The sequence below is a fragment of the Felis catus genome, chromosome B1 (assembly GCF_018350175.1).
Source record: "Felis catus isolate Fca126 chromosome B1, F.catus_Fca126_mat1.0, whole genome shotgun sequence".
Classification (NCBI taxonomy): Eukaryota; Metazoa; Chordata; class Mammalia; order Carnivora; family Felidae; genus Felis; species Felis catus.
Window position 1 is genome coordinate 122,984,608 of NC_058371.1, and position 1,153,433 is coordinate 124,138,040.

A 1,153,433-nucleotide genomic window follows, 5' to 3' on the forward strand; every position below is an offset into this window, starting at 1 on the left:
GTCTTAGGGTGGGGGTGGGGGGTTAGCAAGATCCCAAGGAGGTAATGGGCTTCCTTCCCAGGAGGGAGAGAAGACATTTTAGCGCATTTCACTCAGACATCATCTTCCTTCTAATTCCTGGCCTTTTTGCTTTTCAGCTATGCTCTAATCCTGACACAGCTATAATTAATGCTATGCCAGGCAGTTCCTCCCATTGTCTCCCTCAGAATGCATGTTTAATGGGTAGCAAACATTTAAATGTGGCCTCTAGAACTAAGATGAAGTAGCAAGATATATGGTATAGTATTGTCTGTAGACTCCCACCTCCTGCCCTGGCAGAGCAGCACGTCACCCAGTTTGGTGGACCTCTGTTATCATAAGGGCACAACCTTCTGGTCTCGCTGTAGAAAGACTGGTGATTAGAAACGTACTTTGTTTTGCTGCAGATGGGAATTCCTAGTGTATCAATTGATTGCTGGTAGGTGGCCCAGATGATAGCTTCTCTTAAATCTGTAACTTTTGGATGCCTCTGACTTGAGGTTTTCTATATGATGCTTTTCAATAGGGATAGATCCTATAAAAGATATTCTTGGAAGCCAGACAAAAACACCTAAATCTCAATTTCTCTATGTAAATGGGAATTCATCAACAAATACTTAGCACCAACAATGAGCAATTACTGTTCTAGGAGCTGAAAATAGAAGTAAAATATACAAACAAACCAAATGATGCCATAATAGTTTGATATACTATTTATTTATTTAGTTATTAATATGGATAGCCTATTCAACATTACAGATGTTTTTCAAAACCTATAATAAAATATAGTCCACTATCCAGCCCAGAAGAAGACAATAAACAAGATCATTCTTACAGTAAGTGTAGCAGAAGCACTCACAATAATCGTTCCTTTTCTGGACATCAAAGGGAACAAAGTTTCTTTACCTCCACTGAGGCTTTAATTTTCTTGAATTATAGCTGTTTCTGAGTCAAAAGTCCAACTTCAATCACTCCATAGATATGTGCAGCATCTCCCATTGGACAGGAAAGAGCTTCTGTCACCCCGGGCAGCCCATTCTACTGTCCTGCAGTCCTTCCATATTGGAGCCCATCATCGTACCTTTCAGCCAGTATTTGTCAAACTTGTGCATGGGGACAAGACAGGTATGTCACAAGGATCTTTTGATTTACAAAGATTGTGTTTCAAAGTTCTAAAAACCCATTTGGTGGTAGTAGTGGCAGTGAAGAATACACTATATTTCGCCAAGAGGGTCTTCTCATCTCTTGGGTCTTGGCGTTGTCACCTTTTCTGATAGCTTTAAGATCTATTGCAGTTCTCTGTGGCAAATGGAGGTGGGACACTCTAACAGCTACTTGGTATGAGGCCATCTGCAGAATGAACTGGACTGGCTACTATGGCTTTTATAACCTGCTTCCTTTCTTTAGTATAGACAAACTTCTTTCTTAATCTTTAATTCTATGTACTGCTACTTCTATTTTCTTAATCATGTTTTCTATGTCCTGCTAGTTCTACTAGAAGGTTTAAAAGGATTATAACAGGGGAAATGTCTTGCTTTCAAGCTGAATGATGAAAAACAGCCAAGAAAAACCAAAAAACCCCCCAAAAGAACTACCCTCCGATGAACTATACTCAATTTCCTTAGGTGAAAACAAATGCCAAGTGACTTTTAAAGACAAGTGTTGGACGACGCTGATTAATTGATAGAAGTGCTGAGGTCAAACTATATCAGATTCTAAAATATAGAGAAAAAAAAAGATGTACTTAGTGTAAAATAGATTCTTCAGCCCCTTAGTTTCATGCTGAAAACCACAAATGTTTTCAATATCAGGCTACTGATGATAGCCAATTAAATATGAAATTTAAAAACCTCAGGGAAGTCTTGCCAAGTTTGTGGCAATTTCAAGAGTCTACATAGTTAAGAAGAAGGAGAAACCATAGGGTAAAGAGTGAGAGCATTGGATTTTATTTAACTCTAGGTACCATGGTTTGACATTAGTAAGTAAGACTAATGAATGAGCAGCCATACAGTTTTTTGGTCACTGTGCTTCCCAAGCACCAAAAAATGGAGCTATTTTTACTATTCAATTCCATCTTTAATAAGCTAGACAGATCCTGCTGCATTCTTGTTTGTTTCTAATTTACCAGTACATTATTATGTAGTTTACCAAGTGTGAGGAGCAAGTCATTATGTAGTACCAAATTTACATCATCATAGGACTACAACATGCACATTCTACTTAATGTAGCTCAAGCAACAGGAATACAAGAGAACAGTTATGGGGTGGAGACTTGTTTTTGACAAATTCATGTTCACACTAACTATGGGTTTAGAAATCTTATTGGGCAGGTACCTACAGCAGTTCTTCAATTGGTACGGGAACATTACACGCATGCACAAGTGATATGGAAGAAAATGAAGCAGAAGAGGCAGCTGGATGGGAGGACAAGGGAAATCAGAGGTGGGATGATGCTGTGTGTCAGGGAAGGGCGGTTCTCAGCTTTCCACAGTAAGTCTCTGCTCTGTGAGAGAGGCCTGTTGGGCAACACTTTTGTTCTCATGACTGCGAAGTTTGGATACAACATCTAGAAAGGCCAAATCCTGTACTTCCTTGTGTAGAGATTCTGGAAGACAAAAAAACAAGATAACAGAGATGCTTCTGTTAAACTGTTCTAATCTTACTATACAGTCTATCCAATACATATACCCAAAATGTTTATTTAGATATGTTTATTTTTGAAAAAACTGTAGTGGCCTAGAAATGCTAAGACACTTTTAAAGACAAGGTTGGGCACAGCAGTAGCCTAGAAATGTCTTCTTTATAGATGTGTTATAAAAAAATCAAAGGAACTTTACTTGCCATATTTATACATAGATAAATCAAATGTCAAGTTCTATAGTCTAAGTTTGATTAGGGTAATGAGTTATAATGAAACACAGCTCATTGTATGATCTCAAGTTTCAGTTATATACCCCTTGACTCTATCATCAGTTCAAATATGAAGTCGATGACTTAAAAAAAAAATCTCAGATCTGTTTCAAATTAATTTTGTGGCAAATGAATAGGTTGTACTTCACATCCCTTCAACAAATTTCTGTGTCAACAGGCTTCCCTTTTTTATTCCTGATCATCCTCTTTCTGGCTTTCTTGCTCTATTTAACCTCAATTACAGGAAAATACAAGGCTCTTCTTAAGACTTTGAGACTGCAAATGAGAAGACTGAGGTCTAGTAAGTTTAATGTAATCAGCATTCCTTAAATTGATATATTTACATTAAGAAGACTTGAGGTCTTATTGTAAATAATGTTTTTAATAGAAATAGAAAAACACATCCTAAAATACAGATGGAATTTCAAAGGACTCTCAATATCTAAAACAATCTCAAAAAAGAACAAAGTTGGAGGTCTCACACTTTCTAATTTAAAACCTGTTATAAATCTATAATAAATCAGTGTGGTGCTGTCTTTATATCATATAGATAGGTTGCCATATACACTCCCACACCCCAACAGAATAAAGCAGAGATCCCAGAAATAAACCCTCATATATGTAGTCAAAATATTTTTGACAAAGGTGTCAAGACCATTCAGTGATGAAAGGACAGTTTTTTCAACAAATGGTGCTGGTAAAATTGGAGAGCCACAAGCCCTTATATACAAAAGTTAAATTTAAGAACTAAAACTGTTAAGACTTAAGATAGAAAGGGGGATGACCTTGGATATGCATCAGAAAACACAGGCAACAAAAGGAAAAACAGATATACTGGACTTCATCAAAATTAGGAACTTCTGTGTACCAAAGTATACTACCAATAGAGTGAAAAGGCAACCCACAGAATGGAAGAAAACATTTGCAAATGATATATCCAATAAAAGATTAATATCCTAAACATACAAAGAACCTTTTAAACTCAACACAAAATGACCCTATTAAAAAATGGGCAAAGGACTTGAATAGACATGCCCCAAAGAAGAAAAACAAATGGGTAATGAACACATGAAAAGATCCCCAATGTCACTAATTGTTAGGGAAATGCAAATCAAAAGCACAATTTGATACCACCTCAGACTCCTCAGGATGGCTATTATAGAAAAGACAAAACAATAAATGGTAGAATGTAGGGAAATTGAAACCCATGTGCATTGCTTGTAGGAATGTAATATGTTGCAGCCCCTGTGGGTGATAGTTTCCCCCAAAATTAAACTTGGCATTACTGTATGATTTAGCAATTCCATTTCTGTGTATATACCCAAAATAACTAAAAGCAGGGCCTGAAAAAGATATTAGCGCACCAGCGTTTTCAGTGGCATTATTTACAATAGCCCAAAGGTGTAAATAACCCAAATGTCCATTGATGGATGAATGAATAAACAAAATGTAATACATGTATACAATGGAAAATTATTCAGCCTTAAGAAGAATGAAATTCTGACACAGGTTACAACATGGGTGAGCTTGGAGACATTATGCTAAGTGAAATAAGCCAGACCAAAACAAAACAAAACAAAACACTGCATGATTCCACTTATGTAAGGTACCTAGAGTAATAAAATTATCAGAGACAGAAGACAGAATGGTAGGTGCCAAAAGCTGGGGGATGGGTGATTGGTGACATGTTTTAACGAGTACTGGGTTTTAGTTTGGGAAAAACAATGGTGGTGATGATTGTATAACAGTGTGAATGTACTACTCTGCCAATACACTGTACATTTAAAAATGGTTATAATGGTAAACTTTATGTACATAATAATCTCAATAACAGAGTCTCTGCAAGGGAACAAGACATAAAGAACTAGCAAATGGGAATTATAGGACCCAAAACTATAGTACTTGAAATAAAAACTTACTGGATAATTTCTGATCAGAGTGGAGTAGAATGGAGGGGATAAAAGAAATCAGTGAACAACAACAGAAATTACCCAATTTGAACAAGAGAGAGAAAAATCTGGGAAAAATTTAATGAAATATTCAGGGGCCTGTGGGATATAACTAAAGATCTCACGTTCTTGCCACTAGAGACCTGGAAGGAAAGGAGAAATAGGGTAGGAATGAAAAAGTACCTGAAGAAATATGGTTAAAAAAACTTTCCAAGTTTAGCAAAAGACATAAGCCTACCATGAAGGTGAGAAAACTTGAAACAGAATAAACCCCCAAAACAATCCATGCCAAAACACATCATGGTCAAACTTGAATATTAAAGACACCTCCCCCCCCCCCCAAAAAAAAAAACCCAACCCTTGAAATGACACCTTACCAACAAGGGAAAAAAATAACAGGAAGACTGAATTTTTCTTAAACTATGGAGGCCAGAAGAAAGTGGCACATTTTTCAAGTGTTGAGAGAAAAGAACTGTCAACCCAGAATTCTATACCCAGAGAAAATATTTTTCACAAAAAGGGGAAATGAAGACATTCTAAAATAACAGAAAACAAAGAAAATTTGTCACTATTAGACCTAACCCAAAAGAATGGCTAAAGTAGGTTCTCTAAATAGAAGGAAAATGTTTTTTAAAAAAAGAAAAGGAACCTTGGAACATAAAGAAGGAAAACAACACATATAGCAAAGATGTAAATAAATACAACAGACTTTCTTTCTCTTGAGTTTTCTGAATTATATTTGAAGGTTGAAAACAAAAGTTGTAACAATGTCTAAATGCTGTTGTAAATATATAAGAGGAATATCTTAGATAATTATAAATGAGAGAGGGTAATGAAACTAAATGTTCAAGCAATCAACAAGAAGCCATGAATGAGAAACAAACAGAAAATAAAAAAAATTAAACTGCAGACATAAGCCATAACATCAGTCATTACATAAATGTAAATGGACTAAATACACAATTAAAAGAGACTGACAGAGTAGATTAAAGCACATAACCTAACAATACACTGTACTTCAAATATAATGATAAAGCAGATGGAAACTAAAAGGGTGGGAAAAGATCCCATGAATGTTATTCAAAAGAAAGTAGAAGTAGCTATATTAATATCAGATAAAGTAGACTTCAAAGCCAAAAAATTGCCAGAGATGGAGAGGAACATTACATAACGATAGAAATGTCAATCCACCAGGAAGACACAGTAATCCTAAAGGTGTGTGTATCTACCAAAAGAGCTAAAAAATATGGGAAGCAAAAATTGACAGAATTAAAAGGAGAAATAGATAAATCCACCATTATTTTTGGAGATTTCAACACCCCTATCTCAACAACAGACAGAACAATTAGAATATCAAAATAATATAGCAAACTCAATTCCACTACCATCAACCAAAAGGATCTGACATTTTAAAGAACACTCCACCCAATAAACAGGATATACATTCTTTTCAGTGTCCATGGAACATATACCAAGATATGCCAATGATTTCTTGACCAAATCCCTTAGCTAATATCATGATACACAAAATCAGAACTTGTTCTTTATATGAAATATTTGAGTTGATCAGACAGGTATTATTTTTTTAACACTGATTTTTGACTATTTGCTATATGATACTTTCATTATAATCTTTTTGAAATATTTTCAAGTAATCCTATATCCTCCATAAACTAATTTCTAATGTTCTTAAAATCCAAAGCCACCATTTACAACTATTCTATATTTAATGCCAACCATATGTTGATAGATGTAAAATGATAGAAGAAATATTTACCAGATCCCATGAGAGCACAAATCAGGACCATGGAATTATATTTGATTTCAGGAGCACTTCTCTCATCTGCTAGCAGTCTGTGTAAAATCTGTACAAGTTTAGCACTTTCTAGATCTTTCTCAGCAGTGCCTAGAATATGAAACAAAGTATCAGTTATGACCACTGTTTACGAGCCTGGTGCAATGTGGCTAAACATCGATCCCCTTTCTAGAAACTGACCACATAAAACCCTCCAAAAGGGACTGATTAAATAAAATAACAATGACTGAGAGATAGAATATTAAATTTAGACCTTATTTAAAAAATAGAGTTAAGAATTCAGATATTTCAGGAGTTTAAGCTTAAAATTTAGCTTTACAATATTCCTTTTAATATGAGGCAATTAAAAATCTTTATTTTGGAAAATGTTAAACACATACAAAAGTAGAAAAGAATACATAGTGATACGTTACTTACTATTATGTCCAAACATGTTCATCTAGCTCTAGATTCATTCACCTACTTTCACCCATCCCAAATTATTTTGGAGAAAATCCTAAAAATGACATGGCTTCTTTCATATGTATTTAGGTATGTATCTTTAAGAAATGAAGTCTCTTAGTGCAACTCCTATCAAAATACCAGGAGATTTTCTGTAGAAAATCGCTAAGTTTATACTAAAATTTATATGGAAAGCCACAGGCCCTAGAATCTTGATAAAGAAGTAATAAAGTGGGGGGAATTTTCTACCTGATATTAAGGCTCACTATATAGCACAGTTATCAAAGCAATGTGGTCTTGGTGGAGAGACAGAGAATTTAACAGAGAACCCCAGAAACAGACCCAGAGTGATTTTTGACAAAGGTACGAAATCAATTCAGGGAAGGCAAGATAGCCTCTGCAAGAAACATTGACCTAAACCACACACCCTGTACAGATATTAACTCAAAATGGATTACAGACGTAAGTAGAAAATGTAAAACTATAAAACTTTTGGAATATATAAAAAATTTTCAACTCAATAGTTAAAAATTAGAAAATGAGCAAAAAGGGAGTTGTCATAATGGCAGAGGAGCATGGAAATTCTCTGCTTCTTTCATCCCTGAAATGCAGCTCAATCAGCACCAAACCATTTTGCACACCTGGAAAATTGAGCTGAGGACTAACACAACAATCTGCATAACTAGAGCCACAGAACTCAGCAGGTAAGCAGTGCAGAGAGGTGAACTGGGGGAGAGAGAAGTCATGGAGGGTAGGGAGCTGTTTTGTTTGCAGAGACAGGGTGAAGACAGGGGGGAGAGTACAGGAAAAGCACTCCCCCCAAAAGCCTCTAGAAAGAAAGAGAGAGTGGAAATACCCACAAAGAACTGAACAATAAAGGGAAAAAGGAGAGGGTTTCAATACCATTAAGACTCTATAAATAGGGGAGCACAGAGTTGGGAACTCCACAGCTTGATACCTGGTGGGGCTCTGGTGGGAAGGATGAATCCCTAGGAGCAGACAGTGAGGTCTGAAGGGTCCTTGGGCCACACGGGAAAAGCAGTTCCCCTGCCAGGAGGACATTTTGTAGAGGCCGTGAAACCTCCCCACAGGCAAAAGTCCCAGTGGACCCCAGATTATAGACAAGTTTGCTGGTGTTGGAAAAAGGATGCTAGGGTGCAGTGAAGCCTGGAGCCAGATATGTGTTATGATTTCCCTTAGTCCCTGGATCGCTGCTGTTACACCATCATGCAAAATTTTTCTGGGGTGGGCTGGCACCCGGACACAGTCTCTGAAGTGGTGTGCTTGTGGGAGCATTTCTGGAGGCAGGACGGCACCCAGCCATTGCTTGGTGACACCCTCCCCTAGAGGGTCAGAGTGGATTCAAGCCGCAGGGCCATTAGAAGTGAGGGGTTTAGAAACACAGAAACATCTGAGATAAAATTTGGGAGGGAGGTGCTGCTTGTCAGGCTAATGGCTTGGTGGTGGACAGTGAAGAAGCGGAAGTGGATGGAAGCTGGAGACAAAGGAGGGATGCTTGATAGCCAGTTGGAAAGAGCACAGCTCTGATGCTAGAACCTGGGAAACTGGGTGATTCCCCTGCACAAGTGTATACACGCATATGCACACCACACCAATCCACCCCAGTAAGCTAAGCAGCGCCACCTAGTGGAGAATGGAGCCGTTACACCAAGCCCTGTCCAATTGTGCCAACCAAGCCCTAGAGGATGACCACAAATTTCTCCCCCTACTTAGTGTATGGACTATAAAATGCTTCACAGTTTGACTTCTAGGGGAAACTAGATGTAATTTCATTCTGTTGACTGGTCCATCTATTCATATTTTGTCTTTTCTTATTCATGGATAGAGAAAGAAAAAGATTATTTTTATTTTGTTTTATAAAAAAGATTTTTAAAAATTTTTTGACGATATTTTTATTATTTTTTGTAGTCTACTTCATTTCATTTTGTCCTATGTTATTGTATACATTTTTAAATGTTTGCTTTTTTTCCTTTTCTTTATTTTCCCTTCTCTATTTTACCAAGCTACTTTAACAAACCACACCAAAATACATCTAGGATCTAGCTTCCTTTACTTGATTTGTGTGTATGTTGTTTTTATTCCTTTTCTTCCTCCAAAATGATGAAACAAAGGAATTCACCCCAAAAGAAAGAACACGAAGAAATGACAGCCAGGGACTTAACACAGATACAAGAAAGATGTCTGAACCAGAATTTAGAATCATGAATACTAGCTGGGGTTGAAAAAAGCACAGAATTGTTTCCTGCGGAGATAAAAGAAGTAAAATCTAGTCAGGACGAGATTAAAAATGCAGTAACTGAGATGCAATCTCGAATGGATGTCACAGTGGCAAGAATGGATGAAGCAGAGCAGCAAACCAGCAATATAGAAGACAAACTTATGGAGAATAATGAAGCAGAAAAAAGAGGGAAATAAGGCAAAAAAGCACACTATAAGAATGAGAACTCAGTGATGGATTAAAAAGGAATAACATCCGAATCATAGGGGCCCTAGAAACTGAAGAGAGATAAAAATGCATAGAAGGTTTATGTGAGCAAATCATAGCAGAAAACGTTCCTAACCTGGGGGAAAAAAAGACATCAAAATCTAGGAAGCACAGAGAACTCCCATTAGATTCAACAAAAACCAACCATCAACAAGGCAATCAGAGTCAAATTCATAAAATACACAGACAAGAAAAGAATGATGAAAGCAGCAAGGGGAAAAAACTCCTTAACCCTATATGGGCAGACAGCTCAGGCTTGCAACAGACCTATCAACAGAAACTTGGCAGGTCATAAAGTAATGGCAGGATATATTCAACATGCTGAATCAGAAAATTATGCACCCAAGAATTCTTTATCCAGCAAGACTGTCATTCAAAATAGGAGAGAGAGTTTCCCAGACAAACAAAAACTAAAGGAGTTTGTGACCACTAAACCAGCCCTGCAAGAAATTTTAAGAGGGACTCTCTGAGGGGAGAAAAGATAAAATAAAACAAAAACGACCAAAAGCAACAAAGACTAGAAAGGACCAGAGAATACCACCAGAAACTCCAACTCTAGAGGCAATACAATGGTAATACGTTCATATCTTTCAGTACTCACCCTAAATGTAAAGGGACTAAACACTCCAATAAAAAGAGATAGGGTAATAGAATGGATAAGAAAATAAGATCCATCTATATGCTGTTCATGAGAGACCCATTTTAGACATAAGAACACCTTCAGATTGAAAGTAAGGGGATGGAGAACCATCTATCATGCTAACAGTCATCAAAAGAAAGCTGGAGTACCCATACTTATATCAGACAAATTAGGTTTTAAAATAAAGAGTGTAACTAGAGATGAAGAAGGGCATTATATCATAATTAAGGGATCTACTCACCACGAAGATCTAACAATTGCAAACATTTATGCCCCAACATAAATGGCACCAAAATATATAAATCAACTAATCACAAACATAAAGAAACTCACTGAAATAATACCATAATAGTAGAGGACTACAATACTTCACTTACAACAACGGACAGATCATCTAAGCAGAAAATCAATAAGGAAACAATGACACACTGGACCGGACTTATCCTGAAGCAGCAGAATACACATTCTTCTCTAGAGCACATGGAACATTCTCCAGAATAGATCACATACAGGGACACAAATCAGCCCTCAACAAGTACAAAAAGATCCAGATGATACCATGCATATTTTCAGACCAGAACACTGTGAAACTAGAAATCAATCACAAGAAAAATTTTGGAAAGACCATGAATACTTGGAAACTGAAGAACATCCTACTAAAGAATGAATGAGTTAGCCAAAAAGCTAAAGAGGAAACTAAAAAGTACATAGAAGCCAATGAAAATGATAACACCACAGCCCCAAACTGCAAAGGCAGTCATAAGAGGGAAGTATATGGTAATCCAGGCCTTCCTAAAGAAGGAAGAAAGGTCTCAGATACACAACTTAACCTTGCACCTTGAAGAGCTGGAGAAAGAACAGCAAATAAAACCCCAAGCCAGCAGAAGATGGGAAATAATAAAGATTAGAGCACAAATCAGTGGTATCAAAAAAAAAAAAAAAATAGTAGGACAGATCAATGAAACCAAGAGCTGGTTCTTTGAAAGAATTAACAAAATTGATAACCCCCTAGCCAGTATGATCAAAAAGAAAAAGGAAAGAACCCAAATAAATAAAATCAAGAATGAAAGAGGGAAGATCACAACCAGCACTGCAGAAATACAAATAATAGTAAGAGAGTATTATGAGAAATTATATGCCAATAAATTGGGCAATCTGGAAGAAATGGACAAATTCCTAGAAACATACAAACTACCAAAACTGAAAAAAGAAGAAATAGAAAATTTGAACAGACCCATATCCACTACAGAAATTGAATTAGTAATCATAAACCTCCCAAAAAAAAAGAGTCCAGGGCCAGATGGCTATCCAGGGGAATTTTACTGAACACTTAAAGAGGTGTTAACACCTATTCTTTTGAAGCTGTTCCAAAAAAACAGAAATGGCAGGAAAACTTCCAAACTCATTCTATGAGGCCAGCATTACTTTGATTCTAAAACCAGGTAAAGACCACTCTAGAAAAGAACTACAGATCAATTTCTTTGATGAACATGAATGCAACAATTCTCAACAAGATACTAGCCAATCAGATCCAACAATACATTAAAGGAATCACTCACCATGATCAAGTGGGATTTATACCTGGGATGCAGGGCTGGTTCAATATCCACAAATCACTCAACATCACACATCACATTAATAAAATAAAGGACAAGAACCACCTGATCCTCTCAATAGATTCAGAGAAAGCATTTGACAAAATACAGCATTCTTTCTTGAGAAAAGCCCTCAAGAAAGTAGGGATAGAAGGATCATACCTCAAGACTACATAAGCCATATATAAAAGACCACTGCTAGTATCATCCTCAATGGCAAAAAATTGAGCATTTCCCCCTAAGATTAGGAACAAGGCAGGGATGTCCACTCTCACCACTATTATTTAACATAGCAATCAGACAACACAAAGGAATAAAAGGCATCCAAATGAACAAGGAGGAAGTCAAACTTTCACTCTTTGTAGATGAAATGATACTCTATATGGAAAACCCAAAAGATTCCACCAAAAACTGCTAGAACTGATCTACAAATCCAGCAAAGTCACAAGATATAAAATCAATGTACAGAAATTGGTTGCTTTACTATACACCAATAATGAAGCAACAGAAAGAGAAATCAAGGAAACGATCCCATTTACAATTGCACCAAAACCCATAAAATACCTAGGAATGAACCTAAGAGGGGAACAATCTATACACTGAAAACTAGAGAAAGCTTATGAAGGAAATTGAAGATGACACAAAAAAATGGAAAAACAAATATTGCTTTTGTTCATGCTCATGGATTGGAAGAACAAATATTGTTTACATGTCGATACTACCCAAAAGCAATCTACATATTCAAGGCAATCCCTATCAAAATAACACCAGCATTCTTTACAGAGCTAGAACAAACAATCCTAAAACTTGTATGGAACCAGAAAAGACCCCAAATTGCCAAAGCAATCCTGAAAAAGCAAACCAGAGCTGGAGGCATCACAATCCTGGACATCAAGATATATTACAAAGCTGTAATCATCAAGACAGTATGGTATTGGCACAAAAACAGACATTTAGATCAATGGAAGAGAACAGAGAACCCAGAAATGGACCCACAAACATATGGCCAACTAATCTTTGACAAAGCAGGAAAGAATATCCAATGGAATAAAGACAGTCTCTTCAGCAAGTGGTGCTGGGAAAACTGGACAGCAACATGCAGAAGTATGAACCTGGACCACTTTCTTACACCATACACAAAAATAAACTCAAAATGGATGAAAGACCTAAATGTAAGACAGGAAGCCATCAAAATCCTAGAGGAGAAAGGAGACAGAAACCTCTTTGACCTCAGCCAAACTTCTTACTCAACATGTCTCCAGAGGCAAGGGAAACAAAAGCAAAAATCAACTATTAGGACCTCATCAAGACAAAAAGCATCAGCACAGTGAAGGAAACAATCAGCAAAACTAAAAACCAACTACAAATGGGAGAAGGTATTTGTAAATGACTTATCAGATAAAGGGTTAGTATCCAAAATCTATAAAGAACTTATCAAACCCCATACCAAAAAACAAATGATTCAGTGAAGAAATGGGCAAAAGACATGAATAGACACTTTTCCAAAGAAGACATCCAGATGGCCAACCTACACATGAAAAAATGCTCAACATCACTCATCACCAGGGAAAATACAAATCAAAATCACAATGAGATACCACCTTACACCTGTCAGAATGGCTAACATTAACAACTTAGGCAACAACAGATGTTGGTGAGGATGCAGAGAAAGAGGATCTCTTTTGCATGTGGGAATACAAACTGGTGCAGCTGCTCTGGAAAACAATATGGAGGTTCCTCAAAAAATTAAAAATAGAACTACCCTACGACCCAGCAATTGTACTAGTAGGTATTTATCCAAAGGATACAAGTGTGCTGTTTTGAAAGAACACATGCACCCCAATGTTTATAGCAGCACTATTGACAATAGCCAAAGTATGGAAAGAGCCCAAATGACCACCGAAAGATGAATGGATAAACAAGATGTGGTATATGTATACACAATGGAGTATTACACGGCAATCAAAAAGAATGAAATCTTGCCATTTGCAACAATGTGGATGGAACTAGAGGGTATTATGCTAAGCGAAATAAGTCAGAGTAAGACAAATATCATATAACTTCACTCATATGAGGAATTTAAGATACAAAACAGAAGAACATGGGGAAGGGAAGCAAAAATAATATAAAACCAGGGAGGGGGACAAAACATAAGAGACTCTTAAATATAGAGAACAAAATGAGGGATTGTGGGTGGGGTGATGGCTAAATGGGCAAGGGTCATTGAGGAAGACACTTGTTGGCATGAACACTAGGTGTTACACACAGGGGATGAATCACTGGATTCTATTCCTGAAATCATTATTGCACTATATGCTAATTAAATTGGATGTAAATTTAAAAATAAACTTAAAAAAATGAGCAAAAAATATCCATAGGTATTTCACCAAAGAATGTATACAGATGGCAAATAATGATGAACATCTTTTCATATGCTTTACCATCAGAAAAATGGAAATTAAAACCATAATGAGATACTTTTTTTTTATATGAAATTTATTGACAAATTGGTTTCCATACAACACCCAGTGCTCATCCCAAAAGGTGCCCTCCTCAATACCCATCACTCACCCTCTCCTCCCTCCCACCCCCCATCAACCCTCATAATGAGATACTTTAACTACAGCTATCAGAGTGGTTAAAATAAAAAAGTGTCAACACCAAATATCTGGTGAGGATGTGGAGAGGACTAGATCACCTATATAGTGCTGGTGGGAATGTAGATAGTACAGTCATTCTGGAAAATAGTTTGACAGTTTCATAAAAAATTAAACCTGTAGTTACCATATAACCTAGCAATTGCACACCTAGACATATATACAAAGAAATGGATACAATGCTCACAAAAAAATTTACACATGAATATTTATAGTAGTTATTTATTTTTAAAAGCCCCAAACTGGAATCAGCCCAGATGTTTTTTGACAGGAATGGTTAAACAAATACTGGTATGTACCTACCATCGAACACTATTCAGCAATAAAAAAAATTATTGAGACTCAAACAAATTGGATGATTCTTTAGGAAATTATGGGAGACAATCCCAAATGGTCACATACTACATGATTCTACATATATAACATTTTAGAAATGAAGGGAAGATTAGTGGTTTCTAGGGATTAGAAGCAAGGTGAGGGGTAAGAGTAGGAGGTAGGTGAGTGTGGTTATAAGTGGAGGGATCCTTGTGGCATTAAGCCATTCAGTAGCTTGACTATGGTGGTCGATACACAACCCTATACATCATAAAACTATATAGAACTTAACAAGCGCACACAAACGACTGGGGAAATCTGTGTAGGACTGGTAAATTACATGAATAGTTAAAATATTGTTTATAGTTTTGCAAAATGTTACCATTGGGAGAAACTGGGCAAAGTATACAAGGGATCTCTGTAGTATTTTTTTTTTAGTTTGACAAAACTGCATGTGAATTTATAATTAAATAAAAAGAAAAAAAAGACTCTTAAAGGTTGCTTTAATACTATTATCATACAAAAGATGTGTAATTCCTTAATCATATCAAACACCTGTAAGGAAACAAGGCTAGAAAAATATGGTTTTCAAAGTGGGTTGTGTATTAAAAAGTATTATCTTAAGCCCAAGGAGCCTAGAAAACATTAGGTAACAATAAAAAAAGTATGTACCGCCTTTTATATAATTCTACGGTAAGGGGACCAGATTCAGGCAAATGCTCTGCTATCAGGAAGTGATGGAATTACAGCTTGTTTGGAAGATACTGGCACAAAACCAGATTCATCCCAGGCTGGGTGGTCAAGCTTATTCTGAAATTGCCCCATCACTTTAAACCATTTAAAATCATGCCATGAACCCAGTTTGGTATTCAATGTCCTCAATGATTCCCACCTTCATTCATCATAGCTCCTCCAACCTAACCCTCCAAGATGGTTGGACTTCTAGGCTGATTCCACCCAAACCCTGTGTTAAGTCATGACTAATCCAGGACTCGAAATGACCTCCAAAGCATCTCTAATTATAGGCCAAGTCACTGAGAATAAGCATATGTTTTCTTGAAGTGTTTTATCTTTAAAATTAAGAAAAATTTTACATCCTATTTATACCTGTGATTTTTTAAAGACTTTTAAAATTCAAAACCCTTTTAGATGAAAAAATCCAAATCTCTCACATCTAAAATCTGAGTAAATGTGACACTAGAGGAAGATATATGATGTTTATGTTTTGGCCTCTCCCTTAGGATAGGGGTTGGTGGGTCCACTTGCTCTTGTGTAGAATTATGGATATAAGTCATCACTGGAAATTAAGAGGTGATCAGTTAACAGTGTTTATCTAAATGGCTTTGACAGGACAAACCTACTAAGTCTATAGTCCTCCTTTGTGGAAGGCAGCCTCAGGCCTTAACCACAGGCATGTGACTGATTGTCCCCAGCTAACTATATCAGAGATTGGTTCCTGGGACAAAGGTTACTATCCATAAGCTAGATGCCTATGAACTAGCTTCTCAAGAAGAATTCTGACCAAGAGGGATGTTATATACTAGACAGAAATTAACTGATTTAAACTCTGCTTTTGCAGAATTCTGAATGTAAAACACACAGAAGACTGACCCAGAAGGTGAAAATTTAGAATGAGGGCAATACTGTAAAGCAACAGAAACCATGGTGATAGAAGAAGATAAGAGAATCAGTAGTAGAGATGGAAAAGAAGGTCTGGGTCACTGGAAGAGTAGCAGACTCTAAACCCACTGTTGTATTCTAAATAATGTTTCATTTCTCTGGGAGGCCTTCTGAAAATGTTTTCTGTATTCACTAAGTACCTATAACTTGAAGTAACATTTAAGAGTCAAACTCTAAAAGAGTCAATGATTGGCCTAAAAATGTTACCGAAAGCAAAAGCTGTCGTCGCAATCTACAAAACATGATCTCCTATATTCTTAGCTCTAGGTTGCAGACACACACTAGCAAAAGGCTTCTAGTCATGGTTTTGTCTGACTTCTATTCCACTCCTGTGCTTCATTTCATCCAAGATAAAAATAGGAGAAAATACGTTTGACACTGGGGTACTTACCCAATTCTAAAGCTGCTATTAGTGCCAAAGCAACAAGGGCTTCATTCTGCATTATTACATGTTCACTAGTTGCCATGGTAACTAGATGCTTGATGCCACCACTCTGTACAATGGTTTTAATTACATCCTACAATAAATAAATATCAAAGAATTATAAACTTTACTTTTAAACAGAAAGAAACTGCACTATAGTCAGTCAATTCATTGTTAAATTGAGTGGTTTCCTGACAGTGTCCTGTATGAATCATTACATTTAACCATATTTTTTTTTCTTCACAGAAGAAAAGGAAAAAGCTTTTAGCTTTAAATAAATTCATCAAAAGATGACAACTTAAATTACCCAGGTGGAAAAGACCATTGCAGTTCATAGCAAGGAATAGGGAGTCCCAGAAGCTACCAAAGAAATAAAAGTGTGATTGCCCCAAATGTTGCCTTACCACAGGATTAACAAAAGAGAGTAAGACTTGGAATAACAACAACAAAAAAAGTCCTTCCTTTTAAATATTTATTACAGCACCAGGCAGTTGTTCCCCAGGTAATCCAGGTAAAGTCTCTTGTTTTTTTAAGCTTTTATGTCTTTGTTGGATCTGACAAAACTGGATTACATGCAAAGGGACTTGAGGAGAACTTACATCAAAATTCTGTCTCCCTTGGGTACCTGGGTGGCTCAGTCGGTTGAACGTCCAACGTTGGCTCAGGTCATGATCTCAAGGTTCGTGGATTCAGTCCCTGCATCAGGTTCTATGCTGACAGCTCAGGGCCTGGAGCCTGCTTTGGATTCTGTGTCTCCCTCCCTCTGCTCCTCCCCCCTTCGTGCTCATGTGCATGCACTCTCTCAAAAATAAACATTAAAAAAAAAAATTGTTTCCCTCATTTCTCATGGTACCTATAGCTCTGTCCTCTCCAATGGCAAAGGAGACAGTGTGCTCCAGATTGAAAAAAGCCCAGTGCCAACATTGACCAAGGAAATTACAGAACCTCTCTGCATCTTGGTGACTTTTTCTATAACGCTGGAATAATGTGTTATCATATGTTTGTGTGATAATTACACGGTTATTGCATAAAAAGAACATATAAGAATATATGGCAAAAATTAGATTTTTAAAAATGGTCACATTTATTTATTTTTTTGTTTTCATCTCAAAGTTTTGTTGCCTGAAAACTCTTGGCTTAAATATGATTTAGTGCAAAGTCTCAATTAGAGAATTTTTAAAAGTAATTTTCTTGGTTCTTACTACTTTCAGTCATTTGAAGTGCCAGATATTAAATACCCCATCTGCATTAGCTTCAAGAGTATAAAACTACTGTAATTAGAAATATTTTTAAAATTAATCTGCTAAAATATTTGAAAAAGGGTTATTTTTATTTTTTTAATGTTTATTTTTGAGAGAGAGTGTGTGAGCAGGCAAGGGGCAGAGAGAGAGGGAGACACAGAATCTGAAACAGGCTCCAGGCTCTGAGCTGTCAGCACAGAGCCTGATGTGGGGCTCGAACTCACAAACCGTGAGATCATGGCCTGAGCCAAAGTCAGACGCTTAACTGATTGAGCCACCCAGGCACCCTGAAAAAGGTTTTTTTTTTTTTTAATGGTTCCACCTTATATAAATTCTTAAGAAAACTATCTGTAATGTCTTTGCTTTGAGCCCAAACAACATTTAGAGATCAAACAATCTAAACTGATGGGGTCCTAGTACTGAGATTTTATGGTAGTTGTGTTCTAGCATCCAACAAAGCTTTTTCTCATCAACCTCTTTTAGTAAGTGAAAAACGATCTTTTAAAGTCTCTTCTAATGAAAAGAAAGCCTCTCAACACACTGCTTACTGGGTGGGCACTTTATTGAAACAGATATAAAATTCTTAAAATTAGTGAAGAATTTTATAAAAATCACAAAGGAATTTATTGAGCAAAGAAGACCACAAGAGATTCATAGACACACATGCAGTCACCTAATGAAGGTTCCTGGCCTATTATTTCATCCTTTATTTTGTGATTCACCCTGGAAAGTCTACTGTAGTAGAAGGGGCAGGTCATGAATGAAGAAGGAAACTGTATATCAGAAGCAAATAGCTCCCCCGTAAGTTCAAGCATAGGTCCTTTTCCATCTCACTTTTTTGAACAGATATTGAAGTATTTTTTTTTTTTTAAATGCCTTGCCCTCTCTCCTCCTACTTCAGTAAGTTTTACTGAGTAGGTCCGCTATGGAGTTACTGTGCCTGACAGAATGGGGGAAAAAAGACAAATGAAGCATTGTACTTGCGTTATATGACAAAAGAGAATGATATGGATAGCTGCCCTCTATAGAGCAACCACTACACGCTGGACATTATACAGGGTAGCTTACAGATATTAGCATATTTTTATCCTCAAAGAAAATCCCATTAGCTAGATATTTTCTCCAGTTAATAGACGAAGAAACTGAAGCTCAGATTAAGTTATGAAAATTGTCAGCGATTAAGAGGTAAAAAGCCATGATTCAAATCCAGGCAGTTAGACCGTTTGTGGTCTAACCAAAAGTAAGTGTACTGAATTCATCATAGTGCCATGCACAGGCAGTCACTTAATGTGTTCTAAAGAGGCTCTATGGATGTATTTTAAAGTTACATTTTTAAACTTCAAGATATTAAAAAAAAAAAAGGGATATCAGCACCATTCCACAGAGCAAAGAGGTTCGTCTGGAGAATTACAGATAATTTCAATATCCACATCTAAAAATAATTTTAACTTTTCTAAAATCATTTCACTTATAATAAGTAAACTGTAGAAATAGTAAGATATTTTTCTGGGTAATCCTTCTAAACCCTAGATGTATCTGCAAAATCTCCAAAAATTTTGGACATACTTTAATGCTTTACAAAGTTTTAAATGATGTGTTATTTTGCAATCCTGTTTCTCAAGTTTTCTTATGGAAAGCTAAATTTTGGTACATACATAACCAAGGCAAATTATCTATGTAACAGTCTTGCATATTTAACTTTTACGGTCAATATGCCCTTAAAAACTGAGATAAATTCCTGCTAAAAACTTTGTTGAAAACTGTATAATAACACTGATTATTACAATGTAATGTTCTGAAATAGGCCTGAGTTCAAGGTAATTTATAAGATTGCAGATTGGTGTAGGCACTGAATCACCTAACAAAAAATTTTCTTTCTCAACTTTGTAGCATCAAAAACTACTTCTCAGTGTAGGATTTAAATGTTTGTCAGATGAATGAGCGAATGACTAAAAACATTTGTTTAGACAAGTTTTTAGCTTGATAATTGACGAAGAATGTTTCACTCTCAAAGGAAAGAAAAAAGTGTCTTTGACAGGAGGTAATTTTTATGTTCCTAATGTAGAGGCAAAATATATTTTCTGTTTTTGATATCTAAATCAGAAGGTCCAGCTAGTTGCTCAAGAGTTCTAGTCCAGGGCACTCTTTTGAAGGAAGATGTGAATTTACCTATTGGCACAAGTGCAGAAATATACTGTATATGGCTGAGATGACTAAGCTAGTGTGAAACCCTGTGAGTCAGTGCAAACTTTCAGAGGGTTGGACTCTAAGACAGAATTCAGGGTGACTTTAAAAGGAGTAGGATCTTCAAAGTTTAAAAATAACACAAGGACAGAGCTATAATTCACAACAGTTGGTTAAGGATCTACAGGAATGTAAAAAAAAAAAAACAAACAAAAAAACAGAAAAAAACCCTTGAACCTAGTGTTTAAAAGCTTATTCCAGAGCAGCATTTTCCAAAGTATGTTCAGTGGAATGTATTTAATAGATGCAACTTGCAAAAAAGACCCACTGTGCGATAGTAAAGGATGTTTTTTTTTGTTTTGTTTTGTTTTTAGAGTAGTGCTAATGTGTGCTGTGAATTTCAAAGGCAGGGAAAAGAAATGAACTATTTCTCTAACTAATCTGATCGTACAACCGTTTCTCTTTGTGGAATATTCTTTAGGGTTATTATTCAATAGAACATGTTCTGAAAACTGCTCAAAAGGAATCGCAGATTCCACTTCAATGCTTGTGAAATTTGAAAATAATTCTAATCTGGAGCTCCAGAAGGAACACACCTGTGTTCTGATCATTAAAGTATGTCAATCAAGGTTCCTATTGCTGCTTAGCAGCAATATACACTCAACTGTAGGAAAGATATGAAAAAAAAAAAAAAACCCAAACAAACAAAACCCAGTCTATTTGGTACTGAATTATAAAGTTATAATGTGCCCATAAAGTTATAATCTTGTATCATGGCTATTGTATGTAAGTGATGAATCACTAAATTTTACACCTAAAACCAATTTTACCATATAGGTTAACTAACTAGAATTTGAAAAAAAAATTGAAAAGAAAAAAAAATAAAGGAATATTCAAGGGGGGAACTGTTTTCTTTAAAAAAATTTTGTTTTACATTTATTTAATTTTGAGAGAAAGAGTGCACAAGTGAGGGAGAGGCAGAAAGAGGGAGAGAGAGAATCCCAAGCAAGCTGTGCACTGTCAGTGCAGAACCCGATGTGGGGCTTGAACCCATGAACCCTGAGATTATGACCTGAGCTGAAATCAAGAGTTAGATGCTTAACCGACTGAGCCACCCAGGCGTCCCTTTTGTTACACTAACTAGAATTTAAATAAAAACTTGAAATAAAAAAAAAGATTCTATGGGGGAAATTGTTTTTGTTACACACACCCACACACCCACACCCACCCACCCACCCACACACACACACACACACTCCTAGAAAGGTACCATGTAATGTTGCTCTTGTCTTTTTAAAGCACATGCTTAATGGGTACCGGAAAGCTTTTTTGTTGGGGGAGGGGAGAGTAGGGGTTTAGATGAGGGAAAGGGAACCCTGTGATAAATATTAGCAGAAAAGCCTCAACTCTCAATTTAGTCTAACAGTTTAATGAATTTAGTTCCAAGATTAGGTTAAGAAGTTGTGATGCATTTTCCCATGGACATAAGTGAAATGGTCAAAAGGCTCACTCTGGATAACAGGCTTAAAAAAAATAAAAGGTATATAATACAGATACTAAATCAGCTGGCTTAGCTTCCCACCATTATGATCTTTAAAATAATTCATTTAGTCATTCACTGAACAAAAACAGGTTATCAACCACATGTCAGACACATACTAGATTGGACACTGCTATGAGAATGGATTTCATCCAACTCTGTGAGTTCAGGGCACCATATACTATCTAGATATCATTTAATTTTTAATATCATTAGCTAGCTTGGTCAGTGCTTGGTACACAGAAGATATTTTACACTGAGGATAGTGGTAAAAATAATAACATCAACATTTATGGTGGTTCCATTTACTGAGTGCTTACTTTGTCCTACATTCTAGTTGAGTACTTCATATAGGTGATCTCACTGAATCATTCTCACAACACTTTCGGGTGGGTATCACCCCAGGTTTAATACACTGAGATGTGAAAGGCACTTGACCAAGTAAATAGTGGGGATACTACCTGAACTCCTCTGTCTGATTCCAAAGCCTTACTCTTAACTATGATGGACTAGAACTAATTAAAAGCCTCAATTTTCAGTTCTTTTTTCAGAATTCTGGATCACAGGCATCCCTCATTTCACTGCACTTCATTTTATTATTGTGTTTCACAGATACTGTGTTTTTTACAAACTGAAGGTTTGTAGCAGCCCCGTGTTAAGCAAGTCCGTCAGCCATTTTTCCAACAGCATTTGCTCACTTTATGCCTGCATCACCTTTTGGTAATTCTCACAAAATTTCAAACTTTTTCATTATTATTATGTTTGTTATGGTGATGTACGATCAGTGATTGACAACTCACTGAAAGCTCAGATGACGGTTAGCATTTTTAGGCATAAAGTGTTTTTTTAATGAAGGCATAAAAATGATTTTTTAAAACATGTTATTGCACACTTAAGAGACTACAATAGGGGCGCCTGGGTAGCGCAGTCGGTTAAGCGTCCGACTTCAGCCAGGTCACGATCTCGCGGTCCGTGAGTTCGAGCCCCGCCTCAGGCTCTGGGCTGATGGCTCAGAGCCTGGAGCCTGTTTCCGATTCTGTGTCTCCCTCTCTCTCTGCCCCTCCCCCGTTCATGCTCTGTCTCTCTCTGTCCCCCAAAAAATAAATAAACGTTGAAAAAAAAATTTAAAAAGAGACTACAATATAGTGTAAACACAACTTTATATACATTAGGAAACCAAAATGTTCATTTGACTTGCTTTACTGCATTTTCACTTTACTGCAGTGTTCTGGAACTGAACCTATATATTTCTGAGGTACACCTGTAATGTATTTATATATAAATAGTGAAATGCAAGCTTATTTATAGGGTCTATGATATTGAGTTTCCAAAGGGGCCACTTGCAGGTTTTCCAGCAAATGGTTTCCTCTGGAACTTACTTTTGATTTACTGTGTCGTATGAGGGCAGACAGCAGTCTGTTTGACTCCCCCATCACACCAGCATGATCTTTGGCTTCACACCATTCCACCAAACGCTCCACTAATTTAACATTCTTTCCCAGTTGTTCAGCAGCTTCTGCTATAGGAAAGAAGGCAAACCACAAAAGAAGCAATCACTGATAGGCAACCAACTGAAGTACCTGGCACGGACTGTAAGAGTGCAAAAGGAAACTATACATCTAAAACCACAGCACAATGATTTTATTAAGAACCGCGAATACTCCGTATCTGATGGACTGTTTAGCTTTTTCTATAAAGTGGTGGACTTTCATACAAAATACAAAAATACAATTTTATACTCTTGTGGTTCAGCCTGGTAGTCTGTTAGTACTCTGGCAAAATACAACAAAGAGTATCAGAAGGACTCTGAGGAATCAATACAGACAAAGGTTTAGAATTTAGAAATAAGTAAATAAACGTGTCATTCCAAGCAGTGGTTTTCATGATTGTTTCTGTAAACAGAAAAATGATCTCCCTGTCTGCCAAACAAATTAAAAAAAATTTTGACTGTCAGTATATTGAAACATGATTCTTAAGACAAAGTAAAAATGGGTATGAAATAAACATAAAAACCTTTCAGAACTGCTAATGAATCAGTGATAAACCAGGATTATATGTACAATAAAGAGATGCAATATAATTTCCATTTAAAGTCAATTATAACCAAGCATGGGGATTAATGAATGGAGCTCTAAAACCAATCTCTTTTTGCCTTTTATTTGCCATTTATCTTTATGATTACATAATTCTCAAAGCTAAAAACAAGTCCTTTTCAACTAAGGCACACTGACTATCATACCAAAAATGTACCTTGGGAAAGCATTTCTTTTACCTTGTGCATCTATTAACATTCTCAACGTTCCCAGAAGTTTGAACTGAACTGGGGGCATTTCGGACTTAAGGAATTTCAAAACTGCCTCGGTGACTCCAGCTGATAACATCTTTGCTTTATTTACAACTAGAGAGAGAGAGAGAGAGAGAGAGGAAAAAGAATATAGTTAAAATGGTGCTAGCATTCTTGATGATAGTCATTCAGTTCAATATACATTTATTGTCTTACTATTTTTAAGGCCCCATGTTACATTTTTCTATTTAAAGGTCATGTTGCTTTTCTGTGTTTTAAGAATGGGACTGGGGGTGAGGGTAATTATCTTGTTTGTCTATAGGAGCATAACATACAAAATCATACATACTGGCTTTTTAAACCTAATCTCAAAACACTTAAACAATTTGAAAAGGAACTCTGACAATGTTGTCTTCTTATTTACAAAAAGCACAATTCCTCAGGCTTAATAAATGTTTCTTTTTACCTGTGTTCTTGATCCAATTGTGTTACTATAGATGTTATAGACATTAATAAGCAATATTAATCTGTTATATGAACCAAATTGATATCTTATAGATTGTATCATCATACAGTTATACTATTTTACCTAATCAGAAATTTATTTTTAGAAAGTAGAATAATAGCTTTAACTATCTCCTGTACTATTTACCATGATAATGTGATTTCATGGCTCAAAGTGTCTTTAATCCAAAGACACATTAAGGCTATTTTTAAAAATTATGTCTGCTTATATAGAAGGGGAAACCCCCCTTAAAAGTCATTCTTATAGGGACTCTCTTAAATGATGCTATTATCCTACCTCAACTGAAGATGCTTAAAAAAGCTTAACCATACAATATGATGAAAATCTAGGAGTTTACAAAAGGTAACAGAATATTTGCATGATCTGAACAAATACAACAATTATACCTGTATAGTCTTAGAAAACTTATTTGATATATCTCCATTTATTAGTGAGAAAAATATAAATAATTTGAAGATTTTTTTTCTTGGTCAGGGCAGGTCCACAAATCACATAAAATAAACACCTTCCCAAAACAATAGATCTTATTTCTTACATAGTTGTTCACCATTTTTAAGTCTTACCTGGAATGGCCAGATTTCTGAGGGCACTTAATGCTGCATGCTGCACAGTTACATTTCCATCTTCTACATGTCTGTCCAGTAAATCCATAAGTTTTTCTACAATTCCATTGTCTACCATATGGATACAATTTCCATCTGAACAAAACAAAAGCATTTTTTCCTTTCCTCTTTACAAATACCTATAAATATTTTATAATAGTGATGCCTATCAATTGTCCATTATACATTAGGGAAAATGGAACTACATGAAAATAAGATGAATTCCAATACTTCTCCCATCAGATTTATAGATTTTTTTCTTTATTGAGTGAGAAGTCATGACCAGAAAAATCTCTAGCATAGAGCCTGACAATATATTAGATGAGTAAATAGAAACCACATGCTTAAAATGTCTACCAATAATTTTCATTTATAGTCAAGTAGGCCTAAGTCCTGCCAATGTTACAGTGACAGTACTCTATATTTTGTTATCATGGCTGATGTTTATTTTTCAATGACAAAACTTTTGAAATATGTATGTATAAAGCAGAGAGAATATTATAATGAACCACTCACTACTCCACATTTACCTTCAACAATTACCAATATTTTACTATTCCTAATTACATCACTAAGGAGTGAATGATCATCCTCAGAAGTAAGGAAGTAAAAACGAAATAAGCCATCCATTATGATATACAATTCACATTAGAATAAATTCGAGCTAAAAACAAGAACCGATTTTCCTAGACACAGTATAAGTTTCTAGACTGAACAGAAGTTCCAGACTTCAGAAAGGAACATGAAGGTCTGGTGCCTCGGAAATGTTATTAAACCAAATTAAATATTCTACTCTAAATGAGAGGACTGATTACTCGTACTTAAGTTCAGTAGGCATAAAAGGATAAATAAGGCACAATAACCCTACAAATAATACTCACATTATTAAATTAAAAAATCACCAGGCAGGGCACCTAGGTGGTTCAGTTGGTTAAGCAACTGACTTCAGTCTGGGTCATGATCTCATGGTTCATGGGTTTGGGCCCCACATCAGGCACTCTGCTGTCAGCACAAAGCCCGCTTTGGATCCTCTGTTCCCCCCTCTCTTTCTTCCCCTCCCCTGTTCGTTCTCTATCTCTCAAAATAAGTAAATAAAAACTTAAAAAAACAATCACCAGGCAAGAGAGCATATCCTCCCAGGTAAGAGGATATTAGAATGGGACTCAAATTTACTGATCTCTAAAGTACAGAGTACTCAAAGAAGGACTTTACAATCACTATTCATGATCTTTAAAATACCAGGACTTAGTTAAATTGCACAAAATATGTAATTTGCTAGAAAGAGCACTAAGTAGGGGTGCCTGGCTGGCTCAGCTGGTATAGCATGTGAATTTTGATCTTGGGGTAGTGAGCTCAACCCCATGTTGGTAAGCAGAGCTTACTTTAAAAAAACAAAAACAAAAACAAAAAAACACTAAGTATTTCGTATCTCAAAAAAATTAAGGTAGCAGTACACTTCATACTAACTTCTGAAATATTCGTTTTAGTACATGTAACGGTGAACAAAAACAAAAACAAAATAGAACATCTGATTTAAAAAGGATAATATGAGATGCTTACCATTTCTGGCAAAATTTGCAATGGCCAGTGCTCCAGCAAGCTGTAGCTGGTGGTTATTTGATGGAATCCAGGACAGCACCCTTTGAAACACATTACCTTTTCCTCCTTCAAATAATTTCTGCATGGATTCATCTGGAAGTAAATGAAACAAATAGATAAAAGGAAAAGCATATAGAGCAACAAATCCATATTCCTAAATGAATATCCAACTGGATAACTATATACTTCAGAAATGATATTTCATAAAAGGACAAGTAATGACTCTTTTTATAAAAGAGTTTAGGATTTTTCTAGTCTAAGTCCCAAGTAGCCCTCTAGCTTTTAGTGCCACAGTTGTCCTATGACAGCTCTTTGAATATTGTAAGATAGTGAAAACTCCTTTTCCAGGTTCACTATCTCTAGTTCTCTTCATGATGTGTTTAAGGTTTCAAATCATCACACCAGGATTAAATGAGGCAGGAAAATGAGAAAATGCCTAATATATATAGTGTTCACAAAAGAGACAATACGTTAAAAAAAAATCTAATAATCATGTTCTTAGGTTGACTTAAATTATAACTCACCTCCAAGAAGTAATAAAACCATTAGATCTGAAGCAGTTTTGAGCTCAGCAATATCATCCTCTTTTTCACTATCCACTTTCTCCTGAACAATCTCTAGTAGACATTCTACCAGGCCTGCTTCCACCAGCTGTAGTTTAATAGCATCTAAAAAATAATGTGAACAAAATAACCAAAACTTGAGATGAAACAGAAGTTCTGGTATAAGCAACCTATTATGAAGACTTATAAGAAATCAAGAAAATGCATGATTACATAATACATGTTTGAAGATTTGAGTTTCAAAAGGAACTATCTGACAGTGCAGCTTATATACACAAAAGTTTTATTTCAATTTTCTTTTTTACTTGACATTAGGGCACTTTTTGCAATGTCTGCAGCCCCTAAACAAATTGATTCTCAGCTTTGAAGGAAAGTAATAGCACTCCACTGTTATTGTAGATATTATGCTCATGTTTTAAAAAGGTAATACTATTAAGTACACTGTTTAAAATAAAACACATATGCTGTTATATAAAGTAAAAATATACTCACTAATGGCATGTGAATAGAAAGTTATTGAAAAGTAAAGAGCTATTAGTAAATTTCAAACTATACCATACATATATATTTGGATTCATACTTGTATAGATGTTATTTTTCTAATTTTTAAAATGTTTATTTATTTTTTTTGAGAGAGACAGAGTGTGAGTGGGGGAGGGGAAGAGAGAGAGGGAGACATAGAACCTGAAGCAGGCTCCAGGCTCTGAGCTGTCAGCACAGAGCCCTACATGGAGCTCAAACCCACGAACCATGAGATCATGACCTGAGCTGAAGTCGGACGCTCTACAGACTGAGACACCTAGGTGCCCCTAGATGTTACTTTTCTAAGGCAGTTAATAAATCTGTAACTTTCGGAACTTTAAAAGCCATGTTTTGAAAAAGGACTTCAGGTTTTCATTAATTTCAAGTTTGCTTGGGTGATGGATCTTTGGTGGTTCATTAGACTATATTCTCACTACATCTGAATAGGTTTTAAAATTTCCGTAATAAAAGTTGAAAGAAAAAAATAACTTTTGAGCTTTCTGATAACCAACAGTGTGAAGGTATTTTAACAGAAAAATTTACATCCCAATTATATTGTTAAAAATTCTCTTCATAGTAAGTTCTACTCTTATCAAATTGTTTGCACCCCTAATAACTTTTTTTTTATTATAGAACTTTGTTATTTGCAGGTTTTATATTCATATCCATATCTATCTCCCTCATTAGAGTAGACATACCTCTTTCATCTTTGTATTTTAACCTAAACTGGTCTACCTAAATGCTCTGGGTATATTTATACAGCTTACAATAAATGTAGATGAACTGACCTTAGAAACTTGCTACATAGAAATTTTTAAACTTAAATTTTATTTTTCAGTTGGATTTTATTTTAGCCATTGGTTTCCCTAAGCTGTATATGTGCACATATACAGCAATGGCAGCTTCAGGTTATTATTATTTGGGAGAAACAAAGACCTTTTTTATACTTGACATTTTCTTTCGGGCAATTTTAAGATATAAAATTTAGGTTTCATTTCCCCCTAACACCAGGATCACTGATAATCTTTAGAATATTATCTCCAGAATACACAGAATATTCAAACTGGAATATTTTTTTAAAAGGTACACTTGTACTGTGCTATGCTGAAAGTAGGGCGTTTCCTTGGTTACAGAATGCTAGGGCTAGAAATGTGTGGTGACTAGAATCAAAGCCATGTTAAAAAAAAAAAAACCTTAAAATTCCTAAAAACCTTGAATTATACAAATCCCAATTTAAATGTCTCCTTTGCACATAAGGAAAACCAAGGGTGATATACTAAGGATAGTCCAGAAACAAGTTTTCAAAGGTATCATTCAATTTGCTGCACGATTATAAGATAGAAGTGAAGATAGTAAAGGAGAAAACATATAAGAAAAACTTTGTTATTTTGACATATTACAAGAAAGGTTACAGGTAATTCTATGGCATAAAATTGACTGAAGGTCACCATAAAAATTTCATTTGGCCAAACCACCAAATGAGATGAAAAACAACTTTCTGCCTAAAGAATAAGATCGAAGGCATTTAGAAAATTTTAAATCCGTCAAGATTAAAATTTATAGATCTCTCCTCTCACAGTTTGACTTTAATCATATACATATATATGTGGGAGGCTTCAATAGCCTTATTAAGGAAGATCAGCAAGGCAGTCTGCCAAAGCAGACAGCCCAGCACCATTTATTAACACCATTCTGCCTAAGGACCATCTTTCTTTATAACTACTATTTGCGTATGTATGTAGGTATATAATATGTATCTATGTAGGTATATATATATTTTAAAATCTTTTCTAAATGGTGAAAAAAGCCACAAATGCAGAAAAGTGCATAATATGCATATTAGCTTAATTATTATTAAGCAAATTACCATGCAGCTACTACCTAGATAAAGAAATTCATTGCCAACATCCCAGGAAGCCCCTCTGTGCATTCCCTTTTCCTATCACATATTCTTCCCTCCAGCCCTCTAAATACTTGATTTTTATGGTAATCATAGTCATACTTTTCCTTATTGTTTTATCAAATGGGCATTCCTAAAAACCAATTTAATTTTACCTTTTTTTGAACTTTATATAAGTGGAATCTTACAATACATAGTTTTCAGTGTTGGCTTTTCCCTTTCAATGTTTATAAGATTCATCTATACTACTGGTTATAGTTGTCTTCATTCCTTTTTGTAAGTATATATTTTTCCATTATATGAATATACCATTATTTATTCTACTGTTAATGGATAGGAGTTGTTTCTAATTTTTCATTATTATAAATAGTGCTAAGAACATTCCTGTAATGGCTTCTGGTGCACATGTGCATATTTCTGGGTACACTTTAAGAGCAAAATTGTTAGATCACACAGAATACAATCTCCAACTCAACAGATAATGGTTTTCCAAATTGTACCAATGTACACACCCACCAGCATGTAATGAGTTTCCACTACTCCACAACCTCATCAACATTTGATATTATTATACTTGCCAGTAGATACATGGTAGTATTTTATTGTGATTTTATTTTGTATCTCAGTTATTAATGAGTTAAGCATATTTTCATGTTTATTAGCCATTTGATCTTTTGTCTAGTGCCTATTTAAATTTTTTATGCATTTTCCCACTGGAATTTCTACATTTTTTTTAATGATTTGTGGGAGTTTTTATATATTTACACACTCTTTTATGTGTGTTATAAATATCTTCTCTCACACACTGTCTTGCTTTTTACTCTTAATGGTGTTTTTTTGGTGTCTTTCATTTTCATTATTAGAAAGTTTTAGCCAAATTTATCAATCTTTTCCTTTATGCTTGAGATTGTTGTGACCTAATAAAACTATACTCCAAGGCCATGATGATATTCTTCTATCTTCTATTTTTTAAGGTATGCTTTCTGGTTTTAACTTTTCCATTTCGCTTAATAATCTATCTGAATACCTTTTTTTATTAAAAAAATTTTTTTTTAATGTTTATTTATTTTTGAGACAGAGAGAGACAGAGCATAAACGGGGGAGGGGCAGAGAGAGAGGGAGACACAGAATCGGAAGCAGGCTCCAGGCTCTGAGCCATCAGCCCAGAGCCCGACGCCGGGCTTGAACTCACGGACCCCGAGATCATGACCTGAGCTGAAGTCGGACGCTTAACCGACTGAGCCACCCAGGCGCCCCTGAATACCTTTTTTTAGTACAGTATGAAATGGGAGTTTATATACGTGTCTTCAATTGATTTTTCCCCCCATATTCCCAGCATTGTTTATTGAAAAGACTGTTCTTTCCACGCTGTTTTGCAGTGACAACTTTTCTTCCTCCTAATAAAATAAGCACCTATTAATGCATCCATTTGTTTCTGGGGTATCCTGTTCTACTGGTCTTCTCATTCAGCCTAGCACCAATACCACACTGCCTTTTAATTATTATAGTTTTATCAGAATAAAGTTTTATTATTGTTATGCAGTAAAACCAGTTTGCTACTTTGTTCTCTTTCAGTGTCTTGGCTATACCTGGTCTTCTGAGATTTGGTTAGAATTCCATTGAGTCTACAGATCAATATGGGGAGATATAATACTTTTACAACATATAATCTCTTGATGCTTTTCTACAGTTTTCTACAAGAGACCCTGCACATCTTTTATTAGTCCATTCTTAAAGTATTTTGTTTTTTATGCTTTATAAATAATATATTTCTTAAAAATGCATTTTGTAACTATTTTTTGGCTTATTTATAGGAATAAAATGTTTTTGATTTTTTGTTTGCTTATCTTTTGCTTTGGCTAGCAACATAACTCATTCTAAATTTTTTTTTTTTTTAATGTTTGTTTATTTTTGACAGAGAGACAGAGCTTGAGTTGGGGAGGGTCAGAGAGAGAGGGAGACACAGAATCTGAAGCAGGCTCCAGGCTCTGAACTGTCAGCACAGAGCCCCATCCAGGGCTCGAACTCGTGGACCACGAGATCATGACCTGAGCCGAAGTTGGCCGCTCAACCAACTGAGCCACCCAGGCACCCCAACATAACTCATCCTAATTAAAAAACTCACCTATAGATTCTTTTGAATTTTTGACATATATAACCATATCATCTATGAATAAGAAGGTATATGTTATTTATTTGTTTGATGTCTTTCCTGTATCTTTTCTCTACTGCACTGGTTAGTTCCCATAAGACAATAATAAACAGAAGTAGGAATGATTTTTCTTATTCATGAACTCAAGGGAAATGCTTTTTGTTTCACCATTGAGTATGATACTTTCTGTAGGCTTCTGATATATATCCTTCTCACTCTCTTTTAGTGTTGGCTTGCAAAGAGTTTTTAAAAATCATGAATGGATAGTTAATCTTATCAGATGCTTTCTTTTCTGAAGATCATTTGATATCTCTTTTAACAAGTTTTAATACAAATTATATTCATTGCATTTTGAATATTAAACTGCTTTGTATTTTCAGAATAAATCCATTTTGCTATAATGATTAATTTTGAATATATTATTAGATTTGGCTTGCTAAAATTTGAAGGGGAATTTTAGATCTATGTTCATGGTGAGACTGGCCTTTATTCTTATAAATGGTGTCTGTTGGTATTTGGTATAAGATCTGTATAGTGAGATCTCCTTTTTCATTCTTGATTTTGGTTATCTATGCCTTTTCTCGCTCTCTCTCCTTTTTCTTTTTTTTTTCCCTTGATTAATCCTAGCAGGGATTTACCAGTTTTATTCAGTCTTTCAGACTGAATTTTAGTGATTATACACCAATATTGCATTATGAATTTTCTATTTTATTAATTTCAGCTCTTCAGATTTCTTTCCAAGTATGACTTTACCTACATAAGATTTAAAATATAGCATTGCTTTCATTATTAGAAAATTTTCTAATTTCCAACACGATTCTTCTTTGACCTCTGAGGTATTCTAAGTATATTGTTAAATATGTAAGTATAAATGGATTTCCTAGTTATCTTTTTATTATTAGACAATTCACTTAAGTCAGAGAATGTACTCCATAAGGTTGCAATCCTTCAAAATTTGTTAAAACTTTTTCATAACTATGCATGCTTTATATATTTCATGTGTATTTGAAAAGAAAGGGCCCTGCAGCTGGGTGTAGTACTCTATAATACATCCATTAAATCAATTTTCTTAATCATGTTGTTCACATTTTCTATATCCTTGTTGTTTTTCTTAATCTGCTTGTAGTATAAATTATTCAGAGGCATTAAAAGCTCCCATGATATTTATGAATTTTTTTATTTCTCTTCATAGTTCTGAGTATTTTGCCTTCATATGTTTTGGGGTAATGTATATTTATTATAGCTCACAGTTGAATTAAACTTGCATCACCATAAGTCACCTTATCTCTACTGAGTCTTTTAATCTTAAATTCTATTTAAGATTAAATATTACTATTTCAGCCTTCTTTAAGTTTGAATGATTTTTTAAATCCTTTTATTCTAAATCTTTTAAATCTCCTTATATTTAACAAGTGGGTTGTTTGTTTTAAAAAGTATAGTTGATTTTTAAAAGAAAATTTTTTTAATTAAAAAAAAGTTTTATTTATTTATTTGAGAGAGAGAAAGAGCAAGTAGGGGAGAGGCAGAGAGAGAAGGAAATAAAGAGAATCCCAAACATGCTTCGTGCTGCCAGTGCAGAACCGGACACAAGCTTGAACCCGCAAACCGTTAGATCATAACTTGAGCTGAAATCAAGAGTTGGATGCTCCACTGACTGAACCACCCAAAAGTATAGTTGATTGTTAAAATTCAGCTGACAACTGGTCTTTTAATTAAAGCATTTAGGTCAAGTACATTTAATGTAATTACTGTAATACTGTGCCTTAAATCTAATATATTTTTTATGCTGTATTTGTAACTCCTGTTCTATGTTCCTTTTTCTCTCCTCTTTTCTGTTATTGAAGGTGTATTGATTGAAGGTGCATTTATTTATTTATTTATTTATTTATTTATTTATTTATTTATTTTTATTTATTTTTTTTATATGAAATTTATTGACAAATTAGTTTCCATACAACACCCAGTGCTCATCCCAAAAGGTGCCCTCCTCAGTACCCATCACCCACCCTCTCCTCCCTCCCACCCCCCATCAACCCTCAGTTTGTTCTCAGTTTTTAAGAGTCTCTTATGCTTTGGCTCTCTCCCACTCTAACCTGTTTTGTTTTTTTTTCCTTCCCCTCCCCCATGGGTTCCTGTTAATTTCTCAGGGTCCACATAAGAGTGAAAACATATGGTATCTGTCTTTCTCTGTATGGCTTATTTCACTTAGCATCACACTCTCCAGTTCCATCCACGTTGCTACAAAAGGCCATATTTCATTTTTTCTCATTGCCACGTAATATTCCATTGTGTATATAAACCACAATTTCTTTATCCATTCATCAGTTGATGGACATTTAGGCTCTTTCCATAATTTGGCTATTGTTGAGAGTGCTGCTATGAACATTGGGGTACAAGTGGCCCTATGCATCAGTACTCCTGTATCCCTTGGATAAATTCCTAGCAGTGCTATTGCTGGGTCATAGGGTAGGTCTATTTTTAATTTTCTGAGGAACCTCCACACTGCTTTCCAGAGCGGCTGCACCAACTTGCATTCCCACCAACAGTGCAAGAGGGTTCCCGTTTCTCCACATCCTCTCCAGCATCTATAGTCTCCTGATTTGTTCATTTTGGCCACTCTGACTGGCATGAGGTGATACCTGAGTGTGGTTTTGATTTGTATTTCCCTGATAAGGAGCGACGCTGAACATCTTTTCATGTGCCTGTTGGCCATCCGGATGTCTTCTTTAGAGAAGTGTCTCTTCATGTTTTCTGCCCATTTCTTCACTGGGTTATTTGTTTTTCGGGTGTGGAGTTTGGTGAGCTCTTTATAGATTTTGGATACTAGCCCTTTGTCCGATATGTCATTTGCGAATATCTTTTCCCATTCCGTTGGTTGCCTTTTAGTTTTGTTGGTTGTTTCCTTTGCTGTGCAGAAGCTTTTTATCTTCATAAGGTCCCAGTAATTCACTTTTGCTTTTAATTCCCTTGCCTTTGGGGATGTGTCGAGTAAGAGATTGCTACGGCTGAGGTCAGAGAGGTCTTTTCCTGCTTTCTCCTCTAAGGTTTTGATGGTTTCCTGTCTCACATTCAGGTCCTTTATCCATTTTGAGTTTATTTTTGTGAATGGTGTGAGAAAGTGGTCTAGTTTCAACCTTCTGCATGTTGCTGTCCAGTTCTCCCAGCACCATTTGTTAAAGAGGCTGTCTTTTTTCCATTGGATGTTCTTTCCTGCTTTGTCAAAGATGAGTTGGCCATACGTTTGTGGGTCTAGTTCTGGGGTTTCTATTCTATTCCATTGGTCTATGTGTCTGTTTCTGTGCCAATACCATGCTGTCTTGATGATGACAGCTTTGTAGTAGAGGCTAAAGTCTGGGATTGTGATGCCTCCTGCTTTGGTCTTCTTCTTCAAAATTCCTTTGGCTATTCGGGGCCTTTTGTGGTTCCATATGAATTTTAGGATTGCTTGTTCTAGTTTTGAGAAGAATGCTGGTGCAATTTTGATTGGGATTGCATTGAATGTGTAGATAGCTTTGGGTAGTATTGACATTTTGACAATATTTATTTTTCCAATCCATGAGCAGGGAATGTCTTTCCATTTCTTTAAATCTTCTTCAATTTCCTTCATAAGCTTTCTATAGTTTTTAGCATACAGATCCTTTACATCTTTGGTTAGATTTATTCCTAGGTATTTTATGCTTCTTGGTGCAATTGTGAATGGGATCAGTTTCTTTATTTGTCTTTCTGTTGCTTCATTGTTAGTGTATAAGAATGCAACTGATTTCTGTACATTGATTTTGTATCCTGCAACTTTGCTGAATTCATGTACCAGTTCTAGTAGACTTTTGGTGGAGTCTATCGGATTTTCCATGTATAATATCATGTCATCTGCAAAAAGCGAAAGCTTGACTTCGTCTTTGCCAATTTTGATGCCTTTGATTTCCTTTTGTTGTCTGATTGCTGATGCTAGAACTTCCAGCACTATGTTAAACAGCAGCGGTGAGAGTGGGCATCCTTGTCGTGTTCCTGATCTCAGGGAAAAAGCTCTCAGTTTTTCCCCGTTGAGGATGATGTTAGCTGTGGGCTTTTCATAAATGGCTTTTATGATCTTTAAGTATGTTCCTTCTATCCCGACTTTCTCAAGGGTTTTTATTAAGAAAGGGTGCTGGATTTTGTCAAAGGCCTTTTCTGCATCGATTGACAGGATCATATGGTTCTTCTCTTTTTTTTTGTTAATGTGATGTATCACATTGATTGATTTGCGAATGTTGAACCAGCCCTGCATCCCAGGAATGAATCCCACTTGATCATGGTGAATAATTGTTTTTATATGCCGTTGAATTCGATTTGCTAGTATCTTATTGAGAATTTCTGCATCCATATTCATCAGGGATATTGGCCTGTAGTTCTCTTTTTTGACTGGGTCTCTGTCTGGTTTAGGAATCAAAGTAATACTGGCTTCATAGAATGAGTCTGGAAGTTTTCCTTCCCTTTCTATTTCTTGGAATAGCTTGAGAAGGATAGGTATTATCTCTGCTTTAAACGTCTGGTAGAACTCCCCTGGGAAGCCATCTGGTCCTGGACTCTTATTTGTTGGGAGATTTTTGATAACCGATTCAATTTCTTCGCGGGTTATGGGTCTGTTCAAGCTTTCTGTTTCCTCCTGATTGAGTTTTGGAAGAGTGTGGGTGTTCAGGAATTTGTCCATTTCTTCCAGGTTGTCCAATTTGTTGGCATATAATTTTTCATAGTATTCCCTGATAATTGTTTGTATCTCTGAGGGATTGGTTGTAATAATTCCATTTTCATTCATGATTTTATCTATTTGGGTCATTTCCCTTTTCTTTTTGAGAAGCCTGGCTAGAAGTTTGTCAATTTTGTTTATTTTTTCAAAAAACCAACTCTTGGTTTCGTTGATCTGCTCTACAGTTTTTTTAGATTCTATATTGTTTATTTCTGCTCTGATCTTTATTATTTCTCTTCTTCTGCTGGGTTTAGGCTGCCTTTGCTGTTCTGCTTCTAGTTCCTTCAGGTGTGCTGTTAGATTTTGTATTTGGGATTTTTCTTGTTTCTTGAGATAGGCCTGGATTGCAATGTATTTTCCTCTCAGGACTGCCTTCGCTGCGTCCCAAAGCGTTTGGATTGTTGTATTTTCATTTTCGTTTGTTTCCATATATTTTTTAATTTCTTCTCTAATTGCCTGGTTGACCCACTCATTCGTTAGTAGGGTGTTCTTTAACCTCCATGCCTTTGGAGGTTTTCCAGACTTTTTCCTGTGGTTGATTTCAAGCTTCATAGCATTGTGGTCTGAAAGTATGCATGGTATAATTTCAATTTTTGTAAACTTATGAAGGGCTGTTTTGTGACTCAGTATATGATCTATCTTGGAGAATGTTCCATGTGCACTCGAGAAGAAAGTATATTCTGTTGCTTTGGGATGCAGCGTTCTAAATATATCTGTCAAGTCCATCTGATCCAATGTCTCATTCAGGGCCCTTGTTTCTTTATTGATCGTGTGTCTAGATGATCTGTCCATTTCTGTAAGTGGGGTGTTAAAGTCCCCTGCAATTACCACATTCTTATCAATAAGGTTGCTTATGTTTATGAGTAATTGTTTTATATATTTGGGGGCTCCGGTATTCGGCGCATAGACATTTATCATTGTTAGCTCTTCCTGATGGATAGACCCTGTAACTATTATATAATGTCCTTCTTCATCTCTTGTTACAGCCTTTAAAGTCTAGTTTGTCTGATATAAGTATGGCTACTCCAGCTTTCTTTTGGCTTCCAGTCGCATGATAAATAGTTCTCCATCCCCTCACTCTCAATCTAAAGGTGTCCTCAGGTCTAAAATGAGTCTCTTGTAGACAGCAAATAGATGGGTCTTGTTTTTTTATCCATTCTGATACCCTATGTCTTTTGGTTGGTGCATTTAATCCATTTACATTCAGTGTTATTATAGAAAGATACGGGTTGAGAGTCATTGTGATGTCTGTATGTTTTATGCTTGTAGTGATGTCTCTGGGACTTTGTCTCACAGGGTCCCCCTTAGGATCTCTTGTAGGGCTGGTTTAGTGGTGACAAATTCCTTCAGTTTTTGTTTGTTTGGGAAAACCTTTATCTCTCCTTCTATTCTAAATGACAGACTTGCTGGGTAAAGGATTCTCGGCTGCATATTTTTTCTGTCTAGCACCCTGAAAATCTCGTGCCAATTCTTTCTGGCCTGCCAAGTTTCAAAAGAGAGATCAGTCACGAGTCTTATAGGTCTCCCTTTATATGTGAGGGCACGTTTACCCCTTGCTGCTTTCAGAATTTTCTCTTTATCCTTGTATTTTGCCAGTTTCACTATGATATGTCGTGCAGAAGATCGATTCAAGTTACGTCTGAAGGGAGTTCTCTGTGCCTCTTGGATTTCAATGCCTTTTTCCTTCCCCAGTTCAGGGAAGTTCTCAGCTATTATTTCTTCAAGTACCCCTTCAGCACCTTTCCCTCTCTCTTCCTCCTCTGGGATACCAATTATGCGTATATTATTTCTTTTTAGTGTATCACTTAGTTCTCTAATTTTCCCCTCATACTCCTGGATTTTTTTCTCTCTCTTTTTCTCAGCTTCCTCTTTTTCCATAACTTTATCCTCTAGTTCACCTATTCTCTCCTCTGCCTCTTCAAGCCGAGCTGTGGTGGTTTCCATTTTGTTATGCATTTCGTTTAAAGCGTTTTTCAGCTCCTCGTGACTGTTCCTTAGTCCCTTGATCTCTGTAGCAAGAGATTCTCTGCTGTCCTGTATACTGTTTTCAAGCCCAGTGATTAATTTTATGACTATTATTCTAAATTCACTTTCTGTTATATTATTTAAATCCTTTTTGATCAGCTCATTAGCTGTTGTTATTTCCTGGAGATTCTTCTGAGGGGAATTCTTCCGCTTGGTCATTTTGGATAGTCCCTGGCGTGGTGAGGACCTGCAGGGCCCTTCCCCTGTGTTGTGGTGTATAACTGGAGTTGGTGGGCGGGGCCGCAGTCCGACCTGATGTCTGCCCCCAGCCCACCTATGGGGCCACAGTCAGACTGGTGTGTGCCTTCTCTTCCCCTCTCCTAGGGGCGGGATTCACTGTGAGGTGGTGTGGCCCGTCTGGGCTACTTGCACACTGCCAGGTTTGTGATGCTGGGGATCTGGCGTATTAGCTGGGGTGGGTAGGCAAGGTGCACGGGGGCAGGAGGGGCAGGCTTAGATCGCTTCTCCTTAGGTGATCCTCTTCAGGAGGGGCCCTGTGGCAGCGGGAGGGAGTCAGATCCGCTGCCGGAGGTTTGGCTCCGCAGAAGCACAGAGTTGGGTGTTTGCGCGGAGCGAGCAAGTTCCCTGGCAGGAACTGGTTCCCTTTGGGATTTTGGCTGGGGGATGGGCGGGGGAGATGGCGCTGGCGAGCGCCTTTGTTCCCCACCAAGCTGAGCTCTGTCGGCAGGGGGCTCAGCAGCTCTCCCTCCCTTTGTCCTCCAGCCTTCCCGCTTTCCGAGCAGAGCTGTTAACTTATGACCTCCCAGAGGCTAAGTCGCGCTTGTTGTGGGAACACAGTCCGTCAGGCCCCTCCGCTTTTGCCAGCCAGACTCGGGGGCTCTGCTTGGCCGGCGAGCCGCCCCTCGGCCCCGGCTCCCTCCCGCCAGTCCGTGGAGCGCGCACCGCCTCGCAGCCCTTCCTACCCTTTTCCGTGGGCCTCTCGTCTGCGTTTGGCTCCGGCGACTCCGTTCTGCTAATCCTCTGGCGGTTTTCTGGGTTATTTAGGCAGGTGTAGGTGGAATCTAAGTGATCAGCAGGACGCGCGGTGAGCCCAGCGTCCTCCTAAGCCGCCATCTTGCCGCTTCCGATTGAAGGTGTATTTAAAGAAACAATCTTTCCAGGGTGCCTGGGTGATTCAGTCAATTACGCATCTGGCTTCGGCTCAGGTCATGATCTTACGGTTCGGGAGTTCAAGCCCCGTGTAGGGCTCTGTGCTGACAGCTCAGAGCCTGGAGCCTGCTTCAGATTCTGTGTCTCCCTCCCCTCAGCTCCTCCCCTGCTCATACTCTGTCTCTCTCTCAAAAAATAAATAAAGATTAAAAAAAATTTTTTTTAATAAAGATTAAAAAAATCTTCCCATAAATCCGTCCATTAGTTTGGCAGTTACATGTTGTTTTTAAAAATTATTTTAGTAATCACCTTAAAAGTCAGTGGTGAACTTTCTCAGTTTTTACTCTGAAAATATCTTTATTTTGCCTTTAGTTTTGAAGGATGCCTTCATTGGGTTTAGAATTCTAGGTTGGCATTTATTTATTTATTTTTTCATCACATAGAAGATGTTTCATTGTCATCTGACTTTCATTGTTGTGCTGGAAGATTAACAATCAGTCAAACTATCACCTCTTTTAGGATAATCTATTATTTTCCTGGCTACTTTTAAGATTTTTGTCATTAGTTTCCTGTAGTTTCAGTATAAAAAAAAATGTAGATTTCTTTTTATCAGGTTTTAGATTCATTTGAGTTTTTGAATCTTTGTTATCTTTCACAATTTCTGGTAAATTCTATGCCAAAATTAAAAAAAAAATATTGCCTCTGCTTCCCCCCCATGCACTTTCTAGAACTCCACACAATGTATATGAGACCTTCTCACTGTATCCTCTGTACTTCTTATTCTCTTTTTTTATGTATGCTGATTATTTTCTCTTTATACTTCATTGTGGATTTCCTTCCAGTCTATCTTCCAGTTCACTGGTTCTCTAAAACAACTATATTTAATCTGCTGTTAAATGCATCCATTAGGTTCTTATTTGGGGCTGTATTGTTCCAATTCAGGAATTTCTAATTGTTTCTTTTTCAAGTCTGCTATGTTACCTTTTAGAGTTTTTAGTTTCCTTCTAAATGTTTCAAGCTTGCCTTTAACTCTCTGAACATAATAAGCATACCTGTGAATCACTGTCTAATAATTTCAGTATCTGGAGATTTGTTGTGGTTGCCTGTTCTTTGGGCTGGTTCTTGCTTACAATATCTTGTCTCCTCATGTATCTGGTCCTCTCTGATTATGTGCTAGACACTGTATCTGAAAAATTATATGGGATGTTTTGTTTACTCTGGTTCACTCTTATTCCAATGGTGTATCCCTTAAGATTTTTTAATGCAGGGGCGCCTGAGTGGCGCAGTCGGTTAAGCGTCCGACTTCAGCCAGGTCACGATCTCGCGGTCCGTGAGGTCCGTGAGTTCAAGCCCCGCGTCGGGCTCTGGGCTGATGGCTCAGAGCCTGGAGCCTGTTTCCGATTCTGTGTCTCCCCCTCTCTCTGCCCCTCCCCCGTTCATGCTCTGTCTTTCTCTGTCCCCAAAATAAATAAATGTTGAAAAAAAAAATATTTAAAAAAAAAAATTAAAAAAAAAAAAAAAGATTTTTTAATGCAAAGATGGGAATAGTTTACCAGTGTCTACACTGTCCCTTTGCCCTGCAAGGTTACATAAGTGGAGTTCAGCCTCTCTGGTGCCTTTTCCAGATGGGCACAAAAATGTGTAAGCTACAGAACGATGTTTGGCAAGACTTTAAAATCAAAGGAACTTGGTAAGTAGCTTTGGCCAATGTAGATATAGTAATCGAGTAGATAATGTAGCTAAAGTTATGGACACCCAAAATAAAACTTAACACATCATTAATAAAGCAAAGAAGGGCTTTGAGTTAAATATCTGGCAATTCAATAATATCAGGAAGAATGGAAAGCATACATGATAAATAATCAAGAGGTGCATTTAATTTCTCACCATTTTCTGCCAATGGAGCAAGGACTTCAAAAATCATTTCCCTTTTATCATGTTCTATTTGTTTCTTGAAGAGTTTTACCAGTTCTTCAGCAATGTTTGTACTGGCAAACTGTTCTTTACTTGACTCTGCAAAAAAGGAGAGGGATATATAGAGTAAGCAAATAAAATTTACACACAGTAACTGTATTCTATTACTTTCAATACATGCTCATTTTGTACCATTACTGATAAATACAAATACTTTTCAAATACAGGAACTATTAGATACAGTTTAAATGCTCTTGAAAAGGAAAAATGGCATTAAAGAAAACGTTCTAACCCAGTTTTAGTCAAGGCTGTAAAAAAATGTTCACCAGCATAACATATAGGTGTAACCATAGCAACAATTAAATTACTAAGTTATAAATTCATAGTTTCAAGGCTTTTAGCCAAAGAAGAAAAATTACTCTTAATAGACTGCATTTTTACATGGCTGAAGTAAAGGTGACTTATTATTACCCTCAGATCATTAAAGTGGTATGCTCTTGCACTGGAATGATATGCCTACTATTAAAGGTCAATGCTTCACATGTGCTTGGGGTCTCAGTCCCGCTTGCCTCTTTAGCATCTTCAATCTCTCTTCACTCTATAGCCTCATCATCTGCAATTAAATATGCTCTAATATTTCTTATACAAAAAAAGCAATATTAAAAACAACTTTCTTCTACTTCACTGTTCTTCAACTACCATCCAATCTCTGTTCACTTTCACAAACAAGTTCCTTGATAGCACTGTCTACATACACGGTCTCTACTTTCTCAACTCAGATGCATTCTTAAACCCACTTCAAACTAGTTTTGGCCTACATCCACCCTCTGTAGTTTCAAACTTGCTCCTCCTTTTCCACCAGACTCTATAAATTCCATTTTCTTGGGACTTGATCCTTTTCTTTCTTACCTTATTTTGGTTGTTACTCTCATCTCAGAAAATCTAATTCCCTTCCATAGCATCAAAACTGCTCCTCTATGTTGATAGTTATACAGTCACATCTCTAGCCCTCTTCTGTGCCTCAAGCTATTTATTTAACTGGTCACTTGACATCTCCATTTGAATACTCCCCCCTGTAGCATCCAAACTCCACGTCTAAAAAGGACTTCTGGTATTACCTGAAATCTGTCTTCTTCTAGACTTCCTTTACTTGGTAAATGAACAGTTTATCTATCCATCTATGCAGGCAGAAATCTAGGAGTCATTGCTCACTTGTTCTCATTTAATTCTACATCCAATGAATTACCAAAATCTACCAATCTACCCCCAAAATACAACAGTAATCCATTCCATTTCTTTCCAATTATCTTCTTAATTTGCTTTGCTGCTTCAGAGTTCCCAATAATTTATCCAGCATTTTCAGAGAATTCTGACCAAATCCAATATAGATTTGCTTCTGTTTTGGGGGCACAGCTGACATCCTAGAATTTATTTTTTATCATTATCTTGATACTTTCTTCTCCTCTGTTACCTACATCCTTTTGCTTTCACTTGTTTTGATTTGATAGAAGCACCCTCTAGCAGCTTCCTAAGAGAACTACTATAATAATATATATAGGAGGTAAATATTTTGAAATCTTGACTGTCTGAAAATGCTTTATACCACCCAGAGTTTATGCCTCTAATTTAAATTAGTCCCTCACCTTATTCCATTACTTTCTGATACAAGAAATTATGACAATTTATAATTATATGCTTGTTTGTAAATTTGTTTAAAAAACAAATTTCCATGGCTCCTGGGTGACTCAGTTGGTTACACTTCCGACTTGATTTTGGCTGTCATGATCTCATGGTTCATGACATGCTGATAGCATGGAGTCTGCTTGGAATTTTCTCTCTCCCCCTCTCTCTTTGCCACCCCCCGCCAAATAAATAAACTTTAAAAAATAAAAATAAATAAAAAATAAATTTCCATCTCACCCTTGAGTATAAGCTAAAGTATAATAATAAGCTCCTTGAGGGCAGGGACAGTGCAGATTAACAACCACAAACACCGTATACAGTATAATGCCCAGTACCTAAGAACACTTGATTGAATGAATGTGAGACTGAATGAACAGTTAAATAAATACAGGAGTGAGGTTCTACTCTCTAGTTTCAGGTAAATATCCATTGATACCAAATAAAAAAGTTTGCAAATTCAAACTTTAAAAGAAAGGAGAAAAACAAATCTTAATATGGCTTAACAGTTTTGATTTGTTCTCTTGTTACACTGCTTTTGACACCAGATCGATGCCAAAATGATGAAAATCCACTCCAAAACTTGAATGATTCCTTAATGCCATAAAAAAGAAGTAGGAGTGGAGTATGGATTGTCTTTTCCAATAAGCTACCTAAGCCCTCAGAGATCATATTCTATAAATGTGAGCAGCCTTAGTCTAAAAAGTTACTTTGATATAAATAGGGATGACTTAAGTCCTGAACACTGTTGGTTGCTCCTTTGCTTCAGACAATACTTCAAATGAGAAGAATTTCAGAAACATAAAGTCAGGGGTGAATCAGAAAGACATTAATATTTATCTAGTTATGTGCTCTCACTCTTTTTAAAAATGATAGTGTTAGTGTTCTTTTTTGCTATCCATATTCTATTCCTCCAAGTATTTCTCATAGTATTTTATTTTCCCTAGAATTACTTTTACTTCCCCTGGGATTATTTTTTTCATTTGCTTAGTTTTCTATGTAGTTATCATTAATTCAACTCCAAACTTTCCATCAGTTGTCTAGTACTTATCATTAATTAAACTCCAAATTCCCCATCAGTTATCTGATCTTCTCTTACTAAGCTTATTTAAGTATTTAATCAATTTCATCTCCTCCAAGAATTACCCCAATCTTGAGTCTAGCCTTTTGACTTGTTCCAATCTGGACTGGTTGCTCTTTGAAAACAGGCCATTTAGGGCTCTCGTGTCACCACACTACTAGGAATTTTTGTTTTCTTGTTGGATCCCTTGTTTTCTGATTCCTATGTAGTCTTCTTTGTTAATTTAAATCCCTTCTTTTGGTGGAAGACATTTTCAGTGGCTTCCAGAGGAAAAGTATGTAGGATACTGATTTTCTGAGATGTTCATGTTTGATAATGTCTTTATTATAACTTCACACTTGATTGACAGTTTGATTGGGTATAGAATTCTATATTGGAACTAATTTCCCCTCAAAATTTGAAGGCAGTACTCTATTTTCTTCTGATGGCCAGTGTTTTGAGATATCTGATGTCAACTGATTTACAGTCTTTTGTATGTAACTTTTTTCTAAGCTTGTAAGATGTTCTTTGTCCCATTTTAAAGTTTATTTATCTTTGAGAGAAAGAGAGGGAGAGGGGGAGAGAGAGAGAGAGAGAGAGGGTGAGAGAGAGAGAGAGAGAGAGAATGAGAATCAATAGGGGAGAGACAGAGATGGATAGGATCCTAAGCGGGCTCTGTGTTGTCAGCATGAAGCCCAGCGTGAAGCTTGATCACGAATTGTGAAATCGTGACCTGAATCGAAATCAAGAGTTGGCTGCTTAACCGACTGAGTCACCCAGGTGCCCCTGTCCCATTTTAAAATTTCACATTGATGGGCCATGATATGGGTCTATTTTTATCCATTAGGCTAGGCATTTGACAGACCCTTCTAATCATAGAAAATTATGTACATTAGTTCTGTGATATGGGAGTTATTTGGCGATTTCCTCCTGTTTATCTCTTTCTAAAACTCTTGGCCCAATTCTCTCTATATTTTTTTGTATTTTCCATCTTCTTGTTTTTTGCTTTACTTCTGCAACTATTTCTCCAAACATTTGTCTTTCATTTTAGCTATTGTGCTTTTAACATTCAGCCTTTTTCGTTCTGTTCCTCTTTCTTAAAAATAGCATCCCATTATAGTTTCATGCTCACAGTATGTTTTTCTAACTTATCTGAAGATACTGGTTTTTTCCTTACCCTGTACAGTTTCTATTTTCTCTACAATGCTTTTTTTTCTATTTATTTCATTATCTTTCATGTTAGAAGCTATCCTCACCTCTCTCATTGTCTGCATATTCATTAAAGATTAGGATTTAAGTTGGCTGGGAAGATGGTAGAGTAGCAGGGCTCTAAGTTTGCCTTGTCCCATGGATACAACTAGATAACACCCATATCAGCATAAATAACCCAGGAAAATGACCTGACGACTGGGAGAACAAACTCTACAACTAAAGACAGGGAAGAGGCCACATCAAAGAAGGTAGGAAGGGTGAAGATGCAAAGATGTGGTCTTGGAGGGAAACAAACCTGGGAGGGAAACAAATTGTGGCCATATATGGTGGGGAGGAAGCTGGTAGTACAGAGAAGGGCAGAAAACAAATCTTCCACAACAAACAGGGAGGATGGGTCTCTAATATTTACCTTTGAAAGTGAAAGCGGCCAAATTTCATGAGTTCTTGAAACCAGCATGACTTAAAGCCTAGAACTTTAAAAATAAGGAGGCTCCACTCTGGGAGAACCCAGAAGGTATCAGGAAGCAGAGTTCCTGCCCTTAAAGAGATAGCATGACAGCTTGTGCAGATACAGTGTAGAACGAGCAGTTTGGAAAACCCCGGGGGCGAATAGGTGGTGGGAGGATGGGGGCAGGTGAGGAGAGAGTAATTTGCTCATCTCAGAGCACAGCTAGGAGAGACAAGGATTATGGAGAGACCCCTTCCAGGAATAAAGAAGCTGGCAGGTACCATTTCCTCTACAGCAAAAACAATAGCCACCTGTGGGAACCAGTGAGGCTTCCACACTCCTTACCTAACTTGCTTGCATCAAATCTCCCTCCCCAACACGTTGGTCAAGATCCACCTTTCCCAGTCATGCTCACCTCAGTCCCAGCGCTATCCACTCCCTACCCAGAAAACCAGTACAAACCCTCGCAATAACATATCTCCTGACCTGCTCATTTTGCAGGACCTCAGTCCCAGCAGGGGCAGGTGTTTTGTAAGCTGACCACCACACACCTTACTGCATACAACAGAGAGACTCTGTAGATAATTAGAATGAAGGAAAAAGAGGCCAAGACTCAACAGCAGAGCACATGCAACACACATAAGAGATGGTCCCTGAAGTGCAGGCCCTGGGGAACAGGGGACACTGAACTGCAGGGCACTACAGGACCACTTCTTCATAAGACTAATATCATTAAGAGAAAGAGAAGTAGCCGACTTTCCTAACACACAGAAACAGACACACAAAGTCAGACAAAATGAGGAGACAGAGAAACATCTCCCAAATGAAAGAACAGGATCAAGCCACAGCAAGAGACCAAAATGAAACAGATATCAAGTAATATGCCTGATAGAGAATTTAATGATCATAAAGATACTCACTGGACTGGAGAAAAGAGTGGAGAACATCAGTGAGACCATTAACACAGAGATTAAAAAGAACCAATCAGAGATCAAGAACACAGTAAACGAAATAAAAATAGACTTGATGGAATAAATACCAGGTTAGATGAAGCAGAGAAATGAATTAATGACCCAGAAGAGAGTAATGGAAAGTAACCAAGCTGAGCAAAGGAAAGGAAATTCTACAAATTGAGAAGAGTCTTAGGGAACTCTGACTACATTAAGTGTGATAACAACCACATTATAGGGATCTCAAAAGAAAAAGAGATAAGGTGGCAGGAAATTTATCTGAAGAAATAATAGCTGTAAAATTCCCTAATCTGAGGAAGGAAACAGGTATCAGATTAAGAAGGCACAGGGATTCCCTCGAAAAATTCAACCTGAGGAGGTCTATACAAAGACACACAGTAATTAAATGCCAAAAAGTAGTGATCAATAGAAAAAATTTTTAAACAGCAAGAGAAAAGACAGTTACATGCAAGGAAAACCCCATAGAGCCATCGGTGGGTTTTTCAGCAGAAAATTTGCAGGCCAGAGGGAGTGGCATGATACATTCAAAGTACTGAAAGGGAAAAATCTGCAGCCAAGAATACTCTATTCAGCAAGGGTATAATTCAGAATAGAATGAGATGAAAAGTTTCTCAAGGAGTTCATGAACACTAAACCAGCTCTACAAGAACTATTAAATGAGACTCTTCAAGTGAAAAAGGAAAAACTGTAAATTAGAGTATGATAAATAAAAAAACACAAAAACAGTAGAAATAAACATTTCTGTAAAAAACAGTCAAGGGCCTCACAAAATAAAAGGATGTAAAGTATGACACCATACATTAAAATTGTGGTGGGGAGAGAAGTGAGGACTCAAATGTAAGTAACCACCAACATAATATAGACCGCTATACACAGAAGAGATTATATACAAACCTAATGGCAATCTCAACTCAAAGAGCAGTTAATAGATATGCAAAAAATAAAGACAAAGAAATCCAAGTATATCACTAAAGAAAGATAACAATGAAAGAGAGAACGAGACGAAAGGATAAGAGGGAATCTACAGAAACCACAAAACAAGTAACAAAATAGCAATAATCAATAATTACTTTGAATGTAAATGCACTAAGAGCTCCAATCAAAAGACACAGGGTGACAGAGTGAATTAAAAAACAAGACTCAACTACATGCTGCTTATCATCTCAAACCAAAACACACCTGCAGATTGAAAGTGAGGGGATAGAGAAACATTTACCATACAAATGGCTGTCAAAAGAAAGCCGGCAAAGCAATATTTATATTGGACAAAATAGATTTTAAAACAAAGACTGTAACAAGAGACAAAGGATGACACTATATAATAGTAAAGGGGACAATCCAACAAGAGGATATAACAATTGTAAATATTTATGCACCCAACATGGAAACACCCAAATATATAAAACAGTTAATAACAAACTTAAAAGAACTGATAGTAATACAGTAATAGTAGAGGACTTTAACACCCCACTTAGATTGATGGACAGATCACCCACACAGAAAATCAACAAGGAATGAGTGACTTTGAATGACACACTGGACCAGATGGATGTAAAGGACATATTTAGAACATTTCATCCTAAAACAGCAAAACACACATTCTTTTCAAGTGCATATATAACATTTTCCAGAATAGATCACATATTAGTCTACAAAATAAATCTCAACATTTAAAAAAAATCAAAGTCATACCATACATCTTTTCTGACCACAATGTTCTGAAATTAGAAATCAACCACAAGAAAAAATCTGGAAAGAACACAAATACATGGCAGTTAAATAACATGCTTCTAAACAATGAATGGGTCTACCAAGAAATCAAAGAAGAAATAAAAAATTACATGAAAACAAATGAAAACAAAAACACAATAGTCCCAAATCTTTGGAATACAGCAAAAGTGGCTCTAAGAGGGAGGTTTATAGCAACACAGGCCTACCTCAAGAAGAGAGAAAAATCTCAAATAAACAACCTAACCTTACACCTTAAGGATCTAGAAAAAGAACAAACAAAAGCCTAACCCAACAAAAGGAAGAAAATAATTGAGATTAGAGCAGAAATAAATGATGTAGGAACCAACTAACCAACCAAACAAACAACAACAAAAAACAATAGAACAGATCAATGAAACCAGGAGGTGGTTCTTTCAAAGATCAACAAAATTGATAAAAACCTCTAGCAAGACTCATTTAAAAAAAAAAAAAAAAAAAAAAAGAGAGAGGCGTCCAAATAAAATTACCAATGAAAGAGGGGAAACAACTACCAACACCACAGAAATACAAATAATTCTAACAGAATATTATGAAAATCTGTATGCTAACAAATTGAAATGGATAAATTCCTAGAAATATATAACCTACCAAAACTAAAGCAGGAAGAAATAGAAAATTTGAACAGACCAATTAACAGCAACGAAACTGAAGCAGTCATCAAAACACTCCAAACAAAAAAAGGTCCAGGACCAGATGGCTTTACAGGTGAACCCTACCAAACATTTAAACAAGAGTTAATACCTACTCTTCTCAAACTATTTCAAAAAACAAAAGAGGAAATAATCTTCCAAATTCATTCTAGGAGGCCTGTATCTCCTTGATACCAAAGCAAGATAAAGACACTACAACGAAAGAGAACTCTAGGTCAATATCTCTCAAGAATATAGATGCAAAAATCCTCAACAATACATTAGGCAAACTGAATCCAAAAATACATTTAAAAAAATCATACACCATGATCAAGTGGGATTTATTCTTGGGATGCAAGCATGGTTCAATATTTGCAAAACAATCAGTATGGTATGTCACATCAATAAGAGAGCAGATAAAAAAACATATGATCATTTCAATAGATGCAGAAAAAGCATTTGATAAAGTAGAAAATCCACTCATTATAAAAACCTTCCACAAAGTAAGTCTAGAGCTCAACATAATAATGGCCTTATATGAAACACCACAGTGAACCTAATACTCGATGGTGAAAAATTGAGTTTTTCCCCTAAGGTCAGGAATAAGGCAAGGATTCTACTCTACCACTTTTATTCAACATAGTACTAAAGTCCTAGCCACAGCAATTAGACAACATAAAGAAGTAAAAGGTATCCAAATAGGTAAGGAAGAAGTAAAACTCTCCCTATTTGCAGATGACATGATACTATATATAGAAAGCCCTAAAGACTCCACCAAAAAAACTACTAGAATTGATAAATGAATTCAGTAAAGTAGCAAGATACAAATCAGTGTACAGGAATCTGTTGCATTACTATACACTAATAGTGAAACAAGAGAAAGTGAAATTAAGAAAATAATCCCATGTAGATTACATTAAAAACAATGATATATCTAGGAGAAAACTTAACCAAGAAGGTGAAAGACCTGTATTCTGAAAATTGTAAAACACTGATGAAAGATATTCAAGACCATTCAAAGAAATGGAAAGTCATTCCATGTTCATGGGTTAGAAGAACAAATATGGTTAAAATGTCTATACTACTCAAAGCAATCTATACATTTAATGCAATCCCTATCAAAATACCAATACTATTTTTCACAGAAATAGAATAAACAATCTTTAAATTTGTATGGAACCACAAAAGACCTCAAATAGCTAAAGCTTGAAAAAGAAAAACAAAACTGGAAGTATCTAAATCTCAGACTTCAAGTTATATTACAAAGTAATTACAAAATTAAAACAGTATGGTACTGGCATAAAAATAGACACATAGATCAATGGAAAAGAAGAGAAAACCCCAAAATAAACCCATGATTATATGGTCAATTAATCTTCGACAATGGAGGAAAGAATAACCAATAGGAAAAAGTCTCTTCAACAAATGATGTTGAGAAAACTGGATAACCACATGGAAAAGAGTGAAACTGGACCACTTTCTTTCACCATACACAAAAATAAACATAAAATGTATTACAGACCTAAATGTGAGACCTGAAACCATAAAAATCCTAAGAGAGCATGGGCAGTAATCTCTCTAATACTGGCTGTAATAACATTTTTCTAGATAAAGTCTCTTGAGGCAAGGGAAATAAAAGCAAAAGTAAACTACTGGGACTATATCAAAATAAAAAGCTTCTGCACAGTGAAAGAAACAATCAACAAAACTAAAAGGCAACCTACAGAATGGGAGAAGATATTTGCAAAGGACATATCCATTAAAGGGTTAGTATCCAAAACATATAAAACATATAAAGGGTTAGTATCCAAAACATATAAAACATATAAAGAACTGATACAACTTTATACCCAAAAAATAATCCAATTAAAAAATAGGCAGAAGATATGAACAGACATTCCTCAAAAAAAAAAAAAAAAAAAGACATACAGATCGCCAACAGACACATGAGAAGAGGCTCAACATCATGCATCATCAGAGAAAGGTGAATCAAAATTACAATGAGTTATCATCTCACACCTATCCAAATGACTAAAGTCAAAAACACAAGAAACAAGTGAAAAACAGTATGGAGATTCTTCAAAGAATTAAACACAGAACTACCTTATGATCCAGGAATCACACTACTGAGTATTTACCCAAAAAATACAAAAACAGTAACTCAAAAGGATACAGTCACCCCTATGTTTATTGCAGCATTATTTACAATAGCCAAACTATGGAAGCAGCCCAAGTGTCCACTGAAAGATGAATGGTTAGGGGTGCCTGGGTGGCTCAATCAGTTAAGCATCTGACTTCAGCTCAGGTCATGATCTCACAGTTTGTGGGTTCGAGCCCTGCACAGGGCTCTGTGCTGACAGCTCAGAGCCTGGAACCTGCTTTAGATTCTGTGTCTCCCTCTCTGTTCCTCCCCCACTCATGCTCTGTCTCTGTCTCTCACAAATAAATAAATATTTAAAAAATTTTTAAAAAGAAAGATGAATGCTTAAAGAATATTATTAGAATATTATTCAGCCATATAAGAAGAATGAAATCTTGCCATTTGCAACATGGATAGATCTAGAGAGTATAATGCTAAGTGAAGTGAGCCAGTCAGAGAAAGACAGATACCATGTGAATTTAAGAAACAAAATAAATGAGCAAAGGAAAAAAGAGAGAGAGGCAAACCAAGAAACAAACTCTTAACTATAGAGAACAAACTGATGATTACCAGATAGGAGGTGGGTTGGGGACTGAAGGAAATAAGGGATGGGGACTAAAGAGTACACTTACCATGATGAAAAAAATACAAAATAAAATACAAAATAAAATAATAAAATAAAATAAAATAAAATAAAATAAAATAAAATAAAAACTGGGATTTAAAAGTTGATTAGGAGCTATGAGTATATGTTGTCTTTTTGACTGCAAGATTATCTGTAAGGGTGGTCAGATAGTGCTTTTGTATAAGTACCTTTAAGTCTATGTTCTAGAGGACAAAGGGATATAACATTGGGATTTTCACCATCAGTGTACCTCTTTTCACTTAATCTATATTTGGAATGGTACTCTGGTACCTGTTCCTTTAACTTAAGTCTTGTCCCCAGACAACAAACTTTCCATTTTTTGTCTCTCCAGAGAATAGTCTTTTGCTTACATGGGAAGGGGCAGTTACCATAAAGTGTGGAAAGGGGCTTTCCAGCAGTCACGACCTCCTCACAAGAACATGCCCCCTCAGGAAGGCCCTCTTCCACCCGCCCTGGAAGAGGGGAAGAAGCAGCACAAAAAGAAGTGCCTGGTGCAGAGTTCCAGCTCCTGATAGATGTGTGTGAAGTGCCCAGGATGTTATAAAATCACCACTGTTTTTAGCCATGCCCAAAAGGAATTTGTGTTGGCTGCTCTACTGTCCTTTGCCAGTCTATGGGAGGAAAAGCAAGGCTTACAGAAGGGTGTTCCTTCAGATGGAAGCAGCACTAAAAGCACCCTGAATCAAGAGGAGTAGGAAACTATCCCCATAAACACGTTTTGATTAAATGAATGAATGAATGAATGAATGAGAAAGAGAAAGAGAAAGAGAAAGAGAAAGAGGAAGGAAGGAAGGAAGGAAGGAAGGAAGGAAGGAAGGAAGGAAGGAAGGAAGGAAGGAAGGAGAGACAAAGAAAAAGAAAAGAGGGAAAGAGAAAGAGAGAGAGAGAGAAAGAAAGAGGAAAGAGAATAAGATTTTCATACCACCAAATTCTGATCCTTTTGAAGATTCCAAAGAGCAAATTGGTTACTTCTTGGCTTTCCAATTCAGGATTAAGATATCAAAGTATTGCTAAAAACACAAGTTATTGCTGGTATTTCTTCCCAGGTCCTAAAATGTTTTTGTTATCCCTCCCCTCCCTTTTTTCCTCCTTTCCTTGAAAATTTAAGCCTTTTAAAAAGTATCCCTTTACTGAAGTTTTAGTTTCCAGAAGGAAGTGAAATTAAACTCAAGTTTTTATCCTAACATCTCTACCCTCAAAATCCTAGTATTTTAAGCAGAAAATTTTCTTTATAGAAGATTTTGGAACCAAATAAAAAGGGAAAAAAATCCCATACTTAATCTATAATATTAGATAAGAATGCAAACTTTAAAATTGTATTCATGCTATAATTGTGAATATAAAAAAATTATGTGTGTACGTAAACTAGGGTTCAAAGAGAACAAAAAGGCAGAGCTGCATTTTCCTTTTTTTGTCCCCAATTCCACAATAGATTGTACTTATTGAATTCTTTTATATTTTGTCTTTAAGCTATATGTTTTGTGAGCAAAAACCACAAAAATTTCTGCTGTTTAAGATTTTTATTTAAAAATTTTGACAAAAAGTAACTCTAGCATATAGTGATATGCCATATTCAGAAGTCTGTAATACAAATATGATAGGAACTTGATATTTACCCTATGCCAATAAAAATAATACTATGTCGATTTTTTAACTCATGGGGAATAAAGCACACACTGAAAAGAAAAGTATTCTGGGGCATAAGGTTCTACTTCAGTATTGACATATAACCTAGATAGTACATGAACATAACAGACATGATATAAACTCTAGAAGTCTTAGTATATAAAGGAATATTTCTCTTTTATCCTTTTGTTCTCCAAATGGGGTAAAGGCAGTAACAACTGGAAATAGACTGTGAAATCGGACTGAACTAATTGAGTGTATATCCATCTTTTAATAAAGGCCAGGGAGAGGAGGCTGAATTGAGGTGGTCTATGCAATCTCCCAAATAAATCCTGATACCTTAACACAGGCAACACACAATAAATGATGCTTATGCTTCTGTTACAAAGATTATGACATTATCAGGGATTATAACATGACTTCTGTTTTATTTCTATACAGTATACCAAACACAAACTGACAACCCATTCTAATATCTTGTAAAACAATGAATAAATGTTCTTTCATTCTTGGTCTTACGTGAATGATAGAAATAATGAGACAGTACGAAAAAGAAGAAAAGCAGAAGAAAATAGAAGACAAGAACATTCATAAATACCAGGAGATGACCCACCGAATAAGAATGACTTTTAACACTGTGTGTCATCAATGCTAAAAAAAATCTAGCTGTCTCATGAAAAGAAATTAAATCTAATTTTTTTTAAGAAAAAAAAAAGATTTTTAAAATTTAGCTCTGATAAATAATCTCTGTTCCTTTAACTTGGAAGTCAATGCAAAAGTAAAGTACTGAGATCAAGACTTTAATATGCAGTATATAAGAACGTGAACTTTCAGTTAGAAAATCCAAGGTTAGAGTCCTGGTGCTTCTGTTTATTTATGTATAAAATGGGTATGATTAATAGAATTTGCTTTAGCTGTTATATTTAGTTATGACAAAACATCATTTGGCTTCATTGTTCCCAGAATATGAAATTTATTATGAATATGGTTGTGGGGGTAGATTCAGACCAGGAATTGTAACTTTATATCAAGAATCATGGGAAGGGAGGCCAGAAAGAAGAGTATCATTAATGATACAGAGACAAATAAAACAGAGAAAAGAGATAGGGGTGCTGGAGTCATCAGTCCCCTTCTCTGTTATGACTGGGCTGGTCTGCTTCCATCTGCCTTCTGATTTTCAAGGATTTCTCAGAATATTTTCTAACGCTGTTATAAACATATTTTTATGAAAAAGTCCTCTCTCATTTTGAGGGATTTTGTAAAAACAGGGGGGAAAGCCTTAGTCTGCTAGATTCCTTTTTACCTGATGAGCAAATAGTTTACATAAAATGTAATAAATTACCGACTTTATTTTTGTCCTGGAAATACAATACTTGATTTCAAGACTGTCTCTCATATAAGAATACTAAAGTCAAGTGGAAATCATTTTAAATATTCGACTCTAATGAATAATATACAAGTGTAAATTTTAAATTTTGATAAATCAAACAATGAGGGAAGCAAAGCAGCTCCAATTACAAACAATTCAATCATAAAATATAATTGGATCTACTTTTTTAAACATTGAAGCAAGCCAAATGCTGCCAAAAAATAATACAATCTACGTGGATCTTCAGGTTGTTAACATCTAAAGGAAAATTTATTGTAAGTACACAGATAAGTGAATTACATTTGTGGTTCATGGCTAGGACTTACCAAGTTCTGCTAAGTTGCCAAATGCAACAAGACACATTTCTGTAAGAGCTGCATTTTGGCAATGGATGCCCAGTAATTTCACTAAGGTAGGTATAACACCCATATTGATAAGCTGAGCTTGAAGGGAATCTGTAAGAAACAAACAAACAAACAGAAGTGTTTATGTATCAAATGGACATTAGTAAGAAGAAAACACCTTATTCTCCCTATTGCAAACTCAATACTATTTCAAGTACAGTAAAACAAGATTAAGTTCGTCCATATAATTATCTGAAACATTTTAAAACATTAGTTCACAAGAGTTGAGTTTTGAATCTTTTCAATGATTAAAGGAAATTTAGAAATGAAATAATGTGTCAAAGCATATTTTTAAAACAGGGTCTTATACTTTTGTAGAGCAGGCTTTAAAAGTGCATAAATAATTAAACATTATCGCTGGTTGTTAAGTGAAAATGTTAGTCAAAGTAATATTTGTATTATAGGAAATCAGACTATATGAAAAGCATAGAGAAACCAATTTAATAAAGACCAAAAGAAGACAGAATCTTAGAATCTTTTAAAAATAGTTGCTTCATAATAATGAAAAGTATATATAATACACAAAATTTTGATCATTTGCACCAGAGCGTTCTTCGATGACTGCTAGGAAGGAAAGTAGTTTTAACAAGGAAAAAATGTATTACTTAAAATATTTTTCTTTTCAACGTTTTCTTTAATAATAGTGACAAGCATCTTAGTAAAGAAAGGAAAATTTGGCTTGAGAGGTGAAGAGAATGAGATCAATAAGCTTCGTCATCATTGTTTGCCTTCATTTTCTAAGAAACTAATTGGTTTTAAAGTATTTAATATGCCTTGGATTTCCACAATGGTTTTCAATGAACAATTATGATAGAATACCTGTACCAAAGCTGAAGGTAAATAAACCAAACGAAAATCAAAAGTACTGCCTCTCAGAATAAGCTAAGAAAAACATCAACACATGCTTATGCAAAACACTTACTATTAATAACTGTTTCACCCAAAGATACAAGAATGCTTTCAAATTTTTTAAAAATTACATGCCATTTTTAAGATTATAATTTTCTCCAAATTCTTTTAAGTTCCCTATTGGGAATCTAAAGATAAAAATCCTGTTTATTACAAACACATTTTCCTTTTAGCATGCATCCCTTGACAGTTTGCCTAATAACCCCTCATCACTCTTTATAGTTCTTAACCAATAGATAAGGAGGCAGTTGGGTGATTGTCAGATAAGAACATGAAGGCCCTTGAGCTGCCTCACATTCCAGTTGATTGTATGCCTGGCAGTCTCGGTGGTTAATTTTTCCTATTTTCAGCGTAAAGTATGAAGAGACAGCCAACAGAGGCTTATCACCCTGAAAACTGATGAGTGTATGCATAGTAGCTGGTTCAGTTGTTGGGGGCCCATCTATCTTAGAAAGGGGCCTATCACCAAAACAAGAAAACAGCCCTGAGAAAAAGGGAAGTTTACATTTAGAGTTCAAAAAATCTGAAACAATTTCAAATTTTGCAATGGAGTTATGAAATCTGTTATAAAAGGAGACAGAAATAAAAGAATATATTCAACTAAATGATGTTTTTATGCTTTTGATGCTAAATATTTTCTTCTTATACAACTCAGCAACTGATGAATGATTCGCACTATTAAATTATCTTATAAGGTATAAGGTATTATTAAATTACTTATAAGGTATAGTATTAAGTGTTATACTGGCAGAAAATTTGTATCGTGGCCACAGTATTTGTAATGATCATGCACCAATAAGCCTTCCAAGTTAAAAATTATTTTGATTACTTACCAGTAAGTTCCTTATTATTGGATCACCTTTGCAGATCTTTGTTCTTTAGCAGTATTTTTAACTTTCATTTATTTATTTACTCATTTTGACTACCTCTTCAAATACTGCAGAGCTGTTGAATCATTAAATTTCAGGTATGTAAGCGTGAGCACTAGCGCATGCATTGAGTGTGAGTCAAACTCCACTGTATGTCTGCATATATGTAAGCATCACACACCCCCTCAGTACTGTTGGTACAAACTATACAAATCCAACAGTCCAGGGACATCAGAGGAATAACAAATGCTATGAAGGAGATAACTCAATAGGAGAATGCCACTTAGAAGATGATGTTCTTCATATTCTCCTAACTTGGCATCTCTACCACTTTCTTGGACTGCTCTTAAGGTATGAATTTTGGTTCCAGGGAAATGAGGGGCAAAGAGTTAAGAAATGTTGCATAGTTTCATAAAATCTTTGGCATACAAATTGAAGCAATAATATTTGAAATTATAGTAGATCAGGAGAAAAAGTATAGCCCAATGGCATTTGGTGTAAATCGCCACAAATCATGAAAATCACTTTGTTTTGGGAAAACGTGTTTCAAAGCTACCCAGGAGCCAAATTAATTGTATACTCACATACAACACACATACCACACACAAGTAAAGAGAAAAATTATATAGTCATCCAATGGACATACCCATTTTTGATCACTTGGGTGTTTTCTTTTATATCCACTTCTATGAGGCTAACTAAAACAAAAATTATACTCAAATAACTCTAACGTCTGTTTATACCAACTGCAGGCAAGTCATTCTCCCTGGATAATGAAGGCCCAAATGAGGGAAAAAAAAACTTTACTCAAACAGATTGATACAAATTTTCATTTCAAGATAAGCAGGCATCCTAGAACACGGTTCTCAAAATGGAGTCCCTAAGACCCTTTCAGAGGATCACAGAATCAAAACTACTTTCATAAAAATACCAAGATTTTATGTGCCTTTTTCACTGTATTGATATTTACCCAATGGTACAAAAACAATGGTGGGTAAAACCGCTGGGCTTTATTATGACCCAGTCGGTGGCACCAAATTGTGTTGGTAGTCATCATATTCTTCTGCAGCACACATTCACAGTAAAATAAATGCTATTCTTCTCAGCAATATATTTAATTTTGCATTTAATTTTTAAGTAGGTTGCATGCCCAAGGTGGGGCTTGAACTCATGACCCTCAGATCAAGAGTCATATGCTCTACTGACTGAGCCAGTCAGGTGCCCCAGCAATATTTTTAAAATTGAAGTTATTTTGCATAAAAAGATGCGGTAACATGAGCTATTATTTTAATATGCAATATTAAATAATTTTTTAAATTGTTTCCATTTTAATTTCTAATATGGTAGATATTGATAGATGTAGCTCATTTTTTTAATAGTCCATATTTATAAACAAAAGTTCTATAGGGTCTTCAGTAATTGTTAAGTGTCTAAAAGAGTTCAGAGACCAAAAGTTTAAGAACCACTGCCAAAGGATTACCTACCTTTTAGAGAAGATTGAAAATAAAACAAAACATGGAATAGAGATTCTGAAATTCAATGATGTGCTTGGCAGATGAGATAACAGGAGAAGAAATAAAAATTAAAAGCATGGTAGGAATACTAGATTTTGGTGTTCAGATATTTTAACCAAAATTACATTAAGCACCTGAACATACTATTTTGCTTATTTGGGTAGAAATTCTACTTAAGCTTAGGGGACTATTCCATGATTGGGTCTATTTGCCTATTTTAGTTACAACTTAGTATGTTAGCTAGCAACAGTTTTTTGGAGGGTGGGGTGGGGGTTAAGTAGAATAAATTGTGTGGAATAAATTGGTATTAATTCTTATTGCTGGAAGCAAATGATGAAGTTTAATCACTTTTTCTTATTGCCCAAAGAAAGCTTATGAATGGTCTTCAAAGGATAGTAGGTGACACGCTCATGTTATTATGAATGGTTATCAGGAGTATGACTTTTAAATCAAAGACTAACTGGAAAAAATTCTTAGAACCAGAAATGGTTCACATTCTATAGAATTGAAAAAGTGAAACAGTCCAAGACTGAGAAGTTTTGTATCCTTCAATGAATACCAGCAACTCCAGGGGAATGTTTATCAGAGCTCAACAAACACAATTCACAAAATGCAACCCAGGCTCGTACATAGCAAACACTTATGTGTGAAAGACAGTCTTTAGACAGCACGATGTCATAAACGTCTGAAGACTTTTAAAAACTGCTCCTGACACACATCACAGACAAATACTGACCAAAATACAGAATTACAAAATATCAAGATGACACAGGCCCTACATGATCTATGGGGAGGAAGAGGAAGAAAGGCACTGAGGGGGTGCAATACAGATGCATATACAAAGAGATATAAGGCAATCAACGCATGCGCTGGTGTGAACACTTACCTACCTACATTTGAATTTCAATGGTTCCAAGTTCTTCAGGTCACACTCATGGAAACTCCAAAGAATGGAGATCTGGAGAGAAGATCTTAAGTTGAAGAACCTTTTTCCCCCTGAGTTTTAAGTTTAATGTTTAAAACATTGGTATAGATAGATTATAGGTCCAGAAAAGAATCCCAGTAACTCAACTGAAGTTACGTTGATCAATTACTATAAAGAATTAGTTTCTTAAGAAGACTGTAACACATGTTTACCTTATTTACAAGAAAAGGCCCTTATAGACAATGTTACAAGATTAAACTTATTGGTAAACAGGATTTAATGATGAAACTGTGTCAAATAAGATATACACAACTCAAAATACATAGTCTCTACATTAGTATGTATAAATAGTATGTATACTATTCATAGTATAAAGAGTACAATATTCCTATTTACAGGCTTGCATAAAAACCCCATCTACAATCAAGTGAATTATATACAGCTGAAACAACAAAAACAAGCAAATATAAATCTTGATGAAGAGTTGTAATACAAATTGGATAAAAGCCATTTAAGAATAAAGACTGAAGAAAGTGCACCTAACTATTGGCATATATATACTTCCAAAAAAGGCTACAAAAATTAAAAATCATGTAAAACAGTGAATAGAAATGATAAGTTTAAACAAGTTGTAGTGAATATAATAGTGAAAAGGAAACTGACTTTACAGCTACCAAGAGGATGATTCATGGTTAAAAACTTTACACATACACATGTGCAGGAATAAGTAGACTTCCTTTTCAGTTACTTATTACTTAGTATTTTTTTGCTGACTGGTCAGGAAAGTGGAGAACTTTTATTCTAAACCTAGTGTTGAGCATATAAAAAAATAAAAATACATGTGTTTAAAATTAACTTCAATTTTAAAAGCTCTTTTTAAACAAAAACATGCATTATGTGTTCTACACCTGGATTATCCCTATAATTTAAGCCCTAGGTTATATATTTCAAGGACAAACAGTAATTTCAATGAAAAAAAAAAAAAAGAGAATCAAGATTCATTAGTACTGAGAATCATGGAGGTTTAAAGCAATACCTTTACACAATTCTTGCTTTTTAACAGTTAATAAAAACCAGAAAAGAATTCAAAAGTTTTTTCTGGGTTCTGAAAATCAAGAGTCTCTACAAGAGTAAAATTTCCCTTTTTTTGGTAAAAGTTTTAGAGATAATGACAAAATTACGAGTGAGTATAATGTAAAACAATAGCAACAGCAAAATCCCCAAAGCAGAATCACAAAAAGGAAAAATGGTTTATTATTCTTAAGACACCTACCCATTTACTTTTCTCAATCCAATGACATCTAGAATGAATATGTCTCAATGTAGTATAGTAGACTAATTTTTTTCTCCTAGGCTCACTCCTGTTATAATGGATACTACTAAAAAGGAAATTCTACAAAGTATGTCTACTCTGACTGAAGAAAACTATGTCTTTCAAAGGTTAAAATTTTTTGTTGTTTTGTTTGTTTTAAGAGGACTACTACCAGCTGCTGCTTAAGCAGCTCTTAGTGGAAGAAAAGTATCCTGTCTCTGTTCTCATTGCTGAGAGAAAGGCCATATCCATAGTAGGCGAAAATTTAAGCCTACATTTTTGTATAGCAAATCAAACTAAATGCCAGGTTAATGTACATCACAACATGTATATCTTAGGAACATGTATCTTTAAAAACAAAAAGTCTTTTGTTTTACAAAAGGATTTACTAGCGTAAAAAAAAAACCCAAACAAATATTGCTAGTTACCCTGGAGCATTATACTAAGTTTTCACACTTTAAAATTATACTGAAGTTCACAAACTGTGTTAACAAGATATATCTAGGTAACAAAAGATTTCTGATTTCTGGCCAATATCCATCTTTCAAACAGTATTTACTTAAAAATGTTTCAGTTAACAAAATATAGGCAGTTTGATGTTGACTGGATTTTACTGGTAGTTAGAAAGCAGGATTACTACTTTTTATACAAAAGAAGTTACATATGATACCTCTCTGCCTTGAGTTTCTCTCTAGGCAGACATTGTAAGTAGCCCCACATTAAAGATGGCTATGTGGCCAAATTCCATCATTTATCCCTGGCTTTAGCCTTAGCTCTCAGAAGGCCAAACACCTGAAAACTTACTCCAATGTCACTTCTGGCACCTACAAACCTGTATGTGGCCAATAATCATGTGCTTGACACCATCATATTTCAACTGGTATAGTAACGTCAAGAATAAAAACAAGGCCTGGTCTTTCAGCTTTACTGTTACTCTAAATACTCATTTTTAAATTTGGGAAGCATTTCACGTGTAGGGAAAATCTCCCTCTGTGCTTCATATGCTGAAATTCTGTCAGTCAGCTGAAATGTAAATGTATATTTACATTGCGCTATTTAAAATGTGGCAATAACTAATGATGGTGAGAAATATACAAATATAAAAATTAAATTAAGGCAGAATAATAGAGATTAGAGTATCCTCTTTAGAATTTACAATAATAAATGTTAGGAACTGCTTTTAATTTTTAGTTACTTAATTTCATTCAGGCCATGAATCTTTCAGAAAGCCCAAATTGGAAATTCTTTATATCTTGAGGATGAATTAAAATCAGAAAGCCACCTCTGTCACCTCAAACTTTTACTATGAGGAAAATCTTGAAAATGATATTCAATAATATCTACAATTAATCATCTTCAATCCAGACATGAAGCAAATAAAGAAAAACATGCTAGAGAATGAGGAATCACAAACATATTTTGTTACTCTACTGCCCTCAGTTAAAACTGTGTTATCTATTTAGTATCACAATTCTAAATGTACTATTATGATATAGGAAAAATCTAGAAGCTGAAAATACTAAGAAAGTATTATTTCTGTACCATAATGCCAAAATTTAAATCATTAACAAAAAAAGTAAGAATCATTTCATGTTTTTTCTGATAAAATTTCAGATTCTTACATTCAGAAGTTCATTCTATAATGGTCAAAGCTAAATAATGCCACTACTTGACCATGTGGAATTAAACCAAATGTGCATTTGGTACACTTCTACTAAAAACCAAGTTCTTACCCTATCTTAAGTAATAGCATTTTAGTAATTTTTCAGAAGGAGTATGATGAAAAGCTAAGCTAGTGTAATAGGTCCAAGTTAATACACAAATTAACAGGAGGCAAAAGAAAAACTAACTGCTCTGCCCTTCAGTAAAATAATTTGTTTAAAATGACATTCGTAGCAGAACTTCATGAGTGCAAACCGGGTGAGTAAATTTGAATGCTCTGTTGGACAAACAGTGGAAATTCAGAAATCTTCTACAAAAGTTTTTAAAGCCTAAAAACTTTTTAGGTGCGTAATAAAAGTCTTTAACACAATTTGTTTAACATTAATAGAATACTTTAATTTGACAAACAGGACTTTAAAGAATGTGAGCTTAAAAGCACATCTTCCAGGTCTTTATAAACAGAAAAAAAAATGAACACAAAATACACTGAAAATGGTATACTGAAAAATCAATATAATTAAGGGAATAAAAGACAATAAATTGCAAAGATAAAATTTTACATTTTGATTTTTTTTTTTACCTTAAAGTTAGGGAAAAATTTGTTAGTATTTAGAAAATATATGTAATCATTAATTAGCTTGTACCCATGGTAAATAAATCGCAGAAATAGTTCCTCACTCATGCAAAGCAAATCATTTTCTAAACATCTAACATCTAGGAAGTGGTATTCTTTTTTACCTGTAATGAAGTTAATACCAAAATGTAAATATAAATAAGTCGCTCACACCAAAGTGCTTTTTAGTTTTTAATCAGGATTATTCCTTATTAATTTCTTTTCTTCTTATTTTAAATATGAAGAAAAATCAAGTAAGGCAAGTTACTGGACTGATTTCACTAGGAAAATGATTAAAATTGTGAAATTGTTGCTAATGGTTAAAATGAAGGTAGCAGCTAAAATTAATTATGTGTAAAGTAATCTTTACTTAGAGGAGAGAAAATGCTTTACAGGCCTATTTTAAACAACTGAATTTATGCACTAGGCTGAATACTTAAATTCAATTGTTAGCTCCAACAACATACCCTTGCATTTGAGTTGCATTTCCTAAACTGCACAGCCTCCCTTCAATCATTGTTCAGTTATCGTGAGTCTGTGCTGTAAATCAATGTGAGAATTATCCTAAGAGTAGCCCAGAGAGATTTTAGAAACCACAAAAAAGAGAAATTACTCTTTCGGTAACAGGGAGTTATTAAGATTTTAGAGAAAAATCAACTCTATTTGTAAAAATCATATATATATTCACATATATGTCACATATATACGATATATATGCATACATATCATATCCTCAAACTGATAGCCTATATATCCAATATACATCATATTCCTTAATTGATTATATATGTGTATGTGTGTGTATATACACACATACACATATATAATATAGGTCACATGAAGAAGCCAGTCATAAATTGTGTATATTATGTTAATCATTTTAGAAAGAAACTAATTTTTCCTTTCTTGCTGGCAAGTTTATTTCCTTTACTCTTCTCTCTTATGGCACAGATTATGTGAAACAAGTAACTTCAGTCCTTGTTTTATTGCTTACCACCAATAATTTTCCTAAGAATTATAACAGAGTTTTCACTGTATTTTATGTCTCTAGCATAGGTGTATTAAGAAAAAAAAATTACTTTCTCAATTACAGAGTTTTCTAAGAGATATTTACTGATTAATCATGGTTATTACATAGTACATGTAAGATAATAAAAATGGTAACCACGAAAAGATTCGTCAACAAAGTATTAAATTATACCGGTGCTTTGATTACTGGTTTGTTTGTATTCAAATTGCAATTAACTTTCAGATTTATTAAATTTGTGGATCACCTAGAGTAAATTTTTGATGACAGATGTGGCATTATTATCAGGATGTTTTCAATGCCACTTTCTGCTGCTGCCATGTATGTGAACAGAGAATATCAACTAATACAGTAGACAAGAGCTTATCATCTTCTGATAGAATAAAGAAAATACATTCCAAAAACCCATTTTTCTTCCAAGTATTGATTTTGCTAATAAAAAAATTTTAGACAATACTAAATTTCCAGAAAAGTCAATAAATATTTTCCAACTGTATATTATATGCTAAAATGGTGTCATATTTGAAAATAGATCTGAACAAAATTTTTAGTCTTCACTGCAATGTTTTGGTATTGGGTAAACAATGCTAGGAAAAAAAAAGATATCCAAGAAACTAGTGAGATACAAAAATATCTATAATAATAGGCTTAGGTTTCTTATTTATAGAATAATAACTAGATGAAGAAAATATAGGAAGCTCAGCACATTTCCTCAAATTGATTATCAAATTGTCAACATGCTTTACTATAACCACAACTGTTGAACACTCAGACTATTTTGGAGGGCAACAGAATTGAAGAGTGCTTTTCTGCCATGTGAAAAACAGGTATGATTTTTCCCAAAAGGATAAATTGTAAATGATTTTTCCTAAACAAAAATTTTGTCTTATTTTATGTAAACATGATTTGATTTATATAATATTATGGATACAACTTTTCTGGCTAAGCAATTATAATTTTTTCTATTCAGATACTCCATACTTATCAGTCTGGGTATAAAAATTTTAATTGCTTCACCAATGGGGAAACAAAAGAATATATCCAGCTCATAGTTTAAAAGTGTATATAGTCTTGAGCTGGTTCAAAAAGTTTAAAATTTCATGAACCTTGAATTTTATACAGCTTTATCAAAGGGTACCAGAATGCCTTTTCCACATAGGTATTTTCACACTATATCTGTCTGGCATGTGGTTAGGAAATTTTTTTTATTCCCTATTTAATGTATTTAAAAATTGGATGTGCTCACAGTTGTCCACCAGATGGACAGGAATCAAGATTATCTTAGGTATGGTCTTGTGTCAATTCACTTTTAGGCCTAATAAACAATTTGAAAATATTCTCATCAAAGAAACTATATTGGTAGGTCTTTGCGACCATTTTCAGTACTTTCTTGTCTTTGTATTTAAAAATTTTTATCTGTGAAGCTAAAGTAACAACTCCCTAACTATGAATAAGGCTTAAGTTACTGGGTCTAAAGACACAGTTAATTTTTCTGGTAGAGTAACAAGGGGGTATTATCAGTCAACTATTCTACTCAAAAACTAGAAGAGGCTTATGTACTGAAATTCAATAGTAAATACTCATAAAAAGAACTCATTTTCGAGGGCTAATAAAAACTGTCTCCTGAATTTCAAAAAGCTCTATTTTTTTCTCAGTGACTCATCTAGGGGTACACATTATCAAAAGACCTGAAGTTAGCCAAAAAGACCTAATATTTAAGTAGGAAAGTCTTTAAACAGGCATTTTGAAGAAAAAGTAATCAACAGAACAAAGACGCAATAATTACGCAAAATGAAAAGGAATATAAGTTAAAGAGTATTATGGAGAAAAAGAATCACTTCACAAACTATGATCCCATGAGAGACAAATGTAAATACAAGCAAAGAAGATAGTTCTACATTTGGCATCTGTTTGTTTAAAATACTAAAGATAACTGTACTTTTATCTAGTAAGTTTTGAGGCTGCATTCAAGTTGCAGCTTTTAGAATAGTGGAACAAAAACACTTCTGCTTCAATAATTTCCTGAGAAAAGTTAATCAAGTTTTCCAAAGTATCTACTTTTGGGGAATACTTGCACACCAGAAAAAAAAGCCTATCCTTACAAAACAAATATATTATGCATTTCATCTGTGGACTCTGCATGTTGTTAATCATTTCCTTCTCAGTACATATGTCTACATGCTGTAATATCCTACTGTAGAGACTCAAAGGAAATTGCAGTCTCCTTTGGATTAGAATTAGTGATATTTTTAAAGACCATTTAGTCATTTGATATGTTTCTGTATAGATTTTGAACAACAGCTTCCTCAAAGGACAAACAATGAGTTCAAATTCATAACAAGACTAATTCTTTTATATCCAAAGCAGCTATAATAGCTTCATGACTAGTTTCTTTCATTTACCTTTCTAAACAATTCTCCTATTTAGCACTTGTCCCACTTTCTCAAGGTGGGACCTTCACCCAGTGAAGATGGGTGTACAAGATGTCCCAAATGAAGTTGAAGAGAAAGGAACATGAACAACTGGCCAATGAGTTCGTAATGCAATTCAGATACATATCTATTATGGTCAAATTTCAATTATTTAGGAACTAGCTCCTCAATTTGTAGATTACCTAGACTCTATCATTTCTGTTTCCCCTGTTCACTTTCTTTTCAAAAATGATTCCACCACAGGGTTTAAAAAAAAAAAAAAAGTGGTAGTTAACCCTATAAACACTACCATTTGTTACTAGCTTGAGTTTAATAGGCCAGCCATTTGACAAACAAAAACTATTTTATTATTGTTGTTGGAAAATTTAATTCAAAGGTTTAAAACCAGTATCCCCTGCTTAGGATGTGACCTGAGGACACATTCTAAGTTTAGTTTGTACAGTGCTAAAAAAGCATATATAGGGGCGCCTGGGTGGCTCAGTCGGTTAAGCAGCCGACTTCGGCTCAGGTCATGATCTCGCGGTCCATCAGTTCGAGCCCCGCGTCAGGCTCTGTGCTGACAGCTCAGAGCCTGGAGCCTGTTTCAGATTCTGTGTCTCCCTCTCTCTCTGACCCTCCCCCGTTCATGCTCTGTCTCTCTCTGTCTCAAAAATAAATAAATATTTAAAAAAAAAAAAGCATATATAATCCAACATTTAAAACTCAGATATCACATGAAAAGACAGATTTTCAGTCCACCCCATCTCCAAATGAAAAGATTTGGCAGTATTTGGCCAAATTGCTATATAGAAACCACCAGCAAGAGGAGAGTAGTGACTCTCTCCACACAATGGGACAAGGGTTACAGTCTCCACCATTTGTGGTTGTCACCAACACCAAGGCCAAATGTCAGAAGCCATTTGTCATCAATGTTTATCTTTTTTTTTTTTTTTAAATTATTAAGAGTATTTCTTTGGACTTGTAACTAATAAAACTGAAAACTGAAAAATATGCCTGAAGGTCCACATGTTTCTAGAACACATGAAAGTAAAGAATAATGTGTTCAATATGCAAATAAAATCGGTCTCTGCCAAAGACTACAGCTTAAGATGCCATTATAAAACAAACCATAAAAAGACCTTATGTATATATTACAGTCTAGAAAATGATCAGAATTTGAGTGTTTGATCCATGCCGTAACTCATAGAAGATGAATCATTTTTTGTGACATTCAAAAGTATAGTGAAGCTTTCATATCACTGATTTTAGGTTCATTTAATTAATAACTATATAGATTATCTGAAAATTTTGACATGTCACTTGTTGCTAGGTTCTAAGAACGTTTTTACAGAGAAAAGAAACTTCTATAGACAAATATTTATTAAATTTCTAAAATCAGATACTGCAATCGCCCTGAATTTTATTTTTCTAAGCCCAGATTTTTTTATTTTTCTAAGTCTAGTCAGTTGGTTAAGCATCTGATTTTGGCACACACCACGATCTCACACTTCATGAGTTCAAGCCCCACGTTGGGCCCTGTGCTAATGGCACAGAGCCTGCCTAGGATTCTGTCTCCCTCTTTCTCTGTCCCTCCCCACTCGCGTGCTCTCTCTCTCAAAAATAAATAAACATAAAAAAACAATTAAAAAATTTTTTTTCTATTGTTACAAGTAAATCTAGTATCTAGATAAAGTAATTTTACTTCTATAGACAGTATTTGTGTTTTAAAGCTACTCCTGGCATTAATATAAAGTAATAAATGTGAAGCTATTTTAATATTGTTATTTTTAAAGTGTGCACAGTGAGAAATCTTAAACCATTTATGTTGTTTTGTTTTTGGTATTAATTAACATGGGTAACTCTTCAAAAACTCATCCCATTTAATAAATTAGACCATTCTGTATTTTTGAAACACTGTGATCTAATGTTGGCTAGTTATTAATTTTATATGCCACTTATGAATTCTTTGTTCATCATTTTTCTAAATATTTTTGGTTTGTACTGTAGTTTGATTTTTAATTTTCCCCCAGAGATAAAGCAAGTTTTCAATTTTGTTTACCATTCTCATTGCTATAGTTCATCAGCATGCCACAAAAGACAGTCAAGAGCTTCTCATTGGCGGGATCTGTTATACTGCACAGTGACCTTAAATGGTCAATTACAATCTGTGCACCACCTGCTTGGTCAACTGCACTTCTGCCCTCATCTGTAAAACAAAGAGTTAAATTAAAAATAAAAGAAAAAAGAAACGTACCTTACAATTTCAAATATAAAACATAACAGTGTTGTTAATCCTTATTTAGTGAGTAAGTAGAAAATAAACTAAGCAGGGCATTAAATATGTCTTTTTGGAAAAACAAAACAAAATAAAACAAGTAAACATGGAAATGGGGGTGGGATGGGGAAAAGAGACAATCACTTTTTCAGAGAAAAAAGATTATTCTCACTGGCATCATATAGGAGCTTAAAGAACTTCTGTGTCCTAGGAATGTATGGCTATCACATGTGAAAATTTTCACCTCCTCTTTCACAACTGATAATTCTGAATTAGAGGAAAAAACAGGAACTAATATTTTGTAGACATTTTTTTTTCTCAGCTTGGAAACTACTAAATATATCTTCCTATCAGTGTGTTTCAAAGTTAGTTATTATCAAAGAAAACCTTCTGACCTACAGAATAATTCGAGATCACAAAATATAATTCTTAAATATTAGTACTGGGGTCTCAGTAATGGCATTTCTATAGTCTATAAGCATGTTCCCATTCTCACTTCTTGCTACTTTGTGTTTCATCTTATTCCCTCCATTCTAGAACACACCAATACACTTCATCATTACAACCAGTGGTCAAAATGATGGTTAAACATACCGTCTCCTATGTATACACATATATTACATAGAATAGATGTCTTTTAACTATTGGAACATATAAAGAGCTTTCGAATACTTTCTGACCCCCGAACGCAGGAATGGAAAGAGATGAAAGAAAGAGTATCTGCATTTCTAAATCTGACTTCCACATATAAACGATGAGAGACTCTAGAATAGTGCTGTCCAATAGAAATATGAGAGCCTAAGTATGATCCACATTACTATATATTTAAATTTAGCAGGAGCCACATTAAAAATGTGAAAAGAAATACGTAAAAAATCAATTGGAATAACCTATTTCAATAGAATCCAATAAAACAGCATCTCAACATGCTATCAATATACAAATTATTAGTGAAATGTTTTACATTTTTATGCAACAAATCTCTGAAATCTGAGTATACTTTACACTTACAGTTACATGTTAATTTAGACAAGCCACATTTCACAATTGTTTAATAGCCAAATCTGGCTGGTGGCCACCGTACGGGAGAGTACAGCTACAGAAGCCTAATATAAAGGATCAGTAAAAGAAATGGCTCACAAAGGAGTTACAGTTATGAAGTTAGTAAGTGAAAGATTTTTTTTTTCTAATAAGAGAACTGAAACTAAGGTCATATCTTCATAATCGCTGCTGAATCATATTAGACAATGAAACAATATATATCATTTTTTATGATAAACACACACACACACACACACACACACACACCTTACAAAGCAGGGCCTCATAAATTCTAGTTTCATAATTTTGAAAAATTTTCAGGAAATCCATAACTCAAATGAAAAAAAAAATTTTGTTCACTTAGTTTTGTGCCATGTCCACTTAGCTTTACTATATTGTTATATACGTGCAGAACAGGAAACTATGCTAATCAGCTAATAAGACCACAGAAAATTCTTAGTTATCAGGGTAACTAGTCATAAACCAGCCGAGAACAATGGTAATGTCTCATTTAGAAATCTAATATCCAAGGTTTTACTATCCAATAACATAAATGTAAATTATCTCAATTGCTGGGCAATTTGTATGGGGATGATGTCTGAGAAAACTGAACAGTATGATTACAAATCTAAATGGTTAGACCTTCAATATTATGAATATACAGTATAGCCCATGCCTAAAATGCAAAGCTTTAATAGTTTTTGATTCAAACTGCTGAGTGAGTATGTGCTTTCAAAATATAAATCACATATGCTTAGGACTTAGAAATCTTAGAGAATTGCTAAAGTAAGCCTTAATTTCATGTTCTAGGAAACTAAGAATCTTTGTAGAAGATTCTTTGTAGAGCCTATTTGCTGTGAATTTTAAAAGCTAAGCTGGCTTTCAAAAGTTAGCTATTCAATATTCAAAATATTCAATAATGTAACAAACTTTAATACAAATTTATTCAACAAATTTGTTCATCAAATTTAATAATGCAGTAAATAAGAATGTAACTACAATTAGAAAGCAAACTACCTATTTGTGTTTCAGAGACACAGTGTTTTTCCTCCTGCCTTTCCTTCCTTCTTCAGTTTCCTTCCTCCCTTCCTGCCCGGTTTGGATTATTTACAACAAAGATCTTCAGTCATGTATTATCAGGAGTTGGTTACAGAATGTAAACTCAATCTCTATAGTAGAAATTACATTATACCAAATTTGAGAAAAAAAAGCAAAGCAGATATACTAATAGAAATCTAAGCTAAAAAAATATTAACCATCACTACAGCAACATTTATACAGTTCCTTCCTTCTTTCTTTCCTTCCTTCATTCCTCCCTCTCTCCCTCCCTCCCCCTCACCACCCCCTATTTTGGTAAGTTAGCCAGGGATGAATCTGAGGAATGTAAAATGCTGAATTCTATTACTTCACCAAAACCAGTGAAAGAGTATGTCTTTAAAGATATCTTACAAATCATTTAAATACATATTAGATCATCTCTCATTGCACAAATCCATATAAATTATTCTCCTACAATAAAGGTAGCTCTATAGCTTTATGTTACAGTATTAAAATGAGTTATTATTGTTCACTTAAAAATAATTTACAAAGTTACCTTATCCTAAACTTTCATATCCCCAGAAGGTAGGCTGACTTTTAACTCTTTTCATAGTAAGTATCTTCTAACTTGTGACGCATCCTGCAATGTTACTTCTAGAAATAGAATTTATCTTAATTTTCGATAGTTATAAGGTATCCAACCACTGATGAAAGTGCAGCCCACCAACTCTTTAGGGGCCCTGCTACATTCTTTAATTATGACTTGTCACAGGAAGTAGTTTCCAGCACAAGTATGATCTTTCTTCACACTAGGTAAGAGGAGAGCTATGAATCTAAAGAGATACTGCACTTCCATTACTTTTCAGTAGCCAAAAGCAGGAAACAATAAAACTTATATGTCATGGTTATTATGTTTCACAAATGAGAAAAAAAAATGTTACCAAAAAAAGTTACCAAGTTGGTATTCCATCATCAGGTACAAGTTATACCCTAAGGCTGAGGAAAGAACCTAAACACAACCACTGAATACAATCATTGTGATGTGCTAGAGTGTATTCTACACTTGTATATTTCTCTCCCTGTGGACAACAATACTCAGTACATAGTAGACACTCGGTATTTACTGAGTAAGTGGGGCCTTTGCCTACGTTTTGGTAATTATCATTCACCTTGAGGATGAACGTGAATGAGTGAATGTGTGTATGTGTGGTGTATGGGCACATGTGTCAGAAAGAAAGAGAATGAAAATGAAAATAATATAATTGCTTTTGTTTTAAGCAGCACAATATGGTTATAGAATAGTTTAGCTCTGGTTGTTTTTTGAACTTTATTTGAATGGAATCATGTTGTATTTCTTTTTTTTTTTTTTAATGTTTATTTATTTTTGAGAGAGAGAGAGACAGCATGAATGGGGAAGGGATAGAGAGAGAGGGAGACAGAATCCGAAGCAAGCTGCAGGCCCGAGCTATCAGCACGGAGCCTGATGCAGGGCTTGAACTCATGAACTGCGAGATCATGACCTGAGACGAAGTCAGATGCTTGACTGAGCCACCCCAGGCGCCCCTCATTTATCCTTTTGTGCCTGTCTTCTTACACTCAACATTAGGTTTGTGAAACTCATGTTTTGTCATTTGCAATTATTTGCCTCTTCTTTTGATGACTGTTACTTGGGTTGTTCCTAGGTTTGGGCTATCATTAATAATTCACAGATGGTACTGTTGGTTCACACAATTTGCACATCTTCCAGGTTCTCCATAATGACAACATAATGGAAACATAATTTCCAAGGCCAGTGTTCACTCCTCCCAGCAGTGTGTGAGTTCCTATGGCTTCATCACTCTACTACTACTTGGGTATTGTTTGATTTGGGGTTGTGGGGTCGCTTGACTTTTGAAGATTAGGCAATCTGATAGGTGAGGCTGAACCTATTCCAGAATATACAAAAGCAGGTCTTTGTTGACAGTCCACTTTTCTGTACATTCAATAAGACAATTTAGTATGAAGTGTATACAGCATGTACATGAAAAAATAAAACCCCACAACAATTCAAGTTAGGGAGGAAATGAGGGAAACAGATAAATGCAGAGATACATAGATGTTACAACTTGAAAGAAAAAATGGAAAGGCAGCCAAGTAGCTAGTAGAAAGTGCATTTCATGTAAAATATGATGAGATAGGCATAATTCTGGAACTTTTTTATATTCATGCTTTATAGAAAAGCCTTATAATAACATCAGCAAATACATAGTTATCATTTCTATCATCACCAGATTTCCAAAAGAAAAGACTCAACTCTCTGAAAAGACTAAAGAGAAAAAAATTGGGGAGGTGGCATGTTGCTGGATATAAAAAAAAAAACCAAAAAACAAAAAACTAGACTCTGCAATAGCAAATATTATCTGAAATAAATTTTTTACAGTATTAATTTATTTTTACAATTTAAAAGTCTATGATTTCCATGCTCCTTCCACTTTTGTGATTTAAACATCACCTTTTTCATTTCTTCTCAGAAATTCTCAGTATGAAATACAAATTTAAAATCTATTTTAAAAATTATGCTTACATACATAATTAAAATTAGTTTCCTCCCACCCTCTAATTATTTGTATAACAATAGGATCTTGCTTCCTTATGCATTCATCTGCTCAAATTTACTTCCTACAGAAGTCATAATTCTTTGTGACATCAGGAATGGTTATTGTGGTGACAACTATCATGTACAGCTCAGAAGATGACATGAGAGAAACAAACAGTGGCTGATCATACTAATAAGGTGTCATCTAAATTTTGTTAGAAATTCATACTGAGGAACATGAGAAAGTATATGTGTATAGAGATACTGTTAAATAAATTATCTCTTATCCTTTCAAAGAACTCTTAGCAAATAAAAAGTTTACCTTTAACATTCGAAAGTGCCATGGATTTGGGCACTGTCTCCCTTTTTCTGTTTTCTATAAAAGCATCCTGCACATAATACTCTGCAAGTGTTAATGAATGATGCTGGCTGTTCACAGGCTGCACACGCACTGCTGTAAGTGCTAGAGTGTTTGGTGTAGCTTAAAATGGCATAGAGCATAAAGCTATAAAGGCTTTTTAAGATTACTGATGGCAAAAACAGAAGCTAAGGCACTGAGCTGATAAATACAAATGACTTATATTGTAAATTTACTTCGGAGATAATACTCTGATAAGTGAATTAAAAAGATAAATTACAAACCGTTTTTCTTTTTCCCTTTTTTCTACTTGGATTTTGCTTAAAGAGATTATGATTAAACATCAGTATTCTGAACTACAACTTGGGAAATCTGAATTCTAATTCAATGTTTCCTCATTTAACACACAAAAAAGGCACACTGAAATACTTCTGCCATTCATTTCATTAAGACAATAGCACCGTCTACTATCAATTGAGAATCTATGTTTGGAGACACATTTTTGAAAAGTTCTTGGTATCTTTCCTGCCAAAAACTTTTTAGACTATCCATGAACTTAACAAATATTAAGACTAATTTATACACTACAACAGACATCCAAAATGCACACTAAACAGAGAGCAGCTGATAGACAAACTCTATTTCACATATAATTGGTTAAAGATTAAAGAGGCAAAGTACAATAACACAATTTTCACAGCCATGTCAAAACTCATAGCCACTAATCCATTCAATGAGATCCATTTTGAGAGTGAAAAATTTCTAACACTCCTAGAGAATGTGCTTTTAATAACAATATTTAGAAACACTGCAAAGAATGGACAAGTTATATAATCTTTTCTTAAACTTCAAAAATTGTAAGCCTCATAAGCATGGACAAGATCTCAAACTGTGCTGCAATATTTCCTCACATGTCCCTGTCACATCACCCACGATGACCCACCCAGTCACAACTTTCTAAAGCCCCTCCCTTTCTCAACGCCTGCATTCTTAACAGAAACCACACCTGCTGCTCCACAACAGGAGCAGCACAACAGATGTTAGAAAACATCTAACACCAACTTTCCTCACTTTTTCACCCTCTCCACTATTAGCTGTAGGAGTATGTGCATCCTTTCCCCAACACTTTTAGACTTTCCTATTGTAATTTAAGAAAGTAAATTATAATAGGAGGTAAAACTTTTACTCTTCCAGTAAACAAAGTTGTACGCATGTCATAAGCTAGGGTCTCTGAGGAGCTGAATGCAAAGAACATTTCATAATGAAAACCTAGGACTAGTCCTGATTGTTGGGAGAGGGAGTCAGAATTTCTTTGTTACCTAAAAGTTGAAACGTTAAGAAGTTCAATTCGGCAAGATATCAGTTTTTAATATTAGAAAAACTGTATTATCAATGACGTAATAATGACTTATAAAGTAGCCATAATAAGGTTTCCAGATTATAAACTTTGTTAAATTTGACCATAAGAAAGCCTCTTAACCTCTGTTGATGTGTTTCCTGCTCTGGAAGAGGGGATGAAGGAACAGAAGACTCTGAGCTTCTATTTAGCTCTGACACTCTTATTCATTTCTATTTCAACCTCTATTTCTACTCTGCCTGTGTCGTGCACACAGGAAGTACTTAGTATATGCTGTGTTTAGTTTTGGTTTTTAACGCATTAAAAACCTTCAAATCTTGTTCTTTTAACTTTCCAATCATTAATCATTCTATCAGGTACTTATTTTTGTTTTCCCCAAGTAACTATTACTAGAAACTATAAAAGACGTATGGTAAATAAATCAAACATTCTTTTTACAAGCTAAGCTGGAAAGCTGAGACCTGGTTTTTTTCCTGCTGAGTTCTGAAAAATTATACTGTCTAAAAATAATAATTTTTCAAGTGCTCTTTCTTAGTGAACACAGACGTGATTCAGAGTAGATGCTTTAAGTCAAACAATTATAACTCAAGTCCTTACTAGTGTTAGTTTGCAAAAAGCAATCATTACAAAGGTGCCACGATAAAATTTATTTTAATGAAGTCCATCACTGCTTTTCTTCAAACTCCATTGCTAAGCTACTTTTTAACCTCTAAGAACAAATATTTTATTATGATAGAACCTGAACACATGTAAATATATTCTGCGCAGGGATTCAAAACAACAGGCAACGTAAATTAGACTCTTAAATGTAGGGACACAAATACTACTGAGTCTGTTTAGTCGAGCCCAAACTGTAGCTAGAGACTAGATTTTAAACTTCAAAGAGCCCATTACTTCTCAGGGAATGCCAGCCACATGTGTGAGGCAATTCAGATGTTTTAGAAAGCTAAGTGAACAATATTACTGAAAATACCCAAACTATCCCATTACTGAGTTAAGGAAAGGATTGAATTGCCTAATGTCACCAGAGTTCTATGCAAACAGTGCTCCAAATAAACAGCAAATGGGACAGAGTTTATAAATATTTTCATTAAATGTGATTTTTAAAATGTCAGTTGCTATTTGCAAATTTACTTGAATTGATAAGGAATCAGCTACCAAAATCCTTCCTAAAAAGTTACAATAAATCCATGACACAGATCTACTCATGAATGTATTCTTAGCTTGTCTTTCAAATTCAGTAGTTTGATGTCTTTACTTGCTTGAGATAATGTTATTGATATAGAAGTATGCTTTTGAGATACAGACTTTATGCCCGCTTATATGGGGTCAAACTATGTTCTCCCAAGATATATGTGCAAGTCCTAACACCCAGTGCCCCAGAATCTGACTTTATTTGGAATCATGGGCACTGCAGATGTGAGTAGAGAAGATGAGGTCATACTAGAGTAGGGTGGGTCCTTAATGCGATATGTCTGGTATCCTCTTGAAAGGAGACAGATGCAGAGAGGAGAATGCCAATGTGAAATTATAAAAGCACAAAGGGAGAAGACAACCATGTAAAGACAGGAAGAGACTGGAGTTTACTCCCACAAGCCAAGGAACTCTGGAGGACACCAGAAATCAGGAGAGGCAAAAAAGTCCTTTTCACCTACAGATTTCAGAGGGAACACAACCCTGCTGACACTCTGATTTTGGACTTGTAGCCTCTGCAACTATAAAACAATAAATTTTTGTTCTCTTAAGCCACCCAGTTTGTGGTATTTCGTAATAGCATTCCTAGGAAACTATTATACTCCTCCACATAAACAATGTATAATATTCAAGCTTCATACTAAAAACAGAAAAAAAGGATTTGACATTTAAGATTTAAGTAAGCCTTTACTATATATTCAGATTTTATACAGCTCACAGAAATTATGGTTTTCAGATCACTAACAATAATGTATAATTAATATACAATTTTAATTAATCAATAGCGTACATGTAGTAAACTGTGATATGGGCACAACCTATGGAAAATTATTATTTCCTCATTACTTAATTGACTGTCCTTGAATGTTTTTTTTCCCACTTAGCATCCACATGTTTAGAAATGGGTTTTACTCTGGGCACTAGTAGTAATAGTGATAGAGGTTCTGCCTTGTGCTTGTCAACCATAGTCTACTGTTGGAAGAGGAATAGGAATATGCAGGGAATCCCTTTGTGGCACATGCATACCACATGTGGTACACACATACCACCTTTAGGTATGCACAGGTGAATAAAGGCTGAAGAGAAAGCAAGAACAGTAAGCACCCCTCCTCTAAGCACAAGGTAAGAAGAGCCCACTACTAAGAGAGTTTGAAGACTCCTGCACTGAAGTAAAGTTATCAACAGTAAAATGTGAACCCAGCCAACTTCTGACTAGATTGGCTGGACCTCCACCCTATACTGACTGCCTGAAATAAAAAAGGAAGTGTGCTTTTTCCAGGGGATTAAATACTGCTCATTTCAGTCTCTGCTGTTTTTCTATACATAATGCCCAGCACTCAATAAAAAATTAAGAGATGTATTAAAAAAGAGAGAAAAGAAATAATCCACTATTAAATGATAAACGAATCATCAGAATGAGGCTCATTGTGGGGTGCCTGGGTGGCTCAGTTGGTTAAGCATCCAACTTTGGCTCAAGTCACGATCTCATGGTTTGTGAGTTTGAGCCCCACGTGGGGCTCTGTGCTGACAGCTCGGAGCTCGGAGCCTGGAGCCTGCTTCGGATTCTGTGTCTCCTTCTCTCTCTGTCCCTCCCCAACTTGTGCTCTGTCTCTCTCTGTCTCTCAAAAAATAATTAAATGTAAAAAAAAAAATTATATTAAAAAGAATAAGAATGAGACTCATTGTGACCTACATGTTAGAAATACCTGACAGGCTTTAAAATAACTATGATTAACTAGTGGAAAAGGTAAATAATATCCATGAACACATGTGGAATTCTGCAGAGAAATGAAAACTATGAACAGTTAAATGGAGATGCTAGAAAAGAAACACACAATATTAAAGATGAAGAATTATTTCAAGAGGCTTAACAGTAGACTCAACAAAACCAAAGAAAGACTCAGTAATTGTAGATCAAGATAAATTATAAAAACTAAAATATAAGGAGACAAAAAGAGTGAGAAAACCCAGAGCACCTAAGAGCTGAAAGAAAATAGCAAGCAGTCTAACACATACTATAATTAGAATCCCAGAAGAAGAGATAAAGAATAGGGTAGAAAAAATATTTAAAGAGTTAATGGCTGAGAATTTTCCAAAAATAATGAAATATACCTTGCCACAAATCTATGAGGCTTAGGGAACCCCAAAAAAGCACACAATAAAAATACATATCAAAGAGCCAAGCTGATAAAAAAAGAGAGAGAGAGAGAGACAGAGAGAGAGAATCTTTGAAGGCAGTTGGGGAGAGGGGGGAAGAAAAGAATTAATTTTGGAATAGAAAAAATAAGAAAAACAATAGACTTCTCATCTAAACTATTCAAGTTAGGAGACAAAGGAATAACATCTATAAAATACTGAAATGGTATTTCAAAGTTTTTTACAAAACCTGCAACCCAGAATTCCATAGCCATTGAAAATATCTTTCAATAGTTAAGGTGAAGTAACAAACTTTTCAAACAAATAAAAGTGGAGAGAACTCACTGACAGCAAATCTCTTATGCATAAAAATATTCACAAAAGCTTTTTAGGCAAAAGGTGTACAATACTAAACAAAATTTTGGATCTACCCAAGGAAATGAAGAAGACTGAAAATGACAAAAATGAAACTAAATATTAAATTTTCCTACTTTTAAAGATAATTAACTGCCTAGAGTAAAAAGAACAATATATTGTGGGGTTTCTAACCTATATAAAAACAAAATATATGACAATAATAGCACAAAGAATGGGAAGAATTACAAGTACACAGATGTAAGGTTATTAAACTATATATGATGTAATATATTTTAAGGTAAACTGTGATAAGTTACAGATCTATATTGCAAACCAAGGGGAACCACTAAAAAATTTAAAAGGTGTAAGTAATAAGCCAATAATGGGACTACACGGGAAGAATAAAGATTACCCAATTTTTCCAAAAGAAATCAGAAAAAGATGGAAACAGGAATAAAGAAAAGTTCAAAAAACCAGAAAACAACTAGCAAAATGTCAAGTAAAGCGAACTACAGGAAGTCACTTTAAATACATATGTTCTAAATCTGCTACTTAAAAAGTAGAGAGAGGCTGGAATAAAAAAGCAAGACCAACTGTGTTATCTATAAACAACCCACTTTATAAGGGCATTCAAATTAAAAATGAAGGAATGGTGAAAGATATATTATGCAAACACCAATCAAAGGAAATCTGTGTCGATACGGTCAGAGATAGTAGACACAGAACAAGCAGTATCACCAGGGATAAAGTGGGACATAATACAATGTTAAGAAGACATACAATCCTAAACAGACGTTCAATATTTACAAAATAAAAAACTATTAACTGATTGGCCCATTTCATTATAGAATAGGTGCTTATCAAACGTTAACTTAGCCTTTGTGTCAGGCACAAACAGAAATATAAGATGTTGCTTTCATGGAGTTTCTATTCCCATGAGGAAGATAAAAATAGAAAAACAATAAACGCTTCAATAAAGTTTTTTACAGGGTGTTATAGAAGCACAGAGAATATACACATCTTCTGGAGGAACCGATGGAGAAAAAAAGGAGAAAGGTGGTTTATATAAAATTTCACAGAAATTAACTGTCTATATTTATGACAAACATAAGTATATTCACCTAAGATCTATAAATTATAAATTCATAATGAGTAGATTTACACAGTAAAATTAAAGTGTCTTCTCTAGCTCACCTGTAATCTAAGTTAGCCACTATTGAATAGGAGTAACAGTTTCTTAAAATACTGATTAATGACATATATTGCATAATCATTTTGGTCAAGAGATTTCAAAACCTGTGACCAAATTAGCATTCATTTTCCTGCCTTTATTTATCAAACTTCTGGGGGTGGGTACCTATGATTCTTCATAAACTTGAGCTAGGTTTTAGGAATACAAAAATAACTAATTCACAGTTAAGGAGAGAAAAGTTTGAAGGAAAATATTTAAGCAGTAAACACAATAAAGTTTTCAGAATATAATGGAAGGACAAATAAGGAAATTAGTTTACATGGAAGGATCAGACAAAGACTTATGGTCATGTTTTCCAGAATGTCTTTTAAGACCAGTGGCATTTATTATATGTATAAAAAAAAAAAAATGTGGACTTTTTTGTTTAGATTCTGATTCCCTGATTAATTCTATTGAAGGAAACTTATGTAAAATAAACTAAATAGATATAAAATGTATACCTGATGAGTTCTGATGGTTCTGTTTACCCTGGACACCACCAATACAATCAACATAGCAAGTACTTCATCACAATCAAAAGATTCCTCATATCTCTTTGCAAACCATCTCTCCCGCTACCTCTGGCTCCAGACAATGAATGTTTTCTGTCACTATAGATTATTTTGCATTGTGTGTGTATGTATATGCATATATATATATATATATATATGCATTAGATATAAATATATTATATGTATGTTCATACAGTATGTATTCTTTTATGTCTGACACTCTTTTAGCTCAGCTTAATGATTTGGAGGTTCATCCATGGTGTCAGGTATGTATGTGGTTTAGTCTTTACTGCTAAAGAATATTCCACCATATGGATACATGACTGTATTTTTAATCCATTTACCTATATTGATAGATATTTGGGTTGTTTCTAGTTTGAGGATATTGTGAATACAACTGCATCGAATGCTGATATACAAATACTTGAGTAAATAATTGGGAATGGAATAGCTGAATCATATGGTGGGTATTTATGAGTGTATCATTACTGAGTGCTATTATATTTAAAAGAAGAATGTGAAACACCACTGAAAAATTTTACTTAAGTATTCAAAATACTGGGGCACATGGGGTGGCTCACTCTTGATTTCAGCTCAGGTCTTATGGTTTATGGGATCGAGCCTCGTGTTGGGCTCTATGCTGACAGTGCAGATCCTGCTTGGGATTCTCTCTCTCTCTCTCTCTCTCTCTCTCTCTTTCTCTCTCTCTGCTCCTCCCCCTGCTTGTACGTGTGTGTACTCTCACTCTCTCAAAATAAATAAACAAGAAAAAAAGGTTCAAATACTATAAAAATTGAAAATCTTAAAAAAAAGTAAGTATTCTTGAGCATTTAAGAGGTGCTTTAAATATACATCAAATTGAGGTCAAACTTTAGCTGCTTCATAACTATGTAAGGACAGGGTTTCTCCTCCAAAATCACTTTTGGCCACCACAGAAAAGCATCAGCCCCATTCTACAAGATTGCTTTTAATGTACAACTTTCCTAATTAACTTTATAATATTCATCCAAATCAAAAAATGAGGGAAAAATCAGGGTTAAAAGAAATAAGGGTAGCTAAGAAAAAAATTCTAGAAATGACAGAAATTATGTCATAACAACTCAGAAATGTGAAGAGGAAAAAGGCAACCAGGTCTTTGTGCAAGAATAATAGCATTGATCCTACACTCAGAAATCATTAAATATTTTCACCTGGAGGCTTGGTTCTAAGTCAATCAATTTTAACATTAAATTATTATTTAAAAAATTGCCTATGATTTTCATTCAGTTATGGCTTCCTGAAATATATACCATTCTGTAAAAAATGACTTGGCATTTCTTCATTTCCATCATTTCTTTATCATAAAGCACTATATATACTGACATGATTTAGTAAAGTTTAGGTGATACAAATGACATATATTAAATAGTTATGAACTGGCCTATATTATGTGGAACAAAGGAAAAACAACAACAATCACCTGGTATTCACGCAAGTGACAAGCTGTCCAGTTGAAACAACCAGTTTCTGTTCTTTCATCTTCCTATCACTGCTTATTTTAAGAAGGTTTTTCAGGTCACTGAAGAACTTTTTTTGCTGTTTATTTGACACATTACTATGTTTTTGCAGCTTAAAACCTCAATTTAGGTTGGAGGAAAAAAGATGGTGGAGCAGCATGGAGACCCTCAGCTGGTCTCATCCCTGAAACGCACCAAGATCATCAGGAAACCATTTTGCACACTTGTGAAAATGATCTCAGGATTAACAAACAATCTGCATAACTCGAGCCACAGAACTCAGCAGCTATGCAGTGCGGAGAGGTAAACTGGGGGACAGAAGAGGTTGTTTTTGCAGAGAGAGGACAGAGAAAGGGGGAGAATGCAGAGCATCAGGAGAGCACAGGAAAAACACTCATCTGAAAGTAGCTAGAGAGAAAGAAAGAAAGAATAAAAACACTTGCAGGGGAATGAACAAGAAATCTGTTCCCTAAAACCATTGATGGAAAGGAAGGAGAGGGTTTCACTACCAACAGGATTCTATAAACAGTGCAGCACAGAGTCTGAAGTATCAGTGCTCTGTATCTGGTGGTGCTCTGGTAAGGAAGCAGGGCATCGGGTCTCAGGGGTCCTTGTGCAACATGGGGAGAAGTGGTTCTCCTGCTTGGAGAGCATTTGGTAGAGACCATCTGGTCTCCCCACAGGTAAAGGTCCCTTTGGACCCTGGAGAACAGCCACATTTGCTGGTATTGGGACAAAGATGCCAGAGTGTGGTGAAACCTGGTGCCAGCTGTGTGTTGTGATTTGCTACAATCTCTGAACCTCTGCACTGCGTGATCACATGAACATTTTCTGGGGCAAGCTGGCACCTGGCCATTGCTCAGTGAGACCAGGTCCCAGAGAGTTGGCGTGGGTCCAAGCCACAGGGGTTTCTGAAGTGTGTGGTTTTGAAACACATTCCTTCTGAGATAAAACTGTGGAGGGAGGTGCTGCCTGGCAGGCAGAAAACTTGGGACATGGACAAGATACAGGTAGGAGTGGACAGAGGCCTGAGACAAAGGAGGGGTACTTGATTGCAGGTAGGTGAGAATGCAAAGTTCCTTATCAGACTAGGGAGCTGGGTGAAGCCATTTCAACCTCTCTCATGCATTGGTGCCTCAATGAACCATGCCAGTAAGCTAAGAAGCACCACCTAGTGGAGAATGGAGCCATACACCAAATCCTGCCCTACTGTGCCCTCCAAGCACATCCCCTATAAAACCAGCACAAGTCTCTCCACCTGCTTAGTGAACAGAAAATAGAACCTTCGGGGCGCCTGGGTGGCGCAGTTGGTTAAGCGTCCGACTTCAGCCAGGTCACGATCTCGCTGTCCTCGCTGTCCGTGAGTTTGAGCCCCGCGTCGGGCTCTGGGCTGATGGCTCAGAGCCTGGAGCCTGTTTCAGATTCTGTGTCTCCCTCTCTCTCTGCCCCTCCCCCGTTCATGCTCTGTCTCTCTCTGTCCCAAAAATAAATAAAAAACTTTGAAAAAAAAAATTTTAAATAAAAAAAAAAAAAGAAAAAGAAAATAGAACCTTCATAGTTTCAGTTCTAGGAGAAACTGGATATAACTTTACTCAGGTTTCATTGTGTTTGCTGGTTCATTCATTTTTTTTTTTTTGCTTCTGTTTTTATTTAAATTGTTTTTGTAGTTGTTTTCTTTTTCTTGGATGCAGAAAGAGAAAAATATATTTTTCTTTGAATCTAAAAAATTTTTTTAATTTATTTTTAATTAAAAAATTATTTCATTTTTATTCTTTTTTTAGTATATAATTTTTATTCTTATATTTTTTCTTATCTTTTTTTTTCTTTCTTTTCTTTCCTTTCTCTATTCTATCAAGCTACTTTCAACAAGCAGACCAAAACACACCTAGGATCTAGCTTCCTTTATTTAATTTTTTGTTTTGTTTTTAATTTTGTTATTTTACTAATTCATTTTCTTCCTCCAAAATGACAAAATGAAGGAATTCACCCCAAAGAAAGAACAGGAAGAAATGACAGCCAGGGGTTTAACAACATAGAGATAAGCAAGATGTCTGAACTAGAATTTAGAACCACAATAAAAAGAATACTGGCTGGGGTTGAAAAAAGAAGTAAAATCTAGTCAGAATGAAATTGAAAATGCTATAACCACGAGGCAATCTCAAATGAATGATATGATGGCAAGGATGGATGAAGCAGTGAATCAGTGATACAGAAGGTAAGATTAAGGAGAATAAGGAAGCAGAAAAAAGAGAGAAACAAAGGCAAAAGAGGATGATACAAGACTTAGAGAACTCAGCAACTTATTAAAAAGGAATAACATCTGAACCATAGGAGTCCCAGAAGATGAAGAGAGAGAAAAAGGGGCAGAAGTTTTTATGTGAGCAAATGAGAGCGGAAAACTTTCCTAATTTGAGGAAGGATGCAGACATCAAAATCCAAGCAAAAACCAACCATCACCAAGGCATATCATAGTCAAATTAACAAAATACATAACAAGGAAAGAATGATGAAAGCAGCAAAGGAAAAAAGTACTTAATCTATGTGGGAAGACAAATCAGGTTTGCTGCAGACATATCCACAGAAACTTGGCAGGCCAGAAAGGAGTGGCAGGATATATTCAACAGGCTGAATCAGAAAAATATGCAGACAGAATTCTTTATCCAGCAAGGCTGTCATTCAAAATAGGAGAGAGAGTTTCCCAGACAAATAAAAACTAAAGGAGTTCATGACCACTAAACCAGCCCTGCAAGAAATTTTAAGGGGGACCCTTTGAGTGGAGAAAAGACAAAACAAAAAAGACCAAAAGCAGCAAGACTAGAAAGGACCAGGGAACACCACCAGAAACACCAACTCTAGAGGCAACACAATGACACTAACTTCATATCTTTCAGTAATTACTCTAAATGTCAAAGGACTAAACACTCCAATCAAAAGACATAGGGCATCAGAATTGATAAGAAACAAGACCTGTCTATATGCTGCTTACAACAGACTCATTTTAAACCTAAAGACATCTGCACCCTGAAAGTAGGGGATGGAAAACCATCTATCATGCTAATGGTCATCAAAAGAAAGATGGAGTAGCCATACTTATATCAGACAAACTAGATTTTAAAATAAAGACTGTAACTAGAGATGAAGTAGGAGATTATATCATAATCAAGGGGTCTATCCACAAAAAAGATCTAACAATTATAAATATTTATGTCCTCAACATGAAAACACCCAAATATATAAATCAATTAATTACAAAGAATCTCACTGATAATAATACTATATAGTAGGGGACTTCAACACCCCACTTACAGCAATGGACAGATCATCTAAGCAGAAAATCAACAAGGAATCAATGGCTTTGAATGACACACTGGACAGGACGGACTTAACAGATATATTCAGAACATTTCATCCTAAAGCAGCAGAATACACATTCTTCTCAAGTGCACATGGAACATTCTCCACAGTGGATCACATACTGGGACACAAATCAGCCCTCAACAAGTACAAAAAGATCAAGAAGATATACCTTGCATATCTTCAGACCAGAGCGCTATGAAACTCAAAATCAACCACACACAAAATAATTTGGAAAGTCATGACTACTTGGGAGATTAAAGAACGTCCTACAAAAGAATGAATGGCTTAACCAATAAATTAAAGAGGAAATTAAAAATTACATGGAAGCCAATGAAAATGAAAATATGACAGCCCAAATCTTCTTGTGTGCAGCAAAGGCAGTTGTAAGAGGGAAGTATATGGCAATCCAGGCCTTCATAAAGGAGGAATAAAGGTCTCAAATACACAATCTAACCTTACACCTAAAAGAGCTGGGAAAAGAACAGCGAATAAAGCCCCAAACCAGCAGAAATGGGAAATTATAAAGATTAGAGTAGAAACCAATGGCATCGAAATCAAAACAACAGTAGAGCTCATCAATGACATCAGGAGGTTCTTTGAAAGAATTAACAAAACTGATAAACCCCTAACCAGCTTGATCAAAAAGGAAAAGGAAAGGAGCCAAATACATAAAATCATAAAAAAAAGAGACACAACTAACACTGCAGAAATACAAGCGATAATAACAGAATATTGTATGTCAACAAAGTGGGCCACCTGGAAGAAATGGGCAAATTCCTAGAAACATATAAACTACCAAAACTGAAACAGGAAGAAATAGAAAATTTGAACAGACCCATAACCAGTAAAGAAATTGACTCAGTAATCAAAAATCTCCCAAACATAAGAGTCTAAGCCAGATGGATTTCCAGGGAAACTCTATCAAACATTTAAAGAAGAGTTAATTTAAGGCCTATTCCTTGGAAGCTATTCCAAAAATAGAGATGGAAGGAAAACTTCCAAACTCATTTTACGAGGCCTGCATTACCTTGATTCCAAAACCAGACAAAGACCCCACTAAAAAGGAGAACTACAGACCAATTTCCCTGATGAACATGATGCAAAAATTCTCAACAAGAAACCAGCAAACTGGATCCAATAATATAATACTTATCTACCATGATCAACTGGAATTTATTCCTTGGATGCAGGGCTGGTTCAATATCCACAAATCAATCAATGTGATACATCACATTGATAAAAGAAAGAGTAAGAACCACATTATCTTCTCAGCAGATGCAGAGAAAGCATTTGACAAAATGTTTTTTCTTGATAAAAACCCTCAAGAAAGAAAGCAGTGGTAGAAGAATCATATCTCAAGATCATAAAAGCCATATACGAAAGACCCAAAGCTAAAATCATCCTCAATGGGGAAAAACTGAGAGCTTTCCCCCTAAGATCAGGAACACGACAAATATGTCCACTCTCACCATGAATAAAAGGCATCCTAATCAGCCAGGAGGGAGTCAAACTTTCACTCTTCACGGACTACATGATACTCTATGTGGAAAACCAGAAGATTCCACCAAAAATCTGGTAGAACTGATCCATGAATTCAGCAAAGTCGCAGGATATAACATTGCTGCACAGAAAACGGTTGCATTCCTATACATCAATAATGATGCAGCAGAAAGAGAAACAAAGGAATCGATCCCATTTACAATTACACCAAAACCCATAAAATACCTAGGAATAAACCTAATCAAAGAGGTGAAAAATCTATACACTGAAAACTATAGAAAGCTTATGAAAGAAATGAAGAAGACAGAAAGAAATGAAAAACATTCCATGCTCATGGATTAGAAGAATATTGTTAAAATGTCAATACTACCTAAAGCAATCTACATATTCAATGCAATCCCTATCAAAATAACACCAGCATTCTTCACAGAGCTAGAACAATCTTAAAATTTGTATGGAACCAGCAAAGACCCCAAATAGGAAAAGCAATCCTGAAAAAGAAAACCAAAGCTGCAGGCAACACAATTCTGGAGTTCAAGCTAAATTACAAAGCTGTAATCATCAAGACAATATGGTACTGGCACAAAACCAGACACACAAATTAATGGAAGAGAATAGAGAACCCAAAAATGGATCCACAAATGTATGGCCAACTAATCTTTGACAAAGCAGGAAAGAATATCCAATGGAATAAAGACAGTCTCTTCAGCAAGTGGTGCTGGGAAAACTGCACAGCGACATGCAGAAGAATGAACCTCGACCACTTTCTTACACCATACACAAAAATAAATTCAAAATGGATGAAAGACCTAAATGTAAGATAGGAAGCTAACAAGATTCTAGAGGAGGAAACAGGCAACAACATCTTTGACTTCGGCCACAGCAACTTCCTACTTGACATGTCTCCTGAGGCAAGGGAAACAAAAACAAAAATGAACTACTGGGACCCCATCAAGATAAAAAATCTTCTGCACAGTGAAGCAATCCGCTAAACTGAGGCAACCGACGGAATGCAAATGTAAATGATATATCAGATAAAGGGTTAGTATCCAAAATCTATAAAGAACTTATCAAACTCAACACCCAAAAAACAAATAATCCAGTGAGGAAATGGGCAAAAAACATGAATAGACACCTTTCCAAAGAAGACGTCCAGATAGCCAAAAGACACATGAAAATATGCTCAACATCACTCATCATCAAGGAAATACAAATCAAAACCACAATGAGATACCACCTTACACCTGTCAGAATGGCTAAAATTAACAACTCAGGCAACAACAGAGGTTGGCAAGGATGCAGAGAAAGAGGAACACTTTTGCACTCCTGGTGGTAATGCAAACTAGTGCAGCCACTGTGGAAAACAGTATAGAGGTTCTTCAAAAAATTAAAAATAGAGGGGCACCTGGGTGGCTCAGTCAGTCGAGCGTCCGACTTCAGCTCAGGTCATGATCTCACGGTTCGTGAGTTCGGGCCCTGCATCGGCTCTGTGCTGACAACTCAGAGCCTGGAGCCTGCTTCAGATTGTGGGTTCCCCTCTCTCTCTGCCCCTCCCCCACTCATGCTCTCTCTCTGCCTCTCAAAACTAAAGAAAACTAATTAAAAAAAATTTTTTTAATTTAAAATAGAACTACCCTATTATTCAGCAATTGCACTGCTAGGTATTTATCCAAAGGATACAGGAGTGCTGTTTTGAAGGGGTACATGCATCCTAATGTTTAGGGCAGCACTATCAACAATAGCCAAAGTGTGGAAAGAGCCCCAAATCCATCGACTGATGAATGGATAAAGAAGATGTGGTGTGTGTGTGTGTGTGTATGTGTGTGCGCGCGCATATACAATGGAATATATACAATAGAATATTACTCAGCAATCAAATAGAATGAAATCTTGCCATTTGCAACAACATAGATGGAACCAGACTGTATTTATGCTAAGGGAATTAAGTCAGTCGGAGAAAGACAAGTATCATATGACTTCAACTCATATGAGGAATTTAAGATACAAAACAGATGAAGATAAGGGAAGGGAAGCGAAAATCATATAAAAGCAGAAAGGGAGACAAACCACAAGAGACTTAAATACAGAGAACAAACTGAGGGTTGCTGGTGGGGGTGCTGGGTGGGGGACTGGGCTATATGGATGACACTTGTTGGGATGAGTGCTGGGTGTTATACATAAGTGATGAATCACTAAATTCTATTGCTGAAATCATTATCACACTATATGTTAACTTAGACTTATATTAAAAATAAATAAATCCTCAATTTATTTCATCAAAGTACAGTATCCAAAAAAAATTTTTCTGTTAGTGAGCTACTAAAAACATCACTTTACAATGCCAATAAATTAGACAAATTTAAAAGCGTATCAATCAGTAAAAGTTGATCAAAACTTAATTTTAAAATATTTGTTGGGGGCGCCTGGGTGGCTCAGTTGGTTAAGACTACGACTTCAGCTCAGGTCATGATCTCATAGCCTGTGAGTTCGAGCTCCGTGTCAGGCTCTAGGCTGACAGCTCAGAGCCTGGAGCCTCCTTCCAGTTGTGTCTCCCTCTCTCTCTGCCCCCCACCCTGCTCATACTCTGTCTCTGTCTCCCAAAAACAAATAAACATTAGAAAAAATATTTGTTAAAAATATGTATGATGTGTATAAATTCCTATCATTCTTCATGCCAGGAATGGAAGAATTTTTTCAGACAATTATTAAAGACAGTATAATTTTAATTTTTATCATCTATCACTTTGTATACAGAAGAAATAAGACAAAGCAACAGATATTTGTCTGAAAACCTATGTTTGTCTAACTGGTTTGAGAACAATAAAACTCTCAGATTGTTATATGGCTTTCCTTAGTTTTACTAAGAATCCTAATGAAATCACAGTGTCTTTTATTTCCCAGTGAATAAACGGGGAAGTATTTCATAGACTCCTCTACATTTATAGAAAATGACAAAAGTAAAGGATCAAATATGATAATAAAGCATATTTATGCACATATATATGTTTTACATAACATTTTCAAATTTGGAAAAATGTAAGGAGCTTTTCCCTCCTCACTTGGTTCTGCTCCATCTCTTTCAATTAGGTAAAGTTTATTTTTGTGATTTTTAACAGATTAAACAAAATGTTGGTTTAGGATTAGCTTTTAGCAAAATTCTTACAGCATATTCCTATAGCTGCAATTTTCCCCCTATATCTGCAATTCTAAGAGCTGAACCATTAATGTTGAAGCATAAATTGGGGCGCCTGGATGGCTCAGTCGGTTGAGCGTCCGACTTCAGCTCAGGTCATGATCTCACGGTCCATGGGTTCAAGCCCCGCATCAGGCTCTGTGTTGACAGCTCAGAGACTGGAGCCTGCTTCAGATTCTGTGTCTCCCTCTCTCTCTGCCCCTCCCCCATTCATGCTCTGTCTCTGTCTCAAAAATAAATAAACATTTAAAAAAATTTAAAAAAATTGAAGCATAAATGTACTTAATGAAGTATGTATTTATGAAAGTGATAACTTCTTCAAATATAGTACTTACAGAGACAATGAACCAGAGAAATGGATTTTAGTTTAACACTAACCTGAAAAATCACTTGAACTCTCAGGACTCAGTTTCCTTTCCTGTAAAATTTGGAAGGGGTGGAATAGATGACTTATTCTATAAGTTTCTTGTACTTAAAGAAATTATGTTAAAAATGATGAATTCTAGCTTTACTCCCTTAAGTTTTCTATTTTTTTTTCCGAATCTACACCACCTATCCAAGTATAATGTGAATATTATGCTAAATGCAAAATATTACCTAAACTTTTTGGGTGTTTATCCCCAAAATGTACATGAATATAAAGATATAGAAATTGCCCACCTATCATTTCCTCTTGCGTATCTCTATTAAAAACTCAGACTTATTACTGCCCCCAGAAAAACAAGCAGCAGTAAGAGCAAAAGTCAGAAAAATATAAGAAAACAATCTTTGTTCTCTCCTGTATCAGTAAACTGCCCTAACCTCTGACTAGCTGCTGAAGCTCCAAATCTAGACATTACTCTTAATTTCTCTCTTATTCTCACATTCCTGATCCATCCACCACTGCAAATACTTCTCAAATTCTTCTGATGCCTTCCATCATCCTCACTACCATAATCGTAAACCAGGTCACCCTTCCCTCTTGCCTGAACGACGACAACAACAACGACAACTACAAGTCTCACAATTGGGTCTCCATGCTTCCATCTTACTACTCAACTTCCATTCTTTTCAACCCACTTTCCATGCAGCTCCAAGAGTGAGGTTTTTCAAACCCGAATCAGATCCCCTTTGATAAATTCTTATTACTCTAGAATAATCCACAAGGTTCTCTATGATCTAGGTCTTATTTCTTCCATGTTTTTGTACAATACTCTTCCTGTAGACCGCAGCTCCTTTATCTTGATCTCTTTTCTGTTCTATAAACACAGTAAGTTCTTTCCTCACTCAGGGCTTTGCAGTTGCTATACTTCTAAAGAAATATTCTTCCCCTTCTCTTTGAATAGTTTATTCTCATTTCTCAGACCTCAGTTCGAATAACATCCTCAGAGACAACTTTCTTCACCTTCAGATTCTCTCCGTTACATCATCTTGCTTATTCCTTTGATATCAATGACCACAGTCTGTAAATATTTTCTTCTTGTACTATTTACTTCTTTATTGCCTCCTGAGTAAGCCCCACAAGAATGTGAATTTCTTGCTCTTATTTTCTCCTATGATGCCCATCACTGGCATAGTGCCCTGAACACAGTGGGCTCAATCAATATTTGTTGATTAAAGTACTTGGTGCATCCATATACACAAAAGAATACAAAGACACAAAGTGAGAATTTCCAGGGATTTACTCATCATCACTACTGGAATAAAAACACTCAAACCATATGACCCATGGTGTAGATGCTGAGACTTTCTAGAGGCAGGAACATAAATACATGTCTTCAATGACATAAAGGCATGTTTCTAAATCTAATCTTCCTAGTAATGATAAATTTTTTCCTATGTCATATAAAAGACTGACTGAAAGGATGGTTCAACAGGTTAAATCTTTGTTAGTTTATTCAAATATGTCTTAAGCATTTAAATGAAAAATGTGAATCCATCAGTATCTTTTCTGGAACTCAAAAAGCAACTTATTCATGAACCAGGTGCAGGTAAAATGTATGAAAGACTAGATATGAAAGTAAAAGCTATAAATATTACATCAGTGAAATTACAAAAAGGAGTCATGAAGAAAAAACCATGATCATTAAATAAATACTCACATATCAAAAAAGCATCAAACTTGCAATTTTGTGGCACAGTATAATATTCAGGTTTAAATTTTATCTTTATGCAGGAAAATTTCAAATACATTTACATATTTACATTTATAATGCAGAATCAGGAAGAAAGCACTAGATCCACAGATGCAGTTTAAAATTAGGTCACAACATGGCATCTGATAGACATAGCTCTGGGGCACCTGATGATACTTGTGCTAATTTCTGCAGTCAATAGACTTCTTACATTAGCCAAAACTGTTTGATAATCCTTTTTTTTCAAAAAGCCTTTAAATAATAGAGCATCCACGAATCACCAAGAAATCACTGAAATTACTCCGTTTATTTTTATATTTCTATACTATCATTTTATTAGCAAAAGACTGAGTAACTGCAGATTATAAGAAAATTATACAATAATTAAACTCAATTATTCCCATAAAATTACCTTAAATGATTTCTGAATAGCTTTTGGGTTACAAAGTAAATAATTTATTATTCTACTTTATAAGTCTAAACTGCTCAAGATCAAAACTAAATTTTATTCCAATTATTTTACATATGAGAGAGGCTTTTGTATGAAACCATTTCATACTTAAAAGAAATGCTAGGTTATGTATATGTATGTGTGTATGTGTGCCCACATGTATATACAGTTACGACTTAAAATTTAACTTGAACTGACAACAGCACGGTTTTGGGAAAGATACAAACATTTATTCCAGCCAGCAAGAAGAATGTGAATTATTCACTTTCAAATAGCATTTATCTTTTATATTCCCTCCCAGCCAAGGGAAATATCTGTAACATGCAGCAGAGACTACTGATTAAGAACAGAGAGAGTTCTCAGTACTTCAGCTTGGTTACAAAGAACAAAAATTGAAAAATTAAAACAGAACACAAGGGCAGAGGATAACATGTATTAACAAGGTTCTCATAAGCAGACTGAAAATTTTATGTTTAATATATCTAAACGTTGACTTCATCTTTAATGGTGAAATTAAGGTAATAAAGGGGGGAAAGTTTTAAGCAAAAACAAATCTTATTTTTGAAGAACTTTATAAGTTAGACTTTCCCCACCCTAAGACTTGTTATTCAGGAAAGAAAAATTCCAAAGGCCATTCAGGCTTTGACTCAGAGACTAGGAAGGAGCCTGGTATCCAGGGGACAAAAAAAAAAAAAAAAATTAATTTGGCAACTATGTATGACTTCTTATTGAACTCAAGAAAAATCATCTAATATTTCTGTCACATGCAACACTTTCTCAAATGCTGTCTCCACCTTCATATCTATAAAATTGGTAACAACTGCTTGAAAATGATTATTCCATCTCTTTTTAACAAGACAGTCACATCTTTATAGCACTTGGAAACTAATGAAGTATTGGAAAAAAGCAGCTCTGTAATGTGTCCTTTGCCCTACAATTATCAAGGTAAAAATTTAAAGAATCTTTGAGTTTTAAATGCCACTTTAATAAACAAGAGGCATCTGAATGTGCTAGCAAGTATAAAAACGGAAAAGATCACAATTCCTCAACATGTAAACAAACTATCTGAAGGGTTACTTAAATCCTTCAGGTTTAACCCTTCATGCACTGTTTAAATCCAGTGCATGTTTTACTTTGCAAAAATAAACCACACTGATAATAAACAATCTAATCTCAATTCATATTATAATTTCATTCCTTCTGTTGTAGTCAGTTTTTACCACATCACACCTGGCCTACTGCAATGGCTTCCTCCTCTTTTTGCCTCACTTTTCTTCCCATTCTGATCCAAGTATATGCTTCTATGAAGCTGAAGTATCAATTTCAAGTTATTTTCAGTGTTTTTTCCCTCCTGTCCAGACATCAAAGTACAAAATAACTCCTTATAGTCTACATACATTTTAAGTGCACAACACACATTGACACATGGATGCAAAAATCAAGATGTGTAACCACAGTAAACCCCACTACTATTTAGTTATTTAAAAAATTCTATCTTCATGACAGTTGATATCATGCCCCACAGCCCCAATTCTGAACTTTCCCCCCACACCACAAGTTTCCTACTATTGCCTTGCTGCTGACTTTTACTGACAGATGGACTTAACTTCTATTTTATTGGGAAGATAGGAGGCCATGCCAGAAACACTATTCTGATTGTCCTCTTTACTGCCTTAACATTTTTTTTTTATACTTTCACCTATCTTCTGACAGTTTTCTATAATACCAGATTTACTTGGGTTCATGATTTCATTTCTCTTTTCATCCATGATCTTTCTCCATCAGTTATTCCCTATAAGAGATTTACTCTGTCCTTGTCCACAGGTTCTAGCCTAACAAATATGTTCCTCTCGCCAGTGCTCTATATCACTCTCATAGTGCGGACCTTCCCTCAAACTACTCATCTCTTTTTTTCTCGTTAAACTTCCAGAAAGTTAATATTCCCCCTTCATTTCCTCATTACCTACCATAGCCCTTGAAATTTGACTTCTCTCTAAACAAGACTCAACTTAAAGATGTCTTTTAAAATATGAATGTCTCTTTCTCCAGTCATCAAAATTCAGTATTTTTTTTCTTGGCAGTACTTGACACTGTTTAGCACCAACTCTATGAAATCCATGACAAGAAATAAATTTATTTCCCTTGAATCTTTCAGTGCTTCTTCACAAGCTCCTTCATGTCTTCTACATCCTAAATATGGCTGTTTTCCTTTAAGCATTTCTTCTATTCTCATGGGTCAACGATCACTCATAAATGCATGAATCCTAAAGCACATTCACCAGAATGTGACAACAGCACTTCAGGTTCAACACACCTCCAAACATATTCACCTAGATGGGATCTCACTATTGATGTCTCTTGTTGGTATTATCTTGATTCAAATTCTGGACCCATGGACTCCTTCCTCTTAAATGATACCTTTTTTGATTCTACACACACACACACACACACACACACACACACACACACACACACACTCTTCCTTCCTGTTCTCTCTTTCATTTGTTCCTCAAGTTGAAAAAGGGGGAAAAAAGCTTTTTAAGTGGTTATTCTTCATCTAGTCCACTGCCCAATGATTTTTAAGTAGGAATGTGCATCAGAATCATTTAGGGAGCTTTTGCAAAATATGTATACAATATAGGCTGTATTCTAGCCTCAGAGATGCTGATGATTTACTTGTTCTAGCGTATGACTACAAAAACGTATTTTGAAAATGTTCCCTAAGTGTTTTCAGATGCACACTTCTTAAGAATGGCTGCCTATCTTATAATGTACATCTCTTTCAAATTAACTTTGTCTACTGTATCAATTTGAACATTTCATTCTTTTGCTGAAATACCTTCAACGGCTCCCCATTACAGAAGCTCTTCCCTAACCTGGGTTCCTGAGACATCACTCCATTATATTATCTATCTTTTAAAAGGCTTTTCTGTGCTCCTGAAAAAATCCTTTAACATTCTCTCCACAGGTTGAAATCCTATGCAGATTAAATGCCTTCTTTTTCATGGATACTATTGAAAGAGCTCAATCACAAATGAGCTCCTTCCTAGACCTATATTATGTAACCTCTTTTAGCATTTGTTACATAGTACCTTGTTTTTTAACATTGATATACATGCTTCAATACAATGAATACACTACAACTTCATTAAATATAAGAGACACACTTGGACAGAAACAGAAGTGATTATCAGCAAAATCATTTTCCCCCTCACATTATTTGCATTGGTTTTCTAGAACAAGGGTAAATTATAAACTACTTAAAGGCTGATACTTACCAGAAATCTCACCTGAAGTAGAGGCTTGTGGCCAAACACAGAAATTCTCCTGAGACTAGGAATACTAATGTGTAACCTATCACCATAGGTTGCATAGAAGGCAGAAGCTAATAAGTTGTAACTTGTTCATTACCTGTTCTAAGACTTGAGAGTATAAATTCCCTCTCCCTAAGAAAGGGGAACCTTCTGGCATTGTTAGTGGGAATGCAAACTGGTGCAGCCACTCTGGAAAAGTGTGGAGGTTCCTCAAAAAATTAAAGATTGAATTACCCTAAGACAGAGCAATAACACTACTAGGAATTTATCCAAAGGATATAGGAGTGGCTGACACAGAGGCACGTGCACCCCCAATATTTATAGCAGTGCTATCAACAATAGCCAAATTATGGAAAGAGCCCAAAGGTCCATCAACTGATGAATGGATAAAGAAGATGTAGTTTATATATACAATGGAATACTACTCAGCAATGAGAAAGAATGAAATCTTGTCATTTGCAACAACGTGGATGGAACCGGAGCATATTATCCTAAGTGAAATAAGTCAGAGAAAGACAGATACCACTATGTTTTCACTCATATGTGGAAGTTGAGAAACTTCACAGACGACTACGGGGGAAGGGAAAGATAAAGGGTGGAAGGGAGTGGGGAGGGGTGGGGGGAGAATGGATGATGGGCACTGAGGAGGGCACTTGTTGGGATGTTTTATGTTAAGTGATGAATCACCGCAATCTACTACTGAAGCCAAGAGCACACCGTATACACTGTATGCTAGCTAACTTGACAAAAAATAGAGTAAAATAATAAATAAAATAAAATAAAATAAAATAAAATAAAATAAAATAAAATAAAATAAAATAAAATAAATTCCCTAAATCTTATTTTGGAACTAGCAATTTTTTGTTGATTTTTTCCTGAAAGTCAAATTTGAAAATTTGAAGGGAGAAAAAAATAGAGGCAACTGTATCCTCCATTTGAATTGTGCAAACCCAGTAAACCAAAACAAACAAAACCTTAAAAACCCCAACAGTTATTGCTGTAGATCATACTTTAAAATTTTATATGCATGTGTATACATGCATAAGTGTGTATAATTTCCTCCACACTACAAGTAGAGTTGAAAGAAACAAGGTCATTTCACATACAAGAGAGAACATGTATGCCTCTCAGATATAAGGAGCTTTTTAAACTTTTAATTTTGAAATAATTAGATGCTCAAGGAAACTGAAAAGAAAAAAAAAAGCAGTACAGAAAGGTCCCATGTACCCTCCATCCAGCTCACTCGAAGGGTCACATTTACACAACTTTAATACAATATACCCCAACCAGGAAACTGCCGCTGATACAACCCACAGACCTTGTTCAGATTTCATCAGGTTTCATAGGCACTTGTGTATGTGTATGGACATGTATAGTTCCAAGCAATTTTATCACATATATAGATCCATACAGCCACCCTCAATATGTGGTATTTTTAAATATTCACTTTCATGCAAATCAGATTTTTATCAAGTTGATAACAGGCTTAAAAATAAAAGATAAACATTTGTTTTTGGTCTCAGAAAACAGAAATGTGGATACGTTATACAACATAGAAATTGAGCATGTACAATGAGTACAAACAAAATAGAACTGTATTTTGGCTGAAAATAAACTAGAAAATACATTCAAGTCAAAATTTCAAATTTTTAAGTTGTATGCTTTCAGTTCACTAACAAACAATATATCTGGGCTATGATGTCCAATTAAAACAAAGTATTCAGTATTGTTTCTTGGATTCTGTTGAAGATTTGGTATAAGAAACAATCATATGAAGACTATCTGGGCAATTTTTATACAGCCATTATTGAAGATGCTGTCTCCAATGACAGCCAATATCCTCTGCATATTTTAAGAGGGATGTGCACAGATTCATCTAGGGAGCTGATATCCCAGTGATAAATCTCTTCTAGCATTTGTCTCAACAGTTTTTTTTTTTTTTGACCAAAGAACTAGACTATTTCTCCTTAGCATAAAATAAAAATTACTTAGCATAACAACTTTTTTTTTTTCACCCTGGCTGCCAAGAAGCTCAAATTAAATTAGTGCTTATTATGGTAAGTATATTATCCCTGATTCTTACATGATTTATCTTTGCCTCTCTTTATATGGCTTCTGGTCCTTGTTATCTTTATTTTAGGTATCTTATGTATATTAGTATATGTATTACATTATGTCACAGCACACTTTTAGAAATAATAATGTATGGACTGAATGTTTGTGTCCCTCCAAAATTCACATCCCTGATGTGATGGTAGTAGGAAATAATTAGGTTATAGAGGCAGAACTCTCATAATGGGATTTGTGCCTTTATAACAGACAGGAGAGCTTGCTTCCTCTCTTGCTTCTCTCTCTGCCATGTATGCATACAGTTTGCTATGGGCAAAAACTACTGGCTTCTTGATCTCGGATTCCTCAGCTTCCAGAACTGTGAGAAACAAATGTTTGTTGGTTAAGCCACCCAGTCTATGATATTTTGTTATAGTGGCCCACACTAAGACAAAGGATCATGCATATATGCTACATATTTCCTTTGCACAGCAGCTCAAAATTTATATTATACATCTAAATATAAACCTAACTTAATTCACACAAGTCCACTTTACCAATGAGGATATTAAAATTCAGGAAGATTAAATGACAACTTAGTAAATGGCAGAATTGGAAATCTTAACATCTGCAATATTTGCCTTCCAGGGGCATAGTAAAATCTCACTTATTTATAATTACTTTTATTTTAAAATGAACTATATTTTATATAAGCAATGCACTATTTGCTTAATTTCTAAAAATGGCTCCAATTACAACTCCTATCATCTATTTCTTTTTATTCTGACCAAAACCCACATAAATTTAGTGTGTACTTTTAACTGTCAACAAGTTGTGTTCCTTTGTGCATTTTATTTTCTCTATCATATTAGAGACAGACATCTTTAATGGCGTGAAAATTTTCAGTTTATAATCGTGTTACAAAACAACATTTTTTTCCAATATATTCAGCATATCTGTGTAATAAAGTATTTTCATGTGATAATAGCCATAATTACTATCTCTAAAAATTGCAGTTGCATGTAGTTTTTTATTCTCCTATACATAATACACTTTGGTGATAAACCCATTCTTATACAACAGATTAACTGATAAAAGAATCTGGTTTTTACTTATTGGATAATAATTCTATTTTATTCTAAAACTGACTACTGACACAAAGTAGGGTAAATATATGAACCTGCAAAACTCTCTAATACATGATTAAATACTTAACTTAATTTATACCACTGAAATAAGCATTTATTTTAAATGCCAGACATAAATTTGCAAATACACTTTGCTTACTTAGGCAATTTCAAAGCGTGTCTGTACTATAACACATACTTATCTAACCAACTTACATTACAAAATACTATAGAATTAATGCAAATTATATTTTAGCATTTGCAATCAGAATGATGAATTCTTTTTTTACATAAAAATAGTGTAGCAAAGTTATAATCATTAATATATAAATAGGTCCAGGCATATATTTGGTATCCTTTCCATTTATACTTGAAGTCAATGAAATAAACAATATTTATTTCACTTCATAAATACTGGCTATGGCAAGCCTGATCATCATCTCATTTTGAATATTTATTTATTCTTCAGTGAGCACAAATCCAGTTTTCTTCATATCATGTAAGATGGCATATTATATGTTTCTTAAGTGTGTGCCTTTCCAATAATAGTATCAATTATATAATAATCATTAATTTTCTATAAAGATGCACATTTATTTTAATATGTATTAACTTGAATTGTACATTATTCTTTCTCTGGTATATAGAAAGGCACAAATATTTGTCTAATCATTTTCTTCCAGCTTCTACTAAATAACCTTGGACAAATACATCTAATATCAATTATTTCCTGACCTCAGGCAGTAACATCTTCAAACAGAGAAAACTCAGTCTCCAATCACCAATTTATCCTTACAAATTATAAATACAGTGTGGAAATTTAAAAAGCAGCTCTTCACTACCATAAGGCTATTTAACTATATCAACAATTTAAAATGTGTACAGCTATATAAACAAAACTAGTCATTGAAAGAAGGGAATACTACAGAGATAGACAAATGAGAAAAAAAAGAACTCATTCTTTTTAATATCTCCTTTGAGAGAAATGTAAATGAAATAGGCTGAAGGCATGCAATTCTGAAATGTAATGCTACTTCTCTTTATTTAAAATCACATTACCCAACATATCCCATCACAATTTTGCTAATTCCTTTCTAAATTGAAATACAAATTTTCCCTAATCTTTTTTTTTAAATTTTTTTTAATGTTTATTTATTTTTGAGACAGAGAGAGACAGAGCATGAACGGGGGAGGGTCAGAGAGAGGGAGACACAGAATCTGAAACAGGCTCCAGGCTCTGAGCTGTCAGCACAGAGCCTGACGTGGGGCTCAGACTCATGGACCGCGAGATCGTGACCCGAGCCGAAGTCGGCCGCTTAACCGACTGAGCCACCCAGGCGCCCCCCTAATCTTTGATTTAAAGCATCTCAAATGTCTCATAAAAAGGGTTTTTTGGCAAAGTTCAAGGCAAGACAGCTTTAAAATTTTGCTTATATCAGAAGTCTGTTTGGATACTTGGAAAGAAAAATCCATAACTGAAGTATCTTTGGAGGCTCTTTGGAAGATCAGAAAAAAGACCAGGCATCTTAAATGAAAAATGTTCTTATTCAGTGATTCTTTCATCTCTATATGCAAGAGAAAGACTGGGATTCAAAAAGTTGATCAGCAACAAAGCCTCACTCCGTCCTATTTAGCAGTTCTGTCAGCCTGCTACCTATGTTATGTAAGAGTTTCCTTCCATTCGGAAGAGTTCCTAAAATGTCAAAGCCAGTAAAACTGAAATCTGACCTACTTTTTTCAAAAGATTTCCATGGATTTTATGGCAAGTGTAATTCCTTTTACAGTTGGAGTTCTCCTCCTTTCAAATAAACTGTGTTAACTGAAATATCCTAGCAACTGCATTACCTTTTAAGGGTTAAAATAAAAATCCACAAAATATACACAAATTTTCTCAAATTTTTATCTCTTATAGTGAATTCCTTCTGGTGCTTTTTGCATATATTGGCTTTATTATCTGTTGTAAGCCTAGTAACATTCTGAATGAGCCTGCATTAAAATATTATCCACTTAGGAGTGCCTGGGTGGCTCAGTCATCTCATGTTTTGTGGGTTTGAGCCCCATGTCAGGCTCTGTGCTGACAGCTCACAGCCTGAATCAGAGCCTGGAACCTGCTTCAGATTCTGTGTCTCCCTCTCTCTCTCTGCCCCTCTCCCACTTGAGCTCCCACCCACTCTGTCTCTCTCAAAAATAAACATTAAAAAAAATTTTTAATAAAAAAATTAGCCACTTGGAGTGCATTTATAAAATGTAAGTAAACTGCTTAGTCTGACAGGTAAGTTTGATAAAACACCAATGTGAATTTTAAAACATGTATTATTTATAAGAAAAAGATTCCCTGTATTTATAAAGCTGTCATGTGTAGTTTTCTATTTTCTTTTTAAGAATGAAGCATTATATTCTTTTTTTTTTTTTTTAATTTATTTTTGAGAAAGACAGTGTGAGCAGGGGAGGGGCAAAGAGAAAGGGAGACACAAAATCCAAAGCAGGCTCCAGGCTCTGAGTGGTCAGCACAGAGCCTGACGTGGGGATCAAACCCATGAGCCATGAGATCGTGACCTGAGCTGAGGACAGATGCTTAGACGACTGAGCCACCCAGGTACCTCAATAATGAAGCATTACATTCTTGAGAGGGAAGAAGGTTAATTAATTAAAAGAGAAGTTACTACTTTTTAAAAAAGAAATCTAATTCCTGGGTTCTTTCAAACTCCTAATTGTCAAAATATATAATGAGAAATGCATTTCAAATAAATTCACAAATCAAGCACACAGCATATTTATAGACTAAAATATCATTTTTGTAATTCAAATAAAAGTGCTGTACTTTTCTTACAATTATTCTGACAAAATCACTGAGATGTTCACAGAGATTTAATTTCAAATAAAAGGATAAGAAAGCATACAGGCTTATAGAAATTATATGCATAAGATAGCATGGCACAATGAATACATTTTATCAGACAATTTACAGTAATAAATCACTCTTTATATTTATACATTTTTAAGACTATTAACTTCACTTTCCTTAAACAAGGTTTACAAGTATAAAAAACAGCCTATATTTGCTATGCTTAATTTTCCATTTAACTATCATTTACATTGAATTAAATGAAAATGAAGTGGTTATAAATATTTATAAGTAAATGAAACAAAAAAAATTAACTTCATAGCCTAAAGCACACCCACAGACTTTATACCTCATAAGAACAGAGCAAATGGACTTTACTTTCATCAGAATGATAATCTTATTAACTACACATTTACTACCCTAACTTCATGGTTCTTTAGAGTACACAGGAAATAAAATTACTGTGTGCCCATAAAAATAATAGCAGTATGAGATAAGAGATCACTATGAGTGTTTCTTCTATTGTGCCAAAACTAAGGGAAACTCCAGGACAAAAGTATTTAAAATAGAGAATTCCTATATTTAAATAATGCATAATTTAAGAATAACTAAACAGAGCAAGGGTTAAAGAATACTTGTGGCAGCCCTAAATTCTAGTAATATAACACAGAAGGATAAGAATAAACATAGTAATGATCAATGGTCACCAAATACATGCCATCAATCTTTGACTATTACTCTGTAGAGATCTTTTTAACTTTTATTCTTAACATTAATGATATAAAATATATCTAAATGGTTCACTCAATACTCAAAGCTAATACTGTAAGCTATGATGTTTAATAAAAATCCTAAATATAAAAAGGCAAAGTTACAAACATAAAGCACTAGAATTTTATAAATAAAGCTAATACCCTAGGATAAAAGACACTAGAAGGAAGGAACAGATAGATAAATTTATAATCAGTATTGGGGACTGGAAATTTTAAGTTAAAATTCATATTAAGACATCCACATCCTCACACATAATATATTATGTTCCAGAAAAAGTAAGGAAAGGAGAATAAGTTAGGCTAGCCTTACCACCAATGCTACAAAGAAATTAAAACTGAAAGTTACAGTTTCAGTCTTTTTTCTACTTTCTTTTATCATAAATAAATATGTTTATGACCTTATTTTCTATCTGGCTTACATGTCCAAGTCACTTTGTGAGGCATCGCCTATGATGAAAGGGTTATGTCTTTTGTGCATGAAATCACTGGGGAAAATAAACAGTAAAAGTTATCTTAGTTATATAAATAGAACTAAATTCCTAGGAGACTTTAAAGGTAAATGTTAAAATATGTGTTTCTGGCTCAGAAAATATAAATCTAAGGAAAATCCAGGATAAGGCAAATTTAACTGAATATACTCAAGATTTTTCTGTATTCTGTTTACATATTTGTGGAGAGGAGAAGTAGAAAATGTAAAATTTTTGCAACATATCCAAACCCAAGTTCTTGCTTTGTCTTTACCTGGCACAGTAGTGTATTACAGAAAGCGGTGAGGATGATAATGACATTATGACAAATAGGAATGGAGTCAATGCAGATGCAGTAGGCCAGTCTAGCTTTTGAGAAGACAATGGTTTTTATTAATGGTTTTATTGAATTACAAGTAATTAAAAATTTATTTGGACAGACTTAAATACTTTAAAAAACTGTGTTCATAAGCATTCTCATTCAGAGATATAACTGCAATAAAACCTAACTGAAAAGACAATATACATTTGTTCTAAAACGCTTCAAAAACCCCAATTTCTCAGAAATTGACTTACTTTCCTCTGAAAGTATTATTTGTGATAGCAGAGAAAAAGAATTCACTTCCTTAACTTCTTAGTTAAGAATCCTATGGCTCAAATTTCCACTGGTTCTGCTAAGCAAGCAGAGCTAAATCATCTGGCTCATGTTAGTGTCTTAGCCTAGAAAAGACAGTGCTAACACTAAAAGTGGAATTAGTCTGAAAACCATAATTCTTAAACAAAGGTTTTTAAGTGTATCATTGATATTTCAACACTTACGGCTATCGTAACATATGTTTCCTAGAGCCCTGCCCGTTTGAAGTAGCACTTCCTGGTCTTTGCTATTTAGCAGCTGCACCAGTGGTGAAATCAATCCAGCATCCACACATGGAATACGCATAAATTCTGAAAATAAGAGACATATGTAATTAAAAATCTAAAAATTCACAATTTACATATATCACGTCCCTTAATAAATACCTATGATTAAAATGTCTCAGATGGCTTACCATTTGAAGAGTACATTGTGTTCAAAAGCACCATTATAACCCTACTAAATACTTCATAGAATAAGTACACAAAATGAGTGGGCTCTTATTTTTATTGACAGTCTCTGCCACAACCAAAAAGACTTTTAATTAACTTTCATTATACCTAATTGATCACTATCTTCTTATAATTACAAATGTGCTTGGGATGCAATGTGTGATGATGGAAACATTGGCAATGCTCCTTCCATGAACCTGATAATTAACGTTCTACAGTTATAAACTAAGTTATCAAACTGTGCGAATTTTCACTATATGGTCTCTAAAAAAGACAAAATATGATTTTTTTTCAAAGGTTCAAGTGTCTCATTAAAAATAATAGGTCCTCTTCAATTGCTAAGATCTAGTGGAATCATCTATTCCTTATCTTCATTCCTACTCTTTATTTGTATGGATCATTAATATCTGCTGTTATACCCACACATTCATAGGTCTTAAGTACCAAATGCTAAGTTTTCTTATGCTTCCAACTCATTTTTCATTAGCTCTATAGTAAACCATTCTCAAATTTATTGTCTCCCAATAACAGCATCACAGTCATGATGATTAGACATAAGTTTTACGGTGTCTCATAATAGACTACTACATAATTAAAGGATAATAATGACATCTAATTAATAAAAGTTCTCCAAATAATCAGTATTTAGAACCATTATTTTGGACATCATGATTTGCTGTAAGGATGTACTGGTCAATGAAGTTAGTCAACATACATCTAATTCCTCTACCTATAACCCATCCTACTACATAAATAAATCACTATCTTTTCAGTATTACTTTCAAGGGGGCCCACTCCTTAGCTTGCTCCACAAACACCATCATAAGCAACCCTCCTTCTCTTTCTCTTCATTTTCAAATTCCTAGAGCACATCATATAGGGCTGTTATGTGAGCTGTTACCTCTGACACAACTTTTCCTGCTAAGATAGCTATGAGTCACAGAGGTATTCCTCTCTACTTAAACAAAGGATTGCATTTCTATTATATCTCTTACTTACTACTGTATTATTGAAAGATCTCTGTAATTTAAACTTCCAAGATTAAGAATACTTGTTACTTCTAAAGCTAACTTTTAAGTTTACTGTTAATTTTTTTTTTTTTAACTCCCTAACAGGAGTTTTCCCTATTGGGAAAACAAATCATGCTATATGTACTTCCAAGAATTCAATGACCATCTTCTATGGAAGATGACACATCAGTCTACTTGTCTACCTCTTAAGTTAATGGTCACACTTCAGGATCTTTATATATTTCAAATCTTAAAATAGCACGTCACCAACTCAAATTAATCAAATTAAATACACATATTCATGATCTCTTCTACCTTTTCCTATAACTAGTTTCCAACAGTGAGATCATTTTAATAACTACTAAAATAAGAAATTTAGGAACAGTCTGATTTGCACTCTTATGTCATAAATGGAATCTGTTGTTAGATTGTACTGGTTTGTTTGTTGCTATGCTTCACACAATGGCAACATTTATGAGCTACTATTTTTGCTTTGATACCCTAATTGTCTATATGATACCAACATATCTTTCAAAATTCTGATGGTACAATCAACAGCTTCAGTTATTCTTGAAATGATAGAGAATATGTAATTACAGGAAAATTGCAGATTCAAATAAAACTAAAGCTGTTCTGAACATTTTTTTTTAAATAGAAAAGCATATAAAGAACACCTTAAACACTCACCATGTTATAGGTCAATTAGGTTTCAATTTTTTTAAAAAGCACATTAAAGGGGCGCCTGGGTGGCTCAGTCGGTTGGGTGTCCGACTTTGGCTCAGGTCACGATCTCACAGTTTGTGAGTTCGAGCCCCGCATCAGGCTCTGTGCTGACACCTTGGAGCCTGGAGCCTGCTTCAGATTCTGTGTCTCCTTCTCTCTCTCTGCCCCTCCCCAACTTGTGCTCTGTCTCTCTATGTCTCTCAAAAAATAAATAAATGTAAAAAAAATTTTTTTTAAAGCACATTAAAAATAAAATAAAACTAGTACATTCCTTAGCTTTCAATATAAAGGCAATACTGCCAGTCCCTGAAAAGAGTAAACTCCCTTCTAAAACCTGCTTTTCAGCCAATTTGTTTTTTAACTGAGGAGTGCAGCCCTCCTTAGCTAGTTTTAAAGACATGAAGTTACATACTTTAGAAGGATATATGTAAAAATACCAGGAATCAATAAGGAATATGTTTAAGATCTTATATAATTAATACATATAATTATGTTATATATAATATATAATATAGTAGTATAATACATAATATAGTGTTATATATGAAATATATAATATTTATATATATAGTTATATATAATATGCATATATATGTGCATTATATATATTATATATATAATATATTATATATATATAATGTAGTTACATACTTTAGATGGATATATGTAAAAATACCAGGAATTAATAAGGAATATGTTTAAGATCTTATATAATTTATATAATTATGTTATTATATAATATATAATATAGTATTATAATATATAATATAGTGTTATATATGAAATATAGTATATAATAGTTATATATATATTGCATTATATAATGTAGTTACATACTTTAGATGGATATATATAAAAATATACCAGGACTTAATAAGGAATGTGTTTAAGATATTATATATATAACATAATTAAGATATTATATATGTAACATAATTATATGTTATGTATAATATTATATATATAATTGAATGAATGGCTGTGACAGTCATCCCTGTTCAAAGGGGTTCCCACTAGACACATCCCTAGTTCACACTGCTTGTGCCTGTTCCCTGATCATAGCTGGATGGACTCTGACTCCAGTCCAGACTATATACAAGCTGGCCTATCAGATATTCTAGTTCAAAAAATCTTCTAAATGGGGCACCTGGGTGGCTCAGGTGGTATAGCACCCGACTCTTGATCTCAGGGTTGTGAGTTCAAGTCCCATATTGGATATGGAGCCCACTTAAGAAAAAAACATCTACTAAACAGGATAATAGTGATGAATTAAAAAAAAAAAAAAAAAAAAAAGAAGAAGAAAGAAAAAAAAATCAGATCCTCTCTTGACAATTTTTACTCCAGGGGAGTGAAGGAAGGACTATCAGGGGAAAGCTGAAACTAAGATACATTCAGAATGACAGTGAGTGGAAAAACCAAAGTCTGTGGAAGCCATTATGTAATAGAAGGCAGAAACCATTGGGGTGCCTGGGTGGCTCAGTCAGTTAAGTGTCTGACTTCAGCTCAGGTCATGATCTCAGGATTTGTGGGTTCAAGTCCCACATCTGGGTCTGTGCTGACAGCTCAGAGCCTGGAGCCACTTCAGATTCTGCGTCTCCCTCTCTCTCTGCTCCTCCCTTGGTTGCACTCTCTCTCTCTCTCTCTCTCTCTCTCTCTCTCTCTCGAAAATTATAAACATTTAAAAAATTAAAAAAAAAAAGAAACCATTAAGTATTTGTATGCATATATGTGTGTCTATGCAAGATAAAATTCATTTTGCTTTTTGCATAATGTGTGGACTTCAATGCAGAAATTCAATATAGAGCTTTAAGGAATAGGCATTGTTCTATCTCAATACCAACCCAAATTTATTAACATAAAGTTGATTTCTTAAGAGTAGTTTTTTCCTTTGTAGCAAAACACTCAAATGCTTGATAGAATATCTCTATTTCTTTCTAAATCCAGTCTTCCTTTCTTTTTTGCCTTTACTTTCCCAAACCTACTTGAATTACATATCATTTAGCATCATCACAAAGTACAGTACTGTGACAAAACTATAAAATAAAAAATTTCTTTTTATAAAACCTGCTTTTTACATATCTATTTATCAAATATTAAAAGTCACTTTCAGCTGCCAGACAGAACCAAATCTATTTTATTAAAACTAAACTCTTTAAGCCAAATAAAAACAGAGTGCTAGAGTCTGCCTTAATGTTTGTTACACTAAACAATAAGTATATTCAGTTTGAATTTTCTCTAATAACCTCATAGCAATTATTAACTCTTAGCTTTTTACAGTTTTCTTCAGAAGAACAAGGAAAACTATGAGGAATAAATATATAAAAAGCTGTGACTTTTATATGCAGGTTGTCACATTTTTCATTTATACTTTGTATTGCCTTTTGTTAAAAAATCGCTACTAATTCTTACAAAATGACAGAGGTCAAACTTCCAAAACTACAATATCAAGGAATACTTAAAGCTACCTGACAACCTGGTGCGTTATTTTTGGTGGTGGGTATTAATTTTATCCAACAATTTTTCTAGAGCATACATATATTTAATACTAAAATAGACATATACTTGTTATAGAGTAGAGGGCAAAATTAAAACAAATTTACAAGGGAAAACACTAGACTTCCATGTTTCTGGCAGTGCCCTCTCTAGTCCATCCTAGGCGTACACTTTTATTCTTTTGTGGTTGGGAGCATTCAAGTGGAAAAGTTTGATAATGACTTTTATAATCTGATAAAGTACAGATGGGGGAAAAAAGCATAATGTTGATCCAAACTACTGATTCCATATTACGTTAGACTGTGATTTAGTTCTCAAGCTATAGAGGTATGAGAATCACTGGGGGACTTGTTAAACCAAATGGCTGGATCCCAGTCCTAGAGTCCCTGTTTCAATAGGTCTGAAGGAGAGGATCAAAGAATCTGCATCCTAATAAGTTCCTTGTGATTCTGATGCTGATGGTCCAAGACAGGGAAGGAGTGTTTTAGAGGACTAAAGGAACAGAAGCCAAGTGGTTGATCTTTTGTCTGCTTTTTTATACCCTTTAACTTCAGTTATCAGCTTAATCTTTCAGGTCATACACTGCTATCCCTGCATTAAAATCACTAGTAACTCTTCCACTGCTATCATAATATCTCATTTACTGAAGAGAAGTAAAGAAGAATAAAACAAGGTGAAGCATAAATTCCAAAGACTATCACATATATTTTTAAAAATTTTTTATTTTAAAGAGAGAGCACAGGGGCGCCTGGGTGGCGCAGTGGTTAAGCGTCCGACTTCAGCCAGGTCACGATCTCGCGGTCTGTGAGTTTGAGCCCCGCGTCAGGCTCTGGGCTGATGGCTCAGAGCCTGGAGCCTGTTTCCGATTCTGTGTCTCCCTCTCTCTCTGCCCCTCCCCTGTTCATGCTCTGTCTCTCTGTCCCAAAAATAAATAAACGTTGAAAAAAAAAAAATTTAAAAGAGAGAGCACATACATGTGGGGGAGAGGGGCAGAGGGAGAGAGAAAATCTTAAGCAGGCTCCATGCTCAGCACAGAGCCCAATGTGAAGCTTAGTCCTATGACCCTGGGATCATAACCTGAGCTGAAATCAAGAGTTGGATGTTTAATCGACTGAGCTACCAAGGTGCCCCACATAAGTGTCTGAATCTCAGCTTTACTACCTACTAGCTGTGTAAAGATAGGCAAGATATTTAGCCTGTTATCTCATGTGCAAAGTCCTATCTCATATGGGGTTGTTTTTAGAATTTGAAATAATGTACATAACTCCTGGCACAATGTAGGCATATTAATGGCACCTAGTCTTATGAAATTATTATTATATCTTGACAATACAACTCTGAAAAGGAGGAAACATTCATAGACACCTCCTATCTTGCTTATTATTTTTTTTTTTTTTGTCTCAAATCAGTCTTAAGTGTATTGCATAGGGGAATATTTTATTTAAAGGTATCAAAATCCTTTACTGTAATTTATGATCATGGCTATGCTCCCACATTAAACTTGCACATGAAACTTCTTGCTAATCCTCTCAAATTTCAACATTAGTATGCTAATTTTTGGGAGATTTTGTATGCACAAATTTAAACATAATTATATTTTAAGGTTAATCTGAATCTATGAAGTATATGCTAATATTTCTCCTCTGTAGTTACATAAAATGCACAGCAGAGTGGAGATGAAAAAAATCACCTTCCAATCTCTTTTTAACTCTGGTTCACAAAATCTTGTTTTCACCACCAAGTTTCTAAAAAGAAGAAATATAAGCCCAATTAATGTACTCTGTGGGTCATGTTGCATTTCTGAAGATATTATTTATTTTTTAAAAAGATTCTAATTTACTTTCTCAGCCAGTCACTTACAAAAACAATGTGGTGATTAAGCAAAAAATAACTATTTAACTGTATCCCACTTATTTTAACCAGTAGAGGTAAGTGATATGCCCTTAACAAGCCTCTGATTAAAAGTATAAATGTTATAAATTCTATTATGTCTTTAGAACATAGCTGTCATCTACTAAAGTATTACTAGAAGCAACCTGTAGCAGCAGAGTTATCATGAAACTGCGACAAAATATTATAATGACTGATATTAAGTAAGATCACAGAGGAATGGCAATCCACAAAAATTTACTATCCAAAATTTCTGAATCTATGCTAAAATTAGTATGGAAACTCATTCTTAAGAAAAAGGCTTTTGTGGATGGAGCTGGAGTGTATTATGCTAAGTGAAGTAAGTCAGAAAAAGGTAAGTACCATGTGATTTCACACATGTGTGAAATTTAAGAAACAGAAGAGATGAACACATAAAGGGGCAGGGGGAGGGAACGAGAGCGGGAAACAAACCAAGAGACTCTTAAAGATAGAAAACAAACTGAGGATTGATGGAGGGAGGTGGGTGTGGGATGGGCTAGATGGGTGATGGGTATTAAGGAGGGGACTTGTTATGATGAGCACTGGATGTTGTAAGTGATGAATCACTGAATTCTACTCTGGAAACCAATATGCACTATACGTCAACTAACTAGAATTTAAATAAAGATTTGAGAAGAAAAAAAGAGAAGAGACTTTGAGAAAATAACTGATTTCTGGAAATCTATACTGTAATTCTCATTAAGTTAAAAATAAACCATGTGATCTTAAGAATCAAGCTGTATTGGGGTGGCTAGGTGGCTCAGCTGATCAAGCATCTGACTTCAGCTCAGGTCATGATCTCACAGCTCGTGAGTTTGAGCCCCACGTCAGGGTCTGTGCTGAAAGCTCAGACCCTGGAGCCTGCTTCAGATTCTGTGTCTCCATCTCTCTCTGTCCCTCCCCCTCTCACACTGTCTCAAAAGTAAACATAAAAAAAATTTTTTTTCAGTTAAAAAAGAAATCAAGCTGTATTCCATCTAAGAAGATTCACATAGTGGTTGGTCTAGGTTAACAAACAACATCTGGAAGGGTTCCATTCTCAAACTAGATCTGCTTCTGGAGTTCTTTGTTGCCCCAAGGCAATCTATTCAGAGCAGTTCAAATCTGTTTGAAGTACACTGGATACTCCCAAACCACTAGGAATCTGAACATTTATGACCAGCTCAACTACAAAGCACAGCATAGTGATTATATATGTACAGGAGCTGAGACATGACATAAAACAATAGGTGGCCAGTTTTCAGCTAACGGCCAAAAAAAGATTTACCAATACAGAACCTCATTGGAATTTGAAAGACATTTTGAGAACTCCTAAACAAATGAAAAAATTTCATGGCAATTTTTTTGGTAACACACATGAACAAGTTGTTTCACTGGGCCCCACACAACACATACCACTACTTCACATGCCACCTGTTCTACTGATTATGTAAATGAAGCCAGAATTTTTAAAACTTCTTAAAAGTATAATATATGCAAATTACTAAAATAAAAGGCCTAAAAATAATACCAAATTTTGAAAATCCAGGCACACTAAAGACATGACATTAACTAAAGCCCTTATACTTAAAAATGGCTTTAAGAAGTCAGTGTTCTGGGGTGTCTGGGTGGCTCAGTCAGTTAAGCATCTGACTTTGGCTCAGGTCATGATCTCATGGTTCGTGGGTTCAAGCCCTGCGTCAGGCTCTGTGCTGACTTCTAGGAGCCTGGAGCCTGCTTCGGATTCTGTGTCTCCCCCTCTCTCTGCCCCTCCCCTGCTTGCACTCTGTCTCCCTCGTTCTCTCTCAGAAGTAAATAAACATTAAAAAAAATACATATTTATTTCTTTATTTTTAATTTTTTTTTAACGTTTATTTATTTTTGAGACAGAGAGAGACAGAGCATGAACAGGGGAGGGTCAGAGAGAGAGGGAGACACAGAATCTGAAACAGGCTCCAGGCTCTGAGCAGTCAGCACAGAGCCCGACGCGGGGCTCGAACTGATGGACAGTGAGATCGTGACCTGAGCCGGAGTTGGACGCTTAACCGACTGAGCCACCCAGGGGCCTCTAAAAAAAAATTTAAAAAGAAGTCATGTTTTTCTCAAACTGAATTAAAATCACATGCAAATATTTCTGCTAAAATACAATTCTTCCAAAGAATCTCTCACTGGACATAAACCACATCTAATAGGATGGATTAGATATCATATAATCTAAGTCTTGCTGTCATTGTTGTTTTTCCATAGTATTCTTATGTGGAAACTTAAGAAATAGATGTGTCCTGGGGTGCCTGAGTGGCTCAATTGGTTGAGTGACCAGCTTCTGTTCAAGTCATGATCTCATGGTTCATGAGTTCCAGCCCTGCACTGGGCTCCCTGTTGTCAGCACAGAGCCCACTTCAGATCCTCTGTTCCTCTTTCTCTCATCCCCTTCCCTGCCTGCACTATAAAAAATAAACAAATACTAAAAAAGAAAGAAAGATGTCCTACATAGGTGAGTGCAGAAAAGAGAACATATATTCCAACTGCACTGTTGCAGTTAAGAGCCAAGTGCCAATATTGGTAGGATAGGCTTAGACTAATAAAAAATAAAAAAATAAAAAATAAAAAAAAAAAGGAAGTTTATCTGGGTATAATACACACCAACATATAATACACTGAAAAAGGTAAGCTCTCCTGTGACAATTAAGATCAATGACTCAGGGGTGCCTGCGTGGCTCAGTCGGTTAAGCATCCGACTTCGGCTCAGGTCATGATCTCACAGTCCATGAGTTCGAGTCCTGCGTCCGGCTCTGTGCTGACAGCTTGGAGCCTAGAGCCTGCTTCAGATTCTGTGTCTCCCTCTCTCTGACCCTCCCTGTTCATGCTCTGTCTCTGTCTCAAAAATAAATAAACATTAAAAAAAATTAAAAAAAAAAAAAAAAAGAGATGAATGACTCAGTGGCAAGCTCAAGAATCCTATTACCAAAGTAATAAATGACACGGTACAGCAGGGACTAGCAGTACTTCCCTTTAATTCTACCCTGAAGGAACAGAATAGTAAATGGGAAATGTATGAATAGAATGACTATAACTATAGTCATTTTAAACAATTATATGGGAAAAAAAAGTCAAAGAAAAGAGAAATAGAAAGAAATGGACAATGTCTAATCTACAAAATTAAAACATAAATTAATAAAACATACTGACAAGTGAGGTGTAAAACTGAAGATGTTCCCAGCAGAAAAGTTCTTGAGGAAAACCTCACCATTTTTGGCTACTTCTGCTATGATGTTAGCTACTTTGGCTGTGCAGGAAGACTGTGGAATCAAAAGACTTGCAAACAGCTGAAGTATTCCACTTCCTTGGATTTTTTCACTTGTTTCCATATCTGAAAGAGATACAAAGGGCTTTAAGGAAAATCTTCAACACTAATACCGACATTATCTACAATGAAGTCTTCCAAGAATTTTCACCGTCCATAACAAAAATTACTTCAGTATATGTTCAAGTGTATATATATTTATACAAAAGAAATATAATTTTCAGTTCAAAAAGCTGCTTTTATTTTGTTTTTGTTTGCACAAAATACTTTATAATACAATGTTTTGTCTACCTAAAGTCATATTATAAAGGAATCCTTTCTGAATATACACCACTGGCATACCAAATCTGCTTTTCAATGTTAGTTCCAACCTGGTCTATTTGGACTAGCAAGGCCTTTTTTCTACTTCCCTTCTGAAGTCTTAAGAGCATATCTTTATCTATATAATTTCTATGGTTTCCTACAATGCTATAGCAATTTTTTAATGACAATTAAATGAGCCAATCATTCACCTTATGTCATTTTGTATGGAATCCTATAGAGGAGACCATATAGTTCCAATACTATGTTTTTCATATAACTCATTCAAATAACTGCTCATGAAGAAGAGAATGAGCAGCAATAAGGCCATGGTATTCAGAACTCTATTTGTTGATATAGAAATTCAAGAATTCCCTTTCTCCCTTCTCTTCTTTGTTAAAATACAAGTAGCCTTTCTATGAAACCACACTACTTCACTTTTTCTTAACATGTCACTGAAAGCATGACCTATTAAAAGACAGAACCTGGAATGAAGGAACTAAAGAAAAACTCAAGGAAACAAAACTTAAAATCATTATTTGGTTCTGATCAAGGAAGCGGAATGGCATGTGTTTAAAGACAGAGAATTAAAAAGCTCTTTAAAACGTTCAATTTAAATTTAGTCCTCTGTATCCTTTATATCCTTAAAAAAAAAAAAAAGGTAGACTTCTCATTATCTTTAGCCAGACTACTATTGACATTGTAACTACACTCCTTTTAAATGTTTGTACAAATAAGAGAGAACTCTAAAGATTTCTTGTTAAGTAAATGGCAGCTGATATGATCAGTAGGAAATAGGAAAATCATTTCTTCAAGTTTATTTATTTTGAGAGAGTCTGTATGCAAATGCTCACAAGTAAGCAAGGGGCAGAGAGGAAGAGAGAGAGAGGGGGGGAGAGAGAGAGAGAGAGAGAGAGAGAGAGAGAGAGAGAGAGAGAGAGAGAGAGGGAGGGAGGGAGGGAGGGGGAAAGAAAGAATCCCAAGCAGGTTCTGTGCCATCACCACACAGCCCGATGTGGGGCTCAATCTCAAGAACCATAAGATCGTGACCTGAGCCTAAAGCAAGAGCTGGACACTTAACTGAGCCATCCAAATGCCCCAGAAAATCATTTTTAATAGAATAATCTGAGAGTCTACAAAAAAAATAATGTATTTCTTTATGGTAAGTGCTGACTGTTTAGTATAGTGTTTTTCAAATTGTGGATCCCAATGCCCATTAGGAACTCTGGCTTGGTGAACAAGAACCAGTATTTTCTTAAAAAGAGAAACAAAAGGGGAGCCTGGTTGGCTCAGTAGGTTAAGCATCCGACCAGCTAAGGTCATGATCTCATGGTTTGTGGGTTTGAGCCCTGCATCAGGTTCTGTGCTGACAGCTTGGAGCCTGAAGCTTGCTTTAGATTCTGTGTCTCCCTCTCTCTCTGCCCTTTCCCAGCTCATTCTCTCTCTCTCTCTCAAAGATAAATACTTGGGGCACCTGGGTGGCTCAGTCAGTTGAGCGTCCAACTTCGGCTCAGGTCATGATCTCCCAGTTTGTGGGTTCGAGCCCCGCATCAGGCTCTGTGCTGACTGCTTGCTCAGAGCCTGGAGCCTGCCTCAGATTCTGTGTCTCCTTCTCTCCTTCCCCTCCCCCGCTCACGCTTTGTCTCACTCTGTTTCTCAAAAACAAATGTAAAAAAAAAAATTTTTTTTAAACCATACTTTAAAAAAAGAGAGAAACAAAAATAATACCTGCAACAACAACAAAAGAACAGAAAAAAATTTTGCCCATAGTGAGGTAAAAAAGTGAAACTTTGGTTTGAACCATGTGTATGCATGCAGACACACGTGTAATTGTACGTGTATGCCTGCTCTCTGCAAAATGCATTTCTAATTATAGGTTCTGGTCAAAAAAGTTAAAAACCACTATTCTGTGCACTCTTTGACTACAGCGGATTCTGAGCTAAAGAACCTTAACATTCTCCTAACATCATCAGGAGAACTGTGAAATGGTTGAAGAAAAGGAGAACTATATGGAAAATTGTACTTCCATGGATTTATTATCTTAAAAAAAGTTATGCACAATTGGTTACATGTGTGTGTGTATTCACCTATGATATCAGTACTACAGATCAAGTAACCAAGGTTATTCAATGTTGAAACTCCACCCATGCATTTCCTGTTGCTACCATAAACCCAGTACATTTTCACACATCTGATACTATTTTAGCTTCTTATATTTTATATACTACAATAAAAAGGATATTGTGGGGATACCTTAAAACAACCTCAGTTCTTAAGTGAAGAAACAGAGCCCTGAAAGATGAAGTAAAACTTGTCTAAAGCCACTAATCATAAAGCATAAACAGCAACTTCAGATGCTGACACTAACAAATCAACATGTGTCTTATCTGGCATCCACTGATATGTTTTTCTTAAAGAACACTTACTTGAGCATGAATAGAGGAAACCTGTTCTTTTGTGTGCAGTTTCTTACTAAGTTTCTTATAATTCAGATTATTACAAACATAAACTACCCATGATGGGACTTAAACACAGAAGCTGCCCTTTGAGCAAGAATATTTATAAAATACAATGTGATGTTTTGCTTTTATTTTGTTTCTTGGACTAAAAAATAAGTTTTTAAGGTACTACCTGAAAATTGGACACCAAATTTCCACTAACTGATTTTTTTCCCCAAGAAGCCAAAAAGAACTGAACTCAATTTGCCATATTAAAATCCTCCCTTTTCTGACCATTGTTACCAGAAGATGTACATCCCCAGAATGCTGGGACACGATGCCCCAGGGGTCTTGTCCCACCATCTGCTGGTGCTGGGATGACAGCAAGAGTCTGGCATAAGGCGTGAATCACAATTAGATGTGACGCTGAGGCATTTGTGTGTGTGGAGGCGAGCAGTTAAGTGCAAATCACTCATACGTGTCTCATTTTAACCTTAACTGAAAGAATGGCTTAACATCAGAGCTGAACTATCAGGGGCAAAAATGAAAACAAAACAATACAAAACTCTTACACTCTGATGAGACTTGCCACAGATTACAATCCAAGGAATTGGGAAAATAGTTTGCACTAAAACGAATGAGGATTTGGGAATAGTATTTTTTTAATGCTATTGTCAGAGAAATAAAAGGGAAAATGTAATCTGGTTTTTTTCACATAAATCTGATTTACAGTTTAGAAAAATCTTACAGGAATTCTATTAACCTGCTAGCATAGGATTTCTATGTAAGTTTCGATTTTAAATTAAACAGCTGGGAATTATCTTCTTTCCTTAGGCATAAAAACATAAAGAACCAAATACTGCTTACCACTAAAATGCCACTGTAGAGTAAATAATTACAAAGTTTGAGCCTCATTCCATATATACTTTCTGCACTGGCCATCTACTGTATCTCAAAATGTATATTTATCTGTGAATGAAAAGATGTTCTCAGATATCTGTGAGTACTCTTGAAATAATTTTAAAAGAACATTAAGAAATAGTCGGCAGTTAGTGTTTGCAATCCAAATGATTGGCTACCTGTAAAGAAATCATGCACTGTGATCATGAGTCTGAAAAAAAAAAAAGAAAAAAAAAAGAAAAAAAAAAAGAAAGGTAGACTTTGCATTATCTTTAGCCAGACTACTACTGACATTTTAACTACACTCCTGGTAAATGTTTGTGGGAATCAATTCAACATCTTCCCCCCACCTCCCGCCCCCTTCACATTTAGGTGTGGTCATAAAAATGCTTGACTATGCCGACAAATTATAGGCAGCTGGCAGTCCTTGAAGTTTGAAGGACCCATATATGAAGGACAATTGCTACTTTAAGTAATATCTGGGGGGAGCTACTGCAAGAATCACATCCATCACAGTAGCCTTTGCAGTTAGGCAAGCACTCATTCTGTTCCTGCAGTCCTATGTCCACACTCCACATGACCTCCTGATGGCAAGGAGGCAACTTAGTTATGAAACTGCCAGTGATAGAAAGAACAAGAAAAGCAGGCAACTGGATTAGAGAAACTTGAAAGAAGAATAAATCAAGGAGCCAGACTACATTGCGAATAACACACAATGCCTTAGAGGAGAAGTTAAAGAACTACCTGTAGAACTTCTCAAGGCCAATAACCTGGTAGAAGAGTAGGTGGAATGAGAAGGAACTCATAATTCCTTCTACAAAGTCCAAAATTCCCAACAAAGGTACAAAGTAAATACGTTAAAGTAACTGGGTTTACAGTTAAACACCAAGAGGGGGTGTTCAGGTATGTTACTGAGATAAGCTGAATTTATGGTGTTATGTCAGCAGATAGACTACATGAGAATAAATTAATGGCATGCATCTGATAACCAATTTATAGTAAACTCCAAGTTAGAAAAACAAAAATAATGACTGTTATTAGTATGACTCTATAGGATTAAAAATGTACCTAGATTAGATTAAAAGTATTGATTTAGAGTAATAAAAAAAAATGTGTGAAATTTTACTTAGAATTATGGGAAGAATAAAGAACTGGTATCTTTATATTACATGTCCAAGGGACCTTTATGACTATGAAGAAAAGATTCAGATTTGGGATTGACTGCAAGGACCAAGAATAGGACTCATGACCCAAAGGGCCAGGGAACTCAAAGTTCCCTGAGGAACTATGTATTTCTCAAGGGGTAGATTTTTAGAATAAGGTGTAACAAGAGACCTGGCCGTGTGCCTAGGCCATCTGACCCAAATGCAAGGCGTCACTGATTATTACCACATAGACAAGTCCCAAATCTTCTCTTCTTTTATCCAACTGAAAACAAAGCATTTGCACTTGGATATGCCATAAATACCTCAAATTTAACATTTCCAAAATTAAATTTACCCTTTTCCCCTTAGATTCATACTAGTCTCTATCTCAGTGAATGGCAGGAAACCCATCTAAGCCAGAAGCTCTTAAATGATTGTAAGTTTGTCTCTTTTACTAAATGCCTTCCTATCACCTACATTTAATCAAAAACACAGGCTCCACAGATTCCATCTCACCAGCATCTTTTGCATCTATCCTTTGTACATCCATGTTACTTCAGGTTCTCAGTTCTGACCTTTATTAAATCCAACAGCCTCCTCAAGAGTCTCCTTAACTCCAGCTCCCATCCTCCCCCATCTGTCATCTACAATGACACCAAAATAAACTTCAGGAAATGTAAATTTCATGTCACTCCTCTACTGAAATCTTTAAATGATCCACCATAACATTTAATGAAATAGTCAAGCACATCTGTCATATTTCCCAACCGGTCTCCCAACTCTTGCATTGACATCCTACACGCTAGTCACACTAAATTACTTGTAGTAAAACAAATTAACCTTATTTTATACCTCCCTACTGCACATGTTTCCTCTCTGAAATGCCACCCCACCATTTTAGGTTATTCCTACTCAGACTCAGTGTTTTCATTTAAAGATGCCTGACTGAAAGTCCATCAATCTTTCTAGTCATATCTGACCAGCATAACAGCTACTTTAAATTTGTATTGAGAGCATTTTTTAAATTTCAAAGCAATTTCAAAGATATTCTCTCATCATTTTTAAAACAGTCATGTAGAACTGCATTATAGGTTATGTTTTTCTAATATTACAAGTAAGGCCACATAAGATTATATTGGAAAAGAAAAAAGAAACCAGTTTCTCTGATTCCCAGTCCCCTACTCTTCCTACCACAACTCATTCAGATATGTGGTGATAACAATACTTTGACTAGATTTACCAGTTATTATGTGAGAAATATTTTAAAAATTTGTTAATGTTTATTTTTGAGAGACAGAGACAGAGAGGGGGAGGGGCAGAGAGAGAGGGAGAGAGTGAGAGTGAATGAGTACATGAACGGGGGAGGGGCAGAGAGGGAGGCACAGAATCCAAAGCAGGCTCCAGGCTTCACCCTGTCAGCACAGAGCCCGACACGAGGCTCGAACTCATGAACCATGAGATCATGACCTGAGTTGAAGTTGGACGCTTAACTGACTGAGCCACCTGGGCACCCCAAGAAATATTTTTTATTTGACATATTTTGCAGTAGTAAGAACTGAAGTAATAAAAGGATATACAATATTTTGAGATAAACTGAGGCAGTAATTGAAGGAAAGAATGGGAACTAAGTATAGAGAAAGCAAAGCAGGTTTAAAACCAATTTAAAACATGTAAGAGGAATGTATGCTGGCTTCAGAAGATTAAAGTAAGAGCCTGACAAGTAAGAAATTAATGTTCCTAAAAGAAAATGGAAATATATGAAGTGGGGAGTGGGGAATGAATAAAACAGTTTCTTTCACTGGTGAGAATCTTTTTTCTCCAGTAAGGATTTTAAGCAAATAAAAGGACCATGAGATGCGAGAAAATGTATGCAGTCATGAAAAGAAAGAGGGCAGAACAAAGACCCATTTACACAATGACTCACCATCAGAAACAGGTCTTACTAAAAGAGTAAGTTGTGACAGTCATTTTATAAAATTACAACAAATGATTCCGAAAGTCTTGCAGTCATTTCAACTCCAGGGATAATGTAAGCTGTGGGAGTGGGAGAAGTCATGTGTTTGGAAATCTCTGCAAGAAAAAGCCAGGATATCTACTAGTTGGATTACTTTAACATTACCACTAACTAGGTCATAAAACAGTTGCTAAGAAATTAAGAGTTCTGTGGCTAAAAAATAAAAGAAAGATATTTACTGAGAAAGTAAACACCAGGAGGAAGTGTTTTCATGATTGCAATAAAAGCAGAGTATATAACTAGAATTGTTCACTTAAAAGCTGAAAGTACTGAAAATATGGTTCCTATAGTAAATATGGATTTCTTCATTGCAAATTAAGAGTATGAGGTTATAGTAAAACACAGTGCAGCAATATTTTCAGTAAATAACACATCTCCACTCTAAGTCAAATACTTTAGGTGAAAACATAAAGAAAGCTAGAGATTTGACATCTGTAGGATTCAGGATTCTTTAAAGTCCTTAATTTGTTAATGTTTACTGTAAGCATATAACAGGAGTATACATTCTTTCTCAAATAAACAAGTCATTTCTTTCTTTTTTTTCTTTTTTTTTAAATTACCTGCTTTTGGACGAATGTCTTCCATTTTATTTTTCAACGTTTATTTATTTTTGGGACAGAGAGAGACAGAGCATGAACGGGGGAGGGGCAGAGAGAGAGGGAGACACAGAGTCGGAAACAGGCTCCAGGCTCTGAGCCATCAGCCTAGAGCCTGACGCGGGGCTCGAACTCATGGACCGCAAGATCGTGACCTGGCTGAAGTCGGACGCTTAACCGACTGCGCCACCCAGGCGCCCCAAACAAGTCATTTCTTAATGGAGCATCATTAAAAAAAAAAAAAAAAAAGTGACCCAAGAAATGCACTTAAGGAAATAATACTTAATGCAAACAAGTCAACTTGAAGCAAACAAGTCAACATGATGTAAAATTTACTCCACTTTTTCAGGAAAACAAACAGCAAAAAAGTATATAGAAAAGGAAAAAAAGGAGTCACTTAAAATTGACATTACTGTAACCTTGGACGAAGGAGATAGAGCTGAATGGCTCACATTATCATCTTTAATTAAGATTTAATTAAGAAATATCCAACAATAGATACTACCATTGTGGTCTAGCCATCCAAAAGAACATTATGTAATCATTAAAAACATCATTTAAAAATATCTGACATCATAAGCAGATGCTCAAAAATAAGTTTTTAGGGACGCCTTGGTGGCTCAGTCAGTTAAGCATTTGACTTCAGCTCAGGTCTTGATCTCGCGTCTCGTGAGTTTGATTGAGCCCCACGTCAGGCTCTGTGCTGACAGCTCAGAGCCTGGAGCCTGCTTCGGATTCTGTGCCTCCCTCTCTCTCTGCCCCTCCCCTGCTCACACTCTGTCTCCCTCTCTCTCTCAAAAATAAATAAACAACAACAACAACAAAAAATTTTTTTTAAAGTAAGCTATGTTTATGTGGAATGATTTCAAATTTTATAAAATAAAAAAATTACAATAAAAACATTTTCTGTATTTTCAAGTTCTATACCATATGCTGGCATTATTTTATAAACAGAAAATCTATTTTAAATCTGTACATATCAGGACATACTGTAAGTAACAGAAACTACTACATACTCCAATTTATGCTCCAACAGAGGAATGTACTACCCTACAATTTGCACCATTGTAAAATGTGAAAGTATAGTGAGCTTCACGAATGGTTTCCTGCTCCTGCTGCATTCCTCTGAGCTCTCCTCAACTCTCTTCTTCTGTGTGTTGACATTATCAGACTAGCCCATATCATGGAGGAAAAATGGTTGTACCAGTTCCAGGTCTTATTGAAGAGCAACACAGAAGTCTTCTCTCCCCATACCGCTCCTCCTTGCCTCAAAAAACAAAACAAAACAAACCCCAAAAGTACCATGGTTCACCCAAACTGAACCGATCTGAATTAGTTATTTTGGCCAGATCCATGCCATGCCATGCCATGCCATGTATTGATTAGTTTAGGCCTGAACCAATTTCAGCAAATAGCCCCTATAATCTTGGGAGTTAAATTTCATGGCTTCCCCAAGGAGGAGAGCTGTGTAATGAGAAAAAGAGGGGGAGATGGGGAGAAGATTTTATGTCACAGTAAAGAAAAAGGGGAAATGAAGAGACACAGGGCATAAATGAAACAAAGAACTGACCAAGATTTGTAGTGATTTACTACTGCTCTATTAGAAAGAAGAAACAAACCCAAATAAAATTATGTTAGTTTAGGTAAAGTTGAAAAGTTTTTAAAGTTTTGTGGAAGGAAATTATCATTTTCTTTCAAGTATAGTCCTAGAGAATAGGAACTAAGTTATCAAGCAAAGCTCAAGATACAGGGTTCCAGTTATGGAATGAGTAAGTCACTGGAATAAGATACAGCATAAGGAATACAGTCAATGATATTATAATAGCCATGTAACAGGACAGATGGTAGCTACACTTTTGGTGAGCACAACATAACGTATAAACCTGTCAAATCACTAGGCTGTATACCTGAAACTAATGTAACATTGTGTCAGCTATACTCAAAATAAAAGTGAGGGCGCCTGGGTGGCTCAGTCAGTTAAGCATCTGACTTCAGCTCAGGTCAAGATCTCTCGCTTTGTGAGTTTGAGGCTGGCATCATGTTAGCTTGAGCCCTGCTGCAGGTGAGCTGGTGCATGCTTTGGGTGAGTCCCTCTTCTCTCTCTCTCTCACTCCCTCTTTCTGCCCCTTGCTCACTTGTGCCCTCTTTCTCTCAAAACAAAACAAAACAAAACAAAACAAAATTGAGTGAATGAAAAGTTGAGAATAAGAAAGCAAAAGAGAGGGGCGCCTGGGTGGCTCAGTCGGTTGGGCGGCCAACTTCGGCTCAGGTCATGATCTCGCGGTCCGTGAGTTCGAGCCCCGCGTCGGGCTCTGTGCTGACAGCTCAGAGCCTGGAGCCTGTTTCGGATTCTGTGTCTCCTTCTCTCTGACCCTACCCCATTCATGCTCTGTCTCTCTCTATCTTAAAAATAAATAAACGTTAAAAAAAAATTTTAAGAAAGCAAAAGAGAAGATATTACTAATCAAGAAAAAAATTTGATGTTAATTTCACAAAGATTAAAACCACTTCGGAACAGATGACCTAATGTTGAAATGATAAATAATCAATTTTATGTAAACTTTTGGTAGAAGTTTTTAGTTATTAGGGGGAATGAGTGACTAGGCTATATGCTGTGACACAGGAATAGTTGACTACAATATATTTTAAGTAAATTCTTTATTTTAAAAAGTGTGTGTTAGGGAGACTGGAGAATGAAGTTCTATGAATGGAAGAAATACCAAGCCAAAGCACTTCAAGAAAAATAACAAAAAAGACTGTCAGTTGAAACAATAATTGCTGGGGCACCTGGGTGGCTCAGTCAGTTAAGCATCCGACTTTGGCTTAGGTCACGATCTCGCGGTTCATGGGTTCAAGCCCCATGTCGGGCTCTGTGCTGACAGCTCAGAGCCTGGAGCCTGCTTCAGATTCTGTGTCTCCCTCCCTCTCTGTCCCTCCCCTGCTCATACTCTGTCTTTGTCTCTCTCAAAGATAAATAGACGTTAAAAAACAAACAAACAGTAATTGTTACAGAATAAGTCATGAGAGACTTTCAGAGACCATAAATGATTTTATATTTGTTGAGAGACATCAAGAACAAGGGTAAAGAACAATTGGCAAAATACTGATAATCCTATTCAAAATATGTGTAGCACTACAAGTACACTGAATCATTTTGAAAAGAGGTGAATCAAGTAAACTTTTCCAAGTAAATGTTTCCAATATACTCTGGCTACAGTAGGAACAAAAAACCCCAACACTAAACTCCGAAAAGAGAAACAGACTTCAGACTACCATAACCTACCAAAATTGGGGGTAAGTTATGCGTTGAAATTACTGCTGATAAAATAGTAACTAAATAGCTCTTAAAATACACACGAGACTGAAAAGCTATCAGTAAACCAACAGACATTACACATCATTAAATGAAAGCTGTGAGGAAACATGTGCCATGTTACTTGAGAAACTTCTTTCCTTTCCTTAAAGAAACCTATAAGCTTAATGAAGGAGCAGGATATCACCATTACAAATGTGTAAGTTACATTATTAACATTTGTAAGTCTTCCTCACCACTCTAAAGAAAATTACTAGATTCATGCACTGGCTTAGCTTTAAATACTTAGTAAATACTTACCCTGTGCTAGGCAAATGGCTAACAAGACATATAGTCTATACCTTGCCCTCAAAGAGTATAAAAGCAGTTATATGATTTTGATAAAAATCCCACAGCAGACTTAATGTACAGAGGGACCAAACTCAGTGTAGACTTCCATTTGCCTACTCTTCATAATATTTGATGATTATCCATCATTTTAGAACCTCATTTCCTGCAGAGAATTACCATTTTCTGTACCCTACTCCTTTATTAAGTCCATACTGAAATGGAAGGTATTACAGACCAAGCTAGACTAGGCAGAATATTTACTCAAGGTGGTTAGAATCAGGGTTCAAGAATACAGTAGATTTCACAGTGGAAGTAACAGAACATATCAGGAGGTCAGTTATCATCACTAGGATCTTCACCATCCATTTCCCTCTCCTTACCCACATACAACTTTTGTAGCCACTTAAGTTTCCATGATAGCTTAGAGCATAAAGACACTAGTTTGGTTTACAGAACCTTGCAGATGTCAGAACACTCTTCCAAGTACAATATTTCAAAATGGTCTTCTACCTCAGCCCTATGCTCAAAAACAGCTCCAACTCTTCATTATCTACCACACTTACTCTCCCAGTCCTATCACCATAGCAACCAATTGCCCTATGACAGTAAAAGCAAGACTGGCAAAGTAACCTTGGCCCCAATTTGGAGATGTTTGTGCTCTAAAAACTTACAATGCACTTTGCAAACTGTGGGAAATGGTAATATGTAGCACCCTAAAATGAGTGCTGGAAGTTTTCCAACTTGGTCCTGGATTTACCAGGTATCATGGCACCGGAATAACTGACTAGGTCTCTGTAACACTGAAGACAAATATCAAACTGTAAAAATCCTACAAACCAACAGGGAAAGGTCCAGGCAAAATGTTCTAAGAGAGAAAGCAGGGCATCACAGGGTAGCCTACCTAAATGATAAGAGAAAAAAGTGTGATGGGGGTTTGTTAACAGTGCCTAACCCAGAACAAAAGGGGAAACATTAGTCAAAGAAGAATTCACTCTGCTAAGCAGAGACTGACAAAAGATCATAAATGAGAAAATGGATCGCAATATCCCAAGCTATATAGACAGAACACGGTAACAGGGAAAAGAATAATTGTGAGATGGCCAGTTAAAGAACTTTCCCATCCCTAAACTTCTTCAGACCTCATCTGAACCTTTCCTCACTGTGTCCTTTGGATCCCTTGACTATTGTGTACAAACACCAGTCCCTCTCAGAACTCTACCTCCCCACCTTCACTGCAGCTGGAATCCCTCTCTAGGGATTTCCTGTGAAGTGCTCTCAAGCAGATCTCAACTCTCTTCTCTTCCCCTTCTACCACAAGACTCAGAGCTTGGAGCTTGAGCTGGCATTTTCTGAGCTCAAAAATATCATTTCTAAACCATTAGTCCTCTGGCTTCACTCAAAAACAATTTCTCTTTTCAACCCCTACCATCCAGTAAGATTGTGCAATTCTCATCACTAATATCCTAACCCTCAAGTACACTGGATCCTTCTCTTAGGTTCTCTCTCCCCTCCAATTCCTGCCATCATTCTGAACAACTGTGAATCTACACAGGGAGGTTAATAACTTGGCCTCACATTCCCTGTCTTTAATAAATGGCCTAATTCTCCACTGCTCTGTAACAATCCATCACACAGTAACACCCAGAGCCCTCGCCCCTTCATCCTGGAGAGTTGTTCCACAGTTGAAAGCTAGTTGAAAGCTTAAGTTGGAAATTACTTTGTATTACAGTCTGCTATTTTATCATGTATTTTATTTCCTTATTAGGAAGCATATATTTTTTAATCTCCCTGAAACCTCTATTCATTCAACTCCTCCTTTCTTTTCCCAATCTATCAGTCCTTTCCATGACTGACTTCATCCCTACCTACTCTGAATAAAATGATCAATGATTTCAGCAATTCTAGTATTACCTCAGTTCCCTAAAACCCTACCTAGCTATTTAACCTTGCCATCCAGTCCCTGACACTGGATGAATCCAGCCATATGCTTCTTCCCGCTCTCCAATTTTAAAATATGTTATTAAATATGATAACTAGTACCACAACAAATTCACATTTTACAATCTTAACTGGACCCTCAACATTGTTCAGCAATCCTTTTATTTATCCCTAGTTATTTCCCTTCCACATTTCCTAAGCCAATAATTCTAAACATCTACTATTCTATACATATGCCATATTCTCCATCATCGTCAGCAAATAACTTTTCCTAATAATTCAGAGTGTAAATATTTTGTTCCTTCACAGTTAAACTTACCTATCATATTACCTATCCTTAATTCCTGCCTCTGAGAAAAAATGTCCTCCTCCTCTTTCTTCTCCTTGCCTATCCCCCAACCCTTTTTTCAAACTGTTACCACAATCTTTTCAAAACACAAATCTGGGGGCGCCTGGGTGGCGCAGTCGGTTAAGCGTCCGACTTCAACCAGGTCACGATCTCGCGGTCCGTGAGTTCGAGCCCCGCGTCGGGCTCTGGGCTGATGGCTCAGAGCCTGGAGCCTGTTTCCGATTCTGTGTCTCCCTCTCTCTCTGCCCCTCCCCCGTTCATGCTCTGTCTCTCTCTGTCCCAAAAATAAAATAAACGTTGAAAAAAAAAATTAAAAAAAAAAAAACAAAAACACAAATCTGATGTTTATTTGCTTGTGCTGGTTCCCTTAGGATGGTGCTATAGATTGAATGTTTGTGTCCCCCTCCTCCACCCCACCATTCAGATGTTGAAACCTAACCCCAGGGATGCCATTAGGAGGTGGGGCCTTTTGGGACATGACTATATCATAAGGGGAGTTCTCATGAATGAAATTTGTGACCTTACAAAAGAGACCCCAGAGAGATGCCTGGCTGCTTCTACTATGTGAGGTTCCAGCAAAAAGCTGTCTGAATCAAGAAGCAGGTCTCACCAGACACTGAGTCCACCAGTGTCTTGATTTGGACTTCCCAACCTCCAGAAATGTGAGAAATGCAACCTGGTCTTGGGTATTTTGTTATAGCAACCCAAGCAGACAAAGACACATGTCATAAAAGTCCTTTCATAATTTGAACCCTTTACTCCCTTTTCCATTTATCATCTCTTGCCCCTTCCCTGAATGTACTTTTTTTTTTTTTTCTGGCCATACCAAACTTTTCAGTGTCTAATTGAACTATATTTTTTCTTATCATTACTACAACTTTGTGTATATTGTTTCCTCTGCTTGGGATGTTCTTCTCATAATCCTTAAGCCCTCACCAGTACCTGGGTAAGTGTGCTGTATTTTCAAAATCCAGCACTATGATCCTTCTTATCAAACTCACACCTCTCCTCCAATACTCACACACAATGTTGTAATTGTTCCCAAGTAGTTAGCATCTATTTGATAGTTGAAGACTTGGGAGTAGATCTGAGATCATTTAAAAAAAAATTAATTTTTATAGAGTTCCTACTATGTTGGGAATAGGAGACAAACAGGAAATGGCATATCCTCACATAAAGCTGTCTAATAAGAGAAAGAGAGGGGCTAATAAATTATCATGATTCAATGTGACTAATACCACAATGAGGTTATGTAAAACAGATATAGTGGGAAGCAATCACAGTTCCATAAAGATCATGGAAATTTTCCATAAGAAGGTAACATTTGAGCTGAGTTTTGAAGGATAATAAAGTATTGTAAGCAGAAAAGGAGAAAAATATATTCTACAAAAAAGGAATATGTACAAGCATTACCAGCTGAGGCTAGGGACCCTAAATTTGAAACAGCAACATTCCATACTATTGGGTGATTTTATTTTATTTTTATTTGGCCAACAGCTGAAGGGTACTAGAATTGGAAAGTGAAAAAGGTAGACAGTTGGTATTATCCAAGGTATGAAGAAGAGGGAGGTAGAAGTGTATACCTATAAAATACTCATTTATCCATCAAACCCAGGTGAGATGTCAATCCCCATGTGATACTCTGAAAGACTCTTAAAATATGACTTGAATCCAGCTGTTTCCCCAGTACTTTGTAATCAGCTCTATTACATAATGTATTATATTGTATTAAAATTTATCTACCACTTGTCTGTCTAAACTCTCCAGGGCAAAGTACCAATTAATGTGTGGTGGTACCCAACTAATGCTAGTTGAATAGAATTGCCCTGCCCTGAATAAATGAAAAAGGCATACACAATTAATACACACTAAGTTCAAACAGAGGTATGTATAAACTGTTATAGAATATTAAAGATGGAGCAACCAAGTTACATTTATTGATGTTGTCATAGGCACAGTTACTTCTAACAGAAAAGAGAATAGAGCTTGTAAGATTGCCTTATATTTTAAGAACTCTCCCATCAAAAATGAAGTTTTCTTGTAGAATTACCTATCACTAGCTCATGCAGAGACTAAACTTTTCACTTTGCATTAGGCTAATCAGGCCTTAGATTACATGTTTTCAAAAGCAAACATATGCAAAAATGTTCTTTAAACCTTCAGAAATCAGTGCAGAAAATTACCTTGCCTTTATATTATCCCTCCCACATATACACATCAGAAAGAAAAGATGATCAATCCATAACTAAGTTATTATGAGCCAAACGAAAACATTCTGTTTGCTCCTTTAGTACAATGAATAGAAAAGATGTGTAATACTTAACTATGGGAAGAGAAAATTACATGCATCTAAAATGAACTCACCTCACAGAACATTGTGTGCTAAAACCTAGACTTTGAATTTATGTCTTTTTAAAAAGCCCATTACTCTGCCTTTTTGAGCCTCATTTTTGGGTTTATCCCAATGAATATTAAAAAACAGAGGTCATGGAAAACCTCAGTAAAATCAGTTATAGATTCCTCTCTGGAAAGTTCTAATACTAATGGCATCATTCTTCACTAGCAGCTATCCCAAAACATAAGTATTATGCCACACAATCCATTTTGATATTTCAGTAGAATACATATTCCACTTGTGATGGGTACTTTAAAAAAATATATTTATCTTGAGAGAAAGAGAGCATGTGTGTAGGAGTCAGGGAGGGGCAGAGAGGAAGGAGAAAGAGAGAATCCCAAGCAGGCTCCACACTGAGTGTGGAGCCCAAAGTTGGGGCTCAATTCCAGGAACTATGAGACCAGGACCTGGGCCGAAACCAAGAGCTCTGCTGCTCAACTGACAAGCCATCCAGGTACCCCTGTAACGGTTACTTTTATGTGTCAACTTGGCTGGGCCACAGTGCCCAAATATTTGTTGGAACATTATTATGGATGTTTCTGTGAGGGTATTTTTGGATGAGATTAACGTTTAAATGCATAGAGTATGAGTAAAGCTAATTGCCCTCTAAACGTGGCTAGACCTTATCCAATCAGATAAAGGCCTACATAAAACAAAAGACTAACCTCCCTAACCTTTTCTCCCCACTCCTCCACCTACCCTATTCCCCTCATCCTGAGCAAGAGGAAATTTTGCCAGTAGACAACCTTCAGATTTGAACAGCAACATTAGCTCTTCCCTGGGTTTCCATCCTGCCAACCAACCCTGCAGATTTTGGATTTACCAGGCTCCATAATCAAGTAAGCCAATTTCTTAATATAAATCTCTCTCTCACCTACACACACACACACACGCACACATATGTATAGATACACACACATATATTCTATTGTTTCTATTTCTCTTGAGAACCCTAATATACCTCTGCCCCTAGAAAAGAGGATCATCTTATCCTCCTAAACATTTCTAAGGAAGAACACACACATGCCATGCAGATAGTAGGAAAAAATATTCTCAACCTTGGTTCTATCACCTTATATCAATATACTACTGTCTCTTTGTCATACAAAGACCAACTGAGGAAATGAGAAATGTGATAGTTATCTCCAAATAAAGAAGGTCTGTTAGGGAGGAAATATTGTTTGTTTATCTAGGAGCTACAAATAGGACCAAAGAGTGGCAACTGCAAGGATGAACAATCAATATTAAAAAGTATTTTCTAGTCTTAGGTCTATAAGAAAAGAAAAGAAAAGAAAAGAAAAGAAAAGAAAAGAAAAGAAAAGAAAAGAAAAGAGAAAAGGAGAAAGAAAAAAAAGGAAAAAGAGAAAGAGAAAGAAAAAAAAAGAAAAAGAAAAACAAAGGGATTTTCTTAAAAATAATGGAGCTCTTCATAAAGCCTGAGTAACTATTTGAACAACACCTTCCATGAACAAACACCTTCCTTGGCCCCGAAAATACTTAGCCAAACAGGTCTGCAAGTATAACAGAAGACACTACAAGAATTGTTCCCAACCTTAAATATAATCATCTATGTCCTCACTGCTTTCTATTATTATTTACTATTCTCTTCCATCCTCTACTATTGTCCCCTTCCTTCTCTGACTTTTCTCTACCTTATCTTTCTCCCCATTCTAATTTCATCATCCACTGCTTAACTGTTTTTAAGAATACAGAAATGAGAGAAAATATCTAAGAAAAAAGCAAATACTTTAGATAAAAGATCTCTCTGTGCCACACACAATTGTATCCTTATAACTGTATGGATTTTTTTTATGACAATTTTCCTTTTCTCCTTTCTTTAGATATGTAAGTAAATTCTGTTGTCTTAGAGATGATAGGTTGAATCTTACTTTCCCATAGGACAAACAGTTGCTTTTATTTTTCTCTTCATTTTCTTAATAACACAATGACAAATATATACTCACTTTTTTTTTTTTAAGTTAGAGTCTTTGACAAAATTCCACAAATCTTTCTTCAAAGGTCTAGCACAAAGTTCATAATTAAATTCCTCTAAACAGTATGACAGTGTTTTATTTATAGATTAAACCAACTAACAGATTGTGTCAACACTGATGTGGCCTTTGATTCATCCTAGACATTCTTTTCAACCCCACTAAAAAGATATTGTCTACATTAGAACCTTGTTACTTAAAGTTTGATCTACAGATTAGCACATCAGTATCCCCTGGGAGCTTATTAAACATGCAAATTGTTGGGCCCCACATAAAGCTACTGAATCAGAACCTGAGGATAGAGCCCAAGCATTTGTGTTTTAATAATCCTTCCAAAGTGGGGCACCTGGGTGGCTCAGTTGGCTAAGTGCCTGACTCCTGATTTAGGCTCAGGCCATGATCTCCCAACTCATTAGATCAAGCCCTGCATCAGGCTCTGCGCTGACAAAATGGAGCCTGCTTGGGATTCATTCTCTCTCTCTCTCTCTCTCAAAATAAATAAATAAACTTAAAAAAAAATCCTTCCAAATAATCTTTATGTACCCTATAGTTTGAGAACCATTTGTACAGAGCAGTGCTATCCGATGAAATATAATGTGAGCCACATAAACAAACATTCTCTAAGCAGTCATGTTAAAAAAGGTAAAAAGAAACAGACAAAATTAAGTTTAATATGCATTTTATTTGTATAGAATATTATCATTTTAACATGTAATCAACACAAAAATTGAGTCATTTGACTTTTTTTTTTTTAATGACTATCTCTGAAGTTATAAATCATCTCAATTTCAGTTAGTTCCCTTTCAAGTGCTCAATAGCCACCTGGGTATCAAAGTTACTATATGGTCAGCCCAGGTCTAGAATTGGTTGAGAAGAAGCTGGGTCCTTAATACAGCATTTTCTGAGTTCTATTTTAACATTTGTGTTAAGGTAGACAGACATAGCTTGAACTCATATGAAATCCTGGAGTTTTGCTATCAGCAGCTTTGTAGTTTGAGAAACAAAGAAACCAAAGCTGAATATGTAAAAGAATCTATATCTAAATCTAAAAAAAAGACATTTTTTTTTGTTCTCAAAAAAAGATATTTATCAAAGGTGTAGTTTTTCTTAGTGTTCTAAGTTTTTAAACATTTGATCTTCATATTTGCATCAAATGTGTCTTTATGTACAAAAGGTATGTTTTCCCTACTTAAAATGCCTAAAAATTAATAGCTACATTTAATCTGTACATGATAATTAAGTGCCTTTAATAGTATAATTTAATGAAATGTATTCCTTGCCCAATGGATGCATACATTTTTGAAAGAATAAGCAGAATTATATAATATGAAATGCTAGATAAAGCTTTCAATGTGAAAAATGTTATGTATAATACTGTTAAAAATCCCATGCTTTAGGGGCGCCTGGGTGGCGCAGTCGGTTAAGCGTCCGACTTCAGCCAGGTCACGATCTCGCGGTCTATGAGTTCGAGCGCCGCGTCAGGCTCTGGGCTGATGGCTCAGAGCCTGGAGCCTGTTTCCGATTCTGTGTCTCCCTCTCTCTCTGCCCCTCTCCCGTTCATGCTCTGTCTCTCTCTGTCCCAAAAATAAATAAACGTTGAAAAAAAAAATTAAAAAAAAAAAAAAATCCCATGCTTTAATCAGGTGGTAAATCAATAAGGTTTTAAAAAGTTAAAAAAAAAAAAAAGTGGTTAATGAGGTTAATGAACCAAAAGCATCAGCATGCATACTATTAGTCAATCACGGCACAACACAGTATAAAGTAGTTCATTCTGTTTCATATAAAGTAACTACTTCTAGTGTCTTCTAAAACAAACAAAAACCAATTCAATCAACAAATGACAAACTGATATTTTTTAAACAGTTTGTTTAAAGTAAGTAAACAAGTTTGAAGTAAGTACGAGAGTCAGATCATGCCTTTAGTTCATTTTATGATTATTTCCTTTTGATTTGACAGAACTACTTTTACTTTCTTAAGGTCAGCAAATATATGTACTCCCACCAGACACTGAACATACCTCTATTACAGCACTTATGAAAAATTATAATTTTACATTTACTTATCAGTCTCTATCACAGAATAATAAGCTTCTGAGGGCAAGGACTAAATTTCTGCCATTATCAGGAGACATCACAGTATTTGCAACTTACTAAATAAAACTCAGTGCTGAATATACGAATGAATGAGACCTGAAGATGAGATGTGCAGTCAAAGTATGATATGACTGCACATGATGTTCCACATCTAACTTTAAACTAAATAGTTAATGTTTAACCAAAGCAGTATGACATATCATGGCAGTATGAACTTAACTATATTTGAAAACTCTACAAATATTCTAATAGGTCCATCTACATTCAATACATGGACTTTTTTTTTTTTTTTTTACTCTAGCCACGAATAACTGATATGCCAGATCACAAATGTCACACAGTGTTCTCTACCACTGCTCCAACAGCCCTGTATAACTACAGAGGAAAAAAAAATTACTTCTGTTTTACCTAAATGTGCTAGCTTTCTTAAATCTCAAAGAGTTATACAATGCATTGGGTTTTTTTTTTGTTTAAGTGGTAGTGAAACAGCTGAAATTACCAAGTGAATTATCTGTCAACAGTAGGCACTGAATACGATTAGCTTCTATTAAGAAATTTAGAGAATAAAGATTTGTTGTATATAGCCCATTACATGAATATTATGCTAGAAAATCATACCTAAACTCTACCTTACTAAAAACACAAAATATTCATATTTCCTTAGTTGTTAGTGATTTTCAAATATGGTATATAATACCTTGGCCTTCATCAAGATCTTATTGTACAGCAAACAAAAAATAATGTAGTGTCTTATATTCATATAAAAAGATACATTATTGATTTACCATGCATTTCTTCAACTAGAATCACTCCATTTTAATGTGCTTCTAAAAAGTATTTCTTAATTTAGGATCTTTTCCATTTCCTGGCTCTTCTTCCCTTACTTTGACTATCTCAGGCAGAGTTATTAATCTTTTACTCTATTTTGTCTTTAATGTTACGACTATTTTTCCAATTTAACAATTTTGCTGTTGGTCATTAATATTCACATATATTCCTAACTCAAAAAAAATGAAAGTTGCAGTTAAAAATAAATGAGTCACAATGAAAAATAAAACTACTTTGCTTTTATTTATTAACTTGGTATAAAACATATTCCCATGGTGTGATATCTCTTTCAGTTTTAACATAATGGAAAAACTATAATTTTATGTGAAGATTTACATGAAATCAAACTTCAAAAAAGGGGAAGAATTTACTTTAATTACCTACTTTTCTGGCTAGTGTTAGAAACTTTTAAAATAGTCTCTAGTGGGGCTCCTGGGTGACTAAGTCGGTTAAGCATCCAACTTCAGCTCAGGTCATGATCTCACGGTTCATGAGTTTGAGCCCTGCATAGGTCTCTGTGCTGACAGTTTGGAGCCTGGAGCCTGCTTCAGCTTCTGTCTCTCTCTCTCTCTCTGCCTCTCCCTTGCTAGCGTGCTCTCTCTCTTAAAAATGAAAATAAAACATTAAAAAAAATAGTCTTTAAGGCTAAGTATTTAAAACACTTTTAATTTATAAAATAACTTATATGTATACTTCATTATTTCAGTAAATCTTAAACTACCAAATTCACATGATATTAAAAACTCACTAAGAGGTATCTATATAAAAGTACATTAAAGAAGAAAAATCAGAAGCAATCAAGTTCACACTTTCAGTGTTGAATAATATAAACATAAACTGGCAAAAAAATGAGTATCTAAATTTATAGCTATAGCACAATTCAAAAGCTTATATGATGTAACTTTGTGAACAGTTTTCTTGTACTAAAAGTAATGCTTTACCTGATATTATCAATCAACAAGAGAAAGAATAAAAACTGTATGATCATTTCAATAGATGTAGAAAAAAGCATTTGACAAAGTACAATATCCATTCGTGATAAAAATACTCAACAGGATAGGTCTAGAAGGAACACACCTCAACATAATAAGGGCCATATATGAAAAACCGACAGCAAACATCATATTCAACGGGGAAAAATTGAGGGCTTTTCCCCTAATGTCAGGAACAAGACCAGGATTCCACTCTTACCACTTTTATTCAACATAGTACTGGAACTCCTAGCCACAGCAATCAGACAACATAAATAAATTGGTAAGGAAGAAGTAAAACTTTCACTATTTCCAGATGACATGATACTATATACAGAAAACCCTAAAGTCACCACCAAAAAACTACGAGAACTAATAAATGAATTCAGTAAAGTTTCAGGATACAAAAATCACTGTACAGATATCTGTGGCATCCTATACACTAATAATAAATCAGGAGAAGATGAAATTTAGAAAATCCCATTTAGGGATGCCTGGGTGGCTCAGCTGGTTAAGTATCCAGCTCTTAATTTCAGCTTAGGTCATGATCTCACAGTTCATGAGTTCGAGTCCCATATCAGGCTCTGCACTGGCGTTGCTGAGCCTGCTTGGGATTGTCTCTCTTTCTCTCCCTCTCCTTCTCTCTCTGCCCATCCCCTACTCATTCTCTTTCTCTCTCTCTCAAAAAATAAAAATCAATCCATTTACAATTACACCAAAAACAGTAAAATACCTAGGAATAAACTTAACCAAAAGAGATGAAAGACTTTTACTCTGAAAACTGTAAAACACTGATGAAAGACATTCAAGTAATGCAAAAAAAAATGGGAACACATTCCATGCTCATGGACTGGAATAACAAATATTGTTAAAACAAATATTGTTAAAAACAAAAATTGTTAAAATTTACTGCAATCCCGATCAAAACACCTACAGTCTTTTTCATGAAAAAAGAACAATCTTTAAATTTGTATGGAACCACAAAAGACCTTGATTACCAAAGCAATCTTAAAAAAAAAGCAAAAACAAAAACAAAAAACTGGAGGTAGGACAACTCCAGACTTCAAGTTATATTACAAAGCTGTAGTAATTGGGGTGCCTAGGTGGCTCAGTCGGTTAAGCCTCTGACTTTGCCTCAGGTCATGACCTCATGATTTGTGGATGTGAGCTCTGTGCTAACAGCTCAATGCCTGGACACTGCTTCGGATTCTGTGTCTCCCTCTCTCTTTCTGCCCCTCCCCCACTCATGCGTGCGTGCTCTCTCTCTCTCAAAAATAAACATTGAAAAGAACTTTTTTAAAAAGCTGTAGTAATCAAACCAGTATGGTACTGGCACAAAAACAAGCACACAGCTCAACAGAACTGAATAAAAAACCCAGAAATAAACCCACGATCATATGGTCAATTAATCTTTGACAAAGGAAGAAAGAATATCAAAGTGAAAAAGAAGTCTCTTCAACAAATGGTGTTGGGAAAACTGGACAGCTACATGCAAAAGAATTAAACTGGACTATTTTCTTTCACCACACACAAAAACCCTCAAAAGACCTAAATGTGAGACCTCAAACCATAAAAATCTTAGAAGACAGCATAGGCAGTATTTTCTCTGACCCTGGTTGTAGATACATTTTTCTAGATATGCTTCCTGTGGCAAGGGATGTAAAAGCAAAAATAAACTAATGGAACTACATTAAATAAAAAGCTTCTGCACAATAAAAGAAACAACATTCTAAAAGACAATGTATAGAATGGGAGAAGACACTAACAAATGACATATGTGATAAAGGGTTAGTATCCAAAATATATAAAGAACTTATACAACTTAATATACCCGAAACAAATAATCCAATTAAAAATGGGGAGAACACACCAACAGACATTTCTCCAAAAAAGACATACAAAAGGCCAACAGACACATGAAAAGATGCTCAACATCACTCATCAGCAAGGAAATGCAAATCAAAAGTGCAATGAGATATTACCTCATCTGTCAGAATGGCTAAAATAAAAAACACAAGAAACAGCAAGTGTTGGCAAAGAAGTGGAGAAAAAGAAACCTTTGTGAGCTGTTGGTGCGAAAGCAAACTGGTGCAGGCACTGTGGAAAACAATATGGAGGATCCTCAAAAAGTTAAAAATAGAACTTCTCTATAATCCAATAATTGCACTACTGGACATTTATACAAAAAATACAAAAACACTAATTCAAAGGGATACATGCACCCTGATGTTTATAGTAGCATTATTTATAATAGCCAAATTATGGAAGCAGCCCAAGTGTCCATTGAAAGATGAATGGATAAAGAAGATGTGATATATATATATATATATATATATATATATATATATATATGTCATGTGATTTATATATATATATATATATCATGTGATTTATATATATATATATACCATCAAAAGAATGAAATCTTACTTTTCAGTGACATGGATGGAACTAGAGAATATTATGCTAAGTGAAATAAGTCAGAGAAAAACAAATACCATATTATTTCATTCATATGTGGAATTTAAGAAACAAAACAAGTGGACAAAGGAAAGAGAGAGAGACAGAGACTGAGATTAAGAAATAGACTATAGAGAACAAACTATATAGAGAACAAACTGATGGTTACCAGAGAGGAGGTGGTTGGGGAAATGGGTGGAATAGGTGATGGGGATTAAAGAATACACTTATCATGATGAGCACTGAGTAATAAATAGAAATGCTGAATCACTATACTGTATACCTGAAACTAATATCACACTGTATGTTGATTATATGGAAATTAAAATTTTTAAACTTAATTAAAAAATTGTATGACACCCCTACAAAAAGAAAAAAAAAAGTAATGCTTTACTGACTGTACTTCTGAAAACTTTGAGGGCTATATAGTACTGAATTGAGAAATTTCCTAGAATGTTTATCAGACCATTTAATAATCACTCATTCTACAATACACAATTCATACTGTTAATTTTAATTATTCTTCAGGTACTAATTCTTATTAGGTAAGTATTTGTCCCTGAATAAGCAAAGGAAAATATAAATCATACTGAACCTTACTGGTATACTAAATGGCCTTCAATCTGAAATTGTAAAGCTATGTTGTCCTTCCCATTCTTTTTTTTTTTTAATTTTTTTTCAACGTTTATTTATTTTTGGGACAGAGAGAGACAGAGCATGAACGGGGGAGGGGCAGAGAGAAAGGGAGACACAGAATCGGAAACAGGCTCCAGGCTCTGAGCCATCAACCCAGAGCCTGACGCGGGGCTCGAACTCACAGACCGTGAGATCGTGACCTGGCTGAAGTCGGACGCTTAACCGACTGCGCCACCCAGGCGCCCCTGTCCTTCCCATTCTTAAGAAAAACTTCCTCTAGTAATAATTCTCCCAACAAATAATTTTATCATAAACTTTATAATATTAAAAATAATATTTTTAGTATTAATTGATTAGGCTAAAGGTTTATGCTTTAAAGGTAAACTCCTCTTGATTTAAAAAATTCAGGGGCGCCTGGGTGGCGCAGTCGGTTAAGCATCCGACTTCAGCCAGGTCACAATCTCGCAGTCCGTGAGTTCGAGCCCCGCATCAGGCTCTGGGCTGATGGCTCAGAGCCTGGAGCCTGTTTCCGATTCTGTGTCTCCCTCTCTCTCTGCCCCTCCCCCGTTCATGCTCTGTCTCTGTGTCCCAAAAATAAATAAACGTTGAAAAAAAAAAAATTAAAAAAAAAATTCATTAAGACTATTTTTTTAATATGAAAGAAAACTTTTATATTAAATCAAGAGGTATTATACTGAATGATGAGGCATTAAAAGGGCTGCCATTAACAGCAGAAATTAAAGTAAGATACTATCCATATAATTGTTATTTACTGTTTTGCTGGTATTTCAAGCTAACACAGTAAGTCATCTAGAATTACAAGGGAAAGAGGAAGCAAAAATGTGACTGTGCAGATGTTCTGATTGCAAAATCAAAAAGAACTAGTTGAAGTTTTATTTTAACTACTAGGTGGGTTTAGAAGGTAGCTGAATACAAATAAAAATATAAAAATCAATACAGATTTAAAATTTTTCTCCAATAACCACTTAGAAGTTATAATGGCAAAAATTCCATTTGCTATAACAACCAAAAAATGTAAAATAATACGAATACTTAAAATGAGGTATGTATGGAAAGCATATGTACCAAACTACATCTCACTGAGACACAAAAAAACTTAAACAAAAGAAGATATAATCTGTGTTCTTAGATTGTTACAGGAATATGACAATGCAAATTTCCAAAATTTCTGTTATATACTAAACCCATGAAAATAAAAATTTTTGACAGATTTATAGAGAAATTTCCTCCATAAAGCTAATATAATTAAAATAGCATGGCTACAACACAATAATAGACAAACAGATCAATGGTGTAGAATAAAACTCCAAAATTGGCCCAATTACATTAAATTAAGTAGTTATTATATGATAAAAGGAGCATCATCAACCAATAGGGAGACTAAACAACACAGAGTATTGGGGAAAAGTGACTGTCTAGAAAAAAATAAAATTAGATCATCACCTTATACCGTATATCAAAATAAGTCATAAACACAATTCTATCAATTAATTATAATATGTATATTTTATTAAAAAGTTTCCATTAGGAAAATGATTAAATGTTTATTATTTCACAAACTCTCTCATTTATAGAATTGAAGGAGTACATAATGGTGAAACTTTAATCTTTGTTTCAAATGGGTACTCAGGAAATCTGAATTACCAGAGGTAAAAGTGAAAATATTTAAACCATGTAAGGAAGGTTGCTAGAGGAAACACAACCACCATGGACTGTGGTACTATGGAGGTAAAAGGTATGATACTGCCCATACATTTAATATCAGCTTCAAACATTTATAATCACAGTAAAGACACTGAATACAGATTAATCAATCTATTACTTTGTGCTATTTTCCTTTAAATATCAACTATACCCTTCTGTTGAGAATTTCCATTAAATATCAACTATACCTTTCTGTTAGGAATGTATTAATTCATTTCTAATTCACTGTATCAGTCAAAAGTCCAATCTATATACCTCATATTCTTTAACACATTCAGAACATACTGGGATAGTGCTTAATTGATGAGAGAAGCCAGTTACACAAAACAATGAGCAAAGTTGGCAAAAAGAGAGAGAGGCAAACCAAGACAAACTCTTAAGTCTAGAGAACGAACTGATGGTTCCCAAAGGGGAGGTAAGTGGGGGATGGGTTAAACAAGCGATAGGGATTAAGCAGGGCACTGGTGATGAGCACCGGGTGTTTTATGGAAGTGTTGAATCAGTATATTGTATACCTGAAACTACTATTACACTATGTTAACTAACTGGAATTTAAATAAAAACTTAAAAAAAAAAAAAAAAAAAAAGAAGAAGCCAAGTGTGCCTGGGTGGCTCAGTTGGTTAAGCATCTGACTTGGCTCAGGTCATTCATAATCTCGTGGTCTGTGAGTTTGAGCCCCACATCTGGCTCTGTGCTGATAGCTCGGCGCCTGGAGCCTGCTTCAAATTCTGTGTCTCCTCTCTCTGTGCCCCTCTCCCAACCTGCACTCCATCTCTCTCTTTTTCTTTCTCTCTCTGTCTCAAAAATAAACATTAAAAAACTTTTTAAATAAAAAATAAAAAATAAAATAAAAAATAATAAAATAATAAAAAAAATAAATAAAAGAAGCCAGTTACATCAATCAAGCATATAACCACAGAAAACCCACAGTAGCTGTCCAGGCAGAGTTACATGCAACCCTGTTCTGTTGAAAAAGAATGTCAAAAAAACAGAGCAGCACAAACCCCATCACTTTTCCCTCAACAATAACTTAAAAGTGTACTCCTTAGTGATAGTAAGTCAGCATTGGTACTATGAATATTGAGGACAGATCCTTTTAAGTATATATTTGGCATATAGCATCATTTCTCTTACATATTTTACTCTCTGTTAGGAACAGAAGAAGTTTTTCAAATTTAGCAAACTTAAGAAGCAAAATGGTAACATTTATAGCTAATGTTAGAAAACCAGGTCTTCTGCCAATGTTTTAATCACAAAGTACAAATACCAATGGAAGCTTATCTCCTTCTGGAGAATGCACAAAACAAGTGCTTTTATTGCTCCTTATGAAGTACAGCTTAAAAGCACCTCAAAAGGCAAACAGCGTCCAGTATCATAGTTATACTTTTCTTCTGTTGCTAATCTCATGGCCTGCGACAGATTTCAAGACGGTCTTTCTCATTCCTCCAATCAGATTCAAGCCTTTCTGCAAACTCCTGGATACAAATATATTTGGATATACACCGTCCTCTTCTTTCTGCTTTTGACTAAGTGCACAGAACATACCTTGGAACCAATATGCTGCCTCTTCCTTAGAATGTGACCCTTGACTAATGAACTTAAGTTCATTATTTTAAATGTCTTCTTATATATGTCCTCTCCTACACTGAATAACCCAATTGTATTTTATGATGTTGCATTTTCCATCATATCACACTGGGCAGCCCAACTCTTAAACCCACTTTAATCAGCCACCAGCCACCATTCAAGAAACAATGGCTTATAGAAATCAAGTATTTGTAAATACCTTAAAATTTAAAAAAAATTTTTTTTTTTAACGTTTATTTATTTTTGGGACAGAGAGAGATAGAGCATGAACGGGGGAGGGGCAGAGAGAGGGGGAGACACAGAATTGGAAACAGGCTCCAGGCTCTGAGCCATCAGCCCAGAGCCTGACGCAGGGCTCAAACCCACGGACCGCGAGATCGTGACCTGGCTGAAGTCGGACGCTTAACCGACTGCACCACCCAGGCGCCCCAAAAATTTTTTTTAAATGAGACTCAAGTAGATGGAACTAGAGAGTATTATGCTACATAAGTCAGAGAAAGACAAATATATGATTTCACTCATATGGAATTTAAGAAACAAGACAGATGAACATATGGGAAGGGAAGGAAAAATAAGATAAAAACAGAGAGGGAGGCAAACTATAAGAGACTCTTAAATACAGAGAACAAATTGAGGGTTGCTGCTGGAGGGAATGTGGGGGGCCCTAAATGGATGAATGGCATTAAAGAGGGCACTTGTTTGAATGAGCCCTGCGTGTTTTATGTAAATGATGAATCACTAGGATCTATTCCTGAAACCAATACTACATTGTACGTTAACTAACCTGAATTTAAATAAACTTTTAAAAAATGAGATTCAATATATAATCAATATTTTAAAAACTGTTAATAAGGTTTATTTTATTTTATTTTATTATTTTATTTTATTTATTTATTTTGGTACTAAGTCTTTGAAATCTACAGTGTGCCTAAATTCAGACTAGCCTCATTTCAAATATTCAATAGCCATGTCAGTGAAGGAATACTGGACAGTATGAGTTTAGAGGATTCCTGTGGAAGACTAAAGAGTATAGTGCTCCCTGGGTTTTTCCACATTTAACTGTTTTGTTGTTGTTGTTTTTAATAGCCTTGATACTGAGCAGCTTACCTCAATATAAAATACTTATTCCTTGAATTTTTTTTAAAATACTGTTTCATTATTGAATTGCTTTTATATTGCAATATATTGCTAAGAAGTCTGATGCCAATCTGATTTTCTTTCCTTTTTAAATAACTTGACCTTTTTGAATGTAGGTCCTAAGGATTTTTTCTTTGTACTTATTTTTACTTTTAAAGTAAAAGTTTTTGGGGAGCCTGGCTGGTTCAGTCTATAGAGCATGCAACTCTTCATCTTTGGATTTTAAGTTTGTGCGCACATTGGGTGTAGAGATGACATTTTTAAAAAAATCTTTAAAAAATAAAGTAAAAATTTTACTAGACTAACTCTCTGAGTTGACCATTACAGGTCAGTTTTTGCAAGTACATGGCTGGCTCTTCCACATCATGTAGATTGTGGTCTTTATTTCAGAAAAGTTCATAGTTTTAAATATTAGCTCTGTTTCAGTGGTTTTTTTTTTTTTTTTCCTTTAGGGCTTCAATTGTGTGTATGTTGGATCTTTTTGCCTATCTTACATATCTATCATTTTCCCTCTGATCCTTTGTTTTGTCTTCATTCTTTTGCCTATTTTCTTCAAAGCCCCTTAATTTTCAGTCACCTCTATTCTTTCCTGGTATCTTATAATCTAGTTTTAATTACTAACATGATTCTTTTTCAGGGTGCCTGGGTGGCTCAGTCAGTTAAGCTTCTGACCTCGGCTCAGTCATGATCTCAGTTTGTGGGTTTGAGCCCTATGTTGGGCTCTGTGCTGACAGCTCAGAGCCTGGAGCCTGCAATGGATTCTGTCTCCTTCTCTCTCTGCCCCTCCCCTGCTCACTCTCAAAAATAAATAAACATTACAAAAAAGTTTTTAAATGATTCTTTTTCTTCAATCAGTCTTCTAGTTAACTCTTATTTCACATCATCCTGGTATTTATCCAATTTTATTCCAAGTATCTGAAATTCTTACTTGAGGATTTGTTTTCATATATGCAAAGACTTAAAGATATTTAATATAGATCATGGTGTTCTGTTACTGATAACTGCTTTATGGTTTGCTTAGGAAGAAAACTTTTAATAGCTAAAATGTTGGTTCTTATTTTCTGCTTTATTCATTATAGCAATTTGTATGTTTATCGCCTACAATTTCAAATTCTGTATATACAAGCAATAAAAATATATGGAATAAGGGTAAGATCTGGGATCAACATCTAGGTTTCTAGTTCAAAAGCTCCCTCTTCTGAACTTAAACCAAAGGGGATTATTAGTGTGTCTTCTAATTTTATGGTTTTCTTACTTGTACAGAACACTTAATTTCCCTATTTTGCTTCCTTCTTTCCATCCACCACCAAGTCTGCAAGGCAGAATAAGCTCATCCTCAAAAGTGGCACTCACTTGATCCGTTACCTAGGGTCCTGTTTTTAAGTCTCTTCCTTTTGATATCTCAATAGCAAATATTCTAATCAAATCTAAGACCAGATCTTAGTATTTTCTCAGGCTAGGACTTTTTCTTCCTAAAGGCAATTTTAAAATGTACTATCACCCTTGGGGTCCTGGTTCAACCAATTTTCCTTTCCTCTTTTCCATGCAGTTTCTGCAGTCTCAATGAACTCTATCATGGCTCTGATGCTGAGTAGGCTAGATTTTGATATTTATTTCTCTCCCTAATAATTTGAAGGTTTTAGTCTAACTTCTAGTTATGCTTAAGACATAAGTTATGTTAATTGGTTTTACTTGATCTCTTTGTTGGACTGCTTCCTGGAGTGTCCGGCCCTGGACAGTGTATGACTCCTTTTTAATATAGTAGTCCTCTCAAGTGCAGGACACATAACAAGCTTTTAAAACACACACAAGACAGAAACTTAGCCAAAATGACAAGATGGAGGAATTCTTCCCAAAAGAAAGATCAAGGAGAAATCACAGCCAGAAAATTGCTCAGAACAGATATAAACAATATATCTGAACAAGAATTTAGAACAACAGCCATAAGACTAATAGCTGGGCTTGAGAAAAGCATAGAAGACACAAGAGAAACCCTTGCTGCAGAGACCAAAGACCTAAAAACTATTCAGTTTTTGCTATAACTGAGATGCAAAATAAACTAGGTACAGTGACAGTGAGGAATGAAGAAGCAGAGGAGAGAATAGGTGAAATAGAAGATAAAATTATGGAAAATAATGAAGCTAAAAAAAAAAAGAGGGAAAGGAAATTACTAGATCACAAGAGGAGAATTAGAGAGCTAAGAGATTTGAAAAAATGAAACAATATCCACATCATAGGGGTCCCAGAAGAAGAGTGAGAAAAAGGGGCAGGAGGTTTATTTGAACAAATTATAGCTGAGAACTTCCCTAGACCGGGGAAGGAAACAGGCATCCAAGTCTAAGAGGCACAGAGAACTCCCTTCAAAATCAACAGAAACAGGTCAACACCACAACATATCATAGTGAAACTGGCAAAATACACAGATAAAGAGAATTCTGATAGCAGCTAGGGACAAACGGGCCTTAACCTACAAGGGTAGCCACATAAGGGTAGCAGCAGACCTGTCCACTGAAACCTGGCAGGCCAGAAGGGAGTAGCAGGAAATATACAACGTGCTGAATAGGAAAAACATGCAGCCAAAAATCCTTTATCCAGTGAGGCTGTCATCCAAGACTAGAAGAAGAGACAAAGACTTTCCCAGACAAACAAAAACTAAAGGAGTTTGTGGCCACTAAACCAGCCACGCAAAAAATTCTAAGGGGGACTCTCTGAGTGGAAAGCAGTAAAGACTACAAAGGACCAGAGAACATCACCAGGAACAGGAAATCTTCAGATAACAGTATGGCACTAAATTCATGTATTTACCTGATATCTTTGTTGATCTGTATGAGTTTTTAGAGAATGTGTGGAAACTTCTGACTTAGGTCACTTGCTCCCACTATTCTATGGCAATCCAGGAGTCTCAATTCATCCAGTACTGTCAATGTCTTTTTGGTGGACCATTTTCTCTACTTTAGTCTCCTCTATTCCACAATGCTATCTTTATTTAGTAAAAACTGAACTTTGATAATCTATGATTAGCACCACTAATAAGCCCTTATGGACTATGGACACAATAACTACAAGAATCACATAAAAGAAAACTATGTAAATGAGGTAAACAACGTAACAAATTTGGCTCGCAAAAGAAATATATTGCCTCTGTGGTACATCGTACGCTTCTGTGGTACATTAAAAAAATTGAAATCCAGATATTACTATGAAAGAAGTAAAATAATTTTTTGTTTCTACTAAATTTGCAGTAATCTTTCATGGTCAGTGATTTCAGATTTAACATGGCTATTGAAAACCATTTGATAACAAGTTTCAAAGTCCCTTAGGAAATAATTTTGTTACCCAAAAGTAAGCCAATTCAGAAATATTAAAGGGTGCCTGGATGGCTCAGTCGGTTGGTTAAGCGTCTGCCTTTGGCTTAAGTCATGATCTCACAATTCCTGAATTCAAGCCCCACATCAGGCTCCCTACTGTCTGCACAGAGGCCGCTTCAGAGCCTCTGTCCCGCTCTCTCTGCTCCTCCCCAACTTGCGCTCCCTCTCAAAAATAAATTTAAAAAAGGAAACATTAAAGGTATGAAACAGACTAAAAGCAAATGACAACAGCAAGTTCTGTTAGAAAAGATTCAGAGTAATCTACATTAGCAGTTTGTATACATAATCTGGTATGCTTAGGATTATAGCCTAGAAGGGAGCCAAAAATCAAAATAAAGAATAAAAAAAAGAACAAGGGCTAAGAAATATCCTAAGACAAGTAGAGGAATACAATATAAAGTTAGGAATGGGGAGCTATATACTAAATACATTTTTCTTTAAAGACAAGAAAACTGGTGTTCTCTCACAGGGTTGTTCTACAGAAAATCAACGTTTATGTGACTCTTGTATGAAGTCAGGCAACTAACTAAACAAAGTTAGAGTACAAAGATACATGATTCAATGAAACAGAGGAAAACAGCCTAATCCTTTAGAACAAGAATTTAAGGCTGTGTTGGTGATCATGCTGGCATTGTTTTGTGGTTCCCTCAGCAACAGAACATGGTCCCCATGCTCTTACAATGGAATAGAATTTTTTACCATGAATGGACTGTTAATTTTTTTTTGTCTTTGGACCTTTGATTTATGCTAGTAGTTTGTCTGACAAGGTGATTTAGATATCATACTCTCTAAGGACAATTCCTGTCCTAATGTTTAGGGATGAAAATGTGGCCTATTGTTTTAAATTTTCAAATAAGCATGAAATAGAGTAAGCATACTACAATAAGCATTTACAGAGAATCTTCTATTCTCTGAATCAAAAGAGACAAGAGTAAACAGAATCTGATATCTTAGTGGGTGGCCTTCAAGTATTTACTAAAAACATTTTATGTTTTTATTTTTTTCTAAGTTTATTTATTTATTTATTCTGAGAGAAAGAGTGCACGCACATGCAAGCAGGGGAGGAGCACAAAGAGAGAGGGAGAGAGAGAGAAGTAGGCTCCACACTGTCAGTGCAGAGGCAGACACTGGGCTCGAACTCATGAAAACGTGACTTGAGCTGAAATCAAGATTTGTAAACTTAACTGACTGAGCCACCCAGGCGCCCCTAAAAACATTTTAAAATTGAGATCTGAAGTATTTATGAGTAAATAATTGCTTCTATTATTAATTTAGATCAGAGATTTACACAAAATACTTAAAATGTTTTCCATAAAACCTGGTCAGTATTAAAATGTTCTAACTCATGCCTCTTAAGATTCTGGTGTGTGCGTGTATGTGTATATATATACACATATACATATATGTATATGTGTATATATATACACATATATATGTATATATATACACATATACATATATATAAAACATTACTCCAAAAATTTAAGAAAGAAATCACTCTGAAGTCATACATCAAAGCAAATATTCTAATTTCAGATTATGATTTTTGATGGGCAATTCAAATATACTAAATTCCCAGTGTAAAAATTTTAAAAAGCATAACTTCTTTCCTTTCAGATTTGTCCTTTCCAATGACAGGTTAGTAGATTGTAAAATAAAAATTTAAGTTCAGATTTTATTAACACACATTACCATCTTGTACAGAATGGAGAAATCATTGTTTCTTTATCAGGTGCAATTCTGGTACAAAGAGGGATATTTTTAGCTAAAACACCTGACACTAAGGAAGAATTATGACACCAGAAGGTCTCTCTAAAAAAAAAAAAAAAAAAAAAAAAAAAAAAGCCAGTACAGATTCACTTAAGTTAAATGTTTTATAATTTTACCTTGAAGAGGATGAAAGTAACAATGGATCAATCACTTCAAGGAAGAACAACTGTAGAAAATAAAGATCTTACCAATTTTTTTTTTTTTACTTTTTCTTGTTTAAAAGCTACATGCTAATTTTAAAAAAATAATCAATACCTATAAAATAATCCATTTGTCTGTAATTCAAGGGAAAAAAAGTTTATATATCATTCCCCTCTTTAGTAATATAATTTGAACCTATTTTAAAGAAAAAGCAAAAATTCAAGACACAATATTAAAACCTAGCTTTTGGAAACAAGTTTGTACTCTATACACTCAGCAAAAAGCCACACTTTACTCAGAATATAATTTTTTTATTTGGGAGTTCAAAATAAATCCAAACTAAGAGTTCAAATCCAAATGCTAAATTCTGTCAGAGCAAGGGAAGTAACCTTATAGTGTCTATTCCTTTTCCTTTACATGGTGATGATAATCTCTCTTCATGGGACTATAGGAAAGATTAAATAACAGATATAGTCCCAAGTCCAGTGTTGAATACACAGGAGGCACTCAATCAATGACAGATATCACTCTTAAGTCATAGACTGAACATTTCCACGAACTGTGTCTTCCTGTGTCAAATTCTTTAGTGTCAATAGTCTTAGAGGTAAGGACACATGAATTTTGTTACAGAGTCTTAAAAAGACATATTCCTTTGCTCCCTTCTTGGGGAGTCAAGAGTTAAACTGGTAGCATTTGTTGGTTTATTAACACCTTGTGGCTATTTGGCCTTAACACTATAATATACAATTTCAAGGCTATTTTCAATCAGTGGGTTCAACGAGTAAGTCTGCAATGGATCTGAAATTTAATCCAACAATTATATACTTGTATTCCTTAAATCTATTCTTCAAAAAGTTATAAACTTTTGCTTCCTTTTTTCATTTCTCTAATTCAACTTCACTTCTCTGTCATTAGTCTTTCCAGGACAGGACTTAACAACCCTCTACATATAACCAAGAACACTGCCTCCATATCCTTCAGTTCCTAAACAAACGATCCATCTAGAAAATTCTTTCATCAAACAGGGAAAAAAAAAAAAAAAAAAAAGGCCACCGAAAACAAGAGTATAATAAAACAACTCTTCCCAAAAAAAAATGAGCTTGAGATATTCAATTTATTTAGGCTTAATCACATGATTATGTAAATCTGCCTATACAGGCATGTTTAAAAATCAGGTTCTTTCTAGTCCTCTAGACCTATGCTATCCAAAAGAATTTTCTGTAATCGTGGAGATGGCTTATATGTGTGATCTTCAATAAAGTAATCACTAGCCAAATATGGCTATTGAAAAGTAAGACTAGGGGCGCCTGGGTGGCGCAGTCGGTTAAGCGTCCGACTTCAGCCAGGTCACGATCTCGCGGTCCGGGAGTTCGAGCCCCGCGACAGGCTCTGGGCTGATGGCTCAGAGCCTGGAGCCTGTTTCCGATTCTGTGTCTCCCTCTCTCTCTGCCCCTCCCCCGTTCATGCTCTGTCTCTCTCTGTCCCAAAAATAAAATAAAACGTTGAAGAAAAAAAAAAAAAAAAAAAGAAAAGTAAGACTAAGGAAATTACTTTTAAATTATTAAATTTAAATAGCCACATATATCTACTACAATGGACGGCACAGCCTTAGACATTCTGCTTTTCTGTTGTTTCTCTTTACCATGGTGAACCTTGCTCTTATTGAACTCCTTGTTTCAAACCCTTTCTCTGTTATCTCTAAGATTACATAGCTGGACAGAGTTACAATCTCAAAAGCAAAGAGAACTACTAAAAAAGAATTTTCCAAGCTAGCTTTAAAATGTGCTTTTCGAGGAGCACCTGGTTGGCTCAGTCGGTTGAGTGTTTGACTTCAGCTCAGGTTCGTGAGTTCAGGACCCACATCTCGCTCTGTGCAGACAGCGTGGTGCCTGCTTCAGATTCTCTCTTCCCCCCCTCTCTCTCTGCCCCTCCCCCTTTCAAAATAAACAAACATTTAAAAAATGTGCTTTTTGATGGAGAGTACTGCAATCATCTTAGATTTTCTAAGCATAGTACACTAAAAAATAAAGTAAAAAAGAAATAATACAAATATCTGAGTGTTTGAAATTAAAACTCTAACACTACATACTTTCTCCTGAATTCTTTGACAGCTACATAATTAGTCCTAGAATAAGATAATGGTGTAATTAAAAACTAGTACAGGGGCGCCTGGGTGGCGCAGTCAGTTAAGCATCCGACTTCAGCCAGGTCACGATCTCGCGGTCCGCGAGTTCGAGCCCCGTGTCAGGCTCTGGGCTGATGGCTCAGAGCCTGGAGCCTGTTTCCGATTCTGTGTCTCCCTCTCTCTGCCCCTCCCCCGTTCATGCTCTGTGTCTCTCTGTCCCAAAAATAAAAATAAACGTTGAAAAAATTAAAAAAAAAAAAAAAACTAGTACAGCACAAGCCATAGCAGGACAAAGAATTAAGGGAGCAGATAAAAATCATTCTGTACCTGTTTTCTGTGATACTACAAAAATTAATGAATGGAAATATGATGGATCAAGTGCAACAATACGTTAGCCAATGAAGAGCTGTATAATTTTTATCCCTGTTATTATTTACCACAGCATCAAAGATCAAGTCTTACTTCAGGTTTAAGGGATTTTTGGATGACTTACGGCTCTTTCCAATTAAATCTAAGCATAAACATTATTTTACATTATTTTAAAATAAAATTATTAAAATAAGTTGACTTTTATTAAAAAGGAACCACCTGAGTGGCTCAGTTATCAAGCATCCTACTCTTGATTTCGGCTCAGGTCATAATCTCAAGGTTTCGTGAGTTCGAGCCCTGTATCAGCCTTGGCACTGACAGTGTAGAGCCTGCTTGGGATTCTCTCTCCCTCTCTCTCTGCCCCTTCCCTGCTCATACTCTCTCTCTCTCTCAAAATAATAAATAATAATAACAATAAAATAAAAATAAAAAGGTGACCATAGGATCTCAGAAAAAATTTTTAGGTGTTTTAAGCTCCCCTCTGCTTCTCCTCCCCAGTCTCCCCACAAATGCACAGAAGTCTTGTTCAAAGAACAAAGGTAGGTGTTAAGAAGAAAAAACAACTATGTTGCTTATCTGTTAGGAATGAAATAATGGTCTCTCTCTGGGGCTGATATTAATGTCATCACCACCAATCAATTCCTCCTTTCTTCTGCCTATCAAGTTGGCTTTCAGAACTTTGAGAGTGGCGGTGGGGTGGGGGGGGGGGGTAGGTGGGGGGAATATGTGAAACAACCCCAGTATTCTGGGATAGGATTCAAAAGAACTCAAGTTATGTGAATGCAAGTTATGTGCTAAACTACATACCAATTGCTAAATGACTGCTGATTTGACTTTTTTGTTTGGCATTCGAAACATAATGAAACTTACTATTCTGGGCCAGGGCTTGAAGCAGACAATCCAAGCATCCTTCTAAACTATCCTCAGTTCTGTCAACAGCTGTTATCTTCAACTTCTTCAAGGTATCACTGAGATTATCTGCGTGTAGAAAAAAAGAGAAATCAGAAATCTCACTAACATATGATCATCATGTTTCATGACAGTTATCACTAACAGGCAACAGGCCCTCATTATTGTGAATTAACTCCCACATACATTACAAAATGGCAATCGACTATACTATTACAAATTTTTTAAATCAAATGTACCCATTTAACTTGGATATGAAATATTCAATCTGTATCCATTAAGATACCAGGAATATTCAGGAATAATACAGGTTATCACAGAACATTTTTCTCGGGATTCTTATTCCATAGTTAGCTTGTTCAGGAAACCAGCCATGATTAATTGAAAAAAAAAACTGAACATCCACAAAAAAATTATATAGCTTTGCAAATAATATCTTGTTTCATTTTTGGCTTCCTCTGCTATATTTTAAAGACATAAAATGAAAACGAAGGTTTAGAAAAGTTTCAAATAACGTGACTTAGGAGTGCCTGGGTGGCTCAGTCGGTTAAGCATCCAACTTCAGCTCAGGCCATGATCTCCCAGTATGTGGGTTTGAGCACTGCATTGGGTTCTTTGCTGACAGCTCAGAGCTTGGATCCTGCTTCAGATTCTGTGTCTCCCTTACTCTGTACCCCTCTCCCACTCACGTTCTCTTTCTCTCTCAAAAATAAACAAACATTTAAAAAAATGTGACTTAAAATAATACAAAGCTGATGACTATAAAGCCTACTTTAACACTGCCATTTGAAAAACACTTCAAACCAAAGTACTGCTTGAAGCCAAAACATGTACATTTTGGATTATAAAGCTGTGCTCTCATGCTAAATTATATGTGGATTCTGCTACACCATAGATTGTCAAAATCTCTTTACACTATTAAAAATTCAGATTCTTAAAGGGCTTTTATTTACATCAGTTATTTCTATTGACATTTAACATACTAATAATTAAAACTGGGACTTTTTAGGATTTATTTTAGTAATTTACTTAAACCTAATATTATAAAACTATTACTTGTTAAAATTATTATTGTAATACAAAATATATTACAAAAACAAAAAACTCACTGAAAAAGAATGGTATATTATTCTACATTTTTACAAATCTCTATAAATCTGCCTTAATAGAAGATAACTGGATTCTCATATCTGCTTCTGTACTCAATTTCTATAATTTGTCACTTGGGTTGAGTAGATGAAAAAAATTCAGCCTTACATATATACATAGTTGGAAGATCAGAACAGTATTTTAATAGCCTTTTCAGATAATCTTGGATAGTCTTTGATACCATACCAAACCTTGAAAAGTGGTAGTTTTTTAAAGGTTGGTTGCCATGAGAAATCTGAAACGATTTTAATAAATGCTTCCAATTCTCACATTCAAATCCACTGATCTCTTGCTATTTGAATCCTTCATGCAGGTGAGATATTTATCATCAGTGCATTGGTCATTTAAAAAATTAGGTCATGGAGTTATCTTCCAAATATTGACACATTTCATTGTACTATTTCAAAATATCACATTTATTAGTATCATCACTAATCTTACTAAAAGACACTTTGTAAATACTGGTGAAATGTCAAGCTGAAGGTATACAAGTTTTTCAAAATCCTTTTTTTTTATGTTTATTTTTGAGAGAGACAGAGCATGAGTGGGGGAGGGACACAGAGAGAGGGAGACACAGAATCCAAAGCAGGCTTCAGGCTCTGAGCTGTCAGCACAGAGCCCGACAGGGGGCTTGAACCCAGGAACCACGAGATCATGACCTGAGCAGAAGTCAGATGCTTAACTGACTGAGCCACCCAGGTGCCCCCAAGTTTTCCAAAATTCTAATCTCTTACAAACTTCAATTTTACTACCAGCAACAAATACTGTCAGTTGTTTTTCTTAAGTGAAAAATTAACTTCATTCATTTGTGAGAAAACGTCTTCTAAATATGAAAAACCAGTTTGTCTTTCAGTTCTTTCAAATAAAAAATGTTTTTCCATGGAAAAAGGTACCTTGGTCAGCTCATAACTCAAACAACTGCACAAGTGCTTCTCTTCAAAACAGCCATCAGACTTTGCAATGCAATGAAAGTGTTTTATGAGCACCTTCCATTACACAGAATATTTTTTAAGTGTGTTAAGGAGACTGAGATTTTTTTAAACATTTTTTCCTGCTTCATCATGGGTATTCTTACATGAAACTGGTGTGTGTGTGTGTGTGTGTGTGTGTGTGTGTGTGTGTGTATGTACATGTACATATATTTTACTCTAAGTATGTCATGGTGAAGAATACTACTAGTATTAATACTAGTTTGGTGCTGCTACTACCCTGATTCACATATACTAGAAAGCACCCACAATTTTGTACCCATAATTGCTTTTGTACTATTAAGGGAAATGTCAACAGAGTGAAAAAGACAAATGTCTTGATGGCATTATGCAAATGGTATTGACTTCATAGACACCCTAATGGGATACCAAGGACCTCCAGCATTGCTGCTACAGTACTAGAATTTCAGACATTTTCTTACTTCAAAGTAAGGTATACGTTTTAATAGACTTTTGTACATTGCCAGCTGATGACAATTCTAAAAATATGATGAAACACCCTATTATGAAATGAAAGATAATTTACTTTCCCTGTCAACCCAAGAAAAAGTAAACTTAAATTTTATATCTAATAATACTAATACGGTCTAGTGACACCTCGTACAAACTTGACAACCTTGGACTTCACATCCAAGATTAATATTTACTTTCTTAAGAGGGACTAAGCAGTTTTGAGAAATTGATTTTTAGTCTAAAGAAAACCGTATATTTGTATATATCTCTTCTCTTCTATAAGCTAAAAAGAAAGTTGTAGTGAATCATATCTTAGATATTCTTGTTCAAACTTATTAAGCGCATATTAAGGTGATTTTCCTGAAATAAAGTATGAATAACATATAATATCTAAGTTAATATTATTAAAAGCAATAAAAAGCAATTATCCCAACACTGAGGAAAAAAGTTAGACTTATGTTAGTCAAATTATAGCAATCTATCAAAACTATCAGTAAACAAGTAATAAAAAGCAGTTAAGAGTTATTCATACTCTATATTGGCATCTGGGTCTTTTTTAATTCTTTCCTTCCCTTTATCCCATCCCCAAAGCTCCTTACCTGACATGCCCTCCTCATCGAGTCTCAATCTGGATGTTACCACCCTAGAGACCTTCTTGCCCATTCCACCTAAGTGTCCTCTTCCTTAACCCTACAGGTTCATTCTCAATCACTATATCCATCCTTCACAGGATTTTTGTTTTAATTTTTTTTAATGTTCATTTACTTTTTTGAGAGAGAGAGAGCAAGTGGGGAAGGGTCAGAGATAGAAGGAGACACAGAATCTGAAGCAGGCTCCAGGCTCTGAGCTGTCAGCACAGAGCCTGGCGCGCAGGGCAAAAACTCACAGACTGCGAGATCATGACCAGAGCCAAAGTCAGACACTTAACCGACTGAGCCACCATGGCGCCCCAGGTTAATTTTTTTTTTAAATTTTTTTTACATTTATTTATTTATTTTTGAGAGACAGAGAGAGGCAGAGCACAGGTGGAAGAGGGGCAGAGAGAGAGAGGGAGACACAGAATCTGAAGCAGGCTCCAGGCTGAGCTGTCAGCACAGAGCCCGACACAGGGCTTGAACTCACAAACCGTGAGATCATGACCAGAGCTGAAGTCGGACACTCAACCAAGAGGGCCACCCAGGCGCCCCTGATAATTTTTAATTATATTTTTTAATTGTTAACATATGCTCCCCACTATATTGTATGGGGCATCATGTTAATTATAGTCATTGCACTATACCTATCACTTGATACATAGGAGGTATCCAGTAAATATTTGTTAAATTAATTGAGTAAACAAAGGAATGAATTACTTACTTGTACAAAGCTGTCTAGTTACCATCCTTTGTATGACATGAAGAACCAAAGTGTACCAATAGCAAAGGGAAGGTAAATGTGTCCTGTTAAGCACCTACTATGTACTCCATATGATTTGAAGTATATAGTGTCTTATATTTTAAGATCAATGAAGTCAATTGAAGCATTAAAGAATATAAAATATATAACTAAAACCTACATAGATCATCCCACTTTTAAAAGATTTCTTATTGACAAAAAATCATTCAGTCTCTCCATGGGAATAATTACATGCCTATTAATGATGTGAGATCTTTTTAGGAAAGTTCATTAAATTCTTCATCCAGAGACAACTAAAGCTGTCAAAGAGAATTACTACACATTATTATGATTTTAAGCATTTTATTTTTTTAACGTTTATTTATTTTTGAGAGAGACAGAGAGACAGAGCACGAGTTGGGGAGAGGAGAGAGAGAGAATCCGAAGCAGGCTCCCCACTGTCAGCACAGAACTGGATGAGGGGCTCCAACTCAGAAACCATGAGATCATGACCTGAGCTGAAACCAAGAGTCAGACACTTAACCAACTGAGGCACCCATGCACCCCAAATATATATCAATTTTAAAAGAGCATGTTGGAGGGGAGCCTGGGTGGCTCAGTCGGTTAAGCGTCTGACGTCAGTTCAGGTCATGATCTCAGGGTTTGCAGGCTCTAGCCCTGCGACAAGCTCTGTACTGACAGCTCAGAGCCTGAAACCAGCTTCTTCAGATTCTGTCTCCCTCTCTCTCTGCCCCTTCCCTGCTCGCACTCTGTCCCCCTCTCTCTAAAAAATAAATAAAACATTACAAAAATAAAATAAAAAAGCATACTGGAGAATAAAATGATTGGGGTTGCAACCCCTTTCCCAGTGGCCTCAAGCTTCCTTATGGAAAAATTTCTACTACACTGACACTTCTGGTCCTTTCTGCATACTCCCTTGGCAACTGCCCACCACTACCTCTGTTCTCTAGGAAAGAAGTAATATATATGATTAATAAGTTGAGAAAGAAGAAATGGATATGTATAACTCAGCCCCTTCTGGGTTCCTGATTTTTTAGAATGGCAAGAACTCTCTGTTCGTCCACACCTTTGGGTGTCCAGCTACACCAGTGACAACATTAGCAAATACATCTAATTCAGCCCTGGAGTATTAGCAGTTCCTTTGTAACTATACAAATAAGCCTTCACCAATCTTAAAGCAGTTATTTTGAATTCCATCAGAGAACTCATTTGCTTACGTCTCCAGTGATTCTGAACTTGGGTAAGGAACAGAGGGTGTTATTTTTGGACTCCCTCAAACCATGACAGTAAATCTCAGCAATGAATCCTTACCATTAAGACACTGAAACTCTTCTAATGAAAAATTTGTCAGCTTTTGGATGGTGGAAGTGCGGGGGGACAGTGAGTCAAGAATGATAATTTTCATGGGAGGTTCTACTACTAAGAAGTATTAATAATTTTTCTTAAAAGTAATTTATTTCCTATATGACAGTAGATGGTCTAGCCTGCCTTGTGAAAAGAAACATAACATCTTCAAAGAGGTAAGCAAAGTTGACTTTGGTCATTAATTCTGCATCTCCTACTTCTAACTATTTCATCACTCTTAAAACCACAATCTAACCAAGTCCTCTTAAGTTCTATCAGAACTACTCAGGCAAAGGTCTTAAATGATATCATGACAAATCCAGTGGATTTTTCTCAGTCCTCTTATTTGATATCTTTGAAGCAACAGACTTTTTCTTTTTTTTGAATAGTTTCTACTGACTTCAAAACACCAGTCTCTGAACATTTGTTCTTGGCCTTCTCCTCTCTCTGCCCCTTCAATGTTAGAACCAAGATCACCCTATCTCTTCTGCTATTTTCATTTTGCTAGTTTTATAGTCCTGGGTTAATAAAACTCTTTTAGCTTATTTACTATACTAGAGGGAAATTTATTTAGCTTATTTATTATAGTAGAGGGAAATTTATTTAGCTTATTTATTATACTAGAGGGAAATTCTTATAGCACAGGAAATTCTTCTAAGATACTCTAAGACACTAAGATACTAATTCTTCTAAGATACTCTAAGATACTAAGATGCTAATTCTTCTGAGATACCCTAAGATACTAAGACACTAAGATATTATACTAGAGGGAAATTTATTTAGCTTATTTATTATACTAAAGGAAAATTCTTGTAGCACAGGAAATTCTTCTAAGATACTCACACTGTTCTCTATAGTAGAAACTTCACAAATCCTGAAAATCTACCTTACTTTCTGAGTTACTTGTGCTTGCATCTTTTATTATAAATTATGGTACAAACCACCATAATTAATATTTTTATTAAGATGAACAATCCTAAAAATAATGACATTTCTAAGTGTTCTTCTCATTCTAATTATTTCAGAAATCAGATAAAAACTTTATGAGCAATCACTTTTCATTCATTCTTAAATGATGTTAAAGTCTATTTTAGTTTAAACGAGAAACAATGTAGTCTAACTTGTCACATTTGATTAGAGGGTCAAGAGTCTGACAGATGATCTTCACAACTATAATATTAAGCCATCATGGATAAAAGCAAGAAATAGTTTGTAAAATTTTATTTCACACAATGCCTAAAACCTTTTCACTTAGAGTTCAAGAATTATTTTCATGTTTTATAACTATCAATTATAGCTTTAGCATAAAACATAATTGATAAAAAGTTAATACATTGGCTTTTTAAAATTAGATAGGGATTTACACTGAGATCCAGGCTTAATGCCTTGTCGCAGAAATGACCCAGAAAAATATGAGGGCAATTTCTTTTTCTCAACAATTCCCTAACAGAATGACTTAAAATACCATACCCAATAGTAGTCAACACCCAAAATATTATAAGCCAAGTTAGAAAATCAATGTAGATAAATCAACAAAGTCTGATGGCATTTGTCAAAGAATTTAAAGAAACCCAAGAATTATACCAGAATGATGTTGGTAAAAATGTGCAATCTGTCATTACCAACAGCTTCTGTGTGAAGAACTACCGGGATGCTCTCTGGACACATGAGTTCCAGAAGATGCTGGAAAGTGGAAACTATATACTTTCAAACTTCACTCCTGTACAGGTAAGCTCATTGAGTCCTTAACAGAAGAGAAACTCTGTAAACATATAAATAACCACATGAAATATATGTGCTCTGCTCTAACTTCTTATACCTAGCATGTGCCCGCAAACCAGAGTTCTCACAGTATCAATATTCTACCACCAGGATTCTTACAGAACAATGTTCTATCCTGTATTTCTCAATTTTGTTCAGGCCCCATCTAATTTATCCCTTACACGCCACTTAGCCCCTTAGATTAACACATTGATCTTGGACTTAACTATTTTAGCTGTAACCTTCTGCTCCTCCAGGATGATACTTAAGTATCTGCCTACAATGCTTTGGTTCCTGGCACTTAACATTCAAGAGTAAATGATATCATGCCTCCAAGCTCTGCCCTAGACTCTAAGATATGCCTGACAGGGAAGGAAGGTCAGACAAGGGGCAGATAATATAAGAGGAAATTCTGCCTAAGTGTATGGGAATTTCCGAAGGCTATCTACATAACATAGATAAAGAGAAGTGTTTGGGGCTAAACACGGACTTACAAGCAGTCTTGAGCAAGATTCTCCATCAGAATATACTTAAAGCTGTCACTAATCAAACAAAGAGAAAGAAGGAAAGTCCCTGTTTACAACGCTTTGTAATAATAGAGAATTGGATGGAAGACTGACATAAAAGACCTACAGAAAAGGAACTTTCTTTAGCTGGAGAAACATATAAAGAAGTATATTTCATTAAGATCGGTGCAAAGCAAATAGTTTCACTTAGTAATCTAATAAATAACAAGGAAGAGATAATGTACACTGAAATTTATAAATTTTTAGGCAACACTAGCTTTTCTGAATAAAATGCCAAAAAGAAAAAATGATATCTACACAAGTAATCATAAATGTGACAGGTGAGTTAAACATAGGTATATATTAAAAATCTTTTCTAAAAAAATCTTTAGAAAATGATACTGTCTAAACTATTATTTATGAACCCACAAAAGAAATATTTTCCCAGGATACTGCTACAGAAAGCATAATGAAAATTTAGAGTCAAGATAAAACAAAAGACGATTTAGATAAGAACTAAACAAATCAGAAAGTATGACAATGCCCTTACTTAAGTGGTGTTAAAGCTATGATGCACCATAAATTTGAAAGAAAATTTAAGCAACAGGATGAAGAGACATTAGGTCAGTTATCAACTTACGTCTCTCAGCTCCAAATTCACCCTCACTGCCTGATCTGTAAAAATGAATCCTGGCCCTTTAAATATTCTCCCTTTGCCAGATGGCAAGATACAAGGTATGTCTGTAGAGGACAATGGATAGTACTGAAGAGGAAGTGCTCTCCTTCATGCTCAGTCTTCATAATTTTCTCCAGTGCCACACATCTACACAAGTCATAGCTTTCACCATACTTTTTCTCCAGCTCTCAACTGAGGCAGGAGAACTCTGTACTAGAGCCCCAGACAACTCGTTTGCATCCCAGCCCAAGTCATTGCTTCCCACGCCATCTCTTCAGCCCTGGAAAAGTACATGCTGGAAACCCTGCGGGGCTGGATGACCAGAGCCGCTCTGGTCCAAACTGGCAAAGAAGTGTGCTGGGTTCCTGTAGAAAGGGGCCTCTCTAGCCCAGTTCTAGCAGTACCTGCTGCGGCACCCCAACTTCCTCTGCATGCCCTACTGTCTGGGGCCCACTCATCAACCTCAGCTTGCATGCTCTCCAAAGAGTTGTTCCTGCAGGCCTAGTGACTGTGGGCTACCTCTGGCCTGGGCAACCCAGTGATCTTAATTATATCTTAATGAGAACTCACCTTCTGAGGAAGTTTGTCCTTCCTTGGATGTACTCTCGTAGCTCAAGGTTACCCATCAGATTTGTTATATACCTTTAAAGTTACTCTCCTATTATTGCTTAATATTTTTTACATTAAATGTCTCCTGTTTACATTTCTGTGTAATGGAAGACCATTCTCCCTGGATTTTTTGACATTCCTTACTACTAGGGCCTTCTGAACAAGGGAAATTGATAAGCTATAATAAGTCTCCTTCTCTGGAGACATTCTAGGAACATAAAAAAAAAAAAAAAATCCCCCTCTTCTTTCCAGAGGTTTGCTTTTAGCTTATATTTAGGGTAATAACACTAGAGATACTTTTCCCCTTCAGTAGGAATGATTTGTTTAATTCCAGATTATAGACTGTGTGTGTGTGTGCGTGTGTGTGTATATCTTGGATGACAGATGTGCCAGCAACCCTACATAAGCTTTTAGTGTTGTAATTTCAGAGTTCCTCTCCTGTGGTACAACTCTGCTGTATGTACTAAAATGCTCTGTAAATAACAAGCTATGCTGTATGATGTATATACTTCATGTTTCTTGTCAGGATATTTATATATACATATAAATTTAACATTATGTGGTTTGTCTTCTGATTAGACCTAGACTAGTACAGATACACAAATAGCCTTCTTAGAAAAATGAGAAATTATGTGAGAAAAGACAAAGAATATTAGCTCTTTCAGTGAAAAATATCATAATGTATCAGGTCATGAATGCTGTGGATCAAGTGAATAATACATTAACAAGATAACCTCAAGCTTCTTTTTGTTCAATGATATGACCTAAAGGCTGACCTAGCAACAGACGCTGCACTAAGTGCCAAAGATACAAACATGAATATAGATAGCACAGTTATCACAGTTAGAAAAACTTTTTTTTCCCCCTTACTTTCGATTTTATTTTGGGTGGGAATTACCTTCACATATTCCAGTTCACTCCCAGAAGCAATCAATGTTAACATTTTCTTGTGCATTCTTCTAGAACCACCTTGTGTGTGTGTGTATGTGTATATAGATGTACACATATGTATATACATGTGTATATATATGCAGTTATTTATATTTACAAACACACACACAAACTTTAAAGCACAGTCCATCCAAATGTTACTACAATACTGATTATCTTCTGCATGGTAATAGCCTTAATAAAAAGTACCATTATTATGACAATTATATTTTAGAAAATCATAAGAATGGCCCTATAACTGAAATCCCTTGGTAAATGTACAACAAAGTATTATTTTATTATTTGGTGGTAATAAATGTAGAAATCCACAGTCCCCCAAAAAGTGATAGGAAAGACACAAATTCAAAATAATTTTGCCAAATATAATATGAGGTTATTATTATAAGATTAACATTAAAATTGGTATTAAGGATAACTACTAAATTTTAATTTGGAAAGATGAATATAGATATTCCTTTGTTCCCATCAGGTTTTATTACGCTACTGTGCTTTGAGAAAAAAAAAAATACACAAATTTTGGTGTGGCTGGGTGGCTTAGTTGGTTAAGCATCCGACTTTGGCTCAGGTCATGATCTCACAGTCTGTGGGTTCAAGCCCCATGTCAGGCTCTGTGCTGATAGCTCAGAGCCTGGAGCCTGCTTCGGATTCTGTGTCTCCCTCTCTCTCTGCCCCTCCCCTGCTCATGTTCTGCCTCTGTCTCTCTCTCTCTCTGTCTCTGTCTCTCTCAAAAATAAATAAACAAAAAAAAAATTTTTTAAATACACAAATGTTAGTGGTAACTATCTTACTAAGAGTACTGACAGTTTTTATTAGCCAAACAGGTAAAGTTTACCATAAAGCAATAATGAAACTGTTTAAACTGTTTAAACATGCATATTTCTTTTCTGGCAGCAAATATTTCTTCAAGGGAATCAATGTCAAGTAAAAGACAATTAAATAAACCACAGGGAAATGCTATTTACTAGACAAAATTCTCTGTTAGGCCATCTTTGTTTAAAATGAAAAGAAAAACCTCGTAAACCTTTATTCATCAGGTAGTTCCCACTTTGGAAAGTTTTAATAGCAATCCGTTTCTTACTGAAACAATGTATCTTTCAGGTTTTATAACTGTTCCAATTATTATTGTTACATTAACAACCCCCCCCACCACCTCAAACTTCATGGCATAAAACAAAAGCCATTTTATTGAACTCACAGATTCTGTGAACCAGGAATTCATAAAGGGCACACTGAGGATGGTTTGTCTCTGTTCCACAAGGTCTGGGGCCTCAATGGAGAGTCTCAAAAGATAGGGGTGTGTCTCCGAGAGTGACTAAATAGCAGGGGCTGGCATCATCTGAATCATTTGATGGTTCTGGTGACTGGACTGAAAGGACTTGGAAGGTTATGAATGCCAACCTGAGACCCGAGGCTTCCAGATGGCCTGGCTTCCCCACAGAATGGTAGCTACAGGGTCAGACTTTCAGGGCTCCAAGCAGGTCAGTATTTCCACAAACAGTATGGAAGCAACATTTTTTACTATCAGGCCTAGGAAATGATAGAACACTTATGGTGCATTCAATTGGTTACAAGTGAGTCACAAGCATGCTCATTTTAAACAGGAAGAGAACTCCCCAGCTCTCAATGGGGAATGGCAAGTTCTTGAAAAATATGTGTGGGGAAAGAGATATTGTTGTGGCCATCTTTGGAAAGCACAATCTGCTATAATAATTTGATATTCGGTATACTGATTTGGTTAAAATAACACAACCAACAGCATTAGATCCTTTGATTGCTTTTTCATCTGAACACAAGATACAGTTTCCCAAAAAATGTATGTTCACCTTTGGGAATAGAAATTAAAATTTATATAGTTATTATTTCACCAATATTTTGTAACTACCTTGTGAAATAGGTGTTATTGTTATTGTCCATATTTTAATGGAGAAAGTTGTATCTGAAAGCTGAATAACTTGCCCAGAAAGATAAGTGCCAAAGGTGGGATAAATCCAGACACATGTGTCTTCAATGTCTAGGCTCTTTCCAGTGAACAGGCAATCTTCACAGTACCAGGTTAAATGAAACTCATTCATATTTCATGAATATCAGAACTGTGCAAAGCAAGGAGTACCTATATTTTGCTTTATGTAGACGTAAATTCTTCAAAAATTAATTTATAACCCAACCGTGTTAGGTAGTTTTACGAGCTAACAACTGTCTATATATGTGAATGTGTGCAAGACAGAAAAGAATAGAGAGGAAGAGAGGAAGGAAGGAAGGAAGGAAGAGGGAAGGGAAGAAAAGAGGGAAGGAAGGAAGGAAGGAAGGAAGGAAGGAAGGAAGGAAGGAAGGAAGGAAGGAAATCACAATGAGATGTACCAGGAGCAGTCTCTGCCATAGTAACTCAAGGGCAGTACCAATGCTGGATACATACTCCAGCTTTCATTAAGTGTTAAATAGAAAAATAAATTCTAAGAAAAATTTTCTAGATCACTGTAAGTAATGAGCGCTTGTATATTCTTGAGAAGTTTTATTAGGTGCTTAAAAGGTAAATATGATCTATTCTCTTATTTAAATTCTTTGGTCTCTGCGTTTTCTCTTTCAAGAATCCAAACTATATCCTTATCTGTTTCTGTTATTCATTTCTTTTATGTTATTATCTTACAGTTAGAGGTTAAGCTTTTCAAAAACAAAACTGTCACTGCTTGCATTATTTGTCACTTTCTGTATTGCCTAATAGGATAGTCCTGTGTTTCTGATCTGACTGATGATGTTTTATACAAACCACATAAAAGCCAGAAATGTGACACAATACAGTTATTCTTTCTTGGAGCTTCACACTACCCTTCCCAAAAACGCATTCTTGCAACTAAAAGGAAATTAAGTTAATCAGCTCATATAAAAGTCCTGTCATTATTATAATTTTGTTGTTAAAGATAAACTAACATCTGTATTTCTGTAAAATAAATATTTCAGCGTAAGCTTTGCTTCTTTATAAGGGTCAGTGTCATCTTTTATAATGGAGCTACTGGAGGAATCCTCAAAATGGAGTATTTTTTATAAGAACTAAAGGAAACAGTTTTTCATTCCTGACAAATTTCTTGTTAAAAATAATCTTGGTGTAAGCTTCTCACAGCTTTGAAAGCAATTTTTTGTTAAAGTACAATAATTTCTGTTTTTTTCTTTTCTTGACTATAAAAACAAAATCCGCACACATAAAAAAAGGGGAACTTACTAGTTACTTGAAATTATTTTTATAATTTTGTGTAATTCTTTTTTACATAATTTTAAATTTAAACTGTTGCTTTAAATACTTTAAAATTATGTAATTCTATGTAATTCATTTGATATAATTATTTTAAATAATTTTATATAATCCTTATATGTTAGAAAATGCTTTCTAATATGTACAAGAAAATAATTTTTTTAGAAACAATGTAGCAGCCTATTGCACTTTGATGACTTTTTAAAAAATACCATACCATCATTTTCCCTAGTAAGTGTATTTAATGCTCAAGGGCATTCCCCCCACACACACAAAAAAGGGAAAAAAATACAATAGATCTGGGTCTGGGGGTTAGTCAGCCTTTATTAAGTAACTGAGTGTGAAGGATTCCTTATTACGAGTTGTATTAGTTCTTTATGAAATAAGCTTTATCCCCCTTCCATTTTTATTTGAAATCTATTATCTGGTTCTTATTCAATAATAATGATAATATTTTAAGGATACAGATAAAATGAGGGCTTAAAGAGCTTAAGTAACTTACTAAAGGCTATACTACAGAATTAATTTATGAAAGAGGAGAGATTCTATCCTCTCTTTCTCTAATTCCTTGTATCATTCTGATCAACTGCAGATTAAACCATGATTGATGGCCAAATGAATACAATTAACTCTTTGGTAATTCAAAAGTTATAACAGAAATCTCAGAGATCACAAATTCAAATACCTGTAAGGGCCATATGCCACAACAACAAAACGAAGATAAAAAATCATGAAAATCTCAGCAGATGCAGAAAAACATGACAAAATTTAACATCTGCTCATGATAAAAACTCTAAACAAAGTGGGGTTAGAGAGAACATACTTCAACATAATAAAGGCCATATGAAAAACCTACAGTTAACATCTAATGGTGAAAAATTGAGAGCTTTCCCTCTAAGGTTAAGAACAAGACAAGGATGTACACTCTCATCATTTTTATTCAACATAGTACTGTAAGTCTTGGCCATAGTAATCAGACAAGAAAAATAGAAGAAGCATCCATTTTGGTAAGGGAGAACGTGAACAAAGGTATACTGGTGTTATCACTGACAAAGAATATTTCAGGGTCAGTGATTATCAAAGGAAGATGTATTTCAGAGAGAGAAATATAAGAAAGGTAACAGATTTCTACTTTTGAAAGATCAGCCGAGTTTAGACAAGATAGGATAGTCAGTTCAAGTAGTAGTAGATCTTGAGAAGAATGATATAATCAATGCAGTGTCTTTTTACTAATCTAAAAGGATTAATCTGGTTGTAGCATGTAGAAAAGACTGGAGAGCACAGAGTCTAGTAGTAGGGAGGCTAACTAAGAAATGGTCTCAGTAGTACAGGAATGAAGAGATGAGGACCTAGACTTTAGTAATAAAAATGTTACAAAGGGAAGAGTTTTTGACTAACCTATTTACGTGAGTGAATCCTTGAAGTTAGCTCATTTCTGTGTGCATGTGTGTATAGGTATGTGTGTTTGTGTATGTGTACAGATGTGTTTTTCTTCATTAACAAATTGGAGCTGGCCTGGTATAATGAAGAGAACACTAGCAGAGGAGTTAGGAAATCAAGATTCTAGATCTGACACTACCCCTAACTCAATGTATGAACTTGGGCATGTCTCTTAGCCTCCCTAACCCTCAGTTATCTGCCCTGGACAGAAAGATACAGAGCCATGATGTCATTGTTGGAGGCCCTGGATCTTACGATTCCAAAAACCATTAACAATCTTAAGTCCAGATGACCCTTGCACAACAGAGGTTTGAATCACACACAGGTCCACTTACACATGAATGCTTTTTCAATTAATACAGTACAGCACTGTAAGTGTATTTTCTCTCACGGTTTTCTTTTTTAAAATTTATTTGAGAGAGAGAGAGAGAGAGAGAGAGAGCGAGCATGTGTGCGCGAGCGAGGGAGATGGGGTGAGAGAGAGAGAATCTTAAGTAGGCAACCATGCTCAGTGTGGAGCCCAAGGCAGGGCTCTATCCCACAACCCTGGGATCATGAACTGAGCCAAAATCAAGAATCAGACGCTGAACCAACTGAGTCACCCAGGCACCCCCACCTTTTGATTTTCTTAATAACATTTTATTTTCTTTAGCTTACATCATAAGAGTACAGTATATAATACATACAACATAAAAAAATATGCATGGGGCACCTGGGTGGCTCAGCTGGTTGAGTGCCTGACTCTTGATTTCAGCTCAGGCCAAAATCCCAGGGTTGTGGGATCGAGCCCCACATGGGACTCTTGCTGAGGATGGAGCCTGCTTAAGATTCTCTTTCTCCCCCCCACTTGTGCTCTCTAAAGCAAAAACAAAAACAAAAAAAATAGGGGCACCTGGGTGGCTCAGTGGGGTTAAGCGTGTGACTCTTGGTTTCGGCTCAGGTCATGATCTTACAGTTCATGGGCTCAAGCCCCATGTTGGGCTCTATGCTGATAGCTGCGGAGCCTGCTTAGGATTCTCTGTCTCCCTCTCTCTCTACTTCTCCCCACTCACTCATGCGCTCTCTCTCTCAAAATAAAATTTAAAAAATATGTTAATTAACTGCTCTTGGTCAGGATTCCAGTCAACAGGTTATTAGTAGTTAAGCTTTACAGAGAATCAAAAGTGATATGTGGATTTTCAATTGTGTGGGAGGTCCATGCCACCATTTTCCATGTTGTTCAAGGGCCAGCTATCTGTAGATAAAAATCTAATTGCTGGATTCTTTTAAAAGTCCCCAAATCTGGCTTCCCTGGGTCCACATTCCTACACGGCAAAAACGGTTGGAGTGCAGTAGGGAACTCCTGTTGTAGGTTAGGCACATACCCTCTAGTTTGCCATAGTCTCCTCATTTCCTGTTGTATCTTCACCTTGAGGCCCAGTGTTAGTTGCCATTCATCATGCTTTCATTGCTATTCTTATTATAGTAGAGGGATATTTTTCTAACCTTTGTCTTTTATCAAAAGAGAGAAAATGAAAAACAGACAATTTTTAAGAAAAGTGAGAGGAAACATACATCTTTATGAAAATAAAAAATATTCCTTGGGTGCCTAGGTGGCTCAGTCAGTTAAGCATCTGACTCTTTATCTTGGTTCAGGTCAACTTCTCATGGTTCATGAGTTCAAGCCCCACATCGAGCTGTGCACTGACAGTGCAGAGTCTGTTTGTGTTTCTCTCTCTCTCTGCCCCTCCTCCGTTTGCTCTCCATCTCTTTCTCAAAATAAATTAATTTTAAAAAATATTCCTTTCAATTTAGTATGTGAGGAAAAAATTGCACCTGTGTCAAAAGCCTACCACTTTAACCCTCTTTAATCATATAGTTTCTTCATTTGAGTTTGGGAACCCTGCTAGATGTGTTGGAGAGCTACTGAAAAAAATATATCTAAGAAGTGAAATGATCAGATTCACCTTTTAAACAGAGTACTCTAGCAGCATGTAAAAACTGGTTAAGAGGGGAAATGCTGGGGGAAAGAACATCTGTTACAGAAGAGTAAGAAGATTTCAAGGGGTAATAAAACCTTGAACTGGCATGTTTGCAGTGGAGAAAAGAGGAGAGGGCTGATTCAAAGAGGCAGAACTGTTAGAACTTAGGGAATCCAATGGATGTTATAATGACTAGATTTTAGGAATGGTTGACTGGATAGATAGTGATACCATTTACTGAGCTAGGGAATTCACAGGGAGAAAAAGTCACCGGTAAAGATGAGGTAGTTTAGCATGACTCTATAGTAGAAGCAAGCAAACTACTCCTGTTTTTGAATAGCCTATAGGTAAAACAGTTTTACATTTGTAAATGGTTGAATAAAATCAAAAGAGAAATATATTTCATGATGTGCAAATTATATGAAATTGAAACACAGTGTCCATAAACAAAGTTTTAGTGTAACACAACTTACTCCTGTATTTATTGTCTATATCTGTGTTCACATTATGATGACAGAGTTGAGTAGGTGAGACAGAAACCGTGCGTAGCACTTTCATCAGTTTGCCCTGTTGTCTGATGTGCTCCAAATTATGGACAGCACTGTGGATAGCACAGTTATGGCTGCCCACTGTTTCAAGTACCATGTCTACTGACATAACACAACATTTCACTTTGATCAAGTCAAAACAGGAAAAGCATACTTCAAATGTCATACTTTTAAGGTATTTAAAGTGGTATATGGATTAGTTTGTTATTGAATAAGATAGCAAACCACTGTATCGTGCAGTGACACTACAGCTATGCTAGAAAAATACAGCACTATATTATCAGACTAAGCCTTCATCATATTCACAATTCATAGGAAAGGGTCAGAGAAATTAGAAAACATAAAACATAATGGCTCATCACAGCCGAATTTCTTTTCAAAAATAAAAAATGAAAATGAAGTTGCAAATGAAGTAAGTTTCTGAGTGGCTCACTCATTAACCAAGCACAGAAAGCTTGGTGAGCTCATGGTGAGCTAACGAAATATTTCGGGGGGTGGGGGGGGGGGGGATGCGATGATTTGTTTGAGGCAGCCTTTCTGTGATGATAGCTACTTGAAGAGGTGAGGACACTAGGAACAATATAAATATTCAACTAAAAAATAAGGCAAATGATTTTGAAAGGTTTTCCTTGGTTCTTGATGAGCTGACCTGTATTAGTGACACTGCATGTTATCTGTGGAACGACTGATGCTGAGTGTGAAGTAACTAAAGAAGTAGCTTCTATGAAGAGTCTGCATAGAATAGGCAAGAATATTTTCAAAGTTGAGAAAATATTAATTCAGTACAACCTGAAGTGGAATCTGCTAAGATGTGTTACAAATGATAATGGTAAAAATGTGAAGAACAGTAAAAGGCATAGCTGAACAAACTTACAATGTTTGTGGAAATGTAAGGTGGTTAAAGTCTATGCTTATTCATTACATTATTTATTGGCAGGCATTTTATAAGGAAGATATTTTAAATTATCATGCCAGGAGTATCAACTTCATTCACTCTCATTGATTTAACCACTGTCAGTTCTGTGTACTTCGATAAGAATTAAAAGCCAAATATCCTGACTTACCTTGTCACAGAGCAGTTTAATGGCTTACCAATGGTAGAGTTTTATCGTGATTTTTTAGCAGAAAGGTGAGAATGCAGGGTGCATGGGTGGCTCAGTAAGTTAAGCATCTGACTCTTGATTTCTGCTCAGATCGAGTCCCACGTTGGACTCTGCACTGATGGTACAGAGCCTGCTTTGGATTCTCTCCCCCCCGCACCCTTCCCGCCCCCCCCCCCCCAAATAAGTAAAACATTAAAAAAAAAAAGTGAGAATGAAATTTCTGGGGGAAATATGCCACTATTATCAGACAATGAATGCCTCTGGAAATTAGATTTTGCTGCAGATTTGGTGTTTCCTAGAATTTGACCTGAAAATCAAGGCAAAATAGTGCTTATATGAGAAACATAACTATGTTAAGTCATTTTGACAACGTTGTTGGAAACACAAGTAACCATCAATCTGCTATATACCCTTCTCGTGCTGTCAAATGTTATACAATAAGATCTCCACACATATACAAATCTACAACAGATATATTTTGCAAGCTCAAACGACTGTTGCAGCACTGTTTTTCAGACCTTATTTCAGACGCAAATGAAACTTCCAAACATCAAAATCCATTTAAGTAACAGAGGCGTTTCTACTTCACTATTGTAAGTGGTTAATTTGCAATGTAGTAGCATGCTAAATGTTAAATGTCAAGAGAAGAATCTAAAAGATTCTATAATTCCTTCCATAGAAATGAATAGTCTCATTAATAAAATCATATGCCCATGGACGGATACACGGACACAAGCATTTGAGAGTACCTATCTGTGTGAAAACATGTTCCAAAGACAAAATCCATAAAATCACATTAAAGATCTGCATTAACAAATGAACATCTGAATCAATTTTGATGGCAGGGTAACTCTGAATCCCAATTAAGTGAAATGCTATCTCAAAAACAGAATTACAATATTTTCATTGGTAGACCTATATTGCAATAACTTTTGTTCAGTTAATGTTGTATTTTGAACATAGTCAACAAAATATTTGTGGATATTTGTTTTCTCTCATCATATATATTTTCTCTCTTATTTTTGATTTTGCCTCTTGGCCTAAATACTGACCATCTGACCCTTTATGTAAAAAGTCTGCAGACCTATGCTCTATGGTGAGGCTATTAAAAATGCAGCATCATCTGCCAATGTCTTGACAATGCAAATTCTCAGCCTACCCAACACCTACTTACCAAAATTTCTGAGGGCGGGCCTAGTAATTTTTTTTTAACAAATGCTACAGGATTCTTAAGCAAGCCAGAATTTGAGAATCACTGCTCTAAAACAAAATTTTAGAGACTGAGCTCTCTCCCCCTGGATAAATTACTTAATTCTCTGAATCGGCAGAATGGGGATAGTATCACCCACTTCATAGAATTGTTGAAAAGATTAAAATTAAATTTTAAAAATATGAGAAAGTGTAAAGTTGAACATAACTCATCAATAATTCTTATTAAACAGTAATAAATGATAATTATTAATCCAGTGGTATACCAGAACCCACCTGTACCAGCCCATGAGAAATGATTATTAAATTTTTAAGAATTTTCGAGGCAATTATTAAAACACACATTATTGAAAATTAAATCTTATAAACTTAAGTAAGTTATATTAAAACAAAGATATTACTACTCAAAACTCATTACTACTTAATTATTTTACTACCCTTTACTATTATCTGTGCTCACAAGTTCTTATATCTATATAGCAGATCCACCATATACTAGTGTGCTGTATCTCATCTCTTCCCAACCATGAATTCATAGGATATCAACAACCACCACAAATCAGGGCTTTTGTGGAGAAGGGTTTTTGGTTAAACATTAACCATCACACCTCTAGTTATCATTATTAATTATTACACAATAGTTTGCTTTTGAACTAAATGAGTTTGAATTAACTATGCATGTAGAGATGTCTAATAATCTCTTAGATGAAAAGACAGCCCAGACACACACACACACACACACACACACACACACACAGGCACTAACAACATACACATAGTAATTAAAATCATAAATATGGACAAAATTAAGCAAAAACAGCTTTTAGAGAAGAGGCCAGATACATAGCTCATAAAGACAAAATTAATTTTCTGTACAAAAAGTTAGAAGGACTTTGGAGTTTGTAAGCATAGCCAATCATAACTAGCAGCTCAATTTACTTCCATTTATCACTATCCTAATTCTCACTTTTAATGCCTGGAATGCTTCTAGCAACAAAAGTTGTATAAATGGATGTACTGAGAGAATGACATTACTCTGCAATTTGAATCCATATCTTAGCCAGTATGAGTAATGGTATTTAAGGCTGTCTGGTTAGACAAAGCTAACAGGTTGGTTCAAACCCTGAAGTGCTACCTCAAGTCGACATTACTCCAAAGAAAAATGAATTATATAAGTATGTTTATGGCATATTTAAGACATCAATGATACTGAGTACATTTTAAAGTTCAGTTTCACAGAATCATAGGATTTTATAACCAAAATAGACTTTATAACCTATTCTGGTATCTTCATTTATTATACCTCCTCTCTCCACAAGAAAGAACTATTTGCCAAGTTAAATGCCTAGGAAAATATTTTAAATTAAGTGTTATCTGAACATGATTATCTAAAATTAACATGAAGTTCCCAAAGGAGTGGATCTTCCTTCTCCACTCTTCCTGATGTTTATGAGCAAGGATTAAAAAATTTAAGTCATTCTTATAGCTGTTGTTGGTGCCACCAATAACACCAGAATTGCCAAGTTCAAATTCAGGTGACTTGGAATCTCTGAAGAGGAAAACCATACTCTTCCCCAAAGGCAGCTAGAAGCTCCAACATTCCACTGTGAAAGTTAAAATCTACAGTTCACAAAATGAATTAGGGTTATTAAAACCTCCCAAATCACAGTACTAGATAGACTATGACTCTACCAAAGTTAATGATTTCAATTCTCCTATAAGTAAAAAAAAAAAAAAAAAAAAGACATATACAACATAGATATAACGGCAACATAAGAAAAATTATTGAACTAGTCAATCTCTTTTAAAATAATAAATTTTAGTGATTATCAGTTTACAAAGATTTTTATCACTCTACTTTGCAAAGAACAAGTAAAAGTACTATTTTTTACTATTTATCTATGAAACCATTCCTGGACTTAGAAATACAAGAGAAAAAAAAAAAAAGACTTACATCTAAAGCTAACACAAATTTATAGAGAAAAACAAAACTCCAGGAATTAAGAGTATAATTAGAGGCATACATACAACTAGAGAAATCCAAAATTCACAAAGACTAATAGTAAATAAAAAGTGATAAAACCATTCATCAGTGAAGAGTACACTTTATGTAAAATGTCATGTGAAATTATAAAACCATTTCTAAGCTCACTCTGTATGACAGATATTGCAAACATAAAAAGCATACTGTACTAAGACACAATGACATAAAAAATGGAATGTCAAAGAAATTTTGAAGCACTATGGTGAGATAACAAATTATTCTCAGGCAAGAAAATAGCATGTGTCATTCCATGTAAAGTGCAACATTTTAAAAATGTTTTTAAAAACCTATGCTTACTTACAGATCTTTAAATAGGTCAAGGGATATAGCATGAATACATTGGAATTCTTAGTTCCACTTCCTCATTATCCAGTTAGCCTCTACAACTGACCTCCATTTCTAGCATACCTCTTAAAGCTGCTTTTTAGAAAATATACTGAGTAATATCCTAAGCAAACTACATCAACAAAGATCCTTTTCTCAGTCCTTATCACTGGTCTGAAGCAAAAGACATTATTGACCATTCTTTCATGAAACCAACCACATGCAGATTCTAGTCTTTCACTCCTACGTCCCTTCCAGTGTCAAATCATTCCATTCCACTTCCCTAACAATGGGTCATTCTTCAAGATTCTTACTTTGGACAAATTTTTTCTTTCTCTCTGTTGTCTCTCAGCCTCCTACCTAACTTGAAATATCATCTCAGGAGATTTATGGGTAACTTCCAGATCTCTAGTTCAAAATCCTCTCTTAAGAGTTAAAATAACTGTTTGTTAAATATTTTTTTTTTACCTAGTTTCAGTCAGTCAACAAATGGTTACTGCATGGCTACTATGTGTCAGACACTAGTGTTAGAAATGTATTCAAAACCTATTATAAGAATCCCTGTCATCAATGAACAGAGAATCTAAATGGCAAACTAAACGGTCCAATTCACCAGGTCCAAAACTAACGATTCACATTTCCTCTTCCAGTGGATTAAATATATATTAATAATTTTACATCTCTCTATTGCCCAGGTGACAATGTATGACTCCTTTCTCAATTCCATATTCAATAGGTTAGCAAGGAAATTCTGTTCTTTATTTGCAGTATTCTCTTCCCATTGCCACAGCCAAGTTCAGACCAGTAAATATTTTCACCCACACTGCAACAACCACCCTCTGAAGTGTTCTCTATTTTTTGATCTAATTCATCCTTGACTCAATTGACAGATTAATTTTCCTAAACCACAGACTTGATCCGTCACTTAACTACAGAAAAACATTTCACAGTCCCTCAATAGACAAGTCAAAGTCCAAAAACTTTTTCAACTTGTCATTTAAGGTCCTCCATTATCTGGTCTTTACCTATTAGTACTGAGGAAGGTGACACACACTCTTACCTTACCTTTTGCTCCAACCAAACATGGTTATTTAACCATATCCTGAAACTCCTTGAGTGTTCCCTCTCTAACTTCACTTATGCCATTTCTCTCCTCCCAACCCCCAGCCTGATTAACCGTCTCCATTCATTTTTACCTTTCAGAAGCTTAACCAACTTTTTTTGTTTCAAATAACATCATTTTTCTAAAACCTTTTCTCCATGCCCTGAATCTACAATACATGTAAATGTAAAGTTATTTTATATCACTTATACTTTATTTCTGTTATAGCTGTGTATGTACCATCTCATTCTTGTTAATATTATATGCAGCTTGAAATATGAATGTCTTATTCCTCTCTTTCCTCCCACAGTACAGTGTACGTGGTTGATATTCAATAAATATTAAGTACATGTTGAATTTATAATAAAATATATACATTAAATAATTTAGCCATCACCCATGACATTATATAGGAAGTTTCTTTCACTTTCTTACAGGGAAAAATCACTGCCATGAAATTATTAAAAATCACCTTATTTATGGAGCGCCTTGGATGGCTCAGTCGGTTAAGCATCCAACTTCAGCTAAGGTCATGATCTCGCAGTTTGTGAGTTCAAACCCCACATCGGGCTCTGTGCTGACAGCTCAGAGCCCGGAGCCTGCTTCAGATTCTGTGTCTCCCTTGCCCTCTGCCCCTCCCCCACTTGCACTCTGTTTCTTTCTCAAAAACAAACATTAAAATTTTTTTTTTAAATCACCTTATTTATTTCTTGAGACGGCCTTAAAAAGTGATTTTTTTCCTACCATTAATCAAGATACCTTTTATGTATACACGAATTGTTATGACTTCCTTGGTTCAGAATATGAAATTGCTTTCCACGGTTTCAATTTTACATTATTATATGTATCTAGTGATCATCCGATAAACCACCTTACCATTGAAAACAGCAGTGCAGAAGGAAATGGCTAGCCTGGAGGCTATTCCAAAACCTTTAGCTCTGAGAAGACCCAACTTTCTTTTTCTTTTCTTTGTTTTTTTTTAGTGAGAGAAGAGTAGTCATAGTAAAATTATACTTCTCTGTTCCCATTTCCTCCAAGCCTCCATGACAGTCTACCAACTTGAATGTTTGTTCACAGCCCATACTTTCAGGTTCACAAACTGAAAATAATAGGTAGGTTTTAAGTTCAACAATGAATTCACCAAAGATTTATTGAATATCTACTATGTGGCAAGCACGGAGGGGTGGGGGGATACACAAAAATCAATAAGACATAATTTTCATCTTTTGGAACTCATGACTAAATGGTAACCACACACACACACACAAACAACTCCATTATAAGGCAGATTATGTAAGTACTAAAAAGCCTCCAACAAGGTACAGAGTGCTATGGGAGACTGATTTAATCAAAGAGTATCTGAGAGGTTCCAAATAAGAGGTTTCTATCTGGCCATTCTTTGAAATCAAGCAATAACATTCAAGATTTTGAAGATTAATTATTTTTAAGTAAATAATTTTGTTTTAAGTATTTTTATTCGTAAGTATTGCAACATAACTGAATTTTTTCTACTGAAAAGATTCTTACTCAACATGGAAGTTAAAATTTTATTTAAATGGATTTTGTAGCTCACCTTGAAACATGGGCAAATGTATTTTACAGGAGAAACTTGTGACCTACAATTAGGAGTAAATTTTTGAATGTTCAAGGAAAATTCACAATGTGTCTGATAATCTGAATTAATATTTATGTAAATTTGTACTCCTAGAGAAAAGCTAAGTACATATGAGCCACCCATTTCTACATAAATTTGTTCACCATGTCAATAGCACATCAAAAGGGGGAGAAAAACTGAACTGAAAATAAAATTCAGGGCCCGATTCATTTTTCATTCATATCACCTCCTGCAACACTAGCCTCAAAAGTCTGAAACAGAGCTTGGAGCATTTGCTTTCCCAGTAAGCTCCATCGACACCATTTCTAGATTTAGATACTTCCTTGAAGATTCTGAGTTGCCACGACCTAACTCTAGTTGTGTTGAGCACTGTATTGACAGATCAAAGAACCACACTCATTTTAGGCTTAAAATAACCTGCACGGAAGGGGTAGGAGAATCCGAGTTGACAGATGCCAATGGAGCAAATTTTAAAAAGAGGAAACTGTGATAACAGTGGAAGCAAACTGGGAACATGCAGCAGTATGCTATTCCGAAATGCTACTATTAAAAAAAATAATTGCAGAATTAATCAGACGTTTTTGTAATTACGGAACTTAGTATTTAAGCAATATGTTATGAAAAAATTTTAAGATAAATTACATGCAGTTTTAGAAAATATATTTGCTTTTAAATATCTCATCCAAAACAATCTCTTGAGATTAACCAGACATACAAAGGAACTAAAATCAGATTATGTAGATGTAGGCAGGCTAAGCTGGGAACGAATAACTAACACGTAAGTTCGGTAACATGTTACAGGGTGCGTTTCCTCCTACAGTAGACAGGCGAAGGAACCAAGAAAATGGGCTGAGCACAGGAATATTGCACACTGTAGTCACCCAACACTAATTCAACAGCTAGCGGCTCTATGCATCCTTCCTCACGGTCCTCGTGGCCTCTGACAAGTCATCCTTTCAACCCATGAGGCTGTCCGCTCTCCCCCATCAAAAATAATTTCCGTGCACGTTGTACAATCGCCCTGACAAACTACTTGCTCGCACTTCCCCGCCTCGGGATGAACAGTCCCCAAGATGGGGAAAGGTCGCCCTGACAGGGAAGTTAGGCGAAGTGGTCTCTCTGGCGGTCCGACCGAGCCTCCAGCCCAGCAGACGCCGAGGAAAGGAAGCGGGCGGCCTCCGGAGAAACGGGGATGGGGCAGGCAGAGGAGGCTAGCCCGCGAGGCAGGCTCCGCGGTGCCCGGGCACCCGCTCGGGCAGGAAGAATGGAGGAGGGGAGGCGAGGCAGCGAGGTGCCCGAGAGCCGCGGCCCGACCCCACCCCGCGCTCGGGACCCTCCCAGCCCGGGGACCGGCGTGCGTTCCGCGTGCGCCGACTCTCCCCGGAGGGAGAGCCACTGTATTACACCCGTGGATTTGAGAAATCTGGCAACTTTGCGCGAGGAAGGCTTCCCACCCTGCAACACGCCGAGAAAGAGAAAAATGTCAGGCGATGACGGGGGAGGAAGGATGACTTACCCATGTTCCTCCCAGAGGGTGAGGAGCCAGCAGGGCGAGGCGAAGGTCTCCGGTGCGGGCGGCGCGGCGCTGTGTCCTCCCTCTACCTCTGTCTCTCCCGCAGCCAGGGAGGGACCCGCGGGGGGCGGCCGCCGGGGAGGAGCAGCTGCTGCTGCTGCTGCTGCTGCAGGCGGCGCGGCCGCGGCGGGGACGAGCGGCGGGGGGCGGGGCGGGGCGGGGCGGGGCGGGCGGGCGCAGCCTGCGGCGGGCGCGGCTCCGAGCGGGCGGGCGGCGGAGACGCCGAGCCGACTTGAGGAGCGCCTGCCCTGACTCGCGGCCCGGGAGCGCCCCGCCCTCCCCGCCGAGCATGCTCAATACCTCCCTCTTTTTTTTTTTTTTTCCTCCACTCCAGAGGCAAGTGATTCTGAGCGTGCGGGTGGGCGTGTTTGCGGACCAGCTGCAGCCGCCGCGGAGGAGCTTGATGGCGACCGCCTGCGGTGCGGTGGGTGGGCCGGGAGAAGGCAAGGCAAGGGGATACGGAGTCCCGAGCGCTACCATCTGGCCTGCCCCGCCCGGCTTGCTCTCCGACCCCGCCAATCCACACCCGGAAAACCGACCCATGTTCTTTACGGGACAACCCGGTTGCACAGGCGGGAATTTCCCGGAGACGCTGGACCGCCTCAGACCCGGGAGGGTGGTCGAGAAGCAGAGCGGGCACATTGAAATGAAGCTGTAATGGTCGCATAGGCGATAAGGCCAGCACCTCTGAGAGACAGATACCTGAGGACGCCCGTTTTCCGAGCAGCCTGTGGGCCCGCTGAGCACAGAGCAGGGAGGTGGTCGCTGGGAGGGCGCTTAATGTTGGCAGGCGTAACGGTGGGACAGTTAGGGCTGTCTTGGCTGTGGCTAGTTTAAAAACAGAGAGGTCTGGGCAGTCGAGAACAGTGACCGCCCCAGGATTTCCTTCAGGGAGTCAGCTGTTCTTCCGACATTAGCGCGGCCTTCCATTCCCCCGAGACGCCTCGACAGCCTTTTAACGGGTGCCCTCAGGCTCCACCCTACCGCGAGGGCACACCCCTCTCCCTGGGACGGTGGCGGGAACATGGTTACCAGGCAGGAAAATAAAAGTCTAGCTGAGTTAGCGGCGGCCCCGCCCAGTCGGCCGGCCAGAGTTTCCCCCGGCCGCCGGGCCGCTGCGGGTTCCCGGCACCGCCCCCCCCCCCCCCCCCCAGCCCCCAACAGCTGCGGGAAAAGCCTGAGCAGGGGCGCGCTCTTTGGACGGCGCCCTCCCGACTGGGCATGCGCGCAAGGCGCCAGGTTTTTGGTTCTTCTGCCGGGAGGGAGGAGGCTGCAGGAAAGGTTCTTTTTCTCCCCACTCTGGTCCTGCCCAGACCCCTCGTAATCGTGGTAAGGAATCAGCTTGCTCTCCCCAGACAGCAGCACCCGCACTCCTGCAGGGGAGAGGGCCACAGCAGTACAACCTGTGGAAGTGAGATGCTGCATAGCTGAATCGGGCTTGCTTTTCCCTTTCAACTTTTATTCTCTCAATTCAATGTTGAGAAAAAGGCGCTTTCTCTCTCTTAATCCGGGCCGCCCCCCCGCCCCGCTCCCCCGCCCACAGCCAGATCAGTTTCCGTTTATTCCATACAAGCACACAAGTCAGAAGCGCCTTGTAATTCGTTAAGTAGAGAGCAGATTTTATGTGAGTTTTCTAAAACAAAAATGAAACACGATAATTAAAAAGAGAGAGGTTTGGTAAAACAAGAAAATACAACTGAACTACAGATATCCAAGCTATTGGGCTTTTCTGATGCATAAAGACAATCAGGCACATCACTCTTCTGCACCCTTTCCCTTTCTGTGATAAAAGAGTGCTCTTGGTGTTTGCCTTAAAATAATCTTACACGCCGAATTAGTTTCTTACCGCTGCTGTAACTAAGTGTCACAAACTGTGTGGCTTAGAATAGAAATTGAAGGTCCCACAGTTCTAGAGGCCAGAAGTCTGAAATTAAAGTGTTGGTGGGGCCATGCTCCCTCTGAAGGCACTTAATGAAGGATCTCTTCCAGGCCTCTCTTAGCTTCTATAGGTCGTTGGCTTGGGGTGGCATAGCTCCACAATCTTCATGGCAGGTCTGTTCAAATGTTCCTTTTTTATAGGACGCCAGTCATGGCAGATTGGAGGCCCAACCACTCTGGTGTGACCTCATCTTTAATTAAATCTGCAATGACCCTATTTCCAAATAAGGTTAAACTTTGAGTTACTAGGTGTCAGGTCTCAAACATACAAATTTGCAGGGGACAGGACTCAATCCATAACACACCAATGCAAGCTACACACATACACACACCCCTGCCATATTCCCTATTCATTTTGGAGACACACACCATGTTTCACATTCATTTTGAACCTCTCCAGATCACCGTGGGGTCTTTGTATTGCTGCTCTTCATTTTTTGTCTTTCTCTTTTCTTATTCATTAATCTCTCCCAGATTCTCAAATTTACTTGCTTCAGTTTTCCTGCTACTTCCTTTTCTTATACATTACAGTAATTTCTAAGAGCATTTTCTATCTTTCATTAGGATATACAAATTGAAACTAGCAAACGCTGCTTCAGCAGCTTTGTGACCTCCTACCTGACACTACTTTAAGTGCTTTTTTTGGTTCTGCTTGAATCCATAAACCATCCCCTCAGCACTCCTACCAATTAAAATTACAGGGCTGTCTAGGCAGACTGCATACAGTGAGGCCCAAAGCACTGCTATATCGGTAGTGAGACCCAATACTTAATGCTACATGCAGAAGTGGACCAATGTAACACCTACCTTTTCACACTGAACACTAGTTCTCCTCACCTCACCTTTCTTCTCCTATTATAGGAATATGACCTTTTTCTCTTCATCTTTTTATTCAAAAGTTACCTGCATGCGGGATTCCTAGCCATTTTATCTAAAATTTCAACATTCCCACTTTATATCCTGAATTCCATACTAATTTTTTCCTTAGCACTTACCTCTAAAATAATATATATTTTGCTTATTGGTATGCACCCCCATTTAAATTTAAGCTCCCTAAAGGCAGGGATTTTTGTCTGCCTTATTTGCCCTTGTATCCCCAGGGCCAGTACAATGCTAGTACACAGCAAGTGCTCAATAAAAATTTTTTGTATGAATCAGTCTTCATTCTCTCAGAGTTTTTATCCTGAAAGAGAGAAAGAATAGTGTTAATATTCATTTGATATATTCTAGCGCTTTACCAAGTAAAATTAGTTATTCAATAAATATTTATAATTGATGATGATGACAATGCCTGCTATCTGTGTTGTTTCTATCCTGAACTATGAGTCTTCTGCTAGGTGGTTACTGGTCTTTGTATTAGTTTCTTCTCTATTGACTAATAGAAATTTACTGAGTGCCTACTATGATACTCGGCACTAGGGATAAAAAATAAACAATGGCCCCTGCCCTCAAAAAGCTTACACATTAGGGGTGCCTGGGTGCCTCAGTCAGGTAAGCGGCCAACTCTTGGTTTTGGCTCGGGTCATGATCTCACAGTTTTGTGAGTTTCAGCCCTATGTTGGGCTCTGCCCTGACAGTACAGAACTTGCTTGGGATTCTCCCCCTCTCTCTGTCTCTCCTCCACTCACAATGTCTCTTGTTCAAAATCAATAAACTTTTTAAAAAACCTTACGTATTAGAAGAATTGCTTTGAGGATACCTCTAGTCACTGATTACATAAACAGCTAGAAAATAGTCACCTGATGTCAAGAGTTTTCCAGAAATAAAGCTACTAGTGTCCATGCTCCGGGTTAGAAAATAGTCAAGATTTCATTAGGCCTGCTGCAAAATAAAGGAGGAAATTCTGGCACAAAGCAAAGGTTTTCAAATTCTATCTAAAAAATATATTAAGTATCACAGACTTATTTGTCTATCAAGTTATTTTTGAAAATTGGTTTATGATTAGCCAGATAGCTATTGGGAGTGGGTGGAGAAAGATCAAAGAAAATGCTTATTAGAAAGGCTCAGAAGCAGTACATTTTGGCAAGGTTTATAACATGACTTACCTCATTGATGTGTATATCCTTAAAGAGGTTAAAAGTGATTTAAATTCTTTAAAGGAACTGTACTGGGAAGGGCAGAGCAAGAGGAAGTCAAGAGAAAAGAGAATGTTCTTTAAAAGAATAATAGGGAAATGATTGCCTCTTCTTTACCATGACATTCTGAATATCATTTAAGGGAATCTCACTGGAGTAGTTAACTGAACTTTACAGTGATAAAAAATGAGTTGGCAGTGAACAGTCTTCTACCTAAACTCTTTATTTTTTTATAATGTTTATTTTGTAGAGAGAGGGTGAGGGACGGGCAGAGAGAGAGGGAGACACAGAATCTGAAGCAGGCCCCAGGCTCTGAGCTGTCAGCACAGAGCCAGATGTGGGCTCAAACCCATGAACCAAACCGTGAGATCGTGACCTGAGCTGAAGTCTGATGCTTAACCCACTGAGCCACCCAGGCACCTCTAAACTATTTTCGAAATATCTCTATGAGTTTAGGCTGGTCTAGGTTGAACAACAGAAATGTCTCAGCCCCTGGCTCATTATAACCCTACCCCCCCTCCCCACCCGCAGCCCACACACATCTTTCATTTACTTAATAGGTTAACTGTTTTCTAAATATTATGAAATTAAAATTTTCTTTTTTCATAGTCTATCACCTCAAACTGACTAATATCTACATATTGCAACTATAGCCTCAGATTGAATACATTTCTTTTATTTCTTTTTTTTTATTTTTTAGAGAGAGACAGAGCACAAGTGGGGGAGGGGTAGAGACAGAGAGGGAGACACAGAATCCAAAACAGGCTCCAGGCTCAGAGCTGTCAGCACAGAGCCCCATGCAAGGCTTGAACTCACGGGCTGTGAGATCGTGACCTGAGCCTAAGTCAGATGCTTAACCGACTGAGCCACCCAGGTGCCCATTTTTTTTAAATGGGACAAAGCACTCCAAAATCATCTGTTCTGAGTTCAGCACTGTGTTCAGTACTATTAAGAGATAACTATAGGTGCTTATCATGTGGAACAAAAGTAGGGAGTAGCCTGTTAAAGTCTCTCCTATTTAGAAAATCCTCTAAGTCTGTGAGTGGTAACATTTAAAAAAAAATTAGTCAAAGATGGCTTCATAAGAAGAGGATATGGGTGGATAGAATTTTTTTGTGGAGAGATGTTGGGAAGAAAGGTATCTATTCCAAGAGAGAGAAACAGCATGAGGTAAGATATGTCATATATAAAAGGGTACATATTAGGGCATAGTTAGAAATAAGATTGGAAATTTAGTATGAGGGGCACGTTGTGGGGGGTTAAAAATGCCAAGCAAGGAATTTAAACTTGATAAGGTAGGAAATAGAGAGTCACTGAAAGTTTCTTAGAAATAGAATGACATGATGAAAACAGTATAGGGGCAGGAAAAGAAGTAATAGATTAAAGAAAGCAGTATTTGTTGAGGGCAAGTGCCAGTCTACCTAGGAACTGGTATACAAGTATGACTAGGACACAGTTTTGGCCCTCAAAGAGCACAGAGACAGACAAGGAAATAGTTAAAATACAGTGCTATACCTACCAAGATGGGTAGTGTGGAAGAATATAGGTAGGACATTTAACCCTATCATGGAAAGCCTCCTCGAAAAGATGTCATCTCAGCAGAGACCTGAAAGATGAATAAAAGTCAACGAAACAGAAAGCTATATATGTATGGGCCTGGAGACAAGAGCCTGAATCTTTTTAAATAATCTGTAAGCCATTAATGGTTAGGGTGAGGTGTACACAGATTTGGGGAAAGGGAGAAGTCATGGAACAAAAGTGGACAAGTAAGAGGGATCAAATCTTGTAAGGCTGTGATGGCTGAGGTAAGGTATTAGATATTATCCTGAGGGTAGCAGGGAGTTATTGAAGGGTTTGGAGGTTTGAAGTTTGAAAATGTCATAGTTAAATTTATATTTTAGTAGTTGCAAAGTGAAAAGTGGCTAAGAATGAGGTCTACACTGGAGGCTGGAGACCATTATCATATTCTAGGTGTGAGCTGAACTAAAATAGAAGCAGTGGGGATAGAGAGTAATGGATAGTCCTGAGAAATTTACTAAGGAAATGGTATTGGCTTCGTGACTGATAAGGTATTGTGTAGTATTGCTTATTTTAAATAATATAGCAGCACTATGAGTGAGGTATTATTATCTCAGCTTTACAGATAGTGAAACATGTTCAGAGAGGTTAAATGATTTAACTTAGGATCTATAACTAGTAAATAAAGCAGAAATAAGATCTAAGCCTCTCTGGTTCGAATCCACACTGCAATAATATGGAAATAAATGTATTGAGGGAAAATACCTTATATTTTTTGTGACCTCATCAGATTAAAAAATAATACTATATTGTAAAATATCTTTATTTGTCTTTTTATTCATTGTCTTTAAAGTATTTAAAGTATTTTTGTCCCTGTTTCTCTGAAATTTACAAATATAAAAGACAAAATCCCTGCATTACTATAATATTTTATTTGTGAATTTAACACAACTACTTTTGATTAGGATATAGGCTCAGTTATTTGAAATGATATTTAGTATTTTAATCTCAATTGGCTTTGCCATTCTATTGCATTAAAAAGAGAGTTAGGAACTTGCTATGCATCTAGGATTCGAAATCATAATATGCAATGATTTATTATAATTCTATGTTTTTAGACCATTGGATAAGTATGGGTAAATTTTCATTCCTTTTCATCTCTAAACTTTGAATTTAAGTCAGTCCTTAAAGAGTTCATTAGCAAGATGTCAGCTTAGAGAAAGATGAGTTCTCAGTTTACAGGTTCTTTACCAAGTCTACTCACTTCATTGTATGTTCCACATTGCATAATAATGAGAAAATTGTGCCAAAGTAAAAAAAAAAAATAGGTGACTTCAGAACACCAAGAGAACTTATGGTTGAGTACAATGCCATAGAAAGAAAGAAAGTTCAGGACACAAGAATGTTGAGGCCCATTCTACCTTTAAAGACTTCTGTCTGTGGCAGTTAATTTTGTCTTGGGTGGGGGCAATTCACTTTGTCTCTGACTCTCAATTCATCTTTGTAAAAACTGTGAATTATGTTTGTCGAGGGAAAAAAGCATGAACTGCCTTTCAAATTTAAGGAATATATTTTTCATGATGCTTGGTTCTGATAGAGGCACTTAGCTCTACTACCTAAAATTATCTGACTCTCTACCCCACCTGCCCACATATACACATCTTCACCGACTTGGTAGAGAAATCCTCTAAGCCTTACAACAGTCCTTTCCTCTGACCCTGAACTGGCCTAAGGCAAAAGTGGGAAGTAATTGAAATTAGTTTTGATGCTCTTGGGATTATTTATGTGTCAAGAACTCTCATGTAATACTAACTTCCAGTACTAGCCACATGAGTTAGGTGTTTTACAAATAAGGAAATGGAGAAACAAAATAGTTTGATTAATTTACCTAATGTCACATGACCAAAAAAAAGATAGAGCCAGAATCTGAACCTGGTCTGTTTGATTTCAAAGTCCACATCCCTTTCATTTCATCACACTGCCGAATGTCAACCTGTTTCATTACCCCTAACTTCACTTCCACTATGACACTGCACAAGAAAGAAACACCTATATCTTATCTTACCTACCTCTCTATACTGGCAAAGTTACCTGTCTGATTTAGTTTCTACCTAGGAATAGTTTTCTTTTCAGAGTTAACTGAAGCTAATCTAATAATCTATACCCAAGGCTTGTAATCATCCTTTCCTCTTGTGAAACATCTATAAGCGTTTTGAGAGTGGCCTTTCTCCCCCCCCGCCCAAGTTTATTTATTTATTTTGAGAGAGAGAGAGTGTGAGCTAGGAAGGGGCATAGAGGGGGGGAAATCTCAAGTAGGCTCCTCACTGTCAACACAGAGCCTGATGTGGGGCTCGAACTCATGAAACTGTAAGATCGTGACCTGAGCTGAAATCAAGAGTCTGACACTCAACTGAGTGAGCTACCCAGGCCCCCTTTGAGAGTGGCCTTTTAAATAAAAATAAAGTAATTCAAAAGAGGAGTTTTCATTACATTATCCTTCCTCCATATACTTCTATGTAGCTCAAGTCACCAGTGACTGCCTATTTCCTCTGGATTTTTCCAGATCTCTCATAATCTCCATCATTTCCTTTTCAGGGGTCCTCTTCTAACACTTTAAAAATCACTTAAAGACTTCCTTAAGGAGACATATCCTAATTTAATCTCATCCAACCCTGATTAAGCAGTTCTTAGTACTTATAAAGCTTCTATAATAAAAACTGGCTCATTCAGACTTTCTAATAGAAAAGCCTCATTAATCAGCATGTCTATTTACCTACAGTTCACTAATAATTGATTCTTATAGTGATGACCCTGAGGGGCTGCAAGATTCTGAAGTATTAAAGACTGAATATAGTTTTTGCTTAATGTATTTGTTTCCTATGGCTGCTATAACAAATTACCACAAACTTATTGACTGAAAACAACACAGATTTACCATGTTATAGTTCTGGAGATCAGAAGTCTAAAATGGAGCTCACTGGGCTAAAATCTGGATATCAAGGGGGCTGCATTCCTTTCTGAAGGCTTTAGAGAAAGATCTGTTTCTTCGCCTTTTGTAGCTTCTAGAGTCTGCCCACATTCCTTGGCTTGTGTGCTCCTTCCAGCCAGCAATCACATCTTCTCCTCCTCTTCTGACTCTTTCTTTCCCTTGCCAGGACTCTTGTGATTATATTGGGCCCCACTAGGACAATCCAGGGTAATCTTCTTATCTCCTAATCCTTAATTCAGTCACACCTACAAAGTCCCATTTGCCATGTAAAATAACGTATCCACAGGCTCTAGGGACTTAGATATGCACATTTTGGAGGTGGGGGTGGGGCATTATTCCACTTACCTGACTAGTTAATATTAAACTTACTTTGCTATACCAAATGTATGAAAATTAGTTAAAACCTATGTGTACAGGTGACACATATGTGATATTACATATACGAGTATCCTTGATAATTTATTAATAGTTCTCTAATCTGACTTTTTCTATACTTTTTTTCTGACTTTTTACTATATATGTATGCTTTCATCATTTCATGGGTTTTTGTCTTTCCCAATCCACTATCCAGATCCACTTTTTAATGTTTTTCTTTCCTTCCTAGAACCTAGTAATTGTTCAATATGTGTAAGCTCTCAGTAAACATCATTGATTGACTCCTGTATTCTTGACATAATCATCTCTCTAAGGCATTTGCACTTTTGAAATCCAATTTTTATGATAAACATACCTATTCCCAGTTTTCTGGGAATGAAACAATTATAGGAATATGAAAAATTCACATGGAAATCTACTGGAATTAACACTTTGTAATTATCAGTTCAACAAGTCAGATATTAATTCTAAGTTACTGTTTTCACGTAGTCATTCATTTATTCAACAAACAGTGATTACTAGCCTACTGTGAGCTGAGACTTGGGTATATAGCGGTTCACAATGAAGACTTGTTTCCTCGTTGAATCCATTTGAGTGAGAAGGACAAAAAGCAACTAAATAAACAAACAAAACATAAACATATGATAAGTACTGTGAGAGGAGCAGATAAGGAGCTAAAACGGACAAAAATGACAGTGAGGAAGGAACATTCTGTAACTAACATTGTGTGAGAAGGCCACTCTTTGAACAAGATAATTAATCTGAGACCTGCAGATAAGAAGCAGATCATGCAAAAAACCAGAGGAGGAGCTGGGGGAGCCACAAGTGCAAAGATCCTGAGGCAGGACAATTGTGACTATGTTTTAGGAAATGAAAAAAGACCAGAATAATTGAAGCATAACAGTACGAGAGAGGCAAAAAATGAAGTCACAGAGACAGTGAAAACTCAAATATTGTAGAATCTGATGTGTTAATAGGTACCAATAAATAAAAGCCCTCTGTGTTATCCCAGAATTTAAAACCAAGTGAGATACAGGACTCAGGAGTCAGATTAGCTGGAGGTCAAATTAGCAGCTATATTACAGATAGTGCTAATGAGCAAGGAGAGCCAAATGGGCAAACTAGCATTCCTCCCCCTGCCATGGCCCTGAACAAACCAACTCTCCTGTCATCCCAAAGAGAGCTGAACTGTGGGTTTTCCCTCCAGTGGCTGGCTATTTACTAAAGGGCAGAGGAGAAAGAACCCAAGAAATCTCTGGCCACACATTCTCAGTTCCCTTTCCCCAACTCATCAGTGAGATAATTTAGCTCTATCTTTCAGGGGATGGAAGGCTTAGGAAGGAAGAGAGTGGAGGGGGCAGTTGCTGAGAGAAAACAGGAGTATTTTCTTAATTTTCTTCCTTCAGAGGGAAGTTTCTCTCCTTTGTATGGAATGTGTAGAGTGGAGGGGAAGCATAAATATTACCATTATAATCCCATCAGATGGGTCTTACAGGTCATGTTTCAGAGTTGAGATTTCATTTTTTTTTTTAATTTTTTTTTCCAACGTTTTTTATTTATTTTTGGGACAGAGAGAGACAGAGCATGAACGGGGGAGGGGCAGAGAGAGAGGGAGACACAGAATCGGAAACAGGCTCCAGGCTCCGAGCCATCAGCCCAGAGCCGGACGCGGGGCTCGAACTCACGGACCGCAAGATCATGACCTGGCTGAAGTCGGACGCTTAACCGACTGCGCCACCCAGGCGCCCCAAGAGATTTCATTTTAAGTACAGTTTATAATTCGGAAAGATCACCTTGGCTCCGGTGAAAAAATAAGAGCTGATGGTGAGAGATGATGTGGTTTGCACCAGGCTGGTTGTAGTGAAGAAGAAGAGTAAAAAGATTACAAGTATAGAGGCAAAAAGGCTGCACTTATTGATGAATTAGATTTAGGTGAGAGTCAAGGAGGAATTAAGTGTAAGTAATTAAGGCTAATTAAGGCTGAGATTTCTGGTTTCAGTGACTGGATGGATGGTGATGCCTTGTATTCAAATGGAGAAAACTGAAAAAGAAACAAGAGGGCAAGAAAATCATATTTATTGGATTTAGCAATGAGAAGATTATGGGTAATTCTGTAAGCATAATTTTTGGGAATACTGGGAAGTGAAGCCAGAGATAATTTTTTTTAATGTTTATTTATTTTTGAAAGAGAGAGTACGAATGGGGGAGGGACAGAGAGAGAGGGAGACACAGAATCCAAAACAGGCTCCAGGCTCTAAGCTGCCAGCACAGAGCTGGAGGTGGGGCTCAAACCCCTGAACCATGAAATCACAAGCTGAAGTTGGACTGAGCCACCCAGGTGCCCCAAAGTGAAGCCAGATTTAGAGTTTGAAGAAGGGCTAGCAGGTGATTGCTTGTGTGCGTTTTTAAAAGAATTTCTGCGGAGGTGAGCGGAAAAATAGCATAATAAGGGAGATATGGGACTTGGGGTGCCTGGGTGGCTCAGTTTTAAGCATCTGACTTTGGCTGGGGTCATGGTATTGCAGTTCATGAGTTCAAGCCCCACAGAGGACTCTCTGTTGTCAGTGTGGAGCCTCTTCAAACCTGTCTCCCTTTCTCTGCCCCTCCCCAACTCGCATGCAAATACATGTGTGCACTCTATCAAAAATAAATAAACATTTAAAAAATGTTTTAAAGGGAGATATGGTATTTAAAAATATTTTTAATTGGGGTGTCTGGGTGACTCAGTTGGTTAAGTCTCTGACTTCAGCTCAAGTTCATGATCTCACGATTCATGAGTTCGAGCCCTGCATTCGGCTCTGTGCTGACAGCTCAGAACCTAGAGCCTGCTTCAGAGTCTGTGTCTCTCTCTCTCTCTCTGTCCCTACCCCACTTGTGCTCTCTCTCTCTCTCTCAAATAAATAAGCATTAATTTTTTTTGAAAAAATAAAATAAAAATATCTTTTGTTTCTACACTGAAGTGGATGGTCTCTCAGTGATGCAAAGTAGACAGAATAATTGGAGGTACAAAACCTTTGGAAAAGCAAGAGGGGATGGGACCCAGGGCTCTTAGTGGGCTGATGAGCCTGAGAGACAGACACCTGAAGTGAATCTCTGTAACAGGAGTGAAGATACTAACCCACTTACAGGTGGGTTGGTAGATTTGATGTCAGGAAGATGTGGAGTCTCCATTGAATGATTTCTATTTTATTTATGAAGTATGAGGAGACATCATTAATGGAGGGTAAGGGGTGGGGCAGGGGAAATAGGAGATTTGAGGTGAGAAGAGATGGCGTAAAATAGTCGTGTCCAAAATTATGAATGCAAACCTAATGCAGAAATTAATTAGTATTGTGGGCAGTGATGAAGGTCCGTATGAAGTTTGTAATTATCAATGAAAAAATATGTTAGTCTGATTGTGTTATTTCCTTCAACATGTCATTGCCTATTAGAGACTCTGATGTGGCCAAATAAGTGTTTCAGTGCGGTTAATAGCACATGTGAGGTAAAAGAATGAGATACTTGAAATTTATATTTCAGAGGTGGTTCCGTTTATAAATTCTAGGGTATGACCGTGGGATCAGGTGGCCAAAGAGGAGAGGAAAACTTAAGAAGTCAAGGAACTAAGAGGAAGGTTATAGGCTGAGTCATTCACATGGATGTTGAAATTATAGAGCACAATGACAAAAGCAGGAATCGGAGTGTGAGCCAGGGGCTAGCTTGTCTTTGAGTAAAAGGAATGGCCAAGAGATCAGCAGATGGCAGCAGCATGATTTAGGAAGGCTATAGCCAGATGGCATGAGCTTCAAGAGAGCAGAGGTCTCTGCAGGAGGACAGTGGGGAGCAAGGACAATATCTGCTCAGTTTATTGGCCCTGGCATAGGTGGGGTGTGAGGGGAAAAGCAGCTGTCACTTGAGAGGACTGTAGGGTAAAATGTCCTCAACTGGAAAGTCAGTTTTCAGTCAAAAGACGGAAGGGAAAGTTTCTAGACGATTAAGAATATAACAGAGGATTTTGTTATCAATGCTGCTTGATAAACCATACCACAATTCAGTGACTTAAAGTAATAATTTTACTATTTCTTGAGATACTGTAGGTTGACTGGGCCCAGCTGAGTGATTCTTCCAATTCGCATGATGTCAGATGGGGCTGAGGTCACCTGGGATTTGATTTGGCTTGAAAATCCAAGTTGCTTCATTCACATATCTGGTGCCTTAGTGGAGATGACTGGAAAGCTGGGCTCAGCTAGGACAATTCCCTGTCTCTCTCCCTATAGTCTCAGGGTCTCTCCCTCTCCACATGAACTTTCCAGCAGTGTTGCTACACTTCTAACATGGCAGCTCAGAGCTCCCAAATGCACAAAAGTGGAAGCTCACAGAAATTCTTGAGGCTTAGACCCAGAACTGGAATAGTACCACTTCTGCCACATTCTATTTATTAAAATGAGTCACAAGGACAATCCAGATTCCAGGGAGAAACTCACAATATTGTCAATACCAGGAGATGTGATCATTGTGAGCCATCTAAGGAGATTAGCTACCACAAGAAGTTGGTGATCCAGACTCAGGCTTTTTAGAGGGCAGAGTGGAAAGGTTGAGATGGGAGTGGGATTCAGTCAGACTAGAAGATTGAAAAGCAGTATAGAAATGGAACAGCAGGTTGTAATTGATAATAAAGGCACTTGTACCTCCAAAGATGGGTGAAGTAAACGGGAATTTGAGGCATCATGGGACTGGTTCTACTAAAGCAGTGATCTCCAAATTTCTTTTTAGATTTTGCACTCCTGACTAAAAATGTTTAAACACTGCTCATTCATTATAATTATATAATTATTAATTATATATATTTAATAATGTTCTGTAATATGTACTTAGTTTTTTTAATGTTTATTTTTGAGAGAGAGAGAGAAAGAGACAGAGTATGAGTGGGGGAAGGGCAGAGAGAGAGAGGGAAACAGGCTCCAGGCTCTGAGCTGTCATCACAGAGCCTGATACAGGGCTCAAACTCATGAACTGCGAGATCATGACCTGAGCGCAAGTTGGACACTTAACCTACTGAGCCACACAGGCACCCCAGACTATAATACATACTTCATGAAACAAACAAAATAGAAATTAAGAATGATGAGATAAAAAAAAGATTAAATAATAGTTTTCACACTGTTTCATTCTATTTATCAATGGTTCAACAACCTTTTGCCTTTTTTGGTGATGTCAATTTGGTTGACATACATCATTAATTTAGAACATCTTGGTTTAGGGGTGCCTGGGTTGCTCAGTCAGTTTAACGTTTGACTCTTGATTTCAGGTCATGATCTCACTGTTTATGGGCTCAAGCCCTGCATCAGGCTCTGTACTGACATTTCAAAGCCTGCTTGGGATTTTTTCTCTCTGCCCCTCCCCAACTCGCACTTGCTCTCTCTCTCTCAAAAAACAAAAACAAAAACAAAAACAAAAAAAACAAACAAAACAAAACATTAGCAAAAAAAATCTTGGTTTAATATCTAATGATATAGTGGCTCAGAGGTCTGGTTCTAAGTTCAGTTTATTCCATATTGGTTTTAATGTCTATTTTAGCTGAAAGAGCTATCTCACAAAAATAAGTACAGCCAGATAGAAGAAGTGTACCATTATCTGTGTTTGATAACTCATACTTATTTTTAAATCCCGTCCCCAATTATGCAAAGGGTTTTGTTGAAATGTAGCTAGCAAACATTATCAATTGATCAGCCAATATCAGTCAATTGTTCTCAGAAACTAATCAGAACTTATTGCATTTTTCTAATTTTAAGAAAGGGGCTTAAAACCCATTGAAACTACTCACCTGGAAAATTTTTAACAACAGTTTTAAACACTCTATTTCCATGTTTTTAAGTGTGCAGATATTAGAAGTTTTACATTTAAATTGTTTTCAGCAACAAAACAGTGGGACATTTCCAAGTAACTATTTTAAAAATGATCTCGCTGTAGCACAAATGTCTTTTGAATAGCAGTTTTTCCTTCATTATTGAAAATATCACCTTTACCTTGAAGAAACTGATTAAGAATATTATTTTGGTTTCAAAAATGTCTTACAGTCACTTGTATTCATAGCAAAGCTCAGCAAAGTGGACACACTTATCAAAATTTTTTTAAAGATAAATATTACTCACCTTTTAGTTAGATAATCCTTTTTAGGAGATAACCAGTGAACTGCCTACCGTGTGGTAAAAATATTTTCATGGTCACACCTTGTCTTAGACAAAGTATATAAAATCTCCATTGTTATTTTAAAGATCTAATCTTATAAAAATTAACCACATTGACAACATTCTGTGTAGCATGTAAATTCCGGTATAACACCTAGAAAAACAATCAACTTATGAGCACCTCAATGCCAACCCTTCCTGGGCCTCCTGTACATGCTACTGTGTTTGACTTGTGGAACATTGAGGTCAACCGTGTTAGTGCATTAAGTATTAGAAAAGTATAAATCCCTTCATATTTTTTAGACACAAAATAAATGTGTCAAGTCTAATATTTTATTCTTACACCGCACTTTGGAAACCATGTCCTTTGAGTAGAACAAAGAGGATGGACACTGGGTTTTTTAGCAATATAGGCCTAAGTAAAACATTGAAACTGTCTTTGGGGTTAGGTTACTGTTCCTTCTGGCAACTCTTGGTATACTGGAGACTTCATGTCAAAAAGTCTCACTGCAATACAATTCTTAAGCCCCAACTACATGCAGACAATAGTTGTAACAATGACTTTCACATTCAAAGATGAGAATTGGCATAAGAGAGAGGATGAAGAGACTGGTATTACTAGTTTATTTTTTCTTACACAAAATTCTTAACCACCAAATCATAGAGAATAAAAACTGTTAGTGTTTGTCAAGACCTCTAGATGACAAAGAGATCTGATCTAACTCCTGGTCTTTAGGTACCTATTATATACATTTATTAATTTACTCATTCACTTAATGTTTTTTCCATAACTTTTAGTATATATTTTAGAAGTGAGGTAAATTAGTTTCAAGGATTTACCAAAGATTATACTTCTAGTCAGTGGTGACGATTAAGCTAAATTGGCCAGGCTCTCTGCCTCAAGTACTTCTCTTAAACTCTTCAGTTACTAAGATGAGGTATGAAATGCTTCAACACAGAACACAAAGGTACCTCTGAAACAAAAAGCACAACAGGACTTGTGCCATCAGGGAAAGCATGAACATCTAGATGCCAAAGTCAAAGAACAGAGTATGCTGAGTTTGGAAGTGACGGGGGGGGGGGGGGGGGGGGGGGGGGGGGGGGGAGGAAGGGGGCGGCGGCGGGGGGGTGGTTGTGATTTGCATCGGGAAAAGAATCTGGCAAAAGGAGGAAGTCATTGGAAACATTTGTATTCTTAGAACAAATATGAATATTGGACAAGCAGCTCACAGAAAAATCCTAGAATTTCTTCAAGCAGTAACAGAGGAAAAGGATATCTTGTTGGTTGTTTGGGGATGATTATAAAATAGACATTGGATGTAGGAATCTGGAGCTCAGAAAGAAAGAAGAGCTCACGCTCTGCTTGTCCTCCGAACTCAGAGGCCCTTCTCCTCTGCTGTCACAAAATATTGGTAGAAATACCCTCTAAACATCTCCTCTTCTCTCTTCCCTTCTTTGCTCTACATGCACTCCCTGATAGTCTCTATTTAGTTCCTGGTCTGTACGTCATCTCTGATCTTGATGCTGAATTTCTGATTTGTGTGTCTAGCTACCTATAATGGCATTTCCTCTTGCATGTCTTATAAGCATTTCAAATCTGAAATGGCCAGAAAAGAAAGTTCAGTAGTCCTGCCATCTCCAGTCTGTTTCTTTGTTAATATTTACCATCTCATTTTGTTTAAGCCAAAAACATGGAAGTCTTGGCTGATTCTTCTTTTTCTCTCTCTGTTCCTCTCCCATCTCCACACCCAATCCATCTGATTCTTCATTCTTTCAAAACATATTTGACATCTGACCACTTCTGTCTTGTTACACCACCCTGGTCCAAGCCACTGTCTTCTCATGGCTAGACTTCTTTATGAGCCTCCTACTTTTCCTCTTGCCCCCTCACAATCTCATCTCTGCACAGCAGATAGAGTCTTCATTTTTAAATGTAAATCAGATCCATCACTCTCTTGCTTAAAACCTTTCAAAAACTCCCTATCTCACTTAGAAGAAAATCCATACTCCTTACCATGGCTTACAAGTCCTCATGTGATGTATCCCCATGCATGCATCTTTGTCATCATTTTGAACTCTCCATCCCCTTACACTGCCTTTTCTTTCTTTTCCTGAACATGCCAAGTTCATTCCTCCTCAGTGCCATTGAACTAGCTATTCCCTCAGTCAGGAATGTTCCTTTCTCAGATATTTCTATAATTGCTTTCTTTTGTCATTCTGGTCACAGCTCAAATATCGCAGAGTAACTCAGTTGCCTCACATCTCTAATGTACTGAAGCTAACAAATCTAAAGTAATCAGTCAGTCACTCTATCACATTGCTCTGTTTTATTTTTTCCATAGCCTTATTGTTGTCTGATATAATCTTGTCTTATTTGTTTGTTTTTGCCCTGTACCAGAATGTAGCAGCAATGAGAGTTAGGATTTTGTTAATTAGCACTGTTAAAATAATGTCTGGCATGATTTTCTTTTAAACACCAATTGCATGCTCTAATTTAGTGCACTGGAAGAGAGCTTTAAAGATAGACTATCATAAGCCTCATTAAAAGTATCTCACATCTAATGCTATTTAATGGGAGAAGGGGTCATATCCAACAACTGTTGTTTGGTAGTGGTAAAGAAGTCAAACGCAACAGCTGTTTTCTAAAGAATTTTAATGGCTTTTGGTTTCTGATTCAAGGAAGGAATAAGTAGCCTCAAGGAGCTTTTCTAAGCATGTGCTATGTTGGTGATAGTGAGAGGATTATGCCCCCACCCCCCACCCCATGAGTCTCCCTGTGATTCGAAAGTAGAGCATTTCTATGAAATCATTTGTGAGCCAAAATGATGTAAAGTGAAGAAGTAATTACCATTTATTTCTATGTAAAATTTTGTGAGCATTTCCAGACCCCTCAAAATAATCTCTCTTGGGCTTTTCTCAAACCTTAGGACATATCTTGCTAACAGATGCAGAAAAGGAATTGAGATAAAGCACAGGTACAGACACAGCTCAAAGTTATGCCCTTTCACGCTGAGATGTTGAGTGTAGTTCCAGGGGAAAAAGCTCGGGGGCGCTGCTGGAGGTGCTGCTGCCTCTGTAAGGTCTCACTGCAAAACAAATGCCACCTTCCACCTTTTTTGTAAAAGCTAAAATCCTCTTCACATTTCTTTTGGTTACTGAAGACAGGTACTAATGTAAGTCTTTCATAAAACCCAAGTGGAGTAACACAGCAGGGGATACCAATATAGAGGAGATAAGATTGTGGAAATGAGCCAATTCATTTGTCCAGCTGATTATACTAGAAGGATTAGGAGAATAGTACACAGAGATAGTATTAAAATAGAAATTAAAGGAAAAATACAGGTTAGAGACTAATAGAATTCAAATCAATCACATAAGCAGAGATCAGTCCCTATAAACCTGATTCATGCCTTCAAAAACATTTATAAAATAAAGGTGGAAGCAAACAAATATGCAGTTAAATGGAATCCAAGGTCAGCTTGGACTTACCTCATGTACTCCTTCAGGCCAGGCCACTCAGTTTTAGCCCTTCAATAAATCCAACTGTGTAGAGTATTATTTAGAAAAATAGACTTAGAGAAGATTTAATGAGAAAACAGAGGAAGGAGTCATACAGCAAAACAGCTCAAAACCCTGCTCTTTCTGCAAAGTTTCTCTTTCTTATAATTGCCTTATTATTTCCTCAGAATCTCCTTGGTCCTCTTTGTACCCTTCCCTCTTCTTCAGCCAGCTTGCATTAGGTTCTTAGTAAACCAAAATGGAATTGTCAGCCAAACTACGACCACCTATTTTTTTCTCAAGTGCTTAGGAAAGTCTGTGAAGGAGTGTGGGTGGGAAGAATGGCTCAACTCTTATGCCACATATATTTGGAAAATGGAAAATAATCAAATGTTATTATACTTAAATTTAAGAGGGTATTTAAATGGAAATAAATCTGACAAGACAAGACACTCAGGGCATAATCAACCTTGAATGCCACTCTAAAACTTTTGCTTTGGGAGTTATGGGGGGGTGGATCTTGAAGGTTTTTGAACAGAGATGTTTCATGATCAGATTCATATTATAGTAAGTCTGAGAATAATATGAGTGATCAATTAGAGAAATAGTCAATTGAAACCAGGAACATAGGTTGCTACTATTTTAAAGTTATTTGATGATGAGAATATAAAATAGGGTAATAAAAATGATATGGGGACACCTGGGTGGCTTAGTTGGTTGTGCATCTAACTCTTGATTTCAGCTGAGGTCATGACCTGGGGGTTGTGGGATTGAGCCCCGTGTTGGGTTCCGTGCAGACTGTGGAGGCTGCTTAAGATTCTCTCTCTCCCTTTGCCCCTCTCCCAGCTTGCACTCTCTCTCTCTCTTTAAAAAATAAAATGTAAAGAATACAATTCCCGAATACATTTTAATTTCAAGACTCTTCAGAATTTTAGGTTTGGTTCGATGTAGATGGTTGAGAAGGTTTCCTTGTTTCTAGCTTTGGCAACCAGTAAGAGAGTGGTGCATTTAATTGCGTTTGGGAATGTAAACAATGAATAGCTGTGCTATTTCTGTGTGTATTTTATGATTTGTTTTTTTGTGCGTAGAGACAATGATTTAGATGTCAAACCAGACAAGTGTGAGTAGGAAAGCAACACGCCCACATGAAGATGTACATTTGGAAATGCAGGTGTGAGGTTTAAAGGAAAGGTCAAAGCAAGAGGGAATTAAGCCATACAGAATGATGATGAAGTCTATGGAGACAGATAAATGATTCATGAACAAGTGTGGAGCTGGGAGAAAATGTTACTAAGAACATGTACATTAGGAAGTATTACATTTAAGATATTTGTGAAAAAATAAGAGCAGAGAAATAGATTGATGAAGGATTGTTAGAAGAAGGAGTATTAGCAAAAAGGAGACCATTATTTTTTTGCAAGTAAGAACAATGTGAGAAGCTAGGAAAAAGAATTAGGTGAATTAACAAGTGGACATGGAATTCTGATACACCATATGTTTTTAATCACAAATTTTAATTATGACAAACTGTTGATAGTTGTAAGCCCTAACTATAAGGAAAAGGTGAGATGGAGAGGGGAGGAGATGAGGGAGAAACTTTAGTTCTGACAATAGGATAGAAAGAATTCCCATTTTCAAGGCTCCTCGTACAAGTTCAAAAATCTAAATTAGACCTCTCTGCTTTCTTCATATATTCATATATTCTTGATCAGGGATCAACAAACTTCTTCTGTAAAGATCCAGATAGTAAATATTTTAGGCTATTTGTGGGCCACATTATATCTATCTCAACTCAACTTTGCTGTTATAGAGCAAATACAGCCTTGGACAATACATTTACAAATGGGTACAACTGTGTTACAATAAAATTTTACTTCCAAAACAGATGAGAGGCTGGACTTGGTCCACAGACTAAAGTCTTCTGACCCCTATTCCTGGTCGATGAATGTCCATGAGATTGATATCTGATAGGTTGAGGCAAGTTTGATCTTAGTATAAATATTATTTAACTATAAACCTCCAATGGAGCTGGGTTTGCTTTTGTATAGGTGAAAATTGCTTTCATCTTCAGATTTGATCTAGATGTGGTAATCAGTCTGTGATCTCTGAAGTTCCAAAAAATGAGATGGTATTGTTAAACCAGCAAGGTACTTTTGGTTTTGTTGAGGTAAAGACCTGTATGATTAACTGAATATCCACTGGACTTTTGATGTTCTTTGGGATCTTTACAACTGCATACAGTTTTTATAGTTCCTTCATTATCTTTTTACTCCCTAATTTAATTGATAAATCAACATATGTTAACAAATAGACCAACCCCATTGATACGTTTGCATTACTGTACAATTTGCTGACATGCCATTATTAATCACTATAATTACAATGGACTCAAAACAGTCAAAATGAATTACTGTTCTTTTTTCCCTATCAACCAAAATTTCCTGTGTGCTTTATTCGATTAGGTGCTCTCCTTTAGTTGTAGTTAAAAATAAAATATGTATTTATTCATTCATTGAAATCTCATTGAATGCCATTCTGCTTGCAGAATGCAATGTACTGGCAATACAAAGATCATCTGCTCAATCTCTGCCCTCAAAATTCTCTCTGTCAAGAGACTATAGAGCTTCAAGAAGGATGGAATGGTCAACAATGTCAGATATAGCCAAAATATCAAACTTGAGAAGAAAATGCATTGGATATAACAGTAACAAAATCATAGGTGACCTCAGACAGAAGTTTCAGTAGAGTTTTAGTGGAATTTGGCATACTCTTAGATTCTTCAAACTTTGACCTAATGTCATGAGGCCCAGATTCCCAACAATACAGCCCAAGGGCACAGTCTTTGTTTCTCAACAGAGTTTATATGATGAACTCTTCCCTTACTTTCCAGGTAGATTGGACCTCAGAGCTGTATCAGTTTAGGTTTTCAGCTATAAGCAATAAAAACAGTTCCGCTAGGCATCAACAGAAAAGGATTATGGTAAAGATTACTGGATATTTCTCAGAATCTCTGGGAAGAAAGGGGAATCAATCTTGGAAGCTACACATATAGGAACTAAGTTGGAAGTCTGAAGCCAAGCTAGTCCTATAAAGACACCACTGCCCAAATAGTGCATCTTTTTTATTTTTAAAGACTTAATTTTTTAAGAGATGTTTCAGGTTTACAACAAAATTGAGAGGAAGGCATAGATATTTCTCATATTCCCTTTTCCCTTCATGTACATAGCCTCCCCCATCATCAGATCACTCACCAGAATATTTTTTTTTAACCAAAGATGAAACTTTGCATCACATCAAAATCACCCAAAGTCCCTAGTTTAACTTAAATGTCACTCTTGGTGTTGTAAATTCTGTGGGTTTGGACAAATGTATAATATATAATGTATAATAGACATATATTCATCATTATTAAATCATAGAGTATTTTCATTACCCTAAAATTTTTCTGTGCTCTGCTTCTTCACCTCTGCCTCCTCCGACTTCTGGCACTCACTGACCTTTTTATTGTCTCTATGTTTTTGCCTTTTTGAGAAAGTCATAAAACACTAACCATATAGTATGTAACGTTATTAGATTATTTTCTTTCACTTAGTAACATGAATTTAAGATTCCTCCATGTTTTTTCATAGCTCGATAGCTCATTTCTTTTTAGTGCTGAGTAATATTCCATTGTCTGGACATATCACAGTTTATCCATTTACCTACTGGGGAACATCTTTGTTCCAAAATTTGGCAATTATAAATAAATCTGCTATAAGTATCTGTGTGTCAATTTTTGTGCGGTCATAAGTGTTTAACTTCTTTGGATAGATGCCGAAAAGCACAATGGCTGGGGCGTTAGGCAAGAATATGTATAGCCTCCTAAGAAATTGCCAAACTTCCAAAAGTCTTCCAGAGAGCTATACCATTTTGCATTCCCACTAGGGATGTATGCGAATGCCTGTTGCTTCACATCCCCTCCAGCATTTGGTGTTGTCACCGTTTTAGATTTTGGCCATTCTAATAGATATGTAATAGTATCTCATTATTGTTTTAATTTGTATTTCCTTAATAACATATGATATGGTACATCTTTATATATGCATATTTGTTATCTGTATATCTTCTTTGGTGAGATGTCTGTTGAAGTCTTTTGCCCATTGTTTTAATCAGGCTGTTTTCTTATTGTTGAGATTTATTTAAAACATTTTCTAAATGTTTATTCATTTTTGAGAGAGAGAGAGAGAGAGAGAGAAAGAGAGAATGAGAATGAGTGGGGGAGGGGTAGAGAGAGAAGGAGACACAATCTGAAGCAGGCTCCAGGCTCCAAGCTGTCAGCACAGAGCCCAACTTGGAACTTAAACTCATGAACCATGAGATCATGACCTGAGCCAAAGTTGGAGGCTTAACTCACTGAGTCACCCAGGTGCCCCTTATTGTTGAGTTTTAAGAGTTATTTGTAAATTTGGGATAACAAACCTTGATCAGATGTGTCTTTTGCAAACATTTTCTCCTTGTCTATGATTTGTCATCTCATTCTTTTGAGTTAGTCTTTTTTATTGATCCCATGAACCCTAAGATCATGGCCTAGGCTGAAACCAAGAGTTGGGATGCTCAACCGACTGAGCCACTCGGGAACCCCTTTTTTAATTTGATTTTTTTCAAATGTTATATTGCTAAAATAACTTTCTTTGGCTAGTATTTGCATAAGATATATTTTGTTTTTTATTTTCAGCTGTTGTGTGTGGTCTTTAGGTTTAGTGTATTATTAGCAGCATACAGCAATTTTTTTGTTTTATCCAACATAATAATCTCAATTATTAATATTTCTGATATGGCTGCACTTATTTTTACTAAGTTATTTTATATTTTATGCCTACAATTCTTTTTTTGGTTACTTAAAATTTTTTTTCTGACTTATTACAAAAATTTTCTATTCTCCACTTTATATCTGCTGAGTCATTTATTGTTGATTTTATATTTTGTCTTTTAGTTGTAATCTTTATTTTTTTGGCATAATATTTAACTATAGATTTTTCTCACAGACTTTAAATTATTTGGTGTTTCCATTCTTCTTCAAACATAAAAATGATCTTAGCATGTTTTAATGATCCATTATTATCCTCTTTAGTCTTAGAATTGCTTGACTTTTTAAAATGTGAAAGCAGTGAATTGTCTTACCCTCAGTACTAATTAAATTTATTTTCGTTGAGTTTTATACACCATTAAAATAAAATTTTCATATGTCCCTACTGGTTTTATTTTAGTTACTGCTGAAAGACGTTTTTTATTAGTTCTTTTCGTCAGAATCCATAAGCAGTAATTTCTTTTAGCTTTTATATATCTGAAAATATAATTGCCTCATTCTTTTTTTTTTTAAGTTTATTGATTTATTTTGAGAGAGAAAGAGAGCATGAGTGAGGTAGGGGCAGAGAGAGAATCCCAAGCACACTCTGCACTAAGCTGGACACAGGGCTCCAGATCGTGAGATCGTGACCTGAGCTGAAATCAAGAGTCAGACGCTTAACCAACTGGGCTACCCTGGTGCTCCTGCCTCATTCTTGAATGACAGTTTGACTGGATATAAAAGATCAGGTTTATATATATTTTTTCCTCGTTGCTTTAAATCTAATAATTTATTGCCTTCTGTTGCCTTTTATTTTTCAAGGAGAAGTCTTAAAATGTGTTCCTTTTCTCTCTCTGATAGCTTTTAATATTTTTCTTCATTCTTTTTTAAAAATTCAGGTTCATTGAGGTGTATTTTACATAAGTGAAATCCACTTTTTTCATGTGTATACCTCAATATATAGAACATTGCCATCAACCCCCAAATTCTTTCATGTCCCTTGTTATTCAACCCTTCACCTATCTCCAGTCTCTGACAATGATCTTATTACTATTTCTATGGATTTGCCATTTTCAGAATGCTACATAAATGGGATTATATAAGATTTTGTGTTTAATTTCTATCTTAGCTTTGGAGATTTATTAATATTTTTATATGCATTATACTTTGTGTCTTTTTATTGCTAAGTTGCATTACACTGTATAGATGTTCCACAATTTTTTTTATCTACTAACTTTTCACCAGTTGATGAATTTTTGAGTTCCAGTTTGGAGGCTATTATAAATAGATCTTCTATAAACCTTCTCCTACAGATATTTTTATAGACATATGCTTTTCTTTCTCTTAGGTCAATATTAGGGATGTGATTTCTGGTTCATACATAAGTTTATTTGTTTGTTTGTTTTTATAAGAAATAACAAAGATATTTTTGAAAGTGGTTGTCAGATTTTATAATCCTACCAACAATGTAGGAAAGTTCTAGTTGCTCCTTGTGCTTTAGCTGTTCTAGGAGTGTGTAGACGTATCTCATCGTATTTTTAATCTTTATTCTTAATGTTATATACATTCAGTAGGATACACCTCATATGAATTTAGTTTCATTTTTTTACATGATGTTTAGAGTGTTCTTGATCTGAAGATTTATGTCTGTCTTGAGTTTTGAAATTTCTCAGGTACTATTTTTTCAATAATTGTTTCTCTACTATTCCTCCATTATCTCCTGTTAGAATACTTATTGGACACATAGTAAAGCTTTGCAGTCTGTCATCTGCTCTTTTTCAATAAATATCAACCCTTAAATCCTCTATTTATCTTCTTTATAATAGATCTCTTTGTTTCTAAGTTCTACTTTTGGGGTAAATTTCTTGATATTATCTTTAAGTGTACTAATTCTCTTTTTTGTATCTATTATGTCTTATTGTGAATTTTATTCAATTTATTGTGTTTTTAAAAATAACTTCATTTTTAATTTCTGTAAGTTCTGTGATTCTAATATTTACATTTTTTTTTCTTTTATTTCTGTCTCCTTTTGTTCAGATTTCTTTTTCTTTTCCTTTTTTATCTTTATCTTTTATTTGGCTACAGTGTTTACATATCAGAAGACATTAAAGGAACAGCAATTGTCAGCTTTATGACACAAAATTTAAGTACTGTATTACTGGGACAAATTTTTCTTTCTCTTTTTATGTTTACTACAAGCCCATAGAAAGTACAAACACCCAAAGATGGCAAAACCAGGTAGGTTTGCATAAGTTAATTTATGTATCAGTTAAGATATTTTCAAACAAGTACTTATTCTAGTATTAATGAAACTATACTGCTGAGGATATATGTACTTTAAGAAACTAAAAATGAAATTGATAATGACCATTGAAAATGGTCACTCCTATCCACTAGTCTAAATCAATATTTGAAAATTTTCAGCTCTTCTCTTTTTCTTCTTTAAAGAAAACTACGTCTTCATTTATATCAATGAACTTGCTAAACACCTATCTAAATATCTTTGTTAGACTGTTCTCTAAGTTAATTTCATCTGGGATGGATTCGTTTAATTGTTAACTTTATTGTTGTTGTTCTTGGATACACACAGGCGCACACACACACACACACAAGTGTATGTATTTTGAAATTTTACTTTGCATTTCTATCTCACTCTACTTCTGTGCTCACCTCTGCTTAGCTGGTGGTCGTATGGTTGCCTCTTCCAAATCTCTAGGCTAAAATAGAGTTTTATAATAGAACTTGGAGTCATCAGTACATGTTGATTTGACAGTACTGCAGATCTGTTCCTCAAGCCACCTAATAACTTGCTTTTTTTCCACAGTCAAGGAGCTGTGCCTCTCTGCTTAGGCCTGAAGCTCCATATGCACTGTGACTAAAGCAGCAGATACAACAGGTTTTTTCATTTTCCTTTTAGGAGGTGAGTTCCACCCCAGGCCCTAGCCTTGATCAGTGGATGTCATTTCAGTTCTCCATCTTGCGTGCCATATTGTTGTCTCTGTTAGCCTTCAGAAACAAAATCCTAGCTACTAGTGCTTACTTTTGGATTTAGAGTCTAGCAGAACTTCTGGCATTTCTCTTCTGTTTCTCATCCATGGAGACCTATCTCATGTTTGAGTTTGACTAGATCTTTTTGGTTTTCTCTTCTAATGTTTTTACGTATATTGATTCATTTTTGGTGCTACAGGGGTACACAAAAGCCTAAATTTACAGTGTTACCTTGACTGTAAATCTCTGAACATTCTTTCAAAGCCTAGTGCTTCAGGCTTGCTCTACACCAGAAAAATGCATGAGAAAGCACACTTGGAAAGATTGTCTCTGCTTACATGACACTTTCAACTGATAGGAAAAGTTTTTCTGTCCAACCTTTATGTGGAAAGGAGATCATACATTGAGTAGAAAGGTAAGGTTGCATAATATTTCAAAGTTTTCCTTGTTCTCAGTAGAAGTTTTATTTTATGGCATCATTATTGTGGCCATTCATTTGTATAGCTCTGGAAATTCTAAAAATGTCAGGTATGTTCATAGAAAATTATACTCTAAAGTTAAAGGAACTGATTATCCAATCCTCAGGGTAATCTACTATAGGTCTCCATAGTAATGTTGAACTGCGCAGTAGTTACCTCCTATTTTTTTTTTTCAGTTTACTTATAGTTCAACCCTTCAATTATTTGTGCTATATTTTTAAGTTCTATTTTTTTCTCTTTCTTTTACTAATTTTTTATTATTTGTAAATATAGGAAGTTTAGCTTGTGGGCCTAAAAATAAAGATCCCTTTATATTAACTAAAATGTGCCATTAATTAGGAAATTAATGTCACTTTAATTCTCATTTTCTCATGCGTAAAATAAGACATACTGGTTTTCTATTACTGCTGTAACAAACTATCACAAACATACTGCCTTAAAACAACACAAATTTATTATTTTTACAGTTCTGGAGGTCTAAGTCCAAAATGGGTCTGACCAGGCTAAGGTGTTAGCATGACCATATTCCTTCTGGAGGCTCTAGAGGACATTTTCTTGCCTTTTCCATCTTCTAGAAGCTGCCTGCATTATTTGGAGTCCCTTCCTCCATTTTCAAAGCCAGCAGCATAATATTTTCAAATCTCTCTGTGATTCCGTCTTTTCTATCTCCCTCTTCCACTTACAAGCATTCTCATGATTACATTGGGCCCACCTAGATCATGCAGGATAATCTCCACACCACAAGTTCATCTGAATAGCAACCTTAATTCCATCTGCAACCTTAATTCCTCTTAGCCACATAACCTAATTTATTCACAGGTTCTGGGGATTAGGATATGGAGTTCTTTGGGGAAGCATTATTTTGTTAATCACAGAAAGTATTATTTCAAGTCAGAGGGAAAATAAATTATAGATGATATTGAAATAAGTGGGCGAGCTACTTGAAAAATCAGAAATAGGGCTATTCATTTTACTCTTAAAATCAAAATAGCTAAATCAAAGGCTTAAGTTTTATTAAACAAAATCATAAATGTATAAGAAGAAAACATGAGTGAGTGAGGTAGATATTTTAAAGAATATCATGAAAATTAGAAGTCACTAAATGAGCAAATCTAAAGTTACTGTATAAGCATGTATATAGAAAAATTGTCTTAGATACACTAAATAGTAGTAGGCAATATCTGGAAAAAATTTTGTGACACATTCTCTAACTGAAGGGCCAGTCTCTGATATAAAAAGAGCCCTTAAGTCAATGGGAAAAGGGCAAACAACCCACGAGAAAAACAGAAGTGGAAAAATACATAGAAGAATCAATAGAAATATGAATAGATACCAAACATATAATTTTTTCTTTTACTTTGAATATGTTTGATTTTAAAATTCAGAAACAAATTTTTAATGTAGGTTTTATACTAATCCTGTTCTATCAAAGATTCTAAATTTTGTAAGTGCTTTGTGAGATTGCTATTCATATCAGTATAAAACAATAGTATGTAAGTACTGAATAATGCATAAGAAGTTTAACTACAAAAATTATTAGAAGTTTTTGTATCTTGCCAAAGTTACAGAACTATTTTTTTTTCCATTGGATACATTAAAATATAAAAACAACTATCCCAGTGATTACTTTCCGCTAGTAATTCAGAAGGTAGCCTCATTATCATATATTAACATTTTAAACTGTAACCCAGGTTTAGAATGAGGATTTTTTTTATACTTTTAGAAAACTACTTAAAATTAAAAATTAAATTTTTTTTCCTTGTTAGCTAGTCAATGAGAATATTATCACAATGGTTTTGTAGGTACTCAATTGTTAACATTTGGTGAAATACTTTTGATTAAGTTCTCTGTACCTTATTTGCAATTTGCTTTGTTTTTTTATGCAGTGAAAAAAACGCAAATGTTTCTCATGGGAACTTTCATATTCAAGGTCATAAAAATATTCTCAGATCCTATGGGATTTATTGTGAACATTAAACTTCTCTTAATTTTATCATGTTTGTGTGGTCAAAGTGGGATCTATTTAAATAATTCCATGCTTTTGACAAGGGAGTTTATAGTTTTATTACTTTTACCAAGTCAAATGCTATCATAAAAGTAATAGCTTTTTTTTTTTTTAAACCAAGACAGATAAAACAATAATAGCTTTCAGGTTTCATATAAGGAATATATTCTTGAAAGTAATTACTTCAGTTCCAAAACAGAGAGAATGATCTAAAATGATAATGCAAAATAATTTTATTTTCATGATCCTATATTGCTCTTTTAGCATTACCATTTTGGTTTAAATTCTTGAACACAATTCATTTGATATGCTTGTTTTGTAGATGTTTTTCCCTCTGGAGGATTTTTCAGAATATTGCATCAGCTTGTGTTTTGCAGTTCTCACATCTGAATTTGAAAAGAGGTTCCCAAAGAGATTATAGCTAAGGGACACCTCATTATTTATGCATACTTGGTTTGAATATATGCCCTAGGATTGAATGTATTTATCATCATCCCTTTTCTGACCCCTAGTTATTAAGATAGGTTGGTATTTTCCACAGTCATCATTTTTAGTTACTGAAAGAGAAATCATACATATATTTTTTAAAGGTACACCTATCATATCAGAAATGCAATTGATTCTATCTTCATTGAAACTGTAATTAAAAGAGAATAGTAGTGTGACTTGTGCTTACATATTTATACAATCACACACACACTATATTATTTCTTTTTTTTTAATGTTTATCTTTATTTTTTGAGACAGAGAGAGACAGAACATGAGCAGGGGAGAAGCAGAGAGAGAGGGAGACACAGAATCTGAAGCAGGCTCCAGGCTCTGAGCTGTCAGCACAGAGCCTGATGTGGGGCTCGAACTCCTCAACTGCGAGATCATGACCCGAACTGAAGTCAGACGCTCAACTGACTGAGCCACCCAGGCGCCCCTATATTATTTCTATTTCTTAAAAATAGCTGGAGTATTTTAGTACATAGCTTTTCACAATTTTCTAATTAGACATCAACACAAATGAATTACTCTTCTGTAGATGTTGCATAGATCCTATCTGCTCTACAAACAGATGTCTGTGTCTATAGTCTTCAAATTGTCAATGATAATAGTAAAATAGCATATTACAGATGCAAAACATATTACAGACGTCCTCTTTGCCTCTGGAAACACCTCATTTTTTTTGTTTTCTTATAGTTTTTTTTTGAAACACCTCTATTTTTTTTAAAGATTATTTTATTTTGTTTTTGAGAGAGAGAGAAAGAGAGCATGCACATGGGAGGGGGAGAGAGAGAGAAAATCCCAAGTAGGCTCCACACTGTCAGTGCGGAGCCAATGCAGGGCTTGAACTCATGAATCATGAGATCACGACCTGAGCCAAAATCAAGAGTTGGAGGCTTAAGTGACTGAGCCACCCAGGCACCCCCTGGAAACACCTCTATTTAATTATTTAATATTCCATAAACCTTCTAATCATCTAGGTTTTCTCAACTGATCTAAATGTGTTTGGAGGATGGTCGGGGCTTTACGAATTAATGATCTTTTAGGTGTTTTAAAAGCTGTTTCTATTTCTATTTAATAGATATTTCTGTTTTCACTGTAGCCTGGCTTATATTTTATATTTGTTCTATTAAAAAAAAAAGTTGTGTGTGTGTGTGTGTGTGTGTGTGTGTGTGTGTGTGTGTTAACTATGGTTTAGGTCCAGAGGTAAAATTCAGTTCACACAAATATTGATTTTTCAAACTATGAGTTACATTGTAGTAGTCACTTATTCATGAAAATTACATTTAAAAGAGTTTTGCAGTGAAAACTACAAAGTAGAAAATCTTCCACATTTCCCCTGGCCAGTTCAATACTGAGTGATTTGAACACAGATGTTTTAAATATCAGTTGGTCAGATTCTAATAGGGAACTTATTTCATCTACAGTGTTATAACTCACCGAAGTCCACTTTATATAATACTTTCCTCTCTTATTCTGATAATAACTAAAGCTTTCTCTCATTTGAAAAATTGCTGCACCAGTTTTTCTTCACAACGTGTAAGTAAGGAGGGATTCCTGTGGGACCAAGTCTCCTTTGGTATATGGGAAGTGTCAGGTAATTCTGGCTGAGGATCTGCTGATTTTGCTGGAACTGCTCTGCAGTTTTAGATTGGCTTTTTGCCTTACTAGTCTCCTCAAGACTGCTGGTCTAAGACAATTTTTGAAAGAACCAGCTTTCTTGTAGGCTGCCCATATAAATCAGGAAAGTGGAGGTGGAGTTTTATAGACATAGTGGGAGAAGTGACATTGAAAGACAAGTAGACATTTCCAGGTATACCTGAAAATTCTCTGGCATAGGGTCACCGGTATGAGTATCCAGCACTATGGATGTATATGAGACTTCAAAAAGGTCAGTTGCTGTCACAACTCTACCAAGAGGTAGAGGCGTTTGGTGAGAAAAAGTCTGGTTAGGGAAAAATGATTTATTTTATTTTTTTCCTAATGAATTCACTTTGTATCCATGAAAGATTTAACAGCTCTTTTCTCACTTGAAAGCCATGATAGATAATAAAGGTTGCATGCCTGTCTCAGACACCACAAAAAGATGATGGCTAAGGAAATTGAACAATAGGTCATCTCAATGATTCTCAACTAATGTGAAATCCTAGCAGTGCAGAGTGATGTAGAGAAGTACAGCTCAGAAACTGGAGGCCATAAATGTTCCTGGAGCCTCTCAGGCAGGGCACATCTCCTTGCTGCCCAGACTAATTAGGCCAACTTTTCATTGGATGCCAAAGTCTTTATTGCATTTATCATAACTGTGCTAACTACTATTATAATTAAATAAATGCGATGTATTTCTTTCTTATTAGATAGTAAATTCCTTGAGGGCAAAGAATATGATTGTCTTACTGCTACAAACCCAGTGACAGGCAAATAGTTGAGTCAATATATTCTTTTTTAATGAATTAGTCATAGTAAAATGGATGGAAACAAAACTGTCCTGCAGCTTCTTCAAGTCTTTCTTGAAGTGGAATATAACTTATTTTCTACCCTCCAATAACTAATTTTCTTGTCCTCCAAATCTGCTTTTCTTCTTATATTCATTAATACAGTGAATGACATTATCACTTCTCCCAAATTAGAAAATACAGAGCCATCTCACATTCCTCTCTCTTCCTGAATCTATGTATAATGGACTTTCTGATTTTTTCATTTTGTTAAGGCTGTGTCTAGATTATGATTCTCCTCCCTTCATAATGCCATGATCTTGATCTAGGTTTTTATTTTCTATTATCTGAAATATTGCAAAGACCACTTAATGGAACTCTAAGCCACTGATTTCCACCATTTAAATCTATACAATACCATTGGTGGTATCTTCCAAAACACCGGTGTGTGAACACCTTTCTGCTTATAATTTCTCATTGGCTCTACATTAACTAAAAAATGATCTGATGTTACTTAAAGAGAAGTCTTCAATGGGAGTAATACTACTCCCTATATCTGCAAATTTATGAATGCCTTTTTGGTTGTCACATGATTTGGGAGTACTATTAACTTTTATCGGGCCAGGGAAGCTAAATGGCCTATAATGCATGGACACTCTTGCTTAATGAAAAATTATTTCATATCTTGCACGGTGTTTCCAGAGAAATTCATGTAAGTGGAAAGCCTGTATAGGCATCTAAAAAGTGGTTTTACAGAAATGGAAGTATTGTGCAAATTGAGGGAAGTATGTACTTAGGTTTTGTTCAGAACCTTACAAAAGTTGTTTGCCATTTTGGAGAATCATGTTATTGATGGAGGATGCTGTTTGGGTATTTGAGTTGCCAAAAATGCATCCACATTTCTGGCTGTCACATTTATGGTGAGTCTATATATAGATGCAAGCATCTGACTACTTCATATTTTCTAGTGTAGTCGTGTCTGAGCACTGACATATTGAAATACATATTATTTTATTATAAATTACTTTCCTTTTATTTCTTTTATATATGACATTAAAATATCATATTGACTTTTTTGAACTATGTGTAGGTTGGTAAGAATTATTTGGTTTAAAGTTATATATGAAGCAAGATCTCAGATTTATTCCCACTATGCTCAGGTAATCAAAGAAAATGGAATTTCTTTATTTTGTTTAGGGCTGATTGGATAAGCCCTCACTTACTGTGTGGTGGGTAAGAGAAAATCTAAATTTTAATCTAAACCTATAAATGTAATCCAGCAAAATAATTTTAAACATCCCTTTGGATAAAATGTGTAGTGTTTTGTAGAGTGCTTGGTCTCTGAGATTTCTTCTCCCTCCACCATTACTCTCTAAGAGTATCTAGGCTGGGAAGAAAGGGTGGTGCAGCTCACAGGACTTCTCGGTGGTGAGGGGCGTTCCTTGTTCCCTATCTAGATGACCTCATCCTGCCTGTTGGCTTTTAATACGATCTATATGCGACAGATAATCTGTAGACTGACCTCTCATCTCCAACCCTATATTGTCCTGCTCTGAACTTGTATATCTATCTCCCAACTTTGTATCTCCACTTGGATGTCTAACTGGTATCTCAAACTTAACACTGCCAGGACAAGACTCTTGATTCCACCTCTCCCCAAATTCACTCATCTCCCACCAAATCTTCCCACCAAGTAATGGCCACTGTGCCTTAGTTGATCAATCCAACAGCCTCCATTCCTCTCTTTGCCTCACATCCTAGTCAGATTCATCAGCAAGACTTATTGGCTCTACTTCCAAAATATATGCCAAATCCAACAATGTTTACTGTCTCTGCTGTTATAAGTATGCTTTTGTCATCTCTCACTTGAAATACTAAAATTGCTTCCTGACCCACCTCCCTGTTTTCACTTTTGTCCCTTACAGTCTGCCCTTTATATGGCACCCAGAATGATCTTTTTTTTAAGTTTATTTATTTTGAGAGAGACAGGGAGAGAGAGAGAGAGAGAGAGAGAGAGAGAGAGAGAGAGAGAGAGAGAGAGATAGAGACAGCAGGGGAAGGGCAGAGAGAGAGGGAAAGAGAGAATCCCAAGCAGGCTCTGCACTGTCACTGCGGGCTTGAGTTCACTAACTGTGAGATCGTGATTTGAGCCGAAATCAAGAGTCGGATGCTTAATCGACTGAGCCACCCAGACACCCACAGAAGGATCTTTCTAATGGGTAAATCTGATCATGTCACTCCCCTTCATGCAACTCTTCATGATTCCCCACTGTAATCAGAATAAAATCCAAACTGTCTACCATGGCCGGCAAGGCTCTGTATCTTTTGCTTCTGCGTCTTTCTCTGACTCTAGCCTCTGCCATTGTCCTCCTCATTCACAGTGCCCTAGCTCACTTCAGATCTTCCCCCAGATCTGCGTGTGCTGCCTTCTTCTCACCAATCAGGGCTCAAGTCAAATATCACTTCTTCACAAAGTTCTGCCTGTCTCCTTCATCTCTGTATCCCCACAGCAAAGAATACAGCTGCTCAAAAAATATATGTTACTTGGCTGATGGGCTAACCTTTACAGTGAAAAGGCTGAATGAGTATTCTCCTTGGACTGGTGAACATCGAGGTGCAGCTTTTGGGAGGATGGGATGGCACTCACTATTGAAGCCTGGTCATTTGCTCTGGGACTCTAAGTTCTCTCACAGAGTGTCCTTTCTATGACCCAGGCTAGGCTGGTCTACTGGCATTCTCAGCACTTTCAGCTTCCCTCTCAAAAGCATTCAGGAACTTCTGAGATTCCTGTAGGACATGCATAAGCCATGAGCAGCCAGGAGATGTGCTGCAGGTCTGTTTATGTGGCCATCATTTATCCCCACCTCCACATCATGGTTCCTATGCCGTGTTGAACGTTGCACTGAGTGAAGGGTGGGGTTTGTCTAGGTCTAAGGCCTCCCCAGCACTACTCTTAAGGAGTGAGTCCCTAGGTCCAAAGCCCTCCATCTTGCTAATTTCACTTTTTGACATTTCTAAATGCTTTTCCCTCTCATGCCCCACCTTCCACCTGCAACCCTACTGCTTTCAAAGCAGGAAGTAGGAGGAGAGAGGAAACATGCCCCTGGTTTCACTCTTCCTGTCTCATCTTTCTGTTTAATGAACAAGACTGAAAGAAGCAGACTCTTCCCACATAACCTTCCTTTCTGGATTGCCTTTACCTTATACAAACTATTTAGGCTAGCTTTTGAAATATTAGGGGGAGAGATCAAGGAATTTAGTAAATCCTTTTTCCTCCCTTCTAAAACCTGACTCTTTCAATTACTATCTTCCTAAAGAAGTCAAAAAAAAGTCTGCTTTGAGACTTAAAGCTAATCAAAGGCCGCCTTATCTTATGGTATCTCCCATACTTTGGTATGATAAGCCTCATGGCTTGACTTTGGAAGTGCAAGCATGCAAAGGAATATGCTTTAATGGAGACATTAAAGTGCACTGATGTAGTGTTTGTAAAATATTATACCTACCGCGTGGACAAAGCACATCATAACCTGATCTTAATCTGCTTTATCATTTTATCCTTGTTTCCTGCCATGTTCCATCTGGCACACAAACCCTATTCTTTAGATACAATAATTGTCTTAACATTTTCTGAACACAATACAATTCACAAATTGGCATAGCTCTTTGTTTTGCCTAGAGCATCCTTCTCCAACTTATTCTCTGCCTGGCAAAGTCTTTCTTATCCTTCCAGATTTAGCTCAAATGCCATCTCCCGGGGAAGCCTTTTTCTGACCAACTTAACTCCTATAATGTCATAGCGATACGTAAATATCACCACTGAAGCATGCATCACATTATAATTATTTCTTTACCACTGGTTTGTTTAGCACTTCAATAGCAGGGGCACAGTTTCACTCATCTCTTTATCATCAGCCTCTATTATTCTGGCTAGCCATATTTCTTCTGTTTTTATTTAATTCAGACAGGAGGACAAATTTAGTCTTATCTAGGAAAAGCTTACTGAATTCCTACAGTGAGGTAATTCTTCCTTTCATTTGCTGTATAAGAATGTGAAAGCAACAATAAGAAAGAAGATAGTTTTATAAATCTAATATCTTTTCTCATATTGCCTCTTTCTGATTTTTTATGCAAATTATATTCATGTTCAGAAAAAAAAATTGTGATGAGTTTTTAAAAAGTCACAATTTTACACAAACTTCAAAAAGAATTACAAACTAGTATTTTTTAAAAATCCCACACATTCTATTCTACATGACTAAACAATCAGAGTGTTTTAGATAAAATAAAATATTACAATTGGGCTTCAATGGATGAATATGCTAAACTAGAGAATGAAAGGAAAGATGAAGATAGCATTAAATGTACAATTTAAACATCAATTGACAAAATAAAAGGGTTTTGTTTAATGAAAAGAAAGTCCGATAACAAGCCTGCGGAATATGTCCTATCTTCTTTCCTTCATTTCCTTCTTTCATAGTGAAATAAAGGCAGAATGTGTCTATCACAAGTAGGGAAAGGTGTGTATATAAAAGCCAGCACTCATGGGAAGGCTGTGTTCTCAAGAATTTAGACCTGGAGTTTGGAAACTGTGCCTTTTCTTTAATGCCCTGTGTTGCTGTGTTCAATCAAAACATTTTTGCTTTAACCTACTCCCAATGTAGCCTTGTGGCTATTTTTTCCTTTGATCTTTAGATTCAGAACTTATTGCTTTTTTACCTTTGCATAACTCAGCAACTGTAAAAAGGCAACCTTTTTCTTTACAAGATGTGGGAGCATGACTGGGACATGTTTAGGTTTTTACTTAGGTATCGATAGTGGGTTAAACAGTGTTTCCCCAAAATCTCTGTCCACCCAGAACCTCAGAAATGTAACCTTATTCAGAAATAGAGTCTTTTCAGATGGAATTACTTAAGGGTCTTGAGATAAGGTTATATTGAATTAAAGCAGGCCCTAAATCCAATGACAGGTGTCTCCTTATAAGAAGAGGTGAAGACACACAGATACGTGTAGAAAGCCGTGTGAAGACAGAAGCAGAGATTGGAATGAAGCAGGACTATGAACCAAGGAATACCAAGGATTACCAGGAGTCACCAGAATCTGGAATAGGCAAACAAGGATTCTTCCTCAGACCTTTCATGCTTCAGAGGGAGCATGACCCTATAAACACCATAAACAGTCTTCTGACCCCCAAAATGGTGAAAGATAAGATTTCTGTTATTTTAAGCCAGTAAATTTATGGTGATGTTTTTACAGCAGCCCTAGGAAACTAAGATCGTATGGTAGATAATTCTTAGTTCCCCCTTCATCTAAGAAAGCAAGGACACCAGGGATTTGGTGGGGAGAAGAGTCCTTCCTTCTGTGAATTTTCCCATCACTGTTGGTAACAATATAACACTCTGTTTCTCTTCATCCAGTTGGTAGCCAATCTATGGATGACTGGCCTCTGGGGAATTAAGGAGTTCATGCAAAGCATCTTTGAAGCCATTCTGAGCTAGATAGTATCTGAGAACTGAATAAATAGGTTTCCTCATGTTTTGCTCAACTGCTTCCAAAGATTGTAGATGTTATAGTCACAGCCACTGGTAGGTAGCATTCATCTCTACATCAATGTTTAGAAGAACCCAACAGTGCACAATATGAACACACATATGGCTGTTGTGATTCATAAAATACAGTTTCATCTAAAAGCATTATGTGAGTTAATGGCACTTGTTTGTTAGTATGTGTTTCTCTCTTTGTCACTGGATTTTTATTTTTATTTATTTTTTAAAGACTTTATTTTTTTAATTTTTTAAATTTTTATTTATTTTTGAGAAAGAGAGGGAAGGAGAGAGAACATGCAGGGGAGAGTCAGAGAGAGAGAGGGAGAGACAGAGAATCCCCAGCAGGGTTTGCACTGTCAGCACAGAGCCCAACGCGAGGCTCAAAACCATGAACTGTGAGATCGTTACCTGAGCCGAAATCAAGAATCGGACACTTAACTGAATGAGCCAACCAAGCGCCCCAAAAGATTTTATTTTTTAAGCAATCTTTATACCCAATATGGGGCTCAAACTCACAACCCCAAGATCAAGAGTTGCATGCTTTACTGACTAAGCCAGGCAGGCATGCCTGTCATCAAATTTTTATTTTTATTTATTTTTAACTTTGTTATGTTTATTTATTTACTTTTTGAGAGAGAGAAAGAGAGAGCGAGCGAGCGAGCCGGGGAGGGACAGAGAGAGAGAGAGGGAGAGAGAAATCCCAAGCAGGCTCCGCACTGTCAGCGCAGAGCCCAATGAGGGGCTCAAACTCACAAACTGTGAGATCATGACCTGAGCCCAAAACAAGAGCCCGATGCTCAACCAACTGAGCCATCCAGGTGCCCCAGGATTTTTAAATTATAGCTGGTATCCTGTTGGTAGCTATGACAGTCTTCAGAAGATGTCCTTACCAAAACAAATAACTTTGCTGCAACATAAACCTATTGCCTGAGAGTTGCTTTTATCTTTCCCTCTCATTTGTTACCTATACCAATTAGTCCCAAAGCCCTACCCATTTCTTCTTCACAATATTTCTTATACACTCTCTGCCTCTGCATAAGAACTACTTTACTCCAGGCAGTCAGGACCTCTGTACTATAACAGATTCCTATATCATTTTGTTTCCCTTCTTGTTAATTTGTTGCAGATTAATCTTTGCAAAGATAATTTTTATTATGTCAATACCCTGATCAGGAAATTTTACTGGCTTCTTTTTACTTGTTGAATGAAATCCATTTCTCATCCATTCATCAAATCTCTGTTTACTTATTCTCTCTGATCTCTTTTCTCACCACTTCCTATCTGTTCTTTTAAAGTTGGTGAATTGACTTTATAATAATATTAAATAACTGCAGTGAAATTTTGATTTCTCTTTATTGTTTCCCTCTTCCATCTTTTGGCCTGTCATCACTTCAAAAGAAGTTCTAGAAGGAGAATATACATGAGTCATATACAGGAAAAAGATCTGGGTCAAAATTATGTTTTTGCTTTTGTTTTGAAATTTAGAAACTCTGTTTCATAAAGGTACTTGAAAAGAAAAAAACTAAATATAATAATTGTAAGTAATTATTCTTTGTGAGAGCTGATAATACAATATAACTATTAAATAAGTAAAAATTGATGAGTTACCTATTTATTAGTAATCATCAGTATTATATATGGTCACAAAACACACAAGTTTCAAAGCAGGTAATTAAAATTAGATTTCAAGAAACCTTCCATTCATATTGCAAATGCATGTATCTTAAATTTAAGAACCTATTTTTAAAACATTAAAACATTTTAATTTCTCATAAAATATATTTTTGAAAGACTTACACGACATTATTATCACTTCCCAATAATTATTATGATGGCAAGTAAATTTCAGTTTTTTCCTTTTACATCTCAGATAAAATAGATATTCACATACAAAGTGGTAGCAGTTCTTTTGAGGCTGGTTGAATATAAATTAAAGTTCTATTGATTATATCTCATACTTTCTACATTAGTAGTGAGGTTTACTATGTATATATATATACATATGTATATATGTACATATATATGTGTATATATGTGTATATATGTGTGTATATGTGTGTGTGTATATATATATATACTATGTATATGTTTATGTTTACTATATATATATATATATATACACGTATATACATATATACATGTGTATATATATATATATATATAATTCATAGTAGATCTCAACAATTTTTCAGTATGTAAATCTTAAAACTTACAAAATTGATACAATAGGGAATTAAACTAACATATCATTTAAAGTTAAAAAATTTTCCCAAGGAATATACCATGTGCTAGTTATGTATCTGTGTAGGTCCATAAGCACATTTTAAAAACATAGGAGGTAGGAGAATTTTATGCAGAATGTGGACACGCCCTGGGAAAAGAGAAATTCCTAAGGTTTTGTAATGGAAGGAAAATGAAAGGTAGATCATGAAGGAGGGAAAGCACTGCTAAGATCTGTCCAAATGTCCAAAACCTGAAGGCAGAAAGAGCTGATCTCTAGATGCAATGATAATCCGGAGTGCTATTATCTGACAGTGCCCAGCAAACCACATTAATGACCACCACAGCAATCTTTTCTTTCCTGAAAGCTTTTCACTCAGCGATTGGAGAATTTGTTTTTCATGGTAATAATATCCCCAATACTGTAATTAAAATACCAAATAGGATTTCATCAAATTAGCTTTTCAGACAGTTATATAGAATCTCATCTGTCCTTAAAGAGTAGGGTACCTGAATAATCATTTTAATACTGTCTTAATGTAATTCCTGGAAAAAATAATAACTGTTTTTTGGCTTCAGTAAACCACATTTATTAATTAGGATTGCAATACCACTACTGGCATTGGCAGAGCAGGAAAAAAACATATGCTATTTACTCTGGTTCTGAGCATCTGTGTTTTTTTCCCCTTTAGTGTTTGTTCACTTGGAGCTGAAGAAAGTTTAAAGGCCAAATGGGAATCTGACAGTTATTTAGCCAGAAGATGTCAACAAATCAGGAAGTTTTTAACTAGAAAACTCTGCTCAGAAATAGATGTTAGACACTAGGCAAACAATAAAGGTTAGAAAAAGCATGAAATAAGTTTGGACAACAAAAAAGTGACATGTACACCTATGTACATTGTTTTATTCCTTGTGAAAATGTCAGGAACGCCATTATTTATTATTGGCTACATGTTAGCAACTCAGGGTAACCTGTCATAGTAGCAGAGATGAAAAGTACTCAACCTATACGTGAGAAGTAGGAGTAATGGCCAGAAAGTGGTATTTAAGAATCTTGACAGGAAACTAACCATGGGGTGTGGGGTGGGTAACAGACAGATAAGTTTTCCCTTGCAAACTATATGTGGCCCCAAGGCAATCTGAAACAGTATTCCTGTAGATTCTGTGGCCTGTGTGGCACCAGAAATGAGCCTGTTGAGTGCCAGTAAGAAAGCAATTACCCAACTTCGTCTACTATTTTGTAACGACTGTGTTTGTATATGGTGTGGGTACCACTTCGGAGCGAGGCATGCCCACAGCCCTAAACCATATAAGCCATTCATTATAACCTACAACTTTATAATAAAAGCATGGCAACAACGACCAGTTTTTATCTTCAACTTGAATACAATATAGTTAATGAGCACCTTTATGAAGTCAGTTTGTATTAAATATCACTATTTCTTTGCAATCACTTTCCCTAAGTGATACTGTTGCTTGTACTTGGAAGTTAATGAAACTCTGGTCTGGCCTGCTTTCATGGAAGACCAGTGGGTGCCAGTTAAGCACACAGATGGATCACAGGTGAAATCACATGAGGTGGTTACCTGGAGCACTAGTAGGAATGGAAGCCAGACCAAATGCAAATAAGAAGACAGGAGTTCAAAGCCACTGGTATAGAGACTGTTCATGGAATAGCACTAGTATTCCAGAAGATTGTATTCTTTTAATTTGAAGTATTATTGATATTGTAGAAAACATGAACCTGCTAAAACCCTTAAATGAGTATTTGGAGGTATAAAATGAAATATAAAATTTCCTACTCCATCCACTTCTGGTTCCATTCTCCAGAGATAATCATTGTTAACATTTCTCTATGTACCTCTCCAAGAATATTCTAACCATATACTAGTTCATCAGGTTTTTACTTGTAGAATTATTATATTTATTATGAAATTATATTAAAATATAAATGTAAAAATGTAATACCTTAAAAAGCAGAGTCCCCCAAAATAAATCTACAAAGTAAACAAAATTCTAAAAATCAAGCGTGCAAACAAAAGGAACTATTCATTAGTAATCATCTTGTATTGTGTTTAATGAAAAGCATAGGGAACAAATCAGTTAATTGAAATCAGATATAAAGAAAATGAGTATCCTTAAGGCAAAACACATACACCTTTTTAATCCTTTTAAATAACAATGGAATTATACGATAAGCTGCTTTGTATTTAGCTTTATTTTTTTTGAATGAATCTACATATCAGCCTATGTAGATTTACCTTAAACTTTTTGATTACTGCACAACTTCTATTATATAGATTTGCTGTAATTTATATAACCAGTCCAATGTTAGTGAACACTGAGCAAAATGCTGAATTCCTAATATTTCAAACAATGCCCCTGAAATAATTTTATGTTTTTGTACATTTGTGGAGTACATTTGTATGTTAAGTTCCTTTTAAATGCAGTTACTGCATCAATTTTTAAATTTTAATAGGTGTTGACAAATTGTCCTCCAAAGAAGTTGTACCAGTTTACATTCATTAAAAGCAGAGGAATGTGCTTATTTCCCTAAAGATTCGGCATCACTGAATGTTTCAACTTTGTAATCTTTGCTAATATCCTAGGTGAAAAAAAATTATACATCAATTTTTTAAAGTCCTTTGAATTAATTACAACTGAAGTTGATTATTTTTTCATAGATTCATAGCTATTTTTACTCCTTTTTTTTCTGTTAAAATAAGATGGATCATATCAATCTTCTCTCAAAACTGTCCTGTGGTTTTCCATTTTATCCAAAGTAAAATTTGAAGTTCTTTCCCAAGCCTGGAATACCGTAAAAGATCTGACTCTTGGAGTCTTCTCTGACCTCATTTATCAATCCCTCTCTCACTCTGCTCCAACTAGTGTGGCTTTCTCACTATTCCTCAACCATGCCAGACCTGCTCATGTTTCAGTCTTTGCTCTTGCTCTTTCCTCTGCTTGGAATCCTCTTCCCTCTCTCACACTTAAACGGAGTTCACTCACTTTAAAGTTGCTGCTCAAATGTCATCTTTTCATAGAATGTTTACCTGACCGCCCTACTGAAAGTAGCATATGGCCTCCCTCCATTCTGTCACTCCCCACCCACCTTTATTTTCCTTTATAACACTTTATAATGCTCTACCTGGCATATTATATGTATTAGTCGTTCTCAACAGTGGGAGGGGCATTTGACAATGTTTAGAGACCATTTTGATTTTCCTGAGGTGGATGAGCTGCTACTACTGGCATGTAGTGAGTTAGAGGCCAGAGATGTTGTTAAACATCCTACAATGTACAGAGCAGCCCCCAACATAAAGAACTATTCAGCTCAAAATATCAGTAGTGAAGAGGTTGAGAAACTCTGGTATATATATTTTTTTCGTTGGGGATGATATTTAAAATATTTAACAACAGGGAAGGGTATGGGCACTAATCAATCGGATTGGGCATAAGTCATAATAGCAACTAGTGTGGTTGTACAAAACTTACCAGCTGATTATCAGCCCTGCCTACTAGAATTAAGACTCACGAAAGAGACTTTGTTTTGTGCCTGCATCATTTCTTTCTTAAAGAAAATATTTTAAGTGTATTTCCAAGTCTATATCCTAGGTCAATTTTTATCTATTCGGTTGCTTTTTTTCTTATTGATTAACAAATGTTGTTTGTATATTAAAAAAATTAGAACTTAATTGTCATGTGTTACAAATTGTTTTTTCTCCAGCTAGTTGGTTGGTTGTGTTTTGTCTTTATTTGTAATATTTATTGTTGTCTTGTAGGAGCTCTTAGTTTTTGTTTAGTCATATGTATGACTCTATTTCTTAATGACTTCTGGATTTTCAATCTTCCTATAAAAAATCTCCTACTCTAAGATTGTAAAAAAAAAAAAAAAGTCTCATCTTTTCTTTTAGTTCTTTTATGTTTTTATTTTCACAATTAAATATTTACTTATCTGGAATTTATTGTGAGATTGTTCTTAAATTGCTACCCTGTTGTTCCAGTATCATTTATTGAATAATCCATTCACCCCTAAGAGACTCAAAAAGATATATTTACTATGTGGTAAATTCCTATATATTTGGGAGTTTATTTCTGAATTCTCTTGTTTCACAGATTTGTCTGTTCCTTGCTAGTAATCATATTCCGTAATGTTGAAGATTTACATATAGTAACATCTGGTAGGTATTTTCCCTTCATATTAATATTCTTTTTCAGAAGTATTCTGGCTCTACACTAATACATTTATTTTTATAGGTGAACTCCAGAATTATTTTTGTAAGTCCAAAAAGAAAAAAGGAAGCTTTTTTGGAATTTTTTTTGGGATGACATTGATTTAACCCATTAAGCTTTGGGAAAATTCTCATATTTATATTATTAAGTCATTCTATACAAAGTATATCTCTATTTCCCATTTTTTCCCAAGTAAATCTTATACTTTTATTTTTAAGATTATTACTAAGTACCTTATTTTTAAAATCTGATTTTATTTCTTTCATTAAAAAAATTTTTAAATATGTATTTATTTTTGAAGGAGAGAGAGAGAGACAGAGTGTGAGTGGGGGAGGGGCAGACAGAGAGGGAGACACAGAATCTGAAGCAGGCTCCAGGCTCTGAGCTGTCAGTACATAGACCCACGTGGGGCTGGAACTCACAAACCTGATCTGAAGATCATGACCTGACCCAAAGTTGGACACTTAACTGACTGAGCTACCCAGGTGCCTTAACCGACTGAGCCACCCAGGCACCCCTCTTTCATTTTGTTTTCTAACATATTTTTTTCCAAAGTTCTGTTTCTTTATTGGGTGCCAGCTATATAAGGAATGGGAGTGTGAATCGGGTTTTAAAGTACAGAGTTAAGACAAACAATGTAAATTTCTTGGCTATATTTGGTCTTGTTTTTGTCTAGGTCTTCTACTTGCCACCTATTCATTCTAACACAGAATAGTCTTCTCTTATCATTCAATCAATCTGTATCTCAGGATCTTTCTCAGTTAAACACTGAGATTTGTGAAAAAGGGTATTATAAATCTATACACTATTTTCTTATTCTTAAAAATTTTCTTAACATTTTGACTTAAGTTGATATTTAAAAAGTAAATTTATCAACTATGTTTTCCTGCTCAGTTATTACACTCCCATTGAAGAAATAGAACTGTGATCTAAGTTTCACAATATATGTGGCTTATACCCAAAGATATAAGAATAGAGGGAGGCTTCAAAACTCTAAAAGTAAATAGAGCTGGAAACCACAACTGAGTTTATCAGCCTGACATATCTCATTCTCAAATTTGCAGAAACACCAATGTCTGCCTACTGTGATCTTCCCATAACAAGTCGTTCACAATGGTCAGTTCAGCTTCCAGCAAGAAGCTAGAGGAAAGATCCAAAAAGTCTATCAGGTCTTTTAACACCAGAGGTGTTCCGCTTTTGTACTTGGTATCTCTACTAAGCACCTGTTCTACACAGTCTCAGGAACACTTGTCCACTGCTACAAGGATATCCTTTACTTGGCCAGGTCCCTTAGCCCTCTACAGTTATAGCATAGTTAATTTTCAAATTTATACTTGCACACATTCAGCCATTGGTCCCCAAAGAATCAATGCTAGGCCATTACCGGAAGCTACTGGAGTATTTTCATGCATCCCATGTGCTTATTTTAGACGTCTAGGTCTTGAGTTGGCTGAGTCTTAAAGACAAATCACTGAGGGAGAGTTCTACTTCAGAGTCCTTGGTGCTACTTTCCAATGAAAAATCTTGGACTGAACCACCTCAATCTGTCAGAAAATTTCTAACAATGTTAAATCTCAAAAAGGAAGTTGTTCAGATCTTGATTCATTTTTTTTTCTCAAATGGCATCTTCATCAGTATGCAAATTTCCCCATACCTTCCACTAAAAGCATGCTCTGTATATCAAGAAGTCTTTAGGAAAAACATGAGGTTATGAGACTCGCCCCCATGAGAACAGGTGCCTGACCATCTTACATAAGTGAGAGCAAAACAGACATCTCCAAGGGGACTTGCTACAGGAAACTAACCCAAGAAATGTTGCCAGTTTGTCATTCAATATTTTTTTTTAAGTTTATTTATTTATTTTGGGAGAGAGAGCACACACAGGGGAGTGGCAGAAAGAGAGAATCTCAAGTAGGCTCTGCACTGACAGTGTAGAGTCCTGAAGTGGGGCTCAAACTCACAAACCTTGAGATCATGGCCTGAGCTGAAATCAAGAGTAGGCCACTTAACTAACTGAGCCATCCAGCCACTGTTCTCAATTCAGCCCCACCTGAAACCTTATCACACATACAGGCTATCAAAAGCCAAAGCAGGCCAGAAGGAGGTATAAGTTTTGGGGGAGAGAAATGGGAAAGTGTGGAGGCAATTGCCTAAAACTTTCAGTGCTTTCAGTCTGTCTTTATGGTGTGTGGGTGGCTCAGCCAGGTGTAAAAGACTAGAGACAGAAGGGACACTATATAAATGTAATGAGTCTAGTATGCAAGTTGTTAAAACAGTCCACATAAGCTCTGTTATGCTTAGAATACAAATGCCACATCTTTTCAACATTAGCAGAATTCTATTCTATCCCCATACGTTGCTTTAGGCATCTTATTTGCCAACACATTTGGACATCAGATAGGTATAAATTAAAGTATATAATTTATAGTGCATAAAAATCACAGAAATGCTTATTGATTCCTAAATTAGGATAATATATTTTAGCTGGTGCAGTCTTTTATCAATAAATCTTAATTGAATTTTCAAGTTATAGCCTGCAGGGAAAATGTGCTCTAGTTTTCTTTTTAGGTTTCCAGAAACACTGAACTCAAACATTGTGAATGTTCCCTGACTAAATGTAACTAGATTGCTTTGCAACAAAGATGAATCAATTCTCTTAATTTGTTCAAATGAAAATCATTCACATATTCTAGGTCTAAGGTTTTCAACTATTCTGTGAAAGTAATTAGATTTCTTGTAAAATACATCCCAACCAGTAGAATATTACTGCATGTTAGTCTTCTCCTTTTAAGTACATTCTCAAATTTCAGCACTATTTTCAGTGCAAACACATATGAAACCTTTTACTTCTGGGATAAACACAGAGATAACTTGATATATTAAAAATACTATTCCCTTTAGAGAATTTTGTCAACATTTCTGTGGAAAATAACCTATGCCAGATACCTTAATGGCATAGAAAGTCATGGGAATCATTCCAAAATTTTAAAAATAAAATTCCATGTTCAAGCAATTTGACTTGAAGAAAAGAATGATTGGGGCATTCACTTTGGAATTTTAGTTTCAAATGCCTCTTTTTATCTGAAATGTTCAAAGTCAATGTTTACTGTTTTCTTGGGATTGCGCTTCCTTTAACGTGGTCTGTCCTCCTTGGGTTCCCTCAAAAGCCGACCCTGAAACAAGAGCTTGGGCACAGATAGTGTATTTGGGAGATGATCCCAAGTGGCAGGCAAATTAAAGAAGCCCAATTATGTGACAATACTTTATTTTGTTTAATTATACACCAACCCTGAGGTAGATCTATCAGTCATCACTCTTAATTTCAAGCAACTGAAGCTAATTCTCTAGCTAATTAAGCAGAGAAGGGAGTTTATTACAAGGATATTCATTGGCTTGCAGAATTGTTAGAAGGCCTAGAGAACTGGACTTTCAACTTATACTCCTAGAAACAATTCTCAACACCATATGTACAGTTGGACTAAAGAGGAAACTACTGCTTCTCTTGCTGTCCTACAGAGCATTAGGGAAGGTGGTGCCAATTCCCAGCTCCTCCCCAAGCCCCCATGCCACTTCTGTGCCAGGAAGTTGACCATCAAACCACTGAGAAACTGCATACTATTGTTGCTACCATCAAAAGAAGCAGCAAAAATGCATTCAGACTGTAGATTCCTACTTGTTGCTCACTGATGCAAATTCCGGTGCATATAAGTCTGAATAGAGAAGCTGAGTCACGGTCATAGCCTCAGGTCTAGATGCAAGAGAGGCTGGGGATTAAATTTCTTTTTTCTTTTTTTTTCTTGAGAGAGAGAGGGAGAGGGTGCAAGTGAGTGAGGGGCAGAGAGAGAGTGAGAGAGAGAGAGAGAGAGAGAGAGAGTGTGTGTGTGTGTGTGTGAGAGAGAGAGAGAGAGAGAGAGAGAGAGAGAAGTGGGGTCAACTGAAGCAGGGCTCAAGCTCACCCAGTGTGGGACTTGAACTCACAAACCATGAGATCATGACCTGAGCTGAAGTCAGATGCTTAATTGACTGAGCCACCCATGCGCCCCAGGGAATTTAGTTTTCTGTATTCTACCCTGTGGAAGCAGCACTCTTAAGACTGAGAATATTCCACTATAAATATCTTTTTAAAAAAAATGTTTATTCATTTTTGAGAGACAGAGAATGAGTGGGAAAGGGGCACAGAGACAGAGGGAGACACAGACTCTGCCCGACACGGGGCTCGAACTCACAAACTGTAAGATCATGACCTAAGCCGCAGTCAGATGCTTAACCAACTGAGCCACCCAGGTGCCCCAGGAATATTCCACTATAATAAAGATATTTTCAAATGTACTGGGTTGGAAACATGACAAATATCCATGTGCAATATAGTAAGCGACTTTATTTTACCTGTGAGGAAACTGAAAATCAGGAAATTTCAATAACATGTCAAATGTTATATGCAGCCAGAAAGGGTAGAGTCAAACTATAAATTCAGGTTGGTTTACCTCTAAATCCCATGCCCTTATTCAAGTCTTTGTTGTTGTTGTTGTTGTTGTTCCAGACTGAAAACATACAGACAAGTACACAGTCTCACACATAGAATTTTTAAATAAGAAGAGTTCTACTGTTGTTGCCAAAGAGCATTCAGATATGTACTGGGCATCTGCTGTGGGTTTTTTTGTTTGTTTGTTTTGTCTAACCACCATCCCTCCTCTCTTCTGGTAATGCAACATTTCTTTTGGGGAGCCTTTCCACTCCAAATTCCTATAAACTTAATTGGACCATGGTTACAACATTTTCATTCCATCCCTCAGGAGTAGGCATGCAAATTAGGCTGACTAATCCTTGACATTCCTTTGGCCATGATGTTTGACTTAGGGATGTACATGTTCCCTAAACTGGGCCAATTAGAGTTCTCCCTAGGATTTCTCTGCTAGAATTGGTGAACACGACATCCTCTCTGGTTGGATGAATAATGGCCCTCCAAAGATGTTGACATTTGAAACTCTAGAACCTGTGAATATGTTACAGGGTAAAAGAGATTTTAAAGATATGATTAAATTAATATTTGAGATGAGCAGATTATCCTGGGTTATCTGGATATTTCATTTTGGGTGGGCTTGATGTAACCCCAAGAGTCCTTACAAGAGGGAGCAGGAAAGCAGAGTGAGGAGAAAACAAAATGACCATAAAGGCAGAGAGTTAGAGTGATGTGGCCACAAACCAGGAATGCTGGCCACTTCCAAAGGCTTGAGGAGGCAAGTACATTGGTTTGGGTTCTCCAGAGAAACAGAAAAAAAAAAAAACATAAAGAGATTTATTATAAGGTATTGGCTCATGTGGTTATGGAGGCTGAGAAGTCCCAAGATCTTTAGTCAGCAAGCTAGAGAGACCTAGGAGAACAATGGTGAAATTCCAGTTTGAGTCTGAAGGCAGATAACTGATGTCCCATATCCAAAACAAGCAGAGAGAGCAAATTCTTCCTTACTCTGCCCTTTTTGTTCTATCCAGATCATCCATGGATTGGATGAGGCCCACGCACAATCTGCTTTACTTAGCCTGCAGATTCAAATGTTTAGTCTCACCCCAAAACACCCTCATAGACACACCCAGAATAATATTTAAACCAAATATCTGGATACCATGTGGCCCAGTCAAGTTGACACATTAAAATTAACCATCATAGCAAGGGACAGATTCTATCCTGGAACTTCTGGAGAGAATGATTCCTGTCCACACCTTGATTTTAGCCCTACAAGACTTATTTTGGACTTCTTTCAGAACTTGAAGAGACTAAATCTTACATTGTTTTAAGCCATCAAGTTTGTGATAATTTGTTAAAGCAGCAAAAGAAAACCAATACACATATTTTTCCAGAGAGATAAGAGATATGAGAGAAATAGAGCAAGAGACATACAGACTTCAGTGAAGACTTCAATAGTGATGAAGGTTGTGATGATGCAGTTTGAAACCCTTGATTTATTTGTGTCTAAGCCAGTCCCATTCCTGTGCATTGCAGTTACTTGCCTACACATTTGTTTTGAGTACCAAATAATTTGTATTGTTTCTGCTACCTAAAGCTGAAAGACTCGTAAGAATACATTGCAGCTGCCTCATTTTTAACATTTCTGACTTGTAAAATATGGAAAATGAGAGAATAGAGTCAACAAGTTTCTTCTCTTCCATGCACCCAGGTAAAGTGACTTTCTTGAAGAAAGAAGAATGTTTTCTGAATGCATTAGTGCATTTTAACTAAGCACATTCAAGTGGAGACAGTATTAGAGGTAAAAAAAAAATGTTGAAAAAAGATCTCTGAAGGCAAAAGAAAGTAAAGTCAATACAGTTAGTGCTGAATATAAATTTGCTTATTATCTTTGGATAAATAGCAAGTATTTAGCTTTTCAATCATTAAAATTTGTTGGTTTCAAGAGTGAAGCTATCATCTTGGCCAAATACAAATTTTGTTCTTGATTTAGGAGAATTAATTCCCCAGGAGAATTCCAATCACATGAAATTTTAACAGGAGCAGTAACTAGATCTTTTGACAGTATGATTGATTGAGGCCCAATACCTGATAAATATAGCATATACCTTTGCATGAGCCAATAACCCTTCCCTCTAGTTTGGAAGGCATATATTACAATTACCTCCATTACATATACAAAGGCAATTAAAGGAAGGAACATGGTCATTCACATGCTTTGACAAAAAGATGGTCATTCTATGTAAGAAGTTCATCTTTATTTTCATTTTAGGTGACAACATAGCAAAAAGGAAATATTCAAAGTTTGATTAGTTTTGGTAATCAAAGGGGTGAAAACCATTGCAATTAAGTTCCCCTGGCATCTGGACATAGGTAAAATGTGTTTTAAGCTTGAATCCAACCGTGGTGTGAATGTTCACACCAATTTTACCTTTATATAATTTAATTGGTCTGAAGTTATATACCTTCCCATATTTATGTATAGTTTATTATATACCTGACACTGTGCTAAACATTTTACACACATTCTTTCATTTTGCTGTAATAGCAACCTAATGGGGTAAGTACTGCTATTATTTTTATTTCATCAATAAGAAAACTGAGGCTTTGAGAAATTAAGCATCTTTCCCAAAGTCACACAACTAGTAAGTGGAAGAGTCAGGATGCAAATTTGGCATTCCGATTTTACAACCTATAGTCTTACTTTAGAAAGTATTCTCTCTCTTTTTTAAGTTTATTTATTTTGATAGAGAGAGTGTGTGTGTGTGCAAGTGGGGGAGGGGCTGAGAGAGAAGGAGAGAGAATCCCAAGTAGGCTTCATGATGTCAGCATAGAGCCCAATATGGGGCTTGATCCCACAAACTGTGAGATCATGACCTGAGCTGGAATCAAGAGGTGGATACTTAACTGACTGAGCCACATGGGTGCCCCAAGAGCCTATTCTCTAAACCTGTAATACCAGATCAACCCCAGCTTGAATTTATTCATGTTACTTTTGTTTCCTTTATCATTCTGGTGTTTGTGTCTTGTTCCAGATTCATAAATCTTTATGGAAATACATGATAACAGTTTTTCTATGGGCTTACTAAAATGCTAGCTTTGTTAATTTAGAACTACACAAAGAAAGAATATAGAAGAGTTAACATTGGGAAGAAAAGATTTTTCACAGAATAACTGAAAAAAAGGGATTGATGGTTTTTGTTTGGACTGCTGAACTATTTTTGTATATAATTAATTGATATTGCTTCTAAACATTTATTTGCCTCCTTTATCTTAATTATCCAGGTTTTCCAGGGTTATGTCCTAAGCCTTGTTCACTTATTCTGCATATAGAACTTTACCTGCATAATTGCAGGCCCAACACCTGATAAATATAGCATATAGTTTTGCATGCATCATAATTTTAACCACCACTTATATTTCAGGTAACTACACATTTGTATCAATAGTCCAAACCTCTTTTCCCAAATCTAGCTGTTTAGTGGCTATTTCTGTTTAACACGTCCACACACACCTTGAACATAATCAAAGCAGAATTTATTATCTCTTCTTTTTGACCACATCCCTTTCCATTGTGACCCCCTCAATCCTGTTTTATCTCGTGTGCCCAGTTCAGTTAGCGGCACCACTATCCATCATCTAAGCATGCTTGGTTCTTTTTGTCTCTTCTGAATCTTTTTTTTTTTACATATCTGATCACATCTGATCCCTAAATTCTAGTAATTTTCACTTTTCAATATACTTTTTGTCTCTTTGTCTTAATCTCAGATTGAAGTTCAATACTTCAGATTGTTATTATCTTCCTACTGGTCTTTCTCCTCCATTTTTTCTTTTTCACAGACATAATCCACAGAGACAGATTTAGAGGATTTTTACTTCTGTATAGATGGACCAGCTTATATCATAATTACTTACTTTCCAACAACAACTTTAACAGAACTGAATGAAATAAAAAATTGGTTTTGAAGCAACTAGGAAAAGAAACCCTGAACCCAGGATTTTGGAAAAAGAGGTATATAAATCGAGATGATCCCAACAATCTGTGCTGCTTATCCCCTCCAGGCATGTACTAATTGTACACTAATTGTGTACAATAGCGGGGGATTAGATATCAGATAGAAAGCAGTGGCCAAGAGGTTGATTAACTGCACAGGGGTTTCATTTCTCATGATGCTGGGGAGATAAAATTTGAGTTCAGAGACCATCAAAGGAAAGAGGATTTGGTAAACACTCTAGACTCTCAGTTGAGGCCCACTAGAAATGGTACAAATAAAAGATATAAAGTTATCACAAAGACCAAAACTTTGAATTGGTATAGCCCCAGAGCGTGTTCAGGTGATTATCCCTACTCTAACGTTTCAAAAATAAATAGATAAATAAAGAAGTAAGTCTTCTCTGGAGAAAGAAAGCATCAGAGATTCAAGTTATCACTACAAATTTTTATACATAACTTCCAGTATTTTGTGGAAAGTTATAGATATTCCAGGATGAGACCACAACGTGAGAGAAAAAAAAACAAAACAGATAAAGTAAATAAATCCATAGAGATCCATATATTGTATTTATTGCACATGAAATTTAGAGTAACTGTCAATACGTTCAAGGAAAAAGATAAAAGAAATTTCAACAGAAATTTTGACAAATTTTTTGAAAATTAAAAAGCTTAAAATTATGGTAACTCAAATAAGAACTTAATGAGCTTAATAGCAGATTAGACATGACTGAAGAAAGGATTGATAAATGAGAAAAAAAAGATTAGAAAAGATTATCCAGATTGAATTACAATAAGAAAAAGAGATAGGAAATGGAAAAAAAAGCATAAGAGAATTTTGGGGCATGATGACATATTCTAAGGTGCATGTAATTTGAGCTCTGGAAGGCGAGGAGAGAGAATGAGCTGAAGTAGTATTTGAAGAGATGATGACCTAGATTTTCTAAAATTTACGAAAGATATCAAGTCATAGAATCTGGAAGCTTTATGAACTCCAAGCACGATAATTAAAATCATATGTAGGTACATTAATAGCTGAACTGCTAAAAGTGATTACAAAGAGAACATTTTATAAGCAGCTGGAAGGAAAAAACTCTTTAAAGAAGTACAATGAGATTTCTCAACAGCAATGATGGAAATACCAAACAATACAATAATTTCTGTAATCAAATGAAAGCAAATGCCTTATAATAACAAACCTGCAAATATATCCTTCAAAAGTTATAATAATTTGGGGTGCCTGGGTGGCTCAGTAGGTTGAGCATCCGACTCTTGATTTCAGCTCGTGTCGCGATTCCAGGGTTATGGGATTGAGCCCCATATAGGGCTCTGTGCTGAGCATGGAGCCTGGTTAAGATTCTCTCTCTTTCTCTCCTTGTGCCCCACACCCCAACTCATGTTTTTTCTCTCTCTCCAAAAACATTTATAATAATTTAAGATGGATCATAGAACTAGATGTGAATGTTAAATAATAAAACTTCTAGACTACATAATAAGAAAGTATCTTCATATTCTTGGAGTAAGCAATTATCCTTAAAATCAATCATAATAACCATAATAGAGAACAAAATTGGACTTCACTAAAACTAAAAATTTATGTCCATCGAAAGACATCATTAAGAGGCAAAAAGGGAAGCCAAAGGTCAGAATATATTCATAAGATTTCTGTATACTCAAAGCCCGATATCCACCAGAAAGGCTAAGAATAAAAAGATGAACTATACCAAGGGGTTAGTGAGGATATGAAGAAATGAACTCTCATAGTGTTAATTGTTGATAGGAAGGATGATTGGTATAGCTACTTTGGAAATTTGTTTGGCAGTTATCTGTTAAACAGTCTACAATTTCATTCCTAGTACAGTGAATACTGTGTTTACCAAATACATGTACAAGAATGGTTATAGCAGCTTTATTCATAATCTCAATCATCTGGAAGCAACTCAAATCTACATCAATATAATAATGGATAAATCAACTATGGTATAGTCATGCAATGGAATATTATTCATAAAACTGCCACATGCAATCAAATAGATAAATCTCATGAACACAATTTTGTGCAAAAGAAACCAGGCCCAAAGCAGCACATATTGTGTAAGTCCAGTTATATGAAGTTCAAGAGCAGGCAAACTAATTTATAGTTGTAAAGGTCAGGATAGTATTACCTTTGGGGAAATATTGATTAGGAGAGGCATAATGGAACCTCCTAGACTGGTGGAAATGCTTCTAGAATGCTTGATCTAGGTTGTGGTGACATAAATGTACATATATATAATAATTCATTTACCTGAAATGAAAGACATTTTCAGAAAAACAAAAATTGAAAGAATTAATCAATAGGTGTGCATTGAAAGAAACAAAAAAGGGAGTGCATCAGCCAGAAAGAAATGATTCCAAATGGAAGCATGGAAATGCAGGAAGCAGCAAATAGCAACAGAAAGTGTCAAATGTGGGTTAGCATTAACTGTATAAAACAATAATAGTAATGGCAAATGACATTTATAATATCTTGAGTTAAAATACTTGACAGCAATAACACAAAAGGAGAGAAGGAGTAATTAATAGTGTGAAAGTGTTCCAAAGTCACAGGACAGCAGAATAAGAGGATCCTAAACTCATCTTATCCCCTAGATCTTATACAACTGGATAACACTCACATCAGTGAAATAACCCAGAAAATGGCCCAAAGATGGGCAGAACAAACTCCACAACTAAAGATAGAGAAGAGGGTAGGAAGGTTGGAGATATGGTGGGGAGGAAAACCATGGCCATCTATGGAGGGGTGGTTAGGAAGCCATGGGCATGAAGGGCAAGAAATAGATTGTCACACCAGGGAGTCTGCATGGGGAAGACAAATCCTCATAACATTTGGTTTTGTACACTAGAGGGGCCGAATTCTTACAACCAAGTCTTAAAAGACTTAAAGGCTGGAATTTTAAAAATCTGAGGGCTCTGGGAAAACCTAGAGCAGATAGGAAGCCGAGTCCCTGCCCTTAAAGAGACAGTACAACAAACAGCCCAAGGAGTTACAACATAGAATCTGCAGTGTGTAAAATGCCTGGGGCAAATGGGAGGGAGAGTTACCTAGCATTTCAGACTATATCCTAGAAGGGGCAGGGTTTCCAGAGGGACTTCTCCAGGAACAAAGAAGCTGGCAGGCATCTTCTACCTCCCTTGCTACCCAGCTAAAACAGATGGCAACCAGTGGGAACCAGCACACATTCACTACCAAACTTGCTTACACCAAGCCCTGTCCCCCTGTGCTTTAGGGAATCCACCCTTCCTAGTCACATTTGCCTCAATCTGGGCACTGTGGATCCCTACCCCAGAAGGCTGGCACAAACCTTCCTAACACTGTGTCTCCCATTTCCTGACCAGCATGCTTTGTGGGGCCTTGGTCCCAGTGGGTGGCAGCAGGTCTCATTTTGCAAATAGACAGGGCACACGTTGTTATAACTGTGTGCCCCACCATGGCTGGGGAGCAAACATTGCCCACAATGAGCAAAGAAAGCCTCTGCAGATAATGGAACTGAAGGAAAAGGTAGCCAACAGGAAAAGGGCACAACAGCTGGGCACACAGAACACACATAGCAGACATCCCTGAAGTGCCAGATACTGGTGAACCAAGGAGAAAATTCACTGCAGGGTACTATAGGAAGTTTTCTTCATGAGGCCATTTCTTTTAAGTGCAGGAGATGTAGCTCACCTCCTTGACACACAGAAATAGAGAGGCAGATAAATTGAGGAGAGAGAGGAATATGTTCTAAATGAAAGAAATGGACAAAATCACAGCAAGATACCAAAGTGAAACATATATAAGTAATATGTCTGATAGAGAATTTAAAGTAATGGTAATAAAGGCACTCGCTGGATTTGAGAAAACAGTGGAGGACATCAGTGAGACCCTTATTAAAGAGACAGAAGCCATAGAAAAGAGCCAATCAGAGATGAAGAACACAATAGATGAAATTAAAAATAACTAATGAAATAAACAGCAGGCTATAGAAAGAGAAGAATGAAATAGAAACTCAGAGGACACAGTATTGGAAAGTAATCAAGCTGAGCAGGTGAGAAAAAAAAATTGTGCAAAATGATACTAGACTGAGGGAACTCAGTACTCTATCAAGTATAATAACATTTCTCATTGTCGGAATCCCAGAAAAAGAGAGATAAAAGGGGGCAGAGATGTATCTGAAGAAATAATAGCTGAAAATTTCCTGAATCTGAGGAAGGAAACAAATATCCAGATAAAGAAGGCACAGAGATTCCCTAACAAAATCAACCAAGGAGGTCCACACCAAGTCACATAGTAATTAAAATGGCAAAAAGTTGTGATAGAGAATTTTATAAGCAGCACAAGAAAAGAAGACAATTACATATGAAGGAACCCCCCATTAGGCTATCACAAGTTTTTCAGCAGAATCATTGCAGGCCAGAAGGGAGTGGCATGATACGTTCAAAGTGCTTAAAGAAAAAAAAAATCTGTAGCCAACAATACTCTATCGAGCAAAGCTATCACTCAGAATAGAAGGAGAGATAGAATTTCCCAGACCAACAAAAGCTAAAGTAGTTCATGATTGTGAGACCAGCCCTACAAGAAATGTTAAAGGGCACTCTGAGTGGAAAGGAAAAATTATAAGAGTAAGAAAAATACAAAGCACAAAGGCAGTAAAATAAGTACATCTGTAAAAATCAGTGCGAGGACTTGCAAAATAAAAGGGTATGTATGACAGCATACACCTAAAATGTGGAGAGAGAGGAGTACAGAACAGACTCAAACTTAAGTGAACATCAATTCAATATAGATTGCTATACACAGAAGATGTTAAATACGAACCTAATAGTAACCACAAATCAAAAACTAGTAATAGATATGCAAAAAATAAAGAAAAAGGAATCGAAGTATATCACTAAAGTAAGCCAGCAAACCATGAGAGAAGAGAGCAAGAGAAGAAACGATCATGGAAGAACTACAAAAACAACCACAAAACAAGTAACAAAATGACAATAAATACATACTTATCAATGATTACTTTAAATGTAAATGGAATAAGGGCTCCAATCAAAAGACATAGGGAGAGAGAATGGATTAAAAAACAAACAAAAGACTCACCTATATGCTGCCTATAAGAGACTCATTGCAGACCTAAAGACACCTGCAGATTGAAAGTGAGGGGATGGAAAAACATTGTCATGCAAATGGGTGTCAAAAGAAGGCCAGAGTAACAATACTTACATAGGACAAAATAGACTAACACAAAGACTGTAAAAAAGAGATGAAAAAGGACACTATATAACAATAAAGGGGACAATCCAACAAGAAAGTATAACACTTGTAGATATTTATGCACCCAACATGAAACACCCAAATACATAAAACAGTTAATAACAAAGAAATTAATCAATAGTAATACAGTAACAGTAGGGGCTATAACACCCCACTTACATCATTGGACAGATCATCCAAATAGAAAATCAATAAGGAAACAATGACTTTCAATGACACACTAGACCAGATAGATCTAACACATAAATTCAGAGCATTCCATCCTAAAAGAAGAGAATATACATGTTTTTTCCCCAAGCACACAGGGAACACTTTCCAGAATAGATCACATATTAGGCCACAAGTTCAAAAAGAGTGAAGTCAAACCATGAATCTTTTCTGACCACAACGTTATGAAACTAGAAATAAATCACAAGAAAAAAATCTGGAAAGACCACAAATACATGGAGGTTAAATAACATGCTACTAAACAATGAATGGGTCAACCAAGAAATCAAAGAAGAAATCAAAAATTATGTGGAGAAAAATGAAAATGAAAATGAAAACACAACAGTGCAGAATCTTTGGGATTCAGCAAAAGCTGTTTTAAGAGGAAATTATAGCAATAGAGGCCTACATCAATGAGTAGGAAAAAATCTCAAATAAACAACCTAACCTTACGCATAAAGGAGATACAAAAAAAAAAAAAAACATGAAAAAGAAAAAAGAAAAGAAAAAGAATATTTGGGTTCTTTCTCTCTTTCTCTTTTTTTTTAAATGAGTCTGGCTAGAGGTTCATCAATTTTGTTGATCATTTCACATGCTCACATGTGGCCACTAGCTAACATATTGGACAGTCTGGGTCTAGAGCAGTGGTTCTCGTGAGGAGAGATTTTGCCCCACAGGAGATATTTGACAATGTCTGAAAACAACATTTGATTGTCTTGTTTGTAAGAGGGTCATTGGTATTCTTGGTATGTAGTGGGTAGAAGTTATGTACGCTGCTAAACATCCTAATATACACAGAACAGCACCTCACCTTCCCCATAAAGAATTATTCAATGCAAATGTTAGTCATAACATGGTTGAGAAACCTTGCTCTAGAGCAACTCCTAAAATAAAAGTTAAAATGTTTGTACTGATAAGCTAATGGTGGAAAGAAGGAGAATGAATGGTAAAAATTATTTGACTAATTCAAAAGAGTGAAAAAAAAAAAGGAACATAAAACAGATGGGACAATTAGAAAGCAAATAGTTTTATTAATAAAATTGTATTAAATATAAATGGGTTAATATTCTAAATAGTCTCAATAAAGACTATTGTCAAAAGGGGAGAAGTTCTTTCCTATATGTTCAAAGGAAACATTTTAAATAAAAGGATGCAGAAAATTTAAAGAATTAAAAATTCCAGACCATTCAAACTCTAACCAAAGTAAAACTGGTATAGATATACTAATATCAAAACAGTTTTATTTTAAGTTTATTTATTTTGAGAGAGAGCGAGAGAGAAAGGAGTGGGAGGGGCAGAGAGAGAGGGAGAGAGAATCTCAAGCAAGCCCCACACTGTCAGCACAGAGCCTGATGCAGGGCTTGAACCCACAAACCATGAGATCATGACCTGAGCTGAAACCAAGAGTCATATGCTCAACTGACTGAGCCACTCAGGCTCCCTTCAATACAGTTTTTAATGCAAGATATGGTTTTAGAAGCAAAGAGAGATGTTTCATGATACAAGAGTCTTCATGCAAGTGATGAAAGTGATTGATATAAAACTCCAGATAACCATATTACCTCACTGATATAAATCTTTCAATGTTTCCCCAGTGACCTTGGATAAAGCTCAAACTACAATTAGGGCAGATAAGATCCTCCATTAATCACCTGCTTTATCATTAAATCTCATATTACTTTCCTAAAACTTCATGTTTAGGAGTGTTGAAAAGCATGCAATTACTCAAACTACCCTACTGTTTTAGACACTCTGCTTTTGCTCATATTAGTCCTTCTGCCTGGAATGCTTTTCTTCACTGAAATCATCCAAAGAAGTTTTCTATTTATCTTTTAAAGATGCATTCTGTTATATTCTATCTGAAGCTTTTCTGACTGAGCTCCACGTAAAATCCTTTCCTCTTCTGTGAACCTCTGGGCTTCATAACCACTTTAAAAAATCATTTCTTAGACTCTTCTGCCTTTTCTGGTAATCAGCAAGAAGATATTAGGCACTCATTAACTTTTACTGAACTTAATTTATTTGTGTTGGTAAATGCAGTTAGCCTTGTAGTGATAATACTAAAAAATTGTCTAAATTTTTTTACCAATGTATTTTGCTAATTAATATAGTCCTTTTAGATTCAGCTAAGATAATTTGTAAATTGTTTGTATAGTGATTTCACTTAGTATTTTTAAATATAATAATCCATTATTCTCTTCTCATTTTATTAATTTCATACTTATGAGTGGACTCTTTTTGGCAGTTAATACAATCAGTTATGTAAGTAAAATATCTGAGAAAGAATATCTGTATTTATTACTCTTTGTTACAGATTGCTGATTCTTTTTCACAGTGTTGTTAGTCTTCCAGATTGATGTAGCCAAACTGTAAACCAGTACATGAATTATCTTGAAAATTTTACATTTTGATATATTTAGCTGAGAATTTATAGTAGAATTTTCAGAAATTATTCAATACAGCACTTTCAACCAGGGTGATATCATGAGGAAAAATTGCAATGACAAGTTTTAAATTTTTGAATATTATTCAAGATGTATTCAGCTGATTCTACAGTTCTTTTTGCTAGATTCAGAAATTAAAATAATGAGTAATATCTCAGAAGAATTGATTTATAACCAGGCTAATGATGTTTTTATAATTTTTAAATTGAGGCATTTTAGATTTGTGTTTTGGTAGACTATTTAAGGATGAACACTTTGGGTCATACCTCCTGGATCAAAATGTTAGTTTTGCCATATCCTAGCTATATAACCCTGGACAATTTCCTTAACTTCTCTAAGCTGCAGGGTTTTTTTTTTGTCTGTAAAATAAATAATAATCCTACCTACTTCATGAGTCATTTTGAGGTTTAAATGATTTAATATAGGCAAGACACTTAGCATGGTTCCTGTTACCTAGTAAATGCCTGGTAGAAATGAGCTAATGTAAAAGATATAGCTAAGTAAAATACATAAATTATATAGTTAATTAAAAGGGTTATTTTATATTATCTACCATTTATGCAAGCACTAATAAATAAAAGCTGTCATTTGGTGACAACTATGCTATATATTTTGTATACATTAATTATTTTATTAAAGTTTTTTATTACATTTTATTTATTTTTGATAGACATAGAGAGACAGAGCACATGTCGAAGAGGGGCAGAGAGAGAGAAGGAGACACAGAATCTGAAGCACGCTCCAGGCTCCAAGCTGTCAGCCCAGAGCCCCGTGCGGGGCTCAAACTCACAAACTGCGAGATCATGACCTGAGCCAAAGTTGGACGCTCAACCGACTGAGCCACCCAGGTGCCCCTATTTTGTATACATTATTTAATTTAAAATTTACAATAACTTTGAGAGTTGACTGTAGTGTCTTTATTTTATGGATAAGTTAACTAAGATTCAAAGAGTATAACCAAAGTTATATATTCAGTAAAAGTATTTTGTTTTTAAATTAGTTTAATATTTTATTTTATTTATCATGTAAAGTAAACTTTATTTGTAGCAAATAATGGAGGTCATGAGGAATAACTTCCAAAGCCATGACTCTCCATGAGAGGGGCAAGTAAGACTATTTTGACATGATTATTTGAAACAGACATTTTAATGTCAGGGATATTTTGGTACAGCCTGCAAAAAAAAAAAAACTTCAAACTTTCTGTTTTCTCCTTCAGAATGAATATAGCTTTGTTGTGTTTTCTTTTCCAGTTAAAAGAAAACAACACCATGTTGAAAACAATTCAGGCAATACAAAAGGTATAGGACTCATCTATAATTTCACCACTCAAAGGTAGCCATTGTTAAAATATTTTGTGACCAAAATAGGAGACACGAGTAGTTGCCTGCAAAATATTCATTCTCCCCCGTATTTGTTAATAACAGATCCAAATTTTTGTTTGAATCAAGTGCAAATACTTATCTCCCCAGACAGTGGTGGACCTGTGAACCAGTTCTAGCCAAGAAGATAGAAGCAAAAGTCACTTAGTAGACACTGTTTGAAAGGTGGCCAACTTGCCTGGCAATCATCTTCTGCGTTTTTCCCTTTTTCTCCCTCTTTTTCCTGCATGGAGTACAAACATGCTAGGAGAACAACAGACATTTTATGGTCCAAAGAAAGAAAGTTGCATGAGGTTTGGCAGAATAAAGCTTGAGTTTCTGTTGACATCATGAAACCATTTTATCAGTTTTTGAGACTGCCTATTTTGGGAATTCTTGTTACTAAAACAACAACAACAACAACAAAAAATGCAGCAAAAAACAACAACAAAAAAACCCTTTTTGGTAATCCATATTAGTCTTGTTTCTGTTTCATTCAGCTAAAAGCAACATTAAGGGATACACCATCATTCTGGAATTTTTTTTTCCTATTCAGTTGCATTAAAATTTAAAAGGTAACCTTATTAATTTGCAGATGACATGATACTGTATATAAAAAACCCTAGTGACTCCACCAAAAGCTACTAGAACTGATAAATGAGTTCAATAAAGATATAGAATACAAAATCAATATACAGAAAGTCATAGGATTTCTGTACACTAATAACGAAGCAGCAAAAAGAGAAATTGTGAAAACAATTCCATTTACAACTACACCAAAAATAATAAAATACCTAGGAATAAACTTAATAAAAATTAACAAACTATACTCTGAAAACTGTAAAATTGATGAAAGAAACTGAAGACGACACAAACAAATGGAAAGACATTCCATGCTCATGAATTGGAAGAACTAATATTGTTAAAATGTCTATACTACCCAAAGCAACCTGCATATTTAATGCAATCACTATCAAAATACCAATAGTATTTTTCACAGAACTAGAACAAACAACCCTAATATTTGTATGAAACCACAAAAAAACCTGAATAGTCAAAGCAATCTTGAAAAAGAAAAGCAGAACTGGAGGTATCAAAATCCCAGACTTTCAAGTTATGTTACAAAGCTGTAGTAATCAAAATAGTATGGTACAGGCAAAAAAAAAAAAAAAAAAAAAAAAAAAAAAAAAAAAAGAAAGAAAAGAAAAGAAAAAAAGAAAGAAAGAAAGAAAGAAAGAAAGAAAGAAAGAAAGAAAGAAAGAAAGAAGGAAGGAAACGTATAGATCAATGGAACATAATAAATAGCCCAGGAGTAAACCCATTAATATGGTCAATTAAACTTTGACAATGAGGCAAGAATATCCAATGGGAAATATAGTCTCTTCAACATGTGGTGTTGGGAAAACTGGACAGCTACATGCAAAAGAATGAAACTGGACCACTTTCTTTTACCATACACAAAAGTAAACTCAAACTTGAATAAAGATCTAAATGTGAGATCTGAAACCATAAAAATCCTAGAAGAGAGCATAGGTGGTAATTTCTTCGATTTCAGCCATAGAACATTTTTTTTTTTTTTTTAGATATGTCTCTTGAGGCATGGGAAACAAAAGCAAAAACAATCTATTGGGACTACATCAAAATAGAAATTTCTACACAGCAAAGGGAACCACCAACAAAACTAAAAGACATTCTACTGAATGGGAGATATGCAAAGGGCATATCTGATTAAGGGTTAGTATCCAAAATATATTAAGAACTTATACAACTCAATACCAAAAAAAAACCCCCAAATAATCCAATTTAAAAATGGGCAGAAGACATGAACAGACATTTCTCCAAAGAAGACATACAGATGTCCAACGGACACATGAAAAGATGCTCAACATTGTTCATCATCCGGGAAATGCAAATCAAAACCACAATGAGATATCATCTCACACCTGTCAGAATGGCTAAAATCTAATACTCAAGTAACAAGTGTTACTAAGGATGTGGAGAAAAAGGAACCTCATTTATTGTTGGTAGGAATGCAAACTGGCATAGCCACTGTGGAAGACAGTATGGAAGTTTCTCAGAAAATTAAAATAGAAAACTACCACATGATCCAGTAATCGCACTATGGGGTATTTACTCAAAGAATATGAAAACAATAATTTGAAGGGATATATGCACCCCTATGTTTATTGCAGCATTATTTACAATAGTCAATATATGAAAGCAGCCCAGGTTTCCACTGATATATAAATGGATTAAGAAGAAGTGGTATACATATATAATGGAATATTACTCAGCCACAAAAAAGAATGAAAATTTGAAATTTTGCCATTTGCAACAACATGGATGTCAGTGAAATATGCAAGTCGGGAAAAGACAAATACCATATGATTTCACTTGTATGTGAAATTTAAGAAACCAAACAAATGAATAAAGAAAAAAAGAGAAACAAAAAAACGAAGTCTTAAAATATAGAGAACAAACAGGTAGTTACCAAAGGGGAGATGGGTGGGGGAATGGGTGTAATAAGTAAAGGGGATTAAGAGTACACTTATCATGATGAGCACTGAATAATGTATAGAATTGTTGAATCACTGTATTGTACATTTGAAATTAATACAACACTGTAGGCTAATTATAATAGAATTAAAATTTTTAAAAAGGTAACCTTATTATAATGCTTACTATAGAAAGGTAAATTTACTATAATTATAAAAGGTAACCTTATTATTTATCATAAATTTACAATTAAGAATATTTATTTAACTATCAGGTAGGAAGACATCATGTCTCCTAATTCTTTGTTAAAAAAAATCCAATTTTGTTTAGATGGCATTGTGTCCAATCCCTGGCATAAACCTTGATTGGTATATATGCTTATTATGTTATTCATTCCCTTTTGCCAGTAATTTATGTAGAAATGACAATGTGAAGCCATTCTGGCCAATGAGACCTCAGAAGAAGTCCACTGTAGACATTTGGGAAACAGTTAGCATCCTGAAAAAAAAAAAACAAGTAAGAAGATATTCTTCTTCTGTTATAATTTCTTCTGCTTTCTATTGTATAAAGACATAATGTTTGCAGGTACAGCAACCAACTTGCTAAAATAGGGGAAGATATCATTGGCACCTTGATAATGACAATGCAGAGAATCTGTGGCATGAACCAGGTTTTCCTATAATATAAACAATAAATGTATTTAGGCTTTAATCTACTGTTAATTGTTTTATTTGTAAACAAAAGCATTCCTAAATGTCACATTTATTCAACATTTAGTGTGACATATTCCATATGTCCGGCACCACTTTATGCACGTGAGAATATATCAGTGAACAGAATAGATTCTTTTGCCTTCATAGAGCTGACTTTCAAAGGGAGAGCCATATTAAGTAAATAAAGTTGTGTCCATACATTTATAATAATATATGTGTAATTTATTTTAAATGAAATTCATTTTATTTCTCTTCTGTATTATAGATAGGGCTTATATAGCCCTTTTTTTGGCCAAAATTATTTGTTTGTTGGTTATGTCACCAAATAATTACATTTTGGATGGTGAAGTGGTCATTTCAAAGTATTTGCTCTAAGAGAAAGTGTTGTATCTAATAGCCATAAAACCTACTGGTTTGAAGGAATGTTTTTCTTGTCTCCATCAAGAGTTCTCAATAGTCATAGTGTCAATTTTCAACCTACAATTACCTTATCACAGATGTAAGACATCTTAAGAAATTTCAAGGTAAAACAAATACATGGAACATTAGAGAATAGTCAGACACTCATGATGAGATACTGACCAATGCTTTCTTTGGTTTTGTTTTAAATACATGGGCAGATAACCCTGCAATCTGAACAACAAATGCCTACAACCAAGATTTCAGTACTAAGCATCATAAGCACATAAAATTTGCAAAAGGGTCCAGTCCAAGGTGGTGACACCTCATTTCACAGACATACTGAATCTATAGCTCCACACAAAGCAATTCCTTCCAGTAAAATCCAGAAAGTGTTTGAGTGACTCCTACACATTGGGTGAAGAAGAAAATACCCATGTGGAAATGGGTAGGAAGGGCTGTTAATCTCACCCCTGGCATAGCAACATGCAATCCAGAGGGAACTTACAACTGCCAGCTTCTTCCTGTGGAGTGAAGGGTTTGGACCCAACATTTAGTGCCCCAAATTTTAAAACTTCCATCTGGATGACAGTCCCCCAGAACACCTCGCTCTGAAAGCCAGTAGAGCTCACATCCATGTGACCCATAGGGCTATAGCCAACAAAGAGATAGTTCTCTGCCTCCTCACAAAGACTCACAGTGGCTATCTGCCTAGAGTTCATTGCAGAAGAAACAAACAGAAATCCCTTTCTCCCAGTCTTTCCCTGTCCCTGAAAGAGGCCTTTTTGTATACTTTAAAAGCTGTTGTCTAAAGGTCAGCATTCTAAGTTAGCACACATCTGGGGTGACTGTGATTCTTCCCAGGCCAGGAGGCCTGAAGGTGCTATCACTACATCCCTCTTGCTTGTTCCACGGGACCGTTGTCCACCTAGAAGAAGCTTATGCACACATCTGGCACCCTGGCTTTTGTGGATGCCACCTAGGGGACACATCCCTTGATCACCTGGCTCTGGTGGCCAGTGGGACTTGTATCAGTGGGTACCCACAGGATTGTAGCAATCAAAGAAAAAGTTCGTAACTGGCTCTCCTCCCAGGGCCCAGCACAGAGAGCAAACAAAAATACCCATCTCCCAGGTTTTCCCAGAAAGAGGCCTATTTGGATACTTTAAAAAATCACAGATGTAAGATATCTTAAGAAATTTCCAAGGTAATACAAATACATGGAACATTAGAGAACAGTTAGGTATTCATGATGAGATACTGATCAATGCTTTCTTTGTTTTTGTTTTTGTTTTTTTTATACATGGGCAGATGACCATGCAATATTAACAACAAATGCTGACAACCAAGATTTCAAAACTAAGCATCAGAAACATAGAATTTGCAAAAGGGTCCAGTCCAAGATGGTGACATCTCATCTTGGGTTTGGCATCCAAACAGCCAGAGTCTAGGTGCTGACTGAGATCCTCCCCTTTGGGACACCAACAGATCTTGGTACATCTTCAGCTACTAGGAGCCGTTAAAAAAAAAAAGAAGGTGGATTGTGCAATCATAGCAGTTTGAGAGACAACCAAGAGCTCAGGGTGAGCTGAACGAATATGTTCATCATTTACATAAGAGTATTCCATGAAGACTGGGAGAGGTGGCTGTTTTATGTAATCCACAGATGTCAACACAGAGTCAATGAAGAAAAAGAGGAATGTGTTGCAAACAAAAGAACAAGATAAAACTCCAGAAATAGTTCTTAATGAAATGGACATGAGAATACTATGAACAATGGTATACCAACAAGTTGGATAGCATGGAAGAAATGGATAAATTCCTAGGAACATGGAACCTGCTAGAACTGAACCATGAAGAAATAGAAAATCTGAATGGGCCAATTACTAGTAGGAAGACTGAATCAGTGATCAAACATCTTCCAAAAAAGACCAGATAGCTTCACTGATGAGTTCTACCAAACACTGAAAGAAGAATTAATATCAGTCCTTATCAAACTCTTTCAAAAAACAGAGGAAGAGGAAACACTTCTGAGCTCATTTTATGAGGTTAGCATTACGGATAGCAGAAAAGGACAAGGATAAAAACCAGACAGAGACACCACAAGAAAGGAAAATTACAGGCCAATACCTCCTTGAGGGGTGGGGAAAGTGGATGAAGGTGATCAAAAGGTATAAGCTTCCAGTTATAAGATGAGTAAATCTTGGGGAAGTAATGTACAGCATGGTGATTATAGTTAACAATATTGTGTTGTATATTTGAAAGTTGAAAGTTGAAAGTTGCTACGAGAGTAGATCTTAAAAGTTCTCATCACAAGAAAAAAGACTAGTAACTGTGTAAGGTGATGGATGTTAACTAAACTATTGTTGTGATCATTTTGCAATACTGTTGAGCCTTGAACAATGTGGTGCCCCAACCCTTGCATAGTTGAAAATCTGCATATAACTTTTTACTCTCCCAAGCTTAGCTACACATAGCCTATTGTTGATTGGAAGCCTTAGCATAAACAGTTGATTAACACATATTTTGTATAAGTATTATATACTGTATTCTTGTAATAAAGAAAGCTAGAAAAAAAGAAAATTTCATTAAGAAAATCCTAAGAAAGAGAAAATACATTTACAGTACTGTACTGTCATTTGTTGAAAAAAATCTGTCCTATAGTTCAAATTTGTGTTGTTCAAGGGTCAACTGTATATACATACAGCAAATCATTATATTGTACACCTTTAATACAATAGTATATGTCAATTACATCTCAATAAAACTGGAAAAATTTGCAAAGTAAATTTGATATATAATTTTTAAAGTTTATTAATTTATTTGAGAGAGAGAAAGAGAGAGAGAGAGTAGGTGAGGGGCAGAGAGAGAGGGAGACAATCGCAAGCAGGCTCCACGCTGTCAGCACAGGGCCCGATGTGAGGCTCAAACTCACAAACTGTGAGTTCATGACCTGAGTTGAAACCAAGAGGCAGATGTTTAACCCACTGAGCCACCCAGGCACTCCAGTAAATTTGATACATAATTAATGATAATGCATAATTGTTATTGTCCTGAATGATAATTAGGAATCTGCTGTAAATAATTCTTTAATGAGTACAGTTATATTACTGTTAGGGTGTCAAACTGTTTCCCCTCTTTTTAAAAATTAATTTCCTTGATTTTTCTAAATAAAATTATGAGAAAAAATTTTTCTCAATAAATATAATAATGATAAATATTAATATCTATTCTGATCCTATAGCAGTTTAAATTTACCACACTCATGCTGACTGATTTACATGTTTAAAGATCCAAAATCTTGGATATTCCTACGTCACAGACTTATGGGGATTAAATGCTTCAAGTTTATGTTGTTGAAGACAGATTGTATCCCTCAAACCCCTTCCCTTAATATCCAGTTAAGAGTCAGGGCAGATAAGACCACTCTTCTTACCTATATTCCCTGACCCTGATTACATGAAGGAAAGAAGTAAGGTGAACAAAGTGGGTAGTAGAAAAGGTCTAAGAAATAATGCATTCAGAATTTTCGTTCATTTTTTCATTCACAAATATTTGGGTCCCATTCTTTGGGCTAGTGTTCCAGCATTTGGACAACATGTCTGTTCTCTCTTTCCTTAAGGGCTTGCCTGAGAGTACAAGGCAGTACAGATGGGGCTCTGAAACAGTGGATATATGCCCAGAGTTGGGAAATAAATCTTACTCAACTTTTCACAAAATGCAAGAGGTAGCTACTGTTTATAGCTGCCAAGTACACCAGTCAGATCACTGACTTCTTCTAGTGATAAAGCTTCTATCTCTAGGTGTGTGGTTAAAACCAGGTCAGTCTGAATACTTCTCACTCTGTGAGGTAAGTCATATGATCCGAGTCACATTATCATGATCAGGATTGTTCTAGATACAGATAGCAAGGAAGGAAGAAGGCCTTGCTTTTAAACAAGAGTTTAAAGTTAGAAGTCTTTGAATGTCTGTGAAGGTCTGTGAAAACAGATGCCATTGGTCCTATTTCTTGTCTTATGGAGAATGGCTGTTTGCCGTAAGAGATAATGAAACCACTGGAGGGATAGCAGAGTTAGAGATGCAGAGAGAGAGGGGAGAGAGAGAGAGACAGAGAAGGAGACAGAGAGAGAGACAGAGAGAGAGACAAAGAGAGACCAGGAAACATTGAATGCTGTTTCCAGGTCTGAGATTCTAAAAGCTGACATTCCTCTGGGTGTTAGTTGATGAAAGATTCTGGGCAGAGGAGGCTGCCTCCTCAACTCTGTATCACATTTCACCATCTGGAGCTGAAAACTGCTGTTCCTGCCCAGGGCTCACAATGTGTCTTATATAAAGAGTTCCTTCAACCTCTGGCCCCCAGGTCCTTATCTTCTACCAATAATGTCCTCAACTCACATCTCCCAAGAAAAAGCAACCCTTTTCAGGTATAAAGGAATCTTAATCTCAGGGGAGACATTCACTCAAGGGAATCAAATCTGGAAATTCAACTCTTCTCTACCAAGTGAACAATCTTTTGCATAATTAAACAAAACCCTTCTTTTCTTTTTTTTTTTTAAACTGTAGTCTTTGCTCTGTATTTACATAACAAAAAAATTCAATAGGTTTAATCAGGACAAAGGGATTGTTTCTCCCAAATATGTCATCATGTTTTTCTGAAACAAAAAACTATTGGCAGCTTTGAAATGGCGATTTTCTTCAGCTCCTAGTCATCTAAACCAAGGTGTCAAGATTCTGTGGAGCTTAGTTGCCCTACACCTTTCTTCCTCCTGATAATCCATCCAAGAAGCTTTTCACAGCTTATATCCTACAAATTGGAATTTAACCCACTGGGATGGGTAGTAGTGCAGGTGACTTTATTTTCCATTTTGCTTCAGATATCACTATAATGTTCTTGTGCACATTGTACACAACTGAGTAGGGTTATTCTGTGAGTAGTTAGAAATGTAGGACTGAAATAAAGTGAAATGCCAAGGAAAGAAATAGAAATTTAGGAGAAACTATAGCGAAGGTATTTAGCTGAATTAATCTGCCCTATGGTGAGTTCAGAGTGATGTGGCATATTCTTGGGGGCAGGGCCAGAAGCCTTCAAAAGAGACCAGGTTAGAGTATAATGCAGTCCTCATAGCTTTATTTGGGTGTAGTGCAAGCCCTCCTGACTTCTTGCCCTGCCTCTTTACCTTGTTGCCAAATAACAGCTACAATCTTGATCACTTCCTTTCAGCTTAAATTTTCACACTAGCCCTCTCTTCAGTCTCGATGTTTTTGTCACTTGGCTGGGTTCCTGACCTGGCCCCACTCCTCTTTCTGCTTTTGCTATTCATATTAATAGCATCAAAGGAATTTTGACCTATATATGACATGAGATATGACACAAGACAGATTTGGTATTATTTTCAATCTCATGAAGAAAAGGGATGGCCATTTGAAAAGAAAGCCCACTGGGGCGCCTGGGTGGCGCAGTCGGTTAAGCGTCCGACTTCAGCCAGGTCACGATCTCACGGTCCGTGAGTTCGAGCCCCGCGTCGGGCTCTGGGCTGATGGCTCAGAGCCTGGAGCCTGTTTCCGATTCTGTGTCTCCCTCTCTCTCTGCCCCTCCCCCGTTCATGCTCTGTCTCTCTCTGTCCCAAAAATAAATAAACGTTGAAAAAAATAAAATAAAATAAAAGAAAGCCCACAATAACCACAACTAGGATTGTGTTTGAAAGTTGGAGCTGCAACAAGGGTCAGATTTCAACTGGAGAGTGAAAATAATTGTATTAGCCTCATTCTTCCTTCAGCATCATTCTGATGTTCAATAAGAGGCTAGAAGTACACACTGGGGAAGATTCAGGTTTGGGTGAGATACCATACGTCTAGAGTATTAAACTTCCGCTAGAGATGGTTATATTAAATATTGTCATCTTAGAAACTTGCTGTGTCAGAATGAAGGTTTCTCAAAAAATTAAAAATAGAATTACCCTAGAAACTTGGTGTGTCAGATATTATAGATTGATGGGCTCACATAACACCCATTCCCCCAACCTCCCCCCCCCCCCTTTTTCTTATTTGACTCTATTACAGCAGCTGTAAAACCTAAAAATTCCATTCCTCAGACTCTATTGACACTAAAGTGTCCATGTGACTTGGTTCTGGCCAATGAGGTATAAGATGTGATCTGGTGTCACTACCCACTCCCCTTTTCTTTTCTTCTTCTTCTTCTTCTTTTTTTTATTTGTCCTGGTTTGTGGTTTTGAGGCCTGGAGGAACTGATGCCATGTGGTACTGTGAGGCAACAATTAAGAAGACAAATGATAGTATGATAAGGATGGTAGACCAAGAAAGTAGAAAGAGCCTGGGTGTCTAATGGCATTGTGGAACCATGGCACCACTCTGGAACTGCCTCTCCCAACATTCATGTCAGGTGAGACAGTAAACCTCTATTCCTTTAAGCCAGCCCTTCCCATCCATTTCCATGTCTTGGCACACAAAGAAATGAACATATTCATATGCTGCTACATGAAGATAGATGGGCAAAGCTGCTTAGGAGATAATCTTTCACATCTTTGCCCACTCCAAAGATTAAATGACCACACTTAGCTTACTTTTAAACATTTGCAACTCTGAAAGAATTCTGATTCCAGCCACTTTTAGTTGTACTTTCTCTTCCCTAAAGCTGAACATATCCCCGAACACATTGAGTTTGAAGAGAGTCTTGGGAAGCAAGGAGGTCCTTTTTAACTTGAGAAAGACAGAATGGTTAGGTAACTGAAAGTCATAATGAAGGTACAAAGTAAGTTAGCTTCTATAACATGCAAATGTAAATGTGACATTCAAAAAAGAAATTCAAGAGAGGGATTTCTGATTTAAAGAATCTGAGGGTTCTCAGATTCTCAGATTTCTTGTGATGAGAAGATCAAAGTAAAGTTTCTGTAAATGCCTGGCTGATAGAATGGAGATGAGAGGTCTATAGAGTCAAGGAAAAAAAGAAATCTGAACTAAAGGAACTGGAGCTGTTAAATTCCCTTAGAATGTCAAGGATATTGGTGTAGAGGAAGGATGGACGGTTCTAGGCTGGAGGCACTGATGAAGGAAGAGGTCTCTGCTAGATGAGAGCTGTGATGCTATGAAGTAGGGGTAGGGGATTTGGTCTGAGGATACACATTTCAAATGATGAGATTGGAAGGAAATTGCTCACTCTGTTGTCTAGAAGTAGGATTGGGAATCTAGGAGAATACCACTTCTTTTCTCAGTTTTGATATTTCCCCTGTACCTCCCCTCTTGACATTTTCCTGCTCTTCTTCTGGGAACTTTAGGTCAGATTGCCGCACAGCAATACAATATATAGATGGGATTTTTTCCAGACTCCTTTCCTGATGCCAAAGATTTTTTTCCTTGATCAAACTCTACTTGAGTTCATTTGAACTCTTTTTCAACTAGGCTTGACTTTTGGATTCCAGTGACCCTCTCAGCATTGTTCACTTTTATTAAGAGTCTTGATAAGTTGCTGTAACTAAAATCTCCCATCTTCCATATCTGATCACCCTCAATATCTAATTGGGCTCCTCATCTGCCACCATTCCCCCAGGTGATGTCTGAACATCGTGGCCTGCCTTCAGCGAGAACCCTATTGGGTTGGTTTAGCCAGAATCCCATCCCACCCCCTCTTACCCCTAATGTTTCCTCTTAGTAATGACCCCCATCCCAGTTGCCCATGCTATATTGGGAGTTGAGTCCAATCTCTCTCCCCTACTGTGAGACCCACTGCATTATCCCTATAACATTGCAATGGTCCACTTGGAATTAGGTCTGCCTTACTATCTTAAAGAAGTATCATGAATAATTTTTCTTTAACAACTTGAAAAATAGTTTTTTGCTAACATTGATTAGGAATTAACATCAATTAAATAATGATGATAGTAATAGATAATACAGGTAATACAGATAATACAGGTAATACAGATAATACATTGTTGAACACATACTAGATTTCTGACATCATTTAAAATGTTACACAAATACTAAATCATTTAATTCTCATAAAAACCCAGTGAAGTTTGTGTTAAGGTAGCACTGAGCATTATGATTTGGTGTGTAAAAGACAAATTTTAATGGACAGTTCAAGAGACGATTGCATATGAATGATTGCATTAGAGAGAAAATTTATTAATGACAAATATCTCAAAGAAAAAGGGGGAGTCTGGGGCTTTATAATGGTAGGTAAACAAATTAGTCATCTGCAATATGGGAGTTATGAGGAAGGATGAAGTCATCTTGGAATATGTGAAGCCAAGTTTGTGCTTTGAGGACAGTCATTTCCTGGAACACAAAAGGGTAAAAGGATTTCTTAACCATCGCTGCTCAAAACACAGGGCTCAGGTGAAAGTTCAACACTGTCAGGTGAGGGAAGAATGAGAGAAGTATGTGAATGTAGCAAATAATTTAATGACAACTTTCAAATTCTATGCCCCTAGGGGCGCCTGGGTGGTGCAGTCGGTTAAGCGTCCGACTTCAGCCAGGTCACGATCTCGCGGTCCGTGAGTTCGAGCCCCGCGTCGGGCTCTGGGCTGATGGCTCAGAGCCTGGAGCCTGTTTCCGATTCTGTGTCTCCCTCTCTCTCTGCCCCTCCCCCGTTCATGCTCTGTCTCTCTCTGTCCCAAAAATAAATAAAAACGTTGAGAAAAAAAAAAATTAAAAAAAAAAATTCTATGCCCCTAATTCAAACTCTTTAACATGAATTAACGGCAATGCTTATTCTACACATGTTATCTAAAGTTATCTACTGTTAAATTTAAGAGGAATAGAAAAGTTAGGATCATCCTCACTGTTATATTTTAAGAAAAGCCAATATATGATAGATAATTGGGAAGTTATTATTTGTTATATTAAATGATTATTTAAAGTTTTAATAAACTTCCCAATGATCTATTTTTGGGAATAGTGACAACAGTGAGAGGCTACCCAAGAACTTAACAATAAGAAAAAGTAAGATTGCTCCCTGGGAAAACTACTTTTATAGCATTTTTCAAAAAACAGAAATAGTGTCTGTTTAGGTCATAGGTTATTTCCAGAACATCAAAAAGTGCTTGGCATAGAATAGGTACTCAAACATTTGCTTAAATTAGTGACTTCGTAGTAAAAAACCTGGGGACTGTACAGAACTCTAGGACTAAAGGGTTTGGGAATACCTGCAACCCTAATCAAAATAATCTTGAGGAGCAAGTCTGAGAAGTGATTAAACTTTAATAAATAAAACCCTAAGCAGTGGTACTATACCTTTTTTAGAGAGATAAGGTAAATGAAGGTTTTCAGAACATGCCATCCCAACATATGCTGACTTGGTATATTGACTATTTTGAGCTAAAGTTACTTGAAAAACAATAGGTGCAAGAAAGGCGCTATGACCTTTCCTTCTCTCCCTGAAAACAAGAGAGAAAACTCCCATGCAAAAGAAGCCCTTTCCTGCACCTGGAGGGAAAGAAAATTCTCATCTCCTGAGAGGGAGCTCAAGGCTGAGAAGAATCTGTACAAACAAATCTTGTTGAAATAACCCTCATCTTCCTTTAGTTTCCCCATATATTTTAGATAGTTTTCCATAATTATTATACAATAAAACCTTGGATTACAAGTAACTTGTTCTGTGAGTGTTCCATAAGACAAGCAAACATTTCTAATAAATTTTAACTTGAAAATAAGCAATGTCTTATAATACAAGTAGTATGTGATGCTGAGCATCACATGACCACAGCTGAGCCAATGGCTCTTGACATTGGCTTTGATCTATACGTGCTTTGGATTACAATCATGCTTCTGGAATGAATTATGCTCACAAACCAAGGTTTTACTGTACTTTGTTCAATCAACCTGGTATGTAAGCACCCAGGCTTAACAGCTTTTTGTGTTTTAATTTTCCAATGAAGACTAAGTACCATGTACATATGAAAATATGCATGAAATTTTGTATGCTTTTCTCTGTTAATCTGTCTTCTGTCAGTTTATGTCAGGCCCAGTTGGAGACCCTAAGAGGGTAGAGAAAAAGTTTTTCCTCCCCTACAAAAATAGAAAGGTAAGTTCTTTTTGGAGTACAAGATATGGAACCCCAAAATGAAAAGTTGCACATATCCCTATGAAGCACTGTCCAGGCAGAGAATCTCCTACTGATGAAAATGGCTAGGGAGGTGAAAGCTCCAAGCTTTTTAAACTTGTTTCCTTTAACCATTTGAATTGTACAACTCAGGTCCCTATTCTAATTCCAGGCTTACTATGCAAACATTATAATTCTAATTTGGCTTCCTGTGGGTATCAGAGGAACAAATCTTAGATTTAGTGAGTTTTTTATTGTCTGTACTAACCATGGCAAAATTGAACTGCAACCACACATTTAGCAATTTCTCTACAGATGCTGTACGTCATTAACTATTCCACCCTGGAAACTGAGAGGCTGAGAAACACATGCAATGATATGGTTAGAATTATATTTTAAATAGATTTATCAAGCTGCAGTGTGGAGCCTGGACTTAAGAAATCCAAGACTAGGATCAGGCAGACAATTTAGAAGGGAATTACTGAGATTGTTCCAGCAGGAGATAATGAGGACTTGAATTAGGAGGCCGTAGAGATGTGGAGCCAAAATAGGAAACATTTCTCTGTACTGTTACTGGTACTGAGCATTATTTTCTAAATCTGCTTACTTGATAGGTGAGCAAAATCATTTCCTTGTTAATTGGATTTCAATGTCTTTCATTACTAATGAAGATGAAAATTTATCACTGGATTAATTCTTGTGTTTCACTCCTGTTTAATTTTTAAAATGTAATTTTTCTTTCATAAAATGTTTTATACATAAAATGTACAAGAGATTCAAGCTACCTAGAATTAAACAGTGGTAGTAGGGACATTTAAACACACAAAACCAAATAGCGTCAATTGAAATGCAAAGCAATCCTATTTTACTTTAATGTAATGCATTAATTTTGGTCTGACCTTCAGCTTTGATTTACACAAAGTTGCCTGGGAAACAGAATTTCCTGATTCAGCATAGACCAAAAGATTTGCATTGTAAAAACAGTCCAAAAAATTAATTCTAAGTAATGGAGTAAGTTTATTCAGAATTCAATTAGTTCCAAGGCTTAGGAAAATAATTTTTTTAATGAGGCTAGAAGAGCAATTCACAAGCAAATTCCATAGAAGTATTTTTCTCCCTGATGTTTATTTATTAAAAATAACCATGATAATAGCGACACATTACTTTTATTTATTTACTTATTTATTTTTACACAGTGCTTGGGTTTTATTTGATATCATGTCTGTGACCCAGGACCAGCTTGGAATCCACAGTGGGGACAGAGTCACATGGCCCCCTGCTTACCAGGACTCCTCTTCCAGTCCACCCTGTGCTGACATAAGCCAAGGGGCCCCCATAAAAAAGGTGTAGGACTCAGTTCCCTAACAGGTTTTTAGAGCCCTTGTAAATGAACTCCCAAAATAGCTGCTTCTCCTGGAAACTTGGACACCGGTGGGTGGTTCAGGGTAGGCTTCTAAGTGCTGGTTTTCTTTTGTTTGGTGTAAGCTTGTTCCAAACCCTCTCCAGGGCCACTTTTCCCATGAAGAAGGTGATAGCAAAATTATACTTCTACCAGTCTCTTTTTCCTGTGAACTGGTATTGAGTTTGGAGGTCTCACTAGATTTCACTCCATTTTTTTGGTAAGAATACCTCACAGGTGCTGTACAACTCAGCACCTCCTCCTGCATCTGGCAGAGGCACACAGTGACGGCTGCTCCACTGTTATAATACATGTGCTTCTGAAAATTTTTACTTAAAAATTCCTTGTAAAAGTCAGCCATTTTTTCTGGTCAAATGTTGCATTTTGACCTGATCTGGCTCTCAGTTCCAGGCCTTTAACTTTCAGTCTTGAGCAAATAAATTCTTCTGTTTCCTTATGAAATGTCAAATTCTGGTTTTCCCAGAACTCTTGGTTCCATTCTTGTGTTTCTTGTCTTAATTCTCTTAGCTTTTGTTCTAACGGTGATTCATTTTTGAAGACGTAATAGTGAACAGGTTGAAGGTTTGCAATGTTTACCCCAGGGGTCCTGTCCAATCATGGAAGGATTTTCTTGAAGGTCAGAATCCTGAGACCCAGCTTGGTGCCCCATCCCTGCACTCCAGCTTGGGCTCGGGGGGGGGGGGGGGGGGGGCGGGGGGGGGTGGGAGGGGGGGGGGAGCTGACAGCTGGGGCCAGGGAAGGCTCCCAGAGCTGAGGGAGAAGAGCCCTCCTTCCACCACCACAAGGCCACCCTGACTTGCCTGATCGGCTGCCTGTGGCCCATGGCAGTGATTTTTATTTGTTAAAAGAAAGTGAAATCATACACAATCCCATTATTGTAGCACGTCTTATTTTAATTTTTGCATTCTTTAGTTTTTATATCTGTGTAGTTACTCTGAGTTTGATGAATTCCATCCCTGTTAAATGCCTTTACTGTAGAGAAGCTACTGGGTGTTCTACAGCAATAATAACTAGACATAACTATTAGTATTTAATAGCTATTAGTACTATTGCAGTGGTGTATGGAACAATTTCTTTTCATGAACTGAAAGTTCTTACAACCAAAACTCAAATTTAAAAGTTGTACAAAAAGCATTTTAAATTCACTTTATAAATTATTTTGACCTCAGTCATTTCCTTTTCTTGGTTGTTCTCAAACAAATACCTGCTAGTATAAGAGTAATACATAAGCACTGTAGCACTGTGAAAAGGATTCTAGATTCAGAACTGGGCTTTTATCTTAGCCCTGTAACTTATAAGTCACTCAATCTTTTTGAACTTTAGTTTTCTCTTTTGTAAATAAAACCATACATGATTCTTCTAAAGATATATAGTGCTAACTCATAGATTATGCACTCTATGATTGTTAATTCTCATTCCACAAATTGTTTTTAAATATAATACTCCTTTATACTGGATTATGAGTTGACTTTATGGGTTTAGTCAAAAAGATCAATGCAGAAAACTCTTGCTTATTTGAGCTCTCCCGAGCACACGTGAGGGTGTCCTTTGATTGATGGCTCTGAATGATATCTGAAATACTTTACTTTTTTTACTCCCTTGCACTGCCTCCAACTCTTAAGAGTGCTTGACTAATGATAAGGTCTGAAAAACCAAACCAAACCAAAACAAAACAACCTAAGCCTTTTAATAAGCAATGAAGAAGTAATGAAGTTATGAAACTTCTTTAAAACTTTGAGTTAATTGCATCAAAAGTTTTAACCAGAGAAATTAGGCAAGAAAAAGTAATACAAGGCACCCAAATTGAAAAGGAAGAAGTAAAATTATCTCTGTTTGCAGATGATATGATCATATATGTGGAAAACTCTAAAGATTCTACAAAAAAACCCGTTAGAACTAATAAATTCTACAAAGTAGCAGGATACAATGTCAACACATAAAAATAAGATGCATTTCTATACATTAACAATGAACAATCTGAAAAGGAAATTATGCAAGCAATTTCATTTATAATAACACCAAAAAGAATAAAACACTTAGGAATCAACCAAGAACATGAAAGATTTGTACAATGACAACTATAAAACATTGCCGAAAGAAATTAAGGAGACATAAATAAATGGAAACACATCCCATGTTCATGGATTGGAGGACTTATTTTGTTAAGATGTAAATACCACCCAAAGAAATCTACAGATTCAATGCAATCCCTATCAATATCCTAGCAATGTTTTTTGCAGAAATAGAAAAACCCATCCTAAAATTCATATCAAATCTCAAGGGATCCCAAGTAGCCAAAACAATCTTGAAAAAGGAGAACAAAGCTAGAGGACTCACATTTCTTGACTTCAACACTTATTATAAAGCAACAGTAATCCAAGCAGCATGGTACTGGCATAAAGACAGACATAATTATCAATGAAATAGAATTGATAGCCCAGAAATAAACCTTCTTATACATGGTTCACTGATTCTTGATAAGGGTACCAAGACCATTCAATGGAAGGACAATCTTTCCAACAAATGGTGTTGGTAAAACTGGATATCCGTATGCAAAAGAATGAAGTTGGACCCTTACCCAACCATATACAAAATGTAATTGAAAATGGATCAAAGATCTAAATGTAAAACTGAAAACTAAAAAACTTTCAGAAGAAAACAGGGCAAAAGCTTCGCGATATTAGATTTGGCAATGATTTCTTGGATATGACACCAAGATCACAAAACATAAAAAAAAAAAGACAAATTGAACTTTGTAAAATTTTTAAAAATAATGCATCAAAAGACAATATTAACAGAGTAAAAAGGCAACACACAGAATGGGAGAAAATATTTAGCAATCGTATCTGATAAACGATTAATATCCAGATGACACTGAGAACTCCTGAAACTCAGTAAATAGCAAACCAAACAATGCAATGCAAAAATGAGTGAAGAATTTGAATAGACATCTCTCCAAGAAAGATTACAAATGGACAATAAGCATATGAAAAGATGCTCAACATAATCAATCATTAGGTAAATGCAAATCAAAACTATAATGAAATCCTATCTCATATCCATTATGATGGCTGTTAAGATTTGAAGAAATTAGAACCCTGGTACATTATTGGTAGAAGTCTAAAATGGGACAACTTCTGTGGAAACAGTATGATGGTTTCTCAAAAAGTTAAAAATAGAATTACTATATGATCCAGCAATTCTACTTCTATGTATATATCCAAAAGAATTGGAAGCAGAATCTCAGAGATATTTGTATACCCATGTATGATGCAGCATTATTCGCAATAGCTAAAATGTGGAAGCAACCCATGTGCCCATCAACTGATGAATGGATAAGCAAAATGTTGTACACATATACAGTGAAATATTATTCAGCCTTAAAAAGTAAGGAGATTTTGACACATGCTACAACATGGATTAACCTTGAGTACATTATACTAAATAAAATAGGCCAGTCACAAAAAGACAGTACTATATGATTTCACTTACATAAAATACTTAGAGTAGTCAAAGCCATTGTACAGAAAGTAGAATGGTGATTTCCAGAGGCTAGGGGAAGGGGCGAATGAAGAGTTTTGTTTTTGTTTGTTTGTTTTTGTTTGTTTGTTTTTGTTTTTAATGAGTATAGAGTTTCAGGTTTACAAAATAAAAAGAGTTATAGAGATAGTGGTGATGGCTGCACAACAAACATTTTGAATGTATCTAATATCATTGAACTGTACATTTAATAATTATCAAGATGGTAAATTTTACATCATATGTATTTTACCACAATAAAAACAAATCGAAAAAAATTGAATAATATTTATCCCTAAAATTTCTCAAGGTCATATCATTTGTGCCAATCCTTTATAGTTTTCCAGCATCATGCTTTGCCTAAAATACTGGGTATGACCTGAAGAAGCCTTGTAGGCATGTTCTTTGCTACCCATCTCATGGAGGGAAAGAGTAAAGAACATCGAACTCTATTTGCAAAACTAGGTTCTGGCAGCTTGAGATGGATTCTCTTCCCACTACTGCAGGAACCAGTAGAATTCCTAGTCCCTTATAAATATTGAGGAGTATCCAAATATGCCACCACAAAATACACCTCTTTGGCATATGGATTATTTTGAAGTAAAGGCCATTGAAAACTAGCAGATGCAGGAAAAGCCCTAAAAACAGGACACAAGTTTTACTATTGTAAAGGAAATTACATTTATAAAGGAAATTCTTTTTTTTTTAAGTTTTTATTTTAATTCCAGTTGGTTAACATACCATGCTATATAAAGGAAATGTTTATTTCTAGAGATGTCCTCAATCTCTCCTACCAGTAAGAGGAGGACCTTTAACAACTGGCCATTTGAGAAGGCACCAATTTTAATCTGCATAACAAATCTCATCCAACAATCCCTGTGTACCATACTTTTCTTAGTCACTTTCACATAACTGGCCTCCCCTTCTCAAATGCCCCAAACTCCTTTTTCTTGGGTGGTATTTAAACTCAAGTTCCAACCAATCATTTGGGGTTTACCCATCACTGAGTACTCCCCTGTGTATATGCACAATGCACATGTTAATAACCTTGTTTTTCTCTTATTAATCTGTTTTTGATCAGTCTAATTTGTAGGACCATAGCTAGAAAAACTAAGATGGGTAGAAGAAAAGATTTTCCCTCACCTACAACATCCTCCTTTTCTTTCTGAGCACAAACCATGGATAAGCCCCTTCTCAATCTGAGTTAAATTCATGCTGATCCTATAACTGTGTCACTTTGTTTTTGATAAAGTTTAAGACAAAAAGCATCTTAAGTTAAATGTTTGGTCCTAATATTTCTTTCTGTTTTCTTTGATTTGCCTGAGAAATCCACAAGTCAGGGATATATGCGTAAGTTTTCCTTTCAAGTAGAGCTTAACTATTTAATGAATCATTCTAAACTAGTATGCGGGCCTCTTCTCATTAATGGCTGTGATAGCTATAATAGCAGCAGGTTCTAATACATTTGACATATCTGCTTCCTTTTAAGTCTCCAACTTAATTCTCATTTTTGGTCTAAAAGGTACCTAAGTTTTTAGTTCAACTGTCTGTCAGGGGCAGATGATACTATGAGTTTAAGGAGTCTGCCCATTGCCTTTTTGACTATTCCTCTCCAATGGGTAGTAAAAAATCTATTATTAGGTGACAACTGATTCAGGTATGAATCAACAATGGGTACTGAAACTATCCCATTGATAAAGAATAGGATATCTACATGGTCTCAAAGTTTCTAATCACAAATCACTAATTAATTACAGAAAGAAAACTAATATGTTTATAATGAAGAAACTTGGCAAACGTCACCTTAACTGAGCAATCAAAGTTAACATTACCAGGGTGTCTGGGTGGCTCAGTCAGTTAAGTGTCTGACCGTGGCTCAGTCATGATCTCACAGTTTTTGGGTTTGAGCCCTGCATTGGGCTCTGTGTTGACAGCTCAGAGCCCAGAGCCTGCTTCAGATTCTATGTCTCCCTCTGTCTCTCTCTTCTCCTCTCTAGTTTGTGCTCTATCTCTCAAAAATAAATAAACAAACATTTAAAAAGTTAACATCATAAATAGTGGGAAAAGTCAACATCATGTGCCTTGTGATGTGAAATACTGGTAAGAACACAGGATCACATTCATAGTATTCCTGCCAAAAATGCATACCCTGAATCTAATCATTAGATGAACTGAAAGTGAGGATGTATAACTGGTCTATATACTCTTAAAAAAAATCTCAATATCATGAAAAACTAATGACTTATTTAAAAAACTTTAATATTTATTTACTTTTGAGAGAGAGAGAGAGAGAGTAGGAGAGGGGCAGAGAGAGATGGAGACACAGAATCTGTAGCCGGCTCCAGGCTCTGAGCTGTCAGCACAAAGCCTGATGCGGGGCTCAGACCCACAACCTGTGAGATCATGACCTGAGCTGAAGTTGGACACTTAACTGACTGAGCCACCCAGGCTCCCTGACTAATGAATTATTTTAGGGTAAAGAAGAGACAAAAGAGACATAAACACTAAATGTAAAGTGTAATCCAGACTGGATTCTGCACCAGATTTTTTTTTTTATATATATAAATGAAATAAGAACATAAGAACAACTGGTAAAATTTCAATTTAAATAATATTGTTCAAGGTTAAATGTCCTGATTTTGATCATTTTATTATGGTTATGTGAGTGAATTTCCTTGTTAGAAAATATATACTGAAGGATTTAGGGGTTAAGTGGAATGATGTCTGCAACTTATTTCAAATAGTTTAGAAAAATTGTAACATATATATATATATATATATATATATATATATATATATAGTTTTGAAGGCTATATGGCTTGTTTTTGCAACTATCTAGCTCTGTTGTAGCTGGAAAGCATTCATCAATAATATGAAAATGAATGTGTGACTGTTACAATAAAACTTTATTGTAAAAACAGGCAGTGAACGGAGTATGGAATATGGGCTGTAGTTCACTTATCTCTGCATTAGACTGTCATGTCCTTGACACTAAGGATAATGTGTTCTTATGTCTCTATTTCTGTAGTGCCTAGATCAAGACCTAGCATTCAGCAGATCCGCAACAAATATTTGGTACATGAAGATTGTCCTGTCCTATCTTTGTGGTGGGTCTTTGATCTCACAGGTTGCATAACTTTGGCTTAATTACTTGCCACTTCTTTTCAGGGCCTCAAGACATCAACTGTAAGTAGCTCTGTGTACTTTGTAAACCTGCTCTGGAAATCAGAAGTAAGCTTCTCCTTCTCCTTCTCCTTCTTTCTCCTTCTCCTTCTTCTACTTTTTTTCCCAGTAAAGTTTATATCCAATGTGGGGCTTGAACTCATAAACCTGAGATAAAAGTTACAGACTCTACCCACTGAGCCAGCCAGCACCCCAGAAGTAAGAGCTTTGATACTATTCCATATGAGGTGCCAAGTTGACAGAAATTCCCATGAGGTCATTGGAAAGAGTATATTCTACATATTTGCTGGCAAACCTGTAGGAGTTTAGTTGTAATCCTACTCTAGAGCAAGTGGTGTTGAGATTTTGTTTTGCTTTGTTTTTTGTTTTTTGTTTTGCGATCTATGAGTTCCTGACCAGAACGAACTTGGTAACTTGGTTGAGAAAATAAAACACAGAAATGAAAAAATTATAGAACAATAGCAAATTCTTCCATATTCCTGACATTTCATTCTTCCCTGCTTCAGTCCTCATATATCACTGATCAATTAGAAGTCATCTCCTTTCCTCTTAATTACCATGGTACTCTATCTATAGGTTGAATTATAATAATTTTTGTGCATATATTTTCTCTATTGGTCTTCCCACCAGGAATAGCCTGGCCAGCAAGACAAAAATATTCATCTCTGTATTGGGGTGGCTTTGCCTGATGATTTGCTTCTTATTTCCTTCCATAGCCAATCAATACTTCCTTCCCTTTTTTATGGATACATTCTTTCATTAGCTATGTTAATATATTCCATAAGTTACCTCAAATATTACAGGCTTGACTTGGCAAGAATTCTGTCTTTCAGGTGACTTTGCCTATAAATGAATTATATGTAAGTACATAGTTTTATTCTTTGAAGACAATCTTATTTAACTCATATCCAAATTCTTTAGAGAACACCCCCAGTAGCATTCTGTACTGACAATTGCAGAAAGTAAATTAATGTTTTACTTATAGCTACACTGAGGTTGGTATCATATTCTGGACATCGATAACTATTCTGATTGTGTAAGATGGTGTTTTAGGAAATCTTTTGAGCATTGTTCTCCTTGTAATTACTTCACTTGAGCTTAGGTACCCTGCTGTTGTATTATTTCCATGTGCCTTCATTTGCATATTTCCATTGTGATAAACATCTGCATTGATCCTTATTTCCTTCCCTCCAGTCTCAGGAGATGAAGTGTCCCTCCCACTGCTCAACTCACAGCAATTTGGCTTCTGCTTATCCCCCACCTTCTTCACCCCATGACTGAGATTATCTGTACTGAAATAAATAATGCATTAAAAATGCCAAATTCAGACAATCCACTTCAATCTTTATCTTACTAAATCTCTCTTCTACTTCTGATTGTTGGACAAACAGTTCTCAAAGCTCCATCCTCTATGCTTTTAGCTTTCCTGACATTATTTATTCTGATTCTAATCACATATGCCTAACCAATTTTATTATTTTCATTCACAGGATCCTCCTCTTTTGCCTACAGGTCTTTAATCTTAGTTGTGTCTGAGGGTTCTTCCTATCTTCAGGCACTGTTTGTCTCTTTTTGTCTTATGTTGGGTGACCATTAATCTCTCTTCCCTTTTTTTTTTAAAGTTTATTTTGAGGGAGAAAAAGCATGAGTGGGGAAGGGGCAGAGAGAGAGGTGAGAGAGAGAATCTCAAGCAGGCTCTGTGCTACCAGTGCAGAGGCCAACATGTGGCTTGAACTCATAAACTGTGAGATCATGACCTGAGCCAAAGTCAGCCACTCAACTGACTGAGTCACCCAGGCACCTCTCATATGCTGACTTCCAAATCTCTATCCCAATCTCGATACCTCCTTTCATACTTAGATAACTAACTAGTTACAAATTTCTATGTATTGACAATGTTTTGGTATTTCACAACATGGAAATAAAGCATCACTTTTGTTGGCCAAACTTGAAATTTCTTAACAAGCTGTATTGATATTAGGTATAAATTTTTCATGTCATCACAGAAATCTCTTCCATATAATCTTCTTTTCAATGTTTTCTATTTCATTAGATATATAAATTAAAAAGGGGAGAAAATGAAATACTTTCATAAATGTATGAGAAATTAAATAAATACATAACTACAGCTGGATCTATGTTATCTCAAGTCTCTCATTTCAGTGTTCTTTTACTTAACACTGGGTCTCCAGATGTAACTATACTAGCTTTATATCAATGTCTTATCAGTTAAAATATTTTGTCCCTAACAGAAATCTTCCCTCCAATTGGCTTAAACAACAAAAAGATTATCTCACATATCTGTTATTCCTGAAGTAGGGTCAGCTCCAAGGTTAGTCTCTTCAGTAGCATGAAGACATAGGTTTACTCTATTTTCTAATATGCTTATGTCCCGAACGTTATTATCAAGTACATTTATTCTGTGATTTTAAGGGTGATTTAGTTTTAGGAATTTCAACAACATAATTCTATATATCCACAAGTTAGTTCTGTCCATTAGGTCTGGACATAGTAACATTCAAAAAAAGAAGAGACACCATTTTGTCCTGTGGCTCTCTTGTAGAAATACAATTTCCTCAGAATCACTAGTAGACTATATTTTACAATTCTTTGGCCACTGGATTAATTTGTTATTGCTGTCATAACAAATGGCCACAAACTTAGTAGCTTATAGCAACATTCATTTGTCATCTCATAGTTCTATAGGATAGAAATCTAGGTGGGCTCTACTGGGTTCTGTGTTTAGAAACTCACAAGGCTAATGTCCAGTTTGTAGAGGATGCTGGGCTTCTTTCTGGAAGAGTTGAGGAAAAACTCACTTCCAAGCTCATTCAGATTGTTGACAAAATCTAGTTCCCTGTGGTAATAAGATCAACATCCTCATTTCCTTGCTGGCTATTAGCTAAGGGGTGGATCTGAGTAATTTGGGGCTGTCTGCATTCCTCGTCAAGTGGTTCTCTTCTATCCTATTGTTTTGAATCTCTTTCTTTTTAAAAAATTTTTAAATGTTTATTCATTTTTGAGAGAGAGAGAGAGAGAGAGAGAGAGCGAGCGAGCAGGGAAGGGGCAGAGAGAGAGGGAGACGCAGAATCTAAAAGCAGGCTCCAGGCTCTGAGCTGTCAGCACAGAGCCCGATGTGGGGCTTGAACTTGAGATCATGACCTGAACCAAAGTCGGACGCTCAACCAACTGAGCCACCCAGGTGCCCCATCTCTGACTTTTTTTGCTATCATCTGAAGAAACCCCTCTGCTTTTTAGAGCTGGTGTGATTAGATTTTAAGCTTGCCCAGATAATTTCTCTTTCTTAAGACTGTGCCAAAGAGAACACAAGCATGAAAGTGACATCTCACCATGTTCATAGGCTTCAGGGATTAGGGTGAGAAATCTTTAAGGACTCATTTTAGAATTACTCCTACAATAGCCATAGTTGGGTCACAAGCCCTTTCTGAATTAATCATTGTCAAAGGGAATGAATTACCATAGTTTACTCAGATAGTTTTCTGCAGTGGAACTGACATGTTGGGGAATAAACAATAATGTCCACTATGTACTCACATTATAATGCTTCTCTTGAGAAGTGCTAAATGGGCTCATATATTCTCTCTAGTCTCCCTCTCTCTCTCTCCCTATATATATACATACATACACACATTTCTTACGAAGAACAGTATATCCTGTTATTACTCTATTTTCCTCCTTATTTATCACAGTGGGTAGTACACATTGGTTACAATATCAGTTAAACATTATTTTAAGGGAAGAGAAAAAAGACTTTTTGAAGTGAAGCCTAGCATTTAAGAACAAAAAGAACAGAATCTATCTTTCCTATCCTATCATGGTAACCGATCTTAAAAAAAGACAGCTGATTAACTTGTTGGGCTGATGGTTGGCAACAGTGTTATGGTTTCGAATTTGGAATTTCTTTCATGTCTTTATGTAAAACATGTAGTAGAATTTGGCAGATACTGCTATTTGTTCAGCGGTTATAGGGTAAGTCATCTTTGATGTCTGGGAGCAACTTTCTATAAGAAATCATTGTCCACTTAGCATTACCATTGATGAGCTATTCATGGAATCATTAACTTTCAAGGATCTCCAGTATTGCTTCAAGAGGTCCTTTCTAGTAATTATCCAACTTCTTGTTCTCTTACTCCCTCAGGCCATTCACCACACTGCTTTGCCTGGTTTGTTGAAATGTAAGGGCAATTTGGCTATATTTACTCTGTTAATATTTAGAGTAGCCCAGTGTAGCTAACAATGTAGATGTCATTTTCCCTACTCCTCTTTTCATATGTGATCCTCTAGAAGCTGTTTCATTTGTCCATGATGATGACTTTCCTCTAAACAGGAGAACTTTTTCATTAGGCAAAAGTAGAGACATTTCCCTATTAGTCTCTTAAATAAGGATTTACCACAGTTGATTGTACCATCTGGTAGAAGTACACACTAGGTAATTAGGCAAGACTCCTCCAAGAACCTGAGCCAGGGTTGGGAGACTGTCCAGGTGAGGTGTACATTCTGTTTATTTGGCTGATGTGCTGTCCTATATGTCAAGATACAGTTCAAGAACAGATAAACTTTGTGAAATATAAATAATTCCAGAAAATGAAGTGATAGTGAAAACATTAGATAGATCTGGGACTTTTGTTCTAAATATGGTACTTTTAGCAAATAAAAGGTCAACTGGCTACTAAATTGAATAGACCTTAGTCATTTTCTATTGTTACTGGATGAATTTATTCATTTTTAACCATGAGGAGACAAGGTTCCTAACTGGATATAATGAGCTTAAGGCAAGCAGTGAAGTAAGAAACATTCACTAGCATCTGATTTTAAGCATTCAAAGTCAGTGGAATCATCAGTCCACTTTACTATATTATAGTGTTTTATTATATATTAGTAATACTATAAAAATGTACATTTGATAGACATAATGTTAAACATCCATAGGTTTTTGGTGTATTTCACTATAGAGATGGCTGTTTTCTCTGGGTTACTTAAATTATTCATCCAATGCTAGAATTCTGCTTGCTATGTTCATAAATAAGGCCATAAAACATGGTATATTGGAAATATTATATTGTCAAGAACCTTTCTCTTTATTGTTATACAGGTTTCCTATTAAATTATTTACATGTAACTATTTATAAAATGAAATTATTTTATTTGTGAATACGAGGATGAATGACTTTATTAGCATAAATTGGTAAAATTGTGCCATCTAGTGCCCTTTTTGAAAAAACTTGTTTTTAAAAAAATTTTCAGTTTCCAGAATCTTAAATATTACAGATTAAAAAATGAGTCTAGAAATCATTTTCCAACCCCTACATATTACAGATAAAAATGAGTGCAAAAATGAAAATAAAGTTAGGACACATGTTACTGGAAGAGTGTACTCCGGGCACAGGAAAGAATTCTAGCAAATACCTAGGAATTGGTGTGGTCATTCCAAGGATTTCCTAAGATATGTTTACCACACCTATTATAACATTCTCTGTGAAGTGTGTGTATTAGTGGAGAGTAGGAATAAGAAGAATGACTAAAAGACCACTAGATAATGAGATTCTTGGTAGTTGGTGGCGAATGGGATGACCTTCAAGAATGGGGCCTGAAGATTCTTCTCTCCTTTACTTTTCCTATCTGATTATGTTGCCACCTCAGGCTCTATCCCAAGAACTGGGGTAAGCAGAGTTGTGTGTGGGTTTGTGTGCTTGTGTTTTGATAAGAGGGGAAAAGAGGTGCCTGAGGTATATTAGAATAAACAGGGGGAAATGTGAGGGAGAAGGCAGAAAAATGAAAGATTATATTTTAATGTCCTAGTAGCTGAAATTAATTTGACAGAAAGTTTTGGAGTCACATTTATCCAGGTTTGGGTTTGTGTGAGTTTGGCATTACTGGATTACTTTTGGAGACTTAATTTTCATATGCTAAAAAAAAAAAAAAGTAGAGGAGGAAGCAAAGAAAGATAAATTCAGATACCTTATCAAATAGTTGTATAAAATGTGACATAATGAATATCAGTTCCTTTTAACCACAAATATGTTAGGAAAAATGTCTTCAACTATCTACTGTATATGTGGGACATATGCATATCACTTGTGTTAGTTATTCAGCCAGTTCAATTAGGCTAAAGATTTCTTTTATCTAGTAACCTTCCCTTAACTACTGATCAGGCACCATCTTGTGACTTCTATTATTTTCTTGACATTTTTGTATCTTGAATTGCCACTTATTAACGTTATTAGGATTTGCACCAACTACTGTACCTATATCTATATCCATATCTATATCACCTATCTATGTATCTACAAAAATGTGTTGTATACCTCTCAATATCTTGTTTATAACAAGGAATTAATAAATACTTGTTACCTTATTTACTGGGCTTTAGTAGAATTTTCCTTCACCCAGGTAAAGACATGTTACCAACAAATCCTTTATATTACAACCATGAGAAGAAAGTATATTTCATCAAACACATTTGAAATTTCATAAACACTTGTGTATTTTAAGATCATAACCTTATTTTTTATTTTTAATCATGGTAAAAAAACACATAAAAGTTACCATCTTAACTATTTTTTAGTGTTAAGTAGTTTAAGTAATGAACTATTGTTCAGTATTAAGTGTATTCATGTTGTTGTGCAAGGTATCTCCAGAGCTTTTTCATCTTTCCAAATGGATCTCTGTATCCATTAAACAACTCCCCATTTCCTCCTTTACCAGCTCCTGGCAGCCACCATTCTTCTTTCTGTTTCTATGAATTTGACTACTTTAGATACCTCATATAAGTGGTATCATATAGTATTTGTCTTTTTGTGACTGTCTTATTTCACTTAGCATAACGTCCTCAAGTTTCATCCATGTCATAAGCGTGTGACAGGGTTTCCTTCCTTTTTAAGGCTGATAATATTTAAGGTAATTATTTTTAGAGTATGAGATTTTAGTCAGAAGACTTAATGAATGAGAACTGCAAATCAATTTAATATGGTCTACATAACAGAAGAATATAGATACATATATTTAGTAAAACACTGTACAATGCTGAATTCTAATAATGGAGAATCTTCTAAAACTATAATAAGCTCCTTTGGGACTATTATGCAAGACAGTAGGCTTTTTAAAATGCCATGTAAATATATTCTTAAATTTTTTATCAACAATTTATAAGTTGAGCCAGATGAGATTTGTACCTCACTACCATGTAGTTTCCATTTTTAATGTACTGAATTTAAATGATGAGAAGTGTCAAATTTACTGATTTCTAATCTTTAAAAAGCACACATCACAGTTTAAAAGACTTTTCATTTTGTTTTCATTTTACTTTCTTGAAGAAAAAGTTAAATACCTTACCATGTTACTCACACTTTTTTAAACAAAAGTATTGCATTTGTTATTTGTGTGCCTTATTTTCTCACCATTAAAAGCATATGATCAGTAAATTGTTAACTGGAACTATCCATTATAGGAGGACCCAACCCAGAGTAACCCATGATAAGGACAGGAAAGCAATCTAAGGATCAGGTTGCAGCATCTGTCTGGATCTCAAACCCAATTTCCAGAGTAACAACAGAAGAATGAGCAAGCAGTTGCCACTGCTTTTCAGGCAGGTGATTTATTATGCAGACTGATTTTGGACAAAGTTGGTAATAGAAACATGTTATCTGTCCCTTCCTGAGAAACTCCTCAGTATGCAAACTTCACTTAACCCATTTTTACATAACTTAATTTCCTTCATGACCCAACATTTTTGTGGTAAAACCTCTCCAACTGCCTCTCCACATCTTTCCCCATGATGGACCTCATAAGACCACATATGGCTCTGCCTCCAATTACTGCTTACCCATTTGGCATTGGATTTTTCTCATCAAGGTATCATTTGAATCAAGTGGGAAGATACATATTTCCCAAATGAGCCCAAATGGTATACGCATGTGTGTTGCAACCTTTACTGGAAATATGACCTGATTTACCTTTCACCATGTTCTTGCTTTACCTCATTCATGGCATTAAAACAATATAAACATTTCACAGTTCTGCCTGTTCCCCCCACCCCGTTTTGTCTCTTTCAACCAAAGTTTCACATATTAAATTTTATTAAATAATCCTGAAGCATTTCTCTTATTTTATAAACAATGAATAAATGTGGTAATTATTTATTCCTTCCTTATTCTTCCCCTCCTTGGCCCACATTTTCTCCCCAACTTAGGTAATCTATTCATGTCCAAATATGCATCCTTTCATATTTACTCCATGCTTAATCATATACATAAATATACAAGCACATATACATTTAACATGTACAGTGGTTTTGGGGGGCAGGGTAATTCTTGGTTTTAGAAAAATGATGTCTCACATTTGTCTGAATCTTGTTCTTCTTAACAATACCTGATGGAAATCATGCCAACTAACTGCAATGACTTTAATTCAATGTTTAAAATGTCTGCATAGTATTTTATGGTGACATGATTCAGTCATTCCCTTCATTAATAGGTATTTCATTTTTTATCGTTGTTTACTTTTTACACTGTACAAAGTTTGTTTAAATATATGGATAAAAGTATGTATGTATATCGTTTTATGATATAGTATTTAAGTTTTATGGGATATCTATGGCATATTCACAGATAGTTTTACAAAAAAGCAATAGTTCACATTTATCCATTATGAAATTATATTTTCTTGCATCTCCCCAGAAAATGTTTCATTGATCTTTTAAATCTTTGTCATTATGACTAAAAAAGTGGTATTTCACTTCATTCTGATACGCATTTCCTTTTAAATTTTGATACTGTCATATAAGGACTATCTTTTCCCTAAGTTTTTGTCTCTAGGGGTTAAGCTCTCCCTTGCCCATACATATAATTTTCTAGATTTTTACACATGAATTTTAATGTTCCATGTTTTACATTTACATCTTAAAAAATCTGGAAATTATTTTTATTTTTTTCTTCTAAGATTGTATTTAAATTCAAGTTAGTTAACATATAGCGTGTAGTGTAGTATTGGTTTCAGCAGCAGTATTTAGTGATTCGTCACTTACATATAACACCCAGTGCTCATCACAATTAGTGCCCTCCTTAATGGCCCCAAATATGGAATGCTTCATGGATTTCTATGCCATCCTAGCACAGGGGCCATTCAAATCTTCTCTATATTGTTCCAACTGGAAACTATTTTTTAAATGTGAAATATAGGGGTAAATTCTACTGTCATTTAAATTGGGTAGTCATTTGTGTCAGCAGAATTTATTAAGGAGTTCATTTGTTTCTCACTTAAAATATATTTGTCTTATATTAAATGGCTACATATATTGGAAAACACTTCTGGAGTTTTTCTTTAGTTCTTTTGATCTATTTGTCTATTTTTAGGCCAATAGCCTAATTGATATTTTTATGATATTGTCTTCCCATTTAACTTCGGTATCTTTCCATTGTTTACATCTTCTGTATTTAGGTTCTATGAGTTTCCTGTTGCATAATTCTATGTATATAATTTTTTCTTATTGCAAATGATTTTTTTTTACAATTTCCTTTTTAGTTACTTATTAGTATAGATTTAAAAATTACTGGTTTTTATATATTTAACTTGAACCCGGTCACTTTACTTATTTCTCTTATTAATTCTAGGGTAATTTTAATACATTTTCCTGTGTCATTTTGTTATCTGATCACAACAAAGGCAAAAATATATTTTCCAATTTAAGACATTATTTACTTTGTTTTATTGTATTTATTATTAATGATTGATAGAAACATCTGTTTTTTAATTTCAATTGGAATAGTTCTAGTGTTTTGCTATTTAATATTTTCTGTTTCTAATTTTTTAAAGTATTCTTTATTATATTAAAATAATATCCTTCAATTTCCAATACATGAAGAATTTTTATTAGGAATTGTCCTTTGATTTTGTCAAATGCCTTTTTTGCATCTATTGATATGAGCATATATTAATTTCGCTGATAATTTTGCACTGTAAGTGCAGAGCCCGACTTGGGCTCAAATTTATGAACTGTGAGATCATGATGTGAGCTGATATCAAGAGTCAGACGCTTAACCAACTGATCCACCCAGGTGCCCCATTTGCTATTATTTCACTAAAATTTTTACATATATATTATAGAGATTACCTATATTATTCTTTTTTTGGTAGAATCTTGATCACCTTTTGATATTAAAGTTATACTAGTTTCATGAAGTAAAATGAGAAGTTCTATCTTTATCTATAATATGGAATATTTTAAGTAATATTGGAATTATCATTTCTTAGGTTACATGAGACTTAGCTATCATTTTCATCTGGTATTTATGCCTGCTTTAAAACAATATGTTTGTTTGTTTGTTTGTTTATTTATTTATTTATTTATTTATTTATTTTTTTTGAGAGAGAGAGAGAGAGAGAGAACAGGGGAGAGCAGAGAGAGAGGGAGAGAAATAATCCCAAGCAGACTGTGCACTGTCTGCAGAGTCTGACGTGGGACTTGATCTCACGAACCATGATCGTGACCTGGCTGAAATCAAGAGTCTGATGCTTATCCTACTGAGCCACTCAGGTGTCCCGGATAATACTTAAAAAAAATTTTTTTTTAAATGTTTTGTTTTTGAGACAGAGAGAAACACAGCATGAATAGGGGAGGGGCAGAGAGAGAGAGGGAGACACGGAATCCGAAGCAGGCTCCAGGCTCTGAGCTGTCAGCACAGAGCCCGACGCGGGGCTCGAACTCACGTACCGCGAGATCATGACCTGAGCAAAGTCGGACGCTCAACCGACTGAACCACCCAGGCGCCCCCCCCCCCCCCGAATAATACTTTTTAAAAAGCAACAGAAACTATCAGCAAATGTGGTTGTCTGTGAAAACTTTTAGGAGATGAATACTTATGATAAACATGGTTCATTCTTTTTCTCAAGGAGTAGCCATTAGTCCTTTGTTGTTTCATAACATTTAAAAATTTTGCTTCTCATTAAATTTAAAATACTAAGTTAGTATCAAAGCAATATTGCTTTGCTGGTATTTCATTTTATATTTTACTATCCTTTTTAAAAAGTTCAACAAATATTAAAAATGTACTCTTTAAAATGTGTTATGTAGCCATGGAGGGTAGGGAGTTGTTTTTGTGGAAAGAGGACAGAGAAAGGGAAAGGGTGTTGAAGAAGGGTACAGATCATCTAAGCAGAAAATCAACAAGGATATAATAATTGTAAATATTTATGCCCCCAACGTGTAAACACCCAAATATATAAGTCAATTAATCACAAGAAAACCAGCCCTCAATAGGTACAAAAAGATCCAGATCATACTGTGCATATTTTCGGACAACAATGCTGTGAAACTCAAAATAAGCACAAGAAAACATTTAGAGAGACCATGAATACTTGGAGACTAAAGAACATCCTATTAAAGAATGAATGAGTTAGCCAAAAAGTTAAAGGGGAAGTTAAAAAGTACATGGCAGCCAATGAAAATGATAACACCACAGCCCCAAACCTCTGGGATGCAGCAAACGTGGTCATAAGAGGGAAGTATATAGCAATCCAGGCCTTCCTAAAGAAGGAGGAAAGGTCTCAGATACACAACTTAACCTTACACCTTAAAAAGGTGGAAAAAGAACAGCAAATAAAATCTCAAACCAGCAGAAATCAATGCTATTGAAATTAAAAAAGCAAAAAACAAAAAACAACCCCCCCCCCAAAAAAAAAACCCAAAAAACAAACAGTAGACCAGATCAATGAAACCAAGAGCTGGCCCTTTGAAAGAATTAACAAAATTTGATCTACCCAGCCAGTATGATCAAAAAGAAAAAGGAAAGGACCCAAATAAATAAAATCACTAATGAAAGAGGAGATATCACAACCAACACTGCAGAAAAACAAACAATAATAAGAGAATGTTATGAGCAATTATATGCCAACAAATTGGGCAATCTGGAAGAAATGGACAAATTCCTAGAAATATATAGACTACCAAAACTGAAACACCCATAACCAGTACAGAAACAGAATTAGTAATCAAAAATCTTGCAACAAACAAGAGTCCAGGGCCGATGGCTTTCCAGGGAGAATTCTACCAAATATTTAAAGAAGAGTTGACACCTATTCTTTGGAAGCTGTTCCAAAAGATAGAAATGGAAGTAAAACTTCCAAACCCATTCTATGAGGCCAGCATTTACCTTAATTACAAAACCAAAGACCCCAATAAAAATTAAGAGAATAGACCAACTTCCCTGATAGAGATGGATGCAAATTCTCAACAAGATACTAGCAAACTGGATCTAACAATACATTAAAAGAATTATTCACCATGATCAAGTGGGATTTATTCCTGGGATGCAGGGCTGGTCCAATATCTGCATATCAAATCAATGTGATACATCACAATAAGTATTTGACAAAATACAACATCCTTTCTGGATAAAAACCCTCAAGAATGTAGGGATAGAAGGATCATACCTCAAGATCATAAAGATCATATATGAAAGACCAACTGCTAATATCATCCTCAATGGGGAAAACCTGAGAGCTTTCCCCCCAAGGTCAGGAACACAATAGGAATGTCCATTCTCACCATTGCTATTCAACATAGTGTTGGAAGTCCTAGCCTCAGCATTCAGACAACACAGAGAAATAAAAGGCATCCAAATCAGCAAGGAGGAAGTCAAACTTTCACTCTTCGCAGACGACATGATATTCCATATGGAAAACCCAAAAGACTCCACCAAAAAACTTTTAGAACTGAGACATGAATTCAGCAAAGTCGCAGGATATAAAATCAATGTACAGAAAGTGGTTGCATTTCTATGTACCAATAATGAAGCATGAGAAAAAAATTCAGATTTCAATTCCATTTACAATTGCACCAATAACCATAGAATAACTAGGAATAAAACTAAACAAAGAGGTGAAATATCTATATACTGAAAACTATAGAAAGCTTATGAAATAAATTGAAGAAGCCACAAAGAAATGGAAAAACATTCCATGCTCATTGATTGGAAGAACAAATACTTTTAAAATGTCAATACTACCCAAAGCAATCTACATATTCACTGCAATCCCTATCAAAATAACACAAGCATTCTTCACAGAGCTAGAACAAACAATCCTAAAATTTGTATGGAACCAGAAATGACCCCGAATAGCCAAAGCAATCTTGAGAAAGAAAACCAAAGCTGGAAGCGTCACAATTTCGTACTTCAAGGTGTATTACAAAGCTGTAATCATCAAGACATTAAGGTACTGGCACAAAAGAGACACAGAGATCAATGGAACAGAACAGAGAACCCAGAAATGGACCTACAAACATATGGCCAACTAATCTTTGACAAAGCAGGAAAGAATATCCAATGGAATAAAGACAGTCTCTTCAGCAAATGGTGCTGGGACAACGGAACAGCAACATGCAGAAGAATGAACCTGGACCACTTTCTTATACCATATACAAAAATAAACTCAAAATGGATGAAAGGCCTAAATGTAAGACAGGAAGCCGTCAAAATCCTAGAGGAGAAAACAGGTAATGACCTCTTTGACCTGGGCCACAGCAACTTCTTACTTGACATGTCTCCAGAGGGAAGGGAAACAAAAGGAAAAATGAACTATTGGGACCTCATCAAGATAAAAAGCTTCTGCACAGTGAAGGAAACTATCAGCAAAACTAAAAGACAACTGATGGAATGGGAGAAGATATTTGCAAATGACATATCTGATAAAGGGTTAGTATCTAGAATCTATAAAGAACTTATCAAACTCAACACCCAAAAACCAAATAAGCCAGTGAAGAAATGGGCAAAAGACATGAATAGACACTTTTCCAAAGAAGACATCCAGATGGCTAACAGACACATGAAAAACTGCTCAACATCACTCATCATCAGGGAAATACAAATCAAACCCACAATGAGATACCACCTTACACCTGTCAGAATGGTTAACATTAACAACTCAGGCAACAACAGATGTTGGCAAGGATGAGGAGAAAGAGGCTCTCTTTTGCACTGCTTGTGGGAATGCAAACTGGTGCAGCCACTCTAGAAAACAGTATGGAGGGTCTTCAAAAAATTAAAAATATGGGAATGCAAGCTGGTGCAGCCACTCTGGAAAACAGTGTGGAGGTTCCTCAAAAAACTAAAAATAGAACTACCCTACAACCCAGCAATTGCATTACTAGGTATTTATCCAAGGGATACAGGTGTGCTGTTTCGAAGGGACACATGCACCACAATGTTTATAGCGGTGCTATAGACAATAGCCAAAGTATGGAAAGAGCCCAAATTTCCATCGATGGATTAATGGATAAAGAAGATGTGGTATATACAGACAATGGAGTATTACTCAGCAATCAAAAAGAATGAAATCTTGCCATTTGCAATTAAGTGGATGGAACTGGAGGGTATTATGCTAAGTGAACTTAGTCAGAGAAAGACAAGTATCATATGACTTCACTCATATGAGGACTTTAAGACACAGAACAGATGAACATAAGGGAAAGGAAGCAAAAATAATATAAAAACAGGGAGGGGACAAAAACATAAGAGACTCATAAATATGGAGAACAAATTGAGGGTTACTGGAGGGGTTGTGGGAAGGGGGTGGGCTAAATGGGTAAGGGGCACTAAGGAATCTACTCCTGAAATCACTGTTGTACTATATGCTAATTTGGATATAAATTAAAAAAATAATTAAAAATAGAATTACCCTATGAACCAGCAATTACACTACTAGGTATTTATCTAAAGGATACAGGAGTGCTGATTCGAAGGAGCACATGCACCCCAATGTTTATAGCAGCACTATTGACAAAAGCCAAAGTATGGAAAGGGCCCAAATGTCCATCAATTGATGAATGGATAAAGAAGACGTGGTATATACATATATATATACATATATATATATACATATACATATATATATACATATATATATACATATACATATGTATATGTATATGTATATATATATATATACAATGTCCATGTATATGTATATATATATATATATACAATGTCCATCAATTGATGAATGGATAAAGAAGACGTGGTATATACATATATATATACATATATATATATACACATATATATATATATACACATATATATACATATACATATGTATATGTATATGTATATATATATATATGTATATATATACACACACACACACACACACACACATACAATGAAATACTACTCGGCAATCAAAAAGAATAAAATATTGCCATTTGCAACGTGGATGGAACTACAGTGTATTATGCTAAACAAAGTAAGTCAGTCAGAGAAAGACAAATCATATTATTTCACTCATATGTGGAATTTAAGATACAAAACAGATGAACATAAGGCAAGGGAAAAATCATATAAAAACAGAGAGGGAGACAAACCATAAGAGACTTTTTTTTTTTAATTTTTTTTTTTTCAACGTTTATTTATTTTTGGGACAGAGAGAGACAGAGCTTAAACGGGGGAGGGGCAGAGAGAGAGGGAGACACAGAATCGGAAACAGGCTCCAGGCTCCGAGCCATCAGCCCAGAGCCTGACGCGGGGCTTGAACTCACAGACCGCGAGATCGTGACCCGGCTGGAGTCGGACGCTTAACCGACTGCGCCACCCAGGCGCCCCCATAAGAGACTCTTAAATACAGAGAACAAACTGAGGGTTGCTGGGTAGGTGGAAGAGCTAAAGGGTGAGGGGCATTAAGGAGGACAGAAGTTGGGATGAGCACTGGGTGTTATATGTAAGTGATGAATCACTAAATTCTATTCCTGAAATTATTATTATAGTATATGTTAACTAACTTGGGTATAAATTTAAAAAAAAAGAAAAAATGTGCTATCTAAATGTTGTAATTAAAAAGTGATGTTCTCTAGAGTTTACCATTCATAGTAAGAAATGAAGGAAGGGCATTTCCAGGCAGGGATAAAGTCCTGAATAGAAGCACAGAGATGAAAAGGGCAAGGTTTGTTGAATATGTAACTTGTATGAATGGGGGATACTGGAAGATAGAGAAATGGAAAGTAGACTGGCTTGTCTGAAATACCCAATGCCAAGCTTACGTCATAGCAATAGGAGAGTTTTGAGCATGAGAGTGACATTCTCAAAATTGTACTTAGGAAGATTAATCTAACTATATGTGTGGGATCAATTGCAACAGAGAAATTAGAAAAGGATTCCTGTTGAAATGTTAGAATACAACAAATAAGTAAGAGAGCCTATCAACAAAATAACAATGAGAATTCAGTGAGGGGTGGATTTCAGAAAGATCACAGAGATGAAAACAATACAACTGGCACTTGTTTGGATGTGGGAGCACAAAGAGAAGTAGTCTAAGAAGTAGTTTAAGGCTTATATATGGGAAGATACTGCTCTTCTGAGAAAAGAGATTAGGAGGATGATCTGGCATTCCAGAGAAAAAAATGAGTTAAGATTTGAGAATATTTGAAGTGACGGTGGATCACTTATATTTAAATGTTAAGCAGTCACCTGAAACGCATGAATCTCAAAGAGGATACGTGGTTTGAGAATGGATCATTACCAAGGGAAAAAGAAAAGGATGGGAGAGAAAGAAAGACGAGAGAAAAACAAAAATTAGAGGAGACAGTAGGTGCTCTTACAATAAAGTATAATAAGAACCTGGAAGGTAGGGTACCATGGACATCAAAGGAGGGGAAAGTTCCCCAAGAGGGTGATTGTGGAAAAAACTGAGGCATTTCTTTTTACATTGACTCCTTTCTCCTGAGAAATACAACCTGGTACCCAGAAATAGGCTACATTTCCCTGTCTCTTTTATATCTACATGTGCCTGTTGACCTAGTTTGGGCCAGTGAAATGTAAGCACATATTTTCTGCGTTTCTTCTAGGAGGCCTCCTTGAAAGGGAGGGATGTATACTTTTATTTTTTCTTCCTGCTGCTTATAATGGTTGGAACTCCAGCAAATAATTTTTAGAACATGAGCTCATGTCAGACTGGGAGGCATACATCAAGATATGGAACAGCATAATAGAGCATCCTGGTTCCCTGCCATGAAGGAGCCACTATATCACTCCTGATATATCACTATATCATTCTGGACTTTCCTTTTTCAGATTAATAAATAAACATACAGCCAATCTCAAATAAGAATTGAGAAAAAAATTATTGCGTGTGATAGTAGAGCACAGTTGGGGACATTTCCCTCATAATGGCTATGAAAACAGGTCTAGAGTCAAACTCGCTTTAAATCTAGCTCTGTTATCCATTAACTATGTGATATTGGGTGAAAAATGTAATGGTTGTCACCATATTAACAGAGATATTAATAGAACCTACCTCAAGAGTTATATGAGAAATTATTTAGATTGTTTATATAAGGTTCTTCACACAGTGCAAGCACATAGTAGGTGCTCAATAAATGTAAGTGAAAAAAATCATGTGATCACTGATAACGTGCTGTAATTTTTAAAACATATTTCATGAAATGTTGTAATTTCAGAATCATATTAAGTCTGCAGTTTAGGGGCACCTGGGTGGCTCAGCTGGTTGAGTGGCTGACTTTGGCTCAGGTCATGATCTCGATGTTCATGAATTCAGCCCCACATTGGACTCACTGCTGTCAGCCTGTCAAGGCAGAGCCCACTTCTGGATCCTCTGTCCCCCTCTTTCTCTGCCCCTCCCCTGCTTGTGCTCTCTCCCCCCGTGCCTCCCCCCAAAGTCTGTAGTTTAGAGAAACACATTTATATTAAAATACTGAACATAAAATATACTTTGTAAGCTTCAGCTTATTATATAAATAAAAATTTTTACCATTTTAACCTGAATGCATACCATTTTACAGCATGACCTCTCATAACACTGACAAATACATTCAGTTGTATAATACATGCTAAGTGATTTATTATCATTTGATTTTTATTTTTACAAAAAGCAAAACAATGGAAACTAAGTCATAATGGGTTTAAGAAATCAGTTTCAGCTCAGCTTGATAATATTTATAAGGTATTTAAGACTATTTAAGGCAGATTTCCCACACCTCATGCAATACTCCAGATGTCACCTGTTATCTACTTAATCCTCAAAATGTTATAAGGAAAAATTGGTGACTATGAAGTTCTTCACTGCAGTTAAGATATTTGATAAAGAGTCAACTTTATTTAATAAAGCTTCATTTTAAAGTTTATTCTAGTGGTAGCCAATGTGGAGGAATGGAAAGTCTGCAGATTTTGTAGTCAAGTAAATCTTAGTTCAAATATAGGTTCCATTTCTCATGAACACCATAGAAATAGTTGTATAGGGTAGTAAATTAGCATTAAAAGTATTTTTGCAGGAATTAAGAAATGCTGAGCCAAATTCTTTATTTTGAATTTATATGCAATTATAATTCTGTGTTAATATATTTCTTTTTTTCTGTAGCATATTCATTCTAAACTATTCAGGAAATATTTACCACAATGAGAGATAATGAAAAATATTTGATGATTTTCCTTTTTTTAAAAGTTAAAAAAAATATTTACTTATTCTTGAGAGAGAGAGAGAGAGAGAGAGAGAGAGAGAGCTCATGAGCAGGGGATGGATGGCAGAGACAGAGGGAGAGAATCCCAAGGAGGCTCTGCCTGTCAGCACAGAGTCTGATGCGGTATTTGAACTCACAAACTGTGAGATATTGACCTGAGCCAAAATCAAGAGTTGGACGTTTAACCTACTTAGCCACCCAGGCTCTAAAAAGATCTTCCAGTTCTGAAATATGGTGTATCATTTTTGTTATTGAACCATAAGAGGGAAATAATGGCTGGGAAAGGTTGAGAGAACAGCCACAGTGATCAAGGAAATACAGGAAGGATTTTCACACTAAAAAGTTTTTAAAGAAAGACTATGTTAAGAATGTAGATTCTGAGAAACTCCAAGTATTACAAAATTATAAAGAGTGTAGAGGTTGTACCTCCATTTAGATACAGAGGTGTGTTATTTTATAGGATCTGGCCACAAGACCCAGTAACATTAGAGTCGTGCCATTGATCAGCTATCCTTCCATGAGGTCCTTGAGGAACTAACGTATAGTGAGGAGGCAGGAAAGATAGAAAAACACTGTATTCTTAGCTGGTACAAAGGCCTTAAGGTCACAAACTCTCCTTTAGAGATCTGTGAATGAGCTAGGATAGATTCTATGAAGAACTCCTTTTGTCTAAATTAGGTTAGACTCAACTGGCCAAAAATCACATTAGACAGAAAGGAGATAAACCCTGCTTTATCACTTCCACTCCCAATCTCAAACCCAAATCAGTCCAAGGAAAGAGTAAGCTAGGTGATGGTAGACGTGAACAGCCAGAAAGAGGTTGCCAGTCTGCACCATGTCTATGCAAAGACGGCCTAAAATTGAATTTGCTTTCTGGGTTTATATTCTTGTTTGGGTCAAGGGAAAATGATGTCCTTAAGGAATGTCCACCAATAGAAGGCTAATGTAAAAGCACTACTGGATTATCCTCCAAAGCATAGAGGTTTTTCTCTTTTTACCTCTGTGACTTTTTTCTTCATACTGTATCATAAAATCTAATAGTAAGTGTATTCTAGATCTCAGTGGGTATCTGGGGAACCTTGGGAAAATAAGGTTGAAATAACTTTTAAAAAACTATGAGGGGGTCTGTAAGCATGCAAGGAGAAAAACGAAGTCAGTGAGAAAGGATCACTGATGAGTATCTAGCTTCTTAGTAGACAGAGGTGGTTTCCACAGACCTGCAATATTTTCTTTTTCTGATTTTATACATCTCATCACCTCATATTATGGCTAATACACATCCCTACTCCATTCCATACAGAATCCCAGAGGCTGAACTTTCCTGCATCTTTGTATCCCCAGAGTCCAGCAGAGTACTGAACCTATAGTACATGCCAGTATGTGTTTTTTTTTTTTTTAAGTAAATAATTATTCAGCTAGCTGAGTAGGAAAAAAAAAAAGAGGTATTACATCCTTGGGAAGCATCTATCCTTTTATGGAGAGCATTCTGATCTTTCTGGAACAACTGTCATACTAAATGACCCACTGAATTGAACATCAGATCGTGCTCTACAGAATCTAAATACTGTAAAAATTTGTAGTAGGTACAAATTAAAGTTCTGTGTCTCATTTTGGGGCAAGGCGTAGTCAAAGCAGGACTTATTTCAGCCTTTAAGGGTGATTAGAATCTGGAAAGGATTCTTGCTGGGAAAAACGAAAAACAAAAAGCAAAAAACAAACCAAAAAACCCCCAAACCCAGCCTGAGACACCTTATAAGGTGGATTCTGACATAGATTTCTTAAGACATCTGCAGAAGCCAGGTTCTTTCTGCCTAAGCTTAAGGGACTCATTGGTTCAGAGAGGATGGACTGTTTTCTCAAGCCTTTGCTTTACAAATAAGAGTAAGGAGTCAATGTTGCCCTTGCCGGGCATGTGACAACAAAAGCAGCTTTCAGTTACCTGAACTTTGCATTGCTTCAGTTGGTGAGCTTTTCGTTTCCTCCCTGGGTTCCAACCGTTTCTTTTCACCACCACTTCCTGAGTATCTCTTCACTGTTTGGATTATCTGTGTGGTAAAGTCAGAGGTGTTTTCCCTCTGCGGGTGCGAATGTATTTGGAATGGGAGTAGGGGCTGAGCGTGCAGAACCCAGGCTCTGCTTCGAGAGAATGGTTTTTTCTTTCATAGTTTTTGGTAGTCTTTTCCCAGACGCCCTAACTGGTTTATAGCGGAAAGGGATCATGGTCAAGTGAGCTCTAACCTAGTCTAACGTGTTTTCCAGAGTTTTCCCGACAAGCCCAGGACCTGAAACACTCGGCGCCTCAAAAGGAGATCCAAGGTTCGCCCAGCCCTCCGGCTGAGTAGGCGGTGAGCTCCGACGTGAAGGATTGTGGGAGGAGGGGCTCGCGTCTCAGTACGCATGCTTGGAGAGTTCGGCCGCGGAGTTGGAGGAGCGCTTCAACCTCTCTCTCCCAAAGACTTCCGGGGCGGGGAGAAGGCCGGAAGCACACCGAGTGGCGCGTACTTAATCTCCTTTCTTGGCGGAGCGCTTCACCTCTCGCCTGGTGAACTGATAGATGTTTGTGTGGGATAGCTTATCTCTGGTCGCACTCCACGGGGCTAGAATTTGGCCTAGGGGAAATCTGACCCCAATGAGCAGGTGGGAGATAGCTCCCTACGGCAGCTCGTCCATTTACTCAAGCTCTACTGTTCCCTCTACAGACTGTTGTAACCTTCGTTTTACTGCACACCTTCTCTAGTCGCCTTGTTTTTATCCCTTTTCAGAGGCAGTTCCTCCCGCCCCGCCCCTCCCTCCTGCAATTATGTATGATCGGGCTCCCCGCTTGCTCAGATTGTCTGAAGGTGGCAGCACTGAGGAGCATGTGGGTCCTGGGTCCTACCAGATACCTTTCCTGAAGCGACAGGCAACAGGTAAGAGGTAGGGAAAGGCAAGCATTCTGTGACAGGCACCTCACTTTCGGCCTGCCCTGCTTCTGTGTGCCTGTTAAACATAATGGTATCACTTCATAAATATAACAAAACATGAACTAGGCAGAGAAAATACTCTCCTTATTTTATAGGCGGTAACTGCTAAAATCATTTGTCTTATTTCACAAAGTCAGTAATCGTATGGCTAGGACATATGATGGTACAATGGTTGTCTCCATCAGACTTTAAATTGTACACGTTAGATCTGGGATTTTGATTTCCTGACTCTTGATGACTATGTGAGTCTCTAAATTCTGTGTTTCTTACTGCCCACTGTTTCTTTTCCTCGTAGTCCTGTCTGCCTGACACACATTTGCTACCATTAACCAGAGATACTTTATTTAGTAAGATTTAACTTTTATATTTCTATTTAGCAATATGATTTAAAGTCACCTTTACACCCATCGTGGGGCTGGAACTCAGGACCCTGAGATCAAGAGTTGCATGCTCTTCCAACTGAGCCAGCCAGGACCCCCATAACAAATATTTCTAATTTGCTTTCTGCTTTTTTCTAATCTGATGATTTTGTGGAGTTTACTACCATTCAAGCTGTAGTTCTTCCCTTGTTAATCTGCATTTTCTCTGTTGTTGCACTATATATTTTTAAACGAATCCATTACTCTATATGACCGATCAGATTAGGATATTAGGTTGATTTAGGTTTCTTTGGGTGGAGTGCAGGTTTCTCATTTGTCCTTGTTTTAATTTTGAATTTTACTAATTTTCAGCATCTGATATTGTATCAGTCTTCTTGGAGCCTATGTCTGTATTTAATACAGTGGAGTTGTTCTAAGCATTAACTCCCTAGCAATATATTAGCTACCAACCACCACCCAAAACACTTATACCTGTGATGCTTTTCAATCCTTATTTTGACACTGTCTTTAAACAGTGCCTGATTCATGGTTAGGACCTAATAAACATTTGTTACACACTGAATCAGGGAATCATTCCCCCCCCCCCCCCCCCGCAACCAATCCTCCATTGCCCTCTTTAAAGGTTTTTATTTTTCTCAATGCTTTTAAATGTTTATATGGTGTATTTTCCATCCTTTGCTGGTTGCTTTTCTCATGTATACTTTCTCATTCAGATCCATAGCTTGAACTGTCCATATTCTGATTCTGAAGACTTCCAGAAGAAAGTCTTCAGAGATATAGGTGATTTATATCTCTAAGATGAACGTTCTTCTGATCTTAGGGCCTTCTTACTACTATTAATTTTTTGGACATCTTTATCTGGGTGGTCTGTGACATCTGAAGGTCCACATATTCATCATTTTCTCCGTTGTTTCTAGCGTCTTTGAAAAATTACCTGTCAATCAGTCATAAACCTTAAACTTTGAAATTATTCTAGACTTCTTCTCTGACTGATCATACCCATTGCTCATTAAGGTCTATTGATTCTATCTTCTTATTGTCTCTCAAGTTAGTCTCCTTTCTTCATTTGACTACCCTTGACTTTGTTCAGGCCTCATTATTTCTATTTTGAATTAAACCAATAAAATATTGCTGTTTTTTGCTTTATTTCAATCTCTAACTTTTCTCTTATGGCTAAAGTGATCTTTCTAAGATATAATTATGTTAGTTGATTAAAAAAAAAAAGTTCTTTTAACACTAAGGTTAAAATCTGATGTACTTAACATAGTGCAAAAGATTCTTCATGGTCTCATCCCTGACCTGGCCTCCCACATTATCTCTCCAGGCACCCACACCCAACACTTGACCTGTATACATATCAGCAGTTCCAACTTTGCATTTTCTATAAATTCATGGTTACTCACCTGCGTGTTTTTGCAGCTGCTCATACCTTTGCCCACTATGCTGTTTCTTCCTTTTTCATTTGACTGAGTCCTACTTTTTCTTTCAGACTCAGGTGAAATGAAATTGTTCTCTGATTACGATTTCTCAGGTCATTCTTTGACTCCTTAATGTCTCCTTCATAGCACTTTGATACTGTATCTTAATTATCTGTTAATTTATGTGGCTGCCACACTAAAATGTGAGCTTCTTGGGGGGCAATAACCATGATCTTTACTGGTACCTCTCAGTTTTTAGCTCAATAGCATAACACATAAAGGCTTAATTAAAAAAAACAATAATTCTTGGAATAAAGTTAGAAAAAAGGTCTAATGAACTACACATAGGAGAGTTAAAAACTCATTACATGACTTGTGTGAACTCTGCTTAGCAGTAAGTGCGGTATTGCAACAGGGGTCTTCCTTTACTGTTTTGTAGAATTGTGCCTTTCTGACTTGTAAAATAAACTAAGAAATTCTATGGTTGGCAACTCCGAGCAGCTGCATCCTGTTGAGCCCTGTTTTAGCAATACTCAGTGACCACATACTGATAATCAGTCGAAGGTACAGATATCATTTCTGTACTGGATAATTTCAAAGTAGCTATTATAGGGGCATCTGGGTGGCTCAGTTGGTTAAGCATCTGACTTTGATTTTGGCTCAGGTGATGATCTCACAGATGGGATTGAGCCCTGGGTTGGGCTCTGCACCGACAGTGTGGAACCTGTTTGGGATTCTCTCTCTCTCTCTCTCTCTCTCTCTCTCTCTCTCTGTCTCTCCCTCTCTCCCCCCCGCCCCGTCTCCCTCCCCCTTTAAAATAAATAAATAAATGTAAAAAAAAAAAGGAGCTATTATCCCTTTCCAAGGTTTATTCTGCCTTATCCCTGTGGGGTAATGCACTGGACTATGCAGAAATATACACAGTTATTTCAATTAAGGGTCATGTAGATTTTATAGAATATTATGTAGGAATATTAGATGTTGGGACTTTATTTAACTTGTTACCTTGAATCATAGGAGAGCAGAGGATCTTAGAGTCTTAGATCTTCAAAAGAAAGATGCAAATGCTCTTTATTCCTAACCTTTCTTTCTTCTCTTTAACCCTTCCTCTTACCATAGCTTGCTTGTTCAATGCTCTTGTGTATTATCTTCACGTTTTCCTCAGGAAATTCTTTTCACCCCAATCTGCAAACTTCATTGCCCCAGCTTTTGGCCATTGAATCAGAAAGACTCTTTCAACCCAGGCTTTACAGCCTAACAGGGATAGGACTGAGCTGCTCTGATTTCATGAATATGAGAGATAATGGATATTCCAATTCCAGATTAGAGCTATTCCTGATTTTCTCTCGTTTCTCTAAGTAGGAAGCATATTTTGTCTCATCAAAGCAAATTTTCCTCAGAGACAACCACCCTAGTAAAATATGATAAAAACATAGTTCTTTTAGTAATGTGACTGCTCCTGGCATTATTGTGTTAAGGAGGATTTAACTGCTTTTTGAACCTGATTTATATAATAAGGGCACCGTACATTAGCTGTGTATTGATTATCTATATTGGTTCTATATCAGTTATCTAAGCTGGGTAACACTGGCTCCCAGATTTCTTCTTTGATGGAGGAGTGGTTAGTTTTACCTGCCACAGAAGCATGAGCTGTTTATGGTTTTGTACTTATAACTATGTGCTTATGCCACCAATAATGAGTTATTAGCCAATCAGAATTTAGGGAGACCACCTCAGGAAATGCGATCTGTATTTAAGTTTAAATAAACAATAGGTATACGTTTACTGGATATGTTGATGTTCCTGAAGATGAGTATGTTTCAAAGATCTAGTTATTGCTTGCTTGCTTATTTATTTATTCATTTATTTATTATTTTAGAGAGAGAGAGACAGCATAAGGAGAGGGATAGAGGGATGGATGGAGGGAGGGAGGGAGGGAGAGAGAGAGAGAGAGAGAAAGAGAGAGAGAGAGAGAGAGAGAAACAGAATTTTAAGCAGGCTGCATGCTCAGCATGGAGCCCAAAGCTGGGCTTGATTCCACGGCCCTGGGATTATGACCTGAGCTGAAATCAAGTCAGGAGTTACTGCTTTTGTGTGAAGAATGACCTTTTGGTTTTGTGGGTGTAGCTGTGGCTATAGAATTTGTCCTTTAATCACACGCTGCCCACCTTATTTCTCAGAACGTACTGACTTTTATTGCTTCATGCCAGTTTGATTTATATTCTGCTGTTGGTGCCTCAAACTCCGTATTTCCCAAACTGAACTTATTTCTTTCTTCTCAAATCTTTCCTTCTTCTATATTCCTAATTTCTTCTTTGTACCTGACAGTTTGATTTATTATTCATAATTGGCACTTCATATGCCAATATATCCATGTCACAAATCAAACCTGTTATCTCACACTCCATCAGCCCTAATTCCCCAGAATCTTCTCCTATATTTTTATATGTTAATTATTGGCAACACTCTTTGTAGTGTAATTATTTATTTGTCTGGCTTTCCTACTTCTTGAGGCCAGGGATTTAATTTATTTGTTATTGTACCCTCACTGCCTCTCCCTGCAAACAATAAAGTGTTCACTGTTCAATGAATGAGTAATGGTGTAGTTTAGAATATCACCTATTGAATTCTATACTTATTTATTAATATGCAGGGTGCTATGATAGGGAGACCAACCATCCTGATTTATATGGGAATGTTCTGGTTTTAGCACTAAAAGTCCTATGTCTTGTAAACATTAAACATTATGTATATGTAAACATTAGGTATATAGTTATGAATAAAACAGGAAAGTCCTTTCTTTCATGGAGCTAATTAATATAAACATTTTAATTTTCTTGTGGTTTTACTTGAGCTCAATATTTCGTATAAACTTTTAGCCTACTGATTGAAGATTCTATATAATTAATTTTGGAAAACTTCCATGAAGATTTTATGAGTACTGGCTTTCTTCAATATGTGGGGCTATTGTGTGTTTTTTCCCATTTTTATATGAATTTCAATATTTTGCAATTAATTTCACACTTGTTTAGGTAGATTCAGTTAGAATCTCTGCCATGGTGTTAGGACAGCTGCCTCAGAACTAGTCTGAACTTAGCTTTTGTTTTCATACCTATCTCACATTACCTCATGTTTGCATGGAGCTAAATAAAAAAAAAAAAACTTGTGAGATTAAATACTTATGCTGAAAATTGCATAAAAAGTATGGCACAAAAAGTGAATACTCAAGAGATATAACATTGCCAAATTTCCCTTTCAATTGTATCTCTTTTCCTCTCCCCTACAGGTAAGCACTATTCTGATTTTTATGGCAATCACTTCCTTGCGTTTCTTACAGATTATTAAATCCTGTTGATGAAATGACCCCTTTGTCAGAAAGCAGCGTCTCTCTGTAGTTTTCCTTGTTCTAAAATCTGCTCTGTCTGATGTTAATATAGTCCCTCCAGCTTCCTTTGATTCATGGATGCATGGTATATATTTTCCATTTTATTTTTAACTTCTTTATGTTTTTATGTTTTATGTTTTATGACTTCTTTATGTCTTTATGTTTTATGAGGGTTTTCTGTAGACAGCATGGAGTTAGGTCTTGCTTTTTTATCCAGCTGGCAATCTCTGCCTTTTAAATTGGGGTGTTTAGAACTTTTCTATTTAATTGTCAACATTGTTGTGTTTATATTTATTCTCTTGGTATTTGTTTTCTATTTATCTCATCTGCTCTTTGTTTCTCTTTTCTTTTTTCCCTACCTTCGTTGAATGAGTTTATTTTTTTAAAAATAATTTTGTTTTTATCTTCACTATTGCTTTACTAGCTACACTTCTTCTTCTTTTTGAACATTTATTTTTGAGAGAGAGAGAGAGACAGAGAGAGCACAAGCAGAGGAGGGGCAGAAAGAGAGGGAGACACAGAATCCAAAGCAGGCTCCAGGCATTGAGGTGTCAGCACAGAGCCTGACACGGGGCTCGAACCCATGAAACTGAGATTATGACCTAAGCCAAAGTCGGATACTTAACCGACTGAGTCACCCAGGTGCCCCTACTAGCTACACTTCTTTATTTTGTGGCGGTTGCTCTGAGGTTTAAATATGTATCTCTAACCTATCACAGTCTACCTTCAAATAATAATGTACCACTTCACATATAGTATATGAATCTTACAACAGTGTGCTTCCATTTCTCCCATCTTATCTTTTGTGCCATTGTGGCCATATATTTTACTTCTATATATATGCTATGTCACAGTAACTTAAATTATTTTTGCTTTATTTATTTATTTATTTATTTATTTTTAAATTTTTTTCAGAGCTTTTATATTTTTTATTCTTCATTTAACATTTAAAACACTACTATAGTTGAATATTAAAACAAAAACAATAGCAAGTAGTGAGCTATGATTATAGTCCTTCACTCGTTCACTACTGCATATAAAATGCCAGCAGTGTTATTCACTGGCCCCATTAAGAGGTCTGACACTGAACAGCTCCCCTAGGGTGATGTTCATCATCCTCATATGTTTCTCCATTGTAATGGCACCATCTTTCCTGGTTTGGATCAAAGTCCACCAGTTCTACCTGGTCCATTTCATCAGTCTCTTCTACTTCCTTCTTCTCAGGTAGGAGTTTTTCCATCAAAGAGAGTTTATCAGGAGAGAGAAAGCCATTCTCAGGAAAGTTTACCTTAAATTTGATGATTAAGCAACACTTTTCATATGGTCTATGATAAATTGGCATGCCTTCATTCAGCACACACTTGATATCTCCATGCTTGACAATCTGACCTGGATGAGAGGTAATGACAATGGTTCTGTTGTCAAGTGTAGATATTGGCTTTTGAAAGCCGCACAGTGCTTCAACCAGCTGTATGTGCATACACATGAAAAGATCCTCTCCTCGCCTAGTAAAAACAGCATGATCCTTCTGATCTAAAACAATGATAATATCTCCTGGTTCCAGTCCAGGTTCTTGGTCTCCTTCATCATGGAATGTTATCTTCTGGCCATCTTTCATGCCTTTGTCAATATGAACTTCTAGAATCTTCTTTTCTCAAACTATCTTCCTTCCATTGCAGCTTTTACATCTGTCTTTAGGACTGATCCGTTCCCCATGGCCCTGGCACTCCATGCACACAGACTGAATTTGTTGAACCATTCCAGGTCCTATCTGATGAGTTCTTATTTGCATTCCAGTACCCGGGCAATTGGGACAACATTCTACCGCTCCTTTCTTACCACCTTGGCTTTCACATTTGTTGCAAATCACATTCTTTTGCAGAGCTAGTTTTCTTGTTGCACCATTATATAAATCTTCTAAGGTTACATGAGAGAGCTGATGCACAACATTTTTACCTCTCCTTTCTCTCTGCATCCTTCCTCCTCCTCCAAAAAACATATCAAAGGTGTCCGTGGGGGAGCCAAAACCACCACCTGCTCCACCTTCTTTAGTTGCCTGTTCTCCTCCTTTGTCATATAATTCCCTTCTCTTCGCATCAGAGCGCACTTCATAAGCTTGAGAAATCTGTTTAAGCTTCTCTCTTTCATTTGGCTTCTGGTCAGGGTTGTACTTCAAAGCCAATTTCCTGTAAGCCTTTTTTGATTCTTCCTGGGTGGCATTGAGTTTGACCCCCAAAACATCATAGTAAGTAGTTTCTTTTACCTTTGTCTACATCCGGTGAGGGGGCCGAGGCTGGTGTGGGGGAGCGGGAAGGAACGTGTTGCTGGGCGCAGCTGGGCAGCCGCCGCTTCTCCGCTTTTCAGTGAGCGTTCTGGAAAGTTCCAAATTATTTTTGCTTTAAATGGTTATTTTTAGGGGCACCTTGGTGGCTCGATGGGTTGGGCATCTGACTTTGGCTTAGGTCATGATCTCACATTCTTGGGTTTGAGCCCCCCCCATCGGGGTCTGTGCTAACAGCTGGTATTCTGTGTCTCCCTTTCTCTCTGCCCCTACTCCGCTCACGTTCTCTCTCCAAAAATAAAACAAAACATTATATTTTTTATTTTTAAAGAGATTAAGAATTGAGAAGAAATGTTGAGAAGAAAATTTGTTGTTAATCCTATGAATGTACTTTTCATTTCAGAAGTTTGACTTGGGTCTTGTTATATCTTCTTTCTTCATCATGTTCATCTTTCTTCTACCTTGTTGAACATATGAAGAATATTTATAATAGATACTTTAATGTTCTTGTGTGTTAATTCCATCTTCTCACGTATAGATCTGTTTCTTTTCAGTGATTTTCCTCCTGTTTATGGGATGTGTTTTTCTGCCTTTTGGAAGAACATTTTCTGGTGTGTGCACTGTTCATGTTTTTATAATCTGTGGCTTGGTTTGTGTGTGCTTATGTGTGTGTTTCAAAGGAAATTTGTATCTTGTTCTCTTTCATGGTTTGCTGCTTTTCTTTAGTGATATAACAAATAATTCTTGATTTCAGTTGCATTTTAATAAATGTGGGCTTTAAAATAAACACATTATTTCTTGTTTTAAAAATATTTTTCCTTAATCAAGATTAACAAGATTTTAAACTACACTAATTAATACCATGTATTCTCACAGTATTGTACATCTTCCTTTAGTGTTTAAGATTCACACAAATATGAGTCCTCACTTTCATTCTTTTATTACCTGTTGAAGATAGTTGCTCTATTCTCTTCCATCACTTCTTTAATGTGTTTTGCTTACACTATACTCATTTTCCATTTCTTAAAATTTTTTTATAAATCTTTCAGCAGACTACGTGTGTCTACTAAATTTATTAAGTTTGTCTAATTTTATGATTACTTGTTCCAATGAAATTTGTATCTTAGATTTGTAAATCTTTATTTGGGGTCAGGTAATCAAGAAATCTTTACCAAGTACCAACTATGTACCAAAATAAAGAGACATTATTAATTACTTGCTGTAAACTCACTTTAAATTATTTCAATCTAAGCTGTCTCTGCAACTTTATATGTGCTGTTTTCTACAAATAGTAGGTGCTATTCCAGAATATGAAACACTGGTCTTCTATGGATAAAAACATTTTATTAGCTAAGCATAACTGACATTTTCATCTCAACCAGATGTACCTAAAAGAAAAAGGACTTTTGTTTTTTATTTCTTTAAGGATTTTTTTTCTGTTGTTTAGGAATTCCAGTTCTGTAGGTTCTTTTATTTAATATATATTAATAAACATTCTGCTGTTACACCAGATTTTTTAAAAAATGCAACAACTTCTGAGGGTACCCATTGGTTCTGAAAATGTAGTCTCAACAACTGAAGTTACTAAATGATTTTATATATTTTGGATGCTTTTTCTGGGAAGTCACTGGGACCCTATCTTATCTTCCAGTGATATGATTTTACTTTTATAGGTGGCTATGCACCATTCCTTTCTTTGGCTGCCAGAGACAGTACTTTTAGTGTTGCTTCTAACACTGAGAAAGCTGTTCCGGGTCCAGGACACTATAATGTTTCAGAAGCACAGGTAAATTTGTAATAGTTATAATTGTCTGAGTTAATAAGAATCATACTTTCTTCCTCTAATAGACTAATATGTCATTTATCATATTTTATTTTTCCTTCATATCATCTTCTTTCTCCTTTTAATCTATATTTTGTTATTAGAATAAGAGAAAATAAATGTGTTTAATATTGATTGCCTGGTTGGGTGTTCTCCATTATTCTATATATTCTATAAGACATAAAACATTGTTACATGCTTCATGGTTCTTGAGACTCTTCAATGGGAGAATAAGACTATTGAATGAATTATGGTATGTGAAAGTTGTGTAAATGATCAAGATCTGTAGAAGGAGGGTGGCAGTAGAGTGAAAGAATTAGTTTTTTGTGTCATACTCTTAAGCTATAGTATTGCCATTGTCTCATCTTGCACCTATACAGTCTCAAGAGTCTATGACCAGAATATTTTTGATGACCCATTCATGTTCAGAAGCCATGGATGTAACTCCAATATCTTCTTAATCATGAATATCATCTTTTACCCTTTTCACATACATTTTGCGTTCATATATAATGACTCCTAGTTGAGCCCAGCAGATCTTTATCTCCTCTGTTGGAGGCCCAGGTGCAGTCATTGATGCCTTAATTGTTGAATTAGACTTCCTAAATTAATAATAGCAACTATTCTATCAGGATTTTTTTGTTGGAAGCAATAAAATAGATTCCTAAGACAGATACTGGATTTACAATAATATTTATAGGAAGAGTATTTGGGTGGCTTATGGACCTGAAGGATGAACTGAACAGTGAGGTCTGAAGGAGGGACAGGACTAAGACGATTCCAGGTATGTCAGAAGTAAGAACTGCAATAGGGAACTGTTATTAGATAACTTAATTCTAGAACTCCGTCTGTTTTTTATGTGTGACTCCACTCAGTGTTAAAATTCCCAGTAGGGAGAACCTGACTGGTCCAATGGTTCCTGGGATAGAGGATCCTGTGTTTGGAACCTTCTTTAAAACCACAAAGTATAGGGAAGATTTCTATCTGCTGGACAGATAGAAAACAATAGATTTACATTACATTTTACCCCTTGACTGTCCAGTTCTCTTCGTTCTAATGTGCACTACACATACACACAATTCTTCTTTCCATATATATAATTTTAAAAATGAAATTATTTTATGTATAATTTTCAAGTATAACTTCTCTGAAAGAGCCAAACTAGTGTCTAGCTATTGCATTCAGAGATGGTATTACAGTGTGACTATTGAATGGATCTCTATATTAAGGCCATTTTTGCTCTTGTTTTTTCATATTCCTTTTCAATTATTCTGCAACTTATAGATTAAATGGTAAGTAAATAGAACATGAGATACTATAAAGAAGTAGTTAGTAGTGTGGACTCTGGAATTAGACTGCCTACATTTGTTTTTCACTTTGTTTTTTAAAAAAAATTTTAATGTTTATTCATTTTAGAGAGAAAGAAACAGAGAGACAGAGCACGATAGGGGGAAGGGCAGATAGAGAGGGAGACACAGAATCTGAAGCAGGCTCCAGGCTCTCAGCTGTCAGCACAGAGCTGCCACAGGGCTCGAACTGACAAACCATGAGATCATGACCTGAGCTGATGTCAGACGCTTAACCAATAAGCCACCCAGGTGCCCCTAGACTACCTGTGTTTGAAATCTGTCCCTGCCACTTACTAACTGTAAGACTTAATCTTCACTACTTAATCTCTGGGCTTTAGTGTCCTCATCTGTTTAACAGAGATACTAAATTTGTAGGATTTTTCTAAGAATTAAATGTTAGTAAGCATTTAGAAATAGTGCTTGATTATAGGTAGCATTCAATAAATTTTATCCATTATTAGTGCTGCCATTTTACAACAGAAGAGGGAAAGAGAGAGGGGGAAAATGAAAACAAAGTGATGTGGGAAGCAAGGAAATGCAGATGGGATCTGTTAGATTCTGTAACTGATCATGAAGCTGTAGGTGGCTTAAGATTTTTCCATTACTTATTCTGTGTTCCCTGTCTCTTTAACAACAGGAACTTTATCTGGTGGAGTTTTTAGCTTGATGTGGTGACTACAGTCTTTAGTTCTAAGAAGTCTGTGCTCTGTTCACAGGCGTCCTTCTCAAATCTTTAAATAAACTTGCTCTTAGCATTTTCACTGGGCATTATAGTTCGAGGAAGCTCTGCAAAGTGTGTCTCTGTGTTCTTCCCACCACAGTGCTGTGGCCCTCATTAGTCCTGTTTTTCAGTCCTGGCCAGTGTTAATCACTTCAGCCAATACACTGACTTCCTTATTTTGTTTTCTGTTTTCTAGCATAAGGAAGCTGGAATGGCCAGGCATGGTCTCAACTTCCAATTCAGTGGGACATTTATGGCTCTTTCCTGGTTTCTTAAAACTTCTAGAATACTAATGCCTAGAGGACAAAAAGCAAAAAAATAGTAGTGGGTCATTACAGTTAATTGGAAATGTCACTCCTATTTCCACTCCATGGCCTATGGCCAGCGTGTTATGGGTCTATTGGTTTGCTAGTTCTACCAGTAGTACTTTATAAAGACCGTAACTCCACTCTTGGAAGAGGGGAATGGAATAAAATATACAATAGATAGATTTCAAACTTGTTAAATATGACAAATATGAGGGTGTTGGGATATTTTATTAATACTGATTTTAGTGAATTCCACATGTAAAATAATGCAAAATGCAATTTAGATCAGACTTTATTTTATTCCAATTTATTTCTTGGATTTCAAGAATAAGGAATTAGAAAATGTAATTTTTTTAATGTAATAGTTTACCTAAAAAAAAAAAAGTTCTAGTATTCTCTATTTTTGTTCTTAAAACTATAAACAAATGCCAAGAGAAGATTGATTTCCTTCATTTAAAAGATGACTATGACTTATTTACTCAATTGTTGTTGAATTTTTTTTTTTTTTGGTAGTTTTAGGCTAAATTCCTACAGAACTTTTAGAACTTCAAGAGATGTGAATTTCACACTGTTTAAAACATAAAGTTCATTATTTTAAATGACTGAATTAGGAAATATGTTTGTGATGTGGCATAGTTAGCACACTAATTCTGTAAATAATTAATATACTGAATAATAATTAAAGGGATAATCTTATTAGAGATTAATGCAAATGATTAATAATTTATTTTAATGCTTTTATTTTGGAAGCATAGGTTGAAATGTTGCTTTCTATTAGCAATTACTTAGTAAATATTATTTGGAGACTTCAAATGAAATTTATTTTTTTTATTAGCCTATTAAGCCATATACCTTATTCTGTTCAGATCCTGTTTCCTAGAATGAAAACCACTCCAAAGGGTCACTTCAGATTTCACTTATGTTTTCCTGGTTCTAATTCTGTTCTAGTTTGTGAGCTGTCTCTGCATCTTGTTTCTTGCTACGTAAGATACCATCTTGTTTCTTGCTACGTAAGATTGGTTCTAGATGTGGAGATCTCTTCTGTGGATGTAAATAAATAGTTATATTTCATATTTCTCGCTACCTAGGCCTAGTAATAGATGTCCAAATTGTTTTACTTAAAAATTTTTTTTTAAATGTTTATTCATTTTTGAGAGACAGAGAGAGACAGAGTGTGAGGGGGGAGGGGCAAAGAGAGAGAGAGAGACACGCAGAATCCGAAGCAGGCTGCAGGTTCTGAGCTGTCAGCACAGAGCCCGATGCGGGGCTTGAGCCCACGAATTGTGAGACCATGACCTGAGGTGAAGTCAGATGCTTAACCGACTGAGTCTCCCAGGCCCCCCTGTTTTACTTTTGATCTGAGAAATACATCTCACTAGAGTTGAATGATAGGATATTGTATGTGATACAGTGCATGGCCTCACCCTTCAGATGAGACTCTGCCTCCTTTATTGTTGGGAGGTTGGTGGCAATATAGTAATTCATCAAGTAACCATAGCATGTAGACAAAAGCACAGTACCCAAGAAGTAGTAAGGCTATTTTTCTCACAGATTTTCATATAAAATAAATAGTTACCTCATAATATAATTTTTGGGTTATTTATCTGACATGTAGTTCCTTTTATAAACTCTTGTAAAATCAGTAGAATTGGTAATTATGAAATATGAATAATTGGAAAAAAATTCTTGGTTAATTTCTACCAGTTAAAAGATCAGATTAATTTTACTGTCTTCTGTTGAAGTTCAATATAAATTCAAACTGCAGTGTGAAATGTAAGATCATAGAGACTATAGTAATGGCTTTCAAATAATCAAGTTTTGAGGAGATGTTCTCCTTTCACATGATTTTACTTTTTATCTAACTTGTAATGTTAATGTTTTTGCAAAATCATTAAATTTTATTATAGGTCCAAGCTCTTTTCAACATAGGGATTATGATCTCATTAAAACAGTTATTAAGTAGTGAATTGGTGACCTAAAAATATAATTTTGATTCATTTTTTTAACATAAGATGTCTTTTGTGTATTTTTTTTATTTTTTAAGTGTTTATTTATTTTTGAGAGAGACAGACAGACAGACACACAGACACAGACACACACACACACACAGACACACACACACACACACACACACACACACAGGGTGAGCAAGGGAGGTGTAGAAGAGAGGGAGACACAGAATCTGAAGCAGGCTCCAGGCTCTGAGCTGTCAGCACAGAGCCTGACACGGGGGTGGAACTCACAAACTGGGAGCTCATGATCTGAGCCGAAGTTGGAGGCTTAACTGACTGAGCCACCCAGGTGCCCCTCTTTTGTGTATTTCTTAAAAGCTCAGGGGCATTTGGGTAGCTCAGTTGGTTAAGCGTCTGACTTCAGCTCAAGTCATGATCTAGGGGTAGGTGAGTTTGAGCCCCGCATGGGGCTCTGTGCTGACAGCTCAGAACCTGGAGCCTGCTTCTGACTCTATGTCTTCCACTCTATCTGCCTCTCCCCCACTCATCCCCTCTCTCATTCTTAAAAATGAAAAAAAATGTTAAAAAAAAAGCTGAAAGCAGCTGAATAAGATGCAGACTAGAGATAGACTCAATTAATAGTGATTATGAACAACTGACATTTATATACCATGAGTATGTATTGGTAAGTGAATAACTTAAAAAAATCTGATTAATCAAATGCCACTATTACTATGAACCATTTTTAAATGATTACACTATGACTGTTAATTGAAACTAATATGATGGAATTTTATCTGAATTCACTGACTATTACCGAGTTGATAATTTTCTGATTCCAGAGAATCCAGACATGTGGCATGGAGAGCTGTGGGAGATTCCTCCCTGTACCTATTCTGCAAAAAACAATGTGTAAAACTAATCTGAGATAAAACCAAGCTGTTAAAAAACACAAAAAAAACAATCAATCAAACAAAAACCCATGCTGTTGCCAGTAAGCCTACATAAACGTCCCTAGATGTAGCCAAAAAATAATTCATGAAAATAATTAATCCTAAACAAGCTTGGAAGGTTTGATTTTTCCCTGCAGTGTGAATACCAGTTTAAAAAAAAATTTTTTTTAATGTTTATTTATTTTTGAGACAATGCAAGAGACAGAGTGCAAGCAGCAGAGGGGCAGACAGAGGTAGACACAGAATCTGAAGCGGGCTCCAGGCTCTGAGCTATCAGCCCAGAGCCCAACGCGGGGCTCGAACTCACGAACCGTGAGATCATGACCTGAGCCGAAATCTGACGCTTAACCGACTGAGCCACTCAGGCGCCCCTGAATACCAGTTTTTTTAAGCTCATTTCAGAGGTGCATATTCTCCAGAGGCCTGTTAGTACATACTCTTTATTCCTGCTGTACAACTTTGAAGATTCCTTTGTCTTGATTCCTGTTATAAAACTGAGTTTTGTATTCTCTCAGAGTGTCCTAAGTACAGTAAATTTTAGTTTGAGGTCAGAATTAAAACTATAATTGTCATCCTCTCTTGTTATCCCCTTTTACTAGAACTGTGTCTTTAGTTAAGAGGCTTAACTTTCTCAGGTTGGGTTTTAAAACTGTTTGTTCATATTAATATGTAAAATTTACCAAATAGGTATTAATTATAAAATGTTTTTTTTAAATTATTTCATATTTTTCTCTCTAACTTAGTATAATATAAAAGGAGGCCATAGTCTACAAAACCGGGAGGAGCGTTTTAAGAAGTTTGTTTCAGATAGTCCAGGACCAGCAAGCTATGATCAGTTTTATCATGGAGCATCAGATATCATGAATAGAAAAGCACTACAGGTTAAAGAGCATCTTCAATCAGTATGTTCTATTTTAAATTATGCTTCTGATATTTCTTTTAGTTAAAATAGAAAAGATTTAATGTTTTATATAGTAAGTGGAGTAAAAAATTTGTGTAGGAGATTAGCGGGTGATATGTTTGAAAAGGTACATTGGTGTTCTGTAATAATTTTTACACCAAAGTCCTACCCCTTTAAAATAAATAATCTAGAAGATTTTGGTCATGGTTTATTTAGAGTGGTTGTCTTTCCTCTTTCTCTAACTCCTTCACATAGCTCATATTAATTAAATTTTAATCAGCTTTGTTTAGGGGAACATATTTTAGGGCTAACTATTCAGTTGAATAATGTCAGTGCAATGACAATGATGTTAAAGTTTATATTTATTTATTTATTAAAAATTTTTAACATTTACTTATTTTTGAGAGACAGAGACAGAGCATGAGCAGAGGAGGGGCAGAGAGAGAGGGAGACACAGAATCGAAAGCAGGCTCCAGGTTCTGAGCTGTCAGCACAGCGCCTAACACGGGGCTTGAACTTACCAACTATGAGATCATGACCTGAGCAGAAGTTGGACGCTTAACTGACTGAGCCACCCAGGCGCCCCTTTAGGTATATTTAAATATCAGCTATTTTGTGTGTGGGGACAAAGTAAATGCTCATTTACTTATGTAAGGATTTATCATACATTTTTTTTTGTTTTTTTTTTTTGTCTTTTTAAGAAGGAAGTACTTGTCTTATTAGACATTAATCTTTTGCATTTTCTTTGTGACGCTGTGTGATATTTTCTTTTGAAAAGTAGTAAGTCGTTTTTTTCAGACTTATGAATGCTTTTTAACTGACACATTAGGAATTTCTTTCTCTTCTTTTTTGAATCCTTCCAGTTATGAAATAAATAAATCATGGAGATAAAAAGTACAGCATAGGGAATATAGTCAATAACATTGTATAACTTTGTATGGGGACATTTGGTAACTGTACTTATTGTGGTGAGCATTGTGTAATGTATAGAATTGTCAATCAGTGTATTGTGCATTTGAAACTAATATCAGACATTTTTTCAGTGACTATGAACGCTAGATATAATGCTAGGCACTGATAATACATAGAAGACAAATCACTGCTCTCTGGGATCTATATTTTAATAGGGAAATAATGAATGTAATTCAGTACAAAACAGTTGATGCATTGCTATTTTAATAAACATATAATAAAATGTCTACTAGTAGCCCAACGTAGAGAGTTTTTGGAGGGAGTAGTCATAGCACAATCTAACTGGATCTTGAAGAATGATTCACTAAATAGGTAAGAAGAATGGGAAAAAACACTCCAGGTAGAGAAAACCACCTGAATAAAGACATTGAGGTATTTAATGGCAAGGTATGTTTGGAAAAGAACAAAGTTCTTTGGAATATTTGTAGTACAGGATATAAGGGAGAATAGTAGGAATAGAGGATGGAGAAGGAGGTAGGGGATACATTTTGGAAAGTCTTGACGTTATGCAAATAATTTTTGAAAGTAGCAGAAGCCATTCAATACCTCCTGTTTTAATTTGATAATCAGTCTCATGAGTGTCACTGAAACTACTTAATAGTTGTCTCTAGCAATAAAAAAAAAAGTAAAATTCTGCCAGTGATAGTATGTTTATAGCATAATTGTCTGTTGGGCATGCATGTACTCAACTATAGCATTTATTTATTCAGAAACAACAAAGGATCAATATATTCTTTAAAAAGTTTTTTTATTATGTTTATTTAGTTTTAAGAGAGAGAGGCAGCAGGGGAGGGGCAGAGAGAGATAGAGGGAGATAGAGAATCCTAAGCAGGGTCGTCACTGTCAGTACAGAGCCCAGTGTGGTGCTCAAATCCTCGAACCCGAGATCATGCATGACCTGAGCCAAAATCAAGAGTTGGGCACTTAACTGACTGAGCCTCCCAGGTGCCCTATCAATATATTCTTAATAAGTAATATTCCAGATAACTAAATCATTTAAATGCCAGTATTTTATTTGCTACATTTTATACTAGTATTTCTACTATATATTACTTCTTTTTGTTTTTATTTAAATTATAAATATACATTATAGGAATTATAAATTTACATTAAAGGAAATTTTGAAAAAAGGATAATCACCCTAAAACTTCTGGCTCTAACTTTGAGAATTCTGTTAATTTTTGCATAGCTCCTTTCAGTTTATCATTAAATGACTTATGTATATGACTATATATACTTATGTATAATTCATATATCATATGTACCTATAGTCATCAAGTCTACTTTCTATTTCCATTTAGTATTATGTCATAGACATTTTCCTTGCTATCTAGTCAGCATAATTAGGATATTTATACAAGGCATAGGTAATATGGAGATAAGTCTGGAACTGGGAAGGAATGAAGCCAGGAAATGTTACAGAAAACTATGAAGTTCATTTTTGCCTGGCAGCTGTTACGATAGCATGGCATAAGTAACCTCTTGGAACTGGTGATTGGGAATGTGACTGTAGGAGTGAATGCCTATTCTAAGCATCAGAAATACTTGTTTGCTAAGCAAGATAAATAGCTGAGCCGAGTTAGAGGGACTCCTTACCTCTTAACGTGGCTTTAATAGTAATATTATATATTATCTTAATTTGTATGATTAGGTGAAACTTGAATTTACTCCTTTAAATTACTTCTATAGAACAAACCTTTTTGGTTTATATTATGAAACTTATTAAGTCAATATTTAATAATTGCATTTTAGTAATTTTAATATTTGGTTCTTCATTCTTTCTCTTGCTTCCAAGCAAATAAGAGAAAATGTTTTTTCTTACAGAAGTTTTCAAGGTCACCTACAGTTTCCAGAAGTGTTGATGTTCCTTCGATTCCTTCTTGTGGACGATCATATGGATATGATATTAATGAGGATGGCAGTATTATAAAACATTTTCCACCTGCTAGTGATAGCACACTAGGTCCAGCATACTATAAACCTCAATTTGTAAGTATAATGCATTTCCTATTAAAAATTGGAAGATTGTTTATAATTATGCATCTGTTAATGTAACACTAACTGCAGTAATAAATAGACCCTCAAATGTCAATGGCTTAACTTAACAGAAATTCTTTTTTTCCTCACTCACATGAGTGTTCCTTGTGGACAAGAGACTTTCCTCTATGTAGAGATTCAGGGATGCATGCTTATTCCATTTGTTACTTTCATCATCAAAGGGCTTCGGTTCATCTGTATCCAGCTGGCAGAGGGGAAAATCCCACTGCTAGTGGGAGGATTTTGTGGCCAAATCTGGGTATTAAAGTTCAGTTACATGGCCATACTTAACTTCCAAGGAGGCTGGGATATATAGTCTAACTATATCTAGGAAGAAGAGGAAACAGGTTTCACTTACTAGAAGTCTCTGCTACAATGTATAATCATATGCGATACATAGATATTCTTTTCCTGAATTTGAAAGGGAAATGAGAATTTTTATACTAAAGGAATTTGAATCTGATAGTGTAATCATTATTTATTCCACAAATGGTTGTTAAAAAAGATAAGGAACTTTTCTTTAATTACAAGACTGAAGTACATAGTGCTTTGGACCTGCTGTATTTTTATACTTTTATGAAATCTGTAAGAATAATCCTTATGAGGAAAATGACCAAAATTAAGCATAGACTTGAGGAGAGGCTGAAGAGAGAGACACCTTGGGTGAAGAATGGGTATTCTCAGATTTGGCTTGACTCTTACTCTCAATACTCTATAGTTTTTTGTTTGTATATGTCTCCATCTTTGGGCTTAGGGCCAAATACCTTTAGAAACCATTTGGTTTGTGGCTATACTGGGGCATTTTGGGTCTTAGATACTTTGAATTGTGAAAAGTTTTTTTAAAATATATTAATTATAATTTGTATAATTACACACAGAATAGTACAAACATAATAACAGATACCCATGAATGCAAACTGGTGCAGCCACTGTGGAAAACAGTATAGAGGTTCCTCAAAAAGTTAAAAGTAGAATCACCCTATGATCCAGTAATTGCGTTAGTAGGTATTTATCCCCAAAATACAAAAACACTAATTCAAAGGGATACATGCACCTCATGTTTATAGCAGCATTACTTACAATAGCCAAATTATGTAAGCAGCCCAAGTATCCATTGATAGATGAATAGATGAAGAAGATATATATATATAGATATATATATATATCTATATATATATGCAATAGAATAGTATTCAGCTATAAAAAAGAATGTAATCTTGTCATTTGCTGTAACATGGATGGAACTAGAGAGTATAATGCTACATTAAGTAAGCCAGAGAAAGGCAAATACTATATGATTTCACTTGTGGAATTTAAGAAACAAAAAATGAGTGAAGGGGAAAAAAAGAGAGTGATAAACTAAGAAACTGACTCTGCACTTGATCTTAGCCCAAAGACTGAGAAGCAGTGAGAAACAGACTCTGAACTGTAGAGAACAAACTGGTGGTTACCAGAGGGGAGGAGGTCAGTGGGATGATGGGTGAAATTGACAATGGGGATTAAGGAGTGTGCTTGTCACCCTCCTGGGTTGTTGAGTCAGTTAAGCGGCTGACTTCAGTTCAGGTCATGATCTCATGGTTCGTGGGTTCGAGCCCTGCATCAGGCTCTGTGCTGACAGCTCAGAGACTGGAGCCTGCTTCGGATTATGTGTCTCCCTCTCTCTCTGTCCCTCCCCTTCTCATGCTCTGTCTCTCTCTGTGTCTCAAAAATAAATAAATGTTAAAAAAAATTAAAAAAAAAAGGAGTGCACTTGCCATGATGAACAGTGGGTGATGTATGGAATTGTGGAATCACTGTACACCTGAAACTAATATAACACTGTATGTTAATTTTACTGAAACTAAAATGAAGTAAACAAATATAACAGATACTCATGGACCCACCGTCACATATAACATAGTAACATTAAACATAATTACCCAGTTTCCCTCCTTCCATTCTTTTTCCTTTGCCAAAGTAAACACTGAATCTATATTACATACATGAATAACAATATATATTGTGTGATTTAAAAATTTTAAGTAAATGGTATCATCTGGTATGTAGGCTGCTTGTTTTTTGACTTAATGTTATTAACCATGTGGATCTAATTCATTTATTGTTCTCAGTTAGTACTTTTTAAAATTTTTTATTTGGGGGTGGGTAGAGAAGGGTGGAGGGAGAGAGAGAGAGAGAATGTTAAGCAGTTCCCATGCTCAGTGTGGAGCCTGACATGGGGCTCAATCCCACGACTGTGGGATCATGACTGACCCCAAATCAAGTGTTGAATGCTCAATCAACTGAGCCACCCAGGTGCCCCATTACTTTTCTTTAAAAAAAAAAATTAAATTTTGAAATATTTTCAGACTGATAGAAAAGTTACAAGAATAATCCAGAGAATTACCATATAACTTGCTCAGATTCTGCAGTTAACATTTTATCACATTTGCTTTATCAGTTTTTCTTCCTATATATTTATATTATTATTTTTATCAAAGAATTGGAGGGCACATTTAAGACATGATGTCCCTTTACTCTTAAATACGTCAATGTATATTTCCCAAGAAGAAGACATTCTCTTTTATAACCACAATGTAATTATCAAAAGCAGGAAGTTTTCATTCACATAATACTAATATCTGATCTACAGATTTAAAATAAATGCTAATGATCTCAATGATATCTTTTTTTTTAAAATAATTTTATTCTAGAGTCAAATCTGGTATTACACATTGCAATTAGTTGTCGTGTCTCTTCAGATTCCTTTAATTTAGCACAGTTCTTTAGTCTTTCTTTGTCAGTTGTAACCTTGAGTTTTTGTAGAGTACAGCCTAGTTATTTTGTAGAATATTTCTTAATTTGGGATTTGTGCATATTCACATGATTAGAGTAAGTTTATATTTTAGCAGGAGTACTACAAAAGTGATGTTTCCTTCTCAGGCACAGGATGTCTGCTTATCCCAAGATTGGTGATGTTAACTTGAGGTGATGTCTTTCAGTTTTATCTACTGTAAAGTTACCATTTTTTTAAAAAATTATAGATGTTTTGTGGGAGTTACTTTAAGGATAGATATTATTTTCTTCATCACACTCACTAGTTTAATATCCTTTGATGGTGCCTAAATTAATTTTACTTGTGTTTATCAAATGGCGGTTTTTTTTTTTTTAGTGTTTATTTACTTTTGAGAGAGATGAGAGACAGAGTGTGGGTGGGGGAGGGACAAAGAGAGAGGGAGACACAGAATCTGAAGCAGGCTCCAGGCTCTGAGCTGTCAGCACACAGCTCCATGGGGGGCTGGAACTCACAAACTGGGAGATTATGACCTGAGCTGAATTTGGATGCTTAACTGACTGAGCCACCCAGGCGCTCCTCAAATCGTGGTTTTATAACTCCATCTTTCCTTTAACATTTATTTGTTGGCACTTTATTATGAAGAAGAGCTTTATCTTTCCCATTTATATTGGTATAGATTAATGAATTCCTGTTTTACTCAAAGAGTTACAATTTATTACTGTCATTATTTATTTTGAGGTTTAAATTACCTCAGATTTGATCCTTAGGAGTCCTTTTAAGCTATTCCTAGTGTCTTTTTGACATGTCCTTATCATTCTTTTAGCATTTCTTTACCTTCTGGTACAATAAGATGTTTCAGGTACACTTATTTTTTTTCCCTGCCCCAGCTTTGGAATCAGACATTTCTTTAAGGAACCCTCCTACTTCCATTTAGTAGAGAATGGTATTTCAAAACAAGATCAGTATACTATGTACATGCATTGCTAATGAGGTGTCACTGCTCCAGGCCATCAGTCGATGAGTTAGAGATTCATACTTACTTTTTATTGATCTTTATATTAAAAACTTTGAGTTTATGCTGATACCTGATTTTGATAACTATGTTGTGGTTATAAAAGAGAATGTCTTGTTCTTAGGAAATTCTAGTCTAGAACCACAGATTTGTTCTAGGCTTTCCTTTTCCATATTTGAGAAACTTATCATTCCATTATTCTCAATATATTTATTTGCTTAATCCTGTAAAACACTCAAAGGAATTTCATAGTTAACCCATCACTGCAAAAACAGAGTTGACAAAGTACAAAGCTCTTACCTGTAGGTGACCTTGAGGCTCTATACAGGCAGGAAGTGAAGACTAAGGCAGACTTGTAAACTGTCTACTTGAACATTGAAGGTGTGCCCCAACACATGCAAAGAGTACCTCTGCAGAGGTTGGAGACTTATTGGTTCAAGGCATTTAAAGAAATGCCTTGTCCAACCTTGGTCCAACCATTACTTGACCACTCAGCTAACCAGGCTGGGACTTCAGTAGACACATTATGACAAAGAATACAGAATCTGTAGATAGTCTAGGAAAATCACTAGCCAAACAACAACAAACCTTTAGGTGGCAGGGAGAGATTCTGATTTTCAGTGTTGCAATATTTTATTATCTAAAACATGCAGTTTTCAACAAAAAATTCTGAGAGATACAAAGAACAAAAAAATATGGCCCATATGTAGGAAAAGAAGCAATGGATAGAAACTGTTCTTGAGGAAGCCAGTATGTTGGACTTATTAGACAAAGTTGTTAAATCAGCTATTTTAAATATATTCAAAGAAGTAAAGGAAGGTATGTCTAAAGAACTAAGAACTAAAGGAAAATATAAGAACAGAGTTTCACCAAGTAGAATATATCAATAAAAAGTTAGAAATTATAGAAAGAAATCAAATAGAAATTCTAGAATTGAAAAAGACAGTTATGAAAATGAATATTTGCTAGAGGGATTCAGTAATGGATTTGAACTGAGAGAAGAAGGAATTAGCAAACCTGAGGACAAGTCAATTGATACTGTGCAGTCTGACAAGAAAAGAATGAAGAAAGATTAACATAGCCTTAGAGACTTTGGAACACCATCAAGCATAGCAACATATGCCTAATGGAAGTCTCAGGATGAAAGAAGAAAAAGGAGTGGAGAGAATATTTGAAGAAGTAATGACTAAAAACACCCCAAATTCGATGAAAAATATTTATCTACACATACAAGAAGCTCAATGAATTCCAAACAGGATAAATGTAAAGAGATATATTACAGTCTAACTGTTGAAAGCCAAAGACAAAGAGAAATAGTCAAAGGAACAAGAGAAGGGACAAGGAATTCCCCAATAAAATTAACAACTGACTTACTAGAGACTATGGAGGCCAGAAGGCAATGGGATGATAGCCTTAAAGTGCTGAAAAAAAAAAATCAAGAATTCTATTCTTTGAAACTGAAGGTGAAATTAGGACATTCCCAGACCAACAGGAACTGATAGAATTTCTCTCTGGTATTTCTCCTAAAGAAAATACTAGAGGCAGTCCTTCAGGCTGAAATGAAAGGTTATTAGAGAGTAATTTAAGTCCACACAAAGAAATAACAATGATAATGGTAAATGCATAAGCCAGTATTATTTAATTTTTAGCTTGTGACTCCTCTGATTCCTACTGATTATGGAACATAGTAAAAATGATAACATTTTATATTCAAATATAGATGTTTTAAGACCTCATGGACGGCTTCATGCTTTGGAATGAGGTTACCTCTGGAAATATGGAGAATAAGGACATTGTGAGTTAAAGATGTGTCTCTTATTCTCACCTTGAGATTTCCCATTTATTTCTGACTATGGGTCTTTTGTCCCATGAGTATTTTGCTCTCTCAATGCCATACCTGGTTTTTTAGGCCTTCACTATCCCATCATCCTGTTAATAATGTCAAAATAATTAGTCTTCATCAACAGAGAGTACCAGTATCTTAGATATTTGAGGAAGATGCTTAGAAGAACAATGGAGATAAATTGTGTAAAAATTGCTGTGAAATTAATGGAAGTCCTGTGGTTTAATAGCAGTATATGCTGTCCAAGGTAAAAAGTTATGAGAGGTAGTGTGATGGAGTATACTGCCTGGGTTTGTTTCTTCACTTTACCACTTAAGAATTATTTGTTCTTGGCCAGGTTACTTAAACTTTTTTTCACAATAATGATAGATCCTTGGCCTTAGCTTAAACAGTTCTCTGATTTCTGTTTACATCTTAAAATGGTTATTCTTTTTTAAAAATTATACTATATATATATGTACACTATATATATAGTATGTATATATATATGATATGTATATATATGGTATGTATACATATATGGTATATATATATGGTATATAGATATATATGGTATGTATACACACACACACACACACACACACACACACACTATTTCTTTGTTTTGGAATAATATATCATCTATTCGAAGACCAAAATCATGCCTCCAAGCTTACCTAGATGTACAAAACCTTTTCCACATATGACTAAACATTACTTTTACATGTAAAATTTATTTCTTATTTTTCCTTCAGAAAAAAAAACCCAACATGTTCCTATAGACTACTATGAAATTGATACGGTAGTAATGTTCATTTAGGTCTTACCCGATTTCTGTTAATTCTATATATCTCCTTAGCTACTTTTTGAGATAATATAATATATGGACTCAGTTTCTAGATGTACTAATAGAAAATTAAGAAAATAATCCAATAGATGTGTAATTATTGTGATTCTTCCCTGATGTGGTGAATAACATCTGCTGAAGATATTTTACATAGCATTTAAATAGAGAAGAAACTCTGAAATTAAGAGTTATATAAGATTCTAGCCAACAAATGATACATTTTAGCTGCATATATAATCAGTAAAGAAAAATTCTATGTATAAATTACTTTGTGTAATATTTGAATTATAAAATTTAGGTTCTCTCTCTCTGTCTCTCTCTAACATTTCAATTATAAAATATAGGTTCTCTATTTCTCTCTCCCTTTTTAAGAAAAGTCCAGGTAACCATTAGAAGTCTACTTTCCAGAAGTGGATTTCACAAGCTTGAAATTTCAAACGTTTGTGGTTGGAATTATGGCATTGACATTTGCTAATGATAACATGCTGGGAAATACCTATGTGCTGCCATGCTGGAGAGCAGTCCATTAGTGTTTGAATTGATGCACTTTGGGACTTTTAATTCTTCACAAATCCTATTTCCATACTTAATTATGGAAAAGATGTGGTGGAAAAGTTGCATAGCCCCTTCTTCATACATTTTATTGTCAATGGGAGTGGCAGTTAGTAATTCTTCTTCAAGTTATATTACAACATTCACTTAAAATAATGGGCTCCATGCTGAGTTTGCTTCAATTAAGTCATATTTTATTTGCTAATGATTTTCCAAGTTGACAATGACCTTGAAATTGGTATTGTCAACACTTCTTGATATAAAGAGAGTATGATTTAGAGTTAAGAGTGCATCAATTTATTTTTCATTTTCTGTGTTGCATTTTTAAGAGGCTTTTAAATTAAATTTCAGATTGAACATTTACCTGAGTAACCTCCACAGTCAGAGGTTAGTGAATTAAGTAGTTGTCAATTCACATGGTTTAGGTGAAATGAATGTTAGTATATATAAAGGAGAAGGATTTTGCTAATGTGTTGAATGGTGAATATGCACATGTGTGCATAATCTTCCCTTCTACTGGACAAAATCAGAACAGTGGAAATTAACCTGAAGAAAGCTTCTTAGACATAATTCTGCTCAAGGTTTTGAAGTGCCATGTTAAAAGAATTAATATAAAACTCTAACATGTATTTTTTAGGCTTTAAAATGTGATGTAAGATGATTTATTGATATTTAAAAAATCTATAGGCTTGGGGCGCCTGGGTGACTCAGTCAGTTAAGCATCCGACTTCGGCTCACGTCATGATCTCGCGGTTTGTGAGTTCGAGCCCTGTGTTGGGCTCTGTGCTGACAGCTCGGAGCCTGGAACCTGCTTTGATTCTGTGTCTCCCTCTCTCTCTTTCTGCCCTTCCCCTGCTCATACTCTGTCTCTCTCTGTCTCTCAAAAATGAATAAAAAAAAATCTATAGGCTATAGTAAATAAAAATGGATATGCTCCTGCCTGAAATATATAAAACATCTAACATACCTAAAATGGCTATATTGTATTAGAACAGAGTTCTACATTTGTGTGCTTCACTTCTTATTATGCCAAAAATCTGCACAATTATGAAATTTGACTTAATTTCTAAGTAGAAATAAAGTACAGAACAAATGGAGAAATTACACTTTTTCTGTCTGCAAAACCATATATGTACTTTGAAATTTATGGCAATATTAGGTAATTGCATGTGAAAGATGGTCTAGAACACGTACTTTAGCAAAAGAAAGTGTTGTGTGGCTTGCCATTCTTCCTTTTCCTGAAGCTCTGTAGGGTGCAGCAGTCTTTGGAGTTGTCACTGGCCTGAAGGAACAGGCTGCTTTTCAGCTCCTCTAGGGGATGCCGCAGTTTCTTCCAGCATTCCTCTACTACCATCTGTGGCTCTGCTGGACGTGTTAGTCTGTGCCGTTTTTCTATGCTGTTCTGCTAGGTATTATAGCATTTGTGTCTGCAGCCAGATCCAAAGCCTTTGCATGGTCTGACTGCCTTATTCCCTTTTGTGTTACACTCAGGAGTGCCAAATCAGTGTATACTCTATGTATTACAGAGATTGGTGGGATAGCTCTTCCCATTTTTATTCATATCTCTGTTCCTTCTAGTACTGACAAAGATCTGGGCTTGAGAATTATGGATCGGCTGGAAAGCATACTTATGACTGTAATAATAGTAATAATATCATCTTACTTTGATTTAGTGCTTTATAGTGTTATAGCTTCATAGCGTGTTAAAGCTGAACATCCATAGTGAAGATGGGAAATCTTTGGATGGTCTGACTGCCTTATTCCCTTTTGTGTTATATTCAGGAGTGCCAAAGCAATATATACTTTCTATATATGTATGTATGTATGTACTCTGTATGTATACTCTCTTCTATTTGTGTTGTAATTCATTAGAAGGGATCTATGCATTAATAATCTAAGTACATTGAGATCAGAATATTTCTTGTGGAAATAAGGATTAATCCTTTTTTATTTATACAACCAGTTTTTCCAGACTTCATTGGATTGTGAATACTAAAGAGAGTCACAGCTTTGCTAATAGCTCAAATATAAGTATGTTGTCTCCTCCTAATGATGGTAGAGGTCCTCTAGCCTTCTGCAAACTTCTCCTTTCCCGGTGTTTCTGGGAGTCCTCAGGAGGCTGTCTGGACCATGCTCCCTGACAAGTCTATTTCCACGGAGACGGCTGCTGTTCCACCAGGCTCTTCAGTCTCTTGCCAGATGGTGCTCTCTGCTGGGCGTTTTGATCACAGCTAAAGTGCGTGATGAGCTGGGGTGAGGTTGGGGGGATAATGTTCTTCTGTCTTTGTGTTATACTGTGTTAGAGGGGTCTAAAAGTATCACTCAGTTTTACCAGTGTTTAATGAAAGAGGTCTTTTAGATTTTTATCATAGCCTCTTTGTACCCCACAGGACACTTGCATAAATCCAGTGGGGACTGTTAGGTGGTGAATTCAGTCAACAGAAAATATTCAGTATTTAGCATTGCTACTCTTTTGACAGTATGAATTTCTTACTGGGTGAGAGTCATTATGATTAGTTACTTCCTATAGGATTTGTTTTCACATTTGCCTTCTGGTTGGTTTGCCCATTCAGTTCACCAGACATTTCAAGACATGTCTGAATCCTACTTAGAAATAATTATTAATTCTGTTTCTTTACCCTTGGCTCCAACATCCTCTACTACCCCCAAGCAAGGAACAGACAAGGGAAATCAAGCAAGGGAAACCTGTAGAGAAACTGTAGTTCAATTTCTCTTTGTGATTGCATCTATAAAAAGAATCAGCAAAAGTCCCATTTCACTTTATAGAAGCATCAAAATTCTGTCAGAGATTGTCTTGGCCCCTATTTTTTAATTCTTGAAGATCTGGTGGGTGTGGAAGGGACAGTTTAGTTTTATTGTGTTTGTATTATACAGCATGTGAGGGTTAGTGATTAATGGTAAGTCCTAGGGAGTAAAAGGCATTTTGACATAGTAGGGAATTTTAGTGCTGTACCAGGTTCTTTTTGGATTTTGTTGTGGTGTCCTGAAGCTTTCTGGAGTGGTGCCTCTGTAAATAGAAAGTGTGTCCTCCTTGGAGGCAATGGCTGTGCTTCCAATTTATTTTCAACCATGTATGCCAAGAATAGAGTGGATGTTAACATTGTCTTTCATCACTTCACGTAATGGCCCTGGCACAAATCTCAAAGGGTGCAAGGAATTTTGAGAACTGCTCCCACCACCCGAGTCCATCCTTATCTCTAGTTTCTGTCTCTTTGGGATCATCAAAAGCCTCAGAGGAGGTTCTTTTCATATACAATAAGTTCCTTTTCTAGTTATAGTCTCTGCTGTGCTATATTTCCCAGAAATTCATTGAAGTTTTGACATGTGAATAACACTTTCTCTTAGTTTCTAGCATTGATAATTTGTGTCTATTTTATGCACTCCTTTTGAAGTTTTAGTAGGAGTTGGGCAGATGTGGGGTTTGATTCACCATTTTGAACTGGAATTACACTTTCCATCACTAATAGTGCTATTTATTTCACTAATGATTATTTATGATAATTGACAGAGGTTGGTCTCACTATTCTAGAAGAGTAATAGTCACGTAGAAGGGGTGACACAGTTTTATGCAGTTAACCTACAAGTTTATTATGGGGATTTAATTTTTTTATGTGTGTATAAGTTAGAGTATTTATCCAAGCTTATTTTAAAGCTATGTTTTTACAAATATGAATTAAAAAATAGAGTTTACCTTTTACCATTGGTTAAAAATGATTTAAAAAATTCTTAAGTGATTGCTCAACTTAGAATATATTAGGTCAACAAAAAAGAATTTCTGTAAGAGAGATTACTGTTCTTATGTTATATTTTATTATTGTATTAATTTCTAATGAAAGCAGGTCCTTTAACTTCTCTGAAGTGAACTTTTAAGGGTCATGCTTAATTTTGACATTTATTGGGGCACCTGGTAGCTCACTCGGTTAAGCGTCCGACTTCGGCTCAGGTCCTGATCTCCCATTCTTGAGTTCAAGCCCTCTGTAGGGCTCTGTGCTGACAGCTCAGAGCCTGGAGCCTGCTTCAGATTCTGTGTCTCCCTCTCTCTGACCCTCCCCTGCTATGCTCTGTCTCTCTCTGTGTCTCAAAAAAAAAAATAAAAACATTTAAAAAATAAAAAAAATAAAAGTGGCTGTTCATCAGCTTGATTTTAAAAAATTGACATTATAGGGGATGCAAAGGAAACATGATGGTTGATTTCTCATATCACAAATAATTTCTGTAGTGTTAAAGAACTGATTTGGACCTCAAGCATTGTGAAAATGAACCAGGGGTAGTGTTTAATTTGTTTGTCATGTATTTGTTACTTTATGAAAAGTTTACATGAATAGATTATAGTTTTAAATACCAGGTAATTAGAAGTTCTCTAATATCTGTGATATTTGAATTTGAATTTACTTTCTTGAAATTAATTTCTATTTAATTAAGATCGTTTTTAACAGACTTTCTATTCCCTAAATCATACAGTTCTGCCCCATCCTCACTTTGTTAAACAATGAGAAGCTCATCTTTATTGCCCTTAATGTTTTAGATTGCTTCCTGCACTGCCAAGACAAAGCTGTTCATATTGATTGAAGATATACTAAAGCTAGACATACTTTTCCCCTAGAGTCTTGGCTGAGTCAGGAGTGGGATGGGGCACAGCGGCAATAACTTAGGTTGAAGGAGACTTTAGCATTTGTTAGTGGAACCCCCTTGACTAAGGCTGTCCTTGTTTTAGATTTAGACCCAAATAAAATGAAACATTGTTTCACAACTCTTTTAAACTATGTCTCATGTTCACCTTTTTAAATTTTTTTTAAGGATTTTTCCAATGCAACTTTGAAATATAAGGGGATACGTTTTGGCAACTCTTTGGGAAGACTCCAGTTTCCTATGAAGTCAGGGCCTGGTCCTGGGCAGTATGATATAGTCCAGTAAGTAAAAGAAATATGCTTTTAATGTAGTTCTTGACTGGAAAGTATTCTAATAATTTAGGACAGGCTGTTATGAAAGGACAAATCAGTATGAAAAACTCCAAGAAGTATTATATTTTGGAATAGGCTATATGAAAACTATTGCTTTTTTTGCGAGCCAGATCCTGTGTTACCTGCTTTACATGTATTCCCTCATTTAATCATTGCAAGTCTCTGTGTAGTCACTATTGTTATACATATTTATCACTGAAAAATGCAAGGGTCAAAAAAGAAATAACATTTAAGATCATGAGGCTGTTAAGTGACAGAGCTAGACTTTAACTGAGGTCTGTTTGTAATTGTATAGCCCATGTGTCTGAGTACTAAAATATACACAGAAGATCAGAGAAAATATAAAAGAAGATGACTCAGTATTTATCTTGTCCCTGGCTCTGGTGTCCATTCTTCTGACTAAATGATAGATTTATAAACCATTCTCATTGGAGGTGGGGGGTGGCAGGGTCATAGCCATAGCATCAGATTGAAAGTTATATTTATGAAGTTTAAGAAATGTGTTTCCGGACAAATAACTCTATCTTTATTCTCTCCTCCTACAGTAAGGCCTTAGACATGTGTACATGGAAGGGAAAATTGAGAAACAATACTATGTTGTTCTCAGAACCTGTCACCTGCTTTCATCGTTAAAAATTTTAAACAGGATCCAGCTTATCTGCCTGATTCTTTCTCTAATACAATGAGTTTTCTTCTAAGAAGTCCCACAGTGATTACCTATCTAATTAGTTTCCTACACAGATTTAGACTCATCTATATGCCAGTGGTGGATGTAGCTTAGGCTCTCTTGCTTGGACTCCCTTGCTAATGTTCATTCATTGAACAAACATTGTTTGAATTCTTGCTATGTGCTAGTACTAAACATAGTAACTGAGAATTAAAAGAATAAAACATGGTTCTTGTTTGGGGGAATTTATACCTGTTTTCTTTTCTTTTTCATTTTTTTCACTCTCCTAATATAGGAGGTACATCTTGTACTTTTATTCTTTTAGTAGTTACATGAGAACTTTAATATGTACATTTAGCTTAATGGGGTCTAAACTTAATATCTTTGTCATTCTTCCAAACAAAACAAAGTCTGTGAAATGGTTTTACTAACTGTGCTCATCCCCTTGACATATGCTTTTGTTATTCAGTATCCTAATCTTGTCTTTTTTCTTCCATTTTGGCTGATTTGCTTATCTGTCTGTCTGTTTAATCTGTCTGTCTGCCTGCTTGCCTTGCCTACCTTCTCATCAGTTTTATTGAGGTTTAATTAACATGAAGCAAAATTAACTTTTCAAAGGTATGTGTTCCCTGATGATTGCTTTCTTTCCATTTCACTACACTTCTGACTAAATACTTCAGGCATAACCAGGACTCCATCTAACCGTGTTGCTCTGATTTTGCTTGGTAGTTTTTCCTAAGTTTCTTTTGTTTCTTGAATTATCGCCCACTCCCATTCTAATTACTGGCTTTGTAATGTTACTTTCTCTTTGAGCTTTTTTTATTTCCTGCATTCCTTCTTCCATTTGCATTTTTCACTTTTGCTTGTAGGAATGTACTCATACAGATTGCATTCCAGACTGCTTCAGTTATGTCACCATTTCCATAATTTGTCTGCTCTTTGGTGTTGCTGCCTTCACTGTACCTTTTAGTTGGAATTGTCTTGGTTCCTTCTGGTAACTGACATTTCTACCCTTTTTTAACTTTTTTTTTTTTTTTTTTACTTTTTTGCTTTATTGATCAAGTGAGAATTGTTCTGGGAGATCTGATATAGTATAAAAGTGGAGATACTTGGTCATTGAATTGTAAATGGAAAAACAAACTCCTAGGTCTCTTTTTGGGAAAGACGCCAACCTAAATGATATGTGATCTTCCTGATCTCCCAAATATAAATTTGATTATCCATACAACTATTTGAGGTTTTGAAAACAAGTTAATTTGTTGAATTTCATGTGAAAAGAATCAACAAAGTGAGCATTTACCAGTGAACTGAGATGTTAAATGTATATTTAAATCATAGCAATGTCAAAGAAAATAATTGCAAATATGTGACTTAAACATTTGTTTTTATGTTTTTCTATTAATCTGTTTTTGAAAATGCTTATGTTCAGTATAGTTCATTAGAAATGTTTAATATGAGGTTTTTTGGATGTTCTGTTTAAGAAATGGAGAAAACAGTATAGTCAGTATAGCCTATTAAATAATAATTCTTGTAATAATAATAGCTAATGGCTACTGTGTACTTATGGGCCATGTATGGCATTAAACACTTCACCTATATTATCCACTTTAATCATTACAATCTTGAGAATTGGTTGTTACTATTTCCAATTAGGTGAAGAATCTACTTTGAAGATTTAGAGAAGTAAGATGATTTGTGTAAGGTCACATAGCTAATAGATAACAATGCTAGGATTCACATCAGGATGTCTGATTCTGAAGCTTGTGGGCTCCTAATCACTGTTTACTTAGTTTCTTATTCTTTCTTGAGGTTGTGGTTTCAGAGAAAAATCTTCAGAGAAAAATAAAGCTTTCTCTTTTGTTTTCAAAGGTCTTTATGCCTTTTGTGTGTGTGTGTGTGTGTGTGTGTGTGTGTGTGTGTGTGTGTGTGCTATAAATAGCATAGAACTTTACCCTCTCATTTTAGGTGAGATATCAGGGGATTTGAAATTTGAAAGATGTTTTCTGTTAAATAGAATTCACAGGAAAAAATTTTTGGTAACTTTTTATTTAAGCTCTGGATAAAAATGAGCAAACAAACCCTAAACCAAACAAACCTCTGGACATAAATCCTACATCCTATTTTTTTATTTGGAGTAATTATTAGTATAGGTTTATTATAATGCTCTGAATTGGAAAATGCAGAACTAACCAACATAACCAGATTATCTTTTTTTTTTTTTTTTTTTTTTTGAGAGAGAGAGAGAGAATGAGCAGGGGAGGGCTAGAGAAAAGAGAGAATCTCTCCAGGGCTCCATCTCACAACCCTGAGATCATGACCTGAGCTGAAATCAGGAGTTGGACACCCAACTGACTGAGCCACCCAGGCACCCCAATACCCAGATAATCTTATTGCTGCATATGATTTTTAAAAAATTGTTTTTAATGTTTATTTATTTTTGAGAGAGAGAGAGAGAGAGAGAGAGAGAGAGGCGTGAGAGAGAGAGAGGCGTGAGTAGGAGACGGGCAGAGAGAGAGGGAGGAGACACAGAATCCAAAGTAGGCTCCAGGCTCTGAACTGTCAGCACAGAGCCTGACTCAGGGCTTGAACTCACGAACCATGAGATCATGACCTGAGCCAAAGTCAGTCGCTTAACTGACTGAACCACCCAGGCTCCCCCTACGTTTTTTAAAAATGTTTATTTTATTTTTTGAGAGAGAGTGAGAGAGAAAGGGGGAGGGACACAGAGAGAGAGGGACAGGCGATCTGAAGCGGGTTCTGTGCTGGCAGCAGAGAGCCTGATGCAGGACTTGAACTCATGAACTGCAAGGTCATAATCTGAGTTGAAATTGGGCGCTTAACTGACTGAGCCACCCAGGCTCCTCATTATTGCATACGTTTTAAGCAGGAAACAGTGTAAAAGTATTCTCTTTGCTTAAGTAAATAATTATGTATTTGAAATTGGGAATTCCTCAATTTCTTTCTGACTTTTCTAAAGGAAAAAGACACCTCATTATGAAAATATTAATATCAAGAAAGATCAACAGCAAAATCATTGCTCATATCTCCCACGATTTTATGAAGTAATAATACAGCAGGAGGAAAAAAAGGTAAGTTGAAACGTAGCTAGTTCATCTACTTTCTATGTTTTAACATCATTGACTCTGATAATTACAAGGTTAGAGTAGTCTTTGGATTTATCATGCCTGGTAGTTAGTTGTTATTCAGTGAATATTGCTGAAGGAACTATACTTAAAATCTCCAAGTGATTACCATCTCTGCTTGATCACCTCTTGTGATAAAGAACTCACTAGCCCTAAGGTTTATTGTTTCACTAGTGGACAACTCTGTTTCTTACAATTTCCTTCTTAAACTGACCTAAACTTGCCTGCTTTCTGCCTACTTTTTCTCCCTCTTCCTATGCTTTCTTTTTAGTCTTTTTCTAGTAAGGATAAAAGTTCTAACTACTTTTGACTATTCTTACTATTTAACTTCATGATAGTTTATTTTCCTTTGAAGTTGTCTAGGGATCTTCTTAAAGTAGTTTGTAAGTCTCCTCTCTGTCTGTCTCTCTTTTTAATCTGATACTAGAACTAAGCATAATATTCTTGGTATGGTCTGATTTGTACATGGGATTTTCATCCTCCTTCTGGATAGTATATATTTATTAATATAAAACCCAAAATTCCATTAATTTTTTTTTGTAGCTATGCTTCAGTTTACTTATTTAGAAATTGTAGGCAAATAAAGCCCTGGAACTTTTTTTTTCCTCTTCAGTATATTTTTTATATTTAAACATAAAAACTTGAATGATGGACTATTACATAGACATAAAAAAGGATGAGATCTTGCTATTTGCAGCAACCTGGTTGGACGTAGAGAATATTCTACCAAGTGAAATAAATCAGACTGAGAAAGAGAAATATTGTGTGATTTCACTCATATGTGAAGTTTAAAAGAACAGAACAAGTGGATAGACAAATAAGCAGAAAGCAGAATCAGACCTATAAATGTGTAGAACAAACTGATGGTTGCCAGAGGAAAGGAGTGGAGGGGGTTGACAGGGAGTGGGAGAGACAGGTTTATAGTTATGGAATGAATAAGTCATGAGAATAAAGGGGACAGAAAGGGAGTATAGTTAGTGATATTGTAATAGTGTTATATGGTGACACATGGTAGCTACACTTGTAGCAAGCATAGCGTAATGTATCGAGCAATTGAATCACTATGGTGTACATCTGAAACTAATGTAACATTATGTATTAACTATACTCAAGTAAAAAATTAAAAAAAAACTTTGAAGAGTATAGAATAAAAATTTTTAAATGAACCCATTTAGAGTAAGGATAAATAAATGATTCACAGCTGAAAAATCAATAGCTATTTCAATAAGAATTTCCTCTGCATTTGATTTCCTTGGTCTTCCCCTGAATATCAATCAGCAATGAAAAGTATTGTTTCTAGAAATGAAAAGACACGATAATAGAATAATATAATTGTTTTTATAGGATTACAATTATAAGTCTCAAACAGGATAAAAAGTGTATAATTTGGAATCATGAGAGATAATGGTCTGTAGTTTTCTATATTTGTAATTTTTTTTCTGGTTTTGGTATTAGGGTTATGGTGGTTTCATAGAATGAGAGGAAGTATTCCCTCTGCTTCTATCCTCTGAAAGAGTTTGTAGAGAATTGATCTAAGTTTTTCCTTTAATGTTTGGTAAAATTCACCAGTGAATCCATCTGGGCTTGATGCTTTCTTTTTTTAGGAAGGTTATTAATTATGGATTCAATTTTTAAAATAGATATACGCCTATTCAGATCATCTGTTTTTTCTTGTGTGAGTTTGAAAGCTTGAGTCTTTTCAAGGAATTGGTCCATTTTATCAGGCTTATCAAATGTATGAGCATAGAGTTCATAATGTTCCTTTATTCTTTTAATGTTTGTGAGATCTGTAGTGATGTTCTTTCCTTCATTTCTGATATCAGTAATTTGTGCCCTCTCTCTTTTTTTCTTAGTTTGTCTGGCTAGAGACTTATAGATTTGATTGATATTTTTAAAGACCAACTTTTGTTTTCATTATTTTTCATTTATTTTTAATATTATTGATTTCTGCTCTGATTGTACTTATTTCTTTCCTTTTACCTACTTTCAGTTTAATTTGTTTGTTTAAGTTTTCCTAAGATGGGAACTTAGATTTCCATATATGCTTTCATTGCTATTAATGATGTCAATTATATCTAGTTTATTGATATTGATGATATTATTGATTGCAACTATGTCCTTATTGATTTTATGCCTGCCTGAGAAAGGGGTGTTGAAGTCTTGAACTGTGATATTTGTATTTGCAGATCTATTGGTTTTTGCCCCATTTAGTTTGCTGCATTGTTGTTAGACACATACATGTTAAAAATTGTCTTCTTGGAGAAGTGGCCTCTTTATAATTATGTAATGATCTTCTTTAGCCCTGATAACCTTCCTTGCTTTGAAATCTGTACTGTCTGAAATTACACCTAGTCATGCTTTCCTTTGATTAGTGTTAGCATGGTGTGTTTTTCTCCATTTGCTTTTAATTTATAGATATAGATATAGATATAGATATATAATATCTGTCTTTTAATTGGTAAATTTAGACCATTGACATTCAAGGATCTTTGATATAGTTGGATTAATATCTACCACTGTTTTCTATTTGATGCCCTTGTTTTTTGCTCCTATTTTTCTCATTCATTCTTTTTCTGCCTTTTGTGGTTCTCATCTCTTCTTGCCTTCTGTTTTCTTTATTCATTAGAGCCCTTAGCCTGGTAATCCTACTTGTTTTAAGTTTCACATCTGATGATGGTACTCTTCCTGCCATGTCTGGCTCTGATGCTTGCCCTGTTTCTTCTAATTTTTTTTATATTTGTTGTAATTTATTCTTAAAAACTAGATGTCTTAGTCTGTTTGGGTTGCTATAATAGAATATCACAGATAGGGTAGCTTATAAATAAGAGAAATTTATTCCTTATAGCTCTGGGAGTCTGGGAAGTCCCAAGATGAAGGTGGCAACAGATTCAGTTCTGTTGAGAGCTCACTTATGGTTCATAGGTCATCTTTTTGCTGTGTCTTTACATGGTGGAACGGGCAAGGGAGCTATCTTGGGTGACTTTGCTGTTGTTATTGTTGTTCAAATAAGGACACTAACCTCATTTATCAGAGCTCTGTGCTCATGAGTTAATCACTTCCCAAAGGTGCCACCTCCAAATAACATCACATAGGGGATTAGGTTTAACATGAATTTTGGGGGGATACAAAAATTCTATCTGTATAACTTGACATGATGTATTAGGCAAAGAAACTAAATATGACTTTAGTATGTAAATAGTATTTAGTATTTAGTATTGTAAATTGTAAATTTAGTATTGTAAATATGACTTTAGTAATGTGGTGGTAAGGTATGGGGGAGGGGAAGAGTTTTTAGTTCTGTGATTAGCTCTTAGTATTTAGTGAGCCCATGCCTCTGCACTGGACTGAATTTCACAAGTCTTTCTCAGTTTTTTTCCCCCTCTTAGATGGGTTAGAATGGCTAGTGTGGGTTTGAGTTAGGTATTTCCTTTATCTTGTGTGGAAGGCTAGAGGTGACTGGAGTTGTGCATTTCCATTCTGTAGGTCAATTATGTGCTGATAATGCGCCAGCAAGTTGGGCTCTGGTTAGTTTGATTTTCCAGAGAGCTTATCTTGTTAAGAAAAACAGAATGTTCTGGTATATTTCAAAATGCTGCTTTTCCCTCTTCCCCTGCCAGATGCACAAAGGGGTTTTTCTCCAGTATTTACTGTGAGAACCTAGTTGAGTTCCTGAAAGTAAACCAGATTGTGGGGTCCTCCCCTATGACTTGGCCCATGGTGTTTTTACCTCTCAGATTTGTCTTCACTGGGCCTCCAGCAATTCTTCAATTACAGTTTAGGTATTCCTATACAGAGCAAATCTCTGCTCTGGTAAGCTGTGACTCCCTGTATTTGCTTGTCTGTCTCTCCGATCTTGTGGGCAGTGGTTTGCCCTTTGTTTTTTGCTCTTTCATGGATCTAAGAAGAATTTGAGTTTACATTCTGTTCAGGTTTCTACTTGTTGTTAGGGAGGAATGATGATATCCAAGTTCTTATGTGCAGAAATGGAAACTGGAATACAGGAAATTAGTTTTCTTTTTTTTTTTTAAACCAGAACATTTATTGTATGGTTAATCACTGAAATCCTTAAGATGAACTGGATGGTGCATCAGTTGCCTTTTTGGGTTTAGGTGTTGTTTCTTCACGAAATCCATGCCTTAATCTGTGGTATACAATTTCTAGAGGCCTCATTAGATCAGTCCCAGTGGTATTTCACCTTTTAGCCTTGGCACTCCAGTTATTCTCTCTTCTGCTTGGCAGGATAGCTACATTTGCCATAGGTCAACTTCTGAAGATGTGGTAGGGCTGAGAGCCATAGTAGTGACATAATGTGTGGTTCTTATTATGATGCTTTCCAAATGATGACGTCCCTTTTGTCATCTTGTTTTTGTGGTTGAGACCAAAGAGAGGAAATGAGTTTTTTAAACATAAAATATTTTCTGGAAGTCACATCAAGAAGATGGTGAACTAGGAGTCCCGACACTCATTCCGCTCCCCTCCGCCCCCCAAAAGAAACAAACTATAAACAACTACATACTGATGAAAATAGCTATGGGAGAGCTTAGAGTACAATGAAGAAGCTACATAAACCCTTAGGAGCTCAAACTCAGGATGGCCACATAGAAAAGTATAAGAGGCATTTTATCTGCTTCACACCATCCCTCAGTCCACCATAGTTTGATGCCAAGAAGGATCTCAGTGGTGTAACTTGCTACCATGTGTGAAGACAGCAGGAGGACCCTTGCAGCCCTTGTTACCACTATGGATATCTGAAACTTTTGCTACTGAGGATCCCTGCAGTCTTCACTGATGCTTAACCCAGCAGATGGAGCTGTCTGGAGTCCATCCCATTGTGCCTCCATTGGAGAAGGAGACACCAGGGCTGGAGCTGCCATTCATGTCTCATAACCATGTACAAACCCAAGACCCTGACTGGACCCAGCTCTAGGAGGATCCCTTTGGCCATGACTTCCTCCTGTGGGGAAAAGGAGAACAGGGGAATTGCAGCGGCTTTTGACAGTGACGACCCAGTAGCCTTCGGTGCTGCCACAGAACCCTGTGGTTTTTGACCATGTTGACCTCAGGTGTCCTAGCTTCATAGAGTGTATACTGCTGCACCCTCCCTGAAGTCAAAACCTCCTTGGTGGTTCCCCTTTCCTTTGGAGTTAGAGCCATTGTGCCCTACTCAGCTGGTGGCCTGACAATAACTCATAGGTCTTTTCCCACTGAAGATAGTCCATAAAATCTAGAAGAGGTGACTGCTCCCTCAAATGTGCAGACATCAATGCAAGGCTATAAGAAACACATAAAAAAATCAAGGAAACAGGGCACCACTAAAAGAACACTGTAATTATAGTAACTGGCTCCGAAGAAAGGGAGATCTGTCAATAAATTCAAAATTATTGTATTAAGAAAGCTCATTTAGCTACAGGAGAACAAAGACAACTCAGTGAAATCAAGATAAAAATTGAAGAAAATATGAAGTTTAACAGAGAAAGAAATCACAAAAGATAACCAGACAAATTCTGGAGCTAAAGAATACAGTGAATAAAATGAAAAAATGCAATAAAGAGCTTCAATAATAGACTCAATCATGCGAAGAGAGAATCTGTCAACTCAAAGAAAGTTCATTTGAAATTATCCAGTCAAAGGAAAGGAAAAGTAAAAGAATGAAAAAGAGTGAGGAAATCTTACAGGCTCTATAGGACATCATGTGAGAATCAATATATGCACTTTGGGAATCTCAGTAGGAGAAGAGAGAAAAAGGGGCAGAAAGAAATAATGGCTGAAAACTTCCCAAATCTTTGGAAGGACATGGTCATTAGCATTCATGCAGCTCAAAAGTCTTGAAATAGGATCAACCCAAAGGAGATTACACTGAGACACATTATACTTAAATTATGAAAAGTCAACAGCAAAAGACGGAATTTTTAATGCAGTAAGAGAAAACTGATTCATCACATATTAGACTCCTCTCCTCCAAACTGTTCCCTAAGAATATAAGTTTATTTTTCAGTAGAAACCTTGAGGCCAGTTGAGAGTGAGAGGTTATATTCAAAGTGCTAAGGGAAAAAAACACAGCCAAATAAGAATATTATACCCAGAAACATTCCTTAAAAATAGGGAGATAATGTATTTCCCAGACAAACAATAACTAAGAGAATTTGTCACCCTTAGACCTACTTCATAAGATATGCTTAAGGGATTTCTTAAAACTGAAAACATGCTAAACAGCAGCATGAAAATATAGGACAACATAAATTCCATAGATAAAGGTACATACATAAACACATACAGATTACTATAGTAGTAAAGATAGTATGTAAATTTCTTGAATTCTAAAAATATATATATTTTTAGCTAAAAATATATATTAAATTTTTTTTTTTTGAGAGAGAGAGACAGAGACAGAGTTTGAGCCAGGGAGGGGCAGAGAGAGAGACAGAATCCGAAGTAGGTTCTAGGTTCTGAGTTATCAGCACTGAACCTGACACGGGGCTTTAATCCACAAACTGCAAGATCATGACCTGAGCTGAAGTTGGGCACCCAACTGACTGAGCCAGCCAAGCGTCCTGATAAATATATTTTTTAATGGCACACAATTTAAAAAGAAGCAAAATGTCTATAAGAGCACAAACTATATATGCATGTGGAGGTAATAAAAGGTTAGTATTTTTGTATGTGATTAAAGTTAAATTAAAATGGAAGGTCATAATTATAAGATATTTTGTATAACTCTTGAGCTAACCATGAAAAAAACCTATAACAGGTACACAAAAGATGAAGAGAAAAAAAAAAACAAATCACTACAAAAAATTATCCAGTAAGAAAGGAGCACAAGAAGAGAAAGATAAAACCATTATAAGGCACAAAGAAAATAATTTTTTAAATGGCAATAATAAATTTCTTACTTATCAATAATTACCGTAAATGTAAATACATCAAGTTCACCAATTAAAAGACCTGTAGTGCCTGAATATATTTAAAAAAAACAAAAAAACAAAAAAACAAGCAAGATCCAGTGATATGCTATGAGACACACTTTATTATTTTTTTTTTAATTTTTTTTTCAACGTTTATTTATTTTTGGGACAGAGAGAGAGCATGAACGGGGGAGGGGCAGAGAGAGAGGGAGACACAGAATTGGAAACAGGCTCCAGGCTCTGAGCCATCATCCCAGAGCCTGACGCGGGGCTCGAACTCACAGACCGCGAGATCGTGACCTGGCTGAAGTCAGACGCTTAACCGACTGCGCCACCCAGGCGCCCCTGAGACACACTTTAGAATTAAAGATACACATAGGCCAAAAGTAAAGGGATGATAAAAGATGTTTCATGCAAATAATGATCAATAGAAAGTGGGGTTCGTTATATGTATGTCAGAAAAAAATAGAATTCAAGTTTAAAACTATCTCTAGTGACAAAGAAGGTCGGTATATAATGATCAAAAGGTCATCTCAACAGGAAGGTATAACGATTATATATGTACTCAATATCAGTGCACCTAACATATAAAACAAATATTGACATATCTTAAGACAAAAATTGACAGCTATACAAAATAGTAGGAATGAATACAGAAATATTTGACTTGAACAACATTATAGACCAAATAGATTCAACTGACCTATGTAGAAATTTCTACCCAAGAACAGAATATACATTCTACTTAAAGGCACACTGAACATTCTGCAGGATACATATCTTGAAAGGTCACAAAACAAGTCTTAACAAGTTTAAGAACATCAAAATAATTCCAACTATCTTTTCTGACCACAATGGAATAAAAATAGAAATCAACAATAGCAAGAAAATGGGAAAATGTATAAATACATTGAAACTAAACAACATTCTCTTAAAAATCATTGGGTCAAACAAGTGTCTGTTGATAGATGAATGGCTAAAAGATGATGTGTTGTGATATACAATGGAATATTACTCAGCCATAAAAAATGAAATCTTGCCATTTGCAACAGCATAGGTGGAGGTAGAAGGTATATTGCAAGTGAAATTAAGTCAGAGAAAGATAAATACCATATGATTTCAGTTATATATGGAATTTAAGAAACAAAACAAAAAAAAGACAACAAAAACACACGCTCACACTCATATACAGAGAACAAACTGGTGGTTGCCAGAGAGGAGGTGAGTGGGGGAATGGGTGACATGGATAGAGGTGATTAGTAGTACACTTATCTTTAAAAATTTTTAAATGTTTATTTATATTAGAGAGAGAGAGAGAGAGAGAGAGAGAGAGAGAGAGAACAAGTGGAGAAGGGCAGAGAGAGAGACAGAGACAGTATCTGAAGCAGACTCCAGACTCTGAGCCTTTAGCACAGAGCCTGATGTGGGGCTTGAACCCACGAGCTGTGAGATCATGACCTGAGCCGAAGTTGGATGCTTAACTGACCGAGCCACCTAGGCACACCAGGAGTACACTTATCTTGATGAATGTTGAAAAATGTATAGAATTGTTGGATTACATTGTATACCTGAAAGTAATTATAACACTGTATGTTAATTATACTTGAATAAAAAAATAGTCATCTAAAAAAATGAGAAGGAAAAATAATAAAAGAAAAAATCATTGGGTCAAAGATGAAATCAAAAGGAAAATTTAAAAGGTATTTTGATGGCACAAAAACAGACACATAGACCAATGGAACAGAATAGAAACCCCAGAACTAGACCCACAAACGTATGGCCAACTCATCTTTGACAAAGCAGGAAAGAACATCCAATGGAAAAAAGACAGCCTCTTTAACAAATGGTGCTGGGAGAACTGGACAGCAACATGCAGAAGGTTGAAACTAGACCACTTTCTCACACCATTCACAAAAATAAACTCAAAATGGATAAAGGACCTAAATGTGAGACAGGAAACCATCAAAACCCTAGAGGAGAAAGCAGGAAAAGACCTCTCTGACCTCAGCCGTAGCAATCTCTTACTCGACACATCCCCAAAGGCAAGGGAATTAAAAGCAAAAGTGAATTACTAGGACCTTATGAAGATAAAAAGCTTCTGCACAGCAAAGGAAACAACCAACAAAACGAAAAGGCAACCAACGGAATGGGAAAAGATATTAGCAAATGACATATCGGACAAAGGGCTAGTATCCAAAATCTATAAAGAGCTCACCAAACTCCACACCCGAAAAACAAATAACCCAGTGAAGAAATGGGCAGAAAACATGAAGAGACACTTCTCTAAAGAAGACATCCGGATGGCCAACAGGCACATGAAAAGATGTTCAGCGTCGCTCCTTATCAGGGAAATACAAATCAAAACCACACTCAGGTATCACCTCACGCCAGTCAGAGTGGCCAAAATGAACAAATCAGGAGACTATAGATGCTGGAGAGGATGTGGAGAAACGGGAACCCTCTTGCACTGTTGGTGGGAATGCAAATTGGTGCAGCCGCTCTCTCTGGAAAGCAGTGTGGAGGTTCCTCAGAAAATTAAAAATAGACCTACCCTATGACCCAGCAATAGCACTGCTAGGGATTTATCCAAGGGATACAGGAGTACTGATGCATAGGGCCACTTGTACCCCAATGTTCATAGCAGCACTCTCAACAATAGCCAAATTATGGAAAGAGCCTAAATGTCCATCAACTGATGAATGGATAAAGAAACTGTGGTTTATATACACAATGGAATATTACGTGGCAATGAGAAAAAATGAAATAGGGCCTTTTGTAGCAACGTGGATGGAACTGGAGAGTGTGATGCTAAGTGAAATAAGCCATACAGAGAAAGACAGATACCATATGGTTTCACTCTTATGTGGATCCTGAGAAACTTAACAGGAACCCATGGGGGAGGGGAAGGAAAAAAAAAAAAAAAGAGGTTAGAGTGGGAGAGAGCCAAAGCACAAGAGACTGTTAAAAACTGAGAACAAACTGAGGGTTGATGGGGGGTGGGAGGGAGGAGAGGGTGGGTGATGGGTATTGAGGAGGGCACCTTTTGGGATGAGCACTGGGTGTTGTATGGAAACCAATTTGTCAATAAATTTCATATAAAAAAATAAAAAAAATAAACAAATACCTTTACAAACATATCAGAAAAATGCCCATGATTACCAAATAAACATTAAGATTTCTCTAAAAAAAAAAAAAAATAAAAGGTATTTTGAAACAAATGAAAACAAAACATACCAAAACTATGGCTGCAGCAAAAGCAGTTCTCAAAGGGATGTTTTAGTGAATAATACTTATATGAGAACAGAAGAAAAATCTCAACCTAACTTTACACCACAGGGAACTAAAAAATAAGAACAAACTAAGCCAAATTAGCTGAAGGGAGGAAATGATAAAGGTTAGAGCAGAAATGGGTCAAATGGAGAACAACAAACAACAAAAAAGAACAAAGCTAAGAGTTGGTGTTTTAAAAGGTAAAATTGATGAACTGTTAGAGTAAGAAAAAGACAGAAAAGACTCAAATAAAATCAGTTGAAAGAGTAGATATTACAATGGATGCCTGAGAAATAAAGTGAATTGTAAGGGACTGTTATGAACAACTGTATACCAACAAACTGTACAGCCTAAAAGAAATGAATAAATTCCTAGAAACATACAACCTAGCAAAACTGAATCAGGAGAAAGTTGAAAGTCTGAACAGACCAATAACAAGGAGACTTACTTGGTAATAAAAAAATTTCCCAACAAAGAAAAGCCCAGGACCCATTATCTTGGGTAGATTCTACTACACATTCAAAGAAGAATTAATACCAATCCTTAAAATTTTCCAGAAAATAGAAGTGGGAACATTTCCAAACTCATTTTATGAGGTTAGCATCACTCTGATACCCTAACCAGGCAGACACTCCCAAGAAAAGAAAACTACAAGCCAATATTCCTGATGAACGTTGTTGTAAAAATCCTTAATAAAATATCAGCAGTTAAATAAAAAAATGGACAGCACATTTAAAGGATCATATACCATGGCTGAATGTGATTTATCCCAGGGATGCAAAGATGGTTCAACATACATAACATGATAGAACAACTTAAGAAAATGGAAGGAAAAAAACCCATGTGATCATTTCAATAGATATAGAAAAAGCATTTGATAAAGTTCAACAGTCATTCATGGTTGAAACTGAACAAAAGCAGTATGGAAGGATCTAACATCAATAGAAAAAATGAAAATGGTAACTATCTTAGATGATGGATATATATTAATTAGCTTGAATATGGTGATTATTTCACTATATTTATATATCAAATGATCAAATGGTACACCTTAAATATATACCACTATCATTTTTGCTCTTATCTTGTATTTTTCATTTACATGTATTGTAAATTAAATGCCAAAATATTATGTCAGTATTATCCTGTGATACATCACTGTTATTTGCTATACATGGAAAAACTGTAAAAGATAAGGAATGGTTATAGCACAAGTCTTGGTGAGTTGGGGGAGGGGATGGTAGAAGATGTGAACACTATAAAGAGCTGAAGATTTGATTGCTGCTTAGTGTGTCCTTTACTAGTGAAATCTAATATATAGTCTAATTTGACCATATTTAAGGGGAAGCTAATTCTAATTATATATACTTGTAAGTACAAATTTTAAACAAAATATTGTGTTTACCTAGGGGCTTATCTGTTCTAACTATATGCAGTTAGCCTCTTTTTCCTTTAAAAATAAACTCTGAAAACAATTTTGATAAACTAAGAATATTGAGGTATCAAGGGGTATTTATAATGAAAGCAGATAATATGAATGTATTGATATATTCTACATATGTAATATAAAACTAATAAATGTTTTGTTCAAAATGAAGATTTTTTTCCTCACAACTTTTTCCATGATAGTATATTGACCTAGATAATAATAATAAAATAATAAAATCTTAAGAATAACTTTTAATTTATTTGTCCTATAATGGTAAAAAGAATAAGGAATTAAGTTGAAGTAGTTGAAAATAGGATCATAATTGTACTTGACATTTCTCAACGCTTTTTTTTTGTCATAGCAAGTATTTGTTTATGAGATTTGAAAAATATTGTTTCTAAAAAATTTTTAATTTAAGTTTTGAGGTAACAAGAGAAGATGGAGTCTTTTCGACTTTTTGAACTCCAATTTTTTTGGCTTACGTAATGCTAAATGGTAATTTTTCAATGATTATAGGCTGGATTGGGCTCATAGACCATAGTTTGCTGACTCCTGAAAGAAAGATATTGAAGTGCATATCATATAGACTTACGATTTTATTTAGATGGCTTATATCATTTTGGTGACATATGTAAAACACTCTTTAAAAGTGAGGGAGGTGGGTCTTCAGCACTTGAGAAGAATGAATGCACACTATGGGGGATGTGATAAGGAGTTAAACTGAGGTAAATAAAATAGTTCCAGGTCAACAGAAAAAGATCCCATTTGATACTGGTCAACAAAAGCTTGTTTCTATGGAGGCAAGGGTGGGGATTTGTATTATATGGCTATATGTTGTTGGAGACTATAAATATGGTGACGTGGGGAGAATTTGAGAGAATAAAGATTTTCAAGGCCAGAATGGTTAACCATGGAATCAAGCCTATGTGGAGGGAATAAAAGAAATCAGAAGGGGCTTGATGGACTGTAATAATAAGGCAAAGTTGAGAATTTGGAGATAAAAATGAGGGTAAACAGGAAGTAGGTAGGATAGAGGGAATAGAAGTGAAATGGTAGTTGCCACTGAGGATACAAGAATTCAGTTTTATGGGGAAGAAAACTGACAAAACCTTGAGTGTGTTGTGCTTTTGTGATCTTGTTAAATTACCATTTGTTAAGTAGAGACCTGGGGTGTTGGATGGTGAGCCTGGTTCAACAGAAGACCACAAGGGAACTAAAATCTAACTCTATTACTCACAGGTGGTGGAGGAGTTACAGGGCATGATCTTGTGGGGAGGTCAAGGCAGGGTGCAGGCAGAGAGTGCGGTAGAACTTCTGGGGCATATACCCTTATTAGGGTCCATGTGTGGAGTGCTTTGGGGTTCCTGGGCTACATATGGATTGGTCAATTCAAACCTTAAAAAGTGGAGTTTTAGTAAGCTTCAAGGGAATCTCATCTAAGGGGTAGGCAAAGGGAAGGTATGAGTGAGTGAGTGCTTTTCACAAAGGCTGTTGGGGGAATCATGCCTGGAATTTAAATTTACTTGTGACTCTACAGTCTTTTATCTAGGGCAAGCCCTCAAGGGAGGGGCTGGTGTCAGTTCAAAGCCCCTGCAGACTGGCCACAAAAAAATGGATGCTGAATTAGCCATATGGAGTAGTTTAGCTAAACTGTCAATATGTGGATGAAGGTTGGATGAACCCTATGGTTTACCACTTTTTCTAGCTGCCCTCCAGGAAATGATGCATAGGTTTTCTTTGAGTCACAAACCCACCTGGGATTTCTCAGACCTTCCTGCCCTTCAGTTTAGCACTTAGGATGGGGAAGTATAGGGCTTAGGGTCCATTCTCAAGCACACGTATCCATGGTCTTTTGCTTTTCTTTCTATTCCCTTACTCATGAGATCTTTCTCTTAGGCAAGGAGAGAAAAAGCATGGAAAAACAGCCTCTCTGGTAGTATTTTCTTTTTTTGTCTTAATGCTTGATCTCTAACATTAGTTAATTACAGGAAAATGAGTTTTATTCTGTATATGCTTTATAGTCTTAGCTGCCCGAATGCAGGTGAATAGAAATGAGAATATGGAGAAGGATTTCAGTAGTGGAGTGCTGCAGGATTTTCAATAGACTGGAGAAATATCTTCATTTTGGGGGCGCAGGGATGGGAAAAAGAACAAGGAGGAGTGACCAGCTTTAAAGATGCTAGGAAATAACAGTTTGGAATACTTCTCCCACATAATAAGAGCAGTTGCAGCAAGTGTAGTATGACTCGGGAAAGTTGGTAAACTTGGTGTGGAATAGGCCGACTAGCTTCATTCCATTTTTTGCTTCTTTAAATTCAGCTGATGCACTGACTCCTACAATAGATGGTACCTACAAATTAATTGTAGGTAGTGATTCCTCAAAACTCTCTCAGAATGCTCTTACATGGAGCCAATTGATCCTTCTCTTGTTCCCTTGGATCTCACTCAGATTTCAGGCTTGTATTTACACATTCATACTCTTCTTTTTGCTTATTAGACTTTGACTTCCCTCTAAGGTTTTTATGTTTTCACATCTTTACAAACTTCTTCCTCTGAACTCTCTGGGTCTGGCTAATCCAGGGCCTTCCCTTCCCTTTACTTCCATGTAAGGGGAAATTAACACACATTCTAGAAGAGGGGTGTAGTCTTATTATATTTGTTTCTCAACATGTTCATCTTTTTCCCCCATGCTATGTAAAGTTTATTTCAAAATGCATTTCTTTTTAAATTTAGAAGTTTGTTTTGTAGAGACCACTCTTTTGAGATATAATTCATATATCACAATTCATCCATTTAAAGTACATAGTTGAATGGTTTAGTGTATTCACAGAGTTGTGCAACCAACACACAATCAATTTTAGAGTATTTAACTCATCCTGATTAGCAGTCATTACCATTTTACCCCCGTCCTCCCAGTTGTGGGCAATCTATTTCTGTCTCTGTAGATTTGCCTATCTGGACATTTAATGTAAATAGAATCATACATTATTTGTCCTTTTGTGACTGGTTTCTTGGCATAGTATTTTCCATGTCATAGCATGTATCAATATTTCATTTTTTATAGCTGAATAATATCCCATTACATGGATATACCACATTTTGTTGATGTATTTATCAGTTAATAGACATTTCGGTTGTTTATACTTTTTGGTTAAGAATGGAAATAATAAGTATAATACTATGCTAAATAAAATCATAAGAATGAGCATAAGAAGGATTCTGCTATGAACATTTGTATATAAGTCTTTATGTGGGCATATGTTTTCATTTCTCTGGGATATACACCTGGAAGTGGAATTGTTGGATAATAGCATAATTCTTATGTTTTAGCTTTTTGTGGAACTGTTTTACAAGCAGCAGTACTATTTTACATTAGGGTAAAACTGAAGGTTCAATTTCAACATGTCTTTGCAACACTTGCTTTTGTTTGTCTGATTGTAGCCATCCTTGTTGGTGTGAAGTGATATATCATTGTGGTTTTGGTTTGCATTTCCCTAAAGACTATTGATGTTGAGTATCTTTTCATGTACTTGTTGGCCATTCATATATCTTCTTCAGAGAAATGTCTCATTAGAGTCTGTGCCCATTTTAAAATGGATTGTCTGTTTTTATTACTGACTTGTAAGAGTTCTGTAAATTTGATTTGCTTTTTTCTGGATTTATGATTAATTTCTTTTTTTCTAATTTAAAAAAATTTTTTTTTTAACATTTACTTATTTTTGAGACAGAGAGAGACAGAGCATGAACGGGGGAGGGGCAGAGAGAGAGGGAGACACAGAATCTGAAACAGGCTCCAGGCTCTGAGCAGTCAGCACAGAGCCCGACGCGGGGCTCGAACTCACGGACCGTGAGATCGTGACCTGAGCCGGTTGGACGCTTAACCAACTGAACCACCCAGGCGCCCCATGATTAATTTCAATAACATTATTTCTTATATGTGAAATTGTTAAAAAATGTTTATCTTATGTCCACAATTAAACCATTATTTCTGGAAGATGATAATCTTTCATTCTGCTTGTTTTTTGATATAACTATAGTTAGTGGAGTGAGGTTAATGTTTATTAACACATTTTGAATAAATTGATTACAGATTTGAAAAATGAGCAGTTTTATTTAGTTTTAAAAATGTTTGTTTTGGGGCGCCTGGGTGGCTCAGTCGGTTGAGCGTCCAACTTCGGCTCAGGTCATGGTCTCACAGTTTGTGAGTTTGAGCCCCACATCAGGCTCTGTGCTGACCGCTTGCTCAGAGCCTGGAACCTGCTTCAGATTCTGTGTCTCCTTCTCTCTCTGCCCCTCCCCAGTTCAGGCTTTGTCTCACTCTGTTTCTCAAAAAAAATAAATCAATGTAAAAAAAAAATGTTTGTTTCTTTATTTTGAGAGAGTGAGCATGTGCACGTGCATGAGTGGGGAGGGGGGACATAGAGAGAGGGAGAGAGAGAGTCCCAAGCAGGCTTTGCACTGTCAGTGTGGGACTTGGTCCCACTAACCGGGAGATCATGACCTGAGCTAAAATCAAGAGTCAGACTCTCAACCGACTGAGCTACCTAGATGCCCCAAGCAGTTTTATTTAAAATTTGAATTTAGGGAAAGAATTCTTAGGTTTTATCTTTCCTTCCATTTATCCTAATGTCCTGGAAGAATAAATTTAAAGCAATAAAATAATTAAATACTCTAGTGTCTTTGGATTTAAGCATTTTCTTATGGTGCCACAAAATATAGTATGAATATAATATTTTAATGAATGATTGTGAGTTTTTAAAAATTTATCATATCCCTGAGATGTGTTTAATTCTGCTATGTATACAGTGTTGTTTCAGTACATCTTTTGAATACACTATGGTGTCCTACTCTACTGAGAACTTCTGTTAAAAAACACAATATTACCTTTTATTCAACCTGAACACTTTCCACAAAAATCTTTCTTGCTTTTGGCCATGCATCTTCATTAACTTCCTTAATGAAGTCCTTAATATAGAAAGACATTAAATAATAGTTTCTATTGACATTCTTTGATTTGTTAATGCAAAATTTATGAGGTTGCTATAATAACTTCTTATCTGTTAAAAAACTGAGCAAAATTTCACTAGGTGGCGCCAATATTTTGGATTTTATGGACATAAAACTACTTATTCATTTCCCATATTCATTAAAACAAATGTTTAAACAGTATGTGGCAAGATATGAAAATGTGCTTTGTAGTTCTCCTGAGCAAACCTAAATTGGAAATTTTAGTTTTTTGTCTGTTCTGCCAAATGGAAATAACTTAGCAGTATGTATTTAAAAATGTTATTTAAATTCTGGTTGCAAAATAAGTTATAGAGCTATCATTCCATTTATCTATATAAAGTTATAAAAACAGAATTTTATTTGTTAAATTTTTTTTTAATGTTTATTTTTAAGACAGGGAGACAGAGCACGAGTGGGGGAGGGGCAGAGAGAGAGGGAGACACAGAGTCTGAAACAGGCTCTGATGAGGGGCTCGAACCCACGAACTGTGAGATCATGACCTGAGCCGAAGTCAGATGCTTAACCGAGTGAGCCACCCAGGTGCCCCAAAACTGTTAGAATTTTAAAAGTTACATTTAAAAGGTATAATTTATAAACTAGGTTTTCCTCTAAATTAATAGATTATTTAAGATAATTTATTAATTTTAAGTAAGATCTTAAGTAGATTTCAAGTAGAAAGGTGTAGTTTCAAGTAAGTAAAAATATGCTTATAAACATTAATGATGATGATGATGATTTTTAAAAAATTTTTTTTTAACGTTTATTTACTTCTGAGACAGAGAGAGACAGATCATGAACAGGGGAGGGTCAGAGAGAGAGAGGGAGACACAGAATCTGAAACAGGCTCCAGGCTCTGATCTGTCAGCATAGAGCCTGATGCGGGGCTCGAACTCACGAGCCGTGAGATCATGACCCCAGCTGAAGTCGGATGCTTAACTGACTGAGCCACCTAGGCGCCCCAATGATAATTATTTTTTGAAGCCTGTCATTATTACTAATGGCTCTCTCTTATGGGTGGATTGTTCCATTATTTATGATGGAAAGGTTTTACCTCTTCACTTATCATTGCTAGTCTTTAATATTTATTAAATTACCTGATTACTTAGCATTATTAACAGGTATTTGGGATTTTATTGCAATTAGTAATATGTAGTGGTGGCCTTGAAATAACTTAAATTTGAGGATAAACAAAGATTTAGGAGGACTTGCACACAATTAAATGTGTTTTTCTTTCCTAAACACAAATTAGTGGTTTGTGTAATGGCTACTGTGTCTAAAAGTTGGAGTGCAAACTTTTTTTATTTTCTAAGTTTTCCAATTTTTAAATCAGGGTTTCAAATAGGAAAGGAAAGGTATCAAGATGGGAGAAAAAATTATATGTGAGAAATGGAGTGAGGAAGAAGTTTGGAAACATCTATTGGTCAGACAGTGGTTATTTATCCTTTGGAAGAGCATCTGATATTTTCAAGCCTAATCATAAAATGATTGGTATTGTTACTCATGACTTTTATATACTGAAGTCATGCTCAGTCATGGTAAAATTTTAAGAACTATATAAAATAAATAAAACATTATTGATTTAGTGGTGAAGAGTTCAGGCTTTAGACTCACACTCCAAATTCTTACTCTAGCATATACTAGTTGTATGATCTTGGGCAAGTTATTTTGCCATTTTAAGTTTAAACAGTTTTCCATCTAAATTTCTAATGTATAAATAATAGTATCTGCAAAAAGGTTGTGAGAATCCAATGAGATGTAATTATATATACACACACATGAATTGCTTAACACAGTGTCTGACATTTGTTAACATGATAAGTGATACATATTACTATTACTCATTTAATGAATATTTTTTGAATACCTGCTCCATGTTGTGAATAGAAAGATGATGAATAATACAGAGGCTCTTAAATCAAGGAGTTCACACTTTGATAGAAGCTACAAATATGTACAAGAGTTTTCAATAATATTCAAATCAGTTACAATGGGACTTCAGAAGAGAAACTCATTGGTTCTTCTTGGAGGATGGCAGAAGTCAGGAAAGGATTTCAAAATATGTTTGGGTTGTGTTTTGAAGGATGGGTAGTTATTTGGATGAAATATAACATTGCAGGCAAAGAGAATGTGCAAAGCCATGAACATTTGAGAAAAGCAATCTTTTTTTTATCTAGAAGTGATGATGAACCAGTAAATATTTTAAAGCAGGAAATTCACAACAGCTTTGTGATTTTAGAAAAGTAGGACAGTCAACTGTGAGTCAAATGTATGGGGTATACATAGTGATTCACATAGTGAATTCCTTTATTAAGATGGTGAAATGAGGAGCACCTTGTGGCTCAGTTAGTTGAGCATCTGACTCTTGATTTTGGCTCAGGTTGTAATCCAGGGTCTTGGGATCAAGCCCCATGTTGGGCTCTGTGCTAAGCATGGAACCTGCTTAAGATTTCTCTCTCTCTCTTTCTCTCTCTCTCTCTCTCTCTCTCCCCCTCTCTCTCCCTCTCTCCCTCTGCCTCTCTCCCTGATTGCTGTCTCTAAAAAGAAAAAAAAAATGAAGATAATGAGGTAACCCTAGAAATGATGGGAAAGTGACATATATTTGTATGCTAATATTGGTTTTTATCTAGTGATTAATTTGATGTAGGAGGATGAGTGGGAAGTATTGAGGATGACTGCTAGATTTCTCACTTAGATTACTATATGGATACTAGAGAGAGTTGGAGAGAGAGCATACAGAAAGCATGTCATTGTGTGTGTGTGTGTGTGTGTGTGTGTGTGTGTGTGTGTGTGTGTGTGAGATGTGTAGTTCTGGGAAATCAGATTATTTTAAGCATCTGTTTGTTACATAGGTAGAAATGTCTTGAAGGTTGTCAGAAAATTGAGAAAAATCTGGATTGGAGATTTAGGAATTAGTCTTCGGGCTAAGTTATATAGTCCATAAGGAATGAGGATTGAACCTGGAGGTTGACAACTTTTAATGAGTAAGTGGAGGATCAGGGAAATCTAAGAAAGAAGCAAAGAAGGAGGATTAAAAATGGTATGAGTAGAATGAGGAAGAAATGATCTCATAGGAGCCAGAGGAGGATTGCGTATCAAGAAAGTGGTTGCCATCTGTGTTACATACTTTGGATAGATTAATAAACATAACCCAAGTGGTGCCTGGGTGGCTCAGTTGGTTAAGCATCCAACTCTTGATTTCGGCTCAGGTCACAATCTCACAGTTTGTGAGTTCGAGCCCTGCATTGGGCTCTGCGTTGGCAGTATGAAGCCTGCTTGGGATTCTCTCTCTCCCTCTCTCTCTGCTCCTCCCCTGTTTGCTCTCCTGCTCTCTCTCAAAATAAGTAAATAAAATTAAAAAAAAAAAACATCGTTTAAAAAAATAAAGATAACTGAAAAGAATCCATTGGATGTTGCAGAATTTTAAAATCAATGGTAATTTTAGCAAAACACTCTGATGGACCAGGTTGCAGGCAGCAGATGACAATGGACTTAAGAATGGATAGACTTGGATTGTGATGCCTCCCACTTTGGTCTTCTTCAATATTACTTTGGCTATTCGGGGTCTTTCGTGGTTCCATACAAATTTTAGCATTGCTTGTTCTAGCTTTGAGAAGAATGCTGGTACAATTTTGATTGGGATTGCATTGAATGTGTAGATTGCTTTGGGTAGTATTGACATTTTAACAATATTTATTCTTCCAATCCATGAGCATGGAATGTTTTTCCATTTCTTTGTATCTTCTACAATTTCCTTCATAAGCTTTCTGTAGTTTTCAGCATACATATCTTTTACATCTTTGGTTAGGTTTATTCCTAGGTATTTTATGCTTCTTGGTGCAGTTGTGAATGGGATCAGTTTCTTTATTTGTATTTCTGTGGCTTCACTATTAGCGTATAAGAATGCAACTGATTTCTGTACATTAATTTTATATCCTGTGACTTTGCTGAATTCATGTATCAGTTCTAGAAGACTTTTGGTGGAGTCTGTTGGGTTGTCCATGTATAATATCATGTCACCTGCAAAAAGTGAGAGCTTGACTTCATCTTTGCCAATTTTGATGCTTTTGATTTCCTTTTGTTGTCTGATTGCTGATGCTAGCACTTCCAACACTATGTTAAACAACAGTGGTGAAAGTGGATGTCCCTGTCCTGTTCCTGATCTCAGGGGGAAAGCTCTGTTTTTCCCCATTGAGAATGATATTAGCTGTGGGCTTCTCATAAATGGCTTTTATGATGTTTAAGTATGTTCCTTCTATCCCAACTTTCTCAAGGGTTTTTATTAAGAAAGGATGCGGAATTTTGTCAAATGCTTTTTCTACAATGATTGACACGATCATATGGTTCTTATCTTTTCTTTTATTAATGTGATGTATCACATTGATCCCAGACTTTAGCCTCTACTACAAAACTGTAATCATCAAGACAGCATGGTATTGGCACAAAAACAGACACACAGACCAATGGAATAGAATAGAGACTCCAGAATTGGACCCAAAAATGTATGGCCAACTAATCTTTGACAAAGCAGGAAAGAATATACAATGGAAAAAAGACAGTCTCTTTAACAAATGGCTGGGAGAACTGGACAGAAACATGCAGAAGAATGAAACTAGACCACTTTCTTACACCATTCACAAAAATAAACTCAAAATGGATGAAGGACCTGAATGTGAGATAGGAAACCATCAAAACCCTAGAGGAGAAAGCAGGAAAAAAACCTCTCTGACCTCAGCCACAGCAATTTCTTACTTGACACATCTCCAAAGGCAAAGGAATTAAAAGCAAAAATGAACTATTAGGACCTCATGAGGATAAAAAGCTTCTGCACAGCAAAGGAAACAATCAACAAAACTAAAAGGCAATAGACGGAATTGAAAGAGATATTTGCAAATGACATATCGGACAAAAGGCTAGTATCCAAAATCTATGAAGAACTCACCAAACTCCACACCTGAAAAACAAATGATCCAGTGAAGAAATGGGCAGAAAACATGAATAGACACTTCTCTAAAGAAAACATCCATATGGCCAACAGGCACATGAAAAGATGTTCAACGTTGCTCCTCATCAGGGAAATACAGATCAAAACCACACTCAGATATCACTTCATGCCAGTCAGAGTGGCTAAAATGAACAAATCAGGAGACTATAGATGCTGGCGAGGATGTGAGAAACGGGAACCCTCTTGCACTGTTGGTGGGAATGCAAACTGGTGCAGCTGCTCTGGAAAACAGTTTGGAGGTTCCTCAAAAAATTAAAAATAGATCTACCCTATGACCCAGCAATAGCACTGCTAGGAATTTACCCAAGGGATACAGGAGTACTGATGCACAGGGGCACTTGTACCCCAATGTTTATAGCAGCATTTTCAACAATAGCCAAATTATGGAAAGAGCCTAAATGTCCATCAACTGATGAATGGATAAAGAAATTGTGGTTTATATACACAATGGAATATTACGTGGCAATGAGAAAGAATGAAATATGGCCTTTTGTAGCAACATGGATGGAACTGGAGAGTGTGATGCTAAGTGAAATAAGTCTTACAGAGAAAGGCAGATACCATATGTTTTCACTCTTATGTGGATCCTGAGAAACTTAACAGAAGACCATGGGGGATGGGAAGGGAAAAGAAAAAAACATTAGAGAGGGAGGAAGCCAAAGCATAAGAGACTGTTAAAAACTGAGAATAAACTGAGGGTTGATGGGGGTGGGAGGGAGGGGAAAGTGGGTGATGGGCATTGAGGAGGGCACGTGTTGGGATGAGCACTGGGTGTTGTATGGAAACCAATTTGACAATAAATTTCATATTAAAAAAATAAAGCATTAAAAAAAAGAACGGATAGACTTAAGAAAATCTTGTGAATATAGATTGCTTACTCTTTCAGGGAGTTTGCCTAGCATGGAAGGCCGAGAGATAAGCTCTTATTGAATAGCTAGAGTTTTTTTTTTTTTTTTTTCTTTTCTAGAGGAGAGACTTTATAGTTCTTGCCACTATAAATCTCTGCATGTGTTAGTTACCTTTTGCTAATTTAGGATTATTGCCAAAATAAAAGCTAGGTTAATGATTTTAAATAACCTGATAATTAAGTTATTAATATTTCAATTCAAAAAGCTTTTATTGAATTGAGTAATGTTTGGTTAGCATTACACTAGTTGCCATAGGACTTCAGATAAAAAAAAAAAAGAAACTTCTTTTCCTTCTAACTGGAGACACAGATCACATATGAAACAGAAAATACATGGTGTTTCCCCTGACATTTACTGAATGAATGAATGAATGAATGAATGAACAAATGAATGACATAGATCTATGAGGATTAAAAATAGAGTATATGTGCAATATAGGGATATGCTGAATGAAATGGGCTTTAGTAGTACTTATGACATACAAAGCTGTTATAATCTGACCTTTACTCCAAATGCACATTTCACATTTTTTCTCTATGTAGCCTATATTTTAGTCATAGTGAACACCTTTCAGTTTCTTGAGCTTACCATTCTTGTGCCTCATTCCACACCTCTCTCCCTCTGCATAAGCTGGTCTTTCCCCTTGAAAGACTTTTTCTTCTTTTTCTTCATGTGGCTGACTTGCACTCATTCTTTGAGATTTAACACCTGATAGTCTACACATACCTCAATCATGGCATTTATCATGCTTTATAATATCATTGTGTATTTCTGCCACCAGACCATGCCATTCTTGAGGTCAGAGATTGTCTTATTGATTTTAAATCTTTTAAATCCCTAACACATGGTAGATGAAAGGAATCATTGAGTGAAGGAATAAAATCACATTGAGTTTGGCTCTTACAGGAAATGTTGGGCAGAAGATTGGTGGGCAATAGCAAATGAGGACATTTTGGGTAGAAGTAGAAAACATGGCCTGTGTGTAGCTGGCAGAGTAATCTAGCTAGCCAATGAGATTATTTTAGTACTGAGAGAACCCTAAAGATCGAAATAATGAAGGGCTTTTAATGCAAGCTGGAAATGTTCAGATTCCAATGTAAATTGGAATAGTCATTTTTAAGCAGGAGGACGTGGAAATATTTTTCAGGTTGTTTATTTTGATAGTTGTTTATTTTACAGAACTCCCTTGTTTAAATCTCATTCATTCCTGAAAGCATATTGGAGAACAAATTTTTGGGTAGCAGGAACCTGTATTCTGTTATTTTAAGGACAAAAAAATAATACATCTCTTCTGTGTCTCCCTCTCTCTCTCCCCCTCCCCTGCTCATGTTCTGTCTTCTCTGTCTCTCTCAAAAATAAACATAAAAAAACTAAAAAAGATAATACATCTGGTTCATGCAAAATGCTACATCGGTTTCCCAAATAAAACACACTTAAACACTTATATAACAATCACACAGGGATTTCTATAAGGCATTTAAAACACCAGTTACTTAATTAAAAAAATATATGTGTTGAGCTCATTAGTAGGGTTTTATGTAGTCAATAATGATACTGCTGTACATCACATAACTGTTTATTTTGCAAAAAACATGTTCTGTAATGTCAATAAACAGTGAAATAGTATGTTATAGATACTAAAAGTATATAAATTTTCTGGGTTGATTATGTCCTCAGCCAAGTGACAGAAGCAAAATCTGAGATCAGTGAAGTACTAAGCCTGGACAGCAAGGAAGGCATGGGAGGAAGTGGGAAGATAAGATCATTGCAGTAACGCACTGCACTTTAAACAAAATCAGGAGTGGTCTCATGAGGACAACAGCTGAGATAAAACTGTGGCCCACCCTAAATTCTCTGAACAGATTTGTGCAGGTCACATGTTGTGCTTGTATGCACCTGCAGATTCATTATAGTAAGTTTCTATTTAAGTATTGATTTTGGGTAAGATGTTTGGCAGGTCATTATTTAAATATTTGGATTTGAGTAATGAGAGCTTGGACAGTGATGCAGATCCATATTTAATTATGTTCTTTTAAAAATGATTGAAATATATTACTTTTATGTGGACTTACAGGTTTTTTGATTTGTTAAATGTGTATATATATGTATACACACATATACACATAATGTGTATATATATATACACATATATGTGTATACACACACACACACACACACACACACACACACACACACACACACACACATATATATGAGTTCTTCCTTGATATTGTGTGTTTTTAAAACATGCTTTTTCTGCCCTTTTTTTGGTTTAAAGGAACAAGCACTGAAAAACAATAGCATGGACTTTATGGAAGTCAGACATGATTTGAGTTCTCCAGCGTTTGCTAGTTGTAGACTGTTGAACAAATTGTTTGTTTCAAGGCTTTTCTTTAAAATTAAGAGTATCTCAGGGCACATGGGTAGCTTAGGCGGTTAAGTGTCTAACTTCAGTTCAGGTCATGATGTCATGATTTGTTGGTTTGAGCCCTGCTTCAGGCCCTGTGTTGACAACTGAGTCTGGAGCCTACTTTGGATTCTGTGTCTCCCTCTCTGCTTCTCCCCTACTTGCGCTCTGTCTCTGTCTCTCTCTCTCAAAAATAAACATTAAAAAAATACAATGAAGAGTATCTCATGGTTTGTTGTGAGAATTAATTTCAACAGTGCAGGAGATGTGTTTACTGTAGTGTTTATTATACTGATAAATACATGACACTCAATAATTTATTATTTTCTATGATACTAAAAATATAACAAGTTTAAAGTCACAGTATGTGTAGAATTTTTGTTTTGTTATAGCCTACGAATATACATTCATTTATCTCAAAGTGATATACTTCTGTTCCAACAGTTTTTAAGTTTATTTGTGTTACTTTGAGACATTGCTTACCCTTGCCCCCAAATTATTTTGTCTTTATTTTTTCAAATAATTTTGTCTTTATGCTAAAACAATATATATAAGAGGAACATGAGAACTGTGGTAACCATTGATAATGATTGGTCCATTTGTGTTGATTTGATAATTTTAATACCTTTATTGAACCCAGGTACAGAATCCTCTTGTTTTCCCCTTTCTTTAATGAAATAAAACATTATGAGTGTCTACAACAAAGCTACTAGAACTAGTGAATGTGCAAGATCATATGATAGAGTCAATATACAAAAATAAATTACATTTCAAATATTAACACATAAAAATTAAAAATTTAGCAGCTCCACATCTAGATATTTACATAATACAAATGAACATATATGTTCAAATACTTACACACATATTTTCATAGCAGATTTATTCATTATTATGAATATTCCCCAAAGTGGAAACAACTCAAATGTTCATCAATAGGTGAATGGAAAATAGGTGGATATTCATGCAATGTAATGCCATTTAGCAATAGAGAGAACAACCTGTAGAATGACTCATTCACAAAACCTCATGGCAAATCTCAGAAACATTCTTCTGAGTGAAAGAAACCCACTATTAATAAAATATTACTGTATGCTTCCATTTATATAAAACTCTAGAAAAGACAAATCCAGTCTGTAATAACTGAAAATAAACTAGCTGTTGCCTGTGGCTTAGGATAGAAAGATTGTTTGGAAAGTAGTGCAAGGAAATTTTGGGGAAACATTCTACATCTTGATTATGGCTTTATGGTTTAATTGTTATAGAATTTTTGGATCTGTCAAAACTCATTAGAATGTATATTTAAAGTGGCTATATTATATTGCTTGTAAATTACTTTGTAGTATATGTAGATTGTATGATACATAGTTTACTGGAAGGTAAGCTGTGAGAGGGCAAGGATTTTTGTTTTTATTGTTCATTGTCTTTTTTTTCAAATTATTTTGTCTATACTGAAACAATATATATAAGGAACATGAGAACTGTGATAACCAGTGATTATGATTGGAACATTTGTGTTGATTTGATTATTTTAATATCTCCACTTCTTGGAACTGTATATGTGATGAATGATTGAAAAATCTGATAGATATTTGAATTAAGCATACTACAAGACATTTGCTTTTCAGTATTATTTTTCCACAATCTTTTTCTACTTGTCAACGTTGGATTTTTTTTATATTGTTATTTCATATTTTCTAAGAATTTATATGAATAAAAAGATTAAACTCCACTAAAGATCATCTTGGCCTGTTTATAGTAAAATGAAAGTTTATCAGTGTAATATTTACATCAGTGATTTGGAAAGGAATGATTGTGATAATCTTAAATATTCTGAAATAGTTAATTCTAAAGTATCCTTATACCAGGATTTAAATTCACAGTTTTACTATTTTCCAGTTTTCAGTGTTTAATAATCATTATTGCATGTGTGAGTTTTCTGAGATGGGAATGAGAGGAACTTGAAGAAGGCCAGTGGAGTTGGGGTTCAGTGAGAAAGGAGAATGGATGGTACAAGATGATATTGGGAGACCCAGAGAGGCCAGATTAGGCAAGTCTTTATAGGCCTTGGTAGGAAGTTTAGATTTTGTTCTTAGGGCAATAATGTGTTTCATATAGGGGACTAACATGGTATTTCTTCTGGAAGGACCCTAGAATGGAGAGGGCAAGAGTAGAAGATTAGGGTAATAGTGGCTATAGAGATAGAATATATTTATTCAGGGTACAGTTTAGACTGAGATAGGAGAAGGGCTTTGTAATGCCAATCTGTGAACTCTGCACTTTTCTATATAGCCAAAGGAAGTCAATGAAGAGCTTATCAGGGAGTTACCTGATTAGATTTGTTATTTAGGAAATGTTTGGCAGTGTTAAGGATGGACTTGAATAGGGGACAGATGGGCAGAAGGGAAACCAAGTATAAGTTTCTTTAATATACCAGATCGGAAATGCTGGAGTTCTGGGTCTGTGGTAGCAGTTTTCTGATCTTTCCTCTAGGATAAATCATATCTGGAGGCAATCCATCTGTGCAGGAGTTACAAGATGCGGTAGGACTAAATTGAGACTAAATTTGACTTGAGTGCTTACGTTGGGGAGGTTGTTCCTTAACATAAAAAGTGGGTTCAAATTGGAGGGTAGGAAGTAGAAGCTGGAGAAATTTCTGGAGGCACTAGAGTACAATGTAGTTACAGGGATTTAACATTAGGCTCTGGTGGCCTCCTTGGTGGGTGGGAAGTATACTGTTAAGGATAGCATAGTTATCCCTATAATTTTCTCACAGTCTTGTCTCCTCCTATTTGACAGTTCCTTTCAGTTCTTAATGCTTGACTATCTCCCTAGGTAATGGCTTTTTGTACTTACTCTACCAAACTCTTACCATGGCCTCTACTGAACTAAGCTATTTGCTGTGATCCTGCTTGTCAAATCTTGAACTGAATTAATAACTTCTTTTTACTTCCTACCCTAACCCAATAAAACCCAAGGTATATGAATATTATTAAATATGAGTAGAGTTGACACACAGTGTTACATTAGTTTCAGGTGTGCAACATAGTGATGTCACAAGTTTATACACTGTGCTGTGCTCACTACAAGTGCATCTACCATCTGTCTCCATACAATCCTAATAGAATATCGTTGACTATATTCTCTGTGCTGTGCCTCTCCCTGCTCACCCTGTGACTTATTTATTCCATAGCTGGAAGCCTATATTTGCCTCTCCAATTCACCCATTTTACCCATCACCCCGGACCTTTTTCTTCTCTGGCAACCATCAGTTTGTTCTCTGTATGTATAGTTCTGATTCTGTATAAAGCCCAAGTTTTGATCCCTACTCAGCCTCCCTTATTTTAATAAATGCTTGTAGCATTTTAGCCATCCTCAAGATTGAAATGTTTTCAAGAACTGAAAACACCGACTTCCAGATGGAGAATCTGGTTCTGTTGGAAACGGAAACACAAGACATGCCCCATGAACACAAGTCATACCCCTAAACAGAATTAAGTGTTTAGGCACATCTTTAGCTTTAGCTTTTAATAAAATGTGATGCCTTGTCAGAGTAATAGACTCCATGAAACTAAGTCAAGACTATCCAGAAATTCTCATGGTTATTTCCAGTGCTTTGTTCTGAATTTTCATAAATGATGGCCTTCCTTCAGATTTTTGTTTTTGAAGAAAGATTGACCAAGTTTTCACAAGAGAACCCTATTACCTTATTGCTCTTATTTTCCCTTGCCTCATGCATATAGTTCTCAAGGAAAGGAAACTAAGTGGATGATAACTATCTCATACTACGAAAAAAGGCTATATCTTCCGGCTTTGAAGAAGTTGTAGTCCTGAGATCACTATCAGAGAAAGGCTCAGCGTATACTGATATTTGAAACTGATCCCACAGATAAAAGTATAACCAAGAGACTTATAATTTGATCAATATGGTAGTTCCTCCATTTTTTTTTAATTTAGTGCCTTTGGTTTTAAATTTGGAAACCCTAATTCCATGTCAACATTTTATCTCAGCAGCCAGAATACCTGAGCATCATTACAGGACACCATCACTTCCATGCATTCTCTGCTTTGAGGACTTTTTAACCACTTAGAACCGAGCTAGAGGGAGCATCTGAAATATAGATAAGGGGGACAGGGAAGGTTCAAAGCTAGCTGATTATCAGGTCTGAAGAGTGGGGTTAGATTATAAGTAGAAGAGAGAGGAAAGAGTCCAGAATCTAGGAAGATCAATATTAGATTAGTAAACATAATAAGAGGCAGCTGATGCAGGGTCAGAACAGAAATCGTGAATAGTGTGAACACATTGAGGCCCATTTTTATGCACTGATGGCTGCATTTTTAAAAGTTCATTATTTATTTTAAAAAAGTTTATTTTTGAGAGAGAGAGAGAGAGAGAGAGAGAGAGAGAGAGAGAGAGAGAGAGAGACAGAGCACGAGTGGGGGAGGGGCAGAGAGAGAGAGAGGGAAACAGAGGATCTGAAGTAGATTCCATGCTGACAGCAGAGAGCCCCAAGCAGGGCTCGAACTGCTGAACTGCAAGATCATGACCTGAACTGAAGTTGGATGCTTAATAGACTGAGCCACCCAGGCACCCCAGTTTATTTATGTATTGAAATATATATATAGAGAGAGCGAGAGCAAGCAAGCTTGGGCAGGGGAGGGGCAGAGAGAGGGAGAGAGAGAATCCCAAACAGGTTCTACACTGTCAGCACAGAGCCCGATGTAGGACTCAATCTCATGAATCATGAGATCATGACCTGAGCCAAAATCAAGAGTCAGATACTTAACCAACTGAGTCACCCAGGCCCCCCTGGCTTCATGTTTTAAAGATGTGCTGGACTATGTATAGTCTTTCAAGTTAGACTATATATCATTCCGCTGAACTTGTACTTCACCTCCTTTTTTGACAAGTGCAGACACACTAATGTACTTTATAATGTTTTTAACTCCTGTTTATAATTTGGAATGGGCCTTCTTTGTTGATAGCCTGGTATACATGCATACATTAGTATTTGTGTACACCTCTGTGCATAAAATCTCTCGGCCGTGATACATCCCTCCTCTTCAGTGAGTAACTGGAAGGTATTTAAGATCTCCTGGGTCCTTTGGGGTTGAAGACAGTCCTAAACTTAGATCTACTGACTTGTCTAGAAATAATGTAACTTATAATGACTTGGGCTTTCTATGGATCATTCTAAGGTTATCCTAGGAAAACAAAAGGTTTCAATTTTGTTCTGACATTATAGAAGCAAAACGAAAATATCTGCAACTCTTCTGTGTCATTAATGGCTTTGTATTGGCAGTTCCAAGAGAGTATACTTTCCTGGTCTGCAAATCCATCAAATACTCTATTACCCTAAGTCAATTATAGCAGAAATTAATCAGAATATCTGATTGTAATTAAACTGGAATCCCACATCATCAGGATGGACCTTCATTCCTGGTGCACTCTTGATGTTGTATGCACATTCTATCACTAAACCTCATGGAGCTCATGCCCTAGGTAGAGAAGAGGGCAGAGGTTGGTGGTGGCAGAGGGCTGTGGTGTCTAGAGTTAGGAGGCACCTTGCAGTTATTGTAGAGCAAGAGCCAAGACAAGTGTAAGTGGGCCATTCAAAGCAGTTTTAGACCAGAAAGAGACTTTTGTCAGGACTAGATTGCTCTTAGATCTATTCCATTGTGCTGATCTTCAAATGCTTTGACTGTTTCTGATGCCATCCCCTCTCTACACTTTCTGCATCTACAACATTCTCAACCCTGTCAGTTAGATCACACACTAAACCTGCCAGTAAATTTGTGATTTTTACTAGAGACCCTGCAGGTTGTTGGTTTTCATTCTTTTGAAAGGATTATATATGGTTTAGGTTATTAAAACATTGTTAGGTTAGGAAATACAATATAGATCTCTACTTGCCTGTGAAAAAAACCCACAATCTTAAATTTTTGCCTGTGAGATATTTCTTATACTTACTCATGGATATATTTTGATTTTCTCTGGTGTTAGACTTTGTTTCATGTATCTGTTATAGTTTAATACAAACCCCTTAGGTAAATGATGTGTTGCTGTAAAACAAGATATGGTTACACTGTAAATCAAGTAGACCTCGTTTTCAACTTTAAAGTGTGGGGAAAAAAGACGGCATTATGAATTAGAGCATATGAATGTGAAATTTTGCTCCATCTCTCAAGTAACTTAAATTTTCTGAGCCCTTTATTTATAAAATGGGAGTTACGATAATTCCTACTTCACAGGTTATATAAGAAATGAGATAATGCATGTGAAAGCACTTACTGCATTTAAGGTGTTAGATATATTAATTGTTGCTTTTTGAAAAAATTCATATTTACTTTTCTAATATAACACTCTTAAGGTTACTTGAGTGAATGAAGCAGCTGTGTGTAATTCATTGTATACTGTTTTGAGGATAGAAATTGTGATAGCTGTCTTTCTCTGTTGTATGGAAACCAATTTGGCAATAAACTTCATATTTAAAAAAGAAAAGATTTTCTAATCCTGAGAAACTTAACAGGAGACGATGAGGGAGGGGAAGGAAAAAAAAAGTTAGAGAGGGAGGAAGCCAAACCATAAGAGACTCTTAAAAACTGAGAACAAACTGAGGGTTGATGGGGGTGGGAGGGCGGGGGGTGGGGTGGGTGATGGGTACTGAGGAGGGCACCTGTTGGGATGAGCACTGGGTGTTGTATGGAAACCAATTTGACAATAAATTTCATATTAAAAAAAAAGAAATTGTGATAGCTATATCACTGCCTTTATATGAATAAAGCTGCTGTATTTCATAATGTGATTATGCTGTTGTATTTAGAATTGTACTTTGACATTGCCTAATTTTACATGTTTGAGTAGTCCTATTATTTTTATTAAAAAAATTCCATTGGATGTTTTACTGAATAATTTATATTTGTCAGCCTAAAAGGAACACCTCTTCACTCCCAAAGTAGTTATCTGGGTGGTATGTTTGTGTGTATGTATATGTTGTGTGTAGGTGTTCACATTTGAATTGTAATTGAAGAATTGCTAGGTAATCTCAATGAAGCTCAATCATGGTTCTGATACTAGTAAACTGATTTGCTGTAAGAGTAAGTCGTCCACTTGTGACTTAAGCAACAACAGATTGTTTTAAACCTCTCTATATAAAGTGAAACAACAATATAGCTTATAAACTATAGAAACTCCTTCAAACTTAAATTTAAACAATTACTTTACACTAAATACTTCTCATAGTTTTATTTATACATAAAATGTACATTTTAAAAAATGGTATGTTTTCACTTTTCGATTGTATATGTTTACTTTTTATATGTGAGAATTTTTCTAACAACCAAGTTATGGATATATTAGATTTTTTAAAAATTAATTCTTTATTTTAGAATAGAATTAGATTTAGAAAAGAGTTGCAAGGATAGTACAGTTTCCCCTCACCCAGTTTCTCCTGTTAACATTTCACATTCCTATGGTGTTTTCAGAACATACACTTTTGATCTTTTCTCTGTTTTCAGAATTTGTAGCAGAGAATCGTCATTAACAGTCATTTTTGTTTATTCTTTTTTAAATTAAATGTTTTAATTTCATTCCAGTATAGTTAATATACAGTTATATTAGTTTCAGATGTACAATATAGTGATTCATCAATTCTATACATTACTCAGAGCTCATCATGATAAGCGTACTCTTATTTTTTTTATATGACATTTATTGACAAATTGGTTTCCATACAACACCCAGTGCTCATCCCAAAAGGTGCCGTCCTCAATACCCATCACCCACCCTCTCCTCCCTCCCACCCCCCATCAACCCTCAGTTTGTTCTCAGTTTTTAACAGTCTCTTATGCTTTGGCTCTCTCCCACTCTAACCTCTTTTTTTTTTTTTTTTTTCCTTCCCCTCCCCCATGGGTTCCTGTTAAGTTTCTCAGGATCCACATAAGAGTGAAACCATATGGTATCTGTCTTTCTCTGTATGGCTTATTTCACTTAGCATCACACTCTCCAGTTCCATCCACGTTGCTACAAAAGGCCATATTTCATTTTTTCTCATTGCCACGTAATATTCCATTGTGTATATAAACCACAATTTCTTTATCCATTCATCAGTTGATGGACATTTAGGCTCTTTCCATAATTTGGCTATTGTTGAGAGTGCTGCTATGAACATTGGGGTACAAGTGGCCCTATGCATCAGTACTCCTGTATCCCTTGGATAAATTCCTAGCAGTGCTATTGCTGGGTCATAGGGTAGGTCTATTTTTAATTTTCTGAGGAACCTCCACACTGCTTTCCAGAGCGGCTGCACCAATTTGCATTCCCACCAACAGTGCAAGAGGGTTCCCGTTTCTCCACATCCTCTCCAGCATCTATAGTCTCCTGATTTGTTCATTTTGGCCACTCTGACTGGCGTGAGGTGATACCTGAGTGTGGTTTTGATTTGTATTTCCCTGATAAGGAGCAACGCTGAACATCTTTTCATGTGCCTGTTGGCCATCTGGATGTCTTCTTTAGAGAAGTGTCTATTCATGTTTTCTGCCCATTTCTTCACTGGGTTATTTGTTTTTCGGGTGTGGAGTTTGGTGAGCTCTTTATAGATTTTGGATACTAGCCCTTTGTCCGATATGTCATTTGCGAATATCTTTTCCCATTCCGTTGGTTGCCTTTTCGTTTTGTTGGTTGTTTCCTTTGCTGTGCAGAAGCTTTTTATCTTCATAAGGTCCTAGTAATTCACTTTTGCTTTTAATTCCCTTGCCTTTGGGGATGTGTCGAGTAAGAGATTGCTACGGCTGAGGTCAGAGAGGTCTTTTCCTGCTTTCTCCTCTAAGGTTTTGATGGTTTCCTGTCTCACATTTAGGTCCTTTATCCATTTTGAGTTTATTTTTGTGAATGGTGTGAGAAAGTGGTCTAGTTTCAACCTTCTGCATGTTGCTGTCCAGTTCTCCCAGCACCATTTGTTAAAGAGGCTGTCTTTTTTCCATTGGATGTTCTTTCCTGCTTTGTCAAAGATGAGTTGGCCATACGTTTGTGGGTCTAGTTCTGGGGTTTCTATTCTGTTCCATTGGTCTATGTGTCTGTTTTTGTGCCAATACCATGCTGTCTTGATGATGACAGCTTTGTAGTAGAGGCTAAAGTCTGGGATTGTGATGCCTCCTGCTTTGGTCTTCTTCTTCAAAATTCCTTTGGCTATTCGGGGCCTTTTGTGGTTCCATATGAATTTTAGGATTGCTTGTTCTAGTTTTGAGAAGAATGCTGGTGCAATTTTGATTGGGATTGCATTGAATGTGTAGATAGCTTTGGGTAGTATTGACATTTTGACAATATTTATTTTTCCAATCCATAAGCAGGGAATGTCTTTCCATTTCTTTAAATCTTCTTCAATTTCCTTCATAAGCTTTCTATAGTTTTTAGCATACAGATCCTTTACATCTTTGGTTAGATTTATTCCTAGGTATTTTATGCTTCTTGGTGCAATTGTGAATGGGATCAGTTTCTTTATTTGTCTTTCTGTTGCTTCATTGTTAGTGTATAAGAATGCAACTGATTTCTGTACATTGATTTTGTATCCTGCAACGTTGCTGAATTCCTGTATCAGTTCTAGCAGACTTTTGGTGGAGTCTATCGGATTTTCCATGTATAATATCATGTCATCTGCAAAAAGCGAAAGCTTGACTTCATCTTTGCCAATTTTGATGCCTTTGATTTCCTTTTGTTGTCTGATTGCTGATGCTAGAACTTCCAGCACTATGTTAAACAGCAGTGGTGAGAGTGGGCATCCCTGTCGTGTTCCTGATCTCAGGGAAAAAGCTTTCAGTTTTTCCCCGTTGAGGATGATGTTAGCTGTGGGCTTTTCATAAATGGTTTTTATGATCTTTAAGTATGTTCCTTCTATCCCGACTTTCTCAAGGGTTTTTATTAAGAAAGGGTGCTGGATTTTGTCAAAGGCCTTTTCTGCATCGATTGACAGGATCATATGGTTCTTCTCTTTTTTTTTTTGTTAATGTGATGTATCACGTTGATTGATTTGCGAATGTTGAACCAGCCCTGCATCCCAGGAATGAATCCCACTTGATCATGGTGAATAATTATTTTTATATGCCATTGAATTCGATTTGCTAGTATCTTATTGAGAATTTTTGCATCCATATTCATCAGGGATATTGGCCTGTAGTTCTCTTTTTTTACTGGGTCTCTGTCTGGTTTAGGAATCAAAGTAATACTGGCTTCGAGAATGAGTCTGGAAGTTTTCCTTCCCTTTCTATTTCTTGGAATAGCTTGAGAAGGATAGGTATTATCTCTGCTTTAAACGTCTGGTAGAACTCCCCTGGGAAGCCATCTGGTCCTGGACTCTTATTTGTTGGGAGATTTTTGATAACCGATTCAATTTCTTCGCTGGTTATGGGTCTGTTCAAGCTTTCTATTTCCTCCTGATTGAGTTTTGGAAGAGTGTGGGTGTTCAGGAATTTGTCCATTTCTTCCAGGTTGTCCAATTTGTTGGCATATAATTTTTCATAGTATTCCCTGATAATTGTTTGTATCTCTGAGGGATTGGTTGTAATAATTCCATTTTCATTCATGATTTTATCTATTTGGGTCATGTCCCTTTTCTTTTTGAGAAGCCTGGCTAGAGGTTTGTCAATTTTGTTTATTTTTTAAAAAAACCAACTCTTGGTTTCGTTGATCTGCTCTACAGTTTTTTTAGATTCTATATTGTTTATTTCTGCTCTGATCTTTATTATTTCTCTTTTTCTGCTGGGTTTAGGCTGCCTTTGCTGTTCTGCTTCTAGTTCCTTTAGGTGTGCTGTTAGATTTTGTATTTGGGATTTTTCTTGTTTCTTGAGATAGGCCTGGATTGCAATGTATTTTCCTCTCAGGACTGCCTTCGCTGCGTCCCAAAGCGTTTGGATTGTTGTATTTTCATTTTCGTTTGTTTCCATATATTTTTAAATTTCTTCTCTAATTGCCTGGTTGACCCACTCATTCGTTAGTAGGGTGTTCTTTAACCTCCATGCCTTTGGAGGTTTTCCAGACTTTTTCCTGTGGTTGATTTCAAGCTTCATAGCATTGTGGTCTGAAAGTATGCATGGTATAATTTCAATTCTTGTAAACTTATGAAGGGCTGTTTTGTGACCCAGTATATGATCTATCTTGGAGAATGTTCCATGTGCACTCGAGAAGAAAGTATATTCTGTTGCTTTGGGATGCAGAGTTCTAAATATATCTGTCAAGTCCATCTGATCCAATGTCTCATTCAGGGCCCTTGTTTCTTTATTGACCGTGTGTCTAGATGATCTGTCCATTTCTGTAAGTGGGGTGTTAAAGTCCCCTGCAATTACCACATTCTTATCAATAAGGTTGCTTATGTTTATGAGTAATTGTTTTATATATTTGGGGGCTCCGGTATTCGGCGCATAGACATTTATAATTGTTAGCTCTTCCTGATGGATAGACCCTGTAACTATTATATAATGTCCTTCTTCATCTCTTGTTACAGCCTTTACTTTAAAGTCTAGTTTGTCTGATATAAGTATGGCTACTCCAGCTTCCTTTTGGCTTCCAGTCGCATGATAAATAGTTCTCCATCCTCTCACTCTCAATCTAAAGGTGTCCTCAGGTCTAAAATGAGTCTCTTGTAGACAGCAAATAGATGTGTCTTGTTTTTTTATCCATTCTGATACCCTATGTCTTTTGGTTGGTGCATTTAATCCATTTACATTCAGTGTTATTATAGAAAGATATGGGTTTAGAGTCATTGTGATGTCTGTGTGTTTTATGCTTGTAGTGATGTCTCTGGGACTTTGTCTCACAGGGTCCCCCTTAGGATCTCTTGTAGGGCTGGTTTAGTGGTCCAAATTCCTTCAGTTTTTGTTTGTTTGGGAAGACCTTTATCTCTCCTTCTATTCTAAATGACAGACTTGCTGGATAAAGGATTCTCGGCTGCATATTTTTTCTGTCTAGCACCCTGAAAATCTCGTGCCAATTCTTTCTGGCCTGCCAAGTTTCAAAAGAGAGATCGGTCACGAGTCTTATAGGTCTCCCTTTATATGTGAGGGCACGTTTACCCCTTGCTGCTTTCAGAATTTTCTCTTTATCCTTTTATTTTGCCAGTTTCACTATGATATGTCGTGCAGAAGATCGATTCAAGTTACGTCTGAAGGGAGTTCTCTGTGCCTCTTGGGTTTCAATGCCTTTTTCCTTCCCCAGTTCAGGGAAGTTCTCAGCTATTATTTCTTCAAGTACCCCTTCAGCACCTTTCCCTCTCTCTTCCTCCTCTGGGATACCAATTATGCGTATATTATTTCTTTTTAGTGTATCACTTAGTTCTCTAATTTTCCCCTCATACTCCTGGATTTTTTTATCTCTCTTTTTCTCAGCTTCCTCTTTTTCCATAACTTTATCTTCTAGTTCACCTATTCTCTCCTCTGCCTCTTCAAGCCGAGCTGTGGTGTTTTCCATTTTGTTATGCATTTCGTTTAAAGCGTTTTTCAGCTCCTCGTGACTGTTCCTTAGTCCCTTGATCTCTGTAGCAAGAGATTCTCTGCTCTCCTGTATACTGTTTTCAAGCCCAGTGATTAATTTTATGACTATTATTCTAAATTCACTTTCTGTTATATTATTTAAATCCTTTTTGATCAGCTCATTAGCTGTTGTTATTTCCTGGAGATTCTTCTGAGGGGAATTCTTCCGCTTGGTCATTTTGGATAGTCCCTGGCGTGGTGAGGACCTGCAGGGCACTTCCCCTGTGCTGTGGTGTATAACTGGAGTCGGTGGGTGGGGCCGCAGTCAGACCTGATGTCTGCCCCCAGCCCACCGCTGGGGCCACAGTCAGACTGGTGTGTGCCTTCTCTTCCCCTCTCCTAGGGGTGGGATTCACTGTGGGGTGGTGTGGCCCGTCTGGGCTACTTGCACACTGCCAGGCTTGTGATGCTGGGGATCTGGCGTATTAGCTGGGGTGGGTAGGCAAGGTGCACATGGCAGGAGGGGCAGGCTTAGATCGCTTCTCCTTAGGTGATCCTCTTCAGGAGGGGCCCTGTGGCAGCGGGAGGGAGTCAGATCTGCTGCCGGAGGTTTGGCTCCGCAGAAGCACAGAGTTGGGTGTTTGCGCGGAGCGAGCAAGTTCCCTGGCAGGAACTGGTTCTCTTTGGGATTTTGGCTGGGGGATGGGCGGGGGAGATGGCGCCGGTGAGCGCCTTTGTTCCCCACCAAACTGAGCTCTGTCGTCTGGGGGCTCAGCAGCTCTCCCTCCCTTTGTCCTCCAGCCTTCCCACTTTCCAAGCAGAGCTTTTAACTTATGACCTCCCAGACGGTAAGTCGCGCTTGTTGTGGGAACACAGTCCGTCAGGCCCCTCCGCTTTTGCAAGCCAGACTCGGGGGCTCTGCTTGGCCGGCGAGCCGCCCCTCCGCCCCGGCTCCCTCCCGCCAGTCCGTGGGGCGCGCACCGCCTCGCCGCCCTTCCTACCCTCTTCCGTGGGCCTCTCGTCTGCGTTTGGCTCCGGCGACTCCGTTCTGCTAATCCTCTGGCAGTTTTCTGGGTTATTTAGGCAGGTGTAGGTGGAATCTAAGTGATCAGCAGGACGCGCGGTGAGCCCAGCGTCCTCCTAAGCCGCCATCTTTCCGCTTCCCACCAATAAGCGTACTCTTAATCCCTTTTACCTATTTCACCCATCCTGCAACCACCTCTCCTCTGGTAACCATCAGTTTGTTCTCTACAGTTAAGAGTTTATTTCTTTGTTTCTCTCTTTTTTCCTTTACTCATTTGTTTTATTTCTTAAATTCCATATGAGTGAAATCATATGGTATTTGCCGTTCTTTGGCTGACATATCACTTAGCATTATATTGTCTAGTTCCATCCATGTTTTTGCAGATGGCAAGATTTTATTTTTTTTATGACTTAATAATAATCCAGAGTATATATTTGCCACATCTTCTTTATCCATTCACCTATTGATGGATCCTGGGGTTGCTTTCATAATTTGGCTGTTGTAAATAATGCTACAATAAACACAGAGGTACATGTATCCCTTTGATTAGTGTTTTTTGTATTTTGGGGGTAAATACGCAGTAATGCAATTACTGCATTGAAGGGTGATTCTGTTTTTAACTTTTTGAGGAACCTCCATACTGTTTTCCAGAGTGGCTGCAGCAGTTTGAAATCCCACCAACTGTGCATGAGTGTTCCTTTTTCTCCATATCCTCACCAACACCTGTTGCTTCTTGTGTTGTTGATTTTAGCCATTCTGGCAGCTGTAAGGTGATAATCTCATTGTAGGTTTGATTTGCATTTCCCTGCTGATGAGTGATGTTGAGCATCTTTTCATGTGTCTGTTGGCCATCTGTTTATGTTCTTTGGAGAAATGTCTGTTCATGTCTTCTGCTCATTTTTAAATTGGGTTATTTGTTTTTTGGGTGTTGAGTGTCAGTTCCTTATATATTTTGTAAATGTCTTCTCCCATTCTATAGGTTGCTTTTGAGTTTTGTTGATTATTTCCTGTGCTGTGCAGAAGCTTTTTATTTTGATGAAGTCCCAATAGTTTTTTTTTTTTTTTTTTGCTTTTGTTTCCCTTGCCTCAAGAGACATATCTAGAAAAATGTTGCTACAACTGATGTCAGAGAAATCACTGCCTATGTTCTTGTCTAGGATTTTTATGGTTTAGGTCTCACATTTAGGTCTTTAATCCATTTTCAGTTTATTTTTGTGTGTGGTGTAAGACAGTGGTCCAGTTTCTTTTCTTTCTTTTTTTCTTCTTCCTTTCTTCTTTCCCTCCTTCCTTTCTTCCTTTTATCTTTGACCCTGGATTTATCTTTATTTTTTTTTCTATTTTGATTTCAAGCATTTAAGTTCTAGTTAGTTAAAATATATGGTAAAATTGGTTTCAGATATAGAATTTATTGGTTCATCGCTTACATATAACAACCAGTGCTCATCACCACAAGTGCCCTCCTTAATACCCATCTCCTATTTAGTCTATCCCCCGCCCACCTCCTTCCATCAACCCTCAGGTTGTTCTCTATAGTTAAGTGTCTTTTACGGTTTACTTCCTTCTCTCTTTTTTTTTTTTACCCTTTCCTTATGTTTCTCTGTTTTGTTTCTTAAATTCCACTTATGAGCAAAATCATATGGTATTTGTCTTTGACTGACTTATTTCACTCAGCTTAATACACTCTAGCTCCTTTATCATTCTTTTTTTTTTTGTGGCTGAATAATATTCCATTGCATGCATATATATATATATATATTCCATTGCGCATATATATATATATATATATATATATATATATATATATATAATCACATCTTCTTTATCCATTTATCAGTCGATGGACTTTTGGGCTCTTTCCATAATTTGGCTATCGTAGACAATGCTGCTATAAACATCAGGGTGCATGTATCCCTTCAAATTAGTATTTTTGTATTCTTTGGGTAAATACCTAGTAGTGCAATTGCTGGATCGTAGGGTAGTTCTATTTTTAACTTTTTGAGGAAGCTCCATACTTTTTTTCAGAGTGGCTGCACCAGTTTGCATTCCCACCAACAGTGTAAGTGGGTTCCCAAAAGAGGTCCAGTTTCATTTTTTACATATAGCTGTCCAGTTTTTCCAACACTATTTGTTGAAGAGACTTTTTACCATTGTATATTCTATTCCGCTTTGTCAAAGATTAATTGACTGTATAATTTTTGGTTTATTTCTGGGCTCTCTATTCTGTTCCATTGATGTGTGTGTGTGTGTGTGTGTGTGTGTGTGTGTGTGTGTGTTTGCCAGTACCGTACTGTTTTGATTACTACAGCTTTGTAATACATCTTAAAGTCTGGGATTGTGATACTTCCAGTTTTCTTTTTTTCCCCAAGATTACTTTTGCTATTTGGGTCTTTTGTAGTCTTTTCCATACAAAATTTAGGGTTGTTTGTTTTAGTTCTGTGAAAAATGCTGTTTGTATTTTGGTTGGGATTGCATTAAATCTGTAGGTTGCTTTAGGTAGTGTAGACATTTTAAAAATATTTGTTCTTCCAACCCATGAGCATGGAACATCTTTCCATTTCTTTGTGTCATCTTCAGTTTCTTTCACCAGTGTTTTGTAGTTTTCAGATTATAGGTCTTTACTTCTGTGGTTAAGGTTATTCTTAGGTATCTTATTATTTTGGGTGCTATTGTAAATGGGATTGTTTATTAATTTCTCTGTTTGCTGCTTCTTTATTAGTATATAGAACTGTAACAAATTTCTGTACATTGATTTTATAGTCGGTGACTTTTCTGAATTCATTTATTAGTTCTAATAGTTTTTTGGTATGGAATCTTTAGAATTTTCTATATAGAGTATCATGTCATCTGCAAATAGTGAAAGTTTTACTTTTTTACTTATTTGGATGCATTTTATTTCATTTTGTTTTCTGATTGCTGTGGCTAGGACTTCCACTACTATGTTGGATAAAAATTCTGAGAGTGGATATCCTTGTCTTGTTCTTGACCATAGAGGAAAAGCTCTCAATTTTTCCCCATTGAGTATGATGTTAGTTGTGGGTTGTTCATATAAGGCCTTTATTATGTCTAGATCTGTTTCCTCTAGCCCTACTTTGTTGAAGGTTTTTATAATGAATGGATGTTGTACTTTGTCAAATGGTTTTTATGGATCTATTGAATTGATCATTTGGTTTTTATTCTTCTCTTAATGATATAGGTATCACGTTGACTGACACCTAAATATTGAACCACAATTGCATCCTGGGGATAAATCCTACTTGATCATGGTGAATGATTTTTGTAATGTATTCTTGGATTCAGTGTACTTGTATTTTTTGAGGAATTTTCCATCTATGTTCATTGGAGTTATTAGCCTGTAGTTCTCTTTTTGTGATGTCCTTATCTGGTCTTGGAATCAGGGTAATACTGGCCTTATAGAATGGCTGTATTGAATTTTATTTAAGAGTTTAGGTATAATGTAATTCAAATTTTCTTATGAAAAACAATTCCATAAATTATGATTTTTAAATTTCATCCACAGCATCTTTCAGAAAGTGAAATGCCATGTCTACACATTTTTAATGGGTATATAAATCAGGAATTTGTCTCTATAAGTGAACATTCTTCTTGGGATCTGGAATGAAATAATAATTTTATTTCCAAACATATAATGACAGCAGTATTTCTTAAAGTAACATTTTAGAGAAATTGACATTGATGATAAAGTTATATGTAAATTTACCTAAACAGTTTTATGACATAGGAAAATAGTAACTTTTTTGTTTCATATTTTTAGGGTTGTTGTATCACAATATGGAATTAATATTTTGTGAGTTTGTCAGTAGAGAAATTGAGGAGGAATTAACTTTTTAAAAGTGCTAGCAAGGTTATTTTAAAATGTGGGGCCTAATAAATAATAGTAATATTTTGTAAGAATTGATAAAAGAAAATTAGTGAAGAGTGAGTATGTAAGAGAAAGTGAAGGCAGTGTCCTGATCAGACTAATGAGTATGTGAAATATTCCTCTTTGCTTTTCAAACTAAACCTTCTGGGTCATCAATCAGTGAAGAGTGGCAGGTAGTGACCATTAGGTGGATTCATTAACACCCTGCAGCCTGCTTGTACAGGGTGACCCACATCTGTCTTCATTAGAAGTTTTCTAGTTGCCAGTAGTGAACAGATGGGTCATTATTGCCAACATTGCCCTCTGGGCCTACCTGGAGGACATGCAAAGTCATCCTGTACAGGATACATATCCACGTTTACGTAATAGGGTGTGAGCAAAATATTTTGAATAATGGTGATGTAGTAAGATATTTTTAACCAAAAAGCTGCCTGTATTGATTCATATCTGTAAACAGTTTATGCAAAAATGTTATTTTGGAGGAGATAGAAATTATTTAAATGTGTAATTAAAATATAACTCTTGTGAACATCTGTAAAAGCTAGGATACAATTGAATTGTAAATTAAGCATAAATTGATAAATTTTCATTCATATTATTTGAATCTAATAGTATATTGAAAGACATTAAGAGAAACATAATACATCATAGATACAGTTATTATTGATTGATGCTTTTACATCATGAAGATTTCCTTCCATTTATCTAATAGAATTCAAATAAGATTATACTTGATTACATATAATACTAAATTCCAAATTTAAGATATTAAAATCTTAGAGATCTGTATGTTTATCTACTGGTTTAAATAACAGGAAAATAATGTTCATAGCCTTAAAATAGGAAGTTTTAGCATTTAACATGTCTTTAAAGAGACGGTTTCCTTCAGTGGCTGCAACACTTTTGTAATGGCAGATTAATTACATTCATTGTAACGTCCTGCGTGTAAATGATGGGAAGATATTGACTGTGCACATTTGTCTTTGCACTCTTGCTTCTCTTTTTTATCTACTGAGATGCCTTTGTTCATTAACATTCAGGGTCACTGCAAATGCAGGCAATCTGTATATACTTAGAACAATGAATTAGGAAAACTATTTTGTGAAGTGGTTACTCTTCATATAATACTGTGAAGTGGTATTTTAAATCTGGTAGTATTTATTTAGAAATCTGGAAGCTAGGGATTTGGAATACTTACCCATTCTAGGAATTAACTTTTTCCCTAAATCTGAATGGCTAGCTCATGATGACTTGGGTTTCTTTTATGTAAATCTCTAAGAGAACTATATTATGAGGGCTTCTAAGTAATAGTAGTAGTAGTAATAAATTCTGGGCTAGCTTTCCCTTTAGAAGGAAATTCTTAGAAGATATTCTCTGTCTAGGGAGTCAAATGAGGATATACTTAGAAACACAGTGCCCCTCTTTTTGTTAAAAATTAGGCTTTCTTCATGATTTTTTTTTCCTTCACAGTAATTAACTTGCTTTATAATTGGAGAGAGAAACAAAGATTTTTAAGGGTCATATTTGAGATGACCTTTAAGCTCTGCATACGAGATAAAATTTATTTTAGGAAAACTGTCATATTAAGTTTTAAATTTTGAAGGGATCAGACAATAAAAGAATTAGGAACACATTGTGGGGTACTTGGACACTGTCTTTCTTCTGCCCTTGTGATTCTCACTGAAATAGCTAAAAGTTACAGAAGGTCTTTAGATAATATGAAAAGTTTTAGTCCTGTGTGTTAGTTTGCTAGAGCTGCCATGACAAAATAGTAGAGTGGTTGGCTTAAACAACAGAAATTTATTTCCTCACAGTTTTGGAGACTAGAAGTTGAAAATCAAGGTTTGCTGTCTTCTGAGAGCTCTATCCTTAGCTTATGGATGTTCACGTTCTTGCTGTTGTCCTCACAGAATCTTTTCTTTGTGCATGTTCATCCCTGGTATCTCTTCTTCTTCTTCTAAGGACACCAGTCCTATTGGATCAGGGCCCCACTCTTATGACCTTAATTACCTCTTTAAAGTCCCTGTCTCCAGATACAGTCACACTGAGTGTTAGGGTTTCAACAAATGAAGTTTGGGGAGGGATATAGTTCATTTATAACATCCTGTGAGAGTAGGAATATTTAGTTTTGGTGAATTTTGCTGTTTGACTTAAGTTTTATTGTATTTCATTAGTACTCTTCAACGTTGAGGATTTATCAGTACAGCATATAAAATTATTTTTGTACTATTTTTATCTTGTGATATTTAAAAAAAGATTCTATAGATATAGCAACACTTTTTTTTCTGATTATTTTCTTTTTTAATTTATCATTTAGGTTGTGGGGCACTGGTTCTCAAACTTTTTGACCTTAGGATCTCTTTATACTCTTAAAATGATTGAGAACTCCGAAGAACTTTATATGAATACATACAATATTATATTAGTTTCAGGTATACAACATAGTAGTTTGACAATAATATACATTATGCAGTGCTCACCATAGTAAGTGTTGTTACCATACAAAGTTACGACAAAATTGTTGACTATATTCCTTATGCTGTACTTTTCATTCTCATGATTTACTCATTTTAAAATTGGAAGTTTGTACCTTTTAATCCCCTTTACCTATTTCATCCAGCCCTCTACCTTCCTCCCTTCTGGCAGCCACCAGTTTGTTCTCTGTATTTATGTGACTGTGTGTGTGTGTGTGTGTGTGTGTGTGTGTGTGTGTGTGTGTGTATGTGTGTTTGCTTGTTTGTTTTGGTTTTTAGATTCCACATATAAGTGAAATCATACAGTGTTTGTCTTTCTCTGTATGACTTATTTCCCTTAGCATAATACCCTCTACGTCTATCCATGTTGTTGCAAATGGCAAAATTTCATTCTTTTTTATGGTTGAGTAATATGCCATTGTGTGTGTGTTATTTATATATACATGCAAATACACTACATCTTCTTTATCCATTCATCTATTGATGAATGCTTAGGTTGCTTCCATGTCTTGGCTATTGTAAATAATGATGCAATAAGCATAGAGGTACATATTATCTTTTGAGTTTTTTTTCTTTTCTTTTTAGTAAATACCCAGCAGTGGAATTACTAGATTGTATGATATTTCTGTTTTTAATTTTTCAAGGAACCTCTATATACTGTTTTCCACAGTGGCTGCACCAATTTATATGCTTACCAACAGTTGTTGTTTCTTGTGTTTTTGATACTAGCCATTATGACTGGTGTGAGGTGATATCTCATTGTGGTTTTGATTTGCTTTTCCCTGATGATTAGTGTTGAGCATCTTTTCATGTGTCTGTTGGCCATCTGTATGTCTCCTTTGGAGAAATATCTGTTCATGTCCTTGGTCCATTTTTTAATTAGGTTATTTGGGGGTGTTTTTGGTGTTGAGTTGTATGAGTTATTTATATATTCTGGATATTATCCTTATTGGATATATCATTTTCAAATATTTTCTTTCATTCACTAGGTTGCCTTTTTGTTTTGTTGATGGTCTCCTTCACTGTGCAAAAGTACTCCCAATACTTTATTTTTGCTTATGTTTCCCTTGCCTGCAGAGATACGTTCAGAAAAAGTTGCTAAGGCTGATGTCCAAGAAATTACTGCCTATCTTTTCTTTTGCAGGCCTTCTGGCTTCAGGTCTTACATATAAGTCTTTAATCTATTTTGAGTTTGTTTTTGTGTATAGTACAGAAAATGGTCCAATTTCATTTTTTGCATGTAGGTGTCCAGTTTTCCCAGCACCATTTGTTGAAGAGACTGTATTTTCTCTGTTGATATTTTTGCCTTTTTTTCTGAAGTAGATTAATTGACTCTCTAAGTGTGGTTTTATTACTGGGCTCTCTATGCCATTCATCTACATGTCTATTTTTGTGTTAGTACCAAACTGTTTTGATTACTATAGCTTTGTAGTATATCTTGAAATCATGAATTGTGATACTTCCAGCTTTTTTCTTTCTGAAGATTGCTTTGGCTATTCAGGGTCTTTTATGGTTCCATACAAATTTTAGGATTATTTGCTAAAGAACTTTTATTTAGGTGGGTTATATTTTTGATACTCATTGTATTTGAAGTTGAATCTGAGAATTACTTAAAACACATATACAAGTGTTCATGAAAGAACAAGAGTCAAATAGGCAAATATAATTTTAATATTTCTAGTATGAATGTGTCCCCCCAATATTCATGTTGATAGATGAAGGTATTTGGAAGGTACCCAACATGAAGGTATTTGGAAGTAGGTCCTGTGGAAGGTGATGAGGATATGAGGGTAGAGTCCTCATGAATGGGATTTGTGACCTTATAAAAGAGACCACAGATAGCTCCTTTATCCCTTTCACTAAGTGTAGACACAGGGAGAAGATGGTTGTCTATGAACCAGGAAGTCGGCCTTTGCCATACACCAGATCTTGGACTTTTCAGCCTGCAGAACTGTGAGAAATACATTTCTGTTGTTTAAGCTTTCTCCAGTTTATGGTAATTTGTTGCAGTAGCCCAAACAGACTAAGACAGAATTACTATGAAAACATTTTTGATCTTGAGGATTCCCTGAAAAGATGTGGACTCTCAGGGGTCACAGGAACAAACAAGAACCATATGCTCATGAGAACCATAACTGTAGGGTCTTTGCTGTTATTAATAGCATTATTTTGTTAGTTGATTAACAGCCTAGGTCAGAGACTCTTTAACATGTTAGGAAATGGTTAGTAGCAAAAATTCTATGACTATGTATATTATAAAGTTGTATATTTTAATGTATATGCAGATTTTAGTATAAATATTTCTAGCTAATAAAGTACAATTGTATTCTTTCTTTAAACACATAGTGACGTTGTAATTGGGGATGAGAATAGATTTTCTAACTATACCTGTTAAAATTATAGTGACCTTTTGAGATAATACTGGCATTTGCAACTCTTAAATCAAATGTCTTTCAACATTATACTGCCTATCAGTGAACATGAGGATTGACTAGTTTGAAATGGCAGGCTTGGGCAAAGACATAAACTTTAAAATACCCATAACTCCTTTTAATGTCAAAAATCACACATAGTCAATCTCAACATTTGTTACAGTGGATCTGAAATCTCTACAGATTTTTAAAATTACATTTAAGATTCATCTTCTTACTTGAATTTGCATCAAATATTCATATGGAAACAACCCCCCCCCCAACATTTTCAATTGTGATTAAAGGTATGAACTAGAAAACAGTAGCTATTTATGAGATTAAGGTTATATAATTTTAATAAAAATTTTAAAGACCTCTATTTTAGAGACTAAATTCTCTTTTGAGTTTTTCATTCTTACTTTCAATTTTTCATGTTGGATTCTTTGGATGCTTTACTATTCATTTGTTTCTTTAATACCTTTTAAAATTGTGTGGTTTTTCTTGTTTGAAGATTTTACAGGTGCCCTCAAGGGTTCCAAACTTTAAACTCTCAAGAAAAATATAAAACTTTATGTGATGTTCTGAAGGATAGAGGGACTTCTTTTCATAATCTACAGAATACATTCCTATTATTGAGGTTGGGTTTTATTATTACATGACTCATTTTTTCCTTCTTATTTGATTTTATTCAATCACATACTTCAGTATCTTAAAAAGCATAGTTAAAACTTCTGTTTCTGGCTATACTGCAGTATCTTGTTATCAGACCGAATATCCTGCTGAGAACAATTACAAACTAGATAAATTATATGATTGCCAAATAGCTGAAGGCAGCAGAAAACAACCAAAGGAGGTGGAACTTAAAGGATAAAGATTTCAGAGAGAAAGAGAAATGCATTGAGGTTAACCTGACATTTTCTGGAACTTTTTCCATCAAGGCATCTTTTGATTTGTAAGTGGCATAGGAAGAAAGGCTGAGACATTAAGCAGGAATGGCTGATAAAAATCTTTTATCAGTCTCAAAGGTTGGGGGAATGAAAAATTGAAATTTAGGAATACTAAGGTAGTCAAGACTTGAGAAGCCCAGAATATTGAGCAAAGGGAACTGCACATAAGCAGTCCTGGCATTCTGTGCTGCTTTTCTCTCTGAGGCATTTGTTGATTTCTAACATGTACAGGCAGGAAACCAAGAATCCATGTAGGAAGTGGCACCTAAAAGGGTAGCCTAGATTTGACATTCTCATGTGCTAGGGAGACAGAAAATAGCAATAAGGCATGTATACTCAGAAGGATTAGTAAGAGGGCTCTGGTAAACACTACAGATTTTCAGGAATAGGGCAAATAGGAGGAAATAGATCAGCTTCCACAAAGATTTAAACACAGCATCAAAATCTCTCAGTCCCTGATTGGCCAAGACAATCTGCCTATTTAACTGCAAGACCCAAGAATAGTAAATCCTCTCTAGCAGAAGATAACATCGTTTATACATTTTCCCATAAATAATGACTAGCATTCAATTACAGTCCAACAGGACGTTAGATCCTTTGGTTAATCAAGATATTTGAGTTTTCAGCCTTTGAAATAATTGTGATTAATATGATCAAGAATAAGGAATGAGGTGGAGAATTTAACAGAGAACCAGGTTTGTTAAAAAAAATGATGATTTTTGTGCTAAATGTACAACACATGAAATTAAGAACTCAATCGATAGGTTTAACAGAAGATTAGAACTGATACCTGTCATTTTATTAATTCTAGAGCAGAAGAGAGGATTAGGAAACTTGGGGGCTAGTTCAGTAGAAAATATTAAGACTGAAATCAGAATAAAAGGATAGAAGGTACAGAAAAGAGTACAAGAGAAATATGAAACATATGTGTACTTGGAGTTCCAGCAGAGAAAAAGAGAATGGGCAGACCCATTATGTAAAGAGGTATTGCATGAGTATTTTCCAAAAGTGACAAAAGACACTGACCTACAGATTAAAGAATCTCTTCAAACTACAGGGAGGATAAACACAAAGTAAATCACATCAAGGCCAAGTATGTTAAAATTGCTGAAAACTAAATACAAAAGAGGAATTCTTCAAAGTGGTCAGAGAAAAACACAGTGCTTTCAAAGGAGCAAAAATAATCTGCAGATGATTATTACAGAAATGATGGCAAGTTAGACGAAAATGGAATGGTATATTTAAAGTTTGAAAGAAAATAGCTGCCAAGTTAGCAGTTTATACCCACAGAAAATATCCTTCAAAGAATGAAGGTGAAATAAAGATATTTTCATCATCAATTACATTTTATTTTATTTACTTTTAAAAATCGATTACATTTTAATAAAATCTAAAAAGTTATAACAGGCAAAGATACATCTATGAGTAGGTTACCTTTTGAGTCAGTGATGTTTAGTGGGAGGTGGGAGAAATGAACATTCAGAATACACATACACAGAGTCCTCGCACTTGGAAAATAAAAATAAAAATTGTGTAGGTGAGCATATATCTGAGGAGAGGGGATTTACATGGTTTGAAGGAGCTTTGCATTGATTCTCATATTCCTCTCCTTTGCTTCTACTCTAGGAGTTGATATTCTCTTTTTAGGAAGTGATTTATGTGGTCTGCCTTCAAATTTTATTTGAAATATATTTGCAATGTGCCTATAACAAAGTAACAATGCTTTAGGCTATGCATCTTTGAGTTTTTGTTTTCTATTTTATTCTTAATTTCATTGTTATTTTTATATCATCCAAATTATTGAATTATCAGTGTTAGGAATGTTGCTAGGGTATTTTCAATGAGTACTAAGTATACATTGATACTGTAAAATAAGAAAATTCTGGTATAGTGGCTGTCGTGTATGCATGCTCAATACATATGAGTTGAATTAGAATTTGGTATTATATTTTTAATGTATAAGAAAAGACAAATAGAAAAAATTCTAATGCTCCTTGTATCCAATTGTATTAACTGTGGAACATAAAAAGAAATCTGGAAATAAGTATAAAAAGTTTTTTACACAGTACAAATAAGTGAATGAATGAATAAGTAATGTATATAATAGTATCAATAGTAACCATCTTTTTTATTTTTTCATTTTTTCTGGCATGGTGACTACCTTCTTTTCATACAGCATTCACTTCACAACAGTCTTTTGAGGTAATTGTTATTATATACACTTTACAAATGAGATCACTTGAGATAGAGAGAGATGAAGTAGCTTGTCACCATCACGATACTAACAGGGGAACTACTGTCAAGTGATCAAGCAGTTTCTAGGCAGTAGTGTGGTGGCAGCTGCTAGGTTGACTTGCTACTCCTCCATAGATTAGGCTTCCACAGCGATGAGTAAATGGGTTTACTTTTAATACTTATAGCAATGGTGACATTCTGACTCTGATCTGGCCCTGATCTCCTATCTACACAGAGTAAAGCTAATATGGCCAAGTGCTGCCTGCACACACGGTGGGGGTGCATTACCCTCTAAAAGTCAGGAGAGAAACCCAGACACTGGTAGGCTCTGATCTTATATGAGAGGTGCTGGCAAACCTGCCCCATCCTTACTTCCAGAGGAGACATTGTAGCAGTTCTACCCCAGAAAGGGGAGGTAGGCATTTTGTCTTTATTACCTTGACTATCTCTAGTCAAGTCAGGGGTGTGGGGGGGCAAGGATGTCTCTATATTTAGTATCTGGAAATGTAAATAAGTTTTCTCCAGAAGTTACTGTCTTCATCTTTCCAGGGCTATCTGTGTATGGATGTATGAGAGATTCATGGAGATTCTACCAACAGCTAGAACTCAAACTCTGCTAAACACCAAAATTTTCAGCCACTAAATTCATTGTTGTTGTTTTGGCAAAGAGAGACCCTTAGAACTTACTGCTCTTGCTTTAGGCATCTGCTCACAAACCTTCTGTTACTTTATCCTAGCCCATAGCAAATTGAAAGAACTGATTAGAGGCAAACTGACTAAAGCAAGTCGTGATGACAGATAAGAAGGCAAAACTTAATAAATAACACACGCAAGAATTATAATAGTTTTGTAGAGCTGTTTATTGTGGCAGGAGCACTGACCTATCAGTTGTTTCTGAATTACTATTCAATAGTTAAAAATACTTAAATTTAAAAAGTTTACTTATTTAAAGAATAATTTTGAATTTTCTGGAAAATTTATATATGTAGGACACTAAATTCTCCTATTATATATTACAATTATTTCAAAAAATGGTGATTGATATACTTACATAAATGACCAGTTACAGTAGAAAGAGCAAATGTTCATATCTTTATACATACGTTCTTTAAAAGTTTAAAAATTTAAAAACTTAAATTAAAAAAAAATTACAAGTTTAAATATGTTTGCTGCCTGCTCATATTCTGAAATGTAGTAGCACGCTGAGGTTGTTACTATGCTTAAACACTCTCACACATAATGTTTGGAACTTCTTGTTTGAGTCTGGATCCACAAAACACATACATATTTTAAAGGGAAAAAATGGGTACTTTTCCTTTCTTGACTTTGGCTGGCTTTCATATTACCATGAAACTTAGGAGCCTTTCAGATTTTTTTTTATTTAAAAAAAGCATTTTTTTTTCAACGTTTATTTATTTTTTTGGGACAGAGAGAGACAGAGCATGAACGGGGAAGGGGCAGAGAGAGAGGGAGACACAGAATCGGAAACAGGCTCCAGGCTGTGAGCCATCAGCCCAGAGCCCGACGCGGGGCTCGAGCTCACGGACCGCGAGATCGTGACCTGGCTGAAGTCAGACGCTTAACCCACTGCGCCACTCAGGCGCCCCAGGAGCCTTTCAGATTAATGGCCATTTCTACATACTTGTGATTCATTTAATAATTTATTCAACATATATTGATTAAGCTTCTACCATATGCTATGTACTTTGCTAACCTCTGAAGATAACAGTCATAAACAAAAGCATGTGTAGTCTGTCTCCTCAAGGATTTTATAGTCAGTCTAGCAAAAAAAGCATCACAGAAACAATGTTAGGGACGAGCAGTACTCAGGATTTTCAGAGTTTAAATGAAGAAATTTGACCTAGTCATTGAAGAAATCAGGAAAGAAGAGCTTTCCTTTAGACACAAGGTTTGAGGTGAGATCTGAAGGAAAACATAAATTAGAGGAGGATGTAAGGGAAGTACATTCTTGCAAAAGGAACATCAAAGGCTCTGTGGTGGTTATGGGCAGAAGTTAGTCAAAGGAGCCCAGCCTAGGTATTTCTTGACATGTATACATGCAAGGAAATGTGCAAAAGATTATGAGTTACTTTGTAAATTCAGCACATTATTGTGGAATTAAGATTAAATTTAGACAACCCAGGTCTTTTAGAGCATGCCATCAAGAAAATTTTATCAGAGAATTGAAAATTTTAAAAACACCTTTTGTTTTCTTCTAACTTCAATAATAAATGGCAGATGGGATTTTGGATGTTGACATAAATATAACATCCAAAATCCCATCTGCCATTTATTATTGAAGTATTGAAGCATTTATTTCTTAGTATATATACATACATACATACATGCATGCATACATAATGGGGTTAGGAACAGAAGGATTCTTTTCTGTAATACCCAATAAAGCATTATTAGCAAGTCTTCAATCTGGAAAACTAAATTGAAAGGTACAGGTTTATCAAGAAACCATTTTTGTTTCAGTGCTCACTGTTGAAAACCTTTCAAAAATGTATTAGCCTATCTCTCATTTCTTATAGCTTTATGCCTAAATAATGTAGTACAAATAATACATTATCTGGATATGAGTGCTTTCAATATATAAAATAAGTTGTTGAATGCATTTGTTTTATATATTAATAATGCCTCCTTTCTTGCTCCCAAATCTTCATGAAGCAGCTGAATCTTTTCAGTATTACTTAGTGAAAAACAATTTAAGACATTAACTTACTGGGGTGCCCAGGTGCCTCAGTTGGTTAAGCTCTTGACTTCGGCTCAGGTCACTATCTCACGGTTCTTGGGTTGAGCTCTGAGTCGGGCTCTGTGCTGACAGCTCAGAGCCTGGAGCCTGCTTCACTTCTGTGTCTCCCTGTCTCTCTGTCCCTCCCCTGCTCACACTCTGTCTCTCTCTCTCTTCTCTCTCTCAAAAATAAATAAACATTAAAAAAAAAAGACATTAACCTCCATTAATAACCAAAGTATAGGCTCTCTGGTTTTAAATGTGTGATAATAAACAACACTATTCAAAGTTTAATAGCTAAATTATTGTGTTTAATCCAATTATTCATTGGATTAAAAATTTCTTTAAAATTGAATATTATAGGAACAATACCAATAATTCTGCTAAGCTTATTTCAGGTCAAAGCAATTTCTTTAGTGTTTTCATTGTGGAATTCAGACTTTATGACACATTTGTCTGAGATAGAGTTCCAGACTGCCTTCTGAAAAAACAAAACAAAACAAAACAAAACAAAACAAAACAAAACACCTAACCCCTCCCTATATGATAATCAAACGAATAATTTTAATGTATTTTATGGGGATTTTTATATGAGGAGAATGTTTGACTCCGCGAAATAGACTGATTGTTTAGGTTCCTAAAATAGAAAGAGGTGAAAAGGAAGCATTTCCTCAATGTGTTGCCATAATTGATGAGGCCATGTTTGAAACTTGAGCCTTCTGACATCCATAAATACTAAATGGTAAAAAAAAAGAATGTAATTTCTTCATGTTTCTGAATATATATTATACATTTAATAAAAAGAACCATAACTGATATTGGTTGTCAGAAATAATAAACTTCTGAATAAATAAAGCACTCACTTGTACAGTTAAAGGTAGAGAGAATGAGTTAGGCAATTTGAGTACATGTTATTCACTTAATAGTGAAGGTGATTTATGGATATTACCTCTTCCTGACTCATGAATGGTAACATTAATAGTTGGTTTAGTAGAAAGGGGATATATCTGCTGCCATTTCTGTTGTATTTTATCAGTGTTCCTACAGATTAAGATATATTTTCGTATTAGATATGGATAAAGGAATGTGACATAGCTCTTTTTCAAACAGGGTAAATATTCAAGTGTGGCTTTCTCTTTAAATTTTGACAAATAACTTCTGTATTAAGACATACTATGTATCCATACCCAATTTGCCTTTTGTGAGAGTCAGGTTGGATTACATTTCCCACCAAATTGTGTAAAATTGTTAGCCACTAAAGTCATTTAAATATTTACATAGGTGATGTTTGATTATATTATAAATAATATATTTTTGATACACAAAACAAACTTTCCTCAGTTTTGATAAATGCATTCAAATCCTCAGACAAATGCATTCAAATGCATATTGTTTTACTTCTAAGTAGTTCAAGACTCTGAGGCATCAAATTTTTAAATTATGTTTTAGTTATAGCATAATCCAGTACAAACATTAAATAAAATGGAAGATATATTCATTTCTCTTTATTCACAAAACATACTATAGTACAGTACTTTTCTAAACTGCAGATAAATATCCAGATTAAAACATGGTTACATGTATTTGTAAATTCACTCATACTATAATATTGTAGCTATAAAAAATACACAATATTGTAGCTATAAAAAATACACAATATTGTAGCTATAAAAAATACAAACATATTATCTTGCAGTATAAGTCAATGTCATAACTAATAGTGGTCTTTTTAGTGCATCTGTATTTAAACTCTATTGCCTCATTTTGATTCAGTAGCAGAAATAGCCTAGATAATGGGGGGGGGCAGTTGTTTAGGTAAAGTAGCTCAGTGTTGTCAAAATGAAAGATTGATGATGAGTGAATCTCTTTCTTGTCTATATTGTTAAATGGAATTATTCAAATATATATTTGTTTACTTTGCATAGTCTTTATACATATATGTTTTTATTTTTTATTTTTTATTATTTATTTATTTTTAAATTTTTAATGTTTATTTATTTTTGAGACAGAGAGAGACAGAGCATGAATGGGGGAGGGTCAGAGAGAGGGAGACACAGAATCTGAAACAGGCTCCAGGCTCTGAACTGTCAGCACAGAGCCTGACGCGGGGCTCGAACTCACGGACCGCGAGATCATGACCTGAGCCGAAGTCGGCCGCTCAACTGACTGAGCCACCCAGGCGCCCCTGTTTTTATTTTTTTATGTAATTTAATTTTTAAAAAAAAATTATTTATTTGTTTTAGAGGGAGAGAGAGTGCAAGCAGGGGAGAGGGGCAGAGGGAGAGAGAGAGAGAATCTTAAGCAGCCTCCATGCTCAGCATGAAACTCATGTGGCGCTCATGTGGAGCTCAATCCCACTCCTGGAATCATGACCTTAGCTGAAATCAAGAGTCCGATGTTCAAGTGACTGAGCCTCCCAGGCACCCCAGGTATATACTTTCTCTGAGGTGTATCAGGTGCCAGTGAACTGAGCTCAGTCTGTATTAATTTAAATATAAAGGGAATTTCTTGGTACATTTTGGAGTAGGTGTGTACTGTTTTAGGCTCTAGTGATGTCACCAGCACCTGGTTTCTCTGTTTTACTTCTGGGAGCCTCTTCTGTACTTGTTTTGTTCACAGATAAGATTTTTACTAATAGTGGAAAGATGGCTGTTGCACTAAATAGCCTCACAGTCTCTTGTTCAAGTATAGTGAGAAAAGAGTATCTCTGCTCTTGGATAATTCAAACAAAAGTCCATTTTGAATAATGTACTGGTTTGTGATGTTTATTTATCATTTATTAAATTTTTATATATATTTACAATCAGTTTCTGGGCTATTTATTTTTTAAAGTTTATTTTGAGAGAGAGACAGAGGGAGTGTGCAAATGTGCATGTGCAAGGAGCAAGGAGGGTTAGAGAGAGAGAGAGAGAAAGAATCCCAAGCAGGCTCCATGCTGTCAGCAAGGAGCCTGATACAGGGCTGGAACTCCCCAACCATGAGATCATGGCCTGAGCCAAAACCAAGAGCTGGAATCTTAACTGACTAAGCCGCCCAGGTGCCCCAAGATTCTGGGCTATTTAGATTGTTCATACAGCTAATATAGGGCAGGGATATTGTGGAATAAATATTTTTTCTATTATTAGAAATTCTAACTCTGAGAAGAATGTTATTTCAGAGATTGAATGTGATAGCTCTTTTGTAATGTCATTAGAGAATCTTTTATAAACACATGTAGTACTGATGTTTATAAGATTTGTATCTTCTTGGTTTAAATAAAACAGAGCTTCTTTTTTGTTTTTTGTTTTTTTAAGAACTGGCTATAACTAGTATAGACAAAAGATTTTATTAAAATAGTTATTCAGGGGGCGCCTGGGTGGCGCAGTCGTTAAGCGTCTGACTTCAGCCAGGTCACGATCTCGCGGTCTGTGAGTTCTAGCCCCGCGTCAGGCTCTGGGCTGATGGCTCGGAGCCTGGAGCCTGTTTCCGATTCTGTGTCTCCCTCTCTCTCTGCCCCCTCCCCCATTCATGCTCTGTCTCTCTCTGTCCCAAAAATAAATAAAAACGTTGAAAAAAAATATTCAGTAACTGGACTCCTTACAAAACTTTTTTTCCCTTAGTTATAAGAGATTTTTATTTATTTATTTTTATTTTTATTAAAAAATTTTTTTTAATGTTTATTGCTTTTTGAGAGATAGAAAGAGACAAAGCTTGAGCGGGGAGGGGAAGAGAGCGAGGGAGACACAGAATCCGAAGCAGGCTCCAGGCTCTGAGCCACCAGCACAGAGCTCGACACCTGGCTCGAACCCACCAGCCATGAGATCATGACCTGAGCTGAAGTCAGATGCTTAACCAACAGCCACTCAGGCACCCCTATTTATGCATTTATTTTTTAAAGTTTTATTTACTTATTTTTTTGAGGGAGAGAGAGAGAGAGCACGCAAGTGGCGAAGGGGCAGAAAGGGAGAGAGAGAGAGAGAGAGAGAGAGAGAGAGAGAGAGAGAGAGAGAGAGAATTACAAGCAAGCAAGCTCTGCACTCAGTGTGGAGCCCAAAGTGGGGCTCCAACCCACAAACGGAACTGTGTGATCATGACCTGAGCTGATATCGAGAGTTGGATGCAACATCCAACTGAGCCATCCAGGCACCCTAGTTCTAAAAGGTTTTTAAATAATTCTGTTAGCTTTTACACACTTACACACACACACACACACACACACACACACACACACACACACAATCTTGTCATCAGAATGGTAATTTGGCTTCCACCTTTCTCATCCTTATTTTTGGCTTGCTAGTTTGCTGCTTTGGACAGAAATTATAAGGCAATATTAAATGATAAGGATGGTATGTGGTATCCTATTCTGTTTTTAATGGTAATGCCTTTAGTTTTTTCCTTTTGCATGGCATTGGCTTCTAGTTTAAAATGAATACTCTTTACCATTTAAAAAATATCTTTTATTTTTGGTTTTGTAATATTTTTCCATCTGGAAAGTGTGTTTAGTGCTGTTTTTGTGATCTAATGAGGTCATCGTGTGGTGAATCTCACTAAATCTACTGACTTGATAGATCTTTTGAGAGATTTTCTTATATTAAACCACTCTTCAGTTTTGAGTAGACGATTTCCTTAATATAGAGTTGAATCAATTTTGCAAGTATTCAACTATCCCACAGAACATCTCCCTGGTTAATGTTTCCCCAGTAGAGACTGTCCCTTGTTTATGTACATAGTAATGCCATAGGACACACAGCCTTTAAACCCAATACAAAATTTTTAACAAAAGGATGTTCAGGAAAAGTCTCTGGGGACATTTTAAACACAATTTTGAAAGAACATAAAATCCATCTGTAGATGTTTTGTAAAATGTGCTGAGTTATCAGTGAAGGCATAATTCATCTCCAATGTTGCTGGGTTAAGAGAGGCATCATTGTATTTATTCACATGTGTAAAGCAACATTTTGTTAATAGCTAGGTGGATTTTTTGATTATTAGGAAGTTATATTTTAATATTTTACATCTTAAACATTGTTACATATGTAAATATTTTATAGGGTTTTAGTTACTACATAAAACATTGTTAGAGATTTTAGGTTGATGTATAATGCATTGTAATTATTATTTTAGCACAGAAAATTTTATTTTTAAGAAGAAATGATGTTATGCTGTTGATGACTGTGTTTTATCGGGTTTTATTTGGGTTTATTTGGTGAGGTCAGTTGTGATAACAAATATGTCAGATTGTGATATTAGAATTATTTCTCTCATAAAATAAATTACATGATTTAATCTTGACATTTTAAAGATCTTGGTAGCAGAATTTTCTAGTCTGGATCATTTTTGAATTAGTAATTAGCTTTTATAATTAAACTTTTATAATTTTTTAAATTAGATTTTTCTACTTAATTTTCAATCAATCGGCTTGAGTCTTTACTATGGTTAGTAGTTCCTACATGCAGATAGGATTTGAAACTCCTGCGGGTACTAAAGGAGGGAGCACCCAGCCTTTCTTACCAGTTTGCCAGATGTAGGCAGAAGGGAAGAGGGCGGGGTGAGGTTTTCAAAGCTATCAGCAGTCAAATATCAGACTCTATTTCAGTCGATGTCACAAGAAAGGGTATAATATTAAGTGATCAAATATTAGTTTGTGAAACTTTTACAGTTGAGGAGTGAAGCAGGTGATTTTGGATGGTGTCCTTACAGAAGAAGCCAAAGTCATCTTCTGGCTCTTTATGATATTGCGTCTGATTTGGAACATAGCTGGAACAAGATTTGATAGCAACTACATTTCTACATGCTGGGTTGATTATGATTCTTTTTTCCAGGCAGGATGATTCTAAATGTAGGAAATTTAATTTTTATAATTTTTGTGTGGAATGAAAATTTTCAGCCTACCATTGGACTCTTCAGCCACATTCAAAGTGAGAAAAAGGACATTTTTTGCTATGGTACAGACTTGAATTGAGTATAGATGGGACATGGATAACAGAATCCATTTATTCTGTTATGTAGATACATTTATATAGTTTAAACCCTCCTATGAAAGGCAACAACTTTGGATTATAATAAAAAACAAAATTTTATTTATAAGGGACACACATACACAAAAATATGTGAATGACTAAAAGTGAAAGGACAGAGAAGGATATTTCAGACAAATGGAAGTAGAAAATGTGACTTACCAAATTCATTATGTACAAAGTAAAATTCAAGACAAAACATTCAGTGTGGTTATTGAAGCAGATACTTTTCTCTCTGTGGCTGAATCAACAGTAGGGAGTGACAATTGTTATAGTGATTTGAGATTGTATTTGCAGGAAAAGATAGAACTACCTCTCTATGAATGCCAGGAATTTTTTTTTTCCATACTGATATCTCCTTTTGCTGTTTGGCTTATAATCAGTTAACTTGGTGGAAAGTTTAAAGGATTTACTTAGGTATATTCTATATGTGAAGAGAAAGAATTTCTTCAGGCAAATATATACATTTGTTATTTTTAATTCTATTCATAATTGCTTTCAGGTTTAAAAAATTTGGAGTCATTTCTCTGATTATCCAATTTTAAGTGTGAAATGGCATTTTTCTATCCAGGAATGAAGAAAATTTAATAACAGTTTTATTAATATAAATTAATATTTTTAAATATTTATAAAATATAATGTATGGAATATATGTCAAATGGCAATTTCTGGCATCTATATTTGACAGGGCCTTTAAAACATCTTTACTTGAGGGACCTTTACATCTCAGGATATACCATTCTCTATCCCTGTAATGTACCCTTTTTGATATTTGTTTCTCAATGCACAGGGAAAGAGATGTGTAAATGAGCAGGAGAGATGAGGTGGAGTATTTCTCTAGGTTCCTTAAAAAGTAGCACATACTCAGTAGGATTGTTACCTACATTGGCTTATGATTTTTTTGCAAGGGAGGCATAATATTGAAGTCATCCTTTTATTTCTTTCAGGTTTGTTCTGTCTGTGCCTGCAACATGTGGAAATTCCTTATAGATTCTGATTATATATTTTCTCTGAATCCCTACTTTTTTTAAAGATTTTATTTAAATTCCAATTACTTAACATACAATGTAATACTAGTTTCAGATGCACAATTTAGTGATTCGGTACTTACATATAACATCCAGTACTCATCACAACAACTCCACTCCTTAATCCCCATCACCTATTTAACCCATCCCCGACCCCCCTCATAACCATCAGTTTGTTCTCTATAGTTAAGAGTCTGTTTCTTGGTTTGTCTCTCTCTCTTTTTCCCCCTATGATCTTTTGTTTTATATCCTAAATTCCACATATGAGTGAAATCTTATGGTATTTGTCTTTCTCTGACTGACTTATTTTGCTTAGCATAATCTCTAGCTCCATCAACATCATTGAAATGGCAAGGTTTCATTCTTTTGAAGGTGTGTGTGTGTGTGTGTGTGTGTATGTGTGTGTGTGTGTGTATACATACACACACAACTTTATCTATTCATCAGTTGATGGACATTTGGACTGTTTCCATAAATTGACTATGGTAGGTAATGCTGCTATAAACATCAGAGTGCATGTATCCCTTTAAATTAGTATTTTTGTATTCTTTGGGTAAATACCTAGTAGTTCAATTGCTGGATCATAGGGTAGTTCTATTTTTAACTTTCTGAAGAAACTCCATACTGTTTTCCAGAGTGACTGCTTCAGTCTGCATTCCTGCCAACAGTGTAAGAGGGTTCCCCTTACCCCACATCCTTGCCAACACCTCTTGTTTCTTGTGTTGTTAAGTGTAGCCATTCAGACAGGTGTGAGGTGATAATCTCATTGTAGTTTTGATTTATAGTCCCTGATGATGAGTGATGTTGAGCATTTTGTCATGTGTCTGTTAGCTATCTGTATGTCTTCTTTGGAGAAATGTCTGTTCATGTCTACTGCCCATTTTTAATTGGGTTATTTGTGTTTTGGGTGCTGAATTTTAGAAATTCTTTGTATATTTTGGATGCTAATCCTTTATCAGATATATCATTTGCAAATATCTTCTCCCATTCTATAGGTTGCCTTTAATTTTGTTGATTGTTCCCTTTGCTGTGCAGAAACTTTTTATTTATTTATTTATTTATTTATTTATTTACTTATTTATTTATTTATTTATTTAACTTTTACAATTTATTTTTACTTTTATGTCCCTTGCCTCAGGAGACGTGTCTAATAAGAAGTTTCTATGATGATGTCAAAGAGGTTACTGCCTGTGTTCTCTAGGATTTTAATAGTTTCCTGTCTCACATGAATCCTACTTCTTGATGATGATTTGTTTCCCCCTTTTTTTTTGTTTTAATTTGCTTTAGGAAGTATATTATTGTGATGTTATTGGTAACTTTGTTAGGACTAGTAGACAGAGGTAACTTTTTACCATATGAAGTCTCTGTTTAAATTATCAAAATTAAATGGTTGTGGATACTATTATAATGACTTAATCAGGTTTTAATGGAAGCAGCAAGGTTGTACCTTAATTCTGGTTACTCAAGATGTGAAAAAAGACCCTCTCACCTCTGCCTATTAGTTTTATTTCATTCATTCAAAAGAGAAACAGATATATTTAACCTTTCTTTTTATTAGGGAAGAATTTTTCATAGAAGATTTGTGAATGATAATTTTCCTGTATATAAAATTTTCACATGAACTGTTCCCCACTAAATGGGACATTCCATATAAGATTTAGGCTATTTGTTATAAAAGTATTGCTTGAAATATGGAGGCAACTCTGAAGAATATACCTGGGCAAAATTGTGATAGAAAGTAAACCTGTATTATATAAAATGGTTTGGTTTTTCCATCATTTGAAGATTGTATACATTTCAGTCATTCACATCTGGTGGGTCAAGGATTTTTATCATATGTCCTCCCAAGCCATTTCCGTTTGGGATTTCTTCTTTATGGAGAATTTTGTGGTCCCACAGTGTACCATATTTCTTTAGCAAGCAAAGGGGTGAAGGTAAGAGACTGGTAGTGGTGGCATATACTGTTTAACATAGCTATTTATCCTTACTGAGAGAAATCAGACCCAGTGTCTATTCACCTATACCTTGGCACTGCCATAGTAGATCATTTGATCTCTTTGAAATACTTACTGTGATAAGCTGAGGCATTTGGTAACTCCGTACCCATGCCACATCTTTAAATATACAGAAATATATGGGATATGTTAGCAATAAAGCAGACGTAGAGTTTATAACATCAGAATTTTCTTGGGTTTCTTTTCCATCAGAGTTGTGATTTTAATCTTGTTCTCTAGTGTATGACCTAATAAAGATTATTTATTTACTTCTCTATCTCATCCAGCTCTAGCTTTAGCCATTACTTCCCTGTTATTTTTTTTCATAGCCTCTCCAAACATATATCGGATCAAAGGCCTTATGTTGTATCCTAGTTTTGGAGCATTCTCTTTTAGATTCTTCTGATAGAAATCTGTTGTTTGTATACCTCTTGAAGATTGATGGCCCATTAGAGTGGTATCTTGGGCTTTGATTCAACTGCCTTGGTTCAGCTTAACATTTGGACTCCTAAAATTGTCATAGACCATATTTGGAACAGTCTTTTTTGGGTGACATAGGATAGGAACCACAGTTTCCCCACCAAAAGTATCAGGAATTCTTCTACAGGAGTCATTTTAGTAGTTACACAGAATTATAGCTCACGTGCAAGATTTGATACATGTCAAGAGAGTGTGATATTTTCCCAGGATTGAAAGTCTCATGCCCCATAGCATCCAATATCTCTGGTAACTACTTCATAGGACATAGCTTCCAGGATCCTTCCAGGGACATGCCAGCTACAAATGATAAACAACCAAAGGTATGGTGTCCCATCATGTATTTATAGGTCTCCAGGTACAGTTATATCTTACCAATCAGGAAACTACAACCAAACCAAAGTTTGGTTAACTTTGTTGTCCTTTGTTTAACAACATTCATGTAGAAAAAAGATAATCAGCATGTTTTGTGAACACCAGTATTTGCATTATTCAATGAGTGGGGCATTGATGTTTGCTTTCTAGTTGATTGGAATAGAATTTTGGCCAATTAGATTTATATGGCCCACCATATCTTTTAATGCTGTAAATCACAGGTAAATTTACAACAGAGAAACATGACAGTGTTTAGTAAACCAAGAAGTATAGTGATTTTTTAAGTATCCTTTTAATCAAATATGTCTCTTTCATTTTTGGTGGTATATTTAAAAAGATACCACCGGTAAATCTGGAGATCTACACAGTCTGAAATCATAATCAAGATTTTACTTTATTCCCTGGGCTTGGGCTTTTAAAACGCCCAGTTATCATATAAGGGAGTTTATTTTTATTGGTACTTATAACAAGGCAGCAGGAAATGTTGGTCAAGTATTGCCACCCTTTGATCCTGCCTGGTTTTGCTGGCTAACACATACAAAGACATTTCTTGAGTGTGACACTCCTTCATCAGAGTGGTCACAAAAATGGGTTCATTAGGCTTGTGTGCCCACCTTAGCTCCCTAGCCAGGCATCAGAGTTTAATTTGGTCAGTAGGCATCATTACTTCATGCCCACCTGGGTTTCTGAGTAGTCTGGGAGTGAGCAGTTTTTCCTCTTAGCACAAACCTGAATTTACTCTGACCTGTATTCACTCCCACAAGCACAGAAAATCTTCTATTATGTTTCTTCGAACTTTGCTATGAGTAAGGGTAAATAAGATCCCCTATCCAGGCATCAGTATCTCATTAGCATCTCCCTCCTCCTCCTCCTTCTCCTCCTTCTCCTCTTTCTTCTTCTTTCTCCTTTTTCCTTGTTTCTCCTTCTTCTTCCTTCTTCCTTCTTTCTTCTTTTTTTTTTTTTAAAGATCTCTTCTACCTTCCAATCCTGTTCCTCTCATAGTACCTTGGACACTGGGTCAAAGTTCAGAAAAGTCTAGCCATACTGTCATGCTTTAAATCAGTCTACTTAGACCTAATTATGTCAAGCCATCACTGGTGAACTGAGAAAGATATGAAGTAGCTCACGCCTTATGTTAGGTATTGTTGTTAAGATGTTAGAATAAAAATCATTTAATTGTGTTATAGAAATGTTATTCTGAAAATTCTTGGCCATGCCAGTCCATCATTGTCAAGTTAACTAAAAGTGTGCTCCTCAAATCCCAATTTGATTTATGTAAAAATGCAAACATCTTGAAGTTTCACTTTCTGGTAAATGCTTGTAATAATATATAATAAAACAAGCAGGTCATTTTACAAAAATCAGTCTACTTGGAAGAATATAGGACAGAAACCTTAGCTTAGCAGTAGGGCAGCACCAAACATTTGCCTTCTGAGGGAGTTGTGGCAGTCTCCTAACAGTGTAGCTCAGGTGCAGGAGAAGACGCATATAGGGTAGGTGGAGGATACTTTCTGGTTTAAAAGCCTCATGTCACATTGGAGCTAATATCTCTTGTAACAACTTCATAGCCATGGCTTCCAGAGTCTTCCTGAGAAATACGAAGTTATAGAAGTCATTTAGGGAAGCTCAAAGCAATGGCATGCCCATTAGGTATTTATAGTTCTCTCATTCCAAATACAATGTACCATAAAGTGTAATGTGGCCTACAACAAAGTTGAACTACCCTTACCATGTTACCAGAGCAGTAGAGCCTGGCTTCTGCCATATTTGTACGCACCAACAACTCTGTGGTATAGTTCACTTATTCTTACATCCCAGAACCTCTTACACTACCAGTCATAAAGTAAGTACTTTTTTTGGGGGGGGTATTAAATAGACTTAAAATAAATTTTATTTATTTAAAACAATTTTTTATTGAAGTATAGTTGACATAAAATATTAATTAGTCTCAGGTGCACAACATAGTAATTCAACATTTATATACATTACAAAATGATCACCATGATAAGTCCAGTTACCTCCTATCACCGTTAAAATCATTATAATATTATTGGCTTTATTTCCTGTGTTGTAGTTTACATCCTTGTGACTTTAAATTTAAAGAGGATATCCTGGCTCATTCTGAATTGCTGTAATGATTGTGCAATACATCACCATTTATTTCTGCTCCTTTATCTATTCATACCCACTCTTCCCTTTCTGTGCTCAGCTTGCTTAGTTTGTGCCTTTCCTCTATACCTCTTTCTTAGAAAAGATCTCATTTGGTTTCCTGGTTTTGGATACCATTTATGTGCTGATTACTTGCAAATTTCTATGTCAGGTCTCTCACCCATACTGGAGATGTTTTTATTTAACTGCATATGCAACATCTCTACTTGAATAGTTGATAGGCATCTCAAATCACCATGTGCAAAACAAGACTTTTGATTTCCTCCACTTGCCCTTCCCATTCATTCGACCTAGCCAGTCATTAAATAGTATCATTTTTTCCAAAAAGACTTACGAGTTTTAATCTCTCTTCATAATCTATAGTCTATTCTACACATATTATTCAGAGATGACTTTCTAAAATAAAATCAGGTTAAGGACTTCCCTTCCTCAAAACCCTCCATTGGTTTCCACCACCTTAAGAATAAAATTCATGCGTTTAATAATACTGTATAAAGTCTTTAATGATAGAGACTCAGCCTACTGCTTCATTTTTATTTTCTGCCACATTTCCCTCTACTTATATATTCTACTATCCTTTTTCAGTTTCTTTGAACATGCCAAACCGGTTCCTATTTTCAACTATTTTGCATTTATTATTCTTTTTGCCTGGAATGTCTTTTCCCTCATTTCATTCAAATTTCTGGTTCAATATTACTTCTTCAATATGGTTGTAAGGGCATTCATGTAAATTTAGGTCCCAGAGGAAAAATGATTGGATTATATTGGAATATTCTAAAGGTAGAGCCACAGCAGATGATCCTTTGCTACATAACTGGTATCACATAAAAGCAGGCCTTCAGCTTTCACTTGTCCTTCTTAGCACTTTCTTGTCCTTCATGGACTTAGTCCCATACAATTTACCTACCCTAACTTGTTGCATGTAATGAACTCTGAGCTGGTCACTGCTTTCAGACTATAATCTTGGCTCCAGGATTCTGCCACTGACTCTTTTAGGTTTCCATGATCTAGTTTTCTCCTGGATCCTTTGTGACGCAGAACAGTCTCAGCTTCTTCTATCCTGACAGAACTTCTGGGAGCAACACTCCCATTAGCCTTGCCCTAGCCCTAGACTCCAGCATTTTTTTTTTACTGTAGAAAATTTTATGCAGTTATTATAGAATGTATTTATTAAACACTTGCCATGTGTCGGTTACTATCATTGTTAATTCCTTATGTTATGACTAAATTTTAACTTTATTGAAACATTGTGAAAACAACATCACCAAGGGAAAATTGCAACAGAGTCACTTAATGGTATGTACGAAAGTGTCATTATTTTAATTATTTTCAGAGTTAATGGTTTGGTAATATGTTCAATAATTAGTAGCTTCATGGGGCGCCTGGGTGGCGCAGTCGTTAAGCGTCCGACTTCAGCCAGGTCACGATCTCGCGGTCTGTGAGTTCGAGCCCCGCGTCAGGCTCTGGGCTGATGGCTCAGAGCCTGGAGCCTGTTTCCGATTCTGTGTCTCCCTCTCTCTCTGCCCCTCCCCCGTTCATGCTCTGTCTCTCTCTGTCCCAAAAATAAATAAACGTTGAAAAAAAAAAATAATTAGTAGCTTCTGGATAAGCTCCAAAATGGATCTTAGTTTTAAGAATTTCATTTTATAGTAAATGTAACAGTTATTAAGATTAGTGAAAAGTTTTAATAAAAATATTGAGTTAAAACTTTTGTTTTAGCAGGTAAAATAAAGATGATTTACTATAAATAATTTTGAATCTAAGCATCTAGAGAGATCACATTTAATAATCTTTAATAAAATAAACCCTATGCTGATTAATTTTGCTTGCAATTGTAATCCAAATTGTAGTAATGCAAAGGTTATTTGTTTTCATGTTCATAGTTTTTTAGGGTGTTCCTTTTGAAGAACAATTTTTCTCATTTGTATTTTGGTTCTTTAAATTGTATAAAAATAGGAAGTGCAAAATTAAATATTTTGTAAGTAATACCTGTGCTTTTTATACTCTGTTAAATGGGGTTACGCATTTTGATTTGATTTCCTGCTAAATATCAGCTGTTTTACATGAGACATATGAAAACATAGTGATCATGAAGGAATGGTGAAAAGTAAAAACAGGAACATAACCTAAGCTATAGTCATCTTAAAATTTTATGTCTGGAACTGTGATATATTTTTTTATAGGGAATAAATTTAGTTTATAAGGAATATATCTTAAGATCGGAGAAAGTATTTAGCTACAGGTTAAGAGGCTTCAAGATAAACTAAACAAACGGATAATACATTTTACCCAAAATGAACTTCCTAAATAATTAGCAAAATTGTAAATCATAAGAATGAATGTATACAATCATGATCAAAGCTCAAAATAGAACTACAAAATTTAGAACTGATTATAAAGTCTTCAGTAGTTCATGTATTGAAGGCATATGAATTTTCAGAGTAAAGAATCTGAAAAATCAGGTATATAGCTATCCTTGCTTACTTTGTAAAATAAGATATATCTAAGATTCGAGTATCTTTACTTTTTGGGGAATGAATAGTGTATTTATCACAAAATGTTGCCAAAAGAAACCAATCAATGCTTCCATGATTATGTTTCAAGAGAATCCATAAAGTTCATGTAAAGGGTAAAGATAAAATTGTTGGTTGTCTAAACTGATATGTAGAAAAAAGTGGGAGGAGAGAGTACATTATGACACAGGTACCCAAGAAAAGCCTAAAGTCATTAAGCGCTTATATTAAATTTACTCCAATTTAGATTTTGTTGTGTTTGCTTTTGTAAATGTCTTAGGGATTGATTCTTAGAGGTTTTATATAACTCTAGTTAATGGCTCATGTAGAGTCAAGTCCCTGCTAGAGGTATCTATGGAAACCAGGATATTAAAGGATTTGGGATGCTGTGTACCTATACTCTAAGCAGAGGATACTCGAAGTGTGATTACACAATGGGTTCTTATGAAGGCTTAAAAGTTGATCTCCATTTGCATGTTCTCATTTGCTTCTCATTAAAATTAGTGACATTTTTGGCACCTATTCCAGTGATATTTAGGTGAACAGAGAATAAGTCCTTTTAATTCTATTAACATACCTGGGTTTTCATACTACTTTAATTACTTTTTCCCAATTCTTTGTTATCATTTTGTTTTAAGAAATTAGGAATTTTTGGTATAAATAGGCCTTAGGTCTTTTGTCAGGGAAACTTATCAACCAACTAGCCTTTGAGAACTGATATTTCATTAGTCCTTTTGTATTTCTGAAATCTTGGAAGGTTAAGTATATGTTGGAGAAATCTTTTTCTGATAATAAGACTATGTTGCCCTCCCTCAGTGAAGTTAGGGGGGGAAAAGATTGAATTTAGTCACTAAATATACTAGCTGTCTCCTAATAGGTGTGCCTATTTATGAGTGTATCAACATAAGATAAAGATTCTTCTCCATAATGTGTTCAACAGTTCAGTGTCTGCTAAGTAATAGTCACTGTGTTAGGTATTTCAAATATGTGATATTATTTAGTTTTTTCTAGTTACCAAATACTTGTCTCTATTAATTCTCCTAATAACTATATAAGTATAAATTGTTGGCATTTCTTATTTAACTATGTATAAAGATTTATATTTATTAAAATGGAATGCTTGATGTCAAGAACATGTTATTGATTTCTAAAATGCATTAATGAAACAGTGAAGCCCATTTAACTTAAAATTATATTATACATATATATGCTTGGATAGAGGTCTTAAAGGATGTTTACCAAAATGTTAACAGTGGTTACTTATCATTGTGGCTAGGAAGAAGGAGGTGTGAGGATTCATGAATACATACTATTTTTCAAAATTAAAAAAAAAAAGGAAGCACAAAAGACTAAGGCCACTGGACCCATCTTTGACTTGACAAGTTCAAGTATGTTTAAATTCCTTTCCATCAATAGATAAAGAAATAGGAACAGTAAGAAGGTTCTTTTCAAAAAATATACTAAGCAATAAATCACATACCTGTCCAAACAAAGAGCTGCTGGGGGGTGGAGCATCTCAGTCTTTATCAGATACTTGTCTGCTACCTAAGGAGTTTCTGGGAAAGAATAATTTTATAGACCATCCTGCTGGTCACATGTGAATTTGTTTTTCATGTGTACATAATAGCCTGGGTTTCTGTAGCTTTGTGATACTATCAAGCCTCTTGTCCTTTCTTTCTTCTTTTCCTTGACAATCTGCATAACTTCCAAAACCTTTTACCTGGAGATGATTTTCTTCTGTGTTAGAAAAATTTTTTCCCCAAAGAATAATAAGGTAGCATCAACATAGATCAGTTCGATACTCCAGTTTTTGATAGAATCAAATTTAACTTGGGCAGTTTAAAGGGAACTTCCTCCACATGTCTAGCCAGGTGTTTTTGGTCGGATAGTTTGTTGATTAGGCAGAGACCTGAAAAGGATTCATTAGTTTATTCAATCTTCTAAGTAACTGCATACCTTTATTTTTTTTTCTCTGTGAATTGACCAACACCTACAGTGAGCTTTGCAAAAAGGAGGACATGGGGCCAACACTTTACACAGACCAAGAGATACTTGGTCAGTAATGATTCTTTACATGATGCAGTACAGCTTATCATACACGTGGCACTCACAGGGAAGTTTCGTTCACCTAATGGCAAGGGATGGCTAACCTAACCACATCCTTGATGCACTTCCTCCCAATCATTTCCTTTGTGGTCCATTTGCAGTTATAGTTGTTTAAACTGTGGGCTTTAAACTTACATACTTCATAAGATAATCCTTATGGACTGGTGAATTATGGACTATGAACCAAACCATGGCCTATGGGACTGTTACTCTTTTTGTATGGGCCCTTGAGCTTACAATGGGTTTTACATTTTTTATAGGATTGTAAAATAAAACAAAGAGAATAGCAAGAAAGACCGTATATGGTCTGTAAAGCCTAAAATAATCCCTGCCTGGCCCTTTACAGAAAAATTTTGCCAACTACTGATCTATGTGATGTGACCCTGGATTAAACCTCTTAACACAAATTACAATTACATTGGTCTAGCATGTGATCAGGGATACCATCACTGGGAAATGGTACATGTCGTGCTGTGTAGGCTCAAATTATTCCCCATTTTGAATGTTTTTCGATCTTTCAGGCTAGTCCCTGCTTTCTTTTCTTCTGCTATCAGTACATAAGATGAGCTTTCCACATGATGTTGGATTCAACCATATTAGCATCTGTCAGAGCCACCTCATCAAAAACAATTGCCTTTGCATTTTTTTTTTTCATAGTATAATACTAGTCTCCAAGGCCTAAAGTACATCCCACCCCATTTTTAAAATGTTGCTGGGGCGCCTGGGTGGCGCAGTCGTTAAGCATCCGACTTCAGCCAGGTCACGATCTCACGGTCCGTGAGTTCGAGCCCCGCGTCAGGCTCTGGGCTGATGGCTCAGAGCCTGGAGCCTGTTTCCGATTCTGTGTCTCCCTCTCTCTCTGCCCCTCCCCCGTTCATGCTCTGTCTCTCTCTGTCCCAAAAATAAATAAAAAAATGTTAAAAAAAAATAAAAAACAAAATGTTGCTATGGATTTTTCTGTTTCATTAGCTTCACTTTTTTGATGATTGTCTTTTAGCAGATTTGGCCCAAGATGGAAAGCTTACAGATGAACTTCTGCAGGAACGCAGGCTCTGCTTTCGGCTCACTGCCTTTTGACTCCTCTGAGGTTGCTGGGAGCTGCAGTGAACTCAGTTGAGGGGTGGTTCCCTGCCAGTAGGCAATTTGGCTAGTGTGAGCAAGGCTTGCCAAGGAAGGGGGGACATAATTCTATTTTTTATTCTAAGAAACTTAATATGAACAATTTCTTTTTCTTTTTTTTTAAGTTTATTTTCAGAGGGGGGGAGACTGAGAGAGACAGCAAGAGAGAGACAGCAAGACTTGTGTGCAAGTGGGGGAAGGGCAGAGAGAGAGAGAGAGATCGAGAGAGAGAGAGAAGGAGAGAGAGAATCTCAAGCAGGCTCCATGCTAGCCTGATGCAGGACTTGAACTCATGAACCTGTGAGATCATGACTTGAGCCAAAATCAAAAGTCAGATGCTGGGACGCCTGGGTGGCTCAGTTGGTTAAGCATCTGACTTTGGCTCAGGTCCTGATTTCATGGCCCTTGGGTTCAAGCTGCACGTCAGGCTTTGTGCTGACAGCTCAGAGCCTGGACCCTGCCTCGGACTCTGTGTCTCCCTCTCTCTCTGCATCTTCCCTGCTCGCACTCTATCTCTCTCTCTCTCAAAAATAAACATTAAAAAAAATGTCAGATGCTTAATTGATTGAGCCACCCAGGCACCTGTAATATAAACAATTTAAAACATACTCAAAAGTGGAGAGACTATTATCAGTTCCCATGTACTCATCATCCAGCTTCAGTAATTTTCAGCTCACAATCATGTTTCTCTTTATTCTCTTTCTTGAACTATTTTGTTGCACATCCTAGATATTACATATTTTAATCTGTAAACATTTCAATATGTTTATCTAAAACATAAGCATTATGCCTACAAAATGAAAATAGTTTAATATCCTCAAGTTGCTATTTGCTGTTCAAATTTTCCCAGTTGCCTCATGTTTCTAAAAAATTGTGTTTCAATAAGAATCCAAGTAAGATTCATACATTTGTAATTGGTTGATGTGGCTCTTAGCTTTCTTTTAATACATAGACTTTCTCTCCATCTCTTTATATATTTATTGAAATAAAAACGTTATTGTTCTCTTAAATTTCCCGTGCCTGGCCTTGCTGAGTATTTCCCAGTGGTGTCCTTTAGTATGTTCCTTTGTCTCTTTTACTTCCTGCAAATCGCTATATAGATCTAGAGGCTTAATCAGATTAATGTTCCATCTTTTCAGCAAGACCACTTCATACGTGGGATTGTATACTTCCATCAGGAAGTACATGGTGTCTGTTTGCTATCTTTTTGTGATATTGATGGCCATTGATGATCAGAGTCCACACCCAGTTATTTATTAGGAGTTGAAAAATGATGAACTCCTATAATTTTCCACCTCGTTTTTAAGTTGAAATACATACAACTATTTGGTTACACTGTGGTATAGTTCATGTAGAAAAATCAAGATAAATGCTCGATTCATTCCTTTTACTTTCCACTTTTCAAAATAATACATTGTTGTTTAGCATTCTCCAGTGGTGACCGATGATCTTTTAAAAATATTGTTATGAATTAATGGAGTTAAACATATAATTTGTGTTTCAATGAATATTCTTATTACTGCCCTGTCTTCCATTTTTGGCAGTTGGGAGCTTAATTTGACTTAGCGCCTGAGTTCTTTTTATTCAAACCTGGCAGCCTTGATCCCTTTTGTGTTTTCTAGTATAATAAAATGTTCTTAGCTCATCTTTATTAGACACGTATTTAATCATTTCTTAATGGAGCCCTGGTTCCTTTTGTTGTTATTCTTATTTTAATTATTATTATTGTTATTTTTTGAGACAGAGAGAGAAGGTGGGGAGGGAGAGAGAGAGAGAGAATGCATGTGTGCACACACTGGGGAGGGGCAGAGGCAGAGGGAGAGTGAGAATCTTAAGCAGGCCCTGTGCTGGGTGTGGAGCTTGATTAAGCCTGATTTGCAGCTTGATTTCACGACTGTGAGATCGTGATCTGAGCCGAAATCAAGAGTCAGACATTTAACCAACTGAACCACACAGGCACCCCATGGTGTTACCTTTATTTTAAAACCAGAGAAACTGAAATGTGGCCAAGTTTACAGCTAGTAAATGAAGGGCCTGACATTCTGACCCAGAACCATTTTATTCTAAAACTTTAGTTCAGTATCCATTGGAGATTCTTCTATGAACTCAATTCTTATTTAGTATTGTTTAGCTAATTTAAGTTTCCATAAATTCTTCTGTAAGAGAAAAAAGAACTCAAAACTTTTTATGTACTCTTTCTTGTGCTTTATATATCAAAAAACCTACATATAACTCTACTTGCTCTTTTCATTTCAAGTTTAAGAGAAAATTTGTTCTTTAGCCAGGATTAATTGCCTTACTGCTATTTCTAATTATATGAACTCTTATCTAAGATATAGTCTTATTATTCTCAAGAATCTAGAGTTCCTCTGTACAATCTTGTACCTATTTTATCTTCTTTTATCTTGTGAGTTAAAAGAGAAAACCAAGAGAAACCAGGCCAGACTATAATATATTGCCTTATACTTTCCAACCTTGAGAGTTACTCCTTTGGTCTGCTTGTTCCCTACATTCCTCAGTGCAGTTCTTAAAGTGGGATGTTCGTTTGAATCCTGCTTAAAAAAAAAACAAACAAAAACCAAAACATACTTTTATTTCTAGTTTCTGAGTTAATGGGGTTGGTAGAGGGCCTCACTTGTATATTCTTGGAGAGTTTTTCTGGTGAGTCTGATACTACATTTAATTGAGTACTACTGTTTCAGGGACTCTATAACTCTGAGAGAATTTCCTCCTCATCAGGAAAAACATTATCAGCCATATTTACGTATCACTTATACATTTACCTTTAAGGTCAGGCTTAATTTGCACTTCATTAATGTTTTTAAATCTCTGAATGTACTTTTGAAAAGTTTGTGATGAATAAAAATATAAACAATAATGTAACAAATACTTGTGTATTTAAAATATAGAATTTGGTTTTGGTTATTTTTTAAAATATAGGACATAAAGCTGAAGTCCCTATTGTTTTCCATTTCGTACCCACTTTTTCCCTTCTTTTATGAAGGCGACTCTCATCATGAATTTAGTGTATATCGTCAGTACTTTTTTTTAGTTTCTTTGGGGGGGGTATATATTGATCTATAAATGATCTATTTAGAAAATTACATAAATACTATCCTACTTTACACATTTTTCAATACTTTTTCACCCAAATCTTGGAAGATTTACTCACATTTATACAAGGAGATCTGTTTAATTACTTCTACTCTAGTATAGTATTCCATTGTGTGACTAGTAGTTTATTTACCAATGTACATATTGATACATTTAGTTTGATTCTAATTTTTTGCTATTACAAATAATGTTGCACTAAATGTGTTTGCTGATGTGTGTTGGTACACATGGGTGTATAACCAGAGACAGCAGTTTTGATTTATAATGTATTTTCAACTTTATTGGACATTACCAAATTTCTTTCCAAATGACTATAGTGATTTATCCTTTTAGCTTTGGGATAAGAATTCCTTTTTCACCATTTTCTCACTAATACTTGTATTTTCTGAACTCATTGTGATGGGGATATGAGTCTTTTTAAGTTCTGTTTAAATGGACATATATTCCTATGTTTATTTGTTGTTCCTGTTTACTCTTCTATCAATTTCCTGTTCATATTTTTTGTAGGCTGTTGTTATACATTCTGAACACCAATCCCAATGTGTTTTAGATGTGCTGCAAATATCTTCTAGTCCTTAGCTAGTCCTTTTACCTTGTTCGTAGACTTTTCCCATACAGTTACTATTTTTTTCTTTGCTATAGTCATATTTATCAATCTTTTAATTCATACATTGTGGTATTTTGGGTACCTTTTCTAAGAAATCTTTTTCCTATCCTGTTGAAATGGGCTATTGTATATTGTCTTCTGTTACTGTTAAGTCTGCATATTGAGATTTTTAGTTTATTTGTGTGAGGTATCCTTTTTTCATATTTAAAGGTATCTATCAAAATATTGCTGAATTATATGCTCTTTTCTCCATTAGTTTGTATCTGTAATAGTATGTATATGTTTACTACAGCATATACACATACAAAGAATAAGATCTTCCTTACTGCTCTCACCTTGAATTCTTACATATCAGATTTTCTTTGGATATTTGATTTTCCATACAAATTTGTAATCTATTAATATCAGACTATTACAACCAAAACAAAACCAAATCTTTATTGGGATCCTAGTTGCACTTAACATTGTGAATAACTGAAACAGAAAGAAATCAAATATTTGAACATACCAATTACCAGTGATGATATTGAACCAGTAATCAAAAAACTCCAAACAAACAAAAGTCCAGGACCAGATGGCTTCACAGCCAAATATTTAAAGAACAGTTAATACCCAGTCTTCTCAAACTTTTCCAAAAAATAGAAGAGGAAGGAAAAGTCCCAAATTCATTCTATGGGGCCAGCGTTATACTGATACCAAAACTAGGTAAAGATACCACACAAAAAGAGAACTATAGGCTAATATTTCTGAGAACTATAGGCTAATATTTCTAATAAAGATACCACACAAAAAGAGAAATATAGGCAAAATCCTCAACAAAATACTAGCAAACTGAATCTAAGAATATGTTGAAAAAAATCATTCACCACAATCTAGTGGTATTTATTCCCAGGATGCAACAGTGGTTAAAAATTCAGAAGTCAATCACTGTGATACATCACATCAGTAAGAGAAACTTTATTATGTATCTTTCCATCTAAAACCATGGTACATATTTCCATTTATTTAGTACTACTTTTATGTCCTTTGATAATATTTATTAATTTCTCCATAAACGTCTTCTACATATTTGTTAAATTTATTCCTAGACATCACATAAGCCTTTATTTTATTTGCTATTGCAAATTACATCTTTTTTTTTTTTTTACTGTGTTTTCTAATGATTTATTGTTGGCATATAGGAGTAATGTTGATTTGTATATTTTATTCTTGGATCAAGCAGCTCTGTTTAATTTGCTTATGTTTTTTCTATGGATAGATTCTCTTCAGTTTTAAAAATACTAACATTGACATATTTTTTCCAGTCCTCCCTCCTTACTCTTTCCCTCCCTACCTCTTTCCTTCCCTCTATTCTTTCCTTCCTTCCTTCATTTTTTTTCTTTTATCACATTCACCAAGACATACTATACTGATTAGCATCAGTGAAAGATATCTTCATCTTCCTAGTAAATAGAAATGCTTATAAAATTTTACTTTTAAGTATGATGTTTGCTGTAGGTTTTGGGAGATAGTTTTTATTAGCTTAGAGTAATATGCTTCTATTCTTATTTTGCTGACTTTATAAAAGATCATGAATGGATATTGAAGTTTATTATATATTATTAGTTTTAAATTTTACTGATATGTTTACTTCTGTGTCATAAGTAGGATTGTTACATGCTTTTCTTTTGCTTTCCTTTTTTGGTTTTTCTATGAAGAATCTACAAGTCCTCTTTTTCTACTCTTTAAAAAAGTTAGCATAAAAAAAAGAAATTTTTCTTCCTTGAGAGCTTAGTAGAAATTATTTATAAAACAACCTTGGTTTGAGTGTCTCTTTGTAGGGGGAAATTTTTGTATATTAATTGAGTTTCTTTAATCAATATTAACTCACTCAGGTTTCCTAATGTTGAATTAATTATTTTTAATTCCATTTTACATAAAACTGTCTGTTTTAGCTAAATATAAAAACATTTTGCCCTGAAGTTTGCTATCTTCTTTTATGGCTATGGAAACAGTATATTTTTTTTATTGCATTGCTTTTTTTATTCTTAAAGTTGTTTATTTCTACCCTTATTCTTTTTTTTTAAGTTGTTAAAAGTCAGTCCATTAATATTTCCAAAGAACCAGCTTTTAGGTTTTGAATATCTGAAGTATTTTCTGTTACTTTAATTTCGTTTCTTTTAAACTTTAGGTTCATTATATTATTAATTTTCCTTCTGACTTTTTAATAAAAATAATTGAAGTTAAAAAAATGTTTGAATAAGCAACACGTTTCACATGGTTTAAAATCAGTACATACTTAAAAATTCACGTAGGGAAATGTCTGCTTCCCACCACTTTCCCCTATGTATCCATATCTCAATATCCACCCCAGCAAATAAATTACATTCATTTATATTACTTCTTGAAACATTTTATGCACATACTAGTAATATACATTTTTACTTTTTTTGTGTTTTTACAGAAAATGGTAGTAGACTCTAGATGCTCTTCTGAAGCTTTTCTTAAAAAGTTAACAGTAAATGTGGATATTTTCATATCTGTTCACAAAGAATATCCCTTTTAAAAAGGGTATATAGCATTGCATCATAGTTATGTATCATGATTTACTTTGACAGTTCCATATGGATACAAAATCATGTTGTTTGCAGTCTTTTGCTATTTTTCAAACTGTGCTGAAATAAATAGCCTTGTATTTATTCCTTTACACATATGTAATTCTATCCATAGGATGATTCCTAAATTTAGAATTGATGTTTGAAATAATGTGTGCATTTGAAATTGTGCTAGATGTTTCCAACTTACCCTTTCATCATAAACATATGAGTGTTCGTAATTCCCCTATGGTCAGTAAAGTGGTCTGTATCTAAATTTTGGATCTTTTAAAATCTTATATGTGAAAATGGCATCTAGTGCATTTTTCTTATTCTGAGAAATTATGCAGCTTTTCATATGGCTAACAACCATTTGTGCATATTTTTTGGTATTCTGTCTATTTAAAATTAGGTTTCTTCTTTTTAAAGTTTTATAGGAACTTTGTATATATTAAAGTTTACCTTTTTGTGATTGGGTTGCAAGTATTAGCTCCCAGTTTGTTATTTGACTTTAGGCTTTGGTTATGGTAGTTTTTTTAATACAGAAGTTTTGGATATTTTCATGGTCAAATTTATCAGTGTTCCCTTTTATGGCTTTTGAGTTTTACATCATAATTTAAAATTCTATACCATAAGAGACTCTATATACAGCTATATACAGCAACTGAGGGTTGCTGGAGGGGAGGTGGGTAAAGGGGTGGGCTAAATGGGTGATGGGTATTAAGGAGGGCACCTGTTGGGATGAGCACTGGGTGTTATGTGTAAGTGATGAATCACTGGGTTCTACTCCTGAAACCAATACTACACTGTATGTTAACTGACTTGAATTTAAATAAATAAATTTAAAAAAATGCCTTCTATACTTTCCTGTTCTAAAATACTTCTCACATGGTTTCCTCTAGTATATTTGACTTTATTGAAAGATACATTTTTATTTATTTACAGAAAGACCTACCTTTTTCTTGGAAGGCCACTGATTGTACCAACAACAGACATACATTAATCCAATTTTACTCACTATTTTAGATACTGCTTTAACATATATTAAATTATTGTAGGTTTTTGGTCTATTTCTAGCATGACCATGAGTCCTATTTTGCACAGTCCTACTTTGCACGTGTAATTATGTGTCCTATATATTAATATGATTTTTTTTTAAAGTTTATTTTTGAGAGACAGCAAGAGTCGGGGAGGGGCAGAGAGAGAGAGGGGGACAGAGAATCTGAAGTGGCTCTGCACTGACAGCAGCGAGCCCGATGCCAGGCTCAAACCCATGAACTGTGAGATTGGATGCTCAATCAAATGAGCCACCCAGGCGCCCCTTAATATGAGATTTTAAGATTGCATTTTCTTCTAGTTTGGCATAGCTCTGTACCATAGGTTGTGACAAAAGGTGTTTCATCTCTTGAAGGGAGAATGGTGAATCAAAATATCGTACTACGTTATGATTTGTCTTTGTATCCCAGTAGTTTAGCTCCAAAATAAGGGGTATTCATCAGGCTCCCCATCTTGGCTCCATGCGCTAATCAGTTATTTATTGCCCCATAGCTCCAAATATACCTTTCTCTGTACTGCTTTGTGATACTAGAGTTGGATATGTAAGCATTTCTCCTTTGCCAGCTAGCATAATGTTAGATTGTGTCAATAGATGGTACTAGAGGGACAGAGCAGGAATAGTGGAGGAAGGGGCTTGTCTTCTGGTTCTAGTATGCCTTTTCTTCCTTCTATGGTATGGTTTCCAACAGTGTTCAGACTAGTGTCAATTGCTAGCTTCTCAGGCTAGCTTCTCAGGCACCTATCAGGCTGAGAACCAGTCGTAGCCTGCTACTGCTATAGGAGACAGCTTCCTGCAGATAACCTTTAGCCCACCCATGCCATGGAGAGTGCTTTCTGGAGGACCATTTCTGGCACACTAGTGCCCTAGTGGTCAACTTCTTATGAATCAGGTCATGCCTTTCGGCACAGCAGCAGACTTCTCCTATCCCCTGAAGTTTGTAGCAGCCACATGGTCTCCAATTAGGTCAGAATTTCAGCCTTAGTTTGTGGGAGTTGCCTTCTTTCATATTCTTCTTTTTAATGTTTATTTATTTATTTATTTTTGAGAGAGAGAGGGATCACAAGCAGGAGAGGGGGAGAGACAGAGAGAGAGAGAGAGAGAGAGGGAGAGAGAGAGAGAGAGAGAGAGAGAGAGAGAGAGAGAGATACAGAATCTGAAGCAGGATCCAGGTTCTGAGCTATCCAGTGCAGAGCTTGATGCGGGGCTCGAACCCACGAACCACGAGATCATGACCTGAGCCAGTCCGGTGCTCAACTGATTGAGCCATCCAGGTGCCCTGCCTTCTTCCATATTCTTAGTTTCTTCCATGTTTATCCTCTTTCAGTTCTAGAGGTAGTAAATGTTTCTTCCATTAGCAATTAATGTATTTCTTAGAGTCTTCTTTTACTACTTATAGTGGGTTATTACCTTTTATCTGTTAATAATTCTTTATACTGAGTATTCCATGTTCAAATTACTATCTTGGCTTCTTTGTCTCAGTTGGCCTCTGACCAATCCAGAAGTTTACTAGGAGGGGAGTCCAAAAAGCTGTACAATCAAAGATGAGATTTTGGAATTGGTTTGGCCATACTATAAGGTTTGAGCACAATGTTGATTTCCTTGCAATGGGAAATAGTATACTAGTAATTCATGGCATGAAGTAGTATCACAGTTGAGCTATCACTTGTGGAGGATTATGATGCAGTGTCAACTGAAGCAGAGTTGCCTTTGAGGACCCAGCAATATTGCCACATGTATATTCTATAAATACTTCTTCAAGCCTTCTACAATGGGATCTAGGTTCAATTACTTGAGTAGTCTAGGGCAAAGGAACTTGTGGTGAATACCAGTTGCTGACTTTGAGTTGATACTGATTCTTGGAGACTTAAAATGCCACTGTGGTCCAATAGTCAAAGTGGGGATTATGGTAGTCACTTGATAGATGGGGTCTTAGCTGAAGTTAGACTCGTAGAGGGAAAAGTTTGTCCGTAGATTTAGTTTGTATGTAACTCTTGTTCCTGAAAGTGTAACTGGAATAGATATACCTAGAACTGTCAATATCGCCAGAGTGACTCTCTGACATATAGGATGTGGGCCATTATGGTAGAAGGAGTTAAGTGGAAGCCCTTGGAAATTCTCTTCCCTGCCAAGGTATTAAGCCTGATGCAGTATTGAAATCTTAGGGAATTACAGAAATTAGGGCCACCATCAAAGGACTTTAAAGACTGAGTAGTGCTGATACCTATTACATTTCTATTAACTATCCAGTTTTATTTGTGGAGAAGTCAGATGAATTTTGGGGAATGATTGTGTATCATCATAAACTTAACCAGGTTGTGGTGCAGATTGCAACTGCTATCCTGGACACAGTCTGTGTAAAATATGTTGTAAAACAACATGGCCCACTATATTGATGGGATTAGGATGATTAGATTTGATGAGCAGGAGGTAGCAAGAACTTTATATGTCTTAGGAAGACATATGCAAGCCAGACAGCAGGAGATAAACCCTATAAAATTTCAGGGGCCTCCTATCTCAGTGAACTTTCTGGGGTCTAGTGGCTCAGATTATGTCAGGATATCCCCTCCAAAGTGAAAGGCAAGTTCCTAGTCCTTCCACATCCCTACTATGAAAAAAAGTAACACTTCTTGGCACACCTTTACGGTTTTTAGGGGGAAATGTATATGACATTTGAGTGTGTTACTTTGGCTCATCTACTGAGATACAGATATAAGTTGGCCAGTTTTTAACTAGAGCAAGAGAAAGTTCTATAGCAAGTCCAGGCTGCATTGCAAGCTACTCTTTCACTTGGGCCTTATAATTCAGAAGATTTGATCATACTTGAAGTGCCTGTTGCAAATTAGAATAGAGTAGAAAAATTCTGGCAAGTACTAATATGAAAATAAGAGTATATACCTTTAGGATTTTGGAGTACTTCTATGTCCTCTTCTGCAGATAACTGTTTTCTTTGTGAGAAACGGCTCTGGTTTGCTACTGGGCCTTGATAGAAACTGAGTATCTAATCATAGCACATCACAGATGACCATTGTAGCCTAAGCTTGCCATCATGAACTAGGTTTTTCTAACCAAATGGCCATAAGGTTTGGAGTGTACAACAATAATGTACAATGAAATGGAAATGGCATATAAAAGATCAGACCCAGTCATGTCCAGAAGATACAATAAATTTACACATACGCACACTCCTTTGACACTGACTCCTACTGTACCAGAAATGGTAAATACATAAACCAATATGAATGATGTTTTTAATTTTTTTATCTCTTTACAAGATAATTTGTTGTCTAAAGTATAATTAATATATTAATGTCTGGGGGTTTATGACACATGTAGAAGCAAAATGTGAGACAGCAATACCTCAAGGTAAGGTCTGAATAAAATTGAATACTGATAGAAAATTCTTACACTATACATACGGAAGCATACTATTATTTGAAGGTAGACTGTGATGTTAAAGATATCTAGAGAGGCCACTAAAAAGGAATTAAAGGGAAATTACTAATAAGATAGTAGTGGAGATAAATAAAATCATTAAAAAATATTCAGTTAATCCAAAAGAAGGCTATGACAGGAGAAAAAACCCAAAGGACAGATGGTACAAAAGGAGAGTATAAAAAAACTATGCATCTATCAATAATATGTCAACATATCAATAATTACTTTAAATCCAAATTGCCTAAACACTTCAATCAAAATGCAGAGATTATCATGTGGGATTTATTTATTTATTTAAATTAATTTTTTTTAATGTTTATTTTTGAGATAGCATGAGTGGGGGAGGGGCAGAGAGAGAGAGAGAGACACAGAATCTGAAGCAGGCTCTAGGCTCTGAGCTGTCAACACAGAGCCTGACTCAGGGCTCAAACTCAACGAACTGTGAGATCATGACCTGAGCCAAAATTGGATGCTTAACCTACTGAGCCACCCAGGCTCCCCTACTAGCTACACTTCTTTATTTTGTAGTGGTTGCTTCGGGGTTTACAATATACATCTCTGGATTTTTAAAGACAATGAAGCTGCAATATAATCGCTTGAGTCTGATATCTGGACTTTTTCCCAGCTCAATGTCTTTTTTAGTTTTTGGAGAAAGAAACTGATGATATATTATTTAACTAATATATAAACCACATCCAAATGCTGCAACAGAGCATGAAGAAATAATTTCCAGAACTGAAAATAAGAGTGAATTAGAAATACATTTACTGTTGTCTTCCAAGTTGAAACATCCAACCTTCCAGCATTTGGCTGTAAAATGTTAGAATTTATCATCTATTAGAGTGCTGAAAGTAGTCTGCAGTGAGCCGTCTCTCCATAATTTCTGGGCCATTTGTGTTTAATATGAATATCCAGACTTATCTGGCAAGCACGAAACACTTGGTGACATTTACAATGATCTATGATTGTGAATTTAAGATTTCTAATTTAGTAGAAGCTAGCATGAGAAATCAATTGCAAATGTAACCTAAATTATAAATTAAACTATCTCCCATTGAGTTGCATAGTGCTACCTTGGTGAAAGACTGCAAACAATATTATCCTTCTCATCGAAATAAAACCTATTTTATTGTTAATTTAAAAACATTATGGTTATTTTTTATCAATAAAATTAAGAAACATATTTTCTAAAATTTACCTTAAATTGATGTTATTCATTTACACTAATTGCCCATTAAGGAGTACATAGGTTCCAAACTTTATGAACACTGCAGTTGAAGATATAGGCAAATAATCTCCTTAATCTTGGGTATTAAATGTCTTGTGTCAGTGCTCTTGGGTAATCACAACTATCCTCAATTTAGAATTTCCCCATCATCTTCTTGACCTTCCCATCTCTATGAAATCCATATTGACATTCCGTGACACAGAGTCAGTGCAAGTTCTTATTCTGGTACTTTCATTACTTGATGACTTGATCTACAACCTTATCTGTGCAGGGGGTCTATAAATCTGTCCAACTGAGTCTACTTTCACACTTCATTTTTTGGTTGCCACCAACATATCCCCATACACTTCTTAGAGGAGTATGGAAAGTTCTGATTTATTGTGTTCACTAACTTGTGAATGTCACAGGAAGTTAGATCAACTCTCTCATAGCAATAAGAATTGTGAAGACAAAACAGACTCTTCATGGTATCAGGCAGTGCCTTGATGTGATTCAGTAGTCTGATCACTGCACAGTAACCTAGTGAAAGTAAGTATGAGTAATTGGGTCCCTTCCCTCCACAGCATTTCAGAGATTACTTCAGACCAAGACAATCCTAGTTTCAGAACTATCAATGTGTATAAAGATCCAGTCTCTGCTAATCACTTGTGATTATGAACATTATAATTTCATCCTGATACTGCAACAAGGCATGGAAAAATCCAACTCATTTATCAAACCTTTGATTTTGTGATATTTCAAGGTATATGTAGGAATTTATATAAGGAGGTATATTTTTAATATATTTAAACTAAGACTAAGCAGAGTGGAATCTAGTAGTCAATGGGTTGAACTTTATTAAGTGGACTATGGCCAACTTGTAGTTATAAAACAATGGAATTGATTGCCAACATTTGTAACTTGCAGCATTTCATATACAACCCCAGATTTTCAGCTTTTCTTAAAAACAAAAACAAAAACAACCAACAACATCCTAACATCCTAACAACAATCAATTGGAGCTGATTAAATGCTGCCCCTGGGAGTGAGGGGGGGTGATCTCCAGTGTACTATTTTCCATGCAACTCTTATTTGCCTGCCTGGCTCCAAGTAGACATTTGAATTCTTCATCCTTGTTAATGTAATATCAATTAATCTTATGTGGTCCTTTAGCTCCATTTAAGATTTGGAACTTTTAACATTATTTTATTTGGATGTGTTCAGTTTTCTATGTATTATTCATTAAGTGTTATTGTTTCTTTTACCTTTAAAATGAGGAATTTGGGTTTGCAAAGAGCAGGAAGAATATACTCATAATAAGTAACTATTCAGAAGTTCATGTTGCATTGCACTGTAGTAAATGTTAATGAATTCTGAACATTTATATGGCACTAATTTACTAACACAGGCATTATAAATCTTGACTACTACTAGATAATCCATCATATAAGATACAGTAATTATGGGAAAACTATATAATCTATTTGTATTTGTTTTCTCTTGGTCAAAGATACTTGAGCTCGACACTCTTACATAATTGTTGGTCATTGTGTAATATTTTTCAGGATAGCCACATTTAGTCACCTTTACTCTAGTTTAGAACTTGGCAGGATAGCTTCAGATTTACCATATTTTGGTAAACACCAAACACCAGTGTTGATAGGAACTATTATTTCAGCAGATATATTAAGGAATCTAAGTAGCTTTTCATCAGCCTTGCTCAATTTCATCTTGGAATAATTGAAACTGCATAAAATAACCCCATCCTCCAAAGCAACAATATATAGTTAAACCTAGCAGCTTATATTTGAATTCTGCCTCTCCTGATATGCTTTCTAGATATACATGGAAAAGCTATTTTGTTTTTATTTCTGTTACTGAACATATGGTAAGCTAACTAGTTTATGATTTATCCTACAATGTATTTCCTGTCACTTACTTAATTTTCTAATTTCAGTGATGTATAACCAAAGTGTTGTATCTGAGACTCAGTGACACTTATAGTGCTGTTATTGATTAATACAGTTACTTTTCAAATCTATTTTGTTCACTTAGAGTTTTTCATACCATGTTTATTTGATTTGGTTCTGTTTAATTTGTGCTTAAAAAAAATCACACATGGTGTGTTTGTTTCCTGATATCAGAAAGAAGGTATTATGCTGTCTAAATGAACCAAAATTTATGTTGCAGTTATGAAAATGGAAATAATAGACACATGTTCCTTTCTATAGAAAGGAGTTATATATTTCTCTGGCCAATCAGTCATTATAATTAGTCACTTCAAGAGTTAACTATGTCTGGAACATACTTATTCAATATATTTAAATGAAGAGGCTATTTTCTTTTATTTATTTATTTATTTATTTATTTATTTATTTATTTATTTTAATTTTTTTTTAACGTTTATTTATTTTTGAGACAGAGAGAGACAGAGCATGAACGGGGGAGGGTCAGAGAGAGAGGGAGACACACAATCTGAAACAGGCTCCAGGCTCTGAGCAGTCAGCACAGAGCCCGAGGCGGGGCTCGAACTCACAAACCGCGAGATCGTGACCTGAGCCGAAGTCAGACGCTTAACCGACTGAGCCACCCAGGTGCCCCTATTTTCTTTTATTAAGAATATAATGCTAAGTATAATTACATAGCAAAAATGATTTTGATATAAGCATACTGAAAATATTTTAAGTTGCAAACTTTCACTTTAAGTTGCTTATAAATTTGTTTCTCCTTATTATATTGTGTCAAAAATAGAAAAAGGAAGCAGAATATAATCTTGTTTTTAGGAATTAGAATAGATACATTTAATTAGCTTTGGAAAGTGGGGTAATCATCAATCTTGTCAAAATATTTAGTCTAGTTATTAGCTGAAGAATATGGTAAGTGATTGAAAAATTATCAGAATGAAGTCTGAAGATTAGAATGATTCATTAATTCATATACACCATTAACAAAGATTAATGGTATTAAGAATATAATATAAAATTAATATAAAATAATAAATGATATAAAATATATAATATAAAATAATCACAAATATTACATAATATTCTTTGCCCTTTCTTTATACAATGTTCCCAGAAGCCACATTTAGTTTCATGGCTTCAGGTACCACGTCTACTGATCATTTCCAAATATACAGATTCTTCCAGTATGTATTTATACCCTGAACTCTGCACTGAGCTCTAGTCTTCCATGAATTACTGTATGTATGACATCTCTACCTTGAAGTTTTATAACAACAAGAAAACTAACATTTCAGTATTGAACTTGTCTTTATTCCAGTCCTGCTCTGGCTTCTGTTTTCTCTGGTGGACAAGTGCTTACAGTTATTAGCCAGGACTGTGTTGCATGGCCCCATTATCTGGCAGAAGGCTGTGGAAAGGGAGGTTGGAAATTGGGATTGTGGTAGCAACCAATAAGATCTGTCTCAAGTACATAGAAACTCTGTTGCTTTTGGAATTAATTTAATTTCTTTGTGACAGTTTCTGTATCTGTGAATTGAAATAATGCTGGGCAAATAGTAGGTGCTTAGTAAATATTAGTAACATTTCTGAAATTTCTTGCTGCATAACCAGTCACCCTAAAATGTAGTGTCTTAAAATAATAACAATATAACAACAAAAACAATTTATTTTTCATGATTGCACTAATAGTGACACATAGGGTTTGAGTGCTAAAGACTTAGGGCCCAAAATGACAGTGCTTAAAGGTGAAGTCCATTGCAGGAAAAAAATACAAATATCAACAACTTTAAAGTAAGAATATTCTTCATAGTTAAAGGCTACAAGGGTTCCAGAGAAGTCAAGAGTGAGCTCTAATTATCTTCCTTTTCTAATGCCATATCAGGACATGCATTATGAACACATTCATGAACAGCTCAGAATCTGGGAGCCCAAAACAGAACCTTTCCACAGTTTCTTATACTCTGTTGGCCACATGGGATATTTTGCTGCATAACCAGTACCAATGGTAAAGCCCTCCAGGAGTCTCACCAAGGCCAGGGGCAAATCATCAATCTCACTGCTATTAATAAACAATGCTAACAAGCTGGTACAAACCACTCTGAAACTTATGGGAGCCATAATTGCAAAGCAAGACTATTAGTCAGTAGTTTCATATCTTTACCAAAGATCAGTGCCTTGTAGATAATTTAACAAAACAACTGACACTAATTCCAGGTCTACTGGAATTAACCTTCACAAGTACAATGATTCTTTTGTTTTGCTGGACTCAATTGCCTCATTTTTCTAATCCATATGGTATCAGCTGGGATCACTTATCTGGCTGCATTCCAGAATAAATAAAACAGGGCATGTTACTAAATAATATGTTAATAAATATTTTTCAATCATTGTTTTCAATCATTTTTGTCATGATGTCTGCAATATTGCATTTTTGTAATATTTCTTGGGGGAAAAAAAAGAGGGGCTTGTAGTTACTCAGACCTTAGTTTCGTTTGTGTCTCTACTGGTTGTATTTAAAGCTAAGTTATTTAATCTCTCTGGATCTCATTTTTCCTATTGGGCAAACTTGAATCGTGTCTATCTTGCAGGATATTTAAGGATTAAAGGTAACTCAGGAATATATTGGAATAGGAATATATTGGAATACAGCATAGGAATATATATATAGGAATATAACACAGGAATATAGCGCCTGCCACACAGTGGTGCTCAGTAAACATAGGGAATTAAAGTTTCTCCATTTTTTTGTAAGAAGGATCAAAGATAGGGAGAGCTAAAAGCATTAAGAAAATATTGATTGCAGAAGTGAGAGTTTTATAGACTAAGAAAAGCCTCTAAACTAATAAAACCTTTTTGTGATACCTAGATGGATGCTAGTAAAAAGACATTCAATCCCCCCACCCCACACACCTTTTCTGCAATGTCATGGCATTATAGCAAGGGTATCGGATATGTGATGATAAAACTTTAGAATGAGGCCATTTTCAAAATGGAAGAACAGGCAACAATTAAATTAGATATGAAACTATAGTGTATAGAAACAAATGAAAATATTTAAAAACACTTTTTATGTTTATTTTTGAGAGAGAGAGAGAAAGGAAGAGAGAGAGAGAGAATGAGTGGGGAAGGGCAGAGAGAGAGGAGACACAAAATCCGAAGCAGCCTCCAGGCTCTGAGTTGTCAGCGCAGAGCCTGATGTGGGGCTTGAACTCACAAACTGCGAGATCATGACCTGAGCTGAAGTTGAACACTCAACCGACTAAGCCACCCAGGCTCCCTGAAACAAAGAAAATCTTAAAAATAGAGTTCTCTCTGGATCTTACTGCACCAAAGCTCATTTGGTAATCATAATATTGTCAGTTTGAGTATTTTTTATTTTGAGTTCTATACTGGAATAATCAGTTTAAGTCCATGACATAAGTTCAGACACTACATGCATGCTACTATGTTCTGTGCAAATATCAGAGATCTTGCAAACTATCTTCTGTATTTCAAAGAGAGATGCAGAAAAGTCAAAAATTATGGATGGTATTCATCCATCTGTAGTTCCATCTATTCAATTAATATTATTGAACTATTAGGTGTCAAAAATTGTAAAGCTAACTTTTTCCTTCTAAGAATTACCATCACCACAACGCTTAGACTTGGCTGGTACCAGTGTTATATTTTCTGCTACATTTCTGGCTTCATGAAATCCTTATATGTTTAGTTTTTGTGGAAAGATACAGACAGACTTCTGGTTGAACAAGATAGATTGAATCCAAGCTTATATCTTAGCTTCCTCTTGTGGTAGCATCCCTTCCCTAAGGAGAAAAACAAAAATAAAAACAAAAACAAAAGAAAAGCCTCAAGGCAACCTGGCTAAACATGTATGTAACAACATCCCTCATGACCTTGTGACATGAGACCACTTAATCAGACTTCATGTTTGTGGGTTACCATATATTGGAGACAAAAAAATATATATAAAAAACTACACCCCATGGCGATCGGGGCATGGTTCTTCGGGTATAAACCCAGCTGAGTGGTGCCGGCACAAATAAAGTTGCTTCCTGGAAAGAAAATCCTCGGTGTCACCGTCTCTGTGTGAGAATCCTGCTACATTCCCTCTACTAGTTTGGTAGGACTATTATAACTGAGTACCACAGACTGGAAGGCTTAAACAGAAGAAATTTATTTTCTCACAGATCTGGGGGCTAGAAGTGTGAAATCAGGGTGTTGTCAGTGACTTCTGAGATCTCTGCCCTTGGCTTATAAATAGCTATTTTCTCTTTGCATCTTCACGTGATCGTTCCACTGTGCACAGTCATGTCTATATTCAAAATTCCTTTTCTTATGAAGATACCAGTCATATAAGATTAGGGCCAACCCTAAAAAACTTAACTTATTATATATTTAAAGTCCTTATCTCCAAATACAGTTATATTCTGAAGTACTGGGTGTTAAGACTTCAACATATGAATTTTGGAGGGACAACAGTTTAGCCCATTATACTCCCAAAGCGCCATTAAATTAATAAGTAAAAGAATTATGAAAGGTGCAATAGTACAAACACAAAAAGAATGAGAGAAGAGATGATAATAGATAAAAGATATGTTCAGTTTTCAAAAATGTAAAGTGGATGGGCAAATGGTAAATGTAAAAGTTGATGAGTAAATGTAAATGGTAGAATGGAGGAAGCTACTATGTAAATACCTTCAGAGAGGAATGCCACCACGAAAGCCAGTTTACCTTATAGTACCTTTAAAAAGCCCAGGAATATTAATTACATTGGAAGGTGGCAGGTGGGACTGAAAACAGCAGGATTGGTGATAGTCTGGATACAAAGCACAATCTCCTATAGCTGGGCAACTTTCTCACCCCCACTGCAGGAGAAGATGTGAGGTCTGTTGGCGGAGAAATCAAATGAGAGAGCCTCTGGATTTAGGGATATTGAGATAAAAGAGGAAAGGCGTGAGATGATGTAACAAAAATGGAGGGTATTTCTAGACTCCAGATAAAAAGAATGAAAGCTCCTTGGAGAAATGGCTGATTCCAGGTTTGGAGCAGGAATTGTATCTGAAGAACCTAAAGCATATTGTTATACCAGAAAGCAGGGGGGCTATGATAGATTACCCAGGGTCATATCAAAAGGACTCAGGGGCTCATTTAAATAGGTTCCCACCAACCAAATATAGGATGACTTCAGTCTCAACGAGCAATACAACTCCAATGAGTTAAGATAATTCAAATCTTTTTAAATCCATGAGTTTAAAATTAGAATTTTAAAAACTCATTGATTATTATTTGAAGATGCAAGAGTCTAACTTGGTATTTTGAAACTGGTAAGTAGAAGGAAAGAAAAAAAAAACAACCAAGCATTTATCTTGCTTTTCCTATATGAACTGTATCTTAGGGTAACTAAATAATTCATGAGAGAAGTCTCTTTTTATAGAAGTATTTCAGGTAATAAATAAGAAGGAATTATAGAATTATATTATTTTAGAATTCCTACTGAATGACTAGATCTAGTCAGTTATCATTAATGGCTGCTAACATTGTAGAATAGATAGAATCAGTTATAATATGTGCTTCCTGGTGGAAGTATACAGGGCTACCAATGAAGTAATCTTGAAAAAAATATTGAATTCGAATCTGATCAAGCCCTTACAATAAACTGCCAGTTTACAGGAAGTACAAGGGACAGGAGACACATAGATAGTCAAGAAAATACAAACTGTGGGGAATTCTCAGAAATTGGACAAAAACTTAGCTTTTTCACCAAATAAATTTAAAGAGAATAAAATAAAGTGATGGAGAAGAACCTATAGATTATAGGATGATAAGAGACTTAAAAAAATTGGCCCCTTGTAAGTGTGGACTTTAATTGGGTTCTGATTAAGAGAAACATAAAATTATTTTTATTATTGTTCACATAAATTTGAGGCAGTCACAAAAATTAGAACTCTGAATAAATAATCAAATAATTGTTTTAAGTTGGAAAAATGGTTTTGTGTTTATGTTAAAACGAGTCCCTTATCTTTTAGAAATACATGCTGAAGTATGTATTGATAACATTATATTTTGCATTCTCCTCTACAACATTGGAGTTAGAATTGGGGAAGCTGATAGGATTAAGAAACAAATTTGGACATGAGTTGAGAATATTTATTGACCCTGGGTGAAGGGTATGTAGGAGTTTCTTCAACTGTGCTTTATGTTTTTTTGCATGTTTTTAATTTTGCATAATTATAAGTAAGACAAGAAGAAAATGGAGGGTTTAAGTGGAAGTTTATATGCAGAATGCAAGAGAGTTCCAGGTACCATTCCCACTCACCCAAATTGTCATCAGACTGGAGAAAAGACTGATATTTGGGGACCCGCTAATGAATTATGATTCCATCACAGCATAATGAAGTCCAATAGCTTTCAAGGCAAATCTATCCACATATGAATTTTTCAATCATCTCTTTTAGTGGCTCACTCTTAAATCTGAATGGGGAGCAAGGGATCACCAGACATTTGAGGAAATCCTCCAATGCAAAACACAAGGACAAACAAAAATGCAATATCAATAAAATTCCAAGGAAACAGACAATAAAGAAAGCAGAATTATAAATAAAATTATAATTAATATCCTTGTAAATATGGAGGATAATTCAAGCATGAACAAAGATTTAGAGAATTAGCGAACTTGAGAATTAAAAATATGACTGCAGAAGTTAAAATTATAGAATGCAAGCTGAAAGAAATACCTGGTTACCTGGTCTTACTGTAGTCCTTAATTTACATGAAGGTGCTCTGAAACTCTAGGAAACAGTGGTGGTTACAGAACCATTGGAAAGTGATTGTACCTGGATGAGGCCTACCAATGTGATTTTTAAACTGATTTAGGTCTCCATTCTGGCTGCACATTAGAATCAAATAGATAAACATAGGGGAAGGGAAGGGAAAATAAGATAAAAACAGAGAGGAGGCAACCAGAAGAGACTCTTAAATACAGAGAACAAACTGAGGATTGCTGGAGGAGTGTTGGGTGGGGATATGGACTAATGGGTGATGGGCATTGAGGAGGGCATTTGTGATAAATCAATCACTAAATTCTACTCCTGAAACCATTATTACACTATATGTTAGATAACTTGGATTTAAATAAAATTAAAAAAGAACATAGGATTCAAGAAAGATTCAAAATTTAGATTTTAGAAAGATTTAATGGACATTAGAGATTTAGGGTCATTTGTTGTTTTTAATAAAAATCCTTATGTAAGTTGATTTTGCTTATAACAACAACAATAACAAATAAAGTAAAATTTCTGGAGAGACAAGATAAAATAATTCTGTGAAAGCAGAGTACCGGATTCCCCAAGTCTCTGTAGTAGATGTAGGAGCTGTGTAAAACCATAGAAATAAAGATTTACTTGCAGGGGAAACAAAACAAAACAAAAATAAGACAAAACAAACAAACAAACAAATGAACCAGAAAGCTTTAAATTAAAAAAAAAAATGTCTGGGTCTCATTTCGATTGTCTTTAATTTGAATAAAGTGGACTGAGTCGTTGTTATTTTTATAAATCCCCCAAATGATCATCTTGTGCAGCCTAGTTTTAGAGCCATTAACCTAGTGTGAGCTTCTCAAAAGTAGACCCCATGCTTCATTTATTACTATATACCAGTGCTTTGCACATAGTAAACATTTAATGTTTAAAAATTTTTTTTAATGTTTATTTATTTTTGAAAGAGACAGTGTGAGTGGGGGAGGGGCAGAGAGAGATGGTGACTCAGAATCTGAAACAGGCTCCAGGCTCTGAGCTGTCAGCACAGAGCCCAACGTGGGGCTCGAACTCATGAGCCACGAGGTCATGACCTGATCCAAAGTTGGACACTTAACTGACTGAGCAACCCAGGCACCCCTAAACTTTTAGTACTTTTAATTAAAAGAATACTCATCTCTGATGGTGACTCCCAAGGTAAAGGAGTAAAGGTAGAACCGTATGGTTTCTCCCTGTCCCCCTAATCCCTGCATGCCATGTGATCAAATGGATGGTTATACTTTATTTAAAAGAAGAGGCCCATTTTTATTAGGTTACACATGAAAAGATGCCATAAACAACCTGCCTTAATAATCTTTAGCTTCCGTTTCCAAGGCAGAATACTCCTTAGATCTAGGACTTCTCCCTTGGGATGTATGTGTTGAGCAGAAGATGCTGTAATCCCCTTTTGGACAGAGCTGTGGTTCTTTATTGTACATGAGGATCATCTGTGAGGCTTGTTAGAAGTGTGGATTCCTCTACTCAGTGAGATTCTGCTCACTAGACCTCAGATGAGACACTGTGGTGAAGGGAACTATGTATTTAATAGGTTGATACTAATGTGGGTAGTCTGTTGATAGCATTTTTAAAAAGCAGGATAGATATTACAGCATTTTCAGCCAGTGCCTAGGGTTTGGTCTTCTCAAAGTCTTTTCACCTTTATATTGTCATGAACGGAGGCTTGTCCTGAGTGGCCAGTGTCTCATAGTCCTCTATTTAAAAATTTTTTTAATTGTCCTAAGCCTAACTTTTTAGAAGCAAGAGCTAATTTTACTACTATATCTTATTTTCATCAAATAAAGTTCAGTAACATTAGGAACTTTATGAAAAAACAGTAAAAAAGGAAAAAGATATTCACTGAAGAGGTCAAGATTTCATTTCTGCTTTTATGCAAAATAAACCAAAGACTAAGTATATTCATTTATCTCATTATTCACACTTAGTCTTTTCCCTGTGATCCATAGTAATGAGCACTTACACAATGTTTATAACAGTAGGAAGGTAATCCCAATTTGTCAGTAGCTGATTATTTTAAATTTTTTTTTCAACGTTTATTTATTTTTGGGACAGAGAGAGACAGAGCATGAACGGGGGAGGGGCAGAGAGAGAGGGAGACACAGAATCGGAAACAGGCTCCAGGCTCTGAGCCATCAGCCCAGAGCCTGACGCGGGGCTCGAACTCACGGACCGCGAGATCGTGACCTGGCTGAAGTCGGACGCTTAACCGACTGCGCCACCCAGGCGCCCCAGTAGCTGATTATTTTATACCAAGCCTGCCTATATGTAGAAGATGGATATAGCATAATGGTAAAATTTAAGAAAATAGGTTAATATGGTATATTTCAAGTTATGTTCTCTATATTTCTATATTTGATATGTATCTAATAAGTTTGTATAAACAGAATTATGTAGAAGTTTTTTTTAATTCTAAACTTAACTTCCTATAAGTTTGTAGATTTAAAAACAATCTTATTCCATAGCCAAAGTGCATCTTTTCTAGCAGCCACCAAATAATGGCATAGACTTGTTCATTTGAGACAAGATAACATGGACCTTCATAAACATTTTTAGATTCAAACTTATTAATAAGAATACTTGTGTATAAGAATTTATCCTCAATAAAAATTTCCCAGGTGTTATTGTTATTATTTAATATGTAGGCTTTAAGATATTTTACTATGGTTAGAACTAGCTATTGCTCTAATTTGGAGTCACATTATTTCCCAGAGGAACCTATCTCCAAATCCATTATATGATCAGTGAAAATGTAGGATTCAATGCATACATTTATCCTTTCATCCATTCTTTGGGCAAATATTAACTGAGCACCTACTATGCTCCACATAGTCTTCTGTACTCTAAAGATACAGGAGCAAACAAAACAAAAAATAACTGCCCTCTTGGAGCTTACAATATAGCAGAAAATTGTATTTTGGATAGTAAAACATGATAAGGCTAAAAAATAGGTAGGAAAGGGGGTAGGAGTTACTTAGGGGAGGCAATTAAATTGAGATTGGGTGGCCTAGAAATGACTCATTGAGAAGGTAACATTGAATAGTGTTATGATTGAAATGAAGGAGTGAGCCCTGGAGTTATCTAGGAGAACATCTCAAACAGAGTGCAAAGGTCCTGAGATCTTATTGATAAACAGAGTGAATGGAAATGAGAAATAGGGTGCCTGGGTGGTTCAGTTGGTTAAGTGCCTGACTCTTGATTTCAGCTCAAGTCATGATCTCACAGTTTGTGGGACTGAGCCCCAGGTGGGTCTCTGTGATGACAGTATGGAGCCTGCTTGTGATTCTCTCCTTCTGTCTCTGCTTCTCCCCTGCTTGTGCTTGATTTCTCCCTCTCTCTGTCAAAATAAATACAATGAAACAAAACAAAACAAAAAAAGGGAAATGGGAAAGTAATAGGAGATTAGGTTAGAGTGCTGATAGTGAGTCTGGGGGGTGAAATTCATATCATATTAAGACCTTGATTTTTGCTCAACATGAGATTGGAAGCCACTGGATGGATTCAGGAAGAGGAGTGGTACAGTATGACTCAGGACCTTAACTGGATCCATCACTAGCTGCCATGTTGAGAAATAGACTGAAGGAGGATAAGGGTGGAAGCAGGGGGGAAGTTAGGAAGATTTCACAATAATCCAGGTAAGAGATGGAGGCTTGGATCAGAGTGATGTCTTTGGAGATGGAGAGAAGTGGGGTTGATTTTAGACATATAATGATAGAGATGACAGGATTTCCTGATAGAGTTTTATTATATATCCAAGTATGTAATTCATAAATTAAGGAATAATTCTTTACATTGTAAAAAAGTAGAGGAGGTATATATGAAACAGAAGATTTGAAACTTTTTAATAGTATGAAAAGTATTGTATAAGATTACTAAAATCTTTGATGATTGATATATACTACTTTTTGATATATATTTAAATAACACTTGTATATATTTTATAAATATATATAGTACTGTGTTTAAATTCTTGATATATATATATATATGTATATATATATATATATCTCAAGTTAAATGTGTTTAAGATAATAGAAAAGTCAGTATGAGTATTTGCTGAATTAAGTTTTATCTATTATAAAGTATCTGGCTAAAACTTAATTTCTTACATTTTCTAACATTTGTATTTGAAATAAAATATATCCTGAAGCTTATTTGTTGGAAACAAGGTAGTTTATTAATAGAAACTTGAAAATATAGTAAAAATATTTTCTTAGATAAGATTTGGTTGTATACTTTTAAATAGAAGAAATATAGAAACCACCTTTATTCATTGTAATTTTTAATTATGTGAAGTAGATAATTTTTTTCTGAGCTCTATCAGTAGAGGGCAGCAAAGTTTCAAGTAGTATGTTTTCAGGTTCCTAGGGAACTTTGCTAAGGAAAATTTTTTGTTGTTTCTCTTAAGTTTGTTCTGGCTTGCCTTTTAATGAAGTGCTTTAGTAATTTCGTGTAGGAATTTGCTTAAAAACCCTGTAACTTTGGTTCATATATTTAGCCAACTGTTCCCTTAGGTACTATAGATGCTTTCTTAATGAGAACATGTATTTTTTCTTTTGTAATTTAGGGAGTACCGGGGCCTGGAAAATATGACATTAAAAGTCAATTTCAGAAGACTCAAAGTATGATACCAAGCGTAAATGATGCATCACCTGCTTTTCTTTCTCAGTCCCAGGTAATGTTCTACAGTCATTTTCATACATAGAGCATAATAGATACAAGTGAAGCCAGAAACAAATCTGATGGTGTTTTGGGAGATTATAAAAAGAAAAGTTAGAGATGCCTGGGTAGCTGAGGCAGTTAAGTGTCCGACTCTTGATTTTGGCTCAGGTCATGATCTCATGGTTTGTGGGATCAAGCCGGCATTGGGATTCATGCTGACAGTGAGAGCATGGAGCCTGCTTGATTTTCTCTCTCTCTTTCTCTCTCTGCTTCTCTCCCCCCCCCCCCCCCCCCACCTCTCTGTGTCTTTCTCAAAAATAAATAAATAAAACTTTAAAAAATTATATTAAAGAGGACTTTTTGGGAGTGCTATAATGATTTCAGGAGTAGATTCCAGTGATTCATCTCCTACATATAACACCCAGTACTCATCCCAACAAGTATCCTCCTTAATGCCTCTTGCCCATTTAGCCCATCCCCTTCACAAAACCCCTCCAGCAACCCTCAGTTTGTTCTCTGTATTTAACAGTCTCTTATGTTTTGTCTCCCTCCCTGTTTTTATATTAATTTTTCTTCCTTCCCTTATGTTCATCTGTTTTGTATCTTAAATTCCACATATGAGTGAGGTTACGTGATATTTGTCTTTCTCTAATTGACTAATTTGCTTAGCATAATACACTCTTATTCCATCCACATTGTTGCAAATAGCAAGATTTCATTCTTTTTGATTGCTGAGTAGTATTCCATTGTATATATATACCACATATTCTTTATCCATTCATCTGTCAATGGACATTTGGGCCCTTTCCATACTTTGGCTATTGTTGATAGCTCTGCTATAAGCATTGAGGTACATGTGCCCCTTTGAAACAGAACTCCTGTATCCTTAATATAAATACCTAGTAGTGCAATTGCTGGGTCAAAGGGTAGTTATATTTTTAATTTTTTGAAGAACCCCCATACTGTTTTTTAGAGTGGCCGCACCAGTTTGCATTCCCACAAGCAGTGCAAAAGAGATCCTCTTTCTCCTCATCCTCGCCAACATCTGTTGTTGCCTGAGTTGTTCATGTTAGCCATTCTGACAGGTGTGAGGTGGTATCTCATTATGGTTTTGATTTGTGTTTGCTTGATGATGAATGATGTTGAGCATATTTTCATGTGTCTGTTAGCCATCGGATGTCTTCTTTGGAAAACTGTCTATTCATGTCTCTTGCCCATTTCTTCACTGGATTATTTGTTTTTTGGGTGTTGAGTTTGATAAGTTCTTTATAGATTTTGGATGCTGACCCTTTATCTCATATGTCATTTGCAAATATCTTCTCCCATTCTGTCAGTTGCCTTTTAGTTTTACTGATTGTTTCCTTCACTGTACAGAAGCTTTTTATCTTGATGAGGTCCCAATAATTCATTTTTGCTTTTGTTTCCCTTCCCTCTGGAGACATGTCAACTAAGAAGTTGCTGTGGCCCAGGTCAAAGAGGTTGTTACCTGTTTTCTCCTCTAGGACTTTGATGGCTTCCTGTCTTACAGTTAGGTCTTTCATCCATTTTGAGTTTATTTTTGGGTATGGTGTAAGAAAGTGGTCCAGGTTCATTCTTCTGCATGTCCCTGTCCAGTTTTCCCAGCACCACTTGCTGAAGAGACTGTCTTTATTCCGTTGGATATTCTTTTCTGATTTGTCAAAGATTAGTTGGCCATATGTTCGTGGGGCCATTTCTGGGTTCTCTACTCTGTTCCATTGATTTATGTGTCTGTTTTTCTGCCAATACCATACCGTCTTGATGATTACAGATTTTTAATACAACTTGAAGTCGGAATTGTAATGCCTTCAGCTTTGGTTTTCTTTTTCTGGATTGCTTTGGCTATTTGGGCCAAATTTTAGAATTGTTTGTTCTGGCTCTGTGAAAAATGCTGGTGTTATTTTGATAGGCATTGCATTTAATATGTAGATTGCTTTAGGTAGTATCAACATTTTAACAATATTTGTTCTTCCAATCCATGAATGTGGAATGTTTTTCCATTTTTTTGTGTCTTCTTCAATTTCTTTCATAAACTCTCTATAGTTTTTAGTGTATAGATTTTTCACTTCTTTGGTTAAGTTTATTCCTGGGCATTTTGTGTTTCTTGCTGCAGTTGTAAATGGGGTTGATTCCTTGATTTTTCTTTCTGCTGCTTCATTATTGGTGTATAGAAATGCAATGGATTTCTGTGCATTTATTTTATATCCTGTGACTTTGCTGAATTCATGGATCAGTTCTAGCAGTTTTTTGGTAGAATCTCTTGGGTTTTCCACATAGAGTATCCTGTAGTCTGTGAAGAGTGAAAGTTCGACTTTCTCCTTGCTGATTTGGATGGCTTTTCTTTCTTTGTGTTTTCTGAATGCTGAGGCTAGGACTTCTAACACTATGCTGAATAACAGTGGTGAGAGTGGACATCCTTGTCATGTTCCTGACCTTGGGAGGAATGCTCTCAGTTTTTCCCCATTGAAGATAATATTAGTGGTGGGTATTTTTCTTGAGGATTTTATCAAGAAAGGATGCTGTATTTTGTCAATTGCTTTCTCTGCATCTATTGAGAGGTTCATGTGGTTCTTATTCTTTCTTTTTAATGTGATGTATGATATCGATTGATTTGTGGATATTGAACCAGGCCTGCATCCCAGGAATAAATCCCACTTGATTGTGGTGAATACTTCTTTTACTGTATTGTTAGATTTATTTTGCTAGTATCCTGGTGAGAATTTTTGCATCCATGTTCATCAGGGAAATTGGTCTATAGTTATTCTTTTTATTTGATCTTTGTCTGCTTTTGGAATCAAGGTAATGCTGGACTCATAGCATGATTTTGGAAGTTTTCCTGCCATTTCTATTCTTTGGAACAGCTTCCAAAGAATAAGTATTAACTCTTCTTTAAAATTTTGTAGAATTCCCCTGGAAAGCCATCTGGCCCTGGACTCTTGTTTGTTGAAAAATTTTTGATTATGATTATTAATTCAATTAATTTAATGGTTATAGATTTGTTCAAATTTTCTATGACTTCTTGTTTCAGTTTTGGTAGTTTATATGTTTCTAAGAATTTGTCCATTCTTCCAGATTGCCCAATTTATTGGCATATAACTTCTCATAATATTCTCTTATTATTGTTTGTATTTCTGCTCTCTAATCTTTATTATTTCCTGTCTTCTTCTGGTTTTGGGCTTTATTTGCTATTCTTTTTCTTTTTTTTTTTTAATTTTTTTTTCAACGTTTTATTTTATTTATTTATTTTTAAAATTTTTTTTTTCAGCGTTTATTTATTTTTGGGACAGAGAGAGACAGAGCATGAACGGGGGAGGGGCAGAGAGAGAGGGAGACACAGAATCGGAAACAGGCTCCAGGCTCTGAGCCATAAGCCCAGAGCCCGACGCGGGGCTCAAACTCACGGACCGCGAGATCGTGACCTGGCTGAAGTTGGACGCTTAACCGACTGCGCCACCCAGGCGCCCACAACGTTTTATTTTATTTTTGGGACAGAGAGAGAGACAGAGCATGAACGGGGAAGGGGCAGAGAGAGAGGGAGACACAGAATCGGAAACAGGCTCCAGGCTCTGAGCCATCAGCCCAGAGCCCGCTATTCTTTTTCTAGCTCTTTATGGTGTAAAGTCAGATTGTATATCTGAGAAATTTCTTCCTTTTTTAGGAAGGCCTGGATTGCTATATACTTCCCTCTTATTACCGTCTTTGCTGCATCCCAGTTGGGACTGTCATGTTTTCATTTTCATTGGCTTCCATGTACTTTTTAATTTACTCTTTAATTTCTTGGTTAACCCATTCATTTTTTAGAAGGATGTTCTTTAATTTCCAAGTGTTCATGGAACTTCCAAAGTTTTTTTTTTTTGTGGTTGATTTGAGTATCATAGTGCTGTGGTCTAAAGATATGCAAGGTATGATCTTGATCTTTTTGTACTTGTTGAGGGCTGATTTGTGTCCCAGTATGTGATCTATTCTAGAGAATGTTCCATGTGCACAGGAGAATAATGTGTATTCTGCTGCTTTAAGTTGAAATGTTCTGAATATATCTGTTATGTCCATCCTGTCTAGTGTGTCATTCAAAGCCATTGTTTCCTGGTCGATTTTCTGTTTAGATGATCTGTCCATTGTTGTAAGCGGGGTGTTGAAGTCCCTTACTATTATGGTATTATTATCAATGAACTTCTGTATGTTTGTGATCAATTGATTTATATATTGGGTTCCTTCATGTTGGGGGCATAAATATTTACAATTGTTAGGTCTTCTTGGTGGATAGACCCCTTTGGTTGTGATATAATGCTCTTCTTCATCTCTTGTTACAGTCTTTATTTTAAAATCTAGACTCACTTCATGCTGATGTAGTTTCATTTCAGGATGAGGGAAGCTGAGAACTTCCATGCTACTCTGTCATCTTGGCCATTTGTCTCTAATTTTTTTTAATGCTTATTTATTTTTTGAGAGAGAGAGAGAGAGAGAGAGAGAGCAAGAAGGGAAGGGGAAGAGAGAGAGGGAGACACAGAATCTGAAGTAGGCTCCAGGCTCTGAGCTGCCAGCACAGAGCCTGAGGTGGGGCTTGAACCCCCAAACCATGAGAAATGACCTGAAGTTGGACGTTTAACTGATTGAGCCACCCAGATGCCCCAAGAGACTCACTTTAGACCTAAAGACACCTACAGATTGAAAATGAGAGAATGAACCATTTATCATGCTAATGGATGTGAAAAAAAACAGAGTAGCCATATATATATCAGACAAACTAGATTTTAACCCGAAAACAGAGCAAGAGATGAAGAAGGGCACTATATCATAAAAAAAGGGTCTATCCAACAAGAAGACCTAACAAATATAATTATTTATGCTTCCATGTGGAAGCAGCCAAATATATAAATTAATAACATAAATTCATCGATTACAATACAATAACAGTAGAGAACATTAACACCCCACTTACACCAATAGACAATTCATCTAAGCAGAAAATCAAGGAGGAAACAATGGCTTTGAATGACACACTGTACCCAATGGACTTGATAGATATATTCAGAATATTTCATCATAGAGCAGCAGAATACACATTTAGTTTGAGTCCACAAAGATATTCTGCAGAAAATATCACATATGGGGACAGATTCAGGCTTCAATATGCACAAAAAGATAGAGATCATAGTATGCATATTTTTCAACCACAAAGCTATGAAAAATGAAGTCAATCAAAAGAAAAATAACTGTTAAAACAACAAATACATGGAGGTTAAACACTATCCTACTAAAGAATGAATGAGTTAATCATGAAATTAAAGAGAAATACAAAATATATGGAAGCAAATGAAATTGAAAACGTGACAGTCCAAAACCTTTGGGATGCATCAAAATGGTCATAAGAGGTAGGTATATAGCAATACAGGCTTATCTCAAGAAGCACAACCTCACAACCTCAAATACACAACCTCACCTTATACCTAAAAAAGCTAGAAAAGGAGCAACAAATGAAGCCTAAAGCCAGCAGAAGAAGGGAAGTAATAAAGATTATAGCAGAAATAAATGATATAGAAACAAACAAACAAAAAACCCCCACCAGTTAACAGATCAATGAAATTAGGAGATGGTTCTTTGAAGAATTAATAAAATTTATAAACACCTAGACAGACTTATCACAAAGAAATGAGAAAGGACCCAAATAAATAAAATCACAAATGAGAGAGGAGAGATCACAACTAACACCCACAGAAATACAAACAGTTATAAGAGAATATTATGAAAAATTATATGCCAACAAATTGAGCAATCTATAAGAAATGGACAAATCTTAGAAACATATAACCTGCTGAAACTGAAACAGGGAGAAATAGAAAATTTGAACAGACCAATAACGAACAAAAAAATTGAATCAGTAATCAAAAATCTCCCAACAAACAAAAGTCCAGGGCTAGATGACTTCCCAGGTGAATTCTACCAAACATTAAAGAAGATTTAATACCTATTCTCAAATTATTCCAAAAAATATAAATAGAAGGAAAACTTCCAAACTCATTCTATGAGGCCAGCATTACCTTGATTCCAAAACCAGATAAAAACCTCACTAAAATGAAGAATTATAGGCCAACATCCTTGAGAAAATGGATGTAAAATTCTGAACAAGATACTGGGAAATCAATCCAACGGTATTAAAAAAGTCATTCACCATGATCAAGTGGGGTTTACTCTGGGGCTGCAATGGTGGTTCAGTATTAACAAATTAATCAACATGATACACTGCATTAATTAAAAAAAGGGTAAGAACCATATGATCCTCTCAATAAATGCAGAAATAACATTTGACAGAATACAGTATCCATTCATGATAAAAACCCTCAACAAAGTAGGGATAGAGGGAACATACCTCAACATCATAAAGACAATATACAAAAGACCCATTGCTGATATCATCTTCATTGGGGAAAATCTGAGAGTTCCACGGTTATTCACATAGTACTGGAAGTTCTAGCATCAGCAATCAGACAACACAAAGAAATAAAAGTTATCCGAATCAGCAAGAAAGAATTCAAACTTTCACTGTTTTCAGACAACATGATATTCTATATAGAAAACCTGACAGATTCCACCAAAAAATTGCTAGACCTGATACACGAAATCACTAATGTTGCAGGATAAAAAATCAACATACAGAAATCAGATGCATTTCTCTATACCAATGAGCAGCAGAAAGAGAAATCAATGAATCAGTCATATTTGCAGTTGCACCAAAATCATAAGATACTTTGGAATAAACCTAACCAAAGAGGTAAAAGATCTGTACTCTGAAAACGATAAAACACTTGTGAAACAAATTGACGAGGACACAAAAAAAATGAAAAAACATTCCATGCTCATGGATGAGAAGAACAAATATTGTGAAAATGTCTATACTAACCAAAGCAATCTATACATTTAATGCAATTCTTATCAAAATACCACCAACATTTTTCACAGAACTTGAACAAACAATCCTAAAATTTGTATGAAACCACAAAAAATCCTGAATACTCAAAGCAATCTTGAAAAAGAAAACCAAACTGGAGGTGTCACAATTTTGGACTTCAAGCTGTATTATAAAGGTGTAATTAGCAAGACAGTATGGTACTGGCACAAGAACAGACACATATATCAGTGGAACAGAATAGGAAACCCAGAAATGGACCCACAACTATAAGGTCAACTATCTTCGACAAAGCAGGGAAGAATGTCCAATGGAAAAAAGAGTCTCTTTAACAAGTGGTGTTGGGAAAACTGGACAGCAACATGCAGAAGAATGAAACTGGACCTCACTCTTACATCATACACAAAAATAAATTCAGCTGGGGGGTGGGAGAGGGAGATGGTGCTTGCCAGCGCCTTTGTTCCCTGCCTAGCTGAGCTCTGTCTTACAGGGCTCAACACCTCTCCCTCCCAGTGTCCTCTCGCCTTCCTGCTCTCCAAGCAGAGCTGTTGACTTTTAACTTTCCAGATGTTAAGTTCCGCTGGCTGTCAGAACTCACTAAGTCTGGACCCTCCGCTTTTGCAAGCCAGACTCAGGGCTCTGCCTTTCCAGGCAGGCTGCCCCTCCACCGCCCTGGCTCCCTCTTGCCAGTCTGTGTAGCGTGCACCGCCTCTCCGACCTTCCTACGCTCTTCCGTGGGCCTCTTGTCTACACTTGGCTCTGGAGAGTCCATTCTACTAGTCTTCTGGCAGTTTTCTGGGTTATTTAGGCAGGTGTGGGTGGAATCTAAATGATCAGCAGGACGAGGTGAGCCCAGCGCCCTCCTATGCTGCCATCTTCTCCCCCATAGGGAAGCAGTACCCGTCACCAAACTTGCTTGCACTGCACAAACACCCAACGCTGTGCTTCTGTGGATCCATCCCTCCGACTGGTCTGCCTCCCTCCTGGTGCTGCAGGGCCCCTCCCACAGGGGACCACCAATGGCAAAATGAACTAGGCCTGCCCCTCCCGCCCCTGTGCACCTTGCAGATCCACCCCGGGCCGATATACCAGATCCCATCGAAGCAGCACCATAAGCCTGGCAGTGTGCAAGTAATCCAGACAGGGGCCACACCACTCCACAGTGAGTCCTACCCTTGGGAGAGGGGAAGATAAGGTACACCCAGTCTGACTGTGGCCTCAGCAGTGGGCTGGGGGCAGACATGGGGTCTGACTGCAGCCCCACCCACCAACACAAGTTACTCCAGACAGCACAGGGGGAGTGCCCTGCAGTTTGGCCACCCCCGGGACTATCCAAAATGACAAAACGGAAGAACTCTCCTCAAAAGAAACTCCAGGAAGTAGCCACAGCTAACGAATTGATCAAAAACGACTTAAGCAATATAATGGAACAAGAATCTAGAATAATAGTCATAAAATTAATCGCTGGGCTTGAAAAAAGTAGGACAGCAGAGAGTCTATTGCTACAGAGATCAAGGGACTAAGAAATAGTCATGAGGAGCTAAAAAATGCTAAAAATGAGGTGCAAAATAAAATGGAGGCGACCACAGCTCAGATTGAAGAGGCAGAGGAGAGAATAGGTGAATTAGAAGATTAAAATATGGAAAAAGAAGAAGCTGAGAAAAAGAGAGATAAAAAAATCCAGGAGTATGAGGGGAGAAATAGACAACTAAGTGATGCAATCAAATGGAACAATATCCGTATAATAGGAATTCCAGAAGAGAAAGAGAGAGAGAAAGGGGCTGAAGGTGTACTTGAACAAATCATAGCTGAGAATTTCCCTGATATGGGGAAGGAAAAAGGCATTGAATCCAAGAGACACAAGAACTCCCTTCAGACGTAACTTGAATTGATCTTCTGCATGACATATCATAGTGAAACTGGCAAAATACAAGGATAAAGAGAAAATTCTGAAAGCAGCTAGGGATAAACATGCTCTAACCTATAAAGGGAGACCCATAAGAGTAGTGACAGACCTATCTACTGAAACTTGGCAGGCCAGAAAGGAATGGCAGGAAATCTTCAATGTGATGAACAGAAAAAATATGCAGCCGAGAATACTTTATCCAGCAAGTCTGTCATTCAGAATAGGAGAGATAAAGGTCTTCCCAAACAAACAAAAACTGAAGGAATTCTTCACCACTAAACCAGCCCTACAAGATATCCTAAGGGGGATTCTGTGAATGAAATGTTGCATGGACCACAAAGCACCAGAGACATCACTACAAGCATGAAACCTACAGACATCACAATGACTCTAAACCCATATCTTTCTATAATAACACTGAATATAAATGGACTAAATGCTCCAACCAAAAGACATAGGGTATCAGAATGGATAAAAAAACAAGACCCATCTATTTTCTGTCTACAGGAGACTCATTTTAGACCTGAGGACACCTTCAGATTGAAAGTGAGGGGATGGAGAACTACCTATCATGCTACTGGAGGTCAAAAGAAAGCTGGAGTAGCCATAGTTATATCAGATCAACTAGACTTTAAATTAAATGTTGTAACAAGAGATGAAGAAGGGCATTATATAATAACCACAGGGTCTATCCATCAGGAAGAGCTAACAATTATAAATGTCTATGTGCCAAATACGGGAGCCCCCAAATATATAAAACAATTACTCACAAACATAAGCAACCTTATTGATAAGACTGTGGTAATTGCAGGGGACTTTAATACTCCACTGACAACAATGGATAGATCACCTAGACACAGGATCAATAAAGGAACAAGGGCCCTGAATAATACATTGGATCAGATGGACTTGACAGATATATTTAGAACTCTGCATCCCGAAGCAACAGAATATACTTTCTTCTCGAGTGCACATGGAACATTCTCCAAGATAGATCACATACTGGGTCACAAAACAGCCCTTCATAAGTATACAAGAATTGACATCATACCATGCACACTTTCAGACCACAATGCTATGAAACTTGAAATCAACTACAGGAAAAAGTCTGGAAAACCTCCAAAAGCATGGAGGTTAAAGAACACCCTACTAAAGAATGAATGGGTCAACCAGGCAATTAGAGAAGAAGTTAAAAAATATATGGAAACAAATGAAGATGAAAATACACCAATGCAAATGCTTTGGGATGCAGCGAAGTCAGTCCTGAGAGGAAAATACATTGCAGTCCAGGCCTATCTCAAGAAACAAGAAAAATCCCAAATACAAAATCTAACAGCACATCTAAAGGAAATAGAAGCCGAACAGCAAAGACACCCCAAATCCAGCAGAAGAAGAGAAATAATAAAGATCAGAGCAGAAATAAACAATATAGAATCTAAAAAAACTGTAGAGCAGATCAATGAAACCAAGAGTTGGTTTTTTGAAAAAATAAACGAAATTGATAAACCTCCAGCCAGGCTTCTCAAAAAGAAAAGGGAGATGACCCAAATAGATAAAATCATGAATGAAAATGGACTTATTACAACCAATCCCTCAGAAATACAAGCAATTATCGAGGAATACTATGAAAGATTATATGCCAACAAACTGGACAACCTGGAAAAAATGGACAAATTCCTAAACACCCACACACTTCCAAAACTCAAACAGGAGGAAGTGGAAAGCTTGAACAGACCCATAACCAGCGAAGAAACTGAATCAGTTATCAAAAATCTCCCAACAAATAAGAGTCCAGGATCAGATGGCTTCCCAGGGGAGTTCTACCAGACGTTTAAAACAGAGATAATACCTATCCTTCTCAAGCTATTCCAAAAAATAGAAGGGGAAGGAAAATTTTCAGACTTATTCTATGAAGCCAGTATTACTTTGATTCCTAAACCAGACAGAGACCCAGTAAAAAAAGAGAACTACAGGCCAATATCCCTGATGAATATGGATGCAAAAATTCTCAATAAGATACTAGCAAATCGAATTCAACAGCTTATAAAAAGAATTATGTACCATGATCAAGTGGGATTCATTCCTGGGATGCAGGGCTGGTTCAACATTTGCGAATCAGTCAACGTGATACATCACAATAATAAAAGAAAAGAACCATATGATCCTGTCAATCGATGCAGAAAAAGCATGTGACAAAATTCAGCATCCTTTCTTAATAAAAACCCTCGAGAAAGTCGGGTTAGAAGGAACATACTTAAACATCATAAAAGCCATTTATGAAAAGCCCACAGCTAATATCCTCCTCAGTGGGGAAAAACTGAGAGCTTTTTCCCTGAGATCAGGAGCACGACAGGATGTCCACTCTCACCACTGTTGTTTAACATAGTGTTGGAAGTGCTAGCATCAGCAATCAGACGACAAAAGGAAATCAAAGGCATCAAAATTGGCAAAGATGAAGTCAAGGTCTCACTTTTTGCAGATGACATGATATTATACATGGACAACCCGATAGACTCCACCAAAAGTCTGCTAGAACTAATACATGAATTCAGCAAAGTCGCAGGATACAAAATTAATGTACAGAGTCAGTTGCATTCTTATACAGTAACAAGGAAGCAACAGAAAAACAAAGAATCTGATACCATTGACAACTGCACCAGGAAGCATAGAATACCTAGGAATAAACCTAACCAAAGATGTAAAAGACCTGTATGCTGAAAACTATAGAAAGCTTATGAAGGTAATTGAAGAAGATTTAAAGAAATGGAAAAACATTCCATGCTCATGGGTTGGAAGAATAAATATTGTTAAAATGTCAATACTACCCAAAGCTATCTACATATTCAATACAATCCCAATCAAAATTGCACCAGCATTCTTCTTGAAGCTAGAATAAGCAAACTTAAAATTTTTATGGAACCACAAAAGGCCCCGAATAGCCAAAGCAATTTTGTAGAAGAAGACCAAAGCAGGAGGCATCACAATCCCAGACTTTAGCCTCTACTACAAAGCTGTAATCATCAAGACAGCATGGTATTGGCACAAAAACAGACACATAGACCAATGGAATAGAATAGAAACCCCAGAACTAGACCCACGTCTAGTATGGCCAACTCATCTTTGGCAAAGCAGGAAAGAATACTGAATGGAAAAAAGTCTCTTTAACAAATGGTGCTGGGAGAGCTGGACAGCAACATGCAGAAGAATGAAACTTGACCACTTTCTCACACCATTCACAAAAATAAACTCAAAATGGATAAGGGACCTGAATGTGAGACAGGAAACCATCAAAACCCTAGAGGAGTAAGCAGGAAAAAACCTCTCTGACCTCAGTCACAGCAATTTCTTACTTGACACATCCCCAAAGGCAAGGAAATTAAAAGCAAAAATGAACAATTGGGTCCTCATAAAGATAAAAAGCTTCTGCACTGTAAAGGAAAAAATCAACATAACTAAAAGGCAGTCAACGGAATGGGAAAAGATATTTGTAAATGACATTTTGGACAAAGGGCTAGTATCCAAAATCTATAAAGAGCTCACCAAACTCCACACCCAAAAAACAAATAATCCAGTGAAGAATTGGGCAGAAAACATGAATAGACACTTCTCTAAAGAAGACATCCAGATGGCCAATAGTCACATGAAAAGATGCTCAACATCGCTCCTCATTAGGGAGATACAAATCAAAACCACACTGAGATACCACTTCATGCCAGTCAGAGTGGCTAAAATGAACAAGTCAGGAGACTATAGGCACTGGTGAGGATGTGGAGAAATGGGAACCCTCTTGCACTGTTGGTGGGAATGCAAACTGGCGCAGCTGCTCTGGAAAACAGTGTGGAGGTTCCTCAAAGAATTAAAAATAGACCTACCCTATGACCCAGCAATAGCACTGCTATAAATTTACCCAAGGGATACAGGAGTACTGATGCATAGGGGCACTTGTACCCCAATGTTTATAGCAGCACTTTCAACAATAGCCAAGTTGTGGAAAGAGCCTAAATGTCCATCAACTGATGCATGGATAAAGAAATTGTAGTTTATATACACAATGGAATACTACGTGGCAATGAGAAAGAAGGAAATATGGCCTTTTGTAGCAACGTGGATGGAACTAGAGAGTGTTATGCTAAGTGAAATAAGCCATACAGAGAAAGACAGATACCATATGCTTTCACTCCTATGTGGATCCTGAGAAATTTAACAGAAGACCATGGAAGAGGGGAAGGAAGAAAGAAAAAGGTTAGAGAGGCAGGGAGCCAAAATGTAAGAGACTGTTAAAAACTGAGAACAAACTGAGGGTTGATGGGGGGTGGGAGGGAGGGGAGGGTGGGTGAAGGGTATTGAGGAGGGCACCTGTTGGGATGAGCGCTGGGTGTTGTATGGAAACCAATTTGACAATAAATTTCATATTAAAGAAATAAATTCAAAACAGATAAAAGACCTATATATGAAACAAGAAACCACCAAAATCCTGTAGGAGAACATAGGTTTCAAGCTCTGACCTGGAGATAAGGGAGATAAGGGAAACAAAATAAAAAATGAACTATTGGGACTTCATCAAGATAAAACTTTCTGCAGTGAAGGAAACAATCAAGAAAACTAAAAGTCAACCTAGAGAATGGGAGAAGATATTTGAAAGTGACATATCAGATAAAGGGTTTGTATCCAAAATCTATAAAAAAATTTCTCAAACTCAACACTCCAAAAATAAATAATTTATTTAAGAAATGGTCAGAAATGAATAGACATTTTTTCCCTAAGAAGACATATGGATAGTTAATGGACACATGAAAAAATACTCAACATCACTCATCATCGAGGAAATACAAAACAAAACTATGAGATATCGCCTCACACCTGTCTTAATGGCTAATACTAACAACACAGGAAACAATAGATGTTGAGGATGTGGAAAAAGGGAAGCCCTCTTACACTGTCGATGGCAATGCAAACTGGTATAGCCACTCTGGAAAATGACCATATCATTTCCTCCAAATGACCATATCAGTTCCTCCAAATAGAACTACCCTATGATACAGCAATTGCACTTCTAGGTATTTACCCAAATGATACAAAAGAACTGATTCGAAAGGCACATACACCCTGATGTTTATAGCAGCATTATCATTAATAGCCACATTATGGAAAGATCCCAAATTTCCATTGACTGATGAATAAAGAATACACACACACACACACACATACACACATACACACAATGGAATATTACTTAGCCATCACGAAAGTGAAATCTTGAGGCGCCTGAGTGGATCAGTTGGTTGGGCATCCTACGTTGGCTCAGGTCATGATCTCGCAGTTCATGAGCTCCAGCCCCATGTCGGGCTCTGTGCAGACGGCTCAGAACCTGGAGCCCACTTAGGATTCTGTGACTCCCTCTCTCTGCCCCTCCTCTGCTTGCACTCTGTCTGTCTGTCTGTCTGTCTCTCTCTCAAAAATAAATGAAACATAAAAAAGTTAAAAAAAAGAAAATAAAATCTTGCCATTTGCAATGATGTGGATGGAGCTAGAGTGTATTATGCTAAGCAAAACAAGTCAGTCAGAGAAAGTCAAATGCCATGTGATTTCACTCATGTGGAATGTAAGAAGCAAAAGAAATAAACATTGGGGAAGTGGGAAAAAAGAAGAGAGAGAGGAAGGCAAACCATAAGAGACTCTTAACTATAGAGAACAAACTGAGGGTTGGTAGAAGGGAAGTGGGTGGAGGATGCACTAGATGGGTAATGGATATTAAGGAGAGCACTTGCTGTGATGAGCACTGGGTGTTATAGGTGATGAATCAATAAATTCTACTCCTGAAACCAATGTTACATAATATGTTAACTAATTAGATTACATTAAAACTTGAAACAAACAAATAAATAAAGTAGACAAATGGCCAAAAAAACCCTGATATCTCAGATATATAATCCATTTTTATTTTTATAAATCAAAAATTTTGTGTTTTAAGTGTACCTTGTTAATTGCATTATTGCTTTTCCTATCAGTCATTAATGTACCTATTCATAGTTAACTAAACACTAACACTACCTCTAGCAGTCATTCCTGCTGGTTTTAACTCTTCCATATCTTTCACCCCGGAATGATTATTGCTTTCTTCATCATCCCCTTAAACAAAACAGATATCATATTCTTTTCCATTTCTGAAAATATAGTTAAAATATTATAATTGGTGCCAAGTGATATCAAATCAGGACTACATATTAGAGGAACAGAAATAGCATAAGAACTGAGAATTTGGTTGTAATAATGATATTAAAAAAAAATCAAAGGTACACACACACACACCCACACACAAAGTATCCTGTTCTTACACAATCATTTTGTGTAGTACCTTAAGTGCTATCAAGTTGCTCAAAGAGAAATCTGGTATTCATTCTTGATTCTTCCTTGCCCCTCACCACAACATTAATTTATTAGAAAGTTGTAATTTATTAAAATTTATTAAAAAGTTGCAATTTATTAAAAAGTTGTGTTAATTGTGTCTCCAAAATATACCTGCAATCCATCTAATTGTCTCTAAGGAGATGCCTCTTAAGTTCCAAAGTAGTAACCTGTAGTCATCTGAAGGTTAATAACATTCCTGAGTTAAGAGAAAATAAATAGAGCTGTACATAATGCAGTTGGATAATCATTACAACTACTTTGATCTGGAAGCTGCCACATTATAAAAGTTTGATAGTATTAAATTGCCATAGAAATATATTAGATATCTTCAAGTTGCCTTAGTGCATACCCTGGAGAATGTGATATGATTACTGTGAAATACACTCTTGCATCACAAATAAAGACCCTAGTGGCAGTGGTAGATATGATCTATCCCCACCCTCCACAGAGAGCCTTCAGAACCTTCTCTGAAAGATTACATTTTAACACTCCACATATTCATTGGCAAAGTATTATTTATTTATTTACTTATTTATTTTTTAATTTTTCAATTTTTTAGAGTTTATTTATTTGAGAGTGTGAGCAGGGTAGGGGCAGAGGGAGAGGGAGGAGGGAGAGAATCCTAAGCAGGCTTCATGCTGTCAGTGCAGAGCCTGATGCGGGCCTTGCACTCAAGAACCGAGATCATGAGCTGAGCTGAAATCAAAAGAGTTAGACGCTTCACTGACTGACCCACCCAGGCGCCCCAGAAAAATATTTTTTAAAATTCAGACTAAACTAAACTGAACTTTCACATATATAAATTTAATAGAAAAATTTTAATGTATGGTTTCAATTCAAATATACACCTTTGGGTGAAGCAGTCATGAAACTTGTTGTATTACAGAGTTGAGCAGAAAAGTCAATATCGTGAACCAGGGTTTTCAGTTGGAAGAAGGTACATACAAATATGGATTGGGGGAGGTGAGAAAGGACAGATTTTAATTGAAGGTTTAATGTGAACTCATGATTTGTAATACATATATATGTATATGTATGTGCATATATATGCACATATATGTATATGGGTATATGTATCCCTGAGTATGTGTGTGTCTATAGATATAGAAATAGGTATAGATAGATATAGATATATAGATATATATTCTAGCTTTGTCTGTTAAATAAGCCAAAAAGCAGGGATTGTGCAAAGTAGGTAGAAGATGAACCTGTAACATCTTCTTATGTCATGAAATTAAAAAAAAGTCTCAAAAAAAAAAGATGACGACTTATCATAAGGATGTGTGAGCCAACTTTAATGGCTCCCTACTGGTTAAAAAAACAAAAAAACAAACAAAACAAAAAACAACAACACAGTAGGGAATCGCAATAGTTTTAACTGACATTTATATTTCCACATGGATAGTAAATACATAAATAGATAAAAATAAATGAATAATTGGGGGAGAAGAGAGAGCTCTTGCTTATAGTAGAATGCTGAGTGCTTACTGATAAGTATAGAGAGAGTATTCAGTTTTAGAAAATTAAAATAACCATTGGCATTCAAGGACATCATGTACCTCTGGATATGATACTCTCAGAAAGCTACAACATCACCTATTTAGTATGCTATCCAGAAATGTATAACCTGAATATAATCATGAGGAAGCATCACAAAAGCCCCAACTAAGGAAGGTTCTTTTATACAAAAGAGGGGTGCTATATTCTTCCAAAGTCACGAAACACAAGGGAAGGTTTTAGAAATGTTCCTACATTAAAAGAGGCTAAAAGCAATATCTGAACCTAGACTAGATTATATACTGAAGGAGAAAAATGTACTAGAGGTATTATTAGATCAACTGACAGTTTTGAATATTGATAGTTGATTAGATAATAGTATTATATAATTGTACATATACTGAAGTTGATAATTATACTTCAGATATGTAAAAAAATCCATATTTGTGGTAAATACATACCAAAGTATTTAGGGGTAAAGGGCCATGACATATATAACTTTCCATTGACTGGTTCTATATATATATATATATATACTGCATGTGTGTGTGTATGTGTGTGCATGCACATAGAGAGACACACAGGGAGACACATAGAGGAAGGAATGGGTGTAGTGAAATAAAGAGAGAGAAACAGAGTGTGTGGGCAAATGAAAACAAATGGCATAACATGTTAACAACGGGTGAATCTGGGTAAACATACATACATGTATTTTCTTCCTTATTTTTATTCGTACAATTTTTTTCTGTAAATTTGAAATTTATTTCAAATAAAATGTTAAAAAATAAGATTATACAATGCTATATTTCTTAAGAGTTCAGTTATACATATAGATACATATTATTAAGAAGTTAAATATTATAACTTTATAATAAACTTTTTATGTTTGTAATATAATAATTTTAAAATTATAAGCTAAATTGGATTTATATATCACTTATATTTGAGATTTTTAAAAAAGATATTTAATGATATTGTGTAGTTAAGTGAATATATATGTTGAGGAACTTTGTCAATTGTATAATTTTATTACATAAAAAAAATCATGTTAGATCATATAGATTTTTATTTTTTATCTTATAAATGTGAAGATTGTCCATACATTATCATCTAGAATCTCATGTTGAGATAATTTCCTTCAAAAAAGTCTATTTTGCTTAGTAAAGTACATAATACATTACTATGTTAATATATATATGATTTTACTAAGAGCTATATATTTTATGCTTTAATAGTTACAAGATCTTAATTCATCTATATTTTCTTCACTCCTTTAAGAATTAATTAAACTCCAGATGTTATATTACTAAGATGGCAGCTTTTAATTTATGAAATATTGAAATATACTATAGTTGCTCATTGGCATATTTTCCTGTTCTTTACCAGAGATTTGTACCTATGAAATCAATCACCCCAGCTCCTGGCACATATAATGAATCTCGAACTGCTTTCAATTCCTTGAAGAAAACACCAGGACTGAAAAATACCCCATTTGGTCAGAGTGCTCCTCGATTCACACAGGACTCCAGGACAGAGGAAATGCCAGGTTAGCAATTAATCCATGTATTTATATAACTTAATATTCTTAACAAGATGGACGTAACAAGAGAGTACATTTTTTTTTGTTCTGTGGTTTGTGCTGTCATTTTAAATCACATTTTTAAAGTATTGACTATATACTAAACACAGATAGATGAAAAATAATGTACAATTTTAGTAAGATTTCAATTTAACATGTTACATATCATTATTGTAATTTTCTATGGTTTTTCTTTATTCAGTAAATTTCCTAATTTCTCTTGATGGATGTGCATATATGTCAACTATGTGGTCACTGCCAGTAATTTAACTTATGATATGCACTTTTGTTAAAATTTTATTTTAAGGATATTCCATCACATATTCTAGTATTCTCACTGGGTATTCTAGTATACAGAATTAAGAATACAGCACAAAAATAACTTATATAAATGTTAAGATATAATTATGTGTTGCTGCATAACAAACTTAGTGGCATAAAAACACAGAGTTTTCAATTATATATTATTATTTTGTGGGATGCCTGGGAGGCAGAGCTCAGATGAGACTCATTCAGAGTGCATGCATAACTTCAGCATTGCTGCCCCAGGATAGTTGGTATTTTAATTTGGTAGCTAAGGGCTCCATAGGACCTGGCAGCATTGTACAATGCTTCTTATGACCTAATGTCAGAAAGAGCACATTCTGTTAGTTAATCAAATTACTCAGAGCAACAGAAGAACCTGAAACTTGATCTCTCAATGACAGGAGCAGCAAAGAATTTGTGGCCATCTTGAATTTACTGTAGACTACCCTATGGCCACAAAATATTTACAGTTGTCCTACATGCCTTCTCAAGGCCTCCAAAGTCTCATGAAATTATGAATGTAATCTTGAAGTTCAGGATTTTGTTATCTAAGGTCCAGTATAGTTATAGGTGAGAATTTGTGGGTTTAGTACTTTATATTAGCTTTTGAGTATGACTTTTCTTTGTGAGAAGAGCTGTGAACTAAAGATACACATTATCTGTCCCACACATTCCAAAACACAGTGATGGGAGAAAGAGGATAATCATACTGGATGCTTCTATTCAGAAAAGAGAAAACTGGAAGCCTATAGTAGTCATAGCCCTATAGCAATTCCAAAATCCAACCAAGTACATTTGTCGTTTTCTTGATTAGAGCCCAGTTTGGCTCAATGGTAATGATTTTCCAAGGTCCTTTGTTTTACCTTTTGGGCTCTTGGTTCTATCTTTCAAATCATACTTAAAAAAATGCTTTTTTATTTATTTTCGAGACAGAGCATGAGTTGGGGAGGGACAGAGAGAGAGGGAGACACAGAATCCAAACCAGGGCCCAGGCTCTGAGCTGTCAGCCCAGAGCCCAGTATGGGGCTTGAACTCATGAACTGTGAGATCATGACCTAAGCTGATGTCAGACACTCAACCAACTGAGCCACCCAGGTGCTCCACATCCTTTCTCTTCTTTAAGAAATAGGCTGTATTTCTGGCTGCCTAACTTATTTACACCAAGCCCCACCCCTCATGCTCTGGAGGGACTGCCCTTCTCAGTAAAGGTTGCCTCAGTCCCAGTGTGGCAAGCCCTTCCCTAAGAAGACTAGCAGATGCCCCTGCCCGTACCATGTCTCCTGACTAGAAAGTTCTGCAAGGCCTTAGTTCTGGTGGAGTCGGTGTCAGATCTCATTTCACAATCAGATCAGAGCACACCTAGTTAAAACTTGCCACATTCACGCAGGGATCAAATACTGCCCACAGCAGGCAAAGAAAGCCTCTCCAGATGACTGACCTGAAGTACAGAGCAGCCAAAATGGAATAATAGATCACACGCAGGACACACCAGAGACATTCACTGAAGTGCCATGCCACGGACACTACATACCTATTTTTCATAAGGCTATTACTTTCAGGAGCAGGAGACATAACTGTCTTTTCTAACAGAGAAAAAGGCAGAGACTTATACAAGATGCCAAGATGGAGGAATTATTCCAAATGAAAGAACAAGATAAGGCCACAGCCGAGATCTAACATATATGTCATATATATATATATATATATATATATATATATATATATGTTACACACACACACACACACACACACGCCTGATGGAGAATTTAAAGCAACAATCATAAAGATACTCACTTGGCTTGAGAAAAGAATAGAAGACATTAGATAGACCCTTATTACAGTAATAAAAGACTTAAAAAAAAGAATGAATACAATAAATGAGATTGGAAATGAGCTTGATGTAATGAATAGCAAGCTGGAAGAAGTAGAAGAATGAATTAGTGACCTAGAAGACAAAATAATAAAAAATAATGAAGCTGAACAAAAGAGAGATAGAAGAATTATGCAACATGAGAATAGACTTAGGGAACTCAGCGACTCCAACAAATGTAATAACATTTATATTATAGGAGTCCCAGAGGAAGAAGAAGAGAGAAAAGGGGCCAGAAAATTTATTTCAAGAAATAATCACAGAAAATTTCCCTAATCTGAGGAAGGAAACAGACATCCAGATCCAGAGGGAACAGAAAACCCCCATCAAGATCAACAAAAGCATGCCCACACCAAGATATATTGTGATTAAATTTACAAAATATAGTGATAAAGAAAAAAAAAATCTTAAAAGCAGCAAGACAAAAAAAGTCCTTAACCCAAAAGGCTAGCTGGAGATTTCTCAACAGAAATGTGTCAGTCCAAAAGGGAGTGGTATGATACATTCACTGTGCTGAATGGGAAAAATATCCAGCCAGGAATATTCTGTCTGGCAAGGCTATCATTCAGAATAGAAGTAGAGATAAAAAGAGTTTTGCAGACAAACAAAACTAAAGGAATTAATGACCACTAAATCAGCCATATAAGAAATATTAAAGGGAAATCTTTGAGTGCAAAGGAGAGACCAAAATTGACAAAGACAAGAAAGGATCAGAGATCTCCAGAAACAATGACAAAACAAGTAATAAAATGGCAATAAATACATATCTATCAATAGTTATTTTGAATATAAATGGATTAAATGCTCCAATCAAAGCCATAGGGTGTCAGAATGGTTTAAAAAAAAAAAAGTCCCAGGGCACCTGGGTGGCTCAGACGGTTAAGCATCTAACTTTGGCTCAGGTCATGATCTTGTGGTCTGTGTGTTTGAGCCCCGTGTCAGGCTCTGTGCTGGCAGCTCAGAGCCTGGAGCCTGCTTCTGATTCTGTGTCTCCCTTTCTTTCTGTCCCTCCCCTGCTTGCTCTCTGTCTCTGTCTCTCTCAAATAAACATTAAAAAAAAGTCCCATCTATATATGACCTATAAGAGACTCATTTTAGCCCTAAAGACACCTGCAGATTGAAAGTTACAGGGTGAAGAAATATTTACCACACAAATGAATGTCAAAAGAATGCCAGAATAGCAATACCTGTATCAGACAAACTAGACTTTAAAACAAAGACTTTAGAAAGAGACAAAGAAAGACACTACATAATCATTAGGGGGACAATCCAACAAGAAGATATAACAATTGTAAATGTTCCATGCATCTAACATGGAAGCATCCAAATATATAAAACAATAATAAACAAAAGGAACTAATTTATAATAACCCAATAATAGTAGGGGACTTCAACACCCCATTGACATCAATGGACAGATATCTAAACAGAACATCAACAAGGAAACAATGGCTTTGAATGGCACACTAGATCAGATGGGCTTAACAGATGCATTCAGAACATTCTTTCCTAAAACAGCAGAATACACATTTTTTTTCAAGTGCACATGTAACATTATCCAGAATAGATTACATATTAGGTTACAAAACAGGCCTCAACAAATACAAAAATATTGAAATCATACCATGCATTTTTTCTGACCACAACATTATGAAACTCCAAGTCAACCACAAGAAGAAATTTGGGAAGACCATATGGAGGTTAAAACAACATGAATGAATGAACAACATAAAGAATGAATGGGTTAATCAGGAAATCAAAGAAATAAAAAACATGAAAACAAATGAAAATGAAAACACAATGGTCCAAAACCTTTGGGATGCAGCAAAATTATTCCTAAGAGGGAAGTATATTGCAATACAGGTCTACTTCAAGAAGCAAGAAAAAAAATCCCAAAGAAATAGGCTGTGTTTGTAGTTTGAGCTTTCTCAACCTGCTTCCTGCCTGTAGAAGATTGGGGGTCTATAGCCACTTTTCATTTTGCACTATTGTCTTTTTTCTTCCAAGTTTGTACAATTCCTTATAAAAAATTTGTGAGTATATTATTGAATTGACTTCTAATAAAGTACACTGGACAGAAGCCACATTCAGATGTACTTTTTAGAAAAACCTTTCTCTACTTTGGGTCACCTTTGGTACTGCTCTGTTTCCATTTTCTTAGATTCTTAGGAGCACTATTATTTTAGCCAAGAGGGTCTGTGACATATGCCCTTAAGATTCATAGAAGTCCTTTTCTTTAATTGAGAAATTCTGTGAGGTACCATCTGAAATCTTTCTGAGGTCTTTGCTCTCAGGCCATTTCTTGCTTTGAGAGCTTTTTGCTGTATGGAGAGATGGATGAAGAAGAGTTTTACTTTTAAATCCAGAAAATCTTGATTTATTTTCATTTTCTGTAAATTCCCTTTGAAAACAACAGTTTTAGCCCATCTCTTTCTTTCCATACCTTCTCACACATGGCTGAAAATCGTTACTTGGCACTTGTGATGATATTCAGCCCTCAAACTTTCTTAGCCAGAAACCCCTTATTTACTAGGTATTTTCTTTATTGTCTCAAGCATTAGTATTGTTAAAATCTCTGCCATTACATTATATGTTTTTTTTTCCAGCCTGCAATAACATTTTCCTCCTGTCTTTTAAGCCATCACCAAGTCCTTTGATGGCCCTGTCTCTATGTCTTGAGTTGTTTCAGCTTCTGACCCATCGCCCCTTCCCAAACCATTGCTACAAGTTTTGTTATGGCAATTTGTTATGGTAAGTTTATAGGGGTACAAAATTATTTACTAGTCATGCCATTGAGAGGTTGAGTCTCATTCTTCTCCCTTCCAATCTTGGCTAATCTGGTGTCTTTTTTGACAAATGGTATGTGGTAGAAGTGATATCCCAGCACTTCTTTTTTTTTAATATAATTTATTGTCAAATTGGTTTCCATAGAATACCCAGTGCTCATCCCAATAAGTGCCCTTCTCAATTCCCATCACCCACTTTGCCCTCTCTCCACCCCCATCAACCCTCAGTTTGTTCTCAGTATTTAAGAGTCTCTTAAGGTTTCCAGCACTTCTTAGGCAAAGTTATAAGCTTTACACCTTACACCTAGCCCTGTTGAAACAATTGCCCAAAGCCTCTATAAAGTCTGACTGTTCCAAGACTGTAGTTCTGGAGAGGTCATGTGTAAGTGTTCGACACTTCCCCACCTGAGGCTAGCTCAGTGTGTTTATTATGAATTTGAAATCCAAATTATTTCTATAAATGAACTTACTGATTGACCCAACTGCCTTAAGATTGGGTCTTGTTTTCAATTTGATGGCCTAGTGTATTATGAATAAAATATAAATTTCCTAAAGGTTAGTTAATTTTTAAAGGATTACATGCAATTTTGATGACCCCCTCCAATCCAATCCCAAGTCTTACATGTTTTAAGAATCAATGAGAATGACCTCATGGAACTTTGAGTTTATTTATTTATCTATTTTATTAAAAAAAATTTTTTTATTGCATGTAGAGATTAGGTACAGTAATGAATTGGACCCATCAGTCATAGGACAGATTTACAGATTACTGTTAGAAGGTAACCCTAAACTAACGTTGGGGTTCCTTGGCATTTCTACACCTACTGAGTGGAAAATGAATATGAAAAACCTCTAATGTGAGTGAATTACATGATCAGGATGGCTTTTCAAATCAGAAGCTTAACAAGGCAGTACTTGTGATGTATACACTGTGAGGTCCCTGTATTTAAGCACTTAAGTTGTAATGTGTTTTATTGTATTCTCATGCCAGAAAAGAGTCAGATCTGACATACTTGTCTTTTAATTACCTGAAATGGTGGTCTAAATAGTTTTTATCACACTTTCCATGTACCTTTCTCCTAAACATTACTAGTGGAGGGAATTATGAAGATGGCAGGAATAAACCATAGTAGCATTTAGGTTTTCTGAGAGTTGGCACAAGAGACTCTTTGGTAGAGACTTTTAAAAAAATGGTTTGTTTGTTTGTTTGTTTATTTATTTATTTATTTGGAAGAGAGGGAGAGAGAGAGAGAGAAAGCAAGAGAGAGAGAGAGAGAGAGAGAGAGAGTGAGCATGAGCAGGGGGGAGGCAGAGAGAGAGGGAGAGAGAGAGAATCTCAAGCAGGCTCTGCACTGTCGGCACAGAGCCTGACATGGAGTTCGACCTCACAAACCATGAGATCGTGACCTGAGTAGAAATCAAGACTCAGTTGCTTAACCAGCTGAGCCCCCCAGGTGCTCCTGGGAGAGACTTTTGAGGAAAAGATGTTGGAATTGGAATATTTGAAAAATTGGGAAGATTTTAGGTAGCTTGTTTTAGAAAAATCTTCTATCGTACAATGTATGATTTAATCATTTTTAGTCCAGAAAGGACCTAAAGTATCATTAGCCTCATAGTATTCAAACTGCTCACTTGTCAGAAACTTGTTTCCTACCTACAATGAGAAAGGAGATTGCACCAAAATGTAAATCAACACAGTGCTTCCTTTATGGAGAAAGACTAGTTATAAAATACCTAGGGAATAGTCAATTTACATTTAATTATAAGCTTCTTTTCTGGTAGATTGTTTCTGGATTGGCAACAGCCCATAGACCACATTTTGAGTAGTACTGATCTAGTCAGTTCCTGTATCTTCAGACAAAGAACTTGAAGCCCAGAAAAACAAATGAGATTGAAATTACATTTTATATCTATTTAGTTGCAGAGCTAATTTAGTAGAATTCAGGTAACATGAATACAACCAGTCTAAATGTCCTTTCAAGTATATATTGCATTTTATGGATATTGCTGCTTCCTGGAACTGATGTTTTAAAATTACTGAATTATAAAACATATACAAATATTTTTTTCAAATATTTTAATGTTTTGATAAAGCTTTTTCCAATGACATAGAAAGTTTGTATTATTTTGATTGAAAAAGATGTTATTTACTCAAATTGCCACTGTAGAAAGTATTTCTGGCTATAAATATGTCCTGAAAGGTAAAAGGCAAAAATAAAATAACTGCTGTGACAGGAATATTGGATGATAGGTGATTTTTTTTTCTCCCAAATTGATTTTTAATGTTGCTACATCAACTTTTCAATATTTTTTGGCATCAAGAATTCCTTTCTTTCGTTTGTTCTTTTTCCTTTTCCTTTTCCTTTTCCTTTTCCTTTTCCTTTTCCTTTTCCTTTCCTTTCCTTTCCTTTCCTTCCTTTCTCCTTTATTGAGATATAATTTACACATAAAATAATTCATTTTTAAAAAAAAATTTTTTTAACGTTTATTTATTTTGGGGACAGAGAGAGACAGAGCATGAATGGGGGAGGGGCAGAGAGAGAGGGAGACACAGAATCGGAAGCAGGCTCCAGGCTCTGAGCCATCAGCCCACGGACTGCGAGATCGTGACCTGAGCTGAAGTCGGACGCTTAACCGACTGAGCCACCCAGGCACCCCTAAAATAATTCATTTTAAGTGTAAAGTATGATGAGGTTTGGTAAATGTATGTGGTCGGGTAATCACCACTACAATTAAGTTTTATAACATTTCCATCATTTTAAAAATGTTTTCTCTTTCCCCTCTGCAGTTAATCTCCACCTTCTCCAGGCTACTGTTACTGTCACTATGATATTGCATTTTCTGGAATTTCATATAAATGGAACATACGTTATTCAGGATTTTGTGTCTATCTTCTTTCACTTGGGATCGTGTTTTTAATGTCCATTCATATTGTTGTATTTATATTTCTTTTTATTGCTGAGTAGTATTTTATTGTTTGAGTATAGAACTTCTTTTTTTTTTTCACTAGCTGATGGATATTTGGGTTGTTTTCATTTTTCTTGGGAAAATACCTGGGGTTAGAAATTCTGGATCATATATTAAGTATATGTTTGGTTTTATGAGAACTTGAAAAATTGTTTCTCAAAATGTCATACCATTTTACATTCTTGCTAGTAATACGTGAGTTCTTTCAAAAAATTACTTTAAAGTTATTCAGTTTAAAAGAATTAAAAGCATATTTATTCTTACATATGATATTCCTCATGATTTTAGGTCCTGGGTTTTATAATATCCTAAACAATACTATGATTGACAACATTAGCAATACTTACTTGAAGAAAAAAAAGAAAAGTGCATTTGGTTCTTCTGTTCCTCGGACTCTCTTGCTGGTTCAGAAAGAAGCTTTTACTTCTCCTGGTCCTGCCGATTATCAGGTAATTTGTGAGTACCAAAATAATATTCTTTATATCTAATGCCAAGACTTAGGGTTTATAACAATTACATGTGACATATTTTCCCCATTATTTTAAGCCATACTATTATTATTGAAATCATTTTTATATGGTAACTTATGACATAAGAATAAACGTTAATTCGGTTTGCAACTATGTTTGTAATTTCTTTTTTAAAAATGGATCATATTCTTTATTTCTTTATGGATGTCATATGTATTTGTTTAAATATTTATCTTCATTTTAAAATTGCTCCACTATTTTCGGAGAGTAATTTAAGTTTCCTTTACATGCTCTTTGTGGCTTTATGATTTTTGTGTACAAGTCTTACCCATCTTTATTAGATTTCTTCCTTTGTATTTAGTGTTTCATGTTTTTAAATTCTATTGTAAATGGTACCTTTTAAATATTTTCATTGTTTAGCTTTCTGTTATAGGTATAAAAAATATTATAATCTTTATTGAAGATTGCTTTACCAATGACCCATGTGGCTTGCTAAATTAAATGATTAATTCTACTAATTTATTATTAGTTTTTTTTTTAATATATGAAATTTATTGTCAAATTGGTTTCCATACAACACCCAGTGCTCATCCCAAAAGGTGCCGTCCTCAATACCCATCACCCACCCTCCCCTCCCTCCCACCCCCCATCAACCCTCAGTTTGTTCTCAGTTTTTAACAGTCTCTTATGCTTTGGCTCTCTCCCACTCTAACCTCTTTTTTTTTTTCTTCCCCTCCCCCATGGGTTTCTGTTAAGTTTCTCAGGATCCACATAAGAGTGAAACCATATGGTATCTGTCTTTCTCTGTATGGCTTATTTCACTTAGCATCACACTCTCCAGTTCCATCCACGTTGCTACAAAAGGCCATATTTCATTTTTTCTCATTGCCACGTAGTACTCCATTGTGTATATAAACCACAATTTCTTTATCCATTCATCAGTTGATGGACATTTAGGCTCTTTCCATAATTTGGCTTTTGTTGAGAGTGCTGCTATGAACATTGGGGTACAAGTGGCCCTATGCATCAGTACTCCTGTATCCCTTGGATAAATTCCTAGCAGTGCTATTGCTGGGTCATAGGGTAGGTCTATTTTTAATTTTCTGAGGAACCTCCACACTGCTTTCCAGAGCGGCTGCACCAATTTGCATTCCCACCAACAGTGCAAGAGGGTTCCCGTTTCTCCACATCCTCTCCAGCACCTATAGTCTCCTGATTTGTTCATTTTGGCCACTCTGACTGGCGTGAGGTGATATCTGAGTGTGGTTTTGATTTGTATTTCCCTGATAAGGAGCGACGCTGAACATCTTTTCATGTGCCTGTTGGCCATCCGGATGTCTTCTTTAGAGAAGTGTCTATTCATGTTTTCTGCCCATTTCTTCACTGGGTTATTTGTTTTTCGGGTGTGGAGTTTGGTGAGCTCTTTATAGATTTTGGATACTAGTCCTTTGTCCAATATGTCATTTGCAAATATCTTTTCCCATTCCGTTGGTTGCCTTTTCGTTTTGTTGGTTGTTTCCTTTGCTGTGCAGAAGCTTTTTATCTTCATAAGGTCCCAGTAATTCACTTTTGCTTTTAATTCCCTTGCCTTTGGGGATGTGTCGAGTAAGAGATTGCTACGGCTGAGGTCAGAGAGGTCTTTTCCTGCTTTCTCCTCTAGGGTTCTGATGGTTTCCTGTCTCACATTCAGGTCCTTTATCCATTTTGAGTTTATTTTTGTGAATGGTGTGAGAAAGTGGTCTAGTTTCAACCTTCTGCATGTTGCTGTCCAGCTCTCCAGCACCATTTGTTAAAAAGACTGTCTTTTTTCCATTGGATGTTCTTTCCCGCTTTGTCAAAGATTAGCTGGCCATACGTTTGTGGGTCTAGTTCTGGGGTTTCTATTCTATTCCACTGGTCTATGTGTCTGTTTTTGTGCCAATACCATGCTGCCTTGATGATTACAGCTTTGTAGTAGAGGCTAAAGTCTGGGATTGTGATGCCTCCTGCTTTGGTCTTCTTCTTCAAAATTGCTTTGGCTATTCGGGGCCTTTTGTGGTTCCATATGAATTTTAGGATTGCTTGTTCTAGTTTCGAGAAGAATGCTGGTGCAATTTTGATTGGGATTGCATTGAATGTGTAGATAGCTTTGGGTAGTATTGACATTTTGACAATATTTATTCTTCCAATCCATGAGCAGGGAATGTCTTTCCATTTCTTTAAATCTTCTTCAATTACCTTCATAAGCTTTCTATAGTTTTCAACACACAGATCTTTTACATCTTTGGTTAGATTTATTCCTAGGTATTTTATGCTTCTTGGTGCAATTGTGAATGGGATCAGTTTCTTTATTTGTCTTTCTGTTGCTTCATTGTTAGTGTATAAGAATGCAACTGATTTCTGTACATTGATTTTGTATCCTGCAACTTTGCTGAATTCCTGTATCAGTTCTAGCAGACTTTTGGTGGAGTCTATCGGATTTTCCATGTATAATATCATGTCATCTGCAAAAAGCGAAAGCTTGACTTCATCTTTGCCAATTTTGATGCCTTTGATTTCCTTTTGTTGTCTGATTGCTGATGCTAGAACTTCCAGCACTATGTTAAACAACAGCGGTGAGAGTGGGCATCCCTGTCGTGTTCCTGATCTCAGGGAAAAAGCTCTCAGTTTTTCCCCGTTGAGGATGATGTTAGCTGTGAGGTTTTCATAATGGCTTTTATGATCTTTAAGTAGGTTCCTTCTATCCCAACTCTCTCAAGGGTTTTTATTAAGAAAGGGTGCTGGATTTTGTCAAAGGCCTTTTCTGCATCGATTGACAGGATCATATGGTTCTTCTCTTTTTTTTGTTAATATGATGTATCACGTTGATTGATTTGCGAATGTTGAACCAGCCCTGCATCACAGGAATGAATCCCACTTGGTCATGGTGAATAATTATTTTTATATGCCATTGAATTCGATTTGCTAGTATCTTATTGAGAATTTTTGCATCCATATTCATCAGGGATATTGGCCTGTAGTTCTCTTTTTTTACTGGGTCTCTGTCTGGTTTAGGAATCAAAGTAATACTGGCTTCATAGAATGTGTCTGAAAGTTTTCCTTCCCCTTCTATTTCTTGGAATAGCTTGAGAAGGATAGGTATTATCTCTGCTTTAAACGTCTGGTAGAACTCCCCTGGGAAGCCATCTGGTCCTGGACTCTTATTTGTTGGGAGATTTTTGATAACCGATTCAATTTCTTCACTGGTTATGGGTCTGTTCAAGCTTTCTATTTCCTCCTGATTGAGTTTTGGAAGAGTGTGGGTGTTCAGGAATTTGTCCATTTCTTCCAGGTTGTCCAATTTGTTGGCATATAATTTTTCATAGTATTCCCTGATAATTGTTTGTATCTCTGAGGGATTGGTTGTAATAATTCCATTTTCATTCATGATTTTATCTATTTGGGTCATCTCCCTTTTCTTTTTGAGAAGCCTTGCTAGAGGTTTGTCAATTTTGTTTATTTTTTCAAAAAACCAACTCTTGGTTTTGTTGCTCTGATCTACAGTTTTTTTTAGATTCTATATTGTTTATTTCTGCTCTGATCTTTATTATTTCTCTTCTTCTGCTGGGTTTAGGCTGCCTTTGCTGTTCTGCTTCTAGTTCCTTTAGGTGTGCTGTTAGATTTTGTATTTGGGATTTTTCTTGTTTCTTGAGATAGACCTGGACTGCAATGTATTTTCCTCTCAGGACTGCCTTCGCTGCGTCCCAAAGCGTTTGGATTGTTGTATTTTCATTTTCGTTTGTTTCCATATATTTTTTAATTTCTTCTCTAATTGCCTGGTTGACCCACTCATTCGTCAGTAGGGTGTTCTTTAACCTCCATGCTTTTGGAGGTTTTCCAGACTTTTTCCTGTGGTTGATTTCAAGCTTCATAGCATTGTGGTCTGAAAGTATGCATGGTAGGGGCGCCTGGGTGGCGCAGTCGGTTAAGCGTCCGACTTCAGCCAGGTCACGATCTCGCGGTCTGTGAGTTCGAGCCCCGCGTCAGGCTCTGGGCTGATGGCTCAGAGCCTGGAGCCAGTTTCCGATTCTGTGTCTCCCTCTCTCTCTGCCCCTCCCCCGTTCATGCTCTGTCTCTCTCTGTCCCAAAAATAAATAAACGTTGAAAAAAATTTTTTTTTGAAAGTATGCATGGTATAATTTCAATTCTTGTAAACTTATGAAGGGCTCTTTTGTGACCCAGTATGTGATCTATCTTGGAGAATGTTCCATGTGCACTCGAGAAGAAAGTATATTCTGTTGCTTTGGGATGCAGAGTTCTAAATATATCTGTCAAGTCCATCTGATCCAATGTGTCATTCAGGGCCCTTGTTTCTTTATTGACCGTGTGTCTAGATGATCTATCCATTTCTGTAAGTGGGGTGTTAAAATCTCCTGCAATTACCACATTCTTATCAGTAAGGTTGCTTATGTTCATGAGTAATTGTTTTGTATATTTGGGGGCTCTGGTATTCGGTGCATAGACATTTATAGTTGTTAGCTCTTCCTGATGGATAGACCCTGTAATTATTATATAATGCCCTTCTTCATCTCTTGTTACAGCCTTTAATTTAAAGTCTAGTTTGTCTGATATAAGTATGGCTACTCCAGCTTTCTTTTGGCTTCCAGTAGCATGATAAATAGTTCTCCATCCCCTCACTCTCAATCTAAAGGTGTCCTCACTGGGGCGCCTGGGTGGCGCAGTCGGTTAAGCGTCCGACTTCAGCCAGGTCACGATCTCGCGTTCCGTGAGTTCGAGCCCCGCGTCAGGCCCTGGGCTGATGGCTCGGAGCCTGGAGCCTGTTTCCGATTCTGTGTCTCCCTCTCTCTCTGCCCCTCCCCCATTCGTGCTGTGTCTCTCTCTGTCCCAAAAATAAAAAAAATAAAAATTAAAAAAAAAAAATAAATAAAGGTGTCCTCAGGTCTAAAATGAGTCTCTTGTAGACAGCCAATAGATGGGTCTTGTTTTTTGATCCATTCTGATACCCTATGTCTTTTGGTTGGCGCATTTAATCCATTCACATTCAGTGTTATTATAGAAAGATACGGGTTTAGAGTCATTGTGATGTCTGTATGTTTTATGCTTGTAGTGATGTCTCTGGCACTTTGTCTAACAGGGTCCCCCTTAGGATCTCTTGTAGGGCTGGTTTAGTGGTGACAAATTCCTTCAGTTTTTGCTTGTTTGGGAAGACCTTTATCTCTCCTTCTATTCTAAATGACAGACTTGCCGGATAAAGGATTCTCGGCTGCATATTTTTTCTGTCTAGCACCCTGAAAATCTCGTGCCAATTCTTTCTGGCCTGCCAAGTTTCAAAAGAGAGATCAGTCACGAGTCTTATAGGTCTCCCTTTATATGTGAGGGCACGTTTACCCCTTGCTGCTTTCAGAATTTTCTCCCTTATACTTGTATTTTTCCAGTTTCACTATGATATGTCATGCAGAAGATCGATTCAAGTTACGTCTGAAGGGAGTTCTCTGTGCCTCTTGGATTTCAATGCCTTTTTCCTTCCCCAGTTCAGGGAAGTTCTCAGCTATGATTTCTTCAAGTACCCCTTCAGCACCTTTCCCTCTCTCTTCCTCCTCTGGGATACCAATTATGCGTATATTATTTCTTTTTAGTGTATCACTTAGTTCTCTAATTTTCCCCTCATACTCCTGGATTTTTTTATCTCTCTTTTTCTCAGCTTCCTCTTTTTCCATAACTTTATCTTCTAGTTCACCTATTCTCTCCTCTGCCTCTTCAATCCGAGCCGTCGTGGTTTCCATTTTGTTTTGCATTTCATTTAAGGCGCTTTTCAGCTCCTCGTGACTGTTCCTTAGTCCCTTCATCTCTGTAGCAAGAGATTCTCTGCTGTCCTCTATACTGTTTTCAAGCCCAGCGATTAATTTTATGACTATTATTCTAAATTCACTTTCTGTTATATTATTTAAATCCTTTTTGATCAGTTCATTAGCTGTTGTTATTTCCTGGAGATTCTTCTGAGGGGAATTCTTCTGCTTGGTCATTTTTCATAGTCCCTGGCGTGGTGAGGACCTGCAGTGCACTTCCCCTGTGCTGTGGTGTATAACTGGTGTTGGTGGGCGGGGCCGCAGTCAGACCTGATGTCTGCCCCCAGCCCACCACTGGGGCCACAGTCAGACTGGTGTGTGCCTTCTCTTCCCCTCTCCTAGGGGCGGGATTCACTGTGGGGTGGTGTGGCCCGTCTGGGCTACTTGCACACTGCCAGGCTTGTGATGCTGGGGATCTGGCGTATTAGCTGGGGTGGGTAGGCAAGGTGCACGGGGGCAGGAGGGGCAGGCTTAGCTCGCTTCTCCGTAGGTGATCCACTTCAGGAGGGGCCCTGTGGCAGCCAGAGGGAGTCAGACCCGCTGCTGGAGGGGTGGCTCCGCAGAAGCACAGTGTTGGGTATTTGCCTGGAGAGAGCAAGTTCCCTGGCAGGAACTGGTTCCCTTTGGGATTTTGGCTGGGGGATGGGCGGGGGAGATGGCGCTGGCGAGCGCCTTTGTTCCCCACCAAACTGAGCTCTGTCGTCCGGGGGCTCAGCAGCTCTCCCTCCCTTTGTCCTCCAGCCTTCTTGCTTTCCGAGCAGAGCTGTTAACTTATGACCTCCCAGTCGCTAAGTCGCGCTTGCTGTCGGAACACAGTCCGTCAGGCCCCTCCGCTTTTGCCAGCCAGTCTCTGGGGGCTCTGCTTGGCCGGCGAGCCGCCCCTCCGCCCTGGCTCCCTCCCGCCAGTCCGCGGAGCGCGCCGCCTCGCCGCCCTTCCTACCCTCTTCCGTGGGCCTCTCGTCTGCGTTTGGCTCCGGCGACTCCGTTCTGCTAATCCTCTGGTGGTTTTTTGGGTTATTTAGGCAGGTGTAGGTGGAATCTAAGTGATCAGCAGGACGCACGGAGAGCCCGGCGTCCTCCTACGCCGCCATCTTCCCTCTCTCCTCGCCAAAATAATTTCTAAAAGAAAATACTCCAGAGTAATTAACAGGCATTATCTACCCAAGGAATGGAACAAATAGGAAGTTCAGGTTCTAAGGAGCTGCCTTGTTTGTGCCAGTGGCCCCACGCTAGCTCTTTATTAATTGCACCACCTGGGATGCTGATAGCGAACTGAGCTTTGGAACATTTCAGGCCTGGCATGGAATGCAGTTTTTACACAAGTGTCTTGTGGTTCAGAAATCCGATTTCACAGCTTATGTTCCGTTAGATGAAAGTGTTTACGGTATGTCTGGATCTGTAGTAAGTCTTGCGGGTGCCCAAGAGCAGGGGCCTCCTCTCTCCTCTCATTAATTTGCTGATGCCTAACTGCACTGACGCAGCAGTGAGACACCCTATTATTAGTTTTGAAAAAAGTTTCCTCAAGCACTTTATGCCACCTGTGAATGATAGTTTATATTTTTTCTCCAAGTGTTTCATCTTTTATATATATTTATTCCTTACTGGACATCTGTATCCCAAAACAAATCTCAAGCAAATTCATAGGAATTAAAAAATATTCAGTGTCCAAGAAAATAAAATTCACAGAGTGTGATATCCAATAAAAAAAAATAGGTATGCAAGTAAGTAGGAAAACATAACCTAGAATCAGGGAACAAACCAATAGTAAAAGACAAGAAATTACACAGATGGTAGAAATAGTAGACAAAGACATTAAACAGTTATTATAACTACATTTCACATTCAAAAGGTAGAAGAAAGATTGAGTAAATTGAGTAGAGAAATGGCACAAATAAAAAGACACAAATTGAAGTTCCAGAGATGGCAAGTATAATATTTTTAAAAAGTACATTCTCATTAACAACAGTATAGGAGGTTTAGAAGAAAAGATTAGTGAACCTGAAGACACTGATAGAAACTGTCTGAAATGAAACACAGTGAGAAAAAAGACAAAAGTAGTGAATAAAGTATCAGTAAACTATGAGACAATGTGAAGTGGCTTAATATTTGTGTAATTAGAGTCCTTGAAGGAAGGGAAGGAGTATGGGGTCATACAATAATATTTTAAGGAATGATGACTGAAAATTTCCAAACTTTGATTGGAGCTTTATAAAAACTGACATATCCATGAAGCTCAACAAACTTGCAGCAAAAGACATTAAGGAAACTATGCAAAGGCATATTATCACCAAATTGACTAGAATGGTTAAAAAAAATTCTTAAAAGCAGCCAGAGAAAAAGGATATATAGTGTTGAGGGGCAAAGTTATCAATGGGAGCATATGTCTTGTGGGAAATGATGTAAGTCAGAAGACATAGTGCAACATTTTTAAGTATTAAAAGAAAACAGTTGTCAAACTATAATTCTATAGCAGGTTAAAACATCTTTCAAAAATGAAAACACTTGGAATATGTGAAATACATGAAATATGTGTGTGTGTGTGTGTGTGTGTGTGTGTGTGTGTGAATACATATATATGTATCTATACACAAGCTGAAATAGTCATCCTTCAAAGACCTGCAGTATAAGAGATGTTAAAATCTTCCAGGAAGAGGAAAATATTACCAGATGGAAGATGGAATCTGGGTAAAGTAATACAGTAATAAAGTAATACAGAGTATCAAAGATGATAACTATGTGAGTAAATATAAAAGGCTATTGTTGTATTTCTCATCATACTGAAAGCAGACCATCTTACATGTTTTTGATTTACTGATAATTTACTTTCACATAAGGTCGAGGAAGCTGTGGGAGGAACACATACTCTAGCTTAATTTTGACTAAATAAAGGAGAACTAATTGAATAGAAGGGAAGAATCATTTCACTAATAGTGATCATATTATTTTACAGTTTAGAATTGTCAAACAAGAGATTCTGGACATTGTTAGGTATGTACAAGGAATTTAGATTATCCCTGTTTCAAAATGATCATCAGGAAACAAGAAATATTCTTAAGATCAGAGATTCTTAAGAGTAAAACTAGCCTGTAAGGATTGACAGGAAGAAAATCTCATGAGTAAAATTCTGACAATGCAGTTTTGATTCACATTAAAAATTTTAAGAGTACATTTTAAAAGGACATTTTAATATATGTGTATATATTTATTATTTATTCTTTCTCTTTCCTAAAGAATTTGAGAAAGTTTAAAAGAATGTACATATGGAAAAGTGAAAATAGCTAACATTTAGGGTAAAAAATATAGATAGAACAAATAGATATTTTACAGATAGAAAGTAAATAGAAGTTAAACATTGGGGAAGTTTGAACATAGTTGTCAAATCATAAAAGGACATGTACAGAACACAGGAAACATGGTGTCTGTCCTATAGTTGACACTCAGGAAATTAAAATTGAATAAATGAATAAAAGAGGCATAGAACTGTAATTAAAGAAGCTTAAAGAGAAAGACAATTTATTGTAAAAATTACTATGGAAAATTAAAATTAGTTTGTATAAGTTTATAAGTGTATAAGTTTGGCCAAAAAGAGTAGCTAGAAAGATAAGAACTCTGTAGGGATAATATACGGATAGTAGAGCCACTGAACTGCTGAATTGGATTTGTCTTTCCTATCAGGAAAAGTATTTTTATTCCACAAAGAGTGGAACACACATGGTTTATAGGAATGAATCCTAAGATATTTATGGTGGTAATGTAAGAATATCCTAGTGCTTTACAACACTTTTTAAAAATGAAGTGAAATTAAATTTGCATGTCATTTTTGCACAGGGTGCTAATCTTCTCTGTGATGTTCCAGTTTTAGTATATGCGCTGCCAAAGTTATCACTCTAGTGCCTTAAATTAGTTAAAAGCTTCAGATGTAGCTGAAATAGATCTCATTGTAATGAAAGAACAGCTGTAAATCATTACGGTAATCTCCAAGAGATGCTGAAGATTTGTAGGCATAAAAGAAAAATAAAAGTAAATGAAGGTTTTTCTTATTTAAACAAAAATTAAAGTTTTACAAAGTGAGAAGTTCATGAATTATTACAAAATTTTATTTTATATATATTCTAATGTAAAAAACGTATAACATTAAATTTACTATCTTAACCATGTTTAGCTGCTGATTTAAGTGTATTTTTAGTGCCTCATGAACATTAGTAGTTTTTAGAATATTTTTGTTGTATTTTATTTAAAATGTACTAGAAGTTCATTATTCTAAGTAACCTGACATTTAGATTTAAAAGAGTTATAAAAATTATTACTTGCAAGAAATTTTTAAAAGGCTCTCATTATAATCTTTATTCTCCACTGCATATGCTGAGACAGTATAGCGCAGTGATTATGAGCATGATCTCTGGTGTCAGAGTACTCAAGACTACTTGGGTATATTTTCTTCTGTTACTGACTTTGTGTAAGTTGTTTAAATTCTTAGTAAGATGGAGATCATAATAGTACACACCTTAAAGCATTATTATGAATACTAAATGAATAAATACTTGTAAAATACTTTAAATAGGTCCTGGCACATAGTAAGAGCTTAATAACTTTTGTTACTGTTACTGACGATTAAAAACTACCTATAGGTATAACCCAAACTGTTTTAGTTTACATAAAATTTAATAAACTATAGTCAAGAGTGAAAAATACACCCTAAACCTGAGTTTTAAAAATCCAGTCTGATAAACTGTGTTTAACTGCACAATTAATTCACTTAATATGATTGCTGATAGATTTGTGTGTATAGAAACCAAACTGTTTCATATATTCTATTGGCTCACTTGTTTTAGGATTTTTTCTTACCACACCTTTTTTGAATTAATCAAATATTTTGTATTATTCGATTTCATCTATTTCCATAACATTTTATTTTATTTTATTTTATTTTATTTTATTTTATTTTATTTTATTTATTTTATTTTATTTTATTTATTTTATTTTATTTTATTTTATTTTATTTTATTTTATTTATTTTATTTATTTTATTTATTTTATTTTATTTTATTTTATTTTATTTTATTTTATTTTATTTTTTTATTTATTTTATTTTCAACGTTTATTTATTTTTGGGACCGAGAGAGACAGAGCATGAACGGGGGAGGGGCAGAGAGAGAGGGAGACACAGAATCGGAAACAGGCTCCAGGCTCTGAGCCATCAGCCCAGAGCCTGATGCGGGGCTCGAACTCACGGACCGCGAGATCGTGACCTGGCTGAAGTCGGACGCTTAACCGACTGCGCCACCCAGGCGCCCCTCCATAACATTTTTAGTTATGTATTGTTTTATAGTGTTTTAGTGGTTGCCACCAAAATTACAATATGCATCTTTTACTTTTTGTACTTTAATAAAAAGGATTATTTTTACCACTTTTACAATAATGCTATCTTAGAACATTTTAGCTCCTTTTTCCTACCTCCTATTTTTGTTTAATTATTGTCATACATTTTAAGTTTACATATATTTTAAATTCTTTGAATATTATTGTTCTGTACAGTTAATATTTATTCATATTTACCCAAATATTTACCCTCTCTGTTGTGTTTTGTTTCTTTCTACATTTCTGTTTTTCTATATCACATTATTTTTCTTCTTCCTGAAAAACTCTCTGTATTGCTTTTTTTGGTCAAGGTCTGTTGATGAATTATTGTATACTTTTGTCTGAACATGTCTTTATTTTGCCATTTTTAATTTTGGGGGGTTGGATTTTTAGGTTGGTAGTTATTTTCTCCCAGCACTTTAAATATGTTATTCCATTGTTTTAGGTCTTTTGTAATTTCTGTTGAAAAGTACATTGTCAAACTTATTGTTCCCCCTTGAAAGCAATTGATCCCCCTCCCCCCTTTTTTTTTGGCCTATGTCTTTGATGTGTCAAAAGTGTGATTTTCTTTATATTTATTTGCCTGAAGTTTGCAGAGCCTCTGGGTTGATGTCTTTAATCACTTTTAAATAATTTTTGATTGTTATATCTTTATATATTTCTTCTGTCACATTCTTTCCTACCTATATTTTTGGGGCTCTAATTAATATATATGTTACACCTATTCATTATGCCTCAAACATCTCTTATAATCCCTATGTATTATTCTCCATTTTTTCTCTTAGTGCTTCAGTTTAGATATGTTCTGCAGACATATCTTTCAATTCATTAATCTTTCTTTAAAAAAACTGTGTTTCAAATGTTATTAAATTGACCTAAATTCTTAATTTCAGATATTCTATTTTTCAGTTCTAAAGTGAATTATATTTAAACCATTCTAAAGATTTCACTTTTAGGAGAAATTCTTCATGTTTTAACTATTATTTTCCATTTTTTTCTGTTTTCTTGAACACATTAATTATAGCTATTTGAAAGTTTTGTGTACTAACTCCAACATCTGGATCATCTATTGTCTGTTGTTATTTTCTGTTATTTTTTTTGTCTTGAGTTTTGATCATAAATGTCGGTCTTTTGGCATGCTCACGAAGTGTTAATAAAATGCCAGATATTGTATACAATATAGAGACTTTAAATGGTGTTACCTTCTATTTGAGAGAGTTTATACTTTCCTTTGCAAGTCAGGTAGAAGTCAGAGGAGATCACCTTAAAGCAATAATGAATTCTAGTGATTATAGTTTTTTTAGGGCTTAGTTTATTTACCTCTGGTTTGTTCATTTCCTTAAGTGTAGTCTCTCTGGGGATTTCAGCTGTGAGCCTGATGTGTTCAAGACCCCTTGCTTTGTCAGATTCTGAATTGCAATCTTTAATGCATATGTTTTTTAGTATTTTGGTTCAGATTTTTAGCATCACCCCTATCCCTTATCCCCTGGCAAACGTCTTCATGGGGAAAGAGATCATGTGTTTGAAGCTTCTTAAATCTGCAGTTTTGCCATTCTGGCTTCACAAGACCAAAATAAGCTTGTTTCTCAATGTTTTAACAGCATCTCTCTGCCAGATCTAAACTCAAATTCTCTGTTGCCTGTTGTGAGCAAATGCTACCAGGGAGAAAGCACCTACAAGGCAATAGCTCACTTTTCAGAGGTTCTACCCTCTTTAGACTCTTAGCCCCTCTTGTCTATGCTGACAACTCAAAGTTAGAAGTATCCATGACTCTATTAGGCCTTTAAAAATAGGATTTTCTTATATTTTATCTGGATTTAAATTATTTTTGTGAAAATATGGCCTTCTGCAAACTTATCATTCCCTCTAAAGCCAAAGTCATCCAATGACTGATTCATTTTCTGAACTTCTACCCATAAACAGTAAAAATTGCAAAATACTTTTGACCTTCTTTATGCTATAATTTCTAGCACTATATACATGATAATAATAAAATTATTATAAAAGTAAATTATTTTTTAACTTTAATAAATATAAAACCACACAAAATAATAATGCTGGGTCTGATGTCCTAGATTTGAAGGATCTCACAATTTGTGACTGATTTTTCTGTTTGAAAATGATAAAAATCTATTTTCTTTTGAATGACTAGGTAGGAATAATATTAGGAAAGGAATGGAGAAGCACCAGCTTCAGCATTTAGGGTAAAGAGGCACATAGTTTAAAAGATACATCTTTTTTTTTTTTTTTTTTAATTTTTTTTTTTTCAACGTCTATTTATTTTTGGGACAGAGAGAGACAGAGCATGAACGGGGGAGGGGCAGAGAGAGAGGGAGACACAGAATCGGAAACAGGCTCCAGGCTCTGAGCCATCAGCCCAGAGCCCGACGCGGGGCTCGAACTCACGGACCGCGAGATCGTGACCTGGCTGAAGTCGGACGCTTAACCGACTGCGCCACCCAGGCGCCCCTAAAAGATACATCTTTTAAGGGATAGATTTTATAGTAGATTAATGTTCCTCATAAAGTGTACAAAGAGAGATCTATTCTAGTAGGTATCAAATTCTGAAGTATTAAACGAGTATATCAGATTCTGAAATAAAAACAGTAAAGTATATAAAAATGGGAAAATGAGAATATTCTCATCCCTTTGTATATACAAAGAATGTTACTATTGGTTAACAGTTTAAAATATTAAATGGATACAAATGGCTAAATTATATGATGAATCAGAAAGAATATAATATCAAAAAGATTAATTAATTGCTAATTAAATTTTTAGGTTACCAGCTTTATGTAACCTATTAATTTACATACTCAATGCGTATTAGGAATTGTAGTATTTAAGAGAGTGTAGATGATTTTGCTCAGAAAATTTATTCATCCAGGATTTTCACATAATCAGTGTAAATAGTTATTGTTCATATATTTTTATTTCATGTATTAATAATTAAGTACTAACAAATAATACTATATAATTGGCCAAATATATTTATATATGTGTGTATGTGTATGTGATGTATGTGTATATATACATGTATACATGTATACATGTATATATATATATATACATATATACATATATACATGTATACATGTATATATATACATGTATATATATATATATATATATATATATAATGAAACAACAAGAATTGATGTTTGAATTTGACATTATGGTATAGATAACAACTCACTTGTAATGTGTTTAAATAATGTATGTAGATCTATCTTGTTTTTCTAGAGGTCCATATAATCAACTCTTTTTTTTTTCCATTTAATATCTCATTGACCTAAAGTCTTTTGCTTCTAGATCGCATTTAAAATTTTTAATTTTTAATGAATATATCTCTGTCTCTATTTAGTGACAGAGCAACATTGATGGGCTTCCTTGAAAATTTATTACTTATAGGGCCACTTGCATTGATAAATAGCATTGATACACTCTTTTTTATTTCTTTTTTCAACATGCTTTTTGGAATTCACAGGTTGGTGGAGTTTCTGATGAATTACCTAACTTGACTAACCGATATGCTGCTATTTTGTCAAGACCAGAAAAACCTACTAAACTGTCAGATATGGTAAGAAGACCCCTTTATAACAAAAGTTATTTGTAATCTGGGAATCATGGAGGGACTGTATAACATGAACAGCACATTAGGATATGAGAGAGGTACATGGTAGGCTGTTGGTAACATCTTTGACTAGTATGATACTTCCTTTTTTTTTTTTTTTTTTAAAGAGAGCATGAATGGGGGAGAGAGGCAGAGGAGAGAGAGAGACTCATAAGCAGGGTTCATGCCCAGTGCTGTGGGGCACTGTCCTACTACCCTGGAATTGTGACCTGAGCTGAAATCAAGAGTCAGATGCTCAACTGACTGAGCCAACAAGGTACCCCGATACTTCCATTTTTTAAAGTTCACCAAAAGTCTTGAAGCTAAGCAGAGTCCAGCATTGCTCTGTGAGAGGTGATTATATGGAACATCTCCTGTAGTGTCAGAGAACATTTGTTTTTAGAATGTGTAGGAAAACATAATCATGTTGTATATGAAGTGGAAGGCCTACTTAAGGTTCAAAACAGTTTACTTATAAGTGTAAATTTTTTCTTTTAAATTTGAGTCAATCTTGAAACCTAAGACTCTATAGTGATTTTTTAAATCCATGTTAATCTGTATTTTGTGTTTTATGATTTTTTTCTAACTAAATTTCCATTTTTTATAAAAAGCTAGTATTGAATAAATTGAAATACATAAAGCAGATGACATTTAAACATGAATACTTGACTGTTTCATCCAGATTGATTTTACTAAAAGTACATTTTGAAATTTGCAGTTAAAAAGTTAGACTTCTATGTATAGATATTGCTAAAATAAATCTATATAGAAATTAGACTGTCATTATAAGATATTCTTAATAACAAATTATCGAAACAAGCTCATCAACCAGGTTTTAAAATTTGAGAAATAGTATTGCTTGCTGAAATAAAATTATAGTAGGTTCACAGTGCCAAGAGTTGATTAACTCGTTAAATTAATACAGTTGTAAAGTCTAAAAAATCATACAAATTAGACTAATTTGGTGAGAGGCATCAGGAATAGACTTATTTTTTTCTGAGACATTGGTTGACTGAATGTAGGAGATCGGGTCAAAATTGACATCAGGTTCTATGATGTTTTTGTACCTATAAGTTCAAAAGACAGTTTAAAATCATCCGTCAGTTTTCTTGACATGTAAGAGATTCTCATAATTGTTAAATAAATGTGTTGTTTTAATAGATCATTTCTTTATCTTGAGCAATTTTATGGTTGTGTTGTTTCTCAAGTGAGTCATTGTACACATTGTAGGATCCACTGTGAGGTATGTCAGAAGTAATTTATTACTAGTTTAAAGCTTTCAAGCATAGGAATATTTAGTGGATTCATAGTTATTTCTATCATAATATTATAGTTACTAGGAAAAAAATTCAAATCTCTGAAGGTGCCCCTAGGAATGCATATGTATGTGCTAAATTTGCTTGTAGTAAAAAAAGATGGTGATGTGCCCTAAAGAAAGATTAGTTACTTACCAATTGCTGTTATCTAATTTACATTTTTCTCTTTTACCTTGGTCTCTCACTGGATCTTGAAACTTCTGTTTTTGTATTTTTATTTTTTGAGATGACATACTTGCAATGGAAAGTATTGGGTGGGACTTTGCTTACCCAAGTAGCAGAATAGTTTAATCACATAGAATATTTTAGCTTTTGAAACTCTTCTGCAAATGAGATACTCTTCAAACCTGTGGGTGTATAATATATATGTAATGAGAATCCAAATTATTAATTTCATATCAAAATTGATCTTAAATTTATGAAATAATGGGATTAGTTTTATAATTTTCCTTTCAAATAAAAATATTACAGTGCTCACTTCGGCAGTATAACAATTAAAATTGGAATGACACAGAGAAGATTAGCATGGCCCCCTGCACAAGACTGACATGCAAATATGTGAAGTGTTCCATATTTTATTTATTATTTATTTATTTAAGTTTATTTTTATTTATTTTTGAGAGAGAGAGAACACAAGTGGGAGAGGGGCAGATTGGGGGTGGGGTGGGGCAGAAGACATAGAATCTGAAGCAGGCTCCAGGCTCTGAGCTGTCAGCACAGAGCCCAATGTGGGTCTGAAACCCACGAACTATGAGATGATGACCTGAGCCAAAGTTGAACGCTTAACTGACTTAGTTACCCAGGCATCCCTGAAGCATTCCATATTTAAAAAAAAATTAGACAATTTACCTCCTACATATTTAAAATTTATATATAAGGATATACTGCAATCTTAAAGGACACATTGTTTGATTTTCAAAATTTTATATAAGTTTCACATAAGAATATTTAAAAACTCAGGCTTCTGCTTTCATATGAAAGGCATGAACATATATCTCTTTTCTTTTTACATGGTCGCAGTAAAATAAGTTATTTTTAACTACAACATAATATTAGTTTAATATAAAAAGACAGAGTGAATATATGATAAATGGAAGCTAGAAACAAACCAAACATCTGTTTATTAGGCATTCCAAAAGTGGAATGCTAAGATAGTAGTTAGGACCATTTGATGGTAAAAAAAAAAAAAAAAGAAAGAAAGAAAGAAAAAAAAAACAAACAACAACAACAACAACAACAACAAAAACAACAGAAGGTTTCCTAAGCTGAATAAAGACACCAGTCTTCAATAAGAAGAAGTCAACAAAATACCAGGAAGGATGAATTTTAAAAGTCAAAAATCATTTTCACATGGTTTTGCATTTTCAGAAGACTAGAAATAAAATATCTTGGAATCTTCCACAGAGAAAAGTAAGTGGGTCACCTGCAGAGGGATGAGAAACATACTGATATCAAACACTATCCCAGTAGTATTAGCAATATTTCAGAGCTAGAAAATGATGGATTTCTGAGAGGAAATAATTTTGGATGTAGAATTCTGACTTTATCCAATATAAATCCAATTAAGTGAATCAAGAAAATAATGTTCTGACACACAAGAGCCTGGAAAGTGTAGTACCTCTACATTTCCATGTATAAAGATGTTCCAGCAAAATATAAGGAGAGAAATGAGAGAAGAGTGATATAAACCTAGAGAAGAATAGAAACTAAGCAATTCCTGGATGAAATAAAGTGAAAACAAATTAATAAAGAAGGCATTTTTAGCTCATTCATGGATCATCTTCAAGAGTCAGGGATTTGGTGACAGAATTTTATTTGCTTCTTTTTGTGTTTGGCCATACTAGTTGGTTTGATAAGCAATAAATATGATATTCTAATTTCTGTTTTAATACTGATTGGTTTTAGATCAATCTATACAAATTGCAGAGATCTTAGTTATAATGTAAAATGTAAATATTAGAAAACTTAATATCAATTAAATTTTAATATCAATAAAAATAAAAGACTAAATATTAGAAAACTTAATATCAATAATAATAAAAGAAAGAGGTAAAAGTTTGGGAGGCAGTAAAATATGCTAAATTTCTTATAGTGTGCAGAGTCAACAGATGTCAAAAGTTGACAAATTTCAGTATAAGTCCTTATATTAAGTTTGTAGTGGTAAATAATAATAAAAAATCCCAACCTCTAAGAAACCCAATTACTGTTAAATTATTTCTGGGAATAGAACAGGGAGAGGTCAAGGAGGACAATTTTACTGTTTATTTTAGACTCATCCATGATTTGATTTTTATTATGCTGTGAATGTATTATTTTAAAATAATAATAAAATAAAAATAAAAAGAGTACTCATGAGTTAATGGTGAGTATGTGTTTGGAATAGCATTATGATGTACTGGTTCCTGGACTGACCTATTCTCTGCAAACAAGCAAAATTCTAGATAAAATAGAAACAGAATTTTTCATGAGTGCTTCCAAGAATTAGAAAGAAATGAGTACACAGGCTAAAGGCTAAATTTAGGAGGGACCCAGAGTGGCAGTGAAGTTCACTTTTACCCTGAGGACATTTGCCAAACAACTAGATGACTTTGAATTTTAATTGTTACAGCCTTAGAGGCCTCTAGGGAATGAAACAAAGCCTAAGACTCTCTCATAGTGGGTCCTCTCAAAGAAGAGTCATTAATACAGTTACAGCTCCAAAGGGCAAAACACTATGCAGGTTAGGAGTGAAATGCAGAATGAAATCACCAGAGGATTTGTGAGAAGTTACCAGTGTTGGACTTTTTGGTTTTGAGTGTATGTTAGGGGAATCACCACTGAGAATCTGTTACGTTTTATATTCATTTAATGACATGAATTGTTAAAAACAACAACAACAACAACAACAACAACAACAACAACAAAAGAAATCTGTCACAGATGTTAACTAAATTAATTTTATTAATAAAAATAAGTGCTAATGCTTCTTCTGTACTAGGCACCATTCCAAATGTATAGTAACTCATTTGAGCACTATAATTATGGTCATTTTGAAAAATGAGGAAACTGCGGCACAAGTTTAAAGTTTAAATGACAGAGTCAGAATTCAAACGGGGCAGTTTAGTAATAGAGTTCAGTCTTTTTGCGCTACTCTTCTCTGGCTTAAAGAATTAGGCTTACATGAAATAAATATGACAGTATAATAAATTACTTTTATGATTTAAAACAAAAGAGATGAGACTGTAAAGATCTCAGACATTATTATAAGGAATAGAAATTTTTCTAAAAAAAAAAGTAATTTCTGCCTTCCAGAAACTGATAGAGAATTCAGTATTATGAACAATATTGAACTTAATAACTTTCCTCTAGTTATTGAGAGACTAAAAATTAACTATGACTATCATTTAGTAGGAAAGTCATTGGAAGAATTTGATATGCTTTCTTAGATCTCTTCATGCCTCATAAAGGGGCATCCTTTGCCTAATGACAACTGGTATCAAAGAGTCACAAAAAATTAGAGCAATTTTTTCTAAAAATTAAGAAATGACCTGAATTTGTTAGAATTTTTTGGTGAGCAGTTTGCACTATAGCTTTAATTACTTGATAAACAGACCTAGAATACAGAGAGTTGAGAATGAAGAGAATATTAAAAATAAATTGTGATTTATATATTTTTTAATTTATAATAATTTAAGTTGTTAAATATTTTGATTACCATCCCTAAACAGGTTAAAGTTTAAGAGCAAAAGCTTTGGAATCAGAGAAATGCTTTTAAAAATTTTTACTCCCCCTTGTAGATGAATGAGCTTAGGCAACTTCTTTAAATCTCAGTTTCCTCAAACATTAAATAAGGATAGTAAATTAAATAGGGATAGCCCAATAGGATCAAAGTAAGAAGTAAGTGTATTATTGCTTCTAACACTTATTTCATTGCGTTAGTAACCTATGAATAAGTTAGTTATAAAGATTGTAAATGGCAGGGTTATGGCTCAAAGCTAAGTCAGTCCTATTCCAAAGCCTATGCTCTTTTTTCATCATTCTGTAATATTAATGAAGAGTATATATTGAAATATGGTAATGTCTTTTTCTTTTTAACACTTTTTTGAAAGTGAAATTTGCCTTCTTCCACCTGAGGCACCTCTGTCTTGCATGGTATTACTATGTCAGGAATGAAAAGGGAATAAATGTTGAGTTTTTGACTTAGGAAACATTTCTTGAAGTTTACTTCAGAGACAGCAATTGTGGGGACCATGGCTTAATAAAATGAAAAGAAGTTTCCACGTTATTTCTAAAGTGTTTCCTAATTTCAACTTTCCTTTAAATATTGTAGAACTAGAGGTTGGCCAAGAGTTCCAACTTCTGTATTAATTAGCTATTTCTGAATAATATACTCAAAATCTTAGTAGCATAACATGAAAGACATTTATTACGTGTAAGTTTGCAGTTCAGGTAGGGAAGCTTACTTCAGGCTGCAGGTTTTCTGGGGGAAAGTCTACTGCATGCTGCCATTTGACTGGGACCAGCAGGATAGCTGGGGCATATTCTCCTCATGGTGATAGCAGAAATCCAATAATTTTACTACAGGAAAGATAATAGGAAAGTTGTAGAATAAGGGAAGCTTCTTGCTATACTGAATGAGAAAGCCTCCCCTGAAGTGGAAGAATATGCAAGAATCGAGAAAGACAGCAAAGCAATGGAGTTGATATTTGAATGTGAGGCTTGTTTTATGCTCCTCCACATTCTTTGTGAACTCTGGTAAGATTGAGGGTTGGGTAGTAATGGTGGATAAATGGAGACTGAAGTTAAGAAATCCCAGAGATGAGGGGCACCTGGGTAGTTCAGTCAGCTAAGCCTCTGACTTTTGATTTTGGCTCAGGTCATGATTTTACAGGTTGCAGCCCCTCACTGGGCTCTGCGCTAACAGCACAGCATGGAGCCTGCTTGGAATTCTCTCTCTCCTCTGTCTCTCTGCACCGCCCCCCTCACATGTCCCCTTGCTCTTTCTCTCACTCAGAATGAATAAATAAATAAAAAGTTATTAAAAAAGAAATCCAAGAGATGATAAAGCATGAATTCCTCTTAATATCTGAGAGTCTGGAAATGTGCTAGAGTAACACCCTCCTTCCCTCACACTGGGTGGCTGCTGCAGATAGAAAAGTTGTAAAGGTGTATTTAGGCAGAGAGGCGCTATATCAGTCAGGCCCTGGTCAGAACATTGAACCTCACTAGTTATTTTGAGATAGAGAATATAAGGAATCGTGTATATTGGAGAACTAAAAAGACAAAGAGGGAATGCTAAAGTATCTTGGACATAGTAACACAGGCAATCAGTGCCACCATGTTTAGGGCTTGGGGGACAAAGGGAATGGGTAGAATTATTAAAACTTGAAAAGTTGGAGAGACCTTTAGTTGCTGGGATTTAGCCCTCTGAAGAGGAGGCATAGCTTAGCTGGTGCTAGTGTTTCAGGAACTCACAAGTAAAATCAGACCCGTGGGACCCTAAAGATAGTAAAAATATATCAGAAGTGATTTCAGCTGAACTATTTCACAAGAATTAAAGTTCTTCTGACTAAATCTGTATTACTCTCAGGCTGTTTTGTAATTTCTCATTGGAATATATATAGAAAGTGTTTTAATTTTTGCATAGTTTTTAGACTTTATTTTGTTGGTTAGTTTGCTTATTGGTATCTTATCATTCACCTAACCATTGGTGAAGGAAAGCACATGAAAATGAGTTTTCTGAATATAGGCCCATTAATGCAAGCAAAGGATTTTAGGCGCATGATTTCTGAAATCATGGAAAGTGAGTTGGTCAGAGTACACTTAGATACTTCCTTGAGTTACATTACATTTTGAAGTCTTTATAACTTTCACTTAATTGTGTAACTTCATTAGTTCACAAAATGGGTTTGATATGCAAACAGCAAGAACAAGTGCTGCTGGATGCCATCTTCATCAAAGCAGAGAAAGGATAGCGAAGGCAACTGCTGAGCCAGATTCGCTGGGATAAGCCAGATTCTAGTGGCCTGCATTTTGATTGGGTGCAGTTACCTACCAGTACTTACACAGATTATGAGAAGAATGCTTTTCTATAGTTTTAGCTATTTTTGATTACCCTACATAGATCTCAGAAGTAAATAATAGCTTCATGAAGAAAAGATTTTATCTTTACTCTTCAGTTGCTAAAAAATTTTTGCACTTTCATGTGTTTTGAGAATGAAATCTGTCCTAACTTTGAAGGTGTCATGTTTATTTAAAATGAACAATAGTTGGGGTGCTGGGTGGCTCCGGTGCATAGGTGCATCTTGATTCAGGTCTTAATCTCAGGGTCATGAGTTCAAGCCCTGCGTTGGAGCCTACTTAATAAATAAATAAAATGAACAACAGGGGTCCCTGGGTGGCTCAGTCAGTTAAGCCCCCAACTTCGGCTGGGGTCATGGTCTCGCCGTTTGTGGGCGAGATGAAGAAGCAGATGCCTAGGAAGAAATCCCTTCTTTCGTCAGCCTTTCCAGTATCCTCTAGTACCTCCTGTTGGCAAACCCAGCAAAGAGCCATCTGACAAAGAACAAATATGGTTTGAAGATTCTCAGGTTTTGAGCTGAGATAATAAATTGCTTAAAATCTGGTACCTTTCACCCCTTAGACCACTTAGCATCCATATGTGTCTTTCTACTCATGTTTGAATTTCCACATGATATTCCAAACAACTCTGTGTTTCTGCCTAATACAAACAACTATGCCTTGTATAACATAAGTTTTCTCACTCTCCAACATGAGGAGATACAAGTTTCCAACTGTGTTTATCTTCATTTTTGGCCAAATTTAGTCATAGTCCATCTAAATATTTTGTTATCTAAATGCTGTTATACAGTGTTAATGTGCAGTTTGATTGTTACATAAATACTAAATCATACTTTGTTAACTTATAAAACTTTTAGAAAATAAAAGGGAGAAAGAGAAGAAGGAAGATTAAAATAGTTAACACATAGACACATACAAGGGAGAGAAGCAGAGAGTGAAGGAAATTTATCTGAAGAGCTGCCACAGTCCTTATTTTTTAAATAGTCCCAAGGCTGCAGATGATATTTCTGACTTCCTTCTATTACTCTCTGACTTTTTCCTTTGCTCTCAAGAAGAGTGTCAGTTGTTTAGGGTTCTTTACCTAATAGAAGACCAAACTTTCATTTTTGAAGGATGTGAATCCTTAACGACTCTTCCTTTTTTTGGTTGATGTGCTTTCTAACAATCTTACATTGGAAATAGAAGTATTAGAAGAATTGCAGAGAATGCCCTGATAAAGTTTTTCCTGTCCTCACTGTGTATTAGCAACCCAGATTCCATTTGTTAATTGTGACAAATCACTCCAGTCAATAAACTCTACCTCGTTTCAGTAGCATCAGTATCCCCAAATGCTAGTTGACACTGAGCTTTCAACTTGTACAATCACAGTTGTGTCTCTAATGGAAACATTCCTCTCTTGAGAAGCAAGACTTATAGATAAGTAGAGCTCAAAGTTATGGAGACAGGAGGCAAACATTTTGCATGTTATTAGTGAAATAATGAGAAGAGGTACTTGATATATATTGTATCTTAGCACCATGTATGTTAAAAAAATTTTTTTTTAACATTTATTTAATTTTGAGAGACAGAGAGAGATAGAGCACAAGGTGGGGGGAGGGGCAAAGAATAAAGGAGATGCAGAATCTGAAGCAGGCTCCAGGCTCTGAGCTGTCAGCACACAGCCCGACTCGGGGCTCAAACGCAGAAACCTCGAGATCACGACCTGAGGGGAAGTAGGACGCTCAACCGACTGAGCCACCCCGGCACCCCCACCATGTGTGCTCTCAAGGTCTTGTCTCTCAACTGGCAGGTACCTTAATTGAGTTTTCAACAAGCCCTTCTGATGTTCTTTTAGGTCAGATGATTTTAAGTGCTGAGAGTATGTTAGACCTAGTGAATTGTGTGAGCACAAGCCCGATGCTACATTTCTTTTACTGCGAAATGAGTTCCTTGATCATAAATAATGTCTAGAATACCATAACAGTAAATAAGCCATTCTCTAAGTCTAAGGAGGGCAGTATTGGTGAAAGAATTATTGGCAGGGAAGACAATTTCTTGTAATGACCTTAGGATTTTGAGTCAAGGTTATACTGGATTCTTCAAAGAGAGTGTTCTTTTTCTTCCTAGTCTCTCAAAGAGAGAATAGTTTATTTTTTGCAAGATTGACTTACTCTTTCTTAAATGTTTGTAAGGATTCCCTGTTAAAGCTTTCTAGACCTGAGATTTTACTTGTGGGAAGGTTTTAAAGAAAGGATTCAATTCCCTTATCTATTAACCCTATGTTTCTGATGATTTGGCCTCTGGGGACCTTGGAGAAACTGCCCCTTCCAGGATTAGCCCAGAATGACTCTCCTCCAAATTTCCTTTCTTATGCAAATTTACCAATCCAGAGAGCTCACCACCAACCGCCTTCTTTATGGAGGCCAATAGGGGCCATTATTCTCCTGCTTTAATCACCCAGGGACAGGTACCAGACAATAAGGGACAGCCCCCTAAGCCCCTGAGTCTTCTGAAATTACTCAAACTAGCCAATCCTAAACCTGCATATCCTTTGTCACCATTCCTACTAGTGGAAAACACAGTAAAAACTCTCATCCATATTTTCCCCTTCCTGCCTCCCCACCAAACTTGGTGCTTCTTTGTGTGACCTCCTGTGGAATTGGGATCTGTGCGTATAACAGACTTTGTTTTCAATGGTGGTCGGCTCTCAATCTGTTTACCTTGACATACCTGAATAATAATAATCCTATTTTTGAACACCTTAATAGATTTTGGGCTATGTATATTTTATATTTCTTCTTTTGGTTACTTTTATTAATTCAACTTTTAGAGAAATATATCCATTTCTTCTATATTGTCAAATATATTTGCTTAATCATAATATTGCCTTCTTTTTTATCTGTAGGATTTATAATGATGCTCCTTCCTTTCCCCTTGATATTGGTAATTTGTATTTTCCCCTCTCGCTTCCTTCCTTTTTTTCTGTAATAAATCCTATTAAAGGTTTATCAATATTTGTAATCATTTTTTTAAAGAAAAACTTCTGACTTTGTTGATTTTCTCTGTTCTAATACTCTGTTCTCTGTATTTTCTATTTCATTGATTATCTTTATAATTTTTCTTTGTGCTTTCCTTAGGTTTGATTTGTATTTCTTTTTCTAGTGTCTTGAAATGGAAGCTCAGTGATTTTCAGTTACTTTTTGATTATATATATATATGTGTATATATATATATGTATATATATGTGTATATATATATATACACATATGTATATATATGTGTATATATATATGTATATATATATATATACACATATATATAGGCAATAAATTTCCTTCATATATTGCTTAGTTATATGCCACACATTTTATATTGTTTTTAATTTTCACTTAGCTTAAAGTATTAATTCATATTTTAAATTTGATCTGTTTAGAAGAGTACTAATTTCTAATTACTTGTTATTATTTTAAACTTGCTTCCATTAATGAAAAATAGAATATACTCAATTATTATTATTATTATTTTTTTTTTTTTAAGAATACTTTTTCTGATAATCATATAGCCAGAGTTCCATCCTTTTTTTTTTTTAATTTTTTTTTTCCAACGTTTATTTATTTTTGGGACAGAGAGAGACAGAGCATGAACGGGGTAGGGGCAGAGAGAGAGGGAGACACAGCGTCGGAAACAGGCTCCAGGCTCTGAGCCATCAGCCCAGAGCCTGTCGCGGGGCTCGAACTCCCGGACCGCGAGATCGTGACCTGGCTGAAGTCGGACGCCTAACCGACTGCGCCACCCAGGCGCCCCTATACTCAATTATTTCAAAATTAAACAAAGGCTTTCTCTATGGATCAGCATGTGATCAACTTTTTGTGTGTGTATGTGGAAGGAATGACACATCATCACTTTGTGATATCTCTAGAGTTCTCCTGAATGAATTAATAATACACACTATTTTGGGGCGCCTGGGTGGCGCAGTCGGTTAAGCGTCCGACTTCAGCCAGGTCACGATCTCGCGGTCCGTGAGTTCGAGCCCCGCGTCAGGCTCTGGGCTGATGGCTCGGAGCCTGGAGCCTGTTTCCAATTCTGTGTCTCCCTCTTTCTCTGCCCCTCCCCCGTTCATGCTCTGTCTCTCTCTGTCCCAAAAATAAATAAAAACGTTGAAAAAAAATTTTTTTTAAATAATACACACTATTTTATCTGCAGGCTCTCTCAATATCACGAGATAGAATTCATCAGGAGTTGCAGATTTAACTTAATTTGGAACAGACTGATTATCTCTGATAATTACTTTTAAGCATTTTGAAATCTATTCTTATGAACCAATATACGAATTTTTAGTTTCAGTAGGAAAGCTATTTTTTGACAGAAAATATGGACATAAAATAGGAGGTTGGTAATTTTTTTCTCAGTCTTCTTTATAGTAAGCCTTTTATGAATATCATTAGTCAAGAATACTTTTTTAAAATCTTATTTTAATTTGGACCAGTGTCACACATTTATTTAAGACCATTACTATGAGGTTGGTTTTCATTTGTCTTAACTTTAAACAGATTATTAATTTCTTAAAGGTAGATATTGTTTCATTGTTGTCCTTCCTGGTTTTATATCATACTGGGTACATACTAGGTTCTCAGCATATAGACATTTAAGGAAGAATATAAATGAGAAGATTCTCTTTTCTCTTATGAGCAGTACTTATCTCAAGGGAAGAATAATGTAATTATGAAAAATCTAATGAACCTAAAAAGGAAATGAAATCCTTATCAAATTGATACATAGTCTAAAAGAAACATTTGGTATTGTCTGCATAAAAGTTGAAAAAAGAGAAAGGTGAGAAAATGTACTTATCTTTTATGTTATACCTTGCATGTAGTTTAGTTGTGTTTTTGTGCCTATGTTTTCTGAAAGCCAAGGCTATTGGAGGTTATTTTATCCTCTGTATCAATATACCTTGTATGAATATAATTTTATTTATTTTATTTTTTAAAGGTTTATTGTTTAACAATTTTTTTTTTTAAGTAGGCTTCATGCCTAACGTGAGACTTGAACTCATGATGCTGAGACCAAGAGTTGCGTACTCCATTGACTGAGCCTGCCAGGCACCCTAGAATATACTTTATAAATATTAAATTTATTTTATTTATTTTCAAATGCTGCCATGTATCTAAACTTTCCACTCACTACGTTTTGAATTTTTCTTAGTTGGGTGAAATAAGTTAAGTTTACATAAAAATAGAATATATGAAGGTCATTGTTTTCCAGTGTTCATTGTGTGTTCAGATTTTCTCAATTTGTTCTATTTACAAAATCCTTACTTGACCTAGCACTTTATTTTCTTGCTAACGTATCCCATTTTACTTTCTTTAACTTAGTATAGGGTGCTAATTTTTTTTCCATTGGGTTGGCGAACCACCATTTCAGTGGTTCTAATTGGGCTTCAGAGAATCATCAGTTTAGTTGTGTTTGCCCTAAATATAATTTCAAGGAATATATGATGAGCATCAGTTTAGCTTGAGATAAGAAGTTGCTCTCAGATAGAGATTACTGTGAAAATAACCATACAGGGGGAGGTTTTCTTGTTTGTTGGTATCAATTATTATTTATATTTAGGCTTAGATAAATCATTTCAATGAATTATCTTTCATGTGTAGATCCAGATGTTATAACTGTTATAAATTTGGGGGATTTATTTTTAGTAACTGTTCTAAAGTATAGTTGATTTGAGCTTCAATATACTCAGGATTTGCAATTATAATTTTGTTATTTTTGATTAAAATAAACACAAATCAGGAAGCAAACCTAAAAATTATATTATTGTAAATGTTAAAATTTGTGTTCAACTTGTTCATTTAAATTTGCCTATTAAATTTAAAATATTCAGACTTAAATTTCAAACTTAGCATGAAGTTGTATAGAAAAATATGGGGTTTGTGTATGCACTAAACGTTTTAAAATTTGAAATCCATTGATTCTGTCTGGTATTTGTTACATTTAAAAACACGATGATGCCCCTATATTGAATGAGGATTATTATTTAATCCATCATGTGTAGGTTTATGGTCCAATATTAGTCATGCTTGAGAATAGTAAACACTTGGAATTACCTTTTATATGCATTATAATCTTAATTGAGAGTTTAAAACTATAGTCCCATCGTTACAAATATCAAAGAGTAGTAGCTGTTCTATAATTCAAGGACACAGTGGGTTACTTATGTCTGCCTTGACCTCAGATATATGTTCAACTGCCTGTCTGACATTTCCACTTAGATTCTAATTGGTATTTTTTTATTTTAATGCATCCAAATATAATTAATTCTTGTAACTTCTTCATTTGCTCTAATTAGAGACAGATAGTATGTTAAGTATGGTAAAACACAACTCAAGTGATAAAGTTAGGCAGACAAAATTTTTGAAGGAAGTAAACTTTCAGTGGGCTCTTAAAGTTAATTAATTTAGTGGATGAGAGAGATGAAGAAGAAAAGACAAATTTGTTAACTTCCCAGGGCAGCTATTTATTCTCTTTCATTTCGTGTTTCTGTTTTTGTCATGCCTATCTGGATTTTCACTGAAGCTTAAATTGCTCAAATTCTCTTAGGATGAAGGTTATTTTTAACATCATTTAAAAATATCTGTTGTGTTGCCAATATTCTTGGAAGGTACATACTAGTGTGAATTTATTTTGCCAAAACAGTTATTATTGGAAGCTATTAGGTCTTTCAAACTTTATTATAAAGGTACCCCTTTCCTCTTTACAATTGTTGGATCATTATTATAACTGGATTTCTTCATTTGCTAGTAGATACAAAATTATATGCCAACTAGTAAGACCAGTGTTTTTCAGTCCTGGCTTGGAAAGCTTCATAGAATCAGCTAGAGAGCTTTAAAAAATGCCCATGTCAAGTCCTCGTTTCTAGATATTATGAATTAATAATAATAATTAATTATTAATTGTGGAGTGGGGTTCATGTATCTATATTTTTTAAAGTTTTCAGACAATGTTAAGACAATTACATGTTTGAAAACTGAGTTAGAATGTCCTATAATTAATTTATACTAAGTTTTACTCAATATTAGCTCTCCCTTTCTTTCTAATCAGTGTAATTTCAAGCACTTATCCAGTTGTTCTTTCATTCATTCATTCGTTCATTCATTCATTCATTTATCATATGCTTACTACGGTTTAACATGTGCAGTTCTAGGTGCTAGGAACATAGTGGTGGAAAAGACATGCAAAATCTTTGTCTTCATAGAAATACTATTTTAGTGCAGAGGGGAAAGGAGGCCATAAGTAAAAAAATTAAATAAACATGACTTTTTTTTCTGTTGGTGTTATGAGTCAGGAAGGAAATATACAAGTTCTGTGAAAGAGAGAAATGACAGAGATATGGGGTGGGTTGATGCTCCCAGAAGTTTACCCTGATAAAATGGCATTAAGATTCTAAATGAGAAACCAATGGTGAGAAGAGGCTAAGTAAGATTGATTCAGACAGGAGGAGCTTATAGCACCAGAGCCCTGAGGAGGAAAAGACTTGATGTATTTGAGGAACAGAAAGGAAATGAGATGGATGACTTTCAGATGAGAAAAATCAGTTCTTATTTGAATTGATGTTCCTCTGAAGGTAATGTATATTTCTCTCTGATTTATTTCAAGATTTTTTTTTTTTTTTGGTTTATTTTACTTCTCAGCAATTTGATTTTGATGTTTCTGGGTATAGATTTACTTAGGTTTGTCTTGTCTGAGGTTCTTGAATCTGTGGGGTTTATATCTTTTGTCAAATTGGGGGAATTTTTAGCCATTATTTCTTCAAATATATATACATTTTAACCCTATACTCTTTCTTCTTTCCTTTTGAATCAATATAAATTTTAGACTTTTTGGTATTTTCCCACAGATCCCTAAGGCTCTGTTAATTCTTTTAAAATCTCTTTCCTGTCTGTTCTCATTTGGATAATTTCTACTGATCTATCTTTAAGTTGACTGATTCTTTCTTTTGTCATCTCCGTTCTGCCATTTAGCTCATCTAGTAAAATTAAAAAAAAATTGTTAATTGTATTTTCCATTCTAAAGTTGTCATTTAGTTTTTCTTTGTATACTCTAGATACTAAGAATTTTTAATTTTCCATTTGTTTAAGACTGTTATAATTGTTTGTTGGTACTTTTGTATAATGTCTGTTTTTAGGTCCCTGTCAGATAATTCCAGCATTTGTTTCATTTTGGTGTTGTCCTCTCTTGATTATTTTTTCTCATTTGAGTTGAGATTTTCTTTTCCTTCATACGATGAGTAATGTTGGATTGTGTCCCGGACATTTGCAGTATTATGTTATGAAATTCTGGTTCCTACTTAAATCTATTTTAACAGATAGTCAATTTATTTGGGTTTAGGGCACACATCCTGGACCATTTTTGTGGGCTATAGTTCAAATGTCAATTTAGTACTTAAAATCTTTGTACTGCTATTTTGTTCTATCTTGTTTGTATGCTACCCAGTGGCCAGTTTGAAACTTGGACAGTATTTCACATGACATTTCAGTTCTCAGAGCTTTTACTTTGTTAATTTGATTCTGGTTTCACCCATGAGCCAGTTGGAGGTATACCAACAACTTCATATACAGATATAAATAATTCCTTTCTTCGGCTTCCTCTTTTCTATAATCTACTCCTCTCCTGACACTCTCTAGCTGGAAGGAGGTAAGGTGCTACCTTTTTGTTGTCATGCTTAGCTAATATAGAGTAGAATTGGGTCAAGGCTCTGCCCTGTAGTTTCTGCATCATCAGGTGGGGAGTGGGAGAGTGCACTTCATTAGTACAGCACATACATGGTTAATAAGGCTCTGCTCCATAGTGTCCACAACACCTGGTGGTGGAGGAGCAGGGTGCAGACTTTTTAGCAGTGTTTCTATGGAGTAGGATGACTATAGTCAAAAGTCCTACAGGGGTTTCTTCCTGGTTCTTTGGCTAGACAGAACAGGCATTTCTTGAGACTGGTTTTCTTTTCTTTTCTTTTCTTTTCTTTTCTTTTCTTTTCTTTTCTTTTCTTTTCTTTCCTTTCCTTTCCTTTCCTTTTCTTTCTCTTCTCTTCTCTTCTCTTCTCTTCTCTTCTCTTCTCTTCTCTTCTCTTCTCTTCTCTTCTCTTCTCTTTTCTCTTTTTCTCATCCCTTCCCTTTTATTTTCCTTTCCCTTTTCTTTTTCCTTTTCTCTTTTTCTCCTTTTCCCTTTCCCTTTGCTTTCCTTTGCTTTCCTTTCCTTCCCTTTCCTTCCCTTTCCTTTCCTTTCCTTTCCTTTCCTTTCCTTTCCTTTCCTTTCCTTTCCTTTTTCCTGTTTCAATTGCCATTTCCAGGGTGTGGGCTACTCTTGTGTCTAGGCTAGGATGCATAGGAGGAAAAAAAATTTAGGGAGTTAAGTGAATTAATTGTCAGGTCTTCCCTTGAGTCCTGAAGATCTTAGTCTACTCTATTTTCTCTGCTCTTTAGGGGCTTCTGATAGCTATATTTGATCCAGGATTTTAGTTGTAACTTACAGGATTAGGGTAGAATGTGCTTATGCCATTTTGTCTGGAACTGGAAGTCACCTACTTAGTTTTCATAGCTTTTAGTTACCTGCTCTATGTATTCTGTCTAGGGTTTTTATTTATTTTTGAAAAAAAAATTAACATTTATTCATTTTTGATAGAGACAGAGTGCAAGCAGGGGAGAGGCAGAGAGAGAGGGAGACACAGAATCTGAAGCAGGCTCCAGGCTCTGAGCTGTTAGCACAGAGCCCGATGTGGGGCCTGAACTCACGAATCGTGAGATCATGACCTGAATCCAAGTTGGATGCCTGACCAACTGAACTACCCAGACGCCTCTGTCTAGGGTCTTTAGATGGATTCAGCAGGAGAGGCAGGATGGATTATGTGTTTTCGATTTTTACTGGAGCTAAAACTCCTGTGTTTTTTTTTTTTAGTGCTAAAATATAAGTATCTTTAAAAAAATTTATTTTCCAATGATTTGTTCTAATATTTAGAATATATAATGCATACCTTGACCTTATATACACTGATTTTGAGAAATTCACCCATTTATTCTAATAGTTTATAGTATACTTCAGATTATTTACATGCAAAACCATATAATCTATGGAAAATGACTTTGCAATCACTGATGGTGATGATGATAATGATGAAGATGATTATCATGTTTTAGTGACTGGCACTGGTGCCAGCAAATGTTGAATAAAACTGGTGAGAATGAACATCTTTATTTTGTTTCTGGGAGAACATTTCAGCATTTCACTATGTTGTGTAATGTGAACAGTAATTAAAAAATAGTCTTCATCATTTAAAGAAGTCCTGTTTCTATTTGCTAAGAGTTTATATTGGGAATATGTACTGAATATTATTTTTTACATATATTGGCATATTTATGATATTTCTTCTTTATTCTCTTATTTAGTAAATTACATTGATTACTTTTTGAATATGAAATTAATTTTTGCATATATTGAATCGCTCCATCTGTTTATGATGTAATATCCTTTTTATATGTTATAACACTTTACTTGCTAATATATTTTTTTAGGACTTATGCTTCTGTATCCATGGCTTAAATTAGTATTTGTTTTATTTTTAATGATTTTATTAGGCTTTAATATCATGGTTATGGTTACCTCATAAATTAATTTAGTAACGATTGCCTCATTTCTTATTTCCCAGTTGAATTTGTGTAGGATTGGTATTTTTCCTTAAATATTTCTTGGAATTCAGTGGTGAAACCATCTCAGATTAGAATTTTTTGAGATAGTTTTTAATAACATATTAAATTCCTGTAGTATATTTAGGGACTAGTTTTCTATTTTTTTCCTGCACTGTTTTTTTTCCCCATTATATTGATTGGTCAGTCTTGCTAGATTTTTAAAATCAATTTTATTGATCTTTTCAAATAACCATTTTGTGACTTTGTTGATTTTATATTTTGTATTTATTACTCTTGCTGTCTTTTAAAAAACTTTCCACTTTAGGTTTAATTAAGCTGTTTTTTTTTCCCTAGAATTTTAATTGGATGCTTAGATTTTTGATTTTGGTTATTCTCCATAAAGTTCCCTGTAAGCCCCATGTTAGCTGCATTCCACAGATTTTGATACATCATATTTTCATTACCATTTACTTTAAAATATTCTCTTACTTCCATTATAATTTTTTCTTTGACATGTCAACTTGGAAATAAAGAGCCGCAAAGAGAGGCAAATGAGCATTTATTTGGTATTAAAGAATTTGAATTTGGGGAGCACATATTTTGGTAAAAAACCCAAGTAGTATTTTCTCTTGTAGGGCAAACGCAAGGGTTTTTTATGAGAAAAAAGAAGGGGAGCCATTACATGGTTTGAAGAAAAGAAAAAAACTTTTTCTATGGGTGTTAAGAAGCTACACTAGTCTGGGTTATAGATTGGTTGACTAACTGATTGTATCTTCAGAAAGTCCACAACTACCAGTATTGTAATCAGGATGTCCATTATCCTGCTGACTTCTTACAACTGCTTATAACAACCGATGTTTTGACCAATCCAAGGGTTTTGGCCCAATTCAAACAGAGATGAATGAGGCAGTTTCTCTGCAGTCATCACTCTGTATCCATTTTAAAATGGCTCCAGTCATGTCAATTTTTCACATATCCAGTGGATTTTTAGAATTGTATTGTTTAATTTCCAAACACTTATGGATTTACTAGATATTATCTTTTTCTGGATTCCTGGCTTATTTCACTGTAGTCAAAAATACAATCTATATAATTTAAATCCTGAAAAAAATTTGACTTGTTTTATAGAATATCATATGGCATATTTTGGTAGCTGTTCCACGTATATTTGAAAAGAATGTATATTCTGCTGTTATTAGGTAAGTGTTCTAGATATGTCAATCACTTGACATTTGTTAATTGTGCTATTCAGCTCTTCCATATTTTTAAGTTTTTTTTCCTGCTTGTTCTATATATACTTATTTAAAACAAAGACAGTTATTTTAAAATCTTGAACTTGCAATGTGGATATTTATTGTTTCTTTTAATATTGCTTGTTTTTGCAGAATCACAGCAAGATGAAGATTATTTTTAATTCTTGATTCATCCTTTAAAAAGTAATTCTCTCCTTTCCTCTTATTTCCCATTACATGAATAATATGTAAAAATGTAATTCGGTTATAAAAATGCCAGCTTTTGCTCACCATTTCTCTTCTACCCCATACTTTTTCTGAACTTTAAAATTTCCGTTTATCTGGGGATGCCTGGGTGGCTCAGTTGGTTAAGCATCGGATTCCTGGTTTCAGCTCAGGTCATGATCTCATGGTTTTGTGGATTCAGCCCTCTTCAGGCTCTGAGCTGGCAGCAGGGAACCTGCTAGGGATTCTGTCTTTCCTTCTCACTCTCTGCCCCTCCCCCACTCATGCAGTTTCTGTCTCTCTTAAAATAAAGTTTAAAAAATTAAAATTTGCAATTATCTGCATCTTGATAAGAATACAGATCATTGCATTCAAGTTGTTCTCAATTTAATAATTGAAGAATTTAATCTGTAACTTAAATTCATGAGTCTCATGAATTCATTAGTCTCACGAAAAACTAAATGCCTTGCCATGGATATTATATTAAGCAAGGGATAAATGATGGTTTCTATTATTCCTACCTAGTTATGTAATTTTTTTTGTGAATCAAACAACTGTGGTAGTGTTACCTTATATGAAAACATATCAGTATGTATTATAAACATTAGAATACAATACCGTTGACATTTACCCAAAGAACATTCACAAAGATTTAGTGATTAAACATTGAATTTTTGGAAAAGAGAAATGTAGAAGTTTAAGTTTTTGAATGAAGGATTTTTTTTTGACAGTGAGTTGACAAAATGTACTTTCTTTCTTTTTTCCAAGTTCTTATTTATATTCCAGTTAGTTAACATACAGTGTAATATTAATTTCAGGTATAGAATTTCATGATTCATTACTTATATACAACAAATACCCAGTGCTCATCATAAGTGCCCACCTTAATACCCATCACCTATTTAACCCATCCCTCCTCCTACCTCTCCTCCAGTAACCATCAGTTTGTTCTCTATAGTTAAGTGTCTGTTTCCTGGTTTCTCTCTCTCTCTCTCCTTCCCCTATGTTCATTTTTTTGTTTCCTAAATTCCACATGTGAACAAAATCATCTGGTATTTGTCTTTCTCTTACTTATTTTGCTTAGTATGATACTCTCTAGCTCCATCCATGTCGTGAAGGATTTGTTTCAAGTTTTCATTTCTCTTAGTATTTCTATTAATTTTGTAATTGAGACAACTTGTTGGTCTAATAAAATTTTTTTTATTTATAAGAGAAATACATAATTGAAAAAGTTTTTGAAAACAAAATGGAGAAAAAAGAAAAGTTTATGCAGTCTACCATCTAACAATAGCAACTGTTAATGGTTTGTTGAACTTTTCTTTCATTGTAATAATAATAAAATGATTTTTTGCAGTTTTCTTCAAGACTATTATAAATATTTTATGATTTAAAGCATTTTGACTACCATTACTTAATGAATAGAAAATGTAGACTCTTTCACTTGTTGTGAGGAATGCATTACTAAGGATGTCCTATAATTTAAGTCTCATTCAATTAACGATTTTCACATAGGAATAAATATACAGTTATGGGTACATACTCAGGGACCATCCACTGTAACTTAAGAACAGATTATGGGCACTGATTTTGTAGTCATATCACCCACAGGTGGTTGTTTTTGTTTTGCTTTTTAAAATGTTCCATTATTCCTACCTAGTTATGTAACTTTTTTGCAGATCAAACATCTACAACATTGGTCTTTGTTTACTTTTGACACTATTTATTTGTGATTTTTCTCTTGTTTTCCATTTGTGTTCTGAGTTATATAGGCATTTGCAAGAGATAATTGACACTTCTGCTTCAATTAGAATGTTCTAGGTTTCATTAGTTCCAGACATAAATTTTTGCATTAATTTTATGTTGCTTGATTTAGGTTAATTATGATAATTGGCATAATCCTCTCTCTTGTCACAGTGAATAGGTGCTAAGATGGAAAGAGAATAGTCTAGGATTATGTTCTCTGGTTGAAGAAAAAAGTAGCTTTCTCTTCTTCAACTGAATTGTTTAACAGATGGATATAAGGCTGCAGCCATTATTCTATCAAGAAGAAAGCCTGCCTACAGAAGGAATTGACACATAGAAGAGAATAGGGCTTAGAGAATCAAAGAGAAATAGAATTGAAGTCCTGTGTAAATGATGTCTGAAACTCATCCTTCTTCTAAAGCAGTGGTATTTAACCCTGTGCACACGTTGGAAGTTATCTGAGAACATTTAAAAATATTTATAATATATATATAATATATATCATACAATATAATAAAATACATATAACATTATATATATATACATATATAATATATATTGGTAACTGGTATCCTATATATATGATGGTAATTCATATATATATGTATATATATACATATATATATATGCATATATATACATATATACATATACATATATATGTATACATATATATATACATATATACACATACATATATGTACATATATATATATGTACATATATGTATATAATACGTGTGGGGTACCCAAAATTACTTGTAGCATCACCTCTGGAGAGGAAGCATTGGGATATAGGCAAGGATATTTTTAAAAAGCCTCCCTAGGTTATTTTAAAGTGCAGACAGGGTTGAGAACTATTGCTCTAGAGTTTTCAGTAATATGAGCCAATAATTTTCTTTATTATTTAAGGTAATTTATGTTTATTTTTCTGTTATATGCAACTAAAATCGACCTCACTGATAAACCAGGAAAGGAGATTTCATTAGAAAAAAAATTAGGAAGGAAAGTTGGCATGAAAAGCATCAGTACAGAATTTATATGTTAGCCTCCCAGAGTCTAGGCTTAGCACTTATTAAAACAATCTAACAACTATTAAGTTCAATGTTTTAGGAAAGTTGGAAAAAAGGGAATGGTGCAAACCACTGCAATGAGGTAAGAACATGTTAAGCCATACTAAGTAGATAGAATTATGGCTTCATGAAAACACTCTATTTCATATTGGATAGTTAATAGAATATAATACAGAATCAGACATATCTGCTCCAATATTTTTTCATTTAGATAGCAAAAAGATACTTTGTCATAAAGTTGACTACATCTCTTGAAAGATTGTGTAATCTGGGACACAGGGGTGACTCAGTTGGTTAAGTGTCTCACTCTTGATTTCTGCTCAGGTCATAAACTTACAGTTTGTGAGTTTGAGCCCATAATGGGCTCCATGCTGATAGTGCAGAGCCTGCTTGGGATTCTCTCTCTCCCTCTCTCTCTGCCCCTCCCGTGCATGCTCTCTCTCTCTCTCTCAAAATAAATAAATGAACTTAATTAAAAAAGGAAAGATTGTGTAATCTTATATTTGATTTATGGTTTTTTCTTTCTATGTTACAGATAAACATTGTCTTTTTATTTCTTTGGAGTATTTTAGGTGTAAATTAGGCACTTCAAGGAAGCTATTTTAGTAACAAACTATCTTTCACATTTTACTAGCAGAATGGTACAACATCTTACTTGTTACTGAGTCATCATTATCAGACTCATTTCAGTTGCTTGACCATGTGTTATAATGTCGTTTTCTTTTGGGATTATACCATGAGCCCAATTTTGATCTGATTTTTAAATAAATAATATATTCTTATCTTCTGTCTGAGTTAGAGAATTTTCTTTTAGCATTTAGTCGTATTTATTTAAAACATTCACAGGATGGCTGAAAAACATAAAATTGAGAAATAAAATTGGGAGTGCAAATGACGTCAAATATTCTTATTACTTTTTGGATTTTTTTGGCCAGTTGAACTGCAATCATTTTTTTTTTAATTTTTTTTTCAACGTTTATTTATTTTTGGGACAGAGAGAGACAGAGCATGAACAGGGGAGGGGCAGAGAGAGAGGGAGACACAGAATCGGAAACAGGCTCCAGGCTCTGAGCCATCAGCCCAGAGCCTGACGCGTGGCTCGAACTCCCGGACCGCGAGATCGTGACCTGGCTGAAGTCGGACGCTTAACCAACTGCGCCACCCAGGTGCCCCACAATCATTTTTTTTTTAATTAAAAATTTTTTTTCCTTTTGCCAATTTTGAGATCCACTTCTTACTCTTTCTCTGAGCTACTTTTGTGCACCAGCCCCAGGCTGATGGTTACTGTTGAGATGCAGCCTTCTGAGCAGGAATACCAATATTGGAAAATCTGTGCAAGTTTCCTGAACTGGCATTAATTTAGATCAAGGGAGACTTCAGTTCAGACATATAACTTATAGGCATAGAGATAACTAAGGATCACACTGAGCATTAGTTAATGTAAGCTGATAGCTGAACAGTATGGTTAAGACTTGAGTAGAGCAGTTAACTGGGAATCCTGAGGTAAATTAACTCAGGAGAGACATGCCAAGCCCTTTGGAGATGATCAAAAGAAAAGAGGTGCTGCGAGGCAAAATTACAAGCCAAAGTAGACAGGAGGTAATCCTATCTTAGGAAGTAAATTATTTTAGAAAATAAGTTTTATTTTTGAAACTAGGAATCAGAAGCAGTTGCTTTGATTTGAATGAGCTGTTTTCTAAATAGTGGAATGAGCAATTATGCTACATTTTATTTTACATTTTATTAACACTCCATGGATGAGTGTTCTGAGAAAAAATGATATTTTAGTGAAGGAATTTACCATCTTAAATTCCTTTTTCAAACAAGATGATATAAATATTACAGTAGGTAATTTGTGAATCACTTATATGACAGAAAAGATATATGGAAGGAAATTTAAAACTAAAATAATATTTAAAACTGGATTTATTCATAAAATAACCCTCCTAGAATGTGCTTCATCTTTTATAATTATATAGGCAGGACTTTTAGGAACTCTTGGTTGTCTGCCTTGATCTATTTTACTCATATTTATTTAGATTACCCACATTTTATCCAACTGTATCAATCATTTGTATTTTATCTTACTCCCACTCTAACCGTAACCCTGCTGCTGCTAGGGCCTTATGCTGGGGTTTTGTTCACTTATGTCTTCACACACTTTTGTTTTGTTGGTGATAAACTTACAAGCCTTGTCTTCTCATAACCTTTCCTCTTTAGCTCTTCAGAGATGACATATTTCCCAATAAAATTTTCATTGGCTATCTCTCTTTTCCTGATCTTCTCTTTCATGGTCCTTATATCCCTGGGCCTTTGGGATTATTTTTATTTTCAGATCTTTGCTTCGTCACTTCGAAAGAAACTATTGTCCACTTGAAATAATTGTTACCCCATCTTTAACTTCTTATCCTTTGTCTCCAAACAAATGCTTTTGATATCCAAGATATATTGTATAGACTTCAGTTGCCAACAGTAAGAAACTACTTTAACTATTTTAAGAAGAAAGGGATTTATGAGGTAGATTAAGTGTCTGAAAATTTACTGGAGGGATTGGAGAAATCACAGATATAACTACCCACTTATTAAGTTGGCTAAAATAAAAAATATCGATTAAGCCAAGTGGTGAGGATGTGAAGGAGCTGGAAATCCCATATGCTGCTGGTCAGAGTGTAAAATTGTACAACCACTTTGGAAAACAGTTTTGGAGTTCATTAAAAATTGTAATGTGTGATACCATATCATCCAGCCTTTCCATGTCTGAGTATTTACCCAAGAGAAAAGAAAGCATATATCCATTCAGAGACTTGTACATGAATATATCAATGTTACTTACTATTCAATCAAAACTTGTAAGCAAACTGAATGTCTATCATTGGTGAGTGGATAAAAACATTGTGGTATATTTATATAATGGAAACATAAATACAGACCAATTTTCCTCAACAATACAAAGGAATGAATTGATACACAAAATAACCTGGATGAATACAATATTTATGCTGAGTGAAAGAATCCAGACCAAAAAATAGTATCTATTTTACTATGTATACTGTTTGCTTCCATTGATATAAAATTCTAGAAAATGCAAATTAATCTATAATGACAGAAAGTAGATCAGTGGTTGCCCACAGACGAAAACAGTAAGGAAGGATAGGAGGCAAGGATTACAAAGGGCACAGCACAACTTTTGGGGGTGATAGTTATATTTGTTATCTTGATTACTATAATGGTTTCATGAGTGTGTATACATATGTCAAAATTTTCAAGTTGTATTTTTTAAATATGTGCAGTTATTGTATGTCAGTTATACCTCACAAAACAATTGTGAAAGTAAAAAAAAAAAAAGTCCATAAATGAGGTTTCTTTACTTATTCTAAAACTATCACTGAAATCATGTCTGTTTTATCACCTTGTTTTACTCTATCTGATTACCTAAGGGAGACATTTTTTTCTCAAAATCTTTCAGATACTTCCATGGGGATTTCATCCTTTTCTGAAAGGAAAAAAAGAGTATGCTATCTAAGTCAGTAAACTGAGCTCCAGGTTTTACGTGTATTTTAGGTTAATGTTTTTATTTACATTAACCTTGTATTATCCCCTTTTATATTTTTGTTGTTGATTCAATCAGTTTTTCTTAAATGTGTATAGTATCAAAGTATACTATACAGAGACAAACTATTAAAAAATTTAACTTGTGTCTAACAGTTATTTTATATTTTTTATTCTATCTTTTTAAAAATCAGGTTACTCTAAAAACTACTCTTTAAATTAAAAATTTATGTTCCTTCAACATAGCCTAGTTTTACAGGAGAAAATACCTATTATTGACCCTCTACTTGTTTTTCTTAAGTTTATTGATTTATTTTGAGAGAGAGTGCATGTGCGTACACACAAGTGGCTGAAAGGCAAAGAGAGAATTCCAAGCCCCAATTCAGGCTCCATCCCATGAACTATGAGACCATAACCTGAGCCTAAATCAAGAGTCAGCTGCCCAACCAACTGAGCCACTCAGGTGACCCTCTACTGATTTTTTGAATATAGTTGAGTTGGGTGAGAGAATTTAAAGGAAATTGAGTAGAGGGGTGCCTGGGTGGCTCAGTCAGTTAAGTGTCCAACTTAGGCCCGGGTTATGATCTCACAGTTTGTGAGTTTAAGCCCCGCATAGTGCTCTCTGCTATCAGCACAGAGTCTGCTTCGGATCCTTTGTCTCCCTCTTTTTCTCCCCACCCTCAAAAATAAGTAAACATTAAAAAAAATAAATTGAATAGAGAATGGGAAGGCACAAAATTAGCTTTTTAAACTAATACTTAAGTTTTAAATAATTTTAAACATGTTCTTTAGAAATAAGAGTTAGTTTTGCCTGTTAACTTTATAGTAGACCCTTAGTTTAGGGTAGAGTTGAGATAAAAACTAGTCACAGGCTTTCAAATTTCTTTTCTCAGTATTAGAAAGAGAGGAAATTTGGGGGCTATCATCCTTTCCCCAAACTGCTGCTGTAACTCTCTTAGTGCTTCTTAAAATATCCCAAAGTTAGCATGCACTGGCATTTTTTAAAATACATGAATTGGGGGTGCCTTGGTGGCTCAGTTGGTTAGGCAGTGGTGAGATCAAGCCCCATATCTGGCTGTGCTTAGAGTGGAGCCTGATTAAGATTATCTCTGTCTCTCCCTCTGCCCCTCCCCTGCATGCCTGGGCGCTCACTCTCTCTTTCAAAAAACCAAACCAAACCAAAACAAAACAAAACATGAACTGTTGTTATCAGTGCTACTACATGTGTTTGCAGGATGTTGCTACTGCAATCACATATTTCCTACACCTCAGTGAGGCACTGGAGTGGCCTGTTTACCGTCAAGAGGCTCATGTTGCAACTACCAAGGTCAGGCTGATGTTTCTCCATTTGGATGATGACTTTTAACAGTGTACCCCATTGTTATTTTTGAGGAAAGTAGTCTGCATTTGGTCAAGGACTAGTTCCTGGGATGTTTTGGTACCTGCACACCCCCAGTTCTACTTTTGTGACTCTGTTATTTTTATCCCATGAGGTAATACAGTCCCAGTGAATTTATTCAGTACCTGGATGCAAGATTCTGCTTCCTCCTACCACTCATTTCTGTTGAGTAACCTTTTACTAAGTTCCTCCGGTGGAGTCCATCTTTTATTTTGTACTTCTATTCTGTGCTTTTTCTGTAATATATTTGGTAAAAGGATATTCTGGGCTTAAAAGTGCTCATCAAGGGGCACCTGGATGACTCAGTTGGTTAAGCATCCAGTTCTTGATCTCAGGTGGGGTTTTGATCTCAGTGTTGTGAGTTCAAGCCCTGCACTGGGTGTGGAGCTTACTTTAAAAAAAAAAAAGTGCTCATCAAATTATTATTAAACTAAGCAGCTAAAGCTTTTTTAAAAAAAATTTTTATTTATTTATTAATTTTGAGAGAGAGAGAGAGAAAATGGGAGAGGGGCAGAGAGATAGGGAGAATTGCAAGTAGGTTCTGCACTGTCAATGCAGAACCCCATACAGGGCTCAAACTCACGCACCATGAGATCATGATGCCAAAGCTGGATGCTTAACTGACTGAGCCACCCAGGTGCGTCTAAGCAGCTAAAGGTCTTAATCATGATTTTATAGATTTGACCCAGTTTTTTTTTAAAATACAGGTTAATAGCATGCCCATTCATTCATTCATTTATTTGTTTTAGCAAGAGATGTGATGGTAGTTCTATTAAATTAAGTCAATTTCTCAAGCAGGAACTATTTGTCTAATAGTGAGGGTGAAGTTTTAATTTGTTACAACTCATAATATTTGGATATTCCTTTCATGTTGGAAAGAAAGACAAATGTACAGAAAGCTGCAATTTTATAGCTGAAAGAAGTTGCATTAAAGAGTTGTGTGAAATATAAATCAACTGAAACAAAAGATATTGTGGAAAAAATTTGTAGGTTGAAATCTAATTGTACTGCACAATTTTCTGTGCAGTGTAAAACTACTTTTTATAGATTGTTCCAACATTTTATATACTTATAATAATATACATACTGTGATTCTAGGTGGTAGGGCACATTTCCGAGATTGAGTGTTAACTTAGATTTTTTTCTTTTGTTTTTACTTTTACTTATGGTGTTTTCATTTGAAGTGTGAAAGCATTTTGAACTGAGCTCTTGTTATTCTATTAGTCTATTAGACTATTCTATTAGTCTGTTGGTCTTTTAGGCCAATATAAAATGTAGCAAAAATCTTTTATATTAACAGAATAGCATGATATTACTGCTTCTAAGGAATTACCTTTTCAGATAGTTATAATGTAAGACAATCACAGTTTTTAAAAAGTTTAGTTTTGAGAGAGAGAGAGAGAGAGAGAGAGCGAGCGCGAGAGCATGTGAGTGCAACAAGCGGGGGAGGGGCAGAGAGAGAGGGAGCCTCTGCGGGCTTCGCACTTTGAGCTCAGAGCACAATGTGGGGCTTGAATCCACAAACCGTGAAATCATGACCTAAACCAAAACCAAGAGTCGGATGCCTAACCGACTGAGCCACCCAGGTGCCCCAAGATAATAACAGTTTTTGTTACTTCATATTAGGATCTGGAGGAGCCTTGGGGCTCTCATATTTTATCAATCCACAGAAGCAAACAAGAAAATAGTCAGTATAACACAATGACAAATCTTGGGAATCTTGGGTTTTGAACTTTGTCATCCTGCTTAACTTATTTAACCTCCTACATTATAATTCTGTAATGTTCAAATCATGATCAGCAAAATGTATGTGTTTCTGCTAGTTGAGTTTTGTTACTAAAGCAACATTACAGGCATACCACAAGAGGAACACAGTATATACAATCTGAATTTTTTGAAATGAGAAATTTGGAAACTGAATTTTTCTTACTTTTATCTACTATTCTGTCATCTTATTTATTATGATACTGTACCAATAATACTGCTGATAATAATAGTAATAATAAATACTGTGAGATCTAAAATATTTATACTATATGAAAAGTAATGTAGCATTCAAAAAAAACTATTGTGTTGTTTTTGTTATTATTACTGTTACTTACAGCAACTTGTATAGAACCTTTTTGAGTTAATGTATTGTTTTCAATAACATATGGTCATAGTTGCTGCCTCTCCTTTCACTGGCTACCTCCAGTGGCCTTAGGTCTTTTGAAGTTATGTTGTCGCAGTTAGTTGTATGCAGTATTAAATAAGAGAAAAACTCTCAGTTCTAAATAATTCCCCAGAACGACCACCACTGTTATCACCTGGCATTACAGTTTTATTTTCCTTTGTTCAAACTAAGCTTCTGACTCATATACTACAGGGTACTGAGTAGATGCCACCCTCTCTCAAAGTAATGCTACCAAGGTTGCAAGGAATCTCAGTGTCATATAGTTATGATTTCCAGGAAGAGCATTTGATCTCCTTTGGGCTATAGTTCCAGATGTAGGACATTTGCAGAGGTCAAAAGAGCTAGCATTGTAGGGGAAGAATATCTGTCTCCATAAAACTAGGAATTGGTTTTGACAATACAGGGCCAATCTATGTTGAAGTAGGCAACAATTAGCCAAAACTAATTGAAATAATTTTGAAATTCATTGATTGACCTGGGAGATCTTTCACACACAAACCATAAACATCTAGGATCTCTTGTCCAGAGAAAATATAGCCCCAGAATCTCAAAATACATTTGCCAGCATTGCCTTGGACCCAGAGCCAGTGCTGCAGCTAAAAATTGAGGGCTAACTTGAGTTATAGATTGTATAAAGTCAGATTGGGCCAGTACATTATTGATTTACCCGTGAAACCACAACCTCTCAGGCTAGAAGTTCAGGAAAGAATGCTGTCATATGCACTTGATGGGAATTAAAATGTTTCCCAGGCCAAATGGCATCATCATGTACTTAAATTGTCCAAGTCTTTATTTAGATGTCTGTCTTCTATTCATTACCTTCTTGGTAGAGGCTGAGTTTGCAAGTATAACTTTATAAAGTGTCAACTAAATAATTTAGATTATGAAAACAGTTTTCTCCTTTTGAGCTTGTGTTGTCTATATTATGTTTCAGTTTTTTATTTTATCAGACCCAGTGTGGATATCAGGTAACTAATCTCCACACTAATTTAGGAAATCTTTAAGGTCTATTCATAAGAAATTGAGATGTCTCACAGTTTGAAAGATGGATAATAATTTTAACAGATGTCAACTTGTATATGAATTAAATTTCACAGCATTAATAGAGACTTTGTCCAAGTAGTTTTTAAGTTTTGCTGTATTGTTTTAGTTTTCTGAGTCCTCTCAACCAGCTCAACATCGATAAACTTAGTAAAGGTGAAACGGTGCTCTTTGTAAATTAGAAAATTAGGGAACTTTGGGAGTTTGGAAGATTTTGGGATCCATTGTATAATACAGATGAAGAAATTTGACTTCTATAGGTGATTATTTTTGAGTTATCAAATAATACAATCTTGTTTATATGATTAATGTTCTTTAAAAATTGCTTTATTTATAATATTGGTGAAACTATAAACAATTTTCTATTTTATGTAACACATTAACTAAGCTCAAGTATTTTTATGAAAGTATCTTTTTATCATTTTGGGATGAACATTTGCAAAAAAGTATTTTGTACTAGAATCATTGGGTGAGTTTAATTACCTAGACTTTGGTTAGTGTCAGTATTAGAAAATAAAAATTAAACATAATGGCTATAAATAGAAGAATCTTTTTAGTCAAATGATTTGAAAGTAGTTTAATATTTCCATGCTGGGCACCCTTTTGCCAAATTTAATGAAAATCAGCATGATAATTAGCAGCTAGTGTTTGAATTCTGCTATTATGTTCACGAGTACTGAAATGACAGAGATTCGAATTGCAACTAACAAGCTAGTCTTATTTGTATCACATTCCTCATGTGAATCAGAAACTGGAATGGGCCTTCAGTAAAACTTGTCTCTTCCTTGAAGGTAACTTTGTTTTCTCTGTTCTCTGTGAGAGCACATTGGATTAGAATTGCTAGCTAACAGTTTAGTAGCCTTCTTCCCAATTCAGTGAATATTCAATTCAGTGAATATTAGTGTATAATATTACTCATAGAGATTCAAGACAGAACTCCATGTTTGACTTGCAGCTTTCTGTGATGAGTCTGTGAAGATAGATGTGCCTATATCAATGTTTTAATTCATTGATCTCCATGAATACAATGAAGACAGGGCAATATTAATTTGTTTTTGTATCTTTACATAAGATATTATTTGCCCTTTAAGCTAATTTTATTATTCCTGTTTTAGATTTATGATATTTAAGGTCAAATATTTTTGTTGGCATAGTGTTTGAGAAGACTTGACCTCTAAGAGAATCATAAGGACTTGATCTTTTGCTAGTATGCTTTTTCCTGTTTCAAAAAATAATTAATATATTTTTAAAATTTAGTGTTGACTAATCTTCTGAATGGTAACACTCTATATTGTTCTCTAGTTTTCAGTTATGATAGCATTTTTACAGACCCTTTTGCAGTGGCTTTACCCATTAATCACTCTCTCAGTGGTCTTGTCATAGCAGTCAGGATGGAGCTTATCTATAGCATGGTGGGAAACATTTAAAGTTACCATGGTGACTCACTGGGAGCACTATGACAGGTTCTTGGGTTGAGAGGCTTTAGAAAAAAATTTAGCTAGAAACAGACTACTCCTTTGAGTAAAATGAAGTGAGATCACGAATTTGGTATTTCTGTACTTAGAAAATAATGTCTAACCAAAAAATGATAAATATTTTCTCAGAGATACTCCTAGGGGAAAACAATTTGAAAATAAATTCAAATTTAAAGTAAATTCAGGGACTCCTGGCTGGTTCAATTGGAGGAGCATGCGACTCTTGATCTCAGAACTCATGGGTTTGAGCACCACATTGTGTATAGACATTACTTAAAAAAATAAAATCTTTAGGGGTGCCTGGGTGGTTCAGTCGGATAAAACATCTGACTTAAGCTCAGGTCATGATCTCACGGTTCGCGAGTTCGAGCCCCGTGGTTAGGCTCTGTGCTGACAGCTCAGAGCCTCTATCCTGCTTCGGATTCCATGTCTCCCTCTCTTTGCCACTCCCCGCTCATGCTTTGTCTCTTTCTGTCTCTCAAAAATAAACATTAAAAAAATTAAAAAATAATAAAGGAGTCACAAGCCATTTTCTAAATAAAAGAAAATAAAAGCTTTAAAAAATACAGTAAATTCAAAGTAATTTCAAATTATTAAAAATATGGTATTCCTTTTTCTAATGTTTATTTATTTATTTTGAGAGAGAAAGAGAGAATGTGCACACGAGCAGGGGAAGGGTAGAGAGAGAAAGGGAGAGACAGATAGAATCCCAAAGCAGGCTCTGCCACTGTCAGCACAGAGCCCAACTGGGGCCTCAATCTCACTAACTGTGAGATCATGACCTGAGCTGAAATCAAGAGTCAGCTGTTTCACTGACTGAGCCACCCAGGCACCACCCCCCAAAATATGGTACTCTTAAATGTTACAAAGACAGTAGAAATTATGTCACTAATCTAGAAAAACTAACATTCTGTTTGATAGTTGTTTATTACTTCAACTTTCCTCTTTTAGTCTATTTCAAATCAATAGATTCTTTAACATTCTACCTTCCGTTTTTTTTTTTTTCATGGCCATCGTTACTGAAACTACTTTGAAGAATAAAACATCAAATCTCCTATCTCATACCTTGAAGGTTAGTGAGGGAAATAGAAAGATGAAGGCATTTTTTCGATAAATAATGAGAGACGCTCTGATAGGAGTAAATATAGGCAGACTACTTAACCCAGCCTGAGGAGTCAGCTAAGGAGGTTTAGTAATATTTAACCTGAGTCCTTCAGGCTAGAGAGCTGAATGAAAGGAGGGTCTTCCATGTAGTGTTCAGCATGTACAAAGGCTCCTTTGCTCTGCAATTTTTAGGGACAAAATAACTCAGAATATTTACAGCACAGAGTGTGAGGAGATTAGGGTGAGTGAATAGGCTGAAGGAGTAAACAGTTAGTGTATCAAACAAGGTTCTCCTATGGCCAAGCACAGGAGTTCGAACTTTATTTAGAAGGCAGTGAGGTTTTAAGTGGTGGTTTTCAGCAGGAGCAAAACAAAAATAGATACAAATTTTAGAAAGATTACTCTGGCAGTCATGTAGAGAATGAATTGGAGTGGGATATATAGGAATCAACAAGACGAGTAAAGAAATGTATTAATTTTCTATAACTGCTGTAACAAATTACCTCAAATTCTGCAGCTTAAAACAACATGCATTTATGATCTCACAGTTCGTGTGGATTAGAAGTCCAGCGGCAGTTCAGCTCAGCTGGTTCTTTGTTTAAGGGTCTCATGAGGCCAAAATCAAGCTGTTGGCAGAGTCATGTTCCTTTAGGGGGTTCTGGGGAAGAATCTGTTTCCAAGCTTATTCAGGTTGTTGACAGAATTCAGTTCCTTGCAGGTGTAGGGTGAAGTCCCCATTTCCTTGCTGGCTATTAGCCAGGAGAATCTCTCACAGCTGCTTAAGATCAGCTACATTCCTTCTCATGTGGCCTACTCCATTTTTAAATCAGTAATAGTGTGTTGAATCCTTCTCACGTTTCAAATCTCTGACTTCTGACATCACCCAGAGAAAGGTCTCTGCTTCTAAGAGTTCATGTTATTAGATTAGGCCACTCAATAGTTCAGGATAATCTCCTCATTTTAAAATACATAACCTTAATGAAATCTGCAAAGTCTCTTTTGCTATGTAAGTGACATATTCACAAATTCCAGGGATTAGGGCATGGATATCTTTGGGAAACAATTCTGCCTACCGTAAGAGGTCATTGCTCTAATCCCAGAAAATGATTGTGACCTAAGCCAAATTGTTGGCAGTGGAGGAGGAGAAAAGTAATTAATCTCTCCACTAAAATTATCTTTTAGTTTTCCTTCTTCCAGGAGTATATATTTACAAGTCCCCACCTGTCCATATGTCAATGCCTCTCCATTCATTTTGGCTTTTTGAAGCTCATTTTTCAGTAGATTCATCAGAAAGTGCTCATGGGAACATTATGCCTTTATTTTTCCCTGCTGATAACAAATTTTATGTTACCTTTATACTTGAAAATTGCCTTGGCTATATTTAAAATCTTTGACTCACAAGCTCATTCTTTGACGATCTTAAATATATTACTGTTTTCTGTTGGCATAAAGCACTACTGTTGAAAAGTCTGATAAAAGTCATATTTTCATTCCCTTTAAAGTTCTTTGTTTTTTTGCCTGGATGCCTAAGGTGTGTGTGTGTGTGTGTGTGTGTGTGTGTGTGTGTGTGTGTGTAAATAAAATTTAGTAATTTTACTTGATATACTTTGATTTTGTCCCCTCTGGAAAGTGTTTCCCAAGGTAAGTACTGTGCTTTTCATATATGTAGTTTTAAATCTTTTTTTCTCTAAGAAGTTTTTCTTGAATTATAGGCATTAGTGTGTGTTCTATTCCATTTCTTTGATTGTTTTCTTTATATAATCACATTGATCTTTGACTTCTCTATATTTTTGTCATTCTGCGTTGAATACTTTTCTTTCTTCATTTCTTTTTAATTTTTGAAAATCAATCTTATTTTCGTCTTAGGACATCATATATGGTGTTTATTCTCCTGTTCCTTTAAATTTATTCTTCACTTAAGAAATAGCTTTTGATTCTTTTCTATGCTTTCCTGAGGTCTATAACTTCATTTATGAATTTTTTCTAATTATAATTCATATTGTTGTTTAATATCATGACATTTTCTTAATTTTTGGCTTGTTTTGAAATACTACGTGTTCTGGATTTTATGTGGTCAACTGGGTACCACCAATACTTTCTACTAAAGCTGGAAAATACATTTTCCAGAATTCTGTTCTCTGTATGGCTGGCTCCAGGGTAGAGTTTGACAATAAGAGAATCTCACATGATACTTGGAATGTGGAATAAAGCAGAAGTCATTTTTTTTGGGATGTCATGATGCCCAGTTATAGCAGCTTTAGAGATCTTTGCACACTTTCCTGTTTTATAGTTGTGGTCCCTGGATGCAGCAGTTTATCAGACTTTTCTGTGAGTGTTGGCTTCTTTGCCAACTCCATTGTTCTGGGCTAACCTTGTGCCTCTTTCTTCAATTCTCTGACTACAGCCTTCCAGATATTTACTCTCTAGGTTCTCTCACGTTGATGTAAGCCCCAATTTCCTTATTAAACTTTGTATTTCTGTAATGGTTTTCATAGCTCTCTTTTGTTTACCAAATCCAGAGAGATACGTACTAGGCTACAGTTTTTAATTATTTTGTACACATCTCTCTGAGAGTGCTGTCTTGTCTGCTGTCACATGCTGCTGTGTTTGAGTCCACAGTTTTTCTGTTCTCTCTTGCTTCTTTCCAGACTAAGAGAGCATTGGAATCTCTTTGCAGGAAGCACATACATTCATAATTCTCATCTATGTAAAATACAAACTTTTGTGAAATATTATTTAATTAGTAATAATTGAAAGGCAAAATTAGATTTTATGCATTTTATTGTTTTATCTTCTCTTAAAAATCTTTCAAAACTTAAAAAATAATTACATGTAACTTAAAAGTAACTTTCATACAGTAAGGTATCATTAACTTTTAAATATATGTAATGATTAGTATGGAAAAGATGTTCAAAGAAAAGTAAAACATTTCCCTACACAGTGGAAAATAAAGAAAGCAGCATGTAATTTAGTGATAAATATCTCTGAGGACTTTCTAATTACTTTCTAATATGGCACTTATATTTAGAAAATTAATTTACCTATTTTTATGGTCCCATATCCAATTCTAGAAATATGCTTTTAAGACATCATTGCTTAATTATAAAAGAAGCATTAACAGACTAGATTTTTAAAATTGGAATTTGCACATTTGAGAATTTCACTGGGGTTTAAGACCTTTCCTAGACCTTTGATTTGCTGTATATAAAGAAAAAAATTACATATTAAACATTTGCCAACAATTTCCTAATGTGCATTGTAAATACCTGATCACATCTGTTTCTCATATGAGTCTCACAGTGCACACTTAGGGGGCTTTTCTTCTACTGGAATTCAATTGATTTAATTAGGCAGGTCCCACCAATGTGCTAATTGGAAGACAGATTTTTTAGCATTCGCCTGAGATTAGATTGCATTCACTGAATCATAATTATTTTGATGGCCTGACACAGTGAAGTAGATGAACTATGTACCAACTAAATTTTTAATGAAGTTAACTTTTACTTTTATTCTTATGTAATTTTTCTCTTTCTCTTGTATACAATTTTATTTCTCAAAGTACCCTTTGTTTTATTTTTTTTTCAGTTGTCACTGTCTTTCTAATATGCCACGTCTCAAATATTTTAGTAATGTTTTGTTGTACATTTACAAGACTGTGAAATGAAAGAGGCAAAACAATGTAGATTTGAAAACTTAGTGCTGGGAAATAGCAGTATGAAAACTTATATATTAGAACCCAATTGTGACATAACATTTTACCTTAAGTTCTTAATATTTTATATACTTTATATATATATATATTATAATGTCTGCTCATTTTCTCTCCTATATTAACTCATCTGAATTCATGATTTTGATTCTGATAAAACACTATTATAACCTTGCTATGTGCTATGATAGCAATTGGGATACAAAGATAACTGTGACTTTCCTTTGGAAGAATTTCATCCAAAAGTAAGATTAATGCCTTTAAAGAAAAGTTCTGAGGCAATAAGGTTTTTAATATACTATTTAGATGATTCCTTGTTCCATTAATATGTACATTCAACCTGTAATTTAATGTTATGATGGATTCTCAACTTTTTCTTCATTTTTTTTCTTTAAAATCATTAGGTTCTAATCTTTTTTTCTTAGCCTGGTATTTTGGAGATTTTTAGCATTTAGAGAAAAGTACATAAAGAGATTGATATAATTGCAATATCAGTAAGTATGTGAAGAGAGAATCATATATAACCACTTTGGAAAGCAGTTTGGCAGTTTCCTCAAAAGTTCAAAAGTTTCATGGTACCTAGGTGGCTCAGTTGGCTAAGCTTCCAACTTTCGTCTCAGGTTATGATCTTGCAGTTTTTGAGTTTGAGCCCCGTGTTGGACTCTGTGCTGACAGTTTGGATCACAGGCCTGGAGCCTGTTTGGGATTCTGTGTCTCTTTCTCTCTGCCCCTCCCCCCTCACATTCTGTCTGTCTCTGTCTCAAAAATAAGTAAACTTAAAAATTTTTTTTTAATTTCAAAAGTTTAAAATTCACCTGCCATTGGCCCTGACATTGCACCCCCAGGTATTTATTCAAGAGAAATGAGAGGCATGTATGTGAATGTTTATGACAGTGTTATTAACCAAAACTACTTATTATTAAACCCAAACTGGAAGCCACCCAAATCTTCATCAGCCAGTGAATAATTAACAGAATAGGATATCCATACAATAGAATGTTACTCAGCAATTTAAATAAATGAAATAGATATACACAAGAATATGGTGAACCTTAAAATCATTGTGCTGAGTGAAGTTAGGAACAAAATATCATGTAATATGTGGTTTCGTTTATGTAAAACTTTAGAAGTGGAAACTAGTGTGTAGTCACAGAAAGAAGATTGGTGTTTACATGTGAAAGTGGGTGGAAGATGGGATGACTTAAAAGGAACACACATACACACACACACACACACACGCACACACACACACAAATTTTGAGAGGGGAAAAATACTTATTACGTAAAAGTAAAAAAAAATGTTTATTACCTTCATTGGTAATGATTGTTTCATGTGGGTGACATACCAAAACTTACCAAATTGTGCACTTCAAATATGTGAAGTTTACTATATGTCAAATATATAATAACAAAGTTGCAAAAAACTTACTTGGGATAAGATGACTTTATATATGTCATAAAAATACAGAGAACACATTAATGACAAATAAAAATAAGTCATTAAGATGATCATTGTGTGAATTGGTAACCCCAGGGAATAATGGGTTTCATAAAGCGTTTCCAATGGAGTTTTGAATAACTAATTTTCATTTTAAAGTTCAAAGTTTTAAAATGATCCTTTATTTTGATTGATGAGAAAATATTTCCTTTTAATATCTTTTACTCTGTTTATGAGGTAAATTTCTTCACTGCATAACATGTTGGCTGCTTCAATATTTAAACTTTTCTTTAGTTATCTACATTTCTGATTATCCATGATTTAATTTTAATTATGTAATTAAAGAAAAATAATTTAGGAAAAAAGTTGCATTATTATTATTGATTATGATTTTCTTGGCATCCTTCACTAATAGAAACTTTCAGAGACACTGTGAGCTTAGTAGAGTCCAAGGTTATTTCTAGACTCAAAGCATCAATGTGTTTAATAGAATTAATGTGTTAAGTTAGTACCTGGAACTTTAATTTTGTAAGAGATGAAAATACCTCTAATTCAATCAAACATGTAATGATATTAGAATTGAATGATTTTATTTTTGTTTTTTGTCCCTGGGAAAATAAATTGGATATAAGAATAATAGAATTCTAGTAGTAGGGTGATTTTGAGCAGTTTGAAATGAAAGAAAAGGTATGACAAATTTTTCCTTCTATAGGGTATTGTATTTTTTAGTGTAGTATAACATTATTCCTTAAAAAGAGAAGACACATGTAGAGAAAAATATTCATGTTCAGTAGTGCTTTTTGTTGTTAATTTCTTTGCTTTAAAAAATATTAGTGGGGCACCTCAGTTAGTTAAGCGTCTGATTCTTACTTTCAGCTCAGGTCATGATCTCTTGGTAGCGGGATCAATCCCCACATTGGGCTCTGCACTGAGCATGGAGCCTGCTTGGGATTCTTTCTTCCTCTGTCTCTGTCCCTCTTCCCTGCTTGTGCTTTCTCTCTCTCTCTCTCTCTCTCTCTCTCTCTCTCAATAAATAAATGAACATTTAAGAGATATTATTAGTAATCTAAGTAATTTTTAAAAATTTGATAAGTTCATTTTATTGTTGATGATTTTTCCCCCTTTATTTAGCCCATCTCTCATCCACCTTCTCTCCATTAACCCTCAATTTGTTCTTTACGGTTAATAGTCTCTTATGGTTTGCCTCCTTCTATTTTTTCCCCCTACTTCTATGTTCACCTGTTTAGTTTCTTAAACCTCACATGAGTAAAATCATATGGTATCTTTCTCTGACTGACGAGTTTTGCTTAGCATAATATACTGTAGCTCCATCCATGTCATTGAAAATGGCAAGATTTCATTCTTTTTTGATGGCTGAGTAATATTCTATTACACACACACACACACACACACACACACACACACACACACACAGCTTTATCCATTCAAAGGACATGTGCCCCTTCAAAGCAGTATTTTTGTATCATTTGGGTAAATACTTAATAGTGTAGTTGCTGGATCATAGGGTAGATTTATTTTTAACTTTTTGATACATCTCCATACTGTTTTCCAGAGTGGCTACACCAATTTGCATTCCTACCAACAGTGTAAGAGGGTTACCCTTTATCCACATCCTTGTCAACATCTATTGTTTTTTGTGTTAATTTTAGCCATTCTGACAGGTGTGAAGGTGGTATCTCATTGCGGTTTTGATTTGTATTTCTTTGATGATGAGTGATGTTGAGCATCTTTTCAAGTGTCTGTTAGCCATCTGGATGTCTTTGGGAAAAGGTCTATTCATGTCTTCTGCCCATTTCTTCACTAGATTATTTGTTTTTTGGATGTTGAGTTTGATAAGGTCTTTATAGAACTTATAACCCTTTATCCAATATATCATTTGCAAATATCTCTTCCCATTCCGTGGGTTGCCTTTTATTTTTGTGATTGTTTCCTTTGCTGTTCAGAAGCTTTTTTTCTTTGTGAAGTCCCAGTAATTCATTTTTGCTTTTGTTTCCATTGCCTCTGGAGAAGTGTCTAGTAAGAAGTTGCTATGGCTGATGTCAAAGAGGTTGCTGGTGTAGAATCTCTATGTTTTTCTGGAAGATTTTGATGGCTTCCTGTCTCACATTGAGGTCTTGTATCCACTTGAATTTATTTTTGTGTATGGTGTAAGAGTATGGTCCAGTTTCATTCTTCTGCTGTCCACTTTTCCCAACACCATTTGTTGAAGAAATTGTCTTTTTTCCATTGGATATTCTTTCCTTCTTTGTTGAAGATTAGTTGACCATATAGTTGTGGGCCCATTTCTGGGTTTACTGTTCTGTTCCATTGATCTATGTGTGTGTTTTTGTGCCAGTACCATATTATCTTGATGACTACAACTTTGTAGTATAGCTGGAAGTCCAGAATTGTGATGCCTCCAGCTTTGTTGTTTTTTTTTTCCCCCACGATTGCTTTGGTTATTTGAGGTCTTTGTGGTTCCATACGAATTTTATTCTAGCTCTGTGAAAAATGCTGGTGGTATTTTGATGGGGGTTACATTAAATGTGTAGATTGCTTTGGGTAGCATTGACATTTTAACAATATATATATATATTTTTCACTCCATAAGTGTGGAATGTTTTCCCATTGTTTGCATCCTCTTCAGTTTCTTTCATAAGTGTTCTATAATTTTTAGAGTTCGGATCTTTTACGTCTTTGGATAGGTTTATTCCTAGGTATCTTGGTTCTTGGTGAAATTGTAAGTGGGATCAATTCCTTGATTTCTCTTTCTGCTGCTTCATTATTAGTGTATAGAAATGCAGCAGATTTCTGTACATTGGTTTTGTATCCTGTGACTTTATTGAATTAGTGTGTCAGTTCTAGAAATTTTTTGGTGAAGTCTTTCAGGTTTTCTACATAGAGTTTCATGTTATCTGCAAAGAGTGAAAGTTTGACTTCTTCCTTGCCAGTTTGGATGCCTTTTATTTCTTTTGTTATCTGATTGCTGAGGCTAGGACTTGCAGTACTTGTTGAACAACAGTTGTGAGAGTGGACATCCTTGTTGTGTTCCTGATCTTAAGGGGAAAGCTCTCACTTTTTCCCCATTGAGGATGATATTAGCTGTGGGTCTTTCATGTACAACCTTTATGATGTTGAGGTATGTTACCTCTATCCCTACTTTGTTGAGGATTTTTATCAAGAATGGATGCTGTACTTTGTCAAATGCCTTTACTGCACCTATTGAGAGGATTATATGGCTCTTATCCTTCCTTTTATTAATGATTAATGATTTATGATTAATGATTTAAAAATTGATTAATTTGTGAATATTGAACCATCATTGCAAGAATAAATCCCACCTGATTGTGGTGAATGATTCTTTCAATGTACTGTTGGATTCAATTTCCTAGTATCTTATTGAGAATTTTTGCATCCGTGTTCATCAGGGATATTGGGCTGTAATTCTTCCTTAGTGGGGTCTTTGTCAGGTTTTGGAATCAAGGTAATGCTGGATTCAAAGAATGAGTTTGAAAGTTTTCCTACTATTTCCTTTTTTGGGAACAGTTTGAGGGAACTCTTTTTTAAATGTTTGGTAGAATTGTTCTGGGAAGTCATCTGGCCCCGGACTTTTGTTTGTTGGGAGATTTTTGATTACTAATCTAATTTCTTTTCTGGTTATTGGCTTGTCCATATTTTCTATTTCTTCCTGTTTCAGTTTTGGTAGTTTATATGTTTCTAGGAATTTATCTGGTGGCATATAATTCTGGTGGCAAATAAATTCTAGGAATTTATTTGGTGGCATATAATTATTCATAATATTATCTTCTAATTGTTTTTATTTCTGTGGTATTGGTTATGATCTCTCCTCTTTCATTCATTGTTTTGTTTATTTTGGGTCCTTTTCTCTTTCCTTTGTAGTAAGTCTGGCTAGGGGTTTATGAATTTTATTAATTCTTTCAAAGAATTTCTAGTTTAGAATCTAGTTTGTCTGATTTAAGTATGGCTACTCTGGCTTTTCTTTTGTCATCCATTAGCATGATTTATGGTTCTCCATCCCCTCACTTTCAGTCTGCACACATCTTTAGGTCTCAAGTGAGTCTCTGATAGGCAGTGTACAGATGGGTCTTGTTTTTTTTTTTCCCCTCCATTCTGATACCTTATATCTTTTCATTAGAGCATTTCATCCATTTACATACAGAGTGATTATTGATAGATATGAACTTAGTGCCATTGTATTATCTGTAAAGTTGTTGTTTTTGGAGATTTTCTCTGTTCCTTTCTGGTCTCTATTGCTTTGTGTCTTTCTTTCCCACCGTCCCCTTTAATATTTCTTGAAGGGTTGGTTTAATGGTCACAAACTCCTTCAGTTTTTATATGTCTCAGAAACTATTTCTCCTATTCTGAATGACAGCCTTGCTTGAGAAAGTATTCTTGGCTGTATATTTTTCTCACTGAGCGCATTGAATATATCATGCCACTCCTTTCTCAACTGCAGAGTTTCCGTGGACAGATCTACTGCTAACCTTATTTAACTTTCCCTGTTAGTTAGGCATTTCTTTTCCCTTGCTGCTTTCAGGATTCTTTTCTCATCTCTGTATTTTGCAAATTTATTACCATATTGTCTTACAGTTAATTTTGTTGATTTTGTTGGAAATTCCCTCTACCTCCTGGATTTATATGTCTGTTTCCTTCTCCAGATTAGGGAAGTTTTAGCTATAATTTGCTCAGCTAAACTTTCTGCACCCTTTCCTTCTTTTCTTCTTCTGAGACTCCTATGATATGGAGGTTATTATGACCATGGATTAGCTGAGTTCCCTAAGTCTGTGTTTGTGATCTATGATTTTTCTTTCCCCTTGTTTTCAGCTTCATTATTTTCCATAATTTTCTTATATATCATGTATTCATTTCTTTGTTTTTTCCATCATTGTGTTCATACATCCAGTTGATTTTGCATCTCAGTTATAGATTTTTTCATCCTGACTAGTTTTTAGGTCTTTTATCTGTGCCTTAAGGGATTCCCTAGTATCTTTTAAGGTTTTGTTAATCCCATCTAGTATTCTTATAATGGTTGTTTTAAATTTTAGATGAGGTATATTACTTGTATCTGTTTCAGTTTGATCCTTGGCCATGACCTTGTTCTTTCTTTTGAGATGAATTCCTCTATCCTGGCATTTGGTCTAGGTCTCTATCTTCTTCTTTGTGTTAGGAAAGCCTGTTTTGTTTCCTGCCCCCGAGAGTAATGGGTTTATTAAGAAGAGGTCCTATGCTGTCCAGGACCTGGTGCTTCATGAAGTGTTGGTGTATTTTGTGAACTCTGCTGCTATGTTTTCGTTGCTTTAAGGAAGTGTTTTCCTTGTGCAATCCCCTGTTTGATCCAATCTCTTTTTCTGTCTCTCTAACTGCTCTTTGTGATTAGGGCTCCCCCTTCTCTGCAGCACCTGTGATTCTTTTCTCCCCCAGATCACATCTCTGCCCCTCCTACATTTCACTATATGGCCCATTCTCTTCCTGTAGTAGTGCAGTGTGTTCTGTCAGTCCTCAGAATGATTTCTTGGGTGTTCAGAATGAGTTGATATTTATCTAGCTATGTTTGAGGGATGCAGCAAGTATAGAGGCCTTCTACCACTCCACCATCTAAGCTGACCACCCAATTCTCTGCCCTTATGTTAATGCCCTTAACATTGTTTTTTCCTCTGGCCTCTCATGATGTCAATTTATTTATTTAGGAATATTTATATTTTTGCTATCGTTGTTATTTTTGTACTTAATCATTTTGGAAATTCTCTTAGTCCCATTTCCTTATTTATCCTGTTACCTTCTGATTTATCAGTTTTTAATAGTATCCTTTGATTACCATATACAACTTACATAGCAATTAAGAGCTTTTAAATTATTTCTTGTTCCTCTCTCTTCTCCTGCCATTATTCATTTGCATTATTTTTACTTTGTTTTAGTCTTAGATCTATTACTGCATATACTAAGCATGTTTATAAGTCATTTTGTTAAAGTCTTGCCTATAATATCTTGGTTAGTTGACACCTTTCTTTGTGTAGATTTTTCATAAATATAGTATTACCTGAATTCCTATGCATTTGAATTTTTTCCCCCGAAGTCTTGATACTAATTTAAGGTGGCTTGACTAGATTTATTGTTTCATATTTTCTTTTGTGTGTATTTATTAAAAATAATAGTCTTGTTAGAGCACCTGTATGGCTCAGTCAGTTAAGAATCCAACCCTTGAGGGGCACCTGGGGGGCTCAGTCGGTTAAATGTCCGACTTTGGCTCAGGTCATGATCTCCCAGTTCATAGGTTCAAGCGCCCTATCAGGCTCTGTGCTGACAACTCAGAGCCTGGAGCCTGCTTTGGATTCTGTGTCTTCCTCTCTTTCTGCCCCTCCCCCATTCATGCTCTTTCTCCATCTCTCGCTCAAAAAATGAATGCACAATAAATTTTTTTTTTAGATAAAAAAATATAAAAAACCAAGAAACCAGCTCTTGATCTTGGCTCAGGTCATGACCTCAGAGTTTGTAAGATCAGGCCATGTGTTGAGCTGACAGCAGGGAGACTGCTTGGGATTCTCTTTCTCCATATCTTTCTGCCCATCCTTCCCACTCTCTCTCTCAAAATAAATAAATAAACATTAGAAATAATAATAGTCTTGTTACCCAACTTGGTATGTTATTTTTGAGAAGTCTGCAGCCTGCATAATTTAATTGCCTTTGCAAGTTTGTTGGTCTTTTGCTTAGAGGTCTTGAAGACTAAGAAAAAAAAAATTAAATTCCAGTAGATTTACTGGCACATTTCCAGAATTGAACATTTAAGTTTCAGTTTTCTGAGATATAAATTCATTCCTTTCACTATGTATACTCAAATAGATTTTTTTCTCAACTTACACAAGTTTGTCCGATGTTATTACTTTAAATATTAGTTCTGTTAAAATTAAATATAAAATAGAGACTGCACTTAAGAATTCTCTGAGTAGAAACAGTCATAAAGAAACTGAAGTCATATTCCTAAAAATGGTATGAGATAATCACTTTTAACCAATTGCCTGCCTTCCAGAAATCCCCATTCTAATAACCAATCATCATAAAGATCAACAGTTTCCTCATTTTTACATTATATGCATCCTGTACCATCATGCCTTTAAGCTTTATATCAGTTTTTATTGTTGGAGACAACTAGTTTGCAACCATCTATTTTTTTTATTTATTATATTTTAATGTTTATTCATTTTTGAGAGAGAGAGAGAGAGAGAGAGCTCAAGTGTGGGAAGAGCAGAGAGAGAGAGAGAGAGAGAGAGAGAGAGAATCTGAAACAGGCTCCAGGCTCTGAGCTGTCAGTACAGAGCCTGTCATGGGGCTCAAACTCACGAACTGCAAGATCATGACCTGAGCTGAAGTGGGTCACTTAAGGACTGAGCCACCCATGCGCATCCAGTTGGATGCTTAACTGACTGAGCCACTCAGGTGCCCCATTTTATGAAATTTTTATGTGAACTTACTGTTCCCAGGTTGCCTTGTAACTTAGTCTTGTTTTAGATGATTATATGTTTTTAGTATAAGTCAAATAAACTTTTATTTCTTTTATTTTTTGTTCATTTCTGTTTCTAATTTTTAAATTGTATTTAATAATTTTTTTTAATCTCCAGAAGTTTTATTGAAGAAATTTAAGTTGGTTTGTAGTTTTGTCTTACAGTTTTCTTCTGGGGTGTGTGTGTGTGTGTGTGTGTGTGTGTGTGTGTGTGAATATGTGTTTGACGTGGGGAGCATTAATTAGCTACTGCTTTGATGGTTTTCTCTTCTTTCTGTAGAGATGTAGAGTGAGTGTGTGTATATATATATATATATAAATTTTGATATTCCTTAAGCTGTGAACATTTAATCAAGAACATACATAGTAATCAATTTTGTGGGTAAAGTCATTCTAATCTTTTAGGATACAGCATGATGATCATAAGAGAATGTGGTACAGAAGATCTTAGATTTGATAGATGATATAATAAATCAGATCACTATGATAATGTAAGTTAGCACAATGAGGAGAAATTATTTTATTCTGGTTGGTTGAGAGAACTTTTAAATGATTGAGGAAGATGTAGTTTATACAGCACTGAACTATATGTGAAAGCTCTGAGTTCTTGTCCTGACTCTGTCACTGATAAACAACAAGGTGAAACAAAAGGATCTTGTTTGTGGACAGGATGACCTATATAACTCAGAGATAAATATCCCAGGGCTTTAGACTATTATTGGATATGAAAAGAAACTAAATATTATATTTATCTGAAATCCTCTGAGGAAATTACTGAATGCTGGTTAATTAGCTTTTTCGTGTTGGAGAGCAAGTCAATACTTCTAAGGGTTATGCTTCTAATAAGAGATGATGACAAAATTGCTTTCTAATATGGCAAGGGCTGATTAACTGTAAGAATTTGGCCTCTGTGTAGAGTTTTGTGAAATTAGAGCCACAGACGAGACATGAAGGCTGAACTGCTAATCAAGTGTTGCCTGTTCCATTCATCTCACAGACTGTGTTCAAACCCTAATCTAAATAATTTTTTAATAATATCTAAATGTATTAAAAATACCTATCTGAATGCCTTAAAATATCTAAAGCTTGTCTGTTTAAAAATGCATCACAGTGTTTGTCTTCTTGGATCACTAAATAATTAGTTTATCTGGGCTCCACACAACTCCCTGGACTTTGTAGATATGATGAATGATCACTCCCATGATTAAATTGTGATATATGACACTGTAGAACTTAAAATAGGGAGATTCTTCTGAATTATCTAGGTGGACTCAATGTAATCACATGAGCCCTTAAGTGTGGGGAACTTTCTCTACCTGGGAGCAGAAGGGGAGGCCAGAGAAATTAGAATCTGAGAGAGACCGAATAGGTTGTTGCTGCTTTGAAGATAGCAACAGCCACCTGAAAGAATGTGGACAGTCTTTAGGAACAGAGAGAAGCTCCCAGTCTGCATGGAAATAGGGACTTCAGACCTTAAGCTGCAAGGAACTGGAATTTGCTAACAACCTGCATTAGCTTGGTAGCGTATTTTTCCTCTGACCTTTCAGGTTAAGAGCTCAGCCTGTCTGGTCACCTTGATTTTGGACTTGTGATACCCTGAGAATAGAATCCAGCCATATCCACTCCAGATTTCTGACCTACAGAACTGTAGGCTAATAAACAAGTATAGTTTTAAGCCACTAAGCTTGTGGCAATTTGTTATACAGCATTAGAAAACTAATACATTAGTCCACAAAGTGAGACCCCTATTTTTTCATACTAAATTCGCTTAATGTCCCTAAGAAATAATTTGACTTAGTCTGTTCATATTAATAAATGTTTTAAATTTAAAAGAGAAAAAGGAGCATGCTTTTTGATTCCAATTCATACTTAATACTTCCCTGATTATCTAAAATGTAATCTGATTTTCTTCTGTATTTCACATATGAATAAAAACGCTGTACATTTATGAGTATTTTTGATGCTTAGGAACATTATTAAATGATGATGTAGGTACTGATTAATGCAACAGCACCACTTGCACTAGATGACTCCTGAAAATGCAGAAATGATCATGAAATGCTGATACTGACAAGCAAATGTATTAATTTTGATTTGAAAAAATCAAAGTGAGAACAATTTTTCAGACTTAATTAAATAGAATAAAACACATTTATAAAATCAAGAGTAGGAAATATAGTGTATTAATTATAGACTTTTTTAGTAAAATTGTGGGTACTATTTAAGGATGTCACGTTGTGCTTTGATTAGAGCTTTCTTGAATTTTTAAGTGGCACTGTACATCAACTTTAATTTATATTGTTTATGTTTTAATGGTATACATTAAAGATGGTTAGTATGAAAACATTATTTAATTTGCCTCAAATAATCAAATTTCCATAGATCTTAGATAATATTATATTGTTTGGTCTAAAAGCCTTTCTGAGAGCAGTATGTTTTGTAATATTAGATTAAATATGTTGCTTGGAAAAAGGGAAAGGCAAAGACAGTTTTACTGACTTTTGGAAGAAAGGAGGGGAAGAGTAAAGGAGTAATGCAGATATTAAGAGTATTAAAAATTGAGTACCTTCCTTTCGTTTTGAGATAAAATTACATTAGTATACCAAAATTAAGGCTTTAGAAATGTTTTGAAAGCATATCCTCTAAATCCAATGTATTGTTTATAAATATGTTAGTTTTATCAGATACTGTTAGAATCAGACCTATACTCAAAGATCTTTAAAATTCATATGTAATTTTAATAATGAAATCTGATAATAGAATGACCAAGAGTTTCAGAATACATAATTTCTCTTTTGAAATGATATTAAATAATAATTTTAAAAAAGCAATTCACTTTGAGTTTTAGTGTTATGTGATGAAATAAAGAATGCAAAATAATGTTTTGTACCCTCACATCTATAGGAATATATTTATACTAGGAATGTGGAGTGGCCTGAAGAGAGAATGTCGGAGAGGTACCCACTCTCTTCCCTGGTTCTGGGGGGAAAATCATAGCCAGTCCCTAATGTCTACTCAGTTAGAAGCTTGGCTTAATAATGCTCTTCCATGAAAAGATTGGGAGATGGTCAATTTTGCCTACTCCCTCTGTGATGAGTCCTTGACGGCTAGCTGTGGTGAGTTCAATACAGCTGTTAAAAATTGCAGGGTGCCTGGGTGGCTTAGGTCAGTTGAGCATTGGACTTCAGCTCAGGTCATGCTCTCACAGTTTGTGAGTTCAAGCCTCGCGTCAGGCTCTGTGGTGACAGCTCAGAGCCTGGAGCCTGCTTCAGATTCTGTGTCTCCCTCTCTCTCTGCCCTCCCCCACCCCTCAAAAAATAAATGAACATTAATTTTTTTTAATTGCCTCTTTTTTGCTCTAGTCTAATGGGCCTTGTGGGTATAATCCTATTGTTTTTTAGAGCTAGGCGTTTTGGAGCTCTTTCTTCTGGTGGGAATCTATCATTTGGGATGCTACATTTGGGATGTGGAGTGCCAAACCTTTCATTCCTCAGGGAGTGGATAGGAGTTGGGGGTTTCCTCCTGATTGTTTGGCGCTGTGTCAGGAGTGGGGTTTATGGTGAGAGTGTGTCTCAGCCTTTCCTAACCAATTTTGATGTGAGTATTTCTCATTCATCCAATGTGTAAGAGTCACTCAGCTAGTTTCTGTACCTAGTTAAAGGGTCACAGGGAATTGTTGCACGTGTAGCTGTATGTTTAGTACATTTGTGGGAGGAGGGAAGCTCAGGATCCCTCCATGTTGCTTTGTTGGCTGATTCCCAGTAAATATTCAATTTTCATTATTTTGATTATTAGTCATTGATTTTTATTTATTAGCTGACTTTATTTATTAATTTGAAAATCTAACAATCATGTCTTTTTCTATTTTATGTTATAAAATTTATATTTTTCTTATTACTAAGAGATATTCATGTATTATAGAAAAGAACCCATTAGCAACAAGAACTATTACTAGTTATAGTTAATTACTAATTGGAATTTATTTTCTGTAAAGTTTTTGCAATAATCTTAAAAATCTTAATTTTTTTACACTTTTATTGATTTTTTTCCTTTGGGTTATTTGTTTTGCAGTTATAAGACCCATATCATATTGAAACGAGCCAAATAAATTTATATTAATTCTTGTTATGTTCTTTTTTCACACACCATTTTCAATCTTTGGTTTAGGAAATATTTCAAACCTATGGAAAAGGATAGAGAATAACACAACAAAGGTTATCACATTCATTATCCTGCTCTATCAAACTCACATGCTGCCATAAATTTTAAACATGCTTAAATAATGATAAGACTATCTAAACCCAGTATTTATCAACATTTGGTGTTTGTGGTTTTCTTCTTAAACCTACTCACTGTTGAGTTGAATGATAGTTTATCATCTAATCTACAGCTGCTGTTCAAGTTGATTTGTATATTTTTGATCAATTTTCATTATCTAGTAGGCATTCACCTAGAGCAACTCTGTGGGATTGAGTCTTGCCACCTTCCCCCATCCTCTAAGTTTATTTTCAGCTCTTTTAACCTATGGAGTAAATGGAAAAGTACACTGCAAAGTACTGCTAGCATATCATTTTCTGTCTATCCCTGACTATAATGTTTTGCTTTTTGATGGGTCTTCCTACAATGCTATCTTCTGTGACTAGTTCTCCTATTCTGTGCTGGTAATATTTATATTCTGAGAGTGACAAATTTCAAGTAGCTACAGAAACATAAGTTGAATACTTTTTCTATAAAGCATATTTTAAATTGAGTAAATATTTAAATGTTAAAGAAAAATTATCCAAAGTAGGAAACTATAAAGGAAACCTCAGGAAAATGTGACTTCATAAAGTTTAACACTTTTCTGTAGCAAAACTAAATAAAGATTACTACAAAATGCCTTATTAAAAATAAACAAAACTGAAAACTTGCAGACCTTAAGACAAATGCCATATATAAAGTCAAAGGAAAAATTATAAACTGGGAATAATATTTTAAATGCATATGAAGACAAAGACTATTTCCTTAGTATACACAAGAGATTACAAAACTAGAAGGAAAAAAAGATGAACTTAATTAGAAAATGATCCATACAAACCTAGTAAACATGTGAAAAGATGCTTAAATTCACTTGAAATTAAAGAAATGTAGATTTTTAAAAAAGAAAATTTTCTCATTTGGGAGATTTAAAAAAGATAATAGTGTTGGCAAAGGTAGGGGAAATAGATATACAATTGGCCCTCGAACAATGCATGGGCAGAGGATAGCAACTCCTTGCACAGGTGAAAATGTGTGGTGTAGTGGTGCCTGAGTGGCTCACTCAGTTGAGCACTAGACTCGATGCTCATCGTAACTCTGCATTGGGTTCTGTGATGAGTGTGAAGCCTGCTTAAGATTCTCTCTGTCTTTCTGCCCCCCTCCCAACTTGCATGCACACTCTCTCTCTCTCTGTCTCTCTCTAAAAATAAAAAATAAAAAAGAGAAAATCTGTGTATAGCTTTTGAGGTCACCACTTAACTGCTAATAGCCTATTATTGACCAGAAGCCTTACTGATAACATAAGCTGTCAGTTAACACATATTTTGCATTTTATATATATATTATATACTGTATTTTTACAATAATACAAGCTAGAGGAAAGAAAATGTCTAGAAACTCATAAGGAAGAAGAAATATATATACAGTACTGTGCTGTATTTATTGATACTGTTAAGTTTACATTGTTTATAAAAATGAAGTGTCTGCTTCTCTAAAGAAGACATCCGGATGGCCAACAGGCACATGAAAAGATGTTCAACGTCGCTCCTTATCAGGGAAATACAAATCAAAACCACACTCAGGTATCACCTCACGCCAGTCAGAGTGGCCAAAATGAACAAATCAGGAGACTATAGATGCTGGAGAGGATGTGGAGAAACGGGAACCCTCTTGCACTGTTGGTGGGAATGCAAATTGGTGCAGCCGCTCTGGAAAGCAGTGTGGAGGTTCCTCAGAAAATTAAAAATAGACTTACCCTATGACCCAGCAATAGCACTGCTAGGAATTTATCCAAGGGATACAGGAGTACTGATGCATAGGGCCACTTGTACCCCAATGTTCATAGCAGCACTCTCAACAATAGCCAAATTATGGAAAGAGCCTAAATGTCCATCAACTGATGAATGGATAAAGAAATTGTGGTTTATATACACAATGGAATATTACGTGGCAATGAGAAAAAATGAAATATGGCCTTTTGTAGCAACGTGGATGGAACTGGAGAGTGTGATGCTAAGTGAAATAAACCATACAGAGAAAGACAGATACCATATGGTTTCACTCTTATGTGGACCGTGAGAAATTAACAGGAACCCATGGGGGAGGGGAAGGAAAAAAAAAAAAAGAGGTTAGAGTGGGAGAGAGCCAAAGCACAAGAGACTGTTAAAAACTGAGAACAAACTGAGGGTTGATGGGGGGTGGGAGGGAGGAGAGGGTGGGTGATGGGTATTGAGGAGGGCACCTTTTGGGATGAGCACTGGGTGTTATATGGAAACTAATTTGTCAATAAATTTCATATAAAAAAAATAAAATGAAATGCAAAATCCTGAAAAAAAATGAAGTGTCTGTGCGTACATCAATGCTGTCTTATATGATACAAAAATACTATAGCTATTATATGTATTACACTAGATATCAAAAATGAAAAGATAATTTGAAAAACAAATTTATATTTATTTACAGGTATGATGATTCATGCATTGATAATGAAGAAGCAGCGATATGATTGCCTTATGGTAGCCTAGCCGTTAATGAATGAATCATAAAATTTTTATGGCATAAAGTATTACAATAATATTGGACACATTGTTATTGTTTTAAAAGCCACTTACCTGTGATGATAGTCAGTTTCTCCAGTGATGAGAGAGAGAGAGGCACACTGTACAGTAATGTAATCCTTTGAAAGCAAAGTTATAAGGCAGTAAGAAAATGAGCACCTTACTACTTTTATATTAAATACCACTCATTTTATGCCTATGTGAGGATAGGCTACCAGTTCCATACAGGTTTGTGCATGATGTCCCACATGATTAATACTTAGCCACTGATGATGATGATGATGACACAAAACCATCTCATACAGTTCTTGTACAGTTATTAGATTTTCACACGAAGACACACAACGCTAAGTTTATTGGCTATATTGATTGGCTATGATGATTATTTACTATTTTTTAAGTGGAAGTGGATCATCATAAAGGCCTTCATCCTCATCATTTTCACATTGAGTAGGCTGAGGAGGAGGAGGAAGAATAGAGGTTGGTCTTGATGTCGCAGGGGTGGCAGAGGTAGAAGAGGTGGGGGAGTTGGAAGGAGAGGCAAAAGAGGCAGGCATGCTTGGTGCAACTTTACAGAATATACACATAATTTCTGTCTGACTTTTCTGCTGTTTTAATTTTTCTAACAATGTTGCTATATGATACCAATCAGTCCTTCTTCCACCATTTGTTTTAGTTTCAGTGCTGGGTCCATGTCATGAGGGAAGTCAAAAGCAGTCTTAAGTAATTAGAACCCTTCTGTCACATTGACTAATGTCAGTTTATTTTCTGGCACTGCTTCTTCTGTATCTTCTTCCTCATCATCTGGTACTGGTTCAGAAGTACTCCTATCCATAAAGCTGTCATCTGTTCATTCTTTTGGTGTGGTGTCTATTAGATCTTGAATGTTTCCAAAATACTTATCTTGAAACTGTCTCCTCCCACCTCTTCTGCTGTATCTCCAGTCTTTTGCATGATTTTTTTAAAAATTACATTTGTTGTAAGTCATATGAAGTAATGCAAAACATTTAGACACATGAATAGACACTTTTACAAAGAGCACAGATGGCCAACAGATGCATGAAAAGATGCTCAACAGCACTGACCATCAGGGAAATACAAATCAAAACTACAATATTGCTGCACACCTGTCAGAGTGGCTAACATTAACAACACAAGAAACAACAGATGTTGGCACAGATGTGGAGAAGGGAGAACCCTCTTGCATTTTTGGTGGGAATGCAAACTGGAGCAGTCCCTATAGAAAACAGTGTGGAGGTTCCTCAAAAAGTTAAAAAGAAAACTACCCAGCAATTGCACTACTAGATATTTACCCAAAGAATACAAAAACACTAATTCGAGGGGATGCATGGACCCTCATGTTTATAGCAGCATTATCTACAGTAGCCAAATTATGGAAATAGCCCAAATGTCCATCAACTGAGGAATGGATAAAGAAGGTGTGATCTATCTTATCTGTTAATCTTAACAATATATTAATCATTGATCAATAGATCACATCTTCTTTATTGATCAATAGGTAGATAGATATAATGGAATATATTACTCAGCCATCAAAAAGAATGAAATCTTGCCATTTTCAATGATGTGGATGTAGCTAGAGAGTATTATGCTAAGTGAAATAAGTCAGAGAAAGAAAAATACCATATGGTTTCATTCACATGCAGAATTTAAGAAACAAACAAATATAGGGGGAAAAAAGAGAGGCAAACCAAGAAATAGACTCTTAACTATAGAGAACAAACTGAGGGAAGGTGGGTAGGGGGATGGGGTAATTAAGTGATGGGGATTAAGGCAGGTACTTATGATGAGCGCCGGGTGTTGTATGTAAGTGTTGAATTACTAAATTGTACACTTGAAACTAATATTACACTGTATATTAACTAGAATTTAAGTAAAAACTTAAAAAAGAAAAAAAACTATCTGGACAGTTTTCTCCAGCAGGAATTTATTGTTTCAGACTTGCTGGCTTTCATGGCTGTTTCTATAGCAATGATGGCATCTTCAGTGGTGTAATCCTTCCAGACTTTAATGATGTTCTCTCTGTTGGGGTTTTTTCCATAGGATTGACGGTGCTTTCCATAGAGTACCATGTGTAAGGAGCCTTAAAGGTGTTTTTGATCCCCTGATCTAAAGGCTGAATTAGAGATGTGTTTGAAGGTAGACCATTTTTATGCCTTTGTTGTTGAACTCATGGGGTGGATGGGGGCATTGTCCAGTATCAAAAGAAGGATGCTTTTCTTTTCCCCTTGAGGTACTGATATTGAGCTGAAAAAAAATGGCTTTTTGAATGTGGTTTTAATTGCTTTCTACAGTTTTTTTAATTTGGTTTATGGGCTGTTGTAACTAATTTTTAATTGCCTTCAAAGAACAAGATTCAAAATAATATTTGCTCTCACTGAACAGGTTAGATATCTCGGTTGCTCTTGGGTCAACTGGCTTATAGACTTTCACACACACACACACACACACACACACACACACACACACAAGTTTCTTATTAGATTTTGAAATTCTTAACTCGATTCAGCTAATTATGCTTAATACCCAAGATTCATGTTACTGTACTACAGATTTTTTTTTCATAGCAATAAATCTTCAGTTCGTTATGATTCCACCCAACAAAAGGCCTGCAGAAGTGATTTATTATTTGGGTATTTGGAGATGATACATTTGATGGTTTTTTGGAAAACTTTTTTTTTTCACTCCATACTCAAATGTGCTTTATTGTCAAGTGCATATTTAGATTATCCTCTTGAATTGTAGTGGTGATCTGTTTTTATTGTGTTTAATAAAATTTGACTCAAAATCTTTATTTGGCATTTTTTTAATGAGTTAGCCAGAGAAGTGCTGCTCCTTTTCCATATTAGTCCTTCATTTCTTACCTAAATTGCATTTAGATTAAATTGTTTTTTTTTCTCTGATTTATAATACCACAAAATAACTTCAGAATTGATTAAAGTTGAGTATAACAATTAATGTTTTAATATCATAGAAGATCTCATTGTGACATTTTTCCTGGTATGTAAAGCAATGCTTTGGTAAAAATGCATATATTTTCCTTCTTATTTGTAAGATTATATTTAGTGATATTCTTTTCTTTGATTATCAAAGACTCTCACTGTAGGCAGTGCTATTTCTTATGCCTAAAAATGTTTCTGAAAGTTGCATCATTACTGCTACTTGCCCAGTAGAATGTACAGAAAGTTTCTAGTCTCCTATTCAAGTTAACCTGTATCAAGCACATGTGGATGCTTACTGGTAAGACTGTAGTACAGAATGCATAAAATTTTTCCCCAGGAAATTTGCAGTGAAGCAGATGCTGTATGGATTTTTTTTTCTCCCTACTCCATGAGCTCTGTTAATTCTGTCTTCAGTAGGCCTAATGTTTGAATAAACCAGATGTCTACTAAATCATTTTAATGCCAAGAATTTCAGGATTTTGTACCCTAGTATAGCTTGGTCTTATTCCTTACTATAAGGAAGCTTAATAGTACTGTAATTTAAGGTTTTGGTTTTTAAGGTAGAATTTGAGTGATGTAATGCATGGGTACCTTTAGAACCTGATAGATAATCCCATTGCCTTTCTTTTTATAATTAAAGAATTCCTAAACACTTTGAAAGAAAGAAAAAAAAAGGCAGTCCCCTTACTGTCAAGGTACTTCGTGACTTCAGGGACAAAGCACAGATAAAACCAATCCAGAAAAAGGGTTTTTGTCCAAGCCTTCTTGTATAACCACAAGACCAGTAGCTGATGTTTTCTCGTTTCCCTTCAAGGCTTGGGGGTTAGCAGCTTTATAGGTAATTAGCAGCTTTAGACGTAAGGGCAGTCCTGATCATAAAAGTGACTGCATTTGTACAAACCAGTAGAATTAGCCTATCTCTTCCTGCCTTAAGTCCTGGTGCTTGCTTCTCTTTCTTACCAATAATGTCCTTTGGCATTTTTGTTTTCAGAATGGGGCACTTCCATCTGCATTAAAAACCTATTCAGACTGGGGTGCCTGGGTGGCTCGGTCGGTTAAGCGTCCGACTTCAGCTCAGGTCATGATCTCACAGTTCGTGAGTTCGAGCCCCGTGTCGGGCTCTGTGCTGACAGCTTGGATGGAGCCTGTTTCGGATTCTGTATCTCCTTCTCTCTCTGCCCCTCCCCTGTTCATGCTCTGTCTCTCTCTGTCTCAAAAATAAATAAACGTTAAAAAAAAAACCTATTCAGACAGATATCCTTTCTTTTCAGTGATTTTCTTGCTGGTGTCTGGGAACTCATCTGCTGCCTCTTGGTTGGGCAGAAGCTGCTTTTCCTGTTATCTTGACATTTTTTAAAGCCACACCTCTTTTGAAAAGCCTCAAATCATCCTTTGCTGGTATTACGTTCTCCAGCGTTAGTTCCTTTACCTTCTTTTTGGTTTAGGTTGTCCTATAATGACTTCAGATTTCCTTCAATCATATTAGAGTCTACAGGTATGACTTTCTTATAGCAATCCTGCACCCACACAAAAAGCTGCATTTTTAATACAAGATAAAAAAGTAGTTCACAAAAAGTGCAGGGTTTTTGTGCCTGCTGGTGTAGCTACAGTGATGGCTTCCCAAATTGTCTTTTCTTTTTTTACATTGGCCCTTAATGCTGGATTCATTTAGTTTGGAATGGCAGGCTGTAGACCTCAATCTATAGTACATTTCAAGCAATTCAACTTTTTCATATACTGACATGACTGTTTTTCTGTTTCTTAGGAGCACTGCCAGCATCACTAGTGGCACTTTGTATGGGTCCTATGGTGTTATTCCGGGCTAACAGTATTGTATTCAACATGTTGAAAAATATGTGAGCACCACAAGAGATCACTTTTTGCTGTGGTAGGCAATTTAGTGGAGAGAGAAACTGTTCATGTGGAGGAATTAGTGTCACACAGTGTTTTAAGCAGATATTCGCAACACTTGAGCTCACTGCAGCAGTAACAGGAGATGGCTACGAAATTATCACAGTAGTACTGTACATGCTACAGTGAATTTTATACAGTTACGATTCAGTACTACATTTTTATGTGTGTTTACATTTCTCTCATCTGCAAATGGTGCCATGTGCTATCTGTAAGTGTGTGTGTGTGTGTGTGTGTGTGTGTGTGTGTGTACATTTTGATACATTTTAACTTTGTAAATATTGTAGTGAATGATAAAATACTGGCTACATATGTTTTATTCACTCATGATATACCTAACTTTTCCCTAAATTTTTCCATACTTCTAGGCCACACGGTACATATGTGTATTTTTTCAAATTGCTGCAAATCTCCAAAAAAATTTCCAATATAATTATTAAAAAAATCTGCATGTAAGTGGACCCATGTAATTCAAATTCATGTTGTTCAAGGGCCCCTGTACTATTGGGGGAGTTTACATTGCTAAAACTTTTCTGAGACTACTTGATAATTTCAACCAAAACTTAAATTGCACATATCCCTTGCCTTAACAATTTCATTTTCTAGGAATTTATCTTGGCATTTGCCCAGAAGTACATAGACATATGTGTATATGTTTTAATTTATTATGTAATTGTTTATAACAATGCAAAAGTGGAAATGAGTTAAATGTTCACTAGTGAAGGCTGGTTAAAGTAATAGAGTAGAATAATATTGTACAGTACAATATTGTACAATAATATTGTACTCAGTGAGTCCAACTGTGCAGGTTGGTAAAAGAGGGATTTTCTTTTTTACTTTGTATTTTAAATATTTACAGTGAGAATGTAGTATAGTAATGGGAAGGAAAAATAGAACAATATGTAGTCACATCAAAGGTGATCTATACTGGGCCAGTAATCTATGTGATATAGATCCTAGATCTCTAAGCCAGCAATAGACAGTGGAGACAGGATGCAGTATCTCTTTTTATGCTAATTGATACTATATTTCAGCTAAACAAACAAAATAAATGTTTTATACCAATTTTTGTTTGCCAATCAGGACTATATGATTTAAGTTAGATATCCCTTTTTACTTCTGGTTTGTTAGCTTTTTTTTGTTCATTTCATTTTGCTGTGTGTGTGTGTGTGTGTGTGTGTGTGTGTGTGTGTATGTGTGTGTGTGTGCGCCTGTGCATGTTTCTTTTTAATTTTTCCTATGAGTTCTCTGGCAAATTTGGAGTGAATCCATGAGAGATGTGAATTAGATGCTTTTCTAAGCTGAAACCATGAACTTTCTTTTTTCTTTCTCTTGCACTTCTTTCTCTTGCACTTTCTTTCTCTTTTCTTTCTCTTTTTTTCCCCACATGCTTCTGTGCATGTGAAATTGACTTTGCCTTTTATTATATAAGCATTAATATGGAATATCTTTATAAAGAAATTCACTTTTCTTATGATAGTTGTATCTTTAAGGTGATGAAAGTATCTGTATTCTACAAAACCAGAACCTGGGACTAGAAAATTTACATTTTATTTAATATATTGAAATGTAGATTTCCAATAACTCTAACAAAGTCATTTGAAATTGTTCAATAAATACTACTTTTTAAAAAGAGTTGATTCATCTTCCTGAAATGTATGGAGAAAAGAGTGTTTTTTTTGGTTTGTTTTTTAGAGCATGACATTTATTTAATAATGTTAGTAAATGATAGAAGACTCTATTCTAAGTTTTGGTTTTTTTTTTAATGTCTAATGAAGATATTTGTTAAATTATATTTGGCCCATAATCAAGTTACAATTTTATGTCAGTCTTTGTGCTTTTTGTCATTTGAAACAGATATACTAATATTTTTTTAAACTGCATGTTCAAAAAAAACCCCTCATGTTTTAAATTAATTTATTTCTGACATTGAAGAATATATTACTTTCAAATATTACTTGTAGTAGTTATTTGGGGAAAAATCAAGTATCACCCAAATATCAGTATTTATGAGGCATAACAATAACTAAAATTTACACGGTTCTCATAGTGTCACCTAGCACTCTGTGTTGCACATATATTAACTCATTTAATCCTTACAACACGCCTCCAAGGTAGGAACTATTATTATTCCCATTTTATAGATGAGGAAATTGAGACATAAGATTTACCCATGGTCATGTGATTAGCAGAAATACTGAGCCAGACCTTGAACCCAGACAACATAGCTTCAGAGTCCACAGTCTTCACTATGGGTGGTTACTAGCATCAGTGCTTAGTAAAGAGTCAGTAAATTTTTGTTAGACCAAAACTAAAAGAGTGTAGCATTTAAAAACAGGATCACTTAAGCAGCATTTTGTTTACAGTACAGGGTAAACAATATACCAAACTTTTCAAAAAAAGGGAAAGGAAGAAGTAGGATATTTGCATTATTCTAGATGATCATTTTCTTGATTCTTTATGAAGTTAAAAGATATTTTGGATGTTTTTAGATGGCTATAACCTTTATATGTATGACACTTAGACACAGTGATGGAACCCTTGAAGCTTTTTCATCTAATGTTTTATTCTGCCTGTTTTGTTTCTTTATCTATTCAATCAAGAAACATTTAGTGTCACTAAAAAATGTGCTATTAAATTTGACACGAAGTATAAACTGACTTGAACAATTCTTTAGTGCTATGTGAAGCAGTATAAATCTGGAAGGAAATGGGATATTTAAAATATATTTCATTCATTAGAAAAGATATTAAGAGGAACATTCAGGGAGAATAATTTGGTTTCCTTCATTTCAAATGTACAGTTTGCCTTTTGCTATTGAGATCTATAAACTTGAGATCTTCCATGTATCATAACATGGAAGACATTATTTGAGTGTATGGTTAACATTACCAGGGATCTTTACCTCTGTGTGTAGTCAGCCTTCGGTTCCTGTTCCCTATCTCCTTTGTCTTAATTACCTTGTTTTCTCTCCTTTTTCATAGTTTATTCCTGTCTGTCATCACCTTTACTCTTCTCTGTCTAGATATAACCATAATTATTTTTATTTCACTTTCTTAAGTTTATTTGTTTTGAGAGAGGGAGAGAGAGAGGCACAGAGAGGGAGAGAGAAAGAATCCCAAGCAGGCCCCACACTGGCACTGCAGAGCCTGACATGGGCTTGAACTCATAAACTGTGATATCATGACCTGAGCCAATACCAAGAGTAGGACACTTAACCTACTGAGCCACCCAGGCATCCCAGCCATAATTAATTTTTGATGCAGGTAATGGAATGCTAAGATATTTATACCTCACAGAAAGGAAGTCCGGATTATCCTGCCCACTCATAGCTTACTGTGGGAGAGGCAATTTCCAAATATAAATAGTTCTACGACTCATCTCACTACCAATGTCATAGGAAGAAGAGAAGGGAGAAAACACATCCCCTGCACAGTGACCCATGAAATATTTCTGAACATGACCTTCAGCATCATCAGGGTGAGAGGGGCTTGGATGAGTGAGGTTCTTGAAGGCCTGCATGAATGATGCTAATAACAAGGCTATGAATATAACCCAGCAATTCTGACTCTAGGTTCCATGGTATTTCAATAGCACTACCTTAAAATGATCCTTGTTTTTATATAAGAGGTAATTCTTGCCATACTGAACATAATAGATGACAATAGGGGGTCATTTGATTTCATCCCTCACGAATCACATTCAAAATTTAACTCTATTAAGTTTTCCAAGTTTATCAAGATAATTTTTAGTGCTTTATCTAAATCTGTCCAACTGGTTCTAGGAACAGTTATGGTCTTTTAAAAAATCACTTACATTAACTCACTTTGCACTTTCAACTTACAAAAGAATTAACTTCCGGATTTGTATTGAGTTGATGAAACTCTGAAGAAATGTTATCATGTCAGTTAGAACTGTTAGGACTGGCAATAATCTATGCTTTTTTTTTTCCTGCCTCAGTAACATTAGCATTTACAGGAAAAGAAAGGTTATATAGGCCATTTCTGTTCATGTGTTTTACTTTAATCTGCTGAGTTACACATTTTTTTTCTATAAAACCAATGTCAAAGGTGGTCATGAAAAGCTCAAGCCTCAAAAGTAAAAGTCTACTTTTTTGATAGAAAAGAGAAGGAAATGCATCTCACATAAAATATTAATTAACTACCTAACGATTTTGTGGAAGTCAGTCCTTGGTCAGTATGAATAGATGTATGCATATTTCTACATCATTGCAAGTTATACTTTTTTTTTTTTTTTTTAGAAACAGGAACATCCCTAACATCTTTAGGGAAAACAGTACTTGAACAATCCTTACCTAGCACACATTTAATATAAACTGTTTATATGTGAGACAAATTTAGGCACTCTAGGGGTGAAAATACTTTCAAGGCATTATGGCAACCCTGCTGTTAGGGGGGCGCGCAGTGATAAGGCCACACATGGATGAATGACTTCAAGGTAGATACTAACATTTTCATTTACTCTTCATTAGCTCATATAGTTTCTCATTGATTAAAAAATATTCGTTGATCACTTAGTGACTGCAAGGCACTTGCCATCACTGAAGATACAATGATCAACAAAATACTTTCTGAACCTTTAAAAGTTTACATATACCTATGCGGATGAATGATATTAAACAAGTAATTGAAGATTTATTTAATGGCAAGTGTAACAACTGCAACAAAGTTAAGAGCGGTGTGTCCTAAATGTGTATCACTGGAGACCTGACAGCTAATGGATTCAGGAAAGGTTGAGACCCACAGGATGAGCAAGAATTAGAGAACAAAGCCCACAAACCTCTAGTCAAAATAGCTCTTGAGTGAGATAGTCTAATATCCTGGATAGTACTCTAGAAGTGAGTTATAGTTTATAATTCTAGTGCCCTCAAAGGCAGAGAATATTATGACTGAGATTACTAGTTGCCAACCACATATAGATATAAAGATATATTTATCTTTTTCTTCCTTACCAACAGAATCCAATTTTATTTGAAGAGCAATGTGCCCAGCTAAAACAATTCCTTTTTTCAAGTTCTATTATAGTTATAGGGTAGTTATTTGACATACTTTTAACTAATGCAAAGAAAGCAAAAGTTATGGGACTGGGAAAGTTCTTCAGAGAAAGCTGTTGTGTTATTAAACATATTTTTGCCTTTTGTCCTTTACTTTCATTTCTGAAATGAGAATATTATGGTTTGGGCTATGGTCAGTATCTTGAGAACATAAGGATGAGCTAGTCTAAGAATAATACAGGAGAGGAATGCCTCGGTGGCTCAGTTGGTTGAATGACTGATTTCCGCTCAGGTCATGATCTCATGGTTCATGAGTTTGAGCCTCATGTCAGGCTTGCTGCTGTCAGTTCAGGTCCCACGTCAGATCCTTTGTCCCCCTCTTTCTGCCCCTCCCATGCTTGCACTCTCTAAAAAATAAATAAACATTAAAGAAAAAAGAATGGTACAGGAGGAAGCATGAAAGGGCCTAAATGTCCAATGCTATTGTGGTGCCCCTATGCTCCTGGATTTTTAATGTCAGCTTTCTTTGAGAGAGTAAAAGGAAAATTAATCTGCAAATATATAAGGTAAATAGAATCTTATTTGAGGAAGCATCAGATAGCTATATACCTTCTTCCTGCTTTTACATTGATGAAAAAAGAAATATATATTCAAATAAATATATTTGTTTAATGAACTCTTTGTATGTTTATATGTTTACAAATAAGTATACAGTATACTTATATTTATGTGTTTATATAGATAAGTATATTTATATGATAAGGAACAGAAGAATTGAAAAGTGAAGGCTGTCACTTCTAGCTAGGGTGATCAAGAATGGAAGAGGACCTACTTGAACTGGGTTTTACAATTGTAAATTTGCCTTCAAATTTAAGAAGACTTTTACTGCCAAAGATAATTTTCCGAAAAATTTCACATTACACTCAGGAACCAATGCATGTTTCCCGCAGAATTCTGTCATGTTTTAGTACAATAACTTATTTGCAACTGTGATGCAGATGGTTTGAGACAGAAGACCTAACATTTAAAGAGACAGTTAGTACAGTTGTCAGGTATATTTTAGAGCCCTTAGCAAGATTGCTTTGGTAGTAAAGAAAATAAAAGGATAAAGGGAGAGATGTTACAATGGTTATAACTGATGATTTTTAGATATGGGAGAGGAAGGTGAAGAAAAGTAAATGCCAGCTTTCTATTTGCAGACCTGGTTAAATAAGGAGTTATTATAGGTAGGTAAGAAAGGATAGAAGGTTGGGTAGTTGGGAAAGGGAAGATAATGAGTTTTACTTTAAGGCTATCTGAGGCTAATGAAGTGGAAATGTCAGCAAACAACTGCAAAATTGTGATTCAAGTATGAATTGTATAATGTTACATTAGAGAAAGTAGGTGAAATCAGTGGTTTTATTGTCTACATGATTTTGTCCATCAGCACTTTATGTTATTCTTTACTGAGCCTGAAGTACCATGGTGTAGCTTACAATTTTAGTTCCTTTCATAAACCAGCATTAGGGTAAAAAGTCTTTTCTGGTGTGCCAGGAGATTATGGCAAATAAAATCAATATTTTCTATTTTTGCCTATCACAAAACAGTATAATTTCCTATCTATATGAATATTATATATTATTATTTTTTTGTTCTAAAATAACACTTATTCTTTCCTAAGTCAGATATTTAAAGAGGCATGTGTTCAGGATGACAAATGTTAGGAAAGTTGAAAAATGGCAAGGGTAATGTGATTGTGATTATAATTTGCAATACGCAAAACAAAGATAATTTGATTATTATCTGAAATGCCTTTATTCTCTACAAAGCCAAGATGAAGCAACTTGAATAAGCATATTGGTAAATTGCTTTAATCAAAAAGTTTTCTGCATATTGAGGCAAACTTCACTACATTTATGACCCATATATATATATGTATATACATATATATACACACATATATATACATATATATATATACACACATATATATATACATATATATATATATATACTATATATACATTTGATTAAAGATTGTGATTCAAAGCTTTGTTTGAAAGTTTCATTGAAGTCTGCTTAAGTCGCTTAACTGATAGGACAAGCTTCATTAGAAAATACATTCTAGTGATTTTTTTAATAATTATATACTCGGGATTTTAAAATAAATTTTTAGACTGGAATACACTCAGGTATGTAGGACATAACAGCCAGAACAATTTACCCAAAAGGTGTAATGAAAGCTTATTTCAGCCAAAGCATAGTGATAATTCTTATATTATGCTACCTACCATTGTATTGATATGTTTGTCCCTAGAAACAGAAAAGAAATGAAAATAGATATGAAAGAGCACTTACTGTATAACTTGAAAGCAGTAGTCGTGATTCAGTTACCCACAGTGTTAAGTCTAGTGCATGGATTTCTGTCATATGGCTCTTGCTGTCAGGTCTGTTGTAGACTGCTGGGGTTCGTCCTTCTAGTGACGGTTTACCTGAGAAGTGCCACAAGACTAAGATTCCACTCTGTCTTTGTGGCTCTGCCCTTGTCACCCTTTTAAATTTCCGGTTGAAACCCTGAGGGTCTCTTATTTCTTCCTGCATGTTCTACCCTCTACTCTCAAGTTTCAGCTTTACTCTTCAGCTTTCTACTCTTCCAAGTTCAAAATTTGTCAACTACCTTGAAGAAGAAGCTTGTATTTGGGCATGGAGAATTTCACAGGGGCTTCAACTTGCTTGACAGAATTGAATAAGGTCACAAAGTATATGAAATAGTTTTTCCAAAACATAAATGCGGCGACCTGCTTTCCCTTGAAGCTGGTTGAAACTAGTGATTTTTTTTTTTTTTTAAATTGCCTGGGACATTGTCTTCTTGTGATTCTCAACAACTTGACTACTTTTCAGTTTTGTTATTGTTGTTTGTTTGGTTCTTAACATACTAGCAGCTTTCCCTTTAAATATCCAGTTGACATCTCTCCAGGCAAGGAAGGTATCTTTGAGGGTTACATGCAGTGTCACACCTAATAGGAATAATAATGCTAATGACAACGATGATGGCAATAGAAGGAAGTTCTAGTGTTTGTTATGTATCGGATACCAGTCTAAGATTTTTATATACATCAATTATTTTAATTCTGTGATTATGTCATTTTTAGATAGGGCCTGAGTTTTCTAGATAAAGTCAGGATACCTTAGATTTACCTCTAATTTGCACTGAGGCATAGCTTTTATTTCATCAGACATTTTGTGGCATTTTCCCTCAGTCTGTACTTTTGTTGCCTCTGTGAGCTGGACATAGCTTCTAGCATTGCCAGCCCCTCACTAGAATGGAATTTTTAGTGTTGTCTGTTTCTTTGAATAATTGGCTGCCAGTTCAAAGTTTGTCATTTAAGCCTAGGACCTAGATTCATGTCCTAGCTAAAAAATTAGACCAGGAATATGCGAATCAGGCATTTTTAGTTTTTGGACCAGGACTCAGATTCTGCTGGGAAGTATTTTGAATTTTCCAAATACAGGAACAGGATACAAATAACTGGGGTAAAAAAAAAAAGCCATGAGAAATGTTTTTCATATCCACTCACTGTGTGCCTTTCCTATTTTCTGTGATGTATAAAGGATCACCCAGAGAGATTTGATGATCTTAGCTACACATACTGTTTTTTCCTGAAACGCTGTTTAGGGTACCATATATACGTATTGTTTAAATTATTGCTATTAGACATTGTTTCAGATTTATCTTACCAATCATTTGCCTAGGAAATGGACTTGAAAAATCAGTCTCTTGGTCAGACAAAATGAGAATTGAAGATGAGTAGGAAGAACTTAGAAGCACTGATAAAGGATAAAAGAAGGTAGTATGTTTTCAAAGAAGCGTAAATACGCTGTAAGAACAGGTGATCATGAGCAAGGGTAATATATTTTCACTTAATAAAAGACCCAGTGAATCTATTGAAATTTAGGATAACTAGTGTGATGAATTTTCCTGGGTGGGAACACAGTATTTCTGAAGAAAACTGATCACGGCTGCAGTTTCTTATTGTTGCTTCAAGACATTAAAAAAAAAAAAAAAAGATTCCTATGTGGCAGGAGCCATAGCCATCAATCATATAGAGGCTGGGCACTGGAAAAAGGAATAGGTGGTGACACCAGGCACGGTGTTCAGGAAGCAGTAACCATAATAATGTCAGATAAGAAAAATAAAGTGTATAGTAGGGACAGTCAAGATCTTTGCAAAGCTTACCTAAATACCCTTGAGTATGTTGTGTGTATTCACGATTTCTTCGTGCTTTGGCACTCTCTCCCACTTTCCTTCCACATACTACTGAAGCAGCCCCAAAAGATCCAGAAGTCATCTTTGGAGCTACTGCTATTATTGCTTCTCTTCAGCCCACTCTTACTAAATATTCTGTTGATATAGGCCAGAAGAAAACAACTGTTGACCTTTCTTAGTTGACTTTCCGATGTGGCATTTGGTGTTTGACACAGGACAAACCAGAAATGTGAGGTTTCGTGTAAGCATCTCTCCCCTAGTCATGTTGAGTACCCTTACCATATATCGTGATTCTTTGGAAGTAGAAAATAATGTTGTTGGCATGTGCTTGGAGGTGATAACAAGGGTATGAGAAACCAGAGAAAGTATGTTTTATAAAACATGGACTTTAAAAGTCTGATTTTTTCAATATCCAGATTTGTTTGACTTATTTGAAACATTATAATACTCCCCTATTAGCCCAAACTCTGGTAGTTCTGTCTTGTTTGCATTGCAATTGGCTTTTGTAGAATAGTTAAGATTAGCTAATGCTTTTATAGAATTAGGTACCAATCTAAGTATTTTACCTGTTTTAATTCATTTAATCCTCACAACAACCCTATGATTTATTATGTAAATATTATTATCTTTCCCACTTACAAATGAGGAAACTGAGAATCACAGAGGTTAAGTGGCTTGCTTAGGGTCTCTAAAGAAGTAAGGCACCGATATTTGAAACCCAAGAAGTCTAGTGCTAGAGTGTACACCGTTAGCCACAAGAGTCACCTGTGTACCAGAAAATCATTAAAACTTGAAAAGTTCCATCTTTCTACATCATAGAGATGAACAGATATGTTACATATAACATTTTCTATTTTAAAATAATTTGAGGAAAAGGAGTTAAATTTTTTTCATTAAAATAATTAGCTAATAGTTTACAGGCATTAATTGTGCAATGATATTTTATATTTAATTGAGTTTAGAATTATTATTGTAGTTATTAATTTCCATGTGGCTTATGTTGATTAAAAATGTTAATATAACTGTAGAGCATATAAACAGCCATAAATGATGAAAGGGGAAGGCTTTTAACTTAATTGGAATCTTAAAAATGAAATAAGCAGTCTCATTCATAGAAGAAGTGAAGTATGGTCATGTAGAACAGATATAGCAGGGACAGTGCTGCTGCTTATGAAAAGAAAAAATTATTGTTCTCATTCCTGTATGTAATTTGATTTTCAATGTGAAATTTGAAAATGAAAGTTTGATCTATATTATAAAGGCTATTTTTTTTAAAGAATATGGATCTAAGTTTCTTAATTCTATTTATTTAACCTTAAATTTTGACAAGCAAATTTACACTTTTATTAGGAGAGCATAAATTTAGGGATACTCTTTTAAATTTCTTTTTTTAAAAAGTGATTAAGAAAATTTTCATATTTTTCTACTTATGCCATTGTTTAGTGTGAACATCTATGCTACCTAGTCTTAGATATATTCCATATAAGATATGTTTATGCTCATCCATTGAAATCTTTCTAGGACATTCCAGCACCTGGCAGCTATGATGTTCAAAAATCATATGAGATGTCCCAAGTTCAACATAAATACATGCCACCTCGTAGTTTTGCGGCTAAGCTGAAACATACCTCCTTTCTTAGCACAGCTCCTCGGTGCCTGGAGAAAATGACTGATGGGCCAGGTAAGTACAGACTGTGTTTTTAAAGCTATGAGGAAAAAAAAATTAAGGTTTTCATACTAAAATAGAATACTATAAACATACCTTTATATTTACCATACCCCTCTTTTAAATGTATAAGACGAAAAAAATCTGCTTTATTCAGTGAAAGATTTTAGATTTTTTTCAGCCATAAGATTTTTTTGAGTTTTATGTCCCTTAATTTTACCAAAGACAATGTTACTCATTTGAACTTAAAACTAATAAAGTCATTTTCTACTAGGGAATAACCCAAAATTCTTAGTATGGTAGAGTTGTTAGAGGAGAAAGGAATTTAACTATGTATAAGACACACATCATGTTAGTGTCATGGAATTATTTTAATTTTTCTCAAGTATCAAGAAAACATCCATATAAAAAGATAAACATTTATTTGGGAAGGTTAAAATTCCCAAAGTAATTTTGATTTTAAAAATTAGGATTAGTTCAGCTACTAATAATAGTTTTCTTAGACTAAAAATGAATGCAATAACTTTTCCTGGTAATGAGGATAAATCAGTTAAGTGTGTTATTTCACACAGGAAAACTAGATAGAAAATAGGAACAATCATTTCCAGCAGTAATTTAGAAATGTATTACACTAAACAACCAAACTATTGTAATGACTACTTATGAGAATATGAAGAGAAAAAAAAATGAAACAGAATGGAGAAACTCTTTCAAGGTTTTTGATAAAGAACCAAATTAGGAGACTACAACCTGTCAGCCAATGAGAATACTTAGAGAGCCTACAATCAATCCATAGAGGCTTGCTTTGTTTTTCACTGTTCTTTCAAGAATCAAGTATTTTGCCAACGTAAAGGTCCATTGTAAGTCAAATTTTAACTTTGTGTATTTTCTTTTTTTTTTTCTCTGGAGTTTGCTGTACGATTGTTGATTTTGTCAGGTTTCAGCTTTGTTATGAAGTAGAATTCAAACACTGTTAGTGTCCCTGACCACACATTATGTGGTCACCCAGAAGTGGAACAGGGGAATTAGTTCTTTGAAATTCTGGTACTATCACGGTCACCATCACCAAGCACAATCAAATAATAAATAAATATCCAGGGGCACCTCAGTGGCTCAGTTGGTTGAGTGTCCGACTTCAGCTCAGGTCATGATCTCACAGTTTGTGGGTTTGAGTCCCATGTTGGGCTCTGTGCTGACAGCCCAGAGCCTGGAGCCTGCTTCAGATTCTGTATGTCCTTCTTTCTCTGCCCCTCCCCTGCTTACACTGTCTCTCTCTCAAAAATCAACATTAAAAAAAAATTTAAAAATATCTATTTCAGGGTTTCTTAAAGTAAATTATGTTGAACTTCATATTTTCTGAAGATTATTTTTTCTCTCAGCCTTTACTGTTCTCTCCATAAAAATTATTTTAGATGGAATGTATAAGTTTCAATTAAGTGTCAGGATTGGCACTGTGATTTTTCATTGTTTCAGTATTTAGCCTAGGGCAAGTAAATTCACTAATTGTTTTATTAGTTTTATTTTACAAAATTCAGATAATACTTGCTGTCTGCTTGGCTCTCATGAGAATATTAAAGATTAATAAGACAATTTCAAAGTCATCTCCAGAAGCTCTGAAGCTCCTTAGAAGTATAAAGCCTTATTATAATATGAAATATATTTCTTCTTGTTGTCAAGCCAGCACTAGCTTCTGAAACAATTTGGGAGAGGGGAGTATCTTCATTATAAAGACAGTTATTATTTGAGTTCAAAGACATAATGACTGTCAAAGTCACTACACAACTGTAGAGTAGCCAGCTTGCTAAGTGAAACGAGTTTATCACACTGGTTAAACTAATAATCCATCAAGATTGCCATCCTGCATCTTAAAAGTAGCCTATAATTCAAAGAAATTACAGCAGAAATCCCACATGCCTCTATAATAAACACATTAGAAAAAATGGATTTCTGAAGCTATTACATGATATCATGATGTATAAAATTTGATTTCCTCTAAAATGTGCAAATATTGTAGTAATTAGAATTGTTCATTGTTTTAAATTTAATCTAGTATTTAAGGTATACCATCCAAAACACGTTTCTAACATAGATTCAATAGGTGACTGGGGCCAATTCAATTAATATCCATGCTTCGTTTTGGTAATTGAAAATTAACTTCCATATGTCCTATTCTCTTACATTGATTTAATCAAGGAAAAGATATTCAGGCATCATATTATCAACTCTCTAAATAGATTCCTCATTTTTATTGATTTTTCAGTTAGGCTAGTTTTTTTTGATGAATATGACAGAGAATTCTTGATTCTTTTTAATATATATATAGTAATATGGTTTTCTGGTCTAAAATGAGAATAGCCCATATCTGTTTATAATTCTTAATACCGTTTAACTTTTCCTGGGAATACCATCTAACTAAATATGTTAAGTCTTGTGATTTATAAAAGGAAAATCATTGTTATAAAATAAGATACAGTGGTAATAGTTCTGTTGGTTATATGCTTTGTGTCAATTTTTATCCTATAGATAATATCATTTCATATCATATCTTAGAATTAGTTAAGAGTGGAATGTTTTTTCAAGAAACAACAGGTGTTGGTGACGATGTGGAGAAACGAAGCCCTCTTACATTGTTGGTGAGAAGGCAAACTGATGAAGCAACTCTGGGAAACAATATGGGGATTTCCCAAAAAGTTAAAATAGAACTACCTTATGATCCAGTAATTTACCCAAAGAATACAAAAATACTAATTCAAAGGGATACATGAACCCCCATGTTTAATAGCAGCACTATCTGCATTAGCCATATTATGGAAAGAGCCAAAATGCCCATAAACTGATGTATGGATAAATAAGATGTGATATATGTATGTATGTGTATAATGGAATATTCCATAAGTATAATGGAATACTACTCAGCCATCGAAAAGAATAAAATTTTGCCATTTTCAATGACGTGGATGGAGCTAGAGAGTATTATGCTAAGCAAAATAAGTCGGTTGGAGAAATACAATACAATATGATTTCACTCGTCTGTGAAATTTAAAAAACAAAACAAATAATCATAGGGGAAAAAAGAGATAAACCACAAAACAGTCTCTTAACTATAGAGAACAAACTGATGGTTACCAGAAGGGCGGGGGATGGGTTAAATAGGTGATGGGAATTAAGGAGGGCACTTGTTGTGATGAGCACCAGGTGTATGTAAGTGTCTAATTACTAAATTGTACACCTGAAACTAATATTACACTATATATTAACTAACTGAAATGTAAATAAACACTTTAAAAAAATAAGTATTTTTTAATCCTATTATGTTTCATTTAAACATTGGTATTTTTTTCTTTACCTTATTATTAATAGGAAGGACCTTTTGGGGTTGTACGTCAAATTCTTTATAAGCCAGATAAAATAATTTTGTGTTGTTATGTGTGTATATACATATACACATAAATGAAACTATAAAATTGAATTTATAGAGCATCTTATCCATATTTGTTCCTTGAGTCATGACATTACTAAGAATTGAGTGGTTTGCCTTACAAAACTTAAAGAATATGCATATTGTTAACTTTCTACCTATAAATAGAATAATTGGCAAATTAAAACTGATTACTGAATATTTTACATTTGTAGTTAAATTGTTAAGAACTGAGGTTGATAAATGATATAAGTTATGAGTTTGGTTGATAAATGAATAATATTCTTATGTTATTTACCAACTTACAGGACATTCATTCATTCACTCGGCATTTTATAGTGATGTATTTATTTCAAATTATTTTAGAACTCTTTTTTTTAATGTTTATTTATTTTTGAGACAGAGAGAGACAGAGCATGAGCAGGGAAGGGGCAGAGAGAGAGGGAGACACAGAATGTGAAGCAGGCTCCAGGCTCTGAGCTGTCAGCACATAGCCCGACGCGGGGCTCAAACTCACGAACTGTGAGATCATGACCTGAGCCGAAGTCGGATGCTTAACCAACTGAGTCACCCAGGCGCCCCTATTTTAGAACTCTTATTAACAGCATGGAAGTGGTTTTGTTATATTCATAAATCAAGTTTTTGCATATATTTAAGAGAGATAAAATTTATTTTCATTAGTCTAAATTAAAGAGGGAAGTAGTATATTTGCAATCAGTATAAGACCATTAAATGTTGTGTAACCCATAAAAACACATTACAGAAATTTAATGAAGAAATTATTAAATGAAGTGCATCACATTATAAAGCAACCTACTCTTATTGCATCAAGGTTTAATTCATAGACATGTGAATGGTTTTGTGATTTATCCAGCTCAGGTAAAGTAAAATTTTTGTTAAGTGAAAAAGGGCTTAAACATTACTTTATCACTCTTATTGACCTGGTTTTGGACATTTGGAAGAGGGAAAGACTCAGCAAGTTTATTTTTTTTTGTTTTTATTAAATTTTTTTTTTAATGTTTATTTGTTTTTGAGCAAGCAAGAGAGACAGAGTGCAAGCAGGGTAGGGGCAGAGAGGGAGAGGGAGACACAGAATCTGAAGCAGGCTCCAAGCTGTCAGCACAGAGCCCGACATGGGGCTTGAAACCACAGACTGTGAGATCATGACCTGAGCTGAAGTTGGATGCTTAACCAACTGAGCCACCCAGGTATGCTAACAGCAAGTTTAAAAAGAAAATGAATGAGGGCATCTGGGTGTCTCAGTCGGTTAAGCGCTTGACTTTGGCTTAGGTCATGATTCCCCGGGTACGTGAGTTCAAGTCCTGCATTGGGCTCTGTGCTGACAGTTCAGAGCCTTGAGCCTGCTTTGGATTTTGTGTCTCCCTCTCTCTCTGTTCCTCCCCTGCTCACGCTCGCTCTCTCTCTCTCTCTCTCTCTCTCTCAAAAATAAGCAAACAAACAAAAAAAAAAGAAAATAAATGAAAATATTGAGTGTGAGAAACTGGGGACTCTTACACAACATGATGGGAGTGTAAATTGATAGCAGTGATTCTCAAAGGCAGGCTGGCACAATGTTTCAAATATATGCCATTTAACCCCCAAATCCTACTTCTGGGATTACCCTAGGGAAATAATAAATGATATGCCCAAAATTTAAGCATCAAGGAGATTCATTAAAGAACACTAGTAATGAAAAGTTTAAAATGTTCTAAAGAAACAAAAATGGGGTTTAGTTAATTCTCATACATCAACTGGATAGAGTCCTATGAAAATTTTTCAAATGGTATATGTATTTAAACCTGGTAACAAGATAAGATTCATTTGATTAATCATTAACAAATATACACTGAGGGACTCTTGTGTATTAACCACTGTTCCAGGGCCTTATGATACAGCAGTGAACAAAATAGAAACATTGTTTCATAGAGTGTAATATGAGATGTAAGAGACATTTAATGGATTAGACATTTAAGAGAATAAATAGATCAATAAATTGATAGATGAAAGAAAGCAAGGAAAAAAACAAAAGAAGAAAGAAAAAAGAATGAATACCAAATCATTATAAATTCTTTGAAGAAAAATAAGAGAGGGAAGGATGAGTAGGAGTTCAGAGTGGGTTAAGCACAGTTTCAAATAATGTTATCAGGGAAGGCCTTACTTACTGAGAAAACAATATATAAGTAACTACCTTAGATTCACAGAAGATTTTGTTTTGCTTTTCAGTTGTTTCCTCTAATAAAGCACATACATTGCTTTATAGTAAGTAAAACTTATTTTAAGATTTTAGGTGAAAAACAATTGAAGTTTAAAGCACAATGTTTATTAAAATCAAATAGTTAAATAAATGAAAGATTCTGCAACATATGCAGCATAGAACACATTTGAAGGCTGATAGTAACAGGTGCTGAGACTTATTTTATGTAGAAAGTATAGATCATTTCTCATGAAAATAACATTGTGATTTCTGCATCACACTCCCATAGGAAATTATTTCAGAAAAAAACTATAATTTATCTTAGAAGTTAATTGAACATATACCATGTTGGTAGTTTTGTTCACTTTTTCAATAAACATAAGTAATACCTTTGATATAAAAGTCAGTGTAGTGTGAAAACTAATTATTTATTCTATTTTCTCAGTGGTTTGTAATATTACAGCTTTAGAAATGCTATAGGGTTTAGCAAAATGCAGTTTATCCCTCTTGGTGAGTACTTAACCTACTGCAATAAATACGTAATTTTTGCTGTTGTTTTTCTATAGCTTCCAGAATGCTTCTGGGATGTTAAAATGCAAGGTAATTCTGAGTGTGGGCAAAAATAGACCAGATCAGTATTGAGGATTTGTTGATTCTATATCTTTGTTAAAAATGGTGGAAATATTATTGAAAATGAGTTAATTTTATTCATTTCAACCTCAAGTTAACTTTATTTCATTGGGCAGTTTATATATATTTCAAGTAAGCTCTTTATATACAATTTGAACGTGATCATATTTATTAATAAGCATATATTATAGGCAAAATTATCCTATGCCTGGTATACTGAGTTTTCAGAGTTATTCACTTTTTTTTTTGGAGACTTTGGGAAAAGCTTCATTTGAGAAGTAGAGAATAAGTATGTGGGAGTGGGGGTTGGAAGGAACTTGTATACAGTATTTTAGAATATAAAGGATAATATAATCAAAGTCTGACATAGAGTTATAGCCTTAAAGTAGAAAATGATGTAAAAATGTAAGAAATTTTTGACACATGTGTATTTTATATAGACAGGTAATATATAGAAGAGATCTTATACATTTTGTGGGTATAGCATTATATAATGGAGTGAATTATAAATCAATAAAACAAAGAGGCCACACTTTAAAAAATTACATTGGCTTGGAACTAAGAAGGATAGACACAGTATATAGAATAAAAAGAAGACTTTGGACTCTCAAATTTCTACAGATAGGAAGTTGGCTAAAAACCACCTCGTTGCAAACATGGGCTACTTCTTGTATAAAAAGAAAGATAACTTAGAAGACAGAACCAGAAGCCCACAGAATGCAGTAATGAAACATACTGAACAACTCCTAGGAATTAGGATTGGACCCTAATTTAGGAACTGGCAATATGAACTCCACTGGATTTGAAATGCCTTGAGACTATGACTGCTGTGTCCCTCCTGTTTTTCTACCTTTGAGTAGCTGTATTGATAGCCTTTATCTTATGTCTGTTCTACCATTAGGCTCTAGGTTATCTGTGAGCCAGATAAGTTGTCTCTTTAGTTCAAGGCCTTTAGATGGAGAGGAACGGTATTCAAAGAGTTGTACGGAAGTACTAAAACAGAGGAGTCTCATCCGCATCTGAATCAGAATCAGATGACAAAATCCTGAGATTCAAGTTAATGCCACAACAGGTTGAAATTTGGGAGTCCTTCACAGGGTGGCCTGTATTTTACATATAGGAGATACAAAATGTAGCCAGAGAATGGACTATGGAAGATTGTGCTTTCCACATTTTTGCCACAATATCTTCTATCCTACATGTTCCTCACACAGTGCAGTGTTGACACTGCTCTCATTGAGTATTGGAGTTTATTTCCAATTCCATGGTGGACTTTTGGTATTTCTTCTATAGAATATGGCAAAAGAATATGCTATAGAATATGGCAAAAGAATTGCCAAGGCTAAATCATAATAATTTCGTGCACTTCTGGATGGTCCTCTCAGAATGCCTACTCTTGAAACTAGCCATCCTGCAGTGCCTTAACCAAGTGCCGATAAAGAGGTCTGTGAAGAGAAAATGAGGCCCCCAGTTCTAGCTCAGGGACAACCTCTAGCACGGGCTAGCCAGCTTTGTAAGTGAATGGAAGTACAAGAACCTCCACCCACCAGTCAAGCTGCCCCAGCTGACACCATACCCTGTACTGCTGAGATGAATCTTCTCTTCTGAGTCATGCTTAAAGTGCATGAGTTTTGATCGAAACAAATGATTATTGTTTAAGCCACTAGTTTTGAGGGGGTAGTTTTTAATGCAGCACTAGATAACAAATTATAAGCAGAGAAAGGGGACAAATGAAGGCAGATAAAGTTAGTTCTAAGTAAAAATATGGAATAATTGATGGGTGGGCAAGACAAGGCTTCATTATAGGTCTCAAAGGTGATGTGGTTTAAGAATAAGAAGTTGATATTCTATGTCATTGTTAAGTTGAAGGTGTGTTCATGCCTACAATTAAAGTTGGATCAAGATTAAGGTTAGAAAGTTCAGGATTGTAAAGGCTATTAATAGTAATATTAAACTATTTTAGAAATATTTAATAGGGTAATGTAGTAAGATGATTCATGTTCTGAAATCATCTAAGAAGGTGGGAGAGAACATTAGAGTTGGGTAGATAAAAGCCACAAAGAGGAAGGTGGCTCAGTTAGATAAATTAATGATTAAAATAGACATGTATTATATTTGAATGAAAGTTTTAAGTTTCCCAGGCATTTCACATTCATTACTGGATTATCACAACTACCTTATGAGTTATGATCACCGTCCTTATTTATAAAGGAGAAAACTAAAAGGCAGGCAATTAAAAAAAGGAGAAAATTTGGTCATATTAATACAGATAGAAAATAAGATAAGCAGAAATAAGACCCAGATGGTTCAATTGTTTTGTTAATTCATTATTTATAAAAAAATGTTTTTTGAGCACATACTATGTTTCAGGCACTGTGCTATGAATAAAGGAAAATTATTCAATCCTTGTCTTCAAATTCCTGGTATCTAGAAAGGGAGAAAAACGTCCACAGATGATTATAATAAAAGTCAATTTTAGTGTCCCCTATATAACAGTTTTTTCCAAAATCACATATAAATTTACTGCAAATGGATGAGCAGGTCTGTTAAAATTTTTTTTCCCTGAGATATATTTGACATATAACATTATATAAGTTTAAGGTATACAACATAAGGTTGATTTGATACTTTTATATATTGCTATATGATTGCCATTGTAGCATTAACTACCAGCTTTCAGGTCACATAATCATTTCTTTTTTGTGATGAGAATTATTAAGATCTAGTCACTAAGCAAGTTTCATGTTTATAATACAATATTGTTGCCTATAATCATTATGCTGTGTTATGTCTCCAGGACTTACTTACCTACTAATTATAAGTTTGTACCCATAAACAGCATCTCTCCTATCCCCCAGTCTTCAGCCCCTGGCAACCACAATTTTACTCTCTCTCTCTTTTTTTTTTATAAGTTCAGCTTTCTTTATATTTTACATGTAATTGATATCATGCAGTATTTATCTTTCTTTTTCTGACTTATCTCACTTAGTATAATGCCTTTTTAAAAAAAGTTTAAGAGAGAGAGAGGCAGAGAGACAGAGAGACAGAGAGACAGAGAGAATCCTAAGCAGACTCTACACTGTCAGTACAGAGCTCTATGCAGGGCTTGAGTTCATGAACCATAAGATCAAGACCTGAGCAGAAGTCAAGAGTCGAATGCTTAACTTACTGAGCCACCTAAGTGCCCCAGTATAATGTCTTTAAGGTCCATTCATGTTGTTGCAAATGGCAGGATTTCCTTCTTTCTCATGACTGAAAAATATCCCATGTCTCTACATACCACATCTTCTTTATTCATTCATCTGTTGTTGGGCACTTAGGCTTCCATATCTTGGCTCTTGTTAATAATGTTGCAATAAACATGGGTGTGCAGATATCTCCTTGGTAGAGGAACAGCTGTTAATATAAGTTTCTTAAACATAGAAAGAGTAAGGTTACAAACAGTTTATAGTATATTAGTAAGCCAGGAAGGTACACAGTGGCAAATCCTCATTGATTTGTCAAATAATTATGACATATCATGTGAATTTATAATTACATATAAATTTGTAGTAGTTCAAAGTGCTATATCTTTTAAAATTTTTTAACATTTTACCTATGAAAATAATGTTAAAAATAATATTTGCTTATTAAATTTTATGGTAATTTTTCAAAGAGAAAACTGTTTTACAAATGTATGCATTTATATAATTGACCCTTGAACAATGCAAGCATTAGGGATGCTGACCCTCTGTATAGTTGAAAATCCATGCATAAATTTTACTCCCCCCAAACTTAACTACTAATAGCTTACTGTTGACTGAAAGCTGTACTGGTAACAGACTGTTGATTAACACATATTTTGAATATTATATGTATTATATACTGCATTCTTACCATAAAGTAAGCTAGAGAAAAGAAAATGTTATTAAGAGAATCATAAAGAGAAAATACATTTATAGTTTTATACTGTAAAAAATCCATGTACAAGTGAACCCACACAATTCAAACCTGTGTTGTTCAAGGGTCAACTATATAATCCTAGGTTCATTATATAATCCTATAATTCATAAGGAGTACTCTTTGCTTTGATACTGACCTTCAAATGTGAATGAAGCTAATCAAATTAAGTCTTAGCAGGGCACCTGGGTGACTCAGTTGGTAGATCATGCAACTCTTGATCTCAAGGTCATGAGTTCAAGCCCCAAGTCATGCATAGACTCTACTTAAAAAAGCGCACACACCAAAAAACAAACAAACAAACAAACAAAGAAAACACCCAAATTAAGTTTTGTCTAAAATGTATGAAAATTTTGGGAATATAAGAAAAACTTAATTGCCTTTTAATGGAGGAAGTTGCTTCAAGAGTTAGGAAACTTCTTCAAATGTATGAGGTGTAAGTACTATATTTTCACCCGGTCAGGGCTAAATGAATTAAGGGAAATAACTTTTATTGAAATGAGTCAGAAAGTATCAGTTAAACTAGAAACTAACACCTATGAAAGGGAATGATGTAATACATTCATTCCTTCAGCGCATATCTCCTGAGCTCTGTACTTTTGTAGGGCAGTGTTAGGCTCATAAAATATATTGGTGACCATGGCAGATGTGCTGTCTCATCATAAAGTTATAATTTACTGTGAGAGTCAGATATGAATCTATTACACAAGAACCTTGAACAACAGGTGTTTTGCACATGCATTTAATTTAATATACCAAATTTAACCATATGCTCCAGGGAAATAGAAAAAACTATTTAATTCAAATCCCCTTAAGTTTCTCTTCCAGTAAATAGAAGTTTGGCCTACATGGTTCCAGACACAGGAAGATCAAAACTCAAAGCCCTAGAGAAATAAAAGAAGTTGATATTTGGCTTCTGAGTGTCTATGTGCCAAGCCTTTGCAATTAATAAGCTATTTAATGAATTTTCAATAATAATTTTAAAAGTGAGCCTTCTGTGTTACATCCATACGTCAGTATGCAACTGTGAGGTAAGATAAAACACTCCGTGATTATAGTTATGAAAGGTTCTTTGAAGAATAAGTCATAGAGAAGGTTATTATAAATGCAAAATGGGCTCATTTTCTGGAGGGGGTGGAGATGGGGATTAGGGAAGGCCTGATAATGTTTGTTGGGTACTAAGGGATGAGGACAGGGATAGGAAAGATATGAAGGACTTAAGCATTTTGATGAAAACTTGAGGGACATGGATGTTGGTATACCCAGGAGGAAAAAAGAGAAAACAGAATAGCTGCTTGAACACTGGTTCTCAAAGTTTGGTCCAGGAATCTCTGGAGGTCCTAAAATTCTTACAGGAGTCTGGTAGGGCAAAATTATTTTCGTATGATGTTATTTGTTTTTTCACTCTCATTTACTTGCAATTGACAGTGCTGTTTACCAGAGGCTACTTGATTTACAGTATTGTAAGTGTGAATACAAAAATAAATATGAAAATCCAGTTATCTTTTGTTAAGCCAGATATTACAGGTCTTTGGAAAAATGTAAAACAATGTCTTTTTTACTGTCCTTATTTTGTAAAATTTATTTTCATAAAACTTTATCACTCATTTTAAAAAATTTAAAAAAATGAATCATTAAAAAAAACAACAGGAGGCTTCTTGTTAATGGAGTTATGTAAGCATAAGCTGGATGATTTAACTGCTCTTAATGCTTTGGGATAGATTTCTGCCAAGAGTGGGAAGCTGGGCTTGGGAAAGTTTAAGCCCTCTACCCATTCTCACCTTGTTAGTCTAATAATTCTCTAGACAATGAGGAGGCAGCCAGTATAAAATATAATAATGTAATTTGTAATATCACTAGAATGTGATAATTTTTCTATTTATGAAAGAGATTTGGATTTACAGAGAATAATTTAAGGGCAAATGACACCATCTCTACTCATTATTCCAAATTTTAGGAACGTTTTTCCTAGACAAAAGCATTAGTAATTCTTTTCTTTTTCTTTCTTTTTTTTTTTTTTTGATTCCACATGTAAATGATATCATATAGTACTTGTCTTTGTCTGACTTGTTTCACCTAAACATAATGTCTTCACATTATAATGTTGTCACAAATGGTAGGAATTTCTCTTTTTTATAGCTGAATAACATTCTTTTTTTTTAATTTTTTTTAACGTTTATTTATTTTTGAGACAGAGAGAGACAGAGCATTAACGGGGGAGGGTCAGAGAGAGGGAGACACAGAATCCGAAACAGGCTCTAGGCTCTGAGCTGTCAGCACAGAGCCCGACGCGGGGCTCGAACTCACAGACAGTGAGATCATGACCTGAGCCGAAGTCGGCCGCTTAACTGACTGAGCCACCCAGGCGGCCCTAGCTGAATAACATTCTGTTGTACCTTTACCTTCTGTATTTATTCATCCATCCATGAATACTTGTTGTATCTAGGTGTGCTTTTCTGTATATTTATCCTAATAGATTTATATACTGCTTCTTGAGTTTGCCTTGATGTCTTTTTTTTCTTCCCGTTTATGGAAAATTCTGTCATTACATCTTCAAAGATTGCATCTTTTCACTCTTCTTTCTTTTCTCCTTCATATTCCTCCTCCCCCTCGTCCTTCTTTTTCAACTCCAATTAAACATAGCTTCTTTTGTTTTCTTTTACAACCTCTTCTTCCTGTCCCATTCATTTGTTTCCCCATGCATCATGTAGGTATTTTATTTAGCCTTCTCTTCCAGTTCATTAATTCTTTCTTCTGTGTATAATCTGCTTTTTGAATTTGGGGTACCTGGGTGGCTCAGTTGGTTAAGCGTTGGACTTCAGTTCAGGTCATGATCTCGTGGTCTGTGGGTTCAAGCCCTGCATCGGGCTCTCTGCTGACAGCTCAGAGCCTAGAGCCTGCTTTGGATTCTGTTGTCTCCCTCTCTGCCCCTCCCCCACTCACACTCTGTCTCTGTCTCTGTCTTTAAAAAATAAACAGTAAAACAAACGAACAAACAAAAACCCAAACACACACCCCTAACAAAACAAAATAAAAAACACCTCAAAACAAAACAAAAGAAAAACTTGATTCATGAAATCTTCACCTCAGGTCAGATTTTTATTATTATTAGTTTTTAGAATTTATTATTGATGGAACTAGTTTTTATTAGGAGTGAATGCCCTCAAAGACCTAATCCTTGAGAATGAAAAGCATAATCTCTACAGTTAAAGGCTGCAAAGGATAGGATGACACTGATGCCAAGTGGAGATTTAATGTATTCTTTTTAATGGATTGGAACGTTATTAGTGTACTGGTCTCTAAGTTCTTTTTTGTGTGTGGTAAAATACACATAACATAAAATTGATCATCTTAACCATTTTAAGGGTGCAGTTCAGTCATATTAAATACATTCATAATGTTCTGCCACCGTTACCACCATCTATCCTCAGAACTCTTTTTATCTTGTTTAATTGAAACTCTATGCTCATTAAGCAATAACTCCCCATTACCCCTTCACCCCAGACTCTACAAGCCTGGGAGGAATGAAGGGCCTACCATGCTGTGGAGAATGTGAAAAAAGAATGAGACAGTCTTCATACTGCCTTCCCCAGTGTACAGTATGGGGAAATGAATCTTAAGGGAGAAAGCAAAAAGAAATTTTGTGGGGGTGGGAGGGTTGATATGAGCTTTATTCTGTTGTAATTTTAATTCTGAATAGCAGCCAGCTGTGTCACTGGCCAAACTTACTACTCTAGACTCACGTCTGGTTACATATTCACCATAGTTTCTAAATTGGTGGTTGAAAGAAATCTAAATGCACCAGGAGTAAGTTGTGCTAGTCCTTGAAATACTGCTCCAGCATTAAAGCGTTTTATTGACCATAGTGTGATATTAGCATTACAGTAGGGGGAGAGGTATAGGAAGAAAAGAAGGAAAGATGGGTGGGAAGGAGGAAGATAGATTTTCTTGACCTGGTTGAATGATAATAAAGTGTAGAAATGTGTGTGTTTGTTGGAGAGGGGATGTTTCTTTTAAGCCCAGGGAATATAATCATAGAAATCAGGAGACTCAAAGGATAAAATGTTATTAACTAAATGACAAGAAGGCAGGATTAAAGAAATAGAGGGAGATAGGAAAAGGGAAGATTGTGATATTCTTGAAGTGGTTCTACTAGTAAATTTTTATGGTTATTTGTTTATTTTTGAGAGAGACAGAGAGAGCATAAGTGGGGGAGGGACAGAGAGAGAGGGAGAGGGAGAAGTCCAAGCAGGCTCTGTGCTGACAGCACAGAGCCCGATGCAGGGCATGAACTCAGGAAACCGTGAGAGCATGACCTGAGCCTAAAACCAAGAGTTGGGTGCTTAACTGACTGCCTGGGTGACTGCCAGACACCCTGAAGTGGTTCTACTTTTTATGTGTAATTATTACAGTTTTTTTTTTGTGGTCAGAAAGTATGGTTTTGCAACTGTTAATTTTACACCCCAGGAATTAGAAACTCTAGTGTCTAACTCTAAGTTTAATCATTTCCATGTAGGTTACAGTTGCAGCTAAATTCATAAAAATATATTTCAATCAGAATATTCTTTTCTAGCAAGCCATGTGTAGAGCCAATCCTCTTTGGAAATGCTACACAACTGTTCTAAAATTAAATTAGAATTCAGACACTTGGAACACAGAAAAACAACTCTTTCTGTAGTAGAAGATATAATAAAAGTTTTTAAATAGTTCAATGTAGGATAGCTTTATGTAAAATGTATCTAGACAATGCTATAAATTTATTAAAACTCAACACTGTTATGATAGTTTTATACGGTAGCTTTACAGAAAAATTATATTATCCAATTTGTTATACTTACTAGAACTGCATTTCAATTAAAACACTTAGCAATTTCCTTTTCTTTTTGAAATATTTCGAAACCCATTAGTGTGTCAGTGACTTGGCATTGCTCTCTAATTGCAATAGATTTCAAGTGATAAAAATTGATTTTTTTGTACCTTACTTTGAAGAGTCAGCATTGGTTACCTGAATACATTACAATTCTCTTAAAACATCATTCCATGTTGTTAAAAGTTTTCATTTCTGAACTTGAGATTATATGTGCAGACTTTTTTTCACTACAGAATGATTTGCATTTTGAGGAAATGTAATGAAATGTGGAATTCTTAGAAATGTTACAGTGTTAAAATATATTTTCAAAGTCTACTTTTATATATAAAGCTAAATTATGCCAACATAGGTTCAGTGTATCTATCTCTTAGCATTTTGGGTATCATATGTAATTTTTATTGTAAATATATTACAAAGCAATAACAGAAATATCAAATTTATATTTTCAGGAGACAATGAAGCCTGTGTCTTTTACCTCCTAATAAAAATCATTACATTAAAATATTATAGAAAAGTACACAAGTTATTAGTTTATATCTCAGTGCATTTTTATTAATTTAACTGCCCATGTAAGCATTGTCAAATGAAGAAACAAAATATCCTTAACCCCTCCCCTAATTCTCTCCTAGTCGCTAACCATTATTCTGGCTTCTGTCACCAGTGGTTTATTTTCACTATTTTCAACTTATGTGTAAATTGAGTAATAAGGTGTACACTATTTTGTATATGAATTCATTCTCAACTTTGAATGGGCTGTAAACCATATTGTTTCAGGTGGCAGTCATTAGTTCATTCTCATTATGACAATGTATCAGATTTTTTATATCCATCTTGCTATGATGGAAATTTGGGTTGTTTCTAGTTTAGGGCTTTCATGAAAAATGTTATAGTGAATATTCTTGTTGATATATTTTTGGTGTATATAAATATGCATTTCTCTTGATTCATATGCCTGGGAATGGAGTTTCTGGGTCATAGTGTCTGATGTATTTTCAGGTGGATGTTTTAGTTTTTCCAAGTGGATGTAGTGATTTATATTCCCACCAGTAATACATGAGATTTGCACTTGCCCTGCAATTGCACCAACTGTAGTGTTGTCAGTCTTTTTTCTTTTAGCTATTCTGGTTTAGGAGTATTTCACTGAGGCTTTATTCTGCATTTTCCTGATGACTAGTGAAATTTAATCCTTTTTCATATGCTCTTTGGCCATTTGGATAATTTTTTTAAGTCCCTTTTCATATCTCTTTTCTGTTAATTATTTTTATTATTGATTAGTAGTTCTTAATATATTATGGTTATATTTATTGGTTATACATACTGTAAATACTGTGATTTGTTTTCCAGTTTCTTAATGATTTCTATTGATGAACACAACTTCTCAGTTTTAATATTGAATTTATTCATCTTTTTCTTAAAGTCATTGCTTTTGTATCTTGATTAAAAATTATTTCCCTTTTGAGGCACCTGAGTGGCTAAGTTGGTTGAGAGACTCTTGGTTTTGGCTTAGGTCATCATCTCACAGTTCATGAGTTGGAGCTCTGCATTGGGCTCTGTGCTGATGGCACAGAGCCTGCTTGGGATTCTGTCTCTCTTCTCACTGCACCTCCCCCTCTTGTGCTCTCTCTCTCTCTCTCTGTTTCAAATAAATAAATAAACCTTAAAAAAAAAAGAATTATTTTCCTATCATAGTTCTTAAATAATTTTATAGACATTTTGTTGCTTTGTTTTTCACAATTAGATCTACAATATTATATCAAGGATTGTTGTACATATATTTAGGAATGAGGTTAGCCTATAATATTACTTTCTTGAAATTTTTTTTTATCAATCATTGTTACCAGATTTTTTTTGCTCTTTTCTAGCTTCAGGAAGAAAGATTTGGGAAGTTTTTAATTAGCTATTGGTCTATTTGTAAGCAGACAATTTCAAAATCTCTCTGGCTTAAAGCAACCACATTTATTTACTTTTTGCTACTTCCTTTTGCTTACAGTGTTTTAAGTGCCATTCAGTTCTAAATTTATACTAATGTACATTATCGTATCTCCTTTGACCTGTGTTATTTAAAATTGTATTTAAATTTTTCAAATATTTGTAGCCTTATTAAAAACATTTTTGTAATTGTGTGTTAACTAAATTATAAATTTTATAGTCAAGAAATGTTATTTACATATTGTCGGTACTTTGAAATCTCTTAAGACTTGTTCTATAGCCTAATACATAGTATTTTAGTAAATATTTCATTTACAATTGAAAATAATGTGTATTTTCCAGTCATTGGATATAATGCTATAGATGTCAGCTAGATTAAGCTTATTAATTGAATTTTTCATATCTTCTATATCTTTAAAATTTTTTAAGTTTATTTATTTATTTGTTCATTTGTTTATTTATTTTTTTAAGAGACAGAGTGAGAAAGCAGGTGAGGGGCAGAGAGAGAGAGAGAGAGAGAGAGAGAGAGAGAGAATCCTAAGCAGGCTCTGCAGTGTCAACATGGAACCTGATGTGGGTCTTGAACTCACGAACCATGAGGTCATGACCTGAGGCAAAATCAAGAGTCAGATGCTTAACTGACTGAACCACCCAGGCACCTCAATATATCTTCTATATCTTGCTTAATGTATTAATTACCCTGAGTGGTGTGTCAAAAAACTCCACTATAATGATATATTTTACAATTACTCCTAATGGTCTGTTTAATTTTCACTTACTAATTTTTGAATCAATACTATTAGGTGACTACATATTTTAGCCTTCTGTTGAGCTGAACGTTTTATCATGTTATATTGCCCCTCTTTATCTTTACTCATACTTTTAGCTATATCAGCCTTTTGTTTTTGTTAGAATTTGTCTAGCATATTATTCTTCATCCTTTTACTTCCAACTATTTTTTTAGTGAGAACCCTTTCCTATTCAGGAAAGAGGTAGATTTTGTTTTGATAACCAGGTGACAAAATCTCTATTTTTCTGTTCTCTACTTTCTGTATTTCTTGTCTTTTTTTTTCTTTGAAATGATTTAGGGCCTCCACCGTCCTCTACCACCACCCTGTTTCATTTGTTTTTCCTACTAATTTGGAACCATATACCCTTAATTTCTCTTTTTTAGTAAATGCCCTTGGTATTGCTACATGCACACTTAATAAAGTTTACGTGTCATCAAGATCTTTGTTTTCTTTAACGTGACGAATTGTTTTCTGCAATAAAGTGCTATTCAGATTCACCCATATTTATAATTTTTTTTTCATCTCCTTTTAATTTCAGACATTCCTTCTACAGTCATTTTTCTTCTTCTTGGAGTATATCTTTTAGAAATTCCTTTAGTTATAGACTTTAGTGATAAGTGCTTCCATTCATTCATTTGTTCATTCAGTTCAGTACATATTGTGTAGTCGGCATAAAGTATATACATACAAAAATCCCTGCTCTCATGACACTAAAATTCTAGGGAGGAAGACAGGCAATAAGCATGATAAAATATAAAATATATAGTTGTGTTTTATCTTATGTTCTGTCGCAGAAAAAATAAAGCAAAAATATATGACATAAAATTTTAGATCAGGTAAAGGAATCCTTACTGGGAAGGTGACTTTTGAATCAAGACCAGAAAGAACTGATGGAATATGAAAGTGTCTAATGAAAATGCATTGAAGATAAATGGAATATATTTTACAGGAGGGACTAGCAAGTTCAAGATACAGCAAGGAAGCCAGTAAGGCTATAGCAGAAAGAATTATTTGGAGATTAGTAGATGTACCCAGAGATGTCATGTATATCCAGATGATACATGGTTTGGTAGGTCATGCTTCATGGTGAGATGGAAGGCTATTAGAGGGTTTTGAATGGACTGTTGATGTGATTTGTTTTAACAAGTCTACTCTATATATTATAAACTGGAGGGGAGCAAGAGAGGAAGCAGTTAATAGGCTATTGCTGTATCAATGAGAGATGATAGTGGCTTGGAGCAGAGTTCTGGCTGTCACGGTGGTGCTAAGTGTCACAGTCTAGATATTTTTTGAAGGCAAACATGATAGAATATGCCACTGGTTCTGATATAGGCTGTGAGACAAAGAGAAGCCAAAGGTGACTTAGAGGTTTAGGTCTAAGCAACTATTGGGAGATTTTCCATTAACTGAGATGGAGACAAATCTAAGAGGTGATGATTTTGGAAAGACCATCAGGAGTTTAATTTTGAACAAATTAACTTTAAAAAATATAAAAATGTCTTAATGTCATCCTTATTTTTGTAATATTGCCCTACTGGCTGTATCATTCTGCTTGATATCTAATTTCCTTAGCACTTGAAAGTGTCATTCCACCGACTTCAAACTTCCATTGTCACTGCTGACAGTTCAGTCCTCAAATTGTTATCTCTTTATTGGGAATCTGTCATCTCTACCTGTTTATGAGATCTCTTTGTGTCTCATATTATTTAGTGGTCTTCTTGTGTCTCATACTGGTACTGAACATTCTTTTGTCAATCTAATTTTCTTCCTTTTGTTCCAATAATATGGGAGTTGAGGTTTTTTTTTTCTTTTTTTTTTTTTGGTCTTTAATTTTCATTAACTTGGATAGATATAAGAGTTTTATTTGTTTGTTTGTTTGTTTTATTTATTCTGCTTGGATCTAGCTGAACCCTCTCAGTCTGAGCTCATATGATTTCTTCTCATTCTCAGAAACTACAAATAATTATTTCTTCTCATATTGTCTCACCAACCTTCTTTAGTATTTTATTTACTTTATTATATCTTGAATTTTCTAGCATTTTACATGTGTTCGTTTACCTGTCTTAAGACATTAAATATTCTGATATAAAATTATGATTCTGAATGACCTTTCACTTTGTTTCTTTGGTTATGATTTTTTTAAATGTTTGTTTATTTTTGAGAGACAAGAGAGAGACAGAGTGTGAGCCAGGGGGGTAGGGTGCAGAGAGAGAGAGAAAGACACAGAATCTGAAGAGGCTCCAGGCTCTGAGCTGTCAGCACAGAGCCTGACGCGGGGCTCCATCTCACAAGCCATGAGATCATGACCTGAGCTGAAGTCGGACGTTTAACCGACTGAGCCACCCAGGTGCCCTGAGGTTATGAGGTTTTTTAAAAATATCCCTTTAATTGAGTTGTCTTTCCTTAAATGTTTGTCAGTACTTGGTTTTGTGCTCATCTTCAAAGTTGAGATTACTTGCTAGATAGTTTACATGATATTATGCTCAAATTTGGCTGCTGTTTTCAAAATAAATGCTAAATTGAATGAGACACAAGAACTATAGGCATAGACCAAAGTCCTGGGAAAACCAGAGCACATGGTCACATAATTGTTAGAGTCTAGAATGCATGTGTTGGTGTAGCCCACTTGGGGCAGGGGAAGTTGCTATTAGGGTTTGCTCTCTAAACTGTTTCCAGTAAGAAGAAAAGATAGCTAATCTGTAACAATCAATGGGAGTACTTTAACATTTCTTCAGGTACTGTGTTTCACTGGCCATCTGAGACACTCCCCTTATGTCCCTGTCCTGGCTGTTCCACTTAATCTCTCTGTTCTAGGCACCTTTCCACATCTGCCTCTGGCTAAATACAGGACAGAGACTTATGTGGCTTCTTGGAAGAGGTAAGTGATAGTCCTAATTGTTCTTGCTCAAGTACCTCAAATGACCCTGGCCTTTCTCTCTAAGTTCTGTCCTGCATGCTTCTTTCTCCTTCAGTGCATGCCCTGGACTGAAGTTTTCTTCAATGTTACCTACTTTCAGTCTCTCAGAAATTTTTCATGGTCCCTGATTTGTGATGGTTTGACTTAACGATTTTTTGACTTTACAGTGGTGTGAAAGTGTTACACATTTGATAGAAAAGGTACTTTGAATTTTGAATTTTGATCTTTCCCCAGGCTAGCGATATGCCTTAGGAAACTCTCTCGTGATGCTGGGTGGTGGCAGCAGCTATAGCTCCCAGTCAGCTTACGCCATCACAAGGGTAAACAACTGATATTCTTACAACCACTTTGTTCCCTTGCAGCCATTCTGTTTTTCACTTTCAGTACAGTATTCAATAAATTACATCAAATAATCAATACTTTTATAAAATAAGCTTTGTGTTAGATGATTTTACCCAACTGTAGGCTAATGAAAATGTCCTGAGTGCATTTAAGGTAGGCTAGGCTAAGGTATGATGTTCATAGGCTACATGTATTAAATGCATTTGCAACTTAATATTTTCAACTTAGATGGGTTGATCAAGATAGAAACCCTTGTAAGTCAAGGAAGATCTATATATATACCTTTCACTTCTAGAGTCTACATGTTAAACCTGAAAGTCACTAAATCCATTGTTACTGTTGTTTAGGAGATAGTCCCAACTTTTAGTAACCCTATCGTTTTTAGACTTGATACCCTATCCTTTCTCACTATGAGAGTACAGTAGTGGCCGCCTCCCATCTGCAGTTTCCCTTTCCAAGATTTCCATTACTGGCTGTCAGCTGTGGTTGAGAAGCAGATGGTCCTCCTTTCGATGTATAGTTACAAGGTCAGTCTTAAACTAATGTTACATCAATGCACATCGCTCACCTCACTTTAGATCTCACCACATAGGCATTTTATCATCTTATATCATCACAAGAATAAGAAAAGTGAATCCAGTACAATAATGTGTGTAATAATATACTATATATACATATGAGTTTTTATTTAAATTCCAGTTAGTTAACATACAGTGTAGTATTAGTTTCAAATGTACAATTAGTGATTCAACACTTCCATACAACACCCAGTACTCATCACAAGTGCACTTCTTATTCCCCATCATGTATTTAACCCATCCCCCTGCCCACCTCCGGTCCAGTTTGTTCACTATACTTAAGAGTCTGTTTTATGGTTTTCCTTTCTCTTTAATGTATTTTGAGAGAGAGAGAGAGAGATCACATTTATGTAACTTTTATTAAGTATATATTTTTAATTTTACTATTAGTTATTATTAATCTCTTACTGTGCCTAATTTATAAATTAAACTTTATCATATGTATGTCTGTTATGTATAGGGAAAAACAGGGTATATATAAGGTTCAGTATTATCTGTACTTTCAGGCATCTGTTGGAGGTATTGGAATGTACCCCCAATACATATTGAGCAGCTATTCATTACTGCTATAATGTTTCTGGACTAGTTGAATTTTATGACTTATACATTTCACACAATTAGCAAAGTAATCTTCTTCCTAGAAGTGTGCAGTATGAATTTAGTTTTATTTTTAAAGATTAGTATCACTAAACAAAGTTGTAGATTTGGTATATATGTATATTTATATCTTAAAAAGTAATTCATACTATTATTTGTAAGGTGTATCACAATATGCATATTTGCAGAAAAAGAGAACAGGTTGCTGCATATTGAGGTCACCTTGCAAAAATAGTTTTTTATGTGATTACTGTCTTGATAATGTCACATCAGTTCTATTTATGTGACTCATAATCCTGATAATAGTAGAGGTATTGAAGTTTGACTAATCTTTCCTAATTGACTATAATAAAAAATAAGACTGTGGGTTTGTAAAATTATTAGAAGGAAAATATCATCTTGAGATTCAGTGTGATATAAACTATTTCATAGAGATTATTTGTATTCTAAAGTATTTTTGACTTTGACAACTTTAAAATTGCATTCAGTGCTAGGCAGAAAAATGGAGTTACATAAAATCATAACATCAGTGTAGTGTATGGAGTAGAGATAATAGTTGTACTCTTAGCCATTTTATTTTGCTATAAATGAAATTCATTGTTCAGCATGGCCTTCTGAACTGTGTTTTCCAGTCAAGTTATTTTGTAAAGATTAAATTAAATTCATTGCAGGGTACATGCTTTCAGAGATTGTAACAATTCCTATCTGTTTGAACTATACTGTGATTTTTTTAGTGTAGGAAAAAGTTCAGAAAGACAGTTTTCCATCTCACTGCACTTTTTCAGAATGGTTCTCATATCTCAACTGCAAGGTTTTATTAAATACAAATTGAAGTGAACTTATATCAGTAAGAAATAATGAAAACACACCTTCCAACGGTCTGCTTTACTTTTACAGAGTACAAGCATAAATTGTACTTCAGGTTATTTAGAAATTATGCAAAAGTTTGGTGGAATTTGAGTAACCGCTCTGTTTAGAATGTTATGAATGCTAAATAACTAATTGTCATAATTGTAGGCTTAGTGAACAGAATAATGCCATCCTACCTCACCCGCCCCTTCAAGATACCTATGCCTTAATCTCCAGAGCCTTTGAATATATGTTTATGTTACATGGCAAAGGGATTTTACAGATGGAAGTAAATGCTGTTCGTCAGGTGGGTCCAATCTAATCACATTGGCCTTTAAAATTGGAAAAAGAAGGCCTAAGAGTCAGTGAGAGATGCAGCAGAAGAAAGAGGAAGAAGAGTGATTTAAAATGTGAGAAGGATTCTACTTTTCCCTACTTGCATTGAAGATGGAGGAGGAGGGCTTTGAGTGAAGCAATACGTGCAGGTTCAGGAAGCTGAGAGTAGTCACCAGCCAGCAGGGAAATGGGGGCTTTTACATTTGTATGGAACTTAATTCTGGCAAAAATCTGAATGTTTTCTGAAACAGATTCTCCTCTAGAGACTTCAGAAAGTACTGCATCTCTGCAGGCACTTTTATTCTGGCCTTTGTGAGGTAGATGCAATGAAATAATCCAACCCCACCAGACTGATCTAAAGAAGTGTGAGATAATATTTTTGTATTATTTTAAACCACCAAATTTGTGGTAACTTCATACAGCAGCGATAGAAAACTAATACAATTGGCAATATTTTTATTCTAAAATAAGAGACCTCTCACAGAAATCTCATCATATAAAATACGTTGAAATGATAGGGGAAATATCTTCCTCTTTCTGAATTTTATGCCTGTATCCCTTTCTATTTCTTTACATTCATTATATTTGTAACTTTTTCTTTCTTTCTTAAAACAATGACTGCGGTGGAAGAAGGTCACAGTCTAGGATGCGTAGTGAACTTATAAGCACTGGAAAACTTGGTTTAAAAATTTAAACAAAGTCTTATCCAAAAAAGAAATCAAGAAAACAATCTTATTTACAATAGCATAAAAAAAAATCCTAAGGAATTAATTTAACCAAGAAAGTGAAAAATATATACACTGAAAACTGTAAGACACTGATGAATTAAATGGAAGAAAACAGAAATAAGTGGAAAGATATGGAAGAATGATATGATAGCCAAAACAATTTTGAGAACAAAATGGAGGCATCACACGTCTTGGTCTCAAACTACATCCCAAAGCTACAGTAATAAGAAGAGTATGGTACTGGCATAAAAACAGATATATAGTCCAAAGGAACAGAATAGAGGGCCCATAAATAAACCCACATATAAATAGTCAACTAATCTATGACAGGGGTACCAAGAATACCCAATGGAGAAAAGAAAGCCTCTGTAGTAAATGGTGCTGGGAAAATTGGATATCTAAATGCAAAAGAATGAAATTTGATCACTATCTTATACCATACACAAAAATTAACTCAGAATGGATTAAAGACTTGATTGTAAGACCTAAAACCATAAAATATTAGACAAAAACATAGGTAAGGATCTCCTTGACATTCATCTTGGCAATGATTTTTTGGATATGACACCAAAAGCACAGGCAACAAAAACAAAAATAAACAAGTTGGTACTACCTCAAACAAAGATGCTTTATTCAGCACAGCAGAAACCAATCCACAAAATGAAAAGGCAGGCTATGGAATTGGGAGTCAATATTTGAGAACAATGTATCTGATAAGAGGTTAACATTTACAATATATAAGGACCTTTTTTTTTTCTACAACTCATCAGCAAAAAACTAATAACCCAAAGAACCTGAATGGCCAAAGAACCTAAACAGACATTTTTCCGAAGAAGATATACAAATGGTCAACACACACATGAAAACATGCTCAACATCACTAATCACTAGGGAAATGCAAATCAAACCACAATGAGATATTACTTCGTACCTGTTAGGATGCTTTTTATCAAAAAGACAAGAAGATAACAAATGTTAGCAAGGGTTTAGAGAAAAGGAACCCTGTTTACTGCTGGTGGGACTGTAAATTTAACTATGATGGAAAAACAGTGTAGAGGTTTCTAAAAAAATTAAAAATAGAACTGTAGTATCATCCAGCAATCTCACTGCTGGATATGTATCTAAAGGAAATGAAATTAGTGTCTCAAAGAGATATGTATACTCCCATGTCAATCAGCATTATTCACAATAACCAAGATAATGGAAACAACCTAAATAAATGTCCATTGACAGATGAATGGGTAAAGAATATGTGGGATACATATATAATAGGATATTATTCAGCTATTAAAAAAGAAGTAAATCCTGACATTTGCAATGACATAGATGAACTTTGAGGACATTATGCAAGTGAACTAAGCCAGACAGTGAAAGACAAAACTATATGATGTTGCTTATATGTGAAATCCTAAAAAGTCAAACTCATAGAACCAGATTATAGAATGATGGTTGTTAGGTGCAGGAGGGTGGGGCAAAATGGGAGAGGCTGGTCAAAGGGTATAAACTTTTGGTTATAAGATGAATAAGTTCTGGGAATCTAATGTACAGCATGGTGACTATATTTAATAATATTGTATTTTATACTTGATATTTGCTAAAAGTGAATCTTAAATGTTCTTATCATACCAAAAAAAAAAAAAAGTAACTATGTGAGGTGATGTATGTGTTAATTAGCTTGATTATGGTAGTCCTTTCACAATACATACATGTATCTAACCATCATGTTGTACCTTAATTATATATAATTTTTATTTGTTGATTATACCTCAATAAAGCAAAAAAAAAATAGATAATACAATTTCTGCAGCAATAAGCCTGAGGGAATCTAACTGCTGAGGAAACATAGCACATTTGATTGAAGTCTGGTGCTAATGAGCCCCAAGTCACCTGCTAAATTCTTTTGAAGTTCAGTTCCTTTTTTCATAGATGAAAATTTAGTTCCTTGAATACAATAGATCCTATCTCTGCTTCCACTAAACTTTTTCTGGGTATAAAAATTGAGTACCTAGGGGGCTGGGTACCTAGTACTGGGCTGGAATCTGGGGAAAGCAATGTAAACCATCAGTTTTTGAAAGCCAGCAAAAAATATACCCTACTGCAGAGAGGTTAGTGATACTCTTACCTAAGTGAAACTTAATGGGGCATTCACAGTATGGAGTGCCACACACTAGCACAGAATGTATTTAGAAATATATGTAGAAACAAAAGCAAACTTGGAAGTTTTAATTCATTAAGAATCTTCATTCCCTAATGTCTTGGCTCACTTTGTCACTTCAGTTTTTATGCTGTACAGATTAAAATTACAGCCATATTCTCCAAAGTTTAAAACATCCTCTTAACTCCAGTTATGATCTGTCATGTTATATATCAGGAGTATCAGAGAGAGAAGTTTACTTAATCTAATCGCTAGTTACATAGCACTGTGCATCTTGAGACCTGCATCTCTGAGGATATCCAGTATTCAGTCCTCTTTGTGTATTTCTATAGTTACCTGTCCTCTACCCTTTGCTGTGGAATAGTTTACATACCTAGTCAGAAAACTGTAGGAGTTAGAGATAAGAAAACAAAAAATGGGATCTCTTTATACCTTGTTACATCATAAGAATTTCTTATTAACTACATGTTTTGTCGAAGTCTACAAAGTAGCTTAGTTAATCAAACTACCTGGACGAAAAGTTCTGTTTTTGTTGTTGTTTGTTTGTTTGTTTGTTTTGTTTTTATCTATTTATTTTCGAAGAGACTTCTCAGTTTTCCTAGAGAAAAGTGAATTTAGAGGAGATTTTACTTTTTTTTCCTCCCATAATTGCTTATATTGGGGAGAGAGGGAGAGAGAGTCATACTCATTAATTTGTTGATTAATCAATTCATTTATCTTACAAATGCATTGAACACTTTGTTCTTGGTGAGCTTTGTTAGGTACTAGAATATAATGATGAGCAAAAGTAGACAAAATTCCTGCCTACATGGGGTTTAAATTCTAGTGGGAACAATAGAAACTAAACAAATCGTCAAAGAAATAAATGTAAAGTCATAAGTTGTTATAAAGGCTGACAACTTTTTTCTTTTCTTTCTTTTTTTTTTAAATTTTCCTTTTTAAACTTTTCACATAAGCCTGACTTTCATGGTTAGGATTCTGTTACTTAAGTGGGCGATCACTCATTTCTTAGAGGTCTGAAATTTTTACATATTTGGAATTAAGAGAAGACTACCAAAAAGAAAACTGAAAGGAAGGAATGAGAAGAAAATAGTCTGTTGTCCTTGCAAAGTCCATTGTCTCAGTGTAATGGGCATAGACCCAGCCTGTTTCACCCAGGTAGTCATAGATTGGCTAACAATTTAGGCATTAGTCTTGTTTAGTAGGGGTTCAAAAGAAAAACATGTTTGGGATACAGTTAAAATCCTTTGAAAAATTACATAAAAATTTTTATTAATTCACCAGAAAATTGTGAGACTTAGTTTTATTTTTGTATTATAGTTCTTATATAATTATCCATACTTTGAGAACTTGAAAATGGATAAAATTTGAATAGGGCGATTATATAGTGCTTATATTTGATCCTGACGGATGTAGTGATAGCATGGACTGTGGATTAAATAAAAGAGTATAACCATCGTATAATGATTTTAACTAGCTAGTGGAAAACCATAGTCTTAAAATAGGAGACTGAAATTATCCTTAATTTTTTTTAATGCTTTGGAAAATTTTATGCTTTAGTTGATGAAACACTTGTATATTGGGAATGCTATATGAGTTATTATATCTTTTTTCATTATGTTTTAGTTACCATAAAATTAAGATAATTGATACATGAATATTTTAGTTTTAGGTGTGACATTTTATTTGTACAACATAATAAAAATATCTAAGAAGTTGGGCATGCATATTTTCTCTTAATTCTCTCCCTTACTCTGTGAAACAGGTATCATTTTCTCCATTTTAGTAACAAAATAAAAAAATAGTAGCATGGCTAGTGACTAGCAGCATCAAGATTAGAACCCAGGTCTACCTTGACTCCAAAATCAGTGATTTTTCTCATATGCCATACTGCACTGAGCTGTTCTTAATGTTTATATTAGAGAAGAAAGTTTTGAAACTTAAATGAAGCAAAATATAAGGGATAATGAAAAAAAAAAACCTTGTTATTCTAAAAATGCCAATAAGATCAGGAGTGCCTGGGGGGCTCAGTCGATTAAGCATCCAACTCTTGGTTTGGCTGACAGCATGAAGCCTGCTTGAGATTCTCTCTCTCCCCCTCTCTCTGCCCCTCTCCCCTCTCAAAATAAATAAATAAACTTAAAAAAAGTTAATCATATTGGTAAACCATTAAGTAGACTAACCAGATAAAGATGATATACATTAGAAAGATATAAGGGATATATACAACAAAATCTAACCACCTATATACTTGCAATAAAAATGTTTTAATTGAATTCTCTGTGCAACGTGAGAGATTAAAAAGTGGCCATTTTACATATTCTCCACACATTAAAGGAATAATAATAAAACATTATGGAAAACACTGTGCCAAAGAATTTGACATTATAGATGAAATGGACAAATTTCTGAAAAGACAGAAATTACCAAAATTGTCTCAAGAAAAAGGAATCTGAATAGTTCAGTTCCGTTTACTAAAGAAATTTAATTTTTAATTAAAAATTTTTGACAAGAAAATTTAAGGTACAAACATTTAAGGAACAAAAAATTGTGATCCTACAGAAACTTTCCTAGAAAATGTAAAAGGTAGGAATATTATTTATCTTTTCTATGAGGCCAGCATATCCTGGATAACAAAGGCATACAGATACATTTCAATAAGAAAACAACAAATCAGTATCCCTCATGAATACAGACACGGAAACATTTAAGAAAATATTATTGAATTACATTTTGCTGTGTGTTTTATTCTCTTCATAAAGACTATGTCCCTTGAATTTTCTCTTCCCATCTCCAATCAGCTAATCAAGGTAATTTTTCCAATCTAAACCATTTCTTTTCCTAAGAGAAGTTGGTGCCAGGTGGGGAAAAATGCTTTTTTTTGTTGTTGTTGTTGTGTTTTATTTTTCTCTTAACCCTGATGCATATATTTTGCTTTTGCCCTTCTCCCATTTTCTCCTTCACATTTATCTTTCTGTCACAACCACCATAACATCTGAACACAGATTTTAAAAAAGAGATCTATTTTCTTATTCTAGTCATCAATTATTCATTTGAATGAACGCAAACCTATAAAAATAATATTTATTATAAATTATATTATTACTTGAAATGGAAAATGCTTGGAAAACCTTACACAATGACTTAAAATCATTCTTTTCATGGTGGTAAGAGTAATCTGTAGTAGTACACTTCAAGGAGAAACTTTTTCATCATTTACATGATGTTCTAATGTATTAAATGTTTATATTTAAGATAAGATAAATGGCTTGGAATTGCCTTTCACAATAGCTTTTGTTTAGGGTGGTATACACTTCTAGATGAACAGGTTTTGAATATATGCTAAGTTTTGTTTTCATCAAATTACCATTAATTTAAAAAAACTCTTGGAAAAATATTATAGGATTTAACACAACAATTATAATTTACTTTAAAGACTAGTAAAATTATGCTGCTTGTATTTATTTTAAAATATATGTATATATATTTGTTATCTAGGCCAGTTACAGCAGAATATAAGACCTTTGTAGTGCCTTTATTATTTTTTTTCATGCAAAATATTTTTTTGATCTTTGATCAGAAAATTCAAAAGCATTTCAGGCAGAGTTCATTGAAAAACACTTTTACAGATGATTATCCTTTTGAAGTGATATAGAAAAATTACATTAGAATAATTTTGTCAGAATTTATAGATGTAATTCACATAAGACTTCTCATTCATTTCCCCTTTGTTGTTTAGCAATGATATTTATGGGTTTAAAAAATAGCATATTATTCTCCCTGATAATGTTATCTTATGTTTCAGTAGTTTTTTAACTGATTGAATGAAATGACGTGATGAAGAGCACAATTTCCCTATCTTGCATATCTCTTTTTGTTATTTATAGAGATAAATACTGTAAATATCATCTCTGAACTATCTTCACTGTTTTCTGTGGGGGGGAGTAAAGTCAACTATAAGCATCTAGGGAGAAGAAGAAAGTTAATCATTCGTGTTTGGAAAATAGTCTTCTAGTGTACGACTGAGAGAAAAGTTGGTTGAGTGCATTCCTTCAAATGTGTTATTATTTATAAAGTTAGCTCACATATTATAGGACAATATTTCTAAGGCCCATATATATTATTAAGTTAAAATTATGAACAGAGATGGGGTAGAATGAACTATAACAAAATTTCATTCATGAGAACTTGATGATAGTTAAGAATGTAACTGGTGAACTGTTAAATCAGAAGTTGTATTTGATAGGCACCTAGGTCAGAGTTGATGGAATGCCTTGTCATGAAGAAGAATTGAACAAATTGCTTTTATCAGTTTTAGTCACCTTTGATCCAAGTGAAAGAAAAAGAGAGCTGATTCTTGTGAATTTTATCTATGCAGGATAAAGGCTTTGGACACATCTTGAAATTATATTTCATGGAATTGTAGAATCTTTAAGGTAGACAGGACTGTATATATCATCTGATCCAATCTCTGCTTACAAATCCGGAATGTGAGGCCAAGAGTTAAGGGATGTTCAACCATTAAAAAGCCTGTGAGAAAAAGAGCCAAGACTAAAATGTAGGTTTCTCAGTATTTAGTCTAATGTCATTTCTTCCCACTATGGACTTTCTGGGGGAAAAATTATATTTATAAAATAATATATATGTTAATATATATTCTCCTCTTTCTCAGTAGCTATATTATGGATATAGATACAAACAATATAGTAGGATATATAATTATTTAATTTTTACTCGAAGAAAATATAATTAAATAATCATATACATGAAGCAATCAACAAGGATACATTTATAGATTATTTGTGGACTCATTGTATAATTCTCTTTAATTACTGCCAATTAATTATATAAGTCCAAATTACTTGAGCTAGAGTAAATGTTATTTCCTGTGTTAATTTTTAGTATTTTTTCTTTAAAACATCAATATAATGTTAAGTAACATAAATCATTGAATAATAAGGCAAGAAGAGATTGTAGGGCCAAGATTCTGCTATATTCCTACTGATTCAATATAGAACTGCATTTAAATTATTTGTAGTTGGTTTATACGGGGCAGAAAAATATTTAGTGATTGTAAATTAAAACTTTATTGGCAATGCATTTTGATGTCTTAATTTCTCTAGTGATTTTTTCTTATATTCAATATCACATCCCTGTAGCAACATAAACATCATTATTTAAATCCCTAGTAGTGAAATGTTATTATCAGACATAATTGGCAGAGGCAATTTGATAGTGAATCAAGAAAATTTGGTTCAGAAAAGTAGCAGATAGTACTTTAGTAAAAAATGGAATTTCTGACACAGAAAATTACCCAAACTATTGAGGTATTCTACCATGATTTTATGCAATTAAATTTTAATTTTACAAATAAGGAATAGACCATAGAGAGAGCATATAATTAATCCTCATCTTTGATAGCTTCTAAAAGTAGAAAATTGATAGATTGAGGCTGAATATCAGAGGCATAATATGAGAAATAAGGAGAATGGTTAATCCACTATGAATAACAATTGAAGAGAGTTAATTTCTATTCTAGTTAAAGCAAGTGTTAGGGTCAATATTATTTAGTCTAAAATAATGAAAGGTAGAGTAGCGAAATTAACTAATATCTCTTTTTAGTTAACAAAATGGTAGGGGTTAACATTATATTTTATATTTGACTGTGAAACCTCCCACGGAGTAGGTGTTACATACAGAATTTAAGAAACTGAAAACTTTTCATTGATTTTACAATCCTTTCTGTGGGTCCCTCTCCCTCTGTCTCTCCCCTGCTTATATTCTCTCCTTCTCAAAGTAAGTAACTAAGTAAGGAAAGAAAGAAAGAAAGAAAGAAAGAAAGAAAGAAAGAAAGAAAGAAAGAAAGAAAGAAAGAAAGGAAGAAAGGAAGAAAGAAGAAAGAAAACAAAGAAAAGAAAAGAAGTGACTAGTTTGTGATAAAATTTTGGCTAAAAATTGTCAGGGAGAAAAACTGACAAACTATATAGGCAATTGTTGAAACTTAACTGTAAACTGAAGTTGACAATATTTCCCCTTTGACTAAATGGGAACATGTATTTCTGCATTTTTTGTGAAGTTATTACTGGATCAGTTCTCTTGTGTGAAGTGCGTTGTGATCATCCTCTAAGTTTTATTTACTGAGCTCTGTATAATGATGGTGATTAAGCATAATGACCTAACCTATTTTTAACAATACTTAATAGTTTTTAAAGCACTGAAGAAAAGCCCTTATAATTCTTAAACTTGTGAGGTAGGCAGCATAGATTGAACACTATTCTCTTATTATTCTGAAAATTAACAAACTGAAAGCACCAGCACCAAATTCTAGGATTTTTGGCATGCACTCCAGTGATTTTTTTTGTCTCACAATGTTGCCTCTCCAAATCCCACTACTCTGAAAAATAACAATAATAAATAACATATCTTTTAGAGATATTTCAGAGATCATCTTTTTATGATTGATTGGCCTATTTAATTTTATTAAACTAGTAGATAATGAAGGCTTTAATACTTTTATTATTTATTTTTATTGAAATACAGTTGATACACAATGTTATATCAGTTTCAGGTTTATGGCTTTAATGCTTAAATATTCTCTGCTTCCCTATAGGGAAAGTCTTTCTGCCCATATTTCCAACTGAAAATTCTACTCATTATTCCAATAATATATTAAATGCCACTTCTTCTACACACTTGGCAGATCTTGTCTTTGTTCTCCTTGTTCCTCTCTCTAATCCATTCATCTCCCTAAATATTTTGTTCATAAATCAACCTCTTACTGTTGCTGGGGTTAAGGAAAATTTAATGATAACAAAATTAAGATTAATGGGAACAGAAAATAAGGTTAGGTAGACTGAATGAATAAAAATGGAGAGGAAACAATGAATTGGCTAAGGGAACAGATTTTGGAACCAGACTTCCAGAATTGAATCTCAGCTCTGTCACTTACAAGTTACGTGACCATGGGCAGGTTATTGCCTAATAAATTGTTACTCAATTTTCTTATCTGTAAAATGGGATGATAATAATCCTACCAAGTTAACAATTAAACTTAACAATGCTCATAGTAAATAAATTGTATATATACATGTAAAAACACACACATATAAAATATATATGGATGAATGCACACACATACAATATGAATGTATATAATGAAAATCCTTAATTTTTTATTTTTACTTAAATAATAAATGCAGCATCCCTAAATTGAAAACATTAGTGACATTTTGTATAACTTAAAATAGTAATTATCAATACCGATTCCTTTACCATATTGTGCTCATTCGCAATTTTAGACTCTTCCTTCCCTAAAAGTTTAGTGAGACCTTGAGAATTCATTTTGCTTTGTTGTAGATAATATGAATATCAAGGGCCATTTTATTCTTTGTTTGGTCTCCAACCTACTATTTAGAGTCTCTCTGATTTTATTGCTCCCGTAATATCCACTAGAATATGAATTCCATCAAGGCAAGGATTTTATCTCTCTTGTTTGCTATTGTATTCGCAGTATCCCAGTGTAGTTCCTGATATATAACAGGCGAATAAATAAATGATTGCCTTTTGCTTCTATTTTGTTTTCCTGACTTCATCTCTGTCAATTTCTCTTTAACACTGAAGTGCTGTTCTCCAAGGACCACATTAACTTTACTTCATCCCTTTTTGTTCCCAATAATTCTTCCAGTTTTTTCCTCTATCACATGCTTTATATCCTTTCTATTTATCAGCTTTTCTATTATAGGATGGTAGATAGGATGGACTAGTTACATTTCAGTATTATTTGGAATCTAATTCAATTCAGAACAGTAATGTATCCAGATAAAATACTACAAACCTAGTAGTCCATTCCAGCTAGGTATAATCATAAGTTTGGACATCATTGTGTGGGACACGTGGGAAGAATAGGTAAAGTGGAGACAGACAGGTGATGTCTTTTGCCCCTTCCATTTCATTTTCTCCCTCAGAGCTCTGGTAGCCATTTTCCTCTCTGGAGCAGTATGTAACTTTGAGGTTAAACAATAGGTTCCACGTAGAGTGGGAGAGGATGATGGGAAGGAGCTGGGTTCCTCACTAGTGTTGAGTCAACCGTCTGATGATAGCTTGCTGATTTTTCTTTTTTGTGAGAAAGAGATAAAACTCACCTTTCTTTTGGGTTTTCAGTGTATTTAAGAAGAATTACCAAATAGAATTTTTTTCTTTTGAGGTTTATGTCCTGAGTAAAAATTAAATGGCTACAAAATACATATATGCAGAAATGGTTATTTTATTTAATGTATGGAGCTAGTATATCAACTATTTTACAAAAGTTATCATTATGATGTAAGCTAATACTCAAAAACTCTTTTCTGATGATTTATTTAAGTTTCTATAAGCATTTATTATTAAAAAGGGATCTATTTTTCCTAACGTTACGTAGCTAACATGTTCTCTGATAAAAGGGATGTTAACTGTCAATCTATTTGCTATTTATTTAGATAGCTGAGAATTATTAATAAGTGTTTTATGTATAACATTTCAAATTACACAATCATCATTTCCTCCTGCAGCAGTAAACATGCAATTACAACTGAATGATAGATTTGAACATTTAATACACATAGGGAATTTTACTTAAAGTTATTTTTGGAATGCTTGCCTATATTTGAGAGTGACTATCCAGATATTAATAATAAATCTTAATGACATATATGCCAGTTATCTATTTATTGCCTCTCAGCCTCAAATTCGCTCTGTAACACTTGCTGCAGCAAATGGATAGAGGAGAATTGCTTTAAGCATTACTCCTTTTCATTGAATATGATGTTGAACGTTCTCAGTAGAGGGTGCTAAAGGGACATTGTAGGAGACAGGGGCTCCCCTGCTCTTTCTGGCCACTGCATGCTGAGTCAGCAGTATGGGAGGAAAGCCATCTGGTTATATGCTGCTGCAGCCATCCATCTAGAATGCACAGACCCTCAGTAACTTTGCAGCCCTTGTCCTGGTGACTACTTTCCCATAACCCTCTCAACATGGATACCACATCCTCAAGTTTTCCTGTTCACACTGTCATCCCTATTCCTGCTTGCTCATCATAACCCACCCAGGATTGTTTTTCCATGGTTCTTATGCTATGGCCCTCCAGACATGGACACTCTGTGCCCAGGCCTCCTGCTGGACCAGGGCTCCTGCTCTCTCTGCATGTTCATATGCCCAGCTCCCTGGCTGCAGTTAGTTTCCACCCCTGTCTCTACTCTGCATGTCTGCATGCTGCCTACTGGCAATGGCTCACATATACACTGTGTGCTTCAAGCCCTCTGCTGCATCAGAACCCCAGTTCCCTCTAAATGCTCACATGCTTAGCTGTGTTCATCTGTGTCCCACCTGTTCCTCCCTTACTGCCCCATCCTGCCCTCCAGAGGGATGCTTCCTGCTTGCTCATCAACTACAGACCAGCTCTGAGCTGTGAAAACCAGAAGACTTCTTTGTCTCCCAGTAGGTTTCAAAATACTTTGAAATCCAACCTGAGGAAGGAATGGCACCTTTCTATCTTTGTCCTTCCTTAGGCACTCTCCTTTAGCCCTAGGGAAAAATATAGAGTTTTTTTAATATCCTAGTTATAACTCTTTTATCATAGTTAAATAATTCTTTATATTAAACTTTCTCTGTTTAAACCACTGTGTGCTTTCAATCACTCCCGAATGGCCTGACATCGATACAGCATGCTTTGTTCCTATAATAGTTGTGATGCTGGCAGGATCTGATGGTAACAGCCATGATCACAAGTACCAGAAATAACGCCCACAGGCAATATATTCACTTTTCCGAAGTGGAATAACAGAATTTATCTCAAAACCCAACCTAAAGCTGAACTTTAGGGCACTCCTACTGTTAGCGTTCAACATTTCTCTCCTGAACTCCATCCAGACTTGCATATCCAAGTGCCTATTAAACATTTCTACTTGGACAACTAAACAGACTTCTCAAAAACAAATCAAAACACAAACAAAAAGAAGAAATATTGTCCAAAATCAAATGCCTGATCCATCCCACCCCTACCTCCTATAACCGCTCTTTAACTGCCCTCCCAATCTCAATAAAGGCAGTTCCATTTTCATGTTTCTTAGACTAGAACCTTATCATTGATTCTTCTGTGCTCTCAATCCCAAATCCAATCTATCAGCAAGTCTTACAGGTTCCGTCTTCAAAATATATCCAAATTCCAATAGCTTCTCCTCTCCTTTAATGCTAATGCTTTGGTTCAAGCTATCTTAGCTGGATCTTTGCAGAAATTTTCCTAACTAATCTTGTTTCTTCTCTTGCCCATACAGTCTATCTTCATGTTGCTCCTCTGTTCAAAATGTCTAGTAGCTGCCAGTATTAATTTGAATAAAAAACAAAGTCCTTATTATGACCTGTAAGAATCTGTAGAATCTGGCTTCCTCTGCCTCTCTGAACTCATCTTCTTCTCTGTCCATTGCTCACCTGTACTCTAGGTATATGACAGTTTTTTGAACCTACCAAGTGAGCTCCATCCTATATTGTTCTTCCTCCCAACACTCACGTGGCTCATTTCTTCACCTTCTTTTGGTCTCTGTTAAGAACTCAATTTACAATAGGGGCACCTGGGTGGCTCAGTTGGCTAAGCGTCTGACTTAGGCTCAGGTCATGGTCTCGCGGTCTGTGAGTTTGAGCCCTGCCTGAGGCTCTGTGCTAACAGCTGAGCCTGGAGCCTGCTTTGGATTCTGTGTCTCCCTCTCTCTCTGCCCCTTTCCCACTTGTGCTCTCTCTCTCTCTCTCTCAAAAATAAACATTAAAAAAAATTAAAAGAATAAAGATCTCAACTTACAATAAAAGTCTTCCTCAACAACCCCACTTAGCACTCATAGGCCCTTTTACCTCATTTTATTTTATCTGTAGTACTTTTTTCATGTCACAAATTCAATTAATATTTACATGTTCATTCCTTATTGTTAGCATGCTACCCCAGAACATCAATTTGCCTAGTTAGTGCCCTGCCATATCCTCGCACCTAAAATGGTGCCTGGCATGTGGTAGATGCTCTGTAACTATTTGTTGAATGAATGAAACAATGAAATAATTAGTGAATAAGTTTGTTCCCTGTAATAGTTCTTTAGTCATCACTATTAATTTTATGGAGTAATATCAAATCCCACTTTATAGATGAAAACCGTACCACAAAAAATTACATTATTTTCCCATGGCAATAATGAATAAACAGCTTATAAAAAATAATAACAATAAATAAGATAGTAATAAATGGTGGAGACAGGATTTGAATCCAAGCCTATTTGTAACCAATGCCCGTACATGATTTTCATATCATCTCTCAGAATTTCTAATATGTATTACAAATAGATATGATCAAATGTATAACAATATAAGAATTTTTTAAAGTATATTTGAAATAAGATTATTTTCTTAGCTGCTTATTTTGTGACAGTAGGCTCCTTTAGTGTTTAAGTGTTATATTAGGTCTCTTTTATTCCATTTAGGGTAACAATTGTCAGAATGTCCAAAATTTGCACCTAATATTTGCAAACTATTTGGTATTATTATTTGTTTTTTACTTTTACTATGTAACAAAGGACCCTAAAATTGGGTGGCAACTGTTTGCTCCTCCAGGAGCATCTAGGGATGACAAGGAGGCTTAACTGATCTTGGCTGGGCTTGTTAGCTACATGTCTGGGAGTCAGATGATTATTGATCTAGAGTGACTTGATCTAGAGTGGCCATTGTTGGGGCAACTGGGGCAACTTCGATGTACCCCATGTGACTCTCATTGTCCAGCAGGTTAATCTCGGCATGTTCTGTCACTGGCAAAGTTTGAAGAGGGCAAACCTCATTGTGCACACCCGCTCATTTCAAGCTTCAGTTTGCATTGTGTCTTTAAAACTGTCATTGTGTTAGCGGGTCATCTGTATGTGCCTGGTATCAAAGGGTTGCTTCTATATTTTCCCTTCATTATTTCTGATTTTCTCTTCTCACCACCTGACTCTTTCTTACTCTCTGTTAAATTTCAATCACTTCCTGTTTTCTCTAAAATGCCAGTTTTCTAGGAAAAGGCCAAAGCAAACTAGCTCTTTTGTGGGTGTATTATGATAAGGAAAAATGCATATTATGTAAAGCTATTTCCTAATTTTGTAGACAAAGCCAATAATTTTGGGGGGAATTTGATTCAAAAATTGTAATTTTATGAATGTTAAATATGAAAACAAATTGCATGGAAACAAATTATGTAAGGTTTAATTCCTTTTGTAATCCAGTATAGTAAATGCGGTGAAATTCAAACTCTAATAGAAGCTATAGTTTGTTATTGAAACATGCTGTCATGTTTAATTGTCAGAGATACTCAGGATCTTCTAAAATTTTTTTTTCTACCAAATGAATCATTGAGACTGATGATAAAATGGTAAATGACAAATGATAAAACTTAAAAAATAACTAGGAGAAAGGAAAATAAAACCAAACTTTCCCTGGTTCATTGCACCCCTTTGTGGTTTTTTTATAGGTTAAAAAATGGAAAGACTGATTAAAAGAATGCAAGGTACTTTGTATTTAGTCAAAATTTTAATAGAATAAAAAGGCAAACATAATTGGTAATGGATTAAACACTTTAAAGCCTTTCTCAAATTATCAACAGCTGAGTTTCATTTACATTTTAAGTCATAAAAATCACTGAGCTTCTAAATTTGAGGCTAAAGAAATTTAATGTGTCCAAAAATGTATTACAGTTACTCATGCTAAATATTTTGAGATTTTGGATGTGATAGTGAGATATTTTTTATACTGTTAAAATATTGATTTTATAGTTATTTTGAATTTATTATTGACATTTAATGAATATTAAGTGACTGTGTAGTACCTATTTGAAAAAAATTACAGTGTATGATAAAATTGAACATTCCTCTATGATAACTAAAATTAAATATAAGAGAACTAATTAGAAGGAATAGAAGAAACAGATGTTGGCAGCCACAATTTAACATGTTAATTATTTAAGATGGCATTGACTTTATTTGTATTCCAAAAATAAGTACTAAAAGAGAACTTACTTGATAGTTATTTTTCTTGTAAAAGCAAGCATGAACATTCTTCTGAAGATGTAATTCATTAATTTTTAAATATAAAGTTGATTGGTTCATTTTGATATTACATTCTTTCATTCAACAAATTCTATATTGGATGGGTAAATTAAAATAATCAAATGTCCTATTAGTTGTCATACTAATGATTATAAATACACCATAGACTCATAAATGAAGGAGAAATTATATTCTGCGTATAGAAAATGGAGCATTATTTTATAAATCTCTCTGCACTCATTAGTTAGTCTTATTTTTAAATAATATTTAGAACCAAAAGCAGTTTTGTATTTGTAGGTTCCTATTTTAATTTAAAATTCAATTACTTTATTTTAAATATTTAAATCTTTGTGAATGGTATTACTGTCTCATATATGACTGCTATATCCGATCTTAGACTGTTAATTTTGGAAGCATATGATTTATTTAAAAGAAATCTTTTCTTCTTTACCAATTATTGTTTATAATGTTTAAACAAGAACAGAATGAAAGGAAGAAAGCCAACGTATACTGGACAATGAGTATTTGGAGAAAAGTGGGTTCAAGTCTTCTGTATTTTGTTATAAATTTTGCATTTTGGTTTATAAAGAGTCTGTATAGTCTATGGAGCCAACCAACATTTGAATCTTTTTAAAATACCCCAACTAAATGTACTGAGCTATTTGAACTTCCCAATGCCAGGAAACTTTACAAGCATTCTAAGACTGCCAATTCCGTTTTTGACTACCTGTGCAAGTAGGAAATTCTAATACTGAGCTGAAATGGGTTTCCCTAAAGCTCCCGGTTATTGGTCCTAACTTGACCCATGAAGAATACTCAGACCAGTTCTACTATGCTCGTATTTGACCACTCATTAAAAGTGCTCCCTCATCTATAGTGCTACAATGTCCCTATACATTTTTTTTTCTTCAACAAATGGAACATCTCAGTGTCTTGAACTATTCCTTATATGAAATGGTCTCACAGTTTTTAATTATTTTGTTTGACACTGTTAATTAACTTTCTCTGGGCTTTGCTGTGGTAAAAAACAATCCTATGATTTTAGTGGTTACAACAATGTTTATTACTCACTCACATAATAGGTCAGCTATGTATTTGCTGAAGTTCTTCTTCATTTTAGAACCTTGGGTGAGGGAGCAGCCTCTAAGTTTTGCCAGTCTTTTAATAGATGAAAAAGGTGCAATGTTTACTCAGAAGTGGCATATATCTTTTTATTCATATTTTACATATACAGTTTACTTTTACTCATTTTTTAAATTTTAGCTAAAGCAAGTCACACATCCAATTGTAACATTAATGGGGTAGGAAATTTTATATCTCTCACTGGGAGACACTTTAAGTCACGTAGCAAAGGGCAGGGATTTACAAGCCTCTTACAGGAAGGACAACAAACAGTTAAGAATGATAACACAATCATGAACAGTCTCAAACCATGTCCTGTCTTTCTCAGTATGTCACTTAAAGTGAAGTTCCCAAGATTAGACAGTATACCAGGAGTATTCTGAGCAGTTTTGAATAGTCTTATTGTTGTCTTTACTGTAGATTCTACATTGTTAATTCCGTCCCATATTGCAACATCTGTTTAGCAATCTTATTGAGTAGACTTCTGTTATTTATTGATCATGACTAGTTCTCATGACCATTCTAAAAAATTCCTGGGCTATGTACCATGTGACTAAATGTTAACTATATTCTCTATGCTTACTCAATTGAACACAAATGTAGGATGAAATCTAAGAATTATAACAGAGTATCAGCACTTAAAATAATAAAACTAATTTGGAGACTGTGACAAGGTCCTTCATAGGCTTACTGTGTGGAGGATAGGTGATATATTTAAATTTATCATTTACTACTTACCATCTAGCACCCCTGGGTCTGACTGTTGCTTACCTTTCCAGTTTGCCAAGATTATTTTGGGTACTGATTCTCTCCTTTAACGTATTCTTTATCTTTCCAGCCTTGTATTCTTTAATCTACAAAAGAACAATTATTTATGGTGTATTTTCTCTGTAGTAGGCCACTGTGCTGAATATGGCAGATCCAGTAGGGTATAAAATTCATACCGCATAATATGTCTTAAAATCTGGAGGCGGGAGATCATCAGCTATTATACAAATACTTTATAATTGCAAACTGAAGTAAATGCTACAAAATAAAGGATTCTGTGAGAGTGTATAAAGAAGGGTTCTGTTCTACAGATTAAGGACGGCCACCACCGGGTAAGTGCCAATTAAGCTGAGGTCTATAAAAGTTTAATCAAAGTGTATGTGTGCAATATGTTTTGGAGGCTGAATTTGAAGGGTGTCCCAGGCAGAGGTACCATTATGTTCTATGACTCCTAGCATAGCACATTCAAAGAACTGAAAAAAAAAGAAAAAGAAAAAGAAAAAGAAAAAGAAAAAAAAGGGAAGTATAGCTAAAGGGAGAGTAGATAAGTGTTGTACAAATTAAGGGTTGGTCAGTGGGCTTGGCCAAATCATGTAGGCCTTGCAGACCATCTTAAAAATGTTTAATCTCAATTATTATGCAATGAAAAATGTGACTTCATCTTCATGAAAAATGTATCATCATCTAAGATAAAGATAAAAACAGGGTTGAACACAATTTCAAGAAAGTCAACAGAACTATCCATTCTGATTGATGCTGATAATGGATCAGTAACATTTATGTAATATCATACAGAACAAATACCCTGTTCCGGTTGGGTTGGTCTTGAGTTTATTCCGTGGGACTAGAGGTGGTAGAGGGAGTGGCTCTCTCTAGAATGTTAGAAATAACTATATTAGGGGAAACAAGACCATGAAATGAGTTTTGAGGCTGATTTCAATAAGCCGTAAAAGTAAAGATCAAATGAACCTAAAGAAATTTTGATTCCTAAGGACATTAAAAAACAAACAAACAAAACAACAACTGAGGTCAGAGTGAGGGCTGACTGTTGAATATAAAGCGATTGTGTGGAATGATATGCTTTTGTCTGCTTTGATTCTTATGAGAGGTATAGTGTAGTATATAGAGTAGCTGAATGTGAAGTAGGTATATTCAGATAAAAAAATCTACTTTTTGTGCATTTATATAATGAAAGACATTATTAAATACCTTGATAAAGTCTAGATAGGCTATATTTATGGCTCACTGTTCTACAGAGTAGCAAAACTGAAGAACACTGATCTGTTGTTTATAGAATTTACCCTCTTCCAACTAGAAAAAAAAATGGAATTGCTTTAAACCTTCCTTCTCCTCCAACTCTCACACTCTTTACATTTCCTCATAAAGGTAAGGTAGGTGCATCACAATGTGGATTTCTAGTCCACTTATTATCAACCCTTTCTTGCCTTTCAATTACCTGAAATATACCAGGCTGAGATAAGAAAGCTAGCTTCGAGTGGGAGCCAACTTCCTGAAGAGGACTCTGCTACTATTTCATTGTAATATATTAGCAATAAATTACTAGATGAAGGGGCACCTGGGTGGCTCTGTTGGTTAAGTGTATGACTTCAGCTTAGGTCATGATCTCACAGTTTGTGAGTTTGAGCCCTGCCTCAGGCTCTGTGCTGACAGCTTGGAGGCTGGAGCCTGCTTCAGATTCTGTTTCCCTTTCTCTCTGCCCCTCCCCCGCTCATGCTCTGTCTCTCTCTCTCTCTCCCTCTCCCTCTCAAAAATAAACATTAAAAAAAGTTAAATTACTAGATGTAAATAATGTGTCTATATTATATATATTTTTTAATTTTTAAATTATAAACATAACTTAAAACATTTTTACAAGGTACAACTTTAGAAGATAATTACAGGCTTAGTCATCCTGATTTAATTGTTTGGATAGAGTGATCTACTAAGAGGACTTTGAGAGTGAAAAGGGCTTTTTTTTTTTTTTTTTGGTTTGCATCTACATGGAATACTTTATTTATATCTTGTATTTTTAAATTTAAATTTAATTTGGGGCGCCTGGGTAGCGCAGTCGGTTAAGCGTCCGACTTCAGCCAGGTCACGATCTCGCGGTCCGTGAGTTCGAGCCCCGCGTCAGGCTCTGGGCTGATGGCTCGGAGCCTGGAGCCTGTTTCTGATTCTGTGTCTCCCTCTCTCTGTCCCTCCCCCGTTCATGCTCTGTCTCTCTCTGTCCCAAAAATAAATAAAAAACGTTGAAAAAAAATTAAAAAAAAATTTAAATTTAATTTAAAAGTTAATTAATTTTTAAATTTAAATTTAGATTTAATTTTTTTTTAATTTTTAAAATTAAGTAAATATAGTGTAGTATTAGTTTCAGGTGTATAATATAGAACTTCAGCAATTCCGTATATTACTCAGTGCTCATCAAGAGAAGTATACTCTTAATCCCCTTCACTTGTTTCACCCATCCACCCACCCTCGTCCCCTCTGATATCCCTTCGTTTGCTCTCTATAGTTAAGACTGTTTTTTTGTTTGGGTGTCTCTCTTTTCCTTGGTTCATTTGTTTTGTTTCTTAAATTCCACATATGAGTGAGATCATACAGTATTTCTCTTAATCTGACTGGTTTATTTTGCTTAGCATTATACTCTCTAGATCCATTCATGTCTTTGCAAATGGAAGGATTTGTCATTGTATATATTCCATTGTATATGTTTGTGTGTGTGTCTGTGTGTATGTGTATGTTTGTGTGTGTGTGTGTGTGTGTGTGTGTGTGTATTTCCTTGATGATGAATGGTATTGAGCATCTTTTTATGTGTCTGTTGGCCATATGTATATCTTCATTTGAACAATATGTCTTCTTCCTATTTTTTAATTGAATTATTTGTTTTTTGGGTTGTTAACTTGTATCAGTTCTTTATATATTTTGGATACTAAACCTTTATCGGATGTGTCATTTGCAAATATCTTCTCCCATTCAAAGGTTGTCTTTTAGTTTTATTGATTATTTCCTCTGCTGTGCAGAAGCTTTTTATCTTGATGTAGTCCCAATAGTTTATTTATTTTTTTTGTTTCCCTTGTCTCAAGAGACATAGCTAGAAAAACATCGCTATGACTGATGCCAGAGACACTGCCTGTGTTCTTTTACAGGATTTTTATGGTTTCAGGTTTCCCATTTAGGCCCTTAATCCATTTTGAGTTTATTTTTGAATATAGTATAAAAAAGTGGTCTAGTTTCATTCTTTTGCATGTAGCTGTCCATTTTTTTCAGCACTATTTGTTGAAGAGACTTTCTTTTTCCCATTGCATATTCTTGCCTCCTTCATTGAAGATTAATTGACTATATTATTGTAGGTTTATTTCTGGGCTTTCTATTCTGTTTCATTCACCTATGTATCTGTTTTTGTGTCAGTACCATACTGTTTTGATTACTATCGTTCTGTAATATAACTTGAAGTCGGGAATTGTGATGTCTCCAGTTTTGTTTTTCTTTTTCAAGATTGCTTTGGCTATTTGGGGTCTTTTGTGGTTCCATAAAAATTTTAGGATTATTTTTTCTAGTTCTATGAAAAATTCTGTTGGTATTTGATAGGGATTGCATTAAATGTGTAGATTGCTTTGGGTAGTATAGACACATTAGTAATATTTGCTTTTGCAATCTATGAGCATGGGATTTCTTTCCATTTGTTGGTGTCATCTTCAATTTCTTTCATCATCTTTTATGATTTTCAGAGTATTAGTCTTTCACATCTATAGTTAAGTTTATTCCTAGTACTTTATTATTATTGGTACAGTTGTAAGTGGGATTGTTTTCTTAATTCCTTTTCCTGCTGCTTCATTATTAGTGTATCGAAATGTAGCAGATTTTTGTACATTAATTTTTGTATCCTGTGACAAAAAGGATTCAATTAAAAATGTTCAGGGGTGCCTGGGTAGCTCAGTCTGTTAAGTGTCAGACTTCGGCTCAGGTCATGATCTTGTGGTTCATGAGTTCAAGCCCCGTGTTGGGCTCCATGCTGACAGCTCAGAGCCTGGAGCCTGCTTTGGATTCTGTGTCTCCCTCTCTCTCTGCCCCTCCTCCACTCATGCTCTGTCTCTGTCTCTTAAAAACGAATAAATGTTAAAAAATTAAAAAAAATATTCAGACAACAGGCATAAAATAAGATTGTCCTGGTAAACAGGGACGTTTGGTCAACCTACTTATAGGGTCCCTATTTATCCTTAGTTCATGCCATCTCATAAAAGCTTTTGCCTGAAATCCAATAAACTGTATAATAGAAATATGTAGAATTAATTGAAACTTAAATATACTTGAAAGCTTTACCTTAAAATCCTTGCCATTGGACTTAAATCATTCTTTGTTTTGCAGAATTGTAGCCTATCTTTGCACATAAAAGCATTAGTCTCTTGCCTTCTAAAATCCAGGATTCAGGTAATTTAGGGTCCCATGTTTAAATTTCTCACTTAACATCTATATGCTATACAAGTAACTAATAGTATACAGATAACTACATACTGACCTTTATTTTCTTCTTGTGATAGAGGGCTCTTATTTTCTTTTTCTTTAAATTTTTTTTAATGTTCATTTATTTTTTGAGAAAGAGATACAGTGCAAGCAGGGGAGGGGCAGAGAGAGAGGGAGACACAGAAGCCGAAGCAGGCTCCAGGCTCTGAGCTGTAGACACAGAGTCTGATATGGGGCTCCAACTCACAAACTGAGATCATGACCTGAGCTGAAGTCAGACACTTAACTGACTGAGCCACACAGATGCCCCTTATTATTTTCTAGTGTTAAGATTTTTGTCCAATATTTCTTTTTAAAAATATTACATACATTATTATATTTGTAGTTAGGTCCTCTGAGAGTCAGAATTGAAAGAACGTTAGCAAGATTTAACCAGGATGCTTTGACTATGAGAGAAAGGAAATTATTAACATTTATGCAGAAGCTGGAATGCATTGTTCTTTTTTAGCCATATGATTTTAGGAATAATATATTTTCATAATCTAATAATGAAAGCTAAGGAAATGAAAATATTTCCTAAGAAATTGAAGAGTTCTTGAATGACTTGTTCTGTTGTAGGTTTTTTTGTTTGTTTTTCTTGGGTATTTTTTGTTTTCAATTTGGAATACTTCAAATATGTATTTGGTCTTGTATTTAATATAAAATATTTTTCAAATAAGAGAGAGACAGTACCTTTGATTTTTTTTTCCATTGCTCTTGTAAATTAAGATTTTCTTTCCATACTTTTTCTTCCCCTCGGGCATTTTAGCTACATTCTCCTCACAATTGAAATAAGTGTTCATATTTGTTAATGGTATGCAAATCTGTAAGGCAAATGAGATTCATTTTTTTTTTTTTAGGGAGAAAGCTTTCTATTAGGCCAAAAGCTCTCATTCTTTTACCTGTCCCTATTCACATTCTCCTGTCCCTCCTGTTATTAGCCTCTAGTTATATGGGCAAAATAGGTCTGAACCTGATGTTCCTATAAAGATTGGTCACTAGGGAAGAGCACAGAATGTGTCTTATCTCAAAAGACAAATGTGTTAATCCTACTCTATTAAGGAGAAAGATGAATCTGACAGAATGAAAAAATGCAAAGTATGTCATTTTGCTTTCGTGGGGTTAAAAGACCTTTGGAAATATATACATTTCCAATATAAATAAATAAATATATATATGTATAAATATATATATATATATTTATATATTTAAAAATAAGAAAAAGGAATGCAGTCTTATCACCTTCAAAAGGGTTGTTAGATACAAGCTGTGCTGAATACAGATTTAAATGTCTTTAAAAGCCCCAAAGCTCCTGCACACAAAGGAACGGTGAAAAGTCAACCCATGGAATAGGGGAAAATATTTGCAAAGCATATATCTGATAAGATATTAAGTCTCTAAAATATATAAGGAACTCCTACAACTCAATGGCATAAATAAATAAATAAATAAATAGTCTGATTAAAAGTGGGTTAAGGGCTTGAATATACATTGTCCCAAAGAAGACATGCAAATGGCCAATTGTTATATGAAAAAAATGTTTAACATCACTAATCATCAAAGAAATGAAAATCAAAACCATAACAAGATACCAACTCATGCCTGTCAGGATGGCTATTATCAAAAAAACTAAGACAACAAATGTTGGTAAGGATGTGGCAAAATCATAACTCTTGCACACTCTTGGTGGGAATGCAAAATGGTATAGCTACTATGTAAAATAATATAGAAATTCCTCAAAAATTAATAATAGAACTACCCTGTGATCCATTAATTCTACTTCTGGGTATTTATCTAAAAAATCTGAAATTGGAATCTTGAAGAGATAATAGAATTTCCATGTTTATTGCATAACTATTCACAACAGCCAAGATGTAGAATCAACCTAAATGTCCAATGACAGATGAATGGATAATGAAAATGTGGTATATACATACAATGGAATACTATTCAGCCTTAAGAAATAAGTTCTGCAATGTGAGACAACATGGATGAACATTGATGGCATTATACTAAGTGAAATAAGCCAGTCACAGAAAGACAGGTACTGAATGTTCTCATTTATATGAGGTATCTCAAATTGCTAAATTCATAGGCTCAGCATGGAATGGTGGTTTCCAGGAAGTGGGGGGAGGGAAAATGGGGAGTTACTAATCAGTGGCGTAAAGTTTCAGTTGAGCAAGATGAATAAGCTCTAGGGATCTCATGTACAACATTGTACCTACCGTCAACAATAACGTACACTTAAAAAAATTTAAGAGAGTAGATGTCATGTTAAGTGTTCTTACCATAATAGAATAGAATTTAAAAAATAACCTCTAAAAATTTAGAGTGGAAACTTTTTTTCCCTTTTTTTTAAAAAAAAACTCGAGGACACTGAGCAGTTACAGATTTTTTTTTCCCCTAGTTTCTTTAAGCTCTGTCATGGTGACTAGTCTATGTTTTGGCTATTAATTTTTTCTTAAATTTTTTAAATGTTTTTATTTATTTTTGAGACAGAGAAAGACAGAGCATGAGCAGGGTAGGGGCAGAGAGAGGGGGAGACACAGAATCTGAAGCGGGCTCCAGGCTTTGAGCTGTTAGCACAGAGCCCTACACGGGGCTCGAACTCACAGAGTGTGAGATCATGACCTAAGCTAAAGTCGGACGCTTAACCAACTGAGCCACCCAGGCATCCCATTGGCTATTAATTTTTTATTTAAATTATATGTTTTCCTAAACTGAACCTGAAGTAGCCATTATATTAGATAAGCACTTAATTCACTTAATACTGAAATCAATAGAAAAAGCAGTGGTTAAAAATTGTTGCTAAGTGACCTGTAATTCTTAATAGAAGTTCCAAGTAGATAAAAGCCTCAGGATACTATGTAAAATAGAAGGGAAAAAAAAGATGATTATTTCCATTTTCCAAAAAGAGACTTATCTTGTTCTTTCTTGATTAGAGGGCAAATGTATTCTATTTTTTTTATCATTTTCGCACTGACTATGGTTGGCAGAATAATGGCCCCATAAAGATGTCCATGTCCTAATCCAAAGAACCTGTGAATATGTTCTGTTATACAATGCATTACTTTGCTAGGGTTGCCATAACAAAGTACCACAAACTGGCTGGCTTTAAACAACAGAAATGTATTGTTTCACAGCTCTGGAGACAAGGAGTTCCTATGAAGGGAGCAGGGGGCCATGTTCCATTTGAAACCTGTAGAAGAGAATCCTTCTTTGCCTCTTCTAGCTTCTGGTGTTTGCTGGCAATACTTAGCATTCCTTGGCTTGTAGATGAGTCACTCCAATCTCTGCCTATATCATTATATGGCCATTTTCTCTTCATGTGTCTGTCTCCTTTTGTTTATGACAGCTGTCATAATGGATTAAGAGCCCACAGTACTTTAATATGAACTCATTTTAAGTAATCTGCAACAACCCTACTCCCAAATAAGGTCACAATGTGATGTATTGGAAGTTGAAACATCAATATATCTGTTAGGGGGCACAATTCAACCCATAGTATATGGGAGGGGTAATTAGGTGAACATTGCTAACCAATGATTTTGAGATAGGGAGATTATTCTGGATTTTTCAAGAAGGTTCTATGTTCAGAAGCATCCTTATAAGTGAAAGAGAAAAAGAGAGTCAGAGTGATGTATTGTGAGAAAGACTCAACCTGCCATTGCTGGCTTTGAAGGTGGAAAGTGTCATGAAGCAAGGAATGTGGGTGACCTCAAATAGCTGGAAAAGGTGATACAATATATTCTCCCCTCATGCCTCCAGACAGGAATGCAGCTCTGCAAACACCTTGGGTTTAGACCAGTGAGACGCATTTTCAGCTTCTAATCTCCAGAGTTGTAAGAAAATAAATTTGTGTTGTTTTAAGTCACCATGTTCATGGTAGTTTGTTACAATAGTAATAGGAAACTAACAGAGATCCTTGCTAATGAGGTACACACAGAGACACTGAGGGCCTGAAGTAGAGTATTTTCTCTTCCAGTATGACCATCTATAGATGCTTAGCATTATATTTTCTTTCTGAATTTCTTTTTCTTCCATTCACGATATATTAATCATAAAATTGTTGACCCACAGGGTTGTAAGAAACTTTGAAGACCATATAGTTCAACTCACTGTTTCAAGCTTGTGTCTTCTTTCCATCATCCTTGAAATGTCATCGTATTTTGACATATGTACCATGCAAAATGAAATCACCACCTCCCGAATAATACATGTATTCAGACATGTATACATGTATACTTGCTTTGGCTCATTTACTTTCCAGGGTAGATACTTATAGCACCTTGGTCATTAATTTAAAACCATTTATTGAACACCAATTAGAACTAGGGCTTGGGCAGGTTATAGAGTGTGAGACATAAATCCCAAACCTTAGTTCCTGTCCTTAAGATTTTAGCATGGTGAATGAGTTCAAACTTCAGTAGCTAGGATTTTATTATGGTAAGTTCTTTAATAGAACACATTGGAAACAAAGACTTAGGAATAATCAATTCTGTTAAGGTATATGAAGGTCAAAAGATGAACTTGAAAACAAGTAATATAATGTGGCTGGTGATGGTGAGAGTAGCAGAACTTGAGAATGTAACTATGTTGAGTTAAATCACGAACAATCTTGGTGTGCCATCAGGAGCTGTTAAATAGGGAAGTAACACATCAGATTCATACTTGAGAAAACTTGTGCTAGTGTTGAGAATGGATTGGAAAGAAGAGCAGTGGAAGCAGACTGACAAGTTAAGAGGCTCTTGCAATAGTTCAGATATTTATAATTCCTAGAATATCTGGCATCTCTAAAAACTTTCTGGCTTATTACCTACATAGATAAAGGATTGCAGCATTCCTTCTTGTGACTCATATTTAGATCTCATCTGAAACTCCAGGAAAGAAGTTCCTGAAACTTCAGCAAAACAAATATTTTGCTGGCACCTTAAACATTTTTGTATTTTGTTATGGGCACCTGATTTTTCTGGTTTTATTTGAATAGCCCAAATATTAACTACCTAGGAATCAGCAAATTCTCTGATCTTCTTATCCACATGCATTAAAAATACAACCCCTTACTCCCTGACCACGCAGTAGTGCTGAAAATTCTTGGTGACTTCTTTCTGACTACCTCTTGTTTTTGTTTCCTCTTTCCACCCAATCCTTGATCATGACTTTACATCTCGCCACCTTTCTTCTTCTTTTTTTGCTTCTACTCCATTAATCTAAAACAAAATTCAACTCTTTCCTTCAATTCCCACAAAGTACCGCACTATCTCTTTAACCGTCCAATGTATTTTGTTTGTCTCATCAGTAAACAGTTTAAATGTAAATATAACATATCCACTTTTCTTAAGTCTTTTATAACATCTTTTTCTTATAGGTATATGATTGCCAGCTTTCTGACATCTTGCTAAATCCTTTCCTTGGTTTTCCATCTACAACTTCCTTGTCTCCTTAATTTACTGGGTCCTTCATCTCTTTCCTGTCTAAAATGCCAGAGCAAAATAAAACCAAATATCTTTCATTGTCTCATAGAGTCTTTTAGATCCTTTTTGGTTTTTTTTTGTACTTTCTTTGCAGATAGCCCTCGAGGGCCTCCCTATTCTGACACAAAGGGCCTTCTAAGATACTTTGATAAACTAAAGCCATTCTTCCCTGGAAAATATGCCATGCCTGTTAATATACCATTTTAGTTCTCATTAAAAAGATGAAAGGCCAGTAACTCAGAACCCCTAAAGTCTAGACTGACACCATCAGTGTGAAAATAATGACTATAATAATTTTAATTAAAATTATTTAAATATTTACCATTTATCGTGTTTAGCAACATTTACCAACAACTTACAGAATTTTTTTCTTCACTGAAGTATGAGAGAAAATTTTTTCTTGGTCTTAATTTCATATGGTAAGTTGGGTTAGTATAAGACTATTGATGTAGTTGTTAATCTCATAATTTATTAAACTTACTGACTTCTATCTACACCCATATTGAATGTGTACAAGAAAATGACAAGGAAAACACACTGTACTGAAATAGGATGAACTCACTCACCACTAATAATACATTTGTTTGGAAACTTGATAGTTTTGAGTTAGTGGAAATTTCAGTCTCAGTGTGCGTATTGTTAATATTAATCAGAATGCCATCTATTGTTTTGTGTTAGGTATCTATCTATCTATCTATCTATCTATCTATCTATCTATCTATCTATCTATCTAGTTTAGGAGTGAAAACAGAAAAAAAAACTCACTGAATGCTGGAAGGTGTTGAGTGTCATGAAGAATATTTCCAGAACTTATTTTGCTAAATGTTAACTTTCTTGTGACCACAAACCTGAGTTAAGCCCATATTACACTTGGGAGTCAATCTCATGGAGCAGAGTATTTACCAACCAGAGGACCTTATTCTAGTGTTAGTGATAATGAGAAAATGCATTTGTGGTAGATTAAACTTAATTAGGAGCAGAGCTGCTTGTGATATAATTAACTTCATTTTAGGGGGAGGTCTGGGAGTTTTCAAAGAATATTTTTTTAAGAAGAAAAGATGAAAGGATGAGATAATGAAGAGATGGATTTGAATTATAAATAAAAGAGCTTGTATCAAGTTTTCAACTTCATGGATACTCCATGTGATGTGGCTGTAGTCAGTGTAAATAAAGAAAATATCTGTGAAGTCATGTTTTCTCATGTTTTTGATTTGGTGTTTCCACTTCTTGGAGGAAGGTCCAACAGCTTTGAAATGGTAGGGTGCATTCTCATAACTTATAAGGCTCTTACAAATTATTGGTTGGGGTTACAGTCAATAGTAATAAGCTTGCTGCTTTGATTATTTTCTAGTCCCTTGCTAGAGCAAAGAGGAGTGCATCTACCCAAAGCAGATAGGATAATAGAAGTGGGGGGCAATGTGATAAGCACATTGAAATGTAATCAGATATATGTAAATTTATTTTTATTTTATTTTATTTTTATTTTATTTTATTTTTTCAACGTTTTTTATTTATTTTTGGGACAGAGAGAGACAGAGCATGAACGGGGAGGGGCAGAGAGAGAGGGAGACACAGAATTGGAAACAGGCTCCAGGCTCCGAGCCATCAGCCCAGAGCCTGACGCGGGGCTCGAACTCACGGACCGTGAGATCGTGACCTGGCTGAAGTCGGACGCTTAACCGACTGCGCCACCCAGGCGCCCCAGATATATGTAAATTTAAAAATATATTTTTAACTTTTTCCTGATGGTCTGCTATCAGTTTTCTTCTACTGAAATTAAAAGGAGGAAAAAGGAAATAGTGGAAATGCTCCTGTGCTTCTTGGTATGAATGGAGGGAACTGGAACAATCTATAAAGAATATAGGAGGGAATACTTCTTTTGTGCTTTTAATAATTTTGTCTATCTAATGATTTCTCAATAATAAAACATCGGAGTATGGTAAGGCAGAACTTGAAATCACGTGATTGATTCTAGTGCTTCAACAAGTGGGGAGATTTGAAATAGCTCTTGTGGGGAGAGCAGAATGAGAGAAAGAGCAATTTATTTTATTTTTTAAACAGGGAGAGAAGAGAAAGTGAAGAGGCAAAGAGGGAAAAAATGATGATTAGAAGAAATCAGAAATAAACTCAGGCAATGTTGATTGGTTCAATAGGAACCATACATTTGAAGGGCAAACTAATGTCACGGTTAAAGTTTTTTATTGTTCATGTGAATTCTGCACCAGGTGTCATGAGTATTTATTTTATATTTGCAGTTATCTCTCACCAGGCTGTGTTTCCTAAGACTTTTATCCAAGGACTTTATAACATTTAAAACCAAAGAACATAGCATGGAATAGAGATAGGAACCTATAAAAATAGGATGGATATTATACATCTTTCATAGAGAATCATTTTCTAAGAATACAAACTTTAGAGCTTTTGACCAGTCTGCAGCATTTTCAGGGAGCCAGTAAATATAAATTAATATAAAGTTTTAGCTGATCTCTTTGTTTAAGAAAGTATTGGACAGATTTACGTACACATACAGTACCAGTATATTCTTGAAAACCAAATATTTTATAAACATATCAAATAAAGATGAAGAGAAATGAAGGCAATATAAAGTATATTTATTTTTTTAAGGAAGTAGATAATTTATATTCCTAGGGAAAAGAAAAGGCAGTATGTCTGTGGAAAATAGGCTTATGTCAGAATAAATAAAGATAACTCACTTGTAGAGCAGATATTGATAAATCTTTACAAAAGAAAAGAATAGTAGAGTATGCAATATGAGCACAATTCTCTCCCTTTTAACTCTTAGGTTGCTTTCCACAAACCAGTAATTCAGGTAGAATGCATTTCAGAATTTTATACTTTAAACTGAGTGTAGTTATAAGTATATTGTTAGAGGACATGCTTAAATCACTAATGGACATGGTGTGCCATTTTTTGTTAAATTTTAAATATATATATGTAGGTAAAGACTTTTTTATTTTACAAATAAAAATAAAAAAAGTTAAATAGTATACCTTTCCCCCTAAAACTTGCCAAAAAAAGAGTATTTTTTGTTTTTGAAGTTTGAAAATAAGCAAAACCTTTAATTAACCTCCCCTCCTTTTTTTCTTTTTTTAACTTGACCTCCTTAACTTTAGTCACCCGTTCACCCAGAATGGTGTTTCAAAACTACTGTCAGCAAAACTTGCCACAGGATATTCCTGTGTTATGAATGTGGTAAGTAGATTTCTAAGATGGCCTCAATGATTCTCGCTCTCATGGCTTTCAGTATGGATCTATGGTAACAGACAGGGGAGAGTAGGATGTATATGCAAGATGCTGGTAATTGGGCAGAGAGTAATGGGAGTCCGTGGAAGTCTCCTCTGATTGCTTTGATTTTCTCAGTGAGGTATGGAAAGTACTGTAATTGGCTGAGAGTGAAGATTGAGTGACTAAAAAGAGAGAAGTTATGAAATAGTCATTTTGGAGTGGGAGACTACATAGATCAAACTGAAATATTATGATTGAGTAGTAGCATTAGGAGTCCATAGAGGTTGGAATTATATGCCTAAATCTGGGTGTTGGGAGAGAAGTTGGGATAGATACATAAATTAGGGGATTAAGAACCCATCTGGTAAGGAGTAAAGTCAGGGAAGATAGCAGAGTGCAAAAGGCCAGGGATTTGTCTCTCCTCCTAGAAAACAATTGTACTGGCACAAACTGAAGTGCTTGTTTTGGAACTCTGGAGCCTGTCTGAATACTTCACCAACTAGTAGAAAGTTTAGCTGGTGAGTTGTTACTATCTGTCCATTTCAACCTTCAGTGTGGTAGTGACTACCCAACCCTCACACCCACCCCGTGGCAGGCAGTTGTGGAAATGGCAACCCCTGTTTCTGGCTTGAGTTGCTGGAACCAGGGTGGGCAATAAGGACCTTGTATTTCAAATGCTTGGGGCTCTGTGTTCTAATTGCATATTGCTCTTCCTGATCATTTTGGTGCAAAAGGCAAGTCACAGTTGTTTTAACCTCTACTGGCTACAGCACCTTCCAAGAGATTTAAAAAGACAGTACCTGGTTATCTTTTTAACATTCAAAATTAACCACACATACAGGGAATTTAGTAGGCCACTGGGCATGCCCAGGGAAAGTTTCAGGCTCAGAAAAGACCTGAGAAGACCTTAAGCTTTCACCTGTGTTCATGAATAGGAAGTCCTAATATTGTTATGATGTCAATACTATTAAAAATCATCTATAGACTTGGGGAGCCTCGGTGGCTGAGTTGGTTAAGTGTCTGACTCTTGATTTTGGCTCAGGTCATGATCTTGGTTTGTGAGATCCAGCCCCACATCAGGCTCTGCACTGACAGTATGGAGCCTGTTCAGGATTGTCACTCCCTCTCTTTCTGCCCCTTCCATGCTTGCACTCTCTCTCAAAATAAATAAACATTAAAAATTTTTTAAAAAAACACATACAGACTTAACACAATCTGAATCAAAATTATAACAGCTTTGTCTGCAGAAATGATAAGGCCAATTCTCAAATTCACAAGGAATTTCAAGGGGCCCCAAATAGACAAAACAACCTTGAAAAAGAATAATGTTGGAGAATTCACATATCTTCACTTCAAAACTTACAACAAAGATGGGGCGCCTGGGTGGCGCAGTCGGTTAAGCGTCCGACTTCAGCCAGGTCACGATCTCGCTGTCCATGAGTTCGAGCCCCGTGTCAGGCTCTGGGCTGATGGCTCAGAGCCTGGAGCCTGTTTCCGATTCTGTGTCTCCCTCTATCTCTGCCCCTCCCCCGTTCATGCTCTGTCTCTCTCTGTCCCAAAAAATAAAATAAATAAAAAAAAAAAAACGTTGAAAAAAAAAACTTACAACAAAGCTACAGCAATTAGGGTAGTATGGTACTGGCATATGGAAAGATATTTAGACCAGTGAAATAGCTCAGAAATAAATTCTCACATATATGATTAATTGCTTTTCAACAAGAGTACCAAGACTGTTCAATGAAGGGAAAGGTAGACTTTGCAACAAACAGTGCTAGAATAACTGGACATCCACATGCAAAAGAATGAAATTGGACCCTTACCTTTTGCCATATACAAAAATTAGTTTATAAAATATTAAAGAAGAGCTAAAATTTTATAGAACTCTTGGAAGAAAATTTTAAGAAAAATCTTCATGATGTCAGACCCGGTGATGATGTTATAGATATGACACCAAAAGCACAAATGGTAACAACAAAAAGTAGATAAATAGATTTCATTAAAATTAAGAACTTTTGCATATCAAAGGATATTATCAAGATGGCAAAAACCCTACTGAATGGAAGAAAATATTTGCAAATCATATATATATATATATATATGATTTGCAAACATTTATATGCAAATATTTATATATATATGTATATATATATATGATTTGCAAATCACATATATTATACATAATTTAAAAACTCAACACCAACAAAAATAAGCCACTTTAAAAAATGGGCAAAGTTTTTAGATAGACATTTCTCTAATATAGATATGTAAATGGCCAATAAGCACAAGAAAAGATATTCAACATCGTTCACTAGAGAAATGAAAATCAAAAACACAATGAAATACCACTTCATACCTTCTAGCTTGGCTGTAATCCAAAAAAACAGCTAATACCAAGTGTTGGCAAAGATGTACAGAAATTGGAATCCTGTGTATTAAATGGGAATATAAAATGGTGCAGCTGCTATGGAAAACAGTTTGGTAGTTTTTCAAATGATGAAACATAAAACTAATGTATGACTCAGTAACTTCATTCTTAGGTATATATACAAAATAATTGAACACAGAGACTCGAATGGATATTTGTACACCAATGTTCATAGCCAAAAAGGTGGAAACAACTCAAGTGTCTATCAACAGATGAATAGATAAACAGAATGTGTTATATACATACAATGAAATATAATCAAGCCATAAAAGGGAATTAAATTTTGATGTATGCTACAATATGAATGGACCTTGAAAACATTACATTTTATAAAAAATAAGCCAGACACAGAGGGACAAATACTGTACAATTTCACTTATGTGAAGTACTTAGAATATGCAAATTCACAAAAAGTAGAAAAGAGATGACCAAAGATGGGGAGATGGGGAAGGGAGAATTATCATGTAATGGATACAGAGTTTTGTTGGGGATGCTGAAAAGTTTTGGTCATATATCGTGGTGATGGTTGTACAACATTGTGAATGCATTTAGTGATGCCGAATTGTGCTGTTTCAAACGGTTAAAATTGTTAATATTATGCTATGTATATTTTACTACAATAGAACTTTTTGAAAAAAGGAATCCATCTGAAGTTTGCATTCATGAATTTAAAGCAAGTCTACTCGGTATAGTTGAGTATTTTTCTTTAACATTGCAGGGGTGATTGACATGCCAATGAATAACTGAGATAATTTATACCTAATTGGGGGACAGTCTATTCATATAAAAAGAATGTAGAGGACTAAAAATTTAGAGTAAATTAGAGTGGTTTGAAAAAGTTTTGTGAAGGGTACAGGATTTGAATAGCGCCCTGCAGGATTTTAGTATTTGGATATGTGAGATAAAAGAAAATTACATCTTGGTGAGGGAAACAAGGTACATAAGTCTTGGATTCTGTGGCTGACATTAACAACTCAGGCAACAACAGATGTTGGTGAAGATGCAGAGAAAGAGGATCTCTTTTGCATTGTTGGTGGCAATGCAAGCTGGTGCAGCTACTCTGGAAAACAGTATGGAGCCTCCTCAAAAAACTAAAAATAGAACTACCCTATGACCCAGCAATTGCACTACTAGGCATTTATCCATGGGATACAGGTGTGCTGTTTCGAAGGGACACATGCACCCCCATGTTTATAGCAGCACTATCAACAATAGCCAAAGTATGGAAAGAGCCCAAATGTCCATTGATGGATGAATAGATAAAGAAGATGTGGTACACACACACACACACACACACACACACACACACACATACACACACACACACACACACACAGTGGAGTATTACGCGACAATCAAAAAGAATGAAATCTTGCCATTTGCAACTACGTGGATGGAACTAGAGGGTATTATGCTAAGCAAAATTAGTCAGTTGGAGAAAGACAAATATCATATGACTTCACTCATATGAGGACTTTAAGACACACAGCAGATGAACACAAGGGAAGGGAAGCAAAAATAATATAAAAACAGGGAGGGGGACAAAACATAAGAGACTCTTACATATGGAGAGCAAACAGAGGGTTACTGGAGGGGTTGTGGGAGAGGGGATGGGCTAAATGGATAAGGGGCATTAAGGAATCTACCCCTGAAATCATTATTGCACTATATGCTCACTAACTTGGATGTAAATTAAAAAAAAAAAAGTCTTGGATCCTGTAATTAGTATGCTATATTCTAGGGTAATATTACAGGTTAAATTTGAGCAGATGTTTAATATAAAGTAGTTTGGGATAGGGAAAATGAAAGTAGTACAAAGTTAGATTTTAAATAATCTAGAAACTAGGGTAAGAGTTTGGATGTTTTCCCCTGTGGAGTTGGGAGCCAATGCTATAAAGGAGAGGGGTGATATGATTTAGTCAATATTTTAGGAAGATTAAATGGTCAGCACTATGTTGGGCAGATTATAGTGAAGTCAGAAAATATTAAACAAGAAATCTGGACAAATTATTTTTTTGTCCTAAATTTAATGTGACTAACTCTGTGACTTTGGAGAAGTCCCTTAACCTCTCAAAGCTTCAAATTTCTCATCTGAAAAAATGAAGAGATAGACGGTTTCATTGAGATGGAATCTAATAAAGTCATTTAAAGGATATACTTTTACAGCACACCTGGGTGCTTCAATCAGTTAAGTGTCTGGCTCTTGATTCCAGCTGGGGTCATAATCTCATGGTTCATGGTTTTGAGCCCTGAATTGGGCTCTGTGCTGACAGCATGGCACCTGCTTGGGATTCTCTCTCTCCCTCACTCTTTCTCTCTGCTTCACCCCCACTTGTGCTCTCTCTCTCCCTCTCTATCAAAATAAATAAACTTTAAGGAACAAAAAGCACGCAGGATCTGCCGATAAGATACTTTTAGTTAAATATCAATTGGAGAAAAGGAGCATTTAAAAATTTCTATAGGATATGAACTCATTAAAAAAATCAAAACAAAACTGTGTTAATGATGAATGGTATTTACATTAAAATAAATGGAAATAAATGCAGCAAAATAATGAGTTGTGTATAAGAAGTGATTCATTCATTATATATATATATACATATATGTGTATATATATATATATATATATATATATATATATATATATATATATATATAACTTTGTAGATATAATGATAGCATGTGCTACTTTTTAGTTAAAATAAGTAATAAAATAGTTCTGATTCTAGATTAGAACTTGGACTTGTAGAGTATTATGCCAATAGTATTATTGGTAAGCTGTTAGGGACCCAAAATGAGAAGACACAATATGCACACCTAGAGAAAAAAATCTGAGGGGATTGGCAGGATTTAGTATTTGAGAATTCAAAGCCATCCTCAAAATCTGCTTTGTTTTTTTTCAATTTCTTTACTGAGGGCCTCTGGAATAAATTTCCATTTATTGGGCATGTGTGACCCACTCCAAACTGATGCTCGTAAATACAATGAAGTCTTGACAGCTATTTGGCATTTCAGTGGAATGTATCTATTTGACTCAATGAATACTCTTCACAGTGGCTGTTCCAAAGTTTTGACTCTCTCCTCAAGGTATCTAATTCCCTACTGATTTTTGTTCCTCTGTTTTCTCTTATGATAAAAAGTTCTTAATAGAAATGTGCTTGATTTGACCCTTATCATCCATCTTGTACTGTCTGTAACTGTTAACAGTGCCTCATTTCACTCTGAAAAGTATATCCATTTGGAAACGAGCTTCATGTTCATCATAACTTTTGGAAACATATGAAACTACTTTGTAGTTGTGTTCAAGATCCTTGAGATCACTCATAGGGTTGATGACTCACTAGAACATCCAAGAATCAGAAAAACTGTTATACTCACAATTACAATTTATTACAATGAAATTATACAGATTAAAGTCAGCAAAGGGAAAAGTTACATGAGATGGAGTCCAGGAGAAATCAGGCACAAGGTTTCAGGTATCCTATCCCAATGGGATTGCATGGAATCACCTAATTTTCCCACAGTCATGTGTGGCAGTATGTGAAAAATGTGGACAATCAAGGAAGCTCACCTGAGCATTGGTGTCCAGAGTCTTTATTTGGGGTCATTCACATAAGACAGGCCTTTCTTGGAGATGTGCTGGTTTCATCAACTGAGGCCTGCTGAGTGAACCCTTTCCTGCATGGGAGTTTATATCTGAGAATTCTATTTTCTAAGGTTCTTGCCTTATAGCATCTGACAGTATCTGTATAATTTTCTCATGGAAGAAGGGAAAGGAGTAGAGAAAGTAACTATGATTATTTAGTGTCTACAGAGCACCATGCTTAGGATTACTGTATAAATTTTTAAATCTGTACAATAATTTCATTAATGAAGTATATCCAGCCTTAGGAGTCTACTCTGTGTCTCTGCTTCCAGCTAATTTCTTCAAATAAATAAGGGTATCTTTTTCAGGTGTCACCACCTGAAATGCTACTCTGAACTTACAATCTTAAATTCCTAGCAGACTTATATAAAGCTAATGTCCTTTTTTCTCATGTTTTATCTTATGTTGCTATATCAGTTGGCTGATCAGGTCTTTTTTGAAAATCTCCTCCATTAACTGTGTTCATTCTCTACATTTTCTTCCGACCTCTTTAACTTATTATTTGCTAGTTTTACTCTTTTCTTTCCCACTCACCATTCTATTTGGTTTCCAGAAATATGGAAGATTAGATATTTTGAAAATCTTCACACTGTAAAGAAATGCTGGATAAAATATGGCAAACGTGCTTTAAAATGCAGAGCTAAACTTGAGGAACTCAAGAACTTTCAAGAGATATTGTTTCTTGAGTAATAAGTGATTACTAATGCTTTTATTGTCTTGCAGAAGGAGAAGAATTGGTATTTTGATACCCATATAGAGGAAAGGATTTAGGTTCAGAACTAGTGAGTAGAAACTTACATCTATATGAAGCCAGGATTTTGTAAAGGCTACACTATCAGGTAAAGAATGGGCTAGAAAAACATATCTAATATCAGCAAAACAAACAAACCTGTAAGAAAGCATTTTGTTCTGGCCTGAATTAAAAAAGTTCTTCCCTGAGACTTCATAATCATAAATTTTTACTCACTTAAGTTTAGTATTTGCTTTACACTACTTTCATAAGTTTGAAAGACTTCAACCTGAGATAGTAACATATAAAGTAGTCTTATGGTGGTACCATCAATAGGGTGCTTGGCAGAGCAGAAACCTCTCTCCTAGTCCTCATGAGATTCTCAGAAATAAATCCTGCCAAACATGAGTTCACAATCCACAATTAAAAATTGCACAAATAAATAATATATCATTTTTAAGAAGGAATAAACATCAGAATTAGACCTCTTCCAAGAACTTTAGAAAATAGAATTATCAGATATAGACTACAAAATAGGCTTATGTGTTTCTAAAGTTATGGAAACCATATAATTTCTTTTCCATTTGGATATGCTTTTCAGAATGAAATAGACCACTGTGAATAATTACACACAGGACAAGGGTGCTAATTTGGCACTATTCTGGGCTGAGATGTAAGGTCATGCTATTTACAATGAATCACCCCCGAAGGTTTTTACCTAGGCCTACCTATACATCAATGAAATAATAAAATACATACATTTAAATTATTCTATTTCCTTTATAATTTCATTAATCAGACTGAACTATTTCTTAATTTAAGTTGGTAAATTCTTTTGATATTGCTATTACTCCTGTGGCATAGATATTTTTACTACGATGTTACTTAGCAAAAGACACAAAATGATGAATAATGGGTGAATAGGAGCCACTCATATAGTGATAATGAATAAGAAATAATGGGAATTTGTATTCTATAACCAGTATAATAAATAAATACATAAAAGGTAAAGTGGTCCATCTCTTTCAGCTTTACTATGGCTTAAATTTCCAAATTTTTAGGTTTGAGTAAAGTAAGAAAAGATTAGTCGTAGTAAAAAGTATGGAAAACCTTTGATTTTCTTTCCATGTGAATATGTGAATCATTTTATTTTTTTGTTCATAGACACTGATGCACACATTGATTTGAAGTCCCTTGTAAGCAATCTCTGGCAGCTAATTGGGAATGCTTCTTTATATAAGATTCTTTCCTGGAGAACAGAGTAGACACCCAAAATAGAATTTCCTAAAGCCCTGGGAATATGGGAATATATGGGATATATGGAATTAGACTTGTTTCATAATTAGACCATTAGAATTCTTTTTCTTGGGGCGCCTGGGTGGCGCAGTCGGTTAAGCGTCTGACTTCAGCCAGGTCACGATCTCGCGGTCCGTGAGTTCGAGCCCCGCGTCGGGCTCTGGGCTGATGGCTCAGAGCCTGGAGCCTGTTTCCGATTCTGTGTCTCCCTCTCTCTCTGCCCCTCCCCCGTTCATGCTCTGTCTCTCTCTGTCCCAAAAATAAATAACACGTTGAAAAAAAAAAAGAATTCTTTTTCTTTAGGGTTTGGCAAACTAAGGCCTACAAATGAAATCCAGCTATTTTTGTATGGCCATGATCTTAAAGTCATTTCACATTTTTAGATACTTAAAAAAGAAAAAAGAAAATAAAAATAAGAACACCATTTTGTGCCAAATTATATGAAATTCAAATCTCAGTGTACATAAATAAAAGTTTTATTGGAGCACAGTCATGCTCCTTTGTTTATAAATTGTCTATGGCTAGTTTTGTGCTGCAATGGCTGTGTTGAGTAGCTGCAACAGAGGCCATATATTTAAGCTCTAGCCCTTTACAGTAAAAGCTTGTTGCCCCTTGCTTTATGTGATCAGGAAAATAATATGTCCCTCCCCCATCCTTCCTTTTTGTTCTCTGACTTTTGTAATCAGAAGTTCTCCAAATTAGTCTTGTGAGAAAAGTGTTAAGTCAGTATTATAAGTCACTGAGCAATTCAATTTTCTTTCAATGCACTAACCTTTCTATTCTTTCTGTCTTATATCTGACATCCGTAGTGTACTTTCATAACTTAATTTCTCACTGAATTGTATGAACAATGGCCAAATAATAGCATTCACATTAAAACTATGAGATATATGTAAACATTTCACATTTGAGAATTTATCTCCCCCCATAATACTCTACGTTTGTGCTTCCAGTTTCAGATAATTTAACAATAAGAATCAAAGATGTAGGTGCTTTCCTTCTTTCTGATCTGTGAATCTCAGAAGCCTTGTACTTCATGGTAGCAAGAGGCTGCAGCAACTCCAAATGTCATGCCCTCACATGACAATGAACCAATGTAGGAATGAAGGACCTAAATGTGAGACAGGAAATATCAAAATCCTAGAGGAGAACACAGGCAGCAACCTCTTCGACATTGGCTATAGCAAAATCTTACTAGATACGTCTCCAGATGGAAGTGAAACAAAAGAAAAAATGAACTATTGGGACCTCATCAAGACAAAAAGCTCCTCACAGTGTAGGAAACAATCAACAAAACTAAAAGGAAACCTTCAGAATGGGAGAAGCTATTTGCAATCAATGTATCTGATACGGGGTTAGTATTGAAAATCTATAAAGAACTTCTCAAACTCAACACCCAAAAAACAAATGATCCAGTTAAAAAATGGTCAGAAGACATGAATAGACATTTTTCCAAAGAAGACATAGACATGGCTAAGAGACACATGAAAACGTGTGCGACATCACTCATCACCAGGGAAATGCAAATCAAAACTATAATGAGATACTACCTCACACCTGTCAGGATGGCTAAAATTAACAACATAAGAAACAACAGATGTTAGCAAGGATGTGGAGAAAGGGGAACTCTCTTACAATGTTAGTGGGCATGCAAGCTGGTGCAGCCACTCTGGAAAACAGTATGGAGTTTATTCAAAAATTTAAAAATAGAACTACCCTACAATCCAGAAATTGCACTGCTAGAAAATATGTTGTCGAAGGAATACATGCACCCTGATGTTTATAGCAGCACTATCAACAATAATAATCAAATTATGGAAAGAGCCCAAACATCCATTGACTGATGAATGGAAAAGAAGACGTAGGGGTGCCTGGGTGGCTCAGTCGGTTAAGCGCCAGACTTTGGCTCAGGTCATGATCTCACGGTTTGTGGGTTCGAGCCCCACGTCAGGCTCTGTGCTGACAGCTCAGAGCCTGGAGCCTGCTTCAGATTCTCTGTCTCCCTGTCTTTCTGCCCCTCCCCTGCTTGCGCTTTGTCTCTCTCTCTCAAAAAATAAACATTAAAAAAATAAAAAAATTAAAAAGAAGATGTATATGTATGTATACACATACATACATACTCTGGAGTATTTCTCAGCTATAAAAAAGAATGAAATTTTGCCATTTGCAATGACATGGGTGGAACTAGAGTATTATACTAAGCAAAATAAGTCAGTCAGAGAAAGGCAAATATCATATGATTTCATCCATATGTGTAATTTAAGAAACGAAACAGATGAACATAGGGAGCAAAAAGAGGGAGAAAGAGACAAACCATAAAACCGACTCTTAACTATATAGAACAAACTGAAGGTTGCTGGAGGGGAGGGCCGTGGGGGATGGGCTAGATGGGTGATGGGCATTAAGGAGGACATTTGCTGTGATGAGCATTGGGTGTTGTGTGTAAGTGATGAATCACTGAATCCAACTCCTGAAACTAATATTACACTGTATGTAAAACAACTGGAATTTAAATAAAAATGTGAAACTACAAAAAAAAAGTATCTAGTTAGGGATTTGGCAGCATCGATTAAAACTCCAACTTTGCTACTCTTAATAATTATGGGACCTTGAGCAAGTCTCTCAATAACTTTTTGATTTACTCATTCAATAATGGATATAATAAAAGTACCTACTGTGAGGTTTGGAAACTTAGCTGAAATGATGTATTGCAGTGTATCCGAGACTGTTGGTTGGGGTATTTTAGAGCTTATGAATTCTCTATTACTGTGATGATTTGTGAGATGTCTTAGAAGTGTGCAGAAAGTTCGAGTCTGCTGTGCTCATTGCCATGTAAGGGAAACAAATGTTTAAAAAAGATGGCAACAATGCTGTCAGTGCAATTTGTTTAGGCTGTTTAAAACCTTTTTTTTTAATCCCACTACTAGTCATCGATAGCTTTATAATATAGCTGACTAGATTTTGAGTATAATATTATATTACAATATTATCCACTATCTGTTAAATCCTGACACAATCATGAGCCAGGACTTTGGTCTTTTGTATGTGCTATATGCTGAAATAAAGTTACTTTCCAGTAGTTTTCTTTATGAGTAAAGTCTTCTTCCTTCTGTTTATGCCAGTAAGAATTTACTAGAGAAGTTCAGCTAAGTTGGATAACCACATTGCAAGTATACTGCAGAAAGCATTCCATTGGGTAAAGCCTGGAACAAATAATTTCTTAGTACTTTTAGCTTTAAAATCTATGGATTAAAGCATGAATATCATTTCAGCTAAGTTATGATATATAGCATTTCTTTAAAACTGTTTTTATGATGGCCTTTAATTTAGTAAGCTAAAGATGCAAATTGATATGGCTTTATGTGTGTACATTGTAACAGAATATTTTGAAGGCTCAACAATAAATTATTGGTACTGCCTGTAATTCTCATGAGTATATCTGTTTCATAACTTTTTATTCAGCCACACTTCATCTGTCATTATCAAATGACCATCTTTATAAAGAAAATAAAACTAGATATGAAGGTTAAAACTTTATGCAGAAATGGACAACTAGAACATCCAAGAACTTTTAGAGAAAAAGATGAGGCACTTAAAACCAAAGGATAAGTTGTCTCAAATGACTGTCATCTTCTCATACTACATTTTATAATGAAGATTAAAAATCCAGATGTTAAGATTAACTCTTTATTTTTCAAACAAGTATTGAATTGCAATGTAATTTTGAGAACCTTCATTTTGTTACTCTTAACTGCTCTTTAATTGACTCAGAGAAATATTTTGTAAAGATAAAATCATATGCACATATGGTATAAGCTTTTCCCAAGTTTTCATAGCTGCTTTTAATCTAGGTTCGCTGAACAACATAGTTCCACATAAATTAGCATAAAATTGTTTTATTCATTCAATTTTTGCTAAGCTCTCAGAGCATACATTGTGTTTTCCCTTAGATATTAAGATAACAGCTTTTCCTACATTTTATTTATGGCAGTCTTAATTCCACTAAAAATCTTTCATGGTAGAAGTGTTTAATGAGATATATCAAACTATGATATTTATAATTATAGCACAGTTTATGGCCTTGTGAGTATATGAGATGATTTCATGAAATCAATGGACTAAAGGGGAAAATGAAGAAGAAAAAAATATCTTTAGTTTTTTAAAATATCTTTTGTACAGAGATTAACACATACTTTTATAGATTGATTTAAAAAGGAATAAAATTAAATATGCCATAATTGCTCTTTATTGATGTGAATTTGATATATTGAACCAATTAATGACACTTTTCTATACAATTTTATTCTTATTTTTGTTCAGAGTGCTCTGAAAGAGCAGGTAAGGATGACTTAAATGAGACTGAAAGCAGTTCTGGCATAGGCCCTAGTTTGGAAGTATCAATATAAGTTCATAAATTACACCATATTGTAGGTACATTTCTTAAACCTCTTCTTAAACCATTGGTTGGTAGTGTGTTTTTAGGTTGAGTGAATAGGCTATTTTATAAGGAACTATTTCTAGAAATACCAGCTCAGCATAACTAAGGGGAATAGAAATTTCATTGGTAATTGGAGTAACACTTTTAAAAGCGTTATGTTTGCTCTTTTATGTGAAAAACAGATGGCAAAGAGAAAGGAATTTACTGGAGTCTCCCATTTAAAACTTTAATTTGATTTAATTTTCTGAACATAGTAATAATCAGCTCGAAGAATCAAAACTATTATTAAAATTTAAAAATAAACTCCTCTGGTAAATGTTTAATAAAATGAAAACAACATTTGTGGAAATTTAATATACAATAATAAGGAGATAATATTGATCTTCTCAACTCTACTCCCCCAACCTCCAACATTAAAGACCCATTTGATAAGGCCACACAGTAATTACCTAGGTGCTTATTCTTGTCACAGCTATTCTACACTATTTGGAATAGTGAATATTACATAATCTGAGTAGTATAGATAAGATGTTTAGTTTATTGTATAGGAAATAATGTTATGGAAAAAGAAAAAAAAAGAATACCATTTTAGAAGTAATTTTCTTTATTATCGTATATATTGGAAAATGAGTGGTTCAAGGTCTCCTAGTATGCCGCTCTGAATTTACCATTTCCAACTTCACCAACAATTCATTGCTGTTGACCATTATATAAGTGCAAAGGCTTCAACTTCTATATTATGATCCCAGACTTTCCATTCTAGTTCTATCTTCTCTATTCTCACCCTCCCACTGTGTTCTTCTACTATATAATCTAGTGAAATTATACTGTTTAGTTTCCAAGCCATGCCTCATGCTCTGCTATATAAAGGTTTTGCTTATGCTGTTTCCTTCACCTGGGAATAGCTTGTAACCGTTTAACAAAATTCTACGCATTTTCCAGGCCTATCTCAAATGTCCCCTTTTATGAAATCTTTCCTGATTCTGCCAGCCAGATGAAATCTCTCTCTTTTAGAGCCCTGTAGAACTGATAATACTAATCTTATTCTATTTTATGGTATAGGCATATGTGCATTTGTCTCATCTCCCCTTTCCACTGTACTGGTATATCCTTGAGGTAGGACTTTATTATTTTTCCCCTTTGGATCCCTGAGCACCAAGATGCTAAATGAATTAGGACGTTATTGAACAGAAGATTTAATAAAATGAGAATCTTTGTTAACATCATTTTGTACAGATCAGAAATGTAAAATGAAATATCACATTATAAAATGAAATATCAACTTTAATAGGTGATTCAAACTCTGAGTAGTTTGGAAACAAATGATCATATCTTTGGTTTACCATAATCTTCCAGAATAATGATGTAAAATTTAGATTTGCTTAGTTGTGTATATAAGATGAAGTCCATGTAAATGAGACAATGGTCAAGATGTAAACATTTCTCTAAAGCTTGGAACTAGGTGTGTTTAATCTGATCTCAAAAACAACCACTTTGTGCAATTGCACAATTCTAGATGTGGAAGATAATAAACTAACCTTTTGGGCAGCATCAATCTAAAAGAATGGTTATTGTTCTTAATGCAACCAAAATAGAGTTCTTAGCTCTTGATACTCTTCAATGCATATCTTAAAAATAAACAAAACAATAATACTATACTTTAAAAAAGGGAGTAGCTTTTCTTACTATCTCTCTTTCAATTCATGCCTGAAACAAAAGCCCCTTTAAAAAGAATTGACTTTATGAAGGATGTGTTTCTGGACACTTGTGATAAATCTTATCAGTCTTGGCTGGTCTCTTTCGTATTTTTTGCTGTGGCCTTTTACCTAAATTCTTTCTCTGCCATACTCCTTGCAACTGTTTATGATGGTGGAGGCAGCCTGATTTCGAGTCTTCCATCTATGGGCTAAGTCCAGTTTACCTTACCCACCTTGTTCAGTATTTCAAATTCTGAGTTATATAAGAGAGGAAAGGACTTCTCCCCCCAAAATCAGGTTTTGTAAAGTCACAGTATTATCACAAAAAATATATCTAATATCAGTTTCTGACACATTTCTCTTTCAATAATCGTTGATAACATTAATCTAATATGGAAATTCCAACTGAATCACCCATCCAGGTAGCATCATCAAGACAAAAGGAACTATAGTCACACAGATTATATTCCATTCTCCAAATTTGCAAAGTAACCAAAGTCATTTATTTTCCCCCATAGTCTACTAGCATCCATCAAATCTTCCTCTGATCTTGGTAACAGGTGCTTTCTTTCTATAAATCAGTCAAAGGCACAAGTCCTTAGAAATGAAATGAGGATTTTAAGGTCTAAAGTCATACACTGTTTTCTCTCTGTCTTGGTCTGTCTGTTTGTCTCTCTCTCTCTCTCTCTCTCTCTCTCTCTCTATTTCTCTCTCTCTCTCTCTCTCTCACACACACACACACACACACACACACACACACACACACACATACACCTTCAACAGATTTCTTTAACACATTCTCCAGAAGATATTTATAGGGATAAGGTATTTTTTCCTTGCTTGCTTACATTTTGGATATTTTTCTGTAACCTAGTGCTGCTGTAATCTTTCCATAGGGTCTGCTGAGAGATTTACTCAGTTTGGTCAAACAGGTTATATAAATCCAATTGAGCTTTTCTCTCATGCAGGTTTCCCCCCTCAGTTCTGGGTGGCTGCTTCAGCAGGTATCCTTAGATTTTCATGTGACTCTGTTTCCTGGGTCAGGTAAACCTTTCACCAAGATTAGATCCTGAATTTTTCTCTGAGAGGTTCATGAATAAATTACTTTGGCCATATACAAGAGAAAATGAATAAATTGTCAAGATAATGGCAACTTGGAAAATACTTCCACACATAAATTTCTTGAACCTAAAAGCAAATAATTTCTACCTCCTATTTAGGTGACTTTTTTTTGTGTGTATGCCTCTTATGAAATTAAAAAAAAATACTAATTAAAGTTAAAATATCACTGATGGACTGGAAGGCCATTTTTAAACCAATATTTATAAATAAGTTAACTTCTTGACCTCAAAGTAGCTCATTTTTCTCATTGTTCATATTTGTGTTTTCTATACCACATAATAATTCTATTGCACAAATTTCAGATAGACTATAGATACTATGTTTCTAATTTTGTTTTTTTTTTGATTAGAGGATAGAGAGGTTGAAGAGAATATAAATGAATATATTTCTTGCAGCTGTGGCCAATCATAGAAAATAACCATTCACTATTGATGGAATTCTTTGGTTTATACTCTGTGGTTATCTGAAGATACTACATGCTGAAACTGATGAAGCTATTGTTTGGCTAGATAATACTATGCATTGCTAAAGATGACTGATTATGCAAGCTGAGAAACACAGTTCTGTAATACCCAAAACCAAAGATGATATAAATGGCTTTTAAGTGTGAACTATTTAACTGTAATTTACTTTGAATTTTTAATAACAATAGAAAAAAAATGCCCTCAGTGTAATTTTGTCTCGGCTTTCATTTGTGCTTTTAGCCAACACTATAGTTAAGGTTTAAATTACAGTCTCAGAATTAGTACATTGAAAATGACACTAGAGGGGTGTTGGTTAATCATCCTACTCTTGATTTCGGTTCATGTCATGATATCGCCATTCATGTGTTTGAGCCCCTCATGGGGTCTCTCTCTCTCTCTCTCTCTCTCTCTCAAAAACAATAAACTTAAAAACTATTATATACATATGTGTATATATATATATATATATATATATATATATATATATATATACATAGACACTAGAAATTTGGAAACCAAGGTGGCTTCCCAGAAATTAAAGTTTTTCTAAGTATGTTTTGCAAACATTAACTCTCTAAGAAGATTGGGAAAAAGAGGGAAATCCATGAGCAAGCATATGTGGTAGAAAATGCACACATTATATTGGTCCTTTGTTACGTGTGAATTAGAATATCATAGTCTCTGTCATGACCTGCGATAAAGAAAACTGTTTTAACTTTGTTCAATCCAACTTTCCCCAAATTTATTTGACTAAGGAACACTTTATATGTGCGACATTAACTAAAATTCTGTGAAAACTTTAATTCTGCAGAAAAAAACTGGGGGAATATTTCTCTAATGCTTAGAAAAGCAAGAGTTTTACTAGTTTATTTATTTATTTTAAGGGAGAGAGAGAGAGAGAGAGAGAGAGAGAGAGAGAGAGAGAGAGAGAGAGAGAGAGACACTGAAACAGCATGAGCGGGGAAGGGCAGAGAAAGGGGGAGAAAGAGAATCTCAAGCGGGCTTTGTATTGTCAGTGCATAGCCTAATGCAAGGCTCCAACTCACAACCCTGAGATAACTATTCAAGCCAAAATGTAGAGTCAGATGCTTAACCAACTGAGGCCCCCAGGTGCCCCAATGGGGGTCCTCTTTCTTTTAGCTCTGTTGATCTATTTTTGTGTGCATTGGTTTTCCTATAAGAAGGATGTATATTATTAGCTCTGGACTTTCATTTTATTGAAATGGTGGCAGGACATTATATTTCAAAATGTCTTCAGTTTTCTCATACATTGTCTTATTTTGCTTCATTATCTTCTAATATCCAGTTTTGCTGATACAGATAAGTCAAGATGGCATTTTGAATATTCTTCTCTTTGTAGGGGACTATCTTTTTGTTGAAACATTGAGGATTTTTTTTTAAATCCTCAATGTTTTCTATTTTCTCTTTCTGGAAACTCTGGATGTAGACCTACCAGATTTTTTTTTAAATGTCTCTTTAGCTTTCTATCATATTCTCTCTCTCTCTCTCTTTTTGTCCTTTAGCTCTGTATTCTGCATGGTGTGTTTTTCCCTTTGGCTATTTTCTTATTTCATTGAATTTTCTATACTAACAGTTATGTGTTCTTAGAATACTTTCTTTTTCTTTGATTGTTCTTTGTTTTATAGATGCAATATCATTATAAATGTGTTTTATCTATTATTTATTGAATTTATAAAGTTCTATTTTTTCCTAAACAATCTCTTTCTCCTCTAGGGCCCATTATAAAATTTATTTTGATTTTTGTCTTTCATGCTGCTAGCTCCTGTCATATGCCTGGTGAACTTTGCTGTCCAGTCATACATTACAAAAAAAAAAAAAGACTATTTTGGGTATTCTTTGGGTACAGCAGTATAAGTAGTACTATTCTCTTCTTCTCTCTTTTAACAACATTCCTGATTTGAAACTTTGTCTTGTTTGTTGAAGGCAGCAGTATGTTGAATCGTGGGCTTTGCTTTAGGATGAATAAGTAGAACAGCTGACTTCCTTACTACAATAATACCACATCCTCACTGTCATGTGCTCTTCTCTCCTAAATGCCAGCATGAGGCATGGTAGAGGGTAATGGGCAGAACATTTCATCTTAAACTGCTTAGTCATCTAAGAGCAAAGATAAATTAACAAGGCCAGAGACAAGAGAGTTAGCAGTGCATTTCAGGGTGTTTTCATTTTTCTGTATTGTAACATTAAAAAAAATACTTTAATAAAGAACTGTAGAAATGATACCTTAGTTAAATTTGCTTAGTGTGCTTATAAAACAAAAACTGAGAAAACTATCATTACAAGTAAGTTTTTTAACTTGATAAAGGTTATAAATTTAAGACCCACACTGTGCATTATTTTAAAGGAAGGAAGAAAAGGATATACACTATTACCAAATTTCTTAACAAAGTAGGTGGTTCAGACCAATACCTAAGGAGAGAATACCTGAGAACACAGAAGAACTACAGGGATTAAAATAAATAAAATTATCTTTAATTTCAGATTATAGCATCATATAGCAAAACAACTTTTGAAAATCCAGAAGCTATTAAAACTAATAAGAAATTTTAGCACACTTGCTTGATATAAGAATGACATAAAAATCAGTAACATTTTTCTATGCCAGTAGTGATCATGTATAAAAAAATAATAAAAGTAATTACATCTCCCAAAAGGATTAGTTTTGAGGAATTAACTTAGAAGGCAAAAGAGGATTTTTAAATTCTGATAATGGACAGAGATAGTGGTCTGAATAAATGAGGAACTAATTCTGCTAACTCAAGAGGGTAGCCTCTTGAATGGGATGATTTTATATGATGAAGATACCAGTTTTCTCTATTCTAATGTATTAATGTAATACCATTTAACATTCTATTTGGACTTTTTGAAGAAATGGATAAACACAATAAAGTTTACATAAAAAATAAAATAAGAAACCCATAGAGAAAATGGGTAAAGCATTTGAAATTATTTTATAGTCTGCATTGATTATTGCTTATTTTATTCTTCTCTATAGAAATTCAACTTATTCCAGAAAGACTCATGTTCCTTCTTCTTAAAACTCATTTATTTTTATGTTACTACCATAAGAGTATAAAAATGAATGTTAATGTTTTTAAACCTCAGGGAATAACAGTTATTGTAACAGAGCAAAAATAAACTCCCCTAAAAAGTCTGGCAGTTATATGACAAACACATAGGACTTTAACTTCAATGATAAAGTTCTCTTAAAAAGACTCATTGGAGTTACAATTATCAAGTCATTTCTAGGGAAAGAATAAATGCATTTTACAAAACAAATTGGCATGGGAAATAATATAGTATCAGGTTTCATCTAAGTGTAGAACTCACTATTTCCCCTCGAGGCTTAAACAAATATTACATGAATGAGGGCTCTTGTAAAATGTTATGTTTTGAAATAGATTTCATTAATGGTTTCTAGTGATAATTTATTTCTCCCTTTATGCACAAGTCTCTTCTCATACTAATAATGGATAGCTTATTTGCATATAAATAGATTTCAGTATTTGCAGAGGCAGAGACCAAATATGTTTCTTTTTCTCCCTCTGGACATTGTTAAACAGATTAAAAAAAAGAAGAAGAAGAAGAGGGGAAGGAGATATTACAATAATTAGCAATGAGGAATTATAATAATTTTCTTGACTAAAATTTTTTTCAGGCAACTTTCTTTGGCACTTTTATTGGTATACTTCATGCCAAAGGTTTAGACCTCCATTAAAATGCAAAAAAAAGAATCTGCAGAGGTTTTTCTCAGTGATGCTTTTTGGTATACCTATGCCTTGAATGAAAACAACAAAGCAGCTTGATATTGGTTATTGAAATGTTTACTGTGGCCCTCTGGGTATCTTCTTCTAATTAGTTTTTACTGTTTCTGATGAGGGAGTATGTTCCATTCTAGATAAGGTAAATGTCACTTCTGTGATAATATTGCTTAATTAAGTAAATCCTTTATTTTTGAGATATAACAAGTTGCATGCTTGTGATTGAGAGATATTTTGTTCCTTTCTGTTAAAAAAATGCACACATGCTAATTTTTTCACTTATCATATGGTTAAAAGTACCAAGTCTTAAAAAAATTCATTGTAGAACATATGTCCTTCCTAAATATAACAAGAAGGTCCTTTAAGCCTACTTTCATTACGACTAACAGTAGTCATTAATGAAGAGAGAACAATTAAATCAGTGCTTTTCAAAGATATCCACTTGATATTTGCTTCTTGGCTTTCAGTGTTTGAAATAGGATATGTTCCCGTATCATTGTTCTTTAAGTGAGTAAGAAGCATCATCTTATGGTACACTTAGTATTTTTAAGTAATTCCTTCAGGAAATTAAGATAACAGCTGCTTTCTGGTAGGCTCGATATCTGTTAATAAGTATGTCTTTCTGACCAGCAGAGGTCACTCAGTTTAAGTGAATAATGACTTTAACTTTCAAAAAAGACAGCAAACATGACCATTCTATTTGAGCAATTGTATTTTACTTGATTTCTGTTACTTGCATAAATAATTATTTTCATCCCTTGTTCTACATGCTTGTGAGTGAGGCAGTTCCTCAGGGTCCAAGACCTTTCCAAACCTGAATCCAAGAATATTCTGAAAGAAGTAGTAAAAACACTGTATTTAAATCTATGTATTTATGAATATTATACAGATCTTTTCTACCGGTTTAAAAAAAATAAGAGAAAATTGTCCTTCAGAGAACATGACACATTGTATTCTGCCACAGAGAGGCAGCCTTCACCAAAAGATGGCACCGAGGCCTGTTTGATTCTAAGACAACATCATTTAACTCTTGATCTTTAAAAAATTATTGTTTATAACAGGTTTTGAAAGTAGCAGTATGTGGCATCCTTGGCAACTAGCAGTGTCAAGATTGTGGATATATGAAGACAATTTGATTTTTAGAATTGTGATATTTTTGTTTTCCTTAAATGTGTGTGTACTTATTATAAGTTTAAAAGTGTAGGTGCAAATCAGAATTACACCCACTTGTGGTATGCGAATAATAATCCAGGAGCAAAAATCTCTAAATTTATCATATAAACCTCAATTTGTTCCATCTCCTAGACCTTATTCACCTGTTTGAGAAATACCATGTTCGGGTGAAAGCATATCTTCATTTAATTAAGATGATATTTGTTTGGCAATTTTGATATTTTTGGCAAGTGCTAGAGACAGCTAAAGATTAAGAAGGGAGTGTAAAGTAGTAAAGGAGTTGTTAAAATCATAGAGCCCGTCATAGCTCAGCTATTAAACCAGTTTTCTATAAAATTTAAATAATTTTATTTTCCTTTCTTTGGGGGAGGTTCCCAAGGACTTAAAGCAGTTGAATGATGTGTCCTTACTTACTGTGTAGCTTTGAGGAATTTTTCTGGACCATTTCAACCCCCTTTTATAAAGGAGGAAACTGAAACTTAAAAAGGTTTAAAGAATTTATTAAGGTCACATGGCTAGTATAAGAAATCTTGAATTAAAATTTAGGTTTTAGATTTATTCCAGAGAATGATAGATTAAATAGAGATGAGAATATACTTACACTTCACAGAATTTCATCTTCCATGATCATGAAATAAGTTTTGCACACTTGGCCCCAAATTGAAATAGTGTGACATGGCCATAACCGAATTCATAATGTGTTGAAGGATATACACTATAAAGTAAGTTTCTTTTCCATCTTAATACTGCAGTCTCCTACTAATCTCTCAGGCAATGATTATTCTGAATGTATTTACAAACATTTATGTGATATATCATCTAAATGTTATTTTCACAGTATAAATAGAAATAGGATCTTAAGGTATCCATTTTTCCATAGACAATTACTGGAAAAGAAATTAAAATGAAAAGAAAATAATTAGAATGCTTAAAGTCTCAGGAGTAGATTCTAGTTGGCTTATAAACAGACTCTTTCTTTGGCTTGGCCTAGTTCAGCTCAGTAGGCCCTGATTGAAGCTCTACCATAAACAGGCGCTGGGCATAAGAGATTCAGATATATTCTGGAGAAAAGATAGTCTCATCCATAATTTCAGAAAGTTTTTGCTCTGGATAACGAATTCTTGAGATTTTTTGAGGGAAAAAAGAGTTAATGTGTAGATATATTTACTAATAGCAACATATTAAATTATAGTTAAAAGGTCTAAAGCAATGGGCTTTGTTAAAGTTGTGTTTTCTTGGTTCCACTTTCAGAGAGTATGATTTTATGATTTATGAATCTAAGGGAATCTATAGTCTGACACTAATCTGGGTTATTCTGATGGCTGTGGTCCATGAACTACACTTTGGAAAAGATTAATTTAAAATATATAGTGCTGAATATGATTCTCTTTGTTTTGCAGTCTTGTTATTTCAAGCTATAGAACAAGTTCAGCCAGAGGCCAGAGGAGAAACACACCCGAAGCTAGGGAAGGGCTGTGAACAGGTCTGGTGGGTCATGGGCATTGAAGCCAGATAAGGAAACCATTTACTGTTTGGACATAAGTACTGTTAAGATAAACCAATCCCCCTGTTATTTGTCTTGTTTAAAATTAACTAGTGGTAGTTGATGAGAAGGTTTGCAAGGGAAGAATTCTGCTGAATTCTTAGCCTGCTATTATTATTCCATGAAGTTATAGGAACAGCATTAGAGAGTATGTACATTATATCCTGTGATCACAGGAGCGGAGTGAGCAGACAACACTGGTAAGGAGAAGAAAAAAATCTTTTCTAGATTTATATCTAGACATAGATTTAAGTTTATGGAAAAGGAGCAAGAAGTTTTCTAGGATATTCGATGGTTAACCTAATGGTTTTTGTTTAATCTTTGGTGAATGTAACATTTATGCATCAAAGCATGAGAACCATTTTATCTTTTACTTAATCTATAAGATATGTTTGTTTTAAGGTGAAAAAATTTCTTCATTTAGGGTGCCAATGAATATATTAACCTTTGTTTAATTCGCTTGTCTATATATTAATCATGTAGGCTCTTCTTTCAGAAAATGCTAAACTCTGAGTCTAGCTTTATCATAGCAGAGCTATTCAGAGAAAGTTTCAAATCCAAACACTTAAGAATATAACAATTTTTAGTAAGTTAAAGAAATGTCAAATAGTTACATTTTAAAATGGTAATTATTAGCCATTAAAATGTTTTAAATCATTACGTATTTATTATTTCTTTCTTAAAGAATTTAGCTTGTTTAATATTAATCAAATGTTCAAAATAAATTTAGTGTTTATATTTAAAGAACTCCTCATCACTTAATCTATGACCTAATGTACTTTACAAAGATACATAGCATTATCCTGAGTTTTACATATAATATTCACAGAGATAAGTGCCAGTCTCTGGGGGAATACCTTCCTAATTCAGCTTTAAGTGAGAGTTAAAATAATGATAGTGATATAAAGGGACTTTAAATACATATTGAGACTTTATGTTTTTGCTCAGATAATTTTCTTGGCATTCCTGCTCCAAATGTTTAAATATGAACAGCGGGATGTAAAAACCAAAATTCAGTCATGAAAGGAAAATTTGCTACTCTGCCGGGACAGTTGTGAGATATTTTATTTACTTTGAAAATAACTTTATATTTCATTGATTATTTGATAACTTTGTTCATTTATCATTAAGAATCACTCATGTGTTACATTTTCATATACCACCTACTCAAAGTGGTAGAAGATGAAAGATTATCATCCTTCCTACCAGTTGGCTCCTATAATTCATACAGAAAGTGTATTATACCTACATATTCAAGACTGATGAAAGTCATTCAAATTTGTATAATGTACTTACATTATCAGAGAGTGACATATTTTTTACAGGATCAGTTCAAAGACTTCATTTGATAGGGCTTATGGATGCACATTTTGGTAAGAATTTTATAAGAATGCATATAGAGATACATGGATAAACAGACTTTTTTTTGTCTGAAGATATATTTCAGTCAATCCAAATCTGTCTGATCTTGTATTTACCTGTCATAACAGTGACAGTCCTACTGCTTACTCAGTGCTAGGAACACATGTTTTAACAGGTGGATGATTTAGGTAGACTCCAGTTGATGCAGTACTCAGTCTACTTAGGTTGGAGTTCATTATAAGAGACCATTTCTTAGGGACTGTATTGGCAATAATTCTTAGATACTCTATAGTAATTTTAGAGTATCATTCTTAAGTATTTAAGGTCTTATTTCTGTTTAAAAATTTTTTTTAACATTTATATATTTTTAAGAGACAGACAGACAGAGCACGAGCCAGGGAAGGGCAGAGAGAAAGAGAGAGGGACACAGAATCTGAAGCAGGCTCCAGGATCTGAGCTGTCAGCACAGAGCCTGACACAGGGCTGAGCCATGGATGCTTAAGCGACTGAGCCAAGCACCCCAAGATCTTATTTCTTAAAGCACATAGTTCCCATTTTGTTTTTGAACAGCGATATTAACAGGATGGTAAAACATACATGGAACTTTGGTTAAAAGTTTATGCATTATTGAGACTCTTATCTGTTTTTTCTCATCACCTATAAGCTCAGTTTAATAGACCACAGTTGTTTGGTAATAATCTGAAGTGCCGTTTAATCAAATCGAGTCTTAGGAAGCAGGAGAAGAGCTTGGTACCTAAATGTAGCTTTGACATTGATGATAATAGTTCCTTGTGTACTAATCTCTTGTTTTAGCTATTATTTCATTTGTAGAGCTAGAGAATAAAATCAGCATGAGAAAACGTGTTCCATAAAACTAAACTCTCTAAATGACATTTTAAAGTCATGTGGTCCATTGTAATGAATAGTTTCCTAGATGCTTTTTAATTCCTAAAGATATGCTCACACATGGATTATTTACTTTTCAGTAGTTTCTTTCAGCTTCATGTGAAAAAACGACTTAGTATTCATAAACAAATTTGAGTGCATGATTTATAAATTTTAGCTTGTTATGAAGACAGCCATTTTTAATCTGAGGTTTATAGCTTTATTTATAGAAGTAGTTATTTCTGAGTCCACTCTAATGTACCAAAATTATTTTTATTTTAAATTACTCATTGTTTCTGTTCTCTCCCATTTTTGCCCTGTAGCATTGGTTGACATTTCATAGAGACTAAGCTGGCATAGGGCTGGAAAATATGTAATTATAAGAATCACCTGCTCTTGAATTTCCCATTATATAATAGTCATGACTCAGGCAGACTTTTCATAGGTGTTTGATTTGGAATGAGAAGTTTTCTTCTTCCATGACCTGTGATTAAAATGTGGCATTTTGATAAATAAATAGAAGATAATTTCTGCATAATCCAGCCATGAATCAGAGCTGGTGAAGCAATGTAAATCTTTGACCTGTATCACATAGGCAGTAACATATGTAATTGGAAATATATTTTAAGATCAAGTAAAATAGACCCCTTTTTTTTAATGCTCTGTAGCTTAAAGCAAGCTAAGTGCTAAAATGCAGTAAGATGCATATTGAGAGTTTGACTTTACTTAATGCTTCTCAAAGGAATTCCAATAAGAGGAAATCCACTAAAACTACATTTGAATATTTTATTTTCTTTTAATGAGTTATAACCATAAAGGTAAATATTTATCAGTTGTTGTAGCATGCTGGTAAGGACCAGGAATAGACTATTTCATTTCGTAGTTGAAAATGAAATTTACTGATACAACAGTAAACCAGTGTTTGCTTTATAGTCTTATCTATTGCATTAAACTTTATACATCTTTATGGTTAAAGTTGTAATTTTTAATTAATTGACTGTAGAATCATGCACCCAGTTCCTGATAATAGGTTTGTGTTCTTTTCTTGATATTGCAGTAACTGACACATTTTCCCAGTGTAGTTTAGTTTGTATTTATCTATTTTTAAAGATATTATGTATGTCTATGTACATTGTTTTTCTGCACTATGAATAGAAATTTATTATTCCAAAGTCATGGATGCAAGATGGCACTTGCTACAACACTTTACTTGTCTTTTGGCAGATCAATACACTTTAGCTTCTGTCTTAGTCAATTCTGACTGCTATAAAAAAAATACCATAGACTGAGTAGTTTAAATAGTACAAGTTTATTTCTCACAGTTGCTGGAGTCTGGGAAATCCAAAATCATAATGCCCAAAGTGACATTTCATTCCTAGTGAGAGCTTTCCTTCTGGTTTGCAGATAGACATCTGCATACACAGCAGAAACAGAGAGAGAAAATAAATTCTCTCATGTCTCTTTTCATAAAACCAGTAATCCCATCATGAGGGCTCCACTCTTGTGACCTAATTACTTTCTGAAGGCCTCATCTCCAAACACCATCACATTGGAGATTGGGGTTTTAACATATGAATGGGGCAGGGAGGCCACAATCATTCAGTTCATACCAGCTTCCCACAAGGACTTTATAATTTTGGATATTTATCCTATGAATTGAATTGACTTTAGAATGATTGAACTAGAGTCAAATGTCATCTCTTATTGTAAATTTTGACGTGTCCTAGTTAATGAAGCTAAAGCCTTAAAAATGTTTCATATGAATTTGTCAATTCTAAAAATATTTTAGATTTGAAAACATCTGGAGGAATCTATTCTTCAAAGTAGGTGATTTTCAGTTGCATGTGTAGTAGGGAGACAGAGGTATTAATTTTGTATTCTATTAATATCTTTATATGTATTTCATTGTTTATGTTCAGTGAACATAATATTCGGTGCTCACGTTTTTGTTTCCTCTCCCCACATTATCTGTTTAATGCCCTCTAATTTGGTTTCATTCATCACCACTTTTCTATATGCTCCACTGTGACCTCTCTTTGAAGTCTCCTCTTAAAACTTTGATATAGTAGACCTCTAGCACTCTCTGGAAATACAGGCTTGACAAATGGCAGACAGTACGTTTTCGTTAACATGTGGATGGAGAAAAGAAAAACTCCCTATGATGTTGTACTAGCCATATTCTACTCACTAGACTATTTCCTTCTTTGATTCTCCTCCTCTTTTCCTATATGCAGCGTCCCCTTGTTTCAGTCCTCAATTATTTAATTTTCTCTCTCCACGCTCTTTCATTTAGAGATACCTCAACTATTGCCTCTACGTGAATAACTCCTTTCCTTTTCTCCAGGACAGCTTTCTCATGAGCTTCAATTGTGTATCTTCACTTGTCTTCTGAACATTTCTATTGGATATCCTGTTGTCTTTTCAAACATAACTGGTTCAAAACCAAACACATGATGCTCCTCTTCAATGGTATCTTTCTACTGTGTGTGTTTTTTTTTTGTCACAGTATTGCTTTTTTTTTTTTTTTTTTTTTTTTTTTTTTGCGAGAGAGAGAGAGAGAGAGAGAGAGAGGGAGAGAAAGAAGCAGGGAGAGGGGGATGAAAAGAGGATCCAAAGCGGGCTTTGCATTGACAGCAGAGAACCTGATGTGGAGCTCAAAACCACGAACTGTGAGATCATGACTAGAGCTGAGATCAAGAGCTGAATGCTTAAGCGACTGAGCTACATAGGTGCCCCACAGTATTGCCTTTTCATTAGCCATTTTTTATTTTTATCTTTTTTCAGCCACTAAACATACTAAATATTTGTTGTATCTATTAGAAAATATTGGAGTTGTTCTTCCTTTCCTTTACCAATGTTAGTAAACTCCTTATTAGTGTCCTTAAAACAAAGCAAGTCATGCCATCCTATAAAGTACTGCTGAAGTTTATTTCTTAAACTACTTCTTTCTTTATGAATCTCCTTTAGTCTAAAACCTTCAAGAGCTATCCACTACCTGTGGAAGTAGTTTCCAAATGCTTATTTAAAAATTTACATATTAGACAATTTTAGTAAATTTTTTTTTTAACCTGTGACCCAAACAAAGAAAAGTAAATCTAGAGATGTTTTGAATGAAAATAGTTCAGCCTCCTTCTACTTGGACTTCACCTATACAGTGTTCCCTAGGCACTTCTCTGGAATTCTGGGACACTTTGTAATACAGTCTGAAACCTATTGGCTCTAGTACAGAATTCTCATTTAGGATTAGGCACTATTCCATTCAACCAGTCTGTTTATTATATCTAATTGTTTCATGTGAATTCTGTCTTTGTGTCTTGGCTTCCATCATGTTTAGCGCCCAGAATGCTGTTAAACTACCTTTTTGCTTCTTTGAGTCTTATTCATATTTCCAAATGCACTTCAAGCCCTACACCTTCACTGAGCATATGGATGCATTTTTAGAAAATAAAGAAGTCGGTTATTTCTTTTTCACGATGTATATTTATCTTGAGGGGGTACTATTTGCTTTTTTGGGAAAATACTTCTATATTACATTTAATTATTAGATAAGCAAATATCACTTTTTTGTGCTTATTATATTTCAAAGCCCTAAACTGAATGATTTTAAGCATTCAAAAAGAATGAGTCCAAGATTGTTTGATGCTAAATTACATATTAAGAGCATGAATCTAAGAATAGTAATTATATGACCCAAATCAATAATTTTAAAATATTTTATTATTTTCTATACTTGCTTTCTTTTAGGACCTGCAGCATACAATCCTGTTTTAAGGAAATCTTGCTCCATACCCTTATTTGTTAAGGCATCAAAGCGTTTTAAAGATTCCAAAGAGATTACTCCTGGTCCAGCTACATATGAGGTTTGTCAATGATAATTTTCTTTTATCAGTAACAAAAGAATAGAATAATTTCCAGAAAGTACTGAAAATGTCTACATTAAAGTCCTTTACATATGTTTTATTCATATTACTAGCTATTAAAATCGAAGGAGGCATTTTTTAAAATACAGTCTGACAGTTTTTAAAGACTGAATTAAGAATTATTTGTCAATTTATCTATAAATGTCCACTAAGCACTGTTATATGTATAATTTTTTACATCCCTGAAACTTAAAGACTTAGTTGTTTACATACACAAATGGAAATTTCCAAATATTTATTGCAATCATGGATTTATTAGAAGGCTCAGAAGATAGCCCTGTTGCTCCAGTAAAATCAGGTTTGGATCTTTTATCTTTTTTTAATAAGTATAGATGCTGTAGTCTAGATTCATAATAAATAAAGGACTCTTAAGCTGTGGGCCTTCTGATTACAAGAAGAATGCTTAAGTAAACCTTCAAGTTTTAAAAATTGTGTTCACGATTGGCCTTAATTCCCAATCTAGGATGAATAGGTCCCCCATTTGTACTCTACTCACTATTAAAAGTGAAATATTTTATAGTGGCTTATAGCAAGTAATTTAAGAGTTAATACTCGGGCCAAACCATAGTGAATGTTGCTTTTTGGGTTAGTTAATGACAAGTTCACTTTTATTGAATGTATGCTTTCTACTTATTTAAAATGTCATGATCTAAATAATTTTTAGTCATTCTGTCAAAGCAGATTCATAATGCAACATCAGGGAAAAAAAGAAAAAGAAAAGAAAATGAATAATGAAAGAGTTGTTATTTTATTTGTTGGCTGTTGATTCCCCCAGAAGATCACTGCTAATTCCTACTGATTAAGCAATGCTAATTCTATTTACTTTGGAAAGGGAGAATCTGCTAAGCAGTCTTAATAGTGTTTCAGGAGATGCAAATCAAAGGACTTCTGGTGTTTTAGGACCTGAGCTCTGTGATGTAAGACAGGTCTTACAAACCTGGCTGGGATTGGGCAAAGTTTATGACTTGTTTACTTTGGGTTATTAGGCACAGTGAGGAAGGGTCTTAAAGTAAGTGTTGATCAGTAAGCTATCAGTCTTGATAAGTTAGATGGTATAGCTGTTCATAGTTTGATATATTATCATATTAAATCTTTAGCTGAATCATTTTCCCCTACTTTTTAAAACTGATTTTAGTGGTATTTACAAATAATAATGTCAGTAAATGTAATGATACCCTTTCATTTTGTGATGCATTTATCATAGAAAATGTATCTACTAATCTTTCTAGTATTTAAAAATCTTTCTTTTTCTTTCATTAAGATTTTATAAATTATATTTATACTTCTTCATAGTATTTTCTATGCCAAATGAAAATATTTATGGGTTTGATAATGATGTTTTTTCAGGTATTGTTTGAATGTATATATATGTATATATATATATATATATACACACACATACTGCACTTCAGGGTAACTTTTCTGTTGAGAACTGAGTGTATAATATTTTTTTGTCTTCCTATTGTTTTCTTTAATAGTTGAAAAGTTTTTTGAACAAGTAATTTTCTTTCAAAGTTTTCCTTCTTTAAAGGAAAAGTTATTTTTAATCTGATAGACCAGTAAATTATAGGTCCATTTATTATTATTTGCTCTTAGTTTTTAATTTGGTACTTCTTTCTTTCTCTATTGACTTTAATAAGTTTCAGTTGGTAACTCTTGAGAACATGTTTGCCTAAATATTTTACTTTTATTTTTTACAGAAAAAGATTTTAGAAATTTATAACATTGTTTTAAGATTGCAATATTATATTTAAAAAACACTTAAATGTGTATGATTTGTGCCATCATTAGTTATAGGTTTTCAGTGTCACATGTTTATGGATCTAACCTATCCAATATAGGCGGTACTAACAATAATATCTATTACAATAGCTCTCTTAAGTTACACAGCCATATTTGCAAAGTCTGCTCACTATTTTTATTCTTGTGTAAACAGTCTCCTGAGTGTCCCAGGCACAATTAGTGTTCTCTCTCTATTTTATTTACTTATTTTTTGGATGGGGGTGTGGTCAGAATTGTCATTGGAACATTACTCACTATATTTCAATTACAAACTAATCTGTGTCATTTTTACTCCTTCTAGTTGTTGATATTTATTGGTTCACTGTCACTGATCCTTTTAAAGATATAATGAAAGCTAGGGACTCTAAAGGGGAAAATTGTGCATGTATGTTCATGTAAAAAAAAATGTATACAATTTTAAATGGTTTGTTAATCCACAAAAACTCACTTATGGTTTCAATCAAGAACTCCCAGTAGCAGATTCTGAACTCTATAAGGACGAGACTTATTTACTTTTATATTATTAGGGCTTCAACAACAGAATCTGGCATATAGGAGCATATTAATAAATGCTTATTGTATAAATCAACAAAATGGATAATTCTAAGATTTTCTTCCCATGATTAGATCACTAATCTTTATCCATGAATAAAGACATACTTATTAACTTAGTTTAGTGAGAAGAATATGTATATGCCCTTTCAAAATAGCAGGTTTTATTGACTGATTAATGTTCTCTCGTTGAGTAAGTCTGCTCAGTAAACACGAACATTTTTAAGGTTTACATGAAGCAACACATTATTTTCTGGAATTTAAAATTGAGGCTTATATGAGAATATTTTAAAATAGGATAGAAGAAACTTCAATAAATTTAACTTTTTAAAAATCCTTCATTTAAATATTACAGAAAAATTTAAATATACCTCTCTTTAAAAAAGCAAATTCTACTGAAATTAATTGAAATTTAATAATACAAGTATTTTTAATATGATTTTCTGCTTTGTTCATATATAATTGACATATGTATGTATTATAAATGATTGCCACAATGAGGTGGCAATAAATGATGCCATTACCTCACGTAGTTACCATTTTTGTGTGTGTGATGATTATGGTTAAGATTTACTCTCTTAGCAGCCTTCAAGTAACATACTGTATTGTTAACTATAGTCACCATAAGGTACATAAGCTCTCCAGAATTTTTTTCATTTTTTAATAGAAGGTTTATACCTTTTACCCAATTTCTTTCTATGTCTTCTATTTCCCTCTCCCCCCCCCACCAAGCCCCTGGCAACCATCATTTTACTCTATCTCAATCAGTTCAGCTGTGTATGATTCCACATGTAAGTGAGAACATACAGTATTTATCTTTCTCTATCTGACTTATTACACTTAACATAATGCTTTCAGGGTCTATCCATGTTTTCAGAAATGGCAGGATTTCCTTCTTTTTTTTAATGGTGGAATAATATTTCATTGTTATGCACACAAACCACAACTTTATCTGTTCTTCCTTTGATAGATACTTGGGTTGTCCTATGTCCTGACTACTGTGAATGATGCCATAGAGACAGTGGAGTACAGATGTCTCTTCAAAGTAGTAATCCATTTCCTTCAGATCTATACCCAGAAGTGGAATTGCTAGATATGGTAGTTTGATTTTTAGTTTTTGAGGAATGTCCATACTCTTTTCCATAAGGCTGTACCAAATTATACCCCCACCAACAGTGCACATTAGTTCCCTTTTATCCACATCTTTACCAACATTTGTTATCTCTTGTCTTTTTGATGTTAGCCATTCTAAGGGATGTGAGGTGATATCTCATTGTGGTTTTGATTTGCATTTCCCTGATAGGGGGGATTGTTGAGCACCTTTTCTACTTCTTCACCATTTGTATATCTTTTTTGGAAAAATGTGTATTCAAATCCTCTGCCCATTTTTTACTCAACTTTTTTTTCTATTGAGTTGTATGAGTTCCTTATATAGTTTTTATATTATCCACTTATTAGATAGATGGTTTGCACAATTTTCTCCCATTCCATTAATTGCCTTTTCATTTTTCTATTGTTTCTTCTGTAAAGAAGCTCTTCAGTTTGATATCGTTCCACTAGTTTATTTTGGTTACATGTGGTATCATATCTAAAAGAACCATTGCAAAGACTAGTGTCAGAGAGCATCTTCCCTATGATTTAGGAGTTTTATGGTTTTAGGTGTTAGATTTAAGTCGTCATTTTTGTGTGTGTGTGAGTAGGGTAAGATATGGCTGCAATTTCATTCTTTTGTATGTACCTATCCAGTTTTCCTAAAATATTTATTAGAAGACAATATCCTTTCCCCATTAAGTGTTGTTGGTGTCCTTATCAAGGATTAGTTGATCATATATGCAAAAGTTCATTTCTGGGCTCACTTTTCTGTTGCCTTTGTCTATATGTCTGTTTGTATACTATAACCATGCTGTTCTGATTACTATAGCTTTGTAATATCTTTTGAAATTAGGAAATGTGATGCCTCTAGCTTTGTTGTTCTTTCTCAGGATTTCTTTGGCTACTTGGGATCTTCCATGGTTCCATGCAAATTTAAGGACTAATTTTTCTATTTTGTGAAAAATGCCTTTGGGATTTGATAAGGATTACATTGAATCAATAGATCACTTTAGGTATAATAGACATTTAAACATTATTAATTTTTCCAATTCATAAACATGGGATATCTTGCTATTTGTATCTTCTTCAAGTTTTTACATCATTGTCTTATAATTTTCCATGTACAGATCTTTAAACTCCTTGGTTACATTATTCCTAAGTATTTTATTACTTTTTATGCTAATACAAATGGCATTTTTGTGATAGTTTGTTGTTAGTGTATAAAGACATAACTGATTTTTGTATGTTCATTTTGTATCCTGTAACTTTACTGAGTTAATTTATTATTTATAACAGTTTATTTGTGGCATCTTTAGGACTTTCTATATATAAGATTATATCATCTGCAAACATAATTTTACTGCTTCCTTTCCAATTTGAGTAACATTTATTACTTTTTCTTGCCTGATTGATCTTGATAGGACTTCCAGTACTGTTAAATAGGTGTGGGTAGAGTGACACCCTTATCTTGTTCTTGATTTTAGCAAGAAAGCTTTTAACTTTTTATTATTGATTAGGATATTAACTGTGGGCCTGCCACATATACTCTTTATTATATTGAGGTATATTCAGTCGATACCCAATTTGTTGAGAGTTTTTATCATGAAAGGATGTTGGATTTTGTCAAATGTGGGGTTTTTTTTAATGTATTGAGATGATCATATGATTTTTATCTTTTATTCTATTAATGTGTTACATCACATTTATTGATTTGTATATGTTGAACCATCTTTGTGTCTCAGTGATAAATCTCACTTGATCATGATGTAAGATCCTTTTTAGGTGCTGTTGAATTTATTGTGCTAGTATTTTGTTGTGCTAATATTTTGTTGGCCTGTAATTTTCTCCTCTTGTAGCATCCTTATCTAGCTTTGGTATCAGGATAATACTTGTAAAATGAGTTTGAGAGTGTTATCTGTTCTTCAAAATTTTGGAAGACTCTGAGAAGGATTGACATTGATTCATTAAATTTTAAGTAGAATTAACCAATGAAACAATCTGTACTTTCCTTTGTTGGGAGGTTTTTGATAACTGATCCAATCTTCTTTCTAGTTGTAGATCTACTCAGATTTTCTATTTTTTTTTTTTAATTTGCTGTTGGTAGATTGTATGTTTTAGGAACTTATCCATTTTTCTAGGTTATGCAGTTTTTGGTGTATAGTTGTTCATAATAGTCTCTCTGATCCTTTGTGTTTCTGTGATGTCAGTTGTAATGTCTTCTTTTTGATCTTTGATTTTAGTTGATGTCTCTTGTTCCTCAGTCTAGTTAAAGATTTGTTAATTTTCTTTATTCATTTTTGAAAAAAAAAACAAATTTGTTGTTTCATTCATTTTTTGTTGTTCTGGTCCTCATATTTATTTCTGTTTGATCTTTGTTATCTTCTTTCTTGTGCTAACTTTGGACTTAATTTGTTCTTTTTTAGTTCCATGAGATGAAAAGTTAGTTTTTTTTTATTTGTGATTATTTTTGTTTCTTGATGTAGGCATTTAATGTATAAACTTTCCTCTTAGAACTGTTTCTACTACATCTCATAAGTTTTGGTATGTTGTGTTTCCATTTTTATTTGTTTCAAAATAGTTTTTAACTTCTCATTGGACATCTTCTTTGACCCATTGGTTATTCAAGAGTATGTTGTTTAATTTCTACATATTGTGTAATTTTCAGTTTTTTTCCCTTTTATTGATTTCTAGTTTCATACCATTGGGGTTGGAAAAATATCTTTGTGATATTTCAATATCCTTACATTTGTTAAGGCTTGTTTTGTGATCTTTCTATCTGGATAATCTATCCATTTTTAAAAGTGATGATTGAAGTCCTCTGCTATCATTGTATTACCTATTTTTCCCTTCAGATATGTTACTATTTGCTTAATACATTTAAGTACTCTGGTGTTGTGTACATACGTTTTTACAATTGTTATATCCTCTTGATGAATTGACCCTTTATGATTATAAAATGGATTTCTTTGTTTATACAATTTTTGGCTTAAAGTCTATTTTTTATGATATAAGTATACCTACCCTTGCTGTCTTAGTTTCCATCTCCATAGAATATCTTTTTCTGTCCCTTCCCTTTGAATTTGTGTGAATCCTTAGGCCTGAAATACCTATATAGTTGTGTATTAAAAAAAAAAGTCCATGTAGCCATTCTATTCCTTTAGATGGAAAATTAATCCATTTACTTATACTATAGTTAGTGATAGAGAAGGACTTACTAATGCCACTTTATTAATTATTTTATGGATGTTTTATAGTTTCCTGTTGCCTAGGCGGACATCTTGTTCTTGTGCAGCTGCATAAGCCAGAGATGGCTATGGTCCTGTCTCCTAGGGTCTGAAGGTGGCAGGGAGGGATTCAAGTGGCTTGTATCTTACATTTGTCCGACCATAGTACCTTGGATGGTTGCTAGTGTGGTCCTAGACTCTAACAGGGGTGTTTGGGGGAGTGGAGGGAGTGAGAAGAGACTCAAGTGGCTGGCATCAGTGAATTCAAATACCTGTGGCAAGAAAGCTGGTGAGATCTATTGGAGATCCACAGCAAATGTGCTGGCCTTTGGCTTTGCCAGTGGTACAATCTACTGAGTTTATCTGCAGAGTAAGACTTGTGAACTGCAATTGCTTATGCTTATCCTGCAGCTATGCTAATAGCCTCTGCTTTTCTTTCTTGTTTCAAGTCAGCACTAGATGTTTTAGTTTTGCTGGTCTGGGTGGGGTGAAACCAAAGCAGGACCCTCCCACAGTACCTCAGGAGGCTGGCAAAGCTGGTCACCCACTCTGCTCGTTCTTGGCAAGTGAAACTCTTTCCTTCTGGGAAGCTGCTTCTTGGAATTGAAAAATGCCACTTGGGGGATATGAAAACTCAGGCAAAATTCAATTGTCTTCTTTCTCTTCTTGTGCTATTATTCTGGTTTTTTTTATTATAATGTTTTGCTAAATTTTCCTAAGTGGACTCTAGACGTTTTTGTTCATGGATAGCTGTCCAATCATTGATTTTTGTGAGAAAACAGGGAAGCTGTCTTCTCCTACATCACCATTTTCTTCTACTGAAATATCAATAATTTTTTTCTCCTAGCACTTTGAATTTATCATCCCACTCCCTTCTGGCTTGTAAGGTTTCTGTTGAAAAACCTGCTGACAGTTTTGTGAGGGTTCGCTTGTATGTGTGACAAGTCATTTTTCTCTTACTGCTTTCAAAATTCTCTTTGTGTTTGACTTTTGACAGTTTGATTATGATGTGTCTTGTGAATGTTTTGGATCCATTTTTTTGGAAGGATCTTTTGGGCTTCCTTAATCTGATTTCCATTTCCTTCCCCAGTCTGAGACATTTTTAGCCACTATTTCTTTGAATAATTATCTGGTCCTTTCTCTGTGTCTTGTGGAACTTTTGTAATGCCTATATTGACTCATTTGCAGATGTTTCATGTGGCCCTTAAACTATCTTCATTATTTTTCCTTTTTCTTTTGCTTCTCTGACTGAATAATTGCCAATGAACTGTCTTTGAGTTTGTATTCCTATCTTCTGCTTGATCTAGTATGATGCTGAAGCCCTCTAATGCATTTTTCAGTTCAATTGTACCTTGAGCCTTTTGATTTCTGTTTGGTGATTTTTAATATTTTCTCTTTGTTGAAATTTTCACTTTGTTCATGCATTGTTTCAACCTTGATGATCATCTTTATGTGGGTTATTTTGAATAGTGTGAAAGGTAAATCATATATCTCTCTTTAATTAGGGTCAGTTTCTGGAGACTTATTTTGTTCCTTTGCTTAGAACATGTTTCTCTGTTTCTTCATTTTCCTTGATTCTCTATTTTGGTGTCTGTACGTTAAACAAAACAGCCATCTCTCCTAGTCCTCATGCCTGGCCTCATACAGGAGAAGACTCTCACCAATAAATGCAACCAGAGATTCTGAACCTCTTAATTAAACCTCTGTGCTGGTTCAACCTGCTTCCTTTTTCTTAGCAGCCTGCAAATATCTAGAGTATTCTGGATCCTATCAGTGCTCATAGATAAATGAGGCAGATAAAAGTTCCTCAGGCAGCCCCCAGAGAAGTTGAATCATTAGATGTTTGGTCTAACTCTTTCCTTCTTCAGTGATAAATTGGGATCTGAGGTTTTTAGCCTGTTTGCTCTGCACTGAGCTTGGAAGAGAGGCAACTAGTTGTGTTCTAGATTGAAAGCTGTCTTTGTTTTCAGTAGCTCCTAGGCTTTTTGTATTTTAGTGTCTGTTTGTTTTCATTTACTAATGTAATAAAGAAGACCAGTTCTCTGGATTTTTCAAAAGGAGGATTAGTACATTGGAAGGGAGATTCAGAAATTTGCCATTTGAGTCTTATAAGCTGAGCAAGAAGAAATGAAATTTGAGGAAAGATAAATATCTCCAAATCACTGGATTTTGTTCATTATTACTTGAAAAAATATATGTTAGATATCAATTGTTAGTCTCAGATGAGCTCCATTCAACTTGATAGTAGTATATTTTTGTCTCAGATTCTAACAAATGAGGCTTTTATTGTTATCAGAAATTTCTCAAGTTTTGGTGGGACTTTGTAGATATTATAGAAGAAAATTGAGAAGAAATGCTTAAATACTGCAATACAGATTATTTTTTAATATTGAAAATTTCCTATACATAATCTTTACAGTAAGTAAAATGGAGTAGGTAGTATAAGATCAGAAATGTTGAAAACAAATTTTCTAGAGCATTAGAGTTTCTATATTCATTCCAAAGGGCCACTTACAACAGATAAAAGGATTCCTAATATATAAGTGTCTAGATCTCCATTATCTGCTTCAATTGGAGTAACTCCATTTTCTATGCTCCATATATTATATATTTGTATAAATTTACATTAGAGAAAGAGTTCCTTCTACTGTCTGAATTTAAGAAAATTTACAGTCACAGTTGTAGAGAAAAGGTAGGTTAATTGTGTTAAGAGGAAACTTGTTCTAAATCTTACTTTAGGGGCACCTGGGTGGTTCAGTTGGTTAAGCTGAAGGTAATGATCAGGTCATTATCTCATAGTTTGTGGGTTTGAGCTCCACATCTGGCTCTGTGCTGACATCTCAGAGCCTGGAGCCTGCTTCACATTCTGTGTCTTCCTCTCTCTCTGCCTCTCCCCTGCTAGTGCTCTTCCATTCTCTCTCAAAAATAAATAAACATTAAAAAAATTTTAAATCTCACTTCAGCCATTTAATAACTCAGATAGAAGGATAAAAAATCTGCTACAAATACAGTAAAAAATGTGCCAAAAAATGTTTTGATTTTCTTTTTTTTTTGCAGTACTTGACAAACAGCTGGATCCATAAATTGTAGTTATTGTTATATTACTCTCATTTTGTGGTTATACTCATTTATACTTAGTTTGCAAAAATGAACTCAGTATGGTGTAGGCTCTGAGAATACAAAAGTTAAAAAAAAATCTTTGTTCCCAAATACCTAGCAATCTTGAAAGGAGAAAAATATATAACTATTTTAATTACAATAAAATATTTTTTTTATTGAAAATAAGTAAAAGATACAAAAATGTGGGGTAAGAAATCTCTAAGTCAACCAAATGAGTCAGGCAAATCTTCAGACAGCATTTTATGTGAACTATGAGAATAATAGAAATTTTCTACTTGGACAATCCTTGCAATATATGCAGACTCCAAGAGACACTGGAGAATAAAATATCCTTGGAAAGCTTTTATTGAGTCAGTTCTGCTATAACATAAAATAGATGGTATGACATTAGACATGTAGACAATGTTAGATTACAAAGTATATTAAATAAAACACGGAGTTTTTGTTTTCTACTCTTAACTACAGGTAGATACTAAAGATTCTGTAGACACTAAGATTCTGAGTAGAGGTATACCATTATATATTAATATAAATTAAGCAAAACCCATTTTAAATTTTTTAATACTTCAAAAATATTATTTTTCCCTTTGTTTATGAATAAATTACTAATAAAGGATGGTGAGAGTTGAGTAAATTATATAGTTTTTGGATGAAGTTAGTTCCTAAATTTATTTCCAAATGCTCATATTGTCTTTGTAGAAAATGTTTGTTTATAGTTATAAATTATATTTATTTTAAACTTCTGCTTTTAAAAACCCACTTTTATACTTTAGTTTCAAAGTTTGTAGGACAGTATTTTATATCCTTTGGAAATGTGTTTTGAATTTTTTGCTTTTAGAAGTCAGTTTGCACTTCAATTCTAAAGGTCATGGCACATTATTTAAAACCTCAAAATGAATGCTGAAAAGCTACCTGTCATTTGCCATTCCCAACAAAATTCTCTGATTCTCCATGGACCACATCCTTTGTTTAATTTTCTCCTTTCATTTCTGCTTACAGAACTCTTGATAGTCCTTGGAACTTCCTAAGTTAGTAAGTTTGGAGAGACTTGTTAAGGTCTTTCCTGGAAAATCTATTTTAAGTTTATCATATTAGGCCTTGAGATGCCTGTCAGAGGTATGGTCTGCTCTATTATATCTTGATAGAATTCCAGGTTAATTATGTTACTAGTTATTGTATTGGAATCAAGATAAATCTTTGGACTTTAAGGACTGGTTTCAACCTATAAAAATTGTCTGGGTGATTATATACTATGAATCATTTTCATGGAGTTCATAATCCCTTTATTTTTACTTATTAAATTTTTTTTAATGTTTATTTTTGAGTGAGAGAGAGACAGAGAGACAGCATGAGTGGGGGAGGAGCAGACAGAGAGGGAGACACAGAATCTGAGGCAGGCACCAGGCTCTGAGCTGTCAGCATGGAGCCCGATGCAGGGCTCGAACTCAAAAACCGTGAGATCATGACCTCAGCCAAAGTCGTACACTTAACCCACTGAGCCACCCAGGTGCCCCATCCATAATGTCTTTAAGAGAAGCAAAATATTGTGTGCTCTTACATTTGTGTATTTTTCTGTGGATAGTTTCCATAATACTTTCAAAGTAAACTAACTTCCCTCCATCCCCACCAAAAAAAAAAAAAAAAAAAAAAAAAAAAAAGTTTAAGCATCACTGTTTTTTAACAAAAGAATACCTTTAGCTATCTATAATTCGGCTAAAGAGCAGAGAATCACAGTTTCTATCCCCTCTAGGGTGATATTGTGAAGAAAAGAATCAAGCTCTGGCTTTACTAGTCGCCATGGCTGCAAACCTCTTAGGTATTAAGTCATTTCTTTCCTGTGTATGCAAATTTTATTTAACACGGAAATTACTTATAGAATTACCTATGTAAAATGTTTTTAAAACCAGGAAAATTACATGTGATATTTTACATAGACAATTGAGTACTATGGTTAAAAAGATGAGTGAAATATAGGATTTTCACAATGGCATTTGGTGATGATGTGAACATAACAATATAAAAAATAGAGTGGAAAGAAACCAGTTTCATATGCAAGTAACCTATTTTTAACTTGAAATAGTGTTATTTTTTGGTGTGTTTCAATATGCTAAAAATTATCTAAGCCATCACTATTTTTATTACCAAAAAGTACTTTTGCCTGAGACATAATTTAAGTTTGATATATAAAGGCAGGAAAAAATCTTGCCAAAATGAAAGTTTTGTATTTTTCTATTCTGTTTTTCTGACTGCAATGTAGAAGTTTTATTATTTGTTCAATGTACTATTTCAACTTTAACTTCTTGATAATTAACCATGTTTATAACCAAGGAAAGGATATTTTATAAATAGTTACCAAACTTTTATTTCTGGTTATCATAATAAATCATATTTTTATTTCCATATTTTCCTAAAATATAAACTTTAGTTTACCAGCCATAGTGTCTTGTTTTTAAGTTGAGGTTTAATTACAGATTAGAATCATTGTTAGAGGAGAATCAGTAAATTAATATGGAAAGCAGACTTTGAATTCTCAACAATAAAATCATTAGAAATATCAACTGTTTTCTTCTTCAAGAAAGAAACAGTCTCATGATCTCTTTGACAGTCAAAAAATTTACTGTCAAATGCCAAAGTATACACCCTCTGGCCCTCTTTTTCTCCTGATATCACTCAGTTCCAAGGATGATGCCCCTCAAGGCTCAGTGTGTTCCTTTCCTTGGCCTTGTTGCACTAATTACAGTCTGAGTGGATATTGGCACTTGGTGCAGTAATGTCTTATCTTCACTCATTCTGTCATTGATGTTGACCTAGTCATTCCTGAGGCAATTGATATTGACCTGTTTACGCTCTTGTTCAGTAGTTCTACTCTTGAAAAACAAAGAGTATGACTACAAAAATATATATCTTTTATTCACAGTTTTCAGAGTCCCAAGTTACATTATTTTCCTTGATGTTTCTTCTTCCTTCTTAGCACCTTTTTTCCTTAGTTCTAGAAGAAGTTGGAAGAAAGAAATATTAAATGAATCATATAAATTAATAGCCACATGTATGAACTAATGCCACCTGTTTATCCAGGGTTGCTTAAACAAGTTGAGGTACCCTAAACTCACTCCTACCTCACTGTGGGTTTTCTGCTCACCAGGTATTTTATGGAGGGATACATGAAATGATTGGTTTCCTCACATAGAATAAAAATGTTGGACCTTCAAACAAACCATTCCTATTAATTTGTATTCTAATTACACATCAGGAATCAAGAATTCTCTTTGATTTTTATATAAATAGGACCACCTATGGACTACTCTTGATGCATCATATATAGTTCTGACTTGCCCAAATAGATTCATATTTTTGCCATGAGGACTAGAATAGACCACCTTGTTGCTACTTCCTCTATCAATGGTCTTAAAATCTTGTAAAATAGTCCATTTTGTGTCCTGGAAAACATTAATTCCTTTATAATGAGATCTGATGTGGTAGCTCAAACTTAATTACCATGAGTGAAATATATTTCTGAGTAGCTGTTGTCTGTAAAATGAAAAAAAAAAATCAATAACTCTAATTTACTAGGGAAAAAGGTGATGATAGTATTGACCTTGTAAAAATAAAGTGCTATTTTTGTATTCTTTAATATTGTAAGCTATATTTTAAAAATGCTATTCAAGGGGCAGCTGAGTGGCTCAGTCAGCTGAGCATCTGACTTCAGCTCAGGTCATGATCTCACAGCTCGTGGGTTCGAGCCCTGCATTGGGCTCTTTGCTGACAGCTCGCAGCCTGGAGCCTGCTTCGGATTCTGTGTCTTCCTCTCTCTCTGCCCCTAACCCACTCGCATTCTGTCTCTGTCTCTCTCAAAAATAAATAAACATTAAAAAAATATTTAAAAATGCTATTCAATATATTGCTTCAGTAACTGCTTTATAGATTTAAATATCCTTGAAGTGTAAAATTAGTTTTAAGCTCCCTCATATCCTGAAATGTTAGTGAAGATTGTAGAGAAAATATTCCTAATTATAAGACAACAGAAAAATTGGAAATTTCTTGTGGGTATTATTTTATGCAAAATAAAAAAAAATTAAGGAGAAAGAAGACATACATAATTTTGGAGTTTTTTTCTCCATGTGAAATTTTAAGGCATTGAAATTGACAATACAAATTCTCTTTTTAATTTATTTTCATGAAAACTGAAGAATTCCTAAGTAAGACTTCCTGAGAGGCTTGTGCCTTAAATGGAATTAAATGGTTATAAACTAAACACAATTCTTAAAGGTCACTTTGATTAATATTATGAATACTCTTGTTCCATATATTTCTACAATTAAATTATGTTATGATTTAATGTCTGTAATTATGCCATGTATTATTATATTTTCATTTTTTGTTATAAAAAATAAAAAAAAGTATTCCTAAACTTTTCTAACAGATGCACTGTTTATGATTCATATAAACTATTCACTTTTCTGTTTGAAAGTTATGAATTGTTTTTGTACACAAAATAACAAGTATCACTAGCACCTTCAATTATTGCAACACTTTCCCCTTGTAGTAATAAACATATATTTATATTCATATGTAACTGACAGTTTTAAATAGCATCTTTTTCTGTCTGACACATACTGCTTTATATTTGCTCAAAATATTTATCAGTTTCTTGATGATAAGAAGATAGGCACGTAACTTCTATGAATACAAAAGTGTCATGTCATTTATCTTAAATTCTCAGATGCTTAGCTCTCAATCTTGTATTATTTCCTTTGTGGTGGCCAAAAGGTCAACTAGGTAAAGTAAAATCAACATTGGGGAGCATATTTAGCTCCTTTTGTGAGTATAGTGTTCAGTGCTGGATGAATAAGCAGCCAAGCTTTAAAAACATGTTTTATGGGGCACCTGGGCGGCTCAGTTGCTTAAGCATCAGATTTTGGCTCCGGTTACGGTCTTACAGTTGGCGAGTTTGAGCCCCACACCAGGCTCTGTACTGTCAGGATGGAACCCGCTTTGCATCCTCTGTCCGCCCCTCACTCTGCTCCTTTCCTGCTTGTATTCTCTTGCTTTCTCTTTCTCAAAGTTAAACAAACATTTTTTTAAAAAATAAAATAACATTTTATTTCTGTAGCAGAAAATAGATGAGTTGATAAGATTGATTTCCTTTTCATCAATCTCTAGGATCTATGTATATTATTTCTGATCTCTGTCCTAAGTAAATGAAAGATCTTAGAGTAGCTTTCCTGGTGTATAATAAATACTTAATTATTATTTGTTAAATTAGTAAATGTGGTTCTAACTTATCCTGTAATATTACATCCTTATTATTTTCACTAATCTATAAGACTATTACTACCTTAATTTCCATATATTTAATAATTTCAATTGACTGCTGAAGATCAGGGACATATGTGGCCTGCTTTTTAAAATAATCTGATACCTGTTAGACATACATAAGATCTTATTTTGTCTTATTAAAAACTTAGCATTTTCAAGAAACACTGAATGGTTGTATTTAGAGATTTAGTATTTTTCTATTTATACATGTATTTTCTTAATGTGTACTTGTTCTAATTGAACTTAATTATATTTAAGATCTTTGATGACTATTTATAATTCCAATTATATTTTATATATCTTTCTCAATAATTTGGTATAAGTAGCAGATAAGCAAGAAGATTTTCAAAGTTCACAATTATCATAACTTGGCTAAACTAACACTTAGAAATTTATTAAAATTTGTCTTCATTTGGCTCTTAAATGAATATTTGTCCAAATTATATCCTAATATTTGAATAAAAGATTAGAAGTTAAACCAAGAAGTGGTAGACTGCTAACTTGAACAACCTTATGGTTTTGTACATATCATATGAAGATTGCTTTTAGATCATAGAATCTGGGATTTGAAGGGTCCTGAAACATTACCTCATTTAATTCTTTAATATGGTCTCTAAACTTATTCTTTCATTGAACATCTATTACGAAGGATATGTGAGTAGATTAGTGTTTAGGTGTTCACAATTGAATTGGAGGATTAAAAAATACAAGCATATAACTAAGAAGGCAGTGATTTACTAAAAAATAACTTCAGAACATATGCCAGATTTGTGTGTGTATGTGTGTGTGATGAACACATGCTATAAGATATTTAAAAAAAATCCCCTCCTTCTAATTTTGTTGAGAAATAATTGACATACATCAGTGCAGGGTATAAGCTTAGTGTGTACAACAGGATGGTTTGATTTACATATATTGTGAAGTCATTACCACAATAAGTTTAGTTAATATTTATCATTCAAAAGATACCTTATTAATTCTGACTTTGTCATTACTGATATTTTTAAGAAGGAGTTTTATCCCCAAATCCTTCTCCCATTCCATAGAGGCAGGCAGAAGGAAAAGGCTAGGGTCTTAAGATTTTGTGTATATGCTTTCATTTGTTTTCTTTATTCTGGACTTAAATTAGAAAGCACAGCAAAATGCTAAGTATGTAATTTGAGAGAAAATGGAAATTTCCATTTGGAAAATTAGTTACATGAAATAATTTTAGAAGAAAAGTAAATATCAACTTATAAAACTAAGTGTAATGCATTTACCACTCTGATGTGTTTCATCAAATGGAGAAAAAAAAGATCCTTAGTTAACTAAAAAGTGATTTAAAATCACAATTTAAAAATCATGAAATAAATAAAAATATTTTTGCCAACCACTAGATTTAACACCAAAAGTAAAAGTGGAAGAGTATATACAAAAAAGGGGGTGGGAGCAAGAGACTATTTACTGCATCTCCAGACTACCATCCTTCTCCCAGCTTAGTTCTTAGTTGGCATCCAGGAGTCTAACTTCTAGGAAGGAGAATGTTAAGATTTTGCTCTGGGGAACAGATTAAGCCTAAAGAAGAATGAAAAACAAAAGCAATTTAAAAGTACTGACATCAAGGTTTTCCTAATGAAATAACTGAGCCACATCATCATAAGATTAGGTTTACAAGCACAGCTATGCCCAAGAACTTTTCTTTTCTTTTCTTTTCTTTTCTTTTCTTTTCTTTTCTTTTCTTTTCTTTTCTTTTCTTTTCTTTTCTTTTCTTTTCTTTTCTTTTTTAGTTTATTTATTTTTTGAGAGAGAAAGAGAGCAAGCAGGGGAGGGACAGAGTGAGAATCCCGAGTAGGTCCCTCATTGTCAGCACAGAGCTGAAGAAAGAAGAAGATCATTTTTGAGGACACACAAATATTACAAGGAGAAGAAAACTTGAAATAATCCAGTATTAACAATTTTCAGACGAGGCACTTTATTCATGGCATGAGAGCACTCGATGGACTTTTATTTTGTAAGGAGTGCTTGCATACTGCTTACTGTTATTTGAAATGCGGGCTTTTTTCTTCCATTCTTTTTCTCAAACAATTCTCACTATCTGAACTCATCTACCATTCAGGTTGAACCATATAAAATTACAAATTTTGTAAGTCAACAATGGTTAAATATTGGCAATTTCTTATGGTTTGAGCTAATACTATTTTAAGTTTTGTATGTTATGCACTCTATCAGCCTGAGCTTTCTTCTTTGTCTTTTTAAAAAAAAAATTGATTTTATTTTTTTAGAGCAGGTGTAGGTACAGAACACTGTGTTGAAGTTACAGAGTTCCCACAGATCCTCCCCCGATCCTACGTAGTTTTTGCTGTTATGGACATCTTTCAGGTGTAGTACATATGTTATAACTGATGAACCAATACTGACACGTTATTATTAATTAACATTAACGTCCATAGTTTACATCAGTGTTCTGTATTGTACAGGTCTATGGGTTTTTACAAATGTGTAATGGCCTGTGCCACCATTATGATATTATGCAGAATAGTTTTACTTCCTTATAAAATCCCTATGCTCCACCTGTTCATCCTTCCCTGTCTTTCTTTGATTCCCTGGCAATCATTGATCTTTTTACTGTTTCTATAGTTTTGCCTTTTTGAGAATGTCATATAGAGTCACACAATGTGTAGCTTTTCAGACTGGCTTATTTCACTTAGTAATATGCATCTTAGATTCCACCATTTCTTCTCATAGCTTGATAACTCATTTCTTTTAATTGCTGAATAATACTTCATATTTATTGTATGGTTATTCCACAGTATGTCCATTCACCTATGAATGGATATTTTGGGTACTTTTTTTGGCTTTTTTGGGCAGGTATGAATAAAGGTGTTAAAAACATTTGTGTGTAGGTTTTGGGTGGGCAAGAGTTTCAACTCATTTGGGTAAATAGAAGTATGATTGCTGGATCATAAAGCAAGACTATATTTAACTTTGTAAGAAACTACTAGATTGACTTCTAAAGTGACTGTATTATTTTTCATTCCCACCAGCAATGGATGAATTCCTGTTACTCAACATTCTCATTAACATTTGGTGTTGTCAGTGTTTTGAATTTTAGCCTAATACGTGTGTAGTGATATCTGATTGTTGTTTGAATTTGCAATTTCCTAATGACATGATTTTGAGTATCTTTTCATATGCTTATTTTCTATCTATTCTTTGGTGAAGTGTCTTTTCAGATCTTTTGCCTATTCCATTACTTTTAAAATTCTTAAAAAATTAAAAAAAAATTTAAGTTAATTTTTTTTAATGTTTGGTTATTTTTGAGAGAGAGAGAGACAGAGACAGAGACAGAGACAGAGCACCAGTGGGAGAGGGGCAGAGAGAGAGGAGGACACAGAATCTGAAGCAGGTTCCAGGTTCTGAGCTGTCAGCACAGAGACCAGGGACACAGGGCTCGAACATACCTGAGGTCGTGACCTGAGCTCAAGTTAGACGCTGACTGAGCTACCCAGGCGCCCCTGTAATTTTTTTAAAGTTGTCGGGTTTCATGGAGTGCCTGGGTGCCTCAGTTGGTTGAGCATCTGACTTTGGCTCAGGTCATGATCTCACAGTTCATGGGTTCAAGCCCCACTTTGGGCTCTGTGCTGACAGCTCCAGACCTGGAGCCTGCTTATGATTTGGTGTCTCCCTCTGCCTCTGCCCCTCCTCCACTAGCGTTCTCTCTCTCTCTCTCTCTCTCTCTCTCTCTCTCTCTCTCTCAAAAATAAATATACATCAAAATACATAAATAACTACATACATGGGGCGCCTGGGTGGCTCAGACGGTTAAGCGCCCGACTTCGGCTCAGGTCAAGATCTCACAGTTGGTGGGTTCAAGCCCCGTGTCGTGCTCTGTGCTGACAGCTCAGAGCCTGGAGCCTGCTTTGGATTCTGTGTCTCCCCCTCTCTCTGCTCTTCCCCCTCTCATGCTCTGCCTCTCTTTCCTTCAAAAATAAATAAATGCATGCATACACACATAAATTATTGGGCTTCTTTGTATATTCTGGATACAAGTCCTTTATAAGATGTGTTTCACAAATATCTTTTCACAGTCTATGGCTTGTCTTTCAAAGTAGCTTTCACAAAGCAGAATTTTAAAATTAATGAAGTCCAGTTTAGAAATTTTTTTCTCATGAATTATTCTATTGATGTTATATCTAAAATCATTGCTGATTCTCTGATTTCTCTTCAGATTGTATAATTCTTTGCCTTTTAAAATCATTGCCAAATGTCGGGTCACCTAGATTTTTCTCCTGTATTACCTCCAGAAGTTGTGTGGTTTTGCGTTTTACATGAAGTCTGAGATCGACTTTGAGTTAGTTTTTGTACAAGTTGTAAGACCTCTGTGTGTGTGTATGTACACACACACACACAAATATATTTCAATGCATAACATGTATTTATATATTATATATAATATCATATATGTATAGTTTTTTGCATGTTGATGCCCACTTGTTTCAGTATGATTTGGATTGCCTTTGCTCTTTTACCCAAGGTCAATAGACTATATTTGTCTATTTTGAGGCTATGTATTCTGTTTCATTGATCTATTGATTATTTTGCTAATATCATACTGTCTTGATTACTGTAGCATTATAGTTAGTCTTGAAGTCAAGTAGTGCTAATCCTATGATTTTTTTCTTCCATGTTAGATGTATTCTTGATCTTTTGCCTTTCCAAATAAACTTCATCAGTTTTTTGATATCCACAGAGTAACTTTCTGAGATTTGATTGAGAATACATTGAAAATATAAATCATTTTTGGAAGAATTGACATTTTAATAATATCAGGACCTTCTTTTCATTACCTTGGAATATTTCTCCATTTATTTATATTAATTTTGATTTCTGTCATCACAATTTTATAGTTTTCCTTGTATAGATCTTATACATATATGTTAGATTTATACCTAAGAATTTCATATTTTTAAAATAATTTTTATTGTTTTATTTTTTTAAATGTTTATTTATTTATTTTGAGAGAGAGAGAAAGCAAGTGGGGAAGGGGCAGAGCGAGAGGGAGAGAATTCCAAACAGGGTCCATGTTGTCAGCGCAGAGCCCAACATGGGGCTCCATCTCATAACTGAGATCATGACCTGAGCTGAAATCAAGAGTTGGATGTTTAACTGACTGAGCCACTCAGGTGCTCCCTAAGTATTTTGTATTTTGGGATGTTTATGTAAATAGGATTGTATCTTTAATTTTTAATTCCAGTTGTTCACTCTTTGTATATAGGAAAGCAATTGGCTTTTGTCTACAAATTTTGTATCTTGCAACTTTGCTATAATCATTTACTAGTTTCAAAAGATTTTTTTTGTTGGTCGTTTTGGATTTTCTACATAGATAATTTTATTATGTTCCAATACAGACAATGTTGTTCTTTCCTTGCCAGTTGGTATACCTTTATTACTTTTCTTTTTTATTGTATTAGCTAGGACTTCCAGTATAATAATAAGTAAGGGTGGTGAGTGGGGACATTCATGTGTTGCTTCTGATCTTAAGGAAAGTATCTAGTTTCTCACCATTAAGTATGACGTTAACTGTAGGGTTTTTTTTTGTAGATGTTCTTTATAAGTTAAGGAATTTCTATTTATTCCTCATTTGTCAAGAGTTTTTATCATGAATGGATGTTATATTTCGTTAAATGTTTTTTCTGTATCTATTAATTATGATGTTAAGATTTTTCTACCGGTCAAATCTCCTTATAAGACATCCTTGCAGTCACACTAGTGGTATTTACCACTGGCAGAGTCTTATCTATGGAATGCTTTTATAGCAGGATGTACCTGTTCTGTTGAAGTTGCTAATTGCAAATAAGTCTGAAATGTATTGATTTATGAGGCACAATTCTCTGGAAAATGTCACTTAATCTATGCAGTTATAAGAGCATAAAATAGAGATCTGTAGTGACTGAATAGGTCCTTTTGTGTAAATAATATTTTGCATACATCATTTAGAAACCATACATGTTAAATCTGGACCAAAACCGAAGGGGAAAGGACGCAAATATGCTAATGATCTTGCTGCTTGTGCCTCCTTGAGTAGCAAAGTTGTTTTTTTCTGACCCTGAAATCTCATTGCCAACATCATGAAATAGTATATAGTAACTGACTAAGTTTTTAGCTTGTAAGTAGCGTGAGATGAAATCCCAACCTAATATGTTTCTTCATGGCAGTAGTTGGCTGAAGCTACTTAGCAGCTGCCTCTTTCAATGAATCTTTTTCTTTGGTTTGCCATGGTCCCCAGTACTATGGTCACTGTCAGTGTCTCTTTTTATAATTGAGGGGTTTTTTTATTATAAAATTAAGAGATATTATGGAGTCATGATTATCACCAGGGACTCAAACTATGATTCCTGTATGCAAATCTGAATGTTTCACTACATAAACCTATGACTTTAGGCAAATTAGTTTAAGTTTCTGTGCCTCTGTTTTCTCATTTGCTAATGATGATGGACACAATAATAGTGTTGTCTCTATGTTTGTTGTGAAGATTCACTGACATAGTTACTAAATTCTGCAATCTCATTTCACTGAGTTAATATGCTTAAAGTACTTAGGATTGTGCTGAACATATAAGTGTTAGTACTACTATTAAAAACTATTAAAAGTGAGGTAGTAGAAGAGATATTTGGTCCAAAATTGAGAACAGTATATTATTTGTGGAATTTTTCTGTGTGCTTATGCAAAATATATCTGCATTGGACAGTAAGTTTAGTAATACTCTAGGCAGTTATAGGAATCTGGAAGTATTACATGGTTATTTTTGTGATCTAATCTTTGTAATTATTTTAGGTTTTATGGAAGTTTGCATTAAAAATTTAAATTTGGAAGAAACTTAAAGTGTTAGAAACTTAAATCTCAACAATAAGAAAGGTGCATCTTATAGGACATTCTAAGCTTTCTTTGTATAAAAGAGTATCTCTAAATATTATCAGAACATCTGTTAATAATTAAATGATATAAGAATAGTACCAATGTGGGCCATCTAGGTGGCTCAGTCAGTTGAGAGTCCGACTCCTGATTTCAGCTCAGGTCATGATCCCAGGGTCATGGGATCGAGCCTCACATTGGGCTCCATGCTGAGCATGCAGCGTGCCTAAAATTCTCTCCCTCTTTCCCTTTGCCCCTCTCCCCAGCTTGTGTGCTCTCTCCCTCTCTCTCTTTTAAAAAATAAAAGAATAGTAACAATGCTCAATTACTTCAATTCAGAGTTTAAAATAGAAAATCTAACTATTGTTTGATATTTTATCATGAAAATGATGCTCAAGATAGTTTCCAAGTTTCCATCTGTCACTTCATGGTGATGATAGAGTAAATTAATCATTCAGTTTTTGAGATTATAATCTTGACTCTCTTAGCCACATTCTTTTATAAATGACATATTTTTGAAATTATAGTTCTTTTGAACGCCCTGTAGAGATCTTAGTATGACTTACATAATTTGTGAAATGTGATAAAATGAACTTTCCTGCATTTAATACTAACCTATAGGAAAAATCCATAGAGTAAACACATATCTACATTAGAAAGATATGGGGGATTTGATCCTGAACATTATGTGTAATATTGTATGAACGAGTTATTTAGAGCAATATTATTTGACTCAAATGGTTCTTGACTCAGTAGTTTGTTGGTTTAAATTAGAAAGTTGAGGGGTGCCTGGGTGGCTTGGTCGGTTAAGCGTCGGACTTCCGCTCAGGTCATGATCTCAGGGTCTGTGAGTTTGAGCCCCGCGTCCGGCTCTGTGCTGACAGCTCAGAGCCGGGAGCCTGTTTCAGATTCTGGTCTCTCTCTCTCTCTCTCTCTGCTCCTCCCCTGTTCATGCTCTGTCTCTCTCTGTCTCAAAAATAAATAAACGTTAAAAAAAAATTAAAAAAAAAAAGAAAGTTGATTTTTATCAGTGCAACCAACACTCTGTAAATGCTAAATTGGTAAAGGTGCTGAAGATCACTATCAGATTGCATTGTTATTTCACAAAAGGAATTAATTAGGGATGTGACCAGAACAAATACATTCAGTAAATAATTTTAGAGCAACTCTACCACACTTAGAATCTCTGTTGAATAATTCTCATATAAGGCTGTTTGAACATGTAGGTTGATTTTCTAAAATGAACATGATAACTAGTAAAGGTCTGGCTTCTGATTTGATTTTTAAAAAGTTATGCCTTTTGTAAAGTGCTGAATTGCTTACACAGTCAGTTGCAATTCACTAGAAACGAAGCAAAGGGATATGTGCTATCATTTTCCATAAAAAGAGGCTAAAAATTTAATGCTAAACTTAGAATGCCAATTTATGAAAATCCAAAGAAACAAGTGACATCAGTCACTTCATTCAAAAAAAGAAAATGTACTGTATTCTGGGCAGCTAAAATGGATATAAAATCAAGCTTCACTGATTCCCAACATAGCATATAATTTCTCCCATAAATGCTATTTTTTCACTGACTAGAATACTTCCTAAAACGTTTTAATACATTTTTTTGTCTTGTCTCTTATAAAACATAAATGAACCTATTCACATTAGAATTGAGAACCGTTGCTCTATTCAACATTCTACATATTATCTGAAATTATATTCTTAGTTAAGAATCATTATGTTTTAGACATTTTCACCTCCTTTTTACTTCTGTCTGCATTCATGGGTTTTTCTCGGAGTCTGTATTTCTCCAGGAAATGCAATTATAATAGTTACTGTAGCATTACTGCATATGCAGAGGCAAATAGAAAATAACCAGTTTGAATTGAAATGCAGATGCCAACATCCCAATAATCAGTAATGTAAATATATGTTTGAGCAAAATCACAAATCATAGATTTTTAAAGTTCTTAAAGTAATTGGAACTTTATATGGTAAATCCATTAAAGCCACATTCCTATTATGTTTTTTTAATTAATTTTTGTAAGTTTATTCATTTATTTTGAGAAAGAGAGAGAGTGCACAAGCTGGGAAGGGGCAGAGACAGGGAGACAGAATCCCAAGCAGGCTCCATGCTGTCAGCGCAGAGCCTGCAGAGAGCATGACCTGAGCTGAAATCAAGAGTCGAACACTTAACCAACTGAGCCACCCAGGCATCTCTCTGTTAGTTTTGGTTACAGGTACTGTCTACTGGCTAAGTGCAAGATGATCTTGGAGGTGAGGAAGGCATAAAGGGAAAACTGGGAAAACTGTATATATCTTGTTATTGTTGAGGTCTTTGTAGATAGCATAGTTCAGTCATTAGGAGCTCACTTTTCGGATAAGACAGACATAGGAGTTCCACTGGCTCATCTACTCACTCCCTATTTCACTTATCTCCAGAGAATTTGAGAGCTGAGCCACAGATTCACCCTTAAAATGGGGATTATAATAGTATCTATTTGATAAGATATTAAAAGGGTTAAGAAAAAAGTATGTATACTGCCTGGCACACAGTATGTGCTGATTTCATTATTTGTACTTAAAAAATTATTAATAGGTGCCATTAAAAATATTTCTATATATATGACCTAATTGGTTAATAGATAATTTAGTTTGAATTCTTTTTCACTTGCGTGTAGATCATTTCAAAATGTTTTTGTGCCAGGGCGCTCAATCGGTTAAGAGTCCAACTTTGGCTCAGGTCATGATCTCACAGTTTGTGAGTTTGAGCCCCACCTCGGGCTCTGTGCTGACAGTTCAGAGCCTGGAGCCTGCTTCAGATTCTGTGTCTCCTCTCTCTCTGCCCCTCCCCTGCTTGTGTTCTCTCTCTCTCAATGTCTCTCAAAAATAAACAAACATTAAAAAATCTTTTTCAAAATGTTTGTGTGTTGACTTTAATCCTCTTTAGGGGATCTTTCTTTAGTTTTCTCATCTGTAGGTTAGCAGAGGAATCTGTAATGTACAGTCGTTAGTTAGCTCTATATGTTTATTACTGGCATGATTTAATAGTGGTTCCAGTTAGAAAATCGAAAAAAAGTAATTCATTTTAAGTATGAGGTCCAAACTAGATGTTAAAATATGTAATTAAAATGAACTTTGGATATTTTTGTTGAGGTATATACTTACTGCAATATCTTGCATTTCCATTTCCTTTTTATTTCTCTTAGTATATCTGCACATAAATCATAATACCCACAAAAATTTAAAGAAGCAGTTATATAGTTTTTCCAAGAAATGATATCTAATGGCATATATGTTGATATTTTGTGATTCTTTAAGAAATCTGTGGGTACAATTTCAATGAGAACTAAAATAACCTCCTAATCTTAAAAATACTGATGTTGGTTAGGAGTAGGTTCAGCTGCCTATAAAAGAAAACTCAAAATGATGATAGAAATTTCTTCCTCTCTCATGTAAGAAATAGGCAGTCTGGGTCTCATATAGAGGCTCCATGAGGTTGCCAGGAACATGAACTTCAACCAACTTACCCTTAGCAACCCCTGGCCATGTGGTCTTTACCCTCTGGTTTGAGACAATCATTCCAGATACCACATCCAAGTTCCACATACTGGAGGGAAGAGAAAAGTTTTGAAGGAAATATCCCCACATTTGCCACAAAAGTTACTTTTTGTAATCAGATAGCAATTCTCTTTACTTGGTTAATAGCCAGTACTTACAGATACATGGCCACGTCCTGCAGTGAGGGACCCAGCTAAACATTGGGATGTTAAAACCAATTATCGGCCTCTGCCACACTGTCTTTTGAAGACTATCGGTACACACTCAAAAATGTTAAAGACAACTGTTAAATCTGGCTTTGTAAACTATAGCAAATCGGTCAGGCTATTACAATCTAGTCATCATTTGTTTTTTTCATAATTAAATTGTTATAATAGCTACAATTGGTTCTGCATCATCTGCTAAGAAAACAGTAAAGTTATTAAAAACCAGTAAATGCCATGTCATACTACAACTCTTCAATACATCAAACCATTTTAGAGTTCCTTTAAAGCATTTTCACTAAGTAGGTAACAATCTTCAGTTGCAGAGTGCATTTTATAGTTTATGAGAAGATAGTGCCTGAATGTCTGTTAGGAGTATTGCTTTAGGACATATTCCTATTGACTAAAATGCTTCAGTAATTGACTTCTAGAAAAATAATTTAACTCATACTTTTAATTTTGAAAAAGAACTGCAAAACTAATCTAATTTTTTTAAGGATTTAAATTGAAATAGCTATCACATTCAGAAAGTTGTTCATAGGAGTAATTATCTCTATTCAAAGTATCACTGACTGTTCCTGCTTTCTGATGAAACTACTAAGATATGACAGAAATCATCAGAGAGTTAAAGAATGCAGTTTCTTGTCTATTCTGGTTATAATGGAAGCAAGTCATTTGTTTTAGGATTCAAGATCCTTGTGGCAACACAGCAATTGATTTAACTTTAATTAATTTATCAGGCATAGAATTTTAGAATTTGCAGAAACCTTTTGAGAATAAATCTTTCAGTGCTGTCATTTTATAGTTGAGGCACTAAGGTCTGGAAAGTGTGAGGTCACACTAATGAGCTAGTGGCAGTGCTGAAATCAGGTTGGGGTTTGACTGCGTTTTAAGCTAATGTATTCTATCTCCCTTCCACTTCCCCCCCTCCCTCCTTCTCCTCTTTACTTCCTTCCTTTGTCTCTGCGCTATATATTATTAGTACTAGCATTAAAGTGTTGGTGTATCATACCAGTTCAGTTGTAGAAAAGGGAATCAATTTGTTTTGTAAAAAAAAATTGATACAGCAAATAAGGTGCTTGTAATGTTGTTGGAAAAGTTGGTGGAGTAAGCTCCAATCTGGGCTTCCAGAAATAATTGCAGAAGACCATGGTGCATTCCACCAGAGGAGCTGAGACTGCTGCCCTACATTTCTTTCTATATCCATAAAACTAATGACTGGAATCTGTAATGCTGGTAGGTAAACTGCACTAACTCCATAACTGCCACTTGACACATGGAATTGTATGGAATTGTATGAATTGGAATATTGCAGCAAAAAACTTTATATATTACCTGCGTTTTCCAGCAGAGCTAAGGATAAAATAATGGCCTCCACTTGAGTATACCTACCATGTCACACGTGTACTTTTAATTGCTAGGACCCAATCTGTATCCAGAATCCCACTGTAAAGAATTCTGAGAAGTTTGCAGCCTCTATAATACAAAGAAGATATAAGAGGGGTACTTAGAAGGAAACTGTAGATCTATCTATCTATCTATCTATCTATCTATCTATATCCTACTCAAATATAAACAAACAAAACAAAGAAGAAAATTCTACTGTGGCATCAGCTGGAGAGCTTTCCCTTATTTGTAACAAACTCAAGGAGATTGAGCTTTATAAGCCATGTAGGGAAGCACATTCAAAGGTAACATATGTTGCTCCAAAGTCCAAAGAGGCCCACCATGAATGCAAATTGGTGCAGCCACTCTGGAAAACATTGTGGAGGTTCCTCAAAAAATTAAAAATAGACCTACCCTATGACCCAGCAATAGCACTGCTAGGAATTTATCCAAGGGATACAGGAGTACTGATGCATAGGGGCACTTGTACCCCAATGTTTATAGCAGCACTCTCAACAATAGCCAAATTATGGAAAGAGCCTAAATGTCCATCAACTGATGAATGGATAAAGAAATTGTGGTTTATATACACAATGGAGTACTACATGGCAATGAGAAAGAATGAAATATGGCCCTTTGTAGCAACATGGATGGAACTGGAAAGTGTTATGCTAAGTGAAATAAGCCATACAGAGAAAGACAGATACCATATGCTTTCACTCTTATGTGGATCCTGAGAAACTTAACAGAAACCCACGGGGGAGGGGAAGGAAAAAAAAAGAGGTTGGAGTGGAAGAGAGCCAAAGTATAAGAGACTCTTAAAAACTGAGAACAAACTGAGGGTTGATGGGGGGTGGGAGGGAGGGGAGGGTGGGTGATGGGTATTGAGGAGGGCACCATTTGGGATGAGCATTGGGTGTTGTATGGAAACCAATTTGACAATAAACTTCATATACTGAAAAAAAATAACAAAAAACAAAGAGGCCCACCATAATGTGTATCTCTTTCCTAATGACCCAAAGTGTAGAGTGTAGAGTTTTAAACTTTTGTTTGACTGTATCGGATCAGTGAAGACCTAGAACTTTTATAAAGGTGGCAGATCTTGAATGTTTGCCAAGTTGCTCCTGGGCTTGTAAATATAATTAATTCATAAAATCATAAACATAGATTTCATAGACCTTGGAGAATGTATACTTGATTGCTATCAATATATAGTTGGAGCAGTTGAGGTCGAAGAGATTGAGTGACTTTACCTTAGATTGTAATGTTTAGTGCCAGTGCCGAGAGTAAAGCTAAAATCTCTTCTGTTTCATGCTATTTTCCCTAAGTGTATTAATTACTATTAATATACTGATAATTTTGTTTTATGTAACATTTTAATTTCAGAATTTAGATTAAAATTATTGGAAAAATGTGTTTTAAACATGAGAGTGAATGAATACCTATTTGGTTAATCTCTCCAAAACTGGCAACAATGGCATTAATAACAACGTGGTGCTTTTCACTTTAAGGCAGACTGTGTTAAAGGGACAGGAATGATCATTTGGAGTTAGGAGAAATTGAGTGTTCACTCATTCTAGAACTCTGGATAGTTTAAGGGATTAATTACAGAGGATTCAGCACCATCCTTTTCATTATGCTACTCTGTTTAAAGTTTGAAAATCTAAGTTTGGGTCTAGAAAATTGTATGTGGAATAAATATATCCAAGTAAAAAAGCTACTGCTTTAGCAGTTGAGCTATTTTGACCAATTTGCTGCTATATTAATTATACCAGCTCTCCAAAATAACCAGCTAGAGTCCTACTTTCTCACCTTCTAAATATTATGAATCATTTTGAATTTTCAAATCCCAATAATACATTTCTTAAATTTCTGCTTCTGCCCCTCCCTTCTGCTCCTCTTTCTTCTTTTTTTCATTATCATCATTTCTTAAAAATAACATTTCATGAATCTGTTATGTGAATGACCTATTACTGTCTACAACTGGGGATATGAAAAGGTAAGGAACTTTTGCCCACAAAGAACTTACAGTCTGGTTAGTGGGATGAGACCTTTTCTAGCAAAGACTAGTTAACATTAAAGAAAAAAAAAAGCATTATGATGAGCATTAGAGAAGATCAGGGAAGGGAGAGATCATGAGTGCATGGTTAACTCAATTAACAGAAACTTCAGACAGAAATATTACAATATATGTAAATATATATATGCTAAACCCTGTGGGCCAATGTTAGACCCTGATAGACTTTTTGAGTAAATTTGTGATAAACTGCTTGACATTTTTAATTTATGATGAACTAAATCATCTTTCCAATCAAATTTAAATTTCAAATACAAAATGAGAATTTCAATCACATGATAAATCAATTACAAAAAAAATACACTTACATATATGTATGTGTGTGTGTGTGTGTGTATATATATATATACATATATATATGTATATATATATGTATATATATATAAAACAACATACCAGAAATGTTTTATACACTATAGTAAAGAGATAGAATATGATAGAAAAATCATGTATGTTTCTGCATTTTAATTATTTTCATTATAGTTATGGGACCCTGCTAATGTGGAAGGAAAGCAATATAAAGCCTCATATTCTTTAATTTAATTCTGATAGAAAATATAACTGAAACCAGAGGCTATAAGTCTTAGTTGACAGTTTAATGAAGACTCTTGAAAGAATGGGAGACTCCGGGTACTTTAAGACGAGCCCTGAGCAAGTCATTACATCTGTTTAGACAAAGAAAAGATTAGTGAATATTTATATATCAGTTACTAAAATATTGAAATTAAGTATATATTTATTTTTTCTAGTTACCATAAATTTGAATTTTTCTTTAAATCTACTGGCTATGGAGGCCAAAAACCTTTCCAGTAACTGTGAATCATTTATTTCTAAAGTCCCAAGGGCTGTTGACTTATGACCGTGAAGCTATAAATATTCATTATAGAAGACTACATGTTAAAATGTTTATGCTGAAATACCTGCCTTTTTATTTAAAATTGTAAATTCTATTGTTCATTGGAAGCTGACTTTACCCAAGCACACTTGTCATATCAACTGTGAACTCACTGACTTTTTTTCCTATAACTTTCTTATGTAAATGACTTGAGTTTGCTTGTGAGACAGAATGCATTCAGGATTGGTTTTTTCCCCCTACAGCCTTACTTACAATAAACCTCTAATCCACTGATTTCTGAAAAGCATCACAAGTGTGAGTTTTTCTCAGACATTAGGATGTATTTGTACACAGTGTAGGGTTTTGCTCAGGTTCACGTTCAGGAACTGCTGCAAATATAGAGGTAATAGGGAAGTTCAAAAAGGCAGTGATTTCCTGGATTCAAACACCAGCACACAGAACCCTATTAACAAGCACCACCCCCACCAATGGATTTTAACATGAATTTTACAGCTTTTTGGTGTCTTACACACACCATTATGTGTGACTAATGAAGAGAACTCTCTTCACGCTCTAGTTGGTGTGAGTGCATACTGACCTCCAACAGAAAAGCTATGTTCTCATGAGATCCACCACTAAAATTCCTTTCCTTTGACTCTGTAAATCTTTGTACCCCTTTTGAAACTTTCATTAAATTATTTCATTGAATTATTATAGTGTCAGAGCTATTTGTGGACATACTTTGTATTGCTTACTCCCTTTTACTATAACGTTCTTACTTGTTAGCAACAGGTTGTATTAATGTTTACATACCCTAGTGTGCGTAATACTGATGCAAAGAGAAGACTTTAGTATTACTAGTTGTGCAAAGAACTTAACTTCTTTGAGTTTCAGGTTCTTACTCTGTAATGTGGAGATAACCGTAACCTACTGTTTTCTGTGGCAATTAAAATAATTTAAAGTACCTTCCAGCACCTGGCACGTGGCTATAGAAGTGGCATTGATAGTGGAGGCAGTACGAGCAGCAGCAGTAACTGTTGGAGAGAGTTTTTCTTTTCCCATGTTATAAAGAATCTCTTCTTCACATTGTTTTCTTTGTTTACAAACATGATTGCTTTAATATTAGGAAACACTGGTAACATGCACCTCAAAATAAAAAGTGCTACTGATAAATATAAAGCCCACGTATCTAAATTTCTAAGTATATAGAGTATGTATTTACCATATACCGCTGTTTGCATAATCCACACAACAAATTCAATTTCGTTACTTTTTAGTCACGCTTCCTGTCTAAATATTGGTAGAGACATATGCCATCAACTAGAGGAGCAAATTAAGTGAGATGATATAGAAATATTTGCCTTTCCAGTGCAATCATTTTGATTGTTTTTCGTCTCAATTGAGCCCATTTTCAGAGCAGCTGAATATAAGAGCTTGGGGGTATGGTGTCTATTGTTTGGTCTTATTACAGTCATTAACTGCAGTCAAGGTGCCTTTCAGGAAGAAAGGATGATAGATAGGCTGCACTGTCACGACCACATTCACTGTCATGGAGAACAAAAGTCAGGAAGGCAGGAGGTAGCAGAAGACAGAGTGCAGTGGGATACAGGTGCACCTTTTCCAGGGAAGAACAAGATGAATGTTCCCATTGTCACTGCTCCCTGCATTTCCTTAGTCATTAGTGTGACAGGTCTATAATTGATGGCATGACATGGGACCTGTTGTGAAGCTTCTTTCCCCTCCTTTGAAACTGCTTCTGTGTCCTTTAAACAGTATATGGTTATCTAATGTGTCAGTGCATCTGCCTTTATATCTCAATCTAAGCTATCTCGGTAATGACAGAAAATCACACCACTTGTAACAGGGGAAGATGATATTAAAGTTTCATAGCTGTGTTAACTGCAATTCTCAGCAGTGGTTTCTTATGTAATAATAGGCAAGGTCAAGAATAAATTTATCAGAGTAAGGGAAAATAGCATAATGTGAGCTCTTAATCTGCTGCAGAAGAAAGCGCTGTGGTCTAAAGCTCATTGTTTTACTTGCACGCTTTCTCTAGTTGCACTATTTAAATTAAGAAAGAGCTTAAAAGTTCTGTTTCAAGAAATACTACATTATATGGATCATTCGAATGAATTATTTAAATTAAGTACTTGAACAAAACAACCATGTACAAATCATGACTAACCACTTTGATTCCTTTTTAATATTTGTTTGAAAAATACTGAAACTTTCAGGAACTGCTGGGAAACATATTTGATTTTAATTATATATTTAGGTTTATTTTATAATTAGTTATTAATTAATCAATATTGTCCATCTGGGAATTTGTTGAGAAAATCACTGTAAAAAACCACAGAGGTGGAACATATGTATGCTTTTAATAAATACATGTTAAAAATGCTCTAAAATGAAGGATCCTTAAGATTAGAACTGTGTTATTCATCAAAAATGTTACCAACAATTTAATGAGGTTTTTTTTGGGGGGATGGGTTTGTTTTTTAATATTATAAAGGATATCTGTTTCCCTCTAAGTTTTTAGGAATATAGCAATAATAAAAAAGTACTTTCATAGTACTTATCTATGGTGAGTAGCCCTCCACATTGGGAATAAATCTATTGTTTTATATATTAAATTTGGCTACTGCATATGTAGAGTTGCTTTACTATACCTCTTTTAATATTCATGATGTCATCAGCATTATAATGATTTAAGCTTTTAAAGGAAAAGATACAGTGAAAATTAAATCAGTGATGATGCAGGTTAAAACTACATTTTATCAGTACATTTCTGGTTTCTTTATTATTCTCCAAACTATACTCCCTTGTCTGATTCTACAAGATTATATCTTTCAAAAAGCGTTATTAGTCCTAACTTTTAATACATTGCACATGAGACCGTAACCTATGACAATCCTGATGACCATTAAGAATTCATGAATCAACATACATGTATGTATTTTTGTTAGATGAGAGTTTGTGAAAGATTTCTTAACAAAAACCCACTTATATAGCTATCAAAATGTCTGAAAAGATCCTTAAATTACATTTAGTTAGTGTCTTCTATATTTGGCAAACTTACATTTTCTTCGCTTTTTTCTGAATTGACATCCTCCCGGTTTCCTTTCGTCTAGGTAATCTTGCTTTCTTGATTTCTGTCCTTCATGATGTCTCTTCTTCCTTTGCCTGCTGCATAAATGTCAGCCTGCAGATGTTTGCCAGAGTTCTGTCCTATCCTGTTTTCTTCTCAGGTACCATAACTTCATTCTCAAATTTATATCACTTAATTTGTTAGAATCCTTTTTTTCCTATGTGTTTTGGATACATTTGTTTCTAATCATCTACTGAGATCAGCTCCTGAAAGATCTTCTGATAATGCAAATTCTGCTTCCCCCGTCAAATCCCTCCCATTATTTCAAAGTAGAAATGTTGATGTTATCTTTTAACCTTTCTTCCTTTCTCATTCTTCAGTTCTGTGAATTTGTAAGCCTATGAATTTGATTTCCACAACTGCTCTGAAATACATGCCACTCTTTCTATTCTCAGAGAGAGTTACTGATTATCTTTCAAAGTCACAATTATCTTCCTAAAGCATGGATCTGATCATTTCACCCTCCCATTAAGAGGGTGAGAGAGAGAGAGAGAGAGCACGCGCACACACATGTGAGCAGGGTGTGGAGCAGAGAGAGAGGGAGAGAGAGAATCCCAAGAAGGCTTGACAGCACAGAACCCAACATGAGGCTCAATCTCACAAAATGTGAGATCATGACCTGAGGCGAAATCAAGAGTTGATGCTTAACTGGCTGAGTCACCCAGGTGCCCTTCAAGTTTTTATTTAAATTCTACTTAGTTAACATGCAATGTAGCATTGGTTTCAGGAGTAGAATTTAGTGATTCATCACTTACATATAACACTGAGTGCTCATCACAAGTGCCCTCCTAATACCCATCTGGTCCTCCATTTCTAACATGGTAAAGTCCAAATTCCTTGCCAAGCAGGAAGAATGTTTCACAGTGTGGCCACTGTCTATCTTTCCAGCCTCATTTCCTGATAGTTTCTGATGGAGGACTACTGTCTATCCCTGGAATATGGTACATATCTTGTGTCTCTCTTCCTTTACTTTGGTTTTGACTGCTGTTTTGAATGCCTTACTCACTTTTTTCTCTTGGTACCCTCTTCCTAATTCTTAAATTCAGTCCCCAAATATTCATTATATGTTGCTCTTTTATATATTTAATTTTTTGCATAAATTGACTCAGAGTATGTATAAATATTTGCAGCTGACTGTTTGACTCAAATTTTTTGAGATGTATCAAATGTCAAAAGATGTAGATTTTGTTTATTACTTTTGATTGCTGATAACGTTCTGTTGTGCAAATAAACCACTGTTTTCTTTTAGTAAGGGACAAATAGGTTGTTCTTACCTTTTTTTCCTCTTGGCATAAAAAAATTCTACAGTGAACAATCTTGCCATTGTATCTTTGAACATATGTGCACAATTCATTAAGTAATTAATGAATTAGTTTCAAATGGCTAATCTGGGGACCTGTGGAGAGTAATGAGAGGATAGTGAAATGTAGACACCTGCCATCATTTTCCAAATTTTCTTTACTTGAAATGTCCTTGTATGAAGTATGATAGTGTCAAAATTCCCATGTTATGCTTGGTTTGGCATGTAGTTATATGATGCAAATAAATGTAAGGAATGGAAGGCTTGAAAACAAAATCTATTAGTTCACATTTTTTTTTCTGTGCCATATCAAAGTGTGTTCTCTCATTAACATGTCTTAACTGCAAGTGCAAATACAAAATTTTGAAAGTGAGTTTATATTGCCTTGCTTTCTTTTTCCTAAATTATGGAAACGTATCAGTACTTTGGCAATCATTTATTCCTTATAAACCTAATTGCTTTCCATACTGTATACTTGCTTGAAAATTATACGAGGTCATCGTGTACTGTTTCAAATGTCACAAAACACAAAAAGGTAAGCAACTGTATCTATGCTTGAAATATTATCTCATTTACACTTCTATTTATATTTTTCCCAGCCTTAAAAATGTGTGTTGACGTATTTTAATAATTGTAATGCTCATAGAAATGGAAGCACTGTTGCATCTTATAGTGGTCCTTTCCTTTTACTTTGTGTAAGAATTACCTGGGGACAGCATCCATATGCACTTTTCCACTATGGGAGATTCTGATTCAGTATATCTGGACTGTCCATTTTGAATTTTAACTCCCTATCCTGATCACAAATACCACCACTCCAACTGTTCTCTGGAAATTGACTTCTTCAGTAACATAGACTGAGGCAAAAGGTGGGGTGGTGGTGGTCATGGTGATGGTTTGGCGATGGTAGTAGTGATCCAGTGGTGATAACAGTGGTAGGAGTAGTCAGTGGTGGTGGTGATGTTGGAGGTGGTAGTTGGGCTGGGAGTGATGGAATGGAGCTGGCACAATTGAGGCCTTTGCCATCAATAGTCTTGAGTTTGAGTCCCAGCTCTAGACTTACTATTTTTATCATCTTGTTCAGGTCAGTTAACCTCTCTAAATCTCAGGATTCTCATGTATAAAACAGAGATAATAACTTACCTAATTCATCACTTGGTGTGATGAGCAGTGGATGTCATATGGGAGTGTTGAATTACTAAATTCTACCCCTGAAACTAATATTACACTGTATGTTAACTAACTGGAATTTCAATAAAAACATTAAAAAATGAAAAACAAAACAAAACTATCATAATTTACCCAATTCACAAGGCTTAGCACAATGTCTGGCCTGCAGTACTTAGTAAATGCCAACTGTTATATATCCTAAAGTGGCTTTGTTTTATTTCTGATTTTGTGCACAACTTTGTAAGGGTAGATTTTCAATGGAAGAATAGAAATATATCTAAAATTCAAGATCTCTGAGATTTCTAAACCAAAAGTGGAGGAATATATGGATATCCTATTATTCTCATTCCTGTAAATATTACTTAGTAACATTTTAACAACAGAAAAGTTAAAAGGCATCTCCTCAGGAGATATAATTTAAGTATCCACTTTTTGTCCTGAATGAGAATCAGTGAAATGGTCACATGTTAACTGAATATTTTGGACACTAAATTCCTCCCTTCCTTTTTTCTTTTCTTTTCTTTTCTTTTCTTTTCTTTTCTTTTCTTTTCTTTTCTTTTCTTTTCTTTTCTTTTCTTTTCTTTTCCTTTCTTTTCTTTTCTTTTCTCTTTCCTTTCCTTTTCTTCCTTCCTTTCCTTCCTTCTTTCTTTCTCTCTTTCTTTCTTTCTTTTTTTCTTTCTTTCTTTCTTTCTTCTTTTTTTTTTGCCAGTCCATGAATATCTCATTTTCTCATGGCAGATACTTAAGTGAAAAACTAGAAACCTTAGAAACCTTCTCATTAGAAATACACACACACACACACACACACACACACACACAATGTCTGGAGTAAATCACAGGGAAACTTGTTAAAAGTGCCTTGCTACAGATGTATCAAATCTGTATCTCTGGAACTAAAGCTCAAGAATCTACCTTTTTTTTTTTAATTTTTTTTAACATTTATTTATTTTTGAGACAGAGAGAGACAGAGCATGAACGGGGGAGGGTCAGAAAGAGAGGGAGACACAGAATCTGAAACAGGCTCCAGGCTCTGAGAGGTCAGCACAGAGCCTGACGTGGGGCTCGAACTCACGGACCGCGAGATCATGACCTGAGCCGAAGTCGGATGCTCAACCAACTGAGCCACCTAGGCGCCCCAAGAATCTACCTTTTAAAATAGCATCTGGGTGTGGTGCCGGGGTGGTTCGATCAGTTAAGTGACCAACTTCAGCTCAGGTGCAGTTTGTGAGTTTGAGTCCTGCATGGGACTCTGTGCTGACAGTTCAGAGCCTGAAGCCTGCTTCAATTCTGTGTCCCCCTCTCTCCTGCCCCTTCCCCACTTGCACTCCTATACTCTCTCTCTCTCTCTCTCTCTCTCTCAAAAATAAAAATAATAAATAAACATAAAAAAAATAAAATAGCATCTGGTTACTTTGATGTGGGTGGTCCACAGAATATACTTTGAGAAACACTGGGAAATAGGGAAAGAACTCCGGTACTTTAACACGTAAAAGTAACAACCTCTGTGAATTTCTTCATCTGTAAAAATGAGAAAATCTATGAAGTGCCTGGTACATATTAGATTGTCATTAATTTCATTCTTGTGGAAGGCGACATGGTTAGTGGTTAAAAGTGTGAGCTTTGGAATCAGACCTCAGGGTCAAATCCTAGTTCTTCCGCTGCTTTAGCTGAGTGACTTTAAACAATACTAAGCTTTCTACATTCAGGTTTCTTATTTGTGAAATGAGAATAATAATTGTAGTCACATTTTAGGGTTTTTATGAGGATTAAATGAGATAAAGGGGGCAAAACAGTTGGAAAAATGACTGCTATAAAGTAGTGCTTAATAAATTATATATATACATATATATAATTACTATTATTTCCAATTCTCCATCTGAACACACTAAACCATATGTATATTTACTTACTGTCACATCAAGGATACTTACACATGTACATGTTTATTCAGTTCATGGTTTGCTAGTTTAATAACCTCAGGGAATTTTACATGCAAGATATATTACATTATCAGTAATTAAAACTAGTAATAATATAATGATTTGATTATTAACTTTGGGATTACTGGCAAATTTTAAGAGTACAATTTACCATAGTTCAAAGGTTTCCTTACTGTTTCAGTTTTGTGTCCTTTGGCTGCTGTTTGGAATAGCATCAAATGATACATTCCAGGAATCAGCAGGTTTCCGGGTAAGAAGACTAACACCACTCAGATATAATGAATAGTTTCCAGAAAAGGGCCAATAATACAGAACTGTCTTTGGCATTGACAGGATTTGTATTTTCTTAATGGTGATTATTTTCAATATTAGATTTAAAGACATCATAAGCTTTTCAGCATATTTTCTTTTCTGGAGTTTTTAGTCAGCAATAAAAAGGTCACTTGTAATGGTTGGAGGAAAAAAAGTCCTTCTATGCAATAAAAAGTTTACTTTTCTCATAAAAATGTAATATTTAAAATAGTGACACCATTATTTGCTCTTCCTTCTTATGAAAAATTGAAGGATACATTTGTTGAGTGAACTAATGATTTAAAGTCCAATATTTTAGTTTATTAATATCTGTAATGCTTTCTATATTTTAAGTTTGTTTACTTTTGTGGCTTTTCTTTTTCTTTCTCTGGTATACTATCTCAGATTTTAAAGCCTGGGTTTTTACTTTCAACATGAGCTCATGGTAATGCTAACAATTATGATAATGGATAAAATATACTGAGTATTAAATATTCTTAGACATTAAGCTAAAGACTTGAACTACCTTATCTCAGTTTATTCTCCCAATAGTACTATGAGAGTGACACATTTACGATCCATTTGCTATGATTTACAATGGCAGCACATTTATATGAATGCATTCTAAAAATATGATTACATGAAAAGTTAGTAAACCAGAATAGTTTCACTTCCCTGAAGACTTGCACTTTTTATTTTTTTAGTATTTAAAATCTAAACAAGTGGCACCTGGGTGGCTCAGTTGGTTAAGTGTCGGACTCTTGGTTTCTACTCAGGTCATGATCTCACGGTTTGTGAGTTTGAGCCCCACGTTGGACTCTGCACTGACAGCACAGAGCCTGCTTGGGATTCTCTCACTCTGCTCCTCCCACGCTCATGTGCTCTCTCTTTCTCTCCAAATAAATAAATAAACTTTAAAAACCAAATCTAAGCCAAAAATATAAAATAAAATAAAATCTAAATACTGGTCCACTAAAAAGAAAGTAACAATTCAGAATTTGAAAATTAAATGATTATTTAACTTATAAAAAGAAACATTTGTTTTTTTGCAAATTCATCAAGCATTCTTGATCAGTGATCTGTGAACTTTTCGGAGTCTGAAATTAAACATGAATGTTACATATTTGAATTTATATTTAGCTTTTATCAAGCTCTAAAATAAACCTATGGACTCAAAATTGTTAAATACTGTTACGGTAGTAAAATATTTTCCTTGGGGCAGATTTTTTTAAAACTTTTTAATGTTTATTTATTTTTTGAAAGAGACAGAGACAAAACATGAGCAGGGGAGGGGAAGAAAGTGGTGGGGACACGGAATCCGAAGCAGGCTTCAGGCTCTGAGCTGTCAGCACAGAGCCTGACGTGGGGCTCAAACTCACAAGCTGTGAGATCATGACCTGAGCCGGAGTTGGACACTTAACCAACTGAGCCACCCAGGCACCTAGGGCAGATATTTTTTTTAAATGAAAATGAAGAAAATCCATTATTCCAATGTTATTATCAGTTTGTTCTTATAAGCTTATCCTATAAAATGATTTTCATTCATTTTCACTGGGGTAATAATTTAAAATCTGTTTTTTCTTTTATTGGTCATTAGTTAATTTACTTTCTCCTCAGATGTACTGCCTCCTGAAGTTATATTTAGAAAAAAAATTTTTTATGTTTATTTTGTTTTTGAGAGACAGAGAAGAGAGAAAGACCACGAAGCGGGGGAGGGGCAGCGAGCCAGGGAGACACAGAATCCGAAGAGAGGCTCCAGACTCTGCACTGTCAGCACAGAGTTCCGGGGTGGAGTTTGAACTCACCAACCTTGAGATCCTGACCTGGGGTGAAGTCTGACGCTTAAACGACGGAGGCACCCAGGTGCCCCAAAGAAATTTGATAGCTATGTCTTTATTCCTGGATAATTATTTTCTCAATTTTTTAAATGGTTACTTTCTAGTACAACTAGGCTGTGGAATTTGGAAGCCAAGTATTAAGACATATCTTTGACGGCATGCTGGAAGTTAGAGAATCCCGGGGCACGTGGGTGGCTCAGTCAGTTTAGCATCCAACTTGGACTCAGGTCATGATCTTGCGGTTTGTGGGATCCAGCCCCTCCCTGTGGGGCTTTGTGTGGACACCTCAGAGCCTGGAGCCTGCTTTGCAAACTGTGTCTCTCTTTCTCTCTGTCTCCCCCACCCCCACTCATGTTCACTTGCTCGTGTGCTTTCTCTCTCTCAAAAATAAATAAAAGCTTTAAAAAAATTTTTTTTAATTTTTTTTCAACGTTTTTTATTTATTTTTGAGACAGAGAGAGACAGAGCATGAACGGGGGAGGGGCAGAGAGAGAGGGAGACACAGAATCGGAAACAGGCTCCAGGCTCCGAGCCATCAGCCCAGAGCCTGAGGCGGGGCTCGAACTCACGGACCGTGAGATTGTGACCTGGCTGAAATCGGCGCTTAACCGACTGCGCCACCCAGGCGCCCCTAAAAGCTTTAAAAATTTTTAAAAAAAGTTAGAGAATCCCTGCAATGAGACTGTATAGAACACTGCTTTTGAAATCATGGTGTGAGGACTCATGGTGGTGTGTTAACTAACTTTATTGCCAGTCTGTGACTAGATGAGACCAGAATTTAAGAGCAATTATTTAGAAATTTTAATAGCAATTTGCATTACTTTGAGATCCAAGGGAATTATCATTTTTCTATTAATTCACTTATGTTGTTTTGTAAGAATTTTAGTCTGCAAAAGGACTAGAGATTTTAAAACAAGGCTCTTCAACCACTGATTGTTTGAGGAACAGTGGTGTAGACTTCTTGGCTCACAAACTTCATTTGTCCTGTTACATCAATTAACAGAAGAATAGAAAAGAAGTCATAATTTTCTTCCAGAATTTTAAGTTTTGAAATTTATGAAACTGGGGATGATGTTTTATATTGTCTCATATATTTTGAATTGTTGTAGTGCTTTGCTGGGCAAATTTAGGGTACTGTTAAATTGCCAACGTTTAGATAGAGAAAGTATTCTTTTTTTTCTCATTACAAAAACAAACATGCATATAAATTAAGAGCATTAACTTCTCTGAAATATTCTATGGAGAGATGGAGAGAGTTGTGACATGGAAGTGGTAGTCTGAGAATGCATGAGAACATACGAGAAGGAAAGGAAAGCTGACAGCTGAGTTCTACTGCACGTCATGTCAAGTCCACCAGAGTAAGGATGGGAGAAGTTAGGTCAAGTGAGAAATTTGGAATGCAAATAAAATATTATTTAAATATCTTTATTAATTATAAAAATATTATATTAATATGTTTCATGGAGTGGTAAGGAGAAAAGCAGTAATAAGATGATGGGGTAGTGATCCAAGTAATCAGTGTAGGCCCTTAGGTGAGAATGTAGTGGAAGTTAGTGGAGACACGAAGGCCGATCAAAGTAGAGAACATAAAAAGATGACAGAAAAGTGGGGTTAAAATGCTTAAATTACCTCAGGAAAAATAATAGTTTCCTGAGAAAAAGTAGGCAACGAGCACATCTGGAAGTAATGGTTACTTTTTTCATGATTATGGTAGTGCTTTAGGTGTGGTGGAAATTAAGAATTGCCACAAACTCTCTCACATTTATTCAATATGTGAATTTCACATTTATTCAATAAACAGTGACAACTATACTCTTCCCAGTTTGGTGGGTTTACACATTGTTTATGGCCAATAGAATATGGCAGAAACAATGGTGTGTTACTTCAGAGGCCACATCCTCAAAGGTAACCCAGTTTCTACTTTGTTCTCTGGGATATTTGTGTTTGGAGCCCAAAGATTCCATGTAAGAAGTTTGACTACCTTGAGGCCAACATTCTAGGAGGAAGCCAAACCACATGGAGGAGCCACAAATTGGTGCTCCAGTAAGCAGTCCCAGTTTTTGAGTTGTTCCTATCCAGGTACCAGCTATGAAATGAAAGATTTTACATGATACTGCCCTCTGGCTGACACATGAGTCCCAGCTTCAAAATTAACTAGTTGAGCTATAATAGAAACAAATCATCCAGGCCTATATTTGGATCCATAGAACACAGGGAATGAATATTTTATTTTAAATCCCTAAATTTTGGGTTAATTTGTTACATAGTAGTAGAAACTGGAGTAGATGTTAAGTTACATTGGATCTAACTTTTGAGCCAAAGTTAGAGTGAATTTTAGAGAGAGTATTTGTAGTTTATATATTTTAAAATTGACATTATTAATGTATATTATCTAGGTAATTTAAAACAATATTAGGTAAAGAGTACTATGGAATCAATTTGTATTGCTATAAAGAGAACATTTTGGTATAATACTTTTACATGAGCATTTAATGCATTCCACTTTGTTTTTATTTATGTATTCAGTTTAGATTTCATTTATAGCTCATATTTATCAGCTTTTAAGAAGTATCTACCTTATATGGATAAGAATATCTTAGAATGATGAGAAAACCATGGCTTCTTTTCCAAATTTCTAAAATTTTCCTGTTTTTAGTCCTGCATGTCTTGGATCTTCTTCCAAAGGTTTCATTTTTTAGAGCAGCTTTAGGTTCACAGCAAAATTGAGCATAAAGTTGATATATCTTCCATAGATCTCCTGTCCCCACACTTGTATAGCCTCCCTTACTATCAACATATCCCACCAAAGTGGTATACTTTTTTTAATAATTGATGAACTTACATATATTCACATCATTATCACCTGACTCCATAATTTGCATCGGTTCACTTCTGGTGTTGTACTTTCCATGGGTTTGGACAAATTTATCATTACATGTACCCACCAGTATAGAGTATACTCCTACAGAGTAGTTTCACTGCCCTAAAAATCCTCTGTGGTCTGCCTATTCATTCCTCTTTCCCTCCTAACTCCTGTCAACTACTGATCTTTTTACTGTTCCTGGAGTTTTGCTTTTACCAGTATGTCAAATGGTTGGAATTGTATAGTATGTAGCCTTTTCAGATTCCCTCTACATTTTTTTTTGGCAGCATCCCATTCACAGTTCTTAAATTAAATATAAGTCCTTTCCTCAAAAAAAGCCCTCCTAAATTTACAATCTGAATCAGATTTTATGTTAATTTTTCACATTGAAGCTTTAATTTTCCTTTGCAGTACTTATCATATTTATATAATTAATATCTATCCCCATGAAATGTGAAATATTTAATCATTGATATCATTCTTCTAGCTAACTTAGTGTCTGGTATATTTAGGTACTCAGCAAATATTTGTGGAATTTTTGAAATAAATTAACGAAACTTAGTTGTCACGTGCCAAAATGCATTAAGCATATGAATATAAACCTATGAAGCTGATTCTATAAGCTATGACATGAATTCAAATTCCAATTTCATTGGTTTATCACAACTCGTATATGTCATCTAACAATATATCATTTTGTCTTAATATTTTATTTTGAATCTAGTATAGTTTATTGTATTTTATTTTACAGTTACCTGAAAATTGTTATGAATAAGTGGGTTTGATTTCTATATGCCAAATAATATACTTGTTTGTGGAGAATATTTTGGAATTCCCTTAAAATATCTCAGAAATCACTGTTTATCTCCTACTGAAGCCTGTTTGGTGACAGTTACTAAAATTTGAAGTAGTTAATGGATTTCATTTCTAGTAGAGACTGTAGAACTAGTGCAAATAGCCCAAACGCTCATTTTATAAACGAAGAATAATCTCAGAATCCATTGATTTGTCTGGGATTACAGAACTAATCAGGGCTGGAACTTCCTAAACCAACTTTGAATTCAAGGTGTTTTAGTCCCCTACTCTGGGCCACTGCTTCTAAAACTCTTTCTTGGTAGATCAGGGCTAGGAAAACTAGCAGATGATTGGGAAAAACAAAGTCTAGAGCTTAAGCCTAGAATTTAGAAGTTTGGTTTTTTTTCTTTCTTATCCATGTTTTTTTTTTTTAGTCCCCCTATAACATTTTTTCCCATTAGAAGTACATATTATACATACCATTTCTCTCTTAGATATTGAGATTGTGAGAGGCACAGAGAACTTAGCCTTCACTCCTTTCATCTCTGTTATAAAGAACATTTGATAACAGGTACCCTGTGTCTTCTAATTCAGTGTTCTCAAATTATTAAAATCCTGGCTTTTTTATTTTCCTTGCATACAAATTCTCAGCTCCAGACAGTAAATGCCTTACTTGGATATAAGTCACTCTAGGAAATGATACAATGAATAGAGATCGAGGAGTACTCACCATGTCACAGTGGGCTTAGTACATAATCACTAATCCTAATAGCAACCGTACCATTTGGGTACTGGGGTTCTCATTTTATTGATGAGAAAACTAGCCCAGAGAGGTTAAGTAACTTGCCCAAATTTACACAGGTCATAAGCAGCAAAGCCAGGTCTAGCTAGTCTAAGGCCTGTGTTTCTGTTTGTTCTGTTTTTGCTTTCACTATACTAAACTCACTCTATTATTATAAATTGCTTTTGTGGTTTGTCAAGGATGAATCCATATTAACTGTGGAATCATTGCTGTATTTGTGCTAGCTATAAGTAGATTTCATCTAGGATTTCTTTTATCATTTTAACAATATATCGGCATGTTAGTCATTTTTACCTTAATAAAAATATTTTGTAAGTATCAGTTTCAGAGACTAATCTTACCATACAAATGTGTATATTCTTATTTTAAGTAGTTTGGCCAAGTGTGTTTCATATAAACCCCTCCCAACAAATCTCACCAGTTGGAATACAGTTAGTGAATTAATATGTACATTGGTTAATCTATGAAATGATTGTAATTGGAAAAAATTAATCTAACTTCTTCCATTTACTAACTTTGTGATCTAGGGAATTTATTTAACCTTTTTGAACCTCCATTTCCTCTCTATAAAATTGAGATGGTGACACTAACCTCCTTACAAGGTTTTTCTGGGGATCACATGAGAAAATGCATGTAAAACACTTGGCATCATGCCAGACCCTGAATAAGTGTACAATAAATCTTTTAACCAGATATTACTTGTCCCGTCTGCAGATTGAACAATTAGAGCAGTATCCCCAGATCTGGGAATGTTGCCATTATTTAGTAGATGTATTTCATGAAACGTATGAATAAAGCACACACTTTTCATCCATGCTGGCGGGTGTTTAAGAAATCCCCGATACCACGTGTCACATTCCTCTTTCATCCCGGTAGGATTGTTGCAGTATTCTAGTTCTGGTAGTTGTATGTGATGAAATACACAAAGGGTCTCATCAGGGGTAGGGGGGTAGGGGGATGGAATCTCAACTATTGCTCAATAGCTACAAGGCAAAATCTAATTTAACAGATCCATCAATATAATATGAAGCCTCGTCTACAAATGTTCCTCTCCCTTAGGAGGATCAACTCCAAATTACTGGTCAGAGGCCTAAAGGAACCATATTATGATGAATCGTTGTTGGAATATGATAGATGTGTTCTGTCTCAACAGAACACGCACTAGTATATTTTAGCTTACTTTTCCCATTCTTTTATATGTGTGTCCACTAGTTCAGATAAGCTTTGGTGATTTTCCCTCGACTTACTGTTTATTATGTAACAAAAAGGAGACATGCCCAGTACAGTAGGTAAACTATTCAGAAACCTAAAATAGTTATTGTTATATTACTGAACTGGCATTGAAACCTGTGAGGCACATGTAGTAGGCCAAAGCATTTTTCTTTTTCTCTCCTTGTGGTGCAGATAAAGCTTTGTCTGAAATAGCTACTTCAAAAATAAAAAGGTCATTCATTCCCAAGCTTTCCAGCAAGCTTCATGAACTGACATAAAGCCTGAGAATGTATAAGAACTCACTGTTATGTGAGAGTCATCATATAAAAGGCAACTTTGCTTCTTTTTATGTAGTGTACCCTCTTTAGTTCTGTAGGGATCTAAAGTCTACCTTTGTAAATGAAGTAATAAAATCCTTGCATCAAGTTCTAATTCTGTCTTTAAATGGTTTTCAGTAGCTACTTCAGAGCTGCAGATGTTCAATCCAAACTAAATAGCAATTAAAATGTCACATGTATATTGAAGTTATTTTGTTGTTTGTTACACATATATAAATGGTTAGTGAATTTACATTTTTTTTGAAGTAACCTCTCTCACAGACCCTTTTCATTCTACCTAAGTGGAGATCTGGAACCAGCTTGGTTCCTAGCTGTGATTCTCAAACATTTTGCTCACAGAACCACTTTTCACTCTTAAAAGCTACTGAGGACTTCAAAGAGATTTTCTTTTTATGGGTTATATCTATCAATACTTAATAGAGAAATTAAAACAGATAACTTTCTTCAGTATTTATCAATTCATTGTTTTACTACTGGGTTGTTCCCCCCGTCCCCCAAGGAACACAGAATATCTAGCCAAATGAGTAAAAGAGCATATGGGACAGAAGACTATAATAGGGAGAGAAAACTGTAGAGTTTGTATTTTTAAAATGTTATTCCTTCAGCATATGTATTTGTTTGTGGATGTTTGTGTATATTCCTTATTACTTCCATTGGCTACAATAGTCCCTGCTATTTTAAAGTTTAAATGTAGTACATATTTCCATACATATATGCTTATTCAATAATGTCTGGTCTTGTGATTTTTTTAAAGACAATTTCTTAGGAAAAGCAATTCTCAACACAGTCTACTGCGCAAGTTCTCCTTCAATGCAAGTGTCCCATTAATGTCCATATTCTCTTAGTCAAGCCTGGTAGCCAGGCTCTGTTGGCATTGCTCTTTTTACCCAGGAAATACAACCACTGCTGAGATCATCTTTACTATTGGCCAGTAGTTTTCTCATTGTGTCTTTGATAATAGGGAAATGAAAGTCTCTTCAATAAATAGTGGTGGGAAAACATGTACACATGTGACCTAACGTGTGCAGCATGAAATTATTTCTTAAATTTGGCAACTAGATGGACACTGATGCTAGAATTATATAGTTTCATTTTTATAAAAATATTTTAAAATGTTTATTTGATTTTCAGATTATTACATAAAAATTTTAGCTCTATATATTAAACTTAAAATTTTGATATTCACTAGTAATGTTGTATTTGTCCTTTAATTTTAATAAATACTATAAATTTTATACAAAAGACAATTATTAATTTTAATAACTTAAAAATTTTAGAAGAGCCTTTTTTGAAAATATACATAAAAATAATTTTAATCATTTAACCCTTAGTTTAAAATTTTCAACAATTTTTGATATGCTTTTTAATGCAGTTACCATTGTTTTATAATCCTAACTTAAATCATTATTATCAATAGAGCAAAATTATGTGAAAGATCTTGATTTTCACAACCTAATTAGTAATCTTGCCAAAATGAAAACAAGAAAAATTTAATGGAATAAAGGTGTAGTGATTTTGAATTACATATGTATTTTGTTATTCATGCAGACTCTGCTGGCCAATCATCAGTTCATTCAGATAGGTACCATAATTAAATTATGTTTAGTCACTCTTGTTATATGCCAACTCCAAAATATGAAACAATGTACTTTTCTTAATCTTATGGTTATAAAACTTTCTCTTTTAAGGCAGGATAATAGAACATATTATATTTAAAAGTTTATTAGCCTGATGTATAACTTTAAAATATTTCAAAGTATGGAACTTGGACTTCCATTTGTAGTGTTGCCCTAGGCCCACCTTGAGGAGGTCCCAGGTGGTAAATTTCCTTTGGCTTCATCTCATTCTGTGTTTGCTCAAGAGTCAAAATATGTCTGTGGCCGATGTTGATAGGAGCACATACCGCAAACTTTCATGACATTTGGATGGAGTCACTTTTTATTTTTGAGAACATAGAAAAAGATACGAAATGTTTCCCTGGGGTAAACGGTAGTAGGTCATAAAAGTGGATTTGTAATGTTTGGGTTATAGTGTGCCTGTACTGAGCATTGCATCCCAAGTGACCAGGACATCCATTCATTCTTAAATACATTTATCTTGTGGGTTTGTGAAATACAGGTCCTCAAGGCACAGGGCTTTAGGCAGAGAGCCTTCTTGCTGATTCTATAGGTAGACCTGAGGATTTGTAATACGCGGTTACTGCAACCACCACCTAAAGACAGCTGATGTTATAGTATAATTTAAGATTACATCTGTATAGCTTTTGTGATTGCCACCAAATGAGTCATATGAAAAATACAGAATAAAAATAATTGTTCCTTTATAACTAGAGGAAAGAGTATATCCTAAATTAAGTTCTAGCTTTGTATCACTACTTGGTCTTAAAACTGTATTGTTTAACTTATTTTTATTTATTTATTTATTTATTTTTTCAACGTTTATTTATTTTTGGGACAGAGAGAGACAGAGCATGAACAGGGGAGGGGCAGAGAGAGAGGGAGACACAGAATCTGAAGCAGGCTCCAGGCTCTGAGCCATCAGCCCAGAGCCCGACGCAGGGCTCGAACTCACGGACCGCGAGATTGTGACCTGGCTGAAGTCGGACGCTTAACCGACTGCACCACCCAGGCGCCCCAACTTATTTTTATAAAAACATGACCAGATATTAAGAGACTACATTGACATGAAAAATAAAATAATTTCTGTTTTTTTAAAAAAACAAAACTATTTTGCAGTATTGCAGCAACATCAGTGATGGATATGCTGTTAAAACCAAAGAAGGAAATAAATAATTCTGCTAGCTGTTTCAAGTGAATACCTAAAATTTCTTGTTTGGTGCTCTAGGCATTACTTAAATACAGTTATAGAGGGCTTTGTACATTTTTTTATCTTGATAAACAAACAAAAATAGAAATGTCTTCTTCTCTTGAGATTTTATTTTCCCTATAGCATACAAAATATTAATATAAGAAGTTGACATTAGTGTGAATCAAGATGCTAACTGAAGTAAAAAGTTATGTTTTGGTTCAATAGTTCTATCAGCTCCTCGAAATGTTAAAAGAAAACTTTAATTTGGTGGGTTTTTTTCTACAAAATACACATAAATATATCCCATTAAAGAGCTCTACTTAGGAAAACTAGTTTAGTTCTCATGTTCAGTTCCACAACTCTCCAATACTAGTCTAGATCCCAGGCCAACATGGCAGAGAAGTAGGGGATCCGTACTTCCCGCGTCCCTCAAACAAAGATGTGTAGAAGCCAAAGGACTTGGAACACCAGAGCCTGGGAGGCAAAGAGACTGAATCTACTAGGAAGAAAATGGGAAAGCTGGAAAAAAGATAGGTGGGTAACTGTGAACCAGGGGAGATAAAAACAAAGCCATGTGGGCACAGAGGGGAGGGACCCCCTTCTGCGGAGAGACAAAGGGAAGAGAAAGAACAACTAGGGAAGTGCAGGAACATAGCTAGACTGGAGAAAGACCTCGGACTGAGACTGAGAGGGATTCGATCTCTAACTGTGGGGCTTTCTTCTGGGGCCAGCTCCCTATTCCCACACCTGGAGAGGAGGGGAGCCAGCCCTGGGTGCGGTGGTAGGTCAGAGGCTCAGTCCGCAGCTGGAGAAAGTGGTTCCCTTCCTCCAGCCCTGGAGGGCTGCACAATAGTACAGAACCTGGCAGGATCCCTCCCCCCCCCCCCCATCCGCCCCCGCAGCCTGCGAGGTGGCTGGACCAAGGGCGCAGTCTGCAGGAGGAAAAGGCCACTGTTTCCCTGCAGTGCTGTGGGAAAAGACAAAGCCTGCCTGTGTCCACCACCTCGGGGGCTCCAAGTGAGGGTGGAGGCTCAGTCTGCAGTAGGAGAAGGTAGTCCTCCCTGAAGTGAGGGGGCACAGACAAAGCCAGCCAGGAACATGTATCTCCAGACTGAGAGGTGCTTCCCCAGCGCCAGAGCCTACAGAGCAGAACTTTGAATTTAACCAAGTCAAAAAAAAGCTGAAGTAGCCATACTTATATCAGACAAACTAGACTTTAAATTAAAGGCTGTAACAAGAGATGTAGAAGGACATTATATAATAATTACAGGGTCTATCCATCAGGAAGAGCTAATAATTATAAATGTCTATGCACTGAATACGGGAGCCCCCACATATATAAAACAATCGCAAACATAAGCAACCTTATTGATAAGACTGTGGTAATTGCAGGGGACTCCACTTACAGCAATGGATAGAACATCTAGACACAGGATCAGTAAAGAAACAAGGGCCCTGAATGATACATTGGATCAGATGGACTTGACATATATTTAGAACTCTGCATCCCAAAACAACAATATACTTTCTTCTCACGTGCACATGGAACATGGGTCACAAAACAGCCCTTAATAAGTATAAAAATTGAGATCATACCTTGCACACTTTCAGACCACAATGCTATGAAACTTGAAATCAACCACAGGAAAAAGTCTGGAAAGCCTCCAAAAGCATGGAATTAAAGAACATCCTACTAAAGAATGAATGGGTCAACCAGGCAATTAGAGAAGAAATTAAAAAAATATATGAAAACAAATGAAGATGAAAATACAACAATCCAAAAGCTATGGGATGCAGCAAAGGCAGTCCTGAGAGGAAAATACATTGCAATCCAGGCCTATCTCAAGAAACAAGAAAAATCCCAAATACAAAATCTAACCGCACACTTAAAGGAAATAGAAGCAGAACAGCAAAGACACCCCAACCCAGCAGAAGAAGATAAATAATAAAGATCAGAGCAGAATTAAATAATATAGAATCTAAAAAAAATCTTAGAGCAGATCAATGAAACCAAGAGTTGGTTTTTTGAAAAAATAAACAAAATTGATAAACCTCTAGCCAGGCTTCTCAAAAAGAAAAGGGAGAGTACCGAAAGATAAAATGACGAATGAAAATGGAATTATTACAAACAGTCCCTCAGAAATACAAGCAATTATCAGGGAATACTATGAAAAATTATATGCCAACAAACTGGACAACCTGGAAGAAATGGACAATTCCTAAACACCCACACACTATCAAAACTCAAAAGGGAAAAAATAGAAAATTTGAACAGACCCATAACTAGTGAAGAAATTAAATCAGTCATCAAAAATCTTCCCAAAAAATAAGAGTCCTGGACCAGATGGTTTCCCTGGGGAAATCGACCAGACATTTAAAGCAGAGATAATACCTATCGTTCTCAAGCTGTTCCAAAAAATAGAAAAGGAAGGAAAACTTCCAGACTTATTCTATGATGCCAGCATTACTTTGATTCCCAAACCAGACAGAGAACCAGCAAGAAAAGAGAACTACAAGCCAATATCCCTGATGAATATGGATGCAACAGTTCTCAACAAGATACTAGCAAATCGAATTCAACAGCATATGAAAAGAATTATTCACCATGATCAAGTGGGATTCACTCCTGGGCTGCAGGCCTGCTTCAATATTCGCAAATCAGTGTGATACATTACATTAATAAAAGAAAAGATAAGAACCATATGATCCTGTCAATCGATGTAGAAAAAGCATTTGACAAAATTCAGCATCCTTTCTTAATAAAAGCTCTCGAGAAAGTCGGCATAGAAGGAATATACTTAAACATCATAAAGCCATTTATGAGAAGCCTACAGCTAATATCATCCTCAATGGGGAAAAACTAAGACCTTTCGCCCTGAGATCAGGAACACGACAGGGATGTCCACTCTCACCGCTGTTGTTTAACATAGTGTTGGAAGTTCTAGCATCAGCAATCAGACAACAAAAGGAAATCAAAGGCATCAAAATTGGCAAAGATGAAGTCAAGCTTTCACTTTTTGCAGATGACATGATATTATACACGGAGAACCCGATAGACTCCACCAAAAGTCTGCTAGAACTGATACATGCAATCAGCATGTCGCAGGATACAAAATTAATGTACAGAAATCAGTTGCATTCCTATACAGTAATAACGAAGCAACAGAAAAATAAATAAAGAAACTGATCCCATTCACAATTGCACCAAGAATCATAAAATACCTAGGAATAAACCTAACCAAAGATGTAAAAGATCTGTATGCTGAAAACTATAGAAAGCTTATGAAGAAAATTGAAGAAGATACAAAGAAATGGAAAAACATTCTGTGCTCATGGATTGGAAGAATAAATGTTGTTAAAATGTCAATACTACCCAAAGCTATCTACACATTCAATGCAATCCCAGTCAAAATTGCACCAGCATTCTTCTTGAAGCAAGCAATCCTAAAATTTGTATGGAGCCACAAAAGACCCCGAATAGCTAAGTAACGGGAGGTATCACAATCCCAGACTTCAACCTCTACTACAAAGCTGTAATCATCAAGACAGCATGGTATTGGCACAAAAACAGACACATAGACCAATGGAATAGAATAGAGACTCCAGAATTGGACCCACATATGAATGGCCAACTAATCTTTGACAAAGCAGGAAAGAATATCCAATGGAAAAAAGACAGTCTCTTTAACAAATGGTGCTAGGAGAACTGGACAGCAACATTGCAGAAGAATGAAACTAGACCACTTTCTTGCACCATTCACAAAGACCAACTCAAAATGGATGAAGGACCTGAATGTGAGACAGGAAACCATCAAAACCCTAGAGGAGAAAGCAGGAAAAAACCTCTCTGACCTCAGCCGCAGCAATTTCTTACTTGACACCTCTCCAAAGTCAATGGAATTAAAGCAAAAATGAACTATTGGGATCTCATGAAGATAAAAAGCTTCTGCACTGCAAAGGAAACAGTCAACAAAACTAAAAGGCAATCAACAGAATGGGAAAAGATATTTGCAAATGACATATCGGATAAAGGGCTAGTATCCAAAATCTATAAAGAACTCACCAAACTCCACACCCGAAAAGCAAATAATCCAGTGAAGAAATGGGCAGAACGTGAATAGACACTTCTCCAAAGAAGACATCCAGATGGCCAACAGACACATGAAAAGATGCTCAATGTCCCTACTCATCAGGGAAATACAAATCAAAACCACACTGAGATACCACCTCACTCCGGTCGGAGTGGCTAAAATGAACAAATCAGGACACTATAGATGCTGGAGAGGATGTAGAGAAATGGGAGTACTCTTGCACTGTTGGTGGGAATGCAAACTGGTGCAGCCACTCTGGAAAACAGTGTGGAGGTTCCTCAAAAAATTAAAAATAGACCTACCCTATGACCCAGCAATAGCACTGCTAGGAATTTACCCAAGGGATACAGGAGTGCTGATGTTAGGGGCACTTGTACCCCAATGTTTATAGCAGCACTCTCAACAATAGCCAAATTATGGAAAGAGCCTAAATGTCCATCAACTGACGAAAGGATAAAGAAGATGTGGTTTATATATACAATGGATTACTACTTGGCAATGAGAAAGAATGGAATCTGGCCATTTGTAGCAACGTGGATGGAACTAGAGAGTGTTATGCTAAGTGAAATAAGTCAGGCAGAGAAAGACAGATACCATATGTTTTCACTCTTATGTGGATACTGAGCAACTCAACAGAAGACCGGGGTGGGGGGCAAGGAGGAAAAAAGTTACAGAGAGGGAAGGAGGCAAACCATAAGAGACTCTTTTTTTTTTTTAATTTTTTTTTCAACGTTTATTTATTTTTGGGACAGAGAGAGACAGAGCATGAACAGGGGAGGGGCAGAGAGAGAGGAAGACACAGAATCCGAAACAGGCTCCAGGCTCTGAGCCATCAGCCCAGAGCCTGACGCGGGGCTCGAACTCACGTACTGTGAGATCGTGACCTGGCTGAAGTCGGACGCTTAACCGACTGCGCCACCCAGGCGCCCCCATAAGAGACTCTTAAACATTGATAACAGACTGAGGGTTGATGGGGGGTGGGGGAAGGGGAAAGTGGGTGATGGGCATTGAGGAGGGCACCTGTTGGGATGAGCACTGGGTGTTTTATGGAAACCAATTTGACAATAAAGTTCATATTAAAAAATTAAAAAAAATAAAATACTAGTCTAAGTCTAAGTCACATTAAAGAATTTTCAAGTTAGTATCATAAAACAATATGCATAAATGTTTTGGTCATTTTTAAATGCTTGTCTGTTTGATGATGGTCAGTTCACAGCACTGAAAGAAATTAAAGATGCAACCCTTTAGCCATTAGAGGCTGTCTATATTAGATTCAATATATTTTTACAATAAAGATATGTTTTAATTCATTATAAGCACATACTATATAAAATTCACAGTATAAAATATTGAAAATCACCAGTGAATGATGAATCAACTTGTGAATTCTATCAGCCAGAGATGAGTTAATATCTTTCTGCATATTATTCCAGATTAGATGTATACTAAATATATATGTTTAGCCAAAATCAAGTCATATTGAATATGCTGTTTGGTAAACTCTTTTGTTACCTTAATGACGTAGAATGCCTATTTTTTCATATCAGAAATATACAGATGCATATTATCATTTTTAACCCGTGTAGTATACACATATATTATGTAAAGAGTACCTTCGTTTGGTCACTATGTTATTTCTATTTTTTCACTATTACAAAACAGCATTAAGATAAACTTTATTTGAATGTATTAGTGGTCAGTTTTTCCATTGTTGCCTAATGATATATTTATGGAAAATCATTCAACAGATTTTATTGGCTATCTATTTAGTGATAGCTACTCTTCTCAAGTCTAGGTGGCAATGAGTAAAGCAGATAAAAGACCCTGTTTTCATGTGGCATATAGTCTAGTGAAGGGAACAAATAATAAAACTAATTTGATAAGTAAAAAACAAATGTCGTTATTAGGTGGTGATAATATACTGTGGAGAAAGCGAAAGCATGAAAGTGCTGAAGTGTCAAAGGATAGAGTTGCAGTTGTAAATAGACTGGCCAGGAAGTGAACTCTTGGATCAATGTACATAAAATATATTGGCTGATTATTTTCCATAAAACTTTTGTCAGTTGCATTCCACCAACATATGAGCAAGTGTTTTCTGACATTATTTTTTAAAATCTATCTTTTAAAAATATTACTTTAGTTTTTTACATTTGTTCCAGTTTTATTGAGATATAATTGACATATAGCATGGTATAAGTTTAAGATGAACAGCATAATGACTTGATTTACATAAAAATAAAATTTTAATATGCAAAATCCAAATATTATAAAATTTGCATTACTTGATTACTAATGAAATTTATCTTTTTCATGATCTTCAAACATTTATGTCTTTTTAATGCAAACTACCAGTTAATTTTACTTATGGAGTTACTGTTATTTGCTTCTCATAGCAGAGGCCCTACAATCTCAGCTATTTCTCTTGAGATTAACAGTTTCAGTGAGTGCCAGCCAAACTTCCAGCTGCAGGCATCTGCATCTGTTTTCTTCAGGGAGTTCTCTGAAGTCACAAAGGCCACTTTGACCTCCAACATCTCAACTACAAGTCCCAGAGAATTAATACTTTTTAAGGCAGATTTGTATCAATAGTTGGCAGGAGTTGTTGATATATAACCCACCTTCCTCACCTCTTGTGTTTATAACTATGAGGTCTGTGTTCTACAGTTTCCTCGAGTTTCCCCATAGTTTTCAAACAATTGTTTCCCATAGTGGTAGCTGCTATGATAATGTTCCCCGAACTAGCTGTCTTCTCTTCCCTGTACCCTTCTCTCTCCATTGCTGCAGCTTCCAGCACCTCCCGCATAACTTACACGTGGCTTTTATTCTTAAAGCCAGCTTGGGGACACTGAACAGCATTCTCAGACAAAAGTTGTTCTACTTATCCCTAATTGCTACAGACTTTTTAATTATCATTAATACAAGCATTTTTCAGTTACATAGCTTACAGACGTTTTTCTAGTTTGTACTTTTTTGGTAGTGTTTTCTAAGAAGTTTTGTCTTTTTGTGAGATGAGATGGATCCATTTTTTTCCTTTATGCTCTAATGCTCTCTAGCATTAGCACCATATTTCCCTTTTTAAGACTTAATTCCAAAGTGTAAAACAAAAAAACAAACAACAACAAAAACTCTTGATGCTTTGTTGGCACTCTTAATTAATTAATTTTCATTTGGAATTTTGATAGAAAATGAGAAAGGTGGAGAATCAGAGTTACTTCTTTTTTTTTTTTTTTTTCGTATCAGTAACTATTTTTCCAGTACTGTTCATTGAGACATTAGATTATTTGAAATCACAACTTGCCTTTAGCTATGTTGTTAAGTAACAAAATTAGATTGTCAAACTTTCTTTCCTTTTCCCATTCTGTGCTACTGTGTGGTTCCCTAATACCTGAGTCAAAGCCTGAATTTAGGGGTGAATCCAATATTAAATACATATATACCACATTGTGATTTAAAATTACTGTATTACCAAGGTCACCACTTTTGCTTACATATTTAAATTTAACTCTTACTATGAAAAACTTTTGGTCTTCTACTAAAGGTATGTGAGGTATCATTGTATATAGTTTGGACAAAAAGTCCTCCCTTAGCACCCAATAAATCATAGCAAGTGATGATCATTTTAGTCCATCCTGGTTTAAGGACAACCTTAGTAACATCAGTAAAATGAGTTGTTGAATTTTCTGCTTAATTATGACTGATCTCATCTTTGATAATTTTTTTTTTGCTTTTAAAGTTCTCATGCTCTTATGAAACTTCATTTATTGTCTATATAATTCATTAAAGTTTTAATGATGGAATAATTTCTACCATTATATTTTATTATTTTATATGTACATGCATTATCTCTCCCATAGCCTTCTACTACCCTTTAAGGCATAAATTTAATTTTATTTCTGATTATCTCCCCAATGTACAGAACTGAGAATGAAGTAGGGAAATTATTATTTTGGGATAAAAGATGTAAATTTAAGAGATTTAAAAGCATTATGTCATTTTACAAAATATCATACATTCTAATATAATTAGCTTATGGAGAAATATGAAACTATAGCATTTTTTTCTTGTAAGAACATGTATTACTAATTTCCATACTTTTCTCTTTATTTTTTTAATCTTTCAGTGGTCTGAGACAAGTAAAGCTCATGCTGGGGGTACACTCTATATGGAAAAAGACATGGTTTATTTTGTTTATAGTTTCATCAAATTTTTGTTTTTCTCCCTTCAAGTTAGAAAATAAATATAAAATGGAATAAGAAAGTTCTACATCCTTTTCTTTTTAAATTTAACTGTAATTCAATTTTTTGGGGGCGCCTGGGTGGCGCAGTTGGTTAAGCGTCCGACTTCAGTCAGGTCACGATCTCACGGTCTGGGAGTTCGAGCCCCGTGTCAGGCTCTGGGCTGATGGCTCAGAGCCTGGAGCCTGTTTCCGATTCTGTGTCTCCCTCTCTCTCTGCCCCTCCCCCGTTCATGCTCTGTCTCTCTCTGTCCCAAAAATAAATAAACGTTGAAAAAAAAATTAAAAAAAAAATTTAACTGTAATTCTATCAGTAAGAGACTGATAAATTCACATGTTTGTGGGACATGGCAAAGGACATGCTAACAATTTTAAGTCTTTTCTATCCTTCGCTTTCTTCATTACAATGTGTAAATGGAAACATTTGTCATAAACCCCATAAAACATTTATCATAAATGATATATCAGAGCCTTTAGATAAAAACTCTTTCAGCTTGTGCAAATTTGTGATAGTAAGCACCATCAGAATATCCATTTATCTGTTCAAGATTATATACTTGTTTTTATTATATGTCAGACAATGAAATTCATATTAATAACCATTACCAAAAATTTCATTTGATATTTTTACCATAACTATATTCATAAAATGTGTGTCCTTTCATATGGCAAGAATAATTTCCTATGAATTTACTAGGAGTTAGTGAAGAAACTTCAAAGTATTTCACATTATGTAATTGACCAATATTTTTAAAATGTGGAGAATTCTTTTCAATGACTTGAACCTGTTTTTAATTTCTTTTTTATTTACTTTTCAGATTCAAATGACTCTTGTAGTTCATGCAGCTTTATCAGTTTCTTGTAATTCTATCTCATCCTTCACTGTTTTATCACCTATCTTCTTTGCTTTCAAGCATTCCCTATAAAATAATAAAAAGAGAAAAGTGTGCTTTTTTTGCTAGTTAGAAAATAAGGAACTCACCACTAAAATCTAAAATATAAGTTTATCTGATCCAAATGTATTATCATTTGAATTTTTAAAATATTTTTTCATATATTTTTGTATGTAATTTAGGAATCTATATTCAATTCAAATTTTACATTGATGGCTTTAAGTGTTCCAGGAAACCTAATGACATAAATTATAGCAACATAATTTCTGAAAAGTTGCCTCATGATATTAGGTTTGGAGCTATTTTATACACAAGATTGATTTTATAATAGTGATTTCAGCATCTTCTAATAATGCATTCTTTTTCATTGATGAGTTTTCTTCACATTAAAAGAAAATTAATGTTTATTTTTGAGAAAGACAGAGAGAGAGGGAACATGGGTGGGGGAGGGGCAGAGAAAGAGGGGGACACAAAATCTGAAACAGACCAGGCTCTGAGTTGTCAGCACAGAGACCCACATGGAGCTTGAACTTAGGAACAGGGAGATCATGACCTGAGCTGAAGTCAGCCACTTAACGAACTAAGCCACCCAGGCACCCCTATTCATATTTTTAGATTTAGAAATCTTTTTTTTAATAAATAAGGAGATTTAAACAATAATTTCTACCCTGTATCGGGAAACTGTACTTATGTAACAGCAATCACACATATACAAGAAAGTTATTGACTTATTCAGGATTTAAAAATCAGAATGGTTCTAAGGTCTCTGAAACTTTACTTTCATTCTTAGGAGGAAACGATGTAAGCATCTAGTGCTTTTTAAATCTTTTTAAACATGTACCATACATACATGGCTTATTTTATTTTCCTTGGTTCTCTAGAATGGGCATATGACACTGGAATATAACTGAACTGTGCTTTTATAATCATTTGTAATTTCAAATGGTTACCTTGGTTAAGTTCCTATCTTATGACAGAGAACTGAATGTCTCTTTCAAATTATGTACAGAAACATCTACATTACGCTTCTTCACCTCACACTGGTAGCCCATTTGTCTGCAGGCAAAGCCCCCCGACTCCTGCTACTTCCAGCTCCTGCTGGCTAGAAACCAACCTTCTTACTTTGATAACATGTCCCTTTTACGTACCCACAAAGCCCTTAGTCAAATCAAGTTGAATCAAATAAAAAATAAAAAAATTTAAACTATTACTTTTTCCTAAAAGTAGCTTGTGGTAGTTAAGACCTTTTAAAGTTAAAACCAAGGCTAGATCTGGACATAGAGAAATGCTTTATAAACAGTGTTAGAATATCTGTTTTTCTTTTTCCAGCAAGTGTTAATATGATTATAGAACAAAATAACCTTTACCTGAACCTTTTAACCTGGAAACTGGGTTCTCAGGTCCATGGAGTAAAATAATTATCTGAGTTCTAGAGAAATGCTAAGCATAGTTATAAGATGAAAAGTATTAATGCTCTGGTAATAAGAATGGGCAGGATGCTTGACACATCAGCAGGGTATATACCAGAAAGCCTATTTTTCCTGTGTATCTAGTCTTTCCTCACAGCATTTCCTGACAATTAGTGGAGAATTCTTTAATTACATCTAGATTTTAGTTAAAAAATAAGTTTGTCAAGTAATGCGTACTGAATTATTGTTGGACCAACAGGCTTGGATTCTAAGTATGCAACAAATTTATAACCTGGATGTGTAAGGTGGAAGAGGAACCAGAATTTAGTTCATTGAAGTCATGAGAGATTGAATGAATATTAAGACTTCCCTTCCCAGACAAGGGAAGGCTAACAGTCTAATGCAATATGTTAATAGCAACACCAATGTACAATAGGTACTAGTTATTATTATTTTTGGGGGGCACTAGGTATATTTCCTTTATATACATTTCCTTAATTTCCTAATGGCCTTGTAAAGTATATATTATTTATTTTTAATAATGAGAAAATTAGTCTTTTTGTCTCATAATCTCAGAAAGCAGAAATGATTTGTCCATGATCATTAAAGATGGTATAAAACAAAACTGAGATTTGATTATGATGTATTTGACTTCAAGGCCAATGCTCATTTCACTAGTCCTCTATTCACTGTGGATAAGAAAGCATTCAACATACCTCAAACATAAGGTATATTCAAGTAATCTCTGATAGTAAGTGGTTCAAACTTTTCAGAAAGGTAAGACAAGAAAAGATTTCTTTCTATAAGTACATTAATTCATCCAGTCCCTCATTCACTAAATATCTTCTAAAACCAAGTTATATTTGAAAACAGATGCTAGCATTATGATTCTGTGAGGTTCCAATATGCACTAGAATACTAGCCTATCTGAAGGTTAGAGGAATCATGGAAATTCCCTTGTTAGTCTAGACTGGACTGATTTTTAGCCAACACACATTGGGGTGGATTTTTCTGTTGTTGAAACATGTCTCTTATCTGTTGACAAATAGCCTTTATCTCAGACTCTTCCCTGTCCCAGGGCCTTTGCCATCCAGCTGCACTAGCTCTCTTGGGACCATTTCAGACTTCTCTAGAAACTAAACAATTAAGGTCTGTTTCCATGGAAAGCCTTTAGGACTCTGCTTCTTCTTTAGGGTTGCAGCTGTTATGATTAGTAAGTGCCAATTCTGGCCAAACTCTCAGATCAGCCTTAGGCAACAATATGGGCTCCACACCTAGTAATGCCCAAGGGACTTCTTTTATCCCATGTCCATCCTGTGTCCCAATGTACAAGGACCTCAAGGTAGGTAACATTTAGAGCCACACTGTCCCCAGTCTGTTAGACTGACAGATGGTTCACTTCACTTACTGCAGCTCTTGAACTGTTTCCCTCTGCCTACAAATACCAAATATCAAAAACTAAGGTGGCATCCTGAGAAGTAGTGCAAGCATCTTGGAGGACAAATGCTTAGAGTCCATCTGTCCCCATGAGGTTGTGGCTATCCAGCACTGGGTCCTACCCCAGCTGTTGCCAAATAGTGCTTGGGTACACTGTAGCCTCCATAGGACTTTAAGAAGGAAGACAGAGATGGAGAGAGCTGATAAATATGGAGTAATTGGGCAGCCTCAGGCAAAAACCAGGGGCTTCTGATTCTTCTAGGAGGAAGAAGCAGAAGATGTACAGAGCCTACGGGAGTGCCAAGAGTGCAAATCTTTGTGTTCAGCCTTCTCAGTTAAATATCACCTCTCTTTACTTCACTTCAGAGAGCTAGTCACAAGCATTATCATCAATGTTAAAAATAAGTTAGGGCCGGACACCATTCCAACACAATTGAGTCTTACTCATTCAATAGGAAAGGAAACTGAGGCACTAAGAGCTTAGTTAGAACTGAAACAGAAGTGCCAGGATTTTAACTCAAGCAGCCTGGCAACGTGCCCATGCTCTTAACCACCGCTTTATACCACCTCTCATTTGACCTGAAGGATCAGTTTAATCCTATTAAATATGAGATTCAGATTTATTGTTGTCATGTGTTAGTTGATAATAGAAAACTGAATCTATAAATGTCTCAGACATGGATTAGAAGGTATTTAAATGCATTTACTGTTAATTTAACAGAAGCTGAGGGAAGAGGAAGCACTATAAACAATGTTGATCTGAAGAGAAATTACTTATTGAGATACCTAATGACTGTCAATTAAATGGAAGAAAGTATTATAAAAGTATTAAATGTAGTTCTCTATGCCAAATCATTACATAGAAGCATTACTTAATGATAGTAATATCAAACAAAAGATTGCATCAAACATTTCTAAAATTCAACAAATGATTTTTAAATTATTAGAATAATTTGTACTGTAATATATATCACTTATTAAACAGTTTTATAATGTATATAATTATGTTAATTTAAAGAATAAAAATGTATTTTAAACACTATATGCACATATTGATTTACATAAAGCATCAAAGCCTTTGGAATCTGTGATTGTTTAGGGCGGAAAAATTAGGAAATGCTGATATGAATTGAAATTATGGAGGCATATAGGACATTTCTAAAGGTCCTTACAGTTTTCATTTCCATCGTAGAGCTATGTTTAGGGGGTTTTGATATATAATTCAAATTTCATAAGAAGACTAAATTTTCAAATTAATAGAATATATTGCATTACCACCTTCCCCCCATAGAAAAAGACAAAATATACAAAAAACAAAGTGATCCTTTTGGAACCTTGCTGAGGCTGCTAACAAGAAGATGACATAGACTTTGTTGAGATACAAACGGTAGGTAAAGGGCTAAATATTGTTATAATAAATCTGACTCTTTCCTGCATATAGCCTTGCACTGTGTGCAAATAAAATTTGTTTCTCAGCAAAATTAAAAAATTGCTACTTGTCATGGAACCTCAAGGACTCTCACAAATCTTCAAACCATGCATTTTAATTTGTGAAAACCAAGCAAGGGTCTGCTTCAAGCAGCATAAAGTTTGTGATTGATTACACATAGCAAGACCCACAGAACCATGGATTTTCCAGTGAGAAAGGATCAGATCATTCAGCCCAATGTCTTATTACAAAGGTGAAGCAACTCAGACCCAGGGAGAGTGAAATACATCCCTGGTTCAAGAAGTCTGTTTGTGGCAGGGCTTGGACTGGAATTTATATATAATAGAAACACTTCCCAGTATCCCCTGTTGCCTCCTAACTAAGCCAAATATAGGAGAAGAAAAAGTGATGGTAATTATTTACAGTAATAATTTTTATCTCAATGAAGTTTTCATCAAAATCTAGAAACATTCTATGTACCTATAGCAAATTAAGTAAAACGTCAACTAATTGAACTTCTGCAGGAGTCATGAAGTTGGCCAGAAAGGATTTGAAAGCGTCCTAAAAGGGATGTCTTCCACATAGCAGTTTGGTAGTAGGACATAGCATCTGGCCAGTTTCTCAGAGCCTGGAATGAAAGCAACAAAAGGTTGCCAACGCCCCCCATGATCAGAAATGAGAGTCCCTGACACTGCCTATTAATTATGTCTTAAACCTAACTAAACAAGCCACATTCACACGCCACATGGCAGAGGTTAAAATGCAGCTAGTGAAGCCTAAAGATTCCAGAGTATTTGAAACTTTGATAGCTGCAGCCCGGTTGGAAATCAGTAGCAAAATTAAAAAAAAAAAAAAGGCTTCTTGATATTATTTTATAAACTGTCTTTAAAACCCAAGTTTCGAGTCCTTCATCTGAAGAAGGCTATAGAGCTGAGCTATTTACATTGTGGTGCTGGTTTCTTTGTTTTTCTAGCAAGATGCTTTTCACTCTCTATTCAACAGCTGCCATCTAGCAGAGGCTTTTTCTTCTGAGTAGGGATTTTTTTTTTAAAAACCATAGCTATATAAAACAATAGGCCACATTCAGTTCCCCATCTGTCTTTTATGTGTTTCTGGATTGTTTAAAGTGGCAACAGTTTATTTATAAGCCCCATATTATACTCAAAATAATATTTGATGAAAGCTAGTTTTTAAAGTTAGCAGAGAAGTTACATAATTGTACCTTTAGGATATGAGAAAAAGCACAAGGCAGTTCCTTGTAACTTTCCTGACCCTGCTGAGCCATGCAATTTGCTTGTACACTTTATCCAATTTTGAACATGACATGTGGGGAACAAAAGATGACAACAGTTCATCCAAAATCTAGCGTTGTCACTGACAAAACTTTAATACATCTGAATCCGTGCTTGAGAGGAAGGAAGCAAAGTAAATTTATCTATCTTGACCAAAGGTTCAAAATAAACAGGCTTTGGAAAACTAGCATGCTAAAAAATGTATTACTGATCTGTTAATTTTACTCTAGTAAATCACTTTGGTGGCTCTTCTAGTGAGAGGGTATTGAACATCATTGCTCTCTTCCAAGTGAGATCTGCTTAATTGAAAAACAGATCGTTTTATGGGAAGGGTTCCCAACCTGCTAAGTGTCACATTTAACCTAGAATATCTCAGGAGTAATTAGAACCATTTGATGTTTGCTTGCTTTCTGATTCTCTTAATTTGGTTTTAAAAGGTAGGTCATATAAAATAATACACATTCCTCCAGCAGACTGTTCAGACAATTCATCAGGGAAAATTATTTGCAGAATGTTCATTTGTTCCTTTTAAAAAGGTGCTTATTTGCTTGGCTGAGGACTAAGGAAAGGTGGTTCTTTTGTCAAAAGCAGTAATGCAGGACAGCTAGAATGCTTATTCATGAATTCTTGTGACAATTTGTGTTTTATTTTCTTTGCAAGGGAAAGGAACTAATGTATCCTGATTCCTTCTATGTTCTAGAAGCTTTAAAAACATTCTCTCATTTTATTGTCAAGAAAAATATGAGGCAAATACGTCTTTTAAATAATATATACATATACATACCATGTTAAAATGAAAGATTCTATGAAAGTTGTGTTTATTTTTCAAAGGTTTTAGAAAATCCAAAGATCAAAGTTCACATCAAATAAACATTGCATCTTCTTTAAATTTCATTCTCTTAAGTTACAGGATGGCAGGGCATAAACTTTGACATTCCAGCGTGAGTCTAGATTATCAGATTTTAATATTCTTTGAGAAAAATCAAAAACCACTTTTTAAAGATATTCTTCTACAATTTTTGAGGTTAATTCAGTATGTCTCATTTCGTGGTGATTGCCACTGAAAAGTGTGTGGCCCACTTTTCAGCCTATAGGTATTGATAGAAAAGTAAATATGGCTGCAAATAAGGAGCTATCTTTGGAATGTAGGAATTCATCTCAGATTCTCTTATACTTTCAGACACTCTTGAAACAAAGTCCCATTGGAAAAGACACATTTTTTTTATTTAACTTTATTTTTTATTTTTTAAAATTTACATCCAAATTAGTTAGTATATAGTGAAGCAATGATTTCAGTAGATTTCTTAATGCCCCTTACCCATTTAGCCCATCCCCCCTCCCACAACCCCTCCAGTAACCTTCAGTTTGTTCTCCATATTTATGAGTCTCTTGTCCTCCTCCCTGTTTTTATATTATTTTTGTTTCCCTTCCCTTATGTTCATCTGTTTTGTCTCTTAAATTACTCATATGAGTGAAGTCATATGATTGTTCTCTTTTTCTGACTAATTTCACTTAGCATAATACCCTCCAGTTCCATCCACGTGGTTGCAAATGGCAAGATTTCATTCTTTTTGATTGCTGAGTAATATTCCATTGTATATATATACCACTTCTTCTTTATCCATTCATACATCGATGGGCATTTGGGCTCTTTCCATACTTTGGCTATTGTTGATAGTGCTGCTATAAACATGGGGGTGCATGTGTCCCTTCGAAACAGCACACCTGTATCCCTTGGATAAATGCCTAGTAGTGCAATTGCTGGGTCGTAGGGTAGGTCTATTTTTAGTTTTTTGAGAAACCTCCATACTGTTTTCCAGAGTGGCTGCACCAGCTTGCATTCCCACCAGTAATGCAAAAAGAGATCCTCTTTCTCCGCATCCTCGCCAACATCTGTTGTTGCCTGAGTTGTTAATGTTAGCCATCTGACAGGTGTGAGGTGGTATCTCATTGTGGTTTTGATTTGTATTTCCCTGATGATGAGTGATGTTGAGCATTTTTTCATGTGTCGGTTGACCATCTGGATGTCTTCTTTGGAGAAGTGTCTATTCATGTCTTTTGCCCATTTCTTCACTGGATTATTTGTTTTTTGGGTGTTGAGTTTGATAAGTTCTTTGTAGATTTTGGATACTAACCCCTTATCTGATAGGTCATTTGCAAATATCTATTCCCATTCTGTCGGTTGCCTTTTAGTTTTGCCGATTGTTTCCTTTGCTGTGCAGAAGCTTTTTATTTTGATGAGGTCCCAGTAATTCATTTTTGCTTTTGTTTCCCTTGCCTCCGGAGACGTGTTGAGTAAGAAATTGCTGCGGGAAAGTTCAAAGAGGTTTTTGCTTGCTTTCTCCTCAGGATTTTTATGGCTTCCTGAAAAGACACATTAATCTAATACAGCTTTAATCACTGCTAGATATGTGTGTTCATGGAAGTCAACTGAAAAAGTTTCATAGAAGAAAAGAGGAAAAGAGATTTTACATTAACTAAGTAAATATATCTGGGTATACAGCCTCATAATTATGCATAATGTTGTTGCACACAAACCATTTAAAGTATGAAACTGTTAAAGATAGTTTTATTATTGAGATTAATTTGTAAAGTTCAGAATGAATAAAGAAAGCACTAGTTATTTTACTGTGATATACAGATAAGTACATGTGGCTTCAGATAAAATTTGCCATGATAGTATCAAAATTTGATTCAAAAATTGCTGTATTTGAAATTATTTAGGTGGACGTGAGGATAATGTGCTCCAGGAAACTTCTGTGACTAAAAATGTGGCTATGCAATGAGAAAGCTACTAATGTCTTGAATGCATGTAAAGAGTTTTAATAAAACTGTTTCATAAAATGTGAGAGCAGAACCAAAGAAATTCTCCATTAATAATTCAAATAACCTTAGTAGAGAATTGAGATAATTTTTGCAATGTCTTTAAAAGCTTAAGTATTAAAATCAAACTTCCTCTTTTAAAATTTCTAAGTAATAAATATACTAGTATATTTATTATAAAATATGTGACATTAAATATTTTTAATTTTTCATAAGTATTTTTATGGTATATCTTAGATATTAAATATATGAATTATCAAGAATTAGTGTATTACTCTAGAGCATCTCATTCTTATTTTTATTCTGAATTACAGTTTACATTTTTCTAAAAATACTCTAAACAAGTAGATACCAGTTTAAAATCTATGGATCTATTTATGTTGAGCAGTAAAAGTCACAGGCATGTCATGTTCATTTGTCAATATTGCCAGTAAAATAATTTGGAGAAAAAACAAGATTGTGGATTATTGACTATAGCATAAATAAATTAAACACCAAATAAAATCTCTTTAAGTTAAATAGTAAGTAAAATGAAAGAGGAAGAATAGGTATTATTATCTTATGAACATAATCATGCCTTGTTTTAAAAGACTATACCTATAACTTTCCTGTGTCATATTAACTCCTACAGGGGTGAAAGTGAATCATAACTAAAGATTTAAAAGAAAGATATGTAGTAGTCATCATTTCATACTTTAACAAACATTGTTGATTTGTGAGGAAAATAAGAAATGAAGCGATATGCATTGTTTAGACGTGAGTTTCGTTTGTTATTATAGTGCTAAATGATATCTGTGTTTGTATTCAAAATCTTTTTCCTTTTTTCTTTTTTTTTTTGTTTTCATTTGGACATATAAAAGAAAGAAGTGAACTTTAGATTTAAAAAAATCTCTTTATGTAACCATTCTGTTATCATAGTCTATCATAACATGAAATGGATAATAGTAAAAGTTGTAATGAATTAGAAAATTAGCCAAAATTATTTCCTATGTCTTTCCTTCATATTAGTTCCAAGACACTCTGTTCCACACACATAATAGAAATACTAAACTAGAACTGACAGATGATGAACATACATGAATATTAATATGTGTCTGTGTTTATATGTGTATATATAAACATTCATGTGCAATGATGCATCATGAATATTGAAAAATTGATTCACATAATTAATGTCAATTAGAAGTAGAATTATTTTATTTTTAATTCCTTTCTGATAATACATACAAATATAATCTGTATATGCTTGCAATCTTACTAAATTAACTTACTAGTTCTAGCAGTTGCCTTGTATATTCCTTCAATTTTTATACAATGATAATATTTGCTTAAAAGAGAATTAATTCTTACTTCTCACTTTGAATACATAGCCCTGCCTTTTATTTCTTTTTTTCTTCCGTTATTACATTAGCTATCACCTCCAGTAGAATATTAAATAGAATGGTGAGAGCTAATATTCTTATCTTTTTCCCAATTTTCCCATCCATCCCAAGGGAAGGATGCCACTTCACTTTATTTATGTATTTTACTTTATTATGATGTAAGTTTTCATAGATGTAGGTTTCACATAGATGTCATATACTCATTATAGGATTATCTCTCTTACAAAACTGAGCTCCTTCGTACTTTAAAATGCCCGTTGCATTACATGATACTTGATCTGGTATTTACACTTGACTTTGTTTTTAAACTATTCTTTCGCTTGTTGTTTCTGCCTAACTTTTACTGTTTATTCTCCCTGTTATTTACTTTACGTATGATCATCTTCACAGGCACAGGGGAAGCATTTGATAAAATTCAACACTTTAATGGTAGAAACTCTCAACAAATTAGATAAAGAAGGAATACACCTCAGCATGATAAAAGCCATATGTAACAACCCTACAGCTAACATCATATTCAATGGTGAAAAGTTAAATACTTTTCTTCTATGTCTGTTTGCAGATGACGTGATATTATACATAGAAAACCCGACAAACTCCACAAAAAACTATTAGAACTAATAAACAAATTTGGTAAAGTTGTAGGATACAAAATCAACATTCAAAAATCAGTTGTATTTCTATTTACTAACAATGAACTCTCCAAAAAGAAATTAGGAAAATGATCCCATTTACAGTAGCATCAAAAAGAATAAACTTAGGAATAAATTTAATGAAGGAAGTGAAAGATCTGTACACTGAGAACTGTGAGACATTGAGGAAAGAAATTGAAGAAGACACATATAGATGGAGAGATATTCTGTGTTTATGGGTCAGAAGAATTAACAATCTTAAAGTGTCCATAATACACAAAATGAACTATTGATTCAATTCAATCCCTATCAAAATTCCAATGACATTTGTCAGGGAAATAGAGAAGACAATCTAAAATTTTGTCTGGAGCCACAAAAGACCCCAAACAGCCAAAACAGTCTTGAGAAAGAGGAACAAAGCTTCAGGTATCACACCACCTGAATTCAAAATATACCACAAAACTATAACAATCACAACAGTGTTGTACTGGAATAAAAAGAGATTCATAGAACATAATTTACATCCCAGAAATAAATTCCTCATATGTGAACTAATCTTTGATAAGGGGGTCAAGTATACACAATAGAGAAAAGATAGGTTCCTCAGTAAATGGTGCTGGGGGGACACAATATTCACATGCAAGAGAATGAAATTGGACTCTTATGTTACACAAGAAAAACAATGAACCCAAATGGGTTAAAAGCTTAAATATAAGACCTGAAACTTATAGTTCCAGGAGTTTACTCCTGGAAAAAAAAAACAGAGAAAAAAATCTTGTCATTGCCCTTAGCAATGAATTTTTGAACATGACACCAAAAGAAAGCATTGGGAACAAAAGCAAAAATAAATAAGTGAAACTACATCAAACTAAAAAGCTTCTATACAACAAAGGAAACAAAAAGAAAACCCACAGAATGTAAGAAATATTTGTGAACCATATATTTGATGAAAGGTTAATATTAAAAATAGCAAAACACAAAACAACCCAACTTAAAAATTGCCAAAGGACTTGTTTAGACATTTTCCCAAAGAAGGCATACAAATGACAAATAGGTATATGAAAATATAATCAATGTCACCAATCACCAGAGAAATACAAATCAAAGCCACAAGGAGATACCTACCACCTCGCACCTATTAGAATGGCTTTTATCAAAAGGCAAGAAATAATGAGTGCTGGCAAAGATGTGGGAAAAGAGAACTCTTACACGTTTTTGGTAGGGATGTAAACTGGCATAGCCATTCTGTAATAATAAAAATAGAGCTATTACATGATCCAACAATCCAATTTCTGGCTACTTATTGAAAGGAAATGAAATCGGGATCTTCAAAAGGTATGTGCACACCCATGCAGAATTAGTTGGGTTCAATTACAGCTTTTTACCCAATGTTGCACACCTTAATTAAGTACAAATAAACATTTTTCACAACACTGCACAGCTTAAATAAGTACAATTGTTATTTGTCATTTATACTTCAATAAATGGGGGTGGGGAATAAAGAAAAATAAGAGAATGTTTTAAGAAGCAAATATCATGTATTGTGAAGAACCTATAGGGGAAAAGCAGCATGATTTTCCTCAGATATAAAATAGAAAGTTAAATAGCTATTTTGGAGTATAAGTGGTCTCTAAATTTTAACACTGATGATTATTCTTGAAATCATACATTGACATTCCATAATTAAAATTCTCAATGTGGTAACTAGGTAATAATCTAGAAAAGTGATGGTAACACAAACCTTGAAAGGGTTTCTGAGATCACTGAATAATTTATAGAACACAAAAACTAAGGAGGTGAATTTTTCACCTCATATTCTAAATGAAATTTCAAAGTTACAATAAAAAATGTAGGATTGTGTCTTGAGGATTAAGAGATCACAGAAATTGCTTAATAACTGAAAGGAATATAATAAAATCTGTACTTGGTAAAAAAAAATCCCTCATCTCACATTACAAATCCATATGTATGTAACATGATTTAAAGATTGTGAGATATCTCTATATAAAATTAAAACACTGTTAATAATATTTCCTTAAGTATTTGGGATAAATATCTGTATTATGTAAGTGTCTGTCTGCTTACATACCTTACATCTAACTATCTATCCATATCCTTTTAAATATAATTAAACAGTAGCTGGCATATAGTAAACATCCAACAAGTTGTTCTTTAATGAATAATTGATAATTCCTTTTTCTTACTCCGGCATTTTAGCACTATATTATTGATATAGGCATTGGTCCTATTTCCACCTTCCTTCCTAGACTTGGGCACACTGAGCACAAGCTCTGTATCTCTGCATCTTTATACTGTCATTCTTTAGCACAGTGACTAATACAGCATTTTTTGTTGGCTCATATTAGTTATTATATGAATTTATAAAAGATAGTGGTTTCTATGAATCGGTATATGTGTAACATTCTGTCCTTGAAAACTGATTTTTTTTTTTTGTATGCATTGCATTTCTGAGCAAGGACTCAGGATGACAAAATGTCATTTTATTGACACATGTAAGTAAGGCATAGAGTCATATTAGGTAACTTGATTTTACCCTTAAATTGTGAGTAAATATCAATACTAATTTATGATTTTATTAGTTTTTTTTTACTCTTATTACAACATTAACTGGTATTTAGTCTTTATTATATCTTGGTAGTTGATCTTTCTAGCATGGCCATCATCTATCTATTTTATTTTTCCCATGCCAGTGGGAAACTCAGAAAAAAAAAACAAACTTTCTGTGAAATTTTAGTAAACCTAGAAACAAAATATGCCATTATTGTTTGTATATTTTAAGCTTAACAGTGATTTTAAGGGTGGAATGGGATTTATTGTCATAAAAATGAGGACTTGGTTTTAATTATCTTTTTTGATAGGACTACAAGTCAAGGTATCAATAAGGAAAGATGAATTTTGTTGTTGTTAAATGGCTAAAGTAAGGACTATTTTAATGTTTATCTCCTTAGACAATGTGATAGATTTATGTGATATATTTATTAATATATTTTTATTTGAGGATATGCTTTTATATATAATGGAAAGCATCTATTCAAGATAGGCTTTTCTGATATGTTTCTGTCTTTCATTAAAACATTTCATCTATCTTTTCTTATTTCTATTATAAATTGAGGAACAGCAAAGAAAAAAGTCTACTTTTCTCATAGCACATAGCCTTGCACTGTCAGAAATGTCACAGGTTAATGGTACAGCTCAGCTCCATTTATCTTATGCTGACAACTCAACCAGCCTAGCACAATCTAGCAAAAACATTCTTCCTGGACCAGGTGACATTCTCGGCCTTTGTTCCTTTGATATGGTGGCCGTGAGAGCATTTAGTGTGCAATAACTTTGTATGAAAACTTTTTACTTTAGATTTTTTCAGTATTTTCAATAGACAAGAAATTTTAGAATTTAGAAATAATTTCTCAAATGTAAATACAGAGTTCTCTTTCACTTTCAGATAACCTGAAGATTATCTATAAACCACAAAGATTATTAAAATTTTTATCATTTGGAAACTGTAAAAAAAACCCCACAGAATACGTTTTTAATTTTCTAACTTTTTGATTATATCAACTTAGTTATTTTTAATGCTGAAAAGCTAAATTTAACATCAGGATTGATATGAGGTCTTATAAGCGTTGTCCAGGTCAATTGGTAAATCAGTCTGAGTATCTTTGAGGAATAATTCTCACTGTGTTGATGGAAATTTAAGCAATTTATGACCCTGAAATATTTCTAAATCTATTTCTTTGTTCTGAATTTGATATTGAATAATATCTTACCTTCTCTATCAAGGAAATAATCATATTAAAATAGTGATTATAATACTTTTTTTCTTTAGTTTTGATTGCTCAGATTTAATAAGACGTGTTTTTTTCCTCTGTGATAGAAAATCAATTTTTAAAATGGCAAGCAATGTTTTGGTTTTAAGAACAGTATATACACAAGTATATGTCTAGATATGTTGCTGTCATTTTCAGAGTAGTTTTTCCATTTTTTCAATAAATTAAAAATGTAGTCGAGAGGGTCTATCTCTTGCAGGATCACAAAACCATGAATATTTGTCATTCTGCCTTCATTGTTTTTATATAGCCAATTTTATATATTTCCTATTTAATTTTCATTTTTATACTGATAATGTAGTCTGTTAACTCTAAAGACACTGAATTTTTTAAAATCAATTTCATAACTTTTTTTGTGTTTTGTAAGACATTTTAGGATTAATAAGACAGAAATGATTAGCCATCTTTGATTTTGACTAAGACTTCCTCTAATAGAGCATTCTCTCATAACTGTAATATTTTTATAATATACTTATTTTTATATTTTGCTTTCAACCAATTATTTTACAGAGAAAGCTAATATTTATTTTTGTGAAGGACAAATGTGTTTTACTTATATCTGACTTTCAGATTGATGTTCTAATAAAATCTGTGAGCAAGATGTAATTGTGATTTAAATGTATACATAAATAAGAGATGCTAGATAAGTTATTTTCTATGATTAACAATGAAAAATCAGAAGCATATAACATTGGGCCAAGCAGTAGTTTCAGTTTTCAAATACATTATGGTAATTTACGTCATTAAAAAAAAAAAGCAACTGCTTTTGTACTTGCTGAATTGTAGCTAATAGTTCTTTAACACAATGAAAGTTGTATACAGTAGCTAAAGTTGTTCAGATATTCTCTTGAGGCAGATTGTTGTATAGTAAGATAACCACAAATTATTTTATTTCAAGATAAGTAGTAACTCTAAGAGCTGAATCAGTTCAAGATAGAGCCCTTGGCTTTCTGTGTTTTGGGTGAATCTAAGCATTATTTCATAGTTTGACAGCAAAATTTGCAGATCACGCTGGATCATCATTTTGTGTTTCTGAAACTAGCTAATGAATTTCATTATTATTTTGCATTGATAAGTTGAATTAGTTTTGTCTGGAAAATGTTTGCATATTTATATGAATTATAGACTAACAGCTGGTGCTTAACATGTAGAGAATTATTAATTTATTTCACAACAACTCAATTAATGTCAAGGAAGATTGATTCACTGGCTGATTAACAGTTTGATATTGTCTATGGATTAATAGGCACATCAGCTTCACATAGAGCTTTTCAAAGTTTCTGTGCTTTTACAAATTCTATTTCGCTTACAAAATTTCCTTTTGTTTTGGCCATGTTAATGATTATTTCCATCTTGTTTATTTGGCCATCCTAATTCCTTTCATTCTGTTACTCCTGTCATGTTTCAAAATGTTGATGCTATATCTTACAGATGAATTTGTATTATTTTATAACCAAATGTATCTGTATTCTTTTCAAGATTACTGCATCTTGTAACCATTCTACTTTTTCAGATATTCATTCAACCAAAATTTATGAAATACCTAGTTGGTGCAAAGTAATGTGCTCATGAACTCACTCATGAACTCACTGTATTGGCGTAAATCATCCTTGAAAATGTTTTCTGTTGTTACCATTCTTAAAGTGTATGTTCAAGATTTACAGTTAAATAAGTGATGGAACAAAGCCACTCTTTACTATTATCTTCAATTTGTTTTTCTTCTTAAGGACTCTACACCTCTTTGTTGAACTTTCTGTATGGAATGTGTTTTTTTTAATCCAGTTTTTTTATCTCAACAATTACCAACAATATATTCAAATAGCAAAAATGGTAAACAAACCAAACAAAAAACTCCAACACTTTCCTTGTTGCATTATTAATGAGAATCATTGATTGTATGTGCCCTTTGCTCAGATTTATTACCAATGCTATTTTCATATAATAGCTTGCTTTCTTATATAAAATTTGCATTTTAAATAATTACCTGGCTCTTTCAATAACACCTTACTGATGGCTTTCAAGGATTTTTATTACTATTACTATTACTATTACTATTACTATTACTATTACTATTACTGATCTTCTGACTCTAAGTTTATTTTTTAATCCCTTTGCACTCTATACTATACATAGTGAAGATGGTTAATGTACTGAATTGAAGTTTATACATAAATGTGGGAAATCAAAATCAGCTAATACTCTGATATTTAAAGATATAAATGTCTACTTAGAGACAAAATATTTCCAAAGCCTTTGCTTTGGATGAGCAACTGGGATTGCTGTCTTTTAGGATACAGTACAGACTCCGATTTTCCAGCAAAAAATTTATCTAGAGACAACTTGGCCATTAGTGAGAGAACTGTAAAATGCACTAAGAACCAAAAATACCAGTTTATGTACTAAGAACCAAAAATACCAGTTTAACTATGGTCCTTAGATGATTTATTGACTGAGAAATTTTACTTATCTAGTCATGACACTGGGAATAATAGCCAAGTTAATTTATGCACATACAGCAATAATTGAATCCTGATATATGTCTAACATGGTTGTAATATAAATCCATATTTCAGAGATGTTAAAATGTGAAAAATAAGTTTCTTAGAATTGATTAGATATAGTAATGCGTATGAAGTGCCAAGCACAGTGCCTGGACAAACAGTTAGTAACACATTACAGTGTTATTGAAAAATAAGAAATAAATGTATGTTTGATTTTTCTTGTTGTAAACTTTAAATTTACTTTTGGTATTATTTACTAAGAATATTTGCAAAAATCTAGACTTGTCAACCAGAACTATGTAGTTTAAGTTATTCAATCTAGCACAGCTTTATTTTTGAGTTGCTAAGATACCTAGTGAAAAATAGACCGATGAATGCAATTTATCAGCTAGCTTAAAAAGGGGATTTAAAAATGTCTTATTGAAACTCACCAGGTTCTTATTGATAATCCTGCTAAAATCAGGAGCATTATCTCTTAATATAATGTTCTCAAAGAAATGTGTTTCTCTGACTATACTACACACTGTAGAAAACAAAATTGATATATGTATAAATAATTCTGTCCTTGAAGAAACCTATTTTTGTAAATATTTGTAATTTTTGTAAATATTTCGCTAATTTTTGTAAATAATATTTTGTAAATAATTTTTGTAAATATTTGGCTAATTACAGAATGTCCATCAGTATGTATGTACAACAAAATCTTTCAAGATACTTTATATTATAATCTTCCAAAAAATTTTTTTAACGTTTATTTATTTTTGAGACAGAGAGAGACAGAGTGCAAGTGGGGGAGGGGCAGAGAGAGAGGGAGACAGAATCTGAAACAGGCTCCAGGCTCTCAGCTGTCAGCACAGAGCCGATGCGGGGCTCGAACCCACCAATGTGAGATCATGACCTTGGTGAGATCATGACCTGAGCCGAAGTCGGACGCTTAACCAACTGAGCCACCCACGCGCCCCTATTATATTCTATCCTGTATCTTACATAAGAGTTTCAGACATGCACAAGTCTTTTCAGATCAATACTTTTCTTTCTAAATTAGCTCAAGTGGGTTAAGTATCCTAGTTTAAATAAGTGGGTTAACATAGGAAAATTACTTTCTAATTCATTTTTTAAAACATTTGGTTTTAAGAAACCAAATGCCTTACTAAAAATATTTTTCATATTTTTAGAATTTCATATTGAACAGGGCTGTGCAATGAATCTCAAGGGGATGAAACTTTAACACCTAGAAAGAATATTGAATTGTTCCTTTCGTGTTTTGACTCAGTAGTATATGCCCTTATATGTTCTTAAATTCCTCACATGTGGGCTTTTCAATTTAGCAAATACCCATTTTTTAACTTTACAAATTTGGTGAATATAAAGCTATGAGGTCAAATAAAATGAAGAAAGAACAGGAGGAAGAACTCACCATTTCCAAATAATTTATTCTTTTTTAAAAATTTTTTTTTAATTTATTTGTTTTTAATCGAGATGTTGGATTTCTCCTCCTCTTTTTGAGATGGAGATGTTGGAGAAAGGGTAGTATAAAGAGGAAGATGAGGAGGAGAAATCCAACATCTTTGATTAAAAATGAATAAATTATTTGGAAATGGTGAGATCTTTACTGGATATTACAATATTTTAGGAAATTCCAAATTCTAAAATGAATGAGAAACAGACATTGGTGTCCTGACTATTCACCAGCATCCATTATGACATAGCAGAGGTGTGTACAGAGGGGTGAGGAGTGCCCAGATTTGGAAGATAACAATTCTGTTTTGCTGAAAGCACAAAAGAGTTAAGGAAGACTCCACAAAAGGAGGTGATAGTTTCTGAATCTTGAAGAATAAGTAAGAGTTTGTGACAATGACAAAGAGGGAGAATATAATTTAGATAGGAATAGAAAATATAAAGTGTGAAGGAGCATGGCACATGTTGTTGGGAACTGCAAGTAATTTAATAATAAGGCCATATAGGGCCAGGATCATTAGGCATATCTGAATTAATTTTACTTAAATATTTTTGGAAAAAATAAGGTTGATAATAATTTTTCTGATAGTGATGGAAAACATTATTTCATTTTAATCCAGAGATAAATATATCATGGAGTAGAGAATAGCATTTAAGAGATCTCAAATAAATTGTGCATTTGGGAAGGACCTCTTTGTTCATATGATTAACCTCAGATCCTGCAAGTAAAGTTGAACTTTTCTCAGCAGTTATGGATACTTTGCCATCAAACTGTAAGAGTGTAAATATAGGTGATAAGAAGTTCAAAGTTTTATAAAAATCATCATTTTACCCAGGATCAATAATATCTATGGGACAGATTTTGGAAAAGGGTATCTAGAAGGTGTCTGCAAGTGGCTTAAAGGTTAATGTTTCAGGCCACTTTCAGGCTTGCTCCGTGAAACCACAGAGGGTCATAATTCTAGTCTTTTTCATTCTAGAAGGGGGACAGAAATCCAGAGCCAGAGATTCCTAACACATCCCTGCCATTTATCTTTCATCTGAGAGTATATAACTATGTGGACCACATTTATCCACAAGAGGGGCCAGGAAATACAGTCATAACTTTGTGCCTAAGAAAAAAGGAAGAACAAATTTGATTTGGTAGCTTGCATGCATTCACCTCTAAACAATGCAATGACAGAAATAGGGAGGATCTTTTCTGGAAATGGAATGAGAAAGCAAAATATTGGGGCATTGTCTTTTCTCATTAAGTTTTTTTTATAAGCTTATTTATGCATTTTGAGAGAGACAGAACATGAACTAAGGAGGGGCAGAAAGAGAGAGAGAGGGAGAGGCAGAGAGAGAGGGAGAGGGAGCGGGAGAGGGAGAGGGAGAGGGAGAGGGAGAGAGAATCCTAAGTAGGCCCTGCACTGTTAGCAGGGAGCCCGATGCAGGGCACCAACCCATGAGCCTATGAGATCATGACTGGACCTGAAACCAAAAGTCAGACACTTAACTGACTAAGCCACCCAGGTGTCCCTCTCATTATGTTTTTATAGCACTGCATAAATATAGATTAGTGTTCAAAAATAATTAAAAATTCAGCCATGCATACCACAAAGAAGGGAATTTTCCTGCAACTTCTACAACTCTTATTTCAACAAATATACATTGATAATTTTTATGCCACTTAATAATCTCAAGTATTGAGAATATAACTTTAAAACCTGCCTCTACTGAGCTTGAAGTCTAGTGGGCGAAATGGAATGTGAACAGAAAATTACAATCATGTGATAAGGACTGATGTGAAAAGTACAAGGCACATTTGGAGTACTTAGAAAGGACAAAAGAGCAGAACTTGAGGGGCTCAGGGAAGGCTTCTTGGAATGGTTGACAGCTCCTGAAGGAGAATTATCTAGCCATAGTACACATGGAAATTGTATACGCATGTGTAGAAGCGTGCATTTCGAATATTGGGAAGAAGATGGTGAGGTAACATTGTTCCATCCAGAGAAACAGTATATGGGAAGGTCCTGGGAGTGAGGATGAGCCATGGAAATCATGCTAAAATACCATCTTCCTATCAGCTCTCAAGCCAAAACATGTAATTGCTCTCCAGTGATTGTCACATCATGTATAAATTCTTCAAAATTTTAAAATTCTCTGTAATCTTAAGAACTATGAACAGTTTGGTATTTTATTCTATTGCAAGCTGACAAGTTAGTCTGCCGCTGTTCATGGATGCTGGAAGAAGATATGAGATACCTGCATCTGAGACATAGATCTTTTATTACTTGCAGCAATAGCAGTAGCAAGAGTATCAGCTTTTGCATCATTTTCCCAAGACCGGATTCTTTTAGAGTAGTATGAAGAAGACCAGGTCGTACCTGCACGCTCTGTATAGGATTACATAAGGGGAATATGAAATTTAGAGAATTTGAATATAAGGTGCAGTAAGCCTGCTTGAACTTTGCGCAAGAAGGAAACATTATCTTTATTTCACTGAATAGTAAACAAACTTGCCCTTTGCTCTGGAAGGAATATACTGTCTCATTCAAAGCTGTTCACTCTACAAACATCCTTCAAAAGTTAGTTAAAACAAAAACAATGAGTATCTCTGCATGTAAGAAATGCAAGGGACCCATGAAGAATTGTTTCTAATCTTTTTTTTAAGTATGCAACTCTATTATTATTTTTTTTATTCTCCAAAAAGTGTTCTGTTTGGGCTCCATTTCCCCTGCCTAGAACATCCCCTCTGCTTCTACTTAACTATAAACTGCCACAGTGGACAGATACAAACAAAGGTCCTCTTTTCTGTGTCAGGAATTGTGCAGAATCTGAGTCTTCCATACTTGCAGGATAATATGTTAGCCTGTTACTATTATCTTGGATGTTGGGGGAAAAACATGAGACTCCTGTATCAGTGACAAAGGAGTTTATTACTCCCAGCAAAATCAGTAACCAGAGCCTCATATTCATTTTTGTTCGTTCTTATGCTCCCCTTGTAGCGTGAAGATAGGCTTGCCAAATTTACCAATAAAAAGTACAGAATGCCCAATTAAATTTGAATTTTAGTTAAATATGTTTTTCATTATATGTGTGTGTGTGTCATGCAATATTTGAGTCACACTTACATGAGAAACATCCATTTTTATACAAAATTCAAATTTAATTGGACATTCTATATTTTATCTGGTAATTATACAGGGGGGCTGCAAGGGGCCCATGATGGATGCCTGCATATACCGTTGGCTGTGTTACACGTGAGAAAGCCAGAGCTTGGAAGATCACTGTTTTGGTTTCATAGTGAATGCAAGCATGGCTGTTTTTGGGAAGAGATGTAACTTCATTCCTCAACCCTGCTCCCCACAAAAAGACAAAAACAAAATAAAAACAAAAAGACCTGGAAAATGGACCAAGTAAAGAGTGATCAAGGCCTTGCATTCTTTGTATACTCAGCAAGAGTGTGCAGGAATTCTCAGGGCTCACAGGGGATTGTCTCCTCCACAGTTCTGAGGCCTGTAACTGAAACCAGCCTTATTTCCAGTCTAAAAGACTTTCCTTGGATATAGCACTATCGCTTTTTATATTTGTATCTTTAGTATTTAGTCCAACCTAGCTTTGTCTTTTGATTTGCTCTATAATCTTAGTGAGGCCAGAGTCATGTTCTACTTTTTCTTTTTTAATATTCCACATCTTTTTTTATAATATTCATAAATAGATACTACTTAACAAAGTCTTTTCAGATAGTTGAAGATAATTGATGCCTTTGGGATGAATAGCTTTTAGCTTTTACATTTTTAGGGATCATAGTAAACAGAATAAATTCTTTGGGAAAATATTTATCTGAACCAATGTGGAAAAAGAGTTTCTTTGCCAGAAGCAAGCTGTCTGAATCTATGCTCTAAAATAGATAGCAAATTACCCTTTTGCTCTCCTTAACTCCTAATTACCTAATATATTTTTGTATTATCTATTATATATCTTGGCATTTGCGTATGAGCAAGCAGAATTTCTCATATCTAAGGTTGTATAACTTTATGAATTTTGTCAGTTTACCATAACGCTAAAGCTTGTAGGTAGAATTTCAAAATGGTGTCCAGGCACTATTTCTCTATATGTCCTCCTAGACAAAATGAGAGGGTTTTCCGTTTGAATTTTGAGATAATCAGATGCTATTTGATCCTTAGATCAAATACACATGTAAAAATACGCTCACACACGCACACACACGCACACACACACACACACACACACACACATTCATTTTTTTCCCTTATCCCATCATTGACCACTATTTGAATAGACATAGCATTGAGGTAATCAGTACTTTTTAATCCTCCCTAGAAGGGATGTGTGCAGTTTTGGGTCAGGTGAGAAGGAACATTTGTGATAAGCGGGAGAAATAAGAAAATAAGAACAGATGGTTCCCTAGTTATGTCCTGTGTGCAGTTACGTGACACATTTCAATTGATTATTGTAAATAAAATAGTAATGAATCATTATGCTCTGTTCTACATCTCTCATATGTATGAAGATAGATATTTAGGGCCCATTTATATATATATAACACCACTCTGTTGATGGATGTCAACAACTCATAATTATAAAAAGCTTACTAGTGAGAGAGCTATGGCCGCTATCCCACTTACCTAACAATAAATGGGAATGTAAAATACAGAGTAAAACAACTACCACAGCACGAGTCCTCAAATTGATTTTAGCAAGAAAGCTCCTTATAGTGAATGCAAACCACTTGATTAACAAGAAAATAGCATTTTATTTAAAAACACAGTGCATCCTGTAATCATGTGTTTATACTCAGGTCACCCATTTGGATGATATTAAAATTTTATGGTTGAGCTGTTCTCTGAATGAGCTGATACCCTGAAAGCACTCATTTAGTCCAGCTTTTTCATACCCTGACATATTTTACATTCTTAATGAGTTAAAAGCACTTTGTTCCTATATGTATTACCTATTGCTATGTATTGAAAGACCCAGTGTTTAATGGCTTAAAACAAAACAAAAAAAATTATCTCTAATGATTTTGTGGGCTGACTGGGTTTGGCTGGGCAGTTCTCAGTTGGGGTCTTTCATTGAGATGAAATAACACGTGAACCAGAGCCGGCATCATCTAAAGGCTTGACTGAGCTAGATGTCCAAGAAGGATCACTCTCATGATGGAAGTTCTTGCTGGCTTCTCACAGCATGGCAATTGGGTGCCCCAAAGCAAGCCCTCTAAGAGGTGAAAGCAGAACCTGTAGGCTTATGACCTAGCTTTGGAAGTCCCAAATTATCCCTTCAGCTACATTCTGTTTGTTAGGCAAGTCACAAATTCCAGCCTCGGTTCAAAGGCCAGGGGGATTAGACTCCAACTCCTGATGGAGGAAGGTAAGATTACACTGCAGAAGAATGCATTAGATACTCTTTGGGAAGTATGTTCTGCTACAGTTCTTAGAGAGTTACTTACTTGGGTTTTGGGCTTGGTGAGCAAGTCTGGATTTTGGTACTAAAAATTACTTGCCACAAATGCTAATTAGACAAAACTGAATAATAATAAAGACCTGCCTAACCACCATTCTTGTAAACTATGATATAGTACCATCATAGTCTAATGCAGATTTCCGGTTTCCAGAATGCATGTCTCTCTTTGTTACTCTGGCACTCTTTCTTAATACTACCTGGACTATATCCATTGTTGGTATGTAATTCACACTTCTTTCTTAGGCAAACTTGCTACTATATCACTTTCTTCAAAGCTTAAAGGGATTTTCATGGAGTGGAAAGGAGCAGCATATGTATTTTGCTATTCCTACCAATATGGTATATACTCACTCTGTCTGGTTTCCCAGTTAACGGAAAAGAGAGTGTCAAAAGGTTTTGGTTGGGGTGGGGAGGGTTATCTCTGTTTTACCCCTAAATAATCTCCATCAAGCCTATTAAAGCCAATTATCTTTAACAAATTTTTGCAATGCAAATGAATCTTCCAGAAAAGTACCCTTGCAACTTCTGTCAAACACTAATCCCTTTTATGTCTTATGGAGATATCACTGATTCTAATTCCTAATCTTAAACTTGGTCACAAAAATAAATCATTTCTAATCTGAACCTCATGTTTTTCATATGAGATCAGAAGTTAGACACTTAAAATCCTAATCATAAATCAATTAATATATATGTACTTATTTTCATTTCTGAGATGGGGATAATGAAACTTCTTTCTACATTTGTGTACCAATTTAATGCCAGGTATTAGGGATACAGCTATGAACAAAATGGACAAAAATCTGTCTTCATGAATCTTACATTCTAAAGCCTAAGATAACATATATTATATATTATTGTGTGTTAATATATTATATATTAACATTATATATTAAATTTAACCTCACTTAGCAAGGAAAAGTATGGCATCAATCTCACTAAAAGGATTAGGGAATAACAGAATGTTTTCATATTTGGAATATTTCCAAAAATAAAACATTGAGTGGACATTTTAATCATCAGGACTTTTTAAGGTACCTTCATATTTCTCTATTGTGTTTAAGTTATATATATGTGTGTATATATATATACACACATATATATACATATACATATATATACACACATATACATACGTATATATGTATATATGTATATGTGTATATATATGTATATATATATGTGTGTGTGTATACATTATATAATGCATATATATTGCATATATTTTATCTAAATAATCTCTCTATCCTACACATTCTATTATAATGTGAATATGAAGTAATTTGTCTAGTGAAGTTACAAACCAAAATATTAAAATAGTATATAGTATTTAAAATTTGTTGTAAATCTGAGGAAGTTTGGTAGGATTTATTAACTGTATTTATAACATTTTCAAACTTGTACACTTAAAGTAGTATGCCCCTTCTTCACTGCAAACAAGTCACTCTTACCTCTTGATCATTTTATAATTTAATAAATCTTCAGAGGGCACATATGAATTGGCATAAACTGGTCAACCTTTTGAAATGAAATAATTCTCTAAAAAGCAACCTCTGCTATTGTACAAATTTAGCCTTTTTTTTTTTTTAAAGGAATTGAGTGGTAACACATAGTTGAGCCTAAGTTAGCAAATGCTATTCCCCAAGACTTGCTGATACCACCACTAGTGATGTTTTTGACAAACAACAAATTAAACAATCAGTCCTCATGCAGTCTCTGCTCAGGAATAAATGGAGTAGAAACAAATCAATAATGCCATATAGAGAAAGACAAAGCAATAATAAAATAAAATTGATTTCCTAGTCTCCAAGAGAATATTACAAATAATGAAAAGGAAACTTAAAAGTATGATCCTAAAGACTTCTTTTACTAGATAGGTGGAAAATTATGTTATTTCTCAAAATTTGTCATGAATAGTTACTGTTCTATTGCTACTTTGCTTGTGAAAATAGGACTATAAAAAAATGTGATGGGGATTAAGAAGTGCATTTATTGTGTTGAGAACTGGGTGCTGTATGGAAGTGTTGAGTCCCTATATTGTACACCTGAAACTAATATTATACTGTATGTTAACAATACTGGAATTTAAATAAAAACTTAAACAAATAAGAATCTTAGTAAGAAAGAAAATAAAAAGACAGGAAAGTATTGATTCCCTTGCTTTCCTTGCTAATTGAGTATACATTACTTATTGTTTTATTTCTGCTCTCACTAAAAGGATATAGGAAATAATATGGAATTTTCCCCAAAACAAAACATCAAATGAGTATTCTAATCATCATAACTTTTTAAGGTACCTTAATATTTCTCTATGGTTTTCTAAAACTTCTCATCTTTAGTCAAAACTGCACATAAAATGGGCTAATATTATGATACTTTTTTTTTGGCCAGCTCAGTGGTACAAAGTATGTCATTATGTAACTCATTAGCTATTCCAACGTTTCCTTAATATTTAGCCACAAGCAGTTGGATCCATGGTCTCTATACACACAGGATTATAGACTCCATGAGGACAGAGACCATGATTTTCTTGCCCACCACTTTATTTTTAGCTCCTAGCATCCATTAGCACATAATAGATAATAGTGGGTAAATAAATCTGAGTTTTTAGTTTTTCTGTTATTTGAAAGAATAAAAACATTCATGGTTAAATGAATGAACCTGAGCTATGAACCTCCTAACGGCAGAAATTCTATGACAATTTTTTAAAAATTCCTTCATAAATTTTAGAACTGTCTCTAACAATTTGATCACTTTTCCTTAGATAATATTCTACTTAATTCAAATTTTAAAATGTATTAGTATAGATTTATAAATAGTATTATCATATAAATGTAGAAAAATTTCACCTGATATTTGAAATTTACTATAGTTCATATTATTCAAGAATATTTTTATTTCTATAATATTTTATTCCAGCTGCATTGTTCTCCTTTTTTGTAGAATTGACATGTTACTATTTTGTGTTCGCCATTTAATGAAAAGAGTCATACTTGCCTATCATCAATATATTGATCTTTCTTGCTCTACTTCACTAATACCTGCTTGTTATTAGAATCTTTCTTCCAGGTCTACAGATAAAAGACTCTTTGCTATTTAGTCATTAATTTGGTGAGCTATGCTGAACTGAGACTCCTACTCTCACTGGATGGTCAGCTATGTCATTATGTAGATAGGAATTAATTTTAGGATAATTTGAAGCAATCATGAAGACTATGTCGCCCAGAGAGTATGCACTTTGCCCATGGTTATTCTTGCTTTCATCTCCCTCTGCTACTGACTTTGTTCTGGGGTTTGATTTGTTATTTCCAGGCAAACTTTGTCTTGGGATCTGCTGATTATTAGATTTGTAGTCCTGAGTGTAGTATTAGAAGGCAACAGAGAATGGCTTTGAGTTGCTTAGAAAACCATTCCTAGTCAGTAAAATAATGATTTTTTTTTCTTTACTTAGTGATGGTACCATGTCTCTGAGGTAAGAATGTGAATTAAATTTTGATGGACATAATTTATTACCTTCTCCTAAATGATTTTGCTTAATGGCTCCATCTAACCTTTAGTTATCAGAAATTCCTTCTGGTCTCAGGCATATGCCTGGCCATTTATCCTGATTCTCCCTGCTTTGGTGGCTTTGTTTTCTTTCCTAGTTTTAATATTTTTCTGTGGGAAAATTAGGGAATAAAAATAAAGACCTTCTAGCTAGCCAATATTTTAACCTGAATATCATCAGGAAATTATGTTCTCACTTGAAAGAAATTTTCTTGGTGACATGTAAGAAGTCCTACTATATGTACATAGTATATGTATATTATACTATGGTATGTATATATACCAAGTATATATTATACTTGGTGACATGTAAGAAGTCCTACTATATGTACATAGTATATGTATATTGATAATATGTATATTATCAATATATAACATTGATAATGCATATGAATGTTTTGCATATACATTTTCTAGTGACAAAGAAAGATGGGAAAAGATATTTATGATCTTTAATGTAAACTCACGTAGGGACAGAGGACAAACATTTGATTATGATATGAAGTCAAGGTATATGTAAGATTAATTCAAATATAAACTCTAACGTGATATAATCTGAATTATAATTTTGGTCCCTTGAATTCTTAGAGATCCCTTGATGGTAGGGAGAATTTTAATTTTAATTTAGGAAAATATGGAAATTATAAGCAATTCTATTAAATGTACTTTTTATATAAATCATTACAAACATTTCACTAGATAGATGCCATGTAGAAGACCACAGTAGCAGGGCATAATAATGTCCTTTCTTTTATGTGCTTACTGTAGGACATTTGAGCATCTAGTTACTCACTGATACACTCAGGATATTATGATGATACTTATTCTCATGGACATTTGCTGTTTTTGTCATCTTTCTTTTCTTTCAACCTTTCTTATGGCAACAGATTGTTTTTTTCCTGAATAAATGGAAAATTTATCCATACCTGATGAGAGTACTACCTTGGCCAGAGTGATTGATTAAGGGATAACTAAATGACTCAGAAGGGGGGGATTTTCTTTCTAAGATATTAAGGAATACTGCCTATTTTCGCTGGCTACTAGGTAAAGTAAGATGTACATATAGCTAATATGCTGAGTACGCACAATGTGTGGAGTTTGCCTTTTACCATCCCTTTAAACTTTACTCAAGGGCAACGTTCCCTTACCCTTGGGTTAAAAACTCAAGCAGGCTCATGACTTTTCTGCCCACCTTTAGAAAAAAGACACAATGTTATACTATAGTCATTTTATCCTGAAACAAATCTCAAATAAGAAATTAAATTGTCCCAGTCAGTACTGCTTATAATCTCCAAACTGTGAAATTCACTTGGTTGCAATTGTTTTTCCTTCTTTCCTGCAACTTGAACCTACAGTGTGAAAGAGGACATTGTGGGATTGACATCTCTTTTCCTTTGTTTAGAACTTTTCTTTCCTTCTTATCTCCCTACCTTCCTGCTGTGGTTTTGAATTTCACAGGGAGGGAAATATGGAAAAGGAGAAGAGATTGAATTAGAAAATACTTAGCCAAACTGGATAATAAGTTGGCTTCAAACCCTTTAAGCTGACAGATATGTAAAGCTAAATCTATTTATGCTTCTGTGAAATCTAGGCATTCTCTCCTGGATCTCTTTTTCTTGATCTAGGCAGATACCTATCTATTCCAAATGGTCCACCGATTCTCCTGCAACCACTGAGAAACCTTTTAGACTCTTTCTGCTGATGTTCCCTTGGATTTATTAGACAAGACTCAACACAGCTTCAATCTGTTTTTTTCTCTTTTCTAACACAAACCTGATTTATGAGAAAAACTTTCTCATTTCTAATCTCTTCTAAGTCTAGCAGTATAGGCTAATCCCATTATCCTAAGCAGATGTCAAACTAGTTCAGGGAATACATTTCAAAAACAGTGTTTTTTAATGCCTCTTTTCTAAAGACTTATTAAAAGAACATGCCCTACCCACCCACCCATCCACTCCTAAATGGGTGGGATGAGGAATTCAACAGCATATTGACAACTCCTGCCGCCAAATTTCTCTTCTCTGCGATACCTTTCTGATTTGAGTGATGAATCCAAGAGTCATGGAAAATTCTTCATCAGTGTTTCTACAAATTCTTCTACAATATAGTGCCAGTAAGAGCCTCTCGTTATATCATCTGAGCTGCTAGGAAGAGAAGCAGACTGACAGAGACAGAGAGAGAGGGAGGGAGGAAGGGAGGGAAGGAAAGGAGGGGGAATGGAACATGCCAGGGTAAAGTGTTTTGAGACACTGGATTTTGCAGTAGCAGCAGCAGCAGCAGCCGACCTCGCCATTGCTGCTGTTCCTGGTGCTGCTACTATCACAGCTGAAATAAATTTGTTATATATGTGTATCAAATTGTGCGCAAGATCAGTACTTGAAGATCTCAAGTTATTTAGTATAGATTTCTTTCTCTTGGAAGCAAAACCAATGTCCATAATTTTTTTTTTGCTATAATTACTTCTTTGTTTTGTTTTTATTATTTTATCATATAGAAGAGAAATAACTGCAGTTCTGTATCATTGTTTGGAATATCAACTGTAGCTCATAAGTGCCAGTACTCTTGAAATTTTATTTTGACAGTTGTGTAACAGTTTTATATTTCTCTTAGAACGATCTTTGTAAACTACATTTCTGGAATTATAGGCATAACTGAAAAGATGGAAGCATCTAATAAAATGCAAGAACTTAAAAACATTTTCAGAAGTGAAAGACAACATAAGGACTTTTAAAGTGTCACGATCTTTAATCATTAATTTGGACTCAGTATTATAAATAATACAAGTAGATTGTGATTTCAAGAATAAGTTTCAGCAAAAAAGAATAAATATTACAAAACTTGCTCCGCTACAAATAAAATCAGCCAGTGGATGAATCAAACATGTACTATATTTAATCATCTCTCTTGTTGAAACACATCTATAAGAGAAAATAACCAAAGAATTTGTGTGTAATTTCTGAACTTGGCCTATATATTTATGTTTTTTGCCTTTTCCCAATAAAATATTTTTATACACTTCCTATTTGGGGGGCAGTGAAAAAGCTCTTTGGTAGAGTTCCACTTGTGGGACTTGCAGACAATGTGCAGCCTAGACAGCAGACCTCCTAAGTACTCACTGGTTATATTCATATATATTCAGCAAGGGTATCAGTTAAGAACTAAAATAAAACAAACAAAACTAACTTGAAAATAAAGATATTTAGCAATCTTTGTCCAGAGAATAGTGTCCATCTTGAAAGCTACTCTAAAGACACATACCAGGATGTGATCGAATGTCATGCACTAAAATTATGAGCACAGAGTACCTTAATGCCTCACATGATGGAATGAGCAAACATTTAGAAGTAGACATCATCAACATCCTGTACTCTGGAATGTCCTAGACCATTTCAAATCATTTTGAAGGTGAATAGAGCTGAGCTGCTGCTTGAAAGTAATTTGTCTTTCAGTTATTATCTAGGAATGAAAATTAGAGATCTAAAAATTTCGTAACAGGAGGCTTTATGACACATAAAACACAGCAATGGAATTGCCATGGCTTTGAAGTTGTTTTTCAAGTGATTCTTTGTGAAACATTTTGAGATGAGATTGAAGAGCTTGTACTGGAGTCTGTCTTTCTGTTTTCTTTCTTTTTTTTTTTAACATGAGCTTTCATTTTGTTTTTGTTTTTGTTTTATAATCATAAAATGCCTGATTATAGTGTAGAATCTTGATGATTCTATTATATGTACACATATTGTGGTTGCTTTTTAGTTTTCATATTTATATGAAATATAGTTATTTCATATAGTTATATTAAATATGAATATATTTTCCATATTTATATTCATATTTCATATTTATTAGTTGCTTATTAGCTTTCATATTATCATCAGTGATTTAATGTAAAAAAAAAGTACCTCTATACAATACTTCCAAATCATAGCTCATTTCCAAAACTTAATTTAATTGTTAACAATTGGTGGCAATATATTCAATTCAATACAAAGAGTTTAGGTTTTAGAATCACAAACTGAGTTTTAGTCCCAAGCCCATTTATCAGTATTTTTGCATCTTTGCAAAACTAGCATAACATAAACTCTTTAGGTCTCTGATATATACTTGTTAAAAGGTTTCATGGAGATATTTACATTGAAAGAGATAATATATCAAATATATACTCTATGAGCAATCATATGGCACCAAACTGGGGAAGCTGGAAGAAATGGATAAATTCCTAGAGACATATGAACTGCCAAAACTGAAACAGGAAGAAATAGAAAATTTGAACAGACCCATAAGCAGTAAAGAAATTGAATCAGTGATCAAAAATCTCCCAACAAACAAGAGTCCAGGGCTGGATGGCTTCTCAGGGGAATTCCACCAAATATTTAAAGAAGAGTTAATACATGTTCTTTTGAAGCTGTTACAAAATATAGAATGAAAGGAAGAATTCCAAATTTATTCTATGAGGCCAGCATTACCTTGATTCCAAAACCAGACAAAGACCCCACTAAAAAAGAGAATTACAGACCAATTTCATTGATGAATATGGATGCAAAAATTCTCAGCAAGATACTAGTAAATCGAATCCAACAATGTATTAAAATAATTATTCACCATGATCAAGTGAGATTTATTATGAGGTTGCAAGACTGGTTCAATATCCACAAACCAATCAGTGTGATGCATCACATTAATAAAAGAGAGGACAAGGACCACATGATCCTCTCGATAGATGCAGAAAAAGCATTAAACAAAATACAGCATTCTTTCCTAATAAAAACCCTCAAGAAAGTAGAGATAGAAGGAGCATACCTCAACATTATAAAGGCCATATATGAAAGGCCCACAGCTAACGTCATCATCAATGGGGAAAAACTGAAAGCTTTCCCCCTAAGGTCAGGAACATGACAGGGATATCCTCTCTCATCAATGTTGTTCAACATAGTACTAGAAGTCCTGGCCACAGCAATCAGACAACAAAAAGAAATAAGAGGTGTACAAATTGGCAAGGAAAAAGTAAAACTTCACTATTTGCAGATGACATAATCCTCCACACAGAACACCCAAAAGACTCCACCAAAAAAACTGCTAAAGCTGATACATGAATTCAGCAAAGTCACAGGATAAAAAGTCAATGTACAGAAATCAGTTGCATTTCTGTACACCAATAATTAAGCACCAGAAAGAAAAATCAAGAAATTGATCCCGTTTACAATTGCAACAAAACCCAAAAAAATCCACAAATACCTAGGAATAAACCTGCTTGGTGATAAGAGGTAAAAGATCTGTATGATGAAAACTATAAAGCTTATGAAAGAAATGAAGAAGATAGAAATGAAAAACATTACATGCTCTTGGATTAGGAGAAAAAATATTGTTAAAATGTCAATACTACCCAAAGCAATCTACACATTCAGTACAATCCCTATCAAAATAATACCAGCATTCTTCACAGAGCTAGAACAGACAATTCTAAAATTTGTATGGAACCAGAAAAGACCCTGAATAGTCAAAGTAATGTTGAAAAAGAAAGTCAAAGTTGGAGCCAAAGTTGTAATCACCAAGACAGCATGGTACTGGCACAAAAAACAGACACATAGATCAGTGAAGCAGAAGAGAGAACCCAGAAATGGACCCAGAAATGTATGGCCAACTAATCTTTGATAAAGTAGGAAAGAATATCCAATGGAAAAAAGACAGGAAAAAATGCTCAACATCACTCATCATCAGGGAAATGCAAATCAAAACCACAATGAGATACCACCTTACACCTGTCAGAATGGCTCAAATTATCACCTAAAGAAGCAACAGATGTTGCTGAGGATATGGAGAAAGGAGAACACTTTTGCCCTGTTGGTGGGAATGCAAACTGATGTAGCCACTCTGGAGAAAAGTTCGGAGGTTCCTCAAAAAATTAAAAATAGAGATACCCTATGACCCACCAATTGCACTACTAGGTATTTATCCAAAGGATACAAAAATGCTGATTCAAAAGGGCACATTCACCTCAGTGTTTATAGCAGTGCTATCAACAATAACCAAATATGGAAAGAGCTCATATGTCCATTGACGAATAAAGAAGATGGGGTATGTATAACAATGGAATATTACTTGGTGATCAAAAAGAATGAAATCTTGCCATTTGCCACAATGTGGATGAAACTAGAATGTATTATGCTAAGTGAAATAAGTCACAGAAAGACAAACATCATATGATTTTACTCATGTGGAATTTAAGAAGCAAAACAGATGAACATAGGGGAAGAGAACCAAAAGTAACATAAAAAGAGAGAGGGAAGCAAACCATAAGAGATTCTTTTTTTTTTTATTTATTTTTTTTAATTTTTTTTTCAACATTTATTTATTTTTGGGACAGAGAGAGACAGAGCATGAACGGGGGAGGGGCAGAGAGAGAGGGAGACACAGAATCGGAAACAGGCTCCAGGCTCTGAGCCATCAGCCAGAGCCTGACGCGGGGCTCGAACTCACGGACCGCGAGATCGTGACCTGGCTGAAGTCGGACGCTTAACTGACTGTGCCACCCAGGCGCCCCCATAAGAGATTCTTAAATACAGAGAACAAACTGAGGGGTTTTGAAGGGTATTGGGTGTGGGCATGGGCTAAATGGGTGATGGACGTTAAGGTGGGCACTTGTGGGGATGAGTTCTGGGTGTTGTATGTAAGTGATGAATCATTAAATTCCACTCCTCAAACCATTATTACACTATATGTTAACTAACGTGGATTTATATTAAAAAAAAAAAAGAAAACACAAAAGAACAGCGCAACAACAACCAAATATATGTATGTTCTAAATTCTGATCTAAACACTTTCAGCACTATCAAGTATATTGTGTATCAAGGTAATATATGTAGATTTTTCACTGGGTTGAATTTTTTTATGATTTTGGAAATTCTTTATTTAAAAATAAGTGTATCTGATATAGAAGTTCACATCTCTGTGTCTTTATCAGTAGTAGAATCTAAAAAGGTAATGAAATGTTATAGGCCAGAGCTGGATGATTTATATCTGTGTGTATCATGAAAGATAGGAAGCAATGGGTATAACTGTAGAACTAAGTAAATCACCAATGCATACATTATACATATTTAAATATCTATTCAGACTTATATTCTCTTTTTAAAATGCCAACTATTGAGTTGTCAAATAAGTTCAATGTGGATGAGCTATAAAAGATTTTTGATGTCATTTTCCTCTGGCCACAGCTCAGAGAACTTTCAAGATATGGAGCTAAACTTTCAGAATATAGATTACTAGATTACCATTTAAATATGAAACTACCTTTTGTGCAAAATTGAGTACAGAGATCAATATAAGAACAAAACCAGATTCTCAGCTTCAGCACTGGATCTTTTCTAGTATGACAGAGATTTTCCTATTTAAAGTATCCAGGGACCAATAGTATCTTTTAAGATTAATTTTAAAAATTTTAGTTGTGGCAAAATATACACAAACATGAAATTTATCATCTTAGCCATTTTTAAGTGTACAATTCCATAGTGTTAAATATATTCACATTATGGTGGCACTAATCTCCAGAATGCTTTTTGTCTTGCAAAACCCAGTCAACAATTCTCCATTTTCTCTCCCCCCAGTCCCTGGCAGTCACCATTGTACTTTCTGTCTGTATGAACTTGACTATTCTAAGCACCTCATAGGTGGAATCATACAGTATTTTGTGTGTGTGTATGTGACTGGCTTATTAACATAATATTCTCAAAATTTAATAGTATGTGCCACAATTTCCTTTTTTAAGGCTGAATAATAATACATTGTACACATATAACACATTTTACTTATCCATTTATCCACTAATGGATCATTAGGTTGCCTATACCTTTTGTTATTGTGAATATGTTATAAACATGGGTCTCTTCAAGACTCTGCTTTCAATGCTTTTGGGTATTACCCAGAAGTGGAACTACTGGATCATATGGTCATTTTATTTTCAGGTTTTTAAGGAACCATCATACAGTTTTGCCTACTGATTACACAATTCTACTTCCTACCACAGTGGTATTCCAATTTTTCCATATCCTTGCCAGCATTTGTTATTTTCTATTTTTTTAATGCTTATTTATTTTTGAGAGAGAGAGGGAGAAAGAGAGAGAGAGAGAGAGAAAGAGAGAGAGAGAGAGAGAGCGCATGTGGGGGGGAGGGGCAGAGAGAGAGGAAGACACAGAGTCCAAAGCAGGCTCCAGGCTCCGAGCTGTCAGCACAGAGCCCTATGTGGGAATCAAACTCGTGACCACAAGATCATGACCTGAGCTGAAGTCGGATGCTAAACCGACTGAGCCACCCAAGCGCTCCTATTTTCTATTTTTAAATAATAGTCATCTTCTTGGGTGTGACATAATATTTCATTCTGGTTTTGATGTGCTGTGCATTTCCCTAATGATTAGCAATGTTGAACATCTTTTCACATGCCTGTTGGTCTTTGTATATCTTCCTTGGAGAAATTCAAGTTCTTTGCTTTTTTTTTTTTTAATCAGATTATTTGTTTTTGTTGAATTATAGAAGTTCTTCATGTGTTCCAGATATTAATCTCTTCTCAGATATATGGTTTGCAAATATTTTCTTCCATTCCATAGGTTGCTTTTATTTTTTAAATATACAATTTAATTTTTAGAGCAGTTTTAGATTTTAGAGCAATATTGAACAGAAGATAGAGATTTGACATATATCCTCTGTAGGATAGCCCTTTTCATTATCAACACCCCCAGCTACGGTGGTACATTTGTTACCAAGGATGAACCTACATTGATAGGTATAATCCAAAGTCCATAGTTTACCTCAGGGTTCACTTATGGTGTTGTATATTCTATGGGGTTAAATGAATAATGACATATATTTGTCAGTATAATATCATACAGAGTATTTTCACTGCCCTAAAAATCCTTTGTGCTCTGCTTATTTATCCCTTCTGCTCCTGTCACCCCTGGCAACCACTGATCTTTTATTGTCTCCATAGTTTTGCCTTTTCCAGAATTTCATGTAATTGAAATCATGCAGTATGTAGCCTTTTCACTAACAGTATGTATAAACATTTTCCCCTAATATTGCATAACTGCATAGTAGTAACATATAGCATTCATAGAATAGATATTCCAAATACATTATATTGTTTCCTTGTTTTGGGTTATTCAGATTGCCTTTCTATCTTTGTTATTGATAATGATAACAAAAACTTTGGTTGTACCAAGAACACCCAACTTACATGCTAGAGTTTAATCTTAATGGGTTAGTTTCCAAAATGGGACCATTGGCTGAATGTATGCACATTTTTAATTTCAATTGAAATGGCTATGTCACTTTTCAATCAAGTGGTATAAATTCATATATCTACCAAGAATGCATGAAAATTCCCATTTCCCCACAATAATACAAGCATTAGATATTACCAATTTTTAAATTTTGTCCTATCAGTTAAAAAGAGGAAAGTCCTTGCTTTAATTTCCACTTTTCTGAACCTTTGTATATTTTCTGTTACCTGTTTGTATTTCTTCTTCCACAAAGTTGCATGCAATCTTTGCCCATTCTTATTTCTTTAATTGTTTTTGACTATGCAAATGATAAGAAGCTTATCATATAGTAGAGATATATAACATTTATTCTTAAGACTGCATTTTGACTACTTGTCTTCCTTGTTAGCTTATGGTATCTTTTGCATTCATAAATTTTGTAATTTTATATACTTGAATCTAGTTATCTATTACTTCATAGTTCCTTTTTTTTTCCTTAAGGCCTCTTTCATTCTAAAAGTATAACAATATTTTCCTACTTTTTAAAAAAATTAACAGATTATTATATCTTTGTTTATAGGAAGATAATTTTGTGTGCGTGTAGCTTGAGGTAAAAATATTTTTCTCTTTGGGATATATAGACAATTATGCCAAGAACAGTATTTTTTAATTTTTTTTAATGTTTTTTTTAGTTTTGAGAGAGAGAGAGAGAGAGAGAGAGAGAGAGAATGAGCGGGGGAGGAGCAGAGAGAGGGAGACACAGAATCCAAAGCAGGCTCCAGGCTCCACGCTGTCAGCACAGAGCTCAACACAGGGCTTGACCGCACGAACCATGAGATCATGATCTGAGCTGAAGTCAGCCGCTTAACCAACTGAGCCACCCACTTACCCCTGCCAAGAACACTATTAAACAGCCATTCTCACCACCCTCCCCATTTTTCTTATTATATGATTACTATATTTACGTCAGTCCATTTCTGGAATCTATTTTGTGTCATTTCTATACCTATGTCAAAGTTTACTCAAATCTACTCCTCTATCACTCAAGTCTTTTGAGTAGAAATACTACTGAGGTTTGACCTTGTTCAAAAGAAATAGAATATAATTTTAACATTCCCTTATTCAAAATGTGAAAATAAAAGAGAAGGAAGAAACAGACACACACAGACACCCACACTCAGAGACAAAGAAAAGGGAGGAAGAATGCTTCAACCTGTCTTCCCTACCTATGCTTTGGTTTTTCAGATCTTGTAGTGTATGCACTAATAAAAGGAGTAAATACATGTCATTCTTCCTTCCATACCCTCAGTGAACATGAAGCATGAGTTTTGGGAAAACTAAAAAAAAAATTTTAATGTTCTATTTGTTTTTGAGAGAGAGAGAGAGAGAGAGAGAGAGAGAGAGAGAGAGAGACAAAGTGTGAGCGGGAGAGGGCAGAGAGAGAGGGAGACACAGAATCCAAACAGGCTCCAGGCTCTGAGCTGTCAGCACAGAGCCGGACTTGGGGCTTGAACTCACGGACCACGAGATGGTGACCTGAGCCAAAGGTGGATGCTTAACCGACAGCCACCCAGGTGCCCCTTGGGAAGTTTAATGAAAACAAAAACAAAAACTTGTCTTAAGACCTTGTTGCTTTTTTTTTTTTTTTCTATTTGTCCTTTGCTTGTTCATTTATGTGCCAATTTTGTTCCTTTGTCCCTTGTGTGTAGTAATTCCTGTTACAAAATGAAAATATCAAGTCTTGATACCCAATATATCTGCTACACAAGAACTTTTTATGTCGTACTTATAACTAGGATGGATTGCTGTAAAGAGATTTATGGATACTATAGTCACACTTAAAAACTAGGCTGCTGCTCTATATTTTATATATTGAGAGTAGAAGATTGTTTTGGTATTCAAGTTTTGATATTTAAAACAGTCACTCAGATGTGTGCTTAGGTTAGAACTCCTAACTCTTTACTAGTCAGGAAGCATCCCTTCTCTTTAGGCTTTTAAAAATTAGAGCAAACCATGTGGCTGGCTTTATATTTTTCCAGGTTGTAGAAGAACTTTGATGCTGCTTTGCTCATTCTAACACAGTAAACCTCCTATCCTAAGAATTAAATGGGAATGATAATTTCATCATACAAAAACACAAGCTTTCTTAAGATCCATTACCTGTGGTACAGTTGACTTTGTCTTTATCTTCAGATTTTCTTTGTCTTTATTTTCAGATCTTCTTTATTGTTATTTTCAGATGTTTTTTTTCTAGTGGTTTTTTAAATTCTAGACTAACATCTAAATCAAAATTCACAAAAAATATCATCTTCTATTACTTTATTTTCATTCTTGTGATCAGATAATTTATAGAATTTCCAAGTCATTGCTAAGATATTTGAAATTTTATTAAGCATTCTTAGAAGCCAGTTTCTTCAAGGTAATACATATAACAAAAGGAATGTTTGCCATTTCATGGTCAAGAGTTGACTCATTTTGAATATATAAATTTAATAGGTTATGGATAGCCTAATTATAAAGTTATGACTTTATTCCATCTAATAATGCTGTAATAACATATCAGTCATCATTAGTGGTTGGTTAGAGTGGACAAACTCACCTTTTTTTATTCAACATTAACAGGACTCTGACCCTTCCCCAGCCAATCAGCTGAGGCCACAGCCATTACCTCACCAACTGCCCCTAGGGCCCAATAAAACCTTTGTCCTTTTGAAACTCCCTCTCTCTCCCCAGTATCTCACCGCTGTGTCTGTGCAGGTAGGGGATTGAGCTTGAGCTAGCTCGAATAAAGGCTCTTTTGCTTTTGCATTGGACTCGGCTCCCTAGTGGTCTTTGGGGATCACGAATTCTGGGCATAACAACATTTTAAAGATAGAGGTTATTTCATCAGCACTTTTTACTGGCTAGCTTTTTCAGACATTTTCCGAATGAAGCGCCTTCCCAGGCACTAATATGGTCATTTGACACTTAATATAGTAACATTTACATATTAAATTATGTTGATTCCCATAGAAACTTAAAATGTATATGCTCTTTCACTCTGAAATATAAAATGGGCTTGCTTACTGCTCGATAAGACTTGTGTATTTTTAAGTTTATTTTATAATTAGAAAATAATATTCACTTCATATAGACTTTTTCAGGAAGACAATCATATAGAAAAAAAGAACAAATACTCTATTTAATCACTCAGAGGCAAAGAGTGCTATATTTCAGTGTATATTCTCCTCTTGTTTTCCAAATTCTTATGAAGTTAAGAGCATATTATTTCCAGCTCCTTTAAATATAAAAAATATAGTGTATATGGATAGATAGATAGGTAGATAGATGTTAAGAAATATATCTTCCTGTGTATGCTTAATGACTTCATTATGTGAGGAAGACTATTTCTAATCTTTCAAATGAATAGTCCCCAACATTACTAAAACAACCCCACACTGTTCAATATTCCTTGTATTCTTTGATTTGCTACCTACATTTACCTTCTATCAATGTTGAACATTTAATTTGCTACCAATATTTGATACTGTAATACTGCATTGAACATCTTTGTACATAAAACTTTTCCTATTGTTCAAATTGATTCCTTTGCTTGATTTTAGAATTGCAATGACAAGCTTAGATATTTACTGACAGTTAAGCTTTCAGGAAGATTATGTCAGTTTACCTCTCCACTCATAGTAGGTGTGTATGGTACTACAGTATCTGTATATCTTCTACTGTTTAAAAAAATCTTATTTGATACTTTAAAAATTCCATTTTCAACAATCATTTTATTAATATTCATTTTTAAAATAGCTGTGAAGTTAAACTTTCTCCGCATGTTTGCTAGTCTCTTTTAAACCATCTGTACTGACAAGTATCCAGGTAATTAAGGTCTTAGTATTTTATTATTGGTTTATCTGAAACCTTATCATTTAATAAATATTAACCCTGAGTTTTTGGTTGACAATGTCAAATTGATTGTGCACTCAACTTATCTCCCTTCCCAAATTCTCCCTGTAAGAACTAAGATAATGGAGAATTAGAAAATACATTAATATAATTTATATGTTAACATGTGAAGGGAGAAAGACATACAGTAGTATCATTAAGTGCAAAACAAATTAACAATAACAAAAGCATTTCCTAAAACTCAACACTCATTGTGATATTGTGACATAATAAATATATATATTTGGTCTCTCACTCTATTCTTGACAGGGGTTCCTACAACCCTTGGAGTTTCCTAAGTGATAAAAGCTATCAAGGAGCCTTTTGTTATGTTAATGAAGTTACTTTTGGAAAACAACTAAGGGGGTTGGTTGCCTGGAGATCCAACCACGTGATTAGAGGGTTGGAACTTTTCAGTCCCACTCCCTGGCTTCTGGGGAAGGGTGAGGGGCTGGAGATTGAGTTCAATCATCAGTGACCAATGATTTAGTCATTTGTGCCTTTGTAATGAAGCCTCCATAAACACCCAAAAGGACAGAATTTGGAGACCTTCCAAGTTGACAAGCACATGGAGATTTGAGGAGAGTGGAATGCAAAGAGGGGACATGGAATCTCTGCACACTTTTCTCATTTCTTCCATCTGTCTCTCCTTGTGTTACATCCTTTTACAATATATTGTTCATCTAGTGAGTAAAATGTTTCTGAGTTTTCTGAGCTGCTCAAGCAAATTAATTGAACCCAAGGAGGGGTCACTGGAACCTCTTTTCTATACCCACTCAGTCAGAAGCACAGGTGACAACCTTGACTTGAATTTGGTATCTGAAGTGTACAGGGGAGGCAGTATAGCACTGAGCCCTTACCATGTGGGATCTGACACTACCACCTGATAATGTCAGAATTGATATGAATTGTAGGATACCCAGCTGGTATTGGAAAATTGCTTGGATGTGCAGGAGAAAAACCTACACGTTGGAATTGGGCACAGAGTCTTACCCATTCTCAATAAAAGTTGCTAAGAACCTAACAATAGTAGGAGACTTCATTAATCTAATTTAAGAGTATTTACTCAAAATATAGGACAAACATTGCATTCACTGTTATCATCTTAGAAACATTTCAATCAAATTCAAGGAAAAGACAAGGACATCTCATATTTCCACTCCTATTTAAGGGCAAAAGGGAACAAAGGTAGATGAAGTTTGGTGTGGAATGGATTGATAAAGATTGGAAGAGGAGGATGGATGGATATGATAATAATGATATGATATATCATTATGATATGATATGATAATAAACCTATCATATGCATTTCTAAATTTGAAAACTGAAGTGATTAGGCATTGGATTTGATGGGACATGTGAGAAACATTAGTGATAGAAAATTAATAAAACGAAAAAATGTCAATGACTGGTATTATTTGATGATGACATTAACATACAAAAAAATCTATAGGCAAATAATAAAATTTATAACAGATTTTGACTACCTACTGTTGGAAGATCATTATATTAAAAGTGATTGCATTTCTATGTGCCAGCAGTGATTAGAAAATGTAAAATTATTTATAAGTTACTATATAATTGACAATAAAATATGAGATACATAGAGATAAATCTAATAAAAGAAGTATAAATAAAAGTACAGTAAAACTTTGGTTTGCAAGCATAATTCTTTCCAGAAACATGCTTGTAATCCAAAGCACTTGTATATCAAAGTGAATTTCCCCATAAGAAATAATGGAAACTCAGATGATTTCTTCCACAACCCCAAAATATTCATATAAAAGTGATTACAATACTGTAATATAATACAAAATAATAAAGAAAATACAAAATATAAAGAAAAATAAACAAATTACCCTGCACTTACCTTTGAAAAGCTTCGTGACTGGTGTGAAGGAGACAAGAAAGAAGAGGGTTATTTGTGTAGGACAACTCTCACCATCACTAGTGGAATCACTGCTATCTATTGGCCCAATGGAATCTTTTTCTTTCTGTGCAGCTTTAACAAGGAACCTATCCAGTGACACTTGCTTTTATCTCCTTTTGAGGATCTTGCCGAGATGTGACATTGCACTGTCATTAAAGAGATTCATCACTCTCACTGCAGCAGCCTTATTCCTGTGGTGCTTTTCTACAAAATTTTGCACTGTTTCCCACATTTTACACATCTCTCTAATCTCATTTGAAGTGAGGGGTTCCTCCATCCTCCATCCTCATTAGCACAAAACAAGAGGGTGAGACAGTCTTTCATAGGCTTGTGAGCGGGCAATGCAATCTCTTCTTCTGTAACGTAGGTCCTCTTTGGCATCTATTTCAAAAAAAGTCTCGTCTCATCACAGTTAAAAACTTGCTCTGGCAGGCAACACTCAGAAATCATGAGCTTCTGGAACTCGGTAGTCAATGCCTCAGCTGCCTTAGCATCTGAACTCGCAGCCTTTCCCTGCCTCACAACACAGTGGATGCCATTTCTCTTCTTAAGGTTATCAAACCGTCCCATGCTTGCCGTGAAGGCTTCTTCATTTTCTGTTCATGTACCTGACAGTTTAGTTAAAAGATTGGTGTGCAAGGCCTTTGCCTTCTCTCAGATAGAGTTCTCAGTCACAATATTATCTGCTGGTTGCTTCTCATTTATCCAAGCCAAAAGCAATTTTTCTACATCTTCCAGAACACGTGGACATTGCTTTGATATGCTTGTGACTCCTTTTTCTGCATCTAGCCTCCTTCTTTCTTCTTTTTTCTCTAATATTGTGCAAATGGTTGATGTAGACTTCTTATGAAATCTTGTAATTTTGGCCACTCACATACCTCATTTGTACTTTTTGATGATTTTCTTCTTCTACTGTAATCATCTCCTTCTTTCCACCTTTCTTTTCAAACTTTTTCTACAATGGGGGCCATTGTATATGCTTGCACGGATGTTGACTACAGTACAGTATTAAAAAAAGCCCTTGTCATATACTGTACTTAATGTAACTGGCAATAAGGCAGCAGAGGAAAGGGTCCATATCTGCAGGCAGCCTGACCTAGAATGAAGCAAAGCATTCCTGAGCCTACTCTTGTATGGAAAAGCAAAGGACTGTCCATAGGTGATTTGAAGTGACAAAAAATACACTAGTACCAGTTGTGAGCACCTTACAACGTTCTGAAAAATCACCAATTTCTGCCAAACACCCAGCCTGAGACCTAGCATCCAAGCATCAGAGGTGACCACTCACAATCCTGCAGAGAGAGAGAGAGAGAGGGAGAAGAACCATCGGCTCTTATAAATATTGCTTATTTATCAAGTTAAAATTTATTAGAAATTCTTGCTCGTCTTGTGGAACATTCCCAGAACAAGTTACTCGCAATCCAAGGTTTTGCCATATATGGAAAGTCGTTACAAAACCTAAGTAAATGGAAAAATGTCCTATGTTGATGAATAGGAAGCTTCTCAAGTCTGTATTCTCCCAACTTCATCTGTAAATTTAATGACTTTTTAAGGAAAGGTTTCTCAAGGAACTTGACAAGATTGTTTAAAATGTATTTGAAATACATTTCAAAGGAATATATAAGACACTCCTAAGGAAGAACATCACAGTACCTGTATCACATACCTTCCTATACCTGTATAAGAAGTACTGAGCCCCATAACAAGATTTTGTAGTGCTATAATAATTAACTCAGTGGGATATGAATGTAGGGATAAATGCACAGATCAATAGATTAGAATAGCTCAAAATAGACTTATATACATATGGAAACTTGATATTTGAGAGGGGTGGCTTGAAGACCATCAAGAGAAAGATGGATTTTTTTTTAAGACCTGTTGCAAAAAAATTAATCATCCTTATGGGGAAAAATTGGATCATTACAGCACATTGATGCAACACTCATTTCTGGGTAGATGAAATATTTGATTTGAAAACACAATTTAAAAGCTTTTAGAAGTGGGGTGCCTGGGTGGCTCAGTCGGTTAAGCGTCCGACTTCGGCTCAGGTCATGATCTCAGGGTCCATGAGTTCGAGCCCCGTGTCAGGCTCTGTGCTGACAGCTCAGAGCCTGGAGCCCGTTTCAGATTCTGTGTCTCCCTCTCTCTCTGCCCCTCCCCTGTTCATGCTCTGTCTCTGTCTGTCTCAAATATAAATAAACGTTAAAAAAAATTAAAAAAAAAATAAAAGCTTTTAGAAGAAAACATAGAAGCTATCTTTGTAAGAGTTTTTATTTTAAAAAATTCACAAAAAGCACATAGTGTAAGGAAACCTGGGAAACAGAATATCTAACTAATAGCAATTCCAGAAAGAGAGAACAGTGGAAATTAAGATAAGAAATTAATCAAAATATGAAAATTTCTCCCTGGACTTAAAGCCATGAATCTCCAGGTTGAAAAGCCCTACTAATGTCCTGGTACAATGTAAGGAAGAGCAAACAAAAACAAATAAATAAAAGAAGCAAAGGCATAGTATTTTGAAATTCCCCAGAAAACTAGAATAATGATACCACCAAAAATCTTAAGGTCAGTTTGGCTTCATCTCATCCATTCCATGCCCATCCCTAATCGAATTGGCTGGTAAGTGTGCTAGATTCTACTTTTACCACATTTCTCACGTCATTCCTTCCATTTCTTCTGCAACCATGTAGTTCAGGTCATCATCCTCACCTTTCTTGATTATTTTAATAACCTCCAAATTAATCTTTGCCTAAAATCTCTCTGCATTCTAATCTATATGCCTAGACAGGTTAACTGTGTTCAAAATTACCTCCTGCTTCCTATTGCTCCTTAAACAAAGTCCAATTCCTCATCTTGGGTTTTAAGAATATGTATAAAAATATTACAACACTAATTTTTGTATTTTTGCCCACTATGCAAATGCATACCCCATGCTTTAGCTTTTGTGTATGTGTATGAATGAATATATCTTCTAGTCACTGCCTTATCACTTTGTCATTTGCTCATACTGTGTCATCCACAGAGAGTGTTCTCTCTATACATCTCCTTCTGTAGAAATCCCATCCAGCCTTCAAAACCCAAATCAAATGCTTACTTCCTTTATGACTCCTTTTTGAAACCTCAACAATGTGAAATAGGCACATATCTCATTGAAGATCCAAATTTACTTGAACAATTTCAAAATATTTGCCTTTTTTTTTGTTTTACATTATAACTATTTGTATGCTGATTTCAGACTTTTTAATTTTAAGCCCTTTGAAGAAAGGACTTCATTTTATACATGTTTATATTCCAACATCTGTCATGTGCCTTGCACATAGGGAGCATTTAATAAACATTGTTGTATTGGATTTAATTCTTAACTTTGTTCATTTAGTATACACCTTTAATATCAAAAAAAAGAAAGATTTGATTAAAAATTCCAGGGGCGCCTGGGTGGCTCAGTCAGTTGGGCGGCTGATTTCGGCTCAGGTCATGATCTCATAGCTTGTGAGTTCAAGCCCCGTGTCGGGCTCTGTGCTGACAGCTCAGAGCCCGGAGCCTGCTTCATATTCTGTGTCTCCCTCTCTCTCTACCCCTTCCATGCTCACGCTCTGTCTCTCTCACTCTCAAAAATAAACTTTAAAAAAAAATTTTTTAAAAATTCCAAATTTTATCCACAATAAAATTTTATGTGTGTGTATTAATTACTTGAGCTTGATAAATTGAAACCTCATAAATATTTTGGCATGGACCTATGCATAAAAACATACATATATAATAATTTTGTTATTCTATTAAATAATTAACTTTAATAAAACAAGTCTTCTAAATAAGCATTCTAATATTTTGTTTTTCATTTGCTAGATTCTAGAAGCAGATAAATATATTCTCCTAAGTAATAAATCAAAAAGAACTACTGATATCAATTTGGGTTTTCAGATCCCAATATAGTAATTTAAAATTTTTATCTATTTTTTCTTATCATTTAAGGATTAATTATACTCACTGGAATGATTATTATTTTTCTATTGCCCTTTTCAATTATTATTTCTTCTGAGATTTTAGTCAATGTGATTTATTTAATAGAATAATCTATTTTAAGGTATTTCTCTTATACTCAGTTCACATGTTTGAGTTTTAGATATTTTATTTAATCACAGAAAATGATTTAAAGACATTCAGGTATTTCTCTAAATTTTTCATCAAAGGAATACTTTGCTTAAAGAATTATTAAAAAGTATAAGTATATATCGTCTAGATAAAAGCATATTTTAGAGAATTTCATATTACTTATAACAAATTACATTCTGGAAATATTAATATACATCTTACGAGAAGGCAACATGGATTAGCTATCAACATTCTGACTGGTGACATTCACAGGATTAATGAGAAGGTTAGTTTATGCCTTCTGAGAGAACCATGATTTGGATATTGATACAAAAAGAGAAAACCAATTTGGTTGCAGTGAACCATGGCAGTCTGGGGTACAACATGTGCTTGAAAGAAATAAAAGATACATTGTTCAGAATTTTATCTTCTTATCTCTTATTTCACATCATTTTTCATCTTCAAGTGTGATGATCTGTGGAAGAATCAGGTTATCCAAAAAGTGTACCATTTATTTATAAGTACAAAATTTTTCCAAGCTGCTGTAACTTTCTTTCCTTTTATTTTAAAAATTGAGCAAGTCAACCTTTGGGCTGATTCACGTGGGGATAAGATTATATAACTTGGGTTTCATGATTATGTAAACTAATTAATGTCAGAGAAAATGGAGCAGCAAATGATCTTTTCCTGCCACAGGAGTACCCTTTCTGTTATGTATTTCTGGTCTAATTCCAAATCCCAAATTAGTGAAAATTGACTTGTAAAATATAAAAGTTACAATTTGATTTAAATTATTTAAAAATATTCTGATAAATGGATCTGTTGTCTTTCTAGTTTTAGGTTTCTTTGTTGTCATACAGCTATTAGATGCATATTTATCATTTCATCAATTGAAATCAATTTCTTCTGTCTTTGAGCTATGTTTAATGTTGTGTTATGAATGGCTTATAGGGTTATTCTGTATGTTTCTGATACTGAAGTATGTAACTAAAATAAGTATTCCAGATACAGATTCAATATAATTGTGTAGTGAAGAATTTTACCTCCTTATTTTCATATGGGATGTCTTGTACTTATCCCAAAACAGCAGTGACCTATTTTCTTGATGCATAAATGTAAATCCAGACAGCAATTAGTTTGCTTTTTAGTTCACTCTCTTTCTTTATTCAAAATCTGAGAATAAAGCTGCATCGTGTTTTCTCCTCTAAATTCTTATCTTTTAGTAACATGTTTGGTATTACCCAAGTATATAATTGCTATCAATTTTTATAACATTCCATGATATTACATCTGCATCTTATAGTTGAGTCAGGCATAATCTTTTTGTTGGTTCTTTCACTGTGTAGTGTCTATGGATGCGTGCTAGTGTGGGCTATAAGCATACATGAATTATATGGGTGTGTATTTATTGTAAGTATACGTTTGTGGTATTTGTAATCTAAAGACACCTAGATAGACTAAATATAATCACCTGGAACAAAATTGGTAAACTATAGTCCATGGACCAAATCTGGTCTGATAGATGTTTGTGTAAATGAAGTTTTATTAAAACACAACCACAGTAATTTTTTATATATATTATTTATTGTACATTTGCATTGCAATGGCAGAGTTCAGTAGTTGTGACCAATATTTTATTATCCACAAAACCTAACATTTTCTATATAGATTTTAGAGAAAAAGTTTAACTCCTGACTTAAAAAAATAGTTTATATGGTTAATTGCTTAATAAATATTTGTTTAATGAATAAATTATTAAATTAACAAATAATTTAATGAATTTCATGATTGTTAGGTTAAAAATTACTGATTCATGGGTTATTATTTATATTGCTTTCACTACTTTAAAATCATACTGGGGTGCCTGGGTGACTCAGTTAAGTGTCTGACTCTTGATTTTGGCTCAGGTCATGATCAGGGTCATGAGACCAAGCCCTGCATGAGGTTCCATGCTCAGCATTGGGATTCTCTCTCCCACTCTCTTTATGCCCCTCCCCAACTCATGTAAATACATGCTCTCTCTCAAAAAGTAAGTAAGTAAATAAATAAATAATTTGTGTGTTTTAATATATACGATCTTGCAGTCTCTTTCTCAAGATAAATAAATAAACTTAAAAAATACCTAATGGTGAATGGGAATATGAAATTCATTTTTATTTAGGTTTACATATCCCTATAAATAAATGTGCTGATGCACACAGCCATCAGGAATCCATTCAGCATTAAGGATGGTTGGGATAAGTCCTCCTATGTAATTATTGAAGATCCTTAAGAAAGTCTTTTAGAAAATGAACACCTACTGCATTTTATATTCTGCAATGTGTTCAGGCTGGAGATACAGGAATAAAGGTAGGGACTTAGGTTGGATGTGGGAAGTTTGAAACAGAAGCTTATGACATTTTAGGGCTACAAAGACTATCAGATATGTCTCAAATCTTCAGATCTAAGAATAGAAACTTGGAACACTGACCTCCTTCAAAAACACCATAAGTTAAAAATAGGATCACAGAACTTGCATACTAAGTTATGCTACTCACATTAGCTCTTAATGTTACCTGTATTATTGAACTTGGCTATGAATGAAGTGTCCCTATGCAATAAAATGAAGGTTCTTATTATTTTAAAAATTTGAATATTTTTGTAATTTCTTTAATATCCTTCTTGTACTTCTTCTTCCCATGAAGTTATAAAGTTATATGTCAATGAAAAAATTGTTGAATATTGTCTTAAGAATAGCATAACACAAAGATGCCTGTTGGTTAAAAATATGTGACTGAAAATAATACCTAATTACAGATTGTGGTATTTCTTAGCAAATTATCAAGTATGTTTAATACTTTTAATAATAATCATTTTAATACTTGAAGCATTTACTTAGTATTTAGAAGAGAGTGATAAGTATAAATTTTATTCATTTCATTCATCCATTTATTATTTACTGAATACTAATATGTGCTAATCGTTCTGAAATAGTGATATTAAGAAAAGTGAATTATGAAGCCATTTCTTTAGACACTTGTGTTTTACCATAGAGAAGAAAATAAACATTACCTATATTGCCATGTTGATAAGTGCCATACATAAGAAGGGTGAAAAATCTGTATTTTATCTGTTACAATTTTTTGTTTCAATCATCAATGTAATTTATAATACTCATGAGGAAAAGGGGAGTTTGTGGCTTGTATCCATGAGTCTCCTTTTTCTGTGGTTTCTTCTTCTTTTCTAATGCTCCAAGAGTTTTTATTTTTTTATTTATTTGTTTTAGAATTTTCTTTACCAGATGATTAAAGGTAAGTTGTCCAGCAGCAAATTCTTTTAGTCTTCCTCATCTGAGAATGTCTTTATTTCCCATTTCCCTTTTGTTCCTGGAGGATAGTTTTGCTAGGTATGAAATTCATATCCACAGTTCTTTTCTTTTAGCACTTGAAAAACATTGTGCCACTTCTTTCTTGCCTCCATGGTTTTATATGATAATTCTGTTGCTTTCCTTCTGGGACTCAGTTAATATGAATGCTAGTATTTTCATATTGTCTCTCAGGTTCTTTAGACCCTCCTGGCTCTGTTTTTTTTTTAGTGTATATTTCTTGGATTAGATTAGTTGTATTGATCTGCCCTCAGTTTGACTTATTCTATCCTACATCATCTCAACTCAACTATTGAGTCTATCCAGTGAATTTTCTCTTACTGAACTTTTCAATTCTACAACTTCCATTTCGTCCTCTTTAAAAATTTATTTGGTGAGATTTTCTTTTAATTGTTTTAAGAGAGTTTGTAATTGATTGTTGAATAATATTTATGATGGCTCCCTTAAAATACTTGTCAGACAATTCCAACGTCTAATTCATGTCAATTAAGGGTTAATGTTGTTTTTTTAATTGTTTTAAGAGAGTTTGTAATTGATTGTTGAATAATATTTATGATGGCTCCCTTAAAATACTTGTCAGACAATTCCAACGTCTAATTCATGTCAATGAAGGGTTAATGTTGTTTTTTTAATTTTTATTTATTTATTTATTTATTTATTTATTTATTTATTTAATTTAGAAAGAGAGAGAGATCAAATCAGGGGAGAAGGGCAGAGGGAGAGAGAGGATATTAAGGAAGCTCCACACTCAGCATGGAGCCTGACACAGGGCTCAATCCCACGATACTGGGATCATGACCTGAGGTGAAATCAAGAGTCAGACATTCAACCAACTGAGCCACCCAGGTGCCCCAATATTGTTTTTTCTCTTTAAAGCAACTTAATCTCTGTTAACACCTGTATTATGACTAGACTAGTTCTGTACTTGAGCATTATAAAGGGCCTACCAACTGACCAATAATATATAGTAGTATGGCTTCAACCTTTTCTGAGTGACCCTAATTAGACTTCTTTCTATTTTTACTTTAAAATTTTTTATAGCTGATAATAGGGTGGAGCAAAGACCTGGCCACTATGAAACTGGTGTTTCAGACCCTGAATCTCTTCTTCTAGTGGAAGAAATTCCTCGTAACTCTGTTTGTAGACTTGGCAAGAAACCATCATAGCATAGATCATCAAATCTATATTTGCTTATAAATTGGCTAATGATAAAGGCTTAAAAAGTACTATCAGAGTAAAAAAGTAAGGGAATTTTCATCAGTAATGTCAAGAATTCTATGTTTATGCAATAAATATATCCCCAGGAATGTTTCACTGATAAATGTGCTATAATGTCTCAGAAACATCAGGAGATTGTCACAGTCTTGATAATATTTGTCACTTTGTAGGCCTTCTTTTCTCCCAGTTTATGACAGCAGTTTGCATAGCACTGACCTCATTTATCTCTGTGCTGCAGTGTAAATAATACAAAGCTTCTTAGTGATCCAGTTAACCTAAAATTTATTTTTGGATAGCTTTTAGGGTTATTATTGGCATTTGGATGCATTCAGCAAATACAACAGTTAAACTAATAATTGTGCCATCAATCAATTTTTCATTCTAGAATATATCTTTTCCTCAGCTATAAAAACTATGTTTTGATTTGGACTTTTTCTTCCCTAAAATATATCTAAAACATTCTTTTTTGAGGAATCAAATTTAATTTTTGTTAACAAAATTGATCTATTGATGGTTGATGAGAATATAAATTAATGACAGAAAGGACACCTGGTGACTCAGTGGTTAAGCACCTGATTTTGGCTCAGGTTATGATCTCATGGTTTGTGAGTTCAAGTCCCACATTGGGTGAGCTCAAGCCCCACGTTGGGTGAACACAAATTCTGCTTCAGGTAAGCCCTGCTTCTCTCTCTCTCCCTCCCTCTCTCTCCCCTCCCCCCCCCCCCCCCCCCCCCCCCGCCCTCCTGGGATTCTCTCTCTCTCTGCCGCTCGCTTACTTGCACTATTTCTCTCTCAAAAAAAAAAAAAAAAAAAAACAGAGAAAAAGACAATGATATGTATAATTAGCAGGTAAAAGAAAATTAAATGGTGTAAACAAATGAATTTTGATTTTAACACGAAACAATATTCTTTATTTATTACTGGATTGGTTCACTTTATCTTCATTCACTATTGTTTGCTATGAAATTTGTAACTGAAACAAAATTATTGTGTGTTGCATTATGATGCTTACTATTTCTGAAGCTTATCTATTCCCTAAATTGATTTTCTAATCCATTAAACTGATTCAACTCACAATTTGAAAAATGCACTGAGTAAGTGCATGCACATTCTATAAGTCTTAGTAACTTATGTTTCAAGAAACATTTAGAAAGTGTTGGTTTTAAAGTCAATGTCTGAATTCTTACACAATGAGGGAGAACCCTGGGGCAGAAATAAGAGAGGGGTTGGGATAGGCTACGGTTTCAGGAGTCAGTGTTGATTATAGTACAGATCCTAGGCAAATTACTTTATGGTATAAAGTTCTACTTAAAAACAGCTAGTTTTGGCCAAATAATAATGCCAAAATAGAAATAATTATAAATGATATAGTTATCTTCTATTATAGTATATGGATAATTTCCTAGATCTACTAGATATAAGGAGCTGGCACTCATGGATGCACTGGAAAGGTAATATGAAGAATTCCAGTTAAAATAAATCACAATACACTTATAATTCCTTGGAATTTTGGCTTTTTCAAAATATTCTTAGTTTAGAAAATAATCCTGTTTTCTGAATATTTTTCTTTACACATTAGAGCTATTTTTATTTTATTTTATTTTATTTTATTTTATTTTATTTTACTTTACTTTATTTACTTTATTTTATTTTATTTTATTTTATTATTTTATTTTATTTTATTTTAACATTTATTTATTATTGAGAGACAGAGAGAGAGAGAGAGAGAGCATGAGCATGGGAGAGGCAGAGAGAGGGGGAGACACATAATCTGACACAGAGAGACAGGGAGACACAGAATCTGTCAGCACAGAGCCCGATGCAGGGCTCTAACCCACAAACCGCAGGATCATGACCTGAGCCAAAGTCAGACGTTTAACCAACTAAGCTACCCAAGTGCCCAGTATTAAAACTGTTTTTAAAAGAATTGCAAAGATCTGGTATCAGGGCATACAGTTGTCCTTTCCTGCAGCATCCTTTCCTCAATGCTTGTATCTTCACAAAATTCATATATTGAAACCCTAATCCCCAATTTGATGGCAATCAGATGAAGGATTGATGGAAGTAACATCAATTTTGGAATTTTGGAAGGCAATTAGGACATGAGGGTAGAACCTTTATGAATGAGAATAGTGCCCTTTTAAAAGAGGATGTGAGGGTACAGCAGGAAGGTGTCTCTCTGCAAACCATGAAGAGGACGCTCAACATGAACCAAAAGGCTGACACCTTGATCTTATACTTCCTACTCCCCAGAGCTTTGAGAAATACATGTTTGTTGTTTGAGGCACCAATCTATGCTATTTTTGTTATAGCTTCCCGAATTAAGATATTTCCAGGGTGCCTGGGTGGCTCAGTCAGTTAAGCGTACGACTTCGGCTCAGATCATGATCTCGTGGTTTGTGAGCTCAAGCCCCGCTACCGGCTCTGTGCTGACAGCTCAGTGCCTGGGGCCTGCTTCGGATTCTGTGTCTCCATCTCTCTCTGCCCCTCCCCCACTTGTGCTCTCTCTCTATCAAAAATAAATAAAATGTAAAAAAAAAAATTTTTTTAAGATATTTCCCATTTGTCTTTGAAAAATATTACAACAGTCATTTTCCACTTGGTCAACTGAAGAATGAAATTAATAAGCCAATTCATGAGTTAAATTATAAGGTTTTAATAAAATGCCAGATATTTAGACTTTCTAACATAAATAATTTCATATTAGTTTTGAAAGTAGGCTGAGTCCAGACTCATATGAACATACCACTTTTTAGTTAAAAATTTTTAATGTTTATTTTTGAGAGAGAGAGAAGGAGAGAGGGAGAGGCAGAGCACGAGCAGGGGAAGGGCAAAGAAAGAGGGAGACACAGAATCTGAGGCAGGCTCTAGGCTCTGCACTGTCAGCACAGAACCTGACGTGGGGCTTGAACTCATGAACGGTGAGATCATTACCTGAGCCGAAGTCAGACGCTTAACTAACTGAGCCACCCAGGTACCCCAAACCTATAATTTTTATTAGTTAAGTGTATATTAATCTATGTTTATATTTCCTGATATGCCTTTGAAAAATGTCTGCAGTGTTCTCTATAGCTAGGGAGTTGGGCTTAAATATAATTTTTACCTGACTCTCTGTAACTGCTGTACATTTATAAATTGTGCTTAAACTGTATTGTTGACCAGAGTATCTTTGGTTGCTAAATGCCTAGTGCAGCGGGAAAAGCAGAGCCTCTGGAGATAGGACTGGGTTTCAATGTTGGCTACATTACTTAAGAGTGCTGTCTGGAAAGAAACAAAAACAAAAACAAAAATAAAAGAGCACTGACTGCCCAAACTCATGATCTTTCATTCTTGGCAGGACTTCTAGAGCAGCATGGTGCAAAAGAACTCCCTGAGATAATGGAAATGTTTCATGTTATCCGTTACTTGATCAGTTAGCGTATGGTTAGTGTGACTGTGGAAATGAATTTTTAATATTATTAAATTTAAATAGTGGCTAGTGTTTACTCTGTTGGATAGCACAGCTCTAGAATGCAAAAGTAATAATCACCATGGCAATCATACCATAGATAAATATATAAAATGAAGAATGAGAAAAGCTTAATTTTCAATCATTAACAGTCTCTTTTTTTTTTTAATTTATTTATTTTGTACTCATGAGCGGGGAAGGGGCAGAGACAGAGGGAGAGAGAGAATCCCAAGCAGTCTCTGTACTGGCAGCACCGAGCCTGATGCAGGGCTCAATCCCACAAACTGTGAGATCATGACCTGAAATCAAGAGTCAGATGCTTGACCCATTGAGCCACCCAGGCACCCCTCAACCATTAACAGTTTTTAATCAAAACTGTTTATGATTTTATTTTTTTCTGATTTGAAAAATAACAATGATATTGACAAATAACAATGATAGGAAAATGCTAAGGAAAGCACATCTTTACAACGTAAACATGGAAATGATCTTTGATGCTTACTAGAAATAACCATATCTCCTTGAAAATCCAATTATATTTCATGTAATGAATCAGACTCTACACCAGCATATATGAAGAAGTAGTGACAATAAAGTATTTATTAATTGGCTCAACCTACATCAAATTATGATTTTCTTACACTTAAATATTTACCCAATATGGAGTAGGTTTACTTTCATAAACTTTCTTTTTCCCTTAAGGATGTTTGTAGGTATCTGGAAGTTGAAAGCCCCTACACTTGATTAGTGATTAAAATAGAATTTAAGGAATTTAAATGGCTCTGTTTATGTGTGTGTGAGAGAGAGGGGGTGGGGAGAGAGAGAGAGAGAGAGAGAGAGAGGGAGAGAGAAGAGACAGAAATAGAGATAGAGACACAGAAAGAGACAGAAATTTTTAACGTGGTTTCTAACTATCTATGTAGGAAACCAATGTCTGGTCCTTCTCAAACTGTCATGTAAAAAGAATATTGTAAATTTCATTTAGTGATAGGTACACAAGATCTATTCTAAGCAATGGTCTATCTGATAATCTTTATAGCTTGTTCTGCACCAGTAATTACATTAATTATATATTGATCATATTAGATAATCATTATAGTTTGTACTATATACATTGCATTTGTGTGTCTCTTAGGGATTCTGATATGGAGTCATCTAGAATGAATGAGTAGGGGTGCCTGGGTGGCTCAGTCAGTTGAGCATCTGACTTGATTTCACTCAGGTCATGATCCCTAGGTCGTGGGATCAAGCCTTGTATTGGGCTACAGCTGAATGTGGAGCCTGCTTAAGTTTCTCTTACTTCCTCTACTCTTCCCCTGCTCTTTCTCTCTCCCTCTGTGTCTATCTAAAAATAAATAATAAATAAACAAATAAATAAATAAGTAAATATTGTCTTGTAACTTTATTGCAGACTAGAGTGTCTTCATTTGGCAGCTGCTGAACACTTGCATAATTCTTATAATATTTTATGGGGCAGTCATTTGCTATGTGTAACAGTATTATTTGGACTTTAGTTATTTGTATAGTTTGTTATACCCCAGTGTACTAAATACCCATTGACAAGTTAATATGCTTACTAGAGTGATAAAAGTCATGAATATGCAGTCAATCCAAACGTTCTTTCACTCTATTTGCTCATTCTAACTGACTGGACATTTATAATAGATGGTAGATAAATAAAGTATTCATATATAATACTCAATTTTGATGACTGCATAATGTGTAAATCTACAATGATTATGGGTAATAGTGGTTTTGATAAAAAAAAACTTGGTCAATTATAAAATATAATTGTTTTTTTAATTAGGTAGTTTACCCCAATTAGTTTGGAAAATTGTATAAATCTGATTAAATGAGAGAAAATCAAGCTCCATTATTGAAGACCAAAGCATGAACTTAATGACTATAGATCTCCCTAGTGTGGTGCACTTGAGAGCACAAAGTGCGATCTATATACGTAAATAGATGAACTAAAGTAAGTTAAAACTTTCTTTTATAAAGGCAGCAGCAGTTGGGTCACAACTTGCTACTTAGAAAATGAAAGGCCATACTTTTGCAATTTTCCCAGATATATTCAACTTTAATCCCTTCTTAAATTTGTAATTACTTTAAAATGGAGTTTAAATAAAAGCAGGACTTATAAAATGAAGTAATACATTTAGCAGCACAAATATCTTTCAAAGAAAAGAGAAAGATAACCATTTTATTCACCCCCAAACTCCTATCTGGACATATTTCAAGTCCTAGGATCAAATCTTTTCTAAGGTGTTAGGACTAAACATTTTTTACCTTAATTATAGTATTTTACTTTGAATTGTTAAGAGCCATATATTGGTACATAAAAGAAAAAATGTATTAGTTGGTATTGTTTCCTTCAGTTTTCCCAAATAAGATAGTAAAAATAGTTAATATTTTCACTCAGATAGGTAGTCTTTTGTATCTTCTGAGTTTGTATGCATGTGTACATTTATGTATATAATATGTATGTGTATTTATGTATATAATATGAAACTCTTGAGTATCTTAATATATACTTTACTATTAATAGGAGAGTAATGTTGGATACATTCAAATACCATTTAATAGCTCTAACTAACAATCATTATTATCAACTTATTAAAAATGCATGAAAATTCTTGGCAGAAGTAGGTAACTTTTTTGTCTAAAAGACAGATGCACTTTAAAGATTATAGAGTGATCATTTATTGTAGATATTCTCTCATTTTCTCACTTAATCCAGAGTTCTTGGCTGAAAACAGATGGATATTTTATTTCTATGATAACACAGATACTGTTCATTTGATGCTAAATGAATAGGAACCTTGTAAATTCTTAAATCTTAACAAGTTCTGTTTCCCCAAGTTTTTCATGTTCAGTTCCTACCTTGTGGAGGCCACAGCTGTATCATAGCCAAGAACCTAGTACCTAAGTAGCTGGGTGCTTAATATAGGTAAGTTCAATTTTTGTATTGCTGTAGGAAAAGGGCTGCTTTCATTACTAGAATTTCTGGTTAAGTAAATACTTACTAGAAGCTCTTTTTTGTTTTAACCCTAGTTGAAAATTGGAGGAAATTGGCTTTCCATTCTGTGGGGGAACTGGAAGCTGAGATATGCGTGCACAGATGAGGATATGGCTTTTCTGAGGATGAATTTGATTCACATTTCAGAAGAGTCTAAAGTTTGCTTAATGAAAAGACTTTTGAAGGAGTGAGATTTAAGTTAGTCTTTTGTCTTTCAAGTTTTGATCTTGGCAGACAGGGTCACTAAGTGACTTTGAGACTAAGAGAATAGAGGCTAAGGAAGTACCTCACAAGGTACACTGGATCTATTGCCCCCATATAGTCCCCTTGCTTGCTTTACATTCCCTTTGACAAACTAACTTGAGGGATTAATCTAAGTCACAGCAGATGTGGTATATCCATGATATTTCTTGCCAATCTTAACTCTAATGAATTACTACAAAATCGACACATATCTATAGTTGTACACATATTACCTCTTTTTTGAGTGTTTTTAGCATCTTTCTCATCATGATTTTGAATATCCATAATTATTGTTGAGTTCAGATATCACAGACTATTTTTGCTAAAACAAAGTATTGTAATTAAGCATTTCACAATTGGTGTTAAGAGAAAATCTTCCCAGATTAGTGGGTGTGAAATATAGAAAAAGATAATTAAGCAAAAATTTTTCAATACTATGAAGACTTTTTTAAATTCTTAAAAAAGCAGTGTATACTTTGACTCTCCAAAAGTGATATTTTTAAAAGGAAATTTCGCAAGCTTATTGATCATGCAGTTCTTCATTCTTAGAGATTAATAATTCTGGTACTAAACTGCAGTCCCATGAAATACTATGTGATAGGCAGAATAATGGCCCCTCATCTGTCCATGAACTAATCTCCCCAAATTGTAAATATGTAACCCTACATGCCAAAATAATGAAGGTTAAAGGTCTTGAAGTGGAGAGATTACTCTGTATTATTTGGGTAGGTCAAAATAATCCCATGACTTTTTTTTTTTTACATTTCATTTATTTTTGATAGACAGAGAGAGACAGAGAACAAGTGGGGGAGGGGCAGAGAGAGATGGAGACACAGAATCTGTAGCAGGCTCCAGGCTCTGAGCTGTCAGCACAGAGCCTGACGCAGGGCTCAGGCTCACAAACTGTGAGATCATGACCTGAGCCAAAGTCGACGCCTAACCAACTGAGCCACCCAGGCGCCCCAATCACATGACTTTTTAAAAACAGAAAACCTTTCCCAGAGTTGGTCAAATAGAGACATATAAAGATGGAAGAAGAGAAATTTAACATTAATGGCTTTGAGGGTGGAGGAAAGGGACCATGAGCCAAGGGATACAGGTATCCTGTGGGAGCTAGAAACACATCACTAGACCTCCAGAAAAGAACACATCCATGCTGACACCTTATTTTTAGCCCATTGAGACCTATGTTGGACTTTGGACCGACAGAACTATAAGACAAATTGTGTTGTTTACAGCAACTAAATGTGTAGTAATTTGGAAATGATGGTTTAAGTCTAACGTCTTTTCTTTAAAATTTTTTTTTTAATTTTTAATTTTAATTTTAATTAATTTATTTTTAATTAACTTATTGTTTAATTTACATCCAAGTTAGCATATAGTGCAACAATGATTTCAGGAGTAGATTCCTTAATACCCCTTACCCATTTAGCCCATCGCCCCCCTCCCACAACCCCTCCAGCAACCCTCTGTTTGTTCTCTGTAATTAATAGGCTCTTATGTTTTGCCTTCTCCCTGTTTTTATATTCTTTTTGCTTCCTTTCCCTTATGTTCATCTGTTTTGTCTCTTTAAGCCCTCACATGAGTGAAGTCATATGGTATTTGTCTTTCTCTGACTGACTGATTTCACTTAGCATAATACCCTCTAGTTCCATCCACATAGTTGCAAATGGCAAGATTTCATTCTTTTTGATGGCCGAGTAATACTCCATTGTATATATATACCACATCTTCATTATTCATTCATCCATCGATGGAAATTTGGGCTCTTTCCATACTTTGACTATTTTGGATAGTGCTGCTATCAGTACACCTGTGTCCCTTGGATAGATACCTAGTAGTGCAATTGCTGGGTCATAAGATAGTTCTATTTTTAATTTTTTGAGGAACCTCCATACTGTTTTCCAGAGTGGCTGCACCAGTTTGTATTCTTACCAGCAATGCAAAATAAATCCTCTTTCTTGCATCCTCGCCAACATCTGTTATGGCCTGAGTTGTTAAGGTTAGCCATTCTGACAGGTGTAAAGTGGTATCTCATTGTGGTTTTGATTTGTATTTTCCTGATGATGAGTGATGTTGAGCATTTTTTCATGTGTCGGTTGGCCATCTGGAGGTATTCTTTGGTGAAGTGTCTATTCATGTCTTTTGCCCATTTCTTCACTGGATTATTTGTTTTTTGGGTGTTGAGTTTGATGAGATCTTTAAAGATTTTGGATATTAATTCTTTATGTGATTTGCAAATACCTCCTTCCATTCTGGTGGTTGCCTTTTAGTTTTGCTGATTGTTTCCTTTGCCGTGCAGAAGCTTTTTATTTTGATGAGGTACCAATAGTTCATTTTTGCTTTTGTTTCCCTTTCCTCTGGAGATGTGTTGAGTAAGAAGTTGCTGTGGCCAAAGTCAAGGAGGTTTTTGCCTGCTTTCTCCTCTAGGATTTTGATAGCTTCCTGTCTTACATTTAGGTCTTCCACCTGTTTTGATTTTTCTTTTGTGTATGGTGTAAGAAAGTGGTCCAGGTTTATTCTTCTTCATGTCGCTGTCCAGTTTTCCCAGCACCATTTGCTGAAGAGACTGTTTTTATTCCATTGGATATTCTTTCCTGCTTTGTCAAAGATTAGTTGGCCATATGTTTGTGGGTCCATTTCTGGGTTCTCTATTGTGTTCCATTGATCTATGTGTCTGTTTTTGTTCCATAACGTCTTTTATTTATGAAAAAAGGTGAGACCTAGTGATGTTAAAGATGTTTGACAAGCTGAAAAAGTAATTACATAACTTCAACTTATGATGAAGTTACAACCCAATAAACCCATTATAAATTGAAAATATCATGTCATAATTTCATTTAATACACCTAACCCAGTAAACATGATAGCTTAGCCCAGCCTACCTTAAATGTGCTTGGAACACTTCCAGTACTTTAGTGTTGGACAAAATCATCTAAAAATAAAGTCTATTTTATAGTAAATGTTGGATATCTCATTTAGTTTTTTGAATACTATGCTGAAAGTGAAAAATGGAATAGTTCTAAGTGCCTTGGTTGTTTGCCCTCATAATTACGTGGCTGACCGGGAGCCGTATTTCACTTCCACTGCCCAACAACATAATAGAGTATTGTGCTACATAGCACTATCTTAGGAAATGAGCAAAATTCAAAATTCAAAGTATAGTCTGCATGCTTTGGAATGCATATCACTTTTGCATCATCATAAAGCTGAAAAGTCCTAAGTTGAACCATTATAAGTTAGGGACCTTCTTTCTGTACTTGCATAGAGGAGGCAAAACTTTTCCTTTATCCTCTTGGGGTCTCCAGCTAGACCTGCATATTAGGTTGACCTAAGACAGATTAATCAGAGAAAAGCATAGAAATTTTATTTAATTAATATGTTTTACGTGTACATGGGAGCCATCACAGAAAAATTAAGACCCAAAAAGCAGTTAAGTCTAGGTGCTTATGTTGAACATGAAGTCATAATTGTGAAAAAGTAGCTAAAATATATGGAGAGATTAAAAAAAGATAGGGGTTATTTCAACAAAGCTTGGTTGTACAGTTTTCTTTTGACCTTAGCTCCCCATCTTATATAATAAGAATATTCTTTTCCTGCTGGCTTAGCTAGGGCATCTCTCATATGGGAGTTTTATCTCCTATTTTTAGGAAGAATAGAGGAGTTAGACTGCCCTTCTTGTATCTGTTATTTTACAAGTGCCTTTGGCTCAAATTAATCCTTATGCCCAAGTGGCATTTTTGAGGGGACATATTCTGCTACCCTTCACTTGTTAGGATTAAAACCAAAACACAGTTGACTTAGCTCATAATGCCATACAGTTTCCACCAAGCTATGCTTCTTGTAGATGAAAATAATGATGGATATGTACGGGCATAGGGAATATTGAATACATTTAAAAAATTGTTTATTTAAGTTTTGAGTATCATTTAGTTTTAAATTGCTTTTGTCTTTTTTGTAGAGTGTACAAAAGTTTCAATTAATTGAAAGTTCAGAACTTTGAGTTTTGTTTGTATTTAAATCTTTTTCTTATAATTTTAAAATAATTATTATCCTGTTAATAAATCCATAATAAAGTCTTGTTTCTGCCATGTATCCCTCTTAACTAGCACTCTGACTTTTCTTCCTTTCCTCTTCTGATTTCCTACATAATGATTAAAGCTATCTCATGTTTTATTTGATGTCAGGCATCTGATAGAATTACCAGTATTGATCTAATGATTACTTGTACAGCTTGGATGAATGAATATGCTATTAAGTTGTAGAGAATATTTTGAAAATTATATTAGCTACTGTTTTTATTTTCAAATATATAGAACAATGTATATTTTGTCAAAATAGTTTTTATATAATATGTATGTGTTTGTTCCAATTATAAAAGCAATTTGCCATGAAATTAGGAAGAATTATAGATATATAAGGAATTCAAAAACTCCAAGTAAATAAGGAAATTAAATTCATTCGCATAGAGAAAGCGATTTCACATTGTATTTAGGCTTAGCAAATGTCTGAGGCATTTTTACTGAATCACTGCAAAAGGGAGATAACAAACTAGACTTCTGGTTTAACAACTCCTGATTACCCTGAGGATTTTTATAGTGTTAAAGATCAAATACGTCACTCTATGTGGGACAAAACGTGTTAAAAGCTCATTGAACTCATTTTAAATTCATTTACGTATGAATTTGATTACTAGTAGTTGAAATTTATGAACAGTTACTATCTCCAACACTAATCATGTTTTCTCATTTCCCACATTGATTTAAAGTATGTGCCTCAAAACTTTGACATCCATATACACTACACATGAATGGAAGTTTGGATTCTGTTTTGGAATAGAACCAAAATATGCTTCAACTTCAGGTCTCAAACTTTGGGAGATAGAATGGGAAAATATTTATTTCAAAATAATTTCTGACATCCTTGAACATGTCTGTGACTGGTAGTCATAGGATCATGAAGGCTTCCAAAGCATATAGTCCTTAGTACAAATGAGGCATGACATTTGCCTTTATGTTAATTTCCAAAGATTCATCTCCAAATAGAGATCAACCTAAAGACATAATTTATAATATGTTCATCTTTTGAAATTTTGGCTGGAGTTAAAAGATTTTGGATACTGTTCTCTTTTGAGATGTTCAACCATGATATAATAACAGTTATTGCATGTAAAATAAAACAAAACAAAATATTGCCAAACTATTGCTTGAAAAAAAATCTTATCAAACCAAGAATAACAGGAATGACTAACAAGCAGTAGTTTAGCAGAGAAAATAGCATTCTGGGAACCGTGGACAATGTAACCAACTGTCTGTGCACCGAGAGTACAGGTAATTGTTACGCATACACCCTCTACAACCTTCCTGCCACTGGATTCCAGCGTCATACTGAAAATGTGCATGTAATGAAAACTAAAACGAAGACACGTGATTGTACAAAAAAAAAAAAGGAAGCAAATGCAAAAGTATTTGGAATAAAATAATTAAAGACAGCAATCTGACAATAGCCTTGAAAATGTTTAGGAAGCATTTTATTCAAGCAATACACAAAACTTCAGTTTAATGGATTATTTCACTTAACTTGCCTTACTACTGTGGAGCAGATGTCAAAATCAGGAATTGAAAAGAACAAAGGTGTACACCTTGGCCAGTTACTAGTCATGTAAGAACCTGAGGACAACATCATACATATACTTGCAGAATGAGCCAAAAGATACTTCCTCTTCCACCAGCTTCAAGTGAAAGCTATAATTTATTGTTTTATATATGTATAGTAACAAAACTCACAGCTGATATTAGTAAGAAATTATTGTCCCTGCACCATTATGTCAAACTTTTAATAAATATACTAATATTGTTGGTTATAAAAATATTTAAAATTGTTTTAGTTACATTTCAAATATATCCTACCACTGTGGATGTTCCTTTTATGTTTTTGATATGTGATTTTGGCCTCAGCTGTAATTTTAATGTCATAATGAATTTTTTAGCCTTTTATCTTGAAATATTTCTATACTTACGGTAAAATTACAGTAGTACAGGATTTTCTGTTACATGTACAAAGTTATACATCATACTTCCCCTTAGTCCTTATGAAAGGGCGGGCCTACGCTGGCCAACTCCATCTTGTTCTGTGTCCTTCACCTTGACCACGCTTCCTCCCCTTGAGTAACCTCCCACTCACCTGCCTAACAGGACTGGGACCCTTCCCCAGCCAATCGGCTGAGGCTACAGCCATCACCTCACCAACTGCCCCTAGGCCCCAATAAAACCTTTGTCCTTTTGAAACTCGCTCTCTCTCCGGTATCTCGGTATCTCACTGCTGTGTTGGTGCAGGTAGGGGATTGAGCTTGAGCTAGCTCTAATAAAGGCTCTTTAGCTTTTACATCGGACTCGGCTCCCTGGTGGTCTTTGGGGATCACGAATTCTGAGCATAACACTTAAAATTTTAGTGTGACTTTCAAAGAATAAGGATATCATTTATAGAACCCAGTAGCTTTCGAATTTAGAAATTTTGATACATTACAAATTTAGAAATTAGATACAATAACTTTATCTCCTTAATAGCCCACATCTTACTTTTGTCCTTTATTCCAGTAATATCCTTGGTAACATTTTTGGGAGATACAGAATCCAATCCAGGATCATGTTTGACATTTAGTTGTTGTGTGTATCTTGTATTTAATCTGGAATTGGCCATGGGGGATGGGAAGGAAAAAGAAAAAGTTAGGGAGAGAGCCAAACCATAAAACACTTAAAAACTGAGAATAAACTGAGGGTTGATGGGGAGTGGGAGGGAGAGGGAAGTGGGTGATGGGCATTGAGGAGGGCACCTGTTGGGAGGAGCACTGGGTGTTGTATGGAAACCAATTTGACAATAAATTTCATATTAAAAAAAAACAAAAAAAACACAAAAAAAATCTAGAATGGGCTTTGTCTTTCATGATGGTTGATATTTTTGAAGAAATTGAGGAATTTCCCTAAATTTTGCCTTTTTTAGTGTTTCCTCATGATTAGGATTGGATTATGCATTTATGGTTGGAATGCTACATATGTGATATGTGTACTCTTCAGGGTATCACATTTAAAGGCACAGAGCGACTATTTGTCCCTCTTTGGTAAGGTCATTTGGCTACAGTTTTGTCCATTTTCTTCACTATAAAGATACTATGTTTCTTTTTTTATAGTTAATTAATAATTTATAGGGAGATACTTTGAGACTACATAAATATTCTCTTTTTCATCATCCTTTTTCTTGTATTTAGCATCAGTTGGTGATTCTCAACTTTATTAATTAATAGACTATGAATAGGGGAGCCTGGGTGGCACAGTCGGTTAAGCGTCCGACTTCAGCCAGGTCACGATCTCGCAGTCTGTGAGTTCGAGCCCCGCGTCGGGCTCTGGGCTGATGGCTCAGAGCCTGGAGCCTGTTTCTGATTCTGTGTCTCCCTCTCTCTCTGCCCCTCCCCCGTTCATGCTCTGTCTCTCTCTGTCCCAAAAATAAATAAACATTGAAAAAAAATTAAAAAAAAATAGACTATGAATATTTGTTGAAATCACCTGTACTCATACCAGGAAATGACAGTGAATATGACACTGTATGGATTTTGTCACGTAGCAACCTTAGGCACAGGTATATGTAGCCAACTCTAAAATATAATATAAAGTTCTAATGTAAAGTGACAATTATTCCTTGCTAAGAAAAATGTAAGAAAGACTTAGCTTGGTTTAGGAAGTAAATTGTATTCCACTTTAATCTAGAGTCTTCTTTTGTGTATGTCACTTTGCTCTTGTTTCTATGCCTTTTTTCCTTGGTGTTGATATCACTTATTTCAGGATCCTTACTCTCTTTGCAAGAAATTCTCAGTCCCTGCTAATGCAATTGCTCAAAGGTCACTTTAAGTACAGTCTTTATAAATCGATTTCTACAGAGTCTTTGCTTCCTTTGCTCCAAATGCCTAGCAAAATGCTTACTGCCTATGTTAGTTGTTAACCTCAGGAATGACTTTTGTGTGTTTGTTTGGCCCTGTAGCTCCTTCTCTTGCCTGAGAAATTTGTGTCTGCCTTTGTGTCTCCTCTGCCATCTTACTTCTCTTTCTTGTGCTGAGGTCAAAGTGATGTTTTATATTCCCTCCCCTTTGGCAAGAGGAGTCAGGTTTTGGGTGTCTAAGTTGAAATGTGAGCCTGCTATGTTTGCAGTAAGATGACATCAGAAGAATCTCAGGAGTAGTCATCTTTACAGCATTTTATTGTCACTGTTTTATATGCCACATCAGATGATGAAAAGATAGAAATGATAGCCACTCAGTTCATCTCATTTGACAAGTTCTGAAAGCTGGTGTTCTTTATGATAATTCCAAATATCAACTGCTTCATTTATTTTGACTACCCCCCCTACCCCTCTTTCAGATAGCTGACTAGGGAATTACAAAACAGGAGGCCTTCCTTATAAGATTAGTTTTCTAAATGAATAACTTTATCCAGTATATATAATTTAGTTTTATACTGGCATGAACCTAATAAAGTATGAGTCTATTTTTTAAAGGGAAATTAATGTACTCTATTGATACATAGATCTATTCTCTTTGATTCTTTTACTCAGCAACCTTTGATTCAATAGAGTATGAACATTAATACAATACATACACACATTTTTTTCAGTCCCTGTTTTAACCTTTTATTCTTTCAGTCTTATAAAAAATAATTATAGAGACAAGAAGAGATTTGTAATTTTATTTCAAAAGTGGGGGAGAAATGATTGTAGTGTTTTTATAGTTACTGTTTGTTTCTCAAATAGAGCAGGATGTCTTCTCTTTATGTTTTAGTTTAATGCAGTAACATCTTCAAGTTAGTGTTCTGGATTATTAAAGACTTGGTATTTTGTTGAGGGAACAGCATAAAAATATGTAGATTGTGTGAATTCAGGTGTGTGATGTTTTCAACAGCCTACAAATCATAAAATGCAATTTTCTCCTTTTAGTGCCAAGTTCATGATACTAAATGGCTTAGAAAATTGTATTAGGTAATTTTCTCTAGTGCATTTGATGCAAATTGCACTAATATTGTGAAGTGCCTTTGTTTAACACATTTTCTTATAAGTTAGATGAATTAAAATTTCTGAAGGATGGAATTGGATCAAGATGACTATGATTAGGGAGATGGCTTATTCCTCTCCAATAACATTAAATATGGTTAATTCCATGCATTACTGATGTGGACCTAAGTAACTTCACCATTTACTCTAATGACCACTTTCTTGCTTATCTTTTAGTAGATGAAGAGTGCTTTGTCTAATAGTTGTCCAATAAAATCTCTGTGTTTCTGCAGATGTATCCTGGAGACATTACCAGTTTCGATAAATGTATTTTAATCACTCAGAGTAGCTATTTTTCAAACACACCTAAGAATGACTGTGTTCATTTTAGGGGTTTTTAAAAATCATACTGAAATCTGATGCAAGATAAGACTCCATCATGCCTTCTAATGCTCAGGAAAAGGATGTGTGTTATCTTAAAAAAATACGGAACCATAAAGACCTTTGTGGAATGAGAAATAGATACAGCTGATGGGGTGAAACAGGCAGATAAGAATGACTTACCGAGAGCAAGAGTTTGTCTTTGAAGTCTCTCGTCTTTAATGTTAAGTTTCTATCTCACCCACCCATTTCTAGGAGATTGTTTTTTTCATGCTGCTCCTAATCCTTCCTGTACCACCTCTTTTGTGGTAAGAAATTAAATACAGACCTTAGAACTGCTAGGAAGTAGGGAGTCGAGGTTGAACTTGAATGTCTGAAATGTCTTCTACCACAAGGTTCTTAATTATCTAGGCCTTAAAGTCGCTCCATAATGAGATGGAGCCAGTACTGAGGAAAATGGTATTTTATTGTCATGAGGCGTGGTTTGCAAATGCTGTGTAACAGACTCATTCAAAAAGAGAATTGACTAGACTCAAGAGAGGGAGAGTATGGCCACAGTTGATCCTAGGGGACTGCTATTGACCAAGGAGGCTTGGGGCTGGGACAAAATAGTCTTATAGAGATGAGAGAGTCACGAGAAGATATCTTCCCAAAGATATCACAAAACTTGAATAGCAGATTAAATTTGAAACCAGTTATCTGAAAGCCAGTCTAGTGTCCTTTCAAATATACCCAGAATCCTTTTTACCAAAAATATAAGTAAATGCTGAGCATTTGTTATTGAAGAGGTGATCTAGCAATGGTATTTAAATAAAAGAGGTCCTGGAATGAATTAACAATTTGAATAGTTTACAACCTACATTCACAAAACTGTATAGCCTATATCCCAGGTTCAGTAATTTTAGTATCCCAGATTTAGTAATTCAGTATCCCAGATTTAGTAATATTTAATAATGATGAGAAAGGAATGACTGGTTCCCACTGCATCTACATTAGTCTGGTGATTTCTTTCTCTGGCGGTAGCTTTCCCAAGCATTTGCAGCAATATATTATTCTGTAACAAAAACGATATGGCCGTGATACCCTAATACTACAAAAAGTGGTAAAAAAGCAAAAACAGTTTCATTTTATGTCATGATTTGGAATGTTTCCAACAAAACTACTCATTTAGGATTTAGTCACTTATCTCACAGATCCTTGCTATTAACATTCATGTCATAAAGAAAGAGAAAATAAGCCATTAACTGCTTCCACAATGGAGAAAATTAGAGATGTACTTGAGAAGTATAAAGAGGAGCATTGTCATCTACTTCTATAATGGAGGTAGATTATTCAGAAAAAAGCTCCATGGAAAAGAGCCTTATGATTGCAAGTTATTACTCTAATGGAAAGTGATTAAGAGTTAAGAGTATCAGTCTGGTTTGATTTGCTTTAAAACATTACTCATAGCATGACTTGACCTTTCTCAAGACTCAGGGTCCAGATATTAGTTATAGTGAATAAAATGATTTCACTTTTATGGAAAGTAACTGCTGACATGTTTTAGAGGATTTGAAAAAAGTATGTTCTCATATTTGCTCCAATGCTACTATTAATGTCTGAAAACTCAAAACGTTTCATTTTTCTTCTTTACATTACAGTTTGTCTCTCAAAGTACAATGTTTCTTTGTATGGTTTTCATGGATTTTTTTAAACTTTAAATTCTAAAAATATTCCAAATATTAACAGATAACTTTTTTTTCTAGTCTATATGTTAAATTTATTTTATAGCATTATACTTTAAAAAAGAACTCAGTAGCAGAAAAATCACATTTTGATAACTTAATAGTTTTTTTCTTTGATATGACACCCAGTTACAGAATAGCAGGATTATAGAAAGGCAGAAAATAAAAATCAGATCTGGCCAAAATTGGACAAGGAAGGGACAGAAGTAAGCCTCATTTGTCTAGGAAAATTACTGTCCCATCAATTTCTAGATCTACCAAGATTTTTAAAGGCTAATATATTTATTTTATAAATACTTTTAGCTTTAATTCTATGCAAGAACTAATCTAAGTGCTTCTCATATATTTGTTCACTTCTTATAATAACTATATATGGTGAGTGCTTTTATTATACATATTTTACAGATAAACTGAAATCAAGAGAGCTGAAATAATTTGCCCCAGTTTACCCTGATATGTCTGAGCTATGCAAAAAGAATGGAATGCTTATTAGTCTTGATTTAAATACTTGCTGCACAATATGTTTCTTTTATTTATATGGACCTAACTCAGATTCTCTTTTTTGCAATCCCTTTACAACCCCAATAGGGCTTACAGACAAATGACCCAAATGTTTTTGACACACACTAAACTAATTTACATATTATATATATATATATATATATATATATATATATATATATATATATTTGGATTTAATGAATTTATTAATTTTTTTTATGAAATTTATTGACAAATTGGTTTCCATACAACACCCAGTGCTCATCCCAAAAGGTGCCCTCCTCAATACCCATCACCCACCCTCTCCTCCCTCCCACCCCCCCATCAACCCTCAGTTTGTTCTCAGTTTTTAACAGTCTCTTATACTTTGGCTCTCTTCCACTCTACCTGTTTTTTTTCTTTCCTTCCCCTCCCCCATGGGTTCCTGTTAAGTTTCTCAGGGTCCACATAAGAGTGAAACCATATGGTATCTGTCTTTCTCTGTATGGCTTATTTCACTTAGCATCACACTCTCCAGTTCCATCCACGTTGCTACAAAAGGCCATATTTCATTTTTTCTCATTGCCACATAATATTCCATTGTGTATATAAACCACAATTTCTTTATCCATTCATCAGTTGATGGACATTTCGGCTCTTTCCATAATTTGGCTATTGTTGAGAGTGCTGCTATGAACATTGGGGTACAAGTGCCCCTATGCATCAGTACTCCTGTATCCCTTGGATAAATTCCTAGCAGTGCTATTGCTGGGTCATAGGGTAGGTCTATTTTTAATTTTCTGAGGAACCTCCACACTGCTTTCCAGAGCGGCTGCACCAATTTGCATTCCCACCAACAGTGCAAGAGGGTTCCCGTTTCTCCACATCCTCTCCAGCATCTATAGTCTCCTGATTTGTTCATTTTGGCCACTCTGACTGGCGTGAGGTGATACCTGAGTGTGGTTTTGATTTGTATTTCCCTGATAAGGAGCGACGCTGAACATCTTTTCATGTGCCTGTTGGCCATCCGGATGTCTTCTTTAGAGAAGTGTCTATTCATGTTTTCTGCCCATTTCTTCACTGGGTTATTTGTTTTTTGGGTGTGGAGTTTGGTGAGCTCTTTATAGATTTTGGATACTAGCCCTTTGTCCGATATGTCATTTGCGAATATCTTTTCCCATTCCGTTGGTTGCCTTTTAGTTTTGTTGGTTGTTTCCTTTGCTGTGCAGAAGCTTTTTATCTTCATAAGGTCCCAGTAATTCACTTTTGCTTTTAATTCCCTTGCTTTTGGGGATGTGTCGAGTAAGAGATTGCTACGGCTGAGGTCAGAGAGGTCTTTTCCTGCTTTCTCCTCTAAGGTTTTGATGGTTTCCTGTCTCACATTTAGGTCGTTTATCCATTTTGAGTTTATTTTTGTGAACGGTGTGAGAAAGTGGTCTAGTTTCAACCTTCTGTATGTTGCTGTCCAGTTCTCCCAGCACCATTTGTTAAAGAGGCTGTCTTTTTTCCATTGGATGTTCTTTCCTGCTTTGTCAAAGATGAGTTGGCCATACGTTTGTGGGTCTAGTTCTGGGGTTTCAATTCTATTCCATTGGTCTATGTGTCTGTTTTTGTGCCAATACCATGCTGTCTTGATGATGACAGCTTTGTAGTAGAGGCTAAAGTCTGGGATTGTGATGCCTCCTGCTTTGGTCTTCTTCAAAATTCCTTTGGCTATTCGGGGCCTTTTGTGGTTCCATATGAATTTTAGGATTGCTTGTTCTAGTTTTGAGAAGAATGCTGGTGCAATTTTGATTGGGATTGCATTGAATGTGTAGATAGCTTTGGGTAGTATTGACATTTTGACAATATTTATTTTTCCAATCCATGAGCAGGGAATGTCTTTCCATTTCTTTAAATCTTCTTCAATTTCCTTCATAAGCTTTCTATAGTTTTCAGCATACAGATCCTTTACATCTTTGGTTAGATTTATTCCTAGGTATTTTATGCTTCTTGGTGCAATTGTGAATGGGATCTGTTTCTTTATTTGTCTTTCTGTTGCTTCATTGTTAGTGTATAAGAATGCAACTGATTTCTGTACATTGATTTTGTATCCTGCAACTTTGCTGAATTCATGTATCAGTTCTAGCAGACTTTTGGTGGAGTCTATCGGATTTTCCATGTATAATATCATGTCATCTGCAAAAAGCGAAAGCTTGACTTCATCTTTGCCAATTTTGATGCCTTTGATTTCCTTTTGTTGTCTGATTGCTGATGCTAGAACTTCCAGCACTATGTTAAACAGCAGTGGTGAGAGTGGGCATCCTTGTCGTGTTCCTGATCTCAGGGAAAAAGCTCTCAGTTTTTCCCCGTTGAGGATGATGTTAGCTGTGGGCTTTTCATAAATGGCTTTGATGATCTTTAAGTATGTTCCTTCTATCCCGACTTTCTCAAGGGTTTTTATTAAGAAAGGGTGCTGGATTTTGTCAAAGGCCTTTTCTGCATCGATTGACAGGATCATATGGTTCTTCTCTTTTTTTTTGTTAATGTGATGTATCACGTTGATTGATTTGCGAATGTTGAACCAGCCCTGCATCCCAGGAATGAATCCCACTTGATCATGGTGAATAATTCTTTTTATATGCCGTTGAATTCGATTTGCTAGTACCTTATTGAGAATTTTTGCATCCATATTCATCAGGGATATTGGCCTGTAGTTCTCTTTTTTTACCGGGTCTCTGTCTGGTTTAGGAATCAAAGTAATACTGGCTTCATAGAATGAGTCTGGAAGTTTTCCTTCCCTTTCTATTTCTTGGAATAGCTTGAGAAGGATAGGTATTATCTCTGCTTTAAACGTCTGGTAGAACTCCCCTGGGAAGCCATCTGGTCCTGGACTCTTATTTGTTGAGAGATTTTTGATAACCGATTCAATTTCTTCGCTGGTTATGGGTCTGTTCAAGCTTTCTGTTTCCTCCTGATTGAGTTTTGGAAGAGTGTGGGTGTTCAGGAATTTGTCCATTTCTTCCAGGTTGTCCAATTTGTTGGCATATAATTTTTCATAGTATTCCCTGATAATTGTTTGTATCTCTGAGGGATTGGTTGTAATAATTCCATTTTCATTCATGATTTTATCTATTTGGGTCATCTCCCTTTTCTTTTTGAGAAGCCTGGCTAGAGGTTTGTCAATTTTGTTTATTTTTTCAAAAAACCAACTCTTGGTTTCGTTGATCTGCTCTACAGTTTTTTTAGATTCTATATTGTTTATTTCTGCTCTGATCTTTATTATTTCTCTTCTTCTGCTGGGTTTAGGCTGCCTTTGCTGTTCTGCTTCTAGTTCCTTTAGGTGTGCTGTTAGATTTTGTATTTGGGATTTTTCTTGTTTCTGGAGATAGGCCTGGATTGCAATGTATTTTCCTCTCAGGACTGCCTTTGCTGCATCCCAAAGCGTTTGGATTGTTGTATTTTCATTTTCGTTTGTTTCCATATATTTTTTAATTTCTTCTCTAATTGCCTGGTTGACCCACTCATTCGTTAGTAGGGTGTTCTTTAACCTCCATGCTTTTGGAGGTTTTCCAGACTTTTTTCTGTGGTTGATTTCAAGCTTCATAGCATTGTGGTCTGAAAGTATGCATGGTATAATTTCAATTCTTGTAAACTTATGAAGGGCTGTTTTGTGACCCAGTATATGATCTATCTTGGAGAATGTTCCATGTGCACTCGAGAAGAAAGTATATTCTGTTGCTTTGGGATGCAGAGTTCTAAATATATCTGTCAAGTCCATCTGATCCAATGTCTCATTCAGGGCCCTTGTTTCTTTATTGACCATGTGTCTAGATGATCTGTCCATTTCTGTAAGTGGGGTGTTAAAGTCCCCGGCAATTACCACAGTCTTATCAATAAGGTTGCTTATGTTTATGAGTAATTGTTTTATATATTTGGGGGCTCCGGTATTCGGCGCATAGACATTTATCATTGTTAGCTCTTCCTGATGGATAGACCCTGTAACTATTATATAATGTCCTTCTTCATCTCTTGTTACAGCCTTTAAAGTCTAGTTTGTCTGATATAAGTATGGCTACTCCAGCTTTCTTTTGGCTTCCAGTCACATGATAAATAGTTCTCCATCCCCTCACTCTCAATCTAAAGGTGTCCTCAGGTCTAAAATGAGTCTCTTGTAGACAGCAAATAGATGGGTCTTGTTTTTTTATCCATTCTGATACCCTATGTCTTTTGGTTGGCGCATTTAATCCATTTACATTCAGTGTTATTATAGAAAGATACGGGTTTAGAGTCATTGTGATGTCTGTGTGTTTTATGCTTGTAGTGATGTCTCTGGGACTTTGTCTCACAGGGTCCCCCTTAGGATCTCTTGTAGGGCTGGTTTAGTGGTGACAAATTCCTTCAGTTTTTGCTTGTTTGGGAAGACCTTTATCTCTCCTTCTATTCTAAACGACAGACTTGCTGGATAAAGGATTCTCGGCTGCATATTTTTTTCTGTCTAGCACCCTGAAAATCTCGTGCCAATTCTTTCTGGCCTGCCAAGTTTCAAAAGAGAGATCAGTCACGAGTCTTATAGGTCTCCCTTTATATGTGAGGGCACGTTTACCCCTTGCTGCTTTCAGAATTTTCTCTTTATCCTTGTATTTTGCCAGTTTCACTATGATATGTCGTGCAGAAGATCGATTCAAGTTACGTCTGAAGGGAGTTCTCTGTGCCTCTTGGATTTCAATGCCTTTTTCCTTCCCCAGTTCAGGGAAGTTCTCAGCTATGATTTCTTCAAGTACCCCTTCAGCACCTTTCCCTCTCTCTTCCTCCTCTGGGATACCAATTATGCGTATATTATTTCTTTTTAGTGTATCACTTAGTTCTCTAATTTTCCCCTCATACTCCTGGATTTTTTTATCTCTCTTTTTCTCAGCTTCCTCTTTTTCCATAACTTTATCTTCTAGTTCACCTATTCTCTCCTCTGCCTCTTCAAGCCGAGCTGTGGTGGTTTCCATTTTGTTATGCATTTCATTTAAAGTGTTTTTCAGCTCCTCGTGACTGTTCCTTAGTCCCTTGATCTCTGTAGCAAGAGATTCTCTGCTGTCCTGTATACTGTTTTCAAGCCCAGCGATTAATTTTATGACTATTATTCTAAATTCACTTTCTGTTATATTATTTAAATCCTTTTTGATCAGCTCATTAGCTGTTGTTATTTCCTGGAGATTCTTCTGAGGGGAATTCTTCCGCTTGGTCATTTTGCATAGTCCCTGGCGTGGTGAGGACCTGCAGGGCACTTCCCCTGTGCTGTGGTGTATAACTGGAGTCGGTGGGTGGGGCCGCAGTCAGACCTGATGTCTGCCCCCAGCCCACCACTGGGGCCACAGTCAGACTGGTGTGTGCCTTCTCTTCCCCTCTCCTAGGGGTGGGATTCACTGTGGGGTGGTGTGGCCCGTCTGGGCTACTTGCACACTGCCAGGCTTGTGATGCTGGGGATCTGGCGTATTGGCTGGGGTGGGTAGGCAAGGTGCACAGGGGCAGGAGGGGCAGGCTTAGATCGCTTCTCCTTAGGTGATCCACTTCAGGAGGGGTCCTGTGGCAGCGGGAGGGAGTCAGATCCGCTGCTGGAGGTTTGGCTCCGCAGAATCACAGAGTTGGGTGTTTGCGCGGAGCAAGCAAGTTCCCTGGCAGGAACTGGTTCTCTTTGGGATTTTGGCTGGGGGATGGGCGGGGGAGATGGCGCTGGCGAGCGCCTTTGTTCCCCACCAAACTGAGCTGTGTTGTCAGGGGGCTCAGCAGCTCTCCCTCCCTTTGTCCTCCAGCCTTCCCGCTTTCCGAGCAGAGCTGTTAACTTATGACCTCCCAGACGGTAAGTCGCGCTTGTTGTGGGAACACAGTCCGTCAGGCCCCTCCGCTTTTGCAAGCCAGACTCGGGGGCTCTGCTTGGCCGGCGAGCCGCCCCTCCGCCCCGGCTCCCTCCCGCCAGTCCGTGGAGCGTGCACCGCCTCGCCGCCCTTCCTACCCTCTTCCGTGGGCCTCTCGTCTGCGTTTGGCTCCGGCGACTCCGTTCTGCTAATCCTCTGGCAGTTTTCTGGGTTATTTAGGCAGGTGTAGGTGGAATCTAAGTGATGAGCAGGATGCGCGGTGAGCCCAGCGTCCTCCTAAGCCGCCATCTTTGAATTTATTCTTTTTTTTTTGTTTTCTTTAAAAACATGTCTTGGGGCACTTGGGTGGCTCAGTTAGTGAAGTGTCTGACTCTTGATTTTGGCTTAGGTCACGATCTCATTGTTCATGAGATCGAGCCCTGTGTCACACTCTTCACTGACAGTGTGTAGCTGGCTTGGGATTCTCTCTCTCCCTCTCTCTCTGCCTCTGCATATTCAATCACTCTCTAAATAAATAAACAAACAAGCAAACATATATAAAACATGTTTTTATATATATCCCCATTGAATTTTACCTTATTTATATCCTCTCATCATCCTAGTTATTAAGGGAATCTAAGAATCTAGATAGTATCACATAACATTGATTAGGTCTTAAAGCTTTTAATCATTTCTTAAATTCATTTACTGGGCACAGCAAGAGTTACCTCAATCTCTGACTAGGAGTGAAAGTGTCCATAAGTAAGAAACTGTGAGGGACCCACCAAACCTTCCTAACAGCTTGAATGTTTCCCTGAACTTATTATCTACGTATTTGACATCTGTCAAAGACAGCTAAATCAAGAATTTTTATAGTAATAATAAGTGTTATTTTGTCTAGGTACATGAGTAGGAGCTCCTCATTTTGAAATTATAATTAGCATATTAATAACTATAGTCACACAGCTATTAATAAGAGAGCAGAGACTAGAATTTAGATCTCCTATGGAGATATTCAATAGAGATTGAAATTTGTTTTGTTCTAATGCAAACTGAAAAAATCAACAGCAGATGTTGATCAAAAGTGATTATGAAGCCATATTCTAAGAAGAAATTATAAGTGAAAAATTCTCAGAAATGGCAGTGTGGTATTTAGTTGTGTGGATGGTGTGAGCAAATTGAAAGCCCTATTCCACAAAGACAGAACTCAGCACAGGTGATTCTGTTTAAAAATAGCTCCATTCACTACTTTCATTCTACAATCATAGAATATTCAGATTTATTAATTTTAAAGTGAACTGACTTCCCTTTTAGAAATCATAAGGGACACATGATTCTTCTCTATATTCATTGCAGTGAGTAGCACTAACAACACAGGCAATTGTAATTATTTGTGTTATAACATTTTGTATGTGGTGGTAAATGAACATAGAACTAGCATAAGATTTTCCTAAACTAGGCTATTCTATAGTAGAAGCCACTCTCCTCTGTAAGCTTTTTTCTTTTAATTTATTTACAATAATTTTAATTAGCTCTTCTGGCTCATTTTGTTTTGAATACATTTTATTTTTAGAGAAGTGTTAGGTTCATAGCACTATTGGGCAGAAGTTACAGAAATTTCCCTTATATTTCCCTGCCCCCCCACATACATAGCCTCTCCCATTATCAACATCCCTACCAGAGTGCCACATTTGTTTCCAAGGATAACCAGCATTGACATAACATGGTGGCCCAAAGTCCATAGTTTACATTATGGTATACTCTTGGTATTGTGCATTCTGTAGGTTTGGATAAGTTTGTAATGACAGGAATCCACCATTATAGTATCATAAGTAGTTTCGCTGCCCTAAAAATCCTCTGTACTGCACTATTCATTTCTTCCCTCTAATCTCTGTCAACCACTGATCTTTTTATTGTCTCCATAATTTTGCCTTTCCCAGAATGTCAAATGATTGGAATCATACAGTATGTAGCCTTTCCTGATTGGTTTCTTTCACTTACTAATATGCAATGAAGTTTTCCCCATTTCTTTTTCATATCTTAATAGCTTATTTCTTTAATGTTGAATGATACTTCATTGTTTGGATACCACAGTTTATTCATCTAGTCACATACTGAAGGACATCTTGGTTGGTCTGTAACCTTTTTTACTCCACATATGCCACTGGTTTTATTTATAAGATTAAACTTTTCATGTTTCCTTATTCTTTTTCTTTACTTATTTTTTAGGCATATGATTTAGACAGATGATAAACATTAAATATACTATTCTTTCTTCTTTTTTCTTGTAACATCCTTCAAAACAAAACATTTATTAAAAACCTCATACCACAGATTATAAAACATAATAAGCATTTAGACCTGAGTAGTACTTCATAGTTTAAAAATACTTTTATATACATCATTCAATTTAATCAATACAGCAACCCTATGTGTCAGGCATAATTTTACTAGTTTATTGAGAAGGAAATAGAAGTTCATATAGGTTAAACCATTTGTTCAAAGCCAAAAATATACTGCATTAGCTTTCAAGGGCTGCCATAATAAATTACCACATACTTCATGGCTTAAAACAACAGAAATTTATTTTTTCACAGTTCTAGAGACCAAAAATCTAAACTCAAGGTGTCAATAGGGCCATCCTTTCTCTGAGAGCTCTAGATCAGAATCCTTCCATGTTTCTAGCTTCTGCTATCTCTAGGAAGCATAACTCCAATCTCTGCTTCTATCTTCACATAACCCTTTAGTTTCTACATGGACTTCTCTTATAAGGGCACTTATCATTGGATTTAGGGCTTACCCTAATACAGGATGGTCTCATCTCAATACCCTTAAAGTAATTATATCAGAAAAGACTTTTTTTCCCAAATACGTTTCATTCACAGGTTCTGGGTGGTCATATCTTTTTGGGGGGATGGAGCACACAATTCAGTCCAATATATCTACATACACTAATAAGAGACATGCTAAGTCTTGAACCTAGTTATTCACTCTCCAAATCCAATGCCATCTTTACTTCCAGACCTCAAAAGCTATTTATGAAAAGATAAATCAGGATGGTTTAAACTGGCTTTAAATTTCACTTAGACATAATGAAATTAAATTTTAGCAAGTCAGATAAAAATTACATTGCCATTCTCACTATCATTTAGTTTTACTATGTCTAGGCATTGTGCTAGTGAATTGAATGTATATAATAAATATATTATTTCATTTAGTTTTTATAACAGGTGTAATGTATACCTTCTTTTAACTTTATAGAGATATTACTTAGCTCTGCTAACTAATATGCCAAGGCCACAAGTTGATAAACAGAGTGATGATCTGCTCTGGTCTGTTCACTACAAAAGTGATTCATAATACCATATCAGAACTCATCTTATTCCAGTTCATATATTGAGTATAGTCATATGTTAAATGTCTAATGAGCTCACAAAGTCAATTTTTCCATAGTGTTAATTCTCTTAAAACCAACTCAATGTTTTCTAGTGGTTCCTAGCTCACCTTTACTCCCCCCATCCTCCCGTTTTCTACACCCCATCCATACAAGCTCTCTTTCAGTTTCTTGAAACACATTATGCTCCTTCTTGCCACGGGTGCTTTTTGTATGCTTTTTCACCAACCTGACTCTTTTGTGTGCTGATTCTAATAAAAGTAGAGGTTTTTCAGAATATGACAGTAGAAGTGGAGTACAATACTAGTATTTCATTCAACATTACAGTGATGAACATATTACAACTGCAGTAAAATCTCACAATCAAAAAGACAATTTTTAAATTGAAATACTTTTTATAATCTGGCATAGTGGGGGAAATTTTAATACATGATTATTTTTCAATAAAATTGTCCATATTTATGTACAGCATGGTATCATATTATAAACAAAGAAGAATGATGAAATTATATCTAACATATCTTGTGTTACTTTTAATATCAACGAATTTGTAAAGTTTTTTTTCTATTTATATTTAGAAAGGAAAAGGTGTCTTGAAATTCTAAACAAATGCATACATCATTTTCTTTCGTAAAAGTTTCACTACTATCATCTCTCATTCAGTCACCTAGGAACTTGTGGATTTTACCCACTAAACATTTCTCGAATTTGTCTGCTTCTATTCATTCTCAGTATCAATATCTTACCCATAATCATCTACTCCATAGATACTGTATAAACTCTCCGGCTTCAGTCTTTTCCCCAATCCCTTCCCCCCAATCTGTGCTCCGCATTGCAGCCAGAGTACTTTCTAAAATGAAATTGTATTTATATATTTCTACTGCTTTAAAATCATTCAAGAGTTTCTCATCTCTCAGGATAAAGTTCAGCGCCTTATCATGGCATGCATGACTAGGCCTTCACCTGTGTCCTGCGCCTCTTGTCCCACCTCTTGTTTAGTTTGGATAAATGGAACATCTTTCATTTGCAAAAATTTACCATGTAATTGACTGTATTGAACAATCTAACCTGCTGCCTTTCACTTGAAAAATATTTTCAGAGTTCCCCATATCAGGAATCAAGTATTCCAGAAAGCTTTATCTGATGCCCTATATCTGGATTGTGTGTCTATTATATATGTTCCTATATCATCATAAATTCATATACTTCCTCTGTTGTACCACTTCTCACACTGAAATACAACTGCCTGGGTTTGCTTGATGAAGTTAGGTACAATGTCTTTCCCGTTGATTAGTTTATTTCCAGCATCTAGCACAATTCCTGTTATAGTACGTATTATTTAATGAATTAATGATTATAATCTCTTAGGTTTTTTTTTTCAATGACATCTACTTAATTTTAAATTTATTTCTTTATAAGAATTAATAAATGAATTTTTTTACAGTTGTGTATTTTTAGAATCACCAAATGCAATGATTTAGAGCCACCTTGTTCGTCAGGTTAAACAGGAATCTTTTTAAAATTCCATTTTTCTCCCTCTCTATCCCGCAAAGTATAGGAACAGTCAAAGGAAAAATTACTTTTCTACCTCCACTGGTTATGTTATTTAGTATACTGCATATCATCTGCAGATATACTCATAATCCATTATTTTTAAACAATGTCTCCTAATCTTATTCTGTCATCTTATTTACCTGGATAATACAATACCCTTTACAATGGATTTTTCATAGGAGGACATTGTTAAGAACCAATATACCCTTTATTGGTAATATTTGTCTACCTTCTAATATAATTGGATTATATTTTTTCTGTTACTAGCAAATGGTCTTTGGAAATATAGATAAATTAGAGTGCTCAATTGGTTTTGCCATTAGTATTCATTATTTTATATACTATTACATATCCTTTTAATTTTCCCTTTCTCAACTAAATGTATCCTTTAATCTTTTATGATAAAGAGTGCCTCATTTTCCTTGTAAGTATAATAGTTTCTCATTGCTTTCTGGTTCCTTTTTTTTTTTTTTTCATATAACCTCCTAAAGATGATGTGACTAAGATGACTACTATACTACTATAGTTAAGATAAAGAGATATTATTGATTCATAAATTGAGGTATTATAATATGTGTGTCCTATTTCTGGCCTCTTTTAATATGGTTTAATACCTCATTCCATTTTTATTGCCTCTAGGTAGTGAACAAATGTCTTCATTGAATTGCACAAAGAGATACATAAATCTTATTCCTGAGAAAATTACATTTAGTTCAGAGCTCATCAATGTGTATGAGTAATTTGAATTTATTTTTTAAATGTGCTTTGCCTTTACATATTTTAAATGGATTTTATCAACCTTTGTGTTTCTTAATTACCTTATATTCTTAGGTCATTTGGAATTCAGCTGATTGCCTTAATCTCAAAAAAATTAAAATAATTTTTTCTGCAAATTTTAAAACTTCACCTTCTTTTCCAGATCATTAACAAAAGTATTGAATAGAGACACAGCTCTGGATCCAAGACTAACCCTGCTAATTAACCTCTTTGCTTCCTGAGGGTTTAGAACTTATTTCTACTCAATTTCTACCACTTAACTTGTTTTTAATGGCTTAGGGCCATCCCCAGGGAGGTAGAGGGCCCCAACCAAATCATTTTGCAATCTCATTGCTTAATATTTTTGTTCTTATGATATCCTGTGAAAGTTACCATCAAGGACATTCTTAAAGTGTAAAGCTTCTGGGAGCTGTGTGAGGAGAAAGCTATAGTTTATATGTAGGAAACCCATTCCCAAATCCTCTTCCAGCCCTTTTTATGAGCCAGCCCTTCTCAAATTTTAGAATTCATAGAGAATCACTTGGGGGAGAATGTTAAAAATGTAGATTCCTATGACTTCCCTTGGATCTGCTGAATCAGAGTCTGGCATGGTTTGGTTCACTCACTTATCCTCCTAAGAAAAAATCCCAATGAATCCCACTTGTCTATGCTTTGCTTCTCAAAGTCTTGTCCAAGGATTAGAAGAATCAGCATCACCTGGAAGTTTGTTAGACAAGCAGAATCTCCGACCTCTTCCCAGGACACTGAATCAGAATCTGACTTTTTTTTTTTTTTTTTTTAGTATAGCTGACACACTGTGTTACATTAGTTTCAGATGTACAACATATTGATTCAAAGTTTACACATTATGCTGTGTTTATCAAAAGTGTAGCTACCATCGATCTACATATATCCCTATTACAATATCATTTGCTATATTCCCTATGCTGTGCTGTCTATTCCTGTAACTTGTTCATTCAGTAACTAGAAGCCTGTATCTCTCACTCCCTTTTACCCATTTTACCCAACCCCCACCCTTCTCCCCTCTGGCATCCATCGATTTTTTTTCAGTATTTATAGGTCTAATTCTGATTTCAGTTTGTTTATTCATTTTGTTTTGTTTTATATTCCACTTAGGTGTGATATATAGTATTTTTCTTTCTCAGTCTGACTTATTTCACTTAGCATAATACCCTCTAGATCTACCCATATTGCCTCAAATGGCATTATCTCATGGTTTTTTGTTTGGTTGGTTTTGGCTGCATAATATTCCATTGTATATGTATACCACATTTTCCTTGTTCATTTAGTCTATTGATAGACACTTAGATTGCTTCCACGTCTTGACTATGGTAAATAATGGCGCAATAAGCATAGAGCTGCACATATGTTTTTGAATTTTTGTGGTTTTCAAACCTGAGCTTTTAACAATACTCTTAGATGTTCTTTGCCCATTAATTTGAGAAGCTCTCAATAGACCACACTTCGAGAAACACTGTAGTATAAGAAAACAGTCCCCTGTCATTTATAGTACCAGCTACAGATTTAATTTCTTCCTCCTCAATTCTAGGCCTTGCAGTACCTATGGAGAATATGGATTTGTTTTTTTGTTTTGTTTTATTTGGTTTGGTTTTTTACTGGACACTAAATTGTATGCTACATAAATGATTCTTGTCAGAACTTGTTATGTAGGACATTATGTTAAACTTTCCATTATAATTTTTTGAAATATTTAAGTAAAGATTAGGCACTGTGTCTCCTTTATCCTACTGTGTTAAAGAAAAAAAATATTCATTACTCTTGTTAAAAATGATAAAGAAGACTTTATTCAAGAGGGACTACTGCAGTGGGGTTTTACAATAGGGGAGAAAGATTGAGATCAAGTACAAATAGAGCAAGGACAAGTAGAGTAGTGATTCATTGCCAAGAAAAAGGATAAGAGTCAATGGATAGTAAATTACTAGGAGGAAACATCATGGCTAGGAGAATTTTTCCTAGACCGACTTAATAGGATTCTTGCTGAAGGCAGGCTGCAGTGATAAGATAGTGAGCATGGTGGATGAGAAATGTAATCAGGTATTCAGAGTGATAATATACCAAGGTAAGGAATTTAACTAAACTGACCCAGCAGGTTTCTTGCTAACACTGAACTAAAGGCTAAGGACAGAGGCCAAGGTTGGGAGCAGGTCAAAAAGATGACTCAGAGGAAACTGACTCAAGTTTGGTCAAGGAAGGAATCTTTGGCAGATGTTGCATATATGTTTTAAAGCCTTTAATATGTTGAGGAATTTTAAAAGCCATGCCAATTTCCTGATTTCATAATATTCTGGCTTCTTGGAAATCCTCTGGTCTTTATTTTTCTTATGATTATTTTTTAGAACAGCGTAGTTTTTGTTTGTTTGTTTTGCTTTATTTTAGAACAGCTTAGTTTTAACCTTTATTGTGGAAAAACTCAGATTAAAGTATTATCTTTTAAAATTATCTTTAAATTTTAAGTTTACATTTTAAGTAAAATTGTGATTCCACAATATATAAGATAACTATCCCCCTCTCTTAAAAACAAAATATCTACATACGTGTTTTTAATCATGTACTGTAAATTTTAGTTAGTAAATTTATTAGCAATCCCTACTTATATTGTGTCATTTATTGTCTATTTCAAAAGAACTATTAAAAAGGAAATACTTTACCTGTAGTAGTTCTTTTGGATGGTTTAAGAATTAAGTTGACATAAGACACAATGACAGGGGAAAATTAAATTTAATTACCTATGTGCAGGGAATCCACAGAAACATAACAGATTCAAAAGAGAGTCAGGCAAAATTATATATATATATATATATATATATATATATATATATATATATATATAATATATGCACACACACACACACACACACGCAAACATCCTTAACTAAGAAGAAGGAGGTAGTAGGCTTGGACTTCAAAGGAAAGAAAAGCAATTCACAGGAGGGTGAAAATGAAAAAGAGTAAATGTTTGTTAAGAAAATGTTCTACTCCTGAAATCATTGTTGCACTATATTCTAACTTATTTGGATGTAAATTTTAAAAAATAAAAAATAAAACAAGTTAAAATAAACAAAAAAAATGTTTGATGAACCATACAGAAACAGTGGAACATAGAGAGGAATTTTAACAGACTTTGCTAAGTTTCTCCCTGTGTGCCAGAGCTAGTTTATATTAAACTATATTTATCTATGGTGATAGCTCCCTTTCTGGAACAGGTCCTTTATCTAAAATTTTTAGGCAGTTAGTGGGAATGTCAAAGGTTCTTCTTGAGCCTTCTGTTCCAATCAAGGGAATAGGAGAAGATAATTGCAAATGACATATCAGATAAGTGGTTAGTATCCAAAATCTATAAAGAACTTAAACAAACTCAACACCCAAAAAACAAATAATCCAGTGAAGAAATGGGCGAAAGACATGAAGAGACACTTTTCCAAAGAACACATCCAGTTGGCTATCAGACACATGAAAAGATGCTCAACATCATTCACCATCAGGGGAATACAAATCAAAACCACACTGAGATACCACCTCACACTGGTCATAGTGGCTAAAATTAACAACTCAGGAAACAACAGATGTTAGTGAGGATGTGGAGAAAGAAATGTGGAGAAAGAAACCCTCTTGCACTGTTGATGGGAATGCAAACTGGTGTAGCTACTCTGGAAAACAGTGTGGAGGTTCCTCAAAAAATTAAAAATAGAATTACCCTACAACCCAGCAATAACTACTAGAAATTTATCAAAGGGATACAAGAGTACTGATTCATAGGGGCACATGTACCCCAATGCTTATAGCAGCACTATCAACATTAGCCAAATTATGGAAAGAGGCCAAATGTCCATCAACTGATGAATGGATAAAGAAGATGTGGTGTATATATATATATATATATATATATACATATATATATATATGTATATATATATACACATATACATATATATCATATATATCATATATATATATATATATATATATATATATATATATATATATATATATATATAATGGAATACTACTCAACAATGAAAAAGAATGAAACCTTGCCCTTTGCAACAATGTGGATGTTTAGTGAAATAAGTCAGTCAGAGAAAAGCATACATCATATATTTTCACTCATATGTGGAATTTGAGAAATTTAACAGAAGACCATGGGGGAAGGGAAGGGGAAAAAATAGTTACAAACAGAGAGGGAGGCAACCATAAGACTCTTAAATACATAGAACAAACTGAAGTTTGATGGGGGTGGAGGGTCAGGGGGACAGGGAAAATGGGTGATAGCATTGAGAAGGGCACTTTTTGGGATGAGCACTGGGTGTTGTATGTACATAATGACTCATGGGAATCTACTCCCAAAGTAAATAGTACACTGTATATACTGTATGTTAGCAAATTTGACAATAAATTATATAAAAAATAATAATAATCAGCCTAAAGTAATCCACATGCCAAAGAGACACATTCTGGAGTGGCAAATTTTGCTTCCCGATAGTACCAATCCAAATGAATATGTGTATTTTGACTTAAAACCAAAAGCTTAAGGGGAAGCCTACACTTAACTAGAGATGTATTATATGAAAAAAAAAATTAAATATTTTTAAAAAGTGAACTTGCATTTAATACATGCCATAATTTGGCTTGAGAATGAAAAAAATAATAAAGTGAAGCAGGATAAGGTATTTGATAATTTACAAGTCACCCTGAGGATTTTTGATACAGAATCATCCTGTATTCATTGGCCTTTCATATACATTAGAATGATACTAAATAATAATTTGGAGGATGCAACATCAAGGGATTTAGGATTTAGCTAAACAGTTCATCACTGAAATCCAAAAAATATAGAGAGGTGTAAAGTAGATGGAGGGAGAGACTCAAGCCTGAGAAATTTTTAGAAGCTGCTAAGAAGGGTGGAAAGAAAGAGGCATGGAAGCTGAGAGTAAAGAGAGATTTTTTTTGGCTAGAGGAGAAATGTCATTAATTATCACTAAATTACTCAATCTGTACTAGATTATGTACCTTCTCTTTTATAACTGGGAAAATATTCCATGAAAACTGCATTGCTGCCTCTTCAAGTTTTGTAGAGATTTGTATTTTGGAGATGTGAGGATGTGTTGAGTTCTGTTTTAAGATATGTACTAGGGAGGATATCGACCTTCCTTAGATATTGTTCCTTCCATAACCTCACGTGGGTTTAGCCCATGTGAGATTTTAAAATATGACTATGAAATTCAGTTCTCCTTTAACCAAAAGAGTATGTCTATTATTTTTATGTTGCTACTTTGCAAAGGATACTTGTCTATTTTTGCTATATTATTTTAGTTTGTTGATTGGAAATCATCATGAAATCATAAATTCAATAGGGAAAATGAGGGTCATCAAGTGTAACGTCTGCCTGGGTCAGGAACCCCTCTCCTGAGAGTTTGAACTCCACCCTCTGTTTAATTCTTGATATTTCACTGGATGGCTGTACTTTCTGCAGGCTGTTTCTATTCACTCTTCAATTTTTCTAGTTCTCTTCAGCAGTTTATATGGCTCCTGTGTTTCCTTTGTGAATGTCATTTGAGTGTTGGAAGATAACTCTCCTATCCCCTTTGTCCTTTTAAAAATTACTTAATCTATGTGTCCTGACTTTCTTTCAATCTGTGAATCCTATAATAAAGCACAATAATACGCAGATATCATCTGAAAAGTTCTACTACTCTGTGGTACTGTTATCTAAATCTGAGTTGTACGCTTTTTTGTAGATTCCATTAACTTCAAGATCACACATTCTGAGATACTGATTTTTAATGTAATTCATTGGATTTGTATCTTTGTAATTTTATATGGATAGAGTTCTGTTTGTTAATTTATGTTCTGATGAAGTATATTTGTTTAGTTAAATTTGTTAGGAAGTTCTTTTACAACTATGTTTAAGTTAAACTTCCTGTGACCTCTTTGACAGAGTTCTTTTTAGATCAAATTTTGTTATGCTTGGGGAAAAAAAGGCTTTTTAATTTTTGTCTCTTTTGGAAATGTTTCTCATAAACTAATATGTGGACAGTAGATCACATGTGTCAAGGGCACTACCAATCATGTAAACATGCAAGTCCTACCAGGATCTACTGATATCAATCATCTATGTGTTTAATAAGTTCCCCTGGTGATTTTTTTCCTAAAATTTGATAACCTTTAAAAAGAGACTTTACTTATTATCTCAAAAAATTAGATCAAGATTAAAGGTCATATTCTAAATCAGTTATATTACAAAATTAAATTATATAAATCCAAGCCATGAAAGACATGTTGATTTTGTAAATCATGTAGAATTTTGATTATCACATAAATCAAGGCAAGGCATTTTCTCTCATAGGACTTTTCCCAACCAGTATAGCAACCTAAATAAAAAAGACAAGAATACCAGACAAAATGAGAGCTTATACAATTATCTTGAATTCATAAATTATACATTTATTAATAATTAGTAGTATATGATTTCTAAAAATACTTTAAGCTTTACATTTTACTGCTACGTAAAACTATACTCTCAGAATTGAAGCAAAAGCTGCTTTAGGTAGGAAAATTGACTTCATAGACTTACATGCCTTTCTCTTTTCCCAAATCCCTTTTTAAGCTATAAGCAATCAGTCTCTCTCTTTATTAAGTCAGAAAAAGAAATAACATTTCTTTCTATGTCTTTCTGCCAAAGAGAATTTCTTCTTTATATACTAAATTTGTGTGCAGACAATTATGCTTGAAGGAGTATAAGAAGAAAGCCCTACACCTTTGATATAGGACTTATTAGTGTCTATTAATGAAAGGTCCTAAACCTGTGAACTTGTTTTCTAGAATGAACTCCTAGGAAATAAATTTACATGAGAACTCAACTGGACTCCTAGGAAAACAAAGGACAGGCACTGATGCTTATGTATGAAACACTAGAACTAATACTCCCAGAATAGAAGGTGTAAAGGGGCACCCTTTATTCTTTCCAGGAGTATTCTGGGTAGACAGATAATTCATATGAAGTTAGGAGACATTTAAGACATTTGGATGTTGTGATGGGAAACTTCCTGGATTATCTATCAGTGAGGAGAGAGGTTGTTAGGTGTGCCTTTTTGATTTAGCCACAGGGCTATGTCAGCTCATGTTCTCTTATGTTTTCACTAAAATAGAAAGCTGCAAATTAGAATAATACTCAATCTTCTCAACATGTCCATCAAACCTCTACATAATATGGCTCCTACCTAGCTTTGGACTATTCTTTTTTTTTTTTTTTTCTTACTATGTTTCAACCACACTGACTCTGGAATGGCTTTCTTCTAGTTATTTCTGATCCCCTGTATTCTCATCCTAGGAACTTTACAGATTGGCTCCTTCATGTCTTTTTTTTTTTTTAACTTCCCTTTCTCTACTCCCATCCCCCACATTTTATAGAGATAAAATTTTATTGACATAAAACACTGTGTGAGTAAAAGGTGTACCCTGTATTTGTGAGAAATAAGCCCACCAGCCCAAACAGAGGAGGGATGCAGAGATTTGGAGCCCAGTGAAGCAAGGCTTTAATCAACGTTCTTGCAAGAGCAAGTGTCTGATGGGCAGGCACACTCAGGGCAGTTATAGCAGACAATTTATTTCCTAGCATGCAAGTCCTTCCCCTGCTTCCTCATTGGCTGAGTACTACAGAGGTTACAGGCTTACCCTGAGATTGCCTATGTCCATGTAAGGCAAAAAGTAGTCTGATTGGAACAAATGCACATTCCCTGAGGTGACATAGAGACTTTTAGTCCCTCCTCCCTTTGTTCCTTGATGCATGCTCATTGCAAAGCCCATCAAAATAAGCCCGTGAAATGGAAAGGGGAAGCAGGACCAGGAAGTGAAGTGTCTAAGGGTTTGGGACTCCATCATGTGTGGGGTGGGGGGTTCATATATATTTCCAGTAGATTGTAAACCTACTGTTAACTAGACAACACAGCTTTTATTTGGTATTCTGAAAATGAATTGTCTACCTTACTTCTCACATATTGATTTGATACATGTATATATTACAAAATTATTACCACACTAGCATTAGCTAACCTCCATCATGACACATGAGTACCATTTATTTTTTGTGGTGAGAACATTTAAGATCTACTCTCTTAGCAACTTTCCAGTATATAATACTGTATTACTATAATCATCCTGCTATACATTGCATACCTAGAACTTATTCAACTTTCAACTAGAAGATTGTAGTCTTTGTTCAAAGTCTCCCCATTGCCTCCACCCCCACCTCCTGGTAACCACCATTCTAGTCTCAGTTACTAGATATTCAGTATTTGTCTTATTTTATTTATCATTAGGCCTTCAAGGTCCATCTTTGTTATCATAAATGGCAGGATGTCCTTTCTGAAGGCTGAATAATATTCCATTATATATATGTATATACGTGTGTGTGTATATATATATATATATATACACATATATGTGTGTGTGTGTATACACACACACACACACACATATATATACACACACGTATATACATATACACACACGTATACACACACACACACACACACACACACACACACACACATATATATATATATATATATATATATATATATAGTGTTTTTATTTCCTTTGGATATATTCCCAGAAGCAAAATTGCTGGATCATATGATAGTTTTATTTTTAGTTTTTTAAGAACCTCCATACTGTTGCATAGTGACTATACCAATTTATAATTCCAACGACAGTATATAAGGGTTCCCTTTCCTCTACATCCTCGTGAGGATTTGTTATCTTTTGTCTTTTTGATGATAGCCATCCTAACCAGCATGACATAATATCTCACTTTTTTTGAGATATGGTTTTGATTTGCAATTCTCTAATGATTAGTGATGTTGAGTACCCTCTCAGGTACATATTGGCCATCTGTTAATTTTCTTTGGTAAGCTGTTTATTTAGGTCCTTTGTCTATTTTTTAATCAGATTTTTTTTCTATTCAGTTGTATGAGTTCTTTATATATTTTGGATATCAATCCTTTATCAAATACATAATATGAAAATAGTTTCTCCCATTCTGTAGGTTGTCTTTTCATTTTGTTGATGGTTGTGCTTAGCTTTTTAGTTTGATGTAGTCCCACTTGCTTATTTTTGCTTTTCTTGTCTTTGCTTTTTAGTGTTAAATCCAAAAATTCATTACCAAGACCAGTGTCAAGGAGCTTATTTACTATGTTTTTTTCTGGGAATTTTATTGTTTCAGGTCTTACATTAAATTGTTTAATCCATTTTGAGTTGAATTTTGTGTATGGTGTAAGATGGGACCCCAGACTCTGTCTTTTGCATGTGGCTGTCCAGATGGTCCCAACACCATTTATTGAAAAGACTATCTGTTTTCCATTGTCTATTATTGTTTTTGTTGTTGTTGGTGGTGGTGGTGGTGTTGCAAATTAATTGATAATATATACATCGTTTTAATTCTGGGCACCCTATTGTGTTTCATTGGTCTTATGTGTCTGTTTTTATGCCAATACCGTACTATTTTGATCACTATAACTTTGTAATATAGATTAAAATCAGTAAGTATATGCCTCCAGCTTTGCTCTTTATCAAGATTGTTTTGGTTATTTGGAGGTCTTTTGTGGTTTCATACAAAAGGATCTGACTGTCTGTTTCTTTCTCCAGCTTAGGGAAGTTTTCAGCCGTTGTTTCTCTGAGTGAGCTTTCCGACGCTTTTTCTTCCTTTTCTCCTTCTGGGACCCCTTTTGTGTACATAATAATGATGTCCCAGAAGTCCCTTAGACTATCACTCTTTCAGTCTTTTTAATTTATGCTTCTCTGATTGGATGGATTTCTCTGCTCTGTTTTTGAATTTTTAATTTTTTTTAACGTTTATTTTATTTTTGAGACAGAGAGAGACAGAGCATGAACGGGGGAGGGGCAGAGAGAGAGGGAGACACAGAATCGGAAGCAGGCTCCAGGCTCTGAGCCATCAGCCCAGAGCCTGACGCGGGGCTCGAACTCACAGACCGCGAGATTGTGACCTGAGCTGAAGTCGGAGGCCCAACCGACTGAGCCGCCCAGGCGCCCCATCTCTGCTCTGTTTTTGAGTTTGCTAATTCTTTTTTCTGTTTCATGTTTTCTGCTATTGAACCCCTCTATTGAATTTCTAGTTTGCTTATTGAACTTTTTTTTTTAAGTTTATTTATTTTGAGAGAAAGAGAGCATGAGAAAGGGAGGGGCAGAGAGAGAGAGAGAAAGAGAGACAGAGAGAATCCCAAGCAGGCTCCTGCTGTCAGCACAGAGCCAGATGTGGGGGTTGATCTCACAAATGATGAGATCATGACCTAAGCTGAAATCAAGAGTTGCATGCTCAACCAACTGAGCCACACAGGCACTCTGTTTATTTAACTTTTTAGCTTTGTGATTTCTGTTTGATACTTTTTAGTATTTTATATCTCCTTGTCAAATTCTCACTTTGTGCATGCATTCTTCTTCTGACTTTGGTGAGCAACTTTATGACCATTATTTTAATACTTTATGATTCTGTTTTGGTAAGGTCTGTTTCTGTAGTTTCATCTTGGTTTTTGTTTGTTTGGAACATATTCCTCTGTTTCTTCATTGTCCTTGATTCTTTATGTTGGTTTCTGTGTACTAAATGAGACAGCCACCTTTCCCAGTCTTGAGAGATGGTGTCGTGTAGGAGATAAACCTTATTGATAGCCACAGCTCTGGTTGCCTCTCAAACCATTATGATTGTCCAAGCCTTCTTCTTGATCTTACTGTTTCTCAGTAGTTTTGGGGTCTGCCAAAAGGTAGCAGTAACCCAAAAGGATGGATGCATTCAGTACCTCTGCAAGTAAACTGGAAGCTGGATCCTCAGAAAACAGCTAGGAAAGTATGTCGTTAGGCCTTTTTCTGAGGGAAACTGAAGGTAAGTATTTTTGCCTTCTCCCACTGTTCTGGACTTGGGTATATAGCTGTTTGTAGGGGCGGAGCTATGCTTCTGGGCCCATTAAGAACTTTGTTTGCTACAGTCTTATGGGATTACTGAATAGAAACCCTATTGGCTATCAGAGCCAGACTACTTGGAGACTCTTAGCTGGGGTAGCAACTGCTAAAGCTGGGTGCAGAAGTGTGCAAAATATTTTTCTAGAGAGATACTAGTGACTTGTGGCAGGCAAGAGAGAGAGGGAGGGAGGTGTCCACCAAATTCCCCATTCTCACACTCAGGTGAGGCTCACAGTTAGATGAATGCTAAATTAGAAGCCTAACCTCTGGTAACAGCTTTTATTTATTTTTTAAATATTTATTTATTTAGTTTGAGATGGGGGTAGGGACAGAGAGATTGAGAAAGAGGGAATCCCAAGCAAGCTGTGTGCTATCAGCACAGAGCCCAAGGCAGGGCTTGATCTCAGAAATGGTGACATCATGACCTGAGCTGAAATCAAGTCAGGCACTTCACCAACTGAGTCACCCGGGTGCCCCATGGTAACAGCTTTCAAACTATGAAGATAGACCTTATTTAGGGAAAGGCTGGAAATTGGGCATTTTTTACTTGCTTCCTTTGCACTGAACCCTGGGGTGACAGCTGCAGATAGTATTTGCTCCTATTAACTACTTCTTTATTTGCTATGGGTTTATGGGTCTCATGGACTTAAGCCCCATTGGCTTTCACAGCTGGGTGTTTTAGGGGCCTATTCCTCAAATGAGAATCTTTAAAGTTGGGGTGCTAGATGTGAAGTCCAAACCCTTTACTCTTCAGGGAGAAGCTGGGAGTTGGGAGTTCCCTCCCAATTGTATGGTACTATGCTGGGGATGGTGTTTATGGCAAGAATGTTGAAATGGCTTGGTTCAAAATATATAAATATAAAAAAAAAGTTTTTAATGTTTATTTTATTTTTGAGAGAGAGAGAGAGCACAAGTGGGAGAGAGGCTGAGAGAGGGGGGGACAAAGGATCTGAAGTGGGCTCTGTGCTGACAGCAGAGAACCTTGAATTAGGTGAGTTTGAACTCACAAATCGTAAGGTCATGACCTGAGCTGATGCTGGACACTTAACCGACTAGGCCATCCAGGTGCCCCCAAAAATATATTTTTAAATATTGTCAGATTCCTTAAATTTTCAGCATATCTATATTTACAGTTAAGATTTTTATGTCTCAAAAAAAATCTGAAATGCAATAATTTATTTGATTATTTTATTACCAACTAAATCAACATTGTAATCCTTTTAGTTCAAAGAAATTTTTCATATATTTTTAGATGTCATGACTATATTCTTTCAAAATAAAACAAAGCAGAAGTATTTCTCTTTATTTGATGAATTAAAGATGTATTCAAAAGAAAATGAAATAAACTGCTTTGTTACCAGACACATAACCAAAATCAAAGTTTGCTTGCATCAAATTTGAAAGATATGTTAAAATATATAGATTACTTGTACTCATTTCAGTGTAGGAGAAAAATGGACTGTATCTTAAAGGAGTGATAGAAATTATTTGCTGTACAAAAAGTGTTCTTGTACTAGGTTAGATTTGATTTGATATGCTTGTTACTAAAACAATTGATGAAAAAATAAATTCAATTTTCATATAAAAGGTATACATTTAAGTATGCTTTATGTAGTGAAAAGAAATGTATGTGTGACAAAGTTCAAGAGCTGTTTGAATTTTTTTACAACTATTCATCTTACTGAGCATATTTTCTTACAGAATTTAGCAATATAGATAATCACAGAGAGTCAGAAAAGTGCATATTAAGGACTTAAAACACTATTTATAGAATGAATAAATAAAATAATGAGTAGGAGAATAAGCTTATATCTTCAACTTAATATCTATGCCCTCTTAGACTATTAAATTTTTGTGAATGGAAATACATTTCTTTATCAAATTATATTTTTCTGTTATCTTTATTATTTTTAAATTAATTTCATCAAGATATAATTTATATATAATGAAAAACATTTTAGAAATACAGTGTTATAAATTTGACAAATGTAAACACCCATGTAACCATCATTCTAATAAAAATAATTAGCATTTCCTTCATGCCAAAATATTCCCTATGTTTCTTTGCAGTCTTCTCCCTTTTCTTGCCCCAAACATAGGAAACTTCTGATACTTGACATTGTAAAGATGCAGTTAATGATCTCTAGCTCCTTTGTTTCTTTTCTGAAGTTGACAGTTACCCTTGTTCTGATGTATACAATGTGCCCTTTTTTCTCTGATACCAGATATTCTTTTTTATATTGTTTATACAATTATTATTATGAATGTTGGTGATGTTTGATATTTATCTTGCTTTAGATTTGTTGAACTTTTTGGTTAACATTTATATTTCATTTAAATTGTAAAAATTCAGCTTTTATTTATTCAAATATTTTTATGTTCCACTCTACTTTTCCACTTGAGATTATAATTACACATATATTAGACTGCTAGATATTGCTCTAGATGTCATTGGGACTCCATTATTTTTCATCCTCTTTTTTTTTCCCCCTCTTTGGGCTTTATTTGAGCAATTTTTATTGCCCTGTCTTGAATGTCACCAATCTTTTCTTTTGCAGCAATCTTTGTATTGAAACTGTTTATGATTTCTTGAGTTCTTTTATCTGAGAGCTTATATTTTATAGTTGTTAAGTCAAAATTAGGGAAAAGTTGACTATTATTTAAATCTTATCTCACTTTTTTTCTTGCGCTCCTCATTATCTTAACATTTCCTTTAAATCCTTGAATATACTAATAGTGACTCTTTAAATGTCCTTTGTTTAGACATTTGTGGGTTTATTTCTATTGGCTAATCCCCCCTGTCCCCTGCCATGTAATGGATCACATTTTTTTTTGCTTATTCATATGTATAGTATTTTTTTTTAATTTTTTAATGTCTTATTTATTTTTTAGAGAGAGACAGAGTGAGAGTGGGGGAGTAGCAGAGAGAGAGGAAGACACAGAATCTGAAGCAGGCTCCAGGCTCTGAGCCATTAGAACAGAGCCCGACATGGGGCTCAAACTTGCAAACTGAGAGATCATGACCTGAGCCAAAGTCAGACTCTCAACCACCTGAGCCACCCAGGCACCCCACATGTATAGTAATTTTTATCTGGATACTGAACATTTTGACTATTGTGGTGTTTAATAACTTGATATTATTGCTTTTCTTCAGAAAACTGTTGAAGTTTATACTGACAAACAGCTAATTTACTTCTGGATCATATATAAAATATATATAATTTTTGAAGATGTTTAAAGCCCTTTCTAGCTTAGAATAGCCTTTCTATTCCTATTACTGAGGCAAGACTTATGTATTCTCCCAGATGCCCCAAGTGTTCAACAAAATTCCTGCTCTATGGTTTGTCTGAACTTGAACTTCTCTCCTGTGTAATCTTTGGGAACTATTCAAGCTACAGCACCCCAGTAATTATTTTTCTTTGTACATGTTTATGGAGTTATACCATATGCATGCACAGATTACTATTTAGAAAAAGACTCAAGGGACGTCTTTTGCAGAATTTTGGATCTATGTTACTCTCCATGGGTCTCTCCTCTCTAATTCTGTGACTTGCAAATTCTAGCTGCCTCTGACTTTCTAACTGCACTGTCAATGTCCTCAGCTCAGTGAGCCCACCATGCTCTAATTGGGTTTTTCCTCCTTGTGCTGGAGTTCAGTAAATGCCTCCAGATAGAAAATTAGTAACTTACAAGGTTAAATTTGTTTGGTTCCCATCACTTAAGTATCACACTCATGTTTTGGCTAGTTTTCAGTGAATGTAAACAGTAGTTTGACCTATTTTGGAACTAGTCTGTTACCAGTTGCTAACCATTCACTTTATTTTTATTGAAGTATGTTCATACAAAAACTGAGGTTTTATTGTTTTGTATATTTTTATCATAAATCAAATACCAGCTTTATAATTAAATTTTGTTTCAGTTATCTATATCTAGGTCGTAGTCACCAAAATGTACACATTATTTTTAGAACAACTGTGTATGAATATAACCATTCTATTGCAACAGAAAATAATTATAGATAAGTTGGCTGTTGAAAACATCCATCTTTAAAAATTTTTTTAATGTTTATTTATTTCTTGAGAGAGAGAGAGACAGAGTGTGAGTGGGGGAGAGGAAGAGAGAGAGGGAGACACAGAATCCAAAACAGACTCCACGCTCCAACCTGTCAGCACAGAGCCTGACGTGGAGAACTCAGGAACCGCGAGATCATGACCTGAGCCAAAGTTGGACACTGAACCGACTGATCCACCCAGGTGCCCCCCAAAACTCCCATCTTTAAAATACTTATAACTCTTCCAGTAGATATAAGTGATAATCCTTTACCTAAAGTACTTGCAATGTTTAAATTTTATTGCAATTGCAACTTTTGAGAAACACAGGTGAAAATGGACATTTTCAAGTGGCAGTAAATTATATTAGATGATAATAAATATGTCACATAAATGCATAAATGAATTTAATATTTATGGTTGGGTTTTCTAAAGCACGTCACAGTACAAATCAGTGCAAATGTTCATCCTTTGGTAAATAATATCTTCAAAGAGTCATGCTCATAACTTAGAAATGAATCATTTCAATAATGTTGTTTTAGAAAATATAGAAAGATCTCTGATGAAATATAGTGTGTTTTTAATTGTTAAATATTTTTATATAATGTACATGTTCTATATAAAGTCAGCTCTATAATTTGAAGTCAACATGCTGTTCCACTCAACTTTTTAGTGACTGAAGTTTAATTCTTAAAAAGGAAAAACATGAACACAGGCCTCTGTTTAGGAAGAACAAAAAAAAAAGTTCTCAGTGTGAAGATTCAGTTTATGATTCTCAGAATGTTAGCTTGCATCAGCTCAGATATTCAGTGATTAGTTGTACAAAACTTTTCCAGAGAGAAGCTCAGAAGTGGAAACAAGATGGCCCTTAGTAGAAAGAATCTCAGAAGATAATGCTCCAAAAGAGAAAGTGTTGTTGAATGAAGGACATGTTAGTTCTCCCATTTAAAAAAAGTGATAATCAACTAGCTTTTTTGAATCCCATTAAAATAAAATGCTTAAGAAAAGAGTATTGCTGATCTTTGGAGTTTCAGCAAAACAGTGAGTGAGAAGCAAGGCATCATTAATGTGAACAGAAGGCAATAATAAATTAAGGAAGATTAAACAGGAAACTGCCTGTAAATTGCAAAAAAAAAAGACTCACACCAATACAACACCAAATGGATCTTGCTTATCACAGAAATTTTGAAATTTGCTCTCAAAAAAATTACATAACACTGCAAAAATATGGAGATTTGTTTATTCAGTGTTGTAAAGACCACCAACCAGAAAGGAACAAGTCTGCCACAACTTGCTACAACTGACACATTCAACACTTGACGGCCAAGTTTATCTCAATTTTATTTCACTTTTTACTTGTTTTTATATTATAAAATAAATAGATCTGTTACATATTTTGCTACAGTTTAACTTTTCTGGTATGCTGTGCTATTTACCTGGAGTCTCCACTGTCTACTCCTGTCACCAAAACTTTATTACTTTGTTGGATGTGGGATCAGCAAAGGCCTCTTCATTCAGAAAGTCTTCCCTGTCCCCTGAACCCAAGTTTGATTCTTCCTCTGGAGACTGAGATGTCTTATCTGAGTTTAATTATATGCTTCATTATGTGATTATTTTAATATTGTTTGTCTCCCTCATTTTATTGTGAGTCCCATGCCCTCAGGATCTGTATCTGTGTTTGTCACTGCATTGTCAATATCTAGTGCAGTGACTAGTGTTGAATGAATGGCCATAATTTGTTGTTGGATAGAGTAAGACAACTACTTCAGCCAAGAAAGGACACACTCACTAACCAATAATTTTTTTTTCTGTTATGTTAAACCATATTTTCCCAACCTCTCCAGGTTTGCAATGGAATCTTGAGGAAAATGGAATAATTACATAGTAAACTATATCGTTACATTTTTTCTAATAAATAATCATTCCTTTGAAGACTGTGAAGTCTAATAAACAATTTTTTGACTGTCCAGTCACCCTTTACTATTACTAATTTGCTTATAATCACCAATTCTATTTTACATAGCACCTTCTTGAAGGGATAATGGGAAGTATATTAAAATAAAAGAACCCCCCCAAAAATAATAAAAGAACCCATATTCATTGAGGATCTATCATGTGCTTCCTAGATTTTTATATAGTAATTGTTTTACTTAATCTTTATAATTACCCTAGGAAGTATATAGATATGGCCTCTGTTTTCATAGATGATGAAAATGAGATTAAGTATTTAAAACATTTACCTAGCTGGTAAGTAACAGATTCAATATTACAATCCAAATCTATCTTATACCACAGCTCCTGCATACTCTTGCCACTCTTCTAGAATATTGAACTAAATTTTTTGTCCTAAAAATTTTAGATTACGAATCTGAAGCCATAAAACAGTAGGAAAATGTCAAATACCATGTGCTATTTATATAGTGGATAAAAATGCTTTGCATTACATTAAAGTTGTAACTTTAAAGCAGATGACATTTAAATTATTTGACTAGCTTTCTTCTTTAAGTAACTGCTTCACTATGGTGGAGAAACTCTTCCATTCACGTGTGACAAACATCTTAGGTGGTATAAGAGTATATGGTATTTCAAGAGATTAATATTGTAATACCATAGCTGAGATAAATTATGAATCATTATTCTTTCCAAGCTTCTGTCTTGAATCCTAAGATAGTTGACATTTTTCAGTATGGATGGGTCAACAGCTTCCTTAAACTTAAAACTCCTGTAGACCATACCAGTGTTTCATTCATTTTTCAACTTTCCAACCAAAATTTCTGCCAGTCTAATTTAAACCTTTTCATTATCCATATGTAATATAAGTCACCAGCTACTGCATGTGTGTGTTTAAATCATCCCTCTTCTCCGAGCTGGTATTACTTAAGACAAAGACTGCATGTCACCTGCAGGATGGTTTGTTAAGTTTCTTTACTAAAATTTATGTCATTATAAATGACTCAAGTGTCAGTAGTGACCCCTAAGGTAAGTATATTTGTAGCTTTTATGGTAACATATTAAATTCAAGTAGCTAAATAATGTGACTTGCATAGAGAAAAAATCACTCCAACAAAGTTTACTATGCAACTGTTTGATTTTCCACCAGATTCCATTGTAAAACTGGAGGCTATGAAAAATGTTTAGTTACTTGAAATTATAAAAGTTTGAAAACCTACAAAAGAAACATCCTAAAAAAATAAATTATATACTAAACAAAAACTAGTAATGCTTATGGCAAAGTAGCAATATTTTTTTTTCAGTGCAAGAGAAACATGGAAATTTAATTATACTACTAGTGATTCGGTATGTGTTTTAACACTGATAATCTCCTAATTTAGCAGTAGCATCAAATTATTTAATGAATACAATGCATCAAACTACTTGTGTGTGTAAACACTACTCAATTTGGTATTCATAAGTATTAAGTTTTACTATTATTCACCTCCCCCCTTCCCATGGATGTAAGAAGAGTCAGGTTTTAAAAAAAAATAGATCATATTTTTCTTTATCATAGGAGATAGCACAGTTCAGGATTTAAATTGAAAGGGTAACTAACTCCCATGCTTACCAGTACTGGTCGATATTCCAACAAACATTTTTAATAAGATATGTAGAGAACAGATATTTTGTTTTGACTTACCTTTTTAAATGACAAATTAAATATGAATATGGAAGAATTTTTAAAATGAATCTCAATCATTCTATTTTTAACTTCAGGATTTTTTCTAGCCTACTTATGCATGCCTGTTAATATAAGCTCACTTTTTAAATATAATATTTGGTATACATTATTTATGAACAAATTAGATCATATGAATATTTCTGTTGAAGATAAAATTTTAGTTTAATTTTTCAAGAGCGCTTTCAAAGATATTGAAATAACATTAAATAATAGGTCCTGGTTATTGTTGTTAACACCAATTTCACTTTTGTTCATCTCATGTCCTGTGTCCAGAGTGTATTTCCAAATATTGATTTACTTGTTTATCAGTTCTAGATAATGATTCTGAGTGGTGTAACAAAGGAGCATTAGGAAACTTGGCTTTTAATCCTAGCTCTGTCTGTAACGGTATCAAACTGGTCAATTTATGTCACTGTATATGGTTGGTTTTCAATCAAATAAGTTAGTAGATTGGCCTAGCCAACGTCTCAAGTTTCCTTAATCCCTAAAGTTCTTTGACATGCCTGGTGATTTATGTCCTGTGGTAAGTCATTCATTATTTCTTTAAGCAAAAATTAATGATCATCTAGAGATGAAAAAGACTATTTCAAATTCCCCAGTGGTTAGCAAATATATTGGAGAAATGATATACTTAGTTTTATTCTTTTCAATATACTGTTTAATAATGCACAATAGTAACAGTGAACTTTATATGTCTCTTTATCAGAATGTAAATATTGAAGTATTACATGTGAAATATAAAAAATAAGTCCTAACGACATAACTCTAAAAATTCTGGAATTCATTTTCAGAAATCCTAACTGGTTCTTTGTTATAAATTAAAATTTGACCCACACTTATATGTCTATTCAGACCAAGATCAATTTTATTATTTCTATTATTTCATATTTGCCTATAGTCTTAAAACTTTGCTAAAACCTCTGGTACTTGAAATAAAAGTTTACCCTTTAAATTTAAATAAAGGTGATTTATTATTGACATTTTAATCCGTGTATAAGATAAACTCTTAAAAGGAAGTGTAACAATTTTGTATTTCTTATAGGTATCCATAAAGATTAATTACACTTTATTATACATCCGTGAAGTGTAAATGTTGTAATCACTTTTTCTGAAATACTGTCCTCTTAAGAGCACAAAGCAAAAACTGTCTTGGAGAGTTTAAGTATCATTCTTTAAAATGCTAGACCACGAACTAAAAAATATTCTGTAATGAATATATACACAGAGGAAATTTTTAAGAGTCTAACTTAATAACGTGTAACTAGATAGTATGGTAAAGTCTCAACATTTTTTTCTAAATTCCTGTAGGAATGATCATCCTGTAGGATGATCAAAGGTAGTTAGAATAGAGTTTTTCTGACTCGCATACTTAATCATGCAGAGTTCACAAACATTTTAGAACAAAGTATCATACTATGGACTTGGGGACTGGCCAAGGCTAGTCCATAGTATACAATTTATAGGGGTATTTTAAATCTTTCTATAAATGGGAAACGATCTTTTTAAATTTATTTTTATTATTTTTATTTTTTTTAATGTTTATTTATTTTTGAGAGAGAGAGAAAGAGACAGAGTGCGAGCAGTGGAGGGGCAGAAAGAGAGGGAGACACAGAATCTGAAGTAGGCTCCAGGATCTTAGCTGTCAGCACAGAGCCTAATGCGGGGCTCGAACCCACAGGCTGTGAGATCATGACCTGAGCCAAAGTCAAACGTTTAACCAACCGAGCCACCCAGGTGCCCCAAAAGTATCTTAAAAAAATTTTTTTAATGTTTATTCATTTTTAAGAGACAGAGGGAGACAGGGTGCGAGTGGGGGAGGAACAAAGAGAGAGGGAGACACAGAAACAAAAGCAGGCTCCAGGCTCTGAGCTGTTAGCACAGAGCCGGATGTGGAGCTCTACACACAAACCAGTAGATGATGACCTGAGCTGAAGTTGGACGCTCAACTGACTGAGCACCCAGGTGCCCTGAAAAAAAAAAACTGTCTTCAGTGTTGTTTAAAATATTTCTTTCATTTTCCTTTATTCTCTTTCTTTTTAGTTATGGAATTCACAGCATTTGAGGGTAAATGATTTTCACAGTTCTTTTTGCTGTATTTATTTATTTTTGTTTTATATGTATTTTTAAGTTTATTTATTTTGAGAGAGAGAGAGAGCAGGAGAGGGGCAGAGAGAGAGGGAAAGAGAGAGAATTCCAAGCAGGCTCCTCACTGTCAGCATGGAGCCAGTCATGGGGCTAGAACTCATGAACCACAAGATCATGACGTGAGCTGAAACCAAGAGTCTGACGTTTAACCGACTAAGCCACCTAGGTGCCCCTCTGCTTGATATTTTTAATGATAAATTCCCTTTAATTTTCAGTGTCACTGTTCTCATCAACATTCTTGGCAAATTATTATAAAAATATGTGCATGTTCTATCATACTTCTTTCAAACTCATCTCTTATTCTCAATCTAACTTTGCAAGATTATTCTTTCAAAATCTTGTGCTTTATATATAAATCCTTTTTAAACATCTTCATGGCTGTTCATGTTCATTTGTTCATACACTGATCACATACCTACTTATACTAGACCCTTTTGCATGTAGATCACAGGATGTAGACTGGACCCAAGTCATTGTTCTGTCCTTTTATACTTTGTTCCTATCTAGTATATTCTATACTCAGTTTCCTTTCCTCTCTATATAATATTTCTACTTTACCCAACTGTCTTTTACTTATTACCTGGATATGCCATGATCATTGTATTGTTGTTGTTGGTTGTTTTTGTTTTTGTTTTTTCCAGAATTGCTTAAGAGCTTTACCTTTATCAATTTGAAGTTTTTCTTATGTATTTATTAATTCATTCATTTAATTTTATACCATCTCTATGAGGGGTAAGCACTATTTTATTTCTATTTTACAGATAAGGACACTGTGACACAGAAAAATTAGGTAACTTGCTCAAAGATATACAGAAAATACAGTAGACCTGGGATAGAACTCTGACATTCTTTACTCAAGAGTCTGATTTCTTAACTAGTTTGTTACAAGATTTACCTGTCCTTCTCTCCCGTTCTCCCTTTTGTCATTTCCCATTCTTTCTGGAATAATATGTTTCTGTTTGTGTAGTGTCCTGACTAGAGATGCAAAGTGAAATTTGCTTTAAGGACATTTTCTGTTCTGATCTATCATCTTCTGAGTTAGTACAGTTATGCCTGGGATCGTGATCCTCTGTGCTGGCATTTGTAGAGTTGTTTGCTTCTCCATTTGATTCCACTTTCCATGCATCATCCCTCATTATGACCACAAGGGCCCATCAGGGTCTGCTGGCCGTATGTTTCTTCTTTATTCTTTTCTTTTTAATCCTTTTTCCAATAGAGGAAATTTGACAGCTCTTCTGTACCTTGCTGGCATTCTGGGAGTGCCAGTGTGGCTTTTCTACACCAATCTCTTTACATAGCTATTTCAATTCTGTTTTCCTTTGACATGGAATTCTGGATAACTTTTTGGACCTGATACCTTCCAGGACAACAAGGGAGGAGAGCAATTATGTCCTCTATTCTAGATCCAGCTCTAAACCTCTCATTTCTTCATCTCTACCGTATAATTTCTTATCTCTTCTGTATTGACAGAATAGCACATATGATTTTTAATCCTCTGTCTTAAGCCTGAGTCACCATTTTTACTTCTTGTTTTTTTATGTTTTAAGTCAAGAACTTGATGTCTTGATTTTGGATTCTGCTGTCCCTTGGGGCAGCAAATTTCTTCAGATAGCTGGGCCATTCACAGGACAAGAGGGAAGTGAGGATTAAAAGCAATTCTATTAAAAGGGTTTGATATCATTCCCTCACATTAGCATCAAATTAGGGGTGAAAAATAATGTTTCTGAGAAAGAGCTGGGAAGGAGCCAGGATAGTGAACATTTTGTTTTAATGTGATAAGATAGACAATAGGAAGGCATTTAATATTTTTGACAGAAGCAATCTAACAGGAGGGCTATATGGAAGAATTTTGTTCTTTTAGCCTGGGATAGGATAAAAGGAAGGAGGGAAACTACAGAAGGCTGATTATTAAGTACTTTATTGCCTATAACCAAGTTGTTCCTCCAGTGAATATCATATTTACTAATTTATATTAATGCTTTTTCCCCACAAAAAAATGTTGTCTACTTTCCCACTAAAAGTGAAATGATTTTTGATGATAATTCCATTTTTACTATATTACACGCTCCTTAAATGTGTACTCACTTAATAGAACTACCTACCAATAATTCAGAGCATTTTAATATGTGATATGTGTTATCATGTCATAACGTTTACCTTGTTTTGTACAAAGCAAATGAGTACTTAAGCGTACCTGCTTTCATTTCTAAGTGGCTGTCTCTTTTATTCACGGTTTGTTTCCTCTGGTGAGGTTCTCGGCAGACAGTTCTTATCTTGGTGTTTTTATAGTTTCTTAATTATTCACTGTCATTTTTAAATGAATGCTCCAGGAATACTTGAGTATTTACATACTCTTTGTCACCTTGCTTAACTTTGCATGTCTCATAGAAGGGTCTTGATAATTATTGTAATAGAACTTGAGAGAAGTTATGTCAGCTTGCACATACCATTAGTGCATTAATGTGTCAAAATAGCAGTGAATGACACAGCTCTAGGCAGTCTTAAAAGCTACTAATGGCAGACCAACTCTAAGAAATTGATTTGTAAGCAATACTGAAGCTATAAAACTTTCTTCTTGATATATAGTTTCAGAAAGCCTTGTTCTATTTTTCATTTTATTTTTAGTAAATGAGTAATAGCTATTTGAATAAGAGAGCAATCTATAAAGATTACATAGTTGATGTTCTTTTTGTTGAAGTAGCAATACAAAAGTTCAAATGGGAAAACTAACAAGGTATCAGCATGTTAAAATTAATTCAGCTGCTAACATTTAAACTGTAGTTTAATCATGGGTTGGCTCTTAGAAGTTATTGTTTTGTGGGTAATAGAAATGGCTGTGGTAATGTGGTTTGTTAAACTAATAGATTTTTGACACCTAGAAGAGTTGAAGAGAAATTTGAAAAGTGAAATAAACTTCATAAATATAAATTTATGAGAAATAATGGAATAAATATAAACATAGTTATGCATTGGTTTTAAAAACTGGAAAAATAAAATAAAACTAAGAGCACACAGAGTTCCAAGGCTAAGTGTCCTGGTACATTTTATGTTGAGTTTTATGTTAAAAAAATACTTGTATTGTTCTCCTTTCAGCAGTCAGAGATCCTAATAACACTCTCTTGTTTTTTGGACCAAGTCTGTCTCTCTCTTAGGGAGCTCCAGTAGAACAGGGGCCATCCCCTCATGCTTATCAGTGTGGCTTCCAGGATTAAGCCCAATGTGTAGCACAAATTCAGAGCCTGATTAATACCATTAGAGAAAAGACTGTGTCTTCTCACGAGGGCCAAACCATATAATTTTCATACAAGGAAGTGTTTTTAGAAGTGACGTAAGAATGGCACAAAGTTTAATCCAAGTAAGATGGATATCTATCTCAGATTTCCTAAAACTTGCTGCATATAGCCAGCTGTTGAAAGAAAAAAAAAGTAGTATGTACACTGTATTGGAACTGACATCCAAATCTGCACATAGAACAAATGAGTTTGATTAGAGTATTTGAAAGCTTCCATTTAACCCTAAACTCTGTGACTGTGACTCAGGTCCAAGTTCATTGTTAAATCACAAAGAAGCGACTGCAAATAGATTGCTATTTTGTATGAATGCAGAAATGCTTTTTTTTCCAGAGGAGAATGAACTCAGCTCAGAAATAGGCAGCTTCATAGCTCAAGAATTTTATTCCATTGTGAATGACAAGGAAGAGGGAGTATCCTAGGGAGACCCTAAAGAGCTATGAAATTTCCCACGGTGTCCCTGGGGACAGTGTTGGGGAAAAAGATGAATTGCTTCAGGTATATTTTATTTATTCCCTTCAGTCTTCAGTCCATCTTCATGTGTTCATTGTTTTCATCAAGTAGTTGAAAATATACTGACTTCTTGAAGTGATTTCTTTAATCAGGCTGAAAATACCATATTACGATATCAGAACAAAATATGAGACATACTCAATGTTTTTTTTTTACTAATTTTATTTACTTATTTTTTTTTAATTTACATCCAAATTTGTTAGCATATAGTGCAACTGTGATTTCAGGAATAGATTCCTTAATGCCCCTTACCCATTTCTTCCATCCCCCCTCCCACAACCCCTCCAGTAACCCTCTGGTGGTTCTCCATATTTAAGACTCTCTTCTGTGTTGTCCCCCTCCCTGTTTTTAAATTATTTTTGCTTCGCTTCCCTTATGTTCATCTGTTTTGTATCTTAAAGTCCTCACATGTGTTAAGTCATATGATATTTGTCTTTCTCTGACTCACTAACTTCACGAAAGCATAATACCCTCCAGCTCCATCCACATAGTTGCAACTCAATGTAAGTTTTAAAGTTAGATTTCAACAAAAACTATATACATATATATGTATGTATTTATATATATACATATATATATATATATACCTTATGTATACATAAATACATACATATATACATATATACATACATATATGTGTAATATTTCATGTATATAAAGTGTTATATTTATATGTAAAATTTGCCTCTGTAAAGGAAAGAAAAGTACTTCCTGACATATAACTATAGGCTAAATTCATAGAGAATTTTATACTCAGTATTACAGTACATTTTTTAGAAGTATATGAAAAAAATAATATGGCATAGGTCCAAAATTTCTTCATACATTAAAATTACTTTAAAATTCCTTACTCCAACTTTACAGTATTTTAACTTTACAAATTGTGCATTCTCTCCTAACTTCCTGTTTCAAATTGCTCCCTCAACTTATAATTTACTACTCTAGAGACAGTGGTTGACTTTTTATGGGGTGATTATTTTCCAGTTGTTCCTTCTTTCAATTCCCTTTTCTGCTTTTCCCCTCTAAGCACCCACAAACACATGTACGTGTCTTTTCTCATTTACTTGATATGTGGTCTTTACAATGAGACTGTCTTTCTATGAAAATTAAACTTTATATCTTGTTAAAAATTCCAGAATGCTGTGTCCCAAATGGGTATACATTTCTGAATATGGGATCCTAAATCTGAAAAACCAGAAGGAAAAATGACTTGCTTGTAATATCCATAACTACTTATAATAATACAATCTTATAGATTTACTAAGGCCATGATTTATGGTCACACACATTCCTATAAGTAAGGTTTTCATCTCTGAAAGTGTTCCACACCACAACAAAACAGATTTGTGGTTCACTTAATTATAACTGTATATCTTCATAACACTTATTAGTTATGCCTCACATTCACCTTAGGGAGATCATGTTCCAGATACATTTTTGACTTTGTCCAAAGGCCTGATAATTTTGCAGAGTTAGATTTCACTAATACTTCAGTCTTAAAGACCCATACGTGTTTCAGAAAATCATCCTCAGTGTTTCTATTTATAACATTTATGAACTTTCACATAAGATATTCCAGTTAGTGACCACTTTTCCCAGCCTTGCTTCATCACCAGTTTCCCGATGAAAGAGAATACATTGATTAAAATGAACATAGGTAACTATATATATCATTATACTTATATACATATTATATTATATTATATTATATTATATTATATTATATTATATTTGTAATGTCTCTTAATGCGACCTTACAAGGTAATGAAACATTCAATAAAGAGGAGTTACCCTTAAAGAAATTCACACTTGATTGTATGTGTAATTTTTGGTAGTTATAAAGAATATAAAGTACAAACTAATTAAGGGTTTACAATTTTTTGAACCAACTGGCACAATGAACTGGAACTTTAACTTTTACTTAAGTGTATCCAAATAGCATTTTCAAGTCTATAAAAGCCTGTACTCTTGAAGATGAAAAATTATAAGGAGAAATATGAATGATTCAGAGTTGTATTTACTCTTAGCTTAAGTCATACTAAATGATATGCTGTATGAAAAATATTTTTATTGCGAATAAAATGCAGCTCACTTTTTTATCCTTTATAAGAAAATAGAAGTCTCAGAAAGAACTTCAACTCCTTCCTTTGTAGACTCTTGAGCATTGACTTTCTTAGTGGAAAGAAAACCCCTCCTTGGATTGGAAGACAATTTTCACCTTATTCCTCTTGGCACAATCGACCAGGGCTCTCAAACTTTCATCAGTCTCTTCCCTGCCCTGTTCCTTCAGACTACTCTCTCATTCAGTTATCTGCCTTCTCTATTCCTTTAACCTCTCCAGCTGCTGACACTTCCTTCAGCATACTTCAGCATATTCATGATTCCAGGATATTTGTAACAAAGACGAAACCTCTGTCCATGACACATTAACCATTCTCAATTGTTCTTTCTTCATGACCAGCCTCTAGAGAAGGGTCCAGAGTCCAGATATATTATTGTCTTTATCTGTCTACCTTCTATGAATGTCTCCACCTACTGTAGTCTGTCTTCTACCACTCAGTGGCAACTATTTTTGTCAAGAGCAGCAGTGACCTCTTGAAAGCAAAATCCAAAGAACATGTTTCTAAGCATTGTCAATTATGTTTTTTGGTCATTTTGTTTTCCACAGCAGTGGTCAATTGTGACCACTTCCTCAGTGTTGGGACTTTTCCTACTTTGACTTAGCTTTGCGACATAGACTACGGATGAGGTAGGAGGGAAGGGAGACTCTGGAGACAAATTGACCAAAGTAAAGTCATTTTGGTTTTTAAGCTGAACTTTAACCTAAATGTCAGTAGGTCATAAAAAGAGTAATGAGATCTGACTCATGGAAGACCACAAGACCACACTCCCCCTAGCAGTGAAAGTAATAAAGCCTGGACATTCTTAAAATTGCTCCCTGTGGGTAATTCCACAACCCTAAGACAATGGAAAAACTAACTTCCCAATATAAGTGATAAATCCAAAGTTAAAGAGTAAGCCCTCCCTATATGGTTAGCTAGTTTTTAAAAACTTATAAAACCTTTCGTTAGAGGCAAAGAGGGACCCATTTCCCATGTGGGAGGAAAGGTCACTACTTTGTCTATGAAGTATCTCCTTTATTACTTCTATACTTAATAAATCTTTGTCCCTTTCTCCAAATATCTTACTCTTGAATTTCTCACACAAAACCAAGAACTCTCTTGTTGAGGGGCCTGAGGCCCTTCTCAGGGGCACTAAAGCATGTGTTTGATTTCATGAAACCTGTCAGAAATATCTAGATTTACTATTTTTATTTTGCTCTTTAATATCTGGATTACTTTGGAAATATTACCTAATCTCTTTAAACTCACGGGTTTTTTGTTTGCTTGTGTGCTTGTTTTTTTTTTTATGTTTTGTTTTGTTTTGTTTTTGCTTTGAAGTGGAGATGGTAATTATATCTACCTCACAGGGCTATAGAACCAAATTTTTGAAAAAAATTATTAAAGGGCCTATTATGATGTCTGGTGTTTATGAGCCCTCAATAAGTGATAGCATTATTAATATTTTAAACCTTGAGGACACTCTTCCTTCTTCCTGCCTTACTCTTCCTTCTCCATATCCATTCCTCTATCTGTCCCTTCTTTTTTCCTTCCCCTTCCCTTCTTTTCCTTTTTCTTTTTTCTTCCCTTTCCTCCTCCCTCCCCTCTCCCCCATCTTCCCTCTTCTTACCGTCCTCCTCTCTTCTTCTCAGGCTTTTTCTTTAGAGCTCTCCTCCAGTCACTATAGTGGCTGCTGCCACTGATAATCCGCAACACATTTATCCAGTCTACATCTTCCCCAAGTGCTTCAAAACTGCATATTGCATTTCATGCTACAGATTTCCAACTGGGGATTTCCTAAGCACCTCAAAGACAGCATGTTCCAACCAGAGTCTATCCAAGTTAGTGTCCTAGAGTCTATCTAAGTTAGTGTATTAGCATTTTTAAGCCATGCTAGAACCACACAACACTTTACCTTTATTTAGTCCCCTCTTAACTTTTGAACTATTGTTATCAGACATTTTTCTTTCTATGATGTATGTCCACAAGACACAGTAATACTGTTCTTTTAAACAGTCAATATTTTTTTCTATGTATCAACATAGTCATCATTTCTACTGCTCTTCATTTCTTCCTTTAGTTTTATCTTTTCTTCTAGGGTCATTTTCCTTTCATCCTGACAAACTTCCTGTGTTTTATATATACATGTAAATGTATATATATATATGTATATATATATATATATGTATATGTATGTGTGCATGTATGTATATTGCAACCGATTATCTCAGCAGCTGACTAATTCTTTTATTTTTTATTTGTCTGAAAATATTTTATTGCACCCTTACCTTTAAAGAATATTTTCACTGGATTAAAATCTAGTTTGGAATTTTTTTTTAATCTTTAGGGGCTCAGCATAGTTTCTACTGACTTCCACATTTCTATTGATAAGTCTGCTATCAGTTTTACTGTTACTGCTTTTACAATTTATTTTAGTCTTCAGATTTCAATAGCTAGTGGCTAGTTATGTTCTTCATTTTATTTATCCTATTTACAGTTAGCTAATATTGTTGAATATGTGTGTTGATATCTTTGATCAGTTTTGGAAAATCTTTGGTCATTATCTGTTCAAATACTACTTTTGCCACAATCTCCTTGTCATCTCTATTGGAGAGTCTAGTGACAGGTATGTTAAACCTTCACTGTGTCCCTTATGTCTCTTGCACTTTATTTTGCTCTTTCCATGCTTTTTTGCCTTCTGTGTTTTGGTTTACAAATTTTTTATTGACCTCTTTTATAGTTTACGAATTGTGTCTTCTTCTCTGCCTAGTTTACTATTAACCTCATTTAGTGGGCTTGAAGTTTCAGACCTTGTGCTTGGTCAATTTTTAAATACCAACTTGATGTTTGCTTTGTGGATTCTAATTCTTTATAGAAATTTTTCGTCTTTCCATCAAATTTTTCAAACTTTTCCTTAATTGTTGATAACATATTGGTATTTTAATGGTTTTCTTGGATAATTCCAATATCTGGATCATTTATTCATATGTTTTTTATTGCTTACCTTTTGTCCTAATTGGTCGTCTCATTTTCCTGCCTTCCTGCATGACAAGTAATTTTTTATTGTATGTCAGACCTTGTGTATAAAATATTTGTAAAATCTTTAGCTCTACAGTTAATTTGCCAACAGGGAGGATTTATCCATGAGAGGCTAGTCACTTCAATCCAACCCAGGACAGAATAGGATCATGTTTGGGTTGCAATTTTAGTTAAGATTCAGTTCACCATTGGTTCAGCCCATTTCCCTGGACATGACCCTTATGAACTTTTGATTGAAAGCATGGTAGATTTTTGTCTCCTTAGCCTTGAAAGACTGAGGGAGTTTAGCTTTCATGCTTTGCCCCAGAAAGTTTCAAAATATGTCAGATGTGTATGTGATGCATTCCACAGTTCTCAGTATTTGCCTCACAACTATAGCAAGATGGAAAGATTTCACTCTTCCCTTCAGGTCCAGTGCCATCCTTGTCCATTTACCCAAATAAATTTGATGTGGAAAACTAACCACTTGTCTGTCATAGACTCTGGGTCTGGAGTTCTCTCTTGTCCAGCAAGATAGTGGACACAGGATTGAAATGCAAGAGAGGCTAATGTCCGGGAGGAGACAAGAGCCCTGAGTAAGGGTCCTTGCTCCATTTTTATTAGGATCAGAAGGCTTACAAGCCTGATGGACATGAACAAAGAGACAATGAATCCATGAACATTAACTCATGGGTGTGATGGAAAGGGGGTTTCAAAGATATGCGGTGTTAGGGGTTTGGGTCAATACAAAACAAAGTCCGAGTGCTAGGCAGCTGGTTGTTTACTGAAAGCATGAGGCGCCAAGTCTGTTTATCTTAGCTAGCCTACAGGAGAAGACAGAGCATGCTATCTCAGGGCCAACAAGTCATCTTTCTTTAGCTAATTAGCTCCTCCCTGGGCAACTTCGCCCTGCTGTGGTCCATAGCCCTGTTTACCTGTTTACCTATTTTGGTCCTTCCATCCTGTGAAAGCAGCTTTCTGCTACTGTACTAAGTTGGTTTTTTTTTTTGGTGGGGGGGGTTCTGCCCTGAATACCTAATCTTTTTACCTCATTTTTGATGCTTTCATTCTGAGACTTTTCTATTCCTATATTTTTGTCCTATACTGGGGCCTTTGTCCTGTTTACCTAATCTGTTTTACCTAATCTTAGATGCATACATGCTGTGGCTTTCTATTTCTTTATGCCTTGTTAACCCATCAGTGCAAGCTCAGGGAATTCCTAAGCTTATTCCCCACACTTGCCTGTAGTTTATCTAGTTTCCAACAATCACACTGGCTCTTTATGCTCACCAAATATTCTTCTGGTGTCTCCTTATTCCAGTGAAGTCACTTTCTGTGATCCTGCTCTGATCCTCAGACCACACCCAAAATCAAATGCCCCTAGAGAAGAAAACAGATGGTGATTATCTGTTGAGGAAAGCCTCATCCCTTTGGTATTTTTAGCTTTTATACTCTTAATAGCTTCCTCAGTACTCTGATATTTTAAAAAGTATGTAATTTTTTAAAGCTATCCACTTTACTGGCTTTACTAGTTGCAGTATGACACCTGACCTGATTGCACTGACCTGCAATTTACTAGATTCTGTTTAGATCTGAACATTCATCAAAAGCCTGTTCTTTCCTAGGGTTCTCATAACATAGTAATACTCTTTCCTTATCTTTGTCATAATACTTTTCTCGTTTGATAATAATGACTCTTTGTGTGTATATATGGATGTGTGTGTACAGAGGGCAGGAGATAATTGGTTGTGTTTGCTCTTTGTGTTTATCTGTCTCTGCCTCTGCATTGTAGAGTTTCTAGACTCCCTGCCCCCGGCATTATGTCTGTGATGTGTGGAAGGTGAACAATACATGTAGAATGAATCAATGATTGGCAGATACCTACATGCTAGGACACATTATTAGAAGTTTAAACTCATGTTTCACACTTTACTCCTTTCAGTCTTTGTGGTTCCAACACTGAAAGAGACAATGAAATATTGTTGTTGCCTGAAATATTTTAAATAGCTTATGGTAAAGGATTCTAGTATCAATAGTTTCTCTATACCTATGTATAATTTAGTGCTACAGATGCAATTTTGACCCTGACAAGAGGTTCTCAGCTTACTCTGGTAACTACAATACTTCTACTTTGTGTTTTTTATAGGGCTTAGCACAGTGCTTTGTTCTTAGTAGGTACTTAATGTTCTTCGTAAAGCTATTGCTAAGGTTTCAACTTTCTTAAATTTTCAGTCAGGTAGCATTTATACCTGGGCTACACTACTATGTTGTTATTATAATTCTAAAGCACAAACTACCATTTTCCCTCTTCAAAGTAAATGCCTTCTTTCATCTGTGTAATGTGTAGCAAAAGTAGGGAAAACAATGGTAGCATTTTATATTTTATTTGGCCTTATATTACGTAATGTTAAAAGTACAGATTTATCTTGATTTAAAATCAAATAGTATGAGAACTTTCTAGTGTTAACACTTAAATAAGGCTTTGTTTTTAGTGTTTTGTTTTTTTCATATTGTATGACACAAATCCTCATTAAGTTATTCTTTATCACACTTTTCTTTCTCATTTGGAAAGTCTCTATGATTCCCTTAACAATGTGCTAATGAAACTTCACTGTTCTTTACAGTTTATTTTAGGGAAGGACACTATTACAATTTCTTCTCAGATTTTTTGGAAACTAATTAAAATTTAGTGCATCAATTCTAATTTTTATGGATTGGATGTCTAAAGCTCATAAAGAGGAATAAAGTTTCTTCTTAAAAACATAAATGGAAACTTCTGTATTATGTAAATTTGCATCTGAAGCTTCTTAAAATTTTCTCATGAATTGGAATTAATTGGTGGATTTCTTTTAGCTTCATATCCTTCATGTAGTCAAATTATACTTACTGAACTTTTTTCTACTAAAACCCTTTGTTAATTTAAATAACAAAACTCCTCACTGGTTATTTAGGAAAAGACAGCTAATCAGAAGGGGTTGTGAGTAATAATACAATATTGCAAATATATCAGAAGGACTTTCTGTAAATCTTCTTACTTTCTTGTAAACCCATTATTATCTGAAGTAAATAATTTATTAATAGGCTATAAAATATGATTTTAATTTTTAAAATATTTAGAATATAAATACTTGATAAATGAAAAGTAGAAGTTAATAAAATGGGAAACTGAACTATTTAGAATAACACAATAATACTGAGTTAATCTTTTATTGATATGTTGTAGTTTTATTATTCAATTTAAAGTGTTATCTAATATGCATTGTGATTTTTTTGACCCATGAATTACTTAAAAATATTCTGCCTATTTTATAGTTTCTATTTTTCTGCTAAAATTCTCCATCTTGTCATTTTTTTATTGAACATATGCAGCATCTTTATTTCAAAGTTTCTGTCTGATAACCTCCATGTCCTGATCAGCTGCAAGTCTGTCTTTATTGTATCTTTTTTTCTATTGATCCCACTTCTTGACCTACCTAGTAACTTTTGATTAATGCCAGATTTGCACATAAAAGTTTGTAGAGTCTCTGGATAAAAATGTCCTTTCTCCAGAGAAAACTCACTCTATCTTAATTCAGTCAGTAAAGTAGGGCAGATTACCTCAACCGGATCAGTGACTAAGCTGTCTTGAGGTGAGTTTGCAGTCTTTGTAAATATAAGGCTATATTTGGTCCACACTCACTCTTACATTTCCACAGAATTTAATTGAGAACAAGTCTTTTCTAAGTCTCCTTCTCTTGCTGATCCTGAAATCTTGCTCGCCCTTAGAATTTGAAACAGCTAAAACTCTTCTCTGGGTTACAGCGCCTTTCTGTTTAGCTCAGAACTCACTTTTCTCAACAGCTTTCAAATTTATTAATTGCCACAGAACAAAACTTTCAAACATTGGGCTAAATTTCTGTGCCTCTGTTCTTTCAGGAATTTTGGCTCTTCAAGCACTGGCTGCCTTTCTAGCCCCACCTTCTATTTTTTCTTCAGCTCTTTGATACTGCTGAAAGCTGTCTGGCTCCTGGCCTCTTAGCAGCTCTCTGCTGCCTGGCTTCTAAGCCTCTTTGCACTAAGAATGAGCAAATGCTTTGAAAGGAAAAAGAAGTGAGGAGAAAGTTGGTGTCACTTCATTTGACTTCTTTGTCTTAGTATATTGTGTCATCAAGACTTTGGTGCCTCAGCAGCTCTTTATTAAATTATCTGCCTTTTTTGTTTGTTTTCTGTGGAAGTTTTGATGAGCTATATGCCATTCCATCCTGGCAGAAAACAGAAATATGTGTAGTTGATATGTTTTAGGAACGTGCTTTCTTTGCTTAATATTTTTAGGACTCTTTTTATGACTAAATCTGGATGGATATACTGGTAGATAAATAACTTCCTTATTCTGGTTTATTTATGGAATAGTATAATTATAGTGTAGTGAATTTAGTCATTAGCCTATTGTTAGATGTATAGGTTAGATGTATAGATGTGTGTGTGTGTGTGTGTGTGTGTGTGTGTACAATTATAAATGATCCTTTGTAAACCATGAATATTGTGTTTATAAGATAACTAGAAATGGCATTACTGGGTTAGATATGCACATTTGCAGTTTTTGTTAGATACAGCCAAATTATTTTCTGTAAATGGTTTAGTATTTTACAAGTTTTGCCACATCCAATTACTATGAAGTATCAATCTATTGAGGATTTCAAAATATGAGAAAAATATGGTGCCTTTAAAAAATTTTTTGTTTAGTATTTCCATAATTACCAGTGAAGTTGAGTATCTATTTGCATGTCTGTTAGTCATTTGTATTTCTTTTTTCAAGAATGCTTTTTATAAAACCACATTAGTAAGAGAAAGGATAAGAATCATATGATCCTCTCAATAGATTCAGAAAAAGTGTTTGACAAAATACAGCATCCTTTCTTGATAAAAACCCATAACAAAGTAGGGATAGAGGGAACATACATCAACATTATAAAGACTGTATATGAAAGACCCACAGCTAATATTATCCTCAATGGGGAAAAACAGATCTTTCCCTGTACAATCGGGAACAAGACAAGGATGTCCACTCTCACCAATGTTGTTCAACATGGCACTGGAAGTCTTAACCTCAGCAATCAGACAACAAAAAGAAATAAAAGGCAACCAAATAGGAAAGGAAAAAGTCAAACATTCACTATTTACAGATGACATGATACTCTATGTAGAAGACCTGAAAGACTCCACCAAAAAATTCCTAGGACTGATACACGAATTCAATAAAGTCACAGGATACAAAATCAACATACAGAAATCTGTTGCATTTCTATATACTAATAATGAAGAGGCAGAAAGAGAAATCAAGGAATCAATCCCATTTATAATTGCACCAAAAAACCTAAGATACCTAGGAATAAACCTAACCAAAGAGGCAAAAGATCCGTTCTCTAAAAACTATAGAATACTGATGAAAGAAATTGAAGATGACACAAAGAAATGGAAAGACATCCCATGTTCATGGAGTGGAAGAACAAATATTGTTAAAATGTCTATACTACCTAAAGCAACCTACACATTTAATGCTATCCCTACCAAAATATCACCAGCATTTTAAATAGAGCTAGAAGAGACAATTCTAAAATTTGTACAAAACCACAAAGGACCCCAAATAGCCAAAGAAATCTTGAAAAAGGAAAGCAAAGCAGAGGGATCATGATTCTGGACTTTAAGTTATAGTGATAAGACAGAATGGTACTGGCACAAAAACAGACACGTAGATCAAAGGAACAGAATAGAAAATCTAGAAATGGACCCAAAGCTATATATATGGTAAACTAAGGAAGAATATCCAATGGGAAAAAAATATATAGTCTCTTCAACAAATGGTATTGGGAAAACTGGACAGCAACATGCAAAAGAATGAAACTGGGCCACTTTCTTATATCATCCACAAAAATCGTTGAAAGACCTAAATGTGAGACAGGAAACCATCAAAATCCTGGAGGAGAACACAGGCACCAACCTCTTTGACATCAGCTGTAGCAACTTCTTACTGGATACATCTCTGGAGTCACAGGAAACAAAAGCAAAAATGAACTCTTGGGGCTTCTTTAGGATAAAAAGTTTCTACACAGGAAGGAAACAATCAACAAAACTAAAAGGCAGCCTTCACATGAGAGAAGGTATCTGAAAATGACATATCTGACAAAGAGTTAGTATCCAAAATCTATAAAGAATCCCCAAACCAAATAACCCAGTTAAAAAATGGGCAGAAGACATGAACAGACGTTTTTTCAAAGAAGATTTACAGATGGCTAACAGATACATGAAAAGATGATCAACATCACTCATCATCAAGGAAATGCAAATCCAGACTACAATGAGATACCATCTCACACCTGTCAGAATAGCTGAAATTAACAACTCAGGAAACAACAGATGTTGGTGAGGGTGTGGAGAAAGGGGAACCCTCTTCCACTATTGGTGGCAATGCAAGCTGGTGCAGCCCCTCTGGAAAATAGAATGGAGGTTCCTCAAAAAGTTAAAAATAAAACTACCCTACAACCCAGCAATTGCACTGGTAGGTATTTACCCAAAGGATACAAACAATGATTTGAAGGGGCACATGCATTCTGATGTTTAAAGCATCATCATCAACAATAGACAAATTGTGGAAAGAGATCAGATGTCCATTCACAGAAGAATAGGTAAAGAAGTGGTGATATATACATATACATATACATATACATATACATATACATATACATGTATATGTGTGTGTGTATATATATATATATATATATATATTTATGGCTGAGTAATTTTCTTTTGTGTATATATATATATATATATACATATACACATACATATATACATACATATATATATACACACACATATACATATATATATATATACACACACACAAAAGAAAATTACTCAGCCATAAAAAAAAAGAATGAACTTCTGCTATTTGCAAGGACATGGATGGAACTAGAGACTATTATGCTAAGCAAAATAAGTCAGTCAAAGAAAGACAAATATCATATGATTTCATTCATATGCGGAATTTGAGAAACAAAACAAATGAACATGCAGAGGAAAGAAAGAGGCAACCATAAAGCAAACTCTTAACTATAGACAACAAACTGAAGGTTGCTGCAGGGAAGGGAGGGTGTGGGATACATAGGTGATAGGAATTAAGGAGGGCACTTGTGATGAGCACCAGATGTTATATGTAAGTGATGAATCACTGAATTCTACTCCTGAAATTAATATAACACTTTATGTTGACTAACTGGAATTTCAATAAAAAATAAAACAAGCAAAAAAAATGCCCTTTATATACTTTTCCCAATTTTCCAATGTGTAATTTTTTTCCAGTTGACTCAAAGCCATTATGTGTATATTTTTTATATTACCTATTTTCTTGTTATGCATTTACAAATATTTTCTTCTTGTCTGTTCTTAATGTTTTCTTCTGGTGTTTCATAGTGTTTCATGATCACATTGCTGATTTTGGTTGTTAATTCATAAACTTCTTTCAATACAGTTAAACATATGGCCTACATGATTGCTCCATTTTATTTACAAATTATCTGGATTTTTATGTGTATTTCCTAACGTACTGTTAACTTTAATGAATTTCCAGAGGTTGTCTATAAATAATGTATTTTTTTCCTGTTTGTTGAAGATAAAGCTTATTTTTTTCTATCTCCATCCCTACTTTTCAATCTCCTCCTGCCTCTAACTCTTTTCTAGATAATCATCTCCCTTCTCCTCTCCCCAGTCCCAAGGCCCTGCTGTGAGTGTATATGTATGTTAACAATATAAGGAAGCCATCGATTATATTAATTTATTGTGATAATCCATTAGATTTAGTCAAAATTTCCTTTCACTATCTCTTAATGTACAAAGACTATATGCTAATTAACTTTCTTAACTGATATCATCAATTTATTTCCAAATGTATTTTAATTTCTGCCCAGTTTGGGGAAATAATGTGATCTCCAATTAATGAAAGTAGACTCTTACATTTCTCCTTGCATTTCTAACTTTTCTTTTTCCTGCTCCATATATTTTGAAACACTATTGTTAGGCCACTCTACTTTAGTATATTTTATTTTTGTTGATTTAATATTTTATAAAAATGAAGTATAATTTTTAATTTAATGCCTCCTGCCTTGAAATCTGTCCATTAATTTTGTCATTTCTACTTTTGTATCTTACCTCCTTAGTTTTATTTTTTGCACTGTATTTTTTTAATTTTTCTTTTACTGTTTATTTATTTTTGAGAGAGAGAGACAGAGCACGAGTGGGGGAGGGACAGAGAGAGACACACACACAGAATCCGAAGCAGGCTCCAGGCTCTGGGCTGTCAGCACAGAGCCGGATGCGGGGCTCAAACCCAAGAACTGTGAGACCATGACCTGAGCCGAAGTCGGACGTTCAACCGACTGAGCCACCCAGGTGCCCCATTTTGCACTTTATTTTTAATGCTGCCTCGTGTAAACGGTCTTTATCTGAATTATTTTTTAATGTAATATGAAATGTGTATATTATTAAGAAAGGTTGTGTTAACAAATAATTTTCATATTTTATTAGCTTATAACCACAGTTTATATTTGGTACATTTTAGATGTACATAACAGGTTAGCGGGGGGGCCTCTTCTCATTGTAAATATTCAGGGCCCCAGACTAAAAGACCCACTGTCTCATTGCTAGTCACTGTGCCAGAGGGAAAATAATGCTCTGGAGGGTCTTACATCATCCGTTAAATGCTTAATAAACATCCCTTCCACTTAAAACCATTGGCAAGAACTAATTATATGACTCCATTAATCCAAAGTGGGGATGAAGGAGTCAGGTAATGAAATCCTACTATGTGTTTGGAAGGCAGAGAACTGGAAGTATTAGATTGGCTACATAAATGTCTTCCAGAGAGGGTCTCTGCTTTAGTTCAAAAACTTAGCTCATTCAACAATGGTAGTCATTAATGATATTTTTGACACTGTTCCTATAACCTTATTTTATGTTTATTATTGAGCATATTTTTTTTATAATTTGTTTCTGCCTCCAATTCAATTGATTACATTAGGGTTGTTAATATCAGTGATGGTAATCACTGCTGACAAAGGTAGGTTGAAAATTTTTGACTTTCCTACTCACAAATGTGTTTTATTTTTTTAAATTGTTTTTAATGTTTATTTATTTTGAGAGAATAAGATAGAGAGTGAATGGGGAGGAGCAGAGACAGAGGAAAACAGAGAATTCCAAGCAGGCTCCATGCTGTCAGTGCAGTCCAATGTGGGGCTTAAACTCATGGAACCATGAGATCATGACCTGAGGTGAAATTAAAAGTTGTATGTTTAACCGACTGAACCACCCAGGCGCCCGTCAAATTTTAAATAGTAGTTTGTAATCCAAGTTTTTGTCATCATAACTTATTAGCAAGCAGTTTTTAAAAACTGTAGTATAAATTGGAATTTAACTTTTTTTGCATTTAAGATTATAGTTAGTAGGCCTAAGGACTGTAGATGGTATGGTAGGAAGAAGCAGTCCGCTAAATGTGCTTTAAGTATACACTTATTCAAAAGAAATATACAAATTTAAGAGGAAATAAATCAAGTTTGGAGCTATAATTTTCTATACAGAAATTATAATTGGTTCAGGAACTCCAGTATTTAACCTAGTATTTTATTTACTGTCAAATATTAAATTGGTTCACTGATCTAAAGGAAGAGGTAGATTACCTAGAGAAGCTTAGGTTGGTAACTCCCAAGAGGTTTTATTTTTATTATTATTATGTTTTTAATGGTCACTTATTTTTGAGAGAGAGAGAGAGAGAGAGAGAAAGTACAAGCAGGAGAGGGGCAGACAGAGGGGGAGACACAGAATCCAAAGCAGGCTCCAGGCTCCAGGCTCCTAGCTGTCACTACACAGCCCATTGTGGGGCTTGAACTCACAAACCATGAGATCATGACCTGAGCCAAAGTCGGACACCTAACCAACTGAGCTACTCAGTGTCCCCACTACCAAGAGGTTTTAAAATGTGGCATTAGTAAATTTACCATTACCCACAAGCTATTTTATTTCAGAAATTTTATTTTCTAGTATGCCCATCCCATGGCAGATAAAATTCATGGACAGGGTCATGTTAACCAAGCTCAGGAGAAAGATATAAAATTCAAATATCAATTTACAATAAGACCTATAATTACTTGAAGTACTGCATAAAGGAAGCTACATGGGAAACCTAATTATAACTAAGATGCCAGTATAAATTTATAATAAGAAATACAGGTATCTAGGAGACCAGGTACTTCAGTCTCATAGTAAGCACATTTTCTTCCTAGGTGCCATGTGAGAAACTACGTTACAAAAATTGAAAGATGATTTGGGGAGCATATAATCAGAAAAGGCAAGTCAGTTATGTGATTTGAAGTTTGATAGCCTCAAATTAAGATGTTTCTTGAGGACCATGAGAGTGTCTTATTCATTTTTGTAATCTGATTGTGTGGAACATACTAGAGATTAAAAAAAAATCTGTTGAATGAATGAGCACTCTATACAGAAGAACATATATATTTCAGTTGCTAAGAAATATTTTATTTGCTGTATTGAACATATGGCCTTAAAAGCGTATTATTGTTAACAGTGATAGTAAGGGGAAAAAATCTATAAAAATAGTAGCTAATCAACTTTCTATAAAAAGCTTCTTCAAAATGAACATAAATATCTAAGGTAGGACTGCCCATTGCATGACTGTAGGGGCCTCATTTGGTTAAAATACAGCATGCCCCCTGGAGTTGCACAATACAGTAGAACTGAACCGTATTCAGGTTATTTTTACATTTAGAAATGAGAAATAAGAAAGGTAAAGTGGATTATTAAAAACATGCACCATTCATATAGACTAGTTGCTGAAATTGCATATTCATAATAGATAACTCATTATTAGAACAATATCAGTGCACAGTTTCAATGCACAGTTATTGAAATAATGCCATCGAGAACCCAGGATCTTTTCATTTTTTAGCATGTAACTGGTAAAACCTGGTTTTCTCAACCTACACCCCTTTGTACCTGAAACTCTCTTCTTCATTTTTTTTGGTTGCTGTTGTTGTTGTAATTGTCCTTTCTTTTTAACTACTATCATTTCAATAACCATTATCTGCAGAACTTATCTTCCACTGAGTGTTTTCAACTTCTATTTTCATTTTCTCAATTAGATAAATTAAGTGTCTTAAAGATTACATATTTGCTGATGCTGTTCATTGTAGGGGTGATATATCGTGAGCAAAAAGCACCTGAGATTAATCATTTTAAAAGCAGGAAAAATGCTGCTTGAGGGGAGGTGAGTCATTTAAAATACTCCCAAGGATATTGCAAAGTGTGACAAACCAAAAGTAAAACGAAGAATAAAGTTTTAGGCCCTTTTCATGTCTTTGGGCTCATCCTGAGTAAATGCTTTGATATCTGGTTGGATTGGTACTTTAGTATAGTCTTATTTGATTAGCTATTGTAGGCTGAAGATCCAACTCAGATTACTTAAATGAAGAAATACCTCTGTAATATATTACCATTTGTGACTGACCTTTTGTGCTTGGGCTTCAGACTTGTTTTTAGCTCTGTTAAAAAAGGGCAAGCCTAATTCCTATGAACATTGGACTTGCCTTGTTTTAACATGGTGACAATAATTTCCTTTCAGAATTGTGAAAAGCAAAACACATTATATTACAGTTGCCATTGAATAGTCCATGGGACATAATAGGTTTTTCTTTTGGCATTTGACTACAGCTAGTCCCCAACTTAAGATGGCTGGGCTTAGGATTTTTGGACTTCATAGTAGTGTGAAAATGATGTGCATTCAGTAAAAACCATACTTCTTACTTTGATTTTGGACATTTCCTAAGCTAGTAATATGTGGTAGGATGCTTCATGATGCCAGACAGTGGCAGCAGCCACAGCTCCCAGACAGCCACGCAATCCTGAGGGTAAATAACTGATATACTTACGACCATTTTGTACCATACAACCATTATGTGTTTCATTTTCAGTGCAGTAGTCACTAAATTACATGAGATAGTCAACACTTTATTATAAAACAGGCTTTGTGTTGCGTGACTTTGCCAAACTATAGGTTAATGTAAGTGATCTGAGCACGTTTTAGCAGGCGAGCCTAAGCCGTAATGTCTGGTAGGTTAAGTGTATTAAATGCATTTTTGACTTACTATATTTTCAGCTTATGATGGTTTGTAGGGACATAATGATCCCATCATAAATTGGGGGAGATCTGTATTAGTAAAGCAAAAGGATTTTTCTCTAGCTAAAAATTAAAACACATTATTTTCTTTTTTCTTTCTTTTTTTTTGTTTTGCTTTCTGTTCATTTTAACAGTCCCCTAAGAAATTTCATATAAGCCCTTTCATTTCTAATCTGCTGCATTGTATATGATGTTGGCTGTTTTCCTATTTTTCAAATGGCAGTATAGATTGATAAAAATAACACTCAGACTTTAAGTTCCTAGAGAGTAAAAAGTTTAACAAAGAAACTATTTTTTCTACAGGATATAATAATTGGTTATATGGAACATAGCTTAGAACTTAAAACCTATAGGAGATTTTGTTTGCTAAACATTATTTTCATGGGTGCTTTTAAAATTTTTCTCATTATTTTTTAATGATGTTCATTTTTCCCCACATTCTTTCCCCTCCCCAAATTCTATAAACTTGCCAAAGTGTAAAAACGCTGAAGTATGAGAAAGAATGATACCTGGCCATTTGCAGCAACATGGATGGAACTGGAAGGTATTATGCTAAGTGAAATAAGTCAGTCAGAAAAAGACAGATACCGTATGTGTTCACTCATATGTGGATCTTGAAAAACTTAACAGAAGACCATGGGGGAAGGGAGGGAGAAAAATTAGTTACAAACAGAGAGGGAGGAGGGCAAACCATAAGAGACTCAAATACATTGAACAAACTGAGGGTTGATGGGGGTGAGGGAGAGCAGAAAGTGGGTGATAGGCATTGAGGAGGGCACTTGTTGGGATGAGTATTGGGTGTTGTATGGAAGCCAGTTTGACAATAAATTATATTTTAAAAAAAGCCAAAGTATGGTTTTGGTATAAAAATCAGAATCCATTGAGGATAAGCTGTAGATAGGTTTTAGTTATATTTATTAAAGAGTCTTGAAGAAATTAATATTCTTTTCCTATATAATACAAATTCTAGGATACATTTAAGAAAGTAACCAGAAAGTAAGGGAAAAGTGCACAGAAACATCCCTCATATAATTTTTGTGTAATTGTGAATATTTTGAAAATATGTAAACATTCAATAAATTCAAGATAATTACATACAGTGGATTAGTTTATTAAAATGTTGTTTATTGAATACCTAAACATGGGAGATACTTATATTACAGTGTACGGTATGGAAAATAGAATTATAAGTTGCATTTTAATTTTCAAAAACATGCATACCAAAATCTTATAAAACACACAAGGATATTATATATTCAATAATTATGATTAGGTAGGCAGTACACTTTGAAATATCCTTTTTTCTTGCTGTTCTGAAATGTTTTCAAATGAATATTTTTTGAAAGTAAGCATTACTGAAAAATATGGAGTCTCCTCATTGCAAACAAATCTAAATTATAAGATAAATATATTATCTATAACTTCTGCTGTAGCATCTATTTCTGTGGCATAAATACTTCCACCATGGCTGATTATATAAACAAGTCATTGGTGGAAATTCTGAAAATTTAACAATTGTTCTTTGAGTGTGAGCCATTCTAACATTTCAGAGACCTGATTACTCATCCTGAAAACTACATACTGTATGTAGTAGTACTTCTTTCCTAGTAGAAGGCATTGAGCTCATGAGCTCGGCCAGGAGGAGGGGGGGAGGTGGGGCATGTGGTTGTCGCAGGCAGCCACTGTGCTGCCTGGTCTTCTTCGGGGCCACCCACCCACTGGCTTCACAGCAAATCTCTGAGTAAGGAAGAAAACTTGAAACTGCTTGGGAAATGCAACAATCCAAATGGCCAAAGGCACAATTATAAAGACTAATACTGTTACAGGAGTGGTTATGAATATGACCTACCTCAAAAAGAATATGGAGGAAGCAATTATGAAACCCCATGATCATAAGAATCTGGATCTGGATGTGCCATACTTTGCAGATGTTACAAGCACAACAGAAAATGTAGCTGTATATATCTGGGAAAACCTCCAGAAATTTCTTCCTCTGGGAGTTCTTTATAAAGTAAAAGTATATAAAACTGACATTACTATTGTAGTCTGTAAAGGAGAATAGCTTTCAGGGGTTAATACTATAAAAAATTAATTTTCCCCACATTTGAAAAAGGTCTTTATCCCCTTGGACTATTAAGGAGTCATCACGTAATTGTCATCCACATTGTGCTCTGGTGTGACTGATATATTGAAATCATTGTGTGTTAAGACCTGTTGTGAATTCAAATCTATTTTAAAATTAAACTCGTAAAACTTTCTGAGTATCATTCAGAGAGTCTTTTATCTATAAATTAAAAATCACATCATTTTCAGTAAAAAAATATATACAAATAAAACAATAGAATAGACTATTTATAATCCTTTTATAATTGAATTATCCCCTGGATAACCAAATAGTATATAAGAACATCTCCTTGTAAATAATTATTTCAGCTATAAATGAGTATTCAATGATAGAATGAACTATCACAACTTTTCTGTCTTCAGTGAATTGTTGGATCTAGACTTTAAGCATCAATGGTAGGGGAGAGGGGGCCGTTCACACTTGGGAGTAAAATAGACATGGTCCCTACTATCAGTTGTATAGTGGGGAGAAAATAGCCATTAAAGAAATGTTTTTAATTGTGTTTCAATTTAATCTGCATATAGTGACCCCCTGCTCTATAAGTTAAAGTTACACATTTTACCATTCCTTACACTTATTCTGTTGCTAGATCTAGTTTACTTTATCAGGGTTTATATTATAGACTTTCCTGCAACCCTAATTTTTCTAGATGGTTTTCCTAGTTCCCTAAAATAATTCAATATTTACCATCATCCCTTTACTAACCATGTTCATATCATTAAAAAACTGTTTTTAAATTCTCAGTTTTTGAGTCATCTTTTGGTTATCTGGATTTGAATACTGAATAGTTAATTTTTTAACCATCCTTGAACTCATGGGCACTCAACATGTGTTGTCTCATTTATGTGAATGTTTGACATTTGCCTTTAGATCCAAAGGTAACTTTCTGATCTTCACTCGGACATTTTTTTTTTCTCGTCAGAAATTTGAAGACACTGTTCCTCTGTATTGTGGCATTTAATGTTACTTGATGAAATTTGAGGCGAGCTTATTTTTTTCTTCTTGAAGAAATTGACTTGCATTTTCTGCCTCTATCTAAGTAATTCTTTATCATGGACACAGAACAGTTTAACCAGAATCTGTGTCATTTGTTAATATTCTGTTAAAGTTCTTTCTGATCTATAGTGTAATATCTTTAGATTATTTTCTTCCTTCATGTCAGAGACTGTGATTGTATTATATTTCTTAAGTTTTTTTTATTCCATTTGCCAGATTTCTGATAAATAGTTTTCACATATTTGATCATGTCAGTGTGCCTACTTACCGTCATCTCGCAATGTGAATCTTTAATATCTGTTTCTATTTTCTCTTAATTTCTTATAATTGCCTCCATTATTCTCTTTTTATCACTTATTTGACTTTTTATCATGTTTATTCTGATTCTTGCTATTTCTAATCTATACATTCCATTTGAATATTTTGCCTCTCAGTTATTGTCCTTAGCTGTGAAATCTTATGTTTCAACTCATTTTGTTTTCTTTCCTATTATCTGTGTGATCTATTTCAGCTCCTAATTTCTCTAAATTCTTCTATCTCTCCAAATATTCTTGAGAAAAGGTGTTGAGTCCTTGGATTCTGTTTCATGTAAATTCTTTGTGTTATTTTGCATATGATGTTTCACTCTTTGTTTGTTTTATCTTTTGCTTCTCTCCACTTCAAACTTTTTCTTTCTTTTCTTTTTTCCCTATTATAATATGTTTAAATAGTTTATGTATGCAAATTATTTTCCATTTTTAAAAAATCTTAAAATGGACAGCTTTGTTCAGATCTTAAATTTGCTCTGATTTATGTGACTGAATCGTCCTTGACTCATTTTTGACTTTCAAAAGACTGTTTTCTCTGTTACTACATATAAAGGCTAAATACTATGATCTGCACACTTTCTCCACTTGCATATTTGGAAGTGCTTGTGACAGTTTCCTGGACTGTTTCCTGGACCACCTAAGGCCTCCTCCTTCAGTGTGTGCTAGATCAGGATTCCTCTCACTCAAAGACATCTCTTCAGCAGTGTCCCCCACCCCCCTCATCATCAACATTAGTTTTTCTTCTAGATAATCCCAGCTGCAGACAGGCTTATATATCACATTAAAAAAAAAACTGTTTCCTTAATCCCTCGTCTCCTCTGATCACTGCTAAATGTCTTGGTCTCCATTTACTGCAAACTTTCTCATAGTTTCTATACCCATTTTCCCCAACTCTTCTCTTATTCTTCCTTGAGCCTAGCTGGTTTTCAGTCTCCACATTTGCACAGGAATGGCCAACAGTAACTTCAATGTGGCTAAATCCAATGGTGAATTCTCAGTGCTCATCTTACCTATTAGCAGCATTATTTATTTTGGAGAGATAGAGAGAGAGAGAGGGAGAGGGCAAGCAGGGGAGGGGCAGAGAGAGAGGGAGACACAGAATTCGAAACAGATTCCAGGCTCTGACCTGTCAGCGCACAGCCTGATGGCGGGCCCAAACCCACGATCTGTGAGATGGTGACCTGAGCCAAAGTTGTACACTTAACAAACTGAGCCACCCAGGCGTCCCAAGCAGCATTTAACTTAGCACCTGACACCGTTCCTTGAAACTTCTGTGCATAACATCTGGGACACCATCCTGCTTCATTGACCATATATGTTTAATTTCCTTTTTTGGTTCCTTCCGATTTCCCTTATTGGAATTCTCTTAGGCTCTGGTTTTCAATTTCCTGTACTTCCTGTTTTCTTTATCTCAAAACCTTGACGTCAGCTTTATATACTATATGTTGACAAAGTCACATGTTTTACCTCCAGTAAGGATCTTTTTTTTTTTTTTTTTTTGGTGGGGGGAAGAGGACTACGTTTTATTACTTTTATGTACAGAAAATTCAACAGCGTACACTTACCCCAGTTTGGTGGTCAGTTCTTTGGCCTTTGCCTTTTCCAACTTGGCAATGCAAGCCACCCGCTTTGGACCCAGAACGTTGCCTCTGCAATGACCGTGGATCTCATCATATCTATCATTTTCATTAGTCCTGATGGTTTCTACCAGCTTAACCAGAGCTCCTTTGTCTTCTGAGTTAACCTGTGTGAAGGTGACAGTGGTGAAGGTCTAGATGCCCCAACCTGGCCTTCCTCTGTGGACTAGATGCCCCAACCTGGCCTTCCTCTTGGTAATGCAGAAGGGAACTCTCATCTGATGACACAGGGCAGGCGGGAAGACAACCAGCTTAATGGGATCCACATCAGGTGCAGTCACTACCACCTAAGCTTTCTTGTTTTCCACCAAGATGGTGACAGTATTAACCTCAGCTTGAAGGACAGGAGGCCTCTTAGTGGAGACAGTCCCTTTGCCAGCAGCTTTCTTCTCAGCCTGGACTAACAATCTCTGCTTCTTCTCTTGCTTTGTCTCTAGTCTGTATTTGTGGGTCAGCCTAAGCAGTTGAGTAGCTGTTTGGTGGTCCAAGGACTGGGTGAACTGGTTTATTGCAGGAGGTACTGTTAGATGGTTAGCCTAAGTAGCCCTTTGCTGCTGCTGACCAATGTAGCAGGGCTATTTGACAAAGAGGGTGAGGTTCCTTTTGGGCTGGGTGTCCTATCTGATGCCAAGATTCTTGGGTCTTTTCTCACTGAGCGCCAATCATCAAATATCCATTTGGGTGTCTAAGTGGGCATTTCAAAATTTACATATCCACAGCCAAACTTCTGGCTTGACTCCTCTCTTTCACATCCTTACCTAATCAGTCAGAAAATTCTATTGGCCCTAGTTTCCAAATATATCCAAATTTTAACCTCTTTTTTAAATCTACTGCTAGCACTAGCATCCTCTTTTCTCTGAATTAGTCATATAATTCCCTAATGGGTCTCCTGGCTTCTATGCTTGTTCTTCCTAGTGTCTATTCTCAGGACCATGGTCAGAATGTGCCAATTAAATTATATGTTAGATTAAGTCTCTCCTCTGTTCAAAGCACTCAGTGGCTTCACTTCTCATTCCATATAGAAACCAAAATACATACAATGGTATAAGACCCTATGCCATGTACCTGCCTCCACTTCCACTCCAATTACCCTTTTATCTCACCTTCTAATCTCCACTTAGCTCACTCCATGTAAATACCACTTCAAGCTGGCTGTTTCTTACACTTGCCTTTGCACCTGCTGTCTGTACTGCCTGGAATCTCACCTTTGCCTGTACATGGTTCATCCCCTTTCTTCCAGTCTTTACTTATTTGTCATCTTCTCTCTCTTCTCTCCTTTAATTCTTCCACTCAATTTATCTTATTCTAATAGGCTGTAGACTTATTTGAGTTTTGTTTGTTTTTAAAAGCTGTGTCTATTAGAATGTAAACTCTGTCATACTAAGATATTTTTGTCTGATTTTTTACTGTCATTTTTTCGCTGCCTAGAACAGTGCCAGATACATCATAGATTCTCACTAAAAAGTGGTTAAGGGAATAAATAAAAGAATAAGTAGTGAAAGGTCTAGGCCTCAGCTGCAGCTCTGTGGAATCTGAGCTGGGTTCTTTTTCTTATTGTTTTATTAAATTCTGTGTCAGGGCCACTAATGCCAGCTAAAACTGTGGCATTCCCATAGCTTTTAGATCTTTTACATAACTCAGTATAATATCCTGGAATATGGAAAATCCTGGTGATAATTTCTCACTCTACTGATGTTTCCCTGTATCATGTAAGTTATTTTTACTTTCTTGGAGTCATCCTGATTTGCCCAGGGCTGATGAATCACTCCAGTTAGCTTCGCTCAAAATTAGAAAGTGTTGAGAATTTACATAATTTTTTGTCATAATTTCCTAAGTATTGCTTTTTTGGGGGGAGATGGGGCAGGGATGATACCTTTTTTTTTTTAAACTAAGATCACTTGTGTTTTGTTAGCTACTACATTTTTGGGTTGGGCTTTTCATTTTATCTCTGTCATAGTTTGGCTCCTGCTGGTGAATTTTGTTATTTTTACTATTTTTCTTCATTTTGTTAAATATCAAAGGGGGGAGATTTTTCAATACTGTTTTAGTCTTCTATTTTTGCAGGAAGTTCATGAATTATATTTTATGTTTAGAAGTACAGTAATATTGGGGTGCCTGGGTGGCTCAGTCTGTTAAGCATCCAACTTCTGCTCAGGTCATGATCTCACGGTTCATGAGTTTGAGCCTCACATCAGGCTCTGTGCTGACAGCACATAGTCTGGAGCCTACTTCGGATTCTGTGTCTGCTTTCTGTGCCTCTCCCCTGCTCACACTCTGTTTCTCTCTTTCTCTCAAAAATAAACAAACATTAAAAAAAGTCAGAAAAAAAGAAGTACAGCAATATTTAAAAATAAGCCCAAAATCCGTGCTATTGGCATGTTTTTGTGTCTTTGTTTCTTATTTTCGTTAAAGCATGCAGTTATTTGTTGCAAGTTTCGATACCATTATGATTTTTTTCAGGCTGCTTTTTATTTTTCCAGCTATAGATTTTACTGCAAGAATTTCTATAACACTTTACTGAACTGTATGATTATGCATTTTTCTTTTGTTTCACACATGAAAGCAATTGTTTTGTGATTTGTAAAAGTCTTTATAGTTAAATAACAGCAATGTTCAGCAGTGTTAAGTATAATCAAAAACAAAAAAGGCTTCCCAAATGTTAAAGAGATCTTTATAAGGAGGTTTTCTTGAAATTCATAATATAAAAATTGAAGCAAGTGAACTTTTTATTAAAAATTTGTTAATACCTTACATGCAAATGACACAAATTGAAAAACACTTCACCTGTTTAAGCAACATTACTCCTCATGAACACGTTCTCTGCTATTAAGTCTACCATTTAAAGATGGGCAGTATGATTTGCTTTAGGAATGAAAACCGAGTAATAGTTTGAAAATGCCTATCCTATAATCGACCCACAAGACTAAGTTGAATATTTCTTTTAAAATCACTTCACTGAAGGGAATTGAGAGTACACTTAATGTGATGAGCACTGAGTAATGTATGGAATTGTTGAATCACTATATTGTACACCTGAAACTAATATAACATAGTAAGTTTGTTATACTAGAATGAAAATAAAATGAATTTAGGGGCGCCTGGGTAGTTCAGTCGGTTGAGCGCTGACTTCAGCTCGGGTCATGATCTCATGGTTCGTGGGTTTGAGCCCCGCATCAGGCTCTGTGCTGACAGCTCAGAGCCTGGAGCCTGTTTCGGATTCTGTGTCTCTTTCTCTCTGCCCCTCCCCCACTCACGCTCTGTCTTTCTCTGTCTCAAAAATAAATAAACATTAAAAAGAAATTTTTAAATAAACTGAATTTAAATATCAAAAAAAATCCTTTCACCTAATAAACAAATGCCTTAATTACATACCTCCATCTATCTCCAGAAACAGAAAAGGTCAGTGGGATTCTGAATTTTCCCCATGGTTTGTTTTGCCAAGACTATCTATAACTGCTTCTCTCTACTCCCCTTCCTGCACGTGGTTAGGGGAACTGATTCTCAGGCTGTTACCATTAAAATTTGTTAAGCTCCACCATCTATAAGTAACACTGAGTCAACAAAAGAAATGGAACAAATAACAGAAGACATAGAGACAATAAAAAAGAGGAATCAGGAAAATACGTATATGAATAGAGAAAGAATAGAAAAATTCATAGTGATAGGTTGCTACTTTGTTTTCCTTATTAATATTTTGAAATCATATGCATTTCTCAAACAGAAATACTAAACAATAGCTCTGTAAGGGTGTAGCAAAAAGAAGGCAAACTTAAAAATTAGCAATGTAAATAGTAATGTAAATAGTAATATTCCATGTATCTATTAAGTTCTAACTTAGCACAGCAATATTTTAATTATAGTTTCTAAGTAGTAATTTTATATTGAGTATAGATAATTAAAAATAATTTAATTAATAGAAATGAACAGAGATGTATGTTTAAATGTTTAAATTCTTCAATTTAAATAAACTGAGTATATCTTTCTCTGTTAATGGGATTTATTTTGGCAGGTAATTCCTTAAAATTTGAAAAATAATTTGGAAAATATGATAGGGTAGAAAAGTATTGCCTTTTCCAATTATATTAGAACTTATCTAGAACATTTATATCAATGTTACATGTTTTATGTAACCTAATCAATAACGTTAAATAACTGACATGTATTAAATTACTGGTTCTTTTAGATGCTATAGTAAAATGACTATAATTAGACATATAAAGGTCTTGTTTATCAACAGCTTTATAGAATGAATTCTAGCTTTTTTCAGGTTGAATTGGGAACCTCTGTGCATGTACGCTATGTGCATGTGTTTTCTGTCTTATTATCTTTAATACTTGGGAAGTAATGGAAATAAGTAATATTTCAAAAATATTTCATCATTTTTATTTTAAATAATACTTATTTGTCTTGTATAAACCACTTTGTATAATGCTTCTTTCATCCTATGTAAAACAGAAGAATTCCTGCTTTTTTAAAAAGCGATGGAATTAAACATGAGAAGCTTACTTTATTTTTCTTAGCATTTGAATATGAATGTTGCTTTCTCTTCTCTCATGGAGTCATGAGCTCCCATCTCAGGTATAACAGCATAAAAGCAAACAGCTTCTGAAAAAATATTTGGCAGAGAAAATGAATGCCTGTGGTGAGTCTCACCTTTAGGAAAGTCAAAGAACAACCAAAGGTATATTTGTAAGAGATTATTAGATAAGAGAAGTGATTTGCACACTGCTGGGATTCACATACTTCTCTGTGGGAACTTCCTTCATAGTTAAGATGTTTCTGAGAGAATGTGGTAAACTGCTTAGGTATCTACACATGCATAGGGGGCATATGGATGATTTTCCAACAGAAAGATCATTTTATTTTCCAAACTTAATGTTTTCTTGCTACCTTGTAGATTATGCAATATATTTCACTGAGTAACCATGGTGGTGCAGTAATTCTCAGGTTAAAGCTTTTTCATGAAACAAAGCTTACATATTTTTTTTGTAACAGCAGGAAACATTGGGCTGCAAAGCAAATCACAATCTTTTGAGACTAGGGCCATGCTGTGTAATTCTGAGTTCAGTGTGTGTCTTGGGGGGAGGTGTGTTTAATATTTTTTTTTTTCCTAAGGCAGTTCTATTTTGTCTGCCTTGAGATACAGAAAACATTCTGTTCAACTGAAAACTCTATATTGGTAAAAGCAGAAATTTGTAATTGTTAAAATGAAACAAAAAATTGCAAACTGTTTTTTGCTTTGTCTTTACAATGTGTTGCTGATTGAAAACACCTTCTTCCTTTTTTGGGCACATAAGTAGGTTCTTTTAATGTACTTTCATGTTTAGGGTAAAAAAAAACCAGAAAATGACAGTACTGAACAAATTGGCCTTTGTTAATTTAGTCATGTAAAATTTATAAAACACATTTGCTCTTTGTGAGTTTTCAACATATGTATGTGTGTCTGTGTGTGTAAATTATTTTTTGAATATTTATTTAACGGGTCCATGAAATCTATAGAGAACATAAAAAATAGTTCTCTCACTTCTATCATATGACTGAAACTTAAGGAAAATAAGCCTACAAATATTTAGGCTCATGTGGACAATAGCTACTTACAGATACATCCAGATGTTAATAAGCTCAATAAAGTAAATTTATCTTCACATATTGCTTATATATCCATTATTTTTTAACTTTATTTATTTATTTTGAGAGAGGGAGAGAGTGTGCAAGTGGGAGAGGGGCAGAGAAAGAGGAGAGAGAGAATCCCAAGCAGTCTCTTCACTGACAAAGGGGCTTGATCTAACGAACTGTGAAATCATGACCTGAGCTGATATTGAGTTGGACACTTAACTGACTGAGCCACCCAGGTGCTCCTATATATCCATTATTATATATTTGTAAATAAACAATTATTCTCTGAAAATAACACTAAAAATACAAGTACTAAAAATTTGTTATCAAGATTAACTGAAACACTTTTCAGCTAAAGCTCTGTCATTCATTAACTATATCAAAAATATTTGCTTTGATATTTGTTTTATATTGTTTTTTCTCATTTATATTGTCTACAATGGGTATAGTTTAATTTTGGATTTAGGATGTCTGAGTACATATTGACATATATTTTTTTCTTAATTTTGTGTCATTCTGTACATTTATTATGATGGAAGACTGTTAATGTCACATTGCAGACAAGCTTGTGGAATAAGCGATATATAGCTATCTTTGCAGCTATCACTCTCTGTTCTCTGACTCTCAAATTCTGCCCATATGAAAAATTCTCTCTTCTTTCCCAAAAGTCTCATCCCATTATAGCATTAGCTTGAAGTCTATCATCTCATCATCTAAATCTTATCAATTTGTGATGGTGCTTCTCAGGGCTGTTACCTAAGTGGTAGCTCCTTAAATGTAGCTTTACTTAATACAAGACTTATAAACTAGAAAGGGAATTTTTCCTGTCTTTATCCAACATACAGTGGGGGAGAACAAGATAGGATGACCTCAGTAAATACACATAAGGAGGGAGAGAGAAGGACAGAAGACACATAGGAATCATCGGTCCATAACAATTCTGAAATCCAGCTAGGCAAATTTTGTGAGTTTCTGACTAAACTTAGGGCTCAACTAAGATGAGGTTAATATACCACCATATATTTAGAATGAATTAACAGTGACAACAACTGTCAAAAAAAATTCTAAAAATTTTTAAGTTAGTGAAACAGAAAGAGAATCAAAAATACATTTGCGAAGCCAATTGAGGTTATATTAACTAAGTTCTCGACTCTATACATAGTCATATACATATTTACTCATATACATATTTACTTGCTTTTTAGTGCATTTGTTTGTGTGCTTTTTGCCAATGATTAGTGTTCAGGAAAAAGGAGAGTTAATATCAGAAAAAAGAAAACTGAGAGGTCATAAATCTGAGCTTCTGACAGAAGCTCTCATATGGTTACTGTGGCCAAATAACTGAATTTTAGTCATTGGAATGTGTGTAGATATGATATCTACCACTTCCAGGCCTGGCTCTTACACATTGTTTGTCCTCTATGCTATTTTGTCCTCTATGCTATTTTTCTTTCTGTTCAATGGGATTGCTAGAGTCCTCTAGGAAGCCAGGTTTTGAAGATGGTGGGTTTGCTCTAAGTCTGGGTTCCAGAGAGACTGAATACCTTATACACTGCCCTCACCCCATCCACCTTGCTGACCTGAAGCATTTGTTCTCAATCTTATCTGAATAAGACATATTTATTGTGACTGTCTATTTGTTATAGCAATGTAGGTCAATACTATATTTACACATATTAGAGTGGGTAAGAGCTCAGATTCTGGGGACAGACAAAGAGTAAATTAATTATTAGCTGTTTAATCTTCAGCAAAATACTTAATCCATCTATACCTCACTTTCCTCATATGTAAACTGGGATGATGATAATGTGAGAGCTTTTCTCAGGATTAAATGAGTTTATATGTGTATTTTAAATATATGTAGAAAGCTTAGAACAGTGCCTAGCACATAGAAAACAGACTAAAGTATTTTGGTATTATAATTATCATACACTTATTATTTGATTTTTCTCCTAATTTAAGTTCTCAAGATTGATCTCTGTTGATACATGTCAATGTAATTCATGTATTTTGACTGTTAGATAGTATTCTATTATGTTAAGGCCCATGACTTCATTATTTCTTGCTATGAATACAAAATGTAATAATATGGGTATAAAGAACATGTGACATATTCAGGAGTATAGTTATTTCTATGGTAAGAAAAGGAAAGGGGAGAAGGGATGAACTGTATGCTTTTCTTGTAAATGGAAATTTTAATAATTATGGATGGTAAATACATAGGTTTCTATTATATTCTATATTTTCTCTAATTTTGAAAAAAATAATTAAAAAGCAGATTGCTCGTGATATATGTATATGTATATGTGTGTTTTCCTGAAACACACATAGCATAAACATAAATGGTAGAATTAGCTTAATTCAACCTTTTAGTATTAGCATATTTCATTGAATCTAATATGCCATCCAGTGTTAGATGCCTCATTACTTCATATAATACTAAGAAAGAAAAAGTATTTCCCATTCTGACTTTAAGAAACCATACATTGGGGCATCTGTGTGGCTCAGTCGGTTAGGTGTCCAACTCTTGATTTTGGCTCAGGTCATGATCTTATGGTTGTGAGATCCAGTCCTGCTGGATCTATGCACAGCATGGATCCAGCTTAAATTCTATCTCTCCCTCTCCCTTTGCCCCTCTCTTCCATTGTCTCTCTCAAAAGAAAGGAAGGAAGGAAGGAAGGAAGGAAGGAAGGAAGGAAGGAAGGAAGGAAGGAAGGAAGGAAGGAAAGAAGGAAGGAAGAAAGAGGGAAAGAAAGAAAAAGAAAAGGGAAGGGAAGGGAAGGGAAAGGAAGGGAAGGAAGGGAAGGAAAGGAAAGGAAAGGAAAGGAAAGGAAAGGAAAGGAAAGGAAAGGAAAGGAAAGGAAAGGAAAGGAAAGGAAAGGAAAGGAAAGGAAAGAAAAGGGAAGGAAAGGAAAGGAAAGGAAAAAAAGGGAAGGAAAAGAAAAAAAACGATGCATTGTAAGATGTGTTGTAGTTTTAAAGATATTGAAAAATGGGTGTCTTGGAATCAATAAAATGTGGGGTTTTTTTCTAGTAGCAGTTTTTATTCTTTCAATAGACGTAAGTATCAAGAAATGGTTAATTTATTAATTAGGTTTATTGATATTCTTTTTTTTTAATTTTTTTTAACGGTTATTTATTTTTGAGACAGAAAGAGACAAAGCATGAACGGGGGAGGGTCAGGGAGAGGGAGACACAGAATCTGAAACAGGCTCCAGGCTCTGAGCTGTCAGCACAGAGCCCTACGCGGGACTCGAACTCACCGACCGCGAGATCATGACCTGAGCCGAAGTCATACGCTTAACCGACTGAGCCACCCAGGCGCCCCGGTTTATTGATATTCTATTCATATAACATTTTAAAATTAAATTTAAAGGTTTGATTCAATGAGCTTTAATAGTTCTATAGCCACCACCAAAATCATATAATAGAACATTTCCATCGCTTATTTATTTGTTTTTATTGAGGTATAATCGACATACATTATATCAGTTTCAGATGTACAAAATAATTTTTCGATATTTATATATATTGTGAAATGACCACCACAATGAGTCTAGTTAGCATTTGTCACCATACATTGTTACAGAATTTTTTTGTAATGAGACTTTTTTTAACCTTTTTTAAAATTTTTTATTTTAATTTTTAAGAAACAGAGAAAAACAGAGCACAAGCAGGGGAGGCATAGAGAGAGAGGGAGACACAGAATCCAAAGCAGGCTCCAAGCTCTGAGCTGCCATCACAGAGCCTGATATGGGGCTCAAACCCACAAACATGATATCATGACCTGAGCCAAAGTTGGATGCTCACCTGACTGAGCCACCCACATGCCTCAGTGAGAGGTTTTCAGATGTACTGTCTTAGCAACTTTCAAATATGCAGCACAATATTAACTATAGTTGTCATGCTGTACATTATATCCCCATGACTTTATTTTATAACTGGAAGTTTGTACCTTTTGACTCCCTTCACCCATTTGCCCACTTTCCACCCCACCTTCCAACACTTCCTTACAGTGAGTTTTCTTTCAATGACCCATCGCCTTTAGCAGCCACTGTTCTACTTTCTGTGATTATTATTATCTTTTGGAAATTCATGTAGATTGAATCATAGCTATGTGGACTTTTGCCTCTTTTTTTCACTTAGTATAATAGTTTTTGTATTTCTCTGTTGTTCAATGAGTCAATAGCTCGTTCTTTTTTTATTGTTCAATTGTATTTCAGTAATAACTATACAATGTATTGTTTATACATTCAAAAGTTGATGAGGTATTAGAGTTGCTTCAAGTTTTAAGCTACTGTGACTGAAACAGTTATGGACATTTGAGTTCAATTTATTATGTGAACATATGTTTTCATTTCTCTTGGGTAAATGGGTAGAGTGATATCAGTGAGTATGTATTTAACTTCACAAAAGACTGCCAAAGAAGTTTCCACAGTGGCTGAAAAATTGTGCATTCCCACTAGAGATGTATGACAGTGTCAGCTGCTCCTTGTCATGATCAACATTTGATACTTTCTTTTTAATTTTAGCCATTTCAGTAGGTATGTAGCTTGAATTTCCATTTTCCACATGATTAACAATATTGAGCACCTTTCCATATGTTTATTTGTTGTTTATAATCTTCTGTGAAATGCCTATTCATATATTTTGCCTAATGTCAAAGGCAAACAAAGGCAGACAGCAAAGTGGTAAGAACAGATTTTAATCAATAATATGTTATTACACTAGGGAAAAGAGTCCAGTGTGAAGTGAACTCAACTTTGATTGTACAGAAGTAACTGGGTGTTTTAAGGGGAGAACAGAGGAATATGGAGGGAGATGAATAGGGGCCGAGTAGAGTCAAGGAAATTAAAAATTGCAAAAAATGGGAAGAGAGACTGGTCCTGTGAAACCCACATTGGTTTATTAACTGGCACACTTATCAAAGCTAGGCTGCCACCCTCCCACAGAAACTGGGAGACAGGGATTCCGTCTGCAAGTGTTGACAGGTACCAACAGGAAACTCTTGGCAGCATAGTCTGAAAAATGGGTAACTGTTTTGTCAGTTTTCTCAGGCAGACACTTTAAGGGGAGCTACAGTCACTTTTAGTGGCTTTGACCTATTTTATTCAGGGCTTTATAAGCCAAGGTTGAGGCCTAGACAATAAAGGGCTCAGAAGAGCCTGACTAGAGTTTGGACAGGAGAGAATATTTATCACTACTTCATTGATTTTTGCCTTCTTATTTTTGACTATAGGATTTTTTTAACATATATATATATATATATATATATATATATATATATATATATATACATACATACTCTGGTTATAATTCTCACTAAGATATTATGTTTTTAAAATATTTTTCCCCAGGCTGTGGCTTGGTTTTTAATTTTCCAGATCTGTAGTTTCTTTTGAAGAACATTTAAACAAATTTTGATGGAGTCCAAATTAACAGTTTTTGTATTGTATGGTACATAATTTTGTATCCTATATAAGACATTTTTGCTTTACTCAAGGACACAAAGATTTTCTACTAGTTTTTTTTCCCAAGAATTTCTGTAGCTGTAGTACTTATATTTATATCTAAGAACCATTTCAAATTTAATTTTCGTATATGGCATGACCTACAGAAAGAAAACCTTTTGTTGGCATTGGATATAAAAAATTGTTCCAGAAATGTTTGTTGAAACTATTTTTCTTTCTACATTGAACAACCTTGGCACCTACATAAAATATGAACACATCATATATGTTGGTCGGTTTGTGAACTCTGTTCTGCTCTACTTATCTATGTCTGTCCTTATACAAACTCCAAATTATTTTGATCACTGTAGTTATAGAATAAATCTTGAAATCAGGTAGTGTCAGCTTCCCTTATTCACAATTGTTTTTGTCATTTTAGGTCATTTGAATTTCTATATAAATTTTAGAAACAGTGTATCAAGTCTAAAAAGAAGCCTGCTGATATTTGTACTGTTTCATCTATAGATCATTTTAGAGAGAACATTTTAGCATCTTCCACTCTATGAATGACATATAAATCTCTATTTATTAGAAATTTTTAAAGTTTTTCTCATCAGTGTTTTATATTTTCAGTGTATAAGTCTAATACATATTTTGTTAAATGCTTTATTCTGACTTCATGTTCCAGTATTTCTGCTTAATATTTAACCACAATTGATCTTGACCTTCTATTTTGTGACATTGCTAAACTCATTTATTAATTCTAGTGTCTGTTTTGTAAATTTCTTTGATTTTCCACATGGACTTAAAATTTTGTCTATGAATTAAAGACAGTTAAAGGCAATCTTTTCCAATCAATATGCCTATTATTATTATTATTTATTATTTTGTCTTATTACAATGCCTAGGAACTCTGTCACGTTGAATAGAAGATGTGAAAACAGACATCCTTCCCTTCTTTCTCATTTTATGGGAAAAGCATTCAGTCTTTTATAAATAAATATGTTAGTTTTAAGTTTTTCATAGATGCTGTTTATCAGGTTGAAAACAATTTCTTCTGTTTCTAGTTGGCTGAGAATTTTTACCATGAATATTTATTAAAATTTGTCAAATGCTTTTTGGTTCCTTCCCCAGATCAGGGAAGTTCTCAGCTATGATTTGTTCAAGTACACCTTCAGCCCCTTTCTCTCTCTCTTCCTCTTCTGGAATTCCTATTATATGGATGTTGTTGCATTTGATTGCATCACTTAGTTCTCTAATTCTCCCCTCATACTCCTGGATTTTTTTATCTCTCTTTTTTTCAGCTTCCTCTTTTTCCATAATTTTATCTTCCAATTCACCTTTCTCTCCTCTGTCTCTTCAATCTGAGCTCTGGTCACCTCCATTTTATTTTGCACCTCATTTATAGCATTTTAGCTCCTCATGACTATTTCTTAGTCCCTTGATCTCTGTAGCAATAGATTCTCTGCTGTCCTCCCTACTTTTTTCAAGCCGAGCAATTAATTTTATGACTATTATTCTAAATTCTTGTTCCATTATATTGCTTTAATCATTTTTGATCAATTCATTAGCTGTCGCTAATTCCTGGAGTTTCTTTTGAGGAGAATTCTTCCATTTCGTCATTTTGGATAGTCCCTGGGGTGGTGTGGAACTGCAGGGCACCTCCCCTGTGCTGTCTGGAGTAACTTGTGTTGGTGGGTGCGGCCACAGTCATACCTGATGTCTGTCCCCAGCCCACCGCTGCGGCTGCAGTCACACGGGTGTGTACCTTTTCCCCTCTCCCAAGGGCAGGGCTCACTGTGGAGTGGTGTGGCTCCTGTCTTGGCTACTTGCACAGTGCCAGGCTTGTGGTGCTGCTTTGATGGCATCTGGTGTATTAGCTGGGGTTGATCAGCAATGTGCACAGGGGCGCGAGGGGCAAGCTCAGCTCACTTTGCCCTCAGTGGTCCCCTGCGGGAGGGCCCTGCAGCACTGGGAGGGAGGCCAACCGGGTCAGAGGGATGGATCCACAGAAGCACAGCATTGGGTGTTTGAGGGATGCAAGCAAGTTTGGTGAACTGGTTCCCTTTAGGGTTTCGGCTGGGGGATGGGAGAGGGAGATGGCGCTGGCCAGTGCCTTTGTTCCCTGCCGAGCTGAGCTCTGTCTTCTGGGGATCAACGCCTCTCCCTCCCGGTGTCCTCTTGCCCTCCCTCTCTCCGAGCAGAGCTGTTGATTTATAACATTCCAGATGTTAAGTCCCGCTGGCTGTCAGAACTCACACAGTCTGGTGTCTCTGCTTTTGCAAACCAGACTCAGGGATTCCGCCTTGCCAGGCGCCTGCCCCTCCACTGCCCTAGCTCCGTCCCGCCAGTCCATGTAGCATGCACCACCTCTCTGCCCTTCCTAGCCTCTTCTGTGGGCCTCTTGTCTATGCTTGGCTCTGGAGAGTCTGTTCTGCTAGTCTTCTGGCAGTTTTCTGGGTTGTTTAGGCAGGTGTGGGTGGAATCTAAGTGATCAGCAGGAAGAGGTGAACCCCGCGTCCTGCTACGCCACCATCTTCTTTCTCCTCCTCCATCACCCATTTAACCCATCCCCCTGCCCACCTACTTTCCAGCAACCCTCAGTTTGTTCTCTTTAGTTACAAGTCTGTTTTATGGTTTGCCTCTCTCTCCTTCTTCCCCTGTGTTCAACCATTTCATCTCTTAAAACCCACATATGAGTGAAATCATATGGTGTTTGGCTTTCTCTTACTGCCTTATTTTGCTTAGCATAATACACTTTAGCTCCATCCATGTCACTGCAAATGGCAAGATTTCATTCATTCTTTTTATGGCTGAGTAATATTCCATTATATATATATATATATATATATATATATATATATATATATATATGCACACACACACACACACACACACACACACCACCTCTTCTTTTTCCATTCATCAGTATATGGGCATTTGGGTTCTTTCCATAATTTGGCTATTGTTGATAATGCTGCTATAAACATCAGGTGCATGTATCCCTTCAAATCTGTATTTTTGTATTATAGGATAATACCTAGTAGTGCAATTGCTGGATCATAGGGTAGTCCTATTTTTAACTTTTTGAAGAACATTCATACTGTTTTCCAGAATGGCTGCATCAGTGCATTCCAGCCAAAAGTGTAAGAGTGTTGCCCTTTCTCCACATCCTTACCAACACCTGTTATTTCTTGTGCTGTTGATTTTAGCTATTCTGACAGGTGTGGGGTGATATCTTATTGTAGTTTTAATTTGTGTTTCCCTGATGAGTGATGTTGAGCATCTTTTCATGTATCTGTTAGACATCTGTATGTCTTCTTTGGAAAATGTTTATTCATGTCTTCTACTCATTTATTAACTGGATTATTTTGTATTTGGGTATTGAGTTTAATACATTATAGATTTTGGATACTAACCCTTTATCAGATATGTCATTTGCAAAATTTATGGTATGCCTTTAGGACTTCAATTTTTGAAATATTGATGCTGCTCAATTCTGTAGCTATTTCAATTATTCAGCTACAATGTAGTAAATTTAGCACTTAATATCAGAATGCCAGAGTCTAAAGAGCATTCATAGTCTACCAAGTTATTTGTCTTGAGGTAGTACACTGTAGAGTTTATTTTTAATCAAGGGTTTTGGGTAAACTGAGAATTTATTTTGCTATATCTATCATACAGATTTCGTACTTTATTCTATTTATGGTCTGATGCATTTTGATGAGGATAAAGTAGCCACGCTAAGGTACTCTGACATATATTCAGAATAATAGCTTTGTCCCTTAACTTTAGAGTTGACAAAAATCTCTAGACTTACATGCCATCAGCACTTCAAAATTGGCAACCTTTTTATTCATTTTACTTCTTGCTTGTTGTTTAAGTAATCATTTCCTATCCCTAAGTGTCTTTTATATATATTTCTTATACGTATATATTTACATACATACATATATATATGTATACATATGTATATATATGTACACACACACACACATATGTATGGACATATACATATATCCAAAGGCTTGGGTGAGCCTTTATATCCTTCTAATAGTTTCCAAGTATTTGTTTTTATATTTAGATATTTGACAAATCTTGTATCTGTGGGAGTGTGTTTGTTTGTAAGCTGGTGTTTAGGGATCCAATTACTTTTAAAGTTGATAAACCATTGTCTTAACATTCATTCTCTATTTATAATGTCTTGTTTTTCATATACCAAGCTTCCACATATATACGGCTTGGTTTCAGGGCTCCATTTTATGCTTACCATTGGGATAGTTGTCAGTCAATTTAATAAATTAGTGATTTTAATTATTCTAGAGATCTAGTATGGCAAGCTTTTCCTTAATCATTTTGTTGCGGTTATCTCAGTGGTTATCAGCTCTTTGATAACAGCATAATTAAATTGAATATCTTAGTAGGAGAGAAAACCTAATAAATTTATCACAATATTATTTAACTTTACTAAAATTAATCTGTACCAAAATTAGTGCAAAAATAATGAAAAGTGACATTTAACAAACAAATAATCTACATACTTTGGACTTAGTAGGACTCAGGACAAAATGGGATCCAAGATAAAAATATTCTACCTTGCTAATTGAAAGTCATTAAAATTATCATGGGAAAATTATAGCAATCCTCTGCCATTAATTTTTCCAATTCATATCTCAAATACATGTCATTCTAATCTACCTGAAGCAAAAATGTGACCAGATCACCGTAAAAAATAAAGTCTTCACTTATTCTAGAGCTTTCCATTTCCTGATCTTAATGAACTTTTCAAACATTACTTCTATTAGTTTATTTCATATTCATGAATTTTAGCTTAAGAAAAGTACTTGCTATTCTCCATATCACTTGACACAATATTCTCATTTTGTTTACTCATTCTGTTCACTTTCCTTTGAGTATCACTTAATCATCTTTACATTTACAAAATCAATTTATGTTTCAAAAATCAGTTTAAATGCTGACTTGTTAGCCACTTGAAGCAGAAATATTGACCTCTTCCTCTGAATTTTGTTCGTCTTTACTCTTTATATCAGAAACATATTAATTCCTACCTTGTGTTAATATCGGTTATGTGATAACTCCATCTTTTATTAGACTGTATATTCTTTAAAAAAATTTTTTAATGTTCTTTTATTTTTGAGAGTGAGAGAGAGAAAGAGAGAGAGAGAGAGAGAGAGAGAGAGAGAGAGCACAAGTAGAGGAGGAGCAGAGAGAGAGGGAGACACAGAATCTGAAGCAGGCTCCCAACTCTGAGCTGTCAGAGCAGAGCCTGACGTGGGGCTCAAACCCATGAACCATGAGATCATGACTTGAGCTGCTCAGACACTTAACTGACTGAGCCACCCAGGAGCCCCTAGACCATATGTTCCTTATAAACATATCTTGTCTGATTACCTTTATTTACTGAGAGTATCTGTTCTTACAAGATAGTAAGTGATTTAAAAATATCTATTGGATTAATATACACTAGGGGTAAGATTTTTCAAAAGGATGTAGAGAGCCAATAGTAAATGATGCCAATAATAAAGGAGGAGTTTATGAACATTAAAAAAGAGAAAACAAACAGAATCATAAAGAATAACTGATGATTGAGGGTAGATTAAAATGATACAAAAAATTGTGTTATATATATTTCTAGGAAGATCATGATAGGGTAGTTCCTAGAACTGATGACATCCACCAGGCAATTAAGAGTTCAGAGCTGAAAACGTTATCCAAAATAAGTCATCATTATAAATGACCCACATGTCAGAGAACAAATGTGACTTGCATAAGTAAACTGAAATAGTAGCAATTTAAGTTAAAATAAAACGAAAATAACAATAACAAAACAAAGATAGTTAATATATGTTGTGGGCTTTAGACTATGTCTAAAAGAATCAGAAGGGTGAAATATCTGCTTATGGAATGATATGAACCAAAAGGTTAACTGACATTGGTTGTGCTTTGAAGAGAGAATTAGAGATTTTATAAACTTTCATGCGTGTATTCCTTTTTTATGAACATATATTTCTATTTGACAACAGTAGATTTAACAAAGAAAAATGTAGTTCATTAATTGCCGCCCCTAAAAAACACACACGCACACTCTGTTGATAACAAAGAGTGAACTAGAGAAAGACTTGCCTAAAACTGAGACAAGATAGACACTATTGAGATAGGTTGCTAATGAGGTTCCCCACACAAAAATTTCCTTTTAATTGAGATATAGTTGGCATGTAAAATTATATTAGCTTCGTTTCTTAACTAATGGTAGAACATGGAAAAATAGTGGTTGGAATGGATAGTGGACACCTGGTACCGAGGGGCGTTTTACCACTGACATGTTCAGCACTGCTAGCTCATAGTGATAAAAAAATTCAACTGAATTTTAGTGGGTTACAATGTTTCTTTTAAAGGAATCACTCTGGTGACATGTACCATTCTGAAGAATATTTGAGAAACATTGATAATAGGAATAGCATATTATTTTAATATTATGAATATTATTATTTCTTCTTATGTTCTAACTAGGACTGTGGTCAGAGACATTTACTCAGACGAAGAGACTAAAGTTTAAACTATGGATAATCAAGATATCTTACATGATATAATAGTGTATAACAATTTTATAAAGACTCATTTTATGCCATAAATCAAGTATATTAAGAATTACATGTTTCAAAGTATATACTGATAAATATTATATTAAAGGAAAGATATATAACATACCAAATTCTTCTTTGCAAAATAGTGAAAAAACAGTTTTCCACATTATAAATCACAGAGAATGTTTAGTGAAAAACCTCAACAAAGTAGCACAAATCAGCAAAGCAAAGGTGCCTCAGATCTTGATCAGCCGGGTTTTAAAATCACAGAACTCTCACTAAGAGACTTCATCCACAATATTTTCTAAATCTCATTGCCTCCATATTTTATCTCATTTTATTGTTAATTTTCTACCTCCTGAGAGAGAAGATTTGAATCCAAATTGCAAAATGATTGTCTCAAATCTTACTTTTATTTTCTTTTATAAAATGAAAATATATATTTTATACTGGAATCTCACACAATCATAGCTTATAAATAAATAATAAAATCCACTATTATAGTAGGGTATTTTTTACTAACATGTTAGTTTCTATTTTTTTATATACCCACAGCTCTTAGAAATCAGGCATACTCAAAGTAGAATCTCCTTAATTTGTCTGTCCTTTCAATTACTGATCATGTAAATTCTTCTTTTATTTTTTTTATTTATTTTTTATTTTTTTTCAATATATGAAATTTATTGTCAAATTGGTTTCCATACAACACCCAGTGCTCATCCCAAAAGGTGCCCTCCTCAATACCCATCACCCACCCTCCCCTCCCTCCCACCCCCCCCATCAAACCTTAGTTTGTTCTCAGTTTTTAATAGTCTCTTATGCTTTGGCTCTCTCCCTCTCTAACCTCTTTTTTTTTTTCCTTCCCCTCCTCCATGGGTTTCTGTTAAGTTTCTCAGGATCCACATAAGAGTGAAAACATATGGTATCTGTCTTTCTCTGTATGGCTTATTTCACTTAGCATCACACTCTCCAGTTCCATCCACGTTGCTACAAAGGGCCATATTTCCTCCTTTCTCATTGCCCTGTAATACTCCATTGTGTATATAAACCACAATTTCTTTATCCATTCATCAGTTGATGGACATTTAGGCTCTTTCCATAATTTGGCTATTGTTGAGAGTCCTGCTATAAACATTGGGGTACAAGTGCCCCTATGCATCAGTACTCCTGTATCCCTTGGGGAAATTCCTAGCAGTGCTATTGCTGGGTCATAGGGTAAGTCTATTTTTCATTTTCTGAGGAACCTCCACACTGCTTTCCAGAGTGACTGCACCAATTTGCATTCCCACCAACAGTGCAAGAGGGTTCCCGTTTCTCCACATCCTCACCAGCATCTATAGTCTCCTGATTTGTTCATTTTGGCCACTCTGACTGGCGTGAGGTGATATCTGAGTGTGGTTTTGATTTGTATTTCCCTGATAAGGAGCGACGTTGAGCATCTTTTCATGTGCCTGTTGGCCATCCAGATGCCTTCTTTAGAGAAGTGTCTATTCACGGTTTCTGCCCATTTCTTCACTGGGTTATTTGTTTTTTGGGTGTGGAGTTTGGTGAGCTCTTTATAGATTTTGGATACTAGCCCTTTGTCCCATATGTCATTTGCAAATATCTTTTCCCATTCCGTTGGTTGCCTTTTAGTTTTGTTGGTTGTTTCCTTTGCTGTGCAGAAGATTTTATCTTCATAAGGTCCCAGTAATTCACTTTTGCTTTTAATTCCCTTGCCTTTGGGGATGTGTCGAGTAAGAGATTGCTACGGCTGAGGTCAGAGAGGTCTTTTCCTGCTTTCTCCTCTAGGGTTCTGATGGTTTCCTGTCTCACATTCAGGTCCTTTATCCATTTGGAGTTTATTTTTGTGAATGGTGTGAGAAAGTGGTCTAGTTTCAACCTCCTGCATGTTGCTGTCCAGTTCTCCCAGCACCATTTGTTAAAAGGACTGTCTTTTTTCCATTGGATGTTCTTTCCCGCTTTGTCAAAGATTAGCTGGCCATACGTTTGTGGGTCTAGTTCTGGGGTTTCTATTCTATTCCATTGGTCTATGTGTCTGTTTTTGTGCCAATACCATGCTGTCTTGATGATGACAGCTTTGTAGTAGAGGCTAAAGTCTGGAATTGTGATGCCTCCTGCTTTGGTCTTCTTCAAAATTACTTTGGCTATTCAGGGCCTTTTTTGGTTCCATATGAATTTTAGAATTGCTTGTTCTAGTTTCGAGAAGAATGCTGGTGCAATTTTGATTGGGATTGCATTGAATGTGTAGATAGCTTTGGGTAGTATTGACATTTTGACAATATTTATTCTTCCAATCCATGAACAGGGAATGTCTTTCCATTTCTTTATATCTTCTTCAATTGCCTTCATAAGCTTTCTATAGTTTTCAGCATACAGATCTTTTACATCTTTGGTTAGATTTATTCCTAGGTATTTTATGCTTCTTGGTGCAATTGTGAATGGGATCAGTTTCTTTATTTGTCTTTCTGTTGCTTCATTGTTAGTGTATAAGAATGCAAATGATTTCTGTACATTGATTTTGTATCCTGCGACTTTGCTGAATTCATGTATCAGTTCTAGCAGACTTTTGGTGGAGTCTATCGGATTTTCCATGTATAATATCATGTCATCTGCAAAAAGCGAAAGCTTGACTTCATCTTTGCCAATTTGGATGCCTTTGATTTCCTTTGTTGTCTGATTGCTGATGCTAGAACTTCCAACACTATGTTAAACAACAGCGGTGAGAGCGGGCATCCCTGTCGTGTTCCTGATCTCAGGGAAAAAGCTTTCAGTTTTTCCCCATTGGGGATGATGTTAGCTGTGGGCTTTTCATAAATGGCTTTGATGATGTTTATGTATGTTCCTTCTATCCCGACTTTCTCAAGGGTTTTTATTAAGAAAGGGTGCTGGATTTTATCAAAGGCCTTTTCTGCATCGATTGACAGGATCATATGGTTCTTACCTTTTCTTTTATTAATGCGATGTATCACGTTGATTGATTTGCGAATGTTGAACCAGCCCTGCATCCCAGGAATGAATCCCACTTGATCATGGTGAATAATTCTTTTTATATGCTGTTGAATTCGATTTGCTAGTATCTTATTGAGAATTTTTGCATCCATATTTATCAGGGATATTGGCCTGTAGTTCTCTTTTTTTACTGGGTCTCTGTCTGGTTTAGGAATCAAAGTAATACTGGCTTCATAGAATGTGTCTGAAAGTTTTCCTTCCCCTTCTATTTCTTGGAATAGCTTGAGAAGGATAGGTATTATCTCTGCTTTAAACGTCTGGTAGAACTCCCCTGGGAAGCCATCTGATCCTGGACTCTTATTTGTTGGGAGATTTTTGATAACTGATTCAATTTCTTCGCTGGTTATGGGTCTGTTCAAGCTTTCTATTTCCTCCTGATTGAGTTTTGGAAGAGTGTGGGTGTTTAGGAATTTGCCCATTTCTTCCACGTTGTCCAGTTTGTTGGCATATAATTTTTCATAGTATTCCCTGATAATTACTTGTATTTCTGAGGGATTGGTTGTAATAATTCCATTTTCATTCATGATTTTATCTATTTGGGTCATCTCCCTTTTCTTTTTGAGAAGCCTGGCTAGAGGTTTGTCAATTTTGTTAATTTTTTCCAAAAACCAACTCTTGGTTTCGTTGATCTGCTCTACAGTTTTTTTAGATTCTATATTGTTTATTTCTGCTCTGATCTTTATTATTTCTCTTCTTCTGCTGGGTTTAGACTGGCTTTGCTGTTCTGCTTCTAGTTCCTTTAGGTGTGCTGTTAGATTTTGTATTTGGGAGATTTCTTGTTTCTTGAGATAGGTCTGGATTGCGATGTATTTTCCTCTCAGGACTGCCTTCGCTGCGTCCCAAAGCATTTGAATTGTTGTATTTTCATTTTAATTTGTTTCCATATATTTTTTAATTTCTTCTCTAATTGCCTGGTTGACCCACTCATTCTTTAGTAGGGTGTTCTTTAACCTCCATGCTTTTGGAGGTTTTCCAGACTTTTTCCTGTGGTTGATTTCAAGCTTCATAGCATTGTGGTCTGAATGTATGCATGGTATAATTTCAATTCTTGTAAACTTATAAAGGGCTGTTTTGTGACCCAGTATATGATCTATCTTGGAGAATGTTCCATGTGCACTCGAGAAGAAAGTATATTCTGTTGCTTTGGGATGCAGCGTTCTAAATATATCTGTCAAGTCCATCTGATCCAATGTGTCATTCAGGGCCCTTGTTTCTTTATTGACCGTGTGTCTAGATGATCTTTCCATTTCTGTAAGTGGAGTGTTAAAGTCCCCTGCAATTACCACATTCTTATCAATAAGGTTGCTTATGTTTATGAGTAATTGTTTTATGTATTTGGGGGCTCCGGTATTCGGCGCATAGACATTTATCATTGTTAGCTCTTCCTGGTGGATAGACCCTGTAACTATTATATAATGTCCTTCTTCATCTCTTGTTACAGCTTTTAATTTAAAGTCTAGTTTGTCTGATATAAGTATGGCTACTCCAGCTTTCTTTTGGCTTCCAGTCGCATGATAAATAGTTCTCCATCCCCTCACTCTCAATCTAAAGGTGTCCTCAGGTCTAAAATGAGTCTCTTGTAGACAGCAAATAGATGGCTCTGGTTTTTTGATCCATTCTGATACCCTATGTCTTTTGGTTGGCGCATTTAATCCATTTACATTCAGTGTTATTATAGAAGGATACCGGTTTAGAGTCATTGTGATGTCTGTATGATTTATGCTTGTAGTGATGTCTCTGGTACTTTGTCTCACAGGATCCCCCTTAGGATCTCTAGTAGGGCTGGTTTAATGGTGACAAATTCCTTCAGTTTTTGTTTGTTTGGGAAGACCTTTATCTCTCCTTCTATTCTAAATGACAGACTTGCTGGATAAAGGATTCTCGGCTGCATATTTTTCCTGTTCAGCAAATTAAAGATCTCATGCCAATCCTTTCTGGCCTGCCAAGTTTCAAAAGAGAGATCAGTCACGAGTCTTATAGGTCTCCCTTTATATGTGAGGGCACGTTTACCCCTTGCTGCTTTCAGAATTTTCTCTTTATCCTTGTATTTTGCCAGTTTCACTATATGTTGTGCAGATCGATTCAATTACATCTGAAGGGAGTTCTCTGTGCCTCTTGGATTTCAATGCCTTTTTCCTTCCCCAGTTCAGGGAAGTTCTCAGCTATTATTTCTTCAAGTACCCCTTCAGCACCTTTCCCTCTCTCTTCCTTCTCTGGGATACCTATTATGCGTATATTATTTCTTTTTAGTGTATCACTTCGTTCTCTAATTTTCCCCTCATACTCCTGGATTTTTTTTAATCTCTCTTTCTCTCAGCTTCCTCTTTTTCCATAACTTTATCTTCTAGTTCACCTATTCTCTCCTCCTCCTCTTCAATCCGAGCCGTCGTGGTTTCCATTTTGTTTTGCATATCATTTAAGGCGTTTTTCAGCTCCTCATGACTGTTCCTTAGTCCCTTGATCTCTGTAGCAAGAGATTCTCTGCTGTCCTCTATACTGTTTTCAAGCCCAGCGATTAATTTTATGACTATTATTCTAAATTCACTTTCTGTTATATTATTTAAATCCTTTTTGATCAGTTCATTAGCTCTTGTTATTTCCTGGAGATTCTTCTGAGGGGAATTCTTCTGCTTGGTCATTTTGGATAGTCCCTGGCGTGGTGAGGACCTGCAGGGCACTTCCCCTGTGCTGTGGTGTATAACTGGAGCTTGTGGGCAGGGTCGCAGTCAGACCTGATGTCTGCCCCCAGCCCACCACTGGGGCCACAGTCAGACTGGTGTGTGCCTTCTCTTCCCCTCTCCTAGGGGCGGGATTCACTGTGGGGTGGTGTGGCCCATCTGGGCTACTTGCACACTGCCAGGCTTGTGGTGCTGGGGATCTGGCGTATTAGCTGGGGTGGGTAGGCAAGGTGCATGGAGGCAGGAGGGGCAGGCTTAGCTCGTTTCTCCTTAGGTGATCCACTTCAGGAGGGGCCCTGTGGCAGCCGGAGGGAGTCAGACCCGCTGCTGGAGGGGTGGCTCCGCAGAAGCACAGTGTTGGGTATTTGCCTGGAGAGAGCAAGTTCCCTGGCAGGAACTGGTTCCCTTTGGGATTTGGGCTGGGGGATGGGCGAGGGAGATGGCGCTGGCGAGCGCCTTTGTTCCCCGTCAAACTGAGCTCTGTCGTCCTGGGGCTCAGCAACTCTCCCTCCCTTTGTCCTCCAGCCTTCCCGCTTTCCGAGCAGAGTTGTTAACTTATGACCTCCCAGATGCTAAGTCCTGCTTGCTGTCGGAACACACTCCATCCGGCCCCTTGGCTTTTGCAAGCCAGACTCGGGGCCCTGCTTTGCCGGCAGACTGCCCCTCTGTCCCGGCTCCCTCCTGCAAGTCCGTGGAGCGTGCACCACCTCTCCGCCCTTCCTACCCTCTTCCGTGAGCCTCTCCTCTGTGCTTGGCTCCGGAGACTCCGTTCTGCTAGTCTTCTGGTGGTTTTCTGGGTTAGTTAGGCAGGTGTAGGTGGAATCTAAGTGATCAGCAGGACGCGCGGTGGCCCAGCGTCCTCCTACGCCGCCATGTCTCCTCTTTTGTAAATTCTTCTTCTTTTAATATTTACATATTTTTGACAGAGAGAGAGAGAGAGAGAGACAGAGCATGAGCAGGGGAGGGGCAGAGAGGGAGGGAGACACAGAATCTGAAGCAGGCTCCAGGCTCCAAGATGTCAGCACAGAGCCCAATGTGGGGCTCGAACCCATAGACCGCGAGATCATGACATGAGCCAAAGTCAGATGCTCAACCGATTGAGCCACCCAGGTGAACCATTGATCATCTAAATTCTATCAGATCATTCCCTCACAATGCCCTGACTGGCACATACAAGTAGGCAAGGAATAACAAAAGCTTTTCTAGGTATTTGCAACTCACTCTTGCCCTCCTGACTTCCTGGCATATAGATTATTGCCTCACTGTTTTAACTTTTGTATTTTCTCTATCTGTGTCTTTATGTGATATTTTTCCAGATTCCCTTTCTGATTCTTTAAGCTTGTTCTTTCCCTGTGGTGTTGCTTCTGTCTCTGTTTTTTGTTTGTTTGTTTGTTTTTATTTTTGGGGTGTGTGGTGTTTGGTCTTCTTTATAATCATGGGTCAGAAGCAACTAATTTTACCTTTCCTACCCTGTGAATTCTAGACTCAAATATACAACTGCCTGCTGTCTTCATTGTCTTAGCTGTCCCTCAGATATCTCAGATTCAAAATGTCCACAACTAAACCTAGTATCTTCCTGTCAGAATAGGTTCTCCCACTGTACTCACTCTGTTGTTGAATTCTAGCAACATCCTATGAGTTACATCTGATTTTTTCCTGTACATCACTGCCACATCTAGTTGGACAAACCCAATGTTTTCCTCCACATTCTCTTCCAGATATAACAGACTATCCTGAGTCAATATTACATCATTTCAGGTTTTGGTTCATTTTTATTCCAAAAGAAGACAAAGTGACCACAGTGATTCTAAATCCAAATTCTTAAGTGTGAACTCAGCTCCTTACTATATTAATGTGCATTAAAATTTTTTTAAACGTTATTGGGTTGTTATTATACAAAATTGAGCACTCTGTTAAGCCAATAAGAAGGTGGATGTTTAATAATACTTCATGAATATCATAATCATATATGTTTGCCTGATTTAAAAAAAAATCCTTCTAGCTGTGTGGGAGTATTTCCCACCTTTGTTTTTCTGACCCACGTTTCCTAAACAATTGGCAGCTAGTTTAATTATCTCGCCAGCATACTACAATGTTTTGAAGGTATTAAACTTCGGTTGTATGTGGTTTTGTTTGGGTTCTGTTGTAGTTTTTGCTTCAGTGTGGAAAACCAAGCCAGATGGAAGAGAGAAGGGAGTTCATGGTGTTTAGTTATCTTATGGGAAATCTGAAAGCAGCTTGACCAAATAAAACACTTTTCTCAAATATCTTTTTCTTCATTTGCCAATTCTACTGGTTAGGCAAAATTACCATAGGCTATTTGACACATGGAAGAACTTTTTCTGCCTAAGGAGGGGGAAATGGGATTAAGTTGGACCAGCAAGGAGTTGATTTGCTGCCCTATAGACTTTATAGGACAGAGGAAAAAACATTAGTAGTCTAGGGATGAGGTTTATAACGACCACTTCCAGAGAAACTGTTGGAACTATACACTATCACTTTTAAATATCTTTTATTCTAAAAATCTCACTGTCTCTAGATACTGAAACTGATATGGTAGCAAATGTTATGTATTTAGGAATTTGAGAAAAAAAAAAAACAGAAGGATAGAAGACTGATTTTTTTTAGGACCTTGCATCTTAGATGACATCAATTTTAGCAACCTACCAGTGAAATTCTCATTTCCAGACAGCACAGTTCTTACTGGAGTTTTTCATTTTTTCCCAATTGTCAATCAGAAAAGAAAAGAGAGCGTTTACCCTCGATTAATTAAAAAAAAACAACAGACATTTGGTGGTACATAAACATGAATTTTTTACACCCAAAGAAATTAGTTTCCATTATTGTTTTCAAATATTGATAAAATTAAATACACAAGTTTTCACTGTCAAATATATTTTTAATTTTTTTTTAATTTTTTTTTTTGTTGTTGTTCAACGTTTATTTATTTTTGGGACAGAGAGAGACAGAGCATGAACGGGGGAGGGGCAGAGAGAGAGGGAGACACAGAATCGGAAACAGGCTCCAGGCTCTGAGCCATCAGCCCAGAGCCCGACGCGGGGCTCGAACTCACAGACCGCGAGATCGTGACCTGGCTGAAGTCGGACGCTTAACCGACTGCGCCACCCAGGCGCCCCGAATATATTTTTAAAGTAAGCTCTGTGCTCAATGTGGGGCTCAAACTCACTACACTGAGATCAGGAGTCACATGCTCTACATACTGAGCCAGCCATGTTCCCCTCACTGTCACAGATTTTTTAAGTAATCATTAAATGGCAAAAAACAAATAAACCAAACCAAAACAAAACAAAAAAAAAAAACAGCAACAAACCTAAAACATTTTGCAGAAATATTTTATACACTACTTTCTTAGAGTCTTATAAACATTTACCTAGATATAGTGGCTTTACTTTTAGTTTACCTTGTTTTTAAGATATTAAGGATAGGCTGTTAAAGTAGAATTTAATCATGAGATTAATGTTTAAGAGAATTTATAGAATAATCATTTAAATGTGCTGTACCTCCTTTTCCTATCACCTTACTTTCATCTTTTAGAGAGAATATAATGGCTATTCTCTGTTGCCCGCAGTATTCCAGATGCCTTACCAAGCAGAGAATCTATTTGTACTACAGTAAACAAAGTTCTATCGTAAAAAAAAATTACAAAGCAGTTTCAATAACAGCATCAGTCATATTCTTATTTGAACCATGGGATGTCTTTTATTTAGTATAGAGTTCCTGGCAGTGTTCCTTGATCACAATCTGATTATTTTACATTTGTCTACTCTGAGTTTACACTGATCTCCTGCCCTAGTCACCACAAGAGCCTAAATTTTTCAACCTATTTACCAGTTTTCTTGTTTTTTCTCCAATTCCATTTTTTAAATGTTTGTTTATTTTGAGAGAGAGAGAGAACAAGTGTGAGTGGGGGAGGGGCAGAGAGAGAGAGGGAGACAGGGAATCCCAAGCAGGCTCCACGCTGTCAGTGCCTAGCCCAACTTGAGGCTTGATCTCATGAACCTGTGAGATCATGGACCTGGGCCGAAACCAAGATTGGAAGCCTAACCAACTGAGCCACCCAGGCGCCCCTTCCAATTCCATTTTTAATATAATCAATCAATTAACAGACTGGTCTCCCTTTCAATAGATTTTAAAAATTACTTTATTATTAATATGTGCTATTCATATAAGATGAATACTATATGAATGTAAAATGATTTCTTAATCCCATTATTCATGTGATTTATTTTAAAGTTGAAAATGTCTTTTAGTGAATCATCCATCTAGTGAATATGTTCTATTTTTGCCATTAGTAAACTAATGATGATAGTTTTAGAGTTTTTTCTATATGAAAAAGAAGAATATTTGGTTATAGTGATATGTAACTATGAATGTGTGTACCTGTCTTTTAGTGAATCATCCATTTAGTGAATCTGTTCTATTTTTGCCATTAGTAAACTAATGATGATAGTTTTGGAATTTTTTCTATATGAAAAAGAAGAATATTCGGTTATAGTGATATGTAACTATGAATGTGTATACCTTTATACAACTTAAAGTATTTTATATTCTTTTAATCATATACTTTTTATCATTATAATTTTAAAAATGAAAAATTTCTTTTATAGTTGCTATTAAAACTAAAAATGATTATATTGGTAGAGTTTAAACATTGTCAGTGACTCTGGCTTGTAATTTCTATCTGTAATAATGTCAAAGCACTGTCTGGTTAAGGTTTCCCCATAAGATGGGGTTAAATTCAGTGGCTACACAATTCTTATGACCTTTTTCAGTTACTGGAGATAACTTAGTCATTTTCCGTTTTTCAGCTATAATATTTCTTTTGAATGTTGTGAACTTTTAAAAAATGTCACTAAAATGTTAACTATTTTTTTTCTTCACACATTTGTGGGTTTTGACTATACCAGCATGGGTGCTAAAAAGTCTATTGCAAATATCTTTAACAAACTCTATACTACTTCTCAACTTATAGGTAATCCTATTTCACACTTGAATGCATGATTTATGGCATTGAATAATCTATGATCTAGTCTTCTGAAAGGACATGAGAAAAGATCACTGGTTTCCTTTTTTATTCATTATTATTTATTTTAAGTAGCTCACTTTTATTCTAACATTTTTACTATGGTGTTTATATACTTTTGGATGATTTTGTTAAACTCTCAGAGTGTGTGAAAAATATAACCATAAAAGCAGTGGAAGAACCCTACAAAAGACAAATGTGACAGACTTATCCATCTCAAAAGTAAAAACTTTTGTATGAAAAGTAAACAAACACATTTAAAATCTTTAAATAGAAATAGAAAAATATTATTAGCAAATACCACAGATAACTAGCAGATGTGGATCATTAGGACATCAGGGGTTTATTCCCATTCATAAAACTATTAAGAAGCAGTGCTTAGTTCTAAATCTAGAAAATGTGGTTCAAGAGAACATGCTCTTAACCTTCCCACTAAGAGTTAAAAGAAATATAAAATTATTTCCATTAGGTGTGAAGGAGTTCTGAAACATGCCAATCCAAAATTATTCCGCTCTGGCAGTTTGACTATTTTTAATTAAATGCTCTTAATGAATGGCAAATACAAGAAAACCACTGTAACTTTCCTTTCTTATAAAAGCAGGAGATGAAATCCCATTTGAAAGATGGTCCTCCTATACCAAAAAGAAAGTAACATTCTTGTCATCAAGGATAAAAAGTTGACACTAAAAGAATACTATATAAACAGGCCTTGTTAAAATAATTCTTACCCTCCTTTAGCCTCTCCATATATTTTAGTTACTTTTTCGCAATTGCCTCACTGTTCTACCCAATGTAAAAGACTGTAGGTTTCTCCAGTTTGGGGTCTTCACTTATTATTATGGCCTCCATTTCATGAAAAACTTGTATTAAATAAATTTATATGCTTTTCTTCTGTTAATCTGTCTTAGATCAATTTAATTCTAAGGCCCAGCCAAAAGAAACTACAGTTAGGTAAAGGTAAAATTTAGACTTTATACTAGTAAATTTATACTAGTAATCAAAGCAAAATCATTAAAAGAACTAGATGACACTACAATTAGCAAAAATTTTTGTTCAGAAAAATGCATAATGACAGAAGTATATGATGAGGAAGATAGCAGTATGAATTAGGCCTCAAAAAACTCAAAATATGGTTCCCTCTGGCTCAATAAGTTTATGTCTAATCATCTATTTTAAAAGTGAAAAACTGAAAGCAATATAAATTACATGTTGACCTAACCACAGTGGCATATGATGCAGCCCTAAAATATGTTTGTGAAAGGTTTCAATAGCCTTGGGGAAATCCTTGCATTATATAATCTGTGTAACCATTTGTATGTAACACAAAAACAAGCAAGTGGCAGAAGGACAATATATACACAAAGGAATGCACAGCACAACGATTAGGAAATAAACAGATATTTCAAAACTAAACTGATGTTGGTGAGACCCAACTTCTGTCAATTATATACTCAGAATGGCTGTGTAGACTTGCAAAAGTTTCAACCCCGGAGATAGGCTCTCCAGCTTTGGGGCTGGAGGTTGGTATGGCTCAGTATTTAATAGGAGAAATATAAATCATAGGCCTCCCATAAACAATAGGTGTGGGCCTACTTTTTATTAACTTCTGGTATAATAATAAATAGATATAAATAATTATTTTTAAACCTTGTGTCTCATAAACCTAGAATCCTGTAGAAGCAACCACAAAACTTTTCTGTCGGATTATTTTCAGTTTTGAACAGATTTTTCTTAACTTCTGAAAATTCGTTCACAATAAAACATCACAAACCACTATGAGGGAGAATAAACATATGTAAACAACAGGAGAATTAGCAAACTCAAGAATATATGATGAAGCAATCTGATAACAGACTATCAAATACACATGAATAATATGATTTAATAAAAACCAAGATGAAAAATTTGGGAAGCACACACACACAAAGATTTTAAAGATTTTGAAAATACCCATGGACTTCTGGTTTCGGCTCTAATACATGCAGCACATGTGAACCATTGGTCCTGTGTTTTCAAGAAAAGGATGAACCAAGTGAAAATCAGTGGCTTTTCTTAGATCCATCTGAAAACCAAAGTTGCAGAGACAACCACCACTCTGATATCTAAAGGGACGGACACATCCAGAGATACACAGCAACTGAGATTTACTAACCTGGAGCAGAAGCCACTGGAGCCATAAACTGGTGGGAATACTTACATGGTAAGTGCAACAAATTGCTGGAGGTGGAGCGTGCACTAGCCTGAAAGTGAGAAAGTCCTGGGGATACAAGCTTAAGGGGGTGCCACACTTTCATGGGCTTCCTCTTCAGTTACTTCACCACCTGAGTCTTCTTATGACGATCTTAGAAAGATCCCCTTAGAAATCTAGTAAGGGGAGAAACCATTGCGAAACAATCCCAGAGCTTTTTCCACAGTAAAAGGTCTACTCACCAGGGACAGGACCTTGCCTGATGCAATTCTAAAACATTATCACAGCTGAAGAAAAATGAGGCACAGAAAAATATAGGTGACTTTTTTTTAAGGGTGCATGTGTTAAGAAGGCTATAGTTATTATAGAGTTATAGAGTGGGCGTAAACATGACCTTTTATGACTATTAATATATGCCTATGTGATAATGTATTTATTCCTTACAGTTATTCTCTGAAATAATTCTATTCATCCACTATTTATTACCACTACTATGTAGTAATGCATACCAGGCACAGTGGCAGAGCAAATAAACATAAAAATACGCTCAATATTATTTGTAATTAGGGAAATGCAAATCAAGACAGCAATAAGATACACTATACACCTATTAAAACGACTGAAATTTAAACAACTGGCAATGCAGATTGCTGGCGAGGATATGGAGCAACATGGACAGGAACGGAATTTATTCCTGGTGGGAAGGCAGAGTGGTCCAGCTACTTTGGAAGATAACTTGACAGTTCCTTACCAAGCTAAACTTTGTCTTACCATACAGTCCAGAAATCTTGCTCCTAGGTGTTTACCCAACTGATTTGAAACCAATGTCTACACAAAAACCTGCACACAAATGTTTAAACCAACTTTATGCATAAATGCCAAATTGTGGAAGAAACCAAGATGTCATTCAATAGGTGAATGGAAAAACAAACTGATGTATCTACATACTTGAATAATATTTATGACAGAGAGGAATGAGCTGTGAAGTCACACAAAGACATAGCTAGTAAATATAATGTGATAGTCTAGATGGGATTCTAGAATAGAAAAAGTATAATTTGGTGAAAATTAAGGAAAAATGAATAAATATGGTCTTAGTAGATAATAACACATCAATATTGGTTTATTAATGGTAGCAAATATATTAATGTAAGATAATAGCGATAGGGAGAAGTAGATGTGGTTTATGTGGGAACTGTTTGTGTTATCTTTGGTAACTTTTCTGTAAACCTAAAATTACTCTTAACTAAAGTGTTTACGAAACATCAATAATATTTCTGGAATTTATATATGCACATATACATAAATTTATTTAAATAAAAAATTGTAATGGTTGGACACAACTGAGGAACTAAGGGAGTAATGAGTTAATGTGAGGAATCAGAATACAATTCAAAGAGATGAATGGATGGAAAATATTTTTAAAAACTTTTGAAAACATGGAGAATATTCCAGAAAAACAAGAGTAACAAGACTAAAATATGAGAATTGTAGTTTACCATTTAAAAGTAGGAAAAGGTGAAAAAATATGTGATCATCTTAATAGACTGAGAAAAAGTGGATACAATTCGTGTGTATTTATCATAAACACTCTCAATAAATTGAGATAAAAGTAAACTTCCATAATACAATAAAGAATATTTTTTTAAAAGCCATACTTACAGCTGAACTGTTGAAAGCTATCCATCCATGATTGAGAATGATGCAAGTGGTCTACTCCTCTAGTAAAGGAGACTTTTCCTCTATCCTCTGATATACTTGCTGGAGCCTGTGAATTAAACTGACAAAAGATAGATTAATAAGACAAAAAGCATACACATTTTATTTGATGTTAATATTTCTATGTGACATAGGTGGGGGAGTTTCGTGGAAGGAAATGAATACCCCAAAGAAAGGATTCTTATATATCATTTTAACAAAGAGTGATAAATCATGAAGATATGACAAGACAAAAGAAAAAGGAGTTTGGGCTAGGCACAGTAAATTGTGGGAAAATGACTAGGAAATATATTGAGAAAACTAATGGAAGATAAGGTTATTTTAGTAAGGTTTGTTTCTACAGATTCATTTCTGTCACTGATAAAAAGGATATTCCTCTCTTCCTGGTACAGGGAGGACACCTTTCTCATGGGAAATTTATAACCTGATTTTAGGTAAAAAGGGAGAAGGCAGAGAGCCCTTCCTGAATCTGCTATTCCTAATCAATATGCCAAAGTGACATATTTTGGGGTGGTATGTTCTGATTCCTTATTTATAACCAGTGTTAAGACCACTGCTATTTAACCTAGTACTGGGATTCTTAGTCAATACAATAAGGGACAGAATAAAAAAGAAATTAAGAGTACAAATATTAGAAAGAAGAAATAAAATTGCAACCATATGAAGATAACATGCATTTAAAAAGTCCAAAATGATCTATAGATAAGCCACATTAATAAATAAATAATTTAGCAAAGTTAATGAACAAAAATAAATTATATTATAGATATCAGCAACAGATGGTTAGAAAACAAAAATTTTAAACGAAACTTCGGTGACATGAAAAATTGTAGGGTACATTAAATAAAAACTTAAAATGTATATAAAAAATCTCTAAAGAGATAACTACAAAAATTATTGAGAAAAAATAGGAATGAATCAAATAAATTGAAACATATGTTTACAAAGTGGAAGTCTAAATATTTTGAGTCAGTTTTCTCCCAATTGCTCTTTAAAGTCAAAGTAATCCCAATTAAAAATCTCAGCAGTTTGTGTGTGAAATTGACATGCTGACTTGAAAATGTATATGGAAATTGATAGCCAACACAATTAGGAATAAGAATGTAGCTAGCTATTGTAGGTAAGGTAGTATGGAAAATAAAGAGACAAATGAAAGAGAAGACATATCTTACGAATAGACTTCTCTTTAAGATAATGTAGTACAGTGGGAAAAGTTGGTCTTATCGCTAAACAGTGCTCATTCAACTGGTTTCCCATATAGGAAAAAAAAGAATCTTGACTGCTGTCTTACATCGCATATGAGGTCTATTTCAGATGTACTGTAGATCTAAGAAAAGATTCTAGAAAAGAAGATACAGGACTATCTTCATGAACTTGAGCTAGTCAAATACTTCTTTAACAAGACTTACAAATGCTAACTAATAATGGGAAGTGATAAACTGGATAACGTTAACATTTAGAACTTATTTTTGAAGGATATCACTAAAAGAATGAAAAGGTATGTCACAGAGAGGGATGAAGATACTTGCAACACATACATCTGGAAATGAAATTCTACACATCCATGAAAACGAGGCAGATAACCCAATTTAAAATGGAGAGAAGACTTGAAATAGGCACATTAATTTTTTTTTAACATTTTTATGTAGATGGAGAAGGAATAGGAGAGGAACAGATTGAGAGGGAGACACAGAATCTGAAGCAGGCTCCAGGCTCTGAGGTGTCAGCACAGAGCCTGACGGTGGAGCTCGAACCTACGAACTGTGACATCATGATCTGAGCTGAAGTCGGACGCTTAACCCATTGAGCCACCCAGGTTCCCTGAAACACGCACATTTTTAAGAAGAGAGGATATCCAAATGGTCATAAACATATGAACAAATATTCCATTTCATCATAAGTGATAACCAAATTAAAATCACAATATTATACTACTTCATTCCCATTAAGATGTATAAGGTGGGTAGGGGGAAAGACAATCATATCTTGGAAAAGATGTGGTAAAAAATGAACCTCTCATATGCTTTGGAAACTATTTGGTATATTCTGTAAAAATAAAGTACAGATAGTTTATGATTTAGCAGTTACTCTTCTAGGCATATAACTAACAGAAATACATACATATGTGTACCAAATGACATGCACACTGATGGATAGCAGCATTATTTATAATTGCTAAAATCTGGAAACAACGCATAAATGGCCATCAGAAATAGAATGGATAAAATACATTGTGGTATATTTTTTAAAATGGAATGTAAAAGAGAATCAGAGTGAATGTCATACCGACCGCGTTATGCATAATGCTGAATGAATGAAGCTAGACACAGAAGGGATCCTCTTTGTGATCCCATTTATGTAGAGTTTAGAATCAGGCAAAGATGATCCTGTAACCGTCTTAGAAGTCAGGATACTTGTGACCTGTAGACTCTGCAGTGAATATGGGGAATTGTGACTGGGCAGGGGCATGCACGAGCCTTCCAGCGGACTGGGCATGTTTTATTTCTTGATCTGGGTGCTTTTTAAACAGCAATGTTCACTTTTTGAAGATACATTACATTATACTTATTTGTGCATTTTTCTCCATGCTTTAATAAACATTTACCTAAACACATGGAGAATATTTAAGATTAAACACATGTCTCATATGAATTCCAGAAAAAAGGAAATAAAGAAAATGGAGAAGAGATACCCAAATAATCTTACCTGAGAATTTTCCAGAAATGAATGAGGACCTGAAGTCCTCAGAATTTTAAAACAAACAAAAAGAAGACCTGTCAGGTTTCCATGTCAGGCATAGTTGTAAGTACTACAGAACAAAACAGACAAAAACTACTTCTACTAATCTAGATAAGGAATAAAGCAAGGTACAAAATAAAATATATGATATCAAATTTAATAAGTAGAAAAAGCAGAGAGAGAGGCTATGAAATACTGGGTTTGGGAGCAATGCGGAAATCCTAAATGGGGTTCCTCTTACTCAAGGTGGAGATATCAGAGGTACAGATGCAGGGAGGGGGGTAGATGTGATAGTGTGGCTGACAAAAGAGGAGAAAATGAGACTTCCTTCTACAAATACTGTAGCTAATTTTCTGTGCTAAGTGTGTAATTCAGTTACCTGTTACCCGACCGTGAGGTGCTTTGCCATGGAAGATGTAGAATGACTATATACATCAACTGTTAGCATATGTCATTCATACTCTCCTCTCTTTTTTGGTCTCATTGTCATTCTCCCTCTTGCTCCTCTCTTCCACCCCTCATTCCTCCCTATACACTTAGTAAATGAAACTTGCTTTATTTTTTAATTAGTGTTTCTTTAATCTTCATTCTCTAATTATTTGAAAGAGAAAAAATACCAGAGGACCGTGCTACTTAACAAGACCAACAGGCAATAGAAATCACAAACTTCTCTCCAGTACTTATAAGGGTGTTGGATGAAGTTAATTCAAATAGACCTGAAGGTTAGGAGGACCCAATGAGCCCAATAATAGAGTTTTTACAAATCTCTAAGAGAAAGATAAATCTGAACCACCATTGAAGCTGATACTGTGAAAAAGAGGCACATGGTGTAGGATTGAGTAGAGGACAGAGGACTCCTGATTGCAGGGGAGGTGGCATTATAACCAGGATATTAGCAAAAGGGCAGTTGAACACTGGGAGTCATAGAAAAGAGAGTATGTTTTGAGTTTGAATTTTGTTTCAACATTTATTTTGAAAAAATTCCAACTCCAAATACCAATTGTTAGCATATTGTATCATTTGTTCTCTTCCTCTTTTTATCTTTCTCTCTGTTTCTCACTCTCTTATACACTCACTCTCACACATGTATATACATACATATTTACATATGATGATGATGATGATGATGATGATGATGGAGTTACATATTGTGTAACCGGTTATCACAATCTTTTACCTTTAAATACTTCAGCACATATCTTCTGACAACAAAGATATTAACAATAAAACAATGATCAATTCCTGCAAAATTTACATTGTGACAATACCATTATCTGTAATGCAGTCCTTATTCTAATTTTTCTACATCCAGAATCATCTATTATCTCTAATTACCATGCTTGTTTAGTCTCCTTTAATCTATACTAGTTCCTCAGTCTTTCAGGACATTGACCTTTTCGAAGCTATGATTCAGTAGACTTAGTTTCAATACTTCCTTATTCTTTATTCTAAATGCATACCTCTAATCACTATTACAAAAGTTATCAGGTCATTGTCATCTCATCACCCTCTGGCAGAAAACAATGTAATGCATTTTGTGTTTTTAATATCCCACTGTGGCTTGGAAAGACGTTAAGCACCCCAGAAAAAATACAACAGTTGCTATCCTACTGAACATAAGAATAAAAATACCCTAATGACACTTTGTGACTAAAATGTCCTAAGAAATGTGTTTTACTTTACATAATGAATAGATACCATATTATTTATAATTTCATGAAAACTATGGACATGACAAATTAGAATAGAGCCATTTTAACTTTTATTTCATTATGAGTTTGAGAAAGAAAACACAGCTTTTAACATTGTATTGACTTTATCTCAATTGTAATTCAAATTTCAAACACATTCATCATAATTCCAAGGAAATGGCATATATAAATTGTTCTTTAGTTCAGATTAATTTTAAATCAGCTTTGCAAACCATACAACACAGAATATAAAAGTCTAAGTGGACATCAGGTGACTCTGTTGCAGAGGAGTAGTTTCAGATATTTTTGTATTCTGAAAGCCACGATCTGAACATGGTTTCAATGCAGATCAAATACACTTAAGAGCCATCTCATATTCATTCTATCTTTAGGTGGAAAATGCTTGGAATACTAAATAACTGTTTTCATTTCTATATAGCAAGGATGGCAATCTTCTTACTTCTGCTTGCATAGGATTCAAAAGAAAGCAAGTTGTTAATTAGAAGATGTTATGCACAGTTAAGAACATATGATTACGTGCTTCATTCTTTCACCCAACAGTGTAATGACTGCAGAAGTTTAGCTCTTTGATCATTGTCACTTCTTCAACGTGGTTATTTGAGCCATTAAATTTTGTGTCTCTCTAGATTCCTGTTAACATCACCCCATTTCTCAAATGTCACAGTTTAAGATTTAATGTTTAATTTAGAGTCCAGCTTTTTAGTCTTTTCCAGACCTAATTTGTCTCTCTTCATGTACTTATCATTCTCCTTCTGCAAATTATTTGCAGTATTAGTGATTTTTAACCATTTATTTTATGTTCATACCATCCTCAGTGATAATAATGTATAGATCCATTCTTGAACAATTTACCATAAATGTCTTATTTTTTATTTAATGTATATTAAAGAGATGAAATGAAATTACATGTACAAATGTTTGGTAACTTAGAATTTAGAATGGAAACATATAAGACATGGCAACATTTGAGTTTAATAAAAAGTTTCCATCCAAACATTTGTCAAACAGCATACCAGTATATCTCTAATTTAATCATTATGGCTATTTGAATTATTTAATTTGTAACAGGAAAGCTTATTATTGTTATTAAAAATTTACCAATCTATTCTTTTTTGTCTACTCTTTCAGATGAATTTTGGAATCACTCCACATATTTTAATAGACTTTTTTAGGGTAGTGTTCTGTTCATAGCAAAATCAAGTGGAAAATGCAGAGAGGCCCCATATACTCCCTGCCCCAGTGCAGCCTCCCTCACTATCAACATCCTGCAGCACAGGATACATTTATTACAATTAGTGAACCTATACTGACACATCATTATCACCCAAAGTTCATAGGTCACATTACGGTTCACTTTTGATGCTGTAAATTCTATGGGTTTGGACAAATGTTAATGACATGTATTTACCATTACAGTATCACACAGAATGGTTTCACTGCTCTAAAAATTTCTTTGTGTTCTTATTCACCCGTACTTCCCACTAACTCCTGGTAACCAGTTATCTAGTTACTGTCTCCATAGTTTTGTTTTTCAGAATCTCATACAGTTGTAGTCACACATTATGCAGTCTTTTAAGCTCGACTTCTGTCAGCTAGTATGCATCTAAGGTTCCTTCATGGCTTTTCATGGCTTGTTAGTTCATTCTTTTTGGCACCAAATAATATCCCATTGCTAGATGTACTAGTTTATTTATTCATTCACCTACTGAAGGTATTTTTGTTTTCTCCAAGGTTTGACAATTATGTACCAAGCTGCTCTAAACATCTGTGTGCAGGTCTTTTGTAGACGTAAGTTTTCAACTCATTTGGGCAAATACCAAAGAGTGTAGACTGTATGGTAAGAATATGTTTAGTTTTGTACAAAACCACCAAACTCTCTCCCAAGGCGGCTACACCATTTTACATTCTGACCAACAATGAGTGAGTTCCAGTTGCACCACATCCTTACCAACATTTGGTGACATCAGTATTTTGAATTTTGGCCGTCTTGCTTATCAAGTATTTCTTTCATGGGTCATGCTTTTGGTGTTGTATCTAAACAGTTACTGCCAAACTCAATGTCACCTAGATTTTTTTCCTATGTTATCCTCTAGGAATTTTGTATTTTTGCATTTTACCTTTAGGTCTATGATCCATTTTTAGTTAATTTTTTGTGAAGGGTGTAAAGTCTGTGTTTAGATTTATTTTTGAGCACTTGGATATCCACTTGTTCTAGCACCATTTGTTGAAAAGGCAATTTTTTCTCCATTGTATTGTCCTTGCTCCTTTGTCAAAGATCAGTTGACTATATTTGTGTGGATTGTTTTCTGGGCTCTTTATTTTGTTCCATCTATCTCTTTATCTGTTCTTTCACCAATATCACATTATCTTGATTATTGTAGCTCTATGGGAACTCTTGCTGTTGGATAGTGCACATATTTTTTGATAGTGAACAGTAGCCATGTTTTAGAATCATATATTTAACTTTATAGAACGACCATGGCAGCATTCTATTTTTTTTCTATATTGAAATTAATTTACAAAACATTATCAGTTCTTTCTAGAAATTTGAAGACTTTTTAGCATTCTCATATAAAACAATACAATAAAAAATCATCTCAGGTACCAATTTATGAAGAATAAGAATAATTTCCTAAAAATAAAATCCTAGGCCTGATATAACTTGTCTCATGAGCCCATAATGTGAAGATATATTTCATATATTCATCATATTTTTGATGCTCATTTTATTTTTACAAATCTAATTATTCCAGTACCAATAACCCTTGAGTGCATCCTTTTCCTGTTGACTTGAAATGCCAATTTTACCATATGCTAAATGCTTATGTTTATTTTAAGCCTAGCAAGCTACTTTTCCGCTGAATTTACCACCTGTTTTTGGGCTTGAGCCACATTGTTTTAAATATATAGATTTATATTATTTTATAATATCTGGTGCTATACCACCTCCCTAAATATTTTTTAGGTGGACCTTCAATTTTGGGGTCCAGAAACCTTTGGGGAAAGGTATAGAAAGAACTAGTAGGGTGAATAGCCATGGGAAGAGTTTCAGTTATTTCGTCTGCTATAGATAAAGCTTGATACCTCTACTCTACTTCTACTTCCCAGATGCAGGCATAGTGGAATCTTGGCTTTTGTCTGACTTCTAAAGTCAGAAATAAAATTGGCCATGCTCATTTCTAAGTTTGTTCTATGTACTGTGCCAGGATTGAAACTTGGGGCCTTTCAAAACTACTGATTCCAGTATTTCATTCCCAATGATACCATACTACTTCCTCATTTCTAGATCAAGAATGACAAAACGCTGGAAGTCAGTATTTTTTCTTGGAACTTGGCTGAAGACGGGAGATGGGAGGCTTAAATCAGCAGCCCTCTAAAGCCCCCGTCAGTCCATTCCTATCACTATTATATCTATCAGTAATTCTTTCATCAGATAAATGTCCTATCCCTGTTTTTCAACACTAACACATGATTTTCTGTAATCGTATATTTCCTTAGTCATTTCCATGAGAATATGAGTAAGAGGAACATTTGAAGCCACTTATAGAGAAAAACAAACAAAAAGATATCAGATGGGATTTCCCTCAATTACATTTTATATAATTTATAAATTTATATGCATCTGGATTTATCTTTTAATCCTTTTCAACTATTACAATAGAAGATTACTCCTTTTTTCCTTCTAATACCAATACCTCCATGTATTTTTTTAATATGAAATTTATTGTCAAATTGGTTTCCATACAACACCCAGTGCTCATTGCAAAAGGTGCCTTCCTCAGTACCCATTACCCACCCGCCCCTCCCTCCCACCCCCCATCAACCCTCAGTTTATTCTCAGTTTTTAAGAGTCTGTTATGATTTGGCTCCCTCCCTCTCTAACTTTTTTTTTTTTTCCTCCACGTATCAAGCTATGGATTTTATTGCTGCTGTATTTTCTGGAACATTTCACCATCCGTTATCCCCTCTCACTCTCAATCATGGGATGATTTCCATTGTCTCTTAAATACTTTCAAATCTCTTCTGCTAAATATATATGTATATACACATATATATGTGTGTGTGTGTATATATATATATATATATATATATATATACCAATATTTCCAGAACCTTCATTTACCTTTAGCTATTTCTTTCTCTTTTCTATTTTTGAAGCTATGTCTTAAAAAAAAATTTCTCCTTAATGCTGTACTTCCTTACCTCTTCTCAATTTCCTCCAGTCTAGCTTATAACCACTTTAGTTTACCTCAACTAAGTTAATCAATGTGCTTCTTTTCTCTCAGTATGAAGAACATTTGTCAGTTTTATTTAAAACATTTTTAGTGTTTATTTATTTTTGAGAGAGAGAGAGAGAGAGAGAGAGAGAGAGAGAGAGAGAGAGAGGAGGGGCAGAGAGAGCAGGAGACATAGAATCCGAAATAGGCTCCAGGCTCTGAGCTACCAACACAGAGCCCAACACGGGGCTCAAACTCACAAATTGTGAGATCATGACCTGAGCTGAAGTTGGACGCCCAACCGACTGTACCCAGGTGCCCCTGTCAGTGTACTTATTATTAGACTTCTCAGCAGGGTTGAAATCTCAGTACATTCTCTTGTGCACTCTTCTCTTGGCTTCCCTGACTGATAACTACTCCAATCTCTCCACCTGCTCCATTTCTCTATCTTTTATAGGCTCCTTCCCCATACATGGCAATGAATTTTAGAGTTCTTAGTGGCTTGACCCTGGATCCTTCTCTTGTGCCATAATCTCTCAATAGTCTATTTGTACAAAACCTTGTCATTTTCATCTTTAACCCATTCTTCTCTGAGCAGTAGGCTTGTAGAGTCTTCCCTGCTTCTGGAAGGTAATTTAATCTGAAAGCCTCTTGCTGAGTAATTCTTATTTAAAAAAACAAACAAAAATAAATAATTCCCATTGGAATTAGTGATACAAAATCATTTCAATAATTAGATAAGTATACATATGATGCTCAGTATCTGTACAATAAAAACATTAATGCAAAATATATTAATGAATAACTTTTCCAAAAAACAAATCTGAAAATCATCTCTCATCCTCTTTTTAGGAGGCTTCAATGGTCTCTCATCACTTTTAGCACAAAGACTAAAATTCTTAACATGGCCTACTTACCTCTACATCATCACCTTACATGATGCCTCCCTTCCTCTATGTCACTCAAGGCCCATTAGTCTTCTTTCAGTGTCTAGAATGTGCAATAGGTCTTTGCTTATGTTGGTCTCTGAACCTGGACTACCTCACTCCATCTTCCTCTTCATCGTAGCCTAACTAGGGTCTGTCCTTCCTTCAGATTTCCATTCTATCATCACTCCCTTAATGAAGCCTCTGATTGCCTTTACTTAGTCAGGTCTTCCTATTTCTTTCTGGGTAGCTTTCCTTGAGAGTTCTTATCACTGTTTGATTTTACATTTATATATTCGATCATTCGATTATTGGCAGTAGATTTCACAAGGCCTGGAATTTTGTCTTGTTTGTTGGCAGTTTTATCATTAGACCCTAGTACAGTGCCTGGCATGTTGTAGCCACTTGATATTCACTTGTGGAATGAATGAAAGAAAGGAGGAATAAGTGGAATTTCCCCAGTTTTCCTTTTTTAAATTATGAAACATTTGGATTATGACTGTAATTCTGTGAATGTTGATGTTATTCTTTTGTATTATTTTCTAAAATATTTATATTTTCTTTAATTTACTAGTTATTTTAAAATGCTCTTTTAAAATTTTGGAATGATTGACATTTAAACTCAGCTTTATTTAGGGGCGCCTGGGTGGCTCAGTCGGTTGAGCGTCCGACTTCGGCTCAGGTCATGATCTCGCGGTTCGTGAGTTCAAGCCCCGCATCAGGCTCTGTGCTGACAGCTCAGAGCCTGGAGCCTGTTTCCGATTCTGTGTCTCCCATTCTCTCTCTCTGACCCTCCCCTGCTCATGCCCTGTCTCTCTCTGTCTCAAAAATAAATAAACGTTTTAAAAAAGTATTTAAATAAAAAAAATAAAAAAAAATAAACTCAGCTTTATTTAGTTCTAATTTTATTACATTTTTCCTGAAATGTATTTATTGTTTTATGTTATAAATACTAGCACTTTTCCCTTATGTTATTATTCAAATTAATGTTATTTTCCGTATGCTGCTTTATATTTATTGGAAATGTATAAATATATTTCTGTTTACTAATGCGTTTAAAAGAGGATATCTATGAAAAATTTATATTTTCTGACAACAAGGTGTGGGGATTGCCAGACTCTGTTCTCTGTTTTTTGATCATGAAAATGATCTTCCTTTTAATTTTGTCCTGCTGGAATAATATATCACAGTGAATTTTCAGTGTTTTTTCAGACCAGTACTAGACTGAGGGCTAATTTCACAATTCTTTAGCTATAAGAATGAAAATTTATTTTTATGTAACTTGCTTTAAATATTTACTTTTGGGGAGACACTATACAAGATAATGATAATAATAATACTTGAAACATACATGATGTTTTAGTATGGCAGGCTTGATACATTTAAACCATATTAACTAATTTAATTCTCAAAACAATACTCCAAAATAGTTACTATTTTATCATCTTTGTTTTTTAAATGTGCAAAACAAAGCACAGGGAGAATGGTTAAGTTACTTAAGGACACGCAGAAAGCAGATAGCAAGGATAAGGTTACAACCAAAAGCCCATGCTTTTAACCATTAAGTGTATTGCTTCTCTAGAACAAAGATTACTTTACATACTTTAATTCAGTTAATATACCTAGAAAGTAGGTATTGGGTAGATGACATTAACTCCATTTGAAAATGAGGAAACTGAAGTTCAGAGAAGGGGAATAACCTTCCAAAGGTCACAGACATTTGAAGTGTCCAAGTTCAAAAATGCACTGAGTTCTATTAATTATCCTTCTACATGAAGCTGACTCTAAACTTGTAACTCTCATCCTATAACATGCAGACAATGAAAATTATAAATCTGAGAATGCAGTATTCTCAACAATTCATACTTAACTACTCATCTCAATTCCCAATTTCTTTATGTATCCTTTTGTACTGTGTTCTTGGAGAGAGGGGCATGAGAACAAACAAAAGTTAAGTGTCAATAGCACTATGTTAGGACTGGTACCTACTTTATAGGAAGCACCTCAATGAATATGAGTTGAATGAATATTCTATAATTTTGTTTTTAGTGATCTTTTTGCAAGTGATTTAGTAGACACCCCTTACAACAAATGAAAATCAGACACTATTTCTTGATTTTTTTTTTTTTTATTTTTAGATTTTTGCCTTCTCAATGTTTTCATTGGTAAGTGAATGGTGAATGTAAATGGACTTAATCCCGTTACTGCATGTTCATAGTACCAAATATAATTTTGGGCAGGTTATATATATTTAATCACTATTCGTTGAAATGATAAATGTTAAGAGAAGGAACATCTGAAAAGTCAATATCTACCTTCATTGGTAGCAAAATTTATTTTGGGAATAAAGATTATTTGATATTAATATATACAAAAAGCTATATACTTATTTTAAAAACATGTTCAAAGTTTCACAAAAGATATTTGTCTCTCTCAAATATGTATACCCTTTGGCAAAACTATTAAACATGCTTTAGTTAACCTGATGACTGGTAATTATTTTTTACTTTAAAGCACATTTATAGATATTAACCTTAGGAATCTAAATGTGTATGATATTAATGAGTGGTATTGATAAATTGTAAGTTATTTACATTAATGAGTTCCTTATAGAGTTATAAAAATAATTTTTCAAAGTTTATCAATGACATAATTAAAATACACTATTCTTTTGTTTGAATATCTGTAGCTCAGTCCATTTTTAAGACATTCTGTTCTGAAGAGGACCTTCAATGTCACTCTACCAAATCCTTCCCTGATCAAGAGAGAAAACACTTTTACTACAGGACAAAAAGCCAAACAAAAACGCTCAGGAAGCAAAGTAAAATCTTCTAAATGGTAAGTGTGCTGGTTCTCACTGAATCATAGGGTTGCCACATTTTTACAATCCATAAGTTAACTGTCATATGGAATCTCTGAGACAAATATTTTTTTTTATCTTCAAAGCAATGCATTTGTATCCCTGTTCTAGAGATCGGTTATGTTTATAACTACAGAGAGTAATTAACATATCTAGTAGGGACCACTCTGTATGCTGCTAGAAGTAAATGTTGACTGGTGAAAAATAGCCATTATATTTTCCTTTTTAGAAGTCTACTCTTCATTTGTCTTTAATGCTAAGGTAGAAGAGTTACCTTAATAAGGTGAAGCTGACAGCCTTTGTTAAATTAACCTATCTTTTAAAACAAAGGAATCTAAAAAATAATGCCATGTTCTACTCACTTATTGTGAGATCACAGCTCGGTGAAACATTTTGGCTTTTTCAAACAAATTGTATAATCAAACAAGCTTGGACTAAGAATATTCTTATGTAAATAGTTAATAGATATGGGTTAAACACAGAGTGTATGGTAATGACCAACAGTGGTTTAGACTTTTCAGTGTTTGCATGTGTGTGTGTGCATGTGTGTGTGTAAAGTAGGCCTGGGCTTGAATAATTTGATGTTATTATATTCCAGACAAAGACTGCTTTTTATTTCAGTATCCACACCACAAAATGCCATTGTATTTCAGGAACATACTGAGATTATATTAATTTCTAAAGAATTATAAACAAAAAAGTACTTATTAAAATAATAAAGTGTAGAGTTTAATATCTGATATATTCTTAGACTACTTGTTGGAGCAGTAGATCAAATTTATCTAGATGCCATCAGAGTCTATTCTTTCAGCCTAGACTTCTGCCGTGCATAATGTTAGCCACTAGTCACATGTGACTATTGAGCATTTATAATATGGCTGTTTCAAATTGATATATGCTGTAAGTCTAAAAGGCACACCAGATTTTGAAGACTTAGTTTGACAAAAAAAAAGGGTATAAAATATCTGATTAATAATATTTTTTAAATGTAATACATTTAATACAGGTATTTCAGGTATACTGGGTTAAATAAAATATACCATTATGATTATTTTCATCTGTTTATTTTTACCTTTTAATATGGTCATAGGCTCATTATATTTCTATTGGACAGTGCTAGTCTAGGATATCCATATTTTGGAGTAGTGATTTCGTCAGCAAATATATTGGAAAACAATGTCTACAATAATGTTTTATTTTCAATTCCATTTCACACATTATACTTTCACTTCTATTACACATTTTGTTATGACAGGGAGCAATAGCCCATTAACTACTCTTTGTCATCATTAGTTATTAATATGTAGTACTTCTTTAAAATGCAAAGATATGAAAGCTATTTCATGTCATTTGAAACTATTGCCTTGACTTTTGTGCCACAATGTCATAATTTTCAATTCTAGATCTAGTTTTTTGAGCCCATAAGAGGTTGTTATTGTCATTTCTCAGGTCATATTTATTTAGATTTACCCATATACTTATCTGTTCCATTGCTCTTTCTTCCTTCTTGCATTTCTGTGCTCCTCTTTGGGATCATTATTCTTTCTAATGAATTTCTTTTCATATGTGTGTTCATGCACATTTACTGTTGATGAGTTCTCTCCTTTTTTGTTTGTTTGGAAACATTTTTATTTCATCCTCATTTTTGGAGAATATTTTTACTGGGTGAAGAATTAGAGGTTCACACATACATTCTTTTGGCACTTTAAAAATGTCATTGCATTGTATAATGCCTTCTATGGTTTCTGATGAAATGTTTTCCCTTTGAAAATAATGTGCCTTTTATTTATCTGGCTGCTTTTTCAAATTTTCCTTATGCATTTTAAAAGATTATTTCTAATGTCCCTAGGTTTTCCTGCCCCCACCTCGTTTCTATAGAACCTAAGAAAGACCAAAATCTCAGCTTAGATTTCTTTAAAAATTTTATCTTAATGCTTTTATTTTATTTTTGAGAGAGAGAGAGAGTGTGAGCAAGGGAGGGGCAGAGAGAAAGGGATACACCAAATCTGAAACAGGCTCCAGGTTCTGAGCTGTCAGCACAGAGCCCAACATGGGGCTTGAACTCACGGAGTACGAGATCATGACCTGAGCCGAAGTCGGACGCCCAACCGACTGAGCCGCCCAGGCGCCCCTCAGTTTAGATCTCTATCCAGTTTGTGGTTGTCTTCTGTGCGCCTAAAAACTAAATTCCTCCAAGGGAATGTGAGGGAATGTCCTCCAATGCTATTCCCAGCTCACCCTTCTCACCAGGTTTCTGAGCCTTACAAGACCTGAGGTTGTCTGTGTAGCTCTCCATTCTCTTATATAAAGAAACAGAAGTAAATTCTCTAATTTTTCTAAGAGACTTGTTCTGAGAACAAGTTACTCTGCCATATCTGAAAACTCTTCCTTTACTATAGTTTGCCTTCTGTCCCTTTTACCTCTAAAACAATTCCAGAAATCCTATATCTTTTATGAATATTTATAACTGAAAAGATATATTAGATATCATATATCTTGACACATTTATTCAATATCCTACTAAAAAGTTCATATTCTTTTTTAAGGAAATGTATTTCCCTATTAAACTTACTTGCAAGTCTATTTCTTTGAAGATTATTATTGTCATATTACAAACTATTTATATTTACATGGTGTCACACAAAAATAAGTACTTCAAAAATATTTTAGTATCCCAGATATGCCCACCCACATCCCAAACCTTTTGTGACGTAAACCTCCAGAAGATAAAATCAGACCAGCTCCTTGTTCAACATTACCATTACAGAGAAACAAAAGACAGTCTATCTTTTCTGTTTATATATGCCTATCATTCCCACCAGACAACCTCAAAACATGACATTATATTTCCATTCAGAATTATTCTGCATTTCAATCAGTATAGTGTCATTTGGAGGCTCCCTTCTTTATTTAACTTTCAGGAAGAAACAGTTTTATTTCACAATTATAGAGAAACTTAATGCTTGGCTGAACTAGTACACTAACACTAAAGAGAAATGAGTGAGTTACCATATACAAAGAGCTTCTATCAGCTCCACTCAGGTTTGGGTGAAGGGGAACAAGGTAGATAACAGAAGTCTGTTAGATGATTGAAAGTGGGGAAAGAATTGCCATCTGAATGTTAAATAGCAGGAGTGATGTCACCAGAACAAAGTTCTGAACTTCACAGGTTTACCCTAGATCAACCAAGCCACATTCTGTTCACTGTTCTTGGTCATCATGGAAATGAACATAAAATATTTTTGTTGCGTGGAGGCTCACGTACATAAGACTTAGTGAAAGAATTGATATTTCTTCTGAGATGAAATCTGGTATAGTCTCTTCTGTGTTACAAGTACATTTTGTAATCGTTTAATTATAAAAAAATCTTAATCCAAGAATATTAATCAATGAAAAAATTAGTGTATTAAATTATAGTTTGAAATTTTGAATGGCTTATTTGGTTGCCATTTCTTTCCTGTTTTCTCAGTTGGGTTAAATTCACTATTATTATAATGTAATATCCAAACAACTGAAGGTACAATATATATCAAATATACACTTTAACTACTTAAACTCTCCTGCAGAGTCATTAGGACAATCTAAAAGCTAGGACTATCACATAATATGAACTACTTGATATAAATGATACTTAGTCAATCTGGTTATAAAAAAAAGTATTTTGTGAATTTTTTTATCATTTTTATTTGAGGTAATGAACTAGAGGAGCAATGTGAAAGAATATTTTGGCTTCAGTTGAGAAGTACAATAGAGACACCACTTACTGAAACAGCTTTTCTTTCCCCACAGATATATTCTAAAGGTATTATCTATTAATATAAAGGTAAGCTGACAGTTCTCTCACAAAGAAGTAATTCCATTTTGATGATGCCCTCCATCAGCTACTCAAAGGAACATAATTGCTCTTCTAACCTCAAGAGATAGAAAAATCTGTTCTTGCAAGACATTTAATTCTCTATTTTTTTTCTCAAAATTTTCATATTACAATAGTGGTATATATATTCACTGCATTCTTTCTCAATATATATTACTAGTGCTTCCGTATAAAATACAATGCTGTATTTTATAAAGACATCTGAAAACCCTTTCTTTTTAACTTTAGAATCTCATTCTCTAACCAGAGAATGCAATTATTTTCCAGATACTAGGTGTGCTGAAAATAAGTACATGATGTTATTATGTGTGTGTTATCCACTTGACTTATTTTCTTACTCGTCAGTTCTCTGAAATTATAAAAGTGGAGAATAAAAATCACAAAAAAATGACTTACTTTGTGTATGCTTTAGTTGGTGTGAATTTCATGTACAGATAGGAGATCAAGAAAAATTGATTAAATTGTGGTGATACATTTACTTCTCTTTAACAGCCTACATATTTGGGGAAGATGGGTAACCTTAAATATTAAGTCCCAAAATTTGGGGGTTCGTGGTCTGCTTCTAACATGGTCTTGAAAAACAAGTGAGAGATAAGAATTAGATCAATGATTTTTAATTTGGGAGGGAGGGTAGCATAAGCTCCTTTGGAATTTTGATAAAAGCTATGGAAACATCTTTGATAAAAATAACCTAAATTTAGCATAATTTCAAGGGATTCAAGCATGCTTGGACTCTTTCAACGTATTCTGGTTTAAGAAAACTTCACCTAAAATGTCTCCATTGGGGCGTCTGGGTGGTGCAGTCGGTTAAGCGTCCGACTTCAGCCAGGTCACGATCTCGCGGTCCGTGAGTTCGAGCTCCGCGTCAGGCTCTGGGCTGATGGCTCGGAGCCTGGAGCCTGTTTCCGATTCTGTGTCTCCCTCTCTCTCTGCCCTTCCCCCGTTCATGCTCTGTCTCTCTCTGTCCCAAAAATAAATAAAAAACGTTGAAAAAAATTAAAAAAAATAAATAAAATGTCTCCATTAATGTACTTAAGATCAATCTTTCAAGATTAGAACGATAAAACAGAAAAACAAAGATCAATGAATACTTGCTCTCCCATTGGACTGGATGAATTGAATTGAGAAAAGAGCACAGAAATGATGGTGGATGGAAACTCTGAGCTCATGCCTAGCTATGTAACCCTAACTAAAGTACGTAATCTCTTTGTTCTATGGCTGTAAAAGCAGTCGGTGTGTTGGGTCAGTAATTTTCAAACATAGCCACTGCTTCACAATTGCCAAATGAGTTGGTAAAATACCACAACTTCCCAGTATCTAACAACTCCCCAGCTACTATAGTCTGTACTCTGGGATGAAGCCCTCCAACCTGTATTTCCCTCTAGGTGCTTATGTGGTGAAATTAAACCCTAGCTACATAATTCCCAAAGTCTTTGTCATCTCTATAGTATTTTTTTCACCAGTACCTTTTCATATGTCGTGCGAACCATGTAAACTATAGTTCTGGTCAAAGTAGATCTTATTGATTCAGATAACCAAGAGCATTTGGAGTATATATTACATATTTTGCAACAACCTCACTTGTATTATTTTCAGATAATACTTTATGGAATTATTTTTATTGTCTTCCTCTTAATTATTATTCCTCTGGAATATATTACATAATATGAAAATCTGTTCATGAAAGAAAAATACAAAGATGAGTATTTAGAATGCAGCAGAGTTCACCAATCACTACTCTTAAGATAATGCATTCAGTAGAACAACTCTTATGTCCGTAATCCTAAAATTGTTTAAAAACTTTCTAGACCAGAACTATTTGGAAGAATGGAACTAGTTAGAAAAAACTTCCCCTACCACCAACTGATCGTTTCTAGTAATTTTATCCAATAACTCTCTTATTTGCTTTAGTTAGTTAGTTTTCATCTCTTTCACTTGAAACATCACTATCACTTAATATTAGTTTTCCTTGAGGTAACTGTCTTTTATTTGATAATTATAGAGCTCATTTTGAGGTTGCAATTTTTTTTAGAAGTATTTTTAAATCGTCTCTTGTTCTTAATGTTAGTATTCAATTTAACCTTTGCTTAATGTGTTAATGTTCAGGATAGTAAATGTTATTACAAAAGAGATTTCATGAGCAGGACAACCCATCGTGTGCACACTCTCAAGATGTATGCTGTTACTGTTACACTGTCCGTTCTTCCCGATGTTGCCTAGGTTTTTCATTAACCACGGTAACATGGATGAATCCCTGCTCTAACTCACACTAGGGTGTGCTGCCTACAGTTCTCCATATGAGGAGTATCTACATGGCAAACAGGATCTATGATTTGAATGATCTTCCCTTGTGACTTCTAATTGTATATCTGATTTTAAAGTTATTATTTGTTCTCTTGCTTTCTGGTATATTAATTAATACTATATAGTATATTTCTTCCAATCAGCAGCTATTTAAAAACTAGCACTGTACCTCATTTTTAACAGCTCTGCAAATTATTGTCTACCTCTTTATCTCCAAGGTTGCTGGAAAGGTATTTTACGTGCCCTATTTTTCATTATTTTAAATCAGGCCTTACCATGGTTATCCCTAAATTTGGAGGAAATGGATGAAACAGTTTTCATGAGATTTAATAATAAACACTTATAAATTAAAATTTTATCTATACAGATAAATTATACATTATATTTAACAGAGACTATTTAGAAATTATATATATATATATATACATGTATATATATACTATTTAAACTATATATACTCTAAACTACAAATTTTAAAACTATAATTTACTTTTATAGTAAATATATATATACTTTAAAAGCTGAGTCTTACCTATAAAACTCAAGATAGCAAAGCTTTTATTTGTAATCTCGCACTCATAACTACTGAACATAAATTTGTTTATGTAGGATTCCTAATATTACTTATACCTAGAATTCTAATAAATGTCAAGCACTAAGAAAATCTTGGAGTCTCATCTGCAGAATTATCGCGTGTGTGTGTGTGTGTGTGTGTGTGTGTGTGTAAAACTTACAGTAAGCTACTTATCCAAAAATTTTTAACTAATTCTTGAAAAGATGTGGAGTGTTTTCTCTATGATTTTTTGAAAGTAAGGTACTTAACATAGAAGAAAGGATATAAAATTTTTGGAAATGGTTTTGAGCCTGTCATGTTCAAAGACAAAACTTTGAGTGATATTAACTAACACAATAAGGATTACAATTTTCTGAACAGTAAGATAGCACATAGAACAAGATGACATCAATCCATGAGATACCTTTTAATATTTCACAAGGCAGCTTCTATATGAGGCAACGGATAATTAAAAAACAAACTGACATCAGAAAAGAAAATTCAGAACCCTTGTCTTGGTCAGGGCCATTTCAGGACTATAAGTCTTCTCATTATACATCTACGTCTAAAATCATATTTTGCCACATTAAGTAAGAAATATTATATAATGATGACTAAGGTCTCAAGAAAGTTTCATTAAACTTCTACTTAACATGACAGTGAAGCACATAGCCAATTTAAGAAATGTGTCCATTAAAAATAATTAAAATTTGGGGGCATCTGGGTGACTCAGTTAGTTGAGTGTCCGACTCCTGCTTTCTGCTCAGGTCATGATCTCACGGTTTGTCGGATTGAGCCCTGCATTGAGCTCTGCACTGACAATGTGGAGCTTGCTTGAGATTTTCTCTCTCTCCTTCTCTCTCTGTCTCTGTCTCTCTCTCTCTCAAAATAAATAAATAAACATTTTAAAAAATAATTAAAAATTTTCATTGATAGTATTTAAAGGGTTACTTCTAGCTCAGCTGTATAGATAACTCAGATATCCAGATATATACTCTGAGGATTATGATTTTATCTTCACATGATGTAGATTTTGTTGATGAACTGCCTTCAGTTTGCCTTAGTGCCTCTACATATAATTTTCTCTACAGTCAAATAATAAAAGATCTGAAGTGGGATTTAAAATTATTCTTAGTAGATAACATCATAGGGGAGGCATAAATTCATTACTAAAGCTTATCTTCTCTTCCCATGGCTAAATATGTCTTAAATCTTGTTGCAAAATGATCTATAAAAAGAAAGACACTGCTCTAAAAATACAAATTGCCTCATTTTGAACTTCATCTTGTAAATTGCTTCAAAAGTGAATAGGGATCTATGTAATCTGTAGGATTACGTGGAACATTACACTTAAACCCACCTTCTTAGAGAGTGTTTCTTACTTATGTTAATTCTTATTCTTTTCTTAAACAATAGTGAGACAAGCAGGGCACGTGGCTGGCTTATTCTGTGGAGTGTGCAACTCTTGATCTCACGGTTGTGAGTTCAGGCCCCACGTTGGGTGTAGAGATTAATTAAAAACAAAATGTTTAAAAAATAAAAAAAAAAGTGAGACAAGCAATTTGAATACAGCATTAATCACTCTGGTTCTTATGTAAAAATGATAATGTATTGCAGGCTGTTTGCTAAGGGGTCACAGAACAAATTTTTAGGAAAGGAAACGGTACTTTCCCAAATCCTGTATATAAAGCTCTTCACCCCCAATTAAAGTTATGAAATTAATTCCTAAGGATAACTTTCCATGTATGTCAAATAAATGTAAACTGCTGATCCTAGAAAGGAAGTTAGCTACCATTTGAAAATTTTGTGTAATACATCATTGTTTTATTCAGCAATAAAAATGCTTTACCCTTTCTTTAACAATTGATAAGTCCTATTCTATTACATTCTCAATGCAGTTAGTGGTATAAATTCATATAATTACAAGATTCAAGGACTTTTCATAACTTCCAGCTCACAGAGTACAAACCCAATCCTGCAATGAAGAAATGTGTATAAAATGAAAGAACACTAGTATAACATTTTCCTTAAATTGCAGAAACTAGACTTAAATGTCTTTGTATTCTTAATGTTTTGATCTTCTTATAAATATGATAGAAACTCTTCAAAGTCTTCAACCTATATATCTTCATATCATCCAAAATGCATAGGAAAATACTTTTTTTTTTCTTTAGAGAAAGAGAGAGAAGAAGAGGGAGGGTCAGAATGAGAGGGAGAGAGAGAATCTTAAGCAGGCTCCACATGCAGTCTAGAGCCTGGGCTCAAAGCTCAATCTCAGGGCTGTGAGATCAAGACCTGAGCTGAAATCAAGAGTTCGACACTGAACTGTTGAGCCACCTAGGCACCCCCGTAGCAAAATATTTTGCATGTAATAGTCAAATAGTCAGTACATGTTAATTCTGCCTATCCCAGATCGGCAATAAAATAAAAGATGCAGCGAAACAAAGTAAGGTGTTTTTTCTTCTCCTTTTGTTTAGGCTACATATTACTGCCATGTTGTCAAAAATATTAGGCCACCTCCATTGTTCATATTTTACTAGGACTTGTTGTAACTTGTACAGATAAAAAGAATCTTCCATATGTGTATGGTTGAATTATGTTCTTCAAAAAGATGTTGAAGTCCTCATTCCCAGTACCTGTGAATGTGACTTTATTTGGAAATGGAACAGCTATAGATGATCAAGTTAAAACAGATTATTTGGGTGTGCCCTAACCCAATATGACTCCATACCTGTAAAAGGGAAAAAATTTCTCTCATTATGGATGCACACAGAGAGAACTCCATGTGTAGATTACCTCTTTAAACTATCTCAAACTTCAAGCCTCCAGGACTGAGTCAGTATTCTATTGTTTAAGCCAGTCAGTTTGTAGTACTTTGTTCCTGCAGCCCTAACAAAGTAACACAATATGCATGAGTCACAAACAATGTAAAATTTAGATGTATCTTTTGAGGCAATATAAGAATAGAGTTAATGTTTAACCTTTTTATTATTAGTTAAAATGTGCTTTGGGGGGCAATAACGAATGTTTGTGATGGGAAGTCAACAAAAATCTGTAAGCAATATCAAATTTTACTTTGGTGAAATTTAAAAAAGTCTGTGTATAGATAAATATTGGAAGTGAAAATAAAATTTAAAAAAATAGATGAATGAATACTGTAAAATGTTCAATGACTTTTTTCTTTTCCTGTTCCAATTTCCATTCTTTTTTGCCTTTTTTCAATTTTATTAATTTTATTTATTTTGCACATCAACAGAAAATGTAGGTAAATTATACTTTATTATGGATGAGAAGAAAGAAGGGGAACACCTTTTTTAACTTCTAGTAATAGTCATTAAAAAAAAAAATGGAGGGGCCCTGGGTGGCTTAGTTGGTTGAGTGCCTTACGCTTGATTTTGGCTCTGGTAATGATCCCATGGTTCTGAGATCCGCGAGGGGCTCTGCTCTGAGAGTGTGGGCCTGCTTGGGCTTCTCTCTCTCTCTGTCTCTCTCTCTCTGCGCATACACTGCCTTGCTTTCTCTCTCTCTCAAAATAAATAAACATATTTAATGGAATGTCATATCATTCAGAATATATGCCCACACATTCCTATTAACCACTATTTTTAACTATATTTATGTTAGTTTCAACCTTAATTCTCCACTTCATGTCATCAAAGCTGTTCCATTTTTTATCATTTCCCCTCATTTCTCTATAATCTCTGAAAATATGTGTATGATTCAACCATCTAGATATATTTTCTTTACATATTTTATTTGGAATATGTACCTTTTTACAATCTGGATGCATTTTGTATATATGTATGTTTGATGTGTTTTGTATCATGTTAGAAATTGGACTCCTTTGGGAGCAGTCTCCAGTATGGAGGCAATTTAACATGCAGAATGTTTTTTAAGGATACTGAGATCAACAGTTACAGAAGAGGGGGCGAGGAGCAGGACTGAGCAGAGGGAGAAGTGGTCCCATCCAAGCTCAGCAGCAGCCCTAGTCAACCCAGTGTGGTGCTCTACAGATAAAGTGGAACTTTCAGAGTTGGGCTCCTTTGTGTTAAAATGGGTGGCCTTTATACTCCTGCATATATCAGTTATTAGGTGTGGGCTGCCTCAGAAATGAGTGTGACCTTGTGTAAGGTAGCTCTCTGTAGCTGAATCAATCCCTAGAAGGGGTGGACAGTTCAAAGCTATCTGGCAACAGTACTCCCCAGCAGCTGAGGCAGTAAGTCCTTCACCAAAAGGAGCCTGGGTATTGTATTTCAGGGTCCACTACATGGAAGAATGAATATTTTCCATGAGTCTCTCTTACCTTAATGTAAAAGATACTCTCCTAATACTCTAGGGATTCATTTTTCTTTTTAAATTGGAACCATTTTGATTATGAGATCAGAGATGTCATATTTAAAACTTCTGTAAATGAAGAATAATTTATTTCATGAAGGAAATAATCACCCACTAACTTAGATGTTTAGCTTTAAGACAACCAGTGTATTCACATGTTGACCTTGCTGGAAGAAAGGCTTATCTCTGTATGTGAACACCCTCTAAAATTGGGAATGCTAAATGATGGATTCTGGCCTGAACTTTCAGACACCATCAGGTCAGCATGACAAAGCTGACTTAGAGCAAATACTAAAGAGCGACTCCTGTTAATTTGTCACTGGTCACCTCTTACTGCCATCACTCCAGGGAATTTAAGCTAGGGCTTTAAAACAAGATTATTCTAAATGCCTTGACCTTGATGCCATAAACTGTATCCTATTTACTTGCCCTAAAATATTTTCAGCCAGTTGTTTCATACTTCTGCCTAGAGAGCTCAGGTTCCACCACTACCACAGATAGCTATTGCACAGTTTCACAATTCTGTAGTTTAAGTTCCCCGCACACTGCTAACTTTGCTCATTAAGCTCCTAATTTGGAATCTGATTCTTCCCCAAGTTGGCCTTCCCCTGATTCTTCCCCTGTATTTGGCCATGAACCATTCAGCTCCTTCAGATTTTCTTTGTGATCAGTCTCATCCCTGAGACAACCTATTTCTGCTTCAGCTCTTTTTCTTTATTGCTAGAAAATTGAGTTTTCATTCCCACCTTTTTTAATCACATAATTCTCTCAGAGCTAGATTCTTTCTGCTGGCCCATGGTCACTTCTCTTTTATCATCACTAAACTTTTTAGTTCTGTATAAGTCCTTTCTGCTTACTGATAAAATTTACTCAACATTTTATGGCATAAATTTTATATATTTTTAAAAAGTTTTTAATGTTTATTTATTTTGGAGAGAGAGACAGAGCCCAACAGAGCAGGGGAGGGGCAGAGAGAGAGGGAGACAGAATCGGAAGCAGGCTCCAGGCTCTGAGCTGACAGCACAGACCCTGATGCAGAGCTCGAACCCACGAAATGTGAGATCGTGACCTGAGCCAAAGTCGGGTGCTCAACTGACTAACCACCCAGGTGGCCCTGTATTTTTTTTTTTTCTGGTGGCAGACTTTCTGGTGCTCTGGTTTAAACTTTGTCTGTAAATACTATGAAGTTTCTACCAATAGATAAAGAGGACCAATGACCTCACCAGAACCAAAGGGCTATTTAAGATACAAATTTTCACAAAAAATATATGCAACTCTTAAATGTTAAATAGGTCTTTATATCTTTTCACCATGTCTTCTTATTAAAAATTCTATTTTGCTTAACTACTAGGTTCCTTTTTGCTTTTTCTAATGATTCGTAAGTCTTGGGCAGGCAGCTTTATTATTTATCCATGAAACAAACAACATTTTGTAAGCATAAATAATAGTCATTCTGGGGGTGCCTGGCTGGCTCAGTCGGTTAAGCATCCGACTTCCACTCAGGTCGTGATCTCACTGTTTGTGGGTTCAAGCCCTGCATCTGGCTCTGTGCTGACAGCTCAGAGCCTGGAGCCTGCTTCAGATTCTGTGTCTCCCCCTCTGTCTGCCCCTCCCCCCACTTGTTCTGTCTCTCTCTCTGTCCCTCTGTCTCTCTCTCTCTCAAAAATAAACATTAAAAAAATTTTTAAAAAGTCATTCTGAAAGCCAGTATATATTATGATTGTTTCAGTCACATCCAGAAGGGTATATCTTAAAGTCACTATTAATTTATGAAATAAGTATGTGATAATAGCCATAATATCAACTAAAATAGAAACATGATTAAAAAACTCATCCTATTGCTTTCTTTAAAGCATAATGGTTACTCTGTGGTAACCCATTGTACCCATTATCCAGACATTCTCTAGTCTGTTTTTGACTAGTTACCATAATATAAAACAGTTTTATGAAATCAATTAAGCAAAGTTGGAGGATACAAGAGCAATATGCAAAAATAAGTTGTATTTCTATACACCAGCAAAGAACAATTCACAAGGGAAATCAAGAGAACAATTTCATTATAATAGCATAAAAAGAATGAAATACTTAGGGATACCTTTAACCAAGGAGGTACAAGTCTGGTACACTGAAAACTATGAAACATGGCTAAAAATATTATAGAAGACCTAAATATATGGAAAGACATCTCATGTTCATGGATCAGAAGACACAATATTGTTAAAATGGAATTATTCTCTAAAGCAACATACTGATTAATGAAGTCCCCATGAAAGTCTTAATGTCCTTTTTTTAATTTATTTTTTTAAGAAATGGAAGAGCTGATTCTAAAATTCATATAGAATTTCAAGGGACCACAAATAGCCAAAACAATCTTGGAAAAGAACAAGGTTGGAGTACTCATATTTCTTAATACCAAAACTTACTACAAAGCTATAGTGATCAAAAGAATGTAGTAATAACATAAAGACAGAGACATAGATTAATGGAATAGAATTGAGAATCTAGAAATAAACTAATACATTTGTGATCAATTTATTTCAGCAAGGGTGGCCAAACCATTCAATGGGAAAGAATATTGTCTTTAACAAATGATGCTAGGACAGTTGGCTATACACATGCAAAAGAATAAAATTGTACCCTTTCCTCATACTATATACAAAGATTAAATAAATGAATAAATAACTAAATGTCAGAGCTAGTACAAAATTCTTAGAAAACAGAGGTGCGGTGCCTGGGTGGCTCAGTTGGTTGTGTCTGACTCTGGATTTCAGCTCAGGACATGATCTCACAGTTCATGAGGTCAAGCCCTGCATCAGGCTCTGTGCTGGCAGTGGGAAGCCTGCTTCGAAATATCTGTCTCTCTCTCTCTCTGCCCCCTCCACCTCCGCTTACCATCTCTCTCCTTCTCTTTCAAAAATAAATAAATGAACATTTAAAAAAAGAAAACAGAAGCAAATCTTCATGACCTTGGATTTGGCAATGGTTTCTTAGATAGAACACCAAAAACACAAGCAATAAAGGAAAAAATAGATGAATGGGACCTCATCAAAATTAAAAACATTTGTGAATCAAAGGACACTATCAAGAAAGTGAAAATGAAACCCACATAATGGGACAAAATATTGGCAAATCATATGAAAAGAATCCAGTATCCAGAATATGTAAAGAGTCTGTACTACCAAGAACAAAAAGACAAATAGTCCAATTAAAAATTGGGTGAAGTCCTTGAATAGAAATTTCTCCAAAGGAAAAAAAAAATTTTGAAAAAAGGAAATCTCTCCACAGAAGATATACTAATGATCAATAAGCACATGAAAAGTTGCCCATAATTTATCATTTGATCAATGTAAATCAAAACACAATACCAATTAACACCCAGTAAGATGAAAATAATAATAATAATAATAATAAATAATAATAATAAATGACAAATATTTCAAAGATATGGAGAAATTGGAACACCCATATATTGCTGCTATGTTAAATAGTACAGTTACTATGAAAAAGAGTTTGTCAGTTTTTCAGTTAATTAAACATAGAATCACCATGTGATCCAATTATTCTATTCCTAGGTGTATACTCCAAAGATTTTAAAATTGATATTCAAGCTAAATCTTATAGTTGGATGTTCATAACAGCACTATTTAGAGTAGTCAAAAGATGGAAACAACACAGATATTGATAAACTGTTGAGTGGATAAACAAAATGTGGTGTATCTGTACAATAGAATATTATCCAGCCATGAAGAGTAATGAAGCACTGATACATGCTATAGCATGGATAACTTTGAAAACATTATGCTTTGTAAAAGTTTAAGTCAGACACAAAGAACATATATAGTATGATTCTGTTTATATAAAATACCCAGAGCAGGCAAATTTGTAGAGTTAGGAAATGGATGAGTGGTTGCCAGAGTTTGTGGGTAAGGAGAAATGGGTAGTGACTTTTTAATGAGTATGGAGGTTCCTTTTGGACTGATGAAAGTATTCTGACGTTAGGTAGAGGTGATGGTTGCATAACATTGTGAATATACTAAATCCTACCAAATTGCACACTTAAGATATTTGCAAATGACATATCAGATACAGAGTTAATATCCAAAATCTATAAAGAACTTATCAAACTCAACACCCAAAAACCAAATAAGCCAGTGAAGAAATGGGCAAAAGACATGAATAGACATTTCTCCAAAGAAGATATCCAGATGGCCAACCAACACATGAAAAAATGCTCAACATCACTTATCATCAGGGAAATACAAATCAAAACCACAATGAGATACCACCTCACACCTGTCAGAATGGCTAACATTAACAACTCAGGCAACAACAGATGTTGGCGAGGATGCGGAGAAAGAGGATCTCTTTTGCACTGCTGGTGGGAATACAAACTGGTGCAGCCACTCTGGAAAACAGTCTGGAGGCTCCTAAAAAAATTAAAAATAGAACTACCCTATGACCCAGCAATTGTGCTAATAGGTATTTATCCAAGGGATACAGGTGTGCTGTTTCAAAGGGGCACATGCACCCCAATGCTTATAGCAGCACTGTCGACAATAGCCAAGGAATGGAAAGACCCCAAATGTCCATCAATGGATGAATGGATAAAGAAGATGTGGTATATATATATATATACAATGGAGTATTAATCAGCCATCAAAAAGAATGAAATCTTGCCATTTGCAACTACATGGATGGAACTGAAGGGTATGCTAAGCAAAATTAGAGAAAGACAAATATCATATGACTTCACTCATATGAGGGCATTAAGGTACAAAACAGATGGACGTAAGGGAAGGGAAGCAAAAATAATATAAAAACAGGGACAGGGACAAAACATAAGAGACTCTTAAATATGGAGAACAAACAGAGGGTTACTAAAGGGGTTGTGGGGGTGGGTGGGATAAATGGTTAAGGGACGTGAAGGAATCTACTCCTGAAATCATTGTTGCACTATATGCTAACTAACTTGGATGTAAATTTAAAAATAACTTAAATCAGGGCACCTGGGTGGCTCAGTCGGTTAAGCGTCCAACTTCAACTCAGGTCATGATCTCACAGCTTGTGAGTTCAAGCCCCACATCAGGTTCTGTGCCGACAGTTCAGAGCCTGGAGCCTGCTTCGGATTCTGAGTCTCTCTCTCTCTCCCCTCCCCCACTCATGCTCTGTCTCTCTCTTCTCAAAAATAAATTAAAACATTTAAAAAAATTTAAAAAAATGAAAAAATAACAAATAAAAATTAAAAAAAATAAATAATAGTTAAAATGGTGAACTTTATGTTATGTGATTTTTACCACCACCACAACAAAAAAAATGATTTGTGAAAAAAAAAGATGCCCCCACTAAATGTACATTCTTTTGAAGTTTAAGTTCTCACTAAAGTAGAAACTTCTTTCCAAATATTTGTAATGGGTAGAATTTTATCTTAAAGTCCAAGCGAAGGATATCTGAAGATACTTCCCATTATTACATGTGATAGCATATAATAATAATAAATTTGCTTGGTCTGTTAAGAAAGGTATTTAGCTTAGTAGATACTATAGTCTTGCCACCAAACAAGAAATTCTATAATTGTATTAAAGAGTGTGATTTGTATCCTACAATTAAGTCTAATTATGTGTCCATTTTACTAAATTGTGAAATCACTAGAAAAGCTTTGACGTGCTCTGTCATAGATTTGTGACGGCTGTTTCCACACTTGTCATCCCCCAGATTGTAATTCCCATCTGTAAGTCTCTGTGCCAGAAGAGCCCTGGACCTGAGTGACATCAATATAAATAGGTCATCACACTGATTCTTAACTCTTCTGCCTCATTGTGGGAAAATTGATCAAACTCAGAAGGGCCCTCTCTAGCCAGCCTCTTGCTTTGAAAGAGCAATCATGTTCTCTTAAGCAGTGGCAGCACAGGCATTGATTTTGGAATCAATGAGACATTCAGGGCAGCACTGGATCTCTGATTGGCAGCAGGAAAATGGGTAAGAACATTTCAAACTTTATAAAATAAAAGCCAGTAAACATTAAATTACATGAAATCACATCTTCTCTGGCTGCTGGTATCTTAGGATTTACCTTGACACAGACATGAAACGTCCAACATTCAACTTCAGAAATTTGAAAATGAACCAGCCACCCTGACCTTGCAGTCCAATACCCAAGATTCCAGCTGAGACTTGAATGTTGACTTAAGGGCTCTTTTGGATACTTCATTTTAAAACTTCTAACAGTTTTCAAGAAACTGGATCCTAGGTTGTGGGCTTGGATATAAAAATACGCCCCCAGAACAATAACAACAAAAAGCCCAGTGTTGCTTTACAGGCGATACTTGGACAAAAGCTGAGTTTACATGCTGCAAGTGTAGGTAAGACAGGCTCATTGAAATAAATGCCATGCCACGCTTTGATCTCATAATGAAGCAACAAAGTAGAAATAGTGATTCTTTTCTCAAATTAATATGGATTTTCAGATGAAAAATATGCTAAGTAATTGAATTTTTTGTATTTTTCCTAAGCTTTGTCCCTTCTGGCCCCTGCACATACCTCCACTAATGTTTTCGACTGGATTCACCTGTCAAAATAGTGTCACATAGGAGTGTTTGTCCTTAGTCCTCCTGATACTCTTTTAGGAAGTTGATTTTAAGTTACAGTGTTTCATTTTGACTTTGCAGACATCTCTAATCCTGAAATTCTAACATGCTGTACACAATTTGTACTTCCTTCATAACTTTTGTTCCTTTGACAGATGGCTGCTGCCCAAAATCAGCTTGGGTGGGGAGCTGAAGTTTCAAGAAATGTAAGAATTACATGCATAGTTAATATCCCTTAGGTTTATTCGTGCACTCCACATGATAGAGACCCGAGCCAGAGCTCCTGTCTTCTGGGATGGCCCTTACCAATGACGGCTTTGTCTCCTGCTTGCGTCCCAGCTCCCTTGTCTGTAAATCAAACATAATTGTGTTTGTCATCCCCTTTACTTCACCAGGGGATTTTAAGGATTGTGAAACCACGTAGCACATGACAATATAAAATGCTATGGTAATGGTTAAAATGAAGAATGACCTTGTCCCGCCGTTGAGTAATTTGCTCGCCGGGAGTAAGTTAGGCATCTGGGATGTGAATTAACTCTCTCTGGCTGCTTTCAGCTGAATGCTAGAGCACATGAAAGAATATACTGTTTCCAGGGGAGACACGGTATTTCTGTCCTTCCCACTATGCCTACATTTTTTGAGGTAACTAAGATGTTTCAAGGAGATATTAGGCACTCTTGGGAAATACTAAAAATTAAATCGGGAAAATTATCCCAGTCTGATTGAAATAACCATAATTATTGAAGTAACCTCGAATGTCTATCCCTTTCATCTCATAAACTAAAATTTTTTCATGCCATCAGGTTCTCTCCCTCAAGTCAGCCTCAAAGACTAGAAGCAAGAACATGTCATAATTGTTCTCCATAGCTCATTATTGCTTTATGAATTATGAATTTATACATGCTTCTTTTTATTATATTGATAAATTGATTATTATCCCATTGTAATGAAGTATGTTCTTGAAGTTTACAACTTATTTTCGAAGTTAGTAATCCTTTCGTATTAGTTTACTAGGGCTGCTAGGGTGACAAAGTACCACCAACTGGGTTGCCTAAATAACAGAAAGGTGTTGTCTCTTGTTTCCTGGAGACTGGAAAACCCATGGTGAGACTGGCTCCTTCTGATGGCTGCGAGGGAGAAATCTTTTCTATTCCTCTTTCCTAGCTTCTTCTGGTGGTTGGACAGCAATCTTCAGCTTCTCCTTCATCACCTTGATCTGTGCCTTGATCTTCACTTGGCATTTACTTATGTGCATGTCTGTGTTCAAATTTCCCCTTTTTATAAAGATGCCTGTCATATTGGATTTAGAGGCCCATCTTAATCCAATATGACCTCATCTTAATTTAACTAATTACATCTGCAAAAACTCTATTTCAAAATAAGGTCATACTCTGAGGTAGTAGGGGTTAAGATTTCAACAGATGAATGGGGGACACAGGATTCAACCCATAATACAATTTTATTAAATCTAAATTAAATGTATTCAAGCAAAATAAGAAATAACTCATTATACTTTAAAATTTATATCTGAAGTCCTATCCATTTATTTCACACTCTTCATGACTTTTTAGATTTCAGTTGCATCTTGAAACTTTTATTTTCAACATCTATATGTGTCAGTTGCTTTTATTCAGATGTTTTACAGGTGCTCTTTCTTACCCTTTCTAGAGTAATTTCTACCTTTTCGGGGTTTTCAATTCCATTACCCTTGTTTGGATTACCACTTCATGCGTGGGTTATATATCACCTGTTCACTCCAAAAGGAATAAATGTTTGAAAGCCAGGCACTTGAAGCCAGGTTTTAATGAGTGTGCATGGTAGTAGACCTGTGACTTTGGGCAAGTGAGTTTCCCTACCAGTAAAGGGATTCATTTGCAATAGGGTTTTAGCGAGGACTAAATAGGATACTGAAAATAAAGTTGTTCAAGCTGGGGGCATAATGCTTGAGACATAGCAAATGTTCAGGTAATTTACCTGTTTTCATTTAATTATTCAAAATGACTCTTTGTTAAAAAATTATTCTGTGTCATTTCCCTTCTGCAATTTGAAGGGAAAACAAAGTAGGCTTTTCTCCAAGTCACTCAACAAAATTTACATAAGATTATACATATATAATTATTCAACTCTTTACATAAGATTTCATCAATCTTTTTTTTTTCTAGGTCACATTGCCATTACAAATGACCTTCCCAAAAGTCTTGAGTAGTTTATAAGAATTAAAGGTTGGTTTTTTTGTGGTTTGGTCTCGCCTTTTTCCTTGTTCCTATTTTGTATTAGCTACTTGTCACAGTAGTTCTGCTCCTGCCCCACATTTTTGCCTTATTCCAGAATGCAGGCTAAAAATAGAGCCTGAAGGTCGTATCTAGAACATGCTATTCTTCTAAGAGAGGAAAGGAGACCAAACTAAAGCATGCAATGGCTCTCAAAGCTTCTGCTAACCTTTGGCATATTCTCACTTCTAGCCAAATTTCATTGCCCAAGGCAAATCACTTGGACCAGCATGGTACCACTGAGGTTGGAAAGTATACTCCTTCCATAGAAAGTTACACGATAAAAGATAGAAATGTATAATCTTCTAACAGGGAAGAGAGAGAAAATAATTTAGAACATAATACAATCTGTCACTGAGAGCAATCCTAGTTCTGATACCTGAAAAACACCAGGATTATTAGCATTGTTCCCTCGTAGATGTGCCCTTTTAGATCTACTTATTGTTGTCGTTCTTCTTTTTCTTTCAAATCTGCTGGAAAAGCATAATGATTATTACCTTGAAAATGATTGATACCCCTCATCAAAGACTTTTTGAAAAACATCTAATTGGCATACTTTTACCCACATGCATGATTAATCCATTCAAACTTCCCAAATCATTATAATGTTTCCTCCTATGCAGATTCATACTAGCTTTCCATAATTTATACCTAAGTATTTAGTGATTAGGTAGACATCTTTTGTTTCTGCCTAACTTAGGAATGTTTCCCAGGTCATCACTACATCTCTTGGTAATAATACTTTTTTTTTCCTTAAATCACCCTTTAACTATTTTCAGTCTCCTGTCTCAATTGGTTATTCTGTGCTTTACAGTAACATGAAATTAAAGAGGAAGGATCATTATGCACTACAGTTTTCTCAGAAAAATAGTTTAAGAATAAACTCTACAAAGCATGGGTAGAATTTGGATAAGTGGATGGGAAGAATTCCGGACCAAAGAATTGGAGTGAAATACAAAATAGATGGGCAAGGCCAGGAGTAAGTTCAGTGGGACTGGAAGGTAGCATGCTCTGGGGGAGAAAAAGACAAAGAAATAAGAGAGAAGCTTGGGGTGAGCTAAAAATGGCTTTTGGTGACAAGTGAAGGTAATTAGACTTCATCTTGTCAGCAGCAAGGAATTTACAAGGAGAGAATAGAACAGGGAAAGTACACACTCTTCCTACCATAGTATTTCGAATCATGGTTTCAGACAGTTTTCCCTGGATTGGAATCCCAAACACTTACTTACTCATCTGTATAAGCTTAAAGACATTTAACTACTCTCTTTCTAATGTCCAGTGGGAATATATTTACATATAGAGTCTAGTACCCATTTGCAGTTACCATAATCCTCTCTGACTAGTTTAAGCACATAGAGAGTCACTACAGGATATCACGCGCCTTTTGGAAGCATTGACTGAAGAAAGCAGTATTTATGCTAAGATTTGAAAGCGATGCCCAAAGCCACACTGCGGGACTGGACCACCACAGAAACTCCTGCTTTTGTCATGATCAGGATGCAACTGCTATATTGAAATGTCACCACTACATCTCTTAGGTGCAGTCATGGCATCTCTGCTACAGTTTCTAACAGAAAACGGACACCTCCAGTTCTGTATCTTTCTCAACTTCACTCAGTTCCAGTTCGAATTTTGCATGAATGCATGTGAATGATGCCCTGATTTCCCTCGTCTAGAAATGAGTCTCGGAAATGTGGCACTGAGCGTTCCCACCTCTGAACCCAGGAAGGGACACTGGGAAGAAGTTAGATTCAATGTTGAAAGAACCAACCCACATTATCACCTCCTAACTCAGGGTGCCTGGGAGGATTAGGTGAGATTCTATGTGTCAGACCTTCACCATGACATCTGACATATGGTAAGTGCTCACAAAAGATTTTAGGATCATAGATTTGAATAAAGAAAAAAAAAACAGAGGCAATGGAGTCATTTATGAAATAATTGCTGTAATTTAGAGTCGAAGAAATAATGGCACAAAATGAAAATGAAAATTGTAAATATGAACAAGAGAATAGATGTGAGCTATTTCAAAGGCATCATGGAAAGGATTTGATGATAGAAAGTAACTGCTGGTTTCTAAGTTTATTGCTCAGATTGCTAGTGGGTTTTGGCATAAGACTACTTGATTTATTCCCACATACATATTAGAAAGGGGATCACATCTGTGTCAGATAGCAGAATTGGTTGTCCATAGTCCTCTTGTGTTCTCAGACCCAAATATTGTTAGGGTAGATACCTGAAAGAGTATATCTCAATAAATATGCTTTGATAGCTCTTATGCAATGTGGAGAATTTAAGTAGGTATTCGTCTGAAATTAGAAGTGAAATTAATATGCCATTTTTATTTTTTAAGTCAAAATATCTCCATTTATAGATAGAAGTCCTTAGTGGAGAAAAAGGCCATTTTATGTGAGACATTTATTTCCCTGAAAAATTATTTCTAGCAAGGCCAAAGAACACGTTAATTCCCAATGCTCAATAGGATGTCCAGCTTAACTAGATTATATACTCTTCCAGGAAGCCAGGAATAGGATTCTCTGGGTTTTCACACAGTTTATAAGGGGGGGGGCAGGTATTCACTTAGCACTTTATTCATGTACTTAGTACATGAATAATGGCCCTTGTTTTTTGATCTTCAGTTAAGGTCTTTGGTTTTCAATCTTCTAGCTTCTCTCTTTCTCTCTCTCCTGCTTATATACAAACAATACTGGCTAGTTAGTTTAACTAGTATCTTTTACTGGTCACTGATTTTTACCTGCTTAAGGTGATTGTTTAGCTAGTATAGAGTGACATTTAGTACATTTGGTTACCCAGATCAATCCCCTTAATGACGCTGATTCTGTACCCAGTATATTCAAGACTTATTTGAGGTTTTCTAACCTTTAAACCCCTGAGTATGTGAGCCAGATTGGAGGAGTGTTGCATCTTTGCTCTTATGAACACTCACATTAAAAACAATGAGAAATGAATGGTCTACTTCTGTACATGTTTTTCTCTTGTTACATAGGAAAATGCAGTCAGAATTAGTTTAATGAGAGGACACCTGTGTGGCTCAGTCAGTTAAGCATCCAACTTCAGTTAAGGTCATGATCTCATGGTCCATGAGTTCAAGCTCCACATCAGGCTCTGTGCTGACAGCTCAGAGCCTGGAGCCTACTTTGGATTCCGTGTCTCCCTCTCTCTCTGCCCCTCCCCCGGTTGTATGTGCTCTCTCTCTCTCTCTCTCTCTCTCAAAAATAAATAAGTAAACTTAAAAAAACAATTAGTTTAATGACAAAATTTTAGATATGATATGAAATATTAGAACATGTTTACATTGCATCAATAAATCAGTATACAATGTAACAATAGAAAAACATTAAAAATATGAATAAGAAAATTATCATTTATTGAGCACTTCCTATGTACCAGGGATTGTGGAGAGTACTTTACATATATTCTCCCAGTTATTTCTTTTAACAATCAAATGTGCTAAATACTATTATCCACTTTACAGACAAGCAAATTGAAGTTCAGAGAAATCAAGAAATGAGTCTATGTCACACACATGCAGCCCAGAAGAGCAGTGCAGGTATTCAAACCAGGAAGACTGATTCCATACTCAGGGAAAATTACATGCATGTGAACTAAGATCTTAATTTCTTAAAGCTAATATGAAGTTGATTCACTAAGCAGTTTCTCAGAAAAAGCAAATACTAAATGTCACAACAGATGGAATGCTAGTTTGTTGTCTTACTCTGCCCTTTGGACGTTTCAAGCTGCTGCTTCTGGCTTTAGAATTTCAGTTGGGAAAGTCAAAATTAGAAAAAGTGAATGAGAAAGAATAGAACCACAAGAGCCAACTCTTTCAGATGGACACATTCAGAGTATATTTCAGTAAGGAAATGAAAAGGGAATATTGTTTGCCGTTAAACTACTTTTTAAAGAATAATGGTTGTATGGGGAAAGTATTTGTTCATTCTATTCCTTATGCAGAATTTTTGTTAATATATGTTGTGATAGCTTCATGTAGCATGTATTAGTATTGCTTTCATCTGCAGAACCCAGAGACTTGACTATCATTTTGTTGCTTTTCTCTCTTTATTTTCATATTTAATCCCACATGGTAAGGAAGTCTGTGGCCAATGAAATGCCTTCTCCAAGACCTATGGCCAAGTGGTGGGGACTTCCCACTTGCTCAGCACTCCTAGAGGTCATATAGATACCTCAAGGAAAAAAGAGACATCCAGGCTACCAGCCTGCATCTTAGGCTGTATCCCACCAAATTATCGTCATAAATTCTAGTAGTCATTATTGGAGAAGGTGTCTATGCAACTTTGATTCCTTGCCATTTCCAGGTTTTGCCGTAGCTTATGGCTTCAGTTGATTAAATCCTAGGCTCCCTTTTGTCTTTCTTTGGTCTACCTTATGACAGTGAAACCAGCTTGAAGGACCCAGCCTGGCAAGGTAAATTCCCAATGATTTATACAATGTCACTTTCTTGATGATTAACCTGAATAAGTAATTGTGGTATTTTCAGTGGTTATACAGCTTCCCTTCATATTCTTATCAATTTTCAGGGTGAGAAGAAATTAGCCCAGTCCTCCAATTGATCTTGTGAAGAAAATTGTACCTTACAGCAGGGGTTCTACTGATAAACAATGAACACTACAAATCACTTATCAGTTTACTTTTAATCAATAAAACTTCTCGCAATACATTATTCCAGCAATTGGTCTAAATCACTGTGCCTATAACTGTTGTTTTCAAAACCTTTTAAACTAATTGGAAAATCTTCCTTTGTACTAGTAATAAACACTCACTAAACTGTCTGCACCTAATTGAGCTATAGTAATTTATGGTCCCTCCCTACTGTTTTTCCCCTCTTTAATCAGTCAGACCGTTTTATGTCTTTAACTAATGAAATCTAAAAATCCACCCAATAGATCTGATCAAATGTCACTAGTGAGTAAATCTTCATTAACACTGGCAGGTTCCAAACCTGCTGTCCATCTTGATTTAATTATTGTCTCACAACTGTACTCTTGTCAGGTGGCAAACACCCTTTTTCCATTTCTTCAAATAGCTTGCCTTCTTCACCAGATCTACTAAAGATCTACAGGGATAAAGCACAGCCTTCTGGCAGCAGGTCTATGCCAGTGCTAGGGATGGAAGCAGAATCCTCTCAAGTATAATCAATTCCAAGTCTCCTGGTCATGGGCACTGCCTCTGTTTCAGTTTCCTCTACAACGTTTCTACTTCTTATCTTTGTCAGTGTAAAAACACGTTTCTATCAATTCACTCAAGGTGGTCAAACCCTGATAAATTAATTTGCGCTTTCCAAAGTCAGAAAAGAACAAAAGATAAACCAAAGTACTATTAAGAGGAATAGACTATTTCCACAATAGCCGTTTATTACAGGAAGAAAGTTTTCTTGGGAAACTAAGATCAGAGCAAATGGAATTAGATACTAAGCTTGGAGGAGTGTCACAATGCTGGCAACTACAATCAACCAACCAGATCCACTGGGACATCTTCATTAACTATATTCACACTAAACTGACCAAGTACTTATCTCCCTGAACTGTTCTCAGAAACACTGACTGATCAGGTTTATTTTGAAAGTTCCCTTTTTGTCCCATCAGCTTCATTTTGAAACATGCCCTCATAGCATTTATATAATTCCAAAAAAAGTATGCCACCCACAAGTCACTTGGGTACTTTAAAATTAACAAAAGAGATATAGATGCTGACAAGCAGGAGCTGGGTCAAAAGAGAAAGGAACAATATTAGCCAAGAGAGCTAGTTCAATTGCCACTTAACAAATGTTTGTGTAGTTGTTACCATATTCCAGGCACTTTCCTAAGTCCTTCACAAATTTTATTCATAAAAACAATTCCAAGAGGTTGGTCTTGCTTTAAAAAAAATAATTTTCCTACTGAGGGAATGGAGACACAGTTTAAGCATCTTGGTAGGGTCGCACAGCTAGTGAGTGGTGGAACTGGGATGTGTCCACATAGATAGGCTTTGGAGTTAATGCCTTTTTCTCTACATTATGCTATCATTTTTCACAAGTGAATATCTGACTTGATTCTGAGTTCCAGAATGTAGGGCAAAAATAGAGCATAATAATTCCTCCAGGAAGACATTTCTCCTGGTATTTAATTACAAAAATGCATCCTAGCACATATTCCACAGAACTCTAGTCTCAACAGTGGTCATCCAGAAAAGGATTCCGTGGTTCATTGAATTGGAAAATTTTACCCATGTCTTAATTTCCTTGGAAATTCACAAACATATTGGCATGCTAAAGGCTTTGAGAAGATGTACAATGAAGACATAAGGATAACTAAATATAATCTAGTATTTTGCAGACCTACTCAATAGCAGAAAAAGTCTTCTGGAAGACTCACTAAATAAAATCTTGCAGAACCAATGATTCACCATGAATCACCTTTGGAAAAGTCATGTTAAAGTCTTGTTTAATGTGAGTCCCTCAAAGGGCAATGAATAATATGTTAAAAATTTTCTTAACGTATATCCAAAAAACAAATACAAACTGATTTTTACATGCTTCCATCAACTTTTTTTTTTTAATTGAATGTCTAGCACTGAAATACAATGTGTTGAAGATGATCTTGAAGGAAGCTAACCTACATATAACCTTCCTCTAGTCACTAGATAGAATGAAAATGGAATGCAAGAGCCACCTTCCACAACACCCAGGACTATATTATCTACATTTCAGATCAGTTGCTTCCCAACTGAGATTTTGGAAAATACTTATTAACATGACCTTAAATCATGTTTTAAAATGGGGTACAGATATTTTGTTCCACAATACAGAAGGTTTTATGTCTATAAGGGAGGTCATTCTTTCTCCACACTCAGTCAATTGCTGACCCCTAGAGCCTTGTGTTTTTAAAAAGTTTATGTAACCTTTTCTATTTGGGGCCTACAGTTGGCTTTTCTATAGTGCCTACAGTGTATCTTTGCACAAAATTGGGGAAGTTATTTTCTGTTTCTGCTTAGATATTCTTCAGTGGTTAGGAGTATGAGCTTAGACTGGTCAGAATGTGGTTAGAAATCTAGCTCCCACTTTGTTAGCTCTGGAACTTTGACCATGTTACTTTATACTGGTAAGTCTTTGATTGTTGACCAACAGAAAGGGAGTAATGATAAAACTTGTTTCACATGGCAATTGTCATGGTTAACTGGCATAATGTTTTTAAAGTATATGGTATGGTACAGGCCATCACTAACTGGTGTCTGTTCCTAAGATCATAGCTTCAAACTTTAGTTTGCCTTAGAAATACTGGGGGGCTTGTTCAAACACAGATTTCTGATTTCTGAGCACCCCCCACCCCCCAGAGCTTCTGATTCAGTGGATCTGGGGTTAGACCTGAGAATCTGCATTACTAACAAATTTCCAGGTGTTGCTGATGCTATTGGTATGAAAACCACACTTTGTGAATCATTGTCATAGAATAACTGACAAGTGTTCTATAAAAAGAGAAGCTATCAAAGTGATCATGTTGTATCAGGTGCATTTATCAGAGTAATTTACAGACACACATACCAGAGACATTTAAGAAAACTGCGCATTTAGGCAGAGTTATTATCTTAACCTAGAGTCTGCCAAGAACAGGATTTGTAAAGAGGTATACAAACATCTTCAACTGGTCTGCACTCAACTTGTGGCTGGTCTGGGATGGTTTCCCTTTTTCAAAACAGTATTGCTTTTGAGGTGAATGGTAAAGTAGCAATGTTTTGTTTCATTGTTGTTTTGTATCAAATTCCCTTGCTGTGACATAAGGACAGTCTGACATATTAGAGCCCATTTTAGATTCTCCAGGTCTGTCTCAATGATAGGGTTATCCAGTGAGAAGTAACACTCATGAGTCATTGGGGACCTCTGAGTGTGCAGCTTGGACAAGAATCATTGAAAAGTTCATCTTTTCACCTTAGAACAGATGGGAGCAGCTAGAGTAAATGATAGACAGAAGGGGAACAGACTTCATTACACCTTCTGAGTTAATATTGACCTGGGAAAAATACAATGATTTCAAAGTTTGTCCTGATAACTGAGAAAGCCTTCTTAATTAGAGGTAATGTCAAAAAGGTGGCTATTCCCCAAAATTCCTGCTCACCTACCATCTGCTACTGATAAAGGTTGGCAATTAAGAAATGTTAAGAGTAGGTTCTAATTACCTTCCTACCCTTGCATCTTGTTCCCTGGTTGCTCTTTGATATCCTTAATTGAAGCCCACATGTGAATCACATCTTCTGCTGCATGCTGGCTCCTTCTGCCTGAATATGCAGAAATCATCATAAATCCTAAGTTGCCCTCTGGTAAGTGTCTGATGTTAGAAATAGAATCTTATACTTCTCAACTTTTCTGTGTATATTCACCTTATTTTACAGTCTTGCTCTGCGTGTGGCAATGATAGCAGTTCTAAATTTAATTCCCCAAGAATGGCATTTATCAATTGGCCTCATCCTTCTCGTTGATAAATTTGACTGGCAGCCCTTTCTCACCAGGCCCTCACCAAGTGTCCTGAGATGCATGTGGTAATAGCCTATTGGTATCACCTCTTCTTTTATAAGTCATAGAAACAAATTTTAGAATCTCTATTTTCAGTAGAGAAATTGTATTTTCCGTGCTTTGGGTACTGCCAGTGGAGAACAGAAAAAGAAGAGCAGTATGATTTTGGAGGTAATTTATGACTGCTGAGTCTCTGGTTATATAGGAATATGAGCTTCTTTGCCCTTCTACTGCCAGATAAAAACTATGACATTCTGACACCGTGTTGGCTCTGGTATTTTGGGGGGAGAGATTCACCTCACTGCACTGACCTGGAAAAGTACAAAATAATTGTTTCATTGAAGCCATCATAAATATATTTCTACAAGTAGTGCCCAGAATCCACAGAAGATCTCCAATATCTGAGTTTATGAAATTTATTTATAGCTAGCATCTGTTCATTTTTCTCAGTAATTATTTTAGCAAAAACTGAAGAGCCAGATCCTGATAATTTTCTACTTTATCACACAATTCAAAAAGGCAGCAAAATACAGGCGGTTATTCTTTGTGGAGCAAAACCATATGCTGTTCTTGTTTAGAATAATCATAAATCTTTACACATTTAAATGCACTTGTCTTTGAAACTGGCATTAACTCCAAAACAAACAATTTAATGTAAACAACTCAACACCTAGAATGTCTACGTACCAGTTAATTAAGTCTATGTATGTATCCACACAAACAATTGCAAATGGCTTTCATGTGTTTGCATGAATAACCAAAGTAGCCTATAAATTAATATCTTTCTTATTTTCAAATACTCCATCGGGACTTGAAGCCATCAAATTGTCAAGTTAAGACTTCAAAATCATCTAGCTCCGTGATTTTCAAGCTTGACTATGCATTATAATAAGTTTTAGGAGTTAAAACACATATACCTGAGTCTCAGGTATTTATGAATAAGAATCAGAATTTGAGATCCTTACTCACTATGTCTTCAATGGGAAACTGGCATGTCCATTTTTAGATATTTCATAGATAATTCTGTTGAGCATCTGTTAGTTTCCTAGAGCTTCCATAAAAAATTACCACAAACTGGGTGGCTTAATACAACTGAAATTTATTCTCTTATAGTTCAGGAGGCTAGAAGCCAAAAGTCAATGTGTTGGCAGAGCCCTGCTCCCTCTGAAAACTTTGAAAGGGAAGCATCCTTCCTTGCCTCTTTCTTGCTTCTACTAATTGCTGGCAATCCTTGGCATTCCTTGGCTTGCAGCGGCATTTCTCCATTCTCTGCCTCTGTTGGCATCACATGGTCTTCTTCCCTGTGTGTCTGTGTCTCTCCATATAAGGACATCAGTCATTGGACTTAGAGCCCACCCTAATCCAGAATGATCTCATGTTAACTTTATTACATCTGCAAAAACCCTATTTTGAAATAAGGTAATATTCACAGGGATTAGGGATTAGGAACTGAACATACTTGGGGGGAGAAGGGAAGGTGATATAATTCAATCACTAAGGCACCCAGAGTGAAAAGTATTGATCTGGTTTCTCTAAAATCCACTAACACTATTGAATTGAAAATGGAGAAGTTAAGGGGTGCCTGGGTGGCTCGGTCAGTTAAATGTCCAACTCTTGGCTTTGACTCAGGTCATGACCTCACAGTTCTTGAGATTGAGCCCTGCATTGCACTCTATGCTAAGTATGGAGCCTGCTTGGGATTCTCTCTCTCTCTCTCTCTCTCTCTCTCTCTCTCAAAATAAATAAATAAACATTAATTAATAACAATATATAGAGCTTAAGCAACTTGTATTAGTTATCTACTACTCCATAAGAAATTAGTCCCTGAATTAAAATAACAAACCTTTGTTATTTAACAGTTTTTGAGGGTCAGGAATCCAGAAGCAGATTAGTTGGGTGGTTCTAACTCAGAGTCTCTTACAAGGTTGTAGTCAAACTGGCCTCTGAGGTTACAGTCATCTGATGGCTTAAATAGGCTTGAAGGATCCACTTTGAATCTCACTTAGTTTGTCACTGTCAGTTGGCTTTAGGCCATAGTTCGTAATTAAATCAGCCTCTCCATAGGGATGTCCATGATATGGCAGTTAGTATTCACCAAAGTAAGTGATATGAGACCCAGAGAAAAGAGGTGAACCAAAGACAGAAACCACAGTGACTTTGGTAACCTAATCATGGAAGTGACAGACCATCATTTCTTCCATAGTTAACTGGTCACACAGACAAATCCTAATACAATGTGGGAGGCGACAATACAAGGGTTAATATGAGCAGGTGTAGATCATTAAGAACCATTTTGGAATATTGTTAGTGAGGAGTCAGACATTTTGATTTCAGGGCCAGGTGACTAAACCATAGCTCTTCAAGGTTTAATCCGAGGGTTGACATCATTTGGGAGATGATTTAGAAATGCCGAATCTCAAATCTCTCTTCAAATTTATTGAATTAGAACTTAAATTTTAACAAGATCTCCAAGTGATTTGAATTGACACCATATTCTGACAAACACTAGGCTAGAACAAATTACTGATTTAGTTAGAGACACTGCCCTTTTAAAAATAATTACCTTGGTAGTACACCTAGTCCAAAGAGACTATCATTGTTTGAAATCTGCTATGAACTTTGCATTGGGCCAGATCTTAAGATATCATGAGTATCTTCCCATTGTGGCCACTACCTTACTGTAATCATAACAGCATTTTACCCTTTTGTCACACAAATTTTATTTAACCTAGTTGACTCAAAGATGTTTCATTTATTTTTATATACCAAAAGTCCATTTAAAGAATAAAAATCTATCTACAGTATGGATATTAAAACTATATTGCATCCTCTAAGGATCATTCCCAAGTCATAATGCTGTTTTCAGGAACAGCTCAATGCATTTCTAGCCTCTCAACTTTTTCTAAGGGAAAGCTTATGATCTTCCCCTCCAAAAATTTGAAGCCAGTGGTGAATTGAATCTAACTATAAGTACAACAAAGCTCAGACCTAAATAAAATATAGATTGCATTAACTCAGGCCCTTATACCAACAGACTGAGAGAATAAGAGACATAATGTCTGGTAGAACAGTGCGCACTGATCCCCAATCCCAAGAGAAGATTCCAACTATGTGGAGAATAGCAAAGATCATCATTATGCCAACCAGAAGAATTAGAAGTCCAAACATTTCCACCCACTGAATCTGGATATCAGAATCATGAAGGAAAACACCAGGCACTCAAGCACCAGATGGAATAATGCTTTACTTACATAGAGAAGAGACAGAGCAAGGTTAGCTTCTGTAGTGGCTGTTGGTTCCTATGGCCAGCAGGTCTCTCTTGAGAGCCAACCCATCAAGTCTTCTATATATACCCTTCTCTTGCTGCAATGGAAGGATGCTGTCCCCTCTGCATGGAGGACAGATAGTGGTGGGTTTGGCCAAGTACCTTGTAACACACACACTTAAGCAGAATGAAAGTGCACTCATTGAGTCTGAAACAGGGAAAGATATTCCCATATAAGGAGATAACCTGACACAGGGTGTGTGGGCTTTTATCTCTTAGTAAGGAAGTGTTCCAGGCCCAAGGAGTGTTCCCATGAGGCCAAGCAGGGGTCAGAAGGCTGTGAGCATTAGACCGCCTTACCCAACATAAATTTTTCTAGGTGGTATATAATATTTATTAAGATCCTACTGTTTTTTTTCTTTTTTTTTCATATGGTAACTGTAAAGTGATGAAAACTTGTAAGACGCATAAAGAAGTAAACAAAAAAATGCATATACTCAAAAGAGGAAAGACTTCATAAAATCAGATGCAGAGATGGTCCAGATGTTAGAATTTTCAGACAGAATCTTTAAATAACTATGAGGAATATGTTATATATTCTAGAAGAAAATTTAGCAACTTAAGGGAACAATAGGAGAGAGAAACTAAAAAGAATCAAATGGGATTCCTAAGGATAAAGAATATGTGAAATCATAAAGAATTTATTTAATAAGCTAATGTGGTCTGGGCACAGATGGGAAAGGATTCAGTGAACCTGAATCAATGTCAAAAGAACTTATCAAATATGAAACCTATGAACATAGACACAAAATATTAATGGATGAAATCAAGCAATGCATAAAAAGGATAATATATCATAATCAAACAGAGTTTATCTCAGAAAAGCTAAATTTGTTCAGCACTAACATCTTTACTAATTTAATTACCACATTTAGAAGAAAATAGTATGAAATAACCTCCATAGAATCAAAAGAGGCATTTGACAAATTTGATGAAATAGTCATCATTTTGCCTTGAGATTAAGAGTAATGCAAGGATGTCAACTCTGACCAGTATGTTATAAGGTGATGTTGTTATAGAAACTGGAACCACATTTCCTTACCAAGTAAGTTGAAGCATTCTTATCCAGCAAAATGTTGTCCTCTACTTGCAGGTTTTGTACTTTTTGTTTTTTTCTAACAATTTGAATATACTGAAGTGATAGTCTCAAACTTCGGTATTCTTCAAGGTCTCAGGACTTCCTTTTATTAATTCAAAATGCATTATGTGTCAGGTACTGTGCTAGGTGATGGGATATCATTCATAGTCTTTGTCATTAAAGAACATACAGACAGGTGGAGGAGGTAAAATAATAAACAGGTATTTGCAACCAATAGAGGTTGGTACATGCTATTACAGAGGTAAGCACAGGCTACCACAGACACACAGCAGGCCATTGGCCCAGTGTGGAAAGGAGAGGCCAGGGAGAAATAAGGAAAGTCATCCAGAAGCAGGGAAATATTAATCCTCAACTTTGACTGCTGGCCAGTAGTTTCACGCTATCAGATTCTAAGTCATTAGCACCAGATCCAATGTAGTCAGAAGAATTTCTTAGTGACCCAGGTACATTTGGCCTTCTCTATCAGCAATAAGCCAGAGACAACACACATTCAGTTATTCCCATCTGAGAGCAAGGGAGTGTGTATCCAGCCTTGGCCTTGCCAAGAGTCAATGGTCCAGTGTGATATACTGCTGGACCTTCTTTTAACCTGGGTGATGCGTATGACCACGCATGCTGATCAGTCCATCCTGGTCTTGATGCTATTCCTACTTTGTCTCAAACCATCTGACTTACGCATAATTTTCTATATTCACAATTCCCACTTCATGTGGATAGAGAGGACTAGATAATGGACAGATATTAACACCTTCATATATTCCTACAGAAGAAAGGAAAGAGGTGTTTTGACAGAAGGAATTACAAGTGCAAACACTCAAAAGTAAGAAAAACATGGTTCTTTTCAAGGAACTGCAAGTGCTTCCGAATGAGTGGATTTTGAATGGGGACTGTGAGAGGGAACGGTACAGGGTGGAGTTGAAGAGGGAAGCAGGGGCCAGGCCATAAAAGGACCTAGTTGTCACACTGGGGATTTTCATCTTTCCTTTTCCTTAGGCCAAAGGAGATCTATGGAAAGGTTTTAAGAAAGGAATTGTGTCATTGCATGACTGAGTTTTGTTTCAAGAAATATTACCCTGACAATGTGAAAAGTGAACTTAGAGGGGCAAGATAGGAGTGTTGGAAGCCATTTAGAAAATTGTTACCTTAGTGGACTGCAAAATGATGACGCCATAATTCAAGTTGCTGGTACTAGGGTGGAAAGAAAAGGACAGATTCAAGAGATTGAGTAGATAGCACTTAGTGGTTAATTAGACACAAGGAGTGACATAGGATAATTATGTTTTAGCCCTTCCTCCTACATCGTTCATCAAAGGACATTTTTGCAACAATGTATGTTTTATCCTTCTTCACCAAAGCATGTGTTTCTCAATCACCTTGTTAAAAGCCTAAAAATTTTCATCCATTTGTAATGCTTTTTATTGCCAGTTTGTAAGATAGCAAAAATAAAATGTATCTTTGAATAAACTATCACATCACTTCTCAGCAAAAAACCCTGAACATAATACTCAAGTATACATAAATATGAGATGCAATTTTTATCTATTGTGATGTAACTTTACATGTTTCTTTCAGGAGAAACTTGAACTTAAAGAAATCTAAAGAAAGAAGTATTTCAAATCATTTTCTGATTAACTCTAAATTAACCATAATCCTCTCTTTATATTAATATTCATTATTGAAAATCTTATTAAAATACAATTGTTAAAACCTTGTTTGGGGCTCAGTCTGTTGAGTCCAACTCGATTTCAGCTCAGGTCATGATCTCATGGAATTGAACCCTACATCAGGCTCTGCACTGACAGCATGGAAACTGCTTGGGATTCTCTCTCTCCCTCTTTCTCTCTGCCCTCTGCCCTGTGCTCTCTCTCTCTCTCTCTCTCTCTCTCTCTCTCTCTCTCAATAAATAAATAAACAACCAACCAACCATAAAAAAACCTTGTTTTACTAACTATATCTTGCCAACTATATTTTTTTATGAGTCAAGTTTATTTGTGTACTCTTAAGTCTTCATTATAAATATCAATGATTAATCACCCTTCCACCCACTCTGTATTCAGTAATAACTGAATTCATTAAGCATACCAAAGGAAAATTAAGATCAAGTTCCTATAAGAAATGAACAACCTAGTATAGAAAGTAGCATACGTTCAAGGAAGGAATTTTAGATCTGACTTTCAGGAACACTATTGAATTTAGATAGTGTTGGAGGCGGGGAGAGCAGACAGGAGATGGTTCATTTGTGGACACAGAGGGAGCACTAGTACAAAGCCTTAAGAAGGGAGTCCACCTGATGTGTTCAAGGAACAACAAGGAGGTGAGTATGCCTAGAAATGAGTCAACATGAAGAGGTATACAAGGTAAGGTCTGAGAAGTAATCAGCTTTTTTTTTTTAAAACATAACTCCCAAATTTTTTGACATTTCTCCCATCAAGAGGTGCGGCCTAGGTCCCTTCCCTTTAATTCTAGGCCTGGTGATTAGTTGGCCAATATATTATAGTTGAAGTTATGCTGTGCCAGTTTCTAGCTGCAAAACTTAAGAAATTGACACCTTCTACCTTCCGTTCCTTGGGATACTTGTTCTTAGAGCACAGCTGTCAGGCCACAAGAACAGGCCACCAACTAACAGACCACTTACAGACAGCATCAGTTGTCAGACTTGTAACTTAAAAGGCCTGTCAGATGATTCCAGCCCAGCCACCATTGGACTCCAAGTGCATGAGAGAACCCAAGAAAGTACCACCAGCCAAGCTTAATCAACCCCAGATATAATAATAAAATATAGTTTTATCTGATTTAATAATGAGGAGATATATAACATAATCAGTGTTTCTTCATCCACTAACTTTTAAGGTGATCTGTTACAAAGAAATAAGAAAATGCTCAGAACACCAGGTTCTATATTCAGTAAGGCTTTTTAGGTCATTGTAAGGCTTCCATCCTGAATGAAAGAGACCACCAAATTTAAACTGAATATTGATACAACCTGCCATATATATATATATATATATATATATATATATATATTTACATTTATTTATTTTTGGGAGACAGAGACAGAATGTGAGTGGGGAAGGGGCAGAGAGAGAGAGAGATGGAGACAACAGAATCCGAAACAGGCTCCAGGCTGGGAGCTGTCAGCACAGAGCCCGACCTGGGGCTCCAACCCACGAACTGTGAGATCATGACCTGAGCGGAAGTCGGATGCTCAATCCACTGAGTCACCCAGGTGCCCCAACCTACCTTATATTTTTAAAGGATCACTGTGAGTGCTGATTTGATAAAGCACTGTAAAGAGTAAGGGTAGGAAGTAAGGACATTAGGCCACTGATGTAACTGAGGTGTGAGCTCACGGTGTTTGGGATCAAGGTTGGTAGCAATGAAGTAAGTAAAAACTGCTCACTGTCAGGATGCATTTAAAGGAAGACTAGGGGCGCCTGGGTGGCTCAGTTGGGTGAACATCGGACTCTTGATTTCGGCTCAGGTCGCAGTCTTGCAGCTCGTGAGATAGAGCCCCACGTAGAGTGCTGTTTGCGCTGACAGGGCGGAGCCTGCTGAGGATTCTCTCTCTTCCTTGCTCTCTGCCCCTCCACCCTCAAAATAAATAAATAAACATTTTAAAAAATAAAGGAAGACAGGACAATATTTCCTGAAAATATTGATATGGGCATAGTCATAGTCTACTTTTATATATACATTCTCCCAGGAGTCATTCTTATTTATAAACATTTTCCTCTTAGTACAGAGCAGAGGATATACATAATTTTTGTCTTGTTTCAGTGTGTTCATTAGCATATTTGAAGGTAGCGGCAGGCACTTGCTGTTTCTATACATTCTATTTCATTCTATGGAACATTTTTCACCTCATCACTAGTGGCCATTTCTACAGCTCTCTTTAAACTTTCCCAAATAAGTACTCCCTCATCCCTCTTTATTTAAAGTAAGATAAATGAAAGTTAGAGAAAGAATGGACTAGATGTTACATGGAGCCCACCTAGATATTTTTATCTGATTTCTCTCACCTAGGGAACGACTTAATTAGATGGCTACCGTTCTCACTACTTTGCTGTGAAAATTTTTATTTCAGTGAATTACCCTGTCTGATAGAAATATATAATTAAGGCCTATGGGAAACCATCTCACTTTGTAGCAGCCTCTGCCTTTGCTACACTCTTGTAAAATTACAGTGTGCCGAGTCAACTATGCATTAAAACAAAGTTTGCTTTCTGTGACTACTTTGTTCAGAAATGATGAAAAGAATGAGTTTAGGGCGATTTTAAAGATGACAAAGGAAATAATGCAAACATAATACAAAATAACAGAGAAATGAAGGATTCTGGGATTCTGGATATGAATGTGTTTAGGAGAGAAATGCAGATGAAGTTATGAGTTGTCATTGAAAATATAAATAACTAAGCCCTGTGAGACCAAATGCTCACAAGTTACCCTCTAACACTGAAGCATGTCACATCAGATTGAAGCGTGATTTGTCTCATCCAGCCTGTAAGTCTGAACCAGTAATCACACAACTTTGAAGCACAATTTGCCAATGAAGAGAACCACCAGTCTATAGATAACGCTTAATTTTGCTGGATGATGCCTCATAATTCAACTCATAAAACACCAAATATGAGCCAAATGGAAAGTGCTCTTCACAACTTGACTCTGCAAGCGTTGGTTTTGGAAGATGAAGTAATATTTTTTCTTTGACTTTGCATTTAAAGAGTGACGGGGACACCTGGGTGGCACAGTCAGTTGAGTGTCTGACTCTTGATTTCGGCTCAGGCCATGATCTCATGGTTCGTAAGTTCAAACCATGCATCAGGCTCTGTGCTGACAACATGGAGCCTGCTTGCGATTCTCTCTCACCCTCTCTCTCTGTTTCTCCCCCACTTGTGCTCTCTTTTTATCTCAAAATAAAAAAAAAAAAAAGATAAAAGTGACCATATCAGGATTTCTACAAAATTATTAGTAAAAGGAAAATTTGATGCCTGGTTACAACAGCTGCTGGACCATGTGCAACACCGTTTCAGGGGAGGGTGAGAAATGAAGCATGAAACTGTAGTAGTGGCACCATCAGAGAGCCACATGAAGCATCTTTTGAAATTATAACCTAATTAGGCCTCTGGGAAGAGAATGCCTTGCCAAATGCAGGTATTCATTTATCATCTTCTGAAATAGCATTTCTTCCCTTTATTATTCAAATGTATTTATTAAGAATAAGTTTTGTAATGTTTATTGTCAATTATGAAAAAAAAGTGTAACACTATGTAATGGAATAATTGTCAAGAGTTCTACCCTGTCTCTGCCATTAACATGTAAACCTGGGCAAATCATGACCTGTAGGGTCACAGTTTACCCATCAGTAAAACTTCAGTTTAAGTATGTCTTCTCACACTCCTCCTCAAGCCCCTGCCAGTCAGGCTGGCTCATCTTAGACTATGGTGGGGAAACAAAGGTGTTGGTTCTTGATTGCTTTTGATATGTACATGTGCCTGGCATTTCTGGGACCTCTACTTATGACCACACTGACCACCTCCAGGAACTCCTCCTTTCTCTGGGGTGCAGCCTGCTGTGTACAGGAGCTAGTGGAGAGGTGGAGGTCCTCAAATAAAACCAAGACCCTAACAACAAGACAGCAGAGCCAAAGGGACTTTCTAGTGAAAGACTGGATCCATTAAAAGGGAAATTATGGTGGAAGAGGCAGAAATCAACATAATGCACTAAATATTAGCTTTTCCAGAGAAAGTATTGCACAAGGAGAGAGTATGTGAGGTTGTGGAGTGCATCTCCCTTCTTCGTCCGTTTTCGCAGCTGTCAGGTCCTACAGGGCAGTGGAGATGACGACTAAGAACTGCTTGAGCTTCAGGTCCCTCAGCAAGAGTGCAGATGAGTCGTGCAGGCCCCGTTGCTTGTGTAGTAGTATAAACTGCAATAATGTTCATCCTGGAGCTTTTACTTCTAAATTTTTAATGGTTATATATGGTGAATTATCACATATGCTCAATATCTCCCCAAAACATTTCATTCATTCATTCACACATTCATTTTTCAAGTATTAAATTAATGCCTATTCTCTGCCAAGTTAATAGTAAAATAGTAAACAAGTCTTTTAAGGAAGAAAATCTTGGACTGTGCTTACTGCTCTTAAAATATTAATCAGAGAGGGGCGCCTGGGTGGCTTGGTCGGTTGAGCGTCCGACTTCGGCTCAGGTCATGATCTCACGGTCCGTGAGTTCGAGCCCTGCGTCGGGCTCTGTGCTGACAGCTCAGAGCCTGGAGCCTGTTTCAGATTCTGTGTCTCCCTCTCTCTCTGCCCCTCCCCTGTTCATGCTCTGTCTCTCTCTGTCTCAAAAATAAATAAACGTTAAAAAAAATTTAAAAAATATATTAATCAGAGAGATGATTGAAATTGCAATAGAATGGGTGTTATTTAGGTAAGATGATCAGGTGGGTCTCTGAGGAAGTAATACCCAAGCTGAGATTTTATCTATAAAATTAAGACATAATTATAGTTTTTTTATTTATGAAATTTATTGTCAAATTGGTTTCCATACAACACCCAGTGCTCATCCCAACAGGTGCCCTCCTCAATGCCCATCACCCACCCTCCCCTCCCTCCCACCCCCTATCAACCTTCAGTTTGTTCTTAGTATTTAAGAGTCTCTTATGGTTTGCCTCCTTCCCTCTCTGTAACTTTTTTTTCACCCCTTCCCTTCCCCCCTGGTCTTCAGTTGAGTTTCTCAGGATCCACATATGAGTGAAAACACATGGTATCTGTCTTTCTCTGCCTGACTTATTTCACTTCGCATAACAATCTCCAGTTCCATCCACGTTGCTACAAATGTTCAGATTTCATTCTTTCTCATTGCCAAGTAGTAATCCATTATATATATATAAACCACATCTTCTTTATCCGTTCATCAGTTGACGGACATTTAGGCTCTTTCCATAATTTGGCTATTGTTGAAAGTGGTGCTATAAACATTGGGGTACAAGTGCCCCTATGCATCAGCACTCCTATATCCCTTGGGTAAATTCCTAGCAGTGCTATTGCTGGGTTATAGGGTAGATCTATTTTTTAATTTTTTGAGGAACCTCCACACTGTTTCCCAGAGCAGCTGCACCAGTTTGCATTCCCACCAACAGTGCAAGAGGGTTCCCGTTTCTCCACATCCTCTCCAGCATCTATAGTCTCCTGATTTGTTCATTTTAGCCACTCTGACCAGTGTGAGGTGGTATCTGAGTGTGGTTTTGATTTGTATTTCCCTGATGAGGAGTGACATTGAGCATCTTTTCATGATAATTGTTTATTTATTTATTTTTGAGAGACAGTGAGACACAGAGTGTGAGTAGGGGAGGAACAGAGAGAGAGGGAGACATAAAATCTGAAGAAGGCTCTAGGTTCTGAGCTGTCAGCACAGAGCCCGATGTGGAGCTTGAACCCACGAACTGTGAGATCACGACCTGAGCCAAGGTTGGCTGCTTAAATGACTGAGCCACCCAGGTGCCTCATAAGATATAACTGTATCTATTTCAAAGGTCTTTGGTGAAGATTAAATGAGATAATGCGTGCAAAGTGATTACCACTGCATGGTTCAGTTAGCACTCAATGTGTATTAGAAAGCAGGCCATTATTCATGTTATTTTTATCATTAATTTTCATAATGTCAAATGTGCAAAAAAGATATTACTGATTCTATTCTATAAATGAGGACACTGTAACCCAAAAAGGTTGAAAGATTTTCTGTGGTCACACAACTAGTAAATGGTAGAGCCAGGACCCCAGTCTTTGACTCTAATTACAATGTACTTTCAGCACACACTCTCAAATCAGTTGGAGGCAGCACCTCTTTATCTACCTATTTCTCCATCCATATCCATGCAACTACCTACCTATCTATTTATATTAGGGTTCTCCAGAGAGGGGAAAAAACAATAGAAGATACATATTTGTATCCCTTTTTATCACCTGCCCTACATAGTTATCCTACCTAATATATGTCATACACGAGAAAGTTATTTATTTTAAAGAATTGATTCATGTTGTTGTGATTGTGGGACTGACAAGTCTGAAACTTGTAGGGCAGATGAGCAGTCTGGAAATTCCAGCAAGAGTTGATGTTGTGTCTTGAATCTGCAGGCAGTCTGGAGGCAGAATGCCTTCCTTCTCAGGGACCTCCGTCTTTTCTCTTAGGGCCTTCAACTGGCTGGATGAGGCCCACCCACAACATAGAGCGTAATCTTCTTTACTCAAAGTCTGCTCATTGAAATTTTAATCACATCTAAAAAGTACCTTCACAGTAGTATCTGCACTGATACTGCCAAACAACTGGGTATCTTTGTCCAGTAAAGTTGACGTATAAAATTATCTGTCTACCTACCTACCAGTTTACCTAAGAGTTCATACTATATTTTGTCATGGGATTTACATTAAGCTATTGAATAAAAGGAAGCTCTCTATTAGTTTCAGTGGTGGGTTGCATGCAGCAACTCTGGAAAACAGTATGGAGGTTCCTCAAAAAATTAAAAATAGAACTACCCTATGACCCAGTAATAGCAATACTAGGAATTTACCCAAGAGATACAGTAGTGCTAACGCATATGGGCACGTGTACCCCACAGTGCATATAGCAGTGCTTTCAACAATAGCCAAATTATGGAAAGAGCCTAAATGTCCATCAGCTGGGTAAAGAAGATGTGGTTTATATATTCAATGGGATACACTTGGCAATGAGAAAGAATGAAATCCTGCCATTTGCAGCAACATGGATGGAACTGGAAGGTATTATGCTGAGTGAAATAAGTCAGTCAGATAGTCAGACAGATATCATATGTTTTCACTTGTGGATTTTAAGAAACTGAACTGGGGGAAGGGAAGGGTAAAAAATAGATACAAACAGAGAGGGAGGAGGCAAACCACAAGAGACTCTTAAACACGAGAAGAAACTGAGGGTGGATGGGGGTGGTGGGGAGAGAAAAAATGGGTGATGGGCATTGAGGAGGACACTGTTGGGATGAGCACTGGGTGTTGTATGTAAGCCAATTTGACAATAAATTATATTCATAAAAAAAAGAAATACAGGTAAACTCATATTTCTAACAAACTTTCTTCCATGAATGTTTCTTGTAATAGTGATTCTTGTTCTAAGTACTGTTATAAATCATATTTTATTTTAGCTATATGCATTACAGTAAATATGCACCACTGTTCCAGGTATATAACTATTTTATTTCTCTTCCTTCAACTTAGCTAAACAAACCAAGTGCTTCCACCAAATAGTTTCCCACAAACTTATTCTAATATTACAATATCAAAGACCCCAAGAGGAGAAAACTATCCTTCCCTTTGTATGTGAAGGCATGGGTTTAATTCTTGGTCATTCATTACATTACATAAAACAAATATTTCGTGAGTTTGATAAAAATATCAGTTGAGGAAATAAGATATCTCAGTTCCACCCATTGTTTTCATAATATAATGTCTAATATTTATTATAAGATGATAACCTGCAATGTATACAATGATATATGCACATAAATGTTATTTAGAATTGTGAAAATAAACCCAAACTAAATATTTAATAATAAGCAAATGGCTAAACATATTAGAACATGCTTTGTAGGCCTTCAAAATGTTTTACAAGGCTTTTTTCAAGACATGGAAAATTGCTTATAAATGTATGAAATTAAAGTTATATTCTCTCTATTTGCAGTGTATCAATTATGTAAAAAATGCATAGACCAGAAGGATATTTACCTAAAAATATATAGTTATTATCTATAATGACTATCATCTCTGGATGGAAGTAGGATGAATGATTTTACTTCACTTCTTTATATTATCTTTATTAAGATTAGCTTTTATGCCACACTTGCACACTTTCAGAACAAAAAAAAACACAAACAAACAAACAAACAAATCTTGCCTACAAGTAAAAATAAATGAAAAGGAACAAAACCCCTAGATATTCTAGTTCCACGTGGTGAGCGTAAGTGGCATATTTTGTGGTATATGATCTTTTTCTGGCTCTCATTCTTTTACAACAAAATAAGAAAAAAAAAACATGGTGATATGCCTCAGCCCATTCCATTGACTATCAAACATTTATAGCTCAATTTAGGAAAGAAATTCTAGAAACTATAAAACTTCTCAGTTTCAATTTGTAACTCTAGATCCTCACACCATGAAGCTTCCCCTAAAATTGACGAGCAGTTTGATGAACAGTTTGTGTGACTATGTTTCTCTGCCCCAAGTGCTCACATCTTCTCTCCCGTTAACTTGGGTCAGCCTTCAAGGTCCTGCACAAGCCTTGACAGCTCCAAGTGTCTCAAATACTTCAAGCCCAGAATAATCTTTCTTTCTCATATTCAGCATATCATGTGTTTATGTTAATTTTAAGGCACAATCTTCCCCTGAACTCAAGTCCACCTCCTCTCTCTCTGATTAATTGTCCTTTATTTCCATTAATCTGTTCTTCTGATTTATCAATGAATCCTATTGTTTAGTGTATACACATGTGCAAGCCTCTCACTGTGTGCGTTTCACCAAGCTGCCCTGCTTCTCCTGGTCAAGCTTGACCTTCCTGACTTAAAGGAGGAGGAAGTGGAGATAACCCTCAGGGTATGACTGAATCTGTATCACAGACGGTTCCTCACAACCTTGTAATTCTCAAATCCAGTTGGCTATTCTCAACATTGTTCTCCTGTGCTCTTCATGTGGTAACTGAAATCGTGGGCCACTGCCCCTTTGTGAAAAGCTTTTCCTTTGGCTGCCACCCCCACTCTCTTCTTCTTTTCCTTCTACTTCCCAGATTATTCTATATTATTCTTTTTACTGCATTCTGTGTCTTTCTATCTCATTTGGGGTTAGTGTTCCCAGGATCATGGTTTATATTTCTTTCCTTATATTCTTTAGGTGCATCTACTTTCTCTGAGCAATTTCATTCACTCCAGGGGCTTCAACTAGAATCAATACAATAATAACTCTCAGTGGTGTAAATTAGAATGCATTTTTTTTTCCTCCTGAGTTCTATGCTTATATCTCTATCTATCCTTGGCTTTTCCACAGATACCTAAAACACTACATGTTAAAACCAAACTAATTCAAGACCATTCTTATCCCTTCACCCCCAGTAACAATGGTTGGTGGCAATCCTTGTATATCTTCAATTTCTCTATTTTTCTCCTACTGCACCTCACCCTACCCATAATATAGTATTAAGTACTCCTTATAATTTAGCAAGGTTATTGAAATAACCCCCTAACTTTACTACCTGCCTGTCTTCCAGTCCTGTCTAATTCTCTTCACACTAAAGCCAGGGTTCTGTTTTATTTTTCGGTGTAATCACTATTCCTGATAACCCTTCACTTGACTTCACTACTCAATAAAGCATAGGCTCCTTAGGAGGACACAGGAGAACTTTCTTGATTGAACCTCTCTGTTCCTCCACAAAGTTCCTTGGGTTTAGCTGTTGGTTTATGGCTAAACTGTCCTACCTTTTATATTTATTTTACTTTCTCTTTAAATCTGTCCTTCTATTACTTTCTGTTTTTCATACATATTTTATTCTGTCTACCCAAAATACACATCCTGCCACAATCTGCCTATAAAGTTGCTATTTATTTGTAAACTCCTTCTAAGAAATAACCTTATGTAAATTTTTTTTCTGAAACACTCACCCAGGAATAACCAGTGACTTTTGTGTTTCTAGACTTATTTATCTTTTTCAGAATGAATTATTTTTTACTACATTTTGTGTAACACTAAAATGTGAAATGTTTCCCCAGCATAATGATACAATTCCTGAAGATAATCTGATTCTGATTTTCCTTTTGAATATCCTATAAAACTTACTACAAGGGTGAACTACAGGTACTGCTTAATAAATATTTAATGCATAGATTTCACAACACAGAAGTCTCTTTGGTGAATCACATGAGTCTGCTTCACAGTTATTCAGTTCACTTGTCTACAATTCTGCAAGTATCTACAACAACAAATAAAGGTCACTGGATTTCATTGTTGGTTTATGGCTTGGGACTGCCCTGGTGCTTTCTTGTTATCTGTATTAAGGGGGATGAGCTTAGGAAAGCTTTTTTTTTTTTTACAAAAGGAAAACAAATATGCATTGTTTTTTATTTATTTTAAAAAAATTTAATGTTTATTTATTATCAAGAAACAGAGAGAGAGAGCATGAACATGGAAGGGGCTAAGAGACAGGGAGACACAGAATCTGAAGCAGGCTCCAGGCTCTGAGCTGTCAGCGCAGAGCCCGACATGGGGCTTGAACTCATGAGATCATGAGCCAAAATGGGATGCTTAACCAACTGAGCCACCCAGGCACCCCACACATATGCATTGTATCTTCTGTGGATTTTGAGATTAATAATTAGCCTTAGGCTATGTTAATGGTTGTTAATGGTTTAATGAAATTAATGGTTTGCACTGGGGACATTCTCACCCTGTTCTTAAAGTATCTTGCCCCTTCTCTCTACGCTCTCTTTTCCTGCTTACATCTCCAGAGGACGTGGTGTTCTCTGGTAGTCCACATGAAAACCCAGCCTTGAAATTTTCTCAGGTTACTATCCTTTCTTGAAACTCTTATTCCTTCATACATAATGACAGGTTGTTTTTACTACTCTAATAGATTAAGTGGCCTTAGATATGAGTGATTAAAAACACTTTGATATGCTACCAATCACAGATACTTTTGAATTTTAAAAGACATCTCTGAGGATACATGGTTTTTAATTGTATCTTTCTAAGTACGAAGTTTCAGTTGCTTTGGGGCAATTGGGGAGGTGGCACTAAGGTATCCTAACACAAAGGAAGCTGACTATTCCCTTCACCATACAGTATTTATTCGAATAGATATTGGGAGGTGGCAAAATTTGAGATAAAGTGTATACTCCTCCATAAGACTGTCCTCACTTCAGATACCAGCTCCAAGTTTGGGAGTCAACAGAACCACCTTCAATTCTGACCAGCTGGCCACAAATTCAGGGGTTCCATGATACCTCTGAAGTTCAATAACTTGCAGAAAAGCTCAAAGAACTTACTGAAATCACCATACTTATAATTAGTTTTATTATAGCAACAGGATACAAATCACCCAAAAGGAGAGGTACCCAGGGCAAAGTTTGGGAGAGTTTCAAATGCAGAATTTTCAGGGATTTATGACCCTTTCAGAATCAAAGGGTGAGGTAGTTCACCCAAGCTGTGGTGCCCAAAGTTTTACTGAGGCTTCATTATGCGGGCATAACTGAATAAAATATTGGCCATATGGTTAAACTCAATCTCCAGATTCCCTATCCTCCTCAGAGGTAGGGTAGATATCACCTGGTTTAAAGCTCAAACACTCTAATCACATGACTGGTCTTTCTGGCATGGCCAGCCCCTATTCTGGGCCATTTCATTAGCACAAATTAGGGACCCACCAGAGTCACCTCATTAACATAAAGTATCAAATGTGATCCAGGGGTCCACACTAGATAACAAAGATACCCCTATCACTTGGGAAATTCCAAAGGTTAAGAGGTTGTTTCCTAAGAACTGTATACAAAAGCGAGCCAAATCCTTTACTACACAATAGTAAATACACAAATTTAATAACTTTCTTCCCAAGCAGAAGAAACCTTAGTTCCTTAGATTTCCATGTGTACATTTTTAAACTGTATGAGAAAAAGGTTGGTGGATATAGTATATAAAGCATTTATACCTTCATTCTCTATTATATTTATTAAAACAAATAAAACACAATACCAAGCAATCAGAGACTGTTCATTTTAGATTTCCAGTTGAAACAGAAGGGAAAATCTTTTTTGCCGCTAATCCAAAAAAGAAAGAAAGAAAACAAAATGAACAACACTTTTTGTATCTGAATTGAAATCTTGAAAATGGAAGAATAAACTGTAAGTTTAAGAGTCAGTAAAAAAACAGATCAAAGATGTAAATATAAGGACTAAAACCATAAAGATGTTAGACAAAAACATAGAAGAAAATCTTTACAACCTTGAATTTAGCAATGATTTTTCAGCCATGATACCAAAAGCACAAGCATCAGCAGCAAAAAAGAACAACAAAAAGGAACATTGGACTTCATCAAAATTAAAAACTTGTGCATCAAAGATCAAAGGACACTATCAAGAGAGTGAAAAGACGACCCAAAGAATGGGAGAACATGTTTGCAACTTGTATGTCTGATGTGGGTTATTTTTGATACTGAGAATAAAGAATTCCTACAACTTAACAACAAAACGACAACAAACAAATTATAAGACGGGCCAAGGGTTTGAGCGGATATTTCTCCAAAGAAGATATGCAAATGGTCAATAGGCACATGAAAAGACGCTCAACATCACTGATAATTAGGAAAATGCAAATCAAAACCACAATTAAATCCCACTACACACCCAGTAGGGTAGTTGCTGTCAAAAAACACACAAAACAACAACAGAAAATAACAAGTATTGGCAAGGATGTGGAGAAATTGGAATCCACACTGTTGGTGGGGATTTAGAATGGTGCATCTGCTACAGAAAACAGTACGGCAGTTCCTCAAAAAGCAAAAAACAGAATTGTCACATGATCCAGTGATTTCACTTCATATACAGCTGAAAAAAGCTAAGCAGGGTCTCCAAGAGATACTTATACACCCATGTTCTTAACATCATTATTCACAAAAGGAGAAATGCAGAAGAAACCCAAGTGTCCACCGACATACGATTGGATAAGCAAAATGTAGCACATATATACAATGGAATGTTGTTCAACAATCAAAATGAATAAAGTTCTGATACATTCTACAACATGGATGGACCTTGAAAACATGCTAACTAAAATAAGCCAGACACAAAAGAAAAACAATTGTATGATTACACATATGTAAGGTATCTAGAATAGGCAAATTAAAAAAAAAATTAATGTTTATTTATTTTTCAGAGAGTGAGAGAGAAAGAGAGAATGAGTGGGGGAGGGGCAGAGAGCCAGGGAGACCCAGAATCTGAAGCAGGCTCCAGCCGAGCTGTCAGCACAGAGCCTGACGTGGGACTCAAACTCACAAACTGTGAGATCATGCCCTGAGCTGAAGTCAGCTGCTTAACTGACTGAGCCACTTAGGTGCCCCAAGAATAGAACAATTTTTAGGGACAGATAGTAGAATAGAAGCTATCAGAAGCTGGGAGGAGAAGGGTGTTGGGGAATTACTACTCAATGGGTATAGAATTTCTACTTGAGATGATGAAAAAGTCTGGAAATAGTGGTGATGGTTATATAACACTGTGGATGTACTTTAAGACAGTGAATTACACTTAAAAAGGGTTAAAATTTTAAACTCTATGTACATTTTATAATAATTTAAAAAAGTCAGTGAAGAAACTTGCAGAATAAAGAGTGAAAAATAGAAATATATATCATTTTTAGACAATTAGGTAGCAAAAACATAAAATAAGAGTTTACGAAGTTTGGCAACTACAAATAGCCTTTGAAATGAGCTTCTGTACATGGAAGAAAAGAAAATGATATAAGAAATTGTACGCTTTTCTGCTTTGAACTTTTTTTTAATATGTAATCAAGATTGTGTGCCCTATTCCAGGCTGATTGGAGTAATTCTAAATTTTTTTTAATGTTTATTTATCTTTGAGAGAGAGAGAGAGACAGAGCACGAGCAAGGGAAAGGCAGAGAGAGAGGGAGACACAGAATCTGAAGCAGGCTCCAGGTTCTGAGCTGTTAGCACAGAGCCTGATACAGGGCTCGAACTCACGAGCAATGAGATCATGACCTGCACAGAAATCAGACACTTAACCAACTGAGCCATCCAGGCACCCCCTGATTGGAGTAATTCTAAATAAAGATCACAGAATGACACAACTGAAAACTCTGTTGAGACACTATTTCGCCCAATTTAAAGATGTTTTTGGCTCTATACAGTCATCTATTATTAAATTATAACTTAATTTATCTGAAGAATAGTGTGGTAGACAGAATAAATCTCCTCCCCAAGAGGCCCACTCCTTGATTCCCAGATTCTATGAATATATTATGGTTATATATTAAAGGGACTTTGCAGATGTGAGTACAGTATTTGAGATGAGGAGATTAGCCTGGGTTATCTAGCTGTGCTCAGTTTAACCATATGAACTCTTAAAAAGAGAGAAATTTCTCTGGCTACAGTTGGAGACATGCAGCAGAAGAAAAAGGAAGCAGCTAGATGAGGCAGAAACATTTGAAACATGAGAAGAATTTGAGCCCCGATTACTGACTTTGAAGATGGAGGGAGGTGTCCATGAGCCAAGGAATATGGTCACTTCAAGAAACTAAGAACAACCCTCTGCCAACATCCAGCAAGGAAATAAATCCTCAGTAGGACCCTCTGCAATTGAACTCTGCCAATGGATGGATTCTTAAAGAGTCTGGAAATGGATTCTCTCCTAGAACCTCCAAAAAAAGCACAGACCTTATGATACACTGTTTTGGCTTTGTGGGACCCAGAGTAAAGAAACCAGCCAAGCCTACTAGAGTTTTGACCTACAGAACTGTGAGATAGTAACTTTGTGTTGTCAAACTGCAAAGTTTGTGGTAATTTTCATTGTAGTGATAGAAACTATGCAAATAATAAATCAAGAAACGCTTCAATGCTTGTAAATACATCTAAATTTCTTCCAAACACTATTCACAATTTAACAATGATCAAACAAATATCGTTTCCAAACATTTTCACCTTTCTTCAGATGGTTTCCTGACATTTAATAGTCTTTGAAATTAAGCAACATTACTCCAAGTTTCTAAAATTCAGTTCTTTTTCCCTGGGTACGCCTTGACTTTTTATAAAGGGCACTCAAGAAAATCAAGGGACAACAAGAAAAATAAAAGACAATTGTTATTTTTTTTGCCTGGTGCATTAACAAAATCTCAATTCAAATACTGCATATTTGATGCTGAATAATAATGACTCAGGAGATAATTTCTCACTTACAGAATAAAAATACTTTGAGAAAAAGCAAAACTTCTGTCCACTTTACATGATAGCACTCAAGGTCAAGACCATTGAGGTAACTCCAAAAGTCTATAGTGGGTATTTCAAGGATGGAGGAGGCACACGGATATGCTTCAGATGCAACGTAGTCAAATAGAGATGTCCTTTTTCCTTTCTGAAGCATTCCTGCCAACCTTGCTTCTCATTCAGAGCATTAGTATCACATTGCTCCATAAAAAGTTGCCATAAACTTATGGCTAAAACAACACGTTTATTACCTCAGTGTCTGTAGGTCAGGAGTCCTGCCACACCCTAACTGGGTTCTCTTCAAGGTTAAGCAGGTCCACAATCAAGGCATTGGCTGAACTGTACTTTCAACTCACCCAGGGAGGAATGTACCTGCTTTTAAACTCATCCAGATTGTTGCAGAATTTACTTCTTTGTGGCTGTGTGACTGAAGGCCCTGACTTTTACTGGCTGTCAGCTCTCACTTGAGACTTCCCTCAGGTCCCACAGACCACCAATGATTCCTTGCCATGTGGGCTTTCTCAACATTGCTGACTGCGTCAAGCCAGCAAGGAGAAGCTCTCAAGCACATTGGCTGGCAAGACTCATAAACTGTGATGTCATCACAGGAGTGACATCCCATCAGTTCTTACATATTCTGTTATTTACAAAGTACTCACAGGCCCCACTCACACCCCAAGGAAGGTGATTATGCAAGGGTGTGAATGCCAATAGGCAGAGATCATTGTAGTCACCTTTGGGATTGTCATATCCAGTTAAAGATTTCATGATTTTATGTAGTTTTTCTACGCTTAGAAAATGAAAAGATACCCTGACTTGGGTTTACTTTTTAAAGATTCTTGTATTCATTTAGAGGCAAATATATGGTATTTATTACTAAAAAAAAATCAACTTTGGAGTAGTTACATAGATCTGGTATCAAATACAGTTTTTTTTAAAAAAAAATTTAATTCCAGTGTGGCTAACATACAGTGTTATATTAGTTTCAGATGTACAACATAGTGATTCAACATAGTGCTTGTCATGATAAGTGTACTCTTAATCCCCTTCACCTCTCACATCCCAATTTTAATGTGAGATTCAGGGATAGTTGTTTAACTGCTCTGAACCATGACTTAACTCTTATAGAAAATGCAGATAAAATTACGTAACAGTTTTTTGTGAGAATTAAGTGACAGAATACATGTAACAGATTTGATAAAGTGAGACAATACAGATGATTGCTTGTATCTATTTTTCAATTTTATAAAAAAAAATCTTCTTGATCCTCAGGTAAGAGTCAAGGTTAGTATCTGGGAAAAATAATATCTGTTTCACATGATAACTAACTGTAGCATAACCCAATCTGTCAAACAGATGCAATATATGAAAAGGGATTTTACATTTCATTTGAAGTCGTTCCTTATTAATCCATAACATCAGCTTTCGGAAATTTGAATTTCACAGATTTCTATCTATTATAAGAAATACCAAACCTCAAACTCACATTTTAAATAATTCCCTCTCTAAAACTAGATTGGACTGGATCTATTCATTTATTTATGTATTTAGTAGACATGCAAAATAATTGAACTTCCCAACAATTTTTTCACTTTTGGTAATGACTTAGTCTGCATGAAGTACCAAACCATGGAGTACTTAAATATACAAATCAAGTGGTCATGGAGGGGGTAATTTTTCTAACAACCATTGTTTTGTTATGCCATGTGGGCCCTATTCAGTTTCACATAAATTGTTGGAGTATAAAACATGGTTCATGGTATGAGTTCATGTACCAGCTGAATTTATTTTTGTCAATTAACAGCTGCTTATGCTGCTGAGATCCTTTGACTAATATACTGCATTTAGTTCATATTACAGCATCCAATATAGATCACACCAGGCCATGGCTGTCATGCAGAGAACAATTTTATTGTAGTCATTATTGTGGTCAGGGAATATTTCCTTCTATATTTTTATTATTTTCATTTAACTCAGCACCGACTTACAGATAACTGGATAGGTAAGTAGCTAGCTAGCTGGATACTTCTTATGGGTGATTCGTGCTACATCATTTTGAAAATTGAGCCATACTAGAAGTGCCATATGGATGAAATGTATTGAATAGAGTTTGTATAAATCAGAGAAAGTATATATCAGAATTGAAGAAGAAAGCTAATTCCTGATTTGATGGTTTGGGTCTATTCTTGTTAATATTTTAACTACCTTTTTTCTTAACAGTTCTTTGTCCTCCTCCACTGTTATTAAAATGAGCATGAAATTCAGGAAGGAAATTTAGACTTATATAGGTCAGCAACTGGGAACTGGGTTTCATACTTAATAATTCATCATTTTGGCTAATCATGGAATTCTTTATAGTCTCGGAGTCCTTGTCTATAAAATGGGATTGTTAAACTTCTGCCCTACCTGTCACATACAGTTGTTAGAGTGATTAAAATAATATAAATAATGTATTTGGTGTCTCTCACAGGTTCTGCATGGGTATATCTTAAGGTCCTAGGGGTATAGATATGTAATCCTGGGACTACATAAAATTTCTTTATTTTACTAGGTATTTTATAAAAATGCATATAACTAGGACACCCAACTGGTTCAGTCAGCAAAACATGTGACTCTTGATCTCAGGGTTGTGAGTTCCAGTCCCAAGTTGGGTGTAGAGTTTACTTTAAAAAATAATAATAATAAACATATTTGCTCTCTTGCAATCTAAAAAAAACATGCATATGGCTTTTTCATCCTACTTCTTTAATTTTTTTTATTGTTTATTTATTTTTGAGAGAGAGAGAAAGAGAGATACAGCACAAGCAGGGAAGGGGCAGAGAGAGAGAGAGGGAGAGAAGGAGAGAGGGAGAGAGAGGGAGACACAGAATCCAAAGCAGGCTCTCACAAACCATGAGATCATGAGCCAAAGTTGGGCGCTTAACAGACTGAGCCACCCAGACGCCCCTAATTCTACTTCTTAATGTATTGCATTAGCTTCAATAAAATTTTGTTTCGTATTTACTCCTGAGTAAAACTGATGCCATATGAACTTGTACTTTGGCTTTAAGACTTTCATGGATATGGCTGTTGTGTAAATACAAGTGCTTTATAAATTGTAAACATCTTATACACCTGAATTATTATTATAAATAAAGACTCTGTCTTTGAAATAATCTAATAATAATTTATACTTGTCTAATAAAAGAATAGGCTTGGATGAGATTGAAGAAAGCCCAGATTATGTGACAAAAGGATAAACATGAATATTCTATAATGGTTATTCAAAGTATACTCAAAGTAGTTATTAGCAACAGACAGAAGAATATCTTAAAAATTATATATCAGATCTTGGGGCGCCTGGGTGGTGCAGTCGGTTAAGAGTCCGACTTCAGCCAGGTCACGATCTCGCGGTCCGTGAGTTCGAGCCCCGCGTCGGGCTCTGGGCTGATGGCTCAGAGCCTGGAGCCTGTTTCCGATTCTGTGTCTCCCTCTCTTTCTGCCCCTCCCCCGTTCATGCTCTGTCTCTCTCTGTCCCAAAAATAAATAAACGTTGGAAAAAAAAATTAAAAATTATATATCAGTTCTTTATAAAATAAGTGTCTTTTAAACAGTGTAATAACTAAATGCTTCAGACATCACATCATGAACAACGGCTTTAGGTATCACCTTACAAAATGCAGTGAACCACTTATTGATCATGGCAAAGTTATTGAAGGTGGCAACTTAGTGGCAATTTAAATATTGCAGTCTTATCAAGAGTTATCAAGCTATTTCTAGGACAATGGATATATTAACCACTTTAATTTGACACTCAAGGTAAAGAATTGGTTTAAGGTACAACACGATTTGCTTTTGTGTTGGCGATCACCACATTATTCATGGATCATACGAGCTCTTTCTCAGGGCTGCGTGGCAGAAGCTAGGACTACATTGCTTTCCAAATGTGCACATTTATCCAGACGTCTTCTTCACCCAAGAAAACCCTAGATAGGTGAACATTTAAATGCCACCATTTGACTGATGTCCCTAGAGCTTCTTTGCATTTCAAAATGATTGAAGAAATCATACAAGGCCATCTGGAGTGTATAGGAGGTCATGTATCTTTAAGTTCTTACTCCAGATTTACCATGGCTGTATCACTGGGGCTATTCTCATAAAAATAGGTTTCCTAGAAAGTGGAATCATTTGATATATGATACAATAAATAGAGGAGAGAGAGCATAAATATGAAATGGAGAAAATTTATAAGGTGACTATACTCTTTCAATTTTTATGCTTCTACATTATATCATTACAATTCCATTCAGCTGTTCATTCTTTTAAAGTTGGTTAAACTGCTCCATTTAAGGATTTATGTACTAGATTCCTTACAAATATGGAACATAATTATCTGTGAGTTATATACTGAATGTGGCATATCTGAATCATTGTTACTTGTGTCTCAGCAATAGAAATAGGTCATATTTATGTTTGCTTGAGCTTATCTATTAAATGATTTTTTTACAAAACATGGCAAAAAAATCCTACCAAGTGATTTCATTAAAATATAAAACTAAGTGTAACTTCTTTATCTAATTTTCTAATCATTTGTTTCCATATGTAGTCAATTACTGAAATGTTAGATACCTCAACACTGAATATACTCTTTTCCAAAAGCATTTCCAGCTCATTGAAAGTAACTGCAAATGTACATGGTTCCAATGATTGTATTTACTCTGTTGAGCAATTCAACTCTCTCTTATGTAAATGGAAAGACATTGAAAAATGCACCCTGCGTGTTCAGGTATTATTGAAGAACTCCCTCTCTAACTTAGCTGGGAGTTTGGACTGTGAGAGCAATTTGGTTGTGGTATAATTGCCAGAAACTGACCAGTCTAAAGCCCTTCCATCTCTGAAGATATGAGCCAGCTTTTACAATGAGGCTGGTTGGTAGACAAAGTGAAACAATAAAAATTGACCAATACTGATTTACTTTCACCATCTATTTATCTGTTTGATGAGAGAAATAATTCAGCTATATTCCCCAGATGTTCTTAAACAAGTGTGTTTCCTTTTTTAGTCCCTTTTTTTTAATTCTACTCATATTTCTACCCAAGTTACAACCCTACCCCCATGGATCATTCATTCATTAATTAAACAAATATTTGTTGTGTATCAACCACACGCAAAACATCTCTCTTAGAAACTGGAGGAAATCTAGCAATTAACAAAGGACACAAAAAATACCTGCCTTCATGAAGTTTACATTGGGGAGGGTTGGGTGTATGATATTAAAGAGATAAATAAAAGTGCTAGGTAGGAAAATACAGCAGGGAGGGGGGTTAGGGAATCTTCCTGTGGGAGGTGGTGTTGCAATTTTGGCCAGGGTGGCCAAGATGTTGCCAAGAGAACTAGGCAGACTCCTGGGCTCTGAGACCCCTGCCCAGCCTGTCCCTGGGATGTCACCAGAGGCTCTTATTTTCTTAGCAAGAAAAGAACTCAAGGATGCCCCAGACAGTGGTTGAATGGTACAAGTGAAGAGTTTATTAAGAAGACAGCACACTCTTGAGAAGTGAGAGCAAGCAAATTCAAGGGAGAGCTGGACCCGGTCTCTATCTTTCATTGACAGTTGTTAACTAAGGAGTGGAATATTTCATATTTGGGGAGGGAATTTCTTTGGGAGCAGTGTTTCATGTCTTTTTTTTTTCCTTATTTGGTCAGTCTCTCCAGACTTTTTTTTTTTTTTTTTTTTTTTTTTTTTGTCTTTGGCCTGTCTGGTTTGATCCATCTTTTTTGTGGCTTTGTTTTTGGAATGCTGCCAGGACAGGTCTCTAACTTTCCTGATAACAAGCCGGGACTCTCCTTTTGCTGGCTTCCAGGCATCCTGCTAAAGCCTAACTGCCTTCTCTAATAAGGGAAGTTCTCATTGAGAAGGGGGCATTTGAGGGAAGATCAAAGGGAAGAGCAGGAGTGATTCTTGTGGCTTTGAGAAAAAAATCCAGGCACAGGTACAAATGCTCTGAAGTGAGAGCTTGTTGTTTAAGGAATAGTAATTACATTAGTGTGTTAGAGCAGGGTGAACTAGAATGAGGTGATGAAATCAGAGGCCATGGGAGAGAGGCAAATCACAGTGCTCCTTCAAAGGCCTTGTAGGGACTTTGGCTTTTACTCTGAGTGAGACGGGAAATCACTAGAGTCATGAGCAGTGATGAGGCACTTGCCTTAGATTTTGACAAGATTATGCTGTGTCTGTTTTGAAAAGAGAATGAGGAGATACGAAGGATAGAAACAGAGATCATGATTCAGATGTGAGATGGGTGGTAGCAGTGGAGGTAGAGAGGAATTGACCAGATTCTGGAAATATTCTGGTAGAGCCCACAGTATTTGCTGATGGATCAGATACGAGTGTGAAGAAAGGGAAAAGAAAAGATAAAGGAGGCGCTCAAGAGTTTGGTCTGAGCCTCAGGTAAAATAAAACTAAAAACTGGAAGAGACACAGATTTGGGGGAAACTCTCAGTATTCCAGTTTTTAAAATGAGATTTCTGTTAGATATCCAAGGGAATAGAATTAAGAGCTAGTTGGATATATGACCAATTTGACAATAAATTTCATATTAAAAAATAAAATAAAATTATGATGAAATTCAAGGGAGTAATCTAGACAAGATATGTAAGACTTGGAGACATGAACCTAAACATGGTATGTAATACACTGAACGATATGAGGTCACCTAAAGAGTGAAATTGAAAAATGCACCCTGTGCATTGTCTACACCTGTGTAGACTGACAGAAGTCCATGGATGGTTTAAACTCCCTGGTTGATTTTATTGTGTTGTCTTATTTGTTTCTTAGAAATGTCTTTTATTTTGATTCTTTTTTTGGGATTTGAGAGAGTGAAATAAGCATGCTTTTTATTACTTATTTTTAAGCTGATTTACTTCTAAGATGTCATTTGGAAATTAACTGTGACTAATATATTTTATTGATTTTTTTGGAGGTGAGTTTTGCCTATTTTTTTTTAAATTCCCAACATATGCAAAAAGATAATACACATTTTAACACCCTAGTAAAAATTCCCATAATGTATCTGATTTTTTGACTTATGGCAAGTCACTTTTCACTGTTTAAAAAGTAAGAAAGGAAAGATTCCTGATTTAAAGCTTGGCATTTCGTGTCCCCAGCATGAAACATACTGTCTCATCTATAGAGTGCTCTCAATACATGTTGATTGAATGAGTAGATGTGCATGCCAATTTTGGGGGCATATGAGAAATCTGAAGAAGGAATTTTATTTATAGAATTGAAGATAAAAATCTTAATAATAAGACTTTTAAAGTTATTTTTTATTTTGAAAGTTATACAATTATAGGAAGGCAGTTAATGCACAAATGTAAAAGGGAATAAAAATTAACTGGTTTCATTAACACTTAAAAGCCACTATGAGCATTCTACTACATTACTTTTTAATAATTTTCTATCTATATTTTAAAATTAGATTGTGTATATGTACATATAGTAGTTTAATCTTACCTTTTTCAGCAATAGCATAACTAAAAATATTTTCTAGCTATTTTGTTTTAAGGTTATACCAATTTAACAAAACCATTATTCTCTTTTTAGGATATCTTGGATATTTCCAATTTTTCATTATCTAAAAAACAATACTCAATATCTTTGGACATAAATTTGATTTCTGAATTAAAAATAATATTTTCTTAAGTGGTATTCTAGACTTAGAATACAATAGAACTTAAAAATATATTTTAAAGTATTTTAGATCCCCAGTATCAGGATTGGTATATTACATCTTTATTCAACCAGTAGCTGCCAAATAGTTCAACTTCAGAGGTAGACAGTAGGTTTTCTCAGGCAAAAAAATCACCACATCCTTGTAATATTTCTAAGAATAAGGTCTAATATTCTGCTTGCATACCTTTAAACTTCTATGTTGACGATACTCATGCTTACATCTATGTCTGTATGCACACATGGATACATATGTTCAAGGTAACACAAACAGCAATGCTTTCAAAGAAAGTGATAACTAAATTGCTGTAATAAAAAAGATTAGTATTTGGAAATACCAATGAAGAATTGTAGAAAATGTTGAAGTAATCATGCAACCATTCAATAATGACGATAAATCAATGATGGTAGAAGGTAGATGGTAGATGGTAAGAAGGTGAAAATCTGGAACAGGAGCAATAAAATATTTTATTATAAATCTTGAGACACTGGGATTCCACATCTGCACCATCATATTTAGAGATGCAACAGACAACAATTGATGTTAGAGAAAGGAAGTTCATTCTTTACTCACGTCTCCTGAAGAACCCGGGGCAAATGTTTCAAATAACCCATTCATTTGCCGTAACTGCTTGGAATCTCTCACACCTCCTGCCAATCATTCTTTCCAACGCAAATTTTCTTTTTCCCAGTTTTGCCCTCCACTTCCAGGTCTTCATTGCAGTAATTGATTTAGCCACCGAAATTAAGTCTCACACTCTTACCTCCACTCTGTCCCAGTATCCTGTTTCTTCATTTACAAAATAGGAAGAAGTCATGTCTTTCCCTTGGAAAAGAGAGGGGAGTAAAGGCAGGCAAAGGGGAAGAAACATGCACGTGATAATGAATCTAGTCCCTCTCACTGTTTTCTCTCATAATTTGAATATGTATGCGAAGAGATGCCCAATATTTAATTGTGCCACTAAAAAGCACCTTTCTTCTGGAGTGAGTGTAATTTCATGGGGTCATTTCTGGAGGTACTGCCAAACCTGGACTATTTTTGGCACTCAAGGTCCCTTTTCTAGGATTTTGGCAAGTGATTTTGGGTGGAAGGTTAGGAGGTATTTGAATATGAGGGTTTGAGTATTGGAGTTCTTACAGAGGGCACCCTATCACTGTAGGCCCCTCTTAATCAAAAAACAAACGTGTAGCTTCCCTTGGTGTAGATTTGGGATTTGCCACATTCCCAGCCCTGACAGCAGCCCAGTTTTCTAAGCCACTCCGCTTCAGAGCAGCAAGTAAACAGGCAAAGCTCTCAATGGGTGTCTCTGAGAACCTCCTATTGAAATTACTTTTCATGCTTTTCACCACCCATGGGTACCTCACTTAACATAAGTCCAATTTCATGTTCCAGATCTGAACTATCCAAGCATCCTATGTCAGTAGTTTCTTCACTAATGATTAGGATTCAGAATCACATAAACATCGGTGTTACAAAACTAGGTATAAAAAAAGAGCATGGATTCCTGTTTTTCTTGCTTCTTCTGCTGTAAGAATTTATCTACTAAGACTATATATACACTGCTTAAGTTCTAGATGCTTACACTTTGTTCATAATAAAAGAACTATGGAAGAATTTAAAATTTTTTTTTTTCAACGTTTATTTATTTTTGGGACAGAGAGAGACAGAGCATGAACGGGGGAGGGGCAGAGAGAGAGGGAGACACAGAATCGGAAACAGGCTCCAGGCTCCGAGCCATCAGCCCAGAGCCCAACGCGGGGCTCGAACTCACGGACCGCGAGATCGTGACCTGGCTGAAGTCGGACGCCTAACCGACTGCGCCACCCAGGCGCCCCAAACTATGGAAGAATTTTAAAAGTAGACTTAAGAGACTACTGAACAGAGGCACAGGTGTGTGAAATATATTATAGTAATCTGTGAGAAGTATAAAGGAAATTCAGTAATAAAAAATAGAAATTGGCAGCTAAATGGTAGGCTTAATGGTTTTGGGCCATCTGAAGAGATATTAAGTGGCTTGCTACAGAATTCAATAAATAATACTTTACTGAATAAATTAATCTGTCACAGCTTAACACACACACACACACACACACACACACACGCACACACACACCCCATCTCACTCTGGAGTTTTGCATGAATGGAACAGCCAAATCTGTGAAGGATTTGATAAGGTTTCTCTGAGAGGACAAAAAATAAAGACACTTATCCTGAAGTCTCATTTAGCCTCATGGTTTTACATATAACTTTATCATTTTTTTATTTATTAGCATGTCTGAGAAACTTTCTAGGAGCAGATGTTGACTTATCAGGATTTTAGTAAAATCTCAAAATAATTGCAAACTTGATTTTCATATACATTTGTTATCAAGTGTGAGTATTGCATTTTTGGTTTTAAGGCACAATTTTCTAATGAATAGGAAATTCATTACAAAAGAAATTGTTACAAAAAATATGAGTTATGAGTACAGAGAATAATATTTGTTTATCTTTCTGTATAGTTCCTTTAGAAATTCACAGGATTTTAATGTTAATTATCTCAGAACGCCACCCAATCACACATATAATAATGGAAGCATTGCAAATGTTGTTAATTAATAAGCACCCAAACCATTATGAATCAATTATTTTAGCACAAAGTTTGATACCCAGTGGGTATTCAATAAACATTTGTTGAATTTAAATGAATTGACTTAACAAACTTGAATTGAGCCTCCTGTGGTTGTTCATTTCTCTTCACAATCTGCATTTTATAAAGAAAGCAACAAATTCACTAATGAAAGTCAATGTCATTTCATTGACAGAGTCTAGCTTAGCCAGTCATGATTAAAGAGGATGGTATTTTCTTGTATTTGTGAAATTACACATAAACCCCTTAGAAAGGGATTCTGATGTATATAAAGTATTTCAGCTAGTATTCACCAAGTATTAGGATAGTCCCATCCTCACTTTTGTTATTTCTTTCTCTCTGCTCTGTATATGAGTAATGGAAATGTTATCATTGTAACCTTTTTAATAGTAGTCAAATCAAATCTAGTAGTCAAAGGTTTACCAGTCGGAAATAAAGGCCAACATAGGAAAAGAAAAAAAAACATTAAATGAGTTTAGAGATATATTAATCACAGCTTAAAACTGTATCAATGTAGGGGTACCTGGGTGGTGCAGTCGGTTAAGTGTACAACTCTTGATCTGGCTCAGGGCCCGATCTCATGGTGCACGAGTTAAAGACCCGCATTGGGCTCTGTTCTTATGGTGTGGAGCCTACTTGGGATTCTGTATCTCCTTCTCTCTGCCCCTCCCCTGCTTGTGCTCATGCTCTCTCTCAAAAATAAATAAATAAACTTAATAAAAACATTTTTAAACTATATCAATATAGCTTAAAGCTATATCAATCCTTGGATAAAATTATTATTATTTTTCTTTGAGTTGCTTCCGTTATATTATCCTCTATTACTGATTGGGGGAGAAAAGAAATGCAACTAGCCTCTCTTTCTTTCAGTACTAGGTTCCTTTAAGTCTTTTAGTAACCCTTTTATTTTAGATATCAACAGACACATCTAGCCATCTTTTACACATAGGCTTCCACTCTAGGACTATACCTGATACATAATAGTCCATAAATATTTTTGGATCAATAAGTGGAGAATAGGGGTGCCTGGGTTGAGCAATGAACTCTTGATTTTGTCTCAGATCGTGTTCTCGGGTTGTGAAATTGAGCCCTTGGGTTGGGCTCCTCACTAGACATGAAGACTGCTTGGGATTCTCTCTCCCTCCCTTTCTGCCCTTCTCCTGCTCACACATGCATGCATGCATGCATGCACGTGTTCTCTTTCTATAAGTAAATAATGGAAGAGTAATTTAGCCTTGATAGATACGGTTTCTGGGTAAAAAATGGGTTAGAAAATCTTAGCAAAATTACTCTTTCCAACTTGACCAATGTGTTATTCAACACATCAAAATATGAGAAATGCCCAGATTTTTCCACAAGGGGAAAGAAGAACTAAAGAGAGAAGCTCAGATTAAAAATTTTTTTTTTCTCTCCACCTTTGGAATAGCTCACTCTACAAGGGGTGGGAGAATAGAAATTAAGAACGTATTAATAAATAATAGTCCACTAAGTTTTCATGTATCTGCTATTGTTAGGGAATTGTGTGATTCATGGAAATAACCATTAATATGTACTGCTTTACATGGCTAAACATGTTATTACTATAGTCAAAAACTATATAATATTCCCCTTCCATCTATACTTCTTATATACTATTCTAAAGTATATAAATAAATGCATTGATTATTGAACAATTAGAAAATGTAATGATACATCAACTTAAATTTCACTATCTAGAAATAACTGACAAAATATTTCATAACATATTCTTCTATACTTAAAAATGTATATATTTTAAAACGTCTTAGAAAATAGGGCCATTTTATGGGGATTATTAATCTTTTCATTTTATTGGGTAAGATAACCATCTTTTCATGTAATTATATCAATCCACATTAATTTTATTCTGCCACATTATTTTCAATGACTGTGTTACAGTCCATTATATACATGTAAAAGATATATCCCTCTCTTGGAATTATTTTTTGCTACAATCAACAAATTTTTAGCAAACAATCCTACACATTTGTTTTTAGAATTTGTTTATTATGTATTGTACATATAGAATTACTTACCTGCTCGATTCATATTGCCAAGTTTCCTTCCAGTGTGGCAAGATGCTTCAGTTTGGACTTATAATATGTTATGTTTGTTTCTCAAAATCATGCAAACATCAAATGGAGCCACGTAATATTTTGACTAAATAAATGAAGAAAGTAATCACATTATTAGCCACCAATGTATTCTCTTTCTTTAATTCTCACAGAACATTATGAGGCAAGAACTAATACTATTGTCCTTTTATAAATAAAGACACTGAGATTCAGCATGCTTTAAGGATCTTACTATGGATCGCAAAGCTAGAATCCAAGTCCTCCTCACTCATGAGCTGGTGCTCCCACCACTTTATCATTCGAAATTTCCTACTGAAAAAAAAGAAACATTTTAAAATCTCTTGTCCTGGCTACTCTCATTTTATAAAGTCTATTCCCTACTTGTATTTTTTGCTCACTATTCTTTTGTTGGACTACAATTTTCCTCATTACTGATTTGCAAGAAGTCTTTAAACATAAGGCAACAACTCTGGTATAATAATACATTTTGCTTTGCATTTGGATCTATTCAACTCTGTGCATTAACTTAATATGTCCAAAGGATTCTGCAAAGTTTCCACATGTTGGAAATCATTACTTTAGACTGTTCAAAATTTGTGACACCCAAATAAATAAAATGCTGCTTAAGTTGACATGGTTTAACACATGAATTCTTCTGAAGGATCTCTTCCAACTAGGTCCTGTTTTTCAGGGTACTCCAAATGATAACCCATACATTAAACAACTTGCTTATTTTCTCTTCCACAGTTTTCCTTTCATGAATAATAAAGATCCTTACTGGCCTCCCAAGTCTTTCAGATAAAATATATGTTATTCTTTATCTAAGGTGCTTTCACACACACACACACACACACACACACACACACACACAGAGTAAAAGTAACATTTTAGTTTGAAAAAGTAATTTCAAGGAATTCATTTTTAGATACAGGAATAATGATCTTTAAACACTTCTGCATGAAGCTGAAAAATAGATAATTGGTATATATCTTGAACAAGCAAAGAGATCTGCATCATTACCTGGTTAGAAGTTGCTTTAATGAAATGGTCCAAATGAAGGGAAAATGAAGAATGTTAAAGGTCATAAAAACAGCTTAGCCTTTTCATGAGGTCTTGAAAGCAATTTCTAAGTAGAATTAAGGTTTTCCTTTATTGACTACCACCTTAAATTTACTGAAAAGCTTCCTGAAGTTGTTCAGCAGGAGTTCTATAAAATGTATCTTTAACCCTATTTTTCCTTCTTTTCTCTCATCTAGAAAACTGCTTGAGGATACTTGCCCAGTTGGTTGCCATTTCAAGAGGGTCTTTTAGTAAACACATTCTGAGCAGGAACTCGCTGGCTCTGTAAGAGACAGCTGGCTCTTATTAACAAACTTTACATTACAAATAGAGGCAGGCACATTGCACGTGGGGGCTTTTGCATCTATTTTTCTTGCAATTCCAGGCAGGTGTTCTTCCCACAGAGGCCAATGCTCAGGCACTTTTATTTTAACTATAGATGAGTTATGGGGAACATGTGCTTGCCTTTTGAGAGCACTGAGTACCCTAGAAGTGTAGTTACCCAACTTCAACCACAAATATGGAACAACAGTCTCCCAGAGCAGGGGTAAGCTCAGGATCAAAATTCTTGGGAAAAAAAACAAAAACGAAAAACCAAAACCAAAACCAAGTAACTAATAAGTTTTATGAAAAGATGCATAATATCACTTATAATAAAAGAAATACAATTTGTTTTGCAAAGATTATTGATAAGGGCATGCGTGAAGAAATATGCACTTTGATATAAAATGTCATGGTTATATACATCATATATATGTATATGTGAGACATGCACATGATACAAATATACAATACATATATGATACTGTATAAAATATATTTGTAAAAATATATATACAGATATGTCATACATATGAAATTATCACTGAAGTATATATTTCTCCATACATACTGTTACTAATAATCTTTCAAAAAACAAAAATTATTTTTTTCTATTTATTATGTAGATACATGCATATATATATATACATATCTACGTACCTCTTTCTCTCTCTCTAATCTAGAACCCAGCTAATCTATTTAACCTAGGAAATTATCCTTTGGAAATGATTAGATAACAATAGAAAATATATATAAGAATTAGAACTATAGTAGAAGTAGCTTAAACGTTAATCCAAATAGAATGAATTAAGTGAATCAAGGGGCATCTATACATTGGCCTACTAGGCAACTGTTAAAGGGGATGAATCCTCTGTTATTCTACTTCTTAGCGATGTAACCTTGGACAATTTCTTAACTTCTTTGCACTTCATTTTTCTGAACTGTAAATGAGGATAATTACTGCATCTAACATACTGGTTATTATAAGGTTAAAATGAGTTAATTTATGTCAAATACTGAGGAAGACGTCTAGCATAAAGCTATTATACATGCTGGATTTTATTATCCATAGTACATAATGAAATATAGTCGCATTGCATTATTTGTTATATGAATACATCAGGTTACAGGGTAATATGTATGTATATATATGTTTATAATTATATGCACATTTAATAAATGTTTTATACACACGTGTATATACATACATCTCTCTAATTTTTATATACATAAGCAAGTCTGAATGAATATTTGCTGAGTGTTAAACAATGATGATCTCTACGGTGATTTAAGGAACAACTTCATTTTTTCCTTTATGTATTCCTTCAGTTTAGACATTTCTATATATTATATATTTAATAATATCCATGCATTTCTTTTATAAAATAGAACAGCAAGATAACATTGATTATAGAAACAATCTGAAGAGCAAATCATCTTCCAAATAAGGGACAAAAATATAATTACACATGCAAAATAGGCCCAAATACTTACTAGTAATTTAACAGAAAATATTTGTGAAGTATTTTTTTAAGTTTATTTATTTTGAGGGAGAGAGCATGTGCAGGGGAGGGACAAAGGGGGGGGTGCAGAGGATCTGAAGCAGGCTCTTTGCTGACAGCAGAGAGCCCAATATGGTGCTTGAACTCACGAACCATGAAAGCATGACCTGAGCCAAAGTGGGATATTCAACTGACTGAGCCACACAGGTGTCCTGGAAGTAAAATATTTTTATGCGCACTCATTTCATGCAGCTGCATTTACTTAATGAAGAATGATTACGGCTTTTACGTTCTATTTTTGCATAATATTCCATTCTTTACATTTGTTTTTCTTGCTTGGTTATAACATGATTAATTAATATTAGAGAATTAATTTTTTAATTATTTCAACATTTTGTTATTTAAATTACAACTGTGATTATGAGTTGATACATTAATAACATACATTCCTGGATCCTAACCTTCCATTATATTTTTGTTGGAGTAACTTTAACTTTGTGGACTCCTGGGGTAACTAAATGTATTTACCACCTCTGACTCCTGCACTATTCTAGTAATGCTATAAACTCTGTTTTACTGAGGATGAAGAATAAAATGGGGACTTGGGGAGAAATTGTAAAAGAATATTTCAGATATTTCAGACAAAAATGAATGAATGACAGAGGTGATCAAGGCTCCAAGGAGTAGGAATTAGCTATCAGTGATCATGCAACACAAAAGGACATTTCTCTATCACATTAGAAGGAATAATCATTTATTATGCTCTTACAGGAAAGTTCATCTGACCATATAGCTGTATATTCATAATCTTGTTTCCTGATAACATCTGAAAGTTTGCCAGACTGACCCCATTTTACATCTTTACAACAGGCCATTTAAAAGGTGTTTTTATGTCCAAATATTTTCTGATGTTCTTGATATCTTGTTAATTTCTAATTAATGTTGTGGTCAGAAATGCTATTCTATATTATTTTGGTCTTTTGAAATTTATTGAAACTAATTTTATGCCCCCACCATATTGACCTTTTTATAGCTTCTACCCACCTCCCCCAACACACCCCCCCCCCACACACACACAAAAGTGTATTTCTATAGCTATTGGGTCTAGTATTCTACAAATATCAATCAGGCCAACTTAGTTGATGTGATTGTTCAAGTCTTTTACAATGATGCTGATATTTTTGTCCCTTTCAGTTACTGAGAAAAGATCCTTGAAATGTCTAACCACATGTGAGTTCTATTTGTTCTTTTAGTGTTTAAGTTGTCCTTCATGTACTTGACAGCTTTGTTTTTATGTACTTAAAATTTAAAATTGTTAGGTCTTCTAAATGAATTCACTCTTTTATTGTTATGAGATGCTTTATTTCTGGTAAAGACCATTATCTTGAAATTTATAGCCTTGTGCTTAGTGTTTGCATGATGCATCTTTACATACTTTCATTTTCAACATATTAATATTTAAACTGTGTTTCTTGAGAACAGCATATAATCAAATCCTTTTTAAAAAAATCTAGTTTAACAATCTCTGCCTGTGGAATGATAGTCCATTTTATTTATTTTTTATAAGTTTATTTATTTTGAGAGAGAGAGAGAGAGAGAGCACACACATGGGACGAGCAGAGAGAGAGGGAGAGAGAGAGAATCCCAAGCAGAATTCTTGCACTGTGAGTGTGGAGTCTAGTGTGGGGCTTGATTTCACCAACTGTGAGATCATGACCTGAGCTGAAATCAAAAGTCGGACTTTTGACCTATTGAACCACCCAGGAACCCCATGATTATTAGTCCATTTTGATGTTATACATTATGATTGAGTTTGTCTATCATCTTTACATTTGTTCCTATTTATACTATGTCATTAACAATGTTTAAAAAATACAACAGTGTAAGTCTATGTTCTTATTGTAATATATTTTACTTTTATATGTGGCAAAAGCATATTACTTTATTAAATTATTTTTAAAAACATTTACAGATAAATTAGTACGTGTATATGTAAATAAAGTAAAAATGTATTTGATGTCTACCCATATTTTTACCTTATAAGGTCCCCTTATTTGTTTCTGCATATCTGACTTCCATATGGTATTAATTCCTAGAGAACACCTGTTAGCATTCCATCCAATACAGATGTACTAGTGATGAATTTGCCTAGTTTCTGTCTTTCTGAAAACGTCTTTCTTTTGTTTTTATTTTTGAAGAATAATTTCCCTCAATATGAAATTCCACTTTGGCAGTCCTTTTTTGTGTTTTCTTTCAGCACTTGGAAGATGTCATTCAATTGTATTTGATCCTCATTGTTTTTGATAAATCAGCTACAATGTATTTCTATGTATAGTTGTTTTTTTCTTAACATAATACTTGCTTTTTCTTTAGCTGTTTTCTAATATTTGGTTTTCATCAGTTTATGATGAAACCAACTATAGTTTTCTTCGCATTTTGTTTGAGTTTTGTTGAAAATTTTCAGTCTATAGGTTGACATGGTTTATCAATCAGGAAAAAATCTCAGCCATTATGTCTTCAGATAGTTCTTCTAGTCCATTTTCTCTTTTCTCTTGGGAACTCCATTACACTGAAATTACACCATTTGACAGTATTCCACAGATCTCAGGTGTTTAATCCCATAGGAAAAAAAATCTGATATTGTATTTTTCATTTTCTTCATTTTTATAGTGTCTACCTCTCTGCTAAAATTCCTTATCTAAACGTGTCTATTGTCCACCTTTTCGACTAGGCATATTTCTCTAAGTTACTTTAAAGTCTGTGATAATTCCAGGATTGAGGCCAATTCTAGTTTTGTTTCCCTTGATTCTTTTCCCTGTACACCAAAGGTCATATTGCTTATTTTGTTGTGACTTTTATTATTATCATTGTTATTATTATTGTTGTTTTGTTTATGACAGACTTTATACATAAGAGACCAAGTATATACTATTTATCTCCATAAAAAGACTGCCCTTCTTATGTCAAGCATTAGTGCCATAGGCTAAATCAGCCTAATCTATGTTTGACTCTCATCTGAGTTTTCTTGCCCCTTTGGTTAAATTCAGTTCATCACTAACTTAAGGTACTTTAAAGCATTGACTTAAAATCTTCCCTTTAGCAAGGTTTGGAATCTGAGCATTAGCAAGAGTCTGGTAATCTCTTTTTCACTCACATCAAGCTTCTCGTTTTCTGAGTCATTTGGGTGTTTTCTTTGCTCTCTTGTCCTGCTCTCTTTTCCTGCTCCCTGGGAAATGTCTTTCTATCCTGCAGCCCACCCCTTAGGGTTTGGAGGCCTGCTGTAGAACCCTTGGTGAAGAGCCACAGTTTCTCAGAAGGATTTCTCTTTATTCTCCTGCCCTGTCCCCAGCCTTTGGCATGTAGCTGTAATGCAGTCAGCAAAGGCTCAGAGTACTTCTATGGATTTCTCTTATTGCTCTCTCTCTAGTTCCAGCTTTTGGTGGATAGTTATTTTGCCCTTGGAAAAGGCCCATGTACCTTAGGGGTATCTCTCTCAACTTCCCTGCTTTGTCCCCAGGCTTCAGTGTACCCCCATCATGGTAAATACTTGGGGAAAGACAGGGCGAGTGGGTACAGACCAGACTCTGGCTGAGGTGTCATGTGATTTTCATCCTTCGAACTCGTCTGCGTAGTGCTGCGAAAGTTCATTAAAAGTCGGTCAGGTTTCTACATGCCTGGCCCTTATCTCTGAAAGATTTCTCCTCTCCTCATCCCTGTTAGTGGTAAAAGCAGCTTCCTAAGTGCTCATAATGTAATGCCCCCGATTTTGAACCCGAGAGACCACCAAGGAGCCGATACCGATGCAAACACACAAGGGTTTATTTGCAAGCTGGAGCTTGGGCCCAAGTATACCCGACACAGCAGAGCAGGGACTTGGACCCCTAGGTTAAGAGGTGTAGCAGTTTTATAGGGGCCAGTGGCCAATGAGATTGTAACACACACAGAAAGTTGCATAGTCATGTCAGTCCACAGGCAGGTGGCCAATTGAATTACAATTTACCCTATAGTAACTGTTTGAACTAGCCTATCACTCTGGTCAGAATTGGCGTGCAAGGTTGGTGGGCAAAAGGTGGGGTTTACATTCTTTGGCGATTAGGGGTTCCGCATTCCTATATGAGCCGGTTTCCAGTAAGGGTGTGCTCAGTGGCTTGACTAGGGTGGGGGAGTGTCTTAAGCAATAAGTAGGTCATGTGGGGGTTATACATGAGATGGTGGGTGCAGCACAAAATGGAGTTAGTCTCGCTCTGCTTGTCCAAGGGTAGGGGATTTTTGTTAAATTCCTTGGGTCCCACAATAACTTGTGGGATTTTAGTTTATTTTAGTTTCTTTGCATATTCAATTCCCTGATTTTTTTTTTAAACTCCGATTTTGTTGCTTACCCAGGTTGTTCTAGTAGTTTGAGCAGAGTGCCACTCACTTGTAACTTTCTACATACTAACTCCATTTGGTGACTAAAAATTAGTACTATTAATCTGAGCTCATGTTCTGGAACGTTATCAACTTCTCAGCCAACCTTAGAAAATTTTAAGGAAAAAAAAACTGTTAAAATGTGTCTATTTCTAATCTCCTCCTTTGTTTCATACCGTGTTCTTCTTTCAAGCTGTTTGCCTTGAATATTCTAATTCATGTCTTCAGTACTTTTCTTTGTGCTGATATCCTCAACTGATTTGAATGTACCATTTCTCTCTGTAGGCCAACTTTTCTTTATATAGAGACATATGACTCTTCTGATATTAAATCTAGGTCTATGGTAATTATCTTTTAAAACTCCTCCCATTTCCTGGCAACTTCATGCAATTAGATATTCAGCACAGTTTTTACTGATATTTTTTCGTAAATCATGTTTTAGATCATGTATGACTCCTTGAATCTATCATATAAGTATGTTGCTATGATTAATCAACACATATTTTATCAACTGTTTTTACTTGATTAAATTTCTTCAAATCCATTTACTGAGAATAACACCAAAAATAATTGATCTGCTCTAGGGAGTGTCTATATATCTTATTATTATGTTTTTATATAACTCTGAATTTCAGAGTTTTACTCTGAATTTCATAAACATACTATATGGCTTAACACTGGGTATTTGATAATCTGTGCTAAGGAATTTGTTATTCTCAGCTTTATTGAGGTGACTAAATATTTGATTCAATACTTCAAGCACAGGGATTCAATTCAATCATTACACATAGTTTAAGTGTGGAATTGTCAAAATGAATATGAGAAGATGAAGTCTTCTCACTAAGGCTAAAATGTAGCTATGCTGGACATTAAAAAAAGGAGGGAAGGGTGCCTGGGTGGCTCAGTTGGTTGAGAGTCTGACTTTGGCGCAGGTCATGATCTTACAGTTAGTAAGTTCGAGCCCCGTGTGGGGCTCTGTGCTGACAGCTCAGAGCCTGGAGCCTGCTTTGGATTCTGTGTCTCCCTCTCTCTCTGCCCCTTCCCCACTCATGCTCTGTCTCATTCTGTCTCTCAAAAATGAATAAATATTTAAAAAAAAAAGGAGGGGGGTGTGGCGTCTGAGTGTCTCAGCAAGTTAAGAGTCCAACTACAACTCCCATCATGACTTCATGGTTCAGGTTCAAGCCTTGCATCGGTCTCTGTGCTAACAGCTCAGAGCCTGGAGCCTGCTTCAGATGCTGTGTCTCCTTCTCTCTCTGCCCCTCCCTGCTCATACTCTGTCTCTCTCTCTCTCTCTCAAAAATAAGTAAACATTAAAAAAAAAAATGTAGCCTGCTGGAGAATTCACCCATCCTGTAGAAAGTCTATATTCTAAAATATAGTAGCAGGAATTAGAGATTAAACTGCACATAGTCAGTAGCAGTGCTTAAATATGTGATGTACTTATATATATTTTGGAATGAAATAAAAATGGGGGGTTGATTAGGAGAAAAATACCATATAATTTTATTCAATAAAATACTGCTTAGCTAATTTTTAATCGAATTAAATACTGAAATTTAAATATTCAGTTCTCCCACAGCCCATTATTAGTCATTTTCAAGAAGTAAATTATTCAGAAATATTTAAGATTTGAAAAATATGTGATAAAAATGTGAAATTTGCCTGAATTCCACATGTCTGAGCCTCACTACTTACTATTCACATAGGTGTTTGAATGTGTGTGTATGTGTGTGTGTGTGTTTTAATCACAATACAGTCCTGAGTTCATCAGAGTAGGATGTCTAGTATAGTTACTATAACATATTTAATTCAACAGCTTTCAGAAGAGGGGAGAAAAATCACATCCCCTCATAGCACATAGTATTTTGAGATGAACAGCTCTTTAATGAAGAGTAGAATGAGAATTATGATAAGCTGTTACCTAGGGAAATGTCCTAGCAGGGAAAACAGGAGTTGTAGAAACATCTGGGTTGAATTTTTGGCATAAGCAACCAAACGTTGTCCTCATGAGAAGCAAACCTTCCCAAAGAAAACACACTGAATCTGTCTGCTTTTATTAATGTGCCTCACTGGTGAATCTCCAGTGGTGATGGATCACCCTCATTTAAGGAATGATGTGCCGGAAAAATGCATTATTTTCAAGAGTAACAGAGTGGATTAATGCAAGTGTGTACTGAAAAAAAAAGTCAAAACTCTCTCATGATATATGCTGATTTTCGGGTGTTCCCCATTTGCACGGCTGTTTAAGCAAGCACTCTAAATGGAAATGCACTTGACATTTTTGTAACTGGATGTGATCAAACAACATTAGAATTTAGCTGATTTCTCAGAAAATTATTAAACCAATTTCTTCCTCATTTCCAATACTTGCATGGGGAAAAAGAGAAATAAGAGACATTTAATAAAAATTGACACTCAGAAGGAAAGCTGCCTGGGAACAATGTAAGGAGGTTCATATCTTTTTTTTTCTCTTTCCTTTTTTTTCCCTCTCCCTTCCTTCTTCTGTCACAATAGTCCTGGGCTGCATACATCATCAGAGGAGAATTTTGATCACCTGTTTCCAGGCCTTGGTAAAGCAATTCAGGATAAATGTTCCATAAGGTACCTTGAGACTGAGTTATGCTTTCCATTAATGTTTATGTGACAAGGACTTGTTAATACAGAAATATTCTTAAACTCTCTGTAATAAATGATTCTGGCCTTGCAGCGTCTGGTAGCAGACAACTGAGCATTAAATCCTGCCAGGGAGGTAAGAGATAACATGGTAAGATGACTACATCTACTGGACAAGATCACCAGGCACAAGCAGTTATTATCGTATCTGGTACAAGTCAGGGCAGCATAGGAAACAGGATGATGGCAGGAAACATAATTGTTAGACTCTTTGTAGCTTGGACCTGCTAGAGGATTCCTGTTGTTTCACTGAAAACCAATTTAGTTATCTACTGCTACATCATAAGTGATCACAAACTTAGTAGCTTGAAATAACACATAATTATGCCCTGTTTCCATGGTCAGAAATCAGGGCATAGCTTAGCTGGGCTTCTGCTTTAGGGTTTCTTGAGGCTGTAATCAAGGCGTCCAAGGGTTGGGTTCTTGTCTGAAGCTTGACTAAGGAAGGATTCACTTTCAAGCTCACATTGTTGTTGGCAGGATCTAGTTCCTTGCTGGCTGTTCGCTGGAGATCTCCCCCTGTTCCTTGCCATGTAGGCCTGTTCATATGGCAGTTTGTTTCATCAAAGCCAGCAAGAGACAGAACTAATAATGAGAGTCTTCTACAATCTTATGTAACATAATGACAGAAGTGACATCCATCACCTTCGCCAGATTCTGTTGGCTAGAAGTAAGTCACCGGTCCTGCTCACGCTCAGAGGTAAATGACTACACAAAGGCATGAATACCAGGAGGCAGAAATCACGGGGGGTGTCTTAGAGTCTGCACATCACAATCAGCAAGCCCAAGAATTTCTCTCATTTTTGATCCCATTACATCTAATAGCTTCATACTCCTATAAAATTTTGAGAAAATATTTCTGTGAAGGAGAATTTGTAAGGAATTCTAAGTGATTTATTACAAAGTCAGTCTAGAAATTAGAGAACATACATTTTGTAATCCTTCTCCACCCCTTGCTAGCTATATAACATAGGATCATTTCTAGCCTTCTATGTCTCCATTTCCTACACGTGAAATAGAAATATTATGGTTATCCTGCCTATCTCATGAACATATTCTTATAATAAAAAGACATAAGCAAAAAAATGTTTTGAACAAATAAGTTTCCTATAAGCATAAGATGTACGTGCAGGTAGCTTAACTTTCCACAGATTTCACAAGTCTGAGATCCCATATATAAGAATGACTTGACGTATTTTGAATCAATAGTTCACTACAAGTGATTCCAAGTTCACTGAACCTCCTTTAAATTACCCCTGCCCCCGAAGTGTTTTTGGGAGCTTCCAAAGAGTATCTCTCATATTCTTATAACTATTCTCAATCAGAAGCCAGATGCCATCCACAATTTCTTACTTTTTCTCCTGCTCTAGGCTGTCTATGTGGGATCCTGGGAATCTGGTGGGGCCATTGTCTTCTCTGGGAACATTGCCCTAGAGCATTGGAGGTGGTAGATCTATGAGATGAAGGTTTCAATAGGGCCAATATAGTACATATTTCTCCTTCCCCTCAAGTTTAGAGCCAGTTATAAAACAGACACAGGAGCTTGATAAATATAGACTAAAGCATCAGCTTTACTATCGGTAGAGGTGGATTAGAAAACACCTTGGGTTTGTGACTGTATGTGGATTTCCTAATAGCCATTGCCTGAGTTCTGATCTTGGAAAACTCCTTTCAACAATACACAATGTGCAGGCTGTTGACACAGGTAAGCTGCAAGGGGAAACCAGACTCTGCTCAGACACTGAGCCCTGATAGCAGGGACAGAGAGCAAGGCCCTGGGACAGGGGCTACTTTCTCACCAACTAAGGAATAGGAGCCAGTAGGCACTAGATCCTGCTTATCGTATCGGTCAAATCAGTCAATCCTTTTTCTGTGGAGAGGAGGGACTAAGGGGGAGGACAGAGAAGCTGGAGGAAGAAATTCACATAAACATGAGAAAAATGGAATAGGCTACCTCCCCCCACCCCCAACATTGTGGATTGCTCTAAGGGAAAGTTGGAGACCAATTGGTCTCTCACTGAGAAAGGTTGCTTTGAGATAGAAGGTATCAAGCCGTGCTAATTTTGTCCTGGTGAAGAGTCTGAGAAAAAAATGGGTCAGCCAGGGCACAGCTCTGCTACTCAGTGTAGTAGAAATGAAACATTACTGAAATACCGTGGTGTTTACTTCCTGTGAGATGGACTGAGCCATGGGCTGGAAGTTGATAAAACTAAACCAAATGGCACATATACATATAGCAACAGCAGCAGCTCCTCACTAACATAGTTCTATTTCTGTCAATTCTTTTTGCAAGGTCACGTACTTTGGTTAGTTGAAAGTCAGTGATCACAGTTAGCTAAAAACCTGAAAATAATAATACATGGCATGATGCTGTTTATGGAGATTGTTTTTCTTCTTTTATTATCTAAGTTGTAAATAGCTTACTGTGCCTCCCAAGAAGTTTTGGAAAATCACAAGAGTGTTAAAGAACAAGTACCAAAGAGAAATGGTTTGCAAACTATCTTCAGAACATCAGGTCTGATTCAGACAATGGAAATGAAATAGTAAGTGAATCTGTTTCTTAAACAATATTAAGGAGAACATCAATTCCTTCATTACTTCGTTAAATATACACTGAATACAAAAATGTTTTAGACCTGTTTAAGGAAGTAACACATAAAACCAGTCCAGGGGACTCTTATGTCCCCTCTGGTTTGCCTGTGAGTTACCAAGTTCTTAGGAAAGGCAAATTTTTGTTTTTATTTATGGGACACTCCCCTTAGGCACATATCCACCAGGACAATCTTCATGACAGACTCTCTTTGCTCTTGCCCTCCAAAGAGTATGGGTTGGTTAGTGTCCCTAAGCCCGAGTATTTTCCAGGAAATTTTTCATCCTTCATAGAATTAGACTTCTCTATTCTTTAAATTCCTCAGTCATGTCTCAGAGTACCCTCAGCTTAAGTTCAAGTCAGCACCTCTCTTACGCCCACTACTCTTCTCTACTTCCGGTCAATAATATCTTGGAAGTAAGTTGATGGAAACTGAAATTAGGTGACAGGAATAAAATATGCTCACTCAGCACTTTTTATATATTTGCTGTTGAGGGAGAAGTCAAGTTCTGCCATTTGGTGAGATCATTTAACCTGTTTAGGTAAACAAGTTGGGATTACCAGATACTAAGAATTTGTTGTAATTTGATTTATTTTCTTCTTGTGATGCCCAGCCCCCTGTGTTTGTTAAGTAATTGTATAATTACAAGTGTTTCACAAAGCTGAAGGTGGAATCTGATAGAACATTTTTCTCTCAAGCAGGGTGAGCTCAGATTTGAGATTTAAAATGCATTATATTGCAGGTGTTGACCCAATCCTTGCTAATGCAGAGGAAAGTGCACCCCCATGACAGGAAAGGGAGCTAAAAATGTTTCCTGCTGTGCTTATAGCTCTGTCATCACTGTCCATTATTCTTTGTAGATGGTTTTATTGGCTGCTTTGGTCCATAACTCTTCCGCTAAGCAGTTCTTATCTCAAAAACAACTCAATCATCCACCTGTCCATCACCCATCATGAGTCACTAGATGGAAAATTGCTGAATAAAATACCTCACTTTTAATATAGAGCCAAAGCAAGACAACAAAGACTGTGCTTTGATCTTTATCTAAAACTAATCGTGTTGATTCTAACTAGCCTCTGCAATAGATGTTACAGAAGCTAAGGATAGTTATACTAATAGTATAATTCTTTAGATGATAGTCCTAACTTGCACCTGTTCTCCCAACGCTGAGGAACGTTAGGGCTAGAGGAAGTTCATACATAGAGGAAATAAGAGGTTTGGGTTTGGGATTTCAGAGTTTTCACTGATTTCTTGTCTCCTAAAATCATACCTTCCAAACATATATGGGCCAGGATAACATAAGGGACTGGGCCAAAGATCATTTTTATAAAGTCACTCATGCTGTGTCATTTTGAGTGAATAAATATAAATTGGACATTCAGAGGAGATCGCTGAGAAAGGAAGTGGATTACCAACAGAACATTTTTCTTCTGAAAAACAAACAAAATGCTTTATTTTTAATCTAGAGGATAAGCTAAATAATTATATTTAATATGTGTTATATAATCTCATTTTGCAAAGCCCAATTTTCTGAAAAAGCCTCAAATGAAGACTGCAATAATCAGTTTTATAACTTGTGACAACAGCCAGGATATCCGTGCTTGCTTACCCTCAAGTAATTCTTAACTTTTTAGTCACTGCTCTCCTATTTCAATGGTAGTCATAGAAACTTGCTGGATATGCTGGATAATGCAATCAGAGCACAAGTCTGATTCGTCACGGGCTCTGTGAGGTTATTTATTTATTTGTTCCAAATGGAGATAATATTTTAATTGAACTAGATTTGTAAATTCTGGGCCACTATGAATCATATATGAGAAATATGTTCATATTTCTTTTGTTGCCATTAGGAACCTGAGAACCCATATTTAGTATGTGAAAAATCCTTATAATGTGTGTTTCTTAGATTCACCTTAACATGGCTCTATTGTGTATGATCTGATGTTTGCCCTGCTTTACAGACAGGTATATGTATTCACACACAAATGCGTATACACATAAGTGCACACGTGTACGTTATATTTTTTTATATTTTGCATACAAGAAGTGTGATTTGAGTTTGAACTGGGCAATAATTAACAAATTTAATTATTAAATTAAAGGCTTCGAGGCATACTGACAATTTAACTCAGATCACCTTTCCATTTGGATTAAGTCTGTGTTACTGCCATTGTTTGAAGTCTCCTGATAGATGGTGCTGGTGGTTTATTTTAGCATGCTAAAAATGGGTCAGATATTTCTTTCTTTTTTTCCCCCCCAAATCTCATGGGTTTTGTTTTGTTTAATAGATTCTTTCAAAAAGGTGGGATCTTGCCCTTCATTTCTAACGGAGCCTTTTGTTAAGTTCAAGCCCGGTAATCACAAACAATGTAGAAGGTAATGGTGTGTGATAGACATAGTTTGCTCTTCTAAGGATTTCAGCTACACTTCAATTTTTATATTCAGCAAATGAGAATGCCTTTAAAATCTCTCATCTGTATATAAAAGTGAGTAAAAAAAATAGAAAAGAATAGAAGCTATAACCACAGAATTTATGAGAGAAATAGAGAGAGCAAGATGGCATTGGTCCTCGGACGAAAGGGAAATACATTTTTAATATTTTTACAGCAAGAAACACCCCTTCAGGTTACATTTTGCATCACATGTGTTAAGCACAGATAATTTTAAGAAATGTTTGATGGTAGTGGTGTCATAATCAGCCTGTGAGGAGGGAGTGTAATGACCGAACTGCACAGCCCCCTTCACCCTCCCCATGGCCCCACACCATCTCTATAGCCACTGTTGGAAGGTGCCTCCCCCTGCAAGTGCCAGAAATACAGGCAGCCTTCTCCAGGTGAGCTCTTTGTGTTTCATACTCTCCCTGATCTAATATTCCCAGGCTCACTGCAGACACCCTGGATGCTCCTGGGTCTCCTTAGTTACTAAGCACACACAGGGCTGTACTGCCTTTGGATTTCAAAGTCCTAATTAAAATTCTTTCACTATCCGGAGTGGCTTTTTTTTTTTTTACCGCAAATCTAGTTCTAGAAAATAACTGAGGCAGAGAGAATTTTGGCTAATTTAAACTATTTATTATTCTTCCCTATGAAAAGGAGGAGAGGGACAGGAGCAAAAGCTGCTAGCTCATGATTCTCTGAGTTGAAACTTGGAGGCCAAATGTATGGATCCTTAAACACTCCCTTGGGTGTGGCAGCCACCAGTTACTAGTGAGAGCACAGAAGGATTACATTTTTATTCTTAGCCTTAGGGTGGTTGGAAGAGAGGCAGGATCCTATTGTCTCCACTTTTCTATTGAGACCCTGTGCCCATCCTTCAGTTCTCATGAAGGGATCTCAAATATGCCACTGTGGCATAACAATTATTTTAAGCTGAAGGCATTTGAGTTTCTGAAATCCCTTATCTGCCTAAAAGCAGAACCTCCAGAAAGAACTCAATTGTCATAAATCCCCTCCCAGAGAGCAGCCAGGAAAGACTGATTCTTATCACCAGAGACCAAAAAAGAAGTCAGCAGCACACCAAAAAGACCTTGTTACAAAACTATCATCTTGCCCATCTGTTCTCCTAAGGGCCTATTCATTTTAACAAGAAGTCATTTGTTTTCTCTTAAGTGTCTTTCTCTCCACACCCCTTTCTCAGAATTAATCTCCCCCTCTCCCCCAACCATAAGTGTCCTTCTTCCTATCCCCTTAAGTCTATGAACCCTAAATTCTAACTACCACAATGAAATCACCTTTCTTGGTGAACTACCTGATGTTCCCCTTTATGCATTAAAATCAGGCTTTTCTCTTCCTAATTTGTCTTCTGTCAGTTTAATTCACGAGTCCCCAAGAATTAACTAAGAGGGTAGAGGAAAAGTATTTCCTTGAAAATAGGGCTTTATGCTCATGCTTAACAATTTTAAAAGTTCTCTCTGTCATTGTTCTTTAGGTGGCTTCCAGACGCCAACGTATTATAGAATTTCGTGTATGTGCATTTAAAAAGGTGAAGTTATAACATGTATACTCATGTATACATAAATTAATTCCTTATAATTTTCACATATGTCTATATTGTTATTTCTGAGATACCCTTAAAACAAAGGTAATCATGAGAAAATGTGTTTAGTAAAAACTGTGGACTCTGGTTAATGAAGATTTTTCTCAAATCCTTTCTTACTGTAGAATGCAGTGATTCAAAAGGAGATTAAATTTTTAATAATGCTCAGAAAAACTTTAAATTCAAGTTCATACTACCAAAGACTTATTGGTTTGGTACTTGCCTTCTCTTTCCATATGTTCATAGCTTAATGTCCAAGAGAAAGATAGAAATTTGGCTCCCATTTTTATTGCTTTCTTATTATCTCTTTGTTTTAGACCCTGGGTGGCTAATTCATGGATTGTGATAAAAAAACACAACATCCAAGCAACACCTAGCAAAGGGCATATGGGTATGAATATATGAGATTCTGGACTTAAAATGAAATACAAACAAGATTGACACTGCACTGTCTGAAGTATTCTTCATGCTGCAGTAGGATCCTTTATAGGAGTCTTTTTTTTTTCTTTTTAGCAAAATGTCTAATCATGTGACTCTCCTATATAATACTCTTTATGAAATTGCCGAGTCATTTAACATGGCATTCAAATCTAATTATCTCTCTTCCTCTACTCCTTTATAGCCCCACCATAGTATCTATCACATTCTATCATGATTTTCTGTTTATTTTTCTGTCTTCCCCACTAAATTAATATTCTGTCAAGACAAAAGCATTTAATGTCTCTATCCCCAGAAACAAACACAAATTATAGCTGTTTGCCAGCATCCAACTTGTATGTTTAGCACACAGCAGGTGCTTTATATATGTGCATTGAATGGACTCATCCGGAATGCCTCTTCTGATCTTTCTGCCTGCTTAGTTCTTATACTTCTATTAATATTAACTTCAAAAAATTATCTTTGTAATTGCTAGTCTGGTCTCACAGCCAGAATTAATCACACACTAATCTATGCCTCTGTGGCACTCTGGTCATACCACCGGTATTGCATTTAAGCATCATATTTTAATTGTTTCTGTATTTCCTTTTATATAAGAAATAGGTCTAATTCATTTTTACTGCTTTGAATCTAGCATTGCGTGTAACAAAAAAGAATTGCTGAATAAATGTCTGTGAAACGAATAAAAGAACATCATCCATGGGAAGGATATATACAAGGTTTTGTTTTCCTCATGCAGTGGGGTGGATTTGTGACCCACAAAATAATATGTTGATGTCCTGACTCCCAGCACCTCAGAAGGTGATTTTATTTGGAAATAGGGTTATTGCAGAAGTAACTAGTTATAAGTGAGTTCATGCTGAGTAAGGTGGGCCCATAATCCAATACAGCTGGTATCCTCATACAAATAGGTGAGACAGACACAGGGAAAATGGTCACCAAGACCATTTCAGCAAAGACTGAAGTTTGGTGTTACAAACTGAGTAAAACCAAGGGACCAGAAACTGAAAGATCAAAAAAAAAAAAAAAAAAAAAAAAAAAAAAAAGATCCTCCTCTAGGAGCTCTGAAGGGAGTATGGCACTGTCAACACCTTGGTTTTAGATTTTAACCCCTGGAACTGTGAGAGAATATATTTCTCTTGTTTTAAACCACCCAGTTTGTGAATCTTTGTTAGGGCAGTGCTAGGAAACTAATACACCTAGTATATTTAAACTGTCATGTTCCCCCCCCCCAAATAAGATATGGAATTATCCCTAAAGTGGAATTGGTTTAGGCAAGAGGATAAAAGCAAATGTGGGATTTGAAGATTGTCTCTGTTCCGTAAGGCACTAAATGGTGTTAATGATCCCCCAACATGGCATCCACCTGAAATGTTAGCTCTTTGAAGTAAACGAATGAACATGAATTTACAAGTTACTGGGTACAAGTAGACTTATGAAATATAATGCCCTTTGTTTCCAAATATCTCAAAGTTGGGAAAAGACTGTCTTGAGAAACATAAAAAAGTGATGAAACATTTTTACTTGGAATTTTTGGTAACTGGAGGACACAAAATAGAAGACCATAGAATCATCTATTGCCTATTCACTCATTGTCCCCTGTTTCAGGGACGTAGCAGTGAACAATACAGTGAAGATCCCCACTCCTGGAGATGGAATTCTATTGGGGGTACAACAGAAAGAAACCCAAATATATGACACGATGGATAATTCTTTGAAAGAAAATGAAGTAGGTTAAGAAGATGGACAATATTGGAATAGGGCTGCTTTTAGTTAGGTTGTCAGATGAGGTGTCTTTCATAAGGTTGCATTTCAATGGAATGAGGGAATGAGCCATATATATGGATCTAGATGGATCTATATGTTTATATATATATATATATATATATATATATATATATATGTGTGTATATACATATATATTATATAATTTATACATGTTCTTTTGAGTGAGTTTGTTGATGGGTTGGTTGTAAACAGAGGAATAATATAATCTGACATAGTATTTCAGTGTCCTGGCTGAGTAGGGGAACATCATGGTATAAGCAATGGTAGAAGTCAATGGAGATTGCACTAATCTATTTGAAGGTCAGGTCATGCTGATTTGAACTAGTGTGAGAAGTGTTTGGAATCGGGATGTATTATGAAAATGGAATCCAAGATTTGCAGATGAGATGTGCATGTGGCCATGAACTGAGTTTCGTCAGATGAGTAAACATTGTGATGAACAGGGGAATGATGAAAGGGAACTCTAGGCTGCTCCCTAGGAATTAAAAGCAGGAGAGGACTAATTAGAATTGTTCCTTCATCCACACAAAAGCTGGGAGGTTAAAGTGAGAATATGATAATGTGACACATGGTGAGTATTTCATCATTGCTGGTTCTCTTCTACTTTGAATATTCTGAAAAAGATATAAGAATATGAGACACCAAAATGTGTCACAATTAGAGAGCTTATTACCAGCTCTAAGAAAACTTGTGTTGAATGGAATACTATGGAAGCTGGGCAGAAAAGTCTTAAAAAGACAAATCGTTAATTTAGATTCTCTTCTTGCACCTTAATTAACAAAGGAAGGGGTTTGAGAAAATCTGTGGCACACTGGCACATGATTCAGAAAGCCTATGAAGAGTCCCTGAAATGCACTTCTGAGCTATCCTTCAATAGATTCTATCAACGCTAGAGTCTTAGGAGAAAAAGCAGTACTAGAAACATATCTAGTGATCTCTGAGACAAATGGAGCAGACCAGCTCTGTGAATGATTTCACTCTTACTCCTATTTCAAGGCAAATGCTACTAAGTGTTGGCCCATTCCATCAATAACGAGTTCCTATGATCATGTATGTATTTTAACATATGCTTTATTTTTTTCACTTATCTTTACTTTTCATTTTTCATTTTTTCCTCTATACTTTTTTCACAAAGCGTTGAAGAATCAGCCTTTGTTGAAAATAATCTAGATTTCAAATAATCCCCCTCTATGCTCCTTCAGTTCAGTATTACTTTCCTTTCTTTGGCTGTCCTGTCCCAGAGCTCTAGATGACTTGTCTCATTTCAGACAGTGAATTTTGCCCTTTGCACCTTTCAGGCGATCATTAGTCATTTCAAAGATTTTATAGAGAATGATAAAGGAAACTGTTATTGAAGGACTTGGGGCTGTGCATTATTATTTTGGCCTTGACAAATACCCATTGGTAATGAAGACTTCAAAGAGCCTTCATTATGGCCTCAGAAAGGAACAGCGGGAAAGTTAATTACCTGGAGCCAAAAATCCTATTTTCCCTTTAACAACCCAGGGCTGCACTTTAAAGGCAATCAAATGGAGTGCTGTTTGGCAAATAGTCAGCCTTTCTTGAAATGCTGAGGGTAATTAGATGCTCTCCTGTCTGTCATTAAAGACAAATTGTTTGTAAATGGTTAACATTTGAGGACTGCACTGTGTCTTCAACCTTTATCATAATTATATTGCCAATATTGACCAGAATATTCTAAACCGAGAAATGGGAGCTTATTGCAAGGCTAATTGCTTGATAATGAATTACTGCTGCTCTTAAAAAAAAAAAAAAAACCCTCACTATTTATGTATGAATGTATGTATGTAAGTATGTATGTATTTTGCCTTCATTTTCTTTAGGGGTTTTGACATTTGCAATTCAAATTTACTAGGAGGAAGTCTTCTGTGAAAAGAATCATCCATCCCCTGATAATGGCTAATTTTATTCCTAATTGGGGCTATGAACCATTCAAAGAAAAAACTTTCAACCCTTTCCAAAATCCACTGGCTTGAAAGAAACCCAGATGTCATTAGTGTGTCAGTGTTCCCTGATGAGAGCTAAGGATGAATAAAGCATTTTTGACTTTTAGAGCAGCTTTTGAGAGTGTGATGTCATCAGCTTCTCCCAGGCTTGAGAGCAATTTACTTCATTGTATTGTAATTTAATGCAGTACTCTTATTCAGTTACTAGTCACCCTACATAAAACTAGAAAGCCCAGAAGAAAGGACACAAGATCCATGCTTCTGACCTTAGGATAACTGATTTAAACTTTTCTTCACCTTTCAAATGGTAAGTTCTTAAACTGCCACTTGCGTCTATTTCATTAGTGTTGCAGGATTTTTTTTTTTTTTACCTCAATACCCGGGATTGGTTGTCTTGCTGTTTCAAAGAATGAAGAGGTGAACACAAAATAAAATAAGCAGCAGGCAAGAGTTTATTACAATATAAGATCAGAAAGTAAGAATACAATGAAATATTACTCGGCAATCAAAAAGAAGGAAATCTTGCCATTTGCAACAATGTGGATAGGGTATTGTACTAAGTGAAATAAGTCAGAGAAAGACAAATAAATGATTTCACTCATATGTGGAATTTAAGAAGCAAAACAGATGAACATAGGGGAAGGGAAGCAAAAATAAGATAAAAACAGAGACAAACCATAAGAGACTCTTAAATACAGAGAACAAATTGAGGGTTGTTGAGGGGTGTTGGGTGTGGCAGATGGGCTAAATGGGTGATGGCATTAAGGAGGGCACTTGTTGGGATGAGCACTGGGTGTTATATATGTGATGCATCACTCAATTCTACTCTTGAAACCATTATTACACTGTATGTTAACTAACTTGGATTTAAATAAAATTTAAAAGTAAATAAAAAATAAAAAGCTCTTGAAAAAAAATAATAAAATGATCAAAGCTAAAAAAAAAAAATAAAGAGTAGCATGAAAACTCTCTTTACAGAGAGGGGACATTCAAAAGAGAATGCCTGCGACTATAGGCAAGGGTTTTTGATAAGGTTCTGGTTGGCCCTCCCTTCCCTTCCCCCTTGTTCCTTCTCCTTGTTTCTTCTCAGGTCTTACCCTTATTGGCTTGATCACTCTAAGTGCTGCGTTGTTCATTCCTGATTGGCTCAATTCCATTGTGTGAGGAATCAGATGGCGGTCCTACTGTCCCTCATATAACGTAAGTTTTATGATTTACTGATTTTACTTAGGTATTGTGATTGTCAAATTCCTGAGGGGAACCTGATGGGCAGTGGGTGGTGTCTGTTACATTCTTAAGAGGAACCTTAAACCTAAGGGAGTTTACTCATGGTCACAATATGTGTTTTCCCCCAACCGGGGACCTCAGGTCCTAACCTTTCCCCCTCTGCCTATTTTATCCTACCTTTCCCTATCATGTTAGTACTAGTCCAGTGCTTTTTTTCATCTAAGTACTGAACCGCAGGGACTTTAGGACAGACTTTTTTTTCCCTCAGAATTCTAAACAAAATAATATGGGATGGTCCTGGTTATAAAATTTGGACCACATTGTTTTTAAGTGGTAATTATCATCACTAAACTGAATGTTTCAAAGTGCAGATATATCAAATCTATTACAGGGATAATAGCATAACCCAAATGCTCATTTCTCCATTATCTGTCCAGTGAAACTTCTACTTAATAAATAATAAGCTATAAACAGTAACAGCCATTAGTCATTTAAGAGGTTACTACATGCTATGGAGTGTGCTAACCCCTTTTATGGTATTTTCCAGGTAATATTCATAATAACCCTATGAAATAGATATTATTATTTATCTTTTATAAATGAAGAAACAAAGGCTTGCAAACATTTTTTTCCTTGGACCTACAATTAGCAAATGGCAGAGCCAGAAATATGAGCTATGTTTGTGTGTTTCCAAAATCATGTTCTTTCATATAGACAATTATTATCTAATTCTTTAAACATTATATGCTATTATTTCTGCTATTTCAAAAATGATAAATACTATGGAAATATACTATTAGAGGCTTTGACAAACTGTTACAGGAAATTAAGTTACTTTCTTTGCTTACAAAATTAATCTTTACTACTATTATTAATTAAACTACTTAACTATTATCTATATTTAATGTGTGTGCTCTGAAATTATAAAGAAAGTCTTGAGTAGAGATCTGCAAACCACCGCCCCCTGTTTTTGTAAGTAAAGGTCTATTAGAACATGGCCATCCCCATTCGTTTACATATGGTCTATGGCTGCTTTCACAATAAAATTGTGAAGGGCTCCAGAATATACTACTCTGATATAAGGATTATTTTCAGGTGAAGATATTTGTGAATTAAGAGATGTAAAAAGGCTTTGTCTCAACTCCCCTTACCTGCCTAAAAGCAGAGACTCCCCAAGGAGTTCAACTGTCATAAATCCTTTCGCCAGAATTTCATAACCAGGGAAGATGACTCCTATCAACAAGATGAGAAGCCAGAACTGGAATAAGAAATTGTCCAAGAAATTGTTACAAAACTATCATATCTCCCATCTGTTTTCCTAAGTACCCCTTTATCTTTCCTAAGTGGTCCTTTCTCCTCCAACTTTTCCCACACTAATGTGGTATATAAGTCCCAAATTCTAACCCCCTCTTTATGCCACATTTTCTGTGAGCTGTCCTATAAACAAATAAGAATAAACATTGTCTTTTCTATTGTAAATCTTCCTTTTGTCAGTTTAATTGGCAGGCCCTTAAGAACAAACTTAAGAAAGCTGAGGAAAAATTTTTCCTCCCTGACAAAGGCAATGTCAAATTGTTGCAACAGAGATCCTATGGCCTACAAAGGCTAAGATATTTTGCTATTTGGCATTTCAGAGAAAGTTTACTGACCTCCAGGAGGCTGAAAGATTTTTCAGAAACGAATATAAATCTTCACTACTTTTTAGCTTACTTCACAATAAATATGAATTTATATGAAAGGGCGCAACCAGGGATGCCTGGTTGTTTAAGCATCCAACTCTTGATGTCACTCAGGTTGTGATCTCACAGTTTGTGGGATAGAGCCCTGCGTTGGCCTCTGTGCTGCCAGTGTGGAGCCTGCATGGTATTCTCTTCCTCCCTCTCTCTTTGCCCCTCCCCTGTTTGTGTGCTCTCTCTCCCCAAATAAATACATAAACTTAAAAAAACGAAAGAAAGGACACAACCATATTATCTACTTGAAAATAATCATGTAGATGATGGAGGAAATATAGAAGCTTGTTTACTACCATGTTGGCAATGTGGTCCTTGGCAGTAAGAACTTAGACAGCTATTTTTGTCTTAAAGGAAGTTACTGTATCATTGTAAAATTTATATCAAACATGCCTAATTTAACTTCCAATCAGATATATGATATGCAGTACTATAAATACAATAAATATTCAAAGACACATCATCTAGAAAACTATTGTTGTTTAATTTCTATTTTTAAATTGTTATAAACTTTAATTATTTAATAATTACCTATGCATGCTTCCTCTTCTGTGAATTGTCTGTTCAAATCTTACTGACCTCCTTATAAATATTTATAAACACTCTATGTACATGACTATGTATTTTTAATACTGTGTGCTTCTTTTGTAGAAAAAGTCTTCTAATGTTAGTAATATTTGTCTGCATTTCTGTTTCTGACTTTTTTCAATCACTTCTACTTCTAGAAGTTCTTAATCTATCCTGTAATTTTCAATTAAATTATATTTCCTTATGATATGCTATTGTTTGGTTACTTTCCTATTAGTTCTTTATTCATACATATGAAATTTACATAGGAATTTATTAAGTGGTATGACCCAACACACACACACACACACACACACACACACACACACATTTTACTTTCTCCTTATGTTAATTGCCACCATTTCCACCACCACCACAACCAAATAGCTAACCAAATGCCTTGATAAAACAAGGCTTCATCTTCCTCTTCTGAAAGAAGGTTGACGGGCTAGGGACTCAGTCCCTGAGGGGGAAGCAGTGGTGAGTGCCTCCGGTTTTCTTTTTGTCTCTTGTATCCCAGAAGCAAGAGCAGAAGGCGTCCTCAACCCAGAAACACACTTCATTAGAATTAAAAGAATTGAATCATACAGAATGTGTTCTCTGACCACAATGGAATCAAACTAGAAATGAGTAACAGAAAGAAAATAGGAAAACCTCTAATCACTAGGAAACAACATATTTGTAAATAATCCATGAGTCAAAGAAGTTGGTTCAAAAAATACCTGAAGCTGAATGAAAATAAAAATACAGCATATTAAAATTTGTATGATACAGCTAAAGCAGTATAGCCATATAGCCAATAAGAAAATGTAATTCATTATTTTAAAATAACCCAAATAGAAATCTTCATGCCCAGATGGATTCACTGGAAAATCCTACCAAAGTTTAAAGAGGCAATAACACCAATTTTGCACAGTCTTTTCCAGAAAATAGAAAAGGAATTCATTTTATAAAGCCTTACCCTGATACCAAAATCAACTGATGACAATATAAGAAAGAAAACTGCAGACCAATATTCCTCATGAAAATCAATGCAAAAATTCTTTAAAATATTTGCAAATAGAATTCAGCAATATATAAAGAATTCTACATCATGAACAAGCAGAGTTTATTCCAGAGATGCAATGATGGTTCACAAGAAAACGTCAGGGGCACCTGGGTGGCTCGGTTGGTTAGGCATCCAACTTCGGCCTAGGTCATGATCTTGGGGTTCATGAGTTCAAGCCCCACATTGGGCTCTGTGCTGACAGTTCAGAGCCTGGAGCCTGCTTCAGATTCTGTGTCTACCTCTCTCTCTGACCTTGCCCCACTTGTGTTCTGTCTCACTCTCTCTCAAAAAATAAACATTAAAAAAAAGTGTAATAGCTCAGCATACTAGAGCACAAAAACTTTTTTAAAAAAGCAAAAATTAAATATTATCTACCATATTAAGGCTAAGATGAAAAATCATATGAGAAATTAATACAGAAAAATAATTAGACAAAATTCAATACCAATTCATGATAAAACTCTCAGAAAAGTAACTATGTAGAGAAACTCCCTCAACTTGATCATGACCATTTGCAAAACAACAAGGAAACAAACTTAACATGGCTAACCTTATACTTAATGGTGAAAGACTGAATGCTTTTCCACTAAGATCAGGAAGAAAGCAAAGATGACCACTCTCACAACACTTATCTAACATAATGCTGAGTGTTCTAGCTAGTATAAGAAAGCAAAAAAGGAAAAGAAAAACAATACAGCACGGAAATGAATACAACAGTCCCTATATTCAGATGACATGACTGCCTGTATAGAAAACAAGAAATCTATAAAAAAAAAAAAACTCCTAGAAATAAAAAGGATGGTATTCAATAGGATTACAGTAAATAAGATAAATATCAGTTGTATTTCCATGTACTAGAAATGAGCATATGGATACCAAAATTAGTACTATAATTCCATTGACACCCCCAAAAAAGTATATTTATGTGTGTATCTAAAAAAAAAGGCCCATAGAGTGGAAACTATACAAGGCTGATGAAAGAAATCAAAGAAAATCTAAGCAGAGACATAATGTATTTGTAGATTGGAAGACTTAACATAGTAAGTGTGTCAATTCTCCCCAAATTGTTGTAAGTTTTAATGTAATTCCTATCAAAATTCCAGCAAGGTTGTTTTTTGTAACTATTGGCAATATCACTCTACCATTTACATGGAAAATCAAGAACTAAAGAATTTTTTCAAGTTGGTATTTTATTAACAGGGTCAAACATAGAAAATAAAGTTGTTTCTTGTAAGAAATTCCAGATATTGCCATGAAAGTAACCTTTGTTCATCCTTTCAATTTCAATGCCACTTAAAAAAAATGTTGGTCTCTAAAGAGAACTCAGTTCAAGTCAAATAATACTTTCATTTAGGGAAATTTATTTCAGAAATTATCAAAAGATCATGGACAAATGATTTTTTACTAGTCTAAGATTTGAACACATACTTAGCAATATATTATAGGAAAATTGTCTTTATATGCTCCTACCTCTGATTCATCCCTTTTTTTTTAAGTTTTTATTTAAATTCCGGTTACTTAACATACTATTAGTTTTAGGTGTATTATATAGTGATTCAAAACTTCCATACATCACCTGGTGCTCATCACAAGTGTACTTCTTAGTCCCCATCACCTATTCCACTCATCCCCCCACTCATCTCCTCTCTGGTAACCATCAATTTGTTGTACACAGTTAAGACCCTATTTCTTGGGTTGCCTCTCTTTTTTATTCCCTCTTTGCTCATTTCTTTTGTTTCTTAAAGTCCACTCATGAGTTAAATCATATCATATTTGTCTTTCTCTGACTGCCCTATTTCCTTAACATTATAAACTATAGTTCCACCCACATCGTTGCAAATGGCAAGATTTCATTCTTTTTTATGACTGAGTAATATTTCACTGTGTGTGTGTGTGTGTGTGTGTGTGTGTGTGTGTGTGTGTTTATCACTTATTTTTCATTCATCCATCAATGGACACTTGGGCTATTTCCATAATTTGGACATTTTAGTCAATGCTGCTATAAACATCAGCATGCATATATCCCTTTAAATTAGTATTTTTGTGTTCTTTGGGTAAATACCCAGTAGTGCCATTGCTGAATCATACGGTAGTTATATTTTTAACTTTTTGAGAAATCTCCATATTGTTTTCTACAGTGGCTGCACCAGTTTGCAATCCCACCAACAGTGCAGGAGGGTTCCTTTTTTACCCACATCCTCACCAACACTTGCTGTTTCTTGCATTTTTCATTTTAGACACTCTGACAGCTATGAAATAATATCTCATTGTAGTTTTGATTTATATTTCCCTGATGATGAGTGATGTAGAACATCTTTTCATGTGTCTATTGGCCATCTGTGTCTTCTTTGGAAAAAATATCTATTCGTGTCTTCCCATTTTTAATTGGATTATTTTGTTTTTGAGTGTTGAGTTTGATAAATTCTTTATAGATTTTGGATACTAACCCCTTAGCCAATATGTCATTTGCAAATATCTTCTCCATCCTAAAGTTTGCCTTTTAGTTTTGTTCATTTTTTTTTCTTTTGCTGTGCAGAAGCTTAATGTCTTATTGAAGTCCTAACACTTTATTTTTGCTTTTATTTTCTTGCCTCCTAGCTAGAAAGAAGTTGCTACAGCCAATGTCAAAGAAGTTACTTTCTGTGTTCCCCTCTGGATTTTTATGGTTTCAGTTCTCACATTTAGGTCTTTAATCCACTTTGCGTATGGTATAAGAAAGTGGTCCAGTTTCATTCTTTTGCATGTTGCTGTTCAGTTTTCCCAACACCATTTGTTGAAGATACTGTTTTTCCCATTGGATATTCTTTCCTGCTATATTGAAGATTGATCATGTAGTTGTGGTTTCCTTTCTGGGCTTCCGGGTTTCCTATTCAGTTCTATTGATCAGAATGGAAAGTCTTTCCATTTCTTTGTGTCCTCTTCAATTTATTTCATTAGTGTTTTATAGTTTTCAGAGAGTAAGTTTTTCACCTCTTTGATTAAGTTTATTCCTAGTTATCTTATTGTTCATGGTGAAATTGTAAATGGAATTGATTCCTTAATTATTCTTTCTGCTGTTTCATTATTGCTATATAGAAATGCAACAAATTTCTATATGTTGATTTTGTATCCTAAGACTTTGTTGAATTTGTGTATCATTCTAGCATTTTTTTTTGGCGGAGTATTTTGGGTTTTCTACATAAAGTATCATGTCACCTACAAATCATGAAAGTTTGACTTCTTCCTTGTCGATTTGGATGCCTTTTATTTCTTTGTGTTTTTGATTGCTGTGGCTAGGACTTCTAGTACTATGTTAAAAACAGTGGTGAGAGTGGATATCCCTGTGTTGTTCCTGATCATAGAAGAAAATCTGTCAGTTTTATCCCATTGAGGATATTAGCTATGGCTTTTTCATATATGGCCTTTATTATGTTCAGGTATGTTCCCTCTAAACGTACTTTGTTGAGGTTTTTTACCCTACTTTGTTGAGGGTTTTTATGGATAGATATTGTATTTTGTCAAATGCTTTTTCTGCATCTATTGAAATAATCATATGGTTCTTATCATTTCTTTTGTTAATGTGGTATATCACATTGATTGATTTGCCAATATCGAACCAGTTTTGTAACCGAGGAACAAATCCCACTTGATATTGGTGAATGGTTCTTTTAATATACTGTTGGATTCAGTTTGGTTAGTATTTTATTGAGAATTTTTGCATCCATGTTCATCAGAGATATTGGCCTATAGTTCTCTTTTTTAGTGGAATCTTTATCTGGTTTTGGTAATGCTGGCTTCATAGAATGAATTTGCAATATTTCCTTCCTTTTCTACTTTTGAAATAGTTTCAGAAGAATAGGTATTAAATATTTTTTAGATGTTTGGTAGAATTCACCTATGAAGACTGGACTTTTTGTTTTTAGGGAGTTTTTTGATTGGTCATTCAATTTCTTTGCTGGTTATTGGTCTGATCAAATTTTCTATTTCTTCTTTTTCAGTTTTGATAGTTAATATGTTTCTAGAAATTTGTCCATTTCTTCTTAGTTGTTCAATTTGTTGGCATATAGCCTTTCATAATATTCTTTTATAATTATTTGTGTTTATGTGAAATTGGTTGTTATTTCTCCTCTCTCATTTGTGATTTTTTTTATTTGAGTCCTTTCTCTTTTATTTTTGGTAAGTCTGGCTAGAGGTTTATCAATTTTATTAATTTTTTCAAAGAACTACCTCCTGATTTCATTAATCTGTTCTATTGTGTTTTTGTTGTTGTTGTTGTTGGTTTGTTTTTTAGTTTTTATTTCATTTATTTCTGTTCTAATCTTTATTATTTCCTTTGTTCTGCTGGCTTTAGGTTTTGTTTGTTGTTCTTTTCCTAGCTCCTTTAGGTCTAAGGGTAGGTTGTTTATTTGAGATTTTTCTTGCTTCTTGATGTAAGCCTGTATTGCTGTATACTTCCCTCTTGGGACTGCTTTTGCTGCATCTCAAAGGTTTTGGATTGTTGCGTTTTCACTTTTTTCCATGTATTTTTTAAATTTCTTCTTTGATTTCTTGGTTGACCTATTCAGTATTAAGTTGCATATTGTTTAGCTTCTATGTGTTGTCTTTCCAAAGTTTTTCTTGTAGTTGACTTAGTTTCATAATTGTGTTCAGAAAAGGTGCATGGTATGACTTTGATCTTTTTGTACTTGTTGAGACCTGATTTTTTACATAATATGTGCTCTATTCTGGAGAATGTCCCATGTACACTTTAAAAGAATGTGTATGCTGCTGTTGTGGGATGGAATATTCTGAATATATCTGTTAAGTCCATCTGTTTCCAGTGTATCATTCAAAGCTCTTGTTTCCTTGTTGATATTCTGTTTAGATGATCTGTCCATTGATGTAAGTAGGGTGTTAAAGTCCCTTACTATTACTGTGTTTTTATTATTTAGTTTCTTTATGTTTATTATTAACCATTTTATGTATTTGGGTGCTTCTTTTGGATGCAAAAATATTTACAATTGTTATATCTTCTTGTTGGATTGTTGGATTCTTTATGATTATATACTGCCCTTCTTTGTCTCTTTTTACAGCCTTTGTCTTGAAGTCTAGTTTGTCCAATAGAAGTATTGCTACTCCAGATTTCTTTTGACATCCATTTGTGTGATAAATGTTTCTCCATTCCCTCACTTTCAATCTGCATGTGTCTTTAGGTCTAAAATGAGTCTCTTATAGGCAGCCTACAGATGGGTCTTGTTTTTTAATCCATTTTGACATAGTACGGCTCTGATTGGAACATTTAGTCCATTTACATTCATAATAATTATTATTTAAAGAAAATTTTTTTTAATGTTTATTTAATTTTGAGAGAGACAGAGCATGAGCAGGGAAAGGGCAGAGAGAGAGGGAGACACAGAATCTGAAGCAGGCTCCAGGCTCTGAGCTGTCAGCACAGAGTGCGACGTGGGGCTCAAACTCATGAACTGTGAGATCATGACCTGTGCTGAAGTTGGACGCTTAGCTGACTGAGTCACTGAGGCACCCCCATAGTACTTATTGATAGATACGTATTAATTGCCATTTTATTATTTGTTTTGTCATTGTTTCTGGAGATTTTCTCTGATCCTTTCTTGTCTTTGCCACTTCTGGTCTCTCCTATGTGCTCAAAGAGTCTCCTTTAATATTTCTTTGCTGGTTTAGTGGTCACAAATTCCTTCAGTTTTTGTTTGTCTAGGAAACTGTTTATCTCTTTTTCTATTTTGAATGATAGACTTGCTGGATAATATATTATTGGCTGCATATTTTTCCTATTCAGCATTTTGAATATATCATGCCACTCCCTTCTGACTTGCCAAGTTTCTGTTGAGAAGTCTTCAGCTAGCTTTATGGGACTTTCCTTATAAGAATAAAAACTTGTCTTTTTGCTTTTAATTTTTTTCTTTATCATTATATTTTGCAAATTTAATTACAAGTAATTAAAGTATGTGTTGGCCTGCTTTTGTTGATTTTAATGGGAGTTCTCTGTGTCCCCTGGATCTGGATATCTGTCTCCTTCCGCAGATTAAGGAAGTTTTCTGCTATTATTTCTTAAAATAGATTTTCTGCTCTTTTTTCGCTTTCTTCTTTTCTGGGACTCCTATAATAATAATGTTATTATGTTTGATGGAGCACTGAGTTCCCTAATTCTATTCTTGTGTTGCATAATTTTTCTTTTTCTCCTTTGTTCAGCTTCATTATTTTCCATTTTTTTGTCATCTAGGTCACTAATTCATTCCTTTTTCTTCCAGCCCTCTATTCTTTGTTTCAAGCCTATTTCCGAACTCATTCATGACATTCTTCATCTCTGATTGTTTCTTTTTTAACTCTTTTATCTTTCTTTTGTCTTCTTGATGTCTTATTCTTTTCTCAAGCCCAGTCAATATCCTTATGATTGTTGCTTTAAATTCTCCATCAGGCATGTTACTTGTATCTGTTTTGCTTAGATCTCTGGCCATGGACTTATCTCGTTCTTTCATATGGGATAAATTTCTCCGTCTTGGCATTTTGTCTAAGTCTCTGCCTTCTAGCATGTTAGGAAAACCAATATGTCTCCTGCTCCTGCAAGTAATGGCCTTATGAAGAAGAGCCCATGTAGGGTGCAGGGACTGGCACTTCAGGGAATGTCTCTGGTGTTTGATGTGTGAACTCTGCTGTTGTGTTTTGACTGCTCTATTTTTCTGGCTAGTCATCTTCAAAAGCTCTCCTTGCCAGCTCTGGGCAGTGTTTGGTCCCTGAACTGAATGTATTGAGTTTTAACTAAGTGTGCTATGGTCTGCTTGTGAAGTGAGACCTGATACCAACTCCACCAGAACTGAGGCCCTGCAGAATTCTCTGGTCAGGAGAGATGGTGTCTGCAGGGTTTATGCTGGTCTTCTGGGAGGCGGGGGAAGGGCTGTCATGCTGGGACTGAGCAAGTTTGGCTGAGAAGGGCAGTCCTGCCAGAGCACAGTGGGTGTGGGCTTGGTGTAAGCAAGTTAGGCATCCAGTGTCCACGCTTAGCTGCTTTCTTACGTGGAAAGGGTTTATGCTGAGGGCTGGGGAGGGAAATGGAACCTGCCAGTTCCTTTGTTCCCAGAGAGGTTTCTCCTTGAACTGCTGCCTCTCAGGAACTTCTCCTGAGAAGAGTAAATAATCTCTCCACTTTGTGCCTGAAGTTTTCTTCAAATTGCTATTTCCACACTGTCTGCCCCTGGGTTATTTACCTGCCTACTCTCCAGGAGCAGGGAAGTGCCTTCAGGGCTCTATCCCAGCCAAGCCTCTGACCTTTAAAACTCTAGGCTTTAAGACCAGCTGATTGCAAGAACTCACAAAATGCAGCTCCTCTTGTTTTCCAAGCCAATCGCTTTGGGGAAATGTTCTCCGTGTGTCTTCCCCTGTGTGTTCTTCTCTCTCTTTCCCTACTCTAAAACCACAGCTGCCTCCCCTCCAGAGCACCCACCATCCATTTTTCTCCTAGACCTTTCTCTGCACTTCCCACCTCCTTCAATGTGGCCTCTTCTACCTTTAGGCATGGAGTTTTGTTTGTTTGTTTGTTTGTTTTGTTTTGTTTGTCTAGTAATCAAGACTGCATTATATTAGCAGAAGAATAGACACATTGAGCAATGAAAAAGAACAATAAATCTAGGAGTAGCCCCACACACATATGCCCAACTGAATTTTGGCAATGATGCAAATACCATTCATTGAAGAAAAGATGAGCTTTCAATACATGGTGCTGGAGCAATTGGACATTCATAGGTTAAATAAATATGTAAATAAATAAGGGAATCTTGACTAACATGTCACATATTAGGCCAAAAATTCACCCAAAGTGGGTCATGGGCCTAACTTTAAAACATAAAACAATAAAACATAAATGAATTGGAGAACATCTTTACAATCTAGGGCTAGACTAGACAAAAAAAATTTGGGTATCAAAAGCACAATCCATAATGCGAAAAAATGATAACTTGGATGTCAAAATTAAAAACCTTGCTCTTGAAAAGATCTTGCTGAGACAATGAAAGGGCAAGCTACAGACTGGGAGAAAACATTTGCAAATCACACATTTAACAAAGGACTATCACCCAGAATATATAAGGAATTCTCAAATCTCATTAGTAAAAAACAAACAAGAACAAACAATTCAATTAGGAAATGGGCAAAAGACATGATGAGATATTTTGTCAATGAGTATACACAAAGGGCACATAAGCACATGAAAAGATGTTCAACATCATTAGCCATTAGGGAAGGAAAATGGAAATTAAAACCACAATGAGATATCACTAACACCTACCAAAATGGCTATAATTAAAAATAAATATCAATGACACCAAATTCTGGTAAGGTTTGGAGGAACTGGATGACTTATACATTGCTAGTGGAAATGTAAAATGGTACACCATTTCTGGAAAGTAGTTTGTCAGTTTCTTAATACCCTAAGACATACATCTACCATATGACCTAACAATTGTTGAGTCTGGTTACTTATCCCAGAGAAATAAATATGTTCACACAAAAAATTATACATGAATATTTAGAGCAGTTTTATTCTTAATAACCAGACCTGGGAACAGTCCAGATGTCTTTCAATAGATGAATGGTTAAAGATACCATATATAGAATCCTACTCAGCAATATAAAGGAAAAACTACTGAAACACACAACAGCCTGCATGGATCTCCAGAGAAGTATGCTGACTGAAAAAAAGCATATCCCAAAAGTTACATACAAACCCAAAATTATTCCTTCATTTGTCTAACATTCTTGACATAATTATGGAAATTGAAAACAGATTACCAGTTAGGAGATAAGCAGGTAGTGGAGGTGGGAGGGTAGTGGGTATGGTTACAGAAGAGCAACAAGAAGAACCCTGGTGACAACACTGTTCTGTACCTTGAATATATCCATCTTGAAATCCTGGTTGGTATGTTGTACTATAGTTTTGCAAGTGGTGCCATTGAAGGACACTGGATAAAGGGTACATAGGATACCTCTGTATTATTTGCTTACAATTGTATGTGAATGTATCTCAAAATAAAACTATCTTAAAATAAGAAGTAAAATTGAAAAAAACAAACTAGCCTTAATTGGCTATTCCACCAGTAGAACTTCCTGGATGAGGCTTACCTTTTAAAGCTACATAGTGATGAAGTTCTCTCACAATTTTCAAATCCAAATTAGCAATTCAACTTAAATATTTGTTGAGTGTTAAATTTTTTTTAATGTTTATTTATTTTTGAGGGAGAGGAAGACAGGGCATGAGCAAGGGAGGGGCAGAGACAGAGAGGAAAGCACAGACTCTGAAGCAGGATCCAGGCTCTGAACTGGTCAGCACAAAGCCTGATGTGGGGCTTGAAACCACAAATTGTGTGATCATGACCTGAGCCAAAGTCAGATGCTTAACTGACTGAGCCATCCAGGTGTCCCTGTTGAGTGTTTATCACAATCAAAACAGTGCTAATTAAAATGGTTTGGGTGTTGTAATGGACGCGAGGTGGTATGCCAGAGGCTTACAATGTACGGAGGGAGACGTAGGCATGCACAAGTAACTGATTCTAAGGAAACTAGTAGCAAAGCAAGTGTGACAGTTGAAATCTGAGGAAAATACAATAAAATAACATGAGAGGGATAGATTGTCTATATCTGTCGGTTAGAAATGTCATAGGAATTGATGTAGAGGAAATTGGATTGTATGATATGAACAGGACTTAACAAGATCAGAAGTATTTCCTTAATTAATTATATAAATGTTTTCATTTTAGTATGCTCTTTGGCTAGATGTTTCTGAGAAAATCCGGATTGTGCTAGTTCTTGTATGATGTTTTATGTTTCTTAACTGCCATTCATAGCAACAAGTAACATGTGCCATGAGGCAATGTTATAATTTCCCTTGTAATTCTTGCAAAAGTGATGCTGGCAGTCTTTTTTCATGCCCAACTTTCAAAGTAGGCATGGTGTCTGAAAACCATTTAGTGGTTGCCGTGCAATCAGGTGTCAGTGTGTCAATTAGGACAATGAGCCAAAGTGAAAGTAACAACCAAGCCTTTGTTCAGTTACTGTGACAGTGCAAACAAAGGCAAGAAAACAGGCACCACTCCCAGCTCCTGGGTGTTTCATTTCTTCTGCAGAACATCATAGGGAGAGGCTCAGGTGGATGCAATGAAAATGGGAGGAATTGTTTCCCTGATGAGGAGTCCCAGGCAAAAACTTCTGTATTTTAGGGACCTGTAGGCCAGGGGAGAAATGGAAGAAAAGATAGAAGTGAAGAAGTGCTGAGTCAAAGTGGATAAAAGTGCCTCAGCTGAGACCCTCCACATCCAAATGGAGGAGCCTGGGTTAGGACTGCCATTATGCATATGAGAGTAGAAGCCTGATTGGGCCATGGAAATGGTGGGGCTGAGTCACATTCCTATATCCCCACCCATGAGAGGCCTGTCAGCAAAATCTTGAAATCAGTTGCCTGTGGTTGGGCCTGAAAGCTCAAGAGCACACATAGGACTTGGGCTGGAGCTGGACTTCTCAGTGTCCACAGAGCCTTTTGACTTTGGAGAGATCTTTTTGAGGCCTACAGACACATCTGTAACTTTTAGTGAACCATTCAGGAAGTAAAATGTTTTTTCCTACTTATTTTTTTTCTATTTATTCTTGCTATAATGTCAAGAAATGTCTTAGGTATGAGCATGATTAAGAATTTAGCAATATTTGGGCACCTGGTGGCTCAGTTGGTTAACCATCCCATTCTTGATTTTGCCTCAGGTCATGATCCCAGGGTCATGGGATCAAGCCCGCCACACTCAATGTGGAGACTGCTTGGGCTTTTCTCTATCTCTCTGCCCCTCCTGCTCACACACACACACACACACACACTCTCTCTCTCAAAATAAATAAATAAACATTAAAAATAAAAAAAAGAATTTAGCAAGCATGAATAGCTCATTGATTTTATTTTTCCAGAAATTTATTAAGTCATTTAGAATTTAATTTAGATAAATAAGTAAGCATTGAGTCACACCAGAAATTCTAATTTACCAAGCCATTGTGGTTGAGAAAGAATGGTCATTAGAAAGTGCCACATCCAGGAACACTCAGGTGCCTCGTGCCCTTTCTCCGACATGTTTCATTCTGGTACTTTAAAAGGAGGCATTTCTAATGTAGGCAATGTAACAGTTGCAGGTGATGTGCATTATTTCTTTGTTTTTGCCTTCGAGAAAGTAAATTTATAGCAGGGAGCTTATATTAAACTGGTCATAAAAGTATATACATCTGTACCACCCACCGCCTAATTATGGCTAGTACTAGACGTTTATTGGCAACAAAGAACTTAATTTTAGAAATAAGAATTAGATAATACTCAAATGTGAGAATATTAATACTTTCAAATCCTTGATATTTAGGGTGAAATACATGCTTATTCTTGCTACTCCTACCAGTTTAGGCTTAGGTCTCTTAATCCTTAATTTCTCTTCCAGGATGATACATGATCAGTCCAACCACTTTCCCATAAGTAGTCCTTCATATAGTTCTTTTTACATGTTTATTTATTTTGAGACAGAGAGAGTGAGAGAGAGAATGAGAGCATGAGCTGGGGAGGGGAAGAGAGAGTCTTACAGCATGGAGCCCAACATGGAGCTCCAGATCAGGAACTGTGAGATCAGGAACCTGAGCCGAAATCAAGAGTTGGACACTTAATTGACCGAGCCACCCAAGTGTCCCAGTTCAAGAGTTTTAATTTCCTATGGAAGACCATCCTAATTTCTTAATATATAAGCTCTGTGGGAATAGTATTGAATTTACTAAGCATGAAAACTAAAAAGTCTGATATATGAGATGCTGAACAATTTAAAGGATGAATTTTAGGTACTCATTATATTTCCAGTATATTACATACTGTATTTTCACTATTTCAAATCTTATATTTTTAAAATTCCATGCAAGTACATTTTTTCTGAATGTTCATGCTCCTCTTAAAGTGTAGTATTTTATGTATGTTATGTAATATTTTACATATATGTTATATAACAATGCTTTAAAAATATATATGTGTATATGTATGTATATCTATCTATCTCTATATCAATATCAATATCTATCACACTACTTTTCTCAAAAAAAAGTTTAAAAGAACTTGAAAATTGAAAAAAATCTCCTTTGGCACATTTATGCTGGCAAATATTCTGCTTTGTAAACTGTTGGTCTTTATGTCCAGTCCTTGGGCAAGTGCGGTGTCAACCTTTAAACTGGCTTCAGATCATGCAGGACTTTTCTGTGTATAGATTGAAGAAAACTGGGAAATAAACCGTGAACACAAATAAAGGGACATGGTCAAAGTTTAATCAATCACTCTGATTTATATAGTCCTACTTCCCAAGTACATTACAAACATTAACAGTAGAATAATGACAATGAAAGAAACCTAATAATAAGGGGTATCCTTTCAATTTTTTAAAATTTATTTTTTTTTATTTTTATTTTTTTGCCACTTTAGAATACATAGCTAGATAATTACCAGAGGGGTTTATGAAGATCATAGGAAAAGATGATAAACAAAATATATTGTTCTCAATTAAAAGAGTTGCCTTAAGACAATAGATTGTAATGAGTGAAAGCGATTTTCTGATTTCTGAGCTTAATAAATAAAAGAGTGAAATTAATATTCAAAATTAAAAAAAATTTAAAGTTTATTTTCAGAGGGAGACAGAAAGAGAAAGAGTGAATGCACAAGTGGGGGAGGGGAAGAGAGAGAGGGAGAGAGAGAGAATCCCAAGCAGGCTCCACTCCACACTGTCAGCACAGAATCTGATGTGAGGCTGGAACTCACAAACCATGAAATCATGACGTGTGTTGAATCCAAGAATTGGATGCTTAACCACCAACCATCTGGGTACCCCAATATTCAAAATTTCTAATATTGCTCCACAAATTGCTGCAATTATCTCAGATTTATAATCAGCGTGACCACATCATCTCTGCTTGAAACCAGAACATTTGAAGAGTGAATAGGTGAGCTATGGGTAATTATTCCTGGGCAATAGACATAGACTGCTCCAGGCAAACAGACACAAATGGTCATGCCCTGACAGTATTTTGCAACTGAGATAATTATTGCATTCAATCAAGGTTCAAGTTTTTGTTTAATTGTTTGCTTTGTTTGATTTCTTTTTCTCTTTTGTTCTTGTCTTTCATACTGTTTGAGATGTTACTCCCTCAGATCTTCACACGGCTGACTCCTTCTAATAATTAAAATTTTTGCTGTAATATCTTATTTTTAGAGAGTTCTTTCCTAGAGTACCTTCTCTGATTCCACCCACCCCACTGTCCACCCACCCTAATACATCATTTTTTGTTTTCTTCTCTTCATAGTGAAGATCATGACCTGAATTTAGCTCGCTTATTTATTTACTTGCTAATTGTCTGCCTGTCCCATTAAATGTAAGCTCTCTGAGAAAGGGAACTTCTAACTATGTTGTACACTTCCAAATCTTTAGAACTTGGAAGAATTTCTGGCCCAATAAAAATGTGTAGATTTTATGAACAACTAACAAAGCAGTATTACCAGCAGTATTATATTAATGTTTATATTTGGAACTATAAGGAATGGGGAATATTTTTAATTTAATGTGTAGATTATTGACATTTCTATGTTTTTATAATTTCATGGTTTCGGAAAATGTATAGATTGGTTCTATGCTAACTAGATTTAAGAAGTTTGGGGTAGAAGGAAGATGGCGGCATAGGAGAGCGCTGGGCTCACGACGTCCTGCTGATCACTTAGATTCCACTGAAACCTGCCTAAATAACCCAGAAAACTGCCAGAAGTCTAGCAGAACGGACTCTCCAGAGCCAAGTGTAGACAAGAGGCCCACGGAAGAGGATCCACTCCAGCTAATCCTCCAGATCCCATCAAAGCAGCACCACAAGCCTGCAGTGTGCAAGTAACCCAACAGGGCCACACCACTCCACAGTGAGTCCTGACCCCGGGAGAGGGGAAGATAAGGTACACACCACTCTGACTGTGGCCCCAGTGGTGGGCTGGGGACAGACATCAGGTATGACTGTGGCCATGCCCACCACATAAGTTACTCCAGACAGCACAGGGGAAGTGCCCTGCAGTTCTGAGCCACCCCAGGGACTATCCAAAATGACGAAATGGAAGAATTCTCCTCAAAAGAAACTCCAGGAAGTAGAGACAGCTAATGAATTGATCAAAAACAGTTTAAACAATATAATGGAACAAGAATTTAGAATAATAGTCATAAAAGTAATCGCTGGGCCTGAAAAAAGTATAGAGGGCAATAATCTATTGCTACAGATTTCAAGGGCCTAAGAAACAGGAGGAGCTAAAAATTCTATAAATGAGGTGCAAAATAAAATGGAGGCAACCACAGCTCGGATTGAAGAGGCAGAAGAGAGAATAGATGAATTGGAAGATAAAATTATGGAAAAAGAAGAAGCTGAGAAAAAGAGAGATAAAAAAATCCAGGAGTATGAGGGGAGAATTAGAGAACTAAGTGATGCAATCAAACGTAATAAAATACATATAATAGGGATTCCAAAGGAGGAAAAGAGGGAGAAAGATGCTGAAGGTGTATTTGAAGAATTCATAGCTGAGAACTTCCCTGATCTGGGGAAGGGAAAAGGCATTGAAATCCCAGAGGCACAGAGAACTCCCTTCAGATGTAACTTGAATCGATCTTCTGCACGACATATCATAGTGAAACTGGCAAAATACAAGGATAAAGAGAAAATTCTGAAAGCATCTAGGGATAAACAAGCTCTAACATATAAAGGGAGATTGATAAGACTAGTGACGGATCTATCTACTGAAACTTGGCAGGCCAGAAAGGAATGGCAGGAAATCTTCAATGTGATGAACAGAAAAATATGCAGCCAAGAATCCTTTATCCAGCAAGTCTGTCATTTAGAATAGAAGGAGAGATAAAGGTTTTCCCAAACAAACAAAAACTGAAGGAATTCATCACCACTAAACCAGCCCTACAAGAGGTCCTAAGGGGGATCCTGTGAGACAAAGTACCAGAGACATCGCTACAAGCATGAAACCTATGGACATCACAATGGCTCTAAACCCATATCTTCCTATAATAACATTGAATGTAAATGGACTAAATGCTCCAAAAAAAGACATAGGGTATCAGAATAGATTAAAAAAAAACAAGACCCATCTATTTGCTGTCTACAAGAGACTCATTCTAGACCTGAGGACACCTTCAGGTTGAAAGTGAGGGGATGGAGAACTCTCTATCATGCTACTGGATGTCAAAAGAAATCTGGAGTAGCCACACTTATATCAGACAAACTAGACTTTATTTTTTTTTCAATATATGAAATTTATTGTCAAATTGGTTTCCATACAGCATCCATGCTCATCCCAAAATGTGTCCTCCTCAATACCCATCACCCACCCTCCCCTCCCTCCCACCCCCCACCAACCCTCAGTTTTTTCTCAGTTTTTAAGCGTCTCTTATGCTTTGGCTCTCTCCCACTCTAACCTCTCCTTTTTTTTTCCCCTTCCTCTCCCCCATGGGTTTCTGTTAAGTTTCTCAGGATCCACATAAGAGTGAAACCATATGGTATCTGTCTTTCTCTGTATGGCTTATTTCACTTAGCATCACACTCTCCAGTTCCATCCACGTTGCTACAAAGGGCCGTATTTCATTCTTTCTCATTGCCACGTAGTACTCCATTGTGTATATAAACCACAATTTTTTTATCCATTCATCAGTTGATGGACATTTAGGCTCTTTCCATAATTTGGCTATTGTTCAAAGTGCTACTATAAACATTGGGGTACAAGTACCCCTATGCATCAGCACTCCTGTATCCCTTGGGGAAATTCCTAGCAGTGCTATTGCTGGGTCATAGGGTAGGTCTATTTTTAATTTTCTGAGGAACCTCCACACTGGTTTCTAGAGTGGCTGCATCAATTTGTATTCCCACCAACAATGCACGAGGGTTCCCGTTTCACCACATCCTCGCCAGCATCTATAGTCTCCTGATTTGTTCATTTTGGCCACTCTGACTGGCGTGAGGTGATATCTGAGTGTGGTTTTGATTTGTATTTCCCTGATGAGGAGCAACGCTGACCATCTTTTCATGTGCCTGTTGGCCATCTGGATGTCTTCTTTAGAGAAGTGTCTATTCATGTTTTCTGCCCATTTCTTCACTGGGTTATTTGTTTTCCGGGTGTGGAGTTGGGTGAGCTCTTTATAGATTTTGGATAATAGCCCTTAGACAAACTAGACTTTAAATAAAAGGCTGTAACAAGATGAAGAAGGGCATTATATAATAATCACAGGGTCTATCCATCTGGAAGAGCTAACAATTATAAATGTATATGCACAGAATCCTGAAGCCCCTAATATATAAAACAATTACTCACAAACATAAGCAACCTTATTGATAAGACTGTGGTAATTACAGGGGACTTTAATACTCTACTTACAGGAATGGATAGATCATCTAGACACATGGTCAATAAAGAAACAAGGGCCCTGAATGATACATTGGATCAGATGGACTTGACAGATATATTTAGAACTCTGCATCCCAAAGCAACAGAATATACTTTCTTCTCGAGTGCACATGGAACATTCTCCAAGATAGATCACATACTGGGTCACAAAACAGCCCTTCATAAGTATAAAAGAATTGAGATCATACCATGCACACTTTAAGACCACAGTGCTATGAAACTTGAAATCAACCAGAGGAAAAAGTCTGGAAAACCTCCAAAAGCATGGAGGTTAAAGAACACCCTACTAAAGAATGAATGGGTCAACCAGGCAATTAGAGAAGAAATTAAAAATTATATGGAAACAAATGAAAATGAAAATACAACAATCCAAATGCTTTGGGATGCAGCGAAGGCAGTCCTGAGAGGAAAATACATTGCAATCCAGGCCTATCTCAAGAAACAAGAAAAATTCCAAATACAAAATCTAACAGCACACCTAAAGGAAATAGAAGCAGAACAGCAAAGACACCCCAAACCCAGCAGAAGAAGAGAAATAATAAAGATCAGAGCAGAAATAAACAATATTGAATGTAAAAAAACTGTAGAGCAGAGCAATGAAACCAAGAGTTGGTTTTTTGAAAAGATAAACAAAATTGACAAACCTCTAGCCAGGATTCTCAAAAAGAACAGGGAGATGACCCAAATAGATAAAATCATGAATGAAAATGGAATTATTACAACCAATACCTCAGAAATACAAGCGATTATCAGGGAATACTATGAAAAATTATACGCCAACAAACTGGACAACGTGGAAGAAATGGGCAAATTCCTAAACACCCACACTCTTCCAAAACTCAATCAGGAGGAAATAGAAAGCTTGAACAGACCCATAACCAGCGAAGAAATTGAATCAGTTATCAAAAATCTCCCAACAAATAAGAGTCCAGGACCAGATGGCTTCCCAGGGGAAATCTACCAGACATTTAAGCAGAGATAATACCTATCCTTCTCAAGCTGTTCCAAAAAATAGGGGAGGATATCTTCCAGAATCATTCTATGAAGCAGCATTACTTTGATTCCTAAACCATACAGAGAACTAGAAAAAAAAGAGGACTACAGAAAAAAAGAGAACTACAGGCCAATGTCCCTGATGAATATGGATGCAAAAATTCTCAACAAGATACTAGCAAATTGAATTCAACAGCAAATAAAAAGAATTATTCACCATGATCAAGTGGGATTCATTGCTGGGCTGCAGGGCTTGTTCAACATTTGCAAATCAATCAGTGTGATACATCACATTAACAAAGGAAAAGATAAGAACCATATGATCCTGTCAATTGATGCAGAAAAAGCATTTGACAGAATTCAGCATCCTTTCTTAATAAAAACCCTCAAGAAAGTCGGGATAGAAGGAACACACTTACACATCATAAAAGCCATTTATGAGAAGCCCACAGCTAACATCATCCTCAATGGGGAAAAACTGAGAGCTTTCCCCCTGAGATCAGGAACATGACAGGAATGACCACTCTCACCGCTGTTGTTTAACATAGGTTGGAAGTGCTAGCATCAGCAATCAGACAACAAAAGGGAATCAAAGACATCAAAATTGGCAAAGATGAAGTTAAGCTTTCACTTTTTGCAGATGACATGATATGATATATGGAAAACCTGACAGATTCCACCAAAAGTCTGTGAGAACTGATACACGAATTTAGCAAAGTCACAGGGTAAAAAATCAATGTACAGAAATCAGTTGCATTCTTATACACTAACAATGAAGCAACAGAAAGACAAATAAAGAAACTGATCCCATTCACAATTGCACCAAGAGTCATAAAATACCTGGGAATAAACCTAACCAAAGATGTAAAAGATCTGTATGCTGAAAACTATAGAAAGCTTATGAAGGAAAATGAAGAAGATACAAAGAAATGGAAAAACATTCCATGCCCATGGATTGGAAGAATAAATATTGTCAAAATGTCAATACTACCCAAAGCTATCTACACATTCAATGCAATCCCAATCAAAATTGCACCAGCATTCTTCTTGAAGCTAGAACAAGCAATCCTAAAATTTGTATGGAACCACAAAAGACCCCAAAGCCAAAGTAATTTTGAAAAAGACCAAAGCAGGAGGCATCACAATCCCAGACTTTAGCCTCTACTACAAAGCTGTCATCATCAAGACAGCATGGTATTGGCACAAAAACAGACACATAGACCAATGGAATAGAATAGAAACCCCAGAACTAGACCCACAAAAGTATGGCCAACTAATCTTTGACAAAGCAGGAAAGAATATCCTTGGAAAAAAGACAGCCTGTTTAACAAATGGTGCTGGGAGAACAGGACAGCAACATGCAGAAGATTGAAACTAGACCACTTTCTCACATCATTCACAAAAATAAACTCAAAATGGATAAACGACCTGAATGTGAGACAGGAAGCCATCAAAACCCTAGAGGAGAAAGCAGGAGAAGACCTCTCTGACCTCAGCCGCAGCAATTTCTTACTTGACACATCCCCAAAGGCAAGGGAATTAAAAGCAAAAATGAATTACTGGGACATCATGAAGATAAAAAGCTTCTGAACTGCAAAGGAAACAATCAACAAAACTAAAAGGCAACCAACGGAATGGGAAAAGATATTTGCAAATGACATATCGGACAAAAGGCTAGTATCCAAAATCTATAAAGAGCTCAGGTTCACACCTGAGAAACAAATAATCCAGTGAAGAAATGGGCAGAACATATGAATAGACACTTCTCTAAATAAGACATCCAGATGACCAACAGGCACATGAAAAGATGCTCAATGTCGCTCCTCATCAGGGGAATACAAATCAAAACCACACTCAGATACCACCTCACGCCAGTCAGAGTGGCCAAAATGAACAAATCAGGAGACTATAGATGCTGGAGGGGATGTGGAGAAACGGGAACCCTCTTGCACTGTTGGTGGGAATGCAAACTGGTGCAGCCATTCTGGAAAACAGTGTGGAGGTTCCTCAAAAAATTAAAAATAGACCTTCCCTATGATCCAGCAGTAGCACTGCTAGGAATTTACCCAAGGGATACAGGAGTGCTGATGTATAGAGGCACTTGTACCCCAATGTTTATAGCAGCACTCTCAACAATAGCCAAATTATGGAAAGAGCCTAAATGTCCATCAACTGATGAATGGATAAAGAAATTGTGGTTTATATACACAATGGAATACTACGTGGCAATGAGAAAGAATGAAATACGGCCCTTTGTAGCAACGTGGATGGAACTGGAGAGTGTGATGCTAAGTGAAATAAGCCATACAGAGAAAGACAGATACCATATGTTTTCATTCCTATGTGGATTCTGAGAATCTTAACAGAAGACCATGGGGGAGGGGAAGGAAAAAAAAAGAGGTTAGAGAGGGAGGGAGCCAAAGCATAGGAGAGACTCTTAAAAACTGAGAACAAACTGAGGGTTGATGGGGGGTAGGAGGGAGGAAGGGTGGGTGAGTGGCATTGAGGAGGGCACCTGTTGGAATGAGCACTGGGTGTTGTATGGAAACCAATTTGACAATAAATTTCATATTAAAAAAAAAAGTCTGGGTCATTTGAGTGAATGACACAGATTGTGGTTTAAGGTGGATTATCCTAATGGTTTCCATTTTTAATCTTTTCAGATTATAATTTAGTTCAGATTCTTAGTTCATTATGGCCGATGAAAATAAACACAGAAATAATATGTGAGGGATTTAAAGATGAATACCTTCCACGTGCAGGTTTTTCCAATGAACAGCAATCAGTCTGCCTTGTTAGAGAGGTACAGAAATAGCCAAATATGCTTTGTACCAAGGGGGAGATTTAACTCTGGTCTGCAGACCTTGGGATATATCTAAGTCAGTTTTATCGATATGCAATGACAACTCTGAAACTCATCTGTCATCTACTGTAGTGGGAGACATCCTGAAATTCCAACTGGCAGATCCTTCTCCTTTCTTGTTGAATATTATCCATAAATAATGCTACAGTACTATCACTGTTATTTCAATATTAGTGTCATCAAAATTCTTTGATAAATATGTTATATGCTGTTAAAAGAAGTCAGGGAGATAACCTCTTTGAGATGACTGCTTTTTCTGGAGACTTTGCATCATTGTCAAATTAAAAAACATATTAGAAAAAATAAACTTTTAAGGTATACTACTTATAACTACAATGAGGAGATGGCTATTCTGCAACTGAAACATTTTCTTTTACAGACTATAGATTTCTTAACACAGCTACCAAAGAAAAATTATTAGAAATAAGCTTCATTATTTTTTTTTACATTTCATAATTGTCTAGCTTGGTCTGAATGCAGTATCAAAATTACAATTCTACATAAACAAAGTAGGCAAAATTTAACATTTTAAGGACATTAAAAGGGCAACCTATCTAAAATTCTTTCATGCCCTGTTGTCCTTACTTCCTCAATTTTTCTTTGTGCCCCAAATATTACCTTTATTTAAAATTTTATTCATAATATGTCTTTTTTAAAATATTTTTCTATCTTTCTACGCTTTGCTCTCAAACCCTTTTTTTCCATGCCTTCTCTTTTTCCTGCATTATTAATAAAAGCATTTTAAGTTACAAGTGTTCAGTGAATCCCTGGTGACATCTTTATAAACAGTATTTTAAAGGTTATTTCTAGATCTTAGTTAAATGTTATTCAGCCTTTAGGGGAAGTGGCAAGGATACTCCATGATACCCTTTTAGAATCTTTTAAGTATAAGGAAATTTCCAGTTACAAATAATTAACAGGAAAAAAAATGTTTCTGATTCCAGACAAGATGATCTTGCATGGCTGCTGGCTTACCCCTTAAACCTAAAACCAAAAGTGGAAAAGAGAATGACACTAGTGGGCTCAATAACCTAGACAAATGGTAAAAAAAAAAAAAAAAAAAAAAAAGAAAAAAAAAAAAGAAAAACTCTTGGGGAAAGAGGTCATTTGGGGTCACATCTGCAATGGGGACACTGAGAGTTCAGATCAGAGCAAAAGTGGATTCCTCAAAGTGGGTGAGAGCTTCATAGTTGTGCCTTTCTCTCTTCACTACCTAATCATGGTGTCAGTGGGGGGATAATTGCCTGTCCCTGCACTATTGTGGGACAGAAAAAGAGTGGTACTACAGAATCAGCCAAAGGTGACAGAGTAACATCAGGACGGTTTTGGGGGACAACTGAGGTGAACAGCAGATAGTATATTTAACAAATAAGTGGGCCAGCTCCTAATTATTTCTTCTTCCACTCTGTCTGAGGGATTAAGTTTGAGAAGGAGATCAGAGAAAAGAATGATGCCAGGGACCAAAAACTATACTGAAAAATATCAATTCAAAGAAGGGCTGTGATGTTGATTTTAAATGTAACCAAAATAGAATCTAAAAGAATGTCATGTTGGTCAAGGTATGGGAATTTTTGCTTGAGACAGGGTAAACTTGTGAGGCTGGCATGTGGGGAGGGAGCAGATTGGAGGTGGTTGAGCAGATTGTAATAGTCGACACCCTCTTCCTTGAGATGGACCTTATGTATCCACATCCTGAATCACCAAAGGGGCAAAATCTCTGTGCCATGTTTGGCTCCTCCCCTAAGTGATTAACAACCAGTCAATATAGCTGATACATCCAGAGGAATATAAGCCCACAAGAAAGTAGTAGCTTACAATTAAGAATGTATTAATTGAAATGAAGAAATAATTAGGTGACTCACACAATTCAATAACAAAGAAACAAATAATCCTATTAAAATGGGCATAGGAACTGAACTGACATTTTTCTAAGAAGACATAAACATGGCCAAGAGGTCCATGAAAAGATGCTCAATATCACTAATCATCAGGGAAGGCAAATGAAGACCATAATGTGACAGCACTCACACCTATTAGAATGGATATCATCAAGAAGACAAGAGATAGCAAGTTTTATGAGGTTGTGGAGAAAAAGGAACACTTGTGCAATTTTGGTGGAATGTACATTGGTTCAGCCACTATGGGACAGAGTATGGAGTACCTCAAAAAAAAAAAAAATAGAACTACTATATGATCCAGGAGTCCCACTGCTGAGTGATCTTGCATGGCTACTGGAAATGAAAACAGGATATTGAAAAGATGTCTGCACTGCTATGTTTACTGCAGCATTATTCACAATAGCCAAGATATGGAAACAACCCAAGTGTTGGTCAGAAAATGAGGTATATATATATGTACACACACACACACACACACACACACACACACACAGGAATATTAAGCCACAAGGAAGAAGGAAATCCTGCCATTTGCACCATGAATGGACCTTATGAGCATTATATTACATGAGATAAGTCACACAGAAAAAGACAAGAACTGTATGACATCGCTTACACGTGGACTCTAAAGTCATAAAAACAGAGAGTAGAATGATGGTACCAAGGGCTGGGGAGGGGTGAGGGTGAGGAGATATTATTTAAGGGTACAAACTTGCAACTTACAGATAAATAAGTTCTAATGGACAGCACAGTGATAAATTTCAGCAATACTATAAACGTCAAAGTGGCTAAGAGACTAGATCTTAATTATTCTTATAAGAAACAAATGATGATTATATGATATGGGAAATGTGTTAGCTAATGCTACAGTGGTAATCATATTGTAATATATAAATGTATCAAATCAACATGTACACTTTAAATTTATACAATGTTATATGCCAATTATATCTCAGTTGAAAAAACTCACTGAACTATTAAAAAATACTAGTTTGCTTAAGACAGTGGAAAATAACGTCTAATTCTGGAATCATAACTCCTATATCTTTATTCTAGCTCCCTCAATTATAAAATTTAAACAAGTTTTATTTAAACTCTCTGAATCTCATTTTTCTTATCTATATATTGGTGACAGTCAAATTAAAATCATACAGAATTTACTCAGGAATTTAGTAAGATAGTGTTTTTCAATGTTTGGCATATAATTTAACTATGTAAGTTTCCTTCTACATTAAGTGTAGAATTGTGTCTTACGTGGATAAGGACTCAAATAATGGTTTGTGAGCAAAATGAAAGGGAAAAAATTTGAAACATAGACTGATCATTTGGCTTTTAATGTCCAGAATTAAGCACTAAATTAAACGGGTTATTTAATTTTAGCGAACATAAATACATTTTTGGTTTAATATTAAAAAAATAAATAATTAGATGGATTTAGGAGTTAATGAACCTAGCCAATAAATATGTATTCATTTTTATCATGTTAAAGTACAGCACTAAAAAAGTGAAAAGACAATCCACAGGATGGGGCAAAATTTCTACAATAACTATACCTAATTATTAAATCATACATGTGACAGAATATATTAAAAAAAAATCTTAAAACTCAATAACCAAGGAAAAACAACACAATTTAAAAATGGGCAAAGGATCTATGGGGCGCCTGGGTGGTGCAGTCGGTTAAGCGTCCGACTTCAGCCAGGTCACGATCTCGCGGTCCATGAGTTCGAGCCCCGCGTCAGGCTCTGGGCTGATGGCTCAGAGCCTGGAGCCTGTTTCCAATTCTGTGTCTCCCTCTCTCTCTGCTCCTCCCCTGTTCATGCTCTGTCTCTCTCTGTCCCAAAAATAAATAAACGTTGAAAAAAAAATTTAAAAATGGGCAAAGGATCTAAACAGACATTTTTTTCAAAGAAGATACAAAAATGGCTAACAAGTACTTGAGTAATGCTCAACATCATTAGACATCAGGAAACTGCAAGTGAAATCACAAGATAGCACTTCATAGACACTAGGGTGGTTATAATCAAAAAGGCAGAAAATGGTTAAGTGTTCATAAGGATGTGGAGAAATGGACTCATCCTAAATAGCTGGTGGGGATGTAAAAGGTTTAGTCACTTCAGAAACTAGTGGCAGACTATTTAAACAGAGAGTGGGTATATAACTCAGAAATTCTGCTCCTAGGTATATATCCAAGAAAAATAAAGACATATGTGCACACAAAACTTTGTACATTAATACTCATAGCAGCACTATTCATACTAGCCCCCAAGTGGAAGCAACACAACGGTCATCAGCTGATGAATGGAGAAATATAATGTGGTACACCCACACGATGGCATATTATTCAGCACTAGAAAGATATGGGATACTGAGGTATATTACAACATGGGTAAGCCTTGCAAACATTATACTAATTAAAGGATGCCAGTTATAATAGACCACACGTTGTAAGATTCATTTTCTGTGAAATGCCAGAAAAGGAAAATCTACAGAGGCAGAAGAAGGAAAATGGGAGTGACTGTTAATGGAAACAAAAATTAATCACTGAGAAAATATCAGAGATCTGGAAATGGAAAAAAATGCTAATAACTTTGGGGTTAAAGAAAATGGTAAATTAAAACTATGGAAATTGAGTAATATTGAAAGCACCATATGTCAAGTGTTATGAGACAAAAATAAAACAGGATGTGGCTTTAGCTAGACTGTAGCTTTAGCATTCATAACCTTTAGCTTTAGAAAGGCAGAAAACAAAAAGAGCCAAATGTTTAACCGCAGGAATAAGAAAATGGCAACCAAAGAAACAAAAAAAATTAAAATGGAGAAAAATGTGCAACAGATAGAAAATCGGCAATCTGTTTTTTGAAGAGTCATAGGCTAGGCAACCCCATGGCAAGACAGATAAAGAAAAATGAAGGATGCAAGTAAACAAAATACAGAATGTTAAAAGAACTAACATAGTAGGGTTAAAACAAACATGATAAAAATATTGAGAACAGCAACAAATTTGAAAACTAGATAAAATGGAAGCATTATTTCCAAAATACATGTCAAAATTAGTATAAGGAGAAATAAAATGTTGAATATATCAAAACCACTAATGAAGCTGAAATAAGAATATAATTTAAGGAGCCAATCTCACGAGAGATATCCTGTGCAAAAAGACATCAGATTCAGACAGCTTTATATATAATCTTTAATGTGCAGTATCAGTCAACCAAACTTTCCAGCAAACCGCTGTCCCTGTCTTCTATGAGTTGTTCCACAAAAGAGAAGTGAGGGTGTTCTAAACTTAGTTGATGATGCTAGTAAAACTCTGATTCCCAAAGTCGTTAAGCACAGTGGATCAGACAAACGCGTTCAGCTTCAAATAACAGAAAAACCCACATACTAACTGAAGAAATGAGACTCAGGCCACTTTTCTGTCTCCACTCTTGCCTTTACAGCAGGCTGGTGTTCATCCTCACACTTGTGATTTCATGGCTGGAAGTGGGCTGTTGCCAGCTCCACATATCATAACCCCTTTCAGGTCAATAACAAGAGAGAAATGGACAGCCAGGTACACTCCTCTCCTCTATCACTCAAATAAGAGTTCTTCTGGAAACCTCCTCAGGTGAGTTCTGCTTCAGTACGAATGGCTAGAATCCAATCATGGGGTATACAGCAAGCTAGAAGGAGATGAGGAACCTGAGGAATATGACTATTTTTATTTTCTCTGATCAGCAGTCCTCAAAGTGTGATCTGGGAACCTGAAGGTCAATGTAATTTTCATAACAACACTGAGATGTTATTTGCCTTCTTTGTTCTCATTTTTCCACACGTGTACAGTGGAGTTTCCCAGAGACTACATGATGTGATAATTATAATGTTAGTGATCTGGGGGCTATGGGATGTATTTTCCCGCAGTTTTTTGTTTTAAATGTCTCAGTTTTAATTTCTACTATAGTCAATATCAATCAGTTTAACATGAATGAAAGTTCTTCGGCTTCCTTAAAACTTTGAAATGTGTAATACGGCTTGAGAAAAAACGTTTCAAAACTGCTGGCTTAGAAACTAATCAGGACCTTAAACTGCTGGGAAGATCACTGTAATGAACAAACTGGAGTTTCATTAGCAAAGAAGACATAGGGTTTGGAACTGAGTAGGAAGCTACTGATCAGTCTATATAAGAAAACATAATTATAGGATGACTCACTCAACTTACAAGTAGTTAATTTCTAAATGAATTATTAGATAAATGACCACCATATCACCTTAAAAATTGATATATCATGAGGAAGTAGGATTTTATTCTGGAATGCATAGATAGTTCATCATCGGAAAATGTATTAATGTAATTTGGCACATAAATGGCCAAAATTATTAAAAGTGTATGGTTACCTCAGTCTATGATAAAGCTCAAAGTCAATTCTGCAATAGTAATTATCGGAAAACTATGAGGGACATTTCACCTGATAAAGAGTAATTACGAGGGACTCCTGGATGGCCGAGTGGGTTAAGTGTCGGATTTTGGCCCAGATCATGATCTCATGGTTTGTGAGTTCAAGCCCCACGTTGGGCTCTGTGCTGACAGCTCAGAACCTGGAGCCTGCTTCAGATTCTGTGTCTCCTTCTCTCTCCACCCCCCCCCCCCGCCACTTACACTCTGTCTCTGTTTCTCCCTCTCAAAAATGAATAAACATTAAAAAAAATTTTTAAAGAGTATTTACTAAAGCATTTGGAGCAAATACCAGACTAGAAACATTTTTCATGATCAGAAGCAATACAATATCATTGATTGTGGCACCTGTATTGTATGATACCAGTTTGGAGATGCATATTTGTATTTATTTGGATGATCCATATTTATTTGTATGAACTTAAAAGTATTTCTTATTTTCAGATGATTATGGTTATCTAATAGAAAGCCCAACAGAATCAACAAATTAGTAAAGGTAAAAAGAGAGCTTGCTAAATACAAAAATACTTTACAAAATACCATTGCGATTTTTCTGATTTAACAGTAAGTTAACCAGAAGCTAAAATTAAGTAAATTAAGTAACCAGAAACTAAAATTGGGAACACAAAAACTGGCCCCTGTAAACGTAGAAACTTACACATTTGATCTTTTGTTCTTGTGACTGTTAAGAGAACTGATATATCGCTCCATAAACATTTATTGATAAATACTGCAAAGCAGCATCCTTGGTGATTGGCATACAACACTGTCAAAAAGATAAAATATCAGCCTTGCTTCAAGGCTCGTAAAAATGAGGATGATATGTACTAAAGAGGGTATGTCTGTATGATTATATCTAACACATTAATAAAGCACGTTTTTCTTACCATTATTGCTTTGGAAACTAAGTGTTGGATTCAAATAAAGGGAATAAAACTATTATATTTGTTTTCCTCTTGAGAATATTAGTAACTGTTTTTCAAAAATATGTCACTAGTTATCTGACATCACTCAAGTATTCAATGTAATCTCAAAGCTAATAGCGTACTCAGGTCTTTTAGACAGAAATAGAAAACAGGAAATACAGTTTTTGACTCTGAGGTCCTTAGAAACTAGCTGAGGAAAGAAAACATAGGCACATGCAACAGTGTGATAACAATTACAAAACTACTAAAAACCCATGCAGTAAAACCTCTGTAATGAGAAATAACAAAAAACCAGTCTAAATGAGTTAAATGTATCCTTTTTTTTCAATATATGAAGTTTATTGTCAAATTGGTTTGCATACAAGACCCAGTGCTCATCCCAAAAGGTGCCCTCCTCAATACCCATCCTCCCCTCCCTCCCACCCCCGATCAACCCTCAGTTTGTTCTCAGTTTTTAAGAGTCTCTTATGCTTTGGCTCTTTCCCACTCTAACCTCTTTTTTTTCCCCTTCCTCTCCCCCATGGGTTTCTGTTAAGTTTGTCAGGATCCACGTAAGAGTGAAAACATATGGTATCTGTCTTTCTCTGTAGGGCTTATTTCACTTAGCATAACACTCTCCACTTCCATCCATGTTGCTACAAAGGGCCATATTTCGTTCTTTCTCATTGCCACATAATACTCCATTGTGTATATAAACCACAATTTCTTTATCCATTCATCAGTTGATGGACATTTAGGCTCTTTCCAAATTTGGCTATTGTTGAGAGTGCTGCTATAAACATTGGGGTACAAGTGCCCCTATGCATCAGTACTCCTGTATCCCTTGGGTAAATTCCTAGCAGTGCTACTGCTGGATCATAGGGAAGGTCTATTTTTAATTTTTTGAGGAACCTCCACACTGTTTTCCAGAATGGCTGCACCAGTTTGCATTCCCACCAACAGTGCAAGAGGGTTCCCGTTTCTCCACATCCCCTCCAGCATCTATAGTCTCCTGATTTGTTCATTTTGGCCACTCTGACTGGCGTGAGGTGATATCTGAGTGTGGTTTTGATTTGTATTCCCCTGATGAGGAGTGACGTTGAGCATCTTTTCATGTGCCTGTTGGCCATCCGGATGTCTTCTTTAGAGAAGTGTCTATTCATATTTTCTGCCCATTTCTTCACTGGGTAATTGTTTTTCGGGTGTGGAGTTTGGTGAGCTCTTTATAGATTTTGGATACTAGCCCTTTGTCCCATATGTCATTTGCAAATATCTTTTCCCATTCTGTTGGTTGCCTTTTAGTTTTGTTGGTTATTTCCTTTGCTGTGCAGAAGCTTTTTATCTTCATGATGTCCCAGTAATTCATTTTTGCTTTTAATTCCCTTGCCTTTGGGGATGTGTCAAGTAAGAAATTGCTACGGCTGAGGTCAGAGAGGCCTTTTCCTGCTTTCTCCTCTAGGGTTTGGATGGTTTCCTATCTCACATTCAGGTCCTTTATCCATTTTGAGTTTATTTTTGTGAATGGTGTGAGAAAGTGGTCTAGTTTCAATCTTCTGCACATTGCTGTCCAGTTCTCCCAGCACCATTTGTTAAACAGACTGTCTTTTTTCCGTTGGATGTCCTTTCCTGCTTTGTCAAAGATGAGTTGGCCATACGTTTGTGGGTCTAGTTCTGGGGTTTCTATTCTATTCCATTGGTCTATGTGTCTGTTTTTGTGCCAATACCATGCTGTCTTGATGATGACAGCTTTGTAGTAGAGGCTAAAGTCTGGGATTGTGATGCCTCCTGCTTTGGTCTTCTTCTTCAAAATTACTTTGGCTATTCAGGGCCTTTTGTGGCTCCATATGAATTTTAGGATTGCTTGTTCTAGTTTCGAGAAGAATGCTGGTGCAATTTTGATTGGGATTGCATTGAATGTGTAGATAGCTTTGGGTAGTATTGACATTTTGACAATATTTATTCTTCCAATCCATGAGCATGGAATGTTTTTCCATTTCTTTATATCTTCTTCAATTTCCTTCATAAGCTTTCTATAGTTTTCAGCATACAGATCTTTTACATCTTTGGTTAGATTTATTCCTAGGTATTTTATGCTTGGTGCAATTGTGAATAGGATCAGTTTCTTTATTTGTCTTTCTGTTGCTTTATTATTAGTGTATAAGAATACAACTGATTTTTATACATTGATTTTGTATCCTGCAACTTTGCTGAATTCATGTATCAGTTCTCACAGACTTCTGGTGGAATCTGTCAGATTTTCCATGTATAATATCATGTCATCTGCAAAAAGTGAAAGCTTAACTTCATCTTTGCCAATTTTGATGTCTTTGATTCCCTTTTGTTGTCTGATTGCTGATGCTAGCACTTCCAACCTATGTTAAACAACAGCGGTGAGAGTGGTCATTCCTGTCGTGTTCCTGATCTCAGGGAAAAAGCTCTCAGTTTTTCCCCATTGAGGATGATGTTAGCTGTGGGCTTCTCATAAATGGCTTTTATGATGTTTAAGTATGTTCCTTCTATCCCGACTTTCTCGAGGGTTTTTATTAAGAAAGGGTGCTGAATTTTGTCAAATGCTTTTCTGCATCGATTGACAGGATCATATGGTTCTTCTCTTTTTTTTTTTATTAATGTGATGTATCACATTGATTGATTTGCGAATGTTGAACAAGCCCTGCAGCCCAGGAATGAATCCCACTTGATCATGGAGAATAATTGTTTTTATATGCTGTTGAATTCGATTTGCTAGTATCTTATTGAGAATTTCTGCATCCATATTCATCAGGGATATTGGCCTGTAGTTCTCTTTTTTTACTGGGTCTCTGTCTGGTTTAGGAATCAAAGTAATACTGGCTTCATAGAATGAGTCTGGAAGATTTCCTTCCCTTTCTATTTTTTGGAATAGCTTGAGAAGGATAGGTATTATCTCTGCTTTAAACGTCTGGTAGAACTCCCTTGGGAAGCCATCTGGTCCTGGACTCTTATTTGTTGGGAGATTTTTGATGACCGATTCAATTTCTTTACTGGCTATGGGTCTGTTCAAGCTTTCTGTTTCCTCCTGATTGAGTTTTGGAAGCGTGTGGGTGTTTAGGTATTTGTCCATTTCTTCCACGTTGTCCACTTTGTTGGCATATAATTTTTCATAGTATTCCCTGATAATTGCTTGTATTTCTGAGGTATTGGTTGTAATAATTCCATTTTCATTCATGATTTTATCTATTTGGGTCCTCTCCCTTTTCCTTTTGAGAAGTCTGGTTTATCAATTTTGTTAATTTTTTCCAAAAACCAACTCTTGGTTTCGTTGATCTGCTCTACACTTTTTTTAGATTAGATATTGTTTATTTCTGCTCTGATCTTTATTATTTCTCTTCTTCTGCTGGATATAGGCTGTATTTGCTGCTCTGCTTCTATTTCCTTTAGGTGTGCTGTTAGATTTTGTATTTGGGATTTTTTCTTGTTTCTTGAGATAGGCCTGTATTGCAATATATTTTCCTCTCAGGACTGCCTTTGCTGCATACCAAAGCATTTGGATTGTTGTATTTTCATTTCGTTTGTTTCCATATATTTTTAAATTTCTTCTCTAATTGCCTGGTTGACCCATTCATTCTTTAGTAGGGTGTTCTTTAACCTCCCTGCTTTTGGAGGTTTTCCAGACTGTTTCCTGTGGTTGATTTCAAGCTTCATAGCATTGTGGTCTGAAAGTATGCATGGTATGATTTCAATTCTTGTATACTTATGAAGGGCTGTTTTGTGACCCAGTATGTGATCTATCTTGGGGAATGTTCCATGTGCACTCGAGAAGAAAGTATATTCCGTTGCTTTGGGATGCAGAGTTCTAAATATATCTGTCAAGTCCATCTGATCCAATGTATCATTCAGGGCCCTTGTTTCTTTATTGGCCGTGTGTCTAGATGATCTATCCGTTTCTGTAAGTGGAGTGTTAAAGTCCCCTGCAATTACCACTTTCTTATCAATAAGGTTGCTTATGTTTGTGAGTAATTGTTTTATATATTTGGGGGCTCCTGTATTCGGCGCATAGACATTTATAATTGTTAGCTCTTCCTGATGGATAGACCCTGTGATTATTATATAATGCCCTTCTTCATCTCTTGTTACAGCCTTTAATTTAAGGTCTAGTTTGTCTGATATAAGTATGGCTACTTCAGCTTTCTTTTGGCTTCCAGTCGCATGATAAATAGTTCTCCATCCCTCACTCTCAATCTGAAGGTGTCCTCAGGTCTACAATGAGTCTCTTGTAGACAGCAAATAGATGGGTCTTGTGTTTTTATCCATTCTGATACCCAATGTCTTTTGGTTGGCGCATTTAGTCAATTTACATTCAGTGTTATTATAGAAAGATATGGGTTTAGAGTCATTGTGATGTCCGTAGGTTTCATGCTTGTAGTGATGTCTCTGGGACTTTGTCTCACAGGATCCCCCTTAGGATGTCTTGTAGGGCTGGTTTAGTGGTGAAGAATTCCTTCAGTTTTTGTTTGTTTGGGAAGACCTTTATCTCTCCTTCTATTCTAAATGACAGACTTGCTGGATAAAGGATTCTCGGCTGCATATTTTTTCTGTTCATCACATTGAAGATCTCCTGCCATTCCTTTCTGGCCTGCCAAGTTTCAGTAGAGAAATCGGTCATGAGTCTTATAGGTCTCCCTTTATATGTTCGAGTGTGTTTATCCCTAGATGCTTTCAGAATTTTCTCTTTTCATTGTATTTTGCCAGTTTCACTATGATATGTCGTGCAGAAGATCGATTCAAGTTACGTCTGAAGGGAGTTCTCTGTGCCTCTTGGATTTCAATGCCTTTTTCCTTCCCCAGATCTGGGAAGTTGTCAGCTATTATTTCTTCAAGTACACCTTCAGCACCTTTCCCTCTCTTTTCCTCCTCTGGAATACCAATTATGCGTAGATTATTTCTCTTTAGTGCATCACTTAGTTCTCTAATTTTCCCCTCATACTCCTGGATTTTTTTTATCTCTCTCTTTCTCAGCTTCTTCTTTTTCCATAATTTTATCATCTTGTTCACCTATTCTCTCCTCTGCCTCTTCAATCCGAGCCGTCGTTGTCTCCATTTTATTTTGCAGTTCATTGATAGCATTTTTTAGCTCCTCCTGGCTGTTCCTTAGTCCCTTGATCTCTGTAGCAAGAGATTTTCTGCTATCCTCTATACTGTTTTCAAGCCCAGCGATTAATTTTATGACTATTATTCTAAATTCACTTTCTGTTATATTATTTAATTCTTTTTGATCAGTTCATTAGCTGTTGTTATTTCCTGGAGATTCTTTTGAGGGGAATTCTTCTGTTTGGTCATTTTGGATAGTCCCTGGAGTGGTGGGGACCTACAGGGCACTTCCCCTGTGCTGTGGTGTATAATTGGAGTTGGTGGGCGGGGCCACAGTCAGACCTGATGTCTTCCCCCAGCCCACCACTGGGGCCACAGTCAGACTGGTGTGTGCCTTCTCTTCCCCTCTCCTAGGGGCTGGATTCAGTGTGGGGTGGCGTGGCTCGTCTGGGCTACTTGCACACTGCCAGGCTTGTGGTGCTGGGGATCTGGTGTATTAGCTGGGGTGGATCGGCAAGGTGCACAGAGGTGGGAGGGGCAGGCTCAGCTCGCTTTTCCTTCGGAGATATGCTTTGGGAGGGGCCCTGGGGCCCCAGGAGGGAGTCAGACCTGCCGGAGGGTCGGACCGGCAGAAGCACAGCGTTGGGTGTTTGTGTGGTGCAAGCAAGTTCCCTGGCAGGAACTGGTTGCCTTTGGGATTTTGGCTGGGTGATGGGCGAGGGAGATGGTGCTGCGGGCGCCTTTGTTCCCTGCCAAGCTGCGCTCTGTTATCCGGGGCTCAACAACTCTCCCTCCCGTTGTCCTCCAGCCCTCCCGTTCTCCTAGCAGAGCTATTAGCTTATAACCTTTCAGGTGTCAAGTTCTGCTTGCTGTCAGAACACACTCCATCAGGCCCCTCCACTTTTGCAAGCCAGACTGGGGGCTCTGCTTTGCCGGCAGGTTGCCCCTCCACCCCAGCTCCGTCCACCAGTCTGTGTAGAGCGCACTGCCTCTCCGCCCTTCCTACCCTCTTCCGTGGGCCTCTCGTCTGCGCTTGGCTCTGTAGACTCCGTTCTGCTAGTCTTCTGGCGGTTTTCTGGGATATTTAGGCAGGTGTAGGTGGAATCTAAGTGATCAGCAGGACGCACGTATGGTGAGCCCAGCGTCCTCCTACGCCGCCATCTTCGAGAAAAAGCCTAAATGTATCCTTTCTTTTTCAACTATGCAAAAGAAACCACACTAGGCTAAATAATGCTTCACAAATTAGTGTGTGCTGGATAATTACTGATAAATAATATCCATGTTTTTAGACACCTCCATTGTAGACGGTTTCAGACTACCAATGATGTATCAGAATTCCGTAATAATTCCACCATGACCTTAATACTTGCCAATCAGTATGTACTGGCTCCAGCATACAGCCCACATTTTAAAGGCATCCTGTCTTTCATTTTCTTTAAAAGTTACTACCTCCTTTCCCACTCTGATCACCGGAGAGAGATGTAAAGGTGTTTTTTCCTTCCAGACAATTCAAGTCTCACCATGTCTTACTTCTCATGTTTTGTTAGAAAAAAATCTACAAATGTCACACGAAGTATGTGAATCCTTACAGTCTGTGATACCATATCGTTAACCACTGTGTGTATTTAAAACAAATTTTGTGACAAGATATATATATATATAGGTTTTCTATTTGTTAATGATCTGTTTTGTGCATTTCACTGAGACTATTTTTCTTTCTTCAGAAAGTAGCTTCATCTGAGAGAAAACATTTTCTTCTTATCCATATCCTCCAGTCAAATTCATTTTTCTCAAAGTCTTTTCATGCTAGCTTTAAAAAACTCCTTTTCTATTTCCTAAAAACTTAGCAGTTACGTGTGAAACATCTTGGACTAGGTTTATCCAAGATACTGTCATGTGTATTACTTGTGATAGAAATGTTAGAGAGTCGAGCCAGATACTATTCTTCAAGACAGACTCTGTTGATGTTTTTGCATCAGACTCAGGAAAAGGTGAAGTTCCCTGGGGCCTTTTGATGTAGTTATGTTAGTACCACAAGAGGTAGTAGTGTCACTGGCTTTGAGCTTGGGGTGTCTTGAGAACAGGGGGAAGGGGATGCAGTTTGTCTGAAATTCCAGCTGTCTGCCTCCTTTGTACATGGAGACATAAGGTTGATGCCCAGATTATTTTAGCATCCAGGAAAGACTGTGGGAGACATACTCTTAAATTGCAAAGGCAGTTTCACATCACATCTTTTATTAAAGTCATTACCATTTAGTCTCCATAAATCTCAATAGGTCACTTAGCTGCAGAAAATAAGGATATGACATGTGGTAATATAATGTGGGCAAGGGTAAGGTGAGGATTTAGAGAGATAAAAAGGAGGAAGGAAAATGTTTTGAAAATGTATGAAAATGCATTTACATCAAAGAGACCCATTTAAACTGTTCAGTTTTGATAAGGGAAGGGAAAAATAACTCATTTATAGCCAGGGTCATGAACAAGTGCATGTAATATATATTGAGATCTCCAAGAATTAGTTTCCTACAAGAAATTTCTTCGTTTGATGCATTATAGTATAAAATAGTAAAGGTGATGAGATAAAGGTATGATCTTACATTTTACAGGTTTTAAAGCAAATGTAAAGATGTTTGACATTTTCATACTTTTACAAACATGAATTGATAGAAGTGAAATAGGTAATGATGAGATAGTGCTTTCAACTTAAATTGAACAATGATTTATGATCATGTAACATATGAAAATTATTCTGTAGGTCCTATGGTGACCATAGTTAAGAATAAACTATATGCCTCTAATCATTAAGAGCTTATAGTTTAGCAGAGGAAATACAATCATGTATAATTAGATTTAATATGTGGCATACAATGATAGGCCATTAGAACTTAAAGAAGAAGGAATTTCATGGTTTTTTTGGTGGGGGGTACCTAGTAAAATTTTGGTAAACATATGGCTTTGAAACAGAATATTAATAGACATGTAGGAGTTATATAGGATATATCTGAGAAGTAGGGACATGCAAAATACATACCTTTTCTTTATAGCATTCATGTATTAATCAAATACTATTGATTGTTCTGTTTTATGCCAGACGCTGTGTTAGATGCTGGGAGGAAGGATAAATAAAATGTGGTCTCTGCCCTCAAAGAAATTAACAGTGACTGTTCATATTATGGAAGCAATTTATCTTTTTCCCTTTTCTTCCTGCAGTATGTTGATACAAATTTTTAAACAATTGTGTTTAACCAGTCAGTTAGGGTCATAAGTGGAGAGGATGATAAAGGGGGAGCAGAGGTTGAAAATTAAATCAGAGCAGATACCATAGAGATGTGAGTGGACAGGGAGGAGCTGACAGAATTCTCGGGCTTCATCACCGGTGCCATGACTGACATATTTAGCGTACTTGACACCTTTTCTTTAATGTCTCTCTCTTCTCTATGACAAAATTATTTTAGGGAACAATTATATAGTAACATAATCATGATTTTATTGATTTGTTCTTTATTAATACAATTAACAATTTAAACAGATAATTACTTTCAATTTTAAAGGTACTAAAAAGTGAGGCACCTGTGTGGGGTGGCTCCATTGGTTAAGGGTCCGTCTTCAGCTCAGGTCATGATCTTGCTGTTTTTGAGTTGGAGCCCCACGTCGGGCTCTGTGCTGACAGCTCAGAGCCTGGAGCCTGCTCCGGATTCTGCGTCTCTCTCTGTCTCCACCCCTCCCCCATTCACGCTTGTGCTCTCTGTGTCTCTCTCTCTCTCAAAAATAAACATTAAACAAATTTTTAAAGGTACTAAAATGTATTAAAATATTTCATGTGTGCACTAAAATCGCACTTAACCAATTGTATTAGTTTCTTAGCTACTATAACAAAATACCACAAACTCAGTGAGTTTAAACAACACAAATTTATTGCCTTACAATTCAGGAAGTCACAAGTATGAATTGGGTCTTGTGGGACTAAAATCAAGCTGCTGGCAGGGCTGAGTTCCTTCCCAAGGCTCAAGAGGAGATGCTCTCTCCTTATCTTTTCCTGTTCCTTCCCTTGTCTCATCTCTTCTCAGTCTCCTGCCTCCCTCTCTCACTTATATTAACTCTTTTTTTTTAATGTTTTTTTCAAAGTTTTTTATTTATTTTTGGGACAGAGAGAGACAGAGCATGAACGGGGGAGGGGCAGAGAGAGAGGGAGACACAGAATCAGAAACAGGCTCCAGGCTCTGAGCCATCAGCCCAGAGCCCGACGCGGGGCTCGAACCCACGGACCGCGAGATCGTGACCTGGCTGAAGTCGGACGCTTAACCGACTGTGCCACCCAGGCGCCCCCCACTTATATTAACTCTTGTGATCACGTTGAGCCCATCCTGATAATCCGTCATCATCTCCCCATCCCAGCATCCTTAATTTTATCACCTCTGCAAGTCCTTTCTGCTGATGTAAGGTGACATATTGATAGATTCAGGGACTCCTTTGGGTGTGTGTGTGGGGTAATTATTCTGCCTAACATACCGATCAAAAGTATTATGTCTTATAGTTTGCCCTTTGTTTTATTGTTTTACATTTTAAACCCTCACACACAAAACTCCAAGTGCTCACATGGACTGACAGAATTGAAGGAACTCAAGTTCTGTTTTTCTTTGTCTTCACAATCACTGTGTTCTATTCATTCATTTCTAACAAATCGATCACAAAAAATATGGTTATTTCTAATCTAATTTATTAAACACAGGGTTTTTCACAGACATTAGAGAAATGAACTTCTCCAAAATGAGCTTGAAAAATTCTGCACTGATGAATTTATTCTTGAAATGAATTTGTATAGTTGAGCCCACATGGGTCAGGGCCAATTTTATATTAGAAGTGGCCTGAAATAACTTTAATGTAGAAAACAATATTTATTAAAGGTCATGCCATAAAAATGTGCTAATGTTAAACTTCTTTGTCAATTAGTGAAACTTAACAGTAACTGCAGCAATTGTTGAAAATTTTAGCCACCAAAAGATTTTTTCATAGAGGAGTAATTTACCACTGATGTTGTTTAGGCTCACTGGAGCATGGTAATAAGAAAAAGCAGAGAGATTTGCATCCCTGCATAACCTGTCCGCAGGGGTGACTGTTCCTGCTGCCCTACCTTTGATTTACCACTGAATCAATTAGGTTCTTCCCAGGTGTATTTTATTTTAAATGCCTGTTTATCAAAGTCTAATCTGATTATTTCAGGTACAATAAGTGCTGCTATAATGAGACATGTGTGTTCTAAAAATCACTATACTAATTCACTCTGTTGTGACTTTGTGAAAATAACACTTGTTAAGTAGAGCTCAGAGGTATGAGAGGATGAGCTGTGTTTAACAAAAGACCACAGAGGATTGAAGTTGAGACGTTTATTACTCACGGGTCCTAGAAGAGGTTTTACGGTGCATCTTGAAAGGCCACTTGGGAAAGTCAAGGCAGGGTACAGGCAGAGAGGGTGGCAGGATCTGGGGCACATGCCTTTACTAGGGTCCATGGGCAGAGGATTTTGGGGTTCTGGCCTAAAGCCAGATGGTCAATTCAAACCAAAGAGTGGGGTTTTAGTCAATTTTGGAAGAATCTTATCTAAGGGGGGCACAAGGGGAAGGCCCCAGGAGGGGTGGGGACAGTGTTTATCACATGAGCTTGCATGGGGGGGGTAGTGCCAGTTCAAGGCCCCTGTAGGGAACTTGGCCACATAAAACGGATGCCAGGGAGCAACGTCATAGAGTGGTTTAGCTAACCTCACACACACAAATTAAGATCACCAAGCTTATGGCAAAAATGGAATTAGAGGCACAAACACTTGAATAGTATTATCTTCTTTTAATTTTTTAAAGGTTTATTTATTCTTAGAGAGAGAGAGAGAGCGCGTGTGGTGGAAGAGGGGCAGACGGAGACTCAGAATCTGAAGCAGGCTCCAGGCTCTGAGCTGTCAGCACAAGAGCCCCATGTGGGGCTCAAACCCACAAGCAATGAGATCGTGACCTGAGCCCAAGTCGGAAGCTCAACTGACTGAGCCACCCAGGCATCCCAAACACTTGAACACTTCAATGACACATTAGAAAAAGATAGGAAGCTGATAAAAACTGTAGTATACTTACACACTTTCTAAGTGTTTAGGAAATAGATAAATAATACAGTATGAAACTTTACCTTGACAGAGACCTGAAGCTCACTTGGGAGGGGGCCTCAGAATTACAGCCCGAAGGTTAGTGAAGTGGTGAAGTGAGAGTGATCTGAAATCTGTCGGAGAGTTGCAGTGCCAGCTGTGTATAGGGGTGGCTCACAGCACAGCTGGGATAGCTGGTAGATATTTGAGGTGTGCGCATGTATGCCTTTTGTTCATTCCTATGCGTCTTGGTTCAGAAGGGTGCAGCTTTCTGCTGTCATGTGGTTGTTGTCATTAATGAAATTGAGCATAAGCAACTGTGAAATTTGTATCATGCTCAATCTGTTCCTTAACTATAAATCTCATTGCAACAGATTTCTGTTTTCAGAGGAGGCATCATAGTAGGGCTCACCACGATGACACTTCAACCCTGAGTGGCAACATGAAGACATACAAAAGCCTGTTTTCCAACTTGCAGATCAGAGAACAGACCGGGTCCTGGGAGACCAAATGGTTTCATGTCAAGTACACAGCACCTGTGACAAAGCTCCTCCCTCTCCCACTTTCTCAGGTAAGACTAACAGAAGCCAGCACATTTCTCTTTTGGGTCTTGACTTCAGAATCTTTCTAAAGACAAATTTACAAAGAGCTGCTGCCAATCAGTTGGAGTTGACATCAAGAGACAAAAAACTGCTTTGCCATCATTGATAGTAGAAAAAAGCATGGGTTCTGAAGTCATGTAGACCTGGGTTCAAATATTGACTCTTATCTCTTAATTGTAAGTCTTGAAGAGTTAACTAAGCTCTGTTGGCCTCTGTTCTCTGAACTATAAAACCGAGCTAATACTATCTCCTTCACATGGTTGTTGTGAGAACGAAGTAACGCCATACGGTGTCTGTACCTGTCTGCCTTGAGTAGTCTTTTTAACTTCCCCTTGGGCAAAAAAAAGAGGCAAAGAAATAAATCTTGACTGAGGGTAGAGGGTAAGGTGGAGGTATTTCAGTTAACTCATAAACCAAAATAACCATCTTCCTTTCATGGCTGGATATTTTCTCTGCCCTGTGCATGCAGACAGACAAATTTGAGTGGAATATTACCAAACCACAGATGCAGGGCACAGGTTGCCTGGGTTCACAAAAACAATCCTGGGTGAGACACAAATCCACTGAAATTTTCCTTGTCATCGCTTCTTGTCATCTGCGCTAGCCACCAGGCAATGCTCTATAGCACTGATCTTTGAACAGAATATTTTGGCTGATCCTCATGGAAAGCAGGTGTTTGTGAGATGGATTTTAAAGCTAAACCCAAAGACAAAGATGCCAATAGAGAATGCTTCTTTTTTTTCAGTGTTGATGATTTGTGATATGAACTTAGGCATGCTGGACTGAAGATTTAAAAAAAAAGCCCCAATTCGCAATCATTTCTTAATACAAGAAATTAAGCATAGAAAACAGGAAACCTTTGCTTATTTTCTTCAAAAAATAATGAAATAGGCATTAAAATAATTTTAAAAGTTGTTGTTGAAAGGCAATCTGCATATTTCTTTCAGCTGGTAAAATAGAGACCGAATTGAAACTGATTACAATCTGGCAAAAAGGTGGGTCCTATTGCTCTGAGATGTAAATTTCCCAATGACAATTTTTGCTATCAAAGGCGCCACATTCTAAAGCTTTAGTCCTCATTTCAGACGCAGAGATCTGCTTCTTTTGTATTGTAATCTTTAGACAAGAAGATTCATGCTCATAAACATGCACAACAATAAAGCTACCCAGGGTAGATGAAATGGGAATGTTGGCAGAACGCAGTGCTGTTTCTGCTGTAGCTATGCCAGTTACATGATCCCTACTGGAAGCCGCTCGTTAGCTGAGACATTATTTCAATTCAGGGGAACTGAATACCAGTGAGGGTTCATGTTCTGGTATAAAATGGAAATGCTGAGCTAAAGTCAAATAGAAGTCAGAGCTCCAGGAATGGAGGAGAAGAAATTATTTCTGTTCCAAGCTCATGCTAAGGATGTACAAATTCATGCCAAATTTAACCTGGCTTTAGACTGAATAGGGTGACAGATATTTTCATTTAGTAAGAATATAATGATAGGGATTTTATACGTTATTAGTATTTTTACTGCTTTACTGTGCAAGTGCTGTTTTTCAATTATTCTAGGCAACTATATTGCAGGGGATAAAGGGACTGTAATATCACTGTTTTTTTTTTTTCAGCCAGACAAAAAGTTGTGTGTTTGATACTATAGGGAAGGTGCATTCTACTCTTTTAAACCACTAGGTCTTTCAGAATGTGGACTAGAACCACACTCCCTTCTCTGTTTGAACAGTTAAAGGGCAGAAATTCACCTGGAAGCTGGGGCGTTTTTGTCAGAGATTTCCAAGAGTGCACTGGAGATCTATCCCAATGACTGCCCAAGATTCTGTATTTTCATGTGACAGTGGCAACAGGTCTGATGGAAGGCAGCAGATAGCCTTGTGATGTGTCAAGGTGGCACCAGTGTCCAATGAAATTGATTCCTGCTGGAAGATGTCACTTAATATGGCATCATCTAGACTACCCTCCTAAACCCAGTTGACTTGCCATCTGTTCCACAGTGAAACTGGCACAGTCTCTAAGAGGAAACATACTGCCATCCTATATACTGGCCATTGGGATGGAAAGCCAATTGACCATGATAAGTTCTGTTGATTAATTGTTGATGTTAAAATAAAGATTGCAAGCCAAAAAAAAAAATTGTAAGATTGGTTCATCCTGAATTTTGTTTATTCAAAGTGAATTTTTATGCCAAAAATGATTTCTGGTTGTCTCATAAATTGCTGTATTTTACATTTATAGTTAGGACATGATATTTACAGATATTTGAGACTAATACATCATGTTTATGAAATCATTAATTGCATGCTGCCAGGTCTTAAGATAGAATGCTAATTTTGTAGTTTTTTACATATTTCACACACATATAGACACATGTACACCTATTTATGCACTTACCATATGACTCATCTGAACATTCTAAGTTATTGTCTTGATAGGCAATTATTTCTCTAGTAAGAAAAAATGACCTCTGTAGCTTTGCCCATTAATTCACTTCAGTGTACTCCTCTCAGAAGAGTTCCCTGTCAAAGAGGTTGCCATATCTGAACTAGCTGAGCACCACGAATACTAGGGACTATGATTTTTTTTTTGATATTGCAAAAATTATCTTCATGAACTTCTAAGCCTATAAACGGATGACCCTTGGATTCTGCAGCCACTAGAGGTATAGTTTCTCTAGATGTATGTTCCTTAACTGCCTCTCCATGATGGGCTGTTGCATTAAGTTGACACCTACCTTATAGTGTACGGCTAGTTGATAGTTATTCCCATCTTATAGTTTAATCATACGCACATTTTATAGTTTAAGTCTATGCCTGTCTTATAGTTCATATACAAAAAATATCAGTTTTTCTTTTGCCCATATTATGTTTAAAATTAGTCATACTGGTTCATTTATGAATTTGGTAATGAACCCATATTTCCTCTAAATGATAAATGTGAATCCATGTTCAGGGTAGGAGGCAGCTCTACTCTGTACGAGCAGAAGAGAGACAAAAAAACAAATCTGACTGGCCCTTGGTCAGACACGGGCAGGTGCACCAATCAGCCCCACAGTGAGAAAGCTATAATGATGAGATATGTTATGGACTTGTTGGCTTCAACTCTATCAATCGTGGGAAACACTGAGAGCAATTAGATTTGACATTGATAGACCCCCATACTCAAAACTCTAGGGGGTGGGATCTCCTCTGCCAACTGCTTGCCAAACAGGACTCTTTAACTAGTTGTATAAAATATCTGGCTCCTTAAAAGAAGAAAGGTATCCAAATTAATCCTAAGCGAGGGGGCTGTGTTAATTTTGAACTGAAGCTTTATTTTAGGCAAGAAGGCAAATGACATTTGGAAAGGATTGTAAGATGATCCTTGAAAACCCTTCTGCACTTTATCTTTCCAGATATGCACAAAGGATTTTATAAAATTTAAGGGAGACAAACCATGTTGGCAACTTATCAAATTGCTTTTCTGGTTTAACAGTGCCTCTGAACTTTGTGTTTCTGACATTTGTGGAGTGTGTGATGTCCCAAGCTTATTTTATATTTATAAGTGTACAGTAGTTTTTTATTCCTTTTTTTATCACAGAAGATTTTGTAAACACATATTTGTAATATTTATATTTTGACAATATAAATATGTTGTGGAATGAAGGCAAAACAGAACAGGAAAACATTTTTGGTGATTCCTGAAGTTATGCATAGTATTTGAATTTAAGCATCACGGTGAAGATAGTGTAAAATACTTCACGCATTGAAAATATATTTCAATAATTCTGGCTCTTAAACATTTAAGGAACATCTATTGCAAAAAAGCAAATTAAAAAAAAATAAAACAAGCTAATCCTAAGAATCATTTGCTTAAGATTCTCTACATAAGTGGAGATGATTGAATTGAAAGATGATTCTAATTGTTTTTAAAATATGCTTTTGCCTTACTAATCTTTTCAAAAAAAGTTTTGCCATTTCTATTGGTCAAATGCTTTGAATATGCAAATTTTTCCCTATATATTTCTATTTTCTATATGTCTCTGTTTTATTAAGTAAAATCCAATGCAAAGGTATTTGTTGACTTTTTTGGATACGCTTGAAACAAAGTACCTAATGATGAAAATTCTTTAAGATCACGTGATCTGTGCTTCAGAACAAACCGACATATGTGAAATTGGCCTCTAGCTTTTCAATCAAAAGAACTCAAGTCAATACAAGTTATTGCACATTCAAGATCAATTTAGGAAAAGATACCAAGACAAGAAGCAATATTTTTGTTCAGCATATTTCTCTTCTTTAGGGTAAAATCCCTGAAAGCAGATATGGTCTCTTTAACATGTTCCCAAAGGCAGCCAATACAAAGAAAACTTATTGGTGCCCCAGGCAGGGACACTTACCTTCTCTATCTATTATATTAGTTGGTTTAGATTTGGCTGCATACTTTTAAAATGACAGTAATATAAGCAAGTTGGGACTTCTTTCTAATACAAAAGAATCCTTCTTTGATTCTAACTTTCAGCTCCTAGGATGATGACACAATCTTAGCGTCATCACATTTAAATTTCAGCCTCAAAGAGAGAGAAAACAAATGGGAGAAAGGGAGTCTCTTCAAGAAAAAATCATGTCTTTATTAAGCACTTTCATGGAAGTTCTATAATCTTCGACTTCATCTTATATCTGATAGGCCAGAACTTAGTCACATGACCACATCTTGCCAAGGCAGCAGCTGGGAAATGTATTCTCTTATTCTAGGTGGTAACGTGTTCCAAAAATTTGTGTAACCTTACTGAGGAGTAAAAGGGAAGGGGAGGTAAGTACCTAACAGTCTGTATCACAGGTGTTAATCCTAAGCAATTCTGCCTCCTTAAGAAAAGCTTTCTAATTTTTCTCATGTTGATAATATTCTCTTTGCCTTTCTATAACATCTACAATTGAAACCCATTATTTTGCATGTAATCAAATACAAACATTGCTGTTCATACGCTTTATGAATTCCTTATCTACTCACAGTGACCTGTTTAATTCTTTGAAAGGAAGTTCATATCTTAAGCTCCTTGTTACGATCCAGAAAATCCTCTTTTGTAAGTAGTACTACTTACTTTAAATTAGGTACCCATTGGGGCACCGGGGTGGCTCAGTGAAGCATCTGACTCTTGATTTTGGCTCAGGTCATGATCTCACAGTTTGTAGGATCAAGCCCCACATCAGACTCTGCGCTGACAGTGTGGAGCCTGCTTGGGATTCTCTGTCTCTCTCTCTCTGCCCCATCCCCACATTCTCTCTCTCTCTCTCTCTCTTTCAAAAATAAATAAATAACCCTTAAAATAAATAAATAAATAAATAAATAAATAGATAAAGCACCCATTAATATTGGTTGGGTCAATTCATTTCACATTTCTATTGTTAACTGTGTAGTTGAATAAGGTTCTTTGCCTTATGACTTCATAAGGACAACAGGAACTATCTGAAAAGATCTGAAATCATATTAGGAAAAGAGACATAGTTCACTAAGATTAACTTTATGTCTAAAGATATGTTATATGCTACATATTAACCCCTTTCACTATAATATTTACGAAAATGTTTATTAATATATACTAAGGTGATTTTGTAGAACTTAACAGGGTCTATTTTTCTTTTTCTTTTCTAGATTTATTAAAATTTTGTGGTATGAATATAATAGTTATACTTTTCTGTATATATTTATGACTTTGTGACGTAAAATGAAAATAACTGACCAATTCTTAAGTTTTGTTGTTGTTGTTGTTTCATTCCTCAAGTAAATAAGTTGAGAGAAGCCCTTCATGTAAATGTAAGATGGGGTGCTGTGGACTGGCTGACTGACCTAGTGATCTGAGTAGACTGAGCAAGTAAACAGCACTCCTCAGTGATAGCTAAAGAAGTAAAACTCCTTTGCATTAGGTGCCCTCAAAAATGAAAGCATCCCCTCTCTTTTTTTTTCCCTTGCCTAATGCTGAAGCATGAAGTAGAAACCGAATCAGAATATATCTGTCTGTAACTTCAAAGACCTAGACAGAGTTAGATGTTCTGATAGCATATCTAAAGCTAGTGGACTGTCATAACATTTTCCTTGAGAAATCTGCTGAGAACCTGAGTTTACATGGAGAAACTTCTGAGGAGGGGGTCAAAACTAATATTTGCTTTTTTTTCTTTCTACATCAGTTGTAAGAAATCCCAAGATGTGTTTATCTCTGTAGAATCTCAGAGTTATCTTTGACAATAGTACTCCTCCATTTGATCGAAATATACAAATGGAAAAGGTGACAACTATTCATACCAACAGACAAGTTTCTCAGAGACAAAAAGAACTTAGAGCTATTATAGTGTACAAAAAAATCTAACTACCTATACAAGCAACATGCAGATATTATAAAAAAGAGCTATTTTTATGCATATGTTTCAACCCAATTTATATGTTTAGGAATAAATATTATTACATATAAGGGAAATCCATAACTGCATAATATATTAGAATACTGAAATATACTTTTTGGACTTCTGATGTTCTTTGAATGATTAATTTCTGAGGTTTTAATGTGTAGCTGCACTGTGAATGCACTGTAAATACTACCACTTGTCCACTGTAATAATTTTGTAAAGTCAGAATTTCTGTCCTTTGTGAATTAGACAAGCTTAGAATCTCTGCAGAAGGATCAATTTTATCATATGCAGCTTTGAAAGTAGGTTTGGTGCATTTAATTACTTTATTTGTACCATGTTGTTGAACCAAATGGATGCTCATATCATTATTCCACTTTATTATTTCTGTAGATGTGCCTAGATCTGGGCTAAATTAAATGTGTAGCATACAGAGCAGATCTGTATACTTGAAAATGTAAATTTGTATTGTTTATCCAGAATGAGTTTGTTAATCTAAGAAGATATTTATCAGTTCAATAGGGATAAAATTTGTGTTTTCTCTTAATATGAATTATGAAAAATCAAAATGGGTATAAGGCACTCATTACTGTGCTTGATTAGATATTTACCTTGTTTTACTTTCTTTCTTTTCTTCTCTTTCCTTTTTTTCTTTTCCTCTCCTCTCCTCTCTACTCTTCTTTTTCCTTCCTTTCCTTTTTTGAAATTCTAATATGTGTCAATAAAGGGAGATACAGTTTTAGTTGCCTATCTAGTATCTGTCTCTCACCTCTTTCTTTTCCATTACAGCACTCCATTTTTGTTCATGTATCTACTTCTCCACCATGTGACTGAGAGAAAGCTTATCTGGATACTAGAACCTGATTTATCTGAGCCAATAAATGCATGGCATTGCCCTGGTGACATTACTTATTCAGAGTCGGGCATAAGGAACTAAATTTGCCCAATTATAGTCTATGATTGTGGGAGAGGTTTCTTCAGCTCTTTCATAAGATCTGAACAAAAGGCAATGATTCACTTAATATGTCAACAAACTTGGGACCATGAGGTCCCAAATCAAGGAGAAGCTGACAGATAAAAGACAACCAACAGAGAGATTTTTGAAACCTGAGTTCTTGATGACAGCACTGAGCTACTGAAAATATCAGTCTGAGAATCCTACTGACTTCTGAGCTTTTTAGTATGTGAGATGATAAATATTCCTATTAAGTTATTTTGAATCATTTTATTTAACTTGTCAAAAGTAAGTTTCTTTTAAAATAATATAACATTAATAGGTGCTTATAATCATATGAAAACATTGAAAAGAGAATCAAAGAAAATAAAAAGATCTATAGCAGTGATATCTGGAGATGCCACTGTTGACATTAAGGTGTTAATTGAAATTTTTTTAGCTTTTGCAGATATAGGTTGTATCTTTTATAAATGTTATTTGAAGGGCTACATTTATGTATTTATCAATAAATTACACTGTTTATGTCTTTTTATGTCTTTTCTCTCTTATCTATGAGTATTTTAGTATTTCTATTTTTTAACTGCAGATTTTTGAAATATTCTGAAAATATGTATTCAATAGATATTTATTAATCACTACTGTATGCAAGACACTTTTCTGGGCCTAATGGGAAAGATGGTAAAATAGTAAGTGAAAACAGGTGATGTCCTTGACTTCACAGAGTTTCATTGAGCTTAGAGTCAAAGAAGAGCCATATTTATAAAATCGTTACTAAAACAAATCCATTGCTACAAGCTAAGTGTCCTGAAAGAAAGACCTAAGATGTTATAAGTGCTTCCAGTAAGGGAACACACCTTACTGACCAGCCATAGAGTGTAACCAGTGAACCAGAATCTGAAGAATGCAGCTAGGTAAGAGTATCTTCCCTTCTCTGGTTGAAGGGTGTGTGGTACTCTGAGCAATTGAAATGAGGTCACACTATGATTAGATCAGGAAGAAGAATGCTTCACAAAGGGAAGCTGACAGGTTTTGATCATACAGGGCTCAGAAGAAGGCCTGGTTCTATTTTATGATCATTGGAGAACAACTAAAAGTTTGAGATTAGAGGTGGGGGTGGGAATAAAATCATATTTTCAAAAAATGATTCTGACTTTGATGTAGCAGCTCTGTTGGAAGAAAGGTAATGCAGGTGGGAAGGAAACTAAAGATGAAAAAAAAGTTGGTTTTGATAAATAATTGGGGGTTAAAATTGATCCTAAATTGGTAGAAGGGGATTACAGATAATTCCTAGGTTTTGTCTTATGGAAAAGGAAAATGATGCATTTTCTCAAATGGTGAAATGTATCGCTTTTTCCCTGTTATCCTTTTATATTACTTCTGTGCTTCACAAACATAATAGCATAGATATTCCCTATATATTCTTCTTATATGTCATTTTCACGTACAATATCTTAAACCTTTGATAAGTCTCAAAAGTACTCAGGTTTATAATAAGAAGCAAGGTTTTCCTTCAAAAAAGTTATAGTCATTTTACCTGGTTATACTAACTGTAGGAGTTTTTGAAATTTTAAAAAGCATAAAAAAGAGAATAATTATATAAGTTATTAATACATCCCTCACCTAAAAGATTACTACTGTGCTGTTTCTTTTGAATCTATTTCTACAATATAGGATATATTTTTGAAAATTAAATCCTGTAATATGTACTTTTTAAGTTATTATTTTTACTTAACTTTAAGTTGTAAGTGATTTTCCATACAATTGCTCTTTAAAGTGTGATATTTATTATTTGTATACTCCCAATGTAAGAATATACCATAAATCATTACTTTACTTAGCCAATGTCATTATATCTTTTAAGCAACATCTTTAAGTATTGGACATCTTTGAACAACAATATTTCAATACTTCTTTTGAGTAGATTTTTGAAGTTACTGGGTTGAGAGAGGTTTTATGTGTCCAGCATAAAATGCTTATTTGTATATCTTCAAACACACATTTTTATTCTTTACCCGTAAGAAATCTTGTAGTGTACAAACACATGTACCTATTATGTAGCGACTGATTTAATGTGAAGCTTTCTTGCATTTTCTGAATTTAAACATTTTAGAAAGTCAAAAGGGTATCTGACTCTTGTCCTTAAGTTCACTATATAACTTGACGGTGAACAATTTGATCATGATTTGCTTCGTCTGTTTATTTTACCAACTGTCTTGGTCTCTCAGGCTGTCTTAACAAAGTACTACACTCTGGGTGGCTTAAACAACAGACATTTATTTTCTCACAGTCTGGAGACTAAGAGTCCAAGACCAAGGTGCCAGCAGGGTAGATTTCATTTTGATGCCTCTTCTTTGGCTTGTAAGTGGTCACCATCTTGCTGTGCACTCACACGCTCTTTCTTTGATGCATGTATGAGGAGACAGAGTGAGCCCTTTGGTATCTCTCTTGGTAAGGATACTAATCCTATTGGATCAGGGTCCCACCCTAGTGACCTCCTTTAACCTTAGTTACTTACTTCCTTAGAAGGCCCATCTCCAAATACAGCCATGCCAAGGGTTAGGGTTTCATCATATTTGGGAAAGTGGGTGCAAACATTCAGTCCATTGCACCAATCAAGTGTAAAGCAAATCTCTGTACCAACCAAGAGGTACAGTGTATCTCTGTCAGACAGAAATGTTGTACACACCTACCACGCGGTTATAAAAAAACAAACAGGAAATCATTAAACAATAAACAATAAACAAAAACAATAAAACAAAAGAATAAAAACAAACAAACAAACAAACAAAAATTGCTCTACTTCTTAAACATTCCACTTTGGAAAATCCACTGTAGGTGTAATTTCTATGAATCTTTTCTTCTATAAATATGTACATTGATTTTTTTTTCCCTCTGAAACATTAAAGTCATGTACACTATGTAGTGTTTTATATGTCAATAACATTTTATTTTAAATATGGTGTGGGCTGTTGATTTGGCCCAATTGTTCTTGATGATGATAAGACATCATTAGATTCATCGTGGTGCATACAGAGTTTGAATTCACGACTTGGTTTAGCTAACATTTATTGGACATCCAGCATATGCCATGTATTGTTCTATTGAGGCAGGCAGAAAAATTATACATAAACATAAAATATGATTTCCCATGGATACATGTTATAAAGAAAGTAAAACAAGGTTGGAAAGTAACTTGATATGGGGACAAAGAAAGAAAACTATTTCCCACAGGGAGGTTTCTCTAATGAGTTTTAACCTGAGCAAAATTTGGATGAAGTGAGGAGACAAAATTACATGAAAATATAATGAAAAAGGTTTTCAGTAGAAAAACTTCAATTACAGAGTTCCCCAAGGTGGGTACATTTCGTTTCTTAGGAAACAGATGGGAAAAAAATAAGGTGAAAAGTGGCTTAAAGATGAAATCAGGGAGATGATTTGGGGCCAGACAATACAAAATCGTTCAGGACATTGTAAGAACTTTGAAATGTTTTCAAAGAGTGTGGGAAGTCATTGGAGAATTTTGAAGAAAAAAATGATATAAGTTTTATGTTTATTTTATTTTTTAAAGTTTATTTTGAGAGCAAGTGGGGTGGGGAGGGGTAGAAAGAGAGGGAGAGAGAGAAAATCTCAAGCAGGCTCTTCACTGTCAGTGCAGAGCCCGATGCAGGGCTTGAAATCACAAACTGTGAGATCATGACCTGAGCAGAAATCGAGTCAGATGCTTAACCAACTGAGCGACCCGGGCACCCCAAGTTTTGTGTTTTAAAATGATGTATCTGGCTGCTGTGTGAGGCAGGAATAAATGGCAAATGCTTGAAAAACTGCCTTTTACTGCCTATGAATGCACTTTTTTCTTTTTTTAACTTAATAATGTGATTAATTGTACTGATAAATTGCACTGATATTAAACCATCTGTGCATTCCTGGAGTAAACTGTGCTTAATTACATAGGGTATCACATGCAGTTGACTTTAACTTGTAATTATTTTCTCTAGGATATTTACATTAGTGAAGGAAGTTGCTTTTCCAAGCTTTATTGGGGAGTTGGGAGAAACTGATGCAGGTGCTATTAAATTGAACCACAATTTAAAGTGAGTATCTTATTGATATATCTTTGAAAGTTTCACACTGTTTTAATTATTTGTCTGGGAAACATACAAAATGATCAGACAAGAGTTGGCGAATGTAAAACTACTTTTGGATTAGCAAAGTGTAATTTAAACACGAATGGGTTGTAATCAGTATTTTTGACCCTTTATTGCTGGATAGGAAGTAGGAAGTCAGTCTACCATCTGAAACAATAAAACATTTCACTGACTTTGATACTTTCATTGTTTAGTAGAACAAAGCAGTCAATGAATGAAGGAGGGATGGATGAATAAATCACCACTATTTGCATGGCACTTTTCACAAGACAAAACTCTTTCACCAACATTACTCACAACAATTTTTGCAATAATACCCCCCAAGAAGTGAGCTATTCCAAGGTTGTAAAAGAGGCAGTACATTAAAATGATTAAGAATACTTAGAATGTCTGGGAACAAGTCTTGTGTGTGCCTCTTATCCCATGTGTAATATCTGGTTGAATGACCTTTTTGCTCCCAGTTTTCTCACCTGTAAGATGGTAATAATAATATTTCATGGGTTTATTGTGAATGTTGAATGAGTAAGACATTTAGAACAATGCCTATAGAATAGTATGTGCTCAATAAATATTTGCTTAGAAAGATGGTGGGGGTAGTATTAATTGTATGGAGCAGTAGCCTTAAATTTAGAAGTTGTCTCATAGAAGTGCTCTTTCCATTAAATAAATCTAATAAAAATACAATTAAAAGGGCATACTAAATAATTTATTCTATCAGCTCAGTGTTCTCATACAAAAGAGAGATAATGAGCATTTAGCATTTTGCACAGTAACTGGCACATAAATGTCATGGTTATTATGAAGACATTTAGCTAACTTATGGACCTAATTATTTTAAGGCTAAAGCATTTATATAAATATAGTATGTTGTTAAAAAGACAGTATCAAGCTATACACTAGTCAGAGATTTGCTGCTTGTCTCTTTTGGTTGTGGATGGTTCTTTTCAAAGCACAGCTTGCTGTACCACCTTAAAAGCCATTCAACCCAATTTTACTCTATGTGTCCATATGGATGACGGTATTTTGCAATGTTAGTCATCTATTGGAAAACAATGTCATTTCAGAGATTGGGGATTACTATATTATCTGGCCAGGGTTGTTTGTCACTCCCCCACATACATCAATAAGCATGGCAACAAGGCATTCTGCATATAGCGGCACCTGTGTGTTCAAAGGCTTTTACTCTCTTTTGTTCTGAGTGTGCTCAGTTTGGAAGCATGACCAAGCTCTAAAAGTCATATACCAGCTGGATGGGAGGAGAAGCTAAAAACCGGGCCAGAAAAATTCATCCCAGACCACCTGAAGACGTATTTTTAAATGTATCATCTGATCAGAAAATGTCCTAGTTAAAATGAAAGCATGTACTACCTAACATGAGCGAATATATAATACCACACAATTTCTTTTCCTAGTGTAATGAAATAAAACACAAGAGTGTGATTAGCTAGTCCTGGTTATGCTATCTTCTCAAATATTTGGCAGTGACAATTATAAAACATGATACTGGCAAGTTTTTACCATAATAGTCATACAATATCTTTGTGTGTGTGGTCAAAACATAGATGGCCATTTCAACTGAACATGTGGTCTCCAGAAGTTTGTCCTGTGTGTGTGTGTGTGTGTGTGTGTGTGTGTGTTGAGATGTTTTGTGTCTTTTACAGTACATGCTTTGCAATGTACTCTTGGAGCTGGGAGGCAGTGGCCACAATGGTCTCTTGGTGAGGGCTCAGGTCACCTCACTTCCACCTATAACCTTATTACGTATTATATACTCTGTTAATAATTGAAATATAATTAATGCATTTAATTTAATTTAATAAAAGTGGAAGCTCAAATAGAGAGAGGTTGAAGTCCTGCAATTTTTTTGAAATGCACAAGCTAACTTTTCTTGGAATTCATATCCTCATGAAATACCTCCATAATACATTCCCATTACTGTACCCTATGGAGTAATAATTCATCCAATAAACTCTTCTGCAACTACAAAGTCTGCCTCAACTAGTTAGTGAGCTGGTTTTTAAATTTAGATACTCCTCATGTTCTTTTAAATGTCTTTTGTTAAAACAGTTTTAATCATAAGAAAATTGGGTGAACTCCTGACTAAAACCCTCTAGAGAATAGTCTTAAATGTCTGGCATCATATTTCCCAAGCAGTCTTTCTGCCTCAGAAAATGATTTATTAACTAGAGTTCAGCTGCTTTTTGCTTTTGTTGTCGATGACAAAAGGCATGTTTAAGCATGTTAAATTGGCTTAACGTAGTGGACAGAAATGATGGTTTACCATAGCTGAATTTGCTGCCAATGCATATTTCTTCTTTGTTACATATAAGGAATAGTTAATCTGACCTCAAAGAAAAGAAACATATGCTCCCCTAGATAAGGTTCTAGAGATGAATGAGTCTGTCTTCTATATAGCATTTGTTGGTCAGAGAGAAAGGAGAAAAAATGGAAGGTGGAAAATAAGCGGAAAATGAGACTCACCGAAAGCCTGGTTCTAAAGGGAAAAAGTCAAGTAAAACAGAGAAATGGCAGATAAAAATGGAATAAAAGTGGGGTGTGTGGAAAGAGAATATAAAATAAGCACAGGTATATTGGCAGTCAGCAGTCTCTCTGGGGTCAGATTTGTTATTTGTCCCTTAGCAAATGATTCTGGAATGTTAAACAGTCAATGTGCCTGTTCTAATGAATTAGGCTGTCAAAAATAAATAAATAAGCTCAATTTGGGGACTACAGCCCATCAATTATATAATTCCAACAGGCACAACCGTCATCCAAATTCTATTTTGGGCTATGTCTATATGCCCTGAATGAATTACTACTGCGGAGTTCTTGGCCCAGTTCGGTATGGTTCATGTAGCTGGAAGCTGAAAGTGGTGGTTTCACCTCAATCATATCATTAGGACAATTCAGGATGGCTGTATTCGAGTTCCACTTTTGACTTCTATGAGACTCTCTCATTCTATGCCTGCACCTCTTCCTCACTATCCTTCTCTCTTTCTCTTCCATTCTACCCCATATTGTATATTTTGTTACATTTATTTTGTTGGAAATACTTATGTTGGTCAAGTCTTCCAATATTAGTTGATTTATTTTTTAAATTTTTTTTATTATACATTTATTTATTTTTGAGAGAGAGAGAGCAAGAGACAGAGCATGAGTGGGAGAAGAGCAGAGAGAAAGAGAGGGAGACACAGAATCCGAAGCAGGCTCCAGGCTCTGAGCTGTCAGCACAGAGCCCGATGCGGGGCTCAGACCCACAAACCGTGAGATCATGACCTGAGTTGAAGTCAGACGCTTAACTGACTGAGCCACCCAGGTGCCCCAATATTACTTGATTTATTAAGCACCACTTTATTCCTAAAACAGATCCTTTTATTTTCAAAACACTTAACATACTTGGTTTTCTTTCTACCTTTCTCATCACTTCTCATTTCTTTTCTCTCTCTCTTTCAAAATGTTTATAAGCCAATGATGGTCAGCCAAGAGAAATTCTCCTTTGTCAAATTAATTTGGTAAATACTACATATTATACTCTACTTGATGATTCATCATAGCATATTAGATTCTTTTTCAAGTTCTAGAATGAAAAGATTTGTGTTTAACTCAATATATATTGCACCATTTTATTTTATTTTATTTTATTAAAAATTTTTTTTAATGTTTATTTATTTTTGAGACAGAGAGAGACAGAGCATGAACAGGGGAGGGTCAGAGAGAGGGAGACACAGAATCTGAAGCAGGCTTCAGGCTCTGAGCTGTCAGCACAGAGCCCAATGTGGGGCTCGGACTCACAGACCGTGAGATCATGACCTGAGCCGAAGTCAGACGCTTAACCGACTGAGCCACCCAGGTGCCCCTATAGCACCATTTTAAACTCTTGGTATCTTGTTTATTGCTATGCTTTAAAGGATTATGTGTCTGTAGATAACTGTATGTGATAGACCCCAGTTTCCATATCAAGCATTAATCCAACATTTCCAGTTACCTTTTAGATACATTGGTCTGAATATTATCCTAGAACTTTAAATTCAATATTACAAGACATATAATTTTCCCCTTAATGAAACTATATGTCAGTTGGCTTCAATGAGGTAGGTACTGGTATGTGCTAAGAATAGAGTAACCAACAGCATATTGTCTCTGTGATGGAGATAAGTAAACAGAAAGTAGGGTGGGGGTTGGGAGGGATAAGGACAAGTTGGGGGGACACTTAGAGCTAACCAAGACCAAATCATGGAAAACACTGAATTTCATCTGATGGAGTTTGAAGTTTTCCTTGACAACAAAAGAAAATTTATTTATTTTGAGAGAGAAAGGGAGAAAGACAGACAGCATGAGCAGGGGAGGGGTAGAAAGAAAGGGAGAGAGAATCCCAAGCCAGCCCTGCAGCACCAGTGCAGAGCCCAACATGGGCTCTGAACCCACGAACCATGAGACCATGACTCGAACCAAAACCAAGAGCCAGACACCCAACCGACTGAGCCACCTGGCCGCTCCTGGTTTTTTTTAAATCAATAATTAATTGATTTTTTATTAAGACCAGTATGACTCCAGGATGAGGTATATATACATTAAAGCAATGCAAGACTGGACACTGTGAAATCAGTTATCATAAGCCAATGAGGTGATAACTTGATGGAACTAATCAGAATCTGCCTTATGTTATTCTTTACTGTGAGCACTTTTTATTTTTTTTCTACTAAATTTGAGGTCCTTAAGGACAGTAAATTTATCTTGTTTATCCTTGTATACTTGTCCATCCTTAGCACATTTCTTTGAATATACTGGATGCTTTCTTAATGACAGCTTGGTAAGTAAATAAATACAAACTTATTACTATTTAAAACATGTTGCAGAGCACATTTCCTCAAAGGACTGATAAACAAAAAGATATAAAGAAAGCAGTTAATGAGAACCAAGAGAAATAGAAAATTAGTGATGGGTGAAATACAATCATAAAGAAAGGAAATAAAATTTGATGATAGGAATTACCCATTTAGGAGACATATTAGTTCAAAGGCCTGGTAATTTAATACAAAGACTTTCACTGCTAAGTCACAGAACTCCAGTGTTTCCATCACCATTTTCTTTTCTTCCTTTCTTTCTTCCTTCCTTTCTTTCTTCCTTTTCCTTCTTGCTTCCTTCCTTCCTGTCCTTCTTTCCTTCTTTCCTTCCTTCCTTCCTTCCTTCCTTCCTTCCTTCCTTCCTTCCTTCCTCAACTTGGCCATTGTTCAGTAACCACACCTTAAGTAAAGCTCAGTCCAACGTGCAGGAGATGGGTTAAAGGGAAGCTTAAAATGCTGATGGCTCCCATTTACTCCTGTAAAAAATGTAAGGTTAAAGGAATGTTTTGAATGTCTATTGGTTATTGCACTTTTGACTGATTAGCCTTAGGCAAAGAGTCTCGAACTATTACCCAATTTCAGTGATACTTGGAGGAATTCTTCTATGCCCTTGGCAAATGTTAAGGAAATACAGGTTAGTATTAATAGTTTATTGATCATTTACTATGTGCTAGTTTATGTTATATAAACTCCACTTACCCTTTGTTCATCTCCACTTATCCTTTGTTATCCCTACTTTAGAGAGAGGAAATTTGAGGATCGTGGGGGTTAAATAACAGTTAATAACTGGTAAAGCCTAGCTGACTTCAAAGTTTGTGCTCTTAAACTCTGTATTTCATGCTTTTTGATTTTACTTTAAAGAAGAGAAAATGATTAGGTTTCTCATGAATTCAGTGGTGACTGTGAAGTCTCCTGGCCTCAGTTTGGATCAACTGTTAAAAAGCCATTTGCTTCAAACATGCTATACTAGTCAACATATTAATAGCAGTGGAAACTATAAGCTAACTTTAGAAAATACTTTTTCCTTTGGTTATGTGTTCACTTAGATCAAAAGTATCATCTTCCTAATGCCAGAAAGAATGACTCAGATATGCCCAACAAAAGCCCAGGTGCCCTGAAAATTCATGTTCTCTAATAGTAAAGATTGACAAGTTTGTGTGTGAGCATACTGTGTATATATATATATATATATATATATATATATATATGTGTGTGTGTGTGTATGTATATATATGTATGTATATATATATACATGTATATATAGTATATATAGTATATATATACACATGTATGTATACATATACATATATATTGCTATTATCCAAATCACCAAAATAAATTAAAATCAAGGTGCATAAGCTCCAATGATGATAACAACAAAGGGCCAATATTGTTCCCCATATTTGAGGAGTATGCTAGGCAAAGTCAGAGTTAACAATTTGGTCTTGTAATAGATCTTCTTAAAATTCTTCTATTTTCAGCTTTTGCGATATTGTCTTGGTTTCTGGGTGGAAAATGCTACTGCTGCACTCGGTTTTGTGTACTACGTTTAAAAGGAAACATATACACTATTTGAAACCGTCAGCAGGGATATATATAAAGATAGGAAGTGAATTACTCCCACAAAAAGTAGAAGAGTTACAGGCTTCAAATGGACTCATTAAGCCAATTTCATGTGTATCATAACCAGTAACCTGGGAAAATCTGTGAGGAAATGGCTATGTCAGGGCATCTGGGTGGCTCAGTCAGTTAAGCTTTGAACTTCAGCTCAGGTCATGATCTCACGGTTCATGAGTTTGAGCCCCACATCGGGTGAGCTCAAACCCCATTTCAAGTGAGCTCAAGTCCTGCTTCATGTGAGCCCTGCCTTTTCCTATCTCCCTTTCGCTCTCTCCCTCTCTGTCCCTCATGGGATTCTCTCTCTTTCCCTCTGTCTCTGCCTCTCATTTACTTGTGCCCTCTCTTTTTCAAACAAACAAACCACCTATGTCATATGTTAAGGGAAAATCATTGATCTGTATTTTTTTCAAATGTCCAACTCATAATAAAGTGCAGAAAAGAGAAAAGGAAGCTGTTCTGATTGTTTTATTCAGGACATGGGGTAGAAAGTCCTGGACCTAATAAATAGATTATTTTGGAACAGCTATGACTATATCAATTTCAAAGTAGTATGAATAGATGCTTAAATTTGAGCAGCTTGAATAAAACACTTCAGAACTTCTAGATGCCCAGGGAGCACATATGGAAGATTCAATGACCAAGGCCTTTTAATACAGACAGCTCATACATTTTCTTTTAAGTTTTCTGCTGAAGCTAAAGGCTGAAGTAGAAAAGAAATAGACAGTTCTCACCTTGGTGACATTTACTGACAGCAAAAACGATAGCCTGAGTAGAGCTCATTCAGAAACTATGAATGGGAAACATTTGCACAGGTAGGGATTATATTGAATTAATACATAGAGCAAGGACTAAATCCTTTTCTAATAAAATCCTGGTCAGAATTGCACTTTTGTACAGAAGTGCTAGGGGACTTTGCTTCCCCAAGCCATTACGTTTTCTACCTTCACTGCATTCAATGAAGTTTATGTTCCTTTTAATGGGGTACCAGAAGCGTTTGTTTTGATGATTAGGGGGATGGCCTAAATATCTATGGAAGCATAATATATCAGCAAAACTCATTCATATTAACCTGAAGTTGATTCTTTTGTTTTTAATTGATTGAGGGAGATTAGATAAAAGGAGAGGTAACTTCTTAGGGTTCAGATGTTGAATGAAAGATGATAAGGAGTAGGAAAAAGCATGTGGAGAAGTTCAGCGACTTAATGTGGGGGCAGTATGTATTACTCTAATGCTTGCAGAGGCATTTCATCCTGGAAGTCTTACTTATGTGCCAAATATAGGGCTACTGGAATAGTTGAGTTGATGGAACAGCCAAAATTCAAACTCATCTCCCCTGACATTTATAGAGGTAAGGTTTTCTTCTTAAAATGGAGACATATCTTAATAAGGTTAGACAGTAGCAATATAGTCGTGTTACCTTAATCCCTAGGCAGAGTTTTGCCCATGGCAGTATCACCACATCTTTCCTAAAAGAAGGGAGCCAATGCTGGTAGCCATGTGAGAACATCTTGCCCTCATCCCCATACATAAAATACAAGTTACTCCATAAGTCACTGAGAAAAATCACCATTTCCCTTAAAATACTCAAATAGAATTCAGTGGAAAGCCAATATTTATACTCTGTTTTTAGATCAGCCAATTTAATATAGTTCGAGCTTTATTAAGAATGTACCACAGTCCAGGGGCAGCTGGGTGGCTCAGTCGGTTGAGTGCCTGACTTTGGCTCAGGTCATGATCTCACAGTTTGTGGGTTCGAGTCCCATCTCAGGCTCTGTGCTGACAGCTCAGAGCCTGGAGCCAGCTTTGGATTCTGTGTCTCCCTCTCTCTCTCTTCCCCCCTTCCCCACCTCGTGCTCTGTCTCTCTCTCTTCCAAAAATAAATAAACATTAAAAAAGTTAAAAAAAAACAACTATGTACCAGTCTAAAAAAAAGAATATAGCATTATAATAGTTTTGTTTTAATATTAAAAGAAAAGTCACTTTTAATTTCTGTTTTAAAAGGAATCAGAAGAAGGTGTATATATATGAATGTCCTACAATCTTGTTATATTCAAAAGTGACCATGGAACAAGTTCTAAGTCATTTGCTTGGCTTAGATTTGAAAAAGGTTCTTTGTAATTCAAATTGATTGGTCCTCAAAAGAAAAAGCCAAGTTTTTAACCTCCAAGTTACCCTTTGCTGAAGCTTGTTGCTCACTAGGCTTCCCAGCTGGTGTATCTGGCTCCATGACAGGGCGTGTCAGGTTGTATTGGTCATGATTCTCCACATGACATCATGGATCAGAGACAAGACCATTTAAAAAGATGGTGTCACCTCGCAATATGAGGTCTCAGCTGGGGAAAGTCTCAGAAACCCTCCAAACTATTATTAAAATTAACACAAATTAGAGATGAAAAGTTCAGCTTGCTTGGTTTGAATTTTATTTGGCTCAAAATTTTATCTCAGAAAAAGTTAAGAGTACGCGAGAGTAAACAAAGATTGCAAAGTTGGGTTCAGAGATCTTGTTTAGTTTGAGATAGATTTTAGAATTCTCCCACTACCTTAGCTCAGGTTTCATGTCATGGGACACTTGCTAAATTCTTTGATTTATTTGAACATTATTTAAAAAATATATTTAAGTTAGGAAAGCCTATCTCAGTTTTCCAACAGACGATACAGTCTACTCTGATATTACTTAAATGTACATGGTACTTATTACCTGTTAGAAATAAATGCTTTTTTTTATGTTATTTTATTATTGGCACCCATTGATACCTATGACCTTCTTACAACCCTCTGTGTTTATGTGATATTATTTCACATGGAAAAAATGGGCACTGCTCTTGATTAAAAAGAGATCCAGAGAGGAAAAAGAAGAGAGATCCAGTTAGCAAAGTTTGGATTGAAACTACAAGATATTAGGATTTGAGGTTTTCTTAGAAATCACCTAATTATACTAAAGCATATGGACTTGGGATAGTACTTCTACAGGATGTTCTGAGAAAAAAGTAGTTCCATTGTCAAAAATGTTTGAGTCATAATGTATTCTACACCTTCAATTGAAGAGAGTCTTTGTGCATTTAGTATATTAAATACCTGAGAATTTCTAAAAAATAATTCTACAAAAAAGCTGTGTTTAACTTGTTTCTTCATTTCCCCAGGGTATTGTGGTGTGGTAGTGACAATGCAAATGGATTTGGCTCAGAATCCTAACTTCATTCATTAACTGTGTGTACCTGGCAAATCAATTAGCAACCCTAAACCTCCATTTCCTCACCTAGGAAATGGGGAATAATATTATTTACCACCTAAGGTTGGGGGCAGGATGAAATGAGAAGATGATAGTAAAGCTCCTAGCTTTGCAGGGCCTCACACAAAGAGTGTCCCCTTCAAGTGGTAGCTTAATTATCTAAAATATAACACCTGTGATGGAAATATCACAGGAGAATGCCGTTCTCATAGGAGTGAAAACAATGCATAATTTTGAAAAAGAAACTATAATCAATTATCAGTAAAAGTAAATGACCCTTGAAATACATAGAGTCACTAGAAAGATGTGCATTTTTGGATTCTAATATTGTCCTCTTTCCATAATAATTTAGTCATCTTTCATGCGTATGGATAGGTAATTACATAGAGCAATGAAAACATCATACAATTTGCTACTACATCATCTAGATTCAAATTCTAACCTGCCAATTCCTAGTGGGTAAGCTTAGGCAAGTCACTGGACATTTTGAGCCAGTTTTCCTATTTGTAAGCCATGGATTAGAATATTATTCCTCTTTGTAAGAGTTGTTGAAGATAAACTATAGAAATTTGGCCAATGATTAAGGGCTGACCATATTCCAGCCACAAGTTTCAGGTAATTAGGTAATAAGTGTTTTACATACATTAAGTGAGCAACTGTTCCTAAAAAAAGTGCTGTACAAACTATAACACTATATGTATTAGTTTGAAGTAACAGGTAATACGGCTTGGCACCCTGTGGTTTCTGAGTAGTTAACTAAATATCTGTATGCCTTTAATCCTAGCAATTACATGGAGAATATACTCCATCTCCAAGTAATTGTGAATTCTTAAAGAGGTTTTCAAAATCTGTTCTAATATCAAATTCCAAACAATGCAAATATAGGTTTAATTTGCTATGTTCTTGGATCTCTCTTTTCTTAGCTCAAACCTTCAAGGTAGCTGCCCTAAACAACTGTGGATGTGAACTTGGCAGGACTACATAAAACATATTATTATTCTGATTTTTTGTAAGAGGAAACTGAGTTCAGATAGGCCAACCAACAAACTCGGAGAACCAGGACATGAACCTAATTTTGCCTTTCAAAGTCTAAGCCGCTTTCTACTGTGTTGGATGCATAACAAAGAAAGGATAATTTAACAGATGATTTCTAGAGCTCAAGCCCTATCAGATCAATTTTATTAAAGGATTAATCTAATTTACTAAAAAATAATCCCTATGGGGCGCCTGGGTGGCGCAGTCGGTTAAGTGCCCGACTTCAGCCAGGTCACGATCTCGCGGTCCGTGAGTTCGAGCCCCGCGTCAGGCTCTGGGCTGATGGCTCAGAGCCTGGAGCCTGTTTCCGATTCTGTGTCTCCCTCTCTCTGCCCCTCCCCCGTTCATGCTCTGTCTCTCTCTGTCCCAAAAATAAATAAACTTTAAAAAAAAATAAAATAATCCCTGGACATATATTATGGATTAACAAAATAAATTTGTTCTAGAAAAGTTTTATATAATTTAATCATTTAATATTCATAAGTGGTTATCAAAAACATTTGAAGACTCTTCAGTCTACACATTTTTGGGGGACAAAAATTATAATCTCCTACAGTCCCTCTATGGAGACAGAAAGTAAACTGGATAATCTTTGTTCAACTCTGATGATGTATTTCTTTTTCTTTGTTTTTGGTTTTCCTCCTTCAAATTTCATAGTATGCTCTCTAAAATAAGCCAGGTATTGGGTAGTTAGATATATAATTTCCTAATCAATCTCTACCATTCAAGATAAAAAAAATCCCTTTGGGATGAAAAACCTTTTGGGAAACGGCTGATTGTATAATCTGCATAGAACTCTAAAACAGCAAACATTTCTATGTGTATCTCTGTAGTGAAGATGTTGTGCAAGGTAGTATAGTAGCCTTCCTACCACGAAGAAAGTAAATAGTCTGATGAGTGAGGCGGACAAAGAGAATATTGAACTCAGAGGGAACATAGGGTGCTAGCACGGATAATGGGTCCTTTGCCCTGCCTGGATGTGCAAACTAACCTTCTCCTAGCACTCTATCCATTCATTCATTCAAGGCATAGTCACTGAGAGTCTACCAGCCACCAGGAATTTTACTAGTCCCTAGCAATACCACCATAAACAAAGTTAACATACATTTATAAACCTTGTCTCAAGAAGTTTAGATCTAATTGACATTGGGAACTATGCAATTACAATGTAGACTGACATCATGATGTGGGCAGTAGAAGAAGCTATTGGAATATATAGGATGAATGCTTTGCCTGGACTTGGGCACTCAGGAAGTGCATTCTGAAAGAAGCCATGTCTGAACTGCTAATTGAAGGAAGAGAAAGCATACCCTAGCAAATTGGGGGAAATGGGGGAAACATTCCAGCCTAGACAAGAGCACATGGGAAGAGCGCTTTCAGCTTCATCTTATAGAACAAACAGAATTGAGCCAGTTGAATAAAATTTTGAGAGAGGAAAACCACAAATTATAGAGGAATTAAATCACATCAGGTATATAAGGAAGCACTAGGATTTTGGTATAATCATTCACAACTCTACAGTCATGGCCATAGGACATGAACCCTGAGGAGAGAGAAGGGTCATGATTAAAATGAACCTTGATGTTATTAGGTAATAAGGGACCATTGACAGGCATCATAGAGAGTAATTGCTTAGACTGACTTCCTCAGATTTCCAGGTAATGAAATGGGGATCCAGAGAGGTTCTAAGACTTGCCCAAAGGCACACAGCTACTTAGAAAAATAACTAGAAATACAATGAGGGTCTATGGAGACCTGCCACACATGCCTCACCTTTGGGCTTTTAAATTATTCAGGAAGTTTAAAATAATGATAAATTGATTGTCTATTAAGTAACTGATAGACGTGACTCCTTCTCTCAGGAATACTCTTAAAGTATGATCTTTTCTGAGTAAATCCTAGGATGATGTCTAGATAAACACAAAAATAAGGCAACGCTTATTTGATCTGTAATATATTTTGGTTTCTTCTTTTCTATCACTCCCTTTACACCTCACTTATTTTTGATTATTCATTGTCTCTCATCCTGAATATGAGTTTCAGAAGGGTCATTGTCATCTTGTCACTGACTGAGAGCTGTCTCCCCTGTGTTCCCCAGCACCTGCAGCACAGAGTTAACACTGATTCAGATTAGCTCTGGGTCAGCTGTGCTGCAAGGAGAAGGTTTTAACCCCTTGTAGACCTGGTTTCTTTCTTGGACTGAGTCTGCGGAAAACACATTCGCAGGATTCCTCTTTCCTGGTCTTTCCGGCTCACTCCCTGTCCTCTCTCCAGAGCAGCCTGCATTTTCTCCCTCAGCCTGCAAGCTTCTGTTTTCTGCCTGGCTGCGCTCACCGCCTTCCTATGGCACCTCAGGGAATTGCCCTCTTATTACCACAATTACAATCTGTACACATTTCATTAAACTAATATCACTTCGCACAGGCTTTCTCCACAGAACTGCACAGCTGGAGGCCCATTTCTTTTCCTCAGCTTAAACACTTTGACAGGTTAAGAAAGCTATTATGGCTGAATAACAGGTGTTGCAAAACAATGTGCATTTGATGTTTAAATGAGAGAGCTTCTTTATTGACTGCCTTTATTGCAGCTAAGGCTCTCCTTTTTCACAATGACTGGATTTTTATTGTTTTTACTGCTTTTTAAAGTGTATTCTGTTGTTTCAGAATAGGTCTGAAGTGACTGTGTGTGGTTATTTGTTATTCTGCTGTCCTTTCCTTCTTTTATGATTATTATTTGCGTTTCTTGCTTTACTTTCCAGGTGAAGAATAATTGCAGAAATAGAAGTGTTGTATTGGGTCTCTGTCTCTGCTAAAAGCACACCCGCTTCATGAACAATGCCCAGAGGGCCTCTAAGAGGGCCTTTTCCATTATTTTGCCTATTTATATTGCCTACGTCAGTCCACTCACCTACCTTCCAGTGACCCAGTGAATTGGATCCCAAATGAGAAAATATAAAACACAAATGGAGGGATAGTTTGCTGTTATACTTATTTGAGTATCGCTGTCACATTCTTTGTTCAGGACCTTGCTGCATAGAAGACACAAACGTGTGCGCGCGCACACACACACACGCATATGTAGGCATTTATATACACACACATACTTATATACATACATTTTGTCATTTATTCTCTATCTTTTGACATTTTTGTTTATTTTTCCTTACATTCATCAATGTTAAGCAAATCTTAATTCCTTTCCTCTATTTGCTCACACAATATCATGCTCAGCAGGATATAGTCTGTTTTATCATTTCAATAAGATGACTTTTGCTAAAGAGACAGTCAAGTGTTAAAATACCATTTTTCAAAGGCAAGTGCTCAGTGAGAGAGAACACGTGATTATGAAAGCATAGAAATGGATGGAAATAAAAGCACTAAAATATTTAGATTTTTATCTTTACAGTATCTAGTGCAGTGCTCTTCATATTGTAGGCACTCAAAAATGCTTATTAACTCCACGGTAAGCCATAATGTACTTTTTTAAAGCAAAGCTTAGATTTCATGATTACCTACATTATAATAGGGCAGCAAAAAGCAGAAAGAAAAGAAAAAGGGGGGAAAAGCTCATTGTTTCCTTTAGCTCAATATTTTCAATTCTGTTACTGTATTCAAAATTGTAATCATCATAATTACTTTTTATTCATTTTTGTGAAGCCAAGTGAAGCCATTTGGGTGATTCAGAGAGATATGTTTTATCCAAAATATGTGTATTCTAGGATTGTGACAGTGCCTCTTTCCCTGTGTGTCTTCAGCACCTAGGACATTTCTTTTAAAAAAGCAGGTGCTCAGTCAGTGATTGTTGAATGAATTAACCTTCGTCCCTTTGGAGATGAGGAATTCTTCATGTGGATTTCAGATGGTCAGAAGACCTCTTGACACTGTAAGTACAACTTTGTGTATACACACAGCAGTGGAGCAGTGAGAATTGGTTTTTATTTGATTCCCAAAGGAATGTGACCTCCCTAAATTTATGACCCCCCCTTCTTTAGAAAGAAGTTCTTTGAATGATACTTTAATAAACAGTTGGCAAATAAAGAAACTATTTATTGAGCCAGCAACTCAAGTAAATTTTTTCTATTATAAAGTTAAGCCTAATTAAACATGGAATTTAGGAAGCTGGGAAAGCTTCACTTGATCTTATAAAAAACGCTCTTCCATTGTTTAATTGTTGCTCCCCAGAGCCAGAGACTATGATCCTCAACCTGCATTGTGACACAGAGGGATATTTTTAATGATGCCCAAACTCGTACTCTCTGTAAGCTCTTTATAGTTTTAAAAGTGCTTTCTCATTTAAAAGACAACCAAAGTCCATTTTACTAGAGTATTGATTCACCAATATCCCTGGGAATAGGTAAGGCCAGTTCTATTTTGGGGGATTTCCAAGTATAGCGTGTGTCTAAATCTCTGTGATGTCTAACTCAATTTTTTAAAAAAGTTAGTAATCCTACATTTATGAGGCACATACCTCCTAAGAATTTTAATGAGCTGCATGATATTCACACAAATTTTGTAGAAAAGACTTAACAGGTAAAGGAACTAAAATGCAGATATTATTCAATGTTTTTTTTTCTCATTGGTTGCTTGCTTCTAAAATAATAAATACAATTTTTTAAAAAATAAAGTAGATATTTATAGTTTTAGAAATATCTTTGCAAAAAAAATCTAATATGTATTTCTTTCTCTGGTTTAAAACTGAGAAAAAATTTTACATCAGAAAATTGATTTTAAAATGAAAGAAAAAATAGTTTTTTACATGACTGAACCAATAAATCTAAATAAAATGTTACAAGTACCATCAATATATTAAGATCTTGTAAAATAGTGCATGTTGCAGCCGTTTATGGAAATCTGTTATAATCATTTTTTAGAATTAACTGCCCTCAGATAATTCCATAGATGTGGGTGATGCATGAATTTTTGGGAAGCAGTTTTGTTTGAAAGATTAATGAATGAAAGATAGCTATCAGATTGAGAGGATTTTACTTTTGATTTTTCCTCTAAGTGTCAACTACGTTAATTAAATTATTTAACATCATATGGATTCTATTTTTCAGGCTTATACTTTAGGTCATTTTGAAACTTTGCGTCTTTTGATATTTATGTGAAAGAATATGAAGAAGTTAAATTCTGTCTTTTTCTATACATTCCTCTCTTTTGAATATTATTACAAGGTATGACTGTGTTTCTACAGATTCTCTGATTCAGCCTGTTGAAAATAATAGAATCAGTTGTCCATAACAGTTCTGTCAATTAGATTGTATCTGTGCTGTCTCTTGTCCTGGAAATTCATCTTCTTGAAAGCATCTGTGTTATTGAAAGCAACGGACCCTGGTAATGCTGGCCATTACCTTTACTTCATTTGCATTTTTGTCCAATATTTTATCCTCACGTTCCATTCTCTCTCCTGAAGTCCCCATCACTCCACTGCATCTCATCAAGTGCCCTCTCAGCCACACAGAGGCAGCCTGCTGTGTGAAAAGGAACTGGGTACAGACCATAGGTTCCCATGTGCCTGGGTTTCTTGTGCTTCTTTCTTAAGCCAGCAGCAGCTGGGATGACCCAGATATGAAAACTGTTTTCCTTTCTCTGGGTTTCCCCATTTCCAGGAATGACCATTGTTGCATTACCTCTAGGATTTGAAAACACAGCATGATCCCTGTGGGGGGTACAATTTCCTCTGTTGGAAGAATGAAGGCACAATGGGAAACTTAAAGCCCCAAAGAGCAAGAGGGTGAGTGTAGCAAAGCAGAAACTATTAGCACGGTGTTCCATTTTGCCAGCAAATATTCCTTCCTCTGTGTATGGAAACAGTAAGAGAATTACACACTCACCTGCCTGGTTACGGGGAACAGCACCAAGAATAAATGTGGTTTTCAAACACAATAGGGAAACTGGGGAAATTATTCAGTTTGGGGATTAAATCTAAGAAGAAAAGGAAATGTCAGAAGAAAAAAAAAATCCATGATGAATTGAATGAGATTCGTTTTTTATTCAGTAAATACTAAATAACATATTAAAAAAAGTCCCTGGTCATAGAATGAAATAAGTAAAATTCTAATTTATTTTTTGGCTTTTGTTGCAAAAGGACTTTAGCCATTAGTAAATATCCCAAAAAGATTTTCTTTACCTAAACCAGTGGTTCTTAAACTCGAGCATGTGTAAACTGAGAAACTTGATAAAATAGAGTCTCAGGTAGTTTTCTAGATGATTCTGCCACACACTCAAGTTTGATAACCACTGATCCAAACCATAAGGGGGAAGAAACAAGACTGTACATTGATCTATTTTTAAAATATTTGAACCATTTCAGAAAACATCATGATAACTTTGAAGCCATCTTTGGCTCCTTGGTATCCCACATGCAGTCCATCAGCAAATCCTGTTGGCTCTCTCTTTAAAATAGAGCCCACAGGGTGCCTGTGTGGCTCAGTTGGTTAAGCTTCTGACCTCAGCTCAGGCCATGATGATCTCATGGTTAGTGAGTTCAAGCCCTGTGTCAGGCTCTGTGCTGACAGCTCAGAGCCTAGAGCCTGCTTCAGACTCTGTGTCTCCTTCTCTCTCTCTCTGCCCTACCCTTGCTCATGCTCTCTCTCTCTCTCTCTCTCTCTCTCTCTCTCTCTCTCAATCTCTCTCTCTCTCTCTCAAAAATAAACATTAAAAAATAAAGAATAATAAAATAGGGCACAAAGCTAACTGACCACTTTCACCACTTTCACCACCACCATCCTATTTAGTCACCCTGATCATTCACCTCAGTTGTCACAATAGGACAGCTTTCTCCATTCTACCCATGCCAACTAGTGGTCTGGGTGATCCTGCTAACATTTACATAAGAATACCATGCTACTCTCCTTCAAAGAATCTCCCATGGCTTGCAGGGTAACTCAGAGTAAGAGGCTATGTGTTCTAGACAACATTACCTCCCTTCCCTCTTCCCCTCACATCTCTCAATCATGCTATCCTCCATGCTGTCCTTTGCCTATGCCACTCTTGCTTCAGTCTTGGAACACTTGTCCTGCATGTTGTTTTGCCTGGATCACTCTCTCCTGAGGCAATCAGCTCAGTCACTAGTTTGCCTCCTTCACAACCCTACTCAGATGGCTTCTTGTAGAGATGACTTCTTGACCACCCTTGGTAGAACACAACCCCAGACCATACTACCACACTGGTTTAATCTGTGTGTGTGTGTGTGTGTGTGTGTGTGTGTGTGTGTGTGTTAGATACTTGTTGTTTTCTGGCATATTTTATATTCATATAACTGTTCACCCTTAATAGAATGTGAGCTTTATCCAAGCAAAGACTTCATCCTTCTTTTTCTGAGTGGTGGTGTATTATTCAAGAAGGCCTTTGTGAATGAATGAATATATGATTTCCTTCCAAAACATCCCAAATCACCAACTTAACAGTCTTCCTAAGAATTAGTTAAAATTGATGAGGCTCATTTTATTAGATGAGAAAACCAATGCCCAGAACCATATATTTACTTAAGGGAACTTGGCTAACTAGCATTTACCCAACTAGTATAGAAGTACATTTTCATGCCCCACACCCTAGCCTTGTGTCTGGAATTCAGACCTCTCATGACTTAAAAAATCTTATCACATAACTCTTTTTGGACTTCAAATTTTAATTTAAAAATGATTTTTGAAATATTATTATCCATGTTAACAAGAAGATCTCTGTAGACACATAGAAAATGTATTCAATTGCTTAAAAGAAAATTGATGAGTATGATACTTGGACTACATTTTAGTTTGTTCAGAGTTCAAATTGAATCTGTTCTCAGGCAACATAAGTGTGAGTGTATTTTCTTGTACCATTCTTGCACACACTTTCCACCCAGCCTCTCCATTTACAAATGTGTTTACAGTTACTTCACATCCTTCACCATGTTTGTCCATATTCAACATCTCATTTCCACAAAGTCTTTTTTCATAGTCAGAAACATCTAATTCCACATAAGACATTCATAACTGAAAGGTGTTAACATAACCAAGGGCCCACTTATATTCTGAGTCAAACACCAGACCTGTTGTATGACATATTATTTTTATGTTACCTCTGTACAGGAGGTGTTTTGTGAGCTTGATTTCAGGGTAAGTTTGTGTATTTATGACAATAATAAGGCAGACTAAACTATAGGCAATTTCAGATAATATAAGGTCATAATTTCCCTGACTTTTTTGATTTTTAACAATTTTAACAATGATTATTTGAATTTCATTGTAGGATTTTAGATCCTTACCGCTGGAAACTATTTTTTCAAGTAGAAACAGGGGTGCCTTCAAAATATCTCTCAAATTCCACAAAATAAACCGCTGTATAGTCCACTGATAGTGTTTTTAATACTACTTGAGGAATCAGTATACTAAGGCAGAATATTTAACTACAGCTTTGCCTATTTGGGAATATTCAATATAATCCCTAGATAAAATGCCATAGATATTTATGATAGTAAATATGAGCAACCAAAGAAAAATATTAAACAAATATGTCAGTGAAGTATTTACAGCTATTATATTTAAGAGCGAACAGATTAAAAAGCAATTTATTAATGGCAATTACCTAAGTGGGTAATAATTGATTTTTTCCCTCTAAAAGAGGTTTTCCACATAACGAGTCTTTGCTTTACAAGAGCTATTCATAACTCTTAATGTCCTACTGAATGCATTCAGAATGGTGAAAACTGGAGTGTGAGCCTCCAGCTGAGGCCATGCCTTGAGTATTGCAGGTGAGAACCAGGGAGATGGGCTAGGAACTGCACCATCAAACTAAGCATTGGGAATAAGAACTCCAGGACAGAGTGACCTGCCCTCCACCACGAAAGTCAGAATTGGTTCCAACAGTCCTTATGTCCCCAGTTTCCTCTTTCAGAGGACTCTATGTACAGAGTCCTTATGCACATTGAACCCAGGGAGAAGCCACAGCTATATTCTCAGAAGTAATAAGAGTTCAGTGAGATTCCTCAATGTAAATTAGTATATAAAAGGCACATTCCTATACACCAAGAACAGTTATAAAATTTATTTTACTTAAAATAAAATTTATATTAAACATATCTACTATAGCAACAAAAACTCTAAAGCACTTTAAAAATCTAGTAGAAGACCTGTGTTAATGATAATTGTTTATTACTATATGGCCTAATACTACTTTACATAATCTTTTATCTACTTATAATGTATTTCTCAAATCATTAGTTAGAAAAAACAGATACGTACACTAGATGTCCTTTAGTGGAAACTTTTTAATTGTGTTGTTCCAATCTTCTGTATCCTTGTTACTTTATTAATATTTAATTTTCAGTGATTTTTTTTGGTAAATAATTGTGATCATTTTTAAGCTCATTTGAAGTACTTATAGGAAGTACACTCCAGTGGATGCTATGAGGGAGACACAAATTTCAACATAGTGCTGCTATCATTGGGATGACTTAAAATGAATCAAAACATGGAGGTCATCACCTACAGATGCTATCCCTTGGAGGAAGGCAAGCAAAGCAAAAACACATGAAGAAACAAAAAAAAAAAACTAGTTTTTTTTGGGTGCATTGCTAATAAAACCTCAGTATAATTGTATATTGACATTTTCCCCATTTACTAAGAAAAATGTGGCTTTGAAACTAAGTAAATACTTATTCCCTCATTGAACTTCAAATGTATAAGCGTTTTGTACACTATCTCATGATCTGACCCAAGTTGTTTACTGGTCAGGGGTTTTTAAAAGCCAGAGCAAACTCCATGTAAGGCAATTATAAAATAGGCCTCATTTGTCTCCTACTTCAATGGCAATTTTTCAACTTCCACCTATCAATGAAGAAAGTACTGCTTCTGATAATAGGTAATTACTTTAGATAATAAGTTTTAGGTGGCCTAACAATTCTTATAGTTCAAAAATTGTTTTATCTTTTAAAAGAGAACTGGGTAAAGATACTTATTTTAAAGTAACATAAGTAGGCAGAGTAGTCAAGTTTAAGTCATTATTTGTCAAATTGATAAGATGCTGGTGTTTTTTTGCTGCATTTCTGGTCCAAGGGTATGGCATATTGCATTTTTTAAAAAGAGGGCACAGCAGAATTTCCAGTTCTATAATTCTCTTCTAGAACCTAGACACTTAATCAATTAAGAGGTAGAGTCTGTTTTCCGTCCACTTAAATTTATGCAGGTCTTGATGATTGCCTTGGCAGAATGCAATGTAAGTGATGCTGTATAACTTTCAAGGCCAGGTGATAATAGGTGATATGGCTTCTGTCTTGCCCTCTTCCCACCCCAACTCTCTCTGAATGTTCACCCTTGGAACCCAACAACCATATCATGAATTTTAGGCCACATATGGTGTCCACATATATGTGTTTTGACAAATACCTCAGCTAAGGTCTCAGTTGAGTGACAATAGCTGCCAAACATCAGCTGCCAAGACTTCGGGTGATCTCCAGCATTTAAGCCATCTCACATGAGGCTAAGTAGAACAGAGTCAAGCTATCTTCACTAAGCCTGCTCAAATCACAGATTCAAGAGAAAAATAAATGTTGTTGGTTGCAACTGCTAAGATTTGAGTTGGTTTTTGCATAGCATTAGATAACTAAAAAAAGAAATAATTTAACATCAAGAACCAAAACTATAAATTCTTTACTATTTTCATATATTACATGAATTGACATATTGATTTCTCATAATTCTGTTAATTTTTGTTTTCTGTATTTTGAGGTGATGTTATTAGATGCATGCATATTTTGAATTAATATATATATGTATTATATGTGGTAAGTCAATTCATATTAGATACATGCATATTTAGAATTATTATATACTACATATGGCAGATCAATCAATATATAGTGTGTTAAAAGCATTGTATTTCTAATAATTTTTTTTATCTTAGAGTATTATTTATTTGATGTTTATATATAGCCACACCAGCTACATCCTGGATAGTATCTGCCTAGTTGCCTTAGTATGTTTTATCCATTCTGTCATTGTGCTATAGGTATGTTTCTTATTTTATTTATTTAAGTTTATTTATTTATTTATTTTGAGAGAGAGAGAGAAAGAGAAAGGGCATGAGCAGGAGAAGAGGGAAAGAGAGGGAGAGAGAATCCCAAGCAAGCTGTCAGCATGGACCCTGACACTGGGCTCAGTCCCGCCAACCATGAGATCATGACCAGAGCCAAAATCAAGAACTGGACACTCAACCAACCGAGTCACCTAGGCATCCCAGTATGTTTCTTATTTTAAAAAGCATATAACTGGATTGTTTAAAAAGGTCAATCTTTGAATTTCAAATGGTAAATTTAATCCACTTACACTTATTGTGATTATCAAGGTAGTTGTATTTATTACACCATTATTTTTGTTTATTTGAGTATAGTTGACACACAATGTTACATTACTTTTCAGATATTTGACATAGTGATTCAACTTCTCTCTATGTTATGCTATGCTCACCACAAGTGTATCTACCATCTGTCACCATACAACACTATTACAATATCATTGACTATAGTCCCTATGCTGTGACTTTTATTCTTGTGATTTATTCATTCCATAACTGGAAGCCTGTATCTCCCACTCTTTTTCACCCATTTTACCTGTTCCTCCTCCCCACGTCCAACTGGCATTTTATTTTGTACTTTCTTTTAAACCAGTTATATCCGTGCTTTTTTCACCCTTTCTTCATTACTACCATTTTAGTTTTCTTTCATTTATTGATTTTTTTCTTCTCTGGATTGGAAGTTATACATTCTTTTTCTATTTTTTAGTGTATACTCACATTTTTAGTTTGCATACCTAACAAAGTCTGAAATGAATCCACATCTCAAACATTCGCTTAAACAATACAAGATTTAAAATACTCTGACCCTGTTTATCTCTTGACACTTTAATGTCATTATTTTTCTGTATTTTAATTCCATCATTTAAAAACTTCTACAGACATCACTATTTTGTCATTGTTTTATGCAGTATTTACCATACATTAACAAAAGTGTTGTTATTCCCTATTGTATCTTAATCTATCTTTTGAGGTTTAATTTTTATTTTCCTATGATGGAGCTTTTGGAACACCCTCAGTAAATTTGATGATAATAAACACTCACTGTTTGTTAATTGGAAATTATCTTTACTTTGTATTCATTCTTGCATCATAGTGTGGCAGAGATTATTAATATTCTCTAAATATCAAAGCATTCATGGCCCCTCATCCTGTTCAGCAGTTAGAGCCATCAATCTATCTGAAACATTTATCTCAAATCTGTCCATTCTATTCCATTAAATTCCAACCCCTAGCCTAAATCCTTTCTCTTTATTTTCTGTATTACTACAGTACTCTCTTAACTATTCATCTTCGTGTGCCTCTAATTCCTGAGAGTGATCTCTTTAAAAACAATGGTGTGTAATCTTTTGTTTAAAATAATTCAATAACTTAGAGAAAAATAAACTTAGAGTAAAATCTAAATTCTTCACTCTGACTAATAAGGCCATTCGTGGTTTATTTCCTGCTCATCACTTCCAACATATTATTAGGAGCCTCAAAATGAAAACTGAAGTGTTTTAAATACCCTAAAAAACACACACACAGCTAGAAAAGTGAATATAATTGATTCTTTAACATTTTTCAGCTTGATGAACAAATGTACAACCTGATGCCTTCTTATACTTCTTTTTATTTCAAACTCGGTTTCCAATGCATTTCATTAAAGGTAGCAATGTAATAATTTAGGTCTTAGATTGAACACAATTATATTTGGGACAGCAAACATTCCCACTGTTGATGAGCTTACTCTTTAAAGCTTAAAGAGTATCACTGTGATCCCCCAAACGTCTCTCCTCATCATGAATTCTGAAGGAGGATACAGTCCACATCTGGAGGAGACTAACTTCATTACCACAGACAAACTTCAATTTAATTATTTTTGCCTTAGCATCTTTCTATTTAAAGTGTATTGAAAAATACTCAAGAAATTAAATGGCTAGGAAAGAGTGGGTTAAAAATTTATCAGTTTTAATATATCTTTTTAAACTCACATAAACAAATAACAAAAGCATCTTTTACATAGATAGGGCTCCCCAAATTACAATTATACTAAGATTACCTGGAAATTCATCATCTAAGTGCTATGTGATTAGGTGGCTATTGAATTCCTTTGGCTGGTTGGTTGTGTTCACACTTATTGTCAGTTGGCCTCTCCCACCTTGTGACTATGTACTTCCCAGTGGAGGTAATATCTTTTTTTGTTGTTGTTTTGTTATTTCATTTTATTTTTTGTGTTCCTTCATTCAGACACTTTATTTTTAACTTTATTTTTTTAATTTTATTGTTTTTTAATTTATATCCAAATTAGCATATAGTGCAACAATGATTTCAGGAGTAGATTCCTTACTGCCCCTTACCCATTTAGCCCATCCCCCCTCCCACAATCCCTCCTGTAACCCTCAGTTTGTTCTCCATATTTATGAGTCTCTTATGTTTTGTCCCCCTTCCCTTTTTTCATATTATTTTTGTTTCCCTTCCCTTATGTTCATCTGTTTTGTCTCTTAAAGTCCTCATATGAGTGAAGTCATAGGATTTTTTTCTTTCTCTAACTTTGCTTAGCATACTACCTTTCAGTTCCATCCATGTAGTTGCAAATGGCAAGGTTTCATTGTTTTTTGATGGCTGAGTAATACTCCATTGTATATATATATACCACTTCTTTATCCATTCATCCATTGATGGACATTTGGGGTCTTTCCATACTTTGGCTATCATCGACAGTGCTGCTATAAACATTGGGGTGATGTGCCCCTTTGAAACAGCACACCTGTATCCTTTGGATAAATACCTATTAGTGCAATTGCTAGGTCGTAGGGTAGTTCTATTTTTAATTTTTTGAGGAACCTCCATACTGTTTTCCAGAGTGGCTGCACCAGTTTGTATTCCCACCACCAGTGGAAAAGAGATCCTCCTTCTCTGCATCCTCGCCAACATCTGTTGTTGCCTGAGTTGTTAATGTTAGCCATTCTGACAGGTGTGAGGTGGTATGTCATTGTGGTTTTGATTTGTATTTCCCTGATGATGAGTGATGTGGAGCATTTTTTCATGTGTTGGTTGGCCATCTGGATGTCTTCCTTGGAGAACTGTCTATTCATGTCTTTTGCCCATTTCTTCACTGGATTATTTGTTTTTTGGGTGTTGAGTTTGATAAGTTCTTTATAAATTTTAGATACTAATCTTTTATCTGATAGGTCGTTTGCAAATATCTTCTCCCATTCTGTTGGTTGCCTTTCAGTTTTGCTGATTGTTTCCTTCGCTGTGCAGAAGCTTTTTATTTTGATGAGGTCCCAGTAGTTCGATTTTGCTTTTGTTTCCCTTGCCTCTGGAAACGTGTGGAGTAAGTTGCTGCCAAGATCAAAGAGGTTTTTGCCTGCTTTCGTCTCGAGGATTTTGATGGCTTCCTGTCTTACATTGAGATCTTTCATCCATTTTGAGTTTATTTTTATGTATGGTGTAAGAAAGCGGTCCAGGTTCATTCTTCTGCATGTCACTGTTCAGTTTTCCCAGCACCATTTTCTGAAGAGACTGTCTTTATTCCTTTGGATATTTTTTCCTGTTTTGTCAAAGATTAGTTGTCCATACATTTATGGGTCCATTTCTGGGTTCTCCATTCCATTGATCTGAGTATCTGTTCTTGCACCAGTACCATACTGTCTTGATGATTACAGCTTTGTAGTGTAGATTGAAGTCCGGGATTGTGATGCCTCCTGCTTTGGTTTTCTTTTTCAGGATTGCTTTGGCTATTCGGGGTCTTTTCTGGTTCCATACAAATTTTAGGATTATTTGTTCTAGCTCTGTGAATAATGCTGGTGTTATTTGTTAGGGATTGCATTGAATATGTAGATTGCTTTGGGTAGTATCGACATTTTAACAATATTTGTTCTTCCTATCCAGGAGCATGGAATCTTTTTTCCATTTTTTTGTGTCTTCTTCAATTTCTTTCTTAACCTTTCTATAGTTTTCAGTGTATAAATTTTTCACCTCTTTGGTTAGATTTCTGCCTAGGTATTTTATGATTTTTGGTGCAATTATAAATGGGATAGATTCCCTGATTTCTCTTTCTGTTGTTTCATTGTTGGTGTATAGGAATGCAACCGATTTCTGTGTGTTGATTTTATATCCTGAAACTTTGCTGAATCATGAATCCGTTCTAGCAGTTTTTTTGGTGGAATCTTTATGGTTTTCCATATAGAGTATCATGTCATCTGAGAAGAGTGAAATTTTACCTCTTCCTGGCTGATTTGGATGGCTTTTATTTCTTTGTGTTGTTTGATTGCAGAGGCTGAGACTTTCAATACTATGTTGAATAACAGTGGTGAGAGTAGACATCCTTGTCTTGTTCTTGACCTTAGGGGGAAAGCTCTCAGTTTTTCCCCATTGAGGATGATATTAGCATTGGGTCATTCATATATGGTCTTTGGGATATCGAGGTATGCTCCTTCTATCCCTACTTTCTTGAGGGTTTTTATCAAGAAAGGATGCTCTATTTTGTCAAAAGCTTTCTCTGCATCTAGTGAGAGAATCATATGGTTCTTGTCCTTTCTTTTATTGATGTGATGAATCATGTTAATTGTTTTGCAGATATTGAATCAGCCCTGCATCCCAGGTATAAATCCCACTCGGTCATGGTGAATAATTTTTTTTAATGTATTGTTGGATCCGGTTGGCTAATATGTTGTTGAGGATTTTTGCATCCATGTTCATCAGGGAAATTTGTCTATAGTTCTCCTTTTTAGTGGGGTCTCTGCCTGGTTTTGGAATCAAGGTAATGCTGGCTTCATGGAAAGGGTTTGGAAGTTTTCCTTCCATTTCTATTTTTTTGGAACAGCTTCAAGAGAATAGGATTTAACTCTTCCTTAAATGTTTGGTAGAATTCCCCTGGAAAGCCATCTGGCCCTGGACTCTTGTTTTTTGGCAGATTTTTGATTACTAATTCGATTTCCTTACTGGTTATGGGTCTATTCAAATTTTCTATTTCTTCCTGTTTCAGTTTTGGTTTGGTTTGTTTCTAGGAATTTGTCCATTTTTTCCAGATTACCTATTTTATTGGCATATAATTGCTCATAATATTCTCTTATTGTTTTTATTTCTGCTGTGTTGGTTGTGATCTTGTCTCTTTCATTCTTGATTTTATTTATTTGTGGCTTTTCCTTTTTCTTTTTGATCAAACTGGCCAGTGGTTTATCAATTTTGTTAATTCTTTCAAAGAACCAGCTTCTGGTTTCATTGATCTATTCTGTTGTTGTTGTTGTTGTTGTTGTTGTTGTTGTTGTTTGGTTTCAATAACATAAATTTCTGCTCTAATCTTTATTATTTCCTGCCTTCTGCTGGTTTGGGGGCTTATTTGTTGTTCTTTTTCCAGCTCTTTAAGGCATAAGTTTAGGTTGTGTATCTGAGATCTTTCTTCCCTCTTTAGGAAGGCCTGGATTACTATATACTTTCTTCTTATGACCACCTTTGCTGCATCCCAGAGGTTTTGGGTTGTGGTGTTATCATTTTCATTGACTTCAATATACTTTTTAATTTCCTCTTTCTCTTCTTGGTTAGCCCATACATTCTTTAGTAGGATGTTCTTCAGTCTCCAATTATTTGTTACCTTTCCAATTTTTTTCCTGTGGTTGATTTCAAGTTTCATAGCATTGTGGTCTAAAACATGCACAGTATGATCTCTATCTTTTTGTACTGCTGAGGGCTGATTTGTGTCCCAGTATGTGGTCTATTCTGGAGAACGTTCCATGTGCACTGAAGAAGAATGTATATTCCACTGCTTTAGGATGAAATGTTCTGAGTATATCTGTTAAGTCCATCTGGTCCAGTGTGTCATTCAAAGTCATTGTTTCCTTGTTGATTTTTTGATTAGATGATGTGTCCATTGCTGTCAGTGGGGTGTTGAAGTCTCCTACTATTATGGTATTATATCAATGAGTTTCTTTATGTTTGTGATTAATTGATTTATATATTTGGGTGTTGTCACATTTGGTGCATAAATGTTTACAATTGTTAGGTCATCTTGGATAGACCCTTGATTATGACATAATGCCCTTCTGCATCTCTTGATACAGTCTTTATTTTAAAGCCTAGATTGTCTGATATAAGTATGACTACTCCAGCTTTCTTTTGTTGACCATTAGCATGATAGATGGTTCTCCATCCCCTTAGTTTCAATCTGAAGGTAACTTTAGGTCTAAAGTGGTCTCTTGTAAACAGCATATAGATGGATCTTGTTTTCTTATCCATTATGTTACCCTATGTCTTTTGATTGGAGCATTGAGTCCATTGAGATTTAGAGTTGGTACTGAAAGGTGTGAATTTATTGCCATTATGTTGCTTGTGGAGTTGGGAGTTTCTGGTGGTATTCTCTGGTCCTTTCTAATCTTTGTTGCTTTTGGTATTTATGTCTATCTATCTTTTTATTTATCTACATTTCATCTTTTCTACCCTCAGAGAGTCTTCCTTAAAATTTCTTGCAGGGCTGGTTTAGTGGTCACAAACTCCTTTAATTTTTTTTTTTTTTAATCTGGGAAACTTTTTATCTCTCCTTCTATTTCTAATGACAGCCTTGATGGAGAAAGAATTTTTGGCTGCATATTTTTCTGATTCAGTACATTGAATATATCCTGTCACTCTTTTCTGGCCTGCCAAGTTTCTGTGGATAGGTCTGCTGCAAACCTGATCTGTCTTTCCTTGTAGGTTAAGGACATTTTTTCCCTTGCTGCTTTCATAATTCTCTCCTTGTCTATTTTGTGAATTTGACTATGATATACCTTGTTGATGAGCGGTTTTTGTTGAATCTAATGGGGGTCCTTTGTGCTTCCTGGATTTTGATGTCTGTGTCTTTCCCCAGGTTAGGAAAGTTTTCCACTATGATTTGCTCACATAACCCTTCTACTCCTATTTCTCTCTCTTCCACTTCTGGGACCCCTATGATTCTGATGTTGTTCCTTTTTAATGAGTCACTGATTTCTCTAATTCTTAAATCGTGCTCTTTTGGCTTAATCTCTCTCCTTTTTTTCTGGTTCATTATTCTCCATAAGTTTGTCCTATATATCCCTGATTCTCTGTTCTGCTTCATCCATCCTTGCCGCTGCTGCATCCATTCATGATTGCCACTCAGTTATAGCATTTTTATTTAATTCTGACTAGATTTACTTCTTTTATCTCTGCAGAAAGGGATTCTAATCTATTTTCGACTCCAGCTAGTATTCTTATTATCATGATTCTAAATTCTGGCTCAGACATTTTGCTTGTATCTGTGTTGGTTAAATCCCTGGCTGTCGTTTCTTCCTGCTCTTTCTTTTAGGGTGAATTCCTTTGTTTTGTCATTTTGAAGGGAGAAAAGGAATTGATGAGGTAGAAAAATTACAATTAAAAAAATTAAAATTAAAAAATGTTAAAATTAAAAAATTAAACACACACACACACAGAATCAAATAAATGTTACTAGATCCTAGGTGTGTTTTGGTTTGGGTGTTGAAAGTGGCTTGATAGATTAGAGAAAAAAGGGGGAAAAAAGAAAAAAAAGGAATCTTTTGAAAATTTGAAAAGAATGAATATACTGAAGTAACTAAAATGAAATGATGGAAGTAAAATAGAATTTGAAAAAAAAATTACACAAAAGTAAAAAATATAGTAAAAAAATTAAAGAAAAATATTTTTAATAAAAATTGAAAATAAAAGTGATTTTTTTCTCTTTCTGTAGTCAAGAAAAAGAAAATAAATAAAAAAGAACAAAAGAAAGAAAGAAAGAAAATTGAATAGGTGGACCTGCTAACAGACTGAAATATTACTGAAATAAGACTGAAATTACTTTGTTTTCCCCTAGAAGTTAGACTATGAAGCGCTTTATAGTCCATAAACTAAGCAGGCGGTTAGACTTCTGTTCCTGCATTGTGAGGTTGGCCCAGTTGGGTGGGGCTTAGTGTAACAGCTCCGTTCTTCACTAGATGGTGCTACTAGCCTACTGGGGTGTATTTTGTGGTGCTTGTAGGTGCATATGTGCATGTGCAGGAGTAGTGAAAATGGCATCACCCAGCTACCCAGTCTCTAGTAGTGGAACTCTCTTCTCCCCAATCAGCAATTGCACACCCATCCTTTGTCTTCAGTTGTCCTCCACTCTCTGCTTTTACACTGTCCATGACCAAGCCCCAGGTAGTAGCTCTTTCCCGAGTTTTGTCTCAGATGCAGCTGTTTTTCCTGGCCCCTTACTTCTGAGGGACTGTGGCTTTGACCCGTTCATTCTACCTCTCTGTGGAGTGTCTCACTGAACAATGGCCAAATGCAAGCCGCACCCAGGAAAGTTCCCGGGACTGTGCTGCTGCTGATGCCCAGAGACTGTGGCCAGGTGCCAGCCCACCCCAGAAAAAGTTCACGAGATAGTGTAGCAGCAGCATTTCAGGGATTATGGAAAATCACAACACACATAGGGCACCAGGCTTCAGCCTTAATGACCTTGTTCCAGCACCAGTGAGTATGGCCATTCTCTGGGGTCTGCTGGGACCAGGTGGCCTCACAGTCTCTACCAAATGTCCTTCCAGCAGTGGGGCCACTTTTCCCTGTGTGGCCTGAGAACTTCCCTGACCCCATTCTGTTCCTGGGGATTCACCCTTCCCACCAGAGCACCACCAGGTATCGAGCTGCAGAGCTGCAGAGTCTGCATTCCCCCTGTTTACAGTCTTTTTTTTTTTTTTTAATTTTTTTTCAACGTTTATTTATTTTTGGGACAGAGAGAGACAGAGCATGAACGGGGGAGGGGCAGAGAGAGAGAGAGACACAGAATCGGAAACAGGCTCCAGGCTCTGAGCCATCAGCCCAGAGCCCGACGCGGGGCTCGAACTCACGGACCGCGAGATCGTGACCTGGTTGAAGTCGGACGCTTAACCGACTGCGCCACCCAGGTGCCCCATGCCCCCTGTTTACAGTCTTAATGGATTTTAAGCCCTCTCCTTTCTCCTTTATCCATTTTTAGTTTAGTCCATGAGGCTGTTTCTAATTTTCTACTTTCTCTCCAGCTGGTTTTGGGGAGGGGTGCTTTTCCTGTATTCTAACCCCGCCTCACCCCCATATATGTCCTTTCTCTCATGCAAAATCAGCTCCTGCCCTCTGCAGCTTCTCTCTCCCAAATTTCACCTCTCTGTGCCGCGTACCTGCTGAATTCTGCAGTTCAGGTTGTGCAGATTGTGTGTTAATCCTCAAATCAGTTTTCTAGGTGTGCAGGATGGTTTAGTGTTGGTTTGGCTGTATTTCGTGGACACGAGACACACAAAAAACTTCCATGCTGTTCCACCATCTTGGCTCCCTCTCTGGAGGTAATATCTTTGTATTGGTCATTTGTAACATATGTCTAGCTTGCCATCAGTATGTCATAGAGTGGTATTGTACAAACTTATTTGATCATATCAATTACATAACAATCTTATTAAAATATTAATCCCATTCTGCTCTTTTGGGGTGCCTGGGTGACCCAGTCATTTAAGCATCCAGCTTTTTGTTTTGGCTCAGGTCATGACCTCACACTTTATGAGGTTGAGCCCCACATCAGGCTATGTGCTGACAGCATGAAGCCTGCTTGGGATTCTCTCTCCCTTTCTCTCTGCCCCTCCCCAGCTCGCTCTCTTTCTGTCTCAAAATAAAGAAACTTAAAAAAAGATACTTAAAAAATCTTAATTCCATTCTCCTCTTCTGGAAAGTCTCTTTGGCAAACATTGTCACCTACCCATATCCAATCTGGACTCACTATTCTGGCACATCTACTATAAGCACTTGCAGCTCTCCTCCCAGGGGCTCTTCTTTGATCATGTGTGACAGATAAAAAGTGATGAAGCACTAACTCTACTGGAAACAGATCTCAGCCAATGACTAATGGGGGTTTGAACTTCCTTGCCTCTTGGGTGAAATAACTATTTGTAACTATTTGCACGATCCCAGAATTCTCTAACAATACTTAATTCCAGCTATCCTCAATTGTAACCTGCTCAATGATCACTTTTTTCCTGTTTCATTTCCCTATGCCCTTACCATTGCTTCCTAGGATCTTCTTCCAACTACATTATTTGTATTCAAACACTTTTCTCAAGGTTTTCTTTTGGGGTCACCCAACTTAAGAGAATCTGATGGGTTTGGAATAAGACCAGATACCTGTATTTATAACAAGCATTCCAATATGATTTTTGTGATAAATTAGAAGTAGTATCCTACTGCAAGATAACATTTTTAAAAAATAAACTACGGGGCGCCTGGGTGGCACAGTCGGTTGAGCGTCCGACTTCAGCCAGGTCACGATCTCGCGGTCCGTGAGTTCGAGCCCCGCGTCAGGCTCTGGGCTGATGACTCAGAGCCTGGAGCCTGTTTCCGATTCTGTGTCTCCCTCTCTCTCTGCCCCTCCCCCGTTCATGCTCTGTCTCTCTCTGTCCCAAAAATAAATGTTGAAAAAAAATAAAAAAAAATAAACTGCAACTTTATTCTCTTTGAAACTTCTGTGTGGTACACAACGCCACTGTGAACTATTCTATATAAATATTTTCTTTGATCCCTTCTTATACTGCTTTCTAAAAGATTTTTATGTTTTTGAGCTCTAATCAACTTTAACCCTGATTATTGCAACCTCTGTGCTATTTTTGCTTATTTTGATGGCAATCTATGTAATTATGAGTTTATCATACATGTTAAAAATTTATGTCAACTCTTGACCTTATGTAACCTGTGATGCATTGCTAAGAAATCAAATGGGGTTGTGTTTTCACAATTTCACTAAATTCTATGTTCTTTTATGTGATAGCTTAGATTTAGTTGCACTGAATAAATTATGTCATTATACAAAGTAAATGGTGGTATGGAAGGAAGGGGATTTTATATAAAATGAATATATAAAATATTACATTTTTTTCAGAGTTCCTCATTAATGGATGTTCTAATACACTGCCCAGATACCTCTTTAAAACTTAAAGACACATTTTTCCAGATACTAGGAGTGATGCGGGCTTAAATCCCTCATTACCACATCTCCAGAAATTGCCTTCAGATAGAAGGAGCTTCTTTAACCCAGGTCAAGTTCCTTTTTCAGAAGCAGACCACACAATGGCTGATATGTGAGTAAGTATGGAGATCTGGCCCTCTTGCCACAAGAAGGCAAAATCTAAACTCCCAGCTTCAGAGTTCCCTTAGGGGTCAGTGGCATCTATTGTGGACTGTATAACAATATAACTTCTCCCTCCCTCAATCTTGCTTCCTTCGTTTCCTTGTACAGGTCTTAATCTCAAGAATACTCCCTAACAAATTTTTTCATGCTAATCTCCACCTACAACTCTGCTTCCAGAAGAGCCCAACCTGCAGGAATTGGTTCCATGAGCAGCCTTAAGAAAGTAGATGCTAAGATAACAACCTGGAGCTTTTATCCTCCAGCTCTCTGGCACTGGGGACTCCATTACTGGTAGCAGGTGGAGCATATAGCTGCTGGTATAAAGAATCAAATGTAATCCTTAAAACTTCTACTGGTGGCAAACTGGGATGATATGACTGTGGAAGAGACTGCATTAATAGGGCTGGCGTATCAGGTGTTTGAGAACAATGAGGAAATAATAACTACAGGATAATGGAATTGGATGTGTATTGCTAGGTATGATTGATGCTTTGGAAAAGGATAATAAAAGGCTGGGAGAGTTAACTGGTATTTAGAACTATGAGTGGAAGTCAGGAGTCCTCCTATTAGAATATAAAGAGGCTCTCCTTTCTTCAAGCTTGAGAAATATTCAGACTAGGTCTAGAATTTAATAATAAGCTCCTAAGAGAGTTACATGCCAAACCTAGTCATGTATCCTGTCCAAAGATCTGGGCCCTGAGTCATGGGGTGGGATGCCAGTGTTGCAGCATTCAAATATTGAATCACCAAATATTCCTGAATTCTCTAAGCCTGTGAGGGTGGCTCACTTTTCCTTATTAAGGGCTGTTGCTTTCTCTTGCTTAAGGGTGATGCACAGGCCTCCGCCTGCAAGAAGATATGAACATCCCCGCCAGCCCCTTCAAATCCCCCCTCTTTCATTCCTGGACACAAAGATAATAATTAGCACTGAGTCTCAATATAATCAGATTAGGGAAGTGCTATGCCTGCAAATGGAGAAAAATAACTACACTTATAAGGAGATGTAGAACTTAGGCAATATATGCTTGTAGGAACTAGGAGGTGAGGTACTCATGAAATTGGATTCTTTTTTTTTTTTTAATATATGAAATTTATTGTCAAATTGGTTTCCATACAACACCCAGTGCTCATCTCAAAAGGTGCCCTCCTCAATACCCATCACCCATCCTCCCCTCCCTCCCACCCCCCATCAACCCTCAGTTTGTTCTCAGTTTTTAACAGTCTCTTATGTTTTGGCTCTCTCCCACTCTAACCTCTTTTTTTTTCCTTCCTTTCCCCCATGGGTTTCTGTTAAGTTTCTTAGGATCCACATAAGAGTGAAACCATCCTAAGAAACTTAACAGAAATTGGACTCTTAAAATGATATGTTAATGGCAGGAAAGAATATAAAGTTGGATAATTTATCAATTTTGGTGCATTGTCATGGAATGTGGGATTTAACAACCTAACAAGGTCTCAGCAACATACTTCTAGATCTTAAAAGCTGAAAAAAATCAACAAAAAATAAACAACACAAAGTGCGGTAGAAATGTCAAAACTGTTATAGCAGATAGAGAAGAGATTTAAACTTCCAGTCAAGAGAATGCTAGATCTTACTATGTAAAGTCTGAAATACCACCAATGACTGCATTCCTTGGAACCACCCAGAGGGCTCATTCTACCAAAGCAAAAACAAATGTGTTGGTGATAATGGAATCAGTATCACTAAGAAGTTCAGTGATGCCTGTTCTCTATTAAGCCAAGGTGGATGGTAGACTATAGCATTACAGAACTGCATTCTCTGAGAGCAATGGAGATATCAGGAACTCAAAGCAATAAAATACAGATAGGGAGACTTAAGCAACACAAACTAGGTAGACGGAATTATTGTAATTAGTGGCAAGGTCATAGCATAGAAGGGAGTAAGTGGATAGCTTGACACACAGAGTTATGGAGATGACTAATAGAATATGTCTCCCTTAGGAGAAAGACAGATGGTAGCCAATAAGGGTATGACTCAATCTAAATAACCAAAAGCAATGAAGGACCATCAGGAGTTCAGGACAGTTGTCCCATTAAAACTGGAGTTCTGGAAGACCTGTTCCAAGAACACATACGAAGAACTAAATCTGAGAGGGACAAGGACTGGAATGGATACTAGAATATTACCCATGTCTCCTTCCAGGGCACAAAGACTGAGTGAGTCTCCCAACTGCCAGCTGAGTACCCCTTGCTGTCAGGGTTGTCTGGCAATTGCCCTCAGCTAGAACAACTGGTTTGTCCAAGATCACATCCCTTCCTGTCTGTATTCCATTGACAGGTCAGTTTAAGACTATAGATGCTCAGTCCCCCCCCTGCAACTCTGAAGGACTATCCCAGTTTCAGAGTTTCCCCATGGGTCATTTGAAGCTTTTGTTGAGATAGCCTCAGAGCCCAATTTCTCCTTGTGCTCAGTGCTACTTCTTTTTCTTTCATGGCACAGCTGTTGACCGTGGGACCACTCCCTAATGCATTTTCTGAGAGTCTCTTTCCTGGGGAAGCCAATGCCTTTAAATTTCCTTTGCTCTTTAACTAATCATCTCCCTCTGGTAAGATCTGTTTGCTTTCTATTTAAAAAAAATATGCTGCTCTAATCTCCTAATTCAAAACCTTTGCTCAAGATGTTTGGCTTCAATGCTTTCTTCTTCTTTGGTGCCAATGTCCATTTACATTCCCTGTTTACAAAGCACAGTTAAAATCCCAATCCACATTGACATTTGTGTGCCCTGCTCATCTATAAGACTCTTTATACTCTTCATTTCCACTAAGCCACATAGTTTATATTTTCAGGTAAATATATTTTTTTTTTTGCTAAGTAACAGAATCATTCCTTAAAACTTGAGATCATGTATTAGTTTTTTTGTGAATTCTCTATGAAACTTGTGTAAAACTAGGCACATTGTAAACGGGCAACAAATATTTGCTGATTTGTAGGTTACCTAAATGAATGTAATTCACACCTTTCCTTCTCTGCCTCTTCCCCTATAGCTCACTACATTTGAGTTCTACCTTTAGGTATAGCCGCCCTTTCTAAACTATCCACCCTAACACCCCCATCTTCAGCATCAGTTACTAAATCAATTATGGCAGGAAGAAGCCTCTGCATTGTGGTTTCTCCATACATGTTGGCATTTGGATGAATGAATGAATAAATGTTTAACCTGATTAATCAAGTTCCCCTAGACTTAGAATTCTGACTGAACTAGATTCTTGCATAAATCTATACACCTACATGAGCTCACTTTACCCCTCTATCAATGCTCCAATGTCCACATGTCTGGTCTATGCCATCTAGGTAAAAGATCTGGTGTACTAGTATGGAGAATGGTAAAGTGGAAGAAGGTAAATCTCATTCAGCTTCTGGATTATAGCATTTTCTCTCTTCACATGACACTGGTTTCTGCTATTCTCCATTTCACCCTATCTGGTAATTGAGGATGGTGGCCTTGCTCTAACCCTCAATCAGTGCCTAACATATCTGGCACTTCACTAATTTCTGCCCATCCTCTTACCCTATATCTAAATCCTGCTTAGTTTACCTCTAGCTCCTATCAGAAGTTCTTGTCTATACGTAAAAATTGCCTGACAGAACACCACCTGTCCTTATTTCAGAATGCATTTATTACCCAATCCTCCTTTATTGCTATATATCAGAATGCGGTTTGGAATTCTTGGTATATAGCACTATCTAATCTTATGCTTCATGGACATAAGTCTTCAAATGCAAACTTGCTCTCCTGTGCTCTTTTAAATTTTTTTTTAAATTTTTATTTCTTTTGAGGGAGAAAGAGAGAGAGAGAGAGAGAGAGAGAGAGAGAGAGAGAGATCATGCATACGGGTGAGGAACAGGGAGAGAGGGAAAGAGAGAATTCCATGGAGGTTCCACACTGTCAGTGCAAAGCCCTATACAGGGCTTGAACTCATGAACTGTGAGATCATGACCTGAGCCAAAATTGAGTCAATCACTTAACCTACTAAGCCACCAAGGCACTGCACTCTCTTGTGCTCTTACTTCTTTGGTAAATACATGGGGTAGGGGAAACTTTTACTTTTTCAGTTCCATTCTTGATGCTATTGCACTGATTTCTAATGGGTCTTGGCCTTCCCTAGTATATTAGTTTGCTAAGGCGGCTGTAACAAAATACTGCAGAATGGGTGGGCTTAAACAACAGACATTTATTTTCTTATAGTTCTGGAGGCTAGAAAGCCAAGATTAAGATGTTGCAAGGTTTGGTTTCTTCTAAGGCTTCTCTCTCTGGCTTTTAGATAGTCACCTTCTCATTGTGTACTCACATGGTCTTTTCTCTGTGTTCACATCCCAGGTGTCTCTTTGTATCCTAATTTCCTTAGGAGGACACTACTCAGGTTGGATTAGGGCTACTACAATGTTTCATTTAGACTTAATTGCTTTTTAAAGCCCTATCTCCAAATACTGTCACATTTTGAGATACTGGGTACTAGGATTTTGACATATGAATTTTGAGAAGACACAATTCTGTCCTCAACATGTAGTATGCATGATGCTCTACGTTGCCGAAGTCTTATCAGTTCTCATGTTCAAGCCATCTAATCTATCCATTAATCTCTTCCACAGCAGCTTATCACTATTGAGAAATAAACTCAATAGCTTCCCCAAATATTTTGAGTGCTGTTATTAATCCAGTTTAATTTTTCTAATAAATTAATTTGCTGACCTCCACTTCGATTTGTTAAGTAACAAGTTGTTAACAGTTAAAAAACAAACAAACGGACTGTCGTTCCCCTTGGATCCTAAGCATTTCTGTTTATTCCAAGGGAAAATATTAAATTTTGTTTAATTGGATACATATGTATCACAAAGACAGTAAATTCTTAACTGTTAAAATTTGTGGTTTGGTTCTGTGTTAGTAATTTTTCCACTTCAAAATATGTCCACTCATTCTCAGTATACTCTTTAGAAATTATGTTTTTCTGTGTCAGTGAATAAAAGTTTTATTGTTTACAGAGCCAAAATATGTTTAACAGATTTATAACAACATAATGAGAATTTGAGAGACCAGAGAGATCCGGAAGATAAGGAAATATTGGTCTAAGATATCATATATTCATACATTCTTTCATAAGTATATCAAATCCATGGCTGAATTTCATTCCTATAGTACTCTAATACACAGACATAAGTAAGGTTATAAGAATACAGAACCACAATAATATCTGTAAAGATGGTCTCTTTGTTCCAATGCTACGAGAAGTACCAGGATTTGTGCTGTTTTATCACTGCTCAGAGATTGACTACTCCTGATGGCAAATTTCAGATGATAGATTTGTCAGGAAATTAAAATGCCCAGGAGTGGATATCAAAGGGCTATCTGAAGAATCTCTATTATTGACCTCAGAAAAAAGAAAACTTGCAATGATATATAATTTTAATTGGACTCTGTCATGACAGGCTGACCACTTGCCAATAGTTATCCTAAGAAAAAATAACATGAAGGGGAGTAAAATTTGCTGCATGTCTTCCTCAGGTTCCTTGGAACAGCTGTGACCATTTTAATTCATTTAAAGTGCCCTTTGTCCTAGGCTTTCATTTTTAAAGTTTCTTTGACAAACAAGTAATGGAGGGAGGGTCTGTTCAGCCAGGGTGAAATTGTCTAGTGGGGAACCTGTACACTAGCTATGACATGGGCAGTGGAAACTGTTCTTAGACTATGTACTATAAAAATTGTACACTCCCTTATTTCATGCTTTAATATGTGATAAATGGAAATACTTTCAAATCTCCCTCCAAAAACTTGTTTCAATTATGAAAAACAAAGGTGTAATGCAGTTAAATAAGTATCAGATTTACCATGATAACATCAATTTCACTGGGTCCTTTAAAGTTCTTACCCCTGGTGAATCTAATTATTTGTTTCTCTGGTAGTTGCTGGAGAACAGAGATGGTATATAGTCTGTGTCCATGGGGCCCCTCGCTTTCAGGAGGTTTGACCTCCAAGATGTTGGCACTTGCAGTACTTAAAGAAATAAACTTTTAGCCAATTATTTTCAGATGGGGCCATTTTACTGTAAAGAGTAAATTGGAAGATCTGATAAAATTGCTTCCTCATTCCATCATGCTAATACATCACCTGTGAGTTTATTATTCTTATAAAATTGAAGGAGAAATGAGTTGTTCTTTCCTTTCCCAAATAGAGTCTCCCTTTTTGACTTTAAAATAAAGACTATTCATGATCAAATTTTAAGTTTTAATTTAATTCATTTTCCTAGATATGGTTGTAAGTGAAAGCAAATAAAATGTTTATTACCTTTTGCCTTGAGAGCCTCAAAAGACATTCTATCTGAGATCAAGCAAGAGGCCATTAATGTAAGCTTGGAGTGATTATAATTATGGGTTTGATCATCACATTTTATACATTTTTCTTTTCACTTCAACATTTATTATTGAACACCTGTACTGAGGTCAAAACTGTACCATGGGCTTTGAAAAATACAGAAAGGGATATGTGACAGTATCTTCAAGTGAGCATATTAAAAGCTATTTGAAGAAATAAATGCATAAATGAAATATACAAAAATAACATGAGACCATGCAAATTCAGAATCCAATAGGAATTGTGTGTATAACGTTATAACCTCAGGGAAGGGAGTTATCAATTCAAATCAGAGTGAATGAACAGACCTCAAGGAAGAGGTGACTCATAAATTGCATATGTTAGGCCCACAGTCTCAGAAAATAGGAAAGAATGTTAAAAATAGTAGAAATGTAAAAGGTCCAAGGCAGCAATGATCTTGAAATCTCTACAAAGAGGCTAGTTTGGTATGAACAGTTTGAGGTAGTAATGAGATAAAAGGATAAATATACTAGCTATCAAAAAGGCACGATAAAATGCAGTAGTTACTGAGGCAAAGGAAAAAAGTCTTATTTCCACAGTCACTATTATTTCATTTTTATAGTCATTTTCAAATTTAGCATAACTCACTAGTGTTAATAGCCACTGCATCATTGGAAAATTCATAGCAAACTGAAGAAGTCTGCTGAAACTCTAAAACCTGTCTTAAGCCACTATGATCTTCGGTCATAGAGTGCAGAGGTATAGTATGACTCCACTCTTGGTCTCTGGCATCTAGAACCCAGGAGTGATGAAGAGAGACCCTCTTTTCACAAACCATTTAGGCTATGGTATAAAATCAAGATGGACATATGTGTGTCAGTAACTGTACACATGTATTCACTCAAAGGTAGAGAAGGCATATCCTTACCTTCAAGGATTTTGCAATTGTCTAGGAGACAGAACTAGACACATACATGTTAAAGTCCTCTGTATGTAAAAGGATGTTATTTATAGTAACAGAACTATGTAAAGACAGGGGGCATTGTGAAGGGACCACTCACAGGGAGAGTTTGTAAAATGCTTCAAAGGAAAAGATGATTCCTAAGCAAGATTTAAACAGAAGAATAATTTTTTGCAACCTATATCGAGACTAAATGGGTATTCCAGGCAAATTAAATGACGTGGACAAAGGTAACCAATACCTATAATGTTAGGGAACCACAGGCATTTTGATATTATCGGATCCTGAAAAAAACAGGAGGATAGTACTGAGAAGTAATCAAGGACCAGATCATTAAGGAATCACAGCTTCCTTGTCAGGCCACAGAGAGCCTCTGAAATGTTTAAGCTAGGAAGAAACATGATCCGATTTACATATTCAAAAGACCATTCTTCCTGCCACGAAGAAAATAGATTAAATATAGTCTAATTTAGAGGTGGGAAATTCAGGTGGCTCTTACAAGAATCTAAGTACAAGAAAATGAGGGATTGAACCAAGACACAACAGTGAGTAGAGATAGGTAAGTATGCATCTGAGAGCTATTAAGGAAATGAGATTTATAGGACTTGACTAATTAATAATAATAATGATCATGATAATAATCATGACAAAACCTAATGTTTATTGGGGCATATTATAGACCAGGCTTTGTACTGAATTCTTTCATTGTCACATTAAACCTTTGATTTAACTCCCCTAAGGGAATTAAACACACCTAAGGGTGTGTTTAATTCCCCTAAAACTTGTTTACCCCTGATGGTCCCAGCTCAGTAGTTGGGGCCACCTCTCACCTAATAGCTTAGACTGGATGCCATCGCCCTCGATTAATCTTACCCTTCCACCCTCCATCCAATTCAGCAGTAAAGAATACACTCACCACCATGAGTGATGGCAACAGCCCTTGCTCAAGATGTGATCATCTCTCTCCAGATTATTTGAAACTGCTTCCTAAATGGTTTCTCTGTTCTTCCCTTGTTTCCCTACAGACTATTCTTCCAACAGTAGCTGCAATGGTATTCTCCATGCCTCAGAGGTACCAATTGATTCCCATCACATTTAGATCTAAATCAGAAATCTTTTAAAAAACCAGCATGCCCTACCTGAGTGACCACTGGTTACCTCCTTGACCTACTGCCTACCAGTTTCCTCCACTTCTCTCATTCTGCTTTTGGCATACTCTTCACTCTTCCATGAACACACACAGGCACATTCCTGCTCTAGGCTTGTGTACTTGTTCCCCTCTCTTCCTGCAGTTCTCTTCACAGGATTCCCTCCCACGGACAGATCTCCATTCAAATGCCATCTCCTAAAAGATGCCTTCCCTGATCATTCTATGTAAAATAGCACCTTGTCCCCTATTCTACCATCACTTTCTCTCCTCTACCCAACTTTCTCTTTCTTCATTACAGCTATTGCTGTGAGTATATCTACTATCTATTTATTAACTATCTTCTTTGGCTTGTTCCCGATTATATTCCTGGGGCCTGAGAATACTGTGCCACATACTGTGAGTGTGTAATACTGGCTGGATGAATGTAAGAATGAATCCTCTTTTTAGAGATGAAGAAACTGAGACATAAAGAAGTAAGTAAATTTCCCAAGTTCATACAACTATAGATGTCAAGAGCTGCGTTTCAAGCCTATAAAATATTACTAAGAACATGCATGTTTAACCACTATAGTGGCTTTTTGTGCTTGGTGACTCATAGTGGAAACTCCAGTTCACAAAAGAAGGTATTAGAGAAAGGATAATTCTCTCTCTCTTATTTTCATATTTTACTTAAAAATTTAGACTAGATATGATTTCACAGGAAGAACATATTCAGTATAGCAGAAATAGAAGAGGGTTGGAGACAGTCATTCATTGATGACTTGGAGTCAAAAATACTGCTTTTGCTTTAATCTCTACTCCATGGTCATATAGGTGGGCTTTATCCTCCTATATATAAAATAGTTAAAGACAATTCCTGCTTCAAATACTGTGAGGCTCAAATGAGATATGTGAAATATTTTGTAAAATATTATACAGTGCCGGATTTCTTTATCATTATAATGGGACATGATCTTGTCTAGAGTATATGAAGTGATTGTGGGTTAAAGCATATAATTTTTCTCTTTCTAATGTGCTATATATTCTGTGGTTGTACAGGTGTGTTATGTGGCTAAATGCCACTTGCTTAGATACTTTCGGCTTTTGCAGACCGAGTTGCCCTCCTAAGAAACCATGTATGTATTGGGGAAAATGTGTCCCAATCTGTGCTAACTAGCTGGTGTAATTGGCCTTCTGTCTTACATTGTATAATTGCAGCCCTGTACCAGGACCTGTTAACAGAGAGATCTGAAAAAAGTTCAGAGACAAACCAGCCCTCTGCAGTTTTTTTCCCTATTAAATCCACTGCAAATTGCTGTGGCTAGATAATTCAAACAAGCTGAGAATGAGTCTCTTATGTTTGTAAAAAACATGGAAAGCAGAGTGGTGTCCCTAAACTTGTTCAACAGTTATTCAAACAGAGGTCTTGAAAGGACTCATTTCACGAGAAGTAAAGGGAAAAGTTCAAAAGCTTATTTGTGGCCATTACAGGGAGCATGTTTTCTGTCTCTTCTTGTACAAATGCGTGCCTTTTATCCTAAATGGCTGCCAGGCTTCTTGTCAACCAATTACTTTAAAACAATTGTTTCATTTGGAATAGATGCCATAGCCCAAGTGATTGTCCCTTGTCAGTGACACATTCAATTAAAACAGCTCTGAATAGGAGTTCTGGAGGGCCTACTGTGCCTTGTCCTATCTTATCAGTCAACAAAGAACAACCTCAGAGACCTCAGTGCTGACTGGTTCCACTGTCAGGTGGTTTGAACATGTTGCACCTTCCCAGGGTTCCTCAGAGTCTTTCGTCTCTGTGCCTTTTACAGCCAATGACAGGCGCCGTCTCAGCAGTGTCTGGGTCTACAATGCCAAGAAAGCTTATGGCAGTAAATAAGATGGCAGCTGTGACAGTCCTGACAGCTGGCTGGAGCTCAGGGTGGCAGGCTGAACCGGACTGTGAGCAGTTGGAGCAGCAGTGAGGTATGACCACCATTACTGGTTGGCAGATGTCAGTTTCCACACTACTAGTTACTACATGATGTGACGGACACACTCACATCATGAAACAGGCAGACAGAACTTTAAACAAACTCTGGGGACCTAGCATGTTCTATACCAAACTTGGGGTTCAGAAAAAAAATTAAAAATCGTCGTCAAAACATAAATTCTTTGCCTTTGTAGTCCTTGTGCAATTGGAGAAGAGTTTTACGAAGTAGCAATGGTAGAGAATTGAGTCTTCCACACAAGAGCTGGAATCAATGAAAAGCAAAACTGATTTCAAAGAAAGGTCTAGTATGTTGGCTGCCTTGAGAAGAGGTACTGTGAGTTCACACACATCTCAGGATTCCTTTGTGTGCAAACTGTATGTTTCCTCATACCTTTTGAATATTCTTTCATACTTTCTTTTCTTAGGAAACTCCCCATACCTCTGTCTCTTAACTATCTTTTCCCATTTTCTTAATGAGAACTGAATACCTATTATCAGAGGATGGATGCTGTAACATATATATTATCAAAACAAGTAAAATGAAAAGCTGTTATATTAAATTGTATGTACCATTGTGAGTTCATAGACAGGGCAAAATAGATTTCTGTAGCCACATCAAGTCTGTGCAGAATATAGATTTGCTACTTTGTCATAGGGTCAACCAAGGTGGGTGAGCAGGCTCTAGGTCTGGAAATTTGTCATGGATCTAAAGTTGAATGCTGTCAGGCTAGATGTGGGAGCAGGTCAAGACAGAGCTGAAGCTAGTCACAGAGATAAGTCACGAAAATGACAAGGGCACAAACCAGTGCTACTGCTCTCACATTCCGACCCTTTAAGGGATCTGAAGCCTGTTCAACTAAAATTAATTCTCCTAATGTCTAAGCCCCCAAAGCACCCATTAGCCTAATAATCATATTCCTAATAAAAATCTGTCATAGATATAGCATTGCACATATAAGAAGATGCCACTCTAATGATTTTTAAGATACTGTGTATTTTTTAACCTACTTTATAAAACTTTAAGCATTTTGTCTTAATTGAGTGAAATGTGTTGGAATGTTTGGAAACCCTCAGAAGTAGGCAAACAGTTACTATGAGAGTTTATAAAAACGCCTCTGAGCTAACACTATGTTGGTACAACATAGAAAAGTTGTATATTTGATAAATGAACATTTTCGATGAATGTGTCCTTAGGCAAATTGATTATTATGCCAATTGATTTTAAGTAAATTAGTTTTAAGCAATTTGACATTCTCCCCCTAAAGGAGCCTTCAAGCCACTCTGAAATTCTAGGATTTCTGATATGCACTGCCCAACACAGCCTTTGTCAAGAATGGCAGCTTTTGCTTGGTTCTATCTCCAAATAAAGCCAAGATTTCTAATATAAGGTAAAAATTTAAAAAAGTACAAAATAAATGAGTATTTACTATAGGCCACGTGTACACCTTTACACTTTACATTTATTTATTCAATAAACTCTTACTGAATATATACTGTATGCCAGGCACTGTTCTGAATGAACTCATGTAATCCTTACACTGACCTTGTGGGTAACCCCAAGTGTGGCAGGTGGGGGGATGGGAACTGAAGCAAAGAAAAGTTAACTAATCACCTAATTAAGTGGTGAAGGTGGGTTTTGAACCTAGGCACTCTGGGTCAATGCTTTACTGCCTCAGCAGATAGGCTCTGCTGCTAAGTCATTAACTATGCAGCTCTAGGTGATTTTTCAAGCTGGGTGACATACAAAAGCAGGTTGTGGGGATATAGATAACATCCCGTATATAATTAAAAAGAAAACATAAGGGCTGTGACTTCTCAGTCATAGCATTACTGGCAGATCAGAAACCACTGCTGGATATTATTCATTTGTTTTTAATGTATCTAATAATATCCAGGTTCTAGACTGAAATGAAAGAGGACACCCACTAAAAGGAGCAAGTGATGAACAAGAAATTCTAGGTAAATCCTACTGAAAGAACAACAGCATGGCATGTTAATGTTCCTATTCTTTCTCTCTACCGTCTGGTTGTATTTGGAGCCCGAACTTGTGTTTTCTCACCTCCTTATGTGGGAATACTCCTGTAATGGACGGGAGTTCAATGTTTGGAAGGTATTACTCCACAGAAGATTTCAATGCCAGCACTGTGCTGCAGGAGCTGATGATGGGGATCACATCTGTGTCTTTTATGCTGTTGAACAGGTGAATGATCAGAACCATCAGAAATCTACCACCCTAATGCGGGATCCAGGAGTCGGTGCTAAACATCACACACCATTCTGGGAAATAGAAACTGTTACATTCTAATATAACTACTGACAGTACTTATGGTGTCCTTAGTTAAATGAAATTTCCATTGTGAGATGATTATAATGAATTCTAATACATAGTTCTCATGTAAATTTGTTAGCAAATAAAACAAATAAACCAAGAAAATATACATTACTAATTGGAAACGTGGGAAACAACAACAGGAAAAAGGAAAAGAAAAAAAGAAAGCCTCAGATTGGAATTATTTAAAACCAGTAGTGCTTGATGATTTGAGCTTTAATTTGCAAGATAAAGAAAAAGATAAGAAAGACATTTTGGTACAGCTACAGAAATATCTGCAAAAGGTAAAATGTTCTTGCTCTGCAACTAACCCACTGGGGATAGTCTTTCCACAGAAGAAATGTCTTCCAGAGCTCAGCTGGTGATCAGTTTATACCCTGAAGCATGATTATAATGTTAACCTTGAAAGGTCCTAATGAAATGAGTTTGGTGGTCTCAGCCTATATATTTTTATATGCACTTGTGCGTGCCTTGGAACATATCTTGATACACTGTCTGCAGAATAGCACAGCATGTATCTGAGATTACAGTGTGACCCATAGTCTTCTCACTATAACTCCTATTTTTTTCCTACATGATGCACCTCTCAAAATTCAGCCCATAAGGGAGGAATGACTTCTTAATGACAGCCTGTACATTATTGATGGGGCAAATAGGGTGGTAAAGAGATAACCCTAGGTGTCTTGTTTTCCAGTTGATTAACTAGCGTGAGTACCTTCCCTAGGGAAAACAGGCTTTGCAGGAAACCAGTTATCCATTCAGTCTCTCGCTAATGACAATATTGCAAACTTTGAGAACCCCCTTTCCTCAAAACCTTGGTTAAGTATGACCCTTTGAATCATACTGCAAATTAAGACAAAAATTAAAATTGAGTTGTATACAGGCCTTTTGAGTCGATGGGGTATCATTAAGGACTTAAGTTGAGGTAAATGACTAAGTTATATTATTTGCATTTCACACTAATGATGACAAGTCTCCTGGGAAATCTTTCCAAATGTTAAGGCAAGAAATTTTTTTTATGTCTGAAAGGGATATGAGATTGCTATTTCTATTACATTTGATTCAAGTAAAATATTTAGAAATAAAGTAATCCCACGACAAGTTTAAGCCTTAGTATTTGAGGACTGACTAACAAGAGTTCTTATGCAATGGTGCCACCCTCATGAAAACAGAGGTCAAGTTGTAGCTGTCCAATCTTCCGTATCCACTCTGGAACCAGATCTGCGACATCAGCAGTTTCTTCTCAGTCTCTTGGAGGAAAAGACATTTAACTTCCCTTGAATCCACTGCTTCATGACATAAACCATCTCAGGATGCCCTCCCCTTGTATTATACAATACCAGAATGTTGGGCAAAACTCAGTAGCAAAACTTTTCTTCATAACTTAAAACTTCTCATGTCTTGCTCCTTTGAACGTGCATGTCAGGCTGATAAATAGCTTGCATTCTATATATTTAACTTTTCTGAGTAGAATTCAAGATTCTTTTTCTCTGAGGCCATCAGAAATTTATGAACCATTTTTTTCTTTTCTCTAGTATTCAGAGAAGAATCTACTAGTACAAAAAGACTCCAAGGCATTTGTCATTTTATAGAGTGTACACATTAGCAGGTATTGGATGGGAGCCTAAGATTTTAGGAGTTCTGGAACTGTGGAACTGGGGCACATGTATTTAAAGAATATAGACTAAGCACAAACCTTTTATTCTCCCTCATTGAGCATCTTTTCTTCTGTGTCTTATAGAAGACTCAACTTATAACATTATTCAGATGTAGGCAATTTCTTTGAAAATTTCTGTTGGTTATCATGTATTAGTAGAGGCATCTCCACACACCACTGCTGTTTTCTCATTACTCTTAACATACTTAAGGAATATTGGGTTCAAAATCCCCTGTGCCTTTCCCTTTTGGCTAATTCAAGAATCTCAGACAATACTAAAATATAAAAAGGGAAATGAATTATTTAGCCTATAGAAGAGAAGGCTGAGTAGGTTTGAGGATCATGAAAGAAATTTAATAACAGTCTTCATGTACAGAACAGATAGTATACAGAGATTGATGGCTAGCTATTCTCTACATTTACTGAGATCATAGTAAGAGAAAATAAAATCAGAGAGACTAACATAGCAATGAGGAAACATTTCTTGATGTTGAATTTTGTTAGTTATGAATGTGTTCAGTTCATCATTCAATATTTATTGAGTTTCTATTATATGATGTCATAGTTGCCCAGGGTGGAATTGTTTACTTAGGGTTCTTTTTAGAATACATTCACGTTTTGTCTGAAATGATTTAGTCAGTCTTATTTAGAAATAGAGAAACAAGTAATTGGCTTTATGATTTTTGTGATTTCTTCAGAAGACTCACAGCAGAAAAAGTGAGATGCTGATACAAATGCTCATACTAACATAACATGGGTTTCCCCAACATCCCTCATTAGAAGCATAGGAAAGAACAATTAAACCTGAGGACCTATCACTGGAATCACTGAGGCTCCAACATCTTAAGTTCCTCTTCTAGTGGGGTGCAATTATGGCTGACTAATTTCCTCAAGTTCTATTAGTGTTCTTTTGCAGAACAAAACATATGAAGTCCCACTGTTTCAGTGGCCTTAGCTACTATTCTAGTGGCTCCCTGTACTGAATAAAATGCTAACCATTGACCTGGGCCAAGATATTTATCTCTGTTTTGTTACCAATACCACACTAACCTATTTGTTACTCAACTTCAGTTTCTGTTTGATAAGTATCACTCTTCTCTCCATGTAAGACATTTATTCTTCTGACCCCAAATCTATGTTATCACTAAGGGTAAAGAAGGTCATTTCCTCATTAGAAAATTGCTTATTTAAAACCTTGAGTGGTGTGGGCTTGCTTTTAGGACAGATTCTACATTTTGCTGAGTTTGAGGAAAATTTGTGAGTGGTAATGTTTTATATGGCCATATAACTGAAATCATAACTGATAATCTAGCAGTAATGATTGACTTCAAACAATTAAAACATTTATTTTAAGTGAGTTACTGCCTCCCAAGTTATCCTTCCCCATGTTTGCTATGTTTATGGTTGTCTTCATTGCTAAAAATCACAAGTCATGTACCCTGGAGCTGTCAGTTATAAAAGTATCATATCATTTTCTAATTGAAAATAAGGTCATCTTGTAAATATAGCCCTAGGTCGCCAATTTTTTTAGCCATTCCTTTCCATAGTCTTACCTCTTTCATATAGTTAGGTAGAAGTACTAAATTTTAAAACCACCTGTTATAGTTACAAAGACAAAGATGTACATCTTAGCATTCATAGACCATCTGCTTTTCCATAACCCCTGTAGTAATTTGTAGCCAAGGTATAATTAATTAGTATATACATAGGCCAGGCCAGGGACAAAAAGGGGCCAATCGTCTAGCTTTTTAAAGATTACCCCAATTCATAAGTAGGATTCTACTGTTATTGGAGAAAAGTATGCAGGCTTATTTAGTCAAAGCTAAAATTAAACGCCTTCAAAAAATGAATACCTATTGAAAAATATTTTCATTGCTTATAGCCTGAAAATATAAAGCAAACTGACAAACAACTTCAGGGGAAGACCAGAGGATGTTCTTTTCTTGGGAATCTGCAGGATGAAGAAGGTATGCAACTTGCCCAAGGAACACCCTGGGTGACAGAGAGGATCTGCATTTATGTAAGTCTGAATCCCAAACACACTCTTTTCCCTCTACATTAATTAACTTTTACAGGGACTATAGAATGATCTCACTATAATTTTTAATACTTCAATTCAAAATTGTCGATAGCTTCTGTTGATGTTGATCATAACCCCTTCCCAAAGCCCTTTGTTCCTTTACTTACTTTGTAGGACACCACTCCTCTGGATTTTTCTCTTGGCTGACTATCAACTCTTTCTGTCTTCCAAACTGTTCTTGGAAGGTCCCAGGCCTCGGTACAGTGACTCATTCCTATTAAACACATATTTCTTTGGAGCACCTCATGCAATCTTGTGGCTTTAAATATGATTTGTGTGCTAATGGCACCACGTTTATATATACATTTTGGAACTCTGCCCTGAACTCCAAACTTCTATATTCAACTGCATACTCAATATCTCTAGTTGGCTGTCTAAAGGATATCTCATATTCAACATGTCTAAAATTGAACTCCTAACTCTGCCCCCAACCTCCACAAAACTGCTCCATTTTAGTCTTTGTCATATTAATGACAATTTTGTCCTACAGTTGTTTAGACTCATGTCTTTAGAATCCTCTTACTTTTCTCTGTACCTCACATCTAATTTATTAGAAGATTGCTTTGGCTCTGCTTTCAAATACCTCCAGAACTAGACCATGCCCAAACATGTCTACTACTCCTACAACTAGCTCCACAGCACCACCATCTCTTGCATGGGTTATTACTATTGACTCTGACAATCCTCTGGCTTCCACTCTTGCTTCCTATAGTCTATTCCCAGCACAACAGGAAGAATAATTCTGCTTTACCATGGATTATGGAAGAGCTCTCCTCAATCTCTCTAAATTTACTCAATACTTCTCAGAGTTAAAGCTATAATCCTTACAATGCTCTTTAAGGATTCACCAGATTTGGCCCTCTGTGATCTTGCTGACGGTGTTGCCCATTATCCTTTTCCTTCCTCACTTTGCTACAGCTACCTGTGCCAGAATTCTTATCTATTTCTCACATACTCCAAGCAGCTCTTGCCTCAAAACCTTTGCCCTGGTTCTTGCTTGCCTCTGTACAGAATGCTCTTTCACCAAATGGCTACGTGGTTCACTCCTCGATTTCCTTTAGCTCTTCCCTCAAAAGCCCATTGAGGATGACCTTGACCACTACTTCCCTTCCAATCTTCCTTACCCTGAACTATTTTACTTCCTTTCATGGTATCTGTTACTTTCTAAAGTGCTGTGTAATTTAATTATTATGCTTATTTTTTACATATTGTCTCTAGTCACTAAAATATAAGGCCTACAAAGTTAAGTTTTCTAGTGGTTTCTTGTTGGATAAATTCCCATAACAGTGCCTGTGTACCAGGTGGCAGTCAATAAACATTTTAGAAAGAAAGAAAGAAGAATGAAAGAAAGAAAGAAAGAAAGAAAGAAAGAAAGAAAGAAAGAAAGAAAGAAAGAAAGAAAGAAAATGAAAACAGGAAGAAAAGAAAGATGGAGAAGAGAAAAAGAAAAAAGAAGGAAAGGAGGAAAGAAGACTATTTTTAGAAATGGAATATGCAATACTGTATCTCTCAATTGGTGGGTTAGTTTATTCTTTGGATAAACTTGAAACTAAACACTTGAAGTAATCAATAATATTTATAAGTAACATTTTTGGGAGGCATTTTGAAAGTAATTAAGAGGAAAATTAGATGTTAGTAAAAAATAAAGATCATTTGTCACACATAGCCAAGGAGAACTTAAGGACACTTGAAAATTAAATGGGATTCTGAAACAACAACAACAACAACAAAAGGATATTTAGTAAAAACTACAGAAACCCAAAGTTTGGGTTTTCGTTAATAAAGTGTCAATATTGTAACAAATATATCATGCTACTGTATATGTTAATAATCTGGAATACAGTGTGGGGTATATGGGAACTCTGAAATATTGTAGCAATTCTACTATACATTTAAAACTGTTCTATGACAATAAGTTTATTTTTTAAAAAATGGATGTTCAGAAAGGACTGATTAAAAATTTTATTTAGGAATTGATTTTTATTATTTTTTTATTTGTTTGTTTAGAATCTTATTTTCATCACTTGGATTTCTATGTGACATCAATGCAATTGGTTGAAAAGTTTCCCAATACAACTGGTTAAAATCATTATGAAACTAACTTGATTTTACATGTATTCATATATATTTTAAGAATCCAAATAATTATAACATTTTAGGAATTGCCACTTTTAAGGGCCTCAGAAATCTTTAATTATCTCTAAATCCCTCTAAGAAAAGAAAATTTAACATTATTCTTGACAACCATCAAGGAAAGTTCATCTGGGGAACTAGGGAAATTTGAAGATTTTTCTTTTTTCTTTTTTTTTTTAAGAGACTAGAAGGACCATTCTTGAAGTTAGCCCCTATTTGTTTAGCTAGAATGAAAAGTAAAATTCACAAGAAAATATATTAGTATATTAGAAAATGTACATTTAGTCATGTGAGGAAAACTTTTAAACTGAAACAGGACAAAATGCAATGACACTGGAGAAACACTGAGATTAGTTTAACACCATTTGCTGTGTGCTGACTGTGAGATACACTGAAAAGCAATCAATAGTTTCTGAGCGTGCGATTTTGATCACAGATGATAATATATTTTGTACACACCTGCACCAAAGTTGTACACCAAACTGTACACGAGTTATTACCAAGGATACAGTGTGTAGGAAAGATAAAGGTGGGTTATAGCACTCTCCATATCATAAAGACATGGAGCTATAAGGTCATAGACTTGAAGTATAATTTGGACTCAAAATTAGATAACTCTTTGACACCATGGAAGAGCTGGTATGGACCACATTGAGAGAGAGACAGAGATAGAGAGAAGTGATAGAGACCAACCTTAAGATGTGACACAGACCATCCCAGAAGTCCAGGAATGGAACTTTTACAAAAAAAGGCTAAAGAAAGAGTGCTTTTTGAGTTTTCATTAATGTGTAAATGCAAATATGCTTATTTGAGAATTTCTGGGTGCTGTGTATGAGTTAATGAGTTGTTTTCCTTGCTGATTCTGGTCAGATCAGCATGGTTAATAAACCATATTGTTATATGTTCATTTTGATTCATCTGTTCTAGTAATCCTTTACTGAGATTTGGAGGAAGCCTCAGCCCCTACCAATATCTCCCTAGTCTGGGGACTTAGATAACTAAAGTGTTCTAGGCAGCTTGTCCTGTTACTTAGTTGTTGTCACCCAGGAAGCAGTTGTGGGATTAGAAGACAGAAAAGTATGCCCACAGTGCATACACTAATTTTAAGATGGTGGGAAGGGCTGAGGCTACACATGACCTGAAGACTTTTTCAACTCTACATGGCCAGTCCAGCAGTGGGGGTGGGAGGAGTTTAACTCACAGACAAATTCCGTACACAGGATCATCTCCTGACTTGGTTACTTTTGTGAATGAGGTGGGTTATTTACCTTTTACTCTCAATAATTGCCCAGCTGAGAGTGAAAACTAATCAGATTGTTGACTATACGTTTTGTGGTTTCTGGTGTAGGACTTCAATATTGGGTAATTTCACTTTAAGATGCATTTTGTGGCCTCCAGATTTGTCATTCAGAGCAGGTTATTTTCAATTTAGGAAGAACATTTTACCCGATTCCAGTTTTATCTGGGTAGATTTTTGTTGTTTTTACCCCAGCCGTCTGTTTTCACTGGTACATCTCTTAGATTAAGTAATCATTTATCGTGTATTTTCTCTTTGTCTTTCACTTTTAAATAGGTGGGGTCGATGCACTCAAAGGGAATTTGCCAACAGGATAGACTAACCTCAGCCAGACAGACTGGATAAGGTTTTTACAAACCCTTATGATGCTTAAACAGAAGTCCTGCACTTTAATCAATATATCCATATTCAATCTAGTAACATTCCTGAAATGTTACCAATCCAGGCAATTCAGTAGCTCCTAAGGGCTAAACTTCTCCCATAAAACTGCTCTTGGATGAGTCTAAAAGACATCCCTAGAAGACTTGTTGAAACAATACTGCTACAATGTTTTTAGAATTTGTAAGGGGATTTGGGAGATAAATCAACAAATGAACTTTCCCTGCCACCCCCCACCATATCTGAAACTTATAAGGTTTGCTTGTCAGAATCAGAACCATAACTTCTCAGTTCTGGACATGTTTGTGTTCTAAAGAGCCGTTACCACTCCCACATGTCTATTTCTAGTCAGACTAAATTTTTTCACAATTATAGGTGGCTCATTCTTGTATGGGAAAAGTTCCAGATCTTCATCAGGCTATTTGTATGACTACTTCAGAGTTTACTGATATCAGTATATGTCACATACTATGACATGTATCTATGAGATATATATCATAGATATATATCTATGATATATATGATATATATACATATCATATATATACACATATATATATCTATGATATATATGATATATATATACATATCATATACATACACATATATATATCTATGATATATATGATATGTATATCATATATATATACCTTAGTAAGCATACCTTAGTAAGTACACCTTACTTATACCTTATACTTAGTAAGTATACCTTAGTAAGCAGTATTGCCCAGAATGAACATGCTACCTCATCTGCCTGATATCTAGGCCAAAGGCAGTAAAATTAGTACTTCCCTTTAACTGCACCTCTTGACTTTCCCTGACACCTCACCACCACCCCATTCATCTGGAATCAAATTAATCAACTATATGTTTTAACTCATCTATATTTAATAATTTTCCTTCAAGGTAATATTTCTATCTAGCTTATTTACTGTCTCCTTTTCATTCCAAGCCACCATTCTGCTTCCAAATTCCCTCTTTTATTTTTGTCATCATCTATTATTTTCCCATTAAATTAGTAATACTGCGGACTAAGTTACTCCCAATGCCCAGAAAAGTTTCTGGCATTAATATACACTAAAAAAATTGTTTGTTGTATGAATAAATAAGAAATATGTTGATAATAGTCATTCTAAGATTATTATGTATCATATACTATTCTAATAAAATTATTCTAAGGTTTGTTGAAAAATTAATAATGCTCTGGCATCAAAGGTATAAATACTGATTTATTCTCTTTGATTTTTCTCAATATAATTTATGACAATGCATACCAGATACCAGAATACTAAAATGTGTTATGCATGATGTCTGTCACTATTTCCTTATTCTTGTGTCTATGACTGATTTCTTAAAATAAGGAAGTATTAATAAAGACTATATGTGTATGTATTTTTTCTTTTGCTTTCTCTTTTGAAGGTATCTATTTTTCTCTGTATTAATTTTCATTGATATTTTTTGTTTGTTTTATTAATTTTTGTGTTAAAATGACATTTGAAACTATCCATGATAGAATTTGGGGGTCTAGACAATAGTTTAGAAGTCAGTAATAAGTAAAAAGTTACAGGATCTGATTGTGTTTTGGTTTCAGATTTGAGGAGATATTCTACCTGAAATTCTTTTGTTGGATTAAAATGTAAAAGTAAATGCCATGCGATTTCACTCATATGTGGAATTTAGGAAACAAAACAAAGCAAAAAAAAGACAAACCAAAAAAACAGACTTCTAACTATAGAGAACAGATGAATGGTTACCAGAGGTGAGGTGGAGGGGGAGGGTGGGGGGAGATGGATGAAATAGGTGAAGGGAACTAAGAAGACACTTATTTTTTTTTAACATTTTTTTTTTCATTTATTTATTTTTGAGAGACAGAGAGAGCACAAGAGCGGATGGGCAGAGAGAGAAGGAGACAGAATTCAAAGCAGGCTCCAGGCTCTCAGCTGTCAGCACAGAGCCCAATGCGGGGCTCGAACTCACAAACAAAGATCATGACCTGAGCTGAAGTCGCATGCTTAACTGACTGAGCCACCCAGGTGCCCCAAGAGTACACTTATCTTGATGAGCACGGAGTAATATCTAGAATTGTTGAATCACTGTATTGTACAGCTTAACCTACTATAATTCTGTATGTTAACTATACTGGAATTACAATAAAAAGTGAAACCCCTTCAAATTATAATGTCTATGCTCTATTTTGACATCTTGAGACTAACCACATCTACTTCTTGAACACAGACTATATTCAGGTCTCTCTCATCCTTCTGTTCTTTGTCAATACCTGCATGTTACTTGTGCACATTCCTGCCTCTCCTTAAAAGTGGAGAAAATATTACTTCTCCTGCCCAGTAACTAGCATAGTGTTTTGTATGAAATAGATGCTGAATCAATATGATTAAATAAATTACAGATAATGTGTGAAATGAATAGAATTAACATTGTACGATTTCTATTAAATTTATAATTCTTTGGTATGCTGCCAAATGGCCAAGTCTATTCTTCATTGATTTCCTGTCAATCATTAAATACATATTTTATTGTTCTATTTTACTTCATTGTTCAGAATTACCCATTTCAGCCATAATTTATTACTTGTTCTATGCTATTTAGGGCTGCTTGCTGGTTCTAAATGACCACAATATCATTTTATAGGTATAATTCACACTAGATAGAAAGCTTAATACAGCTTCTCAACATTTGATCACTTCATAATGTCATGTTTTTGAATTAATGGTATACTGCATCCTATTTCACTAAGTTAAAATGAGAGTCTAATAATAATTATAGTGTCCAGAAAGTATAATTTTAGTATTTAAAATATCTAAGAGAATATATATCTAGAAGTCACATTTTTCCCTTAATTAATCACTGTAGGACGTTCTCATAGATCTGTTGTTGAATGGATGTCACTGTCAAACAGCATGATTTAATATGATATTGTTATGACTTATGGGAGATAAAAGTCAAAATTGGCTTTTCCAGAACCTTCCTGTCTTATCTCTCTCGTCACAGAGAGGTAGAGGTACTGATTATACTTTTTTTATTAAAAATATTTTTTAAAGTGTATTTATTTATTTTTGAGAGAGAGAGACAGCACAAGTGGGAGAGGGGTAGGGAAAGAGAAGGAGGCACAGAATCTGAAGCAGGCTCCAGACTGAGCTGTCAGCACAGAGCCCGACATGGGGCTCGAACTCGGATGCAAGATCATGACCTGAGCTGAAGTCAGACACTCAACCGACTGAGCCACCCAGGCGCCCCACTGATTATACTTTTTAATTTCATATGAACTTTATTAATTTGTGATTAGATATTTGACAGAGACCACTGTCTTGAATAACATTCTTTCTATTTGGGTGGTCGAGAGGTTAGCTAAGTTACTTCATGGTACTGCAACCTCAGGATCCAATTTGTTTGGCCAAGTGGCCTGCAGGGACCTTAAAGTAACTCTAGTCTGTCATGCAGCATACACCTTAGAGTCACAAGCAAATGCAAATTCTTGATATGACTTCCCCAACTGCCCAACTGTGACCAATTGTCTTCCCACCTGCCACTCCCCCACCCCTCCAAGGTCTTCCCCTCGTGCTTAGATTAGATTCCTATGGAATCTAATCAAAACCCTGCTTCTTTGGGTTTGAGTTGACCAATCTGGTTTCAGTCCAAGAACCCCAAAGCAACACACCCAGAGACTTAAGTAAAGGCAGGTGCCCCAGATCCTATGTATAGGTCTCTTTCTGCACTCTACCTTGACCTCCTCATATTGCCCCTGGAGGCATGCCATGTATTTTCTCCAGGACGTGTGAGTGATAAACTTCTCTATCTCAATTTCTCTTATGGTCTCATGTTGAACTGTGATTCATCTTCTGGCACTGTGTGCTCCTCTTTCTTAACAACTGTTAAGTTAACAAACTCAGAACACATGCAACTTCATTTGTTAAAATAAAAATAAATATCAAATTGAGAAAAATTCAGCCAAATATTGTCTTCTTATGGACAGACCTCAGTAGACATTAAGCCCTTGAAAGGAGAAATGTAACTCTAGTGAAGAAATACATTGGATTAATGATTGTGAAAGACAACGTGAGAACACTTAAGCAACTATAGAATGGTATGGAAAAAAATTTAGCATGGATTGATGAAAAGAAAGATGAGTGTCAGGCTTAACAAACCAATTAACTTCCATCAAGCAAGAGAGTCAATGAGTTCTTGACAGGGGTAAAGCAATAGACGTAATTTGTTTACAGATTAAACAGCCTCTTTGACATGCTACCACATCATAGACAAGAACATGAAATTAGCACGTTATTTATGGAGAAATTATACATCGAAAGGGAAAAAAAAGTGCACAATGGTAAAGAACATTGACAGGGATTCCAGATTACATAGAAAGAAGAAGTAAATAGGAGGGGCTGCAGCTGTGCTGACAAGCCATCTCTGCTCAAAGCAACATCTGCTAACGGGAACAGAATTGAAAGCTGGGAGAAAACTAGCATTGCCAATCAATAGTATTGATTCAAACAAATTAGGATAAAATTAAGCCTATTATTAGAAATTTATTTCCTTGGATTTCCACTGGCTTTGAATTCCTTAGAAAATATTAAAGAGTTTTTCATCCACAAGAGCTGTATTTTCCCTGCCAAGATGGATTTCACATGCTAATGGATGATTAGAAAATTCTGTCCAAAATTCTGTCCAAACACATACAAACAATGGCATATCAGATCTTTACTGCACTCTCTCAGTCATATATTTACATACATTTTCTCCTCTTTCTTCTTCACTTCAAGTTTTCCCAAACCTGTAAGCCTAGGCCGGGAGAGAATTATGTTACACATATTCTGTATACTCCAATGGAGTCATATGTTTTCATATTTGCACATCAGTACTGAGTCAGACTCCAATATTTTTATACCTCAGTTATTTTAATAATTTTCCAACATAAGCTAAATTCTTAAGTATCTATCTCCAAAATTGGCTCCTTTTCATACAATTCCAAATCAGATTAATGGCATAATTCCCCAGAAGGTTAATTGTGATGCCCGTTTTTCCTTCTATCCAGGAGCTTCCTAAACATATGTATACTTTTTCTTCACTATTCTCAAGCTGATTTTATTAGGTGTTTTATTCAAACTCTAATATTTCTAACCTATATTATTACAATCAGTAATAAAGCATATGTTTATTCTTTAAAAATAAACTGTGCTAATGGTTTTAGCTACATTAAGGAAGGTAGCTAAAATATATCAACTTTACAAATGAGGGGAAGGAGACAGAATGGCTAATAGACTTGCTGCAGGTCATGTACTTAGTAAGAGAAGGATCCAGGATTTAACCAGTTCTCCAGCACCACTTTCTTGTGGTATTTCCTATAGTTGTTTCCTATCTGTTGTCCTTGCTTTATTTAGTAGATCCCTTATATTACCATCAAAAGTTTGTTTTTAAAGAGATTATTTGACGTTGAATTTTAATTCCTTCAATACAGCTCACTCCCCCTGTCCATTTTGCCTTCTGGATAAAGTCTCAACTCCTTAGTGTGTCATGCCAAGTTCTCTCCCACCCGGTCTCTTATGGCTCCTCCTTTCCCTCCCCACCTAACAGCTCCTGCGGTACTAAACTACTAACTTCCTTTGTGGCAAGTTCTTCTCCTGACCTTCCCTTAGAGTCTTCTCCCTCATTATCCACTGAAGGACGTGTTATAATTTCATCTTTTCTGTCATATTCCATTGTTGGTCTGTAATTGTCTTTAAGTGGAAGGCTATCATTTACTTCTGCCAGCCCAATGCCTAACACAGTGACCTTTTACATAAGAAATGCCCAATATGAGACTGCTGAATTAAGGTACAGATATATCCCAGTGATTTTCCTGTCTTATATGTACGGATTTTGAATAATTGAACTTTCATTCACATTCTGAGTTTTTAAAATGTTTTGAGTATGTGTGTTCATATTTAATTTCTGTTCTTAAGTGTTCACATTTTTGTAGCTTGAATTTTTCACTTTATTTCACTTATTTAAAATATAGATATTTAGGTATTATTATATATTTTTCAAAATAACGTTTGGACAGTTGCATAATGTTACCTCTATTTAATAAGCTTGACTATTTCTTTATTGTTGAGCATTAAGGCAATTACAATTTTTTTGCCCATTATGGATAATATTGCAATGAACAACACTAGGGTGGAAATGTTTTTAAAATTGTAAATATCTTCCTTAATATACATACCTAGAAATAGGGTTAACAGGTCAAGCCATGAACACTTCCATGGCTTAGAAAAGGGGTAAACAAACTGTAACCTGTGGGTCAAGTCTGGCCCACTGCCTGTTTTTGTAAATAAAGTTTTATTGTGACATAATTACACTCATTCCTTTAGATATTGTCTATGGCTGCTTTCACACTGCAAGGGCAGAGATGAATAGTTTAGTCCACAAAGCTGAAAATATTTACTCTCCGATCCTTTACAGAAAAATTGGCCAACTTCTGCCTAGAGACAGAGACAAAACATTCCTGAGAAGCAGTTTTCAGTACCAACAAAGTAAGAGTTGACTGATTTTGCCATACCTTCATCTGTGATGAGAATTATGATCCTAGTAAAACATTTATGAATTGCCTTTTCTCCATGATAGTCTCACACTTTGTTCTGAAAGTTAGATTGAGAGATCTAGACCCTGTATCAAGAGTCCTGGCAGCTTAGAAAATAGCCCTGAAGCCTTGGTTATATATGCTTCCAAAGAAAGTCTATTACTTCTGGATTTAGCATTAGCACATCAGTGGCCGCCAGGTGCTTCCTCTCTCGATCTAATGAGTTCTATGGAGAGCACACCCTCAGCTAGTTTGCAATGCCAACAAATTGAGGAGAAATATAAGAGCTCTAACCCATCAGACTTTTGTGATGTTGTCTACTTTAGCATACTGAACTGCTGCAGATGTTCTCCCTTCAAGAGCACAGTTTAATATACACAAAAGTGCCTTAAAGCAAAATTTAGGTTATTGCATAAAGGTCTGCTGACTTGCTTCAGCATAGCATTATGCTGAGATTGCATGCCAGGTGCAAAAGGGCTATCACATTTCATCACTTCTGTGTTGCAAAATCAGGTAACATGGGTATATTATAAGTCAGATTATCTTCTTGTAATACAATGTGACCCAATTTGCCAAATAAAAATGGAATGAAAACAGCAGCTTGTAGCAACACCTAAAATATCTTCTGAGTCATTATCTCTTTAATGAAAAGCAACACTGGACAATTTCAACGCAAATTGCGGTTTAGCATCTCATTAACTGAATAATGGCTTATACACACCATGCATTTCTAAGCACCTGAAGTATTATAAAAATGTTACACCAAATGAGTCAAGAGTCCATTCTTCTAACCATCCTCAGATGATAATTAAGATCTTTCTCTTCTTTATTATGTCACAATAATTTGTTTCTTCTTTTATCTTCCTCAGATATTAAGAAGAAATAGAGTAAGATTTCCAAGCAGCCTATTCGACATATTCGTAGGTATTTAAATAATTTTTTCCTCTCTGGATTATGTGGATGTTTGATTCCGACTTGCCATCTGACTGGCATATTTCTTTCCTTAGGAGCCTTAGGGGGTCTAAAAATAAAAGAGGCACTGACTTTGTGTATGAAAGGCCTCCCAGAACATAAATTACTACCGGGCATCTCCTGGTGCCAGTAAAACAAATCCTGCAACTTTTTAATTGAAGCCTACTGAGACCAGTATGTCTCTATTTTTCAGTTCATTTAAAACATCTCCCTTCAGAAGTGATATTTTCCTTTCAGTAATCAAGTAATTACTAGGCTGATTTCACTTCTTTTGCACAAACTTTGCCTTGTGTTCATCAGTCTGGTTCTTTCACCCTGATAAGCCCTGGCTACTGGGGCTGGAATAGCTGTTCCATACCAGGCCTGAATATCTGCAGGCATTTTCCTCCTGTTTCACACTGAGTTAGCAATCAATCCCATCTGTTCTTTATCATTAGAAATGCACAATGTGCTCAAAGCCATTCTTCAAGTAAGGTCTTAAACTTTCAAGGCAGCTTTCTAGATAGACACACGCATACATACACAGACACATACATTTACATATACATACACACAGAGAGTTTTTATACCCATAATCCTCACATAGACTTTGGGTAATAAGAATGTATAGGTATCTAGAAATAATTATTGGTGAACAAACCTCATTTGTATATGATGACTACTTTATCATTTTCCATGAAATAGTATCAGATGGCTACCTGTTTGTTTGATATACCATCTCTATGCTATTACTAAAAAGCAAGTTGTTTTTCAAAACATTCATGGATCTAGGTGAGATAATCAATCAGGCATTAACATTTTTTTGATTTTTGCTTCAAGCAACTCTTCATTGACTTAGAAAGAATTCTTCCATTTGATGTGCTGTCAAAGTCAAGAATAATCAGTCCCAAATTCCTCACAGTCCATTTTGTTAGGGTATCAGTATTAAAATATGGCAGTATATAAATTAGCTAGTGTATGACATATGTTTCAAATAAATACAAGAAAACACTATATAAGAAAGCCATACAAAATAGTCTTACTGCTTTATAATTGAAAATAAATGAACTTTGCATAATATTTACTTTAAAATATGGACAAAGCTAACCTGTTATGAATCCTTATGAGTGCTGTCCCTTTGGTGAGATATGAAGGCATTTTAATCTAAAACTTTGTTTCAACAGTGAAACCTGACTCTTTCCACAGGTTAGTATAAGTTCCAAGTAAATATAATTAATTAATCTCTTTACTTTATCTGAAAGACTATCTAACATTTGATTCTAATATTTGATTACCTTAAATCTATCTCCAGTCTTCAAAACTAAGTCTTTGACCAAACTACTAAATCTCTTTCCGTAAGAGATTTGATAATACTTTTATAGAAAATATTATTTATTTTTACTTTCAACATTTTTGTAAAACTATAAAAACTAATCATACCATTTACTTGAGCATATCAAGAAGTCCTAAGCTTTTAGAAATAATTTTAAAGTGCTGCATAAGCTCATTGAAACCATGAACACTGAAATATGGAACAACCCAAAAAGTATCTACTCTATACATGTTCCATATTTGTTAAGATATTCCTAGGAAAAGCATCCTCTTTAATATATCAAGTTTGATATGCAAGTTTTATGCAAAATACAGGAATTTACTAGGCAAACTTCCCCTAATAATTGCCCATGTGACTCTCAAATAGGTCTTAGAGAATAAATTTAAAAGCCCTTGAAATAAGATCTATGACTTTTAAAACAATGTCTTTTGCATAATTTAAAAACATTGCAATCTTTTAAAGTCAATTTAACTAAATAAAAAAATTTTAACGGCATGAACAGAAATTAATTGTGAAATTTATACAGTCTCCGTTGGTGATTAAGCTGCAAGGTGCAAAGCAGATTTTGTGTACATTTTCTTTCATATATCATATCCCTGCTCATTATATAATTTCTTTTGCATAAACTTTCTTCATTAATCTTCCAGATAGTTTAAAATATTGAACTGGGGGAAAACATGATATGAAAGTACCATGGGATCGGTGACACAAATGTCTATGACAGGCAATTGGCACATAACATTTGTCTCAACATTCCATTAGAGAGGATCGACTAGACCAGAGAAAAATTGAAAGGAGTAATAGAAGGAGCATAGCAGTATGTTGTAAGTTTTGTTTGGATACCTGAAGACAGAATAAAAACAGATTGAGTTGACATTTTCCTGATTTCTTCCAAATGCTAGTGGATAGGGAGTCAACATATTGTAAATTACTTTAGTCCTAGCTTGTGACATTTTAGTTAGCTATATTGAATGAAAAACTCTTATTTCTTAGTCTTGATTCAAGCTAGTCGTTCAGTCTCCAAAATTTAAATGATATGAGACTCATCCCAATCCTTCTTTTTAAGATCCATTAGTCACCAAATTCTATGCAGTTTTCCTTTAAGACATCCCTTATCCAAGTTCTTTTCACTTTATTTTCATTGTCAACATCCTAATCCACACTTTCATCACCTCACTCAAAGACGAATGAAAGAGTTTCATAGACGTTCTAACTTGTCTCTCCCATCTGCTTCATCCTACATACAAATGACAGATAAACCTTGCTTAAATCTTTTTAAAAAATATATATCATTATCTACTCATCCTTCACAATGAATTTCAACATTACATCCTGTAATGTTTCTCTTTCTCTATCCAAAGAACTGCATATCTTATGATATACATCCTATGATACATCTTTAACTTTAGCTTAAATTATATCAATCTCTACATTCCAGGGTATGGTCATCTACTGGGACTTGTTTGAGTTTGGCTTTGAATTGAGCTTTAAAGACTTAAATAATTAATACCATTATTAGTAAATGATTTTTCTAATTGTTTTTAGGACTTTTTCAGTTGATCTTTTCTTGATAGGTATAGTGCCTACATTGATTGTTCCTGCAACTATGATTTAACTTTTGATTTAGATCTAATAACTTATAATTCATCCATTTCTCACTCAACTGTTTTAAGATACAAGTATATATTAGTTTATTTTGCAAAGAACCAAATTAGAGATGGTTAAGTAGTTATTAATAGATCTAGATAGGGATTTTTGTTTCTCAACTATTCAAATGTTATAGTATTCTTCCTTTTATAGCTGATTTCACATTATAAGACAGGATTAAGTACCTATTCCTTAGGCCCCAAAATAGGGGAAATCTGCACGTGTAATCAAATTCACTTGAGTTCAGACTTTTCTAGCTAAACAGATCCTGAGGATATTCTTTTGTAATTTTAGGAAAGCAACTCAATTATTTGAGATAAAATATCACTGTGAAAATGGGAATGCAAGCTGGTGCAGCCACTCTGGAAAACAGTATGGAGATTCCTCAAAAAACTAAAAATAGAACTACCCTATGACCCAGCAATTGCACTACTACTTATCCAAGGGATACAGGTGTGCTCTTTCAAAGGGACATATGCACCCCAATGTTTATAGCAGCACTATCAACAATAGCCAAAGTATGGAAAGACCCCAAATTTCCATTGGTGGATGAACGGATAAAGAAGATGTGGTATATATATATATATATATATATATATATATATATATATAATGGAGTATTACTCAGCAATCAAAAAGAAGGAAACCTTGCCATTTGCAATTACGTGGAGGAACTGGAGGGTATTATGCTATGTGAAATTAGTCAGGCAGAGAAAGACAAATATCATATGACTTCACTCATATGAGAACTTTAAGACACAGAACATATGAACACAAGGGAAGGGAAGCAAAAATAATATAAAAACAGGGAGGGGGCAAAACAGAAGAGACTCATAAATATGGAGAACAGACTGAGGGTTACATGGAGGGATTGTGGGAGGGGGGATGGGCTAAATGGGTAAGGGGCACTAAGGAATCTACTCCTGAAATCATTGTTGCACTATATGCTAACTAATTTGGATGTAAATTAAAAAAAATTAAAAATAAATACATAAATAAGAAAAAAATCACTGTGAATAATCAGTGTTAGTTTTTGTTGAAAGTCAATTTAAGCCTACTGAAATAGAGTTCCATTATAAGTTCCCTTGTGTTCACCAGAAAGATATATTGAAGTCCTAACTCCCAGTATTTGTAAATGTGATCTTATTTGGAAAGAGGGTCTCTGTAGATATAGTCAGGTTAAGGTGAGATTATATTGAATTAAATGGGGCTCTAATCCAATGGCTAATGTCCTTACAAGAAGAGGGAAATTTGGACACAGAGTAGACAGAAATACTGGGAAGAACTCCATGTGTGGAGGCAAAGATTGGAGTGATGCATTTAGAAGCCCAGAAGTGCCAAAAATTAAAAGAAGGATTGCCAGAAATCACTAGAAGTCAGGGGAGAAAAAGGAAGAAAATACCCTTTAGTGCCCTCCAGAAGGAACCAATACTACCAACACCTTGATTTTGGACTTCCAGCCTCTAGAACTATCAGAGAATAAATTTTTGATATTTTATGCTACTCAATTTTTAGTACTTTGTTACAGTAGTCCTGGGAAATGAAAAAAAATATTAAAGTGTATACTTTATCTATGTAAGTAGGCATCCATGTATCTCCAATCATCATCAATCTATTCAAATTCCATCCATCCATCATCCATCCATCCACCCATGCATCTATCTTAATGAAGAATACAAATTATGCAGTCAGTCAAAGCCAAACTGCAAGATTTTCAGCAAATTCTTAGATTTTCAAATCCTCAGTTTCCTCATCTGCAACATCAACGTGTTTTAGGATTAAATTAAAACAAACAAACGAACTTAGAACAGTACTAGAAACATTAGTGAGACATAAATAATTACATACACATATATGTACATATATGTATATACATACATGTATATATACATAAATGTATATATACATATATATATACACACACTTATGTAAGTATGTATACACACATACATACACATATCACATATGATTTTGTAGCAGCAAATCTTAGTTGTCTGCCTATACCCATGTTCCTTTTATTTCTTAGTAATATGTGTTTGGCTAACTATGTATTTTTCTATATGCCTATAAATAAATATAAACATATAAGTGATTTTGTAGCAGAAAATTCTGGTAGTTCCCTGGTATCCATTCTCTTCTCCTTTCTTCAGAGTTTCATGTGAGTACCTAGAAATCTGGAATAAAAGTTTATTTTCCAGCTGCCCAAATTCATGAGTTGTGACAACAGAACTATGTTCTAGCCATTAGAATATATGTGGAATTTTTGCATTAACTTCCCAGGTAGAGTGCTTAAATAAGAGACTGTGCACCTTCCTTTTCAGATAAGATTTTATTTGCTGGTATTCTATAATATGTGATTAGCTGGATTTCCAGTAGTCATTTTGACTTTCAGATGGAAACTGCATGTTGAGAATCATAGAGCAAAAGATGGAAGATGAGTTAATCATAGTTTCTGTAGTAGTCAACTAATTTTAACAGATGTCTGTACTAATAACTTGAGAATATTTAAATCTCAGCATAAAATTTTTATATAAACAGTGAAACATGTGAATGGGTTGAGTACAGGAGCGTTCTATAAGTGTACTCATATTTAAACACTTAGTCCTTTATACTTATAACTAAGTCCCTGATGAGTGTGAAACCTTCAAACCAACCACAAATTGCAGGCCCTTAAATGTTCTGTAGGTAACAGAAATATGATTTTTCTTATTTTAGGTGACAGTTGTGCCAATCTCTATAATTTCTAACTTAAATGTTCCCAAGTAATTCATATAAAAGTAAGCAATAAAAATAAATAAAAATGAGGAATACGTTCAGTCAACTTCAAGAAACTTCTACAAGTTTTCTGTTAACCAGCTAACAAACCCAGCTAACACTAGGAACGAGTACTGGCCCTTCAGTTGGCTGACTAGGGTAAGCTCTCAATGATACTGGAACAAGATGTGTTTTTGCTTTAATTTGTGATGTGTTCTCTTGAAACATACTATATAAATCTATACATCTGTACCTATAAAATATATGTATTAGTCCCATCCTGCTTATGAATCATTGGCATAAGACTATTGCCTTGTCTTCCTCTGTTTTGAAATGAAATTTGGGATTGTCTGCCATAAATGCATAGAAACAACTTTGGCCTTGGCCTTGTGTGTTTTTTGTTTGTTTGTTTGTTTGTTTTTTTCCTGTTTCTCTGTACTCATCCTTCTCTTCTTCTTTGTCCTTTTTTTCTCTCTTTGTGCAAAATCATAAATTTTCTATAAGTCAGTTGATAAAGTTGTAGTTTCTAAGTGGGAGGCTATACTTGCTGACCTCAGAGGTTTAATATGAGAAAACCCTGTCCTATAGAAAGCACTCATCTAAAACTACTCTGTCGCAAAAACATTTTCTGTACTGTGTTTCCTTACCCTTCCTATGACACATCCATGTAGCAAATATAAAGAGCAAAAGCATTATGTGCCATTGGTGTTAAGGCATGGCCAGAACTCTAAGCCTTGGGTATGTTTGTTCTCTGTTCTTTTCATTCATACTTGCTTACGTTTAGTCACATACTAGGTTAGGCAATGACATGACCAGTCATTGCCTAATATCAATTCCAGCATTTCACCTTTGACCATTGTCAACTACCAGAAGGAAATGACAACAAATGTATCCCTGTTACTGGATAATAATAAACTGAGTAAATAAATTTGGATTAAGTAGAAAGAAAATGCATTAACTGACCATCAAATGCCTAATCAAGAAACTATGCCCATCAATTATTACCTTTGTGCATATTGTTCATAGAAAAGGGAATTTACAAAACATTTCTTTGAATTGCCTTGATTTTGGAAAAAACAATAATAACCACCAAATAACAATAATAATCTAAACTCTGTTTCTCTGAGATGATTTTCAGTCATAATTTCTACATATTAAAATCAGTCCAAAATGAATAATTTTTTATGTAGTCTTAAAAACTTAAAGATCCATTTAAAAATGTTTAGATAGATATATGAGATCACCTTAAAACTAGATAGCGCTTGGGGCGCCTGGATGGCTCAGTCGCTAAGCGTCCGACTTCAGCTCAGGTCACGATCTAGCGGTCCCTTAGTTCAAGCCTCGCGACAGCTCAGAGGCTGGATCCTGCTTCCGATTCTGTGTCTCCCTCTCTCTCTGCCCCTCCCCCATTCATGCTCTGTCTCTCTCTGTCTCAAAAATAAATAAACGTTAAAAAAAAACTAGATAGTGCTTTAAAAATCTATGATTATGCTTAAAATTTATATATATAAATATATATGTGTAATTCACTTAATATTTAGCAAAAAATTGAAATACTTTATGATATTAAGAAAATATCCAACATTGTTAATGATGATGAAAATGCTTATATTATAGTGAGGAAGTTGACCCTGCTTCTAAGGCCAAATCTGCTATTGGTTCCTAAACTTCTGCATAACCTGGTCTTTTCAGAAGCTTTATCCCATCAGTTACATTTCCTTTTATATCATCATGTTTTCCCCTTTCTATTGATCAAGTTATGTTTAAAAATTTACCACTAAAAGCAAATGACAATGTCTGTGATCATATGTTCCAACCAAGCTAGTTTACATTTCTATTTCTTCCTTGATAGTACAACTTTATCCAAGTGATAACTTCCTGAAAAAGATATATTACTAATGATATATCACCTTCTGTTCTCTCTTCTACTCGCTGGTATCTGACATTTCTCTCATGACTTCATAGAAAAGTATTCTTCTTATGAACACCGGTGACCTTCATTTTGCCAAATGCTGTGTTCAATACTTTGTTCTCATTTTATTTCACTTGTCACAAATATTCAGCAAGGTTGACTGATGCTGCTTTATATTCTCTCTTCCCTTGGTCGTCCTAACACAATCACGGTTTCTCCTGTATCATTTGCTGCTCGGTCTGTCTTCTTGGCTTATCTCTCTTTCCATGAATGTCCTCTAAATCTTGGTTGCCTCCAGTCATGTTTACTCTCTATACATGCCTTATTGATGATTTAAATCAGCTCCATGACTTCATGAGCATCTGACATGTTTCTGACTCCCCATTTCACAGTTTCAGTCCCATTTCTAATGGTCTACCTGCATAGTAGCTATCTCCTGGCTAGTTAGGATATCTGGTTAGTTTCTCAAAATTAGCAAAGTTCTAAAGAGCACTTTTGATTCTTCCATCCACACCCCATTTTGTTTCATTATTGAAGTATAATTGACATAATTTTCCATTAGTTTCAGGTGTACATTATAGCGATGTGATATCACACACCCCATTACTGAATGTCCCCTTTCTCTGTATCTCAGTAAATGCCAGAGTCACACCCTCTCCCCCAAACTGGTCAGGTCAAAATTTCAGAAATCATTCTTATTCCTGTCCTTGTCCACCCTCACTCACAATTCATCATCAAGTCCTGTTGGCTCTATTTGCAACTATATCTTGAATTTATCTATTTTTTATCATCTTCCCTATTACTACCCTAAATTTCCATCATCTCTTTCCTAACCATTGTAATTGGCCCCAAACTGTCTTTCTTCCTGCTTTCATTTTTGTGTTCCACCATGGTCGTTTATCTTCCTGGAAACTTGGGTTTTGTTTTTTGTTTGTCTTTTAACAATGGATCAAATTATATATTTCCCCTACTCGAGACCCTCCAATGGCTGCAACTGCACCTACATTAGATTTCTTAAAATTTATGATAAAGTTCTTCCTAGTCTGACCTGGTTTTACTCTTAAATGGTTTCATACAATATTCTCCTTAAACCTTACATACATGTACTCACCCTAGATTTATTTCTATTTATCAAATATTTAAAGCTAATATCATATTATTTTTCTAAAGAGGAACACTTATCCAAAATTATTCCTTCTTATATACACACATCTAATCTCACTGTACTAGCAATCTCTATGCCAATACTATGTTTTATATTTTGTATATTGTCTATTTCTATCCTGTCTAAAATGGTCTTGTATATGTATATTTGTACACACGTGTATATGTGATTATTTTCTATCACCCCTAATGAATACAACCTTTATGAAATCAGAAGCTCATCTATCTTAATTTTCTCTGTATTAAAGCCCCCAGAACAGTATCTAGCATGTACTAGATGCTCAGTAAATATTTGATTAATGGATGAAAAAAATAAAAAATAAGGCTTATAGAAACTACTTAAATGGGCTGCATATGGTTATTTCAAACAAAGAAAATTCCAGAGAGGACATATGAGTAGCTGTCATTAAAATAATCTAAAGATATTTCAAAAGAAAAAATAATTGTATTTATTTTTGTATGGCTTTAAGACTGGGATATATATTTTGTTTTGATTTTGCTTGTTTTTTTAAAGTGGGAATCTTTTCAATTCCATGCATCCTTTTTTTTTTTAAGTTTATTTATTTTGAGAGAGACAGAGACAGCATGACTGGGAGGGGCAGAGAGAGAGAGAAGTGAGAGAGAGAATCCCAAGCAGGCTCTGCACTGTCAGCACAGAGCCTGATGCAGGTCTCAAACCTACAAAACCATAAGATCATGACCTGAGCTGAAACCAAGATTCAGCCACTTAAACAACTGAGCCACCCAGACACCCCTGGGATATATATATTTTGATTGAAGAGAGAAAACCATTCTAAAAGTCAAAACCGTGGACAGATAAATTGGTTGTTTGGGGAGGTTTTGTGGGGTTTTTTTAGTAAAATCTGGATGACCATAAGGAGTGTTCTATAAGAAATACTGAAGCTTAGGGTAGATAATTTAACTGTGTGATATACATGGCATCCTCTTATGCCCAGTAGCTCCCTTCTCTTTAATTATCATAACCCATTGTGGCATTAAGTTACATTAAACAATGATACAAATCACATAATTGAATAGCTTTTATTTTCCTCATCAAATTGCTCAGGATACTGGAAACATCATGATTTAGACCTGTCTTAATGGTGTACCAAGATTTATATAGGTTCCAAGAAATCCATTTCCTCAAAAAAAATTATATTCTGTTTCCACTTTCTGTTATCTCTCAACCTAATACCAGAATCACTGAAACATTTTAATTTTTTAATTATTTTATTTTATTTTTATATATATTTTTTCAACGTTTATTTATTTTTGGGACAGAGAGAGACAGAACATGAACGGGGGAGGGGCAGAGAGAGAGGGAGACACAGAATCGGAAACAGGCTCCAGGCTCTGAACCATCAGCCCAGAGCCCGACGCGGGGCTCGAACTCACGGACCGCAAGATCGTGACCTGGCTGAAGTCGGACGCTTAACTGACTACGCCACCCAGGCGCCCCCATTTTAATTTTTTTAAATGTTATTTTTATTTTACTTTTGAGAGAGAGAGAAAGAGAGAACATGAGTGGGGAGAGGCAGAGAGAGAGGAAGACAGGGAATCCCAAGCAGGCTCTATGCTATCATCACAGAACCCATTGCGGGGCTCCAACTCAGGAACTGTGACATCATGACCTGAGCTGAAATCAAGAGTCAGAGGCTTAACAGACTGAGCCATCCAGGTGCCCCTGAAACATTTTTTAAAGAATATAGAAGGAATATTATAGGGAGAGGCAGTATAAATTATTTTGCACTGGGACTGTTACCTTTTTTCCAAGATCCTTTCCATTTCTTGATATGGATGCCTTATCATCTTCATCACATGACCCTGCACACTGGGGAGTACAGGATCTAGTAGACATTTGGCCCCTTAGTCTTATTCATAATCAGTATTAATTGCCCAATAGTCAAATTGTGAGCATAGCATAGAATCTGCATACTATATGATTGAAAGAAAGGTGAAAATCACTGATAACAATGGGTATGGAGATTGTCCTGAATAGCAAGGTCTGAGGATACAAGATAAGGAGTACTCTAACAGTGCTGAGTACAAATGAGAAGGAACAGAAAAGCTGACTAGTCTCCCAGTTATCCTGATATCATCTAAATTAGACAGAGTAGTTAGAGCTAAGGACCTGCAATCAACCTGAGAGAGTCTGAATCCCTGTTTAACCACTTAACTAAGTGTATGACTTTGGGCAAGTCACTTAACTTCTCATGTATTTCACTGTATAAAATAATGACATGCACATGAAATGGTTTGGACCATAGAAACAAACAAGTTAATTCATGTAAAGCACTTATCAAGGTCCTCGATGCATTATAAATGGCCCATAAATGTTAACACTCAAATTACTATCCCATGCCTTATATGTGTTACAGAGGCTTTCCTAAGCCTACCACTTATACCCTTTCTCTAAGTGGATGTTTGTACGTTTGTTTGTTTTAGTCAGTTGAGAATAAAGACAAAATGACAGACCTTAACATAAAAAATTAGGATAGAGAAAGGGAGAAGAAGAGAGAATAGAGGTTCAGGATTAAGAAGCGTGTCCTGCAACTATAACTAATGAGATCAACAATTTTCTTCCACAGTAAATTCTGAAGAAAAATTATTTTATATATATTTTTTTAAGTTTATTTATGGAGAGAGAGAGAGAGAGCAAGAGTGAGCAAAGGCGGGATGCCTGGGTGGCTCAGTTGGTTAAACGTATGACTTCGGTCATGCATGATCTCACAGTTTGTGAGTTTGAGCCCTGCGTTGGGCTATGTGCTGACAGCTCAGAGCCTGGAGCCTGTTTCAGATTCTGTGTCTCCCTCTCTCCCTGACCCTTCCCCACTCACACTCTGTCTCTGTCTCTCTCTCTCTCTCAAAAATAAAGATTAAAAAAAAAATTTTTTTTTGAAGAATGAGCAGAGAAGGGGCAGAAAGAGAAGGAGATTCCCAAACAGGCTCTGCACTGTAAGCACAGAGCACGCCCTGGGGCTTGATCTCATGAACTGTGAGATCAGGACCTGAGCCAAAATTGGATTCTTAACCAACTGAGCCACCCAGGTGCCCCTGAAGGCAAACTCTTAAGAAAAATTCCACTCCAGAAATGTGCTGAGCAAAGACAGTGATTTTATCCCCTATAAAATTTACTTAAAACAAAAAAGTTTATAGACAACCTGTTTAATGCTTAATATTGCAGTAGAATAATTCATAATTTTAGAAAAAAAACAACACGTGCACAAACAGCATGTATGTGCACACTCACATACACAGATGCTCTTCTCTCATAACTACAGAAATTCCAATCATGAGGCGAGTTCAGAGTTCAGATGGAAGCACCTTTGATGTTATGGATCAAGATCCTTTCAGCTCTTGAGTTTGGCCACATTCAAACAGCAGCTTTGATACTTCCGATCAGTTTAACAAATACTTACTGAGTTTCTTCTCTGTGATGACATTGCAGGAGGAGAGTCCCTTTATGATCCAGTGAGTAAATCAGACCCATAAACCACTGAAACAACGTTGCTGCAGGTTTCTATGACACAAACGGCAAATGTTTGATAAGACAGTACAGAGGAGGGTGACAATGATTATGCTAATAAAGAAGGATTTGAGGTTTCCTTCAGGAAGTATAATTTGAGCTATGCCTTGCAGAATGCACAAAATTTTAGTGCTGGAAAGTGAGAGAATGGTCTCTGAAACAGGATTTAAAAGATGTTTCCATTAAGGCCTTTCTCACTAGACAATCTTAATTCTTCTCTCTGATGCCTTCTGTTGCTCAGTCCAATTTTCTGTTGCCCCGATATAGGAAATTTACCCAACAACTGACTCCATCACTCCCAAATGTTTGTTAGTGAGCAGGTGGTCAGAGGCCATTCTGAGAGGCCAACTTTCAGTTTTGAAGAGCTCTGTACCTGATATGAACAGAAATATGTATAAAAGATACTAGTGAGGTGCCTGGTGGCTCAGTTGGTTAAGTGTCTGACTTCAGCTCAGGTCATGATCTCATAGTTGATGAGTTTGAGCCCCGCGTCAGGCTCTGTGCTGACAGCTCAGACCTGGAGCCTGCTTTGGATTCTGTCTCCCTCTCCCTCTCTGCCCCTCCCTCCACTTGCACTCTGTCTCTCTCTCTCTCTCAAAAATAAAGAAATATTTAAATTTTTTTTTAAAGATAATAGCAAGATCTCTCCAAGCTCAGAGGCGATAGAGATCTGTATATCATCTCACATTTTCTGCACAAGCCACCAAATTCTTTCTAATACTTTATTTCAGAGCCTGGATGCTGCATCATCATTGACTGTACAGTAAAGCCAAGCAAATTCTCTGATACTTCATCAGTGCAGTCCTAAACTTAGAACCAATTCTGCCCAATGTATATGCTATTTCTTCTATGCCATGATTTGTTCTAATTAAAAGTAATAAACCTTCTATTTTAAATGATAGACAATTTTGTTTATTTTTGCTTTGGGTAAACCATACAGAGGAAAACTCATGTGGTCTGGGCCCATAAACATGGAATATAGAGGTGATGAGACATTTCCCTCCTTTAGGAATGACTAGAAAAGACATAAAAGATCAATTAAAAGGTTTGATGAGAACAAAAAAAGAAAGCTTTGGTGAGAAGAAAAGAGCTCAACCAATCAGGAAATAATTCATCATTTGGATGAGCCTAATGAGAAAAGCAGTGTGCTGGTTGATGTGACAATATTAAGAAAAAAAAAGAGATTAATTAAGGAGTAACAAATTCAGGGAGGGAAAATGCTACAAAAAGAATTGGACAAACTCTTCTAAGAAAATAATCAATTTTTTCCCTCTAGTTTAGTTAGATGATTTAAAATAAGAGGAATTATTCTATTTTTAAAAATTCTCTGTGAAATAAAAGTTTTATATAATTTTAGTAAATCACAATTACAAATATATTTAAAGGATTTTGGGCTTCTACTATTCTAAATTTTATGAAAATTGTGCTATATTTATTAAAGTACATTAAAAGTAGAAGAAAAGCTGATAAATATAACTATAATAAAATATATTGTACTTACTAAAATGGCAACTTAATGAAATATATTTTTACACTAAATATAGTTAGAAAATTTTAGATAATATGTTTTATAAACTTTATATGTATTATTTGACCACAAATTCAGAGCATTTTAAAACCCTCTTCCCCCTTACTTCTTTTAAACAGAAAATTATGTGTAATATGTCTTATTGACTTAGATAGTTAATGGTAGAGTATCATGGAAGGGATATTGGTCTTAGAATCGTTGGCATGGATTTAAATCCTAAACACTATTATTTTCTAACTATGTAGGCTTAAGGAAGTTTCTTAGTTTTCTGAGCTTCCTGAGACTCAGTTTCCTTATTTTCAAACTTGACCTAACACACCGTATATGCCAAAATTATTGAGAAGAATTAGTGAGATGTTGTCTGGGGCAGAATCAAACAAAAATTCAAAGCACTGTACCTGCCACAGAACACACATCCACAATATTAATTTCCTCCTACCATTCCATGACATAGTTGTAATAAAAATTTAAAAATCTGAACTCATCCAAGATCTAATTAATAAGAGAGAGAAGTCAGAGAAATTTGTTTCCTGGGACTCCAAGTACAAAGCTAATTGTATGCTCCTGGGACTGACATGATGAAGACCAGATTTAGAGGGAGTTTGCCCAGTACAAATAGGATAATATCCTTTTCCTTGAGGATGTTCACATTTAGTAAATGTTAATGATAAAACAAGTGTGATATATCTAGTCATGTGCCACAAATGCCTAATCTGGAGTAATCTAGAAATAGGAGCGGTTTAAATAGTAAATGCATATTTTGGGTTCCTATTTGTAACATGTAATGGTAAGAATTTGTTCACTTCTGTTAAACTTCATGTCTTTTGAAATACCTTTATGTGTGAAAACTTATGACTTTATGACTGAAAACTGAGAAATACATGTGAAGTTTGATGACTAGAAAAAAATCTCAAGTGGCTTAATTTATAAAAACAATGTATCCAATGATAATAAAAATATGGCTCATATTAATTTGTTAATGTGATTAGCCCTAGTCAGAAATTTCCTCCAAGGGTAGAGTTCAAGCTCTTTTTTTTTTTTTTGCTATGAATACTTAAGGACACTCTTTTAGAAAATGTTATTTTAATTAATAAATGGCTATTTTAAGGCCTAAAACTCTAACAATGAATATCCTCAATATTTTTGAAATAAAATAACAAATAGGATTAAGAATTAAAAAATGGAATAAAAGTTGAAGGATAAGTGTGGGATCAGTGATAGGATAAGAAAAAGGATTTTGGGGGAGGAAACTGAATAATCTAGGGACTAGGTCACTTGACTCCTGACCTTATTATTTTCCATATATTTAAAGTTTATATCATAAGCAGGGAAAGTTGTTATGTATGTATGTATGTGTTGTATTTTAGATAGGAAAAATTTTCTGAACTCTAATACACACTCTTTTGGGTAAATTATTATCGATATTAGCGAATTCTCCAAGTTGGGCACTTGATCTGTGTTGTAAAGTTTTTCTTCAAACACAAATGGTCCCAGGCTATTATTTTGTTCTCAGTGTTTAATCCTGCAGTTGTAGCTTCAGTGTTTAATCCCGCAGTTTTTTGCTTCTCTTTTGATGTCAAGCTTTCAGGAGTCATGCTGTGGTCCGTGTAGCTACGGCAGTAGTCACTTTACTGCCCAGGGGAAACGAAGTCATACCCTCATAGTGAAAACAGAAAGAGCCTCAGAAGCAGACAGACTTGAGCTGTACCCTGGATCTCTCAGGTTGGGCAGATTACTCAAATTAAATGAGACTATTATTCTCACCTGTAAAATGAAGGTAGTGAGACCTGTCTGTTGTGCGAACTAAATGAACAAACGTCATCTATAAACTATGTAACAGCATTCCTGGTACCTATAAAGTACTCAATAGATGGTTTTTCCCTTCCACTTTCTTCCATGTTGTTGAAAGTATGCCTTTTAGGGGTGCCTGGGTGGCTCAGTCAGTTAAGCAGCTGACTTCGCCTCAGGTCATGATCTCACGGTTTCCTGAGTTCCAGCCTCACGTCGGGCTCTGTTCCGACAGCTCAGAGCCTGAAGCCTGCTTCGGATTCTGTGTCTCCCTCTTTCTCTGCCTCTCCCCCACTCATGCTCTGTCTCTCTCTCTCTCTCTCTCTCTCTCTCTGTCAAAAATAAATAAACATTAAAAAAAAAGGAAGTATGCCTTTTATTGTTGTTGATTTTGGAAAGCATTAATCTAGTTTGATACATTGCCTGAAATTATGGTAAATTGTCTCTGATTAAATCCCTGAGAGACTCTCTTATGGGTTTACATTTGTCTATTTTGGCTGCCTACTTCTAGGTTTTTGGATGTATTCCAAAGAACTGAGATTTTTTTTGAGGAAGTGAACCATCACCAAAGTATTACAAAATTCTAACATTCAGTGTTCGTTATGTTCCTGTGTTAAGACAGCCCAAGTGCTAAATTGAGAACCTGTTTTCCTATTCACATATGAATAAGGAAATAAGTGGAAAAATGAAATATATCAGTGATTCATCATGTAGACTATAAAATTTCCCAGATTGGTTATCGTACTGAATATTTTACCAAAACACATTTTAATTTAGCCACACTGGTTTCAAGTATATTTTACTACACACTAGTTGGTGTTGGTACCAGTTTAACATTTTTAATTTATTTTTTAATATTATGAAAATAAGTGTGATACCCTTTGTTCCTGAGTTCTATGTTTTTAATAAATTTTAAAAATTCTTAAAATTAGAATTTAAACAGAAACAAATTCTAAATTTGTTTTGAAAGTAAGAGCTCATTTTGGGGAGGTCAATTATAATCTGGCTCTTTTAATTATAAACTATCTCTTTACAGGTATAATCAAATACCTGATGATAGGGATATTCAGACAATAATAATAAAAACCTTTACATTCTGTCTATTGAAATATAGATATCTTCCTACCCTCTCTTCTTGTTTATTTGTTTCAGGGCAATAAACTCTTACTTTTCTCCTCCTGACAATGAAAAATTTGTCTTCCTTTAACATAAATTGTATTTATGGTTAATATTTTTTCCATTTATGATTTTGGTTATTCTGTTCAGTAACAGAAAAAATTCCCCATGCTTAATCAATGGTAAATTCTTTTAAATACTGCAGAAAGAAAATATACAGAAATCACAGTATAGATACACAAAATAAAAAATGGAAACACACAAAAAAAGAAGAAAAATGTTTTACTTGATTTTATTTGTACCTAAATTTTATGTTTTCTCATAATGATCTACTCAAATGAATGGCTCTGAGGAAATTTGATTGCTTAATTCTTTTATATATTCAGATTTATTTTTTGTTTATTGAGGTTTTTTTGTTTTGAATATTTTGTTTATTGTTTTGTATATCTTTGTTGAGTATATTTTGTTTATTGAGATCTCACAAAGAAGATTATTTTGTTCAAGTAATTGGTATTTCATAGCAATAGATGACAGGAGAGAAAGATTGGAGACATAAACATCAACAGATGCATTTTCAAACTAAAATTTCTGTTCAGTCTTATAGATGTGAAACCAAGGCTATTAATGAGATTATTTTGATAACATGAGTCATAGAACTTTCCCCAAATAGCAAGAACAATATCACTCGTTCCATATTCTATTTTTACAATGTGACTTTAACATTCCTTCCATTAAGAGGTAAGGTCTACATTCCCTCTCCTTGAATCTGGATGTAATGATGTATATAGCAGAAGTAAGGCTATATGACTTCTGAGTCTAGGTTACAAAGTGATACAATTTCTTACTGATTTTCTTGAATACTTGTTCTTGGAACCCAGTCACTATGCTGTGAGGAAGCACAAGCGCAGATTTGTGAGCAAAGTAAATGACTTTATTATTTTAACTCTGCTATATTAAGCCATTAAGTTTTGGGTAGTATGTCACATAGAGATAGAAAACTGACACCAATAATTTCCTAAAACATCTTACCAATCATTCTACTAACGTTGCACGAGTTATAAGTGATCACTGTCTACTTTGATAGTTGTAAGTCAAATAATTTGGTTTTATCACCTTTAATAAGGGAGAACGGATTTTCATATATATGAAAAAATATATATGCATATGTATTTGTATATATATTTTATGTCAATATTGAAAGATTTGTTTTTATTCATGCAAACATCTAATAAAGTCTCATTACCTTATTGAATAATAGTTTTGCTTTAAGCTCTCAAGATGAATTATGTATTATGTAAGAATTGTCAAAGCCAGTTTTGTTTATTTTGTTGCAGCTCAGTTTGAGAAATAAACTTTAGAATTGGCAATCCTCAAGAAAGAATCTCCTAAGAGCCATTTTCTGTAAGTACTGCTCAACAGCAGCAAATATAAAGGGAATTTGATAAAGAAAGAGTATAGATGACCATTAAAATGACATGGGTCTTCTCTCACCAAAATAGCTTTAATACATTAAGTGACAGAACAAATGTAATCACTGACCAAAGGGGTAAGTTACCCTAATTTAACTTAACGTTACTTTCCCAAATGCAGTGGGCTCAACAAATGTAGAAAGTCAGAGCAACCCCAATATTATTCATTGTCCCATCTTCCTAAGGCAACTTAAATACAGAACTAATCAGATAAAGCCTGAAAAAGCTGAATGGACTAACACCAAATACACAAATAATGTGACTAGGTAAAATTGCAAATACAGGTGAGCAATAAACAATACGGATTTCAAACCCAAAAAATTAAACAATTTGTTTTAAACAAAAAATTAAAAATTAAAATAAGTTACAAAAATTATAAAATTGCGTATTTTACATTCTAGAATGACAGTTATTAAGACATTGGTAATGCTATGGTTTACGGGATTCTGGGAATTTGGGGATTCTCATACAGTGCTGATGGGAAGGCAATCTGGTATAAGCCCAAGGGACAATGCAGTAACAAATATCAAAAAGTACTTTCTCAAGGCTTCTATGTGCTCCTAAACACTTACTTCTCTTTTCCTCTTTGGCCCACAGTTGGATGAGATTTCCTATTAAATGGTAGACCTGCTGTTACATGGTTGTAAGTTTGGCCCATGGAGATGGGTTAGAAGTGATGGATACCACTGAAAATCCTGACCACTAAAACATATCACATGTAATCTTTCATGCACTCTCTATAAAATATTTATCAGTTAAATTATGATAACCCAGCAAAGAACCTGAAGGCCCTAAGAAATGGAAGAGCTATGATTTGGTAGGTGTCTGAGTGTCTGATTCACTTCATGGAAAAGAGCCACTCAGGACAACTGGCAACCACAAACCCATGTGTTGTGCAGTTGCAAAATGAAAATAAATATTTGTGTTAATCCACCAAAATTTGGGAGTTATTGGTAACAAACACAGACTTACAAATGAATTGGTATCTTAACGTATTGTGCTGGCACAGCAAAACCCTAATATATGAGGCATTAGGTTAAGTGCTCAGGTGGCTCAAAGCAAGAAAACTGATTTCGGAGGCTGAGAAGATGGTAATCCAGGTTATTCAGTGGTGAAATATTTGTTAAAACTCTTATCTATGATCATTTGGAAGGCACAACACAATCCTTACTGATCTTGTAGCTGTAGAGAAATTGGTTTGAAAGAATCAGAGCGTGTGTTGGCTCTTTTTAATTGATAAGCTCAAGAAAGTCTTGGCTTTCTATATATGAAACTATATGTGAAAAGGAATTTTGAGAGCACAGAGATTTGAAGCAATAAAAGTTTATAAAAACCTTATCATTTCTAAAACCTAAACAGTGAAGGATAAGATTGAAAAGTGCTTTTGAATATATTGTAAAGCTTCTAACTGAAAAAGAATGAATCATGTCTGTTTTACAGACCTAAAGAGTATTATGCTAAGTGAGATAAGTCAGACTGAAAATGACAAACACCATGTGATTTCGCTCATCTGTGGAATCTAAAAAAAAAAAAACAAATAAAGAAACAAAAAGCAGAATCAGACCTGAAAATACAGAGAACAAACTGATTGCCAGAGGTAAGAGGGGTAGGTATGGACAAAATGGGTGAAGGGGAGTGGGAGATATAGGCTTCCAGTTATGAACTGAATAAGTCACGGGAATAAAAGGCACAACACAGAAAATGCAGTTAATATTGTAATAGTGATATATGGTGACAGATGATAACTACATTTGTGGTGAGCATAGCATAATGTATAGAGAAGTTGAATAAGGATATTATACATCTGAAACTAATGTAACATCATGTGTCAAATATACTAAAAATATTTAAAAAAATTTTTTTACATTTATTTATTTTTGAGAAACAGAGTGAGACAAAGTGTGAGCGGGGGAAGGGCAGAGAGAGAAGGAGACACAGACTCCAAAGCAGACTCCAGGCTCTGAGCAAGTAGTCAGCACAGAGCCTGATGCGGGGCTCAAACCCACGAACTTCAAGATCACCAACTGAGCTGAAGTCGGACGCCCAACCGACCGAGCCACCGAAGCGCCCCTCAAAATATTTTAAAAATCAGATTAAACATATGGACTTCACATCCATTGTTTAGGCTAGCCAAAGCAATTGCCATTATGTTGAGAGAGTAGCATGTGTTTGAAGCAACAAAGAAATAAGTCTTAAGTTTTTTTTTGTTTTTTGTTTTTTGCCTAAACGATGGCTTTGGTTGTGGTGAGTGGCACATGAGACTCACCACAAGCAAATAGAACAGACATCTAAATTTATAAGAGAGTTTTATTGCCAAAGTAAACATGAGCCTAAACTTAAAAGCCATTGACCACTGAAATGATAATGTTCAGGATACAGTATTTGTACTAAGAGGAACAGGCTATGAAACTAGGGGAGACTTAAGAAGTATATATTCCTCATTGTTCACCTCAGTCTACCTTGGTTATGAATATGGAGGATAGGAAGATAATAACTTCTCAGTAGGTAGAACCATTAAACAAAGCAGTTCCACACAAAGACCAAATCATAGTCTCAAAAAGGAATATCCTATGCCCTCTGTTAAGGAGTCTTTATAAGGCCTTCCTAGTGAGATACCTAGATGTCTGCATACAAATGACCGATATGCAGCTCCCATCCTGCCCTTTTCCAATAGGATTTTCTGTTGTGTCTATCCTATCCCGACTACACTAGCATATATTGAGTGTAGGGGAAGCCAATGCTAATTGGCTCTACTTCAAGGTCATCAGATGAGAGTAGCTATATCTGGATCCAATAAAGAGGACCACACTCATATCACATTAATATTCTGGACTTCAAGTTGGAAGTAGCGACCAGATGAGTCTTCAGAATGTATTTCTTCAGAACAGAGGTGAGTAGGAAAAAATGTAAAACTAGTATTTGGGGACCAGATGGATACGTGGTATCAGAGGCTACCGTGGTTCACTGAAAGCTCTAATCCTTTTTCTCTGGGGCACACTTTTAGACCACATTCTTCATGTAGGTCTACCCATGTGACTGAGTTACAGCCAGTGGAATGTGGGTAAAAGTGATGTGTGATATCTCTAGGCCTTACTCCTAAAACTCCTCAAGTGATCCTTCATACTTCCTTTGCAAAATATCCATCAGAGGACTCTGAATACTTACGGGATGCAGAATGATGAGATAGGAGAAGCCTTAATATTGAAAACACCATTGAGGATCTACTTTACTGAGCAGTTTCATAGACTGTTTCCTAGTTTCATAGACTGTTGGATGACCCAGAAAAAACTTAATGAATTTTGGGGCTGTTACAACAGTTAGTACATTCTAACATACCCTCTGAGTCAATAATTCTATTTCATTGATTTTTTTCCCTAAGGCTGTAGTCAAGTAAACATATATACCTGCAAAAATATATACACAGGATGTTAATTGAAGTTATGATTATAATAGTACTTAGAAAAACAATATTTCAGGGCACTAATTACATTGATTATATTTCTTTATCTAACTGAATATGATCTGTCAATTAAAATGATAAAAAAGTATCAATATAAAAATATATTTAAGCCATATTACTCATGGAGAAACTTTTATAATAAAGTTACAATATTTATTTACATTTAAAATAAATATGTGAAATTATTTGATATTGTACATAATAAACTTTTTAATTTTTTAAAAAAATATTTCTATTTATTTTTGAAAGAGAGACAGAGCATGAGCAGGGGAGGTGCAGAGAGAGAGAGGGAGACATTGAATCTGAAGCAGGCTCTAGGCTTTGAGCTGACAGCACAGAGACCAACGCAGGGCTCAAACTCATGAACCGTGAGATCATGACCTGAGCCAAAGTCACCCGCTTAATGGATTAAGCCCCCAGGTGCCCCACAACAAACTGTTAATAGTGGCTGTATCTAGGTAGTAAAATTATGAGTGAAATATCGCTTTCCTCTTTATTGTTTTTAGTACTGTCTGAATCTTTTACCATTTTATCATGTACTACTTTAATTATCAGAAGTTTTAAAAAATCATTTTCTTTTTTTAAAAAAGTAAAATTTATCTCACCAGGCACATGAGATTTAATCTGCACATCAAATTTAATATAGATTGTGCCCTTCCCAAATCAATTTTAGTGAATATGAATTTTTTCAGAGAGGTGGAGGACTTCTTCTAATCATCTTAGCTTGCTTTTCCTTAAATAGAAGCAGAATTTGGGGGGAAATGAGTATTATCACTGTCCTGCTGCATTGGGTGAAGGTTTTTTTAGAACAATATTCATGTTGTGCATGTTAGAACATGTTAGAATAATTCATCATGTCAAGCCATGATGAATTCCTCAGTGAATTTTTAGAGACTCCCAACCTATGTGTTGATGGGATTAGTTATTTTGAAAACCCATGTCCAACTTCTCCAACCTTAGTTTCTTTAGCAAATCACCAAGGTCTAAGCATTAGTCTATATTTATGCTACTGATCAGCAGTCCTCAGCTTTGAGTCAAACTCACAATTCTCTTCTCCATCTCAATCCTGCCATTGTATTGAGTAACGTTTATATCTGTATAGGTTGTGTACCTGTTTCCTAGGAGTGCCATAGCAAATTCCACAAACTGAGTGGCTTAAAACAATAGAACCATATTCTCTCACAGTCCTGGAGTCTAGAAGTCAAAAATCAAAGAGTCAGGAGAGCTATGCTCCATCAGAGATTCGTGGGAAGAATCCTTCTTCATCTCTGCTAGGATCTAGTGGCTTCCAGCAGTCTTTGGCACGAGGACTTGGCATCACTATGACTGATCCATCTTCACATGCCTTTTCCCATGTCTGTGTCTTCATGTGCAAATTTGTGTCTTTTTCTTTTTTTTTGTATAAAGACACCAGTCATTCTGGATGTAGGGACCACTCTAGTCCAATACAGCTTTATCTTAACTTGACTATATCTGCAAAGATCCTATTTCCAAATAAGGTTACATTCATAGGCACCAGATAGAAATGGATTTTGGGGGGACATTACTCAACTCAGTATAGATGATCCACCCCAAAACCATTTTATGACTTTTTCATTTTCAACAAGATTATACTAGTCCTCAGTTACACTCTCTTTTCATCATACCCTGGTACTTGTCACAACCTGAAACTGCTTCACTTCTGAAATATTAAATTCAAAATTTCCATTCTGTGACCAAACTTTTTTTCTTCTTGCTTGCTTGCTTTTCTCTGTTCCTGCTATATCTATACTGCAAATTCTTTGAGGCTCCTAAATCAAATTATCCCTCCAATTTTCCTGATGCATCAAGCTCTTCTCATCTTTGCCTGCATTCATATTCTGTGTTAGATACTATGGTCTGTATCTTGGAAACGTCTTCACCATCTCCCTACCTCACTCCTGTCTTTTTGTCAAGCACATCTAATGAAACTCTAAGCCCTGGATGAACAGGAACATCTATCTCTGTATCTGTATTTAGGAACCTCAGCCCATATGCAAAATAATTCATATAATCAATTAGACTACTGTCATCATGGATTTGGTGTAAAAAATATGAATTCAACTTTCAACATTCCTGAGTAATTTCTCTGGGTATCTATTCAGATCACTTTCTCACTTCCCTCAACTATAATTTTCAATCTTTCTGTGACTTATCCTTTCAGTAGCTGACACTGACACAGCTTCTTTTTAGAAATGATTTTTTTGGCTTCCATAACTCCTCCTCTTTGCTACCTCTTCCTTAGTCTTCTCTGCAGGACCATCACATTTTTACATATTTTTAAATATGGATTTATTAGTGAAACTCAAGTTTCTCTCTAAATGTATTTTGTTCTCATTCTATATGCATACTAGGAAAGCAATATTACCTTTTTTACTGTTTTCCATTATAATTTGTATACTGAAGGTTTCCTTTTTTGTTTGGAAAACATTTCTAATTATGTCTGTCTTCTAAGCATCAGGCTACATATCCAAATGTTTACTAGATATCTTCACTTGGATGCTATATTGATCAGTTCAGGCTGCCATAGCAAAATACCAAAAACTGGGTGACTTAAACAAAAGACACTTATTTCTTACAGTTATGTTGCTGGGAAGTCCAAGATCAGGACTGGTTAGGCTCTGGTGAGAGGTCTCTTCCTGGCTTGCAGATGGCTGCCTTCTCACTATGTCCTCACATGGCAGGACAGAGAGAGAGGACAGGTTTTTTGTTGTATCTTCATATAAAAGCACTAATCCCATCAGAAGTGTACCACCTTCATGATCTCCTATATCCTTAATTACTACAGAAAAGTCCCTCTCCAAACACCACCACTATGAGGGTTAAGGCTTCAACATATGAATTTGGAGGGAGACACAATTTAGTCCATAGTAGATGTCTAAAAGTAGATCAGCTACATCATGTTGCAAGATTAATCACACCCTGACATACATAATTATCCTAACATCTATCCCAAGTTGAAAATCTTATGATCATATTTGACCTTTCCTCTTCCTGAAAACACCAAGCTTTGGCATCTAGTCATTTAAAAAATACTTATTGAACACCAATAGTATATAAGGCACTGTGCTAAGCACTGGGTCAACCATGGGGAGAAAGAATAGGTGTAATTCACATCCCTAATAGCACTAAAATTCTGGTGTTGGACACGAATCACAAACATTAGTCCTGTAACCATGCAAATATATAAAATGTTACAAGTATGATGAGTATTATGAATGGTAGGGACATAGCACTATAATAGCACAACTTCACTTCAGAATGTCAGAGAAAGATACCCTAAATGAAGATTGGGCTGAGATGCAAAACAAAGGTAAAGATTTATCAGGTGGAAAGGAAAGAAGGGGCACAGGTTAGCAAAAGCCCCATGGCAAGAAGAAATATTGTTGGGACAGAGCCTATAAGCCAGTAAGGTAGTGTGCCAAAAACTTGGCAGTATATGTAGAGTCAGAATGAGTAAGGCATAGTAAGTCTTGTTAAATGAATTTTATTTTCATTTTAGCAGACAGGGAGCTTTTGAAGCATTTTAAGGGGGGTTGTGACATGATTAGATTTATACTTCAAAAGGACTCATTTGTCTGCAGTGAGGAGAGCAGGTTACAGAGGAACCAAAATCTAGATGCTAGTTAGAAGTCTATCAGTCTTCCACAGAAGAGAAAATGGTAAGGGACCAGAGTGATATCACTGTGAAATGGAGCAAAACACAGAGACTTAATAGATATTCAGATAGTGACTTAGTCTGCTTGGGCTGCCATAACAAAATACCATAGACTGGATGGCTTAAACAACAGAAATGTATTTTGTGAAGTCCTAGAGCCCAAGAAGTCCAACATCAATGTGCTGGCAAAGTAGACTTCATTCTAATACCTCTTTTCTTTGGTGTGTAGGTGGCAGCCATCTCACCGTGTGCTTACATGATTTCTTCTTTGTGTTTGCAAAGACAGGAGGGAGAGGCAGCAAGATTTCTGGTGTGCTTTCTTATAAAGGCACTAATCCCATTATGAGGGTTCTATTACCATTACCTCATCCAACACTAGTCACTTCACAAAAGACTCATCTCCCATACCATCACATTGGGATTAGGACTCCAACATATGAATTTGGGGAGGAGGGGGCACAATTCAGTCCAGAGCAGGAAGAAAAATTGACAAGGCCTATTGATGACTTGGATATGGGGTAGGAAGGTGGAAGATGAAAGTGCCAGGAGGAATTTGAGCTTTCTGATTTGCATATCTGGGCTCACAGTGAACTGACCTCTTAAAATACTCATGAGCCAGTCTCCTTCATTATCTCTCACTTAGTTGTCTACAGTAGTTTTCTCACTGGTCTCTAAGGTTCTCTGTCACTCCCCACCAGTTTCTTTTCTTCATTTTGGTCAGTATGCCCTTTATAAACTGAAAATCTAATTTGTTTATGCTTCTGAATGATACTCAGGATAAACATCAAATCTATGATGCTATCCTCATCTTAAAGAAATCCAATCATCTGAACTTTTCAGATCTTCTAAGACCCGTTTCTTGCCTTGTTCTACTGGTGTCACTCTAAGCAATAATTGTTTTGGAATTATTTTCAGTTTTGTAAGTGTTCCATGTTCCTTCTAGATCTTGGAATTTGCACATGCTATCCCATCTAATGAGAAGGTGTTTCCACTTCTCATCCTCCTTCTCGTGGCTAATTCTTACTCATTTCTCAAGAGTCGGTTTAGATGTCACTTCTCTAGGAAGTCTTCTCTTAAAGCTCCTCATTCTGAATACTTAATATGGTCCTTGACTTGTATCTTCCTAGCACCCTGTATTTATTTCGATTGCAGTATTCCTTAACCATTTTTATTTGTTTGGTTTGGTGATTATTTATTTATCTATGTCTTCCTGGACTATGAACACTTTGAATGTAGGAGCCATATTTTGGTCATTGCATTGCTAGAATCTAATATTGTAGACCCTCAATAAACAATTTGTTTGTTCATTTATTTTTTTAAAGTTTATTTATTTTGAGAAATAGAGAGAGAGAGTGAGGGAGGGGAAGAGAGAGAGGGAGAGAGAGAGAGAGAATCCCAAGCAGGTTCCACACTGTCAGTACAGAGCCTGATGTGGGGCTCAATCTCATAAACTCTGAGATACGACCTGAGCCAAGATCAAGAGTCAGATGCTTGACAGACTGAACCACTGTGCCCCTTGACCCTCAATAAACAATTGTTGAGGAATAAACTGTATGTATGAATACATAGATTAATGGAAAATTTAAGTTGTATAATAGGTAATTTGGATTTAATTTGCATGCTCCATTGCATAATTATGCCTGTGCTACTTCAGAAGAATTCCTTAATAAGAGACAAATGTGATAATATTTTTAAAACTTCCTTTCCTTTTTATATCCTGAATTAAGTCATCTAATTGACTAGTTTTCCAGAGAACATTCTGTATTTTCAGCAGATTGTAAGTTTATAGTGCTTCTTTTATGTGAATAAAGTTTGCATTTTATTACTAATAGCTAACATCTATTGATTAGGTATTACATATATTCTAGGCATTGTTCCAGGTTTTTATACATTAATGTAATTCTAATTTATGTAATGTAATTGTATATAATAATGATATCTAAGAGATATTGTTAGTATTATTTTGTGTATGAGGAAAATTAGAGGTTAAGTAACTTGTGCACGGTCACACATCTAGTAAGGGCCAGAGTCAGGATGTGAATCCAGCCATGCTATCTCGAGTCTGTGCTTTCATTCCTTATACCGTATCACCTCCCAGTCTCACATATAACATGAAATAAACAGAAAACTTTTTTAAAAACCATGTTAGGCTCAAAAGAAATACCAGAGACTCCACAGAGTATTAGAAACAGTGCATATTTTCCCCAAAATGATACTTAATGTTTTCCCTCTGTAATTACATGTGCTTCAAACATTTCCAGAACTTCTAAAATATAGTTAAGTACAAAAACAAAAAGGAATTTTTCTCAGGACCTAGCTGAAGAAAAAATGAGTACAGCTCATATGAAAATTAAAGGAAGAAAAATAACAACAAAAAAAATCAAAATCTTTGGACCATGTCCAAATTCCAGACACCAGTAAATGCACTAAGAGGAATTGTGTGAATTTAACTTCTATTTGAGATCGTACTTGATGGAGATACATTGATAATTTTGATGGGACAATTATCATTTGAGGAATATGCCAAGGCCTATAGTTTCAGACCTATTTTTTATTCTATACAAAATGGGTAGAAGGAGTGGTTGAGTGATGGCTTTTTCTTTGGAATATAATTATTATCTGTTCACAGTTTTGGAGGTCTATTATATGCAAATATTATATTATAACAATAGCTTTGGCAATGAAAAACAGTAACTAGCAACAATTATTATTCCAATTTTTAGTTGTTCTACAAATACTAGAGGAATAAAAGAGATCTATTTCCTACTTCCCTTTCCTTATTCTTCTCTATGGGAGAAGAGCCTAAATTCACACTAACTAGACAGGTTTTACCTTTCATGATGGATGCTTCAAGTAAAGGGAAACACAATAATACCACAATTAAAAATCAATTACAAGAAAATATAGATTGTGTCTTTCACTAGATTTACTTATTTCTTTAACAACTTGTTTGCCAAAGTCATTAAAACATTCTGATGTTTTATTATATTAATCAATCAATTAATTCATATATTCCTTTGACAGATATTGCTGAACCTTCTCTATATATGGTAATCTTTCCAGTGATGTGTGTCCAGTAGTTCATAAAATAGATATAAATACTTACCTTCATGAAGCTTACATTCTTGTGGAAAAGGCCAACAATGAAATAATTAAGGAAATATATAGTATGTTAGATAGAGATAACTTATATGGAGAAAAATAAAGTGAAGAAAAAGGATAAAAATGCTAATTGGAGGGTAACTAAAAGGATATAGATGAAAACTTAAAAAAGAAAGCCAACAGCATGAGTATATGGGGAAAAAAAAAACTTTGTAGGCAAAACAAAGGGCAAATAGTAGTCTTGCTGTATGAGTGCAACAAGGATGCTCATATTCCTGGAGCAGAAAGAAATAGGGAACGAGCAACAAGAGACAGGTAAAGAAGTAATAACCATCCAGGTCTAAGACATTTTATCATGAGTGACATTGTATGCCATTGGAGAGTTTTGAGTAGCGGAATGATATCGCCTGCTATATCTTAACAGGATCACCTTGGTTGCTATGTTTGGAAATAAATAATAAAGAGGCAGGGAGATTAATTGGAAAGCTAGAACATCAGTACCAGCAAGAAATGATAGTGTCCGAATTTGGGTTGGTGAGAAGTGTTCAGATGGTGGGAAATATGTTGAATGTAAAGCCAACAAGATTAAACGTGGACTGTGTGAGCAAAAGCAAATCAAGAATGACTCAAGATTTTGGGGTTGTATGTTTGGAATCATTACTGTTGCTATTAACTGAGATGAGAAAAAATACAAGATGAAGGTGTGTTTGTTTGTTTGTTTTTGGATTTGTGTGTTAAGCCTGAGATGAGTATTGGGCATTCAAGAGGATATTTCATGTAGGTCATTGTGCCTAAAAATGTGAACTTTCAAGGAGAGATATTCCCTTGTAATACAAATTTGGAACTCATCATCATATAGATGATATTTAGCACTATGAAACAAGAAGGAAACATCAATGGAGTAGAGATATAGACCTGTACTGTCTAATGTGGTAGCCACAACCATATATGGCTATTGAACATTTGAAATATAGCTACCATCAATTGAGATGTGCTGTAAGTGTGAAATATACATCAGATTTCAAAAACTTAGTGTGCAAAAGAGAATGTAAAATATTTGACTAAAACTTCTATATAGTTAAATATTAAATAATATCTAGAGACATTTGAGTAAATATATTAAAATTAATTTCACTTCTTTGGTGGTTCATATTTCCATTGGACAGTGTAGATATAGAGAAAAATGAACTCTAAGAATGGGGCTCTAGGGAATTCCTAGATTAAGATATTTGGAAAATAAGAAGAAACTAAAACAGATTGAGAGGGGCAGTTACATGGAACACAGATACCAGGAAATGCTTGCATCCAGAAAGTCAAATGAAGAAAATATCTCAAGAAGGACGAAGTAGATATGGAGTTTGATCTACCATGTCCAATTTTTTTTTACCATGTCCAATTTTTAACTGACTGTGATACTTGAAATAAAACTAGGGTTGAGGATTGACGTTGAAATAGCAATATGAAGATCACTGTTTTTGGGCAAGAGTAATTTCTGTGAAGCTGTAGGGTGAGAGCCTAATTCAAATGTTTACAAGAGAGAAATAGAGGAAAGAGAATGGAAGACATTAACATAGAAAGGTCTTTCGAAGTGTATTGTGGTTAAGGGAAGACAATCAATGAAATGCTAGCTGGAGAGGGCAGTACAGTGAGGTTGAGAGACATCTTTTTAGGAAGGGAAATACAGCAGCATAATTTTTAGGCAGATATGAGTGATTCAGTACTGGAAGAGAAATATTCATGTAGGAGAACCATTTTGGTGACTTCCTTATTAGTCTACAAGTGTTGGAATCTAGAGCAAAATGCAGGTGACTATATGCAGCTGATTTGCTCACAGAATACTTAAAATCTAGCGGGGATTGTGACAAAGCATATCTGCATGGAAGGGAATTTGGTACTTAAGAATAAACACAGGTGAGGGCACTTGTGTGGCTCAGTCAGTTAAGTGTCTGACTCTTGATTTCAGCTCAGGTCATGATCTCATGGTTTGTGAGTTTGAGCCCCTCCTCAGGCTCTGTGCAGACAGCATGGAGCCTGCTTAGGATTTTCTCTCTCTGCCCCTCCCCTACTCTCTCTCTCTCTCTCTCTCTCTCTCTCTCTCTCTCTCTCTTTCTCTCTCCAAATAAATAAATATACAACAACAACAAAAAAGAATAAACACAGGTGAGGGTAAGAGCTGGAAGCTTACCCTTTAAAAATGTAAAGAGATAAGATATAGAAGAGAGGTAAGTAGTAAAACAAAAACAAAAAAAAACATAGCTTTTACATAAAAATCTGCCTTTAATTCACATACACTAAAAAAATAAAAAAAAATTCTTGGGAATTACCAAGTAGTGTGCTCCACAGTATTATTTATTTTATTTCAAGAGGTGGTGAACTCTAGGGGAGAGAGGGATTAAAGAGAACAACAGATTTGTTCCAATAATGGACGATACTTTGGCTGTGCTTTACTTTCATGAGCATACTTTGAAGGTCTTGTTTTCACTACTGATTGTAGTTACATTAAGTAATTAATAATGAGCATATGTTAACATTAAAACTAACATAAATCCTATGGTTGCTTGAAAGATGAAGGAAATAGAATAGCTGCATTGCAAAATTAAAACTTTCAACTTTTATATGAAGAAATAGATTCCAGGTTTTGCTTCTTGAATGCCTATTAAATAAATAAGAATCCAAAGCACTGAATGTTTCTAAATACTTGCTTTTAAGAGAAGGAGTAAATATAATACATGTAATTTCCATTACTTAATTAATTTTAAATTCAACATTTATTATTGAATACTATATGTCAAATACTGTGATACAGAAGTGGATGAAAACATTATCCTTGCCTTTGAGAATCATATACAGAAGCAGAAGAGTCACTTCTGTAGACAAAGAATACAATAAACAATAACAAAGCATCAGTAGAGACTCTATTATTTGTGATAGTTCTCACAACAATCATGAAAGACAGGTATCAAAATTAATCAATAAGGAAACTGTTATTGTAACTTGTCCAATCCATTGTTGACAATGTGGCAGAAGCAGAATTTGAACTCAGTGTGATTTAGTTCCAAAATTTACCTTATTTCATCTAATCCATATTCCCTGTGACAAGCAAAATAATAATAATAATAATAATAATAATAATAATGCTGTGTATCACTGATCTATTGTTTAATAATAAATTACCTCAACATTTAGTGGCTTAAAGAACATTTAATTGTCTCAAAGTTGCTGTGGGTCAGTAATCTGAGAATGGTTTTCCTGGGTCCCCTAATATTGGCAATATTGACAATCAAGTTTCAGCTGGAGCCACAGTCATCTCTAGGCTCAACTGGAGGTGAAACCACCTCCAGACTCACTCACGTGGTTGTTGGCAGGATTCAGTTCCTCTCTGGTTGTTGGCTCCTCGTGAGTTGTTGGCCAGAAGCTTGCCTTGGATCTTTGCCACAAGAGCTTCTTCACATAGTATTTCACAACATGGCAGTTTTCTTCATTAGAGAAAACAAGAGAGGCCAAGTAAGATGGAAACCAGATTTTTTTAACCTAATTTTGGCTGTGCCATTTCATCCCTTTGACTGTATTCTATTCAACAGAAGGAAATAATTAGGTGTGGATAACATTCAAAGGGAGAAGGGTATACAAGGATTTGAATACTAGGACTCACTGGGAGTCATTTTAGAAGCAGCCCACCAGGGGTGCCTGAGTGGCTCATTTGGTTAAGTGGTTGACTCTTGATTTCAGCTGAGGTCAGGAATTCACTGTTCATGAGTTTGAGCCCTGTGTTGGGTTCTGTGCTCACTGTGCAGAGCCTGCTTTAGACCCTCTGTCTTCTTCTTTCTGGCTTTCTCCCCTTCCCCACCACCCCCCCTTTTAGAAATAAATAAAAGTTAAAAAAAATTTTAAGAAAAGAAGCAGCTTACCATAAGGCATATATAAAAAATATAGTAGAAGCTCATAGAAGTTGTTAAATCTGTTAGAGTGGAAAAAAGAGCTGAAAAGAAGCATGATGTGGTTGAACTATGGGTTGAAGATTATATAGTAGTTAAAAAGTTATTTTGTTTTATGGGTTTATTTTTTGTTTTTTTGCACAGGGAAAGTATGGTTAAAACATAGAGGGGGAAAGGAAAGGCACCTGGAAGCTGAAACAGTATGGGAAAATATGCTGAGTCATAAAATTATGAAGGAAAGTTAGAGATAAAATTATAGAACAATAGACTAAATTTTGAGAGGTCATGTATAAGTTTGAATAAATAATGAAAAATAATTATGCTGCCCTCACAAGAAAATCGCACATAAATATAACATTTGTTATTTTTCTGAAATTATCTGTGGATCCAGGTTAAAAATAAATAAATGCTCCCCCCCACCCATCGCCCCCAGCAATGGTTAATTAGGCCCAGGGAAAATTTTGAAGGCCATTCTTACTAGGAAATTGAAATTGTATCCTACAAGTTTTCTGAAGAAACTTTAAGGAAGGCAATGAGTTGATGACATTCATTAACAATGGGTGCAATGTCACTAACTGATTAGAGAAAAGAGATAGGTTATGAAGCTATTGTTGTAACCTAGACAATAAGATAAAGATATCAGAATAGAGCAATGATGGCTAGATAGAGAGAAAGATTAATCTGTAGAAGATATAATCAATTGGATTTGTTGACTAATTTAAAGTTTGAGTGATACAGATGATTTTAGATTTCTGGTTTTACAAGCTGGGTGATAACATTTAGAGAGAGATGAAATATTTGGGATGAAAAGACAAAAAAATCATCAACAAATTATGTGTGCATATTAACAAATGCCCCAATATTTTAGATACAGAGGAATAAATATAATATTGATGAAAAATATATACTTATAATTGGCTATTTCATGAGTAACACTGTTTAAGTGCAACATCTGCCTGTAGTAGAAATATAAACCGTGATCCACATGGTACTTGGAGGAAATAAGAGTTGACAGGGATCATCTACAACAGAAATGAGATACAAAAATGCTGAGAATTCCCAGTGGTTCTCTTAGAATATTGTAGGCTAAATTAATTAATGGAATTGCACTTCTTAATTTAATTAATGAAGTTTGTAGACAGAAAATGCTTCTCTCTATTATTACTCTGACATTCACTTGACTTCTGTAGGTCACAGAATATTTCAAATCCCCTTACATTCAGGGTTATTTTCCTTATTTCATTGTTTCCTTCTTGTTCCTTCTCCTCTTCCAACTCCCTTTGAAAAGCTCACCTGGGCTAGGGACAAAAGGAATAGGAGGTAATAGAGGTATGAATTGCTTTCCTTCCCTTGGCAATGACAAACTGATGATATTTTAAGAATCATAGCCACAAAGATGACCAGAAGTATAGGTTTTAGAAATCAGTTCCCTGCCCTTGTGTTCTCCAGCCACCTCCCCTAACCTCTGACAGATTTAGGGGTTATAATCTAGAGAGAAATATTTTGACCCTTATAGAAGCATTTCATAGTGAAAAAATGCCATATGAATTCTGATGCTCTTTCATTTGAGCTTTGGCCCGATGAGGACTTCAGTTTAATTCACTAGAAATGTTAGGGCCATTTGGCTGAACCATTAACAATAAAACATATGTTTACTGAGTTCTTGTGTTAGGAATACAGCAAGGAATAAAACATATTTATAAACTATAGCCATACTATTCAAAAAATATAAACCTAGTGAAGAGTATATAAATAATTGTAAAGAAAATAAAATTTATAAACAGAACATCATTAATATAAAGTATTATGGAGGTCCAGAGAAAGGAGACATCATACATATCATTAGGAATCCAGACATGTTTCATTTAGTAGGTAGCATCTGAGGCCATCTGTGATTGACAGGTAGGACTTTTGAGAAGTAGAAATACAGCAGAAGAAACAGAAGAAACCATAATCTTAAGACTTAGGGACATAACACTTTTTAGTAATTTTTCCAAGGAAAATGAAAGATGAGATTGGAAAGATAGAGTTGAAGTAAACTTTGTATATCTTAACAGCCTTATTATTAAAGCTAAAACAAAATATTTATTGATTTCTGTTGAAGAAACCAGCAGACTTTACCAAACTTGTTTATTCTTCCTCTTTTGCATACGGCTAACCTGTATTTATCAGCATCTCTTGCAGTTAGGTTTGGCCATGTGTCTGATTTTTGACAATGATGTAAGGTATGCTACCTCCAGAGCTGACCCCTAAAACTGAATGCCATCCTCCATGTTCTTTCCCCCTCAGAATAAATTTAGAAAGCTCACATTACCTGATTTCAAGATTTAGAACAAAGTTACAGCAATCAAAGCTGCAGTGATCAAGTTATTGGTTAAAGTATAGAATCATCATCAATGGAATAAAAAAAATAGTCCAGAAGGAAACCCAAAAAATGACTGATTTCTGACAAAGGTGCAAAGGCAATTCAATGGAAAAATAATAGTCTTTTTGATAAATAGTAGTAAACAATTAGAAAACTGTGTGCCAAAAAAAAAGAGGACATCAACATATATCTTACATCTTTTATGAAAGTTGAGTCAAAATGAATGTAAAACTAAATGTAAAGTGTAAAGCTATTAAAGTTTAGAAGAAATCATAGGTGAAAATATTTATGATCTTGGGTTAGTCAAAGTTAGTCTCTCAGGAGATTAGTCTCAGAGTTAGTCTTGCAGGAAACTGAGAACATATCACAAAAGAAAAATTGACAAATTAGACTTCATCAAATTAAGACCTTTTGTTTTATGAAAGAATTGAGATAAAAAAGAGATCAACCACAGAGCTGGAGAAAATATCTACAAAACACATTTCTGACAAAGGACTTATATCTGGAACACATAAAGATTTCCAAAAATCAAACGATAAAACTTGATGGGGCAACTTGATGGCTCAGTTGGTTAAGCATCCAACTTTGGTTTTGGCTCAGGTCATGATCTCATGATTCATGATACTGAGCCCCACACTGGGCTCTGTGTAGTCAGCAGACTGGAATTCTTGGAATTCTCTCTCTTCCTCTCTCTCTCTGCTTCTCCCCTGCTCACTCTCTCTTTCTCTCTCTGAAAAGAAACACACACACACACACACACACACACACACACACACAAACAAAAAAGGCAGAAAAAGAGTTGAAGACAAAAATAGAAACAAAGAACAAGGGCAAGAAATAGAATACAGTAACAAATAGAGCAGGTATTAACACAACTATACAAATAGTCGCTTTGAATATCAATAGTCTAAATGCACCAGTTAAAAGACAGAGACTGAGGGGCGCCTGGGTGGCTCAGTCGGTTAAGTGACCGACTTCAGCTCAGGTCACGATCTCACATTCCGTGAGTTCGAGCCCCGCGTGGGGCTCTGGGCTGATGGCTCAGAGCCTGGAGCCTGCTTCCGGTTCTGTGTCTCCCTCTCTCTCTGGCCCTCCCCCGTTCATGCTCTGTCTCTCTCTGTCTCAAAATAAATAAACGTTAAAAAAAATTAAAAAAAAAAGACAGAGACTGAGAGACTGAGTATATAAAAATAAACAAAACAAAACAAAACAAAAACGTGACCCAACTATTTGCTGTCATAAGAAAAACACATTGTAAAACACACACACACACACATACACACACACACACTTTATATATATATATATATATATATATATATATATATATATGTATATATATATATATATGTATATATATATATATATATATATATATATATATATATATATATATAGTGCCTGGGTGGCTCAGTTTTAAGCATCCAACTCTTGATTTTGGCTCAGGTCATGATCTCTTGGTTTGTTAGATAGAACTCCATGTCAGGCTCTGTGCTGGCAGCATACAGCCTGCTTGGTATTTTCTCTGTCCCTCTCTCTCTGCTTCCCCCTTCCTTCTCTAAATAAATAAATAAATAAATAAATAAATAAATAAATAAATGAACTTAAAAAATACATATATATTAAAAGTATATTATATATATTGAATATATTGAGTATATATTATATATATACATACATACTGCATATATTAAAAGTAAATGCATGGAGAAAATTATACCATGCTAACACAAATCAAACAGAAAACAGGAGAAGCTATGTTCATTTTATACAGAGCAGACTACAAAGGAAGAGATGTTATCAGGATAAGGAAAGATAATACAAAAAGATAAAAAGGTCAATTCTCCAAAAAGACAAACAATTCTTAAAGCATCAAGCTACAAAAGGCAAAAACAGAACTGCAAGGAAAAATAGATGAATATAGTATTATAGTTGGAGACTTCAAAGCCCTTTTCGGAAATGAACAGATCCAGCAGGAAGAAATTAGTAAGGACATAATTGAACTCAACTATATTATCAATAAACTGGATATAATTAGCACCTGTATGCTACTTCAGCCAATAATAGCAGAATATACATTTTCTCAAGCTCACAGAGAACATTCACCAAGATTCCACATTCTGGGCTATAAAACACACCTTTACAAATTTAGAAGAATAGAAATCATACAATGTCTGCTCTCAGACCAAATGGAATAAAGGTAGAAATTGATAATAGAAAGATGACTAGAAAATCCTAAAATACACAGAGATTAAACAACTCACTTCTGACTTACACATGGGTCAAGGAAGAAATCTCAAGAGAAAAATATTTTGAACTAAATAAAAATGAAAACGGTTAGTGAAATTTGTGGGGTGCTGTGAAAGCTGTGCTTATAGAGTAATTTACAACATTGAATGCATATGTTAGAAAAGAAGATGTAAAATCAATAAACTAAATTTTCACTACGAAACTAGAAAAAGAAGAGCAAATTAAGTCTAATGTAAGCAGAACAAAAGAAATAATAAGCATACAGCAGCAATCAATAACATTGAAAACAGGAATGTTTTTTTGTAAAAAGAGCAAATCACTAAAACCAAGAGCTGGTGCTTCAAAAAGCTCAATAAAATTGATAAGCTTCAGCTAGGTGAAGAAAAAGAGAGAAAAGTTACAAATTACTAATATTACAAATGAAAGAGGGGACATCTATCACTACAGATCTCATGGAAATTAAAAGGATAATAAAAGAATAATATGAACATCTCTATGCCCACAAATTTGAGAACCTACATGAAATAGGTCAATTCCTTGAAAGATACAACCTGTCAAAACTCATACAAAAAGAAATAGATGATCTAAGCAGACCTATATCTATTAAAGAAATTGAATTGATCATTAATAACCTTCCAACCAGAAAGCATCAGACCCCGATAGGCTCACTGATGAATTCTATCAAACTTTAGGGAAGAGTTTATACCAATTCTCTATAATCTCTTTCAAAGTATAGAAGCAGAGGGGATGCTTGTTATCTCACTATATGAGGCCAAAACCAGACAAAAACATTACAAGAAAAGAAAACTGTAGACCAGTATCTCTCATGAACATATAGGTGCAGAAATCCTCAACATTAACAAATAGAATACAAAAAAGTATAATAAGAATTGTAAACTATGACCAAATGGATTTTATACCAGATATGCTAGGGGGTTTCAACATTCAAAAATCACACACACACAAAAATCAATTCATGTGATCTATAACATCAACAGATTTAAAAATTTCATATGATCATTTCAATAGATGCAGAAAGAGCATTTGACAAAATCCAACACCAATTAAGAACTCAGTAAACTAGGAATAAAGGGGAAAATTCTCAATTTGATAAAGGAACATTCTTAATGTAATACAGCCTAGCTACAATCTACAGAAAACATCATTCTTTTTTTTTTTTAATTTTTTTTTCAACGTGTTTATTTATTTTTGGGACAGAGAGAGACAGAGCATGAACGGGGGAGGGGCAGAGAGAGAGGGAGACACAGAATCAGAAACAGGCTCCAGGCTCCGAGCCATCAGCCCGGAGCCTGACGCGGGGCTCGAACTCACGGACCCCGAGATCGTGACCTGGACCGCGAGATCGTGACCTGGCTGAAGTCGGAGGCTTAACCGACTGCGCCACCCAGGCGCCCCGAAAACATCATTCTTTATGGTGAGAACTTCAAAATTTTCCCATTATAATCAGGTATAAGACAAGGATGCCTTCCCGAATCACTCCTTTTGGATACTGTACAGGAAGTGCTTGCTAATTCAATATGGCAAGAAAAGGAAATAAAAGATAACACAGATTGGGAAAGAAAATATAGACCTGACTTTATTCATGGGACTGAGTGCTAGATTCTAGGAAGATGTGGATTCAAAGCCCTATCTCGAAACAATCTCCATGTGACCTTGAGCAAGATTCTCAAGTCTGTTTTACCACTTATAAAATGGAGTTATACAGTCCTCAGAAAGTTTTCTTGAGGGCTACACCAAGTTCTTGCACTTGCAGATATTTAGCAGAGTGCAGGCATATGAAGCTTATCAATGTTAGGTGAAAGTGAATCTGAGAGTGTTTAAGAATGATATAGCTCCATTGAGGGTGATACAGTCAGTAAGGGAGAGGATATCCTTGTAAATGTAATCTACTTTTCCTCATGACACGGACTTTCTTTTTTAAATCAAAACAATAAAACTTATCTTTCCTAATAAACCCATTTGCCTTTCCATTCTGTGATTTACTCTGGTCTTCGACCACAAACGCCGTACAAGATTAAATGAGAAACAGTGAATAAAATAATGTGGTTCAAATACATTGAAGGAGAGTAATTCTACTAGTATAATAACTTTTTATTAATAGTATTTTCATGTTACTGAGCTTAATTATGCGTCACTATATTTTTCTACACCCTACAAAATAACATTGGAAAAAAATTTAAATAATATTTTCAACTATTTTTTCTGTAATATTGGAATATTCAAATAACTGTCTTTATCTTTCACCCAATGGTAAAAGGTGAGTTTGCAAGTAGATAATTGGAAAGTACAGTAGTTTATATGCATTAGGTAAGGGAATTAATCTTTTATTTGTGAACTAGCCATAAAATTGCAAGTTTGGAATGTTTGTGTGTGTGTGTGTGTGTGTGTGTGTGTGTGTGTGTGTGTTTGTTTTAAGTAGGCTTTATGTCCAGTGCAGAGTCAAAAATAGGGCATGAATGCACAGCCCTAAGATCAAGACCTGAGCTGAGATCAAAAGTCAGATGCTTAACTTATTGAGCCACCCAGGCAGCCCAGAATGTTGTAATCTTGGTAATAACAGTAGTACTCTTATTTGCATTCACATATTTTTGCAGCTAGGCACTTCTACATTGATTGAGCATTGTGGGTGATGACATTTTTGGAATACTTTGGTCGTAATGAATCTTCTATCAAAGTTTAATATTCAAATGATACTCTGGTGACTCTCTAGATAGTAACCTAAACAAGTAACAAGATCTAAAAGAATAGCCAAGCTTTGTTAGTAAAAATGCTCTCCGGCATACATTTGTCTTTCTCTTCCTAAAATGAATATGCATTTTAAATCTATTTCCTGGGAAAAAAAACTTTTGTATTAATTTCATGCATAATTCAGCAAGGTCAATTCTGACATTTTAAAAACCTTACAGTAGGTGCTAAAATAAGTTTTTAGGAAATGATATTCAAGATTTAGGAAAAATATAGTAATCATTTACTAGTAAGCATTCTGCATGTTCCACATTTTACCTGAGCAGAAGACATATACAAATGAACTGATAATTGTGTATTCTGTAATTTCTTTATTTGCTATTCCCATTCACATAGACTAATATGTATAGATGTTTTTCACTGTCTAGAAATACTGAAATAGTAAATATGAGAGGAAAAAAACCCTCTGTTTTTACTTATAGTCCTTCTGTACTATTCATCTGATTTAATAAAGAAGAGAGAGAGAGGGAAAGGGAGTGGAGAGAAAGAAACGTTGAGAGGAGCTGGGGAAGGAGAAAAAAATAAAAGAAAGAACTACAATGATAAAGTAAAACTTTAACATTCAACTCTGAGTTTTGATTTAACGTACTAATGTCTTGATTGAAACTCAAATGCCCATCACAAATATGAATGTCTTTTGTTCCCAACAATTTACAGCATTTTATGGCCTATTTCATTGCATCATAAATGTCATAATGACCAAATGTTCCATGAAATGTCATAAAATGACATGAATTACAGCTATCATCCAGGTCTACGTCTGGAAAACTGAGTTTCTGGCTCATGCTCAGCTAACGGGCTTTTTGTGTTTGAAATCTCTGTGTACTGTGACACTGAGTTAATTAGTTTTACTTTATCGTCCAAATGTACTATGGTTCTCTCTCAAAAAGTAATTCATTTGTCTGGAGAGTACATATGTAACTGAATTAAGTATCTCCCAATTATAATGCTGTTATTTCTTTAAATATCAGCTATTTAAAGATTCTTAAAATCTCATCTTAACAAAGCTCTCTGGCATGATAATGCTTTACAACTAACGTTTCCTTTTCAGTATTAGGACATGTGCTGCTCTGGGATTTATTAAGGTGTGTGAGACTTTATCATACTGCTCAAATTCAGTAATGACTGCCATGTTCTTCGGCCACCCCATTCTCCCATTAATCCTGTGCATGCCAGAATCTAATCTCATAGTCTCCTAAACGTGAGTAAGAAAAAAGGGAAAAGGTCATAATACTGCTATTCACACCACTGGACTGCCTATACTTGGATTACTAACCCTGTTTTCACAAACTGATTTCACTACTTTGCTATGATTCAGCTGGAAGATTTAGCATGGTAGCTAAAAACAGTTTTTAAATGTTAATTTCCAATTTACATCAGCATTTTCTAGCATTTTGCTTCTCATTTTTTTTTCTTAATTCAAAGAAATGCTACAATTCATAGACAGGATTTTAATGCATCTATTTATTCAAGCATTGATTGAGACCCTTCTGAATCTGGGCACTGTGACTTGGAAGAAGTAAACATGGCAATTGTTGTTTCAGTTTTTATGACATTTATCAAGATCTCAGAAAACAAATATGTAATCCTAAATCCAGTTCTAAGTGTCCAACTTTGGTAAGAGAGGGCATTTGCTACAGAATGCCATTACTACAGAGAAATAACAATTGAAATATTTAAACCAGCATTTTCAATTCTGCAAGCTACTCCTATTCCTTTTTATTTCCTAGTGAATTTTCCCTACACTTTGCCACTGAATAAATTTCAAGCAACCTAATTTAATCACATCCTTCTCAGTAGGAGTGCATCTTTGTGCAGTGTAACAGTGAACACTTTGTTACTCTCAATTTTCCAGTCTCACTCAGTATATTTTTTCTGATAGAGGAGAGCAAGGAGTGACTGAATGTCCTGAGTAATGTACATCTTGGGTCTCTGCACTCAACCTAATTTTCTCTCTCACTCCTATCTTCCTCACCAAAACATTTGTCTCCTATCTTTCAACACCCAGTTAATTACTCACAACCTGGTTTACTGCCAATCCCTAGCCTGACATACAATAATCATCCAATAAATAACTGAGACAACCCCCAAACTAAGCTACAGAAAGTTAAAAAAATATTTACAGAAAGAAGGTTCATTCCATTTGGCATGACACTTTACCTATAAAAACTGTTGTGTTCTCCTAAAATATTTACTTCTATGTAGAAAAGGCTGAAATGAATTTCTTAATTTTTGTTAGAATTAGACAAAAGAGCCATAAAATAATGGGTTTTGTCACACTGGAGGCTTATGTAGTTGGACAATGAATTTTAAGGCAAATACAGGTGCTTAACTTATTATAATGCCCCAAGAGAAAATCCTAAAGCCCAACTCAGCAACAATAGTCAGAGTTTATATAAGGCAATTTATATATTCCAAGGGGGTAATTACCACAATGCTTGGGGCACTTTATAATGTGGAAAAATACAGTGAGAAAGGTTGTCAGCTTAATGCTTCAATAGTACTAAGCATAGATGTGAATAATTTCCTTGACTTCAATCTTTATAAAATGGATCTTAATCACCAAAGAAAAGACTGGAAGAAAAATGTCTGTTTAAGGGTTTTGTAAAGTTCTGAAACTTCCCATCTGTGTCCATTTACCTAGAATCTGCTGGTCATGCCAATGCAATTTATAATTTTTTTCTCAAGGATTTTTCTAATGTTTAGCATTTCATGAAAAATTCTTCCATTTAAGTAAACCTAAACTTTGAACTTTGAACTCCTTGTGGTTTTATAATTAGTAATTCCAATTGTCAGAACTTCTGATTCAGGAAAAAAAAATCTATAAAAGAAATATTTAAGTGCTTGAAGAAAAATATTTGACAATAATAAATGAGGTATTTGGCCTCATACAAACAAGCCAATGAGGAACATTTACATTATAGAGAGAACAATATATTACTTAAAATGTGCACAATCATGTTTTCTATATAATTTGTTAGGTTCTAGTATATCTTTTACATACTGTTTAATGTGGTCTTTAATGTCATAGTTTTACATTCACATTTTTTTATAATTTTTAAAAAGAAATTCATATATATTTACAGAATGTTTTAGTTCATGAATACCATTATGCTAGGGATATTTAAGGAAATAAAGATAAAGAAGACATAGTCTATTTCACAGAAGAGCTTAAGTGGTCTACAAGGAGGGAGAGCTCAGCACGTTTAATATAGAGATGAAAAATTCAGAGAGGAATATGGTAGGAGCTGTTCTGAATGTTAAGTACATTTTATTTTCAAGTATGCTAAGGCTTTCAACTGTTAATAATAGAAGAAAAAAAACATTAAGGGTTCATCTCCAAAACCTGGATAACAAATACCTGTGCATTCATTATAGTCCTACTCTTTCTCAGCCCCTTTATTTTGAAAGAGCAGAACACAGGTAGAGATTTTCAGACCTTTGAAAACACCTTTTTGTGTATGCAAAATTTGGTTGTCTTCTCTATTTTAATGTTCCTTTTAAAGTCTATCATTTCTTCAAAGGCAAAATTAACATTTTAATGTTTATTGTGTGGCTGTACCCTGTGATATTCAAGATTCATGAAAACTGAATAAAAGTAAAATTGGACTTCAATGAGTTCAAGGAATATCATCCAGATAATATTACTGTTAGATGAAAAAATTTTCCTTATGCTCATTTATCTTAAAGTAGAGGGATTATTTATTGTTTGGGAGAAAGCTTACAGTTTGGAGAATTGTGTAAAGAAAGCTCTTCCTTTCATTATTTATGCCTGGCTACATCCAAAGAATTCTCCAACTGCACCACTTTGTTAATGTCTGAACATAATTCACAGAATATCTGTTATGTGGCAAAGCTGACACTAAGTATTGGATGTTCAGATGGTCCAATGTACAGGACCTGGTCTCTACACTGAAAGAACTTACAGATGAGGCTGGGGGGAAACACAAGGAAAAAGATAATTAAATGTAACATGGAAACTGTAAATTTTACCAACCCTTCAAGGAAGCTACAATTCTTATTTTAAATTTTCTAGATCTTCCAACAAATTCTACCAGTTGAGCAAAACCCTGATAGCAAACAACAGAAAGAATGCAAAAAAAGAACATTTTCACATTTAAGCAAAGATGTGAGAGACTCAAAGTATTAGTAAGTACAACCTATCACTGTATTAAAGACTCATGAAGGAGTCTAATGACTTCAAAACTTAGTTGAGATAAGGAAATCTATTAATGTCATTTACTACAAAAACAAGTTAAAGAAGAAATAAAATAGTATCATGATATTGGTAGCTATACCAAATCATGTTATGAAGTTTAATACCTATTAACTAAAAAAAAATCTGCAAACAATACGATAATGAGCACCTCTCGGAAAACCATTACAAAACATATCTTCTGTACATACGTTAAGAGTTTTTTATTACAGCCAGGAACAATACATGTGTGGTTACTCATATCTCCTCTTCAGTGTTGTACTATATCTGCCTAAACATAAATAAACATGGTTGATAAATTAACCCCTCCCCAAACTATTACTTAAATCTCTTTAATAATCCATTATGTGTTCTTAATACTTGGATTCATCTTGAGCTCCTTTATGGAGAAGACTAGATTGGATTTCTTATCACTTTCCCCCAAAAGAATCCTCAAATATGGGATTTACAATACAAAAGACTTAATAAGTTAATTGCTTATAATTTGGAATGCATTTTCCCACAGAAAACTATGTTTCTGTACTAGTATACAAAACCTATTAATATTAGAGAATGAACATAATGAGAAAACAAAATCAAACTGCATTCTGTATAAGTGAAATACAGAATACTGAAATACTGAAATAAAATGCTGTTGTGGTACAAGCCATAAATATAAAATATATAAATAACACATATAATGAAAACATTTCAATTTTCCTTAGAGCTTGTATTTGAAGCAAGTAAGGTGAGTTTCTAGGCCCTCACATGGACATTAAAAATCAACAGCACGTCTTTTGTTTTGTTTTGTTTTTCATGTATGATTTCACTTCAAAAGTGAATTTTTTTAATTATTGAAACATTATTTTAATTATTTGAAAAGAAGTTTACCTTTATCAATTATGATGCCGGTATACCATGGGCTTACAACAGATTTATCCAAAACCAAGCAAATGATTTGGTTTATGGAACTGGGAAAAAGAGGACAGACAACAGAGACTATTCTTGAATGAGATTGTTTCTTACAATACTGAAGGAAGGAGGACCCTGATGGAAAACATTTGTAGCACTGCCTTGAGGGAGAGGAAGGATGATGAGTCAGTTGGTTCTTTAGCCAGGCATGAGGTTGTGTCTGCATATGTCACCGGGGTTATTACCCAAAGCAGGTGTGAAAAGTCAGGATAAGCGTGCAGATATGCAAACAGTCACTTGAAACTACAGAGCATTAACCAGAAGGACATTTGCAAAGTTTTGACAACTGCATAACTAAACGGACTAATATTTCTAACAATTTTGCTAAAATTAAAATGTATTTGGCATGCTGCTGCCAAAATTTAGTGGTCTGTTAAGCAGCCTTAGGCTAACGTGCCAGACAATGGTGATTTGCTATTTTGGAGTAAAAGCTAACTTAAATACAATGAATTTCATCTTTCCTTTTAATTGAGTTGTGCAGGACTACCCTTATTAAAAAAAAATTATAATCTGTTCAACGTGCCATTTTTAGAGGATCTATTATTGGTATTAGACAAAGTACACATAGTTTTTTCTGTCTTGGAATGACATTACACAAACAAGCAAGAATAAATACATAGTTGAAATCTGTGCAAATTGCAATGAAGGAAACGAATAGGATGCAGTAACACACACTAACAGGGAGAACAACTTTTAGGGGAGGTGGTTATAGAAGGTCTTGTTCAAATGGCATTTAAGCTGCTGTCTGAAAGGTGTCTAGGAGTTATCCATGTGCAGAATGAGGTGATGTACATTTCAGGCAAAATTAATAGTGCATTAATAACAACAGTAGTAATAATAACAACAACAGCAACAATAACAATAATCCATTTAGATGAAGGAAGAGCTAATGAAAAAGTACCAGGTTGGCTGGAAAGTATTGAAGCAATCGGTGTAGTGACAGGCATTGAAGCTGAAGCCAAATCATGAAGCTTTTACATTATTATGTATATAATGAGGAGGGCAACGCTGTGATAATATTATAGCTGTGGCCCAGCCACTCCCACCTAGGCCTTGTCTCCTGAGTCAGTGGCATTGCGCTTGGAAAGAAATGTCAGAAAAGGAGTGAAGTGACCAATTCTTTTGTCTCCCAGCTTTGAGGCCTAGTTGGCATTTGCAGAAAGGAAAATACAGCAAGAAAATTGTGATATTTTTGAAAGGCAGAGTGGGAGAAGGGAAACAAGGTCTTAGATTTTCTATGATTTTTTAATGTTTTAAGCATTTTAATTTTTTTCATGTTTATTTATTTTTGAGAGAGAGGGAGGGAGAGTGAGAACATGAGGGGCAGAGAGACAGGGGGACGTGGAATCCGAAGCAGGGTCTGTGCTGACAGCAATGAGCCCAATGTGAGGTTCAAACTCACAACCCATGAGATCATGACTGGAGCCACCCAGGAGCCCACAGATTTTCTTTAATTTTTTTTTTTTAAATCTGCAGTTTGACATTGGTGGCAAAGCATACCAATCCAATAGTGATCTTTCTATTAAAAAGAGAAGTTGATCGATTTTTTTGTGTGTCCTTTTTGATTCCAGCCTTTTCTCCCCGTGACAAAGCATAAATCATGGACGCCAGAAAATAAGGTAGATCTCAGGAATCCTGAAAAGGCTGAGAAGCTTACATTCTTCCTCTGGAGGAAAGGACAGGGGTTTTCAGCCCTCTCTGGAAACAAAAGTGAAAACATGAGTTACACGAGCCATGGAAAGGAGACAATCTGAATCCGAATCTGAATCTTTGGAGCTGCCCCAAGCAGCATCCCCCCAAATCTACCGTGAAAAAACAGCACAGGGACCTTCGTGCCTTGCATGCCTTCCGTAACAACTTCAAGGACAGCAGTGCCTTTGCCCAGGAAATGCTGCAAGAGATTCTCCAGAGGTTGTCTCTGAACACCACAGTGATCCCCCCGCCGCGAGCAGAACATGCTGGGAAATGGGAACTAGGACGTGAACGTCATTATGGTGGCAGTTCAAGCCAAAGCCTATGATGCTGTCCGGTGGGACGAGCGCAGTGACGTCAGTGCCATTGCTCTCGCTAAAATCATGGGATTCATTGTGCATCTGCCCTCCAGCAGGTGCTTCTCACTGAAGTTGCCTCTCAACAGGCAGCACTGGATCTGTGTTTGAGAGGTGTTTGAGAGATGAGAGGTGCCTATTATAACCTCAAGTCCAAACTGAAGATGCCCAAGTGGACTGGAGGCAAGAGCGAGCTCGGGACATTTCTAAAGTATCAGTTGTGAAGAAAGAACTGTGAACTCCTGCTGGTGGTGCCAGAGGAGGTGGGGGCCCATTAGAGTTGGAGGAGGGCTGATGTGGAAAGCAGTTCTACCCAACCTGCCCTCACCTCAGCCCCCTAAGTCCCCTGTAATGTGCCCTGTTCTATACAGTGGGTCTGCCCTTGCCATGTTCCCAAACACAGAAAATGTGGGAGGAAAAACACAAGAGCTTACAGGTGAGGCAGTCATATGCCAGGGAACTAGGATTACAGAATTTGTCATTATAAATAATGGAAACAAAACAAAGGGAATATGAACAAATGGAACAGAAAAAGTTAGTGTCTTGACTAGCTTCAGACACAAATCCAGGTGCTGAAACAGTGACTGCAGAAAAAGCTATGTTTTATCACCTCTAAGCTGTTTTAGTGTGTGTGATTTTACTTTTCATACAGAGTAATACGTATGGCCAACAGCACCTCCAAGGTTATATTCTTCCAGCCAAGTGACCACGACGACACTGATTCTTGCTCAGTAATTCCCATAATAAAAGTCTCCTTTAAATGCACACCATCTAGCAATTGAACCAATTGCTATAGTCTGGGAAACAGAATACTTGTCCAGGTGTGGCTCACATGCCCAACCCTCAAATAGACATGGGGTCAAGCTTTTCTGAATCACACTGCCTCAACATGACTGAGGCTGCAGAAGTTATTCACTAAGAGAAAATCAGGATGATATTATGGGAAGAAATAGAATGTATGCTAGGTGGGCTACAGATACGGAAGTGGGGATTCCAGAGACAATCGGGATACTGAGAATGAGGAAAGGACCAGAGGAATTTGAAGAATGAGAGATGGATCCTTCTGGGATTTCTGAATATAAGTCTGAAAGTAAGATAAAATTACATATTCCTGATCTCCACCCAAGGTCTACTGAATCTGAACCAGGAATGCTAGGGGTGTATCCTGTCAATGTGTGTTTAAAGATAAAGTGTTTTTTTTTTTTTTCTAGCACCATAAAGTTTGAGAACCACTGGGTTAAAATTACAGCCATGAGAAGGCCTCAGTCTCTCAGTAATTCAGTGTGTAGAATTTCCCTGAGCTGTGAATTTGTATGATTTTTTTAATGTTGCTTATTATCTGGAAGGAAAAAAAAAGAGGATAAAACAGACCTACTACATAATACTGAAAGGTTTTTAAATATTGGTACTTCTATTAGTGCTTTTGTATGTAGAGAAAAAGCAACCAAAATCTATTTAATATCAGAAATACATCTTAGATATTTTGTTTGCACCTCCAACCTCTCAGAAGATTTTCCCCACAGAGTAGCTTCCAGCAGATGAATTGAGTTTTTGAAATAGGGGTAAAAATTTAAAAATGAATACCCATGAGTGTCTTTGAACATGAATAAATTGCAAGATTTTGCTTTAACTCTGAATTTCTTACTCTGCTTAGACTGGAGTTAAGTGTTTAGCGCTCCCTCAGTGTCAAGTGTGTTGCAAATCCTAGATGTTTTATTGCAAAAACAGCTCATCACTGGTTACTGCGAAATCTGTTGAGATTTAGCCACCAGGTGTCAGTAAGACTTGCAAAGCAATAGGTTTTTGCAAAGTTCAGGGATTTTGTGCATTCAGTCTCTAGGAACAAATTAATACAGTCTTTGGTTATATCTTTTTTTTTTCTTTCCAGGGAAAGAGATGCAATCCATTGACAGACCCACCAAACACAGCCAGAGTTTAAGTCTTTTATTCCCCTCCGATATGTCAAGGTCTTGCTTCACCACACTTTCCGAATATGGGCTGGGCTTTAAATTTCCAAGAACTGAGTACTTCAAGACCCAAAGTGAGTGAGGTAGTTTAGCCCAACCAGAAGGAAAAGGATACATCTGAGGAAGGTGATAAGTAGACAAGGTATCTTGCCAGTTAGTTACTATAAACTCCATGAAATATCAATTAACAAGGAAGCTCTGAAAAAGGTGAGTACTCTTAGACTATTTATAATATTGACAAAAGCAATATGCTAGGACAGTTGTGAAACTTAAATAAAATGAAGTCTTTTAAAAACTATTCATCCAAACTTTTGTATTAGCATTCTCACTTATTAATATTGTTATAGTTGCTATTATTATTGTCTTTGGCACTATTTTTCCTTTTCTGTTATTGCTTATAAAACTAAATATAGGGGCTCCTGGATGGCTCAGTCAGTTAAGTGTCCGACTTAGGCTCAGATCATGATCTCTCAGTCCGTGGGTTCGAGCCCTGCGTGGGGCTCTGTGCTGTCAGTTCAGATCCTGGAGCCTGCTTTGGATTCTGTGTCTCCCTCTCTCTCTTCCCCTCCTCCATTCATGCTCTATCTGTCTCTCTCTCTCTCTCAAAAAATGAATAAAAGTTAAAAAAATCTTAAATGCAAATTCATTTGTCCCTTGTGCCAAGCAACCTGAACACCTGACTTTATTTTTCCTATTTCATATAGACCTTGAATTAAAATTGAAATGAAAATTTTCACAGTATATCATATCAGTGATACCATTCCCAAGATGTATTCTATTTCCTATTGTTCTGGGTAGAGATGAGATTTTTGTGAAATGTATTTGCTGTCACCTTCTTGAGAATTACTCTAATAGTCACTGTGTTCTGGTAAATCCTTTGGTTTAATTCCAATTTCACTCTGTTTCCTCAGAGGCAGACATTTCAAGCACTTGGTGTAGCCAGCCTATCTAGTTAAAGTCTGAGCAAGGTCACATAGTCTGTTGACTCATATGGCAATTCCTGTGTAGAACACAAAATTCTACATCATCTTTGAATCAAATCCAATAGAGCAAGATCCCAGCTGTCCTAGTATCTGTTGAAAGCATGAGACTGACCTAGTTTAAATTATTTCACCGAGTTATTTTAGAGAGTCTTTTAAGACTGCAAGAATAATACAAATTTATTTTAGAAAATCTGACAGATGAAAATACTGAAATGAAAAAGAAAAGCAACTATTAATATTTTGATCTACAAGTCTCAAGATTTTGTTTTGTTATCTTGTTTCACTGTCTATAGTATTTAAAAAAGCAGGAGAATAAACTGCTAATTTTGTACCAGAAATTACCTATTTCTGAATGAATGGAAAGACTTTATAGAGTGTCTTTTCTCCAGATAATAAATGGTAAGCTACAATGGCCAGATTGTATTGTTCCTATGCCTTGGCAGGGTGAAGCCCCTGACAGCTACTGGCAGACATAAAGCACTAACATACATCTTTTTTCCTCCTTCAAATACAACACATTTCTAGAAATTGAAGTAGGAAAGAATTATTGCATAAAAAGTGGTTATGTGGCTGGGAGAAGGATTTAAACAGCTTTGAATGCTCTATAAACTAGGTTTGGTATTATAAGGGTGTGACTTATTTCTCTCTGCTTACAAAAAAGTCTGGGTCTGTAGGGAGTGAGTGATTACAATACTGCTGAGCATCATGCTTTTTCTTCGTGTGCACCTGCTGTTTTGCCTGAAGCCTTCATCAGAACTTTGGTTGGTGGACATTCTATTGATATTTGACAAATTAAAAAAAATAGTTCTAGTATTTTTAAATCTCTCCACATCACCTTTTATTTTGTGTTGTGTTTCAGTGAGAATGTGAAGAGAGGTTAATCAGGCATCACTAACTTTCTGCCATTTAACTTGGAAGGCCCTCTTTACCGTCACTGTAGATGTTCCCATTCTGAGTCATTAGTGGGAACTTTTCCTTTTATTGTTTTTCAGTATGAGTCAGTGAGATGCATTTCTAGTGCCTATCACCGGGCCCAGGACAGAGCAGATACTGAAAAAATATTGAAAGAGGCAATAAAATATTTTTTTAGGAGATAGCAATCTGTTGCCAGATATTAATAATACAAAAGAAGTCATATTTTTCATCTGTCATGTTTCATCAATTTAGTTGGGACATCTGGTAGATATAATCCAAGGCAGACACTGTTAATATATATAAGTGGCAAGACGCATGGACAAATCTGAATGATAAATATTGGACAGATTTGTAACAAGACAATATGGAACATTTAGATTATATACAACATAAATACAGTTCCATTTGGGGCAATGAATAATAATAGAACAAGAACTCAATGTTTGGTAGGAGTGGGTGAACAGAACCTCAGTTGACAAAAAGTGATATTGTCAAGAAGGAAACCAAACTTTGATAGTGTGTAGAGGAGAAATTGGATCACAAATTGAACTTTGGTTATACTCAAACTGTGAAGTTGGAACATGACCTGGGAATATCACTAGATTTATCACTTTTGATGGTTTTCAGATTGCTTAGGCAGCCAGGATGCCCTTTTAAACTCTCCATCTGACTGACTGTCTGCATCCTTTCCTACAGAGCACAGGACTCTGCTACAGTGATCCCTGCATTTATCATGTTCAGATGTGTCTATTTCAATGTGTTTTTCTGAAACTAGAGCAGAAAACCATGTGGAGATTGCAGCTGGTACCTGATGCAGTACCTCATCTCATGGTATAAGATAATCTTCAAGAGAACATTGCTCAGACTCCCATGTACACAAAGAGAAAACATTCCCCAGGGAGGATTATCTAGCTCATTGCATGACTATCTAGTTGAATATTTTTCCAACGTGATATGTAACTTCTAAAAAGCCCCACAAATATCATAAAATACTACAAATAGCACACAAGTCACTTTCAAGAGAACTTGTAACTTATTAGGACATTTTGTTATTAAAAACAGTTAGATTTGAAATATTATTTCAGAAGGAATTAGTTTGTGTGTTAACATCTTCCGTAGCTACAGGCATGATAGAAACACGTTTCTATCCTAATGTGTTTGGGTTCTAAAATGTATTTGTGACTTTGGCTCTATAGAATATAATTGTGACTTACTGTTTTTCTCATTCATTTGCTAAATATTTGCTCAGCACTTCTACCTTTAAACAAGTCTACTATACTCCATAGAAGATACAAAAATGTTTAACCCACAAAAATGAATAGACCCTCTAGGTGCTTACAAGACCAAGAGAGAAAACAAAAAATCACAAAAATCTTCATTTTTTCTGTTGATTTATTTATTTATTTATTTATTTATTTATTTATTTATTTATTTAGAGAGAGCACGAGCAGGAGGGGAGAGCAGAGAGAGAGGGAGAGAAAGAATCCCAAGCAGGCTCTGCACTGTCAGTGCAAAGCCCGACATGGAGCTCAAACTCATGAACTATGAAATCATGACCTGAGCCAAAATCAAAAGTTGGACACTTAACCAACCGAGCCATCCGGATGCCCCACAAATCTTTATAATATAAGATATAAAAAAGCAGTATGTTCCCTGAGAAAAGTGCAAATCAGTTATTCTCAGTTGGGACAGAAGAATTGGTGGAACTTTCTAAATACTTTTCTTGTAAAATCAGATTAAATTCCTTAAAATATGATGAATTTGAAATCAAGTCAAGAATTAATTGAAGTTGAATACCAGTAAACATAGAAGTTCTAAGTAGTGAAGCATATGCATGTATATTTAATTGGCAAAAGTTACCTGATTAAAAATCTGTCAGTCATGGTAATATGAATGGCTGACTCAGTCACCTGAGTGATTGATATGGCATTCAATGAAAAGTATTGTTATTAAAATGACTGGTAAAAGAATCAACTATAAATAAATCAATTTGTTGGCTGGGGATAGACTGTCTCAAATTTATATAAGAATCTCTGTTTTATAAGTTTATTTTGTATAACAACTAAATTTCTACCAATGTGGTGGAAACATAATTTTATTTAAGATATAACCTACCCTTCCTCTTTTTCCAAGTTACTGCTAAGTTCTGGGAAATCTCACATAGCACAAGGCATTGGAGAGATTCATTAGGTCCTCAGTATCCCCATTCTATATGGGCTAGATCCATTGTTTTGTCCACACCCATTTACCAATCCATCTATGTTTCCACAAAGGGACTTTTCATTCCTCTCTGCCTTACCCTGTGGCTCTGCCTCCTATAGTCCCATGCCATATTGCTAAGAACAAGTATCATGCTGCTATTTCCATTCAAAAATAAGGTACAGAAATCCCTGGAAGGCTATCTAAGGGCTTGCCTTTTCTTTCCACTTCCATGGTGTTATCTGGAAACCAAGGCTCAGGCTCTCTTTGTCTGCGAGGGAACCACCCATTTACTATCCTGACCTCATCATGTTCCATCACCAACTTGCCTCTTTTCCAATAGAACATTTTCTATTTGGAGTGAGAGTGAAGATTGTCTTCTTCAATCTATCCCTTTTAAATATTAATTGTAGGGGCGCCTGGGTGGCTCAGGTGGTTAAGCGTCAGACTCTTGATTTCAGCTCAGACCATGATCTCATGGTTTGTGGGATCAAGCCCTGTGTCAGGCTCTGGGCTGACAGCACAGAGCCTGCTTGAGATTCTCTCTCTTCCTCTCTGACTCTGTCCCTTCCCTGCTCTTTATCTCTCTCACTCAAAATAAATAAGGAAATACTTTGCATACTAATTGTATACATAGCATTTCTCCATTTACTGAGGGAATTATGCTGTTAGAAAATAGGTAGAGCAAGTCTTCCTTCTGCCTTACTGAGGTGTTGAGTACAAAAGGTCTAACTGCTTGAAATGAAGGACAAAACAAAGTAAAAGGGAGAATATACAAAAAAAGTGGGTATTTCAAATGTTTATTTCTACATTTATGTATATTATGACCACTTTATGATTTTTTGATCAAATACAAATCAAATATATAATAAGCAAAGCTATATAAATGGAATAACATATCAGAAAACATATTCATTACTTTGATATCAGTCTTTAAATGGACTGTTTCTAGGGGCTCAGCATGCAAAAACAAATTTTCTCTCTTTTTTTAGATGTTTATGACCTAGATGGGCATGATAATACATAAGTAAGTGCACAAAAATATTATAGATTATGAAAATATAGAAAGTAAACTGTAGATAGAGGTCAATTCTATTTGGATGTGGAAGAACTAAGGAAGTTTTCATAAAAATGCCAAACCTTGAGTTGAGTGATGAAAGACGGCCAGATGTTCTCTAGCTAGTCAGAACAGTGAAGGTCTCCCAGGAAGTGCAAGCAGGAGTAGAAGAGCTGCAGAGGAGTGGTGTAACCAGGTACGATGTAGACTGGAATGAGGGGGTGTGACAAAGAAATCTGAGCAGTTTGACAAAGCAATGGCACACAGTGGGCTATGTTAGGGAAAACAAAACAAAACAAAACAAAACAAAAAGCAAAACAGTTGTAGACAGAATTCTGCAGTACTCTGTGTCATTCCGTGGGACTCTGCATGTCATTCTGAAAGGTTGGAACGTTGGTCAAAATGTATTAAAGAACATTGCGTGGTTTTAGAGGAGAGGGTTAATAATACTGAAGTCGATACTAGGTATATCATGTTGGCTTCGATTGTGGAGAACAAGTGTGAGGGGAGCACAGATAGAAGCAGAGACAATTTTGGAGACTATTTCAGAAGTGTAGGCAAGCTATATTTAAAAGGAATCTGCACCAGTGATGGGGAAGCAGTAGCGTCACAGTGTTATAAGGAGGCTGAATCAACAAGACCTTGAAGTCCAATGCATATACTGGCTAAATATGAATGATTCTAAATTTTTAACTTGGGTCTCTGGTGCATGGTGATGTATTTCACAAAGACAAAAAAAATTAAAAAGAAGAAAGCAGGTCTATTTGGGGAAAATTAACTCAATATGTAAGTGAATTCTACATTGATAACATGAATTTGATCTTTTTAATACTGAGAAGAATGTTGACTTTTTCATATCCTTCTATTAAGTGAAGGGTTTGAAATGCAAGGTTTAGTGCACATAATACCAGACTGACCATATATACTTATCTCAGTAATCCACTGTAGATAATTTCAGTGTTCTATATCAAAATTCTAGCTGCCACTTGGAAGTTATATGTCTGATCAGATATATCTAGAATCACTCAACATCTCAAATCACTGTTTTCCTCTTAAACTGTAACATACTAATAAATATTTTGTGTAAGCTGGTGAACAAGATTGCAAAACTACCATACTTCTACTTCTTTTAAAGATTTATTATCTTTAATATAAGGATTTATTTCAGCTGGGGTATTGTCCTGTGTCATGTTCTGGACTGTTTTCTTCATCTAATGTCCCATTAATATTAAACTGAAGCCAATGATAACAAAATCTTAGAAGGTAGTGAAATCTTTGGGGAAGGCAACTATTTTACACATATAATAGTACACTGCCTTTTATGATATTTTCAAATTGACAGGATTTCATCTGAACTCACCAACTAAATGGTATTGACCAATGGAAATCTATTTAGTAAATTAAATCATTTTTAAAATGGTGTCTATAGAAAGGTGACTATGGCATTTATGAAAGCTGTTCTGACTCCAGGTCTGTTAAAAGATGGAGGAGGGAACGGTAGCATGTGGAATTAGTGTCAAGTTTGCTTTAGCTCTCACTTTAATGCCAGAACCAAAAAATACTTTTTTTGGCCTCTCTCTCACCTTACCATTCTCTCTTACGTTTTTCCTTTCTGATGTTTGTCCCTTTCCAGACATCTCTGCCATAAATGAAACCAATCATTTGACCCCATCACTTATTTCACTCTTCAAAAAGCATTCATTGAGCCAGTTAGTAAAGATACAAAAGCAAATATAAATTGGTTTATAAACTACAAGGACTCTGATATGAGTAACAACTTCCTACTGGCCATTGTTACTTGACTGATAGAATGATTAATTTTCTTTGCTCTTTTTTAAAATTTTTTCTTCTTAACAGAACAATGTCATCAGACCGATTGTAATGTATTTCTACTTTTCTTGAGTGTGTGCTGTGGAGTGAGTGAGTCAGTGAGAAAGAAGTAATTGCTGCTGGTAGACAGTCCCAGGAGAAGTGACCCAGTGAAGAACAGGAGATGACAAAGCCATTCAAGGGGTTGTATGTAATCAAGGCGTGGGATCATACAATTTTGGGTCCCGATGACTTCAGAAAGGCACACGAACCTTGCTGATTTCTCCTGTGAGGAGGAACAAGTCGCAGTTCTAGAAAGTGTATATTATATCCACTTCCAGAGAGAACACCCAGGTTTTGGGAGTATCACAACCTGAACCAGAGATAAGAGATAAGTAGGGAAAAGCTTACTGGGGCCAATAGGTCACTACTATAGTGGCACTGTAGCCAATATATATACATCCTATTACTATTTGTATTAGTCATCTATTGCTATATAGCAAATTATCATAAATTTAGTGGCTAAAAAGTCACATATTTATTTTATCATATTTTCTGTGTTTCAGGAATAGACATAGCTAGTGGGTAACTCTACTTCAAAAGGCTGACTTCAAAAGGCTGAAATCAAGGTGTTGACCAGGGCAAGGGACTCATCTGAAAGTCAAATGGAAAAGGATCCACTTTCAAGCTCAAATAGCTATTGACAGGATTCAATTGCTTTTTGACTATCAGGCAGTGGGGCTCAGCCCCCGGCTGATTGTTGGCCATAGGCCATTCTTAGTTCCTTGCCATGTAGGCCTTTCGAATAGCTAGCTTACTTCACTAAAATCAGCAAGGGGAAGAGTCAATACACAGTGCCTCCTAACAAGGTAGAAATTAGAATCTTAGAAGTTACATCACAACCTTTGGCCTTATCCTCTTATTTACAATCAAATAATAGGTTCCTTCTATACTGAAGGTGAAGGGATTACACCAGGGCATGAATGCAGAGGTAGGATAATATGAAGTCATTTAAAAGTATGTCTCCCACACTACTTACATTCACATTTTTTTTATTACAAAGTATTCCAGATACAGAGCAGACTAGAAGAAGCATCAATGATGTAGCATAAACTTTAGAGCAGAAAACCTGGGTTCAAATCCCAGCTCTTCTACTCTCTAGTTGTGTATTTGATGAGTTCAGTTGTTTAAGTAGTAGGGCAGTCTCACTAAGCTTTTGTTATTATATTTTGTGGATAATATGGCAGAACCAGATGTATTCATCACCCAGCTACACCCCGGATAATCCACTCGAGGGCATGTTTGGTTTGCAGAGAGACAAGAATATCCAGATTTACAAATCTGTCTCTAGAAAGCAGGCCTGGGCTTTGGCTTTCCTTATGGAGAACAAGGCATGGAAGGAATTATACCCATCCTGAGTGCCCTTAAGCAAAAATGAGGATGCAGAAGGAACTGAGTCACACATACTCTACTTCCCTGAAGTAAAGGGGTAAGGGTCTTCATACTTTGTTTCCCTACTTGGAAATGGAAATTCTCACCTCTCTGTGGAGCCACAAGAAATATGAATCAGGTGGTATTCTCAACCCCCAACTCAATACTTACCATGACCTAGAAGGCACTGCATAAATCTGGTTCTATCCACTCTCCATCATCATGACGATACTCCAGTTACTTCACTTACTGTCCCCAGTAACTGACTTCCTTTCTGTTCTCCACAGGAACCAGGAGCTTTCTTACCTCACAGACCTTGAATATGCTCTTTCTTCTGACTGAATGCTTTCCCCAAATCTCTCCACACTGTCATTTCAGTCTCAACTTCAGCAGGAAGGACTCAACCCTCCCACAGAGGTCTAGCATGTAAATTCTCCTTCTCCAATTTCTTTATTTTACTCTCTCCCCTTATTAGAATGTAAGCTCTATGAGTCCCAAAGTCTTTTCTATCTAGTTTTCTGCCGTATTGGTAACACCTAGCAGACTCTCTGATAGTAAACATTTGTTGAATGAATTAGTTAATGAGACAGATGCAAAGATATGACTGTTGAATTCAACTACGTCTTTACAAAGGAGAAAAACTAGCCATTTTAAACTCTCAAGATTTTCAAATAAGTGGTCACATGAAGGTAGGTTAATGATTTTTCCCTAACAATGATCTAAAACTGTATCTTATTCTTCATGTGGAAAGCATTTTAATAAGTGATAAGTTAATTAAATTAATAATTTTAATCAGGAGCTTAGAAGAGACAATTTATCAATTTGTGTTCATAAATTAACTAGGAGGCAGAACTTAATAATTAGCTGTTAATCATGTGCTGATTGGTTTTGAAATAACTAGTTGCTTGATCTGATTATTTTCATGTGGAATATCTATTGGAGTTCTGTATTCTGCATGCCCAGCATTGGACTGCCAATAAAAAATGTGTTTCCAATATCATGGGGAAGTCCTCACAATGCATTGTTAAGTACAAAGAGTTCACTCTGTGAATTCAATTTTTTTTATAAGGAAAGATTCTTTGGAAATATAACCAACTATTAAAAGTGGCTATTTCTAGAAGGTGGTTGGTTTGCAGGTGATTTTAATTTTATTCAGTCGGCTTTTATGCTTTTTCATAATCTTTGTACTTCAGATTATTTTAATAAGGGGTTTCTAATGCAACTGCAAGAACTTTCTCTGTCTGTGGATATCTTAATAGCTGAAAATCAATGAATAGTTGAGGTCAATACGGATTTAAGTATTAAAGTCTTTTTAAAATGAAAAAAGGATATGAACCAGCTGCATTCAGTAAAGTCCTGGACAGAGACAAATGGACTAACAATGGTTAAACAAAGTTTAGGCAATAATCTTAAGGAAGTGTTTTCAACCAGTGGGCGGTGCTTGAGAAAAAAACACCCTGCCAGGAGGAGCAGTAGAGCAGTCCCCTGGTGCCACTTCAGGAGAACAGAAAGAGCACTTAACAGGAGAGACCCCTGAGGACTATTACTATATTAATGGCTAAACCCACTACTGAAGTCAGGTGGGAAGTTGGCCAGGCCTCTGCTAAGTCTCAGGTGCTTGATGTAGCTGCCTTTAGACAATGATACGTTTGCATTTTCTGGAGACTGTGCAGGCCAAGTTCACAGAATTTGGTGGATAACTTTTTTTTTTTTTTTTTAAGATTTGTCCATTCCAGAGACTTAGTCCCACACATTAATTCAGAATTATTTCTGAGCCTTCATAGTTGCTAATTAGTTTTCTAACATGTAGCACAAAGAAAGACAAAGCCCTTCTTTTTTTTTTTTATAGCTCATTCATTTTTACATTTCTTTCTCTGCCCTACCCCTTCTCTATTAGCACAAAGACTCCTTCTATTTTATATAGCTGTAAAAACCAGCAGGCTTCTCTCTTAATCAGTGTTGTCTGGGTTCGTTGCCTGAGGGTCTAGGTCGTTAGTAATAAAGGTCATTAGTTGATGTTTCCAACATACAGAGACTGTCAAATGATCCCCTCATTTAATCTCCCCGTGATTAGAAACAGGCCCAAGCTTGTAGTATTTAGTCATTTTATTTTCTTGTGGGAGAGGTAAAAGGCTACCTCTTGGAAACAAAAGCTTTTAAAAACTAATAGCTTCTTCATAGTAGACCTGAAGGAATAACAGACTATATAAAGGCACTCAGAGCCGAAACAAGGAAGAAAATGCAAAGAATTGGTATCTGCTGCTCCCCAGGCTTCTTCAAGGAGCTGAATTAAACGTGAAAGGAATAGTCCCATCGAGCGGTAGGCAGCCCTAACTTGCCCGCCCTTGTTACCTTACATCTTAGCACTGTCTGATTTCCACCATTCTAATTGAAAAGACACTTTGTAGTAAAAAGCTCTGTTTGAGTCACTTTGAAATCATGGTCCTCAGGTTTTCTTTCTGGCAAATGTTTCTTAGAGATCACTGAGCTTATTAAACAGTTCTGTGTTCGGAAGCTTCTAATGTTGGAACAGGCATAATCCAGACACCTTGGTCTAGGACAAATAGCAGCCAATTCCCCATGGACTCTTTGGAGAGAGGCTGTGTGCTGGTTTCCCTCCCTTGACCTGTATCTTTAGAAGCTCAACGCCATGTACACAGGAAGCACCTGGTAAATATCTGCGATGGCAGATCATAATTATATAATTATCATTAATCATAAAACAGATTAATTTCTGTTCATCTAACTTCCTCTGTGCACCCAAAGGAAGAATGAGGATTTATACAATATTAAAGATTTTGTAAAGAAGGAAAAATAGTTGTATTTGAGTGGAATTTAATAATATTTAGGGAGATAAAAGCATTTATGAAGTTTGGACACCTAACAATTTTTCACAATTCATTTTGAAATGTTGAAAATAAGATTAATGAATGCAATTATAGATGTGTTTCTCTTTTCTTCCAAACTTTCCTCAGCATTATGTTACACAATGAGTACTGTGATATAATAATTGTCCTAAGAAAATGATTTTTTAAGGAAAAGTCTTTGTTTTCATACTTATTTTGCAGTACAGAAAAACTGCCTTTTTTAATTTTTAAAGTTCCTTGAGACAGGAAATACATAATCTGGTTAAAAAGAAAATGGCAAAATTAGAGTATTTAAAGCTCAGTCTAATAAAATGCATAATCATTTTCATCATAGGTGACCACCTTTGATCAAATACTGATAATTTATCACAGTTGAACTAGCCTTTCCTGGAAATCTGCTTCCACTCTGTATAGTTGGCATATCTGCGAGCATTCAAGGCCTCACTGACTCCAAACTGAGGCAGAGAATTCCAGTCACCTGTTCATTGATTCACACTATTTTTTAACAAAGAGGATTTGTGAAAAAGGAAATGAAGGGAAAATACCATTTTGAGCTTCTGCATACCAGGCAGTTTTCCAGATTTATCTCTTTTAATCCTAACAAGAATTTTACCCTACAGGGTGCACATAATTATTTCCATTTTACAAATAAAGACATTCAGACTGAAGAGAAGCTATGACTTTCCCAAGATTATAAATTTGGATAGGATGGGAAACAAATTTCAAGCCCACAATGACTGCCTCTAAAGCTTACACCCTTTCTTATATTCCATACTGGTGAAATAACTTTTAAAAAGATACATCTACTGCATTTATTCTTCCTACCCCATTCAGAAATTTATATTGCCTATTTACTTTTCTAACTATTTATATACATTATTAATTTTAGTAATTAAGTATATATTGATTTTTTGATGCAAGTTTTCCCTTTGTCCTACTTTATTTTTGCTATTTATTTCCTTTTTCTTTTTCCTTTGCACTATTTCTTTTCTTTTTTCTTTGCACTATTTCTTCCCTTCTCTTTCTTATCCTTTTCCTTTACAAAAGCAGTTGACAGGAAGGAGGAAATAAAGCAAAAAAAAAAAAAAGTCCCAGTAGCCCAAGTGAAGAAAGAAAGAAATATGAGGCTCACTATGTAATTCTGGGAGATTAACCAATAAGATGATACATGTGCCCAGGCCAATGACCATTCATTAAACTTGTGTATTGAGTTCCTAGTATGTGCCTTCCACTGTATTGGTCATAGACTTTAACATCAGGAAATATAGAATTTAATTGACAATATTTAAACATGATGAAGGCAATGAGAACGAGGATGATATGGCCAAGGTGTTGAGGAGAGACATTGACTGGGCCCTTAACCAAATTGGTGACAGAAAACCAAGAGCTCCATAAAGAGTTGAAGCTTCAGATAAGTCCCAGAGTTTCAAAAGAAGTATTTGAATCCACGGTCCACTATCTAAGGAAGATTTATCTGTGGTTCTAGACTAAAAATGATAACAGCATCTAAAGACTGTGATTCATGGAAATCAGGGTCTAGAGAAGAAAATATGCTTCAAGCATAATGGTTGTGGTTTTGGGTTTTGTGTTCTTTACCAGACCGCAGGCTTGGAGTAATAAGGCTGAAACACATTTCACTTTGCTAACTGCACCTAATCAGCACAAGTCACACTCACAAGTTCGGAATTATGTTTTAGTAGTCATAGACAGAAAAACAAAAACAAAAACAAAAACAAAAACAAAAACAAAAACAGCTCTAGTCTTTTGCATTTACCTAGTTATTTATATTGACTCTTTACATTTTTTTTTTTTTTTTTTTGGATATCATGCTAGGTGACTAAACAATGTAATGGTTAATCATGGGACATTCAAATAGAACTCCACTGTCTGAATGAAAGCTGTGAAATTAGTAGTTTTATCCCAAAGGTATTCTAGGAAGAAAAATTTCAATATAGTTTTAAAATTAGAAATTTTTATCTAAGTAGAATTTATAACTGTAGTTTCCATTATTTATGACATTATGTTGGAAAGTTGATAACAACAAAATAAAAATTGAAAGGAAGTAAATCAAATGTAGTTTTATTATATGTCTGAGAGTCACTGAAGTTTGAAAAGCACTCAACAATTAAAATAAATGTGTCACTGTTACTTTTCTTGAATTACTGTTTATGGGTCTACTAAAAAAAACCCTATAGACTTTGTTCTTGAAGGTGATTTGGGAAATAAAGCTTGAAGATACAGTTTAACTTAATACTTTAGCCAATAAAAATGGAGTACGTGTTTAAAAAAAATATTCAGTATTGGTACCCAACTTCCATCTCTAAAGCTGGTAGAAACAGAAAATGTACATTCTACAAGCAGCACAGAATATAATTTCCAGCATTTCTTTTTTTCTCTTCTCCTTTTCCCTCCCCTTGTTTCCTCTTCCCCTTCCTTCTCCTTTTTCAATTTCAAGCTGGGTATCTGTCTACTAGATATATGCTGATAGGGCTTTAAGAAAGTTTTGGTTTAATCTATTCAGCCTCTCATCCTTCCAACACAATTGAAATTTCTAATAGCCCATAAACCCCACATATAGAATTTCTTATTCAAAATAAATTTACAATGATAAAATTGGCATTTTCACCTCGTAAATCAGAAATAAGTTCAAATTTGCCCTTAAATAGCATTGTATAGATGAGCCAAACTGAGCCAGCTATCAATTCTGTTTTAGTTCCATCTTAGAACCAAAGATGCCTCACCCTAAAGTCTTCCTCAGCTGAGTTAAGTACTGGTATGAGAGGAGAAAGCCTCAGCAAGAGGAGGCCAGTAGTAAGGGAGGTCTTTGATAGTGTTTGAAGTAGCAGCAGAAACCAGGAGTACTAAGGCAAGAAAGAATGAAGAAGTGAAGAAAACCAGCTGAACAGAGGCAAAAGAAAGTTTGGGCAGGCATATACTCATCAATAGGTTGCTTTATAATTAATGAAGTTGTTATCAGTATTTGCATCTGATCTGCTTTTGAACACTCATGAACACATGCATTAAAAAAATACATACTCCTCTTCTACTCTAGGAGGCACCATTTATAGGGAACAGAATGGGAATGATGCTTCTGGAATTGTACATCATGGTAACCTTCTTGAAAATTTACAGATTTGCAGATTTTCTGCATTATTTACAGAAGTTTTTTGACACATAGATATTATCAGTACAAAAACTCTAGAAAAGAGCTAACTTAAAAAAAATCCTATGTAATTATTAGACAATCAGGATGCTGATTACACAGAACTGATAACCAGATTTCTAGTTATATGGAACTGTTTAATATAACCAAAAATTTGTATGAACCTTTCCATAGATTTAGAACTAATGTTTTATATAACTTGATGAAAGCTATATTGTTATGGATGAAAAACCCCATATCTGAAAGTCAACATGTTAAAACCTAAGCTCTTGATCATCTCCCAGAAATCTTGGTCTATTTTAAAATCTCCTGGGGGTGCCTGGGTGGCTCAGTCTGTTAAGCATCCGACTTCAGCTCAGGTCATGATCTCGTGGTGTGTGGGTTGGAGCCCTGCATAGGCTCTGTGCTGACAGCTCAGAGCCTGGAGCCTGCTTCAGATTCTGTGTCTCTCCATCTCTCGGCCCCTCCCCTGCTCACGCTCTGTGTCTCTATGTCTCTCAATAATAAATAAATGTCAAAAAAATTAAATAAATAAAATAAAATAAAATAAAATAAAATAAAATAAAATAAAATAAAATAAAATCTTCTCCATATATATTAAGGAAACTGCATCCTTTCACTTTGTCAGACCAAAAAACTTGGGAGTCATCCTTAGCACCTAGAAAATCCTGTTAGTTCTTTCAAATTGGTTTAAGATCTGACCACTTCTTGCCACCTCTATGGTTACAAGTTTGGTGCTAGTCAACAACAACAAAAAAATGAGGCAGCCCTGTTAATAATATTATGGAAATATCAACTTGATATTTTAAGTGAAATAATGAAGTTCCAAATTAATTTTCTTTTATACTGCCATTTGTGTTTTGTGATTTCTCACTACATATAGTAATGTAATATATTTATATGTGTATTTATTTTACTTGTGTAGAGAATAGGTAAGAAAGAAAACCTTTGTAAGAATGCTGGAGAGGGGTACCTGAGTGGCTCAGTCAGTTAAGCATCTGACTCTTGATTTTGGCTCATGTCATGATCTCATGGTTTGTGAGACTGAGCCTCATGTTGGGCTCTGTGTTGACAGCATGAAGCCTTGGGATTCTCTCTCTCCCTCTCTCTCTGCCCCTACCTGCCTCCCTAAAAATAAATAAATAAACATTAAAGAAAAAAAAAAAGACTGCTGGAAAAACTGACTGCAATAAAGAATGCTTAAGGGGAAAAGTATGGGAGAGTTTTTTCTTTTGATCATATAATTTCTGCTACCTTCTGAATTTTATAGCAAGTGAATATATTGCCAACTTTTTAAGTTTAGAAGACCATAATTACCCAAGAAAACATTTCATTTATTTTACTTTCAAGGGTTACTTAACTAATGGTTACTTTAAAAAGATAAATATCTTAAGATATAGTTCCATTTTTCACAATAGGTGAAAAATCAATTTAATATTATGTGGTTAGTATAAAATTACACTATGATCATTTTATATCACTATCTTATGGAGAGAATATCGTTGGAAAGTGGAGATAAATTACTTACACCATTATGAGGTCTCTTACCTAGTGAAAATTAGGTGAAATTAAGAAAATCGAATGTATGTTTTGTGTATAAAAGAAAAATCATCATAAAATCCATTAAATTAATAAAGGGTCAAATGATCTTTCAGGGAAAATGATAGAAATCATGTCTCTGGAGACAACTGTAACCAAATTGGACAAAATACTAGAAGTATCCTCATGGGAATAATCCTGTTATCTGCCAGGGAAGTACATGACATCAGAGAGTGGCTTCTTTCTTCTTCTTCAATGATCCAGTACTATGATTATGAACAGTAATTAACTCTAACACAACAGGGAAGTTGGATGGGAAGAACCATACCTAAAATGTTGGATAATTAAAGTGAATGAAACAGGAAGCATGCACTGGGGACATAAAACGTGCTACTCCAGAAAAGCTATTAGCTATTGCATTAGAGCCTCTAAATCATATGCACTTTTTACCTTCATTGACTTAGGTCAGACTGGATCTTTCCACTAAAGGAGCCAAATGAGCTTAATGTTTTAGCTGGCTGATGCCAATGGCAAAGAGACCTTAAGATGCACTTCAAGAAAGATGTATGATCAAGGAGGCATATGCTTTTCTCCATTAGTGTAACAAGTCAAGATATCATTTATTTCTCAAAGTGTTTTTTATTGTAACGGATATGGCTCATCATTTAACTCAGTTCACTAAACATCATACACTAGTATTTTATTATAGTTTTAGGAAGAGAAAGGGGAGATCTTTCAGGGGTAATTCGCTGACATTTCTGAAAAGTAGTATCATTGCTACAGAATTCTTAAAATGCTAAGTATAGGTTTGAATGCAGAACATGTGGGCACTGAAATTAAGGGTTTCTGTTGCTGTTTTGACTGCATATCATACACTAAACTCTTATAGAATCCATACAAAAGATTGTGGGATTTCAAAGAAGAGACAGAAAGTATCATCATTCCTACCATTAACACCAAAGGGAAGAATGAAATTGGAGTAAAATACCACTAAATACTAATATAACACTACTAAGTACACTATGACTGTCAGAGCTGTATTTTACTTAGGGCCATTATCTCATGCCACAGATTTTCCACATGAGAAAAAGTATTCACTTGCTATAATTCCTAATCTCTGGATTTTTGGTTTCATACAGAAGAAAGAAAAACTTTTTGAGAGTTCAAGTTTTCAATTGTCTCTTTTATATTTTAATGACATGTAGATAATATAGATACTATGATAATATCGATATACAAGAAGTTTTGGGACATAGATAACTGACACAATTTAGTGTGACTACAGATATGAGCAGTTATATTATGAATCTAGAAAGTAAAATGGGCATTTATATACATATTATAATAATGCATAAACATGGAAATTATCAGCTATCAATGAAGTATTTTGGGGATGCAATTTACTGTAGAAATAAGAACTGCAGGAAAGAATACTTAAATCATTTTTTTTTTTACTTTGGAAATTGAACAAGTCATTAAACATCTCTGAACCTCTATTTACTTAGTAGGAAGTTAGAAATAATACTAGGAATAATAATTCCTACATTGTAGGGATATTATGGATAAATTAAAAGTTAACAGGCAGCACTTGGCATAAAATAAATGCTCAATAAATTATAGCCATTATTCTGTGCAAATTTTGCTATGTTAAGCATTTTTTTTGTAAATGTAATTGTTAATGCATTTTGTTTCTTTTGACAGTTAGTGACCTAACTATCACTATTAATCAGGTGTTAGCTTGGTAATGTATAAGTATGGGGTAGGCTTGTCTTCAAGAGAGTGAATGGTCATTAAGTTGCATAAAGAAGTGGTTCTGGCTCTGGCCTGACTGTGAGATTGACCTGCTTTTTTCTATCATGCTTTTTGCAACATTTTACAGTTCTACCTTGTAGATGCACCCTATCAGTCACCTGGTAGGTGTTCCCTCAGGGCAATGTCAAACAATGGTTAGAGGAGGGACTCAGGTCAGAGTTCTAGCTGTGAATCTCATCATTTTTTATCTACATACCTTTGTTTATATAATTGTATAATTTTTTTCTTCACTTTGCTTGTACCTAAATAGTCCTCAAATTCTAGAGAAATAAAACAAGATTTCTCCTCCATCTTGCATAAATATGTTAAGTATACATATTTAAAATCAAAGTAAAGTAAAATAGAATTCGTTCAAGAAAGGCAAAATGGGGGCACCTGGGTGGCGCAGTCGGTTAAACGTCCGACTTCAGCCAGGTCACAATCTCGCGGTCTGTGAGTTCGAGCCCTGCGTCAGGCTCTGGGCTGATGGCTCAGAGCCTGGAGCCTGTTTCCGATTCTGTGTCTCCCTCTCTCTCTGCCCCTCCCCCGTTCATGCTCTGTCTCTCTCTGTCCCAAAAATAAATAAACGTTAAATAAATTAAAAAAAAAAAAAGGCAAAATGTTTACACACAAACATAATGTTATATGAAAAAATACATATAGTTTAAAAAAGAACTTGGAAACCCAAATAAAACGAACTGTTTCAATGTATTTAGTTCAAAGTTGGATATACTTGTTTTTGCTTTTTAAATTTATGTATTTATTTTGAGAGAGACAGAGCATGCGCAAGCATGAGCCATCAGGTAAGGAGCATGGAAAGGGAGAGAGAATACCAAGCAGGCTCTGGGCTATCAGCGCAGAGCCCAGTGGGGGGCTAGATTTCATGAACGGAACTGTGAGATCATGACCTGGGCCAAAATCAAGAATTGGATGCTTCAACAACTGGGCCCCAGGTGTCTCTAGATATAAAGCCTTGTAAATGCATTACAGAAAATTATGTGACAAAACTTACTAGACATTATGGCTACACAGTTAGAATGCTAGCTTCCTTTTTCTTGTGTCAGGCCTAATTGACCATATAGGCTGAAAATAATGATGATGGGCCCAATTAATTATGCTTTCAGAATGTTAAACTTGTATTTAAATATTATTTTCAGGGTGCCTGGGTGGCTCAGTCGGTTAAGTGCTGGACTTCAGCTCAGGTCATGATCTCACAATTGTGAGTTCGAGCCCCACATGGGGCTCTGTGCCGACAGTTCAGAGCCTGGAGCCTGCTTGGGATTCTGTGTCTCCCTTGCTCTCTGCCCTTCCCCCAATTGCACTCTGTCTCTCTTTCAAAAATAAATAAACATTAAAAAATTTTTAAATATTATTTTCATTATCCTTGTGACTCTTTGCCTCACATTAAAACAAACACTATTTTCAGATATAGAAATCTACTTTAATAGAACAAATGAAACTAAGTTTTTAGATCTAGGCTTATGTTAACAGAACATATGAACAACTGGATATATGTTTTGAACCGGATTTAATATCAACCTCTGGTTATTTCTGGATTGTAGAAAATGTATACTTCTTCTATAGTACACTAATTTTTCAAACCACATGATATAAATATATGTTTGTGTTATACCTACCAATGTATTTTAGGTTGTATGATGTATTCTAATTATGAGTTAAACTGAGATTCCACATATGAGGGATATATTCATTAATTCTATGTTCTATATAGTAATGTCTTCAATTCTCACTAGCAGGTGATAACTTTTTTTTTAACAACTATCATTTAGAAGGGACACTGGCAGGGCGCCTGGGCGGCTCAGTCAGTTGAGTGTCTGACTTTGGCTCAAGTCATGATATCGTGGTTAGTGGTTTTGAGTCATGGTCTCATGGTTTGTGGGTTCGAGTTCTGCATCAGGCTCTGTGCTGACAGGTTGGAGCCAGGAGCCTGCTTCAGATTCTGTGTCCCCCTCTCTATCTGCTCCTCCCAGGCTTGTGTGTGCACATTCTCTCTCTCTTTCTCTTAAAAATAAATAAATATACATTTAAAAAAATGGACATTGGCAAACAATAACTGAATTAAAATAAAAAGTTTGGTTTTACAAAGGAAATGCTTTTGTTGTGATTTTTTTTAAATAAAAAAGTCACTGATACTGAAAATCAAGTCAAATCATTACTCTTAATTATGGTTTGATAAAGTTGTCTACTATAGTCATAATCCTAAACATGATTATCACACACTAGCTGCCCCCTCCATTTGAATATAAATCCAAAATCCACTCAGCGATCATACACATTGTGAATTACTCTATATTCTTTAGATGTGTCATTTGGGAACATTTAAGTATTTGAAAAATATAGCTTCCCAGGATGGAGCTTCAAACCTTGAGTGACTGGCTATGAGAAGTACCTCCAAGATTCATCTTACTATAGCTCCTTTTGTTGAAGAATTAGGTGATCCATCCATATGTGTAATGTTTTGAGCCAATGACCTTGCTTGACTGGTTCCCTGTCTCTGGGTATGTATCCATAGCCCTTGAAAAGCCTCCTCCTCCCTTTAAGTTCTAGGCACCAGACTTAAATCCTAGCTCCTATTACAGCCATGGTTAGAACTGTAATAAATGCAGATATGTTCATATACATAGTAATAGTTTTATATATATATATACACACATATATATTTATATGTATTTGTGTATATATATGTGTGTATGTATATATATATATATATATATATATATATATATATATGTATGTGTGTGTGTATTTTAAAGCGAACAAAAGAAATCCCAGTTTTGAAAAAATGTTTATTAGAATAGTTACCAGTTATATATGGTTACTATATTCTCCCATCCTATCATATTAAACTGTTACTTTATTTTCTCAAATGTTTGTGTACTACATTGTAAACATGGGTTTAATGAACCTTCATTAAATAAACAAAACACTTCCTTCAGGCCAGTAGAACCCTGTCTAGCGTGCATATAATTATCCATGTGTATTTTCTGAATCTTAATACATTCTAAGTGAGAATTCATTTCTCTCTCTTTCTCTTAAAACAGGCAACAGTGATATTTCAGGAACCTATGCTTACCTTAAAGATTCTCAAGTTGCCCTTTGCTATTTTTATACAGGTCAAGACATAGTTTCCATTCTAGCTTAATAAAAGAGGAAATGATTTTCTTTCCTTTCCATTCTCATATGTTTTATCTTGAGTGAGAGAGTTGTCTTCAGCACATCTGGTTGCAAGACAGAACAATGAGATGTTTATAACAAAATAATGTTGCATAATGAAGTATTTGAGGTATATGAAGAGTGAATCTCCAAAGAGATTAGAGCTGTAATTTGTATTTTGTTATGAAGATGAACACCTGTAATAGTCATTTTTCCCTATGGTAGAGATCTTTATAAAATTAACAGTGATTTATATTTATACTGGAGGATTAATCCATATTAAATTCAGATGCTAAGGCAATTTCAAATGAGTAAAAATGCTTTTTCTCTGGGTCAAAAGCAGGTATTGTGAGGGTGTAAAACTGCCTTTACAAATGAAAGGCAAGTGTTAGAAAAGTGACATCCATTTCTTTGTCTAACAAGTTTCTCTTTGAATATGCAAATGGATATAAAGAAAGGAGACAAGTGGTGAGTGGTTATTTGTCATTAACATCTTATTGTGTCTGTTCAATCAAATCCTTTCTTGTGAACACCTAACTTAAATGTCATGGAAGAATACTCATAATATGTCCTTGCTTTTTTTTTTTTTAATATTTCTCTTGAAGTTGGCACTCAATGTATAAATAAATAGCAATCCCTCCCTAAATTGACACATACTTGAAATTTGATTACTGTAAATGATGACTATTCAGACCATTCCTAAATAGTTGTTAGGTAAACAAAACTTGGGAGTGGTCTTGATGAGGGACGATAAGGCAAGCTGAGGGTCAAACACAAGCTAGCATTACCTGCCCCCCACAGGTAGGATATGTGTGATATTCCTCAGGCACTCCTGGCTGCCCAAGAACAAAAGAAAGGACAGAAAACAAATCGTTAAACTTATAGGATCTCCATCAGTTTACAAATATCTTAGTAAATTACAAGAAAAAGGCACTATTATCATTAGCTTAATCTCTAGAAACCCATAGACTCTTCCCTGGAGCCCCAACATCACCCTCCCCTCCACAGTGATTTGAGGAACAAAGGCAGAAGGAAATGGCAGATAAAATTGGATTTCCTTACAACCTGCAGCCCATTGACAAATACTTGAGGCAGGCAGAGCAAAATGGTTCTCCAGGAACTCCCTACTGTCTTAATGTTAATGCTTTACTAGAGGGAAAAGCAACCTTAGTTTGACAATAGCTATGCTTCCAGTAATCTGTGAGTCTTTAGCATATGGAAAATCCCTTTAAGAAACTTCCTTTTGACTTTACCTCCTGCAACCTCATAGTATATAAGGAACCACTCTTCACAACCCCAGTGCGGCTTGGCTCTTTCTGACCACGGGTCATGTCCCCATGCTTCAATAAAATCATCTTTTTGCACCAAAGATGTCTTCAAGAATTCTTTCTTGGCCATCACTCTGAACCCCACCATCACCACAAAAACCCAACATTATCTGCTAAATTTGTGAATTAAAATAATTCAATAGAAACAATTCATTTCGGGGCCTGCATTTGCACAACCCCATATATGATCACTGTGAAGCAAAATAGCTTGGTAGTTAGAAGCCCTGGCTCTAAAGCCCATTTGTGTGTATTTCTGTATCTCTTCCCATTGCTGGTTGTGTGACCCAGGGCAATAGCCTGCGTTCTGTGAGTCTCACCTTTCTCATTTCTGGAAGAGGGATGAACGTAGCTAGCTTCTACTTAAGAGGGCTGTCATTGGAATTCAATGCATCAATACATGCAAAGTTCTCAAGAATAATGCCCAGTTAATAATACAGTAGTTATTATGATTGCAAGCTCAGACACAGTATATAAGAACAATTTAGTGAGAAGTCATATTTTTTTATCTGAACTAAATGATTTTGAAAGTGAGTACAATCGGGACTTAACTTTTAAGGTACTACAACATATTTAAAATATCCAGGTACTATGGGCTGAATGTTTGCCTCCCCCCACCCCCACTGATATACTAAAATCCTAACCTTCAAAGTGAAGGTATTGGAAAGTGGGGCCTTTGAGAGGTGATTAGGTCATGAAGGTGGAGCTGTTATGAATGTGAATAGTGACCTTATAAAACAGACCCCAGAGAGCTCTCTAGCCTCTTCTACCATATAAGGATCCAGCAAGAAGACAACTATCTAAGAACCTGAAAGTGGGCTCTCACCAGACACCGAATCTATAGAGGCCTTGATCTTGGACTTCCTAACCTCCAGAACTGCAAGAAATAAGTTTCTATTTTTAATAAGCTGCCAAGTTTATGGTAGTCTGTTATAGCATCCTGAAGATAAGAAGACACCAGGTTTAGACCCTGACCTAATATAAAATGCAAATCTCTCCTTCCCCCTCCCTCCTTTCCTTCCTTCTTTCTTATGGAAGCTTAACCTCTAAAAACATAGACAAGTAATCTCGGCAACAACCTCAACAAAATTAAACAAAATCATGGAAGCTATTGGTAGTTATGACTCTGTTTATTGAGTAAAAAAGAAGTGTTCTTTTATTTTTCCTGACTTTTCTCCTGTTTTGATAGGATTATTTAACTGGAATAAGATAGGGCCCTAGACATCTAGATTTCAACAAGGCTGCTGAAAATGTCTCTCATTATGTTTTTGTGAGAACTGACTTAATTAAATTTTAAACAAGAGTGACCTAGTGATTTTAATTGACTATAAGCTCATACTGAGACAACACCATGCTGCAGCTGCAAACAGAGATAAATGACTTTAGGCTGTATTGGAAATGCAGTATCTGAAGCAAGGGAGGTGAAAGTTTTCAGCCATATCTTGATTTCTGTGTTTGTTATAGAAGCACACTTTAATATGAACGTGGCAAAAGAAAAATTTATTATAAGGCCAGAAAACTGGAAAGAGCTGGTTAACAGCCTGAAAGCTCTGTTACATGAAAGAAAACAGATAGGGATCGTCAGCTTGAGAGAAATAGGAAAGGTATGTTTATTGGTTCCCAATGTGTAAAGACCAGTCATATGGAGGGATGCTTAGACTGATTCAGTGTCATCCTACATCATGAAGTTAAGGCAGTATGTGGGAGCACATAGGGTGTATTCAGCCTGAAGGAGAGCAAAGTATGCCACTCCAAATCATGCCATTTTAGCATACTGATTATTTTGAATTGAAGTTACCTAAGTAACAGCAAGTACAAGAAAGACACTCTGACCCTCATTTATCCTGCTGAAAGCAGGAAGCAGATGTCTCATGTGAAGGTACTCTCCCTATACCAGGAGAATAGAAGTATCCTTATTGCCAGAGATAGGGAATTCAGGGCTGCGAAGGCTGTACAAACATCACTCCTTCCTCACTAATTTGCTACCCCAAGCTCAGACTTATCTGTCTTGTCAATTCTTCACAAATTTATTATTTTTTTCTATAAAAGGTATATAAAATCAGCCTGCTTTGGTTATTGCTTTGAGCCTCATATCTTTGGGGCTCCTGTACATACAAAATTAAATTTGTTTTTCTCCTGTTAATCTGTCAGTTATTAGAGCAGCCAAAGAATCTAGAAGGGGAGAAGGGAAAAGTTTTACTCCCCTACAATCTCACACTAAGGAAAAAAAATTGTTTCTTCAAGAAATGCCAGCTTTTTAAAAAATATAAAGAAAGAAATGTTCTTAGAAATATTTACACAACACTGGATGATTATCTGTCAAAAGTGATAGGAGTAATTTCTTCATTAGGTGGTAAATTGAGCTAACTAACCTTCTCATTCTCAGTTTTCATGATGGTCTCCTGTCTAATTTATCCTGAAAATAAGTGGGATTTGAATTCCAAGTGCTAGTATCCTATATGCAATCCTCATGTGTTGTGGAAATTACACTGAGATATTTTAGACAAGTTTTTGAGATATACCAGCTTTTTTAGATATAAAATGCTTTAAGACCATGCTTTGTATGAAAAGGTTTACAGATAAAGAAAAAAAAACACAAAAAAAATTGCTATAATGCAATCAACTGAGTAGACTAGTACTTATCCTATTAAACAGTTTTTCGGTTATACTCTATAGCTGAAAGGAAAAATTGCTAAATATAGCAATAACAACAAAACTTCCTAGTAGTTTAGCAATGTAGTGAACTAACCACCAACATCATATTCTAATCACTACATATAATTTACCAAATATATAATAATTGGTATTGTACATTATTTTAGATTAATCTACAGATACCATTTAGTTTCTTAATGACCTTGTATTTCATTTAAAAAGTATTATTTTGTGCTTTTCATTTGAGAAGTAAACCTTTATACCATGCTTTACATTTATTGAATTGAAATAAAGTCAAATATGAAGTCACACTTTCTTTTGTTCTTTTAGTTTATCTATTTATTTATCTATTTATTTATTTATTTATTTATTTATTTATTTATTTATTTTTGAGAGAGAGTGCATGAGCAGGGATGGGGCAGAGAGGGAGAGAGAGAAAATCCCAAGAAGATTCTTGGGATTCATGTGGAGCTGGATGTGGGGCTCAGACTCACTAACTGTGAGATCATGATGCAAGCCAAAACCAAGAGTTGGAGTCTTAACTGACTGAGCTACCCAGGAACCCCTACACTTCCTTACATAATGAAGAATCCTATAAGGATAAAATGTCATAACAGATATTTCATTTATTTATAAAATCACTGAACTGGAGGGGCACCTGGGTGGCTCAGTCAGTTAAGCGTCTGACTTCGGCTTGGGTCATGATCTGTGGTTCATGAGGTTGAGCCCCGCATTGGGCTCTGTGATGACAGCTCAGAGCCTGGAGCCTGCTTTGGATTCTGTGTGTGTGTCTCTCTCTCACAAAAATAAATAAACGTTCATTTTTTTAAATTACTTAACTGGAGCCTATTCTTTCTATAATTCATAATATTATTGTCAGAGTTTTAATGTTATACTATCAGTCTGTTCAAAATATGAATTAGGATTTCCTCAAGAAGATTTTAGCTTTATGCCTATATCAAATTGGCTAAACAACATGTTCAAAGTTTACAGAATTCTTCTTTTAAATTACTTTAACATAATGTCAAATAAATTAAACTTGCTTCAGCTCATCTTAAAATACATACACACACACACGCACACACACACACACACACACACACACACACATTTAGTAATACTTTTCTACCCATCATTGAACCTATATATGGCATTCTATGAACCAAGCTGTCTGTCCAAAACATGCATAGTTAGGAAGCAGTAAAATTCAGGGATTACGCACAATCAAAATAGGAAGCCATTGACAAAATAATTAAACACTTGATCACATGCAGTCCACTGTGCCATAAATTGCTAGTTACTAGTTGATATCCTTTCTCTCCTTCTTCTCTTTTCTTAAGAAAAGATACTCCCCCACCTCCATCCTCCATTTTATTCAAGTGGCCCTGTGGTACAGCTAAAAGATTACATTTACAACTTCTTTCTTTAAAAGTTGTAAAGGTGTGTAAATTTACTAGGTGTCAGGTGTGTAAATTTTCATTGAAAAGATATGGATACAAACTATTCATGGTGTTTCTGGAAAGGCTCCTTAATTAGAGCTAAATTATTTGGGAGAAGTCCTTTGCCCTTTCCTTCCCCTTTCCCTTCTTCCTGCTACAACATGTACATGGAATTTGGAGTTCTGGTACCATCTTCTCACTTTGTCTACAGACATAGAAAGAAAAGCATGCAGCAGATAAATAGAAGGAGTCTGAGTTGCTTAATGACATTATGAAGTCCTTTCACCCACCAATCTAGTAATGCCTACTGATGTTCTTTTGTGAGAAGATAAACACTAGTTAATTTTAGCTGCTGGAGTCTGGTCTTGTTATAAGTAAAAAAAAAAAATACAACTCCTAACTAATAAAGAAACTCAGTGACATAAAATGTGATTGGATGCAACTTTCACGTCCACAAGAGCGGCAAAATGATTTATTTTGCATGAGGTCATAATGTAGAAAATACTGGGGGAGGGCATATGTGTATTATGATCTTAGTATGATTTAATAGATCAATCATCATAGAAATATACATAGAAATTGGTGATTTAACTATTTTTCCTTAAGTAAAATATCCTCCATACCTTGGATCAAAAACAACTGGGTCAAGGATGGGATTCTAGAATATTTGTGAACAAGTTCTTAAATATTTGTGCCAAGAAAATTATGGCAAGAATGGACTACCTCCATAACACAGATGATCCTGGATTATCACACAGAAAAATTAATTTAGCATTGGGAAACCACCCACCATGCTTCTCAGAACAGCGTCCAATAGACACGAATGTCTCTAATGGATTCTCTGTTGCTTCTTGGCATGAGAATTGATTATACTTGGATAGTAATAGAAAATATTCTAACAAAAAAGTGAGGTCATTGGAAAACAACTGTATCTAATTGAATATTTGACACAGCAAAACTGCCTTGCTGACGCTCAAAGATAAAATGCTAATAAATATACTAATTTCCACTACCAAACTCAGCTTCACTTCTCCCCACCTCACTTCCAAAGAAAACTAATCATAAATAAAACAGATTTTTTAAAAATCTGCCAAATCACATGTGTCCTCTTTAAGCAAGAATTCTCAAATTTATCATTTTGACCGCTGATATACATTAGGTCTTTCCCTTTTATTCTTTATCCAGCTTCTAGGTGTTTATCCTATAAAATAAATGAATACAGAGCAGTTCCTATGTGATACCAGTTGCATTTGATGGCAGAGATACCAAAAGTTGTGACTAGTGAGCCAGCAGCTTCCCCTTTCATCTTCAAGTGTGAGCATTGCGCCTTTGCTATGTTACCTGCAAGGGCTTTAAGACGGGGCTTTCTCCTGGCTGCTATGTGGGGGGCAGGATTTTGTACAAAATTTGGAAAATGTGAGAGTTGGAGAGGCAGACCATTCTTTTAACCCATGAGAGACCATAAATAACTGTCTCTCATTCATATCATATAACTTAAGAATTGAAATATAATTTAGTTCTGTAGTTTAAAAAAATAGCATAACTTTCCAAAAGAAAGCAGATTATAGAATTCTAGTATCTGAGAGTGATAACCCCAATAAAAATGGAGCTCCTCTGGTTAAGGCTTAAAGGGAATAACAAAGCCCCACCCTACTTGATCTTCCACACTCTCCCGTAAACAGCTCTTATGATTGTCCAAGAAAGTTCTGAGTTCTATAGGACCCTCAGAATGGACAGAACATAGTTAGAAAACTTCTTGTCTAACTTCCTTCTTTCCATCTCCTACCATTGTACAACTTGGGTGCTGGATGAGCAAATTGAGATCAGAGAGTTTCAGGAATTTCTCCACGCTTGTACTATCAGAGGGAGAAGTGAATCTAGACTACTGGTCTATTGGGTGCTTATTTTTCATTATACAAAATTGTCTGGATATAAAGGGAATAATTCTTAATATCATTTCAAACTGTTTTTTGAATAATTTCCCATATGAATATATTAAACTGCAGAGAGGATAGAATTTGTCACCTGTTTTGGATTCCTTCAGAAACTGAAGACAGTTAACAATGGCTAAGAGGGAATAATTCATGGACATGGTCTTCGATTGTATCAAAATTTAAGGCAACCATAGACAGTTCAACCAATCAGAATATGATTTATTCATTATTAGCCATGTGCCCAGGATTCCGGAACATATAAAATAAGCCTAAAAAATTGTACCTGACCTTAAGAAATGGACTATTTTATTAGGTAGACAGTGTGTGTGTGTGTGTGTGTGTGTGTGTGTGTGTGTGTGTATTTAGAAGATAGTTATCAATTGACCTGTGCAGAATTTAATAAAAACTTTATTGTAGTTAATGAAAGGGAAGAAGACAATCAGATTCTCTTACTTATCAAATAACAAATGAGTGAAAGAGAGAGAGAGAGTTCAGATATTTGGTTTTTGGTCTTTGAAGTGATCAGAGGTTAATGGGTCTATGGTTGTTCAAAGTCTCCTGGCCTGTCAAACTCCTGGAAGGCAGAAGCTAAGAATTTTGAAAAGAATGATGGTTAGCATTGTGTAAAATAGATTACATATGGAAAGAGAAACAAAAATAGAGAATTTAGAAATGGAACTGGTAGCTTAGAACATTCTAACGAGTATATTTCCTGAAGTTAGACTGTGAAATTTCCTTCAAAACTTTAGACTCATGAATCATTCTCTAAGCTTGTGTGAAGGGTTTGAGTTGTATTCAATCAAACTTTTCTTGACTAATTCAGAATAAATGGATATAAACTACCTAGTAGAGTGTGTAGTACATGGTAGGCAAAACATGATCTATATCATTATTAGGTTGAAATACTGTAATTCCCGGTACCCAGGATTCCACATGGTTGATGTTATAAAAACAAACATGCAAAGCTGCTGCACTTCTCAATGTGTTGTGTAAAGGAAAACACTGAGTGGAATTTAAGAGCTGGGAGTTTTAGTTCTGTTTCTTCTACCAAATGTCCAGTTGTCCTTGGTTAAGAAGGATGTAAAGAAGCCTCAATTTTCTTTTCGCTTTTTTAAAGTTTTTTTAATGTTTATTTATTTTTGAGACAGAGAGACAGAGTGTGAGTGGGGGAGGAGCAGAGAGAGAGGGAGAGACACAGAATCCAAAGCAGGCTCCAGACTCCGAGATGTCAGCACACAGCCTGATGCAGGGCTCCAACTCACAAACTGCAAGTTTATGACCTGAGGGGAGGTTGGTCACTGAATGGACTGAGCCACCCAGATGCCCCAAAAAGCCTCAATTTTCTAATGACAAAGGAGAAGATGAGTGATTTCAAAGATACCTTCCATCTTTAAATTTATGTAAAACTGGGGTTGAATCAAAAGCCTGGTGTAATCTACAAGTATTTCTTAAAATTTTCCTGTGAAATCTTCCATGCATAAACTTATATGACTTCCAAAAAAGGGAAGACATGTTTTTTTGTTTTGTTTTCTATTTTTTTTCAAGTATTTTATTTAAGTGTTCTCTATGCCACTATGGGACTCAAACTCAAAACCCCAAGATCAAGAGTTTCATGCTCCTCCAACTGAGCCAGACAGGCATCCCTCAGAAGAAATGTATCTTTTTTACATGAAGTTTTTAATATTAGCTTTCCAGATTTGCACTGTATGCATAAACTCATTTCAGATAATTATTTAATTATCACTCATTAAGAGACAGGGGAATTTTAGTTTCTAAATCCTAACACGTGGGAAGTATACACTTGTTTTCCTTGACATTAATAAGATCTTAATTCCTTTCGAAAAACTGACTTAACACAGGTTAAATCTTGTATATGTGTTATTATTGAGAATGGATCTGCTTTTACATTTGATAGAAACCATGACTGTGTGCTTATGAGAGTGACATTTAAAATTAGTTTCCCAAACCTGGTGTGCCCATTGAAACCTTGCCAATGGAAGATGAGAAAAATGTCAGAGAAGCTCATACACTTGGATTTCTTTCTGCTGTCTACACTTTTCTCCTGATATCTGCTCCTTGGCATTGCCTCTAGTGCCTCAAAGAGAAAACATGCTGCAAAATGATATATTAGAGTGTTGTACACTATTTTAATACATTTTTAAAGGGAACAACTTTCTCTGCTCTCCTATTGCTGACCTCTCCACTCCTGTATTCATCTTCGTCCCTTCCCTTGATTCCTCGGGACACAGGAGTGTTTTTCTGGGGGATGAAACCAAAAAGAAACTCTTGGTGCTTTAACAGGCTTAGAGACTGCAGGGAATTCTCATTTCTCACAGTGCCCCGTCTGATAGCAATTCAAGGATTCACTGTTGCAAAGACTGATGTATGTATTTTGAGCAGAAACAACAAGGAAAAGCAAGATGCTTTCCTATATGTTACAGTGTTTTTAAAATTGCCCATCACTTGGTAACCATGTCTTCCTCTCCAAGGCAAAATATTAGAGGTTCATCTTCTAGTATAAGCCCATAACAAGTGACCATGGAATTAGTGGTTGGAATTGTTATAGCTTGTAAATCACATAGCATAAGGGGAAAATCTGACCCTGAAATTAAAACACACACACACACACACACACACACAATTTTATTTGCTAGACAACTTTTGTTTAGAAGAAAAATTTTTAATGAAACAAGCTAATTTAATCTGGCAAAATTATGGTTCCTCATGGATTCATGTATTTGTAAGTAATGATTTCATGCCTCCTTTCTTGTTCTCCATTGTGATGGTTAATTTTTATGTGAAAACTTGACAGAGCTAAGGTATGTCTGTATAGCTGGTGAAAGCTATTTCTGGGTATGTCTGTGAGGATGTTTCCAGAAGAAATTAGCATTTGAATCAGTAGACTTAGTCAAGAAGATCTACCCTCACCAGTGTGGGAGAGTACTATCTAATCCTTAAAAGGCTCGAAAAAAAGAGAAAGGCAAAGCAAGATGAATCCCCTCTCTCTCTTCTTGAGCTGGGACTGCCATTTTCCCTTGCCCTGTTTCTCAGGTCTTTGAACTCTGGAACTTGCATCAGTGACCCCCTCTTTCTTGCATTTCTTACGTCTTCAGACTTAGGCTGATTTATACCACTGGATTTCCTGGTTCTCCAGCTCACAGAGAGTAGATTGTGTGACTTTGGCGTCCACAACTGCATGAGCCATTGCTATAACAAGTATCCTCTTATAAATATCCATATATATCCTATTGTTTCTGTTTCTCTGGAGAACCCTGATCATAAACTATCATTCTCCCTTTTCTGTGTCTTAGATATAAAAATCCATGTATATTTATCTGTTTTCAATGACACTGCTCTCAAACAATTTTATGTTTGTCTTCTGTGGGATATTAATCTCATCCAAACTTCAGTACAAAATACAAGGGTCAACATTAAAATTGCTAGGACCTCTTATCTTTCTCTGTAATAGAAAAATTATTATTAATGTTCTAGGTCCACTTTAGTAAAAATGCAAATGTGTTCATTTCTCTCAATTTTCTAGCATCCTTAAAGTTGTGACTTAGCCTAGTAGCCTGAAACTATGTTGGTTTTAACAGTAGTTCTGAACTAAATGCCTTAGGTAGCAGAAATCAGAGGAATAATATTGTAGTGACAAAGTCCCTTAACAAAGCAGTAGCACTCAACATGAGGAGATTCCAGTCTGGCCACTGAAACTGAAGAAAAATTGCCACTGTTACAATTGTGAAAAAGGAGAAGACAAGGGGTTAAAACCTAAATTAGGAAAATCATTCCAACACTGAAAAGAAGTCTATCCAAATGACAAACTGAGTGGAGTTTTTTACAAAACTGTGGCCTCCCCATAACTGGAAGTGTTCAGACAACAGATGGATGCTAATCTAGGGGAATCCTGCAATGGATGAGGGTTGCACCAAGTGAGCTACAAGCCTCTTTTAATGCTGAGATTCCGTGGTTCTAGGAACCATATGGTGAGGGCATTTGAAACAGGACCGAGAGAAAAAAGACAGTTAATCCCTCAGTGTTCTTCCATGTTCTCTCCACTTGCTGCACCCTTGGAAATGCAGCCTCTCCTGTACAGCAGACATACTAAATATATGGCTGTATAAGCCTAACCTCATCTTTAATCTCCTAGCTTATTTTCCAAGTTTGTTTCTATACAATTATAGACATAATTTAAAAATGATTAACAATTGTGTCCATTAACTATGTTTTCACATGTTCTGAGACTCAGGTTCAGAGATGAGGCATGAGAGGTGGCTGGAGTCTAGAATAGAGAAGAATATGAATTGCATTCAGTCTGTGGCAGAAGGGAAGAACATAGGAGACTATTCCCCAGTTCACTTGATTTTTACCTGATGATTTACAAGGTATGTAAATTAGGAGACAACCACAGAAGGTACATTTAATGACATCTTAATGCATCACAGAATTTACGACAAGGCATGAATAGCTTGTGCACTCAACCATTGGAAGCAGATGCTGCAATAATTCTACTTAATACTTAGAAGCAAAGTAAAGCATATTGTTTTTTGTACAAATGTTTATGAAACATTAATAAGAATAATATGCACCATTCAATGGTGAACATATAATCTGAAATCCTTTCCTATAAATATTTATAAAGGAGACATTTTGGTTCTCAACATAAATTGATTTTAAGCCCAGATTCTTAAATGCTGCATGGTTTTCTTTCTCTGGGTATATATTTATCTAGAGTAAGACTAACTGACTCACAAGACAGCACTACTTTTTACTGTACCTCCTTACTGAGAGCCTACAGAGATTGCTTTGAATCAATTCGTAAAATATACTCTCCTCTACAATAGCTCAGCTAGTGGCTTGGAAATGGAACTTTCACTATTGTGTTAGCTAGTAAATACTTACTGTGTTGGGAAGAATTAATGAGCTTCATTAAGTTCAAGAAAGTACACAGTTTCTAAATGATGTGGTAATACTTGATATGTATAATATAAATAATTTAAAAAATGCCTTTTCCATCAATGCCTCAAATGTTGGCTTGGTTATTCACAATGACCAATTATGGGTATTAAAGGAGCTAGAATATATTTGAGAAAAAACATTTTACATTTCCTTATTACAGTAAATGTGATTTACCATTCAAAGTGCTGTAGTTCTTCACTGCTAACTACAGTTGCAGGGCTCTTAGTCACACCATTTTCTTTCTGGCAGTATCTTTTCCATTTTCAGTTGTATTATGTTTCTTTTAATGACTTTTACTAGCCAATGCCAGCTTTTGTTTTGTTTTTCCCCTCCCCTTAATGGGGAGCCATTTTAGAGAAATAGGATACTCTGTGATTTTCTTCCAGTTAAAGTGATCCTAATTGCTAATTGCCATTCAACATTGCAGTGTTATCTAGCCTTAGCTTCCTGAGTTTGGTCAAAAATGTCAAGATTATGAAATGAATCATTTTTGTAACTTTATTTGTCTACGTATTTAAATATGGACTAAGTTTAACAGCGAATTTAGCTTTCTCAAGAAATACAGTGAATTTATTGAAAAGCATCAGATGAAATGTGAGTCTTGGGAAAAGTAAAAGAACTTTATGGTCTAAATATCCCATAGAAACACAGCATAGGAAGGACAGATTGAGAAGGAGCTTTGTATAGGAGTGACTTTAAAATTAATTCTGAATTTGCTGCATTAATACCACTTAAATCTGTTTAACCCATTTGCACATAATATGACTGGTCATTTGAATCAGCTTTGAGACATTTGATCATAGCATAATGACATCTGCCCTCTCCAATCCATTGGCTCATGTCATATCATTTAAAGATTCTAGGATTTGTGACATCTTCTCTGACCTTTGTATTCATCTTGGATTTCCAAATACAGATATGCACACTAGATGTCCAAATTCAGAGATCTATATCAAGCATCATAAAACTATGCCACATATTAAAATATTCAAAAAGGTATTTTGGCACAGTCTTGTTCTACTACCAGAAATTGAGATAGTATACAACAGAATTGGTGAAAAATTCCTTCTTTTCTATTGCCATGTACCCCACTGTATGTTATGAAATTGTTCAACATTGAAAGCTTTTAACAAATTTTATCTCAATTTTATCTAGAATACCCCCATGAAATAAATTTTAACACTAAAGTAAGTGTTTATAAAAATATATCACTAATATTTTTCAAAGTCATTGGTACTTAGGTAGAAATTTGTTTTAATTGGAATAAATTAGGGGAAATGGAATTTGTATTAGAAAATATCAATGGTTATTTTAAAGTACTAACTGATGTTGTAAAATAAAGGCTTCACAAATATTTAAGCTTTATCCATATCACAAAACTTGCCATGCAGTGGTAAAGAATGAAGAGAAAGAATGGAAAATAATGAATATAGTCCACAGCCCATTTTAAAATAGCTAGAGGCAGAGATTATAGCTTAAATAAACTTTAGAGTAAGCCTAGGATAATAGTATTCCTGAGCCCAATTGTGGTCTAGGCTTACCTAATAAAATTGTAAATGTCCTTCTTTTAAGGCCATGCTCTTAATTCCTTCATTAGACTCTACATTCACAACATTACAGGAGGCTAGGCCTGGTTTATTGCCTGGGTTCAAACCCCATGCCAGGCTCTGCTTATTCACACATACTGGATCATGTGGCTCCAATAGTCACTACAAAACTAGCTTCCTCTTCTCTACTACCTTCATCATCACCTTGATCTAAGATGAGAGAACCTCCTGTTCTCTAGTTATTATTCCCATCCCTTTCTGAGACTGTCCCCTCTCATATTCTCACTTGGAGTCTGGTTGAGATCAGTGTGGCAATGGTAGCAGTGGCAAGGAAACACACAATTTTATATATTCTATTGCATTTAATATTAATCATAACTCCATTTGGAGGGATCAGAGAAAAAACTTAAAGAGGTTATGTACCTTGCCCAAAGTCAAATACCAGTGATATGGCTGGAATTTCTGATTTCAAAACCTCCTTTCCCCCTACTGGATCATCCTGCTGCCACCATGAATGCCTGGTGAGTATGTGCTTTTATATCCAAACTAATATTTTCCCAAGGCCAGTACCATGTCTACCATGATTTCTGGTTCCATCTAGGGTGGGTCAAAAATTATCAGGACAATACGCCATTTAGTTTGGTCATAGACTATGAACTAAGCCTAACATCTTCAATTAGTTTACAAAGTAGATTATTTGAAGGGAAATGTAACTCTTTTTCAAAGCTAGTTTTAAATGCATATTTTAAGTAGAAAAAAATACATGATCAGAGTTCTGTGGCAAAAATTCTTAATTGCTTTTCTAAGAGTTTTTTTTTTTTTCTCTGAAAACTTACCTTCATACTTGACATTTGGCATGTGAATAGGAGTTTGAAAGAGAGAATAAGCCAGGGGTAATAAAGAAATAAATGATTCTAGGTAAAGGCTTGAGGAAATGTCAAACTGAGATTATGGATGACTAGGACTGCTCTTCTTGTAACTTATTTTCCTGGATATACCCTTTGACATATTTTCATAAATATTTTCTTTGTCTCCACAAATGAAATTCAAACTTCTGAAGCTTGTAGGGCAGATAAAATGCTTTATTAACATTAATTCCTCCATGTCTCACATTTAGTTGCTGCTTAATAAATATTTATAGAATAAATGAATACAAATGAAAGGGTAAACTTTACCTCTTGTACGTTGTATGTTATACCATATTTGATTGATTCTAAACTGTCAATTGTTTTGAATCATAAGGTACAATAATAAAACTGATGGAATAAAGATATGAATCAGAACAAAGTCTTTTAAAAATGTTTGTAAGTTTGCATGCATGTGTGCAAGAGTATGTGATTTACAAGTATGTGTGTGTGTTCAGTGCTTGTAGTCACCTCTCTTACACAGTGTGCACATGTGTTGGAAGTCATTTGATTGATCAACATTCATACTGTCCTTTTACTATAGGTAATCTAGAACTAACTCTGTACCTTAGCAACTTGGGAAGATAGCTCTTGGATGCTATTTCATCATACCAATAGCTGATAAAAGAGACAAAGTTGATAAGAAGGTGCCAGAAACTCTGGGCTCTGACATTGCTGATGGTGATAGAAACAAGGCCATTGCTCCTGAGTAGGGATTAGATGCCTCAAGTACTAGATTTGCCCAGAGATGCTTACATTTTATTTTTTGCTTGTATCATAATTAAGCAACTTTTATTGTTGAAATTCTAACCAATAATTACTGTTTTATATTCAAACAACACCTTTTAAATTATGATAAACACAGTATTAATTAGAAATGCATTATACTTTTAAAATCAATCAGGCTCAGGATATATATATATATATATATATATATATATATATACATATATATATATATATGAAAACTCTGATAGGCATGGAGAAGAGGACAGACCAACTAGGAACTTTGGGGCCCAAGGGATGATTTGGTGAAATTTCTCCAGTTCATATATTTGGGACTCAGAAATGAAAATGCAACCAACTTGAAAACAACAAAAGATGCATAGCCAACAAAGAAGTTAAAAAAATAATTTTACAATAAATACCACTTTGTTCTAGCCAAAGGACCATAAATGGGTTAGCAGGAAATCTGTTAGACAACATCTCCCCTATCCTAGCCAAATACCATGGATAAGAAACCATGCTCCAACTCACCCCTGTTAGCAAACACTGGGTAAGGAGTACAGACACACATTATTACTGTCTATAATGAGCACCACCTCACTTCCTCCTCCTCACCCTCCCCACTAAAGTGAGATCCAAGAAGAATGAGTGGGAAGCTGGAACTTTCATGCCTAGTATTAATGACACCACCTCTTTCATGGTATCAGTGTAGGCTTCATGAGGAACATAGACTTCCACACTCATTCCAGGCTGTGGTCCCCTTCCCCTGCTGGGACAGGATCAGAAGAAGCTTGCTAAATCAGAAGATTTAAATGAATTCCGAACACTATCAATATAATACCCCAAATGTCTAGGATACAAGAGAAACTCACTTGTCATAACAAGAACCAGGAAAATATCGGCTTGAATGAAAAAGCCATCAATAGATGCCATTGTGGAAATGACACATGCTGGCATTATCTAACAAAGATCTTAAAGTAGCTGTCATTAAAAAAAAAGGCTTCAAAGAGAAATAATAAAACTTGTTTTAAATGCATTAAAAAATAGAAAGTAGAAACAAAAAAACCCAGAAAATACAAATAATAAGCAAATGGGAAGTTTAGAACAAAAAATATGTATAACAAAAACCCTCAGTGAATAAGCTCAACAACATAATGTAAAGAACAGAAGAAAGAATTAGTAAACATGAAGATAGAACAATAGAAATTACTTAGTATGAACAAGAGAGAAAGAATAAACTAAAAAATATAAACAGAGCCTCTGAGATGTGTGGGGTTATAAGAAAATAACTGACATTCATGTTATTGGATTCCCAGAAAAAGAGTAGAGAAAACAGTGTGGCTAAAGAATCATTCAAAGATACAATGGCTAAAAATTTTCTAAAACTATTAAAAGTATAAACCTACAGCTTCAAGAAGCTGAATGAACCACAAACAATATAGACCCAAAGAAAGTCATGTTAAAATATATCATAAGTAACTTTCTGAAAACAGAAGACAAAGAACAAATCTTGAAAGAAGCACAAGAGAAACACCTTACATATAGTAGAAAAACAATTAGAATTCTCTACACTTCTATATCTAGTGAAATATCCTGTAGGAATCATAGGGAAATCAAAATATTCTCAAGTGAAGCAAAAGTATGAGAATTTGTCATCAGTACATCTGCCCTAAAAGAATGACTAAAAAAGTTCTTGAAACAAAATGGGCATGATTAAAAACAACAACAAATCTCAGAGCATGAGGAAAGAAAGAACTGAAAAAGTAAAAATCTGAGCAAATACAGTAAATGTTCCTTCTCATGAGTTTCTAAATTGCGTTTGATAATGAAGCAAAAATTATTACATTTGTGTGATGTAGTTTTCTATACAGAGGAAACATTTAAGACTATTATAAAATATTATAAAACAGAAAAGAGCAAAGGATTTAAAGAAGGGAAGATTTCTTTGTGGTGACGAAGCTTTTATATCTTGAGTTTGTGGTTATGTCATGAATCTACACAAGTGATAAAACGACATGAACTTGACATGAATACCAATCTTAATTTCTTGGCTTTGATATTATGCTATAGTTATATAAAATATAACCATTTGGGAAAGTTGGGTGCAGGGTACATGGAAACTTTCTGTACAATTTTTTTCAACTTACTACAAATCTATAGGTAAAAAGTTTAAAAAAAGGCTCAAAGGCTCTACATGTATTTAGGTATACATATTTGCTAGATATTCTTTTCTTTGAAGAATAAATATATTCCATACATTATTACAAATATCTGTTCAGGACTGCTCATTCCAGCTCACATTCAAACTTGTTCCCAATCTAGCATGGAATCTTTGGAAATCACAGCATGTAGACATGTTACAGGATATTTTTATCATCATTCAACCTGATCTTTATCTGTATGAGATGTCAGGATGAAATTCAATAATTAAGTAAAATTTCTAAATGAGATTGATAATTTCCACACCAGTATTTAATCAACTGAACTTTCTTTTTGTCACTTCACTTCACACAAAGTATTAACTTTGCTAACTTTACTATTTTATATGCATTATCAATCTATTAGCTATAAAGAAAAGTGCTTTCTCTACAGCTATAGAAATAGCTATTATAAATATACTTTCTACTAATAATAGTTTTTGAATATCTATTATGTGCCATGTTCATTAAGTATACCATCTTATTAAAGCTCACAACAGTCCTGAAATGCAGATACTAATTTTTCTATCTTTTTATCAGAGATAAAGATCAACCTCAGAATATTTAAATAACAAACCCAGGTCAAATAACAAACCTAGTGACCAAAGGCAGTATTCAAACCTACATTTGTATCAGACAGCCTACAATCAGGAAAACAGAAACCACAATAGGGATCTCAAACAGAAAAGATTTAACACAGGGAATTGCTTATGCAGGTTTTTGAAATGGAAAAAGCAAAAATTGGAATGTGTGTTAACCCAGAAATGCGAAACTGTGAGAAGCAGCTGCTACCTGAAGGGCTGGGGGAACACAAAGAAAGAACTGTTAGGACCAGAATATGGAAGCACAGAGGTAAGGCCTCCACCACAGTGGCCAATACTCCAGAAGTAATGTCAGAATAAGAAGAAAGGGAGCTTGGGTGAGAGTGTGGAAGGGTGAGAAAGATGACCATGTTCCTCTCTTCCTGATTTGTCTCTCAGTTCCCAGTACTTCCTCCTACTGATCACACTCAAGGAGTAGCTAACTGGAAAAATACTCTGGGAAACAGTTTGCAGATTCCCAGTGTAAACAAGGGTAAGCGAATGGGAATTAAAAAATTGATTTACACTGATTTCTTTTGGTCATGTTATTTATATTGGAACACGGTGTCTTCAAACCAGGGACTATACACTAGTACTTGAAAGTTGAATTCTAAAGGCTAAATTTCTTCATTATATTTTCTAGTTTCTAAGAATTCTAAAACTATGTAATATACACTTAAGGTTTTTTTTTTCTTATTTCCCCTCAGCCTTCCAGAAATGCACAGATAGGCAATTTTACTTTCATATTTAAGCAGTTGTGTAAAAATCTTTAACATTAAGAAATAATTCTAACCTTCGACATGATCCAAAGACAAAAAATGCTGACCTGTTCCACTGTCTTTTCATAGATGCCTGGTTAGCATTCAAGGTGTTAATAAGGCCAAGGTCTCAGGTATATTTCCATAATGGGCCTGTTAGCATCACTGCCCTCATGTCCGCAGATGATTTTTTTAAGTTAGTTAGACGTGTTAACAGATGCTGTTGTTCACTTAAAATACCTTGGTGGCTGATGCATCACTGCAAAACTCACTGATAGCATTGGTACAGGCAGAAGAAAAAGCTTCTCTCTGACTTTTGCTTTTAAAACTATGTTACTTAGATGATTCTAATTATGTCTATCTTGTATGTATTATTACATACAAGAACCTGAACAACCTCTGACCAGCAATTTTGAGTAGGTCAGTCATTTCCAAACAGTATAAATTAGTGGGTGAGAAAATAAATGTAATGATTTTAAATCATTATTGAAATTAAATCAAAATGAAATTAAACAGAATAAGACAATAGAATAGAATAGAATAGAATAGAATAGAATAGAATAGAATAGGAGAAAATGGAATAGGAGAGAAGAGTATTAAATCAGAATAGATTAAGAGGTGAATAATACTTGATGTTTACTCTGGTTGCATATCTGCTTGTCTCTGTGTGTATGGGTTCTGTGTCTTAATATAAAAATGTGCTTCTCATTATAAACTGTCAAAAAATGTTTGAATTTGAAAAAATAAAGTGAAAAAGACCTAACTGAAAGAAATGCACTTCTTGTTGCCTATGTAGCTAAAACTACTGTGGCTAATTTTCTCCCTCTCCTGGTTGAAAGGAAAAGGGTAGAAGACTTGATGCCTTAAAATACTAATTCTTCATAAAAACATCCATTTGACTTAGTCAATTCCTTCCATCCTCACTGTACTATAGATAAAAGTAATATTTTTTGAACCTGTTTTAAAGTCAATAGTTTTCATCACCCAGTAGGACTACTGCCACTCCAAATCATATAGATTTATCTTGTATGTCTGAAACTTATTTTATGCGGTGGTTAGTTTTTAGACTATCTTTATATCTTACTTGTATAGTGTATACCTTCCTGGTCACTTAGGATGGATGGAGGGCATTTGTGATTGTTCTAGAAAGCAGAATACTGAATAATATCGGCAGAGTTTATGAGCTGTCAGGTTTTTCCCACCTGATTGTGGCAAGCAGATTCTCAGATGGCCCCGAAATATTTTCCACGTTCTAGTATTCATGGCCTTATGTTATTCAATCCCCTTTTATAATTTGATTCTTACTAATAAAATATAACAACATTGAGGGATGTCACTTCTATGATTAAATTAAAAAAGATTTGACTTCTGTTTTGCTTGCAGATTTTTAGTATTGCTTTCTCAACTTGCACAGTTTGATGAGCAAAGCTTCCTTGTGGAAGAGATCCACATGGGATGGCCTCCAGCCAATAGCCATCTGGGAACTGAGGCCTTCCATCTCTCCAGGAAACAGTGTACAGGAACTGAACACTGCCAATAAACAAATCAGCTAAGATCTTTCTCCAGTTGAACCTTCAGATGAGACCCCCACCTCTTGCTGACAACTTGATTCCAGTCTTTCGAGAGATTCTTAAGGAGAGAACCAATTTATGCCATCTCCAAATTCTTGATCCACAGAAATAGTGAGATAATAAATATGTGTTGTTTTAAGCAGATAATTTTGGGTGTAATTTGTCACACAGAGCCATGAATAACCAATGCATTGGTATATACTCAGTTATCAAACAGGGACATTTGCCACTGTCTGGCAGTATTTTCGGTTTTTGTAACTTCAGAGTTGCTACTGGAATTTAGCGGGTAGAGGTCAAAAATGCTATTAAACATTCTAAAATACACAAGGCAGTCTTCCAACAACAAAGAGTTGAGAAACCCTGGTCTAAAGCAAATTACAGTACCGTTAGATCTCATTCCACACAGATTTTAGATCTCGTTCCACACACTACTTCTAATATCCACTGCCAAAAGGAAACTTATTTTTAAATCCATTCTTGGGAATGTTATTTTAAAATAAATGATAATTCATTTATTTTTTAAGGATAGCAACATCTTTGTTCTTAGAAATATTTTGGCAAGAAAATATGAAACATATCTCCATTAAAAAACTTTGTTTATTAATTCCAGACATATGTCCACTCTGAATTATATAGGTAAGCTAGAAGCTGATAATAAAACATCCAAATGAGATAGAGAAAATTTTAATCTCACAATGGTAATACCTCAACAGCCAAATTTATTTTTCTCTATATTTGGTAGACTATGCTCCCCCTCAGGCTAAGGCTCATTATGCCAACTTATATCTTACACTGAGATGGTTGACATATAATGCAAGAAGATCCTAAAATCCTGGTGGGTGTGTCTGTAACTTTTCACATTCAAACAAATTCTGTGGCATTGCCACACAAAGAAGGTATACATTTACCCACAAATGGAACTATAAGCAACCAGTGCACATTGTGAATAGCCAGTATGTTTCATTCATGACCTGTCCTGTCAGAGAAACAGAATAATTTGTAATGTTCACAAATTGATATATTTCTGGTACATAAAAACAGCCTGAATGATAAGAAAAAACTACTGATATGATTGTGTGTCTGCCTTATTCAGAACAATAATATTATTACTGATTTTTTTTAAGGAAATGAGTGACAGCTGATATTCCATTAAAGAAATAGCTTGTCACACTAAAACCAAGCATAATCATACTCAGAGTTACCATAAACACAGTCTCACATAGCTATTTCCTTCATCAAATAAACTATATAGTCCCTTAGTCTTAACTGCACAACTTTGCACTTCACTTTGACCCACACAGACAAGGGAATACAGGTTAAGGACACAGCTGTCAGTGCTTGTTGCCCTTCAAGCATATTCCTGTCCTACATTTATTATCTAGACTAAAGACTATTGAAAGGCTGATTTAAATTCAGATTGTTATTTTTCTCTGACCATGATCATGAGAAAGGATCAGCATAAACTTAAAAAGAAGTTAAAGTGTACAACATGTAAAGTAAATGTATTGGCTTATTGGCTCACTATGGTCCCTTCTGCTCACTATTCAAATCTTCAATGCCTTCTTTTTCTCTACAAAAATTTTAGTCCCTCCATCTCCCATTTAATGTTTTCCCTCCAATTTCTTTTTCTAAAAAATTATTTCTCAGTACTTTCTATCATGAATTCTTATTTCAGTCAAATTCAATCAGATTCTTTTCTCCTTCTTATATCTGTGTCACAGCTCATGAGGTTCCCTCCATCTGAACTAACCTTTTCTCTTCCTGCACAAATTGCAACCATTCTCAAAAGTCCAGGTAATATTTTAGTCTCCATGATTCTTTCTTTAAGCCTTAGCAAGAAGACAGTTCTTTCCCTCCTCTAAAAATGCAAAATGTGGTTTATTGTATGTTTCAGTTCCCATTTTATATTTAATTGCATGTCTGAATTATCTTTGCATTTCTCGAATGCACAAAGTCTACTATATTAAACACACATGTAATCACCTGACCTAGACCCTAATTAAAAGCAAAGAACTGGTCTAAGTTCACAATTTCGAATCTTTGTTGTCCAATCATTGAATCTATATTTCTTGTTTGGTTTGACTTGACTATTGCTAGTGTATTATTCACTTTATAGAAAAATAATACAAAACTGACAGATAGCAGCACTTACATGGTAATTAAATACTTAATAGTGCTCTGTACAAAGCTCTATAATATCATGTTTCAACCTTTAGTCTGGCACTATCAAATAAACATATTGATCTTCCTTATTTCTTTCCTTGGTAATGAAAGATGATATAATTAATCACAAAGATACTCTTGAAAGTCTAAACTATTGACTTGCTCTGGAATAAAGCTTTCTTTTCTAGGACAGGAAAGACGATATGGTTAGTGTGCAACTTCTATAATGTAGGGGAAATACGATTAAATTTAATTAAGCAGTTTTAATGACCAAAGTGTTAATACAGTTCTAGTTCATAATATCTGGCCTTAATGTGTGTTTAGTCTGATAAATTCATAGTGCCTCCCAACATTCATTTGGCTTGATTCTGTAGCCTGTCACAGAAGGAAGTTGAATGGTTCAGAGAGAAGAATAAACAATTCTTCTTCTTGTATAACATGTTTATTTATGGCATATTTAGGTTATAATAAAATAGAACATTTAGACGGACTAGCATCTATCCTGAAGAATAATACATGAAGAAGTTAAAAATGAAAGGAGAAGAAGGGAATATAAACACAGATCAGATAATTATGCTTTCTCATTAACTCTGATTGCAATCTTGTAAATGAAACTAAATATCCTGGCATATTTAGCAGACTGAATATATTCCATTACAAGGATTTACCTGCTAATAAAATAAAGATATTCTTCCTTTTAGATTGAAATTTGGGTTAATTCCATTCTCTTGCCATCATATCATAATGGTACCAGGCAATTAATACCTACTAATGGCATCAGAATTTTCTTCTAAGAGTAAGTACAAAGTCATGAATCCTTATAATTTGCAGTGCCAGGGATTTTGTGTGTACTTATTTTGTGAATTTGCTTCTTATAATAAGCAGTTTAAACATGTAATTCTTTAAAGATATATTCACAAGTTTCCTTTTGTCTTCAGGAGAAATATCTAATAATAAAGATGATAAAATATTTTCTTCTATTGTTTTTCTTTTCAGAGAACAACAGTCTCTGATATATATAACCCTTCACTCATTTGAATAACTTCAATTTAAATAAAATATATTCCAGGGGTGCCTGGGTGGCTCAGTAGGTTAAGCCTCCGACTTCGGCTCAGGTCATGATCTCGCAGTTTGTGAGTTTGAGCCCCGCATTGGGCTCTATGCTGACAGCTCCGAGCCTGGAGCCTGCTTCAGATTCTGTGTCTCCCTCTCTCTCTGCCCCTCCCCTGCTCATGCTCTCTAAAAAATAAATAAATGTCTCTGTCTCTAAAAAGTAAATGTTAAAAAATTTTAAATAAAATGTATTCCAGTACTATTTTGTCTTTTGGGAATTTAGGTATATGGTTGATAGGTGACTAGATAGAGGAGATATAAAGAAATAATTTTGTACTTGCTTCACATAATATTTTATGTGGTATATCTACATAGCACTTAATAAGGAGATTTGTTTCTTGCAAAGCAGGTAGATGATGATGATGTTGGGAAAGAAGCCTGGAAAAAAAAGGAGTCCAGAGGAAGTACTAAAGAGGGAACACGACACAATGCAGCACTTTCCAAACAGTGGTTCTCATACACTTGCAGGATTAACTGGAATACTTGATAAATAAGTAAATTCCCAGGCCTACTCAAAATATATTGAGTCAAAATCTTTCAGGGTTGGACAAAAGCATCTGAATTTTTAACAGACATTTTTAGTGATTCTGAGGCACATTAAAAATTGAGAACCACTGCTAAAAAGAAAAGTACATTTAAAAATTTTTATAAGTATAATGAAAACTTTTAAAAAGCATCAGGGCACTCATGTTTCATATTTTCTCCATATATTTCTACCTTTTTAATTCAGTATCTCTACTTCATGGTTCTCTGTAGACTTTGTCTGTATATAGTATACCAGGTAGAAGATGATCACATCACAAAGCCCATATCCTTACATTGCTGTTCTAGAAACCAGCCAAATCTGAGACTATATTCATCTGGCCTCAATTCCAAATCTCTAGGGAAGGGATTCTCACTGGCTCAGACTGGACTAAATGCCTATCATCTGCCCAGTAATCTATGGCCAGCAAGACAAGGCCATGAAATAAAACATAGTTACATGGCGCTATCCCAACTACCTATGAATTCATTTATAAAACATTTTGAGCATATCTTATTTTACAGAGACAGGACACCACATCTAAGATACAATAGTACACAGTTAGGAGGGAGAAATGTCCCCAAAGATGAACAAATTATTATATTCTGGGCAGAGAACTTAAAACATGTCAGCCAAGAGTAGCAAAATGGTGGTAAGAATCTAAGTGTCTAAATAAGAAGGTTTAGTTAAAAGATAAGACACATCCATGAAGTAGAAGAGTAAAATCCACTCTTTTTTTTAGTCATTAGAGTTTTTTTCTTTTTAATATTTATTTATTTTTGAGAGAGAGACAGACAAAGCACAAGTGGGGGAGTGGCAGAGAGAGAGGGAGACACAGAATCTGAAGCAGGCGTCAGGCTCTGAGCTGCCAGCACAGAGCCTGACGCAGGTCTCAAACTTATGAACCTCAGGTCAGATCATGACCTGAGCCTAAGTCAGATGCCTAACTGACAAAACCACCCAGATGCCCTGAGTAAAATGCATTCTTAGAAGAATATATAGAATGAAAGAAAACTGTTTGAGATATATTGATATGCCAAAACACATACAAATTTTAAGGTAATAAATCTGTGTTGCTTTAATCCACTGTATTTATGGTAATTTATTATGGCAGGAATAGAAAACTAATGCAATATGCAAAAGGAAACAGGTATACACATATAATGCTGCAGTCATCATACACATGTGTGATAATAATAGCATTATTTTAAATGCCCGTCATAGGGAAATGGATAAATAAATTATATTATGTTTATATTTCAAATGCCATAAATTAGTTAAAACAGAATAAGCCAAATACGCATGTATCAATGTATTAAATCCTCAAAATAAGTCGAATGATCAAAACAACTTATACAATAAGAAATTTTTCATATGCTTTATGATTTTTTATTAAACTGGAAACACTGTATTTTATGTGGATTCTTAGACTTAGTAAAAGTTGGAAGGTTATACATCAATTCAGTATAGTGGTTTCCATTGTAAAAGTAGGAAATGGGACTGAAGAAAATTCCAAAGATAATTCCAAATATATATGAAATGTTTCAGGCTTTTATTTTTAAAATGCTAAGATGAATACACATGAAAAATAAAGATAGAAAGGAAATAGAAATAAGAGAAGGAAGAAGAGAGGAAGGACAGGAATCATAATATGTGGAGATCAGATGCTCTGAAATTAAGCTGAAACAGTACTGTGTGCTGTGTAAATTTAGGCAAATTACTTGAGTTCTCTAAGCCTTAGTTTTGATCACTTGAGGAAAAAAAGAAAAAGATATAATATTTTTTTTCAGTCTGTTGGACGAGTTAGAAAAGATAATTTATGTAAAGTGGATAATAAAAATAAAAGCCTTGCACATGGTAAGGACTGAATAGAAACTAGTTATTTCTTCTTTCCCAACATTATCTCTGAGGTGGTTAGATCCCTCAGAAATGTCTGTCAGATGGAGAGGGAAGGATGGAGTCTAAAACTAGGCAAGAACTTGTTACCGTTACTCACAGAGGCATCTGGGTAACTGAACTTCATTTTAGTTCTATAACAATACATTCAGGAAGGTACTGGCCCAAGTTGTATAAGCTTAGGGATATTGAGAGTGAAAGATGAAAATTTTGTTCAGCTCTATCTGTTCTGTGTACCATTCCTTAACAATCATATTGTGCATTGCATTATAGATAAGATGCACCTGGTCCAGGTATTGGGCTTTCTGGCATGATCTAGGCAAGACTGCATCATGAAATCTTTTAGCTATGTTGGGCTTGAAGAGGTTCCAAATTCTAATCTTTATTTTTTTCACCCTTATTATCCACATATGTTACTGTACTATTCAGCCCCTTTTTGGTGGATTAAAATGTTTAAATCTTCATATGTCATTATAGAATGTTGATGAACTTTACTATATATCTTATCCAGTGCTGGAGGAAAAATTGTTTTTATTACTATTTTGTCTTATTGCTCTTCCTAGTGATGCCCAAAGATATAGGATGCTATTGTGATGCTCACTAAATGGGGTTAATAGCTTTAATCTTTTACCTATCATATGTCTCAGCATCTCTAAGCATACCATTTTCCCCCTGGCTACACTGATTAATTCAGAGATGAGGATGTTGAGATGTTAGTTAGACTTTTGAAAAAGAAGACCTTACTCTTTTATACTGGACCCAACCCTGAAAGAATAAAGCCATGATACTTATGGAAGCCATCTGGCTAGTAAGAAGAGTTTATAATTAAGCCAAAATGGAAGAGAGAAGAGTCAACAAGTGGCAATAGACCTAGTCTAAATACCCTTTAGTCCTTTGTACCAAGCTATGTTGACTAGATTTTTTTCCTGGACTTTTTAGTTATGTAACACAAAAAATTACCCTTTGTATTTAAGACAGTTTTAATAGAATTTTCTGTAACTTGGAAAGGAAAAGGAGATGCATTTCCTTCCCTATGGGATATGGCACCCAGAGGAATTAGCCTGGTAGCTCCAGGTGGAAACAGTTCCTATTGGTGTTTATGGGTCCTTCCCAGTAGTACTGAATAATGTTCTAATTAACACTCACATTCTCATTTAGGATCTAAATATGCATCCTCTCTTAGCTCATTCCAACTCCTGATCCTTTTCTGGGGCTACATCTTGCGTTTTACAATCTCCAATCCCCAGAGAGTTGGAAATAGAGGTTTGTTGAATATAGACACACTTTGTTTCCAAATCAATAATCTATGTTAGATTCCTTAGTGCTGTGCTTTGTTTGGCATAGGGAGCTTTGTGGTATCTCTAATTGCCTGAAGCTTTCCTAACTTCCATCATTCTGAGACTTGTTCTTTGGAGCATATGCTGATTTTTTCCCAACTAACAGACTGGCTTGAGGACATTTCTGGGCATAGCTGGGTTTTAAGACTGAAGTGTATGAATATAGGAAAAACCAGATGCATAACTGAAAAATACACAGACTAAGAGCAAGTTATTGGAGGAGGCACCCTAGTACCCTGAAATTTGACTGAAAAGAAAAACAAAGGTTGAAATAATCATGAAAATAAATGAATCTAGAAGGAACAGCCACAAAACAAACTGGCCAAAGTTAATGGAACATCTGTCAGCATACAGAAATCCAAGAAAATTTAGAAATGAATATTAGACAAAATATAACAAGCAGAACAGAAATAAAACAAGCAAACTCATACATTGCTTCTTCTATGTATGGAAATTTGCTCTCCTTCACACAGACTTTTTAGCCTCTGAAGGACCTTTTTCTATATTCCAATCATCATGCGATTTTTCTACCAGACACATGATGACTTCCCTCACAGTTACTTTGCCTCCACTAGGAGCTCCTAATCCAGATAATGCCTAGTGTACTTTGGCTTCAGGGAAAATTGCGACTAAACTTTTCTTGCTGTTTTCTGGATCTAGAGCTGTCTTTTTCCCACAGTTCAATAACAATTGATTGTCTAATAATTCTTTTCAATACTGATGCTAACTACCCTGAGTTAGCACAGATCCCAATGGTTAAGGATTCAGGCCCACAAGATCACTTCCAGTCAGATTTCAGGAACCAGAAAAATTGGGATCCTCAGGTTATCTGCACTTCTGCCAGCCAACCTGGTTACAAATTCATGTGTTCTCTCAACTTCCCACTTAATGTTGATAATTCACTAGAACAACTCACAGAACTCAGGAGTGCACTATACTAATGATTAGTTTTATTACAAAAGATAAAACTCAGGAAAAAACAAATAGAAAAGATGCATAGGGCAAGTTATGCAGGGGTGGGGAGTATGGGGTGGGGTGACACGTGCTTCCATGCCCTATATAAGAACATCACTCTCTCAGGACCTCAATGTGTTCACCATTCCAGAAGCCCCCAGAAACCTTGTTATTGAGTTTTTAGTTGAGGTTTCATTACATAGGCACAATTGATTAAGTCATAAGCTGTTGAAAATTGAGCTCAATGTCCAGACACTCTCTCAGGAGATTCAGGGTCTGGGCTAAAAGTTCCAACCCTATGATCATGTGGTTGGTGTCTCTGTTGACCAGCCATCATCCTGAAGCTATATAGGGGCCTATGAGTAGCCAACTCATAACTCCGGCAGGGTCCAAAGGGGCTTCTTATGAATAACAAACAACTCTTATTACAGAGTAAATTCCAAGGGTTTTAGGACCTCCATGCCAGGAATCTGGAATAAATATAATACACTTTGCCCTTGAACAACCAGGGTGTTGAGGGCCCTGACCCCATGCAGTCAAAAATCCAAATATAACTTTTGATTCCCACCCCCCCCAAACTTAATTACTAATAGCCAGTGTTGACCAGAAGCCTTACCAAAAACATAGAGTCAATTAACACATTTGTATGTTACATATATTATAAACTGTATTCTTATAATAAAGTAAGCTGGAGAAAAGAAAATGTCATTATGAAAATCCCTCCTGTACTCTATTGATTGAAAAAAATTCACTCAAACCCATGTTGTTCAAGGATCAACTGTATATAATTTGTACTATACCATAGAGTTTTCCCCTGAAATTCCAGAGGTGGTAAACAGAATTTTCCTATCAGCCTTATAAACCCCTCTTCTCTATTCTTGGATCTTTATAATTTTCTGGACAGATCAAAATGGTGTCTGAAAATTCTTTAAAATTGCTATTGGATGATTTTGTACTTTTTGATTTAAAAACCCTAAACTTATTCATACATATTTTACAAAGTTGAAATGTAAAATTCTTCACAATCTTTAAAGTAATTCTCTCTCTCTCTCTCTCTCTTTCCCTAACTAACCATATGCTCCGAAGGGCTTGAATGAGCATAAAGGTTCATACCAGTCATTTCATCTTGACTGTAGTTCATGGTTTTTCTTATTGTATATTACTTGCCTGTTATGGTGTCACTTGTTCAGATTGCATTTCCATAGTTACTACTGTATTGCATAATGTCTTCAATTGTAGAAGTTGATTACTAGCTTGTAATATTCAAGATATGTTAGATAATGATAAATGACCACACAACTCAGTGGCTTAATAGAACCAAATGTGGTCTCTTACTCTTGCTTCATGTCTAAAATACCAGTAGGGGGCTCTCTTCGCTATACTTACCAGGGTCAAAGGCCTTCAGAGGCTTCATCTTGACACCTGTCTCTTAGATTGCCACAGCAGAGAAGAGAACCTGGCAACTCATGCACTGGCCCTAAGACCTATGCTCAGAATGACTGGGTGTCATCTGCTCACAGTTTATTGACTAAAGCCCCATCAGTCTCTCTCTTAGCATAATTGCAGGTACCACAATCTGATCAGGTTTTGGTAGGAAATCTAAACATTTAATCTATTTTCCCAGAGAGATTTTGATTAAATGAACGTATTTTTCTTCATGTGTTGCTGTAAGCCGTTCAGAGGTTTTAACAGTGAGTTTAATGGCCATGCCATTAAATGGCCATGCTTGCCAAGAGTCTGAGTTTTAATTGGCCTTTTTAATGCAAAGAATTTCTCCACTTTATTTTATTTTATTTTTTTTTACTATTTGGAACTGAGAAGCAATTCTGTTTTCAAAGCAACATGTCCTTGAATTTGCAGGCTCCTCCTATTTTCTTTAAAGTCTGTTTTCTTCAGTGCATCTTGCTCTACTGATACCTTGCCAAATGCAGCCAATAACAACCACTATACACCATTAATGTTGTATTTTCCCATCACTTCTAGGACCACAAATTTACCTTCAGAGCTGCCTTCTGAGCAAGGGTGGAAATGTTACCAAATGTTTGGACCCTGCATAACTTGGATCATCCTTTCAGACTCCTATGTCATGCTTCCCTACTCGTTACCTAGCCCTTATATCAATCCCACATATTTTAGCCTTATTGTCACAGTAGTATCCAGTAACAGTTTCTATATCAATTAGGATAGGTTACATTGGTGGACATTTCCATTTGGCCTTCTAGATCTATCTTTACACTTCATTACTTTGTGCCCCTTTCTGGGGCATCTGATGTTATTATCGGCATTGATATGCTTCCTTTTCTTCCAGCTTCTAAGAGTGTCCATCAGTAGAAGTTACTGGAAAAAGATGGAGGGGGGTGCCTGGGTGGCTCAGTCAGTTAAGCATTCGACTCTTGATTTCGGCTCGGGACATGATCTGATAGTTTATGGGTTTGAGCCCTGCATCAAACTGACAGCACAGAACTTACTTGGGATTCTCTCTCTTCCTCTCTCTCTGTAACCCCTTCCCCCTCCCCCCGCAAATACTCTCTCTTTCTCTTTCTCAAAATAAATAAATAAACTTAAAAAGAGAAAGAGAAAGAGAAAAATTGGGTAGTAAAAGGAGAACAGAGTCAGGGTATTTATTCTCCTTCAGGTCACTCTGGGTTGGCTACATTCCTCTACTGAAGGCTATAGCTATTGTCAGGCCCTATCCACACAACTAGACTATCCAGATTCCTGGATATTAACTAATTCTCCCTCTTCTTGCCCTTTCTGGACTAGCCATTATAGCATCTCTCCAATGTTACCAGCCTCACATACTACATCATTCCTGGTCACTTTTCCTGACCGCTGATGACCATAGCTTCATAAAATACACCTTTCATTTAAATCTCCTCAATCATTTGGTTTAAGGAGTTCCTTTTAGGATTCTGATTGGTTAGGTTGTGGTTCAGTAGCAAACAATCCCTGAAACTTTGTGGCTTAACATGATAAAAGTTTCTTTCTGAGACTACCTATCCCACTTGCATGGGTAGGGAGCCCTGATTACTTTACTCAGCCTCACAAGCTCCAGCTTAGCTCCTGCTTCTGTGATCAATGGAACCATAGGAAGATTATACAGCTACTCATGTAAGGGCCCTTCTACTTCTGCCTGAATGTGACACCTGCCACCCTCGCTTACATTTCTAACTTCAAAGGAGTAAATGTACCACCCTGACATGCAACCCAAAAGAGGAAAACTGGAAGAATTTAATGATTCCTTTATAAATGGTTCAAAAGTGTTTTTTAAGCATAAAGTTATGATGAAATTAAAGCAAATATTGAAGCTCATGTTAACTTCATACATGTACATAGCAAGAATGATGACAGTGCATGTTTAGCATATAATTCTGTTCGTGCTCAAACAAATAAATATATTAGAGTATTGATGCCGTACAATTAGTCAAACAGAAAGTGTGAAGCTCACAGACAACTGAAAATTGAATTGTATTCAGGCCCGTTTATGAGCCTTCCAGATCTGCTTAGCTCCACTCTAGCCCTAGGATGTTTCCCACAGAGAGTGACGGCTTTCACTGTTCCCATGGCCTCCAAGCCAAACTTTATTACCACTGCATTTGCCTCATCTTTTAACATTTTTTTTTAATTTTTTTTCAACGTTTTTTATTTATTTTTGGGACAGAGAGAGACAGACTTTCACTGTTCCCTTGGCCTCCAAGCCAAACTTTATTACCACTGCATTTGCCTCATCTTTTAACATTTTTTTTAATTTTTTTTCAACGTTTTTTATTTATTTTTGGGACAGAGAGAGACAGAGCATGAACGGGGGAGGGGCAGAGAGAGAGGGAGACACAGTATCGGAAACAGGCTCCAGGCTCCGAGCCATCAGCCCAGAGCCTGATGCGGGTCTCAAACTCACGGACCGCAAGATCGTGACCTGGCTGAAGTCGGACGCTTAACCGACTGCGCCACTCAGGCGCCCCACAACATTTTAAATGATCTTACTACCCCAAGAGTGAGAGCGGGGCTTCAGCAAGAATTCTATTGCACCCTCACAGTATGAGATGAAGCAATCCCAGTTCTTCAGTATGACTTAAGCGGACTCCCGGAAGTGCTGAATTCCCCAGGAGCTACCCAAAAGGGACAATTAGCAAAATCCAGAAGAATGAGAGAGGAAATTTAAAAATGAAGTAATTTTTTTTAATTAAAAAAAATGTTTATTGATTTTTGAGAGAGAGAGAGCGTGAGAGGGGGAGGGGAAGAGAGAGACACACACACACAGAATCCGAAGTAGGCTTCAGGCTCTGAGCTGTCTGCACAGAGCCTGATGCAGGGCTTGAACTCATGAACCATGAGATCATGACCTGAGTCACCCAGGTGCCCCCAAAATGAAATAATCTTTGACCAAAGAAAGATAAAAGACTGGAAAAAGTATACTAAAAGATTGCTTTTGCTTCCTCTCCTGGCAGTTTGAGAGGGTGGGATCTTACAGGCTCTGTGGATATTCCACAAGACTAAGCAGCTATTTCCTGTGAAGCTGGCACAGTTCAATAGTATACAACTTTAAACTTGCTTGCCCTTCTTCACTGCCTCACTTCCCTTCACCCTCACTCTTGTTTCTCTGTGATTGTACTGCCTCTCTCAAGGCAGTGTTTACACATAAGATTTGTCTTAGAAAATATTTGCTAAGGAATCTAGGCTTAGAAAAATAGTCTAGGATGGTCATAGAGAATAGACCTTCAGGGGGAAATTTGGAGTTACTCTCCTGTCTGAATGCAGTAAAGACCTAATTGTTTGGAATAATAAATAGAATGATTAAAAAACCCTAGAATGTAATAGCAGTACCATCATTAAAAATTTTAGCCATAATTAACAGAATTTAAGAATATTTGTTTTTGTTTTCTGGCTCATCATTCTAATTTTAAATTCCTTTTGACCTTTATTACACTCATGACCTGTTACAATTTTGTTTTTCCCTCTGCCACTTATATTTTTGTGAACATCTATTAAAATCTTTGCTTGGATTGTTTTTTTTTTTCTTTTTTTCTCTTTTAATAACCAGCATATAATCTTTATTAAAAGCTCTAAAAATATTGAAATGTTGGGATATTTTACAGATAAGGCCCCATTTAATCACATTCTCAAAGAGAATGTCAGTTGTTAGCAGACTCATTTAAAAAAAAATCTACTGAATTTAATTTAAATTAGTTATTATCCTTATACTGATTTTGCAGCTGTCATTTGACTCTTCTGACCCCAGTCTGGCTAATTTACTATTTCTGGACAGTTAGGTAAACAAACTGATACAAGTTTTAGGAATAGGATACTTCTCATGCCAAACTTGAGAGAGTATAAAAAAAAGGAAGAATGTTCTAGAGGTAGCAACTGAAGTTAAATTCTGACTTAAAATGGCTCAAACAAGTAGAAGTTATTTATCTCACATAAGTCTAAAGTTAGGTAGTTATTGGATTTTGGTTTCCCTATCCAAGCCCTGTTGTATCACCTTCACATGTTGGCTTGGGTCCATGAATTCATTTGTTTGCTGGAGTTGCCATAACAAAGCATCACAAACTAGGTGGCTTAAATGACAAAAATTTATTTTCTCATAATTCTGGAGGCTAAAAATCTGAGGTCAAGGTGTTGACACAGAGTTGGGTTTATTGTGAAGTCTCTCTCCTTGGCTTGTAGATGGTCCTCTTTTTCCTATGTCTTCATATGGTCTTCCCTATATACCTGTGTTTGTCACTATCCCCTCTTCTTATAAGACACCAGTCATATTAGATTGGAGACCACACCAATGGTTTGATTTTACCTTAATTACTCTGTAAGGATTCTGTCTCCATTAAAGTCACATTCTGAGGTACTTAAGTTTAGGGCATCAACATATAGCTTTGGGTGGGAGGACACAATACCCATAACCACTGTGGTTACCAGATTGTGGTCTTAAGATTGTACTGCTCTACAATACATATAGGCTATAAGGAGAGAAAGAAATGGGATCTGTTATATTTATCCTTTTTTTTTTTTAAAGAAAAACAAAAGCTTCATATACCATCATACTTCTTTCACGTAGTTCATTCCTTTATAGCTTAGTGGCTAGAACTGTGTCATATGGCAAGAGAGGCTGGGCAAGTGACAGGATTTTTCAGGATTTATAGCAAAGGGGACAAGGAAAAGAATAATTAAAAATAAGTTTTGGGCCACTCAATCTACAGTCTGTCACAGAGAATCTCATAGAATATTTAACAAGCATGTATTTATTGACCCACTACTAATGACAAAGACCATGACAGGCCCCTGAGATTTATGAGTGAATAAAACACAGACACTGCATTCACAGAACTTATATTATGATGTGGAAGGCAGACAATTAAAAAGGCAATTAGTATGCTGCATGGCAACTGAGAAGATGGGGATCAACAGAGTATACTATAGAAACTCAAAGGAGATGCAACAAGCCTCGTTATAGAAAATCATCAAAAGTTCCACAAAAATGTGACATCTATGCTTTTTCCATCTTTAATAAGAACATAATTTAATATGAGTTTGTGGAGGTATTTTGAACAGTAAGTAAAGAACAAGTACAAGGCTTGGTACAAAGTAATTAAAATGTATGTGCCCATTTATTTATAATTTTTTGTGAGTTTATGTGCTGTTATCATAGCAAACGCTTTGTATTTCAAATTCATTCAACATAATCTGAAGGGTTCCCTTTTACTCAGTTATTCCTCACAGTGATTAAAGGATGCAGCTACTATTATTGTCCTCATTCTACAGATGAATCGAGACATTGAAAAATTAAATGATTTGCTCAAGATCATGTAATTATCAAAAGGCAAGACTGGGATCTGAATGTAGTCAGTTCAGCTCCAAAGATCATGCTCTTAACTATCCTGTCATCAAGACTCTCCTCATTATTTTCTGCCTCTGATACTTATCAAGTTGTGTGAAGAACGTACTCATACTTAAAACCATAATCTTTTCTAACGTCTGACTTTCTATCTCTTGCAATGACCTGCTCCTGTCCTACTTAAAAAAAAAAAAAGTCGGTACTTCCAAGTAAGACAGTGGTGTAATTATTTGCTACTGAAATTGCAAAACTGGGGGGAAGCTCTATAAATTCCGTCAGTACACAAAATGTCTTAGTTTTCCTAAGGCTGTTCATTTCTTCCACTAATGTTTTCTTTTCCCCTGGGATATGCTATAAACTGAGTATTGTTAATTTTGCATTTGCAACATGGATACCAGATTTCAGAAATTGTTTTTGGTTCTTTCTGGGCAATGAAATATAGAGGTTTTGTTTTCATGTAGCAAATATCTCTTTTCTTGATTCATCTTTTTGTTTATTTTTATTGTTTTGTTTTCACATTTTATTTTGATCCAAACAATATGGTTTCTATTTAGTCTTTTGTTTTAAGACATAATTAAAAGCAATTTATTCACTAACTTTAATATAGTTTTTACTTTTGTTTTTTAGTGGTACACATTTCAGAGTTAGCAATTTTGCTTTACTTTCTTCTGGTTGGGAAAGGCCCCGCTAAAGTATCATGTGCAACAATAGGAATTAAAGAGTTCACTGGGGAAAAAATACAAGAGAATTTGTCGTTACTTTTCATGTCTAGCATCAGCCACTAAATGTCTACATATAACTGGCAATTATTCATACTGAAATTATATGCTTTCAAAGTCAGAAAACCCACAATCTTAAAAAGCTGATTATTTTTATGCAAATATGTGCTGTGTGTAAACAATTGTGACTCAAGAAACTACATTTTTCTTTGTAGTCAAAGAGTGGTAGTGAGTTTTTAACCCCAGATTTTAGAACCTACTCCCCATTTTTCCACAGTGATCTCTTTCATGTAGGTATTTTGAAAAACTGTATTTTTAAATTTCCAATTGATAGAGAAAACTTTCATGTCTCACCATTTATCCTATTTGTAGTTACATGGAACTAATAAAATTTTAAAAATGTGTCAAGAATTATCAAAGTCTCAATATTCCCAGGGATGTGCTATTTTATGTGTTATGATGCTACTATTTCCATTTTACCTTGATGCAGCAGCATGTAATTCTTATGTTGCTTGTGATAAAGTATTATTTCTATTAAAATTGCAATTGATTCTGTATAATAACTACATTTTGAAATAGGCCTTCTCAGCTTTCTCCTGGCAATGCCTATTTATATTTTAGTCTATATGGATTTAATACTTGAAGCCAACTGAATTTCATTACATTTTATTTTCCCAATACTGTGATGTATAAATCACCCAACCTTTGCCATATTACAACTTTGCCATTAAGCTCTGACAAACAAAAACTTTATTGTATTTATGATGGTCCCATAGGTCCAGATCTGTTCATCTCCAGGAACAAACTTAGGGATCTCCTGGTCTTGCTACGTCCCAGGTCTCTCTTCTCTATCCTGGTAGTGGCCCTCTCTGGCATGGCTCTTTGGGTGATAGCTGAGAGGGTCAGATGGCTTGTAAAATTGGGGACAGGGATTCCCAGGATTACTCCCAGGAATAATCAGGAGGTACAAGATTCTTAGAATAAAGATGGTACATCATCCAATAGAAAGAATTTCACTAGAAAAATTTAGGGAGAGAAGTGAAATGATTTTATATTAAAACCAGCACAAATATATTATGACATGGAATTCAAAACCTACATGAATGTTTAGTATAACTATTCAAAAGTAATAGTAAGGAGTGCCTCTGCTGGCACTGAAATTCCTTTCTGTCACTCTTCTCTTTTTGTCTCAATCACCTATCAAACTTTAATGTATTATTCTTTACTGTTAAGGGGACTTGACTTGAAAAATAAGCAATATAAATGTGTTTAAATATGCATAAAATGACATTAAAATATGACATATTAATATTACCTTTAATCTTTCTGAAATGTGAAGTATTTTGAAAATTCTTCTACATTTCTACAGCTTACCATTTAATTCAATTGCCATCTTTACTTTTGTGGATCATTGCAACTGCCTTGCAACTGACCTACTATGTCCATTCTGGTCTTTCTCAAAGTTATTCTACAATCCGCAAGTAAAATGGTGCTGCTGAAACTAATCCAGTCATGGCACCTTCTCCCTTAAAACCCAGCTGTGACTTCCCATTGTTCTTAAGAAAAATACCAAAGACTTTAACATGTCTTCTTGAGCCCTTCACAGCTGATCTCCCACATTCCTCCTAGCTGTCCCCATTCTTAGTGTTCTCATTCTTCTTTCAACCCCTAGTTGAGTTCAAGGTCTGTCTTGTCACAGGATCTTTGCACATACTATCCTCTTACTGAAATGGTCTTCCTTCCTCTCTTCATTTAGTGACTCCCCATCTCATTAGAGATCTTCCATGACAAAGCAAACTTCCTAGATAAAACATTCCCTCCTCTGTAGTTAGGTAAAGCTCCCATTATAAGGCTCCATAGTACCTTATATATCTCATTTATGGCAATTGCAACCAAACATTTGTGAATGAATTTCATTAAGATCTTTCTTAATTACTTCTTTACTTAAACTCCATCAGTCTGGGGGTGCCTGGATGGCTCAATTGGTTAAGTGTCAGATTCTTGATTTTGGCTCAGGTCATGATCTCATAGTTCATGAGATTGAGCCCCATGTTGGTCTCCATGCAAATAGCTTAAAGCCTGCTTGGGATTATCTCTTTCCCTCTCTCTCTGCCCCTCCCCTGCTCATGCTCTCTCTCTCTCAAAATAAATAAATTAATAAAAAAAAAACCCTCTCCATCAGTCTACTTTGTTCACTAGCAGCACATAAGAAATCCTTCATACACATTTGATAAATGAATGAATGGCTACCACTACACTTTGCATAACAATTTTCATCACTGAAATTGAAAATCATCAATTTTCATCAATAAAATTTTTATTGAAATGGGTTGAATGATACAGATTATAGGAAAATGAAGAGCATCTGTAAATTTTATTTTAATTAGCTTGTTGTTGTTCTTTGATTGAAATAGAACTATGAGTACACCACTTAGAGTATACTTCATCATCATCTAATCTCTATACACCATCACAGACAAAGGTAGAATGATCCCAGATAGAATGTATTAATGATGTGTGGAAATGTAGAAAAATTATTAGCATTTAATACCAGATGGGTAATTACTTTTTTTTTTAGAAATTAGATAGTGACATTTATAAAATGGATCGTCAAAATGATCGTTTAATTATTTATGTGTTAAGAATTTATTATAAGCAAGACAGTGATAGACATTTCTAGGATAGCAATTTGAATAAGCAGCATCTCTGCCTTCAAGGAGGTTAGGATCCCATGATAGAGAAAATAAACTCAAAATAGACTCAGACTGCTATTATAAATGCTACAGTATAGTATTATGGGCTCAATTTGTCTCCCTACCCCCTAACTCAATTCATGGGTTGAGCCTAACCCTTAGAAGGGTAAAGACATAAATTTCTGTTGTTTAAGCTACTTGATCTGTGGTACTTTGTTATGGCACCCCTACCTAATACATACAGTCATAATCAAAGTATTGTAGGATCACAGAAAAGAAAAAAACACTGTTTTGCTGTAGCTTTATAGCGGAGGTAGCATCTCTGACTTACTGATTAAAGTTTGCATAAGATTTTCACAGTAAGATCACATCTTCTCTATTTCCATGGATTAGTTAGTAAATCTCTCAACTTCAAGTCTTGCAATTCACTGCCAATTTATTTTTGTCACTCACACTTTAACTTTAAACCTTGTAACCAGGAGTCCTCTGTATTAGTTCTCTCTGGTGCCACAAACTTAGTGGCTTAAAACAACACAAATTTATTTTCTTATAGTTGGGGGGGTGGAACACAAGTCCAAAATGAGTCTTAAAGGACTAAAATTGAGGTGTTGACAGAGCTTGATACTTCTGAAGGCTCCAGAAGGGGAATTTGTTACATCTCTCTTTTAGTTTCTAGAGCATTTAGCATCTCTTTTAGTTTCTGCTAGCATTTCTTGGTTCCTGGTCTCTTCCTTGTATTATTCCACTTGCTTCCATTGGTACATCTCTTACTACTGCTTGGATCTTTGTTTTCCTTTTATAAGGACTATTGTGATTACATTGGTTCACTTGAATAATACAGGATAGTCTTCCCAAGATCATGTCTTGGGAAGTCTTATACAAACTTTAATAAATAAGCATTAAGATCCTTGACTTCATCATATTCATAAAGTCCCTTTTGCCATATAATTTATCCACAGATTGTGGAGATGATGATGTGGCATCTTTAAGGCCTTTACTCTTCTTACCACCCCATACACAGCAGATCTCTTATATTCCAGTATACCGCTCTCTAATCTTCCATTTTCTCTTTCCTATTAAATCTGCTTATTGAACTCCAAGCAATATCCAGTGTTGGATATTTTTTAATTTATTTTCTGGATTTGCTTCTGTCATTATTCTATCCTGACTGCAATTTGATCTTCTGAACCACTCTTTCCCCTGATTCTTCAGTTCCCTTACTTTACTGTCATAAGGTTGTTCATCTGAAGCCTAGACTGGATCAGACCCCCACCCTTCCTCTCCCATACTCTGCTGCTTCTGCAGGGTAGAAGACCACACAAAAAATGGTCTCCGATCTAACTCAGTCTGCAATGAGGGAAGTCTAACCATACTTTTCCTTTTTTAGTGTCAGTATCTATTAAAACAAAGCAAAACAAAAACAAGAGGAACACTTTTTACTCTTCACCTCATTCTTAGCCTTACCATTTCTCAGTAGATGATCTAATTTCCTATTTCCGTAAAATAATTAAGTCCAACAGCACAATATACCTGTTTCTTGCTCCCCATTCACAAAATCCAAGAAAGGTGTTTGGCACCTTTTTTCAGTCAAAAAGTAACTGGAAAAACTGAACTGAACTAGGTTTTACAATAGGGGTTTGCAGATAAAATTGTGGTGACAGTGACCAATTTCCACTCTCCTGAGAACACCTTAGAAGATGTACAGGTTTAGTTGTGTCATAGTGCCTGCTGTTGAAAAATCTTTGTTAGTCCCCAGTATTTTCAGAGAAATTCTGGCTTAGCTTAGCAAGGAAATGTGTTCCAAACCTTTCACAGAATGTGCCATTTTTCGTCTCCATCTCATACCTACCCATACCACACTTCTCAGTACTATCTCAATATGTAACTCTACACCACCGGAATGCTTGTCCAACTTTTTCCTCTGCCTGTAAAACTCTTACAGTATGTCCTAAAGTAGCAGAAGAAGTGAATAGATTCTCTTCTTAACATCTGTCTTAATTAATTACTACTTAGTACTACTAGTACTGCCATTTTTACTTTTATAAATAACATAATAATCAGCTACCATTTACTGAATACATTACTTAACCCAGCATAGGTATAGTTTCTTCTGACTTCCCCAATCACTTCTGAGTTTAATAGAATTATTATCCCTTTTACTGCCATACATGCTGGCACAGTTAAATGTTTTTCCAAGGTCACACAGATGCAGGATTTTGCACTCTGGTCTGTCTGATCCAAAGCTTTTATCAAATGCTAAACTCCATTGGCTTCTTTGCAAATTTATCACATTTAACTGCAAGGCTACATAAGCTATACTACAGACTACCTACTCTGAAGATGATAAGCAATTCTGTAGAGCAATCTGTGTAACACTGATAAATCAAACTCTTATTATCCCCACTTGACTGCCAAACTAATGTAGTACTCAGTAGCAACATGGGAAAAAGAGTTGCTGTTACTTAAGACATAAGCTTTCTTATGTAAATGAAGGTGTTTAAAAACTCACAAAAGCCTGTGTAATCCACAATCTCACTTATATATCTTTCAAATTCCTATTGGTAGAAAAAATGCTTTCATAAATGTTTATAATATCATATACCCTTTTGTGTAAATTATATATATTTGATTAGGAATAGCTAAGATTAAAAATACCTAATCGGCTTTATTCTGATAAAACAAACCTTGGACAATTATAGTACCCAAAGTTAGGATTTTTTTATTTTATTTTCATTTTTTACTATTTTTAACTTCTCATGAAACACATGCCATGTAATATACAACGCACAGTACCATTTCAGGAAGATATATGTGCATAGAAAGTATTTCCAACCAGTGCCCGGAGTATCATATTAAAGGAAGTTAAATCTCTTGTCTGTGACACCTTAGTCTGACTAATGCTAATCTTGCAGGTTGCATTACTGTACATTTATGTTTAAAAAAAAGTGATCACCTTCTAAATTATCTTTAAATTTACAACCTATAGAGGGGGTAACAGGAGATGGACTGCCAGATTTTGAAGGCTCCCCAGAGGATGTAGTCTACCAATTACATTATAGCCCACAGCACTCCAGAATAGCAGACAACAGGATGCGGAGCACTCTCTCTCTGCCAACAGTCACCACCACTCAGCAAATCCTGGCGCAATTGGCTTTTTATGGATAATATTTCCCAAAAGAGCCGGAGTTTAAAATTTCCTAAAGCCAAGCCCACTGTGTATCTATTTCAATATATGACAGATTCAACTGAGGGGCTAACCAATAAAGTCTCAACCAACTGGCATTATATTAGAAGCCATATATCAGTTGCATAGCTGACTGTGCTCATCTCACCCTGAATGAATGAAAATGCATCACTACAGGGTTGGCTAGCTAAATAAATACTATGGAGTTTGAAACTATTACTGCTTTATTCATGCCTGTAATTAAATTTTGAGAGTTTATGTACCAGAAACCTTGAACAGACTCCTAACGACCCCTGGAAGTCAGGTCTTTTAAAGTGAATGTGCAGATGTACTGTGACTGATCCCAAATTTGACCCATAGGTCTTTGTGGTTTACTTTGAGGATGAAACTGATAAATTACTTGTCTTGATTCCTGAAAGATCTTTCTTTTATGTCCTGCATTGAATGTAATGTGGTTCATTTTCATTAGGGGAAAGCACAGAGCTTCAGGCAGAACAACTGAGACACTGTAAAAAAATACATGCAGCACACACAGTAGAGCATATATTGAGAGAACATACTTAGTATGGATATCCTTTCCTATAAATCAAAGGATTGGAAACTCTAAAGGGCTACATTAATTTTTTACCTTTAGAAAACTATACTGTTTTGAAGCCATTTGTATGTGTGACTAAAAGAAATGGGAAGTTAGGCAGTAGTAATAATGTTACTTCTTTCATAAATTTAGACAAATTATCTGACTTAATCCCCAAGAGCTTTGTATCTACTTTGAAATTATTTCTGTTGTTATTCCCCCCAGACTGTGAGGCGTGAATACATAGATGTTTCTAGCTATACAATCTGCCCTTTTGGTAGCTGCTTGGATGATTCTGAGGGCTTTATAAGAACATTTAGGAAGGCATGAATAATCCTGATTGTTATGCATAAAAAGGAGAGTATGCATTATATGGGAAAAGATTATGAGTTTTTATTATCCACTTCTCTGAGCTCCATTTTTCAAACCTATATGGAGTCAGCAGAGCTCGGTGGAAGGAACTTTTGACCAGGAGTAGCAGGGCTGGATATTCCACACCCAGTTCTGACATAAGCACTTAGCACCTCAGAGTTTGAGCTAATGAACTTTCATCTTGGTTCAGGTTTAACCTTTTATTATTCCATTTTGTAATTTTTTTCACAGCATATCACCTACCTGCCTACATAAGTACCTATCTAACTATCTTGTATCTCAGTTTTCACGAAATACTTTCTAAATAGAATTTATTTTATATTGATTTATTAGCGGCACCAATTTCCAAAATGTAATGGTATGCTGGCTAATATGCTGGCTAATGTGTGGTTAAAAAAGGCTCTTTGCTGCTGGCAAAAGAATTTCCAAAATTGTAATATACTGCGTAATGAAAAAAATGTCCCAACTTGTGACAGTTATCAAGTATAACCAGTTGATGCTTACTGGGTAGAACAACTGTTTATAAATTTAATAAGCTTATCATGGAGCAAAGAGGAAGGATTTACACAGGATATACAGAGGGGTCAGAGACTGAATAGATTAACTTAAGAAATGATGGCGCATTAAGAACAAATTATTTTTTTCAGAGATTATGGGTTTATCTGATTGAGAAGTAAATCTCTTATTATGCTTTCTCTTGTGATCTTTTTTCTGAAGACTTATTGTGTGTACATTGATAGGATAAAAATAGAAGAATATTTTATTTTTTCATCTATAGTATTTACTTCTACATTAAACATTCTAATTCTCATATCTCTACCTACCAAATTCTCTTTAAAAAGCCACTCTAACAAAACAGAAAAATGATAGAATAATTATGGAAACAGGATGCATATGCACAGAAATAAGGGGATTATTTGTAGTGTTTTTTCTTCAGTTTCCCCACTTCATTATTATTACTATTTTTGAGATCAGCATTCAAATTATTATCTTCAGATCTCTACACGCTTTTCTTCTGATATGTTAGAAAAGTGGAGGAAAAGTGCTGAGGAAACAGCCAGTGGGAGAAAACGCTAAGTCTTTGAATATGAGCAGAAAGGAAAATGTTCAGAGCACTACTAATTGCTTGCACTCTACAGTGAGAGGCTGTCAAGACAGCCATGTGATGAGCCCCAAGCTGAAGCAGCTGCAGCCCTTAGTGCACAGAACATTCTGTGTGCTCTATTCCCTATGGAAACTCTTCCCTGTGGTCTTTCGGGAGTCTTTGCTTTTATTTCCATTGGATGCATTCATAGTTTTCACTCCCAAATTGAAATTATTTTTCAGTAAAACACAGCTAAGAGGGGTCATCCTCTCAGCTGTCTATGGAAAGGACATCCTTAAATAAAGTCATGTTTAAGGAAATAAAAGAAAAGAACATTTACTAAAATACTACTATGAAGGAAAAAACATTTATTGAATGTCTACCATGAGACAGAGCCTATGTTAAGCTCTTCAGATAGATTATATTCAATAAAAGTGTGAACATAATTTTTGGACATTAAACCACAGAATGGGAAGGGACTTTTTAGACATGCCATTAAAGCCTTGTGGTTCTTTGCCTTTTAAAGTTATAATTCATTAACAGAACTAATAAAATAGTTACTACATGCCAGACCTTTCATTTATGTTACCTCTTCAAGGCATGTGTTAGGTCTGTCTGAGGTAAGGAAGTTAAGAATGCATAGTGCTAAACAATTTGCTTCAGGTCACACTGCGGATTCTCAGATAGTTTCCCATGATCGGCACCTTTTAGAGTTCACACCTTTTGCATAATCCCTTTATCTTGAGAAAGAGCAGCACATGTTACCTTTCTAGTAGAGGTGCATATTCCATATTCTAGTAGAATATGAAAAAAGTGGTAAAATGTCCCATCTGAGCTTATGTTACATTATGTAAGACTCCATCTTGCCCACGGATTTCTGCTAGAGATTCACTTTGCACAGTTCCTGAAGTAAGCAGCAATGTTGGAAATGCTCATGTGTCAAGGAACAATGGGCAGCCTCTAGGAGTGGCCTCTGGCTAACAGTCACCAAACTTCTGAGTCCTATAACCAAAAGGAAATGATTTCTGTCAACAAACTGAGGGAGCCTGGAAGTGGATTGTTCCATAGTTGAGCTTCTAAAGGTGAATTTCACTCTGGTCAGCACCTTAGTTCCAACCTTATGAAACCATAAGTAGAGGACCCAGATAGGAAGGTTCCAACTCCTGACTCACAGAATTTATGAGGTAATAGAGGTGCATTTCTTAAAGCCATTGAGTTTTATTTATATCATATATAGCAATATATAACTAACACACATAGTACTTGAGATAGAGGCAGAATTAATTAATTAATTAATTTTGAATTTTTAAAAATGTTTGTATTTATTTTTGAGAGAGAGAGAGACAGAGCATGAGCAGGGGAGGGGCAGAGAGAGGGAGACACAGAATCTGAAGCAGGCTCCAGGCTCCGAGCTGTCAGCACAAAGCAGAACACGGAGCTCAAACTCACAGACTGTGAGATCATGACCTGAGCTAAAGCTGGACGCCGGACTGACTGAGCCACCCACGTGCCCCAAGATAGAGGTAGAATTTAAATCCAGGTATGCCTGCCTGACACTTAAACTAATTCTTTTTTTTTCTATAAAACTAGTATTCTGAAAATTTGGGTCCCAGTATCCCTTTCATAATAATCATATGGAGGTCTTCTAAAAATATTGTTTTGAGATTCCACACCATCCTACTGAAACAGTACATCTGGGATAAACCTGAGGATTTGTATTTTTTATGAACTCCTGAAGTGATGCTTGTACATTTTAATACTGCAAATGTTTCATTATACCTTGTTGCTTTTATAAGCTGGAGTTATTTATTTCAATTACGTATAACGAATTTAGATCAGAACATCCTTTTATCCTTTGAGAAAGGATTGTTTTTGGATAGTCGATATTTCCAAGGTTTTTATTATGACAAAACTATCAACTGATGGCAGGGAAAGAATCCTATCTTTTCAACTTAGTTTGTATATTTTCAGTTGCATTATCATGCAAAAATAAACACAGTATATATTTATTTTATGGCTTAAAATAAAATGGAAAAAAAAACATGGATTCTTCATAAATTAAGAATTTGTGAGCAGATCTTGACAGCTTTAAGAACTTTTCTCATTTTGGGGCACCTGGGTGGCTTACTCGGTTAAGTGCCCAACTTTGGCTCAGGTCATGATCTCATGGTTTGTGGGTTTGAGCCTTGCATTGGGCTCTGTGCTGACAGCTCAGAGTCTGGAGCCTACTTCGTATTCTGTGTCTCCCTCTCTCTTTGCCCCTCCCCTGCCTATGCTCTGTCTCTGTCTCTCAAAAATAAATAAATGTTAAAAACATTTTTAAAAAATAACTTTTCTCATTTTTAACATGAGTAACTCTCTTATTTGAAAGGTCTCAAAGTATCTATTTTAACTTGCATTACAACTATGAAGAGCTCTTAATAACAGCTAAGCAATATGGGAGTCATAAAAAATATATGTGAAATATTTGCAAACCCCAGATAACCTGGACCCACATTGAAAACTGTTGATTACCAAGTGATTCAAGAAGTCTCCTTACTTTTCAGAGATGGCCACATAAATTTCATTTAATTGAAAATGAAAGCTCATTTTAAAATGTTTGACAAATAAGAACTATATCTATAATGTTACTCTCCACTGCATGTGCCCAGTGGCTAACAAGGTGCTCAATACACATAGAGTGTTCAATGAATGGTTTCTAATGATTGACTAAAGTATAAAGAAGGCAAAAGCCTATCAGCTTTTTCCAAGACTTGACCCTTTAAGACAGAACTTCTTGGGGCACCTGAGTGACTCAGTTCAGCATCTGACTCTTGATTTCAACTCAGGTCACGATCACAAGGTTCCTGGGATATAGCCATGTGTGTCTGCATTGACAGTGTGGAGCCTGCTTAGGATTCTCTTTCTCTCTCTCTCTCTCTCTCTCTCTCTCTCTCTCTGCCCCTTCCCTCCTCTCAAAAATAAATAAATAATCTTTTTTTAAAAAAGGACAAATCCTCTAACCTGAGTTACAGGTATATCAATATAGAGCCTTCCCCATTTGCCTGACAGGTCCTAGGGGGACCAGAGCACCCAAATTGATTACTGCTAGACATGACATACATGACATTGTCCTTACCTCACTGTGCTTATTGCTACTTGCTCTGTGTGCCACAACTTTAAACAGAATTGGAAATTTCTGCATTAGGGTTTATATGACATAAAGGCTACACAAACTTTTACTAAAAATGTATTCTAATTTATGAGAAATGTGGGAATTTTACTCCTTTAATTTTGTTTATCTGTTTGGCTCTGAATGTGACAGCCAGGTTTCCCAGAAACCACCAAAAATGCCTTTGCATAACCAAGTAGATAAAATCATCCCGCTTCCTATGATCTGCAACAAACCAAGTGTGAATTAAACAGTAAGACACTCAGGTATTAAGACTAACATCATAATGTGGTAGTCTGTGAAAGAGTCCTTATTTTTTATCTTATAAAAGACTAAACTTGGATCAAAAGAGTGAAGAGTCATATCCAGGATGAGAACCTGTTTTTTAAATCCTCTTCTGATGCTTATTCTTTAATACCAGTTTCAAGTTTTAAGCAGTAAGCCTCACTGAGTTTTGGAAGTAAACATGAG

General features: G+C 35.4%; 3 protein-coding genes, 3 long non-coding RNA genes, 2 other non-coding genes and 5 pseudogenes across 16 annotated transcripts; 6 read left to right on the plus strand and 7 right to left on the minus strand.

The window, feature by feature from the left end:
• Positions 1 to 716: 716 nt before the first annotated feature.
• RAP1GDS1 (Rap1 GTPase-GDP dissociation stimulator 1) lies at positions 717 to 178,264 on the minus strand. 5 transcript variants are annotated; one of them, XM_023252920.2, is made up of 15 exons: positions 178,068 to 178,264; positions 152,090 to 152,197; positions 114,243 to 114,365; positions 104,613 to 104,738; positions 69,093 to 69,239; positions 55,714 to 55,842; positions 41,810 to 41,935; positions 27,452 to 27,595; positions 26,889 to 27,020; positions 25,290 to 25,424; positions 24,189 to 24,314; positions 23,296 to 23,432; positions 16,919 to 17,045; positions 6,655 to 6,783; positions 717 to 2,623 (listed from the first exon to the last, which is right to left on the minus strand). In XM_023252920.2, exons 1-15 carry the CDS (start codon positions 178,069 to 178,071, stop codon positions 2,496 to 2,498), a joined length of 1,821 nt encoding a protein of 606 aa, XP_023108688.1. In that variant the 5' UTR covers positions 178,072 to 178,264; the 3' UTR covers positions 717 to 2,495. The 5 variants fall into 5 exon arrangements, with proteins under 5 accessions (XP_023108688.1, XP_023108687.1, XP_023108689.1 ...); XM_023252919.2 differs by having other exon boundaries at positions 23,296 to 23,435; positions 178,068 to 178,263; XM_023252921.2 differs by lacking the exon at positions 69,093 to 69,239 and having other exon boundaries at positions 23,296 to 23,435; positions 178,068 to 178,262.
• On the plus strand, positions 52,812 to 53,168 carry LOC123385008 (annotated as a pseudogene).
• Positions 178,265 to 251,376: 73,112 nt separating the features above from the next.
• On the minus strand, positions 251,377 to 282,312 carry LOC111560164. The gene is made up of 3 exons (XR_002741820.2): positions 282,157 to 282,312; positions 281,858 to 281,963; positions 251,377 to 251,550 (listed from the first exon to the last, which is right to left on the minus strand). It is a non-coding gene; the product is annotated as an uncharacterized LOC111560164 (long non-coding RNA).
• Positions 270,527 to 270,631, minus strand: LOC111560304. Its single transcript, XR_002742061.1, has one exon. It is a non-coding gene; the product is annotated as a U6 spliceosomal RNA (small nuclear RNA).
• A 10-nt stretch (positions 282,313 to 282,322) lies between the features above and the next one.
• Positions 282,323 to 917,828, plus strand: STPG2 (sperm tail PG-rich repeat containing 2). 4 transcript variants are annotated; one of them, XM_045056062.1, is made up of 15 exons: positions 282,323 to 282,555; positions 282,681 to 282,827; positions 292,019 to 292,131; positions 298,194 to 298,352; positions 301,148 to 301,312; positions 313,185 to 313,297; positions 316,993 to 317,104; positions 413,361 to 413,468; positions 431,575 to 431,734; positions 439,985 to 440,145; positions 454,837 to 454,929; positions 523,116 to 523,275; positions 606,033 to 606,148; positions 836,509 to 836,657; positions 908,786 to 917,828. In XM_045056062.1, exons 2-15 carry the CDS (start codon positions 282,719 to 282,721, stop codon positions 908,913 to 908,915), a joined length of 1,848 nt encoding a protein of 615 aa, XP_044911997.1. In that variant the 5' UTR covers positions 282,323 to 282,555; positions 282,681 to 282,718; the 3' UTR covers positions 908,916 to 917,828. The 4 variants fall into 4 exon arrangements, with proteins under 4 accessions (XP_044911997.1, XP_044911998.1, XP_044911999.1 ...); XM_045056063.1 differs by lacking the exon at positions 908,786 to 917,828 and adding an exon at positions 840,469 to 840,945; XM_045056064.1 differs by lacking the exon at positions 298,194 to 298,352.
• Positions 289,134 to 291,365, minus strand: LOC102900016 (dnaJ homolog subfamily A member 1-like). Its single transcript, XM_045055131.1, is given in 2 exon segments — positions 289,134 to 290,333; positions 291,348 to 291,365. Coding segments are annotated over 2 exon segments (1,218 nt in total).
• On the minus strand, positions 321,181 to 321,517 carry LOC101081134 (annotated as a pseudogene).
• Positions 449,778 to 449,877, minus strand: LOC111560321 (annotated as a pseudogene).
• LOC111560280 lies at positions 456,749 to 456,856 on the plus strand. Its single transcript, XR_002742038.1, has one exon. It is a non-coding gene; the product is annotated as a U6 spliceosomal RNA (small nuclear RNA).
• LOC101089690 lies at positions 791,752 to 793,132 on the minus strand (annotated as a pseudogene).
• A 103-nt stretch (positions 917,829 to 917,931) lies between the features above and the next one.
• On the plus strand, positions 917,932 to 922,753 carry LOC109499060. Its single transcript, XR_002741511.2, has 3 exons — positions 917,932 to 920,070; positions 920,854 to 920,963; positions 922,086 to 922,753. It is a non-coding gene; the product is annotated as an uncharacterized LOC109499060 (long non-coding RNA).
• Positions 922,754 to 962,972: 40,219 nt separating this feature from the next.
• On the plus strand, positions 962,973 to 971,556 carry LOC123385009. 2 transcript variants are annotated; one of them, XR_006596923.1, is made up of 2 exons: positions 962,973 to 963,662; positions 970,864 to 971,556. It is a non-coding gene; the product is annotated as an uncharacterized LOC123385009 (long non-coding RNA). The 2 variants fall into 2 exon arrangements; XR_006596924.1 differs by lacking the exon at positions 962,973 to 963,662 and adding an exon at positions 968,151 to 968,485.
• A 110,952-nt stretch (positions 971,557 to 1,082,508) lies between these two features.
• On the plus strand, positions 1,082,509 to 1,083,218 carry LOC101089936 (annotated as a pseudogene).
• Positions 1,083,219 to 1,153,433: the final 70,215 nt, after the last annotated feature.

Coding starts and splice junctions, on each gene's coding strand:
- RAP1GDS1 (XM_023252919.2), bottom strand. Junction 27,596..41,809: donor TGCTCCATTGGCAGAAAATG/GTGAGAAATTAA, acceptor ATTATTTTTTAG/ATGCTATTAAACTACAGCTG. Junction 2,624..6,654: donor TTGTGCTCTCATGGGATCTG/GTAAATATTTCT, acceptor TTTGTCTTCCAG/AATCTCTACACAAGGAAGTA.
- STPG2 (XM_045056062.1), top strand. CDS start 282,719: ATGTATGATCGGGCTCCCCGCTTGCTCAGATTGTCTGAAGGTGGCAGC. Junction 313,298..316,992: donor GGGCAGTATGATATAGTCCA/GTAAGTAAAAGA, acceptor ACTTTTCTAAAG/GAAAAAGACACCTCATTATG. Junction 413,469..431,574: donor CTTTTCTTTCTCAGTCCCAG/GTAATGTTCTAC, acceptor GTTCTTTACCAG/AGATTTGTACCTATGAAATC.